General features: G+C 42.2%; 6 protein-coding genes across 19 annotated transcripts; 3 read left to right on the forward strand and 3 right to left on the reverse strand.

The window, feature by feature from the left end:
* Positions 1 to 19,258: 19,258 nt before the first annotated feature.
* On the forward strand, positions 19,259 to 31,952 carry MYL12B (myosin light chain 12B). Its single transcript, XM_073331493.2, has 4 exons — positions 19,259 to 19,469; positions 29,107 to 29,305; positions 29,539 to 29,700; positions 31,435 to 31,952. Exons 2-4 carry the CDS (start codon positions 29,122 to 29,124, stop codon positions 31,605 to 31,607), a joined length of 519 nt encoding a protein of 172 aa, XP_073187594.1. The 5' UTR covers positions 19,259 to 19,469; positions 29,107 to 29,121; the 3' UTR covers positions 31,608 to 31,952.
* A 14,037-nt stretch (positions 31,953 to 45,989) lies between these two features.
* LOC140906810 (myosin regulatory light chain 12B) lies at positions 45,990 to 57,030 on the forward strand. Of its 3 annotated transcripts, XM_073331490.2 has the most exons (5): positions 45,990 to 46,211; positions 50,990 to 51,023; positions 51,141 to 51,339; positions 51,514 to 51,675; positions 55,685 to 57,030. In XM_073331490.2, the coding sequence occupies exons 2-5, from the start codon at positions 51,006 to 51,008 to the stop codon at positions 55,855 to 55,857; spliced, it is 552 nt and encodes a 183-aa protein (XP_073187591.1). In that variant the 5' UTR covers positions 45,990 to 46,211; positions 50,990 to 51,005; the 3' UTR covers positions 55,858 to 57,030. The 3 variants fall into 3 exon arrangements, with proteins under 3 accessions (XP_073187591.1, XP_073187592.1, XP_073187593.1); XM_073331491.2 differs by lacking the exon at positions 50,990 to 51,023 and having other exon boundaries at positions 45,993 to 46,211; XM_073331492.2 differs by lacking the exons at positions 45,990 to 46,211; positions 50,990 to 51,023 and adding an exon at positions 46,467 to 46,978.
* A 54,235-nt stretch (positions 57,031 to 111,265) lies between these two features.
* TGIF1 (TGFB induced factor homeobox 1) lies at positions 111,266 to 122,499 on the forward strand. The gene is made up of 3 exons (XM_073331495.2): positions 111,266 to 112,120; positions 119,705 to 119,931; positions 121,514 to 122,499. Exons 1-3 carry the CDS (start codon positions 112,105 to 112,107, stop codon positions 122,075 to 122,077), a joined length of 807 nt encoding a protein of 268 aa, XP_073187596.1. The 5' UTR covers positions 111,266 to 112,104; the 3' UTR covers positions 122,078 to 122,499.
* A 31,058-nt stretch (positions 122,500 to 153,557) lies between these two features.
* On the reverse strand, positions 153,558 to 787,771 carry DLGAP1 (DLG associated protein 1). 10 transcript variants are annotated; one of them, XM_078851563.1, is made up of 13 exons: positions 787,516 to 787,771; positions 550,364 to 550,473; positions 473,387 to 473,470; positions 355,889 to 356,914; positions 336,281 to 336,495; positions 289,320 to 289,497; positions 286,487 to 286,727; positions 196,256 to 196,629; positions 182,883 to 182,974; positions 171,784 to 172,205; positions 163,476 to 163,567; positions 160,434 to 160,586; positions 153,558 to 157,367 (listed from the first exon to the last, which is right to left on the reverse strand). In XM_078851563.1, the coding sequence occupies exons 4-13, from the start codon at positions 356,840 to 356,842 to the stop codon at positions 157,158 to 157,160; spliced, it is 2,931 nt and encodes a 976-aa protein (XP_078707689.1). In that variant the 5' UTR covers positions 356,843 to 356,914; positions 473,387 to 473,470; positions 550,364 to 550,473; positions 787,516 to 787,771; the 3' UTR covers positions 153,558 to 157,157. The 10 variants fall into 10 exon arrangements, with proteins under 10 accessions (XP_078707689.1, XP_073187634.2, XP_073187638.2 ...); XM_073331533.2 differs by having other exon boundaries at positions 473,383 to 473,470; XM_073331537.2 differs by lacking the exon at positions 473,387 to 473,470 and adding an exon at positions 600,817 to 600,909.
* Positions 787,772 to 1,025,487: 237,716 nt separating this feature from the next.
* On the reverse strand, positions 1,025,488 to 1,026,460 carry AKAIN1 (A-kinase anchor inhibitor 1). The gene is made up of 2 exons (XM_078851318.1): positions 1,026,406 to 1,026,460; positions 1,025,488 to 1,025,875 (listed from the first exon to the last, which is right to left on the reverse strand). Exons 1-2 carry the CDS (start codon positions 1,026,458 to 1,026,460, stop codon positions 1,025,685 to 1,025,687), a joined length of 246 nt encoding a protein of 81 aa, XP_078707444.1. The 3' UTR covers positions 1,025,488 to 1,025,684.
* A 39,053-nt stretch (positions 1,026,461 to 1,065,513) lies between these two features.
* On the reverse strand, positions 1,065,514 to 1,074,973 carry ZBTB14 (zinc finger and BTB domain containing 14). Of its 3 annotated transcripts, XM_073331498.2 has the most exons (4): positions 1,074,032 to 1,074,404; positions 1,071,494 to 1,071,576; positions 1,071,315 to 1,071,364; positions 1,065,514 to 1,070,942 (listed from the first exon to the last, which is right to left on the reverse strand). In XM_073331498.2, exon 4 carries the CDS (start codon positions 1,070,925 to 1,070,927, stop codon positions 1,069,599 to 1,069,601), a length of 1,329 nt encoding a protein of 442 aa, XP_073187599.1. In that variant the 5' UTR covers positions 1,070,928 to 1,070,942; positions 1,071,315 to 1,071,364; positions 1,071,494 to 1,071,576; positions 1,074,032 to 1,074,404; the 3' UTR covers positions 1,065,514 to 1,069,598. The 3 variants fall into 3 exon arrangements, with proteins under 3 accessions (XP_073187599.1, XP_073187598.1, XP_073187597.1); XM_073331497.2 differs by lacking the exons at positions 1,071,315 to 1,071,364; positions 1,074,032 to 1,074,404 and adding an exon at positions 1,074,661 to 1,074,973; XM_073331496.2 differs by lacking the exon at positions 1,071,315 to 1,071,364.
* Positions 1,074,974 to 1,133,062: the final 58,089 nt, after the last annotated feature.

The following is a 1,133,062-nucleotide window of genomic DNA, read 5'->3' on the forward strand; positions in this document are numbered from 1 at the left end:
GGTTTTGGAAGCCAACTGACCCACCACTGAGCAAAAGATGTGACTACCACAGAGACTCCTACAGCAGAAAGGGGGATTTCTCCTTCGTGCTCTAATGCCTGGTCGACCACAATGGCAGGTTTATAAACATACATGTAGGGAGGTATGGAAAGGCCCACAATGCTAGGATCTTTCAGAACACACACCTGTTTACCTCAGTGAATAATGGAAAGCTTGCCCCGAGGATCACTAGGGACATCAGTGATGTGGATATTGGTCCAGTTACTCCAGGACACCTAGCTAATTCTAGCTTCCCTGGCTAACAAATTTACAGGTCAATTGGACACAAGAAACTAAACGTTTAACTATCGCCTCAGTAGTTTCAGAGTCAGCAGTGCGTGGCGTGGTGCTGGAATGCTCCAGAATGGGATTCTGGAGCTCTTTTTGAGAGCTGGAATGGTGTTCTGGTACTTCTGACAGGGGCGCAATGAATAGGAGGGGTAGGGGGCACAGGCCTCCCCCGTTGGCTGGCTCTGAGTGGAGACTCAGCTGTCACCATCTCCCCTCCCAGCCATACACAAGACAGCAGTGCGGGGCAGCCCTGCGTCCAGGGACCCACCACCTATGCAGGAGATAATGGACTGAGCTGTCCACATCCCACCCAGCGGGGGAGCCCCTGCTAGCTTTCCAGCACTGGCACTTCCCCAGACTCCCTGCCCTGGATGAGGCAGCAGCAAGGAAGGGGTTGCAGCCCAGATGCCGGGGCTTTCCATAGGGAGCAGGAGTTCTGGGGACCCACAGGGCTGCATGGTACTTCCCCCTGCATTGTCTGGGTTGGGTCCTGCCATAGCACCGGGGGCCCAGACATGGCACATTTCAGAACTTCAGCATGTCCCCCGCTCTTCTTTTCCTGCCTTACCTATGGTCAGTGCTGTAGGCACCCCCATCTTCCCCAAAAATGGGAGAAAGCTTTTACTGCTGCACTTGCCAAAAGGTCCTGGCAGGCGTAGAGTGACACACACACACACACACACACCCCGCCTTTTGCTGCCTGTGAGCAAGTCAACCCAGGGCTCCAACAGAGAAGTGAGTTCCAGCACTTCTATTTTTAGGACTCAGGCACCATGCAGAATTATAGTTGAATGTGCATTTGGCCATCTCGAAGCTAGAAGGCACTGTCTAATGGCTAGGTTAGAAGCTACAGAACAAAACTTGCCTAGGATAAAAGGCACTATATTTGTGAGAGGAAGAGAGAAAGTCTGAACAATAGGTGGGAGGCTGAGGTGCAGAGACTTGCTCAGTAGCGTCAAGGCATCCACTAGAAAGTTTAAACTTCCAGGGCAATGCTGTCAGGGATGCCTTTTATTCTTACTTTGAGTCTGGAGCCTGAGAAATGTGCAGCTGTGTTTGTATAGCATAATAATAAATTGCAATAATAGAAGATATGTGCTTACATGGCGAGGTCCCCTCAATCAGATACGTAAGATCTTGCTTCTGTGCTTTGGACTGAGTTTGGGGCTCTGAATCGGGCTTGCTGCCTCCAGGGTCACCCTCTGGGTTCTGAATTCCAAAGAGATCTGAGCTGTTCAGGGAGATCTCTTCACTGTCCTCCTCATTGTCCTCCTCCCACAGTGAGTCTTGCTGCTGCTGTTGCTTGTCCTGTGCAGCTCACGTCTCCACAATGTGGCAGTCTGCCCCAGTGAAAGGGGGCTAGATGATGACCGGCTAGATGATGACTGAGGCAAGGTGGGTTTAGAGGGTTGGGGGTTCCCCTGGGAGGGGAGACTCAGAGTGTGGGAGTACTGCTGGGGCAGAACCCCAGGGTAAAGAGCACTGGGGTCTGGGAGGGACATGGGGCTAGTGGCAGGTGAGGCACCAGCCTGCAGAGGGTGCTTTGGAGCTGGAAAGAGCTAATTTCCAGATGACCAGCAGGAGGCACTGCACCGGTGAGTCGTCACCTCACTACAACACCCAAAGTCCAGTTACTGCAAGTGGGGGAGGTCCCGGGTCATTACCTTCTCCAGCCCTTACTCAGCCAGGGCTGCCTCCTACCTTTGTCAGGCAGCTGCAGCTCCCAGCCCCAACTCTGCAGGCAAGTCTGTCCTGAGCTGGGTGGGGTTGGGGTGGGAGGGGAAAGTAGCAAGTGATGGGGTGGGGGGAGGGGAGGGGAGAAGAGGAGTGGATAGGTGTAGGGCCTCAGGGGAAAAGGTGGGGCAGGGGTGGGGCCTCAGGGAGAGGCAGGATAGTGGAGGTTCCGGCACTCCAGCTGCGGTTTCCACTGTCAGCTGATAAAATCATGATCCCCTTATTCACCTGAGTACTACCATTGAATACAATGGGACAACTTGTATTAAGAGAACATAATTATAAATATTCATAATAATTTGTTTAGATTGTGGTGACATGCAATGTGTGATGAATGCTTCCATTCACACATGAAGACTTGAGCCCTGCCCCAATGAGCATGCATTGGCTCTAGGTTTGTAATGAAACCAACCGAGTTCTTTCAAGTTTCAAGCTTTGTTATGTAAGTATCACACAGCTGTAGTGATAACTAAGGCTGCGAGTTTGTCATGGAGGTCACAGAAGTCACAGATTCCGTGACTTCCCGAGACCTCCGTGACTTCTGCAGTGGCTGGGGCCGCTGGCTCGGGGACTGCTTGAGCAGCTGAGACAGCCCTGGGACAGCTGCACCATCCACTGCTGGGGCAGTCTCAGGCCACCATGCCCACCCCAACCCCCCCGTGTAGGAGGGGGACTCAGGGCTGGGGATTGAAGCACGGGAGGGGGTGAGGACTCTGGGTGACACTTACCTCAGGGGGGCTCCCCGGAAGCAATGACATGTCCCTCCCTTGGCTACTGGGCAGAGGCACAGCCAGATGGCTCTGTGCACTGCCTCTGCCCACAGGCACCACCCCCACAGCTCCCAATGGCCGTGGCTCCTGGCCAATGGGAGCTGCGGAGCCGGCTGTTGGGGCAGAGGCAGTGCACAGAGCTGCCTGGCTGCGCCTTCACCTAGGAGCTGAGAGAGAGACATGTCACCACTTCTGGGGAGCCCACCAGCCCCGCTACCCCTGGCAGCACCAGTGGGGGTCCCAGGCAGTGGGCTGCCACCCATCCTCTCTCCCCAGCACCAGCGGGGGTCCTGGGCTGCTCCCCTCATTGTACCCACAGCACCCCCTGGGCCAACCCTGCTCCGAGCACCCACGGCACCCCTGGGCCACCCCACACCAAAGATTTAGTATGAGGTATATAGTACAAGTCATGGGCCGTGAATTTTTGTTTACTGCCCATGACCTGTCCATGACTTTTCCTAAAAATACCCATGACTAAAATGTAGCTTTAGTGATAACCACTGAAACAGAATTCTCAGACAAGCATCTGCCACAATTAGAGATAGTAAAGCTGCATATCTAAAATTCCTGGGACCAGAAAGTAGGGAACTATCAATATTGAAGAGTGAAGAAGGCTACTGTAGTAAAATGGACCTTACACTGTCTGAAAATTGTCCAACAGTTCATATTTGATAGATATATAAACATAATGATAAATGTTTTTATAGCAATAATGTACTTAATCTCTTGAAGAGTCCAAGTGTGTTCTAATCCCATCCCTCAAACCCACCTTAACCTGTAGGACTTCTATAGGACATATCCTTGTTATCCTTTCCTTTACAGACCAGAGCAGGACTTAGCTCAATATCAGTTTAGGTTTAATCAAACAATATCAGCTCTGCCAATTCCTATACCTAGATATATATTCTCTTGCCTTTTTTAAAAACAAAGTGAAGAGCTCCTCCTGCTGGTTATGACTGATATAAATTACATAGAACTACTGGCTAACTATTTGCTGACAGTTAACAATAGTAGGATGAATTATGTGTAGGGTTCCGTGTCTGTCATGGATTCCATGACTACTGCAGGGCCAGTGTGGCTGACCCCAGGGGCTGACAAAGCAGCTGGCTCTGGGGTCAGCTGCACAGGTAGCCCCCAGGATAGCCACACCAGTCACTGCTGGTGTGGCCCTGGGAACAGCCACAGCAGCCGCTGGTCCAGTGGCCCCAGGCAGCGGTTCCAGGGCAGCCTGAGCAGCCACAGTACACCGGCCCTGGAAGCGGTGCCCGGGTGGGCAGCCGGAGCAGCCACGATTCACTGGCCACGGCAGTGGTCCCTGGGAGGCCGGCCAAAGCAGTCGCAGTCCACTGGCCTCGGCAGTGGTCCCCATCTGGGAAACCGGAGCAACTGCAGCATGCAGCCCCAGGCAGCTGTCTGGCCAGAGCACCTGTGGTCCACTGGCCCCAGCAGCGGTCCCCTGGCAAAGCAGTCATGGTCCACTGGCCCCAGCAGTGGTCTCCGACCAAAGCAGCCACAGCCCCCAGCAGCAGCCCCGCCCCCCAGTCTCCCCAGCAGTGGCCCCCTGGATCTTCCCCCAGCAGTGCCCCCCCCCTCAAGATTTAATCACAGGTATTTTTAGTATAAGTCATGGACAGGTCAGGGCAATAAACAAAAATCATGGCCCCTGACCTGCCCCTGTGACTAAATCATAGCCTTAATTATGTGTGCAGAGCTCATTTCCTTTAGAACATTTCACATTTTCTGTGCCTCGTATAATATGCATGAACCTCACCCAGATGAAAGAAACATGCCTAACGGTGAATTTAAGTCAATACTGAAGGCCTGAAAGATGCTAAAAGATGCTAAAATTTCTGTTCCATCCCTTCTAGATCTTCTGGCAACCCTGACAGTAGTAGACCTGGTGGGCTAAGGGAATGGGGAGCAAAATGTTAGGACTCCGCAGGAGGGTTCCATACACCATGTGCATTATAGAGCACAGAGGGAATCTCTGTGTCCCAGCATGCATGGAATATTTAAAGGATGGATAGAGAAGGTCCAGATACACTGTTAGTATATTTGCTACTATGTAGAAACAATGTTCTTTCCCCAGGGAAAAGAGATGCAGGGACCATAAAGGCTACACTACATCTTCTGAGCTTTAGTAGTGACCACAAGGCAGCAAGGATGGGGGGAATATTCCTTTTACTGGCTTGGTTATTTGAGTTGTATACTAGGACCAGGTTTTGCCCTTAAATGAAGCTGAAAACCTAACTTCAATGAAGTGTAAATGTGTGAAGCAACAGAAAACACACACACTCACAAGGTTAAAAAGAAATGATACAGTACTGTCCATACTAAAAATGTGAGTTGATCATAATTTGAAAAACTACAACATAGTGGCCTGTGTATGTATGTATCAGTTTGGAGGAAACAAGGAAGGTAAATATAGGGACTAGAATAATGCAACATAGCATAACCATAGCATATCCCCAAGGGAGGGGATATATTAAAATTATTGTTATTTGCAGTTCTGCAATGTCGGTCTCAGCAGGTTACAACCCTAATGTACACATGGTTTTCCAGCCAACATGCCCAACTCACAAGTTCTCTGTCAAGTTTCAGACACTTTGGTTGTAGTTCCTTCTTGCATGTGCTATATACCACTGCATTGTCCAGAATACTGGTATTGAACTGTTTTTAACAAGTGTATTGAAGTTACCATGCATTTTCAATATTTTTTTTTTAATTCATACATTCTCATTCAGGAGAGAGAATTAGCCTGGGACTCCATATTCCCCTTGTCACAACCCAATGGCCCCCTCCCGTCAGGGAGTCCCATAGGAAGGCAGATCAGCACTGTATATTGCTAATGCTGTTGCAAGCATTGCAAAGCATTTTGGGGAGGGTCAAAGGTGTGTGAGTGGGGAGTGGAAGTTTTCTTTACAGGGTACGAGAGGCTGAGAAGGGGGCAGGGAGAGAAGAAAAGAGCAGAGAATGAGTTAATTCAATACTTCAGCTAGCTCAATCTGAAGATAAGACACTGGCCCCAGCCAGCCCAAGGTTGCAGCTCACAGCCAATGTCTGACTGCAAGCCAAGAAAGACGGGGGCTTGAAAGTTGCCTGAGCAGCCATGAGAGAGAAAATCCAACTGCACAGACATGCACCTCAAGACAGCAAGGCCAGCGAAGAAGAAAGAAAAGCCCAGGGCTGCAGAGTCTGAAAACACAGATGAGACAACAAGAGCGGAAGCTGAGCCAGGCATCCCTGAAGCTGAGGTGTTTTGGGATGGGGAAAGAGACCACAGAAAGCCAGTTTGGACTGGCACAGAGAGCACCAGGAACAGAGGTCATGGAATGGAACACCCCCAAAGAAGCCCAGAACTTAAAATCCTCCTGAGAGCTGGAGCAAATTGGAGATCAACAGCGGATCCTCTGATGACCTGGGCCCAGGACACCACTCCCATCCATCCTTTCTCCCCCCCGCCCCAATCTTCTTCTGACATTACACCCAGGACTGGCCAGTCTCGGGTAGTGCGTGTATGAGTATGAAAGTGGGTTAGGGCTTGGGACACTAAAGCTTTCTTTCTTCCTCTGAGTGATGTGGGAGCGTTGCCAGCACTCTCTGCTGTTTTATTAATAAAGCTTTAAAACTTAAACACTTGATGTGTTCCGTACCTCCTCCCCAAACGCTCCTGAGGCATCAGCCTGATCAACTGATGCCCCAGGCAGATTGGTAATGAAAATCTGTCACACCCTCTGCTAGGAAGTGTATAGGAAGCAAAAAAGAAGGAAAGAGGCACTTGGGAGCAGCAACTCTGTGGACCTTGTAGTCAGATCTCCATTAATCTTTGTGGGTGGAGTGCCTGTATATTCATTTTACTACTGGAATGCCTTAGGAATGACGGGGCCAGATTGTGACCTCAGTTACGTGAGTGCCACTTATTGATTTCAGATGGTGTTGCACCATGTGAGTGATAGCAGAATTTGGACCAGTGGCCAAATCACATCAGCCACACTATCAGAGGCTCGTTCATCTGCACATCTACCAATGTGATATATGCCATCACGTGCCAGCAATGCTCCTCTGCCATGTACATTGGTCAAACTGGACAGTCTCTACGTAAAAGAATAAATGGACACAAATCAGCTGTCAAGAATTATAACATTCATAAACCAGTCAGAGAACACTTCAATCTCTCTGGTCACGCGATTAGATCTAAAAGTCGTAATATTACAACAAAAAGACTTCAAAAACAGACTCCAACAAGAGACTGCTGAATTGGAATTAATTTGCAAACTGGATACAATTAACTTAGGCTTGAATAGAGACTGGGAGTGAATGGGTCATTACACAAAGTAAAACTATTTCCCCATGTTTATCCCCCACACACACACACTGTTCCTCAGACGTTCTTGTCAACTGCTGAAAATGGCCCACCTTGATTACCACTACAAAAGATTTTTTCTCTCCCCCCTCTCCCCCGCTGGTATTAGCTCATCTTAAGTGATCACTCTCTTTACAGTGTGTATGATAAAACCCATTGTTTCATGTTCTCTGTGTATTTAAATCTCCCCACTGTATTTTCCACTGAATGCATCCGATGAAGTGAGCTGTAGCTCACGAAAGCTTTTGCTCAAATAAATTGGTTAGTCTCTAAGGTGCCACAAGTACTCCTTTTCTTTTTGCAAATACAGACTAACACGGCTGCTACTCTGAGACCAGTCAGTGTAATTTAGAAGAGATAAGAGTATTTACTGCTGGATTTTGCTCCGAGCTGTTACAAACCCCACCCTTCCTGTCTCTAGGCTGTTTCTACAACATATCCATCACTAGTGTAGCAATATCCTGATTAAACAGTATGTACAATCAAATAACTAAATACTTTACAGCACCGTGTGCAGCCCAACTCTTTATATGTTGTTGTATTTTGCTGCAAATGTAATTAAATTATTTTTTAAAACTGTTAAATAGTCTGTTTTTCTGTTTACTTATGAACTAAAAAGAGATAAAACTTTGAATACATGGGTAAATGTGACCAACAGAGATGCCAAGGATTAGCTGTCCTTAAATATGAGATTTACAGCCCCAAAGAGTGAGACTTTCCAGGGGGTGTGTTAGATCATTGCTTAAGACAGGGATTCTCATATTTGACACCCAATAGTCCAGGTTTTTAATCCAACCAGCACTTAATTGTTTGTTTTTAAAATGTACACTGCTTAATATTGCATATGAAACACTTAAATGTCCTAATTCATACTAAACTCTAGGGCACATGAAAATTCCATATGCAGTGTAAACCAGTGGATTTCAATAAAAACAATTATTTGCTGGTTAGAACAAAAACCTGGATGGTTGGAGATCCCTGAGGACCAGAGTTAATAACCCCTGGTGTAGATACAAAGTCAGCAGACAGAACAAGAGAAATATTCAAAAATAAACTGTTTTATATAAATCTAACAAATGGTTTTATCAATACAATAATATGTTTATTTTGCATATCATCTTGTCATAGTGATCATCCATTTTGAAAAACACTTTACAGTACAAATATAATTTGGTTTGTATATTATTGCTCATATTACATTTTCAGCAAACTAAAGTAATCAGATTCCAAAATAAAAGTGAAATAATTAAAAACAGAGGCAAAGATACATGAAATGAATGCAAAAATAAAGTAATTATCTATGATTTGTTAGCTTCAAATTAATTCAATTTAAAGGATTCAGATTCCATGTTTCTTTTAATATCATTCTTGTGCTTTGGTATAGTGCCATGTGGCCCGGTCAAGGTTTCTTCCCCACTCTGAACTCTAGGATACAGATGGGGGGACCTGCATGAAAGATCCCCAAGCTTATTCTTACCAGCTTAGGTTAAAAACTTCCTCAAGGTACAAACTTTGCCTTGTCCTTGAACCCTATGCTGCCACCACCAAGCGTGTTAAACAAAGAACAGGGAAAGAGCCTACTTGGAGACATCTTCCCCCAAAATAGCCCCCCAAGTCCTACACCCCCTTTCCTGGGGAAGGCTTGATAAAAATCTTCACCAATTTGTACAGGTGAACAGATCCAAACCCTTGAATCTTAAGAACAATGAAAAAATCAATCCGGTTCTTAGAAGAAGAATTTTAATTAAAGAAAAGGTAAAAGAATCACCTCTGTAAAATCAGGATGGTAAATACCTTACAGGGTAATCAGATTAAAAACATAGAGAATCCCTCTAGGCAAAAATCTTAAATTACAAAAAGACACAAAAACAGGAATATACATTCCATTCAGCACATCTTATTTTACCAGCCATTAAACAAAAGGAAATCTAATGCATTTCTAGCTAGATTACTTACTAACTAACAGTTGTAAGGCTGCATTCCTGATCTGTTCCCAGCAAAAGCATCACACAGACAGACAGACCCTTTGTTTCCACCCCCCAAGCTTTAAAATTATCTTATCTCCTCATTGGTCATTTTGGTCAGGTGCCAGCAAGGTTGTCTTAGCTTCTTAACCCTTTACAGGTGAAAGGGTTTTGCCTCTGGCCAGGAGGGATTTTATAGCACTGTATACAGAAAGGTGGTTACCCTTCCCTTTATTTTTATGACAGGCCCCCTTTGTTGGTTTTATAACTTTTTTTTTTTTTGGTAGCTCAGACTTCTTTTGGTAGCTCAGGATTTGCCAGCTTCACTGGGATAATAGAGGACAGTGTCTCATCTAGTCCAAGGTTTGGTCTGAATGGTGTCTTATCCTTTCAAACAAACTGAACACTTTCTTCTCCAGCATTTGAGTGGAGTAACACTAAGACAAGCCCGGCAACTCTGGACAGCAATGAGAACTGAGAAGGCCACATTTAAAAAAAAAAAAAAGTCTTGGCTGCTACCAGGACAATGAAGGGCCATGAGTTTGTTCAGTGTGGTTTAAATTTTGAACAGTATTTTGCAGAACCTGCAAACTTTCAATCAAGACTTGCTTGTTTTTTGGGCAAACTCATATTTTTTGACTGTTAAGCATTCACACCGCCATAGCTTCCTCTCTCCTTTCCCAGGGTATTGAACAGAGGCCTGTAATCTCCATGTTTACCACAGTATACAAGTTTGGAAAGTGGTTTCCAAGTCCTATGCCCCAGTTGTATTATTGTCTCTTTCAGTGCCTGACTACCACTATTTTAAATCTTTATATATTTACTCAAAATGAGTGAGATAAGCTTAGGAACATGTGAGTGTCACACCCAATGAGTGAGACTTGAAATGTCTGGACCTATAGTAACAGTTATAAGCTAAAATTATTTTAGAAAGGACATGTTCATGATAGGATGTGAAATGCTGGCCATTGACTTGAATAGGGCCAGGATTTCACCCAAAAGGCACATGCCAGCAACAGATTTTCTCTGTAAATTTGGATGATTAACTTAATGCTACTGTTGGGCCATACTGTAATAATTTTTGCTCATGCTGAGTAGCATCTCACTCTGAAACAACTCTACATCAGTGGTTCTCAACATAAGCACACAGCTGCAGCCCATGTGATCTCCTCAGGGCCATACAGGTAGTAAATATATTGTGTGGATGTGGCCTACATAACACTTAGAGCTGCATATGGCACTCACAATGGTAAATAGGTTGAGAAACACTGCTCTACATGAGGTGCCATTTACTTCAATGGGACTACTGATGAAATAAGATAACAATCAATTTGAGAAAAGGTATTGCCATGTGGCCCACTGAGACCATAAGGAAAGTAATGGTAACCTGGTGAAGATAACTTTATAGTGGAGGATGCAGAAACTTGTTGAGAATATATTGCACAACAAGTACTCTTGATTGTGTAAGGCCAGGAAGCCAGATTGTTTTCCCCAAACAGACCAATACATAAGGGACTTCCATTCAAATTGCCCCCATCCTGCACAAAGTGGGTAAGTCAGCTGTGTCAGCAATACCGTCTCTGCATCAATGGGGCTACTCAGATGCGTAAAGTTAAACACATGCAGAACTCTTTGCAGGCTCAGGGCCTGCTGCAGGCTGTTATGTATTTAACAATGGTTTACAAAGTCTTGAACAAACTTCTTCAGGTATCATGCTGCTGTGGTCTAGTTGACAGAACATTAGACTTGCCTCAGAACACCTGGCTCTGCCACTATCCTGCTGGGTGATTTTGGCAAGACATTTTGGGCTAGATTTTCAAAGGTGTTTAGGTGTATTAAGGTGCAGATAGGTGCCAAATGGGATTTTCAAAAATGCCTAAACAGATTAACCACATAACTCCCATTGAAAGCAATAACCCCTAATTTGCTTATGTGCTTTTGCCTCAGTTTCCCCAACTGTAAAATGGGAACAACGATTCTTACCTACTTTGTAAAGTACCTGGAGATCTACTGATGGAAAATGGTATATAAGAACTAGGTGGTATTATTTATTATGAACAGAAGGGTAGGATTTGTGGATCTATCCTGTTGCCTTCTGCATTTCCTAAAGATACCTAGGATCACGTATAAAGCCTTAATGTCGTTTTAAATTACACTAAATAAAATAAATTCCCTTTTCTCCCCACAAAATATATATTTTTTAATATCTGAATTCACATAGTTAATTTGAATCATTTTTACCAAAAGGTAATTGGCAATGAGGCAAACTTCTCTGCACTAAAGTCAAGTATATTTCAAGGAATGTAAGGTGGGAGACTGAGTCATGAGTCCACCCAATTTAGGCTTAATCAATTTTCACATTTAGAAATTTTCAAACGGAATTATTGTCACTTATGATTTCTGAATATACACTTATGCCAGATAATAAACAAACAGGTAAAGGCTCAAATTGCCGAGTTCTGGGGCACTAGGAAGCCCTCCTGCACTTTATGGTGTCAGTCTCTAGCATTTCAGTCTCATTCCTTTAGTTTCTGGTTCAGTATTTATCTGACTTCAGCCCCTTTGTCAACTAGATTTTATACCTTTCCATATTCATTAGCTTTCCACCAATCCACATTATTTAACATTACAGATACCCAGTTATCCATGTACGAAACTTTAATAATTTTTTCATTTTCCATTCTGTCTTTATAAATCAGTAACATAACATCAGTATTAAATTAACAATACATAGTCCTTATTTTCTACCATTCAGCAATTTTCCTCATATTTTATATATATGTACATACAGATCATCCTAAATTAATCATTTATATAACCTTTACATTTTATTTAATAGGAACATTATGGGGGTTACCATGCCCTTAATCTCAGCATGTTATTGTCCTTTTCAAACACAGGTTTTTCAGGAGAATTTTGTTCAAAGCTTACCATCACCCCATCAGGTTTGTAAATTATTAAAAGGCCTACTCAGTAATTTTACCCATGGCATTTTTGAAGGGTAATGTTTGTTAGAGTCTTAATAATCAATTGTTCCCCAACAGTAGGCTAACATCTCTGTAGTTGATCTAACTAGAATTACACATCATGTTAAAAATAAAGGTGGGACAGCCACTCATATCTAGTACATTTTTTACACAGATTACAGCCTTACTGATATGTCTTTTCATATACATATTATTACCATTTTATCTTTAATCATAAAATGTTAAGAAATATAATTTTGGAGATGCTAACAAATTAAAGATTTTAGAAATGGTCATAGAAGTAGGGACATACTTAAAACGCCACTGAATTCAGTTTGACAGATTTTTTTGTGTGAGGATAGCATTTAGAATATGCTGAGAAATAGCACACACTCACCCCAAACTGGCAGTTATTCTATTGCTACACACACACACACACATTGCAAAGTTCTTGTATCAGTTTTGAAGCAGTGATGAAATAAACTGCTAGTTTGAAAAAGTCTTCTGTGGAAATTACCCAAACACCTTGGGGGTTATCAGTCCTTGTTAAGAGCTTCCTTCCTCATTAGAAAAAAGGATGCATCCGATGAAGTGAGCTGTAGCTCACGAAAGCTTATGCTCAAATAAATTGGTTAGTCTCTAAGGTGCCACTAGTATTCCTTTTCTTTTTGCGAATACAGACTAACATGGCTGCTACTCTGAAACGTTCCTTATTAGAAGTCTAGAAAAATGAAGCAGGAAATGAAGATGTTTCCAGGGTATTTTATATCCTCTCTTATGTGGATGGAATTTTACTGTCCCAAACAAAGCCTCCAGAACAGTTTGTGGAAAAGTACAGGCACAATAGGCTAAGGCGTCTGCAGGAAGAGCCATCTGGCCAGAATGAGTTTTTTCTATGGCCCATTGTGAGAGTTAATTGCCTTTGATGGGTTATCAACACAAAGCTGTCTGGCTTCTATGTAGATTTTGACCAGGTGGGTGTTACCCCAGGATCAAACACATTTGAAATACTGGTTCACAGTCAGTAGTCATAACTTTAGATACAAAAATGATACATCCATACAAATAGGATAATCATATTTGATAGATTGTAACTTTTCCATTAAGAAAAGGAGTACTTGTGGCACCTTAGAGACTAACCAATTTATTTGAGCATGAGCTTTCGTCACGAAAGCTCATGCTCAAATAAATTGGTTAGTCTCTAAGGTGCCACAAGTACTCCTTTTCTTTTTGCGAATACAGACTAACACGGCTGTTACTCTGAAACTTTTCCATTGATACTTTAAATGACATACTTTGTATAACATTTGTTGCAGTTGTGTTAGTGGTATATTTCAATCATAGGGCATCACAGATGGCATGGGGAAGGGGTGGGTTTCCATGTTCACAACAAGGCGGGAGGTTACAAACTATGACAATTGGAATAGAGATTTCAAAATCAGAGAGAAATACCTTTAAAGTCTTATTGAAACAAATAACAAAATGCTTCTTCATTGGACAGCTCCCTTTAAAAATCTCCTTACAATTACTCCAAAATGAAGTATTTTTCCAATGTGTGAGACATGGCAGGTCTACAGAAATCCTCAAACAGTCCCTCTGGTATACACAAAAAGGACTTGTGAGAGCTATTATCAGATTTCACCACCAATACAATAAATAATCTTGTCAACAGCACTGCTTGTGACATGGTGTATGTAAGTTTTTATGTATACATACAATCATGTATTTAAAAACTGTGGTATCAAAACATTTAACAAACATTGAATAATTAAGCTTCTGAAGAGTCCTTTGAGGTATAAAAATGTATTAGATAGCTACGGGGCTGCTTCACTCACGACTGAAACCCAGCAGCTCTTTAATGATAAAATAGTTCAAGACAGAAAATGAAGAATATTGTATTAAAATTTAAATTGTAACGGGAAATGGGCTGATACATTGGACTGCAGTGTGTCACAATTCCGAAGGTTCCATGATAGCTGAGAAGGTATTTGTTATTCCTTGACAGTTGGGAATGACAGTTGACATTCCATGACACTTGCAAGACAGTTGCAGCTCTGTAACAGATGAAGATGATGTTTGGAAATAACAGTTGTGGTTCTGTTGGCAGTTGGGAATGAGAGTTTCATGACCACTGTGGTTTTATGGGAGATGGAAAAGATAGTTATGTTCTGTTACAGCAGGGAATGACATCTAGGTGCTCATGACAAATGTGAATTGTTAAGTAAATAGGAGTCAACAAACCAAACTCAACAGCCAGTGAATTCAGTCTCTTTCTGCATGTGGAATATCTGTGAGTTGATCAGAATTTCCTTGAATGTGTTTATTATTTTTTGGGTACAATTCCCAGCTCTACCACAAAGTTTCTGCATGACACTGGGCAGGTCACTTAATATCCTCCAGCCACAGTTCTCTACTGCTAAAATGCGAATAATACTTCCTTCTTTCATCCTTTGTCTCAGGGCTTAAATTCCCAATGATTATTTCCCGGAACCTTCCCCATTTGGGGCTTTAGCCTGCAGGGGGGGTGCCAGGGCTCAGAGCTTCAGGCCTCACAGCACGCACCAGGGCTGAAGCTCTGAGCCCCGGTGCCTCCCACAGTGCTGAAGCCCTGAGCCCTAGCTTCCTTCCATGGGCTTGAAAATATTTACCAGAGCTCTGCTCCGGTGGGCTCCGACTGAATGTAAACCCTGCTTTGTCTGCGTTGTCTATTTAGCCTACAGGTGAGTCGCATCATATGCACATTTAACTTACACAAATTCAACTATACACGCTCAGTAAAAAAAAAAAGAAAAATACCAAGATACCTGTAAATAGTGTGGGCAATTCCGCCCACCATTCCACTCAATGAGCGTATGCCCCGGAGTAAGCGTTGTTGCCAGCACCCAGTGCCGAGAGGCTGAACAACAGCTAGAGTTGGTTTGTTACCCGGTGTGCTGCACCCAATAATCACAACGGGGTGGAGAAGCAGAAAAGTTTATTTGCAGCTGCAAAAAGGTACAGGGAGAATAAAATCTCAAATCCTGCACACAGAGCAGGAAGTTACACAGGCTTTTATACATCCTTTTTCCCAGCATACTTATCCAATAGCAAGCTGCCCCAAGTATCCATATAGCCAGCCAATCCAGTTCCCAGCTAGTTTCCTGATTCTCTGTATCATTTGTTAAACTATACATAAAGCTGCTTTATTCAGCATTGTTCTTCCATATCTCCTCTGTTTGGCCTTGCTTAGTTTCAGGCAGTCTGACTCTGCAACATACTGTTGCAGATTCTCAGCATAACTGCTGTGTGTGCCTCCAGGCGGGGGGGCCAAGGACACTTGGGCCTAGTATGCAGAGCTGCTGCGAGTGCCTCCAGGCAGGAGGGGGGCCAAGGACACCTGGGCCTAGTGCGAGTGGGCTTTATCGACACTCGTGGTCTTCCATCCCCTCGAGTTACCTAGTGGCCATGCCCCAGTGTCCCCAACAGCGTGAGATGGGAGACATGAATCTGCTGTTCCCTCAGTTGGTCTCAGTTCCCGCGTGCCTCTCATAGTGTGAGCATCTCGCCATGCTGAGTGTGATTCTACTGTTTAAAGATATGTATTTTTCGTACAACATGGCCCCTAAATGTAAGCCAACTACTTCATCTAGTGCTCAACCGAAGAATCAGCGATCTGTTCCAATGCTGGAGGAAATACTGGCTGTGTTGGACTTATTGAGAGATGGTATGTCGGTCTACAATGTGGCGCATAAATATGGCCACAACAAATCTAGCATCTGTGCCATCAAGATTCGAGAGAGAGAAATTCATCAAGCTGTGGCATCAAGTGCTCCAATAACTGCTAAGGTGACGAGCCAGGAGCGTGATAAGACTTTAGTGAAGACTGAAAAGGCATTAAACTTATGGCTGGAAGACATGAACTGTAATCGTGTGCCTATCGATGGCAACACATTGCGAGAAAAGGCTCTTAGCCTCTACGCGCTGTTCAAACCTCCTGCCGAAGAGGGACAGCCTTCTGATGAGAAGGAATTCAAAGCCGGCCAAGGTTGGCTTAACAGTTTTAGGAACTGCTTCAACCTCAAAAACGTGCAGACTACTGGTGAAGCTGCATCTGCCAATGAAGAGGCAGCAAAAGCCTACCCCGAACAATTAAAGAAAATCATAGAAGAAAAGGGCTATCTTCCAGAACCAGTTTTTAATGCTGAAAATTCTGGAAAAAAACGCACAACCGCACTTACATTTTGAAATTAGAAAGACAAGCCCCTGGCTTCAAAGCAGCTAAAGACCATGTGACTGTGTTGTTTTGTGGCAATGCAGCTGGGCATTTAAACACCGGGCTTGCTCTACAGGGCTGCAAAACCCCATGCCCTAAAAGGTAAGAACAAAAATCTCCTGTGTTCTGGCAATCAAATAAAAAGGCTTGGGTGACAGCAGCATTATTTCTGGATTGGTTCCACAAGTGTTTCATTCCGTAGGTCAAGCAGTACCTCAAAGAGAAAGGACTTGACTTTAAAGTGTTGCTGATCGTAGACAATGCTCCTGGCCACCCTGCAGAACTCCAGTTTGTGCATCATGATGTTGAAGTCGTCTTTCTCCCCCCACAATAACACCTCCATCCTCCAACCTCTCGACCAAGGCGTGATTCGCTGTTTCAAGGCCATGTACATGAGGCTTATGTTCTCATGGATACATAGCGCTATGGATGCTGATCCCAATCTTAATGTGATGGAGTGTTGGAAGTCCTTCAATACTGCCAATTGCATCACTTATATTAAACAGGCAATGGATGCAATCAAGCCTGAAACAGTCAATGCATGTTGGCAAAACCTATGGAAAGAATGTGTGAATGATTTTAAGGATTTCCCGACCATTGACAAAGAAGTGAAATGCATTGTTCAGGTGGCCAGGCAAATGGGTGGCGATGGGATTGTCGACATCCTTGAGGAAGAAATTGAAGAATTAATTGAAAGCCACAGAGAAACATTGACTAACGAAGAGTTAGAGGAACTGATAATCGTCTACAGAAGACGAAGATGATGACGACAAACAGGAAGAGCCAGCAAGTTGGAATCTTCATAAATTTGCTGAAGTGTTCCAAGCAGCGAAACACTTGAATGATTTAATTTCTAAATAAAATCACACGTAGTATTACAGATGATTTGACACCTTATCAAGAAATGTTTGAACAGCTCAAGAGACAACAGTGACAGTTGCCGATGACCATGTTTTTCAAGGAAAACAACCAGCAGCAGATAAGCCTACGCAATCAACTTCTCGAGCTGAACCAGAGCCAACCACTTCATCTACGACTCGTTCTCTGTCACTCAAGTTCTCTGTCACCTCCGTCTCCTGGATCGACATCAAGCCCTGATGACCCCCTGTAATTACCCCCCTGTAATTAAAAATACAGTACTGTAAAATTATATTTGTCATATGTACTCTTTATTATATACTGTACATTACTGTATACATTATACATTTATACATATTACTGTACAGGGTTGTATACACAAAACCATGTACAATATACTGTATGGGAGATTTAAGGGATTTTCAAGGGTAATTTTGACTAAATGTGATTTTCGCCTTACGCGCTGACTTTAGAACCTAACCCCCACGTAAGATGTGAGTCCACTGTATAAGCTCTCTGAGGAAGGCACTAATAGGATTTGTCTACGTGAAAAGTTATACCAGTATATTTATATCTTTATAGTTAAACTGCTATAGGTATAACTCCTCTTATGGACACTCTTAGTATAGAATAAGTGGCCTTTTCTGGTTTAACTTGCTTTCAAAGCCACCTAACCTAAATCAGTAAAAGGCACTCATTCCAGAATAAACATGTCCACACAGGGAGCTACACTAGCATAACTATTGGTTTAAATTCACACCTTACTGTCTGCATACTCCTATAACTTCCCAGGTAGACAAGCCCATTACTGCGTGCATGAACAATGCCTAATCCAGTGGGGCCCCAAGATGGACTACCACATCCAGGCACTACTGTAACATAAGTAATCAGAAATGAAAAATTTCAACTTGGTGAAATGGTTTTCACTCTATGAATTGACACTCGATCACTATTGATTACTTTGAGTGATCGGGCAAGTCATGTGGTGTTGGGTCTGCTCCAGGCACTTCTGGCACGAATACTTGGTGCATGAAAATGTTAAATTCCATGGACGCACACTTTGAAATTAATTTCCTAACAGTGTATATGCCTTTAAGAATGCCTTGGGGACACATTCGCAGAAAGAACCCCAGAATGAGGGGGAGAAGCAGCATGAGTGAAACAAATTAATGAAACTATGAGCGAGACTCCAAGAAAATACTGAGCTGTGCATGACAGTTGTGATCCTCAGCCAGTTACCAATGGCAGATAGGGATCGGTGCAGTTGGAGGGTCTCAGGAAGTTGGGCTCCTGGAACACTCTGCAGTTGGGTGACAGCTGGTGGAGTTCCTAGCACCTGGGATTCTGGGACACTCTGTGGTTGGGTGACAGGTGTGGGGGGTCCCTGGTAGCAAGGATCCGGGGACACTCTGTGGTTGGGTGACAGCTGTGGGGGGTCCCTGGTAGCAAGGTTCCGGGGACAGTCTGTGGCTGGGTGACAGCTGTGGGGGGTCCCTGGTAGCCACGATCCGGGGACAGTCTGTGGCTGGGTGACAGCTGTGGGGGGTCCCTGGTAGCCAGGATCCGGGGACCCTGCGTTTCCGAGCCAGTTGGGACTCGGGCCCCTTAGACATGGCAGTCCGGGTTCGGGAACTGCGCGGCCATGAGAATTGGGCGAGGGGCCCCCTCCCTGGTGGGCCGCATATCGCGCAAGCGCCCCAGGCCGTTGCCTGTTTCTCGAGCCGGCGGGGCGGTCATACGCGGCGGCTTGGGAGCCTGCAGCTCGGAGTGCGGACGCTTCCGCCTCAGCCGGGACTCGTACGAAGCGCGTGTCGTAACAGCGGCAAACAGGAAACGCCCTGCGATTCCCTTACAAGGGCATCACCATCTCCCTCTCCCCTGCCCCGCCCCGCACGGTGGAATGCGGTGAGCGCACCGGACTGCACCATCACATCTCGAGGGCGGGGGGGTGTAGTCCGAACCAACTCTCTCGGGCGGGCGTCGGGAGCAGCAGGCTCACTGCGGAGCAGCCGCACTTTCCTCCCCGGTATCTGCGCTGCGGTGGCGCCCGGGGCCTGACTGGCGCGTTCTCCCCGCCGATGGTGTAGCCCGGGTCCCTTCTTCCCCCCCCCTTGCTGGCCGGGCGGTGGTTCGGTCTAGATCGCGCCCTCCGGAAGTACCAAGGCAGCTGGAGCAGCCGCCGCTTTCTCCCAGTCCCGTTCCGATCTGAGGCTCTGCTACAGCCGCCGCCAGGTGAGGCCGCGTGGCGCGGGCCGGGGGGAGGGGCTGGGTTCGGGGTCGCCCGGGTCTAGTGTCCAAGTGCTCGCGCTGGGCGGGAGGCCGGCCCGTCCCGGCCGCCCCTGTGGGCATTGGCTGGCAGGGGGCTGTTAGTGAGGGGCAGGGCTGGGTCCCGCTGCCCCAGGCTGGGGGGAGGAAGGGTGGGGGACAGAGTTGCTGCCCCTATGTGGAGTGGCGGTTGGTGGGTGGGTCGCAGCCGGGCTGAGCTGCCCCTCCTGCGCGGGGAGGAGGCTGCCGGGGCTGCCCCGCCCGGTGGGCGTGGATGGGAAGGGCCGCCCCGCTGATGGGCCCGGGCGATGTGTGTCAGGCGGTTCTGAGGCTGGGGCCGGTTTCATTAGAGCAGGGGCCTCAAACGAGCACAAGGGCCACGTGAGGACTGGTCCATTAGCCCAAGGGCTGCACCACTGACCACCACCACCCCCTGCTGCCCTGGCCCCCACTCCACCCCTTCTGTGAGGCCCTACCCTGCCTTTTCCCACCCCTTCCCCGAAATCCCCACCCCAGCTCTGCCCCCCTCCCTGCCCCTAGGGGGTGCATGGTATGTTGGGGTTTGGGTCAGGGTGTGGCAGGTGGCTCAGGGCAGGGAGTTGGGATGTAGGAGGTGTGTGGGGTGCAGTAGGGGGCACAGGGTAGGGGTTTGGGGTTTGGCAGGGGGTTGGGGTGCAGGAGGTGTTCGGGGAGCGGGTCCGGCCCGGCGCACACCAGGGGCAGGGCAGGCTGCCTGCCTGCCCCTGCGCCGCTCCAGGAAGCGGCCAGGACCTGGGGGGTGCGGGCCAGAGGAGTCTGTGTTGCCCTGGCCGCTCCTCCAGGTACCTCCCCCAAAGCTCCCATTGCCGGGAACAGGGAGCTGTAGCCAATGGGAGCTTAGGGGGAGGTACCTGGAGGAGCGGCCAGGGCAACACAGACTCCTCTGGCCCGCACCCCCCAGGTCCTGGCCGCTTCCTGGAGCGGCGCAGGGGCAGGCAGACAGAGAGTCTGCCCCTGCCCCCCCCCCCCAGGTAAATGCTGGGGGGGGCAGGGGTGCCGCAGGGGAGCTGGCAGGCTGCAGAAAATAGCCCTGTGGGCTGCGTGTTTGACACCCCTGCACTACAGCCTTTACAGTAGCACCTTGCCCTGGGACTGTGCCTGGGGGCTCTCGGTGCAGCTCAGGGTCATGGCCTTTGGCCAAGGTGGCCAGTGCGCTGGGAGGAAGCGGAACCGTGGGCAGCTCCATAGCTGTAAGGAGTCTGGCAAGAGACGGGTCCGAGCTGGGTAGCGCCCAGGGAAAGGGACTGGTAGGAAACGGCTGCAGAAACCCATGGCAGGGAGCCACCAGCTGGTGTAATGCTGAGCTCTGCAATCGCTCGCACTGTTTGGTGGCTGAGAAATTATCAACTTGTGCTCCGCATCCTCTGTAAACAGGATAGATTTTACCCTGTCCCTGGTATCGTGTGACATGACCCCAGCTACCTTTGGACTTCTCAATATAAGAAATTTAGACAGTTTGGAAACTCAGGAAATAACTTGGGTGGAAAGAGATGCAGACACCTAAACCTTACTACATAAGTTGCCTTAATACATCAGCCTTGCAAATCTTGCTTGGGGTGATTCTTGTTTTCTCTTTTTGGAAGCTGAGTGAAGTAGTTTTTCTCATTTCAGTTATCATGGCACTCAGTGAGTGCGTAGACTTTATGCCTGGGATGATGATTCTCCTATGATATTGCAAGGTTGAAATACTGTGTTTTTCATCAATGGAAAATGTATAAAGATTGCCAGAGTAGCTGACAAAATAGCTAATGGTGAAAATGCAGGATGTGTGCTCAGATTAAGAGCACATGTATTAGTTGATTGTTCTGTAGGTCATATTTTAGCAGTGCATCCTTGATCACAATTCATCTAAAGGAAAAGCTCCAGTATAATGAGATTTTAATTGTGACTTCTACTTTCTAGCATGTGGACAGCCACATTGTCAAACAATCAGAAGAGCTAAATAAGTTTAGAAGAGGTGTGATATGTTTCTGAATAGTCAACACACAAAGTGTCCAGCTATTATCTTGAGCTAAGGCACTTATATGGCCCCCATCACTGTACTGTCTGCGTGCTTCACAATCTTTAACGTATTTATCCTCACAACACTGCTGTGAGGCAGAAAATTACTGTTATCTATTACTATTTGTAAAACGGGGAACTGAGGCACAGAAAGGCTAAATCACTTGCTCAGGGTCACACAGGAAGTCCATGGTGGAACAGGGAATTGAACCTGGTCTTCCAAGCTCTAAACCTAGTGCCCTTACTGCCAGACCATTCTTCTGCTCTAAAATATTTAAACTGGTGTCTTAATTTTTAGACCAATATATGGTCAGATAATCAATCTGTGACCCTCTATGTTGACCTAGGAAATTGAGTCAGATCCTGTTCCCATTGACTTCACATTTTTAATGAGCCATTCTTAAACATACTGGAGGCTGCACAAAATAAATGTGACAAGCATCCGATGAAGTGAGCTGTAGCTCACGAAAGCTTATGCTCAAATAAATTGGTTAGTCTCTAAGGTGCCACAAGTACTCCTTTTCTTTTTGCGAATACAGACTAACACGGCTGTTACTCTGAAACCTGAAATAAAACAAACTGATCTCAATGCGAATACCCACATGAGTAAGAGTTCAGTGAACAAGGCCACTACAACAGGGCCGTTTTGAAAGTTGATCACTGAGAAAGTAATGGGAGAGGATAATATCTTAATTTAGTAGCGTTCCCAAATACTACGGTGATGAGCATATTAAAATATAGCATGCAAACAGAAGGCAGTAACTTTTGGTTACTCCTTGATTCCTACCAGTTCTATAGAAATGAAAAACTTATTCCCAGTCTCCTAAACCAGGGGTGGGCAAACTATGCCCTGGGGGCCACATCCAGCCCGCAGGACCGTCCTGCCCGGCCCTTGAGCTCCTGGCTGGGAAGGCTAGCCCATGGCCCCTACCCTACTGTCCCCACTCCCCTGCAGCCTCAGCTCGTCGTACCGCCAGTGTGATAAGGGGCAGGGGATCCTTGGGGGTAGTCAGGGAGCAGGGGGGCGGTTGGATGGGGTGGAGGTTCTGGCAGGAGGTGTAGTCAGGGGATGGGGAATGGGGGGTTGGATAGGCGTGGGAGCCCCAGGGGGCCTGTCAGGGGGTAGGGGTGTGGATGGGGGTGGGGTCCTGTGGGGCCAGTTAGGGGCAGGGAGTCCCAGGAAGGGGCGGTCAGGGGACAAGGAGGAGTGGGGTTGGATGGGTCAGGGGTTCTGAGGGGGGGCAGTCGGGGGTGGGAAGTGGGAGGGGGTGGATAGGGGGTGGGGACCAGGCTGTTTGGGGAGGCACAGCCAGCCCTTTGTCCAGTTTCGGAACCTCAGTGTGGCCCTCAGGTCAAAAAGTTTGCCCACCCATGTCCTAAACTATCTACAAAAAGAAAAGGAGGATTTGTGGCACCTTAGAGACTAACGAATTTATTAGACCATAAGCTTTCGCGGGCTACAGCTCACTTCATCGGATGCATAGAATGCAACATATAGTAAGATATATAAAATATATACATACAGAGAAGGTGGAAGTTTCCATACAAACTGTAAGAGGCTAATTAGTTAAGATGAGCTATTATCAGCAGGAGAAAATAACTTTTGTAGTGATGATCAAGATGGCCCATTTAGACAGTTGACAAGAAGGTCTGAGGATACTTAACTTAGGGAAATAGATTCAATATGTGTAATGACCCAGCCACTCCCAGTCTCTATTCAAACCCAGGTTAATGGTACCTAGTTTGCATATTAATTCAAGCTCAGCAGTTTCTTGTTGGAGTCTGTTTTTGAAGCTTTTCTGTTGCAAAATTGCCACCCTTAAATCTTTTCCTGAGTGGCCAGAAAGGTTGAAGTGTTCTCCTACCGGTTTTTGAATGTTATGATTCCTGATGTCAGATTTGTGTCCATTTAGATTTTTGCGGAGAGACTGTCCGGTTTGGCCAATGTACATGGCAAAGGGGCATTGCTAGTACATGATGGCATATATCACATTGGTAGATGTGCAGGTGAACGAGCCTGATGGCATGGCTAATGTGATTGGGTCTGTCATAAATATAAAGGGAAGGGTAAACCCCTTTGAAATCCCTCCTGGCCAGGGGAAAGCTCCTCTCACCTGTAAAGGGTTAAGAAGCTAAAGGTAACCTCGCTGGCACCTGACCAAAATGACCAATGAGGAGACAAGATACTTTCAAAAGCTGGGAGGAGGGAGAGAAACAAAGGGTCTGGGTCTGTCTGTAGTCAGTCTTGGCCGGGGACAGAACAGGAATGGAGTCTTAGAACTTTTAGTAAGTAATCTAGCTAGGTATGTGTTAGATTATGATTTCTTTAAATGGCTGAGAAAAGAATTGTGCTGAATAGAATAACTATTTCTGTCTGTGTATCTTTTTTGTAACTTAAGGTTTTGCCTAGAGGGGTTCTCTATGTTTTTGAATCTAATTACCCTGTAAGATATCTACCATCCTGATTTTACAGGGGGGATTTCTTTATTTCTATTTACTTCTATTTTTTATTAAAAGTCTTCTTGTAAAACACTGAATGCTTTTTCATTGTTTTCAGATCCAAGGGTTTGGGTCTGTGGTCACCTATGCAAATTGGTGAGGCTTTTTATCCAACATTTCCCAGGAAAGGGGGAGTGCAAGTGTTGGGAGGATTGTTCATTGTTCTTAAGATCCAAGGGTCTGGGTCTGTAGTCACGTAGGCAAATTGGTGAGGCTTTTTACCAAACCTTGTCCAGGAAGTGGGGTGCAAGGTTTTGGGAAGTATTTTGGGGGGAAGGACGCGTCCAAACAGCTCTTCCCCAGTAACCAGTATTAGTTTGGTGGTGGTAGCGGCCAGTCCAAGGATAACGGGGGTAATATTTTGTACCTTGGGGAAGTTTTGACCTAAGCTGGTAAAGATAAGCTTAGGAGGTTTTTCATGCAGGTCCCCACATCTGTACCCTAGAGTTCAGAGTGGGGGAGGAACCGTGACAGGGTCCTATGATGGTGTCACTTGAATAAATATCTGGACAGAGTTGGCATCGGGCTTTGTTGCAAGGATAGGTTCCTGAATTAGTGTTTTTATTGTGTGATATGTGGTTGCTGGTGAGTATTTGCTTCAGGTTGGGGGGCTGTCTCTCAGCGAGGACTGGCCTGTCTCCCAAGATCTGAGAGCGTGAGGGATCATTTTTCAGGATAGGTTGTAAATCTTTGATGATGCGCTGGAGAGGTTTTAGTTGGGGGCTGAAGGTGATGGCTAGTGGCGTTCTGTTATTTTCTTTGTTTGGCCTGTCCTGTAGCAGGTGACTTCTGGGTACTCTTCTGGCTCTGTCAATCTATTTTTTCACTTCAGCAGGTGGGTATTGTAGTTGTAAGAATGCTTGATAGAGATCTTGTAGGTGTTTGTCCCTGTCTGAGGGATTGGAGCAAATGCGGTTGTATCTTAGAGCTTGGCTGTAGACAATGGATCGTGTGATGTGGTCTGGATGAAAGCTGTATCCACAAAAACAACAAGGATTCTGGTGGCACCTTAAAGACTAACTTAAAGACTAGTTTTATGTGGGCATAAGCTTCCGTGTGTAAAACACCACTTCTTCAGATGCATGGAGTGAAAATTACCAAATTGGTAATACATCTGAAGAAGTGGTGTTTTACCCACAGAAGCTTATGCCCACAAATCTGTTAGTCTTTAAGGTGCCACCAGACTCCTTGTTAACATTTGGAAAGATCATTAAGTGGTCTGCCAAGACCCTCAGCAATTTTCAAGTGGTCTGTGGGGAAAAGAAGTTTGAAAACCACTGCCATATGTGACTGCAAATTCATATTGAATGTACTGTCCACTATCACCTCTAAATCTCCTGTAGCAAATTTCCTGGTTCCTTACTGTCATTGAATCTACTCCCGTCCCTCCACCCATTAAGATATAGAAGATTGTGAAGTAAATTTTTTTCCAAATTGAACTGTATTTGTGGTTTGTGTTTTTTCTCCATGGATTTACCTCTAATCTCTGCAGTAGTCTGTTTTTTCTACATGCACAAAAGAATAGAATTGTAGGAGAGAGATTGGCAAGGAGTCACTTCTTCTGTATGTTTGATTTGGATGGCCCTTTACCTTACAGTATAGTCTCAATTATCAGAGCACAATGAAGAACTTCAGATAATTAAGGGGATTGTCATTATAACAAGCGTTGAGGGCATTACCCTGTTCTGGGTAGCTGTGAATCTGTGTAGGGGTTCAGATTATAAGGATGAGTTGTTGTTGGCTTGCTACCTGAAGTGTGTCCAATTTAAGATTTTAAGTCTTGTGTCTCAAAAGCCGATTGTTAGCTTATTAGCTTAATGGTTTATGCTGAGCTGTGTTACTTCAGAAATAAAATGGATTTCCTGACTTTAAATCTGAAATTTTGTTTTCATTGTACTCTGAACACTTGTTTTAGGGAGATTTGTTTTGTGGGGGGGGGGGTGAGAAAACCTGGATTTGTGCTGGAAATGGCCCAACTTGATTAACATACACATTGTAAGGAGAGTGATCACTTTAGATAAGCTATTATCAGCAGGAGAGTGGGGTGGGAGGAGGTATTTTTTCATGCTTTGTGTGTATATAAAAAGATCTTCTACACTTTCCACAGTATGCATCCGATGAAGTGAGCTGTAGCTCACGAAAGCTTATGCTCAAATAAATTGGTTAGTCTCTAAGGTGCCACAAGTACTCCTGTTCTTTTTGCAAATACAGACTAACACGGCTGTTAGTCTGAAACCTGTTTTGTGAAAGTGTAATGAAGAGCATTGCTGGGTGACTTGCAGTTGAGCTTTGTTGGTTATTTTTAGTTCAGAGCATAGCAGTTTGTTTTTCATATGTCAGAAGAATGTTGTATGTGGAACGTAAGTTTTAAAAGTGGAGAATTAATCAGTGGGTGAAATCAGTAATGCTATTTGTAGATATACTGGGAAGACTATAACCTATGCAGTGGCCTCTTTTTATCATCTGGAGGCTTGGTAAAGCACTCGCTCTCTTGGACATAAAGCAAGGTAAAATACTTTTTAATTGACAAAGAGATGTGATCTTTTAGATTTAACTGGATTCTTAATTGCGTACTTTAATGTTGATTGCTCACCTATTGCAGTTATTTACTGTATTTAGTTAACTTCAGTTCACTTTTAAAATGAACTAAAATTGCACCCTTCCTTTAATTGCTTTTTTTTTATTTTGGATAGACTGACATCTCCCAGATCACTTTATAAGCAATCTGTTTAAGGAGTCACTGAGAGACTATTTTCTGTGACTCATTGATCACCTCTTTTCAGAGGTGCAATTAACTTTTAGAGGTAGCTTGTTTTAAAGATCAGCCTTTGATATTGTAAATTAGCCAAACTGGGATGTTTTGAATGTAAACATAGGCTGGTGGTAATAGCTTCTTGGACTCTTAAATTGCAGGTGTTTAGCCTAAAGCTCATAATCAAGGAGCAAATAAATTTATGGCATGTATCAAAACCCAGTCTGGGTATGATGCAGAATTGTGGCACACTAAGTTAGCACCTTGTAGTTCACTTTTAAGATATCTTAAGTTTTTGTGAGAGATAAGATTATTAAATCCAAATCTGGGTTGATATGGACAGTAATATAGGTTAATGAGATACTGTCATCTTGAAATTATTTTTTTAAATGAGCTGAGTTAAAAATAGCTTTAGGATACACCTACTCTTGAGTTTATCTGCTAATTTTGGTGGCTTTACAATCATTTTGTTCATTGCCAAAATGTTTCTTTACCCTATTGCTGTGTGACGGATGAAACTAACTACATAGGGGCAAACAGGGAAATTGACTATACAGAGAGCTAGCTATGCAATGCCCAAAGTAAATAATCTGGAAAACGGTAGTTACTCTGTTATAATAGGTGTTACAACTAAGTGTAACTTTTTTTTAATTTGACAGATGTTTCTTTAAATATGTAATCTTCTTTACCCACAATTCTTACATTTTAACTAATCAGTAAGGCCCTGATTCTGAGGACAGAGCTGCATGGGCAGGCCTGAAATCAACAGGATACCCTATGGGCACAAAAGTCCACCCATGCAGATCCAGTTGTAGAACTGAGACCTTAGTATTTAAATTTCAATCTAGTGGATCAGTTCCAGTGGTGGTGTTAAACTGGCTTAAAAGGTAAATATTTAAATCACAACTGAATGGATACCATAAACTTTAAAGCTTCACTTCTGTCTGAATTATCTTACTTACTAAGTGTTAGTTGTAACATCTGAGGTTATTCTTTGTTTACTTGCACATTTGAAAATACTTTGTGTAGTCAATTTCACTGTTTCCCCAATTTTATCAGTTTCCCATTTCACACTTGCAATATGGTTGACTTTTTTTAAAGCATATTGTAAATCCACAGACTTGTGTAGTATCTGAAACTACCTTGCTTTTCAATATGCACTAGATTGTATCCCTTCAATGGAGTAATTTCATAGATTAAAATGCACCTATTGATATGCTATATTAGTTCAGACTTCTTGGTTACCTAACAGATTTGTGCAGGAAATGGCCCAACTTGATTATCATGCACATTGTGTAGAGAGTCGTCACTTTGGATGGGCTATCACCAGCAGGAGAGTGAATTTGTGGGGGGGGGGGGTGGAGGGTGAAAAAACCTGGATTTGTGTTGGAAATGGCCCAACTTGATGATCACTTTAGATAAGCTATTACCAGCAGGACAGTGGGGTGGGAGGAGGTATTGTTTCATATTCTCTGTGTGTATATAAAGTCTGCTGCAGTTTCCACGGTATGCATCCGATGAAGTGAGCTGTAGCTCACGAAAGCTCATGCTCAAATAAATTGGTTAGTCTCTAAGGTGCCACAAGTACTCCTTTTCTTTTTGCGAATACAGACTAACAGGGCTGTTACTCTGAAACCTGTCATTGTTTGTTTTGCAACTAAGCCCAGACTCCTCCTCCTCCCCCTCCCCTTCACCCCACCCCCCACAACATACACCAGACCCTGTAGCTGATGATGCTGAAAGGACTTTAACACACACACAACTTTCCTGGGATGCTGTGTTTTTGTTCTCAACTGCCTAAACCAAACAAAAACTTAAGAGTCACTCTATCTCTGGTCTCAGACTGACTGAGTCTTTACGTTCTTCAACTAATATAACAAAGTAAATAACTTCAAAGTAAAAGAGAATCACCTTTTCCAGGTATCTAAGCTTGTGAGCTCCTTGGCCCCACTCAGACAAGGCTATAATTCTAACTGCCAGCTTAGCAAGGCAAATATATGCTGAAGTACAGAGACATGGGTATTGGGGGGCATCTTTTCAAGGACCAGCTTGATGCAGACTGCTGTCAGCCCAGGAGAGTTTTCCTCTGAACCCCAAAGGGCCAGTAGACATAATCACAGTTAAGCTTCTAATAAAAGAAAATACAACAAAAGGTGGATGGTAAATTTGTGGATCGATGTACCTTTTGCACATTATCCAGAATTCAAACTTTTTTTCAAGGAACTGTGATATAGTTTATTATACAACTCTAATTCTTAGACATCTGTTTTAAATTTAATTTCCTATACTTTAGTCACTGTTTTTCTCCCCTAGAATCCAACAGCCATCATGTCTAGTAAAAGAGCAAAGACAAAGACCACTAAGAAGCGCCCTCAGCGTGCAACCTCCAATGTATTTGCAATGTTCGATCAGTCACAGATTCAAGAATTCAAAGAGGCCTTCAACATGATTGATCAGAACAGAGATGGCTTCATCGACAAAGAAGACTTGCATGATATGCTCGCTTCCCTTGGTAATGTTTATTTCTCCAGATGTCTATTTATCCCCCCATCATTGTATTAACTGAGCATTATAAAATGGCTATGTGCCTGTTGCAATCATCACAAGAGCATGGCTGTTAACTTTTTATACATTTTTGAGCTGCTTTATGAAAGGTTTTAGTCTGTTTAAAATTAGCAGATATAATTTGGTGGATGAATAAACATATTATAATGACTATCAAAAATATGAATACTTTAATTATAGGAAAGAATCCAACTGATGAATACCTAGATGCTATGATGAATGAAGCTCCAGGCCCCATAAACTTCACTATGTTCCTTACAATGTTTGGAGAAAAACTAAATGGCACAGATCCAGAAGATGTAATCAGAAATGCTTTTGCTTGCTTTGATGAAGAAGCAACAGGTAAGTAGGTGAAATATCAATGCTGGGTTATCTGCTTTTGAATCTTTAATAAAAGGATTTCTTTTATTCAGCCATGACTGTAAATATATAATGAATTTAATTAGATCATTTGAGGTTATTATGGGCTTCTAAGGACTTGTCTACATGGTGCCTTTGCGCATGTCTGCAGAGAGATAAATCTCAATGCACACCCCTTTGTTGTGCATTAACTGTCCCATGCAAACTCTGGTGTGTAATAAAGGTCCATTTATGCACATTTAATATAGTGCTGCTGGACTACATTAATGTGGACTAGGGAACTTTTAGTGCACATCAGCAGGTCCATATGAGCCAGTTAGTGCACAACACACTGATGCACGCTAGAATTTACACCCTTGCTGGTAGACAAGCCGTGAATATACCCAGTATACAATTTTCTGATAATCATCACTTAATTTTTTTATTTTATTTTGCAAGTATCAAAAACACTTAATGTAATTTTATCTCTGCGGCAGAAATGGTAAAATATTGGGCGTAAAGACTGTTAAACCCATCCAGTTGCTTAAAATCCATCTATCAGAACCCAAAATACTGAAAAGAGCCATTTAAAAACAAATGTGGTGACTGGGAGCTGTCTTAAAATTATAGGAAATTTAAAAGCTTAGAACAGTAGTTTTTAATTGGTTAATGGAACACCAGTTGCCCACAAAAGACTTGCTGGTGAGCTGCAGAGTTGACTTCCAACACTTGCTGGCTCCTCATTTCCTCCTGTTAAACTGTATTTAAAAGAAAACAAAAAGATGTATAAAATACCTAATTTTTTTATGTAAGAAAAAGTTGTTGCTATAGCAATGTTTATCACCAATAGGAGGGGGAGAAATGGCTCACATATCCTATTGTGGGAGGCTGTAATCCATGCTGTGTCAAAGTTTGGGAACCTCTGAGTAGAATTTGCCATTGAATTGATACTAACATACAAATATATCTGAAATATTAAGATTTCTTCACGTCTTTAGCCTTGACATTTAAGTTAGTCTAGATTCAGCTCCCATTCAATATGAGCTGGATTGTATGCTCAGCAGTTTTAAGTAAAAAATGTTTAAGACAAGTGAGTACAATCAGTGAAAACTTCCATGTAGAAATGTTTGTTTAAGACTGTCTTAAATCTATTTGTTTCAACCAAAATATAAACTTAATGTCTTTCCAGACAGACTATTTTGATGCAATTTGAGGTCAGTTCTTGCCATTGAAGTTCTGGGATTATTGTGTGGAAAAAGCTATGAGAGGTTGTCATGCAGAATGTACCAGATCAGGCTATTCATCCAAGTCTTATGGTGGCCATTACCTTAAGTATCGGAGGGAGCTGGAAGGTGTAGAGGCTCTCATAATCCTGTTGTAGCACTTCAGTGTGACTCTGAAGCATAAGACTTGGATATAATCTTGTCTTGCATAACTAAACACTTTATCTTTGGCAATTAAAATAATCCAGCCCTGTTATTAAATGCAGCCACAGTATTTAACTTTGGCCTCCTGCAGTCTTATATTGACAGCTTTTGTGTCTTGCTTCTCCCTGGAGTTAATGCTTAAATAGGCTTGTAAATATTTATTCTGTCTTTCTTAAGCAATATATGTGTGATGCTTATTTATATACTGATGTGATTACTTAACTCCAAACTACAAATTTTTTCTCTTTGAAGATCCAGTAAGAAAACTCTTTTTGGTTTATCCTGATTCGCTGTACACATTATATTCCAGGGTTCATTCAAGAAGATTATCTGAGAGAGCTGCTGACGACAATGGGAGATAGATTTACAGATGAAGAAGTAGATGAGCTGTACAGAGAGGCACCAATTGACAAAAAGGGAAATTTCAATTACATTGAATTCACGCGTATCCTTAAACATGGAGCAAAAGACAAGGATGATTGAACAAAATATCAGACACCTGCAGCTAGCTCTAGTTTTCACTTGTGTTTATTTTTGAGGGTTTTTTCCTGGTAGAACCTGTTGCATGCATCTACCTTTTTGAAGCTTTTGCCTTTCTCATTATATTTATCTATTCCAGGCCATTCTGGCATATTTGCACCTGTATAATCGGACTGGATGTGGGGGGATGATATTGTAGTGAAAAGAATCTGGGGACAAAGATCAATGAATTTGAAGGCCCAGGAAAAAAGTCTCAATGTTTCTGGTTTAGCTGGATTTTTACATTTTTGTAATAAAAATGTCCTTTTGAAATAAAGATTGCTATATAAATAAAATACCTCAAACTGTTTTGTGAAGTGACATTTTCTTGTTACTAAATGTCTTCATTTTTAAAAGCATATGTACCTAGTCTTTATATCAGGGTGAGACTCAAGATGTTACAGTGAGTTTACAGTTTATAAAACGTTTGCATTAAGTACTGTCTCTTCACACTTAAGTGAGCAGGGATATTCAATTTTATAATATTGTGAAAAATACTGGTACCTAAATGTTAACTCTCACAACTAATGGCTTTAGTCTCTGAAGGGGAGTCTGGCTGGTGTAGGCGTAAGCAGAATGGGTGGGGAAGACTATTGCAGTTGGGCAGCAACCAATTCTTTCTTCCCTGAATTGTGCTGCTGATGTAAACAGCTTTCATGATTTTTGTGTGTGCATGCTGATTAGCCCTTATTTATTTTCCTTTATTACAAGGGTGAGAGCGTTTGGAAAATTGTAACTTGGAGAACAGGAATACAGAAGATAAGACAAGCATGATGCTGATGATTCAAGTAGGAGGGGACATATTTATATTTCCATTGTGCCTACTTGCATCCTCTCCCGCTGCCAATAACTTGTTCTAGACTGAGATGTCTACACTACCACTACTGAATGACTGCATTTTAAAAACGATATATTGTTGCTATACAGGCCCCTTGATTTCATGTACAGCTTCGCAGCATGATCAGAACTCACTTTTTCTTCAGCGACACATTCTTAAACAATTGTGCTAATGTTATGTGATGAATTTTAATTATGACCCTTATCAATTAAGTACATGTGCTGTTGTCATGTTCTAAAAAGTAGGATGCAAATAGTTAATCATTTATTACATTTCTTGCCCGTACACAGCCCCCACCTTCTTGCAGGTCATCTTTCCTTAGCCACCAGTTGGAATGGATTTCAATCTGCTGCCAGTCCCCTACTTCATTAACCTGGTCCCAGGACTGTTTGTGGAATCCCATTGCACTCCCCTTGTATGAGGGTTAGGGGAGTAGGAATGACAGGGTTGTCTCCTTGATGTCAGACATTAGGAACCCCAACACCCTTTTTCAGTTTCTGTAGGAGATGTCTTCATTCTCCTAATCCACTTCCAATTCTGATTTATCTGGGAACCAGACTCCTATTGAATGCTTATGTGCACAGGTCACCTGCCAAGTTGCAATAAAATATTTTTACAACCTAATCTATCCACTGACTCATGCGGCAGCTAAGGGGAACCCGAAAACGCCTATCTACCCAGCCCAACCTGGCACTGAGAGAGAAATTTCTTCCCATTCCCCAAAAAGGGGGACACATGATGCTCACAGCAAGGCCCAAAAACTCTGCTTCTACTCTTAATTCCAGAAGGTGGAAGATTTTTCTTTCCTCTGCAGACTAGTCTCTTGTCTTTCCCACTCCGCTCCTTTTATGCATGGGAGCCAGTACACTTCTGCACCCTTCTGCCTACCTCCTCAAGTCTGTGACGGGTGAAATCCTTAAAGTGTCAATAGGTTTTCTTTCCACTGTTGGCCTCTCATGTCTGAGGCAGGGTGGGACACTTGTGGAGTGTAGAAGTATAGTACTGCCCTCTTACTACTTGCAGGAGCTCTGGACAGAAGTACTTACTCTTCTTGGTATTCCACTTCCTCTAAAGCAGGGGTTCTCAAAAAGGGGGGTTGGGACCCCTCAGGGGGTTGCAAGGTTATTACATTAGGGGTCATGAGCTGTCAGTCTCCACCCCAAATCCTGCTTTGCCTCCAACATTTATAATGGTGTTAAATATATTTTAAAAGTGTTTAATTTTTAGGGGGGGTCACACTCAGAGGCTTCCTATGTGAAAGGGTGACCAGTACAGAAGTTTGAGAACTACTGCTCTAAAGCCTTATTCTTGCTAAGGGTTTTTAAGTGGGGAAGGGGAACGTTTTAAGATGAGCATAGCACTGTGAAATAATGTATGTCCACAGTTGCTGTTTCATATAATGTAGAGATTCCTTTTTCTAATATTGTTGGTGTTTCTAGCATGGCAATTCCTGGAGATGATCTGTTTCTTTTTTGTAAAATACGTAGTTTATTTCCCCTTGTTTTTTCCTACACCCCCCCCCCCCCCCAGATCTTCTGGTTTAACTTGGATTTAAACTTGGAGAGTGGTCAGTTTGGATGAGCTATTACCAGCAGGATAGTGAGTTTGTGTGTGTGTGGTTTTTGGGAGGAGGGGTGAGAGAACCTGGATTTGTGCAGGAAATGGCCCAACTTGATTATCATGCACATTGTGTAGAGAGTTGTCACTTTGGATGGGCTATCACCAGCAGGAGAGTGAATTTGTGTGGGGGGGGTGGAGGGTGAGAAAACCTGGATTTGTGCTGGAAATGGCCCAACTTGATGATCACTTTAGATAAGCTATTACCAGCAGGACAGTGGGGTGGGAGGAGGTATTGTTTCATATTCTCTGTGTGTATATAAAGTCTGCTGCAGTTTCCACGGTATGCATCCGATGAAGTGAGCTGTAGCTCACGAAAGCTCATGCTCAAATAAATTGGTTAGTCTCTAAGGTGCCACAAGTACTCCTTTTCTTTTTGCAAAGACAGACTAACACGGCTGTTACTCTGAAACCTGTAGTTTAAAATAACATTCAACAGTTTTGCCTCAAATTTTTCTGGGTGGTCTTTTTCCCCCTCTATGCTTTAATTAAAACCAGTTATTTCTACATTTCCTAGTGTATTTTTATCCAAGTTGTAACTGGCAGTTTGCCCGTATTCATTGCTTTTCTTGATTGTTCTGGGTTTGGTTTGGTGTTTCCTACCTAGCTGGATAGTCTTTGTCCTTTAACAACAATGTTGCCGTTCCAGACCATCCAGCCAACTCCTCCTCCCCAGTAGCTGGTTTCCAATTGTCCCAGCGCTCCTCTGCGTAGTTGCTATGGCACACCCTGTTGGAATATCAGTAAGACCTCAGTAGCAGCACATTTTTGAAAAGCCATTTGCCAAATATGCAATAAATTCTTTCCTACAACACCCTGATAGGGATGTTGCAGTTAGGGGAAACAATCACTTAGACCTTTAAGAAACAACAGCAGAAAACACATATTTAAAAAGTGTTTTGTAACATTAAAACTAAATAATAAAAAAAACCCAACAACCTTGACTAGGGCATCATCCTTTCACATTTAAACAACTGTCTGGGTGTAAATAAATATATAATGCATATAACTTCACAAACTATAGACTTCATTATGCTTTTGGTTGTTCGTGGATGTGGAGGCTCACCCTAGGGGGGAGGGATAGCTCAGTGGTTTGAGCATTGGCCTGCTACACCCAGGGTTCTGAGTTCAATCCTTGAGGGGGCCATTTAGGGATTTGGGGTAAAAATTGGGGATTGGTCCCGCTTTGAGCAGCGGGTTGGACTAGGTGACCACCTGCGATCCCTTCCAATCCTGATATTCTATGAGAAAAGTGAGTTGAGATCCAGATCTGTTTTCTTCTACATGACTTTTCTCTGCCACATATAATAATGGGTGTCTTTCTTAGCAGTGGGTCTTAAAACTTATCATATGATGGACCTCCCAATATCCAAATCCCTCATACCTTATGTTTGAATTAATAATATTAATTTGGGAGACCATCACACTAATTTAACCATGAATTCCAAAGGCTAAATAGTATTTCGTACAATTGCGCTAAACATGCTCATAGCCTAAAAATAAGCAGTCACTATACCCAATACAGTAACAAAATATTCATAAGCATGTGATCAGTATACTTACAAATAGGCCAGACCTAGGAAAATATCTTATTCTGGTGTGCTCCAGCACGATCGGGTTGGGTCTCTCAAAGAACCTTCAGAGTCATGGTTCTATACTCTTTGCTAACTTCCAAGCTTTAGCAGAAATCCAGTCCAAAGCAACTTATCCTTGCTACTTTCCCTTCTCCAAGGCCTTCCTTTCTTATCTCTTTCCCTTCTTGCTGACCAACAGCTTTTTCATTGCATTTGCGTTCACGTAGGCTTTACTTTTAAGATAATATGGGTGGGAAGATCCCTGGTGGCTCCTTTTAAGACAGATTTTTTTTCTTATTTAAAACCAGCTACAGTCACTGCTAGCAGTCAGAGGCCTTTTTAAAATTTTCCTTATCTCATTAATTATTCTTTGAACCAGACATCCTCCCTACTCCATTCCTTTTGGCCTTAAACATTATTTTCAAGGCCTTCCATCTACTTGCTAGCAATAGCCTTTCTTTACAACACCTATATTTCCTTAACCAAACTTCAGCTAACTCTAATTCTTTAATTTCATATTTATTCTACACCTTAGCTCCTGATATGTTCCATTTGGCAACAAGTAGGTAAGGAGCCTATGGATTTATCTCATTCTATCAACCAAGATTTTGGAAACCACTGCCTTAGAATTAGTATCTGTCAAGGTTCTTTATATCAAACTGAAAAGCACATCATCCACCTCCACCTGGTATGTTTGCCCACTTCATAAAGAGCAGAACTTGTGCTGTAGGTTCTCTTGTGCTGTGATGAATATTCCTCTGATACCATTCTCTATCATGGGTCTTCTTAATATAAAGGCCTGGTAGCCAATGTTCTCATACAACCTGCATTTCGACAAACTGCTGCTCTGAATTTTCTGGAGCCCATTGCAAAACAATGGTTTTGTTGCTTATGCCTTTTATGCCTCCCTTTCTTACAGTATTCATAAAATTTTGTATATACAATCTGTAAGCATGTCATCAGGAAGACATTTGTCACTGATGAGGAACTTCCAGAGATGTTGCTGTACTACTCATGCTTCCCTTCTGAGTTAAAGTTTGTCTAGTACCCACGCTGTAATGAAAGAGACTGACCAGCCTGCAAGCGGGCACAATACCATCCCAAGGCAAGGTTATCAACATAGGCAGCGAAGAGACCATATAAGAGCATCAGATGCATTTGTAGCAAGCTAGCCAGGAATGTCTAAACAGCTGAAGTTGGATTCCTGGGGTCATGAGGATGTCATTACTAATCCACTTCCAAAAATAAAAAATAACTTGTTCAGTCCCTGAAGCAGAGTTTGAAACACTGACAATTTGGGTTTAGCATTGTGTAAGGAGTCAAAAAACTTGGAAGATACCAGCTTAACCTACTTTGAATTCTCCCATAGTGCTCCTATATAATGGTCTACATATTCCACACCAAACTAAGTTTCTGCTGAATGGTTGTGAATGGTTGTGAATGGCAAACTGACACACATTTTATTTAGGAGATTCTTAAATCTGCACTGACATATCCGGTCTCCATGAAGTCCTGTTGAAAAGTGCAATGATTTATTTTATATGACAGATTTACTCTGAGTCTTTACATCTATGAAGGTCAGTCTATTCAAAGAGCCAGTAAAGCTTCATGGAAAAATCTGAAAAGCATTCTGTTTAAAGATAATACTGCTGATAAATATTTCCTGTATTTCTTTCTCTCTGATTATTACTGGGACTATGTGCATGAACACAAGATCTTTGTTCCTTAAGGCTACATCTGCTCCTGCTACTAATTTTGAACTTGAATTAATAATATATTCATACATATAGTGCTTACAACATTAAAATATTAGACAAACATTAAATCCATCATAATACACTATAACAAGTTACCGATGTCATAGAAGTGATAGCATTATTTTGAGGTACTTGTGTTTTGTATATACAGTGAAGGAGGAGGAAATCTGTTTTACTGAAGATCTGAGGACTAGTTTTAGGTTGCTTTCAGATGGCTGGGTTCAGCACCATAAATTAAAAGGAGAAAATGTGACTAACAGGCCAGATCCTCAACACTGAAATCAATGGTGCTATTCCTGTTTACACCTGATTCAGTGTGCCATTCTGGGAGGCTGAAACTGGCCTGCAGCATTCTCTTTTAGTGTTGCCAGAAACCTATGATGAGGTAAATCCAGAGAGGAACACTTCATCAGACACCACATCATTATCCATTTTTATCTTACAACTTTGGTTTCTCTAATGGTAAAAATGGAGCAGTTAAGTGGGAAAGAAAGACAAATATACTAAGTAAAAATACAAAAGCAAATTAACGGTGAGGTAAAGAAACAGCAAGCATAAGAAACGTCTTCCAGTTTGTGAGCTAATCATTTATGAAGTATATGTTTTGTAATATCAACACTATATCACCCCACAAGTGGTGTGATTTTGAAATGGCCCCACCAACCAACAAAGCTTCATGGGCACCATTTCACAATAAATATTGAACAAAATAGTCTAATCTTTATCCTGAAAATCTAAATGAAAACACTACAGTATTTTTTACTTTTTATTGTTTAAACAAACAAACAAAAAAAACATTTCAGTCCTATTGGCTCCAACCAAATTTTTGTTTTCTTGCATGTTGTTTGGATATATAATATCAAATATGTATGAACACTGATTCAAGACACAAGGAGAGGCCATGATCTGCAAACATTCGTGCATGTGCTTAACTTTTACTTCATAATAAAGTTAAGTATGTGCATAAGTGTTTGCAGGATTAGGGCCTAAGTTTCTTCTTTAAGCTACACCTGTCCTTATCAATATACACTTGTTTACTTCTATAAGATTTTTAAGACCACAGATTTTATCCATATTTACCTTTAACACTGGTATGAAAAAGGTGTAATAGGCAAAATATTTGATTGCAAAAAACTGAGGCAGAAAAACAATAAATGGAGTCATGGCTCAACCGGCAGCATAATAAATTATACAAAATAGAAACATTAAAGGATAGAAATTATGGGGAAACCAACTTAAAAGTCATGGGTGGTTTCCATAAGCAAAGTTCCAGAAATAATAGCTAGATTTCAGAAGATGGGTTTTCCGAACTGCACAGTAGCCATCAATGGCCCCCACATCCCTATGCTTTGCTGACAAAAAGGGGTGAGAGACGATGTGAACCAAAAAGATTACTGTTGACTTGTTCTGCAAAGATTAATGGACCACAGAGTAGGTACTCCTGAATACCAATATGGGAAACAATGGAAAGGTTTATGATGCTGGGATGCTGAAATTAAGATTGTACTTGAAGGGGAAAGAAGGGACCTTATTCCCCAGAAACTATATAGTGCTCTACAGTGTGTGAGTGCCAACATTTTCAGTATGTAGAGTTGCTACAACTTAAATAATTTTTACCTAATCAGAGATGTAAATGGACATTTTAGCAATAATTCATTCCGTTTACATTTTTTCCTTTTCTCTAAAAGAGAAGTATTGTATATCAAGACACTGATTTATGAAAAGAATCTTTATCAATCATTCATGGATCATCTTTTCCTGTTTATCCATACAATTAAGTGAGGCTTCCTTTCCTGCCATTACAGCTATCACTTTAATAGGCTGTCATATATAGTCATGAGAAAAGTTTAATAATGCAACTGATGAAAATGAAAGAAGATGCAGGAAATGAGATCTGATAACTAGGTACTGGCGATGTATTTTTCTAAAATAACAATGGTTCAGAATTCATTTTTTTATTATTCCTATTTTCAACATTGTAAACCATCTACAACTTCCTCACACCCAGACTCCTCACACTCTGTGACTTGAATACGTAAAATGTAAATTAATCCAGCCCTCGCGCACATTAGAAAAATTCCAAAAATCCAGAAGCTTTTGGGTCCCAGACTAATAACTTCCCCTGACCACATTTCAGTCCTCAGCCTCAGGAGGGTACTTACATTTGAACCAATCCTACCACTTCTTCAAGGGGCTGCATTAATGGGATCATGAACTCCATAAAGGCAAGTGCAGAAGGGGGGAAATGAATTTGTGCCCTTTTTGTTAGTTACTTTTATGATGTATGAAGCTAGCCTAAAAAGGGGGTTTCTGCTTATTTTTTACTTCAGAAATATTAGGAACATCATCTTGTTTATGCTGCGGATCACTGTTGGGAGACCCAGAGATGTGAACTGGGATCATCCTCAGCACTTAAATTGAAAAGAGGGAGGAAAGGTTGACTCTTTACCAAAGACTTTAACAAAGAGGTCTTATCTTCCATACCAACAAAACAAACAAACAACCCCAAATAACAATAAAAACCACTTGTCCTCTCAGCTAATCAGGTTTCATTATCCTAGTATCTGTGATGTCATAAATCTGCTAGTTCTCTAATCATCCATAAAGACTTCCAGGGTAGAGAAGACCTGAATTTTTAACGTAAAACAAAAAAACAGAAAAACATAATTTTTTTGAGGAAACCTTCATTTAAACAACATATAAAATCAAAAAAAGGTTACAGCCCCACTTTTTTTCTTCTGCAGGTCAATTGTAAATTCTGCTGAACTTCAGTTTTGGCCTCCAACCACTAAAATCTGGCTCCCTTAGTTTTCTATAAGGTTTTCATTTGGCATCACCAGCGAGTGGTCATTTGTCCATGCGCGTCACAGCAAGCACTCCTTTGAGTCACTTCACTCAGGCTGCTGTGCGGAGGGTGTGAGGCTGAGAGCAGGCCAAGGTAGGGTTGCCAGGCATCCGGTTTCCGACCGGAACACGCAGTCAAAAAGGGACCCTAATGACTCCATTAAAAGTCTGGGCCGTTAAAAGTCTGGTCGGTCACCCACCGTGGGGCTATGGCAAGCTCCCTGTCTGCCCTACTTCCATGTGGCTCCTGGGAAGCTGCTGGCATCTCCCTCCAGCTCCTAGGCATAGTGGCTGCCACGGGGGCTCTGCATGCTGCTCCTGCCCAGACTGCCGACTCCACAGCTGCCATTGGCTGGGAACTGCGGCCAATGGGAGCTACAGAGGTGGCGCCTGTGGCCGGGGACAGCGCTTAGAGCGGGGGTTAGCAACCTTTCAGAAGTGGTGTGCCAAGTCTTCATTTATTCACTGTAATTTAAGGTTTCACGTGCCAGTAATACATTTTAACGTTTTAGAAGGTCTCTCTCTATAAGTCTATATTATATAACTAAACTATTGTTGTATGTAAAGTAAATAAGGTTTTTAAAATGTGTAAGAAGTTTCATTTAAAATTAAATTAAAATGCAGATCTTATCAGTTTAATGTGATCCTTGCCCTTGCTTTTCCTTGCTGAGTTTTCCAATGTCTGGCACATATTTGGATACTTTAAGCTGCACACAGGCTTCTGAGTGATCAGTTGTTAACCAGCTCCAAGAGGGACAGAGGACAGATTTCATGTGTGAAAATACCTGTTCACACAGGTATGTGGATCCAAATGCGGAAAGCATTGCAAATGCAATTTTCTTCAAACAGTAAAATTTCACTGGCAGGGACGTCGAGCAGCTCAGAATAGAGGACCCATGATCTCTCTTGGTATCTTCAAGTGCACTCCCACAGATCTCCAAAAACTTTGATGCCCACAATTCTGAGCTTTTTAACTGAATGAGCTGCATTTTGAAATCTTCAACACCCATCCATTGAAATACAGACAAATCCAAGTTGCTTTTGTTGAATTTTTCAGGTTTAATTAGAAAAGAAAGCATTGGGCCAAATTGCTGGAAAGCTTGTAATCTGTCAGAAAATTCCGATTCCAGTTCTTGCATGTACATTCCAATCTCATTGACACTGACAGTGCAACGTGTCTATAGCTCTTTCATGTGTTGGAAGTAGCGGAAAGTCGAAGTTCGAATATCCCGAGAAAAAACTGCTAATTTTACAACAAATGCCTTCCAGGCTTCATACGGATCCAGAACCGTTTGCCCAGCAGCCTGGAGACAGAGGTTGAGTTAGTTTTGGTGAGCGGTGATGCCAGTTAGCAACATGAGCTTACACACCCATTTGTCATCATCCAGTTTGGGGTAGTTTTGTGCTTTCTCCAACAAAAAGGCCTTGATTGCATCAAAACAGTTTACAAAGCACAACAAAACCGTGCCACGACTTAGCCACTGAATGTCGCTGTGAAGTGGAATGTCATTAAAAGCACTGTCCATCTCTTCTAGCAGTGCTTGAAACAGTCCGTGAGTCAAAGCAGATCGACCAACAAGGAAATTCACAATTTGCACCACTGTATTCATCACATTATTAAGCTCTGAATTAGAAATTTTAGCACACAGGTTTTCTTGATGGATGATACAGTCAAATTTAACTGTCGGGTGGCCAATTTGATCTTCAAGTAACTTTACAAATCCCTTCTGTTTTCCGACCATGGAAGGCGCACCATCTGTTGTCACACAATATTTTTCTGATGTCAACTCCTCGTTCTTCAGAATGGTTTACAAAACTTTCCACTATATCTTCCCCCTTTGTTGTGCCATGCAGGGGTTTTAGGCAACAAAGTTCCTCTTGGATTTCATCTGAAGCACAATATCTTGCAACAACTGCCAAACGTGGAAAGTTGTTTATATCCACGCTGTCATCAGCTGCAATGCTAAACACTGCTGTGGATGAATTCAAACTGGAACAGGTACAGAGAAGGGATACTTGGATGATCCGAGGAATGGAAAACCTGTCTTATGAAAGGAGACTCAAGGAGCTTGGCTTGTTTAGCCTAACCAAAAGAAGGTTGAGGGGAGATATGATTGTTCTCTATAAATATCTCAGAGGGATAAATACTGGAGAGGGAGAGGAATTATTTTAGCTCAGTACCAATGTGGACACAAGAACAAATGGATATAAACTGGCCATCGGGAAGTTTAGACTTGAAATTAGATGAAGGTTTCTAACCGTCAGAGGAGTGAAGTTCTGGAATAGCCTTCGAAGGCAGTGGGGGCAAAAGACCTATCTGGCTTCAAGATTAAACTTGATAAGTTTATGGAGGAGATGATATGATGGGATAACATGATTTTGGCAATTAACTGATCTTTAACTATTCATGGTAAATAGACGCAATGGCCTGTGATGGGATATTAGATGTGGTGGGATCTGAGTTACTACAGAGAATTCTTTCCTGGGGCAAAGGTCACTTGCTGGAGGATTCTCTGCCCCTTGAAGTCTTTAAACCATGATTTGAGGACTTCAATAGCTCAGACATAGGTGAGAGGTTTATTGCAGGAATGAGTGGGTGAGATTCTGTGGCCTGCATTGTGCAGGAGGTCAGACTAGATGATCATAATGGTCCCTTCTGACCTTAGTATCTATGAGTCTATGAGTCTTTTAATGCAGTCGTCTGCTTTTCATTAATGTTTTCTGCTATTTCGCTTATGCGTCTCTCAACTGTTCTGGCAGAGAGAGGCAGTTCTTTTATTCCAGATACAATCGTATCTTTATTTGGCAAATCATTGAACAATACCTCCAAACTGCTGAGAAAAACTTTTTATATATTCCCAATATATAAACGGCTTTCCGTTTTTTGCAGTGCACCGTGCAATCTTGTAACTTCCTTCTGTAGCTTGATTTTTACTTACACTTGAGCATTTAAAAACATTGCTTTGCTTCTCATATCCTGCCACTGCCTTTTTGATCGATTCAGTCTTGACTGCTTCATCAAGAAAGGTTTTCTCATCCTTTGTTTCAAAATGTCGTTGAACACTTGATGTGCAACAAACACTTTCACAACAGAAAGCACAAACAAAAGAGGTCCTTCTTTTGAATAAATCCAAATGTGTCTGTACAAGAAGGCTGAAATGAACAGACATCTAACTTTGCTTTCTTAGGAGCTGACATTTTGTCAAAGGTACCCCTCAACTCACAGTGGAAAAAAATAATCGCGACAGATGGCAACCACAACGTCAAACATAGTGCGCTGTTCCACATGGCATGGTATAAGCAGCAAATCAGGACTTAAAAATATCCCAGTGCCGCTGGAACAATTTTTAAGGTGGGGGTGCTGCACTGCACCCCCCTTGCCCCTGTCTGCATCCATCACTACCCCAGGCTGGGGACAGCGGGCCACAGCTGGGGGCAGCTGCAGAGCGCCAGGCCGAGGCAAGGAGCAGAGCCCCGGGCCGGTGGCCGGTACCCCAGGCCAGCAGCGGGCTGAGCGGTGCCAGCAGATGGAACCCTAGTTGGCAGCGGGCTGGCGGACGGAACCCCAGGCCGGCAGCAGTGTGCCACTGAAAATCAGCTTGCATGCCAACTTTAGCACGCGTGCCATAGGTTGCTGACCCCTGGCTTAGAGCCACCTGGCCTCGCCTCTGCCTAGGAGCCGGAGGAAGATACTGGCAGCTTCCTGGGAACCACCTGAGGTCAGCACTGCCTAAAGCCTGAATGCCACACTCCCTCCCACACTCTAACCCCCAGCCCTGAGCCCCCTCCTGCACCCCAAACCCTCATCCCCAGCACCACCACAGAGCCTGCAGCCCCATCTGGAGCCCTCACCCCTCCCATACCCCAGCCCGGAGCCCCCTCTAGCACCCTGAACCCATCATTTCTAGCCCCACTCCGGAGCCCGCACCCCCTGCCCGGAGCCTGTACCCACTCCCATACCCTAACCCTCTGCCCAGTCTGGAGCTCCCTCCCACACTCCAATCTCCTTGGCCCCAACCTTCAGCCTGGAGCCCCATCCTGCACCTCAACTCCCCTCATCTTGTCAAAGTCAGATTCAGGACTCACATAATTTGTTAGACCACTCTGTTTATTAGCAAAGCGCCTTGCTAATGCACCCAGATGTGAGCCCCTCTCTGAGGCCCAAGATAACCTATTTATACAGCTAAGCCAAAGCCAATTTAACATAAGAGACAAAAGAAAGCAGAAACTGACAAATATACATACATATCTTATTTGCATACTAACGTTTACCAATCTCCTAGCTCAGTAGGAGCTCTAAGTTAATTAGTTTGAGGACCCATTGTCTCACACTCCTTAATGTTTCTCTTCCTGACAACTATATTTCAACAAACCCTTCAAGTAGCATTTCTTTAATGAATTATAATTTCAATATAATTATTCTACTTTCACAATCTCCAGCCCCACTCCAGAGCCCTCACCCCCTCTCACACCCCAACCCGATGAAAATGAATGACTGAGCAAGGGTGGGGGAGAGCAAGCAATGGAGGGTGGAGAAATGAAGTGAGTGGGGGTGGGGCCTCAGGGAAGGGGTGGGGCCGTGTCAGGGTGTTCAGTTTTCTGCAAATAGAAAGTTGGCAACCCTAGGAAGGATGCTGGTGCAAGCCCCTAGCAGCAGGGCAGCTGGGGCATGCAGCACCCCAGGGTTCTGTGGACAGCCCCCAGTACAGCCTGTGAGGCCTGGCTGTGTTCAGGGTGTGCCCTGGTGTCACCTCACCCACCAGGGCCCCCGGGGGGAGTGGGGCAGCTACAGGGTAGGAAACTACCCCATGTGGGAGCCAACCCATCCCTTGCGCGGCCAACTGTGGTGGGTGTGTTCCTGGGTAGCCAAACGGCTCCCCTACTTTCCTTACAGAGTCAGCTGCTGCCCCTCGCAGTTACAGAGCTGAACTTGAAAATGTGACCTGAGCGCAGCTCATGGGCTCCAAATGGGCAAACAAGAGACCCCCACCATTCCCTTTATTTAAAAAAAAAACAACTCTCATGGTTTTAAGCCAGTCTCCTGGTTTGGCAGGGAGGGCTGACTCATGACAAGACATCGCCGTCATGCATGTAAAAGGTTGCCATAAGGAGGAGTGTGATAAATTGTTCTCCTTAACCACTGAGAACAGGACAAGAATTTATGGGCTTAAATTGCAGCAAGGGAGATTTAGGTTAGACATTAGGAAAAACTTCCTAACTGGAACAAATTGCCTAGGGAGGTTGTGGAATCTCTGTCAGGGGAGGGTTTTAAGAACAGGTTAGACAAACGCCTCTCACTGGTAATCTTAATACTTAAACCTGCCCCAGTGCAGGGGGCGGACTCAATGATTTATAGAGCCCCCTTCTAGGCTTACATTTCTATGATTCTGTTTTAAACAGGTGAGGTTGGCAACAATACCCGCCCTGCAACTGCAGGGGGCGCCAGAGCAAGCGGGGAACCCTCCGTCGCCCCCCTGCGGCAGCTACCGCGCCCGGCAGGGCAGCACAGCTCCGCCCCCTTCCTGCGCGGACTATATGGGGTTGTGCGCAAGCGCGCTATAGGGCGGGGTTACCTGTGTACGAGTCCTCGCTAGCCCCGCCCCGTGGAACGCAGTGAGCGCACAGGACCGCACCATCACATAAGCGGGGGGGGGGGAGTTAAGGTTCGAACCATCTCTGCCGGGCGGGGGTCGTGAGCAGCAGAGTCACTGCAGAGCAGCCGCGCTCCCCTCTCTACAGTGTGCGGCGCGGTTGCGTCCCGGGCCCTTCTGACGCCCTCTCCTCGTTGATGGTTTAGCCCCTGTGTCCCTCGTCGCCCCCCACTGGCCGGGCGGTGGTTCGCTCCGGGACCGTGCTCTCCGGAAGTGTTGGGGCAGTTAGAAGCGCCCCTAGTTTCTGCCAGTTCCGATTGGACCTGAGTCTCTACGGCAGCCGCCAGGTGAGGCCGCGTCGCGCGGCCCCGGTGACAGCGCAGGGCCCGGGCGGGGCGAGGGGTCCCTGCCCCAAGGCTCTGGCGGGCCGCGCCCGGGAGCGGAGAGCAGCTCAGGGCCGGTCTCCGCGCCGCACCCCCGGGCCGGGCCGGGCCGGGCCCCGCCTCGCCCAGGGGAGGCCCACGGGTCCCTCCTTCCGGGGACCAGGCCCTGGCACGCGCTGCTGCCCCGACTGTCGCTGGGAACCGCGGGGCGGGCGTTACCCGGGGCCCTGCGCAAACGTCTCGGGCCGACCCGCCCTGGCTGGCCGCCCACCCCCTGGGGGCCCGGACAGCCCGCAGCGGGGGCCGCTTCCATCCTGGCGCAGTTGCCCCTTCAGCTGCGGCACCGCCGGGAGGGGGCGGAGGGAAATTGCTTGCCAGCCCCCTCAGCGTCTGAGAGACGGGTCAGCGCCCGGGAGCTCCGGCCTGTGCGTGCCGGGAAAGGGACTGGCAGGAAACGGCTGCAGAAAGTCATGGCAGGGAACCCTCCCCCCACAATCCCCATCCCCGCTGGTGCGATGCTGAGCTGTGCAACCGCTCGCACTGCGCCTCGGTTATGTAGCATTTTTCAGTCTGGAAGGATCCGAATAGGCTGCATAAACTGTCTGCCTACCCAGGAGTTTGCTACGCTCGTCACACTGCAGTGCAGCTGTAGGGGAATGTGGTGTGACAAGAGTGAGAGAGCAGTGATGGAAGGGAAATAATGGAATAAAAGAGAGCGGAAAATAGAAGAGGTAAGACAAGGAAAGGAAAAACAAGTATCCCATTCAAAGTGGTGGGTCTAGTCCAGGGGTCGGCAACCTGTGGCACAGGCTGACTATTAGTGGCACTCTGCTGCCAGCCAGGGTCCCAGCCGTCAGCCCCGCTCAGCCCGCTGCTGGCCTGGATGGACAGAACCCCGCGTTGGCAGCGGGCTGAGCGGGCCAGCAACCGGGACCCCGCCTGGCAGGGGCCGGCAGACAGAGCCCCGGGCCAGCAGTGGGCTGAGCCGCTCAGCCTGCTGCTGGTCTGGGGTTCTGGCCGCCGGCCCCTGCCAGCCTGGGTTCCGGCTGCTGGCACCACTCAGCTCACTGCCCATCTGGGGTTCTGTCGGGGGGCCCCCTGTAAATGTAAAATTTATTACTGGCACGCGAAACCTTAAATTAATGAAGACTTGGCACACCACTTCTCAAAGGTTGCCGACCCCTGGTCTAGTCATTGAACTGAAGCACTGATTCCAGAAGAAGTTAATTCAAGCATTAGGAAGTTGTACCACAGGGTGAGATTGTTCAAAGGTAAGGGACAGAATATGGGGCACTTACATGGCTCTTATGTTCTTTGGCATTAGTGGGACATTGGCATACTTTGACCTGCTTCTGAAATGGAACTGTCCTTTTTATTATAGGGTTTAGTGTGCCACTTTATTGATGTAAATACAGCGACCAAACTGAGTGTTGTTTTTTTAGGATCTGACTGGCTTTAAACTTGAGTAATGTATTCATATAGCACCACAAATTACTATTTGCTGTGGAACTGTGGAGTTCAGTTGTTGAGCGTTTTAAGAGGCAGACTACTGATTAGTGCTCTATTTGCTCCACCTAGTCTCAGATAGTGAGTAAAGTGCAGACCACAGACCCACTCCTCATTCAGACTGTGCAAGCACGTGGACCTAGCTATCTTGAGAGCCACTGGGTTTTATAGAGCCATGTGAAAATCCAAGCCAATGTTACATGATGGGGAAGAAGAAATGGGTGTGCATGCAGATATTTACTATTTTTAACTGCTTCCCCTTGTGCCCTTTTGTGCTATCTTTCATTTTAGATATAACCCCTAATTAGACAATGGGAAATTGTCAAACAGCTGGTGCAATGTTTACACTGGTGCTTTACAGCGTTGAAACTTGCTGCGCTCAGGGAGGTGTTTTTTCACACTCCTGAGCGAGAAAGTTGCAGTGCAGTAAAGAGCCACTGTAGACAAGCCCTCACTTTGGGCCTCAAGGTCTGTAGGAGCAGAGCTTCCTTTCTGCAGATCCATATAGCCCCCCAGTTAAACTTCGGAACGCATCTTACTTAAGGCCATGCATGGAAGAGAGAATTCTAAATGAAAATAGCTTGAAAGTGTTTCAGTGGAATTCAGTTTACACTTACCTCTCCCTCCCAAAAATGTGCTTTTTAATAATACTGCAACTTCAAAAAAACTTCCAAATGTTAGATCTGGAACCTGTCAGTTATTGTATCCAGCCAATTCCTTATTTATCCTTAATCTCATCCAGGGGTGAAAGTAATTTAAAGAACTTGCTGGTACTCGGATTCCTGAGGAGGGGGCGGGGGCTTTTAAATCCCCAGGCCCTTTAAATCAGGGGCTAGGGCTGTGGTAGCAGCAGCTGGGAGCCTGGGGCCCTTTAAATCACCCCCTGAGCTCCCAGCTGCAGAGGTGGCTGGGAGTCCTGAGGCTCGGGGGTGATTTAAGGGGCCCGGAGCTCTAGCTGCCACTACCGCAGCAGAGCCTTGGATCCTTTAAATTGCCAACGGAGCCCCGGGGGTCCAGCAGCAGGGCCCGGGGCTCAGGCTGCCGCTGCCCTCAAGGGCCCTTTAAATCGTCCCCGGAGCCCTGTTGCTGGAGCCCTGGGGTAGCAGCGGCGGGGCTCCGGCAGCTATTTAAAGGGCCCGGTGTAGTAGAGGCTGCCGGAGCCTCGCCGCCACTACCCCAGGACTCTGGGAGGCTCCGAGGGCTATTTAAAGGCCCCGGGGCTATCGCTGCCTCTACTGCCCCAGGCTCTTTAAATCACCCCCGGAGCTCTGGGGTAGCAGCAGTGGGGCTACAGCGGCGATTTAAAGGGCCCAGGGTGGTAGCGGCGGCAGGAGCCCTGGGCCCTTTAAATCGCCACCCAGGCCCCGCTGCTGCTACCCCACTGGCAGCAGTTTAAAGGGCCTGGGCCTCCTGCCGCTGCTGGGAGCCCCAAGCCCTTTAAATTGCTGCCTGGGGAAGCCAGTCTGCCCTGGTATGGTGCACTGGCTCTTGCCAGCAGGGGTGGCAGGTTTGTAGAAATTTTGGTGGTGCCCAGACCCTGCCTCTGCCCAAACTCTGCCCCCCCCCCCCAACTCCACCCCCTACCTGCCCAAGGCTCTGGGAGGGAGTTCGGGTTGGGGAGGAGATCTGGGGTGAAGGCCCTGGGCTGGGGCAGGGGATAGGGCTGCAGGCTCTGGGAGGGAGTTTGGGGATGGGAGGGGGTGCAGGGGTGAGAGCTGTGGGGTGTGGCTGGGGATGAGGGGTTTGGGGTGTGGAAGGGGGCTCAGGGCTGAGGCAGAGAGTTAGGGTGCAGGGGGGATGAGGGCTCTGGCTGGGGCTGCAGATGAGGGGTTTGGGGTATTGGGCTAGGGCAGAGGGTTGGGGTGTGGGGGGATGAGGGCTCTGGCTGGGGGTATGGGCTCTGGGGTGGGGCAGGGCTGGGGATGAGCTTGGGTGTAGGTAGGCTGCCCTGGGACTGGAGCCAGAGAGGAGGACTCCCCCAAGCCCTCTCCCCACCGGCAGCAGCGAGCTCTGGGGTAGGGGCCCCCCCTCCGGCAGCACACTCATCCTCACCACTGTCACTGCAGGTGCTCCTAGGGCCCCTCTCAGGTCCAGGAATCTCCCTCGCCTCCCCTGTGGTGGGTGCTGGGGGTGGGGGCCTGCCATCACATGTGCACCTCGTCCCCTACTGCTGCCCCTCACTGTAGCCTCACTGGGAGTGGGGGATGGGGCTGGCCCTTGGCCATCGTGGGGCAGACGCAGTGACTGCAGGCAGTGGGGGCGGCTGTACTAGAGGAGGGTCCCACCGGAAAATGAAAGGGTCTGAGGGGGGAGGGCAGCCTGCCATGCCACTAGTGGATGTGGAGCACTAGGACCCTGCGGCAGCAGTGTATGCAGAGAGGCAGCATGGTGCTGCAGGAGAGAGACAGGCATGCTCTGCTCCGGCACCCAGGGAGGCACCCGGTGGCAGCAAGGGGGAGCCAGGGGACACTCGGGGGAGATGTGAGGGGGCAGCAGGTGGGACCAGGCGGGGAGACCCGGCCCTGAACATTGGTGGAGCCGGGCCTCCGGGCCCTCAATATTGCTGGAGCCATGAGCCCATATAACTCGCCTCTGCTGCTTGCCGGTAAGCCGCACAGGGGCGCCGTACAGGGGCGTAGGGGCTTACTTTCACCTCTGATCTCACTCCACCTTTATTTACCATGCTCATCCAACTTTAACCTTAACGTTTTCAGAGTTTACAAACTCTACTTACTCTAAAACAGGGTTGTTTTCTAACATCAAACCAATTATTCAATTTGTAAAAATATTATTCTATTCCACCAACCTGCCATCATATTAGAAGCCATTGAGCTCCATTATAACTGATGCACCTTGGAAATATATTCCTTCAGTATTGTCATTGTACATTTAATAATCTTGGATATGATACATTCTACAGCATATTTTTATTTCAGAACAAAACGAGAACAGAGTTATGGTTGGGTTTGTGTTGTAAACATATTGAGGTGATGGTGACTTGTGAATGATTATACGGCATTGGGGAACTGCTTAAACTACTTAGCACATCATTTCCAGACTGTACAACTTAAACCAAAAAAACCCCAAAATGTTGACTGCTCTCATAAAGCAAGCTTGATATTTTTTCATTTTCAGACTGAAGTCTTATAATGACTTTTTTTTTTGGTTCGAAGTCTGGCTGTTGTTCTGTTTTCTTGTATTTTTTTCTTCTTTCTCTCCCTTCATTCCTGATGAAGAAAAAGGGTTCTGGTGATGAGGAGTAGGGGAATGGTAAACATTTTTTTTAATCAGCTAGCTATAAACTTTAGCTGTAAATCATCATTACAGCTGTTATGTAAGTTCTAAGTTCGTATTTTACTCAATGTATTTACTTCCCCCTCCCCCCAGAATCCAATAATCAACATGTCTAGCAAAAGGGCAAAGACAAAGACCGCCAAGAAGCGCCCTCAGCGTGCAACCTCCAATGTGTTTGCAATGTTCGATCAGTCACAGATTCAAGAATTCAAAGAGGCCTTCAACATGATTGATCAGAACAGAGATGGCTTCATCGACAAAGAAGACTTGCATGATATGCTCGCTTCCCTTGGTAATGTTCTCCAGTTACAAAATTATTACTTTCTTGTAAACCATTGTCTCAAATAAGTCTAGTAGTATGAATTTGTTAAAACTTCAATATGTGAGAACTGTGTTGTGAAAGATGACTAACTTCTAAATGCATACAGTGCTCTTTAATTTTAAGAAGTGACTTATTTACTTGTAGGTAAGGATCCCACTGATGCATACCTAGATGCCATGATGAATGAGGCTCCAGGCCCCATTAACTTCACTATGTTCCTTACAATGTTTGGAGAAAAACTAAATGGCACAGATCCAGAAGATGTAATCAGAAATGCTTTTGCTTGTTTTGACGAAGAGGCAACAGGTAAGTGGATGAAACACCTCTCTTGGGATTTCTGGTTTTTTCCACTGTTGTTCAAGCCTAACAGTATAATCTAAATTTGTTACATAGGTGAGGATTTGTTTGGCTAACAGGCTCATTTTGGTATCTTGATAAAATGTGGTATGACACAGGGACAGGTGTCCTAACTTTCATGTCCTATCAAGTGATGATAAACTGATATATTAAAGTTAGGGTGAAGATGAAGATTGTCCCCTTGTCTGTTTCTGTAAGAGTATTTGCATACCAGTATTTGTCTCCTACAATGGGACTTCAAGGAAGAACATGTAACTAGGCAATATGCAAACTCCCCAAAATGGAGTATGAGATATAACTGCCTGAGGAGGAGGAATTCAACCAAAGTAGCAGGCTCGATGGGCAAACGTCAATTTCTGTGGCTTTTAAAATGTAACTGAGATGGGAGGTCTTTAGTTTGAAGGTAATTGACTTGGCCCGCTCTCCAGACCCATACATCTACACAGTATCCAAGGCTCTTGTTCAGGCCCTCCTGTTGCATCTTAACTACTGTAATCTCTTCTCTAGTCTTGGTGCCAACCATATTGTCCCCTCTTTAAGTCCACACAAAATGTCACTTTTCCTGGTTTGTCACTCTGACTACATCACCCCGACTGTGAATTTTCTGGTGTCTTGGAAAAAGGTCATTTCTGTTGTTGCAGAATCACAAATCCATGGGACCCAGGTTGAGAGAAATGAGGTGGTCACGCCTCTCAGCTACTTTTTCAAGATTTCTGCTGACTCAGGCAGATGCCATTGTATTGGTTTGCAGTCTCTTCATGTTTCAAAGTTACCTTTGAAACTGCAAGTCTAGAAACTTTTTTTAATGAAAGTTGAGATTCTGGAGTACAATCCAGCAGAAAGGGGTGAATTCAACAGCACTCACTATACTCAGCAAATATAGTCCTATAAGCACTTTGGAAACTGGGGTCAAGCCTTCATTAGCATGTTTTGAAATTACATCAGTTTCATACCTCCGATGTCATTACACATGACCTTATCTCACAATTGTCTGCTGTAGCATTTTTAATCTCATCTGTGGATGTGCAGTCTGAGCCTTTCAAAGTGTATTGTCCCATTTCAAACACCTATTTTGAAACTGTATTTTTAGCACCTTTTGCCTTTTCAAGGGATAACCCCTTCCTGCTGGAGCCTAGATAAACAGCCCTTCTTTGCTAAGGTCTTTTCAGATGTTAATTGACTTCCCTCCCTCCCTAGGGAAATATCTCAATCCTCTTCTAAAAGAGGAAGTCTGTTCCTAGATGAATTATTTTCTCTCCACAGGTGGTCTTTCTGATTCACTATGCTTACAGTTTAGTATGTATGTCAAAAAAGAGAGCATATCATTAAGGACATAAAGAAAATGTTTACTTAGAAGTATTGTTAATGTCATGCTTTCTATCTTTATTATCAATTGGCTTGAAAGGTGCCTCTGGTTCAGTCCTCCTCCCAGCTAGTAACAATCATTATCTGTAAAGGTTTCAGAGTAGCAGCCGTGTTAATCTGTATTCGCAAAAAGAAAAGGAGTACTAGTGGCATCTTGGAGACTAACCACTTTATTTGAGCATAAGCTTTCATGAGCTACAGCTCATAGATCAGTTTTAGTCTCACCTTGAATTGATTCCACAGTCTCCTTTAGCGTTTTGCTCCATTGCCTAATTGTATACTTCATTTTTCTTGATATTTAACACACCTTTCTGCTGAAAGTTGTGCCTATTTTTCTTCATTGACTAAGATATATAAATGTTCTTTAATATTCCTTCATACATTTTTGACCACTGTGTTGTTGCCTTTGACTTGTTTTTTCCTGAGATCTGTACTTTGAACAATGTGTTATTAAGAAACTTATAGTTCTCTTGAACCATTTTCAGCATTTATCAGTTGTCTCCATCCGCATGCATATGTATGTGTTCTGGGTCGACTAACTACTGTTACCTCAGTTCTATGTCAGTGTAACTCCATGTGGTGAATAATGCCAAGAAAGTATACAAAGGAATGGAGTTTTTAGTGGTGTGAAACTAGAGTAATGCAGTTGTGACCCAGGCTGACTTGATATAGCACATCTTCTTCCCCATTTGTTTTTCTGTCTCCATCTGAAAAACATGTCATATCCTTCTATATTGTAGTTGTATACTACTTCTCCATATCTGTCCGAATAGCACCGGGAACCAATCTAGTTGTATGGGTAAAGTTTGTTCCTCTACTCTTAGTTCTCCCCAATATCTGCTTTGTCTCTGACAGTATGCCCCAAGATCCATTCTAAATTAGTTGTTTTGATTCTTTTATTCCATCTGCCTTAGTGAGGCTACTTTATGGTATATAGTCAGTATCTATTTGAGTCCTGTTACCTTCGCAAACTTTTCCTAGTTTGGTAGCGCTGTTCAGGGTTTTAATCCAGTACAGAACTATTCAGATGGAGGAATTAAGATCCATGTAGATGAATTTCACCACCAAAAAGTCCTGCACTCTTGTGACAAATAATCCTTACACCATCTCCTGTCACTCATTTATCTCTAAATATTCTACCAGTTCTGGGATGCTAATCTGTGTAGTCATCTCCTTCAGTTGTTGATCCAGGTCTGTGAAGTGCTATGATCCCATCCTGAGAGCCTCTGGCCCTGTTAATATGGATGTGGATAATTGAAAGGTTCTCTCCTACTGTTCTTAATGTAGAATATTGGTTTAACCTCTTTAACATTGAGACACCATACAAAGGCTTGTCCATCACTCACTGGTTGTCTGTCTTTTTTGGTCCACTCTGCTTGTCTGGCTTTCTGTCCTCCGGTCTTCTCTGATGATCTCCGCTCACTGAGGTTATCTAGTCCCTTTCTAAAGCATCAGTTTCTGCAGAACCTGTTTTTTGACATGCTTGTCCTTAATCGTTGTGGTGTCCATTTGTGGTGTACACCTGTCTTGCATAGTCTAATAGTCCTTCTTGTAGCAGTCTGTCAGCTAGTTTGTTTGTTTGAGTGGTTTGTCTCCAGCTAGAGCTCAATCACTTATACTTTTTCCTTTAACAGGGCAACTACTGTGCATTTGCGGCAATGTAGGTTACTTATCTTGACATCAGGATGTGGCCCATCCTTTGAACTCAGCTGCTGCTGCCATTTTTTCCCCACACTCCACTTCTTTGTACTTTCTAAATTTCTCTGGGATTATTTGTCAACCAATGGCTCTAGTAATATCTATTGATGTTAAGTTAACTTGCTTTTCAGTATCCAAGTCATCTTAACTTCTTGTTTTATCCCTGTGTTAATAATTTCCTTGTGTTCTTCTGCTAATCTCTGTTTATCATAAAATAAGTAGCTTCAGTTGTCCCACCTTCCTCCAACTCCTCATAGCAAGCTTTCCTGCCTCCTGATTTAATTTACTCAGGCTATCTGCAGGTCTCCTCAGTTATAAGCCTCCTCCTGGACATGTGCCATGTATTTTCAGTATCCAAATGAAACTCCCTCTAGCAACAGAACTTGACAGCAATGAAAAAGGCAAATGGCTGCTATTTAGTCAGCAGAGGAAACTACTAGGTGTATTTGTGCATCCACTGTAAGCTAAAGTTAAGAAGAATACAATCCCTTAAAAAAAAATGCAAATTGCACAATAGAGCAGCAGTGTCCTTATTTATTTCTGCCTCAGTTAGCAACGTCTTTGTTCTTCCATTTTAAAATCTCTTTCAAGTGCCTGTACTTCTGTGTACTATATCTCTGTAAAACAGTCCCTCTTTTCATGAATCCTTGTAAATTGTATCAGAACAACTGCCTCTCTGGAATTTGAGAAGATTAGTTTATGGAAGTTTTAATAATGTCATAAAGAGCCATTCTGGTCTCTTGGTGCAAGTACACTCATTTATTGTATGCTATAATAGGCAGATACGTATCTATTGCTGTTGGCGTGACTGTTTATCCTACTGTTGACACATCTTTGCATATGAAGAAGTAAAAAATTTTCTCTATCCTGATTCCTCGTGTATATTGCATTCTAGGGGTCATTCAAGAAGATTACCTGAGAGAGTTGCTGACAACAATGGGAGACAGGTTTACAGATGAAGAAGTAGATGAGCTATACAGAGAGGCACCAATTGACAAAAAGGGCAATTTCAATTACATGGAATTTACACGCATCCTTAAACATGGCGCAAAAGACAAAGATGATTGAACAAAACTGCAGACACCTGCAGATAACTTCTTGTTTTCACTCATGTTTATTTCTCAGGGTTGGTTTTTTTTGTTTTTTGGTTTGCTTTGGTTTTTGTTTTTTTTTGGGGGGGGTGGGTTTGCTGGTAGAACCTGTTGCATGCAGTTTAGCTTCACAGCTTTTGCCTTTCTCCATGAATTTATGAATTTCCGGCCATTATGGCACACTTGCACCTCTGTAATCAAACTGGAAGTGGCAGATTTTATTGTAGTTAAAAGTATTTGGGGATAAAGATCAGTGAATGTGAAGGCCAAGGGAAAAAGACCTATTTCTGGATTTTTACATTTTTATAATAAATATAATTTTGAAATAAAGATTGTTATATAAATAAAATACCTCATTAAACCTGTTCTTGTAAAGAGGCCTTTCTATCAATAGGTGGAAGCCTTTTCCCAATTTGATGGTTATATCAACTTTTGACATTTTAGTTCAGAATTAAAATGCTAAGCAGTGGGTTTACAACTTGTACAACGGTAACCTACAAGTCTTCATTTAAATGTTACCATTCTTGCACTTAAGTTGGGCAGTGACATTACATTTTGTGTAACATGGTGAGGAACCTCCTTTATTTAAAACTCTGGTACAGAGCAAAGGAATGGTTCTAGTCTTAGAAGTCATTTGCTTGGTGTTATGAAAAAATCCTGGAGTTGTGCCCAGTGTTAACTGTACAGCATTTAATATTCTGGTAACTTAGTTTTTTGTGGAATATGTTAGGCTTTTCCAAAGGGAAAATATTCTGTAAATGGAAGATTTTGGCTAGACATGACCAGAACATCGGTTTCATGATCCTTACAACATTTGCAGGAGTGAGCCTTCTGGCAAATCTCAGACCTGTGGTGGTACTAGGTTTCTTTTTAGTTGATGAAAAATGTTTTCTCCTTTTCCTCTCCTCTTGCCATTCTCTCTCAGAATTAAGTGTTTTGGCTTTGGGGCTGGACAGAAAGTGTGAACTTAATCTAATGTTTCTCTCTCTCTCTGTTTTTACAATGTTATTTCTGCCTCTTTGGGGCAACTGGGAACATATACATTTTGCTTTCAGAATGAAAGTTCTTTATTTTGAAAAGAGAGCTTCTGCCCACTTGCAGGGTAGGAAACTTAAAAAAAAATAAATAAAAGGTACAATTATGGAAAAAATATGACATGGGGTTGGATTTATTCATAGCTTTGTATTTGATCCTAGGCCTTCTGTATATTTTAACAGTTTGAGGGGCAAATTTTCTACCCACAAAGATTCTGTTAAAAGTTCCTAGAATTTCAGTACACAGTTCCAGTAAACTTGATTCTTTAATACTTTTCTTTATTTAAAAAAATATATATATAAAAAGTGGGGAGTGGGGTATTTATAACAATTCTTTATCCAAAGCAACTTAATGAAATAATTGGTCTACCATGGCGCTAATGTATGTTTGTTCTTGTGCCACAGTGTAGGGTATATATAATCATTTTATCCATTATTCTGCACACTTAGAGGCCACAACTTATGTATTAGACTGTTGCCTTGGGATTTAGCTGCTTGTTGGCTGCAGTTTGTTGGTACAGCCTGGCCTTTGTGTAGAAGGTTGGATTGTAGCATTCCAATGTTGCTATGTTAGGACAAACAAAGTGCTCTTTTAATATGTTTGCTTGGAAGCTACTATAATATAACTTTTGCTCATGAGCTTTGTGCCTTAAAATTAGGAACCTTGTGTGAAACCTTGCAACTGGATCCCTCCAAATGTGGGGGATTGGTGAGTGGGGGAAATCCAGTATCTGAATCTAGGATGGAAAGTGCTGCCCTTTCTGGCTGGACCAAACTACTGAACTGAACACTCCTCAACTTTTGAGGGAAGGTCCAGGTATGAATTTTGCAATATGTACACAAGTCTTATTTAGATTGTATGCCCTTTTGTTGTAATATGCATAACAGTAATAGCAGATTCAACAAAATATCTCCACCCATCTTTTCCAGATTTCTTAAGGTTCAATTTTACACTCTAGGATACCTATGAGAATGGACGCCCTGCTTTATTTACCAAATTTCCACTTGTTTTACAGTTATTGGTTATACCTCTGGAAGTGAGGTTACAGAACTGACCAGTTGACATTGACTGAGCCTGTTTTGCTGGTTCTAGAAAGGTTGCTGTGGTGAACCAAATTTTGGGAAAAGATCCATAAGATGGAAATATAACTAGTTTTGTTTAGAGGTAAGTTTATGGCATTCTAACTGAACTGTCTTGGGTTCCAAAGCTCAGTGAAAATAAGAATTTTATAATGAAAATTAATATATTTTGAGCTTGGTATTAGCAAAAACAGTAAATATAAAGGTGCTGAATCCTATAAAGCATTCATCCTAGGATGTGTTTTCTTGGTTTCTTTTGCATTTGATACATTAGTATATTGAGACAGAGTAATAGAGAAGCTGCCTACAGTGAGTAGTCTTAAGAAATTTCTACTTGTTTTATAGTTATTGGTTCTGTTGATGTTTCATATAGGAAGCATCTCATAAGCTTTCTACTGGTTTGAAAGTTGACCAGTTTATAGTGCAACTGCTGTCCCACGTTTGCCAAAAAAGGCATAGTGCTAGAATGTTAACTGAGTCCGGTGGCACCTTAAATACTAACAGATTTATTTGGGCATAAGCTTTTGTGGGTAAAATGCAGGTGCAACTGAAGAAGTGGGGTTTTTTGGTTTTTTTTAACCTATGAAAGCTTATGCTCAAACAAATCTGTTAGTCTGTATTCACAAAAACAATGAGGAATCCGGTGGCACTTTAAAGACTAACACGGCTACCCCTCTGATGCTAGAATGTTGTGAACTTACTATGGTGGAAAATGCTGTAATTAAAGGTCTTGACTTTGAGGGTTTTTGACATATTCCCCCACCTGATTCTAGCCTGTGTGTAAGCTTCACAAGTATGGCCACTGATGTAGACTGGCTGCTGTGGCGTTGTTGGGTTTTTTTACTAGCATGTTGTCTAGTTCAGCTAGACTAGGGTTAGACAGTATAGTGGAAAAGATAGCGGTGGCCAGGCTAAACTAACACTCCCTCTCACTCATGGTAATTCATAGAACCCCCCGCAAAGCTGCAACAGAAGGATAATGTCTCAAAAATCACAGTGGGGACTTGTGATTTTAAAGATGTCTAGGCAACGTGATCATGACCTAGACATGGGGATTTGTTTCATTCGTAGAGTAAAGAAAAAATTAAACCAAAATATTTATTAATCTCACATGCTTGAAATTCATACCACACAATTAGTGATTTCCTATGAGACGTCACCTGTAGCATCAGTGTCCCAGCCAACATTTTTATTGACCGTTTCATTTATTAATCCCATTATACAAACAATAGATGAGCCTGTGGAAAAATAATGTTGAATGTTTTATTGTATTAGGAAATAAATGCTGTTTTGAGTGCATTCTTGCAGGCTGAAAAACTCTTCAGTGGCCTTTTAAATATAACTTCAATTGCCAGGGAAATGTCCCAGGGCTCTTCTCTTCTTTTGGAGTGTGACAGCTGCATGGTCATTTTGTTGTTTGTTCTTATTACCTGCATTTGGAAGTAATGCAGGAGAGCTGCTCCTGCTCCAGAACTGTCCCCAGAAGAGCAGGCAGGAGGGGAGATGGAGCAGGAGAGGGAAAAGTAGAAAAGATCTGCAACGTAAAATGTCTCAAAAGAAAGGGAGGGGGAGTGAAGTAATACAAAAAAGCTGAAAGTAATAGTGAATGAGAGAGAGACTCTAGAAAATGGAAAGGATAAAAAGTCTAGGTTAATTCTTTCATAAAAAAAATCTATGAAATTTGGCTATTTTAATGGTGGTGTGGAATCATCTGAATCTTACCATCTGATTCATTACAGAAAGTTCACACTCACTACATACCCTCTTACGGTTTGAATGTTCTAGCACCCTCATTTTCATTTAAAACAAGTATTATTTTTGACTTTGAACAACATTTAAAAACTATCACTAGGTGGCACTACCATTCCCAGTACTAACTTAGCTGTACAATATAGTCATTACCTTACTTGGTGCTGGACAAACACAGAGAGATTTGGAAATTCCTTGGGGCAGAGACCATATACAGCACAACTAACATCAGGATTTCTGGCATGCACTGAAAGTTCGCTCTAAGTTTAGTCTTTAGGGGAGTAGAAAGTGTTGAAGTAATGACACAGTTCACTTGTATGCTGTTATGCAGTGTGTGTATTTGTTATGTTTGCTAAGGGCAAAATTTCTGAAAGGTGTTTAGGGTGCATAATGGGATTTTTTTTAAAGCATCTAAGCTTAATGCTTTTGAAGAATCTCACTAGGTGCTCATGTGCAGGTTTAGGGGCCTAAATACCTTTGAAAAACTTTCCTTATCTATCTGCTCTCATATTTTAAATCTTGAAGCATTCTAGAGATATGGTTAATCTCGGACTAGTAAGGACAAGACCTATACCAGGTGGGAGTACATGATCTCACAGCTGCCTACTGTGGGATTTCTTGAATCTTCCTTTGGAGCATCTGATGCTGTTCCCTGTCTGAGGCAGCCTACTGGACTAGAGGAACAATGGGTATAATACAGGATGGCAGTTCCTATTTCTTGATTAAATGTAATTAAAGTTATTTTAGGTTTGTCATAGCATTTGTGTCACAGACAGTGACTTTTATCGTTGTGATTTTATTAGGGTGGGCTCTGGCCTGACCTCTTCTGTATCACACCCCAGGTTGGAGCAGGTTATTTGGCAGCTCCCAGGCCAGCGTGAGGGTGGCCCTGTCTGCATACTGTGGTGAGAGCCAGCAGGTTGGAGGGGGGAATTAGGATCACCCCATGATGATGTCTGGAAAGGAGATTCCATGCTGAATTTGCATGACTGCATGGGACACCCCCCCTCTCCTCCCACCTTACTTCATTTTATTCACACTCACCCTCACCAAGAATATTTTGTCATCCATTCATGACTTTAAAAGCATTGTTTACCTGCTCGAAAAGTTCAAGACACGTGAGAGATCACATCATTATCAAAATTTAAGGGTAATGATTAGGGTTTTAATTTTTTTTCTTCCTCCGAAACCAGCTTAACAGCCCCATCCTGCAATGCTTATTCAGGCACATTCCTTCCAAAGTCAGTGGGGTCTGCTTAAGGACTACTCTCAAAAGGGGCACTTCAATAATCTGTGTTCATTTCCCATATTTATCTTTACAGTGCCAGTATAATTCCTTCTCATTCCTGCCTTCACCATTCTAGACAGTATCTATTATCCAAAAAAATAAATGGTCAGCTGGCTGAGTTCCAGCCTTTAGTCAATAGTGTATTTATTGACATTCCTACACAGTTTGCCCATCTGTCTCTGTGTGGCACTTGAGATTTGTACTCCGAGATTCTCTTACATAGAGCTGATGCAAGAAGGCTATTATAGCTATCTGCATACTTAAATAATTCTCACAGACTTATTTCACGTTTTCCTTCCCAGCTACTGCAGGGATGAGGGTGATACCGGAACTTAAGTAGAACCAAAGAGAGGTCTTATGAAAAAATTTAAATGTACTGCATATATTTTACCCCCTGGAAAATAAACCAACAGGGTATGAAGGTATTTGCAGTGTCGGTGCTTCTTGATGCATAGTCACTTATTTCACTGAAGACATCAAATTGGTCTGTCACTTATTTAAGTAATTAACTTCAATATAGAAAATTAAATTGATTAAGATTACAAAGTTCTCTGAACAATACTTCTGCCGTCTTGCTGCTTTCATTGCTTTTCTGCCCCGGCATTTTGTATGTAGTCACCCAGAAACCAGGAGACATTTTTTAAATACATGGAGGCCCTTTACAGTACTTTACACAGGGCAGTCTTTTATAGTATCATACAGTGTGCAGAGTTACTCTAGCCACATAATAGCAGCATGAGATACACATTAAAAGCAAAGAAAGAGACGTATCATCCTGGATTCTTTAGTCAAGAGTGGTTTGAACTCCTGAAGTGGGTTATTTCTTTACTGGCAAAGAGAGGAGAGAGATTGAGGATAATTTGCTTTCGTAGTTTTTATACGAGGAATAGTCTGCACTTAGCCCCCGTTATTACCTTGAATCAAGGTGGGTTGACAGCAAAGGCAGTGGGAGCACTCACAGTTCACACATGCAGCTCGCTTTCCGAACTCCAGACTGTAAGATCCTTGGGGCAGTGATTGTGCTAGATGCTACAGACGCAGAGGAAGACAACGGGGCTTTTAGACAGTGCCGTAACAAAAAGAAGACTTAAGGAAGTAACAAGGTATCTGTATTTGAAAAGCTTCAACCAGTCTCTCTCTCAAATCTGTCATGATGCTATTTCCAATCCTGGTGTTCGAATGAGTGAGGGCTTTTGTACACAGGAAAACTATTCTAAATAAGCTGGGGTGTGAAAGTGCGTATGTTCTGAATAGCTGTTCCTCACTTAGTCTGTGTGTGGACACTCCTGTCCAATACTAAGCCTGTGGCTATTTCTATACTACAGGTGCTACAGCTCTGTCAGTAAAGCTGTACTGCTGTAGTGTCTAGAGAGCGGTTCGCAGCCTGCAGGTGGCCCAGGGAGCACACAGCTGTGGCCCAGCTCTGTGCTAAAAAAAATTCAAAATTTGGCACTCGTGCCCTGGTCTGGCAGAAGGCGTAGCTGGCTGAGGGGGGATAGCATCTGGCAGTCTGCAGGAGCACTCCTGTCAGCGGGGGGCTGGTGTGTTGCAGGGGACAGGAGAGTGGGTCTCTGGGCAGTGACAGGGTGGTGGTGCTGGGAACCAGGGGCTTGCAGGGGTGTTGCAGCACCTTCAGGTTTTAGGTGGGGCTCCGCTCCTGGCCCCATGCCTCGGGTCCTGGCTACCAACTCACATTGGGCGCTCTGCTCCTGGCCGGGCGGCGTGGCAGGGACTGGGCTCCCAGCTGCCCAGCCTCATGCCCAGGGCTCTGCTCCTGGCCCTGCTCTGTGGAGGAGTCTTTGGGCAAGGGGCGCTGGGCATAGGGGATTTTAGGAGATTTCGGGGGAGGGGGGAAATGTGATTCTCAATTTGCAGCCCATGTAACACATTGTGAGCTCACAGTGATAAATCACTTGAGAACCACTGGTCTCTAGTATAGACAGTTCCTACATCAACAGAAGGGGTTTTTCCTTCAAAGTAAATAATCCCCTCAACCTGCCACTTGGGGAAGGAAGAATTCTTCCCTCATGCTAGCTGCATCTACACCTGGGGTTAGGTCAGCTAAACTGTGGTGTTCAGGAGTGTGAATTTTTAATGCCCTTAAGTGCCATAGCTATGTCAGTCTAACTTTTAGATGTAGACCAGGCCTAGACTATGGAGGCTGCAGTGGCATAGCTATGTTGGCGTAGCTATGCAAGCATAATCCTGTAGTACAGATTTATGTTCCCACTTCCTGGTAGTCTCCCAGCCTGGATCCAAGTCTTCTGATTTGCATAGTAGCAAATGTGAGCCTACTGAGGTGGCAGTGTGATCTTTGGCAACCAGCTGCAAGTATTCCCCAGGTAACTGCTGCACAGAAGATTGTAATGATGCATGGATGGGTATGAAAAGGCATGCTCGTATGGAGTTATGCTGGGCACAAAGAATGTTAAGTTTTGTTAGGGGCAGGTAAGGACCTGTGTGGCAGTGTATGCACACCCCATACCCCTATGGCCTGGATCAGGGATGCACTGACAACAGTTAGTCTACCAAATTGTCCTGGGCCTCAACAATCCAGCCCAATGGCCTGAGAAAATAGGGTGGCCCATAAGCACAGGGCGGCATGGCCTAGCAGCCCGAGTCTATAGGGCGGCCCTCAAGCGCTGGGAGGCATGGCCTAGCAGCCAGATCTGGGGGCCACCACCAAAGGGGGTGATGGCCAGGGTAGGGGGACTTGGGCTCACTCAAGTCCATTGCGTCCTGACCCGGGGCCCTAACAGTGGCAGAGTGGTCCACTACTGAGGCAGCAAGGAATCCAACTGCAACATACTGACCTTACACAAGTAGATGGTACCACTCACTTCACTTTTGAGTCACTTCAAACCTGGCTTCCTGAAGCAGCAGTCCATATGACATCAAGGTCTCCGGGCTCCTCAGCACAGGTAACTCCCTGGGACTTGGACTCTAGCTGGTCAGCTGTAGGCAACAGGTCTCCGGTCTGGGTCTCTGGCTCCTACAGGCAAGGGCTGTAATGGCTCCTTGGCTGGAGCTTTCACTAAGCATCCTTCCTCCTTAGAGTTGGGCTGCTTTCCTTTATACTAGCATAGCAGTTGGAGCATGCCCAGCACAGTCTGAGGGGTGGGACTTCCTCTGCCCATAGTGTGGATTAACCCTTTCCTGCTTCGTGTGGGGTATGCACACCCTGTCACAATCTGTTATATCCCCAGCTCCCATTGTCATACCCATGAGGGAAGAGTTAAGTTGTGTTGTGCTGGCTCTGCATTTCCTGCTTTTCTAGAGTTCATGGTTTTGAAGTCCCGTGTTCTGGAAGGGTATGAGGAGATGAAGGTAGTGCTGTGCGCCATCCACCTCCATGGTTTTGTTTTTGTCCCTTGGTTTTGAGAAAGTAGTTGAAGTAATGCAGGGGCCATGATTGAAGAACAGCTTTTGGGGCTTCCTGGGCACTCCTCACACCCTGCAACTACCATCTCCTCATGGACTGAATTGGGCCAGGTCATGCTGAGTTAGAAACCTGGTACCTTTTGAGGATGCCATCTTGTTCTCCAGAATCTTAAGGCTAGATCCACAAAAGGATTTAGGTACCTAAATTCAAAATTTAGTCAAAACCACTGCTCAGTTGCCACGTAACCCTCCACTGCTGAAGTCCCCAAAATTTCTGTTGGTGGGCATGTGCAAAGCTACTTAAGTCCTGACACCACCAACCCACTCAGCACCTAGCTCATACCTAAGCCCCAACAGGATCTTCAAACTAGTCCCTCAAACATTCCTCCACCTATCCTGCTTGTGATGCCCAATCTAGTCGGCGTGATTGGGCCCTGTACAAAATGCAGCCACTGACGGAGGAGGAGGAGGAACTGGTGCAGCTTCTCAACACAGTCTCAGCGCCTATGTGTGGACCGTGCAGCATTCCCATGCCCATTCTCAAATCTCCAGCTCAGTTTCTGTACCATATCTTTGCCATTTGCAAAGCCCATTTGCAGCTCCCCGCCCTTGTGGTTGGTGCATAGCACTGAAAACATCTACTCTCAGCTCCCCTTCCCATTCTCAAGGCTGTGTTTCTGTGCCATGCTTTGAGCCTGCCTGATCTTGGCTCTCCAGTCCAAGTTTAGTGCTGTGTGCAATGCACCAAGCCTTCCCACTTGTAGCTCCCCATCCCCATCACAGTCATGCGTGTCTTTAGGATGGTCCAAGATTGCCAGTTCTCAACTCCCAATCCTGGTCTCAATGTTGTCTGTGCCTCCAAAGTAATAAGTCAAAATATGTACAACTGAGCATGCCCATCTTTAGAGCAGCAATTAAGACCTAAAGTTGAGATATGGTGATGAGGAAGAAGGTACGTAGAAAAGAGCAAAGTGAACCTTTTGGGATGCCATAAAGGTGGGGCCAGGGTTGAAAGGAGAAATCATTGCAGGGCAGATAGGTAGAGGCAGAACTACCATGGGAAGTAATAGGGGAATCCTGTATTACTATGGAGGTGATTTAGAAGGATGGAGTAGTGCTCAGTGTTGAAGGCTATATTGAGGTCAAACAGAATGTACAGAGAGAAGAAACTAATCAGTAGAAAGGAAGTTGTTAGCAACATCAGGGAGCGTGGTTTCTGGGCTACAGCCAGATTGCTAAGGGTTGAAATCAGTTTGGAATATACCTGTATTGTTATATGAAAAGTCACTGGAGGAACAAAACAAGGATACTTTCTCAATCCCTTTGCTGTGAAAGGGACAGCGTTGAGATACAGTGGTAAGTACTTAGAATGTCAACCTCAAAAGAATATTCAGTAGAAGGGATTGTAAAGAAGCAACGGTTAAACAGCTAGATAAGGAAAAATAATGATTGATGATGATTGATGATGATGGGAAGACCAGACCAAATGTAAAGACAGCATGCGGGGAGGGAAATTGGAGGGGGGGTGTCCAAGGTCCCGGCTAGTATAAGGAAATTCTGATATGAGTCAGAGAGAGGGGAAGTAGTAATAGAAACTGGTGGGACACAATAGGATGAGGTGTTTGAAGAGGGGGGGAAATTTAGATTGAATAAGGAAGCAAATTCTTTACGTGTGCCTAAAGGTAAAGGCTGGGAGGGAGAAGGTGAATGTGGTGGAGAGATAAGAGTTTATTATTATTTATTATTTGTATTACCATAGTAATGGTATTGAAAAGGGAACAAAGATTGTCAGCAACTTCTGAAATCAATATACAACAGAAATTAGGTTACAGCCGATCAAGAGAGCAAATTAGGCTAGGGTGTCTAATGGGATCAAAGTTTTTGAGAGGACAGTGAGAGAGATGGTAATTTTCTGAGTGGTGAGAGAATGCTCAGATATAACTGAGAAGTGGACAAGGGTGAGATCATTAGCAGCATAGGGAGCTCTCAGCAGGGAATGATCAGTGATGAAATTAAGGGCATGGCCTCAAATAATTTGAATGGGGTGAGAGAGAGTACATACTGAGTGAGACTAAAGAAGCCAAGAATGGAGACACAAGATCGTATCATACTGAGTTTCAATTAGTTGATTTGGTTCATTGAGAGATTTGCCAAACGGTTAAGAGAATTGAGTTATTTTTACTTTGGTGTTTTGCAGCCAGTTTTAGCTGCTTAGCTTTAAAAATCTGACAACCCTTGTTAGGGCAAATGTAGGCAACAGGTTGGCAATCAATCAGACGTTTAAACAGCTAAAGAACAGGAGCACTGCATGAATTACTGGCGTCATCCATTTCAACACTAGAGCATTAATAAGACTGACACACAAGGAACAAATTAAAAATAAAATTAATATTGAACCAAAGCTATATTAAATTGTCAAGTACTGTTTTTCTTTCTCCCTTGGCTTTGCTAATTAACATAATGTGTGTGTGTATAATAACAGCTCTTTCCTTTCTTTCTAATAACCCCTCTTTTCCCCTCCCCCATGTCATTTAGAGACACATCACTGTCCCTTACTCATGGAGTAACCCCTTACTCTGAAAATAGTCCCACTGATTTGAACTCAAATGGTATAACTCACAGGGCAAGGGACTAGTCCACGTGAGGAAGGATGGCAGAATCTAGATCTAAGTGATTAATTTGTTTCTCATGACAAGTAGCTTCTTGGTGGTAGGTTCCTTACATGAATAAGGAAGGAGAGTAGGATATTTAGGACTCAATTATGGTGTCCTGCAGGGGCTTGCTGGAGGCAGGGACTCCTATTCTTGCAGCACAGCTGTGCAGGAGGCAACTATAAAACATCTTCACCCACTCCTAGAGCATAAGATGGGAGGAGGGCTAGCAGCACCACTGCTGCTGAAAATCCTAAAGAGGGATTGTGGCTATGAACCTAGAGAACCAGCTAATTCCTGCAGGTCCATGCTGGGGAGACATTCTTAACAGTGATGCTGCTGCTCAGCAAACCCCCCAGTGCACCTGATGCACCATGGCCTAAACAGAAACAGTACTTCCTCCACTCCTGACAAGCGTTGAAGGATCCCATGCATGTCAGTGGCTCTTATCTGAGACACACTTAAGCCATGTGTACCCTACACAGATTTGTCAACATAAGGCAGCTTACATGGACCTAACTATGGAGGTGTACCCACTGCAATGCTCTTCCTGCCACTTTAACTCTCCTGCTATGCCAACATAATAAAACCACCTCAATGAGAGTCGTAGAGCATAGGGTGATGTAGTTAGAATGACACAGTGTCACTGTAAACACTGTGTTGCCCAAGTTGCCCTAAGTGACCTCTAGGAGGTATTCCCACCATGACCACGGTGGTCACTGTTTTGAACTCTGTTGCCCTGCAGCCAGAAACACAGGTGACCTCTCCTTTGCTGCTAAAGCCTCAGGAAGTGTTGAACTGGGTCTTCCTGTTTGCTCCATGTGAAGACTTCACTCGGCACAGGGGTGGGCAAACTTTTTGGCTCAAGGGCCACATCTGGGTATGGAAATTGTGTGGTGAGCCATGAATGCTCACAAAGTTGGGGGTTGGGGTGTGGGAGGGGGTGATGGTTCTGGCTGGGAGTGTGGGCTCTGAGGTGGGGCCAGAAATGAGGAGTTCAGGGTGCAGGAGGGAACTCTGGGCTGGGGCATGGGGTTGAAGTGTGTGGGCTCTGGCTGGGGGTGCGGGCTCTGGGGTGGGGCTGCGGATGAAGGGTTGGCGGTGCAGGAATCCTAGAATCATAGAATATTAGTGTTGGAAGAGACCTCAGTGTTACTCGAAATTGGGCCAGCTAGTAAGCTGAGGGAGGACTAATGACCCACCAGAGTTTAGCAGAAAGCAGCACATTTATTATATTGATAGCTAAGCTAAAAAGAAGGGGAAGGGGGGGTGTCACACTCACACTCCCATACTCATGCTCCCAGGACAGGCACAACACTGGAGATATCAGGATTCTTCAAGGTAAGTGTATGAAGGCAAGTCTTCCCGAGGCACGATGGAATGCAATGTGGCGAACCACTGGCCAGGCGGTCCGGATGAAGGGCCTTCACGGGAGGTACAAGCTTGTGAGTACTCCTGAGCACATGGCCTCTTCCCATTTTAAGGACCTGCTCTTCATGGCCTACGAACTAGAGATGACTTGGCCATGTCTGGTTGGTCACACTCTACCTCAGGCAGTGTCCATGCATTGGGCGTGTGATCGCTGCCTAATTAGAGTCCCAGACACCTTGTCTACCTGGGAGCTCTTCTGATCTTCCAGCTGTTCAACCAGCCCATTCATCCCACAAGCATTCCAGGAGGGAGTGGGAGGGGGAAAGCCACTTCACAGGTATTCAAAGAGGGAGAGGAGACAAAATGGGGGAAAAGTGTAACAGACCTTTTGAGCATACAGGTTATACATAACACAGTCATACGGATCACTGCTGCTCCTACAACACTCACGAGGTCATCTAGTCCAATCCCCTGCTCAAAGCAGGACCAACACCAACTAAATCATCCCAGCCAGGGCTTTGTCTAGCCAGGCCCTAAAAACCTCTAGGGATGGAGATTCCACCACCTCCCAAGGTAACCCATTCCAGTGCTTCACCCATCCTCCTAGTGAAATAGTGTTTCCTAATATCCAACAATGCAACTTGAGACTATTGCTTCTTGTTCTGTCATTTGCCACCACTGAGAACAGCCTATCTCCATCCTCTTTGGAACCCCCCTTCAAAGCTGCTATCAAATCTCCCCTCACTCTTCTCTGCTGCAGACTAAATAGTCCCAGTTCCGTCAGCGTCTCCTCGTAAGTCATGTGTCCCAGCCCCCTAATCATATTCATTGCTCTCTGCTGGACTTTCTCCAATTTGTCCACATCCCTTCTGTAGTGGGGGGACCAAAACTGGACACCTACTGAGGCAGGTGTGGCCTCACCACTGCCAAATAGAGGGGAATAATCACTTCCCTCGATCTGCTGGCAATGCTCCTACTAATGCAGCCCAATATGCTATTGGCCTTCTTGACGACAAGGGCACACTGCTGACTCATATCCAGCTTCTCGTCCACTGTAATCCCCAGGTCCTTTTCTGCAGAACTGCTGCTTAGCCAGTCGGTCCCCAGCCTGTAGCGGTACATGGGATTCTTCCTTCCTAAGTGCAGGACTCTGCACTTGTCCTTGTTGAACCTCATCAGATTTCATTTGGCCCAATCCTCCAATTTGTCTAGGTCACTCTGGACCCTGACCCTATCCCTACCCTCCAGCGTGTCCACCTTCTCTCCCTCTCTCCCCACCCCCCTTGTAGCCTAGTGTCATCTGCGAACTTGCTGAGGGTGCAATTCATCCCATCATCCAGATCATTAATAAAGATGATGAACAAAACTGGCCCCAGGACTGACCCCTGCGGAACTTCGCTTGATACCAGCTGCTTTCTATCCACCTTATAGTCCATTCATCCAAATCGTACTTCTTTAACTTGCTGGCAAGAATACTATGGGAGACCGTATCAAAAGCTTTGCTAAAGTCAAGATATATCACATCCACCACTTTCCCCATATCCACAAAGCCAGTTATCTCATCATAGAAGGCAATCAGGTTGGTCAGGCATGACTTGCCCTCGGTGAATCCACGTTGACTGTTCCTGATCACCTTCCTCTCCCCCAAGTGCTTCAAAAGGGATTCCTTGAGAACCTGCTCCATGATTTTGCTGGGGACTGAAGTGAAGCTGACAAGTCTGTAGTTCCCCATGTTCTCTTTCTTCCCTTTTTTAAATATGGGCAGTATATTTGCCTTTTTCCAATCATCTCGGACCTCCCCGATCGCCACGAATTTTCAAAGATAATGGTCAATGGCTCTGCAATCACATCAGCCAACTCTGTCAGCACCCTTGGATGCATTAGATCTGGACCCATGGACTTGTGCATGTCCAGCTTTTCTAAATAGTCCTTAACATGTTCTTTCACCACTGAGGGCTGCTCATCTCCTCCCCATACTGTGTTGCCCAGTGCAGCAGTCTGGGAGCTGACCTTGTCTATGAAGACTGAGGCAAAAAAAGCATTGAGTACATTAGCTTTTTTCACATCCTCTGTCACTATGTTGCCTCCCCCATTCAGTAAGGGTCCCACACTTTCCCTGACCACCTTCTTGTTGCTAACATACCTGTAGTGGAGGGTGCTCTGGGCTGGGACCAAGGGGTTCAGAGGGTAGGAGGGGATGAGAGGATTGGGGTGCAGGCTCCAGATGGCGCGTACCTCAAGCAGCTCCTGGAAACAGCAGCATGTCCCCCTCTCTGTCTCCTATGCAGAGGTACGGCCAGACGGCACTGCATAGTGCCCCAACCACAGGTGCTGCCCCTGCAGCTCTCATTGGCCATGGTTCCCAGCCAATGGGAGGTGCGGAGGCAGCGCTTGGGGCAGGAGCAGTGTGTGAAGCCCCCTGGTTGCCCCTACATGTAGGAGCCGGAGGGGGGACATGCCACTGCTTCTGGGAGCTGCGCAGAGTCACAGCACGTGCAGAGCGGGGCAAGTCCCCGACCCCGCTCTCCGGCTGGAGCTTGAGGGCTGGATTAAAACATCTGAAGGGCTGGATGTGTCCCCCGGGCCGTAGTTTGCCCACCCCTGACTTAGCAGCTGCTCAGCTGAGCATGTTGGCTCCTAAATGTAGTCCACAGGAAGTGGCGGATCTACTGGGTCTGTGGGAAGAGGAGGCTGTGCATGGAGGAGAAGGGCCACACAGAGACACGCAGCTCTGCTGTGCAAAAATCAGAGCTGCAGCAGGCATAGCAAAAGGCAAGGGAGGCAAATAGTCACCTCTGCTGCGGAGCCGCAGACTTGCCACTTCTACGAAGAGGGAACTGGGGTCAGGATGGTGATGAATAGTCATTTTCTCCCACCCCCCGTTGGGCTCCTCTTGCAGCCTTGTGTTCATAATGCACAGCACAAGACTGAACAGCAGTGCAGGATCCATGCTTTCTGACACAGATGGCTGGCTTGCAGGTTACCAGGGCAGTTGAAAAGCAGCTGGACACCAAGTAGGATGCCCATGGAGTGATGGAATTGAGAGTCGTGATGCTGAACCTGCCCCCAGGAGGCATTGCAAACCCTTCCCAAAACACCCTGCGGCCAGCTGCACAGTGGGATAGCTACCCACCGTGCACTGCTCTCTGTGTCAACGCAAGAGCTGCTACTGTGGATGCACTCTGCTGACACAAGGAGCACAGTGTGGACATGCAACAGCAGTGGCTGTCCGTTGGTGTAACGTAAGTCGACTTAATTTCATAGTGTAGACAGATCCTCAGTGCTACTCAATTTAAGGGTTTAAGGACAGGCTCTAACAAATTAATGCTGACAACATCCGTCAGAGGTAAATAGGTAGGTAGGTATTATCCCCATTGTACACGTGGGGAAACAAAATAGAAAGCTGCAGAATGATTCCATGAGGAGCTGCGATTAGAATTCAGCAGTTCCTGGCTCCATGGCCCAGGTAGCGACAGCTAGTAAATGGCACACTGTTTCTGGGTAGAAAGGAGAATGGTTGATTTACACAGAAATATCTTTGGAGAGAACAGTGGAAGGACAGGCTCGATGATTAATGTGGTTTTGATCAGATATTACAGTTTGAAAGTTTGCCTGAATGGAGCAGTAGCAGTGAAATAGTTTCTGTATTTAAACTCCCTAAAATTTAAAATAACCTTGTCCGCTTACACAAAGAATAAAATGACATTTCAGTATTAGTCCATTCATCTCCTAAACCTCCTCTCTCTTCTAAAACTTCTCACTCGAATATTAAGACTCATGTCTGAAAAGAAACTTCATCAATCACTTACTCCCATTTATTCACACTATTAAGCCAATATCTTTTTCTTTTGTCATTACAGCCATCCCTTTAGCAACAGATAAAAGGAACCTTAAAGATTAAATTGATGAAAGAGAAGTGAGGCGCAGGAACTGAGATGGGAAAAGTTATTTTTGCATGTAATTATGCTACAGTCCTATTACTACAGTACGTTCTGTGACAAAATTCATGGGTAGTGAATGCTGTATAGTTAAGGTTAGTTACAGACATCTCTTATAACTCCTGCTTTCATATGACTTTTTCAAAAATTCTGCTTTTAGGCAGAAGCATTCTGTGTTTGGTGTTTGCCCAAAAGAGAAATCTTTTTCCCTTTTACCTAAAAACTCTTTTCTTACAGATCTTAGGTATTTAATTTTTTTAGCTATGGACTTTTGTGGCCACATAGGACAAAATTTGTGCTAAGTGTAGAATGATGATATTACCTACCTGATTATGGACTGCTGTAAACTAGAGAGAGGGCTGAACAAAAAAGTGGATCCAAACTCTGGATCTGGGTTCAGATCCAGCTTCATAGCTTGAACCTCTCCCTCTTAAAGGGGTCTCAGCTGAACACCCCAAAATGTGGAAAAACTAGGGTGACCAGATTGCAAGTGTGAAAAATCGGGATGGGGGGGACGGTAAATAGGCACCTATATTAAGGCACTTAAGAAAAAGCCCCCAATATCAGGATTGTTCCTATAAAATTGGGATGTCTGGTCACCCTAGAAAAATGTGGATTCAGATGTGGAGTTTGAAAATTACTCCAAATTCAAAAGTGTTCAGATACAAGATTTTGGTTCTGCTCATTGGAGAGATATGTGGACAGATTCTCCCCATGTCTCTGGACTGGGGCAATGCATAGTTGACTGAAAGCCACCTTTGTGCACCCTGTCAAGGTTCCTTCCCCACTCTGAACTCTAGGGTACAGATGTGGGGACCTACATGAAAAAACCCCTAAGCTTATTTTTACCAGCTTAGGTTAAAACTTCCCCAAGGTACAAACTATTTTACCTTTTGTCCCTGGACTTTATTGCTGCCACCACCACGCGTCTAACAAATATATAACAGGGAAAGAGCCCGCTTGGAAATGTCTTTCCCCCCAAGCCCTACACCCCCTTTCCTGGGGAAGGCTTGATAAAAATCCTCACCAATTTGCATAGGTGAACACAGACCCAAACCCTTGGATCTTAAGAACAATGAAAAAGCAATCAGATTCTTAAAAGAAGAATTTTAATTACAGAAAAAGTAAAAGAATCAGCTCTGTAAAATCAGGATGGTAAATAACTTACAGGGTAATCAGATTCAAATCATAGAGAATCCCTCTAGGCAAAACCTTAAGTTACAAAAAGACACAAAAACAGGAATATACATTCCATTCAGCACAACTTATTTTATCAGCCATTTAAACAAAACAGAATCTAACACATATCTAACTAGATTGCTTATTAGCCCTTTACAGGAGTTCTGACCTGCATTCCTACTTTGGTCCTGGCAAAAGACACACAGACAGAGAGAAGAACCCTTTGTCTCCGTCCCGTCCCCCCAGCTTTGCAAGTATCTTGTCTCCTCATTGGTCATTTTGGTCAGGTGCCAGCGAGGTTGTCTTTAGGTTCTTAACCCTTTACAGGTGAAAGGGTTTTTTCCTCTGGCCAGGAGGGATTTAAAGGTGTTTACCCTTTCCTTTATATTTATGACACACCCACTCCCCCTTGGAGTTACATCAACCACTCTATGACCACAGACAAGGATCCAGACCATTAAGTTTGGATCTAGATCTGGAGTTCAGATCAGAGGTTTCAAATCTGGGGTTTCGGTTCAGGACTCTATGCATATAATTGTGAGGTTTGAGAGTTACCTAGGTTCTTCTGTGCTATGTGGCATTTCATACAAGTACATAGTGCTTTCAACTCTGATAAAGCTGTGGAAGTGGAATCAATAGCACAATGAATATTTAAGGCCCCTGATTCTGAGTCAGGATCTGCTAACATGGAACATGTTGTTCAGGCAGAGTCCAAACAAAGTTATCACTAGCAGATCCTGATTCAGGATTGAGGCCTTGGGGTGGGGTGGGGGGGGGGAGGAACCTCTTGCCTGTTTCTTGAAAAAGGATCATAGAAATTTAAATGCAAAATTAAGTGACTAACCACCGCCACATGCAAGGAGACCAGGCCAAGAAGGCAGACCTAAGGATGCTGACCAAGCCCAAGACTCACAGAAGGAATGAGCTCAGACTCCAGGGGATTGCATTCAGGATTTTGTTATTTTTTTCAAAGATCTGTATCTCTAGCGTGCTTTGAAAAGTAAAGTGCCTGTGGTTAAGAAATTTCTTTGCTAAACCTGTTTTCCTTGCTTGCCTTCCACATTGCCCCTAAAGGGTTTAACTAGAAACAAGAGCTCCCACAACCAGGTGGACTCTGTGGGGGAACACAGCTAAGCAACTGGGGGCTCAGGAGGGATGAAGCACTGCTTCCAGGGTCTAAGGCAGCCAGGCTGCAAGGTCCCACTGCCCAGAAAGCCGTCAGACACCGGGTCTGCATCTGGGGGGTATGCCTGAGACATCCAGAATTAGGGACAGTGAACTAGGTTTCAGAGAAGCAGCCATGTTAGTCTGTATTTGCAAAAAGAAAAGAAGTACTTGTGGCATCTTAGAGCTAGAACTAGTCACTGCCCAGATCTGGGTAATGGTGGGGGAGCTCAGTAGCATGTGGGGTCCAAAGGTAGGGTTGATTCACAACAGACCAGTGTCTGCTCAGTGAGAGGGTGAGACCAGAGTGTAATAGCATGCCATTATTGTGCTGAGCATATTTAGCACTGTGATTTCCTGCTCTCATTCTCCCCATCTCTTCTATTGTCTCCAACAACAGAAAGCAACATTGCCGGCCAAAAAAACCAGACACACCCATCTAGCATAGCTGAGATGTCAAGATGATTTCACATCCACAGACATTCCTACTGAACATTACAGCAGGGGGAGCAGAGACCCGTGTGGTTAAGGTGAAGTGAGCTGTATGAGAATTATTGGCTGAAAGACAGTCACTGGGTTGGACTATATAAATATATTTTAAAAATAGGTCAAGGAGCGCCTAGAGAAAAAGGATAGGTGCTGCTTTTTATGAATGAGTGTCAACACCAAAAATCAAACATGCTATCCTGCTCTATTTTCCCCATGAAGGAGACAGGATCCTTCTAGATGCTTCAGGGACCACTTTGTATTTCTTGTTTCACTCACATGTGCTTTTTTTATTTCTAAAATGGTGTCTCTGGGATATGTTTCTAACCCTTTTGTCCCTGTTCAGCAATTTACAGTACCTTTAAAGAGACTAGTGTGACTAGCATCTTTTAAAAAAATAATAATGGTGCCTAAGGGGATTGGCCTTGATGTGACTGACACTTTGAGCCAACTGCTACCCCTTTCTTTTCTGGCCTCCTTTAATCACAACCAGAGTAACACAGATCACAAGTAGGGTTGCCAGGTGACAGGTTTTCAACCCTGGGACCTTCGCAGTTCACTGACCAGGCTGTTAAAAGTCCAGTTGGCGCAGGTCTGGCAGGCTCCCTACCTGGCTCTGTGAGGCTCCCCGCAAGCAGCAACATGTCCCTCAGCTCCTAGGGACGTGCGGCCGTGGGAGCTCCATGTGCTGCCCTGGCCCCGACTGCCAGCTCCGCAGCTCCCACTGGCCAGAAACCGCAGCCAATGGGAGCTGTGGGGGCAGCACCTGCGGGTGGAGGCAGTGCACAGAGCCGCCTGGCCGCACCTCCACATAGGAGCTGAGGCACATGTCACCGCCTGCGGGGAGCCCTCGGAGATGAGTGTCACCTGGAGGCCGCACCCCTCACCAACTCCCACACCCCAAACCCCAGCCGTGAGCCCTCTTCCACACCTAAACTCTCTCCCAGACCGCACACCCCAACCCCCTGCCCCAGCCCTGAGCCCGCTCCCATACAAAAACTCCCTCCCGAAGTCTACCCCCGCCCCACCTGGCCCCAATCCCATGCCCCAGCTTGGAACCCAATCCTGCACCCCAAACCCTCTGCCCCGGCCCCAACCCAGAGCCCCAGCCAAAGTCCTTGCCCCCTCCTGCACCCCAACCCCCTGCCCCAGCCTGGTGAAAATGAGGGAGGGTGGGGGAGAGCAAGCTACAAAGAAAGGCAGGGATGGAGTGAGGGGGGCAAAGGGGGTGATGGAAGGGGTGGGGCAAAGGTGTTTGGTTTTGTGCAATTAGAAAGTTGGCAACCCTAACCACAAGCCTTCAGACAATTTACTGTAATAATCAAAGTTATGGCACAACAGCCACTTTTCAGATGAATTTTGAAATGGAACTCACAGTATAAATGGCTAATTGACCCTGTTTAGGATTTCAGCCAAGAGTCAGGCAATGTGGGCACGTTACTGCTGAGTCACCCATTTTATCTGCTGACAATCTGGCTCTCTCTCTGAAAAGCCAGTTCACTCACACAGCTTCCCTTCCCAATGGGCTGGCTTCCCTTCGTAAGCAAGAGACATGTCTGCTTCATCCCTCCCTTGCTAGCCAGCTGACTACTTCCCCTCTGCTGAGACAAGTTGCATTCTCCATTGGCTAGCCCATTCCTTTGATAGCTAAATAGCAGGAGCTTGTCCTACCTAGTGACTTACTTTTATTGAATCTGAATGACTGGCAAGATTAAAGTTTTTAGTTTAAAAAAAATGTGTCCTAACTATAGAAGAAGTAGTTGACAGGTTTCAGAGTAACAGCCGTGTTAGTCTGTATTCGCAAAAAGAAAAGGAGTACTTGTGGCACCTTAGAGACTAACCAATTTATTAGAGCATAAGCTTTCGTGAGCTACAGCTCACTTCCTCAGATGCATATCGTGGAAACTGCAGCAGGCTTTATATATACACAGAGAATATGAAACAATACCTCCTCCCACCCCACTGTCCTGCTGGTAATAGCTTATCTAAAGTGATCATCAGGTGGGCCATTTCCAGCACAAATCCAGGTTTTCTCACCCTCCACCCCCCCACACAAATTCACTCTCCTGCTGGTGATAGCCCATCCAAAGTGACAACTCTTTACACAATGTGCATGACAATCAAGTTGGGCTATTTCCTGCACAAATCCAGGTTTTCTCACATCCCCCCCACCCCCATACACACACAAACTCACTCTCCTGCTGTAGTAGTGTAATAGCTGGGACTTTATGTAGGATTTGAAAAATCCCAGTGATACTAGAAACTACCGTCACTCTTTGTCTATCCTGTTTGTGCAATCATTCTAAATAATATTGTAAATCTAAAGAACAGCCCTTTTTTCAAGAGAGATTCAGAGTGGAAGAACTAGAGAGTAAAACCACTCACTTGTAGATGTCTTGGCCACACAGCTGAGGATCCTGACTGAGACCTAAAAAAGTACAATAGCATGGCGGCAAGGGATGCATCTCCCCTAAAAGTCCCTGATCTGTATATAAAGACAAACCCCAAACTGGATCCCAGCCCCCTCCCTGCCACCTACCACACCCCAAAAAGTTAAGATAAAGTTCTAGAGATGGATTACTTGAAGAAAATACATTATTATAAAATAAAATGCATGAAAGCCAGGAAAGTCTAAGTTTAAAGATTTTTTTTTTTAAATATGAAGGTTTGGAAATCTCCTAACTCTGCCTTGTCCCTTTATTGTGTCATATGGTGCAGAGTCCACAACATGGATTTCTCACATTCAGAACTATCACAACTAACTTTCAATATTTTGTCAATCTAGCTAAAGTCAGAGCCTGCTGAATTCATTAGGAGATTGAGATACTCTGTGGCTTATGGTTATTATTTGGTCAGTGGATGGGGTCAGGGTTGAGAGCTGATTTATGGATGCTAGATCTCAGACCGAGGAGAATTAAGATACTGATAGTGGTATGTGCATTCTGTATGGAGATTAAACAGGGTAGATATGACTGTACCAGCTCTGTTGCCTTGGCAATTGAACTCCTTGAAGTGGAATGCTTCATAATGGTGAACATATGGGGACTGTACCTAGCAAGTAGAATGTAAACATATTGTGGTCTCGTGACCACAGTGAGAATGTGAAATAGCGGAAGAGACAGGGTTCTGGTCATTTTTTAAAAGTATACAACTGCAACATTATATTGAAGTTAAAAGACTATTGAGGCTGCAAAGTCAAGCACTCAAAAGTTAGGAAATGCCAAAATTTGGGTTATTCATGCAGCATTAATGCAGCCCTTTTGTGCATATGCATTATGATACAGTCTTTAATTTCATGTTTATATCCTATTTTTAATACAGGAGTCCTGCCCCTTTCAGTGAATTAGTAGTTATTCCGTATTTCTTTTTTATCCTCCACATTCAGTGGGTGGCACCAGGTCTTACTTAACACACATCATCCAAACCCTGCACTGAATGCAAATGTGTTCATTTTCCCATTAACATTTCCATGGTACTTGGTGCTTCACAAACATTAATTTATTTTCACAACCTCCCAGGAGAATAGGTGATATTATTACCTTTTAATTACAGTGGGGGAATTGAGGCAGAGAGAGATTAAGACCAGCATTGCCAAAGATATCCACTAATTAGGGTTAAGGCTAAGATTTAGTCATGGTTAATTGGAGTAAAAGTCATGGACAGGCAGAGGTGAAAGTAAGCCGGTACGCCCCCGTACAATGTACCGGTAAGAGCCGGTGTGCCATACCAGGACCAGCTTTCCCAGACAGCAATTTAAAGCCCCAGGGTAGCTGCGGCGGGGACTTAAAGGGCCCCGGAGCTCCAGCTGCCACTACCACCCTAGGGCCCTTTAAATCCCCGCCTGATCCCTGCTACCCGAGCCCTGGGGTAGGGGTGGGGGGGTGGGCTTCCGGCGGGGATTTAAAGGGCCCCGGAGCTCCTGCCGCCACTACTGCCCTGGGCCTTTAAATCCCTGCTGGAGCCCTGCTGCCTGAGCCCTGGGGTAGCAGCAGCAGGGCTCTGGAGGGGATTTAAAGGGCCGGGGCGGTAGCGGCGGCTGGAGCCCCGGGGCCCTTTAAATCCCCGATGGAGCCCGGCCACCGCTACCCCAGGGCTCGGGCAGCAGGGCTCAGACGGGGATTTAAAGGGCTTGGGGCTCTGGCAGCCGCTACCACAGCGGAGCCCCAGGCCCTTTAAAACTCTGCCAGAGCCCCGGGGTAGCGGTGGCAGCCGGAAGCCCCCAGGGATCCTCAGTGATTTAAAGGGCCTGGGGCTCCACTGCGGTAGCAGCAGCTGGAGCCCTGGGCCCTTTAAATCGCCCCCCAGCCCCGGGGTTCCCAGCCGCCTCTGCAGCTGGTAGCTCGGGGGTGATTTAAAGGGCCTGGGGCTCCCAGCCACCACTACCACAACTGGAGCCCTGGCCCTTTAAATTAAGATTTAAAGGGCCCAGGGATTTAAGGCCCTGCTTCTTCTGGTGAAGGCCACGCCTTTTCCAGTTGAGGCCACACCCCCTGCTCAGGACTCCAGCGTACCGGTAAGTCCTCTAACTTACTTTCACCCCTGTGGACAGGTCACAGGCAATAAATAAAAATTCACGGGCCCGTGATCTGTCCATGACTTGTACTATATACCCCTGACTAAATCTTGGGTGTTCTGGGGGACTCTGGGGGCACAACTGCTGCTCTGGAGGGGGGCCTCTGGGGCGTCTGCTGATGATGGGTGGGGGAACAGCCCCGGGGCCGCCACTGCTGGGGCGGGAAGGTGGCCCAGGACTGCTGCTGTTGTGGGGGGCTGGTGCAGCTGGCCCCAGGGCTACCCAAGCTGCTCCGGCAGCCTGGGGGACAGTTGTACCTGCCAGTTACAGAAGTCACGGAGGTCCCGGAAAGTCACAGAATCTGTGACCTCCGTGACAGACTCGCAACCTTAACTATGGATGCCCAACTTGAGATGCCTATGGCCTCATTTTTCAAAATATTTAGCATTTTTACAGCACTTAATACATCTAAAGCACAGCTCCTATCAACTTCAGTTGCAGCTGTGATTGCTAAACATACAATTAACAACTACCTGTGAGTATTTTGCTTTAAATTACTTGCCTAGCACAAGGAACTCTGTGGCATAGACAGGAATAGAATCTAATTCTCCATGGTGGCATTCAAGTGTATTAACCATGAGACTCTCCTTTCTCTTCCTGCAGTCCCCTGCCTCATTCACTACACACCATCCGACTTCTACAACAAATGAGGTATGGGTCCTACAGACAACAGCCTCCTTTACTACACATCGCCAGGGCAGGTCCAGCCTGTGCACTGAATGAAACAGTGGTCCTGTGGGAAAAATAGCACGTGATCATGGAATTAAAGGGGGCTGAATTAAGTTTGCACAGGAAACTAAGGTAGTACTCCTGCCACCCCAGCAGAGGTCTGGGGGAGAGGAGCTCTCACTGCCACCACCCAAACAGACGATTCTGTGTGGGAGCCACCCCTGAAGCAGCAATCTTTGGGGGGGCAGATCATTGTAGTAGCATCTCCCCTGCCTTCTGCTAGGAAGACAGGAAACCACCCAGAAAGCCATGCTTGGCACAGTGGTATCAGTAAAGATTGATCCTTACAGAAGACCTCATTTCCCTACCAGTCCAACCAAGGCTCTGTATAAGGGAGCTGCACAGTTCTGGCAACTGGGGCATCAGAATGGGGGCGGCCAAGGGGCCATGGCCCTCCCACTTTTGAAAGTGAATGGGCCTGGCCTGTCGCTTTTCACCACGGGCCCGGCCCCCTGCCCCTCCACTTCCTCGCAAGGCCCGCCCCCTGGCCAGGCCAGAAGCTGGAGCCCGGTCAGGGTAAGAGGGCTCGGGGAGCCTGGGCAGCTGCAGACAGCCACAGATCCTCCACCTGCCTGGGGTGCCCCACCCCAAGAGTAGTCCCCATCCCGTGTCCCTGACCCGGGCAGGTGGAGGGTCTGCAGCTCCCCACAGCTGCCCAGGTAGCTCTTACCATAGCCCAGCTGCGGCTCTTTGGCCCCCAAGGCCCTGCCCCCAGACCAGGCTGGAAGCTGGAGCTGGGTTGGTGTAAGAGCCGCACAGGCAGCTGTGGGGAGCCACGAACCCACCACCTGCCCTGGGCAGGGGATCTGGGGGGCAGGGACACAGGCCAGGGGCTGTTCTTGGGCATCCCCAGGCAGGTGGAGGAGCTGGGGCTCCCTGGCCCAGTTCCAGCTTGGCTGGAGGCTGGGGCCTCGGGGGAGAAGAGGAGGGGCAGAGCCTCATGCCCCCCCACTTTTAAGAAGAATCCATCGTCCCCATCTGGCAGTAATTTAAAAAAAATCCCCATTCATGGTTTGGTTGTGGGGTTTTTTTGGTGCTACAGTTCCCTGGTGCAGATAAGGCCTGAATCAGTCATGGCATGGGTGGCTTCCCCAGCCTCCTGTGCGGAGCCAAGGTGTTGAGGATTGTTCAGGGCATTTCAAGATCCTGCCTTACAAAAGGACACTTGCATGGACAGAACTCATGCTTCCGTGGAGGAGGGAAGTATCTACCAGCACTACCTCCATAAAGAGCTCCAATTACAGATCCGGAAAGGACACTTTTCGAATTGTATAATTCAGCCTATCCAAATGGGGGTAATTAAATGCAATTTAAAACTTTTTCATTTAATTCAGTCACTGGTAAGCACTAAAATATGCAGTCCTGAAAACGAGTGATACTGCACCAAACAAACTCTGCAGAGGCATTTTTACTGCTCTTTAAAGTGCGGCACCATTTCAGTTCACTGGCAGGCCCCTACCTTTCCTGGGCCTGAATCTTCTCTCACTTATACCAGGGTAAATCAGAAATAACTCTGTAAAACCGGTGTAAATTAGAATCCGATACCTTATTTTTAATTCCTTAAGGTACTGTTTCCATGTCGTTTTTCAGCATGACGTGCAGCAGACACAGCACTTTTCCTAATTAATGTTCTCAGTTTGATTTTTCAGCCTTTCCAAAAAGCCCACATTTCATTCCTGTCAATAAAGGTTCTCCCAACCATTTAAAAAAAGTAAAACAATTGTTCACGGGCAAAATTCTCAGTTGTTGCAAACTGATGTAGCACCATTCAAGTCAATGGAGCTATGCAGATTTACATCATTGAGAATCTGTCTCCATATCCTAAGGATGGTAGCACTGATTCTTATAGGTTGGTATGTGCCTTTGAAAGCAATAGATTAATTACAGTGATTGCTCTTTGGAGCAGAGGAAGAGGAGGGATTCTGAACACGCCAGGAGGACTGTTGCAGCTTATCCACTATCCTACTGGGAGATATTGGCAGAGCTTCACTGTAATTAAGCTCCTGAAGTGTCTCAGCCCTGTCACTGATGGGTGTAGCCACAAACATCAGAGAAAAGGAGATGCGAGGGGACCATCAGTGCGGCAGCATCACCAGAGTTATGGGATAGCGTGTACCTAAAGGACCCTTATTCTCCCCTCATTTGTGAGTGTTAATTGGGAATAATAATTGAAGTCAATCGAGTTTAAAAATGGTGTGCAATCAGAATCAGGCCCACTATGTCCACAACAGAAAAATACAAGATACAAATGTGTCCTGTCTTCCTAAGCTCTGCTCCACAGAGTGTTTGTGGGAAAGTAAATATGAATTTAGATACTTAACTTTAACCATTGTTTGCCTCTGTGCCTGTTTTCCAGTCTGTGAAATGGGGATAGTGACTTGCCCAATGTCATGCAGTAAGCACGGCCAGAAACAGAACCTCTTGATTCCCAGCCCATTGCTATTCAAAGCAATCCACCACGAGACCAGAGCTACTCAAAGGATAAAAGAATATTAAGAAGCTGACAAACCTAGGGTCCAATCAGGATTACTCATGTGAGTCAAGGATCAAAAGGTTTCAAGATTATTCTTCAAAATAAAACTATATTCACTTTCTGTTAAACCAACGGCCAGATTCTCAGTTAAGGAGCTCTAGCTATAGAACAATCTTCCTGAGGAGATCAGGCAAGTCCAGAGAGTGACCATCTATATGAAACACTACCAATCTCTGTTACAGCCTATCCCACTACCCCTCTCTCCTCACCAATCAGTTGCAAGTAGACGCAACATGCTTCCAAGCAGACTGGATCTGGGCAGAGCCAGATCACTGTTCCTAGCTCTGGGTCTGTGACACATGCTCCTAGGGTGACCAGATAGCAAGTATGAAAAATCGGGACAGGGAGTGGGGGGTAATTGGTGACTATATAAGAAAAAACTCCAAATATCAGTACTGTCCTTATAAAATCAGGACTTCTGGTCACCCTACATGCTCCCAGGTTCAGACATATTGTTTGAACCGTTTCTTGCAATGTGGGACTCAGCAGTGCAGCACGCCAGACTCTGGAACCAGTGCCTCAGGCTTCTCAACCCCCCTAGTCACTTACATGTGCTCCCTCAGAATCCCACTTAGCCTGTGGTCATGCTGGGCTTCTAGTTTAATCCCTTCAGAAACAACATGGGAGGAAAGCAAGGAACACAGGCTAAGCAAAGGAATTACTTAACCACAGTCTCTATACTCTTAGAAAGCACTAGAGAGCTACAGATCTTTGAATAACAAAAGTTCTAAGGCACCCCTGATCTTACCCCTTCTGAGAGTCCAAGATTTATCAGCGTTTCAATCTCTGTGGAGTCCCTCCTGCTCTCTCTCTCACTAGCTAGTCCTGGTTATAAGTAGTAGTGAACGGTCCCCTGCTCAGAAAAAAAAACCCTTAAATATAGGTTCTCTTTTGTTGCCATGTGCTCAGATTGAGCAGGTGCAGATATTGTTCCTTGGGGTTGGGCCAGCAGTTGTGACACAATGAAAGCCGATGGCCCTAAACTGTTCTGTGATGATTTCTCAGTGACAGTCCTAGCCTCTTTCCTGGCCAGGGCACGTGTCTGGCATGTATTACAGTAAGCCTGCCTTAGGCAAGGTTAGATGTGTTTAGTACATAAGACTAAATTCAGGTCCTAATACAAAATGGAGGTTACAAAGCTAAAAGGAATTCAAAATGTGAGAGAGATTGTGATGAAAACCTAGTCAACCAATGGATAGATTTTGTTTCCCTGCCCCTTGTGCAGTTTACACCACTGCAAAGTGAGTGCAAATTTTTGCCATTCTGAGATTTAGTTGCATTTGACTCCCATTTGTTGCACTGGAGTAACACTGCCACAAGGGACAGAGAAACAATAATGTAGACTAGAATCCTTTTTCGCTTGGGAGGAAACGTCAATGGTACAGATTTTACCTGGGACAACCACAAGTGAAAAAGTGCTAATTGTTCTCAGTGTCTGGGTAGGCTTGCAGGGGCCTCTGTCTTCCTGGCTGTAGTTCAGATTTATCAATGACAGTTGCAGAGAAAAATCAAGAGTATTTCTGTCCAAAATAGATCCTAGCAATGTCTTGGAAGAAACTGTATATAGGCAGGTCCACATTTTCATTAAAAATAAATCCCCCATTGCCTCTAATAATCCTGGCAATTAGCTTTCAAGAGCTGAATTACAGTTGCCTTAGAACAAAAGTGCAAGTGTTCAGGATCTAAAGCAGAAGCTGAGGTGACCACTTCAGATGCTTTAAAGAGTGTATGTGTTCTGACCTGAACGGCACTTCAAAGCCAATGAAAGCTAAGAGAAGAGAAAAAGGAAAATGAAAAAGATTTCTGTGACCACTTAGCCCTGGAATTTCAGCAGTGGGGAAATGGCACATGCTTAGGATGGACCACACTTCCCAACTTCATGATAAGCAAGTTGATATTTTAAAAGAAGCTAAGAAATCAATATTATTTTAACCATTTTAACACATTCTTTTCATACCATGATATTTCATCAGTGAAACACTTTTGTTCCTGACCACAAAGATGTTTTATAAATAAATCATTTGGGGGGGGGGGGAATGGGTTGAATGAACGTTAAGTAAGTTCTACAATATCATAGCCTGTATTCTATGTTTGTTCTTTGCTTAGTCCCTAATCCTACCAATACTTATGTACATGAGTAACTTCATACACAACATGGACCATGTATGTAATTTGCTCTATATAAAATTTCAATGAAGTTTTAATTAGCAGGTTTTACTGCAGACTGCAATTTATTGAAGTCATTGCAGTTTTCCTGCTATACCTATGTGTGTCTATCTGTCCGGGTACTTAATCCTTTAAAAACCACTTAATCTTTTCAAAAAGGAGCATTTTTACATTTTAAATAATCTCAAAGCATGTGGATGTGCACACCTACAAAGGTGATTTAAAAATCTCACCTTTATACCTTCCTGATCCTGCTGTAGCTCTGTACTCGCTGCTTCTCCATGCTGTGTTAGACCAGCCCAAAGGCTATTGGAATTAACACTGGGCTGTAACAGCTATAAGGGTTTGAAAATGCAGCCAAGGATCAATGTAGCACATGAGAATCCTTGCCACAGCCTTTTCCCTTCCATCATGCCCCCTGCCAAAACACACCCATTTCCCCCCTACTATTCTGGCAGCATGGTGGAGTGCAAGGGAAGAAAGGGGCTGAGAAGTGCAGGTGAGTAACGTATAAAGTCCTTTTGTCAGCTCTAAACCACAAGAAGATCACCTTTACACTGGGTCAGACTAATTTACTTTAGGGTCACATTATGTCAGCAGTGTGGTCCAAAGCATCTTGCCCAATGTTTCTGACCCAAATACCAAACTGAGGTTATATCAAACTAGAACAGCCCTGGCTTCCTAGCCATGTTCAATAAACAACATTAAAATGTAAAAATTGGTAACAGGTCAATGATGCAAAAAGGTTGATGAATATTTTATATGGAACAAGGTATTACACATAAACATAAAAATGGCCATACCGGGTCAGACCAAAGGTCCATCTAGCCCAGTATCCTGTCTTCTGACAGTGGCCAATGCCAGGTGCCCCAGAGGGAATGAACAGAACAGGTAATCATCAAGTGATCCATCCTCTGTCACCCATTCCCAGCTTCTGGCAAACAGAGGCTAGGGACACTGTCCCTGCCCATCCTGGCGAATAGCCACTGATGGACCTATCCTCCATGAATGTATCTTTTTTGAACGCTGTTGCAGTCTTGACCTTCACACCCTCCTCTGGCAACGGGTTCCACAGGTTGACTGCATTGTGTGAATAAATACTTCCTTTTGTTTTGTTTTAAACCTGCTGCCTAGTAATTTCATTTGGTGACCCCTAGTTCTTGTTTTATGAGAAGGAGTAAATAACTCTTCCTTATTCACTTTCTCCACACCAGTCATGATTTTATAGACCTCAATTACATCCCCTCTTAGTCGTTTCTTTTCCAAGCTGAAAAGTCCCAGTCATTACGCTCTTCTCGTAATCTCTTCTCATACAGAAGCCGTTCCATACCACTAACCATTTTTGTTGCCCTCTTCTGAACCTTTTCCTATTCCAATACATCTTTTTTGAGATGGGGTGACCATATCTCCATGCAGTATTCAAGATGTGGGAGTACCATGGAATTATATAAAGGCAATATGATATTTTCTGGTTTATTACCTATCCCTTTCTTAATTATTCCCAACATTCTGTTCACTTTTTTGACTGCTGCTGCACACTGAGTGGACGTTTTCAGAGAACTATCCACAATGCCTCCAAGATCTCTTTCTTGAGTGGTAACAGCTAATTTAGACCCCATCATTTTATATGTATAGTTGGGGTTGTTTTCCAATGTGCATTACTTTGAATTTATCAACACTGAATTTCATCTGCCATTTTGTTGCCCAGTCACCTAGTTTTGAGAGATCCTTTTGTAGCTCTTTGCAATCTGCCTGGGACTTAACTATCTTGAGTAGTTTTGTGTCTGTGATGTATCATTCCATATTCTTTATGAAAATATGCTTATGATATGAATATGATATAAGATATACTTTAGGACAGATGGCTCATGTGAGATATCATGGGAATTTGTATTCCTGTATCATTTCTGTATCTGAAGTTAGGAATATTGACTATGTATCTGTATGTCAGCTATGCTACTTTGGGTGATGCCCACTGCTAACACTTCAGGTACAACAGTGGAAAAGCCAGACAGGATGGATGGCCCATCAGCAAGGACAATAGACTGAGAAAAGCTTGGCCTTCCTGTGGATGTTCCATAGTGCCACTGACTCATGGATGCTGTGAGCCTACAGAGTCAGGTGGTCTTGTCAGCTGATACTGAAACATTACCTGGGACTTCTTGTAACTTTCCACTGTAAGGGACGGGGGGTTAAGTTTGGGAAACAAAGGATTCCTGCCTTATGTAAATCCTACTTAAGGGTGGGGAGGAAGGCAAACAGGACTCCTCCTCTCCTTGGCCTGTCTGCCCAAAAAGAAAGATTGACGGCAAGGGGGGAGTCCAGACTGAGACAGGGGTCCAGTCTGAAAAGGAATATAACTGGAACTCTGTAAACTTTGCAAACTGCCTTCAACAATATCTAGGGTGAGAAATACTATTTGTAACCAATTTCTTTAGTGAAACTAGCTTAATTTGCATGTTTGATTTCATTTGCTTAGTAATCTGTTTTGTTCTGTTTGTTACCCCTTTTACCACTTGAAATCTGCCTTTTATAGTTAATAAAATTGGTTTTGTTGATTATTAAATCCAGTTTCTGTAATTTCTAATGGAAGGGAGCGGGGGGAGAAGTGTGCACATCTCTCTCCACATTGAGGGAGGGGGCAAATTTCATAATATATCTTGGGTCTGCACTCCAAGGGAGGTGGACATCTGAGTGCTTGAGCAAGTCCCTTAAACTGAGTCTTCCCAGAGCTGATCTGCAGCTGGGTGTGGCCCTGCCTGTGTGTGTGTTAGAGGAGGTTTTAAGAACTTGGCTCAGCAAGACATGTTAAAGGGGGCCCATGCTGGCGGAACAGGTAGACTTGGTGGTATCTCAGCATATCAGGTGGCTTCCCAGCGGGTCCAACCCATCACAGTATCATCTGCAAATTTTGCCACCTCACTGTTTACCCCTTTTTCCAGATCATTTATGAATATGTTGAATAGGACTGGTTCCAGTCTCCATTCTGAAAACTGACCGTTTATTCCTACCCTTTGTTTCCTATCTTTTAACAAGTTACCAGTCCATGAGAGAACCTTCCCTCTTATCCCATGACAGCTAACTTTGCTTGAGAGCCATTGGTGAGGGACCTTGTCAAAGGCTTTCTGAAAATCTAAGTACACTATATCCACTGGCACCCCCTTGTACACATGCTTGTTGACCCCCCTCAGTGAATTCCAGTAGATTGCTGAGGCATGATTTCCCTTTACAAAAATCATGTTGACTCTTCCCCCAATAAATTATGTTCATCTACGTGTCTGACAATTTTGTTCTTTACTGTAGTTTCAACTAGTTTGCCCAATTCTGAAGTCACCTGTAATTGCCAGAGTCACCTCTGGAGCCCTTTTTAAAATTTGGCATCACATTAGCTATCCTCCAGTCTTCTGGTACAGAAGCTGATTTAAATGATAGGTTACAGACGACAGTCAGTAGTTCTGCAATTTCACATTCAAGTTCCTTCAAAACTCTTGGGTGAATACCATCTAGTCCTGGTGATTTATTACTGTTTAGTTTATCAATTTGTTCCCAAACCACCTCTAATGACACCTCAATTTGGGACAGTTCCTCAGATCCATCACCTAAAAAGAACGGCTTGGGTTTGGGAATCTCCCTCACATCCTCAGCCATGAAGACCGATGCAAAGAATTAATTTAGTTTCTCTGCAATAGCCTTATCGTCCTTGAGTGCTCCTTTAGCATCTCGATCATCCAGTGGCCCCACTGGTTGTTTAGCAGGCTTCCTGCTTCTGATGTACTTAAAAAAATTTTTTTGCTATTACTTTTTGAGTCTTTGACTAGCTGTTCTTCACATTCTTTTTTGGCCTTCCTAATTATATTTTTACACTGCATTTGCCAGAATTTATGCTCCTTTTTATTTTCCTCACTAGGATTAATTCGCTTTTGAAAGGATGCCTTTTTGCCGCTTACTACTTCTTTTACTTGGTTGTTTAGCCACAGTAGCACTTTTTTGGTTCTCTTACTAGATTTTTTTTTTGGGGTGGGGAGAGGTGGTGTGTTTTTTTTTTAATTGGTCCTAGTACAGTTCTTGCTGTATACACGGCATCGCAAAACTCACCATCATTGGCATGCTTTTTCTTTGTTTCCCCCAGTCTTAGAAACCGGGCCAACCCTGGCAAAATTCAGAGGTAATTCACCACTAGTGCAGTTCCATCAATGGTAACAGTGATGGAAGCTATGGAACAGGTTAAACTATTCTTGCCATGGCATCTAGGCACGTCTACCCCCATGTCTTGCTCAGAGCATGGCGAGATGACATACGGGTGAAAAACCTGAGTCTTTCCCACACTACAGCTTCCTCTATTATTTTCCCAGGTGATGCTGTTCCACTAGTGGTTATGCATCCGATGCCTAGGTGCAGAGAGGCCAGCAGAGAGACCAGTGACTGAAATGACTTGCAGAATGAACTATTTTCATACCTAAAAGTGGTCCTGGTCATGTTTGAGGCACATTTGGTGGGAAAACATTCACAGGAAAATGTTTCCCCATTATTTGCCCAGCCCCAGTGACTGGTGTGGACATGGCTTTTCAGCCAGGGAATCAGGCATGGAAAGATATAGGGACTTGTCCAAGGTGAATTAGTGGCAGGAACAGAATTCCTAGTCTCCTAACCACTAGACCATACTTCACACATGTTTACTCACATTCAAATGTTTGAGGCTTTATTCTGAAAATTGCTGCCAACATGACTACTGCAAGTAATATTAGGCCAAATAAAGGCCTAAGATTAAGTTTATCTGAACTGAATCCCAGGTACCAATGTGTAATCTGTCAGAGGATTATATCATACTCTTGTGGTTGGACACACAGTAGAACCTCAGAGTTCCGAACTGACCAGTCAACCACACACCGCATTTGGAACTGGAAGTACACAATCAGGCAGCAGACCCCCCCGCAAAAAAGCAAATACCGTATAGTACAATATGTGTTCAACAAATGACTAAAAAAATAAAGGGAAAGTTTAAAAAAGATTTGACAATGTAAGGAAACTATTTCTGTGCTTGTTTTATTTAAATTAAGATGGTTAAAACAGCATTTTTCTTCTGCATAGTAAAGTTTCAAAAAGTCAATGTTCAGCTGTAAACTTTTGAAAGAACAACATAACGTTTTGATCAGACTTATGAACATTTCAGAGTTACGAATAACCTCCATTTCCAAAGTGTTTGTAACTCTGAGGTTCTACTGTACTCTTTTCAAACTATGGCACTATGATCATAGTCATGTTAAAAAACCTCTTAAAATACACTCAAAAGTACGTGATGGAGAGTAATGTGGATTTGAGAGTTTGGAGCTCAGAGATGGGTCGCTGCTCTGTTAAGTCCCAAACATTAAATATCTGGAAACCACAACTTGGTAGAATCACATAAAGATGCCTAAAATAACCCCTTGTTTTTTGTGAAACAGCAGGAGAAGCTGAATGTCCTAATCAGCTTGTAAACATTAACTTTTATTTACTTTAAAAGATGCCAATATTCTTCTACCCGTTGGCACTCTTGGGGAAAATTTCCTGCGTGCCGAGCACTAAAACAAAAATGCAATAGCATATAGCTTTGGGAGCTCCCAAACTGCTGGCAGCAAGAGGTTATAAATAACCTCTCCCTGAGATGCTAGAAATAAATAATTATGAAATATATTAAAACAAACAATATACTCTTTGATCTTTGTATGAATAGAGCCTCTTTACACAAGCAGTTCTCTATTACCAAAGATGACATCATTAGAAATGGGAGGCTGAAATAAATGGCTTGTCATCCGTTATCTGTCATCTTTGTTTTGTAAACTTCCTGGTCTGTTATAATTTAAAAGTGAATACAGGCATTATCAATTTCTTCAAACAAGTTCTCCCACATTTTGACAAGGGTAGGATCAAAACAAGTTGAGGTAGAGTTCCTAACGGTGTTGTACAGAAATCAAAAGCCTGTTATTTCACTGCCAAAAAAAAAGCTTATTTCTTTTGGGAGGGAAAATGAGTCAACACCAGACATAGTGTTAATAAATTATGATCATCTGCATTACAGCTGTAGAATTCCTACAGTTAATCTTTACACAAATATACCTTAACAGCAAAGCAGCACAATTGAGGCTTGTGTACACATGGCCCATCAACTCTATAAAAAGACCTGCTTTGGGGTAATCAAGTTACAAGATGGTTGTCTCCTGACATGGATTTTAAAAAAAGTGTTCTATTTTGCAGTGACATGACAGTATTCTAGCAACGTTGCAGAACTGCACAAGACTAGGTTATGTCTCATCTGCACTGCAAGACAGAACCACGTTTTTTCCATGACATCAAGGGATAACTCTGGTAATTGGGTCCTATGTCTGCACTTTGTAAATTGTAGATGAGCCTACAGGCTGAAAATGAAGCATAGTATTCCATCCCCATGTATTCTTGGACATCCTCTCTTTCTCTTCCCCAGCACAGCTCAGAATTTTCCTCTCTAATAGATCAGTCATCTTTTATATCTTTTTTCTATCCTGCCAAACAGTTACATTTTATCAATCTGCTGATGAGATCCATCCAGACTAGGGAAACTAATTTAATGAGAAGGTCAAACTATTTGTATGAGCACAGGACTAGAAGTCTTGGAATCTTGCCCCACTGACTGAAGTCAATGGCAGTTTTGCCATTAACTTTAACTGGGTCAGGATTTCACCCAGGATTCTAATACCATTTCTAACACTGTGGCCAAGTAACTAGACCTGTCTGCAGTACTGGATTTACCATAGTGCCATGGCACCAGGCCCACAGTCCAAAGGGGCCCCAGCCCACTCTTCTCTACCCGCCCACCCCACTCTCTCCTGTCAGGGCAGAAGCTTGATCCTATTGGGATCCAGGAAGTGGGCGGGCTTTGCTTTGCCCACCCACTGCTAAAGCATCCCCCCCAAGCCTAAGAGGGGGATCCACAGGACCTGGAAACCAAATAAATACGGGGGACAACTAATAAAATAACAGGGACAGGAGTGTGGTCAAAGGGTCAGACGAAGGGAACCGGACGGGGACACCGAGCAGAGAACCCCAGATAGTGCCCACTGCTCCTCAAAGGCGTCAAGGGAATCAGTGGACGCTGCCCAGAGGAACTCTGCCCGGATACGTGAATGGACGGAGGATCGGAAATAGGCCCCACAGTCACAGGACACTCCATCGGCCAACCTCTTCGCTCTGGTTTTATAGATGGCCATTTTAGCCAGGGCCAGGAGGAGGTTGACCAGGAGGTCCCATGACTTTGTGGGGCCATGGATAGGGAGTGCATAAATAAGAAGGTGAGGGGAAAAGTGCAACCAAAAACGTAACAAAATATTTGTGAGGAGCCAGAATAGGGGCTGCAGCCTGGCACACTCCAAGTATATGTGTGCCAGGGTTTCCCTCACGCCGCAAAAAGGGCAGGTGTCTGGGATGGGGGTAAACTGCGCCAAGTACATGCCCGTGCTCACAGCTCCATGAAGGAGTTGCCAACTGATATCCCCACTGGGCCTCAGGACCAAGGTGGAGTATAGACTGGCCCACTGGGGCTCCTCACCCTCCAGAGGTGGCAGGAGGTCCTGCCATTTTGTATCGGAGTGGGAAGCGAGGGTGAGGATGTGAAGGGTGTAGAGCATGAGCGTGTATAGATGTTTCCTTGGCGCGGTCTGGAAGCAGACTGCTGAAGCTCAATGCTGCTGGCTCCTGCTGCAGCAGGGCAGGCTCTGCCAGCAGCCACGCTCCTCCTCCCCCGCCTCTTCCCCCAGCGTGCTGCATTCCCGCCCCTCCCCCTCTCCCTGCCGCTGATCAGCTGTTTGCTGGCAGGAGGGAGGGGGAAGAGTGGAACCTCAGCACGCTTGCCGCTCGGGGGCGGAGGCGGGGCCTTGGGGAAGGGGCTGGAATCGGGGCATACCCCCTCCAGCCCCCTGCCGTGAGCACCCCCATGACCCCAGCCCAGCCCCCCAGCCCTCTGCCCACCCTGACCCCTGCAACCCCTCACACCTCCCCAGCCCCCTGCCCTGACCCCTGCACCTCCCACACCCCAAGCCCTGACTCCTGCACCCCCCCCATTCCCACCCCCATCCTGAGCACCAAATGGGAGATCCTGCACACCCACTCATTCCCACCTGCACCCCTTGCACCAAACAGGAGCTGCCCCAGGTAAGCGCTCCACACCCCAACCTCCTGCCCCAGCCCTGAGCCCCCTCCCGCACTCTAGCTCCTGACCAGACCCCGCACCCACCTCCCCCCAAAATTTTTTTACAATATTTGGAAAGATCACTAAGTGTCTGAAGAGACCCTCCACGATTTTCAAGTGGTCTGTGGAAAAATAAGTTAGACTACAAGAACGATCAAGATACCTCACTTTATTTTCATTTACTTGCTATTACTTATAGAAGGAGGAGGAAGAAAAAAAAAGAATGAAAAACGGTGGTGGTGGGGAAATAAGAGAGAATGTTCTTTTTCTTGGCTGGGTCCAAAATTGAAACTGAGCACCGGGCCGGGGGGCCCCACTAACTCTAAATCCACCACTGGCTGTCACATCACCTTGGCTGGGGATACTGTGTCAGCTGATCCCCAGTCTCCAACCTACCTGGGCAGTACAGCAGACATGGCCCTGCCCACGAGCTCCTCTCCACTCCCTAGCCCACCCACCACTTGCTTCTCCCCCCTCCCCTCCCGCTTAAGGCTTAGCCCTCTCACTTTTAAAAATGATTGCTTGCCCCTCCGCCTCAGGCTTTTCTGGCTGCCCTGTTGCCAGGTATCCAGTTTTAGACTGGAAACTCCAGTGGAAAATGGGCCTGGGTGTCCGGCTAGCTGTGCTGACTGGAAACTAAAAGTCCGGTTATAGGAGTAACCACATTAGCCTGTGCTCCTCCCACTCCCAACACTCATCCCAGAGGGCTGGAAGAGAACCTGTCCTGCTGCTGCGGGAGGAGGGGCAGCTCAATGCAGAGGGAGATGAAGAGAATGGGCTAGAACCAGGTAGGTACCCACTCTATATGGGCAGGGGCGGGGGGATCTTGTTTACCTCCTCCCCAGCCCTGCCGCGCTTGCAGTTTACCCCCTTGCACCAGGGACCAACCCTAGCTCCTGCCCCACTGTGCTTTTGCCCCCAGCCCCTTTTACAATCATTCCCCGGGGGGCCCACAAATACGTTTGGCGCCAGGCCCACAAAAAAGTTGATCTGGCCCTGCCTGTCTGCATCGTTTTTTCCCCTTGTAAACTGTAACATACATTCCTAATAGGGTTATCATACCTTATGAAATAGTAATAAACCAGTTTTGTCTACTCTAGTCCGGCACTTAACTCATTTTCACTAGCACTTCAATTCTGAAATCAGCCTGGTTCATTTTCCTAGCATAAACCCTCCCATAGGCAACTGATATACAGAGGTCCATCGTTCTCCAGCAGAGGTCAGTGCAACACATGTACAACATGAAGTTCATTACTTTTGACCATTCCATTTTTATTTAAATTTTGTAAAAAGTCAAGTGTTATCTATACATTCATTCAAAATAATATCCTCTGAAAATCGTCTTGGCTACATATTAATTATTATAATAAGACAGCAATGAAAAGTGATAAACTATCCTCAAGAGTCTGTTTTATATTACAAAGTTATAACGTTGTCATATATATATATACACACAAACACACACACACACAATACATATACACACAAGTTATACATTTCTGTACATGCAACTTAAGGATATGATCTTCTCTGTTTATCCAAGAACTTCTAGGATGCTCACCACCTAAGCACCTCCTGAAATCCTTATTCATTGACTAATCACCCTCAATCATGTAAATAGTCCTTCTGAGTCCTTTGGGGGTGGGTAAAGACTGCCAAAGTGGACAAAGTCTAATATACATGCTTAACTTTATACACTGAGTAGTGCCATTATGTTCAGCAGAATTACTCACAGCGTATAAAATTAAGCATGTGCTTAAGTCTTTGCAGGATTAGGGCCTAACAAATCACTATCATCACTAACATGCTTATGGTAATTTACAATTATGTTTTCTATGTCTCAACACACTAGCCAGAAAGCATACACTTGCCATCACTATAGAACCTATTCCTATGTGGACCTCTCAAAATACCCTGCAAAGACCAACAAAAAGTAATTCTTCCTATGAACAAGTGTAGTTTTAAATTCAGGTATTCATTTGTAAATATAAAGTACACTGATCAACAGTCTATGGTGATAGCTGTACCAACTGTTGCAATGAAACTGACAATACATATGCACTCTATGTATTAGTTACTCTTTCCCTAGAGTGGTAGGATTTACCACAAAAAAACCCAACTCTTTTTTGGTCAGTGTATTGTATGTTTTGCTATTAAGCCTATTCTTCAGTGTACACCCACATAGTTTTACTGTAAGGTAAGATTCATCCTGTGCTGTTTCATAGCATGTTAAGATAACATTAATAAAACAGAAGAAAACAAGCTTCTCACCTTAGTAGTATGTTAACTATCTTTGTTAGGACTCTTACATCACCTATCATCTTTTGAACACTTTAACATCCTTGTTCAGTACAAATTACATGTGTCCGAATGTTAACCTTTGGAGTTTAGAACTATTCTAAAATGGTCTATTCTGCTTTGTAGCAAGAGTGAGAAGTATACCCCTTTTAAACAGCAAATTTACTTTGAAATTCCTGTTTGGTAACATATTAAATAACACAATGATTCATTACCAGGCAATGAATGCACTGTCTTGTATGTAATCCTTATCTGCGATCAGATTTAGGCCCTACGTTTTAAAATGAACGACTAGTGCTGCTACCCCAAGTTCTTGATAAAACCCACAAAATCTCTAAAACCACACCTGGAAGACCAACATTTTTTGATTGACACAACAAACACCACTTTAAGGACATGCATAAGCACTGCTCACAGATCCTTTGGATTATTCCAATTATGAATGCTATATAGGACTATATTTATAAATAAAAATAAAATAAATAAATAAATAAAAATTGCAGCTTCACTTCTGTGGCTTTGTCTCCACTGCCAAAAAGGTGGCAGTTTTAACTATAGGTTAACTAATACAGTGTTATTATCCTGCTGTAAAATCCTAGTGGAGACAAGGCAGTGTAGTTTTTACCATTAGGTAAATAAGTAAGGGCAGGAGTATAGTGTTGACTTTGCCCAACTACACTACAATCAAGAGTACAGGGCTTTGTCCCCACGAAGACTGACAGCAGGACAACTAACCAATGTTAGTTCTCCTGTGATAAAACACACACCTTTCTTGGCAGTGAAGACAAAGCCCATGTAATTTCTTTTCAAATAAGTGAAACGTTAGGACACACAAAGTACACCGAATACGTGCATTAGCTTTATTTTCCCCGTTATGAGAAGTGCCAGGGAGCCTTTAAGGACGTCTGTATTTAAATACTCCTAATCAGTGTCACAAGGTGCACTCACCATGGTGGTGCCTTCTGCTGGCCATCCTGAGAATTAGCTCTGGCCAGGCATTGCACCTTCCTCTGGCTGTCACTCCCACACTGTCCTCTTATCCTGTGACACCCCCTCTCATTCCAGGAACTGCAGACTCCTTTTCATGCAGACTCCTTTTCCACCAGGCAGGTCACAACGTGGTTCCCCCTTCCCAGACCAAGTTGCCCCAGGCAGTCTGCTCTCCTCTGCCTGGTACTTGCCATATCACCAGAGACCAATAGGGGAACCTGGGCCCTCCCTCTATTCCAGGCTCCAGCTCAGGAGCCCTCTGGTTAGCAGCCAAGGCCTGCACTGTTTCTTGCTGCTGAGCCTTCTTCTATCTTCCCGGCTGCTCTTTGGGTTTGCCAGCCTCTCAATTCCCTCCTCCCAGGGAGCAACTGTGGACTATCCTCTATAGTCCCAACACACCTCCCTCCTCCCAGGGAGTGACTACAACCTACCTTTCCGCCTTTTGCTCTCTGCTTCTGGGCTTTACACAGGCCCCTCTTGTTCTTGCCTAGCCAAGCCTCATTTAATCAACCCCTGCTCCCCAGCTGCTCCTCCAACTGGAGCCTGCGCAGTTAATTTGGCCTAATTTACCCTCTCAGGGCCAGTGTGGGGAGTACACCCCATCACAATTAGGTTTTGGAGAGAAGTCATTATGATAAATATGGGAGCTTTATACTTCTCTGTATTACTGTTCAGTATTTATGTTTGAAGCACAAATGGTCTATCTCTACTAGGGAAATTTTCTAATCAATTTGAATACTGGTTCAGCTCAAGCTATTTTAAAACTAGTCAAACCACAGTGTAGATCTGGTTTTATGCAGCAAGAGTAGAGATCAAAGTTGGTTACATAAGAAATACAAATAAATTTGCAGTGTAAGTTCTACAAATGAAACAGGATTTGAAGCAAGCAATGCCTCACTCTGAATGATGGTACAAGCAGATTTCAGATCCAGCCTGGGATCACCCTTCTCCAGTTCAAAGTCTGTGTCCTCCAGATGTTCTTCCAGGTGTTGACAGGAGTGGAGGGAGAGAAGAGAAGGGGCCAAGTGATGTCAATTCCCCTCTTTTATATTTTCTTCTTGCTGGAAAGATCTTTGCTGTGACATGGGGATCAGGCAGTCCCCATTGGTCAAGCCGTCTCCATTGCTTACGTACTCCGAGAAGTCTCTGGGATGGCTGCTGGCCCATTAAAGGGACTCTACTCTCGCATCAGAATGTCTGTCTGGTCCTTTGTTGCAATTGAAAGGTTGGCTGTGGACAGCTCAACATATTTCCAGTTACACTTATAGCAATGCTTCATAACTTCATACAATGATAGCACACCCATCCAACAGGACATTAATGTTCAGCAGATCAAGACTTTTAAAATTATACCTGGAGGCATACTTTGCATAAAACATAATTTTATGACAGTGGTGAATATGGGGGTTCCAGGGTGCTACTTTGAGGTACAGAGCATCACAGTAATGCTAACAGAAAAAGAGTACTTTTGGCACCTTTTTACCAAGTACTCCTTTTCTTTTTGCGGCTACAGACTAACACGGCTGCTACTCTGAAACCAGTCAGTAATGCTAAAGATATACTTTGGGTATTTTACTCCACAGGGAATTACAGCATATGAAGACACAGAGGAAACAAGCCCCTTTGAGCTTACATCAAAAGAGGAAGACTCTCCAGAAACTTTGAAAAATGTTATTTGTCAGGAAATTAAAAGAATTCATACTGTCAAAAGACACCAGTACTGGACAGAATTCTGTGATGCTTGCAGTAGAAGCCAGGAGAGATGAGTTATATTGGCAGCTATGAGATGAGTTTTCTAGTTCAGAAGATGTACCACCAATACTCTATCACAGAGGGTGCTTTCAGAAATACTCAAGCAAGTCAAACTTGGCACTTGTCAGAGTTGTATTGAACCAAGGAAAGAAAATACTCTCTGATCAGATTCAGAGTCTATCATGTTAACCTGCTTCTATATCCACCAGAGCAAGCATGCCCTCCAGCAATTGGTCCTGTTGCATTGTTTGCTTGAGGGGGAAAAAAACAAACACACACACACATACACACACACACACACACACCAAGAAACTTCATACAATAGTAACACTGGAGAGCAACCAATCTAAGGGAGGGGGCACTTCAAAAGAGGAGATGATCACACATTGCACAGAATATCTGTGGAAGACTTGATTGCTAAGGATGCAGTTTAATCACTCAAAATGCCTTTCTTCCTACTTGAGTAAATCAAATCTTAAAGCAAAGCCACCTGTTACACTGCAGCAATGTAATCACCTTACAATATTGCATTTTATCAGCTGATTGAAGAGAGAGATCGATCTTGTATATAAAATAGGTTCTTCTCCTGTCCAAGCTGCTACAAGTTCTAAAGCCCTACTACCCTCAGAAGTAGAAATGGCAAGCTATGCCAATAGCAAATTACATGCAAGATTAGAAAAATACTGTGGTTCTGAAATTTCATTCCATGCACAGCATGGATAAGGCAAGTCTACCATTATTCTATGCTGCACAACAACATCAGCTGATGTTATCCAAACTGCTAGTAATCTGAGGCAGGAACTTAAGTCATCTAAATGTTTCGTGGATCTCCTTCTGGTGAGTGAGCTTGACAAACAGCTTTCAAATGAACAAGTTGTTTTGTATAATGCCGCTTCAATCCTTCACTCTGAAATAGCCAAAATGAAAGCATCAGATCATCATCAAAAGTCAGGCAATTGTATTTTACAGAGGTCTTTTGTGTGCAGGAGTTCATAGGTGCTGACTCCATGGGTGCTCTGGGGCTGGTGCACCCACGGGGAAAAATTGGTGGGTGCTCTGCACTCACCAGCAGCTCCCCGTCCCGCCCCCCCCAACTCACCTCCACCTCCGCTCTACCTCCTCCCCTGAGCGCACCTTCCCCACTTCTCCCCCTAGCTCCCAGGCTTCCTGCTGTGAAACAGTTGTTTCGCAGCAGCGAATGCTGGGAGGGAGGGGGGAGGAGGGGGAACGTGGCACGCTTGGGGAAGAGGCAGGGCCGGGGATTTGGGGAAGCAGTCCAATAGGGGCAGGGAAGGGGTGGAGTTGGAGTGGGGATTTTGGGGAAGGGGTTGGAATGGGGGCAGGGCAGGGGTGGAGTTGGGGCGGGGTTGGATTGAGCACCCACTGGCGCCGGGAAAAGTTGGTGCCTATGCAGGAGTTTGTTGTTTGGTTGACAGATAAAGAGGCATACAATTCACCCAGGAGTGTCATCCTTCAGAAGACATTCAAAGAAGGTGCCTCAGAGTGAATAGTATTTAACAGTTCCAAAGTTATCACACTATTGTACATAAGTCTTGCTGCATACCTACACCAAAAGTTTGGGTCCCAAACTTAACTGACATACTAACTTTCATGGATTCTGCATCAATTATGATGAGCTGAGGCGGTTCAACACTAATGCTGCAAAAACTGGAATAGAAAGACTCTTTTGTGTGTTCATTCCAGAAGAAATTTTACCACTTCATGCTGGTGGAAATCTCATCATGAAGGAGAGGATAATGTAGACAACATATAGACCACTGATGGAAAGAATACCTTCCATTCAGTAGCTAGAGTGGTATTACAAGAACAATCTGCACATAGTCCAGGATCACAAGAAAGATCACTGAAGTGTGGGAAAGTTAAAAAACAAACAAAACAAAAAAGCCCCACAAACATAATTCTGGGAGGTATTAGCAGGAATGTTGTAAAAATTACTTCTTGTGTCTTTCTTCCAAATCCACTCCGCACTGATTAGGCCTCAACTTGAGCATTGTTTCCAGTTCTAGGCACCACATTTCAGGAAAGATGTGGACAAATTGGAGAATGTCCAGAGAGGAGCAACAAAAATTATTAAAGGGCTAGAAAACATGATGTGACCAGAGTCCCAGGGGAGCCAACTAAGGTCACTCAATTAGGGTGAACTGCAAAGAATGGGGCAGACAATTCCCAAAGCTGGTAGATATTCCAATACTTAGATTTACCAAACAAGCACAAAACAGCTTCTACAATACCTCACTGGTTACCCAGAAGCCAACAATATAGTTCCCTTAAAGTAACCCAACCTCAGGCCTCCATCTAGGCATGCCAGTCAAATATGATGAGGATTACTGAAAATCTTATTCATCATATCAAAAAGGTTCTACTAATCTCAAAGGATCAGACACATTACCTCCCAGGTTAATGAAATATTTCAGATCTTACCCAAATACATGCTTACAGCCAATTCTTATTAACTAAACTAAAATTTATTAAAAAAGAAAAGAGAGCATTGGTTAAAAGATCAGTATACATACAGACATAAATACAATCTTGAGATTCAGATTCATAGCAGAGATGTTTCAGAGTAACAGCCGTGTTAGTCTGTATTCGCAAAAAGAAAAGGAGTACTTGTGGCACCTTAGAGATTAACCAATTTATTTGAGCATAAGCTTTCGTGAGCTACAGCTCACGAGATGGTGAGCTTTGTAGATGCAAAGAGGTCTTTCAGAGTCCATACATTATAGTCCAATGTCTATATTCAGGGCGGTCCAGTCAGAACTGGGATCTCAGTCCTTATGACTTGGGTTTCCCCTGCATGAAACCTCAAGCAGATCTGAGATGACAGAATCAGGACCCAAGCCATTGTTTATACAATTTCAGGCCTTCTTTGACAGCTCGGAGTCGTTCGGCGAACAATAGGCACTCATGAGGACTTTGAAGTGGCCCCATTTCCTAAGCATTGCAGGTAATTATTCACACAGATTAACATAAGGCAATTACCTGTTTTTCTACCATTCGCAGATGATTTGCTATACATTTCAAAGAGAGATGAATACAGCCATATCCTATGTTTGCAGTTCATTTAAATGTTAAGATGTCCTTTTGATCTCTGAATTAACAGAATACAGCATAGACAGGGACGGCTTGATTACATTTCAGAGTAACCTTTACCAATATATATGTAAATACAGACATATGGGGAGATAATGTGTGTGTGTGTGTGAAAAGGTCACACTCAGAGGCTTGCTATGTGAAAGGGGTCACCAGTACAAAAGTTTGAGAACGACTGGTCTAGATAGTACTTAGTCCTGCCATGAGTGCAGGGAGTGCATCTGGACTAGATGACCTCTTGAAATTCTATGAAGTCGCTCACTCCCCCTGGACAATCAGAGTCTCTTATGCAGTGAACAGCATTTGGGAGAAAGGAAAAAAAAAATGTAGAACACATCCAGAACAGACTCATCATGAAAAAGTACTTGAGAAAATCAACTGTGTGTGTATGCAGAACAATGTTCTCTGCACAGAACTATGTACATGCCAAGGCAATGAAGACTGTGGCAACCCACACACTCAGAGATCAACGAAAATTATGATAATGATGTTGACTAGAAATGTCACCAGTGCTATTACAGTTTAATGATACCTGTACAAATTATTAGAGTTTTTTTTAAAAAGCCTTTTTGATTGTTGTTGTGATACTTTGAGGTCACAAAGAAATACCATTTTATGTCTCAAAATAATACATAGAGTAATTAAACTTGCAGAAATGAATGCAAGTGGTCATTTTAACATGCTATGGAAAGACAGGAAGTACGGCAAGAGACCACCCAGGCTTAACCAGGAGATCTTCAATGATCTAAAACTCAAAAAAAGAGTCCTACAAAAAGAAGAAACTCAGTCCAATTACAAAGGATTAATATAAACAAATAACACAAGTATATAGGGACAAAACTAGAAAGGCCAAGACACAAAACAAGATCAAACATCAAACTAGCTAGGGACATAAAGGTAAAAAGAAAACACTCTACAAATACATTAGAAGAAAGAGAAGAAAGGACAGAATAAACCCATTACTCAATGAGGGGGGAAAGACAATAACAAAAGATGTGGAAATGGCAGAGGTGCTTAATGACTTCTTTGTTTTGGTTTTCAACAAGAAGGTTGGTGGTGATTGGACATCTCACATAGTGAATGCAAGCAAAAATGAGGTAGAATCAGAGTCTAAAATAGGGAAAGAACAAGTCAAAAAGTACTTAGACAAGTTAGAGGTCTTCAAATCACCAGGGCCTGATGAAATGCATCCTAGAATACTCAAGGAGGTGACTGAAGAGATACCCTAGCTATTAGCAATTATCTTTTAAAAGTAATGGAAGACGGGAGACATTCCAGAAGACTGAAAAAGCGCAAATATAGTGCCCATCCATAGAAAGGGAAATAAGGACAACCCGGGAAATTACAGACTAGTCAGCTTAACTTCTGTACCCGGAAAGATAATGGAGCATATAATTAAGAAATCAATTTTCAAACACTTAGAAGATAATGAGGTGATAAGTAACAGTCAGCATGGAATTGTCAAGAACAAAGCGTGTCAAACCAACCTGATAGCTTTCTTTGACAGGGTAACAAGCCTTGTGGATAGGGGGGAAGCGGTAGATGTGGTATATCTTGACTTTAGTAAAGCTTTTGATACGGTCTCGCATGACCTTCTCATAAACAAACTAGGGAAATACAACCTAGATGGAGCTATAAGGAGAGTGCATAACTGGTTGGAAAATAGTTTCCAGAGAGTAGTTATCAATGGCTCACAGTCATGCTGGAAGGGCATAACAAGTGGGATCCTGCAGGGATCGGTTCTGGGTCCATTTCTGTTCAATATCTTCATCAGTTATTTAGATAATGGCATAGAGAGTACACTTATAAAGTTTGAGGACAATACCAAGCTGGGAGGGGTTGCAAGTGCTTTGAAGGATAGGATTAAAATTCAAAATGATCTGGACAAACTGGATAAATGGTCTGAAGTAAACAGGATGAAATTCACTAAGGACAAATGCAAAGTATGGTACTCCACTTAGGAAGGAACAAATCAGTTGCACACATACAAAATGGGAAATGACTCTGTAGGAAGGCATACTGCGGAAAGGGTTCTGGGGATCACAGTGGATCACAAGCTAAATATGAGTCAGTAACACTGTTGCAAAAAAAGCAAACATCATTCTGGGATGTACTAGCAAGAATACTGTAAGCAAGACATGAGAAATAATTCTTCCACTCTACTTCACGCTGATTAGGCCTCAACTGCAATATTGTGTCCAGTTTCTGGGCACCACATTTCAGGAAAGATGTGGACAAATTGGAGAAAGGCCAGAGAAGAACAACAAAAATTATCTAGAAATGTCTAGAAAACATGAAGAAATTGGGTTTGTTTCATCTGGAGAAGAGAGGACTGAGGGGGGACATAACAGTTTTCAAGTACATAAAAAGTTGTTACAAAGAGGAGGGAGAAAAAGTGTTCTTCTTAACCTCTGAAGATAGGACAAGAAGCAATGGGCTTAAATTGCAGCAAGGATGGTTTAGGTTGGACATTAGGAAAAATTTCCTGTCAGAATTGATAAGCACTGGAATAAATTGCCTAGGGAGATTGTGGAATCTCCATCTGTCATAAATATAAAGGGAAGGGTAAACACCTTTAAATCCCTCCTGGCCAGAGGAAAAACTCTTTCACCTGTAAAGGATTCAGAAGCTAGGATAACCTCGCTGGCACCTGACCAAAATGACCAATGAGGAGACAAGATGCTTTCAAAGCTAGAGGGGGGAGAAACAAAGGTTCTCTCGGTCTGTGTGTTGCTTTTGCCTGGACCAGAGCAGGAATGCAGGTCAGAACTCCTGTAAAGGGCTAATAAGCAATCTAGTTAGATATGCGTTAGATTCTGTTTTGTTTAAATGGCTGTTAAAATAAATTATGCTGAATGGAATGTATATTCCTGTTTTTGTGTCTTTTTGTAACTTAAGGTTTTGCCTAGAGGGATTCTCTATGTTTTGAATCTGATTACCCTGTAAGGTATTTACCATCCTGATTTTACAGAGCTGATTCTTTTACTTTTTCTTTTCAATTAAAATTCTTCTTTTAAGAACCTGATTGTTTTTCCCTTATTCTTAAGATCCAAGGGTTTGGGTCTGTGTTCACCTATGCAAATTGGTGAGGATTTTTATCAAGCCTTCCCCAGGAAAGGGGGTGTAGGGTTTGGGAGGATTTTGGGGGGGAAAGACATTTCCAAGCAGGCTCTTTCCCTGTTATATATTTGTTAGAGGCTTGGTGGTGGCAGCAATAAAGTCCAAGGGCAAAAGGTAAAATAGTTTGTACCTTGGGGAAGTTTTAACCTAAGCTGGTAAAAATAATGCAGGTCCCCACATCTGCACCCTAGATTTCAGAGTGGGGAAGGAACCTTGACACCATCATTGGGGATTTTTAAGAGCAGGTTGGACAAATACCTGTCAGGGATGGTCTAGATAATACTTCATCCTGCCTTGAGTGCAGGGGACTGGACGAGATGACCTCTCGAGGTCCCTTCCAGTTCTGTGATTCTCTGTCATTGTCTATCCTCATTTCTGTGGTAACATCACCACTTGACAGCACCACATCATGCCTCCTCTTAAAGTAGACATAAGCTTTCAAATGATGTATATTATGTGTGTGTGGATCTAAATAGAGAGGGTACACTAAATCAACCAGATTGTGGTGTTTGTTGCTTGCCTACAAATTCTTGAGCTATGCTGAAAAACCGTCAACAAGGATTCCAGTTATTATGCTGGTGTTGAATAGACACATGTGTTCCATTACAATACAAAGTGGATTTTAAACCACCAACAGGTTACACACAGAACACAAAACAGCTGAGAGACTTGTCAGTAGTGGACAAAATTGTCACTAATACAGATGCAGAGATGATAGGTTCCATATTTCCTGAGGTATCCCTGACCACATTTTATTTATTTCTAATTCCTGAAAATGAACACCATCTAGTACAGTTAATTATCCTAAATGAGATTAGACCTATAATTCACTCAACATTTTTAAATTTCACACAAATCTGACAAGATTTTAGTGGAGAAATTACATTTCATAAACCTCCCCCATGGCATCTATGTGGGAGGTTTATGTAAATCTTTATGTAAATAAATACTATATTCATAACTGGTTGATTTAAATTATTTAGACTTCCAAAAAGCCTTTGACAAGATCCCACACAAGAGGCTAATAAAGAAGCTAAATAATCATGGTGGGTGGGAGGCAAAGTATTTTCATAGACCAAGAACTGACTAAAACCCGGAAAGCCAAAAGGAGGATTTCATTAAAAGGTTAATTTTCATCAAGATTCCTTACTAGATCTTCTGTTACTTAATACATTAAAGATCTGGAAGAGGGGCAAGTAGTAATTCACAGATGAGGAAAAGTTACTTAGGATTAGTTAGGATGAGAAGACTGTGAGGAACTCTAGAGAGACCTAAACAAGCTAGCTGAACACTCTGGAAAATGAAATTCAGTGTCGAAAAATACAAAGTAGAACCCAGAGGAAAAATTTTAAACTACTCATGCACCTTGCAGTAAAATTTTTTCAGTACATCAGAAACAGGGAGCGTGCCAATCAGTGGGGCCACTGGATTATTGAAATGCTGAAGGAGTACTCAAGGAAGGTAAGGCCACGGCGGAGAAGCTAAATGAATTCTTTGCATCAGTCTTCAGTGCAGGGGATGCAAGGAGATTCCCACACCTGAGCCATTTTTTTAGGTGACAAATCTGAGGAACTTTCCCAGATTGAGGTGTCAATAGAGGAGATTTTGGAACAAACAAATTAACCAGTAATGTGTCACCAGAACCAGATGGTATCCACACAAGGTTCAAACTCAAATATGAAATTGCAAAACTATACTGTGGTATGTGACCTATCATTTAAATCAACTTTTATACCAGATGACTGGAGGATAGTGAATGTGACACCAATTTTTTTAAAAAGGTTCCAGATGGGATCCTGACAATTACAGGCCAGTAAGGCGAATTTTAGTACTAGGCAAATTGGTTGAAACTATAGTAAAGAACAGGATTGTCAGACACAAAGATGAACATAATTTGTCAGGGAAGAGTCGACGTGGCTTTTGTAAAAGGAAATCATGACTCAACAATCTATTATAATTCTTTGAGGGAGGTCAACAAACTTGTGGACAAGAGTAATCGAGTAGATATAGTGTACTTGGACTTTCAGAATGTCTTTGACAAGGTCCCTCATGAAAGGTTCTTAAGCAAAGAGAGCAGTCACAGGATAAGAGGGAAGGTTCTCTCCTGGATCAGTAACTGGTTAAAAGACAGGAAGCAAAGGGTAGGAATACTCAGTCAGTTCTCAGAATGCAGAGAGGTAAATAGTGGTGTCCCCCAGTTATCTGTACTAGAACCCATGCTGTTCAACATATTAATATGATCTGGCAAAATTTGCAGACAATACAAAATAACTCAAGATAGTTAAGCCCAAAGCAGACTGTGAAGCATTATAAAGAAATCTCACTAAAGTGGGTGACTGGGCAACATAATGGCAGGTGAAATTCAATGCTGATAAATGCAAAGTAATGCATATTGGAAAAGAATTCCAACTATACATACAAAATGATGGGATCTAAACTAACTGTTACCTGATGGCACTGGCCAGCACATCCATCCATTATACCAGGAGGAGCAAGCTAGATGAGGGGAGTGAAACTCTATGACTGTGAATCTTATTTCTGTTCCCCTGTTCAGTTACGCCTCCCAGCTAGGGTTGTCAGGCATCCGGTTTTTGACCAGAACATGGGTTGAAAAGGGACCCTGGCTGCTCCAGTCTGCATCGCTAAAAATCCAGTCAGTGGTGCAGCAGGGCGACAGCAGGCTCCCTGCCTGCCCTGGCTCCACATGGCTCCCAAAAGCGGATGGCATATCCCTGTGCCCCCTAGGCTCAGGGGCAGCCAGGGAGACTCCACGCACTGCCCCTGCCCCCGCCCCTGAGCAGCCAGGGACAGCGCACAGAGATTCCTGGCTGTGCCTCCACCTAGGAACCTGCAGGGACATACTGGCCGCTTCCGGGAGCCACTTGAGGTAAGAGCCGCATGCAGCCCGCACCCGCTCCCGTGCCCCAACTGCCTGCCCCAGCTCTGAGCTCCTTCCCACACCCAAACACCCTCCCAGAGCCCACACCACTTTCCGCACTGTGAACCCCTCATCCCCAGCTTGGAGCCCCCTGCTGCACCCCAAACCCCTCATCCCCAGCCCCACACACCAGAGCCTGCATCCCCAGCCGGAGCCATCACCCCTGCATACACACCCCAACCCCAGCTCAGAGCCCCTTCCTGCACCCAAACTCCATCCCAGAGCTCCCACCCTGCACCCCTTCCCACACTCCAAACCCCTCAGCCCCAAGCCACCTCCTGCACCCCAAACCCCTCATCACCAGAGCCCACACCTCTAGCCAGAGCCCTCAGCCCCCCTGCCCCAGCCCTCCCCACACCTCCCCCTTGCCCCAGCCCAGAGCCCCCTCCCAGATTCCAAACTCCTTGACCACACCCTCCATCCCAGAGTCCCCTCCTGCACCCCAAACCCCTCATTCCCTGCCCCACCTCAGAGCCCTCACCCCCCAACCCCCTGTCTCCACCTTGAGCCTCCTCCCACACCCCAAACCCCAGCCTGGTGAAAATGAGTGAGGGTGGGAGTCAGGGAGTGACAGAGGGAGAGGAGACGGAGTGAGTGCGGGTGGGGCCTCAGAGAAGGGGCAGGGCAAGGCAAGGCAAGGCAAGGGGGTGTTTGGTTTTCTGAAATCAGAAAGTTTGCAACCCTACTCCCAGCCGAGTTTTTCCTGGACAGTGTCCACTGACTCCTTAGATGCTTCTGAGCAGCACTAGGCACCATTAGTAGTTCTCTGCTCCGTGTCTCCTCTTGTTATCTGACTTTTACTCTGACCGCCACTCCTGTCTGTGTTTTCCTCATTTATTGTCCCCAGAAATCACTGGTAATCTGTGCTTAGTTGAGGGAGTAGGCCTTTAGTTGCGTGGCCGAAAGCACCTACAACCCTCTAACTTCTACAACAAAGGAGACAGGGGCATCTCAGTAACCATGATTGGTACACAACCCTAATTTATCCTCACCAAATGGCTCTACTTGTTTTTCAAATACTCAAAATGTACAAATTAAGATTTAAACTATTAACATGTAAGTAATTGCAAAGCCAATAAGAAACTAGTAAGTGAGAACTGGCCTGGCCATTATGTAGCATCTTCTAAAGCAGGGGGTCTCAAACTTTCCAAATTACCACACCCCTTTGAGGAGTCTAATTTGTCTTGCATATCTCAAGTTTCACCTCACTCAAATACTACTTACTAACAAAATCAGACATAAAAATACAAGTGTCACAGCCCATATTCTGAAAAAATTCTTACTTTCTCATTTTTACTACAATTATAAAAATAAATCTATTTCAATATATATAGCGTATAAAGCAATAAAAACAAATAATTGTCTGTATTAAATTTTAGTTAACTTTGCTAGTGCTTTTTATGTAGCCTGTTGTAAAACTAGGCAAATATCTAGAGGAGTTGATGCATCCCCAGAAGACCTCTGCAAACCCCATTAATTATATTTTAGGATTATGTGGCAAAAGATGTGCAAAACCCCAGTTGTAAACGCAAATCTCACATCTGGGAGCAGAAAAACCATCAAATAAAAAAATCCCATGAGTCATCACCAGTGCCTCAGAAGCTGTGTTATTTCATTTCAAGTTAAAAATACCCACCCTTGACTGGGTCTCTTTCTTTCAAGCTCTTAGAGGGGGATAACTAACTGAGACATGAAAGCTTATAAAGCACCTTGAACTTTAGCTACACACTTATACCTCCCTCACCTGAACCACAGAATTAGTCAATTAGTATTTTTTGTAAAGCCACCCACCCAGCCCCTGTGGCAAAAAAGCTTTAAAAAAATCTACACAGCTGGTTGGAAAAGGAGCTACATTCCCTCACCCCCTCTCCCCAGCTGGAGCTGCCCAACCCATCTAGTAACACCAGGGAGTTTTGAGTAGCAACTGTGTTAGTCTGTATCCGCAAAAAGAAAAGGAGAACTTGTGGCACCTTAGAGGCTAACAAATTTATTTGAGCATAAGGTTTCGTGAGCTACAGCTCACTACATACATCTGATGAAGTGAGCTGTAGCTCAGAAAAGCTTATGCTCAAATAAATTTGTTAGTCTCCAAGGTGCCACAAGTCCTCCTTTTCTAATTTAGGCTTTGCAAAAGGTAACCCACTCTGTTGTTGCTTTCAACAGAGTTACACAGCATTCCCTCCCCAACCTATGCTCTAATCTGCCCTGCTTGTCTCCTCCCCTACTCTCACTACACTGGCCTAAGCCTCTGTGAGTCAGTATGTCTGGCTGGCTGTCGCTAGGCCCTTCCCCACTCACTCGTTGCTCAATCGCTTTCATACAGACACACCGGATATGAGCTACCAATCCCTGTGCCAAACTGCCCTAAGTTACATAAAAGAGAACCACTAAGAAGGCAGCAGCAAACACTGGTGCCTTGTTAACTTAAATTGCTCCAAAGCCACCCGCCCCATTCCGCATATGGCCCTCATTCAGAACGACCCAGCTGTTTTATCTTCAGCGATGGCAGGGTAATTACTCCCTCGAAAAACAGCTACGAGGTGTTTCAGGGCATTTAAAAAAATACTATTGCTTCCCTTTCTGTGTCAGATACGAATGGGCTTTTGTGCATATATATATCACTAGAGGCTGCTGGACCTAAAGTAAAGCCACGGTTCCTGGTCTGTTTCTTTGTGTAATTTAAAACCAGATTTACTTTTACAACCTAAACCACGAGGAACGCTCCGTCCTTAATTCAAACACTGTTACACGGTGTTGAGAGTGAGTGCACAGGGGCTAGCTTGCTTTCCCTGCTAAAGTTCAAGCAGAGATGAGCCTCTTGAATTCCTCGTCTCACACGTTTTATGCGAATGCTTTTATTTGTCCTGACCAAACAAAATCCAATTTTGGAACCGCTGAAGGAAGAGCACAAAGGAACTCCGGGAAAGCAGCCTTTGCTATTTTACGAGTTGGAGCCAGCTCCCATTTCAGTCAATGGAAAGACCTGGCGGTGGGGGAATGGATTGAGCCCTACAGGAACAACTACCTCCAATTCCAGCATGTCTCATCTCAGAGTCAGACTCAGAGCAAAATAAACTGTTGCTGGACCACGTGATCACTTAAAGAGGAATGAGTCGAGCTGGTTTTTAAAAACCCACGAGCGAGCGTGTCTCGCTGAAACGCACAGCAAAGCCCATCAAAAAAAAAAAGTGAAAACAAAACAAAAAACACCTTTAAAAACCGGTTTAAAATAACCTCAGCAGGAGAGAATCTTCTTTCACCTGACAAACCCGAACGAAGGGGGACTTTCTGTGTTGTGTTTGTGCCTCAAAAAATAGTAGGCTGGATTGGGGGGGAGGAGAGGGAGAAACAACCCCGAGGCCACCAAATCCGTGGGGGCCAGGGGTCTGGATTATTTACCGGATGAGCTGCTAAAGACGCGTCGCCCCGCTTCCAGTAAGGGCAGCCACAGCTGGGGGCTGGCTGGGACGAGCGAACTGCAGCGCGCTGAATCAGAGCACGCCACGCTGCGGCGCGCCCCGTGATTGAGAAGTTTGAAAGCATGTGAGAATGACAGTGTGTCTCGGGCTGCGGCGTGCCAGGAATTTCGAAACTGCCCCGCAAGCCCATCAGCATCATAACAAGGCGCCTCCAACCATAACAACCCCCGAGCAGAAGAAGGAGCAAAAGAGCCTCTTGGGGTGGTGGTGGTCCCCTCTCCCGCCCCTTTTTTTTGGTCTGAAACTAGTCCGTGGGGGTGGGGAGGAAGAGCGGGGCTTGTTCAGTGCTATGCTAATCTTTTAAGCGCTCTTTTCTTGCTCTACCCTGCTTTTCTTTCTTCTCCATTCGCTTCACCCTAAGGAATGGGTGGCTCATCCGGCAGCAACAGGAGGAGGCTAAGTCAGGGGCAGCTGTCAAAATCCTCCTCCCCCGCCCCCTTCCCAGTTTAATGATCAAACGCCTGGCTGGGAAGAAAGGCAGGAACCAGGAGGCGCAGAGGCTCTGCCCTGCACTGTCACATCACACGGTCTGTTGTGTGTGTGTGTGTGAGAGAGAGAGTATCCCCTCTCTCCCTCCCCTCCGCTGACAACCGTCTCCGCAGCCAGGGAGGAGGAGGAGGCAAAGCGGCTATTGCTCTGTTACTCTCTCACTTACTCATTGCTGAAAGGTGGGCGGAGGGTACCTTTCCCCCTGGTGCCTTTTCTCACGTTGACAAGCTGGGGCCCAGCACCGGAGGGGGGGGGGGGAAAGAACAAAGACAGAAGAGGAGGGAAAGCACTAAATCCGGACCAAACATCCCAGGCAGAAGGAAGCTGTCAGCTGGCGGTGACACAACACACAGCCCATTGAAGCGCCCTGGTTAGCAGCCACGGCTGGGAAGGGAGCCCTCTGCCCGCCTTCCAAGTTGCAAAGCGGGGACTGCTCCGCACGCAAGAAAAGGCAACTTGATTTGTGCGTGCGGTGCCCGTTGGGTAGCAAGCCTCGCCAGCTGGTGCGGTCCGCGGCTCGAGACCACGATGAAAAGTAAAAAAGGTAGGGAGGGGTGCGTGCGTGCGAGGGTGAGAGAGACAGAGTGATTTGATTCCTCAGCGTGCTGTGGCGAAACCTGGATGGGAAAGTGGAAAGCATGTTGCTTTCGCCATTTGGAAATAACAGGCGTGTGGTTTAAACTTCACTGCAGTTTGATTTGGCTTATTAAATAAAGTGGAACCGGTTTTCTTCTCGCAACCCCCCCCCCCCCCGCTTTTTTTCTTTCTAAGCTGGTCCCTTTCCTCTTTGTTGAGCTCATGTCTGAAATGGCAGTTGATAATGTTTCACTTCCAGACAAAACACGAGGGGCTGTTTGGACGCTGCTTTCTTTCCATGCTGCTTGGCTCCCTGTCAAAAACCTGGTCAACTGCCTGCTTTGTCCCCAACAAAGTTTTATTTTCGCTTCTTTTTTAACAGCCTTTTTCTTCCCTCTTTCCTCCTCACCCTAATTTCCCCAGTCCGGTCCCCAAGGACGGGACTGGAATTGTTTTCACAACTTTAAAAACCAAATCCCAACCCAAATACAACTCTCTGAGCAATGCAGTCTGAACAACGGGGTGGCAGGAGCTCTTTGTTTGCGAGTTAGCGTGGGGAAAGGGGACAAAAGCGAGGGGCTGTAGGAGAATTTAAAGTGAGGTTTTTTTAATCGATCTGCAAATTTATCTCCAGCCTTTTGATCAAAGACTTTTCTTTCTTTCTTTCTTTTTCTTTTTTGGAAAAGACTAAAAGTAAAGTGATTTAAAAACTTACCCACCACGTGGCGGGGAAGCAGCAAAAAAGACGTTTGAAAAACTTTTCATTGGTGTTACTTACGTAATTACCACTTGGACAGACTTTATAATCAAGGGATTGTCAGTATTTCCATCTGTAGTCCTCTGAGTATCTTGAAACCTTAAACGTGGCTGCGAAGAATTGGAAAACATTTTAAAAATTTGTTAGTCTCCAAGGTGCCACAAGTACTCCTTTTCATTTTGAAAACGTGGCTGCTGTTAAAAAAAAACATTTCGGATGTTTGTTTCCTCCTCAGTTCCCCCTCTTCTCATTTTTAAGGGCTAATCAGTCATGTAGATTAATGAATTTTTTCTATTTAAAGACCTTTAAAATATCCGAGATACTGAGAGTTTAAAAAGCAGCACTGCGCATGTTTACTACTCTAGAGCAGTGGTGTTTTTCCTGCTACAGGGTCTTGTGGTTCAAGAGTACAGAAATCTACTTCATTGTTAATGTTCCTGGAGCCATCAGAGTATGTGTTTATATACACCTATTAAGCACCTTCTGAATTCTTGGTGTATAATTTAAGATGTGCTCTAATATAGTTTGTAGTTCTCATAAGTAATCTTGGACTATACTGATTTAAAACAAAACATACAAAGGAAATTCAGCCCCAAAGGCAAAGTTTAGACAACAGTCAGTGCCGGTCCTGTTTACACTCTCAAAAAAGCAAGGAATTCAGAGTTAAAACCGAAACTTTGTATTTATATAACCCACCCTCCCTGCCAAATATTTCAGTGTTCTCCTAACTGGAGTGATTTTAGATAACAACACGTGTTGCATCCCAAGCCCAGCCCTCTGTACCTAGAGACAGTTACAGCCTTGACTCTAGATTTTCCCATTTTTGTAGATTTGTTCAGATTGTTACGGTTACTGGAGGTATATGGTTTTACTGAATTATTTAGACTAGTTATTTTTAGAACATTCCTGTGCTCCCTATTTGCACAGTAGTGGTGATGAGTTGTCTTCCTGTCTGCTGCTGCTTCCATTGTTCAGATTCCTCTCCCGGAGGGCAGCTACTGGTTGTCTAAATACCAACTTCACACACTTCCAACTCTTATTGTCATCTCCCTCCAAACTAAATATGTGTGAAAAATGCTGACGAGGTTACCATGTCTGCCTATGTATTTCTCTCAGTGTGTAATCTGCCTTGTGATTTGGGAGTTCTGCACTGCAACAATGAAAGGCGGCATGTTGGAAGGCAAACCTTTGAGACAGAAGACCATTGGTTTAGAGTTTATGTGGCAGAAATTAGGAAGTGAGAAGAAACTCAAAGATGCATGGAAACTTTTCAAGGAAGTTAGGACAATGATTTCTGTTGGTTTTTTTTAATTAAAGGTTGGGCTTGCAGTTTGCATTTGTGGCCTGTATTTTGATACTCAAGTTTCAGAGCATGACCTGATTTCAGATTTCTTTCTTGTAGTCTAAAAAAAATTAAAATTTGTTTTCTATAGTTACAGCCAAGTTTGCCTACTCTGTGAAACCAGTAAAGCTCAAGCAACTCAGAGGAAAGAAAACTGGTTCTTCCACTTGTAAAATCACATTTAAAGAAAAAGGAAAACTTTTCTAATTTTCTGCTATGGAAAATTCCCTTACACATCCCCATAGCTCCTGTGTCTGATCTGGTTAATTATCAATACTATTTAACTTGATTTTTTTAAAAAAAGATTCACAAACCTTTAACTAAAGTTCCTTTCCAAATTGCTGTATCTTAAGTTAAATCCCTTAAACCTCTTCCCGTGGGTGGCAAAAGTTTATTTCTTAAATAATAAAAATTATCAGGGTACACTTACTCTATAGGCTGGTATGTTTTTACATATTAATGACATATTCATACCATCTGTTATTTCTGGCCTAGCCAGTTATTTCCATGTTCTTTATGGTGTACCTGTTAAGTCCTAAAGACTATATGAAGTTAGGTAGCCCCTACCTATACTAGCTTCCTTTTAACCATCCTCACTTATCTGTATTAAAGGTCACAAACGTACATACATATATATACTTTGTTTTAGCTCATCATCACCTATCTAGGCTAACAGTCTCAAACATATGTATGCTAACTTGTATTAGCTCAGCATGCAGGATGCGGCCTGCAGGTTCCTTGCATTACAGCCAGAAATACTCTTAATACAAATTTATAATCCTATTATAAAACAAATAATCAAACCCATAAGAAAAAATATATTAGCAGGCAGGCTAGCCCCTATAAGCTACACTTGCTAGTTAGCTATTGTAGTCTCCAATCCTGCAAAGACATAGCCCTGTTGAAGATTATGCATGTGTAGTCCTAGTGAAGTCAATTACAGGAAGATTGGGGGCTTTTTAGATTGGAAATAATATCTAGATATATACATGTAAAACCCAACCAAAGAAATTCACAGAAACATAAAAATTGAGCTAGATTATCCATGAGCTGATCTAATCTATTCCTTCTGCCAAAGGAGACTGTGCCTTGCAGTATACTTATTCAGTTTCAAGTGATTCAAACAATTGGTTTCTACCAGTTCTCTTGTGAAGCTCTGCCATAATACAAGAGGATATTTTTACTGATATTCAGCCTAAATTTTAATTTTCTTAACTTCATTCCATTTCTCCTAGTTAAGGCCCCAATCCATCCCAAATAATTCTTTCTCCTTTTTGGTGTTCATACCTTATAAGTACTGATAGTTTTTTCCATATCAACTTTAGTTATCATTTTGAAAAACTATGCACATAATTTTTTTTCCCTCATCAGATTTATGCCTCCAGGCCTTTTAACCAGGAAGCTTTAACTGAATTCTTTCCTGTTATTTAGTATCATCCAGATATTGAGGTGCTCAGAATTTTATGCAGTGTTCAAGGCATGATCTCACTAGCAATGAACAAGAAAGGGACCTAGGAACTCTTTGGCCTGTGATGTCATGCATGCATGTATGTATGTATGTATGTTAAATTCTCTACATGCTGCAAGACTAGAAGCTGGGTGCAGGTAAATCAATTCACATTATATAAAAGAGAGGGGGCCTGCTGATCCTACAACCTTTAGGAATAGTCCTCACTGAAATCAGTGAAACTATTTTTGTATGAATAAGGACTGCTTATCTGAGTAAACCTTATAGAATTAGAGCCAGGGTCACTTCTTAGGTCCAGTTTACATACAGTGCACCAGTTCAGTTTAAGTAGTGCAAAACACTCTGTAGACATTCTTGCATCAGTTTAAGAGGGGCTTATTTTAGTTTAAACATATAATCAACTGAAGCTAACTTGTAAAAGCCTGATTTAAACAGAAATAAGTGTCCACAAAGCCTTTTATACTAGTATAACAGAATCAGTTTAAAATTCACAACTTAAAAATAAAATGGAGGTATTCTGCATGTAGAGAAGCCCTTATTCTGGGTTTGTAAATAACAGTAAATGGTCCAGACATGGAGCTTAGGTGGGAAGCCTTTCAACTGTGCCCTGCTAAAGAGGAAACCAAAAGCATATAGTCTGATTACTAACAAGAAGGAAAAACAAAGCTGAGTTGCAATCAGCATGAATGTTCTAATGAAAACAGAGGTTTGACAGCAACAACGTGGCTTCTGCTATAGTAGAGTATCAGCTGAGGTTGTATGAGATCTACAGCCTTAACTTCCTGTTGCTACAGCTTCCGCACATGCCGTTGGAGAGGTTTGTTAAAGGTTCAGAGGTCTGGGGCTCTTTTATTTAAATGAGCTCATTTGAATGAGAAGCTGCAATGCCCTTTGTTCCTGTTTAACCAAAACCTGTTTTGTGTCATAAAATTGAGGGAACACGGCACACTAAGGAAGCAGCTCAAAGGGCAGACTCCAGTGTTGTTTCATATCTTTTTTCATTACTGTGTTACAGTTAGGAAACTTACAGTTGTTTGAAGGGCATCTTTATTATATTTTTAAAAAAGGAAATGTGAACTCAGAAAGATTGCATTTGCAACAAATATTTTTGGTGGTTGGTTTTTTGGGTAAATCTTTATGTCAAATTTTAGCAGCGGGTAAAGAACAATGGTTCCAAACCTAAACCTTTGTTATCAAAGCAGAGCTCTGGTCTTACTGTTTAGAAAGAAGCTTTGCATGGAATGTTTACTTAACCTAGAGAGTTTAATCTCAAATGATTTTTATATAACTGCACTTATGAATGTAAATTTACTCTTGTGAGGAGGCACACTGGCTGCAACTCCTTGGTTCCTACTTTGCACCATAGCTGTGCCTTCAGCTCCTTCATTTCTGCTTTTCACTATTGTCTTTTCCTGTCTCTCAAGGTCTCTGTTTTGATAAGTGGCTCTGTAGTCTAATGTTTTTATTATCCTCTTAAAAAAATCAGTGCAGCAACATTTTTAATCTGCCCCAAGCAAAGACAGCAATGTTTGGAACATTAGATAAATTCATAGATTTCAAGGCCAAAAGGAACTATTATGATAATCTATTCAGACCTTCTGCATAGCACAGGCCATAAAACTTCCCCCAAAATAATTCCTAGAGCAGATCTTTTAGAAAAGCATCCAGTCTTGATTTAAAAATTGTCAGGGGATGGAGAATCCACAACAACCCTTGGTAAATTGCACCAATGGTTAATACTCTCACTGTTAAACATTTAAAAACGCCTTATTTCCAGTCTGAATTTGTGTAGCTTCAACTTCAAGTCATGGGATTGTGCTATACCTTTCTCTGAATTCTGTAAACTAATTTTAGCTACTCATATGTCTACTTTACAGTTAGTGAACTGCTGTGTTGAGCCATCATAACTTACTTTTCAAGCAAAGTAATATTTTAATGTGAAGCTATTAGAGTCCTGATAGATTTCCATCCTCCCGCCCTTGAAAATACCACATACATGCACTTCTGAAATACAATTCAGAATTTACCGTGAGTTGGTTATTTAAATTACCTGTCATTGTTTTTGTTCCCTGACTGGATAACTTATGTAACTAAGCATCATAGGGCAAATTGTATATTCAACTGTAACATTCAGAGTGTTGGTTAGTTACATAAATCATCCAGACAGGAAACAGAAACATTACCCCACAAGTTACTTAAGTAACCACCACAGACTGAATTGTGAATATTTTTATTAACAAAAAAATTCCCTGGATAAATCTGAATAATTGCAAATGACAAATTCAAGAATACTGTGAGTTGCTCGTGACTAGAGATAAGGCAAAATTTCAAATGCTTAACTCTGTCACACTGCATTTGTGCATTTCGTAGGTATCTGTGAAAGTACTATGCAAAAACTCACAATTAGTTCTCTCTTTTGGGTCTGACATCAATTGCCATTAAATCTTTAAGTATGACCATAAATGTAGAGTTTCATAGTTGTATTTTTTCACAGGCATGGTTTCCATTTTAATAGAACTGATCTTTTTTTCTAGTTTAAGTATTAGTTTTGAAATTTGGACAGCTGCCCATATGAAGCCTTTCTGCCTGGTGTTTAACTTTGCTTGCTATTATAAAAGTGAAAGTTTCTTCTCTTTTTTAAATGAAATGGATGTTCAAACTAACTTAAAAGTGATTTAGGGCCTCGTTTTCCTTTTGTCATTTCTAGAAAATGCTTTTGAAACCTACTGTGAATCAAAAAAACTTCTGAACTGTGCTAGCTGAATCTAATGGTATCTGTGATTTAGATTTATATATGGTTTGTAAGATTCCTAAAATTTCTGGTGGGATTAAAGTACTTAAAGCCAAAGCAAAGTTTCCTTTGTGGACTTCAGTGCTATTGGTTTTGTTTCCTCAGTCACACTGTACACTTTACTAAAAGAGCAGAATTGCAGCCCGTTGTTCAGCCACAGAATATGAAGTATTTGATTGTTCACATATTGTAGTTCCAAATTATTAGTAATATGGTTTACTGCATTAATTATAGAAGACAGAGACTAAATGAGATATTGAAATAAATTCCTTCTCTGTGGGAGAAAAATGTGCAGTAAAACTGTAAATCTAGAGTCCTTGCAGTAAACATATGTCAAAATCTGAATAAGTACACTACTTGAAGTGTGAGGAAAACTATAAGGTTCAAAGCATAGGTAATTAGGGCAAAGTTGAAGTGTGGCATGTTCTCTAGAAAAATAAATGATAGCAATTCTATACTACCTTGTGGCACTATTTAGGCACTTACTGTTACCTTGCTGTACACTTTTTCCTCAATGAGTGAATTTTGTGTCACTTTAGAAGAACCAGCCACAACTTGCTTTCTGTTCTTTTCTTGTGTCATTCATTTTTATTAATAATTCTGGAAAGCGCTGTTAACATTTTAAACCTATAAAGCTATCCTTAATCAGAAGGAGACACACCAGCATGTTAAATTGTAATTCAATACAGCCAAGGTTTAGGTTGGGTGTATGTTTTGAAATTCTTTTTTATTGGCTTTTTGCCTAGCCATGAAACAGCCTTGAAGAAAAAAGATTGTTGGAGGCATACCACAGTAGCACCCTTTGCTGACCAACATTTGGCATGATATTGGCATCAGATGGAAGTTACTTACTGCATGTGACCAAATAAAAGGTTGCTAAGGGAACCAGTAAATGAGGTTGTGTGGAGAAATGTCCCCTAGGAATAGGTAGTTGGTGCTACTTTTGTTACAGTATACATCCTCTAAACATGAGGCCTGGTTTGACTCACAATAAAAGCACAAGACATCTGAACTGGCAAGGAATTGTCCACTTGTTAATGCTTCATAAATTAAAAAATAATTTATTTGTTTACATATAATTATATATTTTTAAATTAGGAAGCAGAGAGAGAGAGAGAGGTGTTGAAGTGAAAAATGCTGCAATAAGAAGTGTATTGAATTGAAGTGACTATTCTCACCTTTTTATTACTGTAGGTGTAGCTGCAATATCTGGCAGTGAGACGGAGGATGATGACACCATGGATGTCCCACTGGATCTTTCCTCTTCCACTGCATCAGGCAAACGGAGGAGACGTGGTAACCTGCCCAAGGAATCAGTGCAGATTCTTCGGGACTGGCTGTATGAGCACCGATACAATGCCTATCCGTCAGAACAAGAAAAAGCAGTATTGTCCCGACAAACACACCTTTCTACACTACAGGTATTTTTAAAAGCTCCAATTAAAATAAAAATGAGCCTTTGTTTTAACTTCTGAAGTTACCCACTCTGTAGTCTCTCTAAAAATGTTCATATTACAGATGTCATTTTCTTTATATGTTGTTACTGTTTGTGTTGTGGTAGCACCCAAAGGCACTGACTAGGATTAGGACCCTGTTGTTCTAGGTAGTGTATGAACACAATCTTACAGATGATGTCCCTGATACATGCTTAATTTTGCACATTGTGACTAAAGTGACTTCAATGGGTCTACAGACAGTGCATGAAGTTAAGCATGTGCATTAGTCTTTGTAGGATTAGGATCTAAAAGACACTTTGCATACAAGCAAAGTGATCAGGGTGATAAGCACATGTATTAGCAGTATAATTTTCTTTACTCTATTAAAATGGTGACTTTGGGCCTAATCCTACACTTGAGTATATGTAACTTTTATTTATATGAGTCTTCATGATTCATAAAGTCAGTGGGACAATTCACATGGGTAAAGCTATTCATATGCATGAGTGTTTGCAGGATGAAGCCCTTATTTGGGAATTGTGAGTCAGGAAATTTGGGTTTTATTCTGCCACTGAAACATGTGTGACTCTGGGCATTTCACTTAGCTTTTCTGTGCCTTTCTTTCCTCCATTGTAATATGGGCATAACCTCATAGGAAAGCTGAGAGACTTTAGGGCTTGTCTACATTAGCGAGTTTACAGTGGCACGACTGTACTGATGCAGCTGCACCACTGTAAAATCGCTAATGTATCCTGTCTCCTGCCAAGAGAGTGCTGTCCACACCGGTGCTTCTGTTGGTGTAACTTACGTCACTCCGGGATGTTTTTTCACAGCCCTGAGCGACATAAGTTATACCAACAAAAGTGATAGTCTAGACAAGCCCTTAGTTCATGAATGCTTGTGCATTTTAAAATCTTTGGATGGAAGGTCATGTAGGATTGCAAAGTATTATTATTAGTGGTAAATTTTATTTTTTTATCTTTATAGAGCAGTATTTTGATATAAATGTTGCAATTAGTTAAGTAAAATCTCTTTAATATAACATTGTGAGGAAAAACTACTTTATATAGAAGTACTTAAAAAAAAAAAGACGTTAAGTCATCTGTTATTGCCCAGGAAACTGGTTTGATATTTAAACAAGGATGCATTTCAATGAGGTAATTCATGTTATGTCTGTTGACACAGTCAGTTGAGCAGGAAAAATCAGTAACTGTTTGTGGGAGGAGTGGCTCTTTTAATAGAGAACAGGTTTTCCTGTTGTTAATTAACCTAAATGCAGAGAACAATAGGTAATAGGTTAATATATGTTCAGAGTTAAAAGCTAAACCTTTCACTTCAGGCTAGCAGTCTTCTTTTTTTTTTTTTGCAAGGGAGAGAAGAGTTGGGGGTAGAAGAAGAAAGAAGAGAAAGGTTTTTACTAGATGTGTCAGAACTTGTCGATCAGTCTCTTTTGTTGTAGAGTTAAGGAAACTGCTTGGAGGGATTCATTAATCTAACTGAAAGACTCTACTGGCATGTAGTGCGGAAGTGAATGAAGGTAGAAATTAAGATATCATTATGTTCTCAGGTCTGCAACTGGTTTATCAATGCACGCCGCAGGCTTTTACCTGACATGCTGAGGAAGGATGGCAAGGATCCAAATCAATTCACTATCTCACGAAGAGGGACCAAGATTTCTGAAGGCAACCCAGTGGAGTCTTCCACAGGCACAAAAAACTACATTCCACTGTTAGAAGAGAACTCATTTCTTTCTGGTACCACAGGACTAAACAAGGCTGTCTCTTCTAAACCTTCTTCCCCAGGATCTGTTTTGGCTCGACCTTCGGTGATTTGCCATACCACTGTAACTGCAATGAAAGATGCCCCTTTCCTTTTGTGCCAGTCATCTGCTGTAGGCCCGACCACCGACCTGCAGCAGACATCAGCTAGCAGATTCACAGACAACTCTCTTGCATACCACGAGGATGCTTCTAAACTGGGACCTAGTACAACTGCACAAAGTGGCCTTTTCAACACTCCTCCTCCTACCCCACCAGACCTCAACCAAGATTTTAGTGGATTTCAGCTTCTGGTGGATGTTGCACTGAAAAGGGCAGCAGAGATGGAGTTGCAGGCAAAACTTATGGCCTAATTCCCCCTTTTTTTTTCAGGCAGGAATTTAACAAATATGTGATTATTGCTGCCCATGTGATATCAAAAGACTAACTGCATTTTTTATTATTATTATTAATCTTATTTGCACAAGGGATTGCTTGAAATGAAGCTTCCTGTCACTGAGGTGGTCTTCAGTGAAATATGGTCATTCCAAGAATTATAAACTTAAAGCTACTGTAGAAACAAAGGGTGTTTTTGTTTGTTTGTTTGTTTTTATGTTTCTTAGTAGGTTTTTCATAATGTGAGATGGTTCCCAAGATCATGTGATTTTTGTTTTCGTTTCTTTCAGACTGTGCAATATCTAGTAATGATGTAGACTTCTTATCATTCCTATGTGGAACAGAATATACCGACATGCTGTCTAAAACAAATGTTCAATTTTTTTAAACAATATGAATCTGGATGATTATGCTTTTTTTCCACGATGTAATAAAATATTTTCTTTAAAAATGGATGCATACAGTGTGTTTTGTTGAACAGGAGCTTCACAGGGGACACCAAGTTGTGCTCCAAATATAACCAAAATAGAAAGAAGCCAGCATGAGCTTGAAAAGGATGCCTTCTCTCTGTGTCGATCAGAGACCTACACTAGCAAATTACAAAGTTGTTGTAAAAAGGATGTTTATAGGGATGAGGTGGACCAGAGGTACCTGACAGTGTCCTCTGGGGCTGAGCTTTTCAAAGGAGCCAAAGGGAGTTATGTGCCCAACTCCCATTGACTTTCAGTGAGATTTGCGCACCTCTCTCTTCCTTAGAAATCCCTTAAAAATCCCAGCCTCATTCCTTAAATATTGCTGAATTGATGTACATTGACAGCTCAGGGGAGAACATTCTTTTGAAGGTGAACTGAAAAGAGTAGACCAGTTGCGTTTGTGCTCATCACTGGTCTTTTGTGATGTACAGAGAGGGCCTCAGAATTTTTTTCCTGCTTCTTTTCTTACACCAGTAATGTCAGGGGGTTGATTTGCCTGTTTTTTCTGGTAGACTGGAGTGGGATAGACATCACAATAAGTTGAAATATGACGTGCAATTTTCCCAGCCCGGAAGTGAGATATGAGGGATAAAATTTTCAAAAAGTCCGAGTCTATGGGCTCGTGTTGAGGCACCTTTCTGCTTAGGTACTTAGTAGAATTTACGAAAGCTCTTAAGTGAGTGAGGAACTTAGGATCTTTTGTAAAATCACACAAGGTGCCTAAATATCTTTGAAAATGTGTCTGAAGTCACTTCTGAAAATGGGCCTTAAGCTTCTAAATCACTTACCTGTTTCTAAAAAAAATTTACCCTAAGAGCTGCAGCTTGGATTTCAGTCTATTTGAATGTTGCTACCCAACTCCAGTCCTCCAGCTACAAAACCAACCCCCGCCTTTCTCTGAAAAATCAGTTCCCTAATGATTTTACAGTGTTTTGGGGGTATGTCAAGGGGAGGGTCATTCAGGACATCTTTATATAAGTAAAAACAATTCTTTTTAATTTTGGTGCATTGCAGTAGACTTCAATCCTTTGGAGATAATAGACAGGTCTATATCCTCCTGAGTATTCTTTGGCTGGAAGTCTGGAACTCTTAAAAGATTTAAACTTCATTGCTGCTTTAGCTTTATTTATTCTGCCCATCTCTTGCTCTCCATTCACTTCCATGTTAGGGGTTACATGTGCTGCACTTTTTAAAAACAAATTCAATGGTTAGGCGACTCTTTTGGTTGAAAATATGACACTCCAAGGTCATCTCGTATGTTGTATGTTTAGAAAATACTAATTTATTTCCCAGCCTGGCTAGACACAGTTCTTTCTTCTTTGTGCTGTTTTGATTGGAATACCTATACAAAATGTTTAATTCCAGTTTTATAACTACCTGTAAATATATATCATAAGTATGAGGTTGACTCTCAGAAGGAAAAATCTGGTCATAGATTGTAAGGCCAGAGGAGTGATCATGTAGTCTGACCTCCTGTATAACATAGGTCATAGAACTTCCCTGAAATAATTTCTAGGACGTATCTTTTGGAAAAACATCCAATCTTGATTTAAAAATAGGCAGTGATGGAGAATCCACCATAATGCTTGGTAAATTCCAATGGTTCCAATGGTTAATTATCCTCTGTCTTTAAAAAAAAGTACACCTTTATTTCTAGTCTGAATTTGTCTAGCATCAACACCCCACCATTTCTAGATCAATGAGTTAGAATCAATCAATCAATTGCTAGATCAATGAGTCCATTATTATATATTTGTTCCCTGTGTAGGTACTTACAGATTGTAATCAAGTCACTCCTTAACCTTCTCTTTTTTAAGATAGATTGAACTCTTTGAGTCTATATATCTCTATAAGGCATGTAGTCTAATCCTTTAACCATTCTCTTGGCTTTTTCTGAACCCTCTCCAATTTAGCAACATCCTTCTTGAATTGTGGGCACCAGAACTGGACACAGTATTACAGTATTCCACTGAATGCATCCGATGAAGTGAGCTGTAGCTCATGAAAGCTTATGCTCAAATAAATGTGTTAGTCTCTAAGGTGCCACAAGTACTCCTTTTCTTTTGGCAGATACAGACTAACATGGCTGCTACTCTGAAACCAGTATTACAGTAGTGGTTGCACTAGTGCCAAATATTGAGGTAAAATATCCTCTCTACTCCTACTTGAGATTCCCCTGTTTCTGCATCCTAGAATTGCATTACCTCATGTTCAGCCACCAGGACCCCCAAATCAATAAGGGAGGAATTGTTTTACATTCTCCTGTGGTATGGGTATTGTCTGAAATGGTGCTAGAGGCTAATTACTTTGATGATCTTTGCTTTGAAGTTTTATGTAACATACAAGAGGGAGATGGAGTTTGCTGCTCACTATCCTGACTCACACACCCCAGGCATTGGGTTAAGGAGAAACTGACCTTAAGCAAAAATTAAGCTAAATGTTTTCTGAAGTGTGTAAACAAGCGCCCATTCACATAGTTTTCCCCATGTTACAGATTACTTCTGGCTGCTGCTAGGGTGTTATGAGTCGGGGGAGGGGTGAAAAATGGAAAGAAACAAGGCCATAAAAAGGCAGTCTTTTCTGAGATCTTTTTTTCATTTCTTACCCTTTTAAATGGGACGTTTACTCATCAGATTGAAAAATATTAAGAGATTCACTTGCTGACTTCTGCAGTTCCACTAGAATAGCGACCAGCATGAAGGTGCAGGAGGATGAGGGAGAAAGCTGCTGTTGCTCATAGCTAAAATAGTCTTAGCTGTGAAATAAGAACGGTGGGCTGTAGGCCTGATTTTCATTTACCCATATGTCATGGGATCAGGCTAATAATCTCTACTGAATGGTATAGGTACCATTCTGGGGACTTTTTGAATTTGCAACCTATTTTATTTGGGGCCAAACTTTATTATTTTTGTTAAAGCAGCAGCTAGACACCCCAGTCAAGAGTAGAAGCCCTTTGTGCTGGGTGCTACTTAACCACAGAGTAAGGACTCTTCCTGCCCTGAGGAGTTTATTTAATTTGGAGGTAAAAAATGTGACTCATGTCGAAGTGTCTACCAAAATAATCTCAAAAGAGAGTTTTATTTACTGTTTGCTGTAAATTAGTCCTGGTAAGCTCGGGGAAGACTTCTCAACAGATTGGAACAGTGGCGATGCAGTCACTGCGGTACTAGCCAGCAAAGGGACTAAGATGACTTCAGAACAAAACCGTGGCGATAAATTTAGGGTATCAGATGGAGCTAGAGCTCAAAACTGAACATGAGGCCATGTAGCTAATGAGTAAGGCTGGGAGAAGTGTGCCTGCCAGCCACTCAGCCTTGAAAGAACAAAAGCAAAGTTTATTTCAGGAAACGATGTTTAAAAAACATTCAAACAAAAAAAAGAAAAGAAATAATGAGACGACAGAAGCAGCTCTGACAGTTTTTGCTGCTGGGAAAACTGGTGCTATAGCTAATTAAAACAAAACTGTCAAGTACTGACCACTACCTAAATTCAAGAGGCACAACCAGATTGACATTTAGCACCACTCGCAGAACCCAAGGAGAGGAGGAGAGGACATGACACAGTTGTTTACCACATTTGACTAGAGAGCAATAACGTATCCTCCACTGGAACAGAGTAAGTGACCAGAGAGGCATGACAGACCTATGCCAGTAAAAACAGCTCACTCACAAATTGATCAAAAGCCAAGAAAACTATGTTGCTGAATATCTATAGCTTGAGTGACGACAGAGACAGTCTCTGTCTACGATGCTGAAATGATGAAACTCGACTCAGGAATCTTCAGACTGGGGCTGGTGGTATCACAACTGCGGCTGTATTCTTAAGCTTAGTTCAGTGCAGAGGCCTGGGAGCTTGGAAGCATAGCAGCCAGCTTCGTGTGCTGAAGGGAATAGTCTCACAGCCAGCACTGCACTCTCTTGCTGGTGCTAGGGGCCATTCTCATCCCACTTTCCCCACCCTGCCCTTCTAACAAGCCGCAAGGAGGGGTGGAGCTAGAGACTGGTCTAGCTCACTTGAAGTCGGAGCAGCTTGTTTCCAGGCGCCTGGGTGGCACTGACCCAACTTCTGGAGTGCTGCATGTGCACCAGCAGAGCATGAATTGAACCGGGAGAGTGAGAAGTAAGGGTGGAGTCGGTACCATGCTGAATGGGAAGAGGTTTGAAGGAGAAAGGAAGCAGAACTTGGGATCTGGAGGGAGCACCAGTGGAGAGCATAACAGGAATATGTATGGCCTGGAGAGAGGGAAAGAATACCCAAAGTCTGTAACCAAATGATGTGGGGATGTACTGCCTATGTTGTATGTGTACGATGAACATACTGAGTATTAGTTATACCTATTGTGTTTATGTCATTTACAGTTAACAGCACATTGTATAACTCAAAAGTTTGTATTGTTCAGATTATTGGTCTGCATGTTTCAGCATTCTGTGCTGGCTTTCTGCAAATGCTATAAACATATTTCGATATTAGCGTGCAATTCTTTTAAGATCCATTTCAGTTTTTTCTCCATGCCAATGACTGTTTCAATCCAGTGTGTATTACGTTTGTTAACCTTTTCTCCTTGTTGCCAGAAGTCAAGTCCACAAACACAGCAAATGTTGCTGGTGCAGAATGTTACTTGTTTTAAGTCTGTTTACTGGGTTCTCACGTTCTTATGTCTTCAGCCTGTTTCACTGGTTTAGCTGGATCTTTGCCTGTAGCTCCAGTATTTAGATTAAAATGAAAGAGGTTAGATTATCCACAGTCTAGTGCAATGTCACTTAATCCTGGCCCCATTCTTGATGTAATAATTACATTAATGTGTGCTGTATAGTCTCCACTGTCCACTTGAATAATCCGTTCCATGTCATGACTGGGATTTCCTCACAGTTGTGCAACATATTGACTTCCAGTATTACACAAAATACTGCTGGTTATGTTGCAAACTCAAAACTCAGACCAGCTGTATCCAAAGGCTCACAAAGGTTTGTACCAGACTCACATGAAATTCAGTATTTCATGGTGTTTCAATTTGAAATTAGATGTCGATCAGCCATTTCGCTTGACGTACACTTTGAGATTTGGAATTCATTGGCAGGGTTGCACTTTTGCCATCTCCAAGCATTCAAAAGTCAGGAGCCAATTCCCCCCCCTCCCCCCGCAAGTCATGAGATTGGCTTAAGAATCATTAAATCTTTTTTTTTAAAAATGGATTCTGCCTTTTTCATTTGCCTTCTGTTTTTTGAGCCTTTAGGGTGTAGCTGGACCACATGTTCAAGCTTTTCTCCACACCCATAAAAACTAAAGGCTTGCTTTGTTCTTTAGAAGGAAGCTGAAATTCTTGCAACCACATGACTCCAGGAACTAGGGCTTAAGGAAAATATTGCAAGATTTACCAACTACTCATGAGAGTTTTCAGCACTGGGTTGCAAACCAATGAGGATATAAACTTGAGGCGGGAGTTTGTATGAACTCCTGTGACATAAAAGTGCAGGGTTGCACATCTCTACAGTTAGGTTATACGTATACAGCAGCCTGCCATGGTGAGCCTTGATTAAGTATGGATCAGAGTTACTGTGTAAATCAGACTTGTCTCACCAGCTAATCCCATGCTTGGAGAGTGGGCAGAGTTGCTACCACCCTTCTTTAGTGTTTTCACCCAGAAAGAAATAGCTCTAGACCCAGATCCTGCAAATACTAGCACACATGCTTATCTTGGGGAACAGGGGACTACTCACATGTGTAAAGTTTCTCTCAGTGATTCCACAGGAGAACCGTGGTGATTGGTTTCTGAGCGGATGGGTTGAATTAGGGCATCACTGGCTGTTCTGGCCATGCCCCCATATCCATTTGGGGCTGCCTCTGACCATTGGCTGGTCCTTTCCCAAGGATGCGGATGCTGCTTTTGACCACAGCAACTTCCCAGCATTTGTCCAAAGGCTTTCCATCAGTGTTTGGCGGGGTCTTGTCCCTGGGTTTATGCCAGTGGAGTCCAGTATGAACATGGTCTGAATCTGGCCATATATCACATGTAAGCAACTCAGGCTTGGTCTAAACTACACAGTTAGGGTGACATAAGCTGCTTTACTTTGACCTAATAATGTCTGTGTCTACACTACAAGGTCACTTCTGCCGATGCAACTTGCCTGCTCCGTCGACTTTATTACTCCACCTCCAAGAGAGGCGCAGCACTTAATTCAACACAGTTAGGTTGCAGTAGTGGCAGTGTAGACACTGCATGGCTTATATTGACTTAACTGGCCTCCAGGAGGTGTCCTGCAATGCTCCACTGTGAGCACTCTGGTCACTGTTCTCAACTCTGCTGCCCAGCAGCCAGGTACACAGGAAACAGCCCCTTCCCTGTTAAGGGACTGGGGACTCTTGAATTTCCATTTCCTGTTTTTTTCCAACTGATCATGCCTTCTCCACGCACCCCTGCCTGAAGTACACAGGAGGTGGTGGAGATTCTGGGTCTGCAGGGAGAAGAGGCTATGCAGGCACAGTTCCGATCCAGCTGTAGAAGTGTACAAATCTACATGCAGATAGCGTGGGGACTGGAGGAGAAGTGCTACACCAAAGAGACACAGCTGTGCCATGTGAAAATTAAGATGCTGCAGAAGGCAAAGGAGGCGAACAGTCACTCTGGTGCAGCACCGCAGACATGCCACTTTTACAAGGAGCTGGATGCAATTCTCAGAGGTGATCCCCCCACCCGCCACCCCCCATCCAAGAGTAGTGTGGATACCTCTGAGGAGTCAGAATCCCTGGCCAGCACAGGAGGAGAAGAATGGGAGACAGGCGAGCAGGAGATCCATTGTCCTGGAGAGCCAGGAGCTGCCCCAGAGCAGGCCAGCCAGTTGCAGCACAGCAGCATGGCCAAGTGCGATGCCAGGAAGGACCCTCTGGTGAATATTCAATTTCAAGGGGAGGGAGGGATGTGCACAAGAAAGAAACGAAGCACTCACAGCAACATTCAGACTATGGGAAGGCACAATACAGAAAAGCAGTGCGCATTACTGTGGGTCATTACTAAAATGGACTTTTCAAAGCCTCCCTGAGATGCATAGCTCCACACTGAGCTTGTCTTATAGCCCTGGTATATGGCTGCTCAAAATCAGCAGACAGTCTATCCACCTCTATGCCCTATCTCTCTGGAAACTTCTCTCCCTTTGCTTCACAGATATTATGAAGCACACAACAGGCAGCTATAAACATGGAGCTATTTTTGTCACTGAGGTCTAACTAGTGAGCAAACTGCGCCAGCGACCCTTCAAACAGCCAAAGGCACATTCAACCACCATTCTGCACTTGCTCAGCCTATTGTTGAACTGCTCCTTGCTACTATCCAGGTGTCTGTTGTATGGCTTCATGAGCCCTGGGAGTAAGGGGTAGGGTGGGTCTTGCAGTATTGTTGGATCATATTAAAGAAGTTCTGTATTAAAATCACAAATGAGTTTGATTCCCCAGAGTTTAAATTCCAGGGTATTACTAATTAAGAGGTCTCTTGGTTTTTGGTACTGTTTCTCTCCCTCTATGTGTGAAACTTGCAAGCTGCTAATTGTGTTAGTACATTCTAAGACAGAGTCTGTTCTCAAAGCAATTCACAGAGAGAGAGACTCAAAGCAATACTCTAACAACAGAAACAGCACCCAGAGACTCCCCACCCTTTTGTTGTATTAACAATTGTGATTAAAATAGAGGTAGAGGATGTATGTGGATGGATGCTTGGTGTGGATAATAACTGAATGATCAGGGAGGTGCCAGCCTAAGAATCCAGTGTCCATCGGCTGAAGAAGGCGTCAAGTGGAAATAACCAGACGACCCCCCCCCCCCGGAGGGCAGACTGGAATCCACCCAACAGCCTCAAGGATGGGAGAACCAAAGAACAAGATAACATCTTGGAGCCATCAGGAATGTGCTATCTGCTGATTGATTCAGCAACAGCATGATGAAGCAATTCCCATAGACTGGCATAGGAAGAAATTCCTATAAAAATAGACTCTAAAAAGTGAGAACTTTGGGGTCTGATTCTGCAAACCAACTTCCAGGAGCATCAGATGAGCATCTGACAAGGCCCTGCTCCCTCCTCATGTCCAGGCCACCTGGCCAGTGGCTTGGCATGAGCAACTCTAAGGCTGGTAACTATGATAACAACCTTGCAGAACCTGTGTATGTGTGTGTGTGTGTGTGTGTATGAATGAGTGAATGAATGAATGTGAGAATAAATTTGAGATTGAATGGAATGTTATAACTATAACTAACTGCTTACTATGATTCTTTCTGTATTCACAATAAATGTGGTGTTTTGCCTTTTTCCCTTTAATAAGATCCTGCTGGTTTTTATTTTATTGGTACAACATTTTGGTGGAGAATTGCGAAAGGGGGAATATTGGTAAAAAACCTCAGTTATTGTAAATATTGGTGTGCACACCGCCAGCTCTATTGAGCTAGGCATTTCTATTAGGTTAACCAGACCTGCTGGCCTCCGAGAAGGTAGCAGGGAACCTGCTGGCCTCCGAGAAGGTAGCAGGAAAAACAGATTAAACCAGACCTGCTGGCCTCCGAGAAGGTAGCAGGGGACCTGCTGGCCTCCGAGAAGGTAGCAGGAAAAACAGATTAAACCAGACCTGCTGGCCTCCGAGAAGGTAGCAGGGGACCTGCTGGCCTCCGAGAAGGTAGTAGGGAAAACAGATTAAACCAGACCTGCTGGCCTCCGAGAAGGTAGCAGGGAAAACAGATTAAACTAGACTTGCTGGCCTCCGGGAAGGTAGCAGGGGACCTGCTGGCCTCCGAGAAGGTAGCAGGGAAGAACAGGTTAACCGGACCTGCTGGCCTCCGAGAAGGTAGCAGGGAGAAACAGGTTAACCAGACCTGCTGGCCTCCGAGAAGGTAGCAGGGAGAAATAGGTTAACTGGACCTGCTGGCCTCTGGGAAGGTAGCAGGGGACCTGCTGGCCTCCGGGAAGGTAGCAGGGGAAAAACGCATAGATTAAGCTATGATTTCAGAATCTAGGCTGTGTCACTTGCTAAGTAATACCAGCAGTGACAAAGAGATTGAAATATCCATGTTAAGATGTTTAAAAGAAAACAGGGTAAGCCAGTACTAGAGGGAGGAATGGAGTCAGAAGGAACTCCAACCTCACCTTTTGTTAAAGAAATTACACCTTTTAAACAAATCCTTCAAAAATTTGGGCACAGTCCTTGGACTAAACAAGCCCTAGCTGATGTCTGCACTATTTCGGACCTAGAGGATAGATTGGCTCAGTATATCCTCATATACAAACCTTCTAGTGCTGCCAAAAGAGATGCAGCAGCAATTTGGTTGTTGTGGGAGGCATGTAAGGATTCTTCCCTCCGCTTGTCTTCATGTAAAGAGGAAAAGGCACAATTGGAAAAGGGAGCAGACAATTGGAAGGTGCTGGCTACAAATACCCAAAGCCAGCTGAAAATAGTGAAAGAGGCACTCCAGGAATACAAAAAGAGTGAAAAAGTTAACTCTGCAGAGGCTGGAGGGAGGCAGGTAAAGGGGGAGAAGGTCCTATGTACGGCACCACCAGGCATAATTACAAAGAGAAAAGAAGAGTAAAAAAAAAAAAAAAGTTAACTCTGCAGAGGCTGGAGGGAATTAAGCAGTTAAACTTTGTATTTCACCCAAACAACTTTTAACCGAAAATGTTAAAAAGGAAAAGTGTTAGAGCATTCTTGGTTTCTTTGCAGCCATTCTGAAAGAAAAATGGGCCCTTTTCCAAAGGAATGTCTGTAAATTAGCCAGGCAAAAATAAACTATCTGATTAAAATAATTTGACTGGACAATTTAGTCAAATTTGCTAAAAGAACATAAGAGGGTTCTATTGGAACTTAACTGCCTCAAATGTATAAAGGGAATGTAAGATGTAAAAAACAGAGCAGTGTGGAAGGGATGTTAAGGAAAAGAAAATGTGTATGTATCTGTCTGTGTGTGTGTAAATATGTAAAGTTCTAAGGACCAGTTAGTTTTGTTTTTGTTTTAAATAATGCCACTAAAAATCCATTTCACTCTTTAATTCAAAGTTGCAAAACTGACAGACCTTTTTGCTAGACACAGGTAATTAGTGTTGTTTGGCTTTGGGATTTGGCATTTAACCCTTAAAAGGTAACTCAATGCTTTACAAAATTTAAAATGTTTTTAAGTTGTGGCTGCAGCAGGGCAGTCAAAATCAGGAGAATATAAAAAAAAAAATTTGGATTCTTTTTGTTTGTTTTTTGTTGGTTGTTTTTGTAACAAAATAGCAGATGAGAGTTGTAGTAAAAAAAAAAATTAAAAAAAGACAGTGCCTCTCTGAAGCAACAGCAGGGGTGAGGTGCACAAAACAAAAAGAAGCAATGTTAGAAATACTGAGTCTTAAAAAGGCTCTGAGTAATCAGACTGTCACTTTGATAAAGGTACATGAAAACTCTGTAAGCAAAAAAAGAAATAGTGACACCTTATGTAAAAATGGATCTGGATAATGTTATAGAAGTTAAACTATGGAAGGAATGTGCATTTGCCCCAGAACATGTGCAGGGTATATTGTAGAAGGGGCAAAAGAAATGCAAACATACCATGCTACTTAATTAAAATGCTATTAGGGCTCCAAAGGGAGCCACAATAGGTTGGGTTTTCTTTTTCAGATTGCTGTGTGTTTTGGAAGCAGAAGTTAAAAGTAATCAAAACTCTGGTGAAAGTTGATTGTGTCCCTTTTAAGATAGAGTCTCTGAGCTGCTGATGGCTTTAAATCCAAAAGCAGGAAGTTTCTGTGAAAATGCAAATTACCTAAATGATAAAGGAAGGAAAGAACTAGCAGCACAAAGGAGCTGCAGATAAAGGACATACCTGGTCAGCAAACAAATTGTCTAAATAAAAGGCATGGGATAACAAGATAATTTTAATAAATTTAATGATAATAAGTATCCCTGTAACAACGTATAGTGTGTATGATTTTTGGAAAAATCCTTTAAGGTCGTATGGTAATGATGCTTCTCAGTTATTACCTGTAAATAAAACTTAAAGCTTAACACAGCAGGAAAAACATTATAAACTTGGTCTGCTGTATAAGAAGGAAAACTCAGGGATTTAATGACTAAACAGTGGGATAATTTCCCCATAACCCTTAAAAGATAAAAGCCTTTGAAACCTGGCCTGCCTATAGAACAAAAACAGGAAAATATGGGGGCAATTTCTCTGTTTTGCCTGCAATCAGCAAGGGTATTTGTAAAAGAAATATTTTAAGCAATAATCTGCCACCCCAAAAGGGGTAGAAACATGTTCTTTTTGTCTTTCAGAAAATCAGGAAAAGCTGCCAGCTGAAAAGCAACCCAATACCATGAATCTACTGTCACAATAGAAATTGTGTTCTGTGTTCTATGTTTTGTCTTGTGTTTTGTGTTGTTGCTAGCACTGTTGTGTGTTTAAAAAAAAAATACTGAAGACCTGCAGGAACTTAAAAATAAATTAAGCTTTCTGTCCCAGCTACAGGACAGCCTGATACAAAAACAAGTACATGCCAATGTAGACTTGGTCCAAACTGGTCTGGGTAACCTAAAAGACCAATGGAATCTTTAGTAATGGCTTAATACTACCACATGGCTTATCCATAAGAAAAAAAAATATTAGAAATAGGAAACTACACAGCCATAGCTATGGGATGCACTGAAATGCAGATACTTGCACTAGCTACTTTGGAACACAAAATGTTCTGGGTCATATTGGGAAATATTAAGGGTTTGATGCATTTGTTAAAAAAGAAAGAGATCATTGTTTGACACTTATCAATATGAATGGATGCAACATGTTTCCACTATTGTAAACCAGACTTGTTAATGGGAGAAATTGTTGTCAAAATTGCACACCAACAGTCCCTGGAGGCAAAGGTATTGAAGGTTAACCCACTCCCCATATTACACATGGGATCCTTTTGGCTACCCTGGACCTTGAGCCAGTGGGCTGGGGAGGGAGGGAAGCTATTGAACACTAGAGGTTGTACCGAATGGACTCCTCAAAAGTGGGTGTGCCTCACCTTGCCTGTTGCCCCAGAACCTTGTAGTAAAGATACATCACTAGGATCATGTATGTGGCATGAATTGGAATCACAAACTCAAATTGCCTCACAGTACTTTCTCTTGAATAGGCTACATAGAAAGTGACACTGACGATTATAAATCTTAGTGTCAAAAGGGTGATTATGTTGGATCATATTAAAGAAGTTCTGTATTAAAATCACAAATGAGTTTGATTCCCCATAGTTCAAATTCCAGGGTATTACTAATTAAGAGGTCTCTTGGTTTTTGGTACTGTTTCTCTCCCTCTATGTGTGAAACTTGCAAGCTGCTAATTGTGTTAGTACGTTCTAAGACAGAGTCTGTTCTCAAAGCAATTCACAGAGAGAGAGACTCAAAGCAATACTCTAACAACAGAAACAGCACCCAGAGACTCCCCACCCTTTTGTTGTATTAACAATTGTGATTAAAATAGAGGTAGAGGATGTATGTGGATGGATGCTTGGTGTGGATAATAACTGAATGATCAGGGAGGTGCCAGCCTAAGAATCCAGTGTCCATCGGCTGAAGAAGGCGTCAAGTGGAAATAACCAGACGACCCCCCCCCCCCGGAGGGCAGACTGGAATCCACCCAACAGCCTCAAGGATGGGAGAACCAAAGAACAAGATAACATCTTGGAGCCATCAGGAATGTGCTATCTGCTGATTGATTCAGCAACAGCATGATGAAGCAATTCCCATAGACTGCCATAGGAAGAAATTCCTATAAAAATAGACTCTAAAAAGTGAGAACTTTGGGGTCTGATTCTGCAAACCAACTTCCAGGAGCATCAGATGAGCATCTGACAAGGCCCTGCTCCCTCCTCATGTCCAGGCCACCTGGCCAGTGGCTTGGCATGAGCAACTCTAAGGCTGGTAACTATGATAACAACCTTGCAGAACCTGTGTGTGTGTGTGTGTGTGTGTGTGTGTGTGTGTGTATGAATGAATGAATGAATGAATGAATGTGAGAATAAATTTGAGATTGAATGGAATGTTATAACTATAACTAACTGCTTACTATGATTCTTTCTGTATTCACAATAAATGTGGTGTTTTGCCTTTTTCCCTTTAATAAGATCCTGCTGGTTTTTATTTTATTGGTACAACAGTATCACTACTGGCATGTCAACGTGATTTTGTAATCTGGAAAGAAAGTCTCTGCTTGCAGTTTTCTGAATAGGTCTGTGTTCTTAAAGATGCATGTGTCATGCACCTTCCCATATTGATGTTGGTAAAATGCCCCCAATGATCCACCGGTGCTTGCAACACCAGAGAAAAGTGTCCCTTTCTGTTTACGTACTCTTTGGCAATGTGGTGTGGTGCCAGGATAGGGATATGCATACCATCTATTGCCCCACTGCAGTTACCCCACTGTAGTAAAATGATCCAGTATCTCCTGCACATTGCACAGAATCACAACCCTTCTTAGCAGAAGGCAATTAATGGCCCTGCGTACTTGGATCACAGAAACCCCAGGGGTTACAATAACATTGTTAACGTTATTGAATATTTGTATTACATTAGCACCCCTTGTTCTGGGTATTTCACACAACTACTACAAAGGAGGGTCAACGATCTCTGATTGGGACCTATATGTGCTACCACAATACATATACTAATAAAAAATATGAAGCTGTGCTCCTTTTCCTGAAGTACTTATAATCCTGGAATTACAGATGGGGTGGTGGGTGAGTGGCTAAGCTTGCCCCCACCTCTCTCCCACAAGTGGATCTTCCTATCTGCAAAGGGTTGGCTGCAGAGTCCCAGGTGGGGCTGCAGCCACATGGGGAACTGTGCCCATACAGGTCCTGATGCTTTTATATATCTATCTATCTAGCTCTTTCTCTATATATATCCTTGGAAGCATGATCACCCACAGAGTGAGGCGTGCGGTACTAGAGGATGAACCCTCACCATCTGATTAGTCTTTGATTCATGTGATTTATGGACCATAAAATTTGGTCATCCCTTTGCTCTTAACCTCATTTGTAGCCTCATTCTGTTGTAAGTTACAGATGCAAAACTGGTTCCCGGTTTGTTTGGTGACTGAACCTTTAATGCGTTGGGTACAGGACTTCAGCAGTCTGAAAGTTGTGGGAGGGAAGAGAAATCTTTATGGTAATTTCCAAGAACTACTGGATTTTTTTCAACCATGATATATTTAGTATTATAATTAAAGCTCGTGGTTGAATTCCATCTATTGCTAGGCTAGGAAAAATTTGTTTTATTTGACACATTCCCGCTTGCTTTGTAAAGTTGTCTGGCTGGTTTCGAAGTTGTGGATACTAGACACACATTCACTGTCAAGATGGCAATTGTTGTGTTAGTTCATTGAGTAAGCATTCAGCTATTTTGCCAGTCCTTGTTATTTCACTTCCCTTTCTAGCCCACAGTGTTCTGATTGTCTGACCTTGTATTAAGCAGCTCTTATTTTTTCCTTTTGTATGTCTAATATCGTCATGTGGTTGAATACTTCCCCCTATTGTGTCTCTCTTCTGTGTTATTTTAGAGTGCTTACATAATATTACATGTAGTCTAATTAACTAGTTTAGCGGTTATTTTGACTATATTTGTGTTGTTTTGCAAGTCATCTAATCCTTGTGTTCTCGCTAACAAAAAACAGCCAATCCCTACTTTGCCAGGAAGCAAACATAGTACCCGTATGGTATGAAAGGAGATTATACAGGGACACCAATGTGCTGTTCTTAAACATGTGACAAGTGTGGCTTTTTCTAATTTCTGCTTTAGTACTACAACAAGGCACAGTTTAAAAGAGAATGCATTAAGAAGCGCTAGGACTGGTAAAAATGCACTCAAAAACTGCCAACTTTTATTTTGATCAGTCAACTGTTTAAAAGCTGGTTTGTGGCATCTTTAGTTTCAATAAAAAAAATTCTTCATCTGGACTGCTGAACTGCATGCCAAATTTTTACTCTGTTGTGATTTGCAACAGCCAGATATTAACTCCCCCAAATAAGGTATAAGGCAGTAGAAATACCAGCGCCAAGCCTGACTCAAAGGTTAGTTCAGGTTCACGCTACTGATGTCAGCAGGTAGGTGCTGCTGTAATTCATGGTTCATTTTAAGTACAGCAGTTTTTATTCAGCTGAAGTGTTTTGAGCGATGTGCTGTCTAATTTTAACAAAGGGCTCCCTCAAAAAGTTCCATAGTTATACATGCGACATTTGATGGGTAAAATACTTCACCACTATCAGAAATGTCCATTTATTCCATCCCAATCACCACGCTCTTCCTACTGACCGATCTAGCAATCCTTTCACTACCTCCTTCAGCCCAGTCCCTCTTGACCCACTGTACTGCCCCTTCATGAGTAGCTCCTCCCTAGAGAGCCGCTACTCCTAGCAGTTCCTCAGAAGAGCAGCAACTACAGTGGCAGTAGATGGACCATCATGCAATGTCTGGCCTTGGGGTTAGATAGGGAGTGCATCCACTTTGGTGGTGACGTGGGTGGTCAGTCAGGGAATAAGTCCCCTTTGGTTATTTAAGTGGGTAGGCCTCCTTTGACTTCTGAAGCTCTTCCTGGGCTGGGGGGTGGGAGAGGAAGGCCCAGCTTCTCCCCTCCCCCGGAGAGGGGGACCAGGGCTCTTTGGACTCTGGACTGAGGTTGGGTGAGCATGCAGACTCCAGCTGCAGTAGCAGCAATAGATACAGGACTTCCTACCCAGTGCAACAGCATCTTGCTCCATGTACTGCATGTGCGACTGGAGTGGCAGTGGCTGGTGTGGACAATGCTACCCACCCACCTCAACAAATGGGAAACTTGAAGAGGGGGGCTGGTGGTGATTGGGATAGGCCCAGTTAAACAGGGGAAGGAGAACAGTACACTGAGGGGATGCAGAAGTGCCCCTCCCCTTTGGGGTCTCTAGCCACTCATTGGCTAGCTTGAGGAGGAAGGGAGCTGATTGACTCCTTGCCAGCTCCTTTCTTTAATTTAAACCCTAGCCTGGCTCAGGGAGCCTCTTTTTGCACAGTCCCAGCTGTCCTATCCTGTGCTGGTAGCCCTAGTTGGAGTTGTGTTTTGCAGATGCTGCAGATCTGACCAATCTCCTTTTTTGGGGTCAGAAGGAATTTTTCTTCTTATACCCCAAATTGGTAGTGGTCAGGGGAGTTTTTCCGCTTTCCTTGCAGTGTCCTGGAGATGCAGTGAAGTTAAATATGAACAGGATTAATAATTAGTGATAGTACTTGGTAAGGATGTTGGTTCATTGCAACTTGTGGCTGGTTTGCAGTGCAGTTCAAAGGAAAGATTCATAGAATCATAGAATCATAGAATATCAGGGTTGGAAGGGACCTCAGGAGGTCATCTAGTCCAACCCCCTGCTCAAAAGCAGGACCAATCCCCAATTAAATCATCCCAGCCAGGGCTTTGTCAAGCCTGACCTTAAAAACTTCTAAGGAAGGAGATTCCACCACTTCCCTAGGCAACGCATTCCAGTGTTTCACCACCCTCCTAGTGAAAATTTTTTTCCTAATATCCAACCTAAACCTCCCCCACAGCAACTTGAGACCATTACTCCTTGTCCTGTCCTCTTCTACCACTGAGAATAGTCTAGAACCATCCTCTCTGGAACCACCTCTCAAGTAGTTGAAAGTAGCTATCAAATCCCCCCCCCCATTCTTCTCTTCTGCAGACTAAACAATCCCAGTTCCCTCCTAAGTCATGTGTTCCAGACCCCTAATCATTTTTGTTGCCCTTCGCTGGACTCTTTCCAGTTTATCCACATCCTTCTTGTAGTGTGGGGCCCAAAACTGGACACAGTACTCCAGATGAGGTTTAAACTTTCCCAGAAGTAAAAGCCCTGGGATATTACTGGTGGGCCTTATACTCATGGGATAGGGCAAGATCTTGCGGCCTTTGCAGCCCTGCTTTTAGTACCCCCTGAACCCCGCATGGGGTGGCAGGACTCAAAAGAGTGAGCTGAATCCTCAGAGTAGGCTGACGTGAGTAGGCTGACGTGAGTCTACCTCAGATTATGGGTTATATGGTAGAAGCCCTGGAATCCCCACACTGGAACCACTTAAAATGCCTAATAGGCATGGGTGACAGGGCAGGTAGCCCCCTCCCTGTGTTAAGTTTGGTAAAGTTGCGGCCTGCCACTTCAAATCCGTCCCTTGGTTTGTTCTCATTCCTGGCCGTGTTTACATCAGTGCACGTGCCTAGAGGCTCTGGTGAGGGAAGACGAGAAGAGAGTTCCTCTTGCAGCAGCTGCCAGAGTCACTGCACTCAGAGAAGGCTGCAAATGTTAACAAGCAAAGTCGGCCCGCTTTTGGGTGGGCTGCAAAACAGAGCAGTGCTGCCACCCCCTTTTGTAATAGTTTCCTCTTTCCGGTTATCATACCATGGATGCACAGAGCCAGCCGAAGGGAAGGATTAGCGAGATGCTTCTTTTGGCTGCTCCACAACCAGTAACTCACTAATTTAAATAAATAGTATCTATGGAAGTGGAGAGGGGGGCATTTTGGCCCATCTTGCTGAATATTCCTTTTAGTCTTTGCAATCACTTTGCATCAATTTTCAAAGCTAGCTTTAGCATGAAAAGAGCTAGAAACTTCTTCATTTATTTAAATGAAAGCTAAGATTCTCTACAGGGACAAAAAGATGGCTCTGGTAACAAGGGATTTTCAACTGGCACGTTGACGTTCGTCAGGCTTTCTTAGTGATTCCATGAGAGATTTTCTTGGGGCACAAAACAACACAAGGGTAACTCAGACTATTCTTGTTTAAATTCCTGAGGAGCAGAGCTCAGCATCTCTCTCACTTCCCTTGAGAATCTCCTTTTATTCCCAGCACTACACCCCACCACGCTCATTGAGCTGACCAAGACTGTAAGAGCTTCCTTCCAAAGCTCATTTGCACTGCTTCTTCAATGGTCAGTGGGGTTGTTGAAGAGCAGTTGGAGGCACTCTCATCACCCAGGGACTAATTACTTCTGTAGCCCTTCCTGCGGGCCTGGGAAATGAGACTACACATAAACCGCTACCACAGGTGCTGACGTTTGTTTTTAACCGCTGGGTGCGCCTCTCTGCTCCTGGGCAAGCGGCATTTGGGACCTTGGGGGGGAAGAGGCCAAATCGGGGAGGGCCTCAGGGTGGAGCAGCGGGCAGGCCTTCAGGGGAAGAGGCCGAGTGGGGCGGGGCCATAGTCCGGGCGGCAGGGCCTACAAAAGTTTAATCCAGCCCTGCGGGTGTTGCTGAGCACCCACTATTTTGTTTTGGTGGGTGTGTGAGCTCCAGAGCACCCATAGAGTCAGCGCCTATGACAGCTACAGTGGCTCAGAAGCAGCACTGTAGTGCTTCAATGTAGATACACACTGCCGCAACAGGAGGGGTTTTCCTGGCACCGTAGTTAGTGTTCATGTCGCACGCCCGGGCCGGGGAAGCTAATGATCCAACCAGGGGACCAAATTTGGTGATGAATCCTGGTCACGTGCCACCTGAGGCACTTTGTGCATACACTAAGAAGAAGATTAATGTAGATGGACAGAAGAATTCTTCTGTCAAACTAGTGCTGTGTAAACCACAAGGGAGTGGATTTTTCACATCCCTGAGTGATATAGCTTGGTCAATCTAACTTGTTAGTGTAGAGTGTTGTAGGAGCAGCCGTGATCTGTATGCTTTATATAACCTGTAGGTTCAAAAGGTCTCTTATACCTCCCCCGCCATTTTTTGTCTCCTCTCCGTCTTTGAATACCTGTGAAGTGACTTTCCCCCATCTCGTCCCTCCTGGAATACTTGTGGGATGAATGGGCTACTCGAGCAGCTGGAAGATCAGAAGAACTCCCAGGTAGACAAGGTGTCTGGCACTCTGATTAGGCAGCAATCACACTCCCAGTGCATGGACGCTGCACAGACAATGCTCGAGGTGGAGTGTGACCAACCAGATGCGGCCATGAGAAGGTCCTTAAAAGGGGAAGGGGCCATGTGGTCAGGAGTGCACTCACAAGATTGTACCTCCTGTGAAGGCCCTTCGCCCTAACTGCCTGGCCAGTTGTTCGCCACGTTGCATTTCATCGTGCCTCGGGAAGACTTACCTTCATCACATCGTCCATTGCTGCACTGTGGAACACTTACCTTGAAGAATCCTGACATCTCCAGTGCCGTGCCTGTCCTGGGAGCGTGAGAATGCGAGTGTGAGTGTGACACCCCCCCTACCCTCGCTTCTCTTGAGCTTAGCTATCATTATAATAAATGTGCTGCTTTCTGCCAGACTCTGGTGGGTCATTAGTCCTCCCTAAGCTTACTAGCTGGCCCAATTTCAGGTAACATAGACCTGGCCTGAGGTAATGTCCATGCTACTCATGGACATTCCCAGAATACCGGACGTTCCAGTATTTCTGGGAACAACGTGGGAACGCCCCCACACCAGTATGACCTCACACACATGGTATGTTTGAGATCATGCCACATGAGTGATGCCATTTTTAAGAGACCATCCCCTTACCCTCATCTGTATTCCTGAGCTATGTTGTCTTCCGCCTCCAGCCAATGGTTCCCCTACACTGCATACCTGTTGCCCATTGGCCAGTGCTGCTATCAGGTACTGCCCCCAAAACAGCTTATTAAGCCTACTCCTCAGTTCCGCCATGCCTTACACCCGTTGGCCAGGCTTCCCCAAAGCACTGCCCCCTTCCTATTTCCATTGGTCAGTGTTCCTTCTCCACTCAGCTTTTTGAAAAAGATTGCTTTGGGCCAGATGCCTTCTTCTTTGGCAACCTCGAGCATCCTCCTTGGCCAACTTCTGTGCCAAGTCAAGGCTATTGCCTGCTGTGATTGGATGACACTGGGGATGCCTGCTGAGCAACTGGAAACACATGCTTCAAAATGGTCTCCCCTGTCCAATACTGGACGAAACCCTGTCCAATTCTGTCTCAGTAAATCCTTGAAAAGCAGGACTGTCCATGTGGCCTGCCTACACTATGGTATTGGTTGCTACAGCGATACAGCTACAGGTATGGTGCTGTAGTGCAGATTTTTCCTACAGCAATGGAAGGGTTTTTTCTGTAAATGTAGGGGAATCCACCTCCCTCAGAGGTGGTAGCTTTGTCAATGGAAGAAGTCTTCCATCTATTTAGCCATGTTTACATTGGAGGTTAGGTCAGCTTAACTATGGTGCTCAGGGCTATGAATTTTTTAACCTACCTTTTAAGAGTAGACCAGGCCTAAGTCTATCCTTGAACTTTTTTGGCATAGCCCCCTAGCGTAGGTGCAGCCTGGGAATCAAACATGGTCATTTCCATACCAGAGCACCAGCAGAAATTTAGTCTTTGGTGCATTGCTTAGTTTTTGCAATTGCTAGGGAAGGCCCTGTTGTATCTCATCCACATGGAAAATAAACATTTTAACAGGCATACTTAATGATAAAAATTAACCTGGGGGACTTACCTTGTGGGTTTCAGTCCTTTAAACTACAGCCAGTAATTACTGCATCAATAAAAGCTGTTGTGGGTTGGGAGAAATGTCATTGAAGCTGATGGGTGTAACTGCCGCCCTTCATTTAAGATAGCTGTAAGAAATAGTTAAGCTCCTTTATGAAGCAATAGTGGCCTCCACTCTGAACTTAGGCATGTCACCACACAAAAAAGGCATATGTGAGACTGCTCAAGAATCTGACCTCTATGGGAGGGGGGATTGGCTGGATAGTTCTTCCAGTAGAGGGATGTGTGTGTGCGTGCACGTGTGCACGTGTGAGAGAAGCAGACAGAATATCCCAGAAATAGACACCATGAAGGACCCGAAAGCCAAACACAGCATGAACAAGCACGGAGTGTGTGTCCCTGAGAAAAGCCTAGAGATAGCTCTTTTGAGCTGAGTGCTGGCTGTAAGGGCATTGGAGCTCTGAGTAAAGAAACTAGCTCCCGTTTGTTGGATCCCTCCTGAGTTCAGGGAAACAGGACGTCGCAGTCTTTGTAAACAGGACTGCATCAAAGATACCTGACGCCATCATCAATTTCGCCTTCTACAGGTAGCAACTAGCAAGATTGGCTAACTGCCCAGGCCGAAAGGGCTAACACTACAATGTGTGTGTGTGTGATGGGGAGGTGCATTTTTAGGCAGTTTTATTAAAAAATTAAAATGTAAACAAATTAAATAATCTACCCAAGAAAAACTGCTTAGTCACCTGTACCACTCATTTAAATTTACATCCTTAAGAAATGTCAAAGTCAGGCAACACTTAGAAGTTACATGGAAAAAAACATACATGTAAAAAAGGAGCTATTATGCTACCATCATAACCTGACCTTGATCATATAGCGTCTCACTACCATACTACTGATCTGAATTACTATACATTTAACCAGATGTATACATATCAAACATGACAAAAATCTTCTAGTGCAAAAGTAAGTAGGTAATATCAATTCTTGAAACCACATACTAATAGCTTGCAGCTAAATGGTTTGGATTTTCACATTATAGCAAAGATAATAATATTGTGACTGAATTCCCATTGTTTCTGTTATTTTTCGTAATGCTGATGACCATAATGATACACAGTCTAATTGTGCAACCATTACTCAAGTTGGTGAGCACCGACAGGAGTAATTCAGTTGACTGCAGTGGGATTCCTCCCAGAGTAAGGCTTGCGCATTTTGGCCCTTTGGCTGCATTTTTGTCCTGGGCGTCACAGGCACTGCTGGTTTCATGTTTGTGTTTAAATCCCCATGACTTTTGACATTTGGGGATTTTTGCTGTTGGGTGGGTGGATGTGATGGTAACAGACGAAACAATTTCACTGAGAACCTTGAGAGCTGCCAAGGCTGCATGGAAGATTGAAAGAGGGCAGCAGCTCAGCAACAACACCCTAACAGCACAGACCCAGGTCAGAGAGCTTTGAGGGCTTTAGTTCCCCTGAGAGTTATGAGATTTTGCCTTCCCCAGCGTTTTAAAAGTAAGACTGTTAAAAATGTGGCGGGCGGGGTTGGGGTTATGATGGTCAATGTGACCACTGCTGTAGTCAAAACTGTAGTTACTCTCCATCTCAAGGACAGCTCCAATTAGCACTAAAACTAGGGGAAAAAATAAGTTATTTGGTGTACAAACCCATGTGCATGACACAGGACTGTTCATTTTTTAAAATTTGCATTTTAACCATCCTATGAATCTTGTTAGACGACTAATGCTAACCAGAATACATTCTTACTCGTTTAGTCATAATGCCTCTTCCCAGCCCTTTTGTGCCTGAGGGACACATTGTTGGTTGGTCCTATGGATCCTTCATTAGCTAATTATTTGTTACCTGCCTGGACTATGCAGAAATGTAGACACCATTCATTATACATAGAAGCAGCCACTAAACGGAGTACAGGCTTTTCTTTGTTCTTCTGGATTTTTTTATTTCCCTGTTAATCATTAATCTATGTCTGATGTACATTACTACCGTCTGTGCTATCCCACAATAATTAAAAACTTAATAACTAAAACAAGTCTGGGATAGAGCTTTTCACTACAAAAGAAACAAGACCTTTGCATTGTCATATGCTGACATGAAACTATATTCCAAATTTGCAGCTGTGACTCACTCGCCTCTCCTGTGTAAAGATACCAAAGTGCGTATATAGAAATCAAAGTTATGTCTGTGTTTGACAACATTGCAATGTTTTTGGTTATCCATGAAGGACAAAGCTGGCAGAGATCAGCACTTTTGGATGAGATCCCTCGTCTCTGGTTTCCCTAAAGTGGTGGAAACAAACCTATAACCAATAATGTGCTGTGTGTAAGATCAAAGTACGTGCCCGTGATGGTTAGGGGCTGAAACATTAACCAGACCTTGGGAAATTGTCTGTAGTTGCTGCTTCATGTCCTCAGCAGCACTTTTGCAAATAGGGAATACGAATCGTCATATTACTGTGTGTGGAAAGGGCACAGCAGTGTTTGCACAATGCAGCCGGAACTACTTATGGTGGTACATAAAAGTGTCTGGTGTGCTGTACAAACAGCAGTAATTAAAAGGTTTGTTCTTGCCAGTAAAGAGCAGCAGGCGATCTGTCAGAAGTGGAGAGTCTCCTGAGTCAGAGAGTCTGGGTTTTGGCTCATAGAAATCATAGGCACATACTATATCTGATTTTGTGGGTTTTCTTTTTTTACATGTGCCCCTGCTTTAATAAACTTACCTCACCTCCATGTGGAAAACTCACCCTTTTAAACTCCCCTTCCCCCCCCCCGCCCCCACGCGCTTTTTAAACAAACCTGAGCTCCCAGAGATCAAGAACAAAGATACAGCAAACCACCAAACACTGCTGAATGCCGGGATGTTGTAATCATCTTACTTCTCCTTGGGCTCGAATTACACAGCTTTTCAAAACCAGTAAGCAGCGTAGGTGACAATATATAAATCTTAGGGGCACACTTGGGAAAACAAGTCTTTTGCAACCTTGTAACCGTTGTGTTTAGCTGATATCTGGCAGTGTTCAGATGGGCAATGCAGTGCCCAGATATCACTGCAAATGTTTTCTGCCCAGCTGGAGAGGAGCCAACATGTACATAACCACAGACACTCACAGCTGTAAAAATTGTCATTCTCTTTACGAACACTCACACCTTCAGTGAGGCTCTCAGATTCTGCTTACACTCAGTTCCTTGGTCGCGGGCCATAAATGTCTCCGCGGGTTCCTATACTACCTGCTTGTATACCATCTCTAAAAGCATTAACTCACCTGAGTCCCACTTTTAGCTTTCTCAGCGGCTACTAACTAAGCTTGCCTCACTAGAAGGGCTGTTTAGGAATTAGTCCCTCCAATAATGGAGGAACAGCCGAGTTTAGCTTCCTTAAATTGCACAATGTCACACACTATTCTTGTTCTGGAATAGCAAAATCCTTTTTGGTCATTAGTGCTTCACTTGGCGTAAGATATTTTTGTTTGCCCACAGCCTCTGCCAAAGGACTAGCTCAAGATTGTCTATCTAAATGGTAACATTTTATTTAGATTGTAAATTTGTTCGTGCATAGAACTTTGTCTTTATACCTCTCTGTAAGTGTCTAGCACACTGTTAGTGCTAGACTAGTAATACATTAAAGAGGACTAATTATTGGGACTTCAAATAATAATATGCAGCTCTTTTTTGCATCTTTTTGCATCAGTAGATCTTAAAGCACTTCACACTCTCGAATAGATATATCTTTACCTGTGCGGTAGGGAGCTATTACTATCCCAGTACGATACATGGGGCACTGAGGTGGGAGCTAAGTGACTTGCCCAAGGTTGTACAGGAAGTTTGTGGCAGAGCAGGGAATTGCCTCATGATCACCTGTGTCCTAAGTTAGTGCCCTAAGCACATAGCACTACTGTAATATAAATACTTTCCACATACACTATTTGCAAGTTTGTTTTTAATTCTGTGTTTACTTGAATGGAACACTGTGGAATTTTAATTCTCTACTGTTGAAAATAATGTTCTGGTGCAATAATGCATCAGTGTGATGAAACAAAGTTTTGATTATATTAAGACCCTGGTCTGGTCATGTTCTTCTTATCACACTCATAAAGGGGTGACTGGATTTCAGATGCTATTGATAGGAATAAACTCATCAGAACTAGATGGTACCAAGAGAGGAGGACATGCAGAAATTAAAGCTGTATAAGATGCTACAGAAGGTTCCAAGTATTCTGCAGCCAAAAGGGGTGGGGGAGGAATGTTAAAAATGTCATTTGCCATGTTGACCTCTGGACTTACACTAGTGGAGCAGGGAGAAGACCTTAGCCAGATTCTCAGTTCTTAAATGCCGGGTAAATGGAATAATCCCCCTTCACAGAGGTGTAGCTGAAAGCAGGCTTCTAAGCCACTTGCTGGAAATCTATGGGGCCACCTCAAAGATAGGAAGCTGCTTGAATGGCATTTGGCTCAGGACCTAAGGTATGACATCCTTATTCAGGCTCAGTAATTTCTGGTCCCACCTGTGTTGAATTATTGCTACCTGGAAGTGTATAGTTAGTGCTTCACTTGCACTTTTCACTTGCAGCAATTTCTGAGTTAGCATGACAAGAGGACATAGGCTAAGACATGTAGGTTTTCTGTTGCCATGGCTTACTGGTATGTGAACAGGAAAGGGGACATAAAGGGAGGTTCTGAAATAGCAGAATCGCAGTTGTTGGTTTGCTGGATAGTATTGGGACTACCCAACTTTGTGGCTACGATTGTACTAGGAAAGTCTAATACTTAGCACATGAGCTTTGTGGCACCTGTTTTGTGCCCTCAGGTGGATGCTGGATCTTCAGATCATGTTTGCCATTCATGGCATGAGGCCACTGAACATTAATTTTAACTTACATGCCCTATTGATTGGGTATTTAGCACATAACACTCACATTTTCAGTTTCAAACCTTTACTGCTCAGCTTCAAACTGATACGTGCACGTATTTATGATCAAAATCTACTTTGTAATTCTTAGAATCTAATGACAAATGTCATCTACATTTTGACAGCCATTTTATTTTAAAAGTTCACCCCTTTGTCACTGAAAATTGTTTGTTATTTTTATTTTGGCAGTTACAGCCAAATGTACAGGATCTGGTGGCTGCCTGAGCTCTTGCTGCGAGAAACGAATTGAGAATAATAATAAAAATCAGGAACATCACTATTCACTTACATTGCATTTTTCATCTGTATGCAGTGCACAGCGGTTTGCTAACATATGGCTGAGTTCCTAGCTCTACATACATTTCTGCAGACATCACTGCTGCTGTCATGAGGCTTTTCCAAAGAAAGATGGAAACTAAAGGAAGTTGCCTTGTCAGCTGACACGTAAGATTAGAGGAACCATATTAAATTGTAGCTAATAGAGTTTTTTGGAGTGGTACAAGCCCTTAATGACACAAACCATTTTTTATCTTCATACTATTTACTAAGTGGAGAATAAGGACAGTGACCTTGTTCCCTTGCATATGATTGTGGCCTGAAATGCAGGTACTTTAAAAAAAGAAAAGGAGTACTTGTGGCACCTTAGAGACTAACAAATTTATCTGAGCATAAGCTTTTGTGATCCGATGAAGTGAGCTGTAGCTCACGAAAGCTTATGCTCTAATAAATTGATTAGTCTCTAAGGTGCCACAAGTCCTCCTTTTCTTTTTGCAAATATAGACTAACACGGCTGCTACTCTGAGACCTTTAGAAAAAGTGTTTCTGGTTCACTTGGAAATTGATGAATGCACCTTTTCCATTGGAGGAGCTAATATGCACCACCATTGTTATAGGAAAATCAAAAAGGTAATTACACAGGAGTTCTCCTTTCTCTTACAGTAGTCAAATATTGGAGTGAAACTGGATTTAAACTGGTGTGAGATGTGAATGAGACCCATTTGGTCTACCTCAGTGGTTCTCAACGCATGGCCCGCGGGCCACTTGCGGCCCAATCAGCACATAGTTGCGGCCCATGTGACATCCTCAGGGCCCTACAGGTAGTGTATATATTGTGTGGATGAGGCCCACATAACGCACAAAGAGCTGCATATGTGGCCCACAATAGTAAATAGGTTGAGACCCACTGGTCTACCTGAATCTCTGCTGCAGTTTTGATTGGCTATAGCACTATTCTTCTCTTCTTGGCCTAAAACTGATGTGTATTGTTACTTGTGTTTAACAGCTGTCACATTTCATCCCAAAGGCAGCTGCACTTCAGTAGCGTGGGATGAACTCTCCATGTAGTAGAAGCCTACACAGATTTGCAAACATGCTGAACATTTGCAGATCCCATTGACTTCAAGGGGATTTTTGGATGCTCAGCACTTCTGATGCACTTTGAGGCTTGCAAAAGGCACCTCATCAATCAACCAACAAAACTATAAGTATTACAATGACATTGATGTTTTGGAAAGTTGAAATTTCTTCAGCAGAGTAGCATGTTTAGAAACTATTTTTGATGGCAAAGAAACAAGTTCTTGGAAAATGGGTGAAACAGAACATTCCATCCCTGGGTACAAGGCTCAAGGAGCTTAAGGGCTACCTGCCGTCAGTTGAGGTTCTAGAGCAGTGGTGGAAACATTTGGGTCACAAATGAAATTGATGCAATTCTCCAGTGCCAAACTTAATAGTACTATTGTTATCCATTCTCTGCCTTCCAGTGTCTCTCTCTTTCCTCTATCACTATGCTGCTCCCTTCCCAAAACTGTCATTGGCAGCTCTCACCTTCAGCTGCTCATACCAAAGGCATCACTACCTGCAATGTCAGGTGCCTGTTTCTCTCCTGGTGCTAGCCATGCAACCAGGCCTTGTTGCATCATACCCCTTCAGTATATAATTTATGGTCCATCACTGGTACCAGTTTCCCCGTCCAATGTCAATTACTCAATAGCGGGATTAGGCATCCCATCCTCGGGCATATCAACTACTGTAAATCTAGGATACATGAAAAGCTGGGCCATCACTTGCCATTATTGTCTATAGACTAACAAATGATTCAACATTGTTTTCTAAAAGGTGGAAAACTTTTCTGCCTAAGATATCCCAGGAACTGTTGTGTACTTGGTTACAGTGAAGATCATTAAAAAAAAAAAATCAAATGAAAATGGTATTAGAGAAGAACTTTATGAATGGTCTAAATCAGGAATTGGCAACCTTTGGCATGTGGCCTGTCAAGGAAATCCGCTGGCAGGCTAGTACGGTTTGTTTACCTGCAGTGTCCACAGGTTCAGCTGATCGCAGCTCCCACTGGCCGTGGTTCACCATTCCAGGCCGATGGGGGCTGCGGGAAGTGGCGCGGGCTGAGGGATGTGCTGGCTGCTGCTTCCCGTAGCTCCCATTGGCCTAGAACAGTGAATTGCAGCCAGTGGGAGCTGCTCTCGGCTGAACCTGCGGATGCTTCAGGTAAACAAACTGTCCCAGCCCTCTAGCGGATTTCCCTAATGGGTCATGTGCCAAAGGCTGCCGAGCCCTGGTCTAAACCTTCCACCGTGCACTGGGCTTTATTTCATTTGTTTGCATAGGTTTTATAAAATAAAAAAGGAATGGTTTTAGCTGTATTTCAAGAGCTTCAGTAGTCCAAGAATGATTGCATTCTCATGCAGTTACCTCAGGCAGCCTGAGACCTATTAACAATAAAATTGTAAAAAGGAGGGCACATTAGTTCAAAGCCAAAATATTGATACAGGACCCCCCTCCAGGTCTCTCTCCAGAGTTCAATGAGAGAAGGAACTGGTAAAGTTAATACTTCCCTAGTAAAAATAAGTTATCATATAGCAAGCTATAGTATGTGAAGACAGACTGTATAAGGCGTTCCTCCTTATTAAGTATTTAACCATTCAGTCTCCTTTGTTATACTGTTATGAGCCCTTGAATAGGTTTTTACTTCAGCAGAGATTTTACCCAAGTGACTTTTCTTACTCTGTGTGGTTTTACATATGATACACTCAGCCTATTCTTTGCATTCTGGCCTGATCCTTTTTCTTCCGCTCAAGGCCCATTCCTTTCCCTGAATATTTGACAGTTCTTAAATGTACCTTCCACAGAATGGCAGCCCCCATGAGAAGCTCTGAGAGGCCGTATTGTCTGAATCCTCGAGAGGCTCTAAAACTCTCAGATATTTCTCTCTCAATGGAGCTGGCAAAGCCCATAATTGCTTCCTTTCTGTTCGGATGAAAAAGGCACCCAGCCATGGGGATTGTTCCCTCCTGGGTGAGAAGATGGAGGCCTCACTATGAGTCATGCAGAGCAGCTTATGTCAGTGCCACAGCTCAATTTTTCCACCTGGTTTTGCTCGGTGGAGCTCACTCACTAAAGTCAGGATTTACCTGACACAGCAGCACAATAGATAACAATCTTGCATTGGCAGAGGGATTAACACAATGACCTAATAAAGCTTTTCTGTCTCTAATTTCTATGATTATATTGTTACTGGATCAATGAAGAGAACTATGAAAAATACAATTACCAGGAAGCCCCGTTCCTTTCCTTGTTTCTTTGTCTTTGTGCGGACTGTACATGTGTCTCACAGAGAAATACAAGACCTGCTATATTAATTTGCACTAGTGAGAGACTGTTGAATGAAGATCAGTCCTACGCGTGGGAAAGTCTGACTGTTCGCTGAACATGCCAATAGTAGCTGAAAGCCAAACAAATCCTGTGGAATAAAATAATAGCATCTACCTTTTTGCTATACACAATATCCGAGCAAGAACACCAAAGGGAACTGTGAAGCCACCTCTGTACGCACAAAAACATCTTAAAGAGAGAGAGAGAGAATGTGTTTGTGTCACCGGCAGGTGCATGACGTGCATGGAAGGGCAGATATTTTTTAACTTGATGCAGCGCACAGACACACACACACACTAAGGTTTTTTAATGTGTACTTGGGGAAATGTTAGTTTTTTGTAACACAACTTTCTCATGACACGCTGGTAAGCCTAGTTCTATTTGTGTTGCACGTGAAGCAAAGATTTTCCTAGTAAAGGTGCATTTTTATTGACTAGCTGAACAGCTCCATTAACTCATGGCTTGGTGTGCCAGTTAAAAGAATTTTCTCTTTGCCAGGAGTTGTTGTTTGTCACTTTTCTTTCAAATATCTTGAAGAGGAAGAACAGGAGGCGGCATTGTGTTGATTGAACACCACCAAGCTTAGTTACAATATACAAGGAAGCTACAGGTGCCAGTTTTCACACAACGTTGTTCCTATTTATAGTGTGCCACAGTGCCCAATTAGTCATAAAACACAAAAACTACAGGAATTCGCCTTGATTGCATGTCACTTTTTTTCTGAGTGAAAAGTCTGACTGCTCCAAACAGTTAAGCACAAACCAACAATGCGTGGCAAATCACCTGATATTAAATCACACTTGCAGGAAGTAATCATAATTCGGTCTTGAAAAACAGGCCAAGTGTATTGGTAGCACAGATAATGTTCACCTTGATTAATCATGAGGGTCGGGTGGAGGTAAAGACCTTGCACAAGGGCTTTGTACATTCTCTCTCTGGAAAACAGTTTGAACATATCTGTTATTTGGTGCATTCTGGTCCATTCTGAATGCAAAAAAAGTCTTCAGAAGGATTTTTAATGAACCTCAGGGATATCACCTCTAGTTGAGACAGTTTAATTGTATCCAGAGAGGACTGAATTCTGTCAAAGAAAGGAAAATTCTCTCCCTCTGGTGGGTGGTAAAGCTTTAACAATGGGTCTCCATCTATCACATCACTGACACAAGCCTCCACTGTAGTCTTCCTGTGCTTAGACTCTGTCTCTTATAGAACACAGTTAGTGTGGTTATATCATGTGAGGGTGACAAATTAAAATGTAATTGGCTTAACTAGCATAAGGTATGGTACATTGTGGAGTACAGGCATGAAATTAAAATAATTATCCTTAATATACTGACTCCACAGCCTGAATTATTTTATAATGTTGGCATTCATTTGTATTGTTATGAAATAGAGATGACAGGCTTAGAATTCAGATGGGCATTGCTTTAAGAATTACAGAATGTCTTTGTCACACATACTGGACAAAGTTCATTCTGGTGGACAGAATTCCACTGAAAGGAATTCAGCTGTACTTCCTTATGCCAATTTGTCTCACCACGTTTTAGCCACAAGTGAAGGTAATTACAGCATGAAGGAACCCAGTGTGATGAAAAATAAACAAACATAGGGCTTGTCCTCACTTCACTGAAGTCAATTGCAGATCTTCTGTTGTCTTTGTGGTGCTTAACCCCATGTAGCTTTGCCTTTGAAAATATTTCTAAGCAGCCAGGCCTTGATCCTGGTAACACTTACATATGTGAGTAACTTTATTCATATGAATATTTCCAGTGAGTTCAATGGGATTCTTCATGTGAGTTGAGTTACTCATGCAAAGTTTTCGGAAGATCAGAATCTAAACCTCTGAATACTTAACGGTAGCTTTCTGGTGGTTATGCTTTTATACTTGACCACATCAAATGAATCATTTTTACTGTTATGGAATTGTGAATTTGCATTGAAAACCCGCAGCTCTTACAAACAGTGCATTAATTATTTTATTAATTTGCTCTTTTTTTACATTATGGGAAACATTTGTCTATTTACATTTTTCTCTCCACACACAAACTAGATAGATAATCCTATGAAAACCCAATTCATAAAGCCATAAAAATGCTTTCCACCCCTCCTTCTAAAGGCTTTCAATTTTGTTCCTTTTTTTCCAAACCAAAAACACTTTTAAAATCACATTTGGGAATGCAGGTAAGCCAGTGATTTACATTCCAGTTATTATTTAAAATATGCATTTAAACATTTTTTAAAAAAAGAAACTATAAATTCACAAAGATAAAATTTAAATTAATAGTGCACATCAGAACATTAAGGGAACACCAATAAATAAACTGAAATATATTACAAATAAGTTATTTCTATTTACCGTTTCAAATATTAAAAATCTTTACTCCATTTCTTCATCATTCTTTACAAAAAGATTATGAGAATTTTATGGAAACATCTGCGAAAAATATAATAAATACTTCTTTTAAAACTTTCAATGCAGGAGACAAAAACAACCTTTTTGTCTTTTAAATTTTCCCCCAAGGGAAAAAAAAGCAACAATTTTATACCAAGTTAAACGGAATATAGTAATTTTTAGTTTATATTTGAACAGATAAGAATAAAAAATAAATAATTACAACTTACACTAAAATAAATGATGTAACAGATGTCTGTGGTGATATGTAATAAGTCAAGTGGCTAACTAGTGGCATTGTAGGGGGCAGAAGTAGTTTCTGCCTGTATTTACCAATATCTAAATTCAAATTTTGCTGTAAAGCTAGGCAAATGTTATAATGGCCGGTCCACAGGTGTTAGGAACCAGCAGGCATTCAACTAAGAATCAATCTAAAATACATTCCAAAAATATCATATAATGTACAAATACAATTCATAATCTACAAGACTAAAAAGTCTTCCATTTTCCATTTTTTGGAATTCACTATGACATAACCTTTGTATAAATGTCTGTAGCCACTTCTCAATCTAAGTCTTAACTCTTCTTTCAGAAAACTTCAACTGAAACGTACTTATGAACGTGCATCTTCACCTGAATGCTGCTTTGTACATCTTAGTACAAAGGAGTTCCAAATAATTTTTAATACTTAACATGACTATATGACCAAAAGTGGCAGTTGGCACTATATATACTGCAAACACTGTGATTTTTCATTGCTGCTAAAAGTTAAATGAAGTGGGTTCTTTTCAAAACTAGCAAATACACTGGTATTCAAATGCTTATAGGGCCAACCTTTCAAAGCTCCCTTAACATGAAGCACTCAGTGGGGTTACACTGGATTTCTGATCACTGTAGTTAAAAGTCTTTTAAATATTAAATTATTAGCCCTTATCTTGTAAACCACAGCAGTAAATATTTGTGCCCTGTTTATAAATACATAGCTCAGATACCAATGGCTTTGAGAGGTAGCAAATTCTCTAGTGGCTTTACAATGTTTTCATGACACTATTTGGTGCCAAAACCTATTACCTCTCCTAATTTCTTGAATGAAATTAAATTAGCACCTGGCTATGTTACATTAAAAGAAGCTGTCTGGCATGATCTTAGATGTATATTTTTAGAAAGCGCTTAACTTTCTGGTGGGAATTTCAAATGTTTTAGATGGGAGCTACACAGTTAAGGCTACCATGCACTGGAATTTTCACAGGTGGAATGTTCACACTGTTTAAATAAGGAGGGCATTTACAGCCAACTTTGGTTGGATGCAAAGTACACATTAGCCACCACTCAGTGGACTCTGTCACTATACTATTTCCAGGTTAGAGAGAAAAGATCTTCCTTTCTTGTAAGGGTAACACCCTGCTGTATGATGTCCAAGTGGGAGAAGAGATGATAAGAACCACCCTGAGCAGGGCAGGATTCTAACCTAGAGCTCAAGAGAGCACTAACAATGGGGAATGGCTACTATGCCAGAAGACACAAAAGGGCATGGTCTGCTGACTAGGGGGCATAGCCAGGTGGGCCCGGCCAACTAGCACCAATGTTGCCTTCTGCAGCATGTTCAGGCTGCTCATTTTCAGCGACATACCCAAGACCTCCTATCCTGTGTTGGCACAATGGCTGGTGTCACTAATGCACAGCCAACGCCTTCCTCCATCAGTGCAATTCCAAGCAGCAAGAACAAGATTTTACCTTAAGTATCAAGTAAATTGCTGAAGACTAGGGAATGCATATTGTTCATGATTTCAAAAGCTAGTGTAGTGAACAAATATAGGCTCATTATGGTCCCACTGTGTCTGAAAAATCCTCATTTTTGAAAAATGGGGTATTTTATATTATTAAAAAAGAGACTAAAGGAGAAACTTACTCCCAGCTATGAACCATCTGATGGAAGCAGTCTGACCTGAAGCTTACAACCAGCTGTGTATAAAACAAAACAAAGTCTTGCTTTGAAAAACATCATGGATTCCATTTACAGTATTTCAGAAACAGGGGTGGATGGGTGTGAAATCTGATCATTTCACCAAGATTAAGACATCAACAAAACCAAGCTGTTTTTTCTTTTTTTTTCTTCTTTTTTAAATCCAATATAATTCATACAATACAATACAATAGGAAATGACAATACAGTACAGTTTTAAAAATTCTTAATACTTTGACAAAAAAGTCCCTTTTTATATTATCTTCAACCATCATTTCTTCTTATCTCCTTTCCTTTTGCCTTTTTATTGCCTTTCAAAATAGATGATTTCCCTGGAAGATTGAATTTACAATCTTCTGCTGATCAGAATGTTTAAGTAGTGATTGATGAAATACAAATGAGGCAGTTTGTGCAGCTGTGACAGTGTGCAGGTATCTTTTCACAGGATCTTTTCTGTCCCTCACCATCTCACCTGCACAATTTACTTCTCCCTCCTTTTTACCACAACACAGCTATCTCTCCCCTTACCTCGCCCTTTGTGACGTCTTAAATTCAGGTGAGATATGATTCTGAGGTTTAGAATAAAGTGCGCCATCTGCTTTAAAAATAATAGTAATAAAAAGAAGGGAATCTGAGCCATAGCTCCTTTAATCTTTAATGAGGAAGACGGCAGAGTCCCAAAGGATCACCCTGCATTACTGAATTTCCAAAATACTCTATAGTTTTATATTGCTGTACACCAGGTAACAGACTAACTTTAGATAAACTAAAGATCATGAATGAGTTAAATGGTGCATTTACTATACAGGTGCATGTGTGTCTGTGTGTACGTGAGTTCTGTATTTATTTCTTAAACAGAAAAAAGGATTGTACTCTCTTACATGAGGCAAAGTGGGAGCATCAATACATGTGACAAAGCATTATAATGACATGGGCAAACCTTTAGAAAGCAACGGTTATTAGAGGACACCTCTTGGATGATCGACAACTACACCACAAAAGTGGACTTCATTGGGATCATTGGGATTATGGAGGGAGAGAGAGAGAGAGAGAGAGAAAGAAAGAAAGAAAGAAAGAAAGAAAGAAAGAAAGAAAGAAAGAAAGAAAGAGGAGAATACAAATACTTAATGGTGGCTCTGAATAGGGACCTAGAGGAGCAGATTATACAAGAGACTTGTCTTGCCAGTGAGAGTCCTCCTGGTGGGATCCCTTCATAGCCTCGTCTGGGCTTCGGGGATGTAAATCTCAATGCTTTCAGCGCTCTCAGTGGCTGAATTCTGGCGGACAGATGCGGCTCGTTTGGCAGCCATCAGCCGTTTCCGGGCCTCTTGACGCTGTGAGCTTTCCAGAGAACGTTCCCGTAAGAGTGGCACCTGACCTTTCGCTGGCTTCTTTGGCACTGGAGGAGGGACCCTTCTCTCCTGATCAAAGCAGAAGGTTAATGACATTATACAGCTTCTCAGGGAAAGCTTGGAAAAAACTAGGATAGGTCAGTAGTTAGAACACACATTTTACCTAAGGTTTGTTAGTTCTTATCTGCATTTTTTTCTTCATTGAACTGGCTTTTGTATTCAAGGGTTCATAAAAATAATGTAAGCTTAAAGCAAAGGATAGTATTGATAGCAGTGCTAGTTCTCCACAGGTACGGTGTGTATTAAACGCCTGGCGCTGAAAGGGCCGAAGCTCCCACAGCTAACCAATTAATGCGGTTCCCATTGGGGAATCCAGACTCCTCGTCCTGGTGCCAGGGATTAGAAAGGAGAGCATCTTAAACAGAACTTTGTAGCACTATTTAAGCTAATACAGTTTCATAAACCTAATGTTTAAATTCTACTACGGAATTAAAAAAACCCAACTCCTATCAAACTCTTTGGGTTTGTCAATAAAATTAATTTACTATAGCAGCAATCTGTGTTACAGAAGTGAAAAGCACAAATGATCTTGTCCCTTACACACAGTACATACATAACACTAGATGGGCTTACAACACAGATTCAATGGATATATATCACACAGTAAATGTAATGTAAACTAGCAGCTTGGAGTTGGCTATACAGTTAGAATAAAAAACATGTGCTTAGTGGTGGCTGATCTTGGTAATAGCTCAAATAATCCACACTTTTCATGTCTCACTATAAAAATTCTTTAAATTTAGCACCATGCTGAATGAGCGTGAGGAATTACAATAACCTACACACTGAAAAACGGGTAGGAATTTTAAAAAAAATCACTGAGAGAACATACACTAATCGTCACTTGAGCAGCCAAAGATACGTGGTTAACAAAGATGTAATTTTTATATCTATAAGGATGGCTTTAGAAAAAGTGTGTATTCAGTTCTGAATTTCAGGCAGCTATAAAGTTTTTGTCATGTCAATTTAGATGGTATTTTAAATTACATCCCCTTCCAAATGTGAACATGGTTTCTGAGAGTAGGGATTTTATTACTACAAAGATTCCATTCTAGCCTTTAGTTTGCTCTCATGTTGATCACAACAGCCTTTATTACTTGAAATATAAAGCTGCCTAGTTGCACTTATTGTTCACACTTTGCTTTTTCCTCTACATCTAAAGATTAATCTATGCTGTTTAACAGGCCCAGGGGGGGAGGGGGGGGGAGACAGAGGCAAATGCAAATATCAATTCCACAGAAAGTTTTCATTCTTTTTTTCCTTTTAAAATAGGAGATGAACAGTTTAATTTAAAATCACAGTCAAATGAAACAGGAACAGAGTCAGTGTAATTCTTTAAAGTGCATAACCTCTACCTTCCTACTGCAGATTGTAAATACATACGATCCTTTCTTCATTACTGCTTAACTTCTTTTAACCCTTTATAGTCTTCCTTTTGGTGGGATTTCCTTGAAATGTTTTCAAGGAAAATGAAAGGGACATTTTTAGTAAAACTCTCTTTTCTTCATGCTGAAGACTGGACACATTCTTTTGCATTAGAAGCTAATGAAAAATCGTATATTAGCATGTGCGCGCATGTGTGTTTGCAGTTTTACAGCTCCTTCTCAAAAAAGACATATTAAAAAGTAATTACCTGACTTCTGTATTGTAGCCTCAGAAAACAAACAAGGGCCACCCCCAAATAAAACACTAATGGTATTCCTCTGATGGTTTGGGATTAACCTGGAATTTGGCTCTCCTAATTCAGAAACAAAGGGCATGATTTTTTAGTTTTGTTTGGTGGGAACAGGATTCTAACAGAACTGTATTTGGAAGTTCTGTGGAAACTTGTGTTCTGTGGAAATCTGCTGGAAGATTTGTGGAAATCTGTGTTATTATTTGTCCAAAAGAAAATGCCACTTTGCTTGTCCGCAACAAGATGGATCAGAGCTATTTTTAGGGCAGTTAATCCAGACATCAGTTTGGGTTACCCAGACGTATATATTACTTGAAAAAGGGTATAATACTTGGTCTGCAAATGGTGCACTCCTTGCTCCCTTGCCTTTTTGGTGTATGTTATATCCCTACCTATGTGTCATAGTTATCAGCCAATGCCCATTTCCGAGTCTAATGAGGCTAATGGAAACCCAGCTGTAGTGTTAGATGGCAGCAGGAGCATAGCATTAGATTGTACATTCCTCTGGACACAGATCTGGCTTTAAGTGTTTTCTGTGAAGTTTCTAACTCACTTATGGGTTCTATAAAATAAACAATTATGATAACAATAGTTTTGGAGAACTGTATTGTGGCTCACCCAAGGTGCTGTTTGACCAGCTGATCAGCTGTCTTGATGGTGAGGATTAAAAATAAGGATATGTGCCAAACCAGAATGAAAAAAGGAACGTGGTTCACACTTGGAAACCTGGTAGTCTCTTTATGGCAACAACGGAAAACTCTGTTAAAAATAATTACCAGTGCTACAAATGATTTTTGGGCTATCTCAGAAAAATAACATTACCAGCAAAATGAACCCAATTACAAGAATTTCCATTTAAAAAACAAAAGAAAGCAAACAAAAAAAAATGGCATGGAAAGATTACCATGCAACTTGTAGGAAGTTTGGTTTTAGCTCTGTATGACGGCAGTTGGTTTATCACTGTACTTATGATCTGGTTACCAAAGTCAGTGATGATTTCTAGTTTTCTCAGTAACAAAGCCTAGAGTGTGCAAGTAAACTGAATTCTTGCTATATGCAATAATATGCACCATAAATGTGATTTATTTAAATTTAAGAATCAATATATATGGCAGTTCCTTCCAACGACTGATAAACTAGTATGATTAAATGTAAAGTTTAACAAAGTACTACATTCCCATTATCCAATTCACAAAGACAGATTTGGTTTTAAAATATGCCTGAAACATATTACAGATAATATCCCAGATGATTGTTATGTAAACATTGTTGTTACAGTGAAATGAATCTGATATGAGCTTCATTGCACATTTTTAACATCTGTACGCAGAGGACTATTTAATTTGTCCAGTACTTGTGCAGGGTTTTAAATGAAGCATACAAAATCTACATTGTTCTACCTTCTTGTCATGAGGATCCATCTGTTTCCAGTTATTGGCCTTTAACTGATGAAGTTCATCAAATTTCATACTAATATTTTCTATGGACAACTGGAGCATATCCCAAAACCCTGCTAAATCCTGGGAGGTCGGCCTTGGATGTGCATTAGGATTCTGTACAACAGAAGAAAAAATATTTTGGCTTTAGTATCTTTTAATATAAAGCATTTGTGCAAATGGCTATGCACCTCATAGTAAAGCAGTTTACTTTGATTCAAATTGATCAATGAGATACTTAGAAGAAGTTAATAGAAATGAGAAAGAACACTTTTTACTCGTATTTTTACTTATAAAGATTTAGAGCTAAATTCTGACAGGTGTGCTCCAGAAAACCTGTGGTTTCCCCTGAAGTCAGTGGCCTCAATTCTGGCTACCCATCAAAACATAGGGAAAGGTTGCTTCTCCGTCCTTCTGTAACAGGAGCAGCAGGGTGGCACTCTTTGGCACAGCCAAGGGGTCTACCCTTGGTAAAATCCTGGCTGCACTGAAGTCAATGGCAAGACTCCTGTTGACTTCACTGCTGTCAGGATTTCATCCCACATTTCTGCATGTGCATCTACTGATTCAACAGGGCATTAATTCACATTTGTACAGTGCTTCAATGATATTAAGGACTATGAAAATATTACATTTTAAATAAATGTACCCTGGACAGATTATTTATATTCCTGGCAAAAATAATCTGGGCAGAGGGAAATATATGGGGAAAGAGAATATAGATGCACATTAACCCTACTTTTGCAGGGTACTCTTTTGGGGAGAGTTATATGTTGAACCAGAATCTGACTGTTAAAACTTTACTTGTGCCACGGGCTAGTAAGATTTTGACCTTCCAGTCAAATGATACACACTGCTGTGGTGAAGTCTGTCTAAAGGATCTCTTTAAATGATTTACATCAAATAGACTGTTGGATACATGGGTTTACAGCTTGATTTTTCAGAAGTGCTGAACATCCACAACTTCACTTGAGGTAATGGGCTCTATGGGTGTTCAGCGCCTCTTCAAATCAGACCTGTCCTGACACCCAACAATTCTATATGATAGCTGGCTCAGTTGAGATTATGGTTTTATCTCACATTGTGTTAACATATCTTTCTCCAGCAAAAAGTAAAGCAGGTGCTGGTTGTGAAACTGTTTCCCTTAAGAAATTTCTACCACTGTATTTTTTTCATAGTGGGATGCCTATCCCACTATGAGAGAAGCAAGATGCCTATCCCACCAAAGCAGTGACTGTGGAAAAAGAAGAAGTCACTTTTCTGCATAGAAAGGATACAGGTTATAACAGGATTCTTAGTTCTTGACCATTGACATTATTAGGTAGGCAAACTGAAATAGTAACTTTTACATACACAGATATGGGAACAAAATACTTTTTCATTCTTCATGGTAAAAAGAGAAGGACTAACTCATGCAGAACTGATTTCCATTGCATCTTGCAATTTAGGCAGATTTCTAATTTAGGCCCTGATCCTCTGAGGTGCTTTGCCTTCAGTGAGAGCTGAAGGCCCTCAGTACTTTGCCACAGGAGTGAGCCTCTGATTCCAAAGTAGAGTTCAGTATGGAGTTTTTACAGTTATATTTTTCTCTTTAAGGCCTTGATCCAGCTCTCTTTGAGAGACTCCTAATGACTTGGATGAGAACTGGGTCAGGTGCTGAAAGAAAATGTCATATTAAAATATACACTATCCCATAATGTCAACTTGGCATAGTTCAAAAAGTGTTTTTGTAACAATGAAAAACAAAATCAGTTTATCTGTAATTTGGAGCCATGGCAGTCTTATCTCAGCCTGATTGGATGTTTTAAGAAGAGAGCTTAATAACAGGATGGTTAGTGCAGAGGAAGGAAAGCAATGAGTTCTGCGGTCCATTCTCTGCTCTGCCCTGAACCTTTCTGTGCTACAGATTCCTCATGAGTAAATTGGGGGTAATTGTGCTTATCTACTCTGCAATGGTGAATCATTAAACATTTGATAACCGAGGGCTCTTCTGTTTAGCAGACAAAGGTATAACAAGTTGAAGTTGAAACTAAATAAATTCAGACTAAAAATAAGATGAAAATGTTTAATAGTGAGGATAATTAGCTATTGGAACCACTTATTAAGGGTCGTGGTGGATTCTCCTTCACTAGAAATTTTTAAATCAAGATTGGCCAGTTTTCTAAAACGTGTGCTATAGCTGAAACAGGAATTAATTTAGGGAAGTTCTATGGCCTGTGTTATACTGGAAGGTCACAGTAGATGACATCTGTGGTCCCTTCTGGCCTTAAAATCTATGAATTAGTTTAAAACGTGGTTTGAAATCTTTGATAAATGCGAAGTATTATCATCATTTTAGGTATGTGGTATACAATGTATTGTGCATTATTAGGGATAAGCAAACTGATTCTGAGAAATTAAGAACTTTGTTTTGCCTTTTTTGGGGATCTGGAAGAGTTTGATTAGCTTCAATAATTCATTATTTTTCATTTTTGCAAAATGGTACACTGCCTTGGTTTGGAGGCAGATGGGCCAAAACTCCACAATAGATATTGATTTACGGTACATCTGTCCAACTGAAAGCAAGCAGCACTGGAAATCCCATGAGAAAGTGTCATCCCACAAGATTTCCAGTCCAATTTTGAAAACTCAAGAGGTTCACTCAGTTTTGAAAAGCTTCCAAACCTTTGGGTGCTTATCTGAAAAGAGTCCATTCCAAGTGTGAAATCCTGCCTCTGTAGAAGTTATTGGCAAAGCTCCTATTGAATTTCATCCTAAGCCTTTTGAGTTTCTCTCTTTTTAAATTATTATGGGCCTCACAGAGATCTCCCACTGTTTTTACACTGGTATAACTCCATTAAATTCAATGGATTTACATTGGTTGGATGAATCAAGCCCTTTATTGGAATAAATTGGAGATATTCTAATCTAGAAAAAGCTTTAGACAATTTAAGGCATAGTGACTCACAGAGTAAATTCCTTAGCAATAACAGAAGCACAATCATATCTATAATAAACATTACATACCAGGTTTTCTTCACACAGTTCTCTGAACTGGTAAAATTTCTGGGCCATGAGAAGCTGGGCACTGCCCACTGCAGTTCGAATTTTCCCTAGAACTGACAGGAAAGCAAACATAAGTCAGCACCAGTTATACAGTGGTGCCTTTCTGTAGTGATTGAACCAGATACACCAATGAGGAAGTTATGGAGTAAACAACTTTCATTTTACCTCTTTTGCTGGTATAGCTTATACAGGATCCCCAAATGAAAACATTGGTGAAACAGGATAATCTGCCCTTTTAAAGGACGGGGGGCTGGTGATCAGCCAACCCTGTTTGCTTATCAGACCCAGTTGGGAAGGAGAGAGGTGATACTTATAAAGGGCTGAGAGCACTCAGTTGTGGGGAGCTGTGGGACAGAGGTTGGCTCTTGTGACGGTCCCTGGAGCAGAGAGGTGTAGCGTGAAGCCTGTGTTGGTCAGGGGAATAGCTTTGGTTTGTGTTATCTGGTGAGTTTTTTGTTTGAATTAATAAGCACACTTCTATGCTGGTATAACCACATCTACATGGTAGCTTTTGCTGATATAGAAATGTTGTGAAAAATCACCCCCTTTCTGACACTGTTATATCTGCCAAAGTTTCTAATGTAGACCTGATCTCACATGCAGAAAAGTAAAGAGCTTTCAGAAAGTGTTACAAATGTGGAACTAATCATGTGCCATATTGGGGAAACACAGTTTTTACCAAAACCTCTGCTGTTTACCTCAGAAACAGAGGGCCCAGTTCTTGGGTCTGGTTGACTGCTGGCTGGTGCTGGTCCCAGGAGGAGGAAACAGTGGCTGTATGTCACACTTAAAACCCCCACCCTGATCCTAGGGCCATCCAGAGGCTTTTTCAGTCACCACTGCAACTGTGAGCAGCTTCAGGGCTGCTCTCAATTGTCCCCAGCCACCTATGGTCCTAACTGGCCATTTCAATAGCCAACACTCACCAGAGCATAACGGTGCTCCATGTCATGTTTCCCCCAGCTGCGTCCACTACACTGGTAGCCGGGAGGAAGGCAGCAAATGGTCACTATGGCAGCTTTGCACCTCTTGGCAATTCCCGCACACTGGTCAGTTAAATCAGCTTTATGGTCTCTTTGCACTGTCAGAGTGGTGCAATGAGTTAGAGTAGACCCTGGCCCATAGTATATGGTTTTACAACAGTCTGGATGGACTTAAATTGGTATTTACCACTTTACTAATGAAAGACATTTGTTCTGCTTTGATCTGAACCATTATTATTAAAAATAATTATTGTAGCGCCCAGAGGCTGCAACTAAGATAGGGCCCCATTGTGCTAGGCAGTGTTCAAGCAGAGAGAGGCAGTCTGTGAAGAGCTTATAGTCTAAATAGACAAGACAAACAATGTGAAGTAGGGAGAACTGAGGCACAGAGAGGTGAAGTGACTGGCCCGAGGTCACCCGGCAGGTCAGTGGCAGAACCCAGAATAGATCCCAGTCTCCTGACTCCCAAGCCAATGCCATGTCTATGGACCACGCTAAACCCCTATAAATTCAAACACAGTGTTGAGGAGAGCTCAAAGGGGGAAAATGCCTTCGACACTTTGGGGTTGTAAAATCCACAGTAAAGAACTCAGCCCACCCACAGGCCAGACTTTATAGGTGGCTACCAGAGGCACTGCTCCAAAATCATTTAAAACTGATTTCAGAGGAACAGCCGTGTTAGTCTGTATTCGCAAAAAGTGAGCTGTAGCTCACGAAAGCTCATGCTCAAATAAATTGGTTAGTCTCTAAGGTGCCACAAGTACTCATTTAAAACTGAAAGACTCTTCGGGGTATTCACAAACACGGAGACCCCAAGCAAGTAGGGACAAAACTAAGTTATGAACTGAAGTAGGCTTAACTGAAGCCAGGTATACAATCACAGCTCCATGTTTTACCCTTTTAGGGCTGATTAATGTAGCACAACAACTTAGCCGAGTGGAAGTAAAGTTGGACATAGAATACACTGTAAAAGGAAGAAGGGTAAAATAGTCGGGGGGGAGGGAGGGAAGGGGAAGCCTTTTATGATTCTTCCTTCAGAGCCCTACAGAAAAGAATGCCATGCATACACAAGCACAATCCAAGCCTTTCACTTTGCTCCCAGAGCTTAGCACTGCCAGGAAATAGCTCTGAACTAGAAGATTCACTAAGTGGAATATTTTCAGCACGTTGCACCGGGAATTCTACTTACAACTGTCATTATTGTTAGTAAAGGTTGCGTGTCTAATTCCCTGCGCAGTGTGCTGCAAATGCACCCCTTGCAGTGTCTAGTCATTTATGCAACCCAGTGTGCAAACCACTCAACTGAAAGGAACTTTCAATGGTGGGGAGGAGCTACTTTGAGAGCTTTCATGTGGTTCCCATTGTTATGAAAACTCTTCCCACTGTGTGTATTTCAGAACAGCTGCCTCATCTGGAGCTTGGCCATCTGATGCTTCACAACACAGCCTGGGAGTTGAGAGGGGGGAAAATGGTCCCTCAACTTTTCAGTAAAAAGTTAAGATAGAACTTTATATGAAATATACATTGATTGCATGGAGGTAATGTTGAAAGTCTGTTTATAAGTGAATTTAAAATGCACTTTTTGGTGGGGGATGGGGATGGACACGAACCCCTTTCTTTTTGTTTTTAAAGACTACTTAATAAGTTTAATATTCTAAAATAGCATTCGATAGAACTGGGGGGAAAGGACTGGCTAGTTGTTTAAAACCTTCACCCCAGCTGATTGTGAGATGCATGCTGATGTTCTCCACTGTAACCACTTCTGCTGTCGCTCCTGCTGTATCTAGTCAAGTGTGTCGTCGTCGTCCCCCCCCCCGACTATTTTCCTACCCCTGGAAAACAAGCAGGCCATTAACATGTTACCAGTCAACAAGACCAACCCTGTCACAGAAGTTTAAAAAAAAGACTTCAAACAAAGCAGGTGAAAGACTGAAAGGAATCTCCCCAGAAGGCAAAAAGTCTCCTCAATAGCTAAATACTAACTTACAATACTTGTTGCTTTTAGTTTTCAAGGCAGCGTGCCTACTCCTCTGACTCAGTCAAAATCTCTAGTGCCAGGAATGGAAGGGTTAAGGTGTACTGTGGTAAAAGAAATAAAAACACACTGATGCACTTATCTGGCTAAAATCCTGAGCGGCTCCATTCTTGAACACAAGTTTGGGGACAAATACTAAGTGAATAAGAGGAAGTGACAATATATCAGAAAACGACTGATGGAGTCTTAAGCAGCATGGGGAGGTGAGTGTAGGAGGAAGGTAGTATATATAAAAACATTGAAATTGACTACTTTAGTTCATAATGCTACAAACAAAATTTACAAAGCAAGCAGACAAAAAATCCCTCCTGTTCATTAAATCCATCAAGATGCAGTCATAACAGACCCTAGCAACCATTTACTTCTCTTCCAGAATAAAGTGTCCATATGGGAGAGTTATTGTGCAATAGCTATAGTGAAATATTTAATCTGGAATAGCTAAACTGGTCAATTTCCCAGACATGCTCTTAATCTGGTATATTTTCAAAGTGGTCTAGTACATCGAGCACTGGTCAGGGATTCTGGAGACCTAAGTTTTATTTCCATCTTGGCCATTGGCTGCTGGGTGACCTTAGGCAAGTCACTTCACCCCTCTGTGCCTCAATTTCTCTCTGTGTAAAATGTGAATAATGATGCTGACCTCCTTTGTAAAGCGCTTTGAGATCTACTGATGAAAATACCTAGGTATTATTTATAGCCACACAGATTATAAACTCTTTGGAGCAAGGACCATCACTTCTAATGGTGCCAAGTACACATTTTGGATGATACATAAATAAATGCAGGGGTAGAGGAGTGAAAATGCAACCCCCTTCCCCCACCCAATAAGACAAAAAGTGGAGTTTGGTACATCTTGAAAGGAGTTTGCCTGCATATGTATCAAAGAGTAACAAGAAATAGAAAAAAGTGATAAAGAAGTAAAATTGAGGTGATGTGAAAAGTCATAATATGATGAGGGTTTTTCAAAAATATTATTTGACCTCTAAACACCAACCAAACTCTTTGCACTTTGATTATGATGGACCTCAGGGTCTAACAAAGAAACCACTTTGGGACTGTGGTTATAAAATGCCACATAAAGAATGAACACCTGATGTTTACAGTGTTGTTGTAGTCCTGTTGGTCCCAGGATATTAAAGAAACAAGGTGGGTGAGGTAACATCTTTTACTGGGCCAACTTCTGTTGGTGAGAGAGGAAAGCTTGCCTCTTGCACCAACAGAAGTTGGCCTGAATAAAATATATTACTTTCTCTCTAACACCTGACAGTTAGTCAGGGGGAACAAGCTGGATAACAGAGGAGACAGGCTGACTGCAAGGCTGAGCATCAGGAATAAGGGGAGGGAACAGTGGCAGAAAATAAAATGGACCAAGACTGAGGTTTGTGTTGCAGATGTTAGCTGTGCACTGTGCATATGAAAGAACCCTGCCATAGAGATGGTACAATCCATTTCCCAGCCAGGATGGACCAATATTTAGCCTATTTGTGTCAACAGACTTGCATTTAAATAACTCAGAGCATGACAAAAGCCAGGAAATTCAAAGTTAATGCTAACACTCCTGTCCTTAGTCAGCTATTAAGGAGAAAAGAAGCGGAATGAAACAAGCTAAGGACTGATTCTACAACCTTATACTGAGTAGCATTTATTATTGTGAGTGATCTCATTGGAGATTAATGGCACTATCTGGATGAGTAAGTGCCACTCAATATGAATAAGCATTCCAGAATCAGGCCTTCGGTCCTTTGATTTACCTGGTTTTTTTAGTGTGACTGACAAGTTTTCTAGTTATAGTATTTTGTAGCCCATGGATATTTCTCTTTTCTTTAAATCTTTGTACACTGGCAAGGATAACATCTGGCACCTGGCTCTTCTGAGGCTTTGGGAAATCGGCTGGTGTAGAGGGAACTAGTTGGGGAGAAGAGTTATAGAAAAGCAGAGTACGCAGAAGAGCCAGGGAGCTGTAAGAATAACTGATTATTTTATTTGCTCATAATTAGGACTACAGGAATACATCTGAGGGACAAAGAGAAATCAGTGTTTAGTTTTATTTTCTCATGCATAATCACTTGCAGAAAGAAGAGTCACTCCTATCTCTCTCTAAACTTTCCTCCCTTTTGTTCCTGAGCTTCCAATTTCATACTTCATTTAAAACAAACTACTAAAACTTTGAAAGCCCCACATTAATTTGTCACAGTTTGTTGCCTTTGCTTAGCAGAAACCCTAGATTTGAATACAGGGTTACTACAGATTTGAGGTCAACTTTTATGTCTAAACAAGCCCAAAGGGGTACAATATACATGCTAAGTGATAAGATTGATGATGGGCACAAATTTTGTTAAATTCCTTTGTTTTCTTTCTTAGTCTTTCATTTGTTGGGTCTGACTCATCTCTCCATTACACCAGTATTACACATCAGACCGACTGTTTGCTTTGGACAGTCATCTGAAAGTTTATGAATCAATAAGCTACACTACTTCACAAAGATGAATGGAGATGTTTCTTAAGATTAATGAAATCAAATTAATTTTTGAAACTCTACGTGAATTCAGTATATGGCCCAAGGATTATAGGAATGCTTTTGTTTGTACCCACAACCAGCTGCAAATGTGCCTTGAGATCATATTTCTATTGATTAATACCAGTGTGAGAGGAGAATCTGGTCCATTTATATAAGGTTTGTCAGAGTTTGTTGTGTGGTAGGGTCAGTTAAAGGCCTGATACAAAGTCAATTAAAATAAATGGAAAGAATCCCATTGACTTCAGTAGGCTTTGAATCAGGTCCTTAATACATGCTTAGGTTTGCATGCTTACTTCCAACTGTTTCCTTTCATCAAGAGAAAGCTCTAGAATCATTGCTGAATTCACAAAATAGTAAAATATGGTGAAGGAGTATCTGGTGTCCTGACTGAAAGAGTGAGTATACAACGATAAAGTGATATTAATCTGCCTACTACATATGCTACAGTTTTGTGAGGAAATGTCTTCAGATAAAACCAGCAAATTTCATACAATAAGTAGTTTATGACAAGAAAGTGGGGCAAAGACATATTTATGTATACTGGTATTTCTCCCTTGAATGACTGAAACCCTAACCAGTGTTTTTATACACAGCAGTAGACTGCATTCCTAGCTAGAAACATTCAGTCCCATCTGGTAGATTCATTCCCAGTTAGATAATACCAAACGTATCTATGTAACATACAAGCTACTGTCAAATAGCAGCGAGCCGTCTCCCAGAGACAGCTGTTTCACACAAGGGCTGCATTGTCTGAGAGAAGCTTGTATCATTTTACTTCAAGTGCTGAGGGAACAAGCATTCTGTCAGCTGCCATGGCATTGAAGAAACCTCGCTCACTGCAGATTTTCATTATTTTGTTATCAGGCCAAAAACACACTGCAGACTGTCCGAGTTGAAGGTTGAAAACAAGAGATGCATTCCTTGTTCTACTTACATTTTATCAATTACAAATCCCCTCCTTCTCTGAAGCATTTGTGTGTGTGTGTTTGTGTGTGTGTATGAAAAAGACATGATTTGCTTCTGAGTTTCCAACAACAAGCTTTTGTTCTCAGCACAAGTGAGCCGGCTACTGTGGCCCTCACCATATGCTTTTATTTGGCTTCAGATAGAATAGGAAACTCTGTCCTGCAGTGGAATGTCAAACACAATGTCCTCAGGAAGCAGCTGTCACATTCAAGAATCGTAGATGACATCACAAAGAAGCCAGTAACTCACTAATGATTGTTAAACAAGGTTGACCCCTTTACCCCCTGTAACCTCCACCAAAACCAGGAAGTGACAGTTAATAAAGAGGTAGATAAATAATCTGCAGGATATGTAAAATGTAATTTTACATGGAGGCAATAGTAGAGCCTACATAACTCTTACCTTACTCGCCCCAAATTAGAATTTTTCCACTGATTGCTAAAAGTTTTAAGATGTTATAACTAAAAAGACAATGAAACACATCAACAAAGTTCTCATTAAAAGCTGTGTATAAATTAGCCTTAATAAATTCTATTTCCCCACTTGCCCTACATGAGTAATTGTTTTGATGGGCAAGTAAAATATCATTAGGTTTTTCAATGATCATCAGTCATTATGGTAACAAGCAGGCCAAGTATATTTTGTGATTGGACTGATATTCATTTTTCCCACATATGTATGTGTGCACACACTTTTCAACATAACCCCCACAGCCCAGTTCATGCGTTTTATCGTCTGCATACCTACAGGGGGTAATTGTTCCATTGTGGCATGTCTCCTGTGCAAATCACTGATAATATATATTAAAGATGAAACCCAACCAAAACCCTGAATCCAAACACACCTCAAATTTGGGAAGTTTGGATCTGCCGCTGGAAGTTGTGGTATGGGCTCCAGTTTTTTGGTTCAGTGGAATGGGTAGTTATATCCTAGCATTAAGGTTTTGGTAACACTTTTTTTATAAACCCATTTTCAGTTGTTTACTACCTTGCCAAATTATAACCATTTGGTCTGAAATTCTCCACGGTGGGTTTCTACATTGGGTTGAATAGTTTCAGTAACAATAGTTCAGCCATTTCTGGGAATGAGGCTAGGGAAAAATAAACAGGTTGTAGTCTGAGTGTGCCAAATCTATGTGTTGTCTGCCTTGAACTCACAATGTTGTGTAATATTTGCATGTGCAAAATTAGAGGCCACATTATTTATATATATATATATATATATATATATATATATATACACACACCTAGTGAGGGTCACAGAATATGGGGAGCCTGCAATATCCAGAGGACCAGCTCAGTGGCAGGAAATCAGCTGTGCAACTCCCATTTAATCTAAAGTTTATCATATAAAGAGGAGCATTTAGCCGCGACTCTTCACAGCATCACATATAGAATAGCGCAGAAAAATTATTTCATATGCCAATCCATACACTGTGGATGTTTATCTAAATAAGGCCCATATTTGTCATCTATACAAATGTACACAAGACAGCTTAATTTCCATCCACGACCTCTTAGGAACATGGTATCCAAGGAAACTATTATGGCCTGACTTCCAGAGCTGTCCCAACTTCAAATGGAGTTGCAGGTACTGGGCACTGCTGCTAACCAGGCCTATCGTCTGATTATTGTGCAGATAAATGGCAAATTGCCTTATCAGACCTCATAGGATTCAATGGAAAGACTCCTGCTGACTTCAACAGGCTTTGGATCAGGTCTGAAATGACTATTTTTAGCAGTGATATTATTGTATTCAGTTACTTACTGTCTTCAGGTAAGTTGCTTTCCTGTTCTTCCCTCTCCATCTGTTGGCACCAGCCCTCCATACGATCTCTTTCTGCCTGAAGAAGCTTCAGAAACCAGTGCCCATCTCTATGACAAACTGACCTTTGAACAGCCTCCAGAGTATCTTCAGTAATAGAATCAATCCAGGGATCCGGAGGGGGTAAAATTGAAGGATCAAAATCTGTATCAAAGTCATCATCTACTGCACATGCATGATAATGGTTTCCTGACCCCTGTATGCTAACAGTGGAGGTGCTTGCATCTCGGGAATATTGTCTTGATATTTGCCCAGTGAATGTACTGTCCTCCTGAGGGTCCACTGATATTTCAAAATTCTCATGGAAGTCCAGGTCTGCTTGCACAGCTGCTGTTACACTATTAGATCGCGTAAACCTGCGGAAGCTTCAAAGAACATAAAAACAAAATGCTTAGTGTTAAAGATATTTTCCTAGATAAATATTCCCAATGATAAACTGGAAATACAATAAAAGATGATATTCTAAGATTCTGCCTCTCCTTGCATGGACTGAGGGAATGGCAGTCCCTGCTATAGATTTAAAATAGAAAGACTGATTTCTTTTTTCATAATATTTTTCAGCATAGATTTTTTTCTTAAAACAAACATTTCCCGCCCTCCCCCGCCCCAATTATGATTTGAAGTTAGCGTTTGTGATGGTTTTTGGATTGACAGGCCTGGAGACTAGGCCAAGATTTTCAGAGATAACTATCGACTTTGGGTGTCCAATTAGACTAGAAACTTTAAAGGAACCTGATTTTCAGGAAGTGTTGAACTTCCATTCTCTGACTAAGACTTCCTTTAAGATGTCTTAAGTGGGCTCCCAAAAACTGAGGCAGCCAAAATTATTAGTCACTTCTGAAAATCTTGACCTGAAGTTCTCTATGCACTAAGCAGGCACAGCCGGAGAAGTGAGAAACCATGCTTCACCGGTCAATATTATCACCTGTAGGTGCCATGGTAGTTCAGCGTCCATGTACATTCAGTCCTTGCCTCTCTGCTGAGATTGCCAATAAGCTATGACCATCAAATTAATAACATAAAGCATTTTTATGAAGGCACAGGTAAGGAAAAGTCTTTTCGGCATAAATATTCTATATGTTAATTTCTAATGTATCTCAATCATGAATAGGTTAATTTACTTCTTCACAAAAAGTCATTATTGCCAACTCTCGTAATTGTATTGCAAGTCTCACAATATTGTTTTTTTAAGGGATTCTGGGATTTTCTAATTTCCTCCCTCAATATCACAATCTTCTGCCCATATCCATAATGGCCACCATCTCCCACTACTCAGCCAGACTAAAGCCACAGGCTACCCTCTGCAAGATGGTCACCATGTCCTAAGATTTGTAGATGACAATGACGCTTCCCTCAGCAAATATGGCCTTCGTCTCCTATTGTTTCTAATAGGGCTGAAGCCAGGTTCCTCTGAGGGAAGAAAGCAGCCCTTTAGTCAGCATGTAAGGGAGATGGGAGAATATGGAGATACCAGGAATGGGACTGTTTGGGGAGGAGGAACGGGGAGTGTGTTGAGGAAATAGTACAGGAAACTATGGGGAGTCAGAGAAAGGCCAGGGCAGGAGGCAGACTGAGGTTAAGTCTATACTACCTACTACTGTTGATGAGGTATGGTACATGTAGCTACACGCTGCAGTGAAAAACAGGCTGTGTTCACACTGCAGTGTGTAGCTACATGGGTCAGTGAAAGACTCTAGCAGCCTGGAGGTAGCGGAGAAAGGCTTCAGCAGCTCCCTGCCGTGAGAGCCTTTCACTGCGGGGAGGAAGAGGGTCTGGCAGGGGAAGGAAGTGAGGAAACACCATTGCTAGAGCCTTTTACTGCTGCCAGAGTCCTTCTCTGCTGCAGGGAAGGGCACCAGAGAAAGATGGTGAGCCTTCCCCTGCTGCCTCTTTGCCAGAGTTTTTTCCTGTGGCGGGGAAAGACTCCAGCAGGAGGGAGGCAGTAGGACACTATGCAGCTGAAAATAACAGTGTAGAGAGGGAGGCACCGCTTGGGCGAGCAGAGAGCTGTGTAGGCTATGTACTTGAGTACATACCCACAGCCTTCTCAGGCACGTCTTTACTTGCCTAAGCTATGCATCACTGGCTACACTACTATTTATACCCATGGTAGGGGGGCCTGCGCATATGTACGCGCCGTGCTCCCAAAAGAAGCATGCAGTGTAGACGTACCTTGAAAGGGGATGCAGCAGGAGAGCGTGAGAGGCAGGAGGCAGACAGAGAGGGTACAGGAGAATGTGGGGGGAAAAGGCAAACTGAAGGGGCAAAGAGGAGCGTAAGGGGCAGGAGGCAGACTGAAGGGTTGCAGGAGGCAACTGAGTGTGTTGCAGGAGAATGTGGCATGGCAGAAATGGTGAATATGAGGGGTTGTAGATGGTGAAGAGAAATGGAGGGAAATATAGGGGGTCAAGTGAATGTTGTGAGTAGGTGAGGTCTGGAGACCTGTGTGGGAGCACAGAGGAAGAGGAAGTAACCGGGGCAGCTGTCTAGCCTACCTCTTTAGGGAGGAGAACAGAGAGCGGTGGAATGATGAAATAAGTAAAAAGGATAAAATTTAAATTAATATAATTAGGCTTCAGAGTGAACATCCACCTGCAATGATTAGAGACAGTTCATACCTCTCCACACTGCTAATTCAGGCTGTCTGCAATAGTGTCTGTCTGAATCTGCATTAGTTTACACTTGGTTCACAATCTGACAATAATCTCTGCAGCCATAAATTCTTTTGCACAGCTCCAGTGATGCAAAGTAGCCATAGAGCCCTGCCCCCCTTAATTAGCCAAAGTTAAGCCAGGTGTACCACTGCTCTATTGTGGGAGAAGTGCAAAGCAGCAATAGTGTACTGGGGAATCCAGCCCTTAATTGTGTTTAATGTAAACATAGATTCTGGAGTACAAGATGGCAATTGCCTCCTGCTCCTCACTCCCTTTCAAAGAAAGTATCTGCTTTCCAAGCTACTGTCAGCTAGCCCAGTTTGAACCCTACCCTTCGAAGACCATGGCTCTATTTTCAGGCCTAGCCTTCTAGCGGGTGGGAATACAGGAGAGGCACTAGGCTGGACTCAGACCTCATTTTCATTTGTTCTCATTTTCATTCTCTTCTTATTGCTCCACTGAAGAGTGAGTCCAGATTTACCATATGTAATTGAGAGCAAAATCTGGTCAAGTGTATTTAATCCCTGGTGGAGTGATGGATGGGAGGATGGTGAGGGAGAATCTTGCATCATTTAATAGTGATCATCCAGGCAAGGAGCCTCACTGACAGACTTAGAAGAGAATCCTCTTTAATCCTACTGGAGCAGAAGAAGAATGGCTATTGATATGAAGCTTTGAGAGAGGCACAACAAGGCAAAATGGGAGTTGGGAGGGGCTCCTCAATACTAAAACAAGACACAGGGTTCTGCAGGAAATTGTTCATGGTACCTGTTGTGTTCTCAGTAAAACAGATTTGTGTTATCTGCATCTGTCAAGCTCATTATAATTATAGAGACTTTTTTTTACATCATACAACATAATGTTTTTAATGAAGCAGCTGCTTTTGTGCACTTGTTTTGAAAAAGGTTGTTAGGTGGTGCAAAAGTCAGTTATCCAATTAAAGTTTTACATGATAGGCTCCATTTGCACTGACAAACTACAAAATATGATGTAGACAGATCTCTTCAGTTTTAGGTATTTATTTATTCTTTAATAAGCAAAATTCTTTCTTCACATTTTCTCACTTTATATTTCTTATTACTCCCCTCTTCCTGGAGTGGCCACCAACATATACAAACGCACACGCAGACACACACACACAGAGTCCCCTTTTAGTTGTTCAGTCAGGATCCACAGATAGCAAGACAATTTTTTTTAAAAAGCATTCCTCTTCTAATGATAATTAATATCCTGGGACAGCAATCATGGGGGAAAGCAATTCCTTTAATATGGACAGCACCTCTTCCCCAGGCCCCTCAGGAGGTCTCTTGTGACTTCACCACAGTTTGTGTGTCTAAGGGCTTGTCTACACTTACAGCGCCGCATGGGTGCCGCTGTGCCACTATAGTGCTTAGTGCAGATGCTACTATGCCAACAGGAGAGCTTCTCTCATCAGCGTAGGTACTCCCCCTCCCCAAGAGGCCATAGCTATGTCAACAGGAGAAGCCCTCCCATTGACATAGCACTGTCTACACCAGGGGTAAAGGTTGGTATATCTATGCTGATCGACGTAGTTATACTGACGTAAGTTGGTAGTGTAGACCAAGCTCGAGTCAGATGTTGATATGCTTCTTCCTTAGTGTCTGTGACTTTTTGAACTGCAGTTAACAGTCTGGCTTTCCAATATACAACAAATCCCACGTGTGAAAACATCAAGCTCTGCTTACCAGGACGATATATTGCCAGAGGCACCACATTTTAAAACTTTCAGGAGTACATCCTTCATGTTTTCCATATGAGCTGGTGCCACCAAACACAGACTCCGCTCAACATATAAAAGAGAATGGCCTAGTTTTGCTTGCCTTTGTTTTTATCTAAGAAGAACAATGCTATAGACTTGCCTAACAGACTGTTCTTGGCACTGGACTGAGTAAAGGCATCTGCCTTCAGAAGAAAAATGACTTGTCAACAGAATACAGCATCAGGTTAGAATTAAATAACTCAGAGGTTATGTCTACGCTTAAACTGCCACACTCACTACAGCAATGGGAGGGGTTCTCCCTCTTTTGCCATAGTTAATCCATCTTCCTGAGAGGCATTAACTAGGTCAATGGAAGAACTGGTCCGTCACTAGCACTTCTGTCATCCACCCTAGTGCTGTCTACACCAGGAGTTAGGTGAGCTTAACTATGTCGCTCAAGGGTGTGGATTTTTCACACCCCTAAGCGATGTAGCTGGGTTGACCTAACTTCTTAGCGTAGACCTGTCCCAAAGAAATACAAATTAATTGCATGAAAAAGGCTGGAGATGGAAGGCATTGCCTTTGTGCCCAGAGCATACCTATACAAACTGCCTCAGCTAATATTTGTTTATTCCTGAAAGTAACGTCTGTCCTCCACCCATTTCTAAGATGTTCTATTCTTACAAACTACTATCTGTATCCAGAACCTCTCTGCTTATGTCAGTTAGAATTCCATGCTGCATACATGACTGCATTACAGTAATACAAATAAATAATAATATAACAACAACAACAATAATGCAGAAGAGTTTCTACAGCTAACGTGCAAAGTTTACAATGTCTTTACGCATACAGAGCATTCACAACTAGTTAAGTCTGGAAAAAAAAGCTTTCGTAAATTGCTGACTGTTAGAGTAAGGATCTAAAAACATGAACTCATGGACTTGCCTCTTCCCCTGCTTTTAGATTCAGTTCTTTCATGCTCGTTTGTGCCCTGCAGGCATAAGGTGTAATAATTACAACTTTGGAGAACAACAGATATCTGGCCTAAGTGCAGAAAACCATGAAACCGCAGACTGGATAAACCAGTCTGGGGCACAATACAGTGTCTGTTCTGAACAGCAACAGCAGGGCCAGTCGTTAGTATTCATCTCTCTGCTGCTTCTTTGTGTTCCTTTTGAGAAACATGTTTACATTTCTACTGCAAGAGGTTCCAAAACATCTTACAGATGGCAACTCACAAAGGCACTTCTAATAATTTCAACTGGCTTCATTACGTACCTATTGGTTCTGTTGTTTCTTGTATTGTGCTTGTCTGCCAAGGTTATGGTGATGCTAATTAAACAAAGCAAGTTGTGGAAAAGGCTAGCAGATTCAATATCATTGACATGTGTGTCTTGTAATGGCAGGATCCCGAACCATATATCTTCAAGATTCATGTCATATATAGGTAATAGACTAACGGGGCTATCAGGTTATGGAATCTTTTGTTTGTAACTATCTTTCTTCTACTCCTCTATTGTTGTTCTATGTTATTATGATCTTTTAGAATTGTTCAGTGAAACGTTTTCCACTGACAGAATAAGTGGGGACAGACAATGCTTCAGATCAGAACCAAGTCAATATGAATCCTAGCACCTTAGCTGAAGTACAGATGGAGATTTCTCACCTAAAGATCTAAGATTTGAGAAGTTTGACTTCCAACAGAGGAACAACAGACTACAAACATAAAACAATAAAATCCAATAATCTGCTGGCAGATTAATTTTTGGGTTAAAGCGACACAAGAAGGAACCCATGTAAGTTTGTTTTAATGTTAATGCAACAGCATCTAAGCTAAATTAGATACTAAGTGAAAAAGGCAGCATAGGAAGTATTGTGCTCCACAAACTCATAAAAGCCAGAGTAAAAAGAGGGCTCTCTTTCTTTTCTTCTCATAGCATTTAAAGCAATTGTAGAAGTCTTGGTCGATTTTTCACATTTTGCTGAAAACATTTTGCTCTGTAATTTAGCCTCTTAGAATATGTTATTGTTCTATTTTAGTAGGTTAAAACCCCCCAAACCAAAACTGAGATACTATTCCTTAATGTGAAAGAGTCTCCGTGTACATAATAGATAAAATCTAATGTACTAGACAGAGCAGAAGTGTATCCAGGGGAAGAGGGCACCTTTCCCTGGCCTGGAAAGGTGGGAAGGCACTTATGTGGGTGTTTAACACCCCTGTTTTGCCCCAGGACAGTATTCTTGGTCAACCAACTATGATTATTTCACTGGCTGCATGTCTCTTTCTAATAAACCATTTATGACCGGCTTACGTCCAACGAACCAATGATAGTTATCAACTTAGAATGTGAATGAGAGGTATGGGAATGGCATACCATAGGGATAAAGATAGGGAGGGGATACCATGGAGGCCTAGATCGGGCTGGAGGGGACAATGTGAGGGTCGCAGAGATAGGGAATTACCATTGAGCAGTGGGACAGGTGAGGGCACTGCAGCTGAATCAGTCTAGAACAGTACTAGTGAGGATGTGGAACAACGCTTAAACCAATTCAGAATGGCTAGGGTGGGTGCACGGAATAGCTTGTGCTTCAATTGGTTCGATACAAGTAGTTGAAGCACAAACAATTCAAGTATTCAGTGTAGACAAAGCCTTAGAGGTGGTCCCTTCAGGTGAAGATTGAGTCACAGGTGAACGGAAAGATCAGGAGAGGAGTAGAGAAAATGAAAGACCACAAAATAAGTCTCCATGAACCTGATCCAGCCTATAAAAATGAAGACAGCAAGGGTTTGAAATTTCCCCTTAAATGAGTGAGTCATCTGAGGACTGGGGGGATGTAGTTAGCAATGATGGGTGGGAAAGGGTGAGGGGTAGGTGAGTAACTGCAACCAGTTCATAAGGTTACACATGATCTTTGGACATGTGAAAAGGTGGACAAGGCATCTATATTTGTGCGACATTGCAGAGCTGGGGCTTGGGAGCCAGTATGAAAGAGTTATGATAATAAAGGGGAAAGAGGACACAGAGTTGAATAAAAAGCATAACAGATTTGGACCCAAGGCATTTTTGAATATGGACAACTTTGCAGAGATAATGATGAGGAAATTTATAAACACAGGTAGTGTAGGAAGAGAGCTGTGAGTAAAAGATGCATTAAAGGTCACATATAGTGGACGCGAATGGAAGTCTGAGGCCTCTTCTACAGTTAAAAATTAGAACAACCTACATCACTCATGGCTGTGAAAAATTTCATGCCATGAGTAGTTAGGTGAATTGAATAGTTAGGTCAACCTAACTCTTGGGGTAGATGCAGCTATGTCAATGGAAGATTGTCTCTTGGAGAGATGGATTTATTACATCAAGGAGAAAAACCCCTTCAGTTGGTGTAGGAAGCAGCTGCACTATGGTGCTGCAGCTGTGACACTATAGTGTAGACACTACAAGAGGAGGAAGATGGAAGGGATAGAGCTATGTGTTGAGGATGCTCCCCTTCTGTAAAAGAAGCACTTCTGTTTTTTGAGACATTGAGATGGAGAAACTGAGACAAACCCTCCTGTTTCCTTGGTCCAGACACAGAAGGTGAAGAAGGAGGAGTCATTAAGGAAATAAAAAGACATGTAGAGATGAGTTTCATCAGCATGGAATGGTGGTGAAGATTGAGGGTAGCACGCAGTAAGATGACCAAGGGGAACAAAGTAGATAGAATGAAAGAGAGGGTTGAGAAATTATGGACCTTGTAGAATGCCATAGGGGAGGGCTCTTGATGTAGAGGGAGGCCAATTTTGTTGCTTCATGACATACGTTGATTTGGCTGGTGCAATTTTGTTGCTTCACAACATACGTTGATTAATGATTCGATTAATATATCTATCCTTTTAGAGTCAGTCTTCTACTGTATTTTTTCTTTCAGTGCCCTGGAAGATGATTTCTTTAACAGGTTTATTTCTTTGTCATGTATCCATCTGAAATGAGTTCTCTGTGTTTCTGCAGATGTTGTGGTTTGGGGCCAGGAAGAATGCACTCCATTTACAAGTCTATCCTTTAAGAGATATTCATTAAAAGTCCTCCCCTATGTTAACAAAAGGCATAGGAATCCAAATTGTGATGATAAGCCCTTTGTGTCTTGAGTGCACTCATTTTCTGACTATTAGGTTGCTGTCTTTTATCAGTCAGTTCATTTCTGGAAGTACATGATGGATTACTATTTGCCATTTTGCTCAAAACAGCAGCAGCTTCAACTTTATCAGCAAGAAATCCCAAAACACAGCTGTCCTTAGGTAATGCAGAAATAATGCTATCTCAGTATAGACCTTGACAGGCAAATCCTATCTCTTGATTTTGCTCTCTAGAACAATAAAAACAGCAACAGAAAGAATACTGCTTAAGTAAGGTATTTACTATCAGTGGTTGGCTTATTTTGGACACTTATTTCTTTTGTGCTTGGGGAGGAGTAGGGTGGCTGTCATCACCTATTTAAATGCGCTAATTTACTTAACACTAGAAAAGCAGTGGGGGGTGGAGGCTCAGGATGCGTATGTAAAGGAATGTCTTCCAGAAAGAGATGTTTTAACAGTTCATGAGGATCTTGCTTAGCAACAGCATAATAAGGTCACTACAGTTCAGATTTCCCCCCTGAAGTCCCCTTAACCTTTTAGAACCACAACAGAAATGCTCAGGTAGAAGATAATGACATGCTGGTCTATTTAACAATTATGTAGGTGATTTGGTTATCATCTTAGCAAATGTGCAACAGTCAAATATAGAAAATTAGTGCTAAATACTTTTCTGACCCACTCTCTACTACTGTCAATGGGCCAAATCCTGCAGACTGTAGGAAAGTGCCAGGCCCCAGCTGGAAGTGGTTCATAGAATCATAGACTATCAGGGTTGGAAGGGACCTCTGGAGGTCATCTAGTCCAACCCCCTTCTCAAAGCAGGACCAAATATTTGCTGGTGGGAGGGGGTTCCCCATCATGGAGAGTCTGCACAGGGGAATTATTCTCCCACTGCCTGGAATGAAGCAGTTCTTCACAGTGCTCTTTAGGTTACTGCCCAGCGGCTTTTGGGCAGAGTGGCCCACGGAACCAACCAAAACTCCCCACTGAAAGGGGATCATAGGGACTGTGTCCGCCTCTGCAGCCGTGGCAGTAGAGCACCTCCGCTGGTGCTCCATGTCCTGAGAGGAAGGAGAAAATTCTGCCCCTCACCCAACCCTCATATGAAACCCACTGAGTCAGGTTTGTGCAGGGATCTGGATTTGCCCTACATGTTTGGTTGGTCATAGCTTAAATGTACAAGGTAAAAGTCACTTTGGCAATTTCGCAGAGATGAAGTGCACTTCAGGCGGGGGGGGGGGGGAAAGCATAAATACCAGAGGTGGGTTTCTTTATTTTTATTTCAAGCACTAATTTAATAAACAACTCTAGAAGAGATTCAGGTTTTATAAACTGACGTTTTACTTTAGGTGTCGCAAAACAATGGGTTACAAAAAATCTCAATGAAGGATAATTACTCAAAATTTTATGGCTCTCTGAAGTATATAATGTTTTTCATTTAACTCTCCTACCATTCCTGAAAAATCAGTGAGACACAACACTGAATCATACTCAACTTTCCAGCACAGCAACCCAACAACAGCCAATCCAGGAGGTGAATTTTATCATGATTGCAGGCACTCATGCACTTCAGCTCCATCCCCTGCTTAACCTATTTATTAGAGAGACCAAGGCAGGTGAGATAATATCTTTTACTGGACCAACTTCTGTCTCTCTCACCACCTTGTCTCTCTAATATCCTGGGATTGACATGGCTACAACAACACTGCATATTACCTATCTGTTGTCCTCTTGTGAACAAGTAGGGGGATGAAATGTACAAGAAGCCAGCTCCTTGCTTCTACTCATGTACCCACAAACGTCAAGATGGTGCATTTAATTCTAGACTACCAGCTTCAAAACTAGCAATACATATTGTCACTGTATTGGTCAACAGAGCAATAACACAGTATTATTTTTAAAGTGGTTTACAGATATTACTTTATAATTAATCCTCACAGTATAGGCAAGAAAATATTACTATCCATCTTTTACAGATAGGGAAACGGAGGCAGACAAATTAATTGACTTGTCAAAATCCCGCCAGAGATCAGTCTCAAATCCAACATTTGAACACAGGCCAGCCTAATTCCCAGTCCTGAGTTCAGACCACGACCACACATCTCTGCTCAGCTGCCATTCACCTATGATTTCAGACTACAGTGTTTTACTGAGAGAGATAATATCAACAGAAATGGTCTCCTATGGCAAGATTCATATTATTTTTAAGTGAGATTTTGTTTGTTTATTCTTTTAGAAAAGATTTTGAAAATGTTTTTATACCTTTTAAAATATGACATTCCTAATGAACATGCATCACTTTTAATGTAATTGTAAAACAGGAACATAATGAATTGTGGAAACATGTACATGCTTTACCTTCAGGGACCTTTGTTCATATCTACTTTTTAAAATACGACATGTTATAAAAACTCAAAAGGATGCTGTTTGCATGCCAGGCTCTTGGATATTTGGTCTCACTGGTGTGATTTTGCTTTGAGATATTTTTATTAAGGCATGAAAGGGAATATTGTACATGTGCATTCAGAAGATCAAATGAATGTTTACTCACCACTTCTCCTCCTCTACTTGAACACCTATGGATTGGAACTTACTGGTTGCTTTATTTTCACCTGGTTTGGTGGATTCTTCAGCATCATCAACCTGAAGAAATAACCAGATATAAATAGAAGGTATTTTTAAGAAAGATAGTAAGGCAGCTGAATCACTTTACTTATTATTGTCTTAATTACCAAGGACATACACACATGGCTGGTACCATAACTACATTCATCTACTCAGATAGTTTGTGTGCCAAATGGTATGCACATTTATAATGTTATTCAAATAACAGTATTTTGTGCTAATTTTTTTTATGAAGTCAATGATGGACTCTCAAAATGCAGATGAAGTTTATCCAGTGTATTACAGATGCTGGTTATTCTACAACACACTTTAATTAACGTGAATGTGAAGTGATGTTAAAATTAAATTTTTAAAGGAATTTGTTTTATTTAAATGTTAGGGTTCTGGAACTGACTATTATAGATACAAGATTTAAAAGACAATTAAGGTTACTTACTTGTAACCCAAGTTCTTTGAGATGACGCTGCACCAGTCAGTGCATTACCCAGAAATGGGAATATGCAGAGCACTCAAAGAACTATCAACTGCTCTTTATTGATGGTGTTATTTTGTTGCTCTCCATATTCATGCATGCAGATATTCAGTGACTTCATATGACTTTTCTAATTTAGCTAGGCTTGCTTTACAAAGTAAATTGAAGTTAAAATTCAATCACAGGAGATTTTCCATTGACCCAGCAGGATTGTAAACTCTTATGGGATTGGGCAGCGAACATCTTTCTCTGTAAAAAGAAAAGGAGTACTTGTGGCACCTTAGAGACTAACCAATTTATTTGAGCATAAGCTTTCGTGAGCTACAGCTCACTTCATCGGATGCATAAGCTCAAATAAATTGGCTAGTCTCTAAGGTGCCACAAGTACTCCTTTTCTTTTTGCGAATACAGACTAACACGGCTGTTACTCTGAAACCTATCTTTCTCTGTGTGTCTTCTCATGTTGAGAAGAATCTTCCTCTGGAATTAGTGCCACTGTAATTAGTGGGATTACTCACGATGTAAAGGACTGCTCAGTGTGCACAAATATATGTAATAGAAATTCTACTGTCTACATCAGGACTGCTGACATTTCATAGCTCTGCTTCAGAGGTCTGGTTAACAACAGCAAGAAAAACAACAACAAAATTAAAGAGACCTGCCACAAAAATGTTTCCTTCTTTCTGACAATGGTTGAATTTCCCTCTGAAGTTACTATTATTTGAGATTTGGGTGAGTAGTAGACCTGGATCAGTGAAAGATTTAAGGTGCAGTATCTCGCAAAACGTTTAAGGGAGCATCTCAACACTGTTGCTTGAGACAGACAAATTCACTGGACACTGTTATGGTTTACAAGTAACTAACATTCCCGCCGTATTTTCAATATGCCTTTCACACTTTGTATAAGGAATATAATTACTTGCAATCAGTTTAGGTCAATATTTTAGGGGAAAATTTCAAAGGCACAAACAACAACTGCCAGTTGTGCCTTTGAAAATTTCCCCTTAATGGCTACTGCAACACAGTGTTAAGTTCAAACGGATTTTACTTACAGCAACAGTTATTTTAAGAATGGATTGAGAGACCCCTAGACAGCTGTTTTAGATTAAGGATTGACAATACTGTTGTCAATTCAGGTTTCCTCCAATGTGATCCGCACAGATTTTTTTTTTTATTCCAAGAATTTTACTTCTAGCTTTGTAATTTTTTCCCCTGTAGGATGTTCTTTGTCAGCAGTAAAGTTGTTCCTTGAAATGAGGGACACAGGGCTAGATTGTGCCATTGCTTTATGTGATGTTATTGACATAATCTGGGACTTTATAGATCATTGTTGCAACCAAGGTCCTGTAGTGGCACCAAATCTTCTATAAAGGGGGTCAAATAAGGTGTCGAAGACAAGGTTATGATTTGCTGGTTATGATTATGCTGTCTATATGTATGTATTATTTTTGTAGTTAAAGTTATAAATATTGGCTCTATACTGTCTGTATTTCAAATTTATGCTATGCTTCTGGGTAACACCCCAGACAAGTTGGTGTCACTGTGCCTAGCCTTCTTGATGGCCCATTAAGGACCATCAGCTATACAACTGACCCATTGAGAGAAGGCAGATATGCCTTGTGGCTCAGCAAAGTATGCAGGGACTTCCCCATGTGACTCCAAACTACATTTTGCTGTAATTTTCCACAGTAAGAACAAAGAGGTGTCCTTACACCTGGAAAAGACTATAAAAGGCTGATGCCTCATCTTGTCTTCTTGTCTTCATCTCCATCTTGTCTTCAATCCTGCTTCATACCTCTGGAGGAACTTTGCTACATTGAAGCTTTGAACCAAGGACTGAAAGACCCATCCCAGCTGTGGATGTACTCCAGAGACTTGATTTGAACCTGCAGTTTAGTCTATCACTGCTGCTAGCCTGAACCAAAAACTTTGCCATTACTGTATGTAATTGATTCCATTTAACCAACTCATGCTTTCATCTATATCTTTTTCCTTTTATAAATAAACCTTTAGATTTTAAATTCTAAAGGATTGGCAACAGCGTGAGTTGTGGGTAAGATCTGATTTGTATATTGACCTGGGTCTGGGGATTGGTCCTTTGGGATCAAGAAAACCTTTTTTCTTTTACTGGGGTATTGGTTTTCATAACCATTTGTCCCCATAACAAGTGGCACTGGTGGTGATACTGGGAAACTGAAGTGTCTAAGGGAATTGCTTGTGTGACTTGTGGTTAGCCAGTGGGGCAAGACCAAAGTCTGCTCTGTTTGGCTGGTTTGGTTTGCCTTAAAGGTGGAAAAACCCCAGACTTGGGCTGTAACTGCCCTGCTTGAAGCAATTTGTCCTAAATTGGCACTCTCAGTTGGGTCCCGCCAGAACCAGCATCATTACACCTTATATGACTGATTAGGAAAGTAAGAAGAATTAAGGGCTCCCCAGCTTGCTCAGCCTATCTGGATCTTGGTTTCAAGTCTAGTGCTGAGCACAGGCCCAGATATCTGGATACTTCCTCCTGCAAGCAAGTGGGTAGGGAGGAACTAAGGGTACAAGGAAAGCAATAAGCTGCATCCTTTCAAGGGCTGCAGAAATTTAAGGCTGGTCTACACCTCCGCGGTAAATTGATCTAACCTACGCAACTTCAGTTACGTGAATAATGTAACCGAAGTCAACGTAGTTAGATCCACTTACCACGGTGGCTACACTGCGCTGTGTCGATGGGAGAAGATCTCCTGTTGACTTCTCCTATGCTTCTTGGGGAGGTGGAGTACACAAATGGATGGGAGAGTGCTCTCCCATCGATTTAGCGTGTCTCCACCAGACCCGCTAAATTGACACACTCTGCATCGATTGCAGCTGTGCTGCTCTACCGGTAAGTGTAGACATGTCCTTACTCTCCACACCCCTGAGCATACGGACCTGGTGGGCTAGAACCTAGGTGTCCAGGGTTCCAGGTGACTGACACTTCCATGCCACCACCTGGCAGCCACAGCACAGCCAAGATCGCTGCACTGTAAATCCTGGGAGACGAGGCACCACAGGATGTGCCAGCCATGGAAAACCTGAATGGTAGCACCCCCTGTGATGCTGATTGGTTCAGGTGCTACTATTTAAGCATGGAGGGAGTCCCAGGAAGCTGTGTGCAACAAGGCCAATCCCTGACCTGTTGCTGGTACAGACCCTGCTTTGTTCCTGCTTCACTGCTGTCTTCTTCTTGTCCCTGTTTCCTCGCCTTGTCCCAGACCTGTCCCAGCCTTGCTCCTGCCTTGAACCCAGCTCTGCTCTTGCCTTCCTTCACTCCAGGTAATCTGGTTCCAATTCCTGGTTCTGACTCAGGTTTGAATTCGGTCTCTGAGTCTGGTTCCAATCCTCGATTCTGTTTCCCAGTCCCTGATTCCTGCTTTGACCGCTAGGCCTGACTGCCCATAACCCAGTTTGTAATAGATTGCACAGACTGTCTCTGATCAGATGATGCCCCAGTAGTAAGATGGAAGGGATGGGCCTCCTTCTGCCTAGCACACCACACAGGGCACCAGATCCACAGAAGCAGGTCGTCTGTCTCCAGACCGAGGTTCATGCTCTGTGGGCTCAGGTGATGCAACTTTTAGCAGAAAACCAAGCCCTCTGTGAATTAGTGGGCTGCTTGCAAGAGAAGAATGTTACACTCCAGGCATGAATGGTGGCTCAACCACTCAAACAGGGGCCTTGACTCAAATGCCTTGATGGAAACCGCCAAAAATTCAAGGGATTCCTTAACCGGTGCCATCTACTTTTTATGTGTCATCCCCACCAAGCAGGCCAAGATCGGACTAGTAATCAGTTTGTTGACTGGTGAGGCACTGGACTGGGTCTCTCCCTTGTTCAAGTGAAATAGTCCAACAATGCTGGACTGGAACACCTTCCTTTGGTCTTTTTCTGTGATTTTTGGTGATCTCCCATCACAGGTGGCTAACTGAAGACACCCTGATAAGGCTCCAACAAGGACAGGGGCTGGCTGCCCCGTATGCTGAACACTTTTGACAGTTTACAGTGGACGCCAAGTGGAACGAGGTGGTCCAGCTGCACCAATTTTGATTAGGACTCAGCAAGGAGGTTAAGGACAAGCTAGCCACATGCCAACTCCTGCAAACCTGGATGCCTTTATCAACCTATCCTTCCCTGTTGACAATCAGTTGTGCAAGTTGAGAGAAGAAAAGAGGGGAGTTATGCCATCATCTTGACCATGTCCTGAGACAGTATCCCTGGGCTCAACTTCCTGGACCCACGCAGGTTGGCCTTGACACACTGGCACTTAACCACCAACCAAAAGGAAAAGGACATTGGTGCAACAACCTATGTTTCTACTGTGGCAAGCCAGGGCATACACATGCTTTGTACCCATTGCAGATGCCAACCAGGAGATAATTGGGAAATGAATGTGCCCAGGCCCTGTCGGGGACCAGGCATGGGTACAAATGTGAAACTATACTTTGGAATGATCCCCCAGTTCCCGATGGGACCCCATCCAGGCTCACTTGGGTCCTTGCTGCATCTTCAAGTGCAGATCCAGCTACGCATTCCAGGCAAGGCCATGTGGATCCCACCACAGTCTGTGCTCATCGATAGTGATGCAACTGACAACCGTGTGGATCGAAGACTCTCCAGGCCCTGTGAATCCCCATCCAGCAGAAGCCTAGACCAGATTTCATGAAAACTACAGCTGGAACCTTCTTATCCTTGGGGCCGATGACTCAGGAGACCGTGCCCCTGCACACTGTAATCAAGGGCCACTGAGAGGTGATACAGTTCAATGTGATTAGTTCCCCACACTTCCTCATAATCCTTGGGGGGGTCACCTGGTTGGCATGGCACAACCCCCACAGTCTCTGTCAGGAACAGAAATTAAGCATATTTTCTGAGCATTGCCAACGGATCTGCCTATGCATCGGCAGCAATGAATTGTTGGATCTGGGAGACCATCCCAGGCAGCATCAATCCCTCCCTTGAAAGAATCCCAGATTGCGGCAGCTGGCAAGTGGGGACCACCCCAGCTTCGGCCTCACACATTCCTGATAAATACCAATATTATGATGACATTTTTCAAAAAAGAAATGTAGACACACTACCTCTGTACTGGGATTATAACTGCCCCATTGACCAGAAGCCCAGGGTGAAGGTCCGTTATGACTGAATTTACGCAATGTGTTGATTACTGCGTGTTGAACCAAAACCGATATTCCCAGATAATCTCAGATCTATTGGATCATGAGCAATCTGTGTGGATTATTCACCACACTGGACCTAGTGCATATCCAGATGGGTACAAGTGGAAGACCACCTTCTGGACTCGTTATGGCACTTTGAATACTTGGTAGTGCCATTCAGAATAACTAATGCATGTGCAACCTTTGAACACTTTGTTAATAATGACAGGTTTCAGAGTAGCAGCTGTGTTAGTCTGTATCCACAAAAAGAAAAGGAGTACTTGTGGCACCTTAGAGACTAACAAATTTATTTGAGCGTAAGCTTTGATGCAGCCAATGCGTCCGATGAAGTGAGCTGTCGCTTATGCTCAAATAAATTTGTTAGTCTCTAAGGTGCCACAGATACTCCCTTTCTTTTCGTTAATAATGTGTTCAGAGAAATTCTGGACCAATATGTAGTAGTCTACCTCAACAATATGCTAGACTTTTCAGAAAACCATGAGCAACACAAATGCCACGTTAGGTCTGTCCTGGAGAGACTTCAACAGCATGGCCTGTATGCAAAATTAAAGAATATACCTTTGACCAAACTTCTGGAGTTTTTGGGGTACATCCTTGCCCCAGAAGGCTTTAGAATGGACCCCCCAGACTGATCAAGAATCAGGACCAAGAGGCAACATTTCATGCAGGACAGAATAATTTATGTTGATGATTGCATATACGTTCTGCAGTTGGAGGTCCTGTAACTGTACCACAATAACCCCCCTAGCAGGCCATTTTGGGTGCCTCAAAACCCATTGTCCAGCCTCCTGCTTATTTTGGTGGCCCTGAATGTGGGCTAACATTGGAGCTTATATTCACTCTTGCGACCTGTGTACCCATACTAAGGTACACACACTAAGCTGCTTGGCACCCCTGTGACAGCAGAAACCCCATCCATGCCCTGGGCTGCTGTCACCATGGACGTCATTGTAGAACCCCCTGAATCCAACAGCTACATGGCAGTATCAATGGACCAAGATGGCACATTTTGTCCTCTGTGACCACTTGCCCTCAGCCAAGATGACCGCTCAGTTCCTAGTAGTGCATATCATTCGCCTCCATGGGTTTCCTGATTGCATCAAATCAGATCAAGGACCACAGTGCAAGGCCCTCCGGTTACTAAATGTCCACTCCTCTGTGTATCATCCCCAGATGACTGGCCAGACAGAGAAGGTGAATCGAGTATAAAGCTCATGCTCAAATAAATTGGTTAGTCTCTAAGGTGCCACAAGTATTCCTTTTCTTTTTGCGAATACAGACTAACACGGCTGTTACTCTGAAACCTAGCAATATCTATGATGTTTAGTTAACTATCACCAAGAGGACTGGTCCACCTCCTGCCTCTATGATGAATTTGCATACAACACCGACCATGCCTCCACTGGGCAAAGCCCCTCTTTTTGCAATTACAGGTGTGATGGATTGACAATATCCTGTAAAATCCTGAACTTTATAGAATTAAGTTAAACTTTACTGAATGAAGTTAAAACTTACTGAACTAGGGTTAATATCTTTGGAGTTCACTGTATGACAAATGCAAATGTTTATGTACTATTGTAAGATTGTATGGAACTTCTTTAGAACGAAAACAAGATTAATGCAATTTCTGGAAGTTCAAAGGTCGCTTTGGAACAATATGGGTGAATATGGGATTTTCCTTAGGAAATACCTTGAGATGAAAGGAATGCAAATTCTCTCACTGTGGAGCAAAACTTTTGCTAAGTTATGGCCTGGGGAGAGAGACCCTTTGTAAACTAACTGCTTCTGGAAACTCCAGTTCAAAGACCCCTGAACTGTACAAAAAAGGAAACTGAACATGTTATGAGTGTGCCTGTTCTGAGCTGGAGTTATGATGAACTTTTAACCACAAGGAATTCCCTAGGGTGGGGTATTAAAAGAGTGCACTTGCCAGAGACCATGTGAGAGTTGGAATGGTCTCTGGTAAGTTTATTAGAATGGGTTTAGGTCCTTCTATTTTTTTAATATGTTTTCTCTGTAACGCTTTGTACCTTAAGAATAAAGTAGGCTTGCCTAGAAAGAGCTGTGGGGTAACTTACAGCTGTAGCAGCTGCACTGTTATTCATCTCTCAAGAGAAAGCACAAGGTATCCTTGGGCAACCTGTCTTTGAGGGGAATTGTACAGTGAAAACAAGGTAACTATCCAGCCTGGATATACCTGGGTCAGAAGAGAGACACTGTCTCTATCCAAGAGAGGCAACAGATGGGGATCTGAAAGCCAAGAGTGGGTACTCTTGCTGAACCCCTGAGAGGACATACAGGTGCAGTTTCCCTAAACTGTGCCAGTGGTTTCCACCTCCAATTCTACCCCGTGCTACTGACAGCCTCCCTGAAGCTGGAAGGGGCAGACTTGGTTCGGCAGATTCACCACTGTCAGAAAGATGTAAAGGGCCTTGAGGATGCTAAGGACGCCTAAAATGGCACACAAACCACCAAAGACAGGAAGCACCAACCTTTCCAGTAGGCCAAAAGGTTTGGCTATCTTTCAAAAATCTCTACACAAACAGGCCATCTCACAAACTAGACCATCAATTCCTCAGACCGTATCAAATTTGTCAGAAAATCAATCCTGTTACTTACAAGCTCCATTTACCTAGGTCTCTCAGCCTGCACCCTGTCTTTCATATTTCCCTCCTAAAGCCATACATTGAAAACCCATTCCCCAACCAGACGCAGCCACCGTCCTGCCAGTTCCAGTTCAAGACCATGAAGAATGTGAATTCCATGCCATATTGGATTCCAGATTGAAATTAGGCAGGCTGCGGTACCTCATAGAATGGGACAGCTATGGTCCCAAAGAACAGTCCTGGGAGCTTGCCACACCCCTGAACAGGTTGAGAATTTTCACAGGAAACACCCAGATAAGCCTGGCCTAGCATCAATGACCCAGGGAACCCGAAGGGGGAATGATGTAAAGATCTGGTGAGCTAAAGCCTGAGTGTGCAGGGCTCTGGGTGACTGATGCTTCCATGCTGCCACCCGGCAGCCATGGCAGAGCCATGAGCAATATGCTGTAAACCCCGGGAGATGAGGCACCACTGCAAGTACTGCCCATGGCGGACCCAATTGGTAGCAACCCCTATGGCTGCTGATCGGTCCATATGCACTATTTGAGCATGGAGGGAGTTCCAGGAAGCTGTTTGTACAACAAGGCAAATCCCAGGCCTGCTGCTAAGATAGACCCTGCCTTATTCTTGCTTGCTTCCACGTCTTGTTCCTAGTCCCTGTTTCCTCTCTTTATTCCAGCCCTGTCCCAGCCTTTCTCCTGTGTCGGCTCCAACTCTGCTCCTGCCTTCCCTGATTCCAAGTACCCCAGTTCTGACTCAGGTTTGACGCATGGCTTGGGCATTTGACCTCTGACTCTGTTTTTTACTCCAGTTTGATCCTTCGTTCTGGCATCTGTTCTGATTCTGACCCTTGGTTCCGTTTCCTGGGCCCTGACTCCAGCTCTGACCTCTAGGACTGATCGCTTACACCCTGGTTCCTCACAGCAAGCACCCCAATATAGACGCGGCTAGGGGAGGTGGTTTACCTACATCAAGGCAACTTGGGTGAGTGTTCTGCAGAAAAGGACCTAGGGGTTACAGTGGACGAGAAGCTGGATATGAGTCAACAGTGTGCCCTTGTTGCCAAGAAGGCCAATGGCATTTTGGGATGTATAAATAGGGGCATTGCCAGCAGATCGAGGGAGGTGATCGTTCCCCTCTATTCGACACCGGTGAGGCCTCATCTGGAGTACTGGTGTCCAGTTTTGGGCCCCATACTACAAGAAGGATGTGGAAAAATTGGAAAGAGTCCAGCGGAGGGCAACAAAAATGATTAGGGGACTGGAACACATGAGTTATGAGGAGAGGCTGAGGGAACTGGGGATGTTTAGTCTACGGAAGAAAAGAATGAGGGGGGATTTGATAGCTGCTTTCAACTACCTGAAAGGGGGTTCCAAAGAGGATGGCTCTAGACTGTTCTCAGTGGTAGCAGATGACAGAACAAGGAGTAATGGTCTCAAGTTGCAGTGGGAGAGATTTAGGTTGGATATTAGGAAAACCTTTTTCACTAGGTGGGTGGTGAAACACTGGAATGCGTAACCTAGGGAGGTGGTGGAAGCTCCTTCCTTAGAAGTTTTTAAGGTCAGGCTTGACAAAGCCCTGGCTGGGATGATTTAATTGAGGATCGGTCCTGCTTTGAGCAGGGGGTTGGACTAGATGACCTCCTGAGGTCCCTTCCAACCCTGATATTCTATGATTCTATGATTGATTGATTCATGAAATGGTAGAGTTCATGATTCTAAGGAATGGTAGGAGGGAGTACAGCACAATAAAGACAATGGATTTCAGGAAGGCAGACTTTAGCAAACTCAGGGAGTTGGTAGGTAAAATCCCATGGGAAGCAAGTCTAACGGGAAAAACAATTGAAGACAGTTTGCAGTTTTTCAAAGAGACATTATTAAGGGCATTAGGAGCAAACTATCCCACTCCGTAGAAAAGATAGGAAGTATGGCAAGAGACCACCCTGGAGATCTTCAATGATCTAAAACTCAAAAAAGAGTCCGACAAAAAATGGAAACTGTCAAATTAAAAAGGATGAATATAAACAAATAACACAAGTATGTAGGGACAAAATTAGAAAAGCCAAGACACAAAACGAGATTAAACTAGCTAGGGACATAAAAGGAAACAAGAAAACATTCTACGAACACATTAGAAGCAAGAGGAAGACCAAGGACAGAATAAACCCATTACTCAATGAGGGGGGAAAGACAATAACAGAAAATGTGGAAATGGCAGAGGTGCTTGAAGACTTCTTTGTTTCAGTTTTCACCAAGAAGTGAATGTCAATGAAAATGAGGTAGGATCAGAGTCTAAAATAGGGAAAGAACAAGTCAAAAATTACTTAGACAAGTTAAAGATCTTCAAATCACAAGGGCCTGATGAAATGCATCCTAGAATACTCAAGGAGGTGACTGAGGAGATATCTGAGCCATTAGCACTTATCTTTGAAAAGTCATGGAAGACATTCCAGAAGACTGGAAAAGGGCAAATATAGTGCCCATCCATAAAAAGGGAAATAAGGACAACTCGGGAAATTACAGACCAATCAGCTTAACATCTGTACCCGGAAAGATAATGGAGCAAATAATTAAGAAATCAATTTGCAAACACCTAGAAGATAATAAGGTGATAAATAACAGTCGGCATGGATTTGTGAAGAACAAATAGTGTCAAACCAACTTGATAACTTTCTTTGACAGGGTAACAAGCCTTGTGGATAGGGGGGAAGTGGTAGATGTGGTATATCTTGACTTTTGTAAGGCTTTTGATACTGTCTCGCATGACCTTCTCATAAACAAACTAGGGAAATACAACCTAGATGGAGCTACTATAATGTAGGTGCATAACTAGTTGGAAAATTGTTCCCAAAGAGTAGTTATCAGTGGTTCACAGTCATGTTGGAAGGGCATAACGAGTGAGGTCCCGCAGGGATCGGTTCTGGGTCTGGTTCTTTTCAATATCTTCATCAATGATTTACATAATGGCATAGAGAATATACTTATAAAGTTTGAGGATGATACCAAGCTGGGAGGGGTTGCAAGTGCTTTGGAGGATCGGATTAAAATTCAAGATGACCTGGACAAACTGGAGAAATTGTCTGAAGTACATAGGATGAAATTCAATAAGGACAAATGCCAAGTACTCCACTTAGGAAGGAGCAATCAGTTGCACACATGCAAAATAGGAAATGACTGCTGGAAGGAGTACAGCGGAAAGGGATCTGAGGGTCATAGTGGATCACAAGCTAAATCTGAGTCAACAGTGTAACACTGTTGCAAAAAAAGCAAACATCATTCTGGGATGTATTATCAGGAGTATTGTAAACAAGATACGAGATGTAATTCTTTCGCTCTACTCCGCGCTGATTAGGCCTCAACTGGAGTATTGTTCCAATTCTGGGTGCCACATTTCAGGAAAGATGTGGACAAATTGGAGACAGTCCAGGGAAGAGCAACAAAAATGATTAAAGGTCTAGAAAACATGACCTATGAGGGAAGATTGAAAAAATTGGGTTTGTTTAGTCTGGAGAAGAGAAGACTGAGGGGGGACATGATAACAGTCTTCAAGTACATAAAAGGTTGTTACAAGGAGGAAGGAGAAAAATTGTTCTTCTTAACCTCTGAGGATAGGACAAGAAGCAATGGGCTTAAATTGCAGCAAGGGAGTTTAGGTTGGACATTAGGAAAAACGTCCTAACTGTCAGAGTGGTTAAGCACTGGAATAAATTGCCTAGGGAGGTGGTGGAATCTCCATCATTGGGGATTTTTAAGAGCAGGTTGGACAAACACCTGTCAGGGATGGTCTAGATAATATTTAGTCCTGTCTTGAGTGCAGGTGACTGGAGTAGATGTCCTCTCGAGGTCCTTTCCAGTTCTATGATTCTATGATTTCTATGATCAACAGAAAAACCTTTTCTGTCACTGTAGGAAGCGTATACACTATGGCACTACAGTGGCATAGCTTCAATGCTGAACGTGTGCCACTGTACCACCAGAAGTGTAGACACGGTTTCAGTCATAATTCAATCCAGGGACTGCTTCCAATTCCACACCACATGCAGCCTAAAGTCTCAGCCTAGTCCATAGTAATTAGATAAACCTAATAAGACCAACATAGTGGAAATCTGTGAGAGACCATTCATGTGCAAACTTCATCTTTGGGAAAAGACTAACCACTTTTTCCTGGGGGAGGAGGGTTGGTCAGTTTGAGGACACTGCCCTATTTGCTTGAGATTCATTTTCCCTGCAAAAACCAAAGCTGAGTCTTAGTCTGGGTTGGAGTCAACTATCTTGTTCTAACAGCATGAATGAGCAAGTAGATAGTAAGTAATTATGAGTATGTCATACTTCTACAGTAATTATTTAAGGGATGCATGAGAGAGATTAATAAAAAAAGTTAGATCAAATCTAAAATGGAAATGTATAGTTTATTTACATTTACCTTTTCCCTAAGCCTCAGCTGAGTGTGGTTGGATTAGTTTTCTTGTTTCATTTCAGTAGAGGTAATGAAGTTTAATTTATTTTAAACAAGGGCTAATCAGAAGGATCTTATCCTGTGCTCTTGTGGCTGAGATAACAGCTAAGTAGAACAATGCTGCCTCATTCAAATGACTAACAGTTGTTTCCAAATGCATGAATAAGCAGTGACAATTCAGCTAAGCTGCCTGAAAATATTTTTCTGGTGATAGTGTAGTGTAAATCATTGTTTTACAGATTCTCTTTCAATGATTTCATTGACCCCTGCTGTGATATGATTCATCGGTTTGTGCACGTGTGCAGTTTAGCAGAGCTGAATAATAAGTAGCAAAAAGACTCAAGAAATCCTTACATTTGATATATTTAAGATTAATTAGGAAAACATCACCCGCAACACTGAGAATAATTAAATACCACTGAAATCTCTACAGTCACCTGACAGAAACGGGCAACTAACCAAAAAGGGATTCAAAAGAGAAAAAAATGGACCGTTTCATAAGTAATGTAGAAACCCCCACGCCAACAAAACCAGACACTTATCTGCTACGCAAAACCCTACACTGTACCTGTATTCCAATGGATAAACATCTGTTTTTCTTGAAGTGATCCTTCTTTCTGTCTTCTACAGCAACAGTGGCAATGGCGGTGGTTGTGGTGACTGTTGCAGTATTGTTGCCTATATGCTGACTTGCCGGGCCATGGATCTGTGCATTAGCAGCCTCAATCGCAGCTGTCAGGGCCTTCATACTGTCCAAGCTTTCTGTAGAGTTACTAAGTCCAGACTGACTGATGATATCTCCCCTTTGCCCCTGCCCATCCATGTATGCATCTTGGGCAGACTCTGTGCTGCTCTGGGCTGTGATAGAAATAAAAGGTTTTGTGGTGGTTCTTGGTGGAACAGGAGGTGGTGTCTTCTTATATGTGGTAATGCAGGATGACACTGGAAAGAGGAAGAAAGACTCTGACTTACATTTCAGTTTTCACATTTGAGTAGGAAAAGAATGGATTCCAACCATGCAAAGGTCAATCTGTATGGGTGGGGTGAAGGTGAGGAAGGTCCTGTACGTCAACAAGCTGCAGTAGGCTCCAGTTAGAGAGCTGCATGACCCTACTTAATAGTTCTACTCATTCAAATGTGAATCACATGATTATCAATACAGGGGATGGTAAAGACAGACATCTCGTCCCTCCTCTGCCAGTTTATTATTTCCTTCACTGGATTTTTCTATTAATTTGTGTCAGTCCAGTTTTTAAATGAGTCAAGCAATGGGACTTCCCCCCAAATGTCATGGTTTTCAAACAAGATTAACAGAGATTGGCCTCCAGACATTCACTCTGGCTAACCTGTATCATATGCGATGTTTTACTGCAGCCAGGTTTTGTCTCTCTCTAGGTATTTTTACGGTACTTATCACAGTGGTATCAGTATACAACGTTAGACCCATGTTTAGGCAGAATTTTTAAACACAGGTCTTTGGACAGTGAAGACGGGAGCTGCAGCTACTGCATTTGAGGCCTCGTTTGCATTTAAGATTTAGGTCAGCACAGCTACTGTTTCTCAGGGAGGTGGTGTTTTTACAGTGATGGAAAAACTCTTTCCATCGCTGTAGGCTGCAACCACTGTATGGGGTTATGTCAGCATAAAGACGGGGCCATAGCAATGCCAGTACAGTCCCCATAGTATAGGCTTGGCCTAAGAAAATCAAAGAGCATTTAAGGTAAAGTCTGTTACCACTAATTATATGTAAACCTATGTCTATGCATCTGAATACAATAGATGTTCTCATTCTTTGCCGTGGTCCTCAGGTCTCTTTGAAATATTTATTAAACATGAAAAATCACTGTAGAAGCCACTTAAAATAACCCAAACATATTGCCAACCATTATCACAGATTTCTCCTGTGCTAATGACGGCCCCAATTTTGCAAAGGTTTATGCACTCTTTAATTTTACACACTGTGAGAAGTTCGATCAGTGTTTGCTGTACTGGGGCCTATAAAAAAAGATCATCATTCATTGGGATTGTGGTGCCCTGCTTTTCAGAAGGTCAGACCACTTTTATTCAGGTGCCTGAATATGAATTTGGAAGCCTAACTTTAGGTTCCCCCAGGTTTGAGAATTTTGGCCTGTGCATACAAAATTAAAGAAATAAATAAAAATCTATCCTCAAAGGCCATTTGGCTGCTCTGTGTTAGTGAAATCGTGGGATGCTCTAAAATGAGAAAAAAGATTATTAGGAACCAAAACCCAGTGAAGCCATATTTTATTTTAAAGAAAATAAATACAGGCACTAATCTGTGCATAGTTCAGATGCAAACATGTTCATACACATTATTATTAACAACAATCCCAAGACAAGAAATGACTTATCAGAGCCTCTTAACTGGCAGATATCTGTGCCACCCACATAAAAGGTAACTGTACTACAACTGTTCTGCTGCCTGTTTGAACTATATGTTTGTTGAGCCAGAAGCCATTATGGCATTAATTTGGCTAACCCAGATCCACACAACTGATATCTTTTTGATGGCTGTATGAATGCATTTTCTTTGCTGTGGAGTAAAAGGCATCACCAGGTCATGAAATCACATATGGATTTTTTTTTATTTTATTTTTTAAAGAATTCCAGTATTTCTGGTAATATGTCTGCAAATATAAAATTCTCCATCAGTGGATTCATCAAGCATGTGAAACAAGGATGGAAAAAGAAAAGCTCACTGTAGTAGTTAGGGTTTTGAAAGTATAATAAAGCAAACTGTGATTGGGGCTGGTCTTCACTACAGGGAGTTCAACGCTGCTGCAGTCGATGAAGCAGGGATCGATCTAGTGGAGCTAGTGAACACCCGCTAAATCAGTGGCAGAACGCTCTCTGGTCAACGCCATCCAGCTCTCCGAGAAGAGTAAGGGAAGTTGACCAGAGAGCGTCTCCCGTCGAAGCAGCGCAGTGAAGACACTGGGATAAGTCAACCTAAGCTACGTCGACTCCAGCTGGAGTGGAGCTTATTCACATAGCTGGAGTAACGTAACTTAGGTCGACTGACCCCCGTAGTCAAGACAAGCCCTGATTTGTGATGTATCCACCAGAAACTACAAATTCTTTGTGGGATGGAGGTAGTGTGGGGGGAATGGATAAAAACAAGCTCCTAATATTTTAAAAACAGTGCAGTTAGTAGTTTTCTATGTGAACTAAGGTCTGGTTTAAACAGCCCTTGAAAGGACAAGTTGGTGGTGCTAAAGAAAAGGTAACAATTTCTGAACAGAACTGAATATTATATAACCCTTGACCAGTTCTGGAGCAGCCAAAAGCAGCACCGCATTTATGATGCAAAACCTACTGATGTTCAGGAGAGTTAACAGCTGTTGATGAAGCACATGCAGATGGACCTAAAAAGAATAACAGAGAATGTGGTTTGTGTGCTGATGAAACACATCTGCACCAGAAGTGACTGAGCTGCTTAATGGCCAGGAGAATGTCCTTGGAGTGTTAGGTTTCAGAGTAGCAGCCGTGTTAGTCTGTATTCGCAAAAAGAAAAGGAGGACTTGTGGCACCTTAGAGACTAACCCATTTATGTGAGTTCACGAAAGCTTATGCTCAGATAAATGGGTTAGTCTCTAAGGTGTCACAAGTCCTCCTGTTCTTTTTTCTTGAAGTGTTAGTGACAATACTTTGGATGATCCCCCCTGGAGGCACAGCAATTTGCACTTCCCTGTATCAGAGGGAGTGAATTTGGCCCGTTAAATAATTAATTCTCATAATACCCCAGCAAGGTACATGTAATTTTCCCTATTTAATAGATGGAGAAACCATGAAAAACCTTGAGGAGAGGTCTCAAATGGGGTAAGATCCTCCAAAATAGAAAGGAAGCACTAATAACACACACTGCCTTATCACTTGTCACCTCACACTAAAAAAAGAAGCCAATAAACAATATCTACTATATGGTGGTATATACCAGCAGTCTGGCACTTCCTGAGAGCACGTAAGCATCTGGTTTAGAAGTATTTTATTCCACTGCTCAATGCATCCAATGGGGAAAACAGTTCACACTGTGAGGAAACATGCCTGCATCTAGTTAAACACAGCACTGTTCTCGAGAGGAGCAAAGAATCAAGAAGTCATATGCTGAAATTGTAAAAAGAAACAGAAGAAGAAAAAGACAAAGTTGTTTTAACAAGTCAATACATAGCCTTATTTTCCTGGAGTCACAAGGCACATACTGAGCAAATCCAGGCAGAGTGCAAGCCATAAAAAAGCCCCAGGCACTTCATTACTGGAAGTGATGTAAGCTGCTGCCACTCCTTTGCTGAAACTACAACAAAACAATGCAAAACCTGCAATCTGTAGCAGCTGCTCTCTAAATGTCAGAGCTGACTGAGCCCTTCAAAAGTCTGCAACATAACAAGCAAATGGACTTTGTTCCTCATTGTTCTTCCCAATCACTTTCAAGAACCTGGCAACTTGTGATATGGCAACCGGTAGGGTCTAAAAAGGCATTTGGCTTTTATGTTTGCTACCACATTTGAATATTAAAAAGGTGTTTAAAAATACTAAAAAACCTGGCACTCTGCCTAGCCCAATTGGGACTGAGTGGTCAGTCAGTGTGGGAGAGCATCATGTTGATTTCCTGGCTATGCCAGGAGCTGTGTTAGTGGGGGCCAAAGAGAATCCCACCCTGCTCTCCTCTGCCAGAAAAGACCACTAGGAAGGTGGGCTTTGAGGGAGAAGGTTGCACACTGGTGGATGAGTGACAAAGACAGGAAATCCTTCACCCAAACCCAGAACATTACTATGGTTTTCTAGATACAAAGCTATCATATTATCATATAAGGCCCAGAGTCTGCAAAAGAGTCTATTCTTTCCTTCCGGGGCATACGTAGGACCTGATCCAACCAGTGAAGTCAGTGCAAAGATTCCTACCGACTTCAGTGAGGTTTGGATCAGGCCCATCATTCCCATTTGTATTAATGGACTAACGAAAAATGTCCTAATCATTATTTTTGCTCTTTTCCTATTTTTGTGGCATGACTACTTGTGATATTTTGATCCCAAATACCTGGTGGGACAGAATTTTTTCCAAGGTGGAAAAGAAGTGAGAGTGTTTCTTTTACTAGCTAATGTTTCCGAAGTACTAACTCACAGGACAGGAATTTGCAACAAGGAGTGTCAACCGCCCAGGCCAGAAGGAAGTCCAATGGTTTAAAAAAAACCCCAGGCTTGCTTAATATCAAGACTTGAATTCAAACTTTTCATTGTAAGAGCACTTCTGTTGTTTAAACAAGCTCACTAGGGAGAAGAATGCTAGGGAACAAACACGAGCATGCAATCACAGGCTTGTTGTATAAACCAGTGATGGGTGCTTTACTAAACCCGCAGGCAGACAGATTGAGCTGTGCAATGGGATCAGTTTCAGACAGTATTTTGGACAGTGCAAATGAGAAGATATGTAAGCCATGCAATTCCCTGTCTAATTTGACAATTTCACATAAGCATGGTTAGCAAAAGGAAGAATAAGTGAATGCAGATTTAAAGTTAAGTAACTAATAGTCACTGTCTCATGGCGGGGGGGGGAGGGGGAGGGGGAGCAATTAAGTCCACAATTTACAGGGTGCAGTAAAAGGGTTAATCAGTACTTATATAACACAAATTATTAAACTATAAGGTAAACATAGTTACTTGGCCACATAACCTATAGATGGTGGCCACTTTTCTCATTTAACTATTGTTAAATATCTGTACTGTATTACGTAGTGCCCATATATCCCACCCAGATGCTGTACAGCACGTGGGTAGACAGGGACCCACTGGTAAAGATCTTACAAACTAAGAAACCAGCCTGAGAGTCGTAATTCAGATTCGAAAACTCCCCAAATTCCAGGGTATTTGGGCTTAGGGTTTTGATTTGGCCTGTTACAGAGATAGGACCCAGACACGAAATGTGGATTACAACTAAGATGTCAACCTCCTTCTCTCCTACCCACACTCTACCCTGTTCCATCCAAGTGTGGGGGAGTGCCAGGAACTGGAATTTTGGTTTGGGCACATATTTTATATACTTTTGATAGTACACATTCAATGTTTATGCTTTCTTAATAAAAAAAACTTCCTTATTTCTGAATGGCAGACGGCTGCTGAGGCAGCAAAGCTTTATAATTAAAAATAAAATTGAAATAAAGCCTTCCATAAGATATTCTAAATTGACTGTGAGCATATCAGTGTCAGTTATGGGTATCATCCCAAATGAGAGCCAGTAAAGCCATCATGTATTCTGGGTATGCTTACATGTCACATAGAGCAGCAATTTCTAGCCCTGCAGTGAAGCAAGAAATGAGACCAGAAACTTGTCACAACTATAAGGCTGAATAAGGCTACCCTGCAACTCAAACTGTACTGAGCAGAAAAGATGAAAATATTTCTCTGGCATGTTTTTTTCTTTCCCCCCCTTAGCTGTTTGAAGCTGCTGTGATGTTCAGAAATGTAATCACTGTCCCTGCAGAGATAAATTAGTGTGTGGAGTGCAAGTGAGGCCACGAAAGGAGTCTATGTGCAATTTATTACATGGATATTGCTACCATCTAATAATTACATATAAGGAATTATATGCACACGTCATTCACTTGTTACTGAAATTTAGCCCCCTTGTGCTGAAACAGAGCAGAAGGTTAACAGTACACAGCAGACATTACACAACAGCTGTAGGGGAAGTAAAGAAACCCATACACAATTGAAACTGTAGGGGGAGTTTTATGTAGACTGAATGTAGTTATCTAAATTACAACTCGGCTAGAACAGAGTATAACACCTTACTCATGAAAAAAATGCAATGTAATCTTTAAGGGTTTCAAGTAGTTACGACTTTGATTTTCTCTTATCTGAAGGACATAGATAAAATAGATCTGTATACTGTGCATGGTCAAATCCACAATTCATCTCAGTGAATGAAAATGAGTGCATTTGCGTTAACATCCTGTCTAGTGAAGTAACAAAGCAAATGAATGGCACTCGCCTCTGCTTTGACCTGTGCCAGCCAGTAATTGTCTGAGGAATATTAAACTATTTAGAGAGAGAGAGAGAGAGAGAAAGAGAGAGTTTCTACTTTACACAAGGACTCTATGGATAACATCAAATCAGCCAGTAACCTACATACATCAATGGACTACTGAATGGGAATTCACTCAGGCTGATGACTTCTCATTAACCTTTGGCTACTGGTAAACCACCTGGGAAAAAAGAAGTTGAGAACAGCAGAATCACAGAACCACTATAAAACAATAATGTGGCACTCTTCCAGACAGATTCTCTCGAAAGGAAACTGGTTTAAAACCACTGTGGCAGGTTATACACAATAAAAAACAAACCTCTATGCTCAGTGAAATTGGGGTGTGTTGGGAAGGGAAGAAAAAACAGAAGACTGTTACTTCTGTTAGTTGACATAAGGTATGAAATCATTACACAAGGCTGCAACAGGGGGTTGTGTGTGTGGAATCCAGCATTACTGTCCTGTTTAGTCAGTCTGTAAATTATTTACCCTCTCTTTTCAACTTTACAGTGTTAAACTGAGCTAATCAGGGAAACGCCGTTTGAGCTACAGCTTAATTCAGTGAGCTTTCTTAATTCTTTCTGAACTTAAATTCCTCCTCAAACCCCATTGATTTATTTGAAGAAGACAAGAGCAATATATGAAATATTAGATGAAAAAGAGTCCTTGAAAAGTACCTTGAAAAGTACCTTTAAGTACCTTAAAGAACTTAAACGTGGTCACAAACATTACAGTAAGAAATTGAAAAACTTTTTTGAATACCATAAATTTGTTCAATAAAAAAAGCTTTTAGAGTGAAGAGACGAAACTATATTAAAAATGGGAGTTAATAACACTGCAGTTGATGAATGTAATAACCTGCTTTTTAAAGAGATCAGGTCCTTTTCCTGTACATCTTCTAGGAGCTGCATGTCTCCAGCAAAACCCTTTATTGGACACTGGTATTTTATTTGTGTTACGTTTTACTACAATGCACATAAACAGCAAAGAGTTCCCAGCACTTTCTATCAGGTAATATTGTCAATAAATTGAAATGGGCTAAATTTTCAAAGTATGCACAAACAGGTATTTGAGTGTCAAAAACCTGCATATGCATATACCACGGGCCCACTTTCAGAATAACTCAGCTTTGGATAAGATTACCAGTTTTTGTATTACTTTGCCACTTTCTGGTGAAAAGCTTTAATGACCCTTTTCCCCCTCACTTGGGACCAATGTTCCCTGTAAGCTGTGCATCCACACAGCAGGCTTGTAACTGCTATGCATGTCACATGGTAGGAACATGGACAGCACCTGGGTCTCCCTCTCTGGGCCAGGTCCTCAACCTGCTGAAACCGTTGTGGCTCCTTAGGCACTGGGGGTTGGGAAGTAGGATGGACCCGATGCTCACCAGGAGGCAGGGATAAGGAACGGGAGGGGAGACAGGGCGGGGGGAAATTAGTCATAGTTGACACTAGGACTCCTTTTGTTGGTGGGGGTGGCCGGCAGCTGGTTTTCTGTATCCTGGAGGTGGCAACCCTGGGGCTGGACTTTTTTTTCAAGTGCTCAGCACCCACAATTAGGGCCAGATTTTCAAAACCGCTCAGCACCCAAACTGGTTTTGAAAATCTGGTCGCTTATGTTGACACCTAAATAAGAGCTGAGCTCTTTTGAAAACTGGGCCCTAATGGTGACCTAGCACATTGAGCGCTACACTTTTATGAAAATCTGGCCGTGTGTGTCACAATGGGAGATATTTGGGTGTGTGGAATCCAGCTGAGCACTTGACATTAAACCTTATTTAGATGCCTAAATGGGAGCAGAACCCTGTCAAAAATCTGACCCCAACTGTGGTTGCTGAGCACTTTTGAAATCTAGCAGAAACAAGCACCTGTTTCTATGCCACAATACCCATTCTGAGCATGCCAATGCGGATTCTAAGTGCAGTTACTTTATTGTATAAGTCTATATTTTTTTCAGGTGCAACTTAGGTGCCATTTTAATCATTTTTATTCAATATGTGCATGAAAAGATTATGGCATTAGCCATTTTCACCCATGCCCCCCTTTACACACAACTGGAAAGAATACTTAAAATGTATAAGGGGCCACAGTCAACATACGGGTAGCCAATGTAAATCAGAACTAAGTTCAGTGAAACTGGTTAATAGTCCTGTAAGGAGCTCAGAATCAGGCTCATCATTTACTAAACTTCTCATAAAAGAAAGCACTGCAGGTCATGACCTCCTTCACAGTTCAACTAAGGAGCAATTTTTTGTTCTTGCTGCTCTTCTGTTATCTCCTCTCTACCTGATGAATGCTGATGAAACAATCAAAGCTGCAATTTCAGCCAGTCATTTTAGAAATAGCTAGCTCTACCAGCAGTAATTGGCCTCGATGCAGGAATTCTATTCTATGGCCTATGTTATTTATACAGGAGGTCAGACTAGAATGGGGTTCTCAAACTGGCGGTCATGACCCTTCGGGGGGTCGTGAGGTTATTACGTGGGGCTAGCGAGCTGTCAGCCTCCACCCCCAAACCCCGCTTCACTTCCAGCATTTATAATAGTGTTTTTATAAAATGTGTTTTAATTTAGAAGGGAGGGGATGTTGTACTCAGAAGCTTGCAGTGTGGAAAGGGTCAGTCAATGGTACAAACGTTTGGGAACCGCGAAAAATCTATAGGTAATGTCTTTGCATACAGTCACAAGAATTCATGTGTCTTTCAGGTACTAGATTACTTGATTTAGCCAATTAGACGCCATATGATCAAATTACTCACAGATAATCGGGTTGGATATTAACATATCTGTCCATCTGTGTTTTAAGTACTTCACTGCAAGCATGGACTGCTTTAACCACTTCACAACAACCATCTTTAACTGGACTATTGACAATTTAAAGCAGTGATCTCCAACCTTTTTACACACAAAATCACTTTTTGAATTTAAGCGCAATCCAGAATCTACCCCGCCCCTTCCCTGAGGCCCCACCCTGCTCCCTCCAGCCCCCTCCCACCATCGCTCGCTCTCCCCCACCCTCACTCACTGGGCTGGGGTTGAGGAGTTCGGAGTGTGGGCTCTGGGCTGAGCCTGGGGCAAGGGGTTAGGGTGCAGGAGGGTGTTTGGGGTGCTGGCTCTGGGAGGGGACTCAAGGCTGGGGCAGGTGGTTGGGGTGTGGGAGGGGTGCAGACTCCCTCTGGGCAGTGCTTACCTCAGGTGGCTCCCAGGCAGCAGCGCAGCGGGGTTAAGGCAGGCTCCCTGTCTGCCCTGGCCCCGCATCACTCCTAGAAGCAGCCAGCAGGTCGCTGCGGCCCCTGGGGAGTGGGCAGTGTGGCTCAAGGCACCAACCCGCAGCTCCCATTGGCCACAGTTCCCCATTCCAGCCAATGGGAGCTGCGGGGGCGGTGCCTGCAGACAGGAACAACATGTGGCGACTCCCTGCACCCCTCCCCCCAAGGGGCCACGCGGCTGCAGGGATGTGACAACAGCTACCAGGAGCAGCATCGGGCCAGGGAAGGCAGGGAGCCTGCCTTAGCCCTGCTGTGCTGTTGGACTTTTAGTGGCCAGAGATCGTGATCGACTGTCAGAGGCTCCAGGATCAACCAGTCAATTGTGATCTACCGGTTGGTAACCACTGCTGATTCTTCGCTGAATGCAAATATAACAACTGCTCCTTCCTCCTCCTCAAAAGAACAGCGCCATTTGTGAATTCAGAGTAATTACTGCTGACGTTAGCAACAAAACACAAATTTTTACCGTTTTTTACTCCCAATAGCCCTGCAACGCCAATTCAATTATGATGGAATGAGCATGATTCTATTTTATTGTGTGCATCATGAACAGAATTGTTTCAAGGGGATGGTCTATCCATTGTTTGAGCACCAATTTAAGTAAACCGCTTTAGAAACCAATTAGGTTAAATTGGTCCAAACCAACCTCTTGCATGGATAATTTTATTCTGGATTAGGCTATTAAAAATTAAACTAAATCAAAATCGGGCTGAAATAAAAGTGTCCACACAAGAAATTGACCCCAACTGAACTCAGTTTATTGGTTTCGAAACAGACTTAGCTACATTGGTACAACTTTTGTGTGTTGACAAGCCCTAAATTCTAACAAATTATACCTGTGCTACCCCACTGAAGTCTGTACAGGTGTAAATGAACTTGTATTACTGATGACAGTGCATGGAATGGAAAGAACCCAGCTTCACTTTTAGATCCCAGGCTGAGTTTGCAGAACTGGCATATTTTTTACCTGTAAACTGAACACCTTTGATCCAGAAATCTCTGAAACACAATAAAAATGAGGCCATTTTTACGAATTTGCTTTTCAGAGTAGAACCTCATCTTAGAGAAGTTATACATGTGATAGATATATTTAGATACATGTAGTGAACTTAGGAGTGTGTATTGTTCCATAAGAATTGTATGTTTGTCAGCACTGAGGTTGTTCAGACATATGCCATCATGTGCCAGCAATGCCCCTCTGCCATGTACATTGGACAAACTGGACAGTCTCTACACGAACGAATAAATGGACACAAATCAGACATCAAGAATTGTAACATTCAAAACCAGTAGGAGAGCACTTCAATCTCCCTGGACACTCAATAACAGACTTAAAAGTGGCCATTCTTCAACAAAAGAACTTCAAAAACAGACTTCAGTGAGAAACTGCAGAACTGGAATTAATTTGCAAACTTGACACCATCAAATTAGGCCCAAATAAAGACTGGGAGTGGCTGGGTCACTAAAAAAATTAATTTTCCCTCTGTTGATACTCACACCTTCTTGACAGCTGCTGGGAATGGACCACATCTACCATGATTGAATTGGCCTCGTTAGCACTGACCCCCCCCCCCCTCCTGTCTTTTCATGTGCTGTGTATTTATACCTGCGTACTCTATTTTCCACTCCATGCATCTGATAAAGTGGGTTTTAGCCCACGAAAGCTTATGCCCAAATAAATTTGTTAGTCTGTAAGGTGCCACAAGGACTCCTCGTTGTTGTTTTTTTTGTTAGATAAACTTAATAAACAAGTTATTTAGCATAAAGTATGTAAGATGCAGTTTAATATTTTAAGTAGCTGCCTATATTATTCTTTAGCAAACTACTTGATTATGTTGAAAGAGAGTTTTCCTAGGGCTTCTTCACAGTGCTGAGCACTTTGGCCCTGATCCAGCAAAGCACTTAAGCACCTGCTTAACTTTAAGCATATGAGTAATCCTCTTGAAGCGAATGGGTCTAGTCACATGCTTAAGTGCTTTGCTGGATCAGAGCTACAGTGCTCAGCACCTTGCAGGTGTCATTGCAGGTGTCATGTCATTGAATGTCACCAGCACAAAAGAGGTTATATTGACATCTCTTTTACTATCACCCCAGGAAACAGATAAGACCATTTCAATAACTCACAGCTCAGAAATCACCTATTGTCTGGAATCCTGGGCTAACACAAGGGCAGTAGCCACTCCCTGTTGTTTCAGAAAGTAAAAGATTTAGACAAGGAAGGATTGGGATCCTGGGAAACACGAAAAGAGAAAGGGTAAAACCAGCCTCAACAAGAGCTGAGTGAAAGACATTTTCTTTTTTTCCCCCTAACCCCAACAATATCCCTGAAGAAATGCATGTAAAATGGGTTATGCAATGGGGGGAGTGGGAGCCTGGGGTCCCTGAGGAAATTCGAATCCACTGCATGTAAGAGACTTCAGACATAAAATCTTGTAACTTCTGTGCAGGCTACATACTCAGCATCAGCTGCCTGTGATAATGGGCTGCCAGCTACACTTTATCTACCTTCATAATTTTTTAAAAATAATGTCAATTTCACAACAAAGGAATTTTAAATTTTGTCAAGATGATGAACATGCTGCCCCGAAATTTGAATGTATCTCATGTCATTCCCGTGGCAAAACCCAAGGTATACTTACCATAGTTCCCAGCATTACAAAGTAGCACCATTATAGTAGAGAGACTGTTGATGATTTGATTATATATTTCTCTCTCTTCATCCCCCTCCGCTCCAACCCAATTTGCCCCACAAGATTCAACTGCAACTTATCTAAAGCAAAGATTTAGGAATTCAGCCTGGATGAACACTATCCCTCATTCACCCCTACCCAACACAATTGTTTCAGGATTTCTGAAATTCACATGAATATAGGAACCTAAAGATACATTTTTATGCTTGCATAATTGAAAGTTAAGGCTGGGCCATCAGTTAAAAGATACACCCCTCCCCCCCAAATAAAAATACATTGGACGTTGACAATTTGAACTATTTAGACCATTTTTAACCTATGGAAACACTTGTGGAGATCACAAACTCACATAAAATCTTTGCAAACTCCTGCAAAATTAATCCCACAAATTCATAGAATCCCACAAATGCTTGTAACACATTTTTGTAAACTAAGGTGAGAGGAAGACTGAATCAGATTTTCAAATAAAACACCTTTTCTTTCTCCCATTTTTCCTTTCTCTCCCCACAACTTTCAGCACTGGCTCTTTGCTTCCTCTTCCTGAGTCCCACCTCTAACAGGTCCCACTATCTACACAAATATATTCTTTCTCTAGGTCTGGTGTCTCTTCTGCAGTCAATATTTCATATTCTGGGACTTCACTGGCCAGTGCTGCCCCAGAAGACAACCTTTGATGCTGGCTGAGGAAGGTAGAACACATGGAATTTAAAAGAGAAAGCATCCTCTACCTTCAAGTCTGGATCCTGTGTCCAAATCAGTTAGCCATAACTAATCACATAATTCAACATTTCTTTTTACTTTCCTACAGAAATTATAAAACAGAGATTACAGCAGAATATTGAGAGAGCTGGTAGAATACTGCAAAACAGTGCCAGCCACCACTGATTCAGATTTGAAACAGCTGTTCTATTTGACCATGCTCACACCTTTTGTTGTTTGCCATTTGCAAACATTTGTGTGACTTGAATTTTTGTTTGCATTAATGTTTTGGGAATGGCTGTTTTACAGATTGACACCTATATGTGCATGCCAACTCTGGCATGAGTTTATTCACTATTTGTTATTCTCATCCAATCAGGGAGAGGAAACATTACCATTGGTAGATGACCAATCACAGAACACAAAGGACAAATAGTGAACAGTTCATGAATAATCCACAGACTAAAATTTGTTTGATAAACTGCTTGTGGACTAATTATGAACAACAAATAGATTTATAAAAATCAATGAAGCATCTGCAATCAGGGAAAAGGGATAAATTTGCAATGAATGTTAGTCACAATGAGTAATTCAACCAGCTCAGGTTAGTAATAATGATCATATAATTTACATTTGTCTAGCACCTTTTATCATAAAGGATCTGAAAGGATATATACACCACATATATCTAAAAATCACATTAGTGTCACCCACTGCTCAAATGCAATCTCGCCTGGGCACCACACTGAAGCACTGGTTCATTAGGGCTTGTCTACAGTTGGAAATTTACTTAAATAGTTATTCCAGAATAATTATCACTTTCAAAATGGAAAAGGAACTCTTATTCTGGAATAAGTGTTCATACAGCCACTTATTCTATAGCTATTTTAGTAAATTTCCAAGTGCAGACATGCTTAATTGATGCAGAGGGAAGAGTGCAACTTAGTGAATCACCAACCCAACTTCCTGCTGCTACCTTTGTTTTGTAGAGATCTCCCATCAAAGTGCTAACCAGCTTAACTTTGTTTAGCTTTTGAGATCTGATAAGAGCAATGATTCAAGATGGTTTGGCCTAAATTTGGGTCAGGCAGGCTTTTGGAACACAGGAACGGTGTAGATGAAATCAGTCCCATCCTAGAATTATCAGGGAACAGAATTATTAAAACCCCTCAACATAAAACAATTAGATAGTCATACAATTCAAAGGTAGTTTGTCACAGTAATGGAATCTTTGTGTGTACAACACTGGTGTTTAATTAATGTAGTGAATTTCAGGAGTGAAATTCATTTCATTTGAGAAGTGAAATTTACTAATATAACAGAAGCAAATATTTTTAGAAGAGCATGTTTTCTGACGATATCCCACTTTATCCCATTTAGTTGACTTTTCTATACATGATAAGAGTGTGAGGTATATTAGCAACCAACTAGGCCACTGCATCTGCTTTCTCTGAGATTGGGAACCTGCTGATTTGACCTGTTCATCAAAAACGTCACCTCAAAAGGACAAGATTGTTTTAAAAATTTCCTTCCTATTTTTCCCATTTCCGATCCATCTTTTTTTTAAAAAAACCCCTGAACTACAGAGCCAGACTAAAATATAAAAGCATTGTAGGACAAAACCTTTCCCCCTCTTGTTTTATAGAGTTTGAACTTAGCTGCCCCTGTTTGTAACCATTGTTCTTCCAAATGTGATGCACATGTCCATGACACTAGATGTGTATGTATGTTTCATGCACCGATGCCAGGAAGTTTTGCCTAATGGTATCATATGGGTGGCATGCCTGCACCCTGCTGCTCCTTGTGCTCCAAGATGAGGGTATAAAGGGTAGGGAGCCCCCCATCCCTTCTCAGTTCCTTCATACTGGATCCTTAAACAAAAGACTCTGGTGCTTTGGGGGAAGTAGGGTGGGTCGTGTCATGGATGTATGCAACATATCTCAAAGAACAACAGTTAATAAGGTAAAAAGAAAAGGAGTACTTGTGGCACCTTAGAGACTAACCAATTTATTAGAGCATAAGCTTTCGTGAGCTACAGCTCACTTCATCAGTTAAGAAGGTAAGTGTTCTTTCTTTTTTGAGTGACTGCATATGTCCATTAAATTAGGTGATTCACAAGCAGTTTCCAGTGAAAGTGGGGCTGGGAGTCTCACTGGAAGAGGAACATGAGAACGGCTTTCCCTACATTAGCATCTTCCCTTGATGTGTGAATAAGTGCATAAAGTCTAGCAACAGTATGGACTGTGGACTACATTGCTGCTCTGCAAATGTCTACCATCAGGACCTTACTCATAAACGTCATGGATGCTGAGTGAGCTCTGGTTGACAATTTTTCTGGAGGAGTAACATCCTTAGCATTAAGAAAAGGAGTACTTGTGGCACCTTAGAGACTAACAAATTTATTTGAGCATAAGCTTTCATGAGCTACCGCTCACTTCATTGGATGCAATCCTTGGCATTGTAGTACATGGCAATACAGCTGGTGATCCATTTGTGCAACCGTTGTGCCATCACAGGATGCCCCCTCATTTGTTATGGGTAGGAGATGAACAGATGGGAAGATACATGAAGGGGCTTTGCTCTGTCTAGATAAAATGTCTGGGCTTAGCAAACATGCAGAGTCTGAGACTTTTGCTTTGGAAAGCAAACCTGTAAATAAATAGATTTCAGAGTAGCAGCCATGTTAGTCTGTATTCGCAAAAAGAAAAGGAGTACTTGTGGCACCTTAGAGACTAACCAATTTATCTGAGCATAAGCTTTCGTGAGCTACATCCGATGAAGATAGCTGTAGCTCACAAAAGCTTTTGCTCAGATAAATTGGTTAGTCTCTAAGGTGCCACAAGTACTCCTTTACTTTTTAAATAAATAGAGTGGCTGAGATTAAAGTCAGATATTACTTCTGAAAGAAATTTAGGATGTGGCCTAAGCTGTTCCTTGTCCTTGAAGAAAAGAGTGTTTGAAGGATCCATTACTAGGCATGCAGCTCTCCTACTCTCTTCATGGACATGGTGGCTACGAAAAGGCCCCCTTCACTGAAAATTGTAACCATGAGCAGGAGGCTAATGGTTAAATTCAAATCAGATTGTGGAGTAGGGTCCCTAGAGAAGGTGTGAAAAGTCTATCTACAGCTTTTCAGAACCTAGTTGTCACTGGATTAGATGTTATCAGTCTGAATAACTGGCGAGGGCCATACCAAGAGGCTCAAGAGATCTTTTGCAGATGCGTAGGCCTCCAGGGTGGTCAGTACCAAGACAGACCTTTGCCCCACTGTGATCAAGAGTGATGGTCTAATACCTGCTCTAAAGGAGCAGCTGGCCTCGACAGTTCTGGCTTGGTAACTGGATTCAATGGCTCTGCTGTGATTAAGCCAATAGGGAGTGGTACTGTGGGGCAGTGAGACGACAGGCACTCTACCTTCAGTTCTGAAGTGGAAGCCACCCCTTTCTTTGGCTTCAGAGGTTGAGAGGGCTCTGAGTGCTTATGTCTTTCTGAGGAGTGCTTTGACGAAGGCTGGGAGAGCACTCCTGGATGGGCAGAAACTCCTTTCTAACTGACCAATGCCAGGGAAAGCGTGGCATCCATCAGAATATACCTGAAGCGTTCTTCTCTTAGCTTCTTAGGTGTTGACTTGAAGCCTTGGCAAACTGGACACCTGGTCCTGATGTGATCCTCCTCCAAGCATTTCAGACAGCAAGAGTGAGGGTCACTCACTGACACTGGCTTGTGACATTCAGAGCAAGCTTTGAAGCCAGGGAACCTATGCTGCCCAGAATCCACTGATTGACCAACAGTGAAAGGAAGAAAGAAAAGGGAGTTTGAGGACCCCCCAAAATGAGTACTACTAACTAGCCAAAATCAAAAGGAATACTTGTGGCACCTTAGAGACTAACAAATTTATTTGATCTTAAGCTTTCACAAGTACTCCTTTTCTTTTTGCGGATACAGACTAACATGGCTGCTACTCTGAAACCTAGCCAAAATCACTAACTGCATGTTCACAGAGGAACAACTGACAGCACATGGCCACCACTGACCAGGGATGGTAAAGAGGAACTGAAGGGAGGATGGGGTGGTCTCTGTGTGTTATGTGGGCCACATCTACACAATATATATACTATCTATATATATATACTGTATATAATAATATAGTCCCTGGAAAAATCATGGAGCAGGTCCTCAAGGAAACCATTTTGAAGCACGTGGAGGAGAGGAAGGTGATCAGGAACAGTCAACATGGATTCATCAAGGGCAAGTCAACCTGACTGCCCTCTATGATGAGATAACTGGCTCTGTGGATATGGGGAAAGCAGTGGATGTGATATATCTTGACTTTAGCAAAGCTTTTGCTGCAGTCTCCCACAGTTCAACAAGGAGAAGTGCAGAGAACTGGACTTAGGAAGCAAGAATCCCATGCATCGCTACGGGCTGGGGATCGACTGGCTAAGCAGCAGTTCTGCAGAAAAGTACCTGGGGATTACAGTGGATGAGAAGCTGGATATGAGTCAGCAGTGTGCCCTTGTTGTCAAGGAGGCTAATGGCATATTGGGCTGCATTAGTAGGAGCACTGCCAGCAGATCGAGGGAAGTGATTATTCTCCTCTATTCAGCACTGGTAAGGCCACATCTGGAGTACTGCTTCCAGTTTTTGGCCCCCCACTACAGAAAGGATGTGGACATCTGGAGAGAGTGGCAACGAAAATGATCAGGGGGCTGGGACACATGACTTATGGAGGAGAGGCTGAGGGAACTGGGCTTGTTTAGTCTGCAGAAGAGAAGAGTGAAGGGGGAGTCCAAAGAGGATGGAGCTCGGTTGTTCTCAGTGGTGGCAGATGACAGTGTGACATTGCACTCCATATGCTTTATGAAAATATGCTTATGAATGTGAATATAATGTAACTGGAATATGCTTTATGCAAAAGGTCTCTGGTAAGGTTTCATTACAAAGCTTATAATACTGAGTGTGTTCATCCTATTTGTATGCATGTATATTCTTGTATCTGAAGCTAGAAATATCAAGTATAACTTTGAGGTCCTATTGTAATTATACAAAGTGTGGGCCATTAATGGTGGTTTGGAATCTTGATGGCTCCCATTGACTAGGACAATTGGTTGTAAATGGCTTATTCACCTGCAAGCCTTCCTATGTACATGTGGGCAAGCCTGTGGGTAATGAAGAATGAGGTTTCACAGGGACATGTGACTGTGTCACCTGATAATGAAATCCACCTTAAATCTGGTACTTTTCCATTTAGAAGGAGGGGTGGGGACTCAGAGAGACAAAAGATTCCCGCCTTGTGCCAAAGCTATAAAAGGGGTTGGAACAGAACAAAGGGGGCGGCCAGTCATGAGAAAGCCCCTGCTTAACACCTATGATGTCTGCTGGAACTAACAAGGACTGTACTAGGGGAATGGATCGGGCCCAGACTAGGAAGGAGTCTAGTCTGTGAAAGAAGCTTATTGGAACATCTCTGAGGGTGAGATATTACCTATAATCAGTTTCTTAATGTATTAGGCTTAGACTTGTGTGTTTTTGCTTTATTTTGCTTAGTGACTTAATTTGTTCTGTCTGTTATTACTTGAAACCACTTAAATCCTACTTTTTATACTTAATAAAATCACTTTTGTTTATTAATGAACCCAGAATAAGTGATTAATACCTGGGGGAGCAAACAGCTTTGCATATCTCTCTATCAGTGTTATAGAGGGCAGACAATTTAGAGTTTACCCTGTATAAGCTTTATACAGAGTAAAACAGATTTATTTGGGGTTTGGATTCCATTGGGAGCTGGGTGTCTGGGTGCTGGAAGCAAGTAACCTACTGAGCAGTTGTTAGTTAAAGTCTGCAGCTTTGGGGGCATGGACCAGACCTGGGTCTGTGTTGCAGCAGGCTAGCATGTCTGGCTCAACAAGGCAGGGTTCTGGAGTCCCAAGCTGGCAGGGAAAATGGGCTCAGAGGTAATTCCAACACGTCAGGTGACAGTCCCAAGGAAGTCTCTGTGACTGAAGCCGTCACAGAGAGAACAAGGAGCAATGCTCGCAAGTTGCAGTGGGGGAGGTCTAGGTTGGATATTAGGAAACACTATTTCACTAGGAAGGTGGTGAAACATTGGAATGGGTTACCTAGGGAGGTGGTGGAATCTCCACCCTTATTGGTTTTTAAGGCCCAGCTTGACAAAGCCCCGGCTGGGATGATTTAGTTGGTGTTGGTCCTGCTTTGAGCAGGGGGTTGGACTAGATGACCTCCTGAGATCTCTTCCAACCCTAAATTTCTATGATTCTATCTATATGGCCCTGAGGATGTCACATGGGCCGCACATGTGAACTGATCGGGCCGCAAGCAGCCCATGGGCCGCAGGTTGAGAACTACTTCTCTACCCTTTATGCTCTCTGCTCAGAGCATCAGAGGCACCTGGGCACAGGTATGGCTGCCCCTACGAGTACAGCTAAAGAAAACTCTCCAGTATTGGAGTATGAGATTCGCACACACCTAGTGTAAAGGACATATGCAATCACTTGAAGAAGAAAAGCTTCTTTACTTTATTTAAAAATAGACACTGAAGTTGGAAGGGCTGAGCGCTATAACCTTTATTTTACTTCTGTGCAAAGCACAGCTATTTCTTTATATGTGCTTTTAAAAATATATTCAGTGAGTGTTTGACTCTTAAAAGAATAAATAAATGTTAGCAGTCCAGTACTCATGAGCTACTTCGCAGTGATAAATCAGTGTGCATGCACAAAGATGGCAGAAATGAGCTTCCAAGGGTTTAAAATATTTTTTTATATAAACCACAATGAAAAATGTTATTTTAAAAATCATATGAAATATCCTGAAAGAGGGTATCCTTTAACAAATGCTGGTGGTAAATGGATGATCCCTGAGGCCTTCAGAAGAGGCCCACATCTGTAAAATGTTTTACATTTTCAAGATGGAAGGCACTACATTTCTGTATATATATGTTGTTGTTATAATCAAATATTTTTGTATACTATAATCTGCTGTGGAATGGTCTGCAGATTCCAAGGGCTTAATTTTCCTCATGTATGCCAGTATAAATCAGGAATAAAATCCACTGAGGTCAATGGAATTACAGTGGTATCACTTAGGAGAATCAGGCCCAGTATCATCTTGTTTTTTTTATATATATATAAATCTGCTGCTAATTTTTAAAAAGCTACTCTTTACATAGAAGTTGTAAAAGTTCAAAATGTTGCATGCCATTTACCCACATCAACTGAGAATTGAAAACCCATGTGAATGCACAGCCTGCCATGGGGGATATTAGGCCTGCATGACATGTTCAAATCTGTGCATAATTAAGACACATGCCTATCTGTGCAACTTTTTCTGCATTTCTGCAGATTATGCGGAGACAGAACTGAGTGATGATTGTTACTGTGTAAATATGATTTTCTAATCACAACAGTTTGGGTAGCTCTCCATGCAATATCACTCTTTGAAATATAGTAGGAAAAACTCACTATACAATATACAGTATATATGACTGCAGGCCTGGTGGGGCACTGCAAGTATACATACAGTGAACAGGCAGAGTCTACAGATCACTCTTACAACATGCGTGCTTGTGTGCATATGTGCATGCACACGCCACCCCCCAGTATTCAAAATGAACCTCTTCCTGAGTTTTGTCTTTTCCCTAAACTGCAACTGCAGTGTATGTTTTCTCCTGAGCTTGACTTTGTCCTTTGGGTTTCTCCCACCAAGGCCCATCTGTATTTCTGCCCCTAGTTCTACCCTTCCCCTCTTAAACACATGAACCCTTCTGTACCATAGATTGGAGCTAGTGAGACCTGCCTTCCAGGCAAAAACCAGTATGACTCAGAAGAATACAACTGCCTCCCCCTGCAAGTTCCTGACATTTCACATCCTCCCAGAATGAGCATAAGGGGAGGTCTTCAAAAATCATTAAATCTTTGAAAAAAAGACAATTTTCTCCTGTCACATAGAAATGCGTGTGTGTTACTCTAGCTGCTTGGCCAATTTGATTTGCCCCTTATTTCTTTAAAATCTGGCCCTTGATGTTTTATTTTCTGGAGAGCCAGAGGGCTTGTCACAGAGGGCAAGAGGGAGCACAAGTTTAACTAATGCATCTTAATCACTCAGCAGTTCTGCCATAATGCTGCTATTGCACAAAACAGCAATTAACTAAGACCAACACAAAAAGGAAGAGAAAGTTGTCAATATCAGTTTTAATTTCAGACAAGGAAAAACATGGCTAAATACAAATGGGAAAATTTGTAGGAATTTTGTTCTGAAGTATTTAAGACAACATGGAAGAGAAGACAACAGCAGAGGCATGGTTTACTGATGTAACGCATGAGGCCTAGAATACCTAGCAATTCTGTGGTCAGAGGATCAAATCCCAGCAGGGTTGTCTTACTGTCTATGGGTCCCTTTGAATGAAACCTTAAAAAAAACCCCAACATACTGTCTACTCTGGGTAGGTATTAAATAGCCCTTGGTAGCTTTGTAAGAGCAGAGGTTTTCCCTGATGTTGTCCATGTCCAAAATTGACACAATTCTCTGGCTGTAACCTTCTAACCCAGAGTGGCTGCTTTTTGTATGTCTGGTACTGTATATAGTTTTCAAAGTTCTTCAGGAAGAAAGGCACTAATATAAATATGTTATTAATCTGGAAAGAAACCCACCAAAACCACATTATGAAAAGATACATGAAATGTCTTAATTAAAAATGATATGAAAATAACAGCTGCAGCAATGTTTCTGCTTCTCCATACAAAAAATCCATCTGGTTGCAGCTGATGTAAGCTAGTAACATGCCAATGAACATACAGTCTCTTTCAGTTTTAAGATAAATGAAAATGTGTTGCATTATTTTTTTTTGGGGCGGGGGGAAGGAGGAGAGGAAGTAACTGGGGTCTGAGAAATGATAAGATCTTTGATGCATTTGGAACAGGGAATTTTAGTTACAACCACCAGATGGGTGAGCCCTTTCCTGTGTTTTACTGGCCTGGGTGCGACAACACAAACAAAAGCTGCATCTCAGTTACACATGGAACCTGCCTACTGTGACAAAAAAAGTTCAGCTCTAGATACACATTACCTCACCGCTTATTCTATCCCAACTCCACAATTACAGTATTCTTGACCATCGTCCACATTCCCTGACTCCCCCTTGAATGGTGGACTACAAGCTTTCCAGTACTGAATACTAATTCAGTGGCATGATTACCATTTCCACAGGATGCCAAAGTGGTGGAATATCTGATATAAGTATGAGGTAGATTCAGTTATTCAAAGAGAATTTTCTTTGCCTTTCAGACTATTCATCGGTCAAACACAAGGAAAAATATTCCTGAAGGAAGTCCTTTGCAACTTGGTTGATTTTTCTTAGAGATCACTAAAACCCCAATTTTAAAATTCCAAAAGTTAGAGTGTGTTTAGATTGGGATTTTATTTTGGCTCACTTTAAAGAGGGCTGTCATTTGCAGAATTGGCATTCAGATTCAGACCTTGGTTCTATGGTTTAGTGAGTGCTTGATGACCTTTAATTCGCTAAGAACTCTGGTGTCTGCAGAGAGACAAGCGGTCATTTTGTGTTCACTTTGGTGCAGAAAGTTAAAAGGGAGACACACACAAGTCTTAGAGGTTTTAGTTTTGTCTTTTTCTAAATCTAAAAAAGGTCATTTTCACTAAAGGTAAAATATCTGCTCTTTGCATACAGAGAAACGTAACAGCTTTTAATTTGATTTTAATTTTAATTTGCCAACATTTAAGGGAGTTTGGATCTGAGGTTTTGGTTGAAGCCCACCTCTAGTTTTTGTGTTATAAATACATGATGAGAAGAGGGGTTCTATTAATAATTTATTATATTAACTTTTAAAAAGTTAAGGGCCAGATCACTGGTATGCACCTACTGCTGTAACATAGCCACAACCCCACCTAAATAAACTGGTAGGTTAAACTGGGTTTACAGCTGCTTATGTTGCTAGAGCAACACAAAGCAGACAGAGCATGTCGATCAGTGGTTCTCAAACTTTTGTACTGGTTTCCATTTCACATAGCAAGCCTCTGAGTGTGACCCCACTTATAAATTAAAAACACTTTTTTATATTTAATACCATTGTAAATGCTGGAGGCAAAGCGGGGTTCAGGGTGGAGGCTGACAGTTTGCGACCCCTCTCCCCCATGTAATAGCCTCCCGACCCCCTCCCTGAGGAGTCCCAACCCCCAGTCTGAGAACCCCTGATGTAGGTGAATCTGGTCATATGATGAGTTATGAGATTAATATTATTTTGGACTAAATTATATTGAGAATTTTCTGTTTCTTCTTGTGCAATTTTATGTCTCATACAGCAATACAAATCAGAAAAGGCCTCAATGGTTTATAAACAGAGTTCAGAAGTGTGTTATCAAGGAAAAGCGGGTTTGACTTTCAAAAGCATTTTAATTCTTGTCTAGATATAATGATATCAAATAGACTATTCCGCACATTGCTTTGGTCCTGCCAAGGGCTCTAGGCAGAAGTAAGGATTTGCCTGTGCAGAGTTCCACTAAAGTCAATGGGACTCTGAACTGGGAGAGTCTTATATCCACAAGGAGCCTTTGCAGTTTGTGGCTTATGTTTGTAAAATTTATTTCCTGCTACATGCAGTTGTAATCTCTAAGCCACTCCTTGTATACTCTACTCAATAAAGGAATGTTAAAAAGACTAACAGAGAGGTACAAAGGAACCTGTAGATTTCTTTTTGACATGTTTCATGACACAGGAGTGTTTATTATTTGACAGACTACACCCTACTACATTGAAAATAATTTGTAAAAGACTATTATTTAATTAATAACACTTTCTGTAGGTTACATCCAGAGATGTTTAGAAGAAATTGTGGTTAAAGAAATATTTCCTTGTAGTTTTTGTTAGATAGTATGTGTCTGCAAACTGTCAAAATCTGTCAGTAGGCTCCAGCTACAAAAATATGACACACCCACACCCCTTTTCTCCTGACTGTTATTGCCAGGACTCTGGTTTCCCCACTCTAACAAGGTTTTAAGCAAACAAAAAGACCATATTTGGGCTACAACAGAAACTAAACCCTCATAACTCAGTGTCACAGTCTGTCTGTTCTTAGAGATCACATGCACTACATCCTCTCCCATGACTGCTGCTATCACCTTTACACCAATGACTTTCAAATGCACCTCTCCTGTCCTGACTTCTCCCTCTCTGTCCAGGTTGCACCACTTCATTTCTTTCCAACGTTTCTTCCCGGATCTCCACTGCTTTCTGACATTTAATATGGCTAACACTGATCTCCTAATCTTTCCTCCTAGATTCTTTCTCCTCCTCCATCAATATGGCCATTGATGTTGACAAAGCCACTATTATCTCAGCCACCCAGGCTCTCCTCCATGTAGATCTAGCATGTACCAATAGATCTAGCATGTACCAAATCCCAGTATTCTTTCTTTACAACTTACCTTTTTTTTTTTTTTCCAGCTACGACCTTTTTTCCCAAGCTTTGCTTGACCTTTTTTCCAAGCCTAAAGACTACTGCAACTTCCCCCTCTCTTTAATTCCCATTTCACACTTTTTTAGTCCATCCGAAGTGTCAAAGTCCAAATGCCAAGATTTTCAGAAGCGGCTAATGATTTGGGGTACCTCAGTTTTAGGGTGCCGACTGGAGACCTCTTAAAGGGGCAAAGGCAGGCCCATTTAATGTGTGTCAAGTTGAGCACCCAACAAATGGGTGACCCCAAATCCCTACACACTTTTGAAAATATTGGCCAGAAGTCATCTTCCTGTCCTTCTGCAAATCACCACTACCACCAATATTATAATTTCAGCTGACACTGGGCTCAGTTACTGCAAATTTCCATTTTGTAATATAAATGACTGCATTGCAGTGTGGAGTCAGATTGTTCCTCTTTGGAGTTTATTCGTTTACTAAATTTTTACAGAGTTTTGGGATCCTTCAGGATGAAAAGTGCTGTAGAAATGAGAGAAAATGTAAGTACTAGCATTAATGTGCATGTATCAAGGGGAGATTGGGTCCCATAGAGATTCACAAAGAAATTTAGGCACGGTGTGACCTATCAATCTTCGGAGGGAGTTTGGTACCTAAATTTGGGCTGCCTGGAGGTGCCTCCCTCTGTCTGCTTGAGATTCTCAGCTGCAAACCCTCTCTTGGGAGTTAGGTGCCTATGCCATTTTTGCAAGAAGGAAATACCCACTGAATACCCTCTGCAGCCTAGTTAGTCGGGAGTTGGGATGTTTAGCACATATTTCTGGGGATTGCTCAGTTTTTATTCTACCTTTGTAGCACTCAATTTTAAAGCTTCTAAGCAGTGCACTTTTTCTGTGATTTTTATTCTTAGTCATCATCCTAGAAACAACAGTGTCAGCCTCATAGTGGAAAACAAACTGAAATAGCTGTCACCAGTGTCAGTAAATCAGAGTCAGATAACAGGACTAATGTATGAGTCATGGTGGGTCAGACAGATAAATATACAAAAACAGTACCCTCAAATCTGTGTACCATTCATTTTGTATATGCAAGTTTTGGGAGTCAAAATTGCACCTGCAAAGAAGTCTTGTGTTATTTATTTTTAAAATTAATAATACCAGTACTTGAATTTGGCTGCACTAAGAACAAGTCTTTTTTGCATGTTGACTTTGCACTCAGAAAACTATAACTGCCTGCTTTGCCGTTGCACCCAGTTGGAGGAAGTGAAACTACTCCGATGTGTGCCTGTAATAGATTCTCCACTATAGCCTATATTCTATATTATGCACCTAGAGATTATAGCTTTTGTAAAATGCTTTGGAGGAAAGGTGCCATATAAAGATATGTTGATTATAAATACTTCCACATTTGGAGATAACCAAACTTTTCCTAACTGTCTTTAATACTATATAGAAATTTGCTGTCACGCTGAAGTTCACTGACACTTAATTCATTTCACATATCCTGTAACTGCACAAGAGGTATTATTCCAAGTGCCCTTTTGATGTTACAGACTATTTCCACCCCACATGACTAAATCAAAGCATTCCAGAAAACCAAAGGGACGGTTAAGTCTCTGGAATTTCAGAGCAAACATTTCTGTATGTCTGGTGCTTCAACTTCTGCCAAGTAATTTCTCCTAGCAGTTGTGCATTTCGTTTAGTACACTAATATAGTACTGGTGTGCGAGTACACTAGTGCTGTTAAACTCATCTTGATTCTCATCTCCTTATACTTAATTTGCATTGGTGTAATTCCGCTGATTTATTCCTCGTGTACATGTGATCAAAATCAGGCCTCCTACTGCTCTTTCAGTAAAATGAATCAAGAGCAGTAGGCCTGGCTTTGATCTCATGTACACTAGGAATAAATCAACTGAAATCAGTGGAATTACACCAGTGTAAATTAAGCATAGAAGATCAGAATCAGGCCCAGCGTGTATAATGTAGTGGACTCTAATTAGTTTTTTAACATAAAGACAGTGGTCAGTTCACGGACTTAAATCTGTGCCGCATGGAAATATAAAGACTCTAATGAGAAAGTGGGTATGCACTTAAACTTGATCTACAATATTTATGTCCTCCAATGGGAAGAATAGTTCATTATGATAATACTACTATTTATTGTAGGAACACATGCCCCAAAGCATCTGGGCATCTTTACAAAGGATAACTAAAAATATAAGTTTCAATCAAACAAGGCAACATGCCTAAAGAACCACAAAACTTGAATGAAGAAATAACCCAATGTACCAGCTCCACATTTAGTAAATAATCAACATGTAACCTACAAACAACAAAACCAAAATTGTAGGTCCTGTAGCTAAAATGACCAAACATTTGCCCCCATATAAACTGACGTCTTTCTTAAAGTTACATCAGTGAAAGGTGTGTGTGGAGGTGGGTTATAGTAGAGCATAGGAGGGTTTGGAAATTGCGATGATTATTACTGATGTCCAGAGGAGCTGATTTAAGCAAGGCTTACCATAGAGTGGAAAGGGCTACTCTGGGGAAACATAACTGGGAAATGGAATGGGGTATTTTGGTGACGGGTCACTGGAAGTGGTGTGTAACTATGTGTTTTATTATTATTAATAGAAGTAAATATTTGTACTATGATAGTGCCTGAAGTCCCAATCAGGAACCGGGCTCTATTGTGCTGAGTACTGTACAAACATCAAAAAAGAGAGTTCCCTGCTGGAAGGGCTTACAATCTAAACAGGTGAATGTGTTACTATGCTATCTGGTTTCCAGAGTGTCACCAGGCTGTTCGGAGGGGAAAATGTGCTAGAGTACTTGGGGGAGTCAGATGGGTCAGTGAAGGGGCTGCTTGCCCCTCCGGTCTGCCAGTGTCTCATTTCTGTCCCATCTTATGTTTCAAACCCCTGCTCTACACTTAAAATTTAGAGCTATGCTTAAAATTCAAAACTAGCTATGCTGTTTGGGGGGTGTGAAAAATTCACACCCCTGAGCATTGGACTTAAGCTAACTCAGTGTAGACGCAGCTAGGTCAATGGACGAATTCTTCTGGCAACCTTGCTACAAAGGTGGATTACCTACATTGATGGAAAATCCCGTTCTGTCTAGGTCGGAAGCATCTGCACTATGGTGCTGTGGCAGCATAGCCGCAGTGCTGTAGCCCCTGGATTGTAGATGTGGTCAGAATGTTCAAAGTAAGACTTTGAATCACACTCGGCAAACGACAGACAGCCTGTAGAGCAAGACATCATTGTTTCTGCAGGCCCTTGAGAAGTTGTACTATTGGATGCTGCAGTTTATGTCTGGTTTTCAACAGTATCCTCTAACAAACCACATTCCCTAGAAGTCATGAATGTCATGAAAATGGCAATAACTGAAGCTTTCTAAAAAAAAAATTCAATATGTTAGCACATAAGTCACCTCTTCACTGCTAGCATGGTGAGATCATGATTTTATTACCATTTCTCCTCTGAGACATTTGTTCAAATAGCTGCCTAAATACACTCCCCTCTCAATACACTGAAAAATAATAATGAACAGTCCCAGGTTGCAAAGGATACATCGCACAAAATGCAAAGCATTCTGCCCCACACTACCACCTAATGCATTTTTCTCTGGTTCACTATATTCCCTACCTTTAATTTGTTTCAGAAGTGAGCAATACCAGCTACTAGTTATCACTAGTTGAAAAACAAAAGAGTGAGTATTTCAGATGGAGGATATAAACTGTTTGATATTTCAGGGAGTGAACAAACCCCACGAGCTGTTAAAAATTTGGACTGTGTAGGACAACTTGTGGGACTAATTAATACAAACTATGAATCTAAGTGAGTTCAAATACAGCATTATATCTATATAAGATTCAGAGTCTTTTAGCTAGGTGCCCTCTGTAAAGATAACCATAAGAACTTTAACACTTTAAATATACAATATAAGGCCACACATCTTAAGGATTTAATGAATGTGTGCACTACAGCACTTTTGAGGTTCTACAGTTTCCTTTTGTCATTTTTAAAAGCACGGAAAAACGATGAGCAACAATATTTGTTGGAACTTGGAAGGCTGTGCATGGCAGTAAAACTACATTAAGTGTATAGCTGGGAAAACTTTTCATAAACAAATTATTATTATTTTTTTTTTACAAATTATGAGCAAAAATACTTAGATATTTGTGTGTTTGTTATTCAGAATCATTCCATGTACACTTTGTGTGGAGCTGTTTCAGATTAGAGGTTGTTCTCAAACTATTCACTTTAGTTATATCTTGGAGTATTGAGTATTTGTGGTGTGTGACTGGTCCTCTTTATTACATGGGACTGTTTCGGCTTCTTCTTTGGATGACAAACTTTCTTCTACAAAGGGGAGAAAGATCAGAGGCTTCAAAATGGCTGCAAGAACAACCCTAGCATGAACACACATTCCCCTCAAGTTGTTGTGAGACATTTTGGCTTTCTGAGAACGAGCTTATACTTAAACAAACATTTGTGGAAAATACATGGCAGGTCACAAATACTGTCAAACAAATTCATACTTGTTATTAATTCCCAGATAAAACCTACGTTAAGGAAGAGTTAAGGCTGAGAGGGCATATCAGTGATTTAGGGTAAAACATATTGTAATTATCCCCAAACCAACCATTATAAAACTCAGGAAATTCAAAGTTAACACTAAAACCTAAAATAAATCCAAATATGTTAAGGAATGGAATGCACTGGTGGGCACCAAATAACCTAACCTCTGCCCTGCAGTGACACCATGCAATAGCCATGTTCTTGTCATGATGGCATTTTAATGCTTATGGACCCAGGTTAGATTGAACAGGTTTTAAAGACACGTTAGATTTTGTTCTCGCCTGCCTCCCACCCTTACTCTGTGTCCCTTGCACCTCCTTACATTCCTCTGTGTATACACCAGTTTCTCCCTCCATCATATTCCACTTGCACGCACTCACATATCTTTGCTTCCTGTTGAGTAGATCTTGTGCGGTGAGTAGTTAATAAAAATATTTTTAGGATGAATGGTCATTTTTCACCGTCGTTTTTGAAAAGTGATAGTTTATCTGTCAGCAGTGGCTAGTGCATAAAGTCACTGCCTTCCAAGCAACTCATGAAGAATTGCTGTCATTCAAAGTAACTGCTGTCTCCCAAGGTTCTCAAGAGGACTTGGCCACTGCCTCCCAGTGACAGTGAAGCCAAGCTGCCCTCACTTGTTGAGCTCACATGCTGTCAGGAGGTAGAGCTCACCAGTCAGTCCCATTGAGAATAATGGGAGATAGGTACCTTTCTTAAAAGGCCCACCTGAGACTCCTGGCCTATTGAGAGCAATGGGATGGAAGCTCTTTCTGAAAATGGCAGCTCTTCATGGCATCCTCTGTAGTTGAAGATTATGCGTCAACCTTTGTGGAAGGATTCTGCATGACCAACTCTACAAAATGTGATTTCAAGCCCTGCTGAAGCCACTCTCCCAATCATGGAAATTACCCTCTGACTGGCCACCTTCCTCCCTTCCCCACCTCCTGGGGAAGAGCAGCCAATCAGAGCTGCTGCAGAGGCAGACAGAGCTCTGCCCCCTCCCATCAGGAGCCAGAGGAGTTTTGGGATAGAGGAGGGAGCAGCCAATACCATTTTCATGAGCGGGCAAGGCAAAGGAGGGAGAAGAAAGGGCTCCACATGTCAGAATGGTTCTTTTCCCCTCCTCACCCATCCCCTACTGTGAAAAATGGGTCTCTCTGTTCCTCCCCTCTTCATTACTGCAATTCCAGGCCTGCAAAGGGGGCAGGGGGCGGGAGGGAGAAGAATCCCTGGAGCACAGGTGTGTTGGGGGCAAGGGGCAGACCTGGGGCTGATGTGAGAACTGGTGGGGGGGAGTTGCTGGAGGGTGCATAATTAATTGCTGGGGGAAGACAGATGTGAGCAGAATGAATGAATTAGTATTTTGGGGTTTGGTGGGAAGCCAGAAGCTTTGCACCAAAAGGCAACATTATATACAAATCTTTATAATTGGATTTCAGTTGGATCTTCCAGGAAGAGCTCCTGCAGTGGGGATGGGCAGGGGAATTCAAATATTAAAAGAGACAAAAAATACTGTTTTCCTGTGTGTGTGTGTGTGTGTGTGTGTATGAGGGTAGGGGAGGCTGACTTATGAATTTGGAAGTTTTGGGGAGTTGGCAATACTAAGAACATGAGAAAATTAACGTTAAACCTAAAAAGACCCTTCAAATGTAGCCTATGAATAATATTTCAGTTGGTTTAAACTATATGGGAAGTCTGCAGCATTCGTATTATTCTGTTAAGATAACTCAGGACAACAAAAATGGTTGGTGACCAAGTGCTGAATTTCTTAAAGGACCCATTTTAAAATTAATTTTAACTCCTAAACTAATTAACAGATTTACTTGTAAATTATCTGAAAATTTGTTCTAAACGGAAAGCGCTGTAATGTTGGGAGGATATGCTGTATTTTTCATCCATAGAACAAAGATGTTGAATCCCTGCTTGAAGTGAAAAAATTCAACCTCTACTGTGCAGGTGCAGCTGTCACATTTATAAGGTTTATATTTAAATAAATGTTTGCAAATACTTTTTGCAATATTTGCCCAGCTATGTGTCAATGTGAAGTGATGTCAATTTTGTACCATAATCTCATTTGTTGTTGCTGTCTGAAAGTACAGAAAAAAAATCACTAAATTATATACACTAGATACACTAAATAATATACACTAGATACAGGTGCTTCACATAATCCAGCTGTTGATGATATGTGCAAATAAAAGGTATATGCCCTCTAAATGTATATTTTGATTTATCTGTGTATACTTTTGCATTTATCTAACCATTTGCCAGGACCTGTCTGTTTCAATATGAAACTTGCTTCATGACAATGTTACACACAACTACACAAAGCTTGTTGTGACCCTTCTCCTCAGTATGTACTGTTCCATTGGACTACATACTAGATCAAATTACTATAAATAGACATGACATTATAGGAAACATAGTAGAATTCATCCATGCTTCCTAACATTCTTAATTCCTTACTGAATGGGGGAGGCAACCTCCTGACAGATGATGTGGAAAAAGCTGAAGTACTCAATGCTTTTTTTGCCTCGGTCTTCACAGACAAGGTCAGGTCACAGACTGCTGCACTGGGCAGCACAGTATGGGGAGGAGGTGAGCAGCCCTCACTGGTGAAAGAACAGGTTAAGGACTATTTAGAAAAGCTGGACATGCACAAATCCATGGGTCTGGATCTAATGCATCCGAGGATGCTGAGGGAGTTGGCTGATGCGATTGCAGAGCCACTGGCCATTATCTTTGAAAACTTGTGGCGATTGGGGGAGGTCCCGGATGATTGGAAAAAGGCAAATATACTGCCCATTTTAAAAAAGGGAATAAGGAGAATCTGGGGAACTACAGCCTCACCTCAGTCCCTGGAAAAATCATGGAGCAGGTCCTCAAGGAATCCATTTTGAAGCACTGGGAGGAGAGGAAGGTGATCAGGAACAGTCATCATGAATTCATCAAGGGCAAGGGCAAGTACCTAGGGAGCTGGTAGAATCTCCTTCCTTAGAAGTTTTTAAGGTCAGGCTTGACAAAGCCCTGGCTGGGATGATTTAATTGGGGATTGGTCCTGCTTTGAGCACGGGGTTGGACTAGATGACCTCCTGAGGTCCCTTCCAACCCTGATATTCTATGATTCTATGATGATTCTAAGTCATGCCTGACCAACCTGATTGCCTTCTATGATGAGATAACTGGCTCTGCGGATATGGGGAAAGCAGTGGACGTGATATACCTTGACTTTAGCAAAGCTTTTGCTACAGTCTCCCACAGTATTCTTGCCAGCAAGTTAAAAAATTATGGATTGTATGAAAGGACTATAAGGTGGATAGAAAGCTGGCTAGATCGTCGGGCTCAATAGGGAGTGATCAACGGCTTGATATCTAGTTGGCAGCCCGGTATCAAGCGGCTATAACAGGTGTTAATTAATCTCTTAGTCCATTGTCTTCTTTTTCTCTAATTTCTTTTACGGTAACATTGCTGTATGATGTGAGATATTTGTATGAAAGACAATTAAGTTCTACAGTGTAAGTTACAATGAACAACACAATGAAAGATAACTAATTTTTCCATTATTCCTTATATGCCATATATCCCTTTATCCCTGGCCAGAGGAGATACAGCTAGACACCGTTGAGCTGAGGAAGCTCAGTTGAAGAAAGAAGTTCCAGAAGAGAGGAGGTAGGGAGTTCTTTCCTGCTCTCTCTGGAAAGGGTCTGGGGTAGGAAGATTGAGGAAGGCACGTGGAGAGAATTGATCCCTGTGATGGGCCCTGGAAAGGGAGAAAATCCAGGCAGAGATTGCAATGGAAGCAGGACTCTTCTACAGAGAGAAACCCACAGGGAACAAAGTAGGCTCCTGTAGGGAAGCCCTGAGTTACAGCCTACAACAGGTGGAAGAGACCCACAGGGAGAAGTGTAAGTGCCTGTGGATTTGTAAGTGGAAGTAGAAGACTTCAGTAGCCCAAAAGAGCAGAAGAATTATTCAGATTTGTTTGGACTTTCTTTTGGACTTATTTGTGATACTCCGGAAGAGGTGTGAACTTCATGTGACTTGGCTGGAGCGCTGAGTCACAGAAGACCAGGTGAGAGGCAGATGGCCCGCAGGAGGTGCTGTAGCTGAGGATACCAGTGATGTTACACGTGGGTGGAAGGGTGCTCTAAGGATGAGTGTTTCCCACCTCACTGCCCCAAAGAGGTTTTGGTCTAAATAGCCCGGAGCAGCTCGCACTGGTAACAGTGATCTTGAGACAATGCTCTTATAGTAATTTGAATAGTGGCATATACTTTAGGCCCTCTGTTATTTCCATGCAGAAACAACCTGCAGGTTTCAGTATAATGTAAAAACCCAGTGCCTGCTGCTCCAGCTTCAATTTTAAGCTGGAGTGTCCATGTCTGAATATCACCAAGAAAAGATATTAGTGGGAGATTTTCAAAAGGCACAAATGGCAGTTACTGATCTTCAGTGGGTGTTGGGTACAACTGCCATTTGTGCCTTTGGAAATCTCCTCTTTAGTGTACAGAGAGTTTTAAAAAATAACCATCCCTTATAACACCACTGTAAATGAGAATTATGAACAAAGCACCTGTTTTCAGACAGGTTGACTTGACTTTCATGCAGGACAAATATAAAGACAGAAACCATTAAAAGGACACAGTCAACCAATTTAGGTCATAGAACTGACAAGCAGCATCTTTGGAGAAAGCCATTTATATATTTCAAAAACAAAAAAGCCACAAAAAAAACCCAATGTTTTTTGGGGTGAGAGTGTGTGTGTGTGAAAGAGCTATTCAAGTATGGATTTTATGCTGGTTTGTCATGAAAGCCCCTTTCCAGCATGGAATCCTCCTTTGGAGCAAGTCCGTACTTGGTTTTAAAACAAAACTCAAATGAAAATGTAGTTCTATAATCATGTTTTGTTATTTTAGCCCCTGCCTCCTGTCAGGAGTGGCGAGAAGCTTCCTAAAAGTGGGAGGGTCATGGGAGCCTGAACCATGGCCCCATCCCGTGTTGCCCCTTCCCTGCTGAGTCCCCCCTCACTCTCTCCACCTCCTTCCCCCTGTCACTCGCCCTTATGGCTGGTAAAAAGTGGTGGGGGTCATGACTCCCTACCCCCCTTGTTCCAGTGCCCCTGCCCTCTTAATAGGAGGCAGGGGTAGGACTGTGATGAGTGAGGGGTGAAGCATTCAGTACTGCCGCACAGATGATCTTGTGACACTGTAGTAGTAAGTAAAAATATCCTCCACTGCTAAGGACCTAGTTAGGGAGGGCACTAAGGGAAGAAAGGTACAAACACAATACTGGGGTGGGGGAGGGGCAGGGAAGTGAACCCTTTAGCTGCTGGGAGCCTGGCAGGGAAGGAAAGGGGCTAGGGATGCTGACAGGCTACGGACCAGCTGCTTTTCCAGCTGCAATGAGGGCCAAGGGAAGAGTCTTTGATCTACTGAACAGGCCTGGGCTTGCAGCCAGGAGCTATATCCTTTCTCCACCCATGGCAGCGCACTTCCTCACCAGTTCCTCTCCTACCGCCTGGTCAAAAAACAAGTGACGTACCTTGGACTGGGACTTCACTGAAATTTTTCTTCTGTTTCTGCCATCGCAGCAGAAAACATGTGCTATAAACCCCCCGAAGTACCTGAAATTATTTTCTCATTCATAGGAAAAAGTATCATAAAGTGCTCTGGATTTCATTTTGGGGAGTCTCATTAACAAAAAACCCACAACCCTCAGACATACCAGTGAATCAAACCAAATCCACAACTGCAGCACTGTTGCTGGATAAGTACCTTGGCATGGTAAAGGGAAGCTGCTTTTTCAGGTAAATCTTAACTGTTGTTATGGGAGTTTTGAACAGGCTGTTACTTCCAGGCCTATACATAAAACCATGTAATCAAGCAATTACTTTAACCTTATACATTATGGGCTGTTTCAAGAGAACTCTCAGCAATTTTAGATACATAAAGTGAGACTATGGGCCCAATTCTGTACTGCATTTCCTTAGCAGCATTGCACAGGTGCACAGCCCAAGAATGGGGAGGGCAAGTGCACCACCCTTTGTGCCTCCCAAATTTTGGACCCGTCTGGTGGGCCAGTGTGGCTGCAGCATAAATCAACCCCACGAGTTGCTCTAATTTATGGTGTCCCCCGTGGCTCCCTATGAGGCTGTCTTTCAGTCCAAAATAGCTGGAGAAGAGAATCCCCTGTCACCCATCAATATACTTCTACGCTGGGGACTATGTATGTGGGGGTAACGGAGCTTATGCTACACCTGCACTGTGGGTATTCCTGGTAGGGAGGATCTGCCTGGGTTTACTAGAGCAACCAATGGGAGCTGGCCCTATATCACAGCCCAGAAGCAGGGTCTATTTTGTGAGACTGAGAGGTTTAAATGTTGGAAAGGTGTTAGATTCATTCTTCCTAGGAAGTGTTGGGGTTGTTATTTCACATGGTTACATGGACGTTGATGGTTACCATGTATGCTGAGACTGCTGAAGAATAGGATATAATTTATACATTGGCTCCAGAAGTTTGGATGTTTTTCTTAAGTCGATCCAGATCTTCTCTTCAGGCACAGTATCTTCCCACTCCCTCACTCGAAGAGATCTTGGCCTCTCCCTGTGAAAGTTACTCTGAGAGTAGCGGCAGGTTCTCTCAAGAGGTGCCTGGGAAAATGTTCCTCATGTCCAACATCTTTTCCTTATTCAGAGGGGTAACCCTGCACAGGGGGACTCAATTATCATTCCACTGGGCATGCTACTTTCACAGCTTTAAGGCCCAATCTAAAACCCATTGAAGTCAATAGGAGTCTTTCACTGGGACAGTTTCTCAGCTGGCATAAATCATCAAAGGAAGTCAATGGAGCTAAACCAGTGTATACCATCTGAGGATGTGCCACATTGACTTCAATGGAATTTGGGGACATTCTTCCAGGTAATGCCCTGTGTTGCTGCCTTTCATTTGGGCAGATTCTCTAGAGGGTTTGCTTTTTTGTTTTTTGATTTACTTTTACAATAATATCTGGCATTAAAATGTATGACATTTTAGAGAAGAGCCTTCAAAAATACAGTTATTAATTGATGGAACTGAACATCTAATAAATACTCATAAACACACTCAGTGGCCAGTAAAAATCTGTAGAAAAATCAGACAAAAACAGTGGAATTTCTCCCCCATACTACAGCATAATTTGTGTTACTAGCCCTGTGCTTTAAAAGCTTCTGTTTTCAATAAGACAACGAGTACCAGTTCTTGCTGACAGCATAAGTACTAACAAGGAGCCCAAGCCACAAAACAGGAGCATCAATAGTTTTGAAATCACAAGGCCAAATTCTACCTTCTGATACATGCACCCAACTCCCATTGATACAATTGAATCTGTGTACATGCACCTGAAGGCAGTATCTGGCCCAAAGTGTTTACTGAACAATTTTAAACATGAAATGCTCTGAATTTTTTAACACTTGTGACACTTCCCGGTGTGGACCTACTTGCAAGAAAAACCTATATATTTAGAGAAGCTCATATTTGGAGTCCATCCATGCTGACAATGACCATTTTGGTCAAATCTAATGAGTTTCTTTGCTCATTACCATGATATTTGAGCACCTAAGTAATTAAACATGTATTTTACAGGCTGTATACCTATATATGTGTATATAAACATAGTGAATCTTCTTCCTCACCGTCAATGAACAATTCATTTACTATTATTTTGGTACTGTTCAAGCTTAACTGTGACCCTTCATTTAAAATACATGAATCACAAGCCCCCACCTAAGACAAAGGGTATGTGAGCCAGCCCAGAAATTAGCATAATGTGGATGGAGGGTTCCACTGGGTATTGTCTAACTAGAGTGATGTGTGTGGTATGGGGCAGGGGTAGGATCAAGGTCCAGACTCCAGAGAAACATTTTTCACACCTCAATAACAATAATGATCATAATAAATTAAAAAAAAAAGATTTTGCAATCCATTTAGAAGTGTTTGGCAGTCCATATTTGGCCCACGGTCCATCAGGTGACTACTCATGGTATGGGATGTGTGTGTGAGAGAGACAAGGTGAAGGAGAGATGAGAAAGAGAGACACAATGAACAAGCAGCTGGCAACTCACTGCTGGAAAAAGCCTAGAAAGCGAGCTTTTGGGGTGCTGGCTGAAAAGAGTGCTTTGAGGGCTATAAGCAGGGACACTGTCCCCTGTTAAATTTCTTCTGTGTTTAAGGAAACAGGACTTTGTACATTCCTTGAAAATAAACAGAACTGCATTCAAAACAAAACAAAATCCAGACTCCATCATCAATTTCTCCTTCCAACTGGAACACCCTCAAGACCCTGAACTTTGACTAGCCACTTGGGTCAAAAGGGATAACAGTATGATCAGACCAAAATGCCATCTATGTTCTCCCCTCATTGCTCTTTTGTTCCTGGATTATTCACATTACTGCTAACATCACTGACTGATGTAAAGACAGAAACATAAACAAAAGGGAGACATTTGCAGGACCAGAAATACGACAAAATAAAGTGTTTGCCAAATGGAAAAGGATAAAATGGATAGTGAAAGATAGTTTCCAGCTTCTAACTGTTCATATTACAAGACACAGAAAGATTGTTAAAAAGAAACAGATCTGAAAAAGTAGCTGCCACTTTTATTTTATAAGATGTAAAAGAGATAAGGTTTTGTGTTGCACAAATGCTTGAAACTTCAGTTTTAATTTGCCATCTGTAATAAACATGAGAGCTGTAAAACTGTCAGCAGGGTTTATATGAACTTAACACGAATATAGAGATATCTCTGCAGAGTAACAGGGAAAATACAACAGTCAAACCCTTTTCACTCGAAGACTTAGCTTAATAATCCTTCTTTTCTGGGTACAATGCTCGTGTATGTAGGTTAGTAACTCAGAAATCCCAGAACCTTGTTGGCATATCAGCTGGACGAAATATCAAAGAAGAAGTGACAGTTTTTAAAAATCATTTGTAATAAAAATGAACACACAACGTTCACAGGGGCTTTACAGAGTGCATGGTGTATGGGAGACTCAGGCCCTGATTTGATAAAGCACTTAAGCATGTGTTAAGTCCATGCCAATTCAGCATAGTACTTAAGCATGTGGTTAAGTGCTGTCCTGAACAGGGATGCTTTCCTGACACTAACAGAAGGTCCCCTACTTAGGGAAGATCATAAATGGTATAACTTGGCCTTAGTAAGCACAATACGTTCCCAGAATGTAGAGGTGAGGCTCGCTCAGATGGGAATCCTGAACCAGAGATGGATGTCTGTTTTAGCAATGTGGCTGTAATGAAAACCACCAGCCTGTCTTCTGAGTCCCTACTTCCAACTAGTGGTAGTTCTGTAGGTCCAGGCTGTGGCTGGCATCAGACAAAAGAAGGTAAATGTATATAATCAGAAACAAAAAACACTCTCAAAAACATTGCTATTAGCATATTTTTCACTTATTTTTGAACATATAATTTATGCTGGCCACTCAGAAACGTGGTCTGCTGTAATGAGTGAGAGATATGCTCATGTTTGTATAGGACACCTACCTCATCTCCCACACCTGCACATTTTAAAAGGCTACATTTTGTAGCCTTCACACAAACATCTGCAACCATTTTAAGAAATGAAACAGTCTCACTATCTTCCCTAGGCTTTTAAAAGGAAGGTACAGTTGATGTCATTCTGGTATTTTGGATTTTCAAAAGAAACCAATAGGTTTGTAGGCAAACCACATCACAGGACATGCCATGGTTATTAGCTCAAATTGCTTGATCAGTTCATCTGCTGCTGCTGTGTTTCATCATGTCTCTCTGAGGTCAGGCAGAGAACTGCTAGCCCCAAAATATACATCTGTGTACACAAAAAGCTTCAGGCTTGGCGTATTTTCACCTCTAAAATAATCCTCTGCTTACAACATATCAAAATGGTTTAGTACAGGCTTGGTCTAGGGTAGGCTTTAACATGAATCATGGACTAATTTAAGAGTGGGTGTTTTGTGCTGTTGTTTTTAAGGGTACAAGAAACAAAGATGAGGTGAAATGCACATTCTTACTGCATTGTCCTGTTGCTTTAATGCAAAAGAGTTACTCAGCCTTATTAATTTATAGACTGTTTGCACTTTGTTCTTTAAACTGGTCAACATCAGAGACAGAAAGAGAAATAAACCCCTATGATCAGGTCCCTGGTGTGAGAAGGTAAATTAGATTCACATAGATTTGTTGGTTAGACCTCAGTTTCTTTAAATGTTGCAAAGTATATTGGACACATTTTGGGGCCCTGCAATGACTCAATGCTGATTCAGGTCTCAAAGTGTGACAGATTAGGTTGGACATGGCAGAGAAAGCGTAAAACTCTCTGGGGATGTTCTCAGCTACCCTGAAAATGCTCTCAGTTAGCAGCCTCTGAAAGAATCTGCCTGCCTCAAGCAGAAAAGAGACAGCAAATCCAGAGTCGATTCCAATGTAGCTTTGTCAAGGGAAAGGTGCTGTATAAATGAAACAAATAAGATCTGATGATGGGGATAATGATAATTTATCTGCCAATCACTGATAAAAGATACTGGTTGACTAAACCTAACTGGCCAGGCACAGTAGTAATATAGGTAAACTAAATGTTGGTAAATCCGTGCTTTCAAAAACTTTGGGGCACATGCCCTAATTTACCATCAATCTGGGAGATATGAAGGCTTTTTGAGTTTTGGAAAATCAGGCAGCAAGATTCTTCCACCCTTACTTCAACAGGACTATTTGTACAGTAAGGTACTATTCCAGTGTGTCTGAATCTGAGGCTGTGTCTACACTTGGAGCTAGGGATTTGATTCTCAGCTTGCATAGACGTACTCACCCTAACTCTCATTGAGCTAGTGCGCTAAAAACAGTAGTGTGTCCATGTAAGCTCGGGCAGTGGTAGCGGTTGCACGGGTTAGCCACGTATCCACGGGGGCCAGGAGGGTTTGCACTTGGGCTAGCTAGCCTGTGCTGCTGCTTGCCTCTGCACCTGCAAATGCAGCTACATTACTGTTTTTAGCACGCTAATTCTCATCAAATTAGCGTGAGTGTGGCTATGTGAGAATCGTACCCCCAGCTCCAAATATAGATGTAGCCTGACTCAGAGCTTGTAAAACTGGGGTTCTAACCAACTGTTCAACAGGCTGGTATCGCAGACAGGAGAGGCATAAATAGGACATTTATAAGAACTAAATTTTGAAAAGTGAACGCACACACAAATTAAATGCCCTAACTACCTGGTGCAAAGACTTTAGACTTTAACAAGAAAGGAGTCACATAGCACACTCATCCAAACTCTGACTTGTGTGCCCAGGTTGGGAGTTCACGTTTGAAGATCTGGTTTTATTTTGTTGCTAGGATTATTGCCCCCAGACCTGGGCTTCTTGTCTAACTCCTGGTCTTTCTACAGTCCGAACTATGTTGAGGGTTTGTGGAAGCGACTGGGTGACATCTCATGATATGAGATTTGCCTTAATGAAAGCGGCCCTCTTACTTCTGTCAGGTGATTTTCAACATAGGCACATATACACAGATTTTAAAAATATATTAGATACTGTATCATTTTACAAACTATACGCTCCAAAAGGTGAGCTAATCTTTTTTTTCTTTTCTTTTTTCTCCTCAGACATGAGGTTTCTTTTCACAGTGGAAGCCTCTGAAGGAATTGTAGAGAGGGAGGGCTCTTTAAATTTAGAAGGTCCTCATTTTACAGACTGCCCACACATGCTGCATGGCAAAAGATCCTGAGGCTTTATTGTAATACTACAGCAGCTTAGACAATGATGACATCTCAGTCTGTTGAAAAGGAGAAGATATTTCAATCCAAATCTGAGGAGGCATTGGAATGCATAAGGCACTTCAAATGCCTGGGTGGTATGACTACAAGGGATGTGAGACATCACTTAGCGATCTGACATAGAATTTGACTTGAAGAAAAGGAGTACTTTTGGCACCTTAGAGACTCACAAATTTATTTGAGCATAAGCTTTCGTGAGCTACAGCTCACTTCATCGGATGCATGCAGTGGAAAATACATTGGGAAGATTTATATACACAGAGAACATGAAACAATGGGTGTTACCATACACACTGTAACGAGAGTGATCAAGTAAGGTGAGCTATTACCAGCAGGAGAGTGGGGGGTGGGAGCACTTTTGTAGTGATAATCAAGGTGGGCCATTTCCAGCAGTTGACAAGAACGTGTGAGGAACAGTGTGTGTGTGTGGGGGGGAATAAACATGGGGAAATAGTTTTACTTTGTGTAATGACACATCTGCTCCCAGTCTTTATTCAAGCCTAAATTAATTGTATCCAGTTTGCAAATTAATTCCAATTCAGCAGTCTCTAGTTGGAGTCTGTTTTTGAAGGTTTTTTGTTGAAGAATTGCTACTTTTAGGTCTGATGAAACATCTGATGAAGTGAGCTGTAGCTCACGAAAGCTCATGCTCAAATAAATTGGTTAGTCTCTAAGGTGCCACAAGTACTCCTTTTCTTTTTGCGAATACAGACTAACACGGCTGTTCCTCTGAAACCTACTTTTAGGTCTGTAATCGAGTGACCAAAAAGATTGAAGTGTTCTCCAACTGGTTTTTGAATGTTATAATTCTTGACATCTGATTTGTGTCCATTTATTCTTTTACCGCACAGACTATGCTGACAGCTTGTGCCACACACTCTCAAAGAAACTGCGGTACCACCCTGATCAACGTCCTCTTCAGCAAACAGGGAAAGATTAAGAATGAGCTCTCAAAACTGGATACTCTCATAAAAAAACAACCTTCCACACAAACCTCCTCGTGGCTGGACTTTACAAAAACTAGACAAGCCATTTACAACACACACTTTGCTTCTCTACAAAAGAAAAAGGACACTAAACTATCTAAACTACTACATGCCACAAGGGGCCACAACAGTGGTTCCCTTAACCCACCCAGCAATATTGTTAATCTATCCAACTATACTCTTAGTCCAGCAGAAGAATCTGTCCTATCTCGGGGCCTCTCCTTCTGCCCCTCCACCCCTATGAACATGATACAGTTCTGTGGTGACCTAGAATCCTATTTTCGATGTCTCTGACTCAAGGAATATTTCCAACACATCTCTGAACAACATACTAACCCACAGAGACCTTCCTACCAAGACTACAAAAAGAAGGATTCTGGGTGGACTCCTCCTGAAGGTCGAAACAACAGACGTGCACGGGCTGAAATTTGGAAAAGCAGCATCACTTGCCCCATAACCTCAGCCGTGCAGAACACAATGCCATCCACAGCCTCAGAAACAACTCTGACATCATAATCAAAAAGGCTGACAAAGGAGATGCTGTCGTCAGCATGAATAGGTCGGAATATGAACAAGAGGCTGCAAGGCAGCTCTCCAACACCACTTTCTATAAGCCATTACCCTCTGATCCCACTGAGGGTTACCAAAAGAAACTACAGCATTTGCTCAAGAAAGTCCCTGAAAAAGCACAAGAACAAATCCTCACAGACACACCCCTGGAACCCCGACCAGGGGTATTCTATCTGCTACCAAGATCCATAAACCTGGAAATCCTGGACGCCCCATCATTTCAGGCATTGGCACCCTGACAGCAGGATTGTCTGGCTATGTAAACTCCCTCCTGAGGCCCTATGCTACCAGCACTCCCAGCTATCTTTGAGACACCACTGACTTCCTGAGAAAACTACAATCCATCGGTGATCTTCCTGAAAACACCATCCTGGCCACTATGGATGTAGAAGCCCTCTACACCAACATTCCGCATAAAGATGGACTACAAGCCGTCAGGAACAGTATACCCGATAATGTCACAGCAAACCTGGTGGCTGAACTTTGTGACTTTGTCCTCACCCATAACTATTTTACATTTGGGGACAATGTATACCTTCAAATCAGTGGCACTGCTATGGGTACCCTCATGGCCCCACAGTGTGCCAACATTTTTATGGCTGATTTAGAACAACACTTCCTCAGCTCTCGTCCCCTAACGCCCCTACTCTACTTGCGCTATATTGATGACATCTTCATCATCTGGACCCATGGAAAAGAAGCCCTTAAGGAATTCAACCATGATTTCAACAATTTCCATCCCACCATCAACCTCAGCCTGGACCAGTCCACACAAGAGATCCACTTCCTGGACACTACAGTGCTAATAAGCGATGGTCACATAAACACCACCCTATACTGGAAACCTACTGACCACTATGCCTACCTACATGCCTCCAGCTTTCATTCAGACCACACCACCCGATCCAATGTCTATAGCCAAGCTCTACGATACAACCACATTTGCTCCAACCCGTCAGACAAACACCTACAAGATCTCTATCAAGCATTCTTACAACTACAATACCCACCTGCTGAAGTGAAGAAACAGATTGACAGAGCCAGAAGAGTACCCAGAAGTTACCTACTACAGGACAGGCCCAACAAAGAAAATAACAGAACACTACTAGCCATCACCTTCAGCCCCCAACTCAAACCTCTCCAACGCTTCATCAAGGATCTACAACCTATCCTGAAGGACGATTCATCACTCTCACAGATCTTGGGAGACAGGCCAGTCCTTGCTTACAGACAGCCCCCCAAACCTGAAGCAAATACTCACCAGCAACCACACACCACACAACAAAACCACTAACCCAGGAACCTATCCTTGCAACAAATCGTTGCCAACTGTGTCCACATATCTATTCAGGGGACACCATCATAGAGCCTAATCACATCAGCCACACTATCAGAGGCTCGTTCACCTGCACATCTACCAATGTGATATATGCCATCATGTGCTAGCAATGCCCCTCTGCCATGTACATTGGTCAAACTGGACAGTCTCTATGTAAAAGAATAAATGGACACAAATCAGATGTCAAGGATTATAACATTCAAAAACCAGTCGGAGAACACTTCAATCTCTTTGGTCACTCGATTACAGACCTAAAAGTGGCAATTCTTCAACAAAAAAACTTCAAAAACAGACTCCAACGAGAGACTGCTGAATTGGAATTAATTTGCAAACTGGATACAATTAACTTAGGCTTGAATAAAGACTGGGAGCGGATGTGTCATTACACAAAGTAAAGCTATTCCCCATGTTTATCCACCCCCCATACTGTTCCTCACACGTTCTTGTTAACTGCTGGAAATAGCCCACCTTGATTATCACTGCAAAAGGATCCCCCCGCCCCCCGCCACTCCTGCTGGTAATAGCTCACCTTACCTGATCACTCTTGTTACAGTGTGTATGGTAACACCCATTGTTTCATGTTCTCTGTGTATATAAATCTCCCCACTGTATTTTCCACTGTATGCATCTGATGAAGTGAGCTGTAGCTCATGAAAGCTTATGCTCAAATAAATTTTGTGAGTCTCCATGGTGCCACAAGTCCTCCTTTTCTTTTTGCGGATACAAACTAATACGGCTGCTACTCTGAAACCCGTCAGAATTTGACTTGTGACTGCTGCTTTGGTGACATTCAGCCACTTCTGGAGGAGGAATTACCATGAAGTGTGAAATAAATTTGCTGTAGTCTCATGTCTTCAGCATCTTGGTATGTGCATGCAAGCCATGGACTCTAAGGAAAGTGGACATTCAAGGCTTTCTGCCTTCAAATTGAAACGCTACAGGTGATTGCTGTGCATTAGCTGTACCTCACATGTGACTAACAAGGAGGTACTTGCCCAAATTTACAGCATAACTGGAGTGAAACTGGATATCATCAACATGATCTGACAAAGAAAACTTGAGTTTGTGGAAAAGGCGGGTTGGATGAGCATCAGAAGATTGCCAAAGCAAGTTTTGCAGGGGCTGGTGCCAAGTGCCAAGGGCGCCTGCTGCGAGCGTGGATCAATGATGTGGCTGACTGAATGAGATTTGGTATGGCTTCTCAAGGCTGTGTGAAGACCATGAAACAGGGAGGAAGACTGTTGGCCAATGACCCCAGGTGTTGTGTTTAGTGTTTATTGTGATGTGAGTGTACGGTGCTTTGCACGATGAGAGAATGTACAACAGCGACTTCAAAGCATAACACATTCCTAAGTGGCAGTATCCTATTTTTGAAACTGTTGGTAATTATATGGGTTTGTACAAATATTATTCCAACAATTAAAAGTGCCGGCACTGAAAAATGGTCAGTGCCAGCATAGCTTATATCCACTGACATCCTGTTTGACAGATTAATTCAACATTTCTAAACATGTGATCGACAGCAAGCCTACTCTGCCTCATATGCATGCATTTCACATCCTGCCACGTCATATTCTTCCAGGACACCAGCAGCATTCAGTATAAAACTTGATTTACACGGTTTCCTTCCACCATCAGTATTGTCAAACAACATGGTAGCACTCCCACCTGCCGGATACATAACCTTATTTGTATACTTTTAAAATACTTTTAGGGTCTATGCTCCCACTGGTTATGTAAGCAATTCACATAGGTAACTCTTAACCTACAAGGTAGTGATGAAAACGATCCCTATTAAAGCTTATGAAAATTACAAGTAGGTCCCCTGCATAGTGATGGAAGACTAGGGCCAATCTTCTGATTCTGATCTCAATTATATCTATGTAAATCAGGAATAACTCAATTGGCTTTTAATAAATGGATTTAGGGCCAGATTTACAAAGGTACTTGAGCACCTAAAGATGCAGACAGGTGCCTAGTGGGGTTTTCAAAAACACCTAAGCAGGGAGTTAAGCACTTAACCAGCTCAGACGTTTTTATATATTCCATTCGGCACCTGTCTGCATCTTTAGTATCTTGTAAATCTGGCCCCTACTTTGTATTTAAATTGGTGTAACTGAGATGAGAATCTGGTCCTAGATCTCTCTGATTTTTTATGTATTGAAAGAAAGATTTATGGTATGGATATTTTGTGCATGGATCTGATTGTCTGAGGTCAACAATTAAATTGACATCTGATGATGTTCCCATAGATTATAAAAAAGTTTTTTTTTCTGAAGATCAACTAGAAAAATGTTACCTTCTTCCTCACTAGATTTGCTTCCTGAGTGTATTAAAAGTTCTTCTCTGCTCCATTAGTCACAAAACTATGATTTGACTACTTTTTATTGCTAATTAGCCCCATAGAGCTAACACAGTTGAAAGAGTGCGAGCGCTAGGTTCCATTGTATACCACACAATGCCAACGGAATTGTTAACCAAATGCAGAATATTTTTTTGAAGTGGTGACATGTCAGCCAGAAAGAAAACAGCTTGACTTTCAGACCCCAGGTTGGTTCTTAGGAACATTATCTTGCTACTTGTAAAGGAGTAAATTTGTTTTGAAAGCCATTGAGAGACCCTAAACATGAAACCCCATAATGCCACTTTTACAAAATCCCCATTTCAGACTATGGCTGCACTTTGAGGTCCTCCCTTTTGAAAAGGCAGATTGTTTCTGTAATGAGCTGCTTTATGTTTTTACTTTGTACAGGTGAAACTCAATTCTATGGCTATGGAATGCTAAGTACCTTGTAAATAATAGAACCTAACAGCCAGAGTAAAAAAGCAGCAATTTCAAGTGGGTGAGGTCAGAGAGAGACTACATTTATATTATTATTGTCTTGGAAGTTCAAATGGAATGATCAGAAGCCCTCCTTCAGAACTGGTGTTGTGCAAATGGCTTTGGAGTTGAATCTGTTTGTACATTGAAACATCCTTCTAATAAATGCACAGATTCATCTTTGGATTTTCTTGGTGCTTTGACATCTGCTTAACCATTAGTGGAAAATCATATAGATAGCACCAATAAATATACAAAGAGCACAATGGCTCGTTTTTCCTGGATCTGGACATCTCCCTTAGCATGAAGGAGGCTGGCTTTAAGCTGGCACAGAGACAACATAGCCAGCCCCTATGTTGGTCTCAGCCTAAGGGGTGAGATTGGGAGTGGAAAGAGGCATGTCTGTAGCAAGGCTGAAGCACAATGCACTTTAGTAATCACCAGACCCAGAGAGTTAGGGAGCCTTAGCTCACAGCTCCACGCCTCTCGGGCCAAGTTCATCTTGGTGTAGGAGAGGATCTGGCTCATTTGTGGAACAGTGCCACAGAGCTAGAACTCCTTCACCAGCAAGGAAAGTGCTCCACATGTGGACAGTAAGAAGATGACCTGGGTCTATATCTGTGGCAATGTAAAGGGAGAAGATTTGTGTGGGTGAGTGGGGTGAGAAGAGAGTGTAAGGGACAATAATATGTGTCTAGAATGAAAGAATTGGGAAAATATTAAGGCCTCAGTCTACCGTGTTCACTGATTACAGCCAGGTATAAGACTTGCGCCTAAATGCCTGGGGGACTGGACAGCATCATCATGTATAGAGGGAGGATGCATTAGAATAGTTCAACAACAGTCTTATTTAAATAAACAAGCAAGAAAGGTTGTTTCTTATTTCCTATTTATCTGGCTCTGATGCTAAAGTGTCATTATTCTAATATTGCAAAAATACCTTAGAGCCATAGTACCATCATATAAAACAAGCAGTACATTACAGCCCTACTCTCCCCCTCAAACTGAAAAATTATGCAGAACGTAACCTCTGTTAATCTCCACAGAGCAATCAAAAGAATGCGAATGACAAATAGTGAAAGCAGAGCTCCTTCCTCACAGATTTTTTTCTTCAGGCAGAGACAGAGTTCAAATCAGACCCTAAGTCTTTCCTTTTATAATTCGTCAGTAGAACTACAACTCCCTCTGGTGTTTGCCTGATGTTGTTACTTCTTCATCCACAGCAACGGAAAATGCTGAGAGATAATTTATGTATTATAAAAATGAACACTACACCTGCTATTACCAGCAGGAGAGTGGGGTGGGAGGAGAGAAACCTTTTGTAGTGGTAAACACCCATTTTTTTCATGCTTTGTGTGTATAAAAAGATCTTCTACACTTTCCACAGTATGCAAAAGCTTATGCTCAAATAAATTGGTTAGTCTCTAAGGTGCCACAAGTACTCCTTTTCTTTTTACTACACCTTCTGACTGTATACTGGACCCTTCACTGAACACGGGAAAGATGACTTGTGCACATATCAGGTAGACACCCATCCCAAACACACTCAGATTCAGGTGAACACCATTCTAGACTGAAAAGTCAGTTGCCAAATTTTCATGGGAAAACTGCTCCTACCATTCTGAACAGTTCTCCTTGCCAATGAATCATTAATCCGCTGCCTGGATTTATTTAATTATACAACTGTTCAGCTAATAGTAATGTTTCTGGATGCAAACAAAAATACAACTATTTACTTTTGCTATGATGATCTCATTGTATGAATGATCCAAGTGCCAAGCATAACAGAACCCACTACGTTGTCAGAAGGCCAGCACCTTGTAGACTTTCACAATATATATATTTGCATTAGTATTGGGCACCCATCTCTGTAGTATCCAACCTCCACCCATAACAAAAATAACACCAGACACGGCCCAAACTGGGGACTATATTTTTACCTCCTTCCTAAGAGGTTGCTGGAAATTCTTCTGCACACTCCCTTCTTTCAGGGTGTGCACATACGCTCTTGTTTTCCTCCCCGTCTACCTTTTCTTAACTATTGTTGAGAGAAAGCTAGGCTACAGAAGTGAGTCTTCCCTTTTATATAAAGCTGGTGTGGTCTGTGGTCCAGAAGGGAGTTACAGAATTTTGAGCCAATGACTGAGAAAGCTCTGTCCTCAGATTCATGAATCTGACCCTTGATGTTGACAGCTTAATGCAGGGGTACTGGAACAATTTTTATAGTGGGCATGCTAGGAGCCATTAAACCAAACTGTAAACACTGTATATGATGACAAGTTTCAGAGAGGTAGCCATGTTAGTCTGTTTCAGCAAAAACAACGAGGAGTCTTGTGGCACCTTAAAGACTAACAAATTTATTAGAGCATAAGCTTTCGTGGGCTATGAAAGTGGGTCATAGCCCACGAAAGCTTATGCTTGAATAAATTTGTTAGTCTTTAAGGTGCCACAAGACTCCTCGTTGTTTTTACTGTATATAATGGAAACCACTTCAAACCGGGGGGAGGGGAAAGGGGGGTTGGCAGCACCTCCAGTTCCAGCATCTATGGCTTCATGTTCTCAAGGTGTGTAACTGTCAAGGAAGATCTTGATCCAATACCATTAAATTTAATGGCAAAGCTCTCAAAGATTTCAGTGGAGCAGGATCAGGCTCTTAAGGATGAGGATCACACTCTTGAAATTAATCTGGTGTTCTGAAGCCAGCCACTTTAAACAAGCAAGATAAAAAACTAAAGACTTTTTTTCCACTTGAATATCCCTGCTTTCATCACCATATTATGATCTTTAGCATTACATGCGCTGTTTACTAATACCTAAACACCTTTAGCTATTAAGCTAGACTTAGCTGAAAAACGGGGAAACCAGTAAATGAAAATTTCTGAAATTTCAGAGTTGTTTCAATTTCACAGGGCATGAAATGGATCAATTTTCCAGAAAATTTTTATTGAAATTTAGCAAACAATGCATTTGTTTACTAAAAACTGAATAAATAATAATTCTAAAAACAATTTCAACAAAATGCTGCGGATAATTTCCTGAAAAACAGAAAAAAAAAGTTTCATTTTCACATCAAAACCTTCGTTGACGAAAACACTTTTTTGCACAAAAGATTCCAACCAGCTCTATATAAAGCTTAGGTTATTATCAGAGATGGGATGAGCCTGAATCAGAATATTGGATGTGATCCTCCTCAAATGTTGAATAAGAATTTTGGAACCAGGACAGATTGGATCCAGACCCCTAGAACTGTGTCCCCCTTTTAACTTTATGGCTGAAGGTCATTCCAAATACAAGAAATTAACTTCCTTGAACTCTTTGAGAATTCAGATCCAGATTATTAACTGTGTTTTTAGCTCTATGGGTACATCTGCACAGCAGCTGGGAGGTTTAATTCCCAGTTTGGGAATTAGTCTGCTTGAGCTAGTGCCTAAAAATAGTGGTGTGTCTCTGGCTACGTGGGTGGCAGCTTGAGCTAGCTATGCGAGTATGCACACATAGGGTTAAGGGGGGGTTATACTCAGGCTCCTAGCCTGTGCTGTCGCCCATGGTGGCATGGTTACATTGCTGTTTTTAGGTGCCAGCTCAAACAGAGCTAGCACATGTATGTCTACCTGAGCGGAGAATTATACCTCCCAGATGCTGTGTCGGTGTACCCTAAGTGATGGAAACTTTTCAAGAGGCCTCCCAGCGGTTCTGCGTTAAATCATTCAAAAAGACAAATGAGTATTGTACTAGGTTTTTGAAAATAAGAGCTCTACATTTCCTGATGATTTCAAAACTGGTGAAGCGTGTCGTTAGTAAGAAAACAGGGTAATAGATTAATGTTGTTTAAAATGCGGCATCACTCTTTGTTTGATGCACCTCTAGTACTTAACTCTACACTCCCATTTCCAGGGGGACCCAGCATACGCACAGGGATATGTCAAATAACTGGACAACAGTTCAGGGAGTCAATGAACTACCATGCAACTTCACAACGCTCCTAGGGACATTATCACAGCTTCCTGGCCTAGAATTTGATCTACAACTTATATTTTTAAGTTGTATCTGTGGACCCAGGTAGCAAAATGAAACGTATGAGAATCCTGCTCTCTGAAATACTCATTGCCCCAGTTTGCACTGACACCCATTTATTTTGTGCTATTAAAATGGTAATTAGCAATTTTGTTGTAATCTAACTTTTCAAGTAGTTGCAAGGATCAGTCGGGAAAAGATTTACATGAAAAATTAAGAGAAATTCAGATGTTTGTGATCTAACCATGTCAAAAACCAGGAGAGGCCATTTGTTGGGCAGACCAATAATGACTGTTTCTAGAAAGAGCAGTGCAATTATTTTTTTCCATTGGATATTCTTCATCCACCAATGGAAAGGCTTTTAACATTTGACCTAAATTTCTGGATTTTGTTTTTTTAACACACCAGAGGCCAGGAATCTGTAAGAAGATTATTTTTTGTTGTTGATGCACCTCCGAATGCAAATAGCTTGCAGTTTGCTTGCTTCAAATGCTGATGTATAAAGCTAAAAACACAGAAACAAAAGTTAAAATGCTTTCTGTTCTCAAAGCTTCTACTAAATTCTAGCTGTCTGGCACAGTTCTGTGTTTTACGAATAACCCAACTGCAGAGGCTTCCACTGCCAAGAGCCTAGTACAGTGTGTACAGTATACCTCTGTATGTAAAATTACTCTACTTAAATGACCTGTAATCTGTGACTCTCTTTGTCTCTCAAATAATAATCTTTGTATATGGTCATCCTCCTAAAATCACATATGCTCTTTCAAGCTCTTTCATCATAAATTTTTCATATGCAGTTTTCTGGCTGCTAGCTACCGGCTGCTAGGGAACACACTTTTTTCCTTACTTGACCATTATAATTAGAATTTTTAAAATGAATGAAACTGTGCTGGATTTGATACTTGGCTGGAACTAGATCAATTTAGCAGTTTTCTGTTGCTAAGAATATAACATCACTTTTTGACCTGTCAAAACTGGGACATTACGTTTCTGGGAGAATTGGAGTCAGGCTCTAGGCCTGGTGGCTGGAGATGGCTATAGAGTCAAGACTGGGACAAAGGAAGCACTGAAACATGACACTTTAGAAGGTGCATGGTACGAAAAGGAGAATTAGGGAGGAAAGATTCAGAGGAAAAAAGTTCTTCAGAATAACAAAAAAACCCACCATTCCTCTCTCCTTTCTTGGACCACTGGAATAGGGGAGGGATAGAGAGTGCCCCACGTTAACTGCTGGCCACTTGCTAGCAGAAATTAAAAAGTTTGTGACTGCTCTAGGTTTCCTTATTATGATATTTCAGATTTGCAGATGTTGCAATACTTCTCATGTAAAAACTCTGAGTGCACCTCATCAAAAGTTGGCTGTTAAATGACAGTGGTCTGCTTAGGGAAGTAGAGGCTGCATCACGATCCTGTTGTCTCCTTTTTGTCCCACTGGGTCTGCATCAATGCTCTCTCTTCTCCCTCTGGCCCAGTAAACCAGACAGGGTGAAAGAATCATCTAGAAACTTTGGGTCTGCTGCTGGCTCATGCCAGCAGCTCCCAGGGTGGATAAACAAATATTGTTGTACTAAATGGCACAGCTATCTGGCAAATTGTTTGATTTGCTCATCCCTACTTATGCATCATAATGTGGGTTGTTTGATTTTGTGACAAGGAGGCTTAAAGCTGTCTTCTGAAGACACATGAAACTATAATATGTATTATAATTAGTAATTAGTAATAGGAATTAGTAATGGTAGTCGTCGTCAAGTCCATATATTTATAATTGAGAACTGGTGACATCATAGCAGAATTTTCAGAAGCCTTCTTAATCCATGGCTAACTTCACACACTCAACAGTTGACTTCTTAGTGATCTGTTGCACACCATCTATCCATCTCTCGCTGGTCGTCCCCTGCTACAATGACCTGCTACCATTTCTTCTATGATAGTTTCTCCAGGTTATTTCCATCTCTACTCCTGATGCAACCAAAGTACGTAAGTTTTCGCTTGTTGATTTCTGAGGGCAGAGTCCACTTCTCTCCAATAATATTTCTAACTTAAGCATTCTTTTCCACCCAGGATATTCGTAAAAGTCTTCAGCAGCACCACATCTCAAAGGCAGACTTGGAGGCCTTGTTTAATACTCTGCCCAATGGAAAACCATATGCTGCTGCCGGCTGCTGTTCTCACCATGATCTGTTGTTGATAGCACAGACTTGAAATAAGTCCAAGAAGATGTTTTGGAATCCCCATGTTTGCCAATCTTCTGCAGATATGGTCATATTGCATTGCATGGTATTGAATATTTTGAATAGTCAGTGGAACCCATGATCAATGGCTGATGGTACTTTCTGCATTTTTCAGTGATATGACAGATATTCACAATTTGATCTCATCCCTCTCTGAAACTAGTTTGTTGTGGTTGGAGTTTTGCCTCTATCATTCACTTCATGAGATCCTGAATTATATAGAGCGGCACTTTATTTGATTGCAGTATCATGGAAACGGTATGAAAGTTACTGTATTTTGTTATATATCCTTTCTTTGGTAAGGGCAGAAAGCCTCCCTTCATCCAGTCGTCAAGCCAATTTCTAGTCATCCATACATTGTTGCAAATTTTCCACAAGATCAATATTGTGGTCAATATTCACTTTTAGCAATTCAGCTGATATATTATCTATCTCTGGTGCTTTCTCAGGCATTTCTCTTCATTTTCATAACAGTATGCACCACTTCTCTCACAGGATTGATGGCTCTGTACTCTCTTTTCTGTCATGCTGTATTGATATGGCTCTAAAGAGGCATACAGATTGGCAGAGTAATCTCTCCACCTGCGTTTGATATCATGATCTTTTATAATGCTCGGTCATGGGAAAGCTCTGTGGTAAGAAGTCTGACAACTGTGAATATACTTGTGTGTTATTACTTTCTTTATAATTCTCAAGTTCCTCGCATTTTGCCTGGTGTGTTCACTCTTGTCTCATCTAGTTTGAATCAGTTTCCTCAATTTCTTGTATTCCCTCCTGTGATCTTCAGCCTCTAAGATGCTTTTACTCTGCATCGTTTTTTACTGTCTTCATTAATAACCATGGTGCGGTCCGATACGGATATTTACCGATATTTTCTCAATGTGTGCTTTTGATCATAACAGTTTTCATTTTATTCCAAAGTTTGTTTGGGTTGGTCTCCTCTTTCACCTGTGACAATGACCCTAACTGTTCTGTAAAGAAGTCATATAGTTTTCATTGATTTTGTACAAGTCCAGAGGCTGTAGACCTGCCAAAGGTCTTGTCTTTATTTATTTATACTCATGCTAAGGAGGAGTGCAGTGTATGCACTCCACATGCTGCCATAATGAGTGTGCATCTTACATCTTTCCAATTCTTTGGTCACTATGCCAACCTTCCCTTCATACATACTCCTCACATTCAGTGCTTCTACCTTGATGATTCGTTTACGAAGGTTCAGGCCTTAAAATTCAGGAAATAAGTACAAAAGGATATTTATATTATATAGATTTATATCATAATGACAGCTGGACAAAGTTGAACGTGAACGTCCGCAAATCTGAAGGAGTTTGGGGGATGTGTTTTGGTTCAGGCTATTCTAGAGACAGGCCCAACTGCAAAGATCCAGATCTGAACTTTGCCTAAAGTTCAAGGGAATTTGGACCTACTCCACTGGGCAAGTCTGTCTCTAATCATAACAGTGAATAGTATGCTGGTCATACACAGACTCCTATGCTAAAGACTGCAACCTGAGCATAACAGCAATGATGTACAGCACTGATAAACACTCACAACCATATACTCCTGTCTAGCATGTGGGAATTAGCCCATATTATCTCTTGCAAGGGGACAGGAATATAAAAATTGGCCCTCTTATGCCATTCCAGTGTTCACAATAATCAGCAAAATTAATGGCCCTAGGAGAAAGACACTCTTGCTCATTAAGAAATCCACTGCACTGCAAGTAAACTTGGCAAATATTAGTTTCCTTACAGCTGTTCCAACATTTATTTCCTACATTTCAACTAATTAAGTCATCTGAATTTTCTCATGAGTGCAAACATTCATTTGGCAAAAAAGACAAGTCAAGTAACAAATAAGGGTAACTTATTAAATATAGGCATCTAAGCTGTGCCTGCGCAATATGAGAACGTATGCACAGAGACATACACACAAGCACACACACATATAGTTGTATGTACAAAACGAGCAAGAAATAGAGAAAATGTTAATGCTTACATTACTTGTGTGAATGTCATACAAATATAGCCCCTCCAACTTCCCCCCTACCCTCAAAAATACCCCAAACAGGAAGACTTTAAATGTTGTGACATTAAATATCTTGACTCTTTGTATGCAGTTAACATTTCTAGATTCTAAAATTCAGCAGCAAATATATCTTTATAGCTACTAAAAAACTTAAAATGAATCAGTTTCAGTTTCGTGATCAAAATTATTGAAAGCCAGAAGGCCAGCACACCCCGAAGCCAAATCATAACATCCTTCCTTTCCAGTTCTGGCCTTATCGGGGCAAAGAGTAAAAACCCTGGCTGCTTGCTAAATATTAATAATTAACAAAATAAATATGTTACCAAACATCTGATGCAGTATATCTTAAAAAAAAAAAGACAAATTTTGTATTGTAACACACTTTGCCACAGATTCCCTCCCCATCTGTAAAATGGGGATAATGAAACTTATCTTTGTAACGTGCTTTGCAATCTATTGAAGGAAAGCATTATATAAGAGCTATTATTGTTATTATTGTTTCATAACACATCTGACTTCTGAAATATAGTAAGGAGATGGAATGGAAAGCGATTAGAACAGAAGCCGAAGTAAACATGCTGCATATAGGTCACTAAAATGAGGAAGAGGTGTCTTACCATATACAAATGAGAAGTCTAGTGGTATCAACATTAGACTGTGAGCCAGGATGTTCAAATTAAAGCTCTGATTCCCTTTCTGTTACAGCTTCCTCATCTGTGAAAAGGGACTAATAATACTCATTTAGCTAGTTCACAGAATTCTTTCAAGGATTCATTTGTTTGTAAAGTACCTTAGAGATGAAAAGTGCTAGGTAAACGTTGAGTATTATCATTACGAGTTATTAGTTTTAAAAATTCTGGATAAAATCATAGTCATGTTCAGAAATGTAATGAATTTACAACTTCAAACACTGGGCACTGAATCCAGCAGGGAATAATAAAGTGTGATTAGGAAAAAATGTGTTTGTTTTATCTTGGAAACGGGAAGGTTTCAGGAAGTGCCATATTGCATTCACTGACATTTGTTGACATTCCATTCCGAGGTCCAGTCTAAGATGGTTTATGCAGAAACTGTTCACATTTAAATCAATCATACACTCAGCTTTTTGTTGATCTAGGTACAGTGTAACCCCAAAGAGTGGGTCAATGAATAAAAAAGAGGAAGACAGAATTAATAAAGAACTTTGTAGCTAAACATGTATTTTTAAAAAGTCAGTGATACTGGAAAGAAAACTATTAGTCATTTATTTTTTAAATGGAAAAAATTAACCCTACATGAAAAATCATAGCAAAACAAAACGATAAATTGTATAATTACTGCAGGCAAATAAGTCTTCTGAATATATTAAAAGTAATCTAAGCACAAATCAATGCTTTAGACCTGGGTAGGGCATACAGTATTCACAATTTCCTTGTTACTGTTTCACCAACAGGTCAGTAGAACAACAAACAACAATAAAATTAAAAGCCTTATAAATTCTAGGCCAGATCCTCAGCTGGTGTAAATCAGTATCCCTGTCTTGCTAATTTACACCCCTTTGTTAAATCCAGTCCCCTTTTCACATTACTGACACTACTTATTTGGTTATTATTTCTTCTTTACACTGCATTTTTCAGGACTCTGCTCATTTGCCAAATTGGGATTGCAATGCTATACCCAGGAGGAGGATCTGGGTCTTTAACTTTATTGTTCTGAATCTCAACAAAACTTCCTGTTGAAAGGTCATGTTAACCAGATAGCTGCTGATAGAATGAATATGATGCTGCTTTGTGAAAATTAACAGAATTCTCCCCTACTTCCAGGGCTGGATTAACCTTTTGTGGGCCCGGTGCCAACCATATTTGTGGGACCCCGTGGAGGCAATGGAGCATGGCGCAGAGAGGTCAGTCCCCAGAGTGAGAGGCTGGCCAGGGGTAATGGGGCATGGCAGTGGTGGCCCCACTCTGCCTAGTCCAGTGCGAGGCACTATTTACAAACTGGCAGTTGCCAAATGCAGTGGCCCTCCCAGCCAGCATGCCCCTTCCCCTTGGGAGTGGGTCCATGCCATGCCACCCAGCCCCCCGCCAAATGTGCTGACTCTGTGGGTACTCTGGGGCTGGAGCACCCACAGAAAAAAACATAGTATGTGCTCAGCACCCACTGACGGCGCCGCCGATCAGCTCCTCCCCCTCTCCCCCCCAGCACCTCCCACTGATCAGCTGTTCAGTGGCTGGCAGGAGGTGCTGGGGGGAGGGGAAGGAGCAGGGGCAGGAAGAGCTGGGGTGGGGTCTTGGGGGAAGGGGTGGAGTGGGGGTGGGGTCTAGCACAGAGTGGTGGGGGTCAAGCACCCCTGGGGAAATCAGAAAGTGGGCCCCTCTGCATCCCTAACCCCCAATTCTCTATGGCTGGAGCCCCTCTGGACCCGCTAAGCCCAGCGCCCCCTCCACAAATGCACAGCGCCCAGCACAACACTGCCCCTGCCCTGCACCTCCTGCCCACAGCCCCACCACAACTACCCAGCACCCCAACACACACAAATCTTCCTCGCCCCGTCACAATCCAGCAATCCCACCCCCAGAGACCCACTCCCCCATACCCTGCCTCCTGGCCGCACTCACTGGCCCTGCTGGGATGCGACTGTACCTGCTAGACTGAGCCGGCAGCACAGCCAGGACTGATCCCCAGGTGGGGAATCACTCCGGTCCCTCCGGAATGGTGTGATCAGCCAGGCCAGGGCCTGCTCCCCTGAACGGGCCAAGACTGGCCAGGCTTCTTCACCAGTCCCAGGCGGCTCAACTCTGGGGAGACAGGCGGGGCAACACAGGTGGTGGGAAGCAGAAACTGTCCGGAGCTGGAGGTGCACTGGGGTCCAGCCGGGGGCAGAGAGGAGCTGGTGAGTGGAGCCAGGGGGCAGAGAGGAGCGAGTGGGCTGGCCGGGGGCAGCCAGTGGGCTGGCGAGGTCTTGGGCTGCAGTGCAAGGAGAACAGGCCAGGGCCCCTTCTGAGCATGGACCCAGCTCCAGGTGCCACCTGCACCATTATAAACGTTGGTACTGCCTACTTCCCAAAAAAGACAGTCAGTCAAAGTTCAAGCACACTACACCGAGAAAACCACATTGTTAAGCTGTCACTAGCTGCCATGGGCCTCTGGCAGGGATAGTATTTTGAAGGGAGAAGGAAGAATTTTTCCACATTTCGGGGAGAAGGAGGAAACGCTTTTGGAAAACATTAATTTTAAAAATGGCATCTGTTTGAAGTTGTTTGATGTCTGGAATATTAAAATAAGGATATTCCACTTAACCATTTACCTCAACGTAATCACCTTTTCTTCAACTTCTGTTTTTTATACTTGTTTACAGCACATTTTAATGCATCTGTGTGAGACAAATGGTTACATGCCAAAGGCAAAGCACCAGTGCATTCATCAGTGCTATAACAACGAGGAATCCTTGTGGCACCTTAGAGACTTACACATTTATTTGGGCATAAGCTTTTGTGGGCTAAAACCAAAAGCTTATGCCCAAATAAATTTGTTAGTCTCTACAGTGCCACAAGGACTCCTTGTTGTTTTTGCTGATACAGACTAACACGGCTATCCCTCTGAAACCCATCAGTGTTATGTTGCTCCAGCACCTTTCACTTTCATTTGCCAATATATCTTTAATAACTAGCTCTGTTTTCTGTTTATTTGCAGCCTTATGTTATGATCAATTGCTTCTGAAACACACTGTAGGCCCTTACATATTGTACAGCTGGTTTTACAAAAATATTTTACGTCTGACATTATTGCCCAAGCTGTGTGCTCTGAAAGTGTTCAAAAGCTGGGTGAAATACTTTGTAAGAGCAGAATTGGTAACAGAGGACCCCTAGTGGGGCTGATCTCTCTTTGCATCTCATAGGAATACTGTGGGACTGCTAAAAAGACTAGGAATAAATAGAGTGTTGCTCATGAGCAGACTGACCTGTTAGAATAAGATTTACAGGAACTTCAAGATGGAAAAATACACACACTTAGGCTATGTCTACACTACAGACCTTACAAAGTTGTGCTGCTGTAAGATCTCCCATGTAGCCGCTCTATGCTGACTGGAGAGAGCTCTCCTGTTAGCATAATTAAACTACCACTAACGAGGGGCAGCTGAGCTATGTCGGCGAGAGAGCGTCTTCCGGCAATGTAGCACTGTTCACGCTGGCGCTTTTGTTGGTGAAACCTATGTCGGTGGGGGAATGTTTTTTTACACCCCTGACCAACAAAAGTTTTGCTGACAAAAGTGCTCGTGCAGACATAGCATTTGGCTGAAACCCAAACTGAATTTGCAAAGTAACGGTCAAAGGTCTGAAAGTTAAGTATCACACATACATACATATAATATATATTTGGACATTACCTCTCCCCTCCCCATACACCATATTTATGTATTTGTTATCGATATCTATTTATATAATATAAATTAAAAACTATTAAAAGAACATTATGAAAGTCGCAAAATCAAGTACTAAGAATTTAGGAAACTCCCAACCTTACAACTTCATCTCCCCCCTTGTGCATATGTATTATGATACAGTCTTTGACTAGGTTTCAGAGTAGCAGCCGTGTTAGTCTGTATCCGCAAAAAGAAAAGGAGTACTATTTTTTCTACAGGAGCCCTGCCTCATTCAAGGCACAGGATGGACAATTCTGGGGAGTAAGACTAGATGACCCTTGCGGTCCCTTCTAACCCTATGATTCTCACTTAATCAGCAGCTATTCAATATTTTGTTTTCACTGTTCAATGTGTCGCTCCAGCTTTATTTACTGCACAGTATTCAAATAGAATTATTAACTTCATTAGTGACTTTTCTATGGTTGCTCATCATTATAATATGAGTTATTTTATGTATACAATGTTTATTTATATAAACATTAATTTATTTTCACAACACCCCTGGGAAGTAATGGGTGATATTTCCCCCCATTTTACAGATGAATACCAGAGGCACAGAGACACTAAGGTAAAAAATACCACTAATTTTGGGTGCCCAATTTGAAATACCTAGGACCTGAACATTTAGCATTATATTAGTAGTTTATATGTTCCAAGTACGGCACCCACTGATGTCAGTTGCAGCTCTGAGTGCTGAGCTCTTCAGCAAATCAGAATGAAGAGTCTCAAGTCAGGCACTTATAAAATGAGGAACACGCAGTTAGTGACAACCTAAGAAATGTTTGGTTCACCCAGGAACTCTGTTGCAGAGGCACGGATAGAATTAGTTCTGTGAAAATAATTAATTTTTTGGTTTGCAAGCTGTTGAAAAAAAAAAGTCGGTGCAGGTCAACTGAAAAAGATTTTTTTTCTGAATTTGTGGCAAATTAAAAATAAAGAAAAGAGAAGAAATTACTTTTGGGTTGAACAGAATGCTTTGTTTGACTTGAAATGTTCTTTAGTGTTTTTAAAAACATTTTTGCATTTGCATTACATTTTCAATATAAATTTGAAGGAAATTCCAAAATGAAACATTGTTTCAACCCCAAAATCAAAATATTTCATTTAGAAAATGTTTTCAACTTTTTCCAATTTTTCGAGACAAACAATTCATCAAAACAACACAGATTTATGAAAGATTTCAGTGTTATTGAATTTGCTTTATTTGTCAAAAAAAAGTTTCAGCTGAAATTATTTTTGCAGCTCTAGATAGAATCCAACTCTCCCAGGGCAGCATTCAGCTGCTTTCACCATGAGACCCTGCTTTCTCTTCCTGCAATCCCCTGCCTCATTCACTACACATCTTCCAACTTCCACAACATATGAAGCAAGGGTCCTACAGACAACAGCCTTCTTCACTACACACCTTGATTAATTCCCACAGCAGTTCCATCCTGGCACACTGAATGAGACAGGGGTTCTGTGGGAAAAATAGTGTGTGATTATGTAACTAAAGATTGAATCTTAATGCATATATATACAAGGGGGCCAGAATAAGGTTGCCCTGGCAACCTGAATGCTGATGTTTCCTAACTTTGGAATGTTTGACTATGCAAATTTAATAACGTTCTCTTACTGTAGCTTTTTGTGTGTCATTTCCTGGTTTTTTAAGAAGCAAACTGAAAAAAAACCCAGCAGAAATTCCATCACTTGGCACCATATTGACACCCATATGGGTCATTAGCAGAATTGAAACCTTTAGATCCACTGCGCAGACATGTGCCACTTGAGCTAACAGAGTAACTGATAGCAATAGTAGTTTTCATCCTCTATAAAGACCAGTATTAAAGGGGGATGAGACACACCTTCTGCCAGTGTGTCTCACAGATATTTGCTTACAACAGAGGCATGGTGAGACTCAGAAATTCTGGGTTCCATTGCAGGCATTGAAGGCGAGTGTGCTCTCGTGGGCCCAGACACCTCTGACCATTCCCCCCACGCTTGACCCTTTCTGCCCTGTCCTCTCCAACCTCTCCTTGTCCTACTCCTGTCTCTTCCCCACCCCTCACTCCTCATTCCAGTCTCATTCTCCTCATCTAGCCAGTTCCAGTCTCCACTCCTCAGGCTTCTTGTCCCAGTCATGCCTCAGCAGTCCCATCTCTCTTTGTCCATCGATCTGTCTCTCATCTCCTTTCCTGCTTTCCATCCCCAGGGTCTTCCAGTCCCAGTCTTTCTCCCAGCACCCTTCTCCAATCCTTGTGGCCTACTCGCTGGTTCCTTGTCCTAGTCACTTTGCTCCTCATTCAATAACAGTCTCTCCTGCACCCTGGTTCCTTGTCAGATGTGTCTCCTCTTCCTCTGGACTTCCATCTCACAGATTGCCAGTCCCAGTCTCCCTCTCCCATTGGCTTCCAGTCCTGATCTTCTTGCCTAACCAGCTCCAGTTTCCTATGTCCCCTGGCTCAAGCCAGTCCCAGTCTCCCTCCACCCCAGACACAGTTTCCCTGACACCCTCCAGTCCCCATTTCCCCATCCCCAGGCTCCTTGTACCAATCTACTCCTATAAACACCTCAGGTGCTGTTCGTGTCCCATCTGCATTAGAATCAGGCAGCTTACTCCTTCTCAGTGCCTGGGTGTCAGCAGAAGGGACATTGAGAGCATAGGAGAGACAGACTCCCTGCTTTCAGTTCTGGTGCCCAGATCTGGCCCCAGCCTACACCAAAAATTGAAGGGAAATTCCTGTTCAGAGCCAGATGGGAGCATGCCCAGTGCAGAAAGAATCTTTGGGGAATTTAGCAAGTTTCTACTGAACATGTGTGAACTGTATTCACAGGCTTAAAAGTTCACCAAATTTGGGGGGATTTTCATGGGGACATCAAAAGATGTATCCTTTACACAAAGACCTCCACTTCATCAAATTTCAAGTCCCTGCTCCAAATGCCTGAACCATTTCGGCTGAAATTTAAAAAAAAAAAAAACGGCCTGAGGCAGATACCTGACAGGGAAAATTTGAACCGGAAAGTTGAACTTTGGCAAAGTTACAAGCAACTGAAAACAGGGTCATAGAATGGAAAGTGCCAGGCAACCTTAGTAACTGGTACTGCTACCAGCTCCACCTACAATGCACACAGAAACGTCGGTGATTAAAAAAAAATTAACTAAAAATGGTCTTATGTATAGGTGTATTTTCCTTCAGCAAAGAGGTTAATAAGAGAAAACCAACTTTATTCTTGATGCACAAGTTATTGGGTGAAGAATTCCAACACCCTTTTTGTCTTCTGTAACTCACCTAAAGAAACATCTATTATTTTTGTTTCCCTGACTGCTTTTAGGTGACCTCTTTGCTTTAGGTGAAAGATATTCCTCTCCTTAGTTATTTCTTTGGGTTGCCACAGCCTTTGAAAGTCAATATTTTCCAAAGATTCTATTTATCTTCCTTTTCCCCCCTGATTTGAATATAAAATAAATATTAACAGCATCTGATCCTATAATATGGAAATAACAGCATGGCCTCTGCGATCTACTGGATTTAGTGCTAATTCTAATTTATAAAGTATATTGTAATATTTCATATTATTCTGTAAATAGGTAGTACAACACATTTCAAATTGATGCTTCAATTTTAATTCTTGAATAAATTTGTTTCCTAAATGAGATTAAAATATAGTTGTACTAGATTAGTTTATTTTGCCCTCTAATGACTCCCCAGAACAAAATATGAGATGGCATATGAGATTGTTTGGGAAACACCGAGCGAATAAAATACTCGTGTTGCTTAGGAAAGAGAAATTCTTCAATAATTCTGTAAATCCTGTCATAACCAATCAACTCTATTAAAATCTACATAATCAAAATCTGCCCGCTACATACTTTCATGCAGGTCACCAGGAAAATACTGTACTTTTCACTTAGCAGTCTTGGTCTGTGTGTAGCTCTAAAAAGGAAGAGAAGCTGATTTAATACTACTACTGTGTGCAATTGATAGTCTCAGAGTGGCAGAAATTAGTGAGAGCTCTGTCTCAAAATCCTGGACAAGTTCACCTTTAAAACATTATAAACAGATGAATGACAGCTTGAAGAACACATAATGAGAAATGTAGAAGAGAAAAAAGCGACAAACAGAGAAGCAACCACTTAACAGTGTAGTCCTGAAAATCTCCTCCGTTAAAGCATTACAGATAGATGAAACTTGTTACTCCTTATATTAATCAACAGCTGCAAAATGTAAAACAAACATTGTATTTAACATGAACTTTATCAGTATCCTGTTTATGCTATATATATAAGGACACTTACTACTTATTAACACACTGTCAATCACCAATTTCAGCTAGGTTTCTGCATGCTTTCATGAAGATACTTTTTAACATTAAGTTTTGTAAAAACACTTACAAATATAATTAATTTTTGGATTTAAACTATGAAAATGAATTCATCCAAACAAATGCCACTCAGATTAAAAGCTGGGCAACTAAAACACCAAATACAATCAAATTATGCCATAAGAGAATTACAGTGGAGATCCTGATCAACAGAACGTTGACTCATTAGAATACCTAGTCAGTGGCCAGATGAGTGTATCTCCTCTAAGATGAAGACCATGGTTGATAACTCTGCTCCTTTGGCACCACGGAAAGCTGTACAATAAGGGTAAAGCTCATCTTTGTGGGAGAAAGAACTTTCTTGGGGGACAATCCGAGATAGTGGAATGAACTCACTCAGGAACTAAGGACAATCACAAACCTCAGCACCTTTATCTCCAAGTGCACTGCGCATTTCTTTGATCTTACCTTCTCTAACACAAATACATAGGTATGTTAAAAACAAACAAACAAAAAGACCCCAGTAACAGTAAACAAAACAGCCCTACCAAAACAATACACTCCATTGCACACTTCTTCCCCTGGAGAGAGGTTGAGAGAACACACACCACATGACAGACTTTAGTCATATTGTTTAACTCTTATTGGCACTCACACACCTTAGTGATGAACATGGTATAGGAGCCTAATATAGGATAGAATAGAAAGATCCACTATCTCAGAAAAACATACAATCCTAGTTTAAAGGGCTGTGAGAGTCAATATACACTACTCCTTTGAGAGAAGCTGGGGCAGACAGCAAACATTTTGCTGTCTGCTTTATTCTCTATATGGAGAGCAATTCTTGGGATAGAGTAACTTCCTGGGAACTATGCACTGGTCCCTGGGCTGTGATTTCTGGGAGAGGGGAGTGCCCGCATGCTTTGTGACTGCTCTCTTCCAGGATCGGTGTACATGTGTAAATATGAGTTATGCTTAGGTTACATCTACTCTCCGAGCGAGGGGTCTGATTCCCCTGCTGGTGGAGACATACTGGCACCAGCTCCCATCGAACTAGCAGGCGTATGAAGAGCAGAATAGCCACGGTAGCACAGATAGCAGCACTGGAGGTGTGTCTGAGCCACGCCAAGTATGAACCCATCTGAAACCAGTGGGTGTATACTCAGCATGGTTCTGCTGCCACTACACTGCGATTTACACTCACGCTAGCTCGATAACAGTTAGCACAAGTATGCATACAATAGCAGGGGAATTACACCCTTAACTCGTAGTGTAGACATATTTTCAGACTATACATAGACTCTGCATCACTAATTTCTCATTCACTGGGAAGCCAACCTACAAAACCATAGAATCTGACCACTTGGCAGAAAGAGGACCCTGATATCGGCCGTGGGACACTAGTTTCAGAAGAGTGGACAACACTATGGGATTTTGTTTCATTGTGGTAGGACCTCTATAGTTATGGATTTTGCAGTTGCCTCTAAGATAGTTCATTTCCCCCTCCTTTTCATTAGTAATAAGCCTTTACCAAAACCACAAATGACTTCTACTTTGAGAATTTAGGATTCAGATCTGAACTTTTTGGCTTGGACCTAATCTCTACACTAATTTAAAGGCAGATGCAAATGAAATACTTTGGCTCAAAGGATGTAAAAAGCCAGAGGACAACTTCAAATGCAAACCCTTACAATTCTTGTCAAGAAGAAACAAAAATGATAGACTGGCTAAAAGTTAATAGGATAGAAACACATTAACAAAACGACAAAATAATCGTTGCATAACAGTAAATTCTTCTATCTGTACAATGCATATTCTTTCCCAGAACTGGAAGTAGGAGTGCATCTGTTAAAATATTTTACCATTTTAATTCTAGACCAACTCTATACACTGGAATGATCTAACCTCAACATTTACTGTTACCTGTGAAGTTCTGAATTATATCTTGGCTGTGGCAAGCCCAAACTTCTTGTACAACTGTGCCTCACAGTCTGTAAAACACTCATATTACATTGGGAGGCATGGATCAGTGTTCATGTCGCATTCCCTGTCAGTACCCAGCCCGGGCTGGGGAAGTTAATGATCCAACCAGGGGACCAAATTCATGTATCCTGGTCACGTGCCACCTGAGGCACATTGCACATATGCTAAGAAGAAGGTGCTAAGACGAGCGGTGCTTTCCCGATTTTGTTTTGATTTCACAGATATCCTCACAGATTTCAGAAGACATGACGCAATAGCATTCCCTTCTGCTATTTCAGAAGGATTATCTGGGTTCCCTTTATTTCAATGACAAATCCATTCCACCTATGAGAGACACTGCTGCCTTTTGTACTTAGCAAGGGATATTATTGTATTTCACTCAGAATGTGTGTACAACAGAAAAGGGGGAGTTAACCCAGGACTTTTCAGACCATCAGTACTGTACATAATTCATAGGTGGCCCTGACTATGAATCAATCCATACATTAAAGATTAGGCAGTTTTATTTAGTTTAAATAGAGTTAACAGATGTGTACCTCTGCGTTGATCTCGATCCTTGTGATGAGTTTTGACATATAATGAAATTCCCTTCAGGCAATCAAAAGAGATGAGACAAATCCACCTTAGCGCTTCTTATGCACATACAAAAGCACTCCCATCCTTGGCCACACAGGATATGGATTTGAAATGTAACACAGCTTCTATTTTCCCAATTCCATCTACCTTATACTCACATTTTCTATTCTACCAGTTGAAAGAATGCAACATATTTAATTATACTATATTTATAACACCTTGTTCAAAAATGGATTTCAGTGAAAGGCAAATCATAAGGTGAAATGGAGCCAGACAAATTACTTATGAAGCCTCGTGCTACGTATGATTAGATAAAGAGAAAATGGTTATAACGGAAAATTGTCTCTCTGCTAAACTTGGTATAATTATACTAAGGGTGAGGTATAACCTATTATTTTATGATTGAATTCTGTGTGCCTCATGAAATGAAAGGAAAACACACACAATCTGTATGTTTGACCTATTCTATGCAAAACAAGGACCAGGTGGTGGAAATGTGACATTAGAAGTAGCACCCTCTCCTCCCTTGTTTGGCTGAATACCCCGTCACCTCGCCTACTCTCTCTCTGCTACCACCCTACGATCACACAATTTTGAGTGGTGGGACCGTGACCCTGGCAGAAAGGTCTCTGGATTATCCAACGGGAATTTTACCTGATGTATGACATTTTAAATGTGTATGTTCTGTATTCTTCTTAAAGATACATTTCCCTACCCTGAGCTCTGCTGCATGTCTAGCTCCTTTTTCATAGAAATAAAATACAATTAATGATGCAATTCTGAGAAGCTTGCTGTACAACAAAGCAGCAAAATTCATATGTAAGCAAGACTTAGAGACCTCTAACAAGGGCTGTTATGGCCATCGTGAGGCTGGGAACGAGCATCCAACTTCTATTAAATGCCCCAAATGGCCAGCAAAACCACCACCCCCGTCAGCCAAACTTTCTTTTAAAAGGTGAGTGTCTGGTGCCTTTTAAAAGAAACCAGACTGTTCAGGTTAGGTGGGGATCTTCAGCCTTGGCAGGCAGCTGCCTAGAAGAAGGAAAACTCCAAGTTCAAACCAGGGATGCCACGCTTCTCAAAGTGGAGGAAGACAACAGCAGTAGATACTGGAGAGGGGATGGACACCACCATAATTACTGTCCATAATCGCTTACAATGCTTTGGTGACACTTCAGCGGAGACGATATGTTAGATACAATATTGGGGGGGAACTGACATTTTGCACTGGATAATTCCAGTGATGCATTTGAGAAGGGGCAACTGGATTTCAAGCAAATTAAACTGGCTAAGCAAATGTTCTCCACTGGCAGATGGAAAGTTTGTACCTTGAAAGCAGGTTACCCACAACTAATACAAAATGAGCTCTTGTCCTATAAGTGGAGTTTGATTGGTTTGTGAGACTCCAGATGCACTGGGAATGGAATGATGATTACTGCGGAAAGAAACATGCTAATCTGAAGTGGGGGCAGCAGAAAAAAGGCAGCATGCAGTTGTGCTGCTGATCAGGAAGCAGATCAGCCCATACGTGATGGCCAACAAACTGGGGCTGATGATCATCGGATTGTCAGCTCATTCCTGTAATGTAACTGGTTTTCCAGCGACTCGTGACTGAGGCTGAAAAATTCTATGGTAACATCAATAAGAAGTTAGCAGCTGTTCAGTGTTGATACATCTTAATTGTACAAGGTAACTGGAATGCACATATTGGTCCCAAGAGTTACCCAGAATGGTGCAGCTGTGTTTGGGAATGACAAAGCAAGGCAAACAGCAGAGGATTGAAACTCATGCAATTGGTAACTGAAAACAACTTAGTATTAACGAATACCTTGTTCAAGCATAAACCATCAAGGCAATGGACTTGGACATTGCCTGATTTGTGGACTCAGAACCAGACTGACTTCATCATAATGTCGTCAGTTCCCATTTAAAAAAAGGGGGACCTAGCTCGGTAGATAGACATATATGAAGTAAATAATCAGACAGGACTCAGTGGAGCAGTTGAAATGAATAAAGGAGAACTGAGTGGCAGATGACTTACACACCTGCAATGTATGAAACATTATCGGTTTTTGTTTCATAAAATGAATGCACTGACATCAAACAGTTTTTGTTAGGCTAAAGATTTTCCTAATTTAATCTAATTTCACAAATTCTAAACTTTTCCTATGAAAACCTGTCATTTTGTGACTTATTAATAGTTTGGGGGAGGCTTTGCGCAAATGTAAGTTTTGCAAAATGTTCATTTTTCAGCTGCAAACTGCCCCAGTGAAAAGGTCTGCCTCATCCCACCCATGTATTTTTTGCTTAATTGCCAACAGGTAAATATGCCCCAATTTTAGTTTACATGTAAAATGTTTCCCACAACAATACAAATGAGCTAGATATCACTGACAGCCTGAATTAATAATTTCCCTTGGCTTCTTTTTCTCCTAAAGAAACAAAGGTCATGCTCCAATGACAATAACACATTTTTCAGGAGGAAAAATTAGTTGTAAAAACTATGCCAGATGATGCCAGTGTGGTACATCAGAAACTGACAAAGTAGTCAAGGCCTCAGGGCCAATTGAAATAATTATCACATTGCCAAGCAATTAAAGAAAGAAAGAGGAAAGCTTTTGGTGCATATTTTTGAAATAGTGACATAGACATTCTGGAAGCCCAGGAAAAGTAGTGGATGTCTAATACTGTTCTTGTGATTAATCCCTTCAGTGATTCATGCCATATAGCCAGAATGGTTGCATTTGTATAGTCCTAGAGACACACTATATGTTCTGATACATCCACAGAGATTGTTAGTTATTATTACTTATACAGGGCCAGATTCTGGCCTGGAACAAGAAGTTTAATCCTTCCTTGTGGTTCTGCAGAAGATATTGGCCAGAATACATACTGGATGTGTCGTCCTTGCTCCCTCTCCATGGCTGCTAGGTTCTGGAAAGGTGGCAGGTGAGGTTGGAGACAGTGGTCAGCAAAGTACCTTCTTGCAACCTCTTCAATGGTGGTAAAAGTAAAGGGTCATGTCCCATGTCTGCACTGAACTTGGGAGGATCACAGACTGTAGGAGGGAAGAGTTTGGAGGAGGCACCAGGAAGTTAATCTCTATGTGCATATGGCTAGGATACAGCAGGAGAATCTTTGAAAATAGTTCTCTTAATAAAGAGCCAGTTAAGTTTTACAAGCATGGAGTCCTTTCATGTTATTACCCAGAATGTAGTACATGAAACATGGTGGCAGTGATCAGTCTAGTGAGACCCACGGCAAGGAACACAGTGTGAACAACAGGAAAACAAGGCAGTATCTAGACTAGAACAAACAAACAGCATGGAGGGACTCAGTCCACTGGGAGTGCTGGGTTTCCAGACAAAAAACCTTGGGAGAAAGAATGAGTCTGTATAAAGAGCTGACCATGGAGGATAAAGAGGAGAAAATGAAGATAGAGCTTTTTTACTATCTCATAGGTAAAAAGGATGAGAAGTGAGTGACAGTTGCCAGGAATAATACCTGAAACACTGGAACAACTGATAAAGGGGTTGGTGAGCATTGTGACCACAGACAGAATCAGGCTATAGAGAGATACTGTTTATTTTTTAACTTTGTAATGAAGCTGAGAAACCTCACTCCAGCACAGAAAGGATTAAAGAGAGCCTATGGGCCCAGCTGTACTTGCAGTCAATGCCAGGCCTGAGGGGAGAAGAAAAGGAGGGAATGTGTCTCAGTTCAGGGCTGACTGGCAAAGACGCAGGAGCAAGTTGCTTCCCTACATGAGGGGAGCATCACTAGGAGCCGGAAAGCCAGGATAGCCACCAGGGAAGAAGCACCGAGGAGCACCCAGCTGTAAGTGAACAATGTGAGTTAACTATAGAGACATTGTGCCCCACCAATCTTACAGCCACCCTGCCCAGAGGGACCTGAGACTGCAGCAGGGCACCACAAAAGGTTCACTTGAGTTGAGCCACTATAGACTGTTTAGAATATAGAGGCCACATGCCAAACTGAAAAGACTGAGATAGAAAATAGCCCAGGCCAGTGGATTTATACTTTCTGCTGGGAGGACCCTGTCGGTGTTGCTTCACACAGGGCCCTGGGCTGGGATCTAGTGGAAAAGAAGGGCCTGTGATCCACACCACCCTTCCTTAAGGACTGTGGCACCTCTGCCAGGGAAGAAAGAGGCCAGAAGTCAGGCATGCCTATCACTGGGCCACCCAGCCCTCTGAGCACGCTGTTACAAACTTGAAACCAAGAAGCAGAAGAGGGAATAGATACTTATGTTACACAGCTATGGGGGATATGCTCAGATAGACAGATTCATAGAATCATAGAATATCAGGGTTGGAAGGGACCCCAGAAGGTCATCTAGTCCAACCCCCTGCTCAAAGCAGGACCAATTCCCAGTTAAATCATCCCAGCCAGGGCTTTGTCAAGCCTGACCTTAAAAAAACTTTGATTCCATCAGTGCACCTATGGTTGGGTGACCAGATAGCAAGTATGAAAAATCAGGACAGGGGATGGGGAGTAATAGGTGCCTATATAAGAAAAAGCCCCAAATATTGGGCCTGTCCCTATAAAATCGGGACATCTGGTCGCCCTAACCTGTGGGTACAAGGTGGATGTGCATTTTGATTACAAGCCATTAGAAAACATCATGAAGAAGTCACTGCTGAGTACACCCAAGCAACCACAATTCATGCTATTGAGACTACAGCACTATGAGGTGAAGACAAGGTACTGCCCAGGAAAGTCACTCTTGGTGGCAGATACAATGAGCAGGATATACCTTACAAAGTGAAACACATATAGTTCAGTGGAACAGAAAATCGAGTCTATCAACATGCTACAATATCTTCATGTCTTTGATGGGATGCTCCAGGCAATCCAACACAGCACTGAACAGGATGGGGTGCTGCAGGCAGTAAAACAGTTCATACTCCAGGGTTAGCCACCGGAGGTTACTCTTTACTCCTACATGAGGGACGAGCTGTGTGCGCAAAACTGGATTTCATTAAAAGGGGTCTAATAGTAATCCCAGCCGATTTAAAAGCTAACTTCATGAGATGGATACATGCTTCATACCTGGGAATAGAGGCATGCCTGAGATGAGCCAGGAAGTGTAACTATTGGTCAGGCATGAATGCCAAACTCAGAGGTGAGGTGTGCAAAGCATATAAGGATTGACAACACAAGAGTCAATAGCCACATGAAATCCCAGCCTTGGTAAAAGTGTAGGTTTGTTCATTTTTAATGACAGGAATTACATCATCACACTAAATTACTACTCCAATTTTTTGTGGGAGGGTAGACTGCCTGGAGGATACTCAGGCAAGAACTGTGATAAAAAAAATGAAGGTCCATTTTGCAAGATACAAACAATTCAGTGCCAAATGGGAATTTAAGCACAAGAGGTATTTCTTTAGGTATCCACAAAGCAAGGGAAGGCAGAGTCAGCACAAAAGAGAGCCAAGAGACTGCTGGCAAAGGCAAAACAGACAGGAAAAGATCTCTACCTGGCACTGTTGAACCATTGCAATACACCCTCCCAGGAACTAAGTAGTAGCCCAGCACAAAGATCGATGGGCTGGAGCACCAAGACTCTGCTTCTCATGATGGATAGTATACTGAAGCCTAGCGGAGAACCTACAGACAGTACACGGAAGCAGTTAAGTTAAGCAGGGGGGACAGCCTGCTACAACAAAGGAGCTCTGGATCTGAGGCCACTATGCACAGGGCAGAAGGTCTGGATCCAATCATCAAATAGCCGCAAAATGCAATGGCAAAAGGCAACTGTTCAAGGTACACTGGGACACAAATCATAGGTGGTAGATACACACTCAGGAGAGCAGTGGAGATAAAACCAAAGACAACTGCTGAGGAGTGACAGAAAGCCAAGTCCAGGAGGACATAGAAGGAGCCTCAGCCATCAGCTAGCTTGACATAGGAGAGCCATAAACAAGATTTATAAGCAAGACAGAGGACCAACAGGGCACCACTCAACAGAAAGAAGATGGCAACAGGGTGGAAGCACGTCCCCCACCAACAATAATAACAAACAAGAAATGGGAGACTGGTTTGAAAACCATCAGACTTGATGGATTATCATAGAGCCACAGAACTGGAAGGGACCTCAAGAGGCACTCATGGCAGGACTAAGTATTATCTAGACCATCTCTGATGGGTGTTTATCTAACCTGCTGTTAAAAAATCTCCAATGACAGTGATTCCACAACCTCCCTGGGTAATTTATTCCAGTGCTTAACTAACCTGACAGGAAGTTTTTCCTAATGTCCAACCTAAACCGCCCTTGCTACAATTTAAGCCTATTGCTTCATGTCCTATCCTTAGAGGTTAAGGAGAACAATTTTTCTCCCTCCTCCTTGTAACAACCTTTTATATACTTGAAAACTGTTATCATGTGCCCCCTCAGTCTTCTCTTTTCCAGACTAAACAAACCCAATCTTTTCAATCTTTTCAACAACTCTCCTGCTAATACATTCCAGAGTAACATTTGCTTTTTTTGGCAACAGTGTTACACTCATATTTAGCTTGTGATCCACTATGACCCCCAGATCCCTTTCCGCAATACTCCTTCCTAGGCAGTCATTTCGCATTTTGTATGTGTGCAACTGATTGTTCCTTCCTGTGTGGAGTACTTTGCATTTGTCCTTATTGAATTTAATCCTGTTTACTTCAGACCGTTTCTCCAGTTTGTCATTTTGAATGGATTGGAATACAATTACAAATTATGAGGCCTAATACACTGCAATGGGATGGTACTAAAGGCTGTGTCCCTACAGTGGACTATATACTAGTACCTCTGGCCCCAAGAAATCAGCAAACTTGTACAAAATACACAACAACAACAAAACAAAAAGTTACACAACAAAAGTTAGTACAAGGAAAGATGTAGCAATCTGCAGGGGATTTGGAGGGAGGAGCACAGGTTGAAGGAGGGAAGAGTTTGCAGGAGACACCAGAAGGCCAGTCTGTGTGTGCAAATGGCTAGGAATGCTAGTTGCAGTTACAGCATGTCTGGAAATAGTTCTCTTAATAAAGAGCCAGTTTAGTTTTACAAGCTCGGAGTCTTTTCATATTATACCCCATCAATCTGCCCTTCCCACAATTTTTGTCCTCCCTGACAGATTTTGGGTCTCATTTATTCATGTAAGCCAAGGGGATGATCTAGCCATTGCTCAAAAGTAAGTGGCCCTTGCTGTGTGTATGTTGTGGCATGACTGCTTTCCGAGACAAGTAAGCAATAGAAGGTATACATTCCCCAAGATTTGTTATCTAGTAACAAACAATTCCATTTGAAGAGATTGTCCAGAAATTATGATTTACAAATCATGCTTTACATCACTCCTATTTTCCAGAGGGAAGAGAACAATGAAAAAAGAAGGCTTTTAAAGACTCTCATAGATTGGGAGTGATAGGAATCTTTTTTTAAATCACTGCTTAGGGAGCTTTTCTCACAGGGAGACAGGTAAAAGCTTAAAGCTTGCCTCTGAGATTGAAGCTTTCATCAGAACAAGAACCATAAAAGCTAGGTTTATATTTTTCAAAAGACATTGTAAGCTGGCTTCCCACACATTTATTCCCCTGACCCAGTCTCTTCTCATCGTAAAACCCTCTGCAGCAAAGGAAATGAATGAGATGCTTCTCTGACATCAGGCATATGGAAATTATGGACCAATCCTGTGGTGCTGGCAGTTGAGGATACACAGCACCTCACACTTTTAGGCCATAAAACAACAAAACTTGCCATATAAATTCTAAAAGAAAAATATAGCTCACTTTTACAGCATGACAGAGTGCACTGGGTTGCAATTTTACACTTAAAAATGTAGTAAACTTACTGGGGAAAGAGCAAGTGTGACCGGGTGGGTGTGTGTGGGGGGAGACAGCAAATAACTCTGCACCTTATATAATGAAATTTAATTGCTTTGTTGCTGCAGTCCCCACAAATTTCCAAATCCATTTAAGTTTACTGCTCCTCACCCATTATCTGTCATGTTTAATATTTTCCATTCACTATTTGAGTCTGTCTTATTAATGAGGAGGAGACCTTTGAAGAAGGCATTATTTTTTATGCCTACCAAGCACCTTGTGTGTATCTGCTCACTAGGAGGAAACCCAGCAAACCCATTTTTAAACATGTGCTAGTTACAACATATTAGCTAACACATTTTTAAGTGCATCTTCTTTTCCTACCCTAGACACGGCCCATGGAGATCTTGGACGGAGAAAGAGACGCCCTCGTATGTCACTGCACTAGAGCTGGGTGAATAAGTGATGTTTTGGTTCACAGAAAGTGCTGACAAATGGAAAAGAAAAAGTCCGTTCTTCCTGAACCGAAACCAAAACTCTTCAGGCTTTCCAGCAAATCAAAAAAGTTGACAAAATTTTTGTTTTGGGTCAGACAAAATATTTTGTTTCTAAGCATTTATATTAAAAACTAACTAAATAAAAGCAAAGGAAATGAAGGTCTAGAATGACATGGGAGGTGGTGGAGGTGCCCCCTCATATCCCATAAGCCAGTACTAAGGGCACTTCACCTGGGATGTAGAAGACCTAAGTACAAATCCCCACTTTGTAGCAGGTGAGAGACCCAAGTCACTCCCATCCCAGGTGAACGCCTAACCATTGGCTATTGGGTATAAGGCTACTGCTGCTGCTGCCACCGCCTCCTCTGATTTTGTGAATGGCTCCTAAGTCCTCTCATGAATTTAGATAATTTTTTTGTCCAAAACTATTCTACAAATTCATGTAAAATTTGCAAATACTATTGGTCAAACTGAAATGGCATTTTTCACTGTATAAACAATTTGTCCAAAACGTTTCATCCAGCTCTGCTCTGCACAGCTGTGAAAGGGTGTGCTGGAGTTAAGGGGGAGTAAGTAAGATTAAAACATTGTTCACCCATTCCTCCCTGTAGGATCAGGCATAACTGAGAACTACATTTTTGGAACAAGCTATTTTTGTGGGATGGAGCACATTTCTGTATTATAAAATGAGTCCAACCTTTCTTGGTCATCTGATAACTCAAAAATAGCTTATTTTTACACCATCAAACCAGTTGCCCCTCGAGGAGGACATGTTCCTTGGAATACTATGAACAATTCTTGGTTAGAATATTAAAAACCTAGAACTGTATAAACGCCTATTCCTTTATAGACACATGAACTTTCATTATGTGAGCTCAGCATCTCCTGAAATTGTCATCCAACAGTCCCACCCATACTTACAGGACACGCTGCTAGTCTTTGCACTCCTCCTAACTTTCTCAGATCCTCCACAAGGAAAGGATATAGTCCCATCCCAGTACTGGAAAAATGGAGGGGAGGCTAAAGGGAGTCTGGTAGCCTGTACCTGAAGGCTGGAAGGCATGAGAGTTGTGAGGATAGTTAGAGTTACGGAGGGGGGTTTCAGGCCTTGTCTAGATTGAGAAATTACATTGTATTAGAACAGGTGTTAATTAACATGATGTTAAACACGCAGTGTAGACAAAGACAGTCCTTTTTAACATTGTCTCCATGACCAGACGACATGATAAACACAAGTGTTTGTTTATAATGAATTCACCGTCATTAACACATGTTCTAACATGATACAATTCTCCCATGTAAATAAGGCCTCAGTGAAACGTGGAGCAAAGCTAAGAAGCACAGTGGTAAGGTTGACAGTGGAAGCTTAATAGCTAACTTCTTGCCCTTAACGCTGTGATTAATTTGTCTTTTCCAGAGAATAAAATGAGTTGTGCATTAACATTTTAAGGGAAACTCAACTCTCTGTGTTTGGGGAATGGTGATTATGCTGCACCCTCCTTATAACAACATCCCAAGGAAACAAGCATGTTGAGCATTGCAAAAAGATTGTATTATTGGGTTTAATCCACTTCTCATTGAAGTAAATAGTAAGACATCCATTGACTTTAATGGGAGTTAGGTCAGATCCACAGTGAGAATAACATGAATGGGAATTTAACAAAGGTGAGTACCACGGTGCAGTAGCCTTATTGAAGAGAGCATGTTAAAACAGAACACCCATACAGAAAGTGAAGTGCAACGTAGTAATACACATTTTATTCTTAGAACCATTTTTTATAGTGCTAAACTTTAGATATCTTTGACTTGCAGGTAAAATGCCAAGTAAGCATTCATAGAGCTGAGTGAGTTAACACCTCTTTAAAAGTGCGATATCAATGTGACAGGTGTAAATTATTTTTCATACACTACACTGGGTCCAGGGAGTGAGATTTTCTAAAGGCATTTTGAGACAGCCAGATTATTTTTATAATGCATGGGCTGCCTCAGTTTTATGCACAGTTCGTTAATTTCTGACCTGCTGAAAGCATTTCTAAAATAACACAGTATTAATGATACTGTTTCTGACATAGTTAGTTCATTTTATCTGGCAGTTTACAAAGTAACAAGGTAACACACTGTGCTAACTTAATTGAAGGAAGCCAAGAAGAAAGCTACAACTTTTAAAGCCAAAAAGTCCTAACTTACTTTAAAGAAAGTGTATCATAATCATCATCTATTTCGTTACAATATTGCACAAATCTTTGACTTTTCTCTCAAACTTTCCAACCTAAGTTTTATTTTAAATAAACAGGCAGCTTACTGGAGAATCATTACGACAAAAAGAATGCGATTATTAAGTTGGGTTTCACTGTTTCCTTGGCCGTACTGATGAAAAGCTTCAGGACAAAAACTGGAAGTCTTTTGCAGCAGAACAAACAGAAGATATGTCCTACTAGAGGGATCTGCAGGATTATTTATTTGTCTTTCTCCTTTGATAGTGTAGCTCAAATCCAACTGTGATCAGAGTGACTAGGAATTATTTTTAGACAGTTTACTAAATTTTAAGGAGAATGTAATTTTAGGGCACTCCCAGCTGACCAAAGCCAAATTCAATAAGGAAAAAGAAAAGAAGTACTTTTGGCACCTTAGAGACTCACAAATTTATTTGAGCATAAGCTTTCATGAGCTACAGCTCACTTCATCAGATGTCTCTAAGGTGCCACAAGTATTCCTTTTCTTTTTGCGAATACAGATTAACACGGCTGCTACTCTGAAACCTGTCAATAGGGAAAGTAATTTCTGAAGACCAGAATATCCATTTATTCCATCTAGACGAGCTCTAGGGAGAACAATGGTTGGAGGAGCATTAGGATCAAATACCAGCACCTGCCTGTAATGTCTTTGATCAAGCAGATACCAGGCTCTAATAAGACAGCTAAATTTTCTCTCTTTACAAATAACAACATTAGACTTTTTTACATTTCTGTATTTTTAAGTCCTATTGTGCCTTGTTATTGCAAGCATCTGAAATCAGTGACGAGCACTGAAATGAGATGAGTGCAGACGTACTGCAATACCAAGGCATAAGAAGGTAAATTACATTTGGATGTATATGTCATGTCCTTATCACTTACTAAATGTATGCTTATTGTTGCTGCTTCATTTCCTTTGGGTTTCTCCTTTATGGTTTTTTTAAAAAACAATAGAATATTTGGTTTGAGAACTGCTTAATAATGTATGTGCCAATAGTCCACAGCCGCTTCCAAAAGCCAATAACTGTTATGAACTGTTGTATAAATACATATTTAGGAGGTTTGAAAATATATAGTATGTATTGGAGCACGTAAATAAATATCCAATATGGGAGCTTTGAAATGGGATTATTGACATGATGAAGTGCAATGGCTCCAAAGGAGTTGTTCTGTAGTAGAGAGACCCTGCAGGAGCTGTGCTCATTAAATCCACTTATTAAAAATTCTTACAAAGGTTTTGATTAAAAACAAAATGACGCAGTTGTTTCAAAGAACCAAAGAAACCTGTTTGTGAGTGCTTGCAAAGTCCAATAGTATCTCAATGTGCTAAAATTATTATATGTGGATGACATAAAATTATTCAGGTTAGTGAAGTCTAAAGAGGATTATGTGAAACTTCAGAAGGATTTAAAACTAAGTGATTGGGTAACACATTGGCAGTTGAAAATGAGTGCAGAAAGGCACCTGGTAATACACAATGGAAGGAACAACATGAATTATTCTTACACATTGATGGATTCTAAATTAACTGTAACCACTCAGGAACAAGACCTAGAAGCCCTTGTAGATGGCTCAGTGAAATCATCTGCTAAATGCACAGCTATATTTAAAAAAGTGAACAAGATGTTAGACTGTATTAAAAAGGGGACAGAGAATAATACTGAAAATGTAATGCTACTACACAAATCTACAGTATATCTTCATCTTGAAGACAGTTTGGTCACTCCCATCTCAAAAAGGATGCAGCAGAAATAGAGAAGGTCAACAAAAATAATTAGAAGCTTAGTAAGACTTCCATATAAGGTAAAATTTGAATGATTTTCTGCTCAGCTGTAAGTGGCATCTCTACAGGGCAAAATATGAATCAGAATTCTCTTGTTTCATTGGAACTGAGGACTAATTTGCATACAGTCTTCTTGACAAGGGCTATATAGTCCTTTCATAATTCATCTAGTAAGTGGAAACTGTCTAATTTTTATTTTATATTTTGGGACACACAACAATTTTAGCCATGGGTAGCCAGTGACCCGGCTATTGGGGAAGGCTAGCTCCCGGCCGCTTCTCTTATGCCCAAGGCCTCACCCCTCCCCTTCTGCTCCTCCTGGTTTTCTGCTTCCCTCCACCCAGAGCACCCTCACTGTGGCCCCCGGCCCCAGCCCTGGTGTACCGGGCGGCCAACCCAGAGTACCAGGTAGCATGGCTGCAGTGTCCCCAGCCCTGATGCGCTGGGCAGCATGGTCTGAGTGCTGGGCGGGCAGCATGGCCCCAGCACCAGTCGACCTGAGTCCCTGCAGGAGGCAGGCCAGCCAGCCCCAGCCAGTTGGGAACTGCAGGAGGGGGCCTGGCCTGGGGTGGAGCATGGGCGGGGTCACACTAGGCTGTTTGGGGAGGCACAGCCCCCCGCACCTACGATACTTGCCACCCATGATTTTAGCCCAGATTAGCAGAGAAAATTTGTTTCCTTGAGATCAGAATTCTCTTCTTGTATCAGAACTGATGCCTAGACCCACTCATAGTTCAGGCAACGAAAGAAGTTAGTTGAAAATATGTTGATGCCAGACTCCAGTTATTGATTTGAAACAATATTTACCCAGGGGACCACTGACATCATTAAAATTTCAAATGTATTGATATCTTTAACAAAATAACCAATAACTAACTCTCAAGCCTGCAACGTGTGCCCATGGCCAGGTGACGGAACCACCTTTCAGTCAGTGTTACACTCATCACACCGCCTCCACTCCCTCTACTTGTTTCTTATATCAGCTTGTTGCATTTTGTCTCAATTTAGGCCCTGAGCTGGTAAAACACTATGCATATATTTAACTTTAATCATTTGATTAGTGCTACTGAGGTCAGTGAGACTATTCGCATGAGTAAAGTTAATAACATGCATAAGTGTTTGTAGGATTGAGGCCTCAGACTGTAAAACTGTTAGGTCACAGACTGTCTCTCACTGTGTCTTTGCTCAGCACTCAGCGCAATGGGATCTCAGTCTCACTGGGGATCTGGGTGCAGCTGTAATAAATAATCACACTGGGCAAATTTTGGTGCATGTGAACTCATACACTCCTGTTCTGATGAAAAAGCCTATATCGCACCAAATCTGATTCCTGAATCTGCGCAAAATGGGTTTGGCACCTTTGATCACACAATGATGCATATAAATTTCACATAAGCATGTTCTGACTGTAAAAGCACCCCAATGCCAGAAGGCAAGGGGCTCCCTGCTATGTAGCAGTGAGTCTCAGTTGGCCTGACCAGCTCAATGCATCCCAGCTCACTGTTGTTGTCATCTGTATCTAAAAGGTGTCATGTAAGGTGTCATATGAGAACGGGTAAGTGCTGGTCATCATTATGATTGTGCTGTGTGTGTATATGGGTGATGTATGAAAAATTCTAAATATGTGCTGGAAATATGCTCTTAAAATGTGTTTGCAGGTAGAGCTTAACTCACCCCGCTTTAATTGAAGAAATGTGGTCCTGCCTGCTTGAATGTGTCTCTAATGTAAATTGAGCAAAGAGAAACAAAAGAAAGACATATACATAAAAGGTAAACAAGGCCATCAAACCAGCGAGTGGGGGAGATGGCCGCTTAACTACCACGGTGACGGGAGGAGATGCAAAAATTAACATGGTATCAGCTCCCTGGTGGACACGGCAAGCGGAGCCCCCAGGAGGGCTTCCTGACTTTGAAAACAAGGATAAACTTTGAGGATATAAGCAGAACGAGAAAGCCATTTGGGCATCTTTCACTGGACGAGACAAAGAAAGCAAGCACTTAGCCAGGATCCAGCACAGAGCTCAAAGAACTGGCCAGTCATGCTGGAAGAATAACTGTGGTGAGAAAACTACTTTGAACAAAAGGCTCGAGTTTATTAAGTCAGGTTTGAGTCTTAGGAATTTTTACTTTGTTTAACAATTTCTAAATTCCTTCTACTTGGTAACACTTAAATATCTGTTTTTGATAAAAAACTTAATCTTGTTTTATTCCACAACCATCTCAGTGTTTCAAAGTGAAGAGCAACATTCTCAATCAACTGCCAGGCTTGTGCTGCGTTCTGTCTACATAGCAGCAAACTTGCTAAGGTTTTGTGCGTGCTACAGTGAGAGGGGCTGAGCACTGCAAAGGAGCTGGTTTTGGGTAGACTTGGGACTGGAAGGACTGTTGGTGTCACCTTGCTAGAAGTAACCAGGATGGTGGAGGCCAGGGTGAGGTCACTGGGCTGTAAAAGCAGGCTACTGGTGTCAGAGCTCTGAGCCAAAGCTGCACAACACTTAAGCACCCAGGGTTCCGGGGCAAGGAGTGACACAACCCCTTACTTGTTTGGGTGAATCCCCAAAGTGTCACATATGTATGATGCAAGCAGAGTACAGGAGTTTAAGGCAGAAGGGAATCCAACTTTTGCTTAAATCCTCCCATTCCCGACATGACAAAAGGCAGCCAGAGGAAACATTAAATTAATTCAAATATACAAAGACATTCAAAATGAAGGAATCACAATTACACCATATAAACTATATATGAATGAACCCCCAATATGTTCAATTAGTAAAACTAACTGATTATCTATGCATGTCTGATAAAGCCACCTTCTCTGGATAAATCCATGCTTTCTTATTTCATTTAATCCTGTCAAACCCCTATTAACTCTCACAATCAGATATTCTATAGTTAGCTTCATCAAACTGAAAGACACTTTCAACAATTCTTACACATAGGGCATGTAGCTGAATAATATACTTTTCCCCCAAGATGATTTGGCAAAAGATATGATAGACAAAAAGCTCTTCTAAGTGTGGATGGCTGACCAAGGAAACAAAGAATTCGCTAAGAGCAGGCTGACCTCAAGAAGCTAAAGAGGGAAAGAGTAAGTGAGACAGGTAAAAAGAAAAAAGTATCATACATGATAGTCATAAGAGGATGAGAAAAGAATCACAAACTGTACTGTATTTTTCTGGTATATGGATATACTGGCTGATATAGAAACAAACTCTGAGTTGGGAACAAGGAAAATGGGATTAAAAGTAAAAAAAAGAGTTAAATAAAAAGAAAACTGATACCTTCAATTAGCGATCAGATGGATGGAATACTACATGATGAAATAGAAAACTTAGCTCACTGAAGTCTGGCAAAATTTTTGTGAATTCTTAGAAGACAGTTAAACTGCAGCTGAAACAGGCTTTCCACATAAAACTGTATTTTATCCTTGCTTTTAAAATGAAAAATCGAGAACCTGATCTTACTACTTGATATAGAGATGGAGACATGCCCCGTGCACAGTGCATGAAGAAGACATTTAGAAAGCAAAAGTCATACTATTACTGTAGCTTGACTGGAAAGCTAACAAACAATCAATCAAACAAACAAAACATTCCTCTTAGATTTTGCTTTATTAATCCCTGTTTTATATCATGTAGCTATGAAGAGAGCACAGAAGGAGCACTTTGCCATGCTAACAAAGCTAGATATTACTTTAAAGTAAGGATCCCAAATATGCTTTCAAATGTATATTTAATAAAATGAAATTGAGTATCACATAAACATTGTGACAGACGAAAAGCTGCTACGCATTAATCTATGGTTGCTGACATATAATAGAGTGTGATATAATAGTGTGTAATAGTATGAATATTGTAAATATCCTAGTTAGTGAAGTAAAGCTACTTATAACTATGGTGGGTTATTAGAATTTTCTGAATGAGTGTACTGATCTAAGCTAGTAAGGGACTGCGGGAAGAGCAAACAGGAAAGCCACACAATAATAGAGCTAGGTAGAAAATAGTTTTCCTGTCCCATGACGGTTTTTGAGATTTCAAAAATCTCTGTTTAAAACAAAACCAAAACCAACCAACCAAAAAAATAAAATAAAATCAAGTTGTTGGTCCCTTTGTAATCTGCGGGCTACACAGTACATCAGTTGTCGCACAGCTTTGGTTGGGATACAAGGCTTTTTTGTTTTGTGAGGTTTTCGTTTTGGAAAGTGAACTGAATTATGATTTTAAAACTTAAAATATCCTTTACTCAGTACTTGCTAATTTAGATTCTTCAGCTAAATAGGCTGCTTTTATTTCCTCCTTTGGATATCCGGCCAAGACAGGGTAGGTGTTTTATGTACAAATATCTAAGGGGATTGCATACCGAATAGAAAAACTGCAATTGAAATAAACAAAGAACTTGTGGCAGGCAGTATTTAGAAATAAAATGCACATGTACCCGGGGGAGAAAGTTGGAACTGACTGAGCACCAGCTATTTCAAAGTTCTGTTAGACTTCTCAGAGGTTTTTGTCCAAGGGCAAATCTGTCCATAAAGAAACAGATACTTGAGTAATTTAGGAACATTTTAATTCTTAGGATTTTCAGTTTGATTTTCAGTTAGTGAGGAGTCACAGCTGGAGAAAATGCCAAGAGTGAGGCAGAGCCAGTAAAGAGCTGGATAAAAAGTAGCTAAATAAGGCCTTCATGGAAGTTGAGACTGAATTTTAAGATAGATTGAAAAAAGACGTCAGTTCTGGTTAGGCTGTAACTATGCCTCTACAGTGAGAGCTACATACTTGCAGAATCGAGCCTATGATGTTTAAACATATTATAATTATCTAGTTGAATCTGAATGAAATGAAGAGTTAGGGAGCTTAATTTTGCATGAAACCCCACGCTACACATTTGAGCGGTCCTGAAAGAGTTGCTATATCCTATCAGTTCTCTGATTATTTCAGATTCATTTGGTTTCACTGAAAGAAAAAAAAAAAGGAAGAATCCTGCCCCCATCCAATAATAGCTCTCCTGTCCACTATAGACTTTGATGACCAGTGCTGACCAGCACAGGGACCAAAAGTTTTTGAAAATATTGTCACGGCCAGATGTCAGTGGAGTATGCATTTATAAGGGACTGAGTCCTCTGGGGTATGTCTACATTACAGGTGCTACAGTAGCACTGCAGCTACACTGCAGTAGTGTAGACACTTACTACAGCAATGTTGATTTAAATCCACCCTCTTGAGAAGCAGTTGCTAGGTTGATGGAAGAATTCTTCTGTTGACCTAGCGGTGTCTACACCAGGACTTAATTATGTCTGGGAATTTGTCACATCCCTGAGCAACGTAGCAAGGTTGACTTAAGTTTTAGGTGTAGACCAGGCCATGTAAGAATGTGCTGTCATTACCCATTAAGTGAGAGAGAGGTGATCAAATAAAATTCTGTACCAAGTTAAAAGGAAGGCTCTCCTCAGGAAACTGATGACAAGTAAAACCTGTGATAACTGAGGCCATGGATATCTATACTCAGCCTAGATTAAATCTGTTTATTTTGGGTCTCTAAGAAGAGGAGTTTGTAGCAAGTGACTGGGTGGGAACTCTCCTTTTTCTCTTTCCTTTTCTTGGTCCTACTACCTCATGTAACTTAATCTGGTATACCCCCAGGCCAGAAGCAGTTAAGACAGTCTTTGCTGCAATGTACAATCATGGCCGGGTGTCTATGAGTGAGCGAGTGGCAGGCCCACTTAGAGGATAAGAACATAAGAGCTGCCATCCTGGGTCAGACCATGGTCCTTTTTGCCTGGTATCCTTTCTTCTTCAGTGACCCATACAAGAAATTCAGGGGGAGTGTACAGAACAGGGTAATTATTGAGTGATCCAGCCCTGTCTTCCACTCCTGGCTTCTGGTAGTCAGAGATTTAGAGATGCCCCAAGTACAGTGTCCCTGACTATCTTAGTCATTGATGGACCTTTACTCAATAAACTTATCCAGTTTTTTCTTGAACTCAGTTATACTTTTGGCCATCACAATATCCCATGCCAATGAGTTCCACAAGTTAGCTGTGCACTGTGTGAAAAAGTACTTCCTCTTGTTTGTATTAAACCTGCTGCCTATTAATTTCATCTTTCATCAAATTTTCACCTGGTTTTTGTATTGGGTGAAAGGGTAAATAACACTTCTCTATTCACTTTTTCTATACCACTCATGATTTTATAGACTTCTATCATATCCCCACTTAGTCATCTCTTTTCCAAGCTGAAAAATCCTAGTCTTTTTAATCTCTCTTCATATGGAAGCTGTTCCATACCCCAATCATTTTTATTGCCCTTCTCTGAACCTTTTCTAGTTCCATTATATCCTTTTTAAGATGGGGTGACCAGAACTGCACAAAGTATTCTAGGCATGGGCACACCATGGATTTATATAGTAGCATTATGATATTTTCTGCCTTATTTTATATCCCATTCCTAATAGTTCTTAGCATACTGTTAGCCTTTTTGACCACTGCTGTTCAATTATTGGAAGTTTTCAGAGAACTATCCATGGTGATGGTGACTCTAAGATCTCTTTCTTGGGTGGTAACAAGCTAATTTAGAACTCATCATTGTATATGTATAGTTGTGATTGTTTTTTCCAATGTGCATTACTTGGCACTTAACATTGAATTTCATCTGGCATTTTGTTGCCCAGTCATCCAGTTTTGTGAGATCCCTCTGTATTCTTTGCAGTATGTTTTGGACTTAACTATCTTGAATAATTTTTTTCATTGTCTGCAAACTTTGCCACTTCACTGTTCACTCCCTTTTCCAGATCACTTACGAATAAGTTGAACAGCACAGGTTCCAGTACAGGTCCTTGGGGGATCTCACTGTTCACCTCTCTCCACTGTGAAAACTTACCATTTATTACTACCCTTTGAGTCCTATCTTTCAACCAGTTACTGATCCAGGAGAGGACCTTCCTTCTTAACCCATGGCTACATGTCTTTCTTAAGAGCCTTTGGTGAGGGACCTTGTCAAAGGCTTTCTGAAAATCCATGGACACTATATCAACTGAGTACCCTTATCCATGTGCTTGTGGACTCCCTCAAAGAATTCTAATAGATTGGAGAGGCATGATTTCCCTTTACAAAAGCTGTGTTGACTCTTCCTCCAACAAATTATGTTTATCTATGTGTCTGATAATTCTGTTCTTTACTATAGTTTCAATCAATTTCCCCAGCACTAAGGCATCCTGTAAATGCCAGGATTCCCTCTGGAGAACTTTTTAAAATCCGTAGTCCATTAGCTACCTTCTAGTCATCTGGTAAGGAGGCTGATTTCATCAATTGGTTACATACTAAAGTTAGTGGTTCTGCAATTTCATTTTTGAGTTCCTTCAGCACTCTTGAGTGAATATCATCTGGTCCTGGTGACTCATTACTGTTTAACTTATCAATATGTTCCAAAACCTCCTCTATTGACACTTCAGTTTGGGATAGTACTTCAGATTTGTCACCCGAAAATAGCTCTGATGTGAGTATCTCCCTAACATTCTCTGCAGTGAAGACTGATGCAAAGAATTTGGTCAGCTTCTTTGCAATGGCCTTGTCTTCCTTGAGTGCTTTGTCATCTAGTGGCCCCACTGCCTTTTAGGAAGGTTTCCTGCTTCTGATGTACTTAAAAAATACCGTTAGTTTTTACCTCTTTAGCAAGTTGCTTCTCAAATTCTTTCTTGGCCTGCCTTATGATACTTCTACAATTTATTTGCCAGAGGTTTTGCTCCTTCCTATTTTCCTCATTAGCTGCCTATTACTGACAGTGAAAGCGTGAATTAATAGAGGCCAGTATTTCTGGAGTAGGTGGAACAGGTTTCTAGTCCTGGACTATTAAGTGCATGTAGATTTTATTGTAACTGTGTCTGATATCTGCAGCAAATATATCTGTTATACCACCTTTAGGGAGAGGTACCCGATACTCCTTTCCCCTCCTTCTGTATCCATCTAACAGACCTACTATCTGTTGTTACGGGGTGGGAATTACCACCACCCATCATGTAAAATGGTGGTAAGAAATGGTTAAATTCCTTTATAGAACCAGATAGCTGAAACAATAGGGGTCTCCACCCCAACCCCAGCCACATCACCGCCCAAAACAAAGATACATGCAAGGCACATGTGGGCAGAGGGGTTTTGGTGTCTATTATTTTGTGAAAGACTGCATCTGTGAAAGTGAGGAAAAAGGTACAGAGAAGTTTAGAGAGAAGGCAGCAAGGAAACAACCGACACAGCTTGAATAAAAACTAGGAATGTGGCCCTGAGAAAAGCCTAGAGAAAGAGCACTTTTTGAGCCGAGTGCTGGCTGAAAGGGTTTGGAGCTGTGAGCAAGAAAACCTCCCTCCTGTTGTTCAATTCCTCCTGTGTTCACAGAAACAGGACTTGTTTATTTACAAAGAATGTACACAAGATTGCATCAAAATTACCTAACTCCATCATCAATTTCTCCTCCTAACTTGGAAGAACCTGCAAAACCCCTGAATTTCTGGCTAACTGCATGGGTCAAAAAGGATCTTCTTTTTTCTACCTAGGCTGACTATTGCATTACTGCCTATCTGTGAATCAGCCTGAGGCAAGGGCAAAGGAGATTATTACATGGATGCTATAAGATGGAATTAAACTACCAGTTGAGGTTGTGAACCCCACAAAAGGTATGGTTAAAGTGGTAATAAAGGACAAAATGTGACCCTGAAGAGCCTGGAAAGACAAAATAAAAGGCAGAATAACCCAGTAATTCCTAAAACACAGGAGAAAGAATGGAAACATGCAGCAGTCTTTTAAATCCTTCTGCAATGTCCAGTATAGGGCTGCAGGTGCTCCCCTCTCCGGACTTTAAAGAGGCACCTGGAAAAGGAGTAGCAAATGACTAAAGATCTGTTTCTTTAGATTATAGTTTTAGGGCCATATTCTCCAACCCACATTCTCTCCTCAGTCCTCTGGGATCATCTACAATCATCTTTCATTCTCTTACTCATACCCTACCCCACCCAATTTTTTTCTAAACCACCAAAACTTCCTTTCAAGTACAAAAAGAATGGACATTCTTCTTATGTGGGTTGATGCTTAGAGTTATTTTAAAACAGGAAACATTTTAACATAGCTTTTCTCATTCTTAAGAAAAAATCAATTTATTGAAAAGATATCTCTCACTTCCAGGCATCCATTACAGGCTAATAATGGCACCTACGTACTGCAGGCTCTCTGCCTTCAGCTGCAAGCCTCCCAACGCATTGGAAATGAACTATTACTGTATGATGAAACAACACACATTTTATGTAAATCCCTCAGCTGCGATTGGGTGCAAATTACATGGATAAATCGTGCACACAGAAAAATGACCTTTCACATTCATAACACTGTAGTTTGGAAGTTGTTTCTTACTAGTCATTGGTTTAGAAGAGAACTGTGCTATCACAATTGTTCAAGATGTTTTGAAGTTTATGATGCGTTGCCAGCATACATCCAATAATGCTTACACTTGATATTTTAAATGGTATAAATTAAGCGGCACATTTTTGATAAAAGGACCGAAAAAGCCTTTTGACGATGAAAACCAGTTGAAAAAGTGGCCTTGTAGAGGGAAAGAGATCAGAGACAAGGAACTCAAGCAACTGCAAGCGTGAGATAACACACAAGAAAAGGGAAAAAATTAGGAAAGACTGTAGAATTAACAGAACATGGGAAAAATGGTAGGTGGAATATGAGATGGCTTCTAGCAACCTGAATGTAGAATGAAGTGGTGCTTGCGTGAGGCAGTAGAATGGATACAGTCATGGTTATCTTTGCACGTCAGAGAGCAAGAGTTTCTTATTTTCTTTCTTTTTCTTTTTTTTTTAAGCAACCATAAATAATTTAAAAGATTTGAAAAAATCATCACCCTCATATCTTCTGGTTTCTGTTACAAAGCCTGAACCCCATTAGGAGGACGGGCAGGGGAGTGAGACGGACATGCCCACTTTTTGCTATCCTGTTTAAACAAAGTGGCTGAAGGAGTAATTCATTACCACCTCTCGTCCCCTCCAATTTTTAAAATGTGATCACACCACCGCAAGGAGGAGGACTTTATGCAGGTTTTATTATGCAAGAGGATCCTCTCAACTCATCTGCAAGTAGAGGGCCAAATCCTCAGCTTGTATAAATCAGCATAGTTCCACTGAGTGCATTGATTTACAACAGGTGAGGGCTGTTAGGATGGTGTTAAATTATTAGGAATTATTGTGATTGATACGAATGAATGTAGACAAACATGATTTTGGTATGGCTTGATATGTCTGAATTTGATAGAGGATTCTGGGAGCAGGGTTCTCTTAGCATCAGACACTTAGTATGGAAATTTACTGAGAGTGATCGGAGGCTCTATCTGTGTGTGTGTTTCAACATGGAACTTTGGAACATATCAGCCGATGGCCCGCTCACCAAGTAGAGAAAATGCAAAAACACGCAATCAATGAGCTTGACACAGGCTGACCAGGGTCAAAATGACCCTTTTGGATGGCACCACCCTAAGAGCTCAAGTGAACAACTGATGAGAGGGTAAATATCAACTGATCTTTGGTCTCTGTTTTGCAGTTCCTTTTAAAATATTAATTAGGAAAAACAAGTAATGAAACGTCCACAGGGCATATTTTGAGGACATGTGACTCCTTTGAGAGCCGAGGGTATAAATGTTAAGAATATCATATGTACAGTTCTTAGTTCCCCAATTAACATCTGAAGAGTTCTGTGATGCTGTAAGACAGAGGGTCTTAGGGCAGCCAACACCCTGCTATGAGGGATTTTTGTAGGACTTTTGAACCAGAGGGCCTCGGGGTAACCAAGACCCTGCTTTGGGGGACATTTGAGAGAAAAAAAAGAGAAGAAAAGAAAAAGAAGTCTCTATCTAGGACTGGTAGCTATACCTGCTTTGTTTGCCAATCAGGATACTGTGTAAGGCCAACATAGTTACTGAGGGTTTATGCTTGGGGAACGGAGGCTTATTAGGGAGGTTTCAGAGTAGCAGCCGTGTTAGTCTGTATCCCCAAAAGAAAAGGAGTACTTGTGGCACCTTAGAGACTAACCAATTTATTTGAGCTTAAGCTTTCGGAGCTACAGCTCACTTCATTGGATATAGCTCACGAAAGCTTATGCTCAAATAAATTGGTTAGTCTCTAAGGTGCCACAAGTACTCCTGTTCTTTTTTTATTAGGGAGACGTATTATATAACCTTTTATTGACTGAGTAATTCTTTCTCCAATAAACTGCTGTGCATTGAGCAAATTGAATCTGAATTTTCACTGGTACCAATAACCATCTGCCCAGCTGTGGGCCCGTAAAGATCCATTTCAACAAGGGCCAGAATGTGTAGCTCCTGCACAGCCTAGCTGTAGCTGCATTCCTGGGAACAGAAAGAGTAGCAGATGTGACCACTTTGTTCTCCCCACCCCTGTGTTTTTGAGTCAGTGGATCTGCATGTCTCTCCTTACACTATTGACTCTCCTGCTCCCAGGAAGAGCATGGTTCTATGGTATGTGGGGATATGCAGGTTTCCCAGTCTGATCCACATACGCAGAAGAAACTTAGCATCTCCAGTGCATTTCATGCCTAGCAAGGATTTGGAGCAAGCATTTGACTCCTAGTGTAATATATATGGTGCCAAGTGGTGCCTTTCTTTTGCCCCATCCTGAATTCCCTCTTTGTTACTCACCAGTACTGCTCTGAATGGTCCTCACTGTGGTGGCCGTGCGTGGGGGAGATGAGGACCTCAGGGACACGCATTCATCATCTTGGGAACAGCCCTTCTCAATTGCTCTCACATAGCTGTGGCTCCTCATGCGGAAGCAGACTGGCACTGGCAGATCCAGGGCCTCGACGGCCTGAGACTCTAGTTCGCTGAACACTGACTCACAGACCGATTCAAACTGACCATTTACTTCCATCTCACTCACCTGCAGGCCAAGAACAGGTAGTTTCCTGTAATTATATCTCATTAGATCAATCTATCCTGTAATAACATTTACAAACAAAGATGGAACAATACCTAAAATTTCCATTAAAAGTTCCCTTTGAACAGTAAATGATTTACACTTTAAATCTTTTTTTTTTAACACAGTAACAATTCTCCAAGTAAAATATAAAATGTGCATATTCAGAGTGAAGAAAACAGAGCTGTGGACATTGAGGGCTCAGTCCCAATCTCATGTAAGTAACCCTATTTGGGCCAACAGCAGGGATTAAATCTGGGACTTCTAGGATTAAGAGTCTGAGCCTCTCCAATTTGAATGAAAGGACTAACTCCCTTGGCTGGCAGCTATAACAGACTATTTAACCCTTTTTGAGAACCAGCTCCCAGAGAGAAACAAAGAGCCAGACTCTCCTAGCTTGAATGACACTCAAAACCACATGGCCTTGCCGGGTATCTTACAAACGCTGCAACCATTTGCCTGTGCTTATATGGCAATGGGCACCCACATTTCTAAACTCAGGATTGAGCCTTGAGACTGGTATTAAAATTATAATAATCACAATAGGGAAAATGCAAATCTGAGACAATAATATATACCATGATTTCACTATTTCTCAGGCATTCCAAAGGCACAGAGACCAAGGGAAGATGTGGGGTGGTCGAGGAAGATATGAAAGATGCTAGACTGGGATGAATTTTAAGAAAAAATAGGCTGAGATTCAGGCCATATTTCTAAAAAGTGAAATCTATTAGACTGTGGAATAACTTTCCACGGGAACTAGTGGAAAGAGATTGATTGCTTGAAAGAACAATCCTACATTGGCAGGGGATAAACTAGATTGTCAGACAGGTGTCTCCCAGAGCTCACTTCTAGGATTTCTTTTAAGCTTCCTATTTTTATTGGCAAGGAAGCCTACACTCTTCGGAGCACAGATAGCTTCAACCGTCTCACAAATCCATCAGTCTAAACTGGAGTCAAATGGTTTTATCCCACACTTACAATTTCAGTTTGCTGGTTTCTGCTGGCTTCCTTCATAACTCAGTTTCTACAGCATCTGCTTATACTTTATGCTAGTGCTATAGACCCCTACAGCATATAATAAGCAGACGACTCCTTCGAACATCCACATTCAGCAATCCCTGCCTGAGCAGTGTAGACTTCATCTTGGACCGAAGTCACTTCTCTAGCCCATTTATCCTGCATAGAAGTCCAGGGGTGAAATCCTGGCCCGACTAAAGTCAGTGGCAAAGACTCAGTGAATTAATGGGGCCAGGACTTCTTAAGTCCAACTAGTGACACTTTTAGAATGCCTTGATATTTATATTACATGAACACAGGGACAGCATTATTTTTATGCCATGAATACTTTAAAATGAAAATTGATCTAAGTCCAAAAAGGAAATCTCCACTGAAAATGTACTGTCCAGTTAAATTGGCCTTTACTTTTGCAGGCATAAATTGGAGGTTCAAAACGGTGACAGCATCATCTACAGCATGAGTTATTACCAGTGATTTAGAGCATACAACACCAAATGAAATGCAGTGCCCTGCGCTAGTTGGCAAAAAATACACAACATGTGAGAATACCCTCGCAGAATAATGTATCTGACTATGATGTTTTAATGTGCATATTCATTCAAGTTTTCCCAAAGAAAATTACCTTCTATTTGAGCACCATTTCAGGGCCCAATTTTGTGAAGTACTGAGCATCCTTCGCTCCCACTGTTTTTAAGCAAAGTTGAGGGCACTCAACACATCCCTGACCTGGATCCTATTTTGCATGCATGGCAGCTAGACAGATGTGACAGCATGATGACTCCATATGCATATTTTATACAGGAGCAGGATATTCCACTGTGTCAACACTCACAATTTAAAATGCCCCAAAGTACACAGTATTCAACTGACAGACTGTAGCTGGCACAGAAGAGGATGTTATGATTTTTCAGGAAAATAATGCACATCTTCATAATTAATATGTGAACCAAACACATATGTACCATGTACATCGTAAAGTCAAAACTCTATCAGAATTAAAAATAATGCGTAAAAGAAGTAATAAACCTTTTCAAAATATTGAATTAATGTCAAAACAACAATTGTGGAATATAAAATACCAGTAACCCTTATTCTTTTCCCCCCTCAAACATTTTATGGTCCTCACTCCTTAAAGGAAAACTCATTCTCACTAGGAATCCAAGTCCTACATTTTTAGAAGTGACTCGTTGTTTTGTATGCTAAACCCGAAACTTCTTAGAGGGAGTGCTGAGCACCTGTCCACTAAAAATCAGGCCCCTTTAAGACATTTCACATTGTGCAACCAAAATCACCAAACAATTTTCAGAATTTAGACTATGACATTTTCAAATCTTAGTCCTTCACAAAAATGTACATGAAAAACATCCCCATAAGTCCTTTTAAAATTTAAATGCTTTTGAAAATATGTAATTTGTTACATGTCTGACTTCACTGCACAACCAAAAAGGGTTTCTGGTTCTACACATTGCACATACAGCTGAACTGGCTGGGGATTGATTTTGATCTTGTTCTTAGCCGTGCATGCTTGCCACTCACCTGACTAATCGTGCTCATGGCTCTCATGTAGCTCTCATTCCGGGAACGGAATTTAGGAGAAGTTAACAGACTTGCAGGGTCCAGACTGTCCAAACTCCTGTTGATTGAGACTTCACTCACTGCCCTCAAGTAACTGTGGCTCCGGATTTGAAGTTTTGGAGAGTGTTCGCTGGATATCCTTGAAGGAAACAGTGGGAAAGAGACATTTCATCAAATCCAAATAGCTTAACTGTGACTGGGAATGACAGTAAATTGTTCTACAGGAAAGTAAGACTAAAACCAGAAATTATGTAACCCTGGGGCATTTATACATTCAGTACGGCCAGTTCCAGTTCGTTTATAAGTACAAATTTTAGAAGTGATTTTATACACATGCTAGAAGTCTAACTACTAAGATGGGTGAACTTGAGTGCCTGGTATTAAATAAGAATGTTGATATAATAGGCATCACATAAACTTGGTGGAATGATAATAATCAATGGGACACAGTAATACCAGGGTACAAAATATATTGGAAGGAGAGAACAGGTCATGCTGGTGGGGAAGTGGCACTATATGTGAAAGAAACCATAGCGTCAAATATAATAAAAATCTTAAATGAACCAAACTGTACCATAGAATCTCTAGGGACAGAAATTCCATGCGCCCCTGACCAGGATGGTGATGGGAAATGCTCAGGGAAATTAGAGAGGCTATAAAAACAGAGAACTCAACTGTAATGGGGGATTTCAACTATTCCCATACTAACTGGATACATATCACCTCAGGATGGGATGCAGAGATAAAGTTTCTTGACACCATAAATGGCTGCTTCTTGGAGCAGCTAATCCTGGAACCCAAAAGAGCAAAGGCAATTCCTGATTTTGTCCTAAGTGGAGCACAGGCTCTAGTCCAAGAGCTGAAACACTTGATAATAGCGACCATAACTGAGGCTACGATTTTGTCATGGATATTTTTAGTAAAAGTCAGGGACAGGTCACGGACAAAAAACAAAAAATCATGGAAGACGTGACCTGTCCCTGACTTTTACTAAAAATATCCCAAACAAAATGTGGAGGGAGGAGGGTCCAGCACCCTGTCCCCCACCGCCACAGTGGCTGGGAGCTGCAGGGACCCCATTGCCCAGTGGCAGGGAGGGGTCCCCCTGCCGCCCTGCGGGACTAGAGCTGGGGGGACCCCCCACTACCCTGCAGGACTGGGATCTGCGTGGGGAGTGTGACCCCTGCTGCTCGTGGCAATAGGGGAGCTGCAGGGTGGGGCAGTGTTAGTGGCGGAGGCTGGGGAACAGTGGGGAGCCCTTGCCCCCAGCCACTGAGCAGCTTCGGCGTCTGCGAGCTGCAGGGGGCCCCTGCCCGCGGTCACTGAGCAGCTCCAGGATCCCTCTGCTGCCATCACTGGTGACTGGGAGCTGCGGTGGAGCCCTGGCTGCTTGCAGCAGCTGAGCTGCTGCAGGGGAGACCCCTGCCAGCGGGGACGGCTGGGCAGCTCAGGGATCGCCAACTACGGTGCCAGGTGGTCAGTTGCAGGGGGTCCTGCCACCCACAGCCCCCCCACGACCCACGACCCCCGTGACATAATCTTAGCCTTAACCATTATACAATTAAATTTAACATCCCTCGGGGGGTGGGGGTGGGGGAGAGACACCCAAAGAAGCCCACCGCAGTATCATTTAACTTCCAAAAGGGGAATTACACAAAAATAGGAAGCTAGTTAAAGAGAAATTAAAAGGTATCACAGTCTCAAAAATGAAATGCCTGCAAGATGCATGGACACTTTTTAAAAACACCACAATAGAAGCTCAAATTAAATGTATACCCTAAATTAAAAATATAGTAAGAGGACCAAAAAAGTGCCACCATGGCTAAACAACAAAGTAGTGAAGTGGTTAGAGGCAAAAAGGCATCCTTTAGAAACAAAGAATCCTACTGAGGAAAACAGAAAGGAACATACACTCTGGCAAGTCAAGTGAAAAGGCATAATTACAGGCCAAAGGTACAATTTGGGTCATTTAAGATTTTTATTATATTTGACTCTATGCTTTCTTTCACATATAATGCCACTCCCCCACCAGCATGACCTATTCTGTCATTGGTATATATTTTGTACCCTGGTATTACTATGTCACATTGAATATCATCATTCCAACAAGTTAATGTGATGCCTATTATATCAATATAAGGCCAAAAAAGCATTTGAAGAGCAATTAGCCAAAGGCTCGTAAACGAACAGCATTTTTTGTTAAGTACACCAGAAGTAGGAAGCTTTCTAAACAATCAGTGGGGCTACTGGACAATCGAGCTGCTAAAGGAGCACTTGAGGAAGATAAAGTCATTGTTGAGAAGGTAAATGAATTATTTGCAATAGTTTTCAGTGCAGAGGATATGAGATAGGTTGCCACACTTGAGCCATGATTTTTAGGTGACAAATCTGAGGAACTGTCGCAGACTGAAGTGTCATAAGAGGAGGTTTTGGAACAAATTGATAAATTAAACAGTAATAAGTCACCAGGACCAAAGGGTAGAAGAAAAGGCCTACTGGAAAGCCATACAGTTGACTGGTTCATCAAGCACAGAGCTGCTGAGCATCCACTGTTCACACTGAAATCAGTGGGAGTTGCAGGTGCTCCGTTCCTCTTAGGGTTTGTCTCATAGGGAGGTAACCTGGTGCTAATCTTTTGAAATATACATTTGATATCCTATCTATGTATGCATTTTACAGCATATTCCAGTTAGACTTGACAGCTTGCTTCCTAGGCAATTCTAGGAGATAAGGGCCGCTAACTGTAAATCAATTACATAGAATGTACACAAAATGCAGCTGGAGTGATTGGACAACCTAACCCTAACCTTATAGTAAATCATTCCAAGAATATACTGCTACATGGGTGTAATTTGGTTACATTCAATAGTTGTTTTGGATAGTGACAATAGCTGCCAGGTTGGTAGGCATTTTTCACGTCAAACAGCTATTTTCCATTTTCAGGAAACGCATTAAGTAGCTTCTAAATGCACATTCATTTAAATTCAAAAGTTTGAAAAGTCCATTTCTGTTTTTCCACCTATAATGAACACATCATAAGAAAAATGGGGAACTAGCTAGAAGCTGAAGGTCCTCTTTCATCACACTGGGCCAGACAGACCAACGATAAACACATTTCCTTAACTGATGTGTTATTTGACCCAAAGCAATAATATTGTCATCATAAGTGGGAATAATACTTTGTATGGATTCCAGTGTCAACAGTGACTCTCTGGTTGTGATTTCGTATACTGAAATTGTAGCAAAGAAAATCATTTCTGTTTTACAGGACAAATGCTATTTAAAGTTATTGCACTGCCTTGTTCATCATAGTTATCTGATCATGCACATTTCAAATATTTCTGTTAGTAAAACATTTCAGAGATGATGTTTTGGGACAGGTCAGAGGGGGCCCCGTATTCTGGGCATGAGGGAATCATTTTTAGACTTGCAACTCATTTGATGTTTTGTTGAGGCTTGACACTGAAGAATTTCTTGAAAGGAAAGAAAAATGTGTAGAAACTAAAATAAGTTATCTTCAATAATGAGGCGTTTTGGTACTTTTAAGGCAGTTGGAAAAACAATTATAAATTCAGTTCATCCTTTGATTTTTCTCTCTCTCTCTCTCTCCTTTAAGAGGAATATTTGCTTTTGTATGGTCCATTTAGGATACTGATTTTCCCTTTTAAGAAAACTAGAGTTTGTAGCCAACTGTATTTCTGTTATCCATTGCAGACACATTTACTGCAGGGGTGTCCAAATTTTATATTACCGGTGGCTAACAACACTTGAACTTTACTAGGCACAGCAGGGCCACAAATTCTTTTGCCCAAAATTGAAGAAATTGCAGCCTCAGCCATTCAAAGCTACAAGTCCCTATATGAAATTCTCCATCTGAGCAACTTTTTACATAGATAAAGATGGCACAGTATGGTCTCCACAGGCTGTATCACCATATAAAGAGGATGGCAGCTACACAGCAAAGTGGTCTCCATCATGGCCTTCCACTTAAACAAACAGCTTTAGAGATTTTTTTTTTTAAAGAGCACAGAGTGCAGTAAATGTTGAAAGGAACAGCTCTTCTACATCAAACATGATTTTTTTTCCTGGGGGGATGCCCTCAGTTCCTTACAAAGATGGCTTGGTCACAATATTGAACAAGTCAGTTTTCCATTTTGAAATGGAAACCTCACTACTGTCTGTGTATGTCTGTGTATGAATGAACGAGAATGAGAGACAGAAAACATAAAATTAGTCATAAGAAATACACACATGAGGCTGATTTAAAGAGAACCTGTGTGCCATTCTGTGTTTAATTTCTGCAAGCAATTACAGATATTGTGCACTCAAATATGTAATACTAGTTATTTGTATGTGCAGTTGGAAAACTGCACATACAAATAACTAGTATTACATATTTGAGTTTAATGGTTAGACCCCAGGTGTAATTATGACAATACTGCAAAACCTATTAGTAAGGGCCACAATTGGAATGCCATGTTCTCTGGATGATCTAATAAAAATGAATTTGAACTGTTTACTATTAAATAATTATTATTACAGAATTCTGTCACCACTTGAAGACTGGTCATTCATTTGCCTTCTTCAATCAGTGAGTCAGTAATTGGATGGACTAGATATAAAAAATGTTCAGATTACTCTTGGGGCAATAATTCCAGATTTCCAAATGGAATCTGGAATTTCATTTAGGATATTCTCCAGCAGTGCTCAAACACAACACCACACACACACACACACACACACCACTAAAAATAAAATGGCTGACCTAGCTATCACCTCTATTTGTGGCTGGCAGAGCCTTTTCATAACAATTTACCAGAACCTGATCAGTAGATTTCTTGAAAGTAATTCCTTGTATGTCATTTACTTGGAGCACTGAGAATATGCATAAAATCCAAGTTAAATGAATAATTCATTACAAAAAATTTATCAGATGAATACAAACTGTATTACTGCTCTCTGTAGAGCTGCAAGCAGATCAGAAGGTCCTCAAATATATTTGTTAATCAAATTAATTCATTTTTTGTTTTATTTTATGGATTGATTGTAAGCAGTTTGCTGCCCGTATTCAATATTTGTTATAAAAAATTCAAACTGTGTTGATTATTTACAAATTAATCAAATAAGTCACCTGGTGTTGTTTCTGTTCACTGATTGGATGAGCATGCAAACAGTGAATATAACAAATCACAAAACTCAGTGCACAAGTATAAACAAATTAAAAATGTTTTTTTGTAAATACTCATGCATGCATCTTTGAAATTTGCTTTCTGCAAACGTCTGGTCCACTGTAACGAGTCATACAGATACCTTAGTCATCAACAAGGAACAAACTTGGGATATTTGGTACCAGAAACAAAGGCCTCACCCGCTTGAGCTAAAGGAGATCTCTCCACGGCTATAAGTGCAAGGTGTTCTAGTCAGAGAGACCTGCCATCAGATGGAGACATGATCATGTGCACTAGGCGCCACTAAACTTTGATTGCTTGAATGTTCATAGAAAGCAAATACCAAAGAAGCATGAATCCATGTGAAAATCTGAGCTTTTGTTTGCACAATTTTTTGCAGTATTTTCCCAGTTCTATACAAAATCACCTAATTTCTCTGCCATGGTATATGCTTCTTATTGTTTCTGGATGTGGGTGGTTGAAGCAAATAGGTTCTTTTTCTGACTTATTTTGGTCAGATAGTTGGTCCTTAACTATACAACTGACCAGTTCAGCAGGTGTTTAGAAATGTGTTTCACAGATGGCTACTTATCACATCACTGGTTTACATGACAGATGGGCAGTTACGCAGGGACTGAGATTTTGGCAGCCACTAGAGGAGGTGACTGTTGCTCACTGATGACCATATTCACAGGTTTCACTATGTTTAAAAACGGCGGAAAAAATAACTAAGGTTTAAAATACAGGCAAGGAGTAAATACAGGTAGTTAAATTGTTGTTGAATGCATCCCTTATATAGCAAAAGAGTTATTCAACAGCTCCATACCTGTTCAGGATTGGCACTTTATAAATGTGTAATAAATCATTATCATCATCATATACCACTATAACTATACAATAGTCTTTAAAGAGTAGCTGAAACGCCACAGAAAACTTTGAAAAACATTCTGTTTAGGAATAAGTCTGCCAATATAGCATAGTTTCAAGTTTTCACTTCCTTAGTTTATTATCAGAGACTTCAACCAACTATGATTCACAAAGGATTGACTATGGGCAAGATCTACAGCTGAAGTGAAATGGCTTAGCTAGCCCCACTGACTTCAGTGCATACAATGATTAGCAGCACGAGAAGATGAACTCAAAGATCCTGGAACCAGCTCCTCAGGTGTGTTGCATCCTCTTTGCATTGCAATGCCTGTCTCCATTACTCAGGGATGATCACTCAAGTACAAGAGTGGCCCTGAAGGGAGAGGTAAAGAGCTTACTTATACAGGGCTTGTACACCAGACCCCCTGTGAGTAGTAGAATGGAAAGATAAAGGTGTAGTTGGGGTGTCCTTAAGCTTATCTTGATCTGTGTTTTGATCCCTTGTGGCCATTACATGATGGTGTAATTTAGAGAAGTCTTCAGGCACCTTTAACACAGCACAAAGAGGACAACTTTTATCTAAGCACCATACAAACAGTAGTGAATTGATCCTTTCCAAACTGCTGTGAGACAGGGGAGTATTATTAGCCCCAGATGTAGAACCGAGGCAAGGAAGATGTAGGCCCTGGTGCTGCTACCCTTACTCACACAGCGTGCCCCATTCATTTGCCTTATTCATTTCAATGGGACTACTCGCAGGGTAAGGTACTGCTCAATATGAGTAAGTGTGGGAGAATCTCGCCCTAAATGATTTTCCTAATGTCACACAGGAAGCCTGTGGCAAAGGCAACAAGTGAATTCTAGTCCAGTGTCTAAACCATAAGATAACTGAGGATCAGAACAGTGCAAAGGAAAACTTTTAGCCCCCTTTGCACACCACTTTGTGACTAGTGCTCTGTGCATATTGGCCTACCTGAGTTGGCCTCTGACTTTTATTCAAATACACTTACGGGGTAAAACTATATTAGCAGGATTCCGTCTGAATGGAGTGCTTCTGAATGTTTTACAGGAAAAGCCACTGTATCTTCAAATTGACTCTGAGATGGAAAAGGTAAGATGGACAAGGAGGATTTTTCTGTTTACAGGAACAGGGAAAATCTGATGGTAGGAATATTTCCTTTTATTTTTGAGAGATTGGGAAAAATTGTACTTGTGCTGTCTATGGCAAATGTATTAGATGATCATGTGATCAGTGCAGGCAGCACCTCCACCAATAGGTGGTGCAGTATTTTTTTTCTTAGTGTTGTTGTGTACTTTGATATTATGTTGTTGTCTTGGTTTGGGGTAGGGTGGGGCAGAGGCACTAGGAGGATGTTCAGTCCTGCCTGTGTGTGCTGGGGTTGGTACTTGCAGTGTTCCAAGAAATGCTTTGATTTCTGTCAGCAAGTATTACAATGTTTCACTTGTGCATGAAAAGGAGTGTAGAGTCGGGAGAATGTGTTGGCAGTGACTGACTGATTTTTTTGGGAAAGCTCTGACAATTAAATAAGATATCCCTAAAAAAATATAATTAGACGGTCTTTCAATGTGCGAATTCATAGCACAAAACAGAGTGTTGTACCACATGGGTTTCTTGTCATCTCAATATAAAGAGTCATAGCTGTACAAGACAAAAGAAAATGGTGCTGTGTCCAGAAGTATGTAATGAATACCTCCACTAGTCAGGCTGTGAGGAGCAGCCAGTGTAGAAAATATATTTTAACGCATCTTTAAAAAAAAAAATCTTTGCCTCTTGCTGGTTAAACATCCCAGAATTCATTTTTCTAGGCTATCCCTGATAGCATAGTTCCCATGGAGCTAATTATTTCTGTGCTGAAAGTGCCCCCTCCCCTCAACCCGTCTGGTGGGAGCACCCAGCACATAGTTCTGTGTTTAACTATAATTTCATGTTAGCTTTTGCTTTAAGGGAAAAATCATCTGCTGTCTGATGCTAAGTAAAAGCAATGAAGAACATGCACAGAACAAAGCCGTTCAAGTGTATTCAACTTATTCCCCAGTCATGACATGGGCCATCAGATGGGTAATTTTGTCGCTGTTGCACTTGCATTATGTTGTGTTAACTTTTCACTGCACAGTGTACAAGGCTGTCACGGTACAGAAATTGGCAAGGGCAGAATATCAACTACTTTGTGCATTTGTTCTCACTAGAAGTTTGCCACATTTTGAAAAACCTCCTTTCCCATACTTTTTAAAATAATACGATTGTCTTGCTAAGGGTTTCACACTTTGAAGATAAAATCTCAGTACATGTCACGGTACAGTTGCTATGGAGCCAGCCATGAGAAAGAAAAACAAAAACTTGCACATAACCAGAATATCTTACTTGCTGAGCAGAAATTCAACAGCAATTGTACAAAAGTGGCAGCTGTTTCCCTTTTGATTTTGACTCCATTAGTCGGATTATAAATCACACACACCAACTGCCATTCATCCCCATTAATCATGTGGGGTATGCATTATTTTATTAATAATACCTTACACGTCCTTTTGAGGTGGATCAGATGCCAGAAAGAGACAGGGTGAGAAGGGGCGGTGACTTCAGTGTTTTTTCAATCATATTTGTCTCTCTGCCTGATATTACAGACTCTAATATGATTGAACAAGATATCACTTAAAAATTAATCCAAAACTCAGCTCAGTTAAATGCCACACAGCTTTCTGATGTGTCTATCTCCAGCTGGCAAAATGTGCTGTTTTTCTGTATAAGCACATGGTGTCCTGCCAGAGAGCCCTTATTTGTTTGATAGATAAAGGACGAGAGGACCTTGATCAATTAATATTTATAAACATTTTTCAAAAGCACCATTTCTTTAAAGCTACCTGTGACTGGCTGGCCAGGAAGTCACTGCCAGTCAGCTCAGACTCAATCTAGAAATCATTCTTCTACAGCTAGCTGTGGTCCTAGATGGTCTCAGGATGGTCTTTGTTTCTGAGGTTGTGCTGTAAGGACCATGGGCCAGAATCAATGGCATCTTCAGTCTTTAATTGTGATATCACTCTGTGCTTCATCTATTAATGTCTCAGCTCTTATTATACAATAAAGCCATATATGTATATAGTGCTTTTCATCCCAAAGGATCCCAAAACACCATATACAAACAAAAGAATAGGCCAGATAATTAGGGATGCTTTCACCCACTGCTGGAATGCAGTTGCTCTTAGGGTGAAATGCAGCAGTGTTTAACAGTGCACAGCAGAGCTACACAACAGTTATGGACAAATGAAGCAGAATACGATATTGAATTGAATCTACAGGGGAAAATCTAGATAGGCATGATATCATTTTCTTAACCAAAATCTTGCCCAGATACTGGAATTAACCCCTGTAATCTTGTCAAAAGTGGTGTGATGATGCTGTGTCTTTTACATACAGTCTGAGAGCTGATAAAAGAAATACTGCAATGCAGTACTCTGCAGTTTCCAGTAGTATTATTATGGTGGTGTGTAGGGCATTACGATAGAATATTGCAGTATTTTTCATTCCTCTCAGAAAAGAAACCCATCCCGTTTAGTCAGACTCAGTCTGGCAAGATATAACAAGATTGGTAAGGCCTGGTCTGCAACTAAACCTTTGGTCGACCTAGCAACATCACTCAGGGGAGTGAAAAATTCACCCCGGGGAGACATGGTGAAGCCCATCTAAACCCTGGTATAGACAATGCTAAGGTTGATGGAAGACTTATTCTGTTGTCATAGCTACTGCTTCTCCAGGGGGTAGATTTCCTTGCAGAGATGGAAAACCAATTCCTTTGCTGTAGCAAGTGTCTACCCTACAGTGATTCAGCGGCACAGCTGCAGGGCTGCCGCAGTAGCACTCGGACCACGGACATGCCTGAAGGTGCCCAGCTTCACTTCTTGAGGTGTATTAAAACTTTCCCCTCAGTACATACTACAGAGGATCCACTAGCATAGCCTGTGACCCGCTAAGATTTCATGTTTGCTCTGGTCATTTGTCTGGCTATGCTGAAAGAATGACAGGAGACATTAGATATGGGTTTATCAGGCTGCAACTTTATTATTAGACAGATGTCTGAGGCTAACCCGGTGGATGAAATGTGCAGTGCAGGTGCAAAATTTATGTCCCACCAGCAGATCCACTGCTGGGACCTTACCAATTAGAGCCAATTTTGGCAGCAGGGGGCGGGTGGGGGGGCTTCCACCAGCTCCCCCTCCCCTTTTTATCCAGGTCCCTCCAGCAATTCCCTTGCCCGGACTTTACTGACCCCCACCCCCGCAGGAGGGATTAAAGTGGACTATAATGATGGGGGTGGGGGTGGCTCCCGGCTGTACCAATCAGAGCAGTCCCCAACTGCCCCCGGCTTGCTTAATTACTAGATAGGTAAAGAGACTGAAGTTTACTAATCCTCCACCGTTCCCCTAGTCTAGATGCAGAGTAACACATTTTACCTCAATTTAGCTGGTCAAGGTGGTCCAAATTTCAACTTCGTTTACTAATTTAGACAATTCCTAAATTAGATAGTCCAGCATCTTCACTGTTCGTCTCAAGCTGCTTACATTTAATTTATAATTTTTCAACTAGGGGACTGATTTACCTCTGCTAGGAGAGGGAGGAGAAAACGGCAACTTCCTGCCAACTGCATCAGTAAAGGCTGCTACTTGTCAGGAATGCCACCTTAGAGAGCAGCAGATGGTATTTGCATTGCTGCACTCCCTGGGAGTTCTCTCAGTTAGCCTTACAACACCCCTCTTTAGCCAGTGCCTCCCATTTGTGAGACAGCATTGGTCGGCTCTGGACTCCACTGTGGAGTGGGGATAGAATGCTTCTTTACAACAAAAAACATCTTTTGGGCTGACTTTCCACCAATGGGGGCAGTGTGATGGCACTATATGATGCTGGTCAGTATACAGCATATTTTGCTTTTACTTATACTGGTAAAGGCATACAAACAACGTTTGCTAGGTGCAGACTATAATATTAAAAAAACAAACAAACCCACAATCTAGTATTGAGTGCCATGATTACTTAAGAATAAAGCAAAAAGCTTCCTCTTCTGAGAACCTCGGCATACTTCCTGCATAGCACTTTCAGCCCCACGTGGCTTGGGAAACTTGGGATCAAATCTGGATACCGTAAATTCAGGGAGATTAGACTACAGGACCTGCCAGTATTTTTGTTTTTCATTTATCTTTTTTATAGGGGAGAAAATTTCTAAATATCTTAGTTTGGTCTGTCTAGCTCGAAGTAGATAAGTTTAAGAGCATTTCTTGGTTTCACCAATCAAGAGCACTACCCAAAGTTTCACAAATGGTGGAGTGACTGTTTGTTTATGTGAAAATTTACAGCAGAAGTGCACTGCTTGTTAGTTCCTATTTGTTTTCCCCAGTTTAAAACATTTCAGTCATCCAGTGAAGGAGCAGAATCAATACCATGTGACTTATGTAACTAACCACACAACACACATAGCCAGCTACTCCTGAGTGCAGTAGTACTTACCACTGCAAGTGGTTCCATTGACATCAGGTAAACGTTTGAAGGAGGAGAGCCTAGACTTGTAATGAGTATTATTTGTAACAAATAGTTTGACTAGTTCTCAACTTTGAGTATGCATTTTCTGGTTAACACCTGCAAACTGTGGAGTTGTGCTGAGCTATTTTTCTTCGCTTTCCCCCTCATGGCATAATTTGGAGTGTACACTTTTACTAAATGGTTATTTCAACATCCTCCATTTTAGCTTGTTTTGTATTTTAAGAACTCTAAACTATCCAAAGTGCTGCCGAGGAGTCTGCTTTTCTTCTTTGCAGGGTACTTTTTTTAAGCAAGTGGTTTGGATTTGGTAAATTTTCTTTTCCTTTGAACACCTGTGAGCTGTTGAGTTTAATAAGGATAGAGCTGCTGCTGCTGCCTACTGTGTGTGAATTGAGAACATGTTGGGAGCGAGGACCAGTGCCTACTGGATGTCATTATATCTAGTTTCTCTAGCTGTGTCTTAAAAAGGGTAGCTTGAAGCTCAGATATGACCCGGATCCAGCTTCTCCCTGCAGCTGCAAGACCAATGTAAAGCCGTTCAATTGAGTTTACTGTTGGCTAAGAGAAAGCAGCAGCAACTTGTACCTATATATCAAGGAAGATAGAAATACAAAAATACAGTGTTGTGTGCATTTATTTGTGATAAAAATAAATCCAGCATCTAAGTAGCTATGAAAATTAGAGAAACCCGTTGGTTCCTGCCAAGTCAGTCACGGCCCAATTCTTTATTACTTTAAGGACCATTTTCTTTTCAAGTGACCTAGGCGGTCATAAAGGCAATATCCCTGGAGCACAGAGGTTTCCCCTCTGTGCCACCCAAAGAATCTCCCTAACCATAGCTATTGTTCGAGTAGCAGATCCACTGCTTTTCTTTCAGCTTTTTCTCTATTGAAAGAAATCCAGATAATTCCAGATAGCCCAGTTGTCTGTGTGTGTTTCACAATTTCCTGCCCTCTTCTCTTTACAGCTTTGCTTTATGGAAGCTATTGGAGACTTTTCAGATATAGTGAGGATTCAAGAGAGTGGTAACCTGTTATTTCAGATCCGTGTGAAATCTAGTGTTGCCTGGATAATTCAATAGGTACCTGCGAAGGCAATGTTAAACTGTTAAACAGCCTAAGGTAGAACGTAGAGCTTATTTTCACTTTGCAAACTCTTCTTCAAAATCTGAACATGCTCAAAAAGACTCAGAATTGCACTCAGACAAAACATTTTTATTTAAAAAAAAATCCAGATACTTTTTGTGCTATAGGCTGTCTTCAGGCCAGCCCTGTGCATAGTCATTCATGGCAGACAGGAATTGGTTACATTTTTGAGTGAGAGGGAGTACAGCAAAAAAATAGTTTGCAAGCTTGCCTAAAACTGCCAATGCCAGCTATAGACTTAAGCACTCTCTCTTGCAGTCACTTAAAGTACATGGTTTGTAATCTTGTGAAAGTGAAACAAACTGAAACACTCATTTGAGCTTGGGAATAAAGGGGTGAATTTTTAAGAACCAGGGAAAATGTCATTGGGCTGCTAGAGACTCAAGTAGTGCAGGGCTAAAAATGAATGTGAAAACCCTTCAAGACTGGGATCCTGCAAAGTGGTGAGCATCTGGTATGAGGGGATGAGCATCCTCAACTCTCAATAAAGGAATTCAGGAAAGGCATTCAGTCATACTTGCCTAAGCTTCAGTGGGACTTAGGCATCATGCTTAAAATTAATTATGCGATTAAGCATTGAATGTGACTAAGTGCTTTGCCATAGTCTACACATTGCCTATTTAAAATGAAAAGTCAGAAGAAATTCCAAGCAGGGTGGATAAAAATTGATGATTAAAAAAAATAAAATAAATCAGATTTTTTTATTTAAATCAGATTTTTTTGATAAAATGCTTTTTGAGGGAAAAAAACCTACCTAAAGATAGTTTTAATTAAGATACATTACAGCTCAAAGATATCTCATCATGGAATAGGGATTATAAATTCTAATTCTATAGTATGAGACAATATATTCATGTAATGTTTAAGAAAAGTTTTATAAATGAGTTCCAATAGTTCATGGATTAGGGACCCAATTTTATGGGGTTCCAGGGGCTCTGTATAGATTATTTAGGTTAATCTTTCTATCTACCCAATGGGACTCAGTGCTCAGTCTAGAAGATACCATCAGATATGCTTAGTTTTGCAGTTCTCAAACTGTGGATTTGTGTCTCCAGAGATAAAATGCTTGTTAATAGCAATTTTTTAAAAAATAGATACATAAACAAACAAAAATTAGAGGTGAGAAATAACAGACCTCAACCCTCTTGTCCCTCTGCAAATTTGTGTACACAGAGTCAATCCCTTCCCTCTCTCTAAAAGTGCAAAGTTTAAAAAAGTTCAATGAACAGAAGATTGTTGGGGGCGGAATAGATCTGGACAAGGAGAAGAAGTCTGGAGATAAATGTGAGAAGGGAGGGACAAGCAATAGAAACAAAAGTGAAACTGTTTGAGCAGCATATTCTAGAAGTCTTGAGGTCTTTCTGAGTGTAGTCTTTATTGATTTGAGATCTACCATACCATTCTCTCACTAGAACGGAAAATCTATAATGGTAGAAGGCCATAAAAGAGACCCAGTTTGGGAATAGTTTAATGAAGTTCCTCTACCTGTGGATAAGACAGGCACACGTGCAAAATGCAAAAAGTGCCACAAAGAAATGCAAGGCCTGGTTGCCTGAATGAAACAACATCATGAGAAGTGTTCCTTCTCAGGAGGAAGCTGCGTTGACGATGATGAAAGGAATATATCTGAACATGCAGGATCTTCAGGTTGGTAAACTTTTTAATTTTATACTTCTTTCTTAAGGACTGCCCGTCTTCTTTCTGGATTATTCTTGAATTCTCATGTTTGAGCAAAAAATATAGTTGTTACATAATGGTCCTATCATTTTAGATACAGTTGTGATAAAAAATAAATAGCTGAAATAGGCAGATCTTTCTTTTACAATTTCACCTTTAAAGTAGTTCTGAGTGTCGGTGAATGCAATGAGTAATACTAAATGAGCAGTATGGTAATAATAATTAAATAACTGCATTGACTTATTTTGTTTCGGAGACTCCATCCTCAACATACAGGATTCTGAAGACTATTCACCTTCAAGATCACCATCATTTTCCATAGTTTCATAGTTACCTGCCAATGACAGTGTTTCAGTCACATCATGTACGTCACATAGCCAAAGTATAACACCGGTAGCAAAAAGAAAAAAATATCTCCATCATCCAGAAACAGCCATAGATAAGTTTGTGATAAGAACCAGCAGATTACAAAAAGAGGTAATTGGTAAAAAAAATTGTCCCGTTTGTTTATGCAAACAACTCTCCTTTCCATGTGATTGAGAACCCACACTTCATTAACATGGTTCAGTCATTAAGACCAGGATACAGTCCACCCAACAGAGCAGATGTCGCGAGCAAATTGCTGGACAAAGCGTATGAAAAAGAAATGGAGCAGTGTGCAAAAGGTCTAGAGGGTGAAATTGTTAACCTGAGTCTTGATGGGTGGAGCAATGTCCACAATGATCCTGTTGTATGTGCTTGTGTGACAAAAGAAGGGAACGTCTTCCTTACAGAAACAATCGATACACCAGGAAATGCACACACAGCAGAACACTTACAAGTAGCAGCAGTAAAAGCTATAACAAACTGTGAAAAAAAATTCAAATGTCTAGTACGCAGCTTGGTCACAGACAATGCTGCAAATGTATCCAAGATGAGAAGAAATTGAAAAGAGTGATGAGATTTCCAAGCTAATAACATAACGGTTGCAGTGCTCATTTGATGCACCTCCTAGCCAAAGACTTCAGTGTTCCAGAAATAAAGGCTAATGTTGTTGAAATTGCAAAATACTTCCGTAACAACCACTTTGCAGCAGCTGCTCTGAACAAAGTGGGAGGAACCAGGCTAACTCTCCCACAAGACGTGCGATGGAACTCAGCAGTGGACTGTTTTGAGAACTATATCAAGAACTGGCCCAATCTGATGACAGTTTGTGAACAAAACCGTGAAAAAATAGATGGCACTGTCACAGCCAAAGTTCTCAACATTGGGCTTAAGAGAAATGTTGAACACATGCCGAGTACCCTGAAGCCTATTTCTGTAGCCTTGAACAAAATGCAGGGAAACAGCTGTTTTATTGCTGACGCTGTTGACATTTGGAAGGAACTGAGTGAGATCTTAAAAAGAGAAATATGCAATGACAGAGTTAAATTACAAGCATTAAAAAAACGAACTGGACAAGCACTATCTGCAGCTCATTTTCTTGCAAATATTCTCAATACTCGGTACCAGGGTCAAACCATGGTCAAAAGCTGCCTTAGGAAAAATAAATCTCTCTCTTAGATTAAAAACACTAACTACAGAAGTGCTGATTTATGGAACTTTTTTGTTCAGTATTTTTGTTGATGTTTGGATTATCTTCCTTGAAAAGGTCAGCTGAATAAAGACGTGGTGTTTTAGAAAAGTTATGGTAGGTAGAGCTGGGAAAATTTTTTTGGCCAGGTATACAGGTTTGGGTTGACTGAAAATATTTGTGAATTTGACATAAATTCACTGAATATTTTTTGACAAATTTCTTTTCCAGCAAGATTCACTTAGGCACTACTTGAGGAGGAAGAGGTGGCCAGGATTTCCCCCCCTGCCTTTATCCTAATGCCCTGTGGATAGAGCACTCACCTGGTTTGCGGAAGAAGCAGGTTCTAGTCCCCACTCTGCATGATTCAGAAGACGGACTGGAACTTGGGTCTCCCACATGCAGAGCAGTGCTCTGAATATTAACTGTTAATTGGAGCAAGGACTCAAACCACTGGTCTATATGGTAAAAGGAGGACCTGGGCTCCCCCACCTCCTCTTACAGTTTTGTGAATGGCATTTCCTAAATACCAGAAAATAAAACCTTTTAACTGACCCCAAATGAATTATGGTGGATTATTTTGGTGGGGAGGACATTGGGGTTTTTTTCCCCTGAGAAAACTGAAATTTTGTTTTGGAAACAATTTTTTAATGTTTTCAATTTGGCCAGTGAACCAATCAATCAATCAAAAGTTACACAGCCCTAGAGAGAAGTCAGGAAAGAGTAAAACACTGAAATTACACACTTTAAACAAATTACAATAAAGTCTACATTGCTTCCCAAAGCTTCTGAGCTCACATATGGATTTCTGAACCTTACAGGGGGCATACAGTTTTACCCTATGTTTTCTTTAACTGAGGGCTGTAAATGCCTTATTCTCATCCAACTTATACATAGATATCACATCTTTGTACAGTTGACCTTTTCTTTTCCTTACTTGGCTGCTTTTGTCTTTGTCAAATGTTTGTCATCACTTACCACTTACTTTTATTTTCTTGCGTAGAAAAATAACAGTCATGGCAATGTATTAATCCATTTCCCCTTGGCATGAAGACATGTCTAATGACATCTGAATACAGAGACTTCCTTGTGTTTATGTGGGAGATGGCTCTTCCAAGCTCAGTTCCAAACCCTGAGCATTTTGCCTTAAGGCCATGGGGCATGCCCACTATGCTGCAGGCCAATGAGGACTATATGTACCACCTTCTTGAACCCATTAATTCTGCTCGTAACCAGCAGGAGGTTATTACAAAACAAAATTAGGTTCTCCCTCTTGTAGAGAGCCAAGCATGCCACTCTACAGCACATCTAATCTCTCCTGTCCCAGCACTGAAGGGATGAGTTTGATCCCTTTTATGCCACCTAAGGGTCAATGCTGCCCTATGCTAAGTGGATGTGATGAAGTGGGAAAGGGCTCAAGGAGCTCTTTCCACTACTAATTTACCCATGCAGTTCCAGAAGGTGTTTATAGCTGGAGGCTTCTAGACAATCCACCCAGCCCAAATCCACCACATATTAAGTTTAAAATCATCTGCACAACGTGCTGTACAGATACAGACTCCTTGTATTTAATTATGTCGTATGTTAAATTAGCCAAAGTGTAGTATACTGCAGAATCTCAGAAATGTAATAAGAAAAGGAGTACTTGTGGCACCTTAGAGACTAACCAATTTATTTGAGCATGAGCTTTCGTGAGCTACAGCTCACTTCATCGGATGCATACTGTGGAAAATACAGAAGATGTTCTTATACATACAAATCATGAAAAAATGGGTGTTTATCACTACAAAAGGTTTTCTCTCCCCCCACCCCAATCTCCTGCTGGTAATAGCTTATCTAAAGTGATCACTCTCCTTACAATGTGTATGATAATCAAGGTGGACCATTTCCAGCACAAATCGAGGGTTTATTATCATACACATTGTAAGGAGAGTGATCACTTTAGATAAGCTATTACCAACAGGAGAGTGGGTTTTTTTGGGGGGGGTTATAAAGGGGGGGGAGAAAACCTGGATTTGTGCTGGAAATGGCCCACCTTGATTATCATACACATTGTAAGGAGAGTGATCACTTTAGATAAGCTATTACCAGCAGGAGAGTGGGGTGGGGGGAGAGAAAACCTTTTGTAGTGATAAACACCCATTTTTTCATGATTTGTGTGTATAAAAACAAACATCTTCTGTATTTTCCACAGTATGCATCCGATGAAGTGAGCTGTAGCTCACGAAAGCTTATGCTCAAATAAATTGGTTAGTCTCTAAGGTGCCACAAGTACTCCTTTTCTTTTTGGGAATTCAGACGAACACGGCTGTCACTCTGAAACCTGTCAGAAACGTAATAGAAGCAGACTGATAAAGTGCTCTTCTCGGCACCTCTAATATTAGAAGCCTATAGAGTTTGTAATAGAGTTAAGTCAAATTAATGCCGAAATCCAGCAGCACTTTAGCACAGGTAGCCTGATAAAGATGAAAGCAGTGTAATGAAGACATGGCCATATACATAAACAATATGGGTTCCCAAGCAGGCCCTGAACCAGAGAACTTTAGCATCAAAAGCATAACCCCTCAGTAACTGAGCTAAAGTAGTAACTCTGTTAGACGTCAATAAGTAGCTGGTATTATGCTCATCAGGACTAGTCAGCCATCAGAGGGAGAAATAATCCATTGTTACCAACTCTTGAAATTTTGTAGTGCGTCTTGTCTTAGCTTACGTTTTTCTTAAAGACCCAGCTCCTGGAGGCATTAGATTCTCAACTTTCATTTAAAGAAAAAGTTTCTAGCCCTTATGGTTGTAAAAAAAACCCTTGAACACACGAACCCTAAGGACTCTAAAAGCAGAAGGCAAACAACAAAACCTCCAAAATTATTTAAAAATATATTCTGACTTTTATGCACTTTTTGGTATTTTGAAGCATGACTCCTGAACATCTAGGGCTGGCAATGCTGATGATCACACACGAAGCCCATGTGCAGCAGTAGCATTTACTATACAGTGTTAAATAGCTGCAGAGTTAAAAGATTTTTATGTACTCTTCACAAAAACTACACTTCAGTTATTTTATATTTATTCTATTTGTTCTGGTCAACAAGGAAATGTTGATGATGAAAAAAGGAATAGACTTTCTTCTCCAGAAGCTAGCAGACCTGTTAACAAGGTAATCTGCACATGGCTGAGCAGTGAAGCTCCATGGAAGCGGAAAATGGACAGAGCCCAATGTAATAATACACTTATGATGACAATATCTATATTTCCTGTCATTTGTTTGCATAGAGATAGGAATGCTAAATGTCCATTTGTAGGTATGGCAATCTGGATACACATAGGTAGGATTTTTCATGTACACTTCTTCACTAATCATCCTTGTGTAGCAGCTACTCAGCACTTGAAAATATACGATAACTGGATGATAAAAATAACTTTTTAGTTTTATGCAGTATCTGCAGCTATAAAATCCAAATGCATAATACAGGGGCGACACTGACCTACATGAGGAATCAGATACACAGTTTCAATTATTGATAATAGATCAAATCCTGAGTTCTTGACAGAGTCTGTCAATGGAGAAATCAGTTTTAAAATGGATGGCAAAATACCATTTCCAGTTATTATTCAATCATGACTCAGACAATTGTCGCTGAAATGAATGGGACTAATCCTGCCCCCACTGACTTCAATGAGAGCAGGTTTAGGGTCAGCGGGCATTTGGCTGAGGAAACGGGCCAATAACAGTAATAAAGAGTGACTGTTTCAAGGAGGGTAAGGGAACTTGGCTGAGCCTGATAGCCTGCTAGAAATTTCCTGGGGATCCTGGGGCAGCTGCACAAAACACCTTTCCTTCCACAAGCTATTTTGGATGCCCTTTCCCAATCAGCATGGTCAACTCATCGATAGTTTACTAGTGGCACCTTGTCATGGCGGCTGCATTCTACCTTTCAAAAAGGGTAAAAGCCACAGTTTGGAAACCTGTGGATTTTCTGACAAAGTCTCCTTTGAAAATTACTTCTGCTAAAAGCAACATTAATTTCCCATGAGAACACAATTCATACAGGATAACATGGTGACTCTCCTACCATCCAAACTGTGACCCTTCGTGTTACAGTGTGTACGTTCGCGCCCCTCTGCCATACACATGCCAGGAGGCAGGGTCTTGGCAAAATATTTTAAAACATCTTGTGCTACCTATAGAGGCTTTACTTTTCCTGTTATAAAATAAGTCCATGTAACCCATCTGCTGCAGTGTGGAGGAGAACAACTTCAAAGAAAATCTGTAGCTAATGGGGTAGGGCAATTGCACTGAAGGGAACAGAGTCTACTGATCATACCTTCTCTCCCCCACCATGGATCCATCTGTGGGCTCTCTGTGACATATGTCAGTGTTGGGTGTGGGCAGAAGGGGTCAAGGAAGGGGAGACATGCTTGTAAAATGCAGCATAAGATACTGCCGCTCCAAGCAGTGCTAATCCTCCCTTCTGTGGCTGTTAGACATCATGGAGGGAGGGAGTATGTACAGTGGATGGGAAGGCAGCCAATGGCAGCATGACGCATGTGGGAAGATGACTAACAAATACAGGAACTGGCCTCTTTTGGCCCCTGGATCCTCTGCCTACCTTCATTTGAAGGGCCCTACCCCCTGGTGATTCTTCAACCCTAACCACTCTACATCCAAGAGAAATGCATGTGGAGGATTTCACCTCTTCCTAAAGTCATGCATCATCTGCATGTGAAATATACAGGGGAGTTTTCTTACATCTTGGTTAACATAAAGGAATATAATTGCAAGTATTCCTGTAGGAATAAAAATCCAGGGCTAAGAGTATAGTACATAACTAACAACAACAACGGGTTGTACTTCTGTAATCTCCTCCATACACGGTTCTCAGATTGCAGTACTACCATTAATTACAGGTTTCAGAGTAACAGCCGTGTTAGTCTGTATTCGCAAAAAGAACAGGAGGACTTGTGGCACCTTAGAGACTAACCAATTTATTTGAGCATGAGCTTTCGTGAGCTGTAGCTCACGAAAGCTCATGCTCAAATAAATTGGTTAGTCTCTAAGGTGCCACAAGTCCTCCTTTTCTTTTTACCATTAATTAATTGATTCTCCTAACATCCCCGATGTGAAGCAGGTAAGTACTATCCCCTTTTTACTCCTGGGAGACAGAGGCACTGACAGGTTTAACAACATACCCAAGGGCACCCATGAAGCTTGTGGTAGCACTGAGAATAGAACCATCTCCTGACTCCCAGTTCTTTGCTTTAATCACTAGACTGTCCTTTCCCTTCCCTACTTTAATGTTGCGATCCAAGTATTCTCATTCCAGGTGCACCCATCATGTTCTGTTTGAATGTGACAGATGCTGAGAAGACAAATCATACCTTGTGGTGCTCTTGCACTATAATTAACCTTAGTGTATCATTTTATGGAAGAAGAAGCTTTTAGATTTGTCTACGCTGAAGAGCCTAGAAGAATAGCAGCAAAATGCTGTTTTTACAAGCAGTTTGGTTTATTCACAGTAGATGTTGTCCTCTGCTTAAAGCAACTGTATTTGTATGGTGGGGGAGGGGGAGTTGACATTTTAAAATTCAAATCTGTTTTGTTGATACCCTCCCCCGCCCAGAAAACCAACTTGCAATTTTAAATACTACAGATGATGCAACTAATAAGCAATACCTTGTAGATGAAGGACAAAGGGTCCAGATCCTGCTTGCTCTGAAGTTCCCAAGGACTTCAGGACAGGATAGGATCCACAGCTTGACACCAGTTTTTCTTTATCATTATTAATTCAAATGAATTAGAACTGAAAGATATCTATATAACATTGGTTTTGGTGGACTGCATATACTGGCATGGAAATATGCATAGGTGTGACAACATGGCTGTTATACAATTAAAATCCAAATAAAACCATATATACAAAAGTGCAATATCCATGAGTTTTTCTCTTGAGAGTGCATTGGAATTTTTTATTCATATTCCATACAGAGGTATATATTGTGTACACGATTGTTTAAAAAAAAAGTTGTTTGGATTATATTATCAGGGACAGGTCCAAATGGAACGTCAAATCTGATTTCTACCCTCATCTTTTTGTGGGGGGAAGGAGGCAGAGGGTTTGCCCTCAAATTCCCACATCCAAAGTCGAAGGAGGCCAGTCTTCCTAATCTGGTTTCAATACAACACAAAATTGCAGAAGCACCGGGGGAATAGCTTGCAAGATTTCAGCCTAATCAAATATGAACCATAGCCCTTGTCCACTCTGGAACTGAATTTTAAGTGTTAACCTAAATCTAATCCTTCCCCTACCTTCTTGGCCCATCTCTGGATAGTATATGTAATTTGCTTAAATGACCTTCTACAGAAAAAAATTAAGCTATATTATTCATGTTGATAATTTAAAACATTTTTTTTCAAATGCACTGTCAGTAAGTTCCAAAAAGTTCTGAAATGGATGCTTTAAGTAGTATTTTACATGGAAATTATGTTAGTTCCTATTTCTTTAAAGATAGATTACTTGTAGAAATGATTGATCCTCCTTTGTAAACCATATGTATAAAATACAACTCATTTAAATAACATCTAACCTCAAAATGTATAAATAGATAAAAAATTCTCAAGAGACTAGGAACAAATTAGTTAACTAGTCTGTTATGGAAAAGATTTATTTTTGTTGATTTACATAAATGTTGAGTTGACTTTTTTTAAACAGTGACTTAGGTTGTTGCCTTTATATGAAATAGCATAAATTAAAGAATTATCTGTATTATCATATGGACTTAGTGATTTGAGTACAAAAGAAAGAGCAGCTTGAAGACAACAGACATACACCTAACTTCAATACGGACAAGAAAATGAAGAGTTGTTTATATTATGGACAAAGCAGAACACATGGACAAGCACATACTGGAAAAAGGAAATCATCCTGGATACATAAAGGATAAATCTGCTACATAAATGTGATTGAGGAAGAGACAATGAGAGTTAACAGGAATAAAGCCACATACTTTGGACTTCATGCAGGTATTTGACACAATACAACATTCAAAGTACTATATAAGGTTAATAAGGATGTTACTGATAGTGGATAATAGGATAAACAACTGCTTAAGAACAGGGTATTCATAAATGGGTACAGATCATGGAGGGAGGTGGGAAGCAGAGGTCCACAGAGATCAATATTAGATTTGGTGTTGTTCACATTATATCTTAACAACCCTGAAGATAGGACCTACCACAAAACACCCCCAACAGATAATCAGCACAATATCTTGCTTCAGTAAAGAAAGGAATTAGAAAATCTTAAACACCACCTTTGGGAATTATGCTTGACTCTACCCAAATGCTATTCAGTCATCATTTGCACAACAATAAATTTATGTAAACAAAAGTAAATAAAATAGAAAACAAAACTGATAACTGGGATGTGCGAACATGTATAGGGATGGTGAGACCACAATACCAGGGGTTTTCCAAGCACAAATCTTGGCACTGTGTTCGTGAAAGAATAGTGGAGAATTAGTAAAAAATTCAGAAAAGGGAAGCTAGGAATGTAGATGGGCTTTGGGAGAAGTTAGAAAAGTGAGGGCTTGATCCTGCAAAGATGCATATGCTTAATTTTAAAAGTATATGATTTTTCCTCAAATTCAATGGGATGACTTAAGTGCTTAAAATTTGGGAACATGAGGCTTTTCTATTATCGGCTTGTATGACTCCTAAGAGATGGAAGCCCAGCTCCTTGTGGTGCACTGCTGGAGGATTGTGGACCTAAACCCAGTGTAGCTGGCCATGGGAGAATTATTCTCCTGGAGATTGAGCCTTCACTGACAGCAGGCCCAGTGCTTTGTAAACCCCCCCACCCACCTCCTTGGTGCCAGCACAGGGAAAGGTGGTAAATGGCCACGACTTTCCTATGCTTTGCTGATCCCTAGCTGCTATATCAGCTGCATGGGACTGATGGCAGTTGGTGCAACTTTGGGCAGGGGATGGCCCCCTAGGATACAACATGCACTAAATCAGGCTAACAAAAAGGCCACCTTTTCAGCCACTCCTGAGCACCGTACTGTGTTCCTTGGCTGGAGGCATGGATCTTGGCCTGAGTTTAAAATTGGCTAAAAAAATCAATATGGCAGGACTGAAACTTGGTAAAGCTCTTTCCAAATAAACAACTGACTTCAGAAATTGTGGGAGCTATGGACACATTTCTTGGGAGCATGTGCATGGCTGAGTAAGAAAATTGATGGGATTTGTAACCTGCTTTCTTGTATTTTGTTTGTGTTAGATGTTAATTTATTTATTTATATATATATATATATATACACACACCCACTATGTATATTATACATATTCCTGTGCTGTTTTGCAATATTTTGGATTGTTTTGCAATATTTCAGAATGTTTTTCAGTTATATTCTCTTTTCCTTCATAAGATAATAAAAATATTCATTTTTAATAAAAGAAAGAACAAGAGTAGAACAACAGATGCTGAGAAATCTCATGCTGCATGCTTGAAACACTTTTTACTGATTTTACACCATCACAATGGCACAGAGAGACCACAGTGCATATAAGCAGTGAGCTCAAAGTGTCAAATTAAGGCTTTAATGTGTTACTATAATATGGTATAATGCGTATCCCTTCAAGTCAAAAGCCACTGTTTGAAGAAAGTAAATGGCAATTAACCCTTGCCCTACTTCACACAAGACATAACGTATGTAACAGAAAAAAGACAGTTATTGCTATGTGAGAAATTATGTTCTATTCAATAGCAAAGGACTGAAAGCTGTGATGGAATAATCTGCCTCCGCAGAATTTCAACAAAATCTGAGCAAGAAGTACTGACTCTTTCCAAAGTACAGAGCCTATGTCCCTGAGTTCTATTTGACTCTAGAGTCTAGAGTTGACTGTACATGAGTCAAAGTGGCTCTGGATCAGTCTTAGTGGAGGTTCAGGTTTGAGGTAAAATCAGATCTAGGGCTCCGAGCAGACAGTGCCAAAACACTAAGCGATTTCCAACACTTTGGACTGAAATCTCGTAAGAATGGCCTTTCTTGTGATATTCTAGCTGCATTCCCACCAGAAAATAATACTCCTTCAGTTTTAGAAGCTGAGTTACCATCCCCTCCCTTGAAATTCAAGGCACTGAATTTCCCTTGAAATTCAAACAGGTACGGATTTAAATTTTGAATAAACATCACTGTAAATACAGATTTTTTTTTGTCCAAAATCCCTGTTATTATAGCAGCACCATTTATGGGATGAAATCTTGGCTCCCCTGAAATCAATGGTGCCAGAATTTTACCCTGGGCATTTACAGACTTTGTGCATTACTTATACCCGTTTGCAGGTCTTAATATATTCTTGACTAAAACATGGCAAAGCAAATCTCAGTCCAGAAATAAATTATTTCGGTAAATGTGATAAAAAAGCAATACAGCAATTCTTAAGTTAAAAAAAACCCAAACACAAACCAGATGCAGTCAGATTCCTAATGTCATTTTGCAGCTGATTACATGTCTCAAATATTGTCAGGCAGACAGTGAATGGAATGATGAATAATACTGGGTATTATTATAAGGAGAGAATTTTGACAGGCTTCTGTCTAATTTACTGACTGCATTATCGCTACACTTGTATGACAAAACCATAAATTCCTGGGACCAGAGTACAACATTTTTGGGGACGAGCCCTGCAGAAAAATGAGTGTCTTTCCATGGGAGTTTTTCAATATTTCCTCTGAAGCGTGCAGATCTGCAACACCAGGTGTCAGATATGAAATGGGAGAGATTTATGTGTTCACCCTGAAAGCTCCTCAACCTGCTTTCAGCATGATACATCACTGTCACATTGCAGACATGCACTGATAAAAAACCAAAACCAAAAGACAAACAAACCATGGTTGCCACTCCTACTTCATTAAAAGAAAAGAAAAGGATTTGAGTGTTCTATATGCAGCTGCTGGCACTCAGAGATGACAAAGTCAATTAGGGCTGGCTAGACTCTGTGGTCTTGCCACAGGCCAGGCTTTGGGCAGCAGAAGTATAGTCTTATCAGGTATCATAATCTTTCTGCATAGTAGCTGGAAATTACTGTAAAACTTAGAAGATGTGACAACAGAAATTTCTTAAATAAGCCAATGACTGTTGTGGTATCTTCAATAAGCACCTTTTCTTACATGAATAAACACAACAACCAATGATCATGTTAACGATCAGACACAATGGTTCCATGACTTTGCAGCATCCATTTAATTAGAAAGCAAGCACATTTTGAGAAAAGTCAAACAGGTCCCCCCGCAAAAGAGAATTATTTATATATTGGTTAGGGAGAAGAGGCAGATCATAAAAAGTCAAATCTGATCAAATGAACTTTGCACTCTCTTATCTACGTGGGATAAAGAGCAATATTTGAAGCTATTCTTTTTCATATTATTCAATGTTTGTTCCTGCTGTGTGCCAGGCTCTCTCATTCTGCCCCCTCATTCATAGAGATTATTTAAAAATACTTTGAATGCTATTTTAGCTTCCTATATAAAACAACTATGCAAAAGTATATGATATAAATGAATGTGCATCAACGTATCTTCTTGCATTATCAGTCAAAGGGTAGCAGAACTTCTCACATTCATGTCTCTCTCACCTAAGGCTGTGTGAGTCAACAGTCTTAGGGTATGTTTACACAGCAGCTTGAGGTGTTATTTCCAGTTTGGGTGACATACCTGCACTAGCTCTGATTGAACGTGCATGCAAAAAATAGCAGTGTAGTTGCTGCTGCGTGGGTGGCAAGATGGGTCAGCCATCACGAGAAAAATCCTGTGTGAGACCCCAGGTACACACTGGAGCAGCTGACCCATCCATGGCCACAGTATAATTATTATTATTATTATTTTAGTGGGCTAGCATCATCAGAGCTAGTTCAGGTATGTCTACCTCCAGTTCCAGTGTAGACATATCCTTCAAGCAAAAGATACCAAAGAGTTCACAGAGTATGAGACATCTTCATCTTGTAGGAACACAGTATTAAAAAAAACAAAACCAAACCAACTATATATTATTTTATATCACTTTTGCAGTTATAATATAAATGTTCCAGAGTTTCATGGTGAACTAACGTCCACATTCTATGTACTTCTAGCTGCTCAGAACAGAAAATTACCATGAATAATTAACCAAGTTATTGTTGCCTGTTTGCTTATCTCATTATACTGGACGATAAGGACTCTAAATGGAATTTTGTGTAAGTGCACTTCTCTTTTTATTCCTATGAATTTTCTGCATGGCAGGTTTACTACAACAGCTGTACTAATAAGAACATAAGAAAGGCCATACTTGTTCAGACCAACAGCCCATGTAGCCAGTATCCTGTCTTTCAACAGCGGTCAAAGTCAGTTGCTTCAGAGGGAATGAACAAAACAGTGCAGTTATTGAGTGATCCATCACCCATCATCCAGTCCCAGCAACTGGCATTCACAGAAGTAGGGACACCCAGAGCATGGGGTTGCATCCCTGACCATCTTGGCTAATAGCCATTGATGGATCTATCCTCCAAGAACCTATCTAATTCTTTTTGAACCCAGTTATATTTTTGGACTTCACAACATCCCCTGGCAATGAGTTCCACAGGTTGTCCGTGCATTGTGTAAAGAAGTACCTTCTTTTGTTTGTTTTAAACCTGCTGCCTATTAATTTGATTGGCTGAATCCCTTTAGCAAACTAAACCAGAGAATACATCACCACACACTGAGATGTAAGTGTGGTGTGGTTAGCAGCATACTAAAGTAGTTTCCAAATGCTGGCATGGGGATTCCACTTAAGGTATATGAAGGAATTGTGCAGGTCTAAATGCAGGCTGAATACCTGTACTTATTATTCAACAACAGAGGAGCAGTCTCCATGACCATGTAGAACCTAGGGACTAATTTCACAGGACAGGAGAACTGCTTCATCAAAAGGCATCAGTGCCAACAGTCCTTAGGCCAGTTGTGATCCCTGAAAAATTACTCCCTCCTCTTCCTCTGTGGCACGTACCACTTGTACGCATTCAGATAATGGGCATTTTAATTTTTGAAAGAGATGACTAAGAGAGCAGATTACTAAGCACTATCAGCTCTTCGGTGATAGTAGGAACTGAATGAGGATTTTACAAAAACTACAAGTATGGAACATGGTGCTGGACACAATCAGTAGCTTGTGATACTGGAATATAGACATGGGTGGAGGAGCTTAGAACAAATGGATACAGTTTTCAACAAAAAATAGATCTGGTGCAGAAAGAGACACAAATCTGGAAGACCTGAATGCCTGATATAGATGTAAAACTTGGTTTTGTCCAATTAATCACTATGGAGTTTCTGAAACTATGTCCCACAGTTCTACCCCTAAGATACAGAGACAGACATGTCCCTCCCAATGGTAAGTGCTTTAAAGAGGGGGTAGTATAATTTGCTATTAAGTTAGTAAATAAATACCAGTAATAAATTGAGAGTATGTAAGAATCCCCTACTCTGTTACTTTCTACTTACCATACTTAATCCACTAAATACCAGATATTGCAAACACGTTTCCACATACTCAGATTAAAGAACTCCAGTTGAGTAAAGTGAATCATGTGTATAAGTACTTGCAAGATCAGGGTCTTAATTGTTATGACTGGGGAAAAAATAAAGATACACTGACAACAGTAGTTGCTTGTCATATAAACCAGCAAGAACAATCTGATGATAAAGAGACAGCAAACAGCCATTCTGCTTCCTAATATACTGTTAAATTACTCCTCCTAAATAACTTCTAGCAACTCCTCTGAACTATGATTAAGAAGGAAGTGAAGAACAGAATTTATATACAGTAGTCTCAAATCCCCCCCCCAAAAAAGCGAAGGCATCACAAAATACTGGTTTTTGTATGGAGGAAGAGGTAATTTTTACATAAAGAACCAAAGAATCACAGGTTCTCTGCACTCTTCTACTTAAACAGGAAATACAACAGAAAGTAATAGCAGTCCATGCATTTCTACAAAGCAAGCCAGACTCGGTCAAAACACCTGCAAAATAGCTTTCCCCACCCAAATTAAAAAAAAGAGTCAATAACCATTTCAATAATATTTACATAAAACTTTTAAAATATTAAATTTGGGAACATTTTTGAAAAAAAATAAAAATGGGCCTGTTCTGAACTCTTTGAAAGAAAAGCAACTTTGAAATGTTGATTTTTTTCCCCCCCAGCAGTTATAGTTTAATTTTCAATCATCTCTGCTGCAAAGTTTGTTCATTTAAATTTGCTCTCAAAGAATCACCTCTGCAAAGAATCATGTCTTTGTAGGAGTTCAGTGGTGTAGCGCAAATTAAGCAGTCCTTCGTGCTCCAATGAAAACGAAAGCAAACTGGGAAGGGCTAGCATCTGAGAATGGAAAGGGAGAAGAGATGGGTAAGGAAGATCCACTTTAGTGCTGACAGCTTATATTTATGAGTAAAGCTCATTCATATACATGATAAAGCCATGATGTTGTTGTGGGAAGATTACCTGGTGTTCTGGCTTCTGACTGATTACAGCTGCTATTAGATATTCAAGCTAGTCTCTCCTCAGCATTTATCCTGGAGATGTGGACTGCAAAGTTTGAACTGGGATCTGAACATTCCCAAAGCTTGAGGGTGTTTGGATTCAGGCTTATTCCAAATGTATCTTCTGGGCAGCTGGGAATTGTCTTATTAAGCAATGAATAAATGTCAATTAAGTGACCTTGTTGAGAGAAAACATTTCCTCCAAAAGAGATAGCTCTTGCTGCTGCTCTACAGTTGAGTGAATAGTATCACAAATAATTTATTCAAATGTTTTAACCTCTTTTTCTGCTCATGGGTTATTTGCAAGAGGTTTATGATTTTTTCTGAAAGTATGCATTATTCAAATTTATTTGACAGTTTTTCTTTTCATTATTGGAATTAATCAAAAACATTCTATTGCAAGCATTTGATGTTAATTATTTAAAATGTGAACTGCCCTGCTTTGTTATGATTGGTCACATAAGTTGCATGATATTGTTTCTGTTCCCAAATTGCACTACTGTGCAAGTACTTATACTGTAAATACTTATACACACATTTAAAATTCAGTTTCCACAAATATTAGCACTTGTGTGCAAATGTGCTCTCCGAATTTGTGTCAGTAAGTCATGATGGTTGGAGTGTTCACAGAAAGCAAACAGAAATGGAAATGGGGAAATGAATTCATTGAAAATTCAACTTGATATCGATGGGAGTTATTTTACAGTATTCGTCTAACACTAATGCTGACATAGATAGTGATATTAGTTAGGAAATCAAGAAGTCACTTTAACCAACTGACAAGGAAGCCCCTATTGGTTCAAATCCCGACAACACGTAAAATGACCAAAAGAAATTGGATGGATATTTGGTGACATCACTCCAGTCCTTAATGATTCACATTGCCAGTTCACAAAACACCCCCCCGCTAGTAGCCTCAGCTGCCTTTTGGCAGATTCAGCAAGAGGCTGAGATACAGAAAGTGAATGGACATGGAGACTGAACTAACCCCGCCTCTGCTCCTCTGCCTACACTCCGAGCTAGGGGGGCGTCATGTGCTCAGCAGTGTAGCCTGGGCAGCAGCAGCTCAGCTCAGCCGGGCTGAGAACAAACCCATCCGAATCCCCTGGGTACGTGTTCTGCCCAGCTAAGCTAAGCCAGTGCTATTCCAGTGTGGCTATTCCACTATTTATACTGGCAGTAGCTCTCAGCAAGCTTGTGCCAGGATGTGCCCACAAGCTGGGAATCTCACGCACCGCTCACAGTGTAGACACAGCCTGAGGGTACACCTACCTTGCAGCTGGAAGGTGTTGAGGACACAAACACACCCTAGCTCTCACTGAGCTAGCATGCTAACAAACAGAAGTGTAGCCAAGGTAGTGCAAGTGCAAGGTGGGGAAGGGCTAGCTGCTCCAAGTATGTATGACACATGACCAGGGAAGAGTATAAAAATATCGCTCGGGCATGCAGGAGGGAAATCAGGAAGGCCAAATCACACCTGGAGTTGCAGCTAGCAAGAGATGTTAAGAGTAACAAGAAGGGTTTCTTCAGGTATGCTGGCAACAAGAAGGAAGTCAAGGAAAGTGTGGGCCCCTTACTGAATGAGGGAGGCAACCTAGTGACAGAAGATGTGGAAAAAGCTAATGTACTCAATGCTTTTTTTGCCTCTGTCTTCACGAACAAGGTCAGCTCCCAGACGACTGCACTGGGCTGGACGAGCACAAGTCCATGGGACCGGATGCACTGCATCAGAGAGTGCTAAAGGAGTTGGTGGATGTGATTGCAGAACCATTGGCCATTATCTTTGAAAACTCATGGTGATCGGGGGAAGTCCCGGCCGACTGGAAAAAGGCTAATGTAGTGCCCATCTTTATAAAAGAGAAGAAGGAAGATCCTGGGAACTACAGGCCAGTCAGCCTTACCTCAGTCCCTGGAAAAATAAGAGAGCAGGTCCTCAAGGAATCAATTCTGAAGCACTTAGAGGAGAGGAAAGGGATCAGGAACAGTCAGCATGGATTCACCAAGGGCAAGTCATGCCTAACTAATCTAACTGCCTTCTATGACAAGATAACTGGCTCTGTGGATGAGGGGAAAGCAGTGGACATGTTGTTCCTTGACTTTAGCAAAGCTTTTGACACGGTCTCCCACAGTATTCTTGCCAGCAAGTTTCATAGATTCGTAGATAGATTCATAGATATTTAGGTCAGAAAGGACCATTATGATCATCTAGTCTGTACTCCTGCACAATGCAGGCCACAGAATTTCACCCACCACTCCTGCGAAAAACCTCTCACCTATGTCTGAGCTATTGAAGTCCTCAAATCGTGGTTTAAAGACTTCAAAGAGCAGAGAATCCTCCAGCAAGTGACCCATGCCCCATGCTACAGAGGAAAGCGAAAAACCTCCAGGGCCTCTTCCAATCTGCCCTGGAGGAAAATTCCTTCCCGACCTCAAATATGGAGATCAGCTAAACCCTAAGCATATGGGCAAGATTCACCAGCCAGATACTACAGAAAATTCTACAGAAGTTAAAGAAGTATGGGCTAGATGAATGGACTATAAGGTGGATAGAAAGTTGCCTAGATTGTTGGGCTCAACGGGTAGTGATCAATGGCTCCATGTCTAGTTGGCAGCCGGTATCAAGTGGAGTGCCCCAAGGGTCGGTCCTCGGGCCAGTTTTGTTCAATATCTTCATAAATGATCTAAAGGATGGTGTGGATTGCACCCTCAGCAAGTTTGCAGATGACACTAAACTGGGAGGAGAGGTAGATACACTGGAGGGTAGGGATAGGATACAGGGGGACCTAGACAAATTAGAGGATTGGGCCAAAAGAAATCTGATGAGGTTCAACAAGGACAAGTGCAGAGTCCTGAACTTAGGATGGAAGAATCCCATGCACCGCTACAGACTAGGGACTGAATGGCTCAGCAGCAGTTCTGCAGAAAAGGACCTAGCGGTTACAGTTGATGAGAAGCTGGATATGCGTCAACAGTGTGCCCTTGTTGCCAAGAAGGCCAATGGCATTTTGGGATGTATAAGTAGGGGCATTGCCAGCAGATCGAGGGATGTGATTGTTCCCCTCTATTCGACATACGTGAGGCCTCATCTGGAGTACTGTGTCCAGTTTTGGGCCCCACACTACAAGAAGGATGTGGAAAAATTGGAAAGAGTCCAGCGGAGGGCAACAAAAATGATTAGGGGACTGGAACACATGACTTATGAGGAGAGGCTGAGGGAACTGGGATTGTTCAGTCTGCGGAAGAGAAGACTGAAGGGGGATTTAATAGCTGCTTTCAACTACCTGAAAGGGGGTTCCAAAGAGGATGGATCTAGACTGTTCTCAGTGGTACCAGATGACAGAACGAGGAGTAATGGTCTCAAGTTGCAGTGGGAGAGGTTTAGGTTGGATATTAGGAAAACCTTTTTCACTAGGAGGGTGGTGAAACACTGGAATGCGTTACCTAGGGAGGTGGTGGAATCTCCTTCCTTAGAAGTTTTTAAGGTCAGGCTTGACAAAGGCCTGGCTGGGATGATTTAGTTGGGGATTGGTCCTGCTTTGAGCAGGGGGTTGGACTAGATGACTTTCAGGGGTCCCTTCCAACCCTGATAATCTATGATTCTATGTAGGACCTCACCCCTCCTGCTATCGTGCAACCATAGCTACACTTCTATTTTGAATGCACGCTAGCACAGTTATGTCTCCAAGCAAGAATTTTCAACTTCCAGGTCTAGTGCAGACATATCCATAAAGTGGTTCTCCCAGGTCGGGACTGAGCCATTGTGGTAGAGCACTGTAGGGGAAGCTTGCCTATGCTGAACCTCTTCTAAGGATAAACAAAGGACTTCGGTTTCCAAGGATGTCAGTCTATATCTTTCACAAACATTAAAAAATTCATTCACAACACTTAAAAAAAAAAAAAAAGCGAATTCCTTAACATGAAACTCATAACACCCTTGTGCCACTTAACTGCAGTTACTCTCCTGAGTGAAACATGAATGAATAAAATCTAGGGTGAGGCATCAATCATAATATTGCCAAACTTGTAAGCAAAAAATAAAATAAACCCCAACCATAAGTATTAAGTTAATGAGGGAGAAACATAACTCTGAGTGTATTTGCATAGAACCAACAATAATGGCTGAACAAAGGAGAGATTAGGGCTACATCTTCACTCTCAAAAAAGGATTTTTTTTTACTATGGGATAACTAACACATGTTAGCTATCCCACTGTAAAAACCTGAGGGGTAAACGAGGCCAAGGGTAGCGAAGGATATAGTGCTGACCTCACCTCGCTACCTTACAGTAAACACTACAAGTGCCTTGTCTCCAGTAGGACTTTCCAGCTATCTCATTGTTCGAAAAAACCCAACCCATCAGTGCCAGTGAAGACAGAGCCTGCAAGAGAGGAGCAGTGTTCCTGACATTCCTGTTAGTAAAAGCAAGGATTAAATAACCAAACATGCTTTACATCTAGAATAATTGCGTTCTGCTGCCAGTGGAAAGTTACAATAGTTGGTCTCCTATTGCCAAGGCTGTCTCATTCTAAGTTCCCACAACAAATCAATATTCTCTAACCCTTAAATATATCGTATCCCATATACAAAGCTAATGAGAGCTGCCATCAAGAAACCACTGCTCCACAACTGCTTTCAGCACCTAGTACAGCACCTAGTAGTATAAATTTGCCAGAAGCTGGGACTGGATGACAGAGGATGGATCCCTCAATAAATGCGCTGTTCTGTTCATTCCCTCTGAAGTATCTGGCACTAGTCACTGTCAGAAGACAGGATACTGGCTTAGCTGGACCATTGATCTGACCCAGTACGGCTGTTCTTATCTATTAACCCTAACTGAGCTCTCTCTTGGCTCCTGGGTCTGAATAGAGAAAACGCTTGAAAACAGGCTGAGCTCTACCTTACAGAGAGAAGAGGGGGTTGCGATGAGTAACAAAGTAATAAGGACAGTAAATGAATTACTGTGACTGGGGCTGGGAAGGTTATTGCAAACCAACTTTGTTTCTTAAATTGGGATCTGGCCTTCTTGGGGAGACCGCATTCTCTTTTTTGTAGGCCCAAACAAACCCAAGGAAAACGAGAATAAAATATTTCTCTCTCTCTCTCATTTACTAAAGACTTGTTGAAACTGAAGCCTAGTATTAAATTTTACTAATACTAACTACTCAGTGAAATATTCCACTTGTACTGAGCCCTAACTGAAAATCACCCAACAAGAAAGCAAAATGAACAGGCTGTCCTATTGGTGTTGAGAAACACATCCAGAGTGAAGATGAAGACCTTTGCTCCCTGCATTCTGCCTCTCCTCACCCTTGGCTGAAATCCTGGCTACTGAAGGCAATTAGATATTTGTCATTAACTTCAATGGGGCCAATATTTCACTCTCCATTTTTGAAACCGCTTGTTTGCATTAGGCCTGAGACGTTTTAGGAGATATTTGCAAAAGTGCCTGAGGGATAGAGGAAAACAAATCCCGTTAAACTCTCCCCCTCTGTACTACAGCCGACAAGGTGGGAGAACCTCACTCTACCACGCAGGGCACTTGCAGGAAGGTGTTTTCCAAGCTGTACAAATTTCTCCCTCCATTCTACAGTAGGTCTGACAAATTCTGCAAAATGTATTGTTCTTTCTTTTTCTTCCCTGTCCCTTCCTTATTTAGCTAATCTTCTCCTGAATTTTTTTATTTTATGTTTACCCTCTTCCATTTCTCTTCTCCTTATTTCCATTTGGTTCTACTGTGGCTTCCCACATCTTTCTTTTCCTTCCTTTTCTTCCTCTCCATCCCACTGCTACTGTTTAAATGCCAGGCCTTCCTTCCTCCCACATCAGTTTAGGAAAAACAGAGAACAATGCAAAAATCATGAATTTCATTATCTTATTTGTACCCCTTTCTCCTGAAATATTGAGCATAATGCCAAAACAGAATCCCAGATATGAAAGCTCACACAACAATGCCTCTTACTACATTTTCAATGCAATCATCTTTTTGGCACTCTTTTTCCCTCCTTTCATTGGGCAGCATCCCAAATGTCAAAATATGTTTCATGTGCTAATATAGAAATAATCCTGTTGCTGTTGCATTACAATGGTGGTCCTTATCATGCAAATGCAGCACACTTCCTCCCAGGTGTGTGGGCTGAGCGTGTGTGCACCTGCCATCCCAACTCTTCCCTCCACAAATTAACTCTGGAGCAAACTCTCTGAGACCTGTGTAGATTATGTGGGATGTTCTGATGTTACAGCTCCATGTACCAGTGATCATGGTATCTCTCTGCCCTTTTATCTCCAGTGGCTTTTTTCAGCCTAATAATGAATAGTATGTTTATTTGGTTATATTTTATAATAAAGGGGGTGGATTATCCCAAAGGTTTGCTTTCTATCTGTAAAGTTTAATGTACCCCAAATGGGAACCCAACCTGGGTCCTAATGCAAATGTCAACATGTTGCAATACAAAGCTTGCCCTCTGGGAGTCCAGGTGGTAGGAGAGTAATAACCATGGGAAGAAGCAGCCAGGGACGAGTTTCTAAAGGAAACAGGGTTTCCTCAAGTGTCTGGCCCTTTTCCGCAATCCAGGCCACTAGCAGCCTGCATGCTATATTGTACATGCAACCCCTGCAAGGTTTATCTGACTCTTGCAGTTTAGTTCTCCAGGGACAGATCCAGGATCAACCTTTGAATAGGTGTTGGGAGACTTAATTCCATGATTTGTAATCAGCTGCCCATTTAAAAAAAACATATAAATGTTACATTTTGTGGAGGTGCGTGGGAGAGCCCCAATTATTTTCTTTGGGTTCATATTATTATTGCAATTTTATAATGAATATTCTGTCAATGAATATTCACTGTAGCTCACTGTATACTGAAACAGTGGGTTTGGGACATCAGGGGGCAATAGACCAGGCTAATCTCTGCTACAAGTCTACTGTTGCCACTGCCATTACTGGGGGTGTGATCTCTCACTCTTTCTGTATCAATTTATCATTATTGTTTGAGGCGGTTGTATAGGTTCTTAGAAGACAGGACACAGAGATTCTCAGTCTCATCTCATTAGATTATATCCTAACACACACACACACATTATATAAGTGCACGCTCATGCACACACACACACACACACACACACACACAATATAAGCATATAATAAGTATTTCTCAGTATATAAATTTTAACGTATTGCTTCCAGCCTATGATTAGTAGAAGGGAGTGTTGGCTCATCTTATTTATAAAGTACTATTTATACTGGTAAGTGGGAGGCCACAGGAAGAGACACACTGATGAAATAAGTTACATAACAGAATTCTGTAAATTATAAATCCTTCCTAATGCTTTCCCCAGACATATGCTACTTCTCCTGTGTGTTACTTTCTCATCATTACTGATGCAACTAATTGTGTAGGGTACAGATCAGTAATGCTGTATATACAACTGGGATGCATAAAACTAACTTATCCATAAAATGGTATATTGAAAAAAGTATGGATTTGTGAGTGTGAATTTCCTCTTACTCATCTCTTTGTAAGTTCTCTTTTATAAGACTGGTGAAGGAAATGCATTGGTGATCGAGTTGGACTTTCTTCCACAACATGTATATGATCAAACATGAGATCAAAGCAACAATGCTTTGATCAGATATAATCCAAAATGTAGAGCAAATGGCTGGAAATGTATCCACATTGATTGTGATATTTTAAAAACATATTCTAAAATCCCAGAAACTTCAGTAACCCTATGCCCCCAAACCAGGAAGGATGTTGAATCCGGCAAGCACAGTCAGAACCCCTGTTTTAAACAGGGAGTTTTTGTATGCTGGAGCTGTCACAGTTCAGGGCCACTGCACCTGTATTTCCCCTCAGTGGTCCAGCACAGGCAGCCACTCAGCTTCCAGCTCCCGAGCTATTGCCTGTCTTGGGTGGAGATGTGTCTCTGTCCCTTCTGACCAGGATATTCCAAGGCTGGACAGCTGCCTTTCCTTTACTGTTGCATATAGTGTTGCTCTAGAACAGGGGTCAGCAACCTTTCAGAAGTGGTGTGCCAAGTCTTCATTTATTCACTCTAATTTAAGGTTTCGCGTGCCAACAATACATTTTAACGTTTTTAGAAGGTCTGTTTCTATAAGTCTATAGTATATAACTAAACTATTGTTATATGTAAAGTAAATAAGGTTTTTAAAATGTTTAAGAAGCTTCATTTAAAATGACATTAAAATGCAGGGCCCCCGGACCAGTGGCCAGGACCCGGGCAGTGTGAGTGCCACTGAAAATCAGCTCGCGTGCCGCCTTTGGCACGTGTGCCATAGGTTGCCTACCCCGGCTGTAGAAGAAGAGTTCTGTGTAAGCTCATCTCTGTTTCCTTCACTGAGTCATTCCTAGCACAGAGATGTTACCCTAGGACATCTGCTCCCTTTCTCTTCAGAGATGGATAACTGTGTAATTGCCATAGCTGTAAATTACCAGACAGCTCTTTCTAAGCAAGCCTTCTTTATTTTTAAGGTACAAAGCATTACAGAGAAAACATATTAAAAACTATAAAAGCCTACACACATGCTAACGTACTGTCAGGTGATTACAATTTTTTAATCTCAATTAATTGTGCTGTTCTACAATAATAGAGTACCATTTATTTAAATATTTTTGGATGTTTTCTACATTTTCAAATATATTGATTTCAATTACAACACAGAATACAAAGTGTACAGTGATCACTTTATATTTATTTTTGATTACAAATATTTGCACTGTAAAAAACAAAAGAAATAGTATTTTTCAATTCACCTAATACAAGTACTGTATTGCAATCTCTTTATCATTTGCAGTAGATAATGCTGCCCGCTTTTTGTTTACAATGTCACCTGAAAGTGAGAACAGGCATTTACATGACAATGTTGTAGCCCGCATCGCAAGATATTTACATGCCAGATGCGCTAAAGATTCATATATCCCTTGATGCTTCAACCACCATTCCACAGGATGTGTGTCCATGCCGATGATGGGTTCTGCTCGATAATGATCGAAAGCAATGCGGACTGACGCATGTTCATTTTCATAATCTGAGTCAGATGCCACCAGCAGAAGGTTAATTTTCTTTTTTGGTGGTTAGGGTTCTGTAGTTTCCACATCAGAGTGTTGCTCTTTTAAGACCTCTAAAAGCATGCTCCATACCTCCTCCCTCTCAGACTTTGGAAGGCACTTCAGATTCTTAAATTTTGGGTCGAGTGCTGTAGTTATCTTTAGAAATTTCACATTGGTATCTTTGCATTTTGTCAAATTTGCAGTGAAAGTGCTCTTAAAACGAACAACATGTGCTGGATAATCATACGAGACTGCTATAACATGAAATATATGGCAGAATGCAAGTAAAACAGAGCAGGAGACATACAATTCTCCCTCAAGGAGTTCAGTCACAAATTTAATTAACACATTATTTTTTTAACGAGCTTCATCAGCATGGAAGCATGTCCTCTGGAACAATGGCTGAAGCATGAAGAGGCACATGAATCCTTAGTGCATCTGGCACGTAAATAGCTTGCGACGCCAGCTACAACAGTACCATGTGAATGCCTGTTCTCACTTTCTGGTAACATTGTAATTAAGAAGTGGGCAGCATTATCTCCCGTAAATGTAAACAAACTTGTTTCTCTTAGCAATTGGCTGAACAAGAAGTAGGACTAAGTGGACTTGTATGCTGTCAAGTTTTACATTGTTTTGTGTTTGAGTGCAGTTATGTAACAAAAAACCTACATTTGTAAGTTGCACTTTCATGATAAAGACATTGCACTACAATACCTGTATGAGGTGAATTGAAAAATACTGTTTCTTTTGTTTATAATTTTTATAGTGCAAATATTTGTAATAAAAATAATATAAAGTGAGCACAGTACACTTTATATTCTGTGTGGTAACTGAAATCAATATATTTGAAAATATAGAAAATCAAAAATATTTAATATATTTCAATTTGTATTCTATTGTTAAGCAGTGCGATTAATTGTGATTAATTTTTTGAATCGTGATTAATTTTTTTGAGTTAATCGCGTGAGTTAACTGTGATTAATGGACAGCCTTAGTTAATACATTTACCAGAATTCATCCCAACTCTCACATGAGCTCTGGCAAGTGCAGTCTTTTAATACCCACTCTGGGAGCATCCTTGTGGTTACACAAGTTCATCATAGCTTCAGCTCACAACAAGCACACAGTCTTATGAGACTCTAATAAGCCAAGTCCCTCCATTCTTCCCCACAGGACTGGGGCCATGAACCAGGGGTCCTGTCTGTTTGCTGGAACAGGAAGAAGGCCCTGAGGCACATTAAACCCCAGACTTTTATCCAAAAATCTTCTTTGTCTGTTGGTCCCAGGAGAATCCAGTTTGAATTAGTATATGCATATCTTCCTAAGGAGGTGTCTAATGGAGGAAGTACATACGCATCCCCTCACACCCCCATCCCTACTAGAGAGGGTACGTACAGTGTCACAACAACACATAAACAGGTGCATTTGTAATTGCACTCCAAAGGCATTAACCCTAAGTCAATAAGGTTTAAAGTAACTCAATAAAGCTTATCTTAATATCATAAGGTATGTTCAGTATATTACAGCATATTGCCAGTCTGTCAGAAGGGCAGAAGGGGACTAGTGTGCATAGAAGGAAGGCACAGAGAAAACTTCCTTTGATTCCAGGTATCAGGAGAACATATGCACCTTTCGCTGAATATTTTACCTACACATTGGATCAGATAGACATGGATGGGGATAAAGACTGCCTTATACCTTATACTTTTATACTACTTTTCTTACCATAACTAAAATAATTTAAAGATGACTGCACATAATAAAGGGAAAGGTGCTGGTTCAGGATAGATGCACCAGGAACATCAGTCACCTGTTTTGTGCACATTCTTTAAAAGTCAGATTAATAAATCCTGTTTCTATCTATTCAACAACAAAAGATAGTCAAACTATTTACCACTTTTCAGTACTGGGCAGAAAAATGTCACCTTTTCTGTAGGGCCAGATTTTACGAGTTTGTTAATTATTAAAATCCAGGGGGATATTGCCAGCAATGAAAAGAAAAAGCTTCTCCCTTCCTGGTAGGATAATGGGAGTGCAGCAGAGGAGGTGTGGATTTTGAGATCACAGCAAGCTGTGCTTTATTCAGAATTTTACCCATAGCATTTGAAACATGTTCTGTAACCACATGGGAACCATGGCATGAGAGGAAGATTGTAGGAGGGAGATTGTATGGTATAACAACAAAAATCAGCAGAAAACAGAAAATAAATTTCATATGACATAAAGGAGATATGACACAGTTGTGCTTTTAAAAGGTTGTTACTTATAGAAAAAGAAACACAGATAATGAAAAGCATTTCTTTCCTTGGAAGAGAAGAAGAATGAGCAATGGTAGGTAGGTGGGAGGGAGTGTGTGGGCTGTGTGAGGCAAAGTACATTTGGAGAGAAAAAAATCCCACATAATGAAAAAACAATGAAAGCAAAAGAGGAGATGGTTTTAAGTTACCCGGCCCATTTTTCTCCCAAAGATAAAGTTAAGACCAACTAGATGTCACACAGGAGTTCATACACAGGGTGGTGGGGGAAGAGATGAGACAAGCAGAAAGGACTGCTAAAAGTCCCTGAAACATTACCACTGCTGTCTCTTTAGAACAACTCCTTTCACATCCACCACTTTCTCTTCTTCACAGTTAGAAAAGACAAGATTGGGGAGGGGAGAGGAACTCAGCTGCAGGGTATTGGAATTGGAATTTAGGGTCTGATCCAAAGCCCACTGAAGTCAATAAGAGTCTCCATTGACGTGAATGGATTTTTGATCATTCCCATAAAGTCTTTTATTTGTGTACAGATTTAGCCTGAGTCAACAGTGACCAAAGGAAGCAATTTGTTATGTATCTCACCATTGCTAGGTAGCCTATGTGAAATGATTTAGGGGCTTTAGTGCAGATCCCAGCAGACATGATCACAAAATCGAAACTATAGATTCATATATTCCAAGGCCAGAACGGATCACAGTGATCACCTAGTCTTTATCTCCTGTAAAGCACAGGCCACAGAACTTCCTCCAAAATAATTCCCAGAGCAGATCCTTTAGAAAACATCCAATCTTGATTTAAAAATAGTCAGTGATGGAGAATCCACCATGACTCTTAGTAAGTTGTTCTAATGGTTAATTACTCTCAGCATTAAAAAATATGCCTTATTTCCATCAAAACTGTAGGATTGGACGACTCAAAGTCATAGACTTTAAAGGTCAGAAGGGACCATCGTGATCATCTAGTCTGACCTCCTGCACACTGCAGGCCACAAAACCTCACCGACCCACTGATCAGGGAAGCCGAGGAATGAACACACAGAGAAAACAAACTATCCTCAACCCCCCTGAGATGGTCTCCTTAAGGTCAAGGTTGAGTCATATTAATAGAGCAGTGAGAAGAAACTTGCACTGCCACTGACTGGGCTGGTTGGGGCTTGTTTTCTGGAGCATACTTGAGTTCCCAGAGATTACTTGGATACTTTTCACAAAAACTCACATTAAAAAAAATATTGTAGAAGTACGTTTCACGCATTAAGACCCTGGGAACGGTGTGGGCATGATCTCACACAAAATGTCAATCTGGACTGTCAGAAAACGATTCTATTTAACATTATTTCATATTGAAAAGTAGATAATAAGGAAAGAGAATTCTCCATTTTTTCCATGTTAGTGACTTAGGTGCTGCTTCATCAAAGCCCATAAGTTTATGACATCAATGGGACTTAAAGGTGCTTAAAATTAAGCATGTGCTTAAATGCTTTCCTGAATAGAAAAGGACTTAAGAAGAACTTACTTAAAGTTAAGTATAGGTTTAAGTACTTTTCTAAACGGAGGCCATAATGAAAACAAAGCTCCTGCCCTCCCCTTTTTTAAATCTCTGGCTACCACATACATTTCTGCTGCTTCGCACCTTAGATTTCACTAAAACCATTTTTAAGTGGTGTGGAGAACTTGTGTTTTTATTTTTTAATTAATTCCATGCATTTTTACTAATCTTGCCTCTCCTATGTCCAAGAGGGAGCATACTTGATGTGGAATATTTTAACCTCCCACCAAACAGCATTTCTATTGTGAGTTTTAGTGTTCTTGGAACTAACAATGGACTTTGGGTCCGATATATTCAAAGGGCTCCATCAGAAGAAGTCAGCACCAGTCCTGGTAGTGTCTCAGCATAAAAGCCACCTGAGTGTGGGGTTTGTGGTGGTGCAAGGTGTTTAGGTCCACTTTCTGACAGGTACTAAGCAGGTACTGCCCCCATAAGTGGAAAATTTTGGCCTAAGAGAGAATGTGGCAAGAGCTGCGGCGAGATGTGCTGATTCACTGTAGCTTTGAGCAGTCATCACTGAGCCTATGAAACTCCCTGCAGAAATTAAAGCTGCCCTCCCCAATGGACACCAGGTAATGACAGTAACGGAAACAACACCTGGCTTCCCCTAGGTCAGAGTGGATCAGGCTGGTATGGAAAGGCACAATTAGCATCTTCTTGTGCCAGAGGGTCTGAATTCGTCCTCCTGTCTATTCATTACTACGGTCAAGAATATGACATTGTTAATAATAACCAATGACCACCATCTCAGATGAGGTGTCCGAGACAAGTGCAGGACAGGAGGACAAGGAATGAGGGGAAATTAATGAGGGAAATTCAGAAGGATACTTTTGTCACTAATCACAGACAACAGAGGAGACATAAGTTAAAAAAATTAAAAGCTGTAGCCCTAGGCATCTTTTACTAATTTTAGGTTATTTTTTTGGTTCAGTGAGTTATGATTCACTATTACAGCTGTGAGGTTCTGCAGAGAACAGGGAGAAACAATTGTTAGCTTAAATCTCAGGCAAGTAAGACTCTAAGTACACCATTCTCTTTTATGGAACAGCATTTCTTTTACAGATTTATGTCAATTCACCAGTCTAGAATCACTTTACTATACATGTATCAGTGCTGCCATCTCTACAATTTTCCTGTGACTCTCATGACATTTGGAGTTTTTCTTAGAGCCCTAGATGCTGACTGATCTCAGCTTTCATTTTTAAAAAGAGGTTTCTCGCTCTCTTGGCTGCAGAGAAAAGTGTTTGAAAATGTGAACCCTAAAAGCTGCAACAAAGGCAACTAAAATTAACCTATATTTTATTATTTTTAACATCTCCAAAGTCAAATTGTAAAAATCCCAACATTGTAAAAATCCCAATGTATTAAAGCCCATCAGATGAGTTTTTCTTGCACACTTGGGGTTGGTGGTATTGAAGTCCAATGAAGCCCTGAGTAAGAGATACAGCATAAACTGCATGTAGAGATTACGGAGATTTTGGCTGTAAATATTCATACCTAAGGCTAAGATTTTGTCATGATTTTCTTAGTAAAAGTCATGGACAGGTCATGGGCAATGAACAAAAATTCAGGGAAGCCATGACCTGTCTGTGACTTTTGCTGCTGCAGCTCCATGGTTTCCCCCACCACCATGGTGGCTGGGAGCTGTGGGGTTCCCTCTCCGCTGTGGCAGCTGGGAGCTGCAGGGTGATCAAATTTCCCAAAGAGAAATTGGGACACCCCAGCTGCTCACCTGAGGCATCCCCCCTGCCACCACAAGAGGCTGTTGCCCGTCACTTGTCGCTACTGTCGCCGGAACCCTGCCAGGGCCCCACTGGCTGTCAGCTCGAGAGTCCTGGAAGCCATGGATTCCCTGACTTCTATGACCTCTATGACATAAATGTAGTCTTATTCATAACTAACTCCAGGAGTGGCCCTGGGTATAATCAGGGTGGATTTGTGACTCTGAGTATCAAAATTCCTCACAGGGCACCTTTCTTATCCCAAAAGGAGGGTAATTTACTGCGGCCGTGATGAGGGTGCAGGTTACTTTTCCCAGTCTGTCCAGCTGTGTGGGCTGGCATATTGGGGCAGAGCCTGCCTGCTCCCTGCCCCTTTTTTCCCTAGTCCCAGTCACTTTATGCGTGGGAGTAGCAACCACTCTCTGAACAGGGCTTGGACTCAAGATCCTTACGTCTTCACCCCTACTCCTCTGCATTGGAGTATGACAGCTACGAACAATCTAGTGCTCAGTTAATTCAGTTAAAAATGTAATTCCCTGGACAATATCACAATGGCACTGTAATACTCTGACAAGATACAGACAGACAGAAGTTGATCAATCTTGGTGTTGCTAGCGAGCCAAAAACACCAGTGAAATCTATGCTTAGTTGATTCATGGCCTCTCGGATGAACCCACAGAACAAAAGTGACAGTTAACAAACTAGGTTCTATTTGTAGCTTTGCCATCCATTTACTGGGGAATGGCCGGGGAGCGGGGGAGAGGCGGGGAACGGAGTAATAGATTTCTGTATTTTCTAACATGTAGTTTGTTCACTCTTTGCTCCCAACTGTTCTTCCATGTCTATCATTTTGGTGGCATGACTGACTTTAGGGGACTACTCGTATGCTTATTAAGCATAGTGCTTAAATGCTTTACTGGATCAGGGCCAGAGTGCTCAGCATTTTGTAATATTGAGACCAATAAAATTAAGAAGCAAGAGAGTAACTGGAATCCATTTAGATTAGGCCATGGAGCCCCAGGCCAGAACATGGCTTTGCTGTCACAAGGGGAAAAAAAAGTTCAGTAACAAATTCTGCAAACTAAGATTTCTGAAACCTGAACACAAGGCCACAGACTGTGAACACTATCTAGAGTTCCAGGAGAGAAGAAGCCAAAGGACAGGGAATGACAGACACTGATCCTGGATGTTGCTGAATTGCCCTGCCTACACTCGGAAAACATTTAATGATTTCCTAGTATTGCTAACAACAGTTATGCTCCACTGCTATTAGCCATAAATTCTGAATTAGAATCTGACAGATATTCCTGCTTCCCTGGAAATAATAATTCATTAGAAACTCTTTTCACCTAATGTAAATCTAGAGTTTTCTGGCTACTGCCACCAGTTCACAGTTACTCCCTTCAACTGGACACATTTAACTTAATCTAACCTAATTTAACATAATCTGGTCGATCATATTCTGCTAAGCGATTGTCACCTTGGTATCTCAATGCCTCCCAAAATTATGACATGTACACATGTTTTCAGTCTCCTTATTAGATGCTTTGGCTCACTCTCCTGTCTGAGTTGTTGCTTGGGTACTCTTCCTTTCCCCCTCTTTCATAGTGCACTGCATAGTAATCAGTAACATGTTTCCTCAATTTCCACAATAACAACATTTTTCAAATAGTTAATTTGCATTATTATGAATTTTTACTTTGGGTCCCAGCTGTTAAAATATTTTACAAAATGTTATGACATTCTCACAAAGAATCTTCAGAATGAATGTTTGAAACATTAGCCAGCTCTAGTTAGATAAAACTATTTGATTTTTAGTTAGTTTGGGTCAAATCCTGCTTTGATGTAAATCAGTTGAAGTTTTGCCACCGATTTCAGTGGCAGAAGCAGTGGGCTCTTGTTCTTTCATTGTTGTTTTGTGTTCTGACCCAGCACAAATGTAGATTAAATATATGTTATACTATTTGAGTTTTTTAAATTATATACTGAATGTTTTCTTTGGTCTTAAAAACACAATCTATTTTGAGTGCTGCTTTTAACTCAAAAAACACATTCCAAGCAACTTAACATATCTCCAAAGTTGTTTCATCTAGCAAAGCTCTATCCACAAGCTACTACCTCCTCCAGTATATTGACACTTTGCTTCTCCATTATCTGAAACTCCTTAGGGACTTTAGCCTTTGTGAAAAGAGCTACAAATATTAAAAAATGATGATTTTAGATTCTCTGTGTCACTTTGTAATTTTTTTATTGAAGTCTTTTTAAAGCAATTCTCAGTCTTAATTTTTTGGTCATAGTTCTCAATTAAATAATAATGTAATTTTGGATTGGGGGGTTGAAGATATGGACTTCTCTATTTTCTGATGCTCACTCTTCAGGGCTTAATGTCAAAACCCTCTTTGAGGATTTACAAAGACTGATTTAGGGCTAATTTCACATGCCTCGCTCATGTTAAATTTTACTCACCCTTGCATAAATACATATACAGTTGAGTAAGGCTTGTGGAATATGGCACTTAAGGTTTTAATTCAACAAGGTGTTTAAAGAATGTATGTAATTTTGAGCATGTGAGCAGTCTCATGGAAATTAGTGATTTTAGGTGCTTTTGTTGGTTTGAATCCTGAACATGAGTGCCCCAGTTCAGGAAAGCACTTAAACATGTGTTAAAATTCACCCCATTCAGGAAATCATTTATGAGGACTCAACTGGGACTTTAACACATGCTTAAGCACTTTCCTTATTTTGGGCCCAGAAAGTGGAGAAAGGAGAGAGGAACAGAAATGTGTTTCTCTGAGGATCAGTGGTTCATTCCGACACTGTCTTACTTGAGGGTGGTGAGTTCCGTAAGTGAGGGCTGGGTGGCCTTGAGATAGCTCTCCCTTCGTGCTGCAATCTTTGGCGATGGCTTTGGGCTGGTGTCTGAGTCCCCACTATCATCGTCCCCCATGGCTTTAATGTAACTGCCACTGCGCATCCGCCGGCATGGAATCTCGTCATCTTTGCCTCGCGGAGCATACCCGGTCCATTCATCTTGGGGAACCTAGAGTAATAAACACAATTCACATATTCAGTATACCTTCTTCTGTAGCAACAGTAAGATTAGAAAACAGTAAATTGCAACTGAGCTTTCATTGAAAGGATATATGACTCTGATTTTGGTTTTCTAAGTAAAGCCCTGTGGCTCCAGTACAGTTAACATATTTGCAGGAAAGAAAAGGGTTAGCCCTTTGCATGGTACAGAGGGGACAAATCTAGATTCGTGAATCAGAATCTCTTCAAACACAGTGTGTATGCGTTCTGATCTGAACCCAAACCTAGGGTTTTGGTTCAGGATATATTCCACACCAGAAGGCCTTACTTTCCATTTCCAGTTTAGATGCATGTTAAATGTAATGAAGCAACATATATAGCTGTGTGACTCTAAGGCTGTTTTCTATGTACTGCACCTTTTATAGTAAAGTGAACCCAACAGTCTGCCTGCAGGGATGCTCCCTCTGAGTTTCAGAAGTTCAAAATGGCTGTGTGTTCAAAATCACACCTATACACCCCTCTCTCTCTTATGGTGACTTTATATTTGTTCTTTCTCCTTGTTATTTCCTTGAAATTAAAATAAAAATTGTCCAAACATTATATTTTCCCCTTGTTTATAGAAAACCATAACAATGAGAATGTGTTTTCAGACAATTTTGGAAATTCCATGAGAACAGCTGCCTAGTCCATGCCTTGCCTCCCATTGCTGTTGTCCTGGGGTTACTGGACATCATCTTGGCCCGGGGAAGTGGAGAAAACACGTGCCTGAATAACAGCAGCAGCAGAAACGAGAGCAGATGTGAAGTGGAACAGGGTTACTGTAGGAGGGGTCCTGCAGTCAGTTCTTTTACTGAAGCACCCCAGGTTTCCCAGAGTGGTCTAATTTGAGTAGACTCTCCAAAATCAAAAAAGCAAGTAGGCAACATTTTAAAGAAATAAAGTACCTGTAATCTTTAGTTTTCCCACCTATTCTTTTCTCCTTCCCTGTACTGAGATCAACATATAAAGGCAATTTATATGGCTCACACAGTGATCATTATATGTTATACTAAACAGACACGGTCAAATTTTAGGGGTCAAAATTTGATCTACAACATTTGAATAGTAGTGTCCCCCTAATAGGGATTACAATTTGTAGTCCCTTTTCATGTGGAAATTGGTGCTATATAAATTGTTAAATGTGATCCCACAACACACAACTTTCAGTGCAGCTTACTGAGTGTGCATTGCTTCTTATATACTGTCTCCTCTTATAGGACTTATGCAGCAGTTCGTTTAACCTGTCATAACGAAAACTCAAACATTTACCTAGTTGTTTGTTAAATTTAAATTAACATTCAGTTGCTGACTTCCCACAACCAGGAACATGACAAGTCCTGAAGGCAGATAAGCCCTTTCAAATGTAACTACAGCCAATGCAGGTCAAGCTTTATGGCATACGAACTCTGGCAATGTTGCTATAAAACATAACTCAACAAAACACTGCACCAAACGAAGAAAAAAGTATTCCACAGACCCCAAATGATTATAATTAGCCACCCAAGCAAACTGGTGCAGTTTTTGGTTCTTTTATTTTTTTTCCTGTCTCATCCAGGACCTCATCAAATCCTGAATCCTTTCTTCACAACATTTCCAAAATTCATTCCTTCTTCCCTCCCTACTGCCATGACAATATTTCTTTTTTTGGTAACTTCATGCTGACTATTGCAGCTTTTTTCCTTTTGACTTCCTCCTTTCTCATCTCTTCTTCCTCCAGTTCATCATCCTTCTCTGCTACTATTATTGTGTCATCATCTTACTGGAATTTCTGCACTGGCACCTCCTCCTCTTCTGTATTAAGCTTCTGTTTCTCTTCCAAAGTACCCCAGGGGTGCAAATCCTGGCCCTACAGAAGTCAATGGGAGCTTTGCTATTGATTTCAATGGAGACAGGATTTCACCCCATAAGTCTACTCTTGCCTATATCTCTCCCATAATTTCTTTTTACCACTCAAGCATCTTTCCTGACTGCTCCTTACTCCTTTGCACGCTTCTTTCTTCATGCCTTCTTTTACACCCATCTATATCCTTGAAATAATTCCCAGTAACTGTCCTGAAAACTCTAGTTCTGTGAAGCTTTACAGTTCAAATGACCACAGCACACTGAGTTTGTTTTGTATTGTGTTGCACTCTATTGTACCTATTAATGCCTCAGGAATTTAAGCTCTTCAGAGAAGAGACATATTTTGGGTTGGACCTAGTTCACCTATTAAACAATCCCACATATATTTACATTGCCATATGAACCCCCCACACACACATTTAAATAAATCTCTCTTCCACCCCTCTCCTTCTGAATAACTGGTGGGGGACTTCAGAGGAAGGTACTTTCAGCAGGAAGTACCTGCTAAAGGGAAGGTGGGCCACCTGGAGATCAGGAGTTAAGAAACCAAACAAGAACTGTAAATTAGGCCCAAATCCAGCTTTGGTTTCATATTAACACTCCAGGGACTGATTTAGAGCTGATGCCCTGAACATGATACACCTAACTCCAAATTTGGAGTTCCAGTTCATGCCCACTTCTTGTATGGGTACATTTGTACATGTACATATCTTTTGATATTGGCTTTGACTTTGGATCCACGGCCTATAGAAATAGGGAGTATTTTACACTTTTTCACCAGTACACTTGTGACACACACACACAAATCTCCTTTTCTGCTTAGATTCTTGCACCGTTTCCAGGGTAAATAAAATAAAATGCGTGCAGTCCATACCCTTAGCATTTCTCAAATACACCTAGGAGCATGCAAAATCACCCCCTCCCGTTACCTCCTGTGTTGGGAATAAAGAGTTGAGTTTCCAAATTGTTCATAAAGAAGTTGACACAAGATTAGTAAAATCAGGGCTTGCTGACATCGTGAATGAAAAGTTGGGACACCTCACAAGAACTTTACAACAAATAAGAAAAGCTCAAGAAAAATAGATTTCTAGTCACCCTTAGGATAAAGATTATTTAAAGTCTTATTATGTCCAGTACATCTGAATGCTCTGAGGAAACATTTACCTCATAAATCTCTTCTGTTTAATTTCCATTCATTATGTTTGATTTTAGTATCTATGTTTACCTTGTTATACTAAATTAATTAAAAACAAATTATACTGAATTAAATTAAAAACCTATGTTAATGCAACATTAAGGCTGAGACTTTTAATTGATCAAAAGTTTGGGAATTCAAAGTTAATACACATCACCCATATTTCAGCCAAGTGGAGCGCCTGTAGTTTTTGCAATGCTGTATGTATTGTTGGATGTCATGTTTTAGTATTTAGCTGTAATATAGATGAGACATAGTGTTGTGGGAACCATTACTCTAACAACACAACTTAAGAAATTCAGTGTCTTAATGCATACAGTGCCTTTTGTAACAAAGATTATCCAAGTGGTTTAGATACTACTGAACAAGTTTCCGAAACTGGTTGGAATGGGTTTGCCACATAAGCTCATACTTACATATGCACAAATGCGGATCCTGTCCAGCTTTGAAAATTTAGCTGCGTGTGTGCATGTGAACATAATGCATCAGATCATAATTCAGAAGTCTAGGCTCTCCTAGCTCAGTGACACAGGTTCATTTAGTGAAAAGCAACAAACAATCTTGTTAACATCCGCTTTGCTGTTGCAGAACTACTGAGATGTGAAGGTACAGACTGAGAATTCAGCAGGCATCACAGACAACTGGTTGCTGCTGTCTGAACAATTCCAGAATGGGGGGAACTTGCTGGTGTGAAAATATGGAGGTAGAAAATTTCTAGTACCATTACTACACGGAGGCTGGTAGGGAAAGTCCATATTTGACAAAGAAAATGACAATATACATAGGTACTGGAACTAGGGGTGCTGGGAGTGCTGCAGCACCCCCTGGCTTGAAGTGTTTTCCCTCATATACAGGGTTTGCAGTTTGGTTCAATGGCTCTCATCATCCCACTATACAAATTGTTCCAGCACCCCTGACAATATGGTAAGGGAAAAAACTGAGCTAAACACAGAGTTATGTGATAACTCAGAATGCAGTACCACAAAGAGAAGTCTAATTTCAATTCGTGGCATTTGTGAAGTCAGGTTATGATACATACTGTTCAAGCTTCAGTGAACAAGGAAGTACAAAGACAATTTCACAAAAATAACCATTCATTAAAAAGAGGTGGTACTAGTTACAACTTTTTTTTTTCTGTGCTGAATGCTATATAGTTTGCTTAGCTTGCTTGCAGAAATCCGTTTAAGCCAATTTTCATTTTTGCTTTTCAGGTATCAATTTTCTAAGAGAATATTATAATATTATATTACACAGGACCTGATTCACTACCGCCTTACTCCAGTTTTATGATGGAGTAACTCTATCTATTTTAATCATCTTACACCAGGGTAAAACTAACTAGGAGTCCTTGTGGCACCATAGAGACTAACAAATTTATTTGGGCATAAGCTTTCATGGGCCAAAATCCACTTCATCAGATACATGGAGTGGAAAATACAGTAGGCAGGTATTAAATACACAGCACATGAACAGGTGGGAGTTGCCTTACCAAGTGGGGGGTCAGTGCTAACGAGCCAATTCAATTAAGATAGAAGTGGCCTTTTCTCAACAGTTGACAAGAAGGGGTGAATACCAGGGGAGGGAGAAAACACTTTTGTAGCGCTAATGAGGCCAATGCAATCAAGGTGGCCCATTTCAAACAGTAGACAAGAAGGTCTGAGCATCAGCAGAGGGAAATTACTTTTTGTAGTGACACAAGATACAACCACATTTGCTCCAATCCCTCAGAGAGAGACAAACACCTATAGGATCTCTATCAAGCATTCTTAAAACTACAATACTGACCTAATGAAGTGATAAAACAGATTGACAGAGCCAGTACCCTTCTGGCTCTGTCACCTACTACAGGACAGGCCCAACAAAGAAAGTAACAACGCCACTAGCCATCACCTACAGCCCCCAACTAAAATCTCTCTATCACATCATCAAGGATCTACAACCTATCCTGAAGGATGATCCCTCACTCTCACAGACCTTGGGAGATGGGCCAGTCTTTGCTTACAGACAGTCCCCAACCTGAAGCAAATACTCACCAGCAACTACACACCACACAACAAAAACACTAACCCAGGAACCAATCCCTGCAACAAACCCCGTTGCCAACTTTATCCGCATATCTATTCAAGGGAAACCATCATAGGACCTAACCACATAAGCCACACCATTAGGGGCTCATTCACCTGCACATCTACCAAAGTGATATATGCCATCATGTGCTAGCAATGCCCCTCTGCCATGTACATTGGCCAAACTGGACAGTCTCTACGCAAAAGAATAAATGGACACAAATCAGACATCAAGAATTATAACATTCAAAAACCAGTCAGAGAACACTTCAATCTCCCCAGACATTCAATAACAGACTTAAAAGTGGCAATTCTTCAACAAAAAACTTCAAAACCAGACTCCAACGAGAAACTGCAGAACTGGAATTAATTTGCAAACTGGACACCATCAAATTAGGCTTGAATAAAGACTCCGAGTGGATGGGTCACTACAAAAAGTAATTTCCCCCTGCTGATACTCACATGTTCTTGTCAACTGTTTGAAATGGGCCACCTTGATTGCATTGGCCTCATTAGCACTACAAAAGTGATTTGGGCTTATGCCCAAATAAATTTGTTAGTCTCTAAGGTGCCACAAGGACACCTTGTTGTTTTTGCTGATACAGACTAACACGGCTACCACTCTGAAACCTGTCAGGGTAAAACTGTATCACAGTGATGAATAAGAGCATTTGCAAGGGGAAAAAATGCTGATAAAGTAGTTGACATTTAATTTATTATTAGCTATGTCTCTATAACACCTTATATGAAAGGATCTTAAAGTGCTTCACAAACATTAATAAATTAAACCACACAATCCCCTTACATGCTAGACATTATTATTATTCCCCCTTTGCTGATGGGTAAATTGAGGCACAGAGCATGTAGGCCAATATTTTCATACTTCATATAAAGTTAAGTACTGTGTTGATTCAGATACCTAAGCTCTAAAGTAAGTGATCTAATTTTCAGAGCTCATTTAGAGAGTCCCCATTATGGCTGATTTAGTATATATTTACACATTAACTTTAGGCATCCAAATCTGGTAATTTTGGTAGAAGCGATATAAGCATAGTCTTAAAAAATGAGTTTGTGGCAGAGTGGAAATAGAACCCAGGAGTCCAGCTGAGTCCCAGTGCTCTGTCCTACTAGACTAAACTCCTACTACATATCAGATCCTTATTTTAAAAACTCAACAACATTATATGTATTTCTTGTATTGCCACTTCTACACATCTTTTTAATATAAACAGTAATTTACGAAAAGTATTTCAAATCCATGCCCGGTTTTGGTTTTTTACTTATTGCCTCTAGGCTCTTAAAGCAAAAAGCTTCTGGGGCTTAGTAGACTGATATCATCTGCTATCAGAGAAAAATGTTTCAGATTCTGGGGAAAAAACATATATATTGAGTACTTAGAGAACTAAAAATAAAATTAACTATATATAACCAAATATAAAACAATAATATTTCCAAGCGCCTTATTATTACATTCTCAGATACAGTGTCACATATTACAGTGCTGTGCATCCAAAAGTACTAGGGAAATGTTGAGGAAAGGTGGCTATGTGAGTTTTCAGATCATATTTTCTGATTGGGAGGTTTGCTCAGCTCTTGCAACTTTTGATGGCCAGCATGTATCTTGCAAGGTGAAATACTATGCTGCATGTATGTATGTGTAGATAGTGGCTGTTGTCTTTGAAGATGCAGGGGAATAAGATCTATATATCTTAGAAAGTCAGCACCTTCACTTTTCTTTAATGTTTAAGCATACTGTAATTTCCAATTGCCTCAACCGTATAATTTTTTCCAGCATTAGGAATATTATACTACAGCCTAACTAAATTAAACCAGCCTGCATCATACAGAATATTTTTACTTCCAGAAGAGAGGGGGAGAAGGAGGGACAGAGATAGAAATATAGAGAGAACAGTGGAAAATAAAAGCCAAATCCAAAGAACGTCCCCTCTTTAATTAAAATCTCATTTTTATTATCAAGCTGTTAAACAAAATAATATGGAGACTAGAGGCATTTTATTTTGCAAGTGGGCTTTAATAAATTTAAAGTGCGATCTTTCATAGTGATTTTTCATTCTTTACAGAACTAATAATGAAGAATGTGCTTTAATTAAACAAAGAAGTCTGATGAAATAGAAAACAAATGTAAGGAAGAAAAATAGCACCTAACAGAGGCCTCAGAACTGGGTCAGCTAATGAAACACACCACTTCCATTATAAGTAATCACGTAGAAATATAATGTTCCTTACAAGTATGAAAAATAATATTGACTATGGTTTCTTTCTTTCTGCTCAAACATCAGCTATTAGATTTACTGTACATAAACAGACCATACAAAACACATACAGTCAATAGCCAATCCTTTCATTGGTTTCAGTTGCATTTGCTGTGCCATTTACATGCTCTGATCTTTATCTAAATTTACTTTGCTCTGAAAGAGACTAAATTTATCATTAGCAAGCTTGCGGTGACTGGTAAATTTCTTTTCGTATTCTTTTTGTGCAAAAAGCAGGATTTTCCTTATGTATATTTCTGGGTCCCCAAATAAAGAAAAGACAGGTATATAGTGGCACTCAAGTGCTAGATTATTCATCTCTAATTCACACATTGAATGAAATTTGAAATAAACTCCAGCATGTGAGGATAAAAATATGGATTTTATTCAGGTTTTAAACAATAAAAAAAGAATATTTTCCTTTCTGTTGCCTAGAATGTTTGTTAACTTACCTTATTAGATGAAATATCAAACAGACTGTCTTTTTGGCAAATTAAGTTCATTATTCATCTCAATTTTGATTTGGTTTACTGCAGCTGAGAGCATTAAGCTTCTCCCTGTGCTTTGCCAATGCAATGTGGGTGACTGGAAGTAAACACAAAAGCTAGAGGGGAGTGGCTGGCCATCACTCAACAGTAGACTCGAAACTTTAGCTTTCTATTAGTATGCAAATACTTAATGAAATGAAATCACACAACTAAGAACAATACTTAATGATTGCTCAGTGCAGATTTTCAAACCCATGCAATTTGGTTCTCTTAGCAGTTATTATGGCTATTTTGTATGTTAGAGAAAATTCAATTGCCCTCTTCCACTTTCTTGGTCTATTCTTGGCAATCATGAATACTGAATTCTTAGAACAATAAAAATGAATATCATAGCATCCTTTCCATGTGCATTTTTTTTAGGAGTCAGTGAAATATGCAAAAAAGGAGGACTTAAGATATAATTAACACTATATGTTTTACTGTATTTAAAAATAACCTTCAGCAGTTTTCAGAAAAGCAGATATATAGGTTATTTCCATTTAGAGAAAATCAAATATCTGCAATATCCTTGCCAACATTTGTTTCAACTTGTGGGATTGTAGCAATCAGGTTCTATTTTAAAATCAGTTCATTTGACTGAAATATCTGCATGCATCTTTACATGGGGAGAAACTGTTATTAAGTTCCGAACAGCCAAGACCAACAAGACTGAGTCAAACTGTTCTTAGCTTAGACCAGTCTGCCCGCACTGGGATAATGCAGTTGTGGTGCTTTTTGATCCCTACTTCAATCTGGGAACAAGATGCTTAATTTAAAATAGCAGAAATATTCCTTACTCCTCACCCTGAAAAAGAGAAGCATCACTTTCAACATTCATCTCCAAACTACTGTACATATCTCCTTAGAAATGAGCCAACATTGTAGAGTTCAGACCAGATTTAGATCTGGATCCAAACTGTCACCGAGGATGGGGTTGTCCAGAACAGGGTTTGGTTTGGGCCCATTATAGAAAGACCCAATCCATAAAATTCAGATTCGAACATCCTCAGTGTTCATGGTGACAGGAAGGTATCAGATTCAGGGTTCTGAGATAGGACCACATCTAGTCTATGTTTTTTCTCTGGAGTTGGAGTTGTTACCAGGCATCAACTTTAATGTCTTAGATACAGTTTCCACAAACACATCTCACAGCTTCTAAGGTAACTTATGATGGGATAACTCAAACTGCTGTATTTAATGGCCCCTTTCTACTATATACTAGCATCACACAGTTGAGAGGAGGCATAGATCCAAGTGACAGAATTTTATACAGAGTGGTAAACATGCCGTTTGAATGAAAGGATGTTCAAGCAAGCTGGACAGTGGTACTGAAAGTCAAACTAGAACAATGTATTGTGTATTTGTGTACAGTCACTGACACTGAGAAGTAATGGAACAGTAGATGGGAAACAACAATCTCAAGTACAATGGCAGATAAAATTGCAGTCATAATCATTAAAGAGCGGACATTGTCATAGAAGATCTAGCTAGGTATTTACAGGACCTCCATCAGTGGGGTACTGAGCAACTAAGATGGGACAGCTATGCCAAAGACCAGCCCTTAACTAATTGTATGAGAAAATGGTGGTTGTTAAAGTGAAATATACAGTGATGTCATTCTCATCAATTGTAATAACTAAGGTGATGGAAAGTTATTGTAGGGTAAATTTGAAAAGAGGTTGCGAGGGGAAGACAGGATTACCTAGAAATGTTCTGCTACATTTATGGGTTATTTTCATAGGAAAGATTTTTCACAGCATATCCAAAGGTGTCTTCGATAGATAGAGAATTAGGCTGACGACTATGTATGCCTAAGTAGAAGATCTGGTTGAATTATTCATTATGAATATATTTGTTGCAAATGTAGCTCCCATTTGTGAATCATTTACAAACCCATCCCAATTTCTACAGATCTACTCATTATTCATAAGCATTCACCAACAGGTTGGATGAACAATTTTCATGGTTGAAAAACTACTTTTGGGTGAATTATGTTTTTCAGGTATGAAATGTGAGATAAATAACCAGTTATGCTACAGTTCAAGAAACTTTTGGGATTCACAAACTTTTTCATGAATACCTGGAAATGGTCCAAATACTTGAGAATAATATAATCCCATTATTATATTTGGTGTTTTATTTGCAAGTATATTTGTATATTTTTCTTTTCAATTATTTCACCAGCTTTATTAAGAAGTATGAAGTAAAGATCAGGATAAAATGATAATAGGAGGCTTCAACTTTAGCCGTTTTGCAGAGCTGATAAGAAAATTGCAGCTGTAAAGGACAGATTTACCATTGAGTGGAAGAAAGGAGTGGAGAATCAAGTCCTAGATATGTAGACTGCAGTGGAGAACAAGACAAGGACACATTGAGTAGATTAATTTAGTAATCACTTCACCGTGACAGAAATGCAAACAAAGTTCACAAGAAAAACAAGTAGAAAATGATTGCAAATTCAGATGAATGTGCACAGATAAACCCAGCAAAACAGATTTTAAACAAATTACTATCCCAGAAGAATAAACAATTTACCAGGTGATTTAATAGACTAAATGATCAAATAATATGATAGCTCACTATACAGAATAGCACCAGGAAGTTAAGCAATAAAGTCCATTTAGCCTTATGAAGAAATGACTGCATCACACCTAAAGGGAGGCAGAATTTGTCTGGGCTTATCCAAAAGAAGGGCAGCTCTACTTTGTGGTAGAGGAAGAAGGCAAAAACTGCTGTAAAAGGTGCTCGGTGGTCAGCTTTGAGGCAATGTCCCCCCCCGCCCTCCACACCAGGCATGTGCATAAAGGTACAAAACCTAGGTGGGGCAATATATCCAATAAATATGTCCAAGCAGCAAGGAAGCCAGCACCCACCCTCCTTCCCAGAGTGGAGGCGAATGGCAGCCTGGGTTAGGACCTGCTGTAGGCATTACACTAGTCGCCCCATTTAAAGGGAGGCTGGGAAGGAATTTTTCCCAGACCACCAGAATTGGCTTCAGTGGAGTGTGGTTTTTTTACCTTCCCCACAGCGGGTGTGTGGATGGACCTTTTCTGGTGAATAGAAAAGGTGGTAGGCCATATGTCACAACTTATTTTGTAAATTGGGCGGATGTTCAGTGCAGGTACTCCATAGGGAGGGCAGCCAGCGACCAGATAAATGGCCTGGTAAAGGACTTAAAAGGAGGTAGTGGATAAAGGAACAGAATGGGGGAGGGGGTTCATGGACTCCTATGATTGGTATGGCAGGGAGCCAACCCACCCTGTTCTCATAGCCTCCTTAACCTTCTTACAAGGCTGGTGGATGGTAAGGTCCAAGCCATGGGTTGGCTGGGGGACCTGAATGGAAACAAAGGGGGGCTGGTGGAAGCCCTGGACAATTGATTTGAATAAGCATAGATTTGCCTGCACTGTACACTTTATCTGCTGGGTAGTCCCAGACATCTATATAATAAAGTTGCGGCCTGATGAAAACCCATAGCAAGTCTCCTGTCCTTCTTGCAGTGTACCCAGACTTTCTGTACACTGGAGTAGATTATGGACATTGTTGATTCATAGATTCATAGATTCATAGATATTTAGGTCAGAAGGGACCATTATGATCATCTAGTCTGACCTCCTGCACAATGCAGGCCACAGAACTTCACCCACCACTCCTAAAAAAGACCTCACACCTATATCTGTGCTATTGAAGTCCTCAAATTGTAGTTTGAAGACCTCAAGGAGCAGAGAATCCTCCAGCAAGTGACCCATGCCCCATGCTACAGAGGAAGGCGAAAAACCTCCAGGGCCTTCCAATCTGCCCTGGAGGAAAATTCCTTCCCGACCCCAAATATGGCGATCAGCTAAACCCTGAGCATATGGGCAAGATTCATCAGCCAGATACTACAGAAAATTCTTTCCCGGGTAACTTGGATCTTACCCCATCTAAAAACCCATCACAGGCCATTGGGCCTATTTACCATGAATATTTAATTACCAAAACCATGTTATCCCATCATACCATCTCCTCCATAAACTTATCGAGTTTAATCTTAAAGCAAGATAGATCTTTTGCCCCCACTACTTCCCTCGGAAGGCTATTCCAAAACTTCACTCCTCTGATGGTTAGAAACCTTCGTCTAATTTCTAATCTAAATTTCCTAGTGGCCAGTTTATATCCATTTGTTCTTGTGTCCACATTGGTACTGAGTTTAAATAATTCCTCTCCCTCTCTGGTATTTATCCCTCTGATATATTTATAGAGAGCAATCATATCTCCCGTCAACCTTCTTTTAGTTAGGCTAAACAAGCCAAGCTCCCTGAGTCTCCTTTCATAAGACAAGTTTTCCATTCCTCGGATCATCCTAGTAGCCCTTCTCTGTACCTGTTCCAGTTTGAATTCATCCTTCTTAAACATGGGAGACCAGAACTGCACACAGTATTCCAGGTGAGGTCTCACCAGTGCCTTATATAACGGTACTAAAACCTCCTTATCCCTACTGGAAATACCTCTCCTGATGCATCCCAAGACAACATTAGCTTTTTTCACAGCCATATCACATTGGCAGCTCATAGTCAACCTATGATCAACCAATACTCCAAGGTCCTTTTCCTCCTCCGTTACTTCTAGTTGATGCGTCCCTAGCTTATAACTAAAATTCTTGTTATTAATCCCTAAATGCATGACCTTACACGTCCACCAGCGTCTAAGCCATAAGGGAAAGTAAGACATAGGCTCTGGGACAAATCAGGCCCTTCTTTACCAGATCCAAACTACAATAAACTAGAAAATATGCATATAATACCCAAGCCTTTTGGTTTAAAGTTTTATCGATTTTTTTCCCCCATGTTGCTTGTTCATGGGCTGCTGGATAAAGTATGGTATGGTGATAGCTGCATAGGCTTCCTCACCGACCTGATACTTCACTTGCACACCCACCCTGCCACTATTTTACGGCTAAGTCTTCCTTGAACTGTAGCTACCAGAAGCAAAGTTCTACTTTCTGTCCTGTGCCAAGAATATAAAATGATTATTTATACTGCGGTAGTGCCTAGGGGCCCCCAGCCAAGGCCCTCACTGTGCTAGGCACTGTACAAATACATAAGAAAAAGATAGTTTTTGCTTCAAGGAGCTTAGTGAATGCCAATTAAAGCCAGGAAATAAATAGCTTGCTTTCCCTATCCTGTGTGTCTTGATACAAATGATTACAGTGTGTCATGAAAAAACACACGACTGACCCAAATAAAAAAAATGGGGGAAAATATGAAAAATAATCTGTGAACTTTTTCTCTCTTTACGGATAGGCAAAGGCTAGGAAAACAATTGTGGAGACTATCCAGCAGTACACACATCATTAGAGACTAACTGCGTAGTGAGGTAGTGTTGGTGCATGAACTTCCATAGATCCATAAAATTAAGAATTGTAAAATATCTATGCATTTAGACCCGTTTCTTGGCCAGGGAAGTATTGCTTCCTACATTACAAATTCTAGTGATATGTCTAACTTAGAATATTCCGAAGGACTGCCTACTGTAAGCCTTGGGAAACTGTTCCACTTCCTAACATCTCACTGTCAAGGCATGGGGAACTATCATGGATAAAATAAGAATGCTCCTTACCATCTCCTGCCCTCCACTGCTTGGACCATTCCTAGAGCTGAATCAAATCAGAATATTTTCTCGAGGTAAGGAAAAGTTCAGTACAGACTGTACCCCATTCCCTTCCCTCCCACCAACACACACCTACATCCCAGAGAAGAGATGGGGTAGTTCTAATTTACCCTATGCCCACATAAAAGAATAATCTATTCTCTCCCAAAGTCCACATTAATGCAAGCGCCTGTGCACAATCTCCATCCACAGGTATCCTGCAGAAGCACAGAAATATCAGCCTAAGCATACTGTGAGATTTAAAGGAGCAGGTGTAGCAGAACCTAACAGTGAGCTTCTGCCTTTCACTACTGTAGAAATGGTGGGATGGCAAGTTTCCCAGCCCCCGATAATATTTCGCTTGGGACTTTATTGGAGCAGGTCTCCCTGAAACACCATCCCATAGGAAGCGGCAGAGGCAGCAGGCAAGACACCACCATCTCAGAAAAGCAGGTGAGAAGAGAGGTGGTCTATCAGCCATCCTCCTAAAACAGCACAGGGGAACTCGCAGCTACTTGTATAGAAAATGGAATTGGGAGGGGGTCCTACTTGCCACTTCCTCCTTGGACACTTAGCTTTCCTACAGCTAATGGAGCCTACTGGAGAGAGGAAAGATTGTGTTAAGAGGAAAGAATGGGTCCTTGAGGAACATCCATAGGTTTGGATAGCAACCTTAGGTTTGCTCTGAATCCACACTCCAAACCTTCAGAGATTAAGCCATCTCTAATATGGACAAATGCCAGTTGAGGACTATGTTGAAATAATCAAACTTAAGTTATTTCTTCTACAGAGTGAGATTGTTATTGCTTGTCATTTCTATGTCTAAATAATGAGGTGTTGCGATACTACAGTAATAGAGTCCATAAAAACAGCCAGGTATGTAGATTCATAGATAGATTCATAGATATTTAGGTCAGAAGGGACCACCATGATCATCTAGTCTGACCTCCTGCACAACGCAGGCCACAGAATTTCACCCACCACTCCTAAAAAAGACCTCACACCTATATCTGTGCTATTGAAGTCCTCAAATTGTAGTTTGAAGACCTCAAGGAGCAGAGAATCCTCCAGCAAGTGACCCGTGCCCCATGCTACAGAGGAAGGCGAAAAACCTCCAGGGCCTTCCAATCTGCCCTGGAGGAAAATTCCTTCCCGACCCCAAATATGGCGATCAGCTAAACCCTGAGCATATGGGCAAGATTCATCAGCCAGATACTACAGAAAATTCTTTCCCGGGTAACTTGGATCTTACCCCATCTAAAAACCCATCACAGGCCATTGGGCCTATTTACCATGAATATTTAATTACCAAAACCATGTTATCCCATCATACCATCTCCTCCATAAACTTATCGAGTTTAATCTTAAAGCAAGATAGATCTTTTGCCCCCACTACTTCCCTCGGAAGGCTATTCCAAAACTTCACTCCTCTGATGGTTAGAAACCTTCGTCTAATTTCTAATCTAAATTTCCTAGTGGCCAGTTTATATCCATTTGTTCTTGTGTCCACATTGGTACTGAGTTTAAATAATTCCTCTCCCTCTCTGGTATTTATCCCTCTGATATATTTATAGAGAGCAATCATATCTCCCGTCAACCTTCTTTTAGTTAGGCTAAACAAGCCAAGCTCCCTGAGTCTCCTTTCATAAGACAAGTTTTCCATTCCTCGGATCATCCTAGTAGCCCTTCTCTGTACCTGTTCCAGTTTGAATTCATCCTTCTTAAACATGGGAGACCAGAACTGCACACAGTATTCCAGGTGAGGTCTCACCAGTGCCTTATATAACGGTACTAAAACCTCCTTATCCCTACTGGAAATACCTCTCCTGATGCATCCCAAGACGACATTAGCTTTTTTCACAGCCATATCACATTGGCAGCTCATAGTCAACCTATGATCAACCAATACTCCAAGGTCCTTTTCCTCCTCCGTTACTTCTAGTTGATGCGTCCCTAGCTTATAACTAAAATTCTTGTTATTAATCCCTAAATGCATGACCTTACACTTCTCACTATTAAATTTCATCCTATTCCTATTACTCCAGTTTACAAGGTCATCCAGATCCTCCTGTAGGGTATCCCTGTCCTTCTCTAAATTAGCAATACCTCCCAGCTTTGTATCATCTGCAAACTTTATTAGCACACTCCCACTTTTTGTGCCCAGGTCAGTAATAAAAAGATTAAATAAGATTGGTCCCAAAACTGATCCTTGAGGAACTCCACTGGTAACCTCCCTCCAACTTGACAGTTCACCTTTCAGTAGGACCCGTTGTAGTCTCCCCTTTAACCAATTCCCTATCCACCTTTCAATTTTCCTATTGATGCCCATCTTATCCAATTTAACTAATAATTCCCCATGTGGCACAGTATCAAACGCCTTACTAAAATCTAAATAAATTAGATCCACTGCATTTCCTTTATCTAAAAAATCTGTTACTCTCTCAAAGAAGGAAATCAGGTTGGTTTGGCACGATCTACCTTTTGTAAAACCATGTTGTATTTTGTCCCATTTACCATTGACTTCAATGTCCTTAACTACCTTCTCCTTCAAAATTTTTTCCAAGACCTTGCATACTACAGATGTCAAACTAACAGGCCTATAATTACTTGGATCACTTTTTTTCCCTTTCTTAAAAATAGGAACTATGTTAGCAATTCTCCAATCATATGGTACAACCCCTGAATTTACAGATTCATTAAAAATTCTTGCTAATGGGCTTGCAATTTCTTGTGCCAATTCTTTTAATATTCTTGGATGAAGATTATCTGGGCCCCCCGATTTAGCCCCATTAAGCTGTTTGAGTTTCGCTTCTACCTCAGATATGGTGATGTCTACCTCCATATCCTCATTCCCATTTATCATGCTACCATTATCCCTAAGATCCTCTTTAGTCTTATTAAAGACTGAGGCAAAGTATTTGTTTAGATATTGTAAATGTAGATGGGGCAGGGGGAAGGGCTGAGATAACTATTTCACTTGTGACATATGCCAGACTCAAGCCTGTAGCGTCACAGAAAAAAAAATCATATTGAATATTCAGTAGAATAAAAAAGTCACTTATCCATTGTATTCAGACACTTATATCACAAGGACAGTTTACATAAATAAAAAACTAGGCTCATCCGAGGATCATGTAGTCCACTTGCTGGGTCATCAATAGAAACTTAAATTACAAGTGAGTTAAGACGAGCATCTAGTAATCTGGTTAACACGTTAAAAAAAGCAGCAAAGAAATACCACATTAGTCAAAGTCATTATCAGAGTTGTCCAACACTATCATGGCTTTGTAATTAAGTAGTTTTATCTCAATTAGTACATTTCAAATTGTCCTAACACAGGAAACCAGCCTACCTATGTTTCAACGGGAAACATAAAAAACAGTTGAAACATATCTACATCTTATTTACAGAAGGATACTGATCATTTTTATTTATAATATTTATATTGCAGTAGAGTTTACAGGCCCCAGTGTTCTAGGAGCAGTACAAACACAAAGGAAATATTGTACATGCCTTAAAGGGCTTCTAGTCTCAGATGACTAAGGGGAAGGGAATGGGAAGCAGTTAAATATGCACCATTTTTTTACTAACATATACACTTGCTATTTTTTAAAATTGTCAATAGATAAGAGTAAGTTTCAGTTGTCTCAGACTGCCTCTTACACTAGCAATTGTTAGCTGATTGATGTCTTATAATGCTAGCAATGTAAATTAGGGCTTGATTAAGATTTTCCTCTGCTTTTTAGCAACTTCCAAACACTTACATTTTACTGTTTTTTTTTAAAGCAAGTATATAATAATAAAGAAAAACAAACCAAAAATAACATCTGGACATAAATAGCATGGCATATGTATAAGAGAACGTTCAGTTGTTCTAATTCCTGCACTAAAGGATTGCTGGACATATTTCCATGAAGATACAGATAGTGTCCTCTAATTCCACTTATAAGCCTATTCCTGTCAATTAAATATTATCTAAAAGTCCCTATGGAAGTGCTTATTTGAAGCTGATGTTGGCATAGTTTTTTTACTCTTTTTCTATCCATCTGGTTACACACTGAATTGTCGGCTATTCTATTAATACCTGCCTTGAAACTGAATGAGTAAACAAACACATCAACAACAAAAAACTTCAAATCCAAAATAACCAAGACATTCAACTCCAAAATTAAAATTTCTTCTAGCTCCCAAAACTCAGATTGAAGAAAACTACTGTATCAAACCTTTAAAATGTTGTAACTCAGCCCTAAAGTCCCTCCCCACTCCATACGCGCATCTATACACACACTCTGAGCACACATACTTTCTCCATTTCCCCTTCCCCCATGTTGCTATAAATTAATGGAAAACATACACATCCTTTTTTTATATTGTAAACTGAGAGTTTCAAAGCTTAGTATTCTAAATGATTGTATATGCCATTTAACCTATACAGCTCAATTTTAAAATGTGGGTGCCTTAATAGGACCTGCCCTTTATCTGAGTAATGACTTGAGCAACAAAACGTGCAAACCGTATGTCCCATAAAGGTAACCACATTAGAAAAACAGGCTGCTGTATACATTTAAACATGCAAGAGTTCCATTATTTTAAAGCAAAACAAAGTTCTCTTCTCAAACCTCTTTTTTCCTCATGGTCTTCTCTCTTCTCTGTGTAACGTTATTCCATTTTACACATACACTTAGATGTGCCATAACTGCTTCGTTTAAAATGCATAAAAGCTATCCACAGCTCAACTAAGAATGAAACAGTTTTAGTATTTTCTGATCCATGTTTCTGCCACACACATTCACCGGCAGTATGATAGCTCCAAGAGCAGACATCTGATTCTTGACATTTAAAGATACAATACTGGTGAAAAATAGTGACGCCTTATTAACTGCAAACAGCTTGTGAGGGAGTAGGTGATGTACTCTTAAAGTGCATAATCAGAACAAGCACTCATTACAGCCTTTCAATTTTATATTTTTGAATCAATGCCATAAGAAAGAGAAATAGCCAGAGATACAAATCTGGATACTTTACAATAACTATTTCATCTTTTCAGCTAGCAGTTTTTTTCCCTGGTGTCTAAAGGATTAAGACATCTCAAAGTTTCCAAAGGGTCTCTAATTTTCATAATAAAATAAGAACTAATGAAGGCAAACCCTGAAACGACAGAAACAAAAGAATTTGTATACTGGTAACCATAAGTGCTGGAACTAATGGGGTGGAGGGTGCTGCAGCACCCCCAGGCTTGAAGTGGTTTCCATTATATATACAGGGTTTACAGTTTGGTTCAATGGCTCTCAGCACCAGCACTAGAAAAACTGTTCCAGCACCTCTGCTGATAACATCCTGTTGAGTGACACTGTAATCCTAAATAGAAGCAAAGCAACCTCCAACTCCCTATGTCCCTTCTGTGACCGCCTTTGGAATCCAGCCCCCCAAAAGCTCTCATTCTTCCCATATGGGAAAAAAAAACATCAGCCTGTTGCCCCCTGGAAAAGTTCATTTGAAACACTGACTTCTAGCATTAAAATGCACATTTATTTTAAATTTGATCTGGATTCCCTTTCTCTTTTCTACGCCCAATGACCTCTCAAAACATGAGAGACGATGACCTCTGAAATATCACAAAAAGAAAAGGAGTACTTGTGGCACCTTAGAGACTAACCGATTTATTTGAGCATAAGTTTAAAATTGGTTAGTCTCCAAGGTGCCGCAAGTACTCCTTTTCTTTTTGCGAATACAGACTAACATGGCTGCTACTCTGAAATCTGAAATATCAGAGTGAAAAACCATCTGCAAAAAGAACAATTCAGTAAACAGCAGTCAATGCTACATACTATACCTGAAGGTATTGACAAGACCGCTCCTGTTGACATGTCTCTGACTTCACTAGTGTCTGATCCATATTAACTGAAGCTTTCTGGTAAACCTCGCGGGCTCTGCTCACTGTCAGTGTAGAGGACCAAGAGCTTTTCTTCATTAACTGGGGATCCAAATTCACGGGCAGGTTTGCACAAGTAGAGCATTTGACATCATTATTGCTTTTGGATGACTTCACAGTATGTTGACTTACAGTATTATAGGCTTCCATAAAGTACTGAGAAGTGGAACGATCGGGGCACCTTCCCATAGTCATAACCCCACTGGGAGCATGATAAATGCAAACATCATTGTCCAAGTTGTCATCTGAACTCCACCATCCTGGTGCATTGGATCTGGACTTGCCTTCTAACCTCCTTTCTTTACTCTTGCTACGCTTCCCATACCTCATAGTCTGTGTCTCCTCTGGGCTTGCTTTGCCACCATTTACACTTCCCTTTGATGGTCCTTCAAGAGAATGAGACTTTGTGAAGAGCTTTTGAACAGAGTGAACTAAGTGGCGGATCCTCCCTGGACTGTCACTGCGATGTTCCACAGCAGTCCGTTTGTATTGTAATGTATGGTAGCCATCTCGATTAAGAGGCAACTGCCTTTCAAACTGATCCAAAAGATTGGCAGGAATGCGATTAGTTTTATTAGCTGTTCCATGGGGAACAAGAGCACACTCGTCTTTAAGTTCATGGTGGGAACTGTAATGTCGCCGAGGAAATGTGCTGCTGGCAATTTGATCGTTATAAGGTACCATGCATTCTGCCTGAAAAGAGTTCCTCTGAGTATAATAAGGGTGATCGGCAGGGTGAGGGTCGACTGGATTTAACAAATATGACTGCCTGTCTGGGTGATGTGGCAGATTGTCACATGGAGGGTCACAGGTAATCCCATGATGATGACTGCGGTTGCTGGATAATCCTTTCATTATTGATGTAAAGAGTGTCCCAAAGTCATCTAATATGTATAGTTATGTTAGAGACAGATCTCAGAGAAAGGCCTAGAAGAATGGAAAACAACAGAAGATGTGAGATATTTAAGCCACTGCAGTAATTAACATGCATATTTTTCATATAAATTGCCTTTAATATCAGAAATCTTACACATAAAATCCTTTCTCACACCCCTTTGTTAGACAATTGGTCACTCCTTATGCATGGCCTTACATCATCACAGAAAGGATAGCTTAACAAATTACAAAAAGTGAACTTGTTTCACCGGAAAACCAAGTGAAAACTAGACAAGGGAAGATTTTCTTCTGTAAAACCCACCATTGCTAACTAACTGCAGTAAAAATGCTGTCATCTAGCCTCTAAGCCCCAATCCTACAAACACTTACACATGTGTGCAAATCCTTATATGTATATTCAGTGGGTCCCAAATTACTCACATGCATATTTGCAGGATCAGGCCTGAATTCATTAAGCAAAATCATGCTCTTTCAGAACATTTTCTGGGTTACTTATGGCCCAATGCAAAGCACAGAGAAGTCAATGGGAGTCTCTCCGCTGAATTCACTGGATATTGGATCAGGTTCCAAGTGTACTTTCCATTCAGTTTATGTCTTTTCTCTACTCAGATTGTAAGCATCTTTTCTTTCTTATACTACACTAAGAATAACTCACATGATTTATATTTCAGCATGAGACTTTATTTCTTCAGGGGAGAGAAGCAGTGTGGGAGACATGCATCTCAGTTGGATAGTCCGTGTCTTTGCACAAGTGCAGAGAAAAGGTCAGAGTAACACAGTTAGAAAGACCCAGAAACTTCCAGAACATGGTGTGGTAGTTAGCAGATATGATCAGTAGCTGTTCTAAGGCTCTATATGATGTTTTCATTGTGGGCAACTCGCCTGGCAGGTGATAACCTAGTCATCCTCTGAGAGCTGACTCAATCAGAGAGCAAGGTAGTCTGTGGGAGGGGGAAGGTTACAAACAAAAAAGTTCAATACAGCCCAGCAGACCCAGCAGTTAATTGACACAGGACAGGAGGAAAGTCTGTATGAGAACACCATAAATTTACATAAACTACCGTAAATTTACTGCTTAATAGCTTTTGTTTAAAAGTTATTCATAGTACTCTAAATACTATTTACAAGGTGGTTTTGCGCACATTAAATGTTTGTTTTTAGTAAGAGTATGGTATGCGCTCTTTGAAATCGACTGGGAACTATTAACATTCATTTATTTGGGGTTTACATATAATAGCCTGAGGTTTAATTCTGTGTAATGCTTTTTGAAATGTCCTGAAAAGACAGAACCCTGGCCTGTGCTTGAGCGAGGAATAAAGCTGAGGTGCAGGAAGAAGGGGACTGTCATAGATTTATACAGTATATTTTCTGAGCACTCCATCCTTTCCCCCGTCCCCAGTACATAAGCACAATATCAAATCAATAATAAAATAATAATAAAGGTTGCTGACTCCATGAAAACACACCCCAACAGTAATAGTTTTACAGTACACACCTTTGGGACCATTACGTACCTACTGACTTACTCCTACTCTTTACCAGAAATATTTTAGACTTAGAGCAGACTGGTATTTTGCTATTCAGATTTATTCTCATAAATTTTCAAAGAACGAAAGTGTTTGAGTATCACCTCTCCCTCTAAAGTCAATGGGATTTGTACAACCAAATCTTTTAAATGGCTTTTTCAAATGTAAAAGACTATATTATTTGAGTGGATTGGAAACATTTGGCCTCAGAGTGACTTTCAAAGGTTACAGTACTACCACTAGCAACCAGATATATTCCTTTAGCTCAAGTGATTCAATAACTACAACCTTTCAAGTCCCCAGGTCATATCTCACCAGTGGCAAATTTAGCAGTCCAAAGGACCAGTTGGAGTAATGTTGCTGCAACATCTACACCGCTAATGTATGAATTGCTAATGTTGCAAAATAATTCATAGCAATGTCTAAGGAGCTGGTGCGTAGAAGGGTGATGCAGCAACATTGGGCTTTTCAGGGGCATTTTTGTTGTGCAGTCTCTTTGCAGTTTCTTTTAACATAAGTAAACTGGAACTTTTTCACCTTCACTATTGTTTCCATTGGGGCTTATAATGCATTGTATCTCTTGGAACACTATTTCAGTCTGAGTCTTTCTTGGGAATGTGGAAAGTCTTGTGTAGCAACTGGAGTGGCAACTGTAAGGTATTTTCATCAGGTAAGTGTTTATGTTTTAATGAGATGTTGACATAACATCTACCGGAAAATCAACCACAAAGAGACTTTCTGAAATAGCATTAAATTGGTCTTGATCTAGCAAAGCCTGTTTTGCATTAACCAGAACATATTTTATATTTTCCTCTGAATCTCTAGCAAGCCAAAAATGTTTCTCAATATGCTACAGATCTGATGTGGATGTGCTGCATTTCACTCTTCTATACCACCTCTGTGCAATGCAGAAAATGTTCATTGTCCGGAGACCTTGAATGCTAAAAAGTTTTCAGAAGATCACAAATGGCATTTGAAATATTCAAACAAGATAAGCTCACTGGTTTACTCAAATAGAGACATGATCTAAAGTACTTTTAAAAGCACTAAAAGAGACTATGTTCAGAGCTCAGGTCTTATCAACTACACAGTACTTAAAGTATCCAGCAATTCTAAAGAACACTTTACAGCTTTACCAACTCCTTTACAAATATGATCTATTAGGCTGTGGAACAGTCACGATTACCAAGGGAAATGGTAGTAGCACCATTACTTGAGTCATTTAAAATGCAACTTGACAAAGAATATACTGTCAAGAACAGTTCTGCAAAATGGACCTGATGACCAAATAAGTCTCCCTCATTCTTTAATATCTATGAATATAGGTTCACACTATAAAGCTTGGCAAATGGGGGCTTCAACCATGTAATAATGTTGACAAAAATTCCTTCATTATCATATTGTGAGCCTTAGCGCTAAAATAATTATTATTATTATGTAATCTTAACAAAATACAAGTTCACCACACAAGAAAATGATCACAACAATTCCACTCCCAAAGATCTTACAATCTAAAACATAGACCTAAAGGAGACGGGGTGGAGTAGAAAAATTCAGAATGGTGAGTGAGCAACTTTTATTTTTTAATTATTCATGTTATTATGAATTCCCAACTTGTGGGTATTGTGAAAGAAGCAATTTTGCAGAGGAGAAATTTGACTGAGAAGGGGTGGCTGTGGTATAAGAGTTTGAAGACTTGACAGGAGGCCATTCCATGCATAAGGCAGCATGGAAGAAGTCATGGAGATGAGAGTGAGGGACGGAAATGAATGGCATATACAGACTGGTGTCACTGGTGGGGTGGAGTGGTTGTGGGAAGGAGCAAGAGCACCAAAAGAGGAAAGGACTGATTTGTAGGCTGCAGCGGAGCTGTGTGGGAACTAGAAGGCAAAGATGAAAAGTTTAAACTAGATGCGGTGTGCAAGGTGGAGGGCTTCAAAGAAATAGAAGATGTGGTTTGACTGATGGAAGAGGAGAATAATTTTACTAATGGACAGGTTGTGGTCTTGGACGACTGGATGGTGGAAAGGCTTAGGAGGAAAGTTAGAGTTCAGTTTTATATCCATATTAAGTCAGTGTTGTCAATGAATCATCCAGGAGAAAATGTTGGACACAAAGGAGAAAATGGACTGGACCAAGAGTGAGAGAAGATTTGAAAGTCACTGCCATGAAGACGATAAGCTTCACCACTCACAAGTGTATGCAGGGTTACAATGAAGAGGAGGGGCTCAGAATAAGGCCTGGCAGAACCACTACAAAGAAGGTATTGGGGAGGAAAAGAAACACCTACACAGTGCTGAAGATCTCACAATGGCTGGAGAACCAAAAGAGGGCAGAGCCAAGGAAAAAACAGGCTGCCATGGAGAAGGGAGTGATCAGCAGTATCTAAAGATATGGATACAGATAGAGTAAAGGCCAGAAATGTATTCTATATAATGTAAAGTAGAGTAGAATTTTTTTTATTCTTAACCCTTAGGCTGCTATTATATTAAATTATAGAGGTCCTTACATTGCATTGACTGTTGTGAAAATGATAATGCTGAAAATATCTACCCAGAAAAGAGCACCATTCTTTTATCATATATCAAATATCTAATTAACAAAGATATGTCCCACTGTACTTTAATTATTCTGCTACTATAGGAGGATCATACAAAAACAGAAAAGTATCAGGCTAAGTTGGTGAGCTGATGTACATTACATTGAATAAAGCATACTGGTCATATATTTTCCCTAGATTACAGAGGTTTATAGTGCTTCTACTACATATTTAAAGGACTATCCTTATGAACAGTAAAAAGCACATTTGTTTTCATTACTATATAAACTACATTCAGAAAATACTTGAAATACTGACAAACGATATTAAACAACTGCATGCCCTCATCCCATTTGGAAAATGATTTAATATGATTTTACATAACAGAATTGGTTAAACCTATCAAGGAATTTTTCAGTGTCATTAATAGCCAATGGGGAATCTGATCATAACACGAGTAGCTGAGATGAGGAAAATTGAGTTTGTGCTGTATTGTTATATCTTTGCCAAACCAATACTGTTTAATCAATCATAAAAATAATAAAGGATCCTTTCTGAAGATCTTACAGATTTATAAACAATGGAAATCGCAGCTCTGTAACTAGAAGAACAAAAGACCGCTCAATAGCATAGTGATGGATGACATAATAGAGAAATAAAACATTATCTTGTAAGGCTGGAGAAGTCTAATCTTATTCAGAATCAGTATTATGTTTGCCACTGTTATTTTAAGTAAGCGAAGGGGATAAAAACCTATTCATACTTATTTCTGACACAGTATGACCACACATATTACAGTGCACAGTACATATATCAGTTATATGTTGGAATGATTTAATGTGCTGGAACATTGTGCCCTAAATTATTCATATGCCACTAGCATGGTTTGGAATCAAAGTGGCATACAAAACATCAGAACCTGAATATACAAGTTTTACAAGCTTTCAAGTATTCTATGCACATACACTCTATTATGGTGTTTATTTGTATTAACTAATATACAAATCATCTATATTCTGTGTTTATTAATGTGCAATGCTTTCCAGAGACCTGTTTCCTGTTTTATATATCTGTGGAAACCTCACCCTTTTAAAAAGATATAGGGATATGTAGCATAGCCTCTCCAACTTTATCTGAGAAAATCACACAACTACATTACCTGTGTGTCATAAAAAAACATGAAGAAACTATTAGGTAGCAAAATTCTTTAGCTACAGTCATGTGCAAATAATATTTATAGATAAGGCTGCGAGTCTGTCACAGAGATCATGGATTCCATGACTTTCCAGGATCTCCATGACATCTGCAGCAGTCGATGCGGATAACCCCAGGGCTAAGCAAGCAGCTGGGGTGGCCCTGGGGCGAGCCGCACTGGCTGCTGCTGGACCTAGGGTGACCAGATAGCAAGTGTGAAAAATCGGGACAGGGGCTGGGGGGCAATAAGAGCCTATGTAAGAAAAAGCCCCAAATATCGGGACTGTCCCTATAAAATCGGGACATCTGGTCACCCTAGCTGGACCCAACCCGGGGGCCAGCTGCTCAGGGGGTGCCAGAGCTAACTGCAGGGCCCCCAGAGTCTCACCCCCAGCAGCAGCAGCGCCTGGGCCCCCCTAGAGCACCTAAAATTTAGTCAGGGGTATTTGTAGTAAAAGCCATGGACAGGTCAGGGGCCGTGAATTTTTGTTTATTGCCCATGACCTGTCCATACGGCAGAGTAGAGCAGTAAATATAGAATGTAGAGTTAACATTTGTGTATTCTTATGTATTCAGAAATAGGTTATAGTTAGTATCAGAGGGGTAGCCGTGTTAGTCTGGATCTGTAAAAGTGGCAAAGAGTCCTGTGGCACCTTATAGACTAACAGACGTGCATCCAACGAAGTGGGTATTCACCCACGAAAGCTTATGCTCCAATACGTCTGTTAGTCTATAAGGTGCCACAGGACTCTTTGCTGCTGTTATAGTTAGTGTCTTACAAAATACTGCATTATAGGTTAGATGTTTCTTTCATGTGGACAATATATTATATGTAGTAAATACTGATTATTTTTCTAGTAAATTCAGAATTTGATTATGCAACAATAAGATTCATAATGAGACAAACTCCATAACATATAGAAGTACAACTGATACTTATAGAGGGCATTTGAAGGAATCACCACATAATTATATTTGTATTTATATATTGCATATTTTAAATATAGAAAAACTCAAAGAATTGAGAATTTTATGAGCAACAAGTGAACATGAAAACTGTATTAGCAATACACAATATTAAGACCAAATAATTACTTTGTGTGAAACGTATGATTTCCTACTTACGGGTAAAAGTCACCTAAGCCAAATTATGTAATCCCTGCAGTACACATCTGTTGAGAAAATGAGGGCCAGACTCCTATGGAGGTTGAATTTTCTTTGTGCAGTGAACATAATTCTTTTGAAATGTCATTCAGTGAGTCACAGCCTGATTTAAAAAACCTCATTTTCAGACAGGGTCAGACTAAAACTATGGCTCTGATTCAGGAAAGCACTTATGCACCCTTCCTGTATAGGATGCTGTCCTGAATTGGGACCTCTGTGTCTAAAAACAGGATCGTCTTTCCAAAAAGTATTGTGTGTGGCTATTTGGAACACATTTCCCCCCCCCCCATATGCTTTTTAATGTTGTCATCTATAAGTTCTTGCATCTGATCCTATTGTATCCATCCTGGACAAATGGAGGAAATTCTCCTTATCCTCATACTAAATCCTGAGGATTTCATCCATATACTTAATGTGTGTCACCAAAAAGAATAGCTGTTAACAGAGAATACCAGGGATTGAAAATGCTACCTCAAGAGTTCTAACCCCTTACAAACACAGGAAAAATACATCAAACTGCCATAGACTCCTCAGATATAACACAGAGCACTGACCTCCCAGGTCTCATAGACATATAGATATTAAGGTCAGAAGGGACCATTATGATCATCTAGTCTGACCTCCTGCACAATGCAGGCCACAGAATCTCACCCACCCACGGTCTCGATATTTTACAACCAGTTATTCTGGGCTGGCCTTTCTATTGGCTTTAATAATATCAGTGTTACATCACAATAAAATAAATTAATTGTATTATATATAAATAAATACAAGGCTACGTATGTAAAAAAAATGTGCCATGTACTTTGTTAAAGGTATCCAGAGTCCAACAAAAGGAAAATAAAAGATGCCACATTAAGTTTTCCCAATCCTTTTTGGCATATGTCTTGCGCTGAAATGTGTTTAGGGTAAAAGTCTCAAAAGAATGCGTAGATTTGGGTGCCATGCCAAGCAGTCAGACCAGACAAATGACGTTTAAATTATAATGACAGCTTTGAATAGCAGAAGGGAATCCTCAAGAGAAAGATTCTGCTTGTTCCAACAAACAGATCAATAAATGGGAGTATCTTGAAGAAAACAATCACACTCTTGTTGATCTTTGAGGAGTGTATTGAAATTGGCATAGTAGTGAAGGAAAACTCACAACAGAGAGAAACAACAGGATGATGTGATTAGAATGGATGGATTACAACAAAAACACTTTTTTTTGTTATTGTCTACTTTTCCTGTCTGCGGTATCACACCCCAACATCTTTAAGTTCACAAATGACTGTGGTGAACGGTGCCCAATACTTATATACCATAGAATGTGATCACAAATGACCCACTGCATTAGATACACCTAATGGAAACAGCTAAGCATACACTTTGGGGGTTCTAAATGCTATATCCACATAGGAACCAGATTTTCACTAAAATGGGTGTTTGAGGTGAGACAGTATTGAAGTCCAAGCTTATCATGTTATCTGCCTCTGGTAGTTTTTTGTCTCTATGGCTAATAATAAATGAATTCTCTGTGTGTGTCACTAAGATTGTAGTCACTGCAAGAACCTTCTAACACATAATTAATCTGTGAGTCTCATTCAAATACCATTACAAAGTCTGCAAAAGCTGCAACAGTGATACATGTCTGCGACATTTTGACATATTGAGACTGAATTTTAATCATATTAGGTGTGCAATTATTTGGATTGCATGCACAAATCTGGGAACTGCATATAAAAAGGCACACAGTGATAATTTTCACTCCCACTTACCTCATTAACACACACACACACACAATTGATCCCTTTATATGTTTCTAAGTCAGGTCCATTATGATAAATAATGATATACTATGTAATTAGACTGCTTGTAGCCATGCATTTTCTGTGGTACTTCAGTACAGAATCTGTCTCTCAGGGTAGGGTGCAGCAATTGTATGTAGAATTTGTGGTACTGTAGGTCCTATCACAGATTCATAATTACCATTTTCTATTCTTGCCTTTCAGGAGGAAAATGACCCAGCTGCTTTTGATACATTAAAATATCTAGATGAGCAATATATTATGTTACACACATTATTATATTATAATTGGAGGGCTTGTCTTGTTATGAATCTTTTACTATTGTTACATAATCAAATTCTTAAATTACTAGACATGTGTATGTATACACACACACACAAGGATGTGTATAGGAAAATATATTAAATTATACTATTTGGGAAACACTATGTGAACATACATTTAAAGACTATATTGTAAAAGTATATGTATAAGGAGATCAGTTTAAAGTTGCATATGAAACTCTAATTCTATTTTCTGACTTTTGAATGCTACCTTAGCATTCTGTTAACAGTGTTACATAAAAGTTCAAGATGGATATTTGAGGAGAAGAAAAGCAAAATACCATAATTTGGAACTATATGGTTATATACCACTTAGCTGGCTTGTGTCATTTATCTCACTTCAAACCTAAGGATCTGCAGAGTACCTGTTTTGGTTGGGAATTCTAAAGATCTTTCACTTATTGTAGTGGCACAGTGATCCCGTATTATTTCAGAGCTCGACGTCATAAAGCGAAAGGAGAATCTGGATCATTGCATGCTGGTCTCATGGCATTCAAATGATTGGAACTGCTCAGGATCACACAGAGAAGGAACCTGTCTTGAATTCTCAGTAGCGGCAAGTACCAGAATATACCTAGGACATCCCAACAACACTGAACGTCTTCTGAACATGGAAGTACTGCCACAAGAAGTGCTACATTAAGAACTTACATGCAGAGATATGAAATGATTCATTTTGTATACATTATTCACTTACAAACTGTTGAAGGCTTGTGTTTTCAATCAGAATGCGATGCTCAGCAGATAAAACCTACATACAATACGTGTAATGTACAATGCTATTCTTGTAGAAGTCAGTGTGATACAGCATGGCCAGAGGGCAGCAGGATAGTGTGTTTTTTTTTTTAAAGCAGAAAAGAATTTTATTTGTGTAACACTTAAAAGGAGTCACCAAAAAGGATAAAGCAAAACTATGCAACAAAACAAAAGCAAACACAAGGTATAACACAGCAGCCTTCAGGAGGGAGAAGTGTTCAGGCTAGCCTGGACCCAGAGCGGGGGGGCTTCCTCGACACTCGTGGTCTTCCACCCTCTTGAGTTACCTGGTGGCCTAGAGCGGGGGGGCTTCCTTGACACTCATGGTCTTCCACCCCCTCGAGTTACCTAGTGCCACACCCAGTGTCACCGATTATTCCTCTCCTGAGAGTGCCCAACAAAATGGGCACGGCTGCGGGGTGGGCGGTTTGGGGGTGGGAGGGAACGTACACCACGTGTGATAGGACCCCTCCTTGGTGACAGTGATGATGGTATCCACAGCGGCAACAGCTGCGGCTGGGGTCTCTCGCTCTTCCCCTCAATCAAAGGGTCAGACAGAGGGAACCGGATGGGGTCACCGAGCAGAGAACCTCGGACAGCGCCCACCGGTCCTCGAAGGTGTCAAGGGAGTCGGTGGACGCCGCCCAGAGGAACTCCGCCCAGATAAGTGAATGTACTGAGGATCGGAAAATGGTCCTACAATCGCAGGACGCTTCATTAGCCAATCTCCCCTCTCTGGTTTTATAAATGGCTTTTTTAGCTAGGGCTAGGAGGAGGTTAACCAGGAGATCTCGCGATTTTGTGGGGCCACGGATGGGGAGTGTGTAGACAAAAAGGTGAGGCGAAAAGTGTAGCCAAAAGCATAATAAATTATTCGTGAGGAGCCAAAAAAGGGGCTGCAGCCTGGCACACTCTAAATATACACGCGCCAGGGTTTCCCTCACATTGCAAAAAGGGCAAGTATCCGGGATGGGGGTGAACCATGTCAAAAACACGCCCGTGCTCACAGCTCCATGAAGGAGCCGCCAACTAATGTCCCCGACGGGCCTCGGGACCAAGGTGGAATACAGGCTGGCCCACCGGGGTTGCTCACCCTCCAAAGGTGGCAGGAGGTCCCGCCACTTGGTATCAGGGTGGGACACCAGGTGTTGGCGTGAAGGGTGTGAAGTGTGAGTGTGTATAGATATTTCCGTGGCGCGATTTGGAAGCTGACCAGCTGCAGTTCATGCAGCCGGCTCGCAGTGAAAGGGTGAGGGGTTTGTTGGGATCTACGGTGTAAGGGCCCAATTGAAAGGTCCGGCGGACCTGGGGTAGAGGGTGGGCGGGGTGCACCCTCACGCAGGGCTCGGTTGAGATAAGCCCGAGCAGCAGGTGTCAAGGAGGCCTTCACCTCCTGAAGTACGCGCTGTGGGGTACGAGGTCTGGAGAGCCCCATGCGCTGAGTGAGCGTCAGGGGATCCAGCCAGTCTCCCCAGTCGTGGTCTAGGAGGTCTCCAACTCTCGTGACTTCCACCAGGACCAAACTCTGGCGCACCGAGTGGGACTCCGCCACCTTCACACGGAGCTGGGGATTGTGTAGCAGGAGCTCCGTGAGGAGATCTGCTCCCACGGTGGCCGCCACGGACCTGGTCGTTGAAAACAATTTCCAGGTCCGGAGGAGGTCCTCGAGAAGACCAGCAGCCTGGAGAGGTCTCGCGGAAAACCTCTTGGACAAAGATAAAAGAGCTGCCGGTCGTATCGGAGCCCTTGGAAGCGGCGCAGGAAGGCGTGCACCAATATGCTCCACGTCGAACTACCTGCACTATAAAGGAGCCTCTGCAGGGCCTAGAGGGCGGAAAACACGGACCTGAGTGTGTAGACACTTCAGGCCCTGCCCTCCTTCCTTCAGGGGTAGATGAAGAACCCCAACAGGGGCCCAGTGCATTCCTGACCAAAAGAACTCTAGAATCAATGTCCGGAGGTTGGTCAGGAAACCTAGGGCCGGGACCAGGGTGTTGAGCCGGTACCAGAGCGTGAACAGGACTAGTTGGTTAAGTACCAGTGCTCTCCCTGGGACGGAGAGACATCGGAGTAGCCTCGTCCATTTTCGGAGCCGCTCTATCACCCCACCTTCTAAATTTTGCCAGTTCTCTGGCGGAGAAGGGTGCCTGGCAGAAAGGTAAACGCCTAGGTAGAGCAGTGGATCCTCGCTCCACTGGATGGTCTGTAGCGCGGGTGGGAGGCAGCTCACCTGCCGCCAGTCCCCCACCGCCAAGCCAGAGCTCTTGACCCAGTTGACTCGGGCGGAGAAGGCTGCCAAATAGATGGCCTGGCAAGCCTCCACCCGTGCCAAGTCGCCCAGGTCCTGGACCACGAGGAGCACGTCATTAGCGTATGCTGACAGGACCAGCCGCAGCTCCGGTTCCCACAGCACCAACCCCGTCAACCTCCTGCGGAGGAGACAGAGGAAGGGCTCGATCGCCAGAGTGTACAGCTGGCCCGAGAGGGGGCACCCCTTCTGTACTCCTCGCCTGAAGCTGACCGGTTCAGTCAGGGTCCAGTTGAGCCTAACCAGACACTCTGTGGAAGCGTACAGCACCTGGAGAAAACTCACAAACTGAGGTCCGAATCCAAACGCCTGCAGAGTGCCCAGAAGGTACCCATGGTCCACTCTTTCGAACGCCTTCTCCTGATCAAGAGACAGGAGGGCGAATGACAGACCGTCTCTATGCCCAAGTTCCAAAAGATCTCGGTTTTGACAATAGGTTGTCAAAAATGCTGCGACCCGGAACAGCATAGGTCTGGTCTGGGTGGATCACATCCGCCATCACGGACCCTAGCCACAGCGAGATTGCTTTCGCTACAATTTTGTAGTCCATGCTAAGGAGTGAGACGGGACGCCAGTTTCGTAAATCGTGGAGGTCCCCCTTCTTCGGCAACAAGGCAAGCACTGCTCGCCTGCATGAAAGAGGGAAGACTCTGCCCTGCAAAGACTCAGCCCAGACAGTGGCTAGGTCTGAGCCAAGGATGTCCCAGAACGCGGTAGAACTCCACAGTCAGCCCGTCCATGCCCGGAGATTTATTGGTGGGCATGCGACGGAGGGTTTCCGAGAACTCGGCCAGGGTGAGAGGCAGCTCTAGTTGGTCTCAGTCGCCCACGCTGACTGTGGGGAGTTCCTCCCAGAGCACCCTGCAAGCTCCAGGATCGGTCGGATCCGGGGAGAAAAGGCTCATGTAGAAGTCACGGGCCCTCCCACACATCTCCACCGGATCCGTGAGGGGGGCGCCGTCTTCTGCTAGAAGGCAGGTGATGTTTTTCTTGGCCCCCCTCGTTTTCTCCAGGGCGTAGAAGAAACGGGAGCCGCGATCCATCTCCCGAAGGAGGTGGATGCAGGATCGAACAAAGGCACCTTGGGCCCGATGGTCCTTGGGGGCCTGGAGCTCCTCCCGCTTCTCCCGGCACGCTCCGCAGAGGAACGGGTCCTCGGGGCTGGCGGCCAGATGCTTCTCCATCTCTAAGACCTCCCGTTCCAACTGCTCTATCGCTGCATTTCTCCGTCGGCTGGAGCCCCGGGTGTAGTCATGGCAGAAGAGCTTGGCGCGCACCTTCGGGAGATCCCACCATCGCCGTGCTGAGGGAAAGGCACACCGCTGCTCTCGCCAGGCCAGCCAAAACTCCCAGAAGGACGTCACGAAGCCCTCATCCTCCAACAGGCTGTTTTTAAAGTACCAATAGGCCGGCCCCGGCCTCTCTGCACGGAGGGAGGCTGTTATGGTGGCTAGATGATGGTCGGAAAATGGGGCCTGCCGAATGTTGGAGGAATGGGCCTGTGAAAGATGGAAACAGGATAAATAAATATGGTCCAACCGAGAGTGGTGTGACTGATGGGCCTCCACCCAGACAAAGGTGAACGTGGAAGTGTCATCTGGGTGGTGGTCATGCCAGACGTCTACTAGGGAGTAATGTTCGACTATTTCTCGGAGAATGTTCGCAGCAGCCGGGCTCAGCTCGGCCCCTGAGCGGTCCTGTTCCTCGAGGGTGGTGTTAAAGTCCCCTCCCAGGACTAAGCACTCGTGAGAATCTAGGGTGCTGAGGAAGTCGGACACCCGCTGATAGAATTGCAGCCGCTTCGGGCTCATTGTCGGGGCATAGATGTTAACGAGGTTGACCACGAGCCCCTCCATACGGACTCGGAGATGCAGCAGGTGGCCCGGCATGGCCTCAGTGACCCCTAGCACCTTGGGCTGTAGATTGGGGGAGAACAGGGTCGCCACTCCAGCTTGTCGAATCGTGAAGTGGCTGAAATAGACCCCGTCCACCCACTCCAGCCGCCAGCTGTCCTCAGCGGTCGGATCCGTATAGGTCTCCTGCAGGAAAACCACAGAGTACCCCCCTTCCCGAAGGTAAGAGAGCACCTGGGACCTGCGGAGAGCCATCCTACAGCCCCTGGTGTTCAAAGTTGCAATAATGACGGGCGTCATGCGGAGGGCTGGGTGGGTGGCGGTTCCATGTTGGCGGGGGTGTTCGCAGCCCCTGGTGGGTCGCGCAACAATCCGTGACCCATCCCGTAAGTGAGTATATCGTCACGGAAGCTGCGGGCCTGCCCGTAGGCCGCAGCACCATGCCTTCCTTTCCCTTTACCCTCCTTTATAAGGGCCCTTGTGGCCTGGAGGATTTGATCAAAGTCCCCCCATAGCTGGAGAGCTAGCTGTACCCTGTTGCGGGAGCCACGGATGTCTTCTAAAAACTCTCGCAATGCTTTTCGCAGCTCATGGGGGGGTGGGGTTGTGATTACTGGGTTATTCCCTGGTGGGGCTCTTGGTGCAGCCTCGTGGTCCACTGAGGCGGGCAGGCAGGGTGCAGACCACCGACGGGGCGTCTGACAGGCTAAAGTTATTAGGTCCGTCTCAAGCCTTGGGGTAGAAGAGGATGGCGGAGGGGAAATTGCAGCTCCTAATGGGTCGCGGCAGGAAAATGCAAAGGCTACTCCTTGGGGAGGATCCGCAAAAAACAGGAAAAAAATAACCCCAGGGGCGGCAATAGCATTGCAGGAGGAGGTGGATTGGGCAGGGACAGGGGTAGGGGTGGGGGCAGAGGCGAGGCTCTGGGCTTCGGGAGGCAAGCAGCTGAGAGGTGGTGCCTCCCGAACAGATTTGAGGGTTAAGTGGGTGGGAGGGGGCTCCCAGTGACACTAGGCACAGGCTCTGTGGTGGATTTGGCAGCCATGGCATCAGGTGGTGGACCACCTTCTGCAGGGTGCTCGCCCGGGAAGGCGGTTAGGGGGAGGGAGCATGGGGAAAGGGGGACTGGGGCAAGGTTGCCCAGATCGAGGCCAGTCGGCAGTAGGTCATTCTTTCCCTGGGTGACCGGGGTCAAACCTAGGGCCTCGGTCTCATACATGGAGGAGAGGTCGTCTTCTGCCACACGGGGGGTCTCCCCTCTGGCGCCCGCTATGACGGTTGCTTCGGGGTTCGCGGCAGGGTTCGGGTGATATTCGGGCAGAAGGGGCTTCCTCAGGGGTCTCGGAGGGGAGGGTCTCCCATGGAGGGAGATTCTACCTTCCAGTGCTATTTTGTCTTCCCTTCCTGACACCGGCGGATGGATCTCACTCGTGGGCATAGCGGAAGGCTCAGTGTCAGTGCCTCCCTTCCTGGTTTTCTGGGGGGCCTCCGCATCGGATGGGTGCAGCGGAGCTCGAGCCTTCCACTTGCCTTGCTTTCCCTGGACTAGGGTCTAGCCCTCCATAGCATCGTCTGGGATAGCAGGGGTTGTGTCTGGGGGCAGAGGCTATGGTTCAGGGGCTCGGGGGGGGTAACGGTGAGGAAGCATGGGGGGGGCGGTTCTCCTTGGGGCTGGCCCTCTCCTATGCCTGGTAAAATCTTTGCTGCACCCTCCTCCATAGGCTCTCCTGGATTGTTAACAGCAAGGGCAGGGCTCCCTTGCTCGTCTGGGCATTGTAGGGGAGGTGTCTCTTGGGCCTGGGTAGGAGCAGCGGTGGATCGAGCAGGTGGGAGGTGGTTTCAGATGTCGGGCGGCCAGGGGCGTCGGCAACGATGGAGCCGATGTCCTGCTGGGTCTTGGGGGTCTCGGGTGCCTCTCCCCGCCAGGCCAAGGGCAGTCTCTTCGGACATGCCCCGCTGATCAGCAGAGGTAGCACCGGGCCTCTCCTGTGGAATAGTAGACCCAATAGCGGGCTCCCTGGTAGGGGACTAGGAAGGACCCCTCGAGCGCCTCTCTGTCACGCGCCGCTGGCGGCAGTAGAAGTTGCACTTGCCGGTGGAATGAAAGGACGTGACAGAGGATGAGGTCCTTGCAGCCCAACGGGAGAGGGCTGATGATAGAAACGGGTTTCCCCAGGGTGGAGAGAGCGAGTAACAGGGCGGCATTGGGTAGAAAAGGAGGGACGGAGGTCAGGACTAGGCGGACGCCCAGGTCTTCTAGCAGCTCCAGGGGGACAAACACCCCCACCACCACCAGGACCTTCTCCACCATCTCCTAGGCGGCAGCCTCCGATGCTAAGAAAAAGACGACCTTCCCGTACATTTTGGAGGCCGCCACAATAGCCGTGGGTCCTACCACCCTTGCCAACGCCTGCACGTATGTCTCCACGTGGGGCAAGGTGGGGACCAGGAGGCAACGGACGCCGTGCTTCCTGGTCATGGTGGGAAAGGGGCCCCGGCCGCTATTGATGATAGCGGAGGCTGTGGGTGGGAGAGATGACGAGGCGGCAGGCGGGGGGGGGCTGCCACCGCCCGGGCATATGCCCTGGGGGCCGGGGGAGGGACGTTCGCAGAGCTGGTGGAGGGAACAGCGGGGAGGGATGCCATGGTTGATGACGAGGCCACAGCAGTGGGGGCGGTGGCAGGTGTTTTGGCAGCAGTGGGGGGGGCTTGGGGGTTGGGTGGGGGGTAGGTGGGGGAGGGGCAACTGAGGTTGTTAGAGGGGCCTCACCCCTCTCATTCCCCACCATCGTAAGCAGGGAGAGACAGGGAGACACCAGAAGGAGGAGGGGGGAGGGGGAAACAGATTAACCACTTCTCCCTGTTGGGCTGCAGGCGGGGGGGGGGCAAATGGGTCGGACTGGACAGGGGAGGGAAACAGGAGTTGGGGTCAGGTAATAGGGGCAAACTGTGGGGTGGGCAGTCCGGGGGGGGGGGAACGTGGACCCACGCGTGTTTGTCCAAAGAGTCTTGTTTGGTCGGCTGTTGTGTCTGGTCCCGATGATGGAATTCAGGGCAAGCAGTTGAGTCTAGAGGCAGATGGCAGGTTGCCAGCAGGGACGGATGGTGGGGGGGAGCGTGACGGTTGTAGTAGTGTTGGGGGGGGCACCGATGGATCGGGGGGCATCTCCGTGCCACACCCCCTGTGCCCCTATAGATGCAGTTAAGACGCAGTCAAACTCTCCCCACACGAGAGTACAGTCTTACAGCCCCCTCCACGATGATTTATAGCTTCCCTGGCGGTTTTTTCTGTCGGCTGCCTTCTCTTCCGGGTTTTGTACCTTTGAACAGCGGGGCTTTCAGCAGGCCCGGAATGTCGCAGAGATAAGAAAATTCTTCATGGCTCTGTATGGGACCATAAACAAACAGCAAAATGGTTGAGTCTGGGGGCTTCCACTCCCCTCCTCCGGGGAGCGGGTCGGCAGTCCTCCCCCTCTCCTCCGGGGGTTGCAGCTGAAGCAGTAGCAGTGGCCGAGGGCAGGTGTGGGGGGGCTGGCAGGCAAGCTGCCAGCCGACCAGCACTCGAACAGCAGCAAAGAAAAACAGCAAAAAAAAACAAAAAAACAAAAAACGAAGAAAAAGCATCTGGCCCGGTCAGGGTCGGGGGACGACTAAAGCAGGGGCAAAAAGCAAGGAAAGCCCAGGCCAGAGGGCAGCAGGAGAGTGTTAGAAGGGAGCCTTCTTCCCTGTAGAGGGAAGAAAGTTTGCTATGGATTAATTAAAGCACCTGAAGCCAGTCACCTGATAAAACCCCCCTGCTTCAATCAGACAAGAAAAGGAGTTGAAGCAGAATGGATTGATGTTGGAGCAGAGAGCAGTTTTGAGGGAAGCAGAGGAGAGTTTGGAGAAGTGCTGTGGTGGGCTAAGAAGACCAAGACCCTAGGTAAAGGGACACCTGGTTTGTGCAGAGGGAGGGCAGGAAGGCCCACAAGCTGAAGGGCAGGAGAGGGAAGTAGCCCAGGGGAAGGAACTGCTAGTTCAAGCGGTTTACCGCTATCCCTAGGGCCCCTGGGCTGGGACCTGGAGTAGAAGGCGGGCCCGGGTCCCTCCCTCTCCACTCTCCTCCTCTAGGACACTAGTGGGGCAGTTAATACCCCAGTTCAGGGGTGAGAAATGGTGCCCTGAACCCTCCCCAAGAAGAGAAAACACAAGACCCATCAAAGTAGTGCCGGCAATTTGCCACAGTCAGGTATTTTAATGTTGTCAAATCCTGGTCATTTTTTTAAAAAAAGGTCACCTTTAATTTATATTATAAAAGCAGGATTTGATCTGAATCATCCAGACAGTACACATCACTGATCAAAGGACATTGTGGTAATCAGTAATTATTTTACAGCAGAATAATGAACACTGCTGATCAAAGCCTACATGGGACTTCCACCAACATTATCCACGGTTGCATCTGCAGATTACTAATCCACTTTCTGCTAGCTAGTTTAATAGTCTGAGCTTCGTGAAACTCTGCTAAATTCTGACCTCAGATACTGACCACACTCCACCTTTAAGCACTGTCCGGCTTGCTGAGAGAAAGGGAACTGTGCTGGGGGGAGGGGGCGGAAGAGGGGAGGGAAACGGAGGGGAAGAGATCAGAAGCTGCTGAAAAACAGGATGTGGATACAGCGTAGCGTTGCAGACTCATCGCCTAGGACTGGAAGGGCTAGGGGTTGAAAAGAAGCAAGCCCAGGCATGAGAAGCCCTTTTTCCATGGAGCAGGCAAGGCAGCATGTGTTAAAGAATTTTAAAAGGAGGTATTGGTTAAAGGAATGGAATGGGTGGAGGGGTTTGGGCTCCTATGAATGGTATGGCAGGAAGCCAACCCCCCCTTCTGATTGCCCACCTTAACCCTCGTATGAGTGGGGTGGTGGATGGTAAGGTCCCAGCAATGGGTTGGCTGGGGCACCTGGATGGAAAAAAAGGGGAGCTGGCAGAAGCACCCCCGGGTAGTTATTGAATGAACATGGAGTTACTTGCACTGTACATTTTTATCGGCTGGGTAGTCCCAGACATCTAATAATAAAGTTGCAGCCTGATTAAAACTGTATCAGATGTCTCCTGTTCTTCTTTCAGTATAGCCAGACAATTGTTTGTATGGTTCTAAGAGGATTCTTGTACACTATCCTGAAATCACAGTATTCAGATTCACGTCAGGTGCCTGGCTTTTCTTAGTCCCATGTGCAGGGGTCCACCCCATGCACAACACATACCATTACGCCTAAGTTTTTATGGTGATGGGAGTCTGTGTGTATGTAACTTTATATGCTTTCAAATAGTGATATATTAAATTCAGAAATTCATTTACTAAAATGGCTCGTTTTTAGATTCATATTTCTTATTATTTAAATATCAAACTGAACATTGTTTTAAATAAAATGCTTCTTCATTTTTTTCTCCCCCTCAGCTGAGAGCACCAGGCTGTCTTGAACATCATAAAATATAGTTTTATGAGGCACCTTCCATTGCTCTTGCTTTCAGCATGGAGTGCTTGTAGGCCTCAATCTACTTAAACAGAAATATAGGATTCTTTGTTTCCTTTCACTACTACCCCCTGCCAGTGACTCTTTACTTTTTACAGGGTATGCTTCTAAGTCCAAGCAACATTATATTCCATACAGGATGTCAATATCACATTCTGTAAGCTTTCCATTTGCCTCTTGTCCTGGACCAGGTTGTCAGCTGCTGGAACTAGTGGCGGAATAATACCAACAACCTCAATTCTGATGAGGCTTTTCCTGAAGGTTTGTTGCCTACCCCCCACATTCCAAATAAATATAATTGAGTCTCTAATGGAACAGCCAGGGCCACGTAAGAACTTGGAAGGGCTTAGTGACATGACAAGAAAGATGAGACCATTGGCCTTAGTAGCTGGGAATTCCATACGCTGCCACCACAAGTCCACCAGAGTGTCACTGGACAACCAATTGTAAGGAACCATAAAAATGCCCCTGAAAATATTATTAGGGGAACCCATTTCACAGTCAGGCTATGTATTATGCAGCCTTGAACACATTCAGAATTTTGCCAGTGTGGTTACCTTGCATGATCCAGGCTCTCCTGCTTCCTAAAGGCTAGCAAGGCATGAGGGTGCTGTGGAAGAAGTTCTATCCTTGGATCAGAAAACTATCCATGAAATTGCTCTTCACAGACGACGATGTGGTGCTGATGGGTTTTTAGTTCTTGGGGAAAAAAATTATTTGTAAGGTAGGGCTTAGTGAGAGTGTTGTGAATGCTTTGGAGAAATTAGGGGGGATCCTGATGATTCCTCTCAAAGCTCTGATTCCTACCAATTATCTGCCCAGACCACATCTATTCAATCGGACACCAAGAAACCAGGCAAGAGGTACAGATGTGAGGAAGTTTCACTTATATTAAGGGCCTACCAACTGCTGCAGGAAATATGCTTAAGGAACTACCCTAAGGAACTTTTTGAACTATCTTATGTATACCACCTCGGACAGTGGCAAAGACAGTTGATAAGATAGAAACAAAATACCTTTGCTTAGCTGAAAACTGGAAATAATTTTTAGAATGCTCTTCAAAATCAACTTCTACAAACTCCTCATTCTAGAAGCAACAGGACACAAAATAATTAATGCTCAGTTCATCTCACTTTCATCTAAATTGCAAAATCAGAAGGAGCTTGGATTTTTCCTGAGCTAATTTCCAGACACCCTTTTATTAAAAAAATGTTAATATGGTGGACTCTTGAGATTCAGTGACCCACATAAAAGGATTATCTGAGCAAATACCTTTAAAGAAAGGTATTGGTACTGGTAAATGTATCATGTTGTTTAAACAGACAATTAACAAAAAGAAATTTAAAGCTCTCCTATAATTCATGAAAGGATTTCCAATTCACTTTACCGAACTGCCAAAACTTACCACATTAGTTTTTGTTGACACTGTATTGCTTGATTGGTTTGTTGCAAATATACAAGTTTAATACATCTAAATATATTCCCAAATTAAAACAAAAACAAACAAAAACCTTGCAGCAAAATGCACTAAAATTGAGTAAATATCAAATATAAGGGTAAAATAAAACAGGGATGTTACAATTATCACCAAAAGTAGCATTATAAATTCAAAAGAAATCCAAACATGTTAAGGTGTGAAAATGCACAGTTAGGGACCATTTTAAAATTAATTTTAACTTAAACTAATTGATTTACTTATAAATTCTTAGAAAATGCATTCGGTGCTCAAACCGTAAGTGCTGTAGTTTTAAGGAAGTTAATCTGTATTCATATGTAAAGATCAGTTCAACTCCACCTTAACTATGGAAGCACTTAATACATATATTTTAAATAAATATAGTTTAAAGGCTTTTAAAAGAGGTTCCCTCTACAATCACAATTTTGGATTCTCTTTTGGCTATCAGCCTGACTGTGAAAATTGAAGATTTGGTTGAATACCTCAAGTATTTCCACTAATATTTGTCCAAACAAAAAATGTAATTTGCTTCAGCTATGTCCATGGCCTTTTTGTGTTCATTTTTCATGAATATTTCAGTGACTTGGTTCAGTGACCTGAATGTGTATGTAAACCATTAATTTTAAGACAGCAGCATAGAATATTAATGAAAAGCAAGTTTTGAACTTCCGTAGTCACAAAAAGAACCTGATTTTAAGAGTTATCTCATCCAGTTAAGTAGCAGAAAAGAATGCTGTGTATTCCATGGGTAAAATCAAAACTAACATTGCTCAACCACTGGATTTTCAATACTTGCAATGAATGACTTGCAAATAACACAACTAAAAATTACTCACAGAAACTATTCAATTAATAATTTAAAATATTGAACAAGTATCAGAAATTCAGAAATTGCTTGTGGACAATTAGCAAACGAGGAGGCAAAATCCATTGGATCAGTTATTTGCTACAAGTTATTCGCTCAGTTTCGTAAAAATAGGGATGTAGGAACTTGACTAACATTGTTTAGCTCAAAAGAAATAATGAATAAACGCTCTGATATCCTGGATTGAACTGGCCAGCTCTAGAGTTCCATGTGTAGTTGATTGACTGACCTTTATTTGCATAGTCTGGGACTGATTTTTCATCAAATTAGTGAGGTCACAGATGGTTAATTCTGAAGCTTTGGTTCTCAAAAGAAAAAGACGGAGCCCCCGCTGGAGGATTATTAGATGTACTTCTTGTTCCTGTATACATGGCAAACAGAATTCAAGCCATGTTGTCTCAGTCACTGCATATGTTCTCTCTAGAAATGCATCACAAACAGCAGAGGTGAAATAATATCAAAAGGTAAATGGGCATGTTATTACTGAAGGATGCCTGACTTTGTCACATCTCCAGCCCCATTACTGTATGTTGTCTATTTAGCTCTATAGGACAGGGACAATGACTGCACTGTACTTTAAGTGGGGGTGTGTGTGGGGGTGTGTGTGTGTGGACTTGTCACATTTGCCAGGAGGCTTTAAGGCGGGGGATAGAGAGGCATGGACATAGCTGCAGATGCAGAGTGGGTCAGCATGACAACGCTCGGGGACCATACGAGAATCTGATAAACGGTGAGCCCGGCAGGAGATAACCCTTGTTCCCCAGACCAGGCAGAGCACCCCACAACCTCACAAGTAGCGAAAGACCAGGTTTGCTCAGGATCTGCTGTGGGCACTGTGCTAGCACTGTGGTTGCTCAGGGGCTGGAAGGAATTTTTTCCGTCACTGCCAGACTGGCCAAGTCAGAGTAGGGGTTATTTTGCCTGCCCCTCAGCGGGTTTGGGGGAGGGCTTAGTTAGAGTGAGCAGGAAATGAGAGTTAGGCTATGATGTCACAACTCATTACATAAGTGAGGGGCGGATGACCAATGCAGGTACTCCATTGGGAAAAGATACAGCGATCAGATGAAAGGTTTGGTAAAGGATTTAAAGGATATGTTTGTTACAGGAGTGGAAACATGGGGGTGGGGGTGTGTGAAGGGCTCTTATGATTTGGACGACAGGGAGCCAACCCCCCTTTATAGCCCACCTTTAACCCTAATTTGCGGGGAGATGGTATGATCCCAGCAGCATTGGCTGGGCACTAGGATGGAAATGCGGGGGGGGGGGGGCGATGAAAGGCTCCCCCTCCCCCCGGGTAGATACTGAAACGATCATGGAGTTACCTACACTGTACAGTTCTATCTGATGGGTACTCCCAGAGAGCTAATAATAAAGTTGCTGTCTAATTAAACTATATCCAGGGTCTCCTGTCCTCCTCCTGGTATAGCCAGACAACGTAGATGCACAGTCTGCGAGGCAGCTGCAGATTGGGCACAAAGGCACCAGTGTGCGTTCCTCGTTTTTCTTTCTCTCTGGAGAGTGCCAAACGCACTGCTAGCACCAAACATAGTAAGAAATTGTAATTATTAATAGTTACAAGTAGAAACAGAATATATTCAAGAATATTTCCAATTCACTTGAGCTTTCCTGCTTGGAAGCATTCTCAGGCAAACAGGGAATTTATAGACTCAGAGACTTTAAGGTCAGAAGGGACCAGCATGATCATCTACTGTGACCTCCTGCACATTGCAGGCCACAGAATGTCACCCACTCCTGAAACAGACCCCTAACCTCTGTCTGAGTTACTGGAGTGAGTCCTCAAGTCATGGTTTAAAGACTTCAAGCTACAGAGTATCCACCATTTATACTAGTTTAAACCTACACATGACCCACGTCCCATGCTCAAAGGAAGGCAAAAATCCCCCAGGGTCTCTGTCAATCAGACCTGGGAAAAAATTCCTTCCCAACCCCAAATATGGTGATCAGTTAGACTCTGAGCATTTGGGCAAGACCTGCCAGGCAGATGCCTAGGAAAAAATTCTCTGTAGTAACTCAGAGCCCTCCCCATCTAGTGTCCTGTCCCCAGCTGTTGAGGATTTTGCTACTGGCAGTCATCAATGGGCAACATGCCTTTGTAGGCAATCTCACCATACCATGGCCTCCATAAATTTATCAAACTCAGTCTTGAAGTTAGTTAGGTTTTTTGCTCCCCACTGCTCCCCTTGGTAGGTTGTTCCAGAACTTCACTCTTCTGATGGTTAGAAACCTTCACCTAATTTTGAGCCTAAATTTGTTGATGGCCGGTCCATATCCATATCGGTTCAAAAAAGAGTTAGATAAATTCATGGAGGATTAATCATCAATGATTAATTAGCCAAAATGGTCAGAGATGCAACCCTATGCTCCAGGTGTACCCAAATCTCCAACTTTCAGGAACTTGATCAACAGGTGGTTGATCAATCAATAATTGCCCTATTCTGTTAATTCCCTCTGAAGCATCTGGTACAGGCCACTGTTGGAAGACAGGTTACTGTGCTAGGTGGACCATTGATCTGACCCAGCATGATCATTCTTACGTTCTTATTTGTAGGTCCTACTGCAAAATGGCTTGACCTGAATGTTTTAAATGATACAAGCTAAATTTACACTGTGATCTGTAAAAATTGTTTGAAGTTCTAACAATATCTGTACTAAGCAGTTGCAAAGCACTCAAAATGCTTCAGAGGAACTATGATTGTTAAGAAGTACTAAAACCTTCAAAATGAGAAAACTATAGAATTCAAATTAGCACACAAAAACACCATGGTAAATTTTTTCCATCCATCTTTCCCTGTCTCCATCACATTTTATTTTGGGGGTAAAGGAAATGAAGTTCATACCAATGTTTTGTATTAATCCCTCAAATTATGCATTTCACAGAAACTACGAGCAGGGAAAAACCCAACTTAAAGTACACACAGACGTTGTCAAACAATATCTTCACTTTGATTATTATGTCTTTGCTATTCAGCAGAAATCCTGCCTTTCCATTCAAAACATTGGGCATATACTCAATTGAATACCAGAATAATCAATTTTTAAGCGTAGAAGGGACCATAAGCACCATCTAGTTGACCTCCTACATAACGCAAACCATAGAAATTTGTCCTTTAATTCCTGCATCAGGTCCACACTTATGGTCCATATCTCCTGGTTGACCTATATCACATCTTTTAGAAAGTATCGGGGGTAACCGTGTTAGTCTGTATCCACAAAAACAACAAGGATGCAACAAGTGGGTTTTTTTACCCACGAAAGCTTATGCCCAAATAAATATGTTAGTCTTTAAGGTGCCACTGGACTCCTTTATCTTTTAGAAAGACATCCACTTTTGATTTAAAGACTTCAAACAATGGAGACCACATCCCTTGGAAAGATGTTCTAATGGTTAATTATCCTGACATTTAAATATCTATATCTTATTTTCTGTCTTATTTTATCTAGTTTCAGCTTCTAGCTATTTGATCTCTTTATGCTTTTGTCTCCTCTGTCATCAGAAATCTTCTCCCCAAGTAGCACTTCTAGGGTATGTCTACACTACGGAATAAGGTCGAATTTATAGAAGTCGATTTTTTAGAAATCGATTTAATATATTCGACTGTGTATGTCCCCACAGAAAATGCTCTAAGTGCATTAAGTGCATTAACTCGGCGGAGCGCTTCCACAGTACTGAGGCTAGAGTCGACTTCCGGAGTGTTGCACTGTGGGTAGCTATCCCACAGTTCCCGCAGTCTCCGCTGCCCATTGGAATTCTGGGTTGAGATCCCAATGCCTGATGGGACAAAAACAGTGTCGCGGGTGGTTCTGGGTACATATCGTCAGGCCCCCGTTCCCTCCCTTCCTCTGTGAAAGCAAGGGCAGACAATTGTTTCGCGCCTTTTTTCCTGAGTTACCTGTGCAGACGCCATACCACGGCAAGCATGGAGCCCGCTCAGGTAACCGTCACCCTATGTCTCCTGGGTGCTGGCAGACGCGGTACGGCTTTGCTACACAGTAGCAGCAACCCAGTGCCTTCTGGCAGCAGACGGTGCAGTATGACTGGTAGTCATCCTCGTCGTGTCCGAGGTGCTCCTGGCCACGTCGGCTGGGAGCGCCTGGGCAGACATGGGCGCAGGGACTAAATTTGGAGTAACTTGACCAGGTCATTCTCTTTAGTCCTGCAGTCAGTCCTATTGAACCGTCTTATGGTGAGCAGGCAGATGATACGGATTGCTAGCAGTCGTACTGTACCATCTTCTGCCAGGCAGGCAAGAGATGAGGATTGCTAGCAGTCGAACTGTACCATCTTCTGCCGAGCAGCCATGAGATGTGGATGGCATGCAGTCCTTCTGCACCGTCTGCTGCCAGCCAAAGATGTAAAAGATAGATGGAGTGGATCAAAACAAGAAATAGACCAGATTTGTTTTGTACTCATTTGCTTCCCCCCCTCCCCTGTCTAGGGGACTCATTCCTCTAGGTCACACTGCAGTCACTCACAGAGAAGGTGCAGCGAGGTAAATCTAGCCATGTATCAATCAGAGGCCAGACTAACCTCCTTGTTCCAATAAGAACAATAACTTAGGTGCACCATTTCTTATTGGAACCCTCCGTGAAGTCCTGCCTGAAATACTCCTTGATGTAAAGACACCCCCTTTGTTGATTTTAGCTCCCTGAAGCCAACCCTGTAAGCCGTGTCGTCAGTCGCCCCTCCCTCCGTCAGAGCAATGGCAGACAATCGTTCCGCGCCTTTTTTCTGTGCGGACGCCATACCAAGGCAAGCATGGAGGCCGCTCAGCTCACTTTGGCAATTAGGAGCACATTAAACACCACACGCATTATCCAGCAGTATATGCAGCACCAGAACCTGGCAAAGCGATACCGGGTGAGGAGGCGACGTCAGCGCGGTCACGTGAGTGATCAGGACATGGACACAGATTTCTCTGAAAGCATGGGCCCTGCCAATGCATGCATCATGGTGCTAATGGGGCAAGTTCATGCTGTGGAACGCCGATTCTGGGCTCGGGAAACAAGCACAGACTGGTGGGACTGCATAGTGTTGCAGGTCTGGGACGATTCCCAGTGGCTGCGAAACTTTCGCATGCGTAAGGGCACTTTCATGGAACTTTGTGACTTGCTTTCCCCTGCCCTGAGGCGCATGAATACCAAGATGAGAGCAGCCCTCACAGTTGAGAAGCGAGTGGCGATAGCCCTGTGGAAGCTCGCAACGCCAGACAGCTACCGGTCAGTTGGGAATCAATTTGGAGTGGGCAAATCTACTGTGGGGGCTGCTGTGATGCAAGTAGCCCACGCAATCAAAGATCTGCTGATATCAAGGGTAGTGACCCTGGGAAATGTGCAGGTCACAGTGGATGGCTTTGCTGCAATGGGATTCCCTAACTGTGGTGGGGCCATAGACGGAACCCATATCCCTATCTTGGCACCGGAGTACCAAGCCGCCGAGTACATAAACCGCAAGGGGTACTTTTCGATAGTGCTGCAAGCTCTGGTGGATCACAAGGGACGTTTCACCAACATCAACGTGGGATGGCCGGGAAAGGTACATGACGCTCGCATCTTCAGGAACTCTGGTCTGTTTCAAAAGCTGCAGGAAGGGACTTTATTCCCAGACCAGAAAATAACTGTTGGGGATGTTGAAATGCCTATATGTATCCTTGGGGACCCAGCCTACCCCTTAATGCCATGGCTCATGAAGCCGTACACAGGCAGCCTGGACAGTAGTCAGGAGCTGTTCAACTACAGGCTGAGCAAGTGCAGAATGGTGGTAGAATGTGCATTTGGATGTTTAAAGGCGCGCTGGCGCAGTTTACTGACTCGCTTAGACCTCAGCAAAACCAATATTCCCGCTGTTATTACTGCTTGCTGTGTGCTCCACAATATCTGTGAGAGTAAGGGGGAGACGTTTATGGCGGGGTGGGAGGTTGAGGCAAATTGCCTGGCTGCTGGTTACGTGCAGCCAGACACCACGGCGGTTAGAAGAGCACAGGAGGGCGCGGTACGCATCAGAGAAGCTTTGAAAACCAGTTTCATGACTGGCCAGGTTACGGTGTGAAAGTTCTGTTTGTTTCTCCTTGATGAAACCCCCCGCCCCTTGGTTCACTCTACTTCCCTGTAAGCTAACCACCCGCCCCTCCTCCCTTCAGTCACCGCTTGCAGAGGCAATAAAGTTATTGCTGCTTCACATTCATGCATTCTTTATTCATTCATCACACAAATAGGGGGATGACTACCAAGGTAGCCCAGGAGGGGTGGTGGAGGAGGGAAGGAAAATGCCACACAGCACTTTAAGTACAGCACTTTAAAAGTTTACAACTTTAAAATTTATTGAATGACAGCCTTCTTTTTTTTGGGCAATCCTCTGTGATGGAGTGGCTGGTTGGCCGGAGGCCCCCACACCGCGTTCTTGGGCGTCTGGGTGTGGAGGCTATGGAACTTGGGGAGGAGGGCGGTTGGTTACAGAGGGCTGCAGTGGCAGTCTGTGCTCCAGCTGCCTTTGCTGAAGCTCAACCATACACTGGAGCATACTGGTTTGGTCCTGCAGCAGCCTCAGCATTGAATCCTGCCTCCTCACATCACGCTGCCGCCACATTTGAGCTTCAGCCCGCCACTTACTCTCTTCAGCCCGCCACCTCTCCTCCCGGTCATTTTGTGCTTTCCTGCACTCTGACATTATTTGCCTCCACGCATTTGTCTGTGCTCTGTCAGTGTGGGAGGACAGCATGAGCTCGGAGAACATTTCATCGCGAGTACGTTTTTTTTTCTTTCTAAGCTTCACTAGCCTCTGGGAAGGAGAAGATCCTGTGATCATTGAAACACATGCAGCTGGTGGAGAAAAAAAAAGGGACAGCGGTATTTAAAAAGACACATTTTATAAAACAGTGGCTACACTCTTTCAGGGTAAACCTTGCTGTTAACATTACATACATAGCACATGTGCTTTCTTTACAAGGTCGCATTTTGCCTCCCCCCACCGCGTGACTACCCCCTCAACCTTCCCCCCTCCCTGTGGCTAACAGCGGGGAACATTTCTGTTTAGCCACAGGCAAACAGCCCAGCAGGAATGGGCTCCTCTGAGTGTCCCCTTAAGAAAAGCACTCTATTTCAACCAGGTGACCATGAATTATATTTCACTCTCCTGAGGATCACACAGAGAGATAAAGAACGGATGTTGTTTGAATGCCAGCAAACCTACACTGCAATGCTTTGTTCTACAATGATTCCCGAGTACGTGTTACTGGCCTGGAGTGGTAAAGTGTCCTACCATGAAGGACGCAATAAGGCTGCCCTCCCCAGAAACCTTTTGCAAAGGCTTTAGGACTACATCTAGGAGAACCACGAATGCCAGGGCAAAGTAATCCTTTCACATGCTTGCTTTTAAACCATGTATAGAATTTTAAAAGGTACACTCACCAGAGGTCCCTTCTCCGCCTGCTGGGTCCAGGAGGCAGCCTTGGGTGGATTCGGGGGGTACTGGCTCCAGGTCCAGGGTGAGAAACAGTTCCTGGCTGTCGGGAAAACCGGTTTCTCCGCTTGCTTGCTGTGAGCTATCTACAACCACATCATCATCATCATCTTCTTCATCCCCAAAACCTGCTTCCGTATTGCCTCCATCTCCATTGAAGGAGTCAAACAACACAGCTGGGGTAGTGGTGGCTGACCCCCCTAAAATGGCATGCAGCTCATCATAGAAGTGGCATGTTTGGGGCTCTGACCCGGAGCGGCCGTTTGCCTCTCTGGTTTTCTGGTAGGCTTGCCTCAGGTCCTTCAGTTTCACGCGGCACTGCTTCGGGTCCCTGTTATGGCCTCTGTCCTTCATGCCCTGGGAGATTTTGACAAAGGTTTTGGCATTTCGAAAACTGGAACGGAGTTCTGATAGCACGGATTCTTCTCCCCAAACAGCGATCAGATCCCGTACCTCCCGTTCGGTCCATACTGGAGCTCTTTTGCGATTCTGGGACTCCATCATGGTCACCTGTGCTGATGAGCTCTGCATGGTCACCTGCAGCTTGCCACGCTGGCCAAACAGGAAATGAGATTCAAAAGTTCGCGGTTCTTTTCCTGTCTACCTGGCCAGTGCATCTGAGTTGAGAGTGCTGTCCAGAGCGGTCACAATGGAGCACTCTGGGATAGCTCCTGGAGGCCAATACCATCGAATTGTGTCCACAGTACCCCAAATTCGAGCCGGCAAGGCCGATTTAAGCGCTAATCCACTTGTCAGGGGTGGAGTAAGGAAATCGATTTTAAGAGCCCTTTAAGTCGAAATAAAGGGCTTCATTGTGTGGAAAGGTGCAGGTTGACATTGATTTAATGCTGCTAAATTCGACCTAAATTCCTAGTGTAGACTAGGGCTTAGACTATGATAAAATCACCTCTTAAGATTCCCTTCATTAGCTAAATGGATGGAGCTTCTTAGTCTCTCATAGTAAAAGAGGTTATCTAGACTTCAGATCATTCCTGTAAGATCCTATTTCACCCAGACCTTAAATCAATTTTGTATGTATCAATCAGGGGTATCGCAAATATAAAATATACAAATGTGCCACCAGAAATCCTGTCAGTTTTAAAAGTGAGCACAAGGAAACAGTATGACAATCATACAAAGATATATCACTTCCTCAAACAATTAAACCATTAACTCATCTATTTATATACATAAACACCATTTACAAAAATCTATAATTTGCAGCCATTGGCTATTCTCCCATTATTGAAGTGGGGATTTACAAGCATAACTTCTACCAGTGGTTGTATCAAAATAAGCACAGATGGATAGTACTTCTGATGTGGTGAACTGTCCATTAAGAACTAGAGTGAGCTCAGATTGTGAACTCTGCAAAGCAGGGATCACGTCTTCTCGTGTCTCTGCAGAGGTTCCCACACCTGAATGAGGCTTGAGTGCAACCACAATACAATAAATCAAAAAATAATTAAAGAAAACTAATTTCACAAATATTACTTAGGTTTGGTCACTACCATCTGGATCAGATTTTGAACTGGTGCCAAACTGTAATGGCTCTGTCCCCTCCATTAAGCATCCCTAAATCACCCATGTCCCCTCAGTCCTTACCCATTCAGATAGAAGGAAGTTGTCACCTGACCTCATCCTGTTTAGCTGGTGATGTAATGCAAAGCTCAGTTGTTTAGCTTTGCTCAGTTCCAAGACTTTCAATGCAAAATCATCAGAGACAACTACAAACAATCAAAACCTCTTGAAGACATCTTGAGGAGCAAGATGGTCTCATTAAAAATTGAACCCTGCTTCCTGTGAAGCCAGACAGCACTGCAACAGACTGAACTTTGGGGGAGAGGGGAACCTACTTTATTAGATAGAAAAATTAACTGCTAAGAAGTGCAGACTCAGGTTCACAACTTATGATTTTGTTTTGTGTCATAACCATTTTTGTCCACCACTCTCTCTTGTTTCTAGGTTAAAACTTTATTCTTTTGTTTTATTACAAGCAGTCATAAGTGCGCTGTGATTTCACAGGAGTGGCGATACAAGGTAAAACTAATCAAATGGGGCACACTTCCCTTTGAGGGCAGAGGAGCTGGGATTTCTGTGAGTAGCCAGTGTCAGTGGCTAGATATCACAGGGGAATGATTCAAAGGGTCTCGGGGACTGGGTTGCAAGGTGAAGCGAGGGCTGGCATAGCCCAGGGAAGAGTAGTTGAGTGGCTGGTGGTTAGGGAGCAGACACCTAGCCAAGCAAAGGCAAGACTCCCTCATGCTAGAGGCAGGGAGTAACAAGGTAACTCACAGTCCTGGGTGCCCCCAGAACCATCACAGTCTCCCAGGAAGAATTCTGGTTACATTATTCATATGATATCTATTTAGGGAGCTGGGTTTAAGTACCTGCCATTCTCAGAAACAATGAAAGTAAGCCAGAATTTATTTCTACTCATGATTAAACCACCCCTCCCGCCCCGTGCTAGTCTGAATTAGGTGAATATAAAAATAGCCATAGAAAGAAATGAAGGAAAGACATAATGGAACAAAATCTCTCGTGGAATAAACTGACACAATTCCATTGACTTCAATGGAGCTGAAGCAATAACAGCAGAAGAGAATTCGGCCACTGCACTCAGAGTTCCTATATTTCTTGCTCAGTTTGACTGTACTAAGCCTCTCACTTGTATATCTTTTATCAGCTCTCGTCCTTCCTTTATGCTTCGGGTTCAGAAAACAGATTCAGAGAGGAATATAGCTGAGAGGTAGGGTGGGGGCAAAGGCCTATTATTTTACCTCACAATATCCATTAGAGAGTTCTGTAAAGTACCGTGCATAGGGAAATTTAAAATACACAACGTCACATGCATCATATAAGCTATTGAAAATGTTGCCTTAAATCAGAACACATAAGTAGCGTCAATCTATCCTGGTATTTTTTATATTAGTGGAGATGTACAATGCTAAGAAGGGGTGACTCCAGTCTCCCTAAGGAAGAAAGGAGATTATATGATTTTTTTAGGCTGCATTCATTGCCGGATGATTACTCAGTCGTGTTCAGAATAGCTTTCAAAAAAAATCATTCATCTCCTCTGTAAGCAGAGTCAGGATGAGCTCCACCCTGACATCTGGTGGTGAGGTGTGGCAAGTTGTGGAAAAGAACTTCAGGGGCCGATCTCATTTGCATAGGCACACCCACCTATGGTCACACCTTTGGCTGCTGTGGAATCCCCAGTGTCTCTGTTATTGGGGCAGGAAGAATAAATTGTTATTACCCTGATTATGGGAATCAAGGACAGTGGAACTGTACTTGGCCTTTTGTTATGATGGAGGGACTCGCCATCAACTAAGTAGCACTCGCTAGGCAAGGGACATGGGTTCCAAAACTCTGTGAATTGAGAGAGGTTGGGGACAGGTATTAATACTTGGTGGCATGGGTCCCCTGGTGAGAACCTTACATGCTGACTGCATTTCCTTCTCTCTCCACTGTGGAATATCAGAGCTAATTTTGATCCCATTAGGATTCTAGTTACAGGCTGCTGAGCTGAATTCACTTTGGGCTAATGGTGCACCAGCACTGAGGCTCCCTTACTACAAGCTGAAATCACAAAAGAGCTAAACTTACTAAGAACTGAAATCACTGAGTGTTGTGTTAAGTAGTGGGGGAGCCTGAAGCTATATGGTAGAGCAGTTTTTGGGATGGCGAGTGGAGCGGCTGAAAGAGCATTGCAGTTTGCATAGCGTGGAGCGGCTGGTGGAGCAGAGCAGTTTGCGGGACAGCGAGCGGAGCGGAGCCCCATGGAGAGGTGGGGCCATCAGCGTTGGACCATGTAAGGTGCCCCTTAAACCCCCCCCCCCCCAATTTCCACCCAGGTTGGGAGGTAAAACTCTGCAGATAAACTTTTGAAGTCTGGGGCTGCCCTGACCAAGGACTTGGACTTTTGGGACTTTGGGTGATTTTGGGTTGCTGGACTCAAGAACCAAAGGGAAAGTACATGCCCCAATTTGCTTGGGGTGGGTTTTGCTCATGGGTTGCGTTATGAATCCTGTTGGTGGTGTTTCCCCAACATAATGCCACATTGTTTCTCTCTGTTATTAAAAGGCTTTTTTTTTTTGCTACACTCAGACTATGTGCTTGCGAGAGGGGAAGTATTATCTCTTGGAGGCGCCCAGCTGGGATGGTATATATTTGTTCCAGGTCACTGGGTGGGGGCTTGAGCCGGTTTTGCATTGTGTTATTGGAATGGAAGCCCTAGATACTGAACCTGGCCCTTGTTGCTGCCAACTCTGACAGGCAGAAGGGTTACACCTCTCCCAGCTGAAAAGTGACTGACAGGTCAAGGGCATCTGGGCAGGAGGTTTGGGACAGAATCTGGGAAAGAGCTGTTATCAAAAGAAAAGGATTACGGATTTCTGCCAGAATAAGTAGACAGAAGAAAACTCTTTTGAGACCCTTAATGTTGGTTTAATTCCATTACACTGTGGTCTAAAAGAGGCTTTTATAGTCTTAACATAATAGTGATGAGAGTGATCTCAGACCATTACCAAAAAGTCTTTGAAGACTACCAACGAGATTCCTGATAATAAAAAAGATGTGTTAAGTATTATTTTATGTTATGACAATAAATAGACTTGTGTTATTATCTGTAATGTTTTTGTATTCTGCCTTATGACAAGTCTTTAAATCAATACATCAATGACAGGAGGACTGGATGCTGATATCAACTAGTCTAAAGGAACAAACAATAAGTTATCTTAAACCAGAAATGTATCTAGTGACTGCTGCTCTTGACCTGGCTCGATAACATGCGGCATTGCTGAGTGTGTCATTAGATGAAATAATAAATTGGAAGGAGAATTTCTGTTGTATTATGACAATTATAAACAAATTATATCTATGTCTCTTTCTGTAAGGGATCAGGGCGTAGGCTGTCTGGCTTAGAAGTCACAGCTGGGCTGAGGTCTGCCCACCAGAGACCACAGTCACTGAGCAGGAGTTGGAGGTAGGGTTGACAACTGTCTAATCACACAAACCCAAACATCCTTGCCCCGCCCCCTGCCTTGAGGCCATACCCCTGTCCCACCCCTTCTCTGAGGCCCCGCTCACTCCATCCCCCCTCCCTCGCTTGCTCTCCCCTCTCATTTTCACCAGGCTGGGGCAGGTGGTTAGGGTGCAGGAGATGGTGCAGGCTCTGGGAGGGACTTTGCACGTGGGGTGCAGGCTCTGGGCTGGGGCAGGGGTTTGGGTGTGGCAGGGGTTGAAGGGTGCAGGCTCAGGCGGGGCGGCACTTACCTTGGGCAGCTCCTGAAAGCGACCAGCACATCCCTCTGGTAGTGGTTCATGGGGGGGGGGAAGGGGCTCTCTGCGCACTGCCCCTGCAGCTCCTATTGGCTGCAGTTCCTGGCTAATGGGAGCTGCAGAGTCGGCGCTTGGGACGGGGGCAGTGCGTGGAGACCCCCCGCCCCCCCAGAGCCACAGGGATGTGCTGGATGGTTCCGGGAGTGGTGCGGAGCCCGGGCAGGCACGGAGCCTGCCTTAGCCTCGCTGCACTGCTGGACTTTCAGTAGCCTCTGGGAGATAGAGCCTGATTCCGGGAGACTGCCAGTGAAACCGAGAGGGTTGGCAACCCTAGGAAGCTCAAGAGTCAGGTTCCATAAGCAAGAATCAGGGTCGGAGTCAGGCTGGGGTTGGAGACCAGAGATCAGAGGCAGTACCAGGCTAGAACTGAGAGGCAGGCATCAGGATCAGAGGCAGGCTGGAGTTGGAGACCAGAAAGCAAGAGATCCAGCAAAGTCTGGCTTGGCAGCAAGGCTGAAGTCTGTGTGGTTGCCCAGACAACTTCCTAGAGAAACCCAAGGTTAAAAAGGGTGCTTGTCAGAGTGTAACAGGGTACTGTCACTTGGGCCTCTTGGGTGGTACTTCCTGCAGCGCCTACTCTTTTTAGACAAAAGAACAGGAGTACTTGTGGCACCTTAGAGACTAACAAATTTATCTGAGCATAAGCTTTCGTGAGCTACTTCATCGGATGCATTTAAATAAATTGGTTAGTCTAAGGTGCCACAAGTACTCCTTTTCTTTTTCGGATACAGACTAATACAGCTGCGACTCTGAAACCACTCTTTTTAGGCTTCCTGGCTCTGCCTCTGCATGATCTCCCAATGGCACTGTGGGAATATCAGCTGATCCCAAGTGCTTACATTTTCTTTCTGTGTATTTATTTTGTAAATACGAAAACATCACAGAGTAGAATGTACTGTATTAAGAAGCTTTGAAATTTGATTTCCTTTGATAAGATGTTTAAGGGCCTGATCTAAAACCCAGTGAAGTCAATGGAAAGACTCCCACTAACTTAAATGAATGCTTAGCTATTATAGCAAGTATAGGTAGCGTCCGTTGTATAAAGATTACAAAACAGTTTCCATGAAGAGGTCATTTTCATGTTTGTTTATAAATGATATTTTCACACTCTCATACCTCTGAAATCTTCCTTTTGGAGCTCAAATGTATCAAGTTTGGCCTCTGCCCAAAGGCTTTTAAATGTAAGCAAAACGCAGTAATATATTTTCCCCTTTTTATAGTTTGGTGCCTCTGGACAAAAAAAGACTATTCCCCTCCTGGGTGGTATGTACATGCATATCAGAGAGCAGAATCTGGACCACTATCTAAAATCAATTTTTAAAATTGTACTAACAGCCAAAACAGAGATTCATTTCCCATGCAGTCAAAATAAACATGCACTGAACAGTATTATTACAATAAAGAGACTATGGGCCATCCATGACATAACTCCAGTGACTTCAATGGAAACATCAGAAATAAATTTGGTATTAGATCTCTATTTTAAGCCCCTTCTAATGACTAGTTAGAACAACTGGCAGAATTAGGATAATTACCTGACTTTCCTTACAAATTATTCATTGAAGATTTCTCTCTTAAATTTTTGGTGACAGGCTAGTTTTCAGAACTAACTAAACTCCACAATGTATGATTTTCTCAGCGTCTGTCTGGACAAATCATCCAGGCTAGCAAGACTACTCTGACTCTGCTGTCCTGTAAGCTTATTGATAGCTCTAATATGAAATATTCAACAGGATTTAAAATAAACAACCTTTTCACAGACCTTACTGAATCCTACTGTATTTTGAGCTGCCAAAGGGATGAATAACTAAAACCTAGTTCTCTAATACTGAATTAGAATGTGCTGGACTTTTTTTTTTAAAGAGATAGAAATTATCATGTGATCATACCATGAATATATTTGGCACAATCTTTAGACTCCGACGATAATCTCAGCCATTAAAATCTGACTGTCAATTTGCCTATTTATTTTTGAATAATGCAAAATTCAACAGCGTTTGAATGTAAACAGGTATGAAGATGAATTAGGCACGAAAAATGGGATGAAATATGCTACAGATTGCAAAGTATTATTATTATTATTACCTATATCAACAGGAAAATTATAGCTTTTTAATACCATTTATTATTAATCCTCTTTCTAGATGCCTGGCTGGAGCATCTTACTCACATGCTCAGGGACACACTGATCAATAGGTTTGGGTTTGGGAAGGAATTTTTCCCCAGGTCACACTGGCTGGCATATTGGTGTTTTTTCCCCTTCCTCTGGCATGATTCAACTGCTAAAATCATCTGGGCATATCTCACCTAATCCATTCCCTGCCATTGCAGAGGCTGTTGTCACACCCCGATGGCCCCCTCCCTCAAGGGGTCCCCTGGGGAAGGCAGATCAGCATTGTATATTGCTAATGCTGTTGCAAGCATTGCAGGATATTTTGGGAAGGGTCAAAGATGTGAGTGAGTGTGGAATGGAAGATTCTTTTGCAGGCTGCAAGAGGCCAAACGGGGAAGGAGAAAGAAAGCAGAGAACAGGTTAACTCAACACTGTAGCTAGCAAGCTCAGTCCAACTATAAGACGCTGGCCCCAGCCCAAGGACGCTGCTCACAGCCGAGACTTGGCTCACAGCCGAGAAAGACGGGGGCGTGAATGTGCCCGAGCAGCCGTGAGAAAGAAAAACCCAACTGTGCAGATCTGCAAGGCAGCGAGGCCAGCAAAGAAGAAAACAAGGTCTAGGACTGCAGAGATTGAAAACTCCGGCGAGACGGCAAGAGGGGGAGCTCAGCCTTGTGTTTTGAGAAAGCTGAAGACACCATGGAAAGCTGGTTTGGACTGGCACAGAGGACATCAGGAGCAGAGGTCCCTGAACGAAGCACCCCCACAAGGAACCCCAGACTTAAAACCCTCCTGAGAGCTGGAGCAACTTGGAGATCACAGCGGATCCTCGGACAACCTGGGCCCAGGACAGAATTCCCATCCACCCTTCCCCCTCTTTTGCTTACGTTACACCCAGGCTTGGTCAGCCTCGGGTACAGCGTGTGTGAGTATGAAAGTGGGTTAGGACTTGCGGCACAAACGCATTCTTCCTTCCTCTGAGTGACGTGGGAAGCACCCACCACTCTCTGCTGTTATTCTATTATTTTATCAATAAAGCTTTAAAATGTAGACACTTGGTGTGTTACGTCATCTCCTCCCTTAATGATCCTGTGGCCTCAGACTGATCACCTGACGCTTCAGGAAGATTGGTAACAGAAATTTGTCACGCTGTGAGCACTAGGGGGTACCTCAGTCTTTCCTGTTCTCTCCCCGTGGCACACAGTTTAGTTTCCTGAGGATTAAAATGCTTTAGACTAACTAAAATGTTTGGGGTTAATACAGGGGTATCTGGATGAAAAATAATGACCTGGGAGATACAGGAGGCTGGACTAGATGATCTAATGGTCCCTTCTGGATTTAAACACTATTAAATTATGAATTATTCTGTATTATTATTAAATATTTACATACTGTTGAAAGAGCAGTAGGTACTTTACAGACAGACATGAAGAACTACCCCCCCCCCAAAAGAGATCCCCATTATGAAGACAGTGTTTACCAATAGTAAAAACACCACAGTACACAGTATCTGAGGTACTGCCGGTATTTCCCTCTGCTAAGAACAGGAAATAGCTGTGGTACCTCAGACATGGCAGTGTGCTAAATATTAAAATCTGCCAACAGTTAAGGGGGAGATTTTTAAAAGCACCCAATGTATTTTCGAAAGCACATTAAATGCTGATTAATATATGTTTTCCACATAGGGTAAGATTTTTCAAAGCAGTGCAGTGGCTTTAGCCACACATGTCCCATTATCTGTAATGGAAAGATGGGTGGCTAAGTTCCCCTGCACCGATTTGAAAAGCTCAACCCGTATATTTTTTATTGTTCATAATTGGTATAAATTACAAAGCCAAAGAATCATAATACAACAACAAATGATGTTTCTGGCTATTATTTTTGAAAGTGGGAACTTTAAATGTGTTTCAAGTTTTCTAGGTGAGCCCTGGATCCCCCAATGATACTAGTCAGCTCTGTGTTTTTGGGGAACCAGGGTGCAGTATCTAGCCTGTCTGGCTCATGAAAGACACCCCACCCCTCACCAGTCCCTGCTTGAACCAAAACCAATCAGAAAAAAGGCTTGCAGAGAGTAATGAAGGGCATTGGGAGACACACCTAGACCCCTCCTGACAAGGGTGACAAGATTAAGACATCTCATTAGCTTACAGAATGGAAAACAGAGAACCACACTGAACTCTGGGACCAGAAAAGCAGGGAAACACTGCATCATGGGGGATCTCTGCTCCAGATGTTAATGAACCTACACCTGCACACAGGCAGCTCAGCAGTTATCAGACCAAATCTAGTACTGAGTCCTTGATGGATATCCAAAATACTGAAGCAGCCTAGTTGCATTGTGAGCTCCCTGGAAGAAAACACCACCCATAGCCAAGAGTGATCAGCTCCTACTGTCTAGCCTAAAGAAAACCCTTGAGTCATTAGTTTACCCATAAACAAATCTAGTGTTCTCCCTTGAATCATTGTTGTTTCTCTACAAAAACCCCTACCTATGTTCAAGTAAGGGTTCTGATGCATGGACCCAAACTCTGTATCAGTTCCACTAGGATTTCATCTTCTCCTGACTGATCGTGCTGGGGGCTCTGCCTGTCTCCAGCACTTAGGACCTTGAGCTACCACCATCACCTGGGAATCCCGACCAGTTCAAGCTCCATGAAATGGGTGAGATCCCTCTCTCTCTTCTCTCTCTCTGTTTTCTTTTCTACCTCAGGTATTAACCGTTCATAATGTAACTGTTATGCTGGTTTAGGCTCTCCTTGTGTAGTTATCACTATTATTCAATAAATAACTTTTATGGTTAAGCTGGTTGCTTCTCCCTCTCTCTCTCTGAACTTTACTCTTTTGTGTTTTTAGCTTCCCCCATTTACTCTGCAGAAATGCTTCTTTTACCTAAGCTAAAGATCCCTGCAGTGCCCGAAATACTGTGGGGTTTGCTCATCCAGTGGGTTACTACCAGTACAATTTTGACGAGAAAATGGGGATAGGGATGTGTTAAACCTGTGGCATATAAGGTGGCAGCTGAAAGAGCTTCTTGGCCCAGCCTATTGAGACCAGGGGCATATAAGGGTGACAGCTTGAAAGTGCTGCTTGATCCAGCCCATTGAGTACAGGGACATAAGGGGGTCACCTTCAGAGTGCTGATTGACCCAATCTGCTCAGACTTGCTCTGTTAGAGTGTGTGTGTGTGTGCGTGGGCGTGTTCATCTGGTCCTAGGGCTGGAGGAACCCAGTCCTGGGGAACCTAGGTCCTGCAGGATAGCTCCATTGGGAGGGAACTTGCAGAAGGAAGGAGTAGACCTCCATATGAACACACAAGTGACATAAGCAGTACATTAACAGAATTACAGACCCCCCCAATCCCAGAAGAGTAACCCTAATAAATGAGCATACCCCAAAGTAATGGGCATATCTGGTAACACCAAATGCTTCCAACACTTATGCACTAGTTAGGCAAAGACATTCCATAGTGAGTTACATTGATGCCCATGCAGAAGCAAGGCTAGGGGATCGGTAGCTGTGTGGAATTACTTGCTACTGAGTGACTGTAAAGAGGCACACAATTGCTGAAAAAAGAGAAGGAGTACTTGTGGCACCTTAGAGTAACAAATTTATTTGAGCATAAACTTTCGTGAGCTAAAGCTCACTTCATCGGATGCATTCAGTGGAAAATACAGTGGGGAGATTTATATACATAGAGAACATGAAACAATGGGTGTTACCATACACACTGTAACCAGAGTGATCACTTAAGGTGAGCTATTACCAGTGGGAGAGCGGGGGGGGGGGAGGAGAAACCTTTTGTAGTGATAATCAAGGTGGGCCATTTCCAGCAGTTGACAAGAACGTCTGAGAAACGGGGGAGGTGGGGGGGGGGGAGGAAGGCGATAAACAGGGCAAATAGTTTTACTATGTGTAATGACCCATCCACTCCCAGTCTCTATTCAAGCCTACCTCTGAACAACATACTAACACACAGAGAGCTTCCTACCAAGACTACAAAAAGAAGGATTCTGGGTGGACTCCTCCTGAAGGTCGAAACAACAGACTGGACTTCTACATAGAGTGCTTCCGCCGACGTGCACAGGCTGAAATTGTGGAAACGCAGCATCACTTGCCCCATAACCTCAGTCGTGCAGAACACAATGCCATCCACAGCCTCAGAAACAACTCTGACATCATAATCAAAAAGGCTGACAAAGGAGGTGCTGTCATCAGCATGAATAGGTTGGAATATTAACAAGAGGCTGCTAAGCAGCTCTCCAACACCACTTTCTACAAGCCATTACCCTCTGATCCCACTGAGGGTTACCAATAGAAACTACAACATTTGCTCAAGAAACTCCCTGAAAAAGCACAAGGACAAATCCGCACAGACACACCCCTGGAACCCTGACCAGGGGTATTCTATCTGCTACCAAGATCCATAAATCTGGAAATCCTGGACGCCCCATCATCTCAGGCATTGGCACCCTGAAAGCAGGATTGTCTGGCTATGTAGACTCCCTCCTCAGGCCCTACGCTACCAGCACTCCCAGCTACCTTCGAGACACCACTGACTTCCTGAGGAAACTACAATCCATCGGTGATCTTCCTGATAACACCATCCTGGCCACTATGGATGTAGAAGCCCTCTACACCAACATTCCACATAAAGATGGACTACAAACCGTCAGGAACAGTATCTCCGATAATGTCACGGCAAACTTGGTGGCTGAACTTTGACTTTGTCCTCACCCATAACTATTTCACTATTTTGGGGACAATGTATTCCTTCAAATCAGCGGGACTGCTATGGGTACCGGCATGGCCCCACAGGATGCCAACATTTTTATGGCTGACTTAGAACAACGCTTCCTCAGCTCTTGTCCCCTAATGCCCCTACTCTACTTGTGCTACACTGATGACATCTTCATCATCTGGACCCGTGGAAAAGAAGCCCTTGAGAAATTCCACCATGATTTCAACAATTTCCATCCCACCATCAACCTCCGCCTGGACCAGTCCACACAAGAGATCCACTTCCTGGACACTATGGTGCTAATAAGTGATGGTCACATAAACACCACCCTATACCAGAAACCTACTGACCGTTATTCCTACCTACATGCCTCCAGCTTTCATTCAGACCACACCACATAATCCATTGTCTACAGCCAAGCTCTATGATACAACCGCATTTGCTCCAATCCCTCAGACAGAGACAAACACCTACAAGATCTCTATCAAGCATTCTTACAACTACAATACCCACCTGTTGAAGTGAAGAAACAGACTGACAGAGCTGGAAGAGTACCCAGAAGTCACCTACTACAGGACAGGCCCAACAAAGATAATAACAGAACGCCACAAGCCATTACCTTCAGCCCCCAACTAAAACCTCTCCAACGCATCATCAAGGATCTACAACCTATCCTGAGGGACGACCCATCACTCTCACAGATCTTGGGAGACAGCCCCCCAACCTGAAGCAAATACTCACCAGCAACCACACACCACACAACAGAAACACTAACCTAGGAACCTATCCTTGCAACAAAGCCCGTTGCCAACTGTGTCCACATATCTATTCAGGGGACACCATCATAGGGCCTAATCACATCAGCCACAATATCAGAGGTTCGTTCACCTGCACATCTACCAATGTGATATATGCCATCATGTGCCAGCAATGCCTCTCTGCCATGTACATTGGTCAAACTGGAGAGTCTCTATGTAAAAGAATAAATGGACACAAATCAGACGTCAAGAATTATAACATTCAAAAACCAGTTGGAGAACACTTCAATCTCTCTGGTCACTCGACTACAGACCTAAAAGTGGCAATTCTTCAATAAAAAAACTTCAAAAACAGACTCCAACGAGAGACTGCTGAATTGGAATTAATTTGCAAACTGGATACAATTAACTTAGGCTTGAATAGAGACTGGGAGTGGATGGGTCATTACACAAAGTAAAACTATTTCCCCCTGTTTATCCCCATCCCCCCACCCCCCACTGTTCCTCACACGTTCTTGTCAACTGCTGGAAATGGCCCACCTTGATTATCACTACAAAAGGTTCCCCCGCACCCTCCATCTCTCCTGCTGGTAATAGCTCACCTTAAGTGATCACTCTGGTTACAGTATGGTAACACCCATTGTTTCACGTTCTCTATGTATATAAATCTCCCCACTGTATTTTCCACTGAATGCATCCGATGAAGTGAGCTGTAGCTCATGAAAGCTTATGCTCAAATAAATTGGTTAGTCTCTAAGGTGCCACAAGTACTCCTTTTCTTTTTGCGAATACAGACTAACACGGCTGCTACTCTGAAAATTGCTGAAAAGAGATTCTAGAATTAAGGCTGAAGCAGTAGCCAGAAGAAGGCTTACCTCTTTCTTTGTGACCTGAGGAAGGATTTCTTTCCTCCAGAGATCTTCAGCATGTAGCTCTGCTCCTTGGTGCTATGAACATGATTTGCCCCTAAAAATATATCCCAGGGTATCTATGACAGCATTATGAATTTTAGGAACACCCAAGGAGGAAGAGGAGAGGAAACAAAGTATACTAAGGTCAGGTTTCAGAGTAACAGCCGTGTTAGTCTGTATTCACAAAAAGAAAAGGAGTACTTGTGGCACCTTAGAGACTAACCAATCCGATGAAGTGAGCTGTAGCTCACGAAAGCTCATGCTCAAATAAATTGGTTAGTCTCTAAGGTGCCACAAGTACTCCTTTTCTTTTAAAGTATACTAAGGAATCCTGTAAAGGGGTGGGGAGTCAAATAGTAATAGCTACATGGCCAGTAGTATTGGCTGCCTCTGCAATATAATAGTGAACCTGGAAACTCATGCTGGTGCTCAGGAGCATTGTATGGCAATGTTAAAAACCTAAAAAACCTTTTCCTACTATTAAAATGTTTCATGTACAGATCAATTACATCTCAAGGGACATGGGCTATATTTCTTAACTTCTTGGAGTTCAGCTTCCTGTGCAGCACGAAGAAACAGAATGTGCACAACTTCCCAGAATACCATGTGATATGAAAGATGAAAGAAACTGCAATATCTCAGTGATGCCCACAGGAACAGTAGCAATTGCCAGTTGGTCACCATGCCTCTGCAATTCCAGAGCACACATGAGCATATGGATAGCTTAGGCTTTATGCCATCAACCTACAGTGGGAAAGCATGGTTCATGCAAATACAATCTGGATCTGTGTCAGTGGAAAAATATCTCCATTGCGATTGGCTTACTGGACTCAGGTAAGAAGGGTCTTGCACTCTGGCAATTCTAGTAAAAACTGCTGTCCTCCACTACAGATTGCTATCTAGTGCATCAGAGTGTTTCTTCAGTGCTTCCCTGTGAGAAGTGCTGTACATGTGACATATGAGTGCACACTGAGATTATGAAACGATGTATGAAACAGGAAATCCTTGCCTTCTGTAGAATGCATAATACTGACAGTGCTGCACAGACCCTGCGTAGAGCCAACATTGTGGAGAGGTTTATTTTTACCATAATTAATGCAGGCTGTGATGTGGAAATATGCGCACACAGCGCTTTCAATTATCTGTACAGGCAGTTGGAGTACTCCTTAGTAAAGGAAAGACATTACCAGAACCCTTAACAGGAAGCTGCATATGCACATCTTGGAAGGGAAAAATACAACACTGTGGAATTGTTACCAGCACGCTTCGAAGTTCAATTTCCTTGGCAAAATATTATTCCCAGGTCTGTATAAGAACCATGAAGGGGGATGGCACAGTGGATAAATGGCCTAGTCTTTCACCTTTCAAGAAATAAATCCCAACTTGTTCTTCAATTACATTATCCACATGACAAAACGACCATTTGGTACAGTTTCCTATATTTGTTTAGGGGAAGATTGTTTTTAAACCAAAAAAATAATATAGAAAAATTTCCTTCCTATGCATCTGACCCTGTAATCTAGTGTCTGATCCATAACCTTTTTAGGATTTCTAGGAACGGTTGCTAGCTGACAATCCATTTGATATTTTGGTGGCAATTATGCAGTTATGATATTAATGAAATATCTTGGTCCATTACAAATAAGAAGTAGAAAAATATAAAATGGTACAAGTTCAATTCATTACTTGTTGTTAGCCATAGAGCCATATATTCCTCTTCTGTGCTCCAATCCTGCAAACACTTACACATGAATAACTTTACACACACAAGTAGTCTCATATAAGCTAATGGAACTACTCACATCAGAATAATAATGCATATGCTTAAATGTGTGTAGGATTGGGGCCAAAATGTTCATAACAGCCTTGCAACTGAATACGGAAGTGTTTGAGAATACTTTTTAGCCTCTGTATTCCATTTTTCAGCATTTAATTCAGTTTCCTTTGCACTGACTGACATACAGTGTGCAAGGAGGATTTAACAAGAACTCTTTAAATATTAATAATCAGGTGGAGGTGTCTTGAAAAACAGAATCTTGCCAGTTACAACATAGATGCATTACTTATTTTCCTGAGTGATGCTTACGTGAGCAGCACTGTAACTGTAACAGTGAAAACACTATGAGCCAAATATGTTCTTTCCTATCTTAAATTAGGTACCTTTTCAATAAATATAAAGAAATACTCTTGAGTCAGCATTACTCTTTATCTCTGATCATCTATGGCACATCTATCTTTAATAAAGGAGCACTGCTCACCCTCTGTCTTCTCTTCCTTGGTTCCACTAAATATAGTAAGTTTCTCACTATTCTTCATATCTGACTTATCTAAGTGGTTTTATATATGTTTCATATGTTCCTTTGAAACTAGAAATGTATTGTGTTAGGTTAAAGTGGAAAACCATTCATTGCGTTTCAATAGGCCAACACTTAAACACTTGCCATACGTTTTCATTAAAAGAATATACACAGAGATTCACCTACAATTATTAAATGGATCTCCTGCACCTTAGATTAATGCATTTACTAGGTTTAAATTTAACTAAAAACGGAACATGAATAATTTCATACAATCTAAGTAACGCTGTTAAGTAAAATAAAACATATATCAGGAAACATTCCTTTTATCATCTATGGACCAGGTAAATAATTATGTGAGGCCAAAATTTCAAATATGGGAACCCAAACTATGCTTTCAAAATTTGCACATGCACCATTCCTTGTAAAACCCCATTAGTAATGGCTTGCACAAACAGGTGCGTATATGCACTATTACCCATTCTGTGTGCACAGAAATCTTTAAGCATAAATTTTGCAAAATATACACATGCAATTTTTATGGGTACAAATCAGACACCAGTTTTGAAAATCTGGTTCATGTATTCCAAGTCTGTTATGCCAATATGGTTATATTCTATAAATAAAAGAGGAGTCAGGACAGTCATGTTTGTTTGGTAAATATTATAACAAGAGTTTATTGTAACCTTTTACATGCTCATAACATTCTGAAAAATTCTTCTTATGAACAGTTCTCATCTACTTTGAGGACCTTATTCTCATTTACACTAAGGCACTTTTATACTGCTCTGGCAGTATAAATGGGCCTTAGAGAGGACACAAATTACACCTTCCCACCTCTTTCAGGTTTCTTCACATTGTCAAAGTGGTGCAAAAAGGCCTTTAGTGTAAATTGTTCCATCCTGGCCAAACCTTATTGAATTAAATTAAACTTTACTTAATTGAGTTTAGCATCTTTGGAGTTCATTGTATTACAAATACAAATGTTTATGTATTATTGGGAGATTGTATTGAACTTCTTAAGCAGGAAAAAAACATTAATACAATCTCTGGAAGGGATGAGGAAGTCCAAAGATCTTTTTGAAACAATATGTGTGAAGTGAATTTCCTTAGGAAATAATTTGAGGTGAAGGGAATGCAAATTCTCCCCTCTGAAGCCAACCTTTTAAAGATATGCCTGGGGGAGAGAGACCCATTGTGTATTACCTACCTGCTTCTGGAAGCTCCAGATCAAAGACCTCTCATCTGTATAAAGGGTGGACTAAACTTTTTCATGAGTGTGCTTGTTCTGAGCTGAAGTTGAGATGAACTGGTAACCACAAAGACTCACCAGGCAGGGTTGCTCCTGCCAGAATCTGTGTTAGAGTTGAGGTGAACTCTGGCAAGCTTATTAGCATGAACGAAGATTCTTTTACTGTATTTAGTATGTTTTCTCTGTAACGCTTTTACCTGAAGAATAAAACAGTGGTAGCATATCTGTAGCAATCATTCTTCTCAGTCTCTGGAGAGAAAGCAAGCAGGTCTGCTAAGGCAGACTGTCTTTGTTGGGAAATACACAGTGAAGGCACGGAACGGTACAGCCTGGAAATAGCCCTGTCAGAAGGGAGAGTGATCCAGGCCTCCACTCAAGAGAGGCAACAGCTAGGGAGCAGGAAACCTAAGGGTATGTCTACACTACGAAATTACTCAGATTTTACAGAAGTCGATTTTTGGCAACAGACTGTATAAAGTCGAGTGCATGCATCCACACTAAGCACATTAATTCGGCGGGGTGCGTCCACAGTACCGTGGCAAGCGTCGATATTCCGAGCGGTGCACTGTGGGTAGCTATCCCACAGTTCCCGCAGTCCCCGCTGCCCATTGGAATTCTGGGCTGAGCTCCCAATGCCTGATGGTGCCAAAAATTTGTTGCGGGTGGTTATGGGTAAATGTCAACCCTCCCTCCGTGAAAGCAACGGCAGACAATCATTTCGCGCCCTTTTCCCTGGATTGCCCAAGCAGACGCCATAGCATGGCAGGCATGGAGCCCGTTCAGCTCACCGCAGCAGTTATGACCATTGTAAACACCTCGCGCATTATGGTGCAGCATATGCAGAACCAGAAGATGAAAAACCAGGCAAGGAGGTGATGGCAGTGCAGTGACGAGAGTGATGAGGACATGAACACATATTTCTCTAAAACCGCAGTCCCCGGCAATTTGGAGATCATGGTGATAATGGGGCAGGCTCATGCTGTGGAATGCAGATTCTGGGCCAGGGAAACAAGCACAGACTGGTGGGACCGCATAGTGTTGCAGGTTTGGGATGATTCCCAGTGGCTCTGAAACTTTCGCATGCATAAGGGCACTTTCATGGAACTTTGTGACTTGCTTTCCCCTCCCTGAAGTGCTAGAATACCAAGATGAGAGCAGCCCTCACAGTTGAGAAGCGAGTGGCAATGGCCCTGTGGAAGCTTGCAACGCCAGACAGCTACCGGTCAGTTGGGAATCAATTTGGAGTGGGCAAATCTACTGTGGGGGCTGCTGTGATACAAGTAACCAACGCTATCAAATATCTACTGATATCAAGGGTAGTGACCCTGGGAAATGTGCAGGTTGTAGTGGATGGCTTTGCTGCAATGGGATTCCCTAACTGTGGTGGGGCCATAGACGGAACCCATATCCCTATCTTGGCACCAGAGCACCCAGCCGGCAAGTACATAAACCACAAGGGGTACTTTTCAATAGTGCTGCAAGCACTGGTGGATCACAAGGGACGTTTCACCAACATCAACGTGGGATGGTCGGGAAAGGTTCATGACGCTCGTGTCTTCAGGAACTCTGGTCTGTTTAAACAGCTGCAAGAAAGGATTTACTTCCCAGACCAGAAAATCACTGTCGGGGATGTTGAAATGCTTATATGTATCCTTGGGGACCCAGCCTACCCCTTAATGCCATGGCTGCCACAGGCAGCCTGGACAGTAGTCAGGAGCTGTTCAACTACAGGCTGAGCAAGTGCAGAATGGTGGTAGAGTGTGCATTTGGAGTGTGCTGGTGCAGTTTACTGACTCAGTTAGACCTCAGCGAAACGAATATTCCCACTGTTATTGCTCCTTGCTGTGTGCTCCACAATCTCTGTGAGAGTAAGGGGGTTACATTTATGACTGGGTGGGAGGTTGAGGCGAATCGCCTGGCCGCCGATTACATGCAGCCAGACACCAGGGCGATTAGAAGAGCACAGCAGGAAGTGCTGCACATCAGAGAAGCTTTGAAAACTAGTTTCATGACTGGCCAGGGTACTGTGTGACACTTCTGTTTGTTTCTCCTTGATGAAAACCAGCCCCCTTGGTTGACTGTAATTTCCTTTAAGCCACCCGCCCTCCCCACTTCGATCACAGCTTGCTTGCAAAGGAAATAAAGTCACTATCGTTTAAAAACAATGTATTCTTTATTAATTGATTATAAAAATAGGGAGATAACTCACAAGGTAGCCTGGGTGGGGTGTGGGAGGAGCGTAGGAGGGAAGGAAAAGGCCACTTCAAAACCTGTTGAATGACAGCCTTCTGTTGCTTGGGCTGTCCACTGGGGTGGAGTGGTTGGGTGCCCGGAGCCTCCCCCACCACGTTTTTGGGCGTCTGGGTGAGAAGACTATGGAACTTGGGGAGGAGGGAGGGCAGTTAAACAGTAGCTGCAGCAGCAGTCTGTGATCCTGCTGCCATTCCTGAACCTCCACCAGATGCTGGAGCATGTACGTTTGATCCCACAGTAGCCCCAGCGTTGCATCCTGCCTCCTCTGATCTTCCTACTGCCACCTCTCATCTCGATCGTCCCTCCTGTCCTCACGTTCATTGGCTGCTTTCCTGTACTGTGCTACTGTGTCCCTCCACACATTCTGCTGAGCTCTGCCAGTGCCAGACGACTGCATGAGCTCAGAGAACATTTCATTGCACGTGCGTTTTTTTTCACCGCCTTATCTGAGATAGCCTTTGGGACAGAGGAGGGAGGCTTGAAACATTTGCAGCTGCAGAAGGAAAAAAAGGGAGTGAAGTATTTAAAAAGATACATTTTACAGAACAACGGCTATACTCTTTCATGGTGAACAACACTATTCACATTACATAGCACATGTGATTTTGGTACAAGGTCACATTTTGCATCTTATATTGAGTGCCTGCGGCTTTGATGTTAGAGATCACACATGCAGTGCCGGGCAACAGAATTCAGCTTGCAGGTGGCCATGGTAAGTCATAGTCTTTTGGCTTCTGCAACCTTCATAACAGCAGTGCCCTCCTTTCCCATACCAAGCAACGCCTGTTGAGTTGGCCATTTAGTGCTGTGGTTTTCGTGTTAACATGCAGCAGCAGAAACCAAACAATCCCCCACCCCCCATCCAATTCTCTGGGATGATCGCTTTAGCCTCCCCCCTCCTCGTGGCTAACTGCGGGAAGATCCCTGCTAGCCAAACACGAACACCTCAGTGCCAATGCCCCCCGCACCACGCGTGGCTAACTGGGGGAAGGATTTCTTTTCAGCCACAGGCAAACAGCCCAGTAGGAACGGCCACCTCTGAATGTCCCCTTAATCAAATTTCCCTATTTCAACCAGGTTACCATGAACGATATCACTCTCCTGAGGATAACACAGAGAGATAAAGAATGGATGTTGCTTGAATGCCAGCAAACACCGAGACCATACACTGCCAGGCTTTGTCATGCAATGATACCAGATTACTTGCTACTAGCATGGTGTGGTAAAGTGTCCGACCATGGAGGATGGAGTAAGGCTGCTCTCCCCAGAAACCTTCTGCAAAGGCTTCTGGAGTACCTCCAGGAGAGCTTCATGGAGATGTCCCCAGAGGATTTCGGCTCCATCCCCAGACAAGTTAACAGACTTTTCCAGTAGCTGTACTGGCCATGAACACATCCCAAGTCCTCAGGGCAAATTAATCGTTAAAAAACTCTTGCTTTTAAAATATGTATTATATTTAAAAAGGTACACTCACCAGAGGTCCCTTCTCCGGCTTCGTTGGGTTGGGAGGGTATTTCAGTCAGGGTGATAAAAAGATCCTGGCTGTCGGGGAGAACGGTGTGCTGCGTGCTCTCCTCAAGCTCATCCTCCTCATCTTCCCCGTCCACAAAATCCTCAGGCATGGTGGAGAGTACCCCATCATTGGAGTCCATGGACAGGGATGGGGTAGTGGTGGCAGCCCCCCCTAGAACTGCATGCAGCTCAGCGTAGAAGCGGCATGTCTGAGGCTCTGTCCCAGAGCGTCCATTTGATTCTTTGGTTTACTGGTATGCTTGTCTGAGCTCCTTAAGTTTCATGCAGCACTGTGTTGCGTCCCTGCTGTAGCCTCTGTCCCTCATGGCCTCGGAAATTTTTTGAAATGTTTTGGCATTTTGTCTTTTGGAACGTAGTTCTGATAGCACGGATTCCTCTCCCCATACAGCGATCAGATCCAGTACCTCTCATTCAGTCCATGCTGTAGCTCTTTTTCGATTCTGGGACTGCATAGTCACCTGTGCTGATGAGCTCTGCATGGTCACCTCCGCGGATGAGCTTGCCTGGCCAAACAGGAAATGAGATTCAAAAGTTCCCAGGGCTTTTCCTGTACACCTGGCCAGTGCATCCGAGTTCAGAGTGCTGTCCAGAGCAGTCACAATGGTGCACTGTGGGATAGCTCCCAGAGGCCAATACCATCGAATTGCATCCACACTAACCCTAATTCGAAATGGCAATGTCAATTTCAGCGCTAATCCCCTCATCGGGGAGGAACACAGAAATCGATTTTAAGAGCCCTTTATGTCGAAAAAATGGCTTCGTTGTGTGGATGGGTGCAGGGTTAATTCGATTTAACGCTGCTAAATTCGACATAAACTCATAGTGTAGACCAGGCCTAAGAGTGGTTTGCCCACGCTGGACCACTAAAGGGAAATACAGGTGCAGTTCCCCTGAACTGTGATATAAATAAGAATTGGGTCCTGAGCATTTAACATTAGGTTAGTCATCATGTCATCTCAGAGTTGTGCTGTAACATACTGTAATTTCCCAGAGTAGACTACCCCATACTGCAAAGACTGTTTCCCCAAATGGAAGCATCTCCTGTACCCATTTCCTTTCTTAATATTTTAAACAAATCTTATTAAAAATAGTTGCATTTTGTACGTCATCAAATATTATTTCAATTGCTTTTAATTCTGTTAAATACTGTATCTAATATATCTAAACATTAAATTGATATTGGTTGAATAATGCAAAACATTTTCTGCAAATATTTGGTTTTCATTTTTAAATAAATTCACTGGATTACGGTTTCTATACCTTTTGTGTTTGCTCATATGGTCAAAGAAAGCTATCAAATTTTACTGGCAAACTTATTGAAAGCAAATTTTATAATTGTGTGTAAGTATTCATATACACTGATTTTTAAATTGGCATACACAATTATTTGGGTGGGAAGTACTTTTCCCTTCTCATCCAGTCAGGAAACAAAACGATGCCAGGTGACATATCTAGCTAATCACCACTAAGCAACGCAGTTCAAAAGTCCAGTATTCACAGTCATTCCATAGAATAAAATACTGAAAATATTTTTTCTGAATACATTCTAACAACAAAAACAAACTGTTCAGGGATATTCTGTGAGAAGAAAAAACAATTTCATCAAATACATTATTTTCTCAGTGATAAATTATGTCTTTGTTCAGGAATTTGGGAAATGCCTACCTGCCTGACAGCATGCAAGTTGAGTACTGTTTATAAGCCTAATGACGGAATGATGCTACACTAAATCAGGACAAAATGTAAATTCAGCTGTTCTTTAGTAGTCCCATTTTTCAATCAACTTTAGTGGGTTTTGGATTAGTCCCTATGCTCAAATTTAAAGTTACTTTGAGTAGATGATTGACAGCTTGGCATTGTCTACACTGGGGATTTGCCCCAAATACAGCCCTTGGTACAAATCTGTAGCACCAACAGGCAAAGCTGCTATTTGAACCAATTGATCTTATCTGTACTTGAAACTGGGGTAAAGTCCACTAGTGTAATAATAGTTTTGCCTCTCTATGCTGGGTATTGCACTGGTGCAGCTAAAATAGTGGCTGGCAACTGATGGCTGTAGTTGGGGTATGGCCCTCAGTATAGCACAATGATGAGCATTCCTTTTTAAAACAAGGATTCTCTTCTAATAGCACCCTGTTCTACTTTCTATTAGTTCCTGCTCTGTTTCCAGAATAATCTCTACAGTGCCCTCTCCCTTCACCGATAGGGGGCATGCAAAGGAATGCCCAAGTATAATGAGACTGTGGCTTAGGATGCGAGACAGGCAAAAAATAATTTACCAGATTTTCTCACACTGTCCGTTCTCTGAATTCCTTTCTCACACATATACATCCCCTCCTCCTCGCTCTTGATTTAGTACTTAACTTTTGACTAGGCCCTGGTCTACACTAGGAATTGAGGTCGAATTTAGCAGCATTAAATTGATTTAACCCTGCACCCGTCCACACGATGAAGCCCTTTTTTTCAACTTAAAGGGCTCTTAAAATCGATTTCTTTATTCCACCCCCGACAAGGGGATTAGCGCTTAAATCGACCTTGCCGGGTCGAATTTGGGGTACTGTGGACGCAATTAGACGGTATTGGCCTCCGGGAGCTATCCCAGAGTGCTCTATTGTGACCGCTCTGGACAGCGCACTCAACTCAGATGCACTGGCCAGGTAGACAGGAAAAGGCCCGCAAACTTTTGAATTTCAATTTCCTGTTTGCATGGTCACCTGCAGCTTGCCACGCTGGCCAGAGCTCATCAGCAGAGATGACCATGATGGAGTCCCAGAATTGCAAAAGAGCTCCAGCATGGACCAAACGAGAGGTACGGGATCTGATCACTGTTTGGAGAGAGGAATCCATGCTCTCAGAACTCCGTTCCAGTTTTCGAAATGCCAAAACATTTGTCAAAATCTCCCAGGGCATGAAGGACAGAGGCCATAACAGGGACCCAAAGCAGTGCCGCGTGAAACTTAAGGAGCTGAGGCAAGTCTACCAGAAAACCAGAGAGGCAAATGGCCACTCCGGGTCAGAGCCCCAAACATGTCACTTCTATGATGAGCTACATGCCATTTTAGGGGGTTCAGCCACCACTACCCCAGCCGTGTTGTTTGACTCCTTCAGTGGAGATGGAGGCAACAAGGAAACAGGTTTTGGGGACGAGGAAGATGATGATGATGAAGTTGTAGATAGCTCACAGCAAGCAAGCGGAGAAACCGGTTTTCCCAACAGCCAGGAACTGTTTCTCACCCTGGACCTGGAGCCAGTACCCCCCGAATCCACCCAAGGCTGCCTCCCAGACCCGCCAAGTGGAGAAGGGACCTCTGGTGAGCGTACCTTTTAAAATAGTATACATGGTTTAAAAGCAAGCATGTTTAATGATTAATTTGCCCTGGCATTTGCGGCTCTCCTGGATGTACTCCCAAAGCCTTTGCAAAAGGTTTCTGGGGAGGGCAGCCTTATTCCATCCACCATGGTAGGACACTTTACCAAACCAGGCCAGTAGCACGTACTTGGGAATCATGTAGAACAAAGCATTGCAGTGTATGTTTGCTGGCGTTCAAACAATATCCGTTCTTTATCTCTCTGTATTATCCTCAGGAGAGGGATATCATTCATGGTCACCTGATTGAAATAGGGTGCTTTTCTTAAGGGGACATTCAGAGGTGCCCGTTCCTGCTGGGCTGTTTGCCTGTGGCTGAACAGAAATGTTCCCCGCTGTTAGCCATGGGGAGGGGAGAGGGGCTAGCCACGTGGTGGGGGGAGGCAAAATGCGACCTTGGAACGAAAGCACATGTGCTGTGTATGTAATGTTAACAGCAAGGTTTACCGTGAAAGAGTGTACCCATTGTTCTATAAAATGTGTCTTTTTAAATACCATAGTCCCTTTTTTTTTCTCCACCAGCTGCATGTGTTTCAAGGATCACAGGATCTTCTCCTTCCCAGAGGCTAGTGATGATAAGAAGGCGAAAAAAATGCACTCACGATGAAATGTTCTCTGAGCTCATGCTGTCCTCCCACACTGACAGAGCACAGACGAATGCGAGGAGGCAGACAATCTCAGAGTGCAGGAAAGCACAAAATGACCGGGAGGAGAGGTAGTGGGCTGAAGAGAGTAAGTGGCGGGCTGAAGACAGGGCTGAAGCTGAAAGGTGGCGGCAGCGTGATGAGAGGAGGCAGGATTCAATGATAAGGCTGCTGGAGGATCAAACTAATGCACTCCAGCATATGGTTGAGCTGCAGGAAAGGCAGCAGGAGCACAGACCGCCGCTGCAGCCCCTGTGTAACCAACCGCCCTCCTCCCCAAGTTCCATAGCCTCGTCACCCAGACGCCCAAGAATGCGGTGGGGGGGGCCTCCGGCCAACCAGCAACTCCACCCCAGAGAATTGCCCAAGCAACAAAAGGCTGGCATTCAATAAGTTTTAAAGTTTTAAACTTTTAAAGTGCTGTGTGTCCTTGTCCTTCCCTCCTCCACCATTGCTCCCGGTGCTTCTCTACTCCAGCACCCTTCCCAGGCTACCTTGGCAGTTATCCCCCTATTTGTGTGATGAATTGATAAAGAATGCATGAATGTGAAGCAACAATGACTTTATTGCCTCTGCAAGTGGTGATTGAAGGGAGATGGGGAGGGTGTTTAGCTTACAGAGAAGTAGAGTGAACCAAGGGAGGTTTCATCAAGGAGAAACAAACAGAACTTTCACACCGTAGCCTGGCCACTCATGAAACTGGTTTTCAAAGCTTCTCTGATGCGCACCGTGCCCTCCTGTGCTCTTCTAACCGCCCTGGTGTCGGGCTGCGCGTAACCAGCAGCCAGGTATTTACCTCAACCTCCCACCCCGCCACAAACATCTCCCCCTTACTCTCACAGATATTGTGGAGCTCACAGCAAGCAGTAATAACAGTGGGAATATTGGTTTCACTGAGGTCTAACAGAGTCAGTAAACTGGGCCAGCGTGCTTTTAAACGTCCAAATGCACATTCTACCACCATTCTGCACTTCCTCAGCCTGCAGTTGAAAAACTCCTGACTACTGTCCAGGCTGCCTGTGTACGGCTTCATGAGCCATGGCATTAAGGGGTAGGCTGGGTCCCCAAGGATACATATAGGCATGTCAACATCCCCAACGGTTATTTTCTGGTCTGGGAATAAAGTCCCTTCCTGCAGCTTTTGAAACAGACCAGAGTTCCTGAAGATGCGAGCGTCATGTACCTTTCCCGGCCATCCCACGTTGATGTTGGTGAAACGTCCCTTGTGATCCACCAGTGCTTGCAGCACTATTGAAAAGTACCCCTTGTGGTTTATGTACTTGCCGGCTGGGTGCTCCGGTGCCAAGATAGGGATATGGGTTCCGTCTATGGCCCCACCACAGTTAGGGAATCCATTGCAGCAAAGCCATCCACTACAACCTGCACATTTCCCAGGGTCACTACCCTTGATATCAGTAGATATTTGATAGCGTTGGTTACTTGTATCACAGCAGCCCCCACAGTAGATTTGCCCACTCCAAATTGATTCCCAACTGACCGGTAGCTGTCTGGCGTTGCAAGCTTCCACAGGGCCATTGCCACTCGCTTCTCAACTGTGAGGGCTGCTCTCATCTTGGTATTCATGCGCTTCAGGGCAGGGGAAAGCAAGTCACAAAGTTCCATGAAAGTGCCCTTAGGCATGCGAAACTTTCGCAGCCACTGGGAATCCTCCCAGACCGGCAACACTATGAGGTCCCACCAGTCTGTGCTTGTTTCCCAGGCCCAGAATCGGCGTTCCATGGCATGAACCTGCCCCATTAGCACCATGACGCCTGCATTGCCATGGACCATGCTTTGAGAGAAGTCTGTGTCCATGTTCTCATCACTCTCGTCACCGCGCTGGCGTCGCCTACTCGCCCGGTTTCACTTTGCCAGATTCTGGTGCTGCATATACTGCTGGATAATGCGCATGGTGTTTAATGTGCTCCTAATTGCCAAAGTGAGCTGAGCGGGCTCCATGCTTGCCGTGGTATGGCGTCTGCACAGAAAAAAGGCGCGGAACGATTGTCTGCCGTTGCTCTGATGGAGGGAGGGGCGACTGACTACATGGCTTACAGGGCTGGTTTACAGGGAATTAAAACCAACAAAGGGGGTGGCTTTACATCAAGGAGAAACAAAAACAACTGTCACACAGAATGGCCCGGTCAAGGATTGAACTCAAAACCCTGGGTTTAGCAGGCCAATGCTCAACCCACTAAGCTATCCCTCCCTCTGGTATTTCAGGCAGGACTTCATGGAAGACAGGGGAGCAAATGAATACAAAACAAATCTGGTCTATTTCTTGTTTAGATCCACTCTATCTATCTTTTACATCTTTGGCTGGCAGCAGACGGTGCAGAAGGACAGCAAGCCATGCACATCTCTTGGCTGCTCGGCAGAAAATGGTACAATAGGACTGCTAGCCATCCTCATCTGCCTGCCTGCCTGGCAATAGATGGTACAATAGGACTGCTAGCCCTCCACATTTCCTGCCTGCTCACCATAAGATGGTACAATAGGACTGCCTGCAGGACTAAAGAGAGTGACCTGGTCGAGTCACTCCTAATGTAGTCCCTGCACCCATGTCTGCCCAGGTGCTCCTGACCGACGCGGCCAGGAGCACCTCGGACATGACAATGACGGCTACCAGTCCTATTGTACTGTCTGCTGCCACAAGGCAATGGGTTGCTGCTGCTGTGTAGCAATGTAGTACTGCGTCTGCCAGCACCCAGGAGTCATAGGGTGACGGTTACCTGAGCGGGCTCCATGCTTGCCGTGGTATGGCGTCTGCACAGGTAACTCAGGAAAAAAGGCGCAAAACGATTGTCTGCCCTTGCTTTCACAGAGAGAGGGAGGGAAGGAGGGCCTGATGACATGTACCCAGAACCACACGCGACAATGTTTTTTGCCCCATCAGGCATTGGGATCTCAACGCAGAATTCCAATGAGCAGCGGAGACTGCGGGAACTGTGGGATAGCTACCCACAGTGCAACACTCCGGAAGTCGACTCTAGCCTCGGTACTGTGGAAGCACTCCGCCGAGTTAATGCACTTAATGCACTTAGAGTATTTTGTGTGGGGACACACACAATCGACTATTTAGAACGATTTTTAAAAAAACTACTTCTATAAATTCGACCTAATTTCGTAGTGTAGACATACCCTGAGAATGAATGAATGAATCTGAAAGTGCCCTAATTCAACACATTTTCCCATGAGTCAAATCATGATTTGAGGGAAATTTTCCTTTTAACGAGAGGTTGGTTACCTTTTGAGAGTATTCTCAGTATGTTCCAGGTGAGCTCCATAATGGTATAGGAACCACTGGGTCCAGTTCTGCTCTTGCTTTCATCAGTTTTGCACCAGTGTAACTCCGTTAAATTAAGTGGAATTATTCCTAATTTAGGACCTGATCCAAAATCCACTGAAGTCTATGGAAAGGGCTTTGGACTAGGCCCCTTATATTAGAGTAAGGGAGAAGAGAATGAAGCCATCTTTTTATGGGTGTGCTTCCTAAAGCTGCAGCTTAAATACTGAAATTTTTCTGAATCTGTAAATAAAAATGAATTTTTATTTGTAATGCAATTGGGAGCATTACATTAAGCATTATTAAACGAGACAAGAAAGCCTTTACTGCAAAAGTGGCTTCTTCTTGAATGTCATATTGGCTTTGCTCCTCTGAAGAACCCAGATTTCTAGCCACCATAGTGTGAAAATCCCCCTCAAACTTGGGCAAGTTAAAAGCCTTAGGAAAAATCACAGTTCACATATGCTCAGTAGAGACTTCCTGAGAATGCCTACACTGCACATAAAATGTGTGTTCTTAAACTGCGTTAGCTAACTCGGGTTAAAATAGCAGTGATGACATGGCAATTCACTTTTAACTCAGGTTAGTCGCTTGAGTTACAGTCTATCGGATAGTAAACTCAAACTGCTAACCAGAGTTAAAAGGTGGTTATCATATTTTCATGGGCAACCTTGTACAGGCAAACTTAATACTGGCATTTCCTAACTTATGAGTGCTTGACTTGGCAACATTAATAATGTTCTTCTAACACACATTCTTTGTGTATGTTTGATTTATCTATCTCACACATACTATACACTTGCAGGCTTATAGAATGCTACATGAAGAGGGTGTGCATGCACATGAAAATTAATTACAAGACGACTAATTAAAACAGTATTATAATGAAATGAAAATATTTTTTTAAAGAAACCCCCCCCCACTATCTCCAGTTTTGAAGCAATATAAAAAAAATTAGGAAAAATGAATGAGAAATTCCATTAAAAATATTCCCATCAGTCCTCACAGGACTCAGAAATTCCATCTTGATGGGAGTAGGAACGATAAGCATGCTACTGTATACCAGCTTCCAGGAAGCTACCCAGCCCGCACAATTCTGTAAATATTTTCAGTGTGTGCATTAACAGTTAGTGATGTGAGTGTAAATGAAATAACTAAAATATAAGTGAAGTGTGTGTATTGAGCCCAACACTGTGATTACTGTACTTTGGAAAGGTGAGGTGCTAAAATACTTTTTGTCTATGGTCAGGATGTATGACCTTGACTATGACAATACTATCATAAAAACTGAGCACATGACAAGTGGTGCTGTAGTCTGATTCCTGATCTTGTTTTATTTCACAAGCACAAAGCTGCCTCCCCTCCAGCACAATGGGTTCCACTTGATTTGTTATAACCAAAATGATCACATTTTGCTGGGGGTAAACTGATCTAATAATTTGAGATAAACACACACCTCCTGCCTCCTGAAACCGGGGAATATACAAGCAGAACAAAAGGTTTTTAAGGACATAGATGAGATTTTTGCAACGCACATCACAGAAAAGCACAGGGGTAAATGAAGGAGTACTCTCTATTACTGCTGATAAATAAACAGTCACAGCTAGACACTGAAAGAAAAAATATAAAATAGCCTGCCTTACTGAATTTGGAGCAAACAGTGAATAAAGACCCAGCTGAAAGTTGTAAAAATCATAACCAAGTTTCAAAAGAGTTTAAAAGAATGGAAAGTTTGTTACTTAAGAAGAACATAAGAACAGCCATACTGGGTCAGACCAAACGTCCATCAAGCCCAGTATCCTGTCCTCTGAAAGTGGCCAATGGCAGGTGCCCCAAAGGGAATGAACAGACATGTTATCAAGTGATCCATGCCCTGTCACCCAATCCCAGCTTCTGACAAACAGAGACTAGGGTCACGATTCCTGCCCATCCTGGCTAATAGCCATTGATGGACCTATCTTCCAAGAATCTATCTAGCTCCCTTTTGAACCCCGTTATAGTATTGGCCTTCACAACACCCTCTGGCAAGGAGTTCCAGAGGTTGACAGTGTGTTGCGTGAAAAAAAATGCTCTCTTGTGTTTGTTTTAAACCTGCTACCTATTAATTTCATTTGTGGCCCCTTGTTCTTGTATTATGAGAAGGAGTAAATAACACTTCCTTTATTTACTTTCTCTATACCACTCATGATTTTATAGACCTCTATCATATCCCCCCTCAGTTGTCTCTTTTCCAAGCTGAAAAGTCCCATTCTTATTAATCTCTCCTCATACACAAGCCGTTCTATACTCCTAATAATTTTTGTTGCCCTTTTCTGAACCTTTTCCAATTCCAATACATCTTTTTTGAGATGAGGCAACCACATCTGCAGGCAGTATTCAAGATGTGGCCATACCATGGATTCATATAGAGGCAATATGATATTTTCTGTCTTATCTATCCCTTTCTTGATGATTCCCAACATTCTGTTTGCTTTTTTGACTGCCGCTGCACATTGAGTGGATAATTTCAGAGAACTATCCACAGTGACTTCAAGATCTCTTTCTTGAGTGGTAACAGCTAATTTAGACCCCATCATTGTATATGTATAGTTAGGATTATGTTTTCCAATGTGCATTACTTTGCATTTATCAACATTAAATTTCATCTGCCATTTTGTTGCCCAGTTTTGAGAGATCCTTTTGTAGCTCTTCGCAGTCTGCCTGGGACTTAACGATCTTGAGTAGTTTTGTATCATCTGCAAATTTTGCCACCTCACTGTTTATCCCGTTTTCCAGATTGTTTATGAATATGTAAAATAGGACTGGGCCCAGTATAGATCCCTGGTGGACACCTTAGGACACTCATCTGGGAGGGGACACCCACATTACAGTCCCTGCGTCAGTGAATATTTAATTTATATAAAGCGGAACAGCTTCAACAGGAGAGGTTGAGAAAGCCCAAGCACAGACTATCCAATCACCTTGTGGTCAGGGCACTCAGTTAAGAGGGGAAACACCTGGGTTCAAGTCTCTGCTCTGAAGTGTGGATTTGAACCTGGGTTTCCTACATCCTGGATGAGTGCTCTAGCTACCAGGCTATCTGGCACAAAGGGGGTGGCACCACCTCCATTCTGTGAATGGCACCTGAGTCCCCTTGTGAATCTAGCCCTTTGGTCTCAAATTTTGTTTACTTTTCATTAGAAAAAAAAACAGTTAAAAAGTCCTGAAATAAAACGTTTCATCTCAGGTCAAATGAAGCGTTTCATCTGACCTCAAATGATATTTTTTCAAATTTCTTGGTACTACCAGTAAACCAAAAAAATCAGCGATGGGCACAGCTCTAATAAGGAGTGTAGTTCACAGAGAACTTGAGTTAAGTGGAGATTGTGGCTTACCCCTCTCAAGAAATGAACTGCTGCATTCTGTGTAAATTAATCATTCAAATCCTTTTCAAGGGTAGTCCCAAGTGGAAAGCATTGCAATAATAAAGGCTGGAGGTAACAAAGTCCTGGATCCTTTGTAACTGAATGACTTCAAGAAGGAAAGATCTCCGCTTCCTGGCTGACTATTAACAGAAAAAGCTACTATATACAACAGCTGTCATGTGAAAATCTAGGAGCAGTGATAGATCCAAAATGGACAACTGCACTAGGAATGTACCCCAAGAGAAAGCACAGTAATAGCCTTGCCCATATCTTTGTCCATGCTTTCCCTTGCCTTTGAGCATTGCGCCTCCATCTTATGTGATCAGTATGCTCTCATCTACATCCCCATCTCTGTCAACACTTGGAAAGCACAGAAACTGCAGTAACTATGCTCAGCGAAAAAGAGATGTAGACCTGAGTGCTAGCCATGAGTGATGCTGCAAACCAACATCTCCTTTAATGGATGTGAATACACACTGAATAGTACGTAGTAAACAGGAGGGCTGAGACATGGAAACCTGTAAAAATTCTTGTCAGAGCTGAGGAAAGGAGCAAGAAGTGCTCATTACTATCCTCAAGAACCTCTCAATGGCAGGAACAAATCTCTTGAGTGCTTTTTCCATCCATCTCTGTCAACTCTTGGAAACCACAGAAACTGCAGTAACTATGCTCAGCGAAAAAGAGATGTAGACCTGAGTGCTAGCCATGAGTGATGCTGCAAACCAACATCTCCTTTAATGGATGTGAATACACACTGAATAGTACATAGTAAACAGGAAGGCTGAAACATGGAAACCTGTAAAAATTCCTGCCAGAGCTGAGGAAAGGAGCAGGAAGTACTCATTACTATCCTCAAGAACCTCTCAATGGCAGGAACAAATCTTCTGAGTGCTTTTTCCATCCACTCCCACAAGACTTCAAAGTGTATAAACAAAACTATATGGTCAACAGTATCAGCAATCTGACAAATCCAGAAGAGGCATTTTACTTGTGTCCATTATTAGGAATAAATCATCACACACAGATAACAAAAATGGGGAAACTGAGGCAAAGAGTGGTGACTTGACTTGCCCAGCATCACTCAGTAGGCCAGTGGGTGAGATGGGACTAGAATCCCAGTCTCCTGAGTTCCAGTCCATTGTTCTATCCACTAGGACGCACTTCCTTCAAGTTATCAATACCCCAGAATGGTTTCTTGGATTATGGGCCTTTCCACTATTTGCTTACAGGCAGCTGGCACCTTGCATTCACCAAGAGAAGTATTTACTCAATCTCATTAATAATTAGCCCCAAACTTCCCAGCTGTTCTTTTACCAGCCACAAGATGTGTGGATCAAACTTGCAGGCAATCTAGCATAGTTTCCCAACACATTTAAGGAAAGAAACAAACAAACAAAAACACCACCACCATGAAACTGAATCACAGAATGGAAGTGCATGCACTGACTCTTTTTCTGACTTCTCTCCCATCATTTTCACTACCTCCTCCTGTTTATCTAGTTCACTATCTTTTTTCTTCAGATACTTGCTCAGATACTTTCATCTCCAGAAATATCATCTGTTCCACATATTCTGAAGCTTGCCAAATTTGATGGAGATGAAAAACTAATGAAATCATTAGTCAACATTTTTTTTGTAACATCAGCTAAATAAATGTATCTGAGAAATACAAAACTACTAATCGGTCTGTTCACAGGACAGCTGTGCTTAGGCTGAGATTCTCTGCTACTCATACCCATTTTTGCAGCTGCATACTGCAGTCACGAATAAGTGATTTGGGGTGCAATTTTGCATCCACCATTATCTGTACCTGCAAATGTGAAGGGCTGGTTTGAACTGGGCTGGTAATTTGGCCTCTACTTAATTAAATTCAAATCCCTATTCATAATCCATAATCAAAGGAAGTTTGGATTCTTTGTAATTAATTATTATTATTTTTAGTTACTTACTATAAGGACTCAATATCAAGCCCATAATGGAAGCATCTCTCTCATATACTACCCCTTCCTATGTTCTTTGCAATAGATCATTGATATTTTGCAAAGTATATGGACTAAAGCAGATGTCCACCAGTGCACTACTGAGACTGATTGTACTGTGACCAGAATTGCTGTGCAATGTTTTCTTCCTTAATTTATAAGTACATAAGAATGGCCATACTAGGTCAGAGCAAAGGTTCATCTAGACCAGTATCCTGTCTTCCGACAGTGGCCAATGCCAGACACATCAAAGGGAATGAACAGAACAGGACAATTATCAAGAGATCCATCCTTGTCATCCAGACCCAGCATCTGGCAGTCAGAGGCTTAGGGACACCCAGAGCATGGGTTTGCATCCCTGGACATCTTGGCCAACAGCCATTGATGAACGAACCTATCTTCCTTGAATGTACCTAATTCTTTTTTGAACCCTGTTATAGTTTTGGCCTGGCAACGAGTTCCATGGGCTGACTATGCACTGTGTGAAGAAATACTTCTTTTTGTTTGTTTTACATTGATGCCTATTAATTTCATAGGGTGACCCCTTACGCACTTTCTCCACATGAGTCATGATTTTACAGATCTCTATCATATCCCCCTAGTCTCTTTTCCAAGATGAACAGTCCCAGTCTTTTTAATCTCTCCTCATATTGAAGCTGTTCCAGACCCCTAATCATTTTTGTTTGCCTTTCTCTGTACATTTTCCATTTCTAATGTATCTTTTTTGAGACAGGGTGACAAGAACTGCATGCAGTATTTAAGGTGTGGGTATACCATGGATTTATATAATGGCATTATATTTCCCGTCTTACTATCTATCCCTTTCCTAATGGATCCTAACATTGTTAGCTTTTTTGACTGCAGCTGCACATTGAGCAGATGTTTTCAGACAACTAATCATAATGATTCCAAGATCTCTTTCTTGAGTGGTAACAGCTAATTTAGACCCCATCCTTTGGTATGCATAGTTGGGATTATGTTTCCTACATGCATTACTTTACAATGATCAACAATGAATTTCATCTGCCATTTTGTTGCGTGGTCACCAAGTTTTGTGAGATCACTTTGTGACTCTTTCAAGTCTGCTTTGGACTTAACTATCTTGAGTAACTTTGTGTTATCTGTGAACTTTGCCTCTTCACTGTTTACTTTTTTTCAAGATCATTTATCAATATGTTGAACAGCACTGGTCCCAAAACAGATCTCTTGGGGACCCTGCTATTTACTTCTCTCCACTGTGAAAACTGACCATTTATTCCTACCCTTTGTTTCCTATCTTTTAACCAGTTATTGACCCATGAGTGGACCTTCCCTCTTATCCCATGGCTGCTTACTTTGCTTAAGAGCCTTTGGTGTGGGATATTTTCAAAGGCTTTCTGAAAGTCTAACTACACTATATCCACTGGATTACCCTTTCCATATGCTTGTTGACACCCTCAAAGAATTTTAATAGATTGGTGAGGCATGATTTCACTTTACAAAAGCCATGTTGATTCTTCTCCAACAAATCATGTTCATCTATGTGTCAGATCATTTTGGTCTTTACTATAGTTTCAACCAATTTGCCTGGTACTGAAGTTAGGCTTATTGGCCTGTAATTGCTCGGATCACCTCTGGAGCCTTTTTTAAAAACTGGCATCACGTTATCCATCCTCCAGTCATCTGGTACAGAGACTGATTTAAGTGATTTACATACCATAATTAGTAGTTCCGCAATTTTGTATTTGTTTTCTTTCAGAACTCTTGGGTGAATACCATCTGGTTTTGGTGACTTATTACTGTTTAATTTATCAATCTGTTCCAAAACACCTTTATTGATATCTCAGTCTGAGACAGTTCCTTAGCTCTGTCACCTAAAAAGAATGGCTCAGGAGTGGGAGTCTTCCTCACATCCTTTGCAGTGAGGACGGATGCAAAGAATTCTTTTATCTTCTCTGCTACAGCCTTGTCTTTCTTAAATGTTCCTTTCGCACATCAATTGTCAAGTGGCCACACTGATTGTTTGGCAGGCTTCCTGCTTCTGATGTACTTAAAATAAATTTTGCTTAGTTTTTTGGGTCTTCTGCTAGTTACTCTACAAATTCTTTTTTGGCTCCCTAAATTATACTTTTACACTTGACTTGCCAGAGCTTTTGTTCCTTTCTATTTTCTTCAGTAAGATTTGACTTCCAATTTTTGTCTCTAATCACCTCTTTTACTCTGTTGTTTAGCCATTGTGGCATTTTTCTGGTCCTCTTACGCTTTCGTTTTTGTTTTTATTTGGGTGTATATATTTAGTTTGAGCCTCTATTATGGTGTTTTTAAAGAGTTTCCATGCAGCTTGCAGGCATTTCTCCATTGCCACTGTTTCTTTTAAACTTCCATTTAACTAGCGACCTCATTTTTGTGTAATTCCTCTTTTGACGTTAAATGCTACTTTGGTGGTCTTCTTTGGTATTTCCCCCACATCAAGGGATCATAAATTTAATTATATTATGATCACTCTTACCTAGCAGTTTAGTTGTATTCACCTCTTGGACTAGATCCTATGCTCTACTTCGGACTAAATCAAGAACTGCTTCTCCCCTTGTGGGTTCCAGGACTAGCTGCTCCAAGAAGTAGCCATTAATGGTGTCTAGAAATTTCCACTCTGCATCCCATCCTGATGTGACATATAGCTAGTCAACATGAGGATAGTTGAAATCCCCTATTATTACTGGGCGTTCTGTTTTTGTAGCCTCTTTTCTCTCTGAGTATTTCAAAATCAATGCCACCATCCTGTGCAGGTGGTCAGTAGTATATTCCGATGGCCATATTCTTATTATTTAAACATGGAATATCAATCCAAAGAGATTCTATTGTAAAGTCTGATTCATTTAAGATTTTTACTATATTTGACTCTTTGCTTTCTTTCACATATAGTGCCACTCCCCCAACAAACTTTCTTAGCTCAGTGCCCCGGAGGCATCCTACTTTCTTCCTTGTTACCCATCCTGAAAATCCAGTCCTTCTATAACAACCACCACCCCATATGGGCCATCATAATTTAAAAAAAAACACCAAACAAGACCATCTGAATTAAAAAGAAAAACAAAACCTTTTAACAGTTCTCAGGGTCTCCCAGCATAGATTGTCTATCTTTCACATGTAAACTTCTTGAGCCAGACACTATATTTCTATTTGACTTGTACAATGTTTGATACCAAAGTACATGCTTAGTTATTAGAGACAGATGTGTAATTTATAACAAATCATTTATATGAATAATTTCACCTTTTTTTTTGTTCTTGGAAGGTCTACAGACAGATTGTGATGGTCTTGAATCTATTCACAACATGAAAGCATTTGACAAAATTTTTCAGGAAGGTAGTTTATTTTTTGCTTTGCTGTTTGAAAGCTAAGTTGCATATCTTATTTCTGAGTAGGAAAAAACAAAAGAAACTTCATCCTCATCATCATTCTTTTCCCTGACTAGGTGAGTGTAATTCTTATCAGATTGCTCGCACAAATGTTCACAAAAAGCTCATATGAATTGGCAGTGGGATCAGAGACAGGAGTAGAACCTAAAAATTGAGTTAGTTTTTTTCCAAATTGACTAGATTTTAAGTGTCTCTTTATGTCTTTTATTTTGTTGCCAACAAATTTTTGTAAGTGTACCAATGGCCAGTGCTGCTTTTTATATCATTTCCAACTTAGTTCTTTTTTCTTGAAAATAAATGCTGATATTTGCTTTCCTTTGAAAAAAATCACAATATGAAGAGTGAGATGATAGGGACTAAATGGTGGTGCAAATCACAATGGGAAAATATCTTTTTTGAAGACCACCTGTCTACTCATATTTGGGCAACAAATGTTTTGTTTTCTTTTGTTCAGGGAAACAAATTCACTTAAAATCCAAAACACAGATGGTAACTGATAAAACCAACAAATCATATGTTGGTTTTTTCTAAGTCATCTGAACTTGGAATGGAAGGAGATATAAACTCTTCTCTGTGTCCGTTGCTCTCTCGTAATGGTTGTCTCTGTATTGCACTCTGGGAGTTCTTTATTGGAGTGATAATTCTAACCTTGAATGTTTGGGCACAAAACTTTCTTTATGATGCTTTCAGCCTTTACTCATGCAAATCTGTTTCATGCATTTTTCATTAGTTTATTGTAAACATTTTGAAAAAATGCTTGAAGCCATTGTATTTATACAAGTTGGTTAAAATGGCTGTTGATTGTGCTCTTGACCTGAAGAAACTGCTTCCCCTCCCACATGCACACAGATTCAGTCCATCCATTAATGTTTTCATTGGTTCAAGAAAAGATATCAGATTCCCTTTCTTAGCCACTCTATCCCAGGATGAGCCATTAAATCAGTTGAAACTCAAATCTAAAGGAAATGTGAACTGGCATTTTTTTTTATCAGATACACACAACAAACTATTCACAAATAATCTAAAGACAAAGAGTTAGCTGCAGAAATTATTTGTTGAACAAAGAATATGTTTCAGAAATTCACAAACTGTCCTTGGAGAATTCACAAAGAAAGGCGAGATTTGTCTGATAGATTCTCTGGTATGGATTAGCCACCCAGCTGTACTCGTGCGGGTCTAAAGCTGGATTTTTGATTAGGGGAGCTCTTGGTGGTGACTTGATGGCAGTACAGAAGGCTTATTGGCTAACTGCACCAATCTGGTATATATCCCTAAAATACATTAATCTAAATTTCCTTTTTAAACTGGAAGGATAAAACAAGGAATCTGAATGGCCAGTGAGTTTTCTAGGCTAGTTATCAGATTAAACTCCTTTTCCTAAAAGCAGAACTATGTTTCGAGAAATCAAATTATACATGAATATAGGCTCACTTTTTGGACCTGATCGTTCCCCTGAGATGCACAGAGGGAACCACCCATATATGAATCTCATTCTTTGCTCACGGAGGAGTGTTAGCTATTTACATGACACTAAACACTGTTCGGTCAGGGATCTATGGTTAGAGAAAGGGGCAGGCTGGGGCACCAGAGGAAGTATGCACAAGTCCAGTAGGGAATTTTCCATCCAGTGCTGTGCAGAATACACACACACACACAATCCAGCAGTCTATGGCTGTGTTAGCTTTCACATTTTTGCACTGCATATTTCCCACCTGACTTCCTGGACAGGCACAGTAGCTGGTAGAGAAAGCCCTGGCTGAGTGCCAGAGACAGGACAGTTGGCCACAGAGCTGGTGTAAATGGTCCTCAGAAAGGGATTCATAGTTTCTTAGAGCAGAACTCCTTGGTTGTTCTAAAGGGACATATCATCTTTCCACCACACACACAAACAGTTGGGAGGCACTCATGGAGTTTTCTTCTCAGAGGATTCCTTCCAGCAAGTTTTTCACTCAGGAGGAGTGTTTGGGCCCCTAGAGTGGTTACAGGCTTGTGACTCACAACATACAGGCACTCTGCAAGGTGCTTTTGCTGAATGGATTTTTAGGCAGTTAGATCACTCAGGAGACTGAATGGCCATAATGGTAGAATTGGGAATGTAAAATTATTTAGAATATGATAAGCTAATGAGTCCTGAAGATATCAAACTATATCCACACACGTTAGGACTCAGCCAGATTGCAATTAGCTGTCTAATAGCAATAAATCAGTAAAAGGGCAGAAAACTAGTACTGTTTTCTGTTTTTTAAATTCACTGTAACTTAATATTGTAGCACTATAGGGTGTGATTCTCATTTATGCTAAGGTCCCTTTATACCCCTCTGGCAGTATATCTATTTTACGACCCCCTACCTATTGTCAGACCAGTATAGTGCCTTAGTATAAATGAGAATCAAGCCTTATAGACTTTAGAACGGCTGCATATTGTTGCCAGAGTGGTTAGGCAATATTCAGGGCCTTGCTGGTTTGTTTCTGTTAGGAAGAGACACTGATGATAGAGTCAGATATTTCTGTGGTGCAATCCTGTTTATTTACAAACAATGTACCCAGAATCCTGTTTCACTCCAGGGAAAAAACAACAGCAGGTAATTTGCTTGCTCAGAGTTTCCATGCCTGCCTCTCCAACCATCACTCTCCAACCATCACTCTCAAAAGAAGCTATCTCTTGGCTTCCTCCCAGGGCCAACTCACACTCTCTGCTCACTTTCACTTCTGACATACACAGCCCTACCAGTCAATGCTGCAGCCCTTGCTTTTCCCATCAGTCCCAAGGAAACCGCTCTTATTGTCCCTGAGTGAGTTCTCGCTCCTGCCTTCTCATGTGTCTCTGTGCCTTGGGCAGCGGCTTCTCTATTGCTTCAGTTACCTTGCTCCATAAATAAGCTCAAACGCTTCTTTGATTTGACCTCAATGAAAGGTGGTTAGTGTGCCTATCAGTTTCAGGGATGTCTGTGTTTGACTATAGATCAAAGACATGTTTATTAGTAGCCACCAACATTCCTCAAGCACAATATTAAATTCAACTGCACCAACAAATGTGCATTGCATGGCTGTAGTTCCCAAAAACTTTGTAACTCCTGTGCTCTTAATCTGCCTGTAGCGTTTAAATCTGAGTTGCAGCAGAAAATTATTTTTATGCAAGTCACTCTCTGAAACCTACCTTTCACTCTCTTCAGTGTGTGTATGTATTAACCTTCAGATTTCAGCTAAAGCCCTGATCCTGACATTACTGAGCCCCTTTACAACTCTCACACTGATGTGATTGGGAGTAGTGAGCACCTTTACCCACAAAAACTTCAGTTTGCCAGTTAATGGGGCGTAGCACCTCCCAGGACTGGATCTGCAAGGCAGGAATGTAAAGCATTTCATTGTATAAATACTGATTGGTGTGAGAATGTTATTTATGTTAAGAATAAAGAATTATTAGTACAGGCGTATCAATTTCAAAGCCTGTCGGCATATCTAGAGCACCTCAGTTTCTAAAAGTAGCTACAAAAGCTAAGATTTTCCAGTTTCCTTTACGCCTTTATTGTTTCTACTCGAGATGGGCCCCAATCAAAACCTCAGGTCCAAATACCTCTGCAACTTTGGGGAACGCTCATCTTCATTTCCCAACTTCGCAGCTCAGGCCCATTTCCAGCTTTACATGAGGATAGATTCAATTTTAAATAAAGGGCTGAATTGTGGCATTGTTGTGCTGCATCAGGAACAGCTTGGGAAGGAAACTGTGACTCACAGTCAATCTGTCTCCCAGTTCCTCCTTCCCTTGGTGGTGGGAGGTGGCCCCAGAGACAGCCTAAGGCTCCACCCATCCCCGCTCCCACCTATTCTCTTCCCATTCACCAGCACGGGAGGGGAAGCAGCAGCTCTGCAGAGGCTGCTTATTTCTTTACACTGTTACCTGCAATACAATTTATGCAGAGCTGCTGCAGAGTAAGGAGGCACCTTACAGCCCCTTATTTCCTGCATGGGCATGCAGGACAAGGCACAATCATGCCAAAACTTTAAAAATGATTAATGAAAACATAATCAAATGCTATCTCCCCCCTGCCAAGCCAAAGCTTCCTCTACCCAGCACCTTACATAACAAAACTAGCCACAACACGTCTCCCCAAGACTGTACAATTGCTCACATGCAAAGAAAAAGACTTCGGAACATTCTGTGTAGCAATCTCATGGTGACACCTGCCATAACAATACATATAGTGGAAATATTAGCAAGTTAGAAGACAAATGGGAATCGGTGCTATATCTGTAATATAGGCAATTTGAGGGGGAGGGGGGATAACGTTTTCAGAAGCACCTGAGTGACACAGGAGCCTAAAACCTAGTGAAAAATCAATAGGACTTATGTGCCTAAGTCACTTAGTTGCTCTTGAAATGTTACTTATTTACACATAAACACATACTTATTTACACAGATTTAAAATACATGACAGTCATTAGGTCCCACTTTCATGAATGCTGAAAGTCACCAAAATTAAGCATCAATTCTGAAAATAACCATATCAAGATCTGCTTGAAAGCCTAATGCAGTATTTAACTTTTAATTTTTATTCCTTGCCAAAGAATTTACTGAAAAGCAGCAGTGGGCCTTCACCAACTAATAGAGAGTTGCTGGGAAATTTCCCCCTTAACTGGAAAATTAATAATTTTGAAAGCATCTTTTGAACAGTCAGTTTCAATATCTAAAGAGCATCAGTACTTTGGAATGAATGATATGCACTCTAAATCTCTAATCCAAACAAACAACAGAGCTGAACATTGCTTTTCAATTTGCGGCAATTACTGCACACCATCCACTGCTCACAGATCCTTTCGCTCTCATAGAATCCCTCATCTTATTAAGGCTGAATCCTCTGCCTACTATTTTAGCAGAGGCTGTGTGTTGCTTCTGGGCATCTTTCTTTTGCAACACTGTTTATTAGAGCGTCTCTCTCTCCTCTCTGTCGAAGGTTCTGAACCTGCCAAATTCTCTGAGGGTTCTTTGAAGAATGAGCGCGGGGGGCGGGGGGGAGAACAGACAAAATCCCCATGATTAGCAGCAAGGACTTTAGTCATCTACGTTTACAAACTTACTTTATCTTGCACAATGTTACTGTCATAATATATTATCTTACTGATGGAGCTCTCTGAGACTGTAGTTCTGCATTTCCAACGGGTATGTGCACACACAAAAACATCAAAATATTTGACTGGATGAAAGCTGAGCTCCTTAATCACTGAACATCTGCCTACATTTAGTGTAGGTCTTTAAGCAGCACCCTTCTAACACTTGTTACAGAATAATTTAATTGGATTGCACATTGTTTTATAACAGTAAAACCCAATTAGAATGGAAGCTGATGGGAAATAATTCTTGGTTCTGGCACTAAAGTGCACTTTAACTAAATGATACTTTGTCCACATGATGAATCCGTGTATTGAGCTAGAAGCTGCCAGAAAGACAAACATTTCACTGGCATTGAAAATATACCCTCAATTAAAATATCATTAAAACAAAAAGATGCATTACAGATAGTTGATTTAGCTGGCTTATAGTTGACTTAACTATAGTTGACTCATAGTTGACTTAACACTGTTGCACATTTTAAAGAAAAGCATACAAACATATTTGTAAAACAAAGAAAGCATTATTTTCTAAATAGCTCAGAGCAAAATGATATAAACATTTTCATAGTTTTAAGGATATATTTTTAAAAAGGTCACAATAATTTCTCACATAGTTCATTCAAAATTTTATTCTCCTTACTGAACTAGATACATTTCTGACAATGTAACATTTTAAAGCATGTTATCAGTGCAACAGGAACTAAATTTGTAATGGCAAAATGGACTTTCATTTTTAGATATTTTGTGTAGATGCGTGGGGGGGACAATGGGTGTATAGCCACAATAATTTCTCATATATAAAATGCAGTGTATGTTTGTGTCTGTCTATATGTATGAGTGAGACAGGGAATGCATGAGACTGTGGTGTGGCTTTATTAATAAACTTTGAAAAGTTTGCATTATACTTGCTCATGAGCAGCAAAACCATGAGTGAATTATGTAAGCTCACTCCAAACAAGCATGGACCAAATCATAGAATCATGGAACCATAGGGTTAGAAAAGACTGCAAGGGTCATAGAGTCTAGCCCGCTGCCAAGATGCAGGATTTGTTGTGTCAAAGCCATCCAAGGCAGGTGGTTACCCAGCCTCCTTTTGAAAACCTCCAGTGAAGGCACTTCGACAACCTCCTGAGGCAGTCTGTTCCATTGTCCTACTGTTCTTACAGTTAGGAGGTTTTTGCTGAGATTTAATCTAAATTAGCTATGCAGTCGTTTGAACCCATTGCCTCTTGTTCTGCTCTATGTGGCAAGAGAGAACAACTTTTCTCCATATTTTTAATAGTAACATTTCAAGTATTTGAAGACCGCTACATGTCCCCACTTAATCTCCTCTTTTCCAAACTGTGTACTCAGTTCCTTACAAAATCTTTTATACTACACCAAGCCATCATCCCTGGTGTATGCAATGCATTTTACAGGGGGGGAAACTATTTCAGAAATTCTTTTAGCATTTAAAATAATTTTATTGAGACTCTTTTGTTGTGTCCCTCCACCTGTTTGTATGAAACAGGGCGTTGCCCTAACTACACCGATATAAGCCTTACGCCTCTTGTGGAGATGGAGTTAGGAGGTCGGTGTAGTGGGGCTCTTACATCGGTGGGGGGGAGGCGATTGTGTGTACACTGAAATAAGTAGGTCGACTTAAGCTGCCTTACATTGACCTATCTCTGTAGTGTAGATCAAGCCTGAGTCAATAGAACCAACAACTTTTTTCCCCAGCAGCACCAACACCTGCACACAGGGTGGGATGTTTCATACAAACATTGCCTAATATAGGGGCGGCCAACCTGCGGCTCTGGAGCCACATGCGGCTCTTCAGAAGTTAACATGCGGCTCCTTGTATAGGCACCAACTCCGGGGCTGGAGCTACAGGCGCCAACTTTCCAATGGGCCGGGGGGTGCTCACTGCTCAACCCCAGGCTCTATCACAGGCCCTGCCCCACTCCACCCCTTCCTGCCCCCTCTCCTGAGCCTGCCGTGCCCTCACTCCTCCCCCTCTCCCCCAGAGTCTCCTGAACTCCACGAAACAACTGATCAGGAGGTGTGGGGAGGGAAGGGGAGGCACTGATCCACGGGGCTGCCGGTGGGTGGGAGGCGCTGGGAGCGGGGGAGCTGATGGGGGGGCTGCTGACATATTACTGTGGCTCTTTGGTAATGTACATTGGAAAATTCTAGCTCCTTCTCAGGCTCAGGTTGGCCACCCCGGCCTAATACAACAGATATACTGCAGTACTGGCATGTTTTTTGTTTGAGGCCTCTGTTAAAACAGAAAGAAAATCCTTCCTACAAAATGTTAATTCCAGGCTATGATGTGACAAGCTTATAGTGCAGCTAAAACTCTTTTCTATGTGCTCATCATTGCCAGGGCCTTCCCAATTCATTACAAGTCATATGAGATGTGGTTGCTTCATTTTACAAGTATGAGGGAGGGAAACAAGCACTCTAATGAAAGCATGAGAAAGCATTTCCAAATTTGCACTCTTAAATCACTGTATACTGGTTTTACTATATGCAAAGTAAAATGAGAATCAAGTGCTAGAAAAATAACAATCTGTAGTAAACCCGTACAAAAAGATGAATGTCATTGTCACAACATCTTAATGAACATCCTTATGTTTTATAAAACTTGCTCTCTTGCTGAAACAGTGCAGGCTGCATTAGAAAGAAACATGTGAAGAAGCCGCTTGAGGCTACAGATAAATAATAGATTATGCTTTTCCCAAAGGAGAAACATTAAGTGCTTTAAAGCACACCAAAATGAAGAAAACCCATGCCAAGAAGTGGAATGGAGGTAGAATTTCATATGAAAAGAACGTGCTATTCTGTTTAAATTTATAAAGTTGCTATTATCACTGGATTTCTCGGTCAGTGCCCACTCCTGAGGTAAAACAACTTTTGACACATTTTAAAGTGCTACTCACACGATATCAAAGGACAGACAGGAAAATATAAACCTCTAGTGTTTAGCATAGGACATAGTCACTTTGTCTTAAAGTTGCAACAGACAGGAAGCCTCTGCACACTTGAAATTTCAAGTTACATGGTAGCTTAACACAGTAACAAGCAAGGCTTTATTGCAATCCTGACACTGTATTTCATTTCTTGGTACTTCTATTCTAAATGAAATCACTGTAGTTAGTGATCCTTTTGGGATCAGGCAAAGATTCCTCCACGAAGCTTACTGTGCCCAGCTTAGGTTCAGGTCTTTGCTATGTGACAGACGGACTTCATACACAGTAAATGCTATTTTTGCTTTCAGTTTACTCTAGTGTTCTTTAGCTTCATTCTTTTTTAAAAAAAACAACTTCTATATTCTTGAATGCAAAAAAATCAGACATATGAGAGGGCAAAACCATAAAATAATTCAGATTTCCTACCTTTTTCAGGACTAAAACAGGCCCAAAACAGGATCCTAACGCAAGGAAGAAAGGAGAGCAGCAGAATTTGGACCCTGGACTTCAGAATAGGAGACTTTGACTTCCTCAGGGAACTGATGGGCAGGATCCCCTGGGAGAATAACATGAGGGGGAAAGGAGTTCAGGAGAGCTGGCTGTATTTTAAAGAATCCTTATTGAGGTGGCAGGAACAAGCCATCCTGATATGGAGAAAGAATAGTAAATATGGCAGGCGACCAGCTTGGCTTAACAGTGAAATCCTTGCCGATCTTAAACAAGGTTGAACAAATGACCAGCAAGGAGTATAAAAATATTGCTCAGGTATGCAGGAGTGAAATCAGGAAGGCCAAATCACAATTGGAGTTGCAGCTAGCAAGGGATGTTAAGAATAACAAGAAGGGTTTCTACGGGTATGTTAGCAACAAGAAGGTCAAGGAAAGTGTGGGCCCCTTATAGAATGGGGGAGGCAACCTAGTGACAGAGGATGTGGAAAAAGCTAATGTACTCAATGTTTTTTTTGCCTCTGTCTTCATGAGCAAGGTCAGCTCCCAGACGACTGCACTGGGCAGCACAGCATGGGGAGGAGGTGGTTCAGGACTATTTAGAAAAGCTGGACAAGCACAATTCCATGGGGCCGGGTGCACTGCATCTGAGGGTGCTAAAAGAGTTGGCGGATGTGATTGTAGAGCCATTGGCCATTATCTTTGAAAACTCATGGCAATCGTGGGAGGTCCCAGATGACTGGAAAAAAGCTAATGTAGTACTCATCTTTAAAAAAGGGAAGGAGGAAGATCTGGTGAACTAGATCTCACCTCAGTCCCTGGAAAAATCATGGAGTAGTTCTCAAGGAATCAATTTTGAAGCACTTAGAGGAGAGAAAAGGGATCAGAAACTGTCAGCATGGATTCACCAAGGGCACGTCATGCCTGACTAACCTAAATGCCTTCTATGATGAGATAACTGGCTCTGTGGATGAGGGAAAAGCAGTGGACGTGTTATTCCTTGACTTTAGCAAAGCTTTTGATACCGTCTCCCACAGTATTCTTGCCAGCAAGTTAAAGAAGTATGGGCTGGATGAATGGACTATAAGGTGGATAGAAAGCTGGCTAGATCATCGGGTTCAAAGGGTAGTGATCAATGGCTCCATGTCTAGTTGGCAGCCAGTATCAAGTGGAGTGCCCCAAGGGTCGGTCCTGGGGCCGGTTTTGTTCAATATCTTCATTAATGATCTGGAGGATGGCATGGATTGCACCCTCAGCAAGTTTGCAGACGACACTAAACTGGGAGGAGTGGTAGATACACTGGAGGGTAAGGATAGGATACAGAGGGACTAAACAGATTAGAGGATTGGGCCAAAAGAAATCTGATGAGGTTCAACAAGGACAAGTCCAGAGTCCTGCACTTAGGAGGGAAGAATCCCATGCACTGCTACAGACTAGGGACCGAGTGGCTAGGCAGCAGTTCTGCAGAAAAGGACCTGGGGTTACAGTGGACGACAAGCTGGATATGAGTCAACGGTGTGCCCTTGTTGCCAAGAAGGCTAAGGGCATTTTGGGCTGTATAAATAGGAGCATTGCCAGCAGATTGAGGGACATGATCATTCCCCTCTATTCGACATTGGTGAGGCCTCATCTGGAGTACTGTGTCCAGTTTTGGGCCCCACATTACAAGAAGGATGTGGAAAAATTGGAAAGAGTCCAGCGGAGGGCAACAAAAATGATTAGGGGACTTGAGCACATGACTTATGAGGAGAGGTTGAGGGAACTGGGATTTTTTAGTTTGCAGAAGAGAAGACAGAGAGGATTTGATAGCTGCTTTCAACTACCTGAAAGGGGGTTCCAAAGAGGATGGCTCTAGACTGTTCTCAGTGGTAGCAGATGACAGAACAAGGAGTAATGGTCTCAAGTTGCAGTGGGGGAGGTTTAGGTTGGATATTAGGAAAAAATTTTTCACTAGGAAGGTGGTGAAACACTGGAATGGGTTACATAGGGAGGTGGTGGAATCTCCTTCCTTAGAAGTTTTTAAGGCCCGGCTTGACAAAGCCCTTGATGGGATGATTTAGTTGGGGGTGGTCCTGCTTTGAGCAGGGGTTTGGACTAGATGACCTCCTGAGGTCCCTTCCAACCCTGATATTCTATGATTCTAAAAGCTAGGAAATCTCTTTTGTTTTCATATGAAAACTGTTGTCAGAATACCTTCCAGTTAGAAAGCTACTGAAGGGTAACCCCCAAGAGGGATTAGGAATATTTTGTGAGGAATGATCCTTGCCTCTTCACACTGTAATTTTTGTAGTGTTAGAGTATGCTAGTTCATTGCCAGCAATGACAGTGTTAAGCAATCAGAGAAGAACTGCAGTATGACCAGACTCAAATGTTCGAACAGCATGACTGAGGTCCCTCCCAAAGAAATGATGAGATTTTAAAAATCAACACATTGTGTGTGCTTTTTATTTGCCTTCAGTTTTTCAAGCCTTTAGGGTTTAAGTTTACAGTGCCATGGTTATCTGTGCCTTAGACAGCTGAGGATAGCTCAATCCAGGAGGCAACCTATTAGAAGACCAGATGTATAAACAACTATCTCCCAACTCCTTAACTGCACCCTTTCAAATACTATACCTATTAAGTGATCTTGGCTCATTTTGTCCAAATTTTGCTTTGATTTTTCTGGCTTTGCACAGATTTGAAACTGCAAGTGAAACCTGCAACAATGGTGAGCCCATCCAGACTGAAACCAAAGAATATATGCCCATGCTCCCCTATGAAGCAAAAGTGCTGATCGTCACACAACTTTTCAAGTTGTTCGTTCCCTTGCCAGTGCTAGACTGGCCCTCCAGTACATTTTTAGTACATGCTGCCTTCAGTTTAATTTGAATCGACTCAAAGGAAGCCAATTTCAGAATCTAGCCCTGTTAGGAATTCAGATTTAATACAACCACTGTCTTTAATAAAATGGCATTTGGGAAAAATTGAGGCTGAACTGTATTGTCATTTATTCAGAGATAACTCATTTCTCACAAAACCAGCTATTCAGACAGAACAAAACTTCAGGGAAAACTGCTAGACTCTCGGTTTGAATGTAAACAACAATATATGCCTGCCTCAGCATTTTTGCCCACAGTGTAAGATTGCTTTACCTTTGGCCTAGAAAATAAACACAGGATCAATCAAGGTAGAGTAGAAATAAGCTTTCCATACCTCACTCAGCTTTCTTTTTTATCCAGTCAGTCATATGGGGACGCTGCACCAGTCTGAATGGTCCCCTGCAAACATGATCAAGCAGCTTGTTTTTTTAGTAAAAAATGTGGAGAAAACAGTAGGACAGATCCTCAGTAGCATTACATATGCATGGCTGTAAGGATCAGTGAGACTAGAACCTGGGCCTGCAGAGCTACCAGGAAACCAACATCCTCATATTGCCACCGAGCAGCAGCTATAAGCTGGTCACTCCTTGTGACTCACAATTTGCAGAAGTTCAATGGCACAGGAAGTTCCACCTGAAGTGACCAGACTGACAGTGGTCTTAGTGATCCCTGATAAGCTCCTTGGCCCTATATAAACCCACGGGGCATATCAGGAAGTGTCCAGGCAATGATGTGGCTCCTAGCTAGCGGTCATGACTGTACTATTTCTCTGTTCCTGAACTCCTGGTACTGACCTCCACTCTGACTTGGATTCTGACTTCTGATTCACCCCCGGAACTCCAACAAGAACCCTGACACCTGGTACTGACCCTCGGCCTGATTCCTGCCTCTGACTCTTGGCTCTGATTCTTGACTCTGACTCTGGCTTGACCCGCAGCTTGACTCCTGAACTTGATACTGGATCTGATCTCCAGTTTCAGTTCTGGAATCCCAAGCTCCTGCCACTAGTCCTGCCTATCTTTGCCCAGGATTCTGACAGCAGCTTCATAGACTTCAGTAGAGCTGTACTGATTTACATGTGCTGAGGATCTGGCCCAATACGTTTTGTTGAATTCCATGTTTAGTGGGTATCTGCACCCTCAAAGTTTCTCAAACTCCTAATTGACAGTATTCTGTTTAGACCAACAGGTAAGATTACTCACTCCAGAAACAACAGATGAAATCCTGGCCCAATGAAGTCAATGGCAAAACTCCCATTTACTTCAATGGGACCAGGGTTTCACCCAATATTTTAGAATATTTGAAGAATTCCCTGAATTAATAAAGGTTTTATTCAAAACATTTACTGTAACATTAGCCACTACTCTGAAACTACAGCTGGTCGGAAAATTTATTTTCTCTGATAGAAAATGTCAAAAAGGAAAAAAAAAGTCAAAATTTTCTATTGAAATTTTTTTTGGCAAAAAACCCGAAACATTTTGGCCATAAATCAAAATGCCTTGAATTGGAAGTGCCACCACAGGGCCTCATGGGAGTTGTACTTTTGGTTCTTCATGCTTCCATTCGCCTCTATAAGTTGGGCTCTATCTCCCATGATGCACTATGGTATCACCTCTTGATGAGGGAAGGTGATGCATCATGGGAGTCCCTGGCTTTGGTACATTATGGAATATGTAGTTTGGCTGGGGAACCTGTCCCACAGTGAAGAACTGGGACATGAGGCACCCAAACTATAATTCCCATGAGGCCTTCATGGCAGCGTATGTGAACTGAAATATTTTGGGTTTTGGCTAAAATATGTCAGCTGAAAATCAAAACCTTTTCAGTTTTTGAATGTTCATTTTTTGTCAAAAGATCAAAAATTTCCAAGGAAAGCAGACTTTTTTCATGAAAATTTTTGTTGAAAACACCTTTTCACCACTTTTTAAAAGGTACAGCTAATGAAAACATTTTTCAAAAATTTTCATAACAAGCATTTCAACAACTGAATCTCATCCTCAGCAATTAGCAATGTATGAAATGGAACACAGAGTACCACAAACACAGTGCTTTTACCTAAATCATAATTAAATTTACATGAAAATCCATCAGCTATGTTTGGATGTGCAATCAGTTGACAAACCACAGCTGGGGAAAGTTGAACCTGTTACTGCACTGCAAAATCAGCATCCAGCTTTTCTCCACACCCTAGTCCTTCTGTGATCTCATTTCACTGCACAACGCACTTTTAATCTCAGAATGGATTTTCAGGCACAGTTTATGATCATATTTAATCCTGCAGCACAAGTACATCCTTTTGAATATTTAATTCTCTCTTTTTAATTAATTGCTCTATTCTTTTCAGCCTAACAACAAAGCTAAAAGCTGTAAAACTGTGCACAGACTAACAGGTTAGGTGTTCACATACAATGGTGATGGGTATGGAAGATGAATCGAAATAGAATAGAATAGACTTTTTCTAGAATTGAACAGTGAGGGGTGGGAGGGAGGGATTGCGGGAGTTTTAGAGCAAGAAGTCTTCCCACCTGCCACACAGGCTAAACACAATCCTAGTCCTTGTGCTCCTAGGGTCTGATCCAAAGCCCACTGAAGTCAATGGGAGTCTTTCCACTGACGTCAGTGGACTTTGGATCACAGCCCCTGGTGCTCAAGGACTGGAGGAATCTGGCACTAGACTTCCCAGAGTGGGTAGGAAATAAATAGGTAAAGGCGATGGCCCTGTCCCTTCTCTGCATCAGCCAGCAAAGCTGGATGACTGAAGGCACTGTGCCTTCCTCAGATACTACGCCTCGGGGGGTGGTCACATAAGTGCAGCCTTACACTGACCCTGCAGTGTACAGAGATTTTAACTATCAGAATTCTATATATTTGTGTTAGAGTATGTTGTGTTATTTCTATAACAGAAGCCAGGAGTGGGAGCATGGAAAGTCAATGGGCCGAGGCTCCCTTAAGGGGCAAAAAAATTCCTCTCGCCACCTGGACCTTTATAATAACTGTATCCAATGCACATCTTAACTGATCCAATTCTGCTTCTGCTCCTGTGGGTCTTAAAGTTAAATACCCCAAAGGATGAGGGGAGGAGAATCCTGCTCCCATTTCCTAGGTGTCTAATCAACCACTCCATTGTTTTGTTTCTCCTCTCTAACTTGGGAACACAATGGGGCCAAGTATTTTGCATGAAAGCAAGTGGCAGGTCAGTATAAGTACACACGAGCTGTATCTTTATATATCAACACTTGCACTTTTGTTAATTCTCAAAGTGCATAACAGATATTCTTACGATGGCTCTGGCTATTTATAGTCCTAGTATTCTAGTAAGGAGCACACACAAAATATGCTTATTTGCAAATACCACAGTCTATTGTAGATACTGTGTTTAAAAACACTGGGTGTAGACACTGGGTTTGTGGAAACAACTATGACAAAGAAACTGTCATCAAGCAGGAGTGTCTTGGCCAGTTCAAGAATAGTAAGGACAGCGGGCAGACAGACTTGCATAACAGTTTCACACCCTAGCCAGCTAATGCTTCCTAAGCATGATAAGCTTCCAGCTAAACTGACCTGCAGGATAGAAGAAAACTGTGCTGAAAGGAGCTTTTACCCTGCAGACAACTCAGAGATGGACAATCTCACCAATTCCAAAACTGTCTGATCCAGTTTGCTACCACTGAGGTCACCCCTCCACTGCACAGATTTCTCACCCCTCATTTCCAATTCCCCCTCCAGCCAAACTCACAGACTGACTTCAAGAGATGACATTATTCCAACATAATGGAGACTGGGTGCCTCATTTTAATTTGAAATGAAATGTACTCAAATGAATAATTAAAAGTGTTTTTCTATTTCCATTCCAGTCATCAGTATTTAATAATATTGCCTTTTTATCTTTACAGTTCTTAAGAGACAGTGGAAAATACTAATAGAGGAATAGTCGAAATAATTAAACTACTCTATATAAGCTATATATAAGCCTCAAAAGCCTCTCTTATAAAGTCAATAAAAACATGCACCCCATATTCCTGGAAGCTTAAGACATTCTTCATACTTACAAAAACCTGGGACAAAGTTACACACACACACACACACCCCCAATGTTACAGAATACAGATACCATAGTTTTCTTATATTAAATGTAACAGTTTCCCTTCATTAAGAAAAAAGACCAACTGACTTTGAAAGATTTTGGATCAGGTCTTAACTCCATAGGTACTGTAGTATGTAAAAGATCAGAGCAGTCTGAATTTCTGGAGAGGGTAGATATAATGGGACAACCTTTTATTTTCCATTCCTAATGAGTCCTACCTTCTGGCCCACACAAAGGACAAATTCTGGCCCTACTGAAGGTAGTCGGAATTTTGCCATTGACTACAGTGGGGGCAGAATTCAGCCAAGCATTTAAGCTTGGTGGTATACAAATTATTAAACCTGGCTCAAAGCAATCTTGGAAGTGGTTATACACAGATACCCATTAATACGCAAGACATAAAAAATACCATTAGGAAAAAAACAACACTGCTTATTCCAAATATGCAATTTTCTTTTCCAGGTGGAAGAGATTTAATAATTTACATGAAAACATGTTCAAGATGATAAACATCTTGCCAACTAAAAAGTGTTAAATAAAATTAATATGTATCTGCATAATAAATTACCCTTTTCTTAAAAAAATATTGTCCACTGGTGGTGAGAAAAGTGAGTTCAAGTGATACCTTTTAATGCCACTTAAATCATTTTACAATCATACAAAAACGCATTCTCTGGATTACTGAATAGATAAAAACTTGTAACAAAGTGTTATATCGAAGCCAGGGAAATCAGAGCTAAAGCACAGCACTGAATTGCTGCAGGACTCTATGAAGATAAGGAAAATGATATATTTCCTATCAACTATATATTTCATTTGGAATCTAAGAGTCAATCTACTTTCATTCTGTGCATGAACTTCCAGGTGTGTCATTAGGTGTATCATTTTTGTGCAAAGACAGAGATGTATATATACACCTTTGTTCAAACAAATCCCAGTTGTCCTCTCTGACGCATGCAAGTGTGTGAAATTAGAAATTTTAAAACAAATGTTTCTAAATTTGTGTTTTTTTAGTTATTCAATTGTAAAGAGGGCTCCTCAAATACGTTCTATCAAGTTAATATTCAATTTAGATGCACGTTTCTTGGGACATGGATCATGTCTTCCTCTCAGTCAGTTTGTGTCCAGCCCACTAAGGATGGTAGAGATGGGCGCTTTCCTACCCTTTTGCACCAATATAGAGGAGGAGCAAGAGAGGAGTGGAAGCACCTGCACTTCTGTAACACTGGCAGTCAGGCAAAATGACTGTAGAAGCTCTTGCAGGGGATGTTTTTCTACAGCTTGCCTTATTATTGGCTGTGGCTTAAAACAACATATAAATAGGCTTAGGAGGATTAGATTTTTATCAGTGAATGTCGATTTTGCTGCACCCACACAAACTGAGAATAAAATATTTCCAGCAATAAGAATAAAAACTGACAGATGGATAAAGAAAGAAAAATGCTGCTTGAAAACTTAAATCAAACTAAGGATATTTAGTTTGCATAGTGTGACATGTGATGTTGACAATTTGTGTTTTAATGGTTACTAACCTTTAACTTTTTGAATATCAACATCTATCATTTAATAACTGTCAGACTCCCCTCCTGTAATTTCCATAACTGTGAATATTTAAAATCAATAAAAATAGAAAACAGAGGATTTAAACACATAATTTTGCACACCTATAAACATTAAACATGCTAAAAATCAGAAAAAATGCTAAAAATAATGAATATTATCCACCAAAATTATAAAAATTGAGGTCTGCCCAACTTACTTATAAACTTGCTAGGATTTACATAGCACCAAGATGACAAATAATACTCAATAAAAAAACAACTGGATATTTAAAAATGATCAGTTATAAAATATCTTTAAACATAATTCCTGGGATCAGATGAATCATAAGAAAACTAAGTCTCCACAGTCATTGTTTAAACTAAGTTAAAGTTAAGAGGCACTGGAATAGGGAATTGGAATGAAAGCATCAACCCATCCCAATAGCAACTATTGCACCAGTATTGGGATGCTGAATATATATTATGGAGATGGGTTAACTGGTTCAGAAAAATAAGAAAAGACCTTAAGATTCACTGAAAATGTAAAAGGAACATTTTTGAGGGTTCGTAATATTTGGCTTCCTATTCTAATTTTTGTTTTTTGAAAGTGATAATATGCAACAGTTCTAGAAAACAAAGAATAACCCATCAGAATGAGTATTTCTAATAAGAGAATTTAGGTAGGCAGACAACAATCACACAATTTGAATTTGGCTAGGTTACCAGTGCTAATACTCTTACTCTGGCAAAAATCACTAAGGCATTTTTAATAACAAGTGCATCCAAAAGACATTTTTTAAATTGACCACCCATTTGCACAATTAAGCGATGTGAAATTTGCAAAAATGTTTAGAGAATGCTTCTTGAAGAGAGAACTTCAATACTCCAAAAGAAAATTTTCTATCGAACAATTCAGTTACTATGATGAACATAAAACAGCCAGACTGTGTAAGCCACCTGTCCATAAATACATAAATATACAAATACGAGAAGGAAAAAGGAAATCCCAAATGCACATTGCAGAAAATCCAGAGCGTAAAAATAGGAGTCAGAAATAAAGATCCAGTTGCCACCTAATGGCATTTGGAGATGAGTTTGGTATTAAACTGCATGAATGGACAGGTTGCTTTATTTTCTTCACTTTCTAATAAGAAATTGACTGCAGATTGGTAACTGGACAACTTGTCAAGAAGCAACCTTCATTTTCAAGGACTTTTTACCCACCAGGACTTGTGTGGAATCTTAAGGCATGAAATGGAACCGGGGGGACATTTACAAGGCTGAAACAGAGGTTTCTAACTGCTCCCCTCCTCCCCCATCATATTGGAAGTCCACTGCAGACACTAGTATTGACCTTACGCAAACATACATATGAATGTATGTATGAAACAATGGTGCATCTTTGAAATGATTAATTTAATCAGTGTAACAATAAAAAGAAATCTTGCCATTTTAGTTCTTAAACAGGGTATTAAAAGCTCAAATGTTTCCTCCTGTATCTAACTCAACATTGACGGAGATCATATCTCTGCTTTTGTGAAGTCAATTTAATCCAATGTCGAGCTTTACAACTGACTTCAGTGGGCACTGGGTCAGGTCCTTAAGTATTTCTTTCTCAGACGGCAAAGATGACATTTCAAAATTCAGTTAAGAAAAAAAATCACTGGTGGGATAAGACTGCCACCATCTAAATTTTGAAATGAATAGGAATGTCATCCTTCTTAGATAACATATGCAACACAAAGGAAAGTCAGTCACACGCTATGGCCCTAAGCAGTCACATGCTATGGCCTTAAGTCAGTGGCCATTATACCTTAACAGGACTTCTCTTCTTGGTAATTACAAAGGGGTTTTCAAAGGTCTGCAAAAACAGCCAGGTGTGGAAAATGTGCATCCACAAAACTCTATTTCAAGTGCACCTATTGGGTATATGTGTAAGCTATGGTCAGTGTGTTTTACCTGTCCCTCCATCATGTGGCAATTATAGCCCACAGCCACAAAGCCTGGTTCTTCATCTCAAACTGTAAAGACTGATACTTTCTACTCTGGATTTCCCTGGTTCAATCCCTGCACGTTTCCCCTCCTGCCTTTAGAAGCATTGCTTGTAAAGCTTCAGCAAACAATTATAAACACAGAAACACTAAGACACATGCCACTTACAAAGCTCTGAAGCATCTGAATTTACACATGATAAAATAATGTCTATATATAGTCTATATAACAGTTAGGCCTTAGTAAAGTTCCCCAAATGCATCTGTTTATTGGTTATTTTTAGAGTTGTGAATTTAGTCAGCAAGGGCTACTTGTCTGTTGTTGGATGTTATTTTACATAAAAATCTTATAAATAAGGTTTGTATTCTTTCTCAGTTAAAAACATGTATTTTTCTTCTTGAAATGGTATTTGTGGATAACAACACATATTCATAGAATCTGACTAACAAAGAATGAGATGTGTATACGTGTCCTAAGGGCCCCATCTAGCTGAAAATACTTACGACCTTCTCTGCTGCACATCCTGGCTTGGTGGGAATCTGGCCTATCCAGCAGAAAGGTCAGCTTGTCATCAAAATCCTCCCCTGCCTTAGCACCCCCTTATAAAATAAGTAACTCATCCACAGTTGCAAGTTATGGAATCTCTGAAGAGCTCATTTTGCATTCTTAACTGTTACTGTTCAGGATTGTTTCAAACCTCACGCCTCACCACATGCCCTTGAATCAAGAATCACTGCAGTTCTAAAATCTAACTTTCATTAATATCATTCTTCTGTGCAACTCACCATGGGGAGAAGGAATTTCGCAATACGGAGGGAGGTATTACACATTGCTGACAATTAGTATAACCCCTTTTTAACTTCTTCCAAGACCGGCAATTTCAGTCCTAAGGGTGTCCAAGGAAGAAGTCTAAAGACATGGTAAGGCTGAGGCTTATTTAACAAGAGATTGCAAAAACTGGGAATATTCAGCTTGGAAAGAGGAAAATAACTTGAGTGTGACACACTCAGAAAAGTACAGTGAATATGACATACGTGCTGTGAGGGCATAAGAGTGTGCTGGAATCTAAACCTTGATTTGGATCCAATTCTTGCTGCTGGCCCCATTTTTATTGGGCAGAAGAATACTACAGATTTAAACCCTTGAGATTTGTGTATTTGAAGTCCAGATCAAATTTTGGTGATGTGGGCCCATCTCTAGTGAAAACTGATCAGTAATTCAATGGCAGCAAAACTTAGAATAAATAAAAGAAAATGAGAATCTGTAGAAATAACCATTTCAGCAGGCTAAATCAAATACTGTGGCTACATTTTTTAAAAAGGGCAGAATATTACCACCTAATTAAAACTTGGGCTTTGAGATGTAAACTGACCACCTGGTGTACTGTGGCCTTTTTATAATCCCCCATCTGAGATATCAGATAATGGATGCTTCTAGAACCAGCTTTTCATACTTTATGGACAACTGTCTGATGCATCACGGCAAATATTATGTTCCAGTTTCTGATGTTAATGTCACTGGTAAAAGTTTACTTAGCATGAAGAATACGTTCAATATTCCTAGTCCACCAAGTCACCAGATTTTCCTGCATCAAGTGATGTTGCAATGGAACGGCGTAATGGAAACCTATGGGTATAATTTGTCCATCTTCAGAATGGGAGATACAGTGGAGAGGAATAGGGAAGAGGGAGAGAAATATAGCCATTCAATTATTATTCAACTGCTGGGGATCAGACAGCTAAATCCCTCTGCACCACTTTTACAACTCAGAACATTGTGATTAAGGACATTCATTAAAGGAAATTATTGACACAGATTTGGCTTTAGAATAATGTTGGTTAAGGTGAATTATATGCTTTATAGATTTTTTAAAAAATCATTTTGCAGAACTTTAGTCAGTACCTTGAAGATCATGTCAAATAAAAATTATTATAAAAAAATCTGTAGGTCAGCTTCATTCAAGCTGATGCAGGGAAGAGCCATTGCACCTCTATGCACCTGCTCACTCAATGGGATTGATCCTAGCAGAGAGCAGTTTTAGGTTGCTGTCAAATCTCTAAAGTAACCCTGCTAAATAAGGTTATTGAAAGGATGAGTTAATTCAATGTATACCTTGGCCATCCCACTCTTCCTGGCCAACACAGCAATTTCTGGGCAACTGCTGGACATCTATAACCTCTCTCTCAGAGATGGGAAACTGCAGCTGCTTTCTACTGCAATAACCTTTCTTTAGATCCTTTTCTGCTGCCAAAGCCCTGTTGTCTGTGTAAACCCAGGCTAAATTTAACTCTCTGATCTACATTCAGTAGGATTCTCTATAGGTAATTAGCATTGTTGAAATGGATTCTTAGAAATTCTTTTTAGTAATGATAAATTATGCAGTCTAAATTATGCAGGCTGCATTAGCAAAGCTTTAAGTGTTTTGCAAAATTTCCTCCACTGCTCACCTAAATCTGTTGTTTTCCATCTATGCAGAGTTTTGGAAGAGATTTAACACCTCTTCCTAAAAGTGTTTTGTACTGTTTTGAGACTGTGTCATATAGATTACATTTATTCAAAAAGCTATTCAGTTCATTAGAATGGGTAACACATTTAAAGCTGACATAATGCACTGTATATATGTACTGCTGCCCTTTAAATAGGTTTGGCAAATCCAGTTTTTATTTTTTATAATTTTAACCGATATTGATGCTAATTTTCAATTGTGTAAAATATTGGGGGCTTTTTTTCTACTTTTATTTAAATTTTTGCGGTTGTAGGAAACTATGAGTGGGTGGTCAGGCAATGGGAGGAGTGGCAGACAATAATTATTTAACTTTTAGAATCTCAACGTGTCGTCATTAAAGCTTTATAACTATTCAAACACAAGTTGTCAACATCCCATACAAAATATGCAAAGTAAATATCCTTAAATCAAACTCAAATACATTCTCAAGTAGCATTTTTCTTAATTTGCCTGTCTGTAAATTTCAACTATTATTGATGGGAATATCTTTTGCCTGTTTGTGAAACCAATATTTATCTATAAAAATCTAATCATAGAATCACAGAATATCAGGGTTGGAAGGGACCTCAGGAGGTCATCTAGTCCAAACCCCTGCTCAAAGCAGGACCAATCCCCAACTAAAACATCCCAGCCAGGGCTTTGTCAAGTCTGACCTTGAAAACCTCTAAGGAAGGAGATTCCACCACCTCCCTAGGTAACCCATTCCAGTGCTTCACCACCCTCCTAGTGAAAAAGGTTTTCCTAACATCCAACCTAAACCTCCCCCACTGCAACTTGAGACCATTACTCCTTGTTCTGTCATCTGCTACCACTGAGAACAGTCTAGATCCATCCTCTTTGGAACCCCACTTCGAGTGGTTGAAAGCAGCTATCAAATCCCCGCTCATTCTTCTCTTCTGCAGACTAAACAATCCCAGCTCCCTCAGCCTCTCCTCATAAGTCATGTGCTCAAGTCCCCTAATCATTTTTGTTGTCCTCTGCTGGACTCTTTCCAATTTTTCCACATCCTTCTTGTAGCGTGAGGCCCAAAACTGGACACAGTACTCCAGATGAGGCCTCACCAATGTCGAATAGCGGGGAATGATCATGTCCCTCAATCTGCTGGCAATGCCCCTACTTATACAGCCACCAATGCTGTTAGCCTTCTTGGCAACAAGGGCACACTGTTGACTCATATCCAGCATTTCATCCACTGTAACCCCTAGGTCCTTTTCTGCAGAACTGCTGCTTAGCTGCTCAGTCTTTAGTCTGTAGCGGTGCATGGGATTCTTCCGTCCTAAGTGAAGGACTCTGCACTTGTCCTTCTTAAACCTCAGATTTCTTTTGGCTCAATCCTCTAATCTGTCTAGTCCCTCTGTATCCTATCCCTACCTTCCAGCGTATCTACCACTCTTCCCAGTTTAGTGTCATCTGCAAACTTGCTGAGGGTGCAATCCATGCCATCCTCCAGATCATTAATGAAGATATTGAACAAAACTGGCCCCAGGACCGACACTTGGGGCACTCCACTTGATACTGGCTGCCAACTAGACATGGAGCCATTGATCACTACCCTTTGAACCCGATGATCTAGCCAGCTTTCTATCCACCTTATAGTCCATTCATCCAGCCCATACTTCTTTAACTTGCTGGCAAGAATACTGTGGGAGACGGTATCAAAAGCTTTGCTAAAGTCAAGGAATAAGACATCCACTGCTTTCCCCTCATCCACAGAGCCAGTTATCTGGTCATAGAAGGCAATTAGATTAGTCAGGCATGACGTGCCCTTGGTGAATCTATGCTGACTGTTCCTGATCCCTTTCCTCTCCTCTAAGTGCTTCAGAATTGATTCCTTGAGGACCTGCTCCATGATTTTTCCAGGGACTGAGGTGAGGCTGACTGACTTGTAGTTCACCAGATCCTCGTTCTTCCCTTTTTTAAAGATGGGTACTACATTAGCTTTTTTCCAGTCTTCTGGGTTCTCTCCCAGTCACCATGAGTTTTCAAAGATAATGGCCAATGATTCTGCAATCACATCCGCCAACTCCTTTAGCACCCTCGGATGCAGTGTATCTGGTCCCATGGGCTTGTACTCGTCCAGCTTTTCTAAATAGTCCTGAACCACTTCTTTCTCCACAGAGGGCTGGTCACCTCCTCCCCATGCTGTGCTGCCCAGTGCAGCAGTCTGGGAGCTGACCTTGCTCATGAAGACAGAGGCAAAAAAAAAGCATTGAGTACATTAGCTTTTTCTACATCCCCTGACACTAGGTTGCCTCCCTCATTCAGTAAGGAGCCCACACTTTCCTTGGCTTTCTTCTTGTTGCTAACATACCTGAAGAAACCCTTCTTGTTACTCTTAATATTTCTTGCTAGCTGCAACTCCAACTGTTATTTGGCCTTCCTGATTTCACTCCTGCATGCCTGAGCAATATTTTTATACTCCTCCCTAGTCATTTGTCCAATCTTCCACTTCTTGTAAGCTTCTTTTTTGTGTTTAAGATCAGCAAGGATTTCACTGTTAAACCAAGCTGGTAGCCTGCCATATTTACAATTCTTTCTACACATTGGGATGGTTTGTTCCTGTAACCTCAATAAGGATTCTTTAAAATACAGCCAGCTCTCCTGGACTCCTTTCCCCCTCATGTTATTCTCCCAGGGGATCCTGCTCATCAGTTCCCCGAGGGAGTCAAAGTCTGCTTTTCTGAAGTCCAGGGTCCGTATTCTGTTGCTCTCCTTTATTCTTTGTGTCAGGATCCTGAACTTGACCATCTCATCGTCACTGCCTCCCAGGTTCACATCCACTTTTGCTTCTCCTACTAATTCTTCTCAGTTTGTGAACAGCAGGTCAAGAAGAGCTCTGCCCCTAGTTGGTTCCTCCAGCACCTGCACCAGGAAATTGCACCAGAAATAATCCTTCCAAGCCTACCTTTATTGCTTAAAATGTCAGACCTGCACCAATGTTTGTGACTATGTTGCTCTCTACTGCTCGTCTTACAGTGTTATAATATTAAGAATAAGTTTAATAAAGTTAGTTACTTGGTAATAAGGCTTATTAATAATAAGCCTTAATAATACTACAATTAACAGAGATTGTCCTCTAACTCAAGTGACAGAGGCTTGTGGTTTTTGGAACCAAAGGTCTAGAAGCCTGTAATAGCAATGAAAATAATGAGATTGTGGGGGAAGATAATGGAAAATCATGGGCCCAAATCTGATCTTTCTTAAAATAAATATTTTACCAATCCCCTTCCCTCAAACTCTTCAGGTGCACTACATGTCCCTTGGATAAGAAACCCAGAGCCCATCTCCCATTTTACTTAGGAATGTTTCAGATCTGGATCTTTAACTTGTTTTTAAGTTTTAACTATGAGAACCAAGTATGTTAGACACCTCCCCCCACACACCCTCTTATTCTCATTACAACTGTATGATTAAAGTAATAGAAGCTAAGACTTTTGTGATCAAACCATGCAACTTGCAAGCATCATTTCTTGATTTTAATTTAAATGCATTTAGATAATTTATATTTTTAGAGCCCCAGGTTTACTTTTAAAGCAGTTTTTTACACTTCATTTCCCCACTAATTGGTCAAATAATTTTCATTCTTTTCTTTCTCAGTCAACCAGGTTTGCCGTTTTCTTATCTTATGTTCCACATATCTAGATCCCTGGGTTACATCTGATTATACATTATTTGTCTGGATTCAAATCCACCTTGACAAAGTGCGCTAATTATATTTTATACCATCTATGAAACCAGAAGCCACTGATTTTTCCTGTCTCAAACATATCCTTGTTTTTCCTGTTAAATTTATCTTCCTCTTGGATTTTGTGTGAGTAAGCGTGAATTTGATTTCTAACAAAAATAGCAGCAATAACATCAGTTGCGAAGTTGAAGAGTAATCATCATCATGCCTCCTACAGAAGGCTAAAGTAATGAACCAGAAGAAGAATTTTCCTTAAAGTACAAGTTTTAAATGATGAAAAAAAATACATAAATTTTATCAGGCACCAACTGAAGATATACTGGGTCTCCATAGTTCAAGATGCCCTCTTTCCCAAATCCAATCTATTTTCATTAATAACGCAAAGTAAACTGAGAGGGACCAACCCAAGCACTCTATTTGGCTAGCTCATTGAATGAATTCCCACAGGAAAACAGGCAGGTCAATTTCACATAATTAACTAAGATGGAAAAGCTTATGCTCAAATAAATTGGTTAGTCTCTAAGGTGCCACAAGTACTCCTTTTCTTTTTGGAAAAATAATATTCTCTCTCTTCTGGGTGATTTATCCTCTGAACCTCTAAGAAAAGGATTACTAATACCCATTGTCAGAAATTATTAATAGAAGATTATGGTTTTGGATTATTAAGACCTTATTCAATATTAAATCTTAGAGATTTAAACATTTCCACTAATAATAGTCAGTGCATGCCAGGATGTTGGCAACATTTATTAATGTGTCTGATAAGAATCAGCAGACACAGAACGGTCATTGTTAAAAAACATTTCAGTGACTCAGATAACTAATTAATATCACCTCAATATAAAAATACTGTCAAGTATGAAGGAATGCTACCTCGTTATTTAAGTCAACACTGGAAAGATTTTAAGGCTGAGTACAACAGTTCACAATTGGGATAGGTTTGCAGTCCACAATACACAATATACACACAATACACACAATATTGTGCAGTCCACAATACACTTTTACAGCAGTATCACAAGTCAGACCCTTTCATCCACCTGAAAGATAGGTTTAGCGACACACATTTTAAAGAATTATTGGGAGACTGGTGTTCTTTCAGTCAGTGTTTTACCCATGTAAGGCATTGGTCAGCTAGTAATATATTCTCTTTTTAAATTAGCAATGTTTAGCTGAGCAAGATTCAATTACAATTGAGTTTTAGCTTGTATGACCCCAATTAAACAGATAGCAGAAAACAAAAATACTTACATTTTATTGACATCACAGGAAAACAGAGGAGATGTTTAACGAAAAAGCAATGTGTTATAGAACCTCTCACCTCTTTACCATTTCAAATTCTGCCAAATTTTGTAGTGACAAAGTTGTTAACCTCTGGTGACCATCTTGTGGCCGATGTAAAATGAGCATATTGGTCTTCAGTACAGTTACAGCAGAGATGTTCACATCAGAAAGCCATGACCTCAGCTGACAAATTTCTTGGCACCTTTAAGGCATGTCAGCAAAGCAGTGTGGGGAACTTGTACTGCCATTGCCTATGCTGGTCTGGTTGATAGACAATTTCAAGGCTCAAGGACACTTCTCAGAATTAGTAAACTCACATTTCTGAAAATTACATTAACACAGTACATGTATTACACACTCTCACATTCAGAGACTACAAAGAGATGATGTATACAAAAATAAATATTAATAAAAAGCTAACTCTATGTAGACGTTTATCCACTCCACATCTTTATTGAGATAACACTTTAGGAGACTGATATGCAATGCAAATATGGTATTCAAAATTCTTTTTAACTCCCTTAGAACTCCTGTGCTGTATTTGTGCTCTTTGGCTGCTCTTAATTCCTTTGACACTACAACAAGAGCAGGACATACCTTTATAAAATGCATATTATTTTCATTGCAGATCAGAAGAAGAATTTTACTTCCCCTTTTTATTCTGCTTAGTAATTTGCTGGTGTAGTATCCCATAGGGGGTGTGGAAAACTTTCAGTTGCTTTGTAACTTGGATACTTTAAGTATCTTGTTACTGTTGTTTGCTATCTGCGTGAAACAGAGTTACAGTGATTTTAGTTAAATTGTCTGTCTGCCAACTTCCTCTTTTTTTCCTAGTACAGACAGTTTTGTTCTCTTTACAAATTGACAAGATGGGCTATACTGTGCCAGAGGAAATCCTCTACTGCTGGCATGCTCCAGAGTGTGATGGAGTCTACCTGAATTGTTAAGGAAAGAAAAGATTAATTAGATCCAGCAACTCACCTAAACATATTCTAATTAAAATATTTTATTCCTGGACCTTCCAATTTGAATACGGTTTCACCTGGAGTAATTCTCTAAATCAACTAATATTAGCTGGAGATGGACAGCTACTGCAAGCTAGGCAAATTCAATTTTTTATTTTACAAGTAGCTGCAATTGTCCTTTAGCTCGGTTATCCATTTTTTTACGCTGGTGAATCTTGCTGACATAGAATATATATTTTATATCCTAAATACAGTACAGACTTTCCACCAATAGTTTTTCAGCCTCTGGTGGCCTTTTTCCCTTTTATTTTGATTATCAGGGTAATTTGTCTATAGGCCCAGGGTAACTAAGTATGACATGGCGTGATACAGTAATTGGATCTCTAAAATGGGGACTCAAACCAAATAATAGAGAATTAGGTCAGTGGGTAGATAGACAGTGTATACCCCTAGGCAGTCAAGTAGTAACAAACCTCTATATTGCTCCATGTTTGCGGATGTGCCCATTTTCCCAAACCAGCCTGTTATCTCTATTTTTAAATGTATATTGTAAGCACCTCATGATGTGGCAATCTTAAGTGTAATTTACTCATGATTCAGAGAATTGCACAGCATACAGAGCTACAGTAAAGCGTGAACAGATTTTAAAAAAATAGATAAAGAGCTTGCTTTTGCTCCCATTTCAGTCAGGCACAATTCCCATTGACTCCAATAGGAGCAGAAATATGTTCAAAATAGAACAAAGCATAACACTTATCCTAGGACTATCATAGAATCATAGAATATCAGGGTTGGAAGGGACCCCTGAAAGTCATCTAGTCCAACCCCCTGCTCGAAGCAGGACCAATTCCCAGTTAAATCATCCCAGCCAGGGCTTTGTCAAGCCTGACCTTAAAAACCTCTAAGGAAGGAGATTCCACCACCTCCCTAGGTAACGCATTCCAGTGTTTCACCACCCTCTTAGTGAAAAAGTTTTTCCTAATATCCAATCTAAACCTCCCCCACTGCAACTTGAGACCATTACTCCTCGTTCTGTCATCTGCTACCATTGAGAACAGTCTAGAGCCATCCTCTTTGGAACCCCCTTTCAGGTAGTTGAAAGCAGCTATCAAATCCCCGCTCATTCTTCTCTTCTGCAGGCTAAACAATCCCAGCTCCCTCAGCCTCTCCTCATAAGTCATGTGTTCTAGACCCCTAATCATTTTTGTTGCCCTTCGCTGGACTCTCTCCAATTTATCCACATCCTTCTTGTAGTGTGGGGCCCAAAACTGGACACAGTACTCCAGATGAGGCCTCACCAATGTCGAATAGAGGGGAACGATCACGTCCCTCGATCTGCTCGCTATGCCCCTACTTATACATCCCAAAATGCCATTGGCCTTCTTGGCAACAAGGGCACACTGCTGACGCATATCCAGCTTCTCGTCCACTGTCACCCCTAGGTCCTGTTCCGCAGAACTGCTGCCTAGCCATTCGGTCCCTAGTCTGTAGCGGTGCATTGGATTCTTCCATCCTAAGTGCAGGACCCTGCACTTATCCTTATTGAACCTCATCAGATTTCTTTTGGCCCAATCCTCCAATTTGTCTAGGTCCTTCTGTATCCTATCCCTCCCCTCCAGCATATCTACCACTCCTCCCAGTTTAGTATCATCTGCAAATTTGCTGAGAGTGCAATCCATACCATCCTCCAGATCATTTATGAAGATATTGAACAAAACCGGCCAAAGGACCGACCCTTGGGGCACTCCACTTGATACCGGCTGCCAACTAGACATGGAGCCATTGATCACTACCCGTTGAGCCCGACAATCTAGCCAGCTTTCTACCCACCTTATAGTGCATTCATCCAGCCCATACTTCCTTAACTTGCTGACAAGAATACTGTGGGAGACCGTGTCAAAAGCTTTGCTAAAGTCAAGAAACAATACATCCACTGCTTTCCCTTCATCCACAGAACCAGTAATCTCATCATAAAAGGCGATTAGATTAGTCAGGCATGACCTTCCCTTGGTGAATCCATGCTGGCTGTTCCTGATCACTTTCCTCTCATGCAAGTCCATCAGGATTGATTCTTTGAGGACCTGCTCCATGATTTTTCCAGAGACTGAGGTGAGCCTGACTGGCCTGTAGTTCCGAGGATCCTCCTTCTTCCCTTTTTTAAAGATTGGCACTACATTAGCCTTTTTCCAGTCATCCGGGACTTCCCCGGTTCGCCACGAGTTTTCAAAGATAATGACCAATGGCTCTGCAATCACAGCCGCCAATTCCTTCAGCACTCTCGGATGCAACTCGTCCGGCCCCATGGACTTGTGCACATCCAGCTTTTCTAAATAGTCCCTAACCACCTCTATCTCCACAGAGGGCTGGCCATCTCTTCCCCATTTGTGATGCCCAGCGCAGCAGTCTGGGAGCTGACCTTGTTAGTGAAGACAGAGGCAAAAAAAGCATTGAGTACATGAGCTTTTTCTACATCCCGACACTAGGTTGTCTCCCTCATTCAGTAAGGGGCCCACACTTTCCTTGGCTTTCTTCTTGTTGCCAACATACCTGAAGAAACCCTTCTTGTTACTCTTGACATCTCTGGCTAGCTGCAGCTCCAGGTGCGATTTGGCCCTCCTGATATCATTCCTACATGCCCGAGCAATATTTTTATACTCTTCCCTGGTCATATGTCCAACCTTACACTTCTTGTAAGCTTCTTTTTTATGTTTAAGATCCGCTAGGATTTCACCATTAAGCCAAGCTGGTCGCCTGCCATATTTACTATTCTTTCGACTCATCGGGATGGTTTGTCCCTGTAACCTCAACAGGGATTCCTTGAAATACAGCCAGCTCTCCTGGACTCCTTTCCCCTTCAAGTTAGTCCCCCAGGGGATCCTGGCCATCCGTTCCCTGAGGGAGTCGAAGTCTGCTTTCCTGAAGTCCAGGGTCCGTATCCTGCTGCTTACCTTTCTTCCCTGCGTCAGGATCCTGAACTCAACCAACTCATGGTCACTGCCTCCCAGATTCCCATCCACTTTTGCTTCCCCCACTAATTCTACCCGGTCTGTGAGCAGCAGGTCAAGAAAAGCGCCCCCCCTAGTTGGCTCTTCTAGCACTTGCGCCAGGAAATTGTCCCCTACGCTTTCCAAAAACTTCCTGGATTGTCTATGCACCGCTGTATTGCTCTCCCAGCAGATATCAGGAAAATTAAAAAGTCACCCATGAGAATCAGGGCATGCGATCTAGTAGCTTCTGTGAGCTGCCGGAAGAAAGCCTCATCTACCTCATCCCCCTGGTCCGGTGGTCTATAGCAGACTCCCACCACGACATCACTCTTGTTGCACACACTTCTAAACTTAATCCAGAGACACTCAGGTTTTTCTAAAGTTTCATACCGGAGCTCTGAGCAGTCATACTGCTCCCTTACATACAGTGCTACTCCCCCACCTTTTCTGCCCTGCCTGTCCTTCCTGAACAGTTTATAACCATCCATGACAGTACTCCAGTCATGTGAGTTATCCCACCAAGTCTCTGTTATTCCAATCACGTCATAGTTCCTTGACATCACCAGGATCTCCAGTTCTCCCTGCTTGTTTCCAAGGCTTTGTGCATTTGTATATAAGCACTTGAGATAACCTGTTGATCGCCTAAAAGTACTACAGTACTTTTCTCTCACTTTCCCCACTCCTGGTCTATTTATTTATTTTTCCTTTAAAGCACATGGATTTGCAACGCATACGTGTTCAGTTCACCTCTTCGGAAGTTATAACCTACTGTAATATATGAATGAGGAGTGCAATTTATGCTGAAAAGAACTGACATTTCACCTGACAATTCCAGTTAAATTCAAATAGTAGTTTTAAAAGTGTGTGTGTGTGTATTTCACTGAACTTGATCTGCTATTCTCTTTGCTCAGACTATCAGTTAAAAGTATTTAAAAAAAATAACAGAAGGCCAAATTCACAGCCCCACTTCTCTCTCTCATATAGTTCAGGCAGTGTAAAAGAATGGAAACTGTACACCCCTCTATAAGAGGAAATCTCCTGGTCTGAGGGAACTCTCTGTGAGTTTACAGCTGGTGCAGTTGGTTTGTACATGACCACGCAATGGCCCCTGGAATAGGGGCCTATAGAGGTGTGGCTGGAGTGTGCTGTCCCTTTGCCAGCCCTAGATAATCCGTTGGAAAGCATTTACAGCTGGCACAATTTACAGCAGCACCACAGTCTTTAACCTACACTGATTCCAAGATCAGGCAGAGAATCGGGAGCGGGTTACAGTTCACTGATGGGTCCCATCCTCTGCTGTACTGAGTGATTCTCAGCCCAGCTGAAAATCTATCCCAAAGTCATTCTTTATGAATAACCTTATAAACTGTACTAGGTTTGGTCATCTCCATCTGTGCATAGTTTTTCTATTAGTGACAAGACACCAATTCATCTCAGTATTTCTGTTTAAGCATCTGAATATTATCTAATAACAGTAACTGTGTTATATAAATGACTCTGCTCTCCTTCCATTCAAGGGTATTTTTAAGACTTTAAATTGCGTTCTGATTATTTAACAGAAAAGCCCTTATCTGCTCTCTACACCAATAAAATAGAAAAATAGCAGGCAGTGGCAGAATGTATTCATGTAATTTCTTCTGAACATAAAGTTACCATATTTACATGAAAGAGAAACCTGGGTCCTTTCAGCCACTTACTGGAAACAGCTGTTGTAGCGCTTGAAGCATTTAAAGGTGACATATTTTAAACAACAGCTTTTAGAAATATTCTAAAAGCAAGTTGAAAGCAGGATTCTTGAATATGATGAGTGCAGAATTAGGGTATGTCTACACTATGAAATTAGGTCGAATTTATAGAAGTTGGCTTTTTAGAAATCGTTTTCATATAGTCGATTGTGTGTGTCCCTACACAAAATGCTCTAAGTGCATTAACTCGGCAGAGTGCTTCCACAGTACCGAGGCTAGCGTCGACTTCCGGAGTGTTGCACTGTGGGTAGCTATCCCACAGTTCCCGCAGTCTCCGCTGCTCATTGGAATTCTGGGTTGAGATCCCAATGCTTGATGGGGCAAAAACATTGTCGCGGGTGGTTCTGGGTACATGTCATCAGGCCCTCCCTCCGGCCCTCCCTCTGTGAAAGCAATGGCAGACAATTGTTTCGCGCCTTTTTTCCTGAGTTACCTGTGCAGACGCCATACCACGGCAACCATGGAGCCCGCTCAGCTCACTGTCACCGTACGTCTCCTGGGTGCTGACAGACACGGTACTGCATTGCTACACAGCAGCAGCAACCCATTGCCTTGTAGCAGCAGACAGTACAACAGGCCTGAAAACCATCCTCATCATGTCCGAGGTCCTCCTGTCAACCTCGGTAAGGTCGGTCCGGAGCGCCTCGGCAGATATGGGTGCAGGGACTACATTAGGAGTGACTCGACCAGGTCATTCTCTTTAGTCCTGCAGGCAGCCCTATTGTACCATCTTCTGCCGGGCAGACACGGGATGTTGATGGCTAGCAGTCCTATTGCACTGACTGCTGCCAACCAAAGATGTGCAAGACCAATGGAGTGGATCAAAACAAGAAATAGACCAGATTTGTTTTGAATTCATTTGCTCCCCCCCATCCCCCCCCGTGAAGTCCTGCCTGAAATACCAGAGGGAGGGATAGCTTAATGGGTTTAGCACTGGCCTGCTAAACCCAGGGTTTTGAGTTCAATCCTTGACCGGGCCATTCTGTGTGACAGTTGTTTTTGTTTCTCCTTGATGTAAAGCCACCCCCTTTGTTGGTTTTAATTCCCTGTAAACCAACCCTGTAAGCCATGTCGTCAGTCGCCCCTCCCTCCATCAAAGCAACGGCAGACAATCATTCCGTGCCTTTTTTCCGTGCAGATGCCATACCACGGCAAGCATGGAGCCCGCTCAGCTCACTTTGGCAATTAGGAGCACATTAAACACCATGCGCATTATCCAGCAGTATATGCAGCACCAGAATCTGGCAAAGCGAAACCGGGCGAGTAGGCGACGCCAGCGCGGTGACGAGAGTGATGAGGACATGGACACAGACTTCTCTCAAAGCACGGTCCATGGCAATGCAGGCGTCATGGTGCTAATGGGGCAGGTTCATGCCATGGAACGCCGATTCTGGGCCTGGGAAACAAGCACAGACTGGTGGGACCTCATAGTGTTGCAGGTCTGGGAGGATTCCCAGTGGCTGCGAAACTTTCGCATGCCTAAGGGCACTTTCATGGAACTTTGTGACTTGCTTTCCCCTGCCCTGAAGCGCATGAATACCAAGATGAGAGCAGCCCTCACAGTTGAGAAGCAAGTGGCAATAGCCCTGTGGAAGCTTGCAACGCCAGACAGCTACTGGTCAGTCGGGAATCAATTTGGAGTGGGCAAATCTACTGTGGGGGCTGCTGTGATACAAGTAGCCCACGCAATCAAAGATCTGCTGATATCAAGGGTAGTGACCCTGGGAAATGAGCAGGTCATAGTGGATGGCTTTGCTGCAATGGATTCCCTAACTTTGGTGGGGCCATCGACAGAACCCATATCCCTATCTTGGCACCGGAGCACCAAGCCGCCGAGTACATAAACCGCAAGGGGTACTTTTCAATAGTGCTGTAAGCACTGGTGGATCACAAGGGATGTTTCACCAACATCAACGTGGGATGGCCAGGAAAGGTATATGATGCTCGCATCTTCAGGAACTCTGGTCTGTTTCAAAAGCTGCAGGAAGGGACTTTCTTCCCAGACCAGAAAATAACCATTGGGGATGTTGAAATGCCTATAGTTATGCTTGGGGACCCAGCCTACCCCTTAATGCCATGGCTCATGAAGCCATACACAGGCAGCCTGGACAGTAGTCAGGAGCTGTTCAACTACAGGCTGACCAAATGCAGAATGGTGGTAGAATGTGCATTTGGACAAAAAAAACGCGCTGGCGCAGTTTACGGACTCTGTTAGACCTCAGCGAAACCAATATTCCCACTGTTATTACTGCTTGCTGTGCGCTCCACAATATCTGTGAGAGTACGGGGGAGACGTTTATGGCGGGGTGGGAGGTGGAAGCAAATCGCCTGGCTGCTGGTTATGTGCAGCCAGACACCACGGCGGTTAAAAGAGCACAGGAGGGCGTGGTGCACATCAGAGAAGCTTTGAAAACCAGTTTCATGACTGGCCAGACTACTGGGTGAAAGTTCTGTTTGTTCCTCCTTGATGAAACCCCCCGTCGCCCTTGGTTCACTCTACTTCCCTGTAAGCTAAGCACCCTCTCCTCCTCCCTTCGAGCACCGCTTGCAGAGGCAATAAAGTCATTGTTGCTTCACATTCATGCATTCTTTATTCATTCATCACACAAATAGGAGGATAACTGCCAACGTAGCCCGGGAGGGGTGGTGGAGGAGAGAAGCACCGGGAGGGGTGGTGGAGGAGGGAAGGACAAGGCCACACAGCACTTTAAAAGTTTAAAACTTTAAAACTTATTGAATGCCAGCCTTCTGTTGCTTGGGCAATATTCTGGGGTGGAGTGGCTGGGTACCCGGAGGCCCCCCCCACCGCATTCTTGGGTTTCTGGGTGTGGAGGCTATGGAACTTGGGGAGGAGGGCAGTTGGTTACACAGGGGCTGTAGCGGCAGTCTGTGCTCCACCTGCCTTTCCTGCAGCTCAGCCATACGCTGGAGCCTATTAGTTTGATCCTCCAGCAGCCTCTTCATTGAATCCTGCCTCCCCTCATCATGCTGCTGCCACCTTTCAGCTTCAGCCCTCTCTTCAGCCCGCCACTTACTCTCTTCAGCCCGCCACCTCTCCTCCCGGTCATTTTGTGCTTTCCTGCACTCTGAGATTGTCTGCCTCCTCGCATTCGTCTGTGCTCTGTCAGTGTGGGAGGACAGCATGAGCTCAGAGAACATTTCATCACAAGTGCGTTTTTTTCACCTTCTAATCTTCACCAGCCTCTGGGAAAGAGAAGATCCTGTGATCCTTGAAACACATGCGGCTGGTGGAGAAAAAAAAGGGACAGTGGTATTTAAAAAGACACATTTTATAGAACAATGGGTACACTCTTTCACGGTAAACCTTGCTGTTAACATTACATACATAGCACTTGTGCTTTTGTTCCAAGGTCGCATTTTGCCTCCCCCCACCACGTGGCTAGCCCCTCTCCCCTCCCCATGGCTAACAGCGGGGAACATTTCTGTTCAGCCACAGGCAAACAGCCCAGCAGGAACGGGCACCTCTGAATGTCCCCTTAAGAAAAGTACCCTATTTCAACCAGGTGACCATGAATTATATCACTCTCCTGAGGACAACACAGAGAGATAAAGAACGGATGTTGTTTGAATGACAACAAACATACACTGCAATGCTTTGTTCTACATGATTCCCGAGTACTTGCTACTGGCCTGGTTTGGTAAAGTGTCCTACCATGGTGGATGGAATAAGGCTGCCCTCCCCAGAAACCTTTTGCAAAGGCTTTGGGAGTACATCCAGGAGAGCCGCAAATGCCAGGGCAAATTAATCATTAAACATGCTTGCTTTTAAACCATGTATACTATTTTAAAAGGTACACTCACCAGAGGTCCCTTCTCCACCTGGCAGGTCCAGGAGGCAGCCTTGGGTGGATTCGGGGGGTTCTAGCTCCAGGTCCAGGGTGAGAAACAGTTCCTGGCTGTTGTGAAAACCGGTTTCTCCGCTTGCTTGGTGTGAACTATCTACAACTTCTTCATCATCATCATCATCTTCCTCGTCCCCAAAACCTGATTCCGTGTTGCCTCCATCTCCATTGAAGGAGTCAAACAACACGGCTGGGATAGTGTGACTGAACCCCCTAAAATAGCATGCATCTCATCATAGAGGCGGCACGTTTGGGGCTTTGACCCGGAGCGGCCATTTGCCTCTCTGGTTTTCTGGTAGGCTTGCCTCAGCTCCTTAAGTTTCACGCGGCACTGATTCGGGTCCCTGTTATGGCCTCTGTCTTTCATGCCCTGGGAGATTTTGACAAAGGTTTTGGCATTTCGAAAATTGGAATGGAGTTCTGATAGCACGGATTCCTCTGCCCATACAGCGATCAGATTCCGTGCCTTCCATTTGGTCCATGCAGGAGCTCTTTTGCGATTCTGGGACTCCATCATGGTCACCTCTGCTGATGCGCTCTGCACTCACCTGCAGCTTGCCATGCTGGCCAAACAGGAAATTGAAATTCAAAAGTTTGCGGGCCTTTTCCTGTCTACCTGGCCAGTGCATCTGAGAGTGCTGTCCAGAGCGGTCACAATGGAGCACTCTGGGATAGCTCCCGGAGGCCAATACCGACGAATTGCGTCCACAGTACCCGAAATTCGACCCAGCAAGGCCGATTTCAGCGCTAGTCCCCTTGTCGGGGGTGCAGTAAGGAAATCGATTTTAAGAGCCCTTTAAGTCGAAAAAAAGGGGTTCGTCGTGTGGACTGGTGCAGGGTTAAATCGTTTTAACGCTGCTAAATTCAACCTCAACTCCTAGTGTAGACCAGGGCTTAGCGAGAACTGCTCAGCTGCCTAATCCTCTTTGCACAAAGTGGCACAAAAGGTCCTATGAATCTTAAAGCAGCAGGCATTGTTGCACTACACAATTTCAAATATGTGAAGAGACAGAATTGAAGAGAAAGAGACAGAGAGAACAAAAGCAACAAAAATATTCCTCTTCAATTTTCTCCTTTGATCTGAATATATTTCCCTGTTATTTTTATAGTCTATGTCTCCCGGGTACAGGCCACCAATCTAACACTCAGAAGAGTTTGTGCTAATCTAGACAGGAGAGAGAGAGAGAGAGAGAGAGAGAAAAGAACTGATGAGCAGTAACTGAGAGCAGGAGACACACATTTTGTCTTTTTCACAGCTGGGGACAGCAGAGTGGGTTAAAAGAAATCTAGAAGATGCCTTGCAGTGCTCAGCTAGCTAACAAATAACAAAAAGAAATGCACCAAAACATGGGGAAAACACAGATTCAGTGAAAGAATCCCATAAATTTACAATTCCAAACACTACTGTCTATATCATCCATAACAGACTCAAAGTCCAAATCCTAGTTGATATCGATCAGTATAGTTGATTGACACCAGCTGAGGATTGGCTCTTACAATTATATGAATACGGTACTTCTGAAATCTTGCAATAATGGTATTTCAAAATGGAATCTATGCAATGTAGAAGGCATATTAAAATGTTTTTCTCTATTTATTCTTTTTGCATTTGAACCATATTTATACAGCATCTCATAAGAAGAAAAGATTAAAGACGACTCCTTTGGTCCTCAGCTAATTGGTCCCAACTATAGTACATTTTATGCCACCTCATGCTGTAATTGGTTGCAAATCAGTCATTCTATATTAAATAAAGTATATCCAAAATGGAGTCATTTCTTTTGCAGTGCTACATTACACTATTATTCTCTAAGAAATTCTTGTTAAGATTCAGATTTATCTACTTATCATTCAGTTTTGAAAGATAAGCTGTTAAATAAGAACAGGGTGCAGTCTTCAACATTTTTCATGGACAGTAGCAAAAACATCTCCTTTTCTGTCTTCATTTTTCTTTTTAAGTTTCTACAGGCTTGAAAAATAGTTATGCACCATAAATATTTCTGTATGAGTCATTCACCTAAGTGAACAGCTGCCTGCTAGTTAGCCAAATGTTCTTCATTTTAAATCATACAGTTAAATGAACATCCCGCAACAGGCAGTAGAATGAAGTAGAGGAGCTTTTCTGCACACTTGAAATGGAGCAGACTTGCCATTAGTAGTAAACAGTAGAGGTCAGTAAACTGACCCAGTTCCCAGTGGCTATTACAAACAATCCTGAGGTTACAGGCTGAAAGACGCACAGTAATTCATAGTTCGGTAGGTGGTGAGACTGAACATGACAAATAAAACTGGCTCATGCAGGTGATACTGTTTTTGGTTAAATATGTGCACTGATACAACTTTAAGGATAACACCGGCTATGTCTACACAGCAAAGAAAAACTCATGGCTGGCCCATGCCAGCTGACTCAGACTTGCAGGGCTTGGGCTGAGTGGTTGTTTCATTGCTGTGTAGACTTCTGGGCTTCGGTTGGAGCCCAACCTCTGGAAATCTCCCACTGTACAGGGTGCTAGAGCTTGGGCAGCAGTCCGAGCCCAGAAGTCTACACAGCAATGGAACAGCCCTGCAGTTCAAGCCCCATGACCCCAAGTGGGCGGGCTCAGGTCAGCTGTGGGCTTTTCTTTGCTGTGTAGACATAGCCGCTGTTGTCCTTTGTTCTGATAACAATTATTTCATTATTGTCACATGAACAGTTAGATTAAAAAGTTGTTAGGAAAGATAAATCCAGTTAGGTTTATTTGAAAACAGATGGCCTTTTTATGTAAGGCTAATGATTTATATTGTTCATGAAATCTGATGTCAGGACCAACAACATGTGCTTTTCTTGAAGAAAAAAAGAATGCCTTCAGTGGATTTGAATGGGAATTTTGTTCAATGTAATAAAAAATATATTATATAGACTTGAGTTTCAAGCTAAAGTTAAGTGGTAGCCATTCCTAGAGGATACATTTAAAACAACAAAATCGCTGATCCATTCCCCCGCTAAGTGGCATGAGATGTGCCTGCCGGCTTTCTCTTCTTTCTCCTCCACTTACACTATATTGAACCTTTTGCTAGGCATTGTCATGATATCTCTGGCATGAAAGTGGATAATACTTTATGTGGATGACATTTGCATGGTCACAGGGTTAGCTGCACCTCTGCCCCCTTTTTGATCTCTCTGAGTGCATCCACCCAGTGTCAGGCCTCATGCCTTTACTTCTCCTGGGGTAGAATTCTGCAATTCCCCAACTTTAATGGGATGCCTACACTAGAAGCTAGGGTTATGACTCCCCATTTGAGGAGACATACTCACACTAGCTCTCATCGAGCTAGCATGATAAAAATAGTAGTGCAGTCAAAGTAGCACGGGCAACGGCGAGAGGGGCTAGCTGCCTGAATACTTACCCATGGGTTCCAGATGGGTTTGTACTTGCGGCTGCTAGCCCCTCCCAGTGCACACCACTGCCCATGCTACTGTGGCCACACTACTATTTTTAGCGGGCTAGCTAGAGCAACCATGATTGTGAGCTGGGAATCACACCCCCAGTTCCAAGTGAAAACACACCTTTAGACCGAGCCTTGCACTACAGAACCCTGTGTATCAAATGGGCTTACCCAACATGTCTAGCTGAGTTTGGGCACCTGTGGTCCTTCCTTCTATGAGTCTGTTGCCAGTGGTTAACACAGTGACCAAGCAGTCTTCTTGAAACCAGAGCAGTGATCCAAGAACCTTTTAATGCCAACTAGCAAGAGGGTTACAGGAATATCCAGATTCTGGTATGGATATTTTTGATCACCAAAAATGTTGTGTGAAGAGATGCTGGAACAATTTGTATAGTGGGGGTGCTCAGAACCATTGAATCAAACTGTAAACCCCATATATGATGGAAACCACTTCAAGCCAGGGGGTGCTACAGCACCCCCCCGCAACCCTAGTTCCAGCACCTATGGTCATGCGAGGTCCCAAATGAAAGCTGGTGTCACACTGGTTATAATTATTATTGTGAAATTTATGTACAGATACTACATAGGGAGTTATCTATATATACACTGAAAATATGTTCTGCGAGTCCGAATCAAGGTACTACTCACCAGCAGAGGTGAAAAACAGGTTTTCTGTCAGACAACAGATGTTTATTCACCTATCTCTTTGTGGGGATGTAAGCATTGTACGCTAACACAATGGATACCCATTTGCATACAAAGGCAAATGTTAACAAAGATATGGAATCAAGGGGAAAGGGGCACACAGGAAAAAACATGCCACAAGAGATCATCCTGTCTATGAGTAAAGACAGTGAAGTTCAGGGGTATTTCTGGAAAGCGAAGATGACAACTTGTCATCCTGCATCTAGGAAGTAAATGGACAATGCATTTACATTCATGAAAACAGGGTCCCAGACAACGTTGGTTGAAAATGCTAAAAAGGACTTTGGGTGAGAAGTTTCTTTTGACAGGAGGTTCACCTGTTACTTAAGTTTAGTCTCTAGAAAGCATATTATGATTTTGTTTTATATGTAAGCATTTGTTTCCAACATCCTTACTCACTATTTCCTGAATCTCTAGTCTTGGACGATAAACTTATTCTTGTTTTCACTATAAATATATCTCAGTGCTGTGGTGTTAAGCAAAGTGCTGGTCCTGAATTGAATCTTAGAAGCTGATGTGTATACTGTCCATTTGGGGACAACAAACCTCATAATTCTTTGAGTGTTCAGCAGATTAAGGGGCTGAACACTGCAGGGAACACCCTGAGACCTTGGCGGTTGGTGTGTGCCTATTGCTACCTTTATAGAGACACCAAGGTCTGGAGGAGGTCTAGAAGGTAGCGCTTGTGTTGGAGAGGTTGCTGGATTCAGGGAGCTGATCCCCAGTAAGGTCAGCCAAGGCTGTTTCATGCTAAGAACAGGTAATAGTGAGGTGACACACAACCCTGTGTATCCTAGGGAGTGTGACAAAAATATAGATTAATTTCAACAGTAGGAACAAAGAAAAAAATATTTTAAAACATCAAGCATGTCTATCTTACCCAAAGGGTTATACGGTCCTTTAACGGTAGCCTAAGCAGGTTGAGCTTCTTCTAACACTCCAGTGGGTGCCTGTGTCAGCCTGGACAGCTTCCCAATCTCTGGGGAGAGGGAGTGGGAGTCCTTCTACCCCAACCAGAATGCCTTTATTCTTGTCAGTTCCTGAGCTTTTGGCCTTTTGGACCAAGGCAGTGTGGTAAGACAGCTGGAGCTCGGAGGTAATATCTTCACAGCTAATAGTCAGGCACTGTCTCTTACAGCAACTCTTAAGTGTGCACCAAGAAGTGACTTATCTGGAGCCACTGTTTCCTTCCTGCCTGCTTTTTCCTTCTAGCACACTATTAAACTAAACCAACAGTAAACATCCTAAATACCTAGTCAATATATAGTATTCTAAATTATTACAGTGCTGCTCCACATCTATGGCAGACAAATCCTTCTTTGTGTACCTAAACAAATGGATTTCGACCTCACCTCTCAGAATTCCTGTTAGATATCTTGGTGTTTTTCTAGTCTGCTCTTCTGCCTTTGAATTATACACAGTAAAACTGTAATATGCAATTTTTATTTCACACACTATCAGAGCCATTAAATAGAGAGTTTCAGCTACCTCTAAATTTGACAAAGCTATTTAAACTTATAAACTTTCCATTATTACAGATGGATCTTCTTACTCATTATAATCACTATCCTATCCAGAGCGCCAAATGAGGATTATATTGCTGCCATTACCCTCCTCTGGAAGTGTAAATTACATTACTAGCTACTTCTTCTGCTGGAAAAAAAACGGCTTTCACTTCTATGAAAAGTACCACATGGTAGTTTAATTTCTATCACCATATATAACAGGCAAGGTTAATAATAATTTACATTTACAGGATACTTTTCATTGAAGGATTTCACAACAGTTTAAAAATGTTGAATTCCACAACATCTCTTTCAAATAGAGAATATAGAATTGGAGGTTTTTACTCCCCTATCTCATGGGGTGATTTCCATTTAACAACAACACTGAATTCCGGCATGACAGGTGGCAGTTTAAGGCTCCAGGATTGTATGAAAGCTAGTTTTCAGATTAGCAAATTGAAAAGTGAGAGTTTTAGGCTGCGATTGTCAAAGGAAGGCACCTTTGAAAGTCAGTAGGATTTGGGCACCTCACTCCCTTTCACTCCTCTTACAAAGTCACAACAGACCACAATGATATTTAAGCACCTAAAGATGCAGAAAGACTGATTTAAATGGTAACTTCCTTGGGTGCTTTCATAAATCCTATCTGCATCTTTAGGCATCTAAATATCCCTGTAAATATGGACCAATATGAATCAGTGGTAGTGTTGGGATAGAACCCTGGAGGCCTGACTTTAAGTCCTCTGCTTAAATTACTGGACTTCTGGGTTTTTCAATAAAAATCAAGCAGACTGAATTAACATAGAAAAATATATTCCCCTGTTGTCTTCTTCTCAGAACCTTTACTGCTATCAGTACTTCTACGTTTCAGTTGATAAACAAATTACAGTATTGACAGAGGTGAGAGATACCACACTTGGAAGCATTCTGATCTGATTTAATTAGGTTTCTAATCCTCTTTCTAATCCTAATGCACATTTTTTGTTCCATAAACTGGGAGGTGTATTTAAGCCATTCACAATTTATTGGGTCTATAATATTACTAAGATAGCAGTCTCCACTGAAAGTTATTCATAGAATAAATCACTGTCAAATGGGGATAGACCAAAGTGAAGGGCTTTAAACGTGAACTTGTCAACAGCATTTGCAATATTTTAATTTTTTTTAAACCAGTCTTCAATAAAGAAAGATTATCAGGTTGGCCACTTTTTTGTACCTGGTTTTGCAAAGATACAATATTCTGGTAATCATTTATATTTGTAATGTTGTTTTATATGTGACGATTAGAACAGTTGTTAGGAAATATTCTACATTATTTTAGAATAGTCACTGATATTCCTTCACTTTCTTCCATAAATCACCACCAGCCCAGAGCCATCTTTTTTCTGATGAGCTGAACCTCTGGCAGTAGTTTTTTTCATTTCCTTTATCAGTGCTTCAATCGTTGAGTCTTGGAGTTACAAACAATTAAACACTTCTGCTTTACTGATGGTTCATAAATTCAGTGTTCTATCTACATACCCACTTCCACAATACATTGAAATCTGGCCAAAAGGCAGCACAAGATTAAATCAATCAGAATGTTTTTCACTTTTGGAGCTTGATTTTCAAAGGAGCTGAGTTTCACAGCTCTCACTGACTTCAATTTGAATTGTGGGTTCTGGGCACCTATGAAAAAATAAAAATCAAGGTCATACTGGCTTTTCCACCCCTTAATGAGATGTGCATGACTACTCAAAGCTTCCGTTTCATGAAAGGAAATAACAGGAATGGATGGGCAAGAGACTTCTTGATCCAGTCTGTACTGCCACTCAGAATTAATCATTTTAAGGAACCTGGTTTGTAATACAGTCTTTTCATTCTTCCGTTTACAAAAATTGATAATATACTACAATGAATTTTGTCTCATCATGAAACAAGACACCATAAACTGAAACAGTATTTAGTACAATAATTCAGGTGCAGTATGAACAAAGAATTCATAGGACACAATTTGTTATTAAAACCTGCAGGTACCATCTGTTCATTCGAAAAATAAACTGCATCATTCACCTGATATGTCTCTCATCCTTGACAATACCCCTAATTCAACCGCAAGCCTCATGATTTTATAAGGGATATTTGTACTCCACCTTTTAAATACCCAAATTCCATTTCATTACCACGGGCTGTTGCAGGGGCTCCTACGTGAAAAGCTGACTCTTCCTATGTCAGGTCTTCTCCTGAAGTCAAGTGCGCATCTAATCAGCTTTCCACTTCCTGTTCTAGCTATAGCACACGCAAAGTGCTAATTAGACAAGCACGTCAAGAGCAGACCTGGTACAGGAATACCTGGGGAGAGTCCTCAGTGGTATCAGGTAAGGATTAAGTACTCAAGTTTTATTTGATTATGAAAAAGGGATTGATCTGGGCTAAAGAAGAGAGAGAGAGAGAGATAGAGAGAGAGAGAGAAGGTATTAGAAAAGAGAATGAAGAAAATGAGAGGGGGATGGAGAGAGGATTCCCGCAAGACATGATGGCTGGGGGGGGGGTGTTACTCCTGTGGGATTCTACACCAAAAACCTAAAAATTCTGCAAGAAAAAATTAAAAATTCTACAAAATTCTCCAAATTTTATTTATCAAAATAACATACAGTCTAATCACACCAGTTTCAATTATTTTGGTAATTTATTTCAAAATACCTGTCAGCAAATATGTCTGAAGCAATACAGACAAAAAAGATTCAGGAAATGTTTTTTTGACAAATAGATTCCTTACCAGGCACATTAATACAGAACTCTGAGTAATAATTCATTTAAACTACAATACAGAAATGTATTTCCTGTACCCCTCAGAAGCAGTGCAAAGGCTTGGGAGGAGCTGATGAAGGGGGAAGGAACCTGGGAATAAACCTGGAGGATTGTTGGGTGTGGGTGGGAGAAGTATGGAACAAATGTTTTTGGAGAGGGGGCATTGTTAGGGAGTTGGGAAGCCTCCCCCATGTAGACCCTAGCTGGCCCCTAGTCTCTCCCATTCAGTCAGGCACATCTGCCCCTGTACCCAAACATCCCTGCACCACCTTTCCCCTGTGTCCCTGCACCTCCACTGAGTCACCCCCTGCTCATCATCTCCATGTGGCCCTGTACCCCCATTCCTATTCAGCCCTTACCCCAGTCTGTCCCCCACACTATCTCTTCTGAACCCCAATCTGTGTGATCCCCCAGCAGCTCGTGTGCCCACTCTGCCTATCCCCCATCCATATCCCGTATCTCCTAACCTGGACCAGTGGGCAGGACGCTATGAGGAACAGAGCCGGCTAATGGCTGCTACTGCTGGTGAGCCAACTGCTCCGTGATCTGACACCACAGCAGCCCCTGGTGGGCAAAAGTTGTAACTGCAGCGCCTCTCCAGGGGAATGTATTTTCTGCGGAGAAAAAAAGAATCTGCAGGGGACATGAATTCTGTACGTGCGCAGTGGCACAGAATTCCCCCAGGAACAGGGTGTAGTAAAGTATCAAAAGTGACTGAAAGTGATCGTGTTTATTTTTCAACCCCAAAAGTCAATCTGATTAATTCTTAGGATGGATTTAAAGTCCTGTCACAACCATGCAAAATAACGGGTGTAGTATTGAGAAGGAGGGAGATTTTCTGGCCAATGGGAAGCAAAGCAGGCTAGGATAAAGTCCCACATCATATATGCTCCTCATAATCCTCTGACTGGACAAATGATAAACACAAGATGAAGCACCTTATCCCCTTGCTGTCAGTTCCTGACACTTCCCTCAGGTTGGGTAGTTCCTGTCAGGAGACTGGACTGCAGATAGCAAAAGAACTGGAATGGAATCTCAGAGATACAGGCCCAGCACCCAAGATGAGGCAAGCAGGCATTATGAGGCCATTGGCTTATTGGGAAGCGGATGTTCTGACACTCACATTGTGCCGGATTCAGAGCTCACTGAAGATAATGAAAATACTTAAATCGGCTTTCGATCAGGCCCATTTTGTATGTGGAGTGTGGCTATAGAGTTGTGATGGTCTCACTCCCTTTGGAGGAAGAAGAGAGTGGGAGCAGCAGCTGGAAGGAAAGTGGGACACCAGAAACTGTGATTCAAGGTGATTCTGTAGAAAGGACACAAAGATAACTAGATCTGTCCTCTTTATCTTCAGGAAAGGAGTCCCAAACTGAATCTAAGTCACCTTGAACTTCTGTGTACAAGTTACTTAGAGAGACATGCAGCCCAAAACAAATAAATCAGTCAAGAGATTTGAAAATAAATCCTTGCCGGTGTGAAATGAAGGTTTATTTTTAGTTCCAGACTGGGATATAAAACGGAGAAGATACTATAATATAATGTTGCAATGCTATAGGTAAAATTAAGACAGTCATGCAGTACATTTTACTGAGGTCTGAATTTCAGTCAAAAGTCTGCACATAGTTGTTTGCTTATCTGACCTAATTTACAGATGACTATATAGTGTTCTGTGTGCACAAAGCCACAGAAATGCACACGGACTTTCAATCTGAAAATCAAACTTGAACGTGCAATAAATTACAAAAATAAAGTTAAAAGTTCATAAAGTTGTAGACATTTGCTTTAAATTTCATCATTACATTTGTGTTTCAGTTTCCTAATACCTAAATCACTTTTTAAAATGGAATTTACGATTTTATTTTCAATGAGACTCGGCTCCTAAGTACTGAAGTCATTTAAATAGTCATTGGGCCAAAGAGAAAGATAGATACTGACTCAATAATCCTGTGGTCAGAGCACTTGAAAAGGGGATTTTGGATTCTAAATAATTTAGTAGATTTAGAAAATGTTACCCTGTATCAACAATCTTTTTTGCATTACTTTTTTTTTTATCTCTGCATGTAATGATTGTTTTTGCTTGTTCCCAAATGCTATATGAGCAAAGACATAGAAGATGAAAAAGGCCAATTAGTGGTGGTCATTTAGTCAATCTATCTACTGGTGCAGGTTTTGACCTACTGTACACTTTATAGTATATTGTCCAGTCTAGTGTTTGATGAGAAACAAGGGGACTTCAGCCATTTCTTACAGCAGATTATTCCACAGTCTAATAAATTTCAATATCAAGAAGATTCTTTTGATATTCAGCCTAAATTTTCCCTGTATTAGTGCCACCATATTATTCTTTACAATTCCCTCTCCCCTATCTTATTCCATCCTAAATAGTTCAGCACTTGTTATTTATGAAGTTCAGAAGTCCCAAACCCATGAATAATATAAACAGCTTGTCACTGAGTCTTATAAATGAAAAAACAAAACAAAAATAAAAACAAAAAAACCCTGTGTCAGAGCAGAAATATCTAGTACCTTTCAAATGCCACATTTGGCTGTGCCTTGCCAAATTGTCCTCATGACCTGTTTAAACCCTAAGAATTCTTCCTCAGATTGGCAGGATTCAGTACGAGTATAAGAAGGCTGTAATATTAAGACTTCATTGACAGCCATGTTGGCCCTGAGGCTGTTACAGCTGTACACACATTACTTACTCTCTATTGAAATCAATATCAATATGCTATTATTAGTGATGCACAAATGTGAACTGAAAATATCTGAAAATGATCAGTATTTGAGTGAAGTTCTTCAAAGTAAATTCCTATTAAATTCCTAGCTTTAATATTTCTGCATAGATTTTGTGCTAAATGCATATACCTGCCAAATATCAGGCAGATGCTTAAAAAAAAAAAGAAGAGGCACAAGTAGAAGAAAAATCTTGTTCAGCCCACGAGAACAAAGATCTCACACAAACACCCATGCCTGGGAGCAGATTCTTTTCTCTCCACCCCCACCTATTGATACAGGTGGTGCAATCATAGGCTTATATCTAATATCGACCGTCACTGTGACATCTGAAACCCAGGATGACCTCTTAAAATAATTATATTGGGGATAACCGCCTGGAATGAAAAGTGTTCAAGAGCTGATCTCCCAGTGTTCTGTTCTTTTAATGCTAAAACTGCATTGACCAAACGTGTTTCACAAAAGACACGAGGCAGAGATTCAGGAATAATTCACAGGAACTTTGTCGCAGCAAAGAAGATTTAGAAAAAAAATTCAGAAGACTGAGTAAGATTTGATATTTAATGTCACCATACTATTTCAGACATGACAAACCCGTAGAAAAAACACAGAAATGGAGCTTGTTTTTGGCTTAATTGGCTTGTGAGTTGCTTGTTGGTTAGTTTTTGGCTTGTAGCTTGTTGCTTCTTTCTTTTGATCGGCTCCCAGCAAGCGGGAGCAAGGGGGGGCAAGCAGGGAGAAGGAGGGGGGACAGTCAGAGGTGCACAGTGGGCCCACCGCAGTCCCAGACTGCACGCCGGGGGGATCTAGTCACATAAAGTGTTGGGGTTCTTAGGGATTGGCTTGTTTTGGCCTTGTTTTGAAATGTGACTAGCTTGATTTTTGCCTTATTGTGAAAGTCGGGGTGCTTATTTACCTCGTGAAAGTTGGCAACTGTGTACTATTTTTGACTCTACTAAAATAGGTGAAGTAGCCTTAAATTTTACACTCTAACATTACTCGAGATGCTAGATAGCTGAAGAAAACCACTCCAAATCTATGAGCAAGTGTTCATGAACAGCAATTTCTAGGGCTATCTGAAAACAACGGCTACAATGTAAAATCATGACAGCGTTGAGCTGTAATTTTGTGATCACTACTACTGATTGGCTATGAATTGTTCACACAGCTAATTCATGTGAACCCATCCTGTAATGTTTGTAACTCTTTCCTCCCTGATTGATTGTTTCAACCACCTGTTATGTCTTGTATTTTAGATTGTAAGCTCTTTGGGGCACGGACTGTCATTTATTGTATGTTCATACAGTATGAACTTCAATGGGAGCCCAGCCTTGTTGAGAGCTTTAGGCACCACTGCAATCTAAATTAGAAATAATTTTAACAATGACAGACACCACAGTGACTAGAAATATAGCCTTCTCCTTAGAAACTCTGGAATATGGCCAGAAGCACATGATTAAATTGTCCTTTCTTGTTTTGAGGTTTTGGGTTTTATTGGGAGTTTTGAGGAATGTATCACTGAATGCAAAAAATGTATGTTTTAGATTATTCAGAACATCACATTTTGCAAACTTAATCCCAGGTGAAAGCAAATAATACTGTATCACCTAGTACATTCAAAGTATTGGCAGCTACTTCATTAAAATACATTGCTGTAGTTTTCAGTGCATGGATTTTCCACAGGATTTAAAGAATGAAAGTGAAAAATCCATTATAAGTACATAGAAACACACAATATGATTTATGAACCTGTTCCCAAGAATCTGGAAGAACAACAATAAAGTGAAGGGAGGAGAGGGAAAGAGGAAGTTCTAGGATAAATTGAGGTCACCATCATACCTGTCAATCGAGAAGAGAGCAAGGGAGCAGTTTGCCAGAGAACGCAGCACATACAGTAACAAGCAAGCTTGCGAGTCACATCAGGAAAAAACATGAGTCATTCATAAGGGTTTCATATCTCCCTTCATTATAGATATGTGATGTGACATTAAATGATTAGAAAGATCAGATTGTCAGCTTTCATCAGCAGACACTTAAATAGGTCAATCAGAAGGAGCTTTTGAAGTAATCATGTTGTAAATGAGATGGGGCGAGTCTGATATAAATAAATAAATAAAATTACTGGTGCGATGGGAGAGAAGAGGAGGGAAAGTCCTTCGTCACAAATCCTCTCTGGACAAGGTCTGAGGATTAACACTTTCAGCAGACAAGAAAAATCTCTTCAAGAGAGAGACGGCAGCAGAGGGATACAGATGAGCACAAGAATAAGAAGAGTCTGGAGCTCCTTAGTTCTACTTGTGACCCCCATTGACCACTTGCGGCTTTCAGGTCTGTCACTGAGTTTCCTTGTGTCTTCGGGCAACTCACTTAAGCCAACATTTTCAAAAGTGTCCACTAATGTTATGCGCCTCAATTTTTGGTTCGCAATTTATGAAACCCAGAGCCTCCTGTGGGAACTGAGAGTGGATACTTTTGACAATTTGGCCTTAACCTCTATTGATTCTCTTATTTTTGCCTTCTTTAAAACTGAGATACTAACACTTCAAGTGGTTTTATGAGGATCAACTAGTTACAGTTGTGAAGCACCTTAAAGAGGGAAAATACTATTCAAAAAGCTAAAACACTGGTATGGATAGTCTGTAAGGCAAATTTAGTTGGGATAGAAAGGAAAAACCTAATAGAAATCATTGGCATGGGATATCAGGCATGACTATAATTGCCCTATCATTTAATTTCATCCTTCAAGTAGAATCCCTTTATAAATTCTCTTTCTTTATTTATCAGATATTGTGTTTCATGTTTTATGATTTGTTAATTAAACCTACTGCGTTCAACAAGGCTACTCACATACCTAAAAGTTATGTGTTTAAATTCTTTGGTGTGTTGCTGCATCAGGGCCTAACAGAGCATAACCCTCCCTAAAATGTCCTTCAATTATATTTATTTGAATGAGCAAATACTTGTGCTTAGTCCTACTATTTATAAACAGTATAATCCATGTGGCTTCCTATCAGCACTTTCAAATGAATCATTCATGCATTCAGGAATTTGGTTTTTTTCTGCAATTGGTGTCTGCCCATGTTTTTAATTAGGCTGTACTGTTTGGTCTCATTCTTGCACACATTTTAGGGTGCTTATAAACTTTATTTCTAATGATTAAACAAACCATCAGGAACACTATTCTCCTTGAAATATTCATTTTGATGAAATGTCATTCCATCTCAATGCTCATGGCTCTAATTAAATACTTTTTTGAAGGAACTGCAATATTTTTGTTTACCTACGATGCTTACTGTAGCTGCATCCGCTCTCGATATTAAAAGATGATCAAACGGTCACCACAGCTGCATTTCTGGTTCCATTCTTCCCTGGAATGGAAACTTTAAATTAACTGAAACGAATTGCATTTAGCCATAACCACCACTTTGGCAATTTCCCTTCCACACAAAAAGAAAATTCAGGTAGCATGTACTATTTAAATCCTGTATGCTCATTTCACTCTTTCCAAAAGATGTCTAGACCAGTGGTTCCCAAACGTGTTCCGCCGCTTGTGCAGGGAAAGCCCCTGACAGGCCAGGCCAGTTTGTTTACCTGCCGCGTCCGCAGGTTCGGCCGATCGTGGCTCCCAGTGGCCGCAGTTCGCTGCTCCAGGCCAAATGGAGCTGCTGGAAGTGGTGCGGGCCGAGGGACATATTGGTAGGTAAACAAACTGGCCCGGCCCGCCAGGGGCTTTCCCCGCACAAGCGGCGGAACAAGTTTGGGAACCACTGGTCTAGGGGCATTCCTCAGACAACAGAATAGTAGTTTTAATGAGAGAACTCTATGCAAGACTGCTAATCTCTCTGATAAAAAAAGATAAGCACCTTTATAAAGAGAATGAAAGGATTTTTTTTGTCAAAATCTGAGTAACAGGCTTTTAAATTTGGTCCAAGTGACATGAGAGAGAAAAAATGTGCTATATCACTTACTCATTCCTCTGACAAGGCAGTATTGTTCCCTAAAAAGAATATTCTTGAGTATTTTGCCAAATTCAGTTCTTATAATTGATGTGGATAGTAGGAATTTGGAGATTATTCTAGACCCAAAATAATTTCCAAATATCAGGAACATTTACCCAATATTCAACCTAGATTTTCTTTGCTTATTTTCATCCCCTCTTAATATCCCTGTGCATCCCAAACAAGTATTCTAACTCCCTAGGATTTATATCCTTCAAATACTGTCAGTCAGTTATCATAAACCACTCTAATCCTATCTATCTGGTGATTATATAGACCTCATCATGGTAGTAGCAGAGTGCCCCACAAACGTGAATATATTTATCTTTACAACCACATGGTGAGGCAGGGAAGTATTATTATCCTCATTTCATATCCAGAGGACTGAAGAAAAAAAAGAGATTAAGTGACTTGCCCAAGGTCACACAGGAAATCAATTGTAAAGCAAGGAATGGAACTAAGGTCTCCTTGACTACAAGATCATCCTTTCTCTCATTAGCCCTCCCATAGTTCTATTTAGTTCTCTCAATGACTAGATCCATTTAATCACTTTTGTTGCTCTTCTCTGAATTCCATCCAACTTCTTGATATCTTTCTGACACTAAGCTGCCCAGGACTAAATACAAGATGCATGTTGGTTTCATGAATACAACATATGGAAAAACACATGCACTGTTACAGTTGCACAAAGCATGGACTCTGTGTACCTTTGCTCTTTTGGCTGTGATTGTGTGGGTTTTGATAATGCTGCATCAAAGCAGTGCTGAGCAGAGCAGACAGTTAAGAGTGGCAGGAGAAAGCAGGGAAACAGCATGGCTTTTAATTTGTATAGCAGGTCTGCTTACCCAAGGCAAGTTTCCTTAAAAAGATCTCCCCCTATCCCCCGCAAAATGTTCACCACATCGTTGAAAAACAATATATAGTGCTTATGATGAATATATAGAAACTAGAAGTTTGACAGAATCTACTGAAAGAGCTTTGCTGAAGGTGAGGTATTCTAGCTTACTTTTATTGTGTGCATCATCACCCACACAAACGGATAGATGAATAATTCCCGCGTGGAAAAGTGGTGCTGACGTATGGTTTTCACACGCATAGATATCACCAACAATTGTCTGGATCAGAATAAAAAAAGAATGCTGTCAACAGCTGAATTTGGAGATATATTAATTTTGAGATAAATAATTCTAATTGAGAGTCATCCGCACCAAGACATGAATAATCGCTTGGCAGTATGGAATGTTCTAGTTTGCCATTCTAATGTATTACCGTTCTAATCTAGAACATCACTGCAATTGTACAACAGTAGTACAAAAGGAGAAATGACTTTAAAAAGGTGTGACAAAGAAGAACATTTTCAACATAGTTTTCAAACTCCTCTTCATAACATACAGGAGTTACTGTCTACAAACAGTTCCTCACACAGCATACTAAAATCAAGTTATGTCCAGTGTTCAGTCAGAAGATGCTTAACCTTATAATCCAAAAGTCAGTTTTGTAACAATACTTGCTCAGTAAACAATCCAACAGATGCAGCATGTGCAAAACTACTTCACAGGCGATTTAGATACTGCTGGACATGAGAGGCAAACAGCTGCTGATCCCCCTCTCCATGAACCAACTCACACTATGCTTATGAAAAAATATGGAATTAAAGAAAATCTTACCCAAATCTTTTCAGAGGGGACACCAAGTGCATCTTAAAGAGAATGAGAAAGTAACAGGAGCAAAATTTTGCTTCTTGATGTACAGATATAGAAATGGATAGAATAGTCCGGAATCACTACACTGTTATTCCAGTTTTATGTCGGGGCACTTCATTGATTTCAAATGAGTGATGCTGATGTAAAACTGGAGTACTGGGGCGGTGAATAAAACCCAGTACTTTTGTGGAGCTCTTGATGGAACTCTGTAATAATTAAATTTTATATATAAAAAAACAAAAAAAATTGGAGCATTACGTAAGAGCTGATGGGTTAACATATTCTAATAGCAACACTATTTCAGGTTGTATATTATGTATGTATTTTAAAGCACTGTCATTTGTACCTAGGCATTTTTATTTTTATAAATCAAAAAGAAATAAAATATTTAGGAGGCAGAGCTGTCTTCTTAATTTCTCCTAATACTAACATTCTACTGTCTGAGTCACCTACTAGGACATGGGGGGAGAGAGGGAGGAAGATATGTGTGGGCATGAGAATGGTTACTTCTTTACTTACTTTGGATTCAGTGTGGGAGGGTTTGGAGTTTTTCCTGCTCTTTTATTGTACCTGTGTTTCTCAGAGCATGCCTATGGACCAATGCTGTTTTGCCAAGAGGTTTAACATTTTGATTGGATTATTCAGTGTATAAGGCTATGATATTAAATTGTACTCCCATCTGTTTTTAGATTTGTGCTGTTCTTTTCTGTTAATTTCCTTTTGACCATTAGGTGTCTTTCACTTTTATTAATGGTTCATTGCATTTGTGTACCCTCCTCGGTCTCTTAAGCGCAAAGATACTATGCTTACCCTTATCACTCTACTTTGAGTGAGTTTACTAATGGGTATCTACTACATATGCATTTTTAATGCTCCTAACACTACAGTACCTAAGCCTCTGTATAAATCTTTTATTCTTATGTGAAACATTGTAGGTCAGAGATTTTACTGATTTCGTGTTAGTTAAACCAATATAACTTTCATGTGTAGACAAGATCTAAATCATTTTCAAAATTAGAGTGGCCCTCAAATGTAGGGAAGGGGGCAGTGACAGAATTTTATCTAGCACATTACCAAGGCTGATTTCTTTTTTTTTCATTTTTTAACTTCCACACTCCTAACCAAGAGTAAAGTAAAATATACAAAACATAATAACACACAGGCTTTCAGTACATCAGATTAAGGCAACCATCTTGTTAGTGGAGGGGGAATGGAGAGAGGTGATGGTGGGCCCCACTGAGGTGGAAAGATACAGACAAGAATAGATTAGAAGGATATCTCAGAGTTGGGTTTTTGAATGATCAAATATCCTTTCCATTCTAAATAATAAAGTTAAATTTATGCAAGGTTAACTTTATCCTGCTTATCTTGCTTCCATCTTGTTCCTTCACGGACTTCACCTATTTTGGTGGCAGCCTGACAGATAATGGTAGAACACCCTCTCTTACATTATCTGGCAGCATGGTCCATGGACAGAACACTGAATTGGAATTCGAGAAACAGTGATTCATTCCTAGCTCTACTACTGACTCACTGTATGACTTTGAGCAAGTCCCTTGTCTTGCCTCAGTTTCCTCATCTTTAATATTGAGATAATAATGCTTACCCAACCATATAAAGTGCTATTATTTCATGTTATTTCTTCTTCTTCTTCTTTATTATTATTGACCTTGCTTGTTCTCCTCCAAACATTTCAATATATAATTTTTTTTATTTCAGAGGTTTTAAGGGGAATATTTGATTGGGAATAAAATTCCATTGCGTATATGTGCTGTCAAATGACCAATGGACCCATCAGAAGCACTGTGCAGAAAAACATTTTAAAATTGCTAAAAAAAAGTATTTTAAAGTGAGCTAAAACTCATGAGTTAAGTTATTTTTGTGATGTATTCTACACATGAAATGGCTAATTAGCCCTCCATAGTTAACAGCCTCCTGCCTGCAGAAGTCTAATTAGCAGATGACAGTATGCTCTGCTATAATGTTTTTCTTTATTTTATTGGTTGAATAAGTTGTCATTCAGTGTCCTGGTAAGAGTGTGTAGGTGGAGTTCTCTGAAAACTGATCCCAGCTGGAATTAGCTTTCATAGCTGTTCACATAGTTGAATCAAGCTCTTAATAATATGCAGCTGATGGTTTTCCAATTCATTTCAGCACTTTTAATAACTTTCCTCAAAACACAACGCTGTAAACCAAAAACATTTAGCAAGCTACAATTTTAAGTACACATCACCGCAGGGAGGCTCTCCCAAGCCAGTTGTCTCCCAAAACTTAAATTCAAATACCCATCCATTGTCTAGCAAGGCAGAGACAATAGAGGATCATTAAAGTTAATGAGAAGACATTGAATCTGAAAAGAACACCCCAGTCTTGGAAAACTGAAAAAGGAGGGAGTTTCCCCTCCTCAGAATGGCCATGAGTCATAAGAAAGAAAGAAAGAAAGAAAGAAAGAAAGAAAGAAAGAAAGAAAGAAAGAAAGAAAGAAAGAAAGAAAGAAAGAAAGAAAGAAAGAAAGAAAGAAAGAAAGAAAGAAAGAAAATCTGTTAAAAAGGCTTGGATCTGGGGCTTTTTAATCCATAAATGGAAGGCCATCATCTAAGCGGGATCACACATATCCCTGGATGCTAACTCACCACCAGCAAAAAAAATTAGAGTTGGGTTTTTTCAAAATGGAAACCCCAAATCTGGACTCATAACACTGTTCTTGGTTCTTTCTCCTTATACCCAAACTCAGAAAAGATTCTAGAAAAGATTCAGATATTGAAGTAAATCTGCATGATAGATTAAATATGCTTGATACTATCACTTTTGTTTTATGAACCAAGAGTGACAGACACAGTGATAGTCGGGTCTTGCTCAGGCCTAGCAGAATAAGACGTCAACGGCTTAGTGCTCAGGCCCCACATGCCAGTACCTCAGAGGAAGATGAAAAGTTACCTTTACTCTGCGTAACTCCTTCTCAATGACTTACTCAAAGGGGATAGAGAGAAAGTCTGCTCCTCTGACAGGTGCCCCTCCCAGTGCCTCAGGTAGGAGGTTAAGAACATCACCTGTAGCTCCCAACAACCTATTTCCCAGGACCCAGCAAACAAAAGATGGAAGGAATGAAAACAAAGGTGGAAGATCAAGACATCGTGGGCGGAGAAGGGATGAAACCAGGGTGGGATACACAGAAATACCAGAGTAGTAGGAAATTAAAACACATGGGAGTAAATATGAAGGAAGGGGCAACACTGGGGAAGAGGAGGTGATGGGGAAAGGAGTAATAGTAGCAGGACAAAAGAAATAGAGACAAGGGTGGATAAGGAATGGGGAAAGAGGTAGAAGTGGCACAAGAGAAAGGGTTGATACACTTCATTAATCTCATTGTCCTAGGAGCAGAACAGGAATTATCAGAAGGGGAAAAGAGATGATCAGTTTAGCGTGATAATGTGGCAAATGATCAAGGGAAATTTGGAAAGTGTAAAACAGATATTATCAGAGATCACAAATTCTGAAGCAAAATCATGAGTAGTTTTAGTTGTCACTGGAAAGGCAAAAGTAAAACAACTGAGGGTTTTGCCAAAACCAAAGCTCACCTGCCCAAGCCCAACTCTTACAAAATTACAGTATTCCATACTGACAATATTCACATACTTTTACTGACAATTTCAAAACAAAAAGGGCCACCTGAAAAACTACTCAGAGCTTGGAAATAACCATTCAAAGGCCATTTGAGATTTATTACAATTCTCTTTCTAGTCAATTTGTATAGCATCTATTATTTTCATTATCAATGGTCTTTCCACTGAATTCAGTGGGTTTTGGATCGGGCCTTCTCTGGAGACAGCTGCCTAACTGGGCGTAGGAGAAGGGTTCATGACCCAAGGAAAGGAAAATTATCCTATAAATCTTGTTTTTCGCCCTCCAGTGCTTGGTGAGTTCTGTGCCTAAGATTAACATAGGCATAAATAAACTCTGATTGCAAAGCAGTAGCTGTGCACTTAGCACAGGAAGATTTTTCAGTTCATCTATCATTTCCTATTTACGGCAGCCCACCATCAATCTTAAAAGGATGCAGGGCTTCAGTCACAGGTGTTTCCTTGGGTTGGGAGGACCCCACTGGGAAGCAGAGAGAGTTCTTGCTTGCTCCTCAGTCTCTCCCCACAACTTGTATAAAGAGTAAGTGTGAGCAAGCTATGCTGAACCTCTCTCCTTGTGAATCCCGGACGGCCAAGAGTTTGCAGCTCACCGATGGCTAGGACTCATTTCATCCCCAAATGTACACAACTGGAAAAGACATCTGAGGTTAGGGCAATATGAGGCACCATAGTACTTTCCTCCCTGGCTTTCATCTCCCAGTTGCTATACCTGATCCTAATGCTTCTAGACTAGGTAGGTGGATCCTGTTAGCATAAATAGGGCAGTTGTTGGTGATGTGTCACATGCTTTGTATCTCACACTACCAGTATTTTATATTTTAAATTGTTCAAATTTTATTCCAAGTGGCTTGAATGTGAGTGCTGTCAGATCTGCGTATAATCCAGCACAGCATTTGTCCCAGTACAGAATATCTTTAGAGACGTACATCCATTATTAGGAACACTATACATCGGGGTAGGAACATCCTGTCAGTCCAACATGGGGAATTTTCTCCATATCCTAACATACAGATATGCCAAATGAAAGATTGCAGTTTCAGTGTTCTGAATCTTCTGTTGCTTAGTACAGTTTATAGCTTTCTGTATAAATCAATGGTCTTGGTACAACTGAGGTGAGGGAAAGCAAAGGTGACTTTAGACCTTTACTCCCTGCCTCTGCTCCCACTCCACGATGCAGGCCATGAGCTCTAAATTGCACCAGATAGTCATGAACCCAACAAGAATATGATACAAACCAAGGATTGCAACAGCACTGTGGCTTTGCTGCCCTCCCCCAACATGCATCCTGTATGGGAGCTGGGATTAGGAGAGGGAGTGACCTACATGTGACTTTGCTGGCTCTAGTCCACTTGGGGATTCCCCAATGCTAAAGAAAACCCCAACCAGACAGTTACACCTGTTTTATGCTGCTAGATTGATACAAAGCAAGAGATTAAGGCTCTGGACTTTTGTGCAGGGTAAGTAGGGTACTGAAAGAACAAAACAATTCAGTTCCAATTTACATAGACTGGAATCATAGTCTTTAAAGACACTTTTTTCTTGCTTTTAGGCTCATGCTGATTTTGCTTGAGTTGCAAACAGCATGGCAAGAAAATAACTCAAACAACATTCTTGGAGAGTCAACTGGCTGCATTCTTATTTATCGCAATAAAAAAAGTCATTTCACTCTCAGAGAAACAAATTGAGATACTCTGGAGAGCAACACTGGAAAATGGAATAAAATAGGAAGAAACTGAGGAAAAAGAAGTGAGGTGCACATTATAAAATCTCCAGTAGCTACCTTCACTTTTCTATAAGTGGTATGTTATGGCCTCATCACACTGGATAGTTTCATAAACACCACACATCACTTGAATTGGCATAGGCAGATAAACAGAAACATCTTTATTCTTATAATATTGCTTGACCGTACTTGTTTGTTTTTTCTTTCCTCTATAGGCAAAAGCAACATTATTTTCTTACGTCACACTTTCTACAGTGTGCTTAAGATTTGCCCATCACAGTAGGCCTGAAAGGGACCTTGAGAGGTCTTCTAGTCCAGTCCCCTGCACTCAAGGCAAGACTAAGTGTTATCTAGACCATCCCTGACAGGTGTTTGTCTAACCTGCTCTTAAAAATCTCCATTGATGGAGATTCCACAACCTCCCTAGGCAATTTATTTCAGTGCTTAACTACCCTGACAGTTAGGAAGTTTTTCCTAATGTCCAACCTAAACCACCCTTGCTGCAATTTAAGCCCATTGCTTTTTGTCCTATCCTCAGAGGTTAAAGAGATCTTTTTTCTCCCTCCTCTTTGTAACAATCATTTATGTACTTGAAAACTTATGTCCCCCCTCGGTCTTCTCTTCTCCAAACTAAACAAAGCCATTTTTTTCCCAATCTTCCCTGTGACAAAGCGCTGTCCTTGCCTCCATGGATCCCGCATTTCCTGGAGGATTTCGCTAGCCTCAGAGACTCACTGTGACCTTCCATGTAACCCTTCTCTCTCTAGAGACAAGGGTCACAGTCTACTGAGCCATTTTCATCATAAGCCAGTGAGGGAGGTGAGGAGGAGTTATCCTTCCTTGCACAGTCTCTGTTGTCTCCCAGTCTCAGTGATTAATCAGGGGGCAAAGGGGGGGTGGGCGTGGGAGCCTGGGCCCACCCTCTACTCCGGGATCCAGCCCACGGACCCTAATAGTATCAGCTATGGTAGCTGACCTTTTAGAAACATGACATGTACAATTCCTTGGGCTACTTCCTCCACAGCAGCCCCCACTTCCTCAAGCTCCACTTCACCCTTACCTCAGGGCCTCCTTCCTTGTGCCTGATATGGTGTGTACTACTCAGTCTCTCCAACAGCGCAACTTCCTCCCACAGCTCCTGACATGCACACCCACCTGACTAACTGGGAGGCTTTTAACTAGTTTTAGCCAGCCCCTGATTGGCTTCAGGTGTCCCAATCAACCTAGTCTTCTCCCTACCTTCTGGAAAGTTCTTAATTGCCCCCAGGCGTCTTAATTGACCTGGAGCAGCTGCCATTTCGCTTATCCTGGTACCAGGGATTTGTTTAGCCTGGAGCTAATATATCTATCTCCCACTACTTTTCTATAGCCATCTGACCTTGCCCTGTCACGTCATGTTTTCTAGACCTTTAATCATTTTTGTTGCTATTCTCTGGACTTTCTCCAATTTGTCCACATCTTTCCTGAAATGTGGCCCCCAGAACTGGACACAATACTCCAGTTGAGATCTAATCAGTGTTGAGTACAGCAGAAGAATTATTTCTCATGTCTTGCTTACAACACTCCTACTAATAGATCCCAGAATGACATTTGCTTTTTTTGCAACAGTGTTACAATGTTGACTCATATTTAGCTTATTATCCACTATGAACCCCAGATCCCTTTTTGCAGTACTCCTTCCTGGTCATTTCCCATTTTGTATGTGTGCAACTGATTAATCCTTCCTAATTGGAGTACTTTGCATTTGTCCTTATTTAATTTCATTCTATTTACGTCAAACCATTTCTCCAATTTGTCCAGATCATTTTGAATTTTAGTCTTATCCTCCAAAGCAACCGCTCCTAGCTTGGTATCGTTCACAAACTTTATAAGTGTACTCTCCATGCCACTATCTAAATCAGTGATGAAGATATTGAACAGAACTAGAACTGATCCCTGTGGGACCACACTTGATATGCCCTTCTAGCTTGACTGTGAGCCACTGATAACTACTCTCTGGGAACAGTTTTCCAACCAGTTTTCCAATCACCTTATCGTAGTTCCATCTAGGTTGTATTTCCCTAGTTTGTTTATGAGAAGGTCATGCGAGACAATATTAAAAGCCTAACTGAAGTCAAGATATACTACATCTACCACTTCCCCCCTTATCCACAAGGCTTGTTACCCTGTCAAAGAAGCTATTAGGTTGGTTTGACATGATTTGTTCTTAACAAATCCATGCTCTTACTTATCTTATAATCTTCTAGGTGTTTGTAAATTGATTGCTTAATTATTTGCTCCATTATCTTTCCAGGTACTGAAGAAGTTAATCATCAAGAAAAGAAATTGAGAGTTTTTCCCCTTACATTGTCAGAATTTTCTTGGTGTTATCATTAGTGATCCCTGTTTATGATCCTCCTGCCTTTTTAAAGTGATGCTGGGATAGCTTTTCAAACTTCTTTTCTGAGTATGTATTATCTTTCTTGTAATTTTAATGGCTTTTGGTTAGTGTAATAACTGTGACCAGTTTGTACAATATTAATTTTATTTGATGCAGTTTTATAAATGAGTGGTTTCAGCCTGTGGTCTGCAGATCCCTGGGAGTCCACAGACTATGTCTAAGATTTCCAAAGGGATCTGCACCTCCATTTTTAATTTAAGGGTCCACAACTGAAAAAAGATTGAAAAACACAGTTATAGGTAATTTCTAATGTGGTATTCAGTATTAATCTGTTATTCAGAAGTGTGCTATTACATACAAGACTAAACCACCTTGAGTAAAACTGAGTGAGGTGCTAATTAAGTTCTGCTACTAGAAAGGTGCTGATGCACTTATTAGGAAGATAAAAGGAGGGTTAATTAGAAAATATGTAAAGATCTTGTTTCCTTTATTTCAAGTGTGGAAGTTCCCTGTGGTCTATGTAAAGAAAAGCCTTTTGACAAGCTTCCTTGGAAACACACAATGACATCAATGCAGATAGGGGAAACAAAATACTGTATCCTTCATCAAATGTCAATACATTTTTATAACAAATGTTCATAATTAGGTTTATTTAGAGCTACAAAAGAGGAGGATGTTTAATCAGAAATCTTTTTTGAGATGAGGGAACCACATCTGTAGGCGATATTCAAGATGTGGGCATACCATGGATTTATATAAGGGCAATAAGATATTCTCCGTCTTATTCTCTATCCCTTTTAAAATGATTCCTAACATCCCATTTGCTTTTTTGACTGCCGCTGCACACTGCGTGGATGTCTTTAGAGAACTATCCATGATGACTCCAAGATCTTTCTCCTGATTAGTTGTCGCTAAATTAGCCCCCATCATATTGTATGTATAGTTGGGGTTATTTTTTCCAATGTGTATTACTTTACATTTATCCATATTAAATTTCATTTGCCATTTTGTTGCCCAATCACTTAGTTTTGTGAGATCTTTTTGAAGTTCTTCACAGTCTCTTTGATCTTAACTATCTTGAGCAGTTTAGTATCATCTGCAAACTTTGCCATGTCACTGTTTACCCCTTTCTCCAGATCATTTATGAATAGGTTGATAGGCAATGCCAAGAACAACTCTTTGATAACAATCTGATTTCCTCTACCATCTTGTGTAATTCATGTTCTATAGCCCACTCTCAGGATTTTGTCTTAAACCCCATATGAAGACATATGCATTTTAAACTAACTTTTATTTTCTGTTGTGAGAACTGCCTTTAAGTATTACTTTGGTCCAATCTAAAATGAACTGGGCTCTAATGAAAGATAAAGAGGGGACTGGGATTTTCCAAAGGGCCTGTTTAAGAGACTATGCCCTGTCTAAAGGCTTTGCCTATATCAAACTTAGGTCAGTATAACTGGGGATTTTCCACACCCCTGAGCGACAGTTAAACTCCCATCAGCGTAGGCAGTGTCTTCACTAAGCGCTATAATCACTGCAGCAATGTAAGCGTAGACAAACCTTTAGTACACACATTCCATTGAAAGTCAATGGGATTTCTGCTATTAAGTTACTTCAAGACTACCTGGGTCTCAAAGGCACAAAAGTGGCTGTGCTCTTCCTCTACAATAGTGGCATGGAAATGCATGTGAATACCAATGTGATCACAAAGTGGACCAAACAGACCTTGAGGTTCTGTCATAGTTTTGACTTTTAACTGTGCAGTGTTCAAGCACCTTGGCAAGGAACATTTTGTAACTGGTGAAAATCATTCCATTAGTTCAATGGGAATGTAAATAGCACCTACAGAATACTCAGTGTATACCCACCTAAACAGCTCTATGTCTGGTCCCTGGTGAAAGGGCTATTTTGGGGTAGGCTGGGGAAAAGGAGGGTATATGGCTGGAGTACTTGGCACTCTGCTGTCTATGCCAGCATCACAGCTGATAAAGAGCAGTTACAAGCTGGCATGGGGGCCAGGACCAGGTAAAAAAAAATGGCATAAAGCTACCTTTTCCCCTCTTCTTCCCTGGCCTCAGTGTACGAAAGAAGGAATGGAGAATCTGACTCAGTGGACTTGCCCTGGTGTGATCAAAGGCATAAATCTGAAGAAAATGATGAAGCACAAGAAAAAAAGAACAGAACTTGACTTCCAGAACCCAGGCAAAGTTTGCAGGTCTACCATTTCTAAAAGTCCTCTTGTAAACTGGAGGTCAGCAAGGAACAATACATAATGGAACCTCACATTGTCTTTTTGAGAGGACCATTTTTCAGAGAAGAATCACACATTACACAAATATATTTGGAAAAGCCACATAAGAATTTTCCAAACTTTGCATCATAAAGATGGATCTGAGTCCAGAAAATACAAATCACATGTACCGTAGTTTAAAAAACACTATCCTATTATGCAGCTCACAGTTGTGTTTTCAACTTTATTCTCTTTTACTGAGACCTGCTATATAGTTATCTATTCTTCTGATACACAGCACTTAATATAAAAAAGTGTCCTCAAGCAAAACATTGATAAAACAAAGAAAAATAAAAGACTGATTGCCTTCAGAAAAATGCCCCAGTATTTTTCAATAACCAGTTGCTATCAGAAAGGACAGCTTTATTTAGAACCTGAGAAGTTCCCTGCAATTGTACTATTAGACATCTAGCTGTGATCTGTAAATCACATTTAGATAGATTCATAGACAGATTCATAGATACTAAGGTCAGAAGGGACCATTATGATCATCTAGTCTGACCTCCTGCACAACACAGGCCACAGAATTTAACCCACCCACTCCTGCGAAAAACCTCACCTATGTCTGAGCTATTGAAGTCCTCAAATCATGGTTTAAAGACTTCAAGGAGCAGAGAATCCTCCAGCAAGTGACCCGTGCCCCATGCTACAGAGGAAGGCAAAAAATCTCCAGGGTCTCTTCCAATCTGCCCTGGAGGAAAATTTCTTCCCGACCCTAAATATGGCGATCAGCTAAACCCTGAGCATATGGGCAAGATTCACCAGCCAAATACTACTGAAAATTCTTTCCTGGGTAACTCAGATCCCACCCCATCTAACATCCCATCACAGGCCATTAGGCCTATTTATCAATTTATTCAAGCATGCCAAGAACGGACGAGATTACTCTTGATATCTTGAAAAAAATATTAATTTGGTGGTGGCGGGACAATATCTAAATCTGATGGGAACTCCCATGCCATCAAATTCAACCTTTGTAACAGGGTTTCTGGCCTAGCGGATAAGGAGAAAGCAGTAAATGTGATGTATATAGATTTTGACACAGCCCTGTGTGACATTCTCATATGCAAACTAGGGAAATGTGGTTAAGATGAAATTCCTAGAAGATAGGTACAAAATTGGTTTAAAGACAATACTCAAATAGTAGTTATCAATGGTATACCACCAGAGTGGGGGGATATATCTAGTGGGGTCCTGCAGGTACTGTCTTGGGTTTAGTACTACAGGTATTCAATAATTTTCACTGAAGACTTGGATGCTTATAAATTCTGTAGATGACACCGAGCTGGGCAAGGTTGCTAGAGCACTTTGGAGGACAGGATTAGAATTCTAAAAGATCTTGACAAATTGGAGAATTGGTCTGAAATCAACACCACAAAATTCAATAAAGACAATGTACTACACTTAGGAAGAAAAAAGTTAAATGCACAAATAAAGATTAGGGAATAACTGGCTAGGTGATAGTACTGCAGAAAAGGATCTTGGGGTTATAGTGGATGACAAACTGAATAAGAGTCAACAGTATGATACTGCTGCAAAAAAAGGCAAATATCATTCTGGGAAACTTAACAAGAGTATTGTATGTAGGATAGGGTGGAGGGGTGGAAGGTAAGTGTCCCACTCTATTTGGCTCTAGTGAGGCCTCAGCTGGAGTCCTATGTCCAGTTCTGGGCTACACACTTTAAGAAAGATGTGGAGAAATTGCCAAGAGTCCAAAGGAGAGCAACAAAAATGCTGAAAGTTTTAGAAAACCTGACCTACGAGGAAAGGTTAAAAAACTGGGCATGTTTAGTCTTGAGAAGAGAAGACTTAAGGGGGCACATGATAAGTTTTCAAATATGTTAAGGGCTATTATAAAGAAAACAGTGATTATTGTTCTCCATGTCAACTGAAAATAGGAAAAGAAGTAGTTGACTTAATCGGCAGGAAGGGAGATTTAGGATTAAATATTAGGAAAAGCTTTCTAACTGTAGGGGTAGTTAAGATCTGGAATATGCTTCCAATGGAGATTGTGGAATCTCTGTTATTGGAGGTTTTTAAGAACAGGTTAGACAAATGCCTGTCAAGGATGGTCTAGTAGGGTAACCAGAGAGTAAGTGTGAAATATCGGGATGGGGAGCAATAGGTGCCTAAAAGCCAAAGCCCCAAAATAGGTGCCTAAAAGACAAAGCCCCAAATATCAGGAGTGTCCCTATAAAATCGGGATGCCTGATCACCCTATCTAGAAGATATACTTGGCCCTGCCTTAGCACAGGAGGTGGATAAGATGACCTTTTGAGATCTCTTCCAGCCGTACATTTCTATGATTCTATGATTACACAGATTGGTTATCTGAATGGTTATGAATCTAACACACCATCCTCCAATAACCAACAGAAGCTTTAATATGACCACTCAATTCTCTGCAGGCCTTAATATTTGAACTAGTCTGAACCAACAGCTTGCAGCTCCCCTCATGTCAGGGTTTACTAGGCTCTGAAATATACTGGCTTCCTACTAACCACTAACAAGTGCCAGAACAATTGACATTTCAATGACATTCCCAATGTCATTCTTGTCTCCTTTTGTCTAATTAAGTTTTATCTCTGTTCATTAACAGCTTTCTGATATGCTGCTCTTGCATAGACAGAGAAGGCTGAAGATATTTACATTTAATAAGCTACTCTCATATAACAAAGTTATTCTCCTGCCAAGGTCTAGACTGAAAAATATATGGTGACAAAATATAGGGTCATTCCCATTTTATTTTAGCTGCATGGATAGGCTTCCCCAACAAAATCTCTTCCATTCAATTCAATCCCCTTTGAAAGAACAGTAAAAATAACGCCTGTTAAAATTACAAGTCTAACAAGACTCTCCTATGTGTTTTAGCTTCTGAGTCTTAGGGATAAAGACAATGAGATCCCTCTGAATTAAAAATGCAAATAAATTTGTCCTACAAGGCTGAAACACATGTCTGAGTGTACACTGTAGTACAGGGATATTAACAAAAATGGATAGTTTTTGTAATCTGTACAATGCGAGACCAGATTATCTGCCAGGGATGCTTACATCTGATCACATATGAAGAAATGAGTCATCCCACACTACATCATTTCCATCTAGGCTTTAACCCTTAGAGCAGGTTCTACATACAATTCTACTGGATTTGCAGCTACAGGATATTCTCACATGCTTATAGCTGTCATATTGCCATCATGCCACTGACTCACTTGACACTAAAAAAGGTGCTATTGGCTATGGCTAAAGATTTGATTTTATCCCATTTATTTACCAAAGGGCAAAGCCTTAGTCTTCATATGAGTGGGTTTGGTATCAGGGTTATGGACAGTGGGAAAAATAGAATCTTCTCCTCAGTAGGTCACAGAATGGCAGTAGGATCTGAATAGTTGCAGATCCACCAACCCTGCCCCCACTTTGCCCCAACTTTAACTCATTCTCTGGTGTAGAATGAACCCACCATGGAGCTGGAAAAAACAACTCTGCACGGAGACCCAAATCGGACACTCCCATGACTCAGTGGAACCACAATGTCCATAGAAGGAATGGCTGGATTTGCCCCTAGGAGAAAAACTACTTAGAAATTTGTTACAGCGCAAATAATGAATGACTTCCTCCGGCAATTTTGAATTAATTTGAAATTCTTTTATGGTAGGGAAATATATCACATACCTATTTATGGCCTACAGGTTGTTTACTAAATGATATGCTTAGTTGTTAAGGTCCCCACAATCAGACATCTTTGACAGCATTTCCATTTTTTCAGAAATTTCCCGAACACAATGAAATGAACCTGTTTAATTTCAGAAAGAACAGTTACGTTGCCATGGTCTTCCAGAAAAAAAATTCTCTCATTAGCTCAGTGAGATATTGCTGCATGAAGGAGGCCACACACAAAGTATACTGCAAGGAACATTGTATGTCAGTGTAAGGACCTTTATAGAAACAGACATGATCAAACAAAAGATAGGTAAAAATAGAACGCCAAGAACTTGCACCATACAGTATTAAAGAAACACAGTCTCATTTATTAAGGCATACCACATTATGATGTGCTAGGACAGAAATTGTCTGCAGTGTCTTCTCTCTTGCTGTGTACATTTGAAAATAGCAAGGGTGAGAGTCTGTGCTAATAAGAGCAGCAGAATAGAACTTGTAGCTCAGGGAAGGAGTGGGGCAGGCCACTAAGGTGTCTTTAAGCCTCTGGATTGGTGAAGGCCTGGAGTGGCCCCCAGTATGACAGACAGCCATGAGGGCCAGTCTAAGTTACAGCAGCCTCCCTGGGCTGCTCTGTGAGCAACAATGCTGTGGCCCTGCCTCCATAACACCTTTCCAACCTCTAGCCCCCATCTGCCAGGGCTTGTGAGGGGGTCATCAGAGGGCTGGCTTTTCTGGCTGTCTTCCTCAGTTCCTACAACTGAGGAATCCTCCAATGGCTGAAATGGTGATTTTAGGCCCTTTTATGCCTTGTCCCTTTTACTTGGCCTAAAGAGGCTGGAACACATGCTTAAAATAAAGTAGATGTTCAAAGACTTTGCTGAACTGGGGTTGCAATGAACCAGGGTATTCATTAGTTACCAAAGAATATTAAAAATGCCTATATTACATAGATAAAACTGTTTGAACAAATAAAGCATTATCACTGAGTGCTATTATTCAAGGTAAGGAATTAACAATTTCTACTTAGTTTACTATTTTAAATTAATAGAAAATGAAATCTAAACCAATGGCTGACAGAGATGATTAGCATTTTGTAACCTTGGATTTGAGTTACGACTTCAAGATCTTATTAGTAATACTACTGGCAATAATTAAGGAGATAACTTTAGCATCTTCCATCCAAAGATGTTAAAGTGCTTCATCGATATTGATCGATTTAGCCTCAAAACCCCTGTGAAATAGGCAACCATTATTAGGCCCATTTTACAATGGAGTAGGCTGAAGCATAAAGCATAAAGGGAAGTAATTTTCATCAAGCATCATAATAAATGTCTGCAAAAAGATTTTGTATGTGGCTGGAAAAGCGTCATGACAACACTGCAAGACTGATAACAATATCCTTTCTTAACATCATGCTTAAAAAAGGATCTTTGTCAAGCTAGCACAGAGAGTGTTCCTTTTGTAGTTTCTCCAGTCCGACAACAGATTGCACATAAAGCCATAGCCAATTAATTATTACTCAAATAAACCAGACCTATTAACTTTCTAAACATTTTCCTCTGCCTAAATCTGCTACCCTCTCAGAAGAATCAAAAAATCTAATATTTTCAATGACTGGCCAAAATGTACAATATAGTTCAGTACACTTTACACTCTCTTTGAATAATGAAAAATTACCCTTTGTAGAATATTTTCTCCTGAACCAAATCATTTTGTATTAAGTAAAAGCATGATTCTTTAATAGCAATGGTCATAAAACCATTTCCCACCTAAACATCATTGATTTTACTGTTCCAAACGGCACCTACATACCCTGCCACTGATTATAGGCTTAGGGGAGTTTGAAACCTGCAGGATTCAAGTATCATAGTGAGAGCCTAAAGCTCCTTTCCTCCATTGTTAATCAGCTTTCCTTGGCATTATTATTAATTATCTGTATTACATTAGCACCTAGAGATCCCAAACAAGATGAGGGCCACACTGTGCAGGGTGCTGTGACTGTACATAGTAGAGACAGACAGTCTCTGCCATGAAGAGAGTGTATAATTTAAGAAGACATGGCAAACAGCTTGACAAGACAAAGGGGAGGAGAAAGGAAGTCTATTACCATTTACAGAAAGAGAACTGAGCAGAAGTGAAAGTACGTCGGTACACCCCGGTACAGCATAGCGGCAAGAGCCGGTACACCGGACTGGACTGGCTTCCCCAGGCGGCAATTTAAAGGGCCTGGGGCTCCCAGCAGCAGCTGGAGCCCCGGGCCCTTTAAGTTGCCGCCAGAGCCCCGCTGCTGGAGCCACCATGTAGCAGAAGTGGTCGGGACCCCTGGGGCTCCAGCAGTGATTTAAAGGGCCCGGGGCTCCGCTGTGGTAGCAGCGGCTGGGAGCCCCTGGCCCTTTAAATCACCACTGGAGCCCCACCGCCGCTACCCCAGGGTTCCGAAAGCAGGGCCCAGATGGTGATTTAAAGGGCCTGGGGCTCCGGTGTAGTAGCTGCAGCTGGAGCCCTGGGCCCTTTAAATGGCTCCGGCAGTGATTTAAAGGACCTGGGGCTCCCAACCGCAACTACAGTAGCCGGAGCCCGGGGCCTTTACATCTCAATTTAAAGGGCCCGGGGCTCCAAAGGCCCCGCCTCTCCCGATTGAGGCCACGCCCCTTCCAGTTGAGGCCCCGCCCCTGCTCAGGACTCCAGCATACCGGTAAGTCCTTTAAGTTACTTTTACCCCTGGAACTAAGGCACAGAGATGTGAAAAGACTTGCCCAAGTCAAACAGGAAATCTGCAGCAGAGTCCAGGTACAGTGCTTTAGCCACAAGACCAACCTTCCTCTCAAGCTTGTAATACTATCTGTTTGTTAATGCATGTAACAGGAAATGAGCAACATGTTTTTAAACAAGAGGCTTCTACAGGTTTGTTTGCTTGATTTGGATCACACTGGTAAACAAGTAGTAATGCCACGCGAGCTCATGGCGTTTGTTATACCAGAGTAAAACCAGTATGCAAGATGCAGGTCCGCCATTTTTTATCACTTACGGTACTTTGTATGAAATGAGAATTTGTTATGATGAACACACACAGTATTATAAACTCAGTCTAGATTTTTTAAGAGACAATGAAAATGAAAAGCTAGCACATGTAGCATCATCAGGTGTCAGTCACCTATACTAGTGGGTTCCAGATGAACTGAGCACCATCACTTTCTTCATTTCACACCCATCTTAAGGGCTTCAGCCAGGATTTATAAAGCCAAAAATAAAGCAGAGAAGTTATTCCCAAAAAGTTCCCAATGGCTTCCAACCTCAAGGCTAGAGATAGGAAGTCACTGGCTGGCTATTTTATGGAGCTCTACCTGAAACAAAGAAGAAATCCTATTTCCACAAAGGCCTTAACACCCGACCCATGTAATAGCCTGAGTTTTCCTTTACCAAGGAAAACATTAGAAACGCAGCAGAGCTTTAGTCCTTAGCAGCAGAATGGCCCTACTATCAACAACTGAAACCTACAAGCAGGCCAGGCATTAGGGCAAGCATCCCTGAAACCGGATGAGGTTTAAGGCTAAAGTATTAGATGGAGGAGGTTTAGCTCATTTTCTTTCTGGATCTGCTTGTGTCCTGGGATAGTAGAAGGCAGCAAAGCCAACATGTCACGAGTAGCCCAATGCAAAAGCCTTTAAGTGGGACAACTGATTGCTATCGAAGGAAAGAAACATTAGTGCCCTAACCACCATGGCTAAAACTTGTAGAAATGAAGCTCATTCTAAGCTCCTAACCACTATTACCATAAATGGACTTTGTTGAGGCCAAGACTGGGATGATTTCTCTGATTTTCCGTGCACAATGGAGACCTGGTCAACCATGCCCCTAAAGTCACCAGTATTTTACAAACAAAATGTAATATATTTTCAAAAGAATAAAATTAATAAAAAATAAATCAATGTGGAGAACAAAGTTTAAGAAAAGTGCATATTAAAAATGACATTTCCTTATATTATGTTCGTCAGGTTTCCCTCTTTTTTATGAGGCAATTAAATAAACATGCAAAAGAAAAATGCCACGTAAATGAGGCACAATCTCATGATATCCCTGGTTACCAATTGCTTTTCCACATGCACCTTTTCTAAGGTGTCAAATATACTGCCCTGCACAACACATGGAACAGCTAATTCTCACCTGGGTCTCTCCCACACTTCTTAGTAGAGGCTTTCAGAACACATTGGAAAGTTAGCTTCATTTCAATGACAGGTTTCAGAGTAACAGCCGTGTTAGTCGGTATTCCCCAAAAGAAAAGGAGTACTTGTGGCACCTTAGAGACTAACCAATTTATTTGAGCATAAGCTTTCGTGAGCTACAGCTCACTTCATCGGATGCATACTGTGGAAACTGCAGAAGACATTATATACACAGAGATCATGAAACAATACGTCCTCCCTCCCCACTCTCCTGCTGGTAATAGCTTATCTAAAGTGATCACTCTCCTTACAATAAGAAAAGGAGTACTTGTGGCACCTTAGAGACTAACCAATTTATTTGAGCATGAGCTTTCGTGAGCTACAGCTCACTTCATCGGATGCATACCGTGGAAACTGCAGCAGACTTTATATACACACAGAGAATATGAAACAATACCTCCTCCCACCCCACTGTCCTGCTGGTAATAGCTTACAATGTGTATGATAATCAAGCTGGGCCATTTCCAGCACAAATCCAGGTTTTCTCACCCTCCGCCCCCCCCCCCCCCCACAGACACTCACTCTCCTGCTGGTAATAGCCCATCCACAGTGAGCACTCTCCTTACAATGTGTATGATAATCAAGGTGGGCCATTTCCAGCACAAATCCAGGTTTTCTCACCCCCCCCCTTTTTTTCCAAAAACCACACACACAAACTCACTCTCCTGCTGGTAATAGCTAATCCAAACTGACCGCTCTCCTTACAATGTGTATGATAATCAAGGTGGGCCATTTCCAGCATAAATCCAAGGTTAACCAGAACGTCTTGGGGTGGGGGGGAGGGTGTAGGAAAAAACAAGGGGAAATAGGCTACCTTGCATAATGACTTAGCCACTCCCAGTCTCTATTTAAGCCTAAACTAATAGTATCCAATTTGCAAATTAATTCCAATTCAGCAGTTTCTCGCTGGAGTCTGGATTTGAAGTTTTTTTGTTGTAAGATAGCGACCTTCATGTCTGTAATTGTGTGACCAGAGAGATTGAAGTGTTCTCCGACTGGTTTATGAATGTTATAATTCTTGACATCTGATTTGTGTCCATTTATTCTTTTTCGTAGAGACTGTCCAGTTTGACCAATGTACATGGCAGAGGGGCATTGCTGGCACATGATGGCATATATCACATTGGTGGATGTGCAGGTGAACGAGCCTCTGATAGTGTGGCTGATGTTATTAGGCCCTGTGATGGTGTCCCCTGAATAGATATGTGGGCACAGTTGGCAACGGGCTTTGTTGCAAGGATAGGTTCCTGGATTAGTGGTTCTGTTGTGTGGAATGTGGTTGTTGGTGAGTATTTGCTTCAGGTTGGGGGGCTGTTTGTAGGCAAGGACTGGCCTGTCTCCCAAGATTTGTGAGTGTGTTGGGTCATCCTTCAGGATAGGTTGTAGATCCTTAATAATACGTTGGAGGGGTTTTAGTTGGGGGCTGAAGGTATCGGCTAGTGGCGTTCTGTTATTTTTTTTGTTAGGCCTGTCCTGTAGTAGGTGACTTCTGGGAACTCTTCTGGCTCTATCAATCTGTTTCTTCACTTCCGCAGGTGGGTATTGTAGTTGTAAGAATGCTTGATAGAGATCTTGTAGGTGTTTGTCTCTGTCTGAGGGGTTGGAGCAAATGCGGTTGTATCGCAGAGCTTGGCTGTAGACGATGGATCATGTGGTGTGGTCAGGGTGAAAGCTGGAGGCATGTAGGTAGGAATAGCGGTCAGTAGGTTTCCGGTATAGGGTGGTGTTTATGTGACCATTGTTTATTAGCACTGTAGTGTCCAGGAAGTGGATCTCTTGTGTGGACTGGAGCAGGCTGAGGTTGATGGTGGGATGGAAATTGTTGAAATCATGGTGGAATTCCTCAAGGGCTTCTTTTCCATGGGTCCAGATGATGAACATGTCATCAATATAGTGCAAGTAGAGTAGGGGTGTTAGGGGACGAAAGCTGAGGAAGAGTTGTTCTAAATCAGCCATAAAAATGTTGGCATACTGTGGGGCCATGCGGGTACCCATAGCAGTGCCGCTGATCTGAAGGTATACATTGTCCCCAAATGTAAAATAGTTATGGGTAAGGACAAAGTCACAAAGTTCAGCCACCAGGTTAGCCGTGACATTATCGGGGATAGTGTTCTTGATGGCTTGTAGTCCATCTTTGTGTGGAATGTTGGTGTAGAGGGTTTCTACATCCATAGTGGCCAGGATGGTGTTATCAGGAAGATCACCGATGGATTGTAGTTTCCTCAGGAAGTCAGTGGTGTCTCGAAGGTAGCTGGGAGTGCTGGTAGCGTAGGGCCTGAGGAGGGAGTCTACATAGCCAGACAATCCTGCTGTCAGGGTGCCAATGCCTGAGATGATGGGGCACCCAGGATTTCCAGGTTTATGGATCTTGGGTAATAGATAGAATATCCCAGGTCGGGGTTCCAGGGGTGTGTCTGTGCGGATTTGATCTTGTGCTTTTTCAGGAAGTTTCTTGAGCAAATGTGTAGTTGCTTTTGGGAACTCTCAGTGGGATCATAGGGTAATGGATTGTAGAATGTGGTGTTGGAGAGCTGCCGAGCAGCCTCTTGTTCATATTCCGACCTATTCATGATGACAACAGCACCTCCTTTGTCAGCCTTTTTGATTATGATGTCAGAGTTGTTTCTGAGGCTGTAGATGGCATTGTGTTCAGCCCCCAACTAAAACCCCTCCAACACATTATTAAGGATCTACAACCTATACTGAAGGATGACCCAACACTCTCACAAATCTTGGGAGACAGGCCAGTCCTTGCCTACAGACAGCCCCCCAACCTGAAGCAAATACTCACCAGCAACCACATACCACGCAACAGAACCACTAACCCAGGAACCTATCCTTGCAACAAAGCCCGTTGCCAACTGTGCCCACATATCTATTCAGGGGACACCATCACAGGGCCTAATAACATCAGCCACACTATCAGAGGCTCGTTCACCTGCACATCCACCAATGTGATATATGCCATCATGTGCCAGCAATGCCCCTCTGCCATGTACGTTGGTCAAACTGGACAGTCTCTACGAAAAAGAATAAATGGACACAAATCAGATGTCAAGAATTATAACATTCATAAACCAGTTGGAGAACACTTCAATCTCTCTGGTCACACAATTACAGACATGAAGGTCGCTATCTTACAACAAAAAAACTTCAAATCCAGACTCCAGCGAGAAACTGCTGAATTGGAATTCATTTGCAAATTGGATACTATTAGTTTAGGCTTAAATAGAGACTGGGAGTGGCTAAGTCATTATGCAAGGTAGCCTATTTCCCCTTGTTTTTTCCTACACCCTCCCCCCCACCCCAAGACGTTCTGGTTAACCTTGGATTTATGCTGGAAATGGCCCACCTTGATTATCATACACATTGTAAGGAGAGCGGTCAGTTTGGATTAGCTATTACCAGCAGGAGAGTGAGTTTGTGTGTGTGGTTTTTGGAAAAAAAGGGGGGGGGGTGAGAAAACCTGGATTTGTGCTGGAAATGGCCCACCTTGATTATCATACACATTGTAAAGAGAGTGGTCACTTTGGATGGGCTATTACCAGCAGGAGAGAGAGTTTGTGTGTGGGGGGATGGAGGGTGAGAAAACCTGGATTTGTGCTGGAAATGGCCCACCTTGATTATCATACACATTGTAAGGAGAGTGATCACTTGAAATAAGCTATTACCAGCAGGAGAGTGGGGTGGGAGGAGGTATTGTTTCATGGTCTCTGTGTATATAATGTCTTCTGCAGTTTCCACAATATGCATCCGATGAAGTGAGCTGTAGCTCACGAAAGTTTATGCTCAAATAAATTGGTTAGTCTCTAAGGTGCCACAAGTACTCCTTTTCTTTTTAGGGTTTATTTAGTTTCATTGCATGGCCCTTTATTTTTGCAGAGTCCATTTCACAAAACCCCCACATAAATGTTATCCAAGATTTAAAAAGCATTCCTACAATTTTTGTTTACATTCCGACTATTGAACAGAAAACCTTTCATCATGTCACTGTCACGAACAATGCTAAGAAATGCCAACAGTGCAATACATGATTCTGTAGTTTCAGGACCCATCTTGTTTGGATTAGACCTAATATCTGTAATGGGACTCAAATCCAAACAACCGAGGGTTGCAGCCAATTACATTCACAGCAGAAAAATGTTTTCAGCCGAAATTCAAGGAAGAATCTACTATTTTGGAAAGCAGACTTACCTTTGTGACAACTCGGCAAATATACAAGCCCTACATTCCAAGGCAGAGTCCTTTAAACATCCTCTGCTGACAGGTGTGCTTAGGGAGAATGAAGGGTTGTTTACTTTAATGTTGACATATATTTTCTGCAGCTTGGTTATGCTAGCTAACAACAAAGCATCTTTGAAAACATGCTGCTGATGTAGTTCTGTGCTGTGGCTGAATAGTAATGGCGAAGTGGATCCAGTCTTAGAAGTGCAACATCTACTTTTTTCTTCCTCCTTGGAAGTAAAGGAACTAAACAGAGCCTTTTGAAGTAAATAATGCAGCATCAGGTCAGATATCCAATGCACCATTTGCTTTTCCATCACACACACAGGTACACATGGAAGGCAGAACTTTGTAGCAATAGCAATAGGAACGCATGGTGAAGAAATGCGGTATCGGTTGCAAAATGTGGCAGTGTACTAGGTTAAACCAATCTAAGCGAAAAAATGTTAGGATCTTCTTGTATCTGTCTATATAGAATATACCCCTTTTTGCCTCTGTGTTTGATTCCCCCCATACACACACTTTAGACCTTGGGTCAAGTTCCACGCCAGCCTACACTTCATACAACACCAGCTAAGTCAATGGGTGTATAATGCAGCACAGAATTCAATTTTAATTAATTGACTGTAATTTCAATTAATCATTTAATAGCAGAACCCAACGTCTGAACATCATTCTGTTATTGTGCAGACACTTTCACTTTTTTCCTAATTGTTTTTAATGTGCTTATCTGTATTAACATCAGAACATCTCCATATTACAGGCTAACATAATCCAACAATATTGTGTGAACAAGCTCTTCAGTGCTGTTATCACCTGCATTATGAAAACATTGCAGTAGCCAAATACAGATTAACCCAGGGTTTTATTGTCTTTTCAATAATACATGGGTTTGAAGAGTGCCTAAGCATGTGTTAATTTTGACGTTTCAGCATTTGTTTTTATCCTGCATGGGAATGAAAGCTAGACCTTTTGAATTTCTTTGTGAAAAACATAGGGTGATATCCTCTCCAGAATAGTTAATAGCCTAGTTCTTTGCTCACTCACCTGGGATGCTGGAGACAGAGGTTTAAGTCCCTGCTTTGAATCAGGTAGCGCTTTACTTGAATCTGGTCTCATACACCCCAGTTGAATGCCCTAACTGCTACATCGTAGACGAAGTCAGTCTTTCTTGGGCCCAATGAATATTTATTTAATTTATTTATTTCTACAAAGTGGAACAGCTCCAACAAGAGAGAGAGAGAGAGCGCGAGCAACTGACTCGATAAACCAGTGGTTAAGGCACCCACCAGGAATAAGGAAGATCCAACTTCAAGTCCCTGATCAGCCTGATTCACATTGCAGAGAGCTCTCTCTCTCCCCACTTCCCAACACTACAAGAAGGATGTGGAAAAAATTGGAGAGAGTCCAGCGAAGAGCAACAAAAATGATTAGGGGTCTGGAACACATGACTTATGAAGAGAGGCTGAGGGAACTGGGATTGTTCAGTCTGTGGAAGAGAAGAATGAGAGGGGATTTGATAGCTGCTTTCAACTACCTGAAAGGGGGTTCCAAAGAGGATGGAGCTAGACTGTTCCCAGTGGTAGCAGATGACAGAACAAGAAGTAATGGTCTCAAGTTACAGTGGGGGAGGTTTAGGTTGGATATTAGGAAAAACATTTTCACTAGGAGGGTGGTGAAGCACTGGAATGCATTACCTAGGGAGGTGGTGGAATCTCCTTCCTTAGGGGTTTTTATGGTCAGGCTTGACAAAGCCCTGGCTGGGATGATTTAGTTGGGGATTGGTCCTGCTCTGGGCAGGGGGTTGGACTAGATGACCTCCAGAGGTCCCTTCCAACTCTGATATTCTATGATATCCTCCCAATTTGACAGCAAACAATTGATAACTTCTCTTTAAGTATGTTTTTTTTCAAACCATTTTGCAGCCATCTTCTAATAATTTCATCTAGACCACATCTCCTTAGTTTGGTTATGAGAATGTCATGTGGTACTGTCTGAAAATCATTACTAAAATCAGGATATATATCACTTCTACTGCTTTCCCCATACCCAATAGGCCAGGAATCCTGTCAAAGAAGGAAATTAGGTTGGTTTGGCATGGTCTGTTCTTGACAAATCCATGTTGGCTATTACATACCACATATTATCCTCTAGATGTTTACGAACTGATTGCTTAGTAATTTGTTCCAGTATCTTTCTAAGTATTGAAGTTAGGTTAACTGGTCTATAATTCCCTGGGTCCTCTTCACCCCCCCTTATAAAGATAAGCACTATGTTAGCCCTTCACCAGTCCTCTGGGACCTCACGTGTCCTCCATGAGTTCTTGAAGATAATCACTAAGGCTATGTTTTAGTCATGGGTATTTTTAGTAAAAGTCATGGACAGGACATGGGCAGTAAACAAAAATTCATGGCCCATGACCTGTCCATGACTTGTACTATATACCCCTAACAAAAACTTGGGCTGGGAGGCCGGGGGTGTTCTGGGGGAGGCACTCTGGGGGCGCCGCAGGTGCCTGGGGGTGGTGGTCCCAGACCCCCGGTGGTGCTGGGGGGAAGGCGGGCAGCAGCCCAGGACCCTTGCAAGTGCCGAGAGGGGGTGTGTGGCGGCGCAAAAGTCACAGAAAGTCACGGAATCCATGACTTCCGTGACCTCTGTGACAGACACGCAACCTTAATAATCACTAATGGTTCCAAGAGTACTTCAGCTAGTTTCTTAACTACCCCAGAGTGAATTCTGTCAGGCCCTTACAGACTTGAATAATCTGATTTACCTAAATATTAACTGTTATGAGGGATAATAAACATGGAGCCCCACAATGCTATTTTTACAGTTACTTTTCAGAGAAGAATTAGACTTTAAGGTATTTGCATAAATCCTTCATGGTATTGGAACAGCTGTAGAAATAATGTCTTAATCAGTTTTGTTTTCCACTAGAATGTCTCAACTAATAGTCTATCAACACAAAACTATATGTTTTATTGTCACATATTTCAGTTATAGTTTTATATAAAAGCTTAAACTATAATATTAAATATAAGTGAATCTCATTAGATATTAGTTAAGAAGCATTAATAGATGTGGATTCTGTCCTTTAACAGTCAGCAGTGATGTTTAATACCAGAAACTAGAAGCACAGAAAATCTGAACTGGACTTTGACCTGTCAGTTTCTTAGGGTATTTTTAAATACATCAAATGATAAAATCTTGTCATCAGCTATGGAGAAATCTCCTGATTTCCCCCCCTTAGATTTTGTGTACTCTTAAGGGTTTCATCAGGAAAATGGCCCTAATTCTCCTCTCATTTACTCCAGCGTGAATTAGGAGTAACTCCACTGAATTAAAGGGAGCCACCCTTGTGTAAGCTATATGATAATCTAGTTCAATGCTGATAAAGTTCCCAGGGAGTGTCATTATGGTGCCTGACAGGGAAGAAAACAGATCATATCACTAGACTAATGTCTTCAAAGGGGATTGGAGAAAACTTTTCTAAAAGAATGAAAACCAGACTATTCCCTGTAATTTTAGGGGTCAGCAGCTCTATTTTTCAGACTCTCAGGTCTGACTTTGGAACCAAAGGTCTAATTTTTGCAATAATCCTTGTAATCAAAAATATTTTCTTCTGATATCTGAAAAGTTCATTTTGTTATTTGGCAACATATATAATCACACCCTCTCACAAATCTCTCTCACCATTTGACAGAAGCACACCTAGCTCTAGAGATATCCACACCTGTTGTATACATACGTGTTGGAGAGGAGTAATTTTGTACATTAAGTAGTTCCTGTGGTTAGACTTTTGGTTCCCTTCACAACTGAATAAAAGAGTCATTCTTCTGTAGGTTTTGGCAGCTTTTGCTGGATAAATGAAAAGATTTACTGGTCTTCTAGTATGCCACTGGTTTTAATGAGAGGATGGGACTGTGAATATACTAATACGAGTCTGCTGAGCTTTTCTTGGTTGATTTGCAGTCTAAACTTTTTAAAATGGCATTTTTCTCTCAAGAGCGTGACAAAAAAAATGGCCTTATATAGGGAGAGTAAGGGCTTGTCTACAGAGTGCTTTAGTCCATACAACCAGGGTGTAAATTTTAGTCTGCACCAGCATGCTGTGCAGTAATTAGCTTGCACTGACGCTGCTGGTGCATGCTAAAAGTTCCCTAGTGCGCATAAACACAGTCCTGTTTGAAACAAAAGTTTGAAATGGGACATTAACAAACACTAGGGTACTTTGAGTACCCACCAGCAGAGTCAACAAGCCAGTTAGTGCATGACACACTTGTGCAGACTAAAATTTACACCCCTCTGGTACATACTAAAGCACTGTGTAAACAAGCCCTAATCAACTTTACCTTCCAAAAGAAAACCATTCTCAAACTTACCAATATTGGGTATCATATCACCACTTCATGAGTCAAGCCAGCAGGTTCAGGACATCTTTGGACAAATTAAGTTAGCTGTAAAACAACATGTTCAGCATGTCTAAAGATTAAAAAGACCTGTGACCTTTGACAAGAGTCATGGAGGTTCTTCAGAGGAACCGAGGTTGCATTAGTGGTGTAGTTATATTTTACAGTACTTCTGGATTACCAAAAATATTAAGACTTTACGTAAGACCTTATTTCTTTTCTTTTCTTTTCTCTTCGGGGAAAGACAATGGCCCTGACTCTCACTGAAACCACTGAGAACTTTGCAGTGTTGTCAAGGCTCATGGTTTCATCTGAAATATCAGAATTTTCTTTGAGCCCCATCTCTGAGAAGCATGTGAATAGGTAAAAATCTCCTTACATTACAAATAAAGTAAGTTTCTCTCGTCATAATTATTGCATAGAAACACGTGAAAATGTGAACCAAGTGCACCCTAAAAGCCAAGAAGGCAAATAGAAAGAATCCTGTATATTTTTACATAAAGCCTCATGCTTTTTTAGTCAAAATCATGATCTTTTGGGAGACTGGCACATCTTTTTGAACACTTGGAGTTTGCAGTACTGACTTTGTCATTTATTTAAATTGGAGTAGGAGCAAGGCCATTGCAATTATCCCGAACAGCCTCTAAGAATTAGCTGCTTGGAAAATGTACATGTATTATGATGCCTGGGAGTTTCCATTTTCAGTCTTCTTAGTGTATGCACAATGTGCCTCAGGTGGCATGTGACCAGGTTTCATCATCAAATTTGGTCCACTGGTTGGATCATGACCTTCCAGTAAGCACAAGAAGGACTCAAGTTGAAGGGGCAAAGTAGTACTTTTACAGATGATGTCTTCATCAGTTTTTAGAACAAATGAAAATGTTCATTCTCACTGCTTGGAAACTATAACAGAAGGTTTTACTGTTGTTTATGGTATTCACAGTATTTGCAAGATTCTTTATGTAGAATGAGGAACTATCAAATATTGCTGTAGCTATTAAACAGTTGAATATAGTGAAGACAAATTTTTTCTTGGTGCCCACATACTGAGGGTACTAGTGTTTCTAGCTCTCTTTTTCCCCCATTAGAATAAAAATCAATGTAACTGTAGTCTATCTACTCCCTCCCAAGCTTTCCATGCAAGCTGAAGAGACCACTGATGGGATTCACAATGGGAGGGGAATTCTGCACTTGTTCCCAGATTCCATGGCCTTCTTAACGGTTGTACTATTATGGAGAGTCCTGCCAATATCGTACCCTGATACCTTCTCATATACCCACTGTGGTCCAGAACCTGGGGTAAGTCAGCATTGTTCCATCAACTTCATTGGAGGTACATCGATTTACACCAGCTGAGGCTCCTGTAGACCTTGCATTCTGTGGCCCTATGGGACTGCCAAAACATCAGAGTTACTAGTTTTGTAAAATATGGCATGACAGCTGTACAAAGATGTACCCCAAAGCATCTGGGAGGGTTGAACAGAGCAACAGTCATCCACCTTTAGTTCCAAAAGGACACTTTTATATTGTTAAATATTGGGAAGGGGAGGGTAATTTTAAAATTTGTAGTTTGAATTTAATACTGCAAAATATTTTCTATTAATGTTCTCTGAAATTTAAAGCATTTTATTTGAAGATATTTGTACCTTTGCTGTATGAATTTTCTTCAAACAATAAGAGCTATCCAGTTTTACTCTCATGAATACTTGCAAACAGCAAAATTTCAAAGTTGATTTACGAGTATTCACAGAAATTATATTTAAATTAGCATACCTGAGTATTCTGATTGAAAGTGGTTACATTACTGTTTACATTAGTGTGCATTATTTCCTGCCCCTATTTTCCTCTGTGGAGGCCAAAATAGAGAGGCTGTAAGTTTGCCAAATCTGTAGGACTGCAGCAGGAGGGGATGTTGTCCATCTACTACTTTGTGTGCATGTCGCTATATTAGATTTTGTCCACCAGAATAAAGCCCCAAGCTTCACATACTGAGTAAGATCCAAAGGATTCACACCAGCTGAGATCCTGGCCCACTGTGTTTTATAAGTACACTTGTTCCAATACAACAACAAGTACACTTTAAGATCAGTAAGCCCCATCTCTCACTGAAAAGCTATTTAAATACCTTCCTGGGCTATGTCTGCACAAACTTAGTCATTTTAAATGCCTCACACAAATTCAGTAAAATAAGATTGTAAAGTGTCACTGAAACACATTTAATGGCTGAGGTACAATGAATGAATGAATGAATGGTCTATTGAGACATCACCTCCACCAAAATACATTGTATTATGTTTTTCTATAGGTACTTTATAGATTTCTCAGATCAGTTCTGGCTTTTCCTGCTTTTTAGAGTTATTTTTCATTAACTCTGTAGTTCTCTTATACCACATACATTTATTCAATAATTCCATGGAAAGAAGGTCAACAGCATCTCCTTTTCAGAATCTTGCTGCACTGGCATTACTTGTATTTTATCAACCTTTCCTGGGTTTAAATGAGATGCCAAATATAAATTAGCCCTGGAAACATGGCCTGTCAGGCTCCTTTGCTGAAAATTGGCAACTTAGCTGCATATGTCAAATGTGAATCTCCCTAAGCGTTAGCTATAGACCAAGTGCTTGGCACACTGCAAACCGCAAAACTGATTAAAGCAATACTGCCAAAAATAATAAAGACTCCCATTCAGTTTGAAACATCAGATTGTTCACTTGCTTCTCATTTGCACTGCTGGTTAAATGTGCAGCATTAATTCTTAAAATTAAATGTAAAAGGCCATTTAGGCCTTAAAAATATGAAACATTAAAAAACAATGTTGTTGGTCACAGAATTCTGTTCCTCTCAGAAACTCATTCCTTCTTCCCCCTACACAGTTTTTAGAAACTGCTATCCTACCTCTCTCTGCCCTCCCTGGTTGCTCTTCCTCCCCCTTTTCAGCGTACCTTCCTTTTAAAACTTGTTTTATCCTCCCTTTCTAGTTGTCCATGTTCTGCTCCTACATTTCTTCTTTAGCCCTTGTTTCCCTTTTCACTACCCTCATCATACATGATAGTCTACTACATCAGGCACATTGTGCATTGTGTTTTATTTTGCTGATAGCAGCTGAAACATGTCTCCAATGATCCTTCACCTGTGTTCCATTTGAACTTCAGTGGTCAAAGACCTCCGAGGTTCAGAATTAATCCTGAAAATGGGCTCATAATATACTAACAAAAGGATTTTAAAAGTTTGTGATTCATCAAAATTTGATAAGCAAATATCATTAGGCTTGGACAATAAAAAGCAATATTCAGACAAAAAAGCTGAAGTGAAACCTACCTCCCCCTGTTCACCAAACTGCCACTCATCTATACGCATATAACCAGCAGTCTCTTGAACAATATATTACAATTTCTCTTTTTCATAAAGCAGCCAAAAAATTACCAAAATCCTTTCTTCAAGTTCTGTTTACTAATCTTAGATTTGCCTTGTTTGTACTTTTATACTGTTATCAACATGATTCACTCCACTGCATGTACAAAATCCCAACCACACTTACGTGTCTCCTGGGTAGAGAAGTCCAAGAGCAGGAGGCAGCAAGCCCACAAAAGGGATGGTTTCTGGTTCCTATGTATTCACTATGACAAATGCTATAAGGAACTTCCATAACGTGCAAAAGCTTGAAGTTCTCCTATCAAGATGAAAAAGTCCCATCTTTTTGTTCTAGTGTTTATGGGACTACCTAATAAGCAGGTGAGAGGGAGAGCAATTCAGAAAGTCAAGCCACAAACATTACAGAAGATTGATATGGACTGAATGAAACATTAAAAAGGCTATCAGAAAACCATATGGTCAATTTTAGCCTGCTCTTGAAAGTCAGGGGAATAAAAGTCATTTTCTATTTATCAATCATTGTTAAACACAGTTTAGGCAGTTGTACTGCACCTACCTTTGGGATCCTGAAGATGAGTTACTCATTCACAACATATTGCAATGAGGGATGAGAACAGCTGGTTGGATAGCTTCCAACACACTTCCAACCCAGCAGCCACTCCACTTTTCCTATACAGCTTACTCCTCCTTCCACTCTTCAAAATGAAATCCCTGCCGAAACACACCACCCAAAAACCTCTAGTAATTCCCGTTGCTATGGGCATAAACAGAGTCACTACCCCATACAGAGCAGACAGCTTCACTCCTCCCTTCTGCAACGGGGCCAACTTTTTGGCATGGAACCTAAAGCCTCCCATCTATGGACTCTGCTGCATATTGTTACTTCCTGAGCTAAAGTAGAGGACAAGAGCTGGCAGGAGTGGGAAGTCAAGGGTAAGTCACCCACTGCAGGTTGGAATCACAACTTGGATTTGTGCCTCCCTGGCACAGAACCTTTTAGGAAAATTCTAGAAATTGTCATATTACGGTGCAAGCAGGAACAAGACCCACAGAGGCATATACGGTTACAAGAGTGGTCCATGTTGGAAGTGACAGTCACACAAACAGTCAGCACTACCTCTAGGTGAAGTGAGACCTTCAGTGTTAACTCAAAGTGCCTTCTACCTCAGGAACTGTTCGAGGTGACAGCCACGGAGGAAGTGGCCATCTACTAAAAGCTAATTAGAATATTACTTAGAACAAGCAAGAATAATAATTATTCATTAGCGTACTTAATTTCTTTTCTAGTCACTTCCACTTCTCTATGTACTTTAATAAACTTTTGATACTGCAAGCACAATTGCACATACATCCTATTGTATCTGCAAATACTGAAATATTTAAATAGTTATACTTAAAGAAGACAATATACTGAGATTTTAGGATAGTTCAAGTAAAATCATTTCTGGAAGAAAACTGTCTACCCTCCATCATATACAAAACAAAAATATTTTAATAATATTGATATTATTGTTGGGATTATTGTATCATAAAGTGTAAGGGCAACCCACTATCATCCAATTATTATACCTTTTACAAAATGTATTTTATTTTTAGTATAATAGGCATAAAGGGAATGTTTTCAAATGTCAGTGCCTAAGTTATACTTCTAATCTGCAGGTATATTACATATACAAATTGTGCAAATACATGGCTAAGTACTCATTACACATACAATTACCCAATCTGCATATACAAATGTCTGTCCGCATCTGCAAATGTGGTTGCTGCACACATAGCAGCTGAGCAGACATATATTGCAGACAGAACTGAGATGGCCATATTTTAAAATACGGGGCTAAGTGTTGCTTGAGTCAGAAACATTAATACCAGCTCCTGTTTTCAACTTTCCCCTCTGCTGTGGTAGTAGAATTTTAATCAAATACAAATTTAATCAAATTTAATCAAAATACAGGTCCAGAAGCTACTCAATGTAATACCTTTACTTCTAAGTAGATTTTTTCCACCATATTAAAGTTTTGAGATAAGAACCAGTCTAGTATGCTTGTATGGATTCATTAAAAGAAAAATCAAACAAATATGAAGCTAAGCAAATATGTCACTAATTAATTTACTTTTAATTTCCCTAAACTAATCAAATATAACAGAATATCATGATCAAATTAAGGTTACAATTGAAATTCAATCAATAGATTAATGGTTCAATTTATCTGGCTCACTAAATTACTACAGTGAGTAATTACATCAATTTATAAGGTTAACACAAGAAACACTTCAACAGGAAAGTTAAAGAAGAAAGCTTTTCTTTTAAACTAATCAGTTGGGCTCAGAGTCTGCTAAAAAACAGATTCTGACTCTCAACTCTGTTTCAAGGAAGACAACTCCTGGAGTTATTCCTTTATAGCAGTGGTTCTCAATATTTTTGGGCTCAGGGCCCATTTGTAAATGGGTAGGGCCTGTTGCGGCCCAGTAAATAGTCTGGGGATGGATGCCCTGCCTGGGGGCAGTGGAGGTCCTGCTTGGCAATCACTCCAGAGTGGTGGCTCCTGCAGCTCCTGTGCTACGGGGCCAGCTGGGCTTGGCTCTCTGCTTCAGGCATTACAACCTCTGGGGTTGCAGCGCCATTCAGGTTTGGCACTTCCTCTGACTGGACCAAATTTGTAAGAGTGGAGTTGTGACCTGGCTCATGCGGTTGCAGTGGCACTCACTCAGATTTGGCCTACCTGGACTCCTGTCATCATGACATCTGGGCCAAACCTGAGTGGCACTGGGATCCCAGAGGTTGCAGTGCCTGGAGCAGGGAGGTGAGCCCAGCCAGTCCTGTGGAACAGGAGCCACAGGAGCTGCCACATGACTCTCTGAAACATTCTGGTGACCCAATTTTCAATCCTGACCCATTGGTTGAGAAATCTGGCTTTATAGTTTCCCACTTTGGTGTTCCACTTAAGTTTCTCTGAATATAAATACAGTCCAACATAGGTTTTACTTGGCTTATTCTCCTTCTCAAATTAATACAATGTCTGTATCTTTCTGGCACTCTTATATAGAGATGCAGAAGTGATTCTTAAAAATCAGGTACTTTGTACTTTTTGGAATAACATGCTTTTAACCCAAAATATTTTCTTACTAATTAAATAACAGACTTGGATTTTCAGTATCTGCCTGGGAAAATGGTTAGTGACTCTCAAAAACACACACTTTCTCTTTTTCTAACGAAATGTTGGTGATTCAGATGTCCATGGATTCTATACAAACACCTCATGTTATTGTCTTCTTAGAGTCTAACTCATGTGGTTGGTCTTATTTGAGAACTAATTCTGGTATTGTAAATAACTTGAGCTCATTTCACATGCACAGAGGTGACTGATCTTTTCTTTCTCTTACTTGTAGACTCTAGATTTGGTTTAGCTGATGGTCAGCATCCTTCAATTCTCCTTCTCTAGCTGACTGGTTCAGAGAAGAGAACAGGATACAATTTTGGGTGTCATTGTTGGTGGAAAAGAGTCCCCACTTCTTTCTGCCTGATTAGAGTCTTTTGTAGGGTTCAGTGTCCCCTTGCTCCATCTTGGGGACCATCCTTGTCCCATTAGAGATTCCAGCATGTCGGCTATAGCTCAACATGGACAATAATTTGATATCTTGATCTACGGTCATAGTTGAAGAATCCAGTCTAAGATGGACATTTTCTGGCACAATCAATTGGTGATAACAAGTAGATGTCCTCTTTGTAAGCAGGACATGTGAAAGGCCTGTGTGAGGAGGAGTCGGCAACAGACTGCCATCTAATGGATAAGGCCCATTCTTACTTTGATAAATATAGTTAAAGGTTCATCCTCAATTACCCTTTCACACATTTCCATTAATTCCTTGTGATAGTAAGCATGACAAGGGAAAAGGGTTATCTTAGGGGGGCCAAGTCCAGGGTGAGTGCCTGGCCTACTCCATTTTTTCACCTAAAATCAGACGCTTTCACATTCCTTAATAATACTAAACTTCATTTAGCATTTGACCAAATAAAGTTATCTGGCCCAGTCAAAGTTGGCCCACATTCCCTACACCTCAGATATTCACAGCTAAAGTTCATGAACCTGCACGCGAGATGAATATTGCTACTTTCCTGTTGTTCTAGAATCAATTCAGCAAACACAGGAAACTACATTCTGAGATTTATCCGTTCCCTCACAGGTGAGACATTGCATAAGGAGACTGCATTTTTCCAGGAACTGGTAATATATGGTGACCAAGCGTCTTTGCCATAGGTGTTTGTTGGCCTATGTACAATAAGACCGATCACAGCAGACACGTAAACACATCACACAAAAAAACCCTGACAAATTTGTTGGTATCAACAGCAGAAAAGCCAAGGATTGAATGGACAAGGATTACCTTCCATCACCTCAAAAGGTGTTCCTTCCAGACCATGGCTGATGTACAACTGTAAGGCAGTCTGAGGAAACTTACACATGTTCTGTGGCTAAATAAGAGACTTCAGTCTCCATACATCTAAAAATGAATCTAGCAAAAGTAGAAAAAGTACAAAATTTATTAAAAAAGGTTAGATGTTTTTAGCAAATTAAGTATTTTCAGGGGACGCACAAAGTCTTCTATCTCCGTGACACTACTTCAGACTTCCTTTGCAGAATATTTTCCACCTGTGTCAATCCCAAAAAGGCAGAGAAATTAGTTTATTCAATGACTTCAAGCACAGAAATCTGTATTTCTACCATGAAAGATGCCCAAAAGACTCAGATCTCGGAAAATGGAACACTGTATGTAGCTATCTTCTGTCTTGTACAGTAGTAGTACAAATTCAAGATGGATTTGATAGCAACTTTCACCAAAGAACTTTATATCTTCATAATGTGAATTTCACGTTCAGGTGTGGAGGGTTATCATTACAAAGTGAAATGCACCAAAAATTACCACATTGTGGTACTGAAGAGTCCACATTCTAAGTGTAAGCAAGTGCTGAGGTAACACGGTAACATGATTACTGCTGGTAAATGTTCACTGTTCAATGGTGATTATTGTAATACCAGAACAGTGTGCAGTTAGACTCGAGACAGAAATGTACTTCCATATTATGGTACAGAACATGATATAATGCAAGACAATCTATTACGAATGAGACAGAAAAATAAAGAACAAAAGGTTCTTTATGCAAAGGAACATGATGACCATTTCCTACAAATCACTTCCCCTTGACAATGTAACTGCCAAGTGTTCGATCGTGCTAATTGAGAGATGCTTTTACACGTACACTGATGTTATGCAATTGTAAGATCTGTCAGCAAATGACAGCCGCCCACCAGCAAGTACTCTACTATAAATCAGAAATAATATCACAGTTTGATGAATTCCTGTAGCATTTCCAAATTAAGATCTCAAAATACTAACTGGAAACCACTTGTTGCAACAAACTAAACTCACTGCAACAGCTACAGTATTATCAAAATCAGATGACAACATGCTGAAATGATGCCACAATATAGCCTTTGCTGCTCCAACTATACTTCATGATCTAAGGTGCTATAATACCTAATAAAAGGATTAACAGAGGGTTTCCCAGCACTGCAAATGCAGTGGTGAGCAAAAGGAAATCTTCCTTTTTTTCCTTTTACTGACCACTACAATGATAGTTCTAATTTTGAGTATATAAATAAGCCAATTTAATCTTATACTTAGAGAGAGGGAGGGATTTTTAACAGTTCCTTAGGGAGACTGATGAACAAATACTAGTAATATTCAATATTATCACTAGTATTTATTTGTACTTTCATAACACCTTGGAGCCCCAATCATGGACTATGACTTAATTGTGCTAGGTGCTGTACAAATACAGAACAAAACAACAAACCCTGCCCCAAAGAGCTTACAATCTAAGACAATAGCGGGATGCAGACAAATCGAGAGGGGAGTACAAAGAAACAATGAAACTATAACAATGAGATCAGCATAATAGGCTGTGGTCTCAGCACACAAGCTGCCTAAAATCCCTTATGTACTTTTGGAAATTTCCTTCATAACATTTAATCATATCAGAATATTTAAATGGAATTTTACTCTATATTCCATATATCACTTGATCAGGACATGCAGGAGAATGATGACGTAGACACGTGAATGGTTTTAAAGAGGGAGGCTGCAACTTTATTAATTTTAATGTTAAAGGAGAAGCTGACCCCCACTTCAAACTACCGGGCATTAATAGTGGCTAGTGTGGGTTGAATGGCTTCATGCCATACAACCAGGGAAAAAGGGTTGGTTTCTTACTCACCCCCCCACTACTCAAGTTCTGATTCAGCCTATTCTGGGATCCCAAGAGGCTCCCTCAGTCTCTCCCAGGTCAGATGCTCCAGTTATTGCAGGAGATGGCCCCCTGGAGATTCTTACCCGCACGTGACATCGGCTACAAGCTGTGACAATTTGATATTTTTATACCTCTTTTCCCCTCCTTTTTTAAAAAAGTACTCTCACCAATTCTTATTGTCCCCAACTTACCAGGCCGCCAGGGTGTTGTGAGGAATGCAAAAACACTCTGGACACCTTGCCAAGTTGTACGGAGGGAAGGATTCCTTCCTGACCCCAAAAAGGTACTTGGGTTAGACCCAAAGCAAGCCTCGAAATACAGCTTTGACAGCCACAGCACCCACAGGGCAGGGTGGGCAGGGCAGCTTTCAGCAGCAAGAAGGGCTGTTGTGCACCCTGGAACACTTAAACACAAGGGAACCAGTTGCATTCTTCGCCCCCTCATATAGGACTGAGGGCTGGCTAAGGCAAACGAACCATTCCTTAACTCTCTCTAGCCTCAGCCCCACATCCACACACATTCTGGGTGGGGAAGAGAGGGAAGGGAGAGGGACCCTACTGGTAGAGGGCATGCCCTAACCCCTCCCAGCAGGACGACAACGGGTAGGCATTCCCCTGCCTGTCCAAACACCCTCCCTCACCACTAAGACAGAAAGACATTCATCTATTCATCATAAAATTTTTAACATAGTAACTTGATCAGAAAAATAGCATTTGCTTTTTACTAGGGCAACTTTCAGTTCAGCTGCTGGGAAAATAAGATCCTTTAAAGTAGTTACTGTAAATACAAAAAAAAAATTCTTACTGACATGGTTTCTTTGAATGCTTAGACTTCATTTTAAATGACAATCCTTTTGCACAAGCACACTACCACCTCACCTCAATATGAGGGTTTTGTTTGTGTGTATATGAGTAGTAGAGGGCAAAAACAATAGGGTCCATCTTTTCAATACATAGGGATATACAGGGTTTGATCTAGAAATGAATTCCAAGATTTTTTTTTTAATTCCTTAGTTCCTCAAACAACCCCCCCCCCCACTCTATGTCTGTGATCCAAACTGCGCTACCACTGTTGAACAAGTCTGTCCTCTGTACTTCCTACTGACCTCAAAGAAAGCCCCCTTCCTTCTACAATATGAACAAAACTGCTGATAACAGAGGAGAAGGCTCCCATGTCTTTGAAAATATATTCTTCCCTCAATGCTGTAGCCACCTTGATTTGACCTTGCCTTTCCCATGGACGATGGTGGGAACCCTTCCAGCTGTGGCTGATCCAGAGGCATGGGATCCTAATGGGGAAGGGAGAGGGGGAACAGGAGTGGATGGGGAAGAGTCCAATCTACGAACCCTACCCCACTGCTGTATGTGTTCCACATGTATACATCAAATACTGACTCTCAAAACAGTTTAAGAGAATATGACCATCTGCAGCTCTTCACAGAGAAATTCATACATCAAAGGTACTGACTGTTTCATAAATGTGGTTTGCAACAATGCATTAACAGTCTATAACAGTGACAGTCATTGTTCACATTTAGTAAAGTAATAAAATACAGATATTATTAATCACAATTAACATAATTTTGTACCGACATGCTTCTGTCGAGCTGCTGGAGACACTTTCAGGTATGGCTTGGTTTTGTTTTGTCACTGACAGTTGTGCTTCATCATTGCAAAATAAAATCATTCGGCTTTTTTTCTTTTTCCTCCATTTCATGCTCCCAATCATTATACCTGGCTCACCAGTTCAATTTTAAGATACATCACTGGGTCGTTTATGCAGCAATATTAATTTAAGCTGTATAAGTCCCCTCCTGCCTGCTGTCTCTCTTTCTTTCTTTCTTTCTTTCTGTAGCATTCCTTCCAGAACCTTCAAGTCAACACTAGCTTCTCTTTGTCCTGCTATTTTTGCTGACTGTAACATGACCAAACCAACTGCCATTATATATGTGCACAGCAGCACCGACCACCTTATGTTAAATGCCTTTTCCTAGATATTTTAAACAAACACACCCACACAAAGCATGTAATCACTTCTCAGCACTCAGTAACTGAAAATCTTCTTCAAACATTTTAATTATGAATGTTTATTTCAAGCTTTCAAGTCTCCACTGGTAACTTTCTCCCTTTCTCCCCACTCAAATCCTAAATAAATTGGTGTAAGTGGAGGAGAAATTGGCTAATACTTCTCAGGTACTTCTAACAAATCATATTCAACAGATCCCCCATTTTATATGTCAGCTCATACTAATCATGTTCCCCACTTTTTGAACCCGACATCAGCTTTGGTTTTGTCCTTTCATTCACAGATATACTGTTGCCAAGGTCCAACTATTAAATAATGAGTTACAAGATCCTCATTTAACAAAGCAACAAAGTAAACATGTTATTTCTAGCATCATTAGGCTAGAAAAACAGCACCAAGACCCAACTCTAATAATCTGGAATATAAGAATTAATAATCATATTAAATAAAACGTTAATGAATTCTGCAGCAGCACATGTCAAACATGATGCAGAGTTATATATTTCTATTAGATGTTTTGAAAAGTAACCTTGAATTATTTCCAGTTTGCACAGCATTTATGTTTGCATCCCAACAGCACAAAATGTGTCAAAAAACCTTATTTCAAGGTCTAAAATATAAGATTATGAGGTTGGTCTATCATTCGCCCAGAATACATACATCTGAAATCCTCCTCATACCATGCTAAAGACACTGACACTTATTCACTTTTACTGTAGTCTAATCAATCAAGGTGGAATTTATTTTTTCTAACAGTACTAATATTCAGAAGCAATTAACACATAAATTATGTAGTTTCTCACAAATCTAATAGTTTAGTTAGGTACTCATAGCATAGGGTTCTATGCATTCAGAATCACACACGTAAACCCCCCACCCCAAAACCACTGACGAATTGAAAGTTGTTATAACACAATAGAAGGCAAATGTTTCCTAGTAACTGCTCAAGGGTTTCTAGGATTTTCGGTTTCAAAAGGCAGTACTAGCCACAAGAAGCTGAAAGTTCTGTCCCACTGGGGTATGTTTGTGTGACGTTCCCCAGGATACAATCTGGACTGATTGACAGCTGTGTCCTCTCAATTCTCCAACCTGGTGTGCCTTTTACACTGCTTTGCTGTGAGAACAACCACTCCTGGCCTTCTCACACACACACAGCTTCTAGCGTGTAAATTACTCCCAGCTGAGTTATACAAGTGCTCCTAGCCAGCCACTCCTGAATTATATTGCAGAGTGACATCAGCAAATTCCAAGTCCCAGCCTTGTCCCTAGAAATGTGAGTCTTGTACTGCCCAGTCCCCTTCTGGACAATACAAGCTCACAGAAAGTCTGCCATTTCATTAACAGAAAATCATATGCACAAATCCTGTTATCTCAAATGGAAGTTCCAAACAGTTCAATCCAAACACATTCTGGTTTAGATAAAACAATAAAACAAGTTTATTAACTGCAGACACATTTAAAGCAATTACAAGTAATAAGACATAAAAGTCAGAATTGGTTACAAAAAATAAAAGGTAAAATGCAAACTAACACCTAATTTATCAAACGAAGAGAATTCAAAGCAAAAAGGTTTTTCTCACCACATGCTCACAGTAGTCTGGCTCAATATTTCAGGTAGTACCCCTCTCCCAGTTCAGTGATGCTTTCTTTGTCTTTCAAATGTTGTTGATGTCACGAGTAGAGATGAGGGGAGAGAAAGGATTTGTGTCCTCTGTTCTCCTTTCTTATAGCATTTCTCTTCTTTGAGAATCATTTCCAGCTGAGTTTCAAGCAACAGCAACTCTGTTTCCCAAGATGTAAATTTCTCACTCTCATCCTTCTTCCTACCAAAGAATGGCTGCTTAACCAGGCGATAGTCCATTTGATTTTGTTGACACCTGGCTGTGACGTCAGTTTGCCTTTTGTGTCTGAGAAATTGCTGAGACATGCTCCAAGTTTAGAAAAGCAGGCACAGACCAATGTCATACTGTAGAACCTTATAACTTAACATACAACGTTGCCACACATATTTTACCCCAGGACAATAATGATCAGTTATGAATTTTCAAATGATATCTCACAAGGCATACTTTGTACAAAATCCATTATAGTTTTGTAAAAAGGATGTGTGGCGTGCTGTGCCTCAAAGCAGCACCTTGGAACCCCCATATTCACTATGATCATATAATTATGATATGTTTCGTACAAGGTATGTCCTGTGAAGTATCATTTTAAATGTCTTGGTCTGCTGAATCTTTATAACCTGTTGGATTGTATATGCTATCATTGTATGTGAAGTTACAAATTTTTGCTATGTGTGAGTTACTGAAATATGTTGTGGGGTTGGGAACACCCACAACCAGCCTTTCAGGTACAACAATGGAGGAGCCAGACACACCAATGACCCATTAAAGGGAATCCAAGGACTATCCCAGGAACTGTACACAATGGAGACTTCTCAGAGCTAGCACACAGACAATGGAGACTGCTTGAACCACATTATAAGAAAGGTTCTTTCCAGCAAGCTGGAAGAAGCTATAAAAGAGAAGTGACATCACCACTTGGCCTCACTCTCCCCACAACTCAACACCTGGAAACATGTCTGAACGACAAAGACTGAACTAGGGAGGTGGTCCCAGGCTGAAGGAGAGTTCCAGCCTGCATATTGAAGATCTGTGACCTGCAGGGTGAGACACTGCTTGATTCAAATCGTGCTTATAGAACTTAAATTGTGTGCTTATTTTTATTTTCTTTGGTAGCCATCTGTATCCTTTAAGACTACCACTTATAATCACTTAAAATTTATCTTTCTGTAGTTAATAAACCTGTTTAAAACAGTACATTTTGGCTGAAGTACTTGGGAAATCTGCTCAGGAACAAAATCTGGGATATGTCCTCTCCACATTGAGGGAGGGGCAGACTGGGTTATAAACTTACACTGGTCAGGCTTCTGACCAGGGCAGGACTGTACAGCCCCGTGGTCCTAGGCCAGGGAGCTGGGGGAATTGGCCGAAGCCTCTATTGTTAATTCATGAGTGTCTGGAAGAAGCATTCATGCAACTCAGCTGGGTGTGTCCCTGCCTGTGGATGGCTATGTAAGTACACCTGACAGAGGTTTGTGGCTTAGCAACATCATGACAGTGAGAGAGGGAGCTCAGGTTGGAGGGACAGAGGGCTCTGCACTACCCCAGTTCCAGGTTGCACTGCAGGAAACCCATCACAGGGTACAGACTTTCACAGTTTGTACATGCATGCATGTTTTCACGTGTGACAAACAGTAATGTCAATGTACAGCATTCAGAAGTCACGTGAGGTCCCAAAAATCATGATAATGACTTAAAACATCACGAGACTTTCAAAAATAATAAACTAGGAGGGAGGGCTTTTTATTTGCCACCTGGATTTTGAATCTGTAGGGGTCTTGTTTTCAAGCATTTATCCACAACCATGAAGGTTTTTGGCCAAGCTTGTGAGGCCTTACACTCAACTTGCTGTCATTTCTTGGTTTTTATATAAAATAACTTTTGAACTAACTCTGCAATCATCTATAAGTCAAAGAACTGATTGATGGCAGCCACTAACACATCCCAGAACAACAATACTCATCCATTTTAGCTCTACTCATCCTCCCAATACAGTTTTATAATGTTAACATCCTGAAAGAGAAAGAAAGGAAGAGCCCCTGGTGTGTACAGTGAGTTCAACATGCAGAAGCAACAAAATGTGTGATCTCCTAGTTAAAAAATGAAAGCTGAGATTCTTATGTAATAACATGACTCTAGGAACTACTTCAAATTGGCTACCACTCCCTAGAAGGTTGGCGTAACAGCCCGACCTAACAGACCATAGAAGAACAGTGGAGTTCTGTGGATCCTGACACTCCAAGAAAAGAGCAAGGAGAGACAAACTTCACTTGGGGTGAACAGGCCCTGGGTCTAATTTCCACTTGCAAACACTTACAGCTGGTTAGATCCAAAACTGAACGTATGGCTTAAGTCCCCATATTGTAGATATGAACACCCCAACAGTTAGGCATGTTTGGATCAGGAATTTTGATGCAATCCCATCTCTACTTCCCTCCTCGCTCCTTCTAGCTGCCCACTGTTATCCTACTCTCTGTCCCTTCACACAACCCCCACCATTCTGTGCCAGAGCCTTCTTCCCCCTCGCCTTGTCATTTCAAAATAACCTCCTCTCATCTCTCTGCTTCACTGACTCTCCACTTTCAAAACTCACCTGGAGATATTATTTTCTCCCCTTGCCTACTGTGCTAAAACAGCATTAATCTGTCAATAATTCATGTTTGATATAGAGCTGAATTAATGCCAAGAGGGTAAAATTCACCCTTCTGCAGAGGGTCAGCACGAAGCCACTTTGATGCCAATTAAGCCCTGAATTTCACCCAGATACAATTATAAAAATTATATAAGCCCTATGCCTTTAACCACTAATGCAAGGAACTCTGAGCAGGCTTCTGGCTGAGACCTCCAGCCAGGAAAACCAACATGCAGCAGTATGGTTCCCTAGTCTAGAACAAAGGGCAAAGAGGCCTGGAAGTGAGTAAATTTATCTGGGAATAAGAATGTGAAAGGTGAAGACCAAAAAAATACAAGAATTTAAATGTTTATCCAAAGCAGCAAGTACAATTGTGAATGACTGGAAAACATATGACAGGGCATGAAAGATGTATGGTAATATCTGCCTCAGAGACATCAGCATACACTCTTTTGTGGTGTGACAGGCACAAAGAGACCTAAAAAGCATAGCACCGAGAGCCAGAAAGGTGGACTTAAGAACACTTCAGATAAGCCGTGACAGGCTGCCTGTCAAAAAGGGTCAAAGGGCAGCCGCTAGGTGCTGAGATCTTGAAAATATGGCCATAATAATAATTTACTATTGATGTCATTTTGCTCAGGAACAGAGATACCTTGAGCTTTACTGACTCTTAAACTGGATAACCAGCTAATGTAGCCAAGAAATTCAGTCATAAATGTGGAATTGTAAACATAGTTTATCCTAGCAACCCGAATATCAAATTGTAATATCAGTATAAGAGATGGACCAAAACAAAAACCTCAAAAAAATGACGTAATTCTTCATAATAGGCCCAACCAAAACACTGGATTCACCTAAATTTTGACCACTATTAAAAATCCAGTTCCAAATTTTCAGTTTGGCTCAACTCTACTAAATATTTTTTCTCAAAAATATAATTTTTCATTAGACAGATATTATATATATCCTATAATTATTCTGAAACTGAACATACAATTCTTGTTTTATTTCAGAAACACATGCAAGTAACCTAACAAGAAAACACCTTGCCTGTTCGGGACAGAACAAGGCATCAATATATTGCTGTGACATTGGTACAAGTAGACCCTGAAAAGCAAGCCCAGTGTTATGAATCTAGACTGGTTACTGCATATGGTTTTAGACTATCCCATGATAACTCCTTATAACCTTTTCTCTAGTAAACTGCACTTCATCCATACTTTTTTAATTAGCACCATTTCCTTTTTTTAGTTTATTTCATTCATGTTATTAATATAGTGTGTGTTCATCAAATTCTTGTTCGTCAATCAGACTGGGTAGAAAACAAGAGTGAAAAGTAATTTTAGTATCACAGACAGCCTGAGACCTATTTTTGATAGCTTGGCATTCTACTAAAAATGTTTGTCATGTAAGATTTTATTCTTCCATTAAAAATGCTGTATAGCATCTAGTGAAAGAGCTTATGTTCTTGTTTACCAGGAATGTGAAGTGAGCAACAAACAAATCCAAACTCTGTTTCTAACCTCTGAAAATACCAGCATCTTGTACTTCCTTGCTTAGCTGATTTTTTTAAGTGTTTCATAAGTCAAAGTTCTGAGACAATTTCTTAATTTTAAAGCCTATTTCAGTGTAGACTACTTTGTACCCCTTTCAGGAGTCTGATTTGTCTTGTGTGCCCCCAAGTTTCACCTCACTTAAAAATACTTGCTTATGAAATCAGATATAAAAACACGGAAATGTCACAGCACACTATTACTGAAAAACTGATTTCTCATTTTTACTACATAATTATAAACTAAATCAATTGGAACAAATATTGTACTTATATTTCAGTGTATAGTATATAGAGCTGTATAAACAAGTAATTGTATTAAATTTTAATTTATACTGACTTCGCTAGTGCTTTTTATGTAGCCTGTTGTAAACTAGACAAATATCTAGATGAGTTGATGTACCCCCTGGAAGCCCTCTGCATACCCCCAGGAGTTCATGTACCCCGAAGGGTATATGTACCCCTGGTTGAGAACAACTGCCCTATTTCATTGTACTAAATATTAGAAGGTAGTGCTTTAAGATAAAGCTATACATTTACTAGAAAATAATCTAACAAGATCAGTCCTGATTTTCTAGTTTTTTGAAATGTGCATTGAATCTAGTATCTCTGAAGCAGTTATATATATAGTCAGTAGTGAATTCTTTTAAGACCCTTATTTCAAACCATGAAGCAAATATCAACTTCTATGGACACATTTATAAAACTCAGTATGGAAATCTATTTATTACAATCTATTCAAGAAATCTGCAGTCTCCTAATTCAAAAGTGTACAGGGAAAGTAGGAAACACCTACTTGCATATGAAATTCTCTGTGACTTCAGTCATTTATTTGTTCCTTCTCTGTATTTTGTACAAAATTACTGATGCAAGCTTTGCCCTGTGAGTATAATGGAGTGAAAGACTAAATGAGTAAATGGAAAACTTGGAGCTTCCTCTGAAGAAAAAATAAACTACATATACTAGTTAGAGTCTTTTTACGTGTCAGCTTTTTAAAAAATCAATAAACTATTTATTGCACAGACGTAGGTCTCCTAAAAAGGCAGAGGTGGCGAGGCGCTTTGGAATTTGGGGTTTGATTATCTAACCCATAGCAGTGATTATCTTTATCAACATGCAATTCAGTTATATGTTAATTAATAGCTTTATCTCCATTGAAGACTATGCACTTCCCTATTTACATCAGCACAGCACAGTTACATCATCTCATGCTGTATTATAAGGCTTTTCTTCCCCTCTCCATCACAGTACAAACCATTAACTTTGCCTCACCTACTGGAATTAGACTGCCAATTTATATTTAGACTAGTATTAAATATTAAAAAAGCCTTTAAATAACAATGAAAAATAGAATAACTTTTTAATTACAACAAACTGCACTGTGATGTCTGTCTAGAAGTGGTTTACAAATTCTACAAAGATTAAGGGGTGATATACATGTGGTGTTTAGATGTTGCTTGTAATTACTAGAATTGGGAGCACTGGCTGTTGGGAGTCTGAAAGTACAGGAAACAGGAAGGAGGGGGGAGGAGTTGAGAGGCTGGGAGCAAGCCACAGAGGGTGCAGCAGCATCTTGGTAAAGAGGTTTCCACTTTGAAAATAAAGTCCTGTTGAAGCTTGTTAGTACTTGCCTGGTTGATACAACAAGAAATAGCTCAAATTTATATGAAATTTCTTCCTAGCACCTCAGAATGCATACTTAATCTCCATTTGTAATGAGGAGCAAGAGAGTCATCTCTGATCCCTGCACTGAAGCACTTCCTTTGGATAACTTCAACATTTCCCAAGAGTTGCTTTACAAAAATCTGACAGTTTTCTGGGGTCCTTATAATATAATCCTCCCCCCTCTCACCCACACACACATTTACACATTTGTATTTTCATGCAATTTAACAGGGTTATTTTGCTCTCTTTCCACCTTGCTCATACATCACACATCTTTCTCTAAAAACTGAAATACTCAAAACTCTGTTACAAGGAGGAAACAATAATTTCATGATCAGAATAGATTTTTTTTCACTATATGGGTAGCAAAAGGCAGTAGGCAAGCAATATTTGGATTTCTGTGTTCTAGTCACATTATAAAAAGAGGAATACAGAGAAGAGTGTTACAGTGTAGGACAACCAGGCTCATACAGAAACACAAAAATCTCTGCTTTTCTAAAAGCTTTGATAGAAAATGTAGGTCTGCATTTCTTTAGCAAAGAAGAGATTAAGGGTACGTCTTCACTACCCGCTAGCTCCGTGGGTAGTGATCGATCTATCGGGGATCGATTTATTGTGTCTCGTCTAGATGCGACAAATCGATCCCCGAATTCACACCTGTACTCCACCTTGGCAGGAGGAGTAAGCAGAGTCAACGGGGGATCCGCCGCAGTCGACTCGCCGCCATGAGGACGGCCAGGCGAATAGCGTAGCGAAAGTTGCGTAGCTTAGTTTGAATTCTCCCCCTCTGCCCCCCAGTGTAGCCCAGGCCTAAGAAATGGCTGTATCGATACAGCAAGGAATAGAAAATATAAGGGTATAACACTGCATGAACTGAAACAAGAGCAAACACCAGCCTAAGCTAATGACAGAGAGGAACAATTTATGAAACTTATTTACATAGCTGACACTTCAATAAACTTCAAATAGTTAACCTCAAACTATCCGGGTCCACCATAGGAATCACTAGTATGAAACCATGTTTCCTTGGCATTTCTAATCTAATAGAAACACTTCCTCAACTTTTATAATAGCATACAGCCTTTTAAACAACTGGGCATAATTATAAGTAGGGATGAGCTTTGGGTTTGTAAGATGTCATTTTTAATTCTATCTGTTTGGCACTGTTATGCTGGAAGGTATTAATGGCTGCCATCAAGTGTCTCTCTGATTTATAGGCAATCACAGGCATTGTTAAAGCTGTTCGGCATGCTAGCTGCCCTTCATTCAGGCTAAAGGGAAGAGGCAATTAAGCTCCTTTATGGAGTCAGCTAGCCAAAGGTAATGGAAGTCAAGGCACTAGGTTGCATACCAGGCTGATCAGCAGATGTTAAGCCATGCATGCAAGGGGCTTCCCTGGGGACTGGTTGCAAACACTGGGGCTGCGGCATTGATTGGTTGGAGCTATGTGTGTCAGAGGCAGAAGGCCAGAGAAAGCCAGATTAGCATGGCCGTGGCAGGGAGCAGAGACAGAGCTCCTTGGGGCACAGGTCTAACTGGAAAGGCAGGCTTGGAAATTGTAAGCAAGTAAACTACCTCCTGTTGTTTGGTCCTAGTGTGTGCAGGGAAACAGGACATTAGGTACATTCTTTGTACATAAAGAATAGTGTACCAGAAATACCTGGCTCCTATAATCAGTTTCTCCTGTTAAGGAAAACTACCCTGCAAAGCCATAAATATTGGCTAAATTGCCCAGACCAAGGGGCAACAGTATTTATTTGCCAGAACATGAACAATAATTTGAATTTGGACTTCTATTAGAAGGGCTCATTGTACCACCCCAAACTTCATTATCACATAACAAAAGAGTTAAAAACACCGACATTCAAAGTATCAAGTAATTTTTCATTTTTAATATCTCCTTCAGTTCTTCTCTCTAGTCTATAGAGTCTTTCAAAAGGGAAAAACTGTGCTCGACGGTCTCTCAAATGGTGGCAAATGACCTTGTTTGGGGGAAAAAAGTCAATATTAGGTGGTCCTCAGGTTGTTTTGCTCAAGTCTTAAGAAAAGACAAACAATGGGGAAGTGAAGTAAATATTGCAAACGACAGGAAAATAGAGCTGTTACCTTTGGATTGTAGCTGAGCTACTGGAAAATTTGAAGCACAACACACGACCCAATTAGCTTTATTTTGCCACCATGAAAAACATTTGGGTAATATACTTTTTATTGTCATCTTGCTAGTTTGTGGGAGATCAACATTTTCACTATGATCAGGAATTGTTTTTTGCTTGCCAAACTGGTCACAGCAATACAAATTTAGGTTTGCCTTGGTTGGCTAATCCAGATTCTCATTGTATAGACAACAAAAGAGAAGAGGAATAAAATGTGGCTGCAAACAGGATCCTTAGGTTCACACCTCAGGAGCTGCTCAGAACAGAGCTGTGAATATGTTGATATTATCTGGTTCCCTCTCCTCACTGGGTCTGGTTAGAACAATTTGCAAATCAAGAATAAGGCAAATCTCTGTGTCCCAGCATGTGGTCATGGTCATAACCATGATGGCAAAAGCTGATAAGGATTCTTTTTACACTTTCCAGACACACTGGAGCAGTGTAAGCTGACAAATGCTCTTCAAAAAAGAAATATCAAAAAAGAGTGGCAACCTTGTTCCATCAAAATTATCCAGTCAAAACACATTTCTGATCATTCATATATAGACACTTCCTTTCACCCCTTGGCAACAGTTTTTAGTTTGCATCTTTTTTTACTGTGTTCTGCTCTTTCAACAGAAATTTTACCTACAGGTTTAGAGGTTACAATGCCCTTTCTCTAACTTTTCACCCACCTTGGGCAATGTAAGATTTCATCCTGGGGGTTGAGTTCAAAACATCTGATGGACTAACCAACTCAGGGAAGGTCAGAACCTTTATTTATTTTTTAGAAAAGAACTTGTAACAAACCTTTTGAATTCTTAAATGATCATTCTTAAATGATATTTTTTTATTTTGTACATCTTGGCTTTGGGCAGGACCACATACACCAAAATATCTCTAGAAAGCTTGTATTTGTGTATTTCCGGCCAAAAACAGAAGCAAAAAAATTCCCACGAGAAAACTTACTCTCACAAGATTTCCAGCCTAGTGTTACAGAGTCAAGAAGCAAAGTATCAGCAACAGAACTTTAGAATGCTTTAGAACTCAAACTCCAGATCAAACAGCCAGGAGAGACAGGTTTGGGTAAACTATATGAGGCAAGTGAACAGATACGCAGGAGCATAAACTGAAGTATTCTACTGGAATCCTCTCTTCATTTTGGCCAAGATTCAGATACCTTTACTCATTGGGAGTAGCACCCTACTCCACAAATGGTCCCATTGACTTCAATGGGTTTACTTGTAGAGCAAGATACTTTTACCAAAAGTAAGAATAGCATAATCTAGCCCTTACAAAGGAATCCCATGACAGTAAAATGAACAACAACATTTCTGTGCTGTTGCTGATTTTTCGGTGAATGGGTTGTCAGGATATAGAATGTAGAAATGTGTTCAATAGGTGTATGTTTCAGTAAGAGTTTAATTCTAGCATTACTACTTACATTACAAGTGCAGATACAGACACCATGATTCTAGATTGAAGTTTATGGCACCTACCCTTAAAATACACACAATCGTTATCTTAATGTAGGTTTTTTGATAGGAGCAGAATAGTTTCTCTTTATTATACTCACTAGTTTGTTTATATTTTACCATCTCTGTTTATATTTTACCATGCAAGTTTTTCAATACATACTGTCTTAAGGATATTTATAAAAATGTCAATAAAATCAATTTTTTCATATTGCCTCCTTACACATAGTATCAAAAAGATATACAGACAGTACCAGTGACATGCTAAAGAGAAAAGGAATGCAAGAGGAGAACTAAAAAGATGAACTGGGTCAATGCTTCAGTAGGAGTAAGAGGTCATTCCAGACTGACTGACCCATACAAGCAGAATGGCGACTTTCAAATCATAAGAGGAAAGGGGAATGAATATTAAGGAACCCAAGAATGGGGGACTCAAGTGAACAGTGTTCAGTTGATAAGACTACTTTTTTGTAGTCACACTCTTGCTACCAATACCTTCCTAAACTAAATACAATTGTCTTGAACTTCCAGTTCACTGAGCCACGTGAAAATACAGTTAAAGAGCCTGCTTTACCTAATTGGCACTGCCTAATTCTGCAAGTTATACTGGGTCCACTGGAGTTTTATAATAAAAAATCAGAATAAGTTTAGAAAACAAAAATAAAAGCAAGATAACTTGTTTATTAAAAACAATACCCAGAGACCATATCATTGCCCATAGAGAACAACCATACAATCAATACCCAGCTACATAGTACAAACGTGTGCCCTGGAACCAAGAAAAATTGCCTCAAAAATGTTTCTATTAGAACACAACGTCTTGCATAGGGCCATTTAGAGGAGAATTCTGATGTTAAATTATGTTAAGACCACGGCTCTGCGCGCTGCCCTTGCAGCTCCCACTGGCCACAGTTCCCAGCCAATGGGAGCCGCAGGGGCGGCACTTGGGGCAAATGCAGCATGTGGAGCCCCCTGGCTGACCCCACACCTAGGAGCTGGAAAGGGGACATGCTGCTGCTTTTGGGAACCACGCAGAGCTGCGGCATGTGAGCGCGGAGTGGCCCCTGACCCTGCTCCCCAGCGGATGCTCGAAAGCTGGATTAAATCAGTTGGTGGGCTGGACGTGGCCCATGGGCTGTAGTTTGCCCACCTCTGTTCTAGAATGTTACACTGTAACATGACTTTATTTCTTAAAATCCAGAACCTTACCACACAAGAATCAGAGAGAGAGAGAGAGAGAGAGAGAGAGCAGGCTACTCCCTAAGGCAGAGAGACATAACTCATTCCCATCTTCCACTAGGGCAGGCTCTTTGCACACTGACTGAGGAAAGACCCAGAATGCATGCTTCCCTACTGAGCCCCCTGGCCTGTAAACAGGACCAGGAAAACCCCTGAGAACATAAAGTGGTAGCTTATAATTTTAAGCAGTTTTCAACATACCTTGGCTGCTGAAAGGATGGCGTCCCCACCTCCCCGAGGCTAATCTGACAGTGATGGAAAAATTCTTTCCCAGCCATAAAAAGACAACTCACAATATGACTACAGTAAGGCTCAAAAACCCAGAGCTACTCTAACCCCAAGGCAGGGAGAATGGGTGCTGTTGCTTCCAGGTGCAGAATGGCATCGTAGGCAGGGCGAAGGCTTATGAACACTCTCCCCCCATCCTTGTGTGTGTGTGAGCCAATAGGCTTACAGTATACCAATCCATCCCACCAATCGGCATAGGATCCCCCATCCACAATTCAGCTGAGTGCCTAACGAGGCAGGGAGAAAAAAGCTGGGGGTAATTTATGAACTGGTCCAGGGATTCGCTTTCCCCTACTGGCCCAGATGGCGGTGAAGTACATTGTTCCCCCAGTTCTACTCCCATTAAGTGTGCATGTTCTGCATTATTCTTCCCTACAGGCACTAACTTGAAATGATCTAGCTGTGATGTAACATCATCATTCATTTAATTCTTACCTAAGAAGTTATTACTTAATAGAATATTTCACAACCAATCACAATGAAAGATCTACTATGAAGTAGGACAATGTAGCAGTGCTTTGAAAATGCTCTCAGATTACTTGCTTATGAAACAAGATATCTCTTGGCTGTATAAATTCTTTCTGCTTCAAAAAAAAAAAAAACTTGCATGACACATGCTAAAACATTCTTGACCTGCATGATTCAGTGACTGAATTTTAATGGTCCCTTGAAACCCTGTGAAAAAAATCATTAAAAGCAAAGTAAAAGTCCTTGACAATGAACTGTTTTACAGCTGCCTGAATTGGGGGAGGGGAGGAGGAAAGGGGTGCAATGAATTACAGCCCATGACTTGATCGAACGTTTCCCTCAAAAACATACAATAGAGAGAGAATGCATGTTTACCAAGTCTGTAAAGTAACCACTGACAATTAAAATGCACTTTATCATCAAGAGAGCTTTAAAGGATTCATTACTTCTGAAGAATGCTGACAAAACAAGGCCAATGGTTTAGCTGGCATTTTCTTCACTACTGTCAAAAAGCTTTACCCTGCCAGTAAATATTATCAAGCTGCCCAATTAAATTGCTACAGGCCATCAAATAGTGTAATTGATTGGGTAAAACAGTTAGAAATGGATTCTTATCCTCATTGTAAATGGAACAGCCAAACAATAAAAGTCATGAGTTTAATCCTTCACCTGACAGAAAGTCAATATGAAAAGACTGTGTTTGGATCAGGCACAGCACTTTCACAGTAGTTACCTACAACTTTATTTACATTTGAATCTTTTAAAATTTAATTAATTAAAAAACAGTTCCATTAATTTAGTGCTTATGAAAGGCTTATGAAAGGTATGAAAGAGTGAGGTATGTTGTCTAAGTGTGGCACTTGGCATCTACCCCAGGACATTATCAAAGATGGAAAGGAGAGAAAGGCCTGGAGGTTAACAGATGCAGTGATTTAAGCAGCACCTTATTTGCCCATAAATCAAGTTTTCTCTCTTGCCCTTCCTGCCAGAGTTAGGGTGTTTTTACGACCAGCCTGTGTTGGGGGTGAGTGGGACAAAAAGAAATGCAGACAGCTAAGAAAGAAAAAGGTATATGTCCCTGTAGTGAGGCGGTGTGGTTTCCTGCCGCCCCGGAGAGGGACAAGCCCCTCTGGACACCAAAGTGGGCAGAGCCAGAGGAGCCTGCGCCCACCCCCGAGAGGTCAAGGCACAGGACAGGAAGTACAAAAGCCCCACCCCAGAGCTCACTAGGGCCCCAGCTGCTGGAGAAGCCAGTCACCTCCCGGTTGGGAGACTCCTGCAACTAGCACCCAACCCGAGGACTGGCCAGACCAGCTGAGGCCTGATGCCAACCAGACCCCTGAGAAGCTGTTAAGCTTGCCTATGGCAAGTTACCCAGAGGAGCTGCCAAGCCTACTGCTCGCCAGGAACCCTGAGGAGCCCATGGTACTTGATTTCTTGGAGGACACCGTCCCGACGCAGGTACCTCTAGACTAAAGGGGGAGGTAGGAAGTAGCCTGGGGGCAGCAGACCCTAGTCTGGCTGCAGCACACCCAAAGCCGATGTCAGGGTGTTGGGGCCAGGATCCCCACTGACAAAGCAGCAGGCCTTCTGCTGCTACGAGGGCCCCGGGCTGGGACACAGTGGAGTGGGTGGGCCTGCGTCCCCCCTGTCACCCAATGTGTCGGTGGCACTCTCCCCCTCTCCCAGGCCCTTCAGAGCCAGGCCCTGGGCTTGTTGAACGTAACTGTTTGCTCAGCCCCTGCCTGAGGGTCTGAGCCACAGACTTTGTACAGCCCGCCCTGACACAGGGCCTGGGCCTTTCGAACTTACTTGTTTGCTCGGCCCCTGCCTGAGGGCCTGAGCCACGGACTCTTTGCCGCCCACCCTAGCCCAGGGCCTTGGCTTATTGCTTAACGGTTTGCTCTGTCCCTGTCCAAGGATTGGATCATGGGGCTCACTACTGCCCGCCAACCGGGTATGCGTAGCCCTTGTTTTGCCTCTACCGCTGCATGAGAGCCTGCAGCCAGACTAGTTCCCCAAAAGAACCAAATGGATGTAGCAAGGCGGTGTGGTTCCCCACCGCCCCGAAGAGGGACAAGCTCCGGCCAAACCCTTCTACAGTCTCAGTGACTTAAACCATGTAAAAATTATTATTACTGGCTGACTTGTCAAAAGAATTACAGTACATCTGCAGTTAGAGAATACACAACCGCTGTAATGGCCCACTAAGGTAATTTTTAGAAACAAATTATGGGCTGTTCTTGCTGTTTTTAATCAAGTCACTACAATATCTGTAGCTGATAAGATATTTATTTGTTAGGTTTTTATTTTTACACTGCTGCACAAATAGTAGCCTTAAGCAAGCTCTTTGGTCTGAGAAGGCAGTAGACAACAAAAACAGAAGAGTCACTACTAGAAAATTACAGTATACTATATTCTAAATACAGCTGAGTGAACAGTGGATATGATTTTTTTTCCAAATCTAAAAGTGAACTGCTCTGATCATGCTAACACCTCTCTAACATGTTCACTTTCCATGGATAATTCAAATTGCTTGAGTTTTGCTTAACTGAATATTAGCAAAACATTAACAACTCAGTGCAAACTGGGTGAAATTCATTCTCATGCACAGAGCCAGAATAAGACTATAAAACACTTTAGCTCTATCTTGACTGTTAGTCAGATATGCTGTTTGATTTTTACACTGTTACATAATTTACAGAACAAAACACAAAATGCGTATTTGATTGTAATATTTGCAATTAAAAAATGAAAACAATCTGCTGCCCACAAATTAATCACAACAAATTATGAGGGAATATTGAATCAGTGAATTATGAAGAAAAATTATGAAACAATTCACTCTGCCATTAACTGAAACATCATAATATGTAACTGAGTAAAGAAAATAGGTTTAAATCATGCCAAAATTTTTTTTAACATTTTTCATGATCTAGGTTAGGAAAGAGGAAGCAGTTCATCACTCTAAAGCACAAGAAAAGCACAGATTGGCAGATTTAGAAGGTAAATTCTTCGAAGAAAATGAAAAATCAATACACTTTCTATTTTTTTTTTAAACGCACAGAAGTGTCTTTACAACAATTTACAAAAACTTTCCCATGCTTCAAAGTGGAAAATTGCATTTTCTGTCAGTCAAACTGTTTCCCAGTGTAATGAGCAGCCTTGAATTCCGTAATGATTACAGGCAGGTCAATGGCAACTACTCCGAACTCCTAGATACCCAACTCATATGTCTCCTTAGTCAATCCACATGATCTGCCTCACTGTCATTTTATGACTGGTTATCCTAAAGAAAAACATGCCAATCCCATTAGTTCTTTTCCTGAGGGCAGAATCATCACACTGCTGGGGTGAGATTGTGAGCTGTGGCATCTCCGGAATGACCTGTAAAAGAGAGCATTTATAGCTAGCCACAAGCAGTTCAAGATAGCCCTCTCCTGCACGGAGAGGCAATTGTTAATATTTAAGGCCTGATCTATACTTAGAAATTAAATTGACCTAGTGATGTCACTCTGTGCTATGAAACATTTTACGTTTGAGTGGCGTCAAACTAATCCCAGTGTAGATGTAGCTAAATTGACGAAAGAATTCTTCCATTGACCTACCTACCGACTCCCAGAGAGGTGGATTAGCTACATTGACAGAAAAATCCCTTTCATCAACATAGGAAGCATCTACACTGCAGCAGTGCTTGTTACTTAACCTGTGTTAATTTACTTTTGAAAAAGAGGTTTGCAAAGGAATAAAAGAGAATTGGTAAACATGTTATGGATTTTCAAGGTAAGAAACAATGAATAATTGAATATCTATCAAATAAAACTGTGTGACTCAAATTGGGTTTTTTCCCCTCAGAAATGGGGCATGGGGAACACTATGGTTTAAAACTCCCAGAGAAAATAGAAACTTTTAAAAAATTCCAAACAGCTGAGGAGAAGCCTCCTGGATTCAATCTTGGATTCAATCTCCAGGATTTTGGTACTGTACATTGAAGACCACTCTGTTTCCTCGCTAAAAACATGCATTCGTACTCTGTTACTGTAACTTTATGTGCATAGTGGAAGATTGTGAAAAGCAATCCAGATTCACTTTCCTTTCTAAAGTGACTAAATATACACAAGGTCATCTAATGTGTGTGACAGGCCTGCAGAGTATAGTGTTGCAGCAACTGAAGGGAATTCAAGGTAAATTTCCCTTGCTGGGAGTAACACTTTTCGACAACCTCATATGTCACTAAACTTGTTAATTAGTGTATATCAAGGCAGATAAAATGGTAAGATGTCACCTTACTATGGACAACCACATGCAACTAAAATTATTTACAGTCTACCAACTAATCTGAGTCTCCCTTTCTTCCTCTGTAACTCAAACAGCCTCTCCACTAAACCAGCACACTTTAAAACATTTAGCTGCCTGAGGTCTGCCACTTTGTACTTTAAACAACTTTTGAGAATGGGAGGCAAAATATAAAGTGTTTACTCATGAACATCTATGACCTTGTCAAATGAAATTGTAAGTGGATAGTAAGAGGCTAAATTTACACTAAAACACTAATGCAATTTATAGCAATCACCTAATTAGCTTCACAGAAAATTATTCATTATCTTTTATGCAAAATCACCATTTTTCAGGAACAGCAAAGAACTATTTGCTGTAAAGAAAGAAAAGTATGTATTTGTAGAGATCTATTATGCCTCTGGTTGTATTTTATTTATATAATTTAAACAAAACAAATTATACTATGCTATAGGCAGTAACTTTCACCAACCACTTTGCTGCCTTCTCTAATAAATAATACCATCTAGTCCTTATATGGTGCTGCTTCTCATGGAGTAGATCTCAAACTGTTTTACAAAGGAGGTCATTATTACCATGGCCATTTTAGAGATGGGGAAGCAGACACAGATAGGAGAAGTGATTTGCGACTCACCTAGCAGACCTGTTGCCCAGCCAGGAATAGAACCCAGGTCTCAGTTCAATACTCTAATTACAAGGCCACACTGCCTTCCTAAGCCACTTCACACACTGAACATGCCGATAGCTAACTGACATGCATTTTGTCCTAAAAGAGTCTCTGGACACTAGCTCCAGAGCCATCTAACCTCCTCACTGAAAACACCCTGCTGCCAGCCCTTAATTTCTGGTACCTTCAGCAGGAGCTCATCAATTAATATTTAGGATAAAATTATAATTGTCAGTGCCTGCATAAACTATTTGCCATTTTTGGTGCTGCTGATGGGTGAAAGCTAATTGTGCTCAGCAACATAGTCAATGGACATGCCTCATCTTCCAGGATTATTTAACTTGTATTGAATGTAGCATGTCAAGTCTTACTGAAAATCAGCAGCAGCAAGTTCCCCAGCACAAAACAAGATGCACATATGCCACCAAATTCAGCGACAGCAGAGATATTTATGGAAGGTGGGTCTCTCCAAATACGTGGAACTGACAGGATCCTGGGGAGCGGTGGAAGTCTACGACATTCCACTTTTCAACAAAGAGCTACTGACAGAAATTTGAAACTGTTTTCCCATTCAATTTCAAATTCCAAGCCTGCCCTCCTCCCATCTAAGAAAGAGACACTTCTTCACATTTGGGCAGGAGGCCCTATCATCTCAAAAAACATTGCCTTTCCTTGAGACACCCACATGCCTCCCACTGAAGAGTGGCTTTCTCTTTGGTATACCCTCTCCAGCTCACTACTTTGCTACCTCACAGGGTGGAAAGAATCAATTAATTAATGTAGGTGAGGAGCTCAGATACTATGGTGAGGATGTTGACAGATCCAAGCTCCTGTAATATCTATGGGAAATCTTATTGGATTTAGTTTAAGTATCTTTGGAGTCTATTGCATTAAATGCAAAAAAGTTATGTATTATTGTGGGAGACAAGAATGAACTTTTGGGACACTATGGGTGAAGTGGATTTCCTGAGAAATATGTAGCAGGAGGCAAATGCAAACTGTCCCTCCCACACCAACACACCCACATCCATTTACCCTTTGCCTCCAGTTAAGCAAAAGCCCAGCCCTCTGAAGCTATGCCCTAAGGAGAGGGTGACTGCATGCTGATTACCTGTTCCCAGGGTCCCAAGATCAGAGGCCCAAATTACATAACAGGAGACCTCAAAATTCTGCGTGTGCTTGTTCTGAGATAATAGCTGTTAATGAACTTGTACCCACAGAAAAACCCCTTGGTGAGGTTGAAGGACTGATCACCTGCCAGAGCCCTTGTTGCAGTTTAGGTGATGTCTAGTGAACTTATTAGCATGCATGTAAGTTCTTTTATTGTTTTTAATGTTTTTTCTATAATACTTTGTACCTTAAGAATAAACGTGCTTGCTAAGAAAGGGCTGAGTGGTAATTTATAATTGTTGACAATTACACTGCTTATATCTGCTCTGGGAAGAAAGCAAAGCAGGACTGCTTAGGCAGTCTTACTTGTTGGGGAACTCACAATGTAGGCAGGGAACTGTGCAGTCTGGAAAAACCTGGTCAGGAGAGAGAGAAATGCGGGTCTCTGCCCAAGAGAGGTGACAGCTGCGAAGCCAGGAGGCCTTGTTGGACCATTGAGGGTGAATACAGCTGCAGTTCCTGTGAACTGTGACAATGAGCCATATAAAAGCCAGTTAACAGAGTAAATACTTTCAGTTCAGTTGTTCCTTCTTCATTTCATCAAGATGTAGAGTACCCACGCCACCTCTAAAAATGAGATAAATAATTTCAATGCAAAACGTCTATGTTTAAGAAAAATGTCTGCACTGGATGAAAATAGAGACATCTTTGGCTATGAAAGTATTTATTTAAGCTGGGATTTGAAAATCCCAGTTTTATAATTGTCAGACTTCGAACAATCATTAAGACAGCAGGAGAAAACAACTGAGTACAAGAAGGCAATTCACATTAGTTTAATCTAGATTTTTTTTAAAGCCAATGTTTGATATATAAATAACCTAAGTTAATCAAATATGCCATCAGTTATATTTCCTTGGATGAGTACAATATGGTACTCATACCTGGTACAGCTTCTTTTGTTTTTGAGACTTTATTGCTATAAATAAGTCTACTAGCTATTAACCTTCCTTGAAAATAATGACTATAAAATACTTTAGAATGTCAAATGTTTTGCAGAGGTCAAAATTTGATCAACACTGCAGATATTTCACAAAACTGGAAGCTTCCACTTCACAAAGTTAGAAACTATTGCACATTTCCATAGAGAGTGAACATTGAAATTTAAATCAATTCAAGAATGTATGGCAGAATAAAGTTTATGTTAGACATATCATAAGACTACCTAAAGAGCATAAACTGTTGGTAACTGTAATGAACAGGATTCCATCTATCTAGCTCTAGCCAAGAAGTATCTCTGAGAAGGTATCTGGTCTATTACGAAATATCACAATATCACAAAATTTTGTACCTGATCACTATATGGTACTTGGAACGGACAGGACAGCTCTGATTCAAGAAAGTAGTAATAAACGTAGACTAAATAACTACATTATGTCATCCAGAATTTGCTCCACTGTTTGATGTGAAACACAAATCAGCAGGATTAGTCAATTTTAACTGAAACCAGAAAGTCTGACCTCATGCCAGATATTTTTCCAATTTGTATTCACATGGTAGAAACACATTGTAAAGAGGAAAAGAAAAACAGTTTTAAAAATGTCATTAGGTTTTGTTTAAATGGAAAAAAAATTAAAAAACAAAAAGCAAATAAAATATAGGTAGACAAAAATATACATTTAAAGCCCAGTTAATGTGTACCACACTGACTTCATAAGCAAGTTTTGTATATTAATACAGCTATCTTTGAGTCGCCTTACATGTTGGCTCCTAACCATTTACTTGACAGGACATACCACAACACACACAACCTTGGGTTTTATGTGTACTTTAATACAGGAGAGAGAGAGTTTAGTAATTCAGAATGAAAACCTTCTATCTAAACTATCAAGTTTATTCAAGGAAACAGCAGATAGTCAACACTAGATAAATAAATTCTGGCTGTCCCTAGGGTATCAGGATACTTGATCATTAATGATTTTCTATTATCTCATCCATTCAAGTCACAGATCTCAGTATGGCCCAAATTCATCATGCAAGTAGTCCCAGTGTATTAGTCTGTCCAACCTTAAAAATGGTGTTCTCCCAAACTTGGCAATTTCTAAAACTGCACTGCAGATATATCTGTTATATCTGGGTCTGTCATACTTTTCCCAAAGCATGAACTTCTTGGAGTCATTGTGGCGCTAAGAAACTAGCTCTGTTCATGATTCTTTATGAAAACTGACTGACTGGTGTCACCAAACATTACTGACTCAAAGTTATATTAGAAATTCTGCTGCAGGACTAAGCTGATTCTTCTTGTAACTTTCCTCCAAAAACGAATGACCCTAGGGTAGTTCAATAGCCCCGGGGTAAAAGGTGCCTGTTCTGGTATTGTACCCAGCTTATATATCACATAATAAGATACATCTTAAACAGCTTCCAGGAGGTGTGGTATCTGTGCACTCTCTTGATTGCTCTTGATCTTAAACCTAAAGTAGCTCTACAGATGTTATTTAAAGGAACACTCCAACCCAGTGGTATAATTTCCCTTCTGATGTCATGTTTGCAGATTGTCTTCAGTCCTGCCCTGGGATTATTCAGCTTGAGGGCAAACTCCATACCATATTAAAGAAAATATGTTTTGACCTAATCAGTACAAATTTGTACTTTCAGGAAGGATGGGTTGCCTCATTTCATTATGCAACTGGTAAATTGTGCAGTTACAGTAAAAGCTTTGTTACCTGGAACGCTGGGAACTAAGAGGAAGGGAGCTGGGGTGCAAGATAGGGCTCAGGGCTGGGGCGCAGGGCACGGGCTGTGAGAGGGAGTTTGGGTGCAGAAGGGGGCTCAAGGCAGGGCGTTGGTTTTTATTACAAGTATTTGCACTGTAAAAAAAACAAAAGAAATAATATTTTTCAATTCACCTAATATAAGTACTGTAGTGCAATCCCTTTATCATGAAAGTTGAACATACAGATGTAGAAGTACGTAAAAAAACACACCTACATTCAAAAATAAAACAATGTAAAATTTTAGAGTCTGCAAGTCCACTCAGTCCTACTTCTCATTCAGCTAATCGTTCAGACAAACAAGTTTGTTTACACTTGCAGGAGATAATGCTGCCCGCTTCTTGTTTACAGTGTCATCTGAAAGTGAGAACGGGTGTTTTCATGGCATTGTTACAGCTGGTGTCACAAGATATTTATCTGTTAAATGCGCTAAAGATTCATATGTCCCTTCATACTTCATCTACCATTCCAAGGGACATGCGTCCATGCTGATGACGAGTTCCACTCGATAACACTCCAAAGCAGTGCAGACCGATGCATGTTCATTATCATTAGTCAGATGCCACCAGCAGAAAGCGGATTTTCTTTTTTGGTAGTGTGGGTTCTGTATTTTCTGCGTCAGAGTGTTGTTGTTTTAAGACTTCTGAAAGCATGCTCCACATCTCATCCCTCTCAGATTTTGGAAGGCTCTTCAGATTCTTAAATCTTTAAATTCTTTAGAAATCTCACATTGGTACCTTCTTTGCTTTTTGTCAAATCTGCAGTGAAAGTGTTCTTAAAATGAACAACATTTGTTGGGTTAACATCCGAGACAGCTATAACATGAAATATATGGCACAATACAGGTAAAACAGAGCAGGAGATATACAATTCTCCCCCAAAGAGTTCATTCACAAATTTAATTAACACAATTTTTTTTTAACAAGCATCATCAGCATAGAAACCATGTCCTCTGGAAAGGTGACTGAAGCATGAAGGGGCATACGAATGCTTAGCATATCTGGCATGTATATACCTTGCAATGCCGGCTACAAAAGTGCCATGCAAATGCCTATTCTCACTTTCTGGTGACACTGTAAATAAGAAGAGGGCAGCATTATCTCCTGTAAATATAAACAAACTTGTTCAACCCATCACTAAGACAAACAAGAAGAAGTAGGACTGAGTGGACTTGTAGGCTCTGAAGTTTTACATTCTTTTGTTTTTGAGTGCAGTTATGTAACAAAAAAAATCTACATTTGTAGGTTGCACTTTCATGACAAAGAGATTGCACCACAGTACTTGTATGAGATGAATTTAAAAATACTATTTCTTTTGTTTATCATTTTTACAGGGCAAATATTTATAATAAAAAATAATATACACTTTGATTACAGTTACAATACAGAATACAATATATATGAAAATGTTGAAAAACATCCAAAATATTTAATACATTTCAATTGGTATTCTTTTATTTAACAGTGCGATTAAAACTGCGATTAATCGAGATTAATTTTTTTGAGTTAATCACATGAGTCAACTGCGATTAATTGACAGCCCTAGTCATAAATTTTTAAAATCACTTTAACTAAATTATTTGTTTTGCAGAGTCATTGTTGCATCATATAGCCTAAACATCCTTTCAGTGCTTGCTCATAGCTCCTACTTTTATAAACCTTCCAAAGAATATACAGTAGTTGTCAGTAGCAATTTGTCTCAAATATATATTGCTTCACCTCCTTGTTGGACTCGATGGTCCATGCAGAGCATCTACACAATCACAATGAGAACTGCAGCAATCTCATCAGTATAATTTTTATTCTGATAATGATGTATGGTTCTTGAAGATCACAAATAGCCTCTATAGCACTGATATTACCGCAACAATCTACAATTAGATCTTAGTTGTCAAACAGATGTCTTGTATAATCAGGTTCCAAAATATCCACAACAGATCAAACAGGGAATCAGACATATAAAATATACAATTTATTTATATTTTGAATTTAAAACACTGGGCTCACACATTTGTGTGTATATATATAAAAACACCATTTTAGAATTATATAGGAATGGCAAGACACAGAATTTGAAAGTATATAATGTGTATAGCAGATTATCCTATTTTCTGTTCTGTTTCCATATTGTAAATGTATAGCCGATTCCTGAGTTTGTGCTGAAGAATTCTCTCAGGATAAGGCCAATAGACTGTTTTATTATTCATTTCATATTATTCCTCTACATTTATAGACAGGCTATTTGTGAAAATTCAGAGTTCCACAGCTCTTACAAAAGTCAGAAGCTTCACCATTGCCTGATTCTAAACCTGATTCAAGAATGCATGAAATTCAGCGTATATGACCTCTACTTCATTTTCTCTGGCCACCTTTTCTCAGTTGCATGTCTGAGAAATGACCTACACACCGAAAATAGCTTGCAAACAGGACCTATGTGGGACTATCAGAACTATTTAACAAAATGGGCACTTCTAGCCATTCTGACCCCAGGACATCAGAATCCAGAAAAGTAAACAAAATGGAGTAGCAGATGGAGAGTATGTTAGTAGTGGGACAACTATTCGTGCTAGTCTTGGCTGATCATACATATATTATGTCCACATTGCCACTAATTCAATTTAATTCCAACTGAAATAGAGTGGTGTCTTCCGCAAACCAGATTAACATGGATGACTAACATCACAGAGTAGGTGTGTTTCTAGCATGGCCCCCAAGGATCGGTTCTTGGTCCTATGCTAGTCAATATTTTTATCAATGACTTGGAGGAGAACAAAGTCATCACTGGTAAGTATACAGATTGAGGGAGTGGTAAATAAAGAGGACAAGTCACTAGTGCAGAGCAAGTTACATCGCTTGATAAACCGGGCACAAGCAAACAGTTTGTGTTTTAATACATTTAAATGTAAATCTTTACATCTAGGAACAAAGAAGTAGGCCATACCTGAACGATGGAGGAATCTATCCTGGGAAGCAGTGACTCTGGAAAAGATTTGGTATCAGCTGAACGTGAGTTTCCAATGTGATTAGCACTCTTGGCCACAGCATGTAATCTTGGGATGCATGAACAAGTGAATCTCTAGTAGGCATAGAGAGGTTGTTTTACCTCTCTATTTGGCATATTGTGGAATACTGTGTCCAGTTCTGGTCTCCATACATCGAGACGATGTTGATAAACTGGAAAGTGTTCAAAGAAGAGCCACAAGAATAATTAAAGGATTAGAAAACATACCTTATATCTATTTAGCTTAACGAAGAAAGTTTGGGGATGACCGGATCAAAGTCTATGGCTATCTACATGAGGAAACAAATATTTAATAATGGCCTCTTCAATCTAGCAGAGAAAGGTATAACACGATTCAATGGCTGGAAGTTGAATCTAGACATATTCAGACTGGAAATAAGGAATAATTTTGTAACAGTGAGGGTAATTAACCACTGGAACAATTTAACAAGAGTTGCAGTGGATTCTCCATCACTGACTATTTTAAAAATCATGACTGGCTGTTTTTCTAAAAGATCTGCTCTAGGAATTATTTGGGGAAAGATCTGTGGCCTGTGTTATACAGAAGGTCAAACTAGAAGATCACAGTAGTCCCTTCTGGCCTTGGAATCTCTGAAAATCCTAGCCCTAATCTTGATTGAAAGCCTTCAAGGGATAGAGAATCCATCACATCCCCTAATAAATTGGTTCCCATGGTTATTTACCATAACTTAAAAATGTACACCTTATTTCTCATTTGAGTTTTGTAGATACTACTTCTAGCCACTTCTTGGATCTTGTTGTGCCTTTGTCTGCTACATTTAAAACGCCCTATAATATTCGTTGTCTTTTCCCTGTGAGGTTACCTGTAATGAAGCCACTTAACTCGCAATTTAATAAATGAATAGATTTAGCTCCTTTAGTCTCTCAATACAAGATGTACTTTCCAATCCCTAATCATTCTTGTAGCTCTTTTTTAAACCCTCTCCAGTTTTTAAACATCCTTTTTTAAAGCAATGACACCAAAACTGGACACAATAGTCCAGTAGTGGTATTACCAATGCTGGACACAGAAGTAATATTCACATGTCCAATGATCACACTGGACCTATTGGACCAAGATAAAGCATAAGTCTAGGAGATCGTATTCAGCTGGTGATTCAGCCTGACCCCCTACAATATTTTGAGAGTTACTTTTACAGGAAAGAATTTTCCCCATCTTGTAAAATGGCCTTCATTTTTTAAAAATTCCTAAACGTATAATCCTGTAACTGGCTGTATGACTCTGACAGCATCCACTTTACGAAGTCATCCAAATAGTTCTGTTTAAACAACCCAACCTCATCAGTATTTACCACTAACAATCTTTGTGTCACATCCAAAATTTTATCACAGTTACTTTATAGTTTCTTCCAGTTCACTAGAATTTCCACAGTTTCCCAAGATTTATTAAAATCTAACATCAGTGTTCCTGAAAGTTTCTTGGCTCATTCTTTTGAAAACTTTTGGGTGCAAATTATTCTAACTGCTAAATTTAAAATATTTAAATGTTTTCTCCCTCTTTAAAACATATAAAGGACGAAGATATTAAGAAGAAATTTCCACCCCACTGAAGCTTCAATAAAGGCCTCAGACAAATTCTTGCTTAATATGTGATCTGAGAAGAAAACATGATTGCTGCAAGTTTTATAATTACAGACGACAAAATATATTTTGCTGCACACCACTTTAAGTCAAGTCCTTTTCCTTGACTTTTTTTTCCTTTGGATCTTAGAAACACACCAAGTGGCCAAGTGACTTGTGATTCTGAATACCCTCTTAAGGGCCTTGTTTTTAATTAAATAATGAACACCCATCCTTTTCAATTAGGCTCCTTTAAAGTGTCTCCATTTGGACATCCAAAATAGAGGTACTCAGGCCTTGTCTACACTACAGGGGAAATTCGATCTTAACTACGTAATTTGAGTTACATGAATAGCATAACTCAAATCAACATAGCTTAGATCTACTTACCACGGGATCCACACTATGCGATGTCGACGGGAGATGGTCTTCCGTCGACTCCCCCTACTCTTCTTGATCTGGTGGAGTACAGGAGTCGACGTGAGAGTAATCTGCGGTCAATTTAGTGGGTCTTCACTACACTCACTCAATCGAAAGTCGATGCATCGATCGCCACTCATCAATCCCCCAGTAAGTGTAGACAAGACCCCACCAGAATCCATTTTTGAAAACCTTGGCCAGAATATGTAGAAGAAAGTAACAACAAATTGAAGGAGATAGGAATGAAATTAAAAGATAATTTGAGTTGATGTAATGGTATCCCAGAGATAGAACAACCTTGTAGATATAGATTAAGAGAACAAACAGATAGGAGAGAGAAAGGTATAGAGGCCTTTTTTTTAATAAATCCACAAATGACCAAATTACCACCTCCATGCCAACATAACTTTATATTACCTAACACCTTTGAAGTACGTTTCCGTTTATACTAGGTGTCAAGGTTCCTCCCCCACTCTGAACTCTAGGGTACAGATGTGGGGACCTGCATGAAAAACCTCCTAAGCTTATCTTTACCAGCTTAGGTCAAAACTTCCCCAAGGTACAAAATATTCCACCCGTTGTCCTTGGACTGGCCGCTACCACCACCAAACTAATACTGGTTACTGGGGAAGAGCTGTTTGGACGCATCCTTCCCCCCAAAATACTTCCCAAAACCTTGCACCCCACTTCCTGGACAAGATTTGGTAAAAAGCCTCACCAATTTGCCTAGGTGACTACAGACCCAGACCCTTGGATCTTAAGAACAATGAACAATCCTCCCAACACTTGCACCCCTCCTTTCCTGGGAAATGTTGGATAAAAAGCCTCACCAATTTGCATAGGTGACCACAGACCCAAACCCTTGGATCTAAGAACAATGAAAAAGCATTCAGTTTCTTACAAGACGACTTTTAATAAAAATAGAAGTAAATAGAAATAAAGAAATCCCCCCTGTAAAATCAGGATGGTAGATATCTTACAGGGTAATTAGATTCAAAAACAGAGAACCCCTCTAGGCAAAACCTTAAGTTACAAAAAAGATACACAGACAGAAATAGTTATTCTATTCAGCACAATTCTTTTCTCAGCCATTTAAAGAAATCATAATCTAACACGTACCTAGCTAGATTACTTACTAAAAGTTCTAAGACTCCATTCCTGGTCTATCCCCGGTAAAGACCAGCATATAGACAGACACACAGACCCTTTGTTTCTCTCCCTCCTCCCAGCTTTTGAAAGTATCTTGTCTCCTCATTGGTCATTTTGGTCAGGTGCCAGCGAGGTTACCTTTAGCTTCTTAACCCTTTACAGGTGAGAGGAGCTTTCTCCTGGCCAGGAAGGATTTCAAAGGGGTTTACCCTTCCCTTTATATTTATGACACTAGGCCTGACATCTGCTCTTCAGTAATGGCACAGATTTATCTTTTCATTATTTATACAGCAGTTTGGATACTTGTTAAGACTGAATTAAAGAGGTCTACTTGAATCAAATATACGCTGGAGTTAATGCTTTCATCATCATCATTATTATTAATAATAATAATCTTATTCCAACAGAATACAGCATAACCTGTGTTCCCATCTGTGTGAGATTACTCACCTGAGTAGTCTCATTTTACCTTTGTGTCCATTTCCTTTCCCAGTGTTACGGTGCCAGAGTGAGCTGTACCTTTGACTCCTCAGTCTTTCTGTGGGCACCCCTTGCTAGGTAAGGTAATGTTTAGATAAGTCCCACTTGATTCCCGCTGCTACAACACTGGAGCTGAGCAAGGCAGCCTCTACCCCCGCAGCAGCTGCCTCTGTCAGTCTGACCATCAGTCAGCATCTATCCCTCTGAGTTCACCAGCTGACTTTTTAATTCATTTCAAAGTTCCATTGTCCTAAGACCCTTGAACCTAGCTGATTTGGTTTATGCATCTCAATGGAGGGATTGGAGGTAGATTTCCAGCCATGGATTCACTATATTGTCCATTACTACTACTAACTCAATTGCCAATGCTTATTTGCCTACCTGCAGAGAACCAACTGCCCAGGACTGTGTTTACTCTTTGTATAGAACACATCTGATGTTAATCAAAAAGACAGAGGTACACATATTTATTACAAAAATAATATAGATATCTCCCACTTTCTTCACACTCAGTCTTGTCTATTTAAATTGTAAGCTCTTCAGGTCATGAACTGTGTTTGCACAATGCCTAGCACAGTAGATTCACAGAACTAAGTTGGGGGTCTCTTGGCACTACTTACACAAAACATTCACGTACATACACATCTACCTAGAATTTATTTACATACTTTTCAAATAAAGTAAGGGGAAAACAGACAGATACATACATTTAACGATCAAGCCATCCGTTTAAGAACAAATATCCATACTCACTTAAGTTTCCTCAGGAAAATGACAGGACTACCGAAGTAGGATTTTGAACAAGAGGCATGAATTTGGTAGGGGGGTTACTTTAACTTAGGCTCTCCAACTATCATCTCACCCTCCATCAAAGGAATCTTCATTTAAGAGTGTCAAATTGGTGCATTGCATAGGAGTCTTCTAGGACTCCTCACTCTTCTGGACACAGAGTCACAGCTGTAAAAAGTGGTCTCCTCTTCCAACTATGACTAGCCAGAAGACTGGAGCACTTCTTATCCTGCAGAGTTGGTGACAGGGATTCATGCCTTCAGAAAGACCCTTAATCACCTTTTGAATATCCTCAGTCTTATTAGGTCTCGTCCTTTATATTGTTTGTGTGTCTGGGCATTTTTGCTTTAAAGATTTATTTCCTGATCTTTCTTTTGAGGCTGTATTTTCACATGTGTAGAACTGAGAATAGAATTTTTGAAACAATTCAAGTGCTACTTTTATTTCAAATTCCCTGTTTCTTCTCATGGTCAAAATATTTGTCTTTCCCCACCCCCACATTCTAAGCTTGTATGCTAGGAACTCATGGGATTTGTTTCTCTGTTCATAGAAATGTTGCTCAAGCCATAATAAAATCTACTATTTTTTCTAAAAAAGTATCATGTTCAGTTAGCCCCTGAGAGCTCTGAGCTTTTTCAAGATTTCTTTAAAACATGTTTCTTTCCATTGTTGTTCCACTATCTTTATTTCATCTAGACATCTACACTTCTTCTGTGAATTAAAGCTGAGGCTCTACTTATGAGTTTGCCCCTCATTATAGTATAAGCTACAACCTCCACCTTAGCCATCATTAGTCAAATAACCTACGTTTCCTTTTCTATGCCATCTAAAGACCTCACATCTTTCAACTGGTGATTATTTGTCCTCTAGGTCTTTTGCCCTTTTTCCACAGGCCCAACTGATTAGAAAGACTAAGACTGTAGCATGATCAAACTATATCAGATGTCCAATATTGGCTCTAACAGCAAGAGGAAGAAATTAAGAGAGGGAGAAATTACAGTGATACCCATCCTCACACAGAGAAATTGGGGGTCAGAATGACTCAGCTCCCTCCACATACCTAATAGTCAATTTCCCACAAACCTTCATAAACACTTTCTTCTCTTCTGCCATGAGGCCTTTCCTGTTTCAAATTTATTTATATTCCCCTCTAATTATATTTGCTTATGCAAAAGTGGCAAAAATAGGGTGAATTAATTGTTTAAATCCCATTTTTCAAACATAAAGGAAGCATGTCACTTCTTTCCTCATTAGTGAGTTAAAAGATCTCCTTGCTTTTCACTACACAAGGTCTCAAGTTGTAGTGTTTTTCACAAGTGTCACAGATTCACAGGGTCTGGTCTATGCCATGGCCTGTCACCAGTCTTCTAAGAGTATCCCTTTGGTGAACTTGAGCCCAAGGATCCACACAGCTCCACAGGACAGGTGGCCCGCAGCCTCCACAGCTCTAAAACTGGGTCTTTGGGTTCCAACAATCCTTGTTTCTCTCCGCGACTTCCTGCAGCAAGTCTAGCCAAGCCAGACTCCTGCAGGAGACTTGTTCCTACACTACCAGGGTGTAATGCTCTGAGGAAGTATCTGCAGTGACACCACACAGCCTTTTAAAAACAAGGTAACCACTTATTAGTCACCTGGGACACAGAATAGTGAAGTCAGTAAGTTGGCATTAGAGAAGCAGGCTTATGATATTGTTTCTGGTGGTGGAAGCCTGGGTTCTGCCATGCCTTGCTCCCCTTCTGTCTTCCAGTTCAAGAGAGTTCCTTCTGTGACTGTGTACCCTGCTCTTAACCCAGACATATGACACCTTCCCCCTTTGTTCTCCAGCTCAGGGCCTTTGCTCTGAACCCTTGCAGAGGTGTATGTGGAGGGAATCCTTTTCCACTTGGCTGTTGGTCCTTAGGTGTAAATGTCCCAGCCATTGGAGTTTCCATTGTCTCTTCCAGATCCTCCATTCACATGTGTAGGCTCTATTAACTTAATTATTCTAGTGTCCACCAGGTGGCTATGTGAGTCAAACACCTGGTCCCTTCCCTTTACTCTCAGTGCATAGCAGTACAAAGCACAGAAGGAAACTGAAGCGCATATATGAATCATAAAAATGTTACCAACATTCCCACATTCATCACATCAAGATATTTGTTACCTCCCTCCATTTTTTTTTGGCCCAGGAAACGAACTCCTATCGAAAGCAGCCATACACTAGTAGGCTTTTATAAACCTTTGAAAAATGTGAGCCTTTTTACAAATGACGAATTCGTGATGGGATCATATTAGTTCAGTCATGACCCTCTGTCACTTCACAAGTTGATTTAAGCCCTGTGCATTAGATTATAACTTATTATTTTCATTACCATAGCACCTCAGAGCCCCAGTCAGAGACCAAGACCACATTGTGTGTTGTGCAATTAATCAATGGCATCCCCATAATGTTTTGGTTACATTAATGCTATTTTAATGAGAATTATTATGCTCTGTAAGAGTTCTATGTGTTACTTCCTTACGTTATTTTTCAATTCCTTCTCTAACAATTTGATACACTATTTTTATTGTAAAAAGAAAAGGAGTACTTGTGGCACCTTAGCGACTCACAAATTTATTTGAGCATAAGCTTTCGTGAGCTACAGCTCACTTCATCGGATGCATTCAGTAGAAAATACAGTGGGGAGATTTATATACATAGAGAACATGAAACAATAGGTGTTACATACACACTGTAACAAGAGTGATCACTTAAGGTGAGCTATTATCAGCAGGAGAGCGGCGGGGGGGGGGACGACCTTTTGCAGTGATAATCAAGGTGGGCCATTTCCAGCAGCTGACAAGAATGTCTGAGGAACAGTGGGGGGTGGGGTGGAGGGCATAAACATGCGGAAATAGTTTTACTTTGTGTAATGACTCATCCACTCCCAGTCTTTATTCAAGCCTAAGTTATCTTGTATCTGCTGGTACAATTGTACCTGCTGGTAATAGCTCACCTTACCTGATCACTCTTGTTACAGTGTGTATGGTAACACCCATTGTTTCATGTTCTCTATGTATATAAATCTCCCCACTGTATTTTCCACTGAATGCATCTGATGAAGTGAGCTATCGCTCACAAAAGCTTATGCTCAAATAAATTTGTGAGTCTCTAAGGTGCCACAAGTACTCCTTTTCTTTTTGCGGATACAGACTAACACAGTTGCACAACACAGCTGAAACCTATTTTTATTGTGAATGTATCTGTTGCTTGCACAGGTGCCGACTTTCCAAAGTGCCTGGGGGTTCTCAACCCCCAAAATTGCCCCAGGCCCCACCCACCCCTTCCCCGAAGGTCCCATCCCCACCCAGCCCCTTCCCACCCTGCCTCTTCAACCCACATTCCACCTCCTACCCAGAGTGTGCCACATCCTCACTCCTCCCCCCCAGAGCCTCCTGAACCCCACAAAACAGCAGAGAGGGGTAGGCGCTGATTGGCAGGACCCGCCAGCAGGCAGGAGGCACTGGGGGGGGGGGGGAAGTTCTGATGGGGGGCTGCCAGTGGGTGCTCAGCACCCACGATTTCTTCCCAGTGGGTGCTCCAGCCCTGGAGCACCTATGGAGTCGGTGCCTATGGCACCTGTCCTCTCTTTCAGCTCCATCACCAGTTCCCCAAATATTCTGCCATATTGACAGGCCTCCTCTGTGGCATTCTATACCATGAGTTTCTAATGAAGTAGTCTCTTGTCCACACTCCAAGAGGCCTTGCTTGTGCTTCTAGTGTGTAGGCAGCGGGCTATGATATTAAAGAGGGAAATGCTCATCTGCACATATAGGTCCCTTTACACCTAGCCCATGACTGAGCTTCTAAAGCAAACAATATTACTGATTCCAAAGGCTAACCTCTTAATCAATCATTGAAGAAGAAACTCATTTCACTCAATTATCACCAATAATAGAATTGAGATGCCCAGTGGAAAAGGATGCCCCTGGGTCTTCCAGCCTGTCTTTATTCCAGTCTCCATTGTGACCATCCCCAGCACCTCACCTCAGTCCTTACCCTCAGCTCCATCTCAATTCCTTCCCCCACACCCCATTTTCTCATCACAGTTCTGCTCCCAGCTCTACGTCCTAGTCGTCTCCCATCCCTTCACGCCACTCCCTCCCCTTTAGCTACTCAACCTAGTCACATTCCACCCTTCCCTCCCCCCGACTCCATTCCTGACCGCTGTCATAATCTTCTCCCTCACCAGTCCCCCAGGGCTGGCTCCTCACCCTTCTGTGTTCCAGCCAGGCTTCCTCCTTTTCCTAGTCAGTGCCAGAAGCAGGAAAACTGATAACATAGGAGACAGTCTCCCTGCTACCCTTTAGTATACCTGGTGCCATGACAGCTGTTAGCTGTCACAGGCTGCAACTGCAGGGAAAATCCTGTGAAGCACCTGAGGCCTGGGGTGAGGGGTGCTGGAACAATTTGTATAGTGAGGGTTTTGAGAGCCACTGAACCAAACTGCAAACCCTGTATTATGATGGAAACCACTTCAAGCCAGGGGGTGCGACAGCACCCTCAGCACCTGTAGTTCCAGCACCTGTACCTGGGGCTGAAGCATGCTCTGTTGCTCTGTGCACATGCTCAGTCCAGTTGTGAGAGAACTGGAGCATGCCCAGTGCAGACAGAATCTAGCCACCAAATTCTAATAAGTGTCTACTGAGCATGTGTGAAATGAGATTCAAGAGACTCAAGTTGGCCAAATATGGGTGGACTTTCACAGGTAGAGCAAAAGGCACATCTGTAACACCAACTCATGCCCCCACAAACACCACATTTCAAGTCATTGCTCCAAAGAATGGAGTGCTACAGCTTCTCAATAGAACGGTTGTAAGAATATTTTTTTAAAAACTTGGGCAAAATACATTTTCTTTAGCCTCATTGTGAGAAATGGCTGCAGTTTGCAAAACAAAACAAAAACCAAAACAAAAACAAAACAAAAAACAAACAAAACCCACACCTCAAGCAGGCACCCGGAATGGATAATTTCAGCACAAATGGTTGAAGTCTGATAAAGTTATAAGTAACTGAAAATAGGTCTTATAACCGTCTGAGGCAATGCTATCTATAACATAGGCTTCATTGAATATAATGTGCACGCACACAGGAAGAGACTTTTTAGATTTCAATTTGTACTACTATTGATGCCAAAAATATAAGCAACCAATAAATGTATTATTGAATGTATTGCTCTTTTATATAGCAGCTTTTACTGGGGAGAGTCAAAGCCGTTTACAAGCATTAACTCTCATCATCCCTTCAAGTAAGTATTATAGCAGTTTTACAGAAGGGTAAAACAGAGGCATAGAGAGTTGAACTGACAAAAGCCAATGGCACAGCCAGGGAAAGGACAGCGACATCCTGGTTCCAAGTCCTAACCAGCAGTCAATACTTCCTTTAATATATGCACACAGGACAATTAATCAAGGACACGGTCTGGCAGTTTCAGAAATATTGCCAACAGCACTGATACTTTATTTCCACCAAATACACTAAAATGCACTGTATTTGCCATTGCAGACACTATCTTTATTTAAAAGGAACAAATTACTGGTAACTCTTAAAAATACACATTAACATACCTATTGATAAGCAGTTACTTTTGCAATCAACAGAGAGTATATTAAACCTAATAACCAAATAGGGGAAGAAAATCTCTGGTATAAAAATGTTCCAGAGACTGCAAAACACTGGGTTTGATAAATCAAGCTCAGCTAACTCAGGGAAATCTAGCAGGTGCAATATAAGCATGGTATAGATCTAATTTTGATGTTCTATTGGTCACAGCTACAATATGCTACAAAATTAAATGTCCTTGATTTTTCAGAGGTGCACTAAAAGCAAGTGCTGAGAGTTATTTCACAAAATAACTACAGTTTTATAACAGCATAACTAATGTTCTGAAAGGAAACCTTTCTTTAAAACCCCCACAAAGTTTCCTTCTCCTATTATGTGGCTTGTCAGGCCAGTTGTGTGCTAATGCTAAAGGCCAGATTCTATACCATTTAATTTTCTATTGGCTCCATTAAATTAACATTGGGAAATACAATTTCTCTCTTTTTTTTATGTCTAGATAGGATGTATCTAGGTTTGCATAATGAGTAGTATGCATTCTAAAGTCATTCTTTCATTTTCGCTAAATTACATACTAATTTTTTTTGCAGGAGTGCAAATGCCAGTGTTTTTAAGGTTGGGATCAAAATTTTACAAGTAAGAGAAAAAATATGTTGATGTAAATCAAACTGGGCCACATTTCACCATCATACCAATTGCCCTCAATAGGGTAGAGTTGCTAGAGGCTTATTTATCTTCAATATGTGTGTATGAGATCCATAAGGTCCTGTTTTTCTGCAGCTTTCACTGTAAGGAAGCTGTGGAGAGAGCAGTTCTTTCACTCTCAAAACTCCTCTAGGCCATTCCAATGTTCTTTCCAAGATGCTGCAGCCCTTCCCCCATGCTTTTTCTGTGCTCCTTTTCTGTTCTGATCTCCCTCTCCCCCTCCCTGCCCCACTCCTTCAGGCCAAACCAATCCTCTCTCTCATGCTCTCTAATCTGGCTCTACAGTTACAGTACGTGCAGCCCTTTGGGGCTTTACCCAACAGTTACGTTTATATATTACATTTTTCTGTTCATGCAAGTCCCATGAAAATAGTTTACTGAGATGGAATAATGTTCACAGAAGACTAACCATGTTAATGCTATTTAAAACCTGCAAGCGCTGATGTCTACAGTTACAGGCACCAAGTACAGATACTTTTCCAAATGAAAGATACCAAGTCACCAGATTTATATACATTTTCATTAAGGAGGCAACCAATTTGGGGTCAATATACTTTTAAGGTCGCTTACCCAAAATGTTCAGCGCTATAGAGAAACGTCCAAAAGAACAAATGCAGAGGCAGACTGGAAAAATAAAAATCAGACTAAGAAAAAAGGGCTCACCTCCTTTAATCAGTTTTCCATTTTGGTTTGTTTCAAGGCTTAAAGAGGGAGGAGAATTTTGCACAGTCTTTAATGCAGAAGTCAGTTGTGATATGTGATGCTTGACTGTTCTGAAATATAATAAAAATGCAATAGGTAAACAACTAGCCTGAAACAAGATAAAATTTAACAACAGTCTCAAAAGCAACTACTTATTCAGCCATTAAAAGTAATCACAGTGATGAGAGATTTTGAAACCAAAGCTACTTGGTGCCACATTCTACATTTTTCTGTGTGTAAGGAAAAAAAAAATAGAAAACTGAAGCATTTATAAAGCCACATTCCTGGTACTTACTTGACTTTTTTCCAAACAACATACAAGCACACTGTTTGTTCCCTTACCAAGCCAATCTATGTATGTATATGTTTGACTTTGATAGTTCTGCCACACTTGACATACTTAATTTTCTTTCCTCTCACCACTTCTTCCACCAAGCTCCCAACCCCTTTATCCTACAGCCTTTTTCTCACAAGCCAACTGTAAAAGGATGACGGACAAGGTAGAGAAATGATGTAAAAATAACTCAACCAGCAGAAGGTAGCTCAACCGGAGGCACCTCCCCCACCAACATCCAACAAGTAACTGTTGAAATCCTGACAGCAAATCATATACATATTAATTATATATAAAAGGTGCATTTAAAAATTGTTTAAGGTAACTGAAAAATATTTCTTTTCAAGCCAGCCTCTCTCTCTGTATGAAAAGTTCCATTATTTTCAACATTTTAAAATGATATAGATTATCTTTCCCCTCTAGTGGAATCAAAACTATGTGTTGAGAATAAAGTAAATAAATGTCTTCTCATTGTTAAGCAAGTGAGATGAATCATCTCATCACTCCAAATTTATTATACATCTCATCAAGTACAGGTTTGTTCATTCACATTCTATTGCAGTTTTTCATGTGGACGATACACAATGGTGATTTAGACCAACTTCAAAAACCTTTTTCCTAGGTTCCAGCCTCTGCTAACAGGGCTGATCAAGAAGAGAGCCCTGCCAACCTGTTTATCCACAGAGTAAGCAAACTGAAAGAATGAGAATGAAATGGTATGTTTTAAATTTCTTTTAGTTTTACTAACCTCAGGGGTTACTTTTAACAATAGCAGGTAAAACATTTCAGAGCAAAGTCTGTGGGTGTTTTTAAACTATTTATTTGTTTCGGAAGTTTTAATGGTTTACAAATCCTTGCCCGATAAATATCAGAAACAAAACAGTAACCATTACAATAGTTAGCTTTTGTTTACAGAAACATTACACAGTAATATAATCATCAGAACTCTCTGTTTAACAGTTTGTTATCATATTACAGAGGAAGCATCTTTACATTAACTGTGACAAAGCATTATTTTTTAAACTTGATGGTGTCACAGATTCAGAGATTCCAAGGCCAGAAGGGACCACTGTGATCATCTAGTCTGACCCCCTGCATTACACAGGCCACGGAACTTCGCTGAATTAATTCCTGTTTGTACTAGAGTATATAGTCTAGGAAAACATTCACTATTAAAGTCCCTTGAATAGCACATTATAGCAGGTACAGCTTCTTAACATTACACACAAGATATGGAAGAAGGAATATCTGAGGAGAAAACTGGGAAGGTAGGACAGAGAAGGCCTTGGAGGGGAAGTGTAGGAATGACCATACTCAAGGAGGCTGCAGTTTATGTTAGATTATTGTTTTTTGCATGAGTAATAAATCCAAACTTCCAGTAAGGGGTGAGTTTCAACACTGATTCAGGGTCTGTGAACCCTACAGAAGCAAGGATAGAAAGTCATCTCATTAACAGCGCAGTTGACAGCACTTTGTGTACAACATTGTGTTGTCAATTTGTTAGCCAGTTTTACTGTGTTTGTGTGGGTCTTTCATGGGAGAGGAATTTAATAAAAATAAAATAAATAGTGATTCTAAAGCCACAACAATTGGCAGGAAGACATATGTGGAGGTGTAGTGCTAGATACCCCTTTTAACTCATATTTTGAAATTTAGTAGATTTCAAATTGAGGGTGTTTCTTTAAGGAAAAGACATTAATTTAATGACAATACTAACTTTACCATAAATTTTTATATTTCATTACTGGAATGTAATATTGCTGCAAGTCCTTTTTTTAAAATCATGATTTTTTTAAAATATCTACCTGTACTATATTCACTTTAAAATTAAATCAAAGATGAAATTCATCCAAAGATATACACCAGATGCTTTAATTTTCAGATGTGCTGAGTATCTGCACTTTCTGTTGAGTTCAACAATACCTCTGAAAGTAAGCCTCAATGGGACTTTGTTTTGGTTCCATGTTTTTCCGTTGTTTTTCCCTAACCACAACCGTAAGGCTCTGCATTTCCCCAGATACACAGGTTTCCCTTTGCAAGCTGTCAAAGTTGTTCTTTAAGACCCCAAATCAGCAAGGCATTTAAGCAAGTGCCTAATTTTAAGTATGTGAATTGTCCCATTAAAACTCAAGTGCTTAAGTACCTTCCTGAATTGAGGCTTAAAAAGGAATTGCTGCTGGCCAGCAGAACCTTACAGGCTGAATGAGTTACCTCTGCAAACACCACCACCTCCCTAGGATACAAGAAGTTGGAGCCAGGAACGGAAGAGATGTCACCCACATGGCTGTGTAAAGTACTGAGTGCTAAACCACTGAAAAAGCCCAATACACAAATTAAATTTTGCTTAGTGTTTTTCATCAGCTATCAGAAGAATTTCCTGAAAAAAATAAATGTATTGTAAATACATACAACCCACTTTTTAGAGGTGATCTCTAATTTTCTGTGCCTAATTTTTTTGCATGCTCAGCTGTGGGCTGGATTTTCTCCCCCATCATGCACAGGACTTGCAGATACTATTGAAGTCAATAGCCCACACTGGTTTGGGCCTTTAAAATATTATTTTCAATTCTTCATCCAGTTATTTTTCTACTCACAACATACATTCACTCTCTGCCCTTCTCTCTCACACACTTGCACAACTTTTACCTGAAGGTTTTATCAGAGGTCTACCGTTACTGTATGGCCAGAACAGATCTCATTGCAATAGTTAAACTGCTGCCACACCAACTCTTCATTCTGTTAGCCAGAGGAATTGGAATTCTGATTGAACAGAAGGTAAGCTACACTTGTGATATAATGGTTATAAGACAAAAGTTCCTAAAACTAAAGCCTTTAAAAGTTATTTATGCTCCTTTGAATGATGATTGACTTGCATCCTTAACTGGAACACTAGAGATTTATGGTTTGATCAATGTCAGATCACGGTGCTTTAGTGAAATAACAGGATTAATACTTCACTGTATATTTATGAATTCTCTTCACTGCAAAAACCTAAACCTGAAACTGCTTCACAGACTGTATGTACCTTTTTTCATAACAGATTCACTCAAAATTCAGCTAATGTAAAAGTCAAAACTTTATCTAACCCCTATATAAAAGGTAGACATCTTACAACAAATGAGTCATTGGCTCAATTTCAGCACATGGTGGGGACCAAAATCTTTCACACCCATTGACAATTGTTTGACAGCCTATTTACAGAAAGTAGATTATTAAAAACCAGTTCTTGCTACCTATCACCTCTATCTGTGGCTCCTGTAGTTTTGGTCTGAAGGGAAGCACAAGGAAGATAAATACCCTCACCTCAGCTGTATCTATTATGTGGATTAATAACAGTCTTCAGTTCACAGTGCTCCCATAAGCATTAATATAAGTTTCAGTGAAAAAATCCAGTTCAGAGTTCAGGGCCCTGAACTGCGTTAGACAATTGACTGTGTAGCTTATTTTCTCAGTCTGTTGTTTTCTGCCATTTTGAGTTGACAGGGCATTGTATAGAGGTGACATTAACATTTCAATTAGAGACAAGCGCCTTTGTCCACGGTTATTTTGTTGTTTTTCTTAATATAAAATAAAAATAATTCATTGTGAATGTACATGGTTGTTCTTTGTGTTTGGAAAAGCATGACATCAACCACAGCAAAACCAAATATGTAATCAGAGGGGCCTCACACAATTTTAATAAGCCATTAAAGTCATTGCATTGCACACAGCAGATATCCACATATGTTCAGAAAGGCCAGACATTAAACATTTGCTAACCCTTAGGTACCAGATAGGTAAGTCAGATATTTGCTATCTTATATACAGAGAAAATTGCAGTAACCTCAGATACAAGAACTATTGTGTGGTAACTATTGGCAAATGAGGATTTTTTTTATCATCATCATCATCAACCTACTTTGGCAGTAAGAGAAATAACCTAGACAAACACACAAAAAGAAACAAACTTCCTCCTACAGCCACAATACATACTGTTTCCTCCCACTCCACTTCATCTGTAAAATTAACCATCTCCCTCTGACAATTAGAAATCATGCTGCATGCTGAGCCACAATAAATTACAAATATAATTAAATAATATGAAAGCCCACGTTTCTACTTAAGCCTTCTACCAAGTCAACCAATTCAACTAATTCACGCACAGCAAATATTAATGCAATACTTTATTTTCTACAGCTCAATCACTGACGTATGGTAATAATAATGCACATAGATTTTGCTCTAAGTCAAAACATACTGATTATTTTTCCCTTCACAACTGGGGAACCGCATTACCAATACTGAGCTGTAAGTATCTTCTGTCACACTGCAACATTTAGCCTCATTGTATTTGCCACCAATTATACACACACATAAGACTATATTTTAATCTAAACTGAAAAGGAGACACCCTAAAGCTATTTAACAATAAAGGATAAAAAATGAATGCAGATTAAAGTGATCTACAAAGCGTGGTTTTTAATTATGCTATTTTAGGAAGTCAACAGACAATCATTATAGACAATCACTTCTTCCTGTACCTGAAGCAGAAATTATTCACATCTTAAGAAAAAGTACTGATATCAGTGTCTAGCACAAAAATGAAGAGGCATTTTAAATCTCTGAATCACTGAAGACTTCAGCTGTGCACTCTGCAAGAAATGAGAAGTGTCTAAAATCATGCTGACAGCTCATGTTACTTGCTAACAATATATTCTAGTGATGATATAGACTGGTATCTGTTTACACAGATAGACTAAATCTGATTTCATTTATTCACGATTAAAATATGTATTTATTACATTATAGCAGCATGTGAATGGCAGATGCTTTATTCTCGCTGTTCCACTTCAACTGTATTATTCTCAATCTGACCTTAAGTATTAATTGCTTATGAAACTGAGTGGTTAGTCTACACATAACATAATGGAAAAAACCAAACATAGGCCTTTATCCAGCTATCAGCCTGTAAGTGGAAATTCCCTACAAAATATTCAATTAAAACCAATGGGAAGTTCTGCATAACAACGGATGATCTCTGCTGATTAGCTGCAGAACTTGGCCCCTTCCAGTTCACTCTTTTATGCAATGGAAAGAATCAAGTTTTAAGTCTCAGTATTTCTAAAACATTTTCAAATGAGATTGCTCCATCCTCAGGTGGCCAATTCATATGAGAATGTTGCGCCATTAGATTCTTATTGTTCGTTCTCAGGCCTGTCTGAAGGAGTGCCCGAGCTCTAGTTTGGAAAATAACCAAATCAGCCTAACAACAAGAACTGGTCAAAAAAAGAAGGGGGGAGGATTTTTTGATGAAAAGTTTTCAGAAAAAAAATGCGTCGTCCATCAAAAAAATTCAAAACTCAAAACTTTTAAAACCCTAACAGCAACATTTTAGCAACCTTAATAGTCTCCTTGAAAAAGTTTACTTGGATACTTGTAGGAGTAGGATTTTATATTTGTATTAGAGGTTATAATGATTGACAGTTATAATAATGTAGTATGTATTAATGTATGATTTGATCATCCTGCCAGCCACCTTTTTTGAACAGCGGACAGGAATGACCCTCTGGGACTATGGGGTCTTGTTTCTTATATATGCATTACAAATTAGGCCCTTTAGTTAAATATACATTTCTTCGTTTTAAGATTTAGTTAGTAAGAGACAGGATCTTGTATTGTGTCTATGTTAATGAGATTAGAGGAATGTTGAAGGCCCGGGCCACAACGTGAACTGTTTTGATTACAAGATTTAGTAAGGTTTAATTTACAATGCCTTTCTTGCTCAACATAAAAACTGCTGCATACCTTTGAAGGTCTCTGTAAAAGACTGTTTGTGTGAATGAGGAATGCATGCATCAGGAAAAGAGAAGGTGTGAAGGCCATTGTTAAAGTCAGATGGTCATGGTAGGAGGAGTGAAGAAACTTAACGACACCAGAGAACCATCAACGCGCATCCATAACTGAGGAAGGGAAGATTGACGACCCTGAGATGGAGGCTGGCAACCCTAAGGACAAGATAAATCAAAACCAGGACAGGATGACCCTCTCGGAGGTGCTTTGGAACGTTAACATCAAAAGATAAAACCAATTAAGGAATAATCGGTCACAAACTGACACAGCAAAATTCATAGACTTCAACAGAGAAAAAAGACTATAAGAACAGGGTGCTTGGCCATGGGGCTTTGGGTTTGTCTTGTCACCAACTCCAGGAGCATTGGATTGCGACCGACAAAGCCTGGCTCCCCTCTGCAATCAATCTGGCTGGCCACTAGATTGATCCAGACTCTGTACTGGTAACTATAAACATCGAGTGGAGAGAGAGTGTGTGTGTAAGAGAGAGAGACTGAAAAGCTTATGCTAACTGTTGTATTCTCAATAAATGTGGCATGCTGCCTTCTCCCCTATAAAAGATCTTGTGTGCTTCTTATAAGCATAAAATACTCACCAAGGTCTCTTCTTCCTATTTATTTGGGAATTATTTCTGCAACTTCATGTAACAGCTGGAGTAAAAGGGTGAGTTTTTTCCCCATAGCTCATGTATGGGAAAGTACATCCAGGAGGAAGAGCCATTAAAAGTGGACATTTATCATCTGCAATATTTGAAAACACTGCAGTATTTGCACTCAAAGTGCAGAATATAGTGCAATAAATATCAATTTTTAATGGCAGAATGCCCTGAATGATATTCCCCATTCTACATAACTGAAATGTAGCTGATGTCCTTTTCTGTGGCTGTCCATGGTACTGACTCTTATTGAACTCCAGATACTCTGCAGTGGGGTTAGCATTGCCTTAACTATGGGGAGTAAATTCTACTGGAGAATATCATTCTACTGTCATGGCACTAAAGCTACCCAAATGTTTGTGACTCTTTTGTCCATTGTGGAGTAACTGGCCTCTGAAACAAATTATCATTTATATAATTATGCTAAAAATAGTATTATTGGAGACTCTAAAGGTTACATATGTTAGCAGGTTAGCTTACAATGGTCATATCTGTAGGTATGCAGTAACAAATAATTACAGACTCCGCAAAGCTCCACGTGCTCCATTATCTCCACACTGGGACCATAACAGAGAAGTACTTCAGCCGAATGCAGCTCACAGTAGACACTACCACGCTATACATAAGAACACAGCCATTTTTCCTCACTATGGCTCATTAAAGACAGAACGATGTCAGATGGGAAGCCATAAGTCAGAAACCTCAGATGGGCTCACATAAAAGATTTGAAGAAAAAAAAAATCACCATTAATCTGGAGGGAGGCCATGAGAAGCCTAATGGAGATTATGGAGGAGAAGAGAGGAACTTGTGAGAAACTAAGAAAGAAGAGGTCCTATACAACATTTATATCTTAAATATAACCATCTTAACAGTGTGATGTCATTCTCTCATTATGCTTAACATCACGGGGTGAACATAAGTATTCCTAGCCCTGGTCTACACTAGGACTTTAGGTCGAATTTAGCAGTGTTAAATCAATGTAAACCTGCACCCGTCCACACGATGAAGCCCTTTATTTTGACTTAAAGGGCTCTTAAAATCGATTTCCTTACTCCATCCCTGACAAGCGGATGAGTGCTTAAATCGGCCTTGCCGGGTCGAATTTGGGGTACTGTGGACACAATTCGATGGTATTGGTCTCCGGGAGCTATCCCAGAGTGCTCTATTGTGACCGCTCTGGACAGCGCTCTCAACTCAGAGGCACTGGCCAGGTAGACAGGAAAAGAACTGCGAACTTTTGAATCTCATTTCCTGTTTGGCCAGCGTGGCAACCTGCAGGTGACCATGCAGAGCTCATCAGCAGAGGTGACCAGGATGGAGTCCCAGAATCGCAAAAGAGCTCCAACATGGACTGAATGGGAGGTACGGGATCTGATCGCTGTATGGGGAGAGGAATCTGTGCTATCAGCACTCCGTTCCAGTTTTCGAAATGCCAAAACCTTTGTCAAAATCTCCCAGGGCATGAAGGACAGAGGCCATAACAGGGACCCAAAGCAGTGCCGTATGAAACTGAAGGAGCTGAGGCAAGCCTACCAGAAAACCAGAGAGGCGAACGGCCGCTCCGGGTCAGAGCCCCAAACATGCCACTTCTATGATGAGCTGCATGCCATTTTAGGGGGTTCAGCCACCACTACCCCAGCCATGTTGTTTGACTCCTTCAATGGAGACGGAGGCAACATGGAAACAGGTTTTGGGGACGAAGAAGAAGATGATGATGATGATGAGGTTGTAGATAGCTCACAGCAAGCAAGCGGAGAAACCGGTTTTCCCAACAGCCAGGAACTGTTTCTCACCCTGGACCTGGAGCCAGTACCCCCCAAACCCACCCAAGGCTGCCTCCTGGACCCGGCAGGTGGAGAAGGGACCTCCGGTGAGTGTACCTTTTAAAATACTATACGTGGTTTAAAAACAAGCATGTGAAAGGATTAATTTGCCCTGGCATTCACGGCTCTCCTGGATGTACTCCGAAAGCCTTTGCAAAAGGTTTCTGGGGAGGGCAGCCTTATTCTGTCCTTCATGGTAGGACACTTTACCACTCCAGGCCAGTAACACGTACTCGAGAATCATTGTACAACAAAGCACTGCAATGTATGTTTGCTGGCATTCAAACAACATCCATTCTTTATCTCTCTGTGTTATCCTCAGGAGAGTGAGATATCATTCATGGTCACCTGGTTGAAATAGGGTGCTTTTCTTCAGGGGACACTCAGAGGAGCCCGTTCCTGCTGGGCTGTTTGCCTGTGGCTGAACAGAAATGTTCCCCGCTGTTAGCCATGGGGAGGGGAGAGGGGCTAGCCACGTGGTGGGGGGAGGCAAAATGCGACCTTGGAACGAAAGCACATGTGCTATGTATGTAATGTTAACAGCAAGGTTTACCCTGAAAGAGTGAATCCATTGTTCTATAAAATATGTCTTTTCAAATACCGCTGTCCCTTTTTTTTCTCCACCAGCTGCACGTGTTTCAATGATCACAGGATCTTCTCCTTCCCAGAGGCTAGTGAAGATTAGAAAGAAAAAAAAACGCACTCGTGATGAAATGTTCTCTGAGCTCATGCTGTCCTCCCATACTGACAGAGCACAGACGAAATGCATGGAGGCAGACAATCTCAGAGTGCAGGAAAGCACAAAATGATCGGGAGGAGAGGTGGTGGGCTGAAGAGAGTAAGTGACGGGCTGAAGAGAGGGCTGAAGCTCAAATGTGGCGGCAGCGTGATGAGAGGAGGCAGGATTCAATGCTGAGGCTGCTGGAGGATCAAACCAGTAGGCTCCAGTGTATGGTTGAGCTGCAGCAAAGGCAGCTGGAGCACAGACTGCCACTACAGCCCTGTGTAACCAACCGCCCTCCTCCCCAAGTTCCATAGCCTCCACACCCAGATGCCCAAGAACACGGTGGGGGGGCCTCCGGCCAACCAGGCACTCCACCACAGGGGATTGCCCAAAAAAAAGAAGGCTAGCATTCAATAAATTTTAAAGTTGTAAACTTTTAAAGTGCTGTACTTAAAGTGCTGTGTGGCATTTTCCTTCCCTCCTCTACCACCCCTCCTGGGCTACCTTGGTAGTCATCCCCCTATTTGTGTGATGAATGAATAAAGAATGCATGAATGTGAAGCAACAATGACTTTATTGCCTCTGCAAGTGGTGATCGAAGGGAGAAGGGGCGGGTGGTTAGCTTACAGGGAAGTAGAGTGAACCAAGAGGTGGGGGGTTTCATCAAGGAGAAACAAACAAAACTTTTACACCGTAGCCTGGCCAGTCATGAAACTGGTTTTCAAAGCTTCTCTGATGCGTAACGTGCCCTCCTGTGCTCTTCTAACCACCCTGGTGTCTGGCTGCGCATAACCAGTGGCCAGGTGATTTGAAACAGACCAGAGTTCCTGAAGATGCGAGCGTCATGTACCTTTCCCGGCCATCCCATGTTGATGTTGGTGAAACGTCCCTTGTGATCCACCAGAGCTTGCAGCACTATTGAAAAGTACCCCTTGCGGTTTATGTACTCGGCGGCTTGGTGCTCCGGTGCCAAGGGATATGGGGTTCCGTCTATGGCCCCACCACAGTTAGGGAATCCCATTGCAGCAAAGCCATCCACTATGACCTGCACATTTCCCAGGGTCACTACCCTTGATATCAGCAGATCTTTGATTGCGTGGGATACTTGCATCACAGCAGCCCCAACAGTAGATTTGCCCACTCCAAATTGATTCCCAACTGACAGGTAGCTGTCTGGCGTTGCAAGCTTCCACATGGCTATTGCCACTCACTTCTCAACTGTGAGGGCTGCTCTCATCTTGGTATTCATGCGCTTCAGGGCAGGGGAAAGCAAGTCACAAAGTTCCATGAAAGTGCCCTTACGCATGCGAAAGTTTCGCAGCCACTGGGAATCGTCCCAGACCTGCAACACTATGCGGTCCCACCAGTCTGTGCTTGTTTCCCGAGCCCAGAATCGGCGTTCCACAGCATGAACCTGCCCCATTAGCACCATGATGCATGCATTGGCAGGGCCCATGATTTCAGAGAAATCTGTGTCTATATCCTGATCACTCACGTGACCGCGCTGACGTCGCCTCCTCGCCCAGTATTGCTTTGCCAGGTTCTGGTGCTGCATATACTGCTGGATAATGCGTGTGGTGTTTAATGTGCTCCTAATTGCCAAAGTGAGCTGAGCGGCCTCCATGCTTGCCTTGGTATGGTGTCCACACAGAAAAAAGGCGTGGAACGATTGTCTGCCATTGCTCTGACGGAGGGAGGGGCGACTGATGACACGGCTTACAGGGTTGGCTTCAGGGAGCTAAAATCAACAAAGGGGGTGGCTTTACATCAAGGAGTATTTCAGGCAGGACTTCACGGAGGGTTGCAATAAGAAATGGTGCACCTAAGTTATTGTTCTTACTGGAACAAAGAGATTAATCTGGCCTCTGATTGATACATGGCTAGATTTACCTCACTGCATCTTCTCTGTGACTGACTGCAGTGTGACCTAGAGGAATGAGGGCGGGGAAGCAAATGAGTACAAAACAAATCTTGTCTATTTCTTGTTTTGCTACACTCCATCTATCTTTTACATATTTGGCTGGCAGCGGACGGTGCAGAAGGACTGCATGCCATCCTCATCTCTTGCCTGCCTGGCAGAAGATGGCACAATACGACTGCTAGCAATCCATATCGCCTGCCTGCTCACCATAAGATGGTTCAATAGGACTGACTGCAGGACTAAAGAGAATGACTTGATCAAGCCACTCCAAATTTAGTCCCTGCGCCCATGTCTGCCCAGGCGCTCCTGGCCGATGTGGCCAGGAGCACCTCGGACATGACGATGATGGCTACCAGTCCTATTGCACCGTCTGCTGCCAGAAGGCAATGGGTTGCTGCTACTGTGTAGCAATGCAGTACCACATCTGCCAGCACCCAGGAGACGTACGGTGACAGTGAACAGAGCGGGCTCCATGCTTGCCATGGTATGGCGTCTGCACAGTTAACTCAGTAAAAAAGGCGCGAAACGATTGTCTGCCCTTGTTTTCACGGAGGGAGGGAGAGAACAGGGGCCTGACGATATGTACCCAGAACCACCCGCGACAATGTTTTAGCCTCATCAGGCATTGGGATCTCAACCCAGAATTCCAATGGGCAGTGGAGACTGCGGGAACTGTGGGATAGCTACCCTCAGTGCAACGCTCCAGAAGTCGACTCTAGCCTCGGTACTGTGGAAGCACTCTGCCGAGTTAATGCACTTAGAGCATTTTCTGTGGGGACACACACACTCGAATATATAAAACCGATTTCTAAAAAACCGACTTCTATAAATTCGACTTAATTTCGTAGTGTAGACATACCCCTAGTGATGTGAAACCCTCTGAATATAGATGAACAACAGTGAGCTCACCAAACAAATGAAATTACATTTTTAAGTTAAAAGTATCCTGTTGACTTAGGATATAGTGATCTGGCATATAGTCAAAACTATCTCCAATGGCAACAGTGCTGATAGCAATAGTCATTACTGTACAAAAGAATAATTAAACAATTAGTCTCAAGAAATTTATATTCCATGTAAATCATATATGAGAGTTTTCTTAAATATAAAGCAAAAGAATAGGAGAAAAGAATCAAATATTTTAAATATAATTATTACTTTAAAATATTTATTAGGCAAGCTATAAAATATTCACATTGCAGGTGTAGTAGTGATATCAATCTGATAATTGCAGAGTCAAGTAACATTTTGCAGAGCTCATGTTACAAATTTTATCTATCATACACCTTTGTTCATTTGGCCTGTTCTCTGCCTAAAACTCATCCATGCTGGAACTACTTCTAACATTTCAAACCTCTGTCATTTAAAAAAAAAAAGTTAACCTGCCTGGGGGTAAAAAAATACCTCCCCCAAAGTAGAATTTGTCCTCCAAATTACTCTGGTCTGAGGCCCAGGTCAGGCAATTTTCAGCCCTGGACTAGTGACAGATTTATGATCTAATATCTCATGACCCATCCTTATATCATTAGAAAAGGAAATGTTCCAAACTATCAGACTTTAATTGTCATATTTTTATGAAGAGTAAGTTCTTTTTAGTGCTTAGTCGTTAATTTCCCTGCCCTCACCCTCAGAAGCCTATACAGGGAGACATGTATGATGACATCTTGGTGTACAGATACAAAAATATTCCCACTAGAAAATATATTTAGAAATGTTTTAGAAAGTTTCAGTAATTTCCTGTGATTTATGTAAGTTGTACAGGATACATAATGGTATGGTTAGGGTACATTTTCACTTCCCTCTGGATCGGCGGGTAGTGATCGATCTATCGGGGATCGATTTATCGCGTCTCATCTAGACGCGATAAATCGATCCCCGAATCGACACCTGTACTCCACCTCGGGAGGAGGAGTAAGCGGAGTCAACGGGGGAGCTGCTGCGGTCGACTCGCCGCCGTAGGGATGGCCAGGTAAGTCGAACTAAGATACTTCGATGCGTATCTTAGATCGACACCCCCTCCACACCCCCTGTGTAGCCCAGGCCTTAGAGTATTACTGGCACTCGTCTGGAATATCATATAATGTAGTAGCTCTGCCTCTATATTGAATGTTGAGGTTACCTAATCTTATGCCCATGCAGACTTTAAACCACCATTTTACTCTCTCTTCTGTACCCTTCAGCCCAGGACTACATCGTCTCATGAGTTATTGTATATTTATATATACACTCAGTTTTCATCCCCCTTTCTCTTTTCCTACACATTAATGAAAGGGGATAATAAAAAGCAGAGGAAGCAGAAAAAACTGTGGATTCAAGAGTTTTCTGCTTTTCACAAATGTTAGTATACTCTCTAGAATCCATTTTAAATGTTAGTACACTCTCCATTTTAAATGTTCGTATACTCTCCAAGCATTCATTTTAAATGTTTCTATCTCATCTGTAATCAGTCTTGTTTCCCCCTCAGTCAAATATACACCGTTTATCTCAAAGCGGTTTTTACCTGAAGTCTCAATTTTTTACCATTTTTGAAGGCTAAGCCAGTGTGTCCACCACAGAAAGATCTGGCCCTACTCACTGATATCTGATTATTTCATATTAAGCTACAATAAAATGTGAACTTTTGCTTTAACCTTTATTTTCAATGAGAAGACGTCTGGGATCAAATAGTTATCTCTAGACGCTATAGGACAATTTAATTTCAACAAAGCAACAATAATCTAATTTACATCAATTGTGTAACTGGCCCTAAATTATTTCTGGGGTTTTTCTGTTGTTTTTTTATTTTTGTTGTCAGTGTCTAGAAACTGTACTTAGTTGCAGTGAGTTCTCATGAGCGCTAATGTAAACTCATGGCTCTCTCCTCATTTTTAAAAAATGATAGTGACAGACATAGTTTAATGAATCAAATACAGACACCGCCCCACATACCTCAACATGCTGAAAGTAAAATTAAAACTGCTAACACATCTATCATCATAACAAAATAAAAGCCTTACCCTGAGTAATACAGTGCCTTCAGTTTTCATTAAGGATCTGTAATACCATGCAGCCAGCTCCCAAGGAACCCCTCATGGCCAGCAGTCATTCTGCACCACTCAGCCTCTGTTTCTGCCTCTTCAGGGCCCTTTAAGAACTCAGTTTGAAGGTGGTTCAGAAAAATCCCCATAAGAGATCCCATTTATTTGGGCCTCTAATACATACAGGCCCTGTAGGCCCCAAGCAGTTCAATGTCTTTCCTGCTTACCCCAAAATAAAATAAAATCAACACACAAACTCACACAGCCTCCCAGTGTCTTCCTGGAGATTTCTCTCCTGCTCTTTCAGCAGTTTTCCCTGCAGCACTAGTAGACCAGGTGCCAGTTCCTGCCAATGCTGTAGGCATTAGCAGAGCACTGAAAAATTCATAACTGGAAACTAGAATTGCTGCATGTATTAATCTTACTTGTAATGTCTCTATCCCATGCTATACGGTAATATGGAAGTTTTGCTTTGTAACTGTAAAATGCTTGCTCTGAACTTGTGAACCCAGGCAGGAGGATTGGTTCCCCTGCCCATCAAGAAGGACTATCAGAACTAAATGGGCCATTGGGAACATTGGGAAAGACTTGGTTGATGGCCTCTCAGACCTCTGAAGGTACTACATGCAAAAAAACTTGTCCCACCCATCATCCTGAATTCTGGAAGAAGGAAATAAAGACAGCTGACATGAATATTTTTTCTCTCTGCTCTCTGGACTCTCACAGGGCTGGAGCTAGGAAAAAGAAGCAGAGATCCCCAGGGTCAACCTGCATTAGCCCTAAAAGACATTCAGTGCTGACAGATTACCACCACTCTATCACCTTTTGGAACCACACACTGTAACTCATTTGTGTATTTATGCTGCCTGCTATCACCTGTAAAAAACTCATTTATTTTTTCTAGTTAATAAATTCGTAGATAGTTTGCTACAGAATTGGCTACAGGGGTAGTCTTTGGTGTGAAATCTCAGGTACAAAGTGACCTGGGGTAAGTGACTGGTCTCTTGGTACTGGAAACAACCTCAATCTTGTGTGATCTTTGATGTATAACAACTACTATCACTAAGTCCAGCTTGCCTGGGTGGCAAGATAGACTGGAATGCCCAAGGGGACTGCCTGTGACTCCAGGGTAAGACTGTTTTAGTGCTTCAGGAGTTCACACTGGTTACTGGGTTGGTGAAACCTAATTATAGAACATATCACCAGTTTGGGGTGTCTGCCCTGATTTTTGACATTCTGCTTTGAGGTCGTCACTCATTCTCATGAACCACTCCAGACAGAGTGACATACTCTGCAGAAGCCTTCTTGCTCCCTGGCGTGTCTACAGAGATCTGCAGTTTCCCTGACTTCCCCCCTTTACTGTAACTTCCTGCTCTTTTCATCCTGGGATCACTTCATTTAACCCAGATGTGACTCATCCTGTAATCAGAGCTGGATTAGCCTCAGGCTCTTCAGCCCCTGGGGCAAGGCATACTCTTACAGGTCATTAAGTAAGTACCAAATACCTTGAAAATGTACTCCAAATAAGTTGCATGAATATCGTACAAAGCTACAATGCAGCTACAACTGTAAGGTCTATTTCATCACCAGTTTATCAGTGAGAAAGTTGAGAGGTAACTTGATCACGGTTTGCAAGTGCTTACACAGGGAGAAGGTATCTGACCCTACTGGGCTTTTTAATTTAACACCCAAAAGCATAACAAGAACCAACTGCTGGAAGCTAAATTAGAAAAACTGAACCCTAAAATAAGTTTTAACTTTTTAATAGTGAGGGTAAGTAACCATTCAAATAGCTTACCAAGTAAAGTGGTAAGTTCATCATCACTTAGAGTCTTTAAATTGAGATTAGATGTGCTACAGTTCAATCACAAGTGACTGGGCTTGATAGTATTTATCTATCTGGCAGGGAAGAACAATTCCCTCCACTGCAGGAATTATTGGTTGAAATTCTATTGTCTGAGTTAAGCAGGATGTGAGACTAGATGATCATAGTTGCCCTATCTGGTGTTAAAAATCTATGACATTACTTTACTGTTCTCTTATCATTTGTAAATACAGTTACATGATCTTTTAAATGTTGTAGCAGAATGTATATGTAGACAAAGAACACTGTGGCTGGATTTATTTTAACATTTGTTTTGAATTACTCTTTGCGCATTTTAACTTTTAATTACTCTCTTTGGAATTGTGAATCTCAGTTGTACACTTTGAAAAAGATTCAAAATCTGGTCGTTTTAAAAAAAACTAGTTAAGAGGGTTGCTAGTGTCCCTTTAGGAAATGAGGTATAATTAACTTTCTATCTTATTAAAGTAAAACAGAAACTTAGATATAAGATTACATTATATGGAAGAGGGACACATTTCTTTTTGGATACTTTAACTTTACTTGCTAAATTTATTTATAGGACAGATTTTCTTACCTGTGTTGGCCAACAATGACCACTTATCACATCAGTATCATGACTGTGTTTCAGTAAGTAGGGAGATGAGGCCAACAGACAATAGAAAACAGAACCCATGTTATGTCCTGCGATGGACTAGAATCCTTGCCTTTATTTATGGTGGTGGAGTTGTGTAATCACTGAAATGTACTTCACTCTAAAACTTTGAAAGCCTGCTTTCAATTATAGCTGAAATAGCACTTGAGATGCATTTAAACCGTTTTTGATAACATACAAACTAACAAACTGCATCCAGCTGACGGCAGGGTAGAATTTTTGATTTCACAGTTGGTTGAAAAACACACTAGAGAGGTGAAGAAGAGCAAATGCAATAACATTCTACCTGTGCAATAGAAGTATACATCAGTCAGCTAGGGAATATTCTACTTATCTTGTCAAGACAATCTGTAATAAGTAATTCATGAAATAATATATCAGACTATATTCCACAGCACATAGGAGCATATTTATATATTTGACTGTAACTAGGCAAAGTCGTTTCTTGTTTACTTTTCTTTACTATTCCCTATTGAAAGTCTTCTTGCGCTTCCCTTGTCAGGTGCTTGTATTTCCATATTATAACCTCTCCTGTGGACCAAACTCAAATGTTGCTCTATGTGTATGCCTGCAGCTGGAACTGCATATGGACAGAGCTGACATTTTACTCTGTGGAAAACTGATGGATAATCTCCATAGACCAGACATATAAAATACACTCACTCTTCATTCAGTAAAGGTACCCCAAATCAAACCTGAGAAATGCTGCACGATATTCTGGATACCACATTCTGTCAAGAGAAAAAAAGATTGCTAACAGGAGCTTCGTTAAGTCTTTGAAGAACTTGGAATGCATGGAATGCATGGAACACTGGCTGGTAGAAAATATTGGAGAAAATTCACTGCCCAAATGAAAATGTGTATAGCATTTTGGATTCTTTAACATTATAACTTATAGCAATTAATAAATGCATTTGAAGATTATAGGAACAAAAAAGAATTTGTGTGTAATGATTTGACCTCACAGCAAATGAATTTAAAGAAAAACACAGCAATGACTGTCAAGATAATTTAAATCAAAAAAAGAGAATTAGATTAGTGGGAAAGAAAAATTGCTAGAAAGATTTCAAGCCTTGGGGGGTTTTGTTAGTTTGTTTTGTGCAAATACAGTATTTCAATGAGGTATTTGAAGCTTATCATAATCTCTTCTTTTTGACGCTCCTTTACTGTTACCCATTAAAATCCATTGCAAGGACAATTCTGATAGCTTGTCGCACGGAACCTCTAGAGCAAGAAAAGAAAAGCATAATACTACTTTAAGGACTAACGGTTTTATAGTTAGAAAATAGGTGCCTTTTTGTGGAGGACAAAAAAGTCCCCACAAAAATCCCCAGACATTAAGATGAAGATGAAGATTTTTGGATCAGGGTATTTTGCACCAAAATACCCAAAGTTTTCTAGCTATTTTAAATTAAAAACAAAGTTACATCACTCCAGCAAAAAATCTTAATTGCTATTCAGAATGGTACTGGGTGACATGCAAACAAGCACATTAAAATGAAGAACAAAAATAAAATGAATAAATAAATGAATGTCTTAAAGCCTTGTCTGAAAGATGACCGGGATCTACAGTAGCAAAAGGTCAAAAAGCAGGCTTCTGATGGAAATGGACATGGCTTCTCAGTTACTCAGGTTCACACCCTGGAATGGGGCATCACCTTAACCCCACCGTTCTCAACTGTCCTAGTGAGACAAGGGGCAGTAAGGATTAGATGTTGTTATATACTGCAGGATTACAATATACCCTTACTAGTGGAATACATTATGTTTTTCATCCTCTGGAGAAGCTATAACAAGATTGAGTCATCTTAATCAGGTTGAGGATGAAAGACCCAGACAAACGTTACCTAGATTTCTCAGGTTTATGACAGTCTTCTCAAGACAGCTGTTTGCAAATAATATACTGACAGTTATATCATCATCCTATTGTATATATCGGAGGAAACAGAATCTCGCTGTACATCTCCAAATGTCAAAAGATTAAGTTATATCACTACTACTCAAAAGAATTAGATTTGTGCTTTATTAGTTATAAACTGAAAAACCTGATTCAAACTTTTTGAAAAGTGAAACAGCAGATAGGTTTATTTTTTAATAACTAAATTTTGCTAGCTGTGAAACACGGCATCAGCAGGCATTTTGGCAGCCCTTTATTCCACAAAGAGCAGGACTTCTACCCTCGTCATGGTGTGAGGTCAGTCCACAGTTTTCTCTTGTTAGCCCTTACCCATAAGCAAGAGGCATTCTGAGTTCAAGATCGCACTGCTTCTTGAATCTTAAGCATAGGATTTTAGGGTTTGCCTATCTCTGATCCTATTGAAGACAATGGGAATTTTGCCACTGATTTCAATGGAAGCAGAGTCAGGCCAATCACGACAGCTTCAGAAAATCCCCTCTCATTATGTAATCAGATTATTTTAATTATATATGCAATTATATTAAGAAGTCTCATTTAAGAAAACTGACTACATCTCCTAATTAGGTATCTCGTCTATACATGCTATTCTTGATTAGACTTTATAGTGTAGCAGTGTGCAAGAGGTTCCTGATTCTACCAATTTTTCAAGATGCAGTACAATTGCTTGCTGTTGTTGCTTGATTAATTAGTTTATTAACTGCTTGATTAGTTTGTGCAGTGCTTAGAAAATGTAAAGCAGTATAAGTGCAAATTAATAGTATTATTTAGGTGACATTTAAGTGCAGTCGCAATTGGTGAGTGAATAATAAAAAACTATAAATATAAATACTGGTGAAGAAACTGGCTTATATTAGTTGAGGAACTAGCTTCAGGGGGCAAAAAAGGACAAGGAAACAGTCACTGTTAGCAAAGGAGAGGAAGACACTGCATGAAGTAGATTTCACTGTAAGAGACAGAAGATGATGTGAATGAATGATATGTAAAAAAGTTCCCCGAGTGTTCACACTGAGGAGACTATATGGAGGAAATGAAGCGAAATAGCAGAGAAAAGTGACAGTGCCGCTGGATTGCAAACTAGGAGTAATAATTCCACCATCCAGGGAGACAGGGTAGTTCTATATTTTATTATGAGCTTTGCTGGACACAGTCTTGGACTCATGAATTAGGGGATGTGATACAACAATATTTAAGGCAGTGAGCTTGGAGCTGTGAAGGTGCTTTTGTAGGCACTTCTGAGGACCCGACGAACCCATTCTAACTGGAACATTGGTTACTGCTGTCACAATGACTTAGGAGCTGAGTAGTAAAGGGACGACAGGGTATTTATCACTTTTACCAAGTCTAAGATCATGCATAAATGGATGAAGCCAGCTGAACAGACTGTTCACTGATGGTAAAAAAAAAAAAAAAAAGTGGGAGAAACAGACAAGGTATATGAAGCATGGAGAACGCAGAAAACAGATAAAGATGCATTGCTTTAAAAGTAAAAGTTTCTTTGAGGACTATGGAAACACCTGAAGAATACAGATGAGAAAGAAAATACCCTAAATAATTTACAACAAATGTCACAAATTCAGTATGGTAAGATACAAAAAGATAGAAATGTTTTGCAAGTAGAACTAAAACCTTCTGAAATATTGTAGTTTAATTTCATAGGTAAAAAGTAAAAACCTCCTAAGAACATAAAAGTGAAAAAGTTTAAGGAAGAGGACATGACAAGTCAAATCAATTTCTCCATAATTGTAAGAGAGAACATTTATATTCTTATATCAAAATTATTTCCACAATAGTTAATCCTCAACAAGTTTTGAAATATATATGGGGTAAACTGTAAACATATTCATAGGGAGGGTTTTTTTAATGTTTCTTTTTCTCTAGCTCTCTGAAATATGAAAATGATCTGCAGAGAGGCTTTAGAAAAATCAAGTAAATGCAGCCAAGTATACAACACACTATATTAGAAATTACTTTATGCTGCTGTGTATACAGAGAAGGCTAGATACTCTACTGGATGCCCACCCTGAAAGGCAGACTTCTGCAGAGTTAAAGTATCATCATCATCAGAGCTGAGTGAATAGAGCAAGAAACGTCTTAATATTCATTTGAATTTTTAAATGAGTTTGCCTTGGCCATGTGTGTGCTCCTTTTGCTTTGCTTTCTGTGAATATTTGTTACTGAGATTTTTTTTATGGTTATTTGAGGGGCATTACTATACTTTATGTTAATGGCATGCACTTGTAAATCTGAAGCCATCAGAGCAAACATGGATGAGTCTCTTTAGGGGCCCCTTGCTGTAATAGGTTATTTTCCTGAGGACATCAGGGTGGTCAGACAGCTTTAATGTTTTGAAAGAAGTAGCTACCCTTTTGCCCTCCTCAACAGAACTTTAACATGCATCATAGAGCAAGGCTATGACACTATGTCTGTGGATTTTAGGAAAATCTTGATAGATTATTTTCCCTTCAATATACACAAACCCTACCCCGATTAACATTAATGGGAGATACTCACACACACCAGGGAGAAAGACCACTCTTCTATGGCCATTCCATTTTGCATTGGCCAGGGATGGGGGGAGGACACAGGGAACTCCTTCATCCAATATCCCGCAGCCTAAGGGAAAATGCACTGTGCTGGGAGCCAGGGGATCATGAGCTCAAAACTCTACTGACAACTGTTTACATTTTATGCACCAAGACCTCACCCCCTGAACCGCAGATGACAATCAAGAATTAGCCAGTCCCAGAGTTCAGTACAGCATTCAAACCCACAACTAGGTAGTCTCCTCTTGGCACCATTAGAGCAGTGTAGGCAGGGTGTGCTCTAGTGGCAGGCTAGTGGGTGAAAGACCAGGTTGGTTCCAGTGGCTGATGTTCCTCCATCTGTTGGAGGCTGTCTGCAGACTCAGTCATATTTCACTCCATCCATTATACTCAGGTCATATTTTTAAGTTTTCTTCACAATCATGAGCACTAGACTACTTTTTTTAAATGAAAGCTGAAATTTTGACATCATTACGTGACACTGGGGCCTACAATGTATCTGAATGGCATTGAACAGGAGCCCAGCAGACCCCGGATAATCATATTTTGAACATAAACAAAATCTGCTGCGAGTGGCAGCTCATTTTTACATTTCAAGTGTGTGGAGCTTAGCTTGTGGACAGAGACTGTGAGACACTCTCCCTCCCCTCACTTTTTAGCCCTGCTTCTGGCAGAATTGCCAATAGATCCAAGCTTTCTAATGTAGCCGACCCAAGCTCACTTGCTCAGCCACAGCACCTTTCAGACGGAACAGGCCAGAGCCAGAGATGGAACCCAGGGTACCTGATCTCTAATATTCTACTGCTGTCTAGCAAAGTAGCTGAAACACATTTTGGGTTACACAACTCTCCCCTCTAGTGGCTGATCCAACATAGAGGATATCAATTACTCCTGTGGTTGTGCGGGGATCCGAAGGCCCAGGGTCCAAACAATGCAAATAGCGGCATGTGTGGGGGAGAAGCTGATTGGTGGGGCTGCCGGTGAGTGCTGAGAACTCACTATATTTTTTTCCGTGGGTACTCCAGCCCCAGAGCACCCTCAGAGTCAGTGCTTATGTGTCTGATTCCTCCTGATAAAAGCAATTTTAAAACAAAAATGTTCATACGAAAAATGCCACTAAATATCAGGAGACTAAGAAACTAAAAGCATTTAGCTAAGTTAGCTGAAATTCTGGGCCAGATCCTCAAGTGGTGTAAACTGATGTAAACTTCAATTAAGTCAATGCAGTTACATCAATTTATGGGAGGTGATGATCTGGTCCTTCTTTCTGCTAATTTCTCTCTTATGCATTTGGATATGAACAATGGGAATTTTCTTTTTTGTTTCTCATTTATTTAATTAGTCAAACTAATCTCTACTGACATTAGCTAAAACTTAATGGCAAAAATATGCCTATATCTGCTACTCCATTTAAAAATCTGTTATATGTACATTGGCAAATCCTTGTAGTCCCTGCAACTTTGTAAATAGCTTCCCATTGCATATAAAGAGGGCTGTTTAGTGGAAGAAGAAAATCAATGTGTTTTTAAAGAACAGAGATTCTGTTGCCATCTTGACAAAGTCCAGAAACCATGTTTTCTTCACCTAAACACAGCCACCTAAAGAAAAATATAGGCAGAGCATGTATTAACGGTTTATGAAGCACTAGGCAGAGCATGTATTAATGGTTTATGAAGAAAGAGAACTAAGGTAAATACAATAGGCCTAATTCTCCCCTGCTCCACACCTTGTGTGGTGATTTACACCTGTGCAAAGTAAGAGCCAAATGTCTGTCAAGTGCTACCAATCATAACAGTAGCATTTTCCATCTACTTTACCCAAGGGTAGATGATTACACAAGGTACAGGAAAGTGGAATATCAGGTCTAGCATGTTTAGTAGGAGCCCAACAGAATTCAGAAAATATCCACCACAGTAAAAACTCCATGATATGCTATGGAAGACAACCATAAACATGTAATGACTGTTTATTGATGAGTGGCACAGTAATTCACAATCCAAGTGAAGGTTTTCTAGCATAATCCTCAATCCCCTAGATGTGTCAGCCGGAGACTTGACAAATCTACCTGGCAATATCTTTTCCATGGCAAACAACAGGTTTTGAGAACAATTTTTTTCCTTCCCGGCTTTCAGTAACATCACCACCTCTTTCTTAAGACAGCTCCTGCCTCTTGCTATTCTTTAGGAATTAAAAAAAAAAAAAAAGAAGACGACACTGACAGTGGTATCCAACCTCACTATGAACAACTCCTCTTCAACAAACTTTCTTAATGGGTGAAGGGGCTTCTCTTATTCCCTCACGTGTAACACATGCAAGAAGTTTCATTTCCCTACAAGAAAATCCTTGCCTAACTGGAATGTTGTTCTGGAGATTCACTACCATCCTATCAGGCTCTCATCTTAGCCACAGTGGTTCTCTGAAAGCATGCTATTTAAAAGTGTGCTTGCTCAACCATGTTTTTAGAGATGGATAATTCCGGGGGGGTTTCTCATCAAATGCTGAGGAAAAGATTAATAATGTACTGGGAAAATATGCAATTAATGCCTCTGGCACTAGCTCTACATAGTGAAGACTCAGATGTCTTAATATGCTCATTCTATACATGTTCTCACTATGCTGGTGAATTTAATCATTGGCATCTAGTTGCTAGATCTGCTGTAGTAGGCGGCTTCATATAAGAAATTATTCAGATTAGTGAATATAAAACACTGGCATTACACAATACTGACAGTGCTGTAGCATCCCAAGTAACTTCCTGTTATATTAGCAAAGTACATACGTTAATATTACATGTGCAATACACTGCCTGAATTAAATACATTTTATTTATGACCATATAAGACGGCTTACACAGCATGATTGCTCAGGTATTAAAAAGAGCTGGCTCTCATGTCTGACAGAAATATGAACAGGGAGTTCTATATTTTCCTCCTAACTATGCTGCCCAGGGAGTGTCTCCACCCCATTGTAGTCATGCACTAGTGTTGAAACAGTGCAGCCATAAAAGGTAGCCTGCAATTTTATATTTGCAAAGAAAGCGTATTGTAGGATGAATCATTTCAATGGATACAGGTTACTTTGATCCAATAGATGATGGGTGAGTTTTTCCCACCTGAATATTTCAAAAAGACTCACCAGAATGGTGAGTGAAGAGTAAGAGACTCCTTTTCCACAATTTCTAGTTTGAATATTGCACCACACTAATTTGGCATCAAATTTCTGGCCCAATGCTGGTTTTTGCTGGATAACCACAAAAGATATATAGTGTTTTGACCAAAGAATCTGTAGGAATTCAAATAATATTTTAAAAATATTTTCCTATCAAATAAATTTCTCTGATTGGCTTAAGGTATTGAAGCAAAGAATCAACCTGCCTGTCACATTTGGAACCAAATTCGTAGTGACATGTCCTGCTTATTACAATCCTTATATAAGACACAGTAGTATTGTTATGACATTACAATTGACATTAATAATAGGACCACCTATACTGCAGCCATTTGATTTAGACTAAAATTTGGTATAATGACATCTCACCAGAAATGAGTTATAAAATGATTCAGATGAGGATTTGTGTCACAAAAAAAGCTGTTACTTGAATCAAATGCCGTTTTGTGCCTTTCTATAATTAAAAAAGCAGCTTGCGTTTTTTTCAGCTGAAGTTCTGCAGACCATCTGTGCACAGAAATTAGCTCCTATAGGTATTCTACCAAAAAGAAAATCACTAACAATTATCAAGTTATTTTATTTAGAAAAGGGGGCTATAATGTAAGCTGACATATGCACCTATAATTTCAAACTATAATTTGGCAAATCTTGTCACAGTGAACAAAATTTGAATGTAAGAGTCCTACACTTAATATAAAAGACTCTATGATAAGTACCTCTTGCACTAGGTGAAAAACTTCTCTAATTCTGGGTTTTATTTGTGTGACAAGACTAGCTTATTTTGCATTTTTGTACTTCATTTAAAAGTAAATAGTGCAGCTTTCAGTCTTTTCTTGAGCTCTCAGACACTTCCGCAACAGATTTTTCTCCTCTTGTAATCCTCAGAAAGGGTCCTCACAGTATCCAACATTATTACAGTGAAGATGTTATTTTACAAATAGTGCTAAGCATATATATTACTCAAAGAACAATTAAATATAACTTTTTTATTGTATAGTCTCTCCTGAACTTTAATTTTTTTTGTACCACATTAGCAGTAGCATTAACTAACTTTCTAAACTAGTCCTTCGATTACATCCCTGTTTCAGTAACTATGAAAGCATTAAGTATCCAAATAGGAAATGGAGTATCTATCTAGTCAAGCCTCAAAAATTGGAGTTCACTAGCTTAAACAAGGGTTCCACCAGAAAAAACATTTCTGCTGGGCTGCAAATATGCTAAGAAAACCTTTAATATAAATATACAAGGACATAGTTTGTAACAACTTATTTATTGCCATCTTACAAAACCTTACCACAATACTCTCTAAACTAGTTTAGTACTCGAGTATCTTCCATGTATCACACCCTCAAAAAGTGCTGCCTGCTAATGACACTAACTCAAATTACAGTGATTTACCAACCCTGATTGCAATAGTCTATAGTCTTTCCAAATAATTTAACTCTCTATAATAAACTCTGCATCTCATATGTAATACTGGCCATTTCCTTGTGCACTGGGACCTGGATCAAGGACCAGAAGAATCATTCTAAGACGAGATGTTCCATAGGAATTGCCATAACAGACTAGATCAGTGGCCCATCCAGCCCAGCATCACATCTCTTACAGTTCTCAAAGTTCAGAAGGTGGCACAGGAAAGCACATAGTGGATTTTCCTCCTAAACAAATCAGTTAGAGAATTGTTGGCTTATTCCCTGGAGCATGAGGGTACTTATATCCCCTTTCAAAAAGTCCTATCTAATGTAACCGTGGCTGCTATCATTATCTATAAAAATGTTTAGGCTTTGTTTTGTTTTTTTAAATTCTACTTGGCTTCAACGAATTCTCAGGTTAATTATTAGTTGTGTAAAAATGTTTTTCCTTGAATGGCACCTTATTCTGGTAGAGGATCACCCAATTTACCATCTCTACGGCAGTCATTATTGTGTATGCCTCTTATTGTCTCCTCTCTAAACTAAATATCTCCTTTTCAATATCTCCATTTATCTCAATATATGGGTACTTAGCACAATTTCATTTTAAGAGTGCAAAAAGGAAATATATTGGGAACAACTCCACATTCTTACTTGAAATGGTCAGAGAACTACTGAAATAACAGGATCTTGAGATCATACTTGTTAGAATACAAAAGATCAAGTCTACCCCATAACAGAGGGCTTTCCACGAAAGATATTAAACTGGCATTACACTTATTCTTAAACCTGCTCATTAACACAATACGCATACTGAGATGCCGCTGAAATGCATTCGCCAGCAATTTTAGCTTTAGTATTGAAGTGGAAGCTACTGAGCACATATCACTCAAAAGCTGGAGGTATGATTAACAATATAATGAGGATGATATTGATAGGACAATTCATGGCCAAATAGCTTATGTCATAAGGCATGCAACATCACATCTAGCAAGTACAGCATCTGTGTGGTACATTGATAGAAGTTAAACTGCATTTAAGGATTTATTTTTGATGCGCAAAGAAAGGTATAAAAGGAGCTTCTGTTGCACCCTTGTCCATGCTAACATCAGAACTTTATGTTTATTTATATTATGCAATCATTTTGACAAAGTTAAACAATATACAACTAAACTAGAACATAGATTATCAAATACAGCAGAGACTCTGAATACCAATCATGTAAAGAATCAACTTATATTTTTTTAAAAAAAAGGCATATTCTACGATGTTCATAAAGTAGCCTTCACCTGATCTTCTAATGCAGAAGAGTACCAAGCTGTACTTTTTTCACCACCAGATGGTACACTGGCTCTCCTTATTTAAATCTGAATTGCAGAATTCACACTTCCTCTGAATCACTTCCAGGAACAACATATTTCTTATGTTTTGCAAAGAGTCTGCACACACTACATTTTTCTCAATTGCCACCATTTGTACTCCACACAGCATGTGCTTGTTTATATGCCAAAGAAAGATATTCTCATTTTTTAAGTCAGTCATGTGTTTGCATTCATAATGCCTCCAAGATCAGAAAAGCAAGGTTCCAACTGTGCATATGCCTACCACCTTTTCTTGATGGAGGGTAGTGCTTTGGAAGGGCTAACTGGGATAAGAAACAGAACTGGCTCATCCAGGATTTGAGAGACCCTTTAAAGCTGAGTGGGGTTTGTATCCTTTCACTGCCGTAGGAAATTCATTCTTGCTCCCAAGAGTGATTGAGAGCTCTATTGCTCTCTCTCTTTCCTGATTAGTTTTTGTTTTCCCAAACAGCATTTGCAAACCTATCATACGGTTTAATGGTGCAGCGACTCACTTACTCTGAGCTTCAGATAACCACACATTTAAGAGTCAGGATGGGTAGTTTTTCTTCTTGTTGCCAACAGGCAAATGCAACTAGATATTTTATTTATTTAGTCCCTTTCTCCAAGTATTCTGTGACTGCTGCTGAACTTGCTGGTTTGTGGCTATAACAATGACATGCTCAAAGCTCTTATTTTTGTCAGGTATGGCAGTATGCCTTTTTGTTTTTTCTTACACCTGTCTGACATGCCAACTGTGAGCAATCTGTGGGAAGAGCAGTCCTATTTTTTTTATTACCTGTCTATACAGTGCCTTGATTTGGGGTTCCTAGGCACTGCCAGAATATAAGAAGTAAACAATAACAGCAGCTTTAGAGGGGCAGGAGTCTACTGTGATAGTGGCACATGAACACGACTAAAGCTTGTATCCTAATTCAGGATACAGATGTAACAGGGAACACGGCCAGGATACAAAGTATGTTTTTGGAAACAAAGGGGAAGGATGGGCTTTAATTTTAGAGTGAGGTGCTCTCTCATTGGAGTGCAATACTTTTGCTTGAAATAGAGATGGGTTGGAAGAGGTCAGTCTCGACTGCTGTAGGGGCTAATGGAGAGTCCCAGTTTGGTGTGTTATGGCCAAATAACTAATGAGAAGGCCTGAATTGGATAGGTTTGCTACTGGGTAAGGAGAGAGAGAGTGTTTCTCATTAAAATACATTTCATGTAACAAGGTCACTAAAAGTTGCAGCATTCCGTTAGATCCAGATCAATATTGTGGAATCTATTTTTCAAGATCATTGGACGCTGTACTTCTTAGGCTCTCTATGCCTTGGTCTGAAGTAAGCATTGATTAGTTTTTAATACTTAGGCAGATATTGTATTTCCTCAACGTTTTAATATCTCTATAACTGAGAGCCAATGTTCTGATGCACCTCAGTTTCACCATTCCTACTGAAAGAAAGTTGGCATAGATCTCCACAATAAATCCACAATTTAAGGCAAGTGGACAGGCTGAATCCCTACCCAGTTAAAACACAGCACACAGGCCGGTACGGGCAGATTTTCAAAGGTATTTAGTAGGGCTGTCAATTAATCGCAGTTAACTCACGCGATTAATTAAAAAAATTAATTGCAATTAATCGCACTTATGACAATAGAATACCAATTGAAATGTATTAAATATTTTGAATGTTTTTCTACATTTTCAATATTGATTTCAATTACAATACAGAATACAAAATGTACAGTGCTCATTTGATATTTTTTATTACAATAATTACAATATATGCACTGTAAAAATGATAAAAGAAATAGTAAAAAGAACAGGAGTTTCTAACAACTAACAAATTTATTTGAGCATAAGCTTTCGTGAGCTACAGCTCACTTCATGCGGATTTGTTAGTCTCTAAGGCACAAGGTGCCACAAGTACTCCTTTTCTTTTTGCGAATACAGACTAACATGGCTGCTACTCTGAAAAGAAACAGTATTTTTCAATTCATCTCTGAATTGAAGTACTGAAGTGCACTCTCTTTATCGTGAAAGTGTAACATACGAATGTAGATTTTTTTTGGTTACATAACTGCTCTCAAAAACAAAACAGTGTAAAACTTTAGAGCCTACAAGTCCACTCAGTCCTACTTCTTATTCTGCCAATCGCTAAGACAAACAAGTTTGTTTACATTATTGGGAGATACTGCTGCCTGCTTCTTATTTTCCATATAACCTGAAAGTGAGAACAGGCATTCACATGGCACTTTTGTAGCCAGCTTTGCCAGGTATTTACATGCCAGATATACTAAACATTTGTATGCCCCTTCATGCTTCAGCCACCGTTCCAGAGAACATTCTTCCATGCTGATGGTGTTCATTAATAAAAATAATGCCTCAATTAAATTTGTGACTGTACTCCTTGGGGAAGAATTGTATGTCTCCTGCTCTCTTGCCTAAATTCTGCATATATTTCATGTTATAGCAGTCTCAGATGATGACCCAGCACATGTTCGTTTTAAGAACTTCCACAGCATTTTTGACAAAACAAAAGGTACCGATGTGAGATTTCTAAAAAATAGCTACAGCACTCCACCCAAGGTTTAAGAATCTAAAGTGCCATCCAAAATCTGAGAGGGACACTCTGATGTGGAAACTACAGAACCCAAACCACCAAAAAAGAAAATCAACCTTCTGCTGGTGGCATCTGACTCAGATGATGAAAATGAACATGCATCATTCCGCATTTCTTTGGATCATTATCAAGCAGAATCCATCTTCAGCATGGAAGCATGTTCTCTACAATGCTAGTTGAAGCATGAAGGGATATGAATCTTTAGCACATCTGGCATGTAAATATCTTGCCAAGCCAGCTACAACAGTGCCATACAAATGCCTGTTCTCACTTTCTGGTGACATTGTAAGCAAGAAGCACGCAGCATTATTGTAATAGCTGTGTTAGTCTGTATTCACAAAAAGAAAAGGAGTACTTGTGGCACCTTAGAGACTAACAAATTTATTTGAGCATAAGCTTTTGTGAGCTATAGCTCACTTCATCGGATGAGACGTTCCCCTCTGGTGTTATCTGGACCGGTGATCTGCTAGGCCTCTCCAATCCTTGGCTCTAGGAACTAGCCTTACCCTGCTCTGCTGTGAGAACCCCCACTCCTGGGCTGTTCACGCACCGCCTCTGGCATGTAAGTTGCTCCCAGCTAATTGCAAGCAAACGACACTAGCCAATATCTCCGGTCTCAGAAACAACCCTAGGAAACGCCATCTTGCAGTGTCCAGTTATGCCCACTGGACGCTGCAAATATGAGTTTGTCAATTTAACAAAAAAATTGATATGTAACAGGCTTGTTATCCCAACGGGAGCCTCTGATACACTTCAAACCAAACGCACTGCTTCAGGTAGAAATAACAAACTAATTTATTAGCTATAAAGATAGATTTTAAGTGATTATAAGACAAAGCATAATATAATTGCTGCGCAAAAGTCAACATGGTTTCTGTAAAGGGAGATCATGTCTTACTAATCTATTCGAGTTCTTTGAGGGGGTCAACAAACATGTGGACAAGGAGCATCCAGTGGACATAGTGTACTTAGATTTCCAGAAAGACTTTGACAAGGTCTATCACCAAGGGCTCTTACGTAAATTAAATTGTCCTGGGATAAGAGGGAAGATTCTTTCATAGAATGAGAACTGGTTAAAAGACAAGGAACAAAGGGGAGGAATAAATAGTAAATTTTCAGAATGGAGAGGGGTAATAGTGGTGTTCCCCAAGGGTCAGTCCTAGGACCAATCCTATTCAATTTATTCATAAATGATTTGGAGAAAGGGGTAAACAGTGAGGTGGCAAAGTTTGCAGATGATACTAAACTGCTCAAGATAGTTAAGTCCAAAGCAGACTGTGAAGAACTTCAAAAAGATCTCACAAAACTAAGTGATTGGGCAACAAAATGGCAAATAAAATTTAATATGAATAAATGTAAAGTAATACACATTGGAAAAAATAACCCCAACTATACATACAATATGATGGGGGGCTAATTTAGCGACAACTAATCAGGAGAAAGATCTTGAAGTCATCGTGGATAGTTCTCTGAAGACGTCCACACAGTGTGCAGCGGAAGTCAAAAAAGCAAATGGGATGTTAGGAATCATTAAAAAAGGGATAGAGAATAAGATGGAGAATATCTTATTGCCCTTATATAAATCCATGGTATGCCCACATCTTGAATATCGCCTACAGATGTGGTCCCCTCATCTCAAAAAAGATATACTGGCATTAGAAAAGGTTCAGAAAAGGGCAATTAAAATTATTAGGGGTTTGGAACGGGTCCCATATGAGGAGAGATTAAAGAGGCTAGGACTTTTCAACTTGGAAAAGAGGAGATTAAGGGGGGATATGATAGAGGTATATAAAATCATGAGTGGTGTGGAGAAAGTGAATAAGGAAAAGTTATTTACTTGTTCCCATAATATAAGAACTAGGGGCCACCAAATGAAATTAATAGGTAGCACGTTTAAAACAAATAAAAGGAAGTTCTTCTTCACTCAGCGCACAGTTGACCTGTGGGACTCCTTGCCTGAGGAGGTTGTGAAGGCTAGGACTATAACAGGGTTTAAAAGAGAACTGGATAAATTCATGGAGGTTATGTCCATCAATGGTTATTAGCCAGGATGGGTAAGGAATGGTGTCCTTAGCCTCTGTTTGTCAGAGGATGGAGATGGATGGCAGGAGAGAGACCACTAGATCATTACCTGTTAGGTTCACTCCCTCTGGGGCACCTGGCATTTGCCACTGTCAGTAGACAGGATACTGGGCTGGATGGACCTTTGGTCTGACCCAGTATGGCCATTCTTATGTTCTTACAAGTCAGATTTGATCAAATGAAATTAAAACAAAATGCATTCTAAGCTGATCTTAACACTTTCAATGTCCTTACAAACTTAGATGATTCTCACCACAGGCTGGCTGGTTACTTTTTAGTCAGGCTCTCTCCTTTGATCAGCACTTCATTCGCGTGGTGGTGGTGGTGGTGGTGGTGTCTGTATATGTAGGTGGAAGAGAGAGAGCATGGCAAAATGTCTCTCCCTTTAAGGGGTTGACTCCCTTGAGACGCTAACAGATTCTTTTGTTGCTGCCTAAGCCAGTGTCCATTGTTCCTGTGAGGCTGGGCTTGGTTTGTCCCATCCATGCCCCGACGTCGTGTGAACTGCTTCTCTGTTCTTGGAGAGTTTTTGCATGGGCTTGCTTTAAGCCATGAGGATACATTTTCAGCCTCATAACTACATACATGAAATTATAACCTATAACCTTACTATAACAACCATGCTCCGTGCATCATGAGCGTTCCAAATTAAACAACATAGCACAAACTTAACATAAACACGCAACATAACAAACTTTGCATTGGATACCACACAGTCATTTTATAAAGATGAACATAGTGGTGTAGGGTGTTCCCCCAAGGTACAGAGTGTCAGAATTATCTCCTGCAAATTGTAACCAATCTTGTTTGTCTGAGTGATTGGCTGACCAAGAAGTAGGACTGAGTGGACTTGGTGGCTCTAAAGTTTTACATTGTTTTATTTTTGAATTCAGTTTTTTTTGTACATAAGTCTACATTTGTAAGTTCAACTTTCATGATAAAGAGATTGCTCTACAATACTTGTATGAGGTGAATTGAAAAATAATTTTTTTTTGTTTTTTACAGTGCAAATATTTGCAATAAAAATAAATATAAAGTGAGCACTGTACACTTTGTACTCTGTGTTGTAATTGAAATTAATATCTTTGAAAATGTAGTAAACATCCAAAAATATTTAAAATAAATGGCATTCTATTGTTGTTTAATAGTGTGATTAATCACGATTGATTTTTTTAATTGTTTGATAGCCCTAGTATTTAGACATCATGGGGGACTTTCAAAAGAGCCTAAGCAGGTAGGGACCTAAATTCCATTTAGCTCCCCTTGAAGCCAATGAGGGAATCTACTTGGGTGCTTTTGAAAATTTAAATAGACACTGATCTGCACCTTTAATTGCCTAAATATCTCACCTCGTTTCTGGGATTTGGCTTTTTTATAATCCCCCCGCAAAAAAAAAAAAAAAAAAAAAAAAAAACACACCCAGCATAAACCTCAACATAAGCTTCCACATCAAGCTGGACTGTTTCTAGAATTTCCAGCTTGACCCAAACAGATCCTCTCACCATTTTTATGGTATATTCTTCCTGCCAGCCTAACTCTGCGGTAATTGCCCTGAAACTTAACGCAGGGTTTTCCCATCTGAGCCTAGGGTTACCCAACAGAAGAGTAACACATTGCTATGCAGAGTCTTACAATCTGCCACCCTATTAAATGTGTACAAAATGTATGCAGCAAATACACTGCTTTTGTTAAACCAAAGTTACTTTAAAAAAAAACAATAAATACTGGAAATTACCTTGAAGCAAGTCTGTAGCTTTTCCTGTGCAGTCAAACAATGAGAAGGACTTCCCTTTTACCTCTTGCTTAGTGGCTCAAATTCAGCTTAGGTTGGTTCTGACCATCTGATAGCTGTTGAGATGGTGAGTGTTTTTATGATGACACCACTACAAACTGTCAAAACTCTCATCAAGAAGGGTAAGCTGAATAGGCATGAAGACTGAACTACCTTCTCATGCCTAGTAGTGTCCTCTCCAGATATTTTAGTGTCCAGTACTGGTTGCCAGTCACCTTTCTTGAATACTAACCTTTCTTGAATACTAACATTCACTTTTTTTTTAAATAATACAATTCCACTGTTTCAACTGCTCCACTTCACTGCTTTTTAAGTTTTAAAAGTATGCATGATCATATACTGTTTTTCCACACGACGTCTGCCTCACTGATTGCACAAGATGGATGGTGTTCTCTGAATAGGTAGTTATTCACTTTTTTTTTTATCCTCATCATTCAACATGTGGCTCTAGGCCTTATTTACTGCACACCATCCAAACCGTGGACTTAATGCAGAATTATTAATTTCCTCAGTCTTTTAGGGTGCTTGTCACTGTAGTATGAGAATGCACAACAAATATGAAAATATCTTCACACCATCCCTGTGAAGAACCCCAGAACCTCTGAACCCCAGAACCCCATTTACAGATTATTACCCCCATTTTACAGATGGGACACTGAGGCACAGAAAAATTAAGTCCGTAATTGTCAAAACTGTCCACTAATTTTGGGTCACCATCTTGAGATGCTGAGGTCCTTTTACTTAGTATGTTTGTAGCACTTTATATGTTCAAAGCACAGCTCCCACTGACTACAACTGCAGTTATGAACATTCAGCTTTTCTGAAAATCAGGCTCCAGATGTCTTAAATTGGTCACCCAGAAAATGAGGAACACAGAAGACAACTTGAAAACTTTGGTTGAAGTGATTTGTCCAGCATTACACAGGAAACTCCATGGCAGAGGCAGGGATGGATTCCACTTCCCCGGACAACATTCAACTGCCTTAACTGCACAACCATTTTTGTCATCCTGCATTCCCCTGGCTTAGTCACTACACATTTTTCAATTTGTGCAACAAATGAAGCCTGGGTCCTAAAGACAGTAGCCTTAGTCACTAAATAACTTCACATTCATTCCTTGAGAACTGTTCATCCTGTGCACGAATAAGGCAGAGGTCCTGTGGAAAAAGACAGCATTTTTAATTCCATGAATACATCCTACCACAATGCATATGCTCAAAGGGGCCAACTTAAGGTTGCTGGGAAACCTTAATTCTGGCATTTCCTAACTGGATTGCTTGCCTTTGTAACCTTAACACTTAGCGTAGCTCTCTTTTGTAATAAATATAAAACCCCCAGCCATTTCAAAATAAGATTAACTATTTAAATTGTCAGCTAAAAACAAGAAGCAATTAGAGATAATCTCTCTTCTATGGTCTTTATCAGCAATGACAAAATTGGGTCTAGTTCCCTGAAATGCCTTTGAAAATCCCAAGCTAATGTGCTTCCATTCCATAAGTATCATTTTCTAAAGAAAAAAAAAAAACTTAGCCTGCCAAAGCAATGACTCCTAATTTATAAATGTCAAAAGATGGTTTAGTAGTCTTATAACAGATCTGAAACACCTAGATTCTCTTGAACTACAAGTTCAAATCTCAACAGGTTTAACTCAGCTCATCATCTTTCCTTCCAAGCTAAGATGAATAATATCTAGTTTACAGGTTGGTCTTTTGGGCAGCTCCTAAAAACAGACTCCTATATGTTGATTTTCATGATATGTAGTTCAAGCTCCAAATGCATTTTTGAATACAACTGCTGTGACTGTGCTTGCAAATCTGGTACTTGCATGAGCCATTTACATTTCTAAGTGGCAAAACTACATTCAGTCATGGAAAACATATACAAATGCATCGGAACTGCACAAATGTAAATGGACCTCTGGCTCCACTTCATGGCAAACTGATTGAAAAGACTGCATATAATTGGAGGTTTATCCCTCTTCCTACTATTGTGAAATGCTGATGGTTTCCTTGACAGCTGTCTTCCATTGAAGACTTGGATACATTTCAGTAATAAAGCGTTTCCTGCATGTATATCACTGGTAAAACACATCGGGATAAGCAGAATGAAAGACTTTTTCAAAAAAGCTCTTATTGTTTTGATACAATTATCTTAAGTTTATGGTTCACAGACAATTCTGCACTTAAGGATATGTGAAAAACAAGGGACAACAGAAGTATCAAAAGAAAAAATTACTAAAAAAAAAAAATCCCACACAGATACACCTCTACCCCGATATAACGCAACCCGATACAACGCGACCCAATATAACACGAATTCAGATATAACACGGTAAACACAGGGGGAGGGATAGCTCAGTGGGGGGGGAGGGATAGCTCAGTGGTTTGAGCATTGGCCTGCTAAACCCAGGGTTGTGAGTTCAATCCTTGAGGGGGCCATTTAGGGATCGGGGGGAAAAATTGGGGATTGGCCCTGCTTTGAGCAGGGGGTTGGACTAGATGACCTCCTGAGGTCCCTTCCAACCCTGATATTCTATGATTCTATGATTCTATTCTATGAAAGCAGCACTCTGGGGGGTGGGGCTGCACGTTCCAGTGGATCAGCGCGTCAGCGTGTCTGGCTCCGACATGTTGCTGCATGTTAAGGGTGCCGGGCCGAGGCCAAGAGGTTGGATAAGGGGCAGAAGGTCTTGGAGGGTGGTCAGTGGGGGTTGGATGGTTCGGTGGTTCTGGGGGCGGGGCAGTCAGGGGACGGGGGTGTTGGATAGGGTGTGGGAGTCCTGGGGGGCCTGTCGGGGGGCAGGGGTGTGGATAGGGGTCGAGGCAGTCAGGGGTTGGGGGGTTCGGTTTAGTCCTGGGGGTGATTAGGGATGGGGGGGATCTCTTGAGGGGGCGGTCAGGGGTCAAGGAGCAGGGGGCCTTTTGGGAACGGATGGGGTTTTGGGAGGGGTGGTTAGGGGCAGGGGGTCTCTGGAGGGGGTAGTCAGGGGACAAGGAGCAGGGGGGGTTGGATGGGTCGGGGGTTCTGAGGGGTCAGTCCGGAGGCAGGAAGTGACTATTAACGGAAATGTTCAAGGCCAAAGCAAGTTCAATATAACACGGTTTCACCTATAACGCAGTAAGATTTTTTTGGCTCCCAAGGACCGGGTTATATAGGGGTAGAGGTGTACCAACAATTCACTTCTCTCTACATCATCATTCAGGTGCCTGGCTATGCAACGACAGACATGAGAAGAAAATATAAGAATCAGAGACATTCATGAAACAACTTTTAAGATAATGTTTACATATTCCTTTCATCAGACTATTAGTTAACCTCAAAACTTTTCTGGACAGCAATTTTCTGTGAAATTTCGTACTAGACAGTCTTATAAATGAGATGGAATAAGGTCTTATCCTGATAACTTCTCTGTTTGGAGTAAAAGGGACATCGCCAAGTTTCTAATGGTTTTTAGGATACAAAGCTGAGCCTACTTGAATTCCATTGTCAAAAATGGATGCTGAAGATATAAAACTAAACAGAATTATGTTGTTTAATATCACTGATAACAATTTTAATTAATTTTGACTTAGACAGTTGCTTACCTTTGCCAGAGAATTTAGACTTTCAAACACCAAAGCAGTGGTAAGATTCCAGAAAGAACAAAGATTCCTCCAGCTCTAGGTGACGGAGCATGCTTTCCCCAATTTCCCATCAGCTCCTCAATCTTGGCTGGACTGAGCCTCAGATCAAACTTGCTATCGTTTATGTCTCAGTTTTGCTCAGACACTAAGACAGATACCTGTATCTTCTGCACTGGATAATACAGAGAAAAGCTACCTATCAGCAGCACACTGCAAGCACATCAAGCCGTTTCCTCAGTCCTCACTAATTTTGAAACAACTTCATAGGTGCACACTGATCTTCAGCATTGTCATTTTTCAGCAATGACTATAAGCTAGCACTGATAGAGAAAAAAATTTCTGCAAACCCACCAGCGTTTTGAGCAAATTCACATCTTCCAGGGTATGCTCAGATTCGACAAGAGAGGAAAAGGCAGACGTTGGTGGTGTTATGAGGAGTGCATTCTTCCGTGTTTACCATCTTGGACAGGCCTTCCATGAGAAACCACTTTCTAACTAAAAATCAGCCTTTTTCCCCCTTCAGAAATGTGTGTCAATTCTAACTCTCTCCAAAGCTTATTTAATTTAAACTGATAGCAATGAACTCTGTGTGAGCCAATTAGCTAGCTACATGTTTGTCTTTTATTTGCAGACAATTACTGGTTAGGAAAAAAGAAAAAAACTTCCACCATACAGAAGATCGATACCTCAATAAAAGCACAGGGATGAACTGATGTGACTATGTTAGTGTCTGCTTGGCTGAAACAAAGAATTTTATATAATTTTATCCTATTATAAAACTGCAACATTTCATTAATGGTACAATGAATGTGTTTCTCGTCGGGTCTATTACATGGTTTTCATGTATTTTACTTACAGTAGGAGTTATTCGACATAAGAGTATTTATTTAAATTATTTCATATAACAATTATGTCTACGGTCCATTCTGTCCAAATTCACCTCTTATGCTTTATTTCATTAAACTTGCATTCCCCCTTTTGGTATTCATAAATTTGTTGCTATGACGAGAAAATGGTTTCACATTTTGCAGATACCTCTTGGGGAGCCAACTATGTATTGCCATTGAGTGCAGCTCTAATCTGAAAAGTGGCACTAGAAACAGCATAGTGAAGTTCAACATTTATTGTCACATAAGGATTTCCATTTCAAATTCGCTAAGGTTAGAAGTAAAAAAAGCATGGGTTTTCCCCTCAGCCACCAGCCCTGCAAACCAGCCATGGAAATTCAGATCAAGTTGGACTCTTCATCTGGTCCATCACCAGCCCTGCAGGACAAACTATTCACTCAGCCACACCTATGCAACCCATTTGCATTCAGTCAGTTTGCTTAAATGTAGCTGAGCAGACCTCAGTACACATCTGGACGTGAAGGAATAGAATCCAGCTCACTCTCGCCACATGGTGTAGGCTTTTAAGTACTAATAGGAGTAAAAAGCAGCAAGAATTAATTTTTGTCCTTAGAGTAAGCATGAACCCAAATTCTCAAAAGAGCAGACCTGTTATGATACTGCATTGTTACATATTTATGTTTCAGGGTACAAAATTGCTTTATGGCGGGTCATGTTGACAAATCTCATTTTAGGACAAACAAGTGGAACCGTTATGAAACTTTGTACTGGAAGACCAGAGATAACATACAGCTTCCAGATCAGCATGGAACACTAGACTAGTGTTTGTCAAGAAATGAGAACACTGGATCCACATCAGTGTGGATATGGCTCCACCACAGCCTAGTTTCCATGCCTAGTTTCCTAGGTAGAGCTGACAGAGATCCTTTCAGCATAGTGGTTCACAGGCACCCTTCATACATGCTGCGATCTGACCCAGCCATCCTCACTAAAGGTTAATTTGAGTCTTCCAGGGTTTTGCATGGGAGTGGGACAAATAGTGCAGCTTCAACTTTCTCCTCATTAAAAACCTTTTAAATTAGTGTGAGCAATCTTCTTTTTGTCTGAAGGCTTGGACTCAAGTCTGAAAAAAGCAAAATCCACTGTGTATTTTTATACAGCATTTTTTTCATTTGTCTAGGTCTCACTAAGATTCTACCTTTACCTTATAGCTCAGCAACTTTAAAAATAATTGTTTTTCTATCCATTCATTCAAAATTGGTCCTATTATTGGTACTACTGTTGTGACACGATAAGCTTTTCAAGTTGAATAGGGTCTTGTTAGATTTAAATCTAATAATTCAGAAACCAGCAGCTCCATAAACAATTTCAAATCATCTTCACTATCTAAAAGCCCAAGTAATCTCATATTTTTAGTCTGTGTTGGGCTCTACTTTGTGGCTAAGGATTTTATTCTCCTTTGTAAGTGCACTAACAGTTTGAGATAAAAAAAATCCATTTTCTAATCCCCTTTTTTTAAAAAATAGTCATTGTCCACTTTGAAGGTTTTGTTGTTGACCACATCTACCCAATGTTATTACACTTTGCCTCACAGAATCCAATCCTCCAGCCATGACGGCAACTGTAACATGTATGCTTTGAAATTTTCTGTTAATTTATTCAATAATGCCTTTAAATGGTTCTTTTGAGGATTTAGTTGCAGGAGATGTGGCTGAATGTCAGAAGAAGACAGCAGAGTTTTTACATTCAGTTTTGTTTCTATGTCAGATGATCTTCTCTTTGGGTTCAGGCATTTCAGGTTCAGTGGCTCTGTGCAAGTTTCTGGTACCGTTACTCATGCTCACTACTATCCACGCCCACAAGTAGCCAACATTTTCAAAATCAGGTGCCTAAAGTTAGGTTCCCATGTCCCATATTGGGTAACTAAGCAACAGCCTGATTTTTGAAAGTGCTGAGCGTCAACAACTCCCACTGAAGTCACAGCATAATATGAGATCAACAAAAGTGTTTTCTTTCTTCTCAATATAGTATTTACCCCTTTGAGAGGACACATGGATATGCAGAAGGTACGCCTTACCATAATCTGCCTTCATTCAATGGGAAAACAAGATTTACCAGCTGGAAACCAAGCTCTTTTACTAAGAGCAATAGCCCTTCCTCAAACCCCAGTAATGTTGTTGTCTTAATACAGAAATCCAGCGTCTACTGAAAACTGTTAAATAAAATTTGGGGGGGGGGGGAGAGTGTTTGTTTGTTTTTTTTAAAAGGACTAGGAAAGAATATTAACAATGACTTCAGCTGTGGACTAGCCTCTCTCAACTCAAATGAAAAAATAGAACGTAATAGATCTTATAGCTCAAGCACTGCAAGATGTGCTACATGCCTCAAAAATAGGAAGGAGGCGTGGTCCATGGACTGAAGAACAGGTACTCTAACTTCATCGTGACACATCTAGTGAGTTGTAACCTGATAAAAAAGACTGTGAGAAAGAGAAGAGGGTGGGCAAAGGTAGCAGTAGTCAGGTCATAAAATTAGTCAGGAGAGCATGTATGCATGAGGCACTTATTTTTGGTTACTTACCTATGCCCCCTCTAGCTTCTCACGGATAACAGAGGAAGTGGAAGAGAAAAGGGCATTTTTAGGAGGGATTTGAATGTGGTGAGGAGGGAGATTGTTGGCAAACAGGTTTGGGAAGAGTGAAGTGTGAATGGTAATACGGAAAAAGGCATGAAATGCATGTGAGAGACAGATGCAAGAAAGAGACATTGAGACTATGGGGAGTGGAGGAAAAACAACATGGGGAGATCTGCTCAGAGTCAAGAAGCAGGCAGTACTGCACAGCGGTCATTCCTTTTCCTACCTTTCAGTATGCAAAGAAAGCCATATTCTACCACTTCATGTCTTACACTAGTGTTTGTTTCTGTTGTGCATTGTATAAATGACCTTGAATTCTGCCCCAAGAGAATGATATTTTATCCCTCAACTATTTACCATTAAGTATATATATTCACCACAGTAGCATATTAGTAAACTAGAGAGTAATTCAGTTGAACTGGCTCCCCAAAAGCAGATTAAGGAATCCTAAATTGCCTTGGATGATTTGTCTCTGAAATCTATTTGCAATCAGTGGTATTGCACAGCAGACAACAATTGGACTAAAGAATTCATAGACTCTTGAGCATGGATTAGAGGAAATTGTTCCTGTTTCTCTCTGAAGTGTGGGAATATATAAATATTGGTGACATTGATAGTCTAGTAAAAAAGTAGAATCCGAACCCAATCTGAGCTATCATGTATTTTCACTCATACCTGAATTGTCTTCCTGTAACTAAGAGTACAACCTCAATTTCTTTGTATTCTTAACAAGCCTCTCAACTTTACAACTGTAGCTGATAACTGCTTCACTATTACTATTACATCTAGGACTGTAAAAACAAAACATATTAGTGCCTAATAACTTTGTTTATGATCCAATATCTTCCTCCTTGAACACAGGAACACAGATTATCTCAGTCTGCCAACAGAGGCAAACAACGGCCAGAACCGTCACATAATCTCCCGTGACGTGAGTTGAGAAACACACTAAATTAGCTGTGTGGAATGATTGAATCACTACAGCTGAGTGATCAAATGCCATTCCAGAGCGGGCATCATAGCTCACTCCACTAATGAGACTTTTCTGCTTTAGTGAATCTGTTAGTTTGATTTTCTTTTCTGGCACTATTCAAGTGCTGGAACTGAGCTCACCTAAGAAAGGGAGACCAAAACGGTTTACTTAATTCTCGTAAGTAAAAGAAAAGAAAATGTAAATACTCCGAATACTGGTGCCAAGAGGACTCCCTTCACTCACATTTTCAGCAGCCTCTAAGTTGTCACAGTAAAGAGGATGATTTGCTCTTAAACCAAAAATAACTGCTTTTGGGAAACTACTTTGCCAAACCACCTCTATCAGTTTTAACAGCCACTAAGCAACTAGCACATTCTGTTGCTTAAAAGTGACAGAGAAAGCATCTAGAAGTGCTACACAGCTTCTAGAAAAAAACCCAAGATCCCCTTCATCCAAATTCTAAAAATTTCACTTGCTAGTAGCCATTATAGATAGTCAACAACCTAATAATGCTCTGTAATAATCTTTAAGTCAACTTCAAAAAAGTGTCTAGGGTGCCCAACCTGATGTACTTTAAGGAGGCCTGACTTTCAGTCATCCTCTGAATACCCTAACCTTTAAAAGGTAACTTGGTTTCAGGATGGCCAATGTGAGTCACTCGAAGTCCCTTATCACTTTTGAAAATCTTAGCTAACATCTATGTACACACATACCTCACAGCTGTCACTCAGGAAACATAGTAATTTCCTTTGTACTTTGAACATTATAAAGGTATTTCAGATACCACTATCTTAGAGAGGCAAGGTGGGAGAGTTAATATTTTTTTTTAGGGACAAGATTTTGAGCTTACACAGAACTCTTCTTTGGGTCAGGGAAATGTACCTATATGGCGTATTATATGGTAATTAGGAAAAATGTTGCCAATGTAATGCTTACCACTGTAATAATAACACATATATAGGTTCTCCACTGCACTGATCCACAGTTATAGATGCCCAAAGGGAGACCCTCTGGGCATTAATAAAGAAGACAAGTGTACCTCATTTGGGAGCATCGGACAAGGAAGACATAATATAGCAAATAATCAAATGGTATAATGCTCCTAGTTTGCTATAGAAAGTAAGAAGGATTTTTTAATCTTTATTAAGACACGTTTGTGATTTTCTATTACTGCTGGCCCTGTAAGATACACTTCCAGAAACAATTTAAAGCATCAATTTTACCAGATTTTTAAACACCCAGTTAAAAAATGTTTCTATTTCATTATGTTCCTAAAGCAGGAGACTACTTCATTAAGGAAGCAGGAAGACAGGTTTCACAACTAAAGCAGGGCATCTATGGCCACAGTGGAGTTGCAGAGTTTAATATATTTTCATAAATCACTCCTTTAACTCATGAATAGAGATGGACTGCTCAAAATTTGATCCAGGTCACAAACCTTAGTGAAACTGGGCCAAGTTTTAAGTCTGCAATGAAACTAGAAACCAGCCAAGTTTCATGTGATTTTGGGGTTTGTTACAAAAAGGTCACCCACTTCAAATAATGCTTTCTAGCACAATGGATATGGAGCCAGGTTCTGTAAGGAACAGAAATGGTACTAAAACATGGAACCATGACAGTAACTCCAAACGAGCCTTAATAGAACTGTGCTACTAGGTGAGTAGCAGCCAGTTAACCTGACAAGGAATTGGAATTGTTCATCGAGAGCATGCTAAAGACAGCAATTTGTACAGTCAGAGCTCAGCTTTTGTTTTAATTGGGCATGACACTTTCTGTATACTTACTGCTGATGGAGAGCTCTTTAGTGTGGTAATACCTAAGAAGCCCTGCTAAATTTAATTTCAATTTCCATTTGACACCAGCTAAAATAGCAGCTTGTCATTCACCATTTAATAGCCATGACACTCCATATTTCAAAAAGTCATACAAGCTTTTAAATTTGGTTTCTGAAACTATTTTAGTAAAACTCACAAGACAGACCATATTAAACTAATTGGAATAAAGTGCCCTTGAGATGTAAATGGAAAATTTAATGTTTTAGTATACAACAGCTAAAAAAGTTATGCAATCAAAAGCCCAATCCTGCAAATACTTATGCATATGAGTGACTTTTCTCATATGAGTTGAGTTTTTTTTCAGTAGGACAACTCACATTAGTAAAGTTAGGTCACTAAGTGTCCACAGGTTCCAGCATAAAACGTGTCCCTACTGAGCTCCTAACTACTCAATTAACCGAGGGCGCATCCTTTTTTCTGCTACATTTTCATGTGTGTTCCTCACTGTGGGGAGCTATTGTTACTCTTTTGTGTCTGAATGTTAATAAACATTTCCGAACAAATGCCCAATAGTACTGAGAGAGAGCGAGAAATAATTTTTTGCCAGAGATTTATTTCCCCCAAATAGGAGTAATTTTGCATTAGAAATCAAATACAAACCCACAGATATCTCACTTCCTTACTCTGCCTTAATTTTATGTTCATTGTAAGTCTGATTTTTTTAAAGCATTCTGAAGTGTAATGTTTGACGGTTTGGATGTCAGTAGCGCAATTTTGAGAAGCAGTTTTGCTGCTGTCATAATGATACTGCAGCTTTGTAGTGAAATATTAAAAAGAGTTGGGTGTGCTTTTTTTTAAGAAAAGGAAGCTGGAAATATATTCACAAAAAGAAAAGGAGGACTTGTGGCACCTTAGAGACTAACCAATTTTATTTGAGCATGAGCTTTCCTGAGCTACAGCTCACTTCATTGGATCCGCTATATTGATTTACATCAGCTGAGGATCCAGCAGTCTTATCACTGAATCCAGTGGAAGCAGTATTAGGCCCTTATGTTGCAATGAGAATTGTTTTTAGTGTTCAGAATTTTTCATTCCCACAAACATACCTTACTTACCTTTTTCCAAAGAGAAAAGGAATACTAGTGGCACCTTAGAATAGATTTCCACTCCATACGGCTAAATGCAGTGCTTTGCATAATGACAGGTTTCACAGTAGTAGCTAGTACTCCTTTTCTTTTTGCAAATACAGACTAACACGGCTGCTACTCTGAAACCTACAGTATTGTGAAGAACCATCCATTAGGCGGACACTACCAAATTGTATCCCACTTGCAAGGCTGAACAGAAGCCACCAGAGAGCAAATATCAGTGTGTATTTATCCTCCCTGCCCCCTAGATTCTTACTGTGACTTCCCAAAGACGAGAAACATTCACCTTAGGACACTTTCCAATTTTTGTTTTTAATAAGCAGGGAAAATATTTTATTTAATTTCCAGTGGATGTTTTACAAGAGGCCCTATGCCAATCATTCCCACAATAGGCTCTGGGTGATTTTAGTCCTGTATTTACAAACACAGAGAGAATGAAAGAACCAAACAGCCAAGTGACAAACACATTATAAAAACTATATAAAATTACATCAAAGAAGTGACAAAATGGCATAATGCACATGCTGTACAACCATACAATATACTTTATCTTGCCCTTTGGACCCCAGAGACAAAATGTGTCACTGTATTCTCTTAACACATGAGAAAATGAATGAAAAGGAAGTTAAAAGGAAGCCCAGAATAATAAGTACAAGCAGACTTGCCACAACGGGCCAGAAGCCAGGAATTCCCTTATTCTGGTTCTAGACATGGTAGGGAGACATCAAGAAATATGGTTGGCAGAGACATGAGACAGGAAAAGCGACATCACCCCCACCACCACAGACGCACAGGGAAAAGAGACTGGTTAGCTCAGGGGCAGTGATCCCATAAAGAGATACTTCTCAAGAAAGTATGTGTGCCAAGAGATACCCAGAAACTGGTTCTGCTTCTCAGTCCATCAGACAGACTTGTGGAAAACAGAAATGATGTCTGTGGCTGTGCCTGTTCAAGCCTGTTCAAGCTTGTGTAGTTTATTAACTTACCAGATAGCGCTGTCTGAAGGGCGACCTATATGCTCCCCTCTGCTATGCAACATGGAACATAGTAAAAACCTCTTTACTGCTATGAAAATGGGTGGGAACTTATGGAGAGGAAATGGAGATAGTTCACATAAAAACAACAACATCTAACTTTCCCATTCAGTTGCTGAGCGATAAGCATCTGATACGTTCTAGTGGTTCTACTAGGATCTACTCTATGTCTACATAAAGTGCACTTTACAAGACTTGGAAAAAATAAATTCCATTCCCTGATGGGATTTACTTTGTTCATCTCACTGAGGACAAAGAATCAAGCATGCCACCTGAGAAATCTGTAAAGAATTCTAAGCAAAATCGAGGAGAATGAGAAAATGGCCTGTAGCATTCACTAAGCACTCAGAGCTGCAACTGAAGTCAATGGTAGCTGTGCTTCAAATATAAAAAGTATGATACAAAATTAAGCACACTATATAAAAATAAGGCCCTAGATATCTAAAGTTGGGCACACAAAATTTACAGGACACTTTTGACCTATCTGTGCCTCACTTTGCTATGCACAAAATGCGGATAATACCCCCACTCACTTTACAGGGGGTAGTGTGAAACCTAATGTTTGTGAAAAACTCAAATACTGTAAAGGCATCTGATCCTACTCAAGGTAGGGGCTAAAATGTTCCAGCTATTTCCGAGAATGAGGCAAGAGAAAAATTTATTATTTTACCCATGTTAAACAATTCTTATAAATGTTTCATTAAGAATCTCTGGTGCCTCCATCCTTTAAAGCAGGGTCTTGAAATTTGGTGGGGAAACTGTCCTGGCATCAGAGATGTGCCTTTTGCCATCCCTAGCAAAATCCACCAAAAGTTAGCCCTCCAAAAAATAATCCGTTTTCCTGTGCTCTGTCGGTTAGTGTTTGGCAGCTAAATCCTCCAAAGAGTCTTTCGGCACTGGGCATGATCCAGTGCAGGGCTACAGGGAAAATCCCTGCAATTGCTCCTCCTAGTTGCCAGGGGCTGCTGTGGAGTTGTGACACAAAACAGAGAGCATGGAGGCTCTCTCCTGCGCTCTCAGTGGTCCCACAACAGGTGCCCATGGAGAAGAAGGAACAACCAGATTGACTTGGATGCTGGGGAAAGTAGGGCAGAGGTGAGGAGATGCACTGAATGAGGCAACGGGTATCATAACGCATACATACAAGGGGGCAGTATTAGGGTTACACTGGCAAACTTAATTAGGGCATTTCCTAACTTTTGAGTGTTTGACTTTGTAACCTTAACCTAAACATATATGGCTTTCTGTTGGACAGAGTAATAACTATAGCGCAGTAGTACCCAAACTTTTCCAGTGTCACTCACACACCCCCTTACCAGTAATGGAATCTGTCCACACACACCCTCCATTTCTGCACAGCTAAGGCTTTGTCAACAGAGGAGCTTGGTCTGAAGGCGGAGCTGGAGGCGGAACTGGGAATGGGGGAGGAGCTGGGGCTGGAGCTGCCCTAGGGGCAGAGCGGAGCTGCTGCTGGGGCTGGAGCAGGGGGCAGAGCGGAGCTGCGGCTGGGGGCAGAGCAGAGCTGCGGCTGGGGGCAGAGCAGAGCTGCGGCTGGGGGCAGAGCGGAGCTAGGTGGTTCTCCCTCCCCACTCCCATAGGGGCTGTCCTGGGCCCCACCACATACCTCCCCAAATGTTCCTCTGCACCCCTCTAGGTGGGTGCATCCCACAGTTTCTGGACCACTGCTATAGCATGTTGAAAAAACATACCTAAGGATCAAAATTTTCAAACAAGGGTACATAAAGTTAGGAATATATATCTTTATTTACGTACATAAAAAAAAGTTTTCTGAGATGCTTGCCTTTGCAGCTCCTAATGATATCAAAAGGAGTTGTGTGTAAACAGCACCTCTTAAAAAAAATCAGACCTCTTGTTAGGTGCCTAAATATAGATGTTTGAAAATTTTGGCCAAGAATTTTACGGAAATATTTTAGTATGATTTGCAGTCTCTCTTAATATAGGGTATAAAAATTTTAAAACAGCAGAATGAAAAGCTAACGTAGGCTACAAAAAATGGGGAAAATATTTACTAAAATAACTGATGTTAAACAGTATATTACATATATCAAGCACAGAGGGGAAAATAAATGGAAAGGTATGCCTCAGACCACCAGGGCAGACTGGGAACTCAAACTAAGATACTTAGAACCAGCCTTCACACAGTGAGATGGTAGGTTTACCCACCAAATTGGCTGAAAGGATATGAGCTTTGAAATGAGTGAGTAAAAGATAATTTTGCAAAGAGCTTTCCATATATTTCAAAGATAAGAACTGACCCTGATGATGACGACAACACTGCCAATTCCTAGTAATTTAATCAGTTGAGGACTAGTTGCATGCAGTGATCAGGATTTATACAATTTCAACAATGGTAAGAGGTAATTAGTTAGAAAGAATAATCAACATACTCAGAAGCCTTGACCTCCACTATATCATCATCTTTGGCTGTCATACTTTTCTAAAAACTTGCTTGGCAGGAAGACACAACGTGAATATTAAAGTTTAAGGAGCACATATTTTAAAGGACATTAAATTCCAAAAAAAAACAAACCCAGGAGTACTTGTGGCATCTTAGAGACGAACAAATTTATTTGAGCATAAGCTTTCGTGGGCTACAGCCAGCCCATGAAAGCTTATGCTCAAATAAATTTGTTCGTCTCTAAGGTGCCACAAGTACTCCTGTTCTTTTTGCGGATACAGACTAACACAGCTGCTAATCTGAAACCTGTCATTAACTTCCAAGTCTTCCCCAGGTGAGTTATGGAGATGGATCTTGATGTGCAAGCAACTTCTCTGTATGGCAAAAGGATATGCAGCTTGCTTATCACCACACAGAACATCAAAATAAGTATCTGTGTCTCACCTTCTGCATGAGGACTTGCCTAACCACATTTGTGTATATTTTAAACAGAACAATCTCAAGTAAGGTGCCAGTCCTGAAAACATTTCAGTGCATGATTTAACTTTAAGCACATGAATAATTCTATTGATTTCAATGGCACTACTTGCATGTTTAAATATATACATACTGTATGTGAATTGTCTGCAGGACTGCGGCCATAAGTGGATCACTTTACATTTTATTAATTAACAAAGAAGCACCATCTGTTAGAAAGAAGTGGACAAGAAGAGATTGTTTCCATAGCACTGAATGCAAAATATATCCTCCACACAGCCTGCCTATGCCAACAAATCTGATTCTCCCACTGCAAACAGTTGCTATTATTCATTATTTTATAGCATCCAAAAAGGTAGCATGCACTTCAGAGAAAATAACAAAAAAACAAGAGAGTATTCAAAGAGCTTGCAGTCTAAATTACACTCCTGACACAACAAACAATGGTGACAAACAGTCGGTGGGGAAAGGGTACAGACAGACATGGTCTACAGCAGCATGATCATGTGGCAACAGGGTATAGACAGGCGCACATCTTGGTGGGTCAGGCGGTTAGTTATTTTAATATATACCCTAATCAATAATTTTGAATCTATAAAAATATTGAATTACTTATTGTGGGCTCTACAGAAGAGATGACATGTACCACAGTTTGGCCAGAGTACATGGTGAGCCAACTATTCACAATATTGCATACCAGAAAGTAACATGTAGGTATACCACACTCAGCTCTATTTTCAAGCCTCAGTACAGGTACTTAGACACACAAGAATCTTCATACGTGGGGCAAGTTCATGCCTAATTAGTTCCACACCTTGTAAAAAAATGGAGGCAGTGTAGAAACTCAGAATCCAGACAGGCAAATAAAATCCACTATGAAAATTTGCATTGGCAAATCAATTTCTACTATGCCTGCTTTAAATGACTGAACTCCATGACTATGAAAAATTAGAGTGACTAATATTTAACAAAACACAAATAAGATGACTGGATTCACCAGTTACAAAGATACCTGGATTTGGATTAGCAGATGCTATGTCCTTACGAGATTCAAGAGACCAGATCACCTGGGAACAAACTGATCCATACATATACAAATTTCTAGACATTCCCAGAGCCCACAGAGGAAGGGAGCAAGTGTACCTAAAGGTATGACACACTGTACTGTTGATATTTGCAAGCATCTTAGAAATCAACGTATAAAATCATTCTTCACATATGCTTCAAAAATCATACCGTAACTTTCAGGCAAGAGGTCTATTTAACAGCAAAAATTTAGAGATGCTTTCTACAGAGAACAACTTCCCGTAAGATTTGAACTTGCAACTGTGAGACAGAATAATCTGCATTAATTCGATCAATTCTAGGATACAGAGAAGATCCAAATGATAACTGGTTGAATCTCAAACTGGAAAATATTTCATGATCTGAAAATAATTTCTTTCCTTAAATACTTGTGGTAATTCAAATGTAATGTTTTGGGTTATGAAATATAATTCCACTAGCAATTATGCATAACACACTATTATTGAATTAATTGGTCTGGTTCATTATTGAATCATATATCCTTTAGGAGCTATTTGGAGACAGAGAAGGTGAAAGCATCATTTACTGAACATGCCAAAAATGGTTGGGTTTTCCCCATATATTGGTAATTCAGAGCATATAGGTTGTGGTTTTGTACGGTCATTTACCTTATCATGCATCTAAGTACACCAACCTCATACTGTAAAACAGAATAAGGAATTTTCTTTCTGGATTACCGGATATCATTACATCAGTTGTTATGAAGTCATTTTTACCTGATTTTTTCCAAAGTTCACAGATCTGGTTCTTGAACCTGCTTCATCAATTTGGGTTCTTTCATGAATACAACATCAATATCTAGGACGAATCTATCATTTTAAGAGGGAAAAAGTAGGTTTTAAAAAAGACCTTATAAAATACTTATCCTACAGTAAATCTAGTTCAGTGGTTCTCAAATTTTTGTACTGGTGACCCCTTTCACATAGCAAGCCTCTGAGTGTGACCCCCCGCCCCCATAAACTAAAAACACTTTTTTATATATTGAACACCATTATAAATTCTGGAGGCAAAGCGGGGTTTTGGGTGGAGGCTGACAACTCACAAGCCCCCAAGTAATAACCTTGGAACCCCCTGAGGGGTCCCGACCCCCAGTTTGAGAACCGCTGCTCTAGTTCTTCAAAGATGTGCAGTCCACACAGATTCCACTCTTGGTGTGCATGCACTCCATGCATCTGAGATCAGACTGCACCCTGGGAGCCTTTGTGACTTCCACAGCTGAGGGTAGAAGTGGTGGAGAATCATCAACTGCAGCTCAGTTCCTCCACCCATAAGAATCCCATGTCTCATGACTCCTATTAGCAGGGATCGAGGGTGGGTTGTGGAATCAAATAACTACAGTTACAGTAGGGTAAGTAACCGTATTTTCTTCTTTAAGTGACTGTCCACACAGATTCCACTCTTGGTGACTTGTAGGCAGTATCCTTTCTTGAAGATGGGTAAAGAGTCCTACTGTAATACTGACTGGACTGCTCTATCAAAGCTTGCATCTGATTTAAAGGCCTGCAGCAACACACAGTGAGTGGGGAATGTATAGATCAAACTCCATGTTGCTGCCCTACAAATCTCCCTCAGGGAGTTCAGAAAGGTCAGTTGAAAGAGGTGACAGAAGTGATTTGAGTTCTAGTCTAATGAGCTCTAATAAATACAGGTAGATCTTTCTTCACAAGAATATGGCAGGTAAATACCATTCTGAAACTACTTGTACAGTCTTTGTGAGGATACTGGCTGACCCCTTGTCCATTCTATGAATGCCATAAACCGCCTCAGACAGGTCCTATCCAAGTAAAAGGACAACGAGGAGGGGGTTCTCTGGTTAGTTGAAAGGTATGGGTGGTCCCTTAAGGAATCCTGTCACGGAAGGGAAAGAAAATATTGAGTAGCCCTGTACTGGGGGATGGTGAGCCAATATGGTGGCCAGACAGCCCTTAATAAAGCTGGGTGATAGCAACAATTGTTTCAGTGAGAGCAATAGTCCTGAACACCCAGAAGCAACCCCTGTAGGGATGTCACATACTACTGTTCAGACCAAATGGAAAATTGCCTCCATTTAGGTTAGCTAGATTGTTTCATGGACAATTTCCTGCTCTGGAAGGCGACGTTCAGGACAGATACTGAGTAACTCCTCTCAGTGGGTGTCAGCCAACCAGCATCTAGGCCCTACATCTGCAGGAGTTGCTGCATCAAGGAGGTAAGCCCTAGCTGCTCTTCTTAGACAGCAAGTCAGGCAGGCTCAGTAACAGCTGCAGATTGACAGTTCCATCATATCTGAGTACCAAAACAGTCTTGCCCAATGTGATGCTTGCCTGGGGTACCCAGGGTTGCAAGGCACCTTGTTGTCATCTGCCTTAGAGTGAGGAAGCCTTGTCTGTGCCTCTCATGGGTCAGCTCCCTGACTCTCCCAGCCACAGGCAGTACAAGAACTGCCCTCTCAGGCTCCACTGTCCCTCTGCAGGTAAGCAATAGTCACACTCCAACCCCTGAGCGCTACAAGCATCCCTCTGGACTGTCTAGCCTCTGCTCCACTGGACACTCACAGATCCACAACTTCCAAAGGAACAGTACGCTCCACCTTATCAGTTACACCTCAGGATCCCCGCTCCACTTAACACACAGCACATAGATTTGTATAATGAAATCAAGTACAAGATTATTTAACAAAGGACAGACATTCAAGAAGAAGCAAGTAGAATTAGTGGCAACAAATGGTTACATATAAAATAAAATAACACACTTTCTAGAACCTAAACTTAACTAAACAACTCGTTCTCCCGTCTCAGGGGTTAGTTCACCCAAAGTTTTTCTCCCAGGTTTAAACTGCCATACTGGCTGTGATCGTCCATTCATAAGGCAAGCCAGCTGGCAACTTGTCCCCTAGGTGAAGGATACCTGAGTGTACCTCTGCACTCCCAGATATACAGTTTAAACCATCTATTGTCTTCACTTGTAAACAGGATAACACCTGCTGCTTGCTTTTTCCTGTGTAGAACCTCTTCTGGAGACTTTGCAGTCACTTGATTAACATTCTGCTCAGACTGAAAAATAGGTGTTCATTGTGAAATATACAATAGTCAATTTACAAATAGGCATCTCCTGTCTGAAAGAAACTTGTTTATCACCCTCTGGCGATCAGCCCCAACTCATAGACTTTAAGAGCATAATTTTCAATATACACACACAACTCCTTATGCACATCCATTCTGCAATGACTATGTGATCTGTGTGAAACAAGCTTTCAGTAGAGGCCACCCTCCTTTGACAAACTATTATGTAGAGAGCAGATCCAGGGGATCCCTGTAACCCTATGCACCCCTATACCATCTGCCAGTTGGTACCAAGAGATTCCTAGGCCACACTAAACTGAGGCTATCAGGATTATAGTCCCGGAGTCCTAACTGAGTTTCCACAGGACACTGGAGATCCTAGGTATCTATGGAAGCCCATACAGGAGGTCTGGACCCCATGAGAAAAGCATTGGTGAGGGATCCTGGATTCTCATCTCCTCTGGAACACCACCTTTCGCATTTGTAATTGTAACTGTATAAATGTCACACACCGGTCTATCATCAGGTAACCCCATCTGTGAAAGACTGTCTTGAAGGACCAAGGACTTGCGTGACCACTCATGGCTCTTGGAGAAGTCTCTGCTGAGCTAGTCCACCAGGGTTTTCTGAAGACCTAGGAGACAGAGCTCCAGGGTGACTGGTGCAAAACACTCCACAACCACAGACTCATGGCTTCTCGGAAGAGTGTGATGATCAGGCCCCTCCTTGCCTGTTGATGTAGGGCATTGCCATTGTGATATAAGAATTGCCAGTACCAAGGTCTTTTAGAAAAGAAAGAACAAGGGTCTGAGAGAGTAAAAAAATCGAAGTCTAACAGCAGGGTTTCTTCGGACTTTCCTCAGACTACTCGGTAAGTCTGAGGAAACTCAGAATTTCTACAGCCTCTCTCAAGAGTGTAATATAACCCAGAACAGGCAAGAACCTGCTAACCACACCATTCTTGCAACTGAATAGACTTCCCTTGTACCCATTCTCTAATCTCCTGAGAATGGATGAATTAAAATATAGATACTAAATATAAAGAGATGGTATGAGAGGTTGCCAGATAGAACAGAAAGGGAAAAATAGAAAACTAGACTGAAAAAAATTATTTCGTTATTGATTTAGACTCGGTGTTAATAATTAAACAGCTGACATTTTTCTCAGCTTCCTCTGGTTGAGACCCAATAAAAAGGCAATCCCTTTATATTACATTAAAAATCTCTGATGGTTCCTTACTACCCCAGAAACCAGTAAATACTCACGACACTTATGGAGCAGGGACTGATATTGTATTTGAACTGGGGGGGAAATGTGGCTTCTTTGGACGAATCATCTATTATTGCCAGCTGTACAATGGGAAGGAAGCTTCAGAGTTTACATAATATGTGAAGGAGCTTCCTTTAAATGGGACTGATTCATGGAGAAAAATTCTTATGGGAGTGTTAATTTTGACGCAGATTTTTTATGCATGTAGGGTTTAAATGGAGTGTCTGATTAAAGAAAGAAAACATGCCTGGTCTTATGCAGATGTAGCAGCATGTGGGCTGAATGTGCAAATTAGCAGAGATATATTAAATGCAGTTCAGGGAAGAGACCCTTTTTCTTGTCAGTAGAAAGGATGGAAAGATGTGTACAGTATTATAAATCCCAACTGTATTTCATGAGACAGTGGCGATTGTGCTTGTGTCTCAGAGCCGAATTTGGCCCTTCTATGACTCGAGGATCAGATTGGCAGTTTTTTGTTGTTGTTTTTAACATTCCCATAGCAGAACTAAGAACATTATTGGAGGGGAATGAGTGATCCAGAGTGATGATCCTTGCACTCCCTAGGCACTCCCCCTCTAAATGCGGTATAGTAATTGTAAAGCTGCCTTTTGGATTTGATGAGTCATGGTGCTACAGCAGGGACGGTTATAAAAACTAATCACTTGTGATTTTAAAGGAAAGTGCTTCCTGCACAGCTTCAGTCCTGTGGATCCCAGCTTATCCCAGGTGCCCCAATTTTAGGGCCTTCTTGTTAACATCAAATCAGCTGCAGTCTGATGGAATGCAGCCTGGCCACCTGCAATAAGAAAACTGACATAATTTGATTGCCAAGGTGAGATTTATGTTAAGTGGCTGTATATAGAAGAACTGATTGTGTAAAATTTACAAACAAATTACTAATCTTTGTCCTATGAAAAGAAACAATAAGCAATAAGCAACTGAAATTACATTTAAAGTTCACAGTATTTATACACCTCCGCTGTAAAGGCAAAACTCCTCTTATGGCAATGACATTTTAGAACAGTTTTCTGTTATTTGAATAATAGTTAAATATTTGAATGTCTAGCAAGTCATCACTAAAATGGTACAGCTTTGCAGCTGACTGTTCTCTCTCCATAAAATGTGTACATGTATAGATTTTTTTTCATGTAGTAATAGCATATAGTTAGGGTGAACACATGTCCCGATTTTATAGGGACAATCTTGATTTTTGGGTCTCTCTCTTATATAGGCTCCTATTACCCCCCACACCCTGTCCCGATTTTTCACATTTGCTGTCTGGTCAGCCTACATATAATGTACCGATCCAGACCTGTAACACCTAAAATATCTAACTAACTTAAAGTGTCTCTGTCTTTTTCATATTCTTTTGAAACTGTCTCTCTGGATACTAGGAAATGGCGGTCTGTGACATTTTAAACAAACCATCTTATGTAATACAGACATTTGAAACATAATTGGTGTGCAAAGAATCTTATTCTAGATGTCAATTTCGAAAGGCCAAAATATTTGAGAAAAGCAAATAAATCATCTATTTGTGCAAATGGACTGCCAGTACCATCAATCGGATTATAATATAGTTTACCATGTGGCTGATTCTAAATTTTGAGATTAAGGTTATAATACATGGTCTGTCCTGAATAAAAAAAAAAAAAAATCAGAATCCAGTTTTGCCTAAATTTGATCCACAGCGCAGCTATTTTCTGGCCTTCTTCACAAGAAAAAAGAATGAGTGTAAGAGAGATGGAGACTGAGCTACAGCAGTGCCCCAAAGTTGTCATATCACTAGGCCGATTCCCACTCACTATGATTTCAAATATAGCAGTGAGCGAACTTCAGGGGGTAAATTTAAAATAAAGTTAAACTAGAGTTATATTCTGGAAAATATGAAGTCCTAGTTCCACATCTAGTTCTCTGGGTATATTTTGCCACCATTAAAAATATGTTGGTCAAACCAATGAGCAGTGGGAACTCTAGTAGTTTAGACCAAGGATTTCCTTCAAAATTCTCCTGTTGCAGGAGGGATAGATGTGGAAGGGGAAGTGTCACTCTCCTTGGGTCACTGACAGGAGCCTTCTGATGCCCGGCATTTGCTAAATCCATAGGGCGTCCCTGCTTGCAAAAACGTGAGTCTTCTCTATACTAAATTAAGCCAAAGTGTCTGCATTTGATGGAGATGAGGATTCCGGGCTCCCCACTCAAGTCCTTTCAGTAGAGTCCCCCATTCACCTACAAGATCTTTATCAAGCATTCTTACAACTACAATACCTACCTGTGGAAGTGAAGAAACAGATTGATAGAGCCAGAAGAGTTCCCAGAAGTCACCTACTACAGGACAGGCCTAACAAAGAAAATAACAGAATGCCACTAGCCGTCACCTTCAGCCCCCAACTCAAACCCCTCCAACGCATTATCAAGGATCTACAACCTATCCTGAAGGATGACCCAACACTCTAACAAATCTTGGCAGACAGGCCAGTCCTTGCCTACAGACAGCCCCCCAACCTGAAGCAAATACTCACCAGCAACCACATACCACACAACGGAACCACTAACCCAGGAACCTATCCTTGCAACAAAGCCCGTTGCCAACTGTGCCCACATATCTATTCAGGGGACACCATCACAGGGCCTAATAACATCAGCCACACTATCAGAGGCTCTGTCATAAATATAAAGGGAAGGGTAAACCCCTTTAAAATCCCTCCTGGCCAGAGGAAAAATCCTCTCACCTGTAAAGGGTTAAAAAGCTAAAGGTAACCTCGCTGGCACCTGACCAAAATGACCAATGAGGAGACAAGATACTTTCAAAAGCTGGGAGGAGGGAGAGAAACAGAGGGTCTGTGTCTGTTGGTATGCTGCTTTTGCTGGGGATAGAACAGGAATGGAGTCTTAGAACTTTTAGTAAGTAATCTAGCTAGCTATGTGTTATATTATGATTTCTTTAAATGGCTGAGAAAGGAACTGTGCTGAATAGAATGACTATTTCTGTCTGTGTGTCTTTTTTGTAACTTAAAGTTTTGCCTAGAGGGATTCTCTATGTTCTGAATCTAAATTACCCTGTAAGGTATCTACCATCCTGATTTTACAGAGGTGATTCCTTTACTTCTATTTACTTCTATTTCTATTAAAAGTCTTCTTGTAAGAAAACTGAATGCTTTTTCATTGTTCTCAGATCCAAGGGTTTGGGTCTGTGGTCACCTATCCAAATTGGTGAGGATTTTTACCAAACCTTTCCCAGGAAGTGGGGTGCAAGGGTTGGGAGGATTTTGGGGGGAAAAACGTGTCCAAACTACGTTTCCCAGTAAACCCAGTTAGAGTTTGGTGGTGGCAGTGGATATTCCAAGGACAAAGGATAAAATTAATTTGTACCTTGGGGAAGTTTTAACCTAAGCTGGTAAAAGTAAGCTTAGGAGGTTTTCATGCAGGTCCCCACATCTGTACCCTAGAGTTCAGAGTGGGGGATGAACCTTGACAGGCTCGTTCACCTGCACATCCACCAATGTGATATATGCCATCATGTGCCAGCAATGCCCCTCTGTCATGTACATTGGTCAAACTGGACAGTCTCTACGTAAAAGAATAAATGGACACAAATCAGATGTCAAGAATTATAACATTCATAAACCAGTCGGAGAACACTTCAATCTCTCTGGTCACGCGATTACAGACATGAAAGTTGTGATATGACAACAGAAAAACTTCAAAACCAGACTCCAGCGAGAGACTGTTGAATTGGAATTCATTTGCAAATTGGATACAATTAACTTAGGCTTGAATAGAGACTGGGAGTGGCTAAGTCATTATGCAAGGTAACCTATTTCCCCTTGTTTTTTCCTAACCCCCGCCCCCCCAGACATTCTTGTTAAACCCTGGATTTGTGCTGGAAATGGCCCACCTTGATTATCATACACATTGTAAGGAGAGTGATCACTTTAGATAAGCTATTACCAGCAGGAAAGTGGGGTGTGGAGGGAAAGAAAACCTTTTGTAATGGTAAACACCCATTTTTTCATGGTTTGTGTGTATAAAAAGATCTTCTGTACTTTCCACAGCATGCATCCGATGAAGTGAGCCGTAGCTCACGAAAGCTTATGCTCAAATAAACTGGTTAGTCTCTAAGGTGCCACAAGTCCTCCTTTTCTTTTTGCGAATACAGACTAACACGGCTGTTACTCTGAAACCTGTGTAAGGGTGGCAGCACAGAATGCATAACGGCTCACCGTGGGGCTTTGCTGAACCTATCCTGTCCAACCAGTGCACTGGGGCCAGCTGCCTCCTTGTAGGTGCAGGGAATCAGTGAATGACCTTCTTGAGGGTAGTTTCCCTGAAGTTCTACAGGAGTTCCTCGTGGGAGCTGTAGCACTACTGTCTATTCTCTCCCAGAGCCCCCCACCAACTGTCTGGAACTTCCTGCTTTTAAAACCTTATTCAACTCTGACATAATTGAAAGGGCCAAAGGAGTGGACCAGCCTTTAATCCCTTTGCCAATGTTGGAGGGTTTTATACAGCCTGTTACGGGGGTACTGGGAAAGGACGAATTACCAACCCCATGGAAATGACCCGAGTGTCAGCCCCATAAATGCATACCTCTCCCAGGGCCAGGGCTATGCACATGAAGAACCAATACCGCTGTGTAGCCCCTCAGTTTCTATGGCAGTATGGCTCTGAGCCTTCACTACATGCACCTGTCCAGTCTCCTTGGGGAGGCGGGGGGATTTCACTTTAAAGTGTACCATACCATGTAAGCTAACATTGACCTCATGATTGTTTTTTGTGTGGAGATTGCAGTGGGGTTTGAGAGAAGTGATGGAGGCCACACTCCATTCCTTCTAACTCCTAGGCCTGGTCTACACTACAGGGTTAGGTCGAATTTAGCCGCATTAGGTCGATCTTACAATGAATGTGTCTACACAAGCAACCCTGTTCCGTCGACCTGAAGGGCTCTTAAAATCGACTTCTGTTCTCCTTCCCGGCAAGGGGAGTAGTGCTAAAATTGACCTTGGTGGGTCGAATTTGGGGCAGTGCGGACACAAATCGACATTATTGGCCTCCGGGAGCTATCACAGAGTGCTTCAATGTGACCGCTCTGGACAGCACTTTCAACTCCAATGCACTAGCCAGGTACACAGGAAAAGCCCTGGGAACTTTTGAATTTCATTTCCTGTTTGGTCAGCGTGACGAACTCAGCAGCACATGCAGAACTCATGCAGTCTCCCCAGAATCACAAATGAGCTCTAGCATAGAGCGAATGGGAGACACTGGATCTGATAGCTGTATGGGGAGAAGCATCTGTACAGGCAGAACTCCGATCAAAAAGAGAAATGCTAATATATATTCCAAAAATCGCACAGGGCATGATGGACAGAGTCTACAACAGGGACACACAGCAGTGCCTTGTGAAAGTCAAGTTGTTCAGGTAAGCCTACCAAAAGACAAAGGAGGCAAACAGTCGCTCTGGGTCAGAGCCCCATACATGCCACTTCTATGATCAGCTGCATGGCAGTCTGGGGGTGGGGTGGAGAACCCTACCACTACTCCACCACTGTCCGTGGACACCTGCAAGGGGGGAGTCTCATGCAACACGGAGGAGGATTTTGTGGATGAGAAAGAGGAGGAGGAGAATGTGCAGCAGGCAAGCAGTGAATCCGTTCTTCCCAGCAGCCAGGACCTTTTCATCACCCTGGAGCCAATACCCTCCCAAGGCAGGATCCCTGACCCTGAAGGTGAGAAGGCACCGCTGGTGAGTGCACATTTGTAACTAAACATTATTGCTTTTAAACCCTGTACTGTAATATTTGATTTGCCTTGAAGACTTTGGTTGCATTTGCGGCCAGTACAGCTACTGGTAAAGTCTGTTAATGTGTCTGGGGATGCTGCGGGAATCCTCCCGGGACATCTCCATGGACCTCTTCTGGAGGTACTCTGAAAGTCTTTGCAGAAGGTTTCTGGGGAGGGCTGCCTTATTTCATCTTCCAGGGTAGGACACTTTACCATGCAAAGCCAGTAGCAAGTATTCTGGAATCACTGCAGCACAAAGCATGGCAGCAAATGGTCCTAGGTTTTGGTCTCATTCAAGCAACATTCGGTCTTTATCTTTCTGTCTTAGCCTCAGGAGAGTGGTGATATTCATGGTCACATTCATGGTCACCTGATTGAAATAGGGGAATTTTTGTAAGGGAACAGTAAAAGGACCCCGTTCATGCTGGGCTGTTTGCACTTGGCTAAAATGGATCATCCCATAGCCATGCGGCGGGGGGAACGGGGGAAGGGATCATCCCAAATAGCCACGCGGAAGGGTGTGGGGAGGCAGGAGGCGTGTGCTGCACATCCACCCAAAAACTGCAGCCCCTCCTTTTAAATGGCAAACCCAACCGGCATTGCTTGCTGTGGGAAAGGAGGACGCTACAGTTTGAAAACATTCCCACATGTTATGAAGGCGTTAGAAGCCAACCCCGTGTACCCCTTGACTTACCATGGCTTCCTGGAAACTGAATTCTGTTGCCCAGCCATGTGTGATGTGTCACCATACCAGCAGGCACTCAATCTAAAAGGCAAAATGTGACCTTGTACCTAAAGTATATGTGCTGTCTGCTGTGAACTGCTTGATTCACTGTGAAAGAGTCTCCCTTTTGTTCTCAGAAATGTATCACCTTAAATTTTACTCTCCCTTTTTATCCCCCTGCAGGTGCAAATGTTTCTATGCTCCCCCATCATCTCTGTTCCTGAAGTTATCGCAGATTAGAAGGCAGAAAAAAAACCGCACTTGTGATGACATGTTTTCCAAGCTCATGCAGTCCTCCCGCACTGATAGGGCACAGCTGAATGCATGGAGGCATTCAGTGACAGAGTCCAGGAAAGCATTAAGTGAGCGCAATGAGAAGAGGCAGGATGCAATGCTGAGGCTAATAGGGGAGAAAAGGGACATGCTCAGGCATCTGGTGGAGCTGCAGGAAAGCCAACAAGAGCACAGACCGCCACTGCATCCATTGTACAACCACCTGCCCTCCTCCCCAAGTTCCATATCCTCCTCACCCAGACGCCCAAGAATGCGGGGGGGGGGGCCCTCTGGGCACGCAGCCACTCCACTCCAGAGGATGGCCCAAGCAACAGAAGGCTGTCATTCAAACAGCTTTGATTTGTACTGTGGCGACAATAAGCAATGTGCCCTTGTCCTTCCCTCCTCCCACACCCCACCCTGGCTACCTTATCAGTTATCTCCCCCCCCTTTTTTTTTAATTAAGAAAGAAAGAATGCATGGTTTCAAAACAATAGTGACTTAATTTTCTTTGCAAGCTGTGATCAAACGTGGGGGAGGGTGGTTGGCTTACAGGGAATTAAAATCAACAAAAGGGGTGGATTTGCATTAAGGAGAAACACACACACACACACACCCACCCCTGTCACACCATAGCCTGGGCAGTCATGAAACTAGTTTTCAAAGCTGCTCTGATGCGCAGCATGCCTTCCTGTGCTCTTCTAATCACCCTGGTGTCTGGCTGTTCAAAATCAGCAGCCAAGCAATTTGCCTCAACCTCCCACCCCGCCATAAACATCTCCCCTTTACTGTCACAGATATTATGGAGCACAGAGCAAGCAGTAATAACAATGAGACTATTGGTTGCGCGGAGGTCTAACCTAGTCAGCAAATGGCGCAAGCGAGCTTTTAAACTTCCAAAGGCACATTCTACCACCATTCTGCACTTGCTCAGCTTATAGTTGGGCCCCTAAAGTGTGGGCCCCTTACTGAATGAGGGAGGCAACCTAGTGACAGAGGATGTGGAAAAAGATAATGTACTCAGTGCTTTTTTTGCCTCTGTCTTCACGAACAAGGTCAGCTCCCAGACTACTGCACTGGGCAGCACAGCATGGGGAGGAGGTGACCAGCCTTCTGTGAAGAAGTGGTTCGGGACTATTTAGAAAAGCTGGACAAAGTCCATGGGGCCGGATGCGCTGCATCCGAGAGTGTGAAAGGAGCTGGCGGATGTGACTGCAGAGCCATTGGCCATTATCTTTGAAAACTCATGGCGATCGGGGGAGGTCCCGGATGACTGGAAAAAGGCTAAATGTAGTGCCCATCTTTAAAAAAGGGAAGGAGGAGGACACGGGGAACTACAGGCCAATCAGCCTCACCTCAATCCCTGAAAAAATCATGGAGCAGGTCCTCAAGGAATCAATTCTGAAGCACTTAGAGGAGAGGAAAGTGATCAGGAACAGTCAGCATGGATTCACCAAGGGCAAGTCATGCCTGACTAATCTAATTGCCTTCTAGGACGAGATAAATGGCTCTGTGGATGAGGGGAAAGCAGTGGACGTGTTATTCCTTGACTTTAGCAAAGCTTTTGACACGGTCTCCCACAGTATTCTTGCCAGCAAGTTAAAGAAGTATGGGATGGATGAATGGACTAGATGAATGTGGATAGAAAGCTCGCTAGATCATTGGACTCAACGGGTAGTGATCAATGGCTCCATGTCTAGTTGGCAGCCGGTATCAAGCAGAGTACCCCAAAGGTCAGTCCTGGGGCTGGTTTTGTTCAATATCTTCATTAATGATCTGGAGGATGGCGTGGATTGCACCCTCAGCAAGTTTGCAGATGACTCTAAACTCGGAGGAGAGGTAGATACGCTGGAGGGTAGGGATAGGATACAGAGGGACCTAGACAAATTAGAGGATTGGGCCAAAAGAAATCTGTTGAGGTTCGACAAGGACAAGTGCAGAGTCCTTCACTTGGGACGGAAGAATCCCATGCACCGCTACAGACTAGGGACTGAATGGCTCAGCAGCAGTTCTGCAGAAAAGGACCTAGGGGTTACAGTGGACGAGAAGCTGGATATGAGTCAACAGTGTGCCCTTGTTGCCAAGAAGGCCAGTGGCATTTTGGGCTGTATAAGTAGGGGCATTGCCAGCAGATCGAGGGACATGATCGTTCTTCTCTATTCGACATTGGTGAGGCCTCATCTGGAGTACTGGGTCCAGTTTTGGGCCACACACTACAAGAAGGATGTGGAAAAATTGAAAAGCATCCAGCGGAGGGCAACAAAAATGATTAGGGGACTGGAGCACATGCCTTATGAGAAGAAGCTGAGGGAACTGGGATTGTTTAGTGTGCAGAAGAGAAGACTGAGCGGGGATTTGATAGCTGCTTTCAACTACCTGAAGGGGGGTTCCAAAGAGGATGACTCTAGACTGTTCTCAGTGGTAGCAGATGACAGAACAAGGAGTAATGGTCTCAAGTTGCAGTGGGGGAGGTTTAGGCTGGATATTAGGAAAACCTTTTTCACTAGGAGGGTGGTGAAGCACTGGAATACGTTACCTCAGTGAGCTGAGCAGGCTCCATGCTTGCCCTGCTATGGTGTCTGCACGGGTAAGCCAGGAAAAAAGGCATGAAATGACTGTCTGCAGTTGCTTTCATGAAGGGAGGGAGGGAGGGAAGACTGACGATACTTGCCCATACTTCTTTAACTTGCTGGTAAGAATACTGTGGGAGACCGTGTCAAAAGCTTTGCTAAAGTTAAGGAATAACACATCCACTGCTTTCCCCTCATCCACAGAGCCATTTATCTCGTCCTAGAAGGCAATTAGATTAGTCAGGCATGACTTGCCCTTGGTGAATCCATGCTGACTGTTCCTGATCACTTTCCTCTCCTCTAAGTGCTTCAGAATTGATTCCTTGAGGTGGTGGAATCTCCTTCCTTTGAGGCTTGACAAAGGCCTGGCTGGGATGATTTAGTTGGGGATTGGTCCTGCTTTGAGCAGGGCGTTGGACTAGATGACCTCCTGAGGTCCCTTCCAACCCTGATATTTTATGAAATCACAGAGCTCCAGGAAAGTGGCCTTACACATGCAAAACTTTTGCAGCCACTGGGAATCATCCCATACCTGCAAGACTATGCAGTCCCACCAGTCTGTGCTTGTTTGCCGAGCCCAAAATTGGCATTCCACTGTAATCAACCAGCCCCACTGCCGCGATGATGTCCCAATTGCCACATCCCATGCTTTCAGGAACGTCTGTATTCACGTCCTCCTCGCAATCGTCCTCCCGTCTCTTAGCCAGGTTCTGCACATACTGCAGTATAATGTGCGAGGTGTTTACAATGCTCACAACAGCAGCAGTGAGCTGAGCGGGCTCCATGCTTGCCCTGCTATGGTGTCTGCACGGGTAAGCCAGGAAAAAAGGCATGAAATGACTGTCTGCAGTTGCTTTCATGAAGGGAGGGAGGGGAGACTGACGATATGTACCCAAAACCCCCCACAACAATGTTTTTGCCCCATCAGGCATTGGGAGCTTAACCCAGAATTCCAATGGGCAGTGGAGACTGCGGGAACTGTGGGATAGCTTTCTACAGTGCACTGCTCTGTGAGTCAATGCTAGCCACGGTAGTGAGGACGCACTCCGCCGACTTAATGCGCTAAGTGAGGACATACACAATCGACCGTATACAAATCGATTTCTAAAAATCAACTTCTATAAAATCGACCTCATTTCATAGTGTAGACATACCCCTAGACTGCCTCCCCACCTTGTACAGCCTGTTCCCCCGGGGCAGTTCTGGTGGTAACCATAGGACAGGTGGGGAGAAAAATCAAACTATAGAACATTTTTTCCTTTTGCATCCATCTGATTCCTGCTCCTTTCTGCTCATGGGGTAGAGGGAAAAATGCATCTCATGCCTGACTAATGGTCTAAAATCATAATTTGTCCCTCTACAAATGTAAGACTGTTCCTATAGTAGATTTTCTAGACACAAGGCTCATCAAAGTCAATTTAAAAATGTAACATCACCGAGGTCCAATAGTATTTAATAAAAACAACTACCTAAATAAACAGGAAATTTATAACATTTATTTTTATTTACTTAAAAATAGTTAAATAACTAAAATGAAAATACCCAGTAAAATTATCTATATAGATATCTGAAGTAATAATATATAATACATACAAATATGAATCCCATGTATTTTCCACTGCATGCATCCGATGAAGTGAGCTGTAGCTCACGAAAGCTTATGCTCAAATAAATTTGTTAGTCTCTAAGGTGCCACAAAGTAGTCCTTTTCTTTTTATCAAAATTAAAGTGTATGTGTCATATATATATGCACATATTTAAATTTCCCAGCACTATTTCTTTTTCTATTTCTAGGAAGCATCAAATGTATAGTATGTTACCATTAGGATATTATTAACTATAATTAATAAAGAAAGTGCATTTATTGTCTGAGAGTATTTGAATTTATCTTGTATCTGTAAAAAAAATACATGACTTCTGTTAAAAAATCTAATACTGGGGAAATCTCTTTAGAGGAACAAAAAAGAAAAATCTGCAGGGTAAGAATGCAAATTAACAGACAATTAAAATATACATTAACCCCATGCACATATACTACCATTTGAGGCTCTTTTTCCCTCTGACGCACAGAGCTGTCCAAAAAGCAGCACCACAGATTGGCAGGAAACTTGGAAGTTTTGATTAACCCAACGTACTGGAGCTCTTGGCAACATGCCTGGATGCTTGAGATTACTGCTTCTATAGCAGTTCCCTTGGGTGATTGCATTGCTTTTCTTTTTCCTTCCTCTTTCTGAAGTGTTGCTCTTTGGGGTTTTTTTTGTCCTCGATAAAAGCAGTTTGCTCCATTTAGCAGCGTGTGCTGCACTACTGTTCTATCCTCACTCAGTAAATGGTACAGCTACACATACAGCTATTACAGATCAAAGGCATCATAAAAGAGTCTGCCATATGCCTTGTCATCTGGCCAAACTGATGACACAATTCTTTCACTTACAGAAGGCTGAGTAATTCATAGGAGGCATACATATTCAGAAGATTTGGAATTCATTTGCATTTCTTTAATAGCGATACTATTTGCCGTATTTTTCACACGAAAATAAATATAAATTAAACCTTTTCAGTTTCAGTTTGTACGCAGTTAATATTGCAATAGTAACAGTTATAGATGTTTATATCTTTTCAAAAAAATTAATTTATGTTAAGCAGATTTGGTATTCCTACCTTTTTTTCCCCCAAGGCACTTGTGGTTTTTCTCTCAGATGGTTTAAACAATGTTCCCTCTAATATCAATGATATCCTTCAATGGGAGCAGGATTAGGCCCCAAAACACTTCCCAAAGAAACAAGCTGCTACAATTAACTCACTATATTTTCATGGCTGAATATATATGATTATTTAATAGTAGAGAACCAGTCTAGTGCAATAGCTTTTGCAGAAAGGAGGGTCCTCAGTGCAAAATCAATTTAAGCAAGTGACTCGATGACCTTTGGCAATAAATAATCTATTTGTTCTTACAGCATAATTAGGGAAAGGTTGTCTCAAAATCTATAGTTATGGAGAACCTCTCTCAGTTGGGAGACTCATTGCAAATGTAACGTATATGGGATTAAGTCATGAGGTGTGTGAGGATCCTCAATTCCCAAGGAAGTTAATGAGAGTTGTGTATGTTCAGCACGCGGAGGCATATATTTTGCAGGAATGGATGCTTAGAGAATAGACAACTAAAAGCAAGCATAAAGCCTCACAAAATGTACTCTGTTTATTTGGGTTTTTCAGTGATAGTTTAAAGCAGATGGATTGCACTTACTCTCAGCAGTTCAGCAAAGTGGTAATTTTCTAACTTTTATCAAACACAAAATAAGTTCTGTGTCTCTAAAATAAGTCTCTAGTTCATATGATTGTGAACAGAACCTTCAAAAACCAATCAGTTTATATCGCTTTCATATCTGCCTGCATTTGCAGAGAGCCTGAAACAACAACTCTCAGAATGGTGCAAGCTGCTCCTGTTCATTTCAAGGGGCTGGTGACTCGGAAGGCTATAACAGGGAGAAATGTTTGCTCACTAATGTCACTTTGAGCACTTATCTCATAAGTTCCCTTACACTTCCTGAGCACAAGGACCATGACTGTGTCTGGCCCCTAACACAGGGGGTGAAGAAAGTAGTGAGAAAGTTTCTTATACTGATCCAAGCTTACCAAAAAGTGAGAGATTATTTTCTGAAGATCTTCACTATCTTATGAATAGCATTTTACTGAGGCACCACGAGTGGGCAGAACTTGACTTACAGTTACTCTGGTGAATACCGTCACCTATTTTTTCCAGTCTGCCCACTGTGTAGCTTAACATTAATTATTTATGATGATGCTTCATAATGTGCTAATAAATATATGGTCAATACATTTTGTAAAAATAATTAAGTCTTACCTTAATACTAAAAAGATAATAAAATATCTCCAACATCACATTGCAGAGTGGGAGATCTAATATGGCTTCCTACTTCAGTTTCTCATCCTCAGATTGGCATGGTCTCAGAATACTATAGCGGCAACACATTCACACTCTGAGTGGAGTGTGGGTGTTTCATCACTCTCCAGCAGTCACTTATGGATGACTGAAGGAATTTCACTGGCAGGCTCTGAAGTGATGCACAGCCATCCACCCTCCCTGGAGGAAAGGTCACTAAAACAGAGTAACTGGGGAGGGATAGCTCAATGGTTTGAGCACTGGCCTGCTAAACCCAGGGTTGTGAGTTCAATCCTTGAGGGGGCCATCTAGGGATCTGGGCCAAAAATTGAGGATTGGTCCTGCTTTGAGCAGGGGGTTGGACTAGATGACCTCCTGTGGTCCATTCCAACCTGATATTCTAGGATAGTGACGGGAGAGAGAAGACTGGGAATTTTGAGTGCAATCACTAGGAAAATAAATAGATTTTTAAAGGAAAGTGCTCAGAACTGGTCTACTAAGAAGAAAGGTCTGTCTCCCCGCAGTAAAATATAAAATGTTGTAAAAATCAAAAACCAATAAAACTAGAGCAATATTCAGTATTATTGTTAAAACACCCTCCAGTGCTAGATTTACCATCCAAATCTCTCAAAGGTATTCAGCACCAGTAAAACATAATATTTTGTAGCATTATTTTCTGACAAGACGTTTTCCCATGAAAACATTTCCTGACATTTTTCACAAAATGTTTTCTGCCTTTTATATGGGAAAATCAGACTACGCAGCTAAAATGACTGTATTCAGAATTATTTTCTCAAGGCTTCATTTTTAGGTTCCATTTATAGGTTTCCATTTTTCTCACTCTACATTCCCAACTTCAGAACCCAACAATAATGTCACAGCCACACCCTTCTGATACAGAGAAATTGGGAGGGACTTCCTCTTTTTCAGGTCCTCAAGATTTCTCCATTATTGGCGGAAGATATCATTGTTCAGTTATGTAAGGCACTTATTTATGCAAAGGTTCTAATGGGTTTATTTTATAGCACTGCCAGCACTTGCCAGCCTGCTGATCAAGAGACTGGGACCAGGAATAGTAATCAGCTACTGTACCTTTTCCCAGATCTGGAGGTGAAAATCATTAACACAGGATCACTTTATTTTTCACAATTAATAAATAATAATAATAATAATAAAAAAACTTAATTCACTAATTAACTACCCATATGTGGACGCACAGGAAGAAGTACCAGAATCTGTCTCAATTTCTTGAACTCCTGTGTAACAAGCCAAGCACAATCATGGTCCTTGTGCCCCAGGAGAGTAAAGAATTTATGAGTCAAGTGCCAAAAGTGACCTTAGATTCCCCAAAGAAGAAAGGGCAGGATTCTGTCCTCTCTTCCCATCTTTCACATCAGCCAGCAGAACTGGAATGGCATATGTGGGAGGACACATTCTGAGAGGATGTAGCAAGTACAGCAGTGGTGTCACTGGTCTGCACTTCCAGAAGCACGGTACTTGATTCACCCATAGGACCCCCATCTCTGTACCCCTCTGTTAGAGGACTGTGACTGAAGAGCCATGATTTATCCCTAAATATGTCTTTTATCTTCTTTTATTCCAGCACAAGCTCGCCCTATCTTGTTATTGCAGGGCTGCTAGACTCAGGATTTGTGTTCTTTTCCTCCTGAAAACAGTTATAAGGAGAAAAACTTATAGCTCAGATTTTAGGCCCAACCAACTGAACAATGTTTGTCTCCAACATTAAGCATTCACATTTGCATGCCTGAAGTCCCAGTATTATTTGCTATGACACTGACTAAATCAAGGCCAACAACGTAAGGGCCAAATTCTGTGTGCAACTCTTTTTTATTTCAGTGGGAACCACATACATACAAACCTGGGTAGGATTCTGCCATGAGAAAGTTCTCCAAGATATCAATTGCAGCTATTTACCTACTTAAGAAGTCTAAAAAATAAAATCCTCTTTAAATGTAGACTACAATGACCACGTAGCCAGAACATCACTGAAATACATGCATATATTCAAGACACTCTTTTCTCCTGATAGATACGTCTATTTGTTCATTTGAAGCCACATTCTATCTATTTCCCTTTTTCTCATACCCATTAAAGTTTATCACCTATCACTTACAGCTGCTGCATTTGTGAGAAATTTAAATGTCTGAAAAATAAGACATAACTGTGTGACTTTCTCAGCCCTAAAGGAAAAAGAATATAGCCAAAACATTAGAATTATGGGAAGAAAGGGAGAGTTTCTTCTCTTTCTTTGCAATGACATAATGTAACACTTCAAGGGCAGCCAAGGCTTGATTGTCATTACCAGCATGTCTTCTTAACATGTCTAAGCTACATTGCATAAATAATAATGAAAAGTCTGAGATGACCAGGATAGTGAGATAAACAGGTGATCTCATAATGGCAATAGCCCCAGAAGACAAATGCAAATCACACCCACCTCCATATACATATAAATGAACACCAGATCCAACCTCATTCATGCAGAAGCTCACACAAAGTCTTTGAAGGTCAGAAAAAGGACTCAGGCTTGAAAAAAAGCAACATGCGCGGAGATCTGCCTGTCTGGCAGCCATCTCTAGACTCTTTGGTCTTACAGTATTTTCTCCTTCTCCCCCGAGGGTGGAACTACAGAAGCAGAGAGCACCCTTTTCAAGTGGCAGTAAGCAACACATGCTTCAATCATTGAAATATGTCATGAGAACAGTCATACTGGTTCAGATCAATGGTCCAACTAGCCCGGTATCCTGTCTTCCGACAGCAGCCAGTGCCAGATGCTTCAGAGGCAATGAACAGAACAGGCAATCACTGAATCATCCATCCCCTGTCATCCACTCCCAGCTTCTGGGACTCAGAGGCTAGGGACACCCAGAGCATGGTGTTGCATCCCTGACTGTCCTGATGGACCTATTCTCCATAAACTTATCTAATTCTTTTTTGAACCCCATTATAGTTTTGGCCTTCATAACATCCCCTGGCAATGAGTTCCAGAGACTGATTGTGTGTTGTGTGGAAGAAGTGCTTCCTTTTATTTGTTTTAAACTTGTTGCCTATTAATTTAATCGGATAACCCCGGTTCTTGTGTTATGTGAAGGAGTAAATAACACTTCTGTACTCATTTTCTCCACATCAGTCAAGATTTTATAGACCTCTGTCATATCCCCCCATAGCCATCTCTTTTCTAAGCTGAACAGTCCTGGTCTTTTTTTAATCTATCCTCCTAGGGAAGATGTTCCATACCACTAATCACACTTGTTACCCTTCTCTGTATTCCAGGTGTGGCCATATCATAGATTCATATAGTGGCATTATATTTTCTGTCTTATATCTATCCCTTTCCTAATGATTCCTAACGTTCCGTTAGCTTTTTTGACTGCCACTGCACATTGAGCAGACGTTTTCAAAGAATTATCCACAGTGACTCAAAAATCTCTTTGTTGAGTGATAACAGTTAATTCAGATCCCATCATTTTGTATCTTTAGTTGGGATGTTTTCCTACATGCATTACTTTGCATTTATCAACACTGAACATTTTATCTGCCATTTTGTTGCCTGGTCACCCAGTTCTGTGAGATCCCTTTGTATCTCTTTGCAGTCTGCTTTGGACTTAACTATCTTAAGTAATTTTGTATCATCTGCAAATTTTGCCACTTCACAGTTGATCAATTTCTCCAGATCATTTATGAATATGTTGAATAGGACTGGTCCCAATACAGATCCCTGTGGAACACCACTATTTACACCTCTCCATTGTGAAAACTGACCATTTTCCCCCTACACTTTGTTTCCTATCTTTTAAGCAGTTAGTGATCTAAGGAGAGGACCTTCCCTCTCATCCCATGACAATTTACTTTGCTTAAGAGCCTTGTGACATGTCATTCCATATTCTTTATGAAAATATGCTTATCATATGAATATGACATAACAGATATACTTTATGCAAGATGGCTTATGTGAGATATCATTGGAAAGGTTATGATTTGTTGAATGTGATTATCCAATTTGTATGCCTGTATCATTTCTGTATCTGAAGTTAGGAATATGGACTATGGGCATGGCTACACTTGCAGATGTAGAGCGCTTTGAGTTAAACCAGCCTTCAGAGAGCACAGTAGGGAAAGCGCTGCAGTCTGTCCACATTGACAGCTTCAAGCACACTGGCATGGCCACATTTGCGGCACTTGCAGCAGCATTGGGAGCGGTGCATTGTGGGCAGTTATCCCAGCATTCAAGTGACTGCAACGTGCTTTTCAAATGGGGGAGGTGGGGTGGAGTGTGACAGGGAGTGTGTTGTGTGTATGTGGGGGGAGAGAGAGTGGGTTTTTGAGGGGCTGAGCGCATGTCAGCATGCTGTCTTGTAAGCTGAGACAGCAGCAGACCGCCCCTTTTCCCCCAGCCTCCCGCTCTCTCTCACATACACACACCATTCCACACTAATGGTTGCTTTGTCTCAGAGCAGATAAGCATGCCGGTTGTCAGAAACGGAGCTTTCAAAGGGCATATCGGCATTCCTACAGCGAGTTCAAAACAATGAGAAGAGTGGCCACTTGACTTAAGGGGATTATGGGACGTTTCTGGAGGCTGATCAGAGTGCAGTAATGCAACATCTCGTTCACACTGATATCCGGGCATTTCAGCCAAGGCGCAACAAGCGTTAATCTTCTCGCCGAGGTGGAGTACCAGGAGCACTCTAGCCATGGAGTCAGAGCACTTTATGTGCCTTGCCAGTGTGCCTGGGGCTCTTTTATTGTGCTGTAACTCACAAGGGTAGCCAAGCCCTATGTATCTGTATTTCAACTATGCTACTTTGGGTGATGCCCACTGCTAACCCTTCAGCTACAACAGTGGAAAAGCCAGACAGGACGGATGGCCCATCAGCGAGGACAACGGACTGTGAAAAGCCTGGCCTTCCTGTGAACGCTCCATATTGCCACTTAGGGCTAGTCTTCACTGGCAATGTCAATGTGGCTTGTGTAGTCACAGTATAGCAGCGCTCTAAAAAAACCCACCTCCTCGTGGGGAGTGGCTCCCCACCCTGGTGCCCTGTCTACGCTGGCACTTTACAGCGCTGAAAGTTGCAGCATTCAGGGGGGTTCAACTCTCTCGCTCACACCCTGTGCAAGAAAGTTGCAGTGCTGTAAAGTTCCAGTATAGATAAGCCCTGACTTATGGATGCTACAGAGTCAGGTGGTCTTAAACCCAGTTTCTGTCATTTCTAACTGCGGGGGGGAGGGGGGGAGAGGAGAAGTGTGAACATCTCTCTCCACACTGAGGGAGGGGGCGAATTTCATAATATATCTTTGGGTCTGTACTCCAAGGGAGGTGGACATCTGGAGTGCTGGAGCAAGTCCCTTAAGAGGAGTCTTCCCAGAGCTGATCTGCAGCTGAGTGTGGCCCTGCCTGTGTGTGGGGGTTAGAAGAGGTTTTAAGAGCTTGGCTCAGCAAAACAGGTTAAAGGGGGCCCATGCTGGCAGAACAGGTAGACTCAGTGGTATCTCAGCACATCAGGTGGCTTCCTAAGGGGTCCAACCCATCATAAGCCTACGGTGATGGACCTTGTCCAAGGTCTTCTGAAAGTCCAAGAGCACTATATCCACTGGATCACACTTGTCCACATCTTTGTTAACCCCTCAAAGAATTCTAATAAATTGGTGAGGCATAATTTCATTTTACAAAAGTCATGTTGCTTTTCTCTAACAAATGGTGTTCATCTATGTATATATCATGTCATATATGGCAATGTATAAGATGACAAAACGTATACTATACAAACAATAAAAAAAATCTGTTATAGCTTTTATCTGCTGCATTATCTTGCTCAATCGGGCAAGTTCAATTCTCTGGCATCTGTTAATAACTTTAATTCAGGAATCCATTATCATAGTATAATTCCAACATGGCAAACTGTTAAGAAAAAACAAAGAAGAAGAAAAAAAAAGCTAACTTGATGAAAGTTAGCCCTGCCCTTCATTAGGACAATATTAATTTTAGGGGTCTAATAGTAAGCCATTAATATTCAGGCCAAATCACTTTTGGAAAAAAATCTGTGCTTGTTCAACAAGAACAGGGGCTTTGTTTGTAATCCAAACATTGTAATTTCCTGGTAGGCTATTATAACATGAATGTGAACATGGCTCTATTTTCATAGAAATCATCATCATCCAAGGTGAACAAAGTGCAAAACGTAAAAAAAAAAAAGTATTACTGTGAAAAGTTTTAGATTTTTAAAATTCTTTCTAGTTTAGTAACTTAAGATGTCATTGAAAAAATAAATAGATTAATAGCAGACTTTGGCCCACGATTTTTAATCTAACAGTTTCTCCATAAGGGAAACATCATCAGATATACCAAACTGTTAGCAAGTCCTCAACAAGCAGGTTAGTCAGAAGTGAATTCACAATACTTCTACTGAGTGATGAGCTCTTGACTCCATATACTTTCAGTTTTATGTTCCTACTGAGCATGCTCAGCATCGTATCACAGCCATTAACATATCATTAGCATACTCAAATTGCAAAATCTGATCAGCATAGTCATTCCGTTAGGAGTAAATCTATCCATCCATGTATCCCTCTTTTTAGCAACTGTAACTACTCTATGACAATTGGAAATAATTTTACATATGTATGGCCAACATATTTCAAAATACTTTTCAGTCATTTAATCAATTATACTTTATTTCAGATGTATATTTATCTAGCCACTTTTCCTGTGACATGGTTCCCAACGTCTCTCAAGGCTACTTATATTTTATGTCACTGTGCAGCGGCACTGCACTGGAGAATCTAGCCACCATCTAGCTATGCAACCTCAGTGTCAGACATAGGATTCTAGGTGGTAAAAGACAAGAGTGGGGGTTTTTCTAGATGTGCTTTCAAGTGATTTATTATCAGTTTCATATTCTTGTAACAGGTATACATCATGGGGGCTCTAGGCCTGTACCTGATTATGCTCTTTATCAAACTCTGATCTAATGTTGAGGAAATTGGTGTGGGAGGGATTTCATAGCTAAGTTTTAGAAACACAGTGTTTGCCCAATAGTTACTCCAATATTTAGGGATAGATTTATGCTAATCCAAGATTCCTCTCCCTGATCTCAAAGCACACAAGGAGCTCACTAGGTATTTTCTTACCTGAAAGCACTATCCTCATACTAATCAAGAAGCATCTGGTCATTAAAGAGAGACAATTTTCCCTAACATGAAACTAAGGACACCAGGAAAAGCAGGCAAATTTCATCACATATGCCATACTGCACAGAATGCACAAGGTTTACTAGTATCAGAGGTGTAGCCGTGTTTGCCGCTTTTCAGATCCAGATTAAGAGTCCTTTGGCACCTTATAGACTAACAGACATATTGGAGCATAAGCTTTCGTGGGTGAATACCCACTTCGTCAGATGTATGATGACGCAGTGGGTATTCACCCACAAAAGCTTATGCTCCAATATGTCTGTTAGTCTATAAGGTGCCATGGGACTCTTTGCCACGGTTTACAAGAATGCAGAGCTTACAGCTTTTTTTCTTGAGAAATCTTCAGCTCCTACCTTCCTTTTATTCCCTCCATGCTCCATTTTGTTGGGAGAGGGCAGTGAGAGGGGAGATCAGCTGATGTCATCTCAGGTGCTGAGATATTTCCCTAGAGAGCCACCTGTGGATCACTGACAACTAGTTCCTCAGACTGGCACTTGTAACAAGCAGGTAGATTGACAACATATTCTGGAGCAAAATTGGAGGGAGACATCATTAGGTGCAAGGATGGGGCATGCATGCTGTTGGGGAATGGTGGGAGTGGAGGTACAAAAGGAACGGGAGGCTTGCAAGGGGAAAACAACAAACACACACACTTTTATATATATATATATATAATCTCCCACCCCCACTGATTCACGACAGTAAACACCCCCCCCGCCCGCCCGCCCACCCACCCATGTACGTTGGATTGAGACTTTCATAAAATACTGTAATTGTTAAAAAGTTTGTCTGACAGTTAACTGTCTGCCTGTCCTTTCAGGCACAGTTAGCACCATCACCACAGCCAACTCTTTCTAAACTTGGAAAATGTATAGAGGCAGCTTGAAAACAAAAACAAGCGATGCAGCCATAGATAACATCTTCACTGTTTCTTAGACCTCACACGTACTTACAGTACATAAAAACCCATTAAATGAGGTTTTTGGTGCATATATCCATGTTCACCATTTAAGCAATAGTTCATTGAATTTGATACTATCTAAAATGTTCAGGCTGCAGTCAAGCATACACTTTCAAAGATTTAAATAAAGTGCATAGAAAAATATAGTTTCCAGCTTACTGCTACTGTAAAAGCTTTAAATAACCCCTGAACATAAATTCCAGATTTTAAGAGATTTGAATGTTTGACAGAAGAATCTGATATAAAATTCTAGACTCCGACATACTATAAGATATCCAATTTTAGAACTATACGTATTAAAACATTTTATATTGGGTTTGGAATATAAAACATCATGGTACGAATGTGATATGTAACAAAGCAAAATAAAAAAGTTAACCAACTTTAGAAAATGAAATGGTCTTTTAAAGTATATTCATTCTGTTTGTCACAAGTTGGTCATCTAACCTGGTTGCCTTTGAATTATCATCATCCAAACATATGGATATCAGACTTTTCTGCTGAGTAAATTATTTCTTTATTCCGCTGTCAGGAATGATTCATTATTTCCTCATTATGGAGCTGAATAAAGTGAGTCGGCGATGTTATTTATGAAATGATTGCTACCATTTTAAAGTAACTTCTGCACTAACAGAAGAACATTTGTTTCAAACATTTGCTTCTAGGCATTGAAGAGCCCATGTAAATCTTGCATGCTGAAATGGAAATTTGCACATGAAAAATCAACTGACTGCATGTCTAATAGCCCAATTTGCATAAACAAATATAGATTTTGAAAGCACAAAGTAACATGTCTTTCTCACCAACAGAAGTTGGTCCAATAAAAGATATTACCTCACCCACTTTGTCCACCCCATGCAAACAAAAACACTCACTAGCTCTGAAGTCAATTTCACCCTAAGTGCATATAAAACAAATGTAAACAAAAATAGAAGAAAAATTCTTAATAATTTAGAGGAATGAAAGAATTTCAGAACAGCACGTTTTCATAACAAACTTAATGTACTGTTATCTATAATACTGTAGTTGATCTTTTAGTTTTAAAGAATTTATGAGATAATAGCGTCTTTTGCAAAACTATCTCCGTAAAAGTTAAACAAAAAAAAATCAGTCTCCCTCTATATTTATGCCAAACTACATTATGTACTAATTTAACCTGGAGTAAAATACCAGCTCCATGGACATAGTATTTCAGTACACTGCTGTCCTAAATCTGTGATTAATGCTGTGAGCTACACCCAGCCTAGCTTTCCTAATCTCTAGGCTTTCTAATTTATAGCAGAGATGGATAGGCTATCAGTGGGGAATTATGAGGATTACTAGCTGTTTATCTCTCCCTTGCAGAGACACTTTACTGCTTACAGAATTACCATAAACCCTCCAGCTACATAGCTACTTCTATACTTATCTGGAAGTCTGGTTCCCAACAGCACCAGGGTGCAAAATGTTTTGGTAGCTATTGCCAAATTATTACAAAATCGAATAGTGAACAGATGTATTTTTATAAATGAACTGATCACAGTGTCAAAACCAGTCATGTTACTTCACTGGTAATTTATGTTGTCTGCATGTTATCTTGTGTTCCCTCAAAAAGCCAGCACTGTGATCCTGTCCACACTAATTAGAGTTCAGCATTAAGGCTTAGAGGTTGCCCTAAAGCATCACCACAGGTGGAACTGTTAAACATGTCATTTCTGAACTAGGAGCATATTATGTAATCCCCCTTCCCCCAAAGAGATTTCATTTTTATGGCCAGAGGGAATATTATTGACCTTCATACCACTACACTTAAGGTTTTGTTAATGCTCCCATGAAAATCCCTTATTTTCAGGACCACAAGTTTTTGCTCTAAGATGAAACTAAACAGAGAGTCCTAGCCTTACAACAAATGCCTTATTTACTTACTTTGGATGCTTGGAGCAAAAAGTAGGAAACAAATCTTTCTTAATTTCCAGCAGGATGCTTTGGGTATAAATGCTTATATACTCTGAGCGCACAACGGTAATTTAAAAAGGAAAACAGCAGAAATTAGAACCACCATGTTCTGTTTTCAGATAGGGTACTGTCCAGGAGCAGTAAGTTTAAATAATTGAAAATGTCTAGCAATAAGATTTTTTTTTTTTTTGGTACTGCTTGTACATTCAAGGTATCTGCATTATCACAATGCATTCTAGTCTGATAGCATTCTAATAGCCTTTCAGCTCCAGCTGTTGCCCACACACACACACACACAACGGACTCCTACTGAATTCAATAGCAGCTGCATCCAAAGACAGAATTTGGCCCTTAGTATGTACATACCTAACCTGGTAAATATGAGACATTTTAAGTAGTGCAGAATTTAAAGCTTTGATCATGCATCTAAGCATATGTACATATTTCTCCAATTTACAAACAACACAGGGGCATGTTTTTGTGCTCAAAATCACATTGTAATCAACATCCTTACCTGGAGAGAGGTGCTCTCATTTGCACAATATAAACAACCATTTCCTTCTTAGTGGTTATTCAAATAAACAATGATTGTACATATCTTTGTAACCAAGAAGAGCTTTCGCAGTGACAAATTTGTAAGAGTATTACTTGAAACATGAAAACTTATTTTCTCTTCATTCCCTAGAGTTACTCATTTCAGTTTGTCACACCTACACACCTTCTGAAATACTCACTCCTCTGAAAGAGTTAGAAAAACTAACCTTTTGCCTGCATTCTCCCTATAACCTGGTGGAATGACTCAGCACAAACACAATGTAGGTGCAGTCAGCAAGGCTTTTTCTTCAAGGGATCATATTTATAACAAGAAATCAGAACAAGTTACCCAAAAGAAAAAGAGTGACCACAAATTCCCCAGATGAGGTTCAGCTCAGTTCTGTGACCCTGAGGTGTGGAATCCTGCCTTCCACTAACACTTTCCACTCTCTAAACAAATCTCCAGCTGGTGCAAATCAGCATAGCCCTATTATATTCCTTCTCCTGAGCACCTGTGTAAAGGGGAGGGGAGGAAACCTGAGGTGAGGCCAGCCCCTTGGTTCAGGAAGGATCAGTCAATGCACAATCGCTCCTGCACACTATCACACTCTACTAGTAGAGTGAAAACACCTTCTTACTTCTGTCACTTTTTCCAGTTCCTGTTGAAAACATGCAAGATTGTTTGGAGTTACCAAGACAGATTTGGCTAGATTTATACAGGCAGATTTGGCAGCCTTTCCATAGGTACTTGAAATCTAATTGTGTATTTTACATAAGATGTGAGGCTCTAAACTGTATCATCTGATTAAGCATCTGTTATTGAATCAGATATGGATAAGAATTTTATTAATACAGCACATATATTTCTCATCACCATAGTCCCATTACCACTGTACTTGTTGGCTATGAGTACATATGTTACAGTTTCCCCCTGTTGATTGCTTAAGATTGTAGCCCAAGAACATAGTCCAGAAGCAGGCCACAATTCATTTCCTGTTCCCTCTTACTTCTGGGAGACAGTAATTTGCTGCTGGCCTAATAGCAGCAGAAAACTACTGAGTCTTGCTGGCTCAGCTCCTCTGACATACTCATGAGTAGGGGCAGGCCAACTCCATTCCTCTCCCTTCCCCAGCCCTCTACAAAGGTAAGCGGGTAAGTGTGTACACAGCACCTCTTATGCTTGCATGCCTAGACTCAAGATCAGGGTAGCCTGTGTAATAGTTTAAGGAAATTATAAATGTCCCTTCACACACCTCTTTATGATTGTGCAGTCAAGGTTACAAGTTAGCCCCCCCTTTTTTTTAAATAAGCTTTGCTTTGTGTATTTTTCCTACTGTAGGTTGTAGGATTTTGTGATTGATTCTTAACTAAGGAACACTTTGTCTCAGAGAGAACATATAAAGCAACAAGGAAAACACAATTTCTAAATATATTTCAATTAAATACTCCACTCTGTAAATTTTATTTGTAGGAAAATATGTACAACTTTCACCCCTGCATTGCAAGTGCAACTGGATGGGGGGAGAAAGCAGAGGGGGGAAAGACTTATCTTGTAGCTGACCTACCTATTTTGTACTAATTTAGAAACACTGTCAAATAACTACAACAGAGTTTGCAAAAATGTGTGCATATTCCGCATGGCTGACCTGGTTTCCCATGTTTGTGCCCTTTTTATTTGTTAATAGCCACAAGTGTGGGGTTTTGTTATCATGTCTGCTTGGGGAATAACTTTTTTTTTAATGGATTAATTCACCTCTGCACAGACAACCAGAAGGAAGCCTATGTAACAGTTAATCCCATTTAAGAGGCTAAGCAGAGGGCAGGTCTCGTGCAGGTCCTCGGTGTGGGGATGAATTTCACCCTGTTTCAATACTAGTATCATTGTGACCACAAGGGCATTTATGCATGAACATGAGTATTCACTCTTCTACATTTTCTAATCATCGTTATTCATCAGTTTAAAAATCTTTCAGGGATCCATATAAGGAAGCAGAAATAATACCACATGATTTAAGCGGCCAATCACATGCCATGAACAATAAATAATGAAAAGCTGAACTGAACAGTTAATGAAAACTCCACAGTCAAAAACTGCTTGTTCAAACTATTTGGTGAACACTTGTGAACAAATACATCTGCATCAGTTTGCAAGTTATTCATGATCATAAAGGGCTACATCCAGCTAATTTCTTTGCTATAAAATAATCCAACTAGCTCCGAAAAGTCCGCCAGGGACCTCAAAGCTGTGGAAGCCCCAAAATACACCAGAGACACTATGATTCAGACCCATGAAGAAAGAGAGGGAGTAGAGAGGCCAGACAAGGGACTCCACATCTTCCTGTGCTCTACAGAGCTAAGCTCTGCTGTAGGTCTCTAAGTGTCAGCATGTGAGGAGAGGGTCAGGCATGGGGAGTGGTAGATGGGGCCAAGAGGTCTGCAAAAAGAGTGGATTCGCTTCATACAAACTGAGCAACTGCCTCCTGGTTGCACTGATACTTGGCCATACCCTAAGCTGTGGGAGGTCTTCCTCCTACAAACTCCCACAGTGGTCCTCACACAAAGTCTGTTTTGTCTTTATGTGTGCAAATTACACCTTCTTAAGCATCGCCCGAAGGAAAACAGTAAGTTAATTCACACCAAATGGGTGCATAACTTCATGTTTACATGCACTTGGGCTGTGCATCTTTCTAAAATATTTACTCCTTTACTTTATTCAGTCAAAGACTTTTGCAGCTTAAAGGGACACTGTCGCATTGTTCAGGTACAACATTTCAGTTATCTTAAAAACAGAGGTAAAAATTAAAAACCTACTACAAATATTTTCAGATACTTTTTTTAAAAAATATTTTTAAAAAAAAGAAAATATTCCCAGAAGTGTCAAAAACCCATATCCACCAGAAAATGCAACCAACCAGTATACTGTCACTGCCATAGATCAGTGCAAGAACTAAAAAAAAACCTGGAAAATAAATTTGCTTTTTATACTTTCCACTCTAACCATTTCTAGTGTTATTAGTATTGCTGATAACGAAACTGGGTTATTTAAAGTACATGCTTTTTATCCAAACAACCTCTTCGTTAATTACAAACTCCTTATCTGTCTTACATGCAAAGAATTTGTATCAGGAATGTAGATGCCCCTGTATTTTCAAGATCTCATAAAAAACAAAACATACTATTCTCAAAAGAAGAAAACAATGAGCTGAGTCTTCAGGAAGAGAGTGGCTCATGGCATTCTAATGACATTCACAAGCTGAATTTCATTACGAAAAATGATGTTTGATACTAATTTTCCTCATTATTTGCATGGAGCCACAAACTAGGCATTGTCAGTATGAAAGAATTAAAAAAGGCACCTTCCTCGAATGCCGCTGTGCAGTATCACAGTGCTGTCTGTTTCATTTAGGACTCCATTTAGCAGGACCATAGAAACAAGTGAAAATTATCTTTGGCAGTAAATTGATAGACTTATTACAAAATGATTGCAAAAAAATTACAATAAATATAATTACAAACTAGTTCTCCTCAGACAATGCAGACATAAGATTTATTTCCTTTGACTTGAGCAGTAAAAATCCTCCTTTGGCTCAGATACTAGACATTGCATGAAGATCACCACCTGCTTTAAATATAAAGAACATGCACTGATCCTCCCCAGTTGAGGCCTACATGAAGCTATTCTTACTTTCAGATTACTGATAAATCTTAGCACTGAAAGTAATTGTGTCATTCTATAAATATCTGTACTCTGCCAAAGTATACTCAGCCACACCTTAGGGCATGCTTCTTTCTCCCTTCAGCCTCTGCCCCTCTTTTTTATGACTAGTGAATAAAACTTAAAAAATGAAAAGAAAAAAAAAAGCAAGAAGAGAAACAACACATAAAAATGCTAAGGATTTTGTACAGAAAACCCACTGGTGGAGAATATAATACAACTGAAATAGTGAGGGTGAGATTTTCTCTAAATAAGCCCTTATTGTTGAGTTTCAAAGACTAACTGTAAAGATCTGAAAAACAACTGTCTAGCAATACATGTGTAAGGGGACTGTTGCCCCCTTACTAACATTCAGTGGGGGTGTTTTAGTTGCTAGCTAGCTCCCAGTACTAAAAAGGGGAAGGGTGTATGGGAAACCAGGACCCTGAGACTGATAGTCCCCAGGAACAATAGGGAGAGGCCAATGCTCTAGGTCAGCCTGAATGACAGGGCAGGCAGGCTAATCAGGGAGTCAGGAGGCCAGGGAGGCCCTGTCCTCCATGTGAGCTGGATTTGCCTGGGTCAGATAGAGTGGGGCCGAGCTAAGGAGCAAGCAGGGGCCCAAACTAAGCTGGGGAGCAGAGCTGTGCCAGATCCAGAGGGACCAGAAAAGCAGCCCAGAGAGAGCAGACCCTGTCCTGGGAGCAGAGCTGCAGCCCCAAAGCTAGAGGCATGGCTCAGAGAGAGCAGACTTGCCCTTGGAGGAGAGCTGCAGCAACCAGAGCCAGAGGGGCCAGAGAAGCAGCCCAGGAAGCAGGTCAGTGCTGGGAGCAGAGTCACAGAAGCAGCCTGCAGAGCAGACCTGTCCTGGAAGCAGAGCTGTAGCAACCGGAGGCAGAGGGGCCAAAGAAGCAGCCCAGGGAGCTTGAGGCAGAGCAGCAGCAGCAGTGCTGAGACAGAGTGGTGGAGCTGGGGCTGGAGCAGTCCGGAGCTGGGTGCGGTGAGCAGCTGGGGAGAGCGAGGACCACCCTGGGCAGCAGGCCCAGCACAGGGAGACACCTCAGCCAAGAGGCTCTGCAGGCCAGGCTTGGATCGTAACCCCGACAGGGCGGGGGCAACACTGGGAAGAAGGGTCCTACCACTTAGAGCCTGAGAGCATGTGGCCACCACCAGAGCAAGTGCCCAACCCACAGCATCCCTGCAGCACAGCCAGGGCCTGAGCAGGAGGCCTGGGACTTACAAGGAACAGACTGTGAACTGCCCTGACATTCCAGAGACACTGTTTGTAATGTTTCCTGCCACAGAGTGGGATGATGTGTTTCCTTTAACCTTTCCCATTTTTCCTTATTCTTTTTAAAATTAATTGTTGATTAAATAACTTGCATTTGCTTTAATTTGTATGTAATGGTTCTAGGTGACTACAGCAGGGTTGGGGGTCGATCCCCCCAGGAATCCTGGGCCCAGCCTTGTTGGGGTTACAAGGACTCTGTCAGACAGGAGAGTGGAAGGGGAGTCCTCAAGGGCAGGAAGGCCACTGGGTAAAGGAAGTCGGAGCGAGGACTCAGATCCTTTCGCTAGCCCATTTCACCGGGGTAGTGCAGAAATCAGCAAAGTTCCACACAATAGCGGGACTATTCCCCTGCTTACACATGGCATGCTGATTATAAAAGAAAATATTGCTATGGGGGGAAAAAGCCACAATCACCTTCTGCTGGGAAACATTCAACAGAACCATGTTCAATGAGGTATATATTGTAATCAAGTTGCAATTATTAAGTCAGAAAGGCTGGAAAGAAAGATGAAGATGGAATATCTCTTTTAAAGTGAAAATAACTCAGGATAAGTACAATAGCGGTGGGAGAACTAAAACCTAGTAATATAGATTATATAATGCAATATAGTCAATCATAAATGATGACTCTCTTGAAGTTAGAAGCATTAGTGTCCAGAGATGCACTCAGCTGAAGCAGAAGGGCAAATGCTTTGTATACACATAGAAGTTGCAAATTGGAAGCTGAGGTACAATCCTGCTTCCATTATCATTAAGGGACAAAAATGCTTCGGAAATGTGGGAAATGAAATTCTCATCTGAAAAACAGCACTAGAGAGCTTTTCTTTATGGAAACAATCAGCTATGCTTTATATTGCTAGCCAAGATAATAAAGCCATCCCCTAGAGAAATGTAAAAATATTCCCCTGGGGAGTTTGTGATCTCTCTCTTTCCCTCCCCCTGACAATCTCAGCATCCAGAGCATATGCTACATTTGCTGTAATAAAAGTTACTTCCTAACTTTGAATTTTGCTTCAAAGGTGTTATCTATTAAATGCTGCAAGAATCAATTTGTTAGATTTGCAGTGATATGACTTCAGACCTTTGCTTGCTGCACTGTGGTTGCCTATGAATGAGCACCTAGCACCACATTCAAGCACTGATGAAACTCTGATGGAGTCCTCACACTCAATACTTCAAAATCATGCACCATGAAGTGAGCTACTTTTCACTACAGTTATGCTCAGAATTTCCTGTCAAAACAATTTCCTCTTTTCTCTTGTGAACCTTCAGCTTCGCATAAGTCTAGATCTGCATATATTATTTGTACTAATAAAAACTACAGTATATTTTTATTCTTCTTTTTTCTCATAAGAACAATCTAAGCAATACTGTAGAGTACGTAAATGATGCATGGCCCAGATCAGAGGTACACTCAACAGGGAAACACCTAGCCACCATGCATCATTAGTGTTTCTGAATAGCCTGATTACTCTACTAGCAAATTCCAGGAGCTGTAACTCCTCATGCAATATTTTCTCAGGAGTTTAGGACGGTTTGTATCTGTGTGAGAAACACTGATGGTAAAGACACTGTACAACTCCATTCATTCTCTTTCACATGAGAAACGATATGGGCCAGATTCTCAGGACTGTAGAGGCTCCTCAGTGCTGATCTAGCAGCACAGACAACTTGAAAGTCATCCTAAGATGATATTCAGGAATTCCCATATCCTGGGGGAAATCACTATATGGCATAGGGCTGCTGAAGTAGCCCTATGTCACCTCTTATGTCTCCATCACTGGGGAATCATGATAGATGTCTGTTCCCACGTGACAGAATGGCCCTTTGGGGCTGTCAATTTACAGCAGGCCAAGGCTCCTCTAAAATTTAATTTGGAATTAGACTAGTGTAGGATTCATGCAAGGTTCATGCACTTGGCAACATTCAGGGCACACCCGGAATGTTGTGTAGGAGCAGTGCACACATGGCTCCTCTCAAGGGCATGAACCTTGGAAACTCGCCCAGATGACATGAACCATGGGAAGCCTCCCAGGGCTGGGCTCAAGGCCCGAGAGCAAGGAATGCGGTAGATAGAAATTGGTAAATAAGAATATTAAACAAAGCCAGTGTATTCCTTTTATCTGTTGGAGTATGTAATGCGCAGGAGGAGGGAGAGAAATAAAAGAGAGGGTGGAAAGCTGACAGGCAGACCAGCCCGTTGGCAGACCAGCCTGCTTGCTTGCTTAAAGCCTTGTTCTGTCTTGTATTTGAACCGCAATAACTGGCGCCCAAACGTGGGGCCCTCAGCACTCACCTCGCCCGGCAAGGGTTTCAGATGCGTCACTCATCCGCTTCGCGGATCCCGGTGAGTATTTTTCGTCGTGGTAAGTATGGGAAGCTCCCTCTCTGCTTTGCAAGTACAACACCGCAATGAGCTACAGTATTTGCTGCGTAAGGCTCAGCATGACTGCCCCACTTGAGAACTCACTCTCCTGCTACAGGAGGTAAGTGCCCAATGCCCATGGTACCCTGAAGCCAGAACCCTTAAGCTAGCGGACTGGGAGCGTTTGGGCCAGACATTACACAAAGAGCCTCGAGCGCCCTTGCAGGCTTTACATGCCTGGCACCTCTGCTGCGACGTGATACAGCGTGTCACCTTGGAAAGGCCTCCCTCGCGCCAGTAGAGAGGCTGGTGATCTCGCCACTCCCGTCCGCTCCTGCAGCCATCCCCCCTCCTGGCGATGCGACACAGCGTGTCGCCTCGGAAAGACCCTCTCCAGCGCCAATAGAGGGGCTGCCGATCTCGCCACCCCCGTCCGCTCCTGCAGCCATCCCCCCTCCTGGCGATGCGACACAGCGTGTCGCCTCGGAAAGACCCTCTCCAGCGCCAATAGAGGGGCTGCCGATCTTGCCACCCCCGTCCGCTCCTGCAGCCATCCCCCCTCCTGGCGATGCGACACAGCGTGTCGCCTCGGAAAGACCCTCTCCAGCACCAATAGAGGGGCTGCCGATCTCGCCACCCCCGTCCGCTCCTGCAGCCATCCCTCCCCCTGCTTCGCCCCCAGTGCCTCAATTACTGCCACCTCCTTTGTTTTCCCCTCTGGAGCCGGTGAGTGGTCACCATCCCCCTGTGGGGCCCCATGCTCCGGGGCCCCCCGGGGGGTCATCTGCGTCTGCTCAGGGGCTTTCGCTGGTGCAACAAATGGTTCACTCAGTGAAGACTCGCCCAGATCTTACGGCAGAGGAATTAGCTGATCTGGTCTCAGTTTGCCCGGTGACCTGGCAGGATGATGGACAGGGCAGCCAGCTTGCAAACTGGCTCAGTTTGCCTTACTCGGTGATCAGAGAGGTAAAGAAAGCAATTCGCGAGTTCGGCCTCACTAGCACGTATGTACGTGGTCTCCTTGAAGGGCTAGGTACGGGGTACACCCTGGTCCCTGAAGATTGGAAGGCGCTGTTGTGCATGATGCTGATGCCCAGTCAGTATGTTATTTAGCTTAGTGAGTATCGGCAGATGGCGGAACGCCAAGCCCAGGTATATATAGCGCAAGGTGTCACTTATGAGCAGTTAGCAGGGGAGGGTCTGTTTGCTACCGTTCAGATGCAGTCTCAATTCCAGCAGGCTGTCTTCCCCATTATTTCTGCCTGCGCCCAGCATGCTTTCCGGAAGGTCCCGGATTCAGGCAAGCCTACGAAAAGCTTTGCCAGTATCCATCAGGGTGCATCAGAGTCCTTTATGGATTTTACCAACAGATTGCAGGAGGCTATCCTCCAACAGGTGGATAACCCTGCGGCCGCTCAGGAGATTCTGTTAAAAATGGCGGTTGAAAATGCGAACGAGGATTGCCGCTGTGCTCTCCAGGCGGCACAAGCCGCTGGCGTTCTAGAGCTGTCGGACATGCTGCGGGCATGCCAAAACATCGGAACCCAAGCACATAAAGCTGGGGTTCTGGCTGCCGCCCTGCGGAAAAGCGGGAAGGAGGGGAAGCGTTGTTATCGCTGTGGTAAGGAGGGTCACTTTCAGCGGGAGTGCCGCTCATCGACGGCGCCCGCCCGCCCCTCAAAGAAGTGCCCCAAGTGTCGGAAGGGCTATCACTGGGCTAATCAGTGTCGTAGCGGGTCGGGAAACCGCACGACGGGTCCCCCCCGAACCCAGGGCCAAACGGGGGTGTTCCCCACTCAGACAACTGTTCCTCTGCCTTAAAATCCATAGACTCCATGAGGGAGGCAACTGCCGGAAGTGCAGGGCTTGATTTGATTATGCAGGAGGATGCTGATTTTCAGTTGCCGGGGGAGGTTTGCGCCATACCTACACAGGTGACGGGACCTCTCCCTGCCGGATTTGTGGGTCTGGTTCTCCCTCGCTCACACGCTGGAAAACAGGGTTTTTTTTTGTCATTCCAGGGGTCATTGACGCCGATTACACCGGCGTTATTAAGGTTCAGGTATGGACCCATCTTCCGCAGTCGCTCCCGCGTGGACGGTCAATTGCACAATTGATTTTAGTCCCCTATCAGGTGCCAGCCGCAGAGGATCGAGCCCGGGGCGGAGGCGGCTGTGGATCGACGCTGTCTCAGTCGCCGCCTCACGACACGTCCTCTCAATTTGTTGCTCTAACAATGTTGCTCCGCCCCTCGAAACCTCAGTTAACACTTCTCTTAAATGATGTTCCTTTTACAGGGCTGGTGGACACTGGAGCTGACGTTACGGTGATTCGTGATCCGGAGTGGCCGGTCAGTTGGCCAACAGTTCCTTCTAAAGAGTTGTGGGGGATTGGGGGTAGCAAACCCGGGCGCCAAAGTTTGTCTTGGGTCACGGTCTCTAAACCAGGAGGTCGTGCCCTTGCTACGATCTGCCCTTTTGTGCTCCCTGTCCACCTCAATATTTGCGGCCGTGACTTACTTGTAAAGCTGGACACCACCCTCGATATTAATATATAATGGCTCAAAACCCTCCCCCACCCACCTTGCCCTCCGCATTACCACTGGTATGGCAATCCTTAGAGCCCGTATGGATTGACCAGTGGCCCCTCCCCCTAGAAAAGCTGAAAGTGCTTCATTCGCTTGTGCAACAACATTTGCATGCACAGCGCTTGGAGAGCTTCACTAGTCCTTGGAACTAGCTGCTGTTATTTTGGCCTTTCAATTTTTTGCTGACTGTCCCTTTAATTTGATTGTGGACACGCATTATGTTTATTAGGTAATTGATCATTTACCCCTAGGCCTCATTACCCCTCAGATTGATGCGCACCTCCTCCGCCTGTTTTTGTCCTTACAGTATCTCCTCACCACTTGTAATTTCCCTTATTTTGTTGCTCATATTCGCAGTCATACCCCTCTGCCTGGGCTACTCACTGAGGGCAACGTGCGCGCTGATCGCGCATTATGTGGTCAGGTAAATTCCCTTTTTTCTGACCCCATCGAAAGCCATTCCTTTTTTCATCAGTCTGCCTCTGTTTTGGCCCGACAGTTTCACATTCCTGTTGATCATGCATGTTCTATTGTTTGTTCCTGCCCCCACTGTGCCGCTGCTGCCCCTATCTTTTCTTATGCTGTTAACCCCAGAGGTACCGCAGCAAATCAGCTGTGGCAAATGGATGTCACTCACGTGCCACAATTCCGCCCCTATTCGTTTTTACATGTTTCCATTGATACCTATTCGGGATTCCTCTGGGTGACCCCACAGCGTGGGGAAGCCACTCCCAAAGTTATTCACCACTTGCTAGCCTGTTTTGCTGTTATGGGTCGCCCGAGCCAGATAAAAATGGATAATGCCCCAGCCTATTGCTCCACAGCCCTCTCCATCTTTTGTGCCCAATGGGACGTCCGTCTCAAACACAGGATCCCTTATAATTCCACAGGCCAAGCCATTGCTGAACGTGCAAATCGCACGCTAAAAACCTTGCTTGACAAACAATTAAAACAAGGGGAGCTGCGTCTCCGAACCTTAGGAGACATTCAGCAACAATTGCATGTCCTTTTGTTTACTTTAAATAATTTAACACTGAATACAGATCAGCAGACCCCCGCGGATTGGCATTTTCATAAGTCCGAGGTGCTGGAAAGACCACGTGTCTATTACCGTCAGCTGCCCGATCCGCAATGGTTGGGCCCAGTACTTTTAATTACTTGGGGGCAGGGATATGCTGCTGTCTCTCTCCCTGCAGGACCGTTGTGGGGTCCGGCCCGGTGTGTGCGACCGGCACTGAAACAGCATGGCATGGCACCAGGGGCTGTCGAACCCCATACCGGAGTTTCAGCTGACCTTGGAGGAGAACGCAGTGCCTCCCGGGTCGACAATGGCAGGACGGAGACGGAGGAGACGTAGCGTCCCAAGCCAGCCCATGACATGGGGAGCAGTGAAAGCATTGGTCGCCGCGGCTCAACGAAGACTGGCAGCAAACCAACAGCCAGAGACTCCTGAGACTCTGTTTGTGGCCATTATCGCCCAAATCACTGCTAATTCTGTATTGATTGCGTGCCTTATGTGCCTGCTATTTCCTGTAGGGGTTGACTCGGGAGCGCCTCCTCCATTATGGGCCCGAATGACATATAATCTATGGGAAAGATTGGCTTCAATAGCAAATGTTACCCACTTTTGTTTATTTGATTTTGTAGCAGCTGAAGAATTGTTAGGTACGTGCCTTATTCCAGTATGTCGTCACCCTGAGGAAATAGGGAATGAGATGATGCTCGCTGCTTATGCGAACCTCTCTTCCCAGTACTCTAGCATGGCTAATTGGGGCCCGGCCAATTACACTTTACCTTCTTGGGCTTATTTCTTGTTGTTGCTGTGTGCAATGTATTTCCTTTTTGTTAAGGCTTTGTCGAGAACCGCCCTGACAGGCTCCACGAGTTATGGCCTTGTCTGTCCGGGAGTTAATGGCTTGCAAAAGCAAACTGATGGCTACCATGAGATGGCCGAGCACAAATAAACAAAAAAGGAGGGGATGTAGGATTCATGCAAGGTTCATGCACTTGGCAACATTCAGGGCACACCCAGAATGTTGTGTAGGAGCAGTGCACACATGGCTCCTCTCAAGGGCATGAACCTTGGAAACTCGCCCAGATGACATGAACCGTGGGAAGCCTCCCAGGACTGGGCTCAAGGCCCGAGAGCAAGGAATGCGGTAGATAGAAATGGGTAAATAAGAATATTAAACAAAGCCAGTGTATTCCTTTTATCTGTTGGAGTATGTAATGCGCAGGAGGAAGAAGAGAAATAAAAGAGAGGGTGGGGAAAGCTGACAGGCAGACCAGCCCGTCAGCAGACTAGCCTGCTTGCTTGCTTAAAGCCTTGTTCTGTCTTGTATTTGAACCGCAACAGACTAGTGTTTAGCAGCCCCAGCTCAGGGAACTGACACTCCCCTGTATGCACCTCTGCTGGCATAACCCTTTATGCTCTCCCCGCAAACTACAGCGGGTGAAAAAATGGCTGGTCTTGAAGATTTGGCCCCATATAGACATATTTATCTAGAACCAGGACATGCACTGTGCCATGTAGACTCACAACAACGAAGAGATCCCCTAGTCATGGTAAAAAATTACTTTAAGAAAAAAACCCATGCGTTTGCACAGATGAGGTTGGACTGTGTTTTGTACACCTTTTAATAGGAAGGCTTTTCTTTTCTGAAATCCTTTTCCCCTACTTATCCCAGATCTCTTCCATGGACCAGATGGGAGGATTTTGCCATATCTCTAGGTTGAGAAAGTAACTTCTTTACAAGGCTGACAACTGCACAGGCAGCCAATAGGCGTCTGGCAAAATACAACAACTAAAAAATGTTCACTATTCAATGGATTTTAAAGGGACAACTCTACCCCAACAGACTCAGATTCACATAAGACCTTAGCAGCTGAAATACATCTGGTCCAAGGACATTAAAATACCACAATCCCATTTTAAGAACTGGATTTTTCCCTGGTGTCCTTGGGAAAAATTTCCCCTCCTTCCATTGTTGTTCACTATGCCGTTTGTTGATTGGTTGCCCACCCTCCAAGCTAGATATGTGCTGCATGCATATGGTTATAACATGCTTTGCTAGTCTTTTTCGCAGAAGCACTTCAGTAAATGTAAGGATTTTATCATCACTCACTAGTTCTGCGGATGCACAATAAAAAGCAAAGAAATACTACTGCTATAAAGCAGGCTCAGCTGAGGCATCGGACAGCATCACTAAAAGCTTGCAATAGATCGTAATTTGTTAGACATGATAAATAAGACCATTCCATAACGTTTTCACACTATCATAGTGGATTTGAGGATTTCAAGTTTAACTCTCTTTCTAGCCCTCTCTTTGAAAGATTATCTATCTCTGAGATAATTTTATTAAAAATTATTTCTGTGTTTTTTGCTAAGAATATTTTAAAGGCTTCTAGTAAAGTGAATAAAAATCAGCCAATAAAGTTAGTTGCTGTAGAAGATCATGCATCATTCAAAATGTGAAAATGCCAGAATAGATTTTATATGCAGTATAGTTCCAAAGGACAGAGATGTCCTGACATAAATATTATACAGAACGTATGTCTGTGCACAACAAAAGAGAAAAATCAAACAAAAAATCAACGGTAGAATTTTTTAGCTGAATTTTACTAGTACATAGGCATGTGTCTGAAGAAGGTAGTCAAAAAAAATCCAGAATTTGTAGAGGAACTCCAGATTTTTGATGTGGTATTTCACATTCTTCATGCTCACTGCTTTCCTACTTAGAACAAGCAATGCAGAAGATGCTGCAGGCAATGCAGTGGAAACATTCATTCTACAGTCATTATTTTCCTGAGGAATCAGGGTTGCAACTTCCATTTTCAATGCTGACAAGTTATCTGGAAGGACTGAAAAATTCCTTAAGGGGATCTCTCCCTTTGGAGAGTATCAGCACACAGCCCCACATTTTGGTATACTTAATCTAGCAACCTTACCTGTGACTAATTACTTTAAAATGCAAAAGGATTTGGTGCCAGAAGGAATGACTATTACATTATATATCAGCAGAGATTTCTGGCTGGCTGTCAATAATATCATACACTAAAACGTAATGAATACAAAGATCTCTTTTCATTATTATTATTATGCATTAGTTCCACTTTATAATACTAATAGAACAAAAATTCTCAGGTGGTCAAGTAATTCTCAAGTTTCAAATCACCTGGGACCCAATGCTGTCAGGTTATTCACAGTGAATAACTGTGCTTTATTATGTAAATAGTCCCACACTGATTGATTGAACTACTAAGGGCTTGGCTACACTTGCGAGTTAGAGTGCATTAAAGCAGCCCGGGTGCCCTACCTCACTATCCGTCCACACTGCAAGACACGTAGAGTGCTCTGACTCCACGGCTAGAGCGCTTCTGGTATTCCACCTCGGCGAGAAGATTAATGCTTGTTGTGCCTTGGCTGAAACGCCCGGGCATCAGTGGGAACGAGGTGTTGCATTACTGCACTCTGATCAGCCTCCAGAAATGTCCCATAATCCCCTTAAGTCAAGTGGCCACTCTTCTCATTGTTTTGAACTCGCTGTAAGAATGCCGATATGCCCTTTGAAAGCTCTATTTCTGACAGCTGGCATGCTTATCTGCTCTGAGACAAAGCAACCATTAGTGTGGAATGCTGTGTGTGTGTGAGAGAGAGAGGGAGGCTGGGGGGGGAGGAGGTGGTCTGCTGCTGTCTGAGCTTACAAGACAGCATGCTGACATGCTCTCAGCCCCTCAAAAACCTACTCTCTCTTCCCCCACATACACACAACACACTCCCTGTCACACTCCACCCCCCCCCCCGCCCATTTGAAAAGCACGTTGCAGCCACTTACATTCTGGGATAGCTACCACAATGCACTGCTCTCTGTGGCCTTTGCAAGAGCTGCTAATGTGGCCATGCCAGTCCGCTTGTAGCCTGTCAGTGTGGACAGACTGCAGCGCTTTTCCCTACTGCGCTCTACGAAGGCTGGTTGAACTCAAAGCACTCTACATCTGCAAGTGTAGCCATGTCCTAAGGCTGGCAGAATTAGACTCTTGATTTTTTTGCATTCTGTCTTGTAAAACCACCTCAAACAAACTAAAATTGCCTAGAATTGCTCTCTCTGTCATGCTTTATTACTTAATTCTAGTCACAATCAGGAATGGTCTGGTACAGCTAAGTCTCTAACAGCATTTCTAGTTTCAGAGTAACAGCCGTGTTAGTCTGTATTCGCAAAAAGAAAAGGAGGACTTGTGGCACCTTAGAGACTAACCAATTTATTAGAGCATAAGCTTTCGTGAGCTACAGCTCACTTCCTCAGATGCATATCGTGGAAACTGCAGCAGGCTTTATATATACTCAGAGAATATGATATCTAGTATATATCACAAAATCACAGCTGACATGGTTGCATGCAACATCCTCAGTCATCTAGTCTAAAACACACAGGAAGCTACTTGAATTCATTTTTACTGAAACTTGGTGTACATGCTTGTCAACACAGGATCTGATTTTTATTCATTAGCAGCACCATTAAAAGATATACGTTTTTCTCTTTTGTAAGTAGTTGTGTCATATTTTAACAAAAGGGAAAAAAGCTGATATTTAACATTTAAGCCATTTCAGACAGTTATCCCTTACTTGACTATGTATATTTTAAAAAACTGAAATATCCAATTTACAACTAATAGTTTTAAAATTATTTATAACAGGGTTCTTGTCCACTTAAGGTGATCAATTCCACTTAATATTTTTTTAAATGGAATTCACCTAAGTTCCTGAAAAAAAACCAACCCCCGCCACCCACTCTCTGTAAGACATTTTACAAAGATATGACCATATGCATTAAGGCCCCAATTCACCAAAGCCTACGCCTAATTTTAAGTCCTTTGACTTAAACATGTGCTTAAATACTCATCAATGGATCTTGAAATAACTTCCTTTACACTACTACAAAGCTGGAACTACGTCCCACATATTAATATCTCCATAGTATGGATTTGACATAAACATGCACATTACACATTGTGTTTATTGTGTATCAAAAATGTTCTCAGGAGCCTCGGGTATCCTTGTTACACACGTTCCTTTGGACATAACATCAGAGCTACCCTTTATACACCTTCAAATTTGGTGTATTTCAACACAACACACAAGTGCACAGCTAAAATAATTTCCTTTACAATTAACAATCAATGGGAGGCATATCCTTTGTGTTTTAAATATCTTGCCACCATGATGCTGCTGCTGAGAAAATAAAAGTAAACAGTTACAGTTTATGCAAAATCCTACAATATACACAAACATCAGACATCTAACAAGAACTATGCCAAGGATATACAGGATCAAAAAAGCTTATGACAACAAGAAAATAGCATATATTCTCATATGCCATAAAAAAGAAAGCAGAAGTTAAGTAGTTCCACTGTTCTATAGATATAAGGAAAAAAACACAAATTTTCCAAACCCACTGCAGTATTAAGGACAAAGAGTCAGCAAGCTGAATTTCCTAGCTTTTGTTGGTTTTAGTCACTCAGAAATAAAGATGTTCTTTAAACTGCAAAGTTTAAGATCTAGATTTCAAAGATCCTAAAGTTTGTAGGTATTTGAATCCAGGGTTTTGCCTATTTCCACTCAAGAATCTTCACATTATTGTAAAATGGTTATTTTATTTTCAATATAAATCAGTTTTGGTCCCAGCTCTCTGTATAACCATTTTTGCAATAACAGCATCACAGAATCTGAAAATATCTGGATTATGTGATAACCACTCTCCTTTTCTTCTACAATATTTTACTGTTATTGGAATGGAGTCAACCATAGAAGTTTTTGCAGAAATATAGTTGGTAACTCAGCAATCATTTCTGAAACAGAATTTACAAAGACCAAGTTGAGAAAGTTGGACAGCTACAATAACTGCAAAAATTCTAACTAGAAAGAAATCCTTTACGAGATATTGAACATTTTCATCACATTCATAGAAAGGATTTGAGCTCTAAAATTTAGCTTACTTCATTGTGGTCTTTTCAAAGATCTCAGTCAGCAAGCTACTGGAAGAGTCCAGTTATGAAGGGTAACAGCAAATCCAATAGAGACATGAATATAAAACAGACATCATATAATTTTAACTTTCTTCCTAACAGAGAACCAGCACAGGTAAAGGTACATTCCCATTGTGCCTATCCATAGAGTAATTTTCAAATGTCAAAGAATTCTCAATGAATGCTAACAATAGGGAACACATGCTCAAAGGCTAGCATGGGGCTGAAGTAGGCACAAAGGACCCACTCCTGCAAAGTGCTTAAGTAAGATAGATGTGGGCAGTCTGAAGAAAGGACTCTATGGATCAGCACTGGAACACTCGTACACAGGATAAAGGGGATAAAGGACTAGTTTAGGGGAATTAAACAATAAAACATACCACCAAGTTTTGTACTTAACATTTTGTTTGTATGCCATCTGTTTATTATAGATTCATAGATTAACAGATTCCTAGACTGCAAGGTCGTAAGGGACCTCTGTGATCATCTAGTCTGACCTCCTGTGTAACAGGCCAAATAATTTCCACAAATAATTCCTTTTGAATTAGAGCATATCATTAAAAAAATTATCCATCTTGATTTAAAAACTGCCAGTGATTGAGAATCCACCACAACCCTTAGTAAATAGTTCTAATGATTCATTACCCCTCACTGTTAAAAATTTACACTTTATTTCCAGTCTGAATTTATCATGCTTCAACTTCCAGCCATCAAATCTTGTTATATCTTTGTCTGCTAAAGTGAAGTGCCCATTACCAAATATTCCTTCTCTGTATAGGTACTTTTAGACTTTGATCCAGCCACCCCTTCACCTTCTCCTTGTTAAGCTAAATAGACTGAGCTCCTTGTATCTATCACTATGAAGCACGTTTTCTAATGGTTAAAAAATCATTCTCATGGCTCTTCTCTGAACCCGCTCCAATAAATCAACATCCTCCCTGAATTGTGGAGACCATAACTAGACACAATATGCCAGCAGAGGTTGCACCAGTGCCAAACACAGAGGTAAAAATATTGTCTGACTTGTCTATTTATAATGTAAATTCTTAAGTGCAGGGAACATCTCCGGCTCTGTGCTTGTACAGCATCTAGCACAATGGGGGCTTCAGTCTCTGAATGGGGCATACAGAAGCAGCTGTAATTCAAAACTACCATAAACAACAACAACATTAAAGTCAATGGGACTACTCACATACATAGGTGCTGGAACTAGGGATGCTGCTGCAACCCATAGCTTCAAATGATTTCCATCATAGACAGGGTTTACAGTTTGGTTCCATGGCTCTGAGCACCCCCAACATACACATTGTTCCAGAACCCCTGCTAAGACGCTTCAAGTTTTACATGTTTAAGTACTTTGCTGGATCAGGACCATGGTCTGGGGTAGACTTGCCAATAATGGGGGAGGAGCAGGGTAGACTGCCCTGGTTCCCATTTGCCAGCCTTCAAGAAGGATGTTAAAAAATTGGGAAGGGTTGAGAGAAGAACCACAGGAATGACTGAAGATTGGAAAGCATGCCTTATAATGCAAAACTGCAGGAGCTCTATCTATTTATCTTAACAAAGAGAAGGTGAAGAGGTGTCTTGAACACAGTCTGTAACTACCTGCCTGGGGAGCAAACACTAGATAATGGGCTGTTCAAGGGAGCAGACAAAGATAACAAGGTCCGATGGCTGGAAGTTGAGACTAGACATATTCAAACTAGAAATAAAGTGCAATTTCTTAACAGAGAATAATTAACCATTGGAACAATTCACTAAGGATTCTGCTGGATTCTCCATCACTAGAAATGTTTAAATCAAGATTGGATATTTTTCTAAAGATCGCCTTAGTCCAGTTTTAAACTGGATAGTCCTGTTCTTCTAACGCTTGGCGCTCTTCCAGAACTGAGAAACAACCAGAAGTGGTCTTGTCTGTTAGCAGATGGGTGGGTGCCATATGAAGCATGCACCGCTCTGTCTGCTAGAGTGACCTTGCACACACCGTGCGCATAAAGTCATGCTAGCTGAGGGGGTGTGGCATACTCTCCAAAACTGTGCCTCTCCATGCAGCATCAATTTGCATGCACTGTGACCTTGCACACACCATGCATGCGAGGTCATGCTCGGGGGAGGCAGAGGAGGGGAAACACACCAGCAAGGGCAAGGCCATACCATTTCCAGAAATACCAGAATGTTTGGTATTCCTGGAATCTGAGAGTGGCCACCTTAGTTCTAGTTCAACCACAGCTATGAAGCAGGAATTAATTCAGGGAAGTCCTATGGCTTGTGTTATGCAGGAGATCAGACTAGATGACCATAATGGCTCCTTTTGGCCTTAAGAAAAAAATTTGATGAATCTCATCTGGTTGTTGGACTGGTCTACACTTAAAAGTTACGTTGACATCACTACACTGCTATGGTATGTAAGTTTATCACATCATGGAGTGCTGTTGCTAGGCAGATCTAACCCCCAGTGTAGGCGCAGCGAGGTCAACAGAAGAATGTTTCAGTCAATCTAGCCACTGTCGCTCAGGAAGGTGGAGTTGCTACAACAATAGAAAAATCCCTTCTGTCACTGTAGGAAGCATCTACGCTGAATTTCAATCCCCTTCGACCTGGCCTCCCCTTACCACAACAAAGGTTATCCCAACTACACCTTTCAAGTTCTCTCACTTCTCACCAGGTCATACACTCCTTTATGTTCCTCACCAGGTAACAGAAATTTTTCCATAGATGTTTCACAAATTTTCCAAAATAAAATTTTTGGTAGAAATTTCTAATTTTCTAACTTTTTTGACCAGTATTATAGAGGAAAAAATATTTTGTTAAATGAGATACTGGTTTGAGCTGGTCTTACTATTTACTGAGTACAATTGATTCACCAAGGGTGAAATCCTGACCTCTTTGAAGCCAATGGGATTTCTGCCATTGCCGTCCGTGGGCTCAGTATGGCATTCCAAGTTTTCCCCTATATTTTCTGAGTACAAATTGTCCACAGATCATGATTTTTACAAATGTACTTGTTGTCTGAAATTGTCAGAGTACATTTTACAAATAAATTAGAACTCTGGATTGGTCAAAAAATATTTGTAGTGAGTATTCAGTCAGTGATTCAATATTTGGAAGGAAATTATTACTCAATCTTTCTGATTGGTCACTTAAATCATGTAGTGCTGTTCCCATTCCTTGATTAGATGACAAAGTTTTAAACCATATTTCCACTGAAACAAACTTAGTTACATCATGAAACAATTTTTGTACCTGGATGAGCAATATTTTGGATACGGCCCCAAAATTTACTACTGGCACAAATGTTTGCCAACTAAACCTAAGTATTATGAAGATTCAGGAACAGAGCTGGGCAGAAAATGTTGATTTATTGAAAGAGAAACATTTCTGTGGGGATTTTGATGAATCGTTTGAAGGAAAGCACGAAGGTTTCTGACACAAACCTGCCTGGTTTCCTGACACTTACCTACCCACTTGCTTTGCTGGCTGCTCAGCAACCTTCCAGTCAGGGATTTTGGGTGCTGGACTCCCCAAGCTCTCTGGTTCCTCGACAGTTTGCCTGGTGGGCTACTGTGGAGCTGGGGCTCCCAGGAATGTTGTTTCAGAAACACCAAAACATTCCTGCTGAGGGAACGTTTCTAAAGCAAAATATTGCAGAAATTTCATTTTTGAGAAAGTTTTCAAGGTTTTGGCTTTTCTTCTCAGTTTGGGGTCCCCTCAAAATTCTGCATGGAAATGAAATAGTCTTTCAGGCCATCAAGTGTTATAAATGGGCTAAATCACAACCAAGTTTCAAATTCATTTAATTGTTTGTGAATAAGGTTTTACACTATCTGACTAGCTCTGATAGAATTCATTTGTAGAGAATCTGGGCTGCTTTCAAAGGTCAGGCTGGAGGAGTATTTGTTTGGAATAAAGGAGTAAAAAGAAAAAAAATTGCTCAAGAGGCTATTGTATCACTGTGCTGAACTGCAGTACAAATAGAGTTGTTAATATGCTTTTCAATTAGTGTTATCTCATTATATCCCCTCCAACTTCAATTTCCAACTACTTTGCTACACTGTGTTTCATTAATACAGAGGGAGTAAATGGGAGTGATTTAATTATTAATTACAAGAAAGGTACTGTACAAAGAAGAACTGCACAAATTAGATCTTCATTAGTTTATTAAATGCCTTTCACTGAGGTAATCCTATAGTAGGACCAATGATTGGAGGTTTTTCCCATTACTTATAATTTACTAATACATAATGGGCTATATGATCTCAGTGCTTAATGCTTCACCAGATGTTTATTTTGTTTTGCTATATTTAGTGGCGACAACAGATTACAAAGCAATCTCAATAACGTAATTATAGATGAGACAAATGGCTAAATATAGCCAATGCACCTTACAATTTAATTCCCTTTAAATGGCTTATGTTGAGCACAGCAATTAAAAATACTACTATTACAAAAAAATAAATAACTATTTTGATAATATGAGTAAGACCAGAAGGACCTATTTCAGTATCATTGTTTATATATTACCCCTTTATTCATTCTGCTGAAACTAAGTCAGTTTTCTTTATCCAGACTGTTTAGTCAACACAAATTGTTATTTGACCACCCCACCCCCCACCCCGCCCAAAAAAAAGGTTTTGGAAAACTGATATCTTCCCACCTTAACATTTGTACGAAGCAAAAAGAAGTAAATACTAACTAATGTCCTGACATTTCAAAATCCTTGTTCACTCTTTTTCTTGGTTTCTTTTTAACTTGTTTTTGAAAACAGCTTTGCTTAAGTAACGATGTGGCAGGGTCATGCTTTGCGATCAGCTCAGAGAGGGAGGATGAGAACTGATTGTTACATCAAAGAAAAACAAGAGTCCACAGTGTAATAATCTTCGGTGTAGCTCTATGGTATCTCTTCCTGTGATTTATATGATACAAGTTTAGGACCCAATAGATCTAGACTGGTGTATCAGAGATTGTAGACTTCCCTTTCAGGGGTATCGAGTGAGGGGATGTGTGTGGGGGGGAAGGCCTGAACAAGATCATCCTAAACAATGGCAACCCCAAAGATCTTAAACTGGAATTGTTCTTATTTCAGGGTGCCTTCTGAAAGCTGGTCCTGTGGAGTGCTTAGCACTTTTGGGGTAAAAATTAGTAAAGTGATATTTACTTACCACCGTTCCTTGATTTAAAAGACAATCCGAGAGACTGGCAGATTGGCAATCCTAGAGACTGACACTCTCTGTTTTCCCTCAGACAGGTATACCATGGGCAGCAACAGTGCAAACTTTCATAAAACATCCCACCAATGTACCTCAAACTTGACCAGCTCCGAACAAGAAGGTAGGCTAATTTTTATGAGTGTTCAATGCCTGCCCACTGTGCTGGGAAAGGAGCCAATTGTGATAGGCATATTTTCTGATGTGAATAACTGTCCAACAACTAATGGAGTTAAACCATCAACTCATTTTATTCAGGCTACCTGCACTTGATACCAACATTGTCTTGCTTTATTACCAACATTGTGTCGCTTTAATCCAGTGCCCCAGAAATGGAGACTCCATAACCCTCTGAAAGCCCTTGAGGGTATGTCTCAAGTGAAGTTATGATTGTAGACACATGGAAGCTTTAATTTAGCTAGTACGGATAACAGCAATGTTGATATGGCAGCATGTACTTCACCATGGTATAGCCACCAGAGTATAAGCTACTAAGGAGCCTGTCACTCAGTTTGTTAGCCATGCTGCCACATCTACACTACTATTGTTACCCAGGCTAGCTAAATTAAAGCTTGCACATGTATGACTGACTACCTGTGCTACAATCACACCTTATCTTGCAGTGTTGACATACCTTAGGCGATCTCTAAACCAATTCCATTATTTTTACACCTTCCATGGGACTATTAATACATGCTCTGAATGCTATTGTTACTCTGAATGCTATTTAAACAATGATGATATTAAATATTACCAGTACATGTTAAATACACACACAGAAATAGTTGTGCCACAGGGCGTAGCTCCTCTCCCGCCTTCTCCCCACAGAAACTGCAAGGACTGCAGTGGTTGTGCTTTCACTTCATTCTTTTATCTTAAGTTCCCTCTGCCATTTCTACAACAATCCCCGTACAACAGTCTATGTACAGCACCAACAGCACTCTTGAGGGGAAGTGAGGTCTCCCTCCCTTGAGGCCTCCGTGTTTCTGAACTCAACTAGTCCTGGTCTGCCCTCCCTCTCCTCCTGGCACTTCCTTCCTGCCTCTTTATCAGCCTTGGACTGATGGGGTAATTGGCTTTTTTAGACCATCCAGCCGGCCAGCTTGATTGTCTAATGACCCCCCATCAGCTTTCTCAAGGGGAACTGATCACTCAGATGTGAGAGTGCAAACTTACCTGTTTGCTTACCTGCATTCTGTCACAGGCTGCATGATACAAGCTGACCACTGACTCAAGGCTTACATTTTCTGATTTCCAAATGTGATATATCACATTGCAAACTTTCTCTCCATTTTAACTTACACTATAGAACTATAGCTCATAAACCTCTTATCTCCCTGGATACCACTGCAGTTAGACCAGACAAATTCATTTAGTTGTGACTCTCAAGCTGTTATCCCAAGTGGTCAGTCCACACTGGAGGAGGGGTTGTAGAACCACTTTACCTACATTTGCCTCTTCCTGCAGTGCAGGAGATAGTGCATAACTTCTAGTGAATGTTGGAAGAGAAGACCATGTTGCTGCCCATAATCAGAGCATTCTGTGCCACAAACACTACGCAGGCTGAATGTGCTCTACTTGAGCATGCTGTGAATTTGTCAGGAGGTGTTACCCCTTTGACAGTCTAACATATTGTGATGGAGGTGGTGATCCATTTCAAGAATCTCTGAGTCATGACTGGTTTGTCTCTCAGATGTTTGGCACAAGAAATAAAGATCTGGGAAGAAACTCAGATATACAGACTGATTCAGGTGGAAGTCTCTTTTTAAGAGAAATTTAGGGTGTGGTCTAAGCTGAAACTTGTCCTTGAAGAAAACTGTATATGGTTATCAGTGACCAATGCATTCAGTTCTCAATTCTCCTTGGAGGGTAGGCGATGGCCACTCAGAAAGCAACCTTCACTGACAGATGTAGGAGCAAGCATGGTGCTGGGGCCTCAAGAGGAAGATCCATAAGAACGTACAACACTAAATTCAAATCCCAAGAAGAAGTTGGATATCTATCTAGAACTTTCAAGAATCTGGCCATATTAGGGTTAATGAACACAGTCTACCCATCTATAGGGTGAAACACTGAGATGCACCCGAATAGAGCTGATGGCTAGATCTGATTTCTCAAGGTGCAACAGATCACCCAAGATTGTTTGACTCTTAATCTGAGCCAAGGACACATTATGGGAAGTTGCCCAGATAGAGAAATGCTTCCACTTACTCAGGCAAGTAGCTCTTGTGGAGGTTTTCTGATATTAAGGAGAGCATTCTTGACTGCTACTGAACACAATGTACATTTGCATTCAACCATTGATCAATCATGATGTGAGATGCAGCACTTGAGGATTCAGGTGCAGCACAGGATCCTGGCTCTGTGTCATGAAGTCTCTGGTTAATGGTAACAACAAGGGATCGAGTGGATAATTTTTACAGAACTGAATACCAAGTCTGCCTGGGCCAGGCTGGAGCTATAAAGGATCATTCTGCCATTCTTGTTTGAGCTTGAGGATGACCCTGGGAATGAGGGATACTGGTGAGTATACACACAGCAGACCGTAGTCCCATGGCAATAGCAAAGCGTCTGATATTGGTCCATGGTCCAAGCAGCCCTGGAACAGATCCAGGAACATTTCCTGTACTGCCCAGCTGCAAACAGATCCACCAATAATAGAAAACCCCCCATGTATGTGTTTAAATTGAAGGATCTGCTCAGACCATCCACCAGGCCATTTTGAACCCCAGCAAGTGAGATAACCTGAGTGTGACCAACCTCTGAATGCACAAATTCTGCAACTTGACTGCCTCCTGACGGAGACCGTCTGACCTGGTACCCTCTTGCTTGTTCACATAAGACAATGCTGTGATGTTGTCAGCAAATAATTGGACAGTTTTGCTCTGAATGTAAAGAAGGAACAGCCAACATGCCTGGAATATTGCATGCAACTCAAATACATTTATGTGTAACTTGCCCTCATGGGCAGTCCACAAACCTGGCTGTGGAATCTGCGGCATCCAAAAAAGCCTGCAGAGCTGACTGAGACATGAGGCAGCCCTGGGTGATGAGTGATTGCAATTGTTCTCCGGAACCCTCTGGCAGCTTGCTTGCAATGAGACATTGCCTCCCAGTTAGAGAGGTCAGACCTTGAGACAACAGAGTATTATAGTTGGTGATCCGGAGTTGTAATCTTACTGCAGAATATTTTTTCTACCAAATGTTTGAGCTTTTGGGGATCTTTATTTTTGGGGGTAGCCCTAGCCCAGCCCTGCCAACTCCTCTCATTCACCATGGCCACTACTAATAAGCTAGGTGTGGGATGTAAATAAAACTGCTCAAACCCTTGGGACAGAAGCTGGTATTTATGTTCCATTCATCTGGCCATAGGTGGAATGGAGGAAGGATTTTGCCACAGTGTTTTGGCTGGCTGCATAAGGGCCTCATTGATAGGCAGGGCTACCATTCCTACCACGACAGGATGAAGACTGTCAGTCAGCTTGTGGGTATTCTCCATCACTAGCCCCACTTGAATGCCCAGAGAAGCTGCCATTCTCCTGAAGAGCTTCTGAAATGCCTTAAAGTCAGAGATGCATGATGAGGAGGATGCATAAGGGGGAGGCAAAGGAGTTAGCTCTCAAGGCTGTTCTTGTGGTACCAGGGCAGGTTGCAATTCAGAGCAGAGCAGGTAAATCCTGAGCTTGAGGTTCTGAAGGCTGATTGGTATCAACCATCACAGTCTCCTGGTACTGGCAGGAGATAGCTCCCTTCTGGGGGATCAACTCATATGAGCTATTGGCAATATAGAGCTGGATGCTGCAGGCATCCTAAAGGGCAACCAACAGGGCCATTGATGGGGCTAGAACAGTACCGGGACCCCAGGCATATCTGGTCCAAGCATCCCAATCTCTGGTTAAGCTCTTCTCAAACCCATGCTGATAAGTGTGGGAAGTGGATTGGGAGGAAACTCTAGACTCCCAGTATTAAGATACTCAACAGCCTACCTCAGAGTCTGATGAAGACACAGAGTATTCTGAAATCTATGGTGGTGCAATACTGGAAGGGGACCTCGGTGACTGAGATCTAGATCTACAACAGGGATGTGGCACTAGAGAAAGTATGGGCAGCTTCCTAGCCACCAGTCACATGCAGTGTGGAGGAACTGGTTCTGGACCAGAAGAAATGGAAGGAGGCGGTACCAAGCCCAAAGCTGGTGACCCCAGAATAGAGCGTTCCTGTGCAGATGATCTCAGTATCTGTGCCGCCGAGAGTCTTCGACCTGAAGCAATAGTGAAGGTGGTACAACAGGCATAACAAGTCCCTGGGCACAGCAAAAACCTATGGCATAGTCAGTACGGATATGGGTGGCTGTCCCGCAGTGATTTGGGATGACTGCTCCACTGCGACTGAAGAGGTAGCCAGTCTTGCCAGTCCTTGGGAGGACTGATGCACTGATGTCTCAGTGTCTCTGTATGAGCCTGTACATGGTAGCAGCAAGCCAAAGGGCTCGCGCTACCATCAGTACCTGAACAATCTTCTGTAGAGGAGTCTTGCATTCTGGACTCTGAAGTGCCCAATGCCACCTTCTTCTTGTGTTTCTGGGGCCAGAACTGTTCTGAAGTCTTGGGCCTCAAAGAAGACAGTGCCAGTGACAGGGATCTCCCACATCTCCTGTCTGCAGAAAAGCTGGGCGAAGCATTTCGGAAAGGAATCAAAGAACCTCCCATGGATAACCAATGGGGTTCCAACTCCAGCCTAAGGGCAGTCTCAACCAAGATGTAACGGAGATGCTCCTCCCTCAACTTCCTTCTCCTGGTCTTGATTCCATGACAACTAGGCTAATGGACAAACTGATCTTAAACAACCCTACACAAGCACTTGAGACAGTGCAACTGAGGGCCACTGACTGGCACAGTCTCTCTGCAGCCTGAGTAAATTTGAAATCTGGGAACCGTAGTCAGGATCTCCCAGTACTGGGTGGGCACAATGACCTTCCTGGCTGGAAAATACTACTAAAAACTAAAGTTTGAAATAAAATAAAAAATAAAGGAAGAGAATACAAAATGTAAGCATCAAGCGACTAAAAAAAATACCACTAGGTAAAGCATGTGGGTGATATGCTTTTTGTTCACACATCTCTACAGTGCCATCGCGTGGACGATATGTTTTTTGTTCACACACCTCTACAGACATACGCAAGCCCTCAAAGAACAATTACCAGAAATCCTGAATAGCTTGATCAGTGTAGTCCAGCTGAGCCCTGTCACAAGGACATTAAAAAAAAGCTGCTTCTTTAACAAGAATCAACACCCAACAATTTAATACTCTTTGGGGTGAGGGACTCCCTCCTCCAAGCGCTAAGTAGAATAGGAGATCTGTTTCACATTTCCCAGTTAAACTGTTGCAGCTTGAAAGTGAACACCGAATATCTTCTCGAAACAAGCAAAGAGCACCTGTCTGCACAGTTTTTTATCAGTGAAATTTTAGAATAAATCCTCCTTATTTATTTCACAGGAAAGGTACTATTTATATCTATCACATTCTCAAGAAAAGCCATGGGCAACACATCAGTCAGATAGGAAACAAAATCGTTCCAAGAAATATCTCACTTTAATAACTTCTTTAAAATTGCTGGTAAAGTCTGCAAACTTTGTCATTCCACTTACAACCAATGGTTGGCATCACTTGCGTTAATTTGTTTGTCATACAAAAAAGTTCTGCTCTGCAACTAAAAAGGTACAAACCAAACTCTGTAACAACCCTACAGCAAAGAGGAACAGAAATTAAATCCTCATTTTAAGGCTGGCTGGCCAAGCCAATAATATTGAAATTCTAATGGCTGTAACAACATCATGTAAATCTTTCCTAAATTATCTTTTATTCACAAAATGAGCTTCTCACTTTAATTTTGTTATTCAGACATGTAACATCACTTTGGTATTAAGGTATAAGCATGCTAACTTTTTATACTATCTACTGTCAGACTTGGCAGGTACTGGCCTACACTTGTTACACATAAAATGAGCATTTTCCCCATTTTTAAATATATACAACTTCATACAGGGAGACTTACAATAAAGATATTATGTAGTCGAAATGCGGGATTAAAAGACAACTTCTTCCCGCACAGCTTTTTCCAAAGCTGAGAAAAATCAGAAATTTTTCTAACAGAGGCAATGTTTCACACCAGATGTCAACATATATTAAATAAGAGAAATGAAACAACAGAAGTCACACTAACGGAGTCAAGGAAGTATTTATTTGTTGGAACGTGGTAAATAGGCAGTCTTATCTGCTCACTCTTTGTATATCATTGTCTCTCTCCTGTATTTTAATTTACACTATTTAAAAATCTGTCAACTACCATACTTTAATAATCACACATGGCTGTTTGCACTTCCCCTCCCCTCCCCCATCCACCCTGGGAATTTCCTACTTGTCTAGATTCACTGAGGTTGTGTTTAATAGTTTTTTTAAAATATAAAACAAAAAAGGGCCATAAGTAATGTTTTAGCACCGAAATAATAGTTTCTTTATGGGAGACTAATCCATAAGAATAAACTATTCTTAATCAGAGAGAGAGAGAGAGAAAGAGAGAGAGTCAATCAGAATAAATTTTACGTGTGTCTGTGACAGAGTGGAAATGTGTTCACTCAAAATACTGTGCTGTTCTTTCCTGCCGAATACTAGTGATACTTTCCTTTAAATACTCCCCATGATGTAAATTATTTTGAGCAATGTGGCAGCATCCTTATGTATCCCCTTTCATCCACAGATGACCCTTCTGCTCCAGATAATAGCAAACTGACAGCTCTCTCTAACCACACAACATATACATCTTCTGAACTCAAAAGGTAGGCCTCCCCCACCCTTTTCAAAGAGAACAAAAACATTTAACATTGCTCTGCAGCAGAATATTCTGGCCTCTGACTAGATGAAGGTCTTGGTGGTGAAGACAATTTTATTCTGGTACTAATTTGATTACTAGGCCCTTGTTGTTTAGGCCTAAACATGCCTGGTCAAACAGACATATTTCCTTCCTTTGCTACCATTACACCTTACTATGTGCTGATCAGAAGCAGCGTTCCCAACTCTTGCAATTTCACCATGAGCCTTATGACATTTTCTGAAATCTCCACCATCTTTAGAATCACATCATTAGGGGAGTATCTCAGCTTACATTTAAAAAAATGAAAATGTTTCTAGCCCTCATGGTTGTGGAGAAAAGCTGGAGCACGTGAATCCTGAAGGGTCAAAATCCAAGAGGCAAATGAACAGGATTCAGATTTTTTTTTAAATCGCATCATTTTTAATCCAAATTTATTATAGGGGGAGGGACTGACTCATAATTTTTTTTACTGACTCTAGCAAGACTACATCAGTGAAGGCAGCTAATTAACATTATGCAGGGCACTGCTTATTAACACAAAAGGGAGAAGGTTTTCTCAAAACCTCTCGCCACGGCCAAGAAGCAGTTACATGAATCAGAAAGGGTCTGACTGCAGCTTTTGCAACGAGGACGTACTGTACACTCACAACTACACTGTGTTCAAGGCTGCAGTGATGGCAGACAATTACACACCAGTAAATGGAATGTTACTATTGGTATGTTTATATGGCAACTACTCCCTGGCCCTCCTGGCGGGAAGAGAGGCACATCTCTGGCACAGCCTCGATGCTCCAAAGAGCAGCAATCTAGGAAGCCTAATGCAAACTGTGCAAGGAGGGGGGCCCTGAGGGTGAAGTGCCTACTTCTTCCTGTTCCCTTGTGAGGAAGAGTAGGACCAGTGCACCATCTGGCCCAAAATAACCTTTCAGTAAAATCTGAACAAATACATTCAAATAAGTGACAAGCAGAAAGAGACGCTGAACTCTCAAGTATACAATTTGCTATGATGTGTCCACTCAGCTCTGTTCATTACCATAGGTCACAACTATTCACACTTTCGGTCATGTCATGGGGGAGAAAACAGGCCGAAAATATATGCACTCTAAACAAAACAGGCTTCCAGTGACACTAGCAGCGTTGACTCCTGGAGATGCAGACCAGCTGCTGTTCTTTTAACCACTCCCAGTCCAATGCTCTTAGCTTGCACTTCCTCTTATATGCTCCAACTGGCCTCCTGAAAGGCCCACAGGGTTCAGGTGTTTCATGTTCCAGCTGTTAGCCCTTGCCTCACCGGCCTGGAGCCCCACAGCTTTCTAACTGCCACTGATCTCCTGCCTCTCCCAAGACCCAGACATCTAGCGTATCCTACCGTACAGCATATAACAAAATTCCTACAATTGCGAAGTAGTGTATATTTATTGCATGTCTAAGAGTGGGGTTTGGGCAGATGCTGCTATAGGTAGAACAGAACGAATAATGAAAATATTTATTAAGAAGCTTCCCTGATTAAACCATTCAATGAAAATGTTCATGAATTATTCACCCATCTCTATAAGCCGAGAAAATAATGAGCAAAATATCTGAATAATTTATTTGAATAATATCAGAAAATTCAATGAATAAATTATTCAAGATTGTTCAACTACTTCCAGCTATATGCATACAAAAGGTACCAGGCCGTACTGCAGGTTTCTCCTAGATATATTTTATTCTTCATTTGAAAATTTCGTATTGTTCATTATGTTCCAAATCCAGGCCACTGCAATTGGATGCATGCGTGCAGATCACTTTTCAGCTAAGATGATATGAAATCACCCTTGCTAGATGTTTTGGACACTCCTGAGTATTGTATGACTATGACAATAAGTACCTGGCCTCCAGAAACCAAAAGCATCACTTTTCCAGGACAAATTGAGTTTCCCCCAGACCAAAGAGTGAGATTCACAATGAATGCAGATTCCTTAATATAGGCTTTGCTAATGGCACAATTCTGGAACCCAGGATTGCAGTAAGCAGACTGTCTTTGAAAACAAACACACACATTTTCCTTTTTGGTATTCTGTATAATACAAGTGTATGGCAAGCTGTCAGTTGTATTCAGATTTAGCACCTAGAAACTATAGTGATGTAGTCCTTAGAAATGCTTAAAATAGATTAGATAGACTGATTACATATTCCTAAAATTATAGTGAAAGCACTACAGCATCTCTAAATTATGCCACTAAAAATCAGAGTTAGAAGTTACCTAAATCTAAGGTTGCTATAAATTGCCTCTTGTTGAAAGTTATATAAAACATTCTGAAATCTGTCATATTCCACGTCTTCTGGATTTTTTAAAAATATCTCTCAGAGGTAGATCTGCTCAGAGCTCTTTAAGGCTAAAATTGCATCAGGAGCAACCCCACTGAATGTTAGGCTCCATTTTGCATTTAAAGCAGATGTTCAACCTCTTTGTTTCCTATGGGGGAAAAAGTGTAAATCTGGTGCAGAAACCCTGAGTAACGCTTAATTGTTTTTTAAAGAAACTGAACTATTTTCAAGCAAACCTCTTCATTAGTTTCCAAACTCTAATAAATCAAAATTAGCCTTAAAAAAAGATCACATTCAGAGCCCCATAAACTACGTGGGTTCTACCACTAGCATAAAAATACTTAACGGCTGGAATTTTAAAAATTGTACATGGTGGGGGTTCGGAAGTCTGTCAGAGGGTAAGACTTTTTTTGCTCATTATCAAAATATTGTTAACATTATTCATTATAACTGAATCCTTACATGTTGTGGGCAGTGACCAGAAAACGTGGTTTATGTTGACGACTTCTGTTCATTGACCTGGCAATGCAGAACAGTTTGGGGGGGGGGGTGTAAGATTCTTTTTTGTTATAGGACTCCAATAACATTCCCAGCATCTGAAAGGTGGGGATTAACTCAATGCAAGGCAATGGGTTTTTCTAATCCTGGGCATTCACGTTTCATTTCAGAAGATCTTTGTCAAAGCAACAGCTTCTGTAATGGCTCCTTTGTCAAAGACTTCCATCTCTGTGAAACTGTTCAGATGCCTTAGGACTGGCCAAGTCAAAGTATGATAGTTCCATAGCAGACAGAGATTCAGAAGAGTACATCTCCAACCACTGCTCATCACTCTCTGTTTGCTTACTACTCTATACCTCTTGAAAAACACTGACTAAAGCCAACAGCCTTCCACTGCAAGGAGCACACATATGAGGCATCCACCATTTGTCTTCAAGAGCTGCTTTCTACCTAGAAAAATATCAGAGAGCAGAAACAATCTTTTTTTAGTTAGAATCCTGGAATTAGCCAGTCTGATTAACTACTCCTCAGAGTGAGAATTAGGAGGTCTGAATGAGGAAGAAGGGTGGGGGAGAAAAATGTTAAGCAGAACTGATGTACACCAGGGCTCCTGCTGTGATTGGGTTACCTTTCATGCCGTTTGTACAGAAGTCTTTTTTCAAGAAGCTTGAACTGATTGTTGGGGCATGTCATAAATATAAAGGGAAGGGTAAACCCCTTTGAAATCCCTCCTGGCCAGGGGAAAGCTCCTCTCACCTGTAAAGGGTTAAGAAGCTAAAGGTAACCTCGCTGGCACCTGACCAAAATGACCAATGAGGAGACAAGATACTTTCAAAAGCTGGGAGGAGGGAGAGAAACAAAGGGTCTGTGTCTGTCTGTAGTCTGTCTGTATGCTGCGCTTGCCAGGGACAGAACAGGAATGGAGTCTTAGAACTTTTAGTAAGTAATCTAGCTAGGTATGTGTTAGATTATGATTTCTTTAAATGGCTGAGAAAAGAATTGTGCTGAATAGAATAACTATTTCTGTCTGTGTATCTTTTTTGTAACTTAAGGTTTTGCCTAGAGGGGTTCTCTATGTTTTTGAATCTAATTACCCTGTAAGATATATACCATCCTGATTTTACAGGGGGGATTTCTTTATTTCTATTTACTTCTATTTTTTATTAAAAGTCTTCTTGTAAAACACTGAATGCTTTTTCATTGTTCTCAGATCCAAGGGTTTGGGTTTGTGGTCACCTATGCAAATTGGTGAGGCTTTTTATCCAACATTTCCCAGGAAAGGGGGGGTGCAAGTGTTGGGAGGATTGTTCATTGTTCTTAAGATCCAAGGGTCTGGGTCTGTAGTCACCTAGGCAAATTGGTGAGGCTTTTTACCAAACCTTGTCCAGGAAGTGGGGTGCAAGGTTTTGGGAAGTATTTTGGGGGGAAGGACGCGTCCAAACAGCTCTTCCCCAGTAACCAGTATTAGTTTGGTGGTGGTAGCGGCCAGTCCAAGGATAACGGGGGTAATATTTTGTACCTTGGGGAAGTTTTGACCTAAGCTGGTAAAGATAAGCTTAGGAGGTTTTTCATGCAGGTCCCCACATCTGTACCCTAGAGTTCAGAGTGGGGGAGGAACCGTGACATGGTGGCACAGTGGTGGGATTAACCTGAAATCATTTTGAGATCCAGTTGAGATTTTTTGAACTAGAAATACAGATTTTAAAAAGGAATTTTTAGGAAGTCCAGAAGGCAGCTTTGAAACTGAAAGCAGCTTGGTTTCTCTCTGCTTTGTGGCCAAGCAGAGACAAAAGGGGATTATCTTGTGAATTGCAGGTTTTCTTTGCCTGGAGGCAGGGTACTTAACTCCTGCAGGGAAATTCACAGTCTTCCAACCCAGAGGTTTTTTTTTTTTTTTTTCTTTTCTTCCTAAAAGTAAATAGGGGGTGTGTGCTCTACCCATTTGCCTGGAGACAAAAGTGGCAGGGTTTTTTTTAGGATTTTGATTTTTTTTTTGTTTTACAAGGAGCACAGGTTTGAAAAGAAATTTTTTTTCTTCTTTGGGCTGGGTAAGCAGGTTTCCAAGTAGTTGGAGGTTTTTTGCTTTAATTTGGGCCCAGAGCAGAGACAAGGGAATTGTCTTTTTCTGTAGGCTGACAATCACTATCAGAGAATAGGTATTCTATTCCAGCACAGCAAAATTTTACAGCCAAGTTTTGTTTGTTTATTTCTAAACCTCGGGTGTAAAGTTAGTTAAAAACAGAGAGGTTAGAATGGCCAAATCCTCAGCTCGACTACAGCTGGAATTAGCCAAATTTCAGGCTGAGGAAAAACAAAGGGAACATGAAAGACAGATAGAACTCATGCGGCTGAAGAAGGAGGAGAAGGAAAAAGAGAGGAAGCATGTGGAGGAGATGGAGAGGATAAAGGCCCAGCAGAATATACCAACAAACCCTAGCAATCCTTCTCCAAGTACCACTTCCCATCCCAGAAAGTTCCCCACCTACAAGGCAGGTGATGATACTGAGGCCTTCTTAGAAAACTTCGAAAGGGCCTGCCTTGGGTACAACATCTCTACTGACCAATACATGGTAGAGCTGAGGCCGCAGCTCAGTGGACCCTTAGCTGAGGTGGCAGCTGAAATGCCTAAAGAACACATGAACAAGTATGAACTGTTTAAATCCAAGGCGAGAGTCAGAATGGGGATAACACCCGAGCAGTCTCGTCGGAGGTTCAGAGCCCTAAGGTGGAAACCAGACATGTCATTTACCCGACATGCCTACCACATTATAAAACATTGGGATGCCTGGATATCAGGAGCAAGTGTTGAATCTCCAGTAAATTTGCCCTTCCTAATGCAAATGGAACAATTCTTAGAGGGTGTTCCTGAGGAAATAGAAAGATACATCCTAGATGGGAAACCCAAAACTGTAATTGAGGCAGGAGAGATTGGAGCCAGATGGGTGGAGGTGGCAGAGAAGAAGAAAACTGGTCGCAGTTGGAGCGGAGACCAGAAGGGACCACCCCAGACCACACCCTATTACCGGGGGCCGCCCAAAGCCCCACCTACCTCCCAAAGAACCCTCCAGACCCCTTATAGTCCCACCACCCCGTTCTCCAGCAACCCTCCTCGCCCCAGTGACCCGTCAGCTGGACGATGTTTTAAGTGTAACGAGCTGGGGCATGTAAAGGCCAACTGCCCCAAGAACCCCAACAGATTACAGTTCATTGCACCGGAATCACACCAGAGGTCCACAGGCCCAGATACCTCCCAGATACCCTTGGAGCGGAGGGAAACTGTGAGTGTGGGTGGGAAGAAGGTCACCGCGTGGAGGGACACCGGAGCACAAGTGTCAGCTATCCATGCTTCCTTAGTGGACCCCAATTTAATCAACCCAGAGATCCAAGTGACGATTCAACCCTTCAAGTCCAACTCTTTCAATTTGCCTACAGCCAAGTTGCCTGTCCAGTACAAGGGCTGGTCAGGAATGTGGACTTTTGCAGTCTATGATGATTATCCCATCCCCATGCTGTTGGGGGAAGACTTGGCCAATCATGTGAAGCAGGCCAAGAGGGTGGGAATGGTCACCCGCAACCAGGCTAAACAAGCCGTGAGGCCTAGCTCTGTTCCGGAAACTTCTATCAGGACCCAGTCAGAGGTGATGGACCTGGACCCCAGGCCAATGTCTGCAACAGCAGTAGTGGATCCAGTCCCAGAGACCCAGACGGAACCAGTCCCAGAACCGGAACCAGCCGAACAACCAACACCAGACCCCGTGTCAGCACTGAATCCAGTACTTGCAACCTCAACACCAGAGGGCCCCACCGAACCTGAACTGGCAGCAGCCGATAACCCTACACAAGAGGCTCAGCCGGAGCCTGAATCCCAACATAGTGCACCAGCGGAGAGCGGTTCACAGTCAACAAACAGCTCCATCCCCTATATCGCTTCCAGAGGGACCAAGCCTAGGTCCACAATCCCATGAGGAACTGATGTCTCCAGCATCAAGGGAACAGTTCCAGACCGAACAGGAAGCAGATGAAAGCCTCCAGAGAGCTTGGACGGCGGCACGGAGCAACCCACCGCCTCTCAGCTCTTCTAATCGATCCAGGTTTGTTGTAGAAAGAGGACTTTTATACAAGGAAACTCTTTCTGGGGGACACCAGGAAGACTGGCATCCTCAGAGACAGTTGGTAGTTCCAACTAAATACCGGGCCAAGCTCTTGAGCTTAGCCCATGATCACCCTAGTGGCCATGCTGGGGTGAACAGGACCAAAGACCGTTTGGGGGGGTCATTCCACTGGGAGGGAATGGGCAAGGATGTTTCTACCTATGTCCAGTCTTGTGAGGTGTGCCAAAGAGTGGGAAAACCCCAAGACCAGGTCAAAGCTCCTCTCCAGCCACTCCCCATCATTGAAGTTCCATTTCAGCGAGTAGCTGTGGATATTCTGGGTCCTTTTCCGAAAAAGACACCCAGAGGAAAGCAGTACATACTGACTTTCATGGATTTTGCCACCCGATGGCCGGAAGCAGTAGCTCTAAGCAACACCAGGGCTAAAAGTGTGTGCCAGGCACTAGCAGACATTTTTGCCAGGGTAGGTTGGCCCTCCGACATCCTCACAGATGCAGGGACTAATTTCCTGGCAGGAACTATGAAAAACCTTTGGGAAGCTCATGGGGTAAATCACTTGGTTGCCACTCCTTACCATCATCAAACAAATGGCATGGTGGAGAAGTTTAATGGAACTTTGGGGGCCATGATACGTAAATTTGTAAATGAGCACTCCAATGATTGGGACCTAGTATTGCAGCAGTTGCTCTTTGCCTACAGAGCTGTACCACATCCCAGTTTAGGGTTTTCCCCATTTGAACTTGTATATGGCCGTGAGGTTCAGGGGCCATTGCAGTTGGTGAAGCAGTAATGGGAGGGATTTACACCTTCTCCAGGAACTAACATTCTGGACTTTGTAACCAACCTACAAAACACCCTCCGAACCTCTTTAGCCCTTGCTAGAGAAAACTTACAGGATGCTCAAAAAGAGCAAAAAGCCTGGTATGATAAACATGCCAGAGAGCGTTCCTTCAAAGTAGGAGACCAGGTCATGGTCTTAAAGGCGCTCCAGGCCCATAAAATGGAAGCATCGTGGGAAGGGCCATTCGTGGTCCAGGAGCGCCTGGGAGCTGTTAATTATCTCATAGCATTCCCCACCTCCAACCGAAAGCCTAAGGTGTATCATATTAATTCTCTAAAGCCCTTTTATTCCAGAGAATTAAAGGTTTGTCAGTTTACAGCCCAGGGAGGAGACGACGCTGAGTGGCCTGAAGGTGTCTACTACGAAGGGAAATGTGCTGGTGGTGTGGAAGAGGTGAACCTCTCCATGACCCTTGGGCGTATGCAGCGACAGCAGATCCAGGAGCTGTGCACTAGCTACGCGCCAACGTTCTCAGCCACCCCAGGACTGACTGAACGGGCATACCACTCCATTGACACAGGTAATGCTCACCCAATTAGGGTCCAACCTTACCGGGTGTCTCCTCAAGCTAAAACTGCTATAGAACGGGAGATCCAGGATATGTTACAGATGGGTGTAATCCGCCCCTCTGAAAGTGCATGGGCATCTCCAGTGGTTCTAGTTCCCAAACCAGATGGGGAAATACGTTTTTGCGTGGACTACCGTAAGCTAAATGCTGTAACTCGCCCAGACAACTATCCCATGCCACGCACAGATGAACTATTAGAGAAACTGGGAAGGGCCCAGTTCATCTCTACCTTGGACTTAACCAAGGGGTACTGGCAGGTACCGCTAGATGAATCTGCCAAGGAAAGGTCAGCCTTCATCACACATCTCGGGCTGTATGAATTTAATGTACTCCCTTTCGGGCTGCGAAATGCACCCGCCACTTTCCAAAGACTTGTAGATGGTCTCCTAGCGGGATTAGGAGAATATGCAGTCGCCTACCTTGACGATGTGGCCATATTTTCGGATTCCTGGGCAGACCACCTGGAACATCTACAAAAAGTCCTTGAGCGCATAAGGGAGGCAGGACTAACTGTTAAGGCTAAGAAGTGTCAAATAGGCCTAAACAGAGTGACTTACCTTGGACACCAGGTGGGTCAAGGAACTATCAGCCCCCTACAGGCCAAAGTGGATGCTATCCAAAAGTGGCCTGTCCCAAAGTCAAAGAAACAGGTTCAATCCTTCTTAGGCTTGGCCGGTTATTACAGACGATTTGTACCGCACTACAGCCAAATCGCTGCCCCACTGACAGACCTAACCAAAAAGAAACAGCCAAATGCTGTTCAGTGGACCGGAAAGTGTCAGAAGGCCTTTAACAAGCTTAAAGCGACACTCATGTCTGACCCTGTACTAAGGGCCCCAGACTTTGACAAACCGTTCCTGGTAACCACAGATGCATCCGAGCGTGGTGTGGGAGCAGTTTTAATGCAGAAAGGACCTGATCAAGAATTCCACCCTGTAGTGTTTCTCAGCAAAAAACTGTCTGAGAGGGAAAGCAACTGGTCAGTCACTGAAAAAGAATGTTATGCCATTGTCTACGCTCTGGAAAAGCTACGCCCATATGTTTGGGGACGGCGTTTCCACCTGCAGACCGACCATGCTGCACTAAAGTGGCTTCCCACTGTCAAAGAAACTAACAAAAAACTTCTTCGGTGGAGTTTAGCTCTCCAAGATTTTGATTTCGACATCCAACACATCTCAGGAGCTTCTAACAAAGTGGCTGATGCACTCTCCCGTGAAAGTTTCCCAGAATCAACTGGTTAAAATCGTCCTTGAGATGTGGAAAATATTGTTAGTCTTTATGTACTTGGTAGTATATTTAGAGATGCATGTGTCTTATTAACTCTGTTTTCCTAGAGCTCCAGGAAGAAATCCCAGCCAGTGTTTCACCCTAGCTGAGATTTGGGGGGCGTGTCATAAATATAAAGGGAAGGGTAAACCCCTTTGAAATCCCTCCTGGCCAGGGGAAAGCTCCTCTCACCTGTAAAGGGTTAAGAAGCTAAAGGTAACCTCGCTGGCACCTGACCAAAATGACCAATGAGGAGACAAGATACTTTCAAAAGCTGGGAGGAGGGAGAGAAACAAAGGGTCTGTGTCTGTCTGTAGTCTGTCTGTATGCTGCGCTTGCCAGGGACAGAACAGGAATGGAGTCTTAGAACTTTTAGTAAGTAATCTAGCTAGGTATGTGTTAGATTATGATTTCTTTAAATGGCTGAGAAAAGAATTGTGCTGAATAGAATAACTATTTCTGTCTGTGTATCTTTTTTGTAACTTTAGGTTTTGCCTAGAGGGGTTCTCTATGTTTTTGAATCTAATTACCCTGTAAGATATATACCATCCTGATTTTACAGGGGGGATTTCTTTATTTCTATTTACTTCTATTTTTTATTAAAAGTCTTCTTGTAAAACACTGAATGCTTTTTCATTGTTCTCAGATCCAAGGGTTTGGGTTTGTGGTCACCTATGCAAATTGGTGAGGCTTTTTATCCAACATTTCCCAGGAAAGGGGGGGTGCAAGTGTTGGGAGGATTGTTCATTGTTCTTAAGATCCAAGGGTCTGGGTCTGTAGTCACCTAGGCAAATTGGTGAGGCTTTTTACCAAACCTTGTCCAGGAAGTGGGGTGCAAGGTTTTGGGAAGTATTTTGGGGGGAAGGACGCGTCCAAACAGCTCTTTCCCAGTAACCAGTATTAGTTTGGTGGTGGTAGCGGCCAGTCTAAGGATAACGGGGGTAATATTTTGTACCTTGGGGAAGTTTTGACCTAAGCTGGTAAAGATAAGCTTAGGAGGTTTTTCATGCAGGTCCCCACATCTGTACCCTAGAGTTCAGAGTGGGGGAGGAACCGTGACAGGGCACCATTGTTGGTTACTTGTATCCACAAAGATAAATGACGGCTCTTTGAAATCCTGAACAATATGACTCTTGCGATTTCCTAGGAACTTTGTCTGCCAAAGGAATAAAAGAAAAAAGACAAACAAATATAAGTCAACTGAAGAGCTACAGATTTTAGATTAATAAAATCTTATTTGAAACTGTGAAAAGAAGCCCTTGAGATATATATATAATTCCTCATTACAGAAGAATATTTCTTGAAAAGTAATTAAGACTTTCTAATTAACTAGCAAAGCAGGAGACACTTGTGAAAGCTGAATGATGCACTTAATCGTACACTTTCATTCCCGGCTGACATTAAGAATCTATTTGATTGTATCTAGGTGTTTATACTATACACATCATATGGTATCTAGCCATTTCACTAACAAAGCCCTTATTTGTTACCATTACAAATAATAAAAAAGGTGGTAGGATTCTTAGTGAACGGTATGGAGATGGAGACGACAGGTGTATCTATGAAGCAACAGAAAGATTAGGAATAATGCCTTTCATTGAAAACGAAGAGATTAGCAGGTGCACATCTCTAGAACTGCAACTAATAACTTTGTACAAAGGCTCCTGAAAAACTAGGAAGAGTGAGGTAGCACATTACTGTTAGACATCACTGAACACTGCCAAAATCATATGGTATTGCCAAGAACATCCATAAACTGAGTTCAATACACAGCAAAGCAGACAGCAGGTAGGGTAGGAAAACCACAGTGAAGCGAGTCAGCTATCCATCACTGACCACTGAAGTTGTTAAAATCAGCAGATGCTGCAAAGCATTTGATTAACTGAAGCTGCACATAAAAAGGGATAGTTTGTCTGTAATAATTCTGTCTTCTAAAGAACAGCTAGCCCTCCCTCCCTCCCCTTCCAAAAATCATTCCCTCTTTCTCCAATCTATTCATTGCTCAATCTGTGTTACACATTCCACACTGACAGCAGCTGACTGCAGTGGATAAATTTCTTTCTTTCATACTTCATTCATTAGTTGGGAGATTTCTTCCTTTGCTGATGGCATACTCAACACATTTTAAACAACCATATAATATAGATATTTAGGTTTCCTGTCAGATTTTTTAAAATTGCTAATAATCACTGCAGGAATGGAAGAAACAAAGAGCAATTTGGATAAATTTTTAGCTGCAGCATCCAGCAACTCAAAGTAATGGGCTTTGATAAAGAAGAATAATTATAGCATTTAAAATTCTTCCTAATGGCATGGATAATCCATGGCAGTTTCCTGTTCTTGGTCCAACTTAGATAAGAGGACATAAATAGAAACAATGTAAATATGAAAGGAAAGTTAATGAAAACAGACCCAATATCAAGAGGCACAAAGAAACTAGCAATTCATATCAGCGTGTGAGAGAGAAGGCTCATGCAATACGATTTCCTCACCCATCTCCCTGTGCCAAAAAGACTGTAGCCAAAGAGAGCCCTTGCTTCAGAATCTCTAAACTTCGAACTAGTCCAGGCAGAACTCATTACATTTTCATCCATAACTACAAGAGTTCTTAAATATTTCATAGCACGAACCAAAGATAGGGCCACAAATCATCTCCTTTCCCACATATAATGTCCTTAAGGCAACCACAGTAGTTGCTTACATGGAAAAATAATATCAGGAAAGTAGTAAGTGTGTATTTATCTGTCTTTTATGTGACTTAGTGGCTTGAAAGAAGAATCAGGACCATATGACCAGCCACCTCTCTGTAAACCACCACCAAGTACTCCACAAACCATAGTTTGAGAACCTCTCCCTACTACATTCTGGGCTGCTTAGTTTTACCCTCATAACTACCTTCTCTGATTGATAATCCAAATACACAATGTATCTATGTAAAAAAGAAACCTGACATTTCTGGTAAAGGTATCTCTTACAGCTACTCTCCTGTCTCCTTCAAAAAAAGAAAATAATAATTCACCACGTTCATTTTCAATGAAAGGCAATATTCCTAAACTTTCTACTGCTTCATAGATACACCTGTCCTCTCCACCTCCATACACTTTTGCTCATCCCATAAAAATAAAAGGGAGTTACACAGTTTTCACACACATGAATTTCTTCCGATCAAATGATCAAGTGTCCCATTTCCATTTACACCAGAGGAAAAGGTGGAGGTTTTTTTATTTGTTGTTTTAACAGCAAACATGGCAGCACTGCACTGTTTCCAGAAATGCATTTTTAAAAGTTTTCTGAATAAACAACCCAAAAATGAAGTTGTCATAAATATAAAGGGAAGGGTAAACGCCTTTAAAAATCCCTCCTGGCCAGAGGAAAAACCCTTTCACCTCTAGGGGTTAAGAAGCTAAGATAACCTCGCTGGCTCCTGACCAAAATGACCAATGAGGAGACAAAATATTTTCAAAAGCTGGGGGGAGGGAGAAACAAAGCCTCTCTCTCTGTGTCTGTGTGATACTGTTGCTGGGGTCAGAACAGGAATGGGGTCTTAGAACTTAGTAAGTAATCTAGCTAGATATGCGCTAGATTCCGATTCCTTTAAATAGCTGAGAAAATAAGCTGCGCTGAATGGAATGTAGATTCCTGTTTTTGTGTCTTTTTGTAACTTAAGGTTTTGCCTAGAGGGATTCTCTATGTTTTGAATCTAATTACCCTGTAAGGTATTTACCATCCTGATTTTACAGAGGTGATTCTTTTGCTTTTTCTTCCATTAAAATTCTCTTTTAAGAACCTGATTGCTTTTTCATTGTTCTTAAGATCCAAGGGTTTGGGTCTGTGTTCACCTATACAAATTGGTGAGGATTTTTATCAAACCTTCCCCAGGAAAGGGAGTGTAAGGGTTTGGAGGATTTTGGTGGGAAAGACGTTTCCAAACGGACTCTTTCCCAGTAATATACCGGTTAGACGTTTCGTGGTGGCAGCGATAAAGTACAAGGGCAAAAGGTAAAATAGTTTGTACCTTGGGGAAGTTTTAACCTAAGCTGGTAAAAGTAAGCTTAGGAGGTTTTCATGCAGGTCCCCACATCTGTACCCTAGAGTTCAGAGTGGGGAAGGAACCTTGACAGAAGTTAACAGGAATTTTCAGTCAATCACAAGTATTTCAGCTTGCTGCACATTTCTAGTTGTGAAACTGCCTGGAAGCACATCAGCAAAGTGAACTTGATCAGCAAAGATGCTACTGCCGAGTGTAAAACTTAAGCAAATAAAGTTGAATTTCACTTCGGAGTTTTGTTCTTAACATAAGCTACAGTACCACAAATCATGAACAACAGACCCATAAAAGCAATTCATGAGATACAGGACTTTTCTATGGACACAAGGAGCTTAGTGACATCCTGGCCCCACTGAAGTCAATAGAACAATTCCCATCCACTCCAATGAGGCAAGATTTCACCCTTTATCTTTAAAAGCTGTCCCCGATGAGATTTCATTCAACATAAAAACATCTTGAGGGAGCACTCCTGTTTCATCCAACAGACTGGGCCACATGTAGAGAATACTGATGGGCCAGACTGCGTAAGTCTTCTTTGTGAATGTACAACTGAGGCTAGAGGGGTCAGGAGTTCCTTTTTCTTGTGTCTCTGTATAGCATTTGGGCCTCCTGGCCTCCCTGGAGCATAGAGATTGTTCCCTCCATGCATCTTCTGGGGACCAAAAAACCCAAAGGGAAGGGTTTGGTCACATCACTGCCTTTTCCACAATTCCCCAGCTGAGCTGGCCAGTTGTGCTGAGGGAGTATGCTACACCTTCTGAAGAACTGTGGCGGTGAATGTGTGTCCTCTGCATACCAGTTAGCACCAGGAGAAATTTTCTGACACTTCATTCTTTCTGGGAAGGGAGGATTCTGCACAGTTCATAGCTCCAGGTTCTGCCTAAATGGAACAACAGAGTCTGATCTAATTATTTAAATAACATATGTGGCTTTCCTACAATCAGTGGCAGATGCAGCAAGCACTACACCATGATCATAGATGGAATCTCCATTAAAGGAAGGATGCAGAAATAATTACACAACTGCACATAGTATGTACTGTCTGGGCAGCACGCACACATTTCCTTAAATCACACAGCTATTTCCGAATCAGTTATATTCAGATGTTTGGGAGAATTTAAGGACTTTGTCAGAAAAATTCTGAACACACAAAGCAAGCACCCCAGTCTGAGACAAGTGAAAATTCAACTTTGGGTTATACAGCATTTGTCTTTTCATTCTATTCTCACAGAAAATGTGTTATGAATTTTCCAGTAAAAACACAGCTACAGATTCAAGTTCTATTTTACATACATAATAGAAAAACAATCTATTTGGACAGAATACCATACAGCTGTAGTTATTTTTCACTTCTTGATTGTATTTCTCTTGCTAAGTCAGTCACTATGAAGATATGAATCTCCATAATAATACTAGAACCAAAACACATATCCATAGGAACGAAGTCAAAAGTCAATGGCAGGCTGGGTTAATTTTGTGATAGAACAGATTATCTAATCACATAATAATCCATAAAGAGCACACAGAAAGCCTACTCTGAGCATATTTGTAACAGTTTGGCTGTAAATAATTTGTTAGTTTATGACTCACAGAGTGGTAAACTCAAAAACTTTGAGGCTGTTCTGCAAATGGTTTAACAAGAGTAAACAGAGGAGAGGCGAGCAGCTACCACACACAGATTTATATTTTCAACGTTAATGAATATGATGAAAATACTTGCGTCATGGTATCAGTTTATGCATAGATTTGAGACCAATTCTTTCCTTGGACATGCATATACACATGCATTCTTGTCTAGAGTTGGTGCAAAACGCTACCAAATTAGATTGGTAACATCTTATACCTCTTTGCCCAGGTATAACTACACAAGACACAAGGCAGCAGCAAATCAGCCCCCTACTGTATATATCTATATTTAAGAACTGCAACGGACACAGTACAATGTATCATAACCTGCAATAGCACAGCAGCAATTATAGTTGTGAGTTTTAGGGTTACATTTCTGTAGTGTTTAAAAGCTCATTCATAAATTTTAAAAATGTGTTTCTGTATTTCTACAGTTCTTTTTTGCCTATATCCTCATCGCTCATGATACCAATTTAAAGAGCTGTTTCCAGTGCATTCCATTCTGTGCAACACAGATGCCACTGTTTATGGCTACTTTGCAAAGAAGTTTTGGGACTCACTCTCTCTCTCTCCCTCCCTCTCTCCTCCTAGCAATCAAGGTCCCAAACCTGCAATAAACTCCATCTGAGCAGACCCCTGAGCCTGCATGGAACCGCATTAACTTCAGTGGGGGTACACCGTTCCCGAGCTCATGACAATATCAGGGCTGAGGCAGCATTTCTTTTGCAATTATGACTCAGTGTCAAAACGTAATTCAGAAAAAGTCACGACAGTGACAAGACTTATGTAGGCACAACAATTCCAACCCACCTGAAAATGCCACCAATTGATTGACAAAAATCTATTCAAGGCTCATGACGCCTGTCATTGAAATGCAGCCCTCCTATAAGGTGGAAGGCAGCAGCAGTTTATTAACACGCAGCAGTACCACATGCCATAGTTCAGAACCAATAGTAAAGAGTATTTAGGAGAAATTTAGATATCCGGAATTTGAACTGAGCCAAGAAGTAAGGAGCCTCCTACCATTTGAATTATTATGTAATGACCATAAGTGAACAGGAAATCAGCTTTATGGCTCATCCAGATAATAGCTGTAATGTCCCTAACACCTAGTTTGGGAATGGTTCAGTAGTGATTCAGAGGAAAGAATACTACCAGCTGAATCACCAACACGATTACCTGCAGCATCTGTGTTTTCCTTTGAGGTCTCTCATCTAACTAGCAACTCGGGTTGACCCTGCTTAATGGATGAGATTTAGCAAAGTAACAGCCTCAGGTGCTATTTCTGTAGAAAAAACGTAGCAAATTAAACTGGCTGTTTTATATCTGTACTGGAAAGATGTCATTCCAATAAAACACTAAGGCACACAAATAGGAAATGTTTCATTAGCATTTACAGACTGAAACTTCCTCAGGTGCAATTTCCTAAAAATCTGCAGTTCAATCTACCGCTTTCAGTCACTTCATAGACTAATCTGAGATTCCCTCTCCACTAAATCTGCAAATTAAAAACACTTTCAGGACAGATGTCCTGATTAATAGTTTATAATGCCTACATTCTCTATTGGATAAAATATTTCTTGCTCAAAACTAATAGTTTCTGTCTGGATGCTGGCAATTTCAGCATCAAGAGAATGAATCACCACTGCTTGCTACTGCCACTCACACTGCAGGCATGATTTCTTATCCCCCTCAGTCAGCTATGAACTACATCAGTGAATAGGCTTTTCTGACGCAAACAGCTCATAGGTTGTCCAATATACCTGCCAAAAAAACCAGTGCATTTTCACAGACATCAGATTACTTTTTAATGCCTCTACGTTTGCTAACTCAAAAAGCTTAATGCCTGTGTGAACACTAAAGGCAACAATACAGGTTATAATCCCTGCGTTAGAACTGGAGGAAAGCTTTGTTCTAGCTAAAATATTAATTGGATTTCACACCCATTGAGCAAAACTACATGCACGTGTATACACTGTTTAATCATGTTCTAATCATGGCTTTGGTTGCTGGTTATATCAGCTACGAATAACTATCGTATAGCAAAGAGACAACAGTCAAACATTTCAAAGGAAAAGCAAATATTTTTCATTTATTTAGCATCTTTCATCCAGGGATTTCAAAACTCTTTACAAATAAATAAGCCTCACAAAACCCATATGAGGTAGGTAACATGAACCTCATTTTATGGGCAAATAAATTGAGCCACCAAGGGTGAAATGCTGGCCCCACCAAAGTCAATAGGAATTTACTCGTCAACTTGAGTGAGGCCAAGACTTCACCTAGAGAGTTTAACTGACTTGACCAAGATCAGACAGAGAGTCAGTAACAGAACTAGGAAGAGAACCAGGGAGTCATAGCAACTAGTCCCTGTCTCTAACCATTCATCAACATACCCACACTTATGAAATAAGTGTTTTATTATTGCTTAAAGTCCTACAAAACATTTAAATCATAACACATGGAACTAAACTGGAAAAACCAAGAATACTGAAGATTAACAATGCATCTTTAACTTTGACCATTGGGAAGAAAGAGAGGAAAAAACCCACAAATGTTAATGAAAGCAAAGGTATGTCTACACTGCAAATAGACACCCGAGGCTGGTTGTGCCAGCTGACTTGGGCTTGTGGGGCTCAGCCTGCAGGGCTGTTGATCTGCAGTGTAGACTTCTAGCTCCCGGAAAGTCAAAACTGCAATTAAACAGCCCTGCATGCAGCCCAAGCCCCACGAACCCAAGTCAGCTGGCAAAGCCAGCCACGGGTGTCTAATTGCAGTGTAGACATACCCCTAGTGTATAAGCCTTATCTTTGAATCTCCTAGCTTTCACTGGTTTGTGTCAGAACCATCAAGCTGTAATTAAAATATTTTTAGGTTCACTTCTCTCTCTTTTTCTGTTAAATAATGCCGCTGAAGGGGAGGAATAAGGATGGAGAAATCTTTGTTAACAGAGAATATTATTTGTTTGTGATCATAATAGTTCACAGTTACTGTACACAAATATATATATTTAAAATCTGTTTCAATTACTTATGTTATGATTTGTTGAATCAATTATTACCACCATATATTACAGTAAACATAAAAATGATAAAATATTACCCCACAGAACAGGGGAGAGGAGTGGTTCAGAGGATAGAGCACTGACCTGGGAGTCAGGAGACCTCTAGCTTTGCCACTAACCTGCTGTATGACCTTAAGCAAGTCTCTTCACTATCCTGTGCCTCGGGTTCCCCTTCTATACAATGGAGATAAGGAGAGGTTATTTACCTGTGCAGGTACTGGAGTTCTTTCAGATGTTATGTTCCATATTGTTTGAGTATACACATCTTCAATCCGAAATTTTTCTTCAGCAGTGTCCACGGGTCTGCACTTGCACCCTAAATAATCTTTGCGCTCCATACTGATGGTAAACAGGGAAGGACAGACCTGCTGGTACCCCAGTTCCTTCTTAACTCTGAAGTCCAAAGGCAAAGACTCTGAAGCAGAGCAGAAAGGAAGGCAGGTGGTAGAGAACCCATAGGGACATAACATCTCAAAAGAACTCCAATTACTTTACAGGAGAAAAGCCTATCCTTCTTCGAGTACATGTCCCTACGGGTCTCCACTTTGTGTGGCATCGGAGCAGTATTTCAATATGGAGGAGGGCGCTAAGGAGATGAATCCATAACAGTATGGAGAACGGCCTCACCAAAGGCTGTGCTGGATCTGGAAGCACAGATGAAAGCATAGTGCTGAGTAAATGTACGCACTGATAACAAGGTAGCAGCTTTACAAATATCAGCAATGGGTACATTCTTGAGCAGGGCTACTGAGGTTGAGTTCTTATAGAATGGCTGCCACCCTAGATGGAAGGCGTAACTTGGGTCATTTCAAAGCATGCCAGGCTGGACAGTGTTCATGCAGATGTCTCGGTCTTGCATGAGCAATAGAGATGAAGTGAAAGTTTAAGTGAAAATCTGAAAGATAAGGTCCTGTCGAGACAGAAAGTGAGGGCCCTTCTCTCATATAGAGCATGTAGGCTAGCCTCTTCCCTGGTGGAAGGAATGAGATTTGTGTTAAAAGACCAGTAGTTGGATATCCTGATTGATGTGAAATCCAAAGTGACTTTCCACAGGAAGCAAAGTTGAGGACCAAGAGTCACCTTGTCATGGTAGAACACTGTGTAAAGATGGGTCAGCACTAAGCGTTCCCAGGTCACTTATTTATCTGGTTGAGGTAATGGGTAGGAGGAACACTGTCTTAAAAGGGTAAGCAGAGAAGAGAGAACTTCCCATAGGCTCAAAGGGGATAAAATATAAAAGTGAGCCAGGTGAGATCATTGGTCCAGGTGAGATCATAGGTCCACCTGAAATGTATTAACTTTCCTCTTGGTTGCAGGAACACAAATACCCAGAGCCACCCAGGAGTCCACGAGAGAATGCAGGGACTTGTCCTTCGTGTTCTGAAGAGCTCAGGCCCTTCAAAGGGTATGTCTTCTGTGGTTAGCTATACTTTGAGGAAGACTGCAGCCATAAAGCTCGCCACATAACCACATCGGTGGCCGCAGAGCAACCTGCTGTGTCAACTGCATCAAGGGACACTTGTAAATGTGCCCGAGCAACGGTCTGATCTTCAGAAATGAGGGCCTGCAATTAGTCCCTCTGGTCCTGCGGCACATAATCAATAAATGGAGAGAACTTTGAGTAGCTGGTGTGATCATATTTTGCTAGCAGGGCAAGATAATTTACGACTCTGAATATTGTAATGTTGCTGAGGAGCAGCGATTGCAGCCGAGGAACGTAAATTCTTTGTTGTGCAGAATAGATCTCTGCTGGTGCTGGCTGCTCCTCCATTGCCCAGATCTACCAATGAGGAGGTGGGATGCAAGAACAGCTACTCAGAACTCTTTGCTGGAACATAGTATTTTTTGTCAGCTGTCTTGCACATAGGTGGAACTGTTGCAGGGGTCTGCCAGATGTTACAGGCAGGTGACAAAAGTGCATCATTAACAGGCAGCAGTAGCTTGCCTTGTGATATAGTATGGATGCTTTCCAACAGGGAATGCTAGGGTTCCTGCACCTCCTCCAGGGGGATCTGTAAAGTCAGGAGGAGATGAAGATTTGTTGGAAGGAGGTGTTTCCTCCTCAGTTCTTAGACACTGCTGCTCCTTGAAGTCCTCCTTAGTATAGGGGCCTTCCCGGGGAAGAGATTTTGTGGGTCCGTTTATGGCACCCTGTAAAACTGGTCACCCAAGGGGCCCAAGGGTTCCAAAATGACTAATGGGGCAGGGCAGAATAAAAGGCAGGACCACCTCAGGAATGCTCCTGCTAAGATTGGCAGGGAGGGTGTATGCATCCGATGAAGTGAGCTGTAGCTCACGAAAGCTTATGCTCAAATAAATTGGTTAGTCTCTAAGGTGCCACAAATACTCCTTTTCTTTTTGGCCAGACCCTTGAGTTTCCTCTTCTGGGTATGGTGAAGGGAGTGGCGGAGTGGAATGGAAAGGTGGCTGAATCCCGGACAGAGATGTCCGATTCAGAAGATGCATCATCCCATGTCCAATAGGGAAACCAAGGACAGTGGTACGGGCAGATGATTTGGTAACGGCAGTTGGAGAGGTTTGACACTACTAGACCATGGGTGCTAGAAGAAGCAGGTACCTAGAGCTGGGCATGAGGTCTCCTTAAACCCCAATTTTTGGGGAGATCTCTCCCAGAGACCTCTGACTTCAGCTCCAGGGAGCAAAGGTAAAAGAGGCCACCAGTACACTCTGAGAGACATACTGATGTATGGGACTGAAGGGGAGGAGAGAATCAGCCTATGGTCTCATTCGATGAGAAAAAACTTCAATCCATCTTCCCTCAGCTTGTGAGACTGGCTTTTAAAATCCAACACAGATCTTGCGTTTAAATGAGATATGAGACCCTTCAAGGCAGCATAGGCGACTGAAGCACCCTTTGCTGAGGGGGAAAGACCTGTGGCAGGTCTGGCAGGGTTTGAAGCCCAGAGTTTTTGGCGTATGAATGTGGCCTGGAATAAATCCCAGCTGCAGAAAAAAGGCCCAGGGCTGGAGGTCCTAGCCATGGCCAAAAAAGAATGGAGGGGTGGTGTCCCTCCAACGGCAGAAGGAAACTGAAAACCAGTGCTGAGGTGAAAAACTAAAACTAAAAATAAGATATTTAAGTAGCATACAGAACAAAGAAGGTAAAGATATCAGGTAAGTAGGGGTCACAACACTCCATTTCTAGGCACAGGCAGCTGAGAAGGAACTGGAATAGCAGCGGGTCTGCCTCTCCCTGTACACCCTCGATCCAGAGTATGAGGATGCGCAGCATGCAGGCATGGACCCACAGATACTACTGAAGAAAAATCTCCAGCTGAACGCATAAAGGTGCATACGCACATGTACACAACATGGAGCACTCACAGGTGCTCAAAAAAAAGTTATACTTACCTCCATTACTTATAAAGTGCCATGAGATCAATTTACTGTTCCATGGTGTGCACCATCAAAATGTTCCTCTGGAAACCATATATTAAAAAAATTATATGCTCTGACAGTTCCACAGTAACACCCAACTTGATTAATGCTCAAAGACACGAAACTGTTAAAATGTTCCTTACACTTTGTATTTATTGACCTTTCAAAAATTCCAAAGGAAAAGGAAAAGCTGGGTTCCAGCATAATGGATTTCAAATTTCTCATTCTTTTTCATCCACCCTGCCTATTTGTAGTGCCAACCATAAATGTATAGTTTCAGTTTTACAGCCAGAACACTGACAAAGGGAGTCAACACATGCAAACTAAATGATGAGGAACAAAAGGGATGAGGAGGGAAAAAATAAACAGGCGAGAAAACATTTTAACCATGTCTTTCAAATAAAGTGGATTTTGCCTAGTATAAATAACATGAATAAATAGGCCACAGCAAACTTTCATGATCTACCCATCAGCTCCCACTAGCCCTGGGGAGATTAGGCAGGAAAGGTATTAAAAGCTGAGGGTGCATTACCCTTTCCAATCTCCAGCTCCACACTAGGGACCTCCCAATTAAGGAGGGTCACAGGTTGCACTGCAGCCAGAGAGTCTATGACTGTCCAACGTCAGAGGAGCAACAGCCAGGAAGCTGCATAGGGTGACAGAAACATACAGACACACAGATGGCTCTGGCCTCCTGGCGGATCTACAGGATTTGGCCAATTGTTCGTTTTCAGGAAGGATGGATGGTCTTGTGGCTAACGCATTGGATTGGCATGCAGAAGATCTGGATACATATCTCAGTTCTGCCAGAAGCTTCCTGGGTGACCTTGGGCGAATCATGTAATCTCTCTGTGCCTTGGTTCCTCTTATTTAATAGGGGATAATAATCCTTTGTCAGCCTTGTGTATCTACACTGTACATTCTTTGGGACAGGGATTGTTTCTTACTCAGGCTTGTCTGCACAGTATTTTAGTCCACAGCACCAGGAAGTGAATTTTAGCCCACTCTAGTGTGTTTTGCACTAACTGGCCAGCGTGGACCTTGCTGGGACACATAAACTGTTCCCTAGTTCAAAACAGGACTACATTACATGCACTAAGGAACTTTTAGTGTGTGCCAATAGGGTCCACACAGGCCAGTTGGTGAGCAGCACTTTAGCACGCACTAAAATTCACACCCATCCAGTGTGGACAAAAACACAGTGTAGACAAACCTTCTGTGGATGTATCACATTTAGCTCAATGTAGCCCAGATCTTAGTTGGGTACCTATGTACACATAACAACATAAGGGATCTCTTCCAGAGTTTTCCTTTCCCCCTGACCAGCCCCTTGTATTGTTGAAGGAGGGTATTCCAAGGGTTGGTGGGAGGGAGGGCCGTGAGAAGAGCAGCAATATAGACCACCAGTATTAATAAAACTTAGTTAATATTTGTACAATTCCTTAAAAATGCAAAGCCCCATATGAACACTAAGTAATATATGCTGTTAATTTAACTGACTATGCCATACCTACAGGGACTGTGAATGGAGTGTTTAGTGCACAGGCAGAACGATTCCCATACTGTCATTTTATAAATATTTACTTTGCAGTTATCTTTCATCAAATTCACTCCTTTGTAACGTGTCCCTGTTGCCTGCAGGAGACTTGCCTTCTCTCTGAGTGCCTGTAGGTTATACACTCACTTTACTTAGGTTTTGACCCCCATGTAGTTCAAATGGTTTCCCAACCTTCAGCTGCAGTACAACCTATCTTTTTGGCAGCCATAAGCATCCATGAACACTGTTTTTTATTTCACCATTGTCAGGGATGCTGGAACAATTTTTATAGTGGGGGTGCTGAGAGCCATTGAATGAAACTGTAAACCCTATATATGATGGAAACCACTTCAAGCCAAAAGGTGCAGCAGCACTCCAAGCATACCCTAGTTCCTGCACCTGTGCAGGTTGTTGGGGTTTTTGACACACAAGTCCCAGAAGGTGTAAAGGGAAATATGTCACCAGTGTAGCAATGCTGTCACAGTAGAGAAACTTCCTGCAGGATCACTTGGCATCTATCCTTGGAGAAGTAACATGAACAGTGTGAAGGAGTAGAATGCCATTTAACCAGATGGGTATAAGCGCAGGGATACAAAAGATTAGTTATAGACACAGTGGGCCACATCTGAAGTTGGGGTAAATCCTCAAAGTTCTATTGTAGTAAAATGGATTTATCCAGAACTTCCCCTTTGTTCTGTAGAGACAATGTGTTATCAAATGTATACTGTTGCTTTTATATATTTTCTTAAATTATTTGTATCATAACAGTATTAGAGGCCCCAAAATAAAGTATTTTGGGGCCATTGCGATATTTTCTGTAGAAACACACGGTGAGGAGCAGGCTTTGCTCCCAAAAGCTTGAGCAATCTAAATAGATAAGACACACAAAAGATGGACTGAGAAACAGACAGACCTCAAGTGACTTGCCCAAGGTCAAAGAGTAGGCCAATGACAAAGCCAAAAATAGAATTTAGATTCTTTTGGGTTCCTGGCCAGTGCCCTATCAATTGGGCCATGCTGCCATTCTAATGGCAAATAAAGATTTTGAAAAGAAAACAGTCCTGTCATTATGTTCCGCTTTCTCTGACATTGCTATTTTGTTGGCTTCTAATACCAAACTAGATGGTCACCCATACTTTAGGGGAGAGCCTCCAGCTCCTCCTGTGTCCTGTTTTTTTTATATGGAGAATGGGCACATTTACAAAAACTTTGTCTGTTTAGGGAATATGGTGATAGGAGAGTAGCAGAAACATTAAAGAGCACTTTTATTTTTCAAGTCCAAATAAGAACATGAAATTTGGAGTTTATAGGCCAAGCCATTCTGAAGGTATGATCATCCAAAAAAAATTAGTGAAATGTTCAGAAAGTCAGTGATGGGACCATTTAAAAAAAACTTTTAAACACCTGTTTTTTCCAAACTTTCCATAAAAACTGTACCCTGGGATGAGATATCATGTTAAGGTATTGTAGGGACCAAGGTGGGTACTGAAGCTGGGATTTGAAATGAGAAGCTAGCTTGAATCAACTATGGAGGAGTAACCGCCGCTACGTTAGGAAGTAATAAACCTATTATGTTAATATTTTAAAAACTTATTTCAAACAGTAATTTTTGGCTGCCTTATTCTCATACCCTCCATGGAAGGGTGAGATGCTTTTGTAAAATAAGCCAATAGAAGGCTCTACTAGACTATTTGGATAAGGCAGCAGCATGCGTTTGAAAAATTTAAAATAAATTAAATCTGGCAACCTGTTATACTACAGCAGTGAGACTGCAGAGATAAGCATTAATTGGCTTTGACTCTTGTTACTGTTGTATCATTGCTACTTAGTGAACATGAAACCTTTCTATGGGTTGCAAACTTTTTGCACATTTCTTTAGTTTCAGAAGACAGTGACATAAATGCAGACTTATGACTAAGGATACAGTTTGGTCACAGAGGTCGTGGATTCCGTGATTTTAACAGGTCTCTGTGACAGCTTCGGCTTCAGCCCTGCACATGGCTCGGGGTTCCAGCTGTCAGCCCCAGGCGGCTGGGGTTTCTGTGATTTATTGTTTATTGCCCGAGTCCTGTCCATGACTTTTACTAAAAATACCCATGACAAAAATCTTAGCCTCAGTGACAAGTGCACAAGAAAAGCATCCCAGATCTGGCCTTCTGGGAACTCCACAAGACCCATCTACTTACCCAGGGAAGGACATGATAAAGATGAGTGCTCATGGTATGAAGGGGTATTTATTTAGACTTACCTCATTTGGTTTTGGGGTAACGAGCCAGCAGCATCTTTTATGTGGCAGTATTATTAATTTGTGGCAATTAGACACCTTGCCTAAAGCCTGGCATAGCTAATATGTATTATTTTAAGCTGAAATAAATAAAATAAAGCTTCTCTGTCTTGGTTTTCCTTTTGGAACATTTAAACTCTTCTAAATCCAGTTTAGATTATGCAATAGACCACTTGAATAAAAATAACCTAATGGAAGCAATAATTCCAAAGCCTATTATTTCTGTTATATTGGCTGTCTACTACCACACACCAGAGGTAAAGCAGGAATGTTCATGAATGATCTAGATTAAAGTGTCTCAGTCGGTGCAGCTTCCTATTGCTCAGGGTCTGCAGTTTCTGACACTGTCCCAGCTGTGTAACTGATTTGCTCTAGTATCCAGAGAAAGCCAAATCTCAGACCCAACCTATTTTAAGACTGATAGTTGTGTGTGTGTGCGTGCACAGGCGCACACACGCCCATGTGCATTTTTAAAAAAACAAATATGGATAGAAGTGCCAAACATTATTTCTTCTTTCTCACCACAAAAAAATAAATAGCTGAATGGAAAAAAATATATAGTACTAAACTGTGCATTACATATACACCGATTTGTAAGGTACTGCAAGTTGTAAACTCTTTTATTGGGGAGTAACCCTCCCTACTTGTGTGATACTTGTCTCCTCATCGGACTTTGGCTAACAGGAAGCCTTCCATTTCTTTTTAATATACATAGATAAGGAGAGAAATAACACTCTATTACGGACAAATGTACAGTACATGCACACAGAAAATGGTGAATGTCTTGGAAGTCTGTGCTTATTTCAGTGCAAAGTCATCCCACTGTTACATTGCACACTGAATTAAATAAAGATAGCTCATTTACAACAATATGCAACCATTCACTTAAAAAAAAATAAACTACAGAACTCAGCCCTGAATGGTCATTGTGGGACTTGGGCTCCCTGTAAGTCGGGGCTTCTGGGAAAAGAAATTTGTATAGCTATATCAATTGCCATGGAAGTCTTCAAAGGTATACACTCATTGTAGATCTTTAAGTGTTTCTTTCTTCTGAGAAGGGGAACTTCTGAAGACAAAAGGGAGAAACTTCATGTTCCCCATTTTATGGTATTATGGGGCATTGCAATAAAGAGACAGCTACCCCCCTCTTTTCTCTCTCTGGAGGATCTAAAGAGAATTAAATATGAGGATGAATTATCAGCCCTAGTGTGAATTCTGTGAAGTAATGGGGTTTTATTATACTATTATTTTATTTCCACTGGCTAACAGCTCTCCAAACTTCTTGTTTCATTATCTTTGCAAGTATACCAGCTTCCACCTAAGACCCAGCTGGGCCATTTTAGGATCCAAAGTAGTTCTGTGTCAGTTTTCCCCCTAAACCTCTGACTTAAAAGGAAGAAAGTAATCTGTGGGGTTTGGTTTTGTTTTTTAAGTGCTTCTTGCATCTTATTTTATTATATATTTTTGTGCATTAAAATTGACAAAAGGATTGAGAGAAAGAGGGATGGTGAACATCTAGATCTGGATTGCTTAGAAAGCGGGGCTCATTTGAACAACATTCTAGGTCATACATTTGGCATCAAAGAATGTAGGTCATACTTATAGGATGGGGGAATGTTTCCTGGAAAGAAATGACTTTGAAAATGACATAGGGGTTACGATGGATAACCAACTGAATATGGAGTTCCCAGGGTGATGCTGTTGCTAAGAACGTTAAATACAATTCTTGGATGCATAAGCAGGGCAATATTAAGGAGGAGCAGGGTGGTGACACTATCTCTATATATAATATTGGTAAGACAATAACTGAAGTAGTTCTGGGGTTCACACTTCAAAACAACACAAGAACATTGAGAAATTGGAAGAGTTCAGGAAAAAACTAAGAATGATTTGCAGTCTGGAAAACTTGCCTTACAGTGAAACAATTAAGAAGCAAAGTCTATTTAGATTACCAAAGAGAAGGTTAATAAGCAATTCGATAAGTCTATAAGTACCTACATGGAGAGAAGACTTCCAACAGTAGAGAGCTCTTTAATCTAGCAGACAAGGGCATAGTAAGAGCCAATGTCTGGAAGCTGAAGCTAGAGATAAGATACACACTTTTAAGAGTGAGAGTAAATTAACCACTAAAACTTACTAAGGAAAGTGGTGGATTTGCTATCACTTGAAGACTTTAAATCAAAATTAGATGTCTAAAAATATATTCTAGCTTCAATCAGGCTTGAGGCAGAAATTACTGGGTGAAATTCTTTGACATATGTTATACAGGAGGTCAGACTAAATTATCATAATGGTCCCTCCTGGTCTCACACTCTCTGAACCCTCCCTTTAGTCAGACAACACTGGCTGTTAAAAAATGGCGCATGAGGGTTTATTTACTCTTGATGTTAGAGTCCAGAAAGAGGCTCAAACCTTGTGCTCAGATACTAAGATAATGAACACGCTAGAAAATGAAATATATAGATTACACTGATTTGAAAGGCTATTATGTGGCTTTGCTATTATGTCAGAGTACAATACACTTGTGCTACACTCTTGAGAAAAAAGGCCTTGCTGGATCTATTTATATTGGTGGTAGTTTCCCCACTTAAATAGCATGCTTGATCTCCTCCTGCACTATGCAGATATGGAGGATTGGAGCAAAGTGAGGAAGAGTCATTTGTATTCCTCCCCTTACTGTGAATAGAGGGTGATGTATGGGTGTAACTGAGTGGTTTAAAGAAAGATTCAGTTCAGAACAGTGGAGTGCACATCTCAGAGAAAGAATCAAGGGTGAAGTTTTGACCTCATTGAAGTCAACGGTAAAACTCCAACTGGCTTCTATGGGAGCAGGATTTTATTCAAGATCTATAAACATTAGATTTGATGCATGTTTAAAAATCAGAATCAGTTTAAGTGACTTGACAAATCTTGAAACTTCATTTTTCTGTTTCAATATAAATTGTTGTTGGTGACTTTTTAGACTGCTACCTACTATCTTGAGGGCCACCTATATATTTTAATAAATGCCTTTACTGGCTATTTTGCTTATAGTTCATTATCTATCCACAACCCAACAATTATCAATCCATCTCCCTACCAATACTGAATTGATCCCTTACAGTATATGTACAGTATACTGCTCCAGTTAAGAAATATATCAAGGCCTCAAGCTAGGGAAACGTTCATATATTTTTCCAGAGAAAATAAATTTCACCTCTTCAGAGCTGCAGCCAAGTAGAACCAAATTATTAAGCAGCAAGAAAACTTAAATAAGAGCCCTTTAGAAAGACCAAGGGCAGACTGACAGGTATAATACTTTAATATATTGGCAACTGCAGAGGAATTAAAATAATATATCCCTTTATTGGGACACTTGAAAGTCATACATATTCAGCTGAGACATGGCATAAGATATTTACAAATTAACTTTAATATTTTGTTAGTATTTCATTTATTATTTGTTTTTAAACAAGATTTTGTTTTTCAGAAAATGACTTTGCATCCCACCATAATTGCTACCATCTAGCATGCATAATAACAAGAAAGCAGGTTTTATTAAATACTGTAGTTGCCACCCTTAGTTTAATTTTTTAAATTAAATTAGTGCTTATTTACAGTACTGGATTGACTGCCATGGAGACAAGTGTCCTCTATTTATCTGCACAATGATTACAGCACACCGGGAGACAGCAGCCCAGGATAGGGATAACTGGTGAAGACTTCTCAGAGAGGGAACATCCACTTTTGAGGAAAATTGCCTTGCCCTGGTCGCAGAAAAACGCCAGAAAAGAAAGGAAAGATAACAGTCATGCAGCAATTGCGGCCCAGCTCTGTCTTCCAACACCACCTGCAATGTCTGCCAACGAGCCTGTGGCTCAAGAATGGGATTCTTCAGTCACCAAAGGACCCATGAAAAATAAAACCTGTGAAAGAGATCATCCTCGATGGATCACCGACCATTACAGCATAGAAAATGGCAGTATAAGCTTTCCTAAATCACCCACATCCTGAGTCTCATCCCTAACCTAGGAGGATTTCCTCTGGAGAGGGCAATTCAATCTCCATGCAAATTCATAGAGCCCTACCACATTCATGGTCCATTTTTGTAAATTTCACAGTCATAGCATTTTAAAAATCTTAAATGTCAGTGTTTTAACAACCAGGAGTATGTATTTAAAAAAAAATATATATATAAACATGTAAAGTCCTTAAGACTCAGCGTTTCTCAAACTGGGGGGGGGGCAACCCAAAAGGGGCTGGCAAAACTATTTAGCGGGGTCATGGTATTGCCACCATGGTATTGTTCTGTGCTGTCTTCAGAGCTGGGCAGCCGAAGAGTGGAGGCTGCTGTCCGGGCACCTAACTCTGAAGGCTACACACCCACGCCCCCCACGCCAGCAGCACAGAGATAAGGGTGGCATGATATGCTGGCAGCAGTATCGCCACCCTTACTTCTGCGTTGCTGCTGGTGGTGGGGGGAGGGGACGTAGCCTTCAGAGTTAGATGCCCAGACAGCAGCCGCCACTCTCCGGCTGCCCAGCTCTGAAGGACAGGGTAAAAGTACACAAAAGTTCAGATGTCACAGTCCGTGACATGTTTTTCACAGCCATGAATTTGGCAGGGCCCTACACTTTTAGCTCTCACCTCTCCTAAAAATGCTACCAAGCATGCTAATTATGCTTGTGGTCGTGATATTGTGATGTTCTGCAAATGCAATTCACAAAGGCCACTGAACAGCAGTCAAATGGTAATAATTTGTAATCACTATATTTTACATTGTAGTAGCACCTAGAACAGGAGTGGGTAAACTTTTTGGCCCGAGGGCCACATCTGGATATGGAAATTGTATGGCGTGCCATGATGCTCACAAAATTGGGGTTGGGGTGCAGGAGGGGGTTCAGGCTCTGGGGTGGGGCCAGAAATTAGGAGTTCAGGGTGCAGGAGGGGGCTCCCAGCTGGGGCTGGGGTTGGGGCTTGGGCTCTGGCTGGGGTGCAGGCTATGGGTGGGGCTGAGGATGAGGGGTTTGGGATGTAGGAGAGTGCTCCAAGCTGGGGACCAAGGGGTTTGGTGTGTGGGAGGGGGCTCTGGGCTGGGACAAGGGATTGGGGTATGGGGGGGGCTTGGAGGGGTGAGGGCTCTGGGATGGGACTGGGGATGAGGGGTTTGGGGTACAGGAGGGTGCTCCAAGCTGGGACTGAGGGGTTCGGAGGGTGGGAGCAGGATCAGGGCTGGGGCAGGGGGTTGGGGCATGGGAGGGGCTCAGGGGTGCAGGCTCTGGGCGGCACTTACCTCAAGCAACTCCCGGAAGCAGCAGCATGTCTCCCCTACGGCTCCTATGCAGAGCCGCGGCCAGGCGGCTCTGTGCACTGCCCCATCCACAGGCACAGTTCCTGGCCAATGGAGGCTGCAGGGGCAGCATGCAGAGCCCCCTCACTGCCCCTATGTGTAGAAGCTGGAGTGGGGACATGCCACTGCTTCCGGGAACTACGCAGACCTGCAGCGCGTGTGCACGGAGCAGCCCCAGACCCCGCTCCTCAGCGGGAGCTTGAGGCCCAGATTAAATCAGCTGGTGAGCCAGATGTGGCCCATGGGCTGGATGTGACCGTGGGCCGTAGTTTGCCCACCCCTAATCTACAAGCCTAAACCAGGTCAGGGTTCCACTGTGCTAGGCACTATACAAACATTCTGCAAGTGACTTTTCCTTTTCACAAGAGATTATAATCCAAAAAAGAAAACAGGCTGAAAGGGAAAAAAAGCGGTTGGAGGAAGATGTAGAGAAAGGATGAGTTAACAGTAAAATGTTTTAGCAGTGATTAGCTCTGTGTACAATTCACAGTTATAATAAACTAATCAGGAGCAGTAATCACATCTTGCCACCCGCATAACCTTTACCGAATGGCAGTATTCTGTAGGCATCACAGCAGAGGTAAGTTTTAAAGGGGAATTTTAAGGAGGATACGGAGATAGTTTTATAGATTGTGACAATGGCTGGCTTCAAACCAGCCATTCAAAACTTATGATATTGAAATTAGCCAAAAACAAGTTTGTTGGCAAGGAGTAGCCAGAAATCAAAGATGAGCATAAGTAGCATCGTTCGGATCAAGATTAGATATAGGGCAAGCTTAAGACTTTGGATCTAAGGATGAACTAGAGCTAAATTTTGGGTCTGAATTCAAGGGCACCAAACTCTCACAACTGGTTGTGAAATTTCTGCTATCTCGGGCTACATCTAAACAGGATCCAGAAAACACACACTTTTTGGATCTGGATCTTCACTAGACCCAAAATTGAAAGGATGAGTTCATATCCAAGAAAATGGATCTAACTCTCACTATATTCAGATACTTCAGGTTTCAATCCTCCCTCATCTCTGCCTAATTACCTGGGCCCTGATCCTGCTTTCATTTACACAAATATAGATGGGTGTAAGTCCACTGAACTCAACAGAGTTGCGCTGGTGTAAGTGGGCCTACAATATCTTTAAGACAATTGCCTATCCCCCTTTGACACTTCACAAGAAAACTATTCTCATTACGTGCTTTTTTCATTGTATGTGTTCCTGTACACGCCACTATTACTGCAGGCTCATTTATAATTCTGATAATATAATAATAATATTAATTCTGCCTCTTTCGTTATGAATTACCTGTCACTTGGATCAGTGTTAGTTTTATTTTGATAAGATGCACAGTATAAAACACAGAACTCTTGCCATTCCCTTTAAAAAAAAAAAAAAAAAAACTTTGTTTTCAGTATATTTTGCAAATCCAAGTAATAAAAATGGAACAAATAAGATATGGGAGGAGACCAATGATTCATTGCTGACAGTCTGGGCCAGATTTTTAGAAATGTACCACATCAACCAAAAAAATGTGGGTTTTTTAAATCTTATGAAATTATTAGTTGTGACGTTTTATTAAATCCTTTAGACAGACTATCATTTATGGACTTAGTCATTTTATGAGCTAATCAGCACCTCAAAGTAGCATCTCATGCGTCTTTGAATAATCTGACTTTGAATGATTTCTTAACACTTAATGTCAGCCCACAATGAAAACTTCATTAGGAAAGAGGGGTGAAAATAGCAGTGAGTTAGAGTGTGTGTAGGGGGGATTGTCACCTTGCTGTTAAACATATGACAGAAAAGGGCTGTTCAGCTTAGAAGAGACATATAAGGGGAAACATGACAGAGATCTATAAAATCATTAATGGTGTGAGAAAAGTGACTAGAGTTACCCGATGAAATTAACAGGCAGCATGTTTAATACAAACAAGAGGAAGTACTTTTTCCACACAACACGCAACTAACCTACGGAACTCATTGCCATGGGATTTTGTGATGACCAAAAAAGCTCAAAAAAGAACTAGATACATTCATGGTTCATCAATGGCTATTAGCCAAGCTGGTCAGGGATGTAGCCCCATGCTCAGAGAAACCCTGAATCTCTGACTACCAGAAGTCAGGCAGTGGAAGACAGGAGAGGATCACTCCATAACTGCCATTTCATATGGTCTTTCTGAAGCTCTGGTATAGGCCACTGTCAGACAGGATACTGGGCAAGATGGACCATGGTCTGACCCACAATGGCAGCTCTTAGGATGCTTCCTATTATGGAGATGCTGTCAATTAAGGCATAATTATATTCTTCATTGTTATTCCTTCTACATACCTGATGTGCCTCAAGTCATTATTGCACTCATTAAAAACCAACAGTATTGTAGCCCATTGTATTCACTATTTAACTGAAATAACAGCATACAGATTCCTGACTAAAGGAAAAAACAAAAACAAAAAACCACCTATCTGAAGCATTCCCAATGAGTAGGATCCTTAAAAAACAATAGAAGCCTTGATGGGAAGGATTCTGCATTTGAGACCTATATACACTAGTCACTGAGGCTTTCAATTGTTTTTGCACTGTGTATTATTTACAAGCCTGATGGCAGGAAAATAATAAAGTAATCCTGAAGGGGATGCATTTTATTCATGACATGACAAATCCAGCTTGTAAGCAACCTAAAAACCATAAGCTTCCTTCTGAAAAAATCAAAACTGAGTCAGAGGTTGAATCAGACTATTCTCTTCTCTCTTTGTACAGCACCTAGCTCAATGGAGCCCTGTCCTGCCTGGGGCCCTTTCTACACTTCATAAATAATGTTTCCATCTGAGCAACGGTGCTTTTTTAGGTGCTAAACAGTAAAATTTATGCCTTATCTTAAAACCCATGTACTTTATGTTCGTACTGTAAATAGCTCAGATCATTTCTTTACCCTGCATGAGATGAGAGGTCACATATTATGCACATAATAATGTAATCTCACTTGCAATTATGCTACAGAAAAAAACAAAACAAAAACCTTCATTTGAAGGCTAACTAGATTCAAAATAACCCTGTTCTCATCAGGGTGTTAACACTCAATTCAATTAAGTCAATCAATTTAACAAGCATTTAATTGAAAACAAGTTAGCAAGTCAACAGAGGTATTTGAAATATTTATTAAGTACATTTCAAACAAACAGGATGTAGTTAAAAATCAAATGTATGATTATAAAACGCATAGGCCTATTTCTTTGCAGACATGAACCACTGGTAAAAAACACAATACTAAGCAGGACACTCCAGAGTGCTAAGCATTAAAAGGCAATCAACCAGCCCTTCCTAACACTCTGCATGGTGAAAGTATGTACTACACATTTGGTGCAATACTCCAATACCGAAGTATTGAAAGAAGAAATGAGCACCTATATTCACCAGTTCTACCTGAAAAATTATGATTGTCTATTTTGCCCTCAGCTGTTTCCACATAAGAGCTATCCAAGAAAGTTAAACAAAACAACCTTATTTCTGACGTTTCTTAATTTTTGTGTTCTTTTAACATAGCTTCTTGGGATGTAGTTTCCTACATACTTAAATTGAAAAAAACAAAAACTGTCTTATGAACCACATTGACCACGCCACTCAACATGGGCCATCAGGAGTTCTGAGATCTTTAGTGCTACCACTTCAGCTAACAGTAGCAGCAGATAGCTAGCTGTTATCTTGTATGTGGACTATGCCACTATAAAGGGATGGTAAGACACTTCACTATTAGGTTTGATCATTATTTGCTCGAGAGCAAAGGAACGTTGACACTCAAGAATAACAGGTTCAAATTCTAGGGTCTGTAGGGGAATGTTCGCCATGGTTTATAGATCTTTCTGTCCTTGTCCCTTCCAGCCTCTTCTCCCTGTCCTCTTCTGTTCCTATGCCCAGCTCCTGTCCGTCCACTCGCCCCACATCCTGTCTGCCCAACTCCTGCCCTGGTTCCCCCTCCTCCGATCCTCCTCCCAGTTCTTTTCCCGGGTTTGTACCTAAAGGTCTTTTCATCGCTTCCAGGAGAAGAAAGTTGCACTGAAAGCTCTGAAAGTTTTCAACAGATCATTCACTGCAGGGAAATGGTTTCTAGCAGTGCAGACGGGGTAGGGGCTGGACCCTCTGACCGTACAGATGCTCCAAGGTCCAAAGGGCAATTTGTAGATCTTGAGGCTTCTGGGGATAGAGCCAGCACCGCCACACTGTCCCTTGGTCCCTTACCACTGGCAGCACGTGCCACTTTAGGAGCTATGCAGCCTTCGGTGGTCCAACTGCAGGTGCACTTTATACTTCCCAAAGAGAGGCAGAAGCCTGGAAAGAAGCTGCTCAGAGTATTTATTAATTCCTGTTGGAAATATTTTGTAAGCAGATTGGGCCAGATTGCACCAAATGACGGGCATTTGTTTAAAAAAAATGTTCTGGAAGAAGATAAACCCAGACTCACCAGAAATAAAGTCTTAACTCTCATGTCAAGTTACATGGGCTCAACAGTACTATAATATTCATATACTCATTTTTCAGGAACAAAGTAAGAACATTTCCTACAGTACACTGCTTAATATCACTTTGAGTAGTAAGTCATGGTGCCCCATAATTGTTAACTCGTTTGGTTATGATAAGAATGTGTTTTTCTGGGTTTTTTTAAATGAAAAGGTAAATGAATAGATTTCCAATCTTTCACTTTGCCAAGCTTTATTCTAGACTAAGGAGGAAAAAAATTGTGAGTCCGTTGTTAAAAATATTGGCAGCTCATCTTGGGCTCATCCCCTCTCCAGCTGGCCACTTTCCCCCAAAGAAAACCCAGAGAACCCCAAACATACTGTGTTAGTATGAAGCGGCATCTGCCATCTTAGAGGAGAGAGACAGAATGCCTCACAGCTTCTGTTCTCTCTCTCCCACCTTTACTAGCCAGATATGGCTGATATTTACTGTAGCTTAATTCCAACTATGCCTGGCAGCAGAGGGGAAAATATGGTCCTGAATAAAACAGGACACAATCAAAGTTGTTTGGAGACAATAATGAAAGTGATTATCTTCCCTTTCACCTCCATATTTATTCCTGCCTACTTCCTTTTCTTTAGCAAGTAGTACTGGAAGAGAGTGACATCACTATTCCACCAAAAAGGAATGTGCCAATTTGATAAGAACATTACCTATTTCAGCCATCTAAGATCGCATTCAGAATAGCAACCTAATATAGAATGGCTTCGATAAAACTACTTACATCCTGAAAGAGGCAGTGGGCTTTAATAGAACTATATAGGATATTCCCCAATTCTTTTCAAGAGTCTTAGTTGTCATTCTATCTCACTTTCTTTTCCTTTCTCTTCTCTCAGACACCCCCACACTACTTCCCGCTCCTCTTACGCAATTCAGAAAAGGAGTGAAAAATGAGTAGGAGGTAAATGCAGGCAGAGAATGAATGATTTGGTGAATGTGAAATTCATATTGCTTTTTCAGTGTTCCCCACTTCCCTCCTGTAAATACAATCAAAGCCGATTATGTAGTTCCATTTTTGCCCCCTCACTCAAACAATTAAAGATGTCCTTAACACTTAATACCTCAACATCCATGGAAACCCATGACATCCATGGAAACTCAAATGGGTGATATATTTTTAACATCGCTAATGTTCTGCTTATTCTACAGCAGAAAAGAAATAAGGGCTGCAGAGAGACGTTCTCGTGCAACACTATCCTACCTTTCTCTGTATATGAACAAACTCCCTGAAAATATGTTCTCTTGGATGTAAGGGAGCTCACTGCAAATACTGTACACCAGTAAGAAGCATACCTTGTAATTATAGCATATATTGTCAGAAAGGAACTTTACAAAGCTAATATGGGGGTCATTTGTGCAGAGTAAATAATACAGGCAACTTTTTTCCCCAGAAGAATTGTTTTGTTTTTGTGTCCCCCCACCCCACCCCACCCCCAGACACACACATTATTACAGATGACTCAGAAAAGCTCTGTAAAAAAAATGCAAAGTCTCCCTCTGAGAATTCAGTCCAAAGTGGCTTCTGCTGAGCAGGACTCAAACTTCCTGAACACAAGATAGGCTCAGTCAGACACAGGCAAATTGCCTTGCAGCTTGTACCACGTGATCTATCCTAACAAATTAGGCTTTAGATGGAAACAGATCCTGAAGCACAGCCTGAAAAAATGTGCAGGTAGCCAGATGATTCAAAAGATGTTTTCACAATAATTTTATGGACACATCACAGATACAAACAAAATTTGAGCAAACCATTATTGGTTTGTGGATGCAATTCAAACAGAGAACTGAGACTAAGTATGTGTAATTTTGTGGTTCAAGACACATTATTTGCACAGTGCTGGTAAAGACCCAGTGTTAGAATTTAGCTGCCAAATCTGGAGGCCGATGAGGATTTAGTATAATCTCCCATGATGAGGGATACTGTAGTTCCGACTTGAACTGCTAGGGTCAACCCAGGCAAATTAAGTGCACTCCCATTTCCCATAAAAAAATTACACGGCTGCACCTTCTAGTCTAAATACCACCCAAGCCACACCTGCAGCGTATACATTCCTTAAGCCCTATAATACGTTTCCCAGAAAAATAAGTTTGTGAATTGGGTCCTCTTTCTTCCACAGGGCTTCGAATAAGCTATCCTAGATGTAGCCTTGAGAGTTCTGTTAGCAGATACATTTAGGCAATCCATGAATCAACACATTCGTCAGCACAGCATAAAGCACAGAGCTCCCCTTAGTGAAATCAATGGGGGGGGGGAGTAAAATACAGAACTGGTTTAAGCTAAATTCTGATATCCCATGAAATTAGGGCTTTTTGAATGGGTGTATATAAATATTTATATATGCACACACACAGCACACCAGATTGAAAGATTAGACACAGCTCTGTGTTGGGAAGAAGACATGTCCGCCCCACCTACCCACCCCCCACAGAAGCGCTCCAAGAACAGCGTGGGAATGCACACACTGCAACATCTTTTAGGATGCTTTCCTCAGTGCCCAATTAAATCCATGGGCCTGATTCTCATTCATCTGTATAGTGACACTCTCTCCATACTGCCAGTTGTGGTGCAAACGGGGCCTAGTATAAAGGAGAAACAGATCCTAGAGATTTATTCCTCCATAACTGAGATCAGAATATGACCCAGAATGAGTAACCTGAGACAGAGAAAACCAATGAGTAACCAGGGTTCAACGTAATAAAATAAAAAACAAAACAACAATTTAATGTAAATTAAGATTGTGTTTACTGTTTAGACTTTATGAAATCTTTGTAGGATGCTGCATGTATTAATATCACTTATATCTGTATCTCATGTTAATGGTAATATTTAAACGTTTGCTCTGTATCTATAAAAGTGTTTGCCAAAACTGTAAATCCCCACAGCCAGGGGAGAAGCATTGCCAAGTGTCAAATACTAGCCCTGGTCTACACTAGGACTTTAGGTCGAATTTAGCAGCATTAAATCGATGTAAACCTGCACCCATCCACACGATGAAGCCCTTTATTTCGACTTAAAGGGCTCTTAAAATCAATTTCCTTACTCCACCCCTGACAAGTGGATTAGCACGTAAATCGGCCTTGCCGGGTCGAATTTGGGGTACTGTGGACACAATTCGATGGTATTGGCCTCCGGGAGCTATCCCAGAGTGCTCCATTGTGACCGCTCTGGACAGCACTCTCAACTCAGATGCACTGGCCAGGTAGACAGGAAAAGAACCGCAAACTTTTGAATTTCTATTTCCTGTTTGCATGGTCACCTGCAGCTTGCCACGCTGGCCAGAGCTCATCAGCAGAGGTGACCATGATGGAGTCCCAGAATCGCAAAAGAGCTCCAGCACGGACTGAACGGGAGGTACAGGATCTGATCGCTGTATGGGGAGAGGAATCCGTGCTATCAGAACTCCATTCCAGTTTTCGAAATGCCAAAACCTTTGTCAAAATCTCCCAGGGCATGAAGGACAGAGGCCATAACAGGGACCCAAAGCAGTGCCACGTGAAACTGAAGGAGCTGAGGCAAGCCTACCAGAAAACCAGAGAGGCGAACGGCCGCTCCGGGTCAGAGCCCCAAACATGCCGCTTCTATGATGAGCTGCATGCCATTTTAGGGGGTTCAGCCACCACTACCCAGCCGTGTTGTTTGACTCCTTCAATGGAGATGGAGGCAACACGGAAGCAGGTTTTGGAGACGAAGAAGAAGATGATGATGATGAGGTTGTAGATAGCTCACAGCAAGCAAGCGGAGAAACCGGTTTTCCCGACAGCCAGGAACTGTTTCTCACCCTGGACCTGGAGCCAGTACCCCCAAACCCACCCAAGGCTGCCTCCTGGACCCGGCAGGCGGAGAAGGGACCTCCGGTGAGTGTACCTTTTAAAATACTATACATGGTTTAAAAGCAAGCATGTGAAAGGATTACTTTGCCCTGGCATTCGCGGCTCTCCTGGATGTACTCCCAAAGCCTTTGCAAAAGGTTTCTGGGGAGGGCAGCCTTATTGCGTCCTTCATGGTAGGACACTTTATCACTCCAGGCCAGTAACATGTACTCAGGAATCATTGCAGAACAAACCATTGCAGTGTATGTTTGCTGGCGTTCAAACAACATCCATTCTTTATCTCTCTGTGTTATCCTCAGGAGAGTGAGATATCATTCATGGTCACCTGGTTGAAATAGGGTGCTTTTCTTCAGGGGACACTCAGAGGAGCCCGTTCCTGCTGGGCTGTTTGCCTGTGGCTAAACAGAAATGTTCCCCGCTGTTAGCCACGGGGAGGGGGGAGGATTGAGGGGGTAGCCACGCGGTGGGGGGAGGCAAAATGCGACCTTGTAACGAAAGCACATGTGCTATGTATGTAATGTTAACAGCAAGGTTTACCCTGAAAGAGTGTAGCCACTGTTTTATAAAATGTGTCTTTTTGAATACCGCTCTCCCTTTTTTTTTCCTCCACCAGCTGCATGTGTTTCAATGATCACAGGATCTTCTTCCCAGAGGCTAGTGAAGATTAGAAAGAAAAAAAAAATGCACTCGAGATGAAATGTTCTCCGAGCTCATGCTGTCCTCCCACACTGACAGAGCACAGACTAATGCGTGGAGGCAAATAATGTCAGAGTGCAGGAAAGCACAAAATGACTGGGAGGAGAAGTGGCAGGCTGAAGAGAGTAAGTGGCGGGCTGAAGACAGGGCTGAAGCTCAAATGTGGCGGCAGCATGATGAGAAGAGGCAGGATTCAATGCTGAGGCTGCTGGAGGACCAAACCAGTATGCTCCAGTGTATGGTTGAGCTGCAGCAAAGGAGCTGGAGCACAGACTGCCACTACAGCCCCTGTGTAACCAACTGCCCTCCTCTCCAAGTTCCATAGCCTCCACGCCCAGATGCCCAAGAACGCGGTGGGGGGGCCACCGGCCAACCAGCCACTCCGCCACAGAGGACTGCCCAAAAAAAGAAGGCTGGCATTCAATAAATTTTAAAGTTGTAAACTTTTAAAGTGCTGTGTGGCATTTTCCTTCCCTCCTCCACCACCCCTCCTGGGCTACCTTGGTAGTCATCCCCCTATTTGTGTGATGAATTAATAAAGAATGCATGAATGTGAAGCAACAATGACTTTATTGCCTCTGCAAGCGGTGATCAAAGGGAGGAGGGAGGGTGGTTAGCTTACAGAAAAGTAGAGTGAACCAAGGGGCAGGGGGTTTCATCAAGGAGAAACAAACAGAGCTTTCACACCATAGCCTGGCCAGTCATGAAACTGGTTTTCAAAGCTTCTCTGATGCGTACCGCGCCCTCCTGTGCTCTTCTAACCGCCCTGGTGTCTGGCTGCGCGTAACCAGCAGCCAGGCGATTTGCTTCCACTTCCCACCCCGCCATAAACGTCTCCCCCTTACTCTCACAGATATTGTGGAGTGCACAGCAAGCAGTAATAACAGTGAGAATATTGGTTTCGCTGAGGTCTAACCGAGTCAGTAAACTGCGCCAGCGCGCTTTTTTTGTCCAAATGCACATTCTACCACCATTCTGCACTTGCTCAGCCTGTAGTTGAACAGTTCCTGACTACTGCCAGGCTGCCTGTGTACGGCTTCATGAGCCATGGCATTAAGGGGTAGGCTGGGTCCCCAAGGATACATATAGGCATTTCAACATCCCCAACAGTTATTTTCTGGTCTGGGAATAAAGTCCCTTCCTGCAGCTTTTGAAACAGACCAGAGTTCCTGAAGATGCGAGCTTCATGTACCTTTCCCGGCCATCCCATGTTGATGTTGGTGAAACGTCCCTTGTGATCCACCAGAGCTTGCAGCACTATTGAAAAGTACCCCTTGCGGTTTATGTACTCGCCGGCTTGGTGCTCCGGTGCCAAGATAGGGATATGAGTTCCGTCTATGGCCCCACCACAGTTAGGGAATCCCATTGCAGCAAAGCCATCCACTATGACCTGCACATTTCCCAGGGTCACTACCCTTGATATCAGCAGATCTTTGATTGCGTGGGCTACTTGCATCCCAGCAGCTCCAACAGTAGATTTGCCCACTCCAAACTGATTCCCAACTGACCGGTAGCTGTCTGGCGTGGCAAGCTTCCACAGGACTATCGCCACTCGCTTCTCAACTGTGAGGGCTGCTCTCATCTTGGTATTCATGCGCTTCAGGGCAGGGGAAAGCAAGTCACAAAGTTCCATGAAAGTGCCCTTACGCATGCGAAAGTTTTGCAGGCACTGGGAATTGTCTCAGACCTGCAACACTATGTGGTCCCACCAGTCTGTGCTTGTTTCCCGAGCCCAGAATCGGCGTTCCACGGCATGAACCTGCCCCATTAGCACCATGATGCATGCATTGGCAGGGCCCATGCTTTCAGAGAAATCTGTGTCCATGTCCTGATCCCTCACGTGACCGCGCTGACGTCGCCTCCTCGCCCGGTATCGCTTTGCCAGGTTCTGGTGCTGCATATACTGCTGGATAATGCGTGTGGTGTTTAATGTGCTCCTAATTGCCAAAGTGAGCTGAGCGGCCTCCATGCTTGCCTTGGTATGGCGTAGGCACAGAAAAAAGGCGCGGAACGATTGTCTGCCATTGCTCTGACGGAGGGAGTGGCGACTGACGACACGGCTTACAGGGTTGGCTTCAGGGAGCTAAAATCAACAAAGGGGGTGGCTTTACATCAAGGAGTATTTCAGGCAGGACTTCACGGAGGGTTCCAATAAGAAATGGTGCACCTAAGTTATTGTTCTTATTGGATCAAGGAGGTTAGTCTGGCCTCTGATTGATACATGGCTAGATTTACCTCGCTGCACCTTCTCTGTGAGTGACTGCAGTGTGACCTAGAGGAATGAGTCCCCTAGACAGGGGAGGGGGGGAAGCAAATGAGTACAAAACAAATCTGGTCCATTTCTTGTTTTGATCCACTCCATCTATCTTTTACATCTTTGGCTGGCAGCAGACAGTGCAGAAGGACTGCATGCCATCCACATCTCATGGCTGCTCGGCAGAAGATGGTACAGTACGACTGCTAGCCATTCTCATCTCTTGCCTGCCCGGCAAAAGATGGTACAGTACAACTGCTAGCAATCCGTATCGCCTGCCTGCTCACCATAAGACAGTTCAATAGGACTGACTGCAGGACTAAAGAGAATGACTTGGTCAAGTCACTCCAAACTTAGTCCAGGCACTCCCAGCCGACGCGGCCAGGAGCACCTCGGACACGACGATGACGGCTACCAGTCGTATTGCACCATCTGCTGCCAGAAGGCAATGGGTTGCTGCTACTGTGTAGCAATGCCGTATCACGTCTGCCAGCACCCAGGAGACATACGGTGACGGTTACCTGAGCGGGCTCCATCCTTGCCGTGGTCTTGCACAGGTAACTCAGGAAAAAAGGCACAAAACGATTGTCTGCCCTTGCTTTCACGGAGGGAGGGAGGAAGGGGGGCCTGACGATATGCACCCAGAACCACCCGTGACAGTGTTTTAGCCCCATCAGGCATTGGGATCTCAACCCAGAATTCCAATGGGCAGCGGAGACTGCCGGAACTGTGGGATAGCTACCCACAGTGCAACGCTCCGGAAGTCGACTCTAGCCTCGGTACTGTGGAAGCACTCCGCCGAGTTAATGCACTTAGAGCATTTTCTGTGGGGACACACACACTCGAATATATAAAACCGATTTCTAAATAACAGACTTCTATAAATTCAACCTTATTCCGTAGTGTAGACATACTCCTAGTTTACCACAAGAGATGTCATCTCCTGTGCAACAAAAGAAGGCCTACTGACATCAGACAAGTCACTGTAGAACACCAATGACCAAAAGACTTGTTTTATTGCCTACCTTCGTCCCATCATACCCTGAACACTGGGGGAAGGTGTGGTGTTTCAACGTTGCTTGTAATTATTAGAATTGGGAGCACTGGCTGTTGGAAGTCTGAAAGGACAGGAAACAGGAAGGAGGGGGGAGGAGCTGAAGAGGCTGAGGGAGAGCCACTGAGGGTGCAGCAGCAGCTTGGAAAAGAGGTTTCCACTTTATTTTTTAAAGTCCTGTTGAAGTTTGTTAGTATCTTGCCTGGCTTCTACAACAGAAAGGAATAAAAATCCCTGTTAAGGAGAAATTGTTATCACTATGCTGCTTGGAATTTGGAAAGGACAATATTCTAAAGCATAAGCAAGGGTTCCCCCAGCTGCTTGTTTTGGGTTAGCCCTAAAGGACATATACAGCTTGCACATTATAGCAGCTAGCATTACCTTTTGGAACGTAAGACTGTATCTCATTTGTGTGTGTATATTTATCTGCTTTAACCTTATATCACTCATTTATTTTTCCTAGTTAATAAATCTTTAGTTAGTTTATTACAGGATTGACTATAAGTGTTGACTTTGGTGAGAGATCTAGCGTACAATTGATCTGAGGTAAGTGACTGGTCCTTTGGGACTAGAAGTAATCTGAATATTGTTGTGATTTTTGGTGTAAGGGACCAACTATCACAAAAGCAGGCTTGCTTCAATGTCAAAATAGACCAGAGTGCCCAAGGGGACTGTCTGTGACTCCATTTCAGCGTTCACTCTTGTTTCTTGGTTGGTGAAATCTGATTATAGAAGATACAACCAGTTTGGGGTTTGTGCCCTGTTCCTTGACTGTCTGCCCAGAGGTTGGCTACTCAAGACAGTCTGACAAGCATTATGCCATTTTTCCTTGAAAACCCTGCCCAAACTGTTCATTAATTACATCTGGACACCTGGTGAAAGTTCTGTTACAGAGTTCTTGTTTAAAATGCTGGAACAAACAAACAAAAAAAATCAGTTGCTCATTTGCATGACGCATATAAAAAAACTCAACTTATATTGTCCCTTTTACAGTTTCTAACAAAGGGAGTTCCAGGAGGTATTTTGAATTCTGCTCAGTTTTTTATTAAAACTAATAGGGGTTTACAACTAAAAAAGGTTTCCCACTGAACAGAGTACTTTGAACTATTTCTTTGTATTCAACTACTTAAGAGTTGCTTCTCAAAAAGTAGTAACTTCAACAGGGAAATATTTATTAAAACATATTTTTGTGGACTTTTCATTACAAAAAATCATAAATGCTGTCTACAAACCACACTTCATAAAGATACCAGGATTATAAAATGTCACAGTGGATAGTTTAAAAAAATGTTACAAGCCTCTGTTAGAAGCAGATTTGAAGATGTATAATTAAGTCACATTCCTTTTCTTTGCCATATTTGCAGCCTGGTTTTGACGCTATTTCAGCTGTGAACAACTACTGTAATTCCTTGATTTCAAGTTTAACCCGCAACTGGGCTCAGGTGATTTACAGAAGAGGGACTGATGGTGGGCTATGCAGAATAGCTGTTGGCTTTTATCTGGACAAACTGAACCTGTTCTTGGGTCTGGAGTTCAACAGAGATAGCAGAAAATGGGATGCCCGCAAAGAACACAAAATAAACCATGGAGATTTAAGTTACTTATTTCAAACTAGAAATTCAGAACCCAACCCACGATCTGTGCCCCCCTCCCAACTGAAACAGAGGATATTTCATTCAAAAATTGAAAGATCTATAGCATATTTACTGGACTACCACCAATACAAGCTGACCCTCTTACTACTAGTAATCTATCAAAAACTATTTTTGTAATCTACTACTTTCCTTTCGTAACCACTTATAAAAAAGGATACTGGTTGTATTTCTTTTTCTTCAGTGAACTGTACGGTTTGGGTGTAATATTTCTATTATTCATGTTGTTCTATTAAGTATGCATGGCCTTTGAATATAGGTCAAATCTGCCAGAAAAAGAACAGACTCTCTGATATAAACAGCTCACAGTCTAGAGGCATGAGTGGGTGCAATGGAGGGCAGGGGGACGGGCAAGAGGGGCCTAGTATACAGGCAAACACAGAGAGATATGCCACCATTGTAGATAGAAGATTTCACAGAACAGGAGGCTTTTTTGTAATTTGACAGAAGAGCGGGGAGGAGCCTAATTAGCGTCAGTTAGGAGTCTGTTCCAAGTTTAGGAGCCACAGCAAAAGAAGGCATACATTTCACATTGGTAACTAACTTCAGGTGCAAGTTTTGACTTTTAGCTATCTAGTACCTGCTCTTCAGGTGCAATCAGGTAGGTAGAAAACTAGTGATAAACTGTGCCCATAAACAAGTACAAAATTACATCTACCAATTTTCAGGTGCAAAATAAGAGGCTGCTTCTCAAAATCAGTCCCAAAGAAAGCACTCAGGAAATATGCTTGAGAGGACTGTTCCAGGCTGGGGGTACCGGTTGTACAGCCCTGTGGTTAGATCACTGGGTCCCAGCTCTTCCCGTCTTCGGCATCCCTTGCCAGCAATCACACTCTAGCACTGTGGCAGTCCCTCTTCTGATAGGCAGTGACTCTGCCCTCTAGCCAGTTCACCAGTTGAGTCTGCCCACTTCTGGGGCAATGAAGTCCAAGAATTGCTCACAATGGAGTAAACAGGAGACTGCAGGTAGGATAAGGTCAAATAAGAGCATGGCTACTGAACCAGATCTGCTGCCAGTGCCAGCTGTTGAAGTCTTTTGTGAAAACAGGTGTTCTACGTGGATGACCCAAGTTCTATGGACTTAAGCCAGTTTTTCCCACACTTTTTTAAACTCCGTGTGATTGGAAGTTCATGCTCACTTCTTCCATGCAATTTCTAATTGTTCTTTTAGAACTCACTTTTAAATTGCACAAGAGAATGGACCAGAACATTCAATCTCAACTTTGGCAAAGTTTGGATCCAGATCTAAATTCAGGCTTATCAGTAATTGGTCCAAACTGGTCAGAACACCAGATCTGAATACCTTTGGACTTCAGGGTACATCAGATTTAGATCCAAACCACAGTGCTTCAGCCAATCTCAAATTTATATGGTGACAAGTTTTCAAGACAAACATGTAAAAATTGGGACATTAATCAAGTTTTGAGGTATCTCATGACTTTCTTCCCCCCATTCACTGAAAGATGAAAATGTCAGTCATAACTCTGAATTTCTTGACTTTGCCAGTTGTATCAGACTTGCAGAGTACTTTAAATATTTCCACTTCATTTGTTATTGACATTGATTTACAGTTACTGTAGTGCTATGTTCTCATTACTCTAAATCCTTTAAATTATTTCAGTGCATGTATGCTTATCTTTCACACACTGCATGGTTCTCCCCCATTTTATTCAGCTTCTCTTTTATAAACATGGAAATGACTAGAATTAGTTTAATCCATTGCTATTTATGTCATTGTTACAGACCCAGCTGGAGAACCTGGCTCTCTAAAACCTTTGGTTCAAACCCATATCCAAAATCTGTAGTCAGCTCTTCTCTCTCTAATGAGCTGACTCTACACCAGACTGGAACTTTGTAGCTCATGCCCATTTCTTCTTTTAATCACATTTTTCCTCACAGTATCACTGTGAAAGGCAGACACATAACTCAGTTCTACCTTCACCAAGGCCATTTCATAAATTAGCCTTCAGGTGGTTTATTCTGGGCACTCTTGGTGAAGACTAATGTTACTTCACTGATTCAGTAGTTCCAGTCCACTATGTGGACCAAGGAGACGGAGTGAAGATCCCAGTCTCTCCCTGAATGTCTGTCAGATTTTTAGGTCAGATTGGATAGTGCTAGCAAGCTAAGGTGTTATCCAAGATGGCCCCTGTTTCACCATGTACTCAGACACTCAGTACTGGGCATGTGAGGTTAATCTGTGGCTCAATAACCGATGAAAATATAAAAAAAGTATACAGGCAAATTTTTCAAACACAAGGGAAGAATAAATAGCTTTAGCTAGTAGATAGCATTTTATTTTTATTTCTTCCTGGGAATTTGAAAACTGTGGGCATCATTTACCTCTTGCATTTCTAAGGCAGATATTCTGCTTCCTCAAGGTGCATGGATAATTATGTAGGCAGAGTACTGTAGTGCAACTCCACTTTGCACTGGCAACGACTATACATCTGTTAGAAGTGCTAGTGATGGGATCCTCTGAAGTAGTATGTGGAAAGATCCTGGAAAATGCTTATCAGATTGTATGAATTACTAAACCATCATACCATACATTTTAAAGATTAGAAAAGAGAACAAGAAATATGCCTGTAAACATCTGACATACAGTTGCATAGTAATATGTAAGATTTGCTATTAACCCTTTAAATTGTTTATAATAGAAAAAAATGTAAGATTATTTAAAATTTATTGATTATGGGGGAGGAGTCCATAAAGCAAAAAAGGGCTTTTGAATAGACTGTAGGGAATGAACTGTAATTGATAGGGGTTTAAACAAGAAGACCTGTTAGGTCTTTTCCATCTGATATTTTCTGTCTCAAACTCTATGCACCCGGAGGATATGGCATTTGTCCTGATATGAATCCTTGTTTGAGTGGGTTAAAAAAATAACCCTTTGATGGAGTGACGTGCATGGAAAGGGTAGTGAGACTGAACAGCTTTTTCAATAAGAATTTGCGTCAATTACAGAAAAGTAACATTTACTTTTTCTGGACTCTCACTGAAGTCCTTCTGTTGCCACAATTTATTATGAGTAAGGATACAATTGTCACAGCTGTTGCGGAATCTATGAATTCATGTTTGTTTTTTAAATATCTATGACTTTTGAATATTTGAGACTTTTGCAAGTTGGTGTGATATTAATATATTTGAATGTTGAATGAAGACTGAGGAAAGTCTTGAGAGCTGCCAGTCTGCAGCCTGTGCCATGGTGGAGGCCAAGGGCTTGTCTACACAGGGTATGTCTTCATCACCCGCCAGATCGGCAGGCAGCGATCGATCCAGCGGGGGTCGAATTATCATATCTAGTCTAGATGCGATAAATCGACCCCCCCCCCCCCCCGAGTGCTCTCCCATCGACTCCTGTACTCCAGCTCGGTGAGAGGTGCAGGCAGAGTCGACAGGGGAGTGGCAGCAGTTAACTCACCACAGTGAAGACACCACGGTAAGTCAATCTAAGTACGTCGACTTCAGCTACATTATTCACGTAGCTGCAGTTGCGTAACTTAGATCGATCCCCCCACAGTGTAGACTAGGTGACAGTGTATTAGTCTGCCCCAGTGGTGTTTAAATTCTAGTGAGCACTAGCATCTCTTGCACTAACTGGTTCATGTGGACCCTGTTGGCATGCACTAAAACCATCCTAGGAGGCGTTAGTAGTACTGTTTGAAATGGGACTATGTTAACGCACACTAGGAAATGTTTATTGTGCACCAGCAGGGTCCACATGATTCAGTTAGTGCACAGCAAGCTGGTGCGGACTAGAATTGACACTGCACTGGGTGTAACTAATGCACTGCGTAGAAAAGCCCTAATAAATAGTCACCAGCCACAGTTAAGACTAGTAGTTTGTCACAGATTCCTTGGTGGGATATGGAAGAAAGGGAGTGGTTTTAGGTTCCAAGAGCATGTGAGTGACAGTTTGAGATGATATTGCTGGTTTATGGGTCAACTGCACAATGTTGCTGCTTTTGCAGAGGCTGATGGAGGGAAGCAGAGTTGAAGAGGAGACTAAAGTGTCTCTGAGATTCACCCACCTTCCTGCAGAGCTGAGTAATCAAGCACTGGAACAGCAGTTTGAAATGGCTTTTAACTCTTTAAATATTATCAAAAGACTTAAAACAGTTTTTAATTGCAAAAGAAAATGTATTTTCAAGACACGAATGACTACTGGCATTTTTACAATGTATTTGTAACTAGCACCAGTTTTACTTATATACATACAAAATCATAGGGGTTTTTGGAAGTTTAACTGTTTGTTTGTTTTTTTAATTTTGAAAATGTCAACATATATACAGCTTTTCAATTACTCAAAGGTTTTGCCCAGCTCTATAGCCAGTTCAAAATCCAGAAAAAAATCATAGAAAATGTCCCGGATTTTTTGCTTGAAAACTGAATTTGAACATTTTTTTTGGTCAAAACTCAGAAAAGTTTTGATCATCTTTATTTGTGCTTTTTGACCTTTTCCCACTGATTTTTTCATATAATTAATTGTGACAATTTATCTGAATTATAAACCTTCAGAGCCGAAACATAAACCAGGCCAGTTTCGTGAGTTAAAGGCAAGTTCTGCAAATACTGTGGAGTGTAGTTTAAGTCAATGGGTCTACATTTATTAGTAAGCAATGTGGGCATTAGAAAGGAATTCTTTAGTTAGAAAACTGTGTGTATTTGTCTTGAGTTAATTCACTATTGGTGACTTGTTACCAAAAGCTAGCATTATTGTGTTCTATTCCAGTAAGGTTTTTGACCATGCTCATCATTTTAGTATCTGTGTCTATTTAAAAAAGCTTTTAAAATTTTTAGAAGGCTATACTTCAATATTAGGAACAAGGAAGAAGTAGTCTGATTGTGACATTGTAATAGCTGGATTTCGTTTGAGATACCATAACTATGACAATGTTAAAATTAAATTATCTGAATAAACAAGATTATATCACTGTAAAACCTGCTTTAGTATTATCCCTGGCTAACTATATTTGTCTAAGTGAACAAAGTGTCAATAAAATTGCTTCAAGTTGGCATGTATTTGTCATAGATAGTTAAGATACCAGAATGAGATCAATTGCTGATATATATTTTAATCTTGAGGACTAGTACAGATTTGTTCTGTGAGTTTATTTGTTTTCGTTTTTAAATAAGCCTAGCATTGTCTTGACTTTTAATAGTGCTGTGTACTCACCTCCCAATGAAGCCAGTGTGAGTAGATGGTTTCAATTAGGTAGATACATTTCATTTTGACTTTACTGACTTGACTTTTTTTTATATTGAAATTTATTACATTATACTGTTTTGACTTTACTGAAATTAAACACTTTGACCTTATTGAAATTCTTTGTTTTAGACCAGGGGTCTCAAACTCAAATGAACACGAGAGCCACATGAGGACTAGTACACTGGCCCCAAGGCCACATCAGTGACCCCTCCAGTGCTGCCCCAGCCCCGCCCCCACTCCACCCCTTCCATGAGGCCCCACCCTGCCCCACCTCTTCCCACCCCTTCCCTGCCCCCATTCCAACCCCCTCCCCGAAACTGGCTGGGAATGGAGAACAGCGGCCAATGGGAGTTTTGGGGGAGGTATCTGGAGGTGCAGCCAGGGCAACACACAGAACCCTGTGCCCCTCCTCCCCCAGGTCCCGGCTGCTTCCCGGAGCAGCACGGGGGCAGGGCGGGCAGGCCGGGCCTGAGCTGCTCTAGGTAACACTGGGGGGTTGTGGGAAGCTGGTGGGCCACAAAAGATAACCCCGTGGGCTGCGTGTTTGAGACCCCTGTTTTAAATTTGCAGTGTTAAATGAATATGTTCCCATGAAATGTCTAAATTTGCAGTGTTAAATAAATATGTTCCCATGGAATTTTTCGTTTTGTCAAATCATAGATTCAAAGAACTGGAAGGGACCTCAACAGGTCATCTAGTCCAGTCCCCTGCACTCATGGCAGGTCTAAGTATTATCTAGACCATTCCTGACAAGTGTTTGTCTAACCTACTCTTAAAAATCTCCAATGATGGAGATTTCTCAACCTCCCTAGGCAATTTATTCCAGTGCTTAACCACCCTGAGAGTTAGGAAGTTTTTCCTAATGTCCAACCTAAACCTCTCTTGCTGCAATATAATCCCATTGATTCTTGTCCTATCCTCAGAGGTTAAGAAGAACAATTTTTCTCCCTCCTCCTTATAACAACCTTTTATGTACTTGAAAACTGTTATGTCCTCTCTCAGTTTTCTCTTTTCCAAACTAAACAAACCCATTTATTTCAATCTTCCCTCATAGGTCATGTTTTCTAGACCTTTAATCATTTTTGTTGCTTTTCTCTGGACTTTCTCCAATTTGTCCATATCTTTCCTTAAATGGGGCACCCAGAACTGGAAAAATACTCCAGTTGAGGCCTAATCAGCGCAGAGTAGAGTGGAAGAATTACTTCTCGTGTCTTGCTTACAACACTCCCACTAATACATTCCAGAATGATGTTCGCTTTTTTTGCAATGGTGTATACTGTTCACTCATATTTAGCTTGTGGTCCACTATGACCCCAAGATTCCTTTCCACAGTACTCTATTCTACGCAGTCATTTCCCATTTTGTATGTGTGCAACTGATTGTTCCTTCCTAATGGAGTACTTTGCATTTGTCCTTACTGAATTTCATCCTATTTACTTCAGACCATTTCTCCAGATCATTTTGAATTTTAATCCTATCCTCCAAAGCACTTGCAACCCCTCCCAGCTTGGTATCATCCACAAACTTTATAAGTGTACTCTCTTATGCCATTATCTAAATCATTTATGAAGATATTGAACGGAACCGGACCCATAACTGATCCCTACAGGATCCCACTCGTTATGCCCTTCCAGCATGACTGTGAACCACTGATAACTACTCTCTGTGAATGGTTTTCCAACCAGTTTTTCACCCACCTTATAGTAGCTTCATCTAGGTTGTATTTTTCTAGTTTGTTTATGGGAAGTTCATGTGAGACAGTATCAAAAGCTTTACTAAAGTCAAGATATACCACATCTACCACTTCCCCCCATCCACAAGGCCTATTACCCTGTCAAAGAAAGCTATCAGATTGGTTTGACACAAATTGTTCTTGACAAATCCATGCTGACTGTTACTTATCACCTTATTATCTTCTAGATGTTTGCAAACTGATTGCTTAATTATTTGCTCCATTATCTTTCTGGGTACAGAAGTTAAGCTGACTGGTCTGTAATTTTCCGGGGTGTCCCTATTTCGCTTTTTATAGATGGGCACTATATTTGACCTTTTCCAGTCTTCTGGAATGTCTCCAGTCTTCCATGACTTTTCAAAGATAATCGCTAATGACTTAGATATCTCCTGAGTCAGCTCCTTGAGTATTCTAGAATGTATTTCATCAGGCCCTGGTGACTTGAAGACATCTAACTTGCTAAGTAATTTTTAACTTGGTCTTTTCTATTTTTGCCTCTGATCCAACCTCATTTTCACTGGCATTCACTCTGTTAGACGTCCAATCACCAACAACCTTCTTGGTGAAAACTGAAACAAAGAAGTCATTCAGCACCTCTGCCATTTCCACATTTTCTGTTATTTCCCGCCCCCAACCCACATTGAGTAATGGGCCTACTCTGTCCTTGTCTTCCTCTTGCTTCTAATGTGTTTGTAGAATGTTTTCTTGTTACCTTTTATGTGCCTAGCTACTTTGATCTCGTTTTCTGCCTTGGCCATTCGAATTTTCTCCCTACATACTTTTGTTATTTTTTTTATATTCATCCTTTGTAATTTAGAACATAAGAATGGCCATACTGGGTCAGACCAAAGGTCCATCCAGCCCAGTATCCTGTCTACTGACAGTGGCCAATTCCAGGTTCACGCCCTCTGGGGCACCTATCAGGTAATGATCAAGTGATCTCTCTCCTGCCATCCATCTCAACCCTCTGACAAACAGAGGCTAGGGACACCATTCCTTACCCATCCTGGCTAATAGCCATTAATGGACTTAACCTCCATGAATTTATCCAGTTCTCTTTTAAACCCTGTTATAGTCCTAGCCTTCACAACATCCTCAGGCAAGGAGTTCCACAGGTTGACTGTGCGCTGAGTGAAGAAGAACTTCCTTTTATTTGTTTTAAACCTGCTACCCATTAATTTCATTTGGTGGCCCCTAGTTCTTATATTATGGGAACAAGTAAATAACTTTTCCTTATTCACTTTCTCCACACCACTCATGATTTTATATACCTCTATCATATCCCCCCTTAATCTCCTCTTTTCCAAGCTGAAAAGTCCTAGCCTCTTTAATCTCTCCTCATATGGGACCAGTTCCAAACCCCTAATCATTTTAGTTGCCCTTTTCTGAGATGAGGGTACCACATCTGTTTGCAGTATTCAAGATGTGGGCATACCATGGATTTATATATGGGCAATAAGATACTCTCCATCTTATTCTCTATCCCTTTTTTAATGATTCCTAACACCCCATTTGCTTTTTTGACTGCCACTGCACGGACTTCTTCAAAGAACTATCCATGATGACTCCAAGATCTTTCTCCTGATTAGTTGTAGCTAATTTAGCCCCCATCATATTTTTTTTCCAATGTGCATTACTTCACATTTATCCACATTACATTTCATTTGCCATTTTGTTGCCCAATCACTTGGTTTTGTGAGATCTTTTTGAAGTTCTTCACAGTCTGCTTTGGTCTTAACTATCTTGAGCAGTTTAGTATCATCTGCAAACTTTGCCACCTCACCCCTTTCTCCAGATCACGTATGAATAAGTTGAATAGGATTGGTCCTCGGACTGACCCTTGGGGAACACCACTAGTTACCCCTCTCCATTCTGAAAATTTACCATTTTTCCTACCCTTTGTTCCCTGCCTTTTAACTAGTTCTCAATCCATGAAAGGATATTCCCTGTTCTCTCATGACAACTTAATTTACGCACGAGCCTTTGGTGAGGGACCTTGTCAAAGGCTTTCTGGAAATCTAAGTACTCTATGTCCAATGGATCCCCCTTGTCCACAAGTTTCTCGACCCTCTCAAAGAACTGTAATAGATTAGTAAAACATAATCTCCCTTTACAGAAGCCATGTTGACTTTTGCGTAACAATTTATGTTCTTCTATGTGTCTGACAATTTTATTCTTTCCTATTGTTTCAACTAATTTGCCTGGTACTGATGTTAGACTTACCGGTCTGTAATTGCCAGGATCACCTCTAGTGATCTGACCTAGTTTCCATTTTTTATAGGACTCTCTTCTGATTTTTAGATCATTGAAAATCTCCTGGTTAAGCCAAGGTGGTCTCTTGCCATACTTCCTATCTTTCCTACACAGTGGGATAGTTTGCTCTTGTGCCCTTAATAATATCTCTTTGAAAAAAACTGCCAACTGTTTTCAATTGTTTTTCCCTTAGACTTGCTTCCATGGGATCTTACCTACCAACTCCCTGAGTTTGCTAAAGTCTGCCTTCTTGAAATCCATGGTCTTTATTTTGCTGTTCTCTCTCATACCATTCCTTAGAATCACAAACTATCATTTCATGATCACTTTCACATAAGCTGCCTTCCACTTTCAAATTCTCAACCAGTTCCTTCCTATTTGTCAAAATCAAACCTAGAACAGCCTTTCCCCTAGTAGCTTTCTCCACTTTCTGAAATAAAAAACTGTCTCCAATACATTACAAGAACTTTTTGGATAATCTGTGCCCAGCTGTGTTATTTTCCAACAGATGTCTGAAAAGTTGAAGTCCCCCACCACCACCAAGTCCTGTGCTTTGGATGATTTTGTTAGTTGTTTTAAAGAAGTCTCATCCACCTCTTCTTCCTAATTAGGTAGTAGGCCCCTACCATGACATCACCCTTGTTTTATAGCCCTTTATCCTTACCCAGAGACTTTCAACAAGTCTGTCTCCTATTTCCATCTCAACCTTAGTCCAAGTGTACACATTTTCAATATATAAGGCAACACCTCTTCACTTTTTCCCTGCCTGTCCTTCTCGAGGAAGCATTTTCCAAATGGAAAAAACTTCAACCAGCTCTAGTGGCAAAAGTCTATTTTGTGTCTCTTTCTTTATGTACTTTATAGCACTGTTGGCATCATTGTTGTTTTTCCTTTTGGGCTATGCAGTGCTACTGCACTGCTATTGATGAATGTTATAATTTAGGGGGGTGGGGAGGTGAGGAAGACATTTAAATATCTGTGAAATACAGGTATGAGTACCCTACCTTGTTGATATTGTGTTCTGAATAAGGCATTCCTTATATGAATCTCTTATGACTCAAAGAGGACAAGTACACAGCTGTCTGCATCTTTCACTTCATTTTCTCTTATAATCCCTTTTGGTCTTTGTGATGGGGTTATACAATTCCCCCCCCCCACACACACACACACACACACAAGTACAGAAGGGATTATGAGGCAGTTTTGGGCACAATTGGCGCTGCTTGACAGCATGTGTAAAGCCTGTTCTAGCTGTAGGAGGAGTTTAAAAGAGACCCAGACAGCTCCGTCATAGGTGCCGACTCTGTGGGTGCTCCGGGGCTGGAGCACCCATGGGGAAAAATTGGTGGGTGCTCTGCACCCACGGCAGCCAAGCTGCCCTCCCCACCCCACCCCGCCTCCACTCCTCCCCTGAGCGCGCCACATCCCTGCTTCTCCTCCCAGCACTTGCCGCCTCAAAACAGCTGTTCCGTGGTGTAACAAGCTCCGGGAGGGAGAGGGGAGGAGCACGAATGTGGCGCGCTCAGGAGAGGAGGCAGAAAAGAGGTTGGAATAGGGGCAGGGAGGTGGCGGAGTTGGGGTGGGGACTTTGGGGAAGGGATTTGAATGGGGGCGGAGCCGGAGGGGGTGGGGCAGGGGTAGAGTCGGAGAAGGGCTGGGGGCAGAGGCGGGTCGAGCACCCACCAGCGCCAGCAGAAGTCGGCGCCTATGAGCTCAGTAAGAAGGGAAAATAGCACATAGGATAGAAAGAGGGAGCTATCCCGAAAGCTCCTGAATAAGAATATAGCAGGGGCCCTTTGCTGCAGGAAAGCATGGGTCTGCAAGCAGCAGCTATCCCTGGTTCCAGAGGAGGGACTAGCTTGTCCTTAAAGATTCACTTGGATTGTTTCAGATTATGGACATTCTCTAGAATGGGAAAATAAGTGGTGACCCCATGCTCTCCTACCAACCACCCTTTCATGAAGCGGGAAGAAACCCCTCCTCTCCCTGAGATAATGGGGGATAGAGACATTGTAAAGGTAAGGTAAAGGTAAGGGTGTGCAATCCACAGGGGCCTGGAGATCGGCTGAACTCTTAAGTGGTCCTTTTCATACAAAGATATGTAAACTCTACAACATTCCTTGTATTTCAGACATTTCTTTCCCCTCAGATATCTCACTGTATATTAAAATATGTATTACTCACATTTAGACGTATTTACTGAGCAAGATGTGAGGTAGTCATTTGCTGGTGTATGTGTACATAGAAAATGTCACTGTGGCATGGTGCAAAGTTGAGAGTCCAACCAACCGAATGGAAGAGATATACAGATACTAACATGTTTCCAAAATCCTAATATTGTACCAAACTTTAACCACAATATAATGTCAGAAAGGAGGCATATTCCTGACATTTTACTGTGATTAGAATAACTAATTACCAAACACATTTTCAAAGAAGTTTATAAAAATACAGAACTAGCAACAAGGGAACTTTTTATCTATGTGGAACGCTTTCCATGCAATTCGTAGCTGAAATGACAGTAAATGTCAACAGCTTTAGCGCTTCATTGTTACTAGCAGTATTTCTCTTCATGTAAAAGTTGCGCAATAGAAAAGCCACCAAAAGTTCTTAAGCAATCTCAGGTAGTATTGGGTAATGTTTTACAGCTACACAACATTAAACCGACTCTTACCATTTTGACCAGCATAACAGCACAAGAATATACCAAAATTGTAATGGGATGTGTGTGCTAGGAGAGGAGTAGTACAAGAGTAGTATGACAGCAACAAAACAAAAGAAAGTTTATCAAAAAGGTGGTGTCCATTTGTAGTATGACCATTTCATAAAACAAATGCTCAAGGCCCCTTTACACTGCTCGGAGTTGGTGTAACTCATTTACAACCACATCAAGGCCCCTTTACTACCAGAGCAATATAAATGGGCCTCAATGCAAATGAGAATCATGCCCCAAGTGAAAATTCTACAGCTATATGTAGCAATAAACCTGACCCGTGTAAGTTAGAACAGCTAGTAAATAAATGTATGCAATTTTGATGTAAATCTAATGGCCATTTTTTCCCTTCTGAATTTTAGTGTTTAACAGTGTTATATTGACAGCACTAGATAATGAATTTCTCTGTTTATCCAGACAACAGGTACAGCATGGGTAGCAGCTGTGCAAGCTTTCCCACTCCAACCCATCAAAAGTATAAATGTATTAGATAGCAGATTCCTATGATTAAGCAATGTTACAACCCTTTTTAAAAATAACCCAACATTTACAAATGTAGCTATAATTTTGAAAATTAAGACATTTTAAAATAGAGGTCAGTAGTAACTTGGAACTTAACATTTCATCCTGGGTACACTAACGTTTTGTTAAATATTCGTTACTAGTTGATGCATTTTGCTTTGATATCAGTATTCATATGGCCTTCCAAATTAATGGCTAAATGGTAGCAGGAGATATCTAAGGGTTTACACAGGAAAAAGCAGAGTAACACAGAGGAATACTGTGAAAAACTGCCATGTCCTGAACTGGTTTTGAAGTGAAACTGGCTTGAAAAATACTGGTAGACTGTTACTTACCTATATTGTAACTATTGTTCTTCAAAATGTGGGTGCAGGCATGTATTCCCCTCGTGTCTGTGCATGCCCAGTGCACCAAAGTTGGAGAATTTTGCCTAGCAGTACCCACGGAGGGGCGCTTGCTTCCATCCCCTCATAGCCCTTTCCTTGGCAATATAAGGGCAGCATCATCCCAATCCCCCTCAGTTCCTTCACACCAAAATCCCCAACTAGAGACTGATGCAGAAGAGAGATGGGTGGGATTTGGACTACATGTCTGCAGCCACATCTTGAAGAACAACAGTTACAACACAGGTAACTAACCATCTATTCTTTGAGTGGTTGCAGACATGTACTCCACTCAGGTGACTCACTGGCTGTTCCAGCAGGAGGTTGACTCAGAGTCTAAATAAACAGTGAGTTCAGAATTGAAACTAAGAAATTTATGCCATTGTCACCAGATCATTTGCTGAATGAGCCTGAAATGACTGTGGAGGCATCAACTGAGCTACTTCATAAGCCATGATAATGCAGGCAGTTATCCACTTGGAAATACGGACCCTGGACTTCAGGAAAGCAGACTTTGACTCCCTCAGGGAACGGATGGCCAGGATCCCCTGGGGGACTAACTTGAAGGGGAAAGGAGTCCAGGAGAGCTGGCTGTATTTCAAGGAATCCCTGTTGAGGTTACAGGGACAAACCATCCCGATGAGTCGAAAGAATAGTAAATATGGCAGGCGACCAGCTTGGCTTAATGGTGAAATCCTAGCGGATCTTAAACATAAAAAAGAAGCTTACAAGAAGTGGAAGGTTGGACATATGACCAGGGAAGAGTATAAAAATATTGCTCGGGCATGTAGGAATGTTATCAGGAGGGCCAAATCGCACCTGGAGCTGCAGCTAGCCAGAGATGTCAAGAGTAACAAGAAGGGTTTCTTCAGGTATGTTGGCAACAAGAAGAAAGCCAAGGAATGTGCTGGCCCCTTACTGAATGAGGGAGGCAACCTAGTGACAGAGGATGTGGAAAAAGCTAATGTACTCAATGCTTTTTTTGCCTCTGTTTTCACTAACAAGGTCAGCTCCCAGACTGCTGCGCTGGGCATCACAAAATGCAGAAGAGATGGCCAGCCCTCTGTGGAGATAGAGGTGGTTAGGGACTATTTAGAAAAGCTGGACGTGCACAAGTCCATGGGGCCGGACGCGTTGCATCCGAGAGTGCTGAAGGAATTGGCGGCTGTGATTGCAGAGCCACTGGCCATTATCTTTGAAAACTCGTGGCAAACCGGGGAAGTCCCGGATGACTGGAAAAAGGCTAATGTAGTGCCAATCTTTAAAAAAGGGAAGAAGGAAGATCCTGGGAACTACAGGCCAGTCAGCCTCACCTCAGTCCCTGGAAAAATCATGGAGCAGGTCCTCAAAGAATCAATCCTGAAGCACTTGCATGAGAGGAAAGTGATCAGGAACAGCCAGCATGGATTCACCAAGGGAAGGTCATGCCTGACTAATCTAATCGCCTTTTATGATGAGATTACTGGTTCTGTGGATGAAGGGAAAGCAGTGGATGTATTGTTTCTTGACTTTAGCAAAGCTTTTGACACGGTCTCCCATAGTATTCTTGTTAGCAAGTTAAGGAAGTATGGGCTGGATGAATGCACTATAAGGTGGGTAGAAAGCTGGCTAGATTGTCGGGCTCAACGGGTAGTGATCAATGGCTCCATGTCTAGTTGGCAGCCGGTATCAAGTGGAGTGCCCCAAGGGTCGGTCCTGGGGCCGGTTTTATTCAATATCTTCATAAATGATCTGGAGGATGGTGTGGATTGCACTCTCAGCAAATTTGCGGATGACACTAAACTGGGAGGAGTGGTAGATACGCTGGAGGGGAGGGATAGGATACAGAAGGACCTAGACCAATTGGAAGATTGGGCCAAAAGGAATCTGATGAGGTTCAATAAGGATAAGTGCAGGGTCCTGCACTTAGGACGGAAGAACCCAATGCACAGCTACAGACTAGGGACCGAATGGCTAGGCAGCAGTTCTGCGGAAAAGGACCTAGGGGTGACAGTGGACGAGAAGCTGGATATGAGTCAGCAGTGTGCCCTTGTTGCCAAGAAGGCCAATGGCATTTTGGGATGTATAAGTAGGGGCATAGCGAGCAGATCGAGGGACGTGATCGTTCCCCTCTATTCGACATTGGTGAGGCCTCATCTGGAGTACTGTGTCCAGTTTTGGGCCCCACACTTCAAGAAGGATGTGGATAAATTGGAGAGAGTCCAGCGAAGGGCAACAAAAATGATTAGGGGACTGGAACACATGACTTATGAGGAGAGGCTGAGGGAGCTGGGATTGTTTAGCCTGCAGAAGAGAAGAATGAGGGGGGATTTGATAGCTGCTTTCAACTACCTGAAAGGGGGTTCCAAAGAGGATGGCTCTAGACTGTTCTCAATGGTAGCAGATGACAGAACGAGGAGTAATGGTCTCAAGTTGCAGTGGGGGAAGTTTAGATTGGATATTAGGAAAAACTTTTTCACTAAGAGGGTGGTGAAACACTGGAATGAGTTACCTAGGGAGGTGGTAGAATCTCCTTCCTTAGAGGTTTTTAAGGTCAGGCTTGACAAAGCCCTGGCTGGGATGATTTAACTGGGAATTGGTCCTGCTTTGAGCAGGGGGTTGGACTAGATGACCTTCTGGGGTCCCTTCCAACCCTGATATTCTATGATTCTATGATTCTATGAAATGTAGATTGGTTGTTTCTTCATCTGGTCAGCATGTGAGATAAAGAATTGAGGTGATGAACAAAACAGCTTAGTCCTTTCTAAATAAAATCCCATGACATCTACATTGTGTAGGCGCTGTTCCTCCACAATCGGATATGGTTCGGGAAAAAATATAGATAAGTAAATAATCTGATTAAAGTGAAACAGATACCACTTTGGAAAAAAATTTGGATATGGTCTTAAAGCCACCTTATCCCTGAAGATGCAAGTGTACAGAGGATCTACCATTAAGGCCTGAAACTTGCTAATTCTTGCAGATGCTATAGCCACAAGAACAGCAGTCAGAGGAGAGCCCATGAAAACGTTGCTATTGGCTCAAATGGCAGACCAATCAGCACTGCTAGGACTATACTAAGGTCCCACAATGGCACAGTGATCACAGGAATGGGGGCAGGGAGGAAACTTCAGGTTCCCTCCCCAATTCAAATAGAAGGTGTCGGTAAGAGACCCTGGGCAGAGTCCTGCTCGAGAGCAGAATTGCAATATTTACTGTTGTTCTTTGTCTCAAATGAATCAGGGATGCCCCACTGCCAGACAATGGACCTTGGCACCCAATTCTTTTGGAACCTCTCATAGTTGATTGAAAAAGACTGCTGAGGTGATCGGCCAGTTGGTTCTCAGAGCTTGGCACATGAGCCGCTGTTGGTAGAATATCTTCCTCAACGCAGAGGTTCCAGAACTTCCTTGCTTCCTGACAAAGCAGCTTGTTCATGTAATATATTTCAGTGGTATTGTCCATGAGAATATGAATCACTGTCCCTCCCCCAATGTGATCCTGAAATGCCAGATAAGCACTGTATATTGCTTGAAGTTCCAGCAGGCTTATATGACAGGAAGCTTCCTCTTCTGACCAAAAACCCTGAATTTTTAACAATCTCATATGTGCTCCCAACCTATTGTGGAGGCATTAGTAACTACTAGTTTGGTCAGTGGAGGGCAGGCAAAGGGAACACCCTGACACACATAGTGTGCAGAATTTCTGGGAGCACATGAACAAGGGTGTCCAGTAGTTGTCAAGTCAGGTGATAGATTAACTTCAGCCACCACTGAAGAGGGCAAAGGCACAACTTCACATGTTGCATGGCCCAGTCAGCTCAAGCATACCTGGATCATGGTCAAAGGATTCAACTACAGATTCTGACGAAGATATTGTTTAAGATCAGACTCAGTCAATCAAAAAGGTCTAGTGTGAACCTGACATGACAGAGAACCCTACATGAGTTTCTCTGTACCCACTGTGACACTATGCCCGTATTCTTCATTGAGATATTGTTATATGAATATGGCTTAACTAAGATATGTTTTACGCATGATAGGTCATGTGAGATATCATTGGAAAGGTTATGATTTACTGAACATGATTAACCTATTTGTATGCATGTATAATTTCTGTATCTGAAGTTAGGAATATTGACTATGTATCAATTGCAAAAGCGTTCACACTTGGGGAACGCCCACCAGACAAAATGCAATCAGTCTGGTGGGTTAGTCAATAAACCATTAGGGAGAACAATAGGTCTTCTGTCATAGAAGATCAGGGTTGGAAGGGACCTCAGCAGGTCATCTAGTCCAACCCCCTGCTCAAAGCAGAACCAATCCCCAATTTTTGCCCCAGATCCCTAAATGGCCCCCTCAAGGATTGAACTCACAACCCTGTATTGCAGGCCAATGCTCAAACCACTGAGCTATCCCTCTTGAGAAGCTTCCTGGGATGCTGCTTTGACACTGTAGGATCATGTGATCATGTCACCTGGTACTGGACACCATCTTGGACTGCTGGTATTTTTCCACGAGGAGGGTGTGAGGGTCAAACTGGGAAACAAAGAATTCCCACCATATGTAAATCCTATTTAAAGATGGGAAGTGAGTTAATCAGAGATGATTCATCACTGAATCCCCGCCCAAAATGACTGTTAAAAAACACCTAAGACTGAACAGGGGAAGAGCTTGACCCAAGCTAAAAGGTGTCTGGCCTGCAAAGGGAATATCTGGAATTCTAAGCTGCAGGCAAAAGAGTTTGTCTTCAAGAATCTCTGCAACCTGCTTAAAACAACATTTAGGGTGAGAAATTACTACTTGTAGCCAGTTTCTAGTGTATTAAGCTTAGCTTGCATGTTTGCTCTATTTGCTCAGTAATCTACTTTGATCGGTTTGCTAGCCTTTATAATCACTTAAAATCTAACCTTTGTAGTCAATAAACTTGTTTTGTTTTCTAAAACACAGTTTGTGCAATTCATAACTAGGGGGTGTGGGGGGGACCAAAAAGCTGTGCATATCTTCCTCCACATTGAGGGAGGGAGCAAATTTCATGAGCTTAGGCTATACAGCTTTCTGTGCAGCGCAAGACAAGACAATACAATTTTGGGTTTACACTCCAGAGGGGGTGTGCGCTTGAGTGCTGGACAATCCCCGAGCTGTCTTCCCATACAGAGCTGATCTCAGTGTCTATGTCTTTCTGCAGCTGGGTGTGTCCCTACCTGTGTGTGTGTGTGTGTGCTGGAGGAGGCTTGAGGGCTTGGCTCAGGAGGACAAGGAGGGGGCCGAGGCTGGTGGAACAGGTGGGCTCAGTGGGACCCCAGTATATCAGGTGGCACCCCAGAGTGGGGAGGGAGGGTAACCTGTCACACCCGCTTGCTGAGAAATGGAAAGATATGAATTCCCCTCCTTCTGAGAAACGCTGCCACCATCATCATGCATTTGGTAAAGACGTGGGACTGGTGACAAGCTGAAGGAGAGAACCATGTACTGGTAGGTGGGGGCCTGCGAAGATTGCCATGTGAAAATAAGCACCCTTGAGATTGAAAGCTGCAAACCAGTTATGATTCAGAGCAGGAAGAACAGTAACCAAGGTGACCATGCAGAATCTCACGTACTTGATGTGCTTGTTGAGAGCACAGAGATCAAGGATGGGTCTCACTCCTCCCTTAGATTTGGGGATAAGGAAGCACCAGGAGTAAAACCCCTTTCTGCAAAGATGAGGAATCTCCTCTATAGCTCCAGGAGTACATAAGGTTTGTACCTGCTGAGGGGGGTCCCTGAAGAGGGACAGGATGGGAAGGGAGGAATGGATAGGAACTGAATGATGTAACCTGATCCCACAGAGCTTAGGACCCATCTGTCCATAGCTGTTGTCTCCCAAGCACTGTAGAAGCAAGACAGCTTGCCCACAAATCGCTGGAGTGTAGATAGGACATCAACAACTGAGGGCTGCTTTCGAACCACCAGTCAGACTGTCTAGCCACAGAAGGAAGAGGACAGGCCATCACACTAAAAGCAGACCGAGATGGTTTCCTCCTCTGTGATTTATGCCCCTTGCTGTCTCAGAGTGTAGGAGGGCTGACAGAAATATCACTAAGGACAGGACTGTTGCTGCTGATGGTTCCCAAAATTCTGTCTCTACAGCCTGGGTATAAATCCCCAGTGAGTGTAAGGTGGCCTGGGAGTCTTTGAAATACGGTAACTTTTCATCAGTTTTGGAGACTACCATCAAACAGCAAGTCCTCTATGCTTTTCTGGGTCTCAGTCACCAGAGCCAAGAGCCCCGAGTTCACCCTCCTCCACCCCTCACCCCACTGGGGCCTGGAGTTTTTATAGCATGTTGTGGGGGGGGAACCTCAGAAAGAAAAAGGTTGAGAACCCCTGCACTAGACCATGCTGCCTCTCATTCATCCTGATTCAAACACTCGCCCAGGGTACGTGCACCTGTACGCTGGGGCTATTCTGCAGGTTTGGGGAGTCACACAATCCCTTATTTTCACAAAAAGAGACATGCAACCTAATGTACATCTGAATTCATGAACAAATCATTGTCCATTTTAGTCTGTATTACTGTATATTTTTTAATGTTAAAAGGAAACAAGCTCTCTCAACTGTAATCCAGACTTTGGTACCTCATATGAGAACACAGCAAGTTTTGAAATGAACTGTAGTACTTTAAATAATGCTCAGCTTTTAAAACAAAGAAAATAGCCTTATTTTACACAGCCAAATGTAAAATAATATTCTAAGAAGGTAGCTTTGATGTTAGCATATTTATAATAATGTTTTATTCATGTGTTTCTTTTGTACTTCTGTCGGTAAGAATTGAAATCAGCTATACACAGTTCAGTTCTTCCAGAGCAAGCGGTGCAATGAAAAGAAATTAATGCTTTTTGATTGAGGTAAAGCCAAATGAAATATTACCTGTCTGTTCTGCTGTGATTAACATTTGCCATACGTTGTGAGATACGACACGTAACCCTATTTTTCAGCCAGTAAGAAAAAAAGGAAGGAATATACACTACTTGTTTTCATATATGTACCAAAGTTCCCTGATGAATATTCAAAAGATTGCACATATCATTTGTGGTACCACATTTACTGTAGTGCCTTGCTCTACTGTTATCCACAATTATGAATCTCAGATTTTTGTGCTAACTTAATTAAGGAAAACACTGTACTATGGGCTACATGCATGAAGCTCTGCCAGTTTACATCAGATGATGATCTGGGCCCGTATTTTTGCCTTCAAGCTGTCTAGATTCGTTTTCAGTTTCATTGAAGCAAAGATTCCAAAGGGTTTTAATCAAGTACAAGGAGTAATTAAAAGTATATGAAGACGCAGATTTTAAAATCCTCCTTTTCTACCACAGAAATAGAAATTAAACAGAAAAATAAATAAATGACAGATGGAAAAGTTTTGACTGTTCTCGCTACTGGCCAGGAAACACACCAGTTCAGTGCCCATTGGGGCAGCAGACACACCATTCTCTACACTGAATGTTTGGAAACAAGGCTTTAAGAGGTCCTCACCCATCCCCATCCAGAGGCCTAAGAGAGCAGAATTCCAGGACAGAGAGGAAGATAGTCAGGTATTGTGACTACACAGATGCAACAGTCAAACTATTGTTACTGGTAAGGAACCTTTCTTCCTTTTGGAAATCTAGTGAGCAGTACAACCTACAAGAAATGTGAGGTGAGGCGTACTAGTTAAGAAAGATTGTAGAACTGTCTTCCCAAAGTGAGTGTCAGATCTAGACGCTAAGTGAGAGCACTCTATTCTGGATCTACACTAGAAAATTAGGTCAGTTTAATGTAGCTCAGGGATGCAAAAAATCCACACCCCCTGAATGGCATTGTTAAGACCACCTAAATTCCCATATAGACAGCTGTAGGTTGACAGAAGAATCCTTCTGTCAACCTGGCTACTGCCTATCGGGGACAATTACCTATACCAACAGGAGAACCCCTCCCACCAGCATAGGTAGTGTCTACACTGAAGCCCTCCTGGGGTGCAGCTGTAGCATTTTAAGAGTAGACAAGCCCTAAATTTGTGAACAGAAATGCAGGTGCAACCCTGCACGGTTCTGTGATGGAAGCTTTAGGAAGGCATGCCACTGAGGCCACTCTAGTCCTAGTCTGAGCTCCAAAAACTTTCATACATCGTCTAATCCCCTTTGGGAATCACTACATGGAAATGGCATTTCCTTTGCACTGATTTCCAAAGGCTACAAAAAGTTTTGGAGAAGTCCTAAATGACTTAAGTTCCGGCCACGTATAAATTCAAAGCCCTTTGAACATCTAGAGTAAGAAGCCTAGTTTCTTGGTGTGAACATGAGGTTTTGGAAAGCAAACTGGAAGATTAGTTAATGTAGGTGAGACTCATACCACTTTTGACAACAGATTTATGAGGAGTACCTAGGACAACCCTCTTCAGCAACGTCTTGGATCCACAAGTGCCCAACATTCCTGATCCAGCACCATTCAAGCCAAGCAGACTTCTGACATTGACTTCAATAAGAGCAGGACCAGGCTACAGGTCAGCAGCAAACAAATGCATAGTGTGAATCTAACTGATAAAATACTGTTATACTGGGGATTGGGTGAAACCTGGTGGGGGTAACAGCTACCCAAGCTCCTTTTGTAGTAACACAGCAGAAATAAGGAGCCTGTTCCCTAAACATGCAAGGTCAGCTAGGAGCTGTTGTAATAGTTGGGACTACAAATTTACCTTAATTATGAACTCATCTATGAGAGCTGAAACAGTTAAAAAAAATGTCAGTGACCTATAATAATTGACATTGATGGGAAAAGATGAACAAGGGAGAATTAATCCAAGCAGAAACACCTACAGATATAAGAGAGTGTTAAGATCATGTTTGATAAACAAGAGATGCACAGGACTGGAAATTAATGCGCAAAAAATGGTGTGTTGGACATTAGGCCTAACTGGTGAACAAAATAATGAGGGGATAAGCTATTCTGCTTATCACTCCTTTTGGGAATCCTTAAACAAAATGTCTTTAGAAGGAAAATCAGGCTGTCCGAAAACCACAGCAAATGAGGAGAGGTCTAGCTTAGCAGGAGTAAGCTTCTCCATCACCACTGCCACCCTAGGATCAATTGTTACGCCGTCAGGCCTGTGTCATCATAAGAAATATCATGACCAGACCAGGCCAGAGAGGGATCCAGATAACATCCCCATCTCCACTGGCTATATCTAAACCCCAAACACCACTGTGTATTTAAGACTTGGCTCTTGCTTTCAGCCCCCACTCCCTCACCCCCATGTGTCCCCTTCCTTCCCCACCTTATTTCTTCTTCTCTTTCCTGTCTCTCTCCTTTTACCTTCTGTTTCATAAGAGTCTGGCTTAGTCAGCCAAAAGAGCAACTTTTGCAACACTGCTTTAATCCGGTGACCAAAGAGGTAGCTAAAGCAATGACCTAAATAGCTCAACACTGGGATGAGTTTGGAGGTCTCAGAATGGCTGATAAGACCCTGTGTTTGTGCCTTTGTTTCTTTAACAATGAGGTTGGAAGAGAGAGAGTCAGCACCAAAGACATAAGCTTCGCTTTCTACCTTTGCCATCCATTTCTCTCCCCTCTAGTGTGTGCATATATCTTGTTTTGTCTTCTAGGAAAAGAGGACTGTACTTTGACAACAGCAGCAACAACAGCTAGATTGAGGGGTTTTTTTCCTTTCTACAACCTTTAGAGCTAAACAAAAGGGGACCACAGGATGTTAAAATGGAAGCCTTGATTCGGTACATTTCAAATGCTTTAATTGTTTTTCCTTCTTTTCTGTATTTCTAATAAAAGATTTAAAAGGATTCTGAATGGTACTAAGCCAGCTGAGGTCCCTATATTTGGAACCCCTAGCCTTGTTTTAAATTGTTAATGTTGGTACATTGACAGGATCAGATTAACAGGCTTGATTCTCTGGACCCATTTCTTTCATCAAAATTAATGCAACAGAACTGAGCAATATGGATGGTGGTGTTTCACTGGGGCTTGAATACAAATGCAGAAGGGTGGCGTTTCACTAAGGCCTCAATACAAATGAAGAAAGCTAGGTATTGCTTTTGGTGGAGCTGCATGTGTGTGTGAGAAACAAGACAGCCAGCCTAGATAAAGCACTTATAACATGACCCACTGAGAAAGCTGAGAGCGCTTTTGGGATATAATGTTGGGTGGAAAAGGAGGGTTGAAATACTGAGCAAAGAAACTGCTTCCTACTGTTTTATTCCTCCGGTGTTCAGGGAAACAGGACTTTATGTACATTCTTTGTAATTATAGAACTGCATCAAAAAAATACCTGACTCCACCAATTTCTCCTCCTAATGGAAACAAGAGCCCAAATGTTGGCTAACTGTTTGTGTCTAAAGGGGTAACAATACTACATATAGACATTTCACTGACCACTTGTAAGTCCTGGTCATTTCTGATTAGGGTGACCAGACGTTCCATTTTTAAAGGGACAGTCCAGTATTTAAGCCCTCCTGCAGGTGTCCTGACTTTTTCTTAAAAACAGGCAACTTGTCCCATATTTTGTCCCATAAACAACAAGAAGAAAGCCAAGGAAAGTGTGGGCCCCTTAATGAATGAGGGAGGCAACCTAGTGACAGAGGATGTGGAAAAAGCTAATGTACTCAATGCTTTTTTTGCCTCTGTCTTCGCGAACAAGGTCAGCTCCCAGACTGCTGCGCTGGGCATCACAACATCGGGAATAGATGGCCAGCCCTCTGTGGAGAAAGAGGTGGTTAGGGACTATTTAGAAAAGCTGGACGTGCACAAGTCCATGGGGCCGGACGCGTTGCATCCGAGAGTGCTAAAGGAATTGGCGGCTGTGATTGCAGAGCCATTGGCCATTATCTTTGAAAACTCGTGGCGAACGGGGGAAGTCCCGGATGACTGGAAAAAGGCTAATGTAGTGCCAATCTTTAAAGAAGGGAAGAAGGAGGATCCTGGGAACTACAGACCAGTCAGCCTCACCTCAGTCCCCAGAAAAATCATGGAGCAGGTCCTCAAGGAATCAATCCTGAAGCACTTACCTGAGAGGAAAGTGATCAGGAACAGTCAGCATGGATTCACCAAGGGAAGGTCATGCCTGACTAATCTAATCGCCTTTTATGATGAGATTACTGGTTCTGTGGATGAAGGGAAAGCAGTGAATGTATTGTTTCTTGACTTTAGCAAAGCTTTTGACACGGTCTCCCACAGTATTCTTGTCAGCAAGTTGGGGAAGTATGGGCTGGATGAATGCACTGTGAGGTGGGTAGAAAGTTGGCTAGATTGTCGGGCTCAACGGGTAGTGATCAATGGCTCCATGTCTAGTTGGCAGCCGGTATCAAGTGGAGTGCCCCAGGGGTTGGTCCTGGGGCCGGTTTTGTTCAATATCTTCATAAATGATCTGGAGGATGGTGTAGATTGCACTCTCAGCAAATTGTGGATGATACTAAACTGGGAGGAGTGGTAGATATGCTGGAGGGCAGGGATAGGATACAGAGGGACCTAGACAAATTGGAGGATTGGGCCAAAAGAAATCTGATGAGGTTCAATAAGGATAAGTGCAGGGTCCTGCACTTAGGACGGAAGAACCCAATGCACAGCTACAGACTAGGGACCGAATGGCTAGGCAGCAGTTCTGCGGAAAAGGACCTAGGGGTGACAGTGGACAAGAAGCTGGATATGAGTCAGCAGTGTGCCCTTGTTGCCAAGAAGGCCAATGGCATTTTGGGATGTATAAGTAGGGGCATAGCGAGCAGATCGAGGGACGTGATCGTCCCCCTCTATTCGACATTGGTGAGGCCTCATCTGGAGTACTGTGTCCAGTTTTGGGCCCCACACTACAAGAAGGATGTGGATAAATTGGAGAGAGTCCAGCGAAGGGCAACAAAAAATGATTAGGGGTCTGGAACACATGACTTATGAGGAGAGGCTGAGGGAACTGGGATTGTTTAGTCTGCAGAAGAGAAGAATGAGGGGATTTGATAGCAGCTTTCAACTACCTGAGAGGTGGTTCCAGAGAGGATGGTTCTAGACTATTCTCAGTGGTAGAAGAGGACAGGACAAGGAGTAATGGTCTCAAGTTGCAGTGGGGGAGGTTTAGGTTGGATATTAGGAAAAACTTTTTCACTAGGAGGGTGGTGAAACGCTGGAATGTGTTACCTAGGGAGGTGGTAGAATCTCCTTCCTTAGAAGTTTTTAAGGTCAGGAGAAAGCCCTGGCTGGGGTGATTTAATTGGGGATTGGTCCTGCTTTGAGCAGGGGGTTGGACTAGATGACCTCCTGAGGTCCCTTCCAACCCTGATATTCTATGATTCTCTGATTTTCTCTTCCCCCGCCCTGCAATCAGTACTGGCACATCCTGCTGCTGGACAGATCCCAGCTCGCCAGCTGTCTGCCCACCAGCGGCGAGTCGGGTTCCAGTGGCTGATGATGGGGGTGGGTGAGCAAAGATGCAGCACGTGGGGCTGGCCACTCCCTTTGCTGGTCCGTGAACACAGCCCCTGCTGTGTGCCGCCTCTGGGCCAGCTGGGCCCCATCCCCTGTCCTGTTTCCAGCCAGCACTGGTTGTGCACTGTGATCTGCAGCGGCCAGCGAGAGCAGGCAGGCGCCAGACAGCAGCCAGTTACATGTTGCCTCTGCTGCCCACCCATAGACCCTTTACACGCTCCCCTTCTTGCTGTCCTCTCCCTCTTTGCTGCTTCATGCCCACAGCCCTGCTGCTCCTCCATATCTACCCCCAATGGGACACATCCTTCTCTGAGCACTGTGCAGAGAACCAGCCCCTGGTAGGACTGCACTCGGCTCATAAACAGCCTGGCCGGCAGGCTCCTTCCTTCCTCCACTGCCTCTGGCTGGGATGGTGCCCTGGGAAAGCCCAAGACCCTCCGGCCCAGGACGCGGACCAGGAGGAACCGAGCCCTGCGTGTGCCAAAGCCCCGCAGAGCACTAGCACGGGGAAGCCTCTTCACCTCTCAGCTAAGCTCTGGAGTGTCAGGGAGAAGCAATTTCCAGCCTGTTCATGCCCCGAACCTGTAGACTGCACAGCAGCTACCCCCTCCACACACACACAGGAGCTTAGCACCCTCTTCACCCCCCCCCAGCCCCCTGCCCTAGGTCCTGCCCCCAGGGATCACGGGGCTGCTCCATCCCATAGGCACCCTCCCCTGCCTAGCCTCCTCTCTGGTGGGGTTCACTGAAGCCCCTGCAGTCAGGCTTCCTGGGCCCTGGTACACAATGCATTCTTAGGGCTTAACCCTTTCCTGCCCACGCTGTAGCCAGGGGACAGGAGGCGGATGCGTTATGTCAGTGGCCAGCAGCAGCCTGGAGGTGTTAGCTGCGTTTCGACACTGTGTGGGTAGGAGGCATAAGCTGCTTCCAGACACGGGGGGGGAGGAGAAGAGAAGCGATGAGCTCTGGAAAGACATGGGCCAGGTTGTCCCTTCCCACCCTCCTCCTCCCCTGCAGCTGGAAGAAGCTGCCACCCCTTCCGTCCTGCACAGTGCCGAAAGGCTGCTGCTGGCCACATCCCAGTGTGAACCCTGACAGAAATCTGGGGGGGGGCATGTGAACCTGCCTGCCCCCCTCCCAGGAAGTTGCCTCAGGAAGACATGGTACCAGGTACCGGGAGAGGAGGGTCCGTCCCAGGAGTTCAACCAGACATGGAGGGCGGAGAGTGGCATGCAAGGAGAGGAGGGTCAGTCAGTCACACCCCTGTGTGAAAGAGGTGTACAGTGTGTGTGTGTGACTTCTTCCCATGGGCGTCACCCCTCCCCATGTGAGCCCTAAAGCCTTAAAGATAAAAAGATAAGAAGGTAAATAAAAAGAATCCAATTATGCAGTATTTCTTTTTAACAGGGGCTCAGTCAACTTTATGTTAATTTTAATGTTTGTACTGCATTGTTCTGATTGATTGCTGTTGAACTTGCTTGAATATGAGTAATTGTACACGGTATCCCGTATTCAGCATAAGGAAATACAATCACCCGATTTCTGATGAACCCTTACACCTGTTTAATGCTAAAGAAAATGCTCTTCATAGATCTTAAGAAGTCATATCAATCTTTAAAAAAAAAACCTATATTTAGCTCAGTCAGTCTCAGCAGATACTAAGTGCTTTTACCTTTATCAGTTCTGGTTGACAGTGATGAAAGTTCCACAGGAAGGATTATTAAGAAGGAATTACATAGTCCATTCTACTGACCAATTGTTAGCTTGTTTGTTGCAGATTAAATCACTGCCATCGGCTTCTAGCGGCTAGCAACTCATACTGTGTAAAGGGTCACCCATCTTCATTATCTCACTAGCTGTGCTCCACAGAGAACAAAATAAAATTTGACCAGCTTGGGGGGAGGGGGTCCCGTGATTTACTAGTATGAAGATTTATACAAATTCATGTGGCATTGGAAATCACATCTATAACTATCCTGATCACTGAGACAGACAGCATATTTTTGATGAAATACTAAATCTGTAGTTTAACACAAGTCTTCATTTCCTTCGACAGAGACACTTGCCTTCATTATTTCTATCTTTAAAGCGGGGTCCCCAGAAAATAGCTTCACTTTGCATCCTTATGGAAGTTAAATCAAACAATCATTTCTTTTGTATTGTAACTTATATTCTTGACATCACATTGAGAGATTTACTCGATAAATTGCTTTGAGATCCTAGATGAACATGCTGAGGAAGAGTTATTGTTCATTACTACTTTTATTATGCCTTCTATACCGACATTGTTGGTGTTTTATTTGTTTCACCCAGTCTTATTTTTGGTAACAAAGATGTGGATAACAAATGGATAATTTTCCAGTTTTTAAGATACTTCAAACATAAGACATACAAGTGGAGAAACTGTATCTGACTGTAATCAGACACGCCTGATCTTAGAAGGGAAGGTGACTATGAAAATGTATCTCACTTGTACACCAAGAGCATATTTTACTCTCTAGCAGTGATCATTTTAAGTTGAAGAGTTGGAAATAAAGTCTTTTGTCTTTGTGAGCTATAGTACCTTCATAATTGTGGAATCCTGAACCTGTAAGTAACTACCATGAACACACCATGTTTAGCCTTAGACACTTCTATTTATTTCTCACACAGTGATCTGACTTTAGCTTTAAAGTCCACATCACCACAGAGTACTTCAGAGGGAAGAACTGCTGCCCTTTTCTTAGTCAGCAGGGCCAGGACCTACCCTGAGAATGAAGGGCTATGAAAGACCCTTGAGTAAGCACTTTCCACAAAGCTCAAGTAGGGACTGGGAAAATGCCACCTTCCTACTCCAATGTTTAGAATTGCTACAGAGTGTTGGTGCAAGGTCCCACTAAATGTAGGCAAGATTTCCTCCTCAGTAAAAGGAATATGCCCACTCATTGGAGAGTTGACGCTTTCCCTTAGTACAAGGAAATCCTGCTTGTTGTGGGAGACTTTGAAGGACCTGTCTATATAAAAGGCAAGGTCAGGAAATAAATTGACTTCCCCATTGTCAGTCCGTGCTGGGGATAATGGAAAAAGGGAAGATGAATGTCTGTGTGGCTGGTGGGCAATTGTGAATGTGGATGCGTAGAGCAGGCTGAATAGATACTATGCACAAGACCAATTGCGTATGCACATGTGCTAGCACACAAGACTACGAATGGGAGTATACTTGTGAGCCTGGGTGTGCACAAGAGTTATTCTGCAAGTGGAAGAATCAATGTAGACAACAGTGAAACAGAGAGTTTGTGAAAACCTATGTGAGCAAGTGACTGTGTAAACATTTTCATTAATGTACTAATAAAATCTGTAGTTGACACAAAGCTGGCAAATAGTGTCAATACAGAGGAGGACTGGAATATAATACAAGATGTGCAAGACCTTGAAAACTGGAGTAATAGAAATGGGATGAAATTTAATAGTGAAAAATCATGCCTTTAGAGACTGACAACAAAGACATTTTGCTAAAGGTTGGGAACGTACCAGCTCGAAGCGACAAAGGCAAATAAAGACCTGTGTGTACTGTTTGATCACAAGCCGCCTACAAGCTGCCGATGTGATGCGACTGTGAAAAAGGCAAATGCAGTCCTAGAATATATCAGGTGAGCCATATTCTGTTGAGACAGTGAAGTATTACCACCATTATACAAGGCACAGGTGAGACCTCATCTGGAATACTGTGTGCAATTCTTGTCTTGCATGTTTAAGAAGGATGAATTCCAACTCGAACAGGTGCAGAGAAGGGCTACTAGGATGATCGGAAGAAGGGGAACCTTCCTTATAAAAAGGAGATTTAAGAAGCGTGGGTCATTTAGCATAACAAAAACAAAGGATGGGGCAGATATGATTGTTCTCTCAAAATACATCAGAAGGATGAACACGGGGGGGGGGGGGGAGAGGAAGAGAAGTTACTTATTTTACAGGCCAAGGTTAGCATAAGAACAAATGGATATAAACTAGCCATCAATAGGTTTAGGCTTGAAATTAGATGAAGGTTTCTAACCATCAGAGGAGTGAAGCTCTGGAACAACCTCTAAGGGGAGTAGTAGGGGCAAACTTGCTTCAAAACAGACCTTGATAAGTTTGTGGAGAGGATGGGATGATGAGGTTGCCTACAATGGCTATGACCCATCTATGACTGCTATTAGAAAATATCTCCAGTGGACAGAGATGGGATACTAGAGGGGAAGGGCTCTGAGCTACTACAGAGAATTCTTTCCCAGGTGTCTGGCGGGGGATGTCTCACTCACATGCTCAGGGTCTGACTGCCATATTTGGGGTTGGGAAGAAAATTTCCCTCATACCAGATTGGCAGAGACCAGGAGAGGTTTTCGCCTCTCTCTGCAGCCTGGGGCACAGGTCACTTGCTGGTTTGAATTAGAGTATATGGTGAAAAGAAAAGGAGTACTTGTGGCACCTTAGAGACTAACCAATTTATTAGAGCATAAGCTTTCGTGAGCTACAGCTCACTTCATCAGATGCATATCGTGGAAACTGCAGCAGACTTTAAATATACACAGAGAATATGAAACAATACCTCCTCCCACCCCACTGTCATGCTGGTAATAGCTTATCTAAAGTGATCATCAGGTGGGCCATTTCCAGCACAAATCCAGGTTTTCTCACCCTCCACCCCCCCCCCCACAAATTCACTCTCCTGCTGGTGATAGCCCATCCAAAGTGACAACTCTTTACACAATGTGCCTGACAATCAAGTTGGGCTATTTCCTGCACAAATCCAGGTTCTCTCACATCCCCCCCACCCCCATACACACACAAACTCACTCTCCTGCTGGTAATAGCTCATCCAAACTGACCACTCTTCAAGTTTAAATCCAAGTTAAACCAGAACATCGGGGGGGGGGGGGGGGGGAGGGGTAGGAAAAAACAAGAGGAAACAGGCTACCTTGCATAATGACTTAGCCACTCCCAGTCTCTATTTAAGCCTAAATTAATAGTATCCAATTTGCAAATGAATTCCAATTCAGCAGTTTCTCGCTGGAGTCTGGATTTGAAGTTTTTTTGTTTTAAGATAGCGACCTTCATGTCTGGTGAATATGGTGAATTTGCTGTAACTTGAAGTCTTTAAATCAAGACTTGAGGACTTCAGTAACTCATCCAGAGGTTATGGAATGGGTGGGTGAGGTCTGTGGCCTGCCATGCACAGGAGTTCTGATTAGATGATCATGATGGTCCCTTCTGGCCTTAAAGTCTATGAGTCCATCCAAACAACTGAGTGAATATGAGAGCACACACATGACTGAGTGTGTGCAGGGGAAAAGTTAAGGTTGCTTGGGTGACCTTAACTTTATTATTCTATGATTTCCAATGTTTTCTTTGTTTTAAAGCACTGTGAATTACAATTATTTCAAAAAAATTGGTGGGTTTTTTTGTTATTGGATTTTTTTTTTTAAGTTTGGTGATAGGTCTATGTATACTATAGTTAAGGTTAACTAGGTTTTTAATCAGATATGTACTGTAGGACAAAAATTGATCAAGTCAAACTAACAATAATGTTCTTGGGAGTTATTGCCAGAGAGTTGTTATGACTGGCAGCTAATACTAATGGTACGTTTTTAATACACTTGTTTTTTACCTTGAGTTGATTGCCAATTAACTCAAGATACTTAATTTAGGAATCAGGTTAGGATAAAGAACCAATGTTTGTAGCCTGGATTAAACAGGTGGGGAATGTCCACACAGACTTTACATACATATAAGTACCTCCAGTTACCTCTAACTGGTAGACTACCCGTTAGAGATAAAGTCCAGTGAAGAGAAGCTCCATGTGATATACAAGCAAAAGCTGGACTTCTTTATTTTTCTGCATTAACTGGTACATCTATTTATACACAACTGAGAACATATGCAGAGTGGAAGTGCTTGCCTTATGTAAGAACCCCCATGATCCAACAGTATCTGTGCTGCCACTGTATATACTTTGCCCACAAATATGCAAATTCTTAAAAAACTTACACAAAAAGGACAAACTAATTTACAAACCCATGGACAATTCTACAGATCCAATCTGTCCCTCAACTCAGATAAATAGCATCCACCTGGAGCAACTGTCAATACCTAGAATGTGTGTTTTCTACCAGTGTTAAGTTCATCCTTTTTCAGTTCTGGGATAACAGTAGCACCTACAGACAAAGTCAGCTTCTTGCATCCAATTTTCTTTGAATGCATTGGCAGGCTCTTTAATGAACTGCTCTCTCAGGCTGAATTCCCCACCACCACCTCATTCACCCACTACTCCTCCTCAAAAAACCCACATACAACAAAAACGCTATTTCCCAGCCCAAGTTACCTCAAAGGGCCATGACTGATTTTCAACTCTAGCAAAAAGTCAACGTTAAGATTAATTTTTTAAAATTTGCTGCCTAAACTGAATTTACTAATCTGTTTTTGCATATCTGAATGCTGATTTGCTCACACAATTAGCCATTTCCCACATGTTTATGCAGGTGCAATTTATGGAGACACTTTTAAAATGTCAACTTAATGAATATCTTTGGATTTTTACTACTCTAAAATGAACAGCATCCATACAGGCTCTGGGGCCCCATGACAATCTTTTGAAAGTACACTAAAGAAAAAAACAAATAGGTCCATCAATTTAAAAAGATCAAATCAAATAACCTAGTGACAACATAGTGTACTTAAAACGGACTTCAAAAGGATACATTATTTGGCCCTACATGCCTCACCAATGATTATTTCACATGAGCATAAGAAAAAAGGAAATGCAATCACGAGGAAAGAGATACAGGAAAGAGTTGCCACACTGTTGCAATTTTACTGTGGATTTCACAATATTTTGTGCTTTCCTTAAAACTCCTTAAACCTGAATTCATATGATTACATGAGAAACTCACTCTTCATTAAAATAAAATATAGGGTCTAGCCTTCATGATTTGGAGAAAAAGCCTGAAAATGTGACTCCCTGAAGAAAGACAAATAAAAAGATGCCAAAAGCTATTTTAAAAAAAAAAAATCTCATGTTTTGGGGGGCCTGATTTTGATTTTTACACTTGATGGCAATACTGAAACCCTCCCCACAAAACACACCCCATTTAAGGGACAAATGCTTCCTCACCCCCCCTTGTTTGGGTGTACCTGACCATATTGCATGGGTGGGGCAGAGAAGGGCAAGAAGATGCTATGCAAAGAGATCATACACACAGGCACAGAGCAGAATGTTCCACTGTCTCTCACCAGGGCAACACAGCAGGTGTTTCTGGCTTGCCTGTAAGAGCTGACTCATGAGCAGCTCTATAGTCTACGCAGTTCCCCTGTCCAAAACACTCATATGGGTGTGTTGCAGATTTATACGGTGCATTCATGGCCACTGAGCTACTACATAACTGCTTTACAATCTGGCTTTGTATGGGTGAAAAGACATCTATATGTGCACGGTACAATATATGCAACGAGAACAATTATTTGGCGTTAAGGGTGGCATGTATTTCAGTTTGGGATAAATTTTTAAAACTATGTGACCAATGCTTTCAAAAAAATTATTTCCCATTCAGCCACATACAGAAACAAAAATGCATCCACACTCCTGGACATCACAGTAGTGCAGTCATCTTTCAACCAAGTGCCTCTCCCTGCATTACGTTTGGTTACATTAATCACCTTCATAACATACAGTAGGTAAAATATTTCCTCCCATATATTGTACATGCTTTTCATGAACATGAACTGTCAGACTTACCAATGCGGGGGGGTTGTTTGTTTTGCTTTTTAATTAAGATCTTTTTCCAGCAAAAATACAAACCATATAATATAATATGAATACATGGAGGGTAAATATTAAGAGATAAATCCACAGCACTGTCTAAATGCGAATGTCTCATATACTGCTATTCAAGTTTTAACTAAAGGTAAGAGTAAGAGTAAAAGTATGACAGAATACAACCACTCCCAACTAAATTGATCAAGATAACCATGCCCTGGAGCTGCTAAGTGCTTTACTTTACGCCAGTACAGACACCTTTTTACCCTCTGTACTATTTCTATAAAAAAAGACCACAAATCACTCCTAGATTCGCTTATCTCCTAGGGCAGTGTATTTCTAAAACTTAACACTCCCCATTTTCCTATACTCTGCCGGGTATAAATATTTTCTTGTCTTTTATAACATTCAGACAGCACCTCTTCTGCAGCATGAACAGTCAAATCCAATTATAGCCGCAAAAACAAAATCCTGTTTTAAGAGTTAGAGTTTACATTACATAATGTAGAGAATAAAAAGCATTTAAACTTCATCTTTTCTAGAGTAAAGCCAGGGAAACTGATGCTTGTATGGCAGCTAATGAAAAAGCTTAACTGGTTACCCTGCCCTTACACCTGAAAGCAGTTCAGAGCCCAGAATCAGTTTTTGGCCATCTCAAAAGTGCAGTTCTGGTTTGAAATGTAGCTCTGTAAAGATGGCAGTCTGTGGATCCATGATCACCATCTTTGATATGTCAAACACATTCAATTTTTAAGAAAAAAGATGTTTCTTCTAACTGCCAGTCCTGTAAGCTCATTCTTGGGTCTAAAAGTCAAGCTAGGTTCTCTGTTGTGCATCACTGCCTGCAATGCAGGTTCTACAGGGTGCATTATGCTCTCAGTACACACATGTGGACCATATGCCTTCATATGCACAAACACAGAAAAGATTCCAGTTCACATACTTCCCTAGTTGTGCTGACTCTGAGAACACCACATAAATCACAGTAAACACTTTTGTTTGTCACTAACTTAGATATTTGTACAAGGCAGGTTTCTTTCCCACCCTGGGGTCCCTCACAGTCTTTAGGTGCCTCATGGTCTATTGATATCTCTGCAAGTTTTATTTTACAATACTTCCACCACCATCACAATCCTATGTAATGACACTATGTTCTTCAATTGAGAGGCGAGAGAAAGACCTACCTTCCCCTAATCTCCTCCCACTTTGTGCTTCCTGTGCTTTTTAACTAGCCTTCCCAGCTGGTGGGATAATTAACTCCTTAGCTCATCAACCCCCCACTCTGCTTAGGCAATTAAGTACTCATCCTCCATCAGACCTCTCCTGGTGGAGCTAATTTATACTTAAGTGATCAGAGTACTAGGTCAGTTACTAGCTTGCAGCATTCTGTCACAATATTACACACTACAAAAAAACAATGTTAAAAATGTTCAAGTTGCAAAGTCAAGCACTGAAAAGTTAGGAAACACCAGAATTAAGGTTGCCTGTATGCAATAACTTCAACTGCAGCTGTGAGTGCTCAGTACTTCTGCATAACCAGACCTCACGGTATCAAGTTGGGAATCCAGAAAATGAGGAACACACAATTAGTGATAACCTGTGAAAAATTTTATTTAAGTGACTTGCCCAGCATCATACAGGAATTCTGTGGCACACGTAGGGATAGAATACAAGAGTCCAGGGTATGCCTTAGCATTAAGACCTTCATTTCTCTGCCTGCATTTTCCTGTCTCCTTCAATACAACCTTACAACTTCTGCAACAGATGAAGCAGTGATCCTACAGACAACGTTATCCTTCACTACACAACCCTAATTCATCCCCAGTGGCCACAGACCCTTCTGCCACTGTCCACATCTTACTCCTGTCTCTCCCTTCTCCATGCCCCCCACCACAATCATTGTCCCAGTCTCTTCCCCCTTCCCAGTTCCAATCTCAGTCTTCTCACCTAGCCAGTCCCAGCGTCAACCCCTCTGGGCTCTTCATACCAGTCCCAGTCTCTTTGAGCAGTCAGTCTATAGTCTCCACCAATGGGCTTCCAATGTGAATCCCACTCTGGTACTTCTTCATAAAAAGGCTCACTACTGTAAAATTTGTTAAGTTAAAGATGTTACAGAAGGTGTTAATTCAAGAAAGGTACAGTTATATGTCATAATAAAAAAAGGATGAAAAACAACTGCCCTTCAAAAAGAAAAACAAAAGTTAATCATTCAATGTCACCACACAACATATGGACACATATGACTAAAACAAGTGGGAGGAGAACCATATGCACTTATTCGCAATATAAATCCAGAAAGGATTTCCAAGTTAGGTCATAAATGGCAAGCCCATGATTACAATTATTCAGAGAGTTTTTCTGCAGTCCTCAGAGATTGGGGCTGGATGACAACTAACTGGGTGAAATTCAGTCTGGATAAAATGATGGACAAAGGCCCATAACCTGGCAAAGCTAACAGGGGATTTGGCAGAGTTTATTTCAGTTTCTGTGATTGGGAGATATGCCCAGTGTTTGTGACATACATCTACAGCCTGGACGTTCTAGAGATAGCAGTTGCCTCTGGGTGGCCAGGTATCAGCAATGAGGAACAGCAACTGTTTCTCCACCTGTGCTTTTCAACTTTAATTCAGAGCTGGATGTCACAGCCGTTATCCATCTATTCAGACTTTGAACCTAGATTACTGCAATGTATATGGGTATGTCTACACTGCAGTTAAACACCCTCGGCTGGCCCATGCCAACTGACTCAGGCTCATGGGACTCAGGCTAAGGGGCTGTTTAACTGTGGTGTAGTCGTTCAGCTCAGGCTGCAGCACCCTGCAAGGTGGGACAGTCCCAGAGCTTGGGCTTGGACCATTTAAAAGCTACACCTAGCGCAGAAGGAGGCAGCCCACTTAATTAAACACACATCTTGTAGTAAAGTAGTAACACCTGTGTTTGGAGCTGGTTGAAAAATGGGGGGGGGGAGGGGAGAGAGAATGTAGCTTCTCCTTCTCCACCCATTTTTTGTCAACACTCTGATAGAAGTTTTCTGATTTGTATTCCAATAACTACACTGGCCTTCATTTAATTTCCAAGTGCAATTCAAGCTTTAAAAAGTAAACTGATAGATAATTTTCAGTGAGGGGCAGTCAGCAATGGAACTTGCTTCCTCCTTTGCTGTGACACGGCTTGAGCTTGCTGACTTTGAAGCAGGGTACAAGGCTTCTCAGCAGAGCATAGGTTAAAAGGAAATGAATTTTGCTATTTCTATACAGACAATGGAGTAAAGAAGAATTCATGATGTATTTAGTTATTGTTAATGATTTCATTGTATATATGCCTAGGACAGCAGCAAGTGCATTTTTGTTTTAAAAAAATTACCTAAAATGAAGCTTTTTTGATGGGGTTGATCCTATAGAGATGCTAAAGAATTTTAATTGGAATTAAATGGGGACTCAGCATCTTTAATGAAGGGGGGTGTCTCAGCATCTCACACGTTTAGGGTCTGAGACCACATCTTTAACTAGATGCAGAACACTTTTGCTTTTTCAGTGCCTTAGTGTAAGTCTCTTGGCAACCAGAGATTTTTTCCAAAACACCCTTTCTTCTGCTGACTTAGGAAAACCTTAGAACTCCTTTTGTACTGTTTATAGATACAGTTTGAAAATGAAGAAAACTGTTAATTTAACTCTGTTACACAGTTGTTTACATAATATATGTGGGTGTTTTTTTCTCACATCCTTTATAAATTTCTTTTAGGCAACAATATTAATTTTGATCAACCTTGCCTCTTCAGGTGAGTTTAGTGCAGTAACAGTTCTCCAAATCTGTAATCCCTATTTCAAAGATAGCTGTAAAGTCTCATTGTAATGTCTTCCAGTTTTGTTCTTAAATTTGTCTGTTTCAGTTTACATTGACTTCAAGATCACTCATACTTTTACACACAAATACTGTTGGCAAGTGTGGATTCCAAAACCAACACCACCTTATTCCAATACTTTTTAACTCTTTCCATTAAACTATTAGGAATCTTGATTTTTTTCCCCCTGCAGGCAGAGAGTGGGAGAGGAGTGTGAGCTTCTATAAATACATTAGCAGCAAGAGAAAGAATGGTAACTGTAGATCCTTCTACTTAGCAGGGAAGGAGAGCTAATAAGGGATGACATCAAGAAGGCTGATGTGCTTAATGCCTATTTTGCTTCAGTCTTAACTGAAAAGGTAAATTGTGACCAGATACTTTACACAATTAATATTAGTAATGGGGGGAGGCAGGGTGGAATGCAAACCAAACAGGGAAAGAACAGGTTAAAGAATATTTAGATAAGTTAGATGTAGTCAAGTCAAGAAGACCTGATGAAATTCACCTGAGGAAATAGCTGAAGCTATCTCAAAACTGTTAGCAATTATCTTTGAGAACTCATGATTGGGTGATGTCCCAGAGGAGAGAGGGCTGGACAAAGGTAAACTATGCTTATCTTTAAAAGGGGGAACAAAGAGGAACCAGGGAATTATAGACCAGTCAGCTTAGCTTTTGTAACTGGAAAGATACTGGAACAAGTTGTTAAACAATCAGTTTGTAAGCACCTAGAGAATAATAGTATTAATAAGTAATAGACAACATGGATTTGTCAAAGATGCCAAAACAAAAACATCCCAAACCAACCTAATTTCCTTCTTTGACAGGATTACTGGCCTAGTGGATATAAGCTATAGATGTGCTATATCTTAATCTTTGTAAGGCGTTTGACACAATCCCACATGACATTCTCAAACTAATTATGGAAATATGCTCTAGATGAAATTACTATATGATGGATGCAAAACTGGTTGAAAGACTGTACTCAAAGAATAGTTATCAACAGTTTGCTATCAAATGGTGAGGAAGTATCTAGTGAGGTCCTGCAGGGGTGTAGCCTCAATCTGGTACTATTCAATATTTTCATTAATTATTTGGATAATGGAGTGCTTATAAAATTTGCAGATGATACCAAGGTGGGCGGGGGGAGGAGAGGAGGTCCCAAGAAATTTGGAGGACAGGGTTAGAATTCAGAACAACCTTGACAAAGGAGAGGATTGGTCTGAAATTAACAAAATATAGAGTAGAGTAAAGACAAGTGCAAACCACTACACTTCAGAAAGGAAAAATCAAATGCACAACTACAAAGTAGAGAATAACTGGCTAGGTGGTTATACTGCTGAAAAGGATAGAGGGGTTAACACTGGATCACAAATTGAATGAGTCACAAATTTGATGCAGTTGCAAAAAAGGCTAATATTCTGGAGTGTATTAACAAGACTGTTGTGTGCTAAGACATAGGAGGTAATTTTCCTGCTCTCCTTGGCACTGGTGAGCCCTCAGCTGAAGTACTGTGCCCAGTTCTGAATACCACACTTTAAGAAAGATGTCTACAAACTGCAGAGAGTCCAGAGGAGAGCAACAAAAATAATAAAAGGTTCAGAAAACCTGACCTTTGAGGAAAGTTTGAATGAACTGGGCATGTTCAGTTTTGTGAAAAGATGACAGAGGGGGAAACTGCTGGTCTTCAAATGCATTAAGGGCTGTTCTGAAGAGGATGGTGACAATTGTTCTCCACATCCACTGAAGGTAGGACAAAAAGTAAAGCACTTAATCTGCAACAAGTGAGACTTGTTAGTTATTAGGGAAAATAATCTAACTCTAAGGATAGTTGAGCACTGGAATAGGCTTCCAAGGATGTGGAGAACATCCATCACGGAATGTTTTAAAAACGGGTTAGACAAACCCGTGTCAGTGATGGTCTAGCTATACCTCAGACGCAATGACCTCTCAAGGTCTCCTCCAGCTCTGCATTTCAATGAATACATTTCTGTATTATCTTTAAGAATCTTGTTCATTTTTTTTTGTATATTTTTACCATGACTCATCTTACGTCTTATTTCTAGGGTAAACAAATGCCAGTCTTTTCAATCACTCATCATGTGAGCATTTTCTATGGGCCTAAACATCTTCAATGGCCTTATCTTATCCCCTAAATCTGTAATATACTCTTTTGAAATAGGGAAACCAGGATTGCACACATTATTCCAGATGAGGGCAAACCACTTATTTTTATAATGACCTCTCTAAGACTGGGATAATAAAGCATACTCTTTTTCTGTCATCTATTTAGACTGTTAACTCTTTGGTGCAGGGACTCTCTGACTGCGACTGTACAGTGCCTAGCCCTGATATCAGGTGGCATTTTCCCTCTATGGGTTACAGAGGGTTTAGCCATGTGACTACAGGGTACTCATTAAGGCTTAGCTATTACAGTAATGGGCACCCTCAAAGTATTTCAGGTAGACAGATGTGAGCAATGGTTTTCTTTTGACACTGACTGAACCATTCACGTTGGGTGACGTCCAGAGGTTCTTACTTAGGGCTTAATTATGTCATTTGGGTTCAGTTCTGCATGGACAGTGTGGCTCTCAGGGGACATTGAAGTATGACTTATGGAACTAATTCCGAAAGAATTCTTCGCAACTCTAAAGCTCACTATCTCTACTATGAAACTGACCTAAGAACTTTATTCAGATCTGTATATATAATGATCTTTTAATCAATGCTCTCCCCCCCCCCCCTTTTTAATAAATCTTAGTTTAGTTTATAAAAATTGACTGTAAGCGTGTATTTTGGTAAGATCTGAAATATTCATTGATTTGGTGGGCAATGTGTCCAATCCTTTGAAATTGGTGGAACTTTATTTATGAACAAGATTTTCAGTAATCCTCATCATATCTGACTCGGCTGTCTGGGTGGGAGCCCAAAACGGGTTGCTTAAAGGGAACTGTGTTTTGGCTTCTGGGTAACCACTAAGGTATTGTAGACACTGTTTTGTTACTGGCTCGGTGAATCTAGAGTCAGAGGTTCTCAAACCTCATTGCACCGCGACCCCCTTCTGACAACTAAAAATACTACACGACCCCAGGAGGGTTACTGAAGCCTGAGCCTGCCCGAGGCCCACTGCCCTGGGTGGGGCAGCCAAAGCCAAAACCCAAGGGCTTCAGCCCCAGGAAAGGGCCTGTAACCTGAGCCCCACTACCAAGGGCTAAAGCCCTCAGGCTTGGGCCCTGGGCCCCAGCAAGTCTAAGCTAGCCCTGATGACCCCATTAAAACTGGGTTGCAACCCACTTTGGAGTCTTGACCCACAGTTTGAGAACTGCTGATCTAACTATTAGAAATAGCCACCAGTTTGGGGGGATCGCCTGCTCCACTCTTTGCAGATTGCCCTAATTGAGCTCTCTCAGTATGGCCCCCCATGGAACCCTGGTCGCAGAGGTCTTGCATTATGTTCTGCACTTTTGACTGCAACAACATCAACACCTGAAGCAAGAATAAATTACAAGATGATGTTATAAAAGTTGCACCTGATTAAATCTATGGATTAAAATAGTGTATTTGAACTTTGTACTTATTCTACTCAATTTCAGAATCCCATCCTGTGCACTTTGTTATACCCAGTGTAACGTAACGTAGTAACTGGCCTTCTCTGCTCATTCACCCCACTGGCAGGTATGCATAAAACTGTTATGACACCACAGTTTGCAGATATGGCTCATTAACACTGTCCTGGAAATAAGAAGTGAATGGCTCTTTGAGAGAAAACTGGGGTCAAGGTCAAGAAGTACTCTGCAGGGAAACCCTAGGAACAGCTATGTTTCGGGAGAAAGCATAGCCAAAGGTTTACGGTTTTGCTGTGGGTATTTGAGTTAATAAAACAAACCCCAGCAAGGGAGTATTCGTAAATATAGCACGTCAATTCTTTTCAGAATAGAATGGGAAATCCACCCGCTTGCTCTCACCTACAAATTCTGATCTTTGGCCCATGTGTAAACTGGCCCCCTACATGTCCAATAATTGAACCATGCAAACTATTTTAAGAGTGTTTTAAGCTCTGCTTCAGTGATTTTGGATCAGCCTTCAATGTTTTGTGAATTTGAGAGCACAAAAGAAAGCATTTAAAAAAAATTCTTCCCCTCCCCCTTCCTTCATGTCTGACTTATCTGGGGGTTAAAACATTAAAGTGATATGAAGAGAGGATTCAAAGAGAGAAAACCTTCCTTGAGCTGAAATGAATTGTCTGTATTGGCGGACAGCACAGAACAAAATTTCAGGTATTGTAACTCTGATAAGTTCCATGATCCTACGAGTGTCTCTACAGAATCCCACTAAAGTCAATGGGAATTCCCCCACATTCTGGCTTAAGACTGGGTCCCAAGATAATAAATAATTCCTTATACAAGGCCAATGCAAATACACGCACACACAAATCATCTTCCCAGCATCCAGACTGAGGGGCTGGATAAGATGCTAGGAACCTGCCTGGGGCAAGGATGAAGGAAATTTCCATTAGATCTCTCCACAGCCCTAATGCTTTGTACTGCAATAGCTGACAAAAACATATGAGCAGATATGCCAACAATGTCACTGATGCCCTACACAACAGCTCACATGGAGCCCTTTCAGGGCAACATTCTATACTGCACAGTGCCACATACAACCCCTGTGGTGGCACCTGATATTCTTGCCGCTCCTCTCACCCACTACAGAACCACAGCCATTTCACTTCACCTGGGGAGCAGGAAGGAAAAACTTGCAGAACCCAAGTTCTCTTTGATGCTGCTCGTACATCAACGGCCTCCATCTCCTAAACAGGAAGCCTGATCTTGTTAATGAGGCCCTTAGCTTTCAGCGTATTTAAGCACATGCTTAACTTAAGCATGTGAGTAGTCCCAATGGTTTGAAACCAAAGGAACACCCTACTAGTTAAAATTCTTAAATGCTTTGAATGATCAGAGCCCGCGTCAGTAAGGAAGAAAAACATTATAAAAATTACACGCTATGATAATCTGATCCAAGTGGAAAAGCTACTATTAATTTCTTCTTAGCAAACAGTTCTTGGAATACTTGTAGTAAAGAGTATTTGACATAGCAATATTTTCCTTTATATAACCTAGATGGAATTTTCACAAGTGCTGATCTAACTCTTCTCCCATTGAAGTCAATAGTTTTACCACCTAAGGAGATGGAAAATACTTTATAAAAGTTATTCACCTGCATTTGTGAAACACAGTATATTTAGCTTCCCTTTGCCTGAGATGAAATTTTCAAGTTAAAGGTGCCTATTCAGCTATTAACTAAATGTAAGTAAACAAAACTCATTTATACATGTCTGAATACTGGTGACATCACAGAAGAATTTTTGGAAGCCTTCTTGATCCATCTGTAACTTCGAACACTCAGCAGCTGGCTCCCAGTGATCTGTCACAAACCATCTATCCATCACCTTATTGGTCCCCTACTACAACAACCTACTACCAATCCTTCCATGATAACTTTCTCAAGGTTATTTCCATCTCCATGCCTGATGTGACAAAAGTAGATAAAAGTTTGTTGATTTCTGACAACAACGTCTGCTTCTATCCAGTAGCACTTCTAGTATACACATTCTCCTCTTATGTCCAGGATCTAGAAAAGACTTCAACAGAACCACAACTTAAAGGCTTCAAGTTTCTTCTTCTCAGCAGCATTAATTTCCCATGATTCATATCTATATTTTGTTATTGAGACAATTAAACCTTTGTACATTTCAAGATGCCATGTTTTTTTCAAACTTTTGTGAGGAAGGCCATGGCTGAACAAGCCATTTATGATCTTTCAGTTTCTTTGGAACAACCTCCTTTCTCGGATATGTATAAGCCCAGTTTATATCACCACTCACCATTGGTGCTTGGAATGTGCGCATGTTAATGGACTGCACAACAGTAGATGGACCAGAGAGAATACCAACTAGAGTTGTTTGAGAACTGGCCAGATGCAAAATCCAGATAGTGGCCCTGAATGAAACTTGCCAAGCTGAAGAAAGACAACGCGCTGAAAAAAGGAGCTGGCTATACCTTCTTCTGGAGTGGTGGTAGTAAAGAAAAGCAACGTGAAGCTGGTGCTGGGTTTGCCATCAAAACACAGGTAGTTGGCAAGCTTACAAATTTCCCAAAGGGTGTGAATGATAGATTCATGCTAATGAGATGCCCACTGTCCAGGAAAAGATGTGAAACTATCAATTATATCATCCTATGCACCCGCCATGACCAACCTAGATGTAATCAAGGACAAATTTTACGAAGACTTGGGGTCCCTTATCGCATGAGTGCTGAAGGCAGACAGTCAAACTCACCATCTTTGGTGACTAAAATGATAGAGTTGGTGCAGATTGCCAGGCAACATCGGAAAAAATGGCCTTGGGAAATGCACCAAACAAAACCTCATCACCAACATAGTTCCGCCTGTCGAACCATAACAAGACGTCTTGGATGAATCCGCACTCCGAGCACTGGCATCTCACTGACTACATCATCATCAGAAGAGACAGACAGAATGTTAGAGTGACAAAAGGCCATGAGAAGTACAGAATGCTGGACTTATCACAGGCTTATAATCTCTGAGCTGAATATCTGTATACATCGTAGTAGGCGACACAAGGTTAAAAAGCATCCAAAAAGCTTAATGTCTCCAAATTGATACAGGTGAATGTGAAACAGGCTTTTGTTGAAGAACCATGCAACCAACTTGTAACAATTTAAGCGAACTCTAACAACACTGAGGAAAATTGGGCATCCTTTAGAGACTCTGTGTAGTTGGCTGCATCTAATACCCTTGGTCCCATCACAGCGAAACATCAAAATTGGTTTGATAAAAACAATACTGACATAGGGAGACTATTGAACAAGAAACATCAGCTTCATAAGGCCTGTTTAGGAGACAGCACTTCAACATTTAAGGAGGCAGCTTTCAACAACATCAAGAGGACTGTCCAACGTAAATTTGAGAGATGCAAAACTCATGGCTGAGAAACAAGGCAGATGCGATTCAATCCTACACAGGCAGAAATGACATGAAGAACTTCTTTGATGTTCTGAGGACAATATACAGGCTACAGTCATCAGGAACATCTCCAATACTGAGTGCTGATGGCACCACACTGCTCACTGATAAAGAAAAGATACTGCAAAAGATGGGCAGAGCATTTTAACTCAACAAACATCTATTTGTGAGGAGGCAATTGATCGACTGCCCCAGAACGATATCCATCTCTCTCTTGTGGATTCTCCAACACTGAAACTGTGAAAGCTGTCAAATGGTAAAACACCTGCAGCAGATGCTATACTAGCAGAAGTCTACAAGCCAGAGGCTCGCACATGGCTCTGAAACTGGCTGAATTTTTCCAGTCAATGTGGACTCAGGGAACTATATCCCAAAAGTACAAGGATGTATCCATCATCTACTTGTACAAGTGGAAAGGCAACAGACAATCCTGCAACAACTACTAGGGTATTTCCCTGTTGTCAACAGCAGGCAAAATTCTCACCAGAATTCTGCTGAATTGTTTTGTGCTACACATTGAACAAGGGCTCCTGCCTGAGAGTCAGTGTGGCTTCAGGAGAAGACATGGGACTACAGACATGGTGTTTGCAGCTCATCAACTTCAGGAGAAATGCCAGGAACAGAACTCCAACCTGTATATGACTTTCATTGACCTGACAAAAGCATTTGATACTGTCAGTCGGGAGGGCCTTTGGAAGATCATGGCAAAATTTGGTTGCCTGGAGAAATTAATGGCAATGATTCGGCAATTCTTTGATGGCACGCTTGCTTGCGTTGTGGACAACAGAGTCATCTGAACCATTCCCAGTCACCAATGGAGTCAAGCAGGGCTGTGTGTTGGCCCCAACCCTCTTCAGTTGGATGTTCTCTGCCATCCTTACAGATGTCTTTCGTGACAGAGACACTGGGATTGGCATTAGATACCAGACTGATAGAAAGCTCTTCAATTTGAGGAGACTACAGGCAAAGACAAAGGTACAGAAAGTGAATGTTCATGATCTTCTGTTTGCTGATGACTGTCCCCTGAATGACAAATCTGAGTCTGACACGCAGCAGCATATGGACTATTTCTCTTCAGATTGTGACAACTTTGGTCCCACAATTAACATCAAGACGACAGAAGTCATGTACCAGCCTGCACCAGGAAAGAGCCAACTACAAAGACCCTGCCTTACATAGAGCTTACTATCACAGTGAATGGCCAAACCCTCCCCGCAGGGGACAAGTTCACCTACCTCGGCAGTACACTGTCACGTGCAGTTCACATCAATGATGAAACCAATGCCAGAATCGTCAATGCAAGTATGGCCTTTGGCAGACTATGTGTAAATGTGTGTGTCATAAATATAAAGGGAAGGGTAAACCCCTTTAAAATCCCTCCTGGCCAGAGGAAAAATCCTCTCACCTGTAAAGGGTTAAGAAGCTAAAGGTAACCTCGCTGGCACCTGATCAAAATGACCAATGAGGAGACAAGATACTTTCAAAAGCTGGGAGGAGGGAGAAAAACAAAGGGTCTGTGTGATGCTTTTGCCAGAGACAGAACAGGAATGGAGTCTTAGAACTTAGTAAATAATCTAGCTAGGTATGTGTTAGATTATGATTTCTTTAAATGGCTGAGAAAATAGCTGTGCTGAATAGAATGAATATTCCTGTCTGTGTGTCTTTTTTGTAATTTAAGGTTTTGCCTAGAGGGATTCTCTATGTTTTGAATCTAATTCCCCTGTAAGGTATTCACCATCCTGATTTTACAGAGGTGATTCTTTTTTACTTCTATTAAAAGTCTTCTTGTAAGAAAACTGAATGCTTTTATCATTGTTCTAAGATCCAAGGGTTTGGGTCTGTGGTCACCTATGCAAACTGGTGAGGATTTTTACCAAACCTTCCCCAGGAAGTGGGGTGCAAGGGTTGGGAGGATTTTGGGGGGAAAAATGTTTCCAAACTATGTTTTCTTGGGAACCCAGATAAAGTTTGGTGGTGGCAGTGGAAGTCCAAGGGCAGAGGGTAAAATAGTTTATACCTTGGGGAAGTTTTAAGCTAAGCTGGTAAAAGTAAGCTTAGGAGGTTTTCATGCAGGTCCCCACATCTGTACCCTAGAGTTCAGAGTGGGGAAGGAACATTGACAGAGTGGGAGCATAGAGGCATTACTCAACAAACAAACTGAAGGTCTACAAAGTCACCATGTTGCCAATTCTGATGTATGCATGAGAAATCTGTATGGGGTACAGACATCAAGCTATGAGGCTGAATCACCTTCACATGGACTATCTGAGGAAACTGATGAGGGTAAGATGGCAAAACAAGGTTCCCGATACTGAGGTTCTCATATGGGGAGGCATTCCACGCATCCATACTCTGTTGATGAAATCACAGATGAGATGGGCAGGCCATGTCACCAGAATGTCACATAAGCGACTGCCAAAGAACATTTTTTACAGTGAGCTAAAGGAGGGAAAGCAAACTACTTGGCAAAGTCTCTGGAGCTACAGTCTATAAGCAGAGGAGAACTGCTGAGGCAAAGCAGAAGCACCATGCAATAGCAATAGCAGCATGTCCGCTACTAATCAAATAACCCAGAGCGGCATCTCGTGTTCAAAGCTCAAATTGGCCTGACAAGCCACTAAACCAACCAGTGATGCCATGGTCATCTTTGAATGTGAAGGACGAACAACGTAATCCCAGATAACTGAATTCATTTATTGCCTCTACAAACTTGGCCATTAATCATGATTCCACTTGCATTCTGTTTTTTGTTAATCATGGTGAATATAAAATGCATGTACATTGACATATTCAGGAATAGTCCATATTTTTCCATATGCTTAATGTTTTTTTCAGATTCCAACAGACCAACTTTTGTTGCATTCCATCAGTGATTGCAGCAAAAGAGTGTCATGTCATCAGGTCAGTTAAGAAGTGTCCACCAATGGAAATCCCATTCCTTTTACTTTATCAAAACCTTCCAAGACTTGTCTCATAATAAATTCTACATATATATTGAAAAGGCTTCGGGACAGAATATACCCTTGTCTCACACCCTGCTTAGTATAAGACCATTCGCTACTGCCTGCTGCTGTGTGCACCCGTGTCTGTCGTTGGCAGTACAGACTTGCAATGAGGTCAATAAGATGTTTTGGAATCTCCATATCTGCCAGTATCCTCCAAAGACCGTCATGTCAGATGATATTGAATGCTTTTGAGTAGTCAATGGAAACAATCAATAGGTGATTGTACTCCCTGCATTTTTCAATGATGTGACAGATGTATGCCTCATCCCTCTCTGAAACCAGCTTGTTGTGGTGGTAATTCTGCTTCTACCATTCACTTAATGAGATCCTGGATTATATAGATCAGAATTTGGCTCACCTGCCATATCAAGGAGATGATATGATAGTTACTACACTCAGTTATGTCTCCCTTCTTTCATAAGGGTAGAATGATTCCCTTTGTACAGTCATTTGGCCAATTTCTAGTCATCCATGCATCATTGCAAATTGTCCACATGAAATCAATACCACAGTCAATCATTTTTAACAGTTCTACTGGTATGTTAGGTAGCCCTGGTGTCTTCCCAGGCTTCATTTTCATAGCACAAACCACTTCCACTCTCAGGATTCATACCTCTGGCTTCAGATTCATTCTGTCATCCTATATTGCGAGTGGCTCTGAGGCATACAGATTGGCACAGCACTCTCTCCACCAACATTTGATACCATCATTTTCTGCCATCATTATCTTGTATTGTGTTTGGTCCCATTTAAAACCTTTTGGTAAGTCTAACCACTGTGAACATATCCTTTGTATTATTTCTCTTTGCGGTTTTCAAGTCCCATGCATTTTACCCTTATGTATTCACTTTTGTCTCATCTATACTGTCTTCAGATCTGACTGCTCAGTTCCTTGTACTGTCTCCTTCATTCTTCAGTCCCCATGTCATACTTTCTCTCTCTCTCTCACCATTTCTCCCGTTCAAACACCTTCTCAAGCAGCCATGACAGTCCTATGTGGACTTTTTGGAATCTGTGCTCTGGCAGCTTCAAGCATAATAGTTTTTGTTTATTCCAAAATTCATTTGGGTTGTTGTCCTCTTTCACCTGTGACAATGCCTAACCCCATTCTGGACAGAAATCATAGTTTTTGCTGATTCTGGACATACCCAAATACAGTGGACCTGCCAAACTTCTTATCTTTTTTTAAGTTTTAATTTTATGTTTGAGGCGAACAGTTTATGGTCTGACCTGCAGTCTGCCCTTGGGAAAGTTTTCACCCATCAGAAGCTCAATACCCAGCACTGCATTACATACTCAGTTTGATTCTTTGGCATACCATCAGGTGGTGTCCATGTCTATGAATGTCTAGGGTGTAGGGCGAAAATGGAGTTTATAATGACCAGGTGATTAAAGCAGCAGAATTCAATTAAAAGCCTTCCTCTCTCATTTTGTAAACCAAGGCCATTGTTGCCCATTACTTCTTTATGAGAGCTTACACTTCCACATTCAGGTCTCTAATTACAAGGAAGATCTCTCTGCTTGGTGTTTTAAAACCCTACTATTCCATCACAGTTCTAGATTCCACATTTTACATCTTTCCAATTCTTTGGACACATTATGACCTTCTGAGGTCCCTTCCAACCCTGATATTCTATGATTCTATGATTACACATTCTGCTATTATTAATAAATATTACAATTTTAAACAAGTTTTATTTACTTAACTGTCTATATTTTAAGAGCATATATTTCATGTAGCCTGTCGATACAGCTGAAATGTGTTTGTATTTAATGACAGAAAACTTATGTAATATGCCCACATATAGCACAATATACAAAGGATAATTGAAAAAGGTGCTTTCAGTTGTACATCAAATCTTCTGACGTGAACTCAGTATAAACCTAAAACTTTAAACTGCATACAGCCATAGGAAGGCATGAAATAGCTCTTTTCATCAACCTGAAGTCTAAATAAACCCACTGAATATAATGCAGTTATTTTAAACACATGTGGGCACAGGCAATAACCAGCTGTTAAGCCAGCTCTCTTATATAAGATTCTAAAATATTTTTCCAGTATTGCCAATAGTTATTTTTGGCACATACTCCTGTTTCATAAATACATACTCTCCTACTAGCTCATTCTGGCTATTCTTCTGCTGTAGAACATGGCTTCTTGTTACATGAACAAACAGAGCTGAGTTCAAATGTTTTCTTCCCCTGTGCTGAGTCTTTCCTCCACTATAGATTATAATTTTGATTAAACTGATAATCAAAGGGCTAGAATCTGATCTCAGTTGCTACTGTACAAATCCAGAATAACCCCATTAATTTCATGTATCAGAATCCTTTCCGAGTTCCTTTGGACTTCCACCATACATGGGAGATAAGAATCTAGCTCCAATATGACCAGTAATCATTTTGACCAAGTTGATTTAGATCTGTTGCCTTTTTAATGATGTTTTTAAGAGGGTATAGTAATTTCTATTTTGGTTTATTTATTCATTTAAATGGAAGGGGAGCTAGAGTCTGATACAAAGCCCACAAAGTTAACGAAAGAATCCCACTGGCTTTGGTTTGGGCCCTAGTTTCAAAAGGTGACAAGTTTAGGAATAATCATTTAGACATAGTCATTTCAGATTTTAATTCTTTTTGGCAGTAAACTCTGACATCGCATTACCAAAACAATATAAAGCACAGGCAATATGTCAGATAATAGTTTTAAATAAAACGCATAATTTAAATAAAATAGCATATTAAAACTTACATTTTTTTTGTAACGGACAACTTTACTAATTACTGTAAAATAATTTTATATGAATCTTAACAGTACTGAGTATAAATTGCAGAAGCTGTATTATTCTCTGTAGTGGAAAATATCTGGACTCTGAAGCAACAATAAAACTGCTCCTTTACAGAGTGGGGAAATAACACCGCTAGTGTGAAAAACACAGCTGTTCACTAAGTAAAGAAAAGACAACTGTACTCCTATTACAGCATTATAAACTGCTGTGATTAAAAGGAAAGGTTAAGAAATAAATTGTAAATTATAGAAAAATCTCTGAGGAAGAGGAACTAGAATTTACAGCCAAGTCGCAAGCCAACTTTTGCAGGTTGGAAGGGAGAAACAGCTGTAAAGTGCTCCCTTACTCACTTTCACCAGTTTCCTGCATCATGGGACGGCAAAGCTGTGCCAGCTACTGAGAGGGAGAGGGCTGCACACATAGCACTCACTTAGGACAGATCGTACAGTCACAACATGGACTGCAATGTAGGCTATGACCCTCTACATCAAAACCAGCTAAAATGTATACTTTTACATCAAAATAAAATATTCAGGCAGAGCTGGTCAGGAACTGCAATTTCCATTCAATGGGAAATTCTGACATTTAAAAATAATTCATTCCAAATTGTAACAAAAAGCTGAAATTGAGATTTCCCATTAAAAACATTTTAAAAATCATTTTGGGTCAATAGTCATTTAAGTTTTGAGTTAGACAATTTATTTCTTATTTTATGTTTATCACTTGTAACAAAGTGATTTTTAAACAAAAAACAAACCATAACAAAATGCCTTTTGTTTCCCCAAAACAAAACTGTCAAAATCAAAATGTTCCCATAGAACATTTCAATTTTAATGCAGCTGTAGCTACATTCACACTGAATGTAGAAAAACATTCAGTCTGAAAATGTTTGCCCAGTTCTACATTTAGGTTTAACTAGGTGATACAGACTGCTAAAAGAAATACAAGCTAAACCGCAGTACAGAATGAGACCTTCTCTCCTCTAAACAAGCTAGGAAGCTTGCAGAGTGAGAGACTTTCTCCCTCATCTTTGGAGGACCCAATTAACTGTGACTAAAACATCAAAGAAAAAAATTAGTGTGTGAAAACTCAATCCCACAATATTTTGCAAAAGTGTGGTTGGCTGTTTTTTTTTCTGGCTAAGTCTCTTTCCACTGTTCCCCCACCATATGGGGTTCTAAAGAATTCTGGTACATTGACTGCATGAAAAAAATGAGATTAGAACAACTTGAAAAAGCAATATCCTAAACACTGATAAGAAATGGACCCCATGAACATGGTTCATTTTAACCCCAGACAACATTCAGAAAAAAGTTTAAATTTATACATGAAAATTCAGCTGGAAAAGTGATATAAAAGCAATAAGAGAAGCAGGAGGTGGATGTACTAGATAGTTAGGTGGATTGGTCACTATTATAAAGAGCTTTCACTGCCAGATAACTAGCTCAGATCTACCCTGTTCTGCCATAACTGAAATTTTTTTAATTATCCAAAGGCTGTTTATTGGCCTGTATAATACAAGACGCTAGTCTCAGTGTTGTTTCCAATGGATATTGCCGAGATCACAAAATCATCACTTGACACCCATCTTGTCAGTCTCAACAGGGATACCAAGGCTTTGAGGGGACATGGGAATCTTCCCAAAAGCCCATTCAGATCAGCGATGAGGGCAGATGTGGGAAGCCAATACCTCCCCTGCCCATGGTCTACCTATTGAGAGGATGAGGGCTTTGTACCTAGTGATGTAATTCTTTCACAAAGAATATCCATATTAATATGTATCTTTTTTATAGAGCAAACTAGGGCACATAAAAAAAATCTTACTGTGAGTCTGAAATATAAAGTTTATCTGAGAAGACAAACTCCCTAAATTTCATTAAACAAAACAAAATCATTAATAACTTGTATTTAATATATTGGAAAGCATTTGGAACATTCTTATTTCATAATCAAGACTAATTTCACTTAGCGAAAAAATGCAACTTGAAACAATTTTCTTTACAAACAAGCTTTTTTAAAGTCAATTTATATTTCATAAAGCATGTTTTGGAAGACTTATGTAGCAAGACAGATTAGACCATTTGCCTTCATGTCCAATTTGATCAGATAGCACGGAATAGAGGTGACACACAGTCCTTTGAAGTTTCCTCCAAGACTCAAATTTGAGCTAATTTTCTTATACAAATAAGAACTAACTAGTTACTTTTTAATTCCCGCTTTTCCGCCTGTAAAAGCTTTAAATAGATTGTTCATAGCTTTCCTGTTCAAGTAGTGCTGGGCATATTCTCATCTCAGTGCACCGAGAGTTATGCCTAAGACTCTCATTAAGGATAAACCTCCTCTCAATGAAATGAAACTATAGTCCCAAGGGTTTCTGAATTAAATTCACGTTCAGTTATTCACTGAAATTACTTTACATTTTCATAATACATTAACATAGTAGCTATAACTTCATGGTAAAGACGGATATGCTGCTTGTATTCTACAATAAAACTACAAAAACATTTAAGAGTAGGCTTTGCAATGCTGGTGAGTCCCTTCCCAGGAGGAAGAGAACTGGCAGATCCATTTAGCTGTGAATTCTGCTATATGTGGGGCCTTCTATGGATGCCAGGGTGTCATAAATATAAAGGGAAGGGTAAACCCCTTTGAAATCCCTCCTGGCCAGGGGAAAGCTCCTCTCACCTGTAAAGGGTTAAGAAGCTAAAGGTAACCTCGCTGGCACCTGACCAAAATGACCAATGAGGAGACAAGATACTTTCAAAAGCTGGGAGGAGGGAGAGAAACAAAGGGTCTGTGTGTCTGTCTCACGCTGGTTTCTGCCGGGGATAGACCAGGAATGGAGTCTTAGAACTTTTAGTAAGTAATCTAGCTAGGTATGTGTTAGATTATGATTTCTTTAAATGGCTGAGAAAAGAATTGTGCTGAATAGAATAACTATTTCTGTCTGTGTATCTTTTTTGTAACTTAAGGTTTTGCCTAGAGGGGTTCTCTATGTTTTTGAATCTAATTACCCTGTAAGATATCTACCATCCTGATTTTACAGGGGGGATTTCTTTATTTCTATTTACTTCTATTTTTTTATTAAAAGTCTTTTTGTAAGAAAACTGAATGCTTTTTCATTGTTCTCAGATCCAAGGGTCTGGGTCTGTAGTCACCTAGGCAAATTGGTGAGGCTTTTTACCAAACCTTGTCCAGGAAGTGGGGTGCAAGGTTTTGGGAAGTATTTTGGGGGGAAAGACGCGTCCAAACAGCTCTTCCCCAGTAACCAGTATTAGTTTGGTGGTGGTAGCGGCCAATCCAAGGACAAAGGGTGGAATATTTTGTACCTTGGGGGAGTTTTGACCTAAGCTGGTAAAGATAAGCTTAGAGGTTTTTCATGCAGGTCCCCACATCTGTACCCTAGAGTTCAGAGTGGGGGAGGAACACAAGCTGCTTTCAGTTTCAGCTGCTTTCTGGTCTTCCTTTCCAAAGGAAAAAAAATTTCCTTTTTAAAATCTGTATTTCTAGTTCAAAAAATCTCAACTGGATCTCAAAATGATTTCAGGTTAATCCCACCACTATGCCACCATGTCAAAGTTCCTCCCCCACTCTGAACTCTAGGGTACAGATGTGGGGACCTGCATGAAAAACCTCCTAAGCTTATCTTTACCAGCTTAGGTCAAAACTTCCCCAAGGTACAAAATATTCCACCCTTTGTCCTTGGATTGGCCAATACCACCACCAAACTAATACTGGTTACTGGGGAAGAGCTGTTTGGGGGGAAGGACGCGTCCAAAATACTTCCCAAAACCTTGCACCCCACTTCCTGGACAAAATTTGGTAAAAAGCCTCACCAATTTGCCTAGGTGACTACAGACCCAGACCCTTGGATCTTAAGAACAATGAACAATCCTCCCAACACTTGCACCCCCCCTTTCCTGGGAAATGTTGGATAAAAAGCCTCACCAATTTGCATAGGTGACCACAGACCCAAACCCTTGGATCTGAGAACAATGAAAAAGCATTCAGTTTTCTTACAAAAAGACTTTTAATAAAAATAGAAGTAAATAGAAATAAAGAAATCCCCCCTGTAAAATCAGGATGGTAGATATCTTACAGGGTAATTAGATTCAAAAACAGAGAACCCCTCTAGGCAAAACCTTAAGTTACAAAAAAGATACACAGACAGAAATAGTTATTCTATTCAGCACAATTCTTTTCTCAGCCATTTAAAGAAATCATAATCTAACATGTACCTAGCTAGATTACTTACTAAAAGTTCTAAGACTCCATTCCTGGTCTATCCCCGGCAGAAACCAGCGTGAGACAGACACACAGACCCTTTGTTTCTCTCCCTCCTCCCCGCTTTTGAAAGTATCTTGTCTCCTCATTGGTCATTTTGGTCAGGTGCCAGCGAGGTTACCTTTAGCTTCTTAACCCTTTACAGGTGAGAGGAGCTTTCCCCTGGCCAGGAGGGATTTCAAAGGGGTTTACCCTTCCCTTTATATTTATGACATGGGGTAAGATTTGCCCTTTATAATATCTCTGCGGCATCATACAGAAAAAAGAAGTGGGTCTCTTCTAAACAAAAGAGATGGGGATTTACACCAGTAATTTCCATGATCATGAACAGAGGTTAAAGTGTCTGCAGGCAGACAGAAGGGGAAACTGAACCCAAGGCATACAAAAATATTCTGAGATAATCACTTTATTGGAGAAAGATGGGTTCTAAATGCAAAGTTTAGATCTAGATCCAAATGAATGAATAGTTTGGGTGTGTTCAGAGGTTTGGTCCAAGGGTTTGGTCCAGCCTATTATAGGAACAGGAGCTAGCTCCAAAGTTCAGATCTTTATCCTCTCTTTTCTAAAGACTGGAGGTATTTGTACCATGTAACCCACTGAACCATTACATTCCTCCTCTATACCAATTCATAGTGTTCAAGTACAAAACCTGGCTCTCTTACTCAAGCTGTAGCCTTATGCTTCAGCTTTGTAGATCCCTGGTTCAATACCTGGTTTGTTAGCCAAGATGACAGTAGCCACACTTGGAGCCAAGATTTTGATGTAGGTCCCTCTCCAACATTAAATGATGGGTAAGCAAAAGTGACAATATTTACATTCTGGAAATAATTAATTACACTGACAAGATGTCCCAGGTGGACTGGCCCTTTGAGGACTTAGTAGCTAGCCCTCAGGCTAATTGATGTGTTGGCAACCTAATGGCTAATTAATGACCACAGCTCCGTGTAGCGGGGCATAATTAGAAAGACTGACCCCTAGCTGTGGTTAATAAGCAAGGAGAGCACTACTTAAATACAGCTGGGAACTCAGCAGAGGGGGAAGACCTTGGAGAGAGGTATAAGTAGGCATCCCCTCTGGAAAAAGCCTGAGGAAGTCAGGCTGAGTCACCCACAGGGAGTAGGACAGGCTCATGTGCAGGAAAGTCCTGAGATAAGGCCTGCAAGGAGCGCCTCAGAGGTAAACTGCTGGAGTCCCTGCTGAAGGGAAGCAGTGGGGGAATCCCGCTGAGGAAGAAGCAGTTCAAGACAATCTGCAGGAGCCAGGAAACAGAAGATTTCAGTCGAGCCTGAGAAGGACACAAGAACTATAAGTCTGGACACTGACAAACAACGTTAAGTTGGTCCTTTAGCTACACTGGAAGGGGAGTGAACCATTACCTGAGTTGGCTGGAGGGCAGAGCCACAGAAGACCCAGAGAGGGAGTCAGGAGAAGACACTGGCTGGGACTGGCCATCAGGGGGCCAAGGAGGTGTCCAGCAGGAGGGATACAAGAGGCTAAGTCCGCTGCAATGCTCTGTCCAAGCATGAGGGTGCATCATAAAGGTAGATTTGTGTGTACAGAAGGAAGCCACAGATTTTCGCTAAATAATCCATGCTTTTTAGGAGATCAGAGAGAGAGATACAGCGCACCTTTGAGGCACTTTTTAGACAAAACAGAGATAATCAAAGATAAAGCTTTTTGCTGTTTCGGTAGGTAGGGTGTGGGGGGTGTTCCCTTCTTTGCAATTCATCTTTAGCAGAATTTTTAGAGAGCAGGCTACTTTTACAGGTTGAACACTGGAGTTCAGTATGAAGGAGTGAGTCTGACCCAAGGAATCTTGCCATTCTAAACAAGCAACATCACTGCTATCAGAGTGCCAACTGCCTGCTCCTTTGGTCAGGACTGGGAAGGAGGAACAATTGCCCTGGACTTTGCTGAGCACATTTGTTAGAAATTGCTCTAGAACAGTCATAGTATTTCAACAGAGAAGCGAAGAGAGCTACTCAGAAGTTCCCTGATGCTATGATTAAGCTCTCCTTTATGGGCAATCCAGCTTGGATAAAAATTAAAACCTTGCACAGAAACAATGGTCAAATTTATCCCTGATGAAACTCTTGGAATTACATGAGGAAGGACTTTGACCCCAGACTACATGTTAGCATAAATGTTTGACCTTTCCTCATGAAGGTTCCAGCCCTACTGGTTTCTTTGGTCCACATGTTCATTTCAGGCCTGGTCCTGTGAGATGCCAGGCCCTGGAGGCTCTGAAAATTCTCAATTCTCACTGATCTCCATGGGAGATCTCCTTGAGCTCCAGATGACTTCTTTGACACAACCAAATACCAATCCCTATATAGGATGGGATCAGATGAACATTTCCCACATATCCTAAAGCCTCCCTAATTCAGTAAATTACTTATTTTATAGAAGCAGCGAGAATTTCTCCCCGGTGCTTCATTCTGCAGCATACAATTCAGAGTCTGAAATCAGAGCAACAACACTGTACCACCAAAGCTATTAGCTCACCATCAAAATGTGAATTCAAAACAACTCTGCTCCAATAACATAGTTTTCTATGGAATGTCTTGAGCTGCAACTGTTTCTGTATCTCCAGGGAGTTGGTGGCTTTCATTTTACTCATACTTTTCAGTGGTCCAGCCTGATTACATTTTCTGAGAGAAGAGATACATGGCTCATGGTCTGAATTCAAGATGAAACAAGGACTTTAAAAGGGGACAGCTTTTTGCCAGTTTGTAAATTATTCTTTTTATTGTATTATGGTATCTACTAACTAAGTTATATTTTAAAAGTTTACCCTTCTTTATATTTCAGCCGCGTGGACCAGATTCACCTTATAGTGAACATGCCTTAAACGGATAGAGTCCAGTACATCAGCCTATTTAGCTTAACAAAGAGAAGATTAACGGGTAATTTTGTTACACCCTATACATAGGGAACAAATATTTGACAATGGACTCTTCAATCTAGCAAAGATATACCACTATCCAATGGCTGGAAGTTGAAGCTAGGCATATTCACATTAGCAATAAGGCACAAATTTTTAACAATGAGTGTAATTAACCATTGGAATAACTTAGCAAGGTTTCTGGCACATTCTCCATGACTGGCAATTTAAAAATAAAAATTAGATTTTTTTTTCCCTTAAAATTATATGCTCTAGTTCAAGCAGGAGTTATTTTGGGAACACCTATGGCTTTTGTTATACAGGTGGTCAGACTGAATGATCACCGCAGTTCCTCCTTCCTCCTTCCTTCCTTAGAACCTCAATGGGTGCAGGTGGGGAGAGGGAATGAAGATTGCACCCTTTGCTGGGGTAGTCGTATCATGGGTGGTGTCAAGGTTCCTTCCCCACTCTGAACTCTAGGGTACAAATGTGGGGACGTGCATGAAAAACCCCCTAAGTTTATTTTTACCAGCTGAGGTTAAAACTTCCCCAAGGTACAAACTATTTTACCTTTTGTCCCTGGACTTTATTGCTGCCACCACCAAGCGTCTAACAAATATAACAGGGAAAGAGCCCGCTTGGAAACATCTTTCCCCCCAAAATCCGCCCGAGCCCTACACCCGCTTTCCTGGGGAAGGCTTGATAAAAATCCTCACCAATTTGAACAGGTGAACACAGACCCAAACCCTTGGATCTTAAGAACAATGAAAAAGCATTCAGGTTCTTAAAAGAAGAATTTTAATTAAAAAAAAGTAAAAGAATCACCTCTGTAAAATGAGGATAGTAAATACCTTACAGGGTAATCAGATTCAAAACATAACCTTAAGTTACAAAAAGACACAAAAACAGGAATATACATTCCATCCAGCACAACTTATTTTATCAGCCATTTAATTCTGTTAATTCTCTGGAATAGAAGTGCTTTAGAGTATTAATATGGTACACCTTAGGCTTTCGGTTGGAGGTGGGGAATGCTAGGAGATAATTAACAGCTCCCAGGCGCTCTTGGACCGCGAATGGCCCTTCCCACGACGCTTCCATTTTATGGGCCTGGAGTATCTTTAAGACCATGACCTCATCCCCTACTTTGAAGGAACGGTCTCTGGTGTGTTTATCATACCAGGCTTTTTGCTCTTTTTGAGCATCCTTTAGGTTTTCTTTAGCAAGAGCTAAAGAGGTTCGGAGGGTGTTTTGTAGGTTGGTTACAAAGTCCAGAATGTTAGTTCCTGGGGAAGTTGTAAACCCCTCCCATTGCTGCTTCACCTTAACCTCGCGGCCATATACAAGTTCAAATGGTGAAAACCCTAAACTGGGATGTGGTACAGTTGTGTAGGCAAAGAGCAACTGCTGCAACACAAGGTCCCAATCATTGGAGTGCTTATTTACGAATTTACGTATCATGGCCCCCAAAGTCCCATTACATTTCTCCACCAGGCCATTTGTTTGATGATGGTAAGGGGTGGCAACCAAGTATTCACCCCATGAGCTTCCCAAAGGCTTTCCATAGTTCCTGCCAGGAAATTAGTCCCTGCATCTGTGAGGATGTCGGAGGGCCAACCTACCCTGGCAAAAATGTCTGCTAGTGCCTGGCACACACTTTTAGCCCTGGTGTTGCTTAGAGCTACTGCTTCCAGCCATCAGGTTGCAAAATCCATGAAAGTTAATATGTACAGCTTTCCTCTGGGTGTCTTTTTTGGAAAAGAACACAGAATATCCACAGCTACTCGCTGAAATGGAACTTCAATGATGGGGAGGGGCTGGAGAGGGGCTTTGACCTGGTCTTGGGGTTTTCCCACTCTTTGGCATACCTCACAAGACCGGACATAGGTAGAAACATACTTGCCCATTCACTCCCAGTAAAATAACCTCCCCAAACGGTCTTTGGTCCTGTTCACCCCAGCATGGCCACGAGGATGATCGTGGGCTAAACTCAAGAACTTTACCTGGTACTTAGTTGGAATTACCAACTGTCTCTGAGAATGCCAGTCTTTCTGGTGTCGACCAGGAAGAGTTTCCTTGTATAAACGTCCTCTTTCTACAACAAACCTGGATAGATTAGAAGAGCTGAGAGGCGGTGGGTTGCTCCGTGCTGCCATCCAAGCTCTCTGGAGGCGTTCATCTGCTCCTGTTGGGTCTGGAACTGCTCCCTTGATGCTGGAGACATCAGTTCCTCATTGGATTGTGGACCTATGCTTGGTCCCTCTGGAAGCGATGTAGGGGATGGGGCTGTTTCTGTTGACTGTGAACCACTCTCTGCTGGTGCACTCTGTTGGGTTTCAGGCTCCAGCTGAGCCTCTTGTGTAGGGTTATTGGCTGCTGCCGGTTCCGGTTCGGTGGGGCCCTCTGGTGTTGAGGTTGCAAGTACTGAATTCAGTGCTGGCAATGGGTCTGGTACTAGTTGTTCCGCGGGTTCCGGTTCTGGGGCTGGCTCTGTCTGGGTCTCTGTGACTAGGTCCATTACTGCTGTTACAGACGCTGGCATGCGGTCCGGTTCCATCACCTCTGACCGGGTCCTGGTAGAAGTTTACGGAACAGAGCTAGGCATGATGGCTTGCTTAGCCTGACTGCGGGTGACCATTCCCACCCTCTTGGCTAGTTTCACATGATTGACCAAGTCTTCCCCCAACAGCATGGGGATGGGATAATCATCATAGACTGCAAAAGTCCACGTTCCTGACCAGCCCTTGTTCTGGACAGGCAACTTGGCTATAGGCAAATTGGAAGAGTTGGACTTGAAGGGTTGAATTGTCACTTGGATCTCTGGTTGATTAAATTGGGGTCCACTAAGGAAGCATGGATAGCAGACACTTGTGCTCTGGTGTCCCTCCATGCGGTGACCTTCTTCCTGCCCACACTCACAGTTTCCCTCCACTCTGAGGGCAACTGGGCAGTATCTGGGCCTGAGGGCCTCTGGTGTGATTCCGGTGCGATGAACTGTAATCTGTTGGGGTTCTTGGGGCAGTTGGCCTTCAAAACCAACTCGTTACATTTAAAACATCATCCAGCTGACGGGTCACTGGGGCGAGGTGGGGTGCTGGAGAACGGTGTAGCAGGACAATAAAGGTGTCTGGAGTATTCCTTGGTGTGTAGTTGGGGCCTTGGGCTGCCCCCGGGGGTGGTCTGAGGGTGTCCCTTCTGGTATCCGCTCCAACTGCGACCAGGGTTGTTCCTCTCTCCTCCCTCCAACCGTTTTGTTCCGGCTTGCCCCGCCTCTCTGGCGGTCTAGGACTGCTCGTATCGATCAGCAAAGGATGCCCCGCAACCCCCTCTGCCTTCCAACAACTCTTAGCAGCAGAAGAGGAAGAGATGCTCTGTGGGATAGCTGCCCAGGATGCACCGCTCTGAATATGGATGCAAGTGCCACAAGTGTGAACACGCTATTGTGCAGACAGCTGACAGTGTGAACACACAACAGCAGTTTCCCTTCAGCGCTGTCTGAGCAGTGATGTAACTGCCAGCAGTGTAACTCTGCCAGCGTAGACATACCCTTACTCTTACTAAGATCACTTAAGCACAAACCATAACAAAATCTTTCTAAAAGTACAGATAAGTTTTCTGCTGTTGTGCATATTTCTAGATTCTATATTGCCTGTCTTAGACTTTCCAGTGTTATGTGGGAGCGATGGCTACAAGGTTTAATTGAAATTGGATTTAATAAGTGAATTAATGTTATTTTTCAATAGAAGTGCCTTCTTTTGAAAAGGGATTAATTGATATACACATTTATTCTACAGTCGCAGTCCCTCTTTAAAAGGAAAGTTGGAAATATTTATTTCATCTTGCAACATTTATAGATTCAATGGCATTTAGGGGCAAATCCCATAGTATTTAATCCAATCAAAAGTCCCATTCAAATGAATGTGCATTTTCCCTAAGAACTGCAGTATCTGTCCCTTAGTAATCATAAACTTTGACTAATAGAGGTTGGATTAAATAAATTCAATTGGAAATTAATCTACACATACACCAAAACAGAGAAATCCTCTTGATTAGCTAATTAAAGCTAAATTTCTGAATGCCTACTGGAATTATACATTTACTGGACAAATATTCTATATAGTTTAGGGCTTGGGAACCAGTCCTAATTTATAATAGCTGTTGGCACATGATGGTTAAATTCTGTATTGCTATTTTCACTTAACTTAAGTCAGATTCTACAGGGAGAAGGAAAAAAGAAACTTTTTTTTAAAATACTAAGGAAGGGAGCAACCCTTCAAAGTTAAATTCCAATTTAAGATATTCAAATAAGGAAAATACACAGTACAGAAAAGGAGAAAAGCATAATATCACAGAGTTTTGCTATTACAACGATTAACAGGTTATACATCTAAATGTAAAAAACCAGAACTTTGGACTTAAACCTAAGATAATGAAAGACTAACTGATACTACCAGCTGACAAGATAAAAGAGGAAGAAGAGGAGTAGAAAAGAATAAACCACAATACATGATCAATACCACAAAGTCGAAGAAAGTGGCTGGTAGCAGGTCTCAAATACAGCTTCAGGGACTGCCATAAGCCAATTTTTGTGTTTACTAAGCTAATCTCTAAATTGTAAATCAAGTTTCATAAAATTGATCAAAGAATGGACCTGTTAATAAAGAAAGATTAGTTGGAAAAAACTTATCGACTTCAAGGTGGCTAGGATTTTAAACCAACTAGGTCCTTATACTTTCTTTCAGAACCCCATCCTTTCCCTAACTGCCTCCATTCATTATCTCTATCTTTGGCATTATGCCACAGTGGGAATAAGGAGTCACGTTTCTAGTCATAAATCATGATAAGACAGTCACATTCACTGGAAGGCCACAGAGGACCATTCCATGCAGTAAACAAAAAGTCAGAAAGCCACCCAACATTTGCAGAAACACTTCAGTAACAGACAAAATAGTAGTTTTAAGGGTGGCCTTGGCATAAAGATCAAACTCTAGAGTCATAAGTATCTGCTGTTCAAATTCATCAACAAGATAACAAGAGAGCGATTAACAGGTTAAGTAGTCAGGGCAGTTAACGAGTACTACTGAAGAGGGTTAACAAGGGCAATAGAAAAATTCAGCTAGATATATATTTTGTCCCTATATTTCTAACAGCTGTTGCGTTCTTGAAGATTTAACTGTAAAACAGACTATTAGTTATTTATATGCAGAACTTGGCAGGAATACAACAACTTTATATAAATACATAACAACTCCTAAAATGTTCTGCAATCTTATACAAAATTACTATACCTGAACTCCCAACTCTGCTAATCCTCATTACAATGATTTGTTAAATAATACCTCTTTACAACATTCAGAATATACCTGCTTCCCAGATCCTATGGTTGTGTGTGTAGTGTGCTACCAAATCCCCTTTAACTTTTCCTTATTAAAACAAATGACATTCTAGCGTTAACTACTGTCTTCCTCTTGATGCATATGAGACACTCTTTTTACCTTTATCTAAGTTAACCATATGAATAAGGGGGAGACTACATCCCTTAAGGGGTGTCGTTTCCAAGTAATCTAGAAGGAAAGAACTGTCAAAACAATAGCCACCACCAGTGGCAATGTTTCCACACAAGAAAGGCTTTCTACAGATTAGGAAAGCTGTTAAACAAGAATAGCGAACTGCTGCTTACTACAGCTCACTGTAACAAAATATTCATAAATATAGCGCCATTTTAATATTTACCATGCTCTCTTCAAAGTGACAGATTCCTAGACTGTAAGGTCTAAAAGGACCACTATGATCTGACCCCCTGAATAACACACTCTATACAATGTCCTTGAGTTAATTCCCGTTTGATTTTAGACGATATCTTTTAGAAAAACATCCATACTTGATTTAAAATTGCTAGTCATGCAGAATCCACCACAACACTTGGTAAATTGTTCCGATGGTTAATTACCCTCACTGTTAATTTTGTGGCCTTATTTTCATTTTAAATTTGTCCTTCAACTTCAAGCCATTGGACCATGTTATACCTTTGCCTGCTAAACTGAAAAGCCCTTCATCAAATATTTGTTCCCCAGGTAGGTACCCATAAACTGTGATCAAGTCACTCCTTAACCTTCTCTTTGTAAGCCTAAACAGATTAAATGTTTACAGACTCCAATAGCTTAGCTACTGATATTCACAACCTATATATCAGAATAGGAAAGTATAATTATTCCTATTATCCAGGGGGAAAAGACTGAAGCAAAGAGGACAAGCGAAGTGACATACCCAGGAACACAAAGGGAGTCATCATCAGAACTGGAACTATGACTGCTGGCTCCCAGATCATATACCCCAATCACTTTTTTTTCCCCTTTTCTTTTCTTTTTATGATAAAGTAGAGCACCAATATTCAGAGGTCCCAAAACACAAAACTTCACTGTTTAATTAAAATTTTATTTTACTTAGAATGCATTCCTTTTCTACCACACAAATTCTATTAGCTTCTGTTTCAACAGAGTTAACATGTTCCTAGAACTGAAGTTGTGTGAAGTCTGAATGATAAGACTCTTAAGGATAGGTCATATTGGTGAGTATCAATGAATATTTTAAGAATATGAAGCATTACAAAATTGGAAGGAACAAGAACAGCATTCTAGTTAATTCCTTCTGGTCTGGCAAGAAAGCATTTTTGTTCATACTTGTAAAGTGAGGGTAGAGACAAGTGAATTTGTAGGTGCCACTTCAAGTATGTTCTAAATGGCCTATGGATTCTGACTACAATGGCCCACAATGTAGGTAGAATTTTCATGTATTTTTGTATTGTCTGCTGTGACCTACAGAAATTTACATTATTACTGTGTCAGACTCATAGTAAAGTATAAAGTTCAGGTGATCTAAACAGAAGAAAGCATGTATAATTAATTCCAAGTACATTTAGCTATGAAATTGTATAGTCATACATTTTTCCCTCACGTAAATGTGTAGGAGAATGTGTGTGTTTACTATAGTAGTAAGGGTATATATGCTTGTTAATATAGTCTATCATTTTAATCCTTCCTGCATTATGTATTGCAACAATGATCCTTCCTGATTCGGCCACTCAGTAAAACAGAATATAATCTCTAGCAATTATCCTTCCTCCCACATTTAAGCAGCCCAAGACCTCAAGGAGTCAAACAAGATCACTTCAACAGATGCATAAAAGTGCACTTTTATACATCCGATGAAGTGAGCTGTAGCTCACAAAAGCTTATGCTCAAATAAATTGGTTAGTCTCTAAGGTGCCACAAGTCCTCCTTTTCTTTTTGCGAATACAGACTAACATGGCTGCTACCCTGAAACAAGATCAGTTTGTCACTGTGCGTGGCCCCAACTCAGATGCTAGACAAATCAGGATCCTCACCCAATCTTTTAAGTATTCCACTATCATTTACCACCCCACCTGTATACAACTAGCTTACTATAAATAGTTTATACAGGTCTATTTAGACAGACAGTTTGCGCATCAAATTTAGCCCTGTACTGGTCCAAAAAAATCATTCACAAGGAGAACATGATTTCTAAGCATTTGTTCAATTTGCCAAATTTTTCACCACATCTTTTTTGCAGACATTTCAGCACTACTGTGCGAACTCAAAGAGTATTAAATATTCAAAAAGTTTCCTATGTCTATGTAAACTGGATAATGCTGACTTACTTGTAGTCGTCCCAAAAGATATAATTATGGAATAATATCAATGCCACAAAGCAACCACTGAAATGATCTAGAGATACTTAATTTTGGTCTATTTTGAAATTCATGTTAGCTTCTGTCAACTGTCATTAATTGTTGAAGCATAAAATGCATTTATTCTCAGTAAGAGTGTAGCTTAATCCACTAACTCTGTTCATAACCAAATAATGTCTCTAAAATGCAATCTTATTAACTTAACATTTCAACAGTTAGGAAAACAAAAATGTGGCCTCTGCCACAAAAATAAATCAGTCACATGCAGTTACTAAAAACAGACTTGAACCAACAGGTAACCTTTATGTTCCCTGGGAAACAACCAGCCGCAGTGAGGTACTTAAATAAATGAAATATTACAAAGTTGTAATTAATCAGACAGCAACTAGTTCTCTTTGGAGCATATAGTTCAACTACTGAACAAACAGGTTCTCTGCTACTGGGCTGAAATGCCAATACCATTCACTGCATTAGGGAAAATGAAAGCACAGTTTAGTCTAAATAAAGAGGGCTACTTCAAACCCTTTTTGAGTAACATTAGTATTTTCTGGGGTGTCAAAAGACATAAGAGGCATACATTGTAAAACTATGATATCTCATATACACGAATAATACTGGAAGAGGTCGTGTCAAGGTTCCTTCCCCACTCTGAACTCTAGGATACAGATGTGGGGACGTGCATGAAAAACCCCCTAAGCTTATTTTTACCAGCTTAGGTTAAAACTTCCCCAAGGTACAAACTATTTTACCTTTTGTCCCTGGACTTTATTGCTGCCACCACCAAGCGTCTAACAAATATAACAGGGAAAGAGCCCACTTGGAAACGTCTTTCCCCCCAAAATCCGCCCAAGCCCTACACACCCTTTCCTGGGGAAGGCTTGATAAAAATCCTCACCAATTTGCATAGGTGAACACAGACCCAAACCCTTGGATCTTAAGAACAATGAAAAAGCATTCAGGTTCTTAAAAGAAGAATTTTAACTGAAGTAAAAGAATCAGCTCTGTAAAATCAGGATGGTAAATATCTTATAGGGTAATCAGATTCAAATCATAGAGAATCCCTCTAGGCAAAACCTTAAGTTACAAAAAGACACAAAAACAGGAATATACATTCCATTCAGCACAACTTATTTTATCAGCCATTTAAACAAAACAGAATCTAATGCACATCTAACTAGATTGCTTATTAGCCCTTTACAGGAGTTCTGACCTGCATTCCTCCTCTGGTCCCGGCAAAAACAACACACAGACAGAGAGAACCCTTTGTTCTCCCCCACCCCCACCCCCCGCCCCTCCAGCTTTGAAAGTATCTTGTCTCCTCATTGGTCACTTTGGTCAGGTGTCACCGAGGTTATCTTAGCTTCTTAACCATTTAAAGGTGAAAGGGTTTTTCCTCTGGCCAGGAGGGATTTATAGGTGTTTACCTTCCCTTTATATTTATGACAGGTCGCCATTAAAAAAAGTATACAGTCTGCAGTAACTACCACATTACAGGTGTTTCCAAGATTTTGCCCGCTTTATGGGGTTGAACAACTCATGGCAGAAGACCACAGTCTTCTCTTACATGGACCGATCACCTTCAAAACAGCTACTGAGCATGGATAGCAATTTCCTGCACTCCCTTTAGTGTGTTGAAATAGCAACTACATGTTTGCAGTCAGTCAAGCTTCTACTGCCACCTTATCTGTGAATGTTTCCATACCAACTCAGAGTAAGCAGAAACAGCAGCTGTAATTACACCAATAAGGCTTTTGGTTGAACACCAATAAAAGCAGGAGAGGGTTAAACACACATACATAGACAAACATAGCAAGTACTTCATTTAAAAGATTTTATAAGCAGCACCTTTTAATCTTTTAAACGAGGCCAGTAAAATTCTGACTAAGGCCTGGTCTACACCTAAAATTTAGGTGGACCTAGCTATGTCACTCAGCAGGTGTGAAAAAAACCACACCCGAGAGACGTAGTAAAGCCAACATAAGCCCAATTGCTGTGGAATTCTTCCATCAACTAGCTACCTTCTCTCCAGGGGATGGATTTACTACTGATGGAAAAACCTCTTCTGTCGCTCTAAAGTGCCTACACTACCTCAGCATAGCTACAGTGCGACAGCTGTGCTGTTGTAGCACTTGTAGCGTGAGTCTTAGCAAGTTACAGTGCACCTAAGTTTAAAAAGGTGATACAGGCAACTTGAACTGTAAATGGGCTTACCAAAAAAGGAAATATTTCAAACTTTGAATTACAGTATTTCTGGTTATTCTCAAGGACAAACACACTTCAGTTTTTAATTTGATTGTTTCCTTCGAATTTCACAGACAAGAAGTTTGGAAGCTACAGCATCTGAACAGATCTTAACAGCTTTAGCGCTATTCATAACTGATAGATCCCCAGAGTTTGGAGGCTTTGGAAGAGGGATTTACATAAAAGTAGACATGCTAGATTGCCCCTCAACAATATAGGCACTACTGCAGACCATCATATCTGGATACCTATATGGCTAGGTCTACAGTACGAGCTAGGGGTGTGATTCTCAGCTTGCATATACATACACATGCTAGTTCTGATTTGAGCTAGCGCACTAAAATAGTGCGGCCACAGAAACAGGGGCAGTACCATGCTAGCCACCCTGAGTAAAAACTCAGCTGAATCCCATGACTATGTGATTCTACAATATAGAACTTCAGATGGAGAAGGGGTTCGGTTTTCCTTATTTAAAAATTTAGCACTTTACAATAACACACACCCACACACTAAAAGAATGGTAGGACTGAAAAGCCAGACGATACCAGAACTAAGCTTGCCCATGCTGTGTTATAGTGCTTATACAGAAAAGGGCTGCATCTGCACTATAATGCTTACCTCTGCAATCTTCGCTTGCCTTTAATATATGGTCCACCTAAGCATACATGACCACAACCATTACAATATATTTCTGATCGTCAGTTATTGAGAAACATGATAAACCCAGGGAAATGGGGTTTTGGCTCTGATGTTCCATGGGGAATAGAATTCTTTCCCCGAGATCACAGTCAGTAGCTCTGAAGAGCAGTCCCTGCCTTCCCTCCAATATTCTTCTGTGCTACACCTCCCAGCACACAGTCCCCTCTTCTGCTGCCTATTGGGGCTTGTGTCAAGATTTTCAGCACTGTAATTACTGGGACTGCCCAGGACACCAAACCCCCAGGGTGCCAGTAGCATGCAAAGTGTACTGCAACTCAGAGGCAAGCACTATAGGTGCTCCAGGAGCTAGGCCTTGCTAGGCTTGGTGGGTCCCAGTAACCACTCAGGCACATGGCTAAGGGAAAGGGAATTTTAATGGACCTGGCAGGAAAGGGAAAGGCTGCAAATACCTAGGTATAGAGGCTTGAACGGTTACAGTTCAAAGCGGGCAATAGCAGTTCTTGCCTGGGTCCTTGGGACAGTATAATAGAGAGTCAAGCCTAGTGCCTGAGCTGCCCTCTCCAATGCAGCCTCTATCTGAGTGAATAGGTGCTTGCAGGTTTCCAAGCCAGGCCCAGTTAGTCTCCCTCATCAGGGCCCCTGTGCACTGGCTCCCTGCAGTCACTGCTGCTCTCCCATATGTCCCACGCAGACCCGCAGCCACAGCCTGCTCCACTTGCAGCTCTGTACAGTTCTTAGGTCTTCTTCTCAGCTCCGTTTGCCGCATGGCTCATGCTTCACCTTCTCCTGCAGCTCCCACTTTGCTGTGCATCCACCTCACCCCAAGGGAGCCTGGCACTTCCTGGCTCAGGACTTTTCCCTTACGTCATCGGGGAAAGGGAAGTGCACTAGGAAGAGTGCTGATGGGCACTGTAGTCCCCTGCATAGCAGATCCATCACAACATCAATAGTAGATCCCAGAGTCCCGTTAGAAGGCCGATACCTCAGCTACATAAAACAGCACCAGATGCTTCATGATCACAGAACTAAGCTGTACACAGGAAGGAAGCACAGCATACTAGTAGTACACACCCCAGTGCTCCCACTACTCTAAAAACATTTCTTAATTCCTAAAAATCAAGCACAAGTCGCTTTCTCTTCAGTCCTAAAATCTTTCTGTAATTTCACCTTGTAGTTTTAAGACTGGGATACTATGTAATTGCACACTCGCGCTCTCGCTCTCTCTCTCATGTTTTCTGTTGCTTTGCCTATATTTTCCAAAGCTAAGCCTAAACTGGATTCCAAAAATTGGTGCAGACATGCACAATATTTCAGCATGAAAAATATACATTTTGCATAAGTACCAGATTGTCCATATGTGTACGGCAAGCTCAACTCAGATACAGAGCTTTAAAGATTTAGCCTCTGAAGTTCAGGTTGAAAATAGTATTGTTAATGAGTAGGTGATGTCATGAATGTCAGGAGGGTCATGGATTATGGGTCTGTTTGTTTTCCCTTAATATTTGTGCCTTTTAAAATGCTAGTACACATGCCAGTAAGTCGGATAGGTGAATGTCCTGGTTACACAGTGGTGCAAACTCAGTCTCAAGAGAAAGATCACTAGAACTCCACCCGAGATTAGACAGACACACGAAAGCCAACACTGAAGGGACACAATGGACTTTACTGATAGACTCAAAATATGTGCAAATGAAGGTAAGAAGTATTGAGGGGCTTACAAGTACTAGACAAATACAAAGGAAAAGGGGTGACAGCAAGGTGCTACAGTATTAGAAATAATAAATGAGGAAGAAAAAATGGATTATGTTTAGAGGCCGATTTTCAGAAGTGCTCTGCACTCAGCAGTTTCTGTTGAGAACACAGTAAGCTGCTGGGTGATGAACTCTTTTGAAAATCTGGCCCTAGTTGTGTGCCCTGAGCACTTTTGAATAGCTGGTTCTCAGCGCACAAAGAGTAATATGTGAGCCTCATTATCCAAAATAGCATTCCATACAAAAAACCTACATTAAGAGAGTATTAAAGTTGATCAGTTAAGCACTCAACAGTCAAGTAAAAGGAAAGATGAGTCTGCATGTTCTGCCCATTCTGCATATTCATTATTGTTATTTCTATTACAGTAGCACTTTGTGGTCCCATGTGAGTTTGGGCTTCCATTGGGCTACTCATATAAACACATTGTGACATTGCACCCCATAATGCTTATGAATGTATATATGACATAACTGAAAAATGTTTTCTGCTACATATGCCGTGTAACATATCTCTGTAAAGGTTATGATCTACTGAATATATTCATCCTATTTGTATGCATGTATCATTTTTGTATTCGAAGTTATGAATATTGGCTGTGTACTTGTTTCATTTTAAGTAGCCTTATTAAAGCATTTGTTCAGCTTCTTTAGAAAGGAATTTGCAAGTTAATTGCCCAATCAATAAACACTTAACTGACAATGGATCTTGGAAAGCTCCAATCCACATAAGAAGTCTACTTGAGGACGTTCAAAGTAGCATGTGAACCATGGCTGCTACCTGTAAGTTCTGAGTCATACATGGACATGTGACTCCAAAACTCCATCTTGTAGTTGTGATTCTACACATGGGGAGGGAGGGGTGTCCACCCACAAGAGAAAGGTCTATTTAAACCCCTGCAAACCCCTCCATTGTGTCTTCAGCTGGCTCAAGAGAGAGTTCTCCACCCCCAAAGGTTACCCGAAAGAGACTGGAACGAAGGACAGAAACCACAGGGGTGGGAGTCATTGCTGGACCCAGACTAGAAGGAGGCTAGTCTGTAAAAGAAGCTTACTGGAACATCTCATAGGCTTGCATGTTTTATTTTATTTTTCTTGGTAATTCACTTTGTTCTGCTTGCTATTACTTGGAAAACTTAAATGGCAGTTTTTGTATTTAATAAAATCACTTTTTACTTATTAACTTATTAATACCTGGGGGGCGGGTCAAACAGCTGTGCATCACTCTCTGAGTTATAGAGGGCGAACAATTCATAAGTTTACTCTGTATAAGCTTTATACAGGGTAAAACGAATTTCTTTGGGGTTTGGACTCCATTGGGAACTGGGCATCTGGGTGTTGGAGACAGGAACACTTCCTAAGCTATTTTCAGTTAAGCCTGCAGTTTGTAGGACGTTGTTCAGACCTGGGTCTGTGTTTGCAGCCGGAAAGCGTGTCTGGCTCAAAGAGGCAAGGTACTGGAGTACCAAGCTGGCAGAGAAAATGGGTTAGAAGTAGTCTCAGCACATCAGTTGCCAGTTCCCAAGGGGTTTTCTGTGATAAACCCATCACACACATAATAAGGGACTCTTGCTGTTCTGGGCACAACAGAACAAAAACACAGTTATCAACATGTGCTTAAGTCCATCCCTGTTCAGAAAAGCACTTAAGCACATGCATAAATCCCACTGTAGTCAGAAAGGCTACTGTGAAATGCTACCATGCATGACTTTTATTCCCTTGCATAGAAATAAGACATCATTGAACCTATTTTGGAAAAAAAAAAAAAAAAGGGTGGTTTCTTTTTTACTTTTACAAGTCTGCCTGTACTTGACCCTGTTCTGAGCATGCAAAGGCATCCTGAGAAATGACATACCAGCAAGGAAAATCAGTAGGCTAACCCTACCACCTGAGAAAAAAAGGAGGAGTCTGGAGCCTAGTATATATAGTAGCACTTCCCCAATTACTAACAAGCTGATTTGTTGGAATCTAGTAATCCTGCTGCTTCCTAATAGAGCTTAGAAGGCTTTATCAATAAACATCTGCTTTGTATTTTATATATTGTTTTAAAATTATGCTGTTTTTGTCTGTGTATGTTCAGAATTTGCATTTGATTAATTTATTAGCATATCAGTTTTATCACTTTGTTTTTCTGGGTTTATTTTATCAATAAACACCATTTTTGATCATTAAATTCTATTTGGAGATGCATTTGCTATTTTTTTCAGCATGTTCTTGCTTTTTATGTTACTTCTAGCCACATGATCACAATCAGATGTTTATGCTGTTCAGTAATACACTGTTTTAGTTCTAACACTAAAATTCTCACAAATATGTGTTATGTAGTGACACATGAATCACTGATGACATTTTAAAAAATATGTACAGAGGGCCTGATGCAGTGCTTATTGGAGTCAACGGTAGTCTGTTAACTTAAACGGACAGCAGTTCAAGGTCCTACGGATTATTCCATTTATACTAAACCATAAGTTATTTCTATATTGATAAATATTTTAGATGTACATTTTACAGTCAGGATTCGTGACAAACTTTTTTGGGGACAACTAAATGAGACTCAATGGGTAAAATCCTGGCCCCATTTACATCAATTTACATCACTGTCTTCAACATGGCCAGGGAGGATTTTACTCTGTATATAAATTATGACAGTATCTCAACAATTCTAATACAGTCTGACCTTAGATAATACCTTACTGAAGTTAATATGAATGGATTGCAATTCAGGTTCTTGATAAACTAAATTTTGTGATTAATGATAGATTTTTAGAAATAGGAGCATGCTTTCCCTCTAACCCCTTATTAATTTCATTTATCAGACAATTATGTGGAAAATAATGGTATTTGTTAAGCACTGTAATTTGTTTATAAATTTACCATTTTCACATTAATGTAGTATTATATTAAGTATTTGTAACAAAACCTTTTTTATTTAACTAACGTAAGTGGTCTGAACTTGCAGAAATGAACTATTTAATTTACCATCCGTGAAATGGGAAATTCACTTCTAAACTGTCATCATAAATACAGGCCTAAATATTTTAAAGCTCGAAGAGACTGATTTGTTACTTTCATGCTTTGCTGTACATTTTTATTACTTGATTTGACAAAGGTCACTTGAACAAAGTGCTTATTTACAGTTAAGCTAGACAAAAACACAGAAATTTAGACTGTTTCAGTTTGATGTAGCTTTCTTCTGTGGTTTAAGTCATAATTTATATATAAATCCTTTTCCTTTTACAAAGCACAGCTTTGCTTCAAATTCATTAGCCAGACAATATAGTTAAGCTGAATAGCGAACATTTCTTTAAAGCTATAAGCAGAAAAAATATTTTTTCAGTTATTTGCTACTGTATTCAGCTTCATACATATGATTTGTCAAATTATAATATTACTGCATAGAAGATAAGCCTTTTCCTTTGCACTTTTCATGCTTGTTTATCTTAACCTCAGTCTACTGTGATGCCTAATGTGGCACTTATAGAATATCAAGTCACGAAAGTGGGGATTGGTCCTGCTTTGAGCAGGGGGTTGGACTAGATGACCTCCTGAGGTCCCTTCCAACCCTGATATTCTATGAAAGACAAATTATTTCCTGACACAATCTAACAGATTTATATCACAGGTGAATTTGTTCCCATTTCTTTAGCCAGTGATGCAATACCCCTGTCAAACAGTCACTTTTCTTCAGAAAAGTATTGTATGAGATCAGAGAATTAAGTATGTGTACATATCATATTCCAAAAATTAGAATTCCAGAACAACCAACATAATGTACTTGGCTCCAAGTACTTAGTTTCACACCTACCTGAATTTGGCATTGGGTCACATTCATCCCTGGTATAACTCCATTTACTTATTGATGATATGCTAGAGAAGAACCTGGCCTTTGGTGCTTAATGTCTCCTGAGAGATAGGATAATGAAAATGTAATTTGTGCTTCCTTGCAGCACTAGGTAGGAATTTACCTAAAATCAATGGATAGAGAGTGCCCAAGGAAAACAGGATCAGGCCTATTTTGACATTATGAAAAGGCTAAAAAGTGTTATTTGGGGGTAGAACTATTTCCTTAGTATTTTTTATGATTTCATATTTTTTATTAAATACAAACTGAACTAGTAAAAATAGTTAATGACTAAGTCATGATTAATTTTGCCTTTTTTTTTCCCAAAAGAGTATTTACCCAACTCTAAATACAGCCAAATTCATCCTACGTTTTCAGCATTTTTCCTTATGATTTTTACAGTGGGTGGGAAAACAACCCTTGAAACTATGTGTACTAAGCTTAAGTAAGTACGCTGATAGATTACAGCATTTATTCAAATTTATCCCGTGAAAATCCAATGAATTTACTCAGTGTGACTAGCAGAATATTGTAAAGATAATAATCGAACCTAGCAGACAGGAAATATTATTCGGAAAGGTTCTGTAAAATTGTTTGTGGGCAATAATCCATGACTAATCTGAAAATTCAGACACCAAAACGTGATTTTTTTTTAGGTCTCCATTTCTCACGGATTTCAAGGTGTGCAGTCCACACACTGATTAATTCATTTTAAATTTTTGTTCACTATATTGTGGCTTTGCTATAATTTGTCTTCTGCAAAACATACAGCAGGCAGTTAAGCTTAAAACAATACTTAGCAAGGATGAACAAACCAGAAAATGACCAACTACTTGGGTTACAAACATTGTATAAGCTTTCGTGAGCTACAGCTCACTTCATCGGATGCATCCGATGAAGTGAGCTGTAGCTCACGAAAGCTTATGCTCAAATAAATTTGTTAGTCTCTAAGGTGCCACAAGTACTCCTTTTCTTTTTGCGAATACAGACTAACATGGCTGCTACTCTGAAACCAAACATTGTATGTTTCAGTATCTAACATACGGCCCAGTCCTGCTCCAAGTGATGTCAATGGGAGATGTACAATTAATTTCACTAGGCATAGGAACTGGCCTCTTGATTACTCAAACTAAAACACAGGCTACTAATCATTTCAAAAATTGTTTGGTCAAAAAGTTACTTGTTTCAAATATATATGAAATATAGTTAATTCAGTGGTCCTTTAAATATTCCTGTATCAAATGAAAGAATGCATTCAGCTATGGCTTTGAATAATAACTTACTACACAAATAAAAACCAATTTGTTTGTATCTGGTTAGACAGAATGAACCACATCTATGAATCTAAATTGTTGTAATAAATTATTAGACTCTACTGGTGGTAGGAAAACCTTTATCATATTAGGCTTCACAGTACAGCTGTACTATAGTCAATTTTTTAAAAATTCATTCATATATCACAGCATACTAAATAATGAAGTGATTATTTACAGTTTGTGTACGGCACACATCTGCTTATATAAAATTCTTTCAAAATACTATTTGCTCTGCCATTATCAATCTGCTGTGGTTATTATAGTGTAAACTTTCCCATTCCACTGTGATTGTATCCATGGTGATATTACATGGTCAGTGGTATTCGACTAACACAGAGTGTTAATTCTCAACACTATAAGTGTGTTTTCAAGGGTAGTATGAAGGGTTTGATCACTAAGGGCTGGATTGGGCTTTCAGGTTTAGCGCAGAGTAAATGTCCTGCCACAGAAGCAGCCCCAGGAAGAAATTCACAGCCAAAACTCCTCCTGAAAGGATTCCACTTACTTCCCCCTTACATTTGCCCTGCTACTCCCAGGCTCTCTCCACACTGTGGGGAGTTTCTAGAGACCAGGGGTAGAACTAAACTGCAGGTAGACTAAGAAGTCATGGAGGTTAAGGGATCTTACCCCCTCCCTGCTTGGCTGAGTAAGACAAGATCCTAAAAGATCAATCCTGCCTAGACAAAAATGCAAAACCTAAAAGGAAGGAAACCTCGGTCTCAGCATATACTCCAGGTTTGCATCCATGTTGCTGACTTAGGGCCAGCAACCATTGTGATTTGGGAGACAGGAGCAGTGAACAAGGCCAACTGTTTGCATTAGCATTGGGCTGAAGCTTTACATGCAATGTCAATAGATTTATCTGTCTTTCATTGTAAAAGACCAATTCATACAACACAACTGGGATAATGCAATGCTAGTCTATTCAAACCGTCCCGGGACCAACATAATAGTCAGTTTTGAATGCATTATAGTTGGGAAGGAAGTTGACATGAAATATCCTGAGCAGGCCAGCATGTCTAAATCGATCTCTGAACCACTTATAAAAGTCCTATATTCTCCTCTACTATGGTAAGGGAAGCAAAGAAGATTAAAATGGGGCAGCAGAGTTCCGAATGGGTCACAATTGTTCTGTAAAAACACACAGTCCTATTGGACCTGTTCACAATTCTGAATCCTCCATTTGTTATGTCTTACTACAATAAGAAGCCTTTTTGAACTATGTTGTGTTTTACAGAATAAGAGCCTGACCCTGCAAACCTTCTCCCAGTATTCTCCATGTGAAGTTGTGTGTGAAAGACTTGCATGATTTAGTCCTAAATAATAACATACTCTATTATACACTGCTCTTCAACAACAGTTTAACATGAGCTCATTATACACAAATAACTAACTTCAATAGTTTGAGATTTTTTGCAGCTCCGATTTACATATGTACATGGTCTCCAGGTGATAGTAAAGATCAGATATGCAGCAGTCGAAGTTTTAGAGGAAAGACTTTCTTCATAAATTCAACTGTTCTCCAGCCTAATATGAAGGTCCAACTCTCTTCTGGCCATACTAAAGTTCAAGAGCCCAAATACTGAGCAAGGTGGATGGCATAAGCCAACCTGCAATGTCCACAGAAATAGAAAATCTGCCAGGGGAGTGGGTCTGGAGGCAGAGAGCCAAGTCCCTGCATCATCTTCCAAGGGGTGTAAACCTTATCCCAGTGACTGAAGAGTTCAGAAGAAACTGAAACATGATGCTGAGTCCTCCTTCTCCTCCTAAGGTCCGCTGCTACAGACAGGTTTTCCCAAGGGCAATCTAGGCCTAGAATAAGGGGAGTATTATTGATTCAATGCATGTACCTTGTTCACTTTTTCCACACTCTGTAGAGAAGTCTGGACTTCTAAAAAGATGGTATGATCGAATCCCTTACTATATATGTTCATCTCCAAAAGTAGCACAAAAAAATAGCAGGTAAGCAGTAGGCTAAGCATAATCAATTAAGGTGTCTGTACAGCATTTGAGTAATGGAACATCCCCAATGTAACACAACACCTACCTGCTGTTCATATAACAAACTCATCCACTTTTGATAGGTCAAGGAGTTTGTCTTGCATTCCCTGATCAAACAGGTCTCCATTAAAGTGAGTGCCGGATCAAGCCCAGGGTACACACTGAAGTGTTTTTGTAGGAACTCTCCATTTCTTATTTATGCAAAAGGTAAAGTGTGTACATTAATTCAAAACATGCTGCATTGGTTTTATATGTACTTAGCACACTATTGGTGCTTTGTAACTAAAGGTAGTCAAATACTGTATTGCAGAACATGTCCATGTTTCTACCCTTAATTATTTGCGATTTTTGAACATTCACATGAATGGGTCTTTGTTTACATGAATTTGGGGGGCCAGGCTTGTCTTAATAAGGATATTCATACTTGTCTAGATCCCCCATTTACCAATGTAATTATTGTTAATAACAGCATATTATTTATAGAACTGGACAAATTATTGGTTGTAAACAAGTTACCTGATTACATTTATCCCCCTTTTTTTTGTTTGCAAACTGACCCTGTAACTTGCAAATAGCTGCCAAATACTTTACACTAATGAACTGTCTCTGGGTTGTAAATGTACTGTTCACTTAGCCCATTCATTATTTATTTGTGGTGTATAATTGGTCACATAAGCCATGCAATGTTGTTTCTGTCTATTGACTGGATGACTGAAACACTTAACTAGTAATAGATGACAAAAGAATAGAAAATACTCCTTTTCATGCACAAATACCCTTGTTCACACATAATTTTGCCATACATCTCCCATTATAAAACACCGTTCAAATTTCCAGATGGCAAACATACACCATCCTCAGTTACAGAGAAGTAAAATAGCATCATGAACATTCTGCAGCCCAGAAATTTATTAGAGCATTGTTGTTGATATATGCTAAGAGATCTTTACTGGTATCACAATTACCATACACATTTGCAGATTTTAAGAGGAAAATGTTAATTACCATGTACTATCTTACCTTATGTTACTAACCTATTAGAAACTAACTGTTATTCATCTGCAATTAAACATTAAGTACTGTAGTTAAACTGATATGGGCCTTATGACAAGTCTGCAGAATTTCTTGGGGGGAAAAACAAAAAACCCTCCCATCTTTCAAGTGATTGTGTCTGTGTCATATCTGTGTGGTTTAGACTATAGTTTTAAAAATGGAAATCTAAGAACCAATAAAACAAATGAGTTCATAGCATCTTAGCAGGTAGATTTACAAATACTGCTCTCTTGGATAAGTGAACAGCCAGCTGGTTTGTTCACCACACATTAGCCTCTACTGACTTCAACATCAGTACCTCTACTACAAATACTTTTAGATTAATCTTCTATCAGCAAGAAAAAATTTGGAGGGCATGAAACAAAGGCTCTATAGTGCAATTTTGAGTTTATTTAGCGCAGCAGATATCTAATCTCTTGACCAAATATTATCATAAATAAGTGCATCAATAAAAATAATGCCTTTTCCCACATAAATTTAAACATTTCCCTGTGATCTGTGAAAAATCAACAATACTCTATACAGTATATATTTTTGTATATTGTATATACAGTATATACAATACTCTATACAGTATATTTTTTGGATACACAATTACTGATCTAATAACTGTCAATGCTAGGTTTCAGAGTAGCAGCTGTGTTAGTCTGTATATGCAAAAAGAAAAGGAGGATTTGTGACACCTTAGAGACTAACCAATTTATTTGAGCATAAGCTTCCGTGAGGTACAGCTCACTTCATCAGATGCATTCAGTGGAAAATACAGTAGGGAGATTTATATACACAGTTCTCTGTCTCCTCACTGTATTTTCCACTGAATGCATCTGATGAAGTGAGCTGTAGCTCACGGAAGCTTATGCTCAAATAAATTGGTTAGTCTCTAAGGTGCCACAAGTACTCCTTTTCTTTTTGTCAATGCTGGCTGAGTCAGTGTATAAACAAACATACAGTGCACACATTTATTAAAATTATAAATGCTAGGAACAAATGTCTAACTATTCAGGATGATTTTTCCCATAGAAAATGGCTTAATAATCTTGTATGCTATGCATTGAATTATACTATATTATACTATTATATAACATCACACTAATGTTTTCCAGCTAACAGACCTATACAATTAGCCTGTTTGGATCTGGATGAAATTAATTTGTTTTGACATCATAATGGTTGTAATATTTTATTGATACAGCCAGCGTGGCTACCACCTAAGAACTCATAAAAATAAGTCCTACCTGCACTATTCATCCTTTGTGTGAGTTTTTCCCTGTTTATTCTAATTTGCTTCTCAGCCATCTAATACACCTCGTCACTGGGAGAAAAAATGATATTTGCCAAATATGTTTAAGAACATTTGTTTAAGTTCCTCTCTTCATCAAATAAGCCTTTACTCCATGAGGAAGAGACCTGCTCCCTCTGAGATGAGGCAAACAGTCAGGTAGCTGACGTGCTACAACAGAATCCCATTTTGTAAGAACCTACAGGAATTCAGTCTTCTTGAGTTCTACAGAATTGTCCTGTGGCAGAAAAGATTAAAACAAAGAGGTATGGCAGCAATACAATTGACAGGAGGAATATCAACTACAATAGCAAATACTGGGCTAAATTATGCCCGGCTGCTCTACAGGTGCATAAGCAGAGAGTGGGTGAGGCCTGGGAAGAACAAAAAGCCTCTTTCAGCCTCCTTGTGAAGTCGTTAGACACAGTTGGAGCCTCAGTGACCCCTCAAACTACTAGCATCCCTTAGGCCCACGGCAAAAGGAGAGGAAGTAGCTGGGCCATGGCCCTTGTCTCACCGTATACCACAGAGATGTACCATTGGCATGGGAGAATGCTCAACCCCTTGAAATCATAGCACCAGGCATGACCTCCCTGAGTACTCGGAAGTTCCATGAGGCAGTGTGTTTTTCGGAGACATGATGCCTCCCCCAGTGCTCCTGCTGGAGCAGTGCGTCTCCACACTAACCCCTTACTAAGGTGGTGGGTAAAAGGTACAGTTGAGTCTATTATGAACTAATGGAAACCAAGGTTTCTTTTTCATTTCAACACTTTTACTGTGTGTAAGACAAAGTGAGAACATCACACAAAGCAGTTCTCAACATGTTAAACCTCCAAGTGTAATGAACATTGCATAAACTGAGATTATAGTCAGAAAAAGTATTCAAATCAGAGAGATACTTACATGCTCAGCCTATGAAATGATCATCTCCCAGTACAGCTGCAGAATACCAGCAAATAATTGGCTATAGAAGTTACTTTTAGGGCAGCTGCCACAGAAACCCCCACTCTCTATTATGGGATGTTTAGATATTTATTAAACACGGGCCTGCCATTTTACCAGCCCACCTTAGAACCTGGAGCATTCTCATTAAAACCAGTTAACTGCCGCTGTTACTTTCTACATGTATGCTCTAACTAGGAGTTAAGACTGAGCCTGGAAGAGAGAGTGTGTCCAAGCAGGTTCTCAGACCAGGCTGCTGAATAATAGCCTGAGGAATCTTAACTGAAGTAAGAGCCAGCATAGGCTCTACATCACTCTATGCCATCCCACAGCGACATCAGAAGTGTTTGCTGGGAGCTGTTAGAAGCCAACACAAGTTAGAGCAACTGTGGTGTTGGTCTAAGTGGTGCTGTGCACCAAAGTAGCCCCCAGTAGTCCTGGGAAGCACAAGATGGAACACATTCTTCTCCTCACCTAGGTCCTGCACAGAATGGAGATTTATCGGACCGAACAAAACTGGGCATAATCTGTGGGACAATCAAATACAAACTGGCAATACACAACTTTGAGAGCCAGAGATAAAATGTCACAACTGAATCAAAGCCTGAAGGAAGACAACCTACTAGCATCTAGTAGCTTACACTTCTTCACACACTTATTCAGAGGTCCCACACAGTTCTCAGATCGCCAGTTTTCTTGTGCATGGGAAATCAGAAAGGATAAGAATCTTTTTAGGTAGGTTTGAGGTTGGAAAGGAAGGAACTGCGAGACAGCGTGCTGGTCTGAAATTCTTACAATATAGGAACAAACACCATGGTGTGGAATTGGAATGATAGTGTCTAATATGGGAAGGGTAACGGACAGCCTACAGAGCAGTAGTCTCCAAACTGGGATGCGTGCACCCCAGGGGGTGCGCGAGATGATCCCAGGGGGTGCACGGCACAAGGAGCGCAGCCAGATGGTACTTCGTCAGTTTTTTTCTTCGGCGGCATCTCTGCACATCCACAGCTGGTGTTCCCCTCCAGTGGCACGTGTGCGGCAGCAGGTCTTCCGGTCTTCTTCTGTCGACAGTACATCTGCAGCAGCAGGTCATCTGGTCTTTACCTTGAGGGGTGCGTGAGCCAAAAAATTTGGAGACCACTGCTATAGAGAACCCTTTGAAAATGGCTTCTCACTGATCAAATACTGTTCCCTCAGCTTAAAAGAAATAAAATGCAGCTGTCCACATACTAGAAAACAGTGAAAAGGGGTGCAACATCAGTTCTCTTTAGTAGATCATGTTCCAAAGGTATCTGGTTTTGCATATAGTGATGGCTTCTTGAGCTGGTATTGATGTGATAGTGAGAACAGTTTTCTAAAAAAGAAGGGATAACGAGGTAGCTCCCATGGAAACATGGTGGAAGTGGAGGATTCCTGGGGCAGAAATATGTTCCATGATTCCAAAGCATCCTGAATCATTCTAGAGAGTGTATAGACCTAACAACTTGCCACCAAGAGTAGTTCGAGGAGCTAGACTTGGAATTAGTATCTTCCTTCTAATTACCAATCCCCAAGTGACACTAGTATTTGTATTAAGGCTGGTTGCTCTAGCAGATGTTTTCAAATTATCCAATTTTATCAGTACACATATCTTTACCCAAATAGAAATCTGGACATCAAATAGCAACACAAAAAGAAAATCACTGCCCCTAGCATATGTTTTCAAATTATCCAAAGCCATGTCATAACACCATAAGAAACTTCGTCCAAGAAAGTCCTACATAACAAAGAAGAAAGGTCCATCATTCCTCCAGAAGTAGAATAAAAAAGAAATGAAATAAATAAGGTTCTGTGAGTTCTTAGATATAGTTAGGGCCAGCACGTGGCAGGTCTTCAAACCAACTGCCTGACAGAAAAAAAGTGCTTTCTCCAAAGAGCAAAAAACTGTATTCATGAAGGTCAACCCTATAGGTATGGAAGGAACAAAATGTGGGGCAACAACTGCAGCACTGCTGCGCGTGTTGCAAGCTTCAGAGAGACCATGCAAGGATACTGTGCACCTCCTGCATGACCACAGCTACGTTTGAGATAGCACAGAGGAAGCATTAGGGAGCAGCAAAGGCCCAGCTATGCAGAATCACTCAACAACAATCCCATGTAGAAGAGGATGTTGCCAGTGACTGCTGTTAGAAGCTATAGAATGGATATGCTTGTATTCTTGTCCTGAGGTAAGGGAAAGGATTCCATTCTTCTAGTTCCCATGGAGATCTCCTATTCAGGTTCCTTTGGCTGGACTTTGTGCAGAGGTCCAGAATTTGGAATCAACAGAGGCACACAACATGTATTATACATTCCTGACAAAAACAGCCTTCTTAAATCTTGAAAGATAACACTGTAGAAGCTGTAAAAATTAATTTTGGTTACAGAGATTAAGGATAGGATACATATCTCATGATTAAGTGCCTTAAGCTCTATCTTCTTAAAATGACACCACAGATTTGACGGCATTGTGCCCGTCTGTTACAGTTAGAATATCTTGAATCAAGTTTTACACTCTGAGACCACAGCATGAAAATCACAGTGTGAAATTGTGTGGATGGTATTTTCAAAAGCTATTTGTTAAGGAATTGAGTTCTAATATACTATTTTATTAACTATATGCACATATCTCTTATTTCCCAGATGCTAACGAGACTAATTCAGTTGCCCTCAGCTGCAATATCATTATAGGAAGGGCAACATTACAAAATCTCTCACACACATTTTATATTTTTTTGATTAAGTGCCATCCAACACTAAATAGATTAGAACGGTCTCTGATTAAGCCACTATTTACAAAATGTAGTATCAAAATGCCAGTTTAGTTGAGAAAAAAAACCTTTAATTCAGAAAAATATATAAAGCGAAGCACTATTGTTACTTTATTTTTGAAGTTACCTAATTACCTCTCTAGCAAATACAGCATTTGTGATGATGTTTGTTTTCACTAGCTGACGTTTGATTTCAATAATTCGGAAGTATAACAGGAAAACAAGTATAAAACGGTGAAGGAGGAAATAAAGAAATACAGTGGTTGTCATTAAACACTGAGTATTCAACAACAGTTAACAGTGGTATCAGATACTCCAGTTGTTTCAGGATAACCCCTGTACTTAACAGGGGGAATACTGGTGGAAAAGGTAACATCTATCAAATCTGCAGAAACTTTTGAAGTGTGCTACTATATCTCAAAGACTTTGCAGGCTAATGTTGCTTTTTTAAAATTGACCACTATATAAAACAGTATATGTTTATTAATATAGTATATGTTTAATAATTATGCAATGCAACAGGGAGAGCATCTGTCAACTATGATGATCTACTTCTAAATTAATATCAAGGGCATAGATGTTATAATCAGAATGTTAGACAACTATTCTCAGTGTTTTCCGGTCTTTATCATACGTCAGCTACTTTTTTCAATAAATATTGCTGGTAGTAATATCTTTTTAAATAAAAATGTATTTCTATAATTCTAGTAAATATAAAAATATGAAAACAATATTATCCAAAAATCAATCACATGTAGAATCAAAGCAGTTCCTGATAAATATTAATTTCTCAGCATTCCCCCCCCAGACTAAATAAGCACATCAATCTTGTTTAAAAATAAACACAGTACAATATTTTCTGGCTGTTATCTTTAGCTAGATTACAAAAATAAAAACACAATTACATAATAGCCCTTGCTAAATGTGATATTTTTCCTCAAGACACTGGGGGATTTATATAAATTTGAATCTGTTCACAGTAGGTGAGAGTAATCCTCCAAAACAAGGTATGTTCCATTTCTCCCACTTCTGCCTCTTAGAAATCTAGAAAATAATGTTTTAAAAAACAAACATGCAAGATTTATATGTTCTCCAAATTTGCTTTTGAAATGCCTTTAATCCCCACCTATACTACCAATCAAGACACAAGAAGAAAAATCTCCTGGTGATTGTCTGGGAGGCCATGTTTACACCCTTTACTTTCTGTACACCATTCCTGCTCAAAAATGCAAACCAAACGAAAATCCCTATTATGAACACTGAGAAGCATCTTGGGCAGTAAAAATACCTTCCCGAAACCTAACCCAAGTTAAAGAACCAAAATTCCTAATCAAATAGCATAAATGAGACTTCTCAGTGTCATATATTTTCCCAGCTGTCCCTAACAGCAACTTCAAATGCCTTGTAGTCCTCAGGTCCTAGCCCAGATTGAATACTGGCCATTTTACCCCCTGGAGGGGGGAGACAAACAATCCTGACTTTTCCGAAGCTGTCCAGTTAACATTTATGGATCTTTACAATATGTTGTTTACATTTGGCTGCTTATTTGTGTTAGTTGTTTTGAGGAAAAAATGCCACAGTGAAACACCTCTCTACCATGAAAAGGGTTGGGACAATGAGCTTCTAGTTCATCTAAGCCTTGACCTCCCCACTCATTCCCTTCATACAAACACACAGACCAGGTTTGCTGTTCCTTAACTAGTCATTGGGTTTATTAGCGAGGGCCCTCCAGACATTTCAGTGCTGAACCTCTTTTAGCATCAGCTAAACCAAACGCATTAGCTTCAACTGACAAGGAACTATGACCAATTCATCCTTCCCAGGCTTTTCAGTCACCCTCTCTCGCACAGAGAGAAATTTCCACTTCCTAAATACAGCAGCGCAGACTCCCGGAATGCAGTCTTCATGTCTTCCCCCTTTCTGCCTCGAAAGCTTCTCCAGCAGCTGCACTCCCAGAAAATGAAAGTGTAATTTGTTATCCCCCTCCCCAGCCCTGCGGAGCGGGCATTGTTTGATTTTAAACCTAGCCCGCTTTACTCAATTCGCTCGCCCTGAGCTACAGAATACAGGGTCTTCCCTCGGTGTCAGGGAATACCCAACCCGGGGCTTTGCTGGGAGAGCACACAATTCTCAGCCTACTTCTTTTTCAAGTGGGGGGTGGAGGGAGGATGCAAGCCGAACGAGCTGTCAAGCCCACACAGCGAGCCAGGGACCTATTTTAGTAGCCTCTGCTGTGCTACCATCCTGTGTGTGTGTGCGCGTCTCTGTGCTAGGTGCACGGGGGGGGGCGGGCAGCGATCGCTATCATGGTTACTACATCCCCACGGTGTTGTGAACTAGGAATGAGTCCAAGCGGATCGGGGCTGGAAATCTGCTAGAATACCAGAGAGAGAGAGACACCCGGCGGGCGAGTCAGGGGGACAGCAGGCGAGGGAGGGCTCCCTGCTTCCCGCGCAGACACCCGCGGCAAGCCACAACGCGGGGCAAGCCACAAACTCCCCAGCCCTACGATGCAGCAAATGGTGGGGGGGGGCGACACAGGCGCCTTCCCTCGCCACTCTCCAGCCCCCCACTAGTGATGCTCGCCTCCCTGGCAGTAATGGCAAGACCTCGCCTCTCCTGCCCCACACCCCCCGCCAGCAGCAGCCTGCAGCGGGGCCCGCGTTTGCTAAGCACCACACACACCACCCCCTCCACACAGAGCCTGGGGGGTGGGGGGGCGACACCTCTCCCCGGGAAGAGAGTCCCACAGCCCCCAGGAGCAGCCGCCCCCGAGGCCAGGCGGAGGGGGCCCCGCCCGCTTGCCAGGGGCAGAACGCAGCGCCCCGCATGCCGCCCGTTTACACGGCCGGCAAACAACACCGAAGCGCGTCTTTACCTTGGGGTGCCCGCGCTCCCGCTGTCCAGCGCTGGCGGCAGAGCCGGGAACAGGGAGGAGAGGGAGGCAGCTGCAGCTAATCCCCTGTTTGTGGCCAGACTTCCCGCAGCAGCCGTGTGCGGGGCGCCTTTGCTCCGCGTGGCAGCGCGCAGCCCTCCCGGCCGGGCGCGGGCGCCTGCTCTGGAGTCCTGCAGCGCGCGGCTCTGGCTGCGCCTGGGGAGGGAGACTGGCCGCTTGCACAGGCGTGTGCGCACGTTAGTGCTGCTGGGGGGAGGAGGAGGGGAGAGGGGGAGGAGCCCCGCGCTCCCTCGCCCACCCACCACAGCGGTCGCTGCAGCCCTCGCTGGTGCTGGCCCTTGCACCCGCATGCAGCCTGCGCGGTGCCCCGCCGCGGCTCCCCAGGAGCTGGCTGCAGGGTGCCCAGGCGAGCCTGCCTCCCCCTTGACCCTTCAGGGCAGGGGGGAAAGAAACCCGCCCGGGGCGCCCCAGTCCCTGAGAGATCATGCAAAGGATCTCCACCTACACACCCAGGGACTAAAGAAATCACTGACAGCTGCTGAGCTGGAGAGGCCGGGGGCAGAGGGACTAGGGGGGAGATTGGAGGAACAGGGGAAAGTGGTTTACACGTAGGGCTTGCCAGAAATGTAATGCCAGGTTCCTTGGGCAGCAGAGATTAGCCCACAGCAGTTTAGTAGCAGTCTGTACTGCTTCCATTAGGCCTTCTCTACAACGGCCAGACTACAGCAAAAAAGCATAGTTAAATCTGGCGCTTGCGAGAAGGGTGCTAACATCCTTGCCCTGGCCAATGTAGACAGAGCATAGTCAGGGGTGGGACTCCTATTATTACATGTTTATACTGCACCTAGACTAGTGAGGAGCTGAATTCTGATTGGGGCCTCAAGACTAGAGCTGTGCGAATAACTGATTTTTAGCTCCCTGGCCAAACCAGGAAAAAATAGTTTCAGGTCAAACCGCAATGAATTTTTTTGAAATTTTCAGTGAACCAAAAAAGAAATAAAACACACAGACAGACACATTCTCTCTCTCTAGTTTGGGTTGAATGAAACTTTTTTATTTTTGAGGAGGGGGTTACCTTTTAAAAAATAAAACAGCACTCTAAATGAAAAGTCATTTTGAATCAAAAAATTAATATTGAAAAGTTGAAATGTTTTGTTTTGAAAGCATCAAAACAAAACATTTAGATTTTCCCAGCAAAAACAATTAGGCAAATTTGACATAAATTTGCAAAATGTTTTCGTGTCACCAAATCTGCTTTTTTCAGTAAAAAAAATTTTGTCTGAAAAATTTCACCCAGCATTATCGGCATTAGAGGCAACTGATCTCATTAACCTCTGAGGATAGAACAAGAAGCAACAGGCTTAAATTGAAGCAAGGGTAGTTTAGGTTGGACATTAGGAAAAACTTCCTGTCAGGATAGTTAAGCACTGGAATAAATTGTCTAGGGAAGTTGTGGAATCTCCGTCAGTGGAAATTTTTAAGAACAGGTTAGGCAAACACCTGTCAGGAATGGTCTAGATAATTTAGTCCTGCCATGAGTGCAAAGGACTGGACTACTAGATGACTTCTGGAGGTCCCTTCCAGACCTATGATTATTATATCAAAATAATAAACAATGGTAATAATGGCTGGCTGTAAATTCTGGAGGTCTTTGTGCAAAGAGATATGGAAAGGGGTTCTTCGCTCATGGATAAATGACAACAGGGCCCACAAAGAACAGGGGTAGGGAGATCATTCCTGTACCATCCCGGTAGGGCTGACGCTGGCCAGAATGGCTTTACAAGAAAGCACAGACAGGAGAGTGCTGGGTAATGATCTGTAAATACCGCAAAAAGTTATGGATGAACATTTGTTAGAATTTTTGAACAAATTTGCCCTGACTGCATTCCATCTCTTTTTGTGTTCACAGCAAAATTTAGAGTGAGCACTACAAAATATTCACAGAAAATAATGTTTTGAATTTATTTTTGCAAGTATTCAAAGTGGAAACCGGATTTAGGGTTATGCTAATCCAAATCAGAGAACAGAAACATTGTGGCAATTATATGTCCAATCAAATAAACACAAATTTCAAATGCTGTACTTAAAGCAATACTTGCTACAAAGAGTTCTTGGGAAATGTATAAGATCAAAGACAGTGCATTCAAACAATGAATACATTAATGTAAATTGAGATCTATTTACAGACAATTCTTGGGGGGGCGGTCGGGGGGAGGGAAAGGGAAGAAAGGCTAGATCTGATGTATAAACTGTTTCCGGCTAACTCTAGGGCAATATGCACTCCGCTATGTTTCTGGAAGTGACCTACATGCTCACATGAAATCTGCTTTGTTTGGCTTCGAGCAGCCTCATAACCGGGCTTATGTTGTAGAAAGGGCCATGGCACTGGCCTTTCACACAAGGCAGAGTATCACCCTATGAGAAAGTTGTACCAGTAACACTTGTAGTGATTCAGCTGTAAAACTGGGTTTATGTTAAAAAAAGGCAAAATAACTTGCAAAGGAGAAAAATTGTGTTTGGGGTTGTTGTTTGTTTTGCTTCTTTATGATGAGCATAGGTGGCCTGATTTTTTTTAAGTTTCTTTTTTAGTTTCCTTTTGGTTTTTAGTATTAGAAAATCAGGTCACATTTGGGCTAGAAAACTAGATGACGGCTGAATTAGTGGAAAAGTAATAAGAAAAGGAGTACTTGTGGCACCTTAGAGACTTACCAATTTATTTGAGCATAAGCTTTCGTGAGCTACAGCTCACTTCGTCGGATGCATTCAGTGGAAAATACACAAGTACTCCTTTTCTTTTTGCGAATACAGACTAACACGGCTGCTACTCTGAAACCTGGAATAGTAATGTCGCAAAAGCCAAGAACATGAAAGGAGTTTTTACTCAAACTGTTTAAAACTTATGTTTGTTTTTAACATGTGTGTCATTCTTTAAATAAGGAAGTTTTGATGAGATTTAGCCCTCCAATTAAGATTTAGCCCTGGTCTACACTAGGACTTTAGGTCGAATTTAGCAACGTTAAATCGATTTAAACCTGCACCCGTCCACACAGTGAAGCCCTTTATTTCGACTTAAAGGGCTCTTAAAATCGATTTCCTCACTCCACCCCTGACAAGTGGATTAGCGCTTAAATCGACGTTCCCAGCTCGAATTTGGGGTACTGTGGACACAATTCGATGGTATTGGCCTCCGGGAGCTATCCCAGAGTGCTCCATTCTGACCGCTCTGGACAGCACTCTCAACTCAGATGCACTGGCCAGGTAGACAGGAAAAGAACCGCGAACTTTTGAATCTCATTTCCTGTTTGGCCAGCGTGGCAAGCTGCAGGTGACCATGCAGAGCTCATCAGCACAGGTGACCATGATGGAGTCCCAGAATCGCAAAAGAGCTCCAGCATGGACAGAACGGGAGGTACGGGATCTGATCGCTGTTTGGGGAGAGGAATCCGTGCTATCAGAACTCCGTTCCAGTTTTCGAAATGCCAAAACCTTTGTGAAAATCTCCCAGGGCATGAAGGACAGAGGCCATAACAGGGACCCGAAGCAGTGCCGTGTGAAACTGAAGGAGCTGAGGCAAGCCTACCAGAAAACCAGAGAGGCGAACAGTCGCTCTGGGTCAGAGCCCCAAACATGCTGCTTCTATGATGAGCTGCATGCCATTTTAGGGGGTTCAGCCACCACTACCCCAGCCGTGTTGTTTGACTCCTTCAATGGAGATGGAGGCAATACGGAAGCAGGTTTTGGGGACGAAGAAGATGATGAGGAGGAGGAGGTTGTAGATAGCTCACAGCAAGCAAGCGGAGAAACCGGTTTTCCCGACAGCCAGGAACTGTTTCTCACCCTAGACCTGGAGCCAGTACCCCCCGAACCCACCCAAGGCTGCCTCCTGGACCCAGCAGGCGGAGAAGGGACCTCTGGTGAGTGTACCTTTTAAAATGCTATACATGGTTTAAAAGCAAGCATGTGAAAGGATTACTTTGCCCTGGCATTTGCGGTTCTCCTAGATGTAGTCCTAAAGCCTTTGCAAAAGGTTTCTGGGGAGGGCAGCCTTATTTCGTCCTTCATGGTAGGACACTTTATCACTCCAGGCCAGTAACACATACTCGGGAATCACTGTAGAACAAAGCATTGCAGTGTATGTTTGCTGGCATTCAACCAAAATCCGTTCTTTCTCTCTCTGTGTTATCCTCAGGAGAGTGAGATATCATTCATGGTCACCTGGTTGAAATAGGGTGCTTTTCTTCAGGGACACTCAGTATAGCCCATTCCTGCTGGGCTGTTTGCCTGTGGCTGAACAGAAATGTTCCCCGCTGTTAGCCACAGGGAGGGGGGAAGGTTGAGGGGGTAGTCACGCGGTGGGAGGAGGCAAAATGCGACCTTGAAACGAAAGCACATGTGCTATGTATGTAATGTTAACAGCAAGGTTTACCCTGAAAGAGTGTAGCGACTGTTTTATAAAATGTGTCTTTTTAAATACCGCTGTCCCTTTTTTTTTCTCCACCAGCTGCATGTGTTTCAATGATCACAGGATCTTCTCCTTCCCAGAGGCTAGTGAAGCTTAGAAAGAAAAAAAAACGCACTCGCGATGAAATGTTCTCCGAGCTCATGCTGTCCTCCCACACTGACAGAGCACAGACGAATGCGTGGAGGCAAATAATGTCAGAGTGCAGGAAAGCACAAAATGACCGGGAGGAGAGGTGGCGGGCTGAAGAGAGTAAGTGGTGGGCTGAAGAGAGTAAGTGGCGGGCTGAAGACAGGGCTGAAGCTCAAATGTGGCGGCAGCGTGATGAGAGGAGGCAGGATTCAATGCTGAGGCTGCTGCAGGACCAAACCAGAATGCTCCAGTGTATGGTTGAGCTGCAGCAAAGGCAGCTGGAGCACAGACTGCCACTGCTGCCCCTCTGTAACCAACCGCCCTCCTCCCCAAGTTCCATAGCCTCCCCACCCAGACGGCCAAGAACGCGGTGGGGGGGCCTCCGGCCAACCAGCCACTCCACAACAGAGGATTGCCCAAAAAAAAGAAGGCTGTCATTCAATAAATTTTAAAGTTGTAAACTTTTAAAGTGCTGTGCTTAAAGTGCTGTGTGGCATTTTCCTTCCCTCCTCCACCACCCCTCCTGGGATACCTTGGTAGTCATCTCCCTATTTGTGTGATGAATAAATAACGAATGCATGACTGTGAAGCAGCAATGACTTTATTGCCTCTGCAAGCGGTGATTAAAGGGAGGAGGGGAGGGTGGTTAGCTTACAGGGAAGTAGAGTGAACCAAGGGGCGGGGGGTTTCATCAAGGAGAAACAAACAGAACTTTCACACCGTAGCCTGGCCAGTCATGAAACTGGTTTTCAAAGCTTCTCTGATGCGTACCGCGCCCTCCTGAGCTCTTCTAACCGCCCTGGTGTCTGGCTGCGCGTAACCAGCAGCCAGGCGATTTGCCTCAATCTCCCACCCCGCCATAAACGTCTCCCCCTGTCATAAATATAAAGGGAAGGGTAAACCCCTTTGAAATCCCTCCTGGCCAGGGGAAAGCTCCTCTCGCCTGTAAAGGGTTAAGAAGCTAAAGGTAACCTCGCTGGCACCTGACCAAAATGACCAATGAGGAGACAAGATACTTTCAAAAGCTGGGAGGAGGGAGAGAAACAAGGGGTCTGTGTCTGTCTGTAGTCGTTTTGGCCGGGGACAGAACAGGTATGGAGTCTTAGAACTTTTAGTAAGTGATCTAGCTAGGTATGTGTTAGATTATGATTTCTTTAAATGGCTGAGAAAAGAATTGTGCTGAATAGAATAACTATTTCTGTCTGTGTATCTTTTTTGTAACTTAAGGTTTTGCCTAGAGGGGTTCTCTATGGTTTTGAATCTAATTACCCTGTAAGATATCTACCATCCTGATTTTACAGGGGGGATTTCTTTATTTCTATTTACTTCTATTTTTTATTAAAAGTCTTCTTGTAAAACACTGAATGCTTTTTCATTGTTCTCAGATCCAAGGGTTTGGGTCTGTGGTCACCTATGCAAATTGGTGAGGCTTTTTATCCAACATTTCCCAGGAAAGGGGGGGTGCAAGTGTTGGGAGGATTGTTCATTGTTCTTAAGATCCAGGGGTCTGGGTCTGTAGTCACCTAGGCAAATTGGTGAGGCTTTTTATCCAACATTTCCCAGGAAAGGGGGAGTGCAAGTGTTGGGAGGATTGTTCATTGTTCTTAAGATCCAAGGGTCTGGGTCTGTAGTCACCTAGGCAAATTGGTGAGGCTTTTTACCAAACCTTGTCCAGGAAGTGGGGTGCAAGGTTTTGGGAAGTATTTTGGGGGGAAGGACGCGTCCAAACAGCTCTTCCCCAGTAACCAGTATTAGTTTGGTGGTGGTAGCGGCCAGTCCAAGGATAACGGGGGTAATATTTTGTACCTTGGGGAAGTTTTGACCTAAGCTGGTAAAGATAAGCTTAGGAGGTTTTTCATGCAGGTCCCCACATCTGTACCCTAGAGTTCAGAGTGGGGGAGGAACCTTGACACCCCCTTACTCTCACAGATATTGTGGAGCACACAGCAAGCAGTAATAACAGTGGGAATATTGGTTTCGCTGAGGTCTAAGCGAGTCAGTAAACTGCGCCAGCGCGCCTTTAAACGTCCAAATGCACATTCTACCACCATTCTGCACTTGCTCAGCCTGTAGTTGAACAGCTCCTGACCACTGTCCAGGCTGCCTGTGTACGGCTTCATGAGCCATGGCATTAAGGGGTAGGCTGGGTCCCCAAGGATACATATAGGCATTTCAACATCCCCAACAGTTATTTTCTGGTCTGGGAATAAAGTCCCTTCCTGCAGCTTTTGAAACAGACCAGAGTTCCTGAAGATGCGAGCATCATGCACCTTTCCCGGCCATCCCACGTTGATGTTGGTGAAACGTCCCTTGTGATCCACCAGAGCTTGCAGCACTATCGAAAAGTACCCCTTGCGGTTTATGTACTCGCCGGCTTGGTGCTCTGGTGCCAAGATTGGGATATGGGTTCCGTCTATAGCCCCACCACAGTTAGGGAATCCCATTGCAGCAAAGCCATCCACTATGACCTGCACATTTTGCAGGGTCACTACCCTTGATATCAGCAGATCTTTGATTGCGTGAGCTACTTGCATCACAGCAGCCCCCACAGTAGATTTGCCCACTCCAAATTGATTCCCAACTGACCGGTAGCTGTCTGGTGTTGCAAGCTTCCACAGGGCTATCGCCACTCGCTTCTCAACTGTGAGGGCTGCTCTCATCCTGGTATTCATGCGCTTCAGGGCAGGGGAAAGCAAGTCACAAAGTTCCATGAAAGTGCCCTTACGCATGCGAAAGTTTCGCAGCCAGTGGGAATCGTCCCAGACCTGCAACACTATGCGGTCCCACCAGTCTGTGCTTGTTTCCCGAGCCCAGAATCGGCGTTCCACAGCATGAACCTGCCCCATTAGCACCATGATGCATGCATTGGCAGGGCCCACGCTTTCAGAGAAATCTGTGTCCATGTCCTGATCACTCACGGGACCGCGCTGACGTCGCCTCCTCGCCCGGTATCGCGTTGCCATGTTCTGGTGCTGCATATACTGCTGGATAATGCGTGTGGTGGTTGATGTGCTCCTAATTGCCAAAATGAGCTCAGCGGCCTCCATGCTTGCCTTGGTATGGCGTCCGCACAGAAAAAAGGCGCGGAACGATTGTCTGCCATTGCTCTGACGGAGGGAGGGGCGACTGACGACACGGCTTACAGGGTTGGCTTCAGGGAGCTAAAATCAACAAAGGGTGTGCCTGTACATCAAGGAGTATTTCAGGCAGGACTGCACGGAGGGTTCCAATAAGAAATGGTGCACCAAAGTTATCGTTGTTATTGGAACAAGGAGGTTAGCCTGGCCTCTGATTGATACATGGCTAGATTAACCTCGCTGCGCCTTCTCTGTGAGTGACTGCAGTGTGATCTAGACAGGGGAGGAGGAAAATGAGTAGAAAACAAATCTGGTCTATTTCTTGTTCTGACCCACTCCATCTATCCTTTACATCTTTGGCTGGCAGCAGACAAAAAAGGCGCGAAATGATTGTCTGCCCTTGCTTTCACGGGGGGAGGGAGGGTGGGAACGGGGTCCTGACGATATGTACCCAGAACCACCCGCGACAATGTTTTAGCCCCATCAGGCATTGGGATATCAACCCAGAATTCCAATGGGCAGCGGAGACTGCGGGAACTGTGGGATAGCTACCCACAGTGCAACGCTCCGGAAGTCGACGCTTGCCTCGGTACTGTGGAAGCGCTCCGCCGAGTTACTGCACTTAATGCACTTAGAGCATTTTCTGTGGGGACACACACACTCGAATATATAAAACCGATTTAAAAAAAAACGACTTCTATAAATTCGACCTAATTTCGTAGTGTAGACATACCCTTAGTGATCAGAATAAAATGTCTTTGAGACCTCTAACAAAACCAGGGAAGACCAGATATGACATTCCTTATATTGCTTAGGTAATAAACAAAACAGAATTAAAGCAAAACAAAAATCCACACCCTTTCAGGCCATTATACAGCATAAAGCTGAGCACACATACACACACAGACACAAAAAAGTTACAAAAACTCTTTCAAGTCTCCTTTAGCTGAAAACCAGATGCTGAATCTGATCTGAGCTAATTTGGATAAACAGGTTAAAAATAGTAGAGGATTTGTTGTTTTATTTTCTGCTTATACAGAGAGCAGTTTAGTACTTTCAGTATTCAATTGATTGGTCTGGGTCTTAGTAAGAATTATTTGACCAGTCATAATGAACTGTATTTTAATGCTGGCTTCAAACCTGACAAATTCTGTTGTTGAAACTTTGAGGAAAAAAATGTGAAGACCTCATACTAGAATTTATGTAATCCTCCATATGTAGTTATGTAAAGATTTCTCCTGCCAGCAGTAGGTCTATGAAGTTGTAACTCAGGGTTTAGCAGAGTTACCTGTGTCAGCCTAAAAAAAATATAGTAGAAGGGTTAACGGCATTCTGCCTAGTCTATGGAATTGGACACTAGTAAAAGGGAACAAGTAACACCTTAAGACATGAATTATGTGGCAGCAGAGGCTGAGTTTATGAAGGGTCCCAGGAAAAGAGGTAGCTCCACTTTACTTTGAAGATTAGAGGGAGCTGAAAGGAGAAAACAGCCATTCTTGTGTGATGGTCTTTTCTTATCAGCACCTCCGAACTACACTGTTTCTTGTAAACAACGTAGTCCATATCTGTCAGCAAAATGGTCAATTTTTCAGTTCCTCCATGCTTCCTGGATTTTGGTGTGGGAACCGTAGTTTCCTGATACAGTTTCCTGGGCTAGGCTGGAGGAAAGCCTGAGCTTTCTGTTCCTCCAAGAGGTACATTCATCTCATAACCATGCAGACTTTTTTGTGCATGTGTGATTGTTTTTTAAATTAAACAATAGTGCCCAGCATAGTGGCAGAGTAATACTTATCTTGAAAGAAGTTTATCTTGAGGAGGGATGTGAAAGAGGAGAGCACAGATACTTCACTGGGATGAAGAGGGAATTTCAAGAAGGGATGGAAACAGCACTGGCAGTAGACCCCACGGGGAAGAATATAGGTGTCAGAGGAGCAAAAGGAGAAGACAGAATGCTGAAGACCATGTATAGATCAAGAACAGTGAAAATGGGAAGGTGACTCTTAGACTTGACAAGAGCCTGAGTAGGTGAGATATTTTAATTATTAATCTCTTTAAATAATCCCAATTTTTAAATTGCAATTTTGAGTATTTTTTTTATAATTTACCTCACCCTCTTACTTCTAGGAAGCAGTGTTCTCTCTCATGATTGATGCACAGAAAGATCCTAATACAGGTTTTCAGTACAGGCAAATTAAAATGATTGCAATAATGCTCATATGCTGCCCTTTTAAATGCTAGTATTTACCAATTCAAGCTGCAGGCACCAAGACTTTGTAATACACAATCAGTTTTTGTGTACCATTGCCTTCTACTGGGTAGAAAGTTAGAACTGTTTAATTATATGTCATAATAAGCCTTAATACTGCTATAGCTATTGAAGATTCTCTTGTGTAGCTGAAGGACCTGACTTCAACCCATGGTTACAACCATGAAGTTAGGGCTGGCCTGTATCTGTAGTAATAAGTTTGTTTTTCTTTGCAATATGAATTCAACTGGCTGATCGTAAATCTTACTCCCTGTAATGGCTCCTAATAAGTGGATGAGTATACTTTTAAGAAGGCTGTTCGCAAAAAGACTTTTATTAAGGAACACTTGAGATTTTCAAAGCCATCGAGAAGATTTAGGGCTTGTTTACACCAACACTTGGACCACGGCAAGCTAGAGTGTAAATATACCCCACACTAGCCTTCCACAATCTAACTGTTCACGTGCACCCTCGTTACATATGTTAGAAGTTCATTAGAGTGCTCTTATCTAGTCCTCTTTTAAACGGGCCTACCTCAAAGCGCTCTAATGAACTGTTAAGGCGCATCTGTAAGGTGCACACAAATAGTTAGAGTGAGGCAGCCTAATGCAGGGTAAATTCACACCCCAGCTTGCCACAGTCTGTTTGTGCAAACAAGCCCCAAAACACATCTCTTCCATTAATTTCAACTAAAGATGTGTCTAAATTCACTCCCTGGCACCAGTATTACTTCACTGGCATGAATTCCTAACTTTGTATATACCCGTGTTGCTTTCCAAAACTAGATCTTGTTCCTCTGAATCAGCCTTGTTTCTGCTCCAGAGAGATTGGATTTTTACTGTTAAACCCATCTACAATGCACAATTATTAAAATTCAGTGAAAGGAGGAATTTCGTTTAAAGTTAGTTTAGGCTATATACATCTGATGCACATTTTACAGCTGTCTGTTACCAATTCTTTGGCATAATTAGTTATAGGTAGAACTGGTAGGGCTGCCTATTAAGGTCACTCAACCTTTCCTAGTATGAGGCCCTGTTTTCAGTTGTTTATAATTTTGCCAAATTTTAACCTTTTGGGTTGATATTTTCCATGTTGGGTGTGTGCTTGAAGGCCCTCCCTCTCTGCTGCTATCCAACCCCTCACCTCCTTCCAGATCCTTCCCCCGACCACATTTCTCACCCTTCTGCATTTTGTCCAGACTCTTTCTTCCTTCTCCTCCCTGCTATCTGAATGCCAGCAACACAAGCATTGAGAGCACAGGAGAGACAGTCACCCTGCTCTCAGTTCCTGTCTTCCTGGCACCAGTACAACCGCTGGCTGCCAGAAGGAACAATTTCAGGAAAAATCCTGCTCAGATCAGCTCCTGCTTTCCTGGGCTGAAGCATACTCAGTTGCTCTGCAGGATGGTCCATGCACAATCTGATCATAGACAGGACATGTGAAGGGATCGAGCATGCCCAGCATAGACAAACAATCTTCAGATAATTTAGCGGCCAAACTCTAATAAGTCTCTACTGAGCATGTGCTGAGATTTTTTTTTTTAAATAAGGTGGCCAAATTTAGGCGAATTTTCCAGGGAAGAGCAATAAGGCATATCCCTGACATCAGCATCACGTGCCTCCTGCCAAATTTCAAGCCTTTGGTCCAAGGCATAGTGGTGCTAGAGCTTCTTACTTAAGTGGCTATCTATTGTTTTCTTTTAAAAAACGGGCAAAAGAACTTTTCTTCTCCCTAACCGGGTTGCTAGAAATGGCCGAATCATTTTAGCTGTCACTTTAAAAAAATATAGCCTAAAGAGGACATCTGGCATAGGAAATTTTTGCCCAAATGGTTAAAGTTTGGCAGTTATAAGAGCCATAAACACCTGGAAAAAATGTCTGATAATGGGACGTGTTGGGCTACAGGCAGCACTACCAGTTCTGCCTATAATTAGCAATCTGAAGGACTCATAATAGAGAGTTGTGCCCATCATAAGGCTACTTGTTGCTTCTTACTGCATCACATGAAGCTTCTATAGCAGATCACATCACAGAAAGTTACATATATAGCTCTTCTCAGACTGGATCATGTCATGGTGCCTGGTTATCTGACAAACACACTGTAATACATTTCTTCCTTGTCCCCAGCTGTGTAAGGAAGAAGAGTTGCTGAAATATGGTGTAGAGCAATCCAAATACAATGCCAGTTCAGCACAACTGCCAGATACAGACACATTAGAAAAAGCTTAGCCTTGTTCTGCACCTGATTACGCACACTTGTCTCATTTCTTCCTTTTCTGATTCACAAATAGAATTAAGTATTTTGTCAAAGAAATCATTCTTATGACCCTGTAGGCTATAAAATGAACATTCAATTCCAATGAATCTATCACTCTGGCAAGGGCTTGTTTCCATCCTCAGATCTCCAGGAAATACTTGGGCACAGAGAATGCAAAAGTATTATCAACCATTTGAAGGGCCAGGAAACTCTGACTGGGAGATGAGATTGGATTATTAGTCAGATGTAAATCACTGAGGGGAAAAATGCCATATCTATGAATTTTTCAGTATTTCCTATATTGAAATCTGCCTGTGAACTGAAACAAATATCTAAAACAATATACTAAAGAAAGTAAATGGCAGGATATGGAAGTGTAACCGATCTCTGCCATTTTCCATTGTTATACTGGCCTCTGACTTTATTAAATTGCTTTGGTCAATCTATTTTTCCTTTAGTTTATTAAAAAGAGTTATCCAAAGCCAGACTTGCAGTTTTATGTATGTTGCTCACAAACTTACCTGGACACGGAGTAGTAGCAGAAATCTCAAAAACATTCTCTATTTATAACTCCCTTTCCCAGTTTTAGTTTGCTACTAGAGACATATCTTATTGAGTGCCAGAGATCTGTAACAGGAAGCCTGGCAGAAGGGGGCTAAGGAGGGTTCTAGGCAGAATCTCCACAGCGAACCACAGAAAGAACAAGACACAGCCACAGCAGCTTTATGAATTACACTATTTTCCTTATTCTAATAAAAGTTCCTTGTTCAGTATACAAAGTTAGCAACTCTTCATGAATCTTTACCATTGTCATGTGGCAATGGTGTCAAAAGTAGAGTAATTTTGAATAAGCATAAATAAGGAGGAAAAGAAAATGCTGAAATTCAGCCTTCTATGAGACTTTCACACTGATAAACCTAGGGAATGGCCCGAGTGCAAAAAGAGTCCTTTACTGAGTCTGAACTACAATAAAACTTAACCGAGAGAGTGACGAAGTATAAGTCATCTCATAGATGTATGCAGTGGGGAATGAAGTTCAAGTTGTATAAATCATTTACCTTTACTGAGAAAAGAGCAAATAACTGCATAATTTAATTCCAAAGCCAGAATGCTACACAAGAACAGATAGGCTTTTACCCAAGGGTGCAGAGGCCAGGAGAAAGCATGGAAGTTTTACTAGGACTCATACAAGCAAACAGAGCAGCATCACATGGGAATCAGTAAGAACGAACACAAAAGATTGTCTAGTAGTTGGAGTTTTAAACAGGGAGCTTTCAGAAAAATTACAGTTAGTGTCTAACCTAACTCTAGAAGAGATCATGCAAATGACAGAGTAGTCAGAGCGAGGTTAGAGCCACCACTGCTCTTGGGCATCAGTGGGATCTTCAGCTTCCAAAAAAACACTGCCCTCTGCCATTATTGCTAAGTAGTACTCTTAACAGGTAATAGTTGTAGGCCCTTCTCCTGTATGTAGACTAGCAACTATTGGTGAACATGACACAGCCAGCAAATTACAGAGACCCAGTTCAGCTGCTTATAGGGTTGACATGTTATCCAGGGTTCTCTCAACCCAAAGCTCTTGGTAACGTTACTCTTTGCGAGGCAGTTTCAGGAAATAAATCAATAGAGACAGAACACATCTGTCTGATTAAAGACTGGCACAAACCCAAAGTGCTTTTATCCAAAATTACTGTTGTATTTGAGCTCCAGCACACACAGATATGCAAAAGGTTAGAGCTCCCCAAACCTATAGTTACCCACAATCTGGAGAGGTCTCGAGTGGTCAAATGACAAGGTTCTGGTGGCCAGCCCTCTGCCTGTTGCTGGGGATTCCAAGAGATGTCCAGAAGGTCAAATCCAAATCACTCAGACCTCTTTCCCTTTTTATGCTCAAAATGTCACATAGCTTGTCAGTCACCAATAACCACTGAGCAAGCAATTTGTTAAGCAAGAACTTTCAAGCAGTTAGTTAGACAGATGTGTTTTTGCAGAGTCTACGGTCTCCTGGGCCCCAACACAGGCATACCAGAAGTCAAAAATAGATAGACTTCCAGTCTTTCCAAAACCACATACTTCAGCAGTTTGAAAGAAGCAAGACAGGATGGCGCAGGATCATGCTCAATTCTCATGGTCACTCTCCCTCCCCTCCTGGCCTGCCTAGTTATAATAAGGTTGCTACAAAGGCTTTACAGCTGCTTTTGGCAATAAGCATAATAATCAATATTCCAGTACTGGCAGTGGCCTCGGCATTTAGCTGGGCTGTCAAAATCTCCCCTGACAGATCAGAACAGTTTTGCAAACCTTAGAAATAAATATTTGTCCTAAGTAGCCCTGTTGTCAGTGGACATAACTGCACCAGAGATACTATACAATTGAGATACAGAAGAAAAATATAGCATTTTCATTATTACTTATATTAAAGCAGCATTTAGAGACCCTTGATTGAGACTGGGCCATCATTGTGCTAGTTGCTGTTACAAATATAATAAGAGGCAGTCTTGCCCTAAATAGTTTACAATCTAAACAGACAAGTCAAACAGAAGAATGGGAGATAGTTCTCACAAAAGATGTTTGTGGAAGAGCTAGGAATTGAACTCAGATTTTCTGTGGCCTATGCCAGTGCCATAACCACAAGATTGTCCTTTTCAGCTGTTCTAAATCAGTTTAATTATTGAGTGAACCTCATAACAAAGGTGCTCATGCTACAACCTTACGGAAGGGAGATAATTGTGTTGAGAGGTGTCCTAAACTTATTCAACAGAAGCTGACAACTTTGTGATGATTATCCAAATGAATCAACCAGACAAAACTCTCCTTAAGGTCCAGAAGGTAACTAGATTTGAAAAAGTGGTGGAACCAATGCCTAATCCAGATTGTATATTAATTCTTATTAACGACTGTTTATATAGAAAAGAGAAGGCGAGTGGGCAATAATGTGAAATCTGCCTTTTCTTTAAACCAATAGCAGGGAGTCAGGCAAGAGGGGAGTAGATATCTGCTTTGCAATGAAGCAGAGAGAGACATACTGTAGAGATACAACTGTTGTCTTTACTCTGTTGAAGTTCCTTCTCCAGTGTTAAAAGAAAGAACCTTTCTGTGAGTCTTTGTCCTTGCTGCATGGACAGATGATTCCTGATAAGTCAAGTGGCAAGCACTTGCCTAAGTACATTGCTTCCAATCGATCAAGATGCCCCATATCCAAAATTAAAACACATTTTTATAACATGGTCAATTGCTCTCTGCTTCTCGGCAGGAAGATATGGTGATCTCTCACATTTAGGATAGTTTTGAGGAAAGCTTTTAACAGGAACTTGTAATACAATTAAATTACAAATTTCAATTAATCGATAATTAAGACTTACATCAGTAAAGGTGTCAGTCAAGCCTGGGAAAGGGATTATCTCAAGGTGCAATAAAGACTGATAACTGACATAAGATGACATTTCAGGTTTCTTCCTGTTCCTATGGAAGTCAATGGGAGTTTTGAAATCAATTTTAATGGCAGCATGATCAGGCAATTTGGAAATAAATACATTACTTTTTCAGCCCTAATTTATGTGACCATTCACACAAAAATAAAATGCCTCAATAAAATAACACTAAAATTAAGGATAGTCTTCCTTACAGAACCTGTCGTTAAACCAAAAGAGGCACAGGAACAATTTATTTGAGCTACTAAAGAAAAATTTATGAGAACATACAGCAATTTAGTACTTCTACCATAAAACAAACTTGAAACTGGGCAAAAGAAAATATACTTCATATTTTAGAGTGTAAGCATGTCTTGAGATATGTTTATATAGCACCTCCTAGGACAACAAGGCCCTGGTACTGAATGGAGTCTCTAATACTTAGATTGTAAATGTTAAATAATAAATAGTCATGTTAGGAATTTAAGAAGTGAGCATTTCTTGGATCCCTCCTAAACTTCCTAGGCATCTAAATTCCATGAGTCAAATTCTGCCCTTACTGCCATTCCACAGAAGTCCTTTCTTTTTCTTAACAAACAAACAAACAAACAAACCTTTTAAAAAAAGTCTATGGGTAAAAAACTTTAAGTGACATCTAGGGACTATTATACTCCTGTTGATGTTAGCTGGAGTCACATGGAGAATTCTTGCACACCACTTTCAAAAATCTATCGCTTAATGGGCTATGCAAGTTGACCGCCCCCCCCGGCCCAACCTCTTGCTTATTAAAAACATGAACTATTGCTTATTCCATACTTCCTTAATGCTGGAGAGAGAGAGAGAGAGTGTAAAGTATGTTACTAATAAACAATATAAATAGTGCAGGATTAATTTGGTAGCAGCAATGAAGGTCTAGATTTTTCCAACAAACAGAAAAAAATATATAGGGGATAGGGACAAAAGATTCCATGAAGGACCTCCTCATGGAGTTCCAAAAGATTGTTCCTAGAGCTAGTTGGAAATAAGAGGATGAATTTTTCATACAAATGTTTGAAAAATATGTCCCACTGTTTTGTTGAAAAACTTTGAGATTTGAAAATTTTCAACCACCTCTAGTTCATTTTAGCTCCACGCAGTGTAAGGACAAAGTGTTCCAACTTCCAAATATTTCCAGGCCTTTGTGATCCACCAGAGGCCAAGAACATCCATTCAGGAACCTCTGATCTCCACCCTGCTCCCTAACCCTCCAGTGGCTCTCTCCCTTCCACCATGGAATCAAGTTGACAGGGCTTCCTTTGCCCTTAGCAGCCCCCTAACACAGAGAAACATGCCATATAAAGTTAATACAGTCTATTCTTTTTTCAGTGACTATCTTGCTGATCGCCTGAGGAGAGGAAATTACATATTCACCCCTTTATACTCTCTCCCTTCCGACACATGGATTATACTCCCATGGAAGACATGGAGATAAGGTGTGTGAGGCCAAAAAGGCAGCTGACTTTGCTGTTGCCCCCAGGGGAGGTATCTGCAGGTATTCATTTTCTCAACATATGGAGGCAGAGGGGACAATTGATTCAATATACTTGTCTTACCAGCAGCAAATCAGCAGCTGCTACTTGCCCATAGCAGTTCCCCTGTCTGCAGAGCCACAGATATTACTCGGATTCTGATAGCTTCCTCTCCCCTTGGTAGCAGCCATATAGTGTACTTCAGACATTATGCTGTCACTATTGATCCCAAACAGCTGGGGTGGATTATACAACTCCAAAACAACAGATTTGTAAGATGTTAGGGAACACAGAACTTTTATACCTCCTGTAAGAAGGAAAATAAGGACCTTGTTTATATGAGCTTCTTCCCTCCAAATTTCTTGACAACAATCCGATATTCAGAGTGCATGTGTTTTGCAAGCAGCAGCAAGCCCATTTCCCCCAGTATCAGGCAACTAGTTTCCAGTTTCCATGACCTTTCATAGTTTGTACAGCCTTGGAAAACTGCAGATACATGGAAAAAGTCCTCAGTATACTTTACTCAATTTTCAGAAGGCAGAGACAAAATACATTGACAGCATTTTCATATGAATCACTATTCCAAATGCCATTCCTTGTATAACAGAGAATCACAAAAGATTTGGTTTTGACCCAAAACCATAATATAGGTTAAAATATTTCAGTGATACAAGCAGGTGTGATTAGTCTTTAGTCTTTTAAAAACACATTTAAAATCTATTTTAATATAAAAAGGCATTCAGTAAAGGGGAACAAATTAAAATAAATAAATCACTACACCACAGCCATCTTTGGGGTAGAGGGCATCAGTTAGAAAATTAGTATGTAGCTTATTAGACAACCCTGAGGGGAAAGAAAAAGAGTTTGGCCAGCGTTACCAGGTGAAACTGCCCACTTATGAAAAATACTGCAGTGTAGGTTAGTCCGTAATTCTATGATGCCTTATGCCCAGCAGCCAGATTCTCTGCAACATTACCACTCTTTCACAATGCTTCAGTGACAAAGGGGCCATAAAGCTGACTTAACTGACTACCATGGAGGGAAAGTAGAAGCAAAAAAGCAAATGCAGTTTTAGGCTGCACACACAGAGGAATAGTTTCATGGGCTAGGGAGGGTTGGATTTGTGAGAAAAGTAAAGTAAAGTATATATATAAAGCTTCAACAAACAATCAAGGGGGAATAGGATAACCACTTACAAGCATGTAAACAGTGAAGGAGCCAAATCATTTAAAGTGTAGTTTAAACTCTCAAAAGTCACTAGGAATGGCACAGTAAGGTCCCATGTTTGTCTCACCACATATTTTTCAGATAGCAAGTTGAAAGATGGCTTTAAAAACTCCTATCCTTGCAATTCAAACTGGAGTCTGAAGGTTATGTTGTATTCTTTCTGGCTCAGGGAACATTACTAATAATTAAGATTCTGACATTGGAATTTGGTTAATAATTCTGTTGTTTGGGGCAGAAACAAATCAGATTCACTTTTGCTGCATTGGTTCTGCAGGGCTAACAGGAGTATAAATAGTAAAAACTTAATATTTTTCAGAAAACTAAGCAGATGTGATTTAAAATATACACAAAGAGAAAAAAACATTGAATAAGAAAGTGGTGCTTTTAAAATCAAATAGCAAGTTTTCTGACCATAACTGCAGTGCAATGTGGTTCTAGGGGGGAGAGAGAGATAGAGAGAGAGAGTGTGTGTGTGAGTGAGTGAGTGGGAGGGAGGGAGGGATGAAACAGACTGTTGCAACCTTTTTCTTGAGATTTAGCCTATACATATTTGATATTAGTCTGTGGAAGACTCCTGAGGGAAGTAGTAAAAGCCTCATATCTTCATTATTAAAAATTTGTTTGGACAAAGCAGTTGCGACTACATTCCTGCACTGCCAAAGTGGTAAGTTAAAAAGCTTAATAGGTCTATTCAAAAAGAGAGACTTTGAATTGATTTGCGTGCATATTTATATGATAAATCCATAACCCTAAAATAAAGGAGGAAGCCTTAGAAGGTGGTAATAATTTATAATCTGGGATTGTGTGAAAAGGAGGTTTGATGTTACTCCATCCCAGAACATGTAGTAGTTTGCTTTTCTTCCTGTAGTTATCATCTTACTTTTTTCTGAGAAGGGAACAGACTACACCAGCCAAACAGCCCACCATCATTCCCTGAGATTAGTCCATTCAGTTTGGAAGAGGTACTATAAATACCTGAAGGAGTCTCATCCCAGCACCTGCAATTCTGACCCCTACCAGTACCCCTACTGATTGGTGAAAGTCTGGAGCAATTGGTCATCCCATGATTGAAGTAGCCAATAGGTCATTCAGGGATGAATCTTCTCTCCTTGAAAACACACTAATCCAACTAAACACTGACAAAACCCACCCTAGATACATTGGATCTAGCCAATTACTACCCAGTATCAAACCTTAAATTCCTCAGAAGGATCACAGAGAAGCTAGCCAAAGGCCAACAACAAGCTGATCTAGCTAAAGCCAGTCCTAGGCCTTGGACAATCTGTGTTCAAGCCAGGACACAGGACGGAAACAGCTTTAGTGACATTGATGGATGATCTCCTACCGTCATTGGATGATGGTCAGACATTCTTATCATCCTGGACCTCATAATATAGAATTCTTATTAACACACTTGACCATAAGATTCCTATCTCCACTAAGAGACATAGCAAGGGTCCAGAAAAGTGTGCTAATATTTCTTCCTTTGTTCTTTGTGTTCACTTTCTATTGTTTTCATGACTAGAACACAGGCTATGTGTTGCCCACAAGATTGTTATGCTTAGCTTGGCTGAGAATGGCCTTTTCAACTTCTAATTTAAATCAAAACATTAAAAGTTCAATTGTGTAAATCTGTCATGCTTTTGGCTCTGACAACTTCCTTAGATTAACTAGAGGCAGTGTTGGGTGGGGAAAGAAAGGCTCAACCAGTCAGTTTTATTGAAAACAGTACAGCAGCCATGGCTCTGAAAAGGTTAAGAGCTACTACACACCACAGTCTTGGACAGTTACCCTTTACAAAAGGAATAATAAAGAACAAGGTCAATTAGTTTACAAAGTTATAAGGGTGTGCAAGCAGTGCAATTAAAGTTAATCAGAATTAACATCCACACATGGTCTTATAGACATCACATTAATCAAAGTGTAAAGTAAACAGGGAGTGGTATATATAGCCAAATCTCTCCCTTTTTAGGTTAAAAAAAAAAAAAAAGCAGAGGTGGTGAGAAGAGATCCATGTCTCAGATGGTTGCTCCTCTGTAGTATCATCCTTGCTGCAAGGGGAGACCTGTAGGGATGAAAATTTGGGGTGGGGAATTTTCTGTTAAATATTTATAGAAACTGGGATTAGCAGGGATTGCAGATTTCTGTTTTATCTGAAAACCAGCCCTTATTAATGTGAGTGGCCTGCTCTCAGTGGGACACGATGAACCCATACAGCTCCTTCTCCTGGATGCTCATGTTCAGTCCCTCAGAGGTTGTTGTTCACAGGTCAGAAAGTAGCAGTAATTTACTATTAATGCATCTTCAATTCTAATAGATTTCAAGAGGAACATGCTGCATGGATCAATTGCTCTAACTCCTTCCAGCCCTGGCCATGTCATTCTCTTGTTCCCCCTGCTACTAAGAAACACTATCAGTAGAGGGGTAGATGTGTTTGAGTGAGTGTTGTAATCATTCTATTTAAATTAAGTCTCATCATATTTGATGTTTTTCTTAAAACCTCAGCTCCTGCAGTCATGTAATTATGCCAGAACCTCAGCACAATAAAATGGGGGTCCTGTGGAAAAAAATGGTATGTGATCATCAGGGATCCTAGTTTCCATGATAAAAAAACCCAAAATTCTCTAATTAAAAAACCCCAGCATTTTTCTGCAATTAAAATGAAATGCTGAACTTTAGTTTCCCTAGTCACAATATATAGATAGGTATCAGTTGAACACAATGTGTTACTGATATATTTACAATTTTTAAGCATGTTTGATGCTTACCAGTGCCACAATCATTACAGAATTGAACCATGTATTCCACCTAGTAACAATTGATTCGGGTAGAAGCACTGGCAAATCAACACTCTGTTTATTCAGGTATCTCAAGAACCATGCACAATGAGCTGGAGCTTTTACTAAAAGTGACTTCATGAAAGCAAGAAAGCGATCTGCTTGCTTTAAGTTATCTCACCAAGTATTTCCTGCCGGAGCGACTATACATGCATAGCAATGAATGTGGGCACAGTTTGACCACAGGTTGCAAAGCACATCATTCCAAGCCTTTGCCATGTACTGTCTATTACGAATGCTAATATTCAATCAAGTGGGATGCTGAATTCCACGATGCAGGAAATCAAGGGTTGTGAAATGGTGGCATGATTAACTTTTCCAAGGTACACTGTCTTTACAAGCTGTGGTGCGGTAATGTCAGCATGCTTAGGAGGATCTACCTTGAGGACGTGAAATAAAATGCTGAAAACTGATCTATTTTGGAAGTCAGTTGCTTCATCAGCAATCATGGCAATGGAGTTTCCTTTCAGAAGAAGGTGCTGTTTCTCCTCTTCAAAAAGAGTTGGTAAGTAATGGGAATACAATTGATTTGACTTGGGAATTACACCAACTCCCTTAAGTCCTTGCTGAAAAAAAAATATCTGACAACAGATAATCCATTTTATGCAGAGGAATGTCTGCTTTTACACACATTCGAACAAAATCTGAAATGACAGATTCATGCTGTTGTTTGGCAGTTGCAAAATGCTGGAATGATCCAGTCACAGCACATTATTTCTTTACTGTTGTTGATGGTCCTGCTGTTTGAGCCTCTTGTTTTCATTTCTTTTCGTTCAGTTTGTTTAGTGCTTTCCCTGTGTTCTACACTTGTCTGCCTTCAAATGTGATCTACAGTCTTGCTGTGTCCAGTACGGAACATTAGCATCAACGTGAAATTTGTCCTTGCCAAACTTGTGACAGTCTTTCAGGGTGATTTTTAAAGTTTTTGGCATCTTTTCATAACTTTAATTACTCACTTCTGGAGGCTGAAGTGAAATTTGATGTGCATTTAAAAGACAAACCCCTATACTCCATTGAGGAACCTTTACATGTTGGAAGCAGTTGATTGGAGTATGTTTAGCTGTAAATTTAAAAGGCATTACAAAAAAATCAACCACAAGAGTGGAAAGTGTGACAAAGCTCTGTCCTTGTCTTCCTGGAGGATTTTGCTAGCCTCAGAGGTTCACTGTGACCCTCCACGTAGCCCTTCTCTCTCTAGAGGCAAGGGTCACAGCTTACTGAGCCATTTTCATCATAAGCCAGCAAGGGAGGCGAGGAGAAGCAACCCTCCCTCGCACAGTCTCTGTTGTCTCCCAGTCTCAGTGATTAACAAGGGAAGGGAGGGTGGAGCCCGGGCCTGCCCTCTACTCCGGGCTCCAGCCCAGGGACCCTAATAGTAGCAGCTATGGTAGCTGACTTTTTGGAAATAGGACGTGTACAATTCCCTGGGCCACTTCCCCACAGCAGCCCCCACTCAATATCTCCTTCACCTTTACCTCAGGGCCTCCTTCCTTGCACCTGATATGGATTTGTACTGCTTAGTTCCTCCAACAGCGTGGCTTCCTCCTACAGCTCCTGACACACATGCCTCACTGACTAACTGGGAGGCTTTTAACTAGTTCCAGCCAGCCCTTGATTGGCTTCAGGTGTCCCAATCAGCCTAGCTATCTCCATTGCTTTCTAGAAGGATCTTAATTGGCCCCAAGTGTCTTGATTAACCTGGAGCAACTGTCATTTGGTTACCATGGTACCAGGGATTTGTTTAGCCTGGGGCTAACATACCTGGTCCTCACTACTTTACTATAGTCATCTGGCCTTGCCCCGTCACAGAAGTTGCACACGTTGAAAAAGTGACGCTGTCACTTTCAGTAAAATTTAGTTTATATGTTTTTTAGGGCTGTCAAGCGATTAAAAAAATTGTGATTAATGGCACTGTTAAACAATAATAGAATACCATTTACTTAAATATTTTTGGACGGTTTCTACATTTTCAAATATTGATTTCAATGACAACACAGAATGCAAAGTGTACAATGCTCACTTTATTTTTGATTACAAATATTTGCGCTGTAAAAAACAAGATAAATGGTATTTTTCAATTCACATAATACAAGTATTGTAGTACAATCTCTTTATCATGAAAGTTGAACTTACAAATGTAGAATTATGTACAAAACCCCCTGCAAAATAAAACAGTGTAAAACTTTAGAGCCTATAAGTCCAATCAGTCCTACTTCTTGTTCAGCCAATCGCTCAGACAAACAAGTTTGTTTACATTTCCAGGAGATAATGCTGCCTGCTTCTTGTTTACAATGTCACCTGAAAGTGAGAACAGGCATTTGCATGGCACTGTTGTAGCTAGTGTTGCAAGATACTTACATGCCAGATTCATTAAAGATTCATATGTCCCTTCATGCTTCCACCACGATGGACATGTGTCCATGCTGATGACGGGTTCTGCTTGATAACCATCCAAAGCAGTGTAGACTGACGCACGTTCATTTTCATCATCATGAGTCAGATGCCACCAGCAGAAGGTTGATTTTCTTTTTTGGTGGTTTTGGTTCTGTAGTTTCTGCATCAGAGTGTTGCTTTTTTAAGACTTCTGAAAGCATGCTCCACACCTCGTCCCTCTCAGATTTTGGAAGGCACTTCAGATTCTTAAATCTTGGGTCGAGTGCTGTAGCTATCTTTAGAAGTTTCACATTGGTATCTTCTTTGAATTTTGTCAAATTTGCAATGAAAGTGTTCTTAAAACAAACAACATGTGCTGAGTCATCACCCGAGACTGCTATAACATGAAATATATGGCAGAATGCAGGTAAAACAGAGCAGAAGACATACAATTCTCCCCCCAGGAGTTCAGTCACAAATTTAATTAATGCATTATTTTTTTAACAAGCATCAGTAGCATGGAAGCATGTCCTCTGGAACGATGTCTGAAGCATGAAGAGGCATATGAATCTTTAGCGCATCTGGCACATAAATATATTGCAATGCCAGCTACAACAGTGTCATGGGAATGCCTGTTCTCACTTTCAGATGACATTGTAATTGAGAAGTGGGCAGCATTATCTCCCGTAAATGTAAACAAACTTGTTTGTCTGAGCGATTGGCTGAACAAGAAGAAGTAGGACTGAGTGGACTTGTACGCTCTAAAGTTTTATACTGGTGTATTTTTTTTTAGTGCAGTTATGTAACAAATCCCCTCCCTATAAGTTGTAAGTTGCACTCTCATGACAAAGAAATTGCACTACAGTACTTGTATGAGGTGAATTAAAAAATACTATTTCTTTTGTTTTTTACAGAGCAAATATTTCTAATAAAAATATTATAAAGTGAGCATTGTACACTTCGTATTCTGTGTTGTAATTAAAATAGATATATTTGAAAATGTAGAAAAACATCCAAAATATTTAATACATTTTAATTGGTATTCTATTGTTTAACAGTGTGATTAATCGTGATTAATTTTTTTTAGTTAAGCACGTGAGCTAACTGTGATTAATCAACAGCCCTAATGTTTTTATTTTTTCAGAAAATGTAAAAATTAAAGATTCTCTGTAAAAAAAAATACCCCCACACACAAATTCCAGATTTTTCCATGGCAAATGGCTATCTAGGATCCCTGGTGACCATGTAATTAAAGATTGTACAGTAATGCATATGTGCAAGGTGGCCACATTAAGGTGGCACAAGTAACCTTAATTCTGGCATTTCCTAGCTTTGAGAGCATTTTATCTCTATTTGGAGCCTTTCAGCCAAATTCCACTTTCATACAGCTGTAAATACAGGAGTAACTAGCAGAATCAAACCCTCCACCTGAAATTGTAACAGCCAAAGTGGAGCTTTCAACTCCCATAGACTTCAGTAGGCGTTTTGGGCTCCAAGCACAAGTAACTTTGTAATCTCACAAGTTCAGCCCCTCAGTTCAGTGGAAGTCATGAGAGTAAAGATATTCACAGGCTTAAATATTTACATGATTGGAGTCTTAGGGTATGTCTACACTACGAAATCAGGTCGAATTTATAGAAGTCGGTTTTTTAGAAATCGGTTTTATATATTCGAGTGTGTGTGTCCCCACAGAAAATGCTCTAAGTGCATTAACTCGGCGGAGTGCTTCCACAGTACTGAGGCTAGAGTCGACTTCGGGAGTGTTGCACTGTGGGTGGCTATCCCACAGTTCCCGCAGTCTCCGCTGCCCATTGGAATTCTGGGTTGAGATCCCAATTCCTGATGGGGCTAAAACAGTGCCGCGGGTGGTTCTGGGTAAATATTGTCAGGCCCCCATTCCCTCCCTCCCTCCGTGAAAGCAAGGGCAGACAATCGTTTTGCACCTTTTTTCCTGAGTTACCTGTGCAGACGCCATACCACGGCAAGCATGGAGCCCGCTCAGGTAACCGTCACAGTATGTCTCCTGGGTGCTGGCAGACACAGTACTGCATTGCTACACAGTAGCAGCAACCCATTGCCTTCTGGCAGCAGACGGTGCAATATGACTGGTAGCCGTCATCGTCATGTCCAAGGTGCTCCTGGCTGCGTCGGCCGGGAGCGCCTGGACAGACATGGGCGCAGGGACTAAGTTTGGAGTGACTTGACCAGGTCATTCTCTTTAGTCCTGCAGTCAGTCCTATTGAACCGTCTTATGGTGAGTAGGCAGGCAATACGGATTGCTAGCAGTCGTACTGTACCATCTTCTCCCGGGAAGGCAAGAGATGGAGATGGCTAGCAGTCATATTGCACCATCTTCTGCCAAGCAGCCATGAGATGTGGATGGCTTGCAGTCCTTCTGCACCGTCTGCTGCCAGCCAAAGATGTAAAAGATAGATGGAGTGGATCAAAACAAGAAATAGACCAGATTTGTTTTGTACTCATTTGCTTCCCCCCCTCCCCTGTCTAGGGGACTCATTCCTCTAGGTCACACTGCAGTCACTCACAGAGAAGGTGCAGCAAGGTAAATCTAGCCATGTATCAATCAGAGGCCAGACTAACCTCATTGCTCCAATAAGAACAATAACTTAGGTGCACCATTTCTTATTGGAACCCTCCGTGAAGTCCTGCCTGAAATACTCCTTGATGTAAAGCCACCCCCTTTGTTGATTTTAGCTCCCTGAAGCCAACCCTGTAAGCCGTGTCGTCAGTCGCCCCTCCCTCCGTCAGAGCAACGGCAGACAATCGTTCCGCGCCTTTTTTCTGTGTGGATGCCATACCAAGGCAAGCATGGAGGCCGCTCAGCTCACTTTGGCAATTAGGAGCACATTAAACACCACACGCATTATCCAGCAGTATATGCAGCACCAGAACCTGGCAAAGCGATACCGGGCGAGGAGGCGACGTCAGCGCGGTCACGTGAGTGATCAGGACATGGACACAGATTTCTCTGAAAGCATGGGCCCTGCCAATGCATGCATCATGGTGCTAATGGGGCAGGTTCATGCTGTGGAACGCCGATTCTGGGCTCGGGAAACAAGCACAGACTGGTAGGACCACGTAGTGTTGCAGGTCTGGGACGATTCCCAGGGGCTGTGAAACTTTCGCATGCGTAGGGGCACTTTCATGGAACTTTGTGACTTGCTTTCCCCTGCCCTGAAGTGCATGAATACCAAGATGAGAGCAGCCCTCACAGTGGAGAAGCGAGTGGCGATAGCCCTGTGGAAGCTTGCAACGCCAGACAGCTACCGGTCAGCTGGGAATCAATTTGGAGTGGGCAAATCTACTGTTGGAGCTGCTGGGATGCAAGTAGCCCACGCAATCAAAGATCTGCTGATATCAAGGGTAGTGACCCTGGGAAATCTGCAGGTCGTAGCGGATGGCTTTGCTGCAATGGGATTCCCTAACTGTGGTGGGGCCATAGACGGAACCCATATCCCTATCTTGGCACCGGAGCACCAAGCCGCCGAGTACATAAACCGCAAGGGGTACTTTTCAATAGTGCTGCAAGCTCTGGTGGATCACAAGGGACATTTCACCAACATCAACGTGGGATGGCCGGGAAAGGTACATGACGCTCGCATCTTCAGGAACTCTGGTCTGTTTCAAAAGCTGCAGGAAGGGACTTTATTCCCAGACCAGAAAATAACTGTTGGGGACGTTGAAATGCCTATATGTATCCTTGGGGACCCAGCCTACCCCTTAATGCCATGGCTCATGAAGCCATACACAGGCAGCCTGGACAGTAGTCAGGAGCTGTTCAACTACAGGCTGAGCAAGTGCAGAATGGTGGTAGAATGTGCATTTGGACGTTTAAAGGCACGCTGGCGCAGTTTACTGACTCGCTTAGACCTCAGCAAAACCAATATTCCCACTGTTATTACTGCTTGCTGTGTGCTCCACAATATCTGTGAGAGTAAGGGGGAGACGTTTATGGCGGGGTGGGAGGTTGAGGCAAATTGCCTGGCTGCTGGTTATGCGCAGCCAGACACCAGGGCGGTTAGAAGAGCACAGGAGGGCACGGTACGCATCAGAGAAGCTTTGAAAACCAGTTTCATGACTGGCCAGGCTACGATGTGAAAGTTTTCTTTGTTTCTCCTTGATGAAACACCCCACCCCTTGGTTCACTCTACTTTCCTGCAAGCTAACCACCCTCCCCACCTCCCTTTAATCATTGCTTGCAGAGGCAATAAAGTCATTGTTGCTTCACATTCATGCATTCTTTATTCATTCATCACACAAATAGGGGATGACTACCAAGGTAGCCCAGGAGGGGTGGTGGAGGAGGGAAGGAAAATGCCACACAGCACTTTAAAAGTTTACAACTTTAAAATTTATTGAATGCCAGCCTTCTTTTTTTGGGGCAATCCTCTGTGGCGGAGTGGCTGGTTGATCGGTGGCCCCCCCACCGCGTTCTTGGGCGTCTGGGTGTGGAGGCTATGGAACTTGGGGAGGAGGGCGGTTGGTTACACAGGGGCTGTAGTGGCAGTCTGTGCTCCAGCTGCCTTTGCTGCAGCTCAACCATACACTGGAGCATACTGGTTTGGTCCTCCAGCAGCCTCAGCATTGAATCCTGCCTCCTCTCATCATGCTGCCGCCACATTTGAGCTTCAGCCCTGCCTTCAGCCCACCACTTACTCTCTTCAGCCCGCCACCTCTCCTCCCAGTCATTTTGTGCTTTCCTGCACTCTGACATTATTTGCCTCCATGCATTCATCTGTGCTCTGTCAGTATGAGAGGACAGCATGAGCTCAGAGAACATTTCATCACAAGTGCGTTTTTTTTTCTTTCTAATCTTCACTAGCCTCTGGGAAGGAGAAGATCCTGTGATCATTGAAACACATGCAGCTGGTGGAGAAAAAATAAGGGAGAGCGGTATTTAAAAAGACACATTTTATAAAACAGTGGTACACTCTTTCAGGGTAAACCTTGCTGTTAACATTACATACATAGCACATGTGCTTTCGTTACAAGGTCGCATTTTGCCTCCGCCTACCGCATGGCTACCCCCTCAATCCTCCCCCCTCCCAGTGGCTAACAGCGGGGAACATTTCTGTTCAGCCACAGGTAAGCAGCCCAGCAGGAACGGGCTCCTCTGAGTGTCCCCTGAAGAAAAGCACCCTATTTCAACCAGGTGACCATGAATGATATCTCACTCTCCTGAGGATAACACAGAGAGATAAAGAACGGATGTTGTTTGAACGCCAGCAAACATACACTGCAATGCTTTGTTGTACAATGATTCCTGAGTACGTGTTACTGGCCTGGAGTGGTAAAGTGTCCTACCATGGAGGACGCAATAAGGCTGCCCTCCCCAGAAACCTTTTGCAAAGGCTTTGGGAGTACATCCAGGAGAGCCGCGAATGCCAGGGCAAAGTAATCCTTTCACATGCTTGCTTTTAAACCACGTATAGTATTTTAAAAGGTACACTCACCGGAGGTCCCTTCTCCGCCTGCCGGGTCCAGGAAGCAGCCTTGGGTGGGTTTGGGGGGTACTGGCTCCAGGTCCAGGGTGAGAAACAGTTCCTGGCTGTCGGGAAAACCGGTTTCTCTGCTTGCTTGCTGTGAGCTATCTACAACCTCATCATCATCATCATCTTCTTCGTCCCTAAAACCTGCTTCCGTGTTGCCTCCATCTCCATTGAAGGAGTCAAACAACACGGCTGGGTAGTGGTGGTTGAACCCCCTAAAATGGCATGCAGCTCATCATAGAAGCGGCATGTTTGGGGCTGTGACTCGGAGCGGCTGTTCGCCTCTCTGGTTTTCTGGTAGGCTTGCCTCAGCTCCTTAAGTTTCACACGGCACTGCTTTGGGTCCCTGTTAACCCAAACATGTCCTTCATGCCCTGGGAGATTTTGACAAAGGTTTTGGCATTTCGAAAACTGGAATGGAGTTCTGATAGCACGGATTCCTCTCCCCATACAACGATCAGATCCCATACCTCCCATTCAGTCCATGCTGGAGCTCTTTTGCGATTCTGGGACTCCATCATGGTCACCTGTGCTGATGAGCTCTGCATGGTCACCTGCAGCTTGCCACGCTGGCCAACCAGGAAATGAGATTAAAAAGTTTGCGGTTCTTTTCCTGTCTACCTGGCCAGTGCATCTGAGTTGAGAGTGCTGTCCAGAGCGGTCACAATGGAGCACTCTGGGATAGCTCCCGGAGGCCAGTAACATCGAATTGTGTCCACAGTACCCGAAATTCGACCCGGCAAGGCCGATTTAAGCACTAATCCACTTGTCAGGGGTGGAGTAAGGAAATTGATTTTAAGAGCCCTTTAAGTCGAAATAAAGGGCTTCATCGTATGGATGGGTGCAGGTTTACATGGATTTAACGCTGCTAAATTCGACCTAAAGTCCTAGTGTAGACCAGGGCTTAGTCTCAGTCCCCTTAGATATCCAACACCCTCTTCAGGTTATTTTAATGTTACCATGTTCAAATGTAAGTCCCCCTTTATTCACACACAATTCACCAGGCACATCACTGAGAATTATGAAAGATATATTAATTTTTAGGAGTCCGGTGGAACCTTAAAGACTAATTGATTTATTTGAGCATAAGCTTTCGTGGGTAAAAACCTGACTTCTTCAGATGCATGGAGTGAAAGTTACAGATGCAGACATAAATATACTGACACATGAAGAGAAGGGAGTTACCTGGAAGTTAACTTTCACTCCATGCATCTGAAGAAGTGAGGTTTTTACCCACGAAAGCTTATGCTCAAATAAATCAATTAGTCTTTAAGGTTCCACCGGACTCCTTGTTGTTTTTGTGGATACAGACTAACACGACTACCCCCTGTTATTAATTTTTCTACATCAACTTTTCTACTTAGTATTTCTTGCCTTTATTTTCTCTTTAATAAGTATATTTATGAAAGAAAAGGAGTTTTGCATGGAAGTCCCTTCGGTCCTACATGTTCCCACCCTGAAATGACAGCCTTAATCTTTGACACCACACAAACAGTCACTGTTTGTCTCAGGACTGTTACAGTTCCAGGTGAAGAATAAGCAGCCAGATGAAAACAGTGACCAAGACATTTCATTTCATTACATAAACACACACTTGCATTTAGAAGATACAATGTCATTTTTGTTCTGTGTTTGTACAGTGCCTAGTACAATGAGGGCCTGGTCCATGATGGGGGTTCCAAGGAGGTAACAATACAAAAGCTCAATTTTGAAAACTCAGCCATGCTTTGTATACTCTTTGGAGTCTCTGCATCAAGTTATTCCTGCGACAGCTGTCATTCCCACCCCTTTTGGTGACAGAATTCCAGATATCCATGCTTTTCATTACTGTCTCTCCTATTCTGCCTCAAGATAATCTCCACTGTGAAAATCACTTATTTTCATCCCTGTTTTTAGTGGCAAAATTGTTGATAAGAATTTACAGAAATTTGTTAAGGAATTTTAAAAATTCTCCCCGAAAACTCATTAAGAGAACCAAAAAACAAAAACCCCAACCAAAAATCTGCTTCAACAAGCTGCAATAAGTCACTTAGGTCATCAAAGTTTTTGAGTGACATTGCCATGCCCTGAAGAGAAAAAAAGCAGAAAACCTACTCTCCAGTCCAGAAGTTTCAAGCCACTGAAGTATTAAACCCTTCATTTCTGTGTTCACATAACTGCCACTGACTTCAACAGGTGTTACAGGTGCATAAGTTTGCAGGGCTAGGCCCTACAGATGGTGAAAAGGGGGCAATTGTATGAATCACCAAATTTCACTGGAAGAGAGCTAAAGCAAGAATACCAAAACTCGAACTACGAATCCCTGGCTATTGCTTACGAAGCAGCATTCTGAGATCTTAACATACACCTAATTGTGTAGCTATTTTACAAATGGTGGGTTACCTCCCTCCTCAGTCAGGGCACTTATAATAATCTGCAGAAGTTCTTTCAATTGCTTGCTCCAACTATTGGTGTTATTTCAGTCTTAACTGGCTGAAGCTAAATCCAGATAACTCCCATCCACCTCCAATCTCAAACAATGAATCATTCATTCCGCTACACACGTTGATCAGAAATGGAGATGTAGAGTTGTGTATCATTAGCATACAGATATTAATAATCTAATTAAATGCAAATGCTGTACATGTATTAAAATGATTATGCAAAACTCTAGACAAAAATTATGTAAAGCAACTGAAATTAAGAAAACACAAAAACAGTGAGTACAGTTCCATGCAGACAGAATAGAATGTGTTATTTTTCAGTTTCTGTGATTGAGATGGTTGATGACATCAATGACCCTTCATAGAAATTCGGTAAACTTTGATATGGGTATGTGTGTGGATGTCTTATTTGTTAACTTTATAATATCACGTGGTCCTTCTGTTGCTCTTTGTTCCACTAATCACCAAGTGTCAGTGGTGGTCCTAGTGACCTGTGAGAATAAAAAGAAAAGGAGGATCTGTGGCACCTTAGAGACTAACAAATTTATCTGAGCATAAGCTTTTGTGAGCTATAGCATCCAATGCATTGAAAGCTTATGCTCAAATACATTTTTTAGTCTCTAAGGTGCCACAAGTCCTCCTTTTCTTTTTGTGGAATCAGACTAACACGGCTGCTACTCTGAAACCTGTGAGAATAAAGTGACCAGGAATTTGTTCAATGATGTACGTAAGTGGCACTCTTTAAACTGCTGACAGAGAGGCTGTGACAGTATATTAAGTATGATTTGTGTTTATGTATTAAAAATAGCCTTACTGCCACCTTGTAGTTAGAATATTTGACTTTTTGTTTACCAGAAAGCAGAATTTTCCAGTTTTGCTATTCAAGCAACAATACGTCACAGCAATCTGTTCATGTGCTATAGTAAATAGAGCAGGTGCATGAGGCGATGAGAAAGAACTATCAATCATATGATTTATCATACGATTTAGGTAGTTTATTAGGATCTTACTACCCAAGAAACATAGGAGATATATGTTTGCAATAAATAAAGAGGAAACACATAAAATTTAAATATTCATAGGATAGTGCTATACTCTGCTTCTCTGAAGAACTGCAAAATAGGTATGAAATTGCCTACAACTAATTTCCTCTGTTATTTATAAGTGAGACATCAGAAGTGAATGAGCTTTATGGCTTATCAGGAGTTGAGATACATCTGAAATCTTGCAAGACTCCCCAAACTTAATATTTAGAATACACAAGATACCATTAAAAATATCATTAGCATTTGTGCTAAACTGGAACAAACTGAAATAAATTTGGCCAATACTTCTTTGCAGAATGAGTGGAAATGTACAATTTGCTCTACCCAGTGTGTATTTTCCACTGCAGCCAAATATGAGGTTATTTCAATTTGTTACCAGAATATTTAACAGTGCCTAATAGAAAAAAAAAAGTCCTGACAATGGCAGAAAATAAAAGTTTGAGTGTGTATGATAAAAAAGCATTTTACAAAGAGAATGAAACTGAATCTTAGGAATGACAGACAAGTCTCCTTGTATGCCATGGTTTTGCCACTGCAAAATTCACTGCAGGCACAGAATTGTTTTCCAGTATATTTCAGTGTCCATTTAAATAATACATGTGTGTGTTTCTAGCCCTCAGTTGTGAACAAAACTTAGAAAGTGCAAACTGAGACCAAGATATCTTCAGGCATTTGCATACAACTTGTATCAATAACTGAGAGGTATGAACTACTCCAGTCATTTAACTAGGTTTCAGAGTTAGCAACCCAAAGATGAAAATATACAGTATACTGAAAACGGAAAGTGTCAAATAAATTCAATCTATAAAAACAGGAGTTACTGAAAGGAGTTCAGCTGCACTGGAAGGCAGGGAATCCCTACCTTTGGAACTACTACTATGCCCATGGATTTCAAGTTTGCACCATCAGGACTCTCAGCTGCAGCACTGAAGCTGATTGTAGCTGTCAATGTGGACTGTGGATAGGAGAAGGTTCTGGTGTATTGAAACTGTAAAAAATTACAAGGTGTCACGTAAAGTGCAAGGGGTTTCCTGGTTCTCTTTGCAACCTAGAGGGCTCTATAGGGGAGCATGTGATTAGAGTCAGTTCTGCAGGAAGCCAGCCTAGAGTAAGATGAGGTAAGTTGTGCCTGTGTTTTAGGTGTCTGCTTCGTCTGGTTTTGTGTTCTTGGGTTATCATTATGAATTTTAAGAAATAAAGTAGTGTTACATCATGCGAAGGAGCAGAGAGACGGCTGCCAGGCACAGCAGGGGTTAAAGAAAACCTGTGGGTTCAGCTAGCCCCACCCTGTTATACCTGCAGGCAATGCCAAGCCTAAAGGGGGAGAAAAGAAGGGAGCCTCGCTCAGTCAGGGGCAGACTAGCATAGAGGCAGGAGCTCTTTGTGTGTCTGCCTGCCAATGCAGCCACTGGAAACAAGTAAGTCTTCCCCTGCCAAGGGGAATCTACCACCAAGCCCCAACTGTGGGGAAACTGGACTAGGAGTGCCACACCCCAAACTAAAGGATTTACATATGGAGCAGCTCAGACAACAGGTCCTGAGTGCCCCCACCCCTCACAGCTGGGAGCAAGATCCATCTCCCCTGTCTTGGGCTGTGAGTGGCTCAGGACTCTGAGCCAGGACCTGAGGGAAAGGAGGGCAGGTCCCCACCTCCAGCCCCAACCAATGATCTAGCTGCTAAACTGCCCAGCCACTGAAGGCCCTATCACACATCAGAATCTTCCAACAAAGATATTTTATGTTTCTAAATCTAACTTCTGTTTGTGTACCATGAACATAAATGTGTTAAAAGAATGAGCATCTTGAAGAGGAAGCTGCTTTTGATAGGACATTAGTGTGATGTGCTCTCAATCAGTCTTTCCTAACTAGGAGGTAGGCCACTGCATGGTGAACCAAAGGAAGTTTCCATGTAGCCTTTATAGTCAGCTACAGGTACAGTGCATTGAAGCAGTCTAGTCTGAAGAAGGTTAAGTAAGAATAAGTCTGGCTAGCTCCACATCTAGGAGGAAATCTTCTGGCAAAATAAAGATGGGGAAAAGTGCATCTTTGATCATCATTGGCATTTCATAGAATCATAGAATCATAGAATATCAGGGTTGGAAGGGACCTCAGGAGATCATCTAGTCCAACCCCCTGCTCAAAGCAGGCACAATCCCCAATGTGGATCAATTTGGATCACTAGAAGTAGTGATTAGCATAACAGAACTCGTATCGCACACCACTTTGGCAGTCATGCTCCTAGCAGGAGTAAGAGGATATAGTTCCTGCTAGTTCTTCAAAATGCATTCCCACCCTCTTTCCCACCAGCACCATCTCCACCTTCCTTGGGAGCTGTTTGAACCAGTTGTCTTCTGCTCCACATCCTTATTTCTTCCAGGCACCTACATAGTTGATGGTGGCAAAGTTCAAGAAAGAGAATTTACCAATTTTTGTGGCTGGGACATCCATTATTTTGAGTAGTTATGGCCTATAAACACAGTTAGTAAAAATACATTTTAAAATGATGACCTGTTTGCAGGGTCAGGGGTCTTTCTGGTAATAATCCAAGAATGACAAGTTTTCTCATCAGTCCAAATTTAAAAGTCAATATCACAATCAGGTACCACTGACAGAATTCATAATGTAAATGTAACAGCAATACTTTCCTATGTCACCATCGTCATTCTATAGCTAGAGATAGACCTGCATACAGAGAAATGAACACACTTCTGCTGTGTTGTGGGAGGCAGCAAGGATGCTTTGTCCTTTCAGGTGCCAGAGCTGCAACTTCATCCGACAATACAAAGGCAGATTTTGGAGGCAGATAAGAGAGAGTGAGAAGAGGAAAGGCATGGGTGGATTCACAGTACCACAGCAACTGTAGATCAGCTCCATTGCCACTCTATGGGAGGAGGGAGTGCATTTCCCTTACCTGCCTCCATCCAACTGCCATGGAAATCCCAGTGGCTAGCCTGTTTTTAGGACTTCATACAGGAACCAGGTGAGTCACCATGTTTAGGAGCAAATTTAAGTTGGATGATCATTACTATGCAAGTTTTAGACTCTCACCAAGTCAGCAGTTCATATCCATAGCAATCATCATTGAACTTTGGATCCTGCTATCCAGACACAAAATTAAAGCATCTTCTATCTTTGGCAAGGGTTTTTGTGGTACTTACTTCTTAAAAATGAATGCTACCACAGCCATTAGTGAAGAGCAAATCTATATAAGGGGAAGAACAGAAAAATTGCCTTATATCTAATGTATTTACTTAGAGCTGTTCTCTCCTTTTTCTACTTGCTTTGTGTGGTTCCAAGGATCACTCCTACCTCTCTTATGATGTTACGTTAACTACCAGGTTTAAGGTTTATGATAGAAAAATGAATCAAGACTTAATAGATTCAGAGTTACAAGTCTTTGAAACAACCAAAGATAGGTTTTCAGCTCAGATGACACTTTAATTACCTTCCAAGAAAAGTTTAAATTAGTTAAGACTGTAGATTAGCAAAAATTAAAAAAAAATAATTTGTAACTGATTTCTATGTTTTTTGCCAACCTCCATACACAGATTAATTTAAAAGAGATTTCAATTTGAAATTATTCAGGATCTTTATATTAATATAACATTAATTCACAATTTTTTTCAATGAGACTTATCACAAATGCAATCATCTTTACAAATCTATTGTGATGGCCAAGTGATACAGGTAACACCCAACTGGACCACTTACTCCATCCCCTCTGTTCTGCTGGGAAGAATGAAATTAGCAAAAATGTTATGAGCCCAGAGCTCTCCATGGGGAGGCGGAAGGCAGAGTAGCCAATGCTAAGTCTGGGAAGGCCCAGTCCATGAAAAATATGGCTGAAGTTTCCCAAGTTTAGAAGGTCTTGAAAATCACACTGGAAGAAGTTGCAAGCACTTTGAAGAATAGGATTAGAATTCAAAAGGACCTTGACAAATTGGAGAATTGGTCTGAAATCAACCAGATGAAATTCACTAAAGATAAGTGCAAAATACTGAACTTAAGGAAAAGTCAAATGCACAAATACAAAGTGGGGAATAACTGGCCAGGCAGTAGTGCTGCTGAAATGGATCTGGTGGCTACAGTGGATCACAGATTGAATGAGTCAGTAATGTGATGTAGCTGAAAAAAAAAAAGGCTATATAGTCTTGTTAAATTTTGGAGAGTTAATATTTTGACCTGACCGGCTAGGCAAAAGTTACAGGCCCTGTGAATGTTACAGTCTGGAGTAGAAATTGATGATGGGAGTCTGGTAAATATTTTTTATGGAATCTTGTTTGTTTAAAAGGAATGTTCTGTGAAAGCAGAAGGAACTAAAGGCAAAAGAAGAAGTTTCTTAGCTTACGGCCCAAAGCTTTGTTCACCAGACCATGCCCAAAAGCATTCTCCCTCTCTTTTTCCGGGGTCACACCAGGCTTAGAGGCTTCTGTTTGGATTTCTCCAGGTTCTCTGCCACTATCTGATGTGTTCAGCCTTCCCAGACACACAGTATACTCTCTTACCCAAAATATTTGGCAAAAGCCCCTCTGCCCACACAGTTCAAAACTCCTGGGCAAGTTCACATAACCCCTCCTCCCCAAGACAAAAGGGCTGTGATCAATTTATCCTTCCACTTATTTTAATTAAAGGGTATGTTCACACCTATTAATCTCAATGAGGTTTTCACTCAATTTATAACAAGGTTTCACCCAGTTTGTAACACCAGCTCAGCTTTGCTCATCATTCCAATGAGGCTAAAATGATGACACCTAATAACCAATCCCAAACTGAAAGAAAAACAATAAATTAATAAATAGGTGATAAAAATATAGCAATCTAGATATATACAGTGTCTGTCAAGATAGTTTCATAGCACCACCCAACATAATTTTATTCCCACCTACATCTCTTTGGGGCTTTTTATCTCCCTGGATTTCCTTTCAGTGTGCTCCTGATCTGTGTCCGTTGTTTCTGTGGTACTTACTAGTGGTGACAGTCCCCACCCATTCAGTTAAAACATAGAATCCTCTCTCAAACTTCCACAGCTACATTCTCAGTTTCAGGGGGGAAACCACGATGAAATGCTGTCCCCAATACCTCCTTAGATGGATGATTATGGGTGATTTTGGGCTTAATCCTGGGACATAACTTTACCCAGGTTTATTTGGGTCAGTACTGTACAGGGTCCATCTTAGTGTTTCTACTCTTCTTTCTCTAGAGTCTTTATTTTATCAGAGGCTATCCTCAAAGGTGTGAACTTTTTCAGTTTTGTATTACAGGGTTTCTTGTTAATTCACATGGGTCAAAATCCTTTGTTCCTCTTCAGGAAATCCATACAAGAAGATCGCTGAGGTCCTTAACTCGTGCCCCAAAATTAGGAGTGCTGGGGGTACACTTTGTACTCCTTGAATGCGGTCCTATAAACCATCAAAAGAAATGGGATATGCTGCTCCCACTCCCTTTGGGAATTCAGCTGGCTACCTTTGTAGGATAGCACCAAAGTCCTGTTGAACCTTTCCACCATCCCATCAGATTGTAGTGGTGCAGGAATGCTGAGTTTTGTGCATCCCTAGAATCTCACAAGCATATTACAACACTTAAGATTAAAAATTTCTCCTTTTATGTATGAAGCTCACCCAGGATCCCAAAGCTGGTGAAGAATCATTTGCAAGGACCCCTGCTACCATCAAGCCTCTTGATTTCTTATTGACTAAGCCTCAGGCTGTTTTGTGAAGTAGTCCATAGCTACCCTTGCTTGAGACCAGCAAGGGCCCAAGAAAGTTAATGGCAAAATGTTCCACTGGTGAGATACTGCTGCAAAGGGGCTGTCAGTTTTAGGGTGAGCCTTCTTTGCAATGCAAGCTCCACATTTCCTGCACCGATTTTCTACATCCTGCCTGCATTTTACTCAGTAGGACTTCTCTTTTAGATTAACTAAGAGCTTTGCAACCCCAAAATGTCCAGCAGTTTTAAGATCATGACAACCTCTGAACCTTCTTTTTTAATGTATCAGGTACACACATCTGGTACCTGTACCAATCACCTGCCGGTGTCTCCCATCTGCTATACCATATTTCATTTTTAAACACCAAGCTTTTCCCCTCTGTCAAAAAGTTTTTACTGGGATATTGTGAAGGGACACTATATTCCAAGGTGACTGTGTTTGCCTGTTTATTTTCCAATCACCCACACTATCCTGACATCAGGATCCTCTCTTTCAAGAAGGTTTTAGTTGTGTGGGAGCCTGTTCCTGCAATCCTACCCTCATTGTTCCAGGGTTGAATTAGGAACATGGGAACTTCAGCAAATTTGAGGGAAAGAAGCACATCCATCCCTTGAGAAACTAATTCCTTGCTCTCCTGCTTAGGGCAGCATTTGAAATTGGCCTCCCCACCAGGCCGTCTGAGCAAGGCATTAGCATTACCATGTTTGTGGCCACACGTGTGTAATTGTGACATCATAACATTGTAGTTTTTCAAGGCAAATTGCCCCTCAGGATTCCTGAATCTAGAGAGACATTTCAGGGAAGCGTGGCCTGGACTGACCATAAATTTCCTCCTATACAAATAGTGATGAAAATGTTATCTAGATTTAACCACTGCTAGGAGCTCCTTTTGGGTGGGTCCATGATTTCTCTCAGGAAAACGTAGACTTTTGCTGTAATAAGCTACCACCCTCTCAACTATGTTCTTGACTCACTACTGCCACCAAACCATAAGCACTAGCACCTGTGCCCAGTGTGAAAGTGGTTTTGAAATATGCATAGGCCAAGACAGGAGCAGTTACAAGAACCCTTTTCAACTCTGAAAATGCTATATCATGCTCTGCTGACCACTGAAGTGGTTTCCCTCTCTCATCTAGCCTATGGAGTGGTTTTGCAATATTGGCCAACCCACAAATGAACCTTCTGTAATAGGAGCAGAGCCCTATAAAACTGCAAATCTGAAAGTGTCTGGGGAGTAGCTCTGTATAGCCTTAAGTTTCTATGAGTGGAAATTCCCTCCTCAGCCCAGGGACCCTAAGAATGTGCCACTGTGTCCCTTTAACAAAACTGCTTTCAGTTCTCTGGGCCACTTCCCCACAGCCCCAGCCTTCAGTGATGCTTCACCCTTACCTGGGGACTCTTATGTTCAGGCCCAACAGCCAGCCGGGAGCCATTCCTTGCTCCCCAAGTCTTTGACAGCAGTGAGCTGTCCATGGTGCTGCATTTCCCTTCAGCCAGCCAGGAGCACCTTCTGCACTCCTCTGGGCAGATACCTGAGCTCTAATCTGCGGCTCTGCTGTAGCTTCTTTTATACTATCCTGCAACCCTCTGATTGGCTAGCCCCTTCTAACCTACTCCTGATTGGCTGCTTTCCTGCACAATCCTTTAGGTCACTTGGAGGATCTAGCTCCATGTCTCCTTTCCTGGGATGGGTGTGGGAGGACCCTGAGGCCTCCAGCAGAAGGGCTCTGGGCCTAGTCCAACCCGTCATAGGATCCAAAAGACAATACCCACTTTTAAGATCCAGTGTGAAAAAACAGGATGAACCTGTTACATAATATGGGGTATCTTCCATTCATGGTAATGGATAAGAATCCTTTGCGACTTCACTTGATTTTCTGTAGTCCACAGAATCTGGTGGTGCCATCTTTTTCTTAACCAGACTATGGGTGAGTCCCAAAGACTAGTTGGAGGCTCAGTTATGCCTTTCAGATACATTTCCTTAATAGCCTATAAATGCTTCTTCCTTCTAGCATCTACTGAAGTGGCTATTTAATGAGTTAGTTTCCCCCACTATCAAACTTCTCCCAGACTAGTGCAGTATAACCTGTATATTTGCTGCATCAGGAGAACAACTCCTGATTCCTAACCAGAAAGTCTTGGAGTGTTCTGCTGTTCTTCGTTTAAGTGTACAGGATTGCATTAGAACAAGTCTAATAGAAACTCAAGGAGTTCACTTCACTCCTTTCCCCTTATAGTTTTCCTCTATACTAGTATTCACCAAATCCATTTTGAAACTGCAGTTTCCTTTTTTACTATTTGCTGTTTGTCAGCAGCATTCAACAAGTGAACAGGTTGTTTTAGATCCATAAGAGCTTTAGCAGCTAAGATATTCCTCCCTCTCTCTCCTGCAGTACCCTCAGTTTCAAAATAGATTTCAGCCACTCCCTTGCTTGGGGGCAGGACAATTTGTTCATGGAAAACCAATTGCCTATAAACCATTTTTCTCACCTGGGCCATATCTTTAAAGAAAATTTCCAGAAGCTGAATTTGTAAGACATCTTTCCTGACATTGATTACACAGTTATTAGCCATAATAAAATCCAAACCAAATATTAATTCACCTAATATTTCAGCCACCCAGACTTCTTGCTCAAATTCCAGAGGTCCAATTTTCCAACAGGTACCTTTCTTCCAGTCACTGTTTTCATTTGAAACCAGTTAATTGGTTTAGTTTTGGATTCCCGATAAGATGCCAGAGAGGTGACTACTGGACACTTGAAGCCTTAAGATGGTGCCCTCCAGAAAGACCAGGGTAGGGTCAAAGATGCAGTTGAGCCTGAAACTGTGACAACTCTTACTAGAAGAAATGGGCTCAAGTTGTAAAAATCTAGATTTCCTAATACCCCAGGGTTCATGAGTGTTTGAGAATTTTTAATAGACAATCTAAATATTGTATAGAACTCCCATATCTCAGATTTCAGGCACCTCTAAAGTTTGGATCTTGCCCCACTGATTCTAGTTTCTAATTTTCTCAGCTTGAATCTTAGCAGCTTATATTCATGCATATTAGAACAGGATTGTCCATTGTAAATCTGAAGCATGTTTGCCATATTTCAGTATGGCACTTAATGTCATTAAATTCCAAACACAGAATTTGTGGATGTCTCCTCTAGATTTCTGGAGATTTGTAAATCTTCTGTAGTGCCATTTGGGATTTATTTTGGCATTCAACCTGCTCTTAATGAAATCAATGGTGTAAATTCCACATACTTCAAATGGGAGCTGTTTTAGCTCCTTTGGGCATATCTACACTATGATAAACCTGCAGCAAAGAGTCTGAGGCTGGATCAGTTGACTCAAGCGTGTGGGGCTCAGGATGAAGGGCTATGAAGTTGCAATATAGAGATTTGGGCTTGGACTGGGGCTGGAGCCTGGGCTCTGAGACACCTCCCTGCCTCCCCCCACAGGGTCTCAAAACTTTACCATCATGTGAGTGGAATCTTAGCTTTGAATACAAATTACAACCTAATTAAAATTACTTTCAAATTATTGCATGTACTCAAATGTTTTCCCTTGCATACTGGACATTATCCAGTATTTAATATTACAGCATGCATCTAGCTCAAATCCTATTTAAATGTCCCCTCTCCTAGTCTGTCATGGTTCCTCCCCCACTCTGAACTCTAGGGTACAGATGTGGGAACCTGCATGAAAACCTCCTCAGCTTACTTTTACTAGCTTAGGTTAAAACTTCCCCAAGGTACAAATTAATTTTATCCTTTGTCCTTGGAATATCCACTGCCACCACCAAACTCTAACTGGGTTTACTGGGAAACGTAGTTTGGACACATCTTTCCCCCCAAAATCCTCCCAACCCTTGCACCCCACTTCCTGGGAAAGGTTTGGTAAAAATCCTCACCAATTTGCATAGGTGACCACAGACCCAAACCCTTGGATCTGAGAACAATGAAAAAGCATTCAGTTTTCTTACAAGAAGACTTTTAATAGAAATAGAAGTAAATAGAAGTAAAGGAATCACCTCTGTAAAATCAGGATGGTAGATACCTTACAGGGTAATTAGATTCAAAACATAGAGAATCCCTCTAGGCAAAACCTTAAGTTACAAAAAAGACACACAGACAAAAATAGTCATTCTATTCAGTACAGTTCTTTTCTCAGCCATTTAAAGAAATCATAATCTAACACATACCTAGCTAGATTACTTACTAAAAGTTCTAAGACTCCATTCCTGTTCTATCCCCGGCAAAAGCAGCATACCAACAGACCAGACCCTTTGTTTTTCTCCCTCCTCCCAGCTTTTGAAAGTATCTTGTCTCCTCATTGGTCATTTTGGTCAGGTGCCAGCGAGGTTACCTTTAGCTTCTTAACCCTTTACAGGTGAGAGGATTTTTCCTCTGGCCAGGAGGGATTTTAAAGGGGTTACCATTCCCTTTATATTTATGACATAGTCACTATAGCAATTCTCTTGGTGTGTGCATAATGAATATTTTTAACCAGAATGCCTCATTTTTTATGCCATTCTTCCTTCCTGGTACATCCCTCTAATACCACCATTAGGTGCAATACAAGCCTTTGCACAAGAGGGAAAATAGAGACCATGAATTTTCTGAAGAAAAATTCTTTTGAAAAGTTGAAATATGAAGCAGCATAAATAAATATTTTAGCATGTTATATCTGTAACAAAAGACTAGAAGTTTTGTTTTGTTCATTTTTTGAATTGATTGGATTCATCTGAGATTCCCCCATACTATCTAACATACTAGTATCGTATGTCAGGGCAGGAAGAGAATTGTAGTCTGTTTACAAAGTAGCTTTGAGGTTCAAAGTGGAGTTACCCTAATCAAAACAGCAATCTAACCCTGGTACTTATTTGTTATAGTACTTGTCATGTATGCCCATGTCATCTTTTATTCTGCTTATGTAGAGCTATGGATAAAACTTGGTGTCATGACTGGACAATGAAATCAGCTTAGCTGAGGCCTTCACTATGCAAAGTTCAGTCATGTTTGATTGTGAAATCAAACTTTAGAACAAGTGTTTTGAGAAGTGCGGGCACTTAACTACTGCAACCTTAAGTGATGAATGGAACATTCAAGGGGAAAAAGACTATATTTGTATTGAAATAAGTTCTCTAGTGAGAGGAAAGAGCTCTCAATGGCAATACAATTATGGTACATAAAACATTTTCATTAATGTAGAAAAAAATCTTGTTAGAATACTTAAAGTGTTACTGGATTGCATAATAAAGGAATGAGATACAGTAACCAGACACCTTTAAGAGGAATATTACAGACAGCTGTAAAAATCACTGTATAATACAATAAAGAAAGAGAAAGCATCCTGTGTACAGACTATCACAGCCAGAATTTCACACTGAAAAAACAGGAGTATCTTCACTGTGGGTCAAATCCTGCAGTTCTTATAATTTATTTCTGGTAGTCCCCACTATGTACTAAGTACTCTCTAAATAGAAGAGAGCCAACTGCAGGAAGCCAGGATAGAGTCAGAGTTACAGCTGCTTGGAGCACTCTTACTTCCATTAATTCTCATGCAAACTTCTAACTAGAAGTCCATCACCTCTCTAGCAAAACATGCCATGTAAAACATCTGCTCCCTCCCAATAATTAGAAATCCTAAATGCTTGGTAAGCCTGAGGAGGGAAATTCTGTTGCCTTCCAGGCAGGGAAAGCACACTCAGAACCAGCTTCCCCCCACCTCTGTGCCCCTCAACCCAGAGAGTTCTACCTGTATCAGACCACCTGCTGCCCCATACTTCAAAACTTCATTTTCCCTCCCCCCGCCATCCTACCTCCTTAGAATTTCATGGTAGACCCTCCCACTCTGCTGCCACCCCAAAACTCATGAGCTGTGTCAGAGACAGATGGGGCTGCAGAGACCACTGGGCCCCGGTAACAGACCCTGTGGGATGGGAACAGTGTGACACCGAAGCAAGCTGAAGTAGGCCAGGCCAGGCAGAAAGTCCCTCTGGCCTCTGCCTGAAGCCCTAAAAGTTGCCAAAACCCACTCTCTGCATAGAAAATACCTCCTCTCTCCTCCCCCGCAGCTTGGGAATCTCCTCCTAGTGGCCCTTTCTGTGTGGGTTGGCACCAGTTGCCCAGGACTTGAAAGGGGACCCAACTCCACTGCAATAGGACCTGGACACCAGCAGGGGGCAGCTCCCAGCCTGTAGGACCCAGTCAACAACATAGATCCTCCCACCCCACACTGAGCCATCCAAGCAGGGGGCACTGATCGCCTCTCACAAGGGGACAGAAAGCGCCTTCCCACTGGCTAGAGTAGGAGTTCCCACACCTCAGCCGCCACACTCCTGGCTCCCCAAGGCCAACCTCACACTCAGCCCCTGCACTCTGTCCCCCCAACCCATCCCAGCCTGCCCGGCACCTTTCTGGATGAGTTCCTTGCTGTCAGGCTCATTACCTGGCAGTGCCTTCAGAGCCCAGGCTCAGTGGAGTTGAAGCAGCAACTGCAGTGAGTCCAGAGCAGTGGAAGCGAGGGCTGCCTGGGCAGCAGAGTTGCCCAAAGGGGCTGGATGAGGAACAGCAGGTGCAGGCTGGATGCTGACAAGGAACAAGGCAAGTCACTACACTTGTGGCTGTGGCCAAAGCCATAACAGTGCTCACTGTGCCACCAAGAGAAGCCTTAAGCCACAGCCAGGGTTGCAATCTTACCTGGACTGGAGGCAGGGAGCAGCTGGGAAGAACAGTGGGAGCACCCCTCTGGCAGCCCAGTCAGGGGCTGCTTCCTGCTTCTTGGAGTCCCCTCCCCAGGCAGCCCCTCCACTTCATCTGCTGCCACCACCCATAGAGGGAATGAGGGGCAAGTCTACAGAAATCTGCTGCCCTAGGCAGGTGCCTAGTCTGCTCATAGCTAGAGCACAGTCTTTGACCTGCATAAGTGTAGGAGGATGTTGAGCTTTGACTTTAGGACTCAGCCCCGTGTTAGTAGATATCCGCTTCTTATGGAGTCAGAATCAATATTTTGAGTAGATGGAAAGAATAAATACCTACAGAAAATCTTCAGCGTCCATTAGAGGGTTTCTTGGAGCATCAGAAATTCTAAGTACAACAAACCAACCTCAAGTATCCCACATGGTAAGATGACGATTGCCATATTTAGGACATGCTTTAAGGATGCCATTAGCATGACTTCCATGTCAAATGATGATATGGACACCACCTGGGGAGAGAGAGGGTGACTTAGAGAAACATTACTCAGAATAGAGAAAAGCCAAATCCATCAACATGACACTCAGAGGCCTGAACAGTCTGACACAAGACTCAAATAAATGGCAGAAACTGTTGGTATGCATCTGATGGTGCAGGAAGATAAAGAAAAATGGTGGAATGGGATTCTCCATATCAGGGTCCTAATTCATAACAGTTAACTAAAGCAACAGAATATAGTACCTGTCTCAAGGAAGAGGGTAGGGAGCCATCAGAACAGAACAAGCAAGGTACCAATGCAGTACAGAAATAGGAAAATATACTTGATATCAGTGTAGCTAAATGAGGCTTATCTTTTGAAGATAAACAGTTCTGAGGTGTAAAAAAATCCAGTTGTAATAGAAGACTTCAGTAATTTACATATTGACTTTAGAATTTAGTTCCCAGGTATACGAGTAGGAAGACCCCCAGAGCCCCTGATACAACTCTGACTTCCTGATCTCTCATTTGATTGATTAATAATGCCCACATAGTGGAATGACCCAGTACTGGTAAAAGAAAGGAACCAAATTAAGGAGAATGGGAGAGATATCAGCAAAAACAAGCATATCAAATCAAGCAGAAGGAATAGACATCCCTTACTAGGGTACTGTGCTTCCTTTCCTCTCCCATTTGGTGAGTATATTTCCCCTTGCACAGGAAGAGAGGCAATTACAGTATTCAATATGGTTTTGAGAGCCTGTATGAGTTTTATCCAGAAAGAAGGGGATGATCTTAGAAGTGTCATTGAGGAAGATGTGGCAAGACTTGAACACAATGTGTTCAAGAGGAAGCAGTCAAAAGCAATTCTAGACATGGGGAGATAGCAGTATGTTAACAATAAAAATGGAGTGCAGGGGAAGGGTGATACTGGAGCATGTTTTATATTTGTAATGGAACAGAACTGAAGAGAGAAAAAAGGAGGAGTGGGAGTGCAGAAGGTTAGTAGCCAACAGGGGATTGGGTTGAGAGGACAGGTGGAGGGGTTAAAGACTTCCATACACAAATACTTCTCTAAGGTTACCTTCCCCATGTAAGCAACTGCTATAGTTGCTACAGAGATTATATGCAATTGTGAATGGGGAAAAAAAGGGGGTCCATGAAGCTATTGTGTTGTAGTCCATGCTATGAAAATATTTGAGATCTGTCCTAAACTCTGACCCTGTGAGTTCATGGATACATAATGAAAACACCCTTCCCTTCCCCAAATACATGGAATGGAAGAGGCCAACATCTGTCTCATGGGATAACCTGGGAAAAACCTAGCCATACGTCAACCAGTTTTGGTATTTTTTTAAGTGATCTATATGCAGCTGAACACATGGAGAAAAAAGAGTAGAATGGTGAGTAAAATAATAAGAAATAGGTAGCAGGCCAAGTTATGACCAACACAAAATGCCAACCCGCTGGCAAATGATGCATGCCTGGCTGAGAATTTTAATTGCAAAATAAACAAGATTTAATTGTTGCTAACATATTTTGCTAAGCCGGTGCAGATAATTGATAGTAACATTGCCAAGACTGTGGGGGAAAAACAACCACCGTCATTTGTAATTTGAGAAGTAGAAAAGGGTATACTAGGGAAAACACATTTGATAAATAGCAAATGCAAGGGCAAGATGACCTCCATATTGACATATGGAAATAAAGGTGTTTAAACACTTAATTAGTTCATTTCAACAGATGTCATGATGAGTCATTGTAATTAACACAGTGAAAAAGGAAACTGAGAATTCGATTCTTTAAAGTCATACCATAATGTTCCTACTTCAACACAACTTTATTTTGTTTGAATAATGCAACCCAACTACTTTTAGCTAAATTAGTGGCATGTAGTTATTATTTCTGAAGTCATATTGATGTATGTTGAATTTTATCTAGTTTTGTTGTTATGAAACAGTACTCATATCCTTGGAAACTACTAAAAAAACACTCTATAGATTTGATATCCATCATGGTGAAACCCACATAAATAGCTCTGCTATTTTAAACTAGATTACTGGCCACCATATGCTACGTTTAAGGATACCGGGATTATTGTGTGTGACCAATATGCCTTTATTTTTTTCAAATAATTCACAAGCATGTACAATAAATGCCATTTAACAATCATTTGAGGACCTGGCTTTAAAGCCAGGCTTTAACCCAAATTTTTGATTTTATGGGCACAAATTTACACTCAGAAAATTAAAACAACTTGAATAATAGCTTCTCATTTTGCTAGCTGAATGTTACCACCACCAAGAGACTGGATGTCAGTAATGACACAAGTATGCATTTGTGACAAACTGGGAAATAAGAGAAAGGCCGGGTTTTTTTTTAAAGTCCATTTTATAAAGTCAGTGTGACGGGGTTGGGACTCACCACCACAGTGCCTCCTGCTGACTCATTAGGGAATTAGCTCAGTCCAGTGTGGAACACCCTCCACTGGTGGTGTCCCTTCCATCTCTTGCCCTCTCTTGGCACCTGGACCCATGTTGCTCCCTTCTTGCAGCATCCTCTTCAAGATACTGCCCTCCAGCAACACCCCTTAGTCCTCACTCACCCCCTTCTGGAGGGGGGGGGTTATCAGCAGTCTTTCACTTTGCCCAGCCACAGCAGCCAACCACATCCCAAAGTCTAACCCCTTGTGCCAGGGGTCTGGTGCAGTCCACCATCACCACATCCAATGGCTGGGTGTATGTGCAAGGGGAAGGGGGGGGAAACCCAGGCCCACCCTCTACTCTGGGTCCTGACACAGGGACCCTTTAGCAGCAGCCTTCCTGCCCTCCTTCTCTCCCCTTGTCTGCCTCTCTCCCTGGGTTGCTTCCCCTTCAGCCCCTTTGCACTGATCCGGCCCTTCCCTCAGGGCCTGCAGCCTGGCAGATACTAGGCTGGAGTTCCCTTCTGCTCCCCTCAGCTGCGCCTAGCACTCCCTCACACAGGAGAGGAACCTTCAGCCTCTGAAGGCCTGGGAGAGACTGCCTGCACCCTTCCTGGGCAGCCTTTATATAGGGCTGAACCTGGTCCTGATTGGCTGCCTCTTACTCAGCCTTTGATTGGCTCTCTAGCAGGCCTTCTCTGATTGGCCACCCACCCGCACAGTCTCTCTGGCCTGCTGAAGCCCCATCTAGTATACAAGTGGGACAGCCACCCCACTACAGTCAGTCTTATGAGATCTTTAGTCATTAAACATCTTGTGAAAAGGCAGCTCCACCTTGGGCACCCACCTCATTCAGGCTGTCACATGACTGGTGCTCTTGCCTGAGTTTCCCCTTTCTTTTGGAGACCTCAGTAATACTCTGCATGCTTTCAGAGTATCAATAGCTTTTTATGGGTGTTAGTTTATTACAAATGGTCTCACAACCATAATCCAGCATTCCCCAGTACAGTCTGAACACTACGTTCAATCCTTCAAGTCCCACCATTCATCAACACAGCAAGTACAGCACCAGCCTCTCACCATGCCCTCACTCTCAAGCGGGGCTCCACCATTGGGCCACACCTCACCCAAGCCCCTTTAGCTGGGGTACTTCTCCACCCTATTTCCTTTCCAGGTCTGGCTCCAAATCATGCCTGGAGACATCAGTGAGCTCACTCCATCATTCCTCAGCGCTGAGCCCTTTTTGGCCCTCTGGCCTCAGTGGTCTAGCTCGAGACACAAAGCATCTCCCTCTGCTGCTCTCAGTCTTCAGCTCTCTCCAGGCCTCTGGCCATGGCAGTTCATAGGTGACATCCCCCACCCCAATTGCCTTCTGCTTTCATCACCTGATTTGGCACCCTGCTCCCTTGGGAACTCCCACTTCTCTCTCCTTCAGGGGCATCCCCTCCCTAACTCTCTCAGCCCAGCTCCTCTTTTTGATCTCTCCCCTCTCAGGACTCTGGACTCTCTCCCTAATTGGTCTCTGGGTTCTGAACCCTGTTGCCTATGGACTGTCTCCCCTTTATAGCTCCCAGGGACAGTGCCACCCTCTCATTACACTAAACTAAGTCCAGAAGAGGAGAGCTGGTCCCAATTTCATTTAAGGGTTCAACTACCCTGTTATACACTGGTGGTACAGTGTTTTCTTTTAAATCCTTGGCAAACTAGATATTGCAAGTACAGTCCCAATATTCATGCACCATTCGACACGTGGGGTATGCATCACCCCACTGCTTACTTGAGAAGATGGTTACCATGTTCCTAGCTTTGCTAGTTAATAGTTTCTGAACACCCAGAAGGTTATCTTGTATTTCTATAATATCTTCCTTTCCAAAATATCCCAGTGCATCTCACATAATGATACAGTATTTAGACGATACACACAGATCACTTCATTTGCCTTGATAATCAGCTGGTAAGCATGAACAGCAAGATTATATTAAAGTTTCTCGTTTTCTTATCTATACATCTCTGTACAATAAATTTCTTGTTTGAGGATTCACTGGAATCCACTATTTTGTTGACGTTTAGAATCCTGTGATGTTGCTCGCATTACATTCAGTTCTTGAACACTACTCTTTATCTATCTTCAGACTTCTTAAATCCTAGTTAATGTAGGCTCTTGCATTCTTTGTCTTTGAATTAATGTAGTTTAATCCTTTTGAAAAAAGTCAGCAGTGCAAGGTATTTACCATCCTGATTTTACAGAGGTGATTCTTTTACCTTTTCTTTAATTAAAATTCTTCTTTTAAGAACCTGATTGCTTTTTCATTGTTCTTAAGATCCAAGGGTTTGGGTCTGTGTTCACCTGTACAAATTGGTGAGGACTTTTATCAAGCGTTCCCCAGGAAAGGGGGTGTAGGGCTTGGGGGGATATTTTGGGGGAAGCCATCTCCAAGTGGGCTCTTTCCCTGTTCTTTGTTTAACATGCTTGGTGGTGGCAGCATAGGGTTCAAGGACAAGGCAAAGTTTGTACCTTGGGGAAGTTTTTAACCTAAGCTGGTAAGAATAAGCTTAGGGGGTCTTTCATGCAGGTCCCCACATCTGTACCCTAGAGTTCAGAGTGGGGTTATTTTAGCTTCTTAACCCTTTACAGGTGAAAGGGTCTTGCCTCTGGCTTGGAGGGATTTTATCGCACTGTATACAGAAAGGTGGTTACCCTTCCCTTTATTTTTATGACAGCAACACTTCTCTCCTCTTTATGCCAATACATTTGCATGTCCAAAGTCCTTCATCATACTTTTACATTAGGATTTGATAAATTTACTATCACAGGAAACTAAGCCAAAATAAAGGATATCTCCAACACATTTGATCATTTTAACCCAGGAAGTGGAAACAAATGAACAAAACAGGTTACGCACACATGAATTCAGTCAGCTATGTCAGGAATTATAAATTAAACATGTCAGCTTTGTACTGTTCTTGTTAATTTGACCGTGAACCTAATTCAGTTTGGAATTCTATAATTTAAGGTAATTCAGTCTTTTCTGGAAAATACTGTATATCTATATGAAGCATTAAATGGGTAAACACAGATACACAACTGAGATCTCTACAGGTACAAGAACTTAGTATTGACTTCCAATCAGTTCATGATTTATCATTTCCTACTCCTAATCCAAGCATTAACTGTAATCCTGAAAGTGAATAACTACATGAATATTATTCAGAATATATTAGCATGTAAGCATTCTCCCCCAAGGAAATTGTGTCTTCAAAGATCCTCATTAGTAAGTTCATCTCCAATCTGCTTTACATTTAAGTCCTCCCAAAGCATAAACATTTATATAAGCACAGTGTAAACTTATTTGAAATCTATTAACAACACCAAATATGTTTATTACTTCAGCGTTATTTTAAAGAGTGTTATTAGCTTAAATTAAAGTGTTATAAGTGATTGACAGTTAAATCCAATTAGGCACTATCAGATAATATGCTAACAATTTCTTTTTTAAAAAGGAAAAATAGCATCCATTACTATTTTAAAGGCTGTTTCTTAAGGGGCAGAGTTTTCCATTGGACATCTAAACTTTAAAGTTACCTTACACTAAGACTTTGAACAAGGTCTGGTGAAAGAATAGGTTAGATTCAGCATGTATGATAGAAATCTTAAATGTAATGAATGCAATACCAGTGGTGGCAAAGGTGTCAGACTAAAAATGGAAGTATGACCGGTGCAAGTCTACAAGAGGTATGCATTTCTATCTGTTTTCTGTCAAGCACCAGGCTGTGTGCTTGTGATCTCTGTGAAGCCCAGGGGGAGGGAACCTTTTGTACCCCTGCCCAGGATGAGGAACTGCTATTTCAGCCATTGTGCCTGTATGCTAGAAATGCAGGCAGCCTGGCCATTACTGCAATCTTAGTGTTGGTGGAGTCGCAGCTCCGCAGATCAACCATTCCATCCCATCCCTTGTCATGCACCTTTACCCATCTCTCCTAAATCCTAGGCTCTTGCACAATGAAACTGCACCTGTTCCACTGAGTATGAAGCTCTCTGCACTAAAGAGGGAGCAGTATTTGTCCCTGGGCTATTATGTACAGGTCAATAAACAGGTGTTATTTTAATTATAAACAGCCTCTTCCAGTAATTAAGTCTCATCATTACTGGTGATAATCACACAAGCAGAGAAGTGAGCTCTCTTTTGCTCATGCGGAAGAGCTATGCAGATCTGAAGCATAACTGTGAAACACAGGATGTGTAAATAAATCTAGTTTGTGAATGCTACCTGTTATGAAACTTATTCGGAACCTCAAGAATATCAATTACCTGCTTAAGCAGAATTTTGTTTATCTCAACCTACATAGTTACTGATGCACTGTTGACAACTCAGAATTGTATTGCAAGCCTCACCGTACTTTATTTATTTATTAAATAAGACCCAGATTTCTAAAATGATTACGTGAGAATCTCAGCTTTTATTTATTTTTTACAGTATGTTTCTAGGCCTTATGGTGCAGAGAAAAGTGAGAAAATATGAAAACCTTGAGAGCATCCTAAACCATAAAAAAGCAACAGCAGAAGGGAAATAAAGAGTCAACAGTTATTTACTCATGTAGAAGTCTCATGATTTGAAGATGTGCCTCATGTTCTTTGACCACTTCTTGGATTAGGGCTCCAAACAATCAAATGTTCTGAAAAGTCTTTGCAATTCGTAGAATCATAGAATATTAGGGTTGGAAGGGACCTCAGGAGGTCATCTAGTCCAACCCCCTGCTCAAAGCAGGACCAATCCCCAACTAAATCATCCCAGCCAGGCCTTTGTCAAGCCTGACCTTAAAAACCTCAAAGGAAGGAGATTCCACCACCTCCCTAGGTAACCCATTCCAGTGCTTCACCACCCTCCTAGTGAAAAAGGTTTTCCTAATATCCAACCTAAACCTCCCCCACTGCAACGGGTGACCACTACTCCCTGTTCTGTCATCTGGTACCACTGAGAACAGTCTAGATCCATCCTCTTTGGAACCCCCTTTCAGGTAGTTGAAAGCAGCTATCAAATCCCCCCTCATTCTTCTCGCTCACAGACTAAACAATCCAAGTTCCGTCAGCCTCTTCTCATAAGTCATGTGCTCCAGCTCCCTAATCATTTTTGTTGCCCTCCGCTGGACGCTTTCCAATTTTTCCACATCCCTTCTTGTAGTGTGGGGCCCAGAACTGGACACAGTACTCCAGATGAGGCCTCACCAATGCCGAATAGAGGGGAATGATCCCATCTGCTGGCAATGCTCCTACTTATACAGCCAAAAATGCCGTTAGCTTTCTTGGCAACAAGGGCACACGGTTGACACATATTCAGCTTCTTGTCCACTGTAACCCCTAGGTCCTTTTCTGCAGACTGCTGCCTAGCCACTCAGTCCCCAGTCTGCAGCAGCGCATGGGATTCTTCCGTCCTAAGTGCAGAACTCTGCACTTGTCCTTGTTGAACCTCATCAGATTTCTTTTGGCCCAATCCTCTAATTTTGTCTAGGTTCCTCTCTATCCTATTCCTACCCTCCAGTGTACCTACCATGCCTCCCAGTTTAGTGTCATCTGCAAACTTGCTGAAGGTGCAGTGCACGCCATCCTCCAGATCATTAATGAAGATATTGAACAAACCAGCCCCAAGATTGACCCTTGGGGCACTCCGCTTGTTATCGGCTACCAACTAGACATGGAGCCATTGATCACTACCCATTGAGCCAGATGATCTATCCAGCTTTTATCCACCTTATAGTCCACAATTCACTTGGCTCAGTCCTTCCCATGCTCAACCTAACTCTTATTTGTATACAGACCAGAAGCAGGATTGTAAATTTTACAAGTTCTTCTAGGCAACATATAATTGAATGTTAAAGCTCTGAAGGGCAAAACCCCTAAAACTAGAAGTGCATTTCAGGTCTGATTGAACATCATTTTAAATCAGTGCTCGGGTATTCAACCAGAATAACATTTTCCTAGACTATTAGTGCTATTCCTGAGTCAGGCAGAGGACACCCTAAGGAGCAATATGAGGAAATTCCTTCCCAGTTCTTCCTCCAGGGCTCAGGCTATGTCTACACTACCTCGACGTTGCTGCGATCAATGCACATGGCGTTGATTTAGCTGGTCTAGTGAATACCCGTGATATCAACGGCAGAGCGCTCTCCAGTTGACTCTGGTACTCCACCAGGATGAGAGGAGTAAGATACGTTGATGGGAGAGCGACTTCTGTTGACCCAGCATGGTGTAGACACCACAGTAAGTTATTCACATAGCTGGAGTAGTGTAATTTAGGTCAACTTATCACGGTAATGTAGACATAGCCTCAGTGTGCTGCATCTGCCAGTTTGAAAGCAAACAAGTGGAGTAGAGACTGGACCCCTAATACATAATTTATAGTTTGCTGCTTGTCTCAAATTTGAAGTGGCCCAGACTAAAATCTTTTAAAATGAGAATTGTGTCTTTGCAAAATAGGATAAATTTTGCTAAATTACTTAAATACATCAATTTGACTTGTTTTACCACAAAAAATAGGAAATCATTTTGCCTTATATGTACACAAATGTGTTGATTACGATTCCACTTACCCATGTTACACCACTGACCTTCACCAGTATACGAGAGCAGAATCAGATTGAAAACTTCACAAAAGGGAGGAAAAGGGAAGCTGTTGTAAGTAATATAAGGAAAGGTTCTGAATATGGTTGCTATTTTAGAATTGCTAGTGCTTCTTTGTTGCTACCTTTCAATATTCTGGAGTATCCTGCTACTGTAATCCCATCCCACACTCCCCCCGTCCCAATTTATAGACGTTACACTTTAGACGTTCCAATGCCAATATATCTTTTTTGAGATGGGTTGACCATATCTGCACGCAATATTCAAGATGTGGGAGTACCATGGATTTATATAGAGGCAATATGATATTTTCTGTCTTATTATCTATCCCTTTCTTAAAGATTCCCAACATTCTGTTTGCTTTTTTGACTGAGCTGCACATTGAGTAGATGTTTTAGGAGAACTATCCACAATGACTCCAAGATCTCTTTCTTGAGTGGGAACAGCTAATTTAGACCCCATCATTTTATATGTATAGTTGGGATTATGTTTTCCAAAGTGCATTACTTTGCATTTATGAACACTGAATTTTATCTGTCCTTTTGTTGCCCAGTGACCCAGTTTTGAGAGATCCTTTTGTAGCTCTTAGCAGTCTGCTTAGGACTTAACTATCTTGAGTAGTTTTGTATCATCTGCAAATTTTGCCAACTCAGTGTTTACCCTTTTTTCCAGATAATTTATGAATATATTGAACAGCACTGGTCCCATTACAGATCCTAGGGGACCCCACTGTTTACTGCTCTCCACTGTGAAAACTGACCATTTATTCCTACCCTTTGTTTCCTATCTTTTAACCAGTTACCAATCCATAAGAGGACCTTCCCTCTTATCCCATGACAGCTTACTTTGCTTAAGAGCCTTTGGTGAGGGACCTTGTCAAAGGCTTTCTGAAAATCTAAGTATACTATATCCACTGGATCCCCTTGGTCCACATGCTTGTTGACGCCCTCAAAGAATTCTAGTAGATCGGTGAGGCATGATTTACCTGTATGAAAACCATGTTGACAGTTCCCCAACAAATTATGTTCATCTTTGTGTCTGATAATTTTATTCGTTACTATAGTTTCAACCAGTTTGCCCAGTAATGAAGTCAGGCTTACCGGCTTGTAATTGCCCTCTGGAGCCCTTTTTAAAAATTGGTGTCACGTTAGCTATCCTCCAGTCATTTGGTACAGAATCTGATTTAAATGATAGTTTATAAACTACAGTTAGTAGTTCTGCAACTTCACATTTGAGTTCCTTCAGAACTCTTGGGTAATACCCTCTGGTCCTGGTGACTTATTACTGTTTAGTTTATTAATTTGTTCCCAAACCTCCTCTGAGTTGAAAGTCTGTCCTAATCGTCAAAGGATTGATGCCAGCTGCCTTGAAGGGCAAGCTCTCATACTCCGCTGGATAGATGGTACTGTGAACTAGTGGGAAAACTCATGAGTGCAAAAGAGCTCACTAGAGACCTTGCTTCCATGAAGTATCAGAAAGTGAACAAAATATTAAATTTCACTTCTACTTAACTTTCCCACAATACTAATTATACATTATATACACTTTACATTAAAAGAACTACATGAAAAGAACATTAAGGTTGCGAAGTCAGCCACTCAGCAGTCAGGAAATGCCCAAATTAATGTTACACAAACAACTTTATTTCAGTCCCTTTATTTGGATGCATTAAGACATACAATTTCTCCCCTTCCACTTTTTCGTGCCTCATTTCTGGTGCCTGGTGCCATAGCAGCCCAAAGCAACATTTGCCAGGAAGGCCTTGCTCAGTCCCTGCATCCTTAAACAGAAGCATGCTCAGTGTATATGGAATCAGAGTTTAACTGTCAAATTCTAATGAATTGGCAATAATAATATTGAGCATGTGTGAACTGAGATAGTTTTCAAATGCTTTTGACCTTTGAGTGGTTTTTGACAGGAACAGAAAAAGGCACCTCACTCATACCAAGGTGACTCCCTCTCTCCTAACACCAAATTTCAGGCCTTTGCTCCAAAGCAAGGAGGCACTAGAGCTTCTCAGCAAAAGATTGTAAGAATTTTTAACAACTGACAAAACTGTGTCTTTTCCCCTAATCTTGTTCTTGGAAACAGCGAAACCATTTCTTGGAGCTTAAGCCCTGTGCGTGCCACCGCCTGCTCCCACCCCCCCCCCCCGCCCAAAAAAACCCACCCTGAGGCAGACATCTTGTATGAAAGATTTCAGACCAAATAGTTAAAGTTGGTCAAAGTTATCAGCAACTGAAAATAGGGTTTTATAAGGGGAATCATCAGACATCCTCAACAGTAATAGGTAGAACTGGTAACACCATCTATAATACTCATTAATTTTCCCCTCTGTGGGAGAGGGTGTAACTGTTCCTTGTGTGCGTAACTCAAGTGTTTGTGCAGCACTCTGGTGGTCTAAAGAGACGGAAGTTTCTTCCACATTCTTCTGTTGTGTTCAGGGGTCTCCACTGTTCTCCTACATGCAGTAAATCTGGCCTTCAACCCCGTAATGGCCCAAAGACCTATAGAAACCTTAGGGAGCTTGCTGGAGGCTTAGGGTTTGTCTACACAGCAAAAAAAAAACAACAAAACCTGCAGCTGGCCCAAGTCAGCGGACTTGGCCTTGTGAGACTCAGGCTGAAGAGCGTTTCATTGCTGTGTAGCTCTCCAGACTTGGGCTGGAGCCTGACCTCTGGGACCCTCCCACCCCACAGGGTCCTAAAACGAGAATCCAGCCCAAGCCCGGAAGTCTACACAGCAATGAAACAGCTCCGCAGCCTGAGCCAGCTGGCATGGGCCAGCCACAGGGATTTATTTGCCATGTAGACATACCCTTAGTTGCCTTGTGCTCTATGTCTGTGCTTTTAGGCCCTTGCTGCTCTCCCCGGATCACTATGCTCCTGAGGGAATTCTGCACCCAAAAAAATTAATTCTGCACACTTTATTTGTTAATAAATAAACATGGAGGCTCCAGCATAGCAGTGAGGAGCACAGGCCCCTGGCTGCACCGAGGTGGGAGATCATCCTGCAGCCCTCCCCGCCCCCGGACATGGACATGGACATGGTGGTGAGACTGCATTCAACCCTGACACAGTGCAAGGGCCAGGCCTGCCCCAGAAACACCACAGGGCCCTGTACCCATCATTTTCTGCAGAGGAAGCAAAGAAATCTGCAGGGTACATGAATTCTGTGCATGTGCAGTGGTGCAGAATTCCCCCAGGAGTATCACTATCAGCATATCTCCTAGCCACACCAACAGGGCATTCCCCTGCTAGCAGATGTCCTTTGTCCGCGCCTCTTCAAGTGAAGAAATCCCCAGAGTACAAAGAGCCTCCTCATTGCTTATTATTAACTGCTGAGCAAGCAGAGGTCCCAGGATTTGGGAGAGTGGATGCTTTTTCCTCTCCCCATGTTCACTGTGACATTTCTCTTCATACGTTCCCTAGACTGGAGAAGAGTCTGAGGTCTGGTAAGCTACAGGAGGGAAGCAGAGTTATGGAAATGGCATTATGGAAGTGTTTGATATACCCAACTTGCATATGTACAGTACAGGCCAGGTATAGATTTACAGGCAGAGAAATTCCTCCACTTGCAAATTTAGGGCTCTGACTTGCTCCACTTTGCTGGAACATTAATTCAGTATGAACTCTGAGGGAAGAATGTCACCTGCTTAAACACCACTTAGTATCTGTTAAGTCTGTCAAGGTAGTCACAGCCATCACAAGCTAGAACAAAGGTGATAGTAATTTTTTTTAGTAGCTCTTGTAATGAGGGCTCTTGTATAACCAATGCCCCATAAAACCAGTTGGAAATGGGGTATATGTGTATGCACAGTGTATTTTCTCTTTAAAAAAAGAAGAAACTGAGTCCAGGGCAGCTTGGTGGTGGCTATCCTCCCACCCCAGAAGTCTGTGTAGCTGGTTGCAACAAAATATATAAACCTTGTCAAAACAGGTAGTACTAAGCTGCTTATTTTTAAAGTTACTCAAATAGCTCTCTGCTGATCCAGACAGTTTTTGGCTAGAAGAAATGCTCTCTTAAGAAAGAAAGTTTTTAAATGAGTCTGGTTTATTTTATTTGCTCTGTCCTCGGGGGTGCTACTAAAACAAGAGATCTGCTTTTTTACCTGCCATGATCTGGACACACATGCTGAGACAGCCTGGTTTACTTTTCAATCTTTTATGGCTACACTAATGCCAAAACTGAATGTTTAAGATGGTAGAATATTCCACTTTGCAAGTGACGCAGCCAATTTTGTAATAATGAATTTTTTGCCCAAACCTCTTGAAAAAGCCACATGAGTTTCATCAGGTGCAAACTGACTCATAAGGAAAAGCATCTACCTGGCAGCATAGCATGAACTAGTTTAATGTTTAGAAAACAAAATACACTCCACACTTTAAAACGTAGGGATGAGTCAGCGCTCTGTTTCTCACCATATCTCCTTCCCTCCCCCCAAAGAGGTGAGTTCTTAGCGATGGAAGCCTTAAGAACAGATGTCCTTTGCAGCACAAGAATTTTAATTCAACAGCATAACCACACAGGAGTAAGTTCATTCAGGCATTATGCCTGCTTCTATCATGGCTAGGGTGACCAGATAGAAAGTGTGAAAAATTGGGACAGGGGGTGGGAGGTAATAGTAGCCTATATAAGAAAAAGCCCCAAATATTGGGACTGTCCCTATAAAATCAAGTCATCTGGTCACCCTAATCATGGCAGACCCTCAGAAAGACCCCCGGGGTCAGAAAGTTGAGTGCATGTAAGAGACAGAGGGGTAGGATTGTAACCATCTTCCATCGGAATAGTCTCCCCTCTTTTAGTGATTCACGTGGAAGAGTAGCAGAGCTCAAACACTGGGTGGTGATGGCTTGGGAAAGAGCAGGACAGAGTAGCTGGAAAATGCCCTGATTGAGAATATTTCTCCTACAGTCACCATCAGCAGGACTCCTAGGGTGCAGTGTGATCTCAGCGATAGTGGATCAGCCTCCCACAGTGGATTTTAAAGTGGTCCCTTAGCTTTTCAGGGTCAGGTGTGTGTCTGTGGGTGGGTGGATGTTACTCCTACATCTTGCTAGGCTCTAAATTAAGTGTATCAGATCAGAAGAGGGACCTGCGTGTCATCGTGGACATCTCAGTTAAGATCTATTTAACGTGCAGCTGCAATTAAAAAAGCTCCCAGCATGTTAGGATTAATGCTGGCCGAAATGTGGGATTTCTGGTTTGTGGGACATTTTGATATTTGCAAAGTGGGTTTCAGTTTAATGCAGAATGAATTTTGGGGAAATGCACCCCAAGTACAGCAGAATATTCAGAAGGGGCTGAAATGATTTTTTTGGAATGAAGCTACACAGCAAATGCTCGCTAGGAGCGGAGGGTGATTAGAGGTGGAAGAGTAGGTGGGAATAAGGGGGGAGTGGTGAGACTCTGGAAAGGGGGTATTGAGGTGAGTGACAAAGGGACTGGGGGGGAAATAGGGGCAGGTGGACCTGTCAAGCCCACATTCCTCCCCTGTGGGAGCCAGAGTACAGAGGCTCCCCCATCTACAGAGGTCTGACCGTCCTTCATGTGAGCTAAATTCTGGAGGGCGCTTGCCTATCTGAAGGTCTGAGCCCCTCTCCCTACACCTCTACGTGAGCTGGGATTACTGCCCTTGGCAAGTTTCGGAGCCCCATGTCTTGCCTCCCATGCGTGGGCCAGGAGCTGGAGGGCCTCTATCCATGTAAGGGCTTCTGACTGCCCCATTTGTTCAATAACTTCATTAATGATCTGGAGGATGGCGTGGACTGCACCCTCAGCAAGTTTGCAGATGACACTAAACTGGGAGGCGTGGTAGATATACTGGAGGGTAGGGATAGGATAGAGAGGGACCTAGACAAAATTAGAGGATTGGGCCAAAAGAAATCTGATGAGGTTCAACAAGGACAAGTGCAGAGTTCTGCACTTAGGACGGAAGAATCCCATGCACTGCTGCAGACTAGGGACTGAGTGGCTAGGCAGCAGTCTGCAGAAAAGGACCTAGGGGTTACAGTGGATGAGAAGCTGAATGTGTGTCAACTGTGTGCCCTTGTTGCCAAGAAAGCTAACGGCATTTTTGGCTGTATAAGTAGGAGCACTGCCAGCAGATGGAGGGACGGGATCATTCCCCTCTATTCGGCATTGGTGAGGCCTCATCTGGAGTACTGTGTCCAGTTCTGGGCCCCACACTACAAGAAGGGATGTGGAAAAATTGGAAAGCGTCCAGCGGAGGGCAACAAAAATGATTAGGGAGCTGGAGCACATGACTTATGAGAAGAGGCTGACGGAACTTGGATTGTTTAGTCTGTGAGCGAGAAGAATGAGGGGGGATTTGATAGCTGCGTTCAACTACCTGAAAGGGGGTTCCAAAGAGGATGGATCTAGACTGTTCTCAGTGGTACCAGATGACAGAACAAGGAGTAGTGGTCACCCGTTGCATGGGGGAGGTTTAGGTTGGATATTAGGAAAACTTTTTTCACTAGGAGGGTGGTGAAGCACTGGAATGGGTTACCTAGGGAGGTGGTGGAATCTCCTTCCTTTGAGGTTTTTAAGGTCAGGCTTGACAAAGGCCTGGCTGGGATGATTTAGTTGGGGATTGGTCCTGCTTTGAGCAGGGGGTTGGACTATATGACCTCCTGAGGTCCCTTCCCACCCTGATATTCTAGGATTCTATGATCTCTGACCCTCTAGGTTCTGAAGCAGCTTGCCTTTCACAGGGTATCTGAGCCTGTCTCCATGTGAGCTGGGATTTGCGGTTGGGGGTGGGGGGTACTGAAGGTAACCACCTGAATTTAAACATCTGAAATCCAGAAATGTGAATATTTAAGATGTCACCCATGTGGGGAAGAAGGGTGGCTAGCCAGAGTGTGTGGGGAAGGGGCTGGTTTGGAGGAGGGGTGGACTGGGTGGGCATGGGCAGCCTAGCTGAGGCAGGGGCAGGAGTCCAGCTGAGGGTGGGTGGTGGACGAGGGACCGAGTTTGGTGCACAGCTCAGGCTTTGTAACCAAGACAGCATGCAGCCTTCCAGTAGTCCAATCTGTGACATGGATGCAGCAGCACAGGGCAGGAGACAGCAAAGGAGCAATTTCCTACAAGTTAGGGTCTTCTACAGTGCCAACCACGGGCTTAAGGGAACAGGAAGAAGAGGGGAGCTGGAAAAGTTGAAAGCGGGGTGGGGTTAGGGTGACCTACATCCTGTTTTGGCCAGGAGACCCCTTTTTTAAGCTCTGTCCCAGCCATCCCAACTTTTTTGGCAAAAGTGAGCATTTGTCCCATTTGCTCTTGCCAACTTGATCAGTTGCCAAGAGCAAACGGGACAAATGCCCACTTTTGCCAAAAAAGTGGGGTGCAGAAGAATATGTGAGGGGGCAAGTGGTGATGCCAGCCCTCCGCAAGGAGGAGGCAGGGCTCAGATGGGCGACTCAGGCTAGCCCTGCATGGGGTGGCGGTTTGGGGGGGGGGGGGAGGACTCGGGCGAGCCCCACTCAGTGTCCCATTTTTCCCTTTGGGAAATATGGTCACTCTAGGTGGGCTACATGTTGCAGGAAAAGGTGGGGCAGAAGGTAGAGAAGGAGACACACACCAGTCTTCTCTATTATACTTAAAGTTACTGTAACAACAGCTCACGAAAGCTCATGCTCAAATAAATTGGTTAGTCTCTAAGGTGCCACAAGTACTCCTTTTCTTTTTGTAACAACTATGTAATACAACTGCCAAGGTTGTGGGGCATAGACCATGGATAACATTTCTCCCACCAGCCCTGTTAACAGCTATGCATTGCAAATGTTTCAAAGCACAACCATTATCCCCACACCACTATAATAAAGTGTGCAGGAGAGCAGGGGGTGGGGAATAACACCGAGGAATCACATAGCAACAAGGTGGCTTAGGGGAGAGGCCACTAGACTGGGACTATTCCTAGCTTGGCTGCCAGCCGGCTAGGTGACCTTGGGCAAGTCACTTCACCTCTTTGTGTCTCATTTTCCCCATCTCTAAAATGTGGATGCTGTAGAGTTTAAGATCTGATAAAAAGCATTTTTTTAAAAAAAAGTAGATTTTTTTTTTTTGGATTAACCACCTACCGCAGCAGCCCATCAGCTGCAAACCTAGGTGAGGACAACTGTCTAAATGAGCATTAGCGCCTACCAACAAACATTTCTCTATTAAAAAAAAATATCTAGGAAGTTAAATGGCAAAACCTTTGTTAACACAGAATTAAGATTGCTCAGTAATAGCTTGTGGCCTTCCAGAACATCATGTTCAGCAAAACTCACACTTCTGACAACGAGGAACTACAGAGTTAAGGTAGATGCCCATGCAATTTTAACTTTGCCTGCTGGGAGCTGGCTCTAACCATTGGAAGCTAGTCACATGCACTCCAGCTGCAATCACTGTGTTAGGTGCTGCTGTATTGAATGATGGAGGAACAAGTTGGAGTCGCACTGGAGATCTGGGTCTGATCCCCCATGCGTGTTCTCAAAAGAGGTGCATTTGTACCTTGAGGTTCCAGCCTGCATCATTTCAGTACATAATTGTTTAGGGCTCTTCATGCCATGGGTATTATCAGTAGTGAGGGGGGAAACGAGAGCAGTCTGGATCCAATCATGCGTAGGGGAAGTACAGGGTTTAGGTGGTATCCTGTGTAAAGGGATTGTAAGAGGGTATGAAGTGGTTGTTAAATTTTACAAGCATAGTATTCTGTCAGGGCTGTAGGCTCCTTGTTTGAGTGTAAGGCAAGTGCAGATAGTGACTGTCCTTTATAATGAAAAGGCAGAGTGAGTATGCATGTTATGGACATCTTTCAAAGAGGGCAGAGTTAAGGTAAACAACAACATCCATGCCATTTTAACTCTGCCCTCTTTGAAAGATGCCCCACTACACTCCGCAGTGATGGAAGTCATATGTAATAGGGTGGAACCCATCCCTTGCGAGCAGCCCCTGGTTGACAATGTGCATGCCTGCAGTTTTCTCAGCTCATGGTGCCCCATCAGCCATTGCATTTGTCAGGCAGTCTTTGGTGACTCAGCCCTCCAGCTGAATCACACTCTGTCCATGTGTAAAAACTAAACAAAACAAACCCCTTCTGGGGCACGCTGTTCAACTGGGCCTATGTCCTGTAGCCCGCCCCGGGCTCAGTCTCTTCACAGTCCAACAGGGCCCATCATGGTACCCCTCCGTTGGCAATATCTCTGTAGCTTTCCCTGAGCTCAGGCCTGGTTGGTCAGATGAAGGACCAATCTCAGTTCCTACTTGGCCACCTTATGTGCAAAGGTTCTTGCTCTGGGATGGATCAGTACCCCTCAGGGCTTCCTCCCTGGAGGCTCTTTGCCTGCCCTTTAGACCTCTAATCCCAGCTCTCCAGCTGGGTCCATCTCAGTTCAGCCCCCTTCTTGGGAACAAGTCCACGTACAGTCCCTTCCCTGGGTCTGTCTAAACTCCTTTGTCTCAGGTCACCGCCACTTCCCCAATGGCTGTTGGTGGGTGGAGGGAGGGAGAAACCAGGCCTGCCCACTACTCTGGGTCCCAGCCAAGGACCCTCTAAGTAGCAGCCACATCCCTTTAACTAACTGCTTTTCCCTGGGACACTTCACTGTAGCCTGTCTGAATTGAGTCATAGCACCAGAAGCTATTCCCTCATTTCCCTCGTCACTGCCAGCAACTGCCTGCCTTAGCCCCTTCAGCCAGCCAGGAGCACCTCTTGCTTCCTCAGTCCCTGCAAGCAGACTGAACTCATTCTGTCTGCCCCTGCAGCCCCTTTTATATGAGCCTGCTAGGCCCGCATTGGCTGCTCCCTGAAGCCTCTCTGATGGGCTGCATCCCTACAACCACTCTGGCCCACTTGGAGGGCCTCTCCACTGCTCGTTTCCAGGGATGGGTGTGGTAGGACCCTGAAGCCCGAGCAAGGGACCTCTGGGCCTAGTCTAGCCCATTACATAGTGATTAAAGCTCTGTCTGATAATTCCTCAATTCCTAAGAGCTGTATGCATGAACTGGGGGTCAAATGCTAGGATTTTATTGTAACTCCCACTGGTTTCAGAATCAGAATCAAGGAGAATTCCCTAACAGCTGTTATAGCAGACTGACTGCTCCTGTCAGGTGATAGCTGATGGGTGGAGGATTTTCACCCTCTGGTCATCCTAGGACCACATTTCCTAGCCTGCTGCCTCCAATGTCTATCATGATAATTTTACCCCTGACAGATACACAGTATACGAGATTGGCCTGAGGAGGAGGGGAGGGGAGGGGGATGATAATGTTCCCCAGGTACTAAGAACTAGGGCTCACTGCTACTGGACTGTTAGTGAATTATCCCCAAATGCCTTTGTGTGGGAGGGGAATGGTGAAGGAATGTCAAGTTCTGGTTCAAACATTCCTGAATAACCAGTCTGGCCAGACAGCTTGATACCACTATTGTTCCAGTGAATTCTATGTAGCAACAAGTGCCTCCAGCACCTTCCACCCAAGATGTGCCTCATGATGCTCCGCATCACAAATATCCAGACAACCAGAAAAATGTGATCAAACATGGGTGGGTAGCACACTGAGGCTACTGACTTAGCCCTCAAGATCATACTTCTCGATCCACAGAACAGTTAGCAATGTAAACCTTTTCACAGCAGAAAATGATGTGTCCCCACATTTAAATAGAACTATACCAAAGGTAATTCAGTCCTCATATCCATTCAATCATTGCACACGCTTTTGAGGACAAACACTTGTGTATCAAAGTTTGATTGTTAAGATAAGAGCACTTGTTCACTACTCTATGCCCAGTTCTTCTATTAACTCATGTCACAGACTGCTGACCAGTATCAGATGGTGTTAGCTTTTGATCACTGTAGATCTGAGCTGGTTTCAAACTGGCCACATAGAAGCAAAATACTCTGCACAGGATTGGTGATTGGATACAATGTTCCTCCTCAGGTTTAGGGGTATGGGATGGATAAAAAATGCCCCATTTTAACTTGAAATGCTCAGCTATAGCAGACACAGGGCACTCGGACACCTTCAGCTTTAATATTTACAGGTTCCCTCTCATAAAAATTCTAGCCATTGCCTAGCATGAGATCCTATTGTCTCACCCCCTTAGTAAATATAAGCCTGAATGAAAGTACATCACTGATGTTGATCCTTAGTTTTGATGAGTCATATTTCAAACTGAGAAAAAAAAGATTGTGACTGAACCATCACTCAGAGTAATACGGTCAAATTATAAATAAGACATGACATTTCTACTGTCAGGACATTTCATTCTCACTTTGCTGGTTGTGCTTTAAGACTGAATCCTGTCCCTATGAACTATAGATGTGCTTCCAAACCTGGCAGACTTGTGTGAAGTCATCTGGCAATTTAAACAGCTGTTTAATGAGTCCTTCCTGGCAGAACTATCCTGTTTATTGTCTCTGGTACTCTTGTTGGTAAATCATCCTGTATAGCAAGCATTGTGTATCTTCCTGTATGGAATCAGTAACATCAAGATGAAGTGGGAGAGAGAGAGACTTCAGTTACCAAAAGGGATTTATTACATCTCCCGTCGACGTAATAAAACCACCTCAACAAGCGGCGGTAGCAATGTCAGCGGGAGAAGTTCTCCTGCTGACATAGTGCTATGCACACTGCCACTTATGCCGGGGAAATTTATGGCTCTCAGGGGTGTGTTTTTCCCCCAACCCTGAGCGACATAAGTTTTGCCAATATAAGTGGTACTGTAGTGGAGACATGGCCTCAAAGCGCAGGCTTCTGTAAAGGAGAACTAACTACAGAACTGTGGGTTAATTCAGCAACCCTGCACTCCAGTTGGCGGAGGCAATTTCATTTCAGGGTATTTAGGGTTGCATTATTGTCATTTAACATTTCTGTGTGGGGAATTTCCATATGCCTTGCCCCTTGGGGAGTTATTTACCTCTGTGGAAAGCGGAATGGTGCTTTACACCCAATTCAGCAGCATTTAACACCTTTCATAAGTGTTAATGAATCCACAAGGTGCCAGGCAGTGGGGAAAGAAAAAAAAATCATATCAGGCCTAATATACATATATGTCCTGCTACTAATACATTACATTCAACTTCATTAACCGAAGGGCATTTCTTCTGAGCTGTGTAATTCAGAGATTAATCTACACCTTTGAAATTTGTGCTATCCAATCAGCCTGCTAACTCTTTCTAGTCATCTTTATAAATAGCATTTGTCTTTGTATTGTCATTCAAACATGATTGGCCAGGCAGAGAGATTACAGACCTTGATTTTGCATCTCAATGAACAAGTGACTTATTCCCATCAAGAACGTTCAGTGAAATAACTTTGATATATCAAAATTCTGTTCTGCCCAGCATCCCTTTAAACTCTGGTAGCTACAGCATTTTGACTATTGTCAAGCAAACAGTTGGATCAGAAATCCAAGTCTGCCCAAACAGGCTACATCATAATTTTGCAGAGTGAATCCAAGTATTGCAGACACAGATTGGCAGTAGACAAACTACCTTTGGGATTTGGTCCTCCAAGGCAACATTTTGCATCGCGAAGAAGTTATGCCATGCTTCAGAGTGGCCAGTCAATATCAGAAGACCACCAATAAGAGAAGGAGAAGAGATGTTTCTCCGAGCTCTGGGAGCACATTCCCATAGAGAGAGGAGCCCATTTGGTTTCCTTTTGTTGCAGTAAAATAATCTGAAATCCAGGGACTCATCCCTATGTTATAGTAACAGAGGAATGGCCCCATTGGCAATCAGCTGGCCAAGAAAAACCTTGCACTAGATGAGTTTATCCCTAGAGTGGGAGAATGACAAAGAAGGGAGTATGTCATGAGCAGAGAAATGGATAAACATCCACATTCTGGGACCTATCAAATTTTCAAAAAAAAAAAAAAAAAAAAAAAAAAAGAAAAAGAAAAAGAAAAAGAAAAAGAAAAAGAAAAAGAAAAAGAAAAAGAAAAAGAAAAAGATCTCTTAATGCACCTCCTGTGGGAACACAGCTCAAGGAATTGCGGAATTTGATTCCACCCAAATCCATGCTCAGACAAATATTTATAACTTTTAGCACAAGTGGAAATCCCCACCTCTCATGGCCTTTTAATAAAGAGCTTCTTCCTAGCTGGCCATGATCTGGATCTGTTCTCTGTTGAAGCTACTATCTTAAAGTTGTTAGCTCAGACTAAGGGAGAGGAAAAAAAAGTCTCTTATACGTTGTGTTTGAAAGTACAAACACAGCTGTAGGCAGTCTCCAAGCTGCCATCATGCTTTATTCTTACTCCTTTCCGAGGCTAAAATACATGACTCCAAATGGCATTCCTGTGAGGAACAGAAGCAATGGAGCAGGCACATCTTGCTTGCCTCCTGGAAATGGAAGGTTAGAATCCATATAAAAGCAACATGGGAAATGAGGGTGAAAGCAATGGGCCAGTTCACCTAGTCACTCTTGAACCTATTTACCATTGTGGCCCACATATGCAGTTCTCTCTGGGTTGCTGAATCCACACACAATAGATAATATGTACACACACACCCCCACACACAACCTGTATGGCCCCTGAAGATGGCACATGGGCCTCAGCTCTGTGCTGATTGGGCTGCAAGAGGCCTAGGGGCTGAGGGTTGAGAACGACTGCTCTTGAATCTTCAAGGGTGGAGGGAAAATTCAGAGGCCAGCTGGTTGTCACTCTGAAGGACAAAGCCACTGTGACACTCCTCCAGCTGAGGACTGCAAAACACAAGGTAGAATCCCAGCGCCTGTTTGAGGACTGCTCAGCAGAATCTTCTTTGAGGTCTGGGAACCTAAAAGAGTTTTGCTTTCGTAACAAAATAGGTCTAGCTACAGCAATTTTGCACATCTCCATTTACTTTTCAGTTTTTGCAGTACCATGGTAGAAGTGCCTCCACTTCCAAACCTGAGGATCTTTGATCTCAGGGCCTGTTAAGGAGGGAGGAAGAGTCAGAGGTCCGTGCACTTTGTCCTCTCTGCACCAAGATGGTAAGCAAAGTAGTTTGTTCTGTTTTTAAAACACACAATTTGGATCCAAGGTAAACAAGATCTCTCAACTGTAGAGCATATGGTGGTGGTGTGTGGACAGCCCGTCAGTTTGCTACAATTATTTCATTAATCATGTTCACATCTGAAACATGAGTACTAAATCCTACTGAAGGAGAAAGTGTGTGACTTCTAATACACCAAACCATAGATAAATTGTCAGTTTGTTCACTGAGCAACCAAGGTGGCATGAAAAGTAATCAGTCAGATATGTAAAACAGCAAATCATTCACATGCAGGTGCAGCAATGATTGGTACTGACTGAAAAGCTGAATCCTCCATAGTAAAAGCTTTATTTGTTTGGGTTTCTTCTACCTCTGCTGAGAGGCTTGCTTAAATGTAAGCTAGCAGATTTTTCTTAATGTGTTGGCATAAAGATGTGTACTTCGCCTGTCAGTGACAGCTTCCAGATTTAAACAGAGATGGTGACTCTGTGCCCCCTTGAACAAGTTGACCTACACATGGAATCTGACAAAGCAGACGTTCAGATGACTCAGAGGCTCCATCATTAAATTAATCAGAAATGGGTCAACTCCTTAAGATGAGGTGCCCTGTTTACTCCCAGGCAGTGCAACCCAGGCTTTAAGTCTCTCACTGGTAGAAATTATTACTCACTCTCCAACAAGAAATAGGAACACAGTAGTGTCAGATGCCCATAACCCCTGCAAGGGATCTAAAGCCGGCTGATGCTGGCTACAAAGGGAGGGGATGGTAGATGCCTGTTCACTGCATCTCCAAACGGAGCTTCCATTTTAGGACAGAGTTGTCCACCTGCACTATTTCCTAAGGGAGAGGGGAGAAGTGGACAGCCACCTGATGGGAGCACAGGAGTGTATTTATATATATATATATATATATATATGTGTGTGTGTGTGTGTGTGTGTGTGTGTACAATAGAGCAAATGCTTCAAGTTCTTTTTGTGCAAGGGCAACACTTGTTTTAAAGATTGGTAATTTACCTAGTTTTCTTATGCAGAGGATTGGAGTCAAGTTGCAGGAGAAGGGAGAAAGGTGATCCCATTTCTTATGGAAAATTTACCAGTTTTTCATTCTACTGCAGTGCGGATGTTGTTTGTAGACAGGCACTTAAAGAATGCTCCAGCTTGTCAAAGAACAGTCATCTTCCCCTTCCTCACATCTTACAATACAGCATGCAAATAAGTCACGCTGATGATGCATAGAAAAGAGTTTTGGTTAATATCAAAGGAATTTTTCAAAGTTAATGCATATCAAAAAGACATCTGAAGTATCCGAGTCACACAAAAAATCTATTTTTAAATAAAATATATCTACATATTGTATAGAGGATCTCTCAGCTATGGCCTGCTTATCCCTCAACTGCAATTCATTGCTACAAGGTCTTTCGCTCCTTTTAGATCTAAGTTTCTCTGTCTCACACAATCCTAACATTAGCTCAGTTTTTACTGGGTCTCCAACAGACATTACCTCATCCGTTTGGTCTCCCCAAGTTTTTATTGGACCAACTTCCATTGGTGAAAGAGACAACCTTTGGAGCTTACACAGAGCTTTTCAAATCAGACTTGTGCAAGCTCAAAAGCTTGTCTCTTTCACCAACAGAAGTCTTCACCCACCTTCTCTCTCTACTCTCCTGGGACCAACATGGCTACTATACTGCAAACAGACAGATACATTGATTTGAATTGAAAGGTCGTAAAAAAAAAGTTTAAAAACATTTCTTGTAGTTTATAGTTTCTCTAGGCACATGCACATTAGTAAGACCAAAAATACCCCCCACATAAGATGTACAATATACTGAGAGAGAACTCAAAGTCCCCAGCAAAGAAACTACAGCCTTCCTCATCAGACTTCTGCTTAATATATACACAAGTTATAGCATGCCTATTAGAAAGGAATTAATTTCACATTTCAAGATTCCTCCTAGGCTATGTACATGTGGACCCAACGGAAGAGTCCTAGAAGGCTACCTTCTTTAACAAAAGGTACACTTCAGAAGCTAATCAGGACAGCAGGTTGAAAGTGTACTTTTTAATATTTCAGATGGTGTTAGGACTCTCACCTAACAGCTATACTATTATTGAAGAGCCTAATGACTGCCTTTCCTTTTCTTAAAGGATTCAGCATGTCACCAGTGTTCATGAAGAGATCCGATTAGCTTCAGGGATATTCCATTCTTCACTATACTTCAAGATGAGAGATACTGAAGACTAAGCATTAGTTCATCTGTTTCTTCAACAATCCCTTTTGTAAATAGATGTGTCTCGTTTCTTGCAGTTTGAAGCTAGAGAAATGTCTTCAGGCTTTTCACCAGATTTATTTTCCTGCAGATATCACCAAAAGCTTGTATTAACTGAGTGAACTGATCCTTCAGACAGCAAAATGTTTACCCTCTCCTACGGGAAGTCGTCTATGCGTTCAAGGTGAATAATTCAAAGTTTGGAGTTCTGTGCACATTTGCATTTAGCTTGCTCCTGTTTTATAAATAATTACACTTTGGATCAACTGTGTTGCAAGCACACAGAGGGTCTCTAACACTGACCTGATTTAAAATATCCTACTGGACAAGGACTTAGAGTTCATCTCATTAAAGAATTCCCTTTCAAATTCTCAGGGCAGGTCTACACTATGGGGCTAAGTCGACCTAAGTTACGCAACTCCAGCTACATGAATAACATAGCTGGAGTCGACATACCTTAGGTCGACTTATTGCAATGTCTACATCGCATTGGGTCAACAGGAGAAAAATCTCCCATTGATTTACCTTATGCTTCTTGTTCCGGTGGAGTAATGGAGTTGACTGAGAGTGATTGGCGGTCTTCACTAGATTGACCCCCGGTGGATCAATCACCATGCATCAATCTCCCGGTAAGTGGAGCCAAGCCCTCAGACAGGAAATTCATTTTCCATTACTTCATTAGAGATTGGATTATAAGTATTTTGAGCCCTGAGTCTGCAAACACTTATGTAGAACTTTACTGACATGAGTAGTCACATTGATTTCATTGGGATTATTCAGATTTGGAAGTTTAAGGACATACTTCCAAATCTGCACAATTGCTGCCTTTATTCTTTAATCTCTGCCTCCAATTTTATCAACTGCATACCATACTGAATAATAAATACACCGGTAATGGCAGTAGTTTAACCAGTCTCTGGTTATTTGCCAAGGTACATCCCCACCTTAAAGGTTAAAAATATGAAAGGTAGTTTCCTGTACATCGGGTTACATTCATTATTGTTCTCTGAAGTTTGGAAATCCCACTGGAATGCCAATTTTTTTTTCTTTCTGTAACCCCTTGGGGTTTAGAGAGCATGGCCCCTTTAAATCTTTTTCCTATTGGGGAGGGGGAGCAGTGAGAGAAAGGAGGGAAACTTGGGGTGTGGCTCTGGAGTCCTGGGAGAGAAGGGCTGCAGCTGGGAGGCCCTGGACAAAGTGAAGGAGAGAGAACCTGCCTGAAGCCTGGGAAGGACAGGGCGGCCGATCGGGGACACCTCAGGACAAGAGCCAGGAGGAGCACTGTGCCAGGGAGGAATTGCCCGAGAAGGACAGGCCAGAGCTGGACCCAGTATCACTGCTGACCAGAGCTGCATGGGGCTCTGAGTACTGGTGCTTGGGACTCTGCACTGGGAATAAGGAGGGAGGCTGCTAGTTAGTTAAGTGTGGAGGTGGTCGCTCTGTGTGGCTTTGCAGAGAGCGGCAGAAGAGGGCACCGGAGGGGTTGTTGTGGAAAGTTCACTGGCACCGAAGATGACCAAGAACACCCAAGACTCAGCACTGGACCGGAACTTTGCTCAGGACTCCTGAACTCTGTGTGCAGACACATTGCTCAGTGTTCTGCCCTTTCAGGCTGTGCTACCACTGGGCCCATGGGGGCCTTGGTTTGGATGCAACCCTGTTCTACTGCTCCCCCTACATTTCTCCTTGTTGGTTTTCTCCTCTCATCCTTCTGTAAATAAATATCTCGCTTTGTTATATCCATTGTATTTTCCTGTGGGTGTGTGTGTTCACTCTGGGGGGTTTGGAACAGGTGCCCCTGGGATGGAAGGAATTTTTCCTGCTGTATTCCTGCGCCTGCTGTCTCTTGGCCAGAGCTGCCTGCAGAGCAGACTCCCTCTTGGCCACGAGGGTGCTAAAGTTACATTTCTTTAAAAAAAACAAAACAAAAAAACCCAGACAAATCACACACAAAGCTAAGTTGTTCCCCCCCAGCATTATTGCTGAAGGGGAAGAAAAGCCACATCTTAAATAGTAATTTTTAAAAGCACCATTGACAGATCCATTATCAGTCTCAGAGCTTCAGTGGAAATATAATGAAATATGTAGTATTTCTGGGACAAACTGGGACCAGCCTGATTGGCGAGAGTATGCAAGGAACCTTCTTCAGTCCCCCATGCAAGAAGGGCCTAGCACAACCATACTCCCTTGTCACGGTTCCTCCCCCACTCTGAACTCTAGGGTACAGATGTGGGGACCTGCATGAAAACCTCCTAAGCTTATCTTTACCAGCTTAAGTCAAAACTTCCCCAAGGTACAAAATATTACACCTTGGACTGGCCGCTACCACCACCAAACTAATACTGGTTACTGGGGAAGAGCTGTTTGGACGCGTCCTTCCCCCCAAAATACTTCCCAAAACCTTGCACCCCACTTCCTGGACAAGGTTTGGTAAAAAGCCTCACCAATTTGCCGAGGTGACTACAGATCCAGACCCTTGGATCTTAAGAACAATGAACAATCCTCCCAACACTTGCACCCCCCCTTTCCTGGGAAATGTTGGATAAAAAGCCTCACCAATTTGCATAGGTGACCACAGACCCAAACCCTTGGATCTGAGAACAATGAAAAAGCATTCAGTGTTTTACAAGAAGACTTTTAATAAAAAAATAGAAGTAAATAGAAATAAAGAAATCCCCCCTGTAAAATCAGGATGGTAGATATCTTACAGGGTAATTAGATTCAAAAACATAGAGAACTCCTCTAGGCAAAACCTTAAGTTACAAAAAAGATACACAGACAGAAATAGTTATTCTATTCAGCACAATTCTTTTCTCAGCCATTTAAAGAAATCATAATCTAACACATACCTAGCTAGATTACTTACTAAAAGTTCTAAGACTCCATTCCTGTTCTGTCCCTGGCAAGCGCAGCATACAGACAGACCCAGACCCTTTGTTTCTCTCCCTCCTCCCAGCTTTTGAAAGTATCTTGTCTCCTCATTGGTCATTTTGGTCAGGTGCCAGCGAGGTTACCTTTAGCTTCTTAACCCTTTACAGGTGAGAGGAGCTTTCCCCTGGCCAGGAGGGATTTCAAAGGGGTTTACCCTTCCCTTTATATTTATGACATCCCTGGTCTCAGGAAAGTGGAAGGACTGTTCCCCCTCCCCACTGTCCCGTAAAGAAGACAGATCCTTGTGTAACCCCCAAGGAGATTACATAGATTCCTGGGACGCTGTCTGCTGGCAGCTCAGGGAGAGGCGCACTGTCCCTGGTAGGGAGGGGGAGCCAAGGCAGATTCAGAGTCCACCCAGCAACCAATAGGGAGTGAGAGGCCCTCCCAGGGAGAAGCCATTCTGGAGTCAGTCTGGAGCCAGCGAGGAAAAGGGCGGGATTGGCTGTGTGGGGGCTGGTGAGTCCTAGGCCTGCATGCAGGGTTCCCCCCTGAGAACAGGCCTCTAGGGACCTGACAGCAGATCCCTCAGCTGGGTTTTTTCCTTCCCCACTGATGATTCCCAGTTTGTAGAGTTTGTTGGGAAACTTCCCAGCCAGGCTGAGTTCGCCTTCCAGCTCCCTAGGTGAGACCAGTCACCACATGATCAGCTCTGCTCTGTCTGCTAGTCCAGGGAAGCTGCCTGCTGACTGTGTGACTGGAGGCTGGGCTAGGAGGCTACAGTTTGGATGTTAGTGTAGTTGTGTAACCTACACCTTGAGCCTTGCACCCCTTTGTGGTGAGGGGAAATCCTGGGACTGAGGCAACCTGATTCCTGCCTGAGGAGGATCCCGGCCAGCAGAGAACAGCCCCTCTGCAGTGACTGCGGAGTCCAAAGCCATCTTCAAACCTGAGGATCATTCATGGAGTTTGTGAGTGCACCATCGTTTAGTTGGTCAGTCAGTCAGGGAATTTGTTCTGGGGACCCCCTACTCCCTGAATTGTGTCCTCAAGCCAGGGAGTAAGGGTTTGAGGGTTTTGTAACCTGCTGCATATTACTCCTGTGGATGGATTTACCACCTTCTCCCACTTGTGAGTCCTTTGGGCTGTACTGAACACAGTCAGCCACGTTGCTAAACCACTGCAGGGAAGAATTTTGTGGTTATAGGTCATCAGGGGACCCAGCAAAGTACGCTTACCAACAGGACACTAATTTTACATTTGCTATATCAAGTCACGGGTATTTGCAGTGTGGGCACTGGTGACCCTAAAAATGGTGTTTTACCCTGTTATGTTGTATTTGTCTCCTGTTTAATATAATTATTGTGTTGAATATATTTTTATGTGTTTGTGTTATTTCTTGGAAGTCTCCAACTATCTGGCAAGTAAGGGGGATTACTCTGTAGTTAAAGTTTTCCTCCCAAGCTGCCCTGGTGACCCTGCCAGGAAGGAGCAAGGAGGTGGAGGCACCACCAAATAATTTCATAGGAAAAAAAGAAAGAAGATACACCCCCCTGAGTGCAGGGTGGGATCCAAAAGAGCCCAGATCTGTCCATCAAAACCTGGAAGTGGATTGGCATTAAAGACGGTAACCAGGTGGAGAGGGGGCGCTACACTTGCCTCCTTAAACACTTCATGAGTTGATCTACCTCTAGCGCATAGCTCTGCCTAAGTGACACGATCTTGGCCCTTTGTAACTAAGCTCGCTGCCACAAAGACAGATTGCAGGGCAACTCAGTGTTCGGATTACTTTTCTCCCTCAAAGCCGTATGTACATAAATTAAAACCAAGTCCCCAGGGGTACAGGTACATAGCAAAAAAGCACGCAGCAGCAAGTCTCAGAGCCCAGGTCAACTGACTCAGGCTTGTGCGCTGGGGCTAAAAATAGCAGTGTAGATGTTTGGGCTTAGACCAGAGGTAAGGCTCTGAGATCCTCCTCTTCTCCAGCTTTCAGAGCCCAGGCTCTAGCCCAAGCCCCAGTACCTACACTGTTATTTTTAGCTCACAGTACCAGCCTGAGTCAGTTGACCTACGTGCTGAAACTTGCTACCATGATGTTTTTGCTTTTGGTTTTTTTTTTTTGCTGTGTAAACATACTCCAACAATCCAGCACCAGACAGCCCTGTTGTCTCTGACCACACTCAAACTCTCAGCATCTCTCACCACACATGTATTGCTCTGCCATATCTCACCCCTCCTCACTTCCAGATTTCCACCCTGTCTGACCACATCTCCCTTTGCTGCTCTGAGCCTTAAACCCTTTCTAGTCTTCTCTGGCCACAGCTCTCTGGCTCAGGAAGATCAGCAAGCCAGCCCCTCCACTGCCTTCCTGACAATGCCTCCCTGTTTCCACCTCTCTGCAGCTTTCCCCAAGTCCTCCTGCAGTCTCCGGACTCCCAGGTAGCTCTCATCTGGCCTTTCCTCACTGAACCAAGCAGTTCTGATTCACCAGGTTTCCCTCACCTCTAAGGTCCAGGTGCCCTCTTTTAGGATAAACTCATGAGTCACCTGTGTACTGGCCCTGCTCCCCCTGAGCAATATCACTCTGTGACAATCATTAACAGTTCAAGAAAATTGCATTCACCTGAACAAGGTTAATCAGAGTTAGACATTTACCAGATTTTTCAAGAGAAATGTTCATTGTACCTTTATTCCATTACCTTACTTCTCGTAGATGCAGTTGAAGAATAATAGGGACCACAAACAGAGTTTCACTACCTCAGATTCCAAGAGAAATAACACAGGGACCAAGGAATCAATAGCCGTGAGAAATCTTATCACAGTTAAGGACATGTGGAAACTGGAAAAATTCGGAGAGGTAAAACATTGGCTGGACTCAGCACCATAGATCAGCAGACTCTGCTGGGACCTAGAGATAATAATGTCAAATGGAAGGGGTTTTGTTTTGTTTTTTAAAATGGAGCAGAGTGAAGAACAAAGTGAATTGAAGACCAATTTAAAACGGCCATAAGGGAAGAGTAGTACCAGACAAGCGTACGCTGATTTATGAAGAACCTAGAGAGCTAATCAATCTTTTCTGGCGTTAGATCCATGTGGCACTGTCCTGGAGAAATAGTGGGCGGCATTAAAAATACTACACTGTATTTATCTTTTTTTAAAAAACAGGATTTGTAGTATTCCCTTGAGAAATCTCTCAAATACCCCACCAGATAGAATGTGGTGTCAGTGGTAATTTTAATGATGCTTAATATATCTTGTCCACATTTTACAGATTGGGAAATTGGGGCACAGAAAGGTGAAGTGACTTGCCCAAGGTCACCCAGTAGGCCAGTGACAGAGCCCTGAATAGACTCTAGGTTTCCTGAGTCCCAGTCCAGGCTCTACCCACTAGACCACATTTCTTCATGATGTTTAATGTAGCTGATGCTTTATAATGGGACAACCTAAGGTAAAGGTCAGGAAAAAAAAAAAAAAGAGAAGACAGCCAGGGTTTCTCTCTCCATGCTACAATTTTGTCCAGTCAATGAATCTAAAAGCCTCACTAATTACAATGTAAGCTCTTAGGAAGAATCCACATGTGTTACTGTACAAAAGTGGCTTATTACTCACAAAAGGCTTAGTAATCCCCCGCACAAAGGAATGGACATTATGGAACAGAAGAGCTGTGTTTACGGAGGAAAAAAATGTTGTGAATTCATGCCTTGCAGCCACTGTCAGTCACTCTCACATTTTAAACACTGTTTTCCCCTGCATATGTGTAATATTTAAGACAGTCACTATGATTTGCATAATTTCTTCTTTTCTGTTTGATACAAGTGCGTTTAACATTTTAGCTTAAATCAGTGGTTCTCAACCTTTCCAGGCTATTGTACCCCTTTCAGGAGGCCGATTTGTCTTGCATACCTCAAGTTTCACCTCACTTTAAAACTACTTACTTACAAAATCAGACATAAAAACACAAGTGTCACAGCCCACTATTACTGAAAAATTGCTTACTTTCTCATTTTTACCATACAAATTATAAAATAAATCGCAGTCCGCAGGTTGAGAAACACTGATGTAGTATATAGAGCAGTATAAAGGAGTCACTGTCTGTATGAAATTTTAGTTACTGACTTTGCTAGTACTTTTCATGAAGCTTGTTGTAAACCTAGGCAAATATATAGATGAGTTGACGTATCCCCTGGAAGGCCTCTGCATACCCCCAGAAATACACATACCTGTGGTTGAGAACCACTGACTTAAACAATAGTCATCTCTAGTCATAATTATCTGCATTTATTTGGCTTTTCATCTACAGTTCTCAAAGCAGTACACAAAGTATACAAAAACTTAAACATGTGAGGTAAATCCAAATAAGGCAGGAGCAGAGTGGAGAAGAGTAACTAGGCCTCCTGTCTTGCATTCACATCTGCTAGACCACACTGCTTCCCAGATAAGGGGCTTGATTTTCTGTGCATCGCACTAGGCAAATGAAGACATTTTTCACATACACTAATGGATGTGTATATATACACATATTTGCATTTACTGTGCATGCATACGCAGATAGGCATCCATCTAACCATATCCACGTGAATCAGACTTTATATGCTCACATCAGTACACACTTCGATTACTGAATAATCAGATCCCACGTGGTTAAGAGCTCAACCATTTTTGCCAGTGGAAAGAGTATGCTGAGTGCTTTTAAATGCATATTACATTTATACAGCCAAAGAGTCAGTGAGTTAGACAGAGAGAGAGGCAGGTAGCAAGAGTTTATGCTGAGTAGACAGCTGCTACTTCGTGATACAACTTTGAAAACCCGTTCTGTTTAAAACCAATTCGGATTGTGGATTGGGAAAAAGATTAAGAAGAATATGTGTGTGCATGGGGGATGAGGTAGTGCTAAGCATGGTATAAGAATATGACTCACTACCAGAGCACCCCCTTGTGGCCTGGCATTGCAGGACCTTCCCCTCAGTCACCCCCACCCAATAGTCAGTCAGGTCTGCTGGTGAGCCACTTTTGACTAAGCCTTCTGGCCTGATTACAGATAGTCTCACACCTTCTGGGTTTGACAAAGAATACAAGAAACAGTAGTCTGCCAACCTCACACGGGGTCTCCAGACCAACTCCAGATTCAATACTCCTTTTACCAGGGGGTTTCTGTGCAACCTTCCTTGGTGGCCTGCAGGGGAACCCAGGATTCCTGCTATCGAGGTTCCAGTCCAAAGACTGTAATATGAAGTCAGGGTCCCTCTACTCCAGGGGTTCTCAAACTTCATTGCACCGTGACCCCCTTCGGACAACAAAAATTACTACATGACTCCAGGAGCGGGGGCTGAAGTCTGAGCCCACCCCAATCCCTGCCACCTTGAGCAGGCTGGGCTAAAGCCAAAGCACTTCAGCCCTGGGGTGGGGGAATGTAGCCTGAGCCTCGTCACTTAGGGCTGAAGTCCTTGGGCTTTCGTTCTGTGCAGTGGGGCATGGGCTTTAGCTTCAGACCAGGGCAATGGGGATTGGGCTTTGGCCCTGGGCCCTAGAAAGTCTAACACCAGCCCTGGTGACCCCATTAAAATGGGGTTGTGACCCACTTTGGGGTCCCAAGCCACAGTTTGAGAACTGCTGCTCTACTCTGACCCCATGCTTCCTCCCTGGGCCACTTTCTACCTTGGCCTTTCTTTAGGCCTTTCCTACAGCTCTTCCAGGGCTCATGGTGTACCTGTGAGGCTCTCTAGGTCCACTGCATCAGCTATCTAGTGCTTTCTGCCACTCATTTGGTTCTGCTGCAGTAGCATTTTCTCCGCTATTTTCACTGGTCACTCCCTGACCTTGATGCCCTCTCCTCCAGAGCAAAGAAACCTGAATGAACTCAGTTTCTCCCAGCTTTCCACCACAACTACCATGGGCTCCTTGCTTCAGGCCAACATTCCCTCAGGAAGGCTTTGCCAGGCAGTCACCCCTCCCATAGCCAACAGGCAAGACACTAGAAAGGAACTTAAACAATGGTTCAGACCTACCTTTTCTCAGGGAGGCTCTGTCTAGCAGAATCCAACTGAGCTACCAAGCTCTAGCCAGGCTTCTCTCACTGAGCAAGAGCCAGAGATCTGCTCTACTTCCCTCTACTGACCCAGCTTCAACCCTTTTAGCTCCTTACTTCAGGTTTGACACCTACTGCAGATGTAGCTGGGTGGGGCTGATTGTTATTAAACCCTTCTTGCCCAGTGTGGGGCTTGTACACCCCATCACACACATGGTTTACGTGTTGCAGAATTGGGGCTGTTAGCCAATATCATACATTTCCAGAATGGTTTAAAGTCATGTTAACTTGTAGAACTGTGAACTATACTCCCAGGATGCTTTGTATTCACGCTAAGTTTCTTGTGGAAATTTACTAGGATTTAAACAATTGTAACATCTGTTTCTTCTGCATGTGTTGAATCAGTCAGAAACAAGATGTACGTTCTGTTGAATATTGCCAAATATGAGCAGTGTGCTAGGTACTGTGGGTACGGATGCTTGGGATAAATGGTATAGATGTCTTTGTGCTGCATAAGAAGTAATATGTAAGGTCTGTGGTAATACAGTGGAATCTTCTATCTGCTGTGAACAAGGGAAATATAAATATGAGCAAAACTGAGCTCAGTTTGGAAAAGAGAGAAGATTTAACTGCTGCAAGCCTGTTTTCCAGATTGGTAAAGTACAAACCTCTCTGTTTGTGTTGATTTATCTACGTTTAATAAACTGATTAGATCGAGTTACTAGATATCTTATCAATAAATGCAGTGTATTCTCAATAGGGCCTAAAAACAGATGGACAAAGGGGAGAACATAAATAAAGTGGCCAACGTGGTAATTCACCACATCCCAGTAATGCAATAGGTAAATGCATCAGCTGGATAGTGCTTGTACACCGATAACAGTGTTTGACACTTGGGTGATCGTAATTAGGCTTTAGTTATTTCCTGGATACAAAATTTTAATTAGAACATGCATAAGGATTTACAGGATAGGGTCCTAATGGGAGAGACAAGTATAAATCTCTACATATTAATATGAGACTGCAGCCCTACAGTTTTTGAAATCTCTCCATCTTATTGACTAAGATGTGGGTTTAAGAAAAAGCTATTGTTACAACAAGACCCTGGTTTTCTAAGTTCACAGTGCATTTCTGAGGAGATGGGAAAAAGTTAATATGTGAGGCCTAGTGCCTCTTCAATGCATAACACTCATTACTATTACATAGTGTGACAAAGTTCCTCTTCTGCCTTGGTGGGTCCTGCGCTTATTGGTGGATTTGCTCACCTCAGAGATGCATGGCAGCCCTCAGTTTGGCCACTTTTGCTACTGGCTCAAACCTGCCGTTCACTCAGCTAACCTCATCGCTGGCCAGCATGGGGAAAAAGGAGAAGAACAATCCCTGCAGTCTCTGCTGACCCACCTAGTGGGTCGGGGGATAGGCCAGGGACCTTCCCCTCTGGTGGGACCCACAGTCTAAGTCACCTCCTCTTGTCTCAAATAGGGAGTTGAGGGGGATGGCGGGAACCTGGGCCAACCCTCTTCTCTGGGTTCCAGCCCAGGGCCCTGTGGATTGCAACTGTCTACAGTGTTTCCTGGAACAGCTGTATGACAGCTGCAAATCCCTGGGCTACTTCCCCATAGCCTCCTCCCAACACCTTCTTTATCGTCCCCACAGGACCTTCCTCCTGATGTCTGGTAACGCTTGTACTTCGCAGTCCTCCAGCAGTACGCCTACTCACCCTCAGCTTCTTATGCCCTCTTGCTCCCAGCTCCTCACACGCTCCTTACTAACTGAAGTGAGGTCCTTTTTAAACCAGGTGCCCTGATTAGCTTGCCTGTCCTAATTGATTCTGGTAGCTTCTTAATTGGCTCCAGGTGTCCTAATTAGCCTGTCTGCCTTAATTGGTTCCAGCAACTTCCTGATTGTTCTGGACCCGCCCATTACCTTACTCAGGGAAAAGGGACCTGCTTAATCTGGGGCTAATATGTCTACCTTCTATCACTTTCATGTAGCTCCCTGACACGTACTTCAGGAGGTGAGGGCCGCTTTACCGCCTGCTGCTCGGGCCTACCTTGACTGGGTCCTGTGAGAGGGCACGCCCCACCCACCCTCCACCCCAGGCCCTCCGGACCTTTTTGTTGGGCACCTGCCCCGTGGACCCAACCTGCCCCCCTCCTGCCCCTTCACCATGAGCCAGCTGCACGATCCGCAGCCAGTCTGCTTCCAGACCACACCAAGGAAACATCTATACACGCACGTCCTCACCCTCACGTCCTGCCCTGCCACAAAGCGGTGGGACCTCCTGCCACCAATAGAGGGTGAGGAGTCCCGGTGGGCCAGCCTATACTCCACCCTGGTTCTGAGGCCTGGTGGGGATATCAGTTGGTGGCTCCTTCACTGGGCCGTGAGCACGGGTGTGTACTTGGTGCGGTTTACCCCTATCCCGGATACCTGCCCATTTTGTGGTGTGAGGGGAAACCCTGGCGCACATTTATTTGGAGTGCGCCAGGCTGGAGCCCCTATTCTGGCTCCTGTTAGACATCTTGTTAAGATTTTGGTTGCACTTTTCCCCTCACCTTTTTCTTTATGCGCTCCCTATCCATGGCCCCACAAATTCATGGGACCTCCTGGTCAACCTTCTCCTGGCCCTGGCTAAAATGGCCATCTATAAAACAAGGGTGAGGAGGTTGGCCGATGGAGTCTCCTGTGACTGTGGGGCCTATTTTTGATCCTCCGTCCATTCGCGTATCCGGACAGAGTTCCTCTGGGCAGCGTCCACTGACTCCCTTCACACCTTCAAGGAGCAGTGGGCACTGTCCGGGGTTCTCTGCTGGGTGTCCCCATCAGGTTCCCTTTGTTTGACCCTTTGACCGCATTCCTGTTCCTGTTATTTTATTAGTTGTCCCCTGAAATCACTTGGCTTCCAGGTCCTATGGATCCCCCCCCTTAGGCTGGGGGACGGGACGGGACCCTGTAGTACTTCCTGGATTCCAATAGGATCACTTTCCTGTAGCCATCTGGCCTAACCCTATCACAATACATACCAACAACCAGATGGTCCTCTATCTGATCAATGCTGTCAGGAAAAGTTTTGTTTAAAAAAAAAAAAAGCTTTTGGGGGCATTTCCTGATCTGTGAGGGTGGGGAGAAATCTTTGAGGTTTCTTTTGCCTACAGTATTTCTTCTGGTTAGATCATGCCTGTTACAGTCATTTGAGTTTACTTTATTTGCATAGCTGCTGAAGGGAGTTTGTTTCCAACTACTATAAATGTATTTTCTTCTACTGCCATTGAAGATAGATTTGATCTCACTCATTTACAAAAATTAAAATGATTCTGAAGGGATTAAAAAAATCCTTGATTGACCTCTGTATATTTGTGTGGACGGAGGCACGCAGCAGCGTGCATGCCCAGAGGCAGAAACTTAGACACCAAAAGAACATCTATCCTGAAAACTTAGGCACCAAGTGAATTTAGGCACCTATGGCTTTGGCAGGAGTTTTGTGAATCACAGTGGAGCCTCAAACTGGGACTTAGGTTCTTAAACCCCAGACTTATGCACTTAGGTACCTTTGTGGATCCCATCCAGGGTGATTGGCCTCTTTAAAAAGGCCCTTTCATCTGTGACTAATTAGGTGCCTCCTGATAAAGGGCAAAGGGCCTTGCTAAAGAGTAATGGGAAGTAGTAGTGGTACTAACTGGAATTCTCAGGGATGAGGGGCAATGACGACACCTGCATGGATGGAGAGAGAGTGAGCAGTAGTGAAGACCTGGTATAGAGAAATAACTGAAGAGAGTTGGTAGTACAGGACTGGGCAGAGGTGGGGAATGCTGCTGGGTAAAAGGCTCATGTGGAGGCCCCCCCAAAAAAAGAGAGTGTGTCTAGAGGAGCTCTTCAGTGGTGGGACTCACCAGTGATGGTGTCAGAGGAGCGGAATGCTGCGGAGAGCCCTATTGTAGGAGCCCTGACTTGAGGATTTGGTGGAACAGTAATAAGTAATATGAATAATGGCCAGTGCTGTAGAATAGAGACCTGGAACAGAGTCACAGGTATTACAGAATGGGGTTGGTTCCATCCCAGGTAGATGGCCTGGAGAATGGGTGCTGGAATAAGGATAGAGGAAATGGGAAGTGGACTGGTTATAGATTCTTAGGTGGGGGACCTGAAGATAGTGTCCTTGGGGTGGGGATGAAACACTACTGCCTTTCTAGCTGTTCTACTTTTGCGGGGTGGTGATTTGATTTACTTGTAGGGATCTGCTGAGGCTTGGAATTGTACTAATAAATTATACCCAGAAAATGGACTTGAATTGGAAAAGGACATCATTCTTTTCCCTGGAGGGGGAGCGAACCATCCTTTTGGCCTATTGTGTGGAAGATGGGCAACTCATGTGGGGACAGCAAGGGGAAATTGAGGTGAGTTTTGCTTGTACTGCTGCGGCCAAATGGGAGTGAACCTTGTGACATCTGTCCTGCGACTCTTGGAGGAGATGGGGTACTGCTTTTCCATTGTAGTGTACCGCACTGAGGCCTGGCATCAAGAACATGCTATATGTACATCACGCTGCATTGCATCACCAGCTCTTCATGGTGTTCTCTGGAGAGAGCACATACGGAGTCATCTGCTCCCATCCCAGTATAGCAGGCTGTGGAAACCACTGATTCCCTCTGCTATTCAGAGCCATTTACAAGGAATTAAAGGCAAGAAGCCAGTTTTCATTTTCAGTCTGAAATTGGGCAGAATGGCTGGTCAGAGCCAGGATTTAATTGCAAGTTGGCAGCTGTCACTTTGTGGTTACACTTCATTTGTCTCAGTCAGATTTAAGTTATTTTAGGCAACCCACAAATTCTCTTCACAAACACAAAAGGTATTAAGTACATGGGAAATACCTGCAGAGGTATTTTGGGGTGGGGGAGGAGATTAAAAACAAGCATAAAGATCATTTATTTCCTAATTAAAAGTTGAAATTAATATTGCATAAAACAAAACCACTTCTCCTCAAAAAATTTCACCTCATTGTTGATTCCTGGGCGGGGGGTGAGAGGAGGAGGGGAAGAGAACCACTGGAACTCCAGTATCAATCTTCCCCTATCTCAACAATAAAATATGGGTGGATCACAGTCTTTTTAAGAGACAATGTCCACAGGATACCAGGCTTGTTCATATTTCCTTATCACAAGGCAATTATTCCACCATCCTATCTTCGGAGCTCAACAGTAAACCCTATCTGCTCTCCCATCAATGTTTTACAATAATTATTCCTCCCACACAATAATTATTCCACCCACATTCACACCAAAGTTAATTAGCCATTATTGATCATTCCCTTCCTAGGATTCTGCAGTAGCTAGACTTCCTGCCTGCAGTGTAATGCAATTTTATTTGAATTTTTTTCCCAAATATTTGTGACCAAAATTACTTAAGTGTTATAATTGTTTTTACAAAGCACCACCAATTTTACAACATCAGTGACTCTTATTCCTAGAAAAATTAAAAATAAGCCTTGCTAATTTTCATAATACCATGTAAGAGTATGATGAGATAACAGTAACAGTTAAGATGTTCAAATGAAAATTTATGCCAACATCAAGTACTCAAAATACTCAAATAAGGCCCCTCACACTCATGAAATTAAAAAAAAATAATAAAATTGTGGTTATATTTATTTGCTTTCTGGTTTTTGAGTCTTTAGGGTGCACTCACTTCATGTCTTAACTTTTATCTGAAACAAATAGGGCTAAAAGCTTATTTTTCTAAAAAAAATTGAAAGCTGAGATTCTGATATAATCACTTGACTCCAGGAGCTTGCAATTTAATGAAAAACAATCACGAGCTTCATGAGGGAAAAAAACAATAGTTGGGGTCACTGTAGTTATATTGGGCCTGCATTATCCCAATTTAAGTTTCACTGGCACAAAGATGGAGTAATGCAGTAGTGATCAGGCTTGTTATATGTTGGATAAATGTTTGTGTTAGGTTGCTGTAATATACAGACCACTGGAAATGACAAGTAATGTATTAGCACTTAAATAAAGGATAAGAACATAAGAATGTCCATGCAGATCAGACTAATGATTCATCTAGCACAGTATCCTGTCTTCTGACAGGGGCCAGTGCTAGATGCTTCAGAGGGAATGAACAGGGCAATTATCAAGTAATCCATCCTCTGTCATCCAGTCCCATCTTCTGGCAGTCAGAAGTTTAGGGATGGTGAGAGCATGGGTTGTGTCTCTGAACATTTTGCCTAATAGCCATAAATGGACTTATCCTCCATGAATAAGGCTCTGTGTAGGTCATGGCAGTAACTGATTCCGTGACCTCCCTGACTTCTGCAGTGGCCAGTATGCCTGGCCCAGGGGCCCCTTGAGCAGCCCCCGGGCCAGACAGTGCCCCTGGCTATTGCTGGGCCAGTCTTGGGCCCCCTACCTCCCACCAGCAGGAGTTTGGGCAGGGAGGGTTCAGGGCTGGGGGTTGGGATGCAGGGCGATGCTTACCAGGGGGGACTCCCCGTGACAGCAACTCCCCTCCCTCAGTTCCTAGCTCCACATGCTGCCTCCACCCGCAAGCACCGCCCCCACAGCTCCCATTGGCTGTGGTTCTCAGTCAATGGGAGCCGCAGAACTGGGGCTTGGGGTGGAGCGGAGGCAGTACATGGCGCTAGGAGCTGGGGTCACCACTTCCCAAGAGCTAGGTAGGGAGCCTGCCCCCGCAACCCCCACTCCAGCACCCGCAGCGTGCCCCCCCAGCCATGCTCCCCCAGGCCACCTTCCCAAGCACCCCCCCCTCAAAGTTTTAGTCAGGGGTATATAGTAAAAGTCAGACAAGTCACAGGGCTGTGAATTTTTGTTTACTGCCCGTGATCTGTCCATGACTTTTACTAAAAATACCAGTGAGTAAAACGTAGCCTTACCCAATTCTCTTTTGAGCCCCCTTATATTTTGGTCTTCACAGCATCTTCTCCCAACGAGTTCTTCACATTGACTGTGCATTGTGTGAAGAAGTACTTTCTTATGTTTGTTTATATATATATATATATATGCTACCTATTAATTTAATTGGGTGAGTCCGGACTCTTGTGTTATGTGAAAAGGTAAATAACACTTCCTTATTCACTTTCTCAACGCCATTCATGATTTTATAGACCTCTATCATATCCCCCCTTAGTCCTCTCTTTTCTAAGATGAGCAGTCCCACTTTTCTTAAATTTAGTTTCATACAGAAGTCGTTCCATACCCATAATCATTTTTATTGCTCTTCTCTGTACTTTTTCCAGTTCTAAGAATCTCCTTTTTTGAGATCGGGCGACTAGACGTGTACGCAGTATTCAAGGTGTGGGTGTATCATGGCTTTATATAGTGACATTATGATATTTTCTGTCTTATTATTGATCCTCTTCTTAATGGTTCCTAACATTGTTAGCTTTTTTGACAGCTGATGCACATTGACCAGATGTTTTCAGGGAACTATCCACAGTAATTCCAAGATTCTCCTTCTTGAATGAAAACAGCTACTTTAAATCCAATCATTTTTATGGATAGTTAGGATATTTTCCAGTGTTTCCATTGTACTTACCAACATTGAATTTCATCTGCCATTTTGTTGCCCTGTCACCTAGTTTTGTGCGATCCCTTTGTAACTCTTTGCATTCAGCTTTGGACTTAATTATCTTGAGCAATTTTGTATCATCTGCAAACTCTGCCACTTCACTATGCATTTCCTTTTCCAGATCACTTCTGAATATGTTGAACAGCACTTTGGAGGACCCTTCTATTTACTGCTCTCTACTGTGAAAACTGACTATTTAATCCTACCCTTTGTTTCTGATCTTTTAACCTGTTACTATCCATGAGAGGACCTTCCTTCTTATACCTTGACTGCTTACTTTGCTTAAGACTCTGAAAGCCTTTGATAAGGTTCCACACCAAAGAAAGCCCAAGCACTGTATCAACTTTATCACCCTTGTCCACATGTTTGTTGATCCCCTCAAAGAGATCTAATCGACTGGCGAGGCATGCTTTCCCTTTACAAAAGCTGTGCTGGCTCTTCGCCAATATATCGTGTTCATCTATGTGTCTGGTAAATCTATTCTTTACTATAGTTTCATCCAGATTGCTTGGTATTGAAGTTAGGCCTACTGGCCTGTAATTGCCAGGATCGGCTCTGGAGCCTTCTTTAAAAATTGGTGTTACTGTAGCTAGCCTCCAGTCATCTAGCAGAGGCTGATTTAAGTGACAGGTTACATTCACAGTTACCACATACTAATGTAGGTAAGTAAATTTATGCATGAGAGTAGTCCTTTTCAAAATTACTCATGCATATAAGTGTTTGCTGATCCTAATTTGTTAATAACTATTGTTTTACAATGCCTTGCAAATCAAGCAGGAGTCAACCGTATTGTCAGCATGAGCATATGAACATGAGGAGCTGCAGCTAGAGACACAGGACCCTCTGCAAGCGACCAGTCAAAGATCGATGCACCATTCAAATCCCACTTCTAGGGTAGCTTGAGACCTTGTGCTGTTGCCACAGGAATAACAGGAGATTTGAACAGTTCTTTTCAGGCGAGTGAGAGTGAAAGAATGCATATCCATACCATAGTTACATTTCTAATCTAGAAAGCTGTGGAATTCTCCCGCTATGCCTAGCATCTTTGATCTTTTTATCTTGATAAGAGTAATCAGGCTGTGATTTCTTTTGGAATAATTAAAACAACAGCCCTCAGGGAATACACCGCTGCCTAATTCATATCAATGAATATCTGAAACATCTTGAGATATTTTAGATAGCAGTTTCTTTGATATATCGCTATGTGGAATGAAAGAGTCTGTACCTCTCTAAGGCCCCAATCCTGCAAACACTTCAACATATGCTTAACTTTACTCACATAAATAGTCTAATTGCCTTAATGGGATTAGTACTCATTTGAGTGAAGTTAAGTAAGTGCAGTAGTGGTCGCAGGATTTGGGTATAAGAAAGTAGTGAAAAATCACTTCAGTTCTCTTTTAATACTCTGGAGGAATTGTGCAGTCTGATATAGAGTAAGATTGAAATTGGCACCAAACTGATTTAAGCGTGTGTACAAATTTATATATGAGCTGGAGTCAATAAGATTAGTCACACACATAAAATTACACAAATTTAAGTCTTTGCAGGATTAGGGCCTTAAGTGAAGGATACTGAAGTAAACTGGGAGTAGGACTTCTGGCTCTAGATTAGAGCCACTCCACTTTATTTGAAGAAGTTGAAAAAATGAACACATTGTTGGGGGGAAAGGGGGCCTTTTAAAAACTGAAAAGTTGTCTACATCATAATTTTTTCATTTTTTGCAAAAAGGTTGTGCTTTTAAAAACCTTCCTTCGATTTTTACCAAAAAATATTGATTTTTTAAAACCAAAACCAGGTTTTGGTAAATAAAATGTAAATGATAATTTCAACAATGTGATAAAATAAAATTAAAAATATAAACTTCCCACAGTTCCCCCCAAAAACTAAATAGTGAGTCTTCTTTTGACCATTTCAAATGAAAACAAGTTCAAAACTTTGCAAAACTATTTATTATGCTGTTTTGTAAGATCTATAAAAGGATGTGACACATTTGATTGTGCACCATTGCCTGAATTTGTCCTTTTATTCAAAAAGCCTTCAATAAAGAAGCTTCCTGCCAGAGCCTACTTCTTGCTGACCTCTGGGTCTCTACAGCTGTTTTATGACAGTATCTTCCTTACCCCACCAAAAGCTGGCCTGTGTTTCAGTTGAGTGACTGAAAAAGCATGCCAAGAAATCTCTGTGCTAGATAAATTGGTGGTTTGAGAATCAAAGAGATGACCCCATCCAATGTAAAACGAGGAAACAAAGACAGTCTTAGATACTAACAAGCTTCCTTCATTTTGTCATACTATGCAAACCTTGTCATTCTTGCTGCATACTGTCAGCTGGAAAGAGTAGCAATGTACCGGTAGAAGTTTCGTTGTTCCTGCTCAACAGCAATACTTCATCTATCCAAGTCACCTATCAGCTCGGTATCTTCTCCATTAGATCCTCTGCAGCCTGATCCACATAAGTGACCCCTGTACCTATGTACAGCCCCATTGACTTCTATGAAAACGTGACCAGCTTGAGTCCCATGGATCAGATTGAAGGATGGAACCTTGGTATTAGAACGTCAACACATATTAGCAATGTGTTCTAGTATTGACTAACACCCAATGTAATTAACACCACCATAATATTCACCCTAGCTGCCAAAATGTTTCCTCATAAACCTCCCTAGGTTACCTAAACCCACACATTTCCACCAAAAATCGCAGTTTTTCCTGAGATCACTTTCTTTACTTGACCCCAATCTCCCCATCAAAACATTCTGTTCCTTCTCTCTCTTCCCTGACTTCCATTCAGTATAATGTTCTTAACCCATTGATCCAAAATGGCAGGCTGTTGGACAGGGCAATGAAAATCCCATGCTTTTTGCTTCTATTTTTTCAAATGTCATGTTGACTTTGCCTCATATGATTTTCTCTTCTTACCCTGCTACAGTTCAAAGAAAGAAAAAACCTGACGGGAGATTTCAAACATTAACCTCATTTCCACCAAACGGCCAGCCCCAACCAAAAGGCTCTTTTCTTGCTGCACTACAGGCAGGAATAGGTTGCAACTGATAAAAGGGCAAAGGGAAAGAGCCCAAGCTTCTAACATTGCCAGCAAATTCTATCTTTTTAGCAAAGCGGGAATCAGTATCATTGTAAATGGCACAGATATCAGCTGTCTTGGAACTCCATCTCATCCTACACTTTGTAGTGCATCCCCAGGGAGATCCTCCCCACAAAAATCTGTCTGCTATTGAAGGCTATTTCTGAGTGAAATAATCATCACCCCCCAAGAACTTACACAGACGCTGTGTGCAGTGGATAGAGTACATACAATAGCATTATTCTTTAAGCAGAACAAAGTAATGTAAAGCTTTTAGAAGAGATCACTGATGCCACTGAGGAGTGTGTAGAGCATTTCAAACACTGTAATAAATTTTTAAAAAAGGAATCACATTGTATTAAGAGGCCAGTGGGGTGATGCAGAATCTTATCGCTGTCAGCTAAACAGGTAAGCATGTGGAAATCTTACAAGCAGTAAGAGCTAATACAGTAGTACATGTTAATGCTCACTCAGTGAATTCATCTCCACTAATCAGAAGGGGATTAGAGGTGATAACTGAATGCAAAATGGGAGAAGGTTTTAACTGCCATAGTAAGGTCTCTATAAGAAGTCAGACTAAGATAATAAAACCCCCCCCACAGATTATCTACCATGTTTTCATAGAGCATCACCCCACCCCTCTGTCTCACCTGCCATACACAAACACAGGGCATATTCTCAGCGGACACATCATTAGACACTAACTTAATAGTAAGTAGAATCAACAGCCATAATAGGACTAATACTTAAAAAGCAGAGGATGAATTAGAGGAATCACTGACAGAGTCAATTGGAGTATCAGTACCTGATGGAATTACACTTAGAGCTACTATGTGCTGGAGAAAACTAGATCTAAAGTATGGGACAGAAAATTGCCCAAGTCTTTCCCTCCCCCTGCTCTAGTTGTATGCAGTCAATAAATCCAAAATCCTCAGCTAATTACTATCTAAGCTCTTATAAAGAATCCACATGTTACTGTACGAAAGAGGATTTTAAATTTACACAAAGGCTTGGTAATCACATGTGCCATAGGACTGGACTTCATGATAACAGACAGGCTATGTTTATAGAGACCATTGTTAAGAACACTTTTTTGGCAACTGTTTTCACTCATACCTTTTAGTCACTTCACTACTAGTTGGTTCTGCTGATATGTAATGTTTTAAAGAATCCTCACATTATTTACATATGCTATTTACATGTATCCCATACTACAGTGGTTCTCAAACTTTTTTTTTCATGGACCACTTGAAAATTGCTGAGGGTCTCGGCAGACCACTTAATGTTCTTTCCAAATGTTTGTAAAGCACTGTGGATAAAGCGCTATATAAAAAATATAATTAACTTTTTTTTCCTACAAATAAAAGCACACAACTCATTTTTAATATCAATAGTCTTACCTTTCTAATGTGATGGATGTGCCCTCTCTCCCCTGCTGCGACAGCCCCCGAGCTGAAGCTGGGAAGGAGGAGGGGGGTGTGTCTCTCCCCCACCACAGCAGCCACAGAGCTGAGGCTGCGAAGGAGGGCTGTCTCTCCCTGGCAGCTGCAGCCCTGGAGCTGGCGAAGGTCGCCTCTTTCTCTGGCCTTCACAGTCCTACACATCCCAAATTCTCCCCCACCCTCTCTTCTCACCCCTCCCACCTATCCCTCTTTTTCCCCCCCAAGGCCACCACCTCACCTTACATGTGCATCTTCTTCAGGGTCCAGGCACCTAATTAGTGGAGCCACACCTGCACAGCTCCACTAATTAGGTAGGTGGCCCTTCATTCTCTCATGTGTGGCCACCCAGGTGCTCACCTTAGAGGAACTATCTGCGGACCACCTGAATAGCACTCTTGGACCACTAGTGGTCCACGGACTACAGTTTGAGAACCTCTGCTATACTGCAATAAAGATATTACTCAACATGCCTTCATATAATTTGGTAAGACATTTACACAGTACTTAGTAAAGTGTTTTTGACTCTCTCATTTTAAAATGAAAAAAACCACAGTCATTTAAAAAAACAAACACATAATACTTAGAGAGGTTAGAGAGTTCATGAAATAATGGATTGTGACAAATCTACAAAAACATTTAAATATTTGTTCAAGTAATAACTGAAATCTTCTGCAATGGAATTTATGCTCCTTTTAAATCACATTTATATGAATGATTTGCTTTTGTTCACAGGAATCTTTGAGGAAAACAAGGTTTCACAAATGCATTCAAGTTAAGATATCCACCAAAGTGCTTGTAGACATCTTGAAGTCTCCAATTTCCCTCTGACTATTTATAAACATTTCAGTTTTCCAATCAGAACCAAAAATTATACCATGTGACCTGAGCAATAATCCTCTATCATGAACAAACAACAAATAGCTGAAGGTAGGGCCAAAATGAATAGTGCATGAACAATCCATGAGATTAAAATGTGTTCACAAAATTGAGTAATTTTTAATATTCATAACCATCAGAGTGTTTGGGACAATTCACAAACAGAAAAAAGCTAAAAAAAATTGCTGAGCTAAAACACAGTCATTACTATGTCAGTCAGATGGTTGTAATCCTCTGTGGTAGGATTTTTGGGGAAGACAACAGGAGGAGCTTGGCAAAGGGAACCAGGACATACCCCTAAATTTTTGATCGCGGTCATTGGATCTTTTCTTTCTGCAGAAAGCAAAAGAAGAATTTTTTGTTTCAAGTCCCCTGAGAAAGGCACAGTCTTCACTGCAGCTCATTTCATTTACCCCAGAAGCATGAGAGGCTGAGTCAAGACGAGTAGGGGTCAAAACTGTGCTTTCAGGGAGTTTTTGTGCTTCAGTCTGGTTTTATAGACCATAAGTCATCAGCTCCATCTTTTGGATTAAAAAAACCTCACCAAAACAGTGCTAAGATTTAACAGCTAAAATTTCCTTTTACATAAAGCTAGTGACTAAAAATGTAGAAGAGAAACAGTAAATATATTCTACCTTTTAAAAATGGCTCTCTCTAAGGATTTTTCAGGGGTCAGTTTAGTACACATTGGTCCAGGGATCAGGGGAGTTTGGGACCATCTAGTGGAGAAACTAAATTCAGCTCTGCCCTCGCTTTCAAAAACTTTAGGAAATAGATTCCCCCTGAAACTCTTGAAAAATTTGTCTAAGTTTTGATTTGAACAGTAATTTGATAGCAGGACTTTTTAATACCCTCCACAAAAACCAACCCTTTGTTAATCAAATTTCTGAAGTGAGAGGGGATGTAAATACGTTATTCTCTGTGGGGGTCTATTCACTCTCATTTTCACTAACAAGAGTTTTTATAGTCTATTCATACTAGGGGAACAGATCACTCTCTTATTAGCGTGTCCGTCTCTAAACAGTGTTTGTTTTATTGAAAGTAGATCCTCATTCAGGGATTTACTCTATAATTAAAAAAACCCAACCTATTATTGGCTGTATAACTGGCCAGGCTGGCGCACACAAGTAATGTATCTAGTCTGTGACAGGACCAGGACCAGATCCTTAGCCTAGGGGAAAGGGCAGAATCCTGAAGTGGACAAATATGCAACAAAATGCTAGGGAGGAGGAAGATGGGGAATAGGAAGTTTGGCCCAGGTGCATGCAGGTTTTTAATCTCCTAACTTCCATTGAAATCAATGGACGTTAGGAGCCTAAATAGCATTTGTGGATCTCTGCCGCTCTTCCTAGTCCCAGGCAGTTAGTGATTGGTATATAGCCTGAATCATGAGGACAAATATTTTATTAAGTTTTTATACTAGCTAGTGCAACTGCAGTTATTGTTATTCATAGAAAAGTGAAATTCAGTATTGCCCAGGAGCCAGCATTATTTTTGAGGATTCAGGTGGTAAATAAGACCTATGTTTGGCATCGCCATTGGACAAAATTCCATAAACATCTAATAATTCCTTAAATCCAGCTAAGTATGGTCTTTGTCTCAATATCTTATGGCAGTAAGTTCAATAGATCAATTCTTAACAGCCCCAAACTTAACACAAAGTTAAGGTTGTTCAGTGGTTCACTGTGCCTTTCCAGAGCAATGAGTTCAGCTGTGCTCAAACCTCTGAAAACCAGGAAACACAAAAATTAAGGTACTTGTCACCCCCATAAGGCAACTGAACTCTGTAGCTGGTAATAGCCACTGGGAATGGTTCAGTAATGAATGACTATGAATTGTCTGAGGGCATTATCTTTGGACTTTGTGTGTTTTCTCAAATGTGTCTCCAGATTTGAGAAAGACACAAGAGGTAGTTTTCCTTCTGTGGAGCTTGAAATTGTAGTAACAAGAGCTGAACCCATGGTAATTTAATACAAAATTACTAACCATTTTTTATTTAAAATGAATTTATAGATAGAACCTCGACACTACAGCCTTCCAGTCCCCACACTCCCTTCATTGCTTCCTCTATCGACAGCCTTTCAACCCCCACACTGCTTCCCACCACCAAATATTTCCCCCTCATTCTCTGAAATCCCCATGCATATACATTTTTGGTGAAGAGGTAGTGAATAAGAATCTGAAAATGTTATCAGCAGTTTATGTTGGGGGCTATGTATCAGGAGCCCTTTGAACAAATGGCTTGTGACCTTATTTTCCTTTGGTCACACTCAGTCCCCTTGTTCAGGGAAAGGGCAAAGAGTATGAGTCATGCTTAGATTATTTTACCTGCATACTAAAACCTTTCATCTTCCCTCTATTTAATTGATGCTATTTTCTCTGTCAATATTCCTAAAGAAAAATCAAAGTTGGCACATGAATTTTAGAATATTGCTCTTAGAATCTGTCAAGATTCGCAGTCTAGCAATGTAGCGGTGGCATTAGAAGGGCTTAACTCTGAGGAGGTTTCCAGGGCACTGGAGAAGTAGGTTAAATTTAAGGGTGGATCCTTTTGGATTCCCAAGAGAGGTATTAGGGTGACCTTGGGACTGGGTGAAAAAGGAACTCCAGTGAATAGTGCTGGATTTAAAAAAAATGCAAAAAAGATAAAAAAAAAAGACCCCAAACCAAAATCCAGTTATTGCAGGTATAGGTGCTGGAACTACGGGTACCAGCGTGAAGTGTTTTCCATCACATACAGGGTTTACAGTTTCGTTCAATGGCTCAGCACCCCCCTTATACAAACTGTTCCAGCACTTCTGATTGCAGGACTAATCCTGGGAATAGGACCTCTGTGTAGAGAAGTAGGAGAGTTAGTCAGTTATGTGGGAAATATTGAAAAAGAAAAAAAAAGAGTGATATGGAAGAGCAAAGAGATATAGAAAGGTACAGTCTCAGGCATTTTTGAAACAAAATAAAAGTTGTGACAAAATTAGAGAGGTATTTTAGATACCTGTGTAAAGGAATGCTTGGCAGAGTACAGTAGAGGTCTGTTAAATGCCACTGAAATTTTTTTTATAGATGAGACCCACTGACAGCCATGGAAAATTTAGTATCTAGTTTTTTATTAATTATTATTATTAATCCTCTGGCAAAGAAAGCCCAAATCAAGGCATCAGTTTCATGAGGATTATGTCTGGTGACTAAAACTTTACAAATGAAATGTGCCACTTTGGGGGATGAATGCAAAAAGTATAAAGAACACGTCAAAGTTGTAGAATATGAAACAAACTAAATGGAAAAGAATCCTGAAAAGTCAGGGAAAAAAACCCCAAACAGTGTCTGTTATCTATTTGCATAAATCTAAAGAAAAAGTGGCCATCCTTCAAGGACTGTATTTAGGGAGTACAGCTTTGCTGGCACAGCGTACTAAGTTAAGAAATAAGTGAAAAAAACATCATAAACTAAGAGCTGCCAAAAAACTTGGCGGAGAAAATGTGTTATTTTGGGAGATAAGTGATTTAAGGAAAGAGAATTAGAAGTTAAAAGGAGCTTTTGCACAAAGGAACACTTCAGAGTTCAGAGGGAATTAAGCAGTTGGGGGTTGTTTTAAACAGTGAAAGTGTTAAAGAAGTGAATGCTTGGTTTGATAATGAAACCCAGTTATTGAAGTGTAACTTGGTACAGTCATGCTTGGTGAAATCCTGAGTAATTGAATAAATTATGCAAATAGGAGGTCAAGTGGCATGCTTTCCTTTGCCTCCCAAGAAGTCTTTACAGCCATTGTGAAAGGAAACTGGGACCTTACCAATGAATGTATCCATAAATCAATTGTGCTGGCTGCTGCAGGCACAGAGACAATCTGATTTAAATTGTTTGACTATGGACAATTTAGTTAAAACCATTAAAGGAAATAAAAATCCCTGTATGGCTTAACTGCTTCCAAATGTACAAGCAGGGCTGTAACCTGGGCACAGAGAAGGAGGGTAATAAATTGTAGTGCTAAGTTAAAGCAAAAAATAAGCGAAACAGCAACTGAAACTGCCTGTCAGAAAAAGTTAAGTACAACAGTGAGCTTAGGAAAGTCTCAGACAGCTGAGATACAGAAGAAAAATAAGGGAGCAAAAAAGGCAGAGTAATATGTTGCTAAATACAGCAATTATCAGAGCCTAGGCCAAAAAGTTTTCACCTCTGAAGACCTTATTCAAAGGCTTAAATATAAAAAGAGTTTGCAGTATAGAAATGTAGGCAACTTAAATGTGTCACTTGTTCATAATTTACAGTTTACAAAAGGAAAACTTCAGGAGGTAAAACCATTTTAGGAAAGAAGGTGGTTCACGGGCTTTGCTGGCAAGACTAAGCCGAGCAAGTTTAAAATGTTTATTTGGTCCCTCATAATGAACTGTTTACAACATAGCAAAGGACCACAGAATTTAAGAAAACACCTATTTACAAAGAAATTTCTGAGTAAAATGAATTGGCCTTTAAAAGATTCCACTAAAAATCCACCCAAATCTTTCAATCAGTGTTGCAAAGCTGACACACACCCATCTTGGGCAGCTGCCAACATCTCCTAGCAATCTTACATTAAGTTTAGAGAGACAAGGTGAGTGAGGTGATATCTTTTATTGCACCAATTTCTGTTTTTGAGAGAGAGACAAGCTTTTGAACTTACATAGACATGAGGAGCAGCTCTGTGTAAGCTTGAAAGCTTGTCTCTCAACAACAGAAATTGGTCCTGTGACAGGCTGGATCACAGAAACCCTCTTGGGACTGCCACCTGATGTGCTTTGACTACCTCTGAGTCTGTTTTCCCTGCCAGCTTAGGACTTCAATGCCCTGCCTGGTTTGAGCCAGACACTTGCCTGCTGCAAACACAGCCCCAGGTCTGAACAACATTCAACAGCTGCAGGCTTAACTGAAAACGGCTTAAGTAGTGTTCCTGTCTAACACTCAGATGCCCAACTCCCAATGGGGTCCAAACCCCAAATAAATCTATTTTACCCTGTATAAAGCTTATACAGCATAAATTCATAAATTGTTCACCCTCTATAACACTGATAGAGAGATATACACAGCTGTTTGCCCCACAGGTATTAATACAAACTCTGGGTTAATGAATAAGTAAAAAATGATTTTAAATACAAAAAGTAGGATTTAAGTGGTTCCAAGTAGTAACAGACAGAACAAAGTAAGTTACCAAACAAAATAAAATAAAACATGTAAGTCTATGCCTAATACAGTAAGAAAGTGATTACAGATGAAATCTCACCTGCAGAGATGTTCCAGGAAGCGTCTTTTACAGACTAGCCTCCTTCTAGTTGGGGTTCAACAATCACTCCCACCCCTGTGGTTACTGTCCTTCATTCCAGTCTCTTTCAGGTAACCTTTGGGGGTGGAGAGGCTCTCTTGAGCCAGCTGAAGACAAAATGGAGGGGCTTCCAGGGGCTTAAACAGACTCTCTCGTGGCTGGTCCCCTCCTCTCTCCTATCCAGAAATCAGCTCCAAGATGGAGTTTTGGAGTCACCTGGGCAAGTCACATGTCCATGAATGACAGTTCCTTACCAGCCAGGCCACATTCCTGGGAAAGTTCAGATGTGGATTGGTGTCTCCAAGTTCATTGTTGGCTTAAGTGTTTCTTGATTGGGCACTTACTGAGAATAGTCTTTTCTCAGGAAGCTGACCAACTGCTTCACTGAGGCTACTTAAAATTAAACAAGTGCATAGCCCGTATTCATAACTTTGAATACAAAAATGATACATGCATACAAATAGGATGAATAGATTCAGTAGATCATAACCTTTCCAGAGATATATTACGTGGCATATGTAGCATAAAACATATTCCAGTTATGTCATATTTACATTCATAAGCATATTCCCATCAAGCATTATGGGGTGCAACATCACAGGTCCAATAAAAGATACTCTCACCCACCTTTTCTCTCTAGTATCTTGGGACTGGCATGGCTACACAATACTTCATACAGTGTTAACCTTGTTAGTTAGCCTTTTGGATGTCTCAGTGCTTTTACAAAGTTTAACTTTTTTAATTAAGTTAAACATTAAACATAAATTAGTAAATAAAAATAGGAAGTAAAAGGGTGACCAAAACCAGGATATTGGGAAATACCTGGCTCTCTTTTTCAGTAAGAAAGCAATAGCTGAAAAAGGTATTATACAATTAAATTCACATGGATAATATGTTACAGCAAATAAACAGTAAAACATACAAAAAAGTGTACATTCCCATGCAACATGCAATGTATACAGTAAAAAAGTAAACAAGCCATGCTACTTAATTAAAATCCTATAAGGGCTCGAAAAAAGTAGTCAATATGTTGTGTTCTCTTTTTCAGATAGCTGCGTGCTTTGAAAGCAAAAACCAACCCAGCATCAAGGAAAAATCCAAACAAAACCAGTAAACAGTAAAGCCCAAACACCAAAATCCTATTCAAAAGTAATATCCAAATTGTTTTCTTTTAACAGATTATTAATTGTGAATAATAAAGCTACTTTGAATGGTGAAGCAGCCATTGAAAAACATTACAAAACCTCCAACCATTAAAATTCTGTCCAAAAGTTCTGCTTACTGAAGTAGTAAAAAAAAAACAACCCACCAACTATATCGTAGAGTTTTGTAAATAAAAAGATTAAAATGTCCTATACTGGAAACAGGTCCAGATAATTTAGGGTTAAGACCTATTAAGGAGATATTGTACAAAAATGTTGAGTTTGTGTGTCAGTGTTACTATACACAGGCCAACAACTCTCAAGGGAAGGGTGTGCTCACACAGTTTTAACTTAATCCATAACAAGGTTTCACCCAGTTCATAATACAGTCTAAAAATCTGTATAGCTTTTGCACATTGAGATGTTCTCATTGTTGTCCTCAACAATGCCTAATTCTCCCCCCGCCCCCCCGTTAACTTAAAACCTGTCAAGGTGTCTGAGCTGTTCCAATTGTGCCTTCAAATGTGCCTTCCTTGCATGAGTCTACATTGACTTTCATCTACATTGTGTTGTCCAGTCAACTAGTTTTGTTAAACTCCTCTGAAGTCTCTCACAATCCTCTCTAGTGTCAACTAACCAAAATAATTCTATACAGACACCTCTGATGTTTTGAGGATCACCTAGACCAGTAAGAGGCTTTCACTGTCTGCCCTATAACCTTCAGGCATCTTATACCGTGCTCCTATGGCTCAGATGCCTGACACCGGTAGCCTGCCCACAGGCACAAAGCCTCTGCAGCCTAGTTACTCCTGGCAGGGTGATACCAACAGCCCTTTCAGTCCTGAGTGGCGCCAAATCTGTCTTCGGAGTTCTGAATTACCAGGCACTCTGACTTTACTCTTTTTCTGGTTCTTCACCCTTGAAGGTATGAAACCAGCTCTCTAGACCTCAGGTTACTTTGATGCACACACTCTCCACACAACAGAAACCAGTTTGGGGTAAAAACAAAGGTTTATTTAATAGAAAAACTACAGATTCAAAGATGAAATAGTGAGGGAGAGCAAACCTACAAGTTACACAATGAATATTCAGGCTTTACACTTCTATGTTAGAAAAAATGCCTAATACAAGTTACCTATTGCCACTGAACAGTTGACCATTGTACCCTCAAACTGTAGGGGGGAATCCAGTGTGTAGGGAGGAATCCGGGTTCCTGCTTAGAGGCTGTGCTGTCCCTCAGTTTCTGGATGAAAATTTCAATTTCCAGCCTTCCTTTTAAAAGACTTTGTCTCCCCTTTCCTGGCATGGTGACTCATGGTTATTCAGAGTGGTGAGAATTCCCAATTGTCTTAGGGCTTGTCTCCACTTACCAGGGGATCCATGCGTGGTGATAGACCCACCAGGGATCAATTTAGTGGGTCTAGTGAAGACCCACTAAATCGACTGCCAATTGCTCTCCTGTTGACTCCAGTACTCCACCGGAACAAGAAGCATAAGGTAAGTCGACAGGAGAGTTTCTCCTATCGACCCAGTGCGGTGCAGACACCGCAATACATTGACCTAAGGTACATTGACTACAGCCACATTCATGTAGCTGGAGTTGCATAACTTGGGTCGACTTAACCCCGTAGTGTAGACCTGCCCTTAATGTCTTTCCGTTAACTCTCATGTCCCATCATACATCTTTTCCTGGGTTGTACAATAGAACTTGAGTCTGGTTTTGTGTAAACATCGGGTGTGGGAAGTGCCTCTGCCTGGCTGATCACTCATTGTCCTGCTGTGAGGTAACGCTGAAGTTTGAGAGCGCAATTCTGAACTATACAAATTCTTAACTATAGCCTGGATACATCTCAATGATTAAGTTTAGCGCAATATTAATCCTCAACATATTTTAACAGCCCAATAACATTGTATATAATCACTTGATTTGACTCATTCTTTGAGATTCAACCCCTGTTCTCCCCTTGGGGTATCCGGATTATGAGAATCCCTAACCTCCCTGATGGTAGTTAGACTATTTTAGTGGCTAACTTAATCTCTAGATTGACGGTCTCTGGAGTTGTAATTTTCATATTTTCCAGTGTAAATTGCATGCTTAAAGTCTCCTTCACATCCTCCATCAATATGCACTAGGCCATAAGAGTTTTTCCCCCTACACTAAATGGGAAAGGCATTTAGGAGATTTTTCTCCCTGGGAAACTCTTGTGATTGTGTAGCAATAAGATGCAAAAAGTTAGTTCTTGACTGAAATAACTCTGAATTCTTAGTCAGAGGTCCTGTGAAGGCAAGTTAATAGCATTAATCTTTAAACATACAAAGAATGTAAGGAAAATAGCTTACTTAGAATTAAGTGCATTACTTTAAAGGCAAATATACGATATGTGCTCAATGTGTTCTCTTGAAACATTTCTACCCATACATCTGATCATCAGATCTGAGCAAAAAAAGAATGTCAGAAGACAAATCTGATTGAAAATATCAGAGAGGAAGTTAAAAGAATAAAGGACTAGAAAAAAGTGAGTTTACAAGACTATCAAAATGCATAGTCACTAGCTTTTAAGCCAGTTTGATCAATGCAACAAATTTGGTACTTTTAAAGCTTCCTCTAACTAGACAAACCAAAATAGGGAGAGAGAGAGAAGGAATGAATATACAATGTTTTTCAATGATAAAGAATAGCTTACACCCATCTAGAATTAGCTAACAGCACTGTACCATTCCAGGATAACAATTCTATTCAGGCTGGAACTTGATATGCCAAGCAATACTTCATTCCAGGAAGCCAATGTTTAATAGAAAAAAGAAAAGGAGGACTTGTGGCACCTTAGAGACTAACCAATTTATTAGAGCATAAGCTTTCGTGAGCTACAGCTCACTTCTTCAGATGCATATCGTGGAAACTGCAGCAGGCTTTATATATACACAGAGAATATGAAACAATACCTATTCCCACCCCACTGTCCTGCTGGTAATAGCTTATCTAAAGTGATTTCCAGCACAAATCCAGGTTTTCTCACCCTCCACCCCCCCACACAAATTCACTCTCCTGCTGGTGATAGCCCATCCAAAGTGATAACTCTTTACACAATGTGCATGACAATTAAGCTGGGCTATTTCCTGCATAAATCCAGGTTCTCACATCCCCCCCACCCCCATACACACACAAACTCACTCTCCTGCTGGTAATAGCTCATCCAAACTGACCACTCTTCAAGTTAAAATCCAAGTTAAACCAGAACATCTGGGGGGGGAGGGGTAGGAAAAAACAAGAGGAAACAGGCTACCTTGCATAATGACTTAGCCACTCCAAGTCTCTATTTAAGCCTAAATTAATAGTATCCAATTTGCAAATGAATTCCAATTCAGCAGTTTCTCGCTGGAGTCTGGATTTGAAGTTTTTTTGTTTTAAGATAGCGACCTTCATGTCTGTGATCACGTGACCAGAGAGATTGAAGTGTTCTCCGACTGGTTTATGAATGTTATAATTCTTGACATCTGATTTGTGTCCATTTATTCTTTTACGTAGAGACTGTCCAGTTTGACCAATGTACATGGCAGAGGGGCATTGCTGGCACATGATGGCATATATCACATTGGTGGATGTGCAGGTGAACGAGCCTCTGATAGTGTGGCTGATGTTATTAGGCCCTGTGATGGTGTTTTCACATTAATTTCCAAATTAAATTAATCTCTCTCTCTCTCTCTCTTTATAATGCACTTTTCAGTATGCTGCTTTAGAGAGAGATCACAGACAGGGCCACGTTCAGCATAACTCCTGGCAGGTATCCACGGGGATCAAGCTGCAGTGGCAGAAAGTCTGCAATCCATTTACCTGGTATGGGGGAAGGAGGCTTATCATAAGGGACCAGACCACTACCACTAACACAGTTAAAAAAAAATCCACTCATTCAGAATGTACCAATTCAGCTCCAGCAGCTCTTCTCAGAATCTCACTCTGGTGAAGTTCTTATGAAGATTCTCCCTGGCCCTGCAAAGCTTCCCTTTCCCCACTGCTGCAACCCAGATAGGGCAACAATGGAATCAGTCCTGCACCACAAAGAGCTTCTCTCTCCATTGTCTTATACTTCAGGCTGATCTACACAAGCAAATTAGGTTGGGTTAACAATGTCAGTCAAGGGTGTGAAAAATTAACACCCCTGAGCAGCGTAGTTAAGCCAACCTAAGCACCCGTGTATGCAGTAGTAGGCTGATGGAAGAATTCTTCCATCCACCCAGCTACTGCCTCTCAGGGAGGTAGACTGCCTATACCAACGGGACAATCCTTCCCATCAGCCCACGTAGCGGCTACATTGAAGTGGTACAGCGGCGTGGCTGTTCTGCTGTAGCATTTTAGCCGTAGACAAGCCCTTAAAAAAAATCTGTTCTATTACAGCAGGTAAAAGCAGCAGAAAATCATCAGGATGGTTTAGCTCCCAAGTCCTTTTATTCAGGTTACAAAATAATCAGAGCTCTCAGCAAAGTGGAATATCTACACCCTCCGTTTTTCTCTGCCTTGGTGTACAGCCTAGTCGGTCTGTAGTCTAAAGCCAGCCCTGTTCTACGTGCTATTCACAGTGCTCAGCTGCAGGCAAAGCATTCTCCGGCATTGCCCTGAAGATTACCGGACTGACTCGAAGTCTCATTGCATTTCTTTATACCACCCGATGCCGGAAAAAATAGAAAAATACAGCAAAACCCACCAATGACTCTGCTCCCCTCCTCGCCCCACCACATTTATAGCATGCCCTAGCCTTAGCATCATCATCTAGACTAGCTTTGGAATGTTAAAGAGATTTGCCTCTTCTGTAATGTCGCCAGTTATATGCGGTTATACGACCATTTTTATTGGGCTGGATACTTTGTGTAACAATTGCTTTGAACTGACTGTGCTGCGGGACTGGAGCACCACCAGCCAGCGGTGCTCCAGGCAGTGCAGTAAGGGGGTAGGGATCAGGGGGGATTGGATAGAGGGCAGGGGAGTTCAAGTGGGGATAGGGGTCAGGGCAGTCGGAGGGTGGGAAACAGGTGGGGTTGAATGGGGGCAGGAGTCCCGGGAGGGCAGTCAGGAAGGAGAGGCAGGGTTGGATGGGGCAGCAGGGGCAGTCAGGGGTGGGAGGTCCAGGGGTGGTCAGGGGACAGGGAGCAGGAGGTGGATGGGGCAGGAGTCCTGCGGGGGGCATCAGGGGGCAAGAAGCAGGGGGTACGGGGGTTGGATGAGGTCAGGGGCTGGGCCATGCCTGGCTCTTTAGGGAGGCACAGCCTCCCCTAACCGGCCCTCCATACAATTTTGCAAACCCGATGTCGCTCTCTGGCCACTAACTTTGCCCTCCCCTAGAGCCACTACACTAGAGAGCTTACAGTGGCACAGTTGCATCGGTGCAGCTGAGCTGCTGTAAGCGCTCTAGTGTAGCCATAGCCTAAGGGTATGTCTACACTACAAAATTAGGTCAATTTTTTAGAGATTGATTAAGAAATTGATTTTATACAGTCGATTGCGTATGTCCACACTAAGCACATTAAGTCAGCGGAGTGCATCCTCACTACTGTGGCTAGCATCAACTTACAGAGAGGTGCACTGTGGGTAGCTATCCCACAGTTCCCGCAGTCTCCACTGGCCATTGGAATTCTGGGTTAAGCTCCCAATGCCTGATGGGGCAAAAACGTTGTCGTGGGTGGTTTTGGGTACATGTCGTCAGTCGCCCCTCCCTCCGTGAAAGCAACGTCAGACAATTGTTTTGCACCTTTTTTCTGTGCAGACACCACAGCACGGCAAGCATGGAGCCCACTCAGCTCAGCGTCACTGCTGCTGTTGTGTCCTGGGTGCTGCTGTCAGCAGATGGTGCGGTATGACTGCTAACCGTTGTCATCCGCTGCAACTCTGCTCTCCTGCTCTTGTAAGTGAGCTCAGTCTCAATAGCAAATTTCTCCATGTTGGCCTCATCCACCGCTTCCACTGCAACTCTGCTCTCCTGGTGCCATGAATCCACCTCACAGGTCCTCTCATCGTTCTGTATAAATATCTATTCTCGTAGCATTCATCGTCATCCACCGCTTCTGCTGCAACTCTGCTCTCCTGCAGACGCCATACCACGGCAAGCATGGAAACTGCTCAGCTCACCGCTGCTGTTGTGAGCACTGTAAACACCTCGTGCAGTATGTGCAGAACCTGCAAAAGCAGGCGAGGAGGCGATGGCAGCGTGGTGACGAGAGTGATGAGGACATGGACGCAGACTTCTCTCAAAGCATGGGCCCCAGTAGTTTGGACATCTTGGTGGCAATGGGGCAGGCTCATGCCGTTGAATGCTGATTCTGGGCCCATGAAACAAGCACAGACTGGTGGGACTGCATAGTGTTGCGGGTCTGGGATGATTCCCAGTGGCTGCAAAACTTTCGCATGCATAAGGGCACTTTCATGGAACTTTGTGACTTGCTTTCCCCTGCCCTGAAGCGCAAGAATACCAAGATGAGAGCAGCCCTCATAGTTGAGAAGCGAGTGGCAATAGCCCTGTGGAAGCTTGCAACACCAGACCGCTACCGGTCAGTCGGGAATCAATTTGGAGTGGGCAAATCTACTGTGGGGGCTGCTGTGATCCAAGTAGCCAGCACAATCACTGAGCTGCTGCTATCAAGGATGGTGACTCTGGGAAATGTGCAGGTCATAGTGGATGGCTTTGCTGAAATGGGGTTCCCTAACTGTGGTGGGGCCATAGACGGCACCCATATCCCTATCTTGGCACCGGACCACCTTGGCAGCCAGTACATAAACCGCAAGGGGTACTTCTCAATGGTGCTGCAAGCACTGGTGGATCACAAGGCACGTTTCACCGACATCAATGTGGGATGGCCGGGAAAGGTATATGATGCTCACACCTTCAGGAACTCTGGTCTGTTTCAAAAGCTGCAGGAAGGGACTTTCTTCCCAGACCAGAAAATCACTGTTGGGGATGTTGAAATGACTATAGTTATCCTTGGGGACCCAGCCTACCCCTTAATGCCATGGCTTATGAAGCCGTACACAGGCACCCTGGACAGTAGTCAGGAGCTGTTCAACTATAGGCCGAGCAAGTGCAGAATGGTGATAGAATGTGCGTTTGGACGTTTAAAAACACGCTGGTGCAGTTTACTGACTCAGGTAGACCTCAGCGAAAACAATATTCCCATTGTTATTGCTGCTTGGTGTGTGCTCCACAATATCTGTGAGAGTAAGGGGGAGATGTTTATGGCAGGATGGGCGGTTGAGGCAAATTGCCTGGCCGCTGATTAATCGCCCTGGTGTCTGGCTGCGCGTAGAAGAATGCAGCAGGGTGCGCTCCGCATCAAAGAAGCTTTGAAAACCAGTTTCATGACTGGCCAGGCTATGGTGGGAAAGTTCTGTTTGTTCCTCCTTGATGAAAACCTGCCCCTTGGTTCACTCTACTTCTCTGTAAGCCAACCACCCTTCCCCCTTCGATCTCCGCTTGCAGAGGCAATAAAGTCGTTGTTTCAGAATCAAAGATTCTTTATTAATTCGTCACACAAATAGGGGGATAACTGCCAAGGTAGCCTGGGAGGGGTGGGGGATGAGGGCAGTCCTCTGGAATGGAGTGGTTGGGTGCCTGGAGCCCCCGCCACACTGTGTTCTTGGGCATCTGGGTGAGGAGGCTATGGACCTTGGGTAGGAGGGTGGGCGATCAGACAGGGGCTGCAGTGGCGGTCTGTGCTCCTGCTGCCTTTCCTGCAGCTCCACCAGATGCCTGTGCATATCAGTTTGATCCCCCAGTAGCCTCAGCTTTGCATCCTGCTGTCCATCATGCCCTTGGAGATTTTTTCAAATATTTTAGCATTTTGTCTTTTAAAATGGAGTTCTTTGGAATGGAATTCTGATAGCATGGATTCATCTCCCCATACAGCAGTCAGATCCAGTACCTCCTGTTCGGTCCATGCTGGAACTCTTGTGATTCTGGGTCTGCATGGTTACCTGTGCTGATGAGCTCGGCATGGTCACCTCTGCTGATCAGCTCGCCACGCTGGCCAAACAGGAAATGAAATTCAGACGTTCCCGGTGCTTTTCCTGTGTACCTGGCTAGTGCATCTGAATTGAAAGTGCTGTCCAGAGCAGTCACAATGGAGCACTCCGGGATAGCTCCCGGAGGCCAATACCATCAAATTGCGTCCACACTACCCCAAATTCGACCCGGTGATGTCGATGTCAGTGCTAATCCCCTCGTCGGGGAGGAGTACAGAAATCTATTTTAAGAGCCCTTTAAGTCAACAAAAATGGCTTCTTCGTGTGGATGGGTGCAGGGTTAAATCAATCTAACGCTACTAAATTCGACCTAAACTCATAGTGTAGACCAGGGCTATGAAAACACATCTCTAGCATACCATATTCTATATTACTTACACACACACCGATCGAGTGTTAATTATCTGCAAAATAAATTTGTAAGAGGAAAGGTCTTTACACCTACTCACAACTAAGCATTGATAGCAGTAGATATTGTTGCCTTGGCACATCTCCAGGAAAGAACAAAATTGACTTATTGCTAGCATAGATGTTCAGGTGAGTAAATGTCATACGATCCACTTTGAGTTGTGAGGAAAAACAAAGTTTAACCCACTTGATGCAGAGTTGTGCTACACTTAGCATATGGCAATGGGGACTGCTTTGAGGGCACTAAAGGATTCATTTCAACTAGCAAATTGCATTAACCCAATAAAATTAATTAATAGCACCAGTATGCCTCAGGGCTTATCTACACACTGGCACTTTACAGTGCTACAACTTTCTCTCAGGGGTGTGAAAAAACACCCCTGAGTGCTGCAAATTTCAGCGCTGTAACATGCCAGTATAGACAGTGCACCAGCGCTGGGAGCTGTGCTACGCCCCTCGTGGAGGTGGGGTTTGGGTTTTTTTTTTTTGGAGCGCGCTGGGAGAGCGCTCTCCCAGTGCTCTGCCATGACCACTCAAGCCATCTTAAAGCGCTGCCAGTGTAGACAAGCCCTTAAACAGGGTAGGGGCAACATTAGGATAGGAGCTGTACAGAGTAAGGGCATGTCTACCCTGGCAAAATTACAGCACTGCTCAGAGAGTGCAGAAGGAAAACCGCTGTTGTGTGTTCACACTGACAGCTGCCTGCGCAATAGCATGTTCACACTTGCGGCGGTATTTGGAGCGGTGCACTATGGGCAGCTATCCCACAGAGCATCTCTTTCTCTTTTGCTGTTAATACTTGCGGGAAGGCGGAGAGGGTCACGGGGCATCCGGGGTCCAGGCCCAATGCCCGTGATGCATTGCTTCGCGTCCCAGCAATCCCAGTGCTTCCATCTGCATTTGGCACCATCTTTCAATGGTTTGTGTACTGCGTGTCCTGCCTCTTTTGGGCTTTAGGAAGGGATCCCGAACTGCTGACCAGTATGCTGCTCGCTCTGACCAACACATCACAAGTGGCAGTGGAGTTATTCCTTAAACTACAAAGGCAACAGGAGTACGACATGTACCTACCACGCGTGGCGAGATCTGACACGCGATTGCTTGTGGCATTCACAGAGGTGCTGACTGCAGTGGAACACTGCTTTTGGGCTTGGGAAACAAGCAGTGAGTGGTGGGATCACATAGTGATGCACGTCTGGGATGACGAGCAGTGACTGCAGAACTTTTGCATGAGGAAAGCCACATTCATGGGACTGTGATGAGCTCGCCCCAGCCCTGTGGCACAAGTACATGAGAATGAGAGCTACCCTGTCACTGGAGAAGTGCGTGGTGATTGCACTGTGGAAGCTGGCTACTGCAGACTGCTACCAATCGGTCGCTAACCAGTTTAGAGTGGGAAAGTTGACCGTTGGGCTCACAGGCGCTGACTTTCCCTCTGCCTGGTGGGTGCTTAACTCCATCCGCCCCTGGCCCTGCCTCTTCCTGCCCCTGCACTGCCATCGCCCCACCCCCATTCCATCCCTTCCCCAAAATCCCGCACCTTGTGGTAGGCATTCCACAGCTCCTTCATTTTGACCGTACACTGCAGTGTGTCCCAGTCATGGCCCCTTCTGTCATGGATCATGAAATCTGTCCGTAGATATCATAATTCCCACAGCTGGAGCACAACGGGGACTGGACAGCCTCCTCCCCCCAAATGCTGATGAGGTCCAGCAGCTCGGCATTGCTCCAAGCAGGGGATTGCCTGGTGCATGGAACAGGCATGGCCACCTGGAAAGATCCGCTGAGACCACTGCATGCATCACCGAGCAAACAGGAAGGGGACTTTCAGATTTGCAAAGGAATGTATGGGGTGGGGATGCCAGTTGGTCACCTGAGGGAAGGGCAGAAGAGTTCAAACCCATGACCAGAGAGGTCAGACCAGGCATTGTGGGACACCTCCCGAAGGCCAGTTGCAGTGGTGTAATGGCCATGGTGTCTACACTAGCACTGCAGCGCGGGCGCAGAAAGCTGTACGCCTCTCTTTGGGGTGGGTTTTTTTTTAAAAAGAGCACTACAACTGCAGAGTTTCTGCGCACTAAGTGGCTTGGCAGTGTGTACACCTTGGAAGTTACAGCGCAGAAAGCGGCTTTCCTGTGCAGAAGCTTGCCAGTGTAGACAGGGCCTAAACAAAATGATCCTTGCCCCCAAAGACCTTATCTACTAAAGTCAATTAGAAGCGGTTTAGCAATTTAAACTGGTTGATGATTTTTGTAATGGTTAATTTGATATTCTAGAGAAATAATGCAAAAAGACAATGCAATGGGCCACATGTAACAGCTCCTCACTCGTCTCCTAAGGCAGTGCCACATACATGGGTCTTGCAGCAAAGCTCTTTGGCCCTTGTATATTACAAAAAGGTGCCAAGCTTTATTAGACAAATACAGTAATACTCCAAGCCTCTGTAAAGAGTGGTGGAGAAGTTTGAAAGCAGCAAGAGTATTTGTAACAGCCACTGTGGGGGTGGCAGTCAGATTCATTTGCCTAGTGCCAATTGACACTTCATGAGGTGGTGATTAAGGGTGGGGGGCACCATTTCAGTTGCAGAGTACAACTAGTTTTCCCAAACTCAGTGAATTTTTTTGTTCCTGCACACTGCCAGTAGTCTGGCAAGCCAATCTTCCTCTGCTGATTCTGCCAGATGTCTATGATATAGAATGCTGCCCACAACCAGACAGACTGGCAGTTTATGATTTTGACAATTCCTCATGGCAAAATTATAATTAGTGCACCAGTGTTGCTATGCATTCTAAATTGCATCACGCTGCTTTTTGCTCCAATTTTTTAAAAATCAGTACAGATACAATTAAAAAAACCTGCTGAAGACAAAAATAGAAAGTACAGTGGTTGCCATTAAAACACCAACATTTACCAAGCCTTGGTATTGGGACACTGCAGTATTCCCCCCACCCCAATATTTAGAATCGGAAGCAACTTCTGTATAAAAGATATTTAAAGCCCCTTCATTTTCAGTTTAAAATTGATTTACTGAAAAAAAATCCCAGGTTTTACAAGTAGTATTATTCCTTCCTCCCTCCCTCCCCAATTTCCCCTCTACTTTTCTATCATTCAAATATATTAAAAAATACCGTATTAGGAAAATATAATACATTGCATGAGATATATGTATTATGAGGATACATTAGTCTATGTGTATATATGCAAAGCTACCTGTTGAAGTAAGGCTATTAGTTTAAAGATACACACAGCAAATAGGCATGGACACAAGGTCTGTAGTGCACATACATCTGAATGTACTGATGAATCTCCCTCCCACCACGCACACATTTCAAGTTGTTAACAGAGAATGGTCCTTCGAAAAGACTCCTTTAAAAGATTGCTGTGAGCCTAAGCTATGAAGGATTTTTGGAAATTACACTGAAGGACTTCACATAAGACTGAGTGTTTATAAATATTTTAAAGTATTGGGCCCCAATTATTAAATGTAAATATTTATAGGCTAATAGTTATAAGTCTACAACAATATTTGTTTATTCAAATGAAGAGTTTTATTTGGGTATTAGAGAGAGATATTGTTTTGTTGAACTCAGAGGTGACATTTTGTTTTGAGTTCTGTTGCCGTTCTGCAGCAAATCACATTGAATTCTGTTCATCAAAGCATTAATCTACTGAATAGTTTTTCCCTCGTCCTTCCATACACCAAAATAAACCCCAATGTTTAACAGGAAAAATTAGTAATTTTTGCACCAGTTTTCAGCAGTTTTTGTTGTAGTAATAAACACTGATAAATTCCCCCCAAAAATTAAATCACAGAAACAAAACATGAAGGGCCCTAAAAATAGTATACATAGAGATGCTATGCAGTCTGAACTAGCTGTAGCAGAGGCTAGCCAGCCTGGTAAATCTATCCGTGTTAATCTTAGGACAGTTATGAAATGGCTTTGAATGACAACTGTGTGAAGTTTCAAGTGAGATCATATTTCCCAATGAATGTTAATGCCAGGATTATACAGCTTCTTCCGCAAGCAGAACACACTATTATGAAGTATTTTAATCACTTTAGGGCAGGGAAAGAGTGGATGGGGAAATACAGGACGCTCAGGAGAAAGGTTTTGAAGTTAAAATTCCTCAGAGAACAGGAGGAAAAATAAAGAGACAGTGCCCCCCACCACACAGGTGTTCTTCCCTCAGTAGTCACTCACTACTCCCCAGGAATTCTGGGGCTGGATAAAAGCCTCAGTTGTGGCTGCTTTTGTCTGAGGGGGGTGTTCAGGGCAGGAGTCTCATTTTAGTTAATTCCTCAGGCTGTTTTAAGTCTGGACCCTCCCTTGAGAGATTCTCTGCTGTTCTGTGGCACTTCTAGGACAGTTTGAGTCCACAACATAAATAAAATATTGTTTTGGACTTACTAAGGCCTGGTCTACACTACAGAGTGAGGTCAGCTTACGTCAACTTAACTCTAAGTGTCTACACTACAATGGTGTTCCCACTGACATAATTTGCCAACTACACCGACTTAATTCCAACTCTGCGAGAGGTGTAGTGCTTCAATTGATGTAGTCAGGTTGATGCAGTGTCCGTGTAGACACTGCATTGCTGACATTGACTGTTGCTGCCTTTCAAAAACAGTCCCACAATGCCCTACACTGGCAGTTAAAGCGGTTCAAGCGCTCCTGGTGAAGATGCATACTGCCAACACAGTGAGTTTAGTGTGGACGTGTAAAACAGATTCCATAACTGTTTTGGCTGTATGTCGATGTAACTTCGGTCAATTTCATTTTGTAGTCGAGACTTGCCGATACTGACAAAGCTATCTCCTCACAAAGATTGCTGCCATGGCTGCTTGGTTCTATGTAGGGAATAAGAGCCTTTTTAACTGATGCAACTCTGCAACACAGTAACTAGATTTTTAAAAATCCTTGTTCCTATATAAATTGTTCTAAATTATGAGGACTGAGAGGGTAGAGAGAGAATCTTCAACAACTCCAGTTGCTCCCTTATAATGGTTTCTAGTTATGGCCACCTCGTTCCTGGTGACTAATCTTTGATTCAGTAGGAAGGCTTGCGTGTTCCAACAACCTTGAGAGCTTTGCTGGTTGGAGTTTTAACTCCTTGTAGGGGCATCCTACAAGGTAGGATGCAGATGCAGAGCTGTCCACTGGCCCTCCAGACTGGGGGCTGAGGGATAGGCCAACAACCAGTATTAACAAGCAAGTTAGTTATAGAAATAACCAGGTAGCCGTGCCAGCAAGCAGCATGATAGACAGGGATGGCACAGCCTCATTCATGCCCGAAAGGACATTGGTCAGTGTGGGAAGGATTCACATTTGGCCACCTACATAATGAAACCTCAACAGTGCCTATGACTTCTGCTCCCTTCACAGAATTGAATAGCTGCAGCAAAGGAATAGCCCTCTGAAGAGGAAATTGCCCCAGCAAGACACAGGTGCCTGCTGTGTTCAACAGCTCTTGAACGAGCTGGAGAATGTCAGAGGACATCTGAAAATTGAGAAAGGGCTAGACTCAAAGCACTAATAACAAGCGCATTGGAGAGAGACAACCTTGGATTCTCCTGGATAAAACTGTGCCTGCTGCAGACAGAGGCTTTTCAGCAATGACCACAGAGTTAGGCTCTAATCAGCCTGAAAGAACTTGTGAGCTTTGGGGAAAGCCAGTACAGTGAAGAACATAACATCAGCCACAACATTATTAAGAACGTTGTTCCACAGAAGAGAAACTAGAAAGACTCCTCTGCCCTTGGTGGGAGACTGCTACTGTGGTGATCGACAGAAGCACTCCAGCAGGAGGAGTCCCCCCGCCCCTTTTTTTTTTTTAAATATATAAGGGGATATGGGTGCTTCCAGGACTCTCCTCGTGAGTGTTTGGCCTTTGAGATTTCTCCCATTTGGACAAATACTCTAAAGGTCTGTTGATTTGGCCTAAGTGGGGATGTTTTATTATGTACTTGTTGACTGGCTTAACTATGTTAGGTGGGTGGTTGCGGTTTTAGTTATGGTGAAAAGAGCTGGAGTAAGTATCTTTTCTGTAGTTATACCAAATTAAGTATGACTTAAATCTTCTCTTCTGAAGACTATGAAAAGAAATGCAGGAGAGCATACAATGAACAGCAGCTTCTCTCTTTAAACAAACATTAAGATGTCTTGTAGCATAGGACTTCAGTCAGTACAGGGAATAGTGGTAACTGATTCAGATAAAATAACCAAACTTTTCCAAAAGTATAAACTCCTATTCTGTCCTAAGAGCATTTCAGACCCACTTTCAATGAGTTTAAAGTGACTATTCAGGTGTAAGGCTGCAGGGAACCAGGCCCCATCAAAAAAGTCTATTCTGACAATATTTTCCCAACCAAAGAGGTTTCATTTTTTCTAATCCAAATATCTATCCAAAAGACAAACCATTAGGCCTTTTGAGGCTCCATCAGCACTAATGCATGCACCACTAATGTCCTGAACCACTTTGCTAGGGCTCATTTAATCCAAAGTATGTGTTTAGTGACCAACACATAGCATTTGAAATCTAAATTCAGGATTGAACAAGAGCATTATTGTCACACTCTTGAAACTAAGCCTACACATACATACACTATTAAAGGTTTATTTAAAAAAAACAATTTTTGTCCACATGTAGAATGCTTCAGATTGGAAAAAAGACACTACAAAAAGGGTATTACCTACTACCCAGTAATACTTATTCTTGGCCTACATGATTAAAGTCTTCTGGAGATTCAGGAAAGATTCACAGGCCCTGCCTTTAAGATATTCCACTGTACAGTAATGCATCAGAGTGTTCCTATGGTACACATATTAGTGTAACAGATTAGGTAGCATTCACTTGGTAGCAGTACTGAAAAATGTACTAGAAAATATTATGGCAATAAACCTACTCATGTCCTGGGCTAACATCTCTATATCTGGATTGGGAGCAAAGAGACTACTGGAGCATGAAATCAAGAGTTGGAGAAAGAGTATTGTTAACATGAGTTAACAATGGGGAATGGGCAGATTAGGGACAGAGGGTAAATTGGAGGGGTGGCTGGGGCACTTTCCCAAAAAGTGAAAAAACATGCCACGGCACTGTGACAATTCCCACCTGGATCTATGTAGGTTTTATCCCCTTCTCCTAATTGTCTATTTAGATTATAAATTCTTTGTGGATGCTGAACACGACTTCATGTATCTGTGTAGTGCATAGAACACCAAAGACTGTTAACACTATAGGCACCAAACAACAAGAACTATTGTCTGACAATCACTTATTTAGGGATGTTCAGGAAGCTAAGATTAGTTATGTTCAACCAAATGTGACGTGCATCAGCTTGATCTGTTTGGACGAGTGATTCCACCTACAAACCAATTTGTTGTCTTGCATTACAGTTGACTAAAAGATGTTGGATGGCATGAAGGCATGCCTAAAAGGATCTAATTTCCTCTTCATCTGCTTAATAGTATTAACAGTTGATGATCAATCATTCCCTGCCAAGACTACATAATATCCTTTAGTAGTCTGAAGATTCTGAAAGAGTGGAAACATGAGGGGGGCTATTCTAATACTCCCAAGGGAATTCTGTGCCACTGTGAACGTGCAGAATTTATGTCCCCTGCAGATTTCTTTGCTTCCCCACAGAAAAATGACTTTATGACAGGGAAGCCACAAGAGCAGTCATGCGACCCTCTTAAGCAGTATGTTCTAGGTACCCAGAGCAGCTGGCAGAGAGGTAATTCAATATGGGGCATGAGGAGGGATGGGGGAAAAAGACCCGGCTGGCAGCTCCTACCCTGCACTGGGCTCAGCTGCTAGTCCTGGCTGGGCTGGGGAGGACAGGACGTCCTCTTTCTATGCATGGCATCTGGGGCCACCGCCAGACTTCTCCCTGGCTGTAGGAAGCTCTGCAGACTCCCTCTCCACCCCCCAGGCTTCCTGCACCCATCACTGCTCAGCTACAAGGGGAAGATCACTGTACAGGGAGCTACTCCCCCATCCTCCCAACCCCCACACATCCAGACTCCCTCATACCCAGACCCTACCACCTCTGTGCAGCCAGTGACCTGTGCTCCACCATGCCATGCTTGAGCCTCCACATTTGACAAATACAATTTATAAAATTTTAAAATAGTGTGCAGAATTTTTAAATATTTTGGTGCAGAATGTCCTCAGGAATTATAAGCAATAGACATCTCTTTCCATTTATAAACTATACTCCATTCTCAAAGATATTTTCTAACCTTTCCACACAGCCTACATAAATTTTATTAAATTCTCCTTTTAGTTATTTGTTTTAAAAAGAAGCAGACTGCCAATATTGCACAGCAAAACCCACAAGAATTCACCTTGTGTCATAAGCGTCAGATTGTGCTACCTCCAATGACTATCAGTAAAAAACAATTATTGACAACTTTTGTTGTTGTTGCCAAATGCAATGTTTTGCCATGTAAAACATCCCAACAATTACACTGGGGAACTTACATGTGTTACATCCACACCTTCAGATTCATAGCAGACCTCTTCCACTAGAGTTCTTGGAATAACTGATTTGGGAGAGAGCAGGACATGCTGTTCTTCTCAGTGCAAGCCAGCTCACACAACACATATCATTAGTGGGTTAAGTATTGTGAGATAGCAGTGGGACACTATGCATCAGAATTGTTGGTTTCTCTTACTGGTTCTGGGAGCAGATTGCGGTCGAGTAGTTACAGATGTTGCCAAATGAAACAATTCCCATGTTTGGGTCACGAAACAGCTCACGAAAGCTTATGCTCAAATAAATTGGTTAGTCTCTAAGGTGCCACTAGTACTCCTGTTCTTTTTGCGGATACAGACTAACGTGGCTGCTACTCTGAAACCTATCATTAAAAACAGTGGTGTAGCTGTTCCCGGTCAGGCTGAGCTTGGGTTCTGAAATCCAGTGAGGGGGGCAGGTTTCAGAGCCTGAGGGGGGAAAACGTCTACAGTGCTGTTTTTAGTGCAATAGTGTGAAATTGAGGCTGTAGTCCCAGGCTCAGACTCACTGCTCTTTTTTTTTCTTGGTAATAGACATCCACATTATCACAATGGTTTTACAGAAGGATCTGATTTGTAATGTTTCTTCTGAAAGATTGTGACAAAGTAAATGAGAGTTGGCTCTGTGATATTAACAGCCCTGTTTGAAGTGACCTTCTGTGAGCTCTCCCTTATCTTATCTGAGACAAGTGATGGCTATACCCCAAGAAAATTGCAGTATGAAACCTTGGCTCATAATGAGGGTTGTGAAGTGCACAGAAATATTAATAAGTCAGCAGAAGAGCTTGGATTAGACCTCATGATTTGCAGTCTTGCAGTTTAGTGCACCTTCTTCGGGGCAACAGGTCATCATGTGCAAGAGCACTCCTCACACTCTGCAAGTTAGCTTTCCCAAAATTATGGGGCATCAAGCGATTTTTGCATCATTGCAAGATTGCCTGCAATAGGGGCCAAAATCATGGAAGGTTGGGGACACTTCCTTTTCTGTGATGCAGTTCCCCCCCACCCTGCCCACTCCTCCCCAGGCTGTACTCACACCTCCCTCGATAGCCTCTCCTAGCCCATGGCTGCCCCTCCTCACTGTCCCATGAGAGTGAGCATGTAGGAGTAAGACTCCTGCAAGAGGAGCTGCTTCCAATCCATTCATGGAGGGAAGGAGACAACAGTTTTTGCGAGGGTAATCAGTACAGCTGATCGCATTAAGAAAAAGGTATATTAAGTTTGCCATTTTTCATTGAATAGTTTCAAATGAGTGTGTTGTAGTCAAGGATTATATCCCCTCTTCTTCCCCCCCCTCAAAATCCCATCTCCAGATTCACCATTCTCTAAATGATATCTAGAAGATTTACACATAGAAAGCTCTAGAACAAGTGTGGAGTCAGTAGAAACATTAGGCAGTGGTATGACATTCAACAACTTGTCCGTTTAATCACACTAAAACATGGCAGGAAGTGAAGTGAACTGCCTGGGTATAACATCTCTAATATAGTCTACATGTAACCTCCCCCACCCCCACACACGCTGACTATGCAGGTGCATTAGTAGGAGTTGGTGAAAGACAGCTTTGCCATAACCCAACTGACCCGAGAGGAGTCGTGCTCACTTGCACCAGGATTGAATTTGTCTAGCCAGATATCCCCTCTTGCTGTCAGCGACTTCAAAAAAGGAAAAAACGCAGCTAACAGAGAAGTGATGTCAGAATGCTATTTCACACCCTACAATTTAGGACGCGTGATTAGCTAGCCAGTCATTGTAAACCCCGAGTCAGTTGTGGAAAAGGTGTATAATAGATTAGTAGGTTCTCTTTCCTCTTTCCTCTCTGCAGAGATATCTGTCTGTTAATGTTTCAATATGAAAACCAAAATAATGTTTCCATCAGAACATTAGTTATTGTGGTCACCTCTTCTGATTAGATAAGGATAATAGCTCCCTACCTTATTAACAAGGAAGTGAGGGAAAGATTAAGACCAACATTTTCAAGGCTGACTAGGGGCTTTAGGGGCCCTAGGCACCTCAAGATTTGCCTAGTTTTCAGAAGCACAGAGCACCTGTAACAATCAATACAAGTTACAGAACCCTGAAAATCAGGTCCAAGGTATCAGAGTTGTGCACTCAAAAAATCAGTAACCACTTTGAAAAGCTTGGACAAATGGCATGCAGTCAGGTCCCAAAAGCAGTCTTGTGCCTTAATCAAAGTTACTCTTTCATCATGAAGACCACAGGGAAATTTTAGGTGCCAGTTTTGTTGAGAAGGGAAAGAGGGGACATTATTCCTGTGGTCACAGTGCATGCATACAATACAAGTGCCCCCAACCGCTATAAAAGGTGCAAACTCCAATTTTTTTAAGAAAGTCATCTTGCAAAATGGTGTGTTTTCTGCAAGACAAAAAAAGCAACGGATTAAGAGTGACAAACCGCATGCCATTTAAGGCCTGGATTTACAATGTATAAAAAGAAATTTTTAATCCTGGTAATTTAGCCTGCTATTAAAATACAGTAAGAAAAAAAAATCAGTTTGGCTGTTTTCATAGAGGGGAACATAGTGTCAAATAAGAGCCGCTGATAAACAGGCATGCTGAATTGCCCCAGGCTGATTTAGTCCAGACATTTTCCACACAGATTTTTGGGCAATTTCCTCAATGGAAAACCAGAAGTCATTTAAGACTTTGGCTTGTTTTCATTTTCCAGTTGTTGGAGAGGACCACAGATGTACCAAACACTGTGCACATTGTGAAATTTAACAAGATATTAATTCCATTTTACAGCAGTGGTAAAAACAGTTTTATAGTTCCAGCTTTAGGACCTGATGCAAATACTATTGAAGCCAACAGAAAAAGAGTCCCATTGACTTCAGTGATCTTTGGATTAGGGTTATAATTTCTTCCTGTGAAAGCAATAACTCATGTCTGGCATTAATATTTTTTCTGTACAGTTTTCCTGATCTTGATAGATTTTATACTCTTGTTGCAATTCACATTTGACCATCTAGGAATTAAGCCAAGGTATACATACTATACTGCATCCACTCTTTTTTCTGCAACAGGATTTAAAGAAATCTTTCCTTCATAAGCAAGAAGAGAAATGTACCTAATCTGCTATAAACTGTTTTATAAATGAGTCATATTTTAACATCCAAGAAGAGTCAGAAATCTCCAGTGTGGATCCAGAACGTATGGTTGCTATGGTGATAACAGTTGGCTAGATTCGTCAGCCAGCCCCTGATATTTTAGTGCTAGCTTAGTTAGGAATTCACTGTTTGAGGAAATTAAAAACACAAAAAGATACAATGGTTTATTACCCTACTAGTTAAGGCAGGATATTTTTTCCTACAAGCAATAGCCTCTTCCTGCTCCAAGAGGGGAACCTACATACACAAATCCCGTGTGGCGTTGATATTGCAAAGTCATGTGACAAGTTGCATTTGCCATATACCTTCTACCCTCCCGCTATCATCCCTAACTGTATCCTAAACCCTAATTGGTCTCTACTGAGGCTACTTTTAACACACCAGCTCCCCAAGCAGCTTCAAACAGCTGCCTTTTGTGTGTGTATAGACAGTTGTTTTTCTTCCACTGCCTCCCTCAAACAAAATACACACACAGCAGAATTCCCTTCCCCAACAATGCACAAATCTGAGCTGCAGGAGAGCCAGCTCTCAGTCCTACACAGTGACAGGTTCAGTGTGAGACATCCTGCAAAACATTAGGACTAGGAACTTTAGAACATTACGAATGGGAAGTTTCATTTTCTGGTGAACACTTGTGTTAGGCTAGGTGTTAAAAATGTGAGCTGAAGTAGATGGAATATTCAGAGGTTTCAAATGACCTTATGTAAAATGGCTGAAACAGTAGGTGGTCAGAGAAATGGCATGAAGTGTGTTTGTCTTTACTAGAAGAGTTGCTTATTAGGAGTTTTCAAGACTGCTATATTCTCATGAGAAAAAAGTGATTATGGTAACAAGCCAAGTTCCTGTTCAAACAGAGCCAGCTTATGGAGACTTTACACATGGTGCAGGCAATTCCTCCTGAGTAGCCCCATTCACTTCAGTATGATTCCTTGTGTAAGTGATCACCAACATGATTAACAGCCTCACATTTCAAGCCTTTTACTAGCAGAAGCTTACTTTGAGGCAACCCTTTGATTAAGGTTGCCACCCCTTTTACACATCTTTCTGGAAAGACTTGGCAATTTCAGGGGCAACACCACTACATTTGCCATCTTCAGCACCACTCATTACCATCCCATACTAAGAACCAGCATTTACTACCATATTTCCTGATCCTGGAGGACAGTGGATTGGATCTGTTCTGGGTAGGCCCGATGATGAGAAGAGTTGCTATTTCCACTGTTCTGAGCCTCTTGCAATATGAAGCTAAGCTTCCTGCTCTCTTACTCAGTACTTTCTCATTTTCAGTCCCCTCCTCTCTCTGGGCCGGTCTAATAACTGGCCAATTTTGTGAGTTACTGCAGGACAAGTTTAACTTTAGTATTTTCCTGTGATCAGTTTGGTGGATTGAAGACTAGGCTTTAGATACCTGACCCTGATAAAAAGATGTCTTGCCTTCCTCAACCTGGTGAGACACAAAAGTCAGAGCAACTCAGCTAGAGCAAGTCAGTTTTTGTAGCCAGAGTCCAGAAGTTGCTGATAAGGTTGTGTACTGTTCCTGCTGTCTTCCAGTAACCCAGAAAAATGAAGCTCTGTTTTCCTTTTATGTTCTTTTCTCGTTGCCTTTGTATGCATTTGTCAAAACAGGTGTCACAAAAATAGGAGCCTGTCTCTAAAAGCTCTCCCTCACACCCCCCAAACAAGGACATTGGATGCCATTTGAGATACTTTCCAGCATTTCTTCCCTCCCTCCATTACATGATTTTACACAAGAGAAAAAACACAGTATATGGAAGTTGAGAACTTTTAAAAGTTCCACTCTACCTTTTTATAGGATAAATGAAAGAGAACCAACATGTTGCTGGCAACAATCAAGTTGTAGTTTTAAAAAAACCCAGTTAAGTTGTAACATTTGATAAACCTTTTCTCCGTTTACACAGCAATACAGAACTCTAGCTTCTAATTCTGGGAGATCCAGAGATATTGCCATTCTAAGATGTACCATGGATGGAAGAGCTATTTTTGGGTGATGTACAGAAGTTTCTAAAAATTAGTTACAAATTATACCCTCATTTTGAGCCATGTACATTTGGGTTAGTGGTAAGGGAACCAAGGCACTTGGTTTGCAGGTGGAAGGATGTGAAAAAAGTCAGCAATATACATTCAGGGTAGAGAGCACCGAGATGCATTGGTCTGACAACCTAGCCACCTTTCTAGGACACGAGCCACACTAGCCACCTTTCTAGGACACGAGCCACACTAGCCACCTTTCTAGGACTCTGAAAGCTCCACATATAGTTTGGGGATCTGCAGTACTTTGTGGGTAGGACTAGAGGGGAGTAGCAAAGGGACCAGCTTCACTAAAGTGCTCTGTGGCATTATTCCTTGCTGATGCCTCAGATTTATTAGGAATCTGTGCAGGTGTTAATGGTATTCAAGGTAGTATTTGTTACCACAGAGTCCCCTCTACTAATACGACTACACAACCGAAAGAGGTGGTTTGGGAATGGCAGTGCATCTTCTGCAAGGGAAAAAGGTGGCCTGAGCAACAGAGGGAGAGAAAGCTCTTCCATAGGGCAAGACGTTAGGGGAAGAGATGGGAGGGAAAGGAACGCTAAAAGAATGATTTGATAGGAATTCCCTAGTTCTCTTACCCTTCACAGTTATCTACACCAGTGCTTCTCAAGCTATCTGATGTGAGGGACTGGCAATTTTTCCCCTGCAATGTGCTCGCAGACCAGCTGCCGATGGCTCGTGGACCGGCACCAGTCCGCGGACCACCACTTTGAGTAGCACTGGCCTACACCACATAATGTGCCCACAGCCACCTCAGACAGTTGATATCTTGTTTTCAGCAGCTTTAGTTATGCTAAGATGTGATTTCTTGGGGGGGGGGGGGGAGAGAAGAAGAGGAGAGTTAGCCCCACACACTGCTATCCTACCTCAAAGGATCCCAGTGACAGACACCCCAACCTATCCTGTAGTTAGTAAATCCTCACACTCAGACCAACCCTCTATGAAGAATTCTGACCATCCTCTAATAACCTTCACCAGAGCAACTCATATGGCATCAACAACAAACAGTGTTGTCTTAGGTTCCCAATGCAAGAAAGTTGAACAAAAAATCTGAGAATCTGTAACTATTTTGGACATAAGAGTTTTTGCCTCCCTTTAAGAAAAACTTGGTAGTTTGAAGGGTTTGCAGGAGGACTGTTTTCTGACATTCTAAATTAAACTAGAGTTGTAGCCTGTAACAGAATGTGCTGTGTCATTTGCATTAATCTCTGTTTGCACTTTGAATCTTTGCACTACAGCCTCTTTTGGAGGGAGTGACTTCTTTTATACAGAGGAAATCTTCCATTTGGAGTCATAATGAGCAGATGGAAGTGAATTAGAGTAACAACTGTTTTCTTCCTGCATACACTGATGCATGTCAGAACAAAATGAAACTAATGCCCTCTATGGATACCGTCTTTTGAGCACCCAGAAATGTCTGGTAAATTTGACAGCTTCTCAGAAATAGACCAAAAATCAAAAGAAATCAAGCAAGCTTGTGTGGAATTTTAGTGAAAAGGATGCTAACGGTGTAAAACAAAAGCCACCACATTATGCCAAAAGCAAAGCCAAAGCTTTGAGAGTTCCAGGAGGAGTCAGAAACAAACATAGCAGAATTTACAGATTTATGAAAGCCACAGCATGTCAATTATAGGTGTACAAGCTCTTTGAAGTGACTGAGCTTTCAAGCATTTAAGAAGAGGAAGAGTTGTCTGACTTTACAGAGCACGGTAAAATAGTGAAAACTCACTAACCCTGCAATACAAATTCTCCCAGAATCAGTGATGGTATCTTACATGAAAAAAATGTGTTCTAGAAAAACTGACCAATTCAGCTAGATCCAATGAACTAAATGCAGCATATACCAGGTAGGACACTAGACTGGGAGTCAGGACACGTGGGTTCTATTCCTGGCTCTACCTCTGAGCTTGTGTGTGATGTCTGGCAAATCATTGCAGAGTTAGCTCCTCTCAAAGTTCACCTAGCAGCCGTACTGCAAAATAACTCTTGAGCTGCACAGAATAATTGTTTTATTGCTCAGAGGGATTGTGTTAGCACAACTTGTCAGTTGCTACCTCAAGCTGTAACCAATACTTCCCGATGGGCCAGCCAACTCATGTTAAAAGCATCTCCACACTCCCATGAAGGGGTTAGTGGGTGTAGATAGGACTCAACGTAGGAGGAACAGTGAAAATAGTCTCTAATTGACTGTTTCCCCCTTTGCCCGTTGTCTGCTTTAATTGTTAGTTCTTCAGGGACTCTTGTCCACTTTGTGGAGTACCAAGCATAATGGGCCCTGACTGCAATCAGGGCCTCCAGTTGTTTCTGTAGGTAGAGACAACTCATACCTGGAGATAATGGGAGGGCTGAGTGAGGGCAGCTGGCTTCAAGAGTGTTACTGAGCATGCACAGTACAAGCCAAGCAGCAAATCGAGGGGCCCCGTGACCCTGCATGCCTGTCTCCCATGTTTTACCTCTGGCTGTAGGCCAAGCACATTACACACAGCAGGGGCCCTCAAGTTGCTCCCGACAAGCTCCTTGTGCTCCACCTTCCCATCTTTCTATGGTTCAGGGACTCCCTGAAACTCCCCCACCCCTCTCTCATGCCTTGGGATTGTCCCCCATGTTCTCCATATGCCAAGGGCTCTGTGGGCTCCCCCCACCCTTCTTCCTTTACCTCTTTCAGGAACTGTATGCCCCATGCATTCTTCTCCTCATATTGCCCCCACAACCCCCAGCAGGGGTTCCTTGTGCCCTCATTCCCATTTCTTATTTTCTGGGACTGGGAGAGAAGAGAGAGCATGGGGGCTGCCCTCAATCATTTCTTTGAGCTAGACAGACTGACACTTGTGAAACTACTGGCTCTGCTAACCATTTGGCAGGAGTTGTATGTGCCCCTTTTGTTCCTCCCCCCACATGGGTGGCAGGTATCATAAGTAGGGGGAGGCTGTGCCTCCCCAAACAACCTAGCATGGCCCTGCCCATGCTCCACCCCCAGGCCAGGCCCGCTCCTGCAGTTCCCAGTGCTCTGTCCTGGCCCAGGCTGCCGGGGGCTGGCTGGCCAGCCTGCCTCCTGCAGGGTCTCGAGGCGGCTGGCGCCAGTGCTGCACTGCCTGGCAGGCACACCGGGGCTGGCTGCCCGGCGCCAACAGCACCAGGGCTGGGGGCACTGAGCCACACTAGGCTCCTGTGGGGAGGGAAAGACAAGGTGGGGGGGGGGGCTAGGCCCCTCCCAGTTTTCACCAGTCAATGTTATGCCCACCGATAGCTGATCAGCTTCAGGGAAGGTTCTAGGTGACATGCAAAACAAACCTGACATTGAATTGAGTGCAAGACCTCACATTGCTCAGTGTATACTCAAGGAGCTCAGGAGAATGCTGCTGGAAGGGAAGTGATAGATGTTTTGCCAATGAGTATTTGCCTACAAGAAGAGCAGACAAACAATACAGTAACAAACAGACACCACATAGAAATGTCCCCTACAAAAGGGGATCCACTGTGCAGTTTGCAAAGGAATATTACATCCAACAAAAAAGTTGTGCATATTGTTAACCGATAGGTGACAGGGCAATGTTTGCCATTACAATGGACTTTACTGACAACAGCACCCATGCTCAGAAACACAAAGTTAGGTCAAGCACTTATTAATCTCATTATGTTCCTGTTGTTAGAGCTTCCAAGGCTGCTATTTGAAAGCTTTAACTCCCCCATGTAACCAAGGTGGAATAGTGCTTGAGAGCTCTACTAAAAGCTCTAGGAGGCAGTTACATATTTAGTCTACTTTCATAAAGTTCAGCAAAAGTTTTCCAAGAACGCGTGTGTTTCAGTTGATAGGTGCCCAACCAGAGACACCTGCAGCTCCCCACTGGCCTCAGATCGGTAGTGTCACACAAATATAGTTTATCTAGCCACACAGAAATAGGCTGGAGAAGACATTTTGTGCTGTGGACTTTTATAGAAATAAACAGGGGGAACCCCCCCCCCAAAAAAAACAGGAAATAAGGATGTGCCACAACCCCCCCCCCAAAGAGGTTTTAAAATGCTGTAAAGCAGATAACCCCTCGGTAACTGGGCAGGCAGCTCTCCCCCAGGAGGTGGCACACAATTTTGGACACCTTTTGATTGTCCACACTTCTGTGAATTTTCATTTATGGTACCACCACTAAGCCACCATCAAAATCCCCATGCAACACTTCTACCTACAGTGTCCTTCAATGCTCAGTCCTTTCACCAGGAAGAGGGACTACAGAGCTCTGCTAGTCCCTTACTCCTCCTTTTACGCATCCTTCTAGTGCTTTAACTACTTTCTCAGGCAATGGGATAATTAGCCCCTTAGCTCATTACCTAATCAGACCAATTAAGTCTTCCACCCCACATTCAGGGCTTCTCTGGGGAAACTAGTTAGTTTGAAGTGACCAGAGTGCTAGGTCAGCTTCTGGCTCTCAGCACTTTGTCACACCCTCCCAGGGCATACAGTATCTGTATGATCAACACTAAGGTGCACATCCTCAAAAGTATTTAGGCACCTAATTACCTTTGAGGATCTGGGCCTAAGTCACAACTCTCACAAAACAAAGTTCAAAAGGAACCTAATAATCTTTCCTAAAATTGGGTTATGCAAAGTTTTCCCATGCACAGAAAGTACTGTTACCTCCCTCAGTCCATTACCCAGGTTTCTCAAGTTGAATGCATCCTAATAACAGAGTGCTGACTATAACCACCTGAGAGAAACCTATGACACTTGGCTCTCTCAGGTGTGTGGCTGTAAAGTGATTAGTTTTGATAGCACAGGGGTTCCCTTCCCACGATTCAGTACATTGGCCACATGCAGCTTCATTTTAAAGAAGGTCTCTCAATTTTGGAAATCTTGGGTACACACACACACTCTCTCTCTCTCTGCATTTTAATTTTATCTAAGATCATTTCCCTCATCTTCTTGATTGTCAGGTTTAATGTTGGAATTGAAATGTCTAACTAAACTGCAAATGCTCACATTACGGTGTACAGTATGGTAGAGGTTTTTAATTTTTAAATATCTTGTCTGCAATGCAGTGACTCAGAGGAAGTGTGAATGACAGAAGGAAACTTCTTCGATTAAAAACAGTTTGTTGGAGGGAGTGGGGAAAATCAATTCACACACAGGAACAGATCCAATGTTATTTTATTAGCAGAGATCCGGCAGCCTGCTTTCCATCCGTTCACGTACTAATCACTGATCCTTGATGGTGGGATCTTTAAGTTATGGCCAGATGGCAGCTTTAAAGAAATACACCATTACATAAGAAATTTCCCCTATATTAGACCTCAGTTCAATTCAACACAGCTCACTATGAGCAAGATTCATGGTCTCATTCTGTTTTTAGGATAGAAATTTCTAACATGCATCATAAAAACACTATAGCATTTGGTACAATTCAGTGCCAGTGGGAGCAGCTGATCAGAACTGAAATAGAAGGAGAGTTAAGGGAATGGTGAACCAAGGGCTCCCGAAGGTAGGCAATCTAAGTGAGAAGCCCTATGATGTTTCATGGGGGATAGCTAGGTTCATCACAGCTCTGGGTAACACTCAGGGGTCAGCTCCCTGACTCTCCCAGCCACAGGCAACACAGGCACCCCCCTCTCAGCCCATGTGGGCTCCGCAGTCCCTCACACAGGTTAGAGATAGGCACATTCCAACCTCCTAGTGTCTCCCTGTAGTGTCCAGCCCCTCACCCACTGGAGGCTCATAGGATTCCCAGATCCTCTGTTCCTAGCTTACAGCTTACTAGTTACACCATAGAACACAGCTCTGGTTAATGAACAACACTTGGATATGTTTATAGTGAAAGCAAGTGTATGTTCATTTATTGGAGAACAGATTCAAATGATAGCAAACAAATATTGGAAACAAATGGTTACATATAAAAAAAACACAACATGCATTCTAGAGCCTAAACTCAGCTCATAAGGTGCCCAATTGTCTAATAAGATACTGCACACCTCAAAGTCTGAAACCTTCTTCTCATGAACCCAAGCTCACTGGTAGCTTGTCTCCCCATGATGAAGGATGCCAGGGCAACTTTGTGCCGTTCCGTATATTAGACCCGCTCTTCTGTCCTCCCCCTCCCAGTTGTTTATCTTCCCTGTTAATTTTTCCTTCTAAATTCCCTACAAATCTCTTAATTAGCATGACTTATTACTTATTGTAATCATAGGCAACATGTGGGAGGGGGGCATGCAGGGCCATGTGCCCCTCTGGATCTGCTGCTTGGCTTGTACGGAGCATGCTCAGTAATGCTGAAGAAAGCACTTCCCTCACTTTGTGTCCCCCCACTACTGGGGGGCATGGGGCATCTGATTGTAAGATGCACAACGGTCAGCTAGGAAGATAAATGTCTCCCACTATCTGTCTGGAGAAATCTGTCTCAAGGCATGCTACCTCTGGGTGACTTGCCTTTAACTACAAGGCCTTAAGAACAGATTATACACACCCACACCTCTCTCCTTACATAGTATCCGCAGACACATTTTACAGAAATTCTCATGACCAGTGACACACATGGTTTCAGTAGAAACTTTAAACGGTGCTCTTTGGTGAACTGGAGTATAAATATCAGACCCGGGGATCCTTGTAACCCTTTTGCACCCCATGTACACTCTGCCAGTTGGCATCAAGAGGTCCTTGGGTCACAATCCTCGCACAGTTTCCCGGCTCACTCCATCAGTGCCTAAGGACCGGCCACACACCTACCCCAGAATTAGCCATGGGACCTACCTCCATATTTTGCCCCATGCCTTCCCATTAGTTCTGGATACACTGGAGTCATGCTGTCAGAGATGAACTTGGCCACAGCCAGGGTGCGCAAGAAGCCTCTTTGCCCCTTACACAGCAGTCAAGCATAATGGTGGCCTCTGGAGTTTCCAGATACCACTAAGAGTATTTTACCTCCTATTTATGTGAGAGTGGTGTTTTCCCTTTATCCCTTTCCAAAGTATTATATTTAATAGTACATGAAATCCAATGCATTTTATTGCTGGGTGCCATATAAACTACGCTTATTTCTTGTTTTTATAACTCATTGCATAATAAAAAAACAACAAAAGCAATGGTTCAGCATCTTTGAGAAAAATGTAGTTTCCGTGCCTACCTAAAGTACTTCGCCTTTAACCTTTCTGTGCTGCCAACTCCAGAGAGACTCTTTAGGAGTTGGAAAATTGCAGGTGCACTACCACAATCTTCAGCAGCAAGAAAGAAGGATAGTAACCCAATAGTTTCACTATGTTTGGTGGGTTAACAGATGTTTTTGTAGCAGCTGGGAAAGGGATAATTGACACATCAAAGGCATGCTAACCTGACACATTCTGTTGCCAAGCAGCAAACATGGGCTGACAAGCATTTTGGCAAAACAACCCCGAGGAGGAAAATTAAGCAACTCCCCTGAAGTGTAAAATGGCAAATGAAGAAGCATGTATAAAAATAGTATAGGAGAGATTTATTCCTGGTGTAGCTCCACTGATTTCAAGGGAGTTAAGCCAGATATGAATATGACCCAATTTCTCTGCATTGGATAAATAATCAACAAAAAAAATCAAGAACTTTGACTTGTGTCAAACATCTATTAGGTATGTTGAATGCAGTGGTGGTGTAGCTGTGACAGTCCCAGGATATTAGACAGATAAGGTGGATGAGATAATATATCTTATTAGACCAAGTCTCTCAGTGAAAGAGAGAAGTGTTAAGAGTTACACAGAGCTCTTCTTCAGGCCACACGTTGTCTATCAGGTATGTTGAAGACATAAGTACACATGATGCACCAAGACTGAGGATATGAAACTGCTCACAGTTTGAAAGCACATATCAGAATTTCCTCACTGACCCCCAGACTGAACGAAGGCAGAAAAGCAAATCCAGGATTGCAAGGATTGACTCACCACAGCCTCCGCTGGACACTTGGTATTGCAGCATTTGTGCACTTACTGTTTTTCAACTCTAGGTCTACACAGACAAGAAAAATCTGTGGCTAGACTGTGCGTGTGGACTCTGGCTCATGGGGATTGGGTTGAAGGGCTGTTTCACTGCTGGAGCCTGGGGCCCAGGACCCTGCAGAAGTATGAAGTGCATGTGTACTACACAGTATCTTTCGTCGGAGATTCTTTAAAATTCCTAACAAAATTAAAATTCATTCAACATGCCTGTGAGGCAGGTAAGTGTTATTGTAGACATTTTGTGGAGGGATAAATTGCAGCACAAAAAGATGGACTTGCCACACACTGTGCGTCAAACATCTGGCAGGGATTTTGAAGTGCAGAGGATAAACCAGATCCACAGCCAGAGTAACATTGACTTCAACAGAGCTTAATTAACACGATACTAAATCGGGCCAGATCCTCAACGGATACATGATAGCGGGAAGAAAATAGGACAGATCAGCTGTGGCAAAATCTAAGAATAAAAGGCTGGTACAATCTGAGAGCATCAAGTATCTCCCTATAAGGAGAATTTATAATGACAAAAAGCACAATAATGCATCTAGCCTTAGGATGTAAAAAACACAAACACACAGCTTGCTTTTCCAGGTATTGCTAACATTAGTTGCACATCTACTACTAATGCAGGCCCCAATTCATCAAAGTTCATAAATTTAAGCATGTGAGTAAGCCCATAGATGGCTATGGGTCTGCAAATTATGCACGGGCTTAAATACCTTGCTGAATCTGGGCCTAATAGTTTTATTTATGAACTACTAAAAATGTAGTTTCTACAATCTTTGGTCTAGATTCTGCCCTCAGATTCATTCTGCGCCTAGCAATTTAAATGTATGTACCTACGTAAAGGCAGACTTTGGCTCATCATACTGTACATTCATTTCAGACAACCTGAAAAAGAAGTTATGCAGTGTTAATCAAATTTAACAGTTTCAAACATTTTTCACAGGACCCTGATGAGTGAGATTTAGCTTAAAGTACATTAATGCTTGAAGAAAAACCATCTACTGTTGGCAAGAATTAGGACATTAAAGAGGTTCAGGAAAAACCACAGTCCCCATGCATCAAGGTCAAGTGAACTAGCAACAAATCTAAACACCATGTCTGTACTTTCCCAGTCTAAAACTTTTACACAGAGAAACACCTATATTGAAGCACTACACTAGAGACAGTCCAGGGTACTGTAAATTCAAAATAATCTTTTCGGAGGAGAAAAATGGTGGTAGTCTCCACTGCAATAAAAAAATTATTTTGCTCAAAAGATGATTTTTAAATCAGAAGAACATGTAGAATACTTTATGGCTTACTTTTTCATATAATAAAGATACAAGTTTTTGCTCAGTGGAGTGTTTCAGAAATGTGTAAATTTCTCCTTGGAGCAGAGATCCCATATAAAACTCTCAACACTATTTTAAGAGCCTTGTGTGAAAACTTATCCAACCCAAGAGACCAGGACAAGTCTTTGTATATATATATATATATATATGCACATATATACACACACACACACACACCCCGCTTAAATTTACTTAAGTTATTTTGCACAATTTATTGAATTCATTATTTTTCCCCACAAATGTCAGTGACAATAGATCAGTTTCATTTTTGTTTCTACTCAACTTCTGTTTTTTCATACCTAGCACAATGGTGTTGTGTGTGGGCTGTTAATGTAGCCAGGGACCACTTACTACAAAAATCTGTAGAGACAGCTCTTTTTAAAAATAAATAAAATAAAAAATAAATAAAAATACTGAAAATATTGCCCCATTTACTTCAGATTTTGTAATGTCTTTTTCTTAAAGCCAAAATACTGGGCTTGAATTAAATTGAGAGCATCATTTTAAAAGAATAAGTGAAAAAAAAGACCTAAGCCTATTTATATTGAATACATTGGAGAAGCAGTCTACTCTTGTGCAAAGAAGGGATCTCATCATGCCAGGAAAATCAGTCAGACAGATTCTGATCTCACTTGCACCAATTTAAATCCAGCATAACTCCATTGAAGACAACAGGCATTATGTGGGTTATACATACTACACGTCAGCCGCACAAGCCAGAAGCTAGGGCAGAGCAATAAAAAATAAAATAAAATGCTCATTCATTTCATTTCGCTTGTAACAATTGGTGTAACTTATTGTTTTGTCCTCTTGTCTTTTTACCTCATTCCTAGAGACTGTCCTACTGCATTGGGAAATATATTTAAGAAGCTATTGATTTGGAGTAGGACAAAAAAACAACCTATTTTCCATTTAAGGTACATAAGAACTGGCTTTATCTTGTATATCTGCCTTGAGCTCATGGTTCGTAACTGCTGCATAAGCATTAATATTACATAAATATCTTGTAATATTTGTACATGGCAGTGTACATTTCATTTATAGAGTGAAAAATGCCAATTGCTTTCTCCCCTCCCTTAAATTTGTGGGAATTTTCTCCATCAATTTCATCACCATTATCTTTAAGACTTAAGGGTTTTCAAAGCAGACTTGGGAAAAACTGCCAGAATTTATTAAACTTTAGGACACACAAAATTAGTGTAATTTCTCCCTGGATTCTTATATCTTGGCAGATATGAGTGATATAAAAGTTCTCTGGTTTCTCTGCAGCTTGTCATATTAGTATTTTATGTGAAATCTAAACCAGCAATGAGACAAGTAAGCCTGGGAGATGTATGCTATAGTAACAATGTTACACTGGTGCTGTACTTGAGTACTCCCTAGATGTTTAGTATTGGTGGCTAATTCTGCGCAAAACAGAACCACCGCCAGCCAACCAATCCACACCCCTGAGAGATGCAGCTAAGCTGTTCTAAGATCAGCTATAGACACTGCTAGGTCAATGGAAGACTTTTTGTTGCTCTAGCTATACCTCTTGAAAGCGTGGAAATCCTCCTCACATTTTTGTAGGAAGTGTCTATAGTGGAGTGCTTGTAGACAGACAAATTGATTTTAAACCACTCAAACTGGTTTAGCCCTTTTTGATGGAGCTTAATGCAGTAGTTTGCTTCAATCAGCTTACCTTGCATTGGTATACTCCTTAACAGCTCTAATTTCCACTGGTCTGACCAGTGCAGGACAGGGGATTCAGAACTGGCTTCCTGATTATTTTCCTCAGTCCCTGCCTCCCCCCACAAGGTCTGCTAAGGCTCAATGGAGAAGAATCTAGTCCATAATTTCACTGCTTCTAGGTATCTTAGGTCTTCAAGCAAAATGCAACTAACAGAACAGGCTACATTGCTTCTCAGCAAATAAATGCTCTGGACAAAGTCAGTAGAGTCTGTGGGACCAAACCAGAAGCCGAGACTCCGTTTAATTAAGGAAAGCTTGACAGTGAAGTAGGTCAGGACACACAGCATGCAAGATTCTTGTTTGTTTGAAGAAAAATGGGCAACCACCATTAATTACTTTTAGAATCATAGAATATCAGAGTTGAAAGGGACCTCAGGAGGTCATCTAGTCCAACCCCCTGCTCAAAGCAGGACCAATCCCCAACTAAATCATCCCAGCCAGGGCTTTGTCAAGCTTGACCTTAAAAATATCTAAGGAAGGAGATTCCACCACCTCCCTAGGTAACGCATTCCAGTGCTTCACCACCCTCCTAGTGAAAAAGTTTTTCCTAATATCCAATCTATACCTCCCCCACTGCAACTTGAGACCATTACTCCTTGTTCTGTCACCAGCTACCACTGAGAACAGTCTAGATCCAACCTACATTACATGGACTTACTACTCCAACATAGCTAGATACCAAGATACCACAATGACAGGGCTGTATAAATACATAACGTAGGCAGGCAGATCGATGGATATGTACATTCATTAATGAAAACATGTTCATACCACCCCCCAACAGGTAGAAGTTTGATATAGATTCATCAGCAGTGATGCAATGCTTTCTTGTGAGAATGTTAAAAAAAGAAGAGGCAGAGAATGCTGTAATGAGACTATCCTTTGCAGTTCACCTGGAGCAGACCAGCTTGCTCATGATAGTACAGTTTTCCTTTGAATCCTGTGTGCTGTTGATCTGATCAGCCTGCTTCTGCATCTGGAAGCAAAACACTGGAGTGCGCTAGCCGTATTGCTCTCTACCAGCTACAGTTCTTCAGTTAGTTAAAGCTATGAAACCAGTACAACTGCAGAACCTTTAAGTCAGGACATTAATTCAAAGTTAATCTCTGAACACCCTGACCTGGACAGAATTCAACTGAAGTGTACAAATTGCTTCTCTTCTGCAAATCTTCTGTCAGATTTGAGGGTCAGTTTATTTTTTGGTGAGTGCCGAAAGCCACAGTTTAAGTGGAACAGAAAGTATGTAAATTAACCTTTGGTGCAAAGAGAATCTTCTCAGTACAATATTCAAATGGTGGCATACTGTAAACAACAACTATAGAGCAGTTGCTGTGGTAACCACATCTTTTTGAAAAATCAGTTAGCAGATGACAGTTATGCAATATAACACACTTGTCACTTTGGCATAGGTGAAGCATGCAGTGTATGCACTGTTCTTGCATAAGCATTTATTTTCCTCCCATGAATATGAATATTTCACACACTGAAAAATATGGCACCTCACTTCTAGTATGCAGTCAACCCTAAAGGGGAAAGAGAGAGAGGAGGAACAAATACATGGAAGGAAGTCGTCCCATGGTTTCTCTGTTCAGCTGTGGTTGACAGCAGCTCAAACAAAATCTTCCATCCTACATTGGATTTCTTTGAGGGCGATCCAACAAAAGGAATGAGAAGGCCAAAGTTATACAAGTATGATAGAATTATAATTATGTAGTAGTAGAAATAAAGATATGCAAAAGAGTATATAGGTATTGTAAAAAGGTATGAACATCAGTTCCATGCTGTTGAATTTCACTCTGTAACAAATGCAAGGCCAAAGTGCTAATTATTTCAGGCCGGTACAGGACAAAGAGTCTGTGCTGGAAAGTGATAAGAACTTTGAGGAAACAATGCTGTTCTTTAAAACACCCTGATGCTCTTCCCCCACGGGGGACCCTTGTCATGCCTATGTAAATCTTGGTATCCAAAGAGGGAAAAATAGATAGTGGGATAAAACTTGTTAAATGAATCAAAAGTCATAGATTGTGTTGTTAAGTAAAAGAATGAATGATGCGTGCATGGAATTGAGAGCCTGAAGCAGGGAAATAATTGGTTAGTAAATGGTGCCAGCCTAATCCTAAGAATTTCAACCTTGATATCGATGGGCCGAAGAATATGCAAAGTGGAGATAACTGGATGACCCCCGGAGGGCGAACCGGAATCCACCCAAAACGCATCAAGGAAGAACAAGAAGATAACACCTAGCCATCATGGAGCCATCATGGATGTACCCCCTGCTGATTGAGCCGATTGATGGTCATCTCAATTGTAAATTCAGCATAATGAAACAACTTCCATAGACTTGTATTGAACCAGAGACCTACAAAAATTGGGTCCAGGGACTGTGTTCTTTGAGTCTGGTTCTACGACTACCCTCCAGGAGCATCGGATGCGCATCTGACAATGACTTGGCTTCACTCTCGTGTCCAGGCCACCTGGCCAGTGACTTGGCATGAGCAACATCTAGGCTGGTAACTATAACCACCTTTATGTTGAACCTGTGTGTGAATGGATCTATATAGAAATTGCATATAGGAATATTTTGTTGTATTTACAATAAACGTGGCAATTTGCCTTGTCCCTCTTACAAGATCCTATTGGTATCATTTTTATTAGTGTAACACTTCCCCCCCCCCCCCAATATTCATTTATTCTGAATTACATGGATTATTTATAATCTTCTACGGGGAATTTCAAATGTACTACTTCATACATTTTGTTATATAGATGGGGCAAGTCAGGGTATCTTTAGCCAAATCTACTGACTAAACAATTTGCATAATTCATACCACAGAAGAAAGTGTTGCTAAGAAACTTCCTTCACTTGGCTAATAATCAGCGGATACACTTTTAAAGCATGCAAACTTGATTTTTTCCCTATTAAAAAGGACTCTACGCAATACAATGAATCCTAACGTACATTTTGGAGGATATAATCAGGAACTAGACTTTACAAATTAAAAAGCCAGAAATGGGTTTGTAGGATTTGGATCCAATTAAAGAAAACATGAACACCAGTATATTTCCCACCCCTAGGCTCACACATGGGAGCCAGTGTACTTTTGAACTCATGTATTTTGACTATGTTGAGGCGGTTTCCCCCTATGTCCTAATAAAAGGGCACAGAACAGCATGCAGGAAAGCAACTTCAACAAAAATGCACACAAGAGCACAAAATGAACTACTCCATACATATGCATTTTGCTATGTTGAAGCCACCCAGTTTAGAGCATCACACTGAAGCATGCAGTACTTCTGATTCACAAAGCAAAAGTGCATAGGTGGGGGCTGGTTGATCCCATGCCCTGATGTACTTTTGCTACTACGCTGGATTTTTGTTAATGGACTGATTTGCTGGGTGAACCTCGGTTTAAGTTTGCTAATGATGGACACTACTTTTGTGGATGCGTCTGTGCACATGTGGTCAAGAATTGGCATTGGTTTACTGTATTCTCGAATATGAATGTCGAAAATACCAGGGGATGCTGGAGGTTGTTTTACTGCATGCTCCTATATAGTATCTAGATTTGCCATGCTAAGTCTGGGGTGTGTATATTTTTAGTTTATTCCCCTTGTAACACTAGATCATAAGTATTTAGCGTCAGGTACTCATGAATGACAAGGGGAGGGTTGTGGGTTTTTTTGTTTTTTTTTAAAAACATTTTCCTCAGTTGTACGTCAACTTCAAATAAAAAAAACCCCACAAACAAAAAACACAACCCACAAACAAGTGGAGTATGTGCCTATAAAACCAAAAACAACTGGGTTTGGCAAGCCCCAATCATAGCCCATCTCCATTTACCTGGACTGGAAAATTACTAGAGGAAGATAAGGCAGAGATAAAGCCAAACACTCCTTTGGTAGTCAATTGAAAAGGAGTTTTGAGGATATGTCATACTATGGAAGAGGTTCATTATGGCGGAGTTGAGAGTATGTGACTATGTAAAAGCAATTGTTGCCATGGGGAAGGGTGGCTGGTGAAACATAACAAATAAATGTCAAATGGCTACAATGCTTATAACAGCACAAATGAGTAGTTGGTGGATTAGCATTTGAAGGTTGAAATATTTGTCCAAATGCATTCAGCATACATGCCTATGCTGGAAGTTTAGGGGAGGAGTTGTCAGCATACCCACTTTTGTATCCATTTATATTCAGAGAAAAGAGCGAATTCTGCAGGTTAATATTATTGTTGCCCTCATTTTGGCAAAACATTTTTATTACAGAACTCTGTGGTACTAAGCATTGCTTGTGATATCTTGGTGCTTAAACATAAAGCTGTGGTTAGGATCCATTATATCAGGTTGTTAACCTGAGATAGGTAGATGAATAGTGGGCATCATTTCTCAAGCACACTATTGCATAACTTTTTAACGTATATATAATTGTCACTATGGAGCTGTGAACTGAAGGCACATTGGGCCATCTTCTGCTCTGTTACACCTGTGCAACCTCATTGACTTCACACTTTAATGATCTACCTGCAAAGATCTACTACACAAGGGATGACTAATCTGGGGCTGCAGGGTTTAAGTTATTATTATTTTGGTCTTACCGATTGTCCCTCCTGAGCACTTGCATTCTTTAATTTTGTGTGGCACTTAGCTATGACCCTGATAGAGGTTATGTAGAAATGGAAAGAAAAATAAGACAGACAAGTGAGGTAGATAGGATTGTATGGATTTGTAAGAAACTTGGGGTGGAGGGTATTTAACCAAAATCTTAGTGTGAGTAAGGGTCAGATCTTGTTCTCCATTGACTTTAATGACCCAGACAAGCCCTAAAATGCTGATTTTTTTCTAAAATACTGGGACTTTTACTCAAAAGTTTTAGTTTTGTTCTTCATTATGAACTATTCAGCCCTGATAGACCAACTAGTCGACTTACAGTAATGGGTCTCTTGCAAAGCTGGGTCTTCTCCCTTACTCCTCTTGGGTATAACTCCCCTGACTTCAGGTGGAATCAAGCCTGCTTTGATCAGAGCTGAATCTGGCCTACTGACTGAAGTGTTACCACCAGTCAATTGCACAAAAATCCCAGGAAAAGATGGCCTTTTGTCATGTTAAATAGGCTTCCCTTATAGCGGAGCAGGGATAATTGCAATAAGCAAGTGTCCCTTAAAACACCCCCCACACACACACCACCATCACCGCTCAAACGTACTGTTATAATGCCCTTGTACGGGCTGAGGTTTCAGTCCAACTATCTGAAATACCGATGCATTTCTGATGCTCTTATCATGGTAGCACCTAGGCGCCCTGTATCTAAGTTAGGAAACATCTTTTCTGTCACTAGTGGATCAGAACTACAGTCTGCCACGCTCCATGTCCCCAAATGAAAGCTGAAACCACACCACTGGAGCCATGAGTGAATCACTGTTGACCCAGCACTCAAGTTATATTTTAAGCATCTTTCCACTGATGCAGCATCAGCACTGCCCCAGGGAGTTCCAGCATTATCCAGTACACCAATATGGCACATTAAAAAGAAGGGCTGCGACAGCCCGGAGGCATAAAGCAGAGTACTAAATGTGGAGTGCATCCTCCACCAGAAACAGTTAATGTAAGGTATCTTAATGGGGTTTAATTCCCTACTTCTTTTACTCCAGTCATTTACACAGCAGACTCATAGAAGAAAAAGGACAGCCCAGCATTGGTGCGGATGGATTTCTGAAATGAGACTCTTGTGACAGCAGTAAGATGATCTGCAGTGCTAGTTTCTGCCTCTCACAAGTTACTGCAGTTTCACAGCTTCATCTTTAGCTTCTGCTATGGCCGAACCATCGAGCTCTGCTGTTTGCTTTTCCACTTTTACAGCGTGTAATCTTTTTGGCCACAGATGGACGTGGGCGTGCCTGTGTATGGGGAGGGAACTGAGGGGGACAGGGCAGAGCAGGGGGTAACGGTAGAAAGGAAACTCAGAGCAGGTCTACACTTAACGCTGAAGCTGCACTGGTGCTGCTGTGCCTCTGCACGGCTTCAGTGTAGATGCTACCTGTGCTGACAGGAGAGCTTCTCTCACCCATGTAGGTACTCTACCTCTCCAGAGGTGGCGGCTATGGAGGTGGGAGAAGACCTCCCATTGACAGAGCCCTGTTTACACAGTGGGGTTAGGCTCAGTGTAATTATGTCACATGGGGTGTGGATTTCACACCCCTGAGAGATGTAGTTATACCGCTGTATGTTTATAGTGTAGACCTGCTCTCAGCTTTTGTTTTTGCCCCTGCTCCTGGTCATTTTCCTTCTTTTGGTTCTTGTCAGGTTCATATTTATGTTTTCCAGCCTGGCTCTTCCCCAGTAAAAAACAAATGTTATGATATTATGACAGATTTGAAGTTTCTGTAATAATTTAGGAATGCTGTCTATTCCGCTGACTGTTGTAGGGAGTCACTTCAAGCAGGGGTTGACTACACATAAGCAGGAAGGCGAGATAATGGCTCCACATGAAAACCAGCTCCTGGCAAACACTTCAGGGATAATGCAGAGCTATCTACTTTGAAGTCCACCACTGACCCCCTGCTGCGCTACCCAGACTAGTTTAACCAGGCTCAGGAAACACAGCAGGGAACAAAGACCTTGAGGACAGCGGGACTTCAAGAGAGTAAGATAGGTCTGCCTAAGCCTTTATACACATACATATCTTGCCTAGACAGTGTGCTTAAAAAGCCTCTTATGCTTTGTTCTTAACAGTAGGAAGAAGGCCAATCTTTCTTTTAGGAAGGCTGTTCTGGGTCACTGCATTCACCACTGCTTTGTGGCTCTCTAAGGGAAGAATCACATGTATAGAGACCAGTAGGACCCACTGTGGTCCTATTAGACCTGTCTCACCACCTTTAAGAATAGGGTAGTCATGGGATTCTACCCCAGGTAGGTCAAGCATGAGGTCTTCTACTAGTGGTAGTGGGGGAACAGGTGCACTCAAAGGCCTGAACAGGGGTCAGAGGTGCAGATAGCTCTGAATTGTAACCCTACTGAATGGCATTTAGAAGGCTGAATTCAACAAATTCAGAGTTCTACTCCAGAAGGTCTGGCTCCAGATTTTACCAAAGGTGGGTGCACAGGAGAGCTCTGTGCCTGGTTATCACAGGACTAAATTTCGGTGAGTTCAGGTTCTTATGCAATTGGCAAACATGACTTAGCTCCAAGAATGTTCATAAACTTCAGTCTACACAAGCAACTTCGACCTGTCTCTCTGTAGCCACCCCTTCTAGTCAGCTTCTGGGACCCCTGAACTTCAGATTTTGTCAAGGACTACAATAACTGCTCCATTCCAGGAATAGGGGAGTCCATTCTGTTCCTTCTCATTGTTTTCAGGTGGATCTGGGTGGCCACTCTCCCCTGCAGCCCAAGTAGTAACTTTTCAGATCTTCTTACATTGAGAACACTCCTTCTGCCAACTGGTGCTCTATTGAGCCAGTCCCACAATCCATAGCGTTAAATAAATGATCCTTTTAAAAAATTTACTTAAAAATGACAGTGTGGCATCTTAAGTCTGTCTCTCTCATTAACTACATATCAGTAATATTTTGTTGCTGACTTGCAGTGAATGTGTACTTCATTGTTTTAGAGCATATTTAATTTCACACTTAACATGGTAAATGCTGACTTGTCACTTGGTGTAAGACAGTAGAATGTACTGGTGTAATTTCTCATAGCATCTCTGACAGTGTTCCACCCAATTCAATTTGCACAGCTGGGGGGGTCATGTGGCCAAAAAACTACACCAATAAAAACATTAACAGAACATCACTGTTGCACACTTAAACATTAGAAATTCAGGAAACAAACTCTGAGGTTGCATGTGCAATATGATAGAGCTTAATTACATGATTTACTGTGTCAAATAGTAAAATACATTATGAAACTGGTATTAGGCAGATAGGAAGGGATTCTGAAAACATGGGTTTTAGGAAAAGAAGGGAGAGACATTCCCCCCCACCTGTGTTAGGAGCTCTGTAGAATACTTCCTTCACCCCATGGACACATTACAAGGTGTACAGGGGCGTAATCAAGGATGCTTTAGGAGCCCTTGCCTGTCCTGTTGCTCTGTAAATGCTTAACTCCCATCACTGCTGCATCCAAGTTCCTCAAGTCCTGCACAACATCTTCTCTTCCTCAGTTCTCCCTACTGAATTTAGCAATAGGTGACGAGCCATTTGATGGCAAAGCTAATTTACTGTGGATCCAACTGCAAAGGCAGGGCAGCTTTCCTTACCTGAGCATTTAGTGAGTGCAGTGGGGAAAGTCCAGCACACCTGCTCAAAGTGCATTTTTTCAGATACTCCTGACTGAGAAATCAAAGCCAGTTTCTTTCAGAACAAGCTCGTGTACAGATCCCCAAAGTTATTGCTATGCCAAATTTCAGGTTTCAAACATCAGTTGTGTGTGTGTGTGTGTGGTGGGGTGTCTTCCAAACAGATGGTAAGAGTATTCCCTTTTTGTTCTCTTCTCAGTCAAAAGTGGTTGAATAGTTTATCTTCAAACTTTTTTTGGGGAAAATTGCCTTCAGTCTGAGGCCATGCTGTTGGAAGACATTGGTCCAAAAGACAAAAAAAATGAGAGCATTACAAATGACTGAAAAATGGGGAGTTTGAATAAAAAAATATTATGTGACTTTAATTATAGTGGGTCATGCCCAGCACCCAGCTAAGTAAGTGCTGGGAATTAACATTTTACATCTTCCAAGAACTTTTAAATCATTAATAGGGTGACAGCACACAATGGCAACCCCCATACATATAGCACTTCTGTACTTCAGTGATTACATAGCAATTCAGTTTATACAATGTGCTTTGGAATCCCAGGATGAAGAGTGCTTTATAAAACAACATAATGGCATTCCCGCTGCAAGATTGCTACAGCTCAGTTCTAATTGAGTGGTTTACTAACTTCCCTCTGATAGGCTGGTGGCAGATATGGTTGTAATAGGTCTTTTATTCCATTTTAAAATTCACAGATCATTTATTCCTTTAGGAAATTGGAAAGAAAAAATTATTCAGAGGCAATAAAAGAAACCCAGCCCCAGTTTAATAAGTTGTGGAACCTAATTTGTGTAAAAACCACACACTGTGTTTACCAGGGAACACTTGATTAGGTCCTGCCCTGAAACAATTTATTATGTAATACTGAAAAAATATTTGTATGTGTTTGTCAAAAGAAAGAAGAAAAAACAATAGCAAGATACTGCTATCAGCAAGATCTCAGGAGTAAAGAATTCCATTATACCAGCTGTGAGCTGTTCTGTTCAGCCTTTCATACTGAGCTATCATCATTGCTATAATTAGCCTTTGCACATTGTGCCTAATTGGTTATTTCTGTGGCATACAGGCATGAAATATAGGTGCTTTTTAGTCACTTTAACGCTAAAGTTAACTGCCTGTCGAGGTCAAAACTGATTAATGAAGCTTATTCTTTCTGCTTCATATTTCAGATTTTAGTCACTGTTCAGCTGTAGCTCCATTGTAAATATGTAGTGCTCATTTGCTACATCCATGAATGAAAAGACCTGGAATTTCCCCTATTGTGAGATAATTTGTTCAGGTTTGTTTAGTCTTCCTGAGCACAGGCTAGCACTAATAACTCAAAGCTAGTTAGAGATGGGCCTAAATGGTTATGGAAACTGGGTAAGTCTGTACATGGGTCTCCGTCTAACTTGGGGTATAGTAGTTTAAGTACCACTTCTGTGCTGCAGACAGCAAGAGAAACCAAATACACTTGTCCAAATCATTCTTGGAGTAAGAGGCGGCCCCTAATAGTGGATTGGGGCTCTGGAGAACTGGATCCAGTTCCCAGCTCTGCCCCAGACTCCATGTGATCTAGGGCAGGTAACAATCTCTATGCACCTCAGTTTCCTTTCTGTAGGACAGAGATGATAGTGCTTTCCCATCTCAGAGGAGAGATGCAAGGATACAATTGTTGGGGGATTGTGAGGTGCTCAGATCCTACCAGGATGGGAGCCATATCAGTACTTAGAGAATGGTAAGAAGGAACTTTTGTAACAGTTTCCACAACTTAAAAAAAAAAAAAAACACCCAACAAAAAACCCCCAAAACCCAAAACTATTTCTGCCTCTCCACCTCTTCTAGGAGTCAGTTCAATTTTTCTAATCACTGGCCCTATATGATCTCCCCTGTGAGGCAGCAGATGAGGAACATTCTGCTACTTCCTACTTGAGAACCTGTTAACTTTTTCAGAAGAGCTTTATGTGGTTTAAAAGTTCTACTGTGACAAGCATTAAAAAGGACTTGTGTGTCTTTCATGAGACTTCTGGGTGTAATAGGCTTGGCTCACTGTGTTTCTGACTAAGCACACACTATTGACAAATGGTGCAGCACCACACAAATTGCAGTGCCAGTTTGTGTCTGCTGGATAGGTCTTTTGCATTTCATACCATACATCACTCTTTGCTACCTGCCCTGATTCAACAAAATCATAAATTCTTAACTACAAGAGGATCAGATAGTGTCTTCAGTCCACACAGAGGTCCCATTGATATCTCAGAGTTGGTCTCCTGCTCTCCCAGTGAAATGACTTTAAGTACTAGGAGACCAGTTTCAGAGGTCACCTGAGAGTAGTGTGCAGATCAATAGCAGTGCATGGTCAAAAAGATGTTGGGTTGTCATGAAAGACTGGACCACCACATACACAGAAACCATGGATTTCCTTTCCATGGCACTAAGATAAATAGGAATATATTCTTTGGTTTTCAGTTTGAAAAGTTACTAAGAACTTGACTGCAGCTATGTGAGCCTTATGTCACCAGGTCATTTTTTGACTTCATAAGACTGCCTGCTGAGTTTTATACCAGTACACTACTTTTACTGTCCAAGCATATTCAGAAGGATGAATTGTTGCTCTCATTATTTTTTTATTCTGATTCATTGATTCTAATACCATAAGTGACCTCTATGATCTAGTCTGAGCTCTTGCATAATACTCACCATAGAACATGCCTGAAAAAAAATTCCTGTTTGAAGTTGAGCATATCTTGATTTAAAAGCCACCAGAGATGGGGACGCCACCATGACTTTTGGTAAGTTGTTTCAATGATTATTCTCATTGTTAAAAATGTACACCTCATTTCCAGTCTTTAGTGGTAGTGAAATGGGACTTTATAGGTGACCAGCATTGATGAAGTTGGTAATAAGGAAGAAAGAGCAGGCACATGAGAATTACCATATTGTATTGGACCACTGGGTCCATCTACTCCAGCATCCTCTCTCTAATTCATAGGAACATTCATAAACCTCAGGATGGTTAATTATGGGCTAACTTGCTCACTGTTGGGGTTTCTTCCCAATCAACTAACACCATTTCCTTCACCCAAGGAAAGAAAACAGGATGTAGGCCACAGTTGCCAACTTTCACGTAGTAAATAAGCAAACAAAACAAAACAAAAAACCCAAGCTAATCCCATTTCAAAACAAGGCCAAAACAAGCCAATCCCTAAGAACCCCAACACTCTATGTGACTAGATTCCCAGACTGCACTCCTGGGGGTCTGTGGTGGGCCTGCTGTGCACCCCTGACTCTCCCTGGCCCCCTTGCCAGGAGCCAATAAAAAAACTGCAGCAAAAAGCTACAAGACAAAAAACAAGCCCAATTTCAGTGTCCCTCCCCCACAGGTTTGGCATGTCTGATGTAGGCCTGCATAAAGGAGGAAGATAGGGTACCTCCAAGCAGTCATCTTTTCATTTCAAAGTATAGCAGGAAAGTGGTCTTCAATAAATCAAACCTCCATTCATTTATAAGAGTCCCCCAGTTCCATTCAGGCCATGTCACTTGTATTCTGAGTTTCTCCTACAGCTACAGTCCTCAAGCTGCACCATCTTACAGGAAAAAAGTGTACAGTAACTCCTCACTTAACGTTGTAGTTATGTACCTGAAAAATGTGACTAAGTGAAACGATAAGCAAATCCAATTTCCCCATAAGAATTAATGTAAATGTGGGGTTAGGTTCCAGGGAATTTTTTTTCCACCAGACAAAACACACACACACACACGTGTGTGTGTGTGTGTGTATGTATGTATGTATGTATATACGCACAGTATAAGTTTTAAACAATTCAATACTGTACACAGCAATGAGGATTGTGAAGCTTGGTTGAGGTGGTGAAATTAGAGGGTGGGATATGTCCCAGGGAACGCCCTACAGCTAAATGATGAACTAGCATTCGGCTGAGCCCTCAAGAACTAACACATACATACAGCGATGGCAGTGAGATCCACAAATGATTATACAAACCCTGAAAACACAGATTGGTCCTCATTGTAAACTGATCAAAATAAGGGCACTCCTATACTTCCATTTAAAAAATCCCCAGGCAAATAATGTCTAGTTCATTTCAATGGAACATTAGGCATTTCCTCTGCAAAGCATTATCTTTTAACAACAGATCTTCCTATACCATTACATTTGATGCAACAAGTGGCTCAGAGTGTTCCAGGTGTTAACATTGTGTTCCTGTACAGCACTTAGAGTTAAATGTGGTTCAGGGTTTCAAATACAGAGACCTTTGCCTGTTCAGTCCTATGGCAATCACCATTAATTTTTTAAATAAACTTTTATTAAACATATAGAAAAGGAAAAACAGTTGAAACATTTATAATGTGAAGTATTAAATAAGGCTTTTATTTTAACAATATCCCTTATTCCCTATAGAGTTTTTATAAGGAATCTCCCTGTTTGACAGTTATTTAGATGATATTAAAAATGGAAGTAATTGTCCTTTTTAGGGAAGTGAAAATAAATTAGTAGAATGTGATCTGGGGTTGGAGTTGAAGTTTTATCTGCTTCCTTGGAGACAAAATGAGGGACAATAACAGCAAAGATAGCAAGTGCAGTGTCTGTCCCTGATGCTGATTTTTACTTGGAACCTTGCTGCTTGGAGAAAGAAGAAATAAGGTGGGGGTGGAGGAAGAGAATGCCCAAGGAAGGAGGTGATAGCAGGAATCCAAGTCTCACATTCCAGCTGGTGTTCAGGATTTAGCCAAAGCTGGTGGATGTGGTGATATCATCAGGATCCCTTGCCCTGGTCAAGAGATCTCTCTCAGGATCAGGATGATGAAACCCCCAGTGTCATGGTGGATTCTGGGATCCCAGGAGACAGTAGCAGCCATGAGGTTTTCTCCTTTCAGTCCACCCCTCTCTCAGCCATTTTGATCCCCACCTGAAGCCTTTTTTGAAGGCCCCAAAGGGGGATAATGGGTGGAATAATCCCTCATTACTTTGACCACCAATTAATCCTAACTTCCACCACTCCAATTTTGGCCCATTAATTTCTGGTCCCATTCTCCTCTTGTTCACCAGACATGATCAGACTCCTTGGGCAGTATCAGTAGATCTTTCTGTTTGAACTAATTTGGTCCACTTCCCTTTTGCGTCTTTTCCTAAGCAATTTTATATAAAACAAACAAACATTCTGAGCTGGACCTCTGTTACCTTGAACAACTTTGATCCAAGGCCTCTGCACAACAGATCCTTCCAAATTACAAGCTGGGCCTGCTGAACAGAAAGTAGTTCACAGGTTTTAAACTGGACGCAGTACATGCCGAGACAGGATTCAGGAGTTTTAGGTACTGCTGTGTACATGTCCAGGTAGCATCGCTATGTTCACTAAAACTAGTCAGTCACGTTAATACTAAGTCTTAATACTGTAATTAGATATACTATATTTTTCTGTAACCTGCTCTCCACACAGGTGCATGGTTGCAAACAGCCAAATAAAGATGTGCCCAATGGAGACTATGAGAAAGTATTCACCTTAACTGAGTAATTTTGCAGAAAACTTAAAAGAAGAAGGGTTTCCTAGAACAAATGCAAAAGCTGTAGTTTTTTTAATAAAGAAATCCAAAGATGTTTCCATAAACATTCCAACAGTTAAATGAAGTTAAAAATAGAGCTTATGTTAGTAACTTAAGTTATATATGGATGGCTTGTTAAATGAAGATCAATATTGTAACTATTACAGATGTAAAAAAATGTAGGGTTTAGTGTAATCTTTTCATTGTTTTATGTCAGGTCATATTTTATATAGTCCCCTAGAAAGTATCAAAATCCTTATGATATCCTTGAGTAATGGATTTTATATTGCTTTCTTTAGAGTAAGTGCCAAGGTATGTGAAATTACAAGGGGATAGAGAGCTCTCTATTGACTGCAGATGTAAGAAAGTTCCAGGAATCCATGAAATGTCTTGCACTCCTTTCACTCTAATGAGTGGAAAATTATCGAGTTAAGTGAGGTGTTCACTGTGGTCTGGATGTAACTGTGTTCAGTTCGGACTTCAAGATCAGTAGTGCTCTGGAAAAGGGTGTAAACAGCACTTGAATGATATTCACTAATGAAGTTATGGCTGATTCAGAGACCAATCATCATTCATTGTTTTTAAAAAGGAAAGTTTACAGTATCCTTATTTGGTGCCCAATCCAACCCCTTTGGAAGTCAGTGAGAATCCTTCCACTTTTGGAACAATTCTTATAGATGGCAGCTGGATTGGGCCTGTGGGTAAGGGGGAAAATGAAAGAACCTCAGCTTGTGGGAAACAAGAGATAGGTTATCTTTCTTGAGCTCTAGGCAGAGCCACCCCCTAGGCAACTCTTCACATCCTCCATAAAATGTGGAAGGACTAGTTAAAAGCCAGGTGATAATTAATGTTTTAAATCTGGGATTGTCAAAGGATACTCAGGGCATTCAACTCCACTGAACTGTAAGGGGACCTGGGTGCCTCTCCCTATTTGGCTGACAGGAAAACTATACAATAATGAAAACTAAACACATATGAAAATGAAGATGTCTGTTGAGCAGACTATACAGATAGCCAGAGTTTTCCCTAGATTATAAGAAATAATGTTGAATCGTATAATCATCGTATAAAGGTAATATCCCCTTATTTATTAAGTCCCAAATTCATAGGTCAAATTTGAATCAGCATGAATCCTGATCCAACAACTATGATAGGAAGCCACTTTCCAGACTAAAACTAAAGACAAACACTCAGATTAGGTCTCCCAGTGTATTTTTACATTACCATGGAACTAGATTTACATGCCTTGGGACAGATACCCTATCATCTTTTAAGTCTTCTACAGTCCCCAGAACCTAAGTAAAAAATAACCTTCTCTTTGAACCTAATGTCCATATATACATTCAGGAAAACTTACTTTATAAATTAAACAACATTCTAGAGTGTAACAGTTAATCTCAATCAGTAGTATTCAAACATACTGAGTATACCTATTATCTTGGAGAATGACAATCTCCATTAGTTGCGATTTACATAAGCTACCTTCTAAGGAATAAGAAATTGGTGAGGAGAAATCTTGCTTGTTTCATACTTTTGAATTTTTATGCTTTACATCCTTAGATAGGCCTTTCAACAATAAAATAAACTGATTAGAAGTAGTGAATACAATTTATAGAATTACTTTATGTTTTGCTTAACCTATAAGTGATGACAGAAATTGAAATGCTTCAGTGAACATTAGAATTCACTTTAGAATCTATTTATACTGGTTCCTAGTTCAGTGTGATCATTTTCTTGTGAACCCCAAATGATTGCTGTTCAAAGTTCTGTGGAAGACATTTCTTCCAACCATAAACAGTGTTTGCTAGTATAAATAAGGCAAGTGTGTAGCACACAAATCCCTGTTAAGTACAGCAGGGGTTCTCAAACTTCATTGCACTGCAACCCCCTTCTGACAACAAAAATTACTATACAACCTCAGGAGAAGGGAGATGGGGGAGCCCAAAGCCAAAGCCCAATGGCTTCCGCCCCAGGCAGGTGGCCTGTAACCCAAGCCCTGCCGTCCAGGGCTGAAGCCCTCAGGCTTTGGGTTTGGGCTTTGGCCCTGGGTCCCAGCAAGTCTAAGCCAGCCTTGGTGACCCACATTAAAAAGGGCCACTTTAGGGTCTTGACCTACAGTTTGAGACCCCCCCCCCCCGAACAGGATTTTCTATTTGAGATAAGTGAGCCAACTTGGATAGAATCTCCTTTGTGACAGAGGCCCATCAGCAGTTCACTCCTCTCTGTCAGCAACTCTTAGCAGGTGTAGTGAGTTTGTCAGGCCTAACATCATTTTCATAGTACGTAACCAGAAAGTGTCTTTAAGGTATTAGATAAAAGCTGGTGACAAACTGGTCATTAATATCTGTGTGAAATGTATGTATTGACATTCTACACTCTGTGGGAAGGGACACATCAGAATCTGCTGGGTTTGTTTAAACTCAGCAAGTCAGAAAATTTTCTAATGGAACATTTTTCTGTTGGAAAATGCCAATTTGATTAAATCAGAATGCTCTGTGGGAGCATGTCACTTTCAATGAATCATCTTCCAATGGAAGCTAAGCAGGTTGCCTAGGGAAACCTGCCTGGTTTCCTACTAGGTCTCCCTCCTGCCTGGTAGCCCACCTGGTGGGCTGCTCCTGAGCCGATAGCCTGGAAACAACAGCTAGAACCAGGATTCTCAGGGCTTCTAGCCTCCTCAGTCTACAGCTGGGAGTCTGGATGCAGGGCTGTCAGATCTCCAGGTGGCCGAGGGAGCCTCATAAATTGGATTTTGAAAAATATCAACATGACATTTTCTTTTTACTTCAAATTTACCTTTCAAAATTCCTGTTTGATGGGATATTTCTAAATGAGGTTTGTTCTGATGTGGAATGATTTTTTTTTTTCATTCAGTATTTCCCATGGAAAGGAAACTACGGGTTCTGACCACCCCTATTTAAAATTCTGAATCTCACGAAAGGTGGGTATTTTAGATGGACTCCGTGCAATACATGCACCCATGCCAGGGTCTGAGAAAAAAGGAAAAGTCAGAGGAATGGAGAGGGTAGGTGGTGATGAAAGCCAAGGCATCAATAAATAAAAATAAAAAAGTGGGGCTTTAACCAAAGCAAGTTTGGAAGTCATTAATCTACAGTGAATGTACTCATTTACCCATCACAGAAATTCAGCCACCACTGAGGTGAAATGTAGCAGCTGCCTAACAGCCACACCACTCAACGCTGCAGAGCAGGAAAAGGAGTATTGTACACAATTAATGCTATAGGCAGAATGAAGCTGCCCCATTTGAATGTGTCCAAAACATCAAAGTTAACACTCCAACTTCTACAAAAAGTGAAATGTGATTAGGAGATCCACAATATATTTCTTCCTCAGGTACATCTACACTTTGCTAACAGACAGAGGTTCTGACTTTTGATAGGACTACTTAACTATCTACTTTACCTTCATACATGGGCTGACTGTGGAGGAAGTGCCATATCAGCTATCAATTTCTCACCATCCTCAAACTGCTTCCCATCCAAAAACCAAGAACTAAAGTCTGTCTGCAGTTTCCCCATGAAGAATTCACACCTTTCCATAAGTATTCCTGTTGCCAAGTTGGCAACTGGTACAGATCTTATGGTGATGGATAAGGTAGAGGAGAAGAACTTTAATAGAACAGGACAGAATACAATTCTGGCATTTGTTCCACTAGATCCACTCTCCCCTCTCCCCCCCCCTTGTGTCCTTGAGCCCTTTTCCTTTTCAGGTCCACCAGCACTACAAGTCCTTTTTGTGTGTTGAGAAGATCTTTAAGATTATTGAATGGCCTGAACTGAAATGGCTTCTTTTTAAGACAGACCTGGGCTTATAACCATAGGGTAGGGGACATACAGAGCCACATGCATTCTGATAAATATGATTCCGTCAGTGGCAAGCTGCAGCTGGAAGCAACTTGCTGAAATGGGAGTTAACTTTTATTTCTTTTACAGAAGCAGGCTTTGGAAAATCTAAACACAGAGAAATCAGATCAGTGGTTCTCAGCCAGGGGTACGTGTACCCTAGGAGTACGCAGTGGTCTTCAAGGAGGTATAGTAACGCATCTAGATATTTGCTTTGTTTTACAACAGGCCACATAAAAAGCCCTAGTGAAATCAGTACAAACTAAAATTTCATAGAGTGACTGTTTATACTGCTCTATATACTATACACTGAAATGTAAGTACAATATTTATATTCCAATAAATTTATCCTATAGTTATATGGTAAAATGAGAAAGTAAGCAATTTTTCAGTAACATACCGTGACACTTGTATTTATGTCTGATTTTGTAAGCAAGTAGATTTTAAATGAGGTGAAACTTGGGGGTATGCAAGACAAATCAGACTCCTGACAGGGGTACAATTGTCTGGAAAGATTGAGAGCCACTGGTTTAGAAAACAGTTCAGCAAACCACTTAAGCAGCTGCTTAAGCTAAGCATGTACTTAAATTAAACTACTACTGGGACTTAACACCATGTTTAAGACTAAATTCAATGTCAGGTGAGGGTACTCAGGTCCATGTGGAAGCTATGTTCTGCCATTTTTGTCAGGCTTTCTTGTGCCAAAGCCATGCGCAACTGAACAAACAAGAAGCTCAATTTGCTATGGCCTTGCCCCTTGTATAGTCATTTACACCCGTGTAATGTGATTGTAAGCTGCCATTTTAATCAGGTAGTAGCATTTACACCCACTTTGTGCAGGTGATGCTAGATGGAAAGTCAAGCCCAGAGGCCCCTTTTCTGTACATTAAGCAGGATAGCACTGAATTTCACTTCAGAGTTTTCTGTGGTAACAGTGAGACTGTGATCACATTTAGTTTTGCTTTTAATGGTGAAATTACATTTGAGAGAGACATTCTCTGTTGTGTACATTGGGATCATGGGGAGAGAGGTCAGGAGACTTAAGAGTCATTTTAAAAAATAGCTGAGAAACTAAAAAGCAGATACTGTATAACAGCTAATTGAAATGCTGCCTCGCTTTACACTTCTCTGATGAGGTGCACTATAACCGTGACTGAAATAGCTTTGGGTAATGGGACTACCTCCTTTAATCTACTCAAGGAGGAAGTTGTTTGTTAATTAGGGTGGACAGAAAAATCACAGGGCTGCTGAACAACTGCAATTCGATTTGCAGTGTTGACTAGACCCAATTAAAAATTAATGCAGAAACTATGCAAATATACACTCTTTGGTAGATTGGGGGTGTATAGTCTAGATCTACATGCCCAGAGAATCTAACATCAATCCTAAAATTATGTTCTGGGACCAGTTCATTGTTTTTAAATCTTTAGAACACCAGTTGGAAGCAGCACTTCTGTTGGAAGGAAGGAGACAATCCTATTATAAACTCTCAAGTGTTTTATAACTTCAGTATAAAATAACCCACAAGTACACCATGCTACTACTTCTTGCCTAAAAAGTGGCAAAGTCCTGGGGGTGCATGGATGCTTTTAATTTTTTTTTTTTTTTTTAAATTCTGCCCTCCTCTCTAAAACAAAGATAATCAAATCAAAGTCTGCAAATATGCTAGTTTGAGTCTGCTGTTACCTATGTACCTACCGTTACCCACTGATCTCCCTTGGCCCCTAGCCTGCAATCACTGATGCAAAGTGATGCACATGCATGAGCAGTCTCTACTGGTTTTGAAACTTCTGGCCAAAAGTAGGGTTCTAAGACTATCTTTAAGTGTGGGATTTTCCAAAGCACCTCTGTGACACAGGAACACAAGTCCCACTGACTTCAGTGAGACAGACAACTCATTGGCCTACAGCTGTGCATAAGGGTCTGCAGGATCAAGGGTTTGGTTGGTAGGAGCACTGTCGTGCAGCACCCAACTTAGCTCTACTAGTGCCCTCAAAGAAGGTCCTCTCCCTCAGTGCCTCTTTTTTTAAGAGGTTGCAATAAATCACATCTTTAACCACCACCACCCCTAGAACACAGGCAGGAACAGGCTTCCTAAGGTGACATCTACCAGGCAACTAGGAAGTCAGAGTGCAGCATATGGAGACATACCTGAGCTAGCTTTGTTGGAGCTACAAACCAGCTCTTACGTCATAGCAGCCCAGGTTATCCACCTGAGTACAAGCCCACTGGGGACCCTGGTATGTACTCAGGTGGCTACAAATGCCACCACTGTGCTGCCACAGCTTCACTGCTATTTTTAGCAAGCATCAATAAAAACCTAGTAGATCTATAAAAGTTTTTCAAAAGCGTGAATAAAGCGAAAGATTAAGACTTTTCAACCATCCATGTTGGAAACACTTGATTTCACTCTCTGGAGCCCAGAGCCAACACTTCATGTACATGAGTGACAGGAAAGGGCCTTTCTAGATTTGATTCTTTTTTTTCCAAATCAGCTCCACAGCCTTGTGGAAGACTGACATTAGCTTGTGCTGTACTATCATCCAGCCATTCTGATTCTTTTTAAAAGTAGGTTAAAGCAATGCTATGTAGGTTGCAAGTTCAACTACTTAAAGTTTAGGAAATGCCAGGTATAATATTGCCAGTGCAACCTTAAATTTGCCCCTTTGTATGTTCATCCTGTGCATTGAATGAGGAAGGGATCCATGGAAAAAATATAGTATGCAATCATATAATTAAAACAGTTTCAGAATACATAAGCACAAAAGGAATTGTCTTAGGATCCACTCACTGTGAGCAGTGCCACCTGCTGGCAATCCTGGGGACTAGTCCTGCCAGTTTGCGCTCTCCCTCCATTATTGTCTTCTCCTATCTTGTCTCAGTCTGCTGCCCCACTCACTCCTGGGTCTGCAGCTTCCTCTCTGTGGCATAGTCCTCCAGCCAGGTCACTAAAGTATTCCCTTTCTGGGGAATTCAAAGTCCAGACCTGCTGTCTGGATATCACCTCCAACACCCTTGCCACTTCCCAATGGCTGGATAGGGGAACTCAGGCCTGCCTGAGTTCTAACCCAGGCGCCCTATAACAAGCGGCCACAGTCCTACCTGTTGTTGTTGTTTCCCTACGCTTCTTCCTATATATCTGGCTTCCCCCAGCTCTGGGTTTAGCCAGCCTCCAATTCCATCTACTCAGGGACTGACTGCAGCCTACTTCCCTGCAGCCTTTCCGATAAGCAGCCCCCCTGCAACCAACCCAGCTACCTGGCTTTGTACAGGCTCTGCCTGTTCCTGCACAGGTGAGCCTGTCCTTAATTAGCTATCTCCAGCCTAAATCTCCTCTGCTTGCAGCCTAATTAGCTGATTGGGCCCACCTGTCTTAATTCAGCTCTTGCAGGGCTAGTATGGGGACTCCACCCCATCACAAAATGGAATTAAGATTATATGGGCAACCTTAAATTTTACATGTCCTAACTTTCAGGTGTTTGACTTCAAAACCTAAATAATAAGGTTTGAAACTAGGGCTGTCAATTAATCAGTTAACTCAAGCATAACGCAAAACAAATTAACTAGATTAAAAAATAGTCACAATTAATCACAGTTTTAATCACACTGTTAATAAGAGAATATCCATTTAAATTATAAATATTTTTGGATATTTTTCTGCATTTTCAAATATGTTGATTTCAATTACAACAGATTATAAAGTTGTCAAGGTTCCTTTCCCACTCTGAACTCTAGGGTACAGATGTGGGGACCCACATGAAAACCTCCTAAGCTTACTTTTAACAGCTTAGGTTAAAATTTCCCCAAGGTACAAACTATTTTACCCTTGGACTTCTACTGCCACCACCAAACTTTATCTGGGTTCCTGAAAAAACATAGTTTAGAAACATTTCCCCCCCCCAAATTCTCCCAACCCTTGCACCCCACTTCCTGGGGAAGGTTTGGTAAAAATCCTCACCAATTTGTATAGGTGACCACAGATCCAACCCCTTGGATCTTAGGGCAATGAAAAAGCATTCAGTTTCCTTACAAGAAGGCTTTTAATAGAAGTAAAAAAAGAATCACCTCTGTAAAATCAAGATGGTGAATACCTTACAGGGTAATTAGATTCAAAACATAGAGAATCCCTCTAGGCAAAACCTTAAATTACAAAAAAGACACACAGACAGGAATATTCATTCTATTCAGCACAGCTATTTTCTCAGCCATTTAAAGAAATCATAATCTAACACATACCTAGCTAGATTATTTACTAAGTTCTAAGACTCCATTCCTGTTCTGTCTCTGGCAAAAGCATCACACAGACAGACACAGACCCTTTGGTTTTCTCCCTCCTCCCAGCTTTTGAAAGTATCTTGTCTCCTCATTGGTCATTTTGATCAGGTGCCAGTGAGGTTACCTTTAGCTTCTTAACCCTTTACAGGTGAGAGGATTTTTCCTCTGGTCAGGAGGGATTTTAAAGGGGTTTACTCTTCCCTTTATATTTATGACAAAAGTGTACAGTGCTCACTTTATATTATTTTATTACAAATATTTGCACTGTAAAATAGAAAAAAATAGTATTTTTCAACTCACCTCATACAAGTACTATAGTGCAATCTCTTTATCATGCAAGGGCATCTCTTTACAAATGTAGAATTTTTTTTTCCACATAACTGCATCCAAAACCAAAACAATGTAAAACTTGAGCCTACAAGTCCACTCAGTCCTACTTCTTGTTCAGCCAATCGCTAAAAAACAAACAAGTTTGTTTACATTTATGAAAATAATGCTGCCCCCTTCTTATTTACAGTGTTATCGGGAAGTGAGAACAGGTATTCACTTGACATTGTCATAGACTGTGCTGCAAAGTATTTATGTGCCAGACATGCTAAACATTTGTATGCCCCCTCATGCTTTGACTTGTAGATTGCCCTTTTTTTTATGGTGCAATATTTGTTTGAGTGCACTGCCATTACAGTTAATTATTTGCAGTTTACTTTAATGTAACTAGAAGGTAACAATTCTTCACTGTAAATCAGATGCTACTGCATTAGATGTTTCAGATTGGCATCTTGACATTCAGGGTTATATATTTAGTAGCCAGGAAATAAAGACTGCTCTCTACTTACAAAATTTTAAGCAAAGTCTTTCACTTTCAAAGTTGTGTATATTTATGCAAGGGATACAGGAGTCTTTTCACTGACAAACCTCATTTATTTGCGCATATATCGTTTGGAGCTGGATCCTGCAAACCCCACTCATGGAGGAGTCATATTGAAGCCAGGGGGGCATTCACATTAGGAATGAAGTTGTATGAATAAGGGCTAAAGGATCAGGCCACTTTGTGTTTTATGTATGTGTGCATAATCTGTTACATATCGGAGAATGTACCAGATTTTACAAAATCCACTGAATGAGGCCCAATATGGAACCTCCGCTCCCTCCACTGATTTCCATGAGCTTTACATCAGGTCCTTATTACTGATCTGTCTTCTGCTGAAAATATTGCAATAGCTTCTATTCTCGCTGTTTTCAGTTAGAAGATACTGGAATAAGCAGTTACAATATTTCCAGTGTGGTCTGGGACCACTATATGTGCCTTTGGGAGCGGAATGTAGTCCTAAGAGTGCATATCTGAGAAACAGAGGAAAAGCAAAGAGGCAACTAGAAAAGGAAGGAGTGTAACAGATACAGAAAAAGCAGACAGAAGTAAGGTAGCAAACATAATATTGGACGAAGCACTTAGAGGGCCAGGATAAAGAGAGAGGACAAAAAAAAACCCAAAAAGAGGGCCAAATTTGGAAACGTTTACTCTGTTCTTATTTGGCTGGGGGAGAACCCTATGAAAGTCCCATGCTGGGTCTGTCTGAGGCTGAGTTTATTTGTAGGAAGTTTCACCTAAAGTGTTTCAGTTCATTTCCAAGAATAAAATATATGTTCTTTTGCCCATGTTAAAACTGTTTTGTTGAGAACCTCTAGCATCTCCATGGTTTGGAGCAGGGACTTGCAATATAGTAGGGAAAATTTAGCAATAGGGTCTTCCTAGTGTCAGGGATGCCCTTTTGTGAAAATATGCCCAAACTTGGCCAAGTTAGAAGCCTTATTTCTTCTTTGTAGTGCTTAACTCTGCAGCCTTAACATTCTTTTTACATAACGTTTATATAATGAACCAGATTCTCCATTCTTTTACATCTATTTATACTGGGATACTCCCATGAATTTTTATGGAGTTACACTGGCATAAAAATGGTGTTGCAGAGTTTATCATTACTAACAGGAAAGAGAAGTAGGCTTTGATATACTTTCCATGCTAGGGTGGCCCAAGGTTCTAGGTTCCCCCAGCACTTTGAGACAAGAGGAACATCATAATGGAAAGACCTAATGCCTAGGTGATGTCTGAAGCTTCGATTTAGGGTCCATCAATCTTGAGCTGGGAGGTGTGATTCCCAGCTTGGGTAGACATACATGTACTAGCTTTGCCTGAGATAGTTCCTAAAAAAACCCAGCAGTGTGGCCATGCTGGCCTGGCCAGCAGCTTGGGCTAGCCACCCAGGTATGCACCCAGAAGGTCAGGCAGGGTTGTACTTGGGTTGCTAGGTCAAGCCACCATCTGTGCCACTGTGGCCACACTGCTATTTTTAAGGCACTAGCTTAAGCTAGCACACAGGCGTCTACCCAAACTGGGAATCACACCTGCCAGCTGTTGTGTAGACATACTCTTAGATTGTGGGTACGGTCTTCAGAAGTGCCTAAGAAAGGAAGTATGAGATGCTCAGACTTAGCAAGACTTTAGTAAGTCAGCAGGGAGCCCAACTGCATAAGTGATAATTAATCGTGGTAAAACTAAGGAAAAACTGATGAAATTTACAAGAGTTTTGAAAAGTGAGTTTCAATACTTTTGTTCTGCACAGGCACAAACTAGAAAACTATTCTACCAGTTACCTCTTCATAGTGTAGTGAAAGCTTCTGTACACTATGAACTCGCAGCAGAAGAGTTGTGTTATCTGAAACCCCTTCTCCCCCTACTCCGCCCCCCACTATAGCAATGATGCTTGCAGTATGGCAATATCAAATCCTATGGGCAAATCTGGATTATAATTACAGATTGTCAAATAAACCAGTTGATATCTGAAAGGAAAGAATTTACCTTCGTTTCTGTTAAGTAACACATATGTGCTAAAGCCATTACATTTTGCCTTACTGCATGTGGTACTACTGCCACTCCCTTATATCTGAAAGTGAGACTATCCTACAACAAAACCTCTGTATGTTCCCCTCTTACAAAGTTGGTGGTATTCTCAGTCTAGATCAAAATTTTGTGGTTGACCTCTCTGACCTTTTCTTTCTAAAAATGGAGGAAAACCAAAACCCTGGATCTAACTTTGGGTGGGAAGAGGGAATTGGAAATCGAGATCTGGATTGAAATTCTGCAGTTTAGGCCTATCTAATTGTAAACAAATGAAAGGGAATTAAAATGTTTGATTCATTTCAAGTTATGTTCAGGTTACTTTAGATCATTTTCTGTTTAGTTTTTTATTCCAGGATGGATCTAACTATAAACATGGGTTTTCTCTAAGTAATTTAGCTAGTAAGAACAATTTTAATTTTTTTTTCTTTCAGTTCATTGCAGGTAGCAAGACTATTGAAGTATGTATGTGCTGGTAGGTCTGTTCTGAACTCCTTTAATTTGAAACCTAAGTATTCACTGTGGACATTGGCATGAATCAGTTAGGCAGTGCGGCTCTTTGGTGAAGGCAAAAGGACTTGTCAAAAAGTGAAAACAAAAGGAAATAATAGGATGGCAGCAAAAAGCTTTAAAATGTTCTCCTCTCTCATATTAATGGGGAATCAAGGTCAGAGAGACACACTGGAGCAAATGGATTTCAGGCTTTAAAAACATCCTGGGTTGCATTAAATAAAAAAAGAGACTGCACAAAAGTGTGCAGGATGCTTCCTTCTGAACAAGAAATCAATGATTATTTGTATTGAATGCTAAAATCTTATAAAACAAATGACAGAGCTACATAAAAAACAAACAAACAATCTAGAGTCGTTCTAATTCTATATACACTGCCAAACAACGAACAGAGTTAAAATGTTGCTTTTCCTTCCTGTGCCACCTTCTTTCTCTGTTTGGAAATCAATTAAAATGACAGCTGGCTAATTATCAAGTGCTGAACACCTACGACTCCAAATAAAGTCAACAGAAGCTGCAAGGGTTCAATATGTCTAAAAGTCAGGCCCCTTCTCGGTAGACTTTTCTGTTTATTTTCCTTATGCTTCCCCTTTAAACACATTAGATCAGGGGTTCTCAAACTTTGTTTTGCTGGGAAAATAGTTCAGGCTGTTATGACAACCCCCCTCACCCCCGCAAGAAAAGTGATAGCAAGTTACTGTACATACTCACAGAAACATACTCATGGTATTGCCAGCCTTACTTCCGTGCTGCTGTTGGGGGCGCTGCCTTCAGAGCAGGGCAGCTGGCAAGCCATGGTTGCTATACCGCTCCAGCTCCTCTGCACTCCGGCAATATTTTTTTTAATCTCGATAATCAACCTTGATTATCACTACAAAAGGTTCCCCCCCGCCCCCCTGCCGGTAATATCTCGCCTTAAGTGATCACTCTCATTACAGTGTGTATGGTAACACCCATTGTTTCATGTTCTCTGTGTATATAAATCTCCCCACTGTATTTTCCACTGAATGCATCCGATGAAGTGAGCTGTAGCTCACGAAAGCTTATGCTCAAATAAATTGGTTAGTCTCTAAGGTGCCACAAGTCCTCCTTTTCTTTTTGCGAATACAGACTAGCATGGCTGCTACTCGGAAACCTGTCTCTTTTCAAGTGCTCTCAAGCATATAAATAACATATTGTAAGCCACCCACGTCCTCCTGTAGCATAGTTCTGCATGATAGAACTCAAAAAACCTCACCACAGATTACCTGCTGCACACTATTCTTTAAAAATGTAACATGCTATTCATGTCTCTCAGCAGCATGCTTTTTGCTGCTAACAAATGCGTACAGCAGGGAAACTGTGCTTCTTGCACAACTGTTGGCCTATTTTTTTTACATTTTATTTTTTATTCTCTTATTGAGTTAGAGAAGTCACATGCTAAGGGCCAGATTTTGCACTCAGGCCTGGATGGGGGAAGACGTCACCCTAGTACCAACTTCATTATCTCTTTCTATTCTAGTTTTATTTCAGAGAGTATTTTTTTCATTATAGGGACTTTTTGCCTCTTGTAAAACTCCTTGCATAACTATGACAAATTATTAGTCTTAGTATCAGGATTCAGATTACAATCTCTATAAGCAAAATGTTTCTGTAAAATTAATGGGAAGCATTTTTCAAAAGTTGGATCAGTTTAAGAGATTTCTCTTGCATTAAATAATGTAAAAAGCATTTATATATACACAGAACAAACTTCATAGAAGTCTTTGTGTCACAATCACCTTAGCTTTCTTGGCATCCAGGCAGACACCTGCCTCAGTTTCCCTACTCTGATCAATTTGCTGTCTTCCCACAATATTCCTCCAGGTCCCAGTGCTGCTGGATCACTCACCAAAGCCCAGCCCTTCTGCAGATAAAAGTCCAATGAAAGACAATCTTGCAGCCCAACTCCAAGCTCACCAGTTCTGCCACCCTCCATGTCAGATCTTCACACCACCAGCCTTGGTGGGCCTATAGCCTTTCCTTTACTCTGGGTTCCAGTCCTGTAGAAAACAAAGGTCCAACTTGCTTCATCTCTCTGGACCACTTCCTAACCAGCATGTCTATAGGCCTTTTTCACATTTCCTTCCAGGGCTTTCTGCATGTTTGCCTTTCACTCACTCAGTTTCTTCCCACTACAGACTGCCTAAGAGCACTTTCTGACATCCATATGACTTTACTGCACAAGTACCTTCCTACTCCTCTAGAGGTCTGTGTATGTGTGTCTCCGTTTCTCTCAATTTCCTGCAAATATCACCCTCCAGCCCAACCACAGCAGACTTCAAGTAGGAAGCCTCAATGCTCATCATCTGCGGCTGAGCCCAACTCTCTTAAAGGGCCAGCCTGCCCTGTGCTGCTCTATCTATATGGCTCTGTTCAACATTAAAACATTTCAAAAAGTGAAACATTTATCAAGGTTAAACAGATCACCACAAACCTCATCAGTTACCATTTCAAGTGCAAGACCTTACCGTCAATAACACACACTGCACAAAAATAATAATAAATAATAAATAATAATAATTTGTTTTAAAAATCCACATATAATTTTTCCTCCTGGGTTGGGGAAGAAAATAAAGATTGAAAGAGCCACAAGTGAAAGACATGTCATTTAATGGACCACTGGATGGTGCTCAGATACCATAATTATGGGAAGAAGAGAAGAACCTGAATATGATGATGTTGGACAGATTCACTGAACTTATATGTTACACCTTTCTGTGTCTGCCTGGCATTCTGCACCCCAGCATGGCTTAACCCAGGGAAGTAGGAGATCAGTGGCAGTGCAGTGTAGCTTTACATTACGGGCAGGGCACTCGCAGGAGAGACAGTCATGGCTCAGTGCTGCTGAGGGGATGCATTGGCTTACCACTTACCTTCGCTATCCTTCCACCATGTTTTTGCTGACTCTCAGCCTCCTAAGGGATAGGTGGGGAGGTTCTGGCTATTTTCCAGCCTCCAGTGGTAAAACTTTTTACCACTGATGCCCTGTGCATAGGATTTTGGTGGCAGAAGTTACATGAACCCCTGGTTAAATATTGTTCTTGACTTTAAGAGAACTTATAGTAAGAGTAGCCAGGTCAGGCAATTTTTAGAGTATGTTGTTCCTGTGAGTAATCTATAGTTCCCATTCTTTTTGAAAAAGAGCACAGAGGGAGGGAACTGGTTACTTTCTTTAATTTGTCTTTCCCTACAGTATGGCATTATCCTAGTATTTTCTGCTTGTCCTTCATTTTTAAATGGTACAAATTTTCCTTCCCCCATAAAACAGAAATGATTTCTATTTGAGAATTCTGGCTATTGAAGTTTTGATACTGGATGACTTTAAAGTTATCTTTGGCTTCTAATTTAGTAATCTGTTAAATTTTAGGGCCAAAATTAGATAAAGTTTAAATTTAATCTTTGTCACCAAGATTACTCTTAATGTGATGCTACGGTCACATCATACAATGATTTTATTGATCTTTATCCATCCTCGAAAGGTGAGAATTCCCTGCCCCATGAGCTGCCTATGGAGCAGGTAATGTCATTTACTCCTTTAAATGAGTTCTGAATTGTAGCAGTGTGATTTGCTGGGTGTTCACAACCTGGTAAATTGTTTTAATTCTTCTTTTTCTGCTGTCATTGCCACAGTGACACCGTTGTGCAGTCATTTCAGCCTAACCTCCATTAGAGCACTCTGGCTAAACAATGAACTCAGTAAATTGGAAGTAGTAGGTCAAAGATTAGAACATGAATGGAGAATATCAAACCTTGCTGTGGACCTTGGGATTTGGAAATGGCATTTGTCATGCCATCAGAAACCTATTTCTGAGGCTTAAAGCAAACAGTTCTTCATCTGTCCTTCGGAGGGACAAAAACTGACCAACTGCATTCTTCTGATACTGTTGCTCATTTGTGATATCCTTCTCTGGCTGACCAAAATGCCACTCTGTACCTTAAAACAGCACTCTGGAACCTCCCTATTCACCTGTCATATAATTATGCTATATTTCATACACAGCATGACATGTAAGCTATCATATGAAAGGTCATGATCTGCTGAAGCCCATTGTGCTGTCCAAATATGTATATTGTTAGTGTGCATGAAGTTATGAGATTTTACTGTATGGTTGTTAGTGATATATATTGTAAGTTTGAGAGTCTCTAGTACAAAGGCAGTGATCCATTCCCAGGAGTGTGTTAAGTGACCATTAATCGGTAAGGGAGTTGTAAACAAGTGATAAACAATTCAATGATGGTTGCACAAGCATCACACAATGGGGACTGCTCAACTCTATGACTCCGTTGCACAAGACCACACTCATGGGATTTCTCAACTCTGTGCCTCAGCAAAGTCCACCAGGACATGTCTGGGCTAGTATTTTCCAAGTACATGGGCTGAGGGTATATAATAAGGGACAGTGCCATTATGTCTTTGCCTTTCTCCTCCCCCACCTATGCTAGAAGCAACAAGAATGCTGGGAAGACAGACTTCAACTGAGGAGACTGGTCCCAGGCTTAAAAAGGGAAGCCTGTGTGTTAAGATCAGTAACATCCAGAAAATTGCTTGGTCCAAATACTGCCTAGTGTGATAAGGTTTAAGATTAAGCCCTGGTCTACACTAGGAGTTGAGGTCGAATTTAGCAGCGTTAAATTGATTTAACCCTGCACCCGTCCACACAACAAAGCCCTTTTTTTTTACTTAAAGGGCTCCTAAAATCATTTTCTTTACTCCACCTCCGATAAGGGGATTAGCACTTAAATCGGCCTTGCCGGGTCAAATTTGGGGTAGTGTGGATGCAATTTGATGGTATTGGCCTCCGGGAGCTATCCCAGAGTGCTCCATTGTCACCACTCTGGACAGCACTCTCAACTCAGATGCACTGGCCAGGTAGACAGAAAAAGGCCTGCGAACTTTTGAATCTCATTTCCTGTTTGGCCAGCATGGCAAGCTGCAGGTGAGCGCAGAACTCATCAGCAGAGGTGACCATGATGGAGTCCCAGAATCGCAAAAGAGCTCCAGCATGGACCAAACTTGAGATATGGGATCTGATCGCTGTATGGGGAGAGGAATCCATGCTATCAGAACTCCGTTCCAGTTTTCGAAATGTCAAAACCTTTGTCAAAATCTCCCAGAGCATGAAGGACAGAGGCCATAACAGGGACCCGAAGCAGTGCCACGTGAAACTGAAGGAGCTGAGGCAAGCCTACCAGAAAACCAGAGAGGCAAATGGCTGCTCCGGGTCACAGCCCCAAACATGCCTCTTCTATGATGAGCTGCATGCCAGTTTAGGGGATTCAGCCCCCTCTACCCCAACCATGTGCTTTGACTCCTTCAATGGAGAGGGAGGCAACACGGAATCAGGTTTTGGGGACAAGGAAGATGATGATGATGAGGTTGTAGATAGCTCACAGCAAGCAAGCAGAGAAACCGGTTTTCCCGACAGCCAAGAACGGTTTCTCACCCTGGACCTGGAGCCAGTACCCCCCAAACCCACCCAAGGCTGCCTCCCAGACCTGCCAGGTGGAGAAGTGAGTGTACCTTCTTAAATAGTATACACTCTGGTGAGTGTACCTTCTGAAATAGTATACATGGTTTAAAAGCAAGCGTGTTTAATGATTAATTTGCCCTGGCATTCACGGCCAGTACAGCTGCTGGAAAAGTCTGTTAACGTGTCTGGGGATGGAGTGGAAATCCTCCAGGGACATCTCCATAAAGCTCTCCTGGATGTACTCCCAAAGCCTTATCAAAAGGTTTCTGGGGAGGGCAGCCTTATTCCATCCACCATAGTAGGACACTTTAACACGCCAGGCCAGTAGCACATAGTCAGGAATCATTACAGAACAAAGCATTGCAGCGTATGTTTGCTGGCATTCAAACAACATCCGTTCTTTATCTCTCTGTGTTATCCTCAGAAGAGTGGTATCATTCATGGTCACCTGGTTGAAATAGGGTGCTTTTCTTAAGGAGACATTCAGAGGTGCCTGTTTCTGCTGGGCTGTTTCCCTGTGGCTGAATAGAAATGTTCCCTGCTGTTAGCCATGGGGAAGGGAAGGGGGGAGAGGTGAGCCACGCGGTGTGGGGAGGTAAAATGAGACCTTGGAATAAAAGCACGTGCTATGTATGTAATGTTAACAGCAAGGTTTACCATGAAAGAGTGTACCCATTGTTCTATAAAATGTGTCTTTTTAAATACCACTGTCCTTTTTTTTTCCTCCAACAGCTACATGTGTTTCAAGGATCACAGGATCTTCTCCTTCCCAGAGGCTGGTGAAGATTAGAAGGTGAAAAAAAACACACTCACGATGAAATGTTCTTTGACCTCATGGTGTCCTCCTACACTGACAGAGCACAGACGAATGCTTGGAGGCAGACAATGTCAGAGTGCAGGAAAGCAAAAAATGAGCGGGAGGAGAGGTGGTGGGCTGAAGAGAGTAAGTGGCAGGCTGAAGAGAGAGCTGAAGCTGATAGGTGGCAGCAGCATAATGAGAAGAGGCAGGATTCAATGACGAGGCTGCTGGAGGATCAAACTAATATGCTCCGGCGTATGGTTGAGCTGCAGGAAAGGCGGGAGCACAGACCGCTGCTACAGCCCCTGTGTAACCAACCGCCCTCCTCCCCAGGTTCCATAGCCTCCTCACCCAGACGCCCAAGAATGTGGTGTGGGGGCCTCCAGCCACCCAGCCACTCCACCCCAGAGGATTGCCCAAGCAACAGAAGCCTGGCATTCAATAAGTTTTAAAGTTTTAAACTTTTAAAGTGCTGTGTGGCCTTGTCCTTCCCTCCTCCACCACCCCTCCTGGGCTACCTTGGTAGTTATCCCCCTATTTGTGTGATGAATTAATAAAGAATGCATGAATGTGAAGCAACAATGACTTTATTGCCTCCGCAAGCGGTGATCGAAAGGAGGCGGGGAGGGTGGTTAGCTTACAGGGAAGTAGAGTGAACCAAGGGGGGGCGGGGAGTTTCATCAAGGAGAAACAAACAGAACTTTCACACCGTAGCCTGGCCAGTCATGAAAGTGGTTTTCAAAGCTTCTCTGATGCACATTGCGCCCTCCTGTGCTCTTCTAACCACCCTGGTGTCTGGCTGCACATAACCAGTGGCCAGGCGATTTGCCTCAACCTCCCACCCTGCCATAAACGTCTCCCCCTTACTCTCACAGATATTGTGGAGTGCACAGCAAGCAGTAATAACAATGGGAATATTGGTTGGAGTGCACAGCAAGCAGTAATAACAATGGGAATATTGGTTTCGCTGAGGTCTAAGCAAGTCAGTAAACTGCGCCAGCGCACTTTTAAACATCCAAATGCACATTCTACCACCATTCTGCACCTGCTCAGCATGTAGTTGAATGGCTCCTGACTACTGTCCAGGCTGCCTGTGTACGGCTTCATGAGCCATGGCATTAAGGGGTAGGCTGGGTCCCCAAGGATAACTATAGGCATTTCAACATCCCCAATGGTTATTTTCTGGACTGTGAAGAAAGTCCCTTCCTGCAGCTTTTGAAACAGACCAGAGTTCCTGAAGATGCGAGCGTCATGTACCTTTCCCGGCCATCCCACGTTGATGTTGGTGAAATGTCCCTTGTGATCCACCAGAGCTTGCAGCACTATTGAAAAGCACCCCTTGCGGTTTATGTACTCGCTGGCTTGGTGCTCTGGTGATAAGATAGGGATATGGGTTCCCATCTATGGCCCCACCACGGTTAGGGAATCCCATTGCAGCAAAGCCATCCACTATGACCTGCACATTTCCCAGAGTCACTACCCTTGATATCAGCAGATCTTTGATAGCGTTGGCTACTTGTATCACAGCAGCCTCCGCAGTAGATTTGCCCACTCCAAATTGATTCCCAACTGACCGGTAGCTGTCTGGCGTTGCAAGCTTCTACAGGGCTATTGCCACTCGCTTCTCAACTGTGAGGGCTGCTCTCATCTTGGTATTATTGCGCCTCAGGGCAGGGAAAAGCAAGTCACAAAGTTCCATGAAAGTGCCCTTACGCATGTGAAAGTTTCACAGCGCCTGGGAATTGTCCCAGACCTGCAACACTATGCAGTCCCACCAGTCTGTGCTTGTTTCCCAGGTCCAGGATCGGCGTTCCACAGCATTAACCTGCCCCATTAGCACCATGATGCCCACATTGCCAGGGCCTGTGCTTTGAGAGAAGTCTGTGTCCATGTCCTCATCACTCTTGTCACCGAGCTGACGTCTCCTACTCGCCCAGTTTCGCTTTGGCAGGTTCTGGTGCTGCATATACTGCTGGATAATGTGCATGGTGTTTAATGTGCTCCTAATTGCCAAAGTGATCTGAGCAGGCTCCATGCTTGCCGTGGTATGGCGTCTGCATGGAAAAAAGGTGTGGAACATTGCTGCCGTTGCTCTGATGGAGGGAGGAGCGACTGACGACATGGCTTACAGGGAATTAAAATCAACAAAGAGGGTGGCTTTACATCAAGGAGAAACAAGAACAACTGTCACACAGAACGGCCCCCTCAAGGATTGAACTCAAAACCCTAGGTTTAGCAGGCCAATGCTCAACCCACTGAGCTATCCCTCCCCCCAATATTCCAGGCAGGACTGAATCTCCATTCAACTTTTCAAGGTGCCCCTGACAGACCTCACCGAAATGACTGTTGGCAGTTGATTTCATGGAGGGAGGGAGGGGGGAGCAAATGAATAGAAAACAAATGTGGTCTATTTCTTGTTTTGATCCACTCCACCTATCTTTTACATCTTTGGCTGGCAGCAGACAGTGCAGAAGGACTGCAAGCCATCCTCATCTCCTGCCTGCCCGGAAGAAGATGGTGCAATAGGACTGCTAGCCATCCACATCTCCTGCCTGATCACCATAAGATGGTACAATAGGACTGCCTGCAGGACTAAAGAGAATGACCTGGTCGAGTCACTCCTATTTTAGTCCCTGCACCCATGTCTGCCCAGGTGCTCCTGACCGACTTTACCGAGGTGGCCAAGAGCATCTCGGACATGATGACGATGGTTATCAGGCCTATTGCACTGTCTGCTGCCAAAAGGCAATGAGCTGCTGCTGTGTAGCAATGCAGTACCGCGTCTGCCAGCACCCAGGAGACGTTTAGTGACAGTGAGCTGAGCGGGCTCTATGCTTGCTGTGGTATGGTGTCTGCACAGGTAACTCAGGAACAAAGGCATGAAACGATTGTCTACTGTTGCTTTCACGGAGGGAGGGCCTGAGGACATGTACCCAGAACCACCCGTGACAATGTTTTTGCCCCATTAGGTATTGGGATCTCAACCCAGAATTCCAATGGGCGGCGGAGACTGCAGGAACTGTGGGATAGCTACCCACAATGCAACAATCCGGAAGTCAACACTAGCCTCGGTACCTTGGAAGCACTCTGCCGAGTTAATGCACTTAATGCACCTAGAGCATTTTGTGTGCGGATACACACAATCGATTATATAAAAACGATTTCTAAAAAACTGACTTCTATAAATTTGACCTAATTTCGTAGGGTAGACATACCCTTAGACTGTGCACTTTTATCTTTTATTTTCTTTGGTAACTATTTCTGACCTTTTGTGCCTACCACTTATAATCTATCTTTTTATTGTTAAAGCTGTTTATATTTTACCTAAAACAGCGTGTTTTGATTGAAGTGCTTGGGAAATCTCAGCTCAGTTTGCAATAGCTTTTGTATGTCCTCCCATAACATGGGAGGAGTGGACTGGGTAATAAACTTACACTGGTCAGGCTTCTGACTGGGGCAAGACGGTACAGTTCTGGGATGCAATGCTGGGGACCTGTGGGTGGAATTGGCTGGTACCTTTCTGGCTGGTGATTCATGAGTGGCTCAGGGAAATTCATGCAGTCTGGCTGGGTGTGGGGCTTCATATACTGTTGTACTGAATGATAACAGCACCTGCAGCGATTTGCTTCTTGTCATTAGCAAAGAACTGTGAGAGACAGCCCTGGCTGGAGAGTTAAGGGGGCACAGCAGTTCCCCAGTTCCATGGTTGTAGCCCAGGGATCCCATCAAACCAGTCTCAATTTTTTTCTTCCAAGGAGGATCCCAAGCAGTTTGGTCTGTTTTCCAAAAGAGAGAGATCTGCCTCTTAACATTTTGACTGTTTACTCTTGCTATCTCAAGTCAGGGGAAATACTGGAGGCATTATATACAGTACACCTGATAGAAATGAATGGCGTCAATATTAATACAGTAGTAACCAGGCCATGGGCAACCTTTCCAAATGGTCACAGTGAGAGGCTGTCTTAATGGTTGGAATGGAGGTAGCCAGGTCTAGCAGCCAAGTCAGGAGCAAAGTTATCAAGTCCAGGCAGCAAGCTAGAGCTGAAAACCAGGAATCAGGGTTCAGAGTCAGAGTAGGGACCAGGAGTCGGAAACAGGGAGCAGAACCAAGGACAAGGAGCAGGAAGTGGGAACAGAGGTCTGGAGCAAGGGCTAGGAGCAGGTAACAGGCCCAGAAACACAGCTATAGCCACCACAGAACCCTATTGAGCAGCCAGGGAGCAAGTACCCCTGCAGGGTTTAAGACTGTGCCTGCTGGAATCTTCATTAGTTGACCAGCTGAGGGCAATGTGCAGGGTCTGGCTTCAGCTGTGGGTCCGGCTTCAGCTGTGGGGCCCTGACATACAGGCTCTTTGGGCCAATGAACTATTTTAGAAAAAAATATTTCCCCCTTTTGGACTTCTGCTGGAGTTTGTGAAAATCTGCTCCGTGCTCTGATTAATTTAAAGGAGGATTAAAGGCTTTTGCAAAGAAGGGGAACTAATTTACACTAGAATGTAATTAAGAATAGTTTAAAGATTTATAGTATTGATTTCTGTGAGCACTTTGAGGTAGAAGCAGGGGGAAGAACCTATAAAAATTGATCTGTGATTACTACAGGTCTTTACATATCTGGTAAAAGTAGGTTGAACTTTTGGCAGTCTACTTGTAACAAGCGTGTCCCACAAGATCGTGCAGCACCTGCTCTAAGGTAGCTGTAAGCCTTGGGATCATAAGTTATCACTAGAACTGGGTTAACACTGTAAAATAAAAACTTTCTTGAATATTCACTGTAATTTCTAAACCAATTTGTATCAGTCATGTTCTCAAGCTTTATGTATTCATTTTCTGTGAAAATTTGCTTTCTGCAAGAATTTACAACAGAAAGCTGATGATTTATGCTCATCATTTGGGAAACAGAAACGATATCATGTGACTTATATGACCAATCACAACTAAGCAGCTCAGACATTCTGATCTGGAATTCATAGAGATAATTAAAAATCTTTGTGAAATAATTTTTAAAATGTTGACATGTTAGAGAAAATTGTGACCTCTTTATAGGTAATCCAGTGACAGAAACAGGCAAAACTCATCTCCAGAAATGATATTCATAGCATAGCATTTTAAATGAAAGCTAAGATTCTCACATAATCAGGAGCATGGCTTTAATGGAAAAACACCAAATATCACTGGTCATAAAACTATGAGTTGGCAAAACTGCAAATGTCGTAGTAATACATGGCTATTTGCAACCGATACCTGAATGGCACTACAGATTCCAAGGTAGATTTTGTTGAACATTCAGAAACTAAAAATAGAAACATCATCCACCAAATCTAGGAGTGACATCCTGGATCTGTTTAAATCAATCAAAATTTTTTTCATTGACTTCCATAGAGCTGTATTTCATTCGAGATCTTTGCCATGCTTCACAACAAAAAGTTTATCCTGATTTGCTACTCAGAAAAGTTGTTATGTGGAAAGAAGAAATTAAATCCTACATAAACAGTGGGAACTTTTTTGTTGTACAGTTTAATAATTTACCATTAATAGGACTTCATATCCAAAATGGACTCCTCTGGCCTAATAAGAGGAAAATTAACAAAATGTAAGGTTCCTCTGAATATTTTCTAAACTCTCACATTTCCTCCTCAAGCCAATCTACCTAGAAGCTGGAAATTAGTTTGTGTGTATAAAAAGAAAGGTAGTTTTTTGAAAACTCATTTATTTTCTGAGGTAAGAGCTGTGGTTTATTGTAGATCATTATCTTGAACACCTAGCCAGTTTACAGAAGATTGTATCATGTTTGATTTGTGGTCTGAGCAGACCAGTGCTTTAACTAGAACCCCTAATGGGACTTCCTCAGACTTGATAGAGGAAAGAATTGTTTCTTTAGAATCTCCTACGTCTGAATCACAGCAACTTCTTTAACACAGAAACCAGTAAAATGCCCTACATTAAAGAGGGTTTCAATCAGAAACATTTTTGATAAATATATTTTCCATGTGTGGCCTTTTCTTTGCTTGAAAAATATCCATAGTGATTTTTCTTGGTTTTCTGGAGTCATCAGAAGAGAAAAGAATATTTTACTAGATTTAAGAATAATAATAAATAATGCCAGACCAAACAAACAAACAAAAACAGGCACGTTACTGGAATACTTACGGCCTGACTCCCTCCACCCTTCTGTTCTCTCCTGGCAGCAGCAGCCGGATTAGGGGTCTGGGTGGCAGCTATTTGGAGACTAGGTAGCACAGGTAATGTTAGAGGGGAGTGCAGCTCTCTGTGCTCTCAGAGCCAAATCTTGCGAGGTGCTAAGCACCCTTACTATCACTGCTGCAGTGGGAGAGGAGGGAGGTCAGCACTTTCCACAAGGTGTTCAGCAATTCACAGAATCAGGCCTTTATGTTCATCTTCTCTTGGGAGCAGTGGCAGTCTCAAGAGATAGAGGGAGGAATGGTAGATCACTAAAGGCTGGTCTCTTCCCCCCTCCTCTAGTACAGCAGCAGGGAGTCAATGGTAGAGGATTAGGGAGGAAATCCATCAGGGTGGATAAAAATCAATTTTTTTAATTTAAAGCAGATTTTTTTTGATAAAATGCTTTGAGGAAAAAACCTATCTAAAGATAGCTTTAATTAAAGCTATATCTTTGAGCTATAATGTCTCATGGATGAGAGATTATAAATTCTAATTCTATAGTATGAGACAATATATTCATGTAATGTTTAAGAAAAGTTTTGTAAATGAGTTCCAATAGTTCATGGATTAGGGGCCCAATCTTATGGAGGCCCAGGGGCTTCTGTATAGATTATTTAGATTAATCTTTCTGTCTACCCACTGGGACTCAGTGCTCAGTCTAGAAGATACCATCAGAAATGCTTAGTTTTGCAGTTCTCAAACTGTGGATTTGTGTCTCCAGAGAACATGCTTATTAACAGCAAAAATGTTTTTAAATAAATATAAAAAGAGATGAAAAATAACAGACCTCAACACTATTGTCCCTCCTCAAATTTGTGTACACAGAGTCAATCCTTCCCTCTCTCTCTAAAAGTGCAAAGTTTCAAAAAGTTCAATGAATAGAAGATTGTTGGGGATGGAATAGACCTGGACAAGGAGAAGAAATCTGGAGATAAATGTGAGAAGGAAGGAACTGGCAGTAGAAACAAAAGTGAAACTGTTTGAGCAGCATATTCCAGAAGTCTTGAGGTCTTTGAGTGTAGCTTTCATTAATTTGAGATCTACCATACCATTCTCTCACTAGAACAGAAAACCTATAATGGCAGCAGGCCATAAAAGAGACCCAGTTTGGGAATAGTTTAATGAAGTTCCTCTACCTGTGGGTAAGACAGGCATGCGTGCAAAATGCAAAAAGTGCCACAAAGAAATGCAAGACCTGGTTGCCTGAATGAAACATCATGACAAGTGTTGCTTCTCAGGAGGAAGCTGCGCTGAAGATGATGAAAGGAATATGTTTGAACATGCAGGATCTTCAGGTTGGTAAGCTTTTTAATTTTATACTTCTTTCTTAAGGACTGCCCGTCTTCCTTCTGGACTATTCTTGAATTCTCATGTTTGAGCAAAAAATATAGTTGTTACACAATGGTCCTATCATTTTGGATGGGGTTGTGATTAAAAAATAACTAGCTGAAATAGGCAGATCTTTCTTTTACAATTTCACCTTTAAAGTAGTTCTGAGTGTCAGTGAATGCAATGAGTAATACTAAATGAGCAGTATGGTAATAATTAAACAACTGCATTGACTTATTTTGTTTAGGAGAATCTATCCTCAACATATAGATTCTGAAGACTATCCACCTTCAAGTTCACCATCATTTTCTATAGTTTCACAGTTATCAGCCAATGACAGTGTTCAGTCGCATCATGTATGTCAAATAGCCACAGTATATCACCTGACGCAAAAAGAAAAAAAATCTCCATCATCCAGAAACAGCCATAGATACATTTGTGATAAGAACCAGCAGATTACAAAAAGAGGTAATCGATGAAAAAATTGCCTGGTTTGTTTATGCAACAAACTCCCCTTTCCGTATGATTGAGAACCCACGCTTCATTAACATGGTTCAGTCATTAAGACCAGGATACAGTCCACTCAGCAGAGCAGATGTTGCAGGCAAATTGCTGGATCAAGTGTATGAAAGAGAAATTAAGCAGTGTGCAAAAGGTTGAGAGGGTAAAATTGTTAACCTGAGTCTTGATGGGTGGAGCAATGTCCACAATGATCCTGTTGTATGTGCTTGTGTGACAAAAGAAGAAGAGAATGTCTTCCTTACAGAAAGGACTGATACACCAGGAAATGCACACACAGCAGAACACTTACAAGTAGCAGCAGTAAAAGCTATAACAAACTGAAAAAAAATTCAGATGTCTAGTACGCAGCTTGGTCAAAGGCAATGCTGCAAATGTATCCAAGATGAGAAGAAATTTAGAAGAGAGTCCCAAGCTAATAACATACGGTTGCAGTGCTCATTTGATGCACCTCCTAGCCAAAGACTTCAGTGTTCCAGAAATAAAGGCTAATGTTGTTGAAATTGCAAAATACTTCCGTAACAACCACTTTGCAGCAGCTGCTCTGAACAAAGTGGGAGGAACCAGGCTAAATCTCCACAAGACGTGCGATGGAACTCAGTAGTGGACTGTTTTGAGTACTATATCAAGAACTGGCCTAATCTGATGACAGTTTGTGAACAAAACCATGAAAAAAAAAGATGGCACTGTCATAACCCCAATGTTGAGAACTTTGGCTAAGAGAAATGTTGAACACATGCTGAGAACCCTGAAGCCTATTTCTGTAGCCTTGAACAAAATGCAGGGAAATAGCTGTTTTATTGCTGACATTTGGAAGGAACTGAGCGAGATCTTAAAGAGAGAAATATGCAACTACAGAGTTAAATTACAAGCACTAAAAACGAATGGGACAAGGACTATCTTCAGCTTATTTTCTTGCAAATATTCTCAGTACTTGGTACCAGGGTCAAACCTTAACTGCTGAAGAAGAGGAGTTGGCTATGACATGGACATCCAGCAATCATCCCTCCATAACGCCAACTATAGTAAACTTCAGAGCTAAGAGTGAGCCATTCAAGAAATATATGTTTGCTTATGTTTTAAGGAAAGTCACACCAGTGAACTGGTGGAAGTCATTTAAGCACTTGGATTCAGAGACTGTTGAAGTGATAATCTCACTTTTAAGAGCAGTAGCTTCTTCTACCTGTGTAGAAAGAATATTTTCTTCCTTTGGACTAATTCATTCCAAATTGAGAAATTGTTTGGGACCTGAAAAAGCAGGAAAGCTTGTTTTTCTTTTCCAGATTATGAACAAACAGGAAAATGAAGGTGAAGACAACTGAGTTAGCTGCAGAAGACAATATTTTAAGTGTCTCATGTTGACCTGGCTGACATAATCGATTTAATTTTTGTTTTTGTTTTGTTTTTTTTTAAATCTCATTTAATTATTTTAGTTAAACAAAATCAAACCTATTTTAAAAAACTTTAATATTAAACTAAATTCAAATGCTTGTTTTGTTAAATTATTATGTTTGCTGTTGAAGAAAAAAAATCCAGAATAGATAACATTGTAGTTCAGTTAAATAAAACAATGTTCTCATCCTAATACAGCATGGCTAGAAAATTCTCCAAATATTAATGACTAACCTGTTGAACTAACTTGTTCACCTCCCAATGACTTAATAAATATCTGCTTCAATTACCTTTGGTAAATGAAATACCCAATCATTCATTTTCCGATACAGCTGTAAAACGAATCTGAAAAGTTTTCAAAATAAATCACTTTAAAAATGTATAGTGTGTACCTTCTAAAAATGAAACCTACATCTATCTGAGTTGTGAAGAATATGTATTAAGGTTATAACAACCAACAAGAATGCACTTTTATGTAAAAATCCATGATTAAATCGAGTCTTCCTGACTTGTGAATTAAATCAAGTCCACCCTGAAATCCATAGCATTATTTTCAACCTGGTCAGTATCTGTTTTTATTAATAGACAGACATGAAGATGACCTGTTAGAAAGCATCCTGCATTAGCAGGAGAATGCACTACAGTACATTTTCTACTGCTTTGTCTACTCTGGGCCTTTTCTAATCATTGGATCAAATTCTTTGCTGATGTAAATTGGTTCTGCTCCAAGGATGGACCTCAATGAAGTCAACTTACACCAGTTGAGAATTTGGCCATTTAACTTAAATAGAGTTAGCCCTGCTTAAAACTGGTTTTACAGACTGGAGAATCAGACTCATTCCACAGTTCATTTATTGTTGCTGCCATTTTTTGTTCCTGTACTTCATTCTATTACGTATCATGCACAAAACTAAAATATAAGTTTATTCCTATATAGATCTAGAAAAGGATGTGTTTCAACACAATCATCCCAGTGCTATCAGCTTGTAAATATCTCAAGCTCTTTTTGGCAAATATTTTAAACGAGTATTTTCCAAAAATGTTGTATATTCCTCCAGACTCAGATCCCATGATAAAGGTTCCATTCACTAATTTTATCATCAAAACTATGTAATGATTGACCATTATAAAAGTCTAGGCTTTGTATTTTACATTTTAAGATACATTTATATAGCCTTGTAAAATTTACATAGTGAGCAATTTCTGATCTCTCAACCGATTTCACTATTCTCTGACTCAATACTCAATTTACAACTCAAATATCCAGTAGACTCAATTGTCCCATAGATCTGGACACTGGGACTTTTGAAGATTTTTGTTACGCTTATGTCAAAGGAGTTAAATGTTTTCCTTATGAATGACTATCATTGAAAAGTAAATAGAGCCAGCCATTGTGTTGGCATTTGCCAATCATGGAGCAGGTACTGATAGATAGTGATTTTTTTAAGCTACAGTAAATCAGCTTAGCAGACTGCTAGTCTCTTCAACCAATGTAATTATATCACTTTTTGCTCAGAAACAGTTAGATCAGTTTCTAATAGCTGAGAATTCAGTACATTGCCTTAAATACTGCTACTCTAGCTACTGGGACAACTGTAGAGATATTGAGTTCTATTTCTGATAATGACTGATATCCTATGGGGGAGGGGAAATAAATTAAATGTATCTTTTTTTAAAAAAAGTCTGTGTAGAGCAATATTTTAAAACTGCTTTGACTCTAAAGAAAAAATTGTCTAAGCATCATTACACAAAAGAGAGGTGCACATTTATTAGTCATTTAATGCATTCATACCTTCAACTCAGCCAAGGTGTGTATAGTCAGTGGATGACTGACAAATGCTCAGCCATGAAGATCAATTTTTAATTTACAATATGTAATTGCTTTCTGGAAGTTTAGCATAGGGTCAAAAATTCCAATTCTGTGTTGAATTCCATAAAAGTGAATTAAAAGACTTTTAAACCTGCCAAGACTGGAATTCAAGCTTCTAGGCCAAATTCTGGTCTCTCAAACACATTGGGATTTAATGAGCAAGTGAGAGCAAAAATTAGCACAGATTGTGAATCTCCAGCAATGGTATACACTTTGTGCAGGGAGCTGCCTTCCTTGGACTGCTTTGGCAGTTAGAGAGATTATGAACAACAGAAAAGGAAACAATCTTTCTGATGAGCAGTGTGGTTTCAAAATAAACACTATGCGATGAACAGGAACCATGTACGGCTAACGAAACTTTCTATCACTCTGTGTTGCTGTAGCCTGTGACTATCTTTTCCTGGGCTTCTTTGTTGCTGCACCACAGCAAGTGTTGCCAACCTCATAGCTTGAGGTTTTTGCCAATCTGCAAAAAAGTACCCTCAAAATTGCAGAGATTGGCAATATTGCTCCTTCCACACCTCCCCGCCAGCAGTAACCTTCTTCCCCTGCTGCCCCTGGAGAAGCAATATGCTATTCTCCCCCCCCTCCCCCCCCCCAAAAAAAAAACAGTAATACTCTCCCCGACTCAAAGCAAGAGGTTCATTCACCACTGCAGCATCTCCTGCTGGCTGTCCCGGAGATTAGCTCTGTTACCCAGTGCATCTTCTTCTGATGGTGTCTCACCCACCATCATCTCTGCTCCTGGACCCATGTCACTCAAAGGACTGTTCAGGAAGCAGCCCTCCAGCTGTCTCACACTCTGTGCTCCCCTCTTCTGGGGGGAATGTACTGCAGTCCAATAGTCCAGCCAGTTCCCTTAGCAGCAAAGTGCGGGTTGGGGGAAAGAGACCCAAGTTCATCCACTACTCTGGGTCTTGGCCCAGGAACACTGTAGATGGCTGCCACTTGCTGCTTCTCCTCCAATGCCTCTGTAGATCTCCCTGGGCCACTTCCACATGGCCCCAGCACCCTCTTTTCCCTTGCCTCAGGGCCTCAGCCTGCAAATCCCTACAGCGTGCCAGGAGTTGCATTTAGCTCCTCCATCCCTGCCTGTAGCACTGCTCTATCTAGGGTGCTTGCCACCTTCAGCCTGCAAGGCAGCCAGTCCACCTCCCTCCTCAAGCTCCAGAGTGAGGGAAGTTGCTCTGTGCTACAGCTCTTCTTATATGGGCCAGCCTGGCCCTGATGGGCTGCTCCTTGCAGCCCCTCTCTGATTGACTGCCTCCTGCACAGCCGCCCAAGGGCTCTGTTAACCCCTTAGAGCCCAGTGTGAGGCAGACGTCCCGTCACCTCCCCCCACCCCCCTTGAAGTTAGGTTAGGCTGCTGCTGCCTCCTACTCCTCCCCATACATGTGGCTGCAGCATCTGCATCCCCCCGCCACCCTCTCTCCGCTGCCTGCCTGGCGCTTTGTTTCCTGCCATGGGCCAGACGAGAGAAAGTGCCTGATATCACAGAACAGGAGAGTCCAATGAGTTTGGGGGCTTTGGCCCGCTCAGCCAATTGCCCTCACTCACCATTGCCGTGCTGCCCAGGGGGCAGGGAGGGCACAGAGTGGGGGCAGCAATAATTCAGGGGGGGAATGGGCAAAAAGTGCTGCCAGCAACAGATGCTGGGAGCTGCTGCACCCGCACTTTCCATGGAGGTGGCACAGCAGCAGCCACCACTCATGCATGTGGGTCGCTTGCAGATTTATACCCTGCCCAGCTGCACGTGCCCCTTGGTGGCTGCTCATTCTGAAAGTGAATCAGTGAGACAGGCAGTGTCGGAATCGCCCAGATTTCATCACATGCATAGCTGAAAAAGCTGTGTCACAGAGTGAAGATTTTTTGTCTCCGAGTCCTTTCAGAAGTAGCCCAATTGGTGAAAAAAAAAATCACCAAGGCTGGTAACACTACACCGGGATGTGTTCCAGGAAACCAAAGACAGCATCCAGAATGTCCAGGAAGTGTGGCAGCTCTATACTTTGTGGAGGACTTATTCTATTACACACTTTCTCTTTAAGAATTTCCTGACTGAACTGAAGCACTATTAAATTAAACCATTGCACTAGTACAACTACAATAACTGACATAACTTCACATTGCTTAAACACAACCTTAATAGGTCTTGATCATTCTGAGGGTGTTTCAGCACACAGGTCCCACCTCCACCTGACCCCTTCCCACCCCTGCCTCGCCTCTTCCCACCCAGTTCCGCCTCAAGTGTGCCTGGCGCTGCTCCTCCCTCTCCCTCCCAGTGCCTCCTGCATGCCACAAAACAGCTGGTCATGGTGAGTGGGGTGGCACTGGAAGGGAGAGGGAGGAGCTGAGCGGTGGGGCCACCAGCAGAAGGGAGGCACTGTGGGGAGAAGGGGGAAGCACCCAGTGTGTTTTTCCTGTGGGTGCTCCAGCCCTGGAGCACTCACAGAGTCAGTGCCTGTGTTTCAGCAATCTTCCCGATTTGCAGGATTGCAGACTCCCTTTAGGCAAATCCTTGTCTGTAACAGTCTGTTTGGCCTCATAGTCAATAACAGGGTCAGTTCATGAATTGCTTTCACTTCACTTGGCTCAGCCAAGTTGTCAGGTATCTTGAGCAGATGCTTCCGTTTCCTTTGTACAGTTTTGCCTTCATCTGTGATCACCAAGTATGAAAAAGTAACTCTTCACTTACTGTAGCTTTGACTGGCCAGTGCCAATTTTGCCCCATTCTCACCGAGTCTTTGATTTTTAAACTGTGGAAAAGGTCTTTCCCTTTAGTGTAACATTTTGTCCGATTGTATTTTCCCAGTCTTTTCTTTGCTATCAGACTCCTTAATCATCCTTTGTTTTTGTCCCATATATGGTAATCGAGTATTTATACATGTTGAAGAGGAGTTCAGCTGGTGACTTTCCACATTACAGTGGTGTAGCTCTATAGTTGAGTGATGCTAAATATGGATCTTCTTTGCATCCATTGCTTTTCTGAGCAAGTTCACTATACTTATTCCACATTACGCCTGGTGGAATTCTATGCCAAAAAAATTAAAAATTTTGCTCACAATATTTTAAAACTCTGCAAAATTCTCCATGTTTTATTTGTCAAAAAAATAAATTATAATCACGCCAGTTTCAATTGTTTTGGTAATTTATTTCAAAATACTTGTCAGCAAGTTTGTCTGTAAAAATACAGACAACAAAAAGATTCAGGAAATGTTTTTTGTCAAATAGATTCCTTACTAGGCATATTAATAAAGAACTTTGAGTAATAATTCATTTAAACTATAATATAGAAACATATTTCCTGCACTCCTCAGAAGCAGTGCAAAGGCTTGGGGGACACAAGAGGGAGAGGAAGTAGCCTCTGGGTTGGGTGTGGAAGGGAGAAGTATGGAACAGGGTTTTTTGCGGGAGGGGGGGTTAGGGTGTGGCAAGGATTGTTAGGGAGCTTTTCCTATGCAGATCCTAGTTGACCCCTAGCCTCTCCCATTCAGTCAGGCACATCTGCCCCTGTCCCCATGTGGCCCTGCACTCCCCACCCCCATGTGGCCCTGGCTCAATGCTGTCACCTCCCTAGCTCCTGAGTCCTGGTCTGTCCCTACCACTAGCCCTTCTGAACCCCAGTCTGTGACCCCGCCACCCCCAGCAGCCCTGTGTGCCCCGCTCTCTCCATCCCACACCTTCTCACCTGGCTCTGCTGTGAGAGGGAAGAGGCTGCGTTCCTCACTCTCTGCCAGCTGACTGCCTGCTCTTCTGGCACCACAGAAGCCCCTAGTTGGCAAAAGGTGTAACTGCAGTGCTTCTTCAGCAGAATCTATATTCTGTGGTGGAAAAAAAAAGTCTGTGGGGCACATTAATTCTGTGTGTGCGCAATGGTGCGGAATTCCCAGGAGTACCACATTCAGCTAATCTATTAGCTTGAGGCTAGATGTCAAGGGTACTAGATGTTACAAAAGACATATTTTCACAGAGTCCAAGAATTCCCTATTCTTAAACTGTGGTCTGTTATTACGGTTCTTGGAATTTCATGACATGCAAATACAGATTTAATGTGCCTCAACTGTTGCTGCTGTGATATTTTGAAGTGTGACTACTGTGGTCAGATGTTTGGCTCTGCGTGTGTGTTCTCCCAGTGTGCTGTCCCAGCTCTGCACAGACAGCTGCACAGCTGGACCGAGTAGTCCATTATAGCCAGGAGGTCACATCTTCTCAAGTTGAACAGGTAAATTTCAACTTTCTCCCATAGAATGAGTTATTCAGGTGGTAACATTCGTTCTTTCTGCTGGGCATCACTGTACTTCTGACATGCTCCACACCTGCTCACCATTTCTTTGGTATCAATATTCTTCTGTGTCCAGAATACAATTTCTCTAACGCTCCTTTTGGATTTGGTCATTCCCATGTACCCTTCTTGTATTTGTTCTAATATTTTCCTTCTCATCACTGTGGGAACCACGGTCTATGTTCCCTTCAAAAGTACTCCTGAGATCACTGAAAGCTCATTATGCAAGTAGGAAGTGTTTCCTCCCCTCCCACCGCCCCGCACTTTATAGAATTGCTTATATAGCAGATCTCAGCATTTCATCTTGAGTTAGTTCTGTCTCCACTTCATTCCATATGTCTGGAGGTACAGCACATAATGCATTTACCATGTTCATCTTCTTGTTCCAGATCATCAGGCTGTGTACTATCAGTTAGAGTGTATGTTCTTGAGAGTGCATCTCCCATTACAAAGTGGCATCCAGATTAGAACTCCAGGGTCACATCATACTTTTGCATTTTCAAATGTAATATATTCTTGGTGGTGTTTCTCCAAGTCCCTTTCTGTGTATTGCAGTCAGAGGTTTGTGATCAGTTTCTGCTTTGAAGCCATGACTACAGAGAAAGTCATGAAATGTTGTACTTCCATCCACCAGACCTTGCATCTTTTTCAGTTTGTGTGTATGTGTGATGGGGTTAGGACTCACCACTGCTGGCACCTCCCGCTGGTTGCTCCAGGAATTAGCTCTGTCCAGTCATGGAGCACCTTTTTCACGTGGTGCCTTGCCCTTCGTCCACTCTGCTGCTTTGGGGACCCTCGTTGCTCCGTGCTCAGCAGCATCCTCTTCAGGACACTGCCCTCCAGCAGTGCCCCCTGCTCCGGTCTCACCCCCTTCTGGGGGTTTGGTGTTATCAGCAGTCCACAATCTGCACCTGTTATAGTGGCTGGCTGCAGCCTCTAAGTCTAGCACCTTACCGCAGGGACCAGCCACAGCCTGGATCAGGCCACGCTCCTCTTCAGTGAGGTGTAGTGCAAGGGGAAGGGGAGGGGAGGGGACCCCAGGCCCACCCACTACTCTGGGTCCCAACCCAGGTACCCTCTAGCAGCAGCCTCTCTGCCCTCCTTCTCTCCCCTTGCCTTATTGTCCCTGGGCCACTTCCCCTTCGGCCCTATGCACCTGCCTGGCCTAAGCCAGCAGGCTGGGGTTTTCCTTGGCTGGAGCTCCCCAGCTCCTTCTGGCCTTCCCCAGCACTGCTCGGTCCAAGGTGCTACCTTCCAGCTCAGGAGTCAGTCCTCCTCCCTTGACCCCAAAGGAGAGATTGCTTGCTCCCTTCCTGGGCAGCCTTTATATATGGCTGAGTCTGGCTCTGATTGGCTGTCTCTAACTCAGCCTCTGATTGGCTCTCTAGCAGGCCTTCTCTGATTGGCCGCCTACCTGTACCGCCTCCCTGGCCTGCTGAAGCCCCATCTAGGATAGGAGTGGGGCAGCCACCCCACTACAGTATATCTTCTCTGTCATAGCCCTCGATGCACATGAGACTGGCAACCAATCAGTTCCATGACACTATAAGTGTACTGCTCCCAACCCTCCTTTTGAGGGTTTGGATATCTTTCAATGCATCAAAAAATGTAGCACTGGAGCTGATGTCAGGATATGCTTTAAATCAGTGGTTTCCAAACTTTTTACTAAGGTGACCCACCGACTGCATTTTCTTTTTTTGGGGGGACCCACCATTACCTCTGCTCCCTCCTCCTCCCATTCTCAGCCCTCTGCTCTCCCTCCTCTTTCCAGCCCCCAGTCCCCACTTCAGCCTTCCAGCCCAGTCCCCAAGGCCCCATCCCCCTTGCTCTGAGTCTCCCAGCCCTGCCCCTTCCTGAAGCCCCAGCTCGCCTCTCTCTCCTTTATCCAAGCTGCACATTGCTACAAGGCAGCTACTGACTGTCCACTTGCTGGCTCTAGCCACTTGCTCCTTGCTACTGCCACTGCCTGTTGCTCGGAGGAAGTGAGAGCGAGATCTAGGCAGCAGTGGCACAAAGGAAACAGCTAGAGCCACCAAGCAGATAGTCAGAAGCCTGTCTCCCCCCACCCCCCACACATGTCCTAAAAGCACTCCCTCCTGTGCTCACACTTCCCCTGGGCAGCATCAGCATCCTGTTCCCACTTTGCACATGCCCTGGAGGTGCTTTCTCCATGATGCTGATGCTGCAGCCTGCTGCCCAGGGGAAGTTAGAGTGGGCGGGGCTAGAACATGCAACCCACCTTGACTCTCCCCATGATGCACCATTAGTAGACACTGCTCTAGGGTTTTTATCTGTGTTTGTTTTGCTGTACTGCTGCATGACGTATACATTTTATCATTTCTAGTTTCAGATCCACCTCCCTTAGTAACCACTAATGGCCTGTTTTTTTTCCTGTTACACCCCAGAACAATCTTTAATGAGAGCATCTTAATATTCCATATGCTATTTAGTTCTAAGTCTGTGACAGACTCCTTGTAGGGCAGTTGCGGCTGTCCCTCTGGGAGGGAGGCCAAGCTCCCTCTCTACAAGGCCTCTGGAGGGGCACAGTTCGGGGGAATTAGCACCGGGGCCCCCGCCACTCAGCTGGGTAGAGCAGTCAGTAACCTCAGAGCCAGTTCCTCTGAGAGGACGGAGCACCAAACAATTAGAGGGTTCTGGCCTGCAGTCAGGGCGGAGCGGCAATATCTATAAGCCCAAGCCCTCAGGCACGGCAGGGCAGCAACGTCTATAAACCCAGGTCCTTAGACAGGGTGGGGCACCAAACAGTCAGGGGTCCTGGCTGTGGCAGACAGCTGACAAACGCAGGCCTTTTGGTTTAGAGTGGGGAGCCTGCCACCCTTGGGTGGGGTTGCAGGAGGTAGGGTGACCCGTGCCCACCTGAATCTACCAGGTCCCAGCTCAGGGCCCTAACAGTGGTGGAGCAGTCGGCCACTGGGTCAGGGGGAAATCCAGTCACAACAAACTGGTCGGCTGTCAGTCAGCAATGCAGTCAAACCATATTTGGATCCCCTAGGCTACTTCCAACACTCCCATTCGGGGTGGGGGGGTTAACCCGGGTCGCGGGGTCATCGTTCGTCTTGCTGGGATAACCAGCTAAAGGCAGCCCCAACAGCTCCTTGGTGTCACCTGTAACCAGCAGTTCCAGCAGTCCCTCCGGGTCTCAGGTGCTGTAGCGGCTGCTGTCAGGTCCGTGCTCCAGCAGTGGATGGGTGATGTCCTTTTCCTCTGGAGGTTCCTCTCCAGCTGAGCTGGAGGGCCCACCTTTTATATTTCCAGTTCCTATCCTGTCTCTCTGCTTCCAGCTGGGTGGGTGTCCTGGCTCTGCCCATCAGGAGGCAGTCACGGCTGTCTCACCATTCATCTGGGAGGGACGTCATACCCCCTCGCTACACTCCTCTATTATTTCTCTTTCATTCTGTGTTCTCATCCTAAATACATCTCTTTCATAAGTAATGTTTTTTCTAGGAACAATGATCCTCAAACATTTTCATTATTTCCACAATTTTCCTCTATTTCCCTGCCACAATTTGTATGGAATTCATTGTAGACATCTAAGGTTTCTATGGCTGCCCCTGTTAAAAGCAGAACAATTCTTTGACCATCCTGCCATTTATTTTGCTCTGTGGCTTTCATATATAGTTCAAATTGCTGTTTGAACCTTTCCGGTAATGTTCAGCATTTCCCTGGATTCTCAGGGCAGGTGGGGGGAGTTAAATACAGTAGCAGAAGTTTTGTAGCAACCATTACAATGTTACCTCACACTGGTTCTTCCAATACATTGTGCCTTTCATTGGTGGTACCGTGTTGTACCTTTGACAAGCAGATCAAGTTCTTGCAGTCCTACCTTTCTGTGTCTACATACTACTCAGCTACTGCCTGCTCCCTTTTTTCTGCTTCTGTCCACTCCACCCCCATCAGCTCCTGTCCCACTCTTCCTCTGCTTCCTCCCACCGTGGCCAGTCTTTTTTTGCTTCCCCCTCAGCTCCAGACCTTCCCAATCAGCCCTCTGCATTCAATTCAGGCCATTTCCACCCTCTCCCTGTTGACTAGGTAGCAGCAGCACAGGAGAGAGAATCACCAAGCTTTCAGTTTCTGTCCCTCATCACCCCTGGCAGCTGTGATGAGCAATTGCAGGAAAACTTGCGCTCAGTCCATGCACCCCTGGGCTGGAGAATGCTCAGTCACTCTGGGAGGCTACTGCATGCACAGTTTGATTGGCACGGAGGAGCTGTGAGGGGATAGAGTATGCCCAGCATAAATAGAATCTCCAGAGCGGCCAAAGTCTTACAAGTCTCTGCTGACCTTGTGTAAACCAAGATTTTTCAAAGGCTTATAACATGACCAAATTTGGACTAAATTTTCATTGGGGTGGCAAAAGGCACATCCCTGGCACAAAGGCTGCTCCCTTGCCAAATTTCAGGTTCTTGCTTCAAAGCATAGAAATACTAGAACTTCTCAACAAAGTTGTAAGAGTTGTTTTAATGTGGACAAAACAATGCATTTTTCACTAGCCTTTTTCTCGGAAGTGGCTGAACCAATTTTAGCTGAAGATTTCCAGAATAATTCAGCCTGAAGCAGTCATCTGGCATGGAAAATTTCAGTGAGAACATTTAAAGTTGGGCAAAGCTGTAAGAACCTGTTTTCATTTGCTTACAGTGGAAAATGTCATGCAACCGTAACTATTGGTGATGCTACCAATGCCTACCTATAATTTCAATCAGCACTGCCTCCCCAAAAGAAGTTTTTGTTGTCGCTAGATCCAGAAGATATGGCAGAACAAAGGAGGAAGGTATGCACATTAATTTTAATTATTATTTTTATGTATATACGTCAGCCTGGGAGGTATGATAAGATGGGAGGTGGGCATTCTACTGTGCTTAATGAATCGGAAAATGTAGGATTTATTCTCCTATAAATTTGTATAATTGCCTACATCAATCTCATGTGCATTAATGGGAGAATAAATCCCTTAGACTAGAAGGAAGCATAATGTTGTAAAAATAAGAAACTCACCAAAAGCATATATTGAAAACTGGAATTTCAGCGTGTCCTCAAGGGAAGTAATATAGAAAAAATATGTGTGTGTGTCAACTGGAATAAATATAAATATTGGATGGAAAGGAAATGTCATTTTAAAAAGGAAAATCATTATAGAACAACTTAAGCTTGTTAAAATTCGATGTCTTCACAAATACTCTGAGCTGTGTATAAGATCAGAGGCAACCATTTTAGAATAGCATTCTTCCACCATGCAGTGGTACTAGTGTTGCCTGAAAATTATTCCAGCCCTGTTTCACTTATAGTTTCTGACAATGTTAGTGAAAGGCATGCCATGGAGCATTAGCCAGCATCGTGAGAATTAATTACATGGTATTTGTTTAATTTCTCTTGTCATCTGTCTGATCCTCCAGTTTTCATAGTAATTGACTAAGCTAAGTGATCTCTCCTTCCTCACACTAGTGTCTGTGTCCTGTCAGGCGTGACACATTCATTTTCTCTTTTCGAAGGACCAAAGAAGCAGTGATATTAAAATAACCCAAAATTTGTAAAATGTAATAACACATTTTAATAAAAACCCAAAATTTTTGATCAAATCCATTTAGGATCAGGCTCTCATACCTTTATTCATGTGGAGTAGAATCTAATCGCTATAAATAGTCCCATACACTTCAGTCAGGCTGCTTGTGGAAGAAAGTGCTACTCAATATGAGCAAGAATATCACAGTCTGGCCTGTACTATTTAAGCACACTTCATTACAATTATTTTAAATTATGCCTTATTTTCTAAAGCCCTACCCAACCTTCTCTGCAGTTTATCTACACTATTCTAATTCTTATGGCTATAATAGAATGAAAAGACCACATACATGGGCACCTGGCTACTGTAACCCCTCCTCCAATCTCCATTATTTTCTTCCCCCTTATTTTCTCCTATTGTTCGATTCTCCTCAGATATACTTTTTATAATCCCAGATCATCTCTCCCCTCACTGTCAGATTGCAGATAATGGCACAATGTTTAAGAAATGGGGACTTCAAGACATATGCTTAAGATAAGCCACAACATATGTATGACATATGGACATATGTAACAGTCTCTGTTGGAAACCCATAAACCATGATGCCATTGCACCAGATCCTCAGGTACTGTAAATGGAGTTATGCCAAATTTATACCAGCTGAGGATCTGACCCATTATGTCCAAGTCTACCCATTCTTCCAAGTCCTTCTAGCCACCATCAGTAATCGCAACATTTCTGGGTTAATGAAAAATATCTAGCCCCCGTAAGAACAGAGAAAGAGCAAATAATATTCCTACAAACCGAAGCATTTTGAGTAAAGGTAAAATTACAATGTATTTATGTGTCAAGTTATCTTTTATTACTTCAATCCTTTGCATTTTGTTAAATGTTATATTTCAAAATGGCTTAATAAAAAGATTATGTAGAGTAATTTAGGATCCAATTCTGCAATCATTGCTACTGCAATGTTGAGAGGTACCTTACTATTCAATGAGAGCTTACTGATTTCAATGAAAATACCCACAGAGTAAATTACTATTCCATATGAGTAAAGGTGGCAGAATCAGAACAGGGCCCTTAACAATTAGATATGTAATAGCAATAGTATTCCATAGTTTTGCACAGTGTTCAAGTGGATTCAAAATTAGGTAATACGTATTCAACTCTCTCTTGTGTATTACAGGCCAGATTGAAAGTCCAGTGAAGTCGCTGAATTCAATGGACTTTGAATCTGGCCAGCACATTTGTATATTACTGATTTGCTGAGATAATACAAATGCAAATGACTAAAGCAACTGAGAAATTCATTAAGAATAAAGTACATCACTAAGTGATAGAAGTAAAAACAAAAAAAGACCATTTCAGGTCAGTATAATTTAAATGATAATTATCTTTTGAGCAAAGCCCACAAAGTGGGTAATTCTAAGTATAAATCACAACTGAATCATTAATTTCACTTGGAATTTATTCAGCAGAACTAGCAAGTCACTTTTTAAAAAGTGAAAAGGGCTAACTTCTTGCCTCATATGTACATGGGGCTCCAACTGACTTATGTTTGGCCAAAAGCTGCATCTTCCCTCTGAGGAAATGTGAATTAATAATAACTTGCAGAGTGGAGGTTGTGCCCATATTATATTAATCTTTTGTTGTCACAAGTGTTCACAATGCATGTATTGTTTTTTGCTACTATATTCAGAAGCTTCATCCACACAATGAGGTCCTGCACAGCTTTGGGATGAGGCAAAGGGAGGAAAGAATCTTTCCCTCCTTGCATTCACAGGGCCAAAGAATTAATTGGCAAGTTTTACTGGCTTACACCAATTCACTGATGTGTAAAAAAATCTGTGTAATTTACATGCTGAGAAGCTGCAAGGTCTGGGTAGCCTACTGTCATTTACACTCTTGGTTTAACTGCTTTTCTCACTGCATCCTGCTCTCTGGCCTATGAATTAAGCAAACAGACTTCACAGACAAGTTCCAGAGGAGAATAGATGTAAATTACACTCATTTAAACTCCCTTTACTTTTCCTCATATGTAATGTAAATGTTGAGGGGAGTCCAGAAGAAGGCATAAATTACACTCACTAAAATTTCTCTCAGAATTTGGCCCACAGACTAATCCCAATCCTTCTCTGAAATGTTTTGTGATCCTTCGCTGCACCCATGAGCTCCAAAAGTCATATTGTACAATTGATTTTTAAGCAGGACTTTCCACTGACTTCAAGATAGAGGATCTCCAAAACAATGACTGATTATCATCCTATTCAGGGGCAATTCTGCTTCTGTGTCATTGGAAGTATTTTTCCCCCCTCCTTGTTTTTACTGTAAAAATATTTACATAAAAAGAAAGCATTTCAACATCTAGGGCTTCATCTGCTCTTGCTGCTTATTCCACGCCTGAAGTCAGAATCCTGTTTCTGATGTCACTGATTGTAATGTGGAGACACTTGTGTTTAAAGTGGATTAGAATGTCCGGTGCTGAATGAACAGCAAGAGCAGATGACTTACTAAGAAACAAAGAGGTCATTGTCACTTAAAGGACCCTAGCAATAAAAATAAAAGAAACAAAAGAAACTAGAAAGCCCGTGCAAGATTATTCCCTGACACGCACAATTCCTGTTGAAATCAATGGGAGTTGTATGCAAATCAGAGAGAAGAATCATCCATACAATACATAATAGGAGCAATGTTGTTCCCAAACATATATTTAATCATATTTTATGAGACATCATATGATCTTCCAAAGCCTGTAGCATGCTGCAAAAGCCAGATTCCCCCCCCCCCCCCGCCCCCGAGTTACATTCCTGTTCAATCCCACTGATTTCACAGGTGTATTGGAGGAGACAGTTTGAACTAACAAGTTCAAGGACGTTAACATTTGAGAAGACTGCTCTATTTGAAAGATGCAAGGCATCAACTAATTCTTAAAATGAAACAATGTTTGGGTGACAAAGCCCCCAAAATCCCAAAGCAAATTAACAGCAGACACCAAAAACCCTTTAAAATACAGGAGGTGATTTTTGGAAGACAAAATAGAAAATGCTTATTCTTTGGGAGGGTAAGATACTGAATGTTAATTTCAACCAGCCAGAGAAAATCTGTACTTTCATTTTTTATATTGGGCTGATTTTTTAGCTTGGAAAAAAATCAATATAAATCCTATTATTAAAAAAAATCATCTTATAGACTATTTTCATTCTGATGGTTCAACTTAATATATGTGGCTAATGGTATCAAAAATAGTTAAATAATAATTGTATGCAATTAATTAAAACTACAACAGTGTTTTTCAATGTCTATGTTTCTAGGAGCACAATATGAAAATACTAACATACCAAAATTTTTGCCCTCTGATATACATCAGCAGCCACCATTGGCTTCAATGGGAATTTCACCCATATATTGTGTCCTGTAATAAAAGGACATCAGTACTCTACACTTACATGCCAAGTGTGCTAATTACATGTTTCCAGAACACAAATAGCAAACATTTAGGTGGAAGTTTCCTTTGTGATTTTTCCTTATTTAATTAATTTCATAAATACTTAAACCTGAGGAGTTTCTCCTTCCTCCAATTTGAGACAAGCCTCATTCTTACAGATTAGGAGAAATTCAAAGTCATGCATTGTTTAGGTAATTTAAAAGCATAATCAAGGAGTACTTTTGTGTACATTAACTTACTGCAGACTGCACCTTGATTAACCACACTATCGCTAAAGAGAAGAAAATGGTGATGAATTAGAAAATAAATAAAATAGCATCATTATTCTTTTTATTACAGGAGTGCCTAGAAACAGATTCAGAAGAGCCCCATTGTGCTAGGCACCATTTAAAGAGGGACATAGCAACAGCTGTATTGCAATGTTTTAACTTTGCAAAAGAATCCTCAGTTCCTGACAGTGCTAAGCCTGTTTTACAAAACTAAACCCTTGGGCAGAAGGTTGGGAGTGGTAGATGATGGCTACTCTGCTGGAAAAGATGGGGTTGGAGTAACAGAGCAGTCAGAGTGAGCCAGTGTAACAGTGAGATGGGGAAAGAAAGGTGAGAGAAACACAGCACTAGGATTCAGACAAAAGCAGTCAGGACCAAGGGTCAGTGCAGGGTCAAATCTGAGAAGAATAGCAGAGAAGCTCACACTCAAGTTTCAGGCTGGGCTCAGTACCAGAGTCTAACTCCAGGACCCAGGTCAGGAGGCGAGGTCCACATCAAGCATGGGTCAAAGCCAGGGGTGCAAGAGCAGACATAGTCATGACAGCTCCCCTAAATCCACACTGTTGCCTGGACACTTCCTGGAATGCCCCTTAGGTTTATGTAGGGAGGGGAGGCAACCAGGAGCCATGAGACTGCTGTCTGTTGGACCCTTTGAGCAGTGAGTCATGGATAGTGGAGAGTGAGTTGGTTACAGCTGCTGCTGGGTGGCAATATGGTGCTGTTTGCTGCCTGGCAGCTCTACAGGCCTGGTTTTGAGACCTGCTAGACTTGACATGGAAAAGGTATGGGGTGTGTAACAGACGGGATGGGGCCAGGGTGGGATAGGATTTGGAAAGAGTCAAAAGAAATAATGAGCAACATTATGAAGGTGAACAGAGTAAGGGTTCGGAAGAGGATGGAGAAGAAGTGTGGAGAGGCAGCAGCAGCAAGGAAGGAGCGGTGGCTGAGACAAGGTGTGAGTGCCTATAGAATGCAGATATCTGTGTTACATATAAAAAGGGTGATTGTGCTTTATGTAGTTGTTATTCTATTGAGGGAGTTCTGGTGATTACATAAATCACTTAAGCTTTTCTTCCAGTGGAACTGGAACCCAACAGAACTCCATTGTTTATAATGGGCCAGATCCTCAGTTGCTGTAAATCACTGCAGCTCTGTGAAAGCCAAAAGCAGTTTCACTGGTCTATCGCAGGTGGCACGGAAATCTGACAAGCTGGCCCAAACACAGAGCAGAGGGGCATTTTGTGGTCATTGGATTTACATGTACACTGTATGATGCACTCTGGCTCCTCTCTTACGGCCTAATTTGCTGACCCTTGGCCCAGAGCTTAGGGAGGTGTTTTGCCTGAGGCAGACACAACCCCTCTCCAAACCACCAGATATTCTGAATCAGAGTTAAACAGGCTGCACTCTATCCTTCTGCTCTTGGGGTGCTATGTTTCCTAAGAAGTGCACAGAAAGAGCAGCCCTTCGTTGCCCTGAGTGTATAGATTGCTATTTTGACAGGCCCTTACATAGACAGTAGAAGTGGTGAGCCCCCGATATGCACTTTGTTACAGCCAGTCACAATCTGACCATTAATAAGCATTCAACAGGGCATTTGGAGCTGTGTGCTAAATTACTTTTCCTGGCTATGTTTGCCTCAATGATTTATATATTTTTGAGCTTTAATGCCTGTTGGGCCCTGCATCTGCATTCTGTAGGATGTCCATTTATATAACTGGGACTGGCTTTTGCTCTAACCACAACCTAAGGAATTCCTGGTTTTTTCCTGGCTAAAAGAAGGCACACTGCATTGTGAAATCTGTCACCTAAAATTCTCCTGTAGTAGCAAGCACATGATGCAATCTTATAAATAACTATATTTTTCAATAGTGGGATTTTCACGTCCTTTACCTCTTATTTAATTATTTATAGAAATACATTTTCCCCACAATCCACATTCTTGTCAACCCCAGAACAGCCCTTCTCATGTGATTGGTGCAGTGTTGCTTTCAGCACAACCTTGCACCTGCAAGTGCAAATTAGCAAGTAAATGAGGTGGAAGGGAAAGCAAACCAAGTTCCTGGGACCGTCAAAGGTTTAGTTCAGATTTGTTTTAAGATACAGTATGTATCAATCAGCATTTGTAGTGATTTGTAGTGATTCGTCCCTAATCAAACAATCATTTTCTTATTCTGCAGACATAGGGCCATATCTTCACCTCACAGGTATGTTTTTTTCCCACAGACCTGTTGGGTGAAAAGCACAATCCACTATACATGAGCATAAAGTGCAAATAAAGCCGATAGAGCAGGATAGTGTAAAGATCAATTACACAGTCCTGGGGTACAGACAGATTGTTTTGATCATCATCCGATCCATGTCAGTCTGATCTGATACAAGTCCTGCATTCTCCCCCACCCTCAGTTGTTAAACACTCATTCTTTATACCTTGGCTTGTACCATCACACAGGTGCAGATGATTAGAATAGACTGTTTCTGGATGAGGTAGTTTTAAGTATATTTTCATACACACTAACCCCACATCCTTTTAACTAATACATTTTTATTTATCCTTCTAGAACTCTAATTGGAACCTCTCTCTCTCTCTCTTTTTTTAACCCATTACTATCCTCCTCCTTACTCAATCCAGCAGTCTGTTCATTCATGTGATCAAATGCACCCTGTAATAATACCCTAAACACTATTGTAATGCTCTTTGTACAAATTATGCCTTGTGAGGGATCATCTGAAAACTAATAACTCACTGGTCAGCAATATCATGGTGAAATGTATGTACCAACACTATGTGTAAAGTTATTAATTGCCCCTGTATGATGATGTTGGCATGTGTTCAAACCCACATAGCCCTGACTAGGCAGAAGTTGTTAAATAGGTCTGTCTTAAACAAAGAAATGTGTGTTTACATTAATTTACATATAAGTAGTAAACAGGGTCCTTGGGACAGCAACACAGGGCAAACCAGTTTCACAAAGGGCATGGCTACACTCAAAACAAAGCTCACGAAAGCTCATGCTCAAATAAATTGGTTAGTCTCTAAGGTGCCACAAGTACTCCTTTTCTTTTTACTCAAAACTTCGACGTGCTGCTGAGGTAGTGCTTTGAAGTGTGAGTGTGGTCGCACGCCAGCGTTGGGAGAGAGCTCTCCCAGCGCTCCTGGTACTCCACCTCCACGAGGGGATTAGCTCAGAGCGCGGGGGCACTGTTTACACTGGCACTTTGCAGCACTGTAACTTGCTGCGCTCAGGGGGGTGTTTTTTCACACCCCTGAGCGAGAACGCTGCAGCGCTGTAAAGTGCCAGTGTAGCCGTAGCCTTAGACAAAGGACAAGGTGCTCTCTTAGTCTGGTGTTAATCACCCCAGTCAAGTGGCCATTCTTTGGCAACGAAGGGGGTCAGGAACAGGTTGCTTGCTAAAATGCAAATCCACAACATGGAACCTCTTTCACTGGGAGACTCCATGTCTCCATCCTCACAGGAGGAAGGAAATTTATCTAGGGGTAACCCTCAGGAAAATGCATTTCAAAGGCTGACTGGACTGTAAAAGTGAGCAGCAAAAAATACCCCAGGTTATCCATCTTTCTCTCTCTTTTACCCAAGAAGACAAAAGAACCAGCTCTTTGACTTTGGGAGAATTCCTGACCTGAAAATTTGGTCAGCCATGTTGCTGGGAACCTGTGGTAAGGATTTTACCTTGAACCAAGTCTAACTTAAGTTTCAGCTCCCACAAAGCATTTTCTCTTTATTTCTCTTGTAATAATTTGTGACTTTAATATGTTATACTTGTACTCACTTAAAATCCCTCTTTGTAGTTGTTTTATATGTTAATCAAATTTTTAAACTGAGCTGTTTGGTAACTCCATTTAAAGGCTGTTGGATATTGACCCCTTACAGCAGCAATGGACCTATAATATCGAATCTGTCCAGGAGAGGGCTGGACAGTGCAGAACACATATTTCGGGAAAAATTTGGGCCTGGGAGTCGGTTGGGGTCACCCTGCAAGTAGTAGGGTGGTGGAAGTCAGAGTGTGGGTGGTGTGTTGCTGACAGGCTGTTGGAGTCAGAGCTGCTGGACCAGGGCTGCAGACACCACATCCCCTTGCATCTGCCCAGCCAGAGTAGGCACTCCACACAGCTGCCCAGCCGCAGCTGCAGTCGCAGCCAATGGCTGGGGGACCCTGCAGCTACCAGCTGCCCGAGGGTGAAGGAACCCTGCAGCAACCCAGCCCCAGGGGCAGCGGGAACTTTGGAGCTCCAACCCACCTACCCCTTTTGTCAGGGATATTTCTTAGTGAAAGTCAGGGACAGGTCATGGGCTTCCATGAATTTCTGTTTATTTCCCGTGACCTGTCCCTGACTTTTACTAAAAATATCCGTGACAAAAATTTAACCTTAACCATGATAAATGGAAAATAGATTAATGTCAGAATAGCTTGTTTTGTTAAATACTATTCTAACCAGCATCGTGTACAGAATGTTAGGCATGTCAAACATGGATGGGTAGATGAGATTTTCCCTACTTATGTAATTTATATAATCACAGAAATATGCAAACTGCAAGAGAGAGCTTAAAGAATGTTGTCATTTTATGCATAATTAAACTCATTAGTGCCAGGCTGATGGCTTAGTGTTCTGTTTACATCAGTACCTTAACCCTGTAATTGCATAGGAGAATCCAGATGTAGATTATGGTATGTGTGATATTTCTGAATCTCTAACACTTCAGCTGCTTTGTATAGTTATTCGTCCATAGGCAGTAATATCAGGCATTCTAGATGTGAAGGGAGCTTGACTGAAATGGAGGGCAGGAATGAGATGGAAGACACGGCACATGAATGGCTCTCTTCCCAAATATTTGACATAAACATGCAAGCAGAATAGTTGAGAGGTTTATTTTCATCCCTCATATGTTACAATGGAACTATTTTTCCCCCTAGTTTACCTCATACTTATACCCGGCCTGGGAAGTTTCAATACCAAAGGGGCTTTGTTTTGTCTAGCTCTTTGGAGAAAGAAGGTTAAAACTACTACTCAGCTTTATCTAAAGTTTCCTAATGGAGAAGAATCCTGTATTAAGACAGCACATCTGCACTGCCTTCTTGAAGTACAAGCTTGAACACCTTGTATGAAGAGAAAAGACAGGAATAGAAGTTACTTTCAGAATGAAACATACATATTTAATATTCTGGTATCTTCAGCCCAATCATGTAGTGTCTGAATCAAAAAAACATCACAAAACAATAGTGATGCAATTTATGAGGAAAAGACATATTTAGTTATACATTATTGGATTGTCCCGTTTGTTTACATTTTAGAATATGAATTAATACCCTTACTCCTGAACACAAATTGTATAAGATACAACAGAAAAGGGATTTTCTTCTACAATAAGAACTCCGTTCTTGATGTGCAGAGAACTCTCAACTGAATGGTTCTACCCTCTGGTTATATTAACAAAATATTCAAGATATTTGAAACAATTATGGAGAACAGTTTTAGGCAACACGCAGAAATTTAATAGAGAGAGATTGTGGAACAATTGAGAAGCAGTAAACTATTAAATAGATGCTAGAACTAAAAAAATGGGACAAAAAGAACCACCTGAGCAAATGGAATTAACATAAATAGAAGACAAAAGAAAGAGGACAGACAGTTTTGTGGTTAATGCACTGGATTGGGACTCAGGAGACAAACTGAGCTCAGTTCACAGCTCTGCCACAGACTTCTTTTTTGACCTTGGGCAAGTCACTTGATCTCTGCACCTCTGTTCCTTATCTGTAAAATTAAGATAATAATACTTCTCTTCCACCCTGTGTCTGTCTCGTCTATTTAGACTGTAAATTCTTCAGGGCAGATGCTCTTTCGTACTCTGTGTCTGCACAGCACCTAGCACGATGGGGTCTGGCTCTCATTTGGAGTCTGTGATACAACTATAGTACAGCTATTTAATACTAAAAGGAGCTACATAATGCCTAACTGCACTGGAATTGTTTAAGATGCTCCCTAGACTACATTTACTCTTTCAGAAATGCAGAAGTTGCCATGAAGATCAACAAATACACTGAAAAAGTACAAGTGAACTAAATAACTTTATTTGTATATTTCTGCACTATAAATAAGTGCATACATTCCAGGAAGCAATTCTGGGACAGGGGGCAGACACCTGGCACACAGCTCCAAACTTCCCACCCATTGTGAATATCAACTACCCAGAAGAGTGTGTGTTACCAAACGCACAAATAGCAAAACAAATAATCCTTTACCGCCCGATGGGGCACTTCACACATCAAAAGATCAGTAAAACTGATCACTCACCCAGGACATCAGCCTATGAAAGAACATTGAAAACGTTTCAAAACTAAGGGCCTAATCCTTAAAGGAGCAGGCTAATTGATAAGACTAGATAACTAAAAAGTTTATTAGTAAGATATTATAGTTCTAAAACGTTTATGGTCTCATAAAATTTTCTTTTACTACAGTAAACAAATGGTGATAACTTCCTGGACACTGAATGAGATACAGAGCTTGTCTTTGTTCATTTGTGTTTTGTTTTTGTCCTCTCTCATTCTTATGGTCACGTAACCACTGCTACTGTAAACTGTTCTCTTATCATTTGTAATTTTCTATTAAAAATAAAAATGCAAATGATTATAAATGAAGAGCTTTGCTTCTAACGTTGTCATTTACTGTCATCACAAGGACAGGCAATAATAATCTTGTGTTGCATTGAGTGATAGCATTATTAAATATAGTGATGCAATATTTTATGGTAATAGCTATAAGATACGTAGGATCCTTGGAAAAGAAAAATCAGATTGACATTTCTGTTGCTGGGCATTAGGTGGCACAATTGTTCTGTTTTTATGTTATATAGTCTAACTCCCAATGCTCTTTATATAAAATATACTTTAAAATGCATATGAGTCATGGAAAAAAAACACAGGAGACTATCTATTTTTCTTAATATAATTAGTGTAAACATAATTTGTTAAATGTGTACATTGCATTCCATTTTTAATTATAGATGACTAAATAATTCATAGTGAATAGTTTATTCAGGTGATTTGGCCTCTATTTTTGTTCATAGGCCACCCATGAGCATCTTATGATTCTCTTAGATTTGTTATTGGAAATTATTTTGCACATCATTTCCACAAATAAATATTTCTCTATACATTGTGAGAATTGTATATTCAAAATTCATGCTGTATTGGCAGTTCTTCACATGGCACCGCAGGATTTCTGTTTCCTCAGTGGAGGTGAGAAGCTTGACAGGTTTTGTAATGCAAATATTCTTGTTTAAAAGCAATCGTTAAAAAATGCAAAATTCACTGTTTTTCCAAACATTCCTGCCTGTACATTTGCTAGAATATTCACAGAAATCAAACGTGCAAAACAAGTACAGATTTCTATGTGAAAGGATATTTGCAGAATACAGAGGTTTTTACCTAGCTCTGGGAAGGATGCTTCCTTTTGCTGTGGCCACAGCTAAAGTGCCTGTGGGGGAACCCCCCCCCCCCCAGTCTAGCTGGGAGAGAAGTCCTCTGGAACAGAAAATGAGTAGGACACTTGCAGACAGTTTTATGGGTCCCATTCTGCAAGCCCGACTGTATGCCAGAAGTGGTGCCATTGCAGATGCCACTCTGGTGATTCTGGGCAGGGCTGCCACCCACAGGAAGTTTAGTTTGGGCTCCCTAAGTTACACCTTGAATAATCTCAGCCTTGAGAGCAGCCCAGAATCTGGAAGGCACAAAGGGAAAGCTGGTCAAATATTTTTCCATCTCAAAGTTGGTGGAGGGAAGAGGGAGACAGAAAGTTTTTTACCCAAATTTCTGTTCTTATTCTGGATGAAGATTTTTCCTTCTTGATAAAAAATGGTTGACATTTTTCATTTCATTTTGGTGGGGAAAAAAAAATCTCCCTCTACTTTTAAAAATGTTCACCCTCCCTTTTTCCATTAGAGGGAAAGAAAGAAGAAAAAGAGAAAGCAGTTCCCTACCCCCCCCTAAATGAATTTTGTCATAAACACACTGAAACATTTCATGAAATCTTTGAAGCCAAATTAAAAATTTTTATTTTTTTCCACAAAATATACTTATTTTTCCCCAGCTGCTCTATGTAAAAAGGAATTAAAAGCCCCACATCTTCCCTCTAGGCTGCAAGCTTTATATGGTGCCTCTTGCAACCACTGCACAAAATCACACTCTGCTTTTAATACTACTCTTGAGAATTAAAGAATTCTGCCATGAGCTAGGGGATTTGCCAGTTCTGTGACCTTTTCCGTGTGCCATATCAGGAATAGAGTCCTACAGATAGAGTTATGTGAATAACTAATTATTGTGGAGGTAGGGCCAGCAGACTGAACAAAGAAATTGGTTTTGGGTTAAACCAAAATGAAAATTTTGCTGCAAATGGAAAAGTAAAGATATATTTAACCCCAAACAAACAAAATGTTTTGTTCAACCCCAAAAGCTTTCATTTGAGCTTTGTATTTATTTTACAAAACAAAATTGAAATATATTTCAAAACCAAAAAGTTGTTTTAATTGACATTTTCACAAAAAAACATTTTGGGTTTTTTGGTCCCTCCCCCCGACTGAAACAATTTAGTAAATTCAGCATGAATTTGCGAAGTGTTTGGTCAACCCAAATCTCTGAGAGCAGACCCCCCCACCTCACATCACTTTGCCAGGAAATTTAGCCACAGCTAGATTTGGTCAAAGCTATTCTGAAGCAGTGTTCCCTCTAATTTTTCCCATGCATGTGCAGAATGAATTTTGTTATGTGTGACACATCACCTACATATTGGTGCACAAATAAAATGCATGTGGCAGAGGTGGGGCCGAGGGGTTTGGAGTGTGGGAAGGGGCTCAGGGCTGAGGCAAAGGGTTGGTGTGTGTGGGGTGAGGACTCTGGCTGGGGTGTGGGCTCTGGAGTGGGGCCAGGGATTAGAGGTTTGGGGTGCAGGGTGCCCTGGGGCTACCACAGGGAAAAAAGACTCCCCCAAGCTCTCTCCCCACAGCAGCACCTGGCTGGTGGGCAGAGGTGCCTCTCTCTGGCCATGGCAGGTCCAGGGCAGGGCTAGGTTGGGCCTGGGGGAGGGGCGCCTCTTCCCTGGCCATGACAGGTCTGGGGCTGGGCTGGGGCCGGCGGGGAGAAGCAGCTCTCCCTGCTGGGGCAGGTCTGGGCTGGGGGGAGAGGCCTCTTTCCCTGCCGTAGCACTGAGCCCCTGCCCGGTGTTTAATAGGCTGCTGCACAACCATGTGGCCACACAGCTTAGAGGGAATTGAGCTCTGAAGTCTCTTTTCTCCTTCTGGCTGCGAAAAACAATCAGGTGATTCCATTATAGAGGAGAAACAAAGGAAAGTGGAAGGATTGTTTTTCACATGACTCATTGGACTGCTATTCAGGAGACATGGGTTTAAATTATTATCTCTACCATAGTCTTTCTATATGAGTCTGGGCAAATCACTTGACTCCAATGTACCTTCCCTACCACATTTCCTTTGCCTCAAAGTCTGCCTGTTATGGCTGAACACTACCACTACTGCTTGGTGGAATATCTGTCATGAATAATTCGATGGAAAGTTGCTTCGTTGGACATATTCATTTGAATACTACTTAGGACAAAGGCAACAGCTTTAACTGTCATAGCACTTAAATAGTGGATAACCTAAAGTCCCCTTGGCTGCATTATGGGGGAATATTTATTTAATCATTAACTACTCTAAAAATGTCTCCAATGTTTTAAGGTACAAACATTTGCCTCCGCATCAGGCCTGAATGACTATTCCTTCTCTTTCTTTCCACCTCCCCACCATGCCCTTTCCAATTATTCTAAGTAGCTTAAATGACAACCTTGTTGTTTTTTTAGGTTGAAATCCTCCATTCCCTCTTCTTTCCCCATCACCTCTCTCTCTCTTAGCATTGGCTGAAAAACAAAGTTTTGTTCCACAGACATAGCATTTTACGAAGATAACCCTTGACGATTCAGGTTCCACAGTGTAACAATAGATTCATAGATTCATAGATATTTAGGTCAGAAGGGACCATTATGATCATCTAGTCTGAGCTCCTGCACAACGCAGGCCACAGAATTTCACCCACCACTCCTGCAAAAAACCTCACACCTATATCTGTGCTATTGAAGTCCTCAAATTGTAAAGACTTCAAGGAGCAGAGAATCCTCCAGCAAGTGACCCATGCCCCATGCTACAGAGGAAGGCAAAAAACTCCAGGGTCTCTTCCAATCTGCCCTGGAGGAAAATTCCTTCCCGACCCCAAATATGGCGATCAGCTAAACCCTGAGCATATGGGCAAGATTCATCAGCCAGATACTACAGAAAATTCTTTCCTGGGTAACTTGGATCCCACCCCATCTAATATCCCATCACAGGCCATTGGGCCTATTTACCATGAATATTTAATTACCAAAACCATGTTATCCCATCATACCATCTCCTCCATAAACTTATTGAGTTTAATCTTAAAGCCAGATAGATCTTTTGCCCCCACTGCTTCCCTTGGAAGGCTATTCCAAAACTTAACTGTTCAGATAACCATCAGAGGAGTGATCTGTTGCATTAATAGTATTTAATAATCTACTATGAGGAAACAAAACTATCATTTGTTTCCAGATAGGGCTCAGTCTATCGTTTAGGGACAATAGGTGGACAAAGAATCATTTGAAGCTATTTATGGATACTCCGTTTGAGAAATTGGTTATTAATGACACTGCTCCCTTTTTGCTGTGAATAAGTATTGTCAGGATGACTTAATTTATTGGGGTCTTCTGTTTTGACCCACATAATAGTTATCTTCTGAGGATTTACAAAGGTTTTCTGTGTGCTTAACCACTTTGAGGGTGCTAGAGGGTAAACTGTTGGCTGGAAGATTATAGTAAGGGTTTGAGAATTCCTAGTCAACTGAGGGAATGCAGTGTGAATGGGGAGAACTGTGAAGCATCAAGTTATCCGACCCTATCTCATGAAGCTACTATAACTGCTCAAACTTTTTCAGTGTAATCTTCTAACTGGAATGAAGTCATTCACCAACATTACCTTAAAATGGCATATCAGACCAACTTTATTTGGCAACCTGGCCTAGGGGCCTCACAAAAGGCAGTTCAGTCATGCTGTACTAATCAACAATGGACTGATTGTTTTATACAGGCTATTTCCCCAACACCAAGCAACATGCAGATGCATTGTGACTTGAACTGTTCTCCATATTCCTATCTGAAGCATGCCTTCCACCCAAACCCTGCAAGGATTTACGGTACACAAACTGTGCAGACACATTTATGTTGTTCAATACAATATTGCCCTTGCACTTTGCCTTGATTTTTTGTGTAATGATATATATAGTTTTTCCCTCATCTATGACCGCCTCAGATCTCCCATTCTTAAGTATGAATCAAATGTTTCAAAAGCACCTCCCCCGCTTCATGAATCTTCTTTTAATGAATTATTATAAAACAAGTTCAGGTTAATAAGTATATTAGTGTAATAGGAACCTTGACGAATTCAAGATGTTTGGAAACCCTTGATATAGTTTCAGGGTTTATACAGGTTAGTCAAGTCTTGATTGCAATATGACTTCCTGCAACACCTTTGTAATTTAAATCTATGAGCCCAGACTTTCAAAGTCAGATGCCTAAAGCTGACCTGATTTTCACAGCTTCCTTGGACATCCAAAGGAGCTGAAGATGTTCACCTTCTCTGCAAACAATCTCACTTTTATTTAGGCACCCACCTTTAAGCATCCCTGTTTGAAAACATTCACTATGGTTTTTCAGTGGTGATTCTATTTCGGCTGAAGACTGTGCAGCCAAAGGAGAGCCAATGCTGCACAATAAGGATGGAAGAATTTCCACAAGAAACAAGGCTGGTGTATAGGCTGCATTTATTTTTCATTAGTATTTCTCTCTTGCCCTGTTTGTTTAGGGTGTTTGTGTGTTTTGTTTTTTTTGGTGGTATAAATTTAGGCCAAGATTTTCAAAAGTGGCTAGTGATTATGGGTACTCTACTGGAGATGCCCTAGAGGGGCTTGATTTTCAACAGACTGGTACTCAATGCTTTGTGAAAATCAGGTTGCTTTAAAGGTGTCTCAGGTTAGATTTTGAAAAAAAGTTATAAAAGCCTGGTTACAAGCTCCAAAAATACTCCTTTGTAAGTGCCATGACCAGCGGAGCCATAAGTGGAATTAGGGAAATCTATCACCAACAATATTAGGAGATAGTGAGTATGAAAGAAATAAGAATTTTCTTGAATGTAAGGCTGCCTTTAAGACATAGAACTACAGACCATTCTGAACAGAACCAAGTAGAGTGGGAAGATGCAGCCTTATTTAATAGAAACATTTGAAGTGACAAAACAGTGCTAACTCCTGAGTAGTAAGTGAATGAGCATAGAATTAAAATTAGGCAAGATAAATGTGTAAGCAGTGCAGTCCTTAGGGGGTCTGGAAACCACTTTGGTTCTTAGGTCTCTGCTGAGGGATCGTAGGGGAACTTGGGTGCACCCAATTCACTGGCTTCCAATTCAAGGTCCTTAAACCAGGCAGGCTGAATCAAGCCTCAACAACAACTCCTACTGTGCCCTGACCTCCTTCCTACCTCCCTTGGTCCTGTATGCTTCTCTAGCTTGTAGGTCCAGTCGTCTCTTCTGTGGGGTGTCTTCGCACCAGCTTGCTGGCAGGACTTTCCTTCTGAAGCCTGCTTGCTCCTCTGGCAGTTGTGACCCTGCCCCTCCACTTCTCAGCTCTTTTATTCTCCCTGCCAATCAGCACAGGCAGGTGGTTGCTGCATTAGCCCTTGTTTGTCAGGCCAGCACGGGCTCTAGACGCTGCCTGACACTGCACTGTGGTTTGGCGCAGCTCACTCTGCTCTGGTCCTGCCATGGACCCTAGTTCCACTGTCGCTTCTCTGATACTGTCTCACTGACTGACTTGCATCAACTCTGGTGTTGACTCCTCAATACATGCCCTAGTTGAACAGTGTGGGTTCCTCAGATCAGATGTTTCTTTGGTCACTTCTGGATGGACTGTTTATGTCTGCTAGAAATGCCAGCTTCTCTTCTGGTCCCTGTGTAGACTGGACTCTTAGTGGTTTGGTTGATTCCAAATGGGCTATAATTTTCTTTCTTGATATTGGCAGGGGCACCCAGGCACATCTACATTGATTACAGAAGAGTCCCTTTGGCTCTTAACATTAATGGGTTCCCCCCACTCCACCTTTCTAGCAAGCTGACTACTCAGATTTCCTTTGAAGAAGAGACCGAACATTTTGATCTTGATCTCCAGAATGAGTCATCAATCACGTTCAGTGGAGAGACAAACTATCGTAGTTAAAAAATGTTAGGCCAAAGCCAACATCAGTCCCTTGCTGCAATGGCTTTTTTTGTTAAATCTATCCCAGACATTTTCATGTTCCATTTGGGAAACATATATTCAATTATTAACAGATTTAAAAGAATTTCATCTATAAAACATGTTAAAAATAAAGACATCACATTCTGCACTAAAAAAGTCTGTGATCAATATATGACCAAAGGAAAAATGTTGATTTGAAATATCCCAAGATAAATATATGCAATACTAAGGAATAGAAAGACTGTGTTGATGCTGAATTGTCTTAATAAATATTTGATTCAGTATTCTCTACCGACTTTGTCCCTAGGTCTCTATGTGAGACTTTAATACACTTTTTTTATTCTCTCCCAGTTGGTTTAAATCCTCAGATTTCTACTTATCTATGATCAACCCATTTCTTGTTACCAAATTGTGACTGGCAATATTGATCCACCTGTCAACATGATGTTCATTCTAGACTGTTAAAATGAAGTTTAATTAAGCCATTTTTCTCTGCAGAGGAACAGGCAGTGTGTCAGAGTCTCAGTAACAGAGCGTGGTAATTCTCATCAGTGTCATCAAATGTGGAATTCAGAGAGCGCAGAACCCATTCTTTCTTCAATGGGCCAATTTTTTTTTTTAAGGTAATGGAGCATAATTCTCATTCTGCTGAAATTTTATATGAAACACACACCTGAACAGGCGTATTTTTGAGAGAACATGTTCTCTGTACATCAAATGGTGCAGAGATTTATTTATTTTTAATTCTTTTTACAGTGATAAGAAGAAACCACTATACTAAATTCTGTTGAGAATAGATGCCACTGGGCATTGAACATTTCTGAAAATCTGATCCCATTGGCTGTTATTGTTTACAGAGCATCTAATACTTTAAGTGAATATACACACAAGAGAGAGAGACAGGCCCAGCAGTTTGTAGTCTCAGACTAGGATAGAAGACAGAGAGACAACACAAGGAGAGAGATTAGGCACACATCTTGTTTTTTGTTTATATTTTAAATAAAGCCACCTCTTTTGTTGTTTGGAATTGCTCCCGATTGCTGTGCCTCCTTTAAAACAATCCATCATCTCTCTTCCAACCTGGCGTTCCCCATTTATATCTGAACGAGAGGTGGTTACAGACACCCGAGTAAGAAAACCTAGTTATTTTCATCATAGACAGCAAGCTACCACTCTAAGGGCTAATACCACTCATTGGCAAAGGTAGAGCGGTATCAAACTACAGCAGTGATAGCAAGGAGGAGACACGGGTCTGGTCTTTTCTTCTCACTTGTTGGCAAGTCTTGCATCATGTATTCACTCTGTTCGAGTCAAATAATTTCTTGCCAGTGATTATATATCTGCCTGAGAAGTGAGTAAAAACCTGTGGTTTGCTTCTATTTTTCGAAGAGGCAGACAGATAGAATTTGCATTAGCAAATGTCAGCTGAAACTGCAAAGAAGGGAGTTAATTAGTGCCATTTGCAGTATGGACATCTACACTAAGCTAAGACCAACAGCTTGCTTTTCATAGACCAGGCTCTGATAGATTAGAAAAGGGCCAAAGCTGCAAAATCAAGACCTGATTTTACATTTCCCCACCCCAAAAGTTCTGAAGTGTGTAGATCAGGGTTTTGGATTTTGCCAGTTACAGAACTACGGGCTGAGAAAATTGGAGCTGGATTAAGATATTATAATCCTCCAGAGTCTGGATCTGTTCACATCTAGGTGTCTGCTGTGGGAGCATTACTCAAATATTTTGTCAATGCTAACTTGGTGTGAAATTTGAATTGGTAAGCCCTTTGGAGGTAGAAAAGAAGTAAAACTACTGTTGACCTTGAAACCAACCCACTGTCTGCTAATAAAGAGACAGTATACATTCTTCTCACTATAAACTCCCTCCTGTCAGGATTTTCACCCTAGATAAAATATGAATTATTGACAAAAAAAATCTGTACCAGACTGAGACATCTAGTACCTCATGTGTTTTCAATTTATTATAATTAATTGTAAAAAAGGTATTAAATGAACTTTTTAATGACTGGATTATTGGCAGCTATTTTTTTTCTCTGTTGTACACACTATGCATTCTCAATCCCTAATCTTCAAGATTTTGCTGCAGCAGTTATTGTATGAAAGTACTTGTCAGCCAAGAGCAGGGGCAGGAGGCTACCTCAAAAACTAGTCAACATGACCTTTTAGATTGCAAGGTATTCAATACACAAGAAAACGGTTTTGATAAGGTCAAATGAAATAGCGGATACCACAGAGTAGAAAAGAACTCACCATGTTGTGTCTAGTTTTCTAAGCAGCTTCCCAGGCAAAATGCTCCTAACAACCCAACGTGGGTTGGGTGTCTGTAGTACTTATTGTTACCAGCACTGTCGTGCCCCCAGGTTGGAATTTATGATTCTAATTGGGAGAGATGTTCAGTACTTCATGTACCTAATTTGACTCCAGTGTCGTGCCTTGCGTTATGTCACTACATATGACCACATCACCCTGAGCCCTGACCCTTCCTGACTGCTGCACCAACAACCTGTGTTGTCAGGGTTACCTTTCCAATGCCAGTATTGTCCCACGATCCTGATCACTGCTTGGCCACCCTGACTCTGCCTAAGTGTTGTCGGCAAGTCTGAACTAGTGCTAAGAGCCTGCTCTGTTGATGTCTGTATAGAATTGTTAAACTTCTGTTATACCTATTACTAGATTGAAACTACTAAATAAAAAAGGTATCAAATCCAGTGCTTTTTGGATGCGTAACCATCCGCCCTCTCAAGGTCAGGGAGGTGGTATCGGGGAGTCAATGTTCCTCAGCTGTTTGGGTGGTCACCTTGCGGCTACAACCATCACCCAGATATTCGTTCTAGTTTCCAAAAGGAGAATTCAACACAGCACCAATCAGCTGGTAGCCTTGGCTTCCTGGCTGGGGTGCACAGCAGAGTCTAAGGCTCCGGCCCTCTCGGCGTGGGTGAAGCACTTCAACAGTCTGTAGCCCTCTACCTCCCAGCTGGGGCAACAGCAATAGACTAGGGCTCTGGCCCTCTGGTGTGCGCAGAGCAGTTAAACAGTCTATATTGCTGGCCTTCTGGCCTAAGGGTTAGCACACTGTCAGCCCCACGTCTGGGGTTGAGGTTAGGGATAGGAGGACCCAGGCCCATCCTGCTCCAGCCCAGAGTCCTAACAGTGGCGGGTGATCCTGCCTCTTGGTCAGCAGAGAAATGTGCAGTCAGTGCCTCACGTCCCAGCAGCATGACTGGACCAAAGTCTTGTTTCCCTGGGCTACTTCCTATTGGTTCCTTCTGGCACTCGGCTCTCAGTCTCATGATCAGGTGGCCCTTCCTCCAGTCTCTCCCTGGAATCTTCCATTTCCTGGGGCCCTGGGTTGCCTTTTTTCCCCCACGGCCAGTTGCGGGCTCTGCTGAGGGCTCAGTTTCCTGGGCGGAACGTTTGCCTCCTTCCCTGGTCTGGCTGCAAATGAACTGCTGAGCCGCTTTCTTATACTTCCTGCCCCAACCCTGCACTTCCCACTGGTGGGTGCAACCAACCACACCCTGCCCTCCTCCCAGGAATTAACCCCCTCTGTATTGGAGGGAGGCCAATCTGCCTCACTACAGGATGTAAAAAAGAAATGGATTTTACCTGGATAGTCTGCCTATCTGCTGTATCACAGAGTGGACAGTTCACTATCCAAGCCTTGCTTGTCTGACAGTTATGGCTTTAAAATCAATTTGTTTAAGGCATGAGTTTGGAACAAGACCTACAGTATCACTACGCTGACTTAGTAGGTGTGCAATGGAGGAACTTGAAAATAGATTGAGTGGCATTTTCCTTACTGCATCCAAAGTAAATGTGCATTCAATGGAGGAAAAAAAATAAAGACTAAGAAGCTCTGCGTTCTGGATTTTGAGAAGCAGCTTGTTCATGTCTAACACACTGATGAGTTTTTTGGAACAGTTTTTGCTCATATGAAGACTGTCTTATAGTGCTGCCAAAATGTGTTAAACCCAGCATCACCCGCTGTGTTATGGACCATCATGCAAGATGAAGCTACCCAAAGTGGCTTTTTTACAACACCTGTTTTACCGAGTTAACTTTTTAAGGCTCTCAGAATCCAAAGTTGTGATGCAAAAACATGCGTGACAGCTATAGGTGAAGGTAAGTTCAAATCCCACATATGGGAAGTACATTATAGGTCTTAAACTTTTTCAGAGTGCAGAGTAGTTAGGAGGTTCCCTTTCATGGGTGACCTCCCTTCCCAAGCTCCAGATTCTGCAACATCACTTTGACAAATACAGTACTCTAACATAGACAAGTAATATTAGTAGAGCATTTTCTCTATATTAGTTTGTAAATTACATTTTTAAAAGTATTATGATTATGGCTATCAAAAAAATCTGCACTGTCAGATCTGATTAAATTGTAAATATACCAGAGCAATATTTAATTCAAGTTCAAGTACCTTGTCTTTTTAAAAAGATTAGCACTACTGTCTCTCCTTGTTCTGCATATTTCTGATCCTCTCTTACTTTATCACTCCCTAATTTTTGATGCCTTGGACAAGATCTCCTTTCTTCTTCAGCAAGCCGCTCAGGATGAAGTCTCCACTATCCTTGCCCTTCTGCAGCCTGTAGCACTAGCAATCCCCAACAGAGGGCTGCAATTAATAGCTACAATTTAGCCCCTTGCATATGCAGTCAGATCTTCTTACAAAGCTGGCCGAGATTATATGTCTGGAGCCCAACCCTGCCTCCACCAGTGCCTCTTTTGCAACGACAAGAGAAACACGCTTTCTCAGAGGCCACATTCATTATTTTTTACGGTCACCAGAAAAAAGGAAGTCAGATTTAAACTTTCTGTGTCTTGTTTTTGGGTTAGCAACTCAAATAAAAGCAGAATATCCACAAACAGGCAACATACCATGGAGGGCTGTCCAAACAGACTCTACGAGCTTCCTGAGGAAAATGCAGAGCCAGCACTAGGCATAAGCAGACTAAACAATTGCGTAGGGGTCCTGAGCAGCTCAAGAGGGCCCCACATTTAATTTTTCCTTATGTGTTGTGTGTGTTGGGGGCAGGGGGAAGGAGGCAAAAATAATCCTGTTTAAGACGCCCTATGGGCTAGCACCACCTCTGGGAAAATGGAAACCCTTCCTTTTGGCAGCTCCCTTTTTAGAACCTGCCCACTCCTTATGTGCCTCTCTTAGAAACGCATTGCAGACATCTTAAGTAAATCAGGCTCAAAGGAGTCCTCCGCTGGGTCCTAACTTTCTCTGGAGCTATCCTGCAGTAATCTGAAGTGAAAAATAGGACAGGGTGTATGGATCTAGGAGTGTGAGGGGCCCCTAGCATCTGCCCTGCCCATCCCAATGAGCAATACCCTTCCTAAGCCACATTTCCTTAGAGAGCTCTCATTGTCCAGTAGTCAAATGCACGTTTTTGGCAGTATCCATTCAATTTGTTTTGTGGTTTCTGAATTTAGAGTCCCTACTTCAAGGAAACTGCCTGATGGCACCTTGTCACTGTTAAGCGTTTTGAAATATGAACAATTACCACCGCCTCCTGATTCATGAAAGTCTGGAGACAGTGAAACCACTTACACTGAATTCCAGTTACTTTTCAGTGAAAATTTCACACTAATATTTTGTTATGGAACATAATTTAGTTAGGAGGTATATATGTTATATTTGTATCAGCAGTATACCTTGCTAGTTCATCTTATCCCTTCCACCCCTGAGCCATACCGAAGACATGCTTCTTGTAGTCTCAGAGCATGGTCACTTAAATTCTTACATACTAACTTATGAAAATTAATTTTCAAATATTGGACAATTATAGACATTAATAGATTATAAACCAAACGCACACCACACATTTATTCTTTGTGGATCTCTTGTGTCATGTCTGAATTGAAGGATTGCTGCAGATGCAATGGCCAGAAAAGCCACTAATAAGAAGCTAGAGCAGTGCATAGGTCTTTAGACCCCACTAAACACCCATAGAGAAGAGTAAACATTGTCAGTGGTAGACTGCCACCACTATCAATGGAGATGACACCCATACAATTGGAATTAATCAAAAGTAAGAATTTGAACACAGCTGGTCCCCAAGGTTCTATGGCACAGTACCACAGATATTGGAGACACTGGCAGTAACAAAAAAGCATATATAAGTTGGTCCAGCATAGTCCTTTGACACTAACCTTATCTATTCAAGAGTGATTGATAAACCTCCAAGGACGTTAATGAGAGGTTGATATCAAGAATATTGTCACGAGTCGACTCCTGCAATGTAAACTGGTTCTGGTGACATGAGGATTGCCAAGGCTAAGTCTTCCCTAAAGATAGAGCTGCAGAGGGGTCAAACTAGACAGGTCAGAAGACATCATCTACAGTCATTGACGGTTCTGCGGTTCTTTGGGTAGTACACTAGCAAGTGGTATCATCAAGGGCTTTGTGGTCAATTTCAGAATCTACATTGAACACAAGCTAGCAGCAGGTAATGTATTCCTTGTCTGTGACAAGTACAAAGACTTCAGCACAAAGTGTCACAAGAGCCAGAAGAGCTACCGAAGCAAGCATCCGATGAGTACAATTATCCAGCTACCTCGACAGAACAGTCTTGATGGTTACTAAAACCAGAAACTGTTGACTGACATCATTTGTCCAGAACTTATTCGAGACAGGAAGTTTCACCAACGACACATACTAAAACACAAGCTAATCATCACAGGCAGAGACAAAACCCCTTGAAATCAACCAGAGGGTGTGGGGATCAACAGAAAATATGGCCACTTTGAATAAGGAAGCTGACAATATCCTTGTTCAACAAATGATGGTTGTAAAAAAGAAACAGGTGTGAATAGCAGTATCATTTGACACTGACATACTTGTCTTACCATTGCACCATTACCTTGAATAGGGCCTAACATCGTTAGTGATTAGAGAATTCATAGTGCAAGAGAGCTGTAATAGACATTTGTGCAACTGCAGAAAAACACCAGAACTTTGTACCAGGACTATTAGGCATCCATGTAGTCTCAGGCTGTGATACAGTAACTTCCTATTTTAACCTCTGAAAAAACATTGCATTGAAGATTTTGTGGGCTGGATATTCCCTCTCTGCTTGGTGAGATCAAGGAAGCAGTGCCTGATGTCATTGAATAGTCAACCAAATTCATGACTGTATGTACAGATAATCATATTGTGCTACTGTGTCAGCAGCACGGCAGAAATCACTGGCAGTGAAAATTGGCAAAGGTACCATGTCAACATCAAAGCTCAACTCCTTACCACTAACAATTGAAACATTTATAGAAAATGTACAGTGAGCATGTCTTCAGGCATACATGTGGAAAAGTGCTTTGGATCCAGTTGCACCACCCTTTGATCCACTTCAGCATGGATAGAAGTGCTACAGTGCCAAGTCTGTTTCCAAAAACCTGTACCAGCCAGTGATATGCTTGCGCCTGCAGATACTTTGAAGTTAATCAAGTGGTCTTGTGAGAGTGATGCATGTTATAAATCTATCTATGGTAGTGCCAAACTACCATATTCCATATTCTGTGCATGCCCAGAAGGCGTGGTGTGTTGCCATGACCTAACAAAATCAGCCTTAACATTTGCAGATGAAAACAGCTATGACAAGCAGTGTCTCTCTCTCATATTTGGGCAGCGTGCTGTAGTTTGAATGAGACAGAACATTAGTAATCATTTATAGTGATTCCAAAGTGTAGTATTTGATGAAAGTTATAAACTGTTGAACATATGCACATATATTCCAAATGTGTTAAATATTTTTCACCTTAAAAATTGGTAACTGTATCAAATGAAAATGGAGCTCCCTCAATCCCCTTCCTCCCCCCTATTATTCAAATATGTACTGTAGTAAGATGAGGCCCTGAAACATAAACCCTTGGTATCAGAGGCCCGGTATGAGGCCTGAGGCCTGAACTAAAGTAATGGTCAAGACTTTGCTAACATAAAGCAAAGTTAAGCTGTGAGCCAGATGCAGGCCCTGTTCACAAAAGTTGGCAAGAAGAAGACTAACTGAATGTTTATACATATTTAAAGGGTATCAAGTACTAATAGGATAAACAAGTGCCAGGATGGCACCAGAACATTCCGGTATGAATACGATCCACAGAGATAATGAGGAACAGGCTGACCCATCCTAAAAGACAGGGTCAAAAGAATATGATGGATAGACTTGTTTGTTTGAACTAACATATACCAGGAGAGAGGCACCACCCCAACACACAGGGGGGTTGTACCCTGATGTGTCAGAAGTGATGTGTAACTTGTTTATACCTGTGTATAAGTACGCATCCCTGAGTGGGAGTCTTTGTCCAGCCTACGGGGCAGCGTAGAGTCCCGCCACTGACTGAGCTGCGTCCATTGTCGGGGGCACATATTGGTAGTATATCCGGTAGAGTCTGCGGGAAACTATTAATGTGCTTTGTTTGACAATAAACCTGGCCGGGTGCCTTCATACCTTATTGGAGTCTGCAGTCATTGGGGGTTCTCTCGGGGTCTGCTGTATCAGCGATTTGCAGTGCCAGGGCAGCACACTGAGGGAACATACGCACGCAGCTGACTGTTAACATTGGATAGCATGGAGCACCACACTGGTGATATCTGACAACATGTATTGATATTGCAAATGTTAAATGCATGTATTAGGACACTTCTGCTTTGATTTTGTATGCCTAAATCATGCAAACTCTTACTGATTATGGATCCTAAAGCAAGGTTGACCAAAGTAGCTGCTGGACTATTCCTGCTGGCAGCTTCAATTTACATTAAATCATGATTAATTAAGAGAAGAAGTGGGATTAGGATGCTATGTACTAGCATTTTTCCATATTGAGGAAGTATTTTATTTTGTTCACTTCTTTTTTACGTAAAACTATAAAATATTTTTAGTTTGACCCATATGCTCTAATCTTTCTCTGAAACTAGTGTGTATCTTAGTGAAAAGAGTCGATATTAGTCATCTATGACCCTAATCTCATTTATCATCATTTTAATAGTGTCAAAATAAATCTAATGTTAAGTGAGATCTTCTCCTCACTATACATTGAAAACATGTGCAGGCTTACGGACAGAACCTATAGATAATATATGACACATATATGACAACTATAAATCAGAGGAAATCAAGAAATATTCCAAGAAAAGAGGAATATTCATATAGTTGTCAACATTATATTTTAAATTCCTGAAATGATTCTGAAAAGAAGTTGAGACTTTGAGGGCTGACCAGTGTGGGAGGGGGAATCGCATATGGAATTTTAGATTCTTTTGATATGAACAATTCAAGGCTGCTGACTCTTAGGCATTCAACTAAACAGCGAGAAAACAATGGAGTCCCCTCCCCAGGCGATCACCTCTTCTTCAAAAAGTCCCCATCTCCATATGTTCTTCTGTCTTCTGTCAGTGTGGGTAGGTTAAATGGTCTGCAATTCCCTAGCCTGTTCAGGAAGGAGTATCAGGCTTGTTTCCCCCTCTGTCATATTCAGGAAGGTCTAGCAAATTCTCTATTAGGAGATGGGAGGTTTGCAGGATCTTCTCCTTGTTGTCTATCAGTTGGGCCTCCAGACTTCTTCCCTCATTGTCTCTCCTGTGAGCTAGGGAACTCTGAGGTACTCCCTCCCTCCCTCCGTCTCTCTATCCCCCAGTGAACTCCCATGTGGTCCCTAAGCAGCTCATTGATTTCTCAGGGATGGTTAAAACATACAGGGACAATCTGTCCTGCCCAAATAAAGGCCCAGTCCTGCAACTGCAGACCTCTGCAGCTACGTGTTGCCCCAGTGAACTATGTGGATGTCTGCACAAAGGCAGCGGCAGAATCAGGGTGTAATTCTCTCTTCCTGCCAAAACTCACCATTTGATGCAATAAACTGGTTATAGACAAATCCTGAGCAGCAACCAAATCCCCCACCAGCCTCTTGAGATCCCACTACTGCTGCCTGTACAAGCTCAATCAGTGAGTGGGCCTATCAGGGATCGATAGATAGTGTAATAGAGCCGGACTCACCCAGCGGCGCCTCCTGCTGGTTGTCCTTGGGAATTACCTCATCAGCCTCTGGAGCGCCCTCTTCCGTCTGGTGATCCGCCTTACCGCCGGCCCTAGTCCCTCCCAGGACCCGGTGCCGCCTCCCACTGGGGTGCTGCCCCCTGGCAGTAAACCCCAACAATCCCTGAGGGTCTCCCCTCCCTGGGGAGCCCCCACCTACTACCCCCACCTCGCCTCAGTCTTGGCTACTGCCAGTCATCACTTAGCCCCGCTCCCCGGGGCAGACTGCAGTGGATCAGCCACTCATCACAGGCAAAGGGGTTTGGACCTGCTGCCTCTGGCTACCCGTGGGCTGCCCCTTTGCAACCCCAGTACCTAATAGGCCCTAATCTAGGCCTTGTAGCCTGGGGGTTTCGAGACCGGAGCTCCCTTGGCCTTTCCCCCTCAGCCCTGCCCCAATCTAGGTGTTCCCTCAGGTCCCTGCAGCCAGGCCCTTCCCTCTCTGAACACAGAGAGAGAGAGTCTAAGTTTCAGCCTAGCAGCCCCTTTGTAGGCCCAGCTGCAGCCTGATTGGGGCATGGCCCAGCTGCGGCCATTTCCCCCCAGTCAGCCTAACTTTTCTTGCCCTCAGCCTTGGCTCTCTCCCAGGGCAGGCTTTTAAGCCCTACAGGGCAGGAGTGGGTAATCACCCCACTACCCCTCCCCAAGATCCCGCCACTTGGGGGAAGGGGGAACTCGTGTCTTCAGGTCCCCAGAGCCACCCCTCGAGCCTCTGAGGCCTCCCAGCCATGGGCCATCTCCTAGGTCTGGGCCTTGGCCGATCTGCAGGCCTGCTCTGCAGCCTCTAGCTCGACCTGCAGGTCTGGGTCCCCTAGGCCCTCTACCCTTCGGGTCTGGGTTCCTACAGCCACCTTCTCCGCCCCCACCTGGGTCCCGGCCTCCTGCTGGGCCCAGTCTGTCTGGGTCTCCTGGTGGACAACCGGCCCGGTGACGGTTCCCTCCTTCGTGGGGTTCCCTCCTTCGTGGGGTTCCCTCCGCCCCAGGTGTCACCACCACTTTTGGCCCACCCGGGCTTGCAGGCATCTCCCTCTGCATTTGCCCGCCGTCAAGGGGGCAGTCCTTCTTTAGGTGGCTTCTCTCCTGACAGCCAAAGCAGGCTCCCTGCCTCCTTGCTGCCCGGGGCATCTCGTGATCCACATGGTGTCCTGTACCCTTACTGGGGCTATCCTGGACCCTCCACGTCAGACCTGGACACGTCCACCTCCTGTGGCCCTTCTGCCCACAGGCCCAAAAAGTTGGCAGCTGCCCGGGCTTCCCCACCTGGCAAACTGTCCTCAGGGCTTGGCCCTGTCTCTCCCCTCGGTGAGGCACCCGGCCCAGTAGGGACAGTCCTGCTTTAAATGTCCCTGCCTCCAGCAGCTATAACACTTCCAGCGTTCTACCGTGGGCCTCCTGGCCCTGAGCTTCTCCTCCGGCTCACGGCAGTTCCTCCTGAACTCCCTCCGAAGTAATCGCATTAAGGCCCGCTGCTCCTTCGCTAGCTGGGCCATCTGCCCTTGGAGGGCCAATAGCGCCTCTCACAGTCCCTGTTGTGTTTCCCAGAGAGAGAGTCTATGTTTCAGCCTAGCAGCCCCTTTATAGGCCCAGCTGCAGCCTGAGTGGGGCATGGCCCAGCTGCGGCCATTTCCCCAATCAGCCTAACTTTTCTTGCCCTCAGCCCTGGCTCTCTCCCTAAAGAGATAACTAAAGATAGATAGATAGTATTTTATTTTAATTATATATCTGAGTGGGTTTTGTTAAATCCAGATTGGGTTTTGTTAGAGAAAGACTGGAGATTATATGCATCTTGGCAAAAATGAAGTTCCACACTGAGTTCAACATACATAGATACAGACACGGGGTCTGATTCTCCACTGCATTGCACTCAGTGTAGTCATTTACATCTGTGCAATGTGTGCATAAAACACAGCCAAATCAAAATGTCCAGAAAACTCTATAAAATCAAGGAAATGGAGAATCAGGTCTAAGCTGTGCAAAGATAAGACTTTTTTTTCTAAAACTAAATCGGAATAATTTTGTAGGCACTTACGGTACAAACTAATAGCACTGGATGGAGGCGGACATAATGCAGGATAATGCTGAGAAAGCCTTGCCCACATAGCTCTGCTAATTCATATCAATAATGGCATGAAACACTATTCCTGTCTTGAGCAAAAGCTGGCTCTCGTGGGGTCGCTTTGTGATGTAAGTGCTAGGAGTGGGAACGACATTCCCACACTCATTATTACTTTTGAATTTAGAAAGATGTGAACAGATCTCCTCAAAACTGAAAAAACAGGGGTCAGATTCTTGGAACCAAGTCCATGATAGGGTGGGAGGTGAGTGCGGGGAGAGATGAGAGAGAGACCCTAAAGGACAAAGTCAATGAGGCTTCGCAGAGGGGTCTTTCTCCATGGAGAACATTACTTTGCCACAAGCTACCTCCCAGACAATGTTATTCATATAAATGAACAACAGTGGTCTGAGGGTGGAAACCTATGGCAGATGTTTATTATCAGGATATTGGTTGCCAATGGTCATTTTCTGTGGATGCTTGAACAGTACTGCAGCCCATAACCAACTGCAGTGCAATATTGCTAACAACACTAAAATCAAGTTTTCCATTAGTATGACCATATGAAGATGATTCACAGCATCAAAGCCTAAATTCTCAATTTAAAATCTTGCTGGGATCCATAAAGATCCTAGCAAGATGTTTAAACTCAGAGAATCATTTTCAGCTTTCCAAAGGGCAGAATCAGAGGAACCATCAAGCTCTAAAATAAACCAAACTGCAGCAGTGTTAAAACTATAATAATAAATAATAATATTGAGTCAGGTAATCTGAAACCTGACTGCAATCAACTTTCTTTAAAGGTTACGTGCTACAGACAAAATCAGAATTTTTTTTCAGTGGCTTAGATTGATTTTGCTTCCCTTTTTTGCCAGGGAATAACCTTAGCAAAATTTCCAAATGGAAAGTAATTCACTAGCTTCAATGGGCAAATGAAATAAATCTTTATTAAAGAGGTTTGCATAGGGAAGGAGAGCTTAGGGCTCCAAATCATCAGTCTATGTGCTCTGCGTAATTTGATACTGAAAAGAGCTCAGCTAACTTCATCAAGCAGATGAAGGTGAAATTGAGATAAATTATCACATGAAAAGAGGCAGAACAGAGAATAAACACTAGCCAATGGGAAGCATGTCTTACTCCCACTCTTATAGAGCAATAGATTTTATATCGGAGACCACACTACCAGTGAGTAAAATTATAAGAGGCATGGTGTTGACATCATCCAAATAAAAAATTGGTAGTTGCAGGTCTCAAACTGGCTTTAGCTGTTGATTATTTTCATCCCAGTAATTAATTAAAACTGGAATTTACTCTCCTTACTAACCATTTTACACCTAAAGGGATAACCATAACCTGACAATATTGATTTTCTACCTCTCTACCAAGTAACATATCTTAATACAGAAAACTAATGACTAATCCTGGAGCCCCAAAAGTCTTGGGATTTGAAATTCTCATGCAAGTTTGTAACATTGAACAATTACCGCAGGAAGACCCCAGCTGATACATCCGTGCTAACAAATACTAACTAAAAGGGTAAACCATCACTTGGACCTTGCTAGCTTGTGGAGTGCCAGACTGAGACTGTACAAAAGACTACAACTGTAATGGCTACCAGACCCCTCTAACACCATTTCCAAGCATGCTTGGAGTCAGGAGTGGGGACAGAATGAACTAGAAACTTCTGCTGGGACCAATAAGGAGGCTTCTGCATAGGATAATTTGGGCAAGCAGTTTTCTGGGCCAATAATGAGCCAGGGGTGCTGAGCTCCCCAGTGGAGACACTGTGTGACTCAGAGAGACTAGTTTTAGTTTCAATTTTGGCTGCATGTATTGTTACAGTTCAGGGCGACAGCACCTGTATTTCCCCTCAGTAGTTCAGCAAGGGCACCCACTCTTGTCTTTCAACTCCCTAGCTATTACCTCTCTTGGGTGGAGATGTGTGTCTCTCCCTTCTGACCTGGATATTCCCAGGCTGGACAGTTCCCTGCCTTCATTGTGTCATTCCCAGCTCAGATAGGTTTCTCCTAGGACACCTGCTTGCTTTCTCTTCAGACATGGATAACAGTGTCGTTGCTACAGATATAAGCTACCACACAGCTCTTTCTAGCAAGCCTACTTTATTCTTAAGGTAAAAAACATTACAGAAAAAACATATTAAAAACAATAACAGAACCTACATGCATGCTAATAAGTTTACCAGAATTCATCCCAACTGTCACACGGGTTCTGGCAAGGGCAATCTTTTAATACCCCACCCTGGGGGCCTCATTGTGGTTACAAGTTCATCAGACATTCAACTCAGAACAAGCACACTCATAACATGTTCAGTTTCTTTTTATACAGTTCAGAGCATAGGTGCTGGAACTAGGGATGCTGCTGAAACCCCTGGCTTGAAGTGGTTTCCATCATATACAGGGTTTACAGTTTGGTGCAAGGCTCTCAGCGCCCCCACTATAAAAATTGTTACAGCGCCCTTGGTTCAGGGGTCTTTGAAAGGGAGTTTCCAAAAACAGGCAGTCAATATACAAAGGGTCTCTCTCCCCAGGGCATATCTTCAACAGATGGGATTCAGAGGGAGAGAATTTGCATTTCCCTCACTTCAAGGTATTTCCTAAGTAAATCCACTTTACCCATATTGTTCCAAAAAGACCTTTGAACTTCCTCATACCTTCCAGAGATTGCATTAATCTAGTCTTTCTACTAAAGAAATTCCATACAGTCTCACAATAGTACATAAACATTTGCATTGGTAATATAATGAACTCCAAAGAACTTATCCCTAATTCAATAATGTTTAATTTAATTCAGTAAAGGTTTAACTTAATTCCACAAGGTTTGTTTGGGATATTGATTGTCTGTTTCATGTATGTAACCATTTATGTTGGCAGTTATCTTCAAGGACTCATAGAGGATTGGGGAGGTTCCACAGGGCTGGAGAAGAGCAAACATAGCACCTATCTTTAAAAAGAGGAACAAAGAGGACCTGGAACAATAGACCAGTCAAGCTAACTTAGTGGAACAAATTATTAAACAATCAATTTGTAAGCACCTAGAGGATAATAGGGTTATAAGGAATAGCCAGCATGGATTTGTCAAGAACAAATCATGCCAAACCAACCTAATTTCCTTCTTTGACAGGTATATTGGCCAGGTGGATGGGGGAAGCAGTAGACACAATATATCTTGATTTCAGTCAGGCTTTTGGCACAGTCCCATGTGATATTCTCATAAGAAAACTAGGAATAGATCGGGGGTCTCACAACAAATTTTTTGGTGGCCTCAGAGTACAGCCACCAACTCTTGCTGGTGGCCACTCTGAAAATTTTTCCTAAAATACTTAATTAACTTTAGGAAAAACAAATAAATATGCACATATGCACATCAAAATCATTTAAATTTATTTATTGCTAGCTAGTAAGTCTGCTGCTGTGAAAAGCGATATTTGTATGTTTGTTAATATTTTTCACAGCTTCCCAGCTAGGTACTAAGTCTGCTGTGAAAAGTGATATTAACAAACATACAAGTATCACTTTTCACCACAGACTTACTCAGCCCCAGCAAGCCTGGTGACAAATTAAGCCCTGGGTGGGGAGGTGACTGGATAGGTAGCAGGGGCCAGGGGCACTGAAGGATGGAGGAGGCAGTGAGGAGCCAGAGCTGGAGCCCGAAGCCCAGGGGACAGGGACCCAGGAAGGAGCTTGAAGTCTCTGGGCCACAGCATGAAGCCTGATGGCCAGAGGATGGAGCCCTGTGGCCAGAGGACGGAGCCAGAGTCCGAAGCCCCATGGCCAGGGCCCATCGACAGAGCCCAAAGCCTGAAGCCCCATGGCCGGAGCCTGCCACCCTGCCACCCCAGGGCTGAAGCCCGAGCACCACCACCCTCTGGAAGGTGGAGAACCCACCAGCTGCCTGCTCTCCAGCACTGTGCCCCAGGTGTCTCCACAGGGGGGCAGGGAGAGGACCCTTGGAAGCCTATCCCAGAGCTTAACTACCCTTTATAGTTAGAAAGTTTTGCCTAATATCTAATCTAACTGTCCCTTGCTGCAGATTAAGTCCATTACTACTTGTCTCCAGTGGACATGGAAACGATCACAGTCCTCTTTATAGCAGCCATTCACATATGTGAAGACTGTTATCAGGTCTGCCCTCAGTCTTCTTGTCTCAAGACTAAAAATGCATGGTTTTTTTAGGTCAGGTTATCATTTGTTTGGTCTCCTCTGAACTCGATCCAGCTTGTCCACATCTTTCTTAAAATGTCCAGAACTGGACACATTACTACAGCGGAGGCCTCACCAGTGCTGAGTAGAGCAGGACAACTAGCTCCCGTGTCTTACATATGACACTCCTATTAATACCAGAATGATGATAGCCTTTTTCACAACTTTTGACCTTAGTCATGCCACATAAATTTAGCAAGGTCCATATGTGCCCCCCATAGATTTAGCTGAGCTCATTCTGCATTGCTGCATACCTCCGCTGCCAAGATATAGAGTAGGATTTGCATTGTGTGCAGGCAGTAGCTTTATTAGGTTAAGGGGTTATTTTTGTTTTCATTGAAGTCAGTGATAAAAGTTTTATTGGGTGAAATCCAGGCCCCACTTAAGTTAATGGAAATTTTGGCAATGACTTCAGTGGGGCTAGGATTTAATTCGTTAATTTTGTCTAGGTCCTATATTAGGCTAAGATTTTCTTCATGTGGAAAAAACTGTTACATCTTATTCAAAATATTAATCAATTTAATTAAATCTTCTGGAATAAAAATGGACATAGTGTGGCTTTCATAAGGGAAGTGGACTAGAGACAGTACTCAGCCAGTTGCCTTTCCGACAGCGACAGCAGATACTTCTAATACACTTAAAACCTAAATGTGTCAGATATCTAAACATCAGCCAGTGCCTGTGGCTTTTTTGGTATGTCTAGATTGATACAGGCTACTGCATCATGGATGGCTGAGCAGATTGTCCTTTTGCAAAAGGACAGGTACAACTTGCCTCCAAAAAGAGATAATTTATTATAACTCTTTAGTCCCCTTGATAGAAAGTGACAGCTACGTAGCATTGTATTGTTTCTGGAAGGTATTCATGTAGATGAATGTGAAATCAAAAGCTGCTTGGATGAGATTTTATGGTCATTGTGGATGACAGATAGCAAGATTGTAGGTAGGACATTTAGTTCTGAAGTGCACTTCTTGTGAATCAAGGTTTTTCAGTATGCGTTAACAAAACAGACTCAGGTTTACAGTTCTCAAATAAATGTTTGCTTTTCTAAAACAATTACTAGACCTACTAATGTACCAAACTCAGATCAAATACATTCTGCCTCCCACAATTCCCTAGCAATTTCAGTCAAAATTTGGTATTTTTCATTTCTTCATTTCTGCATAGCATAATGGTTTTCCTCTAACCACAAAACAAGAAAAGCTGCCTTTATTTTTTAATAGCCCTACCAGCAGAAGCCCCATCAGCAGAACAGGTAGGTATAACACCTACCTCCAAGGAGAACATTCTATAAGACCTTTATACCATGAACCATTACAGATTGTGGAAACAGTCTTGACATTCTACCATGTATGTCCACAATGGCAAATGATATCTAGTCTGAATCACAAAGCATCATGGGATTTGTGAGTCAGTGTGATAGGGTGCTCAGAGGGCTGGGTGGTCTAGCAGACATAGTGGATAGCATATATGACTTCTGGTCCCTTGCCTCTCTGTCAGGCCAGTACAGGTGCCTGTTCTTCTCCCTAAGCTAGGAATCTTCAGCTCTCCAACCATATCTGAGCCTTGGCTAGGGTTAGGGTTGAAGTTTGCTGCCTGATGCTACTTCCTACCTATTTGTCCCTTCAGTTTGGGACATGGCCCCTATAGTCCAAATCATCAATCACATAACAAAAGAGTCAAAAGGAGAAGGGTCCTGCAGGACCAGCTGGCTCTCAAAGGGTGAAAACGCTGCAGCAGTATAACCCAGAGGTGACAAAGACATGCATAACAGTTGCAAAGTCTGCATCCAAAAGAAACTAATGCAATCTTCTGGCTGCGTACAAACAGAAAAAATGGATGTTGCCATAGCTGGTGGTCTCCTCTCAGGCTCAGCCTTCTGACTGGCTTCCTGGAGAACACTTTTTCTCTCCTGCAGGTAGTCCACCACCCTTTGCCTGGTCTTCTGAACTCCTTTTCTTAGAATATCAGGGTAGGAAGGGACATCAGGAGGACATCTAATCCAACCCCCTGCCCAAAGTAGGACCAATCCCCAACTAAATCACCCCAGCCAGGGCTTTGTCAAGCCTGACCTTAAAAACTTCAAAGGAAGGAGATTCCACCACCTCCCTAGGTAACGCATTCCAGGGCTTCACCACCCTCCTAGTGAAAAAGTTTTTCCTAATATCCAACCTAAACCTCCCCCACTGCAACTTGAGACCATTACTTCTTGTTCTGTCATCTGCTACCACTGAGAACAGTCTAGATCCATCCTCTTTGGAACCCCCTTTCAGGTAGTTGAAAGCAGCTATCAAATCCCCCGTCAGTCTTCTCTTCTGCAGACTAAACAATCCCAGTTCCCTCAGCCTCTTCTCATAAGTCATGTGTTCCAGTCCCCTAATCATTTTTGTCGCCCTCTGCTGGATGTTTTCCAATTTTTTCCACATCCTTCTTGTAGTGTGGGGCCCAAAACTGGACACAGTACTCCAGATGAGGCCTCACCAATGTCAAATAGAGGCGAACGATCATGTCCCTAGATCTGCTGGCAATGCCCATACTTATACAGCCCAAAATGCCATTGGCCTTCTTGGCAACAACGGCACACTGTTGACTCATATCCAGCTTCTCGCCACTGTAACCCCTAGGTCCTTTTCTGCAGAACTGCTGCCTAGCCATTCGGTCCCTAGTCTGTAGCAGTGCATGGGATTCTTCTGTCCTAAGTGCAGGACTCTGCACTTGTCCTTGTTGAACCTCATCAGATTTCTTTTGGCCCAATCCTTTGTCTAGGTCCCTCTGTATCCTATCCCTACCCTCCAGCATATCTACCACTCCTCCCAGTTTAGTGTCATCTGCAAACTTGCTGAGGGTGCAGTCCACGCCATTCTCCAGATCATTAATGAAGATATTGAACAAAACCGGCCCCCGGACCGACCCTTGGGCACTCCGCTTGATACTGGCTGCCAACTAGACATGGAGCCATTGATCACTATCCGTTGAGCCTGACAATCTAGCCACCTTGCAGTCCATTCATCCAGCCCATACTTCTTTAACTTGCTAGCAAGAATACTGTGGGAGACCGTGTCAAAAGCTTTTAACCCACTCCTCCAGTCGGAGCATGCTTGGCAATTCTGGAGACGCAGGGCTTCCTGGGCCCAATATTGCCTTTTAAACCTCTCAGATCCTGTGTGTGGTTGGTATATCCCATCATAGCCAGTTATGTCATATATGGTCAACTACCCTTCAGAGAGAGCAGATTTCACCTATTGCAACGTGTTCACAAAAAAAAATTGACTGACCTTACATACCTCGGGGTTTAATAAAAATGACCAGGCAACACTGAATGAGCAACTTAGTCTGATCCACAAACCATCTACTTTCTGCAAGCAAGGTGTTCACAGTCCTCACTGAGCTCCTGTCAAGGTTGATTCCCCACTCTGGCATTTTGAGTGCAGAAGGTAGGGGCCTGCAAGGACTCTAAAAATTAACACAAGCCTGGAGTGGCCAGTATTAAACTCCCAAGGTTACAGTTTTTCCTCTGACCTTGGCTGGGTAGATGCTGCCACCACCCAAATGCAAAACACCTTGGAACACAAGAAGGCGCACTTGGGAATTCCTTCCTGTGGGGTACCCTCAAGCCCTTTCACCCCTCCCCCATCCGGGGAAGAGCTGAGAAAGGAAAACAAAGAAATCAGCTGTTGCCACCAGATAATTAAAAAAAACCATGTGCACAGACTTCTTAAGACACTCCAAATCCTGTTCTTAAAGGGTAAATTTTATTAAAAAACAAAGAAAAAAATACATCTGGATCTTAGACTTCTACTCAATTTAAAAATCCCACTTACAAAAAATTAAACATCAAGAATAACCTTCTTGAGGTCCAGCTTAAAGGTTACAAGCAAAACAAAAGCATTTGGGGTTAGCACAGAGGAGTCCACAAGCCTCACAGAAAAAAATAAATAAACGTAATTGCGTCTTTCTAGACATTTCTGATCTACTTACATATCTGGGTTGCCAAATAAGCAATTTCTAGGTATGATTCTAATGATTTTCAAAGCTGGCCTTCAGCTTCTCACAGCATAACTGCTGCCCTGTTCCCCTCTTCCCTGGAGAACAACAACAGACACAAAGGGAAAGTTTTTTCCCCCACAATTTTAAAAAGTTCTAGCCTTCCCATTGGCTCTTTTGGTCAGGTGCCCACTCCCTTCCTTTACTGTGGACTCTTTTTTAACCCTTTACAGGTAAAGCAAGTAGAGAACAGCTACTAACAGGGATTTTATAGCTAACTGGCTGGGTGTCTATAAAAGGGAGCTATCCCTCCCCCCCCCTTTCATTTATCACAGCTCCCCTTATGGATACTCACCAGGTAGCTGTGTTTGGACCTATGCTGTGAATCCAGGTGCTTTTAAGCTTCTCTGAGTCTGGGTAGGTTCCATCTGCAATGGCTGACTCTGGCCTTTTAGGCATGCTCTCTCTGTCTAGGAAATGAACTGCTGCAGCCCAGCTGCCATACACAGGACCAGCACTAATCCCCCAAGAAAAGCCAGTCCCTCAAACACACCTACCCAGGGGCTCCACCCTCACAGGTACTCTAGTTTTTAACCCTTCAGGACCAGTTGACACAAGTAATGAACAGACTTTGCAGAGCGACTTCTAAACCAAACACACTTTTCACATAGGTAAATCTACATTTATGTCATGGAGGTCATGGAATCCATGACTTCCAGAGACCTCAGTGACATTTTCTGCTTCAGCTCCAGGGGCTGCGGGACTGGAACTTGCAGCCAGTGGGGCCCGGCAGGGTTCCAGTGACAGGTGACAGCAGCGACAGGGGACAGCATCCTCAGGGGGGTCCCCCCTTCAAGGTTCCAGCCACAGATGACAGACTCCTGAGGGGGCCCTCCTCAGGGTTCCAGTGGCACACGACAGCCTCACATGAGAAATATAGTCACCCTGCAGCTTCCAGCTGCCGTGGGCAGAGGAGGAACCCCACAGCTCCCAGCCACCATAGTGGTGGGGGAAATGATGGAGTCGCAGCAGCAAAAATCAGACAGGTTGCGGCTTCTGTGAATTTTTGTTTATTGCCCATGACCTGTCCATGACTTTTACTAAAAATAACCATGACAAAATCTTAGCCTTAGTCATAGAAATCATACGAGATACATAAATCTAGACAAAATAACATACATCTGTACTGAATTCCCTCCATCCAAGTCCTCACCACTCTTAAGAGTTCTTTGCGTTTCCAGGAGTGCTTTCAGGGGTCCCAAATTCTCTCTCCTGGACCCCATTCTTCCTTCTCTTGGTCAGTCTTGACTTCTGTTCTGGTTGATGTGCCAGCTAAGAGAAGACGTGGTCCTTTATTATGGCCAGTCCCCTCTGCCATGTGATTTATCTGGTCAGCCTCACAGTCCCCCCACCCACCCCGCAGGTGATCACTGTCCCCTGTCAAGTGATCTGTTACAACCCAACTGAAGTCCAGACCAGAAAAAGTGGTTTATTGCAGATTTGGGACACTCTTTAGCATTGTATTACCAGGGCAAAGTCATTCAGTATTAATGATCCTTAATTGTTTGGCATTGTTTGCCCTTTGTCAGCACTTCTTGGACTTTCAGTCCAAGCTAGAGACAAAAAGATAACAGGGAAGGGATTGTACAATCTTACAGTCAAAATGGTGCTCACAAAACAAAATTGAATTTGTAGCTTGATGTAGATACATGGAGACATATACTAAATCATCATTCAAGACTTGTACATTATCCTTCTAGTAAGACGTACTGAAAATTAATGGTATCCTTGCCCCTGTGCAGAATGTTTGATATATTCCTGAGTAATGACACATTTCTTATCACAAATGATCTGAAAATTTGAGCTATGGATTTCTGTTCTATAGATTGGGGCGATTGGGTGAAATAATGTGATCTTAAAATATTAAAGAACTGAGCAATTACACAGAACCCATTTTTTGTCTGTTGTCTGGCCTCTGTGGTGAGGAACACAATGTAATAATCTACATATCCTACCTATGTCCTAATGAAATGAGACAGACCTTTGGGAGACTGAAGACTGATACGTACTGACAGCATCACTAGCTACACACTGAAAGCTGCAAGTGACCTGGACAGGCAGAGACATCATGATCTCTTAAAAATTGTGTATTGCTGCACATCTACCTACAGCATTTTTCCAGGTCAGACAAATCCAGGAGCAATATGCAATCAAGCCTAAGTCTTCATATGCACTCCCTATCATCCTTCTCTAGGATCCAAATTCTGAGCCTGTAAACACATTTCCTGGGTACACACTGTACTCTTCACCACACAAAGTAAACATACCAATAGTATTCAAACCTTCCATCAGGTGGATGTGTAATGCAAGCTTTCCTATGAACACAAATGCTTGCTAACTTGTTAAAGGGTAAAGTGGATATTAACCAGGGCCGGCTCTACACTTTTTCAGGGAGAGAGATAGCTCAGTGGTTTGAGCATTGGCCTGCTAAACCCAGGGTTGTGAGCTCAATCCTTGAGGGGGACATTTAGGGATCTGGGGCCCAAATTGGGGATTGGTCCGTCTTTGAGCAGGGGCTTGGATTAGATGACCTCCTGAGGTCCCTTTCAACCCTAATATTCTTTTCACCGCCCCAAGCAGCACGTCGAATTGCTGCCTGAAGAAGGACAGTGGGGTGGGAGTAGGTATTGTTTCATATTCTCTGTGTATATATAAAGCCTGCTGCAGTTTCCATGATATGCATCTGAGGAAGTGAGCTGTAGCTCACGAAAGCTTATGCTCTAATAAATTGGTTAGTCTCTAAGGTGCCACAAGTACTCCTTTTCTTTTTGCGAATACAGACTAACACGGCTGTTACTCTGAAACCTGCCTGAAGAAGGAAGCTGCCACTGAATTGCCGCCACGGGCAGCCGAAGAAGGGGGCTGCCGCCGAATTGCTGCCACAGGACTGCGAAGATACAAGCTGACGCCGAATTGCCACCGTAGTGAAAAAACCCATGCCGCCCTAACAATGCACGGACTGCCGCCCCTTTAAGATTGCTGCCCCAGGCACCTGCTTGGAACGCTGGTGCCTGGAGTCGGCCCTGATATTAACCCAATCCTTAACAGATCAATAGAGCTAGAGTTGCTGGCCAGATAATGGATACAATCATTAAGTGAAATCCTGGCTCCCCAAAAGTCACTGGTGTGACTTCAGTGAGGCCAGGATTACACTCATAGCATATGAAGGAACCTCCACTCCCTGAGAGTCACTGGAATTACTACTGAGCCCTGGTCTACACTAGGACTTTAGGTCGAATTTAGCAGTGTTAAATCGATGTAAACCTGCACCTGTCCACATGATGAAGCCCTTTATTTCGATTTAAAGGGCTCTTAAAATCGATTTCCTTACTCCACCCCTGACAAGTGGATTAGCGCTTAAATCGGCCTTGCCGGGTCGAATTTGGGGTACTGTGGACACAATTCGACAGTATTGGCCTCCGGGAGCTATCCCAGCGTGCTCCATTGTGACTGCTCTGGACAGCACTCTCAACTCAGATGCACGATTGTTTGCCATTGCTCTGACGCAGGGAGGGGCGACTGACGACATGGCTTACAGGGTTGGCTTACAGGGAGTTAAAATCAACAAAGGGGGTGGCTTTACATCAAGTAGTATTTCAGGCAGGACTTCATGGAGGGTTCCAATAAGAAATGGTGCACCTAAGTTATTGTTCTTATTAGAACAAGGAGGTTAGTCTGGCCTCTGATTGATACATGGCTAGATTTACCTCGCTGCACCTTCTCTGTGAGTGACTGCAGTGTGACCTAGAGGAATGAGTCCCCTAGACGGGAGGCAGGGGCGGGCGGGTTGCAAATGAGTACAAAACAAATCTGGTCTATTTCTTGTTTTGATCCACTCCATCTATCTTTTACATCTTTGGCTGGCAACAGACGGTGCAGAAGGACTGCATACCATCCACATCTCATGGCTGCTCGGCAGAAGATGGTACAATAGGACTGCTAGCCATCCTCATCTCTTGCCTGCCCGGCAGAAGATGATGCAATAGGACTGCTAGCAATCCGTATCGCCTGCCTGCTCACCATAAGATGGTTCAATAGGACTGACTGCAGGACTAAAGAGAATGACTTGATCAAGTCACTCCAAATTTAGTCCCTGCGCCCATGTCTGCCCAGGCACTCCTAATCAACCTCACAGAGGTGACCAGGAGCACCTCGGACATGACGATGACGACTACCAGTCCTATTGCACCATCTGCTGCCACAAGGGAATGGGTTGCTTCTGCTGTGTAGCAATGCAGTACCGTGTCTGCCAGCACCCAGGAGACATACGGTGACAGTGAGCTGAGTGAGCTCCATGCTTGCCATGGTATGGCGTCTGCACAGGTAACTCAGGAAAAAAGGCGCGAAACGATTGTCTGCCCTTGCTTTCATGGAGGGAGGGAGGGAACGGGGGCCTGACGATATGTACCCAGAACCACCCGTGACAATGTTTTAGCCTCATCAGGCATTGGGATCTCAACCCAGAATTCCAATGGGCAGTGGAGACTGCGGGAACTGTGGGATAGCTACCCACAGTGCAACGCTCCGGAAGTCGACTCTAGCCTCAGTACTGTGGAAGCACTCCGCCGAGTTAATGCACTTAATGCACTTAGAGCATTTTCTGTGGGGACACACACAATTGATTGTATAAAAACGCTTTCTACAAAACCGACTTCTATAAATTCACTACCTTTCGTAGTGTAGACATACCCTGAGATACTCTTTCCCCAGTCATAGTTTTATACATGACTCTCACAGTGGGTGTGCAGGAAAGGCTGTGTTAAGAGCCTGTGTACAATAATTACAACTCTCTGTTAATGTTCATATTGATGCTGGGGGAATGGCAGACAGGGGAAATTTGCACGGAGCATAATCTGGAAAGTAACCATGATAAGTGAGAAGCTGATTCTAAGGGTTCTGTGGGAAAGCTGGCTCAGCAGAACTTTATGTACCAAGATCCACAACCAAGGCACGGACAGACAGAGTGTTTAGGTCCTTTTCTGTGCTGGATTGGCTTTAGATAGTAATATCACTCTTCTTAGAGCTATAAAGGAATGAAACAATTGATTCATTACATTATATAGCCTACCCACCCTTCTTTACTAGATAATTACACTGTGAAGGGCACTTTCAGCAGTATAGTCCTTTCACCTCATCAGATAGTGATGAGAGTGGGTTATTGTAGGGCACAGTTCACTGGCAGGCAGCTATATGCAATCAAACAGGAATCTGGTTTGTATGCTCACTCATACTTGCTAATGCAGGCACCCTCACTGATCTCATCTGGGGCACTATGGTCTGGAAAGTTGTGGTCTTTCAGACAGTAGTCCCCAGGCCATTTAGGGCTCTAAAGGCCAAAACCAATCCTTTAAAGTCTACCAGCTACTTAATGGGCAGTTAGCACATATCCAAAAGCACTGGTGTCATGTGCTCCCAGCAAGAGGTATTGTATAACAAACAAACCTCTTAATTCTGCAACTGCTTCAATTTCAGATAGCCCCTTGAGATGTAGTCCCATTGAGTACACCGCAGCAGTATACTCCAGAGGTGACAAAGACATGCATAACAGTCACAAAATCTGCATCCAAAAGAAACTAATGCAATCTTCTGGCTGTGTACAAATAGAAAAAAATGGATGTTGCCATAGCTGCTGCCTGCTCTTACAGTCCGACTAGCCTCCAAGATTTTCCACCTCCCCCACATATGTAGAGCAAACCTTATCAATGATAGATTGTGATGTTCTCTGCCATTTCTTTCAGCTTTTTCTCCAAACCAATTTACATCACCTCAGTCTTCTCTGGACTGAGTCTCAGCTAGCTAGCTTCATCCATGCCCTGATATCATTCACATGTAGTGTCTCACTTTAGAGTGGTAATGGAGAGTCTGCATCTACTAGCTGGAAAAGAAGGTAGGATGTGGAAGACCCTCTCCACTCAGACTTTTGTTCCTTTGAATGAGGTTGCACCAATTATTCTTTTTCCTTCCCTGAACGTTATGGAAGCAAGAGCACAATTTGGACCTGGGACTATTAATGAATGAATAATAATTTTAGAATGCCCTAGTTTATTGTATTTTCAAGATCCTTGTGCCTCAAAAAAAATCATGCACATTTTCTAGAAAAATACATTAATATTAATTGGACAATTCTTTTCAAAGATCTTCTCTATGAATAAAAGCTTGACTTGGTCCTAAAATGTGAAGCTCTGTTTAAAGTATTGAATCAGAGCGTACAGTCCTTATTCTCTCAAAACTCTGGGAGACTTTGATGAAAATTTGGCCTGAATAAGTGTAACCCTTCTGACCGTCAGAGTTGGCAGCAACAAGGGCCGGGTTCAATATCTAGGTGATTCATTCCAATAACACAATGCAAACCGGCTCGAGCCCCCACCCAGTGACCTGGGACAAATATATACCACCCCCGCTGGGCGCCTCCAAGAGGCAATACTTCCCCTCTCGCAAGCACATAGTCTGAGTGTAGCAAAAAGCCTTTTAATAACAGAGAGAAACAATGTGGCATTATGTTGGGGAAACAGGATTCGTAACACAACCCATGAGCAAAAAAAAAAAAACCACCCCAAGCAAATTGGGGCATGCCCTTTTCCCTTTGGTTCTTGAGTCCAGCAACCCCAAATCACCCAAAGTCCCAAAAGTCCAATGACCCAAAAGTCTCTGTCCCTGGTCAGGGCAGCCCCAGAGTTCGAAAGTTTATCTGCAGAGCTTTACCTCCCAACCTTGGTGGAGATGGGGGGGGGGGAAGAGATAAGGGGCACATTACATGATCTGAAGCTGACCGCCCCACAGCTCCATAGGCCTTCGCTCCACCAGCCGGTCCACGAACTGCTCCGCTCCACGTCCCACAAGCAGCTCCCACCATCCAATGACCTGCCAGCCTGTCCACAAGGCACTCCAGCCGTCCCACAAACTGCTCCACAATGTATCTTCAGGCTCCCCCACTACTTAACACAACGCTCAGTGATTTCAGCTCTTAGTCAGTTCAGCTCGTTGGTGAATTCAGCTTGTAGTAGGGGAGCCTCAGTGCTGGTGCACCATTAGCCCAAAGTGAGCTCTGCAGCCTGTAACTAGACTCCTAATGGAATCAAAATTAGCTCTGATATTCCACAGTGGAGAGAGGAGGAAGTGCAATTAGCATGTAAGGCCCTCACCCAGGGGCCCAAGCCACCAAGTATTAATACTTGTCCCCAGCCTCTCTCAATTCACAGAGTTTTGGAACCCATGACCCTTGCCTAGCGACTGCTACTTAGTTGATGTGAGTCCCTCCATCATAACAAAAGGCCAAGTACAGTTCCAAGCACAGTTCCCATAATCAGGGTAATAACAATTTATTCTTCCTGCCCCAATAACAGAGACACTGGGGATCCCACAGCAGCCAAAGTGACCACTTGGGCAGCTATGGCCTCATTCTAGGCGTGGTGGGTGTGCCTATGCAAATGAGATCTGCCCCTGAAGTTCTTTTCCACAACTTGCCACACCTCACCACCAGATGTCAGGGTGGAGCTCATCCTGACACTGCTTACATCAGGATTCTAAGAGTCAACCCATGGCTTTTTGATTTCCTGTTGATGGTAGAGTGTTTAATTAATCAAGACTTTTCAGTGTTCCTATTATGCTGCTTGATGCCGTTTGGCTTTCTGTGGCCTATTGCTAGATTATGTCAGGGTTTTTTGCAATCCTGCCTTATTTCTTCGTCTGCCTCTTCACAAGAACCCTTTCTGTACTTCCAAGCCTCAGTTACAAGTAATTTCTCTTCACGTGAGAAGTGAATGATTCCTCACAGAGAATTTATATTGGTTATGACATACCTGCTTTACCCTAAATATATTTTTAATGAAAGGGTTTTTGGCAAAAGTGGGAGGTGACAGGGCCATGCAATAAGAAAAATAAATTCCCATGTCTATTTCAGAGAAAATGTGAGACAGCAGAAGCTATCTTTTTATGTTTCAATATTGTAATACCTACAGATCTGTAAATGACAGACAATTTACAGTCTATCATTCCTGATTTCTCCCTAAATCACTTTGTTTAGGTAGTAGCATAGGCCCATAGATCTGAGCTGAACATATCCAAACTGGACTTTAAAAAACCCCTGATTTTTAAAATAAAATAATAAAAAAACCTCCCATCAGGTAGTCTGGGGCTATTGAACAATACTACCAGATAAACTACATTCGCTCACTCAGCTTCAGTGCTAGAAGCCTCTCAACTACCACTGAGTGGAACCCAATCCATATAATCACCATTCAGGCAAAAACCTAGAGGACTGAGTGTCAGACTTTTGTGAATGGGTGTGGGAATGGCATTTCAGAGCTAAAGTCCTGCAACTAACAAAATCCTGCCACCAGCCCCCCATTTTTTAGGTCTAGTCAGTATTAGTTCAATTACATCAGGTGATCTCAACTGCTGTTATGACAGTTGGAAAAATAGGCTGTTTCTCAGGCATGCGTACCATGATGCTGTAGCCACAAAGTACATCTGTCATGGTAGATCCCCTTGCACTCAATTCCCTCCTACTTCTTCCAATAATTCATTCGTAAACCAGAGTACTATGCCATTTCCCACTCTTGGGGGGTTAGTTTATTAAGCTCTTAAAGAATACCTTCTGCCCCTTCAGCCCCAAGCCCTTCCTTTTTGGGCTCCAACTCACTCTTATTCCAAGGCTTCAGATTCCAGCTGTCCCCAGTGCCCTCAATCCAGGTCACTATGCCAGTCCCTGTCTAGCCCCTGGCCTCTCTAGGAAGTCTTTTCACTAGATCCCCTCGAAGTCCTGATCTCACAAACATTTTTCCCTTGATTCCAGGGCTTCTTCCTGGAGCTGTGTTGCCATGCAGGTAGGCTTCCCCATAACCATAACCATAACCAACATCCAGGTTGTGGTCTCACTCCAGTGAGCCTAGACTCACAAAATACTTCCCCTCGTTCTGGGACTACACTGTAATTCAGTGGATGCAACCTTAATGCACCATCATCCAGGCTCTGGTTGCTATTCCAGGTATCTCTCTTCTAACTCTATGCCCCCTATGGCTCTTATTCCCCAAACCAAATGCCTTGGAATCACCTAACAGTTTCTTTCCCCTAGACATACTAGAGAAGCCTATCTGCTTCTTACAGATTTTCAGCTGAGCTCTTTCTGGCCTGCATGAGAACCAGCTGCTCTTCAAGCTATCCCTTGCTCCCTAGCACCACAGCACTGATTAGTCACAGGTGGGACTACATCTATCTCCCCTTTGAGCACCCATCACTGTGTGACAGAGGCTTTTTTAGGTTAACGTTCACACAAAATTTAAATGTCTCTCTTTCGGTATGTAAACAGGACACGTTCCCATCATATAGTTACAAAACAATCCAATGAAGTAAGCTGTAGCTCACGAAAGCTCATGCTCAAATAAATTGGTTAGTCTCTAAGGTGCCACAAGTACTCCTTTTCTTTTTGCGAATACAGACTAACATGGCTGTTACTCTAAAACAAACACAAAGAGTTGGAAGGTCCTGAAGTGTGTAGTGTATTTTGAGAGATCACCTGCTAAAGACAGTTGAAAAATGCTTCCTTTCCTCTGTAATATTATTTATTGCTGTTGCTAGACTTGAATAAACACTTGATGAATGGGGGAAAAAAATCCCCACAACATCATAGCACAACCTATAATTCCACTGAAGTGCTAGTCAGTAAAATAAGCAAAAATAAGTGAATTAGTATTTCTTAAGTCTTAAGACTAGCAGGTCCATACACAAACCCCAATAAATAAATCACTGGGAGAAATATTCTAAAATAAGCAGGATCTTGGAGAATAATGTCCTTACATTTTTTTAAGTAAGCAAAATAGAACCTCTACCTGATTAATGAATACAACAGGAGTAAAACCTCTGCTTTTGATAATCCCATACTACTGTGAGGAAGAATATATTACCATAGGCTCACTTCTTAACCCACTAAGTACAGGATCTTGCAAGCTGTTGTGCACATGTGGACCCCTGCACTCTTGTAGGGCTCCATTGAGATCATGAGGCTGTGCAAAGGCCAAGGGGTTTCCTCTCATGGGTCCCGAGTGGGTAACCAATGGAATGTGGTCCGTCCCATATCCTTTCGAATAGCTTTTTTATCCCCAATGGTTCCAAATCAACTAGGTCAGTCTCCTTAAAGATATTCGTTTAGCAGAGCTATTCTATATAGGTTTTTATACCACACTTATCACAGTAGTATCGCATTGTCTTCCAGAATGAACCCAAAGTCCCGTGACACTACACCCTTTTTTTTATAGTAATAAGTTCCCATACAAGTCTCTGGACCTTGCTGTGTTACATCGGAGCTGTTCAAGATTGCTCCAATCAGCATTATTTGGATTGTTACTGTGAGTTATCCACAGCTGTTTCTTATTTCGTCCCTCTGGCTCCACTCTTTATCTTGTCCTTGGGCTATGTGCCTTTGCTTTAGGGTCATCAATCTGCCATCCGGGTGAAAGATGGCGCCCTCGACTCCTCCACTCCCTTCTTGACCAACTGGCCCAGCTGTCCTTTTTCAGCGAATTACCATACATTTTTTACTCACACCGAACAGTAAATAAGGCAATTACAGCCATAAAACGTCTATCCTTTTAAGAACGCTTATTAACACAATCAGTAAAGAATAAACTCAGAACAATTTCTTCTTACTAATTCAAAGCTAGCAAAATGGAGTATAATTTTACTTGAGACAATTTCTTCCCATTAGGCTTTTGCTTACACATTAACCAATGTGACTGTGACATTATCTGATTAAAATATGACGATGCAAATCATTGTTTCTACCACTGTTATATAATTGCAACGAAACTTATACAAAGTATGATGCATGGCCAGAAAGGGTTAAGCAACCTGCAGGATAAATGACCCAGAGTTAACCTTGAGAGACACGTTAGAAAAGTATATGAATGGTAATTAGGGCCAGTCCATCTTAGATAGGCTAGAACTCTGAAGTGCAAACCTGTATTGTTAGAGAATTAGTGATACTAATTGTATGGGTTTACTTGTATCTTGTTAGATGTTAGCCATGTAAACAGACAGTTCCTGTCTGTCACTATAGCTATTGATTCAGAGATCAAAAGGGAATATTAACATTTAGATGAATCTTGGGTGAAATAATGTCATTGTCTATCTGTCTCTTTAACATAAGGCAATTTATCCATTGGTCATAAACTTTAATCTGTGTAGCTAAGTACCGGTGATGCTTAGGAAATAGGTCTACCTCAAAGTCTCCATGATTGCCTATTGTTTGCCTAAGGACTCCGAGCTGTTGAGAGAAGGCCCGGAACTGTATAAAAACCCCTTGCGTCCTGATCCTGTTATCTCAGATCTGCTTGACGCTTCACGCAGGGGAAGCTTAAGCCATAAGGCTGAGATTGCCAAAGTCCTGTCTGGATCACCCTGAATATGGACATTGGAATATAATCTATGGACTAATTCTGAGAGAACTCTTTTCAAATACAAAGCTCACCATCTCTGCTATAAATCTGCTCTCAGAACTGTACTCATGTCTGTATGTATATTGATCTCTTAACCAATACTCTTTCTCTTTTCCTTTTTAATAAATCTTAGTTTTTAGTTAATAAGAATTGGCTGTAAACATGTATATGGGTATAATCTGGAATATTCATTAACCTGGGAGGTAATGTGTCCAATCCTTTGGGATTGATAGAACTTTCTTATATGATGAATAAGATTTTCATTAATCCTCCTCATATTTGACTTGGGTGTCCAGTGGAGGCCTGAGGCTGGGTTGCTTTAAGGGAATTGTGTTGCTGAATTCTGGGTAACCAGTGAGGTATTATAGAAGCTGTTTTGTGCTGGTTTGGTAAATCTAAGTATTGGACTATTCACCAGCTCTGGGGATTGCCCCATTCTTTGCAGTTCACCTTAACTGAGTGACTTCAGCATGGCTTCCTGGGACCCCAGTCACAGTGACTAACATTTGTTGTTTGTTCCCTCCTCCTCCCCCACACCCAGCTAAAGAAGCACGTGCAGTAAAGTGCCTTGTTTTGGTAGGGTTCTGTTGTTGTTTTTCAATAGATATATCTGTTCCTATGTACTTTGATAAGACCAGGTGAAAGAAATGCACCTTGCACTGGAAGTCAAAAGCAGTGAAGTTTGTGATGGTCATTTTTTGGGTGATTTCATTCCATAGGCTTGGACCAGCCCCAGAGAAGGTTCTCTCTCCCGCACAGACGAGCTTTATTCTTATTGTGTTTAGGTTGAATGCTGCATTCATCTTCCCCCATCATCTCCTATTTGTACACTATGAGAGATTATCTAGTGAATCCAAGATTTTTTTCCTTCTTCTGTTAATATAAACCTAGCGACTTAATAGCATTTGTATTTCATGTCACATATAAAAATGACAATCTGTATATTTCAATTAAGTTCCTTCAGTAAGAGGCTCCTTAACTGCTTAGTATGTTTATTCTTATTGACAATTTCCATTCTCAGGTGCTGTAATGATAGTGGAAAATCAGTTAGACACAATGGTGAACAGTAACTATAATTAAAATGTTGCATGCACATTTTGTGATATTACCAACAGATATACAAGATGTTTGAACTCTAGCAACAATGTTAATTTAAGTCATAAATAAAATGCATAAGCACTAAAATTAAAACAAGTGTGTTTCCAAATTATAGATGAAAAGTATGGACATACATTGCACAGGCAATTAGACACAATGCTTTGTTTCTATTTTTCCCAAAATCTTTAGAGGAAATGTTTGATCACAAATATAGTGCAGTTAGTTACCTGGAAATAAGTTATAGAAGTTAACCTAACAAGAAGGATATCAATAAGCATGGCTGGGGATAGTCATGGAAGAACCCAGTCTTACTTAGCATTTTTGTTTTTGGCTGAGCATGAGTACTTCTATCTATTCATATCTCCTTTTATTTCTTCTTCAAGTGGTGTGAGAAATTATTCTATATCTTAATTTAAATATTTTCATTGTCTCAAACTCTGTTAAAAGATGAGTGTTTGGGTTGAACACTGCATTCAACTTCCCCCATGATCTGCTATCTGTGCACTATGAGAGAGCGTCTAGTGAAGATAGCTTTTCTTCTGCCGCTGCTGATATACACCCACCCATTAGCGATGTGCACCACCCGCCATTTTTGAGTATTGGTAAACAGGCCTCCATTTTATCTGAAATAATTTCTAGTCAGTTACTTTTGTCCAAAAACATAATCTTCCTACCAAATACCAAGAAGCAGATTATGCTTCTTTACCATACTGAATATGCATTAAGATAGGGTAAAATTTTCTTCCGTGAGCTACACTGCTGCTCACTTACACACAGGGCAAATCATAACTACATATTCTGAGTGCAACCCATGTATGGGAACTCCCATTGTCAACAGAAGAGACTAAGTATACAATATGTATTACAGATACATACTATGGATATGAGACCCACACTGTACTTCTGAGAGAAACTATACTATTTAGATAACTATTGTTTTCAATGCTTCCTCCATGCCCCATCTGTAGTTTTAATCTAATGTGACCTAGGCTTGAATAGTTTCAATCTGAAAATTAAGCAGCTAGATCAAAGAATGAATTCTTTTCCCTTTTCCCCAGAACTCAGACATCTGTCATAACAATGGAATTGGTGGACATGATTTACCTGTGGAAAAGAGTGTTAAGAATAGCTAAGGCACTGAACATAATGAAAAGTGATCTAGAATTCCGAGAGGCCATATTGCCACTAAGCTAAGGAGGAACATGACACACACACTGCACTTTAGTTTTGAGAACCAGAATTTCAAAGGGATTTTGAAACTGCACTGAAGGTTTTTATGTATATAAGCCAAGATTGTTTGGGTTAAACAGACAATTTAGAGCAACTTTGGGAAGGAAAAGGACAACCTGGGATGTTTTCTATGAACAGAAAAAAATATCCTTAAAGGGATGGTGGGCATCTCCTTTCCTTTGCACTCCAAGTAAGAATTTCAGTGGCTGAAAAGCATCCTCAGCCTCCAACTATGGAGTCACTCCAAACTAACATCATATTCTAAATTGCCCTTTCCTGCCCGCCAGACTCAGAATTGGACCTTGCTCTTGATCTACTTTTCCAGAGAAACTAGTGATCTGCTGGTTGTTTAGACAGGAGCCATCTCTCAGCTCAAGGTTGATACCTCCCATCAGCCATCTGTCATATGACCATAAAAAACAGCAACACAACAGCTTCTTCCTCCTCTTAGTTTTTGTCTGTCTTTGATTAGTGAAATTCACTAAATAAAAACTAAAAACTATGTGAGTAAGCTGAGGATGTTTCATTGCAGTTCAGTTCAGCTTTCCATCATTTAAGGGTTAACAAAAACTGAATTATTTGGATTTGGACTGGGCCAGATCATTATCTGGTTTAAATCAGCATTGATCAATAGAAGTCAATAGAACAAAGCAGAACATTAGAGGATGGGTGGTTATTACGGAGTTAAACCTCAGCCCATGAGAAAGAACCTTGAAGTTTAGCACTGGCAGTAGTTTAGTACTAGCAATAGGGTGCACCAAGTAATAGACAGTTAATCTATAAACCGAAAGAATACTCTGAGAAATGTCTCATTGAGTAGCAAATGCATTTAGGAAAGTTTTTCTCCCTCTTCACAGACTCCTGACTCTGCATCTGCTTTCCCCAAGTGAAATATTTATAGATGTGCTACAGCTTGTGCTCATTGTGGCCAGTATTATAGAAATTCATTTGAGGCAAAGGCAAGATCATTTCTTGCCTGGTGTAAAATGCATCTTCACTCCACTGGTATCGGAATGCAAGCTACAATTCAACAGCTGAACACAAAGTGAAAAAGTCACGTTGAATTAATTTGGCTTTCATGTAGACTTCGTGCACTTCTATCTCAATTTGGTATTAGCATTTAAGAGCATTTTTAAAGTGTTACTTTAGTGTACATGTATATAATGTGAATCTATATTAAAATTGCAAATAGTTGAAGTCATTTTAGACCCAGCAATTGGGAAACAAATGTCTTCAATCACAAAATTTATTCTCAGTGTATTTTCAACTTCTTGAATTTTCATAAATTCAAAAGCTTTACATATTTTAGCTATTTTAATTCTATTAGTTATTATAAATCTAAGCATACATGAATTTGCAAAACTGGAGGAAGAATTAGGCAGCTGTATAATACCCTGGGTTCTTTTCTTTTATTATTGGCAAAATTAAAGGAATCTTTGAGGCTCACAAATGATTTTTGTGCAAAAGATTAGAAATGTGCTGGATATTTGCATCATCTGCACATAAGGAGTGAACTATATAGTCATAGATAATGTACTTTGTAAAAAGATTGAAAAGAGATTTGTGCATGAAACTTTCCAAATCCATTTTACAGCTGCTATTTTGCACAGCCCACATTCTATCAAAATAAAACACAAACTCGTGTTTCAAGGAGCCTGAAAATGCATCTCCTACACGCTACAGTATATTGTTTAGTTGACATAGACAACCCGTAGTAAAATCTGTAACTCAGTGGAGATATCTGCCAATTGAACAGACACAGATGATGCACATAAGATTCATACAGAAGTGCACTAACAATAAGCTTTTGCATATAAAACTATCCCTTAAGAAGAGATTGTGCTTGAAACTCTTTTATAGCTACAGTATTTTTGTTTGTTATGTTTAAGAGGCACTGCATAAATATGAAGTTAGTCACCTAATGCACTTAATATTTCTCAATTGAGGACTATTGCAGCTTTACTCTATGTCTAGGTGCTGATTATACTTTGGTTTGCTTTACAGTAGTAACATTGCACTGGCAACACAGGTGATACTAAGAGGAAAGCTGGAGACACTGCCAACTGGAGGATTGAAACAAATAGTTCACTCTTTTACTTCTTTTCATGCTTCTTGGTTAATTCCCCTCTTTCTAACTGCAGACTCACACTGCTGTTTACTTTCTTCTCCTGTTGTTGGCTCTCCTGAGAGACTTGCTGAACTGCCTGCAGGATGGCAGTTTGCACAATCTGTTTGCTGGCATTCTGTAACGCAACTTCTTCTTGTTCATTTCCAGATTTCTCACCTACAAAAAAAAAAGTTTGAAAAAAAGGAATTTAAGACACCTGCTATAACAGGAGGTGATCTAGAAAGGTGGATCTATCTACAACATTGTCAGAGTCAACACAGCCTTCAGCAAGAATGAAGAGGGATGGCTTGTTCCTGCATAGATTCACCACCTGAATGGAGGAGGGGGTGTGCATCAGATAGAAGTGCTACTGAGATGTGGAATGGCCACATGTTCACTTGGTAGGTTGAGAACAGAGGAGCCTTCCGCCAACCCTCTTGGGCAACAATTTACTTGGGCTATGCGCTTGGATGAGGATTTAGACTTAGCATATCTGACACCTTCTCCTTTACTGCTATATAAAGAAAGACTATGCTTCTAACAGTTTATTTATCTTTAATAAAAAAAAAACCCACCAAACCCAATTCCCACTGACATCAGTGTCAACATTTCCATTGGCTTCAGAAATAGAATTATTTTAAGGTGTAAATTGATTAATCTTTAACAAACTATACCTGCAAATATATTTGCAATAAAAAGTTACTTACCTGCTCTGTAAGTTCTGCTCGTGAGGGCACAGACGTGTATTCCACTTTGGTGCATTTGTGCCTAGTGCACCAAGAGTTGGAGACTTTTTTTCCCCTGCAGGAGAATCTGTCACTGTCGGGACAGAATATACACCCTGGGTCTCCTCATGGCCCCTTCTGAGGCTATGTAAGGGTGGTGTTACCCTAATCCCCCCACCTCAGTTCCTTTGGACCAGACAGCTAGACAAAGACTCCAGGGAACAAGGGGTGGAGGGTGGGTCATGGAATACAAATTTGCACCCACATCTAAAAGAACAACAGTAACAGAACAGGCAAGTAATTATTTTTTCTTCAAATGTTTGCAGATGTTCATTCCACTTAGGTGACTCACCTCCAGTATACGCTTGAATCTAGTTAAACAATGACTATAATATTAATTTGCCAAAATTTTCATCTGGTCCGGATGCAATTATGATGGCATAGTGATGCGTGAATGTATATAGTGAGGACCACATGGTAGTCCTACAAATGTCCAATATAGGAACATCCCTCAGGAAAGCGACTGATGAAGGTGGAGTCCCTGTGGAATGGGCTGAGAGTCTTGGAAGAGGAGTGTCAGCTATCCAATATGCTGTTGTGATCCAGGAGGTGATCTATCTTGAAATCGTCTGCATTGAGACTACTTGCCCTTTCATACAGTTTGGATACAACACAAAAAGACAAGGTGATTGGACTCTCTCATTTCACTCCTGAGCCCTACCTTGTTCCTGATTTCTGCCTTCCTGTCCTATTCCTGGTTCCTGTCTTATTCCAGATCCCTACTTCTCTGACCCACCCCTGGCTACTGACTTTGGCTTTGACCCTTGGCTTGATTCCTGACACCAGCTCTGACCCTTGGCTTGACCTTTGGCTCTGACCCACACCTCTGATTCCTGGCTCCTGACTCCTGCAGCGACAATTAGGCCTGACCACCACTGGTCTGACCACCTACATCCCAGCCTATGACACCAACCTGTTCAGGTTGTGTCTGGGTGATAGACAGATTTCAACCATGAGGCTATGTGTCCCAGCAATCTCAGGCAAGTCCGAACTGTGGTGGACAGAAGAGATCTGAGGGACTTGCACAATTTGTGAGTCATTTAAAACCTGTGAGGAAGAAAAGTAGTCAAATTCACAGAATTGAGTAGGGCCCCAATGAACTTAAGCCTCTGAGTTGGAATAAATAGTGACTTTTTCCTTGTTCAGAAGGAGTCTCAGATGACTGAAAAAGCAGAGATTAACCTGAAGAGGCCCCAAATCTGATCCTGTGAAGAACCTTGTACCAGCCAATCACCCAGTTAAGGGAAGATGTGGATATCGTTCTTCCTTAAGAAGACCGCCACTACCACCGAACATTTTGTGAATACACGAGAAACCGAAGACGGGCCAAATGGAATTACCATGGCCTGGCAATGGCGGTTCCCCCCACCCCTCACCAGAAAGCTGAGGAATCTCCAGTGATTGGGCAATACCACCACTGGGAAAATATGTATTTCAAAGATCAAAAGCAGCAAACCAATTGTTGATATCTAGGGAGGGGAGTATAAAAGCTAGGGTAATCATGTGGTATCTCAGTTGCTTGATGAATTTGTTGAGAACCTGAAGGTCCAAAACAGGTCTCAGTCCTCCCTTGAAATTGGGGATAAGGAAATAATGGAAATAGAAGCCCTGTCCTTGAAACTGCAGGGGAACTTTCTCTATAGCCCTTAGGATGAGTGGAGTCTGAACTTCTTGAAGGCGCACAGACTTGTGAGATTGGTCCCTGAAAGGGGACAGGGAAAGGGGGACAAATAAGAACTGGATCAAATATCCCAGTCCCACTGTACTTAGGATCCACGTGTCCAAGATTATTGTCTTCCAAGTGAGAAAGTGAGGAAAATCTGTCCCAAATTGGGGGGGAAGGGGGGGAAGGGATGGGTAGTTAACTAGTGGTTGCATTGCTGGTCTTGAAGAATTCGTGAAAAAAGCTGTTTCCCTACAGCAGGTTGAGGGCAATACGATTGGTTAGACTGGAACTGGATGCTCTCCTCTTCTGAGGCTTCTGTCTCTTCCTAGGAGAGTCCTATTGCCTTGGGAGATAAAAGGGTTGCCTCTGATATTATTGAGAGTATTATTGAGGAGGCTTATATTGGCATTTCTTGGTGGCCAGTTATAGGACATACACCGCCTCCCACCCCCAGAATGTGTGAGTCTTAAAAGAGTGCAATACCTCATTCGTGTTGTCTGAAAACAAATATCGACAGTCAAAACGTAAGTCCTCAACAGACTGCTGAATGTCCAGCACTATCCAGAATTTACATAACCTTTCCCGTTATAATTGCAGAGGCCACAAACCTGGACGAAGCATCTGCAATGTCTAGAGGAGACAAGAGTGAAGTCTTTGCCATCATTAAGAAGGCCCTGAACTCTTCCTTTGTATTGTCCAGCAATTTGTCTGGGAACTTTGACATCACCTCCTAATTAAGGAGGGTTTGCTGGTTTACTATCCTCATCTGGAGTGAGGCAGTAGTATAAATCTCTCCTCCTAATGCATCTAGTCTCTTAGACTCTTTATTTGGAGAGAGGGGTCAATTGCAATGTCCCTGCAGCGATCTCTCATTAACAACTGTGACAACTAGGGAGTTTGGGAGTAAAAACACTAGAACCCCTAAGAAGGGACGTTGCTGACAGAGTTAGAGATGCTGATGTGAGTCACAAGATTTTCTCCAGCTGCAGAAGGGCATCATTAATCAGGAAACTATCCTTTCCAGTGTAGATGCTTGGAGGATATCCAATAACTTGTGGGTATTTTCCTATACCAGTTCAGGTTCAATGCCCAGGGCTGTAGCCATTCTCTTAAGTAAGTCTTGGTAGAATTGAAAATCCTCTGGGACTGGAGAAGAGGAAATCAGTACCACCGAGTCATTCAGAGAGGGCAAAGCCAGAATTGCGGGGGTCAATGTTTCCTCTTGAGGCAAAGATTTATCATCTGGCGAGGGCTCTCCCACAAGAAGCCATTCAGGAGGACGGGTATCCTCCCGTATCTGCATCAAAGGGGGCTCTGGAGGCTGGTCTGCCTCACAACTGGACAGAAGGGGGAATCTATCCTTGGACAAGCGCTGAGGTCCTGACCTGAGGGAGAGAGATCCACCCCATCAGTCCCCTGAAGGCCCTTGTGGGAAGGGCTATGGCACAGTAGGCCAGTACATATTGGGCCAGGATGGTCTGCCCTTGCTATAAGAGTGGCTGTGCTCTCAGTACCAATTTTTGTCCCCTACCTGATGCTTGGATGTTTTGCCTGACCCCTTTCATTGAGACTGAGATGAACGAGAGCTGGACTCTGACTCAAAATTTGATGAGTCCTCAGGGCATTGGTGGAGCCCATCCCAGTGGGACCACTGGATATCCCAATCTGTATATTGACCAATGAAGGGGAGGTACCATCAGTAACTGTGGTGGAACCTGAGTTGTTACTGGAAGGGTGTCCTGAGATGGCTATATGAATGGGTCCAGGACCAGAAAGGAGCATACTGCTGGTACTGATGAGCCTGATGGAGCCAGTCATTCCAAAAAGCAACGAGGTACCAAACAAGTAAGCAAATGCATATCAAGGTCAGAAGTGTAGCAGGCACTGAAGACAGAGGGTGCAATTGCACCAGCCCCACAGGCACAAAGACCATGGACAGTACCTGTTTCTTCATCAGTATTGGGGCCATAAGCATTTGTAAACTAGGCCCTGAAATCAAAGGATGTGCTGGACATAGAATCACTGTGGGTACCAATGTAGGGCTGACCTCTTGTGTAAACAGAGATGCAGGCACAGAGAGACATAGAAGATCTGCTCCTGCCATAAAGGATTGCAGGATAAAAGGTACTGAAAGGGATAGCACTGCCACAGTGTTCCTAGGTACCGAACTCAACAGCTGTCTCTCGGATGGTTCTGGAGTCAACTGTATAGTACCACGATCCTCCCACTTCACTACCGGGGAGACACAAGTTGATGGCCCAGCTCTACCCTGGGTTCCTGGGTCTTGATGTCGCTTAGTGCCTGTTATAGATGAAGAGGATGATGAATCTCTCTTCAAGGTCTGCTGACTCTGATCTATTTTATGGGTCCTCTTATTGGGAACCCCAGGAGAAGGTGAACGACCCCTTTTCCTTCTCAGAGGAGAATCAGAGTCTAGGGGTCTGTCCAGAATTACTGCAGAGGTAGAGGATGGCTGGCCAAATGATCTGATGATGGCCCCGGTGCTGAGGCAGGCCTCACAGTTAGATCCCTACCAAATTCACAGCCAAGAAAAATGTGTCATGGACCTGTGAAATCTGGTCCCCCACTGTGAAATCTGGTCTTTTGTGTGCTTTTATGCTATACTACACAGATTTCATGGGGGGAGACCAGCGTTTCTCAAACTGGGAGTCCTGTGTCAAAAGGGAGTTCCAGGAGGGGGTCACAAGGTTATTTTAGAAGGACAGTCATGGTCAGTGTTCCCTCTAATTTTCCCCACATATGTGCAGAATGAATTTTGTTATGTGCACCAATATGGAGGTGATGTGTCACATATCACCTCCATATTGGTGCACATAACAAAATTTATGTGGTGGTGGTGAGGCTGAGGGGTTTGGAGTGTGGGGGGGGGCTCAGGGCTGGGGCAGAGGGTTGGGTGCCGGGGGGGGGAGGGGTTGAAGGCTCCAGCTGGGGATGCGGGTTCTGGGATGGCGTTGGGAATGAAGGGCTCTGGGCTGGGGCAGAGGGTTGGGGGTGCAAGGGTGAGGGCTCCAGCTGGGGTGCGGGCTCTGAGGTGTGCCCGGGAATGAGGGGTTTGGGGTGCAGGAGGGTGCTCTGGGGCTACAGTGGGGAGAGAGGACTTCCCTCCAGCTCTCTCCCCCTGCAACAGCACCTGGGCTGGTGGGAAGAGGCGCCTCTCCCTGCTGTGGCAGCTCCGGGGCTGGGGCCACGGGATAGGCCATGGCAGGTTCGGACCGGGGGCGGGGCACCCTGGCCACAGCAGGTCCATGGCTGAGTTGGGGATGGGGGAGGAGCACCCCGGCCACGGCAGGTCCGGCCATGGCTGTGTTCGGGCCACACTTCCCCCAGCTGTGCAGCATACAGGAACAACTCACTATTGCCACCCTTACTTCTGCACTGACTTGGGAGCTGGGTGGCCGGAGAGCGGCGGCTGTTGGCCGGGCACCCGGCTCTGAAGGCAGCACCCCACCAGCAGCAGCACAGAAGTAAGGGTGGGAATACCATACCATGCCACCCTTACTTCTGCACAGCTGCCTGCAGAGCTGGGTGGCCGGAGCGTGGCAGCTGTTGACTGAGGGCCCTGCCCTTATATGGCCTTGGGAAGGTCCATGGAGAGGAGCAGGGTGTGCACACTGCCCCGATGGGTACTGCTGTGGGGAAAAAGTCTCTGGCTTTCAGTGCACCGGGTGTGAACACATCTGAGTGGAATACCACTTGAACTACCCAGATTACTGAAAAAACAACAACTAGAGGTGCATATTACTTACTTAAGAAAAGTTGTCTCATTGATTCTTGTTTCATCAGTGTTACAATCAAGAGAACAATTGGAGTGATGTAGCAACAGAGGGTCAGGATCCTCAACTGGTGTAAACTTGGTGCAGCTCCACTGAAGTCAATGGAACTACAAGGATTTACATGAGCAGAGAAGCTGGCCAAAAGTTTGCAGTGAAGTAAATGTAGGTGGGCTACAGTCAGGAATAATCATTCAACAGGAAAAACATTGTATCATGTTAAGGATTTGTCTTGATCCAAGAAAAGAAATTTCAGAGTTAAGGACACAGGGCCAGATATTTTAGACATGTAGGAATGCAGATAGGCACCTAATGGGGTTTTCAACAGCAAGAGATAGATGCTTGGGCCCAGATACTTGATTTCAATGGGAGTTAGGTTCCTAAATACCTTTTGAGGATTGGGGACCTAAGTGATTTTGAAAATCGCACTAGCCACCTATCTGCATCTTTAGGCACATAAATGCCTTTGAAAATCTGTTTGAGCGTGCTCATAAGGCTGTGAGTTTGCCACGGAAGTCACAGATTCCGTGATCTCCATGAATTCTGCAGTGGCCACTGCCCCACCCCTCCAGCAGCAGCAGCAGGAGTTTGGGTGGGGCACTGGGGGTTGGGGTGTGGGAGGCGGTGAGGGTCTGGGCAGCACTTATCTCAGGGGGCTTCAACAACTTCCCTCGGCTCTTATGGGGAGGTGCAGCCAGGGAGCCTTGCGCACTGCCTCTGCCTGCAGGCTCTGCCCCCACACATCCCCACTGATCACAGCTCCTGGCCAATGGGAGCTGTGGAGCCAGCGCTCAGGGAGGAAGCAGCGCACAGAGCTGCATGGCCATATCCCCACCTAGGAATGTCACCACTTCCGGGGAGGCACGGAGCTGGGTAGGGAGCCTGCCAGCCCCACCAACACCCACCCCACACGCACCAGCGCGGGTCCCAGGCCGTGTGGCACTGCCTACTCCCCCCCGCCCAGCACCAGTGGGAGTCCTAGCCCCCCACCAGCAACCGCAGCACACACACACACACACACACACACACCCCGGGCAACCCTCCTCCCCAAGATTTAGTCAGGGTTATATAGTACAAGTCATGGACAGGTCAAGGGCTATGAATTTTTGTTTACTGTCTGTGACCTGTGCATGACCTTTACTAAAAATACCTGTGACTAAAAATGTAGCCTTACTCATAATGCAAACTCTGCATAATGAGTGAGCTCATTTCATTCTTAATTGGCCCTGTTGTGCCTAGGTATCAAGATATGTAATTGGCTCTCTGTTCTGAAGCCACATGAGAGGAGCTCTTTACATAATAACTGTGGTAAATCAGAGTCCACTGAAGATTAAGCTCTGAGTGAAGCCCGTCTGTTTTGAGCTGTGAGAAATTCCCAGTCTTTACTTTACAAATCTTTCAAGATAAAATTTAAGATTCTTATGACAGGGTTAATAGCAAAATATTGTTCTCACCTGGTGGAAACCAATGCAAAGTCTTGGTGTTATATGTCCAAATCAGAAGCACGACACCACCCAAACTCCTAGCCTTATGAGAAAGGGAATTTGTGAGCTCCACTGCTTTGTAAGGAGAGATGTTATTTAGTTTTAGCAAGGTCATTTTGAAATGTAATGATTAACTTAATGTAATTTTATTTTTAAATTACCATACCTTAAGATAGATTTTGCTCAAAATATAAAATAGGAATGTGGTTTAAGATTTTGAAAGAATTTACACTTAGTATCTGAGCTGACAAAATTTGGTTCCATGTTAAAGAAGCTAAATCAAACTCCTTGAAAGCCAGATTTCAGATGAAAACATTGACACAATGGAACCACTTGAATTCTTGGCACTATCCGCTCCCTTCTATTCAGTTTCTTCCATTCCCAAGCATTTGAAACAGTAAGTGTTTTCTGGATTTAGTTCAATGTCATTTAACAATAAACTACACAATATTTCTCTATTATCCAAGAACTAATGTATCACAGAGTCAATTTGTCCTCTTGTAAGGCAGTCAGAGATCAGCCAACTTCAGCTAGTGTCCTAAAGGTGATATTTTATCAAGAAGGATGGATAAATATAAAATTGAAAACAAAGCAAAATGTATTAAAGTAGGGTTTATGCAGTCTCATATAAATTTCTAGAAGCTTGATGTGTGTCCAAAAACTTTGCTTCATCCACCAAATCAGTTTTTATTCTTAATAAAAACATACTGCACCATGCATGATGCTGTTGAATGTTGTTCCTTTCCCCCCCGCTTTATCTAGGGGTACTTCCATGTTTATTTCACAAGTTCTTTCTGATTTTCTGCATTTAGGTTATAGTATATAAATCTAAACATGAATTTATTTCTGAAGATGATGCAGCAGGGGTCTTATCCACAGAGTTTCACAGACATTTTTCACACTGTGAATAGCCACATGTGAATGAATTTTCTTCCTGTGAAGTTTGTTCTCCCCACCGCCATGAAAAATGGCAAACAATTAAGTGTGGTATGTTTCCCAAATCCATGAAAATGTCACTTTTTTTTTTTTGCCTGTGGTGATAGAATTTTTGCAGAACTCTGGACTGCAGCATGCATAATGCAACATGATTAATTTGTTGTTTAGTGTTTTGAAAGTATCCAGCAAATCACTGATTTATTTTGTTGACATTACATAATGGATCAGCCTATGACATTTGGAAATGTGTAACAGTAAGCAATTTACTAAAACCCCACACAATATTGCTGTGTGAGTATTTGCAAGAATGTTTGTCCTAATTATTTTACAAAGGGAAAATTCTGTCCCCTGCCATGTACGTGTGCATGTGTGCAGGGGGACCTCCATTCCCAGAGTGGCGCTCTGAAGGGGTTGGTCCATGGCACCAGGCAGGGTGCTTTGAGGACAGGAAAAGGCTGCGGCTGGTGCTGAGGAGTTTTGTTTTGCAGTAGGTCCACTTCCAAAAAACTCTAACTATAATGCATGTTTCAGCAGAGGGTCTGTAGTAAGGTAACAGCATTGTGTCCAGAAACTAGCATTGTTTAATGACTAAGATCCTGTTCTGGGTATCAAAGAGTAGGAAGGGATGATTTGGTATCCATACATTTTAATCTAGGTTTTTATACTGGCACCTATCACTATAGTACCTCTATCTATATAATAGAAATTTCTAAGTTATCTGACTATTAAGTAAAATAAAACAACTTAGTGCTTGCAGAGCAGGGAGTGGTTATATTATCACTAATAAACAGCACCACTTTTAGCTAGTTGTTCAATTCCTGATACTGCATTTAACTGCTACTCCGGCTGACACAACACATGGAAAATGGTTTGCACTTTCAGTAGTTTTGTACCCCACCCCCCAAAATAATTTGAGAGGTTTAGGAAACCTCAAACTCTAATGGTACATCTACACTGCTGCTGGGACTGTGCTTCCTATCTTAAGTAGACAGACATATGCTAGCTCTTTTTGAGTAGTGTGGCTCAGGCTAGCCACCCGAGACGCAGGGGGTCTGGATGGGTTTGTAGTCAGACAGCTGGCCAAGCTGCCAGCTGTTCTATCCCTGCTGCACTGCTATTTTTAGCACACTCACTCAAGCAGACCTAACCTGTCTTGCTATACAAGCTGCAAAGCATGTTTCCAGCTGCAGTGCAAACGTACCCAAAGAGTCACCAATCTCAAACTTCGAGTTCCAGTTTCACCGAAAACTGGCATGGTACATCAGCAGCTCAGCTTTTTAGTACTCTTGGCTGGGATCAAAGCTGCTCTCCATGAAAGAAAAACAATTAATAATTTTGGGAAAATATAGTATTATAAATAGATGCCAAGGCTTTTTTTCATAAATCAATGGAATTATTGTTACTTAAAATCAAGAACCTCTTGTGAGGAAGATCCCACATGCGCTGTGGTGTTTCCTGGCTTCAAAGTACAGGAGTATAGGAAATGCTTTCAGGGAAACTGAGTTATAAACTAGGACTACAAGAACAGATTAAGATTTGCAGAAAGGTGTCAACCCAGTGTGCATATAGTCACCTTCACACACACACACACACGCACACACACGCTCACACACACCCCTGCACCTGCTCCACCCCCTCACAAACATCATGAGTCTTCTTGCATGACCTTGAAATCAAATCTCTCTCTCACCCCCTATAATGCAGGCCTTCATTCAGACTTGCTGCCTTCAGCTTGTTACAGACCGGCTTTAATAATGTGTGTATGCCCCAGGAAGTGAGTTTGCAACAGACAGTCATGCTACAGTAAGTCTCTGAATCACTCGCTTCTCTCCACATATCCATGCACAAAGTTGTGAGATATTATTGAGAAGTTAACACGCTAAAGACACGAGCCTGCTATTACACAGGGATAAATTAGAAATAGTTCCATGAAGGTCAATGAAGTTTCAAAGGTATAAAATTGGTTTAAGTGGCAGCTGAATCAGGTATTTAGCAGGAAACAGAAGCAGCATTTCTGGTGAATTAAAGGAAAGCAGTGGCAAGATGGTAATGAGGAGTGATCATGAGGGATCTTAGAAAATTGAAAATTGAGTAGACATCACTCCTTACTGCCAAGCAATGTGGTGTTTATGCACCCCATCATATCTTCCTACAGCAAAGGGCTGCTGTGACGGGTTCAGTCCCAGAGACCCCCTTGGGACTGTCACCTGATGTACTGAGATTACCTCTGAGCCCATTTTCCCTGCCAGCTTGGGATTCCAGAACCCTGCCTTGTTGAGCCAGACACACTAGCCTGCTGCAACACAGACCCAGTTCTGGGCCACACCCCCAAAGCTGCAGACTTTAACCAAAAACTGCTCAGCAGGTCACCTATCTCCAGCACCCAGACATCCAGCTCCCAATGGGATCCAAACCCCAAATAAGTCTGTTTTACTCTGTATAAAGCTTATACAGGGTAAACTGGTAAATTGTCCGACCTCTATAACACTGATAGAGAGATATGAGCAGCTGTTTGCACCCCCAGGTATTAATCACTTACTCTGGGTTTACTAATAAACAAAAGTGATTTTATTAAATATAACAAGTAGGATGTTCCAATAAGCTTCTTTCACAGACTAGACTCTTTCCTAGTCTGGGCCCAATCCTTTCCCCGGTACAGTTCTTGTTAATTCCAGCTGGCATCTTAAGTAAAAAGCAGGGGCTTTCTCATGAACGGGACCCTCCTTGTCCTGTTCTACCCCCTTTTATAGATTTGACACAAGACAGGAATCCTTTGTCTCTCTGGGTCCTCACCCCTCCTTCTAAATGGAAGAGCACCAGGTTTAAGATGGATTCCAGTATCAAAGGTGACATGGAATCCATCTTTCATTTTTCATTACCCAGGGGCTGGCCTACAAGTACACAGGCAGGCTTGCAGGTAAACAGAGCCATTTACAGTCAATTGTCCTTGTCAATGGGAGCCATCAAGATTCTAAACCACCATTAATGGCCCACACTTTGCATAATTACAATAGGACCTCAGAATTATATTTCATATTTCTAGTTTCAAGTACAAGAATGATACATTCATACAAATAGGATGATCATATTCAGTAAGTTATAACCTTTGTAATGATACCTTACAAGAGACCTTTTGCATAAAGCATATTCCAGTTACATCATATTCAGATGGCTTATTGAGGAAATGCACACAAGCACAAGGATTACCTCAGGAACTCTGAACAATAGAAACCTGTCAGAGATAGCACTATACAAGGGGAACTGCAACGTCACAGCTTCACTGAAGACTCGTGAAATGAATGGCACTTTTTCCTTTTCACTGACAAAGTTAAGGAGTACTTGTGGCACCTTAGAGACTAACCAATTTATTTGAGCATGAGCTTTCGTGAGCTACACTTTGAGCTGTAGCTCACGAAAGCTCATGCTCAAATAAATTGGTTAGTCTCTAAGGTGCCACAAGTACTCCTTTTCTTTTTGCGAATACAGACTAACACGGCTGTTACTCTGAAAACTGACAAAGTTGTGACTGCTCACTAGCATTGAGGATCCCTAAAAGCAGCTGTAGTAAGTGGAGCCAGGAGTTTCATCTTTAATAGCACATATTATGCATGAACATGTATGCATGTGAGGAGAATGGCTGAGCACATATAGCAGGTTGCACAAATCCCAAGCATTCGAAGAAAGGAAATCGGAGGTAAAAGTTTAGGTTCTGCTTCATAGTAGCAATCAGTGTAGTTTCATTTAGCAGACATTTACACTAGAAACTGTTCTTTATTCAGGGTTCTTTTGTGTAAACAGCTTTCAAGTTACCCATATTTAAAACTAAAAATCACATTCTTTTTGGCAAATTTCTTGGTAGTAGTTTAGCACTTTTAATTGAAGCAATGGGGATTAATTTATCTCACTTGGCTACAATCTTAATTTATGTAAATACTTCTAAATCTGAGTGAATCTTGAACCAGATCTGCATTTTGAAACTGCTTATCAGTAGTACTTGCATATATTCTCCATCCTTAAAAATTTACCATTTAATTTTATAACTATACGGTTTTGGATTGGAAGACTAATGATTTACATAAACCTCTTTATGCATCTGCATTTTCATGGGTGTTATATAATGTACTGTGCTATTTATTTGCAATATGATAGCACAATTATGATTTTTTTTTACTCTGATAAAGTCAGGGTACAGCAAACCGACAAAAATATTGCTGTCTAGAAAATCAATCTCAATCATATTTTAAAAGTTACTAAAATTAGATTTATAAGTCAACAACTAAAAAACCCAAATGAAATGTCAAATTGGGATGGAAGTGTGAGAAAAGGAGACTATGATTAGCTAAGAATTACAACCACCTCTTTTTAGGTACACTTTTAATAGAGGCAGAGAGGAGAGAATACTGCTGAAGTAAGGTATAAGTGGAGTAGATGTGTTTCGTCTCTGTGGAAGAAGTTACAGGATGTTGCCTGTAATATAAAGTAATTGTTAACAGTCATGATAGTAATTTAAGCTGTGTGCAGGTGGATCCCTGCATCTATATGGAGTTCACTGCAGAATCAGGACCTTAGTTTGCAACCCATACATCTTCCTCTCGGTTTGTGCCAGTGGAAAAATTCTTAAAGGACATGTTGTCTTCATTTTTGCTACATTAACACACTGTAGGCTGCTGGCGTGCTGAGATCACTGCCTATCATGCTGACCAATAGTATTTTATTGTTTCCTTATGCTCCTCTGTCCATCTGCTGTCTCTTGTCTTATACTTAGGCTACATCTACACTATGAGCTAGGAGTGTAATTCCCCTGCTTGCGTACATATACTTGTGCTAGCTCTCATGGAGCTCACACACAACTATAAATAGCCATGTAGCTATAGTAGCATGGGACGTGGCAGCAGAGGCAGAGCTTAGAGGTGCTGAGTACATCTGAAACCCCCCAGATTCAGGCGGGTTTGTACTTGGCCTGGCTAATCCAGGCCTCCACTGCCACTGTCTGTGCTACCACAGCGGCACTGCTATTTATAGTTGTGCTAGTTCTCATTGAGCTAGCACAACAAGTACGTGTACACGCACAAGGGGAATGACGCGCCTAGCTCGTAGGATGAGAATAAATTATTTGGGGCAGGAACAGTCTTTTTGTTCTTTGTTTGTACAGTGCCTAGCACAGTGGTTCTCAAAGGGGGCTGCGGGAAGCGGCGCGGGCCAAGGGATGTGCTGGCCGCCCTTTCTGCAGCCCCCATTGGCCTGGAGCAGCGAAACACGGCCTGTAGGAGCCACGATCAGCCGAACCTGTGGACGCGGCAGGTAAACAAACTGGCCCAGCACGCCCGGGGCTTTCCCTGAACAAGGGGTGGACCACAGCTGAGAACCACTGGCCTAGCACAATGGGGCTTGGTCCATGAATGGGGTTATCACAGGGTAGTTGGTCTCTGTGGCTAGACTGAGCCCAGTGCCCCTGGACTGGAGCAGGTGTGCCTACTCCAGCTAATTAGAGCAGACCGGGCTATACCTGGGCCTATACCTGTGGTAAGTCCCTGGAACAAGGTGGAGCCAGAAGATCAGGGAAGCAAGCCTGTGGCTGCTGCTCCAAGCCAAAACCATTGGGTGAGGGTAGGAAGCTGCCAGGAGCTGGATTGGCAGAGATCCCTGGGAGGGGTGGTCCTGAAGCCTGGGGACCAGGTATTGACTTAAGATTGTGTTCTGTTTGTTTAACCTTTGTTATAAAAGAATAAACCTCCTTGACTGGGAGTAGCAGTGCATGCTTGGAGACGGGGTGCAGCAGCGATGCCACCCAGGGACAGGGTTTCTGAGCACTATAATAATACAAATAATAATTAGGGTGGGTGGTATGTGGCACTATAGTGTACCACAAAGTGGGAAGCTGAGGTCAGTTCCTTATGCTTAGGTTGGCAGTAGGAGTTGGGAGAGTGAAATCTTCTTCCATCTGATGATTCTTCTATGGTTACATATTTTGCATATGTAATGTGTGTAGCATGATTTGTCTTTAACATACAATTCACTATAAGATGATGAAAAGCTTATTTTCTAATTACTTTTATAAACTGGTTGAAGAGTTTCAGTTCTGGAAGCCCAACCAAAATAAGGAGGATTTCAAGGAGAGATTTAAAGGGTGAGGCTGCTTGATGTCCAAAATCAGGGAGTTAATTGGTCACGTTGCTTGTATATTAAGACTGAATGAGGCAGTTACCAGGACCCCAACCTTGCAAACACTTATGCAAATGCTTAACTTTATGAATGAATAGTTCCAGTTGAATTGTTTGCTGGAGTAAGGGCCTGCTTTGGACATATCTGAATCTAGATGTGTGACAAGAAACCCTGGGTGTACATAGTAGGATTAAGTTGTAACCTTAACAAAAGTATATGTTTAAGAGACTGAAATTTCTCTTTCATTGTATTAGAGTTAGGTGTGTCTAATATTGCCTCTTATTCTTTATTCTGGAGTTATATGGAGACATGACTGACTAGCATGGAAAGTATGAGGGCAATACCCAGCTAATTCTACAGCAGAAAGAGAAGAGAATCAAAAATGCCTAAAAACAGTTGCACAATCAGATTCTTATGTGTATTTCAGTCTCTAAGCTGTGAATGAATAAGATTCATTCATTGGTTCCATATACTCCTGGGGGAATTCTGCTCCACTTCGCATGTGCAGAATTTATGTCCGTGACACTCTGACACCCCAATATTCACCACTGTCATGTAATTAGAATATGCTTTGTACAGAGTATGACTTGTGAGGTATCATTCTAAAAGTCTTAATCTGCTAGACATTAATATCTCATTGGATTGTATGTGAAGTTATTAAGTTTGGCTATGTATGTGTTACTGAAACATGTGAGGTTGAAAACACCTACAAGCAGCCTTTTAGGTGCAACTGTACAAAGGCCAAACAATGTTAATGGCTTATTGAGGAAATGCACACAAGCACAAGGATTACCTCAGGAACTCTGAACAGTAGAAACCTGTCAGAGATAGCACTACACAAGGGGAACTGTTTGACTCAGATCACAGCAAAAGAGCTTTCCAGCAAGTGGGAAGAAGATATAAAAGGGGGACAATACATCGTTGGGGGGACCTCACTCTCCCTGCAACAACAGACCTGGAAACACCCGAGGGGCAAGGACTGAACTGTGGGAAGTGATGGTCCCATGCTAGAAGGATCATTAGCCTGTATATGAAAACCTGGGAAAGCCAAGGCAATTTGTGCCTTAAGAGTCAGCCAGCCAGTTTATCACTTAGGGTGAGAATTTGCTAATTTATATCCCACCTATCTAGTGTGTTAAGCTCAATTTGTGTTTTTTGTTTATTTACTAAGGTAATCTGCTTTGATCTGTTGGCTATCCCTTATAATCATTTAAATCTACCTCTTGTACTTAATAAACTTGTTTTTGTTTTTAACCCAGTTTACATAATTCGTAACTGGGGGTCAAAAAGCTGTGCATATCTCTGTCCACAGTGAAGGAGAGCGCAAATTTCAATTAGCTTATGCTGTACAGTTGTCAGTGCAGTACAAGACAATAACATTTTGGGTTTACTCTCCAGAGGGAGAGTGCCCTTGAGTCCTGGGCAATTCCTTAGGTGAAACCCTTCCCATGCAATACTGATTTCAGTGTCTGTCTTTCTGCAGCTGGGTATGTCCCTACCTGTATGTGTACTAGAAGAGGCTTGACGGCGTGGCGTGGCAGGACAGGGTGAGGGAGCCCAGGCTGCTGGAACAGTCAGGCTGAGTGGTACCCCATTACATCAGGTGGCACCCTGGAAGGGGGGGCGGGAAACCTGTCAAATGTCCTCCGCAGATTTCTTTGCTTCCCAGCAGAAAAATTACTTTCTGTTGGGGAAGCAAAGGGAAGCCACAAGAGCGGACATGCGACCCTCCCCAGCAGTACGTTTTGCCCAGGGTAGCTGGCAGAGAGGTAAATCACTGTGGGTGCAGGAGGTGGAGCTGGGGAAGACCTGGCTGGTGGCTCCTACCCTGTGCTGGGCTCAGCTGCTAGTCCGGGCTGGGCTGGGGAGGACGGGACTTCCTTTTCTCCTGCATGGCATCCAGGGCTGGGTCAGACCCATCCCCAGATTTCTCCCCTGGCTACAGGAAGCTCTGCGAACTCCTCTCCCTGCTCCTGCTTCCTGCACCCATTGCTCCTCAGCTGCAGGGGGAGGGATCCCTGTACAGGGAGCTGCTCCCACATCTGCCCAACCCCTGTGCATCCCGAACCCTTCAGACCCTCCCACCAGGTACACACCCCCTGCACCCAGAACCCCCCTGCAATGAGCCCCACTCCCCCTGCACCTGGACCATCCCAACAAGCCATCCAGACCCCCCCTGCCAAACTCTATCCCCCTCACACCTAGACCCCTCCTGCTGAGCCCCAACCACATTTACTGGGATCCCCTGCAGAGTCCCATTACCATTGCACCCAGAAATCCCAAAGCCCCTGTGCATTCAGATCCCTTCCGCACCCGGATCACCCACTGAGCTGCCTGGACCCAGATTGTCCCACACAGAACCTTCTCAACCCACACCTGGATCCCTTCACACTAAGCCCCTCCACACTTGCATCTTGCACCTGGCATGGGGGGGCATGGCCCTGCAGTGTTTCTGGGGCAGGCGCCGTCCTTGCACTGTGTCAGGGTTTGGTGCAGCCTCACCACTGAGTCTGTGTCCTGCGGGGGCAGGAAGCTGCACAGTGATCTCCCACCTCAGTGCAGCCAGTGGCCTGTGCTCCCCAATACCATGCTGGAGTCTCCACATTTATTTGACAAATAAAATTTGCAGAATTTTAAAATATTGTGTGCAGAATTTTAATTTTTTGGGTGCAGAATTTTTTATTTTTTGGCACAGAATGCCCTCAGGAGTAGTTCCATATTTTCCTAACTTAGTTTTAGGGGATATTTTAGCATTCGCTCTTACTAGAACATATAGGGCTCAGTCATCTTTTTCTAAAAGATATGCTCTAGTTCAAACAAATTTAATTTATGGAAGTCCTATGGCCTGTATTATACAGGAGATCAGACTAGACTAGTGCTCCTTTCTGGCTGTATAATAATCTATGAACCCAGCATAGCTCCTACCACAACCTTCTGTCCCTGGAGCCAGCGCTGAGCTAGGACAGATCACTTTGCCAGCCACAATCAGGGGCAGATAGATTGTGACTCAGTGTGATCCAATTCCGAAAGAACAGGGAGATGAGTATAACCTGTCCCATAAGCTCTGATTTAATGCTTAATTCATCATTTACATATTTAAGAAGTATCTAGATATAGCATCCATGCAAGAATCTCATAAAGCAGAGTTTTCATGACTTCTGTCTGGTGGTTTTTCGCTACTTTACAAGAAGCAGAGGAAAAAATCCCCAGGAATTTCAGTGGATATGTTAGTTGTATCAACATTATATTTTTAAAAAGACTTCTGTGAATTTTCTTGTTCTGTTTGAAATATTCTCACTATAAATGAAGCATCAAACTTGCATTAGGGATTCATAAGTTCAAACAATTTTTTTAAACTGGTATATTTTTGTTGCTATTCTTAAACTTGTTCCCACAACTATTTCAATAAGATTAACTAGAAGCACATTAAGTTTCTCAATTTAATACATTCTAGAAGAACATTCAAGTTCTAAATAGGCCAACTATATAATTTACCAAAAATAAAGATTCAGAACTCTGTTGTTATGGGCTATTCAAATTAATCATCTATAATAAATATGTTCTGCAAGGAGCTATATTTATTCTTCACCTGCAGGGGCTGGATGCAGTTTTAGTTCTTTACTTTAAACAATTTTAGCCATTAGAAATTTTGCAGTACACAGACTACTATTCATATTTGTGCTATACAGTTTATTGGAGATAATACATCAGGATAAAATATTTTGTTGCGACTTCAGAATATGACTGATACACAAATCTGGTAAGCAGACTCAGCTCCGAGAGAGCTTTATGGAACTAAATTTGAAGGCTAGTCTAAACAAAGGTTTCTTGTAGCCAGCGTTCAGCAAACGAAAAAGCTGATTCTTACAGAACATCTGAGCCCAGTTTTTCCAAAGCTAAAGGGAGACTTTAATTTCCCTTTTTACAGTTATTTCTTTTAATGGATAAATTAACTGTAGGTGAACCTCTCTCTTAAAGAGCACAATCTCTGCAGCAAGTTCAGGAATCTGCTGAAGGGAAGACCTTAGCAGAGTATACAGCTTCTCTAGAGTGGAAAACCATTGTGGGCCCAATCCAATTCCTACTGAAATAAAGAGACTGCTGACTTCACTGTGATTGGATCAGGTCTTATATGCATCATTGTAAATTTAAATGATAGATGAATGGAAGGTGTCCAACAAAGAGAACATAGTGGATAATATTAGATTTTGCCATTTGATGTAATGCTTTGTGCTTTTACAGTGATTTGCATCTGAAGATCTCAAAGAACTTTACAAACACTAATTAAGATTTATAACAACATCTGTGTGGGGTAGGAATTATCCTATCTTTCTTTAGATGGAAAAAGAATCAGTGAGGTTAAGTGACTTAACCAAAGCCAGTGACAGAACAGGAATAGAACTAAGATCTCCTAGTTCCCACTCCCCAATCTCTTACAAACTATATATGCAGTTAAAGATACCTGGCATCCAAATTACCAACATGATAGCTGCAAACAGCATTGTTTCTCATTTGAATACAGAGAGATGGGTGAATTAATGTGAAAATATTCTTGACTGGCCTAGAACCCCAATGGTCATCTTGCTTGCCTAGTGAACACAAACATGAGCTTTTTCGAAATGTGAATGGAAATGCTCTTTGAATTTTATATATATATATCTGCTTAATATCCCTAATTGTTAAAGGGCAGTTCTACTCTGAAAATGGCATGTGTGTCTGTCAATTTGTGTATCAGATGTGCTCAGTCTAAAAGTGAAGACATTTTTTTTTCTCAGCTGCCCACACTGCAAGCTGGACCCTTAGGCTCCTTACTAACATTTACTCTGACCCACTAACACACATTAAAACTACAAATTGTCTCATTTTACTTTGTGTTAGTTACCACTTGTTAACTAACACATGCTAAAAACACATTTTTCCTAGTGTGGATTTACCTGAGGTCATTTTTCCTTATTGTATAACAAGGTAAATTCATATCTGATTTGTTATCCATTATTCCCTTTAGGGGTCTTTCAAGCTGGGTCACTTTCAGATGATAGTGAAGTTATCAGCAAGTTAAAGAAGTATGGGCTGGATGACTGCACTATAAGGTGGGTAGAAAGTTGGCTAGATTGTCGGGCTCAACGGGTAGTGATCAACGGCTCCATGTCTAGTTGGCAGCCGGTGTCAAGTGGAGTGCCCCAGGGGTCGGTCCTGGGGCCGGTTTTGTTCAATATCTTCATAAATGATCTGGAGGATGGTGTGGATTGCACTCTCAGCAAATTTGCGGATGATACTAAACTGGGAGGAGTGGTAGATACGCTGGAGGGCAGGGATAGGATACAGAGGGACCTAGACAAATTGGAGGATTGGGCCAAAAGAAATCTGATGAGGTTCAATAAGGATAAGTGCAGGGTCCTGCACTTAGGACGGAAGAACCCAATGCACAGCTACAGACTAGAGACCGAATGGTTAGGCAGCAGTTCTGCGGAAAAGGACCTAGGGGTGACAGTGGACGAGAAGCTGGATATAAGTCAGCAGTGTGCCCTTGTTGCCAAGAAGGCCAATGGCATTTTGGGATGTATAAGTAGGGGCATAGCGAGCAGATCGAGGGACGTGATTGTTCCCCTCTATTCGACATTGGTGAGGCCTCATCTGGACTACTGTGTCCAGTTTTGGGCCCCACACTACAAGAAGGATGTGGATAAATTGGAAAGAGTCCAGTGAAGGGCAACAAAAATGATTAGGGGTCTGGAACATATGACTTATGAGGAGAGGCTGAGGGAACTGGGATTGTTTAGTCTGCGGAAGAGAAGAATGAGGGAGGATTTGATAGCTGCTTTCAACTACCTGAGAGGTGGTTCCAGAGAGGATGGTTCTAGACTATTCTCAGTGGTGGAAGAGGACAGGACAAGGAGTAATGGTCTCAAGTTGCAGTGGGGGAGGTTTAGGTTGGATATTAGGAAAAACTTTTTCACTAGGAGGGTGGTGAAACACTGGAATGCGTTGCCTAGGGAGGTGGTGGAATCTCCTTCCTTAGAGGTTTTTAAGGTCAGGCTTGACAAAGCCCTGGCTGGGATGAATTAATTGGGGATGGGTCCTGCTTTTGAGCAGGGGGTTGGACTAGATGACCTACTGAGGTCCCTTCCAACCCTGATATTCTATGATATATACATAGTCTAATATTGAAAATTGCACAGTTGAATCCTGACTACAGGAGAGTTCTTCCCTTCTCTCACTCTAACCAGTAAAAGGAGATGACCCTTTTTGGAATGCAAGGGAAAAAATAACAAACCACTGCACATTTTTGGGACAGAGGCCTGGTTATTTTAGAAAGCCAGCGGAAAATTAAGCCTCTTCATGAGGTCTCTCGGGAATTCAGACTGATTATTTACAAGCAAGGTCACAACTGACAATAAAGCAAACAAGATTATGTACATGTGGAGTACTCCTTCAATCAGTGAAGAGTATTTCTCTGAACAACAGCAGCTCCCCTCTTAGGAGGCTATCCTCTTTTCAAGTGCTGTCAGAAATTGGGTGCGGCTGACCTGCTTCCTTTCCTTTAGGTCCTACTTGTCACTCTCCAGACAAAAGCAGGAAACCTCAGTCTGCAGGGGGTTGGGGGAGGAAATCATAACCAGGAAGGCTTTTTTATGGGCTAACAGATGTGCACCCCCTTCACACTGACAAGTTATGAATGGATGCAATAATCAATAGTGACCATTTCATGTTTTCAGCAGCTGCTCTAATTAGAAAAGCAAGCTAGAGTTTGTTGTAGTACTATGTTAAAGATGCATCTCACAAAGAGCACCACTGTAAGTAGCATAGAGTGCATCACACATTCTGCCTCACACATTTGTGCATCCCTAGGAAAGAAATATGGGCTCATCTTATTCCTTCGGGTAGAAGATTCCAAGATCTCTTGTAGACAGAGGTAGAAAGAATCTTCTGATAATGCTACTTCAGAGATTAATGAGGCTGGATGAGAGCAATACAGAGCTCACCTGCCTGGACTTCATAGACTGAAGAAACCTGAAGCAGTGTACTGTTAAGGTCAAACTATTCATTTCTGCCAGCACTGACACAGATACTGCTTCAATGACAATCTTTCAAAATGTAATGCATGCTATTCTGTATAAGTGTACAGACTACTAGAGAGTGTGTGTCAAGGCTGATTCCTCACTCTGGCACTTCAAGTGCAGAAGGTGGGGCCCGCAAAGATTCTAAAAATTAATACTGGTCACTCCAGGCTTGTATTAAACTCCCAAGGTTACAGCTTTTCTCTGACCTTGAAGGGGTAGATGCTGCCACCACCCAAGTGCAAAAAACCCCTTTTTGGAACCCAGGAAGGCACACTTGGGAATTCCTTCCTGTGGAGTACCCTCAAGCCCTTTCACCCCCGACCCGGGAAAGAGCTGAGAAAGAAAACAAAGGAAATTAGCTGTTGCCACCAGCTAATAAAACAACATGTGCACAAACCTCTTAGGACACAAAAATCCAATCCTGTTCTTAAAAAAGGTAAATTTTATTAAAAACAAAAAGAAAAAAATATATCTGGAACTCAGGCTTTTTGCTAGGTCTTAAAAAAACAGTTACAAAAATGAAGCATCAAGATAGCTCTCTTGAGGTTCAGCTTAAAGGTTACAAGCAGAACAAAAGCATTTGGGGGTTAGCACAGAGGAGTCCACAAGCCAATAAGAAAAAAAAAAGATAAACCTAATCGCATCTTTCTAGACATTCCCTGATCTACTTACATATTTGGGGGTTTCAAATAAGTAGTCTCTAGGTATGATCTGATGGTTTTTCATACCTGGCTTAAAGCTTCCTACAGCATAACTCAGCCCTGTTCCTGCTCTGCGTCTCCTCTCTCCGGAGAACAACAACAGCAGACAAAGGGGAAGTTTTTTTTACCAATTTTAAAAAGTTCTAGCCCTCCTATTGGCTCTTTTGGTCAGGTGCCCACTCCCATCTTTTTACCTATGGGCTTTTTTTTTTTTAACCGTTTACAGGTAAAGCAAGTAGAGAACAGCTACTAACAGGGATTTTATAGCTAACTGGCTGGCTGGGTGTCCATAAAAGGGAGCTATCCCCCACTTAATTTATCACAGAGTGTGTATCCTGATCATAGACTGGCCACTTTGAGGCAACTTATTTCAGCCAGTCAATATATAGATTGATTTTTAATTTGAAAATAATTTTTATTTAACTCCTTATTTGTACCCTTAATACAAGGGAGCCCAGGTTAACAAGAGTATATGAATAAATCCAGCTTTCACTATAGTTGATAGTACATTTAGGTGAATTTATTTCTCATTAATGTTGCTAGACTGAAACCACTGGAAAATGAGGTATCATTTATCCATAGAGCAAGTACAGCAGACATTAGCAGAGCAATTTTCTCTAGAAGAACAATTCCCATTCTGACCTGGAGGGAAAAACTGTAGAAGTAAGAGTAACTCATTCTATTTTTCCCATTCACAGCTTTACTTCTCTGCTTAGTAGATGCAGATTATTCCCAAGGCCAGTAGTGGATATGTCTGGAACAAAAAACCCCACCAAAACCAACACTAAGACCATCTCATTTAACATGACCACTGCACAGAAACCTAATTTCCATTATTTCTGGTGGTCGCTAATGACCTACTTTGGATTCAGCCCATTTACCTGGAAGTGAAAGGTGCCTTCAACTATTTATCTGAATTTGTCTTAATGTACGATCAGGATAATTTAAGAAAATAAATTGTATTTCAACTCTCACTATATTAACACGTTTAAGATTTTTTTCTTGACAAATTAAATTCAGATCTCAAATTAATAATTGAGCTAATTCTGACCACCCCTTAATCTTCTTGATTTTGTTGTATATTTCAGGTACTTGTTTGGGATTGCCTGCATAATTCTCCCATAGCTTAACCACTCAGCCACACCAAACTAATTGCAATACAACCTTTATATCATATTGTGCCAAGCTTGTAGGGTTTGCAAAACCTTATCTTATGACGAGTAGAAATGTTGCTATACAATGAGTTCTGTCAATCCTGAGCTAAGGAGCAATAATCCTACACTAGCCATGCTTTTAAATCTTACATTGATCTTCATGAATTGGCTTCTGTTTTTACCTTCGTAAGAACTGACTAGAATACTGGAGGGCAACATTTACAGCCATAAGGGATTTTGTATGATAACCACTAGGCACCTAGTCCATGCTCTACCCTGCCACTGCTACTTTCAGGGGTCAAACTTCCTTTGGAGGTAGGGCAGTTCTAGCTGTGTCATGATAAGGAACTAAGACCTAGGACTGAGAATCTTACAATAGGGCACCTTCAGAGAAGCAAACTTACAGGTATGTAATTCTCTCTTTGTTTCTTACTCCCCTAAGGGCTTGGGCAGTGCACTGGAGACAGAGTTTAGGATTGAGAGCAGCCATTGCAACCATAAGTAACAAGCAAAAAACACCATGTAGTATCATGTGGTCACATCAGACTACACACCGGACCCCAATCTCTGCAGCTTTTAAATTAGACAGGATTATGACTATTCAGATGAGTAAAAACATCTGTTTAAGTATGCAGCTGCTATCTCTTCCATTGCATTTTAGAACATAAGAACATAAGAATGGCCATACTAGGTCGGACCAAAGGTCCATCCAGCCCAGTATCCTGTCTGCCGACGGTGACCAATGCCAGGTGCCCCAGAGGAAGTGAACCTAACAGGTAGTGATCAAGTGATCTCTCTGCTGCCATCCATCTCCACCTCTGAAAAACAGAGGCTAGGGACACCATTCCATTTTAATGTGACTTCTAAAATTCCTTTGATACAGGATGCATTCATAATCTGCCGTGTCGGCATGCAAGTTAGCAATACTAATAGCTTTAAACATTTTACGAACAGCTGTGCTAGTGACAGAGTTATTGTTGCAGCAAAATGGTGTTGAGCAGTGAATACCATGAAGTAAAAGTCCAAGCTATTTAGACATTATAGAAATGTGCTTGCTCAATGATCCTCATATAGAAATACTGCCAGGTTTAACTAACCCCAACCTTTTCTTCCCTCTTTCATGACTGTAAGCACCTTTACAGGTAGAAAATACTAGGTATTAAAGGGCTATAATCTAGCAGAGAAAGGGGTAACAAGAACCAATGGCTGGAAGCTGAGGCCAAATAAATTCAAATTAGAAATTAGGCACAATTCTTTTTAACGGTGAGGATGATTAACCACTGGAACAAGCTACCAAGAAGAGTGGTGGATTCCCTATCTCTTGAGGTCTTCAGATCAAGATTGGATGCCTTTCTGGAATATATGCTTTAGTCAAACACAATTTCTGGTTTACTCAGATAAATCATTGGGCTCAATACAAGGGTAACTGGGTGAAATTTAATGACCTGGGATTACAGGAGGTTAGACTAGATGATCTAATGGTTCCTTCTTGCTTTAAACTCTAGGAAAGTACCATTCTTGGCAACTAATAAAGATGCAATAAGTTTTATGCAAACTTACAATTATCCCAACATTAGATCATTAGCAAAATAAACACATTTTTATATATTTAACATTTTCAGACTCACTTCTGAAAACAAAAGCATTCCTTATGCAGGAATATATACATACACAGTTTGAAGGATTAAAACAAAATAGATCTGAGTGCAAAATAATGTTAGACAATTGCCTTAAAGTATGAAAGCCACATTCTTTTTGCTCATGCCTAGACAAATCAAAATGACTGGTTTTGATTCAATATTTCCACATGGGGGGAAAAATTCACATTTGGGTTGAGAATAAGCATGAACGGCTACAACTTGAAAAATAAATTATGATAAGTTACTGAAAATACGATATTGGAAAGTAATTCTTAGTGGTACTATAATGTATTTTTTAAATTGTTATAGAATATGTTAGAAGCATTTGTAAGAGACGTAATGAAATGTTACCTTTATTTTGAAATAAGCCTATATAAAATTAATGTTTATATATGAATATCTTAGGTTGATGATGGACAAGAGGAATTAGTTTGTAACAGCTAGGTAACAACACTAAATTCTAAAATTCCTTTGATACAGGATGCATTCATAATCTGCCGTGTTGGCATGCAAGTAAGCAATACTAATAGCTTTAAACATTTTATAATACTATAAAGTAATATATACTATAAAGTACTAATAATAAATAATAATAATAATAGTAATAATAAATAAGTAATAATAAATACTATAAAGTAGTGTCACTTTATAGAATCATCTTTTCCTAGTTTGTGCCAACTATTGAATGCTTTAATAATTTGGTATTCATTACATTATGAAAACAAAGTGGTAGGTTGTAGAATTATTTATAATAATTGGCTTTATATAGCATATAGTTTTGCAAGCTTTTTTTTTTTTTTTTTTAATATCTGGAATTCATTTTTAAGACAGACTGCAGTTTGGGCAGTGCAAAGTTCATTTTCTTTTGACCTGACCCAGGTCCATTGCAGTCTCCCATCCACCCAATGACACAAATGGGGCGGGGGGGGGGGACTAGTCCACTCTGTAGGCTGCCTGAAGTACTTTTGCTGAATTCAGCAAGCAGACAAAACTTCAAGACATAGACCCCATGGTTTGGTCCTGGCTGAACTGTACTGCAGCCATGACTTGGGGTGAGGAAGGATTTCACACCTCTTTTACAGCCTCCTAATTTGGGCCAACAAAAGGCCAATTCACTCATTGGCACGAGTTAAAGCAGTAACAACTGGGGTTAGCCAGAACACAAGGGTCCTTTGTCCATGCCACCTTTTCATGGACCATATACCTTCCACTGTGAGGAGAATAGCATAGGGGAGCTACACCACCAGAGGATGTCCCCTACATTGTAGGATCTCCAGGTACCTGTATGAAATGGTTTTACAGTCCCTGTACATTGGCAAAGAGTCTGGCCCATAGTGTCTAAGTGATTAGCAAATCAACCAATGCAGTGAACCAGAGTAAAACAAACAAACAAAAAAATCTCTGCCCTTTGGATTAGCTTTTCCACTCCCTGGCACCTTGTATAGTCATTTATACCTATCTTCTGTGAATTAAAAGTGGGTGTAAAACACGATCACATCAAAGTGGTAGCATTTTATGCCCATTTTGCACAGGTGTAAATGAGACACATGGTGGAAGTCAGTGAAGAATTAGGCCCATTTTCTTTTGAACACTGAAAGATGCCCATCATTTACAGGCTTTGATCCATCAGGTCCAATGATTTGTAGGTACCTGTATATTGGTAGCAGTGGGTGTGAGAATTTAAGGTAATAGATATAGGTAGCAGGAATTTAAAGGAAAATATCTATTTGTCAAGAGTCAGTTGGGTTAGCCTTTTAAAAGTTCTATTTAAGTCAGAAGATTTACTTCTATTTCACAATTTATAATCTAGTATAAGTTTGTGCTGTGGAGTAACTTATTCATTATTATTTCAGGAGTTGATAGATTTTTTTGAATATAAACAAAATGAAGCTATAGCTGGCTACAGCTAAATAAGATGCATTATCCTAAATCCTATTATTTTCTGGAACCAATGGCTGCTAGATGTTTATCATTGTAGACATTAAATTTAAGGAAATAACTGTGTAACCATTTCCAGTTATACAAACAATCTTTATGTGCTGTGAAAGGCACATAAATGAAACAGAGTACCATCTCATACATAATAAGATAAGAGCAGAAAATTTAAGACAGAATGAAACTCCTATTCCAAAGCAAATGTGGAAAGTGTTTTGTAGCACAGCTACTATAAGAAAGGTAAAGGTTTACAAAATATTTCCCCAATCTTCTTATAAAATTGTAAACTTCTTGTATCTAAAGTAGAAATAATACTCAGACTGATTTGTAATAAGAAAACTGATTAAAAATGCAGTTCACTCAAGCTTTTGCCTTTCTCATTTTAGGATAATGTCAAACTCCCATGATTGATTTCTAACCTCCTAGATATCCCTGTTCGTTCGTTACCTTATCTATGATATGGCACCAATTGTCATAAGGGAACATGGCTGTTTGAAACAGAATTTTTGCATAAAACAATTTCCTATTTATGGATTAGGCATGTGAAAAGAAAGTTCTGTGTAGCACAAGATATCAATGGAAGATTTGTTGTCAGTTTATTGCCATCCTTTGGGGGGGGGGGTTGTTTTCATTATTTTATCTCTTGCTGCAGTACTCCAGTCCCATGGTGCTTTTTTACAATGCCATGTTTAATGGTGAGAGACATCTGGACTGTCAGATAAAAGGAGTGTGAAGGGATGCTACAATAAAAAGAGTCTGGTTCAGTTAAGACAAACAACTTGTTTCCTTGGTTTTCTTTCCAATCCAAAACATTGGGGGGGGGGTGTATCTAATTAGCAAGCAACTGGGCAACTTGAAATACACACTAATATTTTGAAAACAGATAATTTCTCAAAATGCTGTGTCTTTCAGTTGTCAGGCTAACCGGTTCAACCCAAACAGGCTTTTTGAGGCTATTATATATAGCCTTCCAGCATTTCACACTCATATCCCTTTAATTGACAGGATATAGACTCTCAAAGCAAAAGAAAATTGAAACTAGGAACATGAAAACTTTAAAAATTAAACCCTCTCAAATTACATCCCTCTTATCTCACTTCTGCTACACTGGTCAGGACCAGTTATACTAGTACCCTAAGTTTTAGGGAAGAAGTGAAAAGCAATAAGCTCCTCCTGACAAATGCCATTTTATACAAGTTACGTTGACCCACACCACACTGATTTTCTTCAGTCTCTCCCCACCCCACCAAAATACACGGAGTCCAATGCAACTCCGGTGATGATCTTTTCAGCAATGATTCTGCATCTTAAGCCTCTAGGGCCAGATCCTGCAAGACGCCCCGTGGAGTTTGTTTGAGTGAGGATCGCAGGAGGGGCCGGGGGGAACTCTCCCATTCGGATACTCTAGATCTCTTTAGTCGGCAAGTAACATTTTCAAAAGGACCTGAGTGACTTAGACGCCTAGCCCCGAGGGAAAGCCTCTGGCACTTCCCTTTTGAAAAGGAGAGGTAGGCTCCCCCCTCACTTGGGCACCATGCTGTGCCCGCTCTCTGGTACAGCTGCTCCCTTGCCTGCCCGCAAGGAGTTTTCTTCTGACAGCAGCCACCTAGGTGACCTTTTGTTTCTAACTTACCCAAGTTTAGCCCTAGGCAGCCTCCCCTTCTCCTCCTCCTCCTCGGTGTAAAGACCACCCCCCCTGCTAGCAAGGCTGTGCATTTTCTTCTCTTCCCCCTCCCACGAGCCTTTCCAGCCTCCCTCCCTCAGCCCCCCTGGCTGGAGGCTGGTCTGTCGCGCTGCCCCACAAGCAGCTGAAGCCAGGCGCACTCAGCAGCAGAGCCTGAGCCCCGGCCCCACCGCCGGCACAGCATCCCGTGCCCCCGCCAAACTTAGCCCTGCGCGGGGGGTGCCAGGTGGCCCCGAAAGCGGCTCCGGGGGCGGAGGGTCTGGGGCTCCGCCCGGCGCTTGCCCAAGGGGACCGCAGCCTCCGCGGAGCCAGGCTCGCTCTGGGACCCCCCACCCCCACCCCAGGGTCTGCAGGGGCCGGGCGCGGGAAGCCGCCGGCGAGCGTGTGGCGCTCCCAGGTGAGTAGCGAGGGGATGCTCAGCCCCCTCCCCAGGAGAGCGGGGCCCGGCCCGCCTGCACCCGCTCACTCGCCAGCCGAAGGGCAGCGCGTTACCTGGAGCAAACACCATGCTCGTGTCCGGCCGGGCGCCGCGGGCAGGGCGGGAGGAGGCGGGAGGGCCGGAGCCGGCGGGGGTGTCGCAGGGCCCCCGGCACCTTGGACAGCTCCCAGCCTCGGCGCTTCCCGCTGGCAGGAGGCTTCCCCGGCGGCGGCGGCGGCGGGACGCGGGCTCCCTCCACAATGCACCGCTCCGGCGGCAAGGGGAGGAGGGGGACCGGGACTCGGCGCACTCCTCGGTCCTTCGCCTGCTGCACACGCCAGTCCTGCGCAAGGAGCCAGCGCAAGCACCCCCTCAGCCTGGCGCAGCAGCGGGAGGAAGGGGAAGGCGGGCGAGGGACTAGCAGCGCTTCCCAGCGGGGGCAAGCTAATTGCTCCTCATTAACTCCTGTCAGCGGCCCCACTGGAAGCTGCCTGACATTTAGGGGTTTGCCTTTCGACCGTCGTCTGCAACCCTGGCTAATGGGCTCAGGCTTCGTGCGTTTAGTTCCCTAGGGTTAAGATTTGAAAGACTTCACAAGTTGATCTCCTGGGCTGGCCGCCGTCTACCCAGGCGCTGAGGCGTTTAGGCCACGCGAATAAGGACAGAAGAAATGTGAACCGTGGAAAGAGGATGGGAGAAAGAAAGAAGAGGTTGCTGATGCCCCAGAGGCCAAATAAAGGGTAGAAGGAGACACGGTGGTGGAGGAGAAAACAGTTCACTAACTTTTGGACCCCCCATTCTCTGTGGTTGTTATGAGGGATACAATTTAGCACCCACGTTTCTGGCAGAACAATTTCTTCATCTCCACAGTGGAATTTAGAACAACCCTGGGCAGACAGAGATCGAACACAAATGGAGGGGAGCCGCTTGTACAGGGACACCTGGCCCTGCTTGGCATAGAATCATACAATCATAGAATATCAGGGTTGGAAGGGACCCCAGAAGGTCATCTAGTCCAACCCCCTGCTCGAAGCAGGACCAATTCCCAGTTAAATCATCCCAGCCAGGGCTTTGTCAAGCCTGACCTTAAAAACCTCTAAGGAAGGAGATTCTACCACCTCCCTAGGTAACGCATTCCAGTGTTTCACCGCCCTCTTAGTGAAAAAGTTTTTCCTAATATCCAATCTAAACCTCCCCCACTGCAACTTGAGACCATTACTCCTCGTTCTGTCATCTGCTACCATTGAGAACAGTCTAGAGCCATCCTCTTTGGAACCCCCTTTCAGGTAGTTGAAAGCAGCTATCAAATCCCCCCTCATTCTTCTCTTCTGCAGGCTAAACAATCCCAGCTCCCTCAGCCTCTCCTCATAACTCATGTGTTCCAGTCCCCTAATCATTTTTGTTGCCCTTCGCTGGACTCTCTCCAATTTATCCACATCCTTCTTGAAGTGTGGGGCCCAAAACTGGACACAGTACTCCAGATGAGGCCTCACCAATGTCGAATAGAGGGGAACGATCACGTCCCTCGATCTGCTCGCTATGCCCCTACTTATACATCCCAAAATGCCATCGGCCTTCTTGGCAACAAGGGCACACTGCTGACTCATATCCAGCTTCTCGTCCACTGTCACCCCTAGGTCCTTTTCCGCAGAACTGCTGCCTAGCCATTTGGTCCCTAGTCTGTAGCTGTGCATTGGGTTCTTCCGTCCTAAGTGCGGGACCCTGCACTTATCCTTATTGAACCTCATCAGATTTCTTTTGGCCCAATCCTCCAATTTGTCTAGGTCCTTCTGTATCCTATCCCTCCCCTCCAGCGTATCTACCACTCCTCCCAGTTTAGTATCATGTTCCCTTGCAGGCTGTTCAAGCAATACAAATTAAGCGAAGTAGAAAGCAGGTGGAAAAAGTGCATTTCTGCATTGTGCAATACATTTTTGCACTTAATCTTCATAATTGACACAGGCTCCTACAACCCCACCTTCAACTTCCTCCTTTTCTACTCAGCCATCTTTCTCTCTAACCTGCCCCCTTCTTCCCCAAAAGTGAAATTCAGGACTCTGCCTGTGAGTTATGGAAATCAAATCAACTTCTAGTTCTTAACATACATTTTTTTAAAAAGAGGTCATTCACACCTAATAGTAAATTAACTCAAATGTGGAATCACCACACTCTTTTACTGATCTTTTTGGTGATATCTCCCACTACTTCTTACTGCTCTTTTTCAGGGAACTACATTTATTCTGGTTATGGAGCTATCATTACTGCCCTCCAGGCTCCTTTTCATCCACCATCTTCTCATATTTTGCCTCCTGGCTGCCCTCATCCTCAGCAACTTCAATTTCCCTTTGGCTATCCTGTTCATCCCATTAGCCATGTGACTCCTTGATCTCACATCTTTGCCTGCGCTTCAGCTCTGGATTACTGCTCCCAAAAAGCCACTCACCTGACAGTCTTCTCTAAACCCTGTCCCATTTGATCTCTCCATAGCTGAGCTCCTCTCTTTGACCACAACCTCTTCACCTTCAGCATAACCAACCTTCCATCAGTTCAAATTCACCCCAGTTCTGAAAATTGTTATGGAGGCCTATGTGAAATAAGTTAGTCTTAGTCCAATTCCTAGTAGATAAGGCCTGGATCCACATAGGTACTTAAGTGCCTAAGTATCAGGTTTAGGCACGCTGATCCACAAAACTCCCACTTGGCTGGTGCCTAACCATATAGGCACCTAAACTCACTCAGCACCTAAGCATTCAGCAATAGAAGTTCTGTAGGCAGAAACATAGGTGCCTCTGGGCATGTGCACTGCTGCCTCACTCTAGGTGTCTGGACCCAAAGAAATCCATTAGTCAGGGGACGCTAGATGCTCAGTGTCATAATGCCTAAATTTCTTTGCGGACCTGGGCCTAAAGTGGCTTTGTCATACATAGAAAGCATGATATTAGCACAAGTTAGCACCTGTATTGGTAGTCTCAGTGGGAAGGTCAGGGATTGATTAGGCATGCTATCATTCCTCAGAAGTTCAGTGGTCTAGGTCAAGGCTAAGGCACAGTTTTAGGATAGCACAGGAAAATTTGCGAAGCTGCTTTAGTTTATGATGTACACTTATGTGGACTCTTTCTTTGAGTTTCAAGTATTTAATGGAGACTTGACCTCAGCAGAAAGAAATGAATTCAAAATCTGCTTATTCTAAAATAAAACCTATTCATTTCCATTGCTATTAACTAGACTATTGATGGGGTTACTGGTGTGTCATACGATAATGGGTTCCTGGGAGGAGAGCAAGAGGTGGTTGGAGAGGTGAGGGGAAGGGAGGGAAGACATTTTTTTTGCTTAATGAAGCCTGTTTCCAAAAAAGATTTTCAAAAAATTGTGTATTATCTTGTGACATGAACTTCCATAGTTCCCCATTGTAACTCTGGGTAGATGTGTTGGATTTGTTAAGAAACTGAAGGTTTTTTTTTTTGTTTGTTTGTTTTTTGTTGAAGGACAGGTGATTGCTATCCACTGTTTATATATGAAGTTGTTTAATCATTTATTTGATTAGTGGAATTCTATATTTATACCTCAAATTACCCAATGAGTAAGGCAGAGTGGACATTTTATTTCAGAATCTTAGCATTTCTGGTTCATATTTAATGCCAACACAAATCAATGCTTTCTAGACTATGATAAATATAAAAGGCATCTTATTGGTTTATTCCTATCTAATGGAAAAAATTTTAAATACAAGATTGTGTCACAACCTTGAATATTTTTTTAAAAAATGAGATGGAATACAATTCAGGACACATCATCAGAGAAGTGGAATCAATAAGTACTTACTGAAATAATTGCAAAGGGCCTTGTTCTGTACTGAATGGTTATACTCAAGAACTGAAGTATTAATGGAGAGAAGATTTTCCTTCCATGTAGGCAGCTTTTCAGCTGTTGATAGACACAGTAGGCAAGAATTATAATTAATACAGCACACGCTTATCCAGAGAAAATACAGTAATAATGATTGATCTCTCATTCAACTGCAAGTCAGTGAAAAAAAATACCATGCATGGTCAGGTTACTGAAAAAGGACCTTAACATTTTAGGACCACATATTATGCCAGATACACTGTAATGTAGCAAGAAATTTGTATTTGCTCATTTAAAGGGTACTATCAATGGGGAGGGGGGGAGTTAGGGGAAGAAATCATATATCTGTGTGAAAGTTTTGTACCTGCTACTGTTACAACACCTAAGATTACTAAAACTGACCAATAAATTAGTGATTTTTTGTTTAGTCAGTTTCATTGTTTCCCTTGTATATCAGTCAGGTTCTCCCTGGCTGAAGAGACCCGTATAAACATCAATAAAAGAACTGAAAATCCCTTATAAAATATTTTAAAGGATTGTTTTAAAAGTTTTGACCTATTTAAAGGGTGGTCAATCAGGAACTGTATTTTTGTAAAATGAGTCAGTAAAAAAAAAATCAAGTTGATAGTGTCCCTTTAAATCACATAAATATTTCATTAGATCTCCTGTTATTTAAGCTTCTTGTCTGTACATTGTATTGCTATGGTTTTACTTCTAATCCCTTCATTTTAACCCTGATAAATGCCATTATTTGGTCATACAAATTCATAAGCATAACAATCAAAATATGATCCCCCAGCACAAATAGACACAAGTTTATTATTAATACATTTTTGATAAAGAAAACTATTTTAGATTAAGAACCTCAAGATAAAATGAAGTCATGCTTGATAGCTCTTTAAATGTTATTTTTTTCCAATTGGAATTTTGATTCCCAGCTTTTGGGAACGATGAAACTCTTTCCTATCAGTCCTTCCAGAAACTCTCGTATTCTTGCACCTGAATTGCTACTAGCTCTAAATTTCAGTTAGCATGATCTTGCAAAGATGTTCAAACATATTTCTGCTTTTTAAAGAGTTTCTATTCCTTTCTCCTTCTGTATTATTAAGTGCCCTCCTGAGTTGCTTGTGTGATACCAAGCACAGCAAACCATAAGTAAGAGGTTTATGGAATCAGTCAAACAGCACATGAAAACATTTTATGGTATCAGAAAGGTAGCCCAGCTATTTTAAATTATTTTATAAAAGCTTCCATCCCAACACTGAGAATGAAGCAGACTGGTAGCCATTGTCTTGTGTAAGCGAATGCCCCTTTTTACCCCAACCCACCAAAAACCCAAAGCATAATCAGATTGCTAATCTAATCAGTAAATTGGTTGAACTATTTTAGATACTTTATAGGGCTGGGTATTATTGTTATAATAAACTTTAACCTCTTTTTGGAATTTCATGAATGACGGTCAGATGAAAGCCCTAACCAATCAACACATAGTTCATAGCATGTGAAACTAAAAGGAGGCTGTCATGAAGATGTCATTGGAACTCAGTGTCGGTTTGAAAGATCAGATCAATTAACAACTTGTTGTTAAAGTGATTTACATGAATGTGAAAAGTAGTAAGTAGCAATTGGTGTAAGTAGCCATTTAGTACTGGCCTAGATTAATGCCTCAGTAATTAACAATAAGCACTGAAATATACAGAGGTGGGGGAAAAGAACAAAGGAGAAAATGAAATCCAGAGACAACTTGAAAAGAAAATAACAGAAGAATGGCCATACTGGTGAGACCAAGAGTCCATCTAGTCCAGTATCCTATCTTCCAACAGTGGCTGGTATCAGATGCTTCAGCGGGAATGAATAGAACAGGGCAGCTTATTGAGTGATCCATCCCCTGTCAGACTCAACTTCTGACAGTCAGAAGTTTAGGGTCACCCAGAGTGTAGGGTTGTGTCCCTGACCATCTTGGCTAAGAACCTTTGATTGACCTATTTTCCATGAACTTATCTAATTCTTTTTTTAACCCAGTTTTACTTTTTGTCTTCACAACATCTGCAGGCAACCAGTTCCACGGGTTGACTGAGCATTGTGGGAATAAGTACTTCCTTATATTTGTTTTAAACTTGTTTTAAAATTACTGCCTATTAATTTCATTGGGTGATCCCTAGTTCTTGTGTTATGTGAAAGGGTAAATAACACTTTCTTAGTCATTTTCTCCCCACCAGTCATGATTTTATAGATCTCTATCTTATCCCTCTTTAGCGGTCTCTTTTCTGAGCTGAACAGTCCCAGTCTTTTAAATCTCTCCCCTATGGAAGTTGTTCCACACCCCTAACCATTTTTGTTGCCCTTCTCTGTACTTTTTCCAACTCTAATATATCTTTTTTGAGATGGGGAGACCAGAACTACATGCAGTATTTAAGGTGTGCTGTAGCATGGTTTTATATACTGGCAATATGGTATTTTCTGTCTTATCTATTCCTGTCCTTATGGTTCCTAACAATGTTAGCTTTTTTGACTGCTACTGCACCTTGAGCTGTTTTCAGAGAACTAGGTACATTCTTGATGTAATCTTTTTGCAAAAAAAAAAAAAAAAAAAAAGTACACAAAGTCCTGTTTCCATGAACACCATGGAAAATGAATAACAGCAGACAGATTCCTTGCTCAGAAATCCCCAAATGTGTCAATACAGTGAGTTCTTTGTCTAAGAAGTTGGGTCTCTTTGCTTCCTTTCAGGGTCACACTCACAACTTTCTGTTCTGGCTTGCTCCTTCTAACATACAACCTGTAACCAATATTTTAGCCCCTGGTTTGCAAACAGGGGAACCTCTTCTGATTTAGCTCTGCCCTGGCAATGAGCCACATGTATCTATAGTTATTTTTACTACATAAAGGGTCTTAATTGTTCCTTCTGTTGAGCCTATAAAGGAGGACTTGACACATCCATTGGCATTAATGAGGTCTCTTGATTGTCTTTGGATCCAAGACACTCATCCTGACAATGATAGCAATTTGTACCCATCTAAACACAAAATTCCCCCACCCTATAAAGAATGGTCATATAAATATAATGAGGTACATACTGAGTTGTAACTTTTCTTTTTGACTATAAAAACAGTAAACAAGACACCCCTTTGGCTTCAGTTGGATTCCCCTTGAAAGAAGACTACAGAATCCAGGCCATTTAACAGAAAGAAGAATGCAATAGGAAGAAGAAATGCAACACAGTGGACAATGCTATTCCACAACAGATGGGAAAGGATCAAAATGGAATTTGTAAGAGACAGCTCCTGGAAAACTCTCTTCAAGGGTGTCCTCAGTCCTTTTAGGCTACTTAACCAAAAGACAAGGTTCATAACAGAAAACAAATGAAACAGAACTCCTAGATTTTGAGACCCACTAGTCTGGGAGTGAAGAGCTGTTTCCGGTGATCTGAAAAAAGCGTGTGTGTGTGTGTGAGAGAGAGAGAGAGGGTGTCTATCATCACCCCCACATCTGCCCTTCCCCCTGCCCAGAAATTAATTATACTCCCCAACCCCCAATTCTTCCCCCTTGTCAGTTATGCCCCTCTCCCTAGCCTCACCTCTGCTCCTCCTGGGATAATTCAACCCTCTCCCCCAGGCCTGCGGGCTGCAGCAGAGTCCCCTGTCCCCCTTCTCAGGCTGGGTGTTGCAATGAGACAGGGAAGGAGTGGAGTCATACTGAGCGTTGGGCTCTTTATCTTCTTCCCCCCCACTCCCTCCTGTAAGAAGAGAGGGTGAGGGGAGAGCTCTGCAGAAACCCTGATTGACCTCTCTTCCCCAGGAGGTAGGCAAGTGGGGAAAGCAGCCAATCAGAGAAGGCCAACCACTAACCCAGGAACCTATCCTTGCAACAAAGCCCTTTGCCAACTGTGCCCACATATCTATTCAGGGGACACCATCACAGGGCCTAATAACATCAGCCACACTATCAGAGGCTCGTTCACTCGCACATCCACCAATGTGATATATGCCATCATGTGCCAGCAACGCCCCTCTGCCATGTACATGGTCAAACTGGACAGTCTCTACGTAAAAGAATAAATGGACACAAATCAGATGTCAAGAATTATAACATTCATAAACCAGTTGGAGAACACTTCAATCTCTCTGGTCACACGATTACAGACATGAAAGTTGCGATATTACAATAGAAAAACTTCAAATCCAGACTCCAGCGAGACACTGTTGAATTGGAATTCATTTGCAAATTGGATACAATTAACTTAGGCTTGAATAGAGACTGGGAGTGGCTAAGTCATTATGCAAGGTAACCTATTTCCCCTTGTTTTTTCCTCCGCCCCCCCCAGACGTTCTTGTTAAACCCTGGATTTGTGCTGGAAATGACCCACCTTGATTATCATACACATTGTAAGGAGAGTGAACACTTTACATAAGCTATTACCAGCAGGTGAGTGGGGTGCGGGGAGAGAAAACCTTTGGAGTGATAATCACCCATTTTTTCATGGTTTGTGTGTATAAAAACGTCTTCTGTATTTTCCACAGTATGCATCCGATGAAGTGAGCTGTAGCTCACAAAAGCTTATGCTCAAATAAATTGGTTAGTCTCTAAGGTGCCACAAGTACTCCTTTCCCCTGTGTGATACTAAAGTTGTGCACCACTCAGTGACCCAGCTCACTGCTTAGAAATTTTATTTCCCAGGTCTGTGATCCATTTCCACCTGGTGCACTTTAAGTGCTACAGCAGCACTTACCCACCATGTCTGCTGCATTATATTTGCACCTATTAATTGGATCCAGTTTCCCCAGCCTCTGCTCCCTGAAGCACAAGTAAAATATTCCTCTGGGTCCCAGGGCCAGAGATTAGCTGTTTCATAAGAGAAACTGCAAATAGGGGAAACATAAGGAACATATTTTGGGACCCAAAGGTCCTGTACTGCCCAGACCAGAAGTTGTTAATGGGAAACAGTCATATATTTCTATGATGCAGTTGAAATATACAAATATAGACTGGATGTAGATTTAAGATACAGATTAGATTAAATTTGGCATTTAGATTTAGGATATAGTTTACAGCAGTGATTTTCAAACTTTTTTTCTGGCAACCCAGTTGAAGAAAATTATTCATGCCCGCAACCCAACAGAGCTGGGGTGGAGGGGTTTGGGAGGGGCTCAGGGCTGGGGCAGAGGGTTGGGGTGCAAGGGTGAGGGCTGCAGGGTGGGGCCAGGAATGAGGGGTTCAGGGTGTGGGAGGAGGCTCTGGACTGGGGCAGGGCTTGGGGTATGGGAGGGGGATAGGGTTCTGGGCTGGGGGTGCAGGCTTTGGGGTAGGGCCAGGGATGAGGGGTTCGGAGTGTAGTAAGAGGCTCCAGGTTTGGGGGGGCTCAGGGCTGGGGCAGGGGATTGAGGCACAGGATTACCTTGGGTAGCTCCCAGTCAACAGCGCAGCAGGGGTGCTAAGGCAGGCTTCCTGCCTGTCCTGGCACTGTGGACCGTCCTGCACCCCAGAAGCAGCCAGCAGCAGGTCTGGCTCCTAGGCAGAGGCACACAAGCAGCTCCTCATAGCTCTCACCCGCAGGCACCGCCCCCTCCCCCACTCCCATTGGCCGGGAAGCCAGTGCTCAGGGTGGGGGCAGTGGGCGGAGAACCACTGCTCCCCCACCTAGGAGTCGGACTTGTGGCTGGCTGCTTCCGGGGCGCAGCGCAGTGTCAGAACAGGTAGGGACTAGCCTGCCTTAGTTGGGCAGCACCGCTGATGGGCCTTTTAACAGCCCGGCCGGCGGTGCTGATGAGCACCGAGACAACCCAGTGCCTTACATTCCGTGACCCAGTACTGGGTCTTGACTCGCAGTTTGAAAACCATTGGTTTACAGGTAGTAAAACATGTCAACTGATTGTGGTAAACCATAGCTCCTCAGCATTAAGCATCCCCTAAGGTTACCCACAACCAGCTAACCAGTTTTTCAATACAACTTGTCCTGTCCAGAGGTAGCACGGTCTAATGACGACCCAGCACGTGCAGTTCATTTTAAGAACACTCTCACTGCAGATCTGGCAAAACACAAAGAAGATAACAATGTGAGATTTCTAAGGATAGATACAGCACTCAAACCAAGGTTTAAGAATCTGAAGTGCCTTCCAAAATCTGAGAGGGATGGGATGTGGAGCATGCTTTCAGATGTCTTAAAAGAGCAACACTCCAATGTGGAAACTACAGAACCCGAACCATAAAAAAGAAAATCAATTTTTTGTTGGTGGCATATGACTCAGATGATGAAAATGAACACGTGTGGGTACGCACTGTTTTGAATCATTATCGAGCAGAACCCATCATCAGCATGGACGCAAGCCCTCCGGAATGGTGGTTGAAGCATGAAGGGACATGAATCTTCAGTGCATCTGGCATGTAAATATCTTGCAACGCCAGCTATGACAGTGCCATGTGAATGCCAGTTCTCACTTTCAGGTGACATTGTAAACAGGAAGGGGGCAGCATTATCTCCTGCAAAGGTAAACAAACTTGTTTGTCTGAGCGATTGGCTGACCAAGAAGTAGGACTGAGTGGACATGTAGGCTCTAAAGTTTTACATTGTTTTATTTTTGAATGCAGGTTTTTTTGTACATAATTCGACATTTGTAACTTCAACTTTCATGATAAAGAGATTGCACTATAGTACTTATAATGGGTGAATTGAAAAATACAATTTCTTTTGTTTTTTACAGTGCAAATATTTGTAATAAAAATAAATATAAAGTGAGCACTGTACATTTTGTATTGTGTTGTAATCAGTATATTTGAAAATGTAAAAACACCCACAATATTTAAATAAATAGTATTCTATTATTAACAGCACAACTAATTGTACGATTAATCACGATTAATTTTTGTAATCGCATGATTAATCGCAATACATTTTGTCAATCGCTTGACAGTCCTATTTTTTGTACATTATACCATTTTTTTTGTACAACTTGTTGCATATATTGACTGAAATCCTGGTCCCACTGAAGTCAATGGCAAAAGTCTTACTTCAGTGGAACCAGGATTCACTCTGTGAATCTGACACAGTGCCAGCTGTCTTTGGAAATGAGTAAGTATACAAACTTTTAATTTAATTTGGAGTATTAACTACATCTTATAGCTAACATCACCTATACATTTCCATTCTAAGACTCCTTCTAGAATTTTCAGTTTTGGGCAGCAATTTTCCAAGCCTAGTCATTGTCTGAGATTGAAATATTTTGGAAAGTGAGCAGAAGTTGTTCAGATGTTGTTTAGAAAGGAGAGGAGAACGTATACAATTCCCAAGAAAAAGAACCACCCTTCTATGTATTTGAACAGGTATAAAACAGAAAGTGTTGGGGACAGAAAGCTGACATTTGGCAGAGAAAATAGTCCTCAGGGAAGATAAATGCCTCAGTGTTCTAGTACATGCTGTTGTTGTAGCCGTGTTGGTGCCCAGGATATTACAGAGACAAGGTGGGTGAGGTAATAGCTTTGCTTTGATTTTGCCAAGTTATCAAGTTTGAAGAACATGCACAGGTTTTTTGTTGTGGTAAGAGACTACAATTTTATCTCCCAACATCCTAAAGGAAATCAAGCATGGGTAAATTACTTGTATAAAGAAAAGTGTAAGTGAATTTGTGCACTGAGATCCCAATCCAGCAAAGCTCTTGAAACAAAATCTGTTTCTAAATACTAGCTTCCCTGAAGAACCTCATCACTACTCCTCTCTGGAATAAATAGTGATTCTAGAAATTGTGGAGTGTAGGTAACTAAAATTTAGCAGAAAGCCTAGTATCCAATTCTGCAGTCCTAGCAGTAGTCCCATTGCTTTCAACAGATATACGGCTGTGACTGAGGGACTGCAGGATTGAACCCCAAATTATGTACTTATGCAGCTGTGCAAATCATTGGGAACAAAAAGGTTTTGTCCTATGTAAATTGTAATTATTACAGTATGTTTTATTGTTATTTTTTCCACTGCAATACCTTATCATATTTTGAAATTATACCGAAACAAAGAATATACGGGGGGAAATATTGCAGCTATTTTAAAAAAAGACTGAAAATAAAGTTTAAAACATTTTTATCTCACTATAGCTATTAAATTATTGAAAATTGAAACAAATCTGTTCCTCATTCCTTAATGGTGTATGCATTAGTTAATTATTTTATGGCATTTAATATGTGGTGAACTGTGTTTTAAGAAACAAACAAGATTAAAACTTTGCAACCACCAGGGAAGAAAGGTGCAGCTCACATTCTGAATCTACCACCTTTATCTATGCTTATATACAACAAACCCCAAAATACGTTTACACTACTAATTTAGTTCCTTCCTTTGTGGGACGCTATAAAATGAAATGAGTACTTATTATTTGACGTTGCAAAAATATAAAATGGATAGTTGATTTACAAACTAAAAGCGCTAAATGTAAAACAAAGAAACATTTAAAAAAATATATCGGACAAAGTCCAAAATTTACATATTCTAAAATATTCAATTCATGTTTTATTTACAGAACAATGTTCAAACTGTTGTTGGTATTTTAATATAATTGCTAAAACTGCTGATTACATGAAAGATACACAATGAAGTTGTAACAAAAATGATCAGTTACAAAAATGTTATTTTCAATTTCTATTTAGAAATGCAAGAGGTGATTTACCACACTATAGTTTATAAATACTTGTCTGACAACTTTTATATGTCGTGGGTCTCTTAAGTGACCAATTTATTCCAACCTGATGTGCAAAAGAGTGCATTTTTGCCCATTTATAGTTGAAATATAACATTGATAATAATTATTTACACTTAAAATAAAGAAGTGTTCATGTTCCTTAGGATCATTTTAATAATTAATACTGTGAAGTTGTAACTCCCTATTTCCATATACAGGAGACAGCTCAGTCTGTAGTACTTTAAAAGTTTTCTTGAGATTGTGGTAAATTAAGGAACAATTAACAACCCCTTCCCACCCCTCCCACCCCAAACTAAAACAAACAAAGGAAAATAAAACCTTGCCTGAATGATTTCAAAAATAGATTTCACAGATTCTGAGGCAATGATAGTTGGAAACGCTGGCCAAGATAATCCCTTCCCATGGGAGATTTCTCAGAGGATAAACATTTTCACACAGATTCCCCTATGGAGATCTTTCTACACACAATCCTACTGGGAGGTGCCCCCTAAAAGGCCATGGAACCTACCTTTAAAGTTGCAGGCAGCGAACTGCGGGGTTCCTGGTACCAAATCCCTCCCCTTAACAGCACAGCTAGTTCCACTGAGGTGTATTTCTAGAGACATTCCTTCATAGAGGTGCCAAGTTTCTAACCTGCCCAGGAGTTCTCGACCCCTGGCTCTGCCCAGGCCCTGCCACCATCCCACCCCCGTCCTGCTTCTTCCCACCCTGTCTCTTCCCTGCCCAGTTCTTCCCCCTCCCCGAAGAGCGCTGCACCTTTGCTCCTCCCCGCTCACCCCCAACGCCTCCTGATGCTGTGAAACAGCTGATCTGCAGCAGGCGCTGGGAGGGAAGCGGAGGCACTGATCAGTGGGGCCCGCTGGCAGGGGGCTGCTGGTGTGTGCTCAGCACCCACCATTTTTTCCTGTGGGTGCTCCAGCCCCAGAGCACCCACAGAGTCTGCACCTATGCATCCCTTTGCCTCAGCTGTCCTGGGGAGAGTGAGGGGGAAGCTACATGACAAAGACAGTACAGTCTCAGATTGTATTATCTTTGATTAATTTTCACGGGGCCAGATTTGGAACAATATATCTCTCTACACATTCTGCCCACTTGTTCCCCCTCCCACCTCCATTCCATCCCCCGTACAGTGCACGAAAAGGCCTCTGAAGGGTACGTGGAGGCAACTAAGCCCCACTCCTTTCAACACAGAAAGGGTAGATGAGTGCTGTGTCCTCTCCATTTGTTGATCCAGGGGACATATCTAGACTATTATGAATGTGAAAAGTCTATTATGAATGTGAAAAGTCTTTAGAAGAGCAAGTATTGTATGCACCAACTCACCAGCCAGATTAAAGAGAGGAATTTAAGGGGGTGGACAAAGAAGCAGGATAACTCCGCTTGACCAACTACCCAAAATAGCCAACCTACTGCACTAATAGCTAATAAGTACAGTGAATGAGGAAAAAGGAGGAAATAAAAATGTCAGGATTCCAGCAGATGAATTTTTGTGGGTTCTAGGTGTACTATATGGTCCTTATGAAACTACACCCAAAAATCTTAAAAAAAAAAAAAAAATTGTTCCCACACTTATAACTTTTTCTACAAATTTCAGTTTTGTTAGACATAATTTACCTCATTGGTACTAATGTGTACAAAGGACAAGTATGCAGAGGTTGTACTAAAACATCAAATAGAGATTTCCTCATTTTGTTTATAAAGGGCTCAGTCATTTTCTGAAATTAAAACATGTTAGTGCTAATAACAAAATTATTTTTATACTCTAAGAATACATATTTTTGAAGTATTTTAAAATACCTAACCAAGCACTGCTATATGCTCCTATGCAGTGTTCAATCCCTCTAAAAATATTTTATCTGAAAAGGTAATGATCAGTCTAAACATGTTTCAACATTTAATTTTTGTTCAATTTAATTTCTTAAATTACTTTTTGGATAAAGTTTTCTGCTTTTGTTTTTAACTACAAGCTATAGTTTCAAGTTGCTGCTCTGCTTCAGCTGCCATGGCTGCTGCCTGTAACTGTTCTGTTTCACTCTGGATGGCATTGGCTGTAGTAATTTGTTTCCTTTCACTGTGCATATTGTTCTCATGCCTTTTTAGATCAGATGCTTTAGCAAATGCTTTAGTGCAAGAGCTGCAGACAAAAGGTTTTTCCCCTCGGTGTCGTCTTTCATGATCTTTTAGATGGGACTTGTGCTTGAAAGCTTTATCACACATATGGCATGCAAATGGCCTTTCATTACTATGGACTCTTTCATGCTTTTTCAGATCTGGAGCTCGAATAAAAGACTTTCCGCAAACCTCACAGCTATAAGGCTTGTAACCTGTATGGATTTTCAGGTGCTCTTTCAAGTGAGCCTGTGTGGTAAACCCTTTAGTGCACATTTCACAAACAAATGGTCTATCAGCAGTATGAAGCTTTTCATGTTTTCTCAATCGTGCTTCATCAGTAAATGTCTTACCACACGCTTGACATGCAATCTGTTCCCTGTGACCATAAAGCAAATACTCAAACTTCATGTCAGCAGCTGCTGTTGTCCATCCTGGGGTCTGTTCATCTTTCACTTCACTTATGCCATCATTAAATGTTAGAGCTTGAGGGGTTTGAGATCCTAAGTCTTTTGATTCAGTTGTTTCCATGGGCTCCACTTCTTGACCATAGCAGTTTACTTTTCGAACCTCTTCACTCCCCAACTCTTTCAGAATTGCTTCTTGAACTCTTAGTGTATTAGTAGGGGATTTCCCATCTTCCTGACTTGGAGGAGTTCCTTCTACTGTCACATCTGATGGGCTATCATCATGATCTCCAATTTCCTCAACCTCATCATCTTGGTTATCATTAGATTCTCCTATAGATCGATTTATTTTCAGACAATACTTACTCTTGGATTGGGCATTTTCTTCGGGGCTAGATACATCACGTTTCTGAGAACAGAGTTTATCCAAAAACCTAATACCAAGAATCTGACCTGATGACATCATCAAATTTACATCTTCCTTCTTAACTGAAATCTTTGCAGTATACATATAATTTAGAACCTCTTCAAATATATCAGAACGAAGGAAATCTATCTCTATTACTGATGAGCTATCAACCTCCAATTTCTTGAAAAGCTTTTTGAAGTAGGTACTGCATGCAGCAAGCACACACCGGTGCGCTCTGAATTTCACATCTTCTACCACAATAGCTATGTCACAGAATTCTCCTTCCAGACGTTGTTCATTTAATGTTTTCAGAAACACAGTTTTGTGATCATCATCATTATATTTAATGCTTTCAGACATACTGATGAAAAACTCCTGGAGAGAGAGAGAGAGAGAGAAAGTCTTGACTTTTTACAAGTTACTCTAAAACACTAAATCATAAGACATGATTCTAAGTGTCATCTACAAAATCAAAAATAAGAATTATCAAATGAAAACTTTAGCTTAATTTGATCAGAACATGTCCTCCAGACTGTAAAAAAGATTAATGTTAAATCTCATTTAAAACTATTACATATGCAAAGGTTTTTCACCTAGTACCATGTACATACTTTGAAGAAAAAATGCTATTTTTTTCAATGACCAATTTTATTTTGAAGGAAATATAAATTTACTCACATATTTACATTAAATCTGCTTTTGTAATTCTAACTAGTATATTAAAATTTGCATTTCAATTTGACTTACTTAGAAACTTTGTGAAGTAAATTCCTGAAACTGCTGCAACACTAGTATTTCTTATAACAAAAAGAAATGTCAATAAGTATTTACACATTTAAAACATGTAAGCTCTAGAAATGTACATAAAATAACCATTTACCATTGTGACCAAAACTAAATACAAAATATAAAAGGTTAAGCCGTACCATGAACAATGCAGGAAATTTTCTTAATAATCGATCACTAAACTTTTGACAGAAGATTAATCCTTATTATGCTCACTTTGAAACTGAAAAAAAGAACATTGGGGAAGATAAGAACAGAGAATTATACACTGTCTTAATCTGTTTCTCAAATTAAAGAACATTTTCAGCAATATTACAAGTTATTCAGGAAATTAAGAGTCTATTCTCACATTTTCAAGAAGTTAAAAACTATATAACATGTTTTGTTAAAGTAAAATGCAAATGAAATGAAGTTTTGACTGATTTTATAGCAAACAGTATTTGATCTATGAATTGTATAGGTGATTAGGAAATAGCTATACAAGTACACCACAGCTGCAGAATTGTGTGCTAAAGGCACAATGGAATCCACAGCCACAAGTTAGAGGTCTAGGCTCCCCATACAATTCAAAGATTCCAAAGCCAGAAGGAATCATTGTGATCATCTAGTCTGACCTCAAGTATAACATAGGCCATAAAATGTCCCCAAAATAATTCCTAGAGTGTACCTTTTAGGAAAACATCTAATCTTGATTTAAAAATTACCAGTGATGGAGAATCCACCACAACCCTTGCTACATTGTTCTTATGGTTAATTACCCTCACTGTCAAAAATTTACACCTCATTTCCAGTCTTAATTTCTCTAGCTTCAACTTCCAGCCATTGGATTGTGCTGTACCCTTTTCTGTTAGATTGAATAGATTTATTATATATTTGTCCACAATGTAGGTTTTTACATACAGTAGCGTTGGAATAATTTTTATAGTGGGGGTGCTGAAAGCCACTGAACAAAACTTTAAACCCTGTATATGATGGAAACCACTTTAAGCCGGGAGTGCTGGCACCCACTCCAGCACCTCTGGTTTACAGACCGTAATCAAGTCACCCCTTAACCTTCTCTTTGTTAAACTGAATAGATTAAGCTCCTATCACTAGAAAGCACGTTTTCTAATCCTTTAATAATTCTCGTGGCTCTTCTGTGAACCCTTTCCAATTTATCAACATCCTTCTTGAATCGTGGACACCAGCAGCAATCGCACCAGTGTCAAATACAGAGGTAAAATAACCTCTCTCTGCCTACTCAGGGTTCCCGTTTATACATCCGAGGATCGCAATAGCCCTCCTTTTGGCCACAGCATCACACTGGGAGCTCATGTTCATCTCATTATCCACCATGATCCCCAAATCTTTTTCAGAGTCACTGCTTCCCAGGAAAAAGTCCCCCATCCTGAAAGTATGACCTACATTCGTTGTTTCTAAATGTATACATTTACATTTAACCATATTAAAAAACAAACAAACACCATACTGTTTGCCTGAGGATTCATGAGGAGAGTTAGGTGCCAAACCTCTGGACTAAAATTATAATGGGGACAGTGGCACCGGCTCCACCTCCTCTAGCTGTTTTGTGTGGGGTTAAGCATGCTTTGACAACATCTACTCCTACTGGATTGGGACCTGCAGGTTTAGGCATGAGATGGTCTCCAGAGAGCCTAGACTGAGGCATGTTCACTGGCAGAAACTTAGGCACCCATGGGACTTGAACAATATATATTTAGATGACTAGGGAGATTAGGCACGTACAGAGAGTTAGGTGGCAGCTAAGTGGCATTTCTGAGGCTCTCAGTGGCACCTCAATGTTGGCCTCAGGCGCCTAAGTCCTTTTATGGATCAGAATTCCCCAATTAATGACATTCTAAAATAATCAGGTATGAGAGGTGTACAGAACAGTTTCAATGTATAAAAGAAAACAAGAACAACTTTAAAAACTATGGGACTAGGGACTAACTTTTTTACAAATTGTAAAGAGTGGTTGTTAATGGTCAATAGCATGTCCTTTTGCTTTTTTGTATAAACAAAACATTGATTTAAAATTTAAGAGTTTTTCTGTTGTCTCACTGATAAGCATCTTTTCAACCCAACAGATTGTTATGGGGAAACTGAAATAGTGTATACATAACACATGATCAAATCTCCTACCCAGTACCTACCCAGGGAACAAACACTGAGGGGGCTTTTCAATCTAGCAGAGAAAGGTATCACCTGAGCCAGCGACTGGAAGTTGAAGCAACAGAAATTCACACTCTAAGAATTATTTTGGGGGAAGTTCTCTAGCCTGTATTATACTGGAGATCAAACTAGATAATTAAAACGGTCCCTTTTGGACTTGGAAAATTTAATCTGTATAAATGCACAGGTGTATACAAACTGAAAATAGAAAATTTGCTAGCTTCTTTCAATCCTTGTAATCTTACAGCATGCACTGTGCTGCCTACTATAGAGCTAGTGTGCAGTGTAAGGCAACTGTGTAAAATTCCACTGAAAGAAGGGCCACTTTTTTTTAAACAGGCAAGTAAAATTATGTTTTGTTTCCCCCTTTTTAAACAGTTCCCCGTATTTTTGTTCTGTGGTGTACACACAGCACCCAGCGCTAAGGCGTCCCGACGGCCACGGAGCCTAACGTAAAACAACAACAAAGCTGCAGGAAGCCACGTGGTGTTTTTTGCACCTCAAATCACCTGGGTTTAGGCAGCGGCGCGCACCTAATTGCAGCGAACACGCGAGCCAGGGGCCGAGCAAGGGTGGCCCTGGCCCAGTGCGTGCACCCGGAGCCAGCTGTGCGAGCGTCCCCGGGGCCGCAGCACGAGTCCAGGCGCGCGGGCCATGGCGGTGCGCGGCGCCAGGCGGGCGCTGCTCCTCGCTGCGGGTTGTTCGGAGCTGGAGCCCGGCTCCTTCTCCAGAGCGAGCCTCGCAGCGCCAGCCCGGGCCCGTCCGCGCCGCCTCTCGGGGCGGCGCCGGGGACAGGCGGAGGCGGGATCCCCCCGCCCGGTGCCCGCGCAGCGCCCGCCCGCAGAGCGGCGGCGGCTGCCTCGCGGGGCCGGGCCGGGGCGCGCAGGCGGCGGCCCCGCTCCCCTTTGTTGCGGTGGGGGCTCAGGGCTGGCGCGCGGCGGCGGCGGCGGCGGCGTCTCCTCGCGCGCGTCAGGAAGGGGGGAGGGGGAGGCAGCGGCGCGCGGCGGCTGCTGCGGCGGGCGCGTCTGTGGTGGCTCCGTGTCCCCGGCGCGAGCCGGCCGGGCTGACGGGCAGCAGCCTCAGCGGCGAGAGCGCGCGCAGCGGCCCCGCCGTGTGTGTGCTGGGGAGCCGCGCTTACCTGCTGCCGCCGCCGCCGCGCTCAGTGCCGCAGTTCGCGGGGACGCTGCTGCCGGTGGGATCGGGGGGTTGGGGGGGGGGGGTCTGCGCGCGTCTCTCCGGCCGTCGCCGCCGTCTCCTGCACGAGCATCCAGTGCGCGCGCGCGCCGGGGGTACGTGCATGCGCGGTGCGGGCGGGGCGCGCCTGCCGAGTGGGGGCAGGGGGACTCGCTCATTCTCGCGGGCGGGTCCCCCTTCCCCCGCGGGCCGCGCTGCCGGAGGCGAGGGGTGGGGGGGTGCTCGCGCGCCGGGAGGCTCGCGCGGCCGCGAGGCGGTGACGTCATCCCTATGCGGGCGCCAAAAGAAGGAGCCGTTTTCTCGGGAACCCGCCCAGCCGCCCTTGCGTGCGCGAGCCTAGCGCCTGCCCGCCTCGCGCAGCCGGCCCCCAGCGCGGCAGCGACCCGGGCGGGGCGCCCTGGTCCAGGCCAGCCGGGGAGGGAGCCCCGGCGCCCTGCTCGAGCCACTGGGGATGCGGGGCGGCGGTTGCCGCGGGGCCGCCCCTCGCCCCTCTCCGCAGCGCCGGGCTGAGGCGATGCCCCTCGCCGCGGGCCCGGCTGGCGGAGGAGGTTGAGCGTCGTGTGCGACCGCCAACGGGGGCAGTTGTCGCGGGGCCCCCCAGCGCCTGTGACAGCGGTGTGCGGGGGAGCGGCGGGCCCAGATTCCTCCGGCCGGGCCTGACGGCAGCGGGGGAGCCGCCCCGGGGCGGGGGGTGAAGGACACCTGCGGAGCCGTAACAGAACTCGCAGCGGAGGCTGATCGCCAGCAAAGCGCCCCTTTGCCGTGGTGCGGCGGCGGCGACAAGGGCAAAACCGGACCAGCTCCCGCCCGCCTAGAAGAGGCGCATGAGCAGTGGCCATGTGGATATATTTGTCTCAGTACAACAGCTGCCGGATCACCCATCCCTCAGCCGCAGCAGAGCAAGGGCCCTGGCTAAGGAACCACATCACCCCTGAGAACATCACTTCCAATTGCTTCACACATGTGGGGCGCTGGAACAATCTGTATAGAGGGGGGTGCTGAGAGTCACTGAGCCAATCCTGTATATGATGGAAACCACTTCAAGCCAGCACGCCTAGGGCCAGCACCTCTGCTAGGGTTTCAATTTGTGCAAGAATAATATGCCCACTAAACAGCAGGGGAAAACATTATTTCGTGATCAGTCTTGTGTTCTCTTCTATTTCCAAATGAAAAATGAGTTCTTAAACTGCCAGCCAGATGGCAAGGTGTTCAGTGAAATAATTTGCAGGTAAATATAAATTTAAAATGTTACAAAATACTGTCTAAAGCTTTTAGACTAGCACGAAATGCAGAAGTTGATTTGGAAAAGATTAATGCAGCATCTTGATGGCTACATATCCACTGACTCAGGAACCGTTTTTGACAAAGAATGCCAGAGAATATTGTAATAAAAACTTACTAGAAAAATCAGCTCAAAACTGTTGGAGAAATAAAGTGACTTAATTCACAACCTTCATAATTGCTGGCCCTTATCCTGGTGTCTCAATTCTCCATGATATTTTTATGTAATGATATATATATTTCTGTTCATTTTCTTTCTACTGGAGCCACATATTTTAACTGTTAAAGGCAGGTTCTGTATCACTTGTCTGTCAGTTGCAGATACAATAGAAATAACTCCTTATTGTGCCACTGGATATTGACGGTTGCCAACCTTAAGATTTGACAGTAATATGGGTAGGTTATAGCCAAGAAGTAGTACTTTGATTACACTAAAATAATACTGTTATGAGCTGATTTTCTGGAAAACACAAATTCTGAGTTTTCTCATGCATGAAGGGAGCATCTCATAAACATCTACAAAGACATCTCGTTTTCTTCCTTCAAATTCCCCCTTAAAACTACTTTGCTGTTGTAACCCTTCTGCCTGTCAGAGTTGGCAGCAACAAGGGCCCGGTTCAGTATCTAGGGGTTCCATTCCAATAACACAATGCAAAACTGGCTCGAGCCCCCACCTAGTGACCTGGGACAAATATATACCGCCCCGGCTGGGCACCTCCAAGAGGCAATACTTCCCCTCTTGCAAGCACATAGTCTGAGTGTAGCAAAAAGCCTTTTAATAACAGAAACAATGTGGTATTTTGTTGGGGAAACACACTAACAGGATTCATAACACAACCCATGAGCAAAAAACCCACTCCAAGTAAATTGGGGCATGTCCTTTCCTTTTGGTTCTTGAGTCCAGCAACCCCAAATCACCCAAAGTCCCAAAAGTCCAATGACCCAAAAGTCTCTGTCCCTGGTCAGGAGCAGCCCCAGAGTTTGAAAGTTTATCTGCAGGTTTACTTCCCAACCTGGGTGGAGATTGGGGGGGGTGGGCGTGTTAAGGGGCACCTTACATGAGCCAAAGCTGATGGCCCCACCTCTCCAGGGGGCTCCACTCTGCCAGCTGCCCCATGAGCTGCTCTAGGCATCCAACAAACTGCTCTGCTCCACAAACTGCTCCACCATAAATCTGCAGGCTCCCCCACTACTTAACACTCAGTGATTTCAGTTCTTCTTAAGTTTGGCTCTTTTGTGATTTCAGCTTGTGGTATGGGAGCCTCAGTGCTGGTGCGCCATTAGTCCAAAGTGAATTCAGCTCAGCAGCCTGTAATTAGACTCCTAATGGAATCAAAATTAGTTCTGATATTCTACAGTGGAGAGAGGAGGAAGTGCAATTAGCATTTAATACCCTCACCAGGGGGCCCATACCACCAAGTATTAATACCTATTCCCAGCCTTTCTCAAATTCACAGAGTTTTGGAACCCATGTCCCTTGCCTAGTGAGTGCTAGTTCGTTGATGGCGAGTCCCTCCATCATAACAAAAGGCCAAGGACAGTTCCACTGTCTTTGATTCCCATAATCAGGGTAATAACAGTTTATTCTTCCTGCCCCAATAACAGAGACACTGAGGATCCCACAGCAGCCAAAGTGACCGCTTGGGCAGCTATGGCGTCATTCTAGGCGGGGTGGGTGTGCCTGTGCAAATGAGATCAGCCCCTGAAGTTCTTTTCCACAACTTGCCATACCTCACCACCAGATGTCAGAGTGGAGCTCATCCTGACTCTGCTTATACTATCATACCTAGAACAACCTTGACAACAGATAAGCAGTTGGTATACTGAAACCACTGCTTATTTTGCTGACCCATATTGTCTCACTGTTTCTTAGTGCTCCTTCCAGCTGCTATATCCACCTGTTATTTTGTTTTATATTTATATTTTAAATGCTTTACTGCAGGAGCAAGCTTTGATGGGTTTGTAAAGTGGATTGAATAATGGGGACCTGTCCATTGTAGGCTCCTGGATATTACTACTGCAATACAAATAATGAGAGTCCTTTAAAGAACGTCTCAGTGACACAGCAGGTGTTGCAATTTGTTTTTTCTTCACCTTTGTGTTATAGGGCTGTTGAACGTGTGTTTGAATGTCCCTCTAGCGGTAACTCTTGTAGTTCTACTTAATACAGGAAATATATGCATACTACTCAGAATAGTTTGCAGAAACTGTGGGTACATCTACACAGCAAAAAGAAGAAGAAAAAACAACCCCACAGAGCCTGTGTCAGCTGACTCAGGTTCACACTATGTGGCTAAAAATAGCAGGGTAAACATTCCAGACAGAGCTGGTACTTGGAGACCCCTTCCTCACCAGATCTCTGAGCCAGCCCAAGCCCAAATGTCTGCACTGTTAGTTTTACCCTACAATTCAAGCCCATGTTAGTTGACACAGGCTCTGGGACTAGTTCCTGTGGTTTTTGTTGCGCTTTTTGCTGTGTAGATGTACCATTTGTGTGTTTGAGGAATGAAAGATAAAGTATGGTTCATTGTTAATATAAAACCTTAAGCTTAATGTTTTCTTATACACAAAATTCTGACTGCACAATGTGATACAAAAGTTGGCAATGATGTGGGTGTGACCCTGAGCACCTCATACTCATACCCTACACACTGTCATAATAATCTGTACAAAATGTTTATTGTGAGGTATCATTTGAAAACTAATAATTCATTGTTCGTTAATATCCTTGCGGGATATATGTGCATGGTGTGTATTAAAAGTTATGGATTTCTGCTGAAAAATGATCAAAGTGTATTTAAACCAGGCATGTCGGGAAGTTAGTGAACTGAGGTGAAGTTAGGTCTGCCCTAGACAAAGGAATGTGTTTGCTTCTCTGACCAGCTCATGAGGCAAAGACAATCAAGGTCCATTTTTACATATTAGGTAAGCAAAGCTAACAAGGGGGGTGTGGGACAGCCTGGCATCTACACCCAGCAGGAGAGAGATCTTGATCTGGGTTTTACTTTCCAAAGACTACATTTCAAAGGTTTACTGGTCTATAAAGACAGGGTGCTGAACCTCAAATGATAAACAATAGAATCAACTGATTCTGTATAATATTGCTGTATTATAAAAGTGTATAGAGTGAGGTCTTTTCTGAAAACTAATGTCACACTAATGATTAATATCATTGTGAAATGTATGTATTAATATTATATAAGGAAATATAGATACTTAATAATGATGTGTTTTCAAGTCTGTCACCAAACAGAGAGAAACAAGTTCCCTCTCAGACAGGAGAGAAGGAAGCTATTTACCTGTCTCCCAGGTAAATTAAATATGGTGAAACAACAGAAGCCCTATTTACATACAGGAGGGGTGGGAAATTCATAGAAAGGGGAAAAAAGCATGAGGTCATCCTGCCTCTTGGAACAAAGTCATTGAACTTTAGAAGATATAAGCAAAGACAGAAGCTGTCTTTGGCATCCATCAATAGACAGTTTGCTGGAATCAGAGTTGCTGAACCAAGGCTGACTGCATAGCACACAGACTCTCAGGATGTGACCTGCATGTTTGTTGCTGACTGTTAGCATCCCAGGCAGAGAGCTACAGTAGCAACCTTGGGTGCCTCACAATGCTTTGCTACTGTAGCTCTCTGCAGTGTGAGCTACTCAGGGTTACAAAGTAGGTGACAAAAAGAAAAGGAGTACTTGTGGCACCTTAGAGACTAACCAATTTATTCGAGCATAAGCTTTCGTGAGCTACAGCTCACTTCATCGGATGCATACTGTGGAAAATACAGAAGATGTTTTTATACACACAAACTGTGAAAAAATGGGTGTTTATCAGTACAAAAGGTTTTCCCTCCCCCCACCCCACTCTCCTGCTGGTAATAGCTTATCTAAAGTGATCACTCTCCTTACAATGTGTATGATAATCAAGGTGGGCCATTTCCAGCACAAATTCAGGTTTTCTCCCCCCCCTCCCCAAACCCACTCTCCTGTTGGTAATAGCTTATCTAAAGTGATCACCCTCCTTACAAGGTGTGTGATAATCAAGGTGGGCCATTTCCAGCACAAATCCAGCGTTTAACAAGAATGTCTGAGGAACAGTGTGTGTGTGTGTTTGGGGGGGAAATAATAAACAGGGGGAAATAGGTTACTTTTTATAATGAATCAGCCATTCCCAGTATCTATTCAAGCCTAAGTTAATTGTATCCAATTTGCAAATTAATTCCAATTCAGCAGTCTCTCGTTGGAGTCTGTTTTCAAAGTTTTTTTGTTGAAGGAGAGTCACTTTGAGATCAGAAATCGAGTGACCAGAGAGATTGAAGTGTTCTCCGACTGGTTTATGAATGTTATAATTCTTGACATCTGATTTGTGTCCATTTATTCTTTTACGTAGAGACTGTCCAGTTTGACCAACGTACATGGCAGAGGGGCATTGCTGGCACATGATGGCATATATCACATTGGTGGATGTGCAGGTGAACGAGCCTCTGATAGTGTGGCTGATGTTATTAGGCCCTGTGATGGTGTCCCCTGAATAGATATGTGGGCACAGTTGGCAACGGGCTTTGTTGCAAGGATAGGTTCCTGGGTTAGTGGTTATGTTGTGTGGTATGTGGTTGCTGGTGAGTATTTGCTTCAGGTTGGGGGGCTGTCTGTAGGCAAGGACTGGCCTGTCTCCCAAGATTTGTGAGAGTGTTGGGTCATCCTTCAGGATAGGTTGTAGATCCTTGATAATGCGTTGGACGGGTTTAAGTTGGGGGCTGAAGGTGACGGCTAGTGGCATTCTGTTATTTTCTTTGTTAGCCCTGTCCTATAGTAGGTGACTTCTGGGAACTCTTCTGGCTCTATCAGTCTGTTTCTTCACTTCCGCAGGTGGGTATTGTAGCTGTAAGAATGCTTGATAGGTGACACAAGCTCTTACTGGTCTGGAATGCACTCCCAACCCCATGACAGAGCAAACAGAGACAGACTTGTTGATTTCTACGTGGTGATGCTAGAGCACTGTGTGATTGTTAGTGATGTGGCTGAATAAAAACAAGTACGTGCCTAAACGTAACAGGACCTAAGGTTTTTGGTTACTTAAATTTAGCAGCACCACATAATGAAACAAATTACATGGGAATTAATAAACATCTTAGCTTAAATTGTTGGTGGGAGACTTACTTATTTCCCTGTTTCAGAGTAACAGCCGTGTTAGTCTGTATTCGCAAAAAGAAAAGGAGTACTTGTGGCACCTTAGAGACTAACCAATTTATTTGAGCATAAGCTTTCGTGAGCAACAGCTCACTTCATTGGATGCATACTGTGGAAAATACAGATGATGTTCTTATACATACAAACCATGAAAAAATGGGTGTTTACCACTACAAAAGGTTTTCTCTCCCCCCACCCCACTCTCCTGCTGGTAATAGCTTATCTAAAGTGATCACTCTCCTTACAATGTGTATGATAATCAAGGTGGGCCATTTCCAGCACAAATCCAGGATTTCTCCCCCCCTCCCTTTTTTCCACACACACAAACCCACTCTCCTGTTGGTAATGGCTTACACAATGCAATCCACAGCCTCAGAAACAACTCTGACATCATAATCAAAAAGGCTGACAAAGGAGGTGCTGTTGTCATCATGAATAGGTTGGAATATGAACAAGAGGCTGCTCGGCAGCTCTCCAATACCACTTTCTACAAGCCATTACCCTCTGATCCCACTGAGATTACCAAAAGAAACTACAGCATTTGCTCAAGGAACTCCCTGAAAAAGCACAAGATCAAATCCGTACAGACACACCCCTGGAACCGCGACCTGGGATATTCTATCTACTACCCAATTTCCATAAACCTGGAAATCCTGGGCGCCCCATCATCTCAGGCATTGGCACCCTGACAGCAGGATTGTCTGGCTATGTAGACTCCCTCCTCAGGCCCTACGCTACCAGCACTCCCAGCTACCTTCGAGACACCACTGACTTCCTGAGGAAACTACAATCCATCGGTGATCTTCCTGATAACACCATCCTGGCCACTATGGATGTAGAAACCCTCTACACCAACATTCCATACAAAGATGGACTACAAGCCGTCAAGAACAATATCCCAGATAATGTCACGGCTAACCTGTTGGCTGAACTTTGTGACTTTGTCCTTACCCATAACTATTTTACATTTGGGGACAATGTATACCTTCAAATCAGCGGTACTGCTATGGGTACCCGCATGGCCCCACAGTATGCCAACATTTTTATGGCTGACTTAGAACAACGCTTCCTCAGCTCTCGTCCCCTAACACCCCTACTCTACTTGTGCTATATTGTTGACATCTTCATCATATGGACCCATGGAAAAGAAGCCCTTGAGGAATTCCACCATGATTTCAACAATTTCCATCCCACCGTCAACCTCAGCCTGGTCCAGTCCACACAAGAGATCCACTTCCTGGAAACTACAGTGCTAATAAACGATGGTCACATAAACCCCACCCTATACCGGAAACCTACTGACCGCTATTCCTTCCTACATGCCTCCAGCTTTCACCCTGACCACACCACACGATCCATTGTCTACAGCCAAGCTCTGCGATACAACCACATTTGCTCCAACCCCTCAGACAGAGACAAACACCTACAAGATCTCTATCAAGCATTCTTACAACTACAATACCCACCTGTGGAAGTGAAGAAACAGATTGATAGAGCCAGAAGAGTTCCCAGAAGTCACCTATTACAGGACAGGCCTAACAAAGAAAATAACAGAACGCCACTAGCCGTCACCTTCAGCCCCCAACTAAAACCCCTCCAATGCATTATTAAGGATCTACAACCTATCCTGAAGGATGACACAACACTCTCACAAATCTTGGGAGACAGGCTAGTCCTTGCTTACAGACAGCCCTCCAACCTGAAGCGAATACTCACCAACAACCACATACCACACAACATAACCACTAACCCAGGAACCTATCCTTGCAACAAAGCCCGTTGCCAACTGTGCCCACATATCTATTCAGGGGACACCATCACAGGGCCTAATAACATCAGCCACACTATCAGAGGCTCGTTCACCTGCACATCCACCAATGTGATATATGCCATCATGTGCCAGCAATGCCCCTCTGCCATGTACATTGGTCAAACTGGACATTCTCTACGTAAAAGAATAAATGGACACAAATCAGATGTCAAGAATTATAACATTCATAAACCAGTTGGAGAACACTTCAATCTCTCTGGTCACGCGATTACAGACATGAAAGTTGCGATATTACAACAGAAAAACTTCAAAACCAGACTCCAGTGAGAGACTGTTGAATTGGAATTCATTTGCAAATTGGATACAATTAACTTAGGCTTGAATAGAGATTGGGAGTGGCTAAGTCATTATGCAAGGTAACCTATTTCCCCTTGTTTTTTTCTACCCCCCCGCCCCCTCCTCAGACGTTCTTGTTAAACCCTGCATTTGTGCTGGAAATGGCCCATATTGATTATCATACACATTGTAAGGAGAGTGATCACTTTAGATAAGCTATTACCAACAGGAGAGTGGGTTTGTGTGTGTGGAAAAAAGGGGGGGGAGAAATCCTGGATTTGTGCTGGAAATGGCCCACCTTGATTATCATACACATTGTAAGGAGAGTGATCACTTTAGATAAGTTATTACCAGCAGGAGAGTGGGGTGGGGGGAGAGAATACCTTTTGTAGTGGTAAACACCCCTTTTTGCATGGTTTGTATGTATAAGAACATCTTCTGTATTTTCCACAGTATGCATCCGATGAAGTGAGCTGTAGCTCACAAAAGCTTATGCTCAAATAAATTGGTTAGTCTCTAAGGTGCCACAAGTACTCCTTTTCTTATTTCCCTGTTGAAACTGGGAGAAAAAGTTTCTGACTGTATTCAGTCTTTAATGATTTGCAAATTGTGAGCTTAGGACTCAAGGATTTTACTTTCCAGTTAACTTGTGAAATATGATTAAGCAGTAGAGATGGCCAACAAATAGGGCAAATGTAGTGTGGCACAGCAAAACCAAATGTTTTTGCAGAAACCCTAATGTATAAAATATTCCTACAGTGATCCAATGAGTAAATAAACTAAAATGAAGAAAAAAGGACAGAAGTAAAAAATGTTGTTGGCATGGGGAAAGGATACATTTAAAATCAATTAGTTTCACCGTTACATGATTTGCTGAAGAGTGACAAATTTTGGGGATGATCAAATAATACTACTTTTAATATTATGGAGGGAGGGATAGCTCAGTGGTTTGAGCATTGGCCTGCTACACCCTGGGTTGTGAGTTCAATCTGTGAGGGGGCCATTTAGGGATCTGGGGCAAAAATTGGGGATTGGTCCTGCTTTGAGCAGAGGGTTGGACTAGATGACCTCCTGAGGTCCCTTCCAACCCTGATATTCTATGATTTCTAAGGGAAAACAGCAGCTATTCAATAGAAATGTATTTGTGCATTAAGACACACAATCTTATGTAGCTTGCAATGCATATGGAAAAGGCACTGTGGTATTGCTTATGAGGAAGATAACAAGCAGAGACTAATTGGCCTTGACTCGAACTAGAAGGATCATGTACACAGAAAAAGTCACCGTCCATAATTTTTGGTGTATGAAAATTTCATAACTATATAGCTGAAAATGTACCTTAGTTACTGACCACAACATCTTGATGGTCATTTAAGGTTCTTTGTCAGCAGTATCTGCTCTCACCCCACTAAAGATGCAACACTGGGCATTGATCTTACTTATATTTATAATATTGAATAATGGAAGTCATTAGACCTTGGAAATGATGACAACTTATCAATATCACCATGTAAAGATCTTCATCCTTCAAAAGATATTGGTGAAGGGATTGGAGAAGACATTCTATCCCAAGTTTAATCAATGGCTGGCTTAGTTTTTCGGCTTAAGGTGGCTTTTCAACTGTACATAGTAATATTTATTTCTGGTGACCAGGACTAGATTATACCAGACAAAATCCTCAATTGGTGTAAATCAGTGTCATGGCAATGAAATTTCTGACCCAGTTGGTGTCAGTCACCATGGAAATATCTGACCTGTATGTACACAGGCATAAGGTCTATATGACAGGAAACATAAATCTGTAGAGACTCTCCATCCAAGTGATCAACTCCCTTCTAGTGGACTTTCAGGGTCTGATTTTCATTCACTCCTGATTTACGCTGACATAATTCCATTGATTTCAAAGAACTCACTCATAATTTACACCAGTGTGAGAGAAGAATCAGGCCCCTCAGAACTTTTAGAAGTGATTACAACAGTCAAGGAAACAGTAGGTACCAACCAACAGGAAGAGAAGTGTTCAGGCAGTCTATACCAATGGCACTCTGCAATGGATAGTAGTACTGTTACCTCTGAAAAAATGTACTTGGAAATTCAGACTGCATACTACAAACTGAAATAAGACATGAATTCACAAAGCCTCAGAGACATCACCCAATCTGTACTCATAAATCTCCTACCCAAATGGACATAAACAGTTAATCCAGTTAAAAACATATCTACACCTACAGGACCTAATAATCTGAATTTGTTCACAAGGTCAGAGAAGTCTACCTTGCTATAATAAATAATATAATGAAAGCACTTAACAATTTTAAAGCAATTGTTAACTATTTTACATATCTTATATAAAATGTTAACAATGTGTGTGTTTCCTTATATGTAATAGAGCAGAAGAGTGTAACAGTAATAGGAGCATATAGTGACACATCCTATATGCGCACACAACTCCCATAGAAATTAATGTAAATTGTACTTGCATATCCTATTAAAAATTAATAGAAGTTGCAGCTGCATATCTGAGGACAGAATTTAGCCCACTATATGTTAAAGTAAATATTTAATAGTCAACCTAATAAAAATGTAATATAACAATGTCACTGTAAGTTAATTTTATTATGCAAATCTTAATCTTTTCATAGTCTGACCAGTGTGCATTTAAATGTGTACCTTTAGTGTTGCAGAAACATACTGTAGGTTTTTGCATTTACAGCAGTTTTCTTGGATCAGATGCTTCTCTCTACTGTGCTGAATAAGCAAAAGAATAAGAAAATAAACACAAGGGGCCCAAAGTTAATTAAGGGGGTGGGGGTAGCAGAACTTGTTCAGCATGCTCTCCCTTGGCAAACTGCATTTGGACCTCCATGGGAGGAAAGTGAATTTACTAGGGCAGAGGGGGATGGAGTCAGGGAGCAGATGCTTTGTGCAGCATGCTCCCCTAGCAACCTGGCAGACTTCCCAGTTGAAATCTGCGTGGGAGTTAATGATGTTTCTTGCAGCATTAGCTCCCCTCTGTAGTTTCTAGAATCCTCAGAGAAGAGGATAGCATGAAGACACACTGGGAGGGCTGGGCTGCAATATGGGCACAGCCCTTGGTTGAGCTGTTCTACCAGGAAGAAGGGGGAGGCTTAGGAGCGGGGCAGAGTGAAAATGCCCCTGTGGATTCCCAAAATTCAACGGGATTGGAGGATCCTTAAGCTGTGTATTATTAAAGGTCTGTGTACCCTACTGTGTCTACAGTGTAGCCAAAATCCTTTGGTCCTAAATTACTATACTGCACTAACATTGCTTAAGTAAGTAATTTTCTTAGCAAAGGTTGATGTACTCTTTGTGCCACAGATACACAAGGTTGTACATGTATTTAAGATTGTGGGACAGTATACATTATATTGTATTTTGTATTCTTACTGGTTCCCATTGGTTCCATTCCCAGTGGTTCATTTTTGATTACCAGCTCACCCCTTTGGAGCAAAGTTTTCCTAGCAAAGTTGCCATATCTAGCTGTTGTTTGCATATTCTTGTGTCTTTTTTCTCTGTCTGTTCTTTGCCCTGTTCTCCTGGGGTTTTTCTTAAACTTGTTGATTTTGGTTTTGCTTTCCATTTTTACTCTTCTTTTCTCTTGCACACCCATTGTCTCCTTCTTTCTTGCTCTTTCACTCTCAGTTCTCTTTGTCTACATCCAGTCCTTGCCTCCCTTTCAATCCTAAATACCTCTTTCCCCAGTGATCTTCTTTCTTCTGTGTCTCCCCACCTCCAGTGTTGGCATCCCTCTGCTCTCTCTTCACTGTTTCGGTGCTGTTTCCCTGCACCCCGGTTCTGGGCTCCCCATTACCTCCTTGCCCATTCCAGCTGCACATTCCCTCATGCTCTTCCTTCACTCCATGCTAAGCAATGTGCTCCCTGCCTGTTGTCATAGAGACTGTAGGGAGCAGCACTGTATAGCATCACCGATGGGAAGGGAGGAAGGGATGGCAATGAGTAGGAGCAGCAGTTCCCAGGATAAAAGTGAGATTTGGTGCTCCACATGCTGGGACTCTTTCTCCTAACTAAAGAGGATATTACAACATACACATTACAGATTACACATTCAACCTTAACTTTGGCATTTCTTGACTCTTGAGCAGTTCCGATTGCTTTATTGGAGGGATACTTTTGCATTTGATAAATTCATTAATATTTTTTAACACTCTGAAAATATAAAGTATTAAGAATTATTACTTCTATGCTGAGTTCCCTTTTGTATTTGCAGGTTGTGCAAACCATTAAGTGAATGCACTGTATAAAGAGGCTGGCCCTTTTTTATGACTGGTTTATCACTATGAACACAGGGTCAGATATATCCTTATGCACAGGGTCAGATATATTTTTGATTTACACAGCACACATACCATATAGCCTATGAGACGAGCTGTCAGGTTTTAGTCCATTTGCAATTCAGTTTCAAGACAGATTTTTCAGTACGTAGTTAATGGAAGAGTTTAATTACTCCTTGGTCAAACATTTACTTGATGCCTTCTTAGTCGAGTAGTTTGATTAGGTTTAGGGCAGATTTCTTGGATATTGTATGTGTTAGGGGTAGGAGTAAGGAGCGTGAGCCAGTTTAGTTCTGCTTCAAGGTAGATTTGTGGCTAGCAAACCATAGTGAGGAATCTTGCAATGTCTATGTGTCAAATCCCTATTTTTAGTTACAAAATGTGTGCACTTTCGACATTGCACAATGTTTTTCCCATGGACTGAATCTATTGAACATGCCAAAATGTAAACAAGTGCCAAATACCATAAGCTAATTATTTTGTTTAAAAAACAAGTGAAAGCAGCTTCTAGTCTGTGACATTCATGCAGAAGATATTGCCTCCAAAGTGAGCACATTCCATGACTGAGAAATCATGTTACTGTATTGCTACAGCCCTCATCCTCTTTTCCCAATTCTTTGTAAACTGCACAGTAGCCCATGTCTGAAATTAAACTATAAGCTCTTTATGGCAGGAAGAGTGGGCCAGAGTCTTCATTGCCTTATACTCTCATTTACACCTGTGCAGGCAAATGCAAAGTACTTTAATTCTTATTGGATAGTTTCATACCCACAGGTATGAATGGCTAACCAAGGTGTAAGGATGTCAATACCCCTGGTGGAGTCACTTGCAGGTACTGAACCCAAGACCACTGAATCTAAACACTTGAATCCACATGGTTTACACTAACGGACAAGGGCCCTTAGCTAGGAATCAAGATCCAGTAGCAGACTCTTGAACCGCAAAAATTAGTGAGGAATCAAGAATCACACTGGGTTAAGGTGTGCTACAAAAGTCCGCACAGAGTAAGGCTCTATGTCTTTTTTATTTGTTCTATGAAGCACCTAGCATACTTTTGAGTGCTACAGTTGTTTCCTGCAACAACTGATGCAAAGCATGATTTCCTCTCTCTGAAGGTATATAGCAGGGGTGGCCAACCTGTGGCTCCAGAGCCACATGCAGCTCTTCAGAAGTTAATATGCGGCTCCTTGTATAGGCACCGACTCTGGGGCTTGAGCTACAGGCACCAACTATCCAATGTCCTGTGGGGCGGTCACTGCTCAACCCCTGGCTGTGCACAGGCCCTGCCCCACTCCATCCCTTCCCACCCCCTCCCCTGAGCCTGCCATGCCCTTGCTCCTCCCCCATTCCCCCCAGATCCTCCTCCACTTCACAAAACAGCTGATTGAGAGGTGCAGGGAGGGAGGGGGAGACAGATTGGCGGCGTTGCCGGTGGGTGGGAGGCGCTGGGAGCGGGGGGTGGGGAAGCTGATGGGGGGCTGCTGATGTGTTACTAAAAGAAAAGGAGTACTTGTGGCACCTTAGAGACTAACAAATTTATTTGAGCATAAGCTTTCGTGAGCTACAGCTCACTTCATCGGATGCATTCAGTGGAAGATACAGTGGGGAGATTTATATACATAGTGAACATGAAACAATGGGTGTTACCATACACATTGTAACCAGAGTGATCACTTAAGGTGAGCTATTACCAGCAGGAGAGCAGGGGGCAGGGAACCTTTTGTAGTGATAATCAAGATGGGCCATTTCCAGCAGTTGACAAGAACATCTGAGGAACAGTGGGGGGAGGGTTATGGGGGGAATAAACATCGGGAAATATTTTTAATTTGTGTAATGACCCATCCGCTCCCAGTCTCTATTCAAGCCTAAGTTAATTGTATCCAGATTGCAAATTAATTCCAATTCAGCAGTCTCTCGTTGGAGTCTGTTTTTGAAGTTTTTTTGTTGAAGTATTGCCACTTTTAGGTCTGTAATCGAGTGACCAGAGAGATTGAAGTGTTCTCCAACTGGTTTTTGAATGTTATAATTCTTGACGTCTGATTCGTGTCCATTTATTCTTTTACATAGAGACTGTCCAGTTTGACCAATGTACATGGCAGAGGGGCATTGCTGGCACATGATGGCACATTGGTAGTGAAGAAACAGATTGACACAGCCAGAAGAGTACCCAGAAGTCACCTACTACAGGACAGGCCCAACAAAGAAAATAACAGAACGCCACTAGCCATCACCTTCAGCCCCCAACTAAAACCTCTCCAATGCATCATCAAGGATCTACAACCTATCCTGAAGGATGACCCATCACTCTCACAGATCTTGGGAGACAGGCCAGTCCTTGCTTACAGACAGCCCCCCAACCTGAAGCAAATACTCACCAGCAACCACACACCACACAACAAAACCACTAACCCAGGAACCTATCCTTGCAACAAAGCCCGTTGCCAACTGTGTCCACGTATCTATTCAGGGGACATCATCATAGGGCCTAATCACATCAGCCACAATATCAGAGGTTCGTTCACCTGCACATCTATGAATGTGATATATGCCATCATGTGCCAGCAATGCCCCTCTGCCATATACATTGGTCAAACTGGACAGTCTCTATGTAAAAGAATAAATGGACACACTTCAGACGTCAAGAATTATAACATTCAAAAACCAGTCGGAGAACACTTCAATCTCTCTGGTCACTCGATTACAGATCTAAAAGTGGCAATACTTCAACAAAATAACTTCAAAAACAGACTCCAACGAGAGACTGCTGAATTGGAATTAATTTGCAAACTGGATACAATTAACTTAGGGTATGTCTCTACTATGAAATTAGGTCAAATTTATAGAAGTCATTTTTTTAGAAATAGTTTTTAAATAGTTGATTGTGTGTGCCCCCACTCAAAATGCTCTAAGTGCATTAATTCGGCAGAGTGCTTCCACAGTACTGAGGCTAGCGTCGACTTCCGGAGTGTTGCACTGGGGGTAGCTATTCCACAGTTCCCGCAGTCTCCGCTGCCCATTGGAATTCTGGGTTGAGAACCCAATGCCTGATGGGGCAAAAAACGTTGTTGCAGGTGGTTCTGGGTACATGTCATCAGACCCTCCTTCCCTCCCTCCCTCTGTGAAAGCAATGGCAGACAATCGTTTTGCGCCTTTTTTCCTGAGTTACCTGTGCAGACGTCATACCACGGCAAGCATGGAGCCTGCTCAGCTCACTGTCACTGTATGTCTCCTGGGTGCTGGCAGACATGGTACTGCATTGCTATACAGCAGCAGCAACCCATTGCCTTGTGGCAGCAGATGGTACAATAGGACTGGTAGCCATCATCATCATGTCCGAGGTGCTCCTGGCCACATCGGTCAGGAGCGCCTGGGCAGACATGGGTGCAGGGATTACATTAGGAGTGACTTGACCAGGTCACTCTCTTTAATCCTGCAGGCAGTCCTATTGTACCATCTTCTGACGGGCAGGCAGGAGATGAGGATGGCTTGCAGTCCTTCTGCACTGTCTGCTGCCAGCCAAAGATATAAAAGATAGATGGAGTGGATCAAAACAAGAAATAAACCAGATTTGTTTTGTATTCATTTGCTCCCCTCTCCCTCCCTCCATGAAGTCCTGCCTGAAATAGGAGAGGGAGGGATAGCTTAGTGGGTTTAGCACTGGCCTGCTAAACCCAGGGTTTTGAGTTCAATCCTTGACCGGGCCATTCTGTGTGACAGTTGTTTTTGTTTCTCCTTGATGTAAAGCCACCCCCTTTGTTGATTTTAATTCCCTGTAAGCCAACCCTGTAAGCCATGTCGTCAGTTGTCTCTCCCTCCGTCAGGGCAACAGCAGACAATCGTTCCGCGCCTTTTTTCTGTGCAGACACCATACCACGGCAAGCATGGAGCCCGCTCAGATCACTTTGGCAATTAGGAGCACATTAAACACCACACGCATTATCCAGCAGTATATGCAGCACCAGAACCTGGCAAAGCAATACCGGGCGAGGAGGCAATGTCAGCACGGTGACGAGAGTGATGAGGACATGGACACAGACTTCTCTCAAAGCATGGGCCCTGGCAATGTAGGCATCATGGTGCTAATGGGGCAGGTTCATGCCGTGGAACGCCGATTCTGGGCTTGGGAAACAAGCACAGACTGGTGGGACCGCATAGTATTGCAGGTCTCGGCGATTCCCAGTGGCTGCGAAACTTTCGCATGCGTAAGGGCACTTTCATAGAACTTTGTGACTTGCTTTCCGCTGCCCTGAAGCGCATGAATAGCAAGATGAGAGCAGCCCTCACAGTTGAGAAGCTAGTGGCAATAGCTCTGTGGAAACTTGCAACACCAGACAGCTACCGGTCAGTCGGGAATCAATTTGGAGTGGGCAAATCTACTGTGGGGGCTGCTGTGATGCAAGTAGCCAACGCAATCAAAGATCTGCTGATATCAAGGGTAGTGACCCTGGGAAATGTGCAGGTCATAGTGGATGGCTTTGCTGCAATGGGATTCCCTAACTGTAGTGGGGCCATAGACGGAACCCATATCCCTATCTTGGCACCAGAGCACCAAACTGCAAGGGTACTTTTCAGTAGTGCTACAAGCACTGGTAGATCACAAGGGATGTTTCACCAACATCAACGTGGGATGGCCAGACCAGAAAATAACAATTGGGGATGTTGAAATGCCTATAGTTATCCTTGGGGACTCACCCCTTAATGCCATGGCTCATGAAGCCGTACACAGGCAGCCTGGACAGTAGTCAGGAGCTGTTCAACTACATGCTGAGCAAGTGCAGAATGGTGGTAGAATGTGCATTTGGACATTTAAAAGTGCGCTGGCGTAGTTTACTGACTCGCTTAGACCTCAGCAAAACCAGTATTCCCATTGTTATTACTGCTTGCTGTGCACTCCACAATATCTGTGAGAGTAAGGGGGAGACGTTTATGGCAGGGTGGGAGGTTGAGGCAAATCGCCTGGCCACTGGTTATGCGCAGCCAGACACCAGGGTGGTTAGAAGAGCACAGGAGGGCGCGGTGCGCATCAGAGAAGCTTTGAAGACCAGTTTCATGACTGGCCAGGCTACGGTGTGAAAGTTCTGTTTGTTTCTCCTTGATGAAACCCCCTGCCCCTTGGTTCACTCTACTTCCCTGTAAGCTAAGCACTCTCCCCTCCTCCCTTTGATCACCACTTGCAGAGGCAATAAAGTCATTGTTGCTTCACATTCATGCATTCTTTATTAATTCATCACACAAATAGGGGGACAACTGCCAAGTAGCCTGGGAGGGGTGCTGGAGGAGGGAAGGACAAGGACACACAGCACTTTAAAACTTTAAAACTTATTGAATGCCAGCCTTTTGTTGCTTGGGCAATCCTCTGGGGTGGAGTTGCTGGGTGGCTGGAGGCCCCCCCACTACATTCTTGGGCGTCTGGGTGAGGAGGCTATGGAACTTAGGGAGGAGGGCGGTTGGTTACACAGGGGCTGTAGTGGTGGTGGTCTGTGCTCCTGCTGCCTTTTCTGCAGCTCAACCATACGCTGGAGCGAATTAGTTTGATCCTCCAGCAGCCTCAGCATTGAATCCTGCCTCCTCTCATCACACTGCTGCCACCTTTCAGCTTCAGCCCTCTCTTCAGCCCACCACTTACTTTCTTCAGCCCACCTCCTCTCCTCCCTGTCATTTTGTGCTTTCCTTGCACTCTGACATTATTTGTCTCCACGCATTCATCTGTGCTCTGTCAGTGTGGGAGGACAGCATGAGCTCAGAGAACATTTCATCACGAGTGCATTTTTTTCGCCTTCTAATCTTCACTAGCCTCTGGGAAGGAGAAGATTCTGAGATCCTTGAAACACATGCAGCAAAGGGACAGTGGTATTTAAAAAGACACATTTTATAGAACAATGGGTACACTCTTTCACGGTAAACCTTGCTGTTAACATTACATACACAGCACATGTGCTTTCGTTCCAAGGTCGCATTTTGCCTCCCCCCACCACGTGGTTAGCCCCTCCCCCCTCCCCATGGCTAACAGCGGGGAACATTTCTGTTCAGCCACAGGCAAACAGCCCAGCAGGAACGGGCACCTCTGAATGTCCCCTTAAGAAAAGCACTCTATTTCAACCAGGTGACCACGAATGATATCACTCTCCTGAGGATAACACAGAGAGATAAAGAACGGATGTTGTTTGAATGACAGCAAACATACACTGCAATGCTTTTTTCTACAATGATTCCCGAGTATGTGCTACTGGCCTGGTGTGGTAAAGTGTCCTACCATGGTGGACAGAATAAGGCTGCCCTCCCCAGAAACCTTTTGCAAAGGCTTTGGGAGTACATCCAGGAGAGCCACAGATGCCAGGGCAAATTAATCATTAAACATGTTTGCTTTTAAACCATGTATAGTATTTTAAAAGGTACACTCATCAGAGGTCCCTTCTCCACCTGGTGGGTCTGGGAGGCAGCCTTGGGTGGGTACTGGTTCCAGGTCCAAGGTGAGAAACAGTTTCTGGCTGTCGGGAAAACCGGTTTCTCTCCTTGCTTGCTGTGAGCTACCTACAAATTCACCATCATCATCTTCCTCATCCCCAAAACCTGCTTCTGTGTTGCCTCCATCTCCATTGAAAGAGTCAAACAACACGGCTGGGGTAGTGGTGGCTGAACCCCCTAAAATGGCATGTAGCTCATCATAGAAGTGGCATGTTTTGGGGCTCTGACCTGAAGCGACCGTTTGCCTCTCTGTTTTTCTGGTAGGCTTGCCTCAGCTCCTTAAGTTTCATGCGGCACTGCTTTGGCTCCCTGTTATGGCCTCTGTCCTTCATGCCCTGGGAGTTTTTGACAAATGTTTTGGCATTTCGAAAACTGCAACTGAGTTCTGATAGCACGGATTCCTCTCCCCATACAGCAATCAGATCCCGTACCTCCCGTTCGGTCCATGCTGGAGCTCTTTTGCGATTCTGGGACCCCATCATGGTCACCTCTGCTGATGAGCTCTGCACTCACCTGCAGCTTGCCATGCTGGCCAAACAGGAAATGAGATTCAAAAGTTCGCGGGCCTTTTCCTGTCTACCTGGCCAATGCATCTGAGTTGAGAGTGCTGTCCAGAGCAGTCACAATAGAGCACTCTGGGATAGCTCCCGGAGGCCAATACTGTCTAATTGCGTCCACAGTACCCCAAATTCCACCCGGCAAGGCCGATTTAAGCGCTAATCCCCTTGTCGGGGGTGGAATAAGGAAATTGATTTTAAGAGCCCTTTAAGTCGAAAAAAAGGGCTTCATCGTGTGGACGGGTGCAGGGTTAAATTGATTTAACGCTGCTAAATTCGACCTCAACTCCTCGTGTAGACCAGGGCTTAGGCTTGAATAGAGACTGGGAGTGGATGGGTCATTACACAAAGTAAAACTATTTCCCCGTGTTTATCCCCCCACACACACACTGTTCCTCAGACGATCTTGTCAATTACTGGAAATGGCCCCCCTTGATTATCACTACAAAAGGTTCCCCCCCACCCCACTCTCCTGCTGGTAATAGCTCACCTTAAGTGATCACTCTGGTTACAGTGTGTATGGTAACACCCATTGTTTCATGTTCTCTATGTATATAAATCTCCCCACTGTATTTTCCACTGAATGCATCCGATGAAGTGAGCTGTAGCTCACAAAAGCTTATGCTCAAATAAATTTGTTAGTCTCTAAGGTGCCACAAGTACTCCTTTTCTTTTTGCGAATGGAGACTAACAAGGCTGCTACTCTGAAACCTGATGTGTTACTGTGGCTCTTTGGCAATGTACATTGGTAAATTCTGGCTCCTTCTCAGGCTCAGGTTCACCACCCTTGGTATATGGTTTAATAACCAGGGAATCACTCATTAGAGAAAATACTGAGAACAAGTGTCTAACAATAGCAACTTTGTATATACATCTAAATTTCCATATTTAGAAAGCATTAGTTTCAGCCACTGTTTGTGCATGACAATGATTCCAAACAAACAAACAAAAAGTAGAATAAAGTAGGAAATCACTCTCCTCCCTTCCCCCGTTTCACTTCCTCATCAATATAAAGTCAACAGCAGTTCAGAGAGAGGCATGAATTTGCAGAGATTACAGGAATTCCTCTGGAGATTTTTTTCCTAATGTCAATATATTTAAGGAGGCTTCTCCAAGTAGTTGAGGAGAGTGTTTGGAGAAGCATATGTTAAAGACAGATGGAGCACTTCACATAGCTGCCAAGTTTTGTGCAGCTCTATGTGTGACATTTATGAATGTTTAATGAGCGAGTTTGCCTATTTACAAATAACTATGAACTTCAGCTTGGGGAAAAAAAGCGTGATTTAGTGCTCATGAAAGGCATGCTTCCCATACACCCTGCCATGCCAGCGGGACACAGTCCCGATCTGATGGGGAACTTCCTTCCTGGGTAATAGGAGTAATTCATGACAATGCTATTTTTAAGTCTCACTGCTGAGTCTGACAGTCCATGCAAAGTGTGGTGATAATTTTGTGATATCAGAGCTGGAATTGAGATCCACCAAACTCCTCTCATATAGCGGGCACCAAACATCCATTAGATGGTGTAACTGTGCCTCAGTGGGTCACAACTGAGAACAACAAATTCAGGACAAACTGCTGAGAAATAGGGCAGACATACCCCAAAACTGGTGGTTATTCTCCCATAAGATATACCAAACCAGCAACAAAAGTAAACTTCTGTTTCACTACACTGGCTAGCAAGAAGTCAGAACAGCAGTTTCCTTAGGCATTCCAGTCCTTGTATCTTCACCAAAAGCAAGGAACTTAATGATGAGTGGTTATTTAAAACCAATTTAATCAAACAAAAGGTTCTTCTGATCCCAAAGGACCAGCCACACACCCAGGTCAATATATAACTCAGATATTACCCAATAATCATGCTGTTGCCAGTCCTTTAGTATCTAAAATCTAAAGGTTTATTTATAAAAAGAAAGAAAGGTGAGAGTTAAAATTGGTTAAAGGAATCAAATACATACAGTAATTGTAAAGTTCTTGGTTCAGGCTTCTAGCAGTGATGTAATAAACTGCTGGCTTGTTAAGTCTCTGGTTACTTCCAAATCATTGGAAGGCCCTCAGTCCATTGGTTAGAATGCTCCCATTAGTATAAGTCCATAGCCCAGAGGTTTCAGCAGGAAAGAGGCAAAATGGAGATGTTTCCAGCACCTTTTACAGCTCATCTCAAGTGAAGAGAATGCCATTGTTCTCACTTTGCAAAATTACAGGTATGAGATGGAGTTTGGAGTCACATGAATGTAAAGTCACATGAGGTGCAGGGAGGGAGGGGGAGACAGATTGGCGGCGTTGCCGGTGGGTGGGAGGCGCTGGGAGCGGGGGGTGGGGAAGCTGATGGGGGGCTGCTGATGTGTTACTAAAAGAAAAGGAGTACTTGTGGCACCTTAGAGACTAACAAATTTATTTGAGCATAAGCTTTCGTGAGCTACAAGCTTACTTCATTGGATGCATTCAGTGGAAGATACAGTGGGGAGATTTATATACATAGTGAACATGAAACAATGGGTGTTATCATACACATTGTAACCAGAGTGATCACTTAAGGTGAGCTATTACCAGCAGGAGAGCGGGGGGCAGGGAACCTTTTGTAGTGATAATCAAGGTGGGCCATTTCCAGCAGTTGACAAGAACATCTGAGGAACAGTGGGGGGAGGGTTATGGGGGGAATAAACATCGGGAAATAGTTTTAATTTGTGTAATGACCCATCCGCTCCCAGTCTCTATTCAAGCCTAAGTTAATTGTATCCAGATTGCAAATTAATTCCAATTCAGCAGTCTCTCGTTGGAGTCTGTTTTTGAAGTTTTTTCGTTGAAGAATTGCCACTTTTAGGTCTGTAATCGAGTGACCAAAGAGATTGAAGTGTTCTCCAACTGGTTTTTGAATGTTATAATTCTTGACACCTGATTTGTGTCCATTTATTCTTTTACATAGAAACTGTCCAGTTTGACCAATGTACATGGCAGAGGGGCATTGCTGGCACATGATGGCATACATCACATTGGTAGATGTGCAGGTGAACGAGCCTCTGATAGTGTGGCTGATGTGATTAGGCCCTATAATGGTGTCCCCTGAACAGATATGGGGTCACAGTTGGCAACGGGCTTTGTTGCAAGGATAGGTTCCTGGGTTAGTCGTTCTGTTGTGTGGTGTACCACACGATCCATTGTCTACAGCCAAGCTCTATGATACAACCACATTTGCTGCAACCCCTCAGACAAACACCTACAAGATCTCTATCAAACATTCTTACAACTACAATACCCACCTGCTGAAATCAAGAAACAGATTGACAGAGCCAGAAGAGTACCCAGAAGTCACCTACTACAGGACAGACCCAAGAAAGAAAATAACAGAACGCCACTAGCCATCACCTTCAGCCCCCAACTAAAACCTCTCCAACACATCATCAAGGATCTACAACCCATCCTGAAGGACGACCCATCACTCTCACAGACCTTGGGAGACAGGCCAGTCCTTGCCTACAGACAGCCCCCCAACCTGAAGCAAATACTCACCAGCAGCCACACACCACACAACAGAATCACTAACACAGGAACATATCCTTGCCACAAAGCCCGTTGCCAACTGTGTCCACATATCTGTTCAGGGGACACCATCACAGGGCCTAATAACATCAGCCACACTATCAGAGGCTCGTTCACCCGCACATCCACCAATGTGATATATGCCATCATGTGCCAGCAATGCCCCTCTGCCATGTACATTGGTCAAGCTGGACAGTCTCTACTGTGACAGGGTCAGGCCAGATGGCTATAGGAGACTAATTTTTTTTTTAAAGCAGAAAAGAATTTTATTCGTGTAACACTTGCAAAGAATCACCAAAGAGAATAAAGCAAGTCTATGCAACAAAGCAAAAGCAAACAGAAGGTATAACATAGCAGCCTTCAGGAGGGAGAAGTGTTCAGGCCTGCTAAGAGAAGGTGCCGCCTGCTGCGGGGGGGTGGCAAGTATCTTGACAATAGTGTCGGGGGGGGGACCTTGGGGGTCGGGCAGGAGTGGTGGCGGCGGAGGGACAACTAGTTTTATTGAAGTGGCCTCACCCCTCTCACTCTCCGCCATTGTGAGCAGGGAGAGACGGGGAGACACCAGAAGGAGAAGGGGGGAGGGGGACAAGAAAAAAACCACTCCTCCCCGGTAGGCTGCAGGCGGGGGAGGGGGGGGAATGCCGAGGGAGTTGGACTGGGAGGGGGGGAAAAACAAAATTGGGGTCCAGTAATAGGGGCAAGCTGTGGGATAAGCAATCCGGGGGCGGGTGTGTGCAGACCCACACACATTTGTCCAAAGAGTCTCGGTTGGTCGGCTGTTATGTCCGGTCCGGAAGGCAAAGTTCAAAGCGAACAGCTGGATCCGAAGGGAGATGGCAGGTTGCCAGCAGGGACAGATGGCGGGGGGGCCGTGACAGTTGTAATAACGATGGGGGGGTAGGGGCACCGATGGATCGGGGGTGGGGGTCTCCATGCCACACCCCCTGTGCCGCCACAAACGCAAGTAACCACAGTCAAACTCCCCCCCACGAGAGTATAATTCAGAAAATTACTGAGTCTTACGGCCCCCTTCACGATGATTTATAGCTCTCCTGGATTATTTCTCCTGTCTTCTGAAATCTTCTTCTCCGGCTGTGTTGGCTGTGTTCCAAGGCTTCCGGCATGCTGAGAATGATGTAAAGTCCGAGCTGCTAGCAAAACGGCTGGGTCTGGGGGTTTCCACTCCCCCCTCCGGACAGCAAAATCAGCAATCTTCCCCCCCCTCCTCCGGGGGCTCAGCTAAGGCAAATAGCTGCGCCCGAAAGCAGGCGTGGGGGGTGGGGGGGGCGGGTGCTGGCGAGCTAAGGGCCGAAGCATGTAGACGGGAAAAAAAACCAAAGAATCAAAAGAAAACAAAAAAAGCGTCTGGCCCAGTTGTGGGGGGGACTAAGGCAGGTGCAAAAAGTAAGAAAAATCCGGGCCAGGGGGCTTTAGGAAAGAATAGAAAGCAGATAGCTGAGGAGCAAGCAAAAGACGTTCCGTTTCCCAACAGGGAAGGTTCCAGAACAATCAGGAACCTTCTGGAGACAATTAAGGCAGGCTAATCAGGGCACCTGGGTTTTAAAAAGGAGCTCACTTCAGTTTGTGGTGTGCGTGTGAGGAGTTGGGAGCAAGAGGCACTAGGAGCTGAGAGTGAGAACACGGACTGTTGGAGGACTGAGGTGTACAAGCATTATCAGACACCAGGAGGAAGGTCCTATGGTGAGGATAAAGAAGGTGTTGGGAGGAGGCCATGGGGAAGTAGCCCAGGGAGTTGTAGCTGTCGCACAGCTGTTCCAGGAGGCACTCTAGACAGCTGCATTCCACAGGGCCCTGGGCTGGAACCCGGAGTAGACACTCCAGGTGTGTAAAGAAATCATATGCATGCAGCACTGCCATTGCAGTATGATCACCACTCACCACGTATCCGAGTAAAAAATGTTTTGTGTATAGAACATACTGCTGATGTGTATTAAATCATCCTATGAGTGTCTCAGGTGTCCAGAGCAAGTACAGATATGGAGAACACCTTCAGTTACTCATTTTATCTTGTAGAAAGTTCCTTCATATTGTGCCAAAAGACAAAGCAAGCATCATTCAAATATTGGCAGCTACAGAATGTGAAATTGCATCAAAAAAACAAAAAATAAAGAAATAACCAGTCTGTAAAAGAGAAGGTGCCATTGCTCATATTTCATTCCCTTTATGGAGGCCTTTCATCCTTACCATACAAACACTGCAAAATCCATAAATATGTTGTAGACCACCATCTCTTTCTACAAATGCACAGATTACTATGGTCACCTACTACTGTACTTTTGAGAACTTCATGACCCTTGCTCAGCCTTGTGTCATAATCAGGAAGCGGTACATTCAGGGCCGTCCCTCAGGGCATGCATGGCCTGGGACAAATCAGCCTGTATGGGCCCCCCCTTAACAGGTGAAATCTGGTGTGGGGAGGGGATACCAGTGCTGGGGGGCAAGGGAAGATGGAGAGTCACAGGGTGGCACCTGTGCTAAGGGCAAGGGGGCCCCCCGTGCTGAGGGGTCCTGGAAAAGGGAGGGTTCTGGGGTGGAAGAGCAATGGATAGGGTCAGCCTGGTGCTGGCGTGTTCCAGTGGCACTAACATGCTGGTGGCTGATGTGGTGGCAGGCGAGCAAGAAATACAACACGTGCTTCCTGCTGAACCCTGCTGCCAGCACCAGGCCCCCTGGTAGCCCTCCTGGGCCAGCTGGGCCCCCCCAGGCACCTCTAACCCCACCCAGCCTGGGCTGGCCTAGCTCCCCACATGACACATGCACACTGAAACACGGTGGCCCCCACAGCGCGGGGCCCAGAGCGGTCGCCCCAATTTGCCATACCTAAGGGATGGCTCTGGTTACATTTTTGGTCATCAGCCTGACTGAAGTATAAATGAAATTTGCTATCTATGTCAGGAAGGAACCCCTTTGGTGATAGAAGCAACCAAAGTTTAGAAGTTCTATGCAATGCACATGTAACTGCAGACTGCCATAACTGATAAAATACAAGCATATTAAAACAGCCCACAGTGCTAAGATTTTTCGTCTCAAATATATTCAATAGCTTGTTGTTGACGTTTCTGCTAGCTATTTAATTTTCTGCCCATCAATGCCCAAGGGAATAGTGCAAACATATTCTGAAAACAGCAATTTAGGTCACATGATGGAGTGTCTAAACAATAAACAGCCTGTTTCCAGTAAGTCTCTAATGGACAAAAAATTGTGAGAATTAAGAATGAGGTAGCAGCATTATTAATCTCATCAGCTGTAAACATCTCAGCTTATAAAGAAACTGGTGTCTAGTGAATTTATGTTGCTATCATTTCACTATCAAAAGTATTTCCTTGCAAGTCTATCACATATTTCGTCGACAAAGGCCATTTAATTTTTCATCTTATGTGGAGCACATGCTTGTATCAAGATAGACAATGCTTGCTTGTTTTTAGTACAGTAGAAGCTCAAAGATATGAACACCAGAGTTATGGACCGACTGGTCAATCGGATACCATGTGAAAATTGTGAGAATTAAGAATGAGGTAGCAGCATTATTAATCTCAGCTGCTGTAAACGTCTCAGCTTATAAAGAAACTGGTATCTAGTGAGTTTATGTTGCTATCATTTCACTACCAAAAGTATTTCCTTGCAAATCTATCATATATTTCGTCAACCAAAGCCATTTAATTTTTCATCTTATGTGGAGCACATGCTTGTATCAAGATAGACAATGCTTGCTTGTTTTTAGTACAGTAGAACCTCAAAGATATGAACACCAGAGTTATGGACTGACTGGTCAATCGGACACCATGTGAAACTGGAAGTAACCAATCAGGCAGCAGCAGAGACTGTACTGTGCCTGGTTTCAAAGTGGTAGCCATGTAGCCCATGAAAGCTTATGCCCAAATAAATTTGTTGGTCTCTAAGATGCCACAAGTACTCCTCTTTGTACTGTGCCTGTATTGCATCTTAAAGGTAGGCAATCTCATTTGCCTGTCCCCACCCCCACGTGCAGGGCAGCCACTTAGAGCAAGACACTGGGGCTGTCAGCCCAAGGGAGCCAGAGCCAGCAGAGGAGGAGCAACGCTGGAGTCTGCACCACTTTCACCCCTCCTCTCTTGCTGTTTTTCACCCTCCCTCTTCTGGGAGAGGGACACACTGTTTTCACTCACAGACATCCACCTACCCACCCCAGGCGGGGGATAAGCTTGCAAACTCATGTGGGCACTGAGTAGGGAGCTCAGCTGCTGCTGAAACCTGGCCTGGAGTGTCAGCTGCTGGATCTGGAGCCCAAACTGTGTTTTGTTCAGAGTTACGAACATTTTAGAGTTTACGGACAACCTCCATTCCCAAAGTGTCCGTAACTCTGAGGTTCTACTGTAGTGCATGGTATTAAAGGCTGTTACATGTGGTTGGATACACTAGGAACACAACATTAAATGTCCTAACGTTAAGGAAATTTGGTACAGTGATCATCTGAGAGTCATACTTATGATATAATTTCTATGTCAAATATGTGCAGCTATTATACATTAATGTGGACTACCTGAAAGCATCTAAAAATAACATTGGCTAGATCCCAAGGGAGCTACACTGGCTTCCATGAGCTGAGAATCTGGCCCCATCAATTTATTATTTGCTTTGTTAATGTCAGAGATACAGATAATTATAATTTTAAAATTTAAAATGAGTTTTAGAAAAAATAGTTTACAATATGCACAAACTCACCCACCGTAGCAATATCATGAACGGTACTCCTTTTTCACTGGTTACTGGTGTACAATTTATTCCAATTTTTCAAATAGATAGTTATACATTAAAATTCTTCATGGCATAGTCATAAACTTAGAACGTAAAAGAGCAGCTTTATAAACAGAACACCAGATCATATTTCAAACAGGTGTTCTGAAATGTTACCTCTCCAGTGGTGGTGGGGGTTATACCACATACATTCATCCACAAATAGGTAAGTTCTGACTATTTCCAAAGCCTAATTTTTATAACACTTCCTTAAAACCAAAAAGCAAATATGCAAGTTATAACTAAGTAGATATATTTCACACACTCACAGTTATGTGTGTGATTCTCTAGGAGACCAACAGGGGCAGCCCTTACTTAGGTCACTGGTTGTAAGTATCCACTTATGAAAATCTTGACCTATCAGAGTAACACATACCATAGAATGTAGATCACAGTCCGTCCAGGCAATAACACTGCTCTGTGTTTACTTTGATTTTTATTCTGTACCGACATATTTAAGAGAGCACTAATATTTCACGCACTGTGGAGCAGAAGTCAGAAACATATCAGTAGTAATGTTTACTGAGTTTGATAGTGTACCACTAGTCACCCAATGTAAAATATAGCTTCTAGTTCTATTACCTTTTGATTAGTATGTTGCATGCTGTTCACAGTATTCATAGTTTGCCATCACAATTATAAGACCTGCATGGGTCTATGTAGTCAGCTCAGCACCAACATGTGTATATCGAACAGGGCTTATTCTTCCAATATTCTTTGATAACATTACTTATGCAAGGCACTGCATTTAGCCGTATGGAGTGGAAATCTATCAACTGCATGAAAAAACTTGTACAGATACAGACAGACATCATCTTCCTTTCCAAATGCAAACAGATGGACATCGTACCAAAAGGACTGAAGGTAAAAAATCCATTACAATCTACATACCACACAGACTATGCTGACAGCTTATGCCACACGCTCTCAAAGAAACTGCGGAATCACCTGATCAACATCCTCTACAGCAAACAGGGAAAGATTAAGAATGAGCTCTCAAAAATGGATACTCTCATAAAAAACCAACCTTCCACACAAACTTCCTCGTGGCTGGATTTTACTAAAACTAGACAAGCCATTTACAACGCACACTTTGCTTCTCTACAAAAGAAAAAGGACACTAAACTTTCTAAACTACTACATGCTACAAGGGGCCACAGCAATGGTTCCCTCAACCCACCTAGCAATATTGTTAACCTATCCAACTATACTCTCAGCCCAGCAGAAGGAGCTGTTCTATCTCGGGGCCTCTCCTTCTGCCCCTCCACCCCCACGAACATGATACAGTTCTGTGGTGACCTAGAATCCTATTTTCGACGTCTCCGACTCAAGGAATATTTCCAAAATACCTCTGAACAGCATACTAATCCACAGAGGTCTCCCAACCAACACTACAGAAAGAGGGATTCTAGGTGGACTCCTCCTGAAGGTCGAAACAGCAGACTGGACTTCTACATAGAGTGCTTCCGCCGACGTGCACGGGCTGAAATTGTGGAAAAGCAGCATCACTTGCCCCATAACCTCAGCCATGCGGAACGCAATGCCATCCACAGCCTCAGAAACAACTCTGACATCATAATCAAAAAGGCTGACAAAGGAGGTGCTGTTGTCGTCATGAATAGGTCGGAATATGAACAAGAGGCTGCTCGGCAGCTCTCCAACACGAGTTTCTACAAGCCATTACCCTCTGATCCCACTGAGAGTTACCAAAAGCAACTTCAGCATTTGCTCAAGAAAATTCCTGAAAAAGCACAAGATCAAATCCGCACAGACACACCCCTGGAACCCCGACCTGGGATATTCTATCTACTACCCAAGATCCATAAACCTGGAAATCCTGGGCGCCCCATCATCTCAGGCATTGGCACCCTGACAGCAGGATTGTCTGGCTATGTAGACTCCCTCCTCAGGCCCTACGCTACCAGCACTCCCAGCTACCTTCGAGACACCACTGACTTCCTGAGGAAACTACAATCCATCGGTGATCTTCCTGATAACACCATCCTGGCTACTATGGATGTAGAAGCCCTCTACACCAACATTCCACACAAAGATGGACTACAAGCCGTCAAGAACACTATCCCCGATAATGTCACGGCTAACCTGGTGGCTGAACTTTGTGACTTTGTCCTTACCCATAACTACTTCACATTTGGGGACAATGTATACCTTCAGATCAGCGGCACTGCTATGGGTACCCGCATGGCCCCACAGTATGCCAACATTTTTATGGCTGATTTAGAACAACGCTTCCTCAGCTCTCGTCCCCTAAAGCCCCTACTCTACTTGCGCTATATTGATGACATCTTCATCATCTGGACCCATGGAAAAGAAGCCCTTGAGGAATTCCACCATGATTTCAACAATTTCCATCCCACCACCAACCTCAGCCTGGTCCAGTCCACACAAGAGATCCACTTCCTGGACACTACAGTGCTAATAAACAATGGTCACATAAACACCACCCTATACCGGAAACCTACTGACCGCTATTCCTACCTGCATGCCTCCAGCTTTCACCCTGACCACACCACACGATCCATCGTCTACAGCCAAGCTCTGCGATACAACCGCATTTGCTCCAACCCCTCAGACAGAGACAAACACCTACAAGATCTCTGTCAAGCTTTCTTACAACTACAATACCCACCTGCAGAAGTAAAGAAACAGATTGATAGAGCCAGAAGAGTTCCCAGAAGTTACCTACTACAGGACAGGCCTAACAAAGAAAATAACAGAACGCCACTAGCCGTCACCTTCAGCCCCCAACTAAAACCCCTCCAACGCATTATTAAGGATCTACAACCTATCCTAAAGGATGACCCAACACTCTCACAAATCTTGGGAGACAGGCCAGTCCTTGCCTACAGACAGCCCCGCAACCTGAAGCAAATACTCACCAACAACCACATACCACACAACAGAACCACTAACCCAGGAACTTATCCTTGCAACAAAGCCCGTTGCCAACTGTGCCCACATATCTATTCTGGGGACACCATCACAGGGCCTAATAACATCAGCCACACTATCAGAGGCTCGTTCACCTGCACATCCACCAATGTGATATATGCCATCATGTGCCAGCAATGCCCCTCTGCCATGTACATTGGTCAAACTGGACAGTCTCTACGTAAAAGAATAAATGGACACAAATCAGATGTCAAGAATTATAACATTCATAAACCAGTCGGAGAACACTTCAATCTCTCTGGTCACGCGATCACAGACATGAAGGTCGCTATCTTAAAACAAAAAAACTTCAAATCCAGACTCCAGCGAGAAACTGCTGAATTGGAATTCATTTGCAAATTGGATACGATTAATTTAGGCTTAAATAGAGACTTGGAGTGGCTAAGTCATTATGCAAGGTAGCCTGTTTCCTCTTGTTTTTTCCTACCCCCCCCCCCCAGATGTTCTGGTTTAACTTGGATTTTAACTTGAAGAGTGGTCAGTTTGTATGAGCTATTACCAGCAGGAGAGTGAGTTTGTGTGTGTATGGGGGTGGGGGGGATGTGAGAACCTGGATTTATGCAGGAAATAGCCCAGCTTAATTGTCATGCACATTGTGTAAAGAGTTATCACTTTGGATGGGCTATCACCAGCAGGAGAGTGAATTTGTGTGGGGGGGTGGAGGGTGAGAAAACCTGGATTTGTGCTGGAAATCACTTTAGATAAGCTATTACCAGCAGGACAGTGGGGTGGGAATAGGTATTGTTTCATATTCTCTGTGTATATATAAAGCCTGCTGCAGTTTCCACGATATGCATCTGAAGAAGTGAGCTGTAGCTCACGAAAGCTTATGCTCTAATAAATTGGTTAGTCTCTAAGGTGCCACAAGTCCTCCTTTTCTTTTTGCGAATACAGACTAACACGGCTGTTACTCTAAAAGCTCCAAAGTAGTTACACATATGAATTCTTTAAAGGGAAAGAAACAAAACCATAAATCTTGGTCATGCATGTTACCTTTATTTGCCCTGAAACGTGCCACGTGTTGCTTACAGTAGTCCATGAAAATAATAATACAAATGAGGCTTAATGAGTTCATAGAATCATAAACTATAGGGTCAGAAGGGACCACCATGATCATCCAGTCCGACCTCCTGCACAACACAGGCCACAGAATCTCACCTACCCACTCCTGTAACAAACCCCTAACCTATGTCTGAGCCCAAATCGTGGTTTAAAGACTTCAAGGTGCTGAGAATCCTCCAATAAGTGACTTTTGCCCCACACTGCAGAGGAAGGCGAATAACCCACAGGGCCTCTGCCAATCTATCCTGCAGGAAAATTCCTTCCCGACCCCAAATATGGCGATCAGCTAAACTCTGAGCATGTGGGAAAGACTCACCAGGCAGACACCCAGGAAAGAATTCTCTGTAGTAACTCAGATCCCACCCCATCTAACATCCCATCACAGGCCATTGGGCATATCTACTGCTAATAGTTGATAATCAATTAATTGCCAAAATTAGGCTATCCCATCATATCATTCCTTCCATAAACTTATCAAGCTTAGTCTTGAAGCCAGATGTGTCTTTTGCCCCCACTGCTTCCCTTGGAAGGCTGTTCCAGAACTCCTCTGATGGTTAGAAACCTTTGTCTAATTTCAAGAATAACTTCCTGATGGCCACTTTATATTCATTTTTCCTTGTGTCCACATTGACACTGAGCTTAAATAATTCTTCTTCCTCTGTGGTATTTATCCCTCTGATATATTTATAGAGAGCAATCATCTCTCCTCTCAGCCTTCTTTTGGTTAGGCCAAAACAAGCTAAGCTCTTTGAGTCTCCTTTCATAAGACAGGTTTTCCATTCCTCGGATCATTCTAGTAGCCCTTCTCTGTACCTGTTCCAGTTTGAATTAATCTTTCTTAAACATGGGAGACCAGAACTGTACACAATATTCCAGATGAGGTCTCACCAGCATCTTGTATAACAGTACTAACACCTCCTTATCTCTTCTGGAAATACTTCGCCCAATGCATCCCAAGACCACATTAGCTTTTTTCACGGCAGTATCATATTGGCGGCTCATAGTCATCCTGTGATCAACCAATACTCCAAGGTCCTTCTCTAAAACAACAAGGAGTCCTGTGGCACCTTAAAGACTAACAGATTTATTTGGGAATAAGCTTTCATGGGTAAAAAACCACTTCTTCAGATACATGGAATGAAAATACAGATGCAGGTATTACTATACTGACACATGAAGAGAAGGGAGTTACCTCACAAGTGGAGAACCAGTGTTGTCAGGGCCAATTCAATCAGAGTGGATGTAGTCCACTCCCAATAATAGATGAGGAGGCGTCAATTCCAGGAGAGGCAAAGCTGCTTTTGTAATGAGCCAGCCACTCCCAGTCCCTATTCAGGTCCAAATTAAGGGTGTTAAATTTGCAAATGAATTTTAGTTCTGCTGATTCTCTTTGAAGTCTGTTTCTGAAGTTTTTTTGTTCAAGTATAGCTACTTTTAAATCTGTTATAGAATGTCCAGGAAGATTGCTCCTACTGGCTTTTGTATGTTACCATTCCTGATGTCCGATTTGTGTCCATTTATTCATTTATGTAGGGACTGTCTGGTTTGGCCAATGTACATGGCAGAGGGGCATTGCAGGCACACGATGGCATATATAACATTAGTAGTTGTGCAGGTGAATGAGCCTCTGATGGCATGGCTCATGTGGTTGGGTCCTCTGATGGTGTCGCTAGAGTAGATATGGGGACAGAGTAGGCAACGAGGTTTGCTAGAGGGATTGGTTCCTGGGTTAGTGTTTCTGTGGTGTGGTGTGTAGTTGCTGGTGAGTATTTGCTTCAGGTTGGGGGGCTGTCTGGAAGCGAGAACTGGCCTGCCTCCCAAGACCTGTGAGAGTGAGGGATCGTTTTCCAGGATAGGCTGTAGATCATTGATAATGTGCTGGAGAGGTTTTAGCTGGGGGCTGTACGTGATGGCCAGTGGTGTTCTGTTATTTTCCTTGTTGGGCCTGTCCTGTAGTAGGTGATTTCTGGGTACCTGTCTTGCTCTGTCAATCTGTTTCCTCACTTCCCCAGGTGGGTATTGTAGTTTTAAGAATGCTTGATAAAGATCTTGTAGGAGTTTGTCTCTGTCTGAGGGATTGGAGCAAATTTGGTTGTATTTTAGGGCTTGGCTGAAGAGAATGGATTGTGTGATGTGTCCTGGATGGAAGCTGGAGGCATGTAGGTAAGTATAGTAGTCAGTAGGTTTCCGGTGTAGGGTGGTGTTTATGTGACCATCACTTATTTGCACTGTAGTGTTCAGGAAGTGGATCTCTTGTGTGGACTGGTCCAGGCTGAGGTTGATGGTGGGGTGGAAGTTGTTGAAATCCAGGTGGAATTCTTCAAGGGCCTCCTTCCCGTGGGTCCATATGATGAAGATGTCATCAATGTAGTAGAGGAGGGGCACTAGGCGACGAGAGCTGAGGAAGCGTTGTTCTAAGTCAGCCAGTTTATAACAAAAATTCTTGTTATTAATCCCTAAATGCATGACCTTGCACTTTTCACTATTAAATTTCATCCTATTACTATTACTCCAGTTTACAAGGTCAGTCAGATCTTCCTGTAGGATATCCCGGTCCTTCTCTGTATTGGCAATACCTCCCAGCTTTGTGTCATCTGCAAACTTTATTAGCACATTCCTGCTTTTTGTGCCAAGGTCAGTAATAAAAAGATTCAATAAGATTGGTCCCAAAACTGATCCCTGATGAACTCCACTAGTAACCTCCTTCCAATCTGACAGTTCACCTTTCAGTGTGACCCGTTGTAGTCTCCCCTTTAACCAGTTCCTTATCCACCTTTCAATTTTCATATTGATTCCCATCTTTTCCAGTTTAGTTAATAATTCCCCATGTGGAACCGTATCAAATGCCTTACTGAAATCGAGGTAAATTAGATCCAGTGCGTTTCCTTTGTCTAAAAAATCTGTTACCTTCTCAAAGAAGGAGATCAGGTTGGTTTGACACGATCTACCTTTTGTAAAACCATGTTGTATTTTGTCCCAATTACCATTGACCTTGTCAAGGTTTCTCCCCCACTCTGAACTCTAGGGTACAGATGTGGGGACCTGCATGAAAACCTCCTAAGCTTATTTTTACCAGCTTAGGTTAAAACTTCCCCAAGGTACAAATTAATTTTATCCTTTGTCCTTGGAATATCCACTGCCACCACCAAACTCTAACTGGGTTTACTGGGAAACGTAGTTTGGACACATCTTTCTCCCCAAAATCCTACCAACACTTGCACCCCACTTCCTGGGAAAGGTTTGGTAAAAATCCTCACCAATTTGCATAGGTGACCACAGACCCAAACCCTTGGATCTGAGAACAATGAAAAAGCATTCAGTTTTCTTACAAGAAGACTTTTAATAGAAATAGAAGTAAATAGAAGTAAAGGAATCACCTCTGTAAAATCAGGATGGTAGATACCTTACAGGGTAATTAGATTCAAAACATAGAGAATCCCTCTAGGCAAAACCTTAAGTTACAAAAAAGACACACAGACAGAAATAGTCATTCTATTCAGCACAATTCTTATCTCAGCCATTTAAAGAAATCATAATCTAACACATACCTTGCTAGATTACTTACTAAAAGTTCTAAGACTCCATTCCTGTTCTATCCCCAGCAAAAGCAGCATACCAACAGACACAGACCCTTTGTTTCTCTCCCTCTTCCCAGCTTTTGAAAGTATCTTGTCTCCTCATTGGTCATTTTGGTCAGGTGCCAGCGAGGTTACCTTTAGCTTCTTAACCCTTTACAGGTGAGAGGATTTTTCCTCTGGCCAGGAGGGATTTTAAAGGGGTTTACCCTTCCCTTTATATTTATGACAGACCTCAATGTCCTTAACTAATTTCTCCTTCAAAATTTTTTCCAAGACCTTGCATACTACAGATGTCAAACTAATAGGCCTGTAGTTACCTGGATCACATTTTTTTCCTTTCTTAAAAATCAGAAGTATGTTAGCAATTCTCCAGTCATACGCTACAACCCCTGAGTTTACAGATACATTAAAAATTTTTGCTAATGGGCTTGCAATTTCATGTGCCAGTTCCTTTAATATTCTTGGATGAAGATTATCTGGGCCCCCCGATTTAGTCCCATTAAGCTGTTCAAGTTTGGCTTCTACCTTGGATGTGGTAATATCTACTTCCATATCCTCCTTCCCATTTGTCATCCTACCATTATCCCTAAGCTCCTCATTAGTCTCATTAAAGACTGAGGCAAAGTATTTGTTTAGATCAGGGGTCAGCAACCTATGGCATGCGTGCCAAAGACAGCACGTGAGCTGATTTTTAATGGCACACTGCTGCCTGCCAGGTCACAGCTGCTGGCCCCGCTCAGCCCACTGCTGAACCCAGGCCGGGACCCTGGCAGCTGTGTGCCATTAAAAATCTTGCCCATCCCAGCCCGCTCTTCTCCCCCCTCCCCCGCCTCTTCCCCCAGCATGCTGGGTTCCTGCCCCTCCTCCTCTCCCTCCCTGCCACCGATCAGCTGATGGCCCTTCCGAGGGAACGGGAGAAGCCGAGCTGCAGCACACTTGCTGCTCCGGGGAGGAGGCAGAGAAGAGGTGGGGAGGAGGCCTTGGGGAACGGGGGTGGAATCAGGGCATATCCCCTCCAGCCCCCTGCCGTGAGCTGCTCCAGGCTGGGAGCACCCCTGCAACTCCAGTTCACACCCCCAGCCCTCTACCCTGACCCTTACATCCCCCCACCACACCCCAGCCCCCTCCCCTGAGCCCTGCACCCCCCTCACACACACCCAACCCTCTGCCCTGATCCCTGCACCCCACATCCCCCCAAACCCCAGCCCCCTGCCCTGATCTCTGCACCCGCACAGCCCCCAGCCTCCTACCCTGACACCTGCATGCCCCACGACCCCAACCCTGATTCAGTAACCCCCACACATACCCAGCCCCCCCACACCCCATGTCCTGACTCTTGCACCCCACACATTCCCACCCCCACCCTGAGCACCAAACAGGAGCTCCTGCACCCTCCGACATTCCCACCTGAACCCCTCTCACCAAATGGGAGCTGCCCAGGTAAGCACTCCACAACCAACCCTGAGCCCCCTCCCTCATTCTAGCTCCTGGCCAGACCACCCCAACCCCCAGCCTGCTCCTTCACTCCCAGCCCTGTGCTCAGTGCACTCCCACCCTCAGCTCAGTGCAGAGAGAGAGGAAAAGAATGGGCTAGAACCAGGGAGAAGGTAGGTACCCACTCTGTGTGGACAGGGCCGGGACCCCAGACTGGCAGCAGGCTGAGCCGGGCCGGCAGCCAGAACCGTGGCTGGCAGGAGCTGGCGGACGGAACCCCAGATCGGCAGCGGGTTGAGTGGCAGTGGGCTGAGCCGCTCAGCCCACTGATGGTCTGGGGTCCCGGCTGCCGGCCCCACTCAGCCTGCTGCCAGTCTGGGGTTCTGGCTCCTGGCCCCTTGCCGGCCAGGGTCTCGGCCACAGGCCCCGCTCAGCCCGCTGTCAACCTAGGTGAACGGAACGCCAGGCTGGCAGCGGTCTGAGCGGGCCAGCGGCAAAAGATCAGCATTTGAATTTAATTTTAAATGAAACTTCTTAAACATTTTGAAAACCTTGTTTACTTTACATACGACAATAGTTTAGTTATAAAATATATAGACTTACAGAGAGACACCTTCTAAAAAACATTAAAATGTATTACTGGCACGTGAAACCTTAAATTAAAGTGAATAAATGAAGACTCGGCACACCACTTCCGAAAGGTTGCCGACCCCTGGTTTAGATATTGGGCCATGCCTAGATTATCCTTAACCCCCACTCCACCCTCAGTGTTTAGCGGTCCTACTTCTTCTTTCTTTGTTTTCGTCTTATTTATATGGTTAGAGCCTTTTACTATTGGTTTTAATTTCCTTTACAAGGTCCAACTCTACATGGCTTTTGGCCTCTCACACTTTATCCCTACATGTTCTGACCTCAATAAGGTAGCTTTCCTTGCTAATCCCTCCCATCTTCCACTCCTTGTAGGCTTTCTGCTTTTTCTTGGACACTCATTGCAGACGCTGAATTATTTAACCACGGTTTTATGATAAATTACAGAACTCGAGAACCACAAAAACTCACATGGTATCCCAATTATACATTGTAATTAGCAATGGTCGGCTACGGTAAGCATATAGAAACATCAGGCCTGTTCTCGTTTATGCTGGTGGAGTGGGGGGGGGGCCTTAAAGTGCTCATAAGTGTAATTCATGCCCACTTTAAGGCCCTATTACACTTCCAGAGTAGTGCTAAGGGACCCAAGCACAAATGAGAATCAAGCACACTGTTTATTTCTTTTACAATTTTTCAGTCACCCCGATTGAGTCTTGGCATTTTTTGTTCTCCCTTTTAGCTTGGTGTGGTTCCTACTGTATGTGTCCAATGATGACAGCAGCTGTATCTTTTCCATTAAATCCCTTGGGAAGTTCTTTATTTCTGAAGCTACCATAATGTAGAGTTTACTCCCATTTTCTTGGACATTCTCATCTGTGGATGATCTGGTAGCTGTTTCTTCATTTTAACAGTGTTTCAAGCCAGTAGCACAGGTGAGGATTCAGAGCTCCATCTCTGTGAATTTGTTCAAGGATTTATTATTATTTGTAATTCATTTGTTTTGATTAAAAATCATTTTGTTAAGCAGACTTCGTTAGCCTGCCATCCTTTCTAATACTGCATTTTGAGGCTTTGCTTCAATTTCACAGAGTGGGTATATTTCTTCTCAACCTCTTCTGGTTTTCCTTCAACCTCTCTAATCACTTCTTCAAAGTGTCCTTTGAAGGATCCTCCTCATGCGCCCTCCAACTTTCTGCAGGAGTTCCACAGGGCTCTTTTCCTGGTTCCCTTCTCTTCCTTATCTCTGTGTAATCTCATCCACAAACACATATTCAACTACCATTTCTGTGTTGGCATCTTACAGATCTACCCTCTACTCCAGATCTGTCTTTTGTTGGAACCAAAAATCTCACCCTCTTTCCCTGACATCTCTTTGTGGACATCTAGCTGTTGGCTCAGGATCAACATAGCTAAAAGAGAGCTCTTAATCTCTCCCTCCTCCTAAAGTCTTCCCTACCACCTCCTTTCTTGATCATTGTGGAGAACACCATCCTGAGAGTTATGCAGGCCCATAACCTGAGTGTCATCTTTGATTCAGTTTTGTCTCTAGGTGCTTACATCCAGACTATGTCTAAATCTTGCAGATATTTTCTGCATATCATCTCTAAGATATGGCCTCTCTTATCCAGGCGCTCATCAGGTCATGTCTCAATTACTGCAACATCCTTCTCTCTGGCCTTGACAATGCAGTCTTGCTGAGTGCTGCTGCAAACATTATCTTTCTAGCCTGTCGCTGTGACCATGTGATCCGTACTTTGCATCCCCCCCACTAGCTCCCCTTCTTTATCACATCAAACATAAGCTACTTGTCTTCACTTTCAAGGCCCTTCACGGCATAGCCCCATCATCCCTCATTCACTATCGAGATGTCACCCACTGCTTCCGAGTGGACCATAATGCCAGCCTCCAGTGCCCATTTGTTAAATTTTCAAACACCTTTGTGCTTTTATCCAGGCAGCCCATCACATTTAGAAGGAGCTCCTTGTAAGTGTCTGCAAAGCGACCTCATTATCATCCTTCAAACCCTCCCGAAAACTCCCCTTTTCTGGGATGCCTGTAAAAAACTTGACAGTAGTTAGGCTGCTCGTGTGCTGGTGCCACTGTCTATCATGCTATTTAATATTGTCTCATTGTTTTCTTGTACGCCCTGGTCTTGCTGTCTGTGTCCACCTGCTGTCTCGTTTCATACTTAGATTATAAATTCTTTGGGGCAGGAACCATCTTTTTGTTCTGTGTTTAGCAGCACTTAGCACAATGGGCCATGGCCCAGGGCCCCTAAGCTCTACAGTAATACAAATACATAATAATGATGCTGTTTATCATAGAACCTCCAATGCCTCAACAAATACGTTTGGCCCATCATCCTTTCCAGCTTGGGTCAGGCAGTCCCTGCTTCACTTGTAGGTTTGGGTTGCAGTGAGTGTTAGCAACACTCTGCTCGGGTGTGCCAGGAATTCTGGAACAGCATCATGTGTTTCAGTTAATTCTGTATTAGTTTCTCTCCTCTCCTGCACATTTGCTGACATGTTTCCAGCATAGTTATTTCCACAGGATATTGACATAGCACATATGATGTACAACATCTATTACAATAAATGTTCCTGATTTTCCTGAACCTGATCCCAGGATTTGCTGGACAGTGTGTTTTCTTTGTTTCTCCTGTGGGGGGAAAAAAAGGCACTGCAGTTCAAAACATGTGCATCTTTGCCATATGAATTACCGTCACGTGCGGGAAACAACCCCTCATCCCAAAACATCTGCTGTTTTATGGTTGCACTTGCTTTGTTTATGTTTGGTGTCTATACTCAATTTATGAGGCAGCTATAATATTGTAATTCTAATAATTTGCTTTGGGCTTTTTTCCAGGTCTTGGGCAGAAAAAAATCAGCAGGCATTAAAAATATTGGTCCCATAATCTATATGGGTGACACAAGATCATTCGCCAAGAATGCCATAAATTGAGCAATTTTAAGAGGACTTTGGCGACCACAGGTTGTAAGAGCAAAGCAGGCTTTTCCAAGTTGTAACTAGTGGAACTGTTGTTACAAAAGTGTGTATCATCACATCACTGTTATCAGATGCCTGAGATCATGATGATCCAAAAGAACATCTGTAATAATTAAAGTGACTTACTAGAAATATATTTAAGAGGTTAAACTGGGCATTTTGGGGCCAAAATGCTTCCAAAGTAGACTTCTGTTTTGTCTTATCTGTCAGGGTTTTCAAGTTATGTTCCTATTATGTTGTTTACTAACCAATTTTACTGCTTCCCAAAAAGTTTTATTCAAAAGTCAAAATAAAATCCTTGGCTCCTTCCAGCCCAAACAAACCATAACAATCAGATCTTTACTGCATTTACTTTGATCCCTAAGTGAGGACCCCTCCCCTAACTGTATCTTATGGCTTTTTTTGGTCCAAAACTTTAAGTTCCTCTTGGTGGTACTGATTTGGGCTCTTCAGCTCCAGCTCGTCAGTGGAACCTTTTCTCCAAACTAAATCATACCTTTTCTATGAGAAGTCTTTTTAATCTTACCCCTCTAACTGAGGCAGGGGCTGTATTTTCCTCCAGTTCTACCTCCACTATACACCTGTAAGTTAGTGAGGGTAAATGCATTCCCTCACACAGGCGTTTCTCAGCAGTGCTATCCCAGGTAGCTAAAACTCACCACTTTTTCTTCAATTCTCCAGTGTCTTGTCCCTTGTGTAGTTATTTACAGCTGTGTAAAGAGGATGTGAACTGATACCAGATCAAAATGGTTGAGTTTTTCCACTTATTTGGCACAGGTTTAAGTGACTACATACAGCACAAGGCAATGATATATCAAGTCCATGGCTTGTAGAGCAGTTGTGTCCACATGGTGGGCTTCTCTGCTATGATCTATACACCATTTAACTCTCAAATCAGTCTCACTTACTGAAATCTGGTTTTTCAGAGCCATGACCAGAGGATTTTTGCTGCAAAGGCAACAGCTGCTGCTGGAATTGAATGCACTTAAATATGTTTTAGTCATAAGAAATATGCTGTGATTACAGTTATTATAAAAATGTAGAAGCAAGTGTGGCTGTACATTGTTATTCCCATCAAAGGGGGGCTCACATCCCTATTTATTTGTGGGTGAAATAAATTAATTACTTATTGAATCTTGATTGGCAGGCCATGTGACTGCAACATTTGTGGATTGGTGTAGCTGCTGTGATGCAAGACTTTATGTCAAACTACTAACTAATGCTGCTTGTTAGATTTGTTTGCTTTGACAAAATGAAAGACAGGAAATGTAGAGATAGTCTTGCCTACTTCTTAATGTCCCTCAAAATGAAATTTACACCACATTAAGGTTTAATACGTAGACTCATACACTTAGTGACTTGTAAGTATCAGCAAAGTGTAGCTAATTTAGTATTCAATGATTGTCATTTACTGCCATTTTTTATTTATTGCCACTATTTGTTTTATATTGTTAGTTGTACATTGTGGAGAATGAAGGTGTTATCTGTATTTTGTATGAATAGCAAATGCACTTCAGTTTATCTGCTTGTTATTATCCTGCTTGACTGCAAGGAATTGAATCAGAGGGGGATGCTGGGTTGGGGATGGGGGCACAAACAGGAGATGAAACTATGAGTAATAAAATAAAGTATAGCTAGAGAGAATACCCAGGGTCCTTGAGGAAACAATGGGGATACAATTAATTGGGGAATGTCCCTGTCTGGCTCCATCCAGGATAGCATGATTTCGTATCCACAAACCTAGGGGATACATTATAAAATTTCATAGATTCCAAGGCTGGACCTTTGTGATCATCTAACGATCCTGGTCTAAGGACAAAGAGTGCATCTATTCAGCAGCATCTAGGGAGAAGTCTCTGAAAAAGAGAGCGAGAGGATGCGGCAGGGCATTCTCTATCACTCCCAGCCCAGGTGTATGGAGGGCTGGGCTCAGTAGGATTTAGCCAACGCTGGCAAGGCATGAATATAGTGTAGGTATGACCTAGGCATAGAGACCTTTATACGTTTAACCCTTGTCTCGAATTGCTATGGATCTTTGGGTAAACAAATAAAGAATACTTTGTTTTGAAGATGCTGTCTTTCAGTCACTTTAATCAGCTTGTCACAGTTCCTTGGGGTGAAAGGGCTTACAAGTGCCAAAACCAGTTGTGTCTGTTGTATTAACATGGTTGGAAAACAGCCTAGAGACCCTTGAGAGATGAAGAAAACCAGGCCTGCTACCTGAAGAGTGCCCTCAAAAGGGACAAGAAGTGGTCTAAAGCACAGCTCATCCTGTAACAGTGACAGCCATTAAATGAGGAGCTCAGTTAGCCAGCAAAACTGCCACCTACCCACCAATGCAGTGTTTTCAATACTGCTGAATGCATCGCATTAGTAATAGCTGTGCAAGTGCCAAGGAGCAATTCAATGGTAGTCCAGGAAGTCACTAGTGATGGAGGCTATAAATATGCATGCAATTTGTATCTACGGCTACACTCATAGCACACTTTGAAAGAAAGACATGGAAGTAGAGGGCTGCCTTGGAAAGCCCCAGAATAGGACTCTAAACATGACTAATCATGAGACTATTAGGAGAGTTTACCTAGACAAGTCTTCTATTACTGGCATTTTGAACTTACTCTGAGCAACGATCAAGCAGTACTTTTGGCAGTTCTAGTAGCTGTAACATTTCAGCACGTAATAGCTGGGGTAGCTGGCCTCAGTCATTAGTTTTACATTGCATGACAGCCCTTATCAATGTATTAGTTATAAATATTGCTGGTTTTATCATTTTCCCATGTACACCTGCAGCCATACCTGTGATAAAAGACACTTCTTTAGGTTACAGCTCATTTCCCGTGCTATAGCTGGATGGCACAACCCAGTGTGCAGTCTGCCCAGTAACCAAGACATATATCAGTGGGAAAAATTTCCAGGGCTAGAAGGTTCTGGGTGTATGTGCAGTGTGCATAACATCATTATAACTATTCATGCTAATTAATTAGGCTTCCCGTTATGACTCTGATGGGAGCTCTATGCAAGGAGCCAGTGCTGTGTGCTTTGCAGGGATAGGGTGACTAATAGGTGAGAAAGGGGTTGTGCACTTCAGCCACTTAGACTTGGGGCACACAGGGCTGGAGCACACACGGGAAAAAATTGGTGGGTGCTCTGCACCCACTGGCAGCTCCCTGCCCCAGCTCACCTCTGCCGCAAGCACGCAGCGTGCCTGCTTTCCCCCACTCCCTTCCAGTGCTTGCTGCCGTGAAACAGCTGTTGGGGCAGGAACTTTGGTGGAAGGGGTTGGAATGCGGGGAGGGCCAGGGGTGGGGCATGAGCACCCACCACCGTCATGAAAAGTTGGCACGTACATTGGGGCAGCCAGCACAAAAACCCCAGAGCAGGGGATACTCTGAAGCAAGGCTGGGAGTGCAGAGGAGGCAGTGGGACAAGACAGAGTGTGGTCATAGTTTCCAATTCCCCATGGGCATAACACCATAAATTTATGGCACCAAGAAAATTAAGATAGAGCAGCCCCATGACAGCCCTAGCTTGTGCCTTGGCCACAGCAACAGCAGAAAGGAAATGCAAGCAACCTCCTTTCAGTCCTTGTGTTGACTCTAGCACTGGGATTGAATCAGGCGAAGGGGTTGAAGTTCACCTCCGTGCAGCAGGCCTGCAGCAGGCCACCAGTAGCCCCAAGAAACACTTAATAGCTATTGTCATAAATATAAAGGGAAGGGTAACCACCTTTCTGTATACAGTGCTATAAAATCCCTCCTGGCCAGAGGCAAAAGCCTTTCACCTGTAAAGGGTTAAGAAGCTAAGATAACCTCGCTGGCACCTGACCAAAATGACCAATGAGGAAACAAGATACTTTCAAAGCGGGGGGGACGGGGATGGGACGACAAAGGGTCTGTCGGTCTGTGTAATGCTTTTTCCCAGAACAGATCAGGAATGCAGCTCAGAACTCCTGTAAAAAAGTTAGTAAGTAATCTAGCTAGAAATGCATTAGATTTCCTTTTGTTTAATGGCTGGTAAAATAGGCTGTGCTGAATGGAATGTATATTTCTGTTTTTGTGTCTTTCTGTAACTTAAGGTTTTGCCAAGAGGGATTCTCTATGTTTTGAATCTGATGACCCCATAAGATATTTACCATCCTGATTTTACAGAGGTGATTCGTTTACCTTTTCTTTAATTAAAATTCTTCTTTTAAGAACCTGATTGTTTTTTCATTGTTCTTAAGATCCAAGGGTTTGGGTCTGTGTTCACCTGTACAAATTGGTGAGGATTTTTACCAAGCTTTCCCCAGGAAAGGGGGTGTAGGGCTTGGGGGATATTTTTGGGGAAGACATCTCCAAGTGGGCTCTTTCCCTGTTCTTTAACACGCTTGTGGTGGCAGCATAGGGTTCAAGGACAAGGCAAAGTTTGTACCTTGAGGAAGTTTTTAACCTAAACTGGTAAGAATAAGCTTAAGGGGTCTTTCATGCAGGTCCCCACATCTGTACCCTAGAGTTCAGAGTGGGGAAGGAACCTTGACAGAGGTTGGCAGAGGTGGGATCTTTTTGAAATTTTTTGGGGGATCATTTTGAACCAGAAGCACAGCAGGATTTTAAAAGGTTTTGTAAATTCTGTGTGTCTGCCTGGGGGACAGAGCAGCAGGCATAACAAAAGGGATCTTTCTTTTTTCATCTGGAGTTTTCTCTACCTAAAGGCAGGGTAGTTAACCTCCTGCAGGGAAATTCAGAAGTTTTCACAGACCTGAAAAGTTTTTTTGTTTTTTGTTGGTTTTTTTTTTAGCTAAGAGCAGCGAGAGGGTTTTTCTGTCTATTTGCCTGGAGACAGAGATGTTAGCTTTTTTAACGGATTTTTCTGTAGGCTGAGAATAGCTATCAGAGAACATAGGTATCAGATTACAGCACAGCAAAATTTTACAAGCTTGGTTTTTTTTGTTATTGTTTGTTTTGTGGTTTTCTTTCTAACTCTCGGGTGTAAAGTTAGTTAAAAATAGAGATGACAGAAACCAAGGCACAACACAAACTGGAGTTAACCAGATTGGAGGCAGCAAAAGAGGCAGAAAAAGCCAAAGAGGCTGCCCACAGGAGAGCTATGGAGGCAAAGGAAAAAGAAACGGAGGCAAAGGAAAAAAAGAGTGGAAGCATGCACTGGAGATGGAGAAAGCAAAGGCTCAGCAGAATATACCAGATAAACCTAAGAATCCTTACCCAACAATCCAAAAATGGGAGTGACTATGTCCACAGTATGATGAATCCAGTGATATTGCTGAATATTTTCTCACCTTTGAGAGACTGTGCATACTCCATAAAATTCCTGAAGCTCACAAGATGACCACATTGGTCGCAAAATTGACTGGAAGGGCTCTGGACATATTCAATAAGATGCCTATTGATGAGGCATCTGACTATAATAAATTCAAGGATTTGGTTTTAAAGCAATTTCAAGTTACACCTGAAACTTACAGAGTAAAATTTAGAGCCCTTAAGAGAGGACCTGGTTAAGTAATGTGGCTTATCTAAACCAGATGAAGGACCTGTTAGATAAATGGGTCAAAGGAAGGGGTGTAACTAGCTTTGAAGGAATGTGTGATTTGATGGCTCAGGAGAAATTCCTGAATATGTCCAAGGAGGAAATAAAGCAGTGTTTAAGGAATAAGAAAATGGACACAGCAGAAAGTCTTGCTTCTTATGCTGATCAATACGAGCAGTGCCAGACCGCCAGAGAGGCAGGGCAAATCAGAACAAAACAGGTGGAGGGAGGAGAGAGAAACAACCCTGGTCGCAGTCGGAGCGGATACCAGAAGAGACAACCTCAGACCACACCCTACTACCAGGGGCAGCCCAAGGCCCCAACTACACAACAAGGAACACTCCAGACACCTTATCGTCCCGCCACACCATTCTCCAGCAACCCACCTCGCCCCAGTGACCCGTCAGCTGGACGATGTTTTAAATGTAATGAGCTGGGGCATGTAAAGGCCAACTGCCTCAAGAACCCCAACAGATTACAGTTCATTGCACCGGAATCACACCAGAGGTCTGCAGGCCCAGATACCTCCCAGATACCCTTGGAGCGGAGGGAAACTGTGAGTGTGGGCGGGAAGAAGGTCACCGCGTGGAGGGACACCGGAGCACAAGTGTCAGCTATCCATGCTTCCTTAGTGGACCCCAATTTAATCGACCCAGAGAGCCAAGTGATGATTCAACCCTTCAAGTCCAACTCTTTCAATTTGCCTACAGCCAAGTTGCCTGTCCAGAACAAGGGCTGGTCAGGAACGTGGACTTTTGCAGTCTATGATGATTATCCAATCCCTATGTTGTTGGGGGAAGACTTGGCCAATCATGTGAAGCTAGCCAAGAGGGTGGGAATGGTCACCTGCAGCCAGGCTAAGCAAGCTGTCACACCTAGCTCTGTTCTGGAAACTTCTACCAGGACCCAGTCAGAGGTGATGGACCCGGACTCCATGCCAACGTCTGCAACAGCAGTAGTGGATCCAGTCCCAGAGACCCAGACACAGCCAGTCTCTGAACCAGAACCCGCAGAACAACAAGCACCAGAACCATTGCCAGCACTGAATCCAGTACTTGCAACCTCAACACCAGAGGGCCCCACCAAACCTGCACCACCACCAGCAGATAACCTACAAAAAAGGCTCAGCTGGAGCCTGAACCCCAACATAGTGCACCAGCAGAGAGCGGTTCACAGTCAACGGAAACAGCCCCATCCCCTACATCGCTTCCAGAGGGACCAAGTCTAGGTCCACAATCCAATGAGGAACTGATGTCTCCAGCATCAAGGGAGCAGTTCCAGACTGAACAGGAAGCAGATGAAAGCCTTCAGAGAGCTTGGACGATGGCATGGAGCAACCCACCGCCTCTCAGTTCTTCTAATCTATCCAGGTTTGTTGTAGAAAGAGGACTTTTATACAAGGAAACTCTGGTGGACACCAGGAAGACTGGCATCCTCAGAGACAGTTGGTAGTTCCAACTAAGTACCGGGTCAAGCTATCAAGCTTAGCCCACGATCATCCTAGTGGCCATGCTGGGGTGAACAGAACCAAAGACCATTTGGGAAAGTCATTCCACTGGGAGGGAATGGGCAAGGATGTTTCTACCTATGTCCGGTCTTGTGAGGTGTGCCAAAGAGTGGGAAAGCCCCAAGACCAGGTCAAAGCCCTTCTACAGCCACTCCCCATCATTGAGGTTCATTTCCATTTCAGCAAGTAGCTGTGGATATTCTGGGTCCTTTTCCAAAAAAGACACCCAGAGGAAAGCAGTACATATGGACTTTCATGGATTTTGCCACCCGATGGCCGGAAGCAGTAGCTCTAAGCAAAACTAGGGCTAAAAGCATGTGTCAGGCACTAACGGACATTTTTGCTAGGGTAGGTTGGCCCTTCAACATCCTCACAGATGCAGGAACTAATTTCCTGGCAGGAACTATGGAAAGCCTTTGGGAAGCTCATGGGGTAAATCACTTGGTTGCCACCCCTTACCATCATCAAACAAATGGCCTGGTGGAAAAGTTTAATGGAACTTTGGGGGCCATGATACGTAAATTCGTAAATAAGCACTCCAATGATTGGGACCTAGTGTTGCAGCAGTTGCTCTTTGCCTACAGAGCTGTACCATATCCCAGTTTAGGGTTTTCACCATTTGAACTTGTATATGGCCGTGAGGTTAAGGGGCCATTACAGTTGGTGAAGCAGCAATGGGAGGGGTTTACGCCTTCTCCAGGAACTAACATTCTGGACTTTGTAACCAACCTACAAAACACCCTCTGAACCTCTTTAGCTCTTGCTAAAGAAAACCTAAAGGATGCTCAAAAAGAGCAAAATGCCTGGTATGAGAAACATTCCAGAGCTCATTCCTTCAAATTTGGGGACCAGGTCATGGTCTTAAAGGCATTCCAGGCCCATAAAATGGAAGCGTCGTGGGAAGGGCCATTGACAGTCCAAGAGCGCTTGGGAGCTGTTAATTATCTCATAGCATTCCCCACCTCCAACCGAAAGCCTAACTTGTACCATATTAATTCGCTGAAGCCCTTTTATTCCAGAGAATTAAAGGTTTGTCAGTTTATAGCCCAGGGAGGAGATGACGTTGAGCGGCCTGAATTTGTCTACTATGAAGGGAAAAGCGATGGTGGTGTGGAAGAGGTGAACCTCTCCATGACCCTTGAGCGTATGCAGCGACAGCAGATCAAGGAGCTGTGCACTAGCTATGCGCCGATGTTTTCAGCCATCCCAGGACAGACTGAACGGGCAAACCACTCCATTGACACACGTAATGCTCACCCAATTAAAGCCTAACCTTACCGGCTGTCTCCTCAAGCTAAAACTGCTATAGAACGAGAGATCCAGGGTATGCTACAGATGGGTGTAATCTGCCCCTCTAACAGTGCATGGGCATCTCCAGTGGTTCTAGTTCCCAAACTGGATGGGGAGATACAGCATTTAGCTTACAGTAGTCTATGCAAAAACGTAACTCGCCCAGACAACTATCCAATGCCACGCACAGATGAACTATTGGAGAAACTGGGATGGGCCCAGTTCATCTCTACCTTGGACTTAACCAAGGGGTACTGGCAGGTACCACTAGATGAATCTGCCAAGGAAAGATCAGCCGTCACCACATGTTGGGCTGTATGAATTTAATGTGCTCCCTTTCGGACTGCGGAATGCACCCGCCACCTTCCAAAGACTTGTAGATGGTCTCCTAACGGGATTAGGAGAATATGCAGTCGCCTACCTTGATGATGTGGCCATATTTTCGGATTCCTGGGCAGAACACCTGGAACATCTACAAAACATCTTCAAGCGAATAAGGGAGGCAGGACTAACTGTTAAGGCTAAGAAGTGTCAAATAGGCTTAAACAGAGTGATTTACCTTGGACACCAGGTGGGTCAAGAAACTATCAACCCCCTACAGGCCAAAGTGGATGCTATCCAAAAGTGACCTGTCCCGAAGTCAAAGAAACAGATCCAATCTTTCTTAGGCTTGGCCGGATATTACAGGCAACTTGTACCGCAATACAGCCAAAATCGCCGCCCCACTGACAGACCTAACCAAAAAGAAACAGCCAAATGCCGTTCAGTGGACCCAAGAGTGTCTCAAGGCCTTTAACCAGCTTAAAGCGACACTCATGTCTGACCCTGTGCTAAGGGCCCCAGACTTTGACAAATCGTTCCTAGTAACCACAGATGCGTCCGAGCGTGGTGTGGGAACAGTCTTAATGCAAGGATTGAATCAAGAGTTCCATCCTGTCATGTTTCTCAGCAAGAAGCTGTCAGAGGGAAAGCAACTGGTCAATCAATGAAAAAGAATGTTACGCCATTGTCTACGCTCTGGAGGAGCTACGCCCACACGTTTGGGGACGGCGTTTCCACCTGCAAACCGACCATGCTGCGCTACACTGGCTTCATACCGCCACGGGAAATAAAAAATGTATTCGGTGGAGGTTAGCTCTCCAAGATTTTGATTTCGACATCCAACACATCTCAGGAGCTTCTATCAAAGAGGCTGATGCACTCTCCATGAAAGTTTCCCAGAATCAACTGGTTAAAATCGTCCTTGAGATGTGGAAAATATTATTAGTCTTTATACAACTTGGTAGTATATTTAGAGGTGCATGTGTCTTATTAACTCTGTATTCTCCTAGAGCTCCAGGAAGAAATCACAGCCAGTGCTTCACCCTATCTGTGATTTTGGGGGGGGAGGGGGGGCGGCGTCATAAATATAAAGGGAAGGATAACCACCTTTCTGTATACAGTGCTACAAAATCCCTCCTGGCCAGAGGCAAAAGCCTTTCACCTGTAAAGGGATAAGAAGCTAAGATAACCTTGCTGGCACCTGACCAAAATGACCAATGAGGAGACAAGATACTGTGACAGCTGGAGCGGGAGAAGACAAAGGGTCTGTCTGTCTGTATGACGCTTTTGCTAGAAACAGATCAGGAATGCAGCTCAGAACTCCTGTAAAAAAGTTAGTAAGTAATCTAGCTAGAAATGCGTTAGATTTCCTATTGTTTAATGGCTGGTAAAATAGGCTGTGCTGAATGGAATGTATATTTCTGTTTTTGTGTCTTTCTGTAACTTAAGGTTTTGCCAAGAGGGATTCTCTATGTTTAGAATCTGATGATCCTGTAAGGTATTTACCATCCTGATTTTACAGAGGTGATTTGTTTACCTTTTCTTTAATTAAAATTCTTCTTTTAAGAACCTGATTGTTTTTACATTGTTCTTAAGATCCAAGGGTTTGGGTCTGTGTTCACCTGTACAAATTGGTGAGGATTTTTATCAAGCCTTCCCCAGGAAAGGAGGTGTAGGGCTTGGGGGGATATTTTGGGGGAAGATGTCTCCAAGTGGGCTCTTTCCCTGTTCTTTGTTTAACACGCTTGGTGGTAGCAGAATAGGGTTCAAGGACAAGGCAAAGTTTTTACCTTGAGGAAGTTTTTAACCTAAGCTGGTAAGAATAAGCTTAGGGGGTCTTTCATGCAGGTCCCCACATCTGTACCCTAGAGTTCAGAGTGGGGAAGGAACCTTGACAGCTATTTTGAGGGTTTGTGTATGATTTAAGACGTGCAGAGCTAGTCTTGTGCTGGCCTTCTGCTGAGAAGTGAATTTCATCCTTACAGAGTTGCTTGTGGAAGTTAAGTTAACTAGTTGTGCATCAGAACTATGTGCAGCAGATGCATCTTTTATCTTAGGAAACACAAGATGGTATTTTTTTCGATAGCACGGTGATCATGTTTAGTTACAATCTGTCTAAATTCTCCTGAGCACTCTGCGTTTATTTGTAGACAGTACGATGTGTATGCCAGGCTGAACGTGACAGAACCTTGTGAATGAGGTGGTAATGGTGAATAAGCAAGCTACACGGAGTGTTATGATGCATAGGATTTTTCTTTCTGGCAAACGTGATCCTATGCGCCTGCCCATACCAGACTGATGCAGGATTCTTCAATCTGAATTCTATTTTATTTTAATTTTCCGCTAATGATTTCTCTTACTTTAGAACCCAAAGCCCAGTGTTAAGTCACTTTGGAGTCAGTGGATGCTTTAAGAATTGTTTGTGATAAGCCAGGTTATAAAAACAGGAGTAGTATGCAAATTGCCAAATGGGATAGCATGGCAATTTGTGTATTAACTATTACTTATTATAGAGAGGAAGGGCTGTCCAGTGGTTAGGGTGCTAACTTCAGGCTTTGCAGACCTGTTTCCAGTTCAATCTTGTTCTGCCACAGATTTTTTGAGTGACCTTAGGCAAGTCACTTAAGTCTCCCTCTGTCTCTCTATGTCCCCTTCTGTAAAATGGGGAGAATAGCATTTCCTTACTTCACAGAGGTTTTGTGAGGATAAATATATTAAAGATTGTGAGACACTCAGATACTCTGGTAATAGCAGCTCTGTAAGTTCCTAAGATAGTCAATTGTGTTGTGGTAGCACCTAGGGGCCATGGACATGAATCAGGGCACCACTGTGCTTGGTTCTCTCCAAACACAGAACAAAAAGATCACCTCTGGTCCAAAGAGCTTACAGACTGCACATCATAATCAATGACATGTGGCTGCTGTGTGTGGTTGGTAATTGTGAATGCACAAAATAGCGATATGATCCATATCTCTATATATTTATCTGCAAGCCCTGAGAGCGTAGGGCAGTGAAATGAGTATAAGTGCCATGCATATTTTTTGTTCAGCAATAAATAATAAGAAGGTATCCACATATTACAATGGGTGTATTTTTATAAAGTAAATCCAATTATTTATTGTTTTCATAGGTGCTCTATTCCATTAGTGTTTCACTGTGAATTTTCATCTACCAGGGCTTTGAGCTTAGGACAATTTGTCCAAATATTATTTTGAAGTATTGTTTGACCAGGTTTGTTTTTAACTGCAGATATTAGCTGTGTAGAATGCTGAGCGTGTTTGTGTGATATGAACTAAATGATATCAATGGGTGTGGTATCCAATGCATTAACTGCGGCAGATGGATAAATAAATGTAGTGCTCTGAAGCGGTACTGTGCTATTTATGATAACATGGTTTCAACATGACAGAAAATGATCAGCACCTTAATGTTCTGTCATTGCAGGAGATAGTGGAAGAGAAAGTCCCTCTGTGTTTACTTACACTGTTCCGGTACCAGTCAACTCTGGCAGAAGCAGCTTATAATATTTCCTATTGCAAAACATGATAAGTGATAGGAATGAGAAAGTCTGTTTTGGATAACGAAGATGTACTTTCACCACTCTGTGATAGAACCCAGGAAGTCTTACTGGCTGGCTATATAGTTGAACAGCCACTTTGCACAACGTTGAGGGGCCAAGAACTCTTCCCTTGAATGAGGATGATACTGTTGCTGCAGATAGCTTTGACAAGGAACAAGGGGCTGTCATCTGCAGAAAGGAGGACAATAACCTCTCTGAAGATGACAGCCCCTTGTTCCTTGTGGTTCCTGCCTCTGGCTTCACAGGGGTGTATGAAGAACGGATACTGCTTCCTACAACCCAACACTCGTTCGAAGAGCTCATCCTGGGACTTGAACCGGAGCTGTGTGGAGATCATCTCCACACTCAGCTCCTTCTTACGCCTTGGGGAGGAAGGTCTGGATGGCGGCTGAGAACTGCCTGATGCCAACCATATTTCTGAAGAGGTTTTGGACTTGGACATGACCAGTTTCTTGGACAATGTGTCCCAGAACTCAAAACTGTGAAGGTATCTTTGTGCTCTTCATTATTATGGCTATAATCCCTCTCTCCAGCTTCCCCAAAGATCCAGGTCTCTCTGTAGCAATCTATCAGACATGTTTGGATCCAGGCCTTGACAAACTCTTCATTGTTGTCAATGTATTTCACACAGTCATTGATGTCCATCTCCTCCAGCAGCTTCTTCTGCATGGTGAATTTGATGACGCTCTGGCTGCTGTACTTGATGCATTCTCTGCAGCAGAAAAAAAAAATCATCCAGGTTTTCCTATCCTGAGTCTTGTCATACAGTCCTGCAGGGTAGGTTGCGGACATTGGTTGCAGAAATCAAAGGCCCTCTTCTGACAGGCATCCTTCTTGTAGTAAATGTCTCTGAAGGAGGAGTAATACTGAGGTCTCAGCTCCTCCAGGTGATGCTGAGGACTTTTGTTCTTGCAAAAGTCTTCATGCATCTTCTGGAAGGCACTGGCCACATCCTCTGGATTGTGAAGCTTCAGGTAGACTTGGAAGGAAGCACTGGTGTGAAGTTTCCCACGATTCTCCTGCTGGAGCCTCTCACTGATTATCTGCAGCAATACCCTGCAGTAATCCCTACATAAGTGGACCTTCAGCCCAAGATACCTATTCCTTTAGAGACATAGCAAACTCAATTCACACCAACATTCCTGCATTAGAAACTCCATACTGTACCGTGCCAGGTCCAGATACTCCTCCTTCATGTGGAAGGGTTTTCTTTGGTAGCTCAGCTAGCCCTAGGCTGTATGAAGCATTTACTTGACCAGACTCCGTCTGTTCTCCAGGTCCCTTATATGGCTGGTAGTGGACATCTTTGTGGATTTGGAGCTGGGGTAAGCTCCCCAGTGGCAGCTCTGTTAAGGTTTCCTTCCACATTTTTGAAAACTCCCATTCCACCCTCCTTGGGTTTCAGTGCCCTCTTCCTCTCTATCCTGACCCACATGAGCCTGCTCATGAGCCTTCCCTTCAATGGCTTTCATGTACCCAGCCTGCAGATGGTCTAACTTGTGCCAGCCTTTCTGGGTATCAATGGCCTCTTCAGACTAGCAAATAGCTCTTCAGCCCACCTGAAGATATGTTATGCTTCAAATAAAGTCTTCTCTGTATTTCTCTACCATGTGTAGGCTCTCACTTCTACTCTCAAAGTAGCTCTGTAGACTCTGCAGCATCTTCTGCTGTCTATCATCCAGCATCTGGTAGACTTCCAACCTTAGCTTCTCAAAGGTACTGGAGCTGAGGTCATCTGAAGACTGGTTCTGGAGCGCGGTTTCTGCTTTGGATGCCCAGAGATATGGATGATGGCTGCTATTGTAAAGACTGATGAGATAATTTTCCCCCCAAATTGTGTATCCCGTGAGACACATTGTCATTAATCAAGTTGAGTGTAACAGGCTGATAACGTTACCTGATGTTTCAAGAGAGTGAGATCTTTTCCAACTCAATGGAGCCGTGAACTTTGTCCTGCTGAGGCACTAGCTGGTTTCTCTTACTCTGCAGTGTTAGATGTCAGCTATCCACAATGATGAAAAGCCCATTCCATACCAGAGAGGACAGTGTCAGCCCTCAATGACTGACTTGTCTTCCTGGTCAAAAGTATGTAATTCTATGCAATTTGAGCAAGGAGCCAACTTCCATGGGGTTTGCTACCATCATTTGGGCACAAACTAGCTTTTGTTTCTGAAGGGATCTGTCTCTAATGCATATGACACAAGCTGTAGGACTTCAGAACAAGTAGGTGTCAATTCATTGATGATGTAATTAATTTATTCCATTACACTAGTAGGTAGCTTATTACATAGTAGTCATTGCATATTGTCTTCATGTATGGTTAAGAAATTGCCAAGGATGATTCTGGCATGAAGAAAGGGCAATTTATTTGTCCATTATGGGGAAGCATCATGAAATCATGGATATTCAGACATGTCTTTGCAGACATGTATGTAGTTGGTTATTAGCAAAATATGAAGCAACATGACTTCATACAAATTGCAGCAATTTTGTAAGGGTAATCCTCCAAAAATAAGCTCCTAGGTTTGCTCAGAAGTTTGATTGGAACTACAAGTTACCAAAACTTTAGGACAGGCATAAATTCTGAAAATTTTATGTATTGGCAACTTGACAATGGTTTCAAATGAAAGTTACTCCTGGCCTCTTATTTTCCCACAAAGGGATTCAAACAACCTTTCCATGAATGTATGTTCCTAGCGCAGAGGCACATGCAAAGTCCAGATTAATTTATTAAATGGAAGGAGAGTGATTCTGTCCTTACCCCCCAGAGTCCTCCTAGGTCAGGTATACACTTATACAGGAGAATACTAAAAACACTGTACATCAGCACACTACAACTACCTTGTAACAGGTATGTGCTTAGCATTAACCATTTATGTTTTTCATAGGTAGCAGACGTTATTATGACAAGTGTTTGTCTAATGTCTATTCCAAGGATGACATAAAGGAAGCACTGCTTTGCCAGAGGCTGTACCACAGTCAATCTCAGTACTGCGCTGCAAGTTAGTATCACTGACAGGCTTTGGCATTAGAGCTATGACCATGGTGCACATGTATGGGTTTCATCAGTAGCTAGGGAACCAGGAAGTGTGAGGTACTAGTGGGTAGATTAACACCACCCCCTACTGCTGTGTAACAAGATGTACACTTGTGTGAATTATGTGCAGGTTGTGGTCTAGATCAATGGAATAAATGCCTACGCCCCTGCTGCCTTAGAAGTCCCTGTGAGAAGGGCACTTAGCTGAGGGATGCACTCTTTGTGCTATTTCCACTCCTTGTGCCAGGGATGAGCATAGTGTTTGGCCTGACGACTCCTACTGGAAGAGGTTTTGTAGACTCATGAATATTTTGATTTTGTACCTTCACATTTTTTCTTCCCTTCAGCGTCAAGTCACTTCCCTTGACCCCATTCTACAGGAAGAATTTGGATACGCTGTATATCCATCACTGGATATGCGTTTTATCTAAGCTTTATCTTTGGGACTATCATCACCCTGAGAAATAAGACTGGGCCTTATCCAGGAAAAAACACTCTGTCAGTGCTTAATAATAACAAAGCCTGGCTTAGAATACAAGGTGAACTTTAATCCATCCGTGTTGAAAAGTACAGAATAATTTGTGATTCTTCGAACCAGTAAAATGTTCTAGTATCCAGGCAGAATTTTGCAAAGCAGAATAGTACTGGGACTGGCATCACTGTTGGGGTACGTTTGTGTGAGTGAATGGAGGAGCTCATGTATCACTGGAACATTTCCTGCTAAATAGCCGTGTGATTTCTTAAAAGAAAATAAAAAAAAATCCTGGTACATCTTGAGAGGCAGGACATCTCTCAACATAAAGTGGCTGTTAGCTAAGCTATTGTACTGGAGAAAACAGACCTGATAGAGCCTTCTAAAGATAAAAGTAAAATAGCAATGAGGCTACTATTATTGCTGGCATCTTCATTACTTTCCTTTAAGGCTCTCTCTCCAGTATAGCCATTAATCCTAATTATGTGGAATGGTGATTATGTTACAGACTAGAATGAGGCCATCAGACTATAATGGTGAGTTCTGAACTCTAGACCACGAGATGAAAGGAGAGGGGGTACTGTGGATTACATATAAGCAGATCAGTCTTCTTTCAAACTAGTATTTTTAAATCCTGGAGCTAACAGTCTGAGAAGCATGACTGTGCATTCGAATAGGAGCAAGGAAAGGGAAACTAATCAGATATGAAGAAGCACAAAGAATATTTAACAAAATTACTAAGTGGCTACTATTACTTCCAATAAAAGGTACTATTTAGTCTTCAAGATAATGAATACAGTATTTTGTGACTGCTCGGCAAGACTAAGCAGTGTCACACCTATTTCTTACCTCCCCTTAAATCTCTACTTTGAGATGGAACTACAAGATGCATAGGTGGTAATGGTCTTACTAGCTGTCTGATAAAGCTACGTATGCCTAGATGTGGAAGTCTAATCATGTTTTCCACTGGGTTATTGGAAGGAACCTCGAGCAAGCCAGCCACAAAAGACTGTTATTCACCTTCTTGTAACTGTTGTTCTTCGAGATGTGTTTTTCACGTCTATTCCAATCAGGTGTGCGTGTGCCGTGTGTATGGTCATCAGAAACTTTTTCCCTTAGCAGCTCCCGTTGGGTTGGCTAGGGAGCCCCCTGGAGTGGCGCCCTCATGGCATTCAATATATGACCCCGTTGACGCAACTCCCCCTTCAGTTCGTTCTTGCCAGCTACTCTGACAGAAGGGAAGGAGGGTGGGTATTGGAATGGATGTGAACAACACATCTCGAAGAACAACAGTTACAAGAAGGTGACTTGTCTTTTCTTCTTTGAGTGCTTGTTCACGTTGATTCCAATCAGGTGATTCCCAAGCTCTTCCCTGGGAGTGAGGTCAGAGTTAAGGAATCGCTGATTGGAGAACTACCCTGCCGAAAGCTGCGTCGTCCTCTCTAGCATGCTGGGTGATGGCATAGTGGGTGGTAAACATGTGCACCAAAACCCAGGTTGCTGCTCTGCAGATCTCCTGGATGGGCACCTGGGCCAGGAAAGTGGCAGAAAAGGCTTGAGCTCATGTCGAGTGGGCCATAATAGCCAGGGCTGGGACCTTGCCGAGATCATAACAAGCACGGATGCAGTCTGTGATCCAGGAAGAAATGCGTTGTGAGAAGACTGGAAGCCCCCTCATCAGGTCTGCCACCGCTACACTTCTTTTGACTTCCTGAAAGGCTTCATGCAC

The sequence above is a fragment of the Lepidochelys kempii genome, chromosome 2 (assembly GCF_965140285.1).
Source record: "Lepidochelys kempii isolate rLepKem1 chromosome 2, rLepKem1.hap1, whole genome shotgun sequence".
Classification (NCBI taxonomy): Eukaryota; Metazoa; Chordata; order Testudines; family Cheloniidae; genus Lepidochelys; species Lepidochelys kempii.

Excerpts from the sequence above, each read along its gene's own strand:
- MYL12B (XM_073331493.2), top strand. The coding sequence starts at position 29,122 with ATGTCTAGTAAAAGAGCAAAGACAAAGACCACTAAGAAGCGCCCTCAG. Across the intron at positions 29,306-29,538 it reads TGATATGCTCGCTTCCCTTG|GAAAGAATCCAACTGATGAA; the intron begins GTAATGTTTATT and ends CTTTAATTATAG. Across the intron at positions 29,701-31,434 it reads CTTTGATGAAGAAGCAACAG|GGTTCATTCAAGAAGATTAT; the intron begins GTAAGTAGGTGA and ends ATTATATTCCAG.
- LOC140906810 (XM_073331490.2), top strand. Across the intron at positions 51,340-51,513 it reads TGATATGCTCGCTTCCCTTG|GTAAGGATCCCACTGATGCA; the intron begins GTAATGTTCTCC and ends ATTTACTTGTAG. Across the intron at positions 51,676-55,684 it reads TTTTGACGAAGAGGCAACAG|GGGTCATTCAAGAAGATTAC; the intron begins GTAAGTGGATGA and ends ATTGCATTCTAG.
- TGIF1 (XM_073331495.2), top strand. Across the intron at positions 119,932-121,513 it reads CACACCTTTCTACACTACAG|GTCTGCAACTGGTTTATCAA; the intron begins GTATTTTTAAAA and ends TTATGTTCTCAG.
- DLGAP1 (XM_073331531.2), bottom strand. The coding sequence starts at position 356,842 with ATGAAAGGATTATCCAGCAACCGCAGTCATCATCATGGGATTACCTGT. Across the intron at positions 196,630-286,486 it reads GACCATTCAGAGCAGTACTG|TGTCATCCTGCATTACCACA; the intron begins GTGAGTAACAAA and ends TCCTCTTTCCAG. Across the intron at positions 182,975-196,255 it reads GTTTATCCATTGGAATACAG|GTTGATGATGCTGAAGAATC; the intron begins GTACAGTGTAGG and ends TTATTTCTTCAG.
- AKAIN1 (XM_078851318.1), bottom strand. The coding sequence starts at position 1,026,460 with ATGCACCAAAGTGGAATACACGTCTGTGCCCTCACGAGCAGAACTTAC. Across the intron at positions 1,025,876-1,026,405 it reads GAGCAGAACTTACAGAGCAG|GTGAGAAATCTGGAAATGAA; the intron begins GTAAGTAACTTT and ends TTTTTTTTGTAG.